Source organism: Triturus cristatus, chromosome 5_2 (genome assembly GCF_964204655.1).
Source record: "Triturus cristatus chromosome 5_2, aTriCri1.1, whole genome shotgun sequence".
Taxonomy (NCBI): Eukaryota; Metazoa; Chordata; class Amphibia; order Caudata; family Salamandridae; genus Triturus; species Triturus cristatus.
In genome coordinates, this window is record NC_140588.1 from 1,041,879,075 (window position 1) to 1,042,784,470 (window position 905,396).

The 905,396-nt window shown below is 47.0% G+C and overlaps 2 protein-coding genes and 1 non-coding gene across 5 annotated transcripts; all 3 read left to right on the forward strand.

Moving 5' to 3' along the window:
* The first annotated feature begins 46,480 nt into the window (after positions 1–46,480).
* YIPF6 (Yip1 domain family member 6) lies at positions 46,481–177,724 on the forward strand. Its single transcript, XM_085608320.1, has 7 exons — positions 46,481–46,638; positions 74,824–74,952; positions 115,630–115,708; positions 118,257–118,299; positions 141,072–141,197; positions 150,664–150,821; positions 173,977–177,724. Exons 1-7 carry the CDS (start codon positions 46,603–46,605, stop codon positions 174,096–174,098), a joined length of 693 nt encoding a protein of 230 aa, XP_085464446.1. The 5' UTR covers positions 46,481–46,602; the 3' UTR covers positions 174,099–177,724.
* On the forward strand, positions 164,633–164,752 carry LOC146829638 (small nucleolar RNA SNORA54). Its single transcript, XR_014962365.1, has one exon. It is a non-coding gene; the product is annotated as a small nucleolar RNA SNORA54 (small nucleolar RNA).
* A 51,166-nt stretch (positions 177,725–228,890) lies between the features above and the next one.
* On the forward strand, positions 228,891–873,753 carry STARD8 (StAR related lipid transfer domain containing 8). Of its 3 annotated transcripts, XM_085608321.1 has the most exons (16): positions 228,891–229,130; positions 317,368–318,078; positions 505,535–505,568; positions 812,458–812,529; positions 820,525–820,606; positions 848,267–848,330; positions 851,345–852,633; positions 855,295–855,468; positions 858,654–858,813; positions 860,414–860,612; positions 862,026–862,236; positions 864,136–864,250; positions 864,443–864,664; positions 865,872–866,089; positions 866,571–866,747; positions 870,232–873,753. In XM_085608321.1, the coding sequence occupies exons 2-16, from the start codon at positions 317,512–317,514 to the stop codon at positions 870,347–870,349; spliced, it is 3,702 nt and encodes a 1,233-aa protein (XP_085464447.1). In that variant the 5' UTR covers positions 228,891–229,130; positions 317,368–317,511; the 3' UTR covers positions 870,350–873,753. The 3 variants fall into 3 exon arrangements, with proteins under 3 accessions (XP_085464447.1, XP_085464449.1, XP_085464450.1); XM_085608323.1 differs by lacking the exons at positions 228,891–229,130; positions 317,368–318,078 and adding an exon at positions 410,424–410,759; XM_085608324.1 differs by lacking the exons at positions 228,891–229,130; positions 317,368–318,078; positions 505,535–505,568 and adding an exon at positions 751,323–751,596.
* The last annotated feature ends 31,643 nt before the right edge of the window (positions 873,754–905,396 follow it).

A 905,396-nucleotide genomic window follows, 5' to 3' on the forward strand; every position in this document is an offset into this window, starting at 1 on the left:
CTGACCAGCAAGGTCAGAGGGGCTGCTCCTTTGGAGAGCAGCTGGGGCCAGTCTGGAGCAACCAGACCAGCATCGTAGATTTCAAGGTTCGTTGCCAAAATGGCCACTAGCCAACGGGCCAGGGACCGGGCAGGCGCGTCAAGATGCAAAATGCAGAGGGGCCCCACGCAGATCGTGGAGATGCTGGAGGGCTCACCTTTGGTGCAGATGCTGCTTGGGTGTTGAGCTTCTCAGGACCCACAGCACAACTTGGAGGGAGCCTCTGTTGTCGCGCTTGCAGCTTGTCATCGGTCTTTCAAGATGGCTGGCTCCACGTGTCTCGGTGCCTCCACGGGTTCCTTCTTTGCAGGGACTGTGGATCGGGCGGTGAGAGGTCTGGAGGTCCAGGTCTTGTCGGGCTCTGGGCTCGGGCTCCGGCGGGAGGCGGCGGCAAAGCAGACGTCGAGTGGATGGTTGGTGCTTGCGTTAGCAAGATGGTCACTCCCTGACCATAGGGGAGATTTCCTTCTGTCCTCTGTGCAGCAGAGCGTCGAAGTTCCCGTCTTCTTCTTGTAGTTAAGTTGATTCCAGGATGTCTGAAGTCTTAGGACACAGCTCCTACCTTTAAGCGGATTCTAGGGGCCGGACTACCTGCTAGGTCCCTCCCTAAGGGTGGGACCAGTAAGGGGGGTGGTTACACCCCCAATCCTTTGTCCAGCTCGCCCCAGGTCCGGGGCTGGTGTGCCCCAGGACCGGTTTGAACTGGCATATGCACCGAGGCTCCTTGTGAGCCTCAGGCATGTCTGATTCCATTCAAGCCCTACCTGACCAATACACAAAATCCTGTCTGGGGTGGTGCTCGCACCTCCCCTGGCAGGAAACCCTTTGTCCACGTCTCCCAAGCTGGAAGGACTCCCAGCAGCAGGAGGGCAGACTTGTGTCTGTGGTGGCAGCATCCATTTTGTGGAGCTGAGGCTATGTCTGATTTTACCCGGGTTTCAGGTACTCTACATGTCGTGTCCCTCTAGAAGGGTGGAATGCTAACCCCGTCGCCAGAATTGGCGAGGGGTTAGTATTCCAATTCGTATGACACCTTACTCGACATGTTTTGATAAAGCCAAACCAAAGATAGCATTTAACCGCGAGGTTCATAATGCACTTAAGAGTATATGGTATGACGATATCTGGAAACGGTAGAAGGAAGTTGTTCCGACCACTGCAGACAGGCTCAGCTCATGCCAAAGCACCATCTCACATGGAACCAAGCACTCTGCCTTCAGGATTGTTAAGGCCTGCCATAGGAGTGACTTATAGGTTACCAGGTGTCCCAATTAAGGTTAGGTATAGGTATACTACACCTAAGTAAGAGGTGGTTACACCAACTTACCCCAGCTGAGTGATCAGCCAGTTGTGTCAAATTGCTAGGCCAGGCCAGGGGTGGCATAATACATGCTTCAGCCCCTGGTAGGCCTTAGATACACCAATGCCCTGGGTACCTAGTGTACACTGGTACAGGGGCTCACAGGGTGATCCAATTCCAATTGGTTATGCACCTATAGTGCATAGTGTCAATTTAGTAGAGAGAACAGCAGGCTGGGGGTCTGATTAGCAGGCCCACAGCCTCAATATGTCAAAAACCAGTGAAGCAAAAAGCAAAAATTTGGGGTGACCATAGGATAGCAGACCCTACTCTCCTACAATTTGTAATTAACATATGTACGCATACTAATACTATGAAAATAGAATATCGCATGATAAATGTTGCTTTTGTGACGTTATCGTAATGTCGCACCAGATGACATCAATGGGTGAATATGAACGCTTTAAATGTCGCCATACGCTAGATAATTACAAGCACATAGGGGAATTAGTGAGGGTTTAACATTTTATTCATTATTTCTATGTATTAATTACTCTTTTGTGTTTGTTTCGCTTAAGTTGTCCTTTAGGCCTAAAATCAAGATGGCCGCTGACTTCACACGACGTGATGGCCACCATTCCACGAGGTTTCGCGCGAAGTGCGCCTGCGCCACAACATGTACCAGTGGCCTCGACATGACCCCACTCTCGTTGTACCCAAGCAAGGCCACGGTGGGAGGCCTGCCAAGTATCTTGACAAAGGACTTTTACAAAAAACCGGAACCATCTTGAAAAATGACATAACCTCTTGAACTGTGGGAAACCTCATCGGACGATCCTAACCAACCAATGGGTGAAGCCCAAATTTTGTAAAATGTATCTTCTAGACCTTACTTTCATTATAAAATGATGGTAGAATAGAGAGGACTTTTTGCTGACGAAGACGACGGTGACGCTACGTGACTGCTGTGGTCCTGAATCTTTTGACAGACTGAATGCTGCCCAATTTCTTAATGAACTGAGGACTTCCTAAAATCTATGGGCACTGATCGATGCTTGCACGTCTCTGGTCCTTGACCCAATCTATGGGACTGTGGCATGCTGCATGAAGAACTTTCGAATTCTGACTGATTGGCGACCAAAATTGATGACTTAGAGGCCAACCGATAGCCAGATTAGGTAAATTTGGTGTCCTGTGAATTGTGTAATGACTAATAAATTTACTAGATGGAACTAAATTCTTGCAATAATTAGATAAACAAATATTGGTTAACAGAAAAATGTGTTTTGGTTGTTTATTGAGAGAGGATAGATCAGGATCTTGAGTGTGTTTTAGCGGGACTAAATCACCTTACCAATCCAACTAAATGATCCATTGATCACGTGGGAGGAGTATCTTAATGTTTAGTGTATAGATGTATAAATAATTATCTCTCTATAGGTTATAAGGTATTCCTTTCATGTCAGCGCTTGGAACATTCATCTCACCTGTAAGTGCAGACCAGTGAGAAGTGAAGTGCGAATGTTGGTGTTATGGGCCCCACCAGTGATTGAATGAGTGAATGTGTTAACGTGATATTTGGTCTGTGATGAAGGGAGGATATTTGGTACAGGTATTGCCTTGATTCTCGTTACCCAGGTTTCTGCGCTGCATCAATCCAATACGTGTCACTCTCTACCTGTTTAGGCACAGCTTTTTGCTGCATTTCTTTCTTTCTGCCCAGCTGGTGAGTCTTGCACCATTTTCTTGTTCTCCTGCATCGCTAGCTGACCTGGTAAGACTGTCATGGCTTCGGTCGCGGTGATCCACTTTTCAGCCTTTTGTTGATGGCCCTCCGTCTGCGCAGGCAGCACACTAGAAAGACTAGGTGGATTGTTTGAAGAACTCTTTTGCTGCGGTGGCTTTAAAAAATGACAGATGATGCCCCATGCCTTTGTATTTAGGGTGTCCACCATTCACAAGCTGGGAAAACCCGTAGAGGAAGCTAGGCTACCTTTCATTTACAATACCTTGAAGCAGGCCCTCACCGCGCACTTTGAACCGCTCGCAAATCCTGTTTATAAGCGGTTCCTCCTATGCCAAGCCAGGCAGTTGCCTGAAGAATCTGTGCACATGTTTTATGCTCAACTAAAAGAACTTGCCAGCACATGGACGCTGCCGGACACTGATAATGAGATTCAGCCCAGGTCATACAGGGTTGCTCCTCTGTCAGGCTGAGGGAGAACATTCTGCAGGTCCCGTGGACGTCCATGGCTGACACTCAAAGAAACTCTCTCAGGTGAGCGCTGCGCACTTGGAGGCGACTCTACAACACCAAGTGAAGACAGAGCCAGTCAATGAGGTGGAAACAGTGGGGGCATAAAAAAAGAGGATCCGTCCCAAGCCTGTCCTGACTTACAAAGTATGTTACATGTGCAAGGGATCCTATCCTCATCCTGCCCTGCCCAAGGGAAGAGATGTTCAGATTGCAACAAACGAAACCATTTTTGCCAAAGTATGCCACTCTTTCGCATCTCCTAAGGTACAAAAACCAAAGTCAGTGAAGGGCATGCAAACACCAGGAGCCCAAGATGACGAAGAGGACATGGATGACAATGATATGGAAGGGGATGTAAATGTCATACATGCCATGCAGCCAGGAGAGTATCCCCGACAGAGCATCCTGACGTACAGCATCCTCCTCTTGGGCCATCACATCCTGGCCCTGATTGACATGGGAGCCTCAATAAACATTCTGGCACAGTCTGTGTTGAAAACTCTCCCGCTGCGGCCAGTTCTGCGCCCCACCGCTACTTAAGTATTTGCTTTTGGATCCACAAAGTCACTCCCACTAGCAGGGTCTTCACGGCCAACATATCTCAGGAGTCCCATTCAACATGGGCCAAAGTATATGTCACCAAGAATGGCTCTGGAATGTTGCTGAGCTGCCAAATGGCAAAACGCCTCCATCTAGTCTCCTTCGCTTTCAGTGTGCACCTCGACAGTGTGGACAATTTGGCAGCTGATTTCTCACACCTGTTTGTTTGCATTGGGTATCTCAAGGACCGTCTCATACGCCTCCACATAGAGAAATCGATCCAGCCCATCGCGCTGAGACATCGCAGGGTAGCATTCCATCTGTGCCCGAATGTGGAGGATAAACTTAGAAAATTGGAACAAGCGGACATCATTGAGAAGGTAGACCGTCCTAGACCTTGGGTGTCTGCGATTGTAGTGGCTTGCACACCAAAACAACCAGGCGAAGTCAGGATTTGCATTGATATGCACTTAGGCAATATGGCCATCCGGGGGCTGGAGGTGGTTTTCCAAGATGGACCTACAAGCAGGATACCATCAGTTGATGCTGGCTCCGGAATAATTGTGTTAAAGACAACAATGGTTCCTAAGTGAGGGGCGTGGCCAACAACATGGCCCTGTAAGACATGCTTTCGCCGAGCTCCGGCGGAAAACACCATCCAACACTGAATCCGGCAGTTTACAGGCTCGGAGACCACTTGCTTTGTATCCTCAGGCTTTGCTGACACCCCAGCTACACTCAAGGAGGACTTCGAACGGTTTCTTGACTCCTGAGCCGCCGTTCTAGATCCCGAGTGGACGCTGTGCCCGCACTGACAAAATTATGCCGGCGCGGCCCTGATCCGATCCTGCACTGCTCCTCCGCAGCACGGAACCCTGGGGCACAACTCGGGAGGATTGTCGGCCTCCACGTGCCTTCCTGCTTGGGGGTACCTGCCCTGGGCCTGCGGGACGCCATCAGACTGCGCTGCACCCTTGAACGTGGAGCTCCCGGCCTCCGTCTCCACGAGGGAGGAGGGTCCTGCCACTGGGGGCCCGCTGAGCAGGAAGGAGATCGAGGAGCGTTACCCTGCACAACAACCCCAGGTGAGCCGGACGGCTGTGGGGATCTGCACCACCCGGTAGTGAGGCCTGGGGCTCGCAAAGCTGAAAGTGGGGGCACGATAGACCGGCTCGATGTGGCAGACTGTGGCGGAGCTCTGCACGACTAAGACCTGCAAGGCGAACCCTTCCGCTCCTTGGAACTGTGCTTTTGCCCCCTCCACCCCCCCCCCTTCCTTCTGAGCAGGTTTCGGGGCTGGGCTGGAGCGGGAACCGGCAGAGTGTGCAGGAGTGCGGCCCAATCCCATGCTGTGTGAGCCTGCTGGGGACTCGGGCACCGTGTGTCTACAAAGAGGATAGTAGCATTCTTCCTGCACCTTGCTGAAGTGGCGAAGGGCCCTAAGGAACTACTGTGGGGACAGTGCTTGGCGAGGTGACTCATCTACTGCCCAGCAGCCGAGGGTGGGTGCTCCTGCTAGACCCCGGTGGCCCTGACCGGTCTGGACCCCTAGGTGCTTGTTGGGGCTGCACTGCTGAGTGTCCCTGCCCTTTGTTACCGGCTGTAGGGTCCAGATCCTTGCTGGTTAGGAGTAGGAACAAATTCACCTCGGTGGGAATGGACTGCTCTCAGTCAGGACGTTACGGTGCCCTGCGGTCTGGGTTGAGGGATTGTTCAGCAGGGGGTGGTGAAGAACTGGTTTCCCCCCCCCCACCGTTGGAGCGCTGGACCCCGGCCTTGGCGTGCTACTCCCCGCGATCCAGTACTGTACCTATGAATATGGGCAAGGACAAAGACCCGAAGCCGCCACACCAGGAAGAAATGGACCGCTACACAAAGGTGATCACTCCCACCCCCCCCCCCCCTCCCCCGGAGGAACGACCGGCGGCCCACACCGATACAGACACTCTCCTCCAGGTGATCCAGTCCTCCAGGATGGCATTGGAGGGGAAGATGGGGGGGTGGGCACAGAGGTGACGCTCCTGAGGCAGGACCTACGAAATCTGGCGGCCAGGTTCACAGAATCGGAGACCAGGCTGAGTGAGGCTGAAGATGCCCTTCAAGATCTCCGCAAAGGTATGGCAGACATCCGGTCCTCAAACAAAGACCTTCAGTGGCGCGTCGATGATGCGGAAAACAGGGCAAGACGCAATACCCTTTGATTCGTGGGCTTTAGAGAAGGCATTGAAGGGACGAAGATGATGGCATTTCTCCATTCTTGGCACCGCCGCACCTTCCCGACGGATCTGTTCTCTGCTTGTTTCGTCATAGAAAGGGCGCATAGGGCCCTGATGGTGGGCACAGCCGCATCCAGTTATAGCTCGCTTTCTGAACTTCCTAGGCAGAGACATGATCCTTCGAGAGGCTAGGAAAATCGGAGATATTAGACACGAGAACACACGTATAACGATCTTCCCGGATTACAGCAAGGAGGTTCAGAAGCAACGGCGTACCTTTGACTCTGTGAAGGCAAAGCTTTGGGAACACAAGATCCAATATATGCTTCTATTACCCGCAAAACTGAAAGTGTTATTCATGGGAAAGACCCACTTCTTACAAACACCGGAGGAAGCGTTGCACTGGATCGAGGAAAGGCATGTATTGAAGCAACCGGAGGTCCCATCGCACCACAGCCAGACATCGGCAGGTAATGCCCCGTGGCCCTCTGGCCCTCAAAGAACACTCTGACCCCGGGGTAACCGGAAAAACCGTCTGAAGGAGGTGACGCCATATACACCGAGGGGCAGTGGAAGGATCCACCGGCGTAGCGATCGCTCACTGGACTCTCGCCTGCCAGCGGGCTTGCACACCCTCCGCATCTCTGACCACCCTGAACCTGGCACGGAGACTGACACTAGAGGCAGCACATCCGGAGAAGAAGGAGAAGACGAGCCCTCTTTTCATCCCTTGGCTGCCGCAATAGTGGCAATGGAGCAAGACGTGGAGACAAACACCTTGACATCGCACTCCTGAATATGAGCCTCTGGGACTGGCCGTGGAATCAGAATATTCAGACGGAGTTTGCTGATTGAACACTTCCCCTCCGATACATCATCTACGTGTCCTGCAGAGTGACTGAAGTGCTCTACTTCATCGCAGGCGACATGCCATGACCGGCCACAGACTCGGGCTTTGGATAGCCCTTTCATTTTCTTCTACCTGCTCTCCTTTTCCTCCCTCTATTCTTCCCTCTCCCTTTCTTGCACTTCGGGTCCTTAGCCTTTGTTTGCCTTTCTCTATTTGAGGGTTGTTCTTTTTTTGGAACTATTGGGGTCGCTGCAGGAGTTTGAACTTGTAGCGTAAATTGGTCTCGGGCGGGCAACAGACCTCTACCATCCTTATGCACAACCTCGAGCGCCTGGCAGGGGGTGTGACAATGGGGAGGGGGGAGGTGGGTGAGGGGATGGTTTATTATTTTTTCGCTGAGGTACAGTCACAGATTTTGGAGAGCGTGTGCAATCACCCACATTCCCCGGATAGGTCATTATTCAATCACCCAGGGATTTGTCTGCCCACTCGCCCCTATATGTTCGAGTTGGTGAGAGGCCCCGCACTGGACGGGGGGGCTGGAGATTATCGGCATGGGATTTACAGAATAAGTAGGTGCTCTAGGGTCTCCGAGTAGACACTAAAGTCTTCTTTGCTGAAAATATGGACTCAATGCAGTCTGGGGTTATGATGTGGGAATCCAATAAAACTGTGCTACGAGATAGGGCCCAGAACCAGATAGCCTGGGAAAAGAGGAAGGTCCAGGAAGAACTTGCCACACTAGAGGCCCAAATTCTTACACTAGAACAACGGCACCTCACCCATAGAGACCAGCAGGTGCTGAGACAGTTAACGGATGCGCAACACCAATACAGGGCTCTGGCCACGCAAGAGGCTAAGGCACAGGCCCAAGCGACCTAACATAGGCTGTATGACATGGGCGACAAATCGGGAAAGCTCCTGGCGTGGCTTAGCCGTAAAGAGATGGAAGCCCGCTGGGTGGCGAGTGTGGCGGACTCCTAGGGAATTACACAGATATACGATGTATCAATGCCAATTGGATTGTGGAATGTCGCACTCCTGTTTGATAACAATTTTGAAAATGTAATGAAGTAATTGGTGCAGGGTTGGTAACCCTTCTGAACTCAAGGGAATGAATTAACTGACAATGCGGTATTTCCCTAAGGAATAACGTCCCCAACCTTGCACTCACTGAAGAATTTCAATAAAGTTTTCTTCAAAGTCGTTCAATGTATTCATAGTCTTATTTATTTGTTAATTTTCACAGTGATATTCTCATGTGCAGACTTTACATTAGGTTAAATCCATGTCATACTATTCATTTCATAGTATTGGAGTGTGCCCAATGCATTTCGGGCATTGCCCTTCATCAGGGGGCATTTATCTGAAAGTACAAGGATAACATTAACATCTCTACATACTTTAATACTTTAAATCATTAATGGGTGCATCAAACATTTTTGTGAACAGAAAAACAGAGTAAACGTTGACAAGTAATCTGTTTTGGATTGCTATTACCATTGTTAATATCGCTTCTGTGTATACATGAATTGCCAATTCAAATTTTCATGTTGCCTGTTGATTACGCAGGCGCTATGCAGCGAGTGAATATTTGCAGAATGCGCGCTTGGAGTTTGTGAACAACGCCATGTTAGTTGACGGTTTACTGGCATCTGATTCAGATATACGATGCACAGATAGTACAGACGTTTGCATCCTACTATCAGCGCTTCTATGAAGCCCGAGACCTGAGGGCGCCCACGGCCATAACCGACTATCTGATGGACATTCACACCCCGTCATTGGACGACGATGGTAGGGAGGGCCTAGATTTGGATATAACGGTAGACGAAATCAAACTGCCCATTACTAGACTACGTCCTGGGAAGGCCCCGGGCCCCAACGGCCTCCCTGCAGAATTTTATAAGAAGAGCACAGATCTTTTAGGCACACTACTCCTGAAACTTTTCCAGGATGCCTCTCAAGAGCCACTAGACCACGAATGGTCATGATCATACCTATTCACAAGCAGGACAAACCCCATACTGAATGTGCTTCCTATCGCCCCATCGCCAAATATTGGCGCCTATCTTTGCCTTGCGGCTTCGTCAGGTCATCACTAATCTAGTACACCAGGACCAGACGAGCTTCCTGCCTGGTTGTGTGCCCCGGCTGAACCTGCGAAGGGCGCACAATTGGCTCATGGAGGTTCAGGACCGAGAGGACCCGCATTTGCTACTGTCCCTAGACGAGGAAAAGGCATTTGACACGGTACACTGGCCCTTCCTGGAGGCTACCTTGGTTAAATTTGCTATTGGCCCTAAGTTTCGGCAATGGATAGGCCTCTTGTACAGGGATCCTCGGGCGAGGGTTAAGTTCAACAGCGAGGTCTCAGAAGGGGCACCCAACAGGGGTGTCCACTTTCTCTATTTCTCTTTGCTCTTACGATAGAGATAGTGGCTTGCGTGGTTAGGCAGTGTTCGGATATTCGGGGTTTCCGCATTACACCAACAGATGCTGGGGAAGAAAAGATTTTGCTCTACGCAGATGACATCCTGCTCTACATTACTCACCCGCCTATCTCGATTCCCGCTTTATTCGATGTCATGGACCTCTATGCATGCTCCGGTTACACCATAAACTGGCACAAGTCGGTCACATACAGCCCACAAGCCCTGGCTGCTTGGCCCACGCCTCCTGGGGCCCTGCAGATAGCATACACTGGGTTCACAGATCTAGGGATCTATCTTACCACAGACAGGAGGATTTCATACCAGAGAAACATAAAACGGGTAATAACCAATTTTGCAGCAGATGCGCAGAGATGGAACTCCCTCCCCCTCAAAATCTTAGGCCGGGCGGCTATGTTCAAGATGATTACCCTGCCCAATTTCCTCTAGGCCCTCCAGAATGAGTACTTCCCCCTCTCCCGACAAAGCTTTCGGGCGGTTGATGCGGATCTACATTCCCTTCTATGGTTCGGGAAGCAACCGAGGATTGCATTGACCACATTACACAGCAACCAATACAATTGGAGGATCTCACTGCCCGATATAGAGGCCTACTACTGGGCGGAGCATCTGACCCCGGTGAATTAATGGCTGCACGCCACGGCGGACCACTCAACTTACAGGCTTGAAAGGGACACTATGGCAAACCGCACATACATGTACTATCTTTATGGGGGTCGGGGTAAGGGCCGACTTCTCCCGGCCACACAAGTCACGCTGGAGGTATGGGACAGGTCAGTGAAGGCACTGGGGTGGGATCGCAAACCTACAAAACAGACACCTCTTTGGCATTGTCCCTGGTTAAAAGAAGTACACAAACTGAGGGGCTTTGAGGGGTGGGATGACGTCAGCATCTCTATCATAGGACACGTTATGGCCAAGGGTAAACTTTAAAGTTTCCGTGCGCTGCAGACAGACTTTGGGTTGCACGCCTCCCAATTTTTTAAGTACGTACAACTTTCAACATGCCTGGCAGGTGGCGGGCTCCTTATCCTACTCTCTGCCGGAGTATGCACCATTGCAGGGGCGCCTACTACAAGAACACATACTTACTAAGGCAGTCTCGCTGACATATCGAACCTTGAATAATAATACACCAGATAGATTGGGGAAACTGAGGGAGTCCTGGGAACTAAACTTAGGTACACTTGAGAACATATACTGGGAAGCAGCTTTGATGCACCACCGTGAAGTGGCCATTAAATTCCGTCTTCGTCTCATTCAATACAAAATTCTACACAGGGTCTACTATGATAGGGCCCGCCTTCACCGTATGGGCCGCGCCAGTAACCCGAACTGTCTGAGATGTGGCCAGACACAGGGAGATTTCTATCATACTATCTGGGGCTGCCCCGAAATACAGGCCTACTGGGAAATTGTGTTGGCTGATTTCAGAGGCACAACTCTCCTGAGGCGGAAGCCGGGAGACGCTCGATTTTTTAAAAAAATTGTAAAACTGTCACAAATACTTTGCTTTTTAACCTGCACTGCACTCTCCTAGTGCTTACCTCAAACTTCCTTATCACTGCTTCGCCGCGCAGCCGATTGAACGCTGACACGGCACAGTGGTAGTCGCCGCCATTTGCTTCCCTCAGCCCACGCCCACGGCCCAGAGGCCACGCCCCCCTCACCCCAGCTATTTAAAGCGCGCTGATCAAGACCCACCTCTCAACTCCCACCACAGCCTACACAATTGCTTGGAAGCAGTTGCCGCATGGATGTCAGGCTCCTGTTTAAAACTAAACGGGGATAAAACAGAGGTAATGCTCCTTGGAAATAACATCATGAAATCCATTGATTCCATCTGGCCCCTCTGTTTAGGCAGCCCCCCACAACCCAAGGAACAAATCAAGAGTCTAGGCATCTGGCTGGACCAACCTCTTACATTCAACCACCAAGCAACCAAGCTTGCCGCCACCTGCTTCGGGCAAATGAGACTACTTCGAAAAATCCTCCCTCTCCTTCCGTTTCACTCAAGACGGATCATGGTCCAAGGACTAATTCTATCCCGTCTCGACTGCGGTAACGCCCTATACCTTGGGGCCCCACAGTCCACACTCAACAAACTTCAAATCATCCAAAACTGCGTGGCAAGAATCCTTCTCGACATCCCTCGCCGAGTCTCAGTCAAAGCCAGATTGAAGGATCTTCACTGGCTCCCTGTGAGAGCTAGAATCGAATTCAAGAGCATGTGCATTGCACATCGCTCCTACTGGGGAACAGGCCCTTCCATCAATCACCCCTTGGTAAAAGCCTATCATCCCAATCGCCCCCTCAGATCCGCGGCCTCCCACCTCACCTCAGTACCACGCATCAGAAGAGCCAGATGTGGAGGCCGGTCACTCTCCTACAAGCTGGCCAAGATCTGGAACTCTCTCCCCCTCCCAATCAGATCAGAATCCAATCTACTCACTTTCTGAAAACTTCTTAAGACCTGGCTCTTTAATAAAACTTCTACCTATATCTTCCCTCAGCTCCACTAAATCCAGCGTTTCCGGCTCAACCTACTCTCCTCTGCAGCGCTGGGACGCCCCTGGGCGCGCCAAAGGTAAGCCCGTCTGCGCCCGTCCGCGACCGACCGGAGCCAGGGGCCACCCCCCTGCTCATCCAACATGCCAGATCATCACCTATAGTTCTCACTCCCTTCGTCAACTAAATCAGGCCGCAGGGTCACCCTGCCTACACGCATGGGACCCATCTATAAATCACCCCGCCTGCAACCAGTGCGGTTTTCATTTCTCACCCCATCCTAAAATGAAACCCACAATATACTCTATGCTCCTGCTCAATTGCCGATCACTCCCCAAACACTCCATGGAAATTTCCCTAATGCTAGAGGAAATAAGCCCAGACATCCTTTTCGTCACAGAGACGTGGCTGCAGGAACACTCGGAACCCGATTTGGTACAAGCCCTTCCACCTGGATACCAAATACTCCGCCTTGACCGCAAAAAAGGAATTGGCGGTGGGCTAGCAGTAATCCATAAAACAGGATATGAAGTCACTAGCACCCCCGTGCATTTTACAGACAGTGAATGTCTTCCTTTCTATATAAAATTCAACCCCACACATACCTTCTCTGGTATGCTCATATACCGCCCGCCAGGGTCACAAGGTCAGTTTCTTTCCAATCTTGCTCCGATAGCTGCAAACCTTGCACTTAGCTCCGCTAACTTTACAATCTTGGGCGACCTCAACATCCATCTGGACGACCCGAACGACCCAAACACCAGAGAACTATCCTCCAGCCTAAATGCCCTCGAACTACAGCAACGTGTCCTTGGGCCCACTCATCTAAAAGGCCATCTCTTAGACCCCATCTTCAGCAACTGCCCCAACCTTCACGTTGGAAACCCTTGCCCCCTTCCCTGGTCCGATCACTTCCTCATTCCTTTCACCTGGACCCTCCCCAATCACCCCCTTCCTAAACCCCCGACGATTCAACAGTCACGCAACTGGTCCAAAATCTCCCTACCTGAATGGCAGGACAACTTACAGCGCAACAAACCTGTCAACACCTCTAATCCCATCCAGGGCAACGAGAATTACAACAGATGGATTACCAGCTCCTTAGACCGAGTACTCCCACTAAAAAGTACCCATCCCAAGCGGGGCAACCCTACAGCCCCATGGTACACGACGGATCTACGGGAGGCTAAACGCGCCTGCAAACGAATCGAGAGGAAATGGCGCCTCGATTATCTCCCAGTAGACAAAGCGAACTATAGAGCAGCTATCAAAAACCACAAAGCAAATATCAAACTAGCTCAGGCCAAATACTACGAACAAAAGATCGACAAGGCAGCTTCTAAACCCAAGGAGATCTACCGGATAGCTAAATCCCTCCTGCAACTTCCCGAGACCCCAAAGGATCACAACAATACCCAGACCCATTGTGAGGAGATAGCGGAGTTCTTTCACCATAAAATAGAAGTCATCAACTCCTCTTTCTCTCACTCCGCCACCTCGCCAAGCGATACCGCCAACATAGGTCCCACGACAGTCCCACTCAATGCTCTCAATAGCATTCCGTCACTAGACTTAATCAACCTAGAAAAGATTATGGGACAGGTCAAATCCGGATCACCCACCGATCCAGCCCCCCCTAGGGTTATGATCCCGACAACCAGTCAGATTTCACCTACCATCCAAGACCTGCTCAACTCCTCCCTCCATACTGGCATTGTCCCGCCTCTGTGGAAAAGAGCTATGGTCAAAGCTCTATTAAAGAAACCCAGCCTCGATCAAACCAATACTTCTAACTACCGACCTATCTCCCTTCTACCCTGGCTCAGCAAACTTCTTGAGAAGCACGTCAATTCTGTTTTGACCGACTTCCTGGAATCTAACAACATACTGGACCCCACCCAGACGGGTTTTAGGCCTCGTCATGGAACGGAGACTGCCCTGATAGCAGTGACGGAGGAGGCAAGAAGGATCTTGGATGGTGGGGGGTCTGCGGCCATCGTCCTACTCGACCTAAGTGCCGCCTTCGAAACTGTAAATCATGACATTCTACTCCACCGCCTTGGCATGATAGGAATCTCAGGAACAGCACTCACCTGGATGAGATCCTATCTCACAGACAGATCCTTCCAAGTATTTGAGAAGGATTTCACCTCCTCCAGTAAACCTCTTAATTGCGGAGTGCCTCAGGGCTCCTCCCTGAGTCCCACCCTTTTTAATGTTTATCTTAGCCCTCTAGCTGATGGCGTCCGCCCCTTCGGTGTGAAAATTGTCACCTATGCGGACGACACACAGCTAGTGGTTGCGCTGGACCCACCTCTCAACTCCCACCACAGCCTACACAATTGCTTGGAAGCAGTTGCCGCATGGATGTCAGGCTCCTGTTTAAAACTAAACGGGGATAAAACAGAGGTAATGCTTCTTGGAAATAACATCATGAAATCCATTGATTCCATCTGGCCCCTCTGTTTAGGCAGCCCCCCACAACCCAAGGAACAAATCAAGAGTCTAGGCATCTGGCTGGACCAACCTCTTACATTCAACCACCAAGCAACCAAGCTTGCCGCCACCTGCTTCGGGCTAATGAGACTACTTCGAAAAATCCTCCGTCTCCTTCCGTTTCACTCAAGATGGATCATGGTCCAAGGACTAATTCTATCCCGTCTCGACTGCGGTAATGCCCTATACCTTGGGGCCCCACAGTCCACACTCAACAAACTTCAAATCATTCAAAACTGCGCGGCAAGAATCCTTCTCGACATCCCTCGCCGAGTCTCAGTCAAAGCTAGATTGAAGGATCTTCACTGGCTCCCTGTGAGAGCTAGAATCGAATTCAAGAGCATGTGCATTGCACATCGCTCCTACTGGGGAACAGGCCCTTCCATCAATCACCCCTTGGTAAAAGCCTATCATCCCAATCGCCCCCTCAGATCCGCGACCTCCCACCTCACCTCAGTACCACGCATCAGAAGAGCCAGATGTGGAGGCCGGTCGCTCTCCTACAATCTGGCCAAGATCTGGAACTCTCTCCCCCTCCCAATCAGATCAGAGTCCAATCTACTCACTTTTCGAAAACTTCTTAAGACCTGGCTCTTTAATAAAACTTCTACCTATATCTTCCCTCAGCTCCACTAAATCCAGCGTTTCCGGCTCAACCTACTCTCCTCTGCAGCATGGGTAGCCATTGCGCTATATAAATTCTCTTTCCATTCCATTCCATTCCATTCCAACTGAGCAAGGTTCTAGAAGCAACATTACCACTGGATCCTAAATTCATATTGCTGGGCATACCCGGGGATGTAGACGTAGGCCGCCCGCAGCTCATCTTGCCATGTTAGCTCTGGTGGTGGCAAAACGGGATGTAGCTCAAGCATGGAGAGCGGCAGTGCCACCCCAGCTCCAAGAATGGAAGACGGAAATGGATATGTACATGGTGACAGAGAGGGTCACATATCAGGCGAGAGGCTGCCCGAGAAAGTTCCGTAGGGTATGTGGAAAAGGGCGGCAAATTATGGGTTGGATGGAGGACTGGGAGATGATTAGCGGGCCTTTAGGAGGTCCCTCCTTTACCTCGGGTCATGACTGCCAGCTTGTCTGTCCCCAAGCACTCCAGAGGGGGAAGAAACAAGGGACACTGCAGCGCAGAGCGGTGAATGGGTGGGACCTGCAGGTTCTAGTCACCCGAAGGGGAGATGATATGTGACTATATGTGATATGGATTGTATTTGTATGCCTTTACACGACTGTAACCGATGGTGATAAACTTTCTTTTGTTTTTGTTTGGTACAAAATACAAATAAAAACATTTTTTTTTTTAAAACAATGGTTCCTAAGTGGCCTATACAGTCCAAGTAGACGCGAGCAATTGCATTAAAGGTTTGTGTTAATCAATATGCCTCTATTTTAGTGTGCATATAGGGTAATTTAATGTCAAGGGGAGCAGCAAGGAAGGTAAATAGCAGGGACACAAGGGAGATATGTGACACAAATTATTTATTTTTTATCAAAAATCAGAATATAGTTCAAATACTCACACAATGTGACAGCAAGCGTGATGTGGTGAGTAAGGGTGACTTTTAAAATATATACATCGCATTGACAACAGAAAGTGTTAACTCCTAAGTGACAACTTTTAAGTAATACAGGGAGTTTCTGTTGTAGGGGGTTGACGGCGTTTCGATCTCACTGATTAGAGATCATCATCAGGACAGAACGTATGTGAGCAAGTAGAATCTGTAAGAAAGGATCAATTATCTTAATGTATGGTCCTTGTGTCCATATTTGTTGCAGGGATTCTGCTTTTTCACAGAACTATGCGCAGGAGACCAGGACCTCAGAGAATTGTGGTGTACCAGAAAACTCCCCTCAGAACCCAGAACCCCTTATCCGACTAGCTTAGTATCCCATTTGTTAACCTAGATCTAGCTAGGTGGTCCCAATGTATAGACAAACCAGAACAAGCGACTTAGATATTTCTCAGGAGTGGTGGGAATCCAAAATACCTGTTCGTAACTATTTGTTAGTCCACAACATAATAATACAGACACGGTAAAGTTAAAAGAGTTTATTTTATGAACCTCGCGTCCTAAGATGCAGTACTTTGGCTAACACTAGCAGACTAACAGTACAGATCAGAACCATAAGCATTATTACAATACCATATAAAATGAAAGGAGCAATCATACTAATAATGATGGTGGTATACAGCCACACTCCTTTCACTAGAATCTAATACATTATTATTAGACTATTAGAAGGTCTCTTAGGCTAACAGGGGGGACCCCATACCGTATAGATCAGCTTAGTAGAATCACATCAAAGGATCAGCTCTCGCATGCATCAGCTCTTCTGTTCGAATGAATATAAAACCAAACTGTTCTGCAATATTAAAGACGCTTGTCCTTCAGATATTGGCAGCTGTATGCATATGTCTAACAAGTGGTACAATCAATCTAAACACAACACTCTGTACCTTCTAGTGACCCAGACGCGTTCTTTGCATGATGTACAGACCAAGGGCACATTTCACGGTTAAGAATGTGAAACAACAGTTTGTTATCCTGTAAGGCAAAGTCGAGTCAGCATTTCTAAAATGAATAACACATAACAACAGTGTCGTGTGCAGCGCAGCGCAGCAGAAACGAGAAGCTTGCTTGTTAAAAATGATCTTGTTTATGCTAACTTAGTGTTGTAAATAGGGCGTGGCTGAATCCATCTCACATATTATATTTCAACAAGTGATGCTGTTGTGCTCCCAATGAAAAAATTATCCAGAGTTAATTAGCATCAATAAAAGAGCAATATTCACAGGACATCCAAAGTTAGTGACTTGAATAAAAACTAGTATGTGATGGCCTATGTCTTGATCTGGCATCAGAAACAAAGTATATAATGCAAAGAACATAGGATCACCCAGACCAGGGGAACTTTATGCCAAGAGTGGCTTAGTAAAGATAAATCCTTACGTAGTGGCGGTAATTAATACAATCGATTGCATGGCACACACAGTTATTAAGGAAAGGTCAAGAACACTCAAGAGACAGAAATGCTGAAACTTACTGGGGCATCTGACCAGGGCCAGTGTAGCAGTAATGAAGAATTGTCAATGAAGTAACGGGGGACGCTGTGATTAGTGTTGGAAAATGGTTGGCACAGCAGGGACACCAAGTGGCTGTAATGGAAGGCACTAATGAGGGCTAAGTGAAGAATGAAGGAATCTGTGCACGCCATGGATAAGGGTGGAAAACTTACTTAAGCCTGGAAGGTTTAGGATGCATGAGACATCATAACTTAAATTAATTGCTGCGGCAGTAGGGAAACATATTCTGGGACGAAGTCTACCGGGAATCAGGAGGAAACCATGCAGTTGGTGCATCCGGACCTTGAAGGTGCAAAATTCAATTAGAGAGGTGCGGGGCACCATACTCCTACAAAGTGCAGGGCCAGAGAGCAGGAAAACGTACTTGAAATAGTAGAGACCGCATAAGTCGGTCCGCACTGGAATGACGGTCAGCTGCTCCGTCTGTAGTCCTCGGCGCACTGAGAAATCAGGGCAGGAGCAGAGGAGGAGCTAAAGTAGCTATTTAAACAAGCTGCCGGTAAGTGCGCACAGCGTGCAGCAGCTAAACGTGGTTGGGGTGTGTCAGTAGATCCCACATGAGCCTAATAAGTGGTGATAGGCGCGCACTGAAGTAACCAGCTGATGGAATAATGTCCTGTCATCACCATCTCCACCCATGTGGGCTTAAGGAGATACAAATGTCTCAGTTTCGGAGTATCCAGTGCCGCAAAAGTTTTTCAAGACACGATCAGTGGGGTGCTGGCTGGCCTGGAAGGGGTCATTAATGTCAGTGATGACATTCTGGTACACACACCCTCCAGCGAGGAACATCTTGACAGATTGTAGGTGACCTTCCAACAGCTGCAGGACAGTGGGTTCACCCTGCACTGTGACAAATGTGAATTACTCCAGACAGCAGTAGTGGGTACCATTTCTCAGAGCACAGAGTCATGGCTGATCCCACAAAGGTCCTTAACATTAAATCAGTCCTAAATCAGCCCCAGTACCTACCAGTATCAGAGGTGTTCACAGCTTTAAAGGAATAGTCAATCACTGTGGCCATTTCATTCCAAACTTCGCTGCCTTCACCGCCCCACTTCGAGAACTAGCTAAAGCCAGTGCAGTTTAGGATGGGGCCAGCCCAAGAAGAAGCTTTCGAGGTGACCAAACAAGCTTTGTCGGCACACACCACCCTGGCAAATTATGATCCCCGCCGTGATGCCCCACTGGTATGGGAGTTGTCTTGTCCCAAAAACAAGATGATGATGAGTGGGCTCCTGTGGCTTATGCCAGTCGTGCTTTTACAGGGACTGAGCAGCGATACTCTCACATTGAGGAGGCCATTGCTGTTTATTGGGGATGTTGCCATTTTTACATATATCTCTATGGCCAGCTGTTTGCGGGTCACACAGACCACAAACCATTTATACCACCATTCACTGGTTCCTCATCTAAACCACCGCCCAGGATCAAGAAGTGCATCCTCCAGTTTCAGGAATACCTATTCCCCATGGTGTACTGACCGGGTCTAAAAACTCTGCAGACTATCTCTCCAAAAATGCAAGACCACCTATGCCTGGTGAGACACTGGACGCACAGGAAGTGGAGGAATATGTGAGGCTGGTGATTGAGGCCACTGCCAATCTCTCTGGACGAGATTATCACAGCTACCCATCCCGATGAATGTCTTCAACTCGTGATCTTAGCAGTGACGTCAAGGAACTGGCACACTCTTACTCACAATGCTTCTTATTGCACGGATCAGGCGTGATTGACCCTGGCGTCCCTGCATAATGTCCATCATAAACTTGCTGTATCTCCGGAAGGGTGTTTACTGCGAGGCCCCCATCTGGTTATTCCAGGAACACTGCAACAACAAGTGGTGGACCTTGGTCACGCTGCCCATCAAGGGATAGTCAAAATGAAATCAAGACTGAGGTGCAAAGTATGATTCCCTGGTATAGATGACTAGACAATGTTTATTGTGGCAGCTACTGGTTCGGCAGAACCACCGGCACCTCTCATCATAGAATTCATTCCCACTGTTCCCTGGCACACAACTAGTGTGGATTTTGGAAGCCTACCCGATGGTCTGCACATGCTGATGATAATAGATGATTTCTCAAAATACTATGAGGTGGAAATTCTTGTGACAGCTAGACAGTCTATCCTTCATCTGTAGAAAGTCATGGCCACTCATGGCCTGCTGAGTGAACTGCAGACTGACAGTGATCCTCCCTTTTCCAGTCATGAGTTCGCTGACTATATGACATTCGGAGGGGTTCGTCACAGGAAGATAACTCACCGCAGGCAATGGGGAAGCAGAACACTTTATGCGAACTCTAAACAAACTCCTGAGGATTGCGCTGGGCAATGGACAAAACATGGAGTGTGCCCTGTATGCTTTCTTCTGAGGATATGGGCTCACTCCGCATACTACAACCAAAGTCTCTCCCAGTGCCCAATGTATGAACTGAATGGTGGGCGACACCATTCATCACATGGGTGAACCATCCATGCTGAGGGATTAAGTTGCTGATTTTTTGTGTCAGCGCCAAGTACAAAATGACAAAACATCCAGGAGGTGGCGAGCCAAGCAGAGGCATCTTCAAATTGGTAACTGGGTGCTTGTTAAGAATCGATATCCTGGTAACGAATTTCTGCTGTCTTTTGAGGTAGACCCCTGGAGGGTGAGTGCTGTGAGGGAAATAATGATCAACCATCATGAGGAATGTGTCATTCTTCAAGCTGTACCAACCGCCGGGTGCTGGGTCAACTAACACTCTTTGTGTGCCTTCAATGGATGACCTGGGATGCAATGATGAGGTCATGAGAGGTGCACAAGATTGTAGCCATGCATCATCTGTGGCTCAGCCTGGTGGCTCGGCTTGTTGTTGGTCATCAACAACAAGCCGAGCCATCAGAGTCTCGCGAGACTGTACCGAAAGCTGATTTGGGGGATAGTCTCATTACGGGGTTCCCTTACAACCAGTTGAACCTGGAGAAGCGGACCCTGATCCTTGTTGGCAAGGCTTACCGAGATATCACCTGAGACATCGCCCAGCAGTCTCCACAAAATTGAAGGATTTTGTCCTGAGTTGAGGTTGGTTTCTGTCCAGTTTGTATAGCTATACCCGTCTGCCTTATTTCTTCGTTTGATGCCAACTCAGTTTGGCGTAGTTGTGCTTGGATCATGGCTCTTACAAAGGTTAGAATAGGTTGCGGAATTGGTCTCGTATTTTTATTTGATTGTATTGGTTTTAATTTTTGTTTTGTTTGGGTTAAGGAGGAATGTTATGTGCCTCCCGAGTGAGGGTGCTTCAACTGAACTACACCATTAGGTATGACAATTATGCTAATGGCCAAGACCTAACCGGGAGAGTCAATAAAAGGCACGGTCCTGGACCTCATGGACTAACAGTGAAAAGTGAGTGGTGCATAGTTGCCAACTGTCCCGTTTTTGCAGTGACAGTCCCTGCAAGTTGGAGACTGTCCTTGATACACACAGGTACACAAACAAGAACTTACTATCTGCAGCAGCCCTGTGCTGCAAAGTGTCCTGGGATTTTTTTTCAAAGGTTGGCAACTATGGGGTGTGACGTCATTCCTAGGACTATAAGTGGGCCGTGTCCTCTAAAAAGCAGGTCCTGCAAACGGGTCCCTATCGGACTCTGCATTTTTACCGTCACCCTCAGGATGAAAAAAATAATCTTAACTCTGCAGCAGCACCACCCTTCACTGCCTTCGATGTAACTTCAAAGAAACTGGTTATAGTTCTTTCACAGTCTCATCATTTCAGAACTGAAGCATTTTCAATATTCTATACAACGAAGCCATAGTTGTTGCTTATTTATCTTATGCCACTAACAACTATTGGCAAAACAAATATTCCTGGCATGTTGTAGGTGTAATGTTATGTCGGGAGGCGCTGGGAATACCAGAAGCAGAATTCCCCTCTGACCCCCATGTCATGGCCATGCAGGTATGGGACGAAGACGGTCCCTATAATTCGGTCCGACAACAGGAGGAGGCGGAATTGACACTGGTGACGCCGCGCCTCGAGGACCTATCAGGAGGGGAGGAGGAGCAGAGAGGCGGGAGCATCCACGAAGAAGACGCGGAAAAGACCCGAAAGTGGCGCAAAGAGAGAGACCCCTGACGGCTGATGGCGCCGGGACCCCTGCAGTGGAAGAGAGACTGGGAAGCAACGCGGCCGTCCTGCTTGTTGGAGAAGACGTCGGCAAAGACCGACACCGCGTCATCGCCCGCCACCCCCCAGGAGGAGGGTGGCTCGAATAGGAACAGGGACGACTCCGGGGGATTTTAAACACACCGGGAGGGAATGCCTAACAAAGGGCAGTCGCTGCAACTAGCTCTAACCGGGAATCACTCTCTGTAGTCGCGGTGTCATCTCCCTCACGTTCTATTTTCCCCTACCCTTGCTCTCATCGGCGAAACCACCATTCTGATCCTTGGTTTCCTTTTCTTTCTTTTCTCCGGCTTCCCCTGCAACTGTGACGTCCGTCTAGAACTCTGACATAAGAGTTCCTGTCTAACGTGAGGGACATTGTAAAGCTGTAGAGAAATAAAACCACATTACGCAATCATACGGAGTATCTTTTCTGTCATGTAAGGCTGCCCCGCCTTCCCTGGTAACGTGACAGAAGTGGTGGAGCATGCGGGCATATCTCCTCTGACACAAGATGGAGCAAATAATAATCCAGATGCGTGAAGTCCAAACTAAGCTGGAGTGGGCCATGGAGAAAAGCTCCAATCAAGCGGAAATGGACTGTACAGTGTTTACTGCTGGCATTCAGTTACAGGCCGATAACTTGACCAAGCTGGCGGAAGGACAAACCCAGCTCCTGCAGGCGCTAGGACAGGGCAGAGCACCTGCCTTACCTGGCACTGTCATTCTCCTTCAGAAGTACGTCCCTTGGGACGATCCTCTCTCTTTTTTCCTGAATTTTGAGAGGGCTGCAAGGGCGAGTGGTTGGCCGGGGGATCGCTGTCCTTTTTACCTTGCCCCCCTTCTTATGGGTGAAGCCCAGGCAGCATATCAGATTGCCAACCACGATGGTACGGCAGCATATGGACATGTCAAGCAGTATATCCTTGACCGACTCGGCATAGACGACGAAGCTCATCGTCTTCACTTTCGGCAGGGGAGAGGAGTCACTGATGATACCCCCAAGACTCTCTTCTATAAAATCAAGGATGCCGCAGATAGATGGCTCAAACCCTTGGAGTCCACTCGCGAAGCCATAATGGAGAAGATCTATCTCGAACAATATTTAGAAGCTCTTCCCTATGGGACCCAATGGTGGATACGTCAGCATGCAGGCCTCACCCTTGAACATGCAGTCGAAATGGCCACCTCCTATGTAAGGGCCCAGAATCGAGGGATCCCAAAAGAACCAGAGAAGAATCAGAAATCGGTCCTCATGGGGAGGATAGAGAGGAAACCCGCTAAGCCGTTCTACGAACAGTCAAAACCTCGGGTAGGACACACCGAGACGTCCCCATCGACGGGTCCACAATGTTATGAATGTAGGGAGTGGGGCCACATCGCCAAATTCTGTCAGAGACGGAAGGAGAGACCAGACGGCAAACCAATGGACGTCAGCTACCTACCACATTCCATTCTCTTTGCACAAGAAATCGGTCCCGTGTATTACATGAGTCTGCTTCTGAACAACCAGTCCATAACCGCCCTCCTAGACTCTGGGTGCAAGCACTCGGTCATACGGGAGGAATTTGTACCTCCTGCTTCTTTGTTACGTGGCAGGCATGTCTGTATAAGATGCGTGCATGGTGATATAAAAGAGTATCCCCTAGCCAGGATCAACCTCCAAAACCCAAAAGGCCTAAACGTAGTGGTTGGTGTAGGGGTCTTACCCCAGCTTCCTGAGCCTCTCATTATCGGTATCGACAATCCCTGGTTCTTTGACATGTTATGGGGGGGGGCGTTAAAACGATGGCCTCAGACTGCTCTTCTGGCCTCTGAACCTTGGCCATAGATACACACTTCAGGACTGCCCAACTGAACGACAGCAGCCTCGGAAATGCCTGGCAGAGCGCTAGGGCTTCCCTTCAACAACCCCATAGAGTGTACCCCTGTTTTATCGAGCAAAAAGGGTTGTTGTTGTATAGAATAGGCAAGGTGGGGGAGGAACCACAACTACTAGTCCCTGCGGTCTTTAGGGACCAGGTCCTTTTTTTTGCTCATGCCCACCTTCTGGCAGGACACTGCGGTGTAGAAAAAACATCTCACTCCATACTCCGTAATTTCTTTTGGCCAGGTGTGCATGCACAAATAAAAAGGTATTGCCAAGAATGTGCCATTTGTCCGAGAAAAAACCCATACATCCCACCAGAAGCCTCCTTGTGCCCCTTGCCTATAATTGCCAAGCTTTTTGACCGTGTCGGCATGGACCTCATAGGTCCCCTCCCCAAATCCAGTGAGGGCCATCAGTATGGACTGGTGATTGTCGATTACTCCACCAGGTACCCTGAAGACTTGCCTTTACATACAGCGAACACCACTACGATAGCACAGAGGTTGGTAGAGGTGTTCTCTAGGATGGGGTTTCCAAGAGAAATTATAGCAGACCAGGGAACCCTCTTCGTTTCCCGCTTGATGAAGCAGGTCTATCAGCAACTAGGCATTAGACACATAAGAAAATCTGTATATAATCCCCAGACCGATGGTCTGGTGGAAAGATATAACGGTAACCTTAAACTAACCCTGAAGAAGTTACTCACCGGTGATGGGGAAAAGCTGGGATCAGCTTCTCCCCGTAGCCCTGTTTGTGCTTCGTAGCCAGGTCCAGAGCAGTTTGGGCACCTCTCCCTTTGAATTACTTTTCGGGAGGAAGCTGCAAACCATTCTTGAAATAACAAAAGATAGCTGGGAAGCTGAGGGCGCCCAAGAAGGTCAGGCCCTCCTGGAGTACGCCAACCAGGTCAAAAGCTGTCTCCACAAATTAAGAACCCTGCCCACACCTCTCTGGAAAAGGCCCAAGAAAAACAGAAGCAAACCTACGATAAGGGAAAGAAATTACGAGAACTGAAGGTTGGAGATCTAGCCTTAGTTTTGCTCCCGTAATCTTCTCATAAATTACGAAAAGAATGGCAGGGCCCTTTTCCTGTGGTACGCAAAATAGGTAACACTACCTATCTGTTACAGCTTGGCACAAACAAAACACAGATGTACCACATAAACCTTCTGAAAAAATGGTTAGGTCCCTCCACCCCCCAAGCCAGCACAAACAGTGTCCTTGGTGGCCCCTGGCTCTTCCACCGTCGAGTCCACCATCCTTAATAAAGTACTAACACCTGAATACGCCAAAGACATCCACGCAGTACTTGTATCCTTCCAAGACATCTTCTCAGAATAGCCTGGTAGAACCCATCTTGCCCTACATTCAATTCCCACACAGGAAGGTGTCACTGTTAAACAACGACCCTACCGGGTCCCCGAGGCCAGACGTCTGGCCCTCCGTCAGGAAGTACAACAGATGTTGGAGTCTGGGATAATCGTTCTCTCCCACAGTAATTGGTGTTCTCCAATCGTACTTGTGCCCAAACCGGATGGCAGCATCCGGTTTTGCATCGACTTCAGGGCGGTGAACCGCATTTCCAAACAAGACGGCTACCCCCACCCCAGAGTGGAGGAGCTGATAGAAAGCCTTGGTGAGGCCCGATACATCTCTACCATCGACCTCACCAAGGGCTATTGGCAAATATCTCTGAACCCCCAAGGACCAGGAAAAAAACGGCCTTTTCCACCCCGGATGGGCTTTTCCACTTCACCGTTCTACCATTTGGTCTACACGGCGCTCCAGCCACCTTTCAAAGGTTGATGGACACCCTCCTGCTAAGGGATACAGGGTATTCATCAGCGTACCTAGACGATATAGTGGTATTTAGCTGGTCATGGGAGGACCATTTGAAACATCTAGTGGCCATGTTCCAGGAGATCCGTTCTGAATGCCTACACATAAATGCCAAGAAATCCCGTTTTGCCTTCCAAAAAGTCAAATATTTGGGGTATCTACTGGGGGAGGGTATGATTGAACCACAAACGGAGAAGGTGAGGGCTATTCAGGAAACAGTGTTTCCTTTGTCTAGGAGGGACTTGCGAGTCTTTTTGGGGTTGGTGGGATATTATCGACGTTTCATTCCCCAATTTGCAGAGAAGGCGGCCCCTCTCACTGACCTCTTAAAGAAAACAGTTACCGCCGCAAGACTGGCCTCCCCTACCCCCTAGAACGAAGTGCCTTTGAGAACCTAAAAACTGCTCTAACATCTTCTCCGGTGCTACAGACTCCTGATTTCCAAAAGCCTTGGTTGCTGCCCTCTCCCAACATGATAGCGAGGATAGAAAGAGACCTGTCCTTTGCATAAGCCTCAAGCTCTGCCCCCGTGAAAAGGTCTATCCCACCATAGAAAAAGAATGCCTGGTGGTGAAATGGGGTATTGAGAAACTAAGATATTACCTAGAGGGCAGACCCTTCCTCTTATACATGGACCATGCCCCCCTCACCTGGTTGCAGAGGAATAAAGGCTGTAATGATTGGGTGCTCCATTGGTGCTTGTCCATACAGCCCATTCAGTTCGAGGTTTGCCATCGGAAAGTGGCTGAACAATGCAATGCAGATTTTTTGTCCCGTTTCCCTATTTCCCCCGAATGGGGAAATCCTGGGGGAAGGGTGTGTCAGGAGGAGCTGGGAATACCGGAAGTAGAATTCCCCTCTGACCCCCATGTCATGGCCATGCAGGTACGGGACGAAGACGGTCCCTTTAATTCGGTCCGACAACAGGAAGCGGCGGGATTGACACTGGTGATGCCGCAATTCGAGGACCTATCAGGAGGGGATGAGGAGCGGAGAGGCAGGAGCATCCGCGAAGAAGACGCGGAAAAGACCCGGAAAGTGGCGCAAAGAGAGAGACCCCTGACGGCTGATGGCGCCGGGACCCCTGCAGTGGAAGAGAGACTGGGAAGCAACGCGGCCGTCCTGCTTGTTGGAGAAGACGCCAGCAAAGACCGACACCGCGTCATCCACCGCCACCCCCCAGGAGGAGGGTGGCTCGAATAGGAACGGGGACGACTCCGGGGGATTTTAAACAGAGGGAAGTCACTGCAACTAGCTCTAACCGTGAATAACTCTCTGTAGTCGCGGTGTCATCTCCCTCACGGTCTGTCTTCCCCTACCCTTGCTCTCATCGGCGAAACCACCATTCTGATCCTTGGTTTCCTTTACTTTTTTCTTTCTTTTTTCCGGCTTCCCCCTACAACTGAGATGTCCATCTAGAACCTCGTTAAGAATTCTGACGTAAGAGTTCCTGTCTAACGTGACTTGAAAGACGGAAGCAACGAAGTCTCCCCATGCAAACACAGAAATCCGACACTTTTCAGCAGAGGGACATTGTAAAGCTGTAGGGAAATAAAACCACTTTACGCAATCATACGGAGTATCTTTTCTGCCATGTAAAGCTGCCCCGCCTTCCCTGGTAACGTGACATGTTACTTGTCTAATTATATATCTGGATGTAATGACAGAAGCAGCAAATTACCAGTCAGGTGTCACACTATGCCAAGCACAGATTTTTTAGCTTACGTTTTGAGCCATGCCCTAATTACCCCGCCACGCCCATTTCAGAGAGTGACCCTCCAGTTTTTTCATCTCAGTTAAAGTTTTTTCATCTCACTTAAAGCCCAGGGCACGAGTCGGGGTACCACATGGGTGGACGCAGTGCTTAATTTGTAAAATTTGAAGTCCAGGTTCTCAAATGATTGTCAGAGGCCACACCTATTTTACCCCGGCCCCACCCACTTCCTCCACTAGCTCCACCAACTTACTCTATTGGCTCCACCCACATCCTAAACCAAGACAGGGGGGCTCAACTAGGCTTGACAATGCTTTGTTATAGAAGGGTGACTTGTGGAAGGGGCTCTCATCCCCTGAGCATTGAAGTGCTAACCCATGGCTGTGAGGCCCAGGGTAAGGGGGTCGTGTGCCTCACAGCGCAAAACCACCACGTAGAGGAGCAGTGAGGAAATCCCTCTCCCCTGAGCCTTGCAGCACACAACCATGGCTCCTTTCCTTCCATTCCCTTTCCCTCCCCTCCCTGGACCTGGCAGCACTGGGTTACAGCTACCGGGTCTGGGTCCAGCGAAGAGGACATACTTCCCCAGAGTCTGCTCCCGTGGGCTTCAGAGCTAGATAATGGCTGTGAGGCCTTGGAGAAGATCCCTACCCTGGACGTCGCCGAGTTGGCTGTGTGGGGCTCAAAGCACTAACTTATTAGAAGACGTAAGTGACGAGGTACTAAACTGCCGACTTTGGTGCTGGAAACCGGAGTTCGAGCATCGAGGTGGCATCCACATCCTGTGATTCTGGGCAAATCACTTAATCTCCCTGTGCCTGAATGTGTAACGTCACCGGTGCTCATGTAAAGCGCTCCAATACCTTCGGGTCGAGTTCGTGCTATAATAAATATGCAACAAAAAAACAGGCCTCCCAGAGTTAGGTCATGGCTGCGAGGCTGGGGCCCCTACACCCGGGTTTTGTAGCAGTAAAACATAGTTGCGAGGCCTCGGTCACTGGGGATGGGGACCTCTACCATGGGTCGTCTCGCAACAGTTGACATTGGCATTGTACTTGCACATTAGGTGAACGGGGAAAGCTCGTGGGTGACAGAACCCACTGGCCAAATGCAGACAAAAAGCGAGCTCGGCTTTCTGGGTATAGCTATGTATGGCCGCCTTGCTCCTCATGCTATTGGGTGTAGGGAGAAGTTAACATAGACAGTAGCAATCTACGGGCTGGGGAGGTTTAGGATATATTCAGAACGTAATGTGCAGGCAGACATATAGGCATGATTGCTCAAGGCAGGCTTTGGACTCGGAGTCATCACTCGTGGTTCACTTCACAGTTAATTCATGCAAGTCCAAGGCCTGTCCTGAGCAATCATGCCGCCGGCGCGGGCACGGGGCACCTGACTGCGTGCAAGTAAGTACAAAGTCACTGCGTGACCTGGGCTAGGAAAAGGCTGCAAGAAAAGCAGGGGCCGGTAAAAGCCTTTAACTTAACCCCGGACTTTACTCAATAAAAAAAAAAAGAAGCATTTGGTAATGGCTGCTACAGTACTTACTGGTGGTGGTGATGGGCGGCGGGGGCCAGCACTGGTACTGTCTGCCTTTATTCAATAGGCCGGACGGCCTAGGCCTGCTGCTGCCTGCAATCAAAGTTGTCTGCCTGAACCACTGATGACGCGAGGTGTGGGCAGGGCGTGGCATTTTGAAAAAAAATCTACGCAGAGCCCTACCACCGCAGAACTAAATCCAGCCCCCTGCCCAATCAGTGTCCCGGACTCCCACCTTCCAGCAACAACACTGGGCCGCCTAAAGCCAATTTGAATCGAAATGCACATTGTCATGACTGAATCATGTGATGTGGACTGATCTGTTCAGACATATTGGAACAAATAAATTATGAGTCGGACTCGGACAGTCTGTATCACAGACAGTAATGATCATATGCGATGTGCGTGCCGACCAGTGAGGTAATTTAATTTTATATACAGCCTAGTCTACGCCATATTCACATTGCCATATGAGTGACTTACAGAGTTGCAGACAAATGGTGTTATTGTAGACCCGGCCCTGATAAATAAGTGCCGGTGCTAAGCCCCGGAAAGCACCAGCACAAATTAAGCACTGGGTGGACGGCGTCCCCCCACTTATTTTACAGGGTATTTTACACCCTGCCCTGCTCATCAAAAGCGTGATAAGACGAGCGCACACCAACCACGCATTTCCGGGTGACTGCGGCTGAATCCGTAAATTTCTCGGACTGCCGGCTCACAACGCTCCTGCACCTACTTGCGTAAGTTGGGGGGGCGGGCGTGACTTCACATCCTGCTGCCTGCCACAGCATGGGAGTGATGTATGAAGCGGAGTCCTGTCCGGGACACTGGCCGGCAGAGCCCTGGCTGCTCACAGCCTGTTCGCGGCAATCATGGGCACCATGCACGCTTACCTTTTCATACACGCAGACAGCATGCCCCTTACTAAGTACCAGGTGGAACACATTATGCATGCGTGCCTTTCGCTGTCTGGCAACAAGGACCCTAGCAAGCGTTTCTGCAGCCACTCCTTCCGCATAGGGGCAGCAACTACAGCATTTAAGGAAGGCTTGCCAGCAGAGGGTATCAAACAAGTGGGGCGTTGGCAATCCCACTGTTTCAAAAGATACATACGTCCATGAGCCCACGAACTTAATGGGCCTTTCTACAGCCAGGTCATGGCGAGTGACAGAGGCGTGGTGTGGTGTTTAAGTTTCTGTTTGCAATTGTGTATGACCATGAGCCACGTTATTTGGTTTGCTCGCAGGAACCGGTTTTCCGGGTACTGGCGGCAGTGTGGTGTCAGTGTAATTTTAATATTTCATTATGGCGTGCTGTGTTGTTAATAAACGTTTTGCAACATCACATTTCTTTATTTACCATGAACAAAGGTCTGGGTGATTGGCCATTCTGGCGTCAGCAGATTGGCACAGTGGGCTGCAAGCAGGAAGTGGAGGCATGGCATTTCAAACACCGAGATAACTTGGCTGGGGTACACTGGCATGCGATGGAATGGGTTGTTGGACAAACTTCAGCAGGGGGAGTGACCAGTCCCCCCAACATGCTAGTTATTCACCTGGGGGGCAATGACCTGATGGCACTGGGCAAAAGGACATTGCTTCAAAACATGAAAGTCACAATTTGCAAATTTAGCAATCAGTTAGGGACATGCGAACTGTGGTGGTCGGAGATCAGCCCACGGCTCCTGTGGCAGGGAGCCGGATCTGGGGAAGCAATGGAGGCAGCGTGTAGGAGAGTCAATTGCGCGATGCGTAAATTCACCTAACAAATGGGATTTGGATTCATAAGACATGGTTTGCTTCATGCTAAATCCACAGGGTGTTTCGAGGACGATGGGATACATCTCTCCAGAATAGGCATGGACTTGTTCCTCCTGGACCTAGGGGAGGCCCTGGAAATAGCGGGATGTAAGTAGGAGCGCCGGCCTTGGTGGGGGGCCCTGGCTGCGACGGTCGCTACACCCAGGGCTGTGGCGGAGTTACATGGCGATCCAGAGGCGGAAAGGTACTCAGGGGTTACCCTCTTCAGGAGCACAAAGGGTGCTGAGGCTGAATATCCCCAGGAAGTCTATGCGGTGGACCCTGGGGTGCGACGGCGCCCCATCTGTCCTACGGGCGGTTGGAAACCTGTACAACCGGGGGTCGCTTGAACGCTCCGCCCCTCGTAGCGGGGGGGGGCATGAGTTATATGGTGGACCAATGTTTCACCGGAAGTGGGAGGGGCTATCCCCTCACCACAACCGCTAAGCACAGATTGGCTAAGACCACGATGCAAGTTGGCCCATCAGGTGGTAGGCCGCGAGGGGTGGCTTGCCTTTGGATCGCCTGTAAGATAACCCACCATGTTGGCATATTTGGTATGCTAATAAACCTGCAGCAATTTTCTCCACCAAAAAGTTGTCTTGTCTGCTTATTTATGCTACCTGTATGATACTGCGGGAGGGTTGGTGAGTGTGGCCGATATTGGCACTATGAATGGTACACTGGGAGAGGAGAGCTGGTCTGTTCAAAACCCCTGCATCCTTTAATTCACACTGTTGCAATGCATGCTTTGGTACGAAACCCCCCCAAAACCCTCAAACATCTCATGTAATCTAATTCAGTGAGCCCCATTTCTTTCTCAAGCTCCCCAAGGCACAGTTCCTGTCAGTCACAATTGTTAGAGTTCTGGTCCCGGCGTTGCCTCAATGCAACTTCATCTCGTTGGGCCTAAAAGAGACATGTGTCTTTCTGTACAGTAACTGGTGTCAATATAACCTGGTTGTGCTCATGCAAAGTGCCCCAGTACTGAGTTTGTGCCTATTTTGAGCACTACCTATTGCAGCCCTTGCTTTGGTCTGTGAACCCATCCAGTGACGTCATAGCAGACATCACTGGATGCAGCTCAACCACACTGAACCATCTCTCAGACAATTATGAAACGCCTCTAGAGAACCTGGCTGCAAAGTATTATCGGCATCATTAATCAAATGAATGCTGTGTTGCCTGATGAACACCGCCCAAGGGCGCAGACTGACATTGAGAAGCGTTGGACCAAGAGCTACACTTTGGGGCTGACACTGGTGCAGACTCAGAGCCTGTAAAGGCCAGAAACCCACCCACTTGTGCCTCATCCAAGAGACAACCAGTTTCCAAATAGCCAGACATTTTCTGTTGACAAATCTTTCCAAGATTTCAGACATAAAGGGCAGTGAGAGATAGGGCGGTAATTATTCAATGGGTCAGCTGTCACCTTTTTCAAAAGAGGGGGTAGTGCGGCCTTTTTCCATAGACATGGAACTCACCCATCCTTCAAGGACTGATTGCACAGAGTTAGAAGCGGGGGGTCATAGGGGGGGGCAGGTGTTCAGCCAACGTCTTCCTTTCTTTAGGTGGTGGCGGATCTAAAGGAGACTCCCGAGGCAATGGACATGGCTGTTGACCCAAGATAATCCATAGTCATCATCCCGAAGGAGTCTAGATTGTTTGAGCAGAAGCTAAAATCCCTCATTGAGAAAGATGATCATTCTGTGGCGTGCCACACGCAATCAGAGCAGGCTGCTGTATCAGTGTTGAACCTTATTATTAGAGAAATCCGCCAAACTGTCACAAAGAGCCTGTAAGGGTGTAATGTCTTGTTTACAGCAGTCTGGATCTGACAATTCCATCATAATATAAATAAGTATTTTTTGTGCTATATGAAGATTTATACAGCACTCACTAAACCTGAAGGTATCAGAGCGCTTTACATGAGCACCAATTGCCTTACAGACACACACTAATTTTGTTAGACCGGGGGAGGTTAAATGTGTACATCCATCGATGCCTGAGGCTTATCAGTGAGTAGAATAATAGGATGTTGGGCGTCTGCTGCTCATGTGATGTCACTTCCTATTGTTAAGTCACTTCCTGTTGTGATGTCACTTTCTGTCGTGATGTCACTTCCTGTGACACCACCTAACTTGGAGTGTCCCCCCACTTCTTTTTTTAGGGCTTGTGCCCTGTTAAAGCCTATATGCCGCGGGCACTTCCATTCCAGGCCGTGCTCTCAGCCCCAACAAATCTCCCTGTGCCTTCAAAAAACACATAAATGTGACCTTGCGTAATGTAAGTAGTGCTCATGTAAAGCATGCCAATATCTTCGGGTCGAGTTGGTGCTATATAAAACAGATTTAAAAGAAAAAAAACATTTCTAAGCAAGAACTAATTGCATAATTGATTATCACCATCATATTCGGTATTTGTTTACCATCGATGAAGTCTATGTATCACTTCAATTCTTCGGTAAATTATTTCTGTTGGAAATGCCACGCCTGCTACATATATAAAAAAGAATAATACATAAATACAGAGGAAATAAAAGGAAATACTCAAAATGTTCTCGTTTGGTTTCTTCAAACACGCAGCTACAGATTTTTTTCACAGACTCTTCAAATCGCGTATTCACTGTAATCAGGGCTTTAAGTGGGCCAGTCTCACCGGGTCTGAGCACCGGCAGTTTTTAGGTCTCGCCTACGCAGCGCGCATGCGCTGCATAGGAGGACCTTTACCGTCATTCAGCTCTTTTTGAAAGCACATACTCATGCTTGTGGCGGCATACACCTTGCGGGAGCGCGCAGTGGCGCGCCACAAGCATGAGTATGTGCTTCGAAAAAGAGCAGACTGCGCACGCACTATCTCTCTGACGTTTCTCTCTCTCTCTCCTCTCGCTTTCTCTCTCTCTCTCTCTTTCTCTCTCTCGCTCTCCTCCTCTCTCGCTCTCTCTCTCCTGTCGAGTATCTGCAAACAGCATTAGAAAAGTAAATAGGTGCAAAAGGCAAGATACTGGCTTTGCCAATGCTCATTATTATTGGTTTTCTGTAAACTTAAGAGCACTGATGTGGCTTGTAGACACCCTCACCCCGTCCCCCTCCCCCCACTCACATTTCCACAGTGGACAAGACATCTGCTCCTAGATCAGTGGCACGTTCCACTTATCGGAGCCGAGGACAACCGGTTCACTGCTCTTTTCCCCGGCCTCTTTAGAAAGTATTGAAACTACCGCGCATAAAAACCTGACGGAAGCTACATTAAATATGATCTATTTTAAAACAAGGTGGCCCCCATGCCGTTGCCTCTTAAGACATCTAAAGCTTTGCGCCCTGCTTACTTTCACAGCTGGTCTTCTTGGTTTACGAGGCAGATCGTTTTGCAGGCAATGTTACCCGGGGCAGATTGACGTTTTGAAGACAGCAGAGGAATATAACTTTATGCAACGGCGGCCGCGCGCCATGGGTAGAGTGCATGAGAGCCGCTTTACACAAATTGCTCGTCCTCTAATACTTCCGTTCTCTTCCACAGTCATATTACACCATGCTGATCATGCATCGGCAATTCCGCATTTCTCACAAAAATACCCCAGAGGCACCATTTACAAGCATGGTTTACACAACACTGTGTATTATGCAACAACCAGCTATGCTTTTACCTTGCTGCAAATCCATTGTCTATTTTTTTCATTATATGCGGGACATGCTACTTTCTTCCAGTACACTATTATGAAAAGATTACACCAATATCGTAAATTGTGTAAATCTTAAAGCAGAACTGCCCTATCATTTGCGACTCTTCATTCTCTCGGTAATCTTACCAGCTGGCACACGAACAAAAGCGTCAGCTGTTTGTGCAAGCCCACCTCTAGCAAGCTTTTTTTCTTTAAAGAAACAGCAGCAGAAAATCAGCCATACAGCAACATATTGTAATGACCCACAGAGAGTGTTGTTTTAATGTTGCAAAGACATTTAACTAGATACAAGTTTCAACCTTTTGGATGTAACTGTCAAATTCAACGCTAATAGATGGCACGCAAATGTGGGGTATGGAAAAAGTAACATATCGCAGATTAAACAAGCATTGTGTGGTGGCGGCTTGCGCCGGGTACTGACATGGTGTGATGTGTTATGCATCGCGCGGCAAACGCGCGATGCATCGGTCACATGGTGCGGTCCTCGCGCATCGACTGTACGGGGTTCTCTGTGTATTGTTTCAAAGATGTGTTCTGTGCGACTCGGTTGAGACGAGTTAGTTACCGTTTGGATCTTGATTGTAAAGGGATACTCCGTGTCATGAGTGGAGTACAATCAATAAACTTCCATTTACAATCCACCTGTCTTCGCATGGATTAATTCAATTTACCTCATTTGGCGGCGATCGGGAGACTCCACCCATACCCACGCTTCTCACGGCAAGGATTGATTTCGACTGAACTTTCACGTTGAAGCCGGTTTCCGCATACATCAGGGTTTGTCCCGGAAGAGGTATGTCTTTAATTTAATTGACACGGAGTCCCATGGGCCCGTACGCATTGTACAAGCGTACACAGATTGGCTGTTTGTATACGGCGTTTGTTCCCGAGTTTAAAGAGAAAAAAAAAAGAAATGGGATACTTTGTTGCAGTTTTGGCGGCATCGCGCACGTTCGAGTATGTCAATTTCACAGAGGGTACCCAGCGCGTCGATCTGACTATCAGCGACGCGCACGCTTGAGGAAGTTCAACAAAGCTTTGGACTTCAGCGTGATCTCATATGTTGGGGTCCTGGCATTGATCGTTCGGATAAGACAAGATAACGATTGCATGGGGCTTAATCTGCGCGTCGATATGCTGTTCAGCGACGCGCACGCTTGATCTCAATTGCCTGTTCGTCTGTGATTATTCAGCGACGCGCACGCTAACACATATTTGAATTAGCGCTCGCTTAATCACAATTGCCTGCTCGTCTGGGGTTATTCAGCGACGCGCACGCTAACATATATGGGGATTAGAGATCAAGCACTTCACAGCGATACGCACGCTCATGTTAAAATTGGAACATTGAGTTTTCATTAATGTGTGATATCATTTGAATATTGATCTATGTTCATACTGTTTCATGTTGCTTGTCATCATTTAATAGGCAATTATTACTCTAGCATTTTTTTTTCTCTCCTCTTCTTCTCTAATGGGTGTTGAAATGTTGTGGTGATTTATACACAGTTACATAGAGTGGAATATTTAAGTTCTGTATTCGTGTTGCAGAGTACGCTGTCATAGGGTATCGTAGTTAACATGTCTAATGTTCAACAGATCACACAAATTACTCAACCACCTCCATTTCTCAGCAAACCAGGTTCCCCTGAGATTATTTGGTCACAATGGTTTAGGTTGTTTCAAAACCATTTAGTAGCTATTGATGCTGTAGGTTATTCTCCTGACAGAAAATTTGCTATTCTCTTTGGATGTTTGGGCCAAGCCGCACAAAGAATTTTTGACAGTAATGTACCTATTCCTCCACCAGCATCTCATGCAGGGGATGGTCAGTGGAATGTGTACCTTGAAGCAGTGGCCAGGTTAAAAAAGCAGTTTTCTGACGAACCTAATATAATGTTGGAGCGACATAATTTTTATAGCAGGAAACAGAAAGAGGAAGAAAAAGTAGAGGAATATATATCCGCACTCAGAGTATTGTCTGTTACATGTGACTTTGGGCCGTTGTCTGACAATTATATCAGAGATCAATTTGTTTTCAACTGCGCTTCCAGAAAACTTAAGCAAAGAATTCTAGGGTGTAAGAACCCAACACTGACAGATGTTATTGATCTGGCTCTAAGCATAGAACGTTCGACTATTTCCAGCAAAGTTATTGAGGGTGCTAAGAGCGGTGTCAACATGGTTTCAACCCCTGAGTCAGAAAAGGACAACACATTGTGCGCAGTGAATGTTAGGAGCAGACCACAAAGAAACTTTCAAAGGAGACAACCATTGTTTTGTTATAGGTGTGGGTCGAAAAATCATATCGGCAATGCTCCTAATTGCCCAGCCGTTAACAAAAGATGCGTGATATGTAAGAAAATTGGACATTTTCAAGGGGTGTGTAGGAATGTTAGGAAACCGTTCAATGTGAACTATGTTGATTCTGACGTTGATAATTGTACTGATTCTTTGAACAACATTGTGGTAACATTGGATTGTGATGACCATACGAATCGTATAAAGGGGCCCCTATGCTCTGCTATAATTGATAATGTTCCCTTACAGGTGATGGCTGATTCCGGTTCCCCGATTACAATATTGAGGGATTCAACTTTTTATGAGTTATGGAACGGAAAAAAAGACTTATGGAAGTCTGATGTTAACCCTAAAGCATTTGGGGGAAAAGATATTAATATGCTAGGTTATTTTCCAGGTTTAGTGCAGTGTCTGGGTAGGCAGACTATGACTAAGATATATGTTACTGAGAAAGGAAAAAATATAATCGGTTGGAAAGATCTTGCTCGCATGGGCTTGTATCTGGTTCCAAGGGACGATGATCCGATTAAAGTAGGTGAGCTACCAGTATGTAGCGTTGATTGTGACAGCGTAAATTTTACATCCAGTTTTACGAATGAGATCATCACTGAGTTCAAATCAGTTTTCAGCAGTTCAGTGGGGTCAGTGAAAGGTTTTGAACACCGCATTAGGTTGATTCCTGGAGCTCAACCGGTTTGTCAGAGAGTACGCTCAGTTCCGTTAAGTGTGAGAAAGGAATTGAGAGACTCGTTAAAGTCTTTATGCGACCAGGGTATTATTCAATCAACCGATTCCTCACAATGGGTCGCTCCCATTGTAGTCGCACGAAAACAAAATGGCGAGGTTAGGCTCTGTGCGGACTTGCGCGCACTTAATAAAAATATTATAATAGACTGTCATCCATTGCCTAAAATCCACAAATTACTCGCAAACCTGGGTGGGGCTGAATGGTTTTCCCTGATTGATTTGAGATCAGCTTACCACCAGGTCCCTTTATCCAAAGAGTCCCAAGAATTGACTACTTTTATTACACCGTTTGGTGCCTTCAAATTTTTACGTCTTCCTTTTGGCTTGGCGTCGGCGGGAAGCGTTTTCCAGAAATTGATGGATACGCTTTTTAACGGTATCAGCGGGATACAAGCGTACCTTGATGATATTTTGATTTTTGCTAAATCATTTGAAGAGCATAACACTATTTTGAAAAGAGTTTTATCAATTCTATCGTCGAGGAACATGACTGTCCGTTCGGATAAGTGTAAATTAGCGGTGCAAGAACTGGAATACTTGGGCCATACGGTTTCAAGGTTTGGAATCAGACCCAAATTTTCGGTGATCAGAGCCCTTACAGATGCAAAACATCCATCTGATAAGGACTTGTTGCGATCATTTTTGGGTCTGGCCGAGTATGATGCCAGATTTGTACCTGCATATGCCCAAATGGTAGAACCTTTGAGGTTGCTATTAAGGAAGGGCTCTAGCTTTAATTGGTCCCCGGAACTTCATAGTGTTTTCAATAACGTAAAGAAAATGATTACTTCCGCACAAACCTTATGTGTGTTTAGAGATGATTGCATGTCAATAATAACAGTAGACGCGAGTCTCTCTGGTCTAGGCGCAGTGCTCACGCAAAGAGTTAACGGCCAGGAACAAACAGTGGCTTTTGCGTCAAGATCACTCAAATCATTTGAACAGCAATATAGTACCATAGAAAGAGAGGCTCTAGCAAGTGTGTGGGCCGTGCAAAAATTGTAAATGTACATATGGGGGCGTAAATTTGAACTTGTCACCGATCACTAGCCACTTATTTATATATTTGAGAAAGTCAATTCAGCTTCTATGTCCGCAAGGTTGATGCGGTTAGTTTCCCGTTTGCAGGAATACCATTTTGCCGTAAAGTACATTCAGGGTGGAAAGAATTTCCGCGCTGATTTTCTGTCCAGATTATCAATGACCAAGGATGACGACGATGAGTCTGAACCTGATGATATTGAATGCGTCACAGTTGTAGACGCGATTTCCGAATTTTGTTCGGTTTTTTCGGAAGATGAGTGGAATTCCGCAGGCCGGGAGGATGGAGTACTTCAAAATGTAATGGAATATTCTACTAGAAATTGGCCTAACTCTAAATGTCTCAATGGTGAACTTAGAATCTTCGGCCAAATAGCTGAGGAACTTTCGGTGGAGAACGGGATTGTTCGTAGAGGGGACAAATTTGTTCCCCCGACGAGTTTGCGACCGTTAATTATAAACAAGGCACATCAGGGGCATCTTGGGGTGACCAAGACTATTATGAGGATAAAACAACATTATTGGTGGCCTTCTCTGGACAGCCAGGTAAGGAAATCGGTGAATGATTGTCCTGAGTGTCTTTTGTCAGATAAGCACTGGCAAACACTTAAGCTTCCACTTCATCCTACGGAGTTTTCACACTCGTCTTGGGAAAAAGTAGGGATTGATTTTTCGGGGCCTTATTCGATTTTGGATCAAGAGGACAAGTACATTGTTCTCCTAATTGATTACCATTCGAAATGGATGTATTGCGAGTTCGTAAACTCACCTGACACCGATACAACCATTGCATTTTTGAACAAAATTTTTCTTGTGGAGGGCTCTCCTAAAGTAATAGTTACCGACAATGGTACTCATTTTGTGTCTGAGAAAATGTGCTTATTTTTAAAAACTCTTGACATTAAGCAATTGAAGGTAGCATTATATTCACCTTCATCGAATGGTTTGGTGGAGAGAGGCAATAAAATAATCAAAGAAGGGATTCAGACTGCCTTGTCAGGAAAGATTAATGTGAAGGAGTTCATCAGACAGAAAGTCTGGAATTATAACACCTCCCCTCATTGCACCACTGGGGTTTCCCCCTTTACTTTGTTAAGAGGCAGGGAGGTACATTCCACGTTGTTGCCAACTTGGCTCCAAAATATGGCTGGGGCGAAAAAGGTTGATTTAGATGAAATCCGAAAAAGGGTAAATGTGAGACAAGAGCAGATGAAGACTAATTTTGATAAAAAGAGCGGGTTTTGTGAGGATGTCCTAGTTGGGGATTGGGTCCTTATTAAGAAACCAAAGTGTGTGAGGAAGGGTGAGTCTATCTATTATGAACCAGTACAAGTTATGAAAGTTAGTAGAGGGGCTGCGTTTATTGATGCAAAAGGCTGGTGGAGTAAAAGACATTTGGTAAAAGTGTCTACACGTCAAGTTGAGATTATGCAGGGCAGGCGTGGAAGAGATGAGGAGGATCTCCATTGGAGTCACTGGTTGGAATCTTCTGGTGGGGTTATGGAATCTACTGGTAGGGTTGTAAACCAATCCACATCGGTTGCACCCTGTTCTCAACCTTCTAGGGTTTTTCCATGCTCTTCTCGAGGGCGTACGATTAAAGCACCGGCTAGGTTTAATTCATTTATTAGGTACTAAGAAAAAAAATATATTGTGTTTTTATATTTTTTTGTTTTTGTTCATTTTCATAAGGGGGAAGGTGACGTGGTGGCGGCTTGCGCCGGGTACTGACATGGTGTGATGTGTTATGTATCGAGCGGCAAGCGCACGATGCATTGGTCACATGGTGCGGTCCTCGCGCATCCGACTGTACGGGGTTCTCTGTGTATTGTTTCAAAGATGTGTTCTGTACGACTCGGTTGAGACGAGTCAGTTACCGTTTGGATCTTGATTGTAAAGGGATACTCCGTGTCATGGGTGGAGTACGATCAATAAACTTCCATTTACAATCCACCTGTCTTCGCATGGATTAATTCAACTTACTTCACATTGGCATTGCCAATAGGTCTCGCTTTTGAGACCTAATAAGTATTTAGTTATGCAGCACAATATCCTTGGTGCAACAACATCATCTGTTGCATGGCTAAACACTTATAAGGTCCCAAAGGCAAGACCTATTGGCTATGCCAATGCTTTTTTTATGGGGCCTCGAAACGGGTCTCTATGGGGCTCTGTTTTGTGCCCTGGTACAGGCAGTCCGTTTTTTCCCGGACTGCAGTGACAGCAGGCACATCGATGTGCGCTGCTCACACTACTCATTTCTCACTAGTGGAGAAGTTACGGCATGACGTCATGCCAGTTGAGCGTTGTAGGGGAAGGGAAATCCTTTTAAGAGATGCATTTTCTCTTCGGATTTCCCTTCTCTTTTTGAAACTCAGTGTAGCGGTCTAGTTGTTCACGTCACGTTGACGTGACGCAGGCGGCCCCGTTGGCGCCGGGGTGCGCGCGCAGATTAGCGCGCCGGGAGATGAGGAGAGAGTGCCGGCCGACGCTCCTCGGTACATGCTCATTAGAATGCTAAATAAATATAGCGGTAACCCAACAACGTGCCTCGTGTGATTACTGAGCAACGTTACAGTGGCGACGAGGTCGGGACAGAGACCTGACCGACGCGGGAGCACAGGAGAGGGCAACACTCCACGTGGCCCCCACGAGGCGAAGGAAGACACGCAAGCAGGTCACCAGGCCCAAAACGGAACACCAGACAGGCCTGCCTGGAGCGGGGGGAGTCACGGAAAACGTCCTAGTCAACCACGTCGGACGATCCGAGGTACGGAGCAACCGAGGAGCGTGGCAGTGCCACAGTACAGCACACGAGCTGCATATAGGCCACAGGGACGACGCTACCCACAAACGGCCAAGAGCACACACGCCACCTTCACACAAATCCACGCACAGGGAGCGCTGCGCTGGCTACCAAAGAGGAGGAGGTGGGGTCTAGTAACAAAAGCCCCCAGAGAATCAAGCACACAGGGAACAACAACAACACCCCAGGCAGCCCCCCGAGCAAAGCCACCGACGGAACGAGCGCCAAGGAAGTGAAGATGAGTACCCCGGCAGGGTACGCGATTGCACCAGTGCAATTCCTAACGAAACCCGGAGACCCACTGATGAAATGGGAGGACTGGAAGGAATATATAGACAATTTCATAGGGGTCCTGGAGGACGAAAATGAAGAGCAGTTCACTCCTCAGAGAAAAAAACGCATCCTGCTACTAAATCTGGGCCCAGAAGGTCTGAGAATATACAAGAGTCTAGTACCAACGAAGAGAGAAGACACAGACGACGATGTGTATGCGCATGCAGTGGAGGCCCTAGATGAACGATACCGCCCCACCATTTGTGTTTCAGTGGATAGATATAACTTCCAGCAAAGGAAACAAAAGGTGGGGGAATCCATCGAAGAGTATGTAGCAGCGTTGAGAAAGCTAGCAGCCCCGTGTAAGTACGCACTGTGGGAAGATGAATTCATAAAAGACCAGGTGATCATGCACACCACCAGCGCAAACGTGCAAGACAAGCTGTGGGCGAGTGGGGACACCACACTCAAGGAAGTAATGGTCATAGTGAAGAGGGCAGAACTCTCGAAGAGGTGCGCCGATGCTACCAAAAAAGAGGCGGTCACCCCAACCATGGTGAACAGGATACAGGAGGGAGATCACCGCAAGGACCAGAAACACAAACAACCCATGGCCAAAGGGACTAGCAGATGGCAAGGGAATCAAGCGGACAGTGAGAACAAGAAAACGTGCTACAGGTGTGGAAGTTGGTCCCACGAAGCCCACGACAGACGTTGCCCGGCATTCCGAGCCAAATGCCTGCACTGCGGTATCATGGGTCACTACGAGAAGGTGTGTCGGAAGAAACAACAGAAAGGAGTGGTGAAATATGTTGACCAAAGCGCAGAAGACCTGGAGGAAGCCACAGAGGAAGAAGTGGTCACCGTCTTATGTATATACGATCAGGTATTGAGCGTAGACGCCAAGAGATCAACCAAACCAGTCCTAGAGATGTCCATGGGCGGCATCACCATTTCAGTAGTGGCAGACACCGGATCCCCATTTACCATTATACAGAGAGCAGTGTGGGAAGAACAGTTCCAATCCAAGTTGGGCCCTGAACTGGAGAAACTAGACATACGACCGGTCACCTATAATGGGGATCGCATTCCCATGCTGGGCTTCCGACGTCTACTGTTCGAGTTCAGAGGCCGATCAGCGCGGTGCAAACTGTATGTGGCCGAGAAAGGACCCTCCGTCCTAGGATGGTTAGACCAAGGCGACCTAGGCATAAAACTCGACCCAGGAGGGAAGGAACAAATTCTACTCACAGAACAGGAGGAATGGCCGGACATGAACAGATGGAAGAAGAACTACCCTAAAGTGTTTGGGGGCACTGTAGGGAAAATGGAGAAATTTCAACATAAAATAGTGCTCAAGGACGGAGCCACACCAGTGGCACATAAAGTGAGGAATGTGCCCATTGCAGTAAGGGAAGCCGTCCAGACAGAACTCCAAGATCTGGAGAAGAAGGGCATCATAGAACCCATTACCTGCGCCGAATGGCTGGCGCCCTTGGTGGTCGTGATGAAACCCAACGGGAAGGTCAGGCTCTGTGTGGACCTGAGAGAACTCAACAAAAACATAGTGGTGGAGAAATTTCCCCTTCCCAAGATAGAGGAGATGTTGGCAAGAACCAGAGGAGTTCAGTGGTACTCCACCATTGACCTTACATCAGCTTACCACCAGGTAGCTCTACACCCGGACAGCAAAAGCCTGACATCGTTCATCACCCCGTTTGGGTGCTACAGATTTTGTCGCATGCCGTTCGGGCTAGCCTCGGCGGCAGCCGTCTTTCAGAAGATGATGCACCAATTGTTCAGAGACTGCAAAGACGTACAGTACTTCCAGGACGATATCCTAGTGATGGGGAGAGATAGGAGAGATCATGACCGGAAACTAGAAAAAGTACTACAAACACTGGAAGCCAAAGGCCTCACGGCAGAATGGTCGAAATGTCGGTTGGGACTGCAATCGGTAACCTATTTAGGCCATGAAATTGGGCGACAGGGGATCACACCCAAGACGGGGAACGTGAAAGCCATCGCGGAAGCACCGCCCCCCAAGAACAAGGAGGAAGTCAGATCGTTCCTGGGGATGGCGGAGTACTATAGCAAATTCGTGGTACATTTCGCATCCAAGACCTACAACATGAGGAGGCTGACAAGAGAGAGCACGGTGTTCCAGTGGACACCGGAAGCCCAAGCGGAATTTGAAGTCATCAAAAAGGGAATCCTAGAAGCCATACCGCTCAAGGGGTACGACCCACAAGGCGCCACCATACTCATCACCGACGCCAGCGACAAGGGGTTAGGCGCTGTACTCATGCAAGACCGAGGAAGAGGGGACATGGAGACAATAAGTTTCGCCTCCAGAGCACTGACGGATACGGAAGGCAAGTACAGCGTCATCGAGAAGGAGATGTTGGCGGTTGTGTGGGCCATGACGAGGTTCCGGCAGTTCCTATGGGGTACCCGATTCCTGCTCAAGACGGACCACAAGCCGTTAGTGAAGGTACTAACTTCGAGCGGGCACGCCAGCGCCACACCCCGGATATCGAAGATGTCCTTAAAACTGTTGGAATTCAGATATGATGTGGAGTACATCCCTGGAAACAAGAACCGAGTGGCGGACTACTTGAGTCGAGCGGCGGCCATGGAGCCGGGAGAAGAAGACCCAGCGGACAAAGGAGAGATGGTAGCTCTCATAGAGGACCAAGAGAAGATAATCAGCATACGAGAGTGGACGGAAGCCTATGAAGAAGACTCTGACCTTATGGAAGTAAAAGCGCACATCACACAAGGGTGGCCTGATAAGAAAAAGGTGAAAACCAACCTCAAACCATTTTATGAAGTGAAAGAAGAACTGACAGTAGGAGACAAGGGCATATTCATCTACCGGGGAGACAGAGTAATTCCCCCCACGAATCTTATCAACAAGCTGCTGGACTTATTACACGAAGGCCACCTTGGCATAGGGAAACTCAAAGCCAGATCGAAACAGAACTACTGGTGGCCAGGTATGGACGTAAGAGCAGAGAGGTATGTCAGAGAGTGTCCCCAATGTCAAGGGGCCGACAAAACATTGAGACCACTACGTCCAGCCCTTGGGAAATTCGACACTCCCTCAAACCCGTGGGAAGAGTTGTCAATAGACATTCTGGGACCGGTGCTGGATGACCAGAGCATACAGAAGTACGTGGTTGTCCTCATCGACCGTTATTCCAAATGGCCAGAAATAAAGGTGAGCGAATCCATGGACACGGAGAACATCCTGGAGTTTCTATCGGAAACATTCACCCGAGAAGGTATTCCCAAGTCCATCTTAAGTGACAATGGACCACAGTTCACGTCGGAAAGATGGAAACAATTCATGGGAAGAAATGGCATCTCCGTAAAGCACACGGCCATATACCATCCGGCAGGCAACGGTCTGGTGGAACGATTTAACAGAGTGGTGATGGGGGCCATACAAGCGGCCATCACCTGTAATAAAGACTGGAAGAAAGCGTTGGAGAACATGGTATGGGCCTACAGAATAACGCCCACAAGCACGGGGTATAGCCCGTTTCAAATATTGAGAGGACGTGAACCCTTCACGCACGACAACAGAATCTGGAAGGAGAAGGTGGTGACCAGCGAATGGTCTCCGGCGGTAGTAAGAGCAAATCTGGAGAGAGCACAAGCCACCTACACCGACAACTACAACAAGAGGAGGAATGTGAAGGACACTCACTTAGAGAGAGGAGAATGGGTGAGAGTAAAGCTGGCGACCCTACAAAGAAAGGGAGACAGCAAGTACAGCAAGCCGATGCAGGTTAAGGAAGTTTATGATCGAGCGGCCCTGCTCAGTGATGGGAACGTGTGGTCGCAGGACCGCATGGCCCGGTGCAACAAGATATTGAGATGGGAACAGTGGGATCCGGAAGGTGAAGCCACGGAAGACGGGGAGGAAGAGAACAAGGAAGGCGGAAGTGAACTAATGGAAGAAGCAGGTGCAGGAGAGGAGCAAGAAGGTGTGTTAAGGGGTGAGGCCCCAGTGGCAGAGATGGACAGGCCGAGAGGCAATATGAACAGCGAAGGAGCGATGAGTGGAGGAACAGAAATCGAGGAAACGCAGAGCCAAGGGGCTCGAGGGAACATTGGTAAGGTGACCAGGAGTGGAAGACAAGTTGTAAGGCCTTCCAGGTTCCAAGACTTCGAACTAACCTGCGAACTGTAAGTGACTGATTTTTGGTTTGGTAAAAGGGGGAGATATGTAGCGGTCTAGTTGTTCACGTCACGTTGACGTGACGCAGGCGGCCCCGTTGGCGCCGGGGTGCGCGCGCAGATTAGCGCGCCGGGAGATGAGGAGAGAGTGCCGGCCGACGCTCCTCGGTACATGCTCATTAGAATGCTAAATAAATATAGCGGTAACCCAACAACGTGCCTCGTGTGATTACTGAGCAACGTTACACTCAGGAGCAGCAACATTGTCCTGGTGTCACTAGGGCTTTAAGTGGAAGCTTTTTCAATATTATATACAAGCCATAGTTGCTGCTTATTTATCTTATGCAACTAACAACCATTGACAAAGCCAATAGTCCTGACTTGTAGGTATGAAGTTACTTGTTGCATCATATCTGGAGGTAATGACAGAAACAGCAAAATACAAGTCGGGCGGCACACTATGCTAAACACAGATTTTTAGTTTACGTGTTGTAAGCCACGCCCTTAATTACATTGACCACGCCCCTTTATGAGACCCTCTAGTTTTTAATCCCACTTAAAGCCGTGACTATAATGTATCACAATGACGTTCCTACGGACGTCCTTCTTTTGTTTTTATGGGAAAGTGACGTGTCCTGGTGGTCATAATGGATTGGGGGAACTTCCGTAGTGCAGTCATTAAAAGAGTATGGCTGCATAGAAGGATCACATTTGATATTTCTAGAAACGCGACGTTGTTACCTTACAATTAGCCAGTTCCAAGATGGCCGATCTGCGTTCCACCGCTTTCTGCGTCTGTAGGTCGCCACGGAGACCGACTGTCACTGTGTGCAGCGGCCGCGACTCGATGACGTCACAAAATCCGTCTCCACGTCCCCCTGTTTGGTGAAGATGGCGGAAGCCGAAGATGAGAGCAACAAACCGCTGGTGAGGAGGGAGTGAGTGTAAGAGGACGGGGCTAGGCTCCCTCCAAGGACCTGTGCATGGTGCTTTAAAAGGGCGCAGGAAAGAGGCAAATAAGCGCTCTGTGCGCGGTGTGTAAGAAATGTGGTGGAGGGCAGAGTCAGCATAGACCCCACCCTATAAATTGTGACTGGGGGGAGAGGAGGGATTCATACCACCAGTCTGTCAAAACTGAAAGCTGCCTCTGTAATTGTTAGTGAACCATCATTCTTTTTTTTTTGCATTGGGCTTAGTTAAATACTTTGAGAACGCACAAAAAAACAAGTTTGTTCCTTTCCTAAAAGCAGGATTCTTCCTTTCCTAAAAGGAGGATTCAAGTACCCTTAATAGTAAATGTAATTATGTAGCGCTTACTACCCCTGACGAGGCGTCATGAGATCCCTAATTAAGCACTAAACAAGTTTGGCCTTTGTGCAGTTATCCAAATCTGCCTCTCGCGTACACCTTTTAGATGAGTATGTTTCATTTCCCCAAAAATCTCTACACCCCACCTGCACCAACATCTATTTACACGACTCTTCATGGAGCATGACCGATCCAGTTGTATGTGGCTTCTTCAGTGTTTAGAACGTTTTGTACAACATCACAATAATAGTACAATATTGTGCTTCAGAAAGACGACTGATTTTAGGTTTGTAACAAAGGGAGGTAGTACATAAGGGGAGTTCAAAAACCGTCCTTACCCATTTGATTGAGCGTACATTGGTGTGAAGTGTAGTGACCTTCACCTAGCCGATGTTAGCTGTTGTAATGTAGTCTGTCTTTTGTGGGCTTGTCAGTTATTAGGCTGCAAGCTGCACTGGTGTTACTTTACTATTGCAGAAGTTGATATTAAAAGGAAGATAATTGGAACAAAAGCATTGAGTTGGCTGAGGCAAATTTAGACATAGCTTATACCGCAGGCTGGTTGGCTGGGGTCCAGATACACCCTGCTAATATATTACATTTCAGATATTGTAAGCCATTCTGCATCCACTACCTAATTGTTTTTTGGAGCTGTGTGACCCAATATAGCCACTCCACAAACGGAATTGGAGGTGCTTATGAGTATCAACCATGGAACGGTAAGTTCATGCTCGACCCCCTGTGATTACAACCAATTACATGTGGGTTTATATAAAGATCAACGTCTTACACCACTGAGGGGGAGATTTACAAACATTTGCGCTGTGTTAGCATCACATAAGTGACGATTACCAACTCAAAAGTTTTTTTTTGCTGTTTATTTTCCAGCGCAAAGCTTGTTTTGTGCTGGAAAGCACCCTTGAAGTAGCGCAAAGCTATGCGAAGCACTGCTTTGCCTTACTTAGCGCCGAGGGGGGGTTAAATGGGTGGAACTTGTACGTTCCCATGCAACCACCCATGCCTTTTGATGCAAAACCATATTTACAAAAGATTTGTAGACATGGTTTTGCGCAAAAAGTTCACACCCCTTCAAAGGAGACGCTAACAGGAGAAATGCTCTCATTTCTCAGTGCTTTTCGACTTTGCATGCGTGCTGCACTGTGCAGCACGCGTACAAAGTGGGAAAAGCTTTCCATCGTGTCAAATAACACATAAAGAGCGGAGCTCTGTAGCCCAGAGACTTCCGTAGCATCAATATACATTATCGTGACTCTGACAATTTGTCTTATACACAGAAGTACTTAAAAGGCATTGCAGTTAAATCAAAACATAAGAAAAAACATACAACAATCCCCCCCACTCCATCGCACTGTCGACCCCACAAGAGCAATATATACAGCCAAAGCCATGTCTAGGCCTAGTATTTTGTACAAGAAGGGTACCCTTCCTATACAAAACCTATGCTAGACACATACAGACATGCTACCACTTTAGCGCTAAGGTGTGTGCTTGGCTGTTGAAATCCACACCGGCGCAAGGGAAAGCAGAGGAGAGATCCACATCTCTGAAGATATAGAGCGCACCTGCTCACTCACTATCGCGCAACGCAGTGCAGCCTCGCTGGGCGCTGTGTTGCATGTCTAATTTGTAAATCTCATCCTAGGTTGTCTGATTGGGATTGAAACACAAACGCGTGGTCTTTAGTCTCCATACATTAGTCTGTGATCTACTGTTAGAATCAAGAGTTGTGATTTGCAGGTTCTACTTCGTGTCTTGTGGAGACTTTCAAAATACTGATGCCTCTTATACGCTTATGTACTGCTTTACGTGAAGCGGTACCAAGAAATCATAAATCCAAGACTGTACTTGTGCGATGAATGGGTAGCCACCTGTAGGGTTCCACTGCAATCTGAGGCAGATGGGAGCTTATACTGCTGTCGGTTGTGCGTAGTGTGTGTTTTGTGACTCAGGACATGAACCATATTTGTGCAGAGACTTTAAATGAACTGTAAATCTGCTTCCATTGCTATACCTGGTCTGTGTGTAAGAGAAGCCTGCATAGCTGCTACTCTTATAGTACTATGCATTTTTGTTGCATTGCTACTGGTGTTTAATGTACCTGCTTGTATGAGAGAAGCTGTATTTTTGCTGCCTGTGATGCTTGTTCCTTGTGCTTATGCGAGAATTCATACACTGATGCTGTATCTGAAGTTGTTTGTGTACACTAATTATAAATTGTTTTTATATAGTGAGAACACGGTCTTGGGCACACGAAATGAGGATAAAAACAATAGTAGAAATGTCCCGTATTGTACCAATTTCTGTGGTCGACACCAGTGTATTGTTCAAAAGTATTTAATAATGCAACAACGAAAAACAACCAGCCAACACGGGTTTCGTCGCATAAGGGAACTATCCCGTGACTTCTTCAGGGCTGAGTGGCGATGTAGAGTGACCAGACAGTGTCGCGAGGCCGGTGATAATTCCAACCCGGCCAGGGGGTCAAAGAGGACCAACCGGTCCACGTCACAGTTCCTGCTTCGAGGGTGGCCCAAAGAAGTGGACCCCTATGGATGGGGCTGTAAGAAGGGCCCTTAATTACAAGCGGACCTCTAAATGGTTGTAACACGTCTGGGTGTGACGTGTTGATGCAAGAGTGATAAAAAATGAGGAAGAGTGGGATGCCTAGGGATTAGTATTTATGTCCGTCCAGTGTCTGGAGGAGGTGAATGGGCGGGGGCTCCGTACTGCTCGAGTCAGTGTGGAGAAGAAGAGAAGACACTGGTTCTGTCTCGATTTTCCTAGTTTTTTATCACCCTCGCATCAACACGTCACACCCAGACATGTTACAACCATATAGAGGTCCGCTTGTAATTAAGGGCTATACTGCCCTTCTTACAGCCCCATCCATAGGGGTCCACTTCTTTGGGCCACCCTCCCAGAAGGAACTGTGCTGTGGACCGGTTGGTCCTCTTTGACCTCCTGGCCGGGTTGGAATTATCACCGGCCTCGTGACACTGTCTGGTCACTCTACATTGCCACTCCGTGACGAAACACGTGTTGGCTGGTTGTTTTTCGTTGTTGCATTATTAAATACTTTTGAACAATACACTGATGTCGACCACAGAAATTGGTACATTACGAGACATTTCTGCCATTGCTTTTATCCTCATTTCATGTGCCCAGGACAGTGTTCTCATTGTTGGTGTGGGTTTTTTGACTCACACAGTTATGGGGGTTACAGAGTATTTCCCCCCGACTTGGCAGCACCGTGCACACTCTTAGCATAGCAGACACAACGCGAACTAGCCTGAGTGCCAATCTTCCTGTTTTTACTAAAGACCCTACACCGAGATAGTGTTTTTATATAGTGCTTCACATTTCTTTGTGCCGTTTCTAAGCACCCTAAAAAACAGATGTTACTATTACCCACTTTATGGTACTCTGTTTCTCAATTCAGAAGAAAGGAAGGCTAAGTCTGCCCTGCTAGGATTTGAACTCAAATGCAGGGGCTGAAGATCATTGCACCGCTGCTAGAGTGCTTTACTTTTTCTTGGTTATAGAAAATGTAGGGTTACTGCCTACAGCTGTTGTAGCAATTGTGTCGCATGAGGAAAATGGCATGGTTTATATACTTGCTATGGCACAAAGAGCAATCCATTAGACTAGTAAATGCCCCTTTGCACCAGGAACAGCTTTAGTTGTTTTGCCTGCCTTGTGTAATAAAAAACACATTACAAATAAATACATAGATACATACACAGAAAGACTTGGGTTATCCCTCTTCATCCACTGGTCTTTTCAACTGTCATTCACATGGAGCTGCGTACCACTACAACCTACATCCTGTATTGTTAATCGCTGGCTCTGCAAGCAACAACTTGTTGTCTGATCACATGTTAACACATAAGCGCCGTGCTAGTGGACCAACACAACTTTGCCAATGCTTTTCTATCTTTCCAGTCTTTATATTTTTTTAGTCATCGATGTGTGCTTGAATAATGTCTTCAGGTAAGAAATTCAAAATCAATAGCACCTTTAATTTGTGCCGATTGGAATCTGTTCAAAATTTGTATTTGATTCAGACCTCAACTGAGGTCAACAAATACAAATATATGATATGAAGTAACTGGATTTAAACTTTTAGGGTTGCTTTAAAACTAATTATAGGCATTGTAGGTTAAAATTGATGAATAAAAAGACATACGTTTATAATTATCAAGTATATGCGCTTTTAAAACAATTCTAAGAAACTTCTAAAAAACGTAAACAGGTTATGACAAACAAATTCATTAGGAGACTTGCACAGTGTAATTAAATCTTGAGTTAGAATGACGTTGTATTTAAAACGTATAGGGTTTATTTGTTGTGCCTCCACCAAAGTCTGATTTGGACAAACAAAAAGAAGGTGGAAAAGATCTTGTACTCCTCCATTGCACAAATCACAGATACACGAGTAATGCTCAGGGGGCTTCCATCTGGAAGAGTACACTTTTACCAGAAGAATTCCTAATCGCAAAAGAAACATACAGCGCCTTACTCTATGTTCTAGCTGAAACTGTAGATAACACGCAGGAGTTTTATATACTCCATTTTCTGCAAACTTTTTGAAGTGCTTTAATTGTGTGCAGTGCTCTCTATCTAGTGCCAAGCTTATTCTTGATGTTGTGTGTTTTAAAAATATCTTCAGATGTGCCTGGAGACCAAGCCTGCAAAAGGGCAACAGTGCATTGAGATACTTCAAGGGCTATTTTATTTTGAGATTCTTATTAAAAGTGTGCAGTGACGAATCTTCTCCAAAAGTCTCTAGTTTTAATATATGTCTTAAGGAGCCAGGGGTTGCATGTAGAAGATTAAAGGCCCACCCTATAATATTAGAAATCGCTCGAGCGTACATACTTGTTAAGGATAGCTTGAGGCGTAAGGTTTCTACGGGGACCAATTGGGTGACTTTCAGCAGTTTTCGAAGAATAGTCCCTTCTTTCACTTTTATTGGTCGCCAGGTTTTAATCTGTATCTATTCCAAGGCATAAAACAAGATAGGTGGATTTTTCATGCTGTAAACCTCGAGCATGGAATTAAAATGCCTATTCCCAGTTGAGCAATAGAATCTCTGTAATGCCCTGACATGGGACTCTGCCTTTCACCCAAGGTGCTGAACATGGGAAGCATTTTGAAGGTTATATGAAAAGATTCGGCCCAAATAAACGTATTCTTTAACTATCTCCATCGGCTTACCTCCCAGTGACCAGGTAAAAGGCGAAAATTTCCTTCTTCCTCTAAAAAGTAGAATTTTAGTTTTGGAGATATTAGGGACCAGAAAATTCTCTTTGGAGTATCTATTTAATTTGACTAAATCTTTTTGTAGGCCATTAGGGGTACGGTCGAATATAAAACAATGTCGTCTGCATACATTAGTCTGTGGATTTCACTTTGCGCTAGTTTAAGGGGAAAATTATTAATTTGGGAGAAGTACCCAGGTAGGTCACTTGTATAGATGGAAAATAACAAAGGAGCAAGGAGGCAACCTTGTTTTTGACCATTCATCGTGGGGATCGGACTAGTTGGGCCCCTTTTTCCTCCATTTTGACTCTACACCATGTTGCTGTGTGCAGAGATATGATTATTGTCAGGAGATCATCGGGTATCCCTAGACTCTCTAGCTTTTTCCATAGCCTTGGTCTATCTATGCTGTCAAAAGCGGTTGAAAAGTCAATAAATGCACAATAGACTATTTGTGATTTTAGAACTATATGCTTCTCAAGGACAGTCTGAAGGATAGCGATATTGACTGTGACTGAGTGATTTGGGTGGAAGCCGGCCTGTGTCACAGGAATCACATTGTTCGAGAATGCGCATCCTTTTAAATGGTCCAATACACATGCTGCAAAGATCTTACCAGTGGGGTTAAGGAGAGCAATTTGTAATTAATTGGATTAAATCTAGAACCCTTTTTCAAAACGGGGGCGACAATACTACTTCGCCAAGATTTTGGTATGTTCCTGGTGCTAAAACAGTTTTGAAAGAGAGGGGTTAAAAATTTACTCCAGCCTTCAGGGTCTGATTGAAGGACTTTGATCGGGATGTTGTCTGGGCCCATTGCTGCTGATGGTCTGGCGGTGTTAATGAAGGTGGCGATCTGCGTAGATGAAGTAGCTAGTATGTTCTGTTCTGATTGGTCTTTTTGTCCGGGGGACTGGCTAAGTAAGGCTTGTATTTGATTGTTAGATTTATATAATTTTAGAATATGTTTTTCCCATTCGGATGATGTGACTGGCGACGCCTGGATTGACTTTCTTATCCCCATTTGTATGGCTACTATGTACCAGAATGCCTTGCTATTTCCACTTTTTACTGCAGAGTGGATGTCAACCCAGTTTTTATCCTTTTGGGCTTGCTTTTCTTTTTCTTTGTTTTGTTGACAACGTTTTTTCAGCTTTCCGATTGGAATCCATATTTTCCTGTGATGCATATTAAAACTAACAAACATTGGCATAGCCAATAGGTCTCGCCTTTGGGACCTTATAAGTGTTTTTCCAGCACAATATCCTTGGTGTAACAACATTAACTGTTGCATGCACTTATAAGGTCCCAAAGGCAAGACCTATTGGCTATACCAATGCTTGTTTTACTAGTTGAAAACCGAGGGAGGAAAACCTGACCTTGGTCTGCAACTTTTACCTAGACGTGTGTTTGTTTACATTTGAAACAAACCATTAATAATGCTGTCAGTTTGGTAATGTAATTATTTTGATTGTTTACTCATTTTCATGATAACCATATTTAACGCTTGAAAAATTACTTGTCCTGCAGTGCATTTTCATGTGCGTTTGTGTAATTATGAACGATTAAAAACTCTCACAGTTTTTAGACACCATATTAACCATACGTGCTTCTAATATGGCGTCCTCTGCCACAGTAACGCGACGGGCCTGCCTTTCCTTGGGGCACTACTAAGCATTTGCAACTCAAGCCTGCAAGAACTTCAGGACATGCCGTATTCTGAGCTTTAACGCAATGCAGACTTGAATAATAACTTGCAGTGAAGTACAACATGACTTTGATTGCAAAACATTGATGAATATGATACCAATCCGGTATTTTGAAGGGTTGTCAACCACACGCCCCTTTCTGACACAGAATCAGTAGCCATTTGGAATTCCATTTTAGGAGTCAAAAAGCATTTCCCACTTCTCAAATTAGAGTGGTAAGCAGCAATAAGCATTTAAGTGGTCGCAAAGGCCGAATTATAGCATTGTTGATTGTTAAAATGATTGGTTCATCTGGCCCTACGATATCTCGAGAGGTCCGGCGGGGAGAGGAGTCCCTCATGCAGGCCTGCCGACCAACAACATAAGTTGGGCAGATGTGCTTTGAAAGGTTGTATACATATTAAGTGGAACTAATGCACAGAAGGAGCGTGCACAAAGCATCTTCAGCAATGGGTTTAACTTTAGAAATGCTAATAAGAGGAATATGTATACCTACGGTTAGGTGGTCTTCAATAAGTTAAGTTCCCGCCCCCAAAGCTTCAAATAAGGTCCATGTTAGGCAGAGATGGTTAATGCCAGACCGCTGCCTGGCATCTCAAATGCGAAAGGTGGAGATGCAGGGCTGAGTACCATGATGCAGGGGTTAACAAAGGCCCCTGCAGGCAAGGGACCATTCAAGAGGGGCTCCATTCAACCCAAGGCCAATGAATGTGAGATATGGGAGACTCCGGGGTCTGTCAGCACATCCTGCATGGAGGCCCCAGTTACGCCACTGAGCGTGGGGTTGGGGTATGACGTAAGCGATGATCTATGTTAGAAGCCAGCCACACTACTTTATTCCCGAGAAGTATAAACGCTAGGGCAGCGGTGCTGTTGAGCACTTTCAAGGTGCACTCTGCACACTACCAGGGCAACCCCGGCCACGGACATGCTGCCGGGGAGTCTTGCATCACAAACGGAAGTAGCAAGTGATCACGGCGCTGAGCATGAAAGGAGTAATGTGGGTCTTGGGTTGAAAGCCGCATTATTAAAGTAGGTTCAATACATACACCCATGCTTCTACCCCAACCTGCCCTCGTAGTGCCCACGCTCTCCAAAGCTCCTCTCATGCTGCTGTCTGGCTAGCAGTAGCTGCGATTGCATCTTACAGGTCTTGTTCTCGCCGGCACGTGCTCCTCTGCAGTACTTGGATACATTTGCAGGAGAACGGCTGGGCCTGACGTGGGTATTACAACATCCCGGGCTGAGGTGAAGGCTCAGGTCCCAGTATTAGTCTTTAAAGTCGTGTCGGGCCTGAAGCGCCGGCAGGTAGCGTGTGGCATTTACACAGTCTGTGCTTCTGCGGTGAGTGTGTAACCTTTTTACCTCTCCCGCCTCGGCCCTCGTCTCTTGCTAACTGTCGCGCCACGAAGCTGAGAGGAGCGCAAACAGGAAGAGGCCCGAGGCAGACTGGAAGGGGCTGATAGCGCAGACACTTACGGCAGGAGCAGCGGCGTGCACATGCAGATAACAAGCCTGGGAGTGCTGCGCACTCGCCGACCTAAACAGATGGTTCCTGCGCGCCACTGCTGGCTCCCGAGAGCAAAACGCTCTGGGAGTAAACCTTTGAAAAGAGGCTGGGACATCCACACACCTTTGGCCAGTTGCGTACTGAAGCCAGACGCAAAGGCCAATAGTGTGTGAGCACAACATGCATGCGCTTTGAAGAAAGCTGAAGTGATTCCAAGAGGTCGATTTCCTAGTGCAGCGCATGCGCTAGACTCGACCTGACAAGGGATTCTCTGCTAGGAAGCACCCCTGCTGTTCAATTAAAATTGTATGCAATGGTTATTTATGGTTAATTTTCTTTAATTTATCATTTTTATTGGGAGAATGGCTGTATGTTTTCGTTTTTCTTTTTGTTTCATATGCTTGAAATAAAATGTGTAAAAAGAATGCGGTACCAGTGTTCACAACAGTGTTACAAATGCAAAAACAACAGTTGGACAGAATTCAGACCAATGTCATACATTCACCCCAGTTCAGAGATCGGGGCCTAAATCCATCGTTTTTTTGCTCACCATGCTGTTCCAGTTTGAACCCAGCCATATGTAAATCAGTCTTGACCCTGTGCCTCATGGGAACAGTCCAGCCCGAACTGCCAAGCCAGGTCCTCCCTGGACTGGAAACCAGCATCCTAGGACCGGTTTCGGGGTTTAACCCCTCTTCAGCCAGGATAGTTTGATTCCAGTGGCATGGAGAGTACGGGACCCACGTCTGGGCATACCCTTCCCGCTCGGGGTGACTGGCATGGTGAGCAAAAAAACTATGGATTTAGGCCCAGATCTCTGTACTGGGGTGAATGTAACTCCTCTTATCTTTTATTATCTTTGAATTCACTTTCATAGTCATTTGCTTTCGTAAATATGGGAATCTTAATAAATAGTGATTCAAATTCAAATGGATATAGGGAACATATCCATTTGTGGGGAGACTCCACTGAGTCTTGTTTTTAGCTCTATGATTCTGACGCGAGACGTTTAGCGTCGTCCGGAAGTTTATCTACCGAGACGTTTCCAAGGCATTACGGAGATACTCGGGACACGGGCTGCTGTACTCGGCAGAGCCGCCTTTTCAGAACATGAGGACGAGGGCAGGATATACACATCCATAACGCTGGGTAAGAAGATGCACTGACTATATTACAGTGACACGGATCTAGATTGTGGCTACCTTTAGCAATTAACAGCCTCTTTGAGTTTTGGGTTACGGACTGTGCGGTAGAATTTGGTTAGACTTTGGGCTTGTTTGATCCAATCTAGGTAACCATGGATTGAGGCAAGAAAGTGTGTTTGTAACTCGTTACTGAGGGGACCGGTACTCCATACGAGTAATCACGGGCCTGTCTTCATTTTTACAGACTACTGCGATTTTACGCATTACGTGGAAACTAGAGTGAGAAACTTCGATTTCCCCGTCCGAGAATAGACCCCCATGTGATCTGGAATTTGAACCACATTTAAAGTAGGTTATTTGTCTTGCTCACAAACGGGGCGTTTAGATTCAGCAACCTTTTGTTGGCCATTTTCAGATACGGTTTCTCCTTTTCTTTCGGTGCCTTTTTTCATTTTACTTAACAGAGTGAAACTGAACAAGAAATTAGGTAAATATGCTTGGCCTTGAGGGTCTTATGGTTGTGAAAGCTATCACCGGTTTGCATGCTGGTTTAAGGCTCACTCTTTCTTTACGGTGCTAAGGAACAGTCTTTACTTATTCTGATATAATATACGAGAATGTGTAACCTGTGATATTGTCACGTTTGAACTTTTCCTTCTCTCTCCATCTCTTTGGGTCATAGTCTTATCAGGTTTCGCCTTCACGTTTGGCTTTGTTCGTATCACACTTTGTGAGATCTTAATGAAACAATCTACAATGCTTGAATCTTTTATATATTCTCTTTTTCTTTCCGTAGTGTGACGGTTGCATATTAATGATGAGAAGCCCCTCTTCTGTTGAAGTTTTTGATGCCATACATTGGTTTTTACTATTGTTTTTTACTTGCACAGCCTTGAGGAAGTCGTGGGACTACTTTCCCTATACGACGAAACACGTGTTGGCTGTGACTGTGATGTTCCTCTTGAAAGCTTCTTGAAATAAAAAGAAAAAGAAGAAGACTTGATACATGACTTATTGAATTGTTTTATGTACTGTAATTTTTACTTACAAACCAAAAAACGTTAAAAAATTTATATTTACGTGTGCTGGGGATCTGAAATTATTTGTGCCAAGCGTTTGCTTCCCCATGTAGAGTTTGTGGTTATCTACACCTTACAGCACCGTCATAAAAGTGAAAAACAGATAACAAATGTGTAATTTCTTTAAGGCGCCAACACACCTATGACCTATACCACGTAGCTGTTGAAAACTGAATGTTCTGCATTCTGTCCATCAACTGTTGTTTTTGCATTTGTCAACATAACTGGCAAATTTTAGTGTTTTGGGTAAAGGTTTGTAGACCTATTCTTTTTGAGGGAAGATGTTATCTAAAGTATTTTTGTTGCCCTTTTTTTATATATAAGCCAAATAAAAAAACTGAGCTTCCTTTTAGCATTTTTTTCAGTAGCTTGTTGATTTTGTTATGCTATGGCTATTGGCACAACAAGGGCTTTGACCATGTCCTGCAACCTCTCCTCTTGGCACCACAACTCACTGTGCACATTAATTGGCCATGCTTAGTGGGTCCTGCTCACAGTGTGCAGTGTATCAGGCATATGCTGGTTGACGTGTTGGAGCAGCTGATTGCTTATAAGCTTCCACTGTGACAACTTGGCACCTGAGGTGATGTGGATGAACATTGGGTAAGAAATGCAGAACCAATTCTGATTTGTTCTAGAACTTTCTACTGCTGAATGAAAAGGCTGATGCCAGCAGCTGATAAAACTCTAGACCAGTTATGCTCTGAGATCATGCCCTGTGCCCAATACATGGGTGATACTGGGGTAGCCATCCAACCAATACCTCTTCTACGAGTGGCTACTATCGCTGCCACCTTGCTGACCTAAATGAACTCCAGTAAGAGTTCAGGGTAATCAGACTTAATAGTGTACTACTGTGTGAAAATATTGCATTTACTTCTGATGCAACAAAAATCGAAACGGATACCCCTCAAACCACAGTAGCATTTTTAAAACAACTGGTATGGGGAATATTCTAGTAATGTTCTAAAGAAAGACTGACTTTAAATCGAGGATCTAAGACAATGTAAAACAATGCATCCTGGTTTGAATGCAGTTTCCAGTAATCAGAATCTGGCCTGCACAAAGAACTCCATGCTCAATATTATTCATTGTTTAAAAAGCTATTGTGTGTGGAACATCGAAACTCAAGTTAAAACAGGCAAATGACTACTGATGTGGTATTGGCTAAGGATACCAAGGGCTTCCAGACTCTCATGAGCAGAGGAGCATGTGATGCCACTGCCTTTAGAAAGTCTCTATTAATCTCTACTGAAATATAATTATTTTACAGCATACTGTTAGTGACTTGACAAAAGCAACATAACAAGAAATACAGTCTGTCAAATGATTAAACTGTGGAAAATAGGGGGGCGTGGCTTGGCAAGCCGGCATGGTGGACGTGTGCTGAGCGAGCTCTGTCGAGCCCGCAATTAATCTGTCATTTATCCTGACTCTCCGGAGGAAAAATTGAGTTCCACAGAGATTCGGCAGTCCTGCGATATTGAGAAATCGTCCTGAGCTGCACTGGGGCTTTCGTTAGTGCTCGAGGCGGGGCCCGCTGGGAACGAGGCCTGGCTGCCTGACGTGAGACCGGGACGTCGTGCTGAAAATTGGCCGACATCGCAGGAGGGGAGAGAGCGGCCTCCTGGGGGAGACGTAGCTGCTGAGGTGGGGAGGAGTGTACCCTGAGGCCGGCCGGCAGACGAGAGTAGCAGGAAGGAGGACGACTGCCACCCGTGACGTTGATCGGAGACGGCTGGACGGTTCGGCGGCAGCGGGAGACGGGCATAGGGCTGCACTTGGCACAGTGAGTGAGCCGGCGGTCCCCTGGTCCCGCGGGGCGGGCGCGTCTTCATTGTGGCTAAAGAGGGGACTATGCCAGATAACGCGGCACTCATGGCCACTTTCACCCAATCCAGAGATATGTTGGATGCCAAAATAGGGGCGGTTGGCTCTGATGTTACACTTCTGCGGCAAGATTTGCGCAACGCGGTGTCACGCATTGCGGAGGCTGAGACCCGTATCGCCGGAGTTGAGGAGGATGTTACTACACTGGAAAAAAAAGGTGGCTGCCATGGAGGCTGCTCAGAAGGGGCTTGCTCTGCGAGTGGAGGATGCTAAAGGACTGGCCCCACGCAATAATCTGTGCTTCGTTGGGTTTCCAGAGGGATGCGAGGGGGGCCACATGGAACGCTTACTCACACAGTAGTTGTAGAGTTGGCTACCTCCGGATGCATTGTCCCGTTGTTTTGTGGTGGAGCGGGCTCACAGGGCACGCATGCAGACACCCCCACTGGGAGCTCGCCCACGGCCAGTGATGGCAAAATTACTGAACTATCTTGATCGCGACGCAATATTGAAACAGGCCCGTCTCAAGGAGCCCCTGCTCTATGACAATGTATGTATCCTCATCTTTCCAGACTACACGCGGCTGGTACAGCAACAGCGGCAGTCGTTCTTGGCAGCAAAAGCCCGCCTGAGAGACCTCAAGCTTCCGTATGCTCTCCTGTTTCCTGCCTGTCTACGAGTTGTATATCGCTCCCGTACCCACTTCTTCGCTTCTCCGGAAGAGGTCTTCAAATGGACTGATGAGACAGTACGGGTGCGGGCACACACGCCACCCCGATGGGAATTCAACTCCTCATTGGGTGACGCAGCCCTGAGGGGACCTCGGTGGCAACAGAAGGGTATCTGGCGGTCGCGATCCAGGCGCCGCTCTGTCCTGTGGTGCTTCCTCCCAGAAGGGTTCTGCCACTGGGTGGCAGACATTGGCAGACTGATTGATGGGTTCCTGCGGGACTGTGGGGCTCTAACCTAATTAATGTTGATCGGAGAGACTCTGACAGGGGCCGGGACCTCTGCCAGGCTTTCGCTGGCCGGGGACGTGCCCAGGAGACATGGGCTGTAAGTTGGGGATCCATTGGTCGGCGTGGCTTGCGTCCCCCCGTTGGGGCTCTGGAGTCAGTCCTGCCACGACAGATGCTTGTGTTCTTGAGGTATAGGTTGGGGTTTGTTTATGGTCTCAGATCGCACATTTACTGATGGTCAGTTGCTCCTCACACATGCACCGAGACGTTCCCTTCCTTCCTCTAGTTGCAGATACAGTCCCAGATGGCTAGCACACCCACTAGGGGGCAGTTGACCCCTGGTACTCTCCGCATTGTTAGCTGGAATGTGTGTGGAGCCTTGGACAAGATTAAACGGGGGGGCCAATCTCCAGCAGGCTAAACGGGCAGGGGCGGACATCCTTCTGCTACAGGAAACCCACCTTATGGGTACGAAGGCCCTCTGCTTTCAGCGCTACGGGTTTCAACAAGTCTTCCACGCCGGCTTTACGAGAGGATCACGGGGGATGGCGATATTCATACAACGCAGGGTCCCCTATACACGTGATAAACAATGGACGGACCCTCAGGGGCGTTACTTATTTCTCCAGGGTGTGATCGGGGAGGACCCCCTGGTGCTGGGCAGTGTTTATGCCCTACCGTTACAATGTAATCTGGTAGAGCGGCTCATGACCATTTGGGCGGACATACCTGATGCATTGTCCGTGGTGGGTGGGGACTGGAATGATGTTATGGACTTGGCAATGGATCGATGGAGGGCTGGGGGTGGGCCGGAGGGTGGTCGTCCCACGAGATCTTTATTCGGCGCCTTTGCGGGGCTCACTTCTGTCGGCTACACGGGTGGTATTCCAGATCTGGAGGCAGGCGCTGCGACCGATGGGGTAGTGGAACACACTGACCTGGGAGACTCCCCTCTGGAATAATGGGTGCCTACCGCAGCAGGCGGCTCTACAGGGATTCCGGGACTGGGATAACATTGGTATCTCAGTTCTGGGTGATGTAATGAGGGGGTTGACGCTCAAATCCTTTCAGGGCCTTCAGAAAGAATTCCTCATGCCGCAGTCCCAGTTCTATCGTTATCTTCAGTTTCAGCACGCCCTGTCTCCCAGCTTGGAAGGCGTGGAGTCCCTGCCGGAATTCAGCCCATTGGAGGCAAAAGTTTTTATGGGGGACCTAAAAGATCATAAAATCTCCCAGATTTATCAGTCCCTGGTTACTCATTGCTCGCCCAAGCTCCTGAAATTCCGGGGTGACTGGGAGGGAGATGTGGGTCCACTGGAGGGGGAAGACTGGACCGAGGCCCTGGCTGCTCCACAGGGGGGCGGCCATAGCCATACGACTTCGCCTCATCCAGTTAAAATACTTACATAAGGTTTATTTTACACAAGTGCGCTGTGGAAGGCGGGGCTGATAGCTTTTCCTATGTGTCTTCGATGCAGTCGAGAGGAGGGCACATTTATCCACACGGATCGGCATTGTCCTTCCCTGGACCGGTTCTGGAGGGTGGTATTTACCTATTTTGAAAAAGCTATCGCACCGGGCTCAGTGCTGATTAACAATAAAGTATCGCAAACTCTAGACATACAACCACATAATACACAATATAACAAACAGTATAGAATATTTTTTATTTTTTTATTTATATTGACCCTTTTGTATTTTTTTGTCAATAAACAAAATAGATATACAAGTAGATTCAATTCATATATAATTTGCTTCAAAGCATAAATAAATATACATTACAACTTGTATTGCACAAATCTGACCACAATTTGATATGAGGTAAGCAATTTAACAGCGTATAGTATTTATCACATTCTCTGTTATCAAAACACAATTTACAATAAAATTTAAATCATATATATAAAACACTGGTAGTGATTTGAGGAATACCACCAACACGTTTCGGCAAATGCCTTCTTCAGGATTTTCTTTACCAGTGAATACTAATAATGAAAAAATATATATAAATAACAGTTGTCCTCTAGAGTTTAATCGCGCCAATTCAATATACTTTTAATATATACACACATTAAGTACATGACTGATAGTTCTGAAATGCGGTCTAAGATGAGTGAAACTGAACAGTACTGTGAGTTACCAAAGTGAAGTGGATAACAACGCACTCTCTTGTGAAGAATGATTTATGCTATATATTCTCTCACCAAACTTTTTAGTAAAGCTATGAGACAGAGACGGAGGGGCAGAAGTTGAAAAGCTTACTAAGATCATGCAAGTATTACCCTCAATTTTATTTTAAGATTTTTTCTAACTACTTATTAGGTTATGAACTTAAACTGGCAACTCTATTCGGTTCCAAACCGCAAAAGGCTTCTCATTTATATTGCCAGTATTTTAGCACTATCTAGTATCTTACAAAATTCAACTCTATAATCCCTCCAGAACACTGCGCTCATCTTTCCAACAACTAACAATTGTGCCCAAATTTCTCCTCTCTCGTAAGGGCGGCCGCTCTTTTCAGGTGATCGCAGCAAGATTATGGAATAGCCTCCCTCTTATCCTGCGGCAAGAACGTGACCTTCTCAACTTTCGAAAAGGCGTGAAGACCTGGCTTTTTCAAAAATAGTGTGGCAGTTACTTTGGTTAGTTCTCTGTGCTGGGGTCAGGCTAGCGCCGGGACACTCTGTGGAGTAGCCGTGCGCTTAAGAAATACCCTATAACATAACATACAAGTCTCTGTATTTCTACATAAGTAAGTTTTATAGGATACCTTTATCTCAACAAAGACGTTTTTTCTATGTTGACGATATTGTCCAGGATGTAAGGGTAAGTTTGACGTATTTGTATTATCTAAAAATGCAGAATACAGTCTATAAAAATTCTCTGTCCAAAGCAGTGAGGTAGCTATACAGTTTACAAGTGCTACCAATCCTATTCGCTATTACTTACTTTATGACGCCCTGTTTTCGTTTTTTGTCTTGTATATCTTGTCTAATTCTAATGGTCGCAGGTCTGTTGAGTCTATATATATATATATATATATATATATATCTTCTGAAACAGTAATGAATTGATAATTAATCTTCTAATATTATCTTTGCAATTTATTTAAATCAGATTTATTTAAATCATTCTATATATATATTATACTGATTCTTATATACCAACCTAACATTTGGCAGGAGCATTCCCACTATAGCATTATTACTGTTTCCGTCATCCCACAGATGAGTAGAACTATATGATGAAAGTTTTAGGATCCTATACATAACGATAGAGAAAATGTGAAAAGCCTTTAGTCATACCTGATTAGTTTTATGTCTAACTTTAAGCAATTTGCATTGGAATTACCAAGAGTAAAATTAAAATAAAATATACATTCATCTAGATTTTCATGCACAGCTGTTTCCTTCTTCTTTAGTTACTTTGATGGTGATATTTAATCAGCTTTCAGACCTTCCATGGGCTTGTTTGTTTATGTCAGGGCCACTGTGAATAAAGAATATGTCAAAAGAAGATACTCAACCCCAATTGTGAGTCGCTCACTTCTTAAAAACTAACCTTTCTTTTATCTATATGTTGTGGTCAGATTTGTGCAATATAAGTTGTAATGTATATTTATTTATGCTTTGAAGCAAATTATATATGAATTGAATCTACTTATATCTATTTTGTTTATTTACAAAAAAATACAAAAAGATCAATATAAATTAAAAAAATATTTTTTCTATACGGTTTGTTATATTGTGTATTATGTGGTTGTATGTCTAGAGTTTGCACCACTTTATTGTTAATCAGCACTGAGCCCAGTGCGATAGGTTTTTCAAAATAGTTGATTTCCCTGTTAGGGTGTTACCTTTTTTCAGGGGCACGGGCATTTTCCAAAATTGAGTATCTCGCAGCCTGTCTGTGAGGGGTTTAAGAGATATCGTGTATAGTTTGGTCCTTAAGTTTATTATATCAATTTCTGGAAGGTCTGAGATCCTGAACGAGAATAATTACTGGTTTGTCTTGTCATTGTGTATGAGAGTGTGTGTCGGAGCACTTGGTGACGGTAATAAGGTGTCATATAGTTGTAAGTTGGAGTTGTTTAAGTTTATCATCTATACACATATTTCCTTAAGAAAAAAACTTTTTCCAACCATGTCCAATTTACCCACCTTTGGCTTTACGGATTAGCAATTTGCCAATATGGTGGGTAGTACTGCTACCTTTGGTAATCAAACATCTACGGTTTCAGATAAAAATGAAGATGCTATAACATTACTGGCATTAAAAAAGAAAATTAAACGGATAGAGTTACACGGACAATACATGCTCGAATACCTGAAAGCGGGAGTAATACCTCAAGGGTTGCGTGTTAGGAATATCCCTGGGCTTTTTATTCAAATTAAAGAATTTCTTGAACGATGGGCCATGATATTCAACCGTTGCTCACGTGATTACATGATGCTAATTGTTGAAACAGCTAAAGAGGTCCCAGAACAACTGGCAGCAGAAATTCAAGACCTAGAAAACAAAATCAAAAGTTCAGGCATAGTGGAAGATACAAAAAAAAAAGTTAGAAGATATGGAAAAAGATCTTCATTCTTATACAGAATATCTAACCAAACGTAAAATAGAAAATCTAAAAAAAGATGTAAGGTTTTTCAGTAAAGAAGCCACCTATCCCAATTTGACAGAACAATACTATAACCAACCTGAAGGGGGTCAATATGATCAATTCATGAATAAACAGTATAACTATGGTAAAAAAGTTATCACATTTTCTGATTCTTCAGACTCAGATAATGAAGGCCAATATACAGGTAATGGATATAAGGGCTTTAGAAGTAATAGTAGACAATGGGGTACGCAACCTTTTTTTAGGGAGGCGTTTTACCAGACTGGGAAATTGGAGACCTCAATACCAACCGAGGTTCCAAGCCAACCCGCAAATGGACTTCAATCAATGCCAAGCAAATCCACCGATGGGTTTCAATCAACAAAAGATACTGGAGGGAGTAGAGACTATACCTATATTCAACCAAAGTGGGTCTCCGTTATCCCCAACGATCATGACAGTCTTATCTAAAGGCCTTACATTTGCACCTCATTCGGGTCTTAATACATTTGAATTATTTAGAGACTTTCAAGTATTTTTGAGAAAAATCAGATTCAAAGTTTTTTTCTCTAAATATGAAGATCAAAGTGATAAGCTAAATTTATCGGGCCTTGCACCAAAATCAACCTTCACGCCCACAGTGGAGCAGCTACCACCAGAGGTAGCTATATTTGAACAAGTGTGGTGTAACAAATTTATCAATATTATCAAATATGTACAGAAGACTCCTTTTAATTTGAATAGAGATGAATATAAAGCCTTGGAGGATTTAAAAGAAAGTACTGATAAGACTATTAAAGCATGCGATAAGGGGAGAGGAATCGTTGTATATGATACCCCTACTTGTGTAACAAAAATGGAGAATATGTTGAGTGATACGCACTTTTATGTACCAATCAAGAGAGATTCTACCATGCACACAGTCAACAAGACGGAAGCTTACTAACCGAGCATTGAAAGATGGAGAGATTTGTGAAAAGGAATGGGCCTTTTTAAATGTAGAGAAACCTCGGATGGCCAGTATATATGGCATACCCAAGGTACACAAGAATGTAATGGATCCACCATTAAGACCTATAGTAACTACGATAGGTTCGGCTACAGAGCCTTTAGCCAAATATATTGACGCCATTTTATGCGCACATGTATCTCGGACACCAGCCTTTGTGCAAGACACAAGACATATCATCAATCTTGTGGAAAACATCACGTTTTGCCCAGATACTCAATTTTTGGTGACAATGGATATAATATTCCCATTGATGGAGCCATAGCAGCAGTACATTGGTTTATTCAAACTTTTAATATTAAGTGCCCATCTCTGTTTCTTTTAGAGTGCCTTAAAATAGTGTTAGGTCACAACATCTTGGAGTTAAACAACCAGTTATATAAACAAAAACAGGGTGTCAGCATGGGGGCATCATGTGCACCGACGGTGGCTAACATCTATATGTCACAATTTGAGAAGAATTATGTATTTGAGATAGCTCCGTTCTATGAATCTGTGACCAAATGGTTGCGATTCATAGATGACGTTTTCTTTATTTGGAATGACACCTATAATAATTTACAATTCCTGGAGTGGATAAATCTGTGTAATACCAACATACACTTATGAATCATATAAGTACAGAACAGGTTGAGTATCTAGATGTGTTGATAAAACATGAGACAGGTATTCTGGTTGTGGATTTATTTGTTAAACCTACCGCCAGAAATACCTTATTACATTATGACAGCTATCATCCAGCCACACAGAAAAATAGCATTCCGTTCGGTGAATTTTTACGTCTCCGACGTAATCGCACTATTATTGATTATTTTGATATTAAGGCTGAAACAATGAAAATGAAGTTCCTGGCTAGGGGCTATCCCAAAAAGATTATAAGCGATTCTTACAAAAGAGCTCGTTTTTAAGATCGACAGCATTTGTTATCGAATACTAAAGAGAACAAGCATTGAAAATGCAATAGGCCTCGCCTTTTATTAAGTTAAAGCCATTTGCTTTGCTAATGGTATTATATAGCAAAGCAAATGGCTTCAACTTAATAAAAAGCGAGGCCTATTGCATTTTCAATGCTTGTTTTAATAAAAATTAAGCAGTGCCTCCAAGCTGACCTGAGGGCTAAGGTACACACAGTATAACGGCGTCCATCTCCTACGTGTGATCTGGAATCTTGTATGTTTCTTTTTGGTCGCATGATTTGCTGACAGTGTTGAGTACACTTTGGTAGCACCGGCCATCACACACTCATGACCACGGGTGGAGTGGCACAGTGCGGCGAGGAAACCATTAGTCGACGACCCCTCTTCCGTTCTGCAAGCCCGCTTTGTTCCAGCTGCTCTGTACCAGTGCGCGCGCTCTACTGGGCATCCCGCTCCTACCGACATTGCTGACTATGGAGTAAGTTTGGCAATCTATTTAATGCTAGAAATAGATGGCAGACACACGATTTTGCTTTTTGCTGTGACTTAAAATATTTCCGCTCCTGCTTGAATGAGATTTAGAAGTGACCTCTCACCCCAGCCCGTTTTGTCAAATGAAACTTTGCGCTGTGCAGATGTCGCTCAGATGTTCATTTAGATATCGGTTGCGTGTGGCATCTTTCCGGCCTCTTTTTTGGCGTGTGCTCCAAGAACAAAAAAGAAGCCGATTGGTTGTTGGCACCCAGTGTTTTCTGCTGCCTGCCCTGTTTCACAAATGCAGTCTCAATTTTGAAACTTCTTGTGGTCTCTGAAATAAATGAAGGTTTACCTGTACAGTCTATCATTGAGGTTAAGCACGTTTACTAGATTTGCTAAGGACAAAGTGGAGCTTGCGCAGTGCTTTATCCGGGAGGGACATCACTCTGCGCTGCCGACTCTGGTGCAGGAAATCAGGGTTCGAGCCTCGAGGTCGAGTCCACTTCATGTGATTCAGGGCAAATCACTTAATCTCACCGTGTCTGAATGTGTAATGTAAATACAGTGCTATGTAAAGCACTCCAATACCTTCGGGTCGGGTTTGCGCTATATAAAATATGCACAAAACCCCCCCCACAAAATAAATAAACGTGGCCTTACCGGTACCAAAAAGCAGCGGAGCTTGAAAGAGCAGTCTCTTCCCTGTCCGGAGCCCTCCTACAGAGCTCCACGCAGCCTCGGCGCTGCAGCTTCCCGTCCCACCTCCCTCTCTGAAACCCGCAGCTCCCCGAACCTCCAGCCATGGCAGAGGTAGAGCTTCCCCCGTCGCTGATCAACGACTCGGACCCCACAGCTTCCAACGCATCTGCCCAGCTGCCGGCCTCCCCCGAGGGGCGGCGCTAGCCTACGGGAGCCTGATGATCATGGCGCTGCTGCCCATCTTCTACGGAGCCCTGCGGAGCGTGACCTGCGCCAAGAGCAAGGTATGGAGCTTAGAGGGTTATGGTGTATGTAGGAAGAGAGTGAATTGGCCATGTGTGTGCAGGAGATAAATGAAAGGATAGTCTTTTTCTCTTTTAGAGCCGTCCCAGTTGGACTGACTCGCATGACTGGTTTCTTATCTTTATGGGGCCATGTGTTTGGCCCCATAAAGATAAGAAAACCTTTTATGCCAGCAGTAAGTCGGGGCAGCCAGTCCAACTGGGACGGCTCTAAAAGAGAAAAGTGTACGTCATGAGACGCTCCTTTCCAATGGCTGGCCACCGTTTAGCATAAATGGTGACGCCAGCCAATAGAAAGGAGGGGCGGGGATTAAAGCCCACTAGAGAAATCTAACCAAAACATTAAATCTCACCAGCGAGACTGCGCATGTCTGCGCAGTCTTACGCCAGGCAATACCTAAAAAGGAACCAGCTTTAGTCTTTGTTACCAGGCATTCCATGTTAAATGAGAGAATTAGACAGGCAGTATGTGTTAGTTGGCATATACTGAATGTGAATGCATCCAAAGCAGAGCAAATCCCCAAACCAATGTTTGCGTATAGACGAAACAAATCTATAAAAGACAATATGGTACACTCACGTATGAGGAAAACCAATGTCTATCAACAAATAAGTATTAGTGGTGATAAACCAGTAGTGGGGACATACAAATGCACGAGCTGTAAATCTTGTGCAACAGCCATAGAAGCGTCAACATTGCATTTTAATGATCAAGTAATATCTCCTAAAAATCTCAACAACTGCAAGACATCAAACGTAATTTACCTGATATGTCCATGCAGATTGGGCTATGTAGGGGAGACAGGCAGAGCGTTAAATGTGAGACTAACAGAACATAGGTCAGCGATTAAAACAAAGAAAACGGCAGCACCCATGGTTAATCACTACATTGAAAAGAATCATGCCCCGGAAGACATGTAATGGTATATCTTAAAAAAAATCAGTCGGAGAGAAGGGCTACATACAGATAAAATCAGAAAACTCAGAAGTTTACTGTATTTTCATTCTGGGAACCTCAACCAAAGGCCTTAATCTCGAGATACCCTGGGATCAGGCGATTAAATAGAGATTGACCATATAGGGGGGGGGGGGTAATAATTATTATTTAAACAATTTGTATGTCTCTTTAACAAACTGAGCACCATCTCCATGTAGAATAGGACCGAGGCCGTCACCCCTTAGTATACCACTGTAAATTATTCAAATAAACATACATGAAATGCCGCAATTTAATACTAAACATTAAACCTATGACACTAAAAAATCGTAGAACAGTTTATATTGGGTGCACTGTTTACAAATATCTTACATATATAGGATGGTACGTGGTAATGAAATCAGGCTTCAGTAGCCGTTAATTATAAACGAACGTTAGGATCGATATCTACGATGTAGGGCCCAAAATTAGATTAGCGTATATAAGAGGGCTCAATGTGTCATAGTTTAATAGTAAAGCCTAGTTAGTAGATCAAGTAAATAAACACTTCAAGATGGCGGCTATAGACAAAAACGATGATACGTAGGGGAGCACGTACGTTATGACGCCATAACGTTAGATCAGGTTGCGGAAGAATTTTTAACCCGGAAGAGATAGTAGCAAGCCTTGTTAGACGGAAAAGCGGGTCGGAGGCAGCAATAGGGAACGCCATTTCACTGGTAAGTTACAATTAAGTCCATTAGTATGTAGGATTGTGTCTAGCAGTGTTCAGATATTCGCCTCTAATTATCTTAATCCTTGTAAAGGATCTATGCGGTGAATTAACGTGAAGACGTCTTCAAATACACCAAGTGCATTATTTTCAATTGCACCGTTTGAGAGCTGCCGTGCAGTATTGTTGCGAGGTTAGGTTAAGTACGCTTTGGCTATAAAGTAGGCCCGTAACCTCCTTAGATGCAATCAGTGCATTTTAGTTAATATCTATCCTTGTTAGTCGTTTTAAGTGGTAAACAAGAGGGAAAACGTGTTTTCACGTGTTAAGTGCACTATTCTCAACAATTGTATTATTCGAGAGCCGTTGCGCAACATTATAAAGATTTCGGTATGGTCTATCTTTACGGGGGAATTGTTTCACAACCTTCGTTAGTTACGCGACCCTTAGTAGGTATATCTAACGTACTCTTGACAATAATTAAGAACCTTAGTCTGGCTATTTGATAAATTCGGTTGGTACCCTTTTTGCCGAAAATTAAAAGTTTACTGGCTATACGTGTTTCCGTATACCTCAAATTAAGAATTGTGTAGCATTAAATGCTATACTAAAGAGATAAGATGACACTAAATGTTACTTAGAGAGATAAGGAGGTACCACATGCCACCTTACAACATATAGATAAAAGAATGGTTAGTTTTTAAGAAGTGAGCGACTCACAATTGGGGTTGAGTATCTTCTTTTTACATATTCTTTATTCACAGTGGCCCTGATATAAACAAACTAGCCCATGGAGGGTCTGAAAGTAGATTAAATATCACCATCAAAGTAACTAAAGAAGAAGGAAGCGGCTGTGCATGAAAACCTAGGTGAATGTATATTTTATTTTAATTTTACTCTTGGTAATTCTAATGCAAATTGCTTAAAGTTAGACATAAAACTAATCCGGTATGACTAAAGGCTTTTTACATTTTCTCTATCTTTATGTATAGGATCCTAAAACTTTCATCATATAGTTCTACTCATCTGTGGGATGACGGAAGCAGTAATAATGCTATAGTGGAAATGCTCCTGCCAAATGTTATGTTGGTAAATAAGAATCAGTATAATATATATAGACTGATTTAAATAAATTGCAAAGATAATATTAGATTAATTATCAATTCATTACTGTTTCAGAAGAGAGATATATATATATATAGACTCAACAGACGTGCGACCTTTAGAATTAGACAAGATATACAAGACAAAAAAGGAAAAAAAGGCGTTATAAAATAAGTAATAGCGAATAGGATTGGTAGCACTTGTAAACTGTATAGCTACCTCACTGCTTTGGACAGATAATTTTTATAGACTGTATTCTGCATTTTTAGATAAAACAAATACGTCAAACTTACCCTTACATCCTGAACAATATCGTCAACATAGAAGAAACGTCTTCGTTAAGATAAAGGTATCCTATAAATTTACTTATGTGGAAATACAGAGACTTATATCCAGTAAGATACTAGATAGTACTAAAATACTGGAAATATAAATGAGAAGCCTTTTGTGGTTTGGAACCGAATAGAGTTGCCAGTATCAGTTCATAACCTAATAAGTAGTTGGAAAAACTCTTAAGATAAAATTGAGGGTAAAACTTGCATGATCTTAGTAAGCTTTTCAACTTCTGCCCATCCATCTCTGGTTAATAACTTCACTAAAAGGTTTGGTGAGAGAATATATAGCATAAATCATTCTTCACGAGAGAGTGCGTTGTTATCCACTTCACTTTGGTAACTCACAGTACTGTTCAGTTTCAATCTTCTCAGACCGCATTTCAGAACTATCAGTCATGTACTTAATGTGTGTATATATATTAAAAGTATATTGAATTGGCGCGATTAAACTCTAGATGACAACTGTTATTTGTATATATTTTTTCATTTTTAGTATTCACTGGTAAAGAAAATCCTGAAGAAGGCATTTGCCGAAACACGTTGGTGGTATTCCTTAAATCACTACCAGTGTTTTATATATATGATTTAAATTTTATTGTAAATTGTGTTTTGATAACGGAGAATGTGAAAAATACTATACGCTGTTAAATTGCTTCTCATATCAAATTGTCAGATTTGTGTAATATAAGTTGTAATGTATATTTATTTACGCTTTGAAGCGAATTATATATGAATTGAATCTATGTCAAGAATTCCTGTCATGCGAGGGGAGGAAAACGTTAACCAGCGAAAACGGACTACATCTCCCAGGATGCTTAGCGGTTGAGAGGTTATGTAAACAGGAGAGCTGTTACATAACTCAAGGAAAACACGCCCTTATGTAAACAGGAGAGCTGTTACATAACTCAAGGAAAACACGCCCTTATGTAAACAGGAGAGCTGTTACATAACTCAAGGAAAACACGCCCTTATGTAAACAGGAGAGCTGTTACATAACTCAAGGAAAACACGCCCTTATGTAAACAGGAGAGCTGTTAGATAACTCAAGGAAAACACGCCCTATAAAGGGAGGAACCGGGAGGTACAACGCTGTCGGATATTGTGTTTACACCGACGTACCTGCTTAGTGAAGAGCAGTGTTCCGGAGTGGTGCTCCAGTAAGGCAAGAACGGAGGTAGGTCGAGTCGTTACTCCCTGGGCCGTGTCTTGCCCCATCGTCACCTGTGAAGGACCCGGAAGCTCTACCGGATAACCATTGAGCTTCGCTTTTTGACTCGGCTGAGTCAAAGCGCAGTGGCGCTTTTGCTGGTTGGAGTCGTAACTCCCAGCCCGACCAGAGATACAGGGACTACCAGCTGTAACGCACACCAGGAGGTGTTTGCCGCGTTACAGACTCGGAAGTCCACGGGATCGATCGAGCGGCTGCTCTCGGTTCAGTCTTCTTTGCTTGTGATTGGGGTATCGGTGACGCATCACCAGGAGGTGACTCCGCGTCCCGGTGCAGTCTGAGGAAGAGGTTGAGCGGCTGCTCCCTTCAGGTAGAGACCCCGGCTGGGTGTTTCCTTGACTCCTCGATTCTCCCCAACACTCTTCGTGCCCCTCACAGCCTACCGATTGGCATTGTCGGCCATTTCATTTCTGCCCTCTGTTGGCATACGCCGGGATCGGCGTATATGCAGAGGACGGTTAGGACCATCCGTGCTGTGGGCTGGTAACGTACTTAGCCTGGAGGATTCCAGTGACTATAACCTTTGTTTATTCCTTGTATTATTTTTGCCTTCATTAAAATAACTAAACCTTCACAAGTGGTTGCGTTCTCATTATCGTGTCTGTTAAACGATCCTGAGACGTTCAGGGCGTTACAATCTACTTGTATATCTATTTTGTTTATTTAATATTTTTTCTATACTGTTTGTTATATTGTGTATTATGTGGTTGTATGTCTAGAGTTTGCCCCACTTTATTGTTAATCTGTACTGAGCCCGGTGCGATAGCTTTTTCAAAATAGTTGATTTCTCTGTTAGGGTGTTACCTTTTTTCAGGGACCCTGTGCGTTTTCCAAAAGTGGGTGGTATTTACCTGCCTCTCAGAGGTCCTGGGATGGGAACTCCCTCGCGCACCTCGATTGGCCCTACTTCATGTTATGGAAGGAATAGGTGGCAATTTCTACAAGCGGCATCTGATGCAATTGGGCTTTACTCTAGCGAAAAAGGACATTGCCAGGGCATGGAAGGCGCCGAGGGCCCCATCGGTGGCCGCTTGGAAGAATGGTGTAGACTTTTGCATGGGGCTGGAACAACCCATTTTTTTGTTGCTATGGGGTGCCCACACAAACACTACAAGATCTGGAAACGATGGGCGGACTGTCGGGGCCTACTGTTGGATCCACCATCAGCAACAGAGGCTCACCCGTTGGGTTGACTGATGTGTACATGTTTGGAGGGCAACGGTGCTGTGTGGGGGAGGGGCCCGAGGGGCTAGATCCCCCTGCTATATTCATAGGTTTTGACCAGGAGTATGAGGACTCAGTGCGATCGGGGGAGGGTCGGGGGTGGGAGTTTGGGCACATCTTTATATTGTTACTTATGTATTATCTGCACGTGAAAAATGCTAAAGTCATGAATTTTGTATGGTCTGATTGTGCAGTTGTCTCTGGAGTGCAGAGCCCTGCAATATATGTGCATCTTGGCAAATAAAATTAAAAAAAAAAAAAAAACTGGAAAATAATTTACAAATATTACTTTAAATATAACATTTTCTATATGTGGCAAGGATTCTGACTTTGGCAGCTTGAGCCATAACAATGAGCAATAACAAGTAGAAGATCTTTGAAAACAGGGAACCTGTTCCCACTTTTTAAGAAGAGCAACACGTTTGACTAAAAGTGTTAACGTCCCATTCAGTTTTATTTATGTTCAAGGCAAGACCAATTCCAAGTGGATCAGAGTGAAATTGAGGAATGGATCATTAAGAGGGAACCTCCCAGAAAATCAGGCAGTGATCACATCTGACATTTGCACCATGGGCCACTGAGTCCTTGTATCGTGAATTGTGTTTTTGGGCTCTAACTCCATCAAGTTTATTCAGCTATGAGCTAGGCTCAGTATTACAAGAATAGGGACTAGTCTTGTTTGTTCCAGTTTTTGTATCACTAGCTGAAAATGTGGCTACCTAATGCTTATTTTCTTTCCTAGTTTGCAGGGCTCTCTGATGTCTCCATATCAGAAGACATCCCTGTGGAGGGGGAGATCACGGTACCCATGGGATCCCAGACACAAGAGGAAGACTACTCTACCTTGGATGAACCCGTTAAAGACACTATTGTAAGTGGCTATGACCTACTAGTAGAACATGGAGAATGAAAATAGGTACTTAGTAGTAACAATAGTTTTGCAGCCTGAAGCTATGCTACATTCACATGCTGTGCACTAGTCCACCATCTAATGGTTGAATGTAGATTTTGTCCTACATGAAAGTTTTTTGACCATTAATGGAGCCAAGAAAGCCTGCTTTGATGTTGATCTTATGGCATAATGCCCCGGTACATAACAGCAATCAGATTATTTTCCCCTTGCTCTTGCACGGTGCCTCTTCAGAGTAAATTCTATATTTTACTTTAGTTTTGCACTTCACCCTTCTAGTGGAAAGGCGTGCAAGTCACTAGTGAGTCTGAAGAGTTTCCAAGCTTCAAAACAATTGTTCCAGGTAAATTACTAGTTTTTTGTATTGTTGCAGGTAATTTACTAGTTTATTTTGCCAAGAGAACTGTTTTCGATTCACATGCTGTACATTAACTATGCAGCAAAAATGACAGTTCTAGGATTGAATGGCAGCAAACAATGTTTTTGGAACTGTTTATCCCACTTATACTTCTTTCTTTGGTTGCAACCAACCAGTGTGAGAAAGTGCCATCTTTCTTGCATGGTATGCCCCCACTTTTTGCTGAATGTACTTTGACTGAGTGTGCCCTGGGCTCCTGCCAATCAGATGCCCAGGGCCTATCTTCCTTCCCTAAAACCTAAAACCCAAATTGGCAAACCCTGGCCACATGTCAGCCCTTGGTAAATGGTACCCTAGGTACCCAGAGCCTTGTGACCAGGGAAGGCCTCTAAGGGCTGCAGCACTTATTGTGCCACCCTTAGAGGCCCTGTACCCTAACACAAACACACTGCCCTTGCAGGCTGAGTGTCTGGGTACACGACAAAACAGAGAGTCGACATGGCACATATCCCTGTGTGCCATGCCCACCACCTACATTGCCCTGGCATACATCAGCCACCCCTCTAGCTGGGTGCCCTATGCCAGTGGTGTGGGCACAGGAGCATGAGCCCTGGGCCCCTACAGTACCCAGGTCCATTCCTGGGCACTGTAAGTGCAGTGCTGCCATTACGAGTATGTGGTGCTGGGAGATCGTCAACACGAACTCCACAGCACCATGATGGCTTCACTGAAGACTGAGGAGTTTGGTATTAAACCCGCACTGATGCCAGTGCAGGATTTAATGTACAATGCACGACAGAGGGCATCTTAGAGATGCCCCCTGAACCTAACCTACAATCCACGTCTGGTCTGAGGGGCTGCCTAGGCTGCCACACAGCAGACATGTTGCTGGACCCCTGGGTAGACGTCCATCCGCTCTCCTGGGCCTGCAACAATGCACATCCTGGGCTAGGTGCTAGGTCTCCTCCCCCAGGATGGGCAAGGGGAAGCTTCAAAGGCATGCCGCCTTTGTGAGCTTCTCCAAGCCACTTGCTGTACCCAGCAACTGGCCCCTATCTGTTCTCAACCCCCACTCTGGCAGGAAGACTGGCTGGAAACCCCAAGGAAGGACAGGGGGTGTGCCAGCCTCTGCCAACCCCACACCTCAGGTGGGGGAGGCGAGGTGAAGCACGTCCCCGGGCTCTCGCCGTCTTGAAGATGCGGATCCCTGCCCAATCAGGCCTAGGCCACTACTCCCCTCCCACAGGAGAGTGGTAGGATAGAGGGTGTACCCACCCCAGGACAGGGACCCAGTGGTCCCTGCCCTTTACCTACCTGTAACGGCCCTAAATTTAGTATTTAGGGGCACCCTGAATCTTCCTTCCTTAGATTCCAGATTCCAAGACAACAAAGAGGAGCAAGAGCAGCTGCTAAGAAGAGGAAGACACCAACTGCTTTGGCCCTAGCCCTACCGGCCTGTCGACCCTCGAACCTTCTCCTGCTCAATCCCGGCACCTATTGTGGCCAGCAACCTCACAAGCCCCGGAGGACCTGGCTACCTTGTGACTCTGAGCACCTGGGACTCCCACAAGCAGTGGCTCTATTCAAAGCAAGTATCTAACCCCTGGCATCAGCCCAGAACCGTGAACCCTGCACACTCTGCACCCGCCAAGCCTGGCCTGTGCTGGAGTGGACGAATTCCCCGAGGACGTCCCCCCGGCGACTGTGACCCCGATTCAGGCACCCAAGGACCCACCTCGACGCTCCTGGCAACGCCTGCAGCCTCAGAACCAGGGACCCCCCCAACCGCGATCAACAGAGGGTAAGATTTCCCGACACCAAAAGGCACCACTGCACCCGGCGCCCTGCGGCCCCCTGTACCCGACTCCTGGGTACCTACTTATCCTCCAACTACCCAACTTACCTCTCGAAGTGGTGGTCACACCTGAAGAATCTTCATCCCTGTTAGACCTGGCACCGTTGGCGTGGGTCACCCTTCCATTTTTGTTTGTGCCTCAACGTATTTTTGTGCTGGTGTTCGCTGCTCAGGGCCCTGTGACACTGCCATCCAGTGCCACAGGGCAAGTGCTCCCTATGGTAAAATGTATTATGTGAATTGACTTCCACGATTGGTTTATTTGGTTTACAGCCCCTAGTAAAGCGCACCAGGAGTGCCAGGGCTTGTAAATACAAATGCCGCTAGTGGGCAGCAGCACTGTTTGTGCCACCCACAGGAGCGGCCTAGTAAAATGTGTCTAGGATCTGCCACTGCAGAACCTGCTCGCAGTCAGGTACTGTCGCCTGGCTACGCAAGTGCACCCACTTGCCAGTCCCTAAACCTTCCCTTAACTGCATGTTAGTCACCCCTCTGGTAGGCCCAAGGGCAGGGTGCATTGTAGGCATAAGGTAGGACATGCCCTGGTGTGTGTGGCATGTCTTACTAGTGAATTACAGCCCTTGTCGTTTTTCACTAGTGAAGGCTACCTGCTCTCCGTAGGCCAGAATGGGCTGCTGGGATTGCTACACGCTGTGATCCCAGTGGACTCATAGAGCATGGTAGAAAGTCATGTTTAGTATGCCTGAACTCAGAATAATAAAATACTTCTTTTAGTAAAGTTTATTTTAATATCCTGTGTTTGTAAATACTACTTTTAGAAAGTTAGTATTTACTGATCTGGCCATCCAGTCCGCCTCTGCGCTGTGTGTGTGTTCTGCCTAGTAACGAGGAGCAGGGCTGGGGAAATCCAGGAGACAGGCTGGCTGCCAGGTGGTCGGTAGAAAGATTACCCCAGGATGGGTGGGAGGAGTACACCTTGACTCTTGAATAGACCTGTGCTCTGCCACCACAAAGCCGGCTCCGCCCCCTGTGGAGCGGCTGATGTCTCTGCCCTGCTGCTGAAAAGAAAGAGCAGAGTCACCACAACAAAGTGCTCCAAAACTGGACTGAGCCAGGCCCAGGCCCCGTGGCGACCAAGAACAAAGGATTTGCTCTTTAAAAGTAGGAGCCCTGCTCCTAAGAAATCAGATCCTGCTCGTGACCAAGAAGAACGCTCTGCCTGAGGAGGAGGAACCTGAAGTCTGAAGGACTTGCCTGCAGTGGTTGCCTCGCTGCGAAAGGAGAGAAGAAACTCACCAAGACTTGCTTTATTTATCTGCTCAAAAACTGGTGCTCACAGCAATCTCCAAGGGCTTGATTGAGCTTGCCCCCTGAACGGAACCCCAGGACCAGTGGGTTCCCCGTGTCTCCGCTCGTCTGAGAATCGAGCCGTGTGCTTTCTCCCGCCGGAGTGCTCTGCGCACCTTCGCATCCCCCTCCTAGGGCCGTGACACCCAGAAGCCTGGCTGCCTCCCCTCGCCGAGAGCCCCGGTCTACCTGAGTCGCTCTTGATCCATCGGGTCAGCCGCCCCGCTTCCCTGTCACCTGCCTGCCACTGGAGCGTGCTTGGTGCCCCCTCGCCCTCCCGCCGGATTTCTAATCGGAAAGCGAAATCAAGCCCCGGACTGCCGCCCGTACGTCGTAACGTATCCGGCCGCCCCGCTTCGCCTCCCAACAAGAGTCGGACCGTGCTGCCCTCTGAAGTGACCTCCCGCACAGTCCGTGTCGGAGGCCCGGGGCCGCGCCGGTCTACTGAGAGCCGCCCGCTGATTCCCGATCCGGAGACCCTCGAGGTGCCAAACCTGCACCGCCCACCAAAGACCCGTCCAACACACCGCACGTCCCCAGGTACAGTGAACTCCCTATCGGACTCGGGGTCCGCAACGTTCTGATTTCCCCGTATCACTGTACCCTGGGCGCACTGCGTATCACCGTGGCTGGACAGATCCAAGAAAGCGCTACAGAGCGCACGTAACAAAGAACTTGCCAACAAAAGAGAACCGTGCCGAACTATCATCTTGTGGCTCCCATTTCACGAACGTTATTTATGGTCTTGTATTGAGTCTGCATAACCAAGAACCTTTTACATAAAATATACGTATTTTTGATACAACTTACGCCTGGCGTCCATTTGTGGGGGATCTGGTGATTTACTGTGTGTGCTCATAAATGCTTAACTGACGTAACGCCCTGAGGTTTAGCCCTGACTGCTCGCGCCACACTACCTATAGGGTGAGCAGGGGTTGTTCTGAGGGAGTAATTCTCTTGCCCTGACTAGAAGAAGGGACCACTGCTTGTCACACGTAACCACTCGTGCCAACCAGGGGTTCTCCATTCTAACATTGGTGGCAGCGGTGAGGATTTCGAATTTGCATTTATGATTTACATACAGTGAATTATTGATCACCACGTAGCGAGAGCAGACCTATAACGCAGCCACTGGTTGAATTTTGTTTTGCTGAAGAATCTCCACTTGAAGAAACCATGCCTAGCTCAGTCAGTGGAGGCGGAGTGTCCTCCATACTCTCTGGGATTGATGACATAGATTGGGAACAAGAGGCACTGAGAAAGTGCACTAATGAAGTCTTGAAAGGATTCCTCTCCAAGTACAGAATTAAACAAAGTGGATTAACCACCAAGGATCAGTACATAAAGGCGCTGAGGGCCTGGCACGAATCAAAGTTCCCAGAGAATGCAAGAGAGGTGATACCCCCAGAAGGTGTTCCTGAGCCTGGCAGAGGCCTGTCGCCAGCGGAGATGGCCGACAGGAGTGCTGCACGCGCACATGAGGTGGAGATGGCAAAACTTCAAATGGAGATGGAAAGACAAAGATTGGCCATGGAGCATGAGGTAAAAATGAGGGAGTTGGATATCAAGGCCAAGAGTTTAAACCACTCTTCCTCTGGTGGCAGCAATTTAACATTCAAGGGTGAATATTCCTAAAGATGTAGTAAGGGAGTAATATTAATAGGATGATATTGGGCAGTGGTTCAGGGCCTATGAAGTAGCCATGTCCTCCCACCGGGTCCCTGAGAAAGATTGGGGAGCGGGGTTGTGGGGAAGGTTCCTGAGTGAGGGGCGGGACACACTGCTGGATCTCCCCTCTGATGTCAAAACATCCTATCCACACATGAAGGAAGCTCTGATGGCAAGGTATGGGTTAACTCCTGAATTGTACAGGCAGAGGTTTAGGGATTGCACCAAGAAACCTGGTACCACTTATGTAGAATATGTGACCTTTTTTTTCCAGAGCGCTAGATGGTTGGGTGAAGGGTAGCAAAGTGAATGATTACCAAGGGCTGTTTGATTTAATTGCAAGGGAGCCCTTGTCGGATAATTGTTTTCCTGAGCTACGCCAGCACCTGATCGATAGCAAGCTGACTAACCCTAGGAAGCTTGCTGAGGAGGCGGACCGCTGGATCAGCACCAGGGTCCACAAGGGTCCCGTGGGAGGCCCCGTCAAAGGTGTTCAGGGTCCCCAGCAGAAGAGTGGGGGGGACGAGGGTAAACAGAGGGAGTTCTACAGAGGGCCCCAAAGTAATTCCCAAGGGAAAGGTTCTCAGCCACCCCCACCCCTGAAGCAGACCGGGGCCCCGACAGGTAACCCTGTTCAAAGAGGGCCCCCCAGATGTTACAAGTGTAACAACCTGGGGCACATTTCCATGGATCCCAAGTGCCCCATGTATGGTAAACCAGCACCCTCTGGTGCTCCACCCCCCAAGCAGGTGAATAGTGTAGCCTTTGGGAGGGAGATAGATGTCCAAGGGGCGGGGGATCCCGTACAGATGACCCTAGTCTCATTCGGAGACAGTGAGATGGTCGCTGAGGCCCAACTGCCCCCCAATACTCAAAAGTATGGGCAGTGGGTGACCATAAATGGCCGAAGGGTGGGGGCTCTTAGAGATACAGGAGCCAGTGTGACTGCTGTCAAGCAACACCTGGTGTCTCGAGCAGGTTGTCCCACACGCATTCTGCCGTGTTGTCAACGCCGACAACACAGAGTCAGTGTCCAATGGCTCAGGTTCCCTTTGAGTGGGGGGGGGGGGGTCTCTGGTACTCTGCAAGTGGCTGTGAGAGAGGCCATGCCTGTTGATTGTCTCCTAGGTAACGATTTGGAGAGCTCCCCTTGGGAAAAGTGGAGAAGACAACTCACCTGAGGATGGTGGGTTTACCTGATTGGGCGTGCGTGACCACCCGGTCAATGGCAGCCAGTAGGGGTGTTGAAGGGATCCTGGAGCCTGAGGGAGAGGCCCAGGAACCGGCCTTAGGGAGAGGGCACAGGAGGCACGGGAATCCGGCTCCTGAAGTTCCCACGGCCCAGGAGGGAGCAGACCCCGAGGGGGATGCCCTGGAGCCGACCGGGGAACAGATAGCCGAACTGGGGGACCTGCTTGAGCTGACCCATTGGCAGCAAGAAGGAGGCCCCACCAGGGAGGAATTCTGCAGGGAGCAGAAAGAGTGCCCTTCTCTAGTGGGTATGCGGCAGCAGGATGCAGCCCAGGCCAATGGTGATCAGTCCGGTACTCACTTGATCTACTGGGAGAACGACCTCCTGTACTCAGAACCTAAGGTTGATGAACCTGGGTCAGCCCGTGCGCTGGTGGTACCCCAGAAGTTCAGAGCCTTCCTACTGGGGCTGGCTCACGACGTTCAGTTAGCAGGGCATTTGGGGCAGGACAAGACCTTCGCGAGGCTTGTCACCCACTTTTATTGGCCTCAAATGCGCAGGAGTTCTGACACTCACTGCAGGACATGCCAGACTTGCCAGGCAAGTGGTAAGAGTGGAAGGAAGCTGAAGGCTCCACTCCAACCTTTCCCTGTGGTCAGTACCCCATTCCAGCGAGTGGGGATTGACATCGTGGGGCCACTGGACCCCAAGACAGCCATGGGCAGCAGGTTCATCCTGGTCTTGGTGGACCATGCCACCCGGTACCCTGAAGCCATCCCTCTGAGGACAGTGACGGCCCCCGTGGTGGGACGAGCACTGATGTGAATTTTCTCACAAGTAGGATTCCCTCTAGAGGTGGTGTCTGACAGGGGGACCAATTTCATATCGAAATATATGAAATCCCTTTGGCAAGAGTGTGGTGTAACCTACAAGTTCACCACCCCTTACCATCCCCAAGGAAACGGGTTGGTTGAGCGCTTCAACCGAACCCTAAAGGGCATGATTATGGGTCTTGAGGAACCCATGAGGCGTAAGTGGGACGTCCTCTTACCATGCCTTCTCTTTGCGTACCGTGAGGTGCCACAAAAGTCTCTGGGGTTCAGTCCCTTTGAGCTTTTGTATGGCCACCCAGTACGAGGACCTCTTAGTCTGGCCAAGGAAGGCTGGGAGCAATCTCCCAGGAAACCTCCCCAGAATGTATACAGTTACATGCTGGCTTTCCGGAACCAAACTAGGCGTTTCAGGCAACTTGCTGAGGCAAACCTGGAAGCCAGCCAGGAGGAAATGAAGCGGTGGTACGACCAGAATGCCACTCTGGTTGAGCTTCAACCTGGCCAAAAGGTATGGGTTCTGGCCCCTGTGGAGCCTTGTGCACTCCAGGACAAGTGGACAGGACCCTTTGAGATTGTGGAGCGCAAGAGTTTGTCACCTACTTGGTGGACTTGCAGTCTCCAAGGAACCACTTGAGGGTCCTCCATGTCAATCGATTGGAGAGGTCCGAAGTGGGCATGCTCTTGGCCACAGATGATGGGACGGAGGAGGAGTCTGAGCCTCTTCCTGACCTCCTGGTAGCCTCAGAGCGAGACGGGTCAGTGGATGGAGTTAACCTCTCACCCACCCTGACCCCTGAGCAACAGGATGACTGCCGCCACCTGCTGGGGCAGTTTCCTGACCTGTTCTCCCTGGTTCCTGGTATCACAGATTGGTGCGTCCATGATGTGGATACAGAAGACAGCTTACCTGTGAAGCACAAGGCTTACAGGGTAACTGACAGGGTCAGAGCTTGCATCAAAGAGGAGGTCTCAAAGATGCTTGCTCTTGGGGTGGTTGAGTCCTCCAGCAGTCCTTGGGCCAGCCCAGTGGTCTTGGTCCCAAAGGCTGCCTCGCCGGGTGCCACACCCGAACTCCGGTTTTGTGTGGACTACAGAGGACTCAATTCGGTCACGAAGACTGACGCGCACCCCATCCCCAGAGCTGATGAGCTCATCGATCGGTTAGGGGCTGCACGGTACCTCAGCACATTTGATCTAACGTCTGGGTACTGGCAGATCGCCTTGACTGATGGGGCCAAAGAGAGGTCTGCATTCTCCACACCAGATGGGCATTTCCAGTTCTGGGTGATGCCCTTTGGGATGAAGAATGCCCCTGCCACCTTCCAGAGGTTGGTCAACCAGGTGTTGGCTGGGCTGTCCGAGTTCAGCGCAGCATACCTGGATGACATCGCAGTGTTCAGTGGCACATGGGAAGAACACCTGCGACATCTCTGGGAAGTGTTGATGGCACTGCGCAAGGCAGGCCTCACGATCAAGGCAAGCAAGTGTCAGATCGGGCAGGGTTCCGTGGTGTACATGGGACACCAAGTAGGGAGTGGCCAGATGGCGCCCCTACAACCCAAGATAGAAACCATCCTGGCTTGGGAGCCCCCAAGGACCCAGACGGAGGTGAGGGCCTTTTTAGGACTCACAGGGTACTACAGGAGGTTTGTCAAGGGGTATGGCAGCATCGTTGCCCCCTTGACAGAGCTGACTTCGAAAAAGCAGCCCAGAAAAGTGATATGGACTGACACCTGTCAGAAGGCCTTTGACACCCTGAAAACTGCCATGTGCACGGCGCCCGTGCTCTTGGCTCCTGACTTCTCCAAAGAGTTCCTTGTGCAGACAGATGCATCAGAGCATGGTTTAGGGGCTGTTCTCTCACAGATCACTGAGGAGGGCTTTGACCAACCCGTAGCCTTTATTAGTAGAAGGTTACTTCCCCGGGAACAAAAGTGGAGTGCGATTGAGCGAGAAGCATTTGCGGTGGTCTGGGCATTGAAGAAGCTAAGACCCTACTTGTTTGGGTCTCACTTCCGGGTTCAAACAGACCACCGGCCCCTCAGATGGTTGATGCAGATGAGGGGTGAGAATCCTAAGTTGTTGAGGTGGTCCATTTCCCTACAGGGGATGGATTTCACGGTGGAACATCGCCCCGGTACAGACCACGCCAACGCTGATGGTCTTTCCAGATTTTTCTGCCTTAGTGATGAAGAACTCCCTGGAGTAGGGTAGTTCTCCCCACATTTCAGCTAGAGGGGACACGTGTTAGACCTGGCACCGTTGGCGTGGGTCACCCTTCCATTTTTGTTTGTGCCTCAACGTATTTTTGTGCTGGTGTTAGCTGCTCAGGGCCCTGTGACACTGCCATCCAGTGCCACAGGGCAAGTGCTCCCTATGGTAAAATGTATTATGTGAATTGACTTCCACGATTGGTTTATTTGGTTTACTGTCAGCCCCTAGTGAAGCGCACCAGGAGTGCCAGGGCTTGTAAATACAAATGCCGCTAGTGGGCTGCAGCACTGGTTGTGCCACCCACAGGAGCGGCCTAGTAAAATGTGTCTAGGATCTGCCACTGCAGAACCTGCGCGCAGTCAGGTACTGTCGCCTGGCTGCGCAAGTGCACCCACTTGCCAGTCCCTAAACCTTCCCTTAACTGCATGTTAGTCACCCCTCCAGTAGGCCCAAGGGCAGGGTGCATTGTAGGCATAAGGTAGGACATGCCCTGGTGTGTGTGGCATGTCTTACTAGTGAATTACAGCCCTTGTCGTTTTTCACTAGTGAAGGCTACCTGCTCTCCATAGGCCAGAATGGGCTGCTGGGATTGCTACACGCTGTGATCCCAGTGGACTCATAGAGCATGGTAGAAAGTCATGTTTAGTATGCCTGAACTCAGAATAATAAAATACTTCTTTTAGTAAAGTTTAGTTTAATATCCTGTGTTTGTAAATACTACTTTTAGAAAGTTAGTATTTACTGATATGGCCATCCAGTCCGCCTCTGCGCTGTGTGTGTGTTCTGCCTAGTAACGAGGAGCAGGGCTGGGGAAATCCAGGAGACAGGCTGGCTGCCAGGTGGTGGGTAGAAAGATTACCCCAGGATGGGTGGGAGGAGTACACCTTGACTCTTGAATAGACCTGTGCTCTGCCACCACAAAGCCGGCTCCGCCCCCTGTGGAGCGGCTGATGTCTCTGCCCTGCTGCTGAAAAGAAAGAGCAGAGTCACCACAACAAAGTGCTCCAAAACTGGACTGAGCCAGGCCCACGCCCCCTGGCGACCAAGAACAAAGGATTTGCGCTTTAAAAGAAGGAGCCCTGCTCCTAAGAAATCAGATCCTGCTCGTGACCAAGAAGAACGCTCTGCCTGAGGAGGAGGAACCTGAAGCTGAAGGAGGAAATGCTGTTCCTAAAGTCTGGAGGACTTGCCTGCAGTGGTTGCCTCGCTGCCAAATGAGAGAAGAAACTCACCAAGACTTGCTTTATTTATCTGCTCAAAAACTTGTGCTCACAGCAATCTCCAAGGGCTTGATTGAGCTTGCCCCCTGAACGGAACCCCAGGACCAGTGGGTTCCCCGTGTCTCCGCTCGTCTGAGAATCGAGCCGTGTGCTTTCTCCCGCCGGAGTGCTCTGCGCACCTTCGCATCCCCTTCCTAGGGCTGTGACACCCAGAAGCCTGGCCGCCTCCACTCGCCGAGAGCCCCGCTCTACCTGAGTCGCTCTTGATCCATCGGGTCTGGCCGCCCCGCTTCCCTGTCGCCTGCCTGCCACTGGAGCGTGCTTGGTGCCCCCTCGCTCTCCCGTCGGATTTCTAATCGGAAAGCGAAATCAAGCCCCGTCGTAACGTATCCGGCCGCCCCGCTTCGCCTCCCAACAAGAGTCGGACCGTGCCACCCTCTGAAGTGACCTTCCGCACAGTCCGTGTCGGAGGCCCGGGGCCGCGCCTGTCTACTGAGAGCCGCCCGCTGATTCCCGATCCGGAGACCCTCGAGGTGCAGAACCTGCACCGCCCACCAAAGACCCGTCCAACACACCGCACGTCCCCAGGTACAGTGAACTCCCTATCGGACTCGGGGTCCGCAACGTTCTGATTTCCCCGTATCACTGTACCCTGGGCGCACTGCGTATCACCGTGGCTGGACAGATCCAAGAAAGCGCTACAGAGCGCCCGTAACAAAGAACTTGCCAACATTTCACGAACGTTATTTATGGTCTTGTATTAAGTCTGCATAACCAAGAACCTTTTACATAAAGTATACGTATTTTTGATACAACTTACGCCTGGCGTCCATTTGTGGGGGATCTGGTGATTTACTGTGTGTGCTCATAAATGCTTAACTGACGTAACGCCCTGAGGTTTAGCCCTGACTGCTCGCGCCACACTACCTATAGGGTGAGCAGGGGTTGTTCTGAGGGAGTAATTCTCTTGCCCTGACTAGAAGAAGGGACCACTGCTTGTCACACGTAACCACTCGTGCCAACCAGGGGTTCCCCATTCTAACAATCCCCGAGCTTACGGCCTTTGTTTGTCCTTGAGCTTTTCCATTGCAATCTATTGAGTGCCCGAAGGCTCAAAAGCACTCTGCATCCAGCCGCCCGAGTGGCCCTGACAGTACAACCTCTACTCCTACCTACTTCCCCATTTGCCCTGAGCAAGTGACCAGGAGCCCAACTCCCACAGCCGCGTGGCCTGCTAGTCAGCAGCCACCAACCAAGGGCCCGCTGCCTCCTATAGGATAACATTGGGCCTAACTCACTCTGCACCCGGCTGCCCCTGTGCCGCTGAGGGTGTAACAACTGTACTTACCTGACCCCTGAGTCTATGCCCAGAACTTTAATTCTGCCAGTCGATTACTTACCTAAAAGCCGATAACTCACTGTTCGAGGCATATGAGCTGCAGATCACACACTAGCATAGTAGATCGCCATCTGGTGTTGGACTCGGATGCTTGCACCTTGTTGTTGTCTTGGAAGAAGTCTTTGTAGTCACGAGACGCGGTGACTCCTCCCTTGGGCGATAGTGCGCATGGGCATCAACTCCATCCTTAGATTGTTTTTTTTCCGCCATTGGGTTCGGATGCAACTTTTCCGCTCTGGTTGGAAATCTCAATTTCAAACTTTTTCGAAGCTCAAAACTTCCACAAAAACCATCGAATCTCTTTCAACTTCGACCCGACTTCATCGCCTCGATTCCGGACGTTGACGCGGGCCGCTGGGCCTATCCACGCCGTAAGGCCTACGGCTCATGGAAACGACACCATTTAAAAAATGCCTCCAGTGTGGAGCAACGTTTCCGCACAGTGACCATCACAAAGTCTGCAACCTGTACCTATCACCTGAACACGACGAGTCCAGCTATCCAGCCTGTGCATCCTTTCAATCGAAAAAGACCATTTGAGATCGAAGGGCTAGTCGACACATCATGGCACAGAGACCTGCTCCGGAACCAGAGGACATCTTTGATGAAGGCCCTGATGTCCCAGAGAAAGATTCCGAGGATCTCGAAATCATCTCAGAGGCAGAAGACTCAGACGACCTCATCACTCCTGGGCAACGTGTGAGTACTACTGCCCCTGCCCCAACCCCTCCAAAACCAAAGGCAGTGGTCAAGACTTTGCCTGTTGGCCCCAGTCGAGACCGAAAACATCCTTCAGAAGCCCCGCCTCCGGGCTCGGCTCCGAAGAAAAAAGACAAGCCTTCCGGTAGCTCGGGACCGAGCAACCCGCATGTAATTGTCCCGCTGGCACCGAAGCCAAAAGAACACTTGGCTCCGCAATCGTCTCTGACGAAATTGGCCCCGAAAACGCCAAGGCCCATAGATAAGCCGGCACCAAACGTTCCCAAGCCTAAAGATCCATCTTCGGCTCCGAAACAAACAGCTAAGGATTCTGATAGGTCTCCTAAGGCCAAAACCTATAAGGATCAACAACAACCTCGCTCGGAACCGAAACATTCGGCACCGAAAGCGGTTACAGAGGAACAGTAACATTTTCACCCAGATCCTATCGATCCAAGGCAGAAAAAGATTTATATAAGCCCAAAAACAGGACATGTCACGGCTGTGCCATGTAAAAAACGAAAAGTGGATACACCATTTGCTCCAGTTCCTGTACACAAGAAGGACTCTGCAACATCGCCTATGCCCCCTTCTTCTCCTACACTGCCTTCTAACCCGCCTCCTCTGTCTACACCAACCTTACCTCGAACTTCTCCACCACATACACCACCTCCAGATGATGATGATGATGATGATGATGATGATGATGACGACCTGGGGGGGGGGGGAGGGTGATCCTAATGACCCGTTCACGGATCCAGATACCTCACCACTAGATGATTGGGTATTTCCTATCCCAATAGACCTCCCAGACCCACAGCCATATCCCTCAGAACCATCTCCCCCAGATGATCACCTGGGGTTTGGCCAATTATTAAATAGAGCTGCACCTTATCATGGTGTTGCAATGCACTCCGACGCACCAGAGGAAGATTTCCTCTTAGATACTTTTGAACAATCCCAAAAGTCAGTGCAAATATTACCTATGATCAAAGGAGTCATTAAGCATGCCCCTGAAGTATTTAAAGATCCTCTCCGTGCCAGGGTTCGGCCTGCCCCTGAAGATCGTACTTACATCAAAGGACAGTTGCCTTTGGATTCTCTAGTCGTTTACAATGCTAGAAAACACGCCAACTCCCAGACCTCCGGAGATGCACCACCCCCGGATAAAGAATCCAAACTGCGAGAAGCTTCTGGCAAAAGGGTAGCAGCACAAGCAGCTAATCACTGGCGTATTGCCAACACCCAAGCACTACTGGTACGATATGACAGGGCACACTACAACCAGTTAGAAAATCTATTACAACATCTGCCTGACCAGTATAAAAACCAGGCAAATGACCTTATCCAAGAGGGCAAGCTAATTTCAAATGCGTCAATTAAATGTGCACTTGACGCAGCAGACACTGCCTCTAGATCAATCAACACCTGTGTACTCCTTAGACGACATGCCTGGCTACGCATTTCAGGCTTTAAGCAAGAGGTACAAACTACCATACTCAGTCAGCCATTCAACCAAGAACAGCTATTTGGGCTGGCTGTAGACACTGCCCTTGAGAAAATAAAAAAGGACACAGAGACTGCTAAGTCCATGGGTGCTTCTTCTACAGAGGAGCCTCCAAGAACATGGGCGCAGAAACCTCATCTACATTCAAAGCCACTACACAAACATCCCCCAGCAGGGGATATTTTAGAGGCGGATACAGAGGGAACAACAAAGGACGAGGTCGAGGTAATAACAACACTCGCACCTCCCCTGCCACAAAACAGTAACTTTCCTCTGCTCCCCCCAGACCATTCCACTCCAGTTGGGGGCAAACTAACACAGTTCCTACCTGTCTGGAATTCCATCACCACAGACAGGTGGGTAAGACAAATTATCCAGTATGGTTACTGCCTGGAACCTACAGCTACCCTCCCCACACATACCACCCAAACAGCGTCCAATATCCGCAGACCCTCTTACGCTCCTCAAACAAGAGGTTCTCTCACTGCTTCAAAAGCACGCAATAGAGCCAGTTCCCTTAGAGCATCAAGGAACAGGGGTATATTCACTTTACTTCCTAATACCCAAAAAGGACGGGACTCTGAGACCAATACTCGACCTCAGACCCCTGAATCTGTATATACACTTCCATTTCCATATGATCACTCTTCAACAAGTGCTCCCACTGCTGCAACAACGCGATTTCCTTGCCACACTAGATCTCAAGGACGCCTACTTCCACATTCCAATACATCTTGCTCACAGGAAGTACCTAAAGTTTGCGGTGGACGGACAACACTACCAGTTCACAGTCCTTCCATTCGGAGTGACCACCGCACCCAGAGTATTCACCAAATGTCTTGCAGTAGTAGCAGCACATCTCAGAAGACAACAAATTCATGTCTTCCCGTATCTAGACGACTGGCTTATAATAGCCGACCAATGTGTTCTACACACTCACCAAACCATCCAAATGTTACACAACTTGGGGTTCACCATCAACTACCCCAAGTCGCATCTCCAGCCCTCTCATATACACCAATATCTAGGAGCTACCATAAACACCCCCACAACCCTAGCATATTCCAGTACAGCCAGGGTAGCCAGTATACAAACTCTTATCACAAAATTTCAAAACCAACACTCTCTTCCTGCCAGAGTGTTCATGCAGCTCATAGGCATGATGGCGTCTTGCATCTTCATTGTGCCTTATGCAAGGCTTCAAATGCGTTCTTTACAGGAATGTCTAGCACGTCAGTGGAACCAGGTTCAAGGACAACTTACAGATCTGGTGTTGGTGGACAGCTGCACACACCGCTCTCTACAGTGGTGGAACATAACAAACTTGTCCGAAGGGCGGCCGTTCCTGGAGGCTCTTCCACAGATTGTGCTGACAACAGACGCATCACTCACAGGATAGGGAGCCCATCTCCTCGGACACACAACTCAGGGCAAACGGACCACTCAACAGAAAGTGTTCCATATCAATCACCTAGAACTGCTAGCAGTATTCCTAGCACTAAAATCCTTCCAACTACATGTGCAGAACAAGGCTGTCCTCATCCGGACGGACAACATGACAGCCATGCATTACATACAAAAACAAGGAGGCACACATTCTCTGCAGCCATCCCAGCTTGCACAGAACATTTGGAGATGGGCCATTCCTCAGAACATATACCCACTTGCGGAACACCTTCCAGGGGTTCACAATCAGATTGCCAATCTATTAAGTCGCCAGACACAACAGATTCACGAGTGGAAACTACATCCCCAAGTTCTACTGCCCTTTTTCCATAAATGGGGCCAACCAGACATAGATCTGTTCGCCACACACGAAAAAGCAAAATGCCCAACCTTTGCCGCCAGGTTTCCGCACCCAGAGTCAAAAGGCAATGCGATATGGATGAACTGGTCAGGCAGATTTGCGTACGCTTTTCCGCCTCTCCCACTCATTCCACTCTTGCTCAGGCAGCAATCTCTCAAGCTGATCCTAGTAGCTCCCACATGGGCACGCCAGATGTGGTTCACAACACTACTGAAACTCTCACTAGTTCCACACCAAAAACTGCGTCTCTCCCTGTCCTTAATAACCCAGAACTATGGAGAGATCAGACATCCAGATCCAGGCCAACTGAATCTGGCGATCTGGCTCCTGAAGTCCTAGAGTTCGGTTACCTTAACCTTCCACCAGACTGCATTAACATTATCAAAGAAACCTGAAGACCAACTACTAGAGCTTGCTATGCTGCAAAATAGAAAAGATTTGCCATTTACTGCACTAACAATAATATACACCCACTGGATGCATCCATCCAGAACATCATTTACTACTTACTACATTTGCAAAGATGTAATTTAGCATACTCATCCATACGTCTGCACCTAGCAGCACTAGCAGCTTACTTACAAAATCGACAGCACTTGTCACTCTTTAGAGTCCCTGTGATCAAAGCCTTCATGGAAGAACTTAAAATAATTATTCCTCCCAGATTACCACCCACTCCGGTGTGGAATCTAAACATTGTTCTTACTAGGTTTATGGGATCCCCATTTGAACCTCTACATAAATGCGAACTACAGTTCCTCACATGGAAAGTAGCTTTCCTTATCGCAATCACATCTCTTAGAAGAGTTAGTGAAATCCAGGCTTTAACCATACAAGAACCATTCTTACAATTACATCGTAACAAAGTGGTTCTTAGGACAAATCCAAAATTCCTTCCAAAAATCATATCTCCATTTCATCTTAACCAGTCAGTAGAGTTACCAGTGTTCTATCCAAATCCAGACTCTGTAGCGGAGAGAGCTCTTCACACCTTGGATGTTAAAAGAGCCCTTCTTTATTACATTGACAGAACTAAATCTTTCCGAAAAACAAAACAACTGTTTGTAGCTTTCTCTCCACCACATAAGAGTAACCCCATCTCCAAATCTGGGATTGCTAGGTGGATAGTTAAATGTATCCAAATATGCTACCAAAAAGCTAAACGCACATTAACAGTTCCCCCTAGAGCGCATTCACACGCAAACTATGGGCTTCCATGGCATTCTTAGGGAACATTCCCTTAGAAGACATTTGTAAGGCAGCCACATGGTCTACAACACATACCTTCACTCAACACTGTTGTGTTGACGTACAAGCAAAGCAACCAGCTTCTGTGGGCCAAGCTGTCCTTAAAACTTTATTTCAAACTACTGCAACCGATACAGGTGACCACCGCTAGGGGAGATACTGCTGTATAGTCTATGCTAGTGTGTAATCTGCAGCTCATATGCCTCGAACGGAATATGCAACTTACCAGTATGCATCTGTTCTTGGCATGTAGAGCTGCAGATCCACACACGCCCACCCACCTCCCCGGGACCTGTAAGTGTTCCAGTTCTATCTTACTTAGATATACACACATGGACATTTCTTTTTCTTCGACTAACTCTGTCATTTCCCATCATGGCGAAAACAGTCTAAGGATGGAGTTGACGCCCATGCGCACTATCGTCCAAGGGAGGAGTCACCTATCTCGTGAGTACTAAGACTTCTTCAAAGACAACAACAAGGTGAAGCATCCACGCCCAACACTTCTATGCTAGTGTGTGGATCTGCAGCTCTACATGCCAAGAACAGATGCATACTGGTAAGTAGCATATTCCTTTCTTCCATAGGGTAACATTGACTGGTTTCTCTTGAAATTTCTTCTAAGTGTGGAGTTTCTAAACTTTAAAATATTCAACTAAAATCAACCGAGTAACGAAAACGGAAATACTCACCTGCTATTAGGAGAGATCCCAGTGCTGGATCTTGGTGCCCAGCACTGACCCTGAAAAGTACTTACGACCGTACTTACCACTAACTCAGTTTTCTCCCATAGGAAACCAGTGACTGTTTTTCTGTGAAATTTCTTCTGTCGATTTTTGCAAACTGCAAATATTCTTTAAAAATCGTACCAACTGTGAAAACGTAGTTACTTACCTGTTTTAGTGATAGATGTCCCAGTACTGAGCCTAGGAGCACAGCACCGGATTACAAAAGTAACGAAAACATACTTTACCCGTAACTCGAATTTTCTTCCATAGGAAACCATTGACTGTTTTTCTGTGAAATTTCTTCTAAGTGTAGATTGTGCAAACTTATAAATATTCCTTAAAAATCGCCTGTATAACTTAAACGCAGTTTCTCAACTGCTTACAGGTGGTACACTAGTGCTGGATCCAGGATCCAACACTGACTTAGAATAAGTAACCATAACCCCACTTACCTGCTAAGTGAATTTCCTTCCATAGGATAACATTGGTAATTTGATCAGAAAAAGTTTCTAAGCGTCAACTTTTAAAATAGCAAAGTATTGCTTAAAAATCACAATAGTAACTAAAACGTATTTACTCACTTGTTTCCAAGAACTGTCCCAGGACTGAATCTAGGATCCAGTCCTGGAGTTAGAAAAGTAATCCTGAAAGTAATCAATTGCATATAACTTAAAATTCCCATTGAGCTCAATGTATTATTATGTTTGAAATTGTGTTGCCTATTGCAACACACTAACTATTGCATTTCAAGTCAATTGCCTCTTGCAAAGTATTCAACTAAAGCATCACATTCTGAGAAAGTATATCTTGATACCTATTGTTGGTTCTAAAATAAAACAACCATATATTTTTATGTACAAACCATTGGCCTAGAGTTCAGTTCTTGCGTGTGTGAGACCATTTGCTGACTGAGTGTGTACAACAAATGCTTTACACTGTCCTCTGATACTGCCTTACTGCTCGACCAAGCTACCACCTTAGAGAGTAAGGTTAAATCTAACTTTAGCCTCTGCCAAACCTCTGGGGAATGTGGACTCTGTACACACTGTACCTTTTTGGGAACAGTATATACAGAGCCACTTTCCTACAACAAGGTCTTGGAATGAAGGAATAGTTGAATTAATCTCAATCACTAGCGGTCACTCAGCCACATTCCAATCCATATATGTTATGCCACTCTAGACATATTCCTTGGTTGGGCAGTTATACAGTAGTGTTGTGCAGATCTTTATACAGATAACCAAGTGGTTGCTGCACAAATGTTTTATAGTGACAGCATAACATAACGTGTATTTGTAAAGCACATGTTCATCCCGACGGGCCATCTTGGAGCTGAACAACAGTTGGTTATTGTTACCCAACTCAATGGTGCTCATTTTATCGACCTCAGAATGGATGTGAAGCTGAGTGGACCCGCCTGGATTTGAGCCTGTGACCATGAAGTCGAACACAGACCCCTGCAGTGGATGCATTAGTCCACTGAGCCATCAGATCCGGCTGATGTATTCCCTGCATGAGAATGAAGCCCCTTTTTCCCAGTAGAAAGTGTGGTTGGTCTTAATTTCAGTGTTTTCCCTGCTATTAGAGATGTTAAGACTGGAATTATTCTCATTTCTACTTCATTCCTGTGCATTTTTAATTATGGATGTTGAGCTGTTCGTTTATGTAATTCACTTACTCCCCCTAGTAATGCCATAGGTATCAAAGCAGTAAAGTAAGATGTTTTAAAATGTTCTTGCCTCAAGATCTGGTGACATAAGTCTATTTAGAACAACATTTAAGTTCCAATTTGGTAGGTGACATGTGGAATATTCCCACAATGTTTTTTTAAAAACAATAAGTTGTAACCGCTAGTACCTGAAACGGATACAGCAGATAAATACACTTTTTGCATTCCATATGTTATATTGGTGTTGTTAGAAAAACCCCACTCCCACACCGGAAGGGTGGTGGTAATGGGATTTTTCCAGACATACACTGTGGTAGCTTGGCTCGAGTGGTCAGGGGTCAGGCACCGTGTTAAGCATACGACATACCCACACAATAACCATGCGTGCATCCGTTCCAAAAACGACACTACACCTTAAAAATTATACTGAAAATATATCTCTTTATCTTCTTTTCTCTTAGTTGCTGATTAAATAAATAATAATACAATCACAGTACACCAGGCTTCTTCTTAAAAAGTGCAGGTCAAATAAATAGTAACACTTTACAGGTGCGATAAATAGGTTCAGGTCAAATAAATACTGTGAGGCAATAAATACTGTGCAGGAATAAGTTAGCTCAGGACAATAAATACATCACAGGAATAACTTAGATAAATACAATAAATACAGTACCCTCAATAAATAATATCAGCCAACAATGACATTTGTAAAATCAGATCACATTTAAAATACTATGGGCTGATTTGGCCCAGTCACAGCTTGTGGTTAGGTGGATGGCCTGAGGGGTATACTCCCTGGCTTGGACAAGGCTGAGGCCTACACTGAGGTAGATCAAGGGGGAATCTAGAGATCTGGCTCTCCCACACTACAAAACCCCTCTGTATTAGTCTCAGCTCACCCCTGGCACAATCAAGCTGGTTCCAGCAGCCCTCTAGCCCCTAGGATGGTCTCTTAGGGCTTCACAGGGCCTTAGGCGCCCTCTATTCCACTTACTGCCCTTTCTATGAAGTTCCGACGCCGCTGGAGTCGTGTCGACGCCGTGAGGCGGTTCCGGTTCGATGTCGGCGGCCTCGGCTCAATGACAGTTCTTGTCGACGCCGGTATGCGGTTCCGGTTCGATGTCGGCGGCCTCGGCTCGATGTCGACCTCCGGTTCGATGACGTCGGGCAGTCTTGGCTCGATGTCGACTTCCGCCGGCTCCGGTTCGATGTCGGCAGCCTCAGCTCGATGTCGACCTCCGGTTCGATGACGTCGGGCAGTCTTGGCTCGATGTCGACTTCCGACGGCTCCGGAGTGCGATCTCCACTCCCGACCTCCGGTGCTCCTTTCCTCAGGTTCCGGCGACTCCGGAGTGCGACCTCCACTCCCGACCTCCGGCACGATTCTCTTCAGGTTCCGGCGACTCCGGAGTGCGATATCCACTCCCGACCTCCGGCACGCTTCACCTCGGTTTCCGGCGACTCCGGAGGGCGGACTTCACTCCCCCGTCGACGCCGCTCACTCGACCTCGGGTGACTTCCTCCTCGACCTCTGATACTCTCCACGACCTCCGTCGGCGCCCTCTCTCGACCTCTGGCGGCTCCGGGTACGACGTCTGCTTTCCAGTCAGCGCCGCTTCTCCACCTCGGGCTCCAGGTCTCTAGGCTTCTCGACGTCGGACTTCAGGTAGTTACCAGTAACCAGGTCAGGTACTTGCTGTTCTTTATTTTTAAGGCCTGTTCCTGCTGTCCAGGTCCTCAAGATGGTTTTTCTTGCTTTCTCCCACACAGGGCTCCAGGCTGGGCTCAGTCAGTATGGACTAGTATCAAGGGTGGGTTTATGGACCCCACTCCAGGCACAAGTTTCCACCCCTGCTGCCTCACTCCTTCCTCCTTCAGGTTTCTGCTGCTCTCTCTTCACCAGTCAGGTGCCAACTGCCAGCTCCAACTGTCAACTCTGGCTTAGCTTCCCAACATTCCAAACCGCCTCCAACTGTCACAGGGTTCCAGAATGTTGCAGAAGGTTCTAGTAGGTTCCAGTGGGTTCTGATGATGTCACAGGTGGCCACCATTTTGTGCTCCTGGCCCTCAGACAGAAGTTCCAAGGGTAGATAAAATGGCTCCCTGAATCTGCATCAATACTAAAAAGTCTGGTGGTTCCCAAAAAGGAAAAAATACTAACAGGGTTTGAGGCAAAAGTGGGACAAAATAAATAATGATGAGGAGGGACCACCCAAAGGGCTGACAGGTCTAACACGCGTCCCCCCCAGCTGAAAGTGGGGAGAGCTACCCAACCCCTTGGTAGCTCTCATCACTAAGGCGGAAATACCTTGAGAGACCGTCTGCATTGGCGTGGTCCACTCCAGGCCGATGTTCCACCTGAAAGTCCACTCCCTGTAGGGAAATAGACCACCTCCACAACTTGGGATTCTCCCCCTTCATCTGCATCAGCCAACGAAGGGGTCTGTGGTCGGTCTGAACCAGGAAGTGCGAGCCAAACAGGTATGGCCGCAACTTCTTCAGAGCCCATACCACTGCAAAGGCTTCACGCTCTATTGCACTCCACTTCTGTTCCCTGGGAAGTAGTCTCCGGGATAGGAAGACCACGGGTTGATCCAGACCCTCTTCATTGAGTTGCGATAACACTGCCCCAATGCCATGTTCTGATGCATCTGTCTGGACAATGAACTTCTTGGAAAAGTCTGGGGCCCTTAAGACCGGGGCCTCGCACATGGCTTGCTTCAGCTTCACAAAGGCCTGCTGACAAGCCTCCGTCCAGACTACCCGTCGAGGTTGTTTCTTGGACGTGAGCTCCGTGAGGGGGGCTACGATGGTACCGTACCCCTTCACGAAGCGGCGGTAGTATCCCGTGAGGCCCAGAAAAGCTCGGACCTCAGTCTGTGTCTTGGGGGGTTCCCAGGCCATGATGGCCTCGATCTTCCCCTGGAGGGGTTGCACCGCTCCCCTACCCACCAAGTGTCCAAGGTACACTACCGACCCCTGCCCGATCTGGCACTTGCTGGCCTTGATCGTCAATCCAGCTTGTCTCAGGGCCTGGAGAACAGCTTGCAGGTGACGCAAGTGATCCTCCCAGCTGTTACTGAAGACGGCTATGTCATCCAGATAAGCAGCAGAGAAACTCTCCATTCCGGTGAGGATCTGGTTTACCAGGCGCTGAAACGTGGCAGGTGCGTTCTTCTTTTTTTTTTTTTTTGATAATTTTTTTTAAAACCTTTATTTCTTCAAGAATCTGGACACAGCTATTCAGCCGACAACCCGGAGGTTCGGCAGCTTCGATAGGAGAGTACAAAGAATCGTCCACAGTGCATTGAAGGAGCAGTGAGAAGGTTCCATTTTTAATAATTACAAACACACAACAAACCCCAGCAAGGCAACAACACTGAATGCCCACGGTGATAGCCCCTCAGGGGGAGCCGGACCCCAATCGTCTAACAGTCACAGTACTATGATAAGAGGAAAAAGGGGGAAAAGCAGAGGCCCAAGAAGTCACATCTACATACTGAGCTGGAAAGAAGGTCAAGAAGAAAGCTGTTCCTCGGGGGGATCCAGATCAGGGGCAAGACATATTCCCCCCCTGTATTGATTCCACCGCCCCCAGATGGCATGCCACTTCCGAGGGCGGCCTCTGGCACAATATACTGTCTTCTCCCTGAGCATACTCCAGTCCATATTTTCTTTCCACGCAGTTAACGTGGGGGGCCCCCCGGAACCCCACAAGCGCGCGATGTCCCTCTTAGCAACCATGTTACCCAGGGTCACCCACTGGGTCTGTGCCTCATCATGATCAGTGGGCCCCCAGACATTCAGGAGACAACACCGCGCTTCCGGCTGCATAGCAATGCCCGTCACCTCCCCCATCACCGCATGAACTCGCCTCCAAAATTCCGTGATGACACCACATTCCCAGATGATATTTAGGAAAGTACCCACCATACCGCATCCCCTCCTACATAGGCCTTCCTCAGAGAATCCCATATGAACCAGTCGCGGCCCCGTCACATACACTCGATGCAGGATCTTGAGCTGCACCAGCCTCAGACGCGACGGGATCGCAACCTCCTTAGGAGAGGAAACAGCAGACTGCCAGTCCTCATCATCCAACTCGAGTCCGTCCCTAGTCCACTGGTCCCGCAGCCCCAGTAGCATATCAGCCCGAACATTTATCAGTTTCTTGTAGATGAGCGAGATCGTGCTCTCCGGCATATGGCCATCAAGGATCCGGTCCTCCAAAGGAGAGGACTCAGGCACCCTCTCACCCTCCACGAGGACTGACCGCAGGGCATGACGCACCTGTACATATCGGAAAAACTCAGACGCCCCCAACTCATACTCCTTCTGCAACTCTTCAAAGGACTTCACCCTACCCTTAATCAGCATATCTCCAACCCTGGAGATGCCGATCAAGTCCCATTTATCAAACCCTTTCGTATGCCAAAGCCTACCCAACCTTTCAGATTCAAACAACGGGGCAGCTAGGGTGAGCCTATCCTTCCAGCCCAGAGAGTCAGTCGCCATCTTCCATACACGCACCGCCACCCCAGTGGGCCCCGTGAGGGATGAGTCGAGGGACCGCGAGTACAACGCCCTAAGATAGTTCCCACCGCGCAACAACCATCTGTCCATGGCATAACCAGGGCTGAGGGCCGGGCCATAGAAACCATGGTTAATCGCGGACAACTGGGTGGCCCAATAATAGCGTCGGATGTCTGGAAGCGCGATACCCCCGTCATACCATGGAAGCGTCAATTTAGCAATCGCTATCCGCGGCCGCCCATCCCACAACAACGTCCGTTGGAGGCTTTCGACCTCCCGAAAGTACTTGGCCGGCACCCAATCTAGAGTATTTTGCAATGCGTAGAGGAACCGAGGAAGGGACATCATTTTGAACAAGGCAGCGCGCCCGACGAGGGAGAGCGGCAGCCTCCCGCCAGCCCTCAACATCCCGCCGCAGGCGCGCCAGGGGGGGGAGCAGGTTTCTCTCATACCGCAAAGCGGGGTCCATGGAGATAAAGATCCCCAGATACACGAAGCCCTGCTGAGCAATCCGGATCGAACAAGTTCGCGGGACCGGCGGAACCTCACCACTCAGGACGTATAAATACGATTTACTCCAGTTGATGACGAGACCCGAATTCCTACCGAAGGATGTAAGAACGTCACAGACCACTATGAGTGAGTTCTTGGGCGAGGCAAGATACAACAAGATGTCATCAGCATATAGCGAAATGCGGTCCTCGTGTTCGGACGACCACCGAAGGCCACGTATATCCGGGTGCCAGCGTATCCACGCCACCAGCGGTTCAAGAGCAAGGGCGAACAACAGAGGCGACAGGGGGCAGCCCTGCCTAGTCCCCCTCCCAAGCCGGAACGGAGTCGATGCCCGGCCATTTACCACCACACTCGCAAGGGGTCCCTCATACAGCAACCTCACCCAGCTCACAAAACCAGGGCCAAAGCCGAACTTGGCTAGCACAGCCCACAAATACTCCCATTCCACCGTATCGAAGGCCATCGTGGCATCAAGAGACGCCACAATAGCCGGTTCTCGCAGCGTGCCAGCCCTGGCGATCACACCATGAAGGCGCCGAAGGTTCAACGCGGTGTTGCGATGCGGAATAAAACCGGATTGGTCAGGGTGAATCAAGTCTCCAAGTACCCTGACCAATCGGCCCGCCAGGATTTTAGCCAGGATCTTCGGCTCGGCGTTGAGGAGTGATATGGGCCTATATGAGGCACACTTGTCTCGGGGTTTACCATCTTTATGTATCACAACAATTGTCGCCAGCCTCTGGTCCAACGGGAGGGTCCCACTCCCCCACGCCTCCACGAACATGGCGCGCAGGTGAGGGGCTACCCTATCCGGGAACAGTTTATACAGGTCAATCGGCAAGCCATTCGGGCCCGAGGCCTTGCCCGAGTTCAGCGCGCGAATAGCTCCCGCCACCTCATCGACCGTTAAGTCTCCATCAAGATCATCTCTATCTACATCAGAAAGACAGGGCAGAGCGATATCCCGCAAGAGGTCACGCGAGTCCTCGGGCGGCCTATCCGACACTGAGGCATAAACCTTACGGAAATAGTCCGAGAAACACTGGACAATCCCCTCAGGTTCCACAATCACCTCTCCCCCCTCTCCCGTCAGCTCCGGCACTACTCTATTAACCCGTTCTTTTTTATCCAGCCAAGCTAGGAGCTTCCCGGCCTTGTCACCAACATCATACAGGCGGCCCTGCTGTTCCCTACTGAGGGTCTTAGCGGCATTTGTCACAAGATCCTTATACTCGGCTTGCTTCAAGCTCAGCTCATGCAGTGAGGCCGCTGTTACCTCCTCCTCTAGCGCTCCCTCCAAAGCCACGATCTCCTCCTCCACCTGCATAACCTCGCCATCTCTCCGCCGCTTGGCCGCCACTACAAGTGAGAGGGCCTCCCCTCGCAGCACGGTCTTAAATGCTTCCCAGAGCGACACTGCCGAGTCCACGGACCCCTGATTATCCTTGAAAAAATTATCAACTGTCTTCACCAGTGCGCTGCGCATCTTGGAATCTCGAAAGTACCAGGAGCCACCCTTCCCCCTCCCTCTCGGCCGACATCCAGCCTGACCCACACTGGCGAATGGTCCGATATGCCACGCGCCATGTGCCTGGCCTCAGACACCAAAGGGGCGTGCACAGCCAGAGTGAGCAGGTAGTCAATCCTAGAAAGGCTACCATGCGCCCCGGAGTGGAAGGTGTATTGACGCTGTGTGGGGTGCCGGAGCCTCCAGCAGTCTATCAGGCCAAGTGTGTCTAGGAAGTCTGGAAGCCACTTCTGAGCCCCCCCTGTGTCTCTGGGCGGGTACCTATCCAGCAGCCCAGAGCCGACAGCATTGAAGTCTCCCCCTACCACTAACATACCCCCCGGGAGATCCAGCAAGGCCCTACCCAGATCTACAAACGTAGAGGCCTGCAGGGCTGGAGGGACATAAACCGAAACTAAAACCAAAGTTCTACCTTCCCACCTCCCCGCCACCGCCACAAACCTCCCCCTATCGTCAACAACGGTGGAGTCCACCTCAAATGGTAGCGAGGCCCTGACTAGGATGCCCACACCCCTAGACCCGGAGGAAAATCCCGAATGAGCTATAAATTTATAACCCTTCCTATTAAGAGCATAGCACGTGTTACCTATAAGGTGCGTCTCCTGCAGTAGGGCAACATCCGGCATTGACCGTTTCAAATGTTGCAAAACTATCCCTCGCTTAATGCGATCCCCCAAACCATTAACATTCCAGCTAATAACACTTAAACCTCTACCCCCCATCCCCAAACACAAAGAGGCCCCCCCCCCCGAAGAGCCACCATGGGACAATACCGAAGATGATCACTACGCCTTGCAGAAACAGACCCCCCAACAACAACCCCAAAATCCCAACCATCCCCCCCACCCTGCACCCCTGCTGCAGCTTACAAAGCCCCCCCAACTTGCAGTGTGCCTGTCGCCCTACCAAACCCATATCTACAAAAAGCACCCTAAGGGAGGAAAGAGCTCCCCTCGTCCTCCCGCAACCCTCCGCATTTACTGCACTCTATTCAAGTCATCAAATAAAGTCAAATCGAGTCAGACCGGCTCCGAAAAATCAGCCTTGCCCATCCCAGCCACTGTCCCCATCAGCGGCAGTGTCCTCTCCCGTCCGCCGCCGGGTCAAAGCGTCCAGCCATTCATTGGCCATGACAGGAGATTCAAAGAAGAATGTCCGATCTTCGTACACCACACGTAGTCTGGCAGGGAAGAGCATGGCATACTTCAGATCCCTCTCCCAAAGTCGCCTCTTCACCCCCAGAAAGCCCTGTCTCTGCCTCTGCACCTGCTGGGTGAAGTCCGGATAGAAATTCACCGACGCGTTCTGGAAGGGGACCGGGCCCGTCACCCTCGATGCTTGCAGGATAGCGTCCCGATCTCGAAAATGAAAGAGCCGGGCGACAATCGGCCTCGGTGGGGCTCCCACCTTGGGCCTCCCACCCGGCACTCTATGGGCCCTTTCAACCGCAAAGAACTTCCCAAGACCCTTAGGCTGCAAATGGTTAAGCACCAAGTCATCGACGAGCAGGTCAACCGAAGCCTCATCCGAGGACTCCGGGACCCCGATAACGCGCACGTTGTTGCGCCTGGCCCGGCTCTCAAAGTCCTCCAGCCGGCGGGCGGCGAGATCACTCTCGGTCCTCAGCTTACGAACCTCGGTCTGCAGTTCCGTGACATCATCGGCGAGGCCCGTGGTCTTGAGGTACAGGGTTTTAACCCGTTCATTCGTTTTGCCCAAGTCCGCACGGATCAGGTTAACATCCACCAAGATGGCATCCACCTTATGCGCCAGGGCATCAAACTGTCTCCCAATCGAAGTCTGCATCCCTTCGAGCGCGCCCATGACATCCTGCAGCGAGAGCTCCGGGGCCAAGGGCGAGGCCGCCTTCTGGGTATCCGGCGACTGGCTCGACCCACTCGGTGATCCCTTCTGCAGAGCATAGCGGTCCATATTATTGACTTGAGTATAGGCTCCCCGCCTGGTAGACTTAGGCTTCAGCCGATCCACCTCTGCTTTGCCCGACATGGTTGGTACCAAGCAGGTCGGTTCAGATAAGACGGCCCTCTCTCAACGAGAGGAATCGGGAGTAATCAGTTCTGCAGTGGGCCGCCAGAGTAGCATGTAGAGCGTCCAAAGGATAATAAAGCCACCAAGAGCTCTCCAGGGGCAGGGCAGACAAAGGGAGAGAAAGCGAAAGTGAAAGGACGGGGACCTCCATCCGACAGTTCACACCTCGCCTGGCCGTTGTTGTTCAACTAGAAGTCGGGCATCCTGCCAACTCCAGCCCCTGGCATCCCTCGGAGATAGGCCTCAATCTTCCGCCATGCATAACTCCGGTTCCCGGTGGGCGATCCGACCGCGGGTAGCATCAATCGCCTCCCTGACAGGTCATCTACACGATGCCATGCATGCAGACAGGATTAGAGACAGGATAGTCGACGGAGGGCGCGAGGGTCTCGGGAGCTCAGAGCTCACGCGGCCATCTTGGTCAAGCGCTAGGCTCCTCCCGGCAGGTGCGTTCTTGAGCCCAAAGGGCATCACACAGAACTGGTAGTGGCCATTGGGCGTGGAGAAGGCTGACCTTTCCCTTGCTCCATCAGTCAAAGAGATCTGCCAGTACCCAGAAGTAAGGTCAAAGGTACTTAGATATTGGGCAGCTCCCAGCCGGTCAATCAATTCATCCGCCCTAGGGATCGGATGAGCATCAGTTTTAGTTACTGAATTCAGTCCCCGGTAGTCCACACAGAACCTCAGTTCCGGTTGGGCACCCGGTGGTGCAGCTTTTGGTACTAGTACCACCGGATTGGACCAGGGGCTGCTAGAAGGTTCGATCACTCCTAGCTCCAGCATCTTAGTGACTTCACTATGAATGCTGGCCTTCACCTTGTCTGACATCCGGTAGATCTTGGACTTCACAGGTGGGCTGTCTCCTGTGTCCACGTCATGGACGCACAGGTGAGTCCTACCCGGAACAAGGGAGAACAACGAAGAGTACTGTCCCAGGACCTGGCGGCAGTCCTCCTGCTGTTCAGGAGTTAGAGATGGGGAGAGAATCACTCCCTCCACCGACCCATCCTTCTCTTGAGACGCAAACAAATCGGGGAGAGGCTCGCTTTCCGCGTCCTCTGCTCCGTCAGTCACCATCATCAAGATGACTTCGGGCCTCTCGTGGTGGGGTTTGAGGCGGTTGGCATGCAGCACCCGTAGGGGCTGACGAGGGGTTTTAAGATCCACCAAGTAGGTAGCCTTACCCTTCTTCTCCAACACCTCAAAGGGTCCTGACCAGCGATCCTGGAGGGCGCTAAGCTCTCCCGGTTCGATCACCCACACCTTTTGGCCATGCTCCAACTCCACCGGGTGAGCGTTGTGGTCATACCACGCCTTCATTACTGCTTGGCTGGCCTCCAAGTTGTCAGAAGCTTGCTTCCACAACTTAGCCATTTGGCTCCGGAAGGCCAGCATGTAGCTCACCACGTCCTGGGGAAGCTTTCTGGGAGTTCTTTCCCATCCGTCTCTCACCAGGTTGAGAGGTCCACGTACAGGGTGCCCATACAAAAGCTCGAAGGGGCTGAAGCCCACTCCCTTCTGTGGCACTTCCCTGTAAGAAAAGAGTAGACAGGGTAGGAGGACGTCCCATTTCCTCCGCAGGCTTTCAGGCAGACTTCTGATCATGCCTTTCAAGGTTTTGTTAAACCTCTCCACCAGACCATTGGTCTGGGGGTGGTAAGGAGTTGTGCACCGGTAGGTCACTCCACACTCCTTCCACATGGCCCGCATGTACGCTGACATGAAGTTGGTCCCCCTGTCGGACACAACTTCCTTGGGAAAACCCACTCGGGTAAAGATTCCCATCAGGGCCCTAGCCACAACAGGTGCTGTTATGGTCCTCAGAGGCATTGCCTCTGGGTACCGTGTGGCATGATCCACCAAAACCAGGATAAACCTGTGACCAGCTGTAGTAGGTGGATCTAACGGACCCACAATGTCGATGCCCACCCTTTCAAAGGGGGTGCTAACGACAGGAAGTGGTTCCAGGGGAGCTTTTAGCGTCACCCCTGTTTTCCCACTGGCTTGGCAAGACACACATGTCCGGCAGTAGGTATCGGACGACACTTTCATTTGAGGCCAATAAAAGTGTGGGACAAGACGGGCGAAGGTCTTGTCTTGCCCCAGGTGTCCTGCCAAGGGGATCTCGTGAGCCAACTCCAGAAGGAAGGCTCGATAACATTGAGGGACTACCAAGGCTCGTGACGATCCATGTAGGGGTGCCTTGGGTTCACTGTAGAGGAGGCCATCCTCCCAGTAAACACTGTAGTTCCCTTCAACGTTCCCTGCTGCCTGGGCTTCGGCCTGACGCCTCAGCCCCTCAAGGGTAGGGCACTCCCTCTGGCCCTGGCAGAATTCCTCCCTGGACGGGCCTCCCTCCACGTGCCACTCGGCCGGGATGGGTAGGTCCTCCAGTTCGGTGACATCCCCCACCGCAGACTCCTGGTCCACCACCTCCGGTGGCCTATCCGTCTTACGGGGTGCGGACGCCGAGGCAGGCTCCTCCTGTCCTCGGTTCTTCCCTTGACTAGCAGCTGGCTGGGCCTTTGTTCCAGGCTCCAGCCGAAACGAACTCCCTCTCCGGGTAGTCGCGGACCTTGTGCTCACACAGGCCCAGTCAGGTGTACCCAGCATCTCAGTATGAGTCCGGTATTCCACCTCCTTCCAAGCATTGTGCTCCATGTCATTCCCCAGCAGACAATCAACCGGCACGGCAGGGCTTACGGCAACTCGAAGTGAACCTGCAACCCCCTCCCATTCAAAGGGAACCTCGGCCACTGGATAGTGGCCTGTTCTGCCGTCAGCCATCGCGGCTGGGTGGAGTACATCGGGAATTACCTGCTCTGGAGACACCAGTTGGCTACGCACCATAGTCATACTGGCTCCTGTGTCTCTCAGAGCCTCCCCTCTTTGGCCGTTGATGGTGACCCACTGCCCATACTTTACGGTATTTGCGGGCACCTGTATCTTAGGAACCATCTCCCGTTCTCCCAGGGACACTAAAGTGACACCCGCCCACTCCCTTCCCTTAATTAAGGGCATCTCCTCCCCGAGCACTACACTAGCTACTCCGGGGGTCTTTCCTCCAATGGGAGGGGGTGGTCGTTTCGGGCACTTCGCATCTCCCTTGTAGTGTCCAACGCCACCGCACTCGTAGCAATGGACAACCCTTGGCTGCTGACTCTGGCCAGGATTAGGGTTTCTGGGTGGGTTAGCCCTAGGGGTGAATCCTGTTCCCTTCCCTTGGAAGTTATTTTGGGGGCCTTTGGAGAACTCCTTTTTCTTTTCCCCTCCCTCTTTCTTCTGGGGGGCGCCCTGTCCGGCCTTTTGAGTATCCCCTCCAGTCCCCCTTGTGGACACCCGGGTACTAGCCCAAATGTCCGCCTCCTCAGCAAGCTTCCGGGGATTGGTCAGCTTGCTATCCACCAGGTGTTGACGCAGTTCAGGGAAACATTTTTCGAGCAGGTGTTCCTTCAGTACTAAATCAAACAACCCCTCGTAGTTCCTCACTTCACTGCCCTGAATCCAACCCTCTAGTGCCTTCTTTGCATAGTCTAGGAAGTCCACCCAATTCTGTGTGCCCAGTTTGTGACTACCCCGGAACTTCTGTCTGTACTTTTCGGGTGTTAGTCCAAACTTTCTTATGAGCGCCACCTTCATGGTGGGGTAGTGGGTCTGCTCATCCTCCTCTAGGGCCAATAATGCATCCCTACCAGCTGGAGGCATGTACTTGTACAATCCCCCTCCCCAGTACTTCTCTGGAACCCCATGGGCCCTTACCGAGACCTCATAGGCCGCTAGCCACTTGGCGATATCGTCACCCGCTCCATAGCTAGCTACTATGTCCTTTGGCAGGTAGGGTTTGGGTTCCCTGGTGATTTCTTGGTCTTTGCTGCCACCATTAGGAACAGTGTGTGCCCCGACTCTTAGGATCTGAAGATCTATCTCTTTCAGCCTTAACTCGTGAGCCATCCTCTGTTCCTCCTTCTCTTTCTCCAGCCTTGCTAAGTCCCATGTGAGCTGTCTTTTCTCCCTCCGGTCTGTTAACTCCACTTCAGATAAGCCACCGCTAGAGACAGTGCTGCCCTTCCTGGAAATGGTTCTGGGCCCCGCTACTAGGTTCCCCACCTCAGGTTGGTACAAACCAGCTCCCTCACTGTCGGGCTCTCTATCCCTGTCCTCCTCCTCAGCCTTGCTTTCTCGTCGTGCCTCCCCCCAAGCCCTTAAGCTGGTTTGGAGTGCACCCTTCTTTGCTCCTGGGGGACAATACACCCCCTCCCGCTGACAAAACTCCCTGAGTTGGGCCACAGTATAGGTTTCCAGGTCTTCTAGCACAAACTCCATTTTGCCCACTCAGGTCAGAGGACAGTTATTTGCAGAAGCTATGCAGGGGGGTACCTTATATAATACCTCCTCCCACCACCAGAGTAAATTTGGAAAAACAAAAACTCACAATTAGGAAGGCCGCTTTGAGAAAACTCCAGGTGTAGGCCTATGGACTACCCACAGTTATTGTCGAGTATACGTCGGCACAGCTCAATCCCGCCGCTGAACACCAATTATGTTAGAAAAACCCCACTCCCACCCCGGAAGGGTGGTGGTAATGGGATTTTTCCAGACATACACTGTGGTAGCTTGGCTCGAGTGGTCAGGGGTCAGGCACCGTGTTAAGCATACGACATACCCACACAATAACCATGCGTGCATCCGTTCCAAAAACGACACTACACCTTAAAAATTATACTGAAAATATATCTCTTTATCTTCTTTTCTCTTAGTTGCTGATTAAATAATAATACAATCACAGTACACAATGCTTCTTCTTAAAAAGTGCAGGTCAAATAAATAGTAACACTTTACAGGTGCGATAAATAGGTTCAGGTCAAATAAATACTGTGAGGCAATAAATACTGTGCAGGAATAAGTTAGCTCAGGACAATAAATACATCACAGGAATAACTTAGATAAATACAATAAATACAGTACCCTCAATAAATAATATCCGCCAACAATGACATTTGTAAAATCAGATCACATTTAAAATACTATGGGCTGATTTGGCCCAGTCACAGCTTGTGGTTAGGTGGATGGCCTGAGGGGTATACTCCCTGGCTTGGACAAGGCTGAGGCCTACACTGAGGTAGATCAAGGGGGAATCTAGAGATCTGGCTCTCCCACACTACACAACCCCTCTGTATTAGTCTCAGCTCACCCCTGGCACAATCAAGCTGGTTCCAGCACCCCTCTAGCCCCTAGGATGGTCTCTTAGGGCTTCACAGGGCCTTAGGCGCCCTCTATTCCACTTACTGCCCTTTCTATGAAGTTCCGACGCCGCTGGAGTCGTGTCGACGCCGTGAGGCGGTTCCGGTTCGATGTCGGCGGCCTCGGCTCAATGACAGTTCTTGTCGACGCCGGTATGCGGTTCCGGCTCGATGTCGGCGGCCTCGGCTCGATGTCGACCTCCGGTTCGATGACGTCGGGCAGTCTTGGCTCGATGTCGACTTCCGCCGGCTCCGGTTCGATGTCGGCGGCCTCGGCTCGATGTCGACCTCCGGTTCGATGACGTCGGGCAGTCTTGGCTCGATGTCGACTTCCGACGGCTCCGGAGTGCGATCTCCACTCCCGACCTCCGGTGCTCCTTTCCTCAGGTTCCGGCGACTCCGGAGTGCGACCTCCACTCCCGACCTCCGGCACGATTCTCTTCAGGTTCCGGCGACTCCGGAGTGCGATATCCACTCCCGACCTCCGGCACGCTTCACCTCGGTCTCCGGCGACTCCGGAGGGCGGACTTCACTCCCCCCGTCGACGCCGCTCACTCGACCTCGGGTGACTTCCTCCTCGACCTCTGGTACTCTCCACGACCTCCGTCGGCGCCCTCTCTCGACCTCTGGCGGCTCCGGGTACGACGTCTGCTTTCCAGTCAGCGCCGCTTCTCCACCTCGGGCTCCAGGTCTCTAGGCTTCTCGACGTCGGACTTCAAGTAGTTACCAGTAACCAGGTCAGGTACTTGCTATTCTTTATTTTTAAGGCCTGTTCCTGCTGTCCAGGTCCTCAAGATGGTTTTTCTTGCTTTCTCCCACACAGGGCTCCAGGCTGGGCTCAGTCAGCAGGGACTAGTATCAAGGGTGGGTTTATGGACCCCACTCCAGGCACAAGTTTCCACCCCTGCTGCCTCACTCCTTCCTCCTTCAGGTTTCTGCTGCTCTCTCTTCACCAGTCAGGTGCCAACTGCCAGCTCCAACTGTCAACTCTGGCTTAGCTTCCCAACATTCCAAACCGCCTCCAACTGTCACAGGGTTCCAGAATGTTGCAGAAGGTTCTAGTAGGTTCCAGTGGGTTCTGATGATGTCACAGGTGGCCACCATTTTGTGCTCCAGGCCCTCAGACAGAAGTTCCAGGGGTAGATAAAATGGCTCCCTGAATCTGCATCAATACTAAAAAGTCTGGTGGTTCCCAAAAAGGAAAAAATACTAACAGGGTTTGAGGCAAAAGTGGGACAAAATAAATAATGATGAGGAGGGACAACCCAAAGGGCTGACAGGTCTAACAGGTGTATAATAATTGGCATAAAATACACCACAGTTAATCTTTCATTGTGTAATTGTCTTTAATTTTTTGCTCTACACTAGGAAATACAATGTTTAGCTGTGTAGTTCTGGTAGTTCCAGATGTCAACATTAAATGACTGTAGGAGCTTTGGTGCTAATTATTCTGTGCCAAATTTGAGAGGGGGCACAGCTTTGTGCCCCCTGGTTTGTTCAGATAAAATATGGTTGGTGGCTTTACACCACCCTGGCCTGCATGAAGCTTTGGAAAGCCTCCAGATCCAAATGTTCAATTTTGAATTCCCTACAATTGATACGTTTGACTGTGTCTTCTAACATCAATCATTTGAAGTGTGCACCTCACCCTATGGGCAAGGCACTTGTCATTATCATCGTATTTGGGACCTGCTCTCTCCTTCTCCATGTTGTCCTGAATCCAACATTTTAAGAACTTCTGTGAATGCAAAGTGACAACTGCTAGATCCACCCCTGTCTTGTGATGACTGCACCACTGACTTGCACACAATTCCTGCAGATGTGTAGGGGCCCTGGTGGTTTTTGGTGAACTCTTCAAGACAACACACCTATTTTATCACTAATTTTACTTTCAAAGGCTGATATCTGGCAGAAGACAAACCTAATCCTGAATGCCAGTGCTAGGACCATACAAATCTCTGCTTCAATAAAAATAGTTTTTTTGAGCAGGCGTAGGAGACAACATTTTCAGATTGTTCATTGATTCCAAATTACACAACAAATTTGATCACATGTTGCATTCCTGGCATTGGTAGAATGAATTCACCTTTTGCAGCTTTTCATCCAAATAATAGTCTACAAGTAGAGGCTGTCTTCTTGAATCCTCTACCATCCCCGCCAGCCATTTTGTAATCACTTCAAGGGAACTGATGGTTGGGTTTCCTGGCGTGCACACACACTACTATTGGGGTAGATTCATAGATGACATTTTGATTATCTGGACTGAATCTTCTGAGGAATTGCTTGAGTTTGTTGCATATCTGAATGCTAATCCATATAATATGTCTTTTACACGGAATTATTGTAAAGAAAGAATTCAGTTCTTAGATGTGGAATTAAATTTTACCAACATGACTTCAGAGATGGATGTATAGAAAATAAACTTCCTGTAATTCACTACTACATGCATCCAGTGCACACCTGAGAAGGCAATTAACTGCCATTTATTTGGGGAAATTGAACCAGCAAGAAGAAATTGTACCCCCCATCTAGAATTTAAACAGAATATTAGTGATATTATGCTGAGGTTTCTGGCAAGGGGCTACGATAAACAGTGACGTCTGCAAGTGCTAAAGCTATGAAACTTAACAGGAGAAATACCTTAAGTGATACTAATAGGAAAAATGTAAGTGCTCAAGATACAATTAGACTTATTACATCATATGGTGGAGAATTTGGAAAACTTATTAGAATTCTTGATAAATATTGGTATCTCTTGAGAGATGACAATTTGACCAATACCTGTATTTCTTTGTGTCCAAGTATCAGTTTTCCTCAAAGGTCGTACAGTAAGGAACATTATTAGCCATAGTTGTCTTAGCTTTTCAAATGTTATACCTTAGTGGTCAGCACTGACAAGTTGTTTCTTTAAATATGGTCACTATCCTGTTTGTAGACTAGCTAAAGACAAAACTGCATCTTTCAACTATAATAACAGCCCTAATTTTCAAATCAAGAGTAACATCAGTTGTGGTACAAAATTTGTAATATATGTTCTTTTGTGTAAATGTAAAACGATATGTTGGTAGTACAACCAGCCCTTTATGTGACAGCATTTCTGAACACTTTAGGGCAGTTAAGCAGGGTAATGAAAAATATCAGTATGCGTTACTTACTCTTGAATGCAAGATGCAGGATAGTCACCACAGTTTCCAGTTCCATGGACTGGAAATGGTAATGTTGGATGCAAGAGAAGGTAATGGAAAGTTAAAACGGAGATGGCATGAGTCACTCTGGATTATGAAGTTAAAAGTGGTCGAAGAACGGCTTAATATCGACCATGAACTGCAATATTTTCTTGGTAATCCCTAAAGTGATACTATCTTGTACCTTATGTAACCCAGCACATTTGCTGTAACTATAAGGAAGATATTACTATAGGGTACTTTATATGACATAGTTATTTTGTATGTATAAGACTATGTACTACTTAACTGGTAGTGATCACACCATACCTCTTCACCCATCAATATGCGTTTCTCTAATGGATTAGAGTACTTCATACTCTACACTAATATTTGTTTTCATGATTAAATATTTTTGCTTACAATTATTTGAGGTAATGAATACTAATGTGATCTCAGTATGTTTCACTTTGATGCTGACTATATAATTTAGGTACTCCCAATTTGACTAATTTGTTCTAACTTTCGAGAATTATACTAATATGGGATATGAACTCGAAATGTACAGTTATGTAGTTAATAAGAGAGACTCAGAACGACTACAATATAGTGCCACTTTAGAACATTATAGTTATGAGCAGCTTGTATAGTGCTGATTCAGTGCGCTACATGTAGACGTCGGTCTGGTGTAATTTTATGACGCCGATTGGGAATGCTTTATGAAGACAAGGGTTATTTTTCATTCTAATAATTTTAGTCTTATGAGTGGCATTTTTGAATTTTACATGTTTGATATTTGATAAATGTTTATTAAGAATATTAGATCGCATTTGGGTTTTTTTTATGCCTGTTTTCATGTTTAAGATGGGTTTCTTGCTATTTCAATATGGAGCCGCTTTCAAGAATCCTCATGTAATACGATAGTCCATTTTTTTCTTGAGTGTTTTTACACTGCTCCAATATGCTCTGCTCTAGAACTCCAATACTAGGGCCAATTCAGAACGCCTTTTGAAGACCAGAGTTTTTTTTATTTATTTTTATAATTCTAGTCTTTTCAGTGACGTTTTTTAAGTTCACATGTCTGGTAGTTGATAAATGGTCATTCAGAACTTTAGATTTAATTTAAGTTTTTTCTAACCCGTTTCACGATTAATATGGGTTTCCTACTATTACAATATGGCGCTGCTTTCAGTATGCTTCCTGCAATATGGCAGTCCTCTTTCTCTTGAAGTGTATTTATTCTGCTTAAATATGGCGCGGTTTCAGAACGGCAGTATGGTCCCCATGGTACAAAGTAGTAGTAATCTCCTAGAGGGTAAGACCTGATTGAGTCCCATGGGTGTTCACTGATTATTGCACTATTGTTGAGAATTCTACTATTATACGTGCATACAAGTGTACTTTTTATATACTGAGTTTTTTGTGAAGAGTTTTTCAGATCAACCATATGATTTTTTTATATTAACTGTTATATGCTCCTGTAGGGAGTATTATACTGTAGAACATGAGATTTTACAAAAGTGACCTGGACACTATCATGTAAATCCAATAATCTAGGATATGTGCTGATTAAATTTTCCCCTTTGATCGGTTAGCATTTCTGACTGTATACTGGTCTTTCACATGGCTAAATTGATGGACAATTACCAAGACTCTGATTTGATCTGTCATTCAAATCTCTGGTTATATCAACTGTACAGTTGGTGTATTGCTTATGTGATTATTACAAATGACGTTGGATTGTGTAGGGTCATTTTTCTTCCTATTCAAATTCCTCACTATGACTTGTTTGATGGGTGTCAATCGCTATTCGTGCATCACCAATTTAGTGTCTCATTCTATGTATATTGAGAATGGCTTATATAATCCATTTAATTGGTTAATCTTGCTACATATTTGGATTTTTTTACTTTACTTTTTTACCTTTGGTAATCTTCAATTCTTACTCTCTTTTCACTATGCTGGAGGATTATTTATTGGTGTCTGAGTGCTCTAGCCTTCTTTTCATGCACATGAATTTTGAAATTACTGTTGGAGCAGGCATTTATATAGGTACCTTAAACTAATTATTTCCCCCAACACTACAGTCTGTTATGGTGAATATAATACATGGGATGTGAAAAAGCTGAGGTTTGAAGTGGCTTTATTACCATTGAATTTATTCCCACTGTTGAATAGTGCTGCTGTAGAAGTGTTTGGCATTCTTTTCCAATCAACTCAGAGGCCATATCTGTTCACATACATGCACTGCTTATCCTGGACCACAGGCTCAAAACTCCATATCTGGACAGATTCTCGGCAGTGAACCTGCAGAGACCACTGTATTAAACTCTCTTTATTGGTTTACTTTGACCACACTTTTGTGAGTACCCTGATGAATTCAGGCTCTTGTGACCTCTAAGCTAACTGATTATTGATTAATAATCTAATGGATTGCCTAAAGGGGTGTTGTGTTTTCCCTTTCCTCTTTTTAATGAATATTGTATTCCAGGTTTGTACAATAGAAGAGTTAAGTGCATTAATGTTGCTCTATTTTAGTTTTTTGTGTGCATGATGTAGGTCACCAGGCACATCTTTTCTAATGTAAAAATGATTCGACATTTGTTGCAAGTTAAGAAATGTCATACAAAATTGTTAGCTCTTTCATAGATAAGAAATGGAATGAATTGGCTTTAATCAATCAGTAGCCATGAAACAATGTTACTGTATCTGTAGCAAAGGTTGTTGGCTCTAATGTTGGTTGTTGACTAAGGGAGAGATATTTTCCTAGATTATTACTTATTAGTCAGTTTAGACATATGCCACATTATCTCTTTTACGTTCTAGAAACAAACATTCCCCAATTTATATTTCGTAACAGTGGTTGATGCCCTAAGATTATTTTTAGGTTGAACCTGGGCAGCGCATGCGCTGCTCTGCGAGGCATGCTTTATTCGAGTATAGATTTGAAGCTCTGCCCACTCTCAGCCCATATTTTTCATTGGTTTGTGTCATTGTCCTTTGTAAATGCTGGCTTCTGATTCATTAATAGGCTCGTTAGTCCCTTCTTAGTGCCGCCTTGTCTTCATTTGCAACCTCCCATGAGGACTGGCCCTTTTACATCTGTTGTTACACGGTATGTCTTCTTTTTTCTGTAAGCACTATTTTCCTTAATGAGTTCATCCTACTGCAGGCATTATATGTTTTCTTGCAAGATTCAGAGCACCATGCACGCTTTCACTTTCCAAGTAACCTAGGACAATGGCGGCCGCTTCTTTGAAATGAAAGAAGTCTAGCATTTACAAGAGTTTCAGCTGTTGGTATTGTAAATGACAATGTCTTTTATTTGTGTGTTAATTATCAAAACTGATAAATAAAAGGTATTGTCATTTGCAATGCCAATAGCTTAAACTCTCGCAGATGTGAGACCTATTGCATTGCAAATCCTTGTAATGACAATGATGCATGTTATTGTGAAGAACTGGTGCTGACATTGGGGGTCGCAGGGTGGCATAGTTAGGATGTAAACAGATAGTATTTAACATGTCGCCTCTATTGATATTAGTCATTTATTTCAAAATTCATGTCAAAAACTGATTTTCTAATTTTCACATTACAATAGTTAATAGCGGTTGTGTCACAGATTTTCTCTTTTAGAGTTTGCATGAAACAGTATGTAAGTTCCATGGGTATTGCAGGAATTCAAATACTGTTTATGTTCTTCACGTTGCACAATAAAGTCTTGTGACAAGGATGCAGGTTGAAGCCGAATATTGCAAGAAATATGTAAAAAATGGGCTCTTAAATAAAAAATATACAAATAAGAACTTGAGTGAAAATCATTGGTATCCCGCACTGCTTCTCCCTTAATAAGAGAATAGGAGTTTGTTTTGATAAGGCAAGGCTTTTATTTTACTTTTTCAGCTTCGTGACCTGAAGGCCGTTGGGAAGAAGTTTGTCCATGTCATGTATCCCAAGAAGAGCACAGCTTTGCTCCGCGACTGTAAGTAGCGAGTGCAGTGCTCCCAGGATTTGTTTGTACTCTTAATGTGTTTTTCATACTGCACACTTACTAAATTGATGAATTATGACTACCTTGGGTATCACTACAAATGTAGTGGGCTGTCAGGATGTTTTGCACGACGTAGTTGTCAAGTCATAAAGAAAATCAGCCTGGTGACTATTTGAAAATAAATGTTATTGCAAGACATCTTGATTTAAATCTAGAAGATGTAGATTTAGGTTATATAGTGTCAACATTTTAAAAATGAGAGGGCTATCGGCAGTTTGATTCATTAGTACTGTAGCTATGGTACCTAAGTCAAGAAGATGGTTGATGACGACACCCTGTGACGCACAGCCATAGTGTGTTACCCGCACACACTTAAAGGCTTTACTGCATAGGGTGACAGTATCTGCCTAGGGTTATATAAACAACAGGGGATTGATTCATTTAAGGTAAACAGAGGTTGGAATCCAAAAACTAATAACAACACATGATACCTCTGTCACCATAAATCAAGGGGTCGATTTCTTAAAGTGGATTTTTATTTTCCACCTTGTACATGTAATATTCATGGGCTGAGTTTTATCTTTTTCATCAAGGTCTGTTCAGTGCTGTACAACTTTAAATCAGATTACAAAAAACATTTAGAAACACTTAACAATAAAAACCAAATCGACAATTGGACAATCATGTGCAACAACAGTATTTACATAGAAAGACAAAAAATATTTACATGGAAAGACAAAGACAGTTCTAAGTGGTCCTTTTTGAATAACGGAATGTGAAATAATCAACAAGCAAGGGGAGTCCTACACATTTCATATAAGATACCGGGGACCTATTCTTTTAGTCCTCGCAGACTAACAGTATTTTCGGAGTGCCAGTAGGAGGAAGCCTCCAGACAGTAGGGAACAGGTTTATGACACTATACTTGGGTGTCGGGCAAATGTTTTTTAAGGACTTGACGTCACTCTTGTTCCTTGGAGTTCTTAATACGGCTTGCCTCCTTTTGAAACAAACGCGTTTCGACTTTCTATGTGGCACTTGTTGTGGAAGGTCTTCGTCAGGGTAAACACATGTTTGTGCAAAGGACTGGGTGTATCTAACGGAGAGAAATGAAATGGCCGTCTTATTGTTGTGGAGACAGATGAGCTTTTTATTTAGCTGATTACACGTGTATTGATGGGTTAGAAAGCATGGTTAGCCGTACATACCGTATGGGAGGTCCTATAGGAGTCCGGTAATTGAGTTTCCTGCGACTCCAAGTGTAGACGCTGTTTGGATGCAGCGAAAAAACGGGTGGGAAAGGGAAGGAGGAGGGGGCGGCCTCCAAGCAATGGAGGTCGAGCACCCCAGTACCTGCGGGGAAAAGGGTGTATGCCCACTGGCATACATTGGCAAAACAACCCAAGCCATAAAAACAAGAATGACTCAACACCGTTCCAGAATTAAGTGCAAGATCCTAACTGCACCAATGGTAACACATTGCATTGAATATCAACATAGCCCCAAAGATATCAAATGGACTGTTCTAAAGCGGGTATATGGAGCTAATGTTGATAGTCTCCTTTCTAAATTTGAGGCAAAGACCATCATGTACTTGAACACAATCGAAAATGGCTTGAATGAAACCAGTGAATTACAACACTGGTCTTGAATTTGTCTCTTCTGAATTTCTCTTTCTCCCCTCTCCAGTACACATCCGTACAGGCATCTATACTCTGCCTTCTCACAAGAGGACGACATACCATTGAATAAACTGTCCGATACACACCTATACAGATTCATTCACACTTTTCTTACACTAAGACGCCTTTCCTAGAAGGTCGAAACGCGTTGGTTTCAAAAAGAGGCAAGCCGTATTAAGAACTCCAAGGAACAAGAGTGACGTCAAGTCCTTAAAAAACATTTGCCCGACACCCAAGTATAGTGTCATAAACCTGTTCCCTACTGTCTGGAGGCTTCCTCCTACTGGCACTCCGAAAATACTGTTAGTCTGCGAGGACTAAAAGAATAGGTCCCCGGTATCTTATATGAAATGTGTAGGACTCCCCTTGCTTGTTGATTATTTCACATTCCGTTATTCAAAAAGGACCACTTAGAACTGTCTGTCTTTCCATGTAAATATTTTTTGTCTTTCTATGTAAATACTGTTGTTGCACATGATTGTCCAATTGTCGATTTGGTTTTTATTGTTAAGTGTTTCTAAATGTTTTTTGTAATCTGATTTAAAGTTGTACAGCACTGAACAGACCTTGATGAAAAAGATAAAACTCAGCCCATGAATATTACATGTACAAGGTGGAAAATAAAAATCCACTTTAAGAAATCGACCCCTTGATTTATGGTGACAGAGGTATCATGTGTTGTTATTAGTATCTGCCTAGGGTGACAGTGCTGCAGAATCAAACCTCTAAAATTAACAATTTTTGCTTAAGATTTGAAGAAAAAATATAGAAAACCATTGACTTATCTTTTTTTACTGGAAATATGTTTCTGTTTTATTCGCTAGTGATTTAAGACTTATGGTATTTTACTTCCACAGGGGATTTATGGGGGCCCCTGGTCTTGTGCGTGACCCTAGCATTGTAAGTACAGCCTCTCTTTCCTTCAAACTCTTGTATTTGATATCATTTTAACAATCACAATATCTTTCATACTGTTTGGCCGTTTCTATGATAAAGTCCTTTACCATGCTGCCAAGTGACTCATTTAGGATGTGTACTCTTATCTGGCCTTGCCTTTTGAATAACATTTTGCTCGATTGAAGGACAAAACCGCTTTCTTGCATCTGTCGTGCTTTTGTCATCATGTTGATGTGATATCTGTAACGGATTCTGTGAAATGGAAATTTAACAAATGAATGGTTCTATTGCACAATTCTACACATCTATTTTCTACCGGATTCCGTGATTTCATAATGTTATGTTAAAAATTGTTAAAAAATTTATAAGAGCGCACATATACCCGGAGGTGTCTTGGCGCTAGAGCAAACAGTAACCGACCGCACCCCTAATACTGAAAGAGCCAGGCTTTTAATTGCTTTCTGAAAACAGTCAAGGAGCTAGCATTCCTGAGTTGAAAGGGAAGAGAATTCCACAGTTTCGATGCACCGTAATAAAAGCTGCGGCCACCCCAATGGGCCGTATGAATTCTAGGTACTGCCAACAGTCGTGCCCCTAAGGAACGGAGCTGTCTGGTAGGTTGGTACCACGTGAAAAGATCCTGCAAAAAAGATGGACCTATGTGATGCAAAGCTTTAAATACAATACATAAAGTCTTAAATTCAATACGCCGAGATACGGGGAGCCAATGAAGATTCCGAATTTCATTGGAGACTGAGCAATGTCTGGGGACGTCAGATGGAAGTCGAGCTGCTGAGTTCTGAATCATCTGGAGTTTTCTTAGACACTGCTTCTGGGCGTTGAGGTATAAGCTGTTACAGTAGTCCAGCTTAGATGAAATAAGAGATGAAACTACTGTTTTCCTGGTGTTGTCGGGAATGTAAGGAAAAATGTTCCTTATTTTTTTTAATAAGGAAGTAAGAGGCAGACACCACGCCATTTGTGTGATGGTGGAGAGTCAGTCTATTGTCCATTAACACACCCAAATTCTTTGCCTTAACCACTGGTTTGGGTGGAGGACCCAACTCTGCTGGCCACCACAGATCATTCCAGGGAGGCTGTTTACTGCCAAAAATCAAAACTTCCGTTTGACTGGAATTAAGCTTTAGGCAGTGTGCCGTCATCCATTTATTAATTGCACTCATACAGCATCTGAACTGCGAGGCCGGGGACTGTTGAGTGCCGCTACCACAATCTGGGTATTGTCGGCATAGGTGGTCAGATTGAAACCAAATTCCCGAATGAGGGGCGCCAGTTCAGAGACATAAATATTAAACAATGTGGGGCTCAATGAACTGCCCTGAGGAACACCACATGGAAGAATGTACGGATCTGAATTAAAGCCATCAATAGATACAGTCGATCTTAGTGCTTACAGACAAACTCCCCAATTTGTAAAGTCACAGAGTCACACCATCTTTTTGGCAGGAGTTCTGATAGATGACCAAAGAACTTTACCTTTCTTTTAGAAAATCATGCTTTCTTTTTTTGTTTCCCGAAACTCGGTGCATTTAGAGCCTTATTTTTTGTTACCATTCGAGGCATTAATTGACCTTGCTTTCAGTTATTTCGTTTAATCTGTGGCAAAATGTTGGCTTCCATTTTTTAAATGGAGTGCACACTTTGAGTGTGGAAATTACAATCCATATCACATTATCCCCACCCTTTACTTTTTGCTTTCCAGCAAGAAAGTGGTCTTGCATATATGCCTTAAGACCCATAGATGTTATCAAGCATCATTCATTCTAATTGCAGAATTATTATTATTTTTTTTTTTTTTTTTTTTTTTTGAAACCGTTTATTACAATCTCAAATAGTTACAAGTATGGGCCTACAACCGTCTGGCCGGCCGCTAGAGTGGCAGTAGCATATGACATACATACAGAAAAATCTCTTGGCGGTGCGAAAAGGGTAAATCAGGAGATATCAGTAGTGCAGGCCACATAACTCCAAACCAACAATACGGTTTCCTTTTGTCAAAACACAACAACACAAAAACAACCACACCCGCAAGGCAACCCGCAATCCCAAGTGACAGCACGCGCTCCTTAAGTGGGGGACCCCAACCAATCGCCAAACTCTGAAGAGGGGAATGAGAACAGATCAGGGACTGGGGAACCACGTGCCCATGGCTGGGGGAGGGGGTCGGCTAGGGGGACGGAGCTGGTGAAGCAGCCGGCAGCAGCGGCGGCTCGCAAATACCCCCGCGATAGGCGTTCCAGGGGCCCCAGATTTTCACCCACGCCCCAGGCTTACCCCTCGCAACATACACCACCTTTTCACGAAACATACACCAATCCATGTGTTCTTTCCAGGCCGACACCGCCGGAGGCCTCTGGGATCCCCACAATTGAGCAATGTCACGCTTAGCGATCATGTATCCCAGAGTCACCCACCGCGTCTGCGGAACCGAGTAGTCAGTTGGCTCCCACACATTCAGCAAGCATCTCCTCGCTTCAGGCAACAGCACGACACGCGTAACCACTCGCAGGACCTCATGCACACCACGCCAGAATCGCTCCACCTTTGGGCATTCCCACAGAATATGCAAGAAAGTTGCCAAAGCACCACAGCCACGCTTACACAGTCCATCCTCAGCTAAGCCCATACGTAGAAGCCTTGGCCCCGTCACGTAAACCCGGTGGAGGATCTTAAGCTGGACGAAGCGAAGGCGAGCCGGGATGGCCACCTCCTTCGGAGAGGCCACCGCGGACATCCAGTCCTCGTCGTCCAACTCCAGCCCATCGGCAACCCAGGCCTCGCGGAGGCCAGTCAGCAGGCCCGACCGGTCGTTAATCAGTTTTTTATATATAAGGGAGATCGTGCTGTCTGGGACATGGCCATCCAGCACTCTGTCCTCCAGGGGGGAAGACTCCGGAATGGACGCGACATCCGGGAAGACGGAGCCCAGCGCGTGGCGGACTTGTAAGTACCGGAAGTACTCACTGCCTTGCAACTGAAACTCCGTCTGCAGCATCTCGAAAGTTTTGAATCCCCCCCCTCGTCCAGAGATCTCCCACTGTGCTGATGCCGATCGTGTCCCATTTCTCGAAGCCCTTCGAGGTCCACAAGGAGCCCAACCTCGCCGATGCATATAGCGGTGACGCCCGGGTCAAACGGTCCTTCCACCCCATAGCTGCGTTAGCCGCGTGCCATACACGCACCATGACACGCGTCGGTCCCGTCAGGCGAGGGTCCGGCGCGCCAGAGTAGAGCGCCCGATTGTAGTCGCCACCGGGCAGGAGCATCTTGTCCATTTCAAATGCCGGGTTCAGGGCGGGCCCGTAAAGGCCATGATTAATCGCAGCTAGCTGGGAGGCCCAGTAATACCGTTTAATATCCGGGAGGGCAACCCCCCCATCGTACCACGGGAGCGTCAATTTAGCCAAGGCGATACGTGGCCTCCCGTCCCAGAACAGGCGACGCTGCAAACTCTCCACCTCTCGGAAGTAGCGCGCCGGAACCAAATCCATAGTGTTCTGGAGAGCGTACAGAAAGCGCGGCAACGACATCATCTTAAACAAGGCCGCTCGGCCAAGCGGCGAAAGCGGCAGACGCCGCCAACGCACCACGTCCTCCTTCAAGCGCTGGAGGGGGGGCAGCAAATTCCGCTCGTAGCGGGCCTCCGGGTCCAGAGTAATATATATACCCAGGTACCCAAACCCCTGGGAAGCGATCTGGATCGGACAGTCCCGTGGTAGGACCGGAGCCTCCCCGGCAAGCACATATACACAGGATTTCGCCCAGTTGATGACGAGGCCTGAGTTGCGACCGAATGAGCGCAAAACATCAACTAGGACGATCAGTGATTTTACGCGGGGAGGCGAGATATAGAAGGATATCATCAGCGTAGAGGGACACACGGTCCTCATGCTCGGGGGTCCAACGGAGACCACGGATGGAAGGGTGCCACCGCAGCCACTCCGCCAGGGGCTCCAGGGCCAGTGCAAACAGGAGAGGCGACAGGGGGCAGCCCTGTCGCGTACCCCGTCCCAGTGCGAATGGGGCCGAAACTCGTCCATTCACCACCACCTGCGCCAATGGGCCGGAATACAACAACTTGACCCAGCTGATGAAGCCCGGTCCGAAGCCAAACTTCGCCAGCATCGCCCAAATGTATGGCCACTCAAGCGTATCAAACGCCATGGTGGCGTCCAAGGACGCCAAGATGGCCGGTTCCCGCACGAAGGGGACACGCGCGAGCACCCCGTGCAAGCGTCGCAGATTAAGGGGCGTGTTACGATGGGGTATGAAGCCGGACTGGTCTTGGTGGACCAAGTCGCCCACCACGCCGACCAGCCGGTTGGCCAGCACCTTGGCGAGGATTTTGGGCTCCGCGTTCAAGAGCGAGATAGGCCTATAGGATGTGACCCGCTCACGGGGTCTCCCCTCCTTGTGGATCACCACGATCGTGGCCAGACGCTGGTCCGGCGGAAGGGAACCCCGCGAGCAGGCCGCCAGGAACATCGCGCGCAGGTGGGGCGCCAGCACATCCGGTCGCAGCTTGTACAGCTCGATAGGAATGCCATTGGGGCCCATGGCCTTGCCAGATGCGACCGAGCGGATAGCAAGGGCAATTTCGTCCGAGGTGGGAGGAGCGTCCAGCGAATCCCTGTCCTCCACCGAAAGGGAGGGCAGCGCGATGTCCCGAAGCAGGGCATGGGAATCCTCCTCCGAGCAGGGAGAAACCGGGGAATATACCTCGCGGAAATAATCCGCGAAGCAGGAGACAATGGCGTCCGGCTCGGTGACACATACACCATCCATCCTCTCGATCAACGGAACCACACGACTCGCTCTCTCCTTTTTATCCAACCACGCTATCAATTTACCAGCCTTATCACCCACATCATACAGTCGCCCCTGTTGCTCTCTACTGAGGCCCCTGGCCGCCTCCGTGACGAGGGCCCTATAGGCCGCCTGCTTGAGGTGTAGAACATGCAATGTGGCATCCGTCACCCCGCTCCCCAGGTCACCCTCTAGTTCAGTAATTTCGGCCTCCACCCGGGTTACCTCCTCCCGCTCGCGCCTCCGGGCATGGGAGATAAAGGAGAGGGCCTCCCCCCTAAGAACTACCTTAAAAGCCTCCCAAAGGGAGATGGCGGAAGGGACAGACCCCACATTCTCCTCAAAGTACCGCTGCAAGGATTTGATCAATTCGGCTCGAATAGTGGGGTCGCGCAGGTACCAGGCATTGATTGGGGCTACCCTGCCCTCCCCCCTCGGGAAGACATCAAGATGCAGCAGTAGTGGGGAGTGATCTGAAATACCCCGCGCCAAATGGCGCACCTCTCCCACCCTCCCAGCATAGGCCGCAGGAACAAGGATATAATTAAGCCGCGAGAGGCTACCATGGGCACCCGAGTGGAAGGTGTATTGCAGCTGCGCGGGATGCTTTAGTCGCCAGCAATCCACCAATCCTAGTGTATCTAAGAGGCCGGACAGCCACGCCTGTGCCCGGGGGAGGTCCCTGGGGGGATGACGATCCATAGACCCTGAAGCCACCGCATTGAAGTCCCCCCCCCAACTACCAGAAGCCCATCCGGGAGGTCAAGGAGGAGGCGCCCCAGGTCCGCAAACGTGGTAGATTGCAACCCCGGCGGAACGTACACTGATACAAAAACGACCACTCTGCCCTCCATTCTACCCACCAAGACAGTGTAACGCCCCCTCTCATCATGGCGCACCTCATCAATCTCCAATGGGAGCGAGTTCTTAATCATGATGCCCACCCCCCGCGAGCCCGAGGTGAAGCCCGAATGGGCCACCAAGCGATAGCCTCTCCGATTCATGGCATGAAAGGAATTACCTATAAGGTGTGTCTCCTGCAGGAAGATCACATCTGGTGAAATTCGTTTCAGATACTGCAGGACCACACCACGCTTAATCCTATCCCCCAGTCCGTTAACGTTCCATGATAACACAGTCAGATCCCTACCCCCCATCATACATGGAAGCCATCAATCGTCCCCCAAAGAGCATCTCAAAAACAACAATACAGTAAAGGGTTCGCCTTGCGGTGCAAACAAACAACACTCCACCCCCACCCACCCATCCCAACAGAACTCCCCCCTCCCTGCACCCCTGCATGAGCCCAGACAGCCCCCCCAAAGTGCAGTGTGCCTGTCGCCCCATAGATGAAAAACTAACTAGTCCCCCAGAGGAGGAGGGAAAGCCCCCAACGGACCCCGTACGACCTCCATAGGAGGGGAACATACACGATCAGTGAATGGTAACCAAAATGTTGTCCAGAGCAAGGCCTACTATTCACCCCTCAGTTCTGATCCGGCGAGCCCTCCCCGCCAACCGCACCCCCCCCCACCCCCCCGGCCCCGATCCCCAGGCAGAGTATCCAACCAGTCCCCAGCCGCCTCGGGACGGTCAAAAAAGTGCGTGCGACCATCCACCTCCACCCTCAGCTTAGCTGGAAAAAGCATTGAGTACTTAAGGTTCATGTCCCGTAGGCGACGTTTAACTCCGAGAAAACTCAGTCTCTGCTTTTGGACCGTCGGAGTAAAGTCAGGGTAGAAATTCACGTCCATATTATCAAGCTTGACCGGTCCCTGTAGCCTGGAAGTCTGCAAGATAGCGTCTCTGTCCCGAAAGTTAAAAATCCGGGCAATGAGAGGCCGCGGCGGAGCTCCGACCTTAGGTCTTCCTCCGGGGACCCTGTGAGCACGTTCCACCGCAAAAAGTTTACTCAGCCCCCGGGGCTGGAGATGGGTGAGGATCAGGTCTTCCACAAACAAATCTGCCGCCTCCTCCTCCCGTCCCTCCGGCACCCCGACAATACGAACGTTGTTCCTCCGGGCCCGACCCTCGGCGTCCTCCAATCGACGGTCCATCATGGCGCTCGCCTGGCCAAGCCGGTGCACCTCCTTTTGAAGGGCCGCCACGTCTGTAGTGAGACTTGAGGTGGTGTGGGCCAGGGAATCGACCCGGTCATTTGTTTTAGACAAATCGGCTCTCACCAGGCCCACCTCCACCAGGGCCGAGTCTATCTTCTGCGCCAGAGTATCAAAGCGCTGGTCCACCGAGGCCTTCATCTCGGCAATGGCGCCCATGACGTCCCGGAGGGTCAGATCCGCGGGTTGAGCAGACGCCTCAGCCGGGCCCGCGGGGGATGTACGCTGTGCCTCTGGGGATCCCTTCTGGAGGGTGTAGCGGTCCATACTGTTTGACTGATGTGCCGGGCCGCGGCGGGTCGATTTCACCTTGGCCCGGTCGCCATCTTGCTTTGTGGACATGTCGCACTCCCAAAGTCGTGCCAATCTCCTCAAAAGGGCCGATAAACCAGTTCACGGGTTCCGGGGGGGGGTGACCACTGGACCGCAGGACAACTCACAGCCGACGGGTCAGCCGGGCACAGGGACAAGGCCACACCACCGCACCCCGCTCCGCAACCCTACCTCGCTTGAGGGCAAGGAGGGCGCAAAAGCAAAAGTGAAAGCGCGGGGTACGCGAGTCGCCCAGCCCTGCCCGCCGCTGTTGTTCGCTTTGTCCCCGGATCGCCCCACAACTCCAATCCGGGGGGCCGGCGCGGAGAAGGCCGCAATCTTCGATCGGTGCTCCCACCAGTGTCCGGGGTCCGATTCGAAAACGGAAAACGGGTGCCGCCTCAGCTCGGGCACACAGACACAGTCCCCTCATCAAAGACAGGATATAATCAGGATTAATTCAGGAGGTCGCGGAGGTCCTCGGGAGCTTCGCACCTACGCGGCCATCTTGGTTGCGCGCTAGGCTCCTCGTTCTAATTGCAGAATTTAATTCATTTTTATGACGGCAGCTCTTCTGCGATCTGGTCTTCTGTCACTTTGGGTCTGATTTGGATGTCGGTTGGAAAGCCTCCGACCAACATCCAAGGTTTAAACTCTGACAGCCTCATTACAAAGACGGCGGTTGGAGTTTAAACCGACAGGTTATTACTACTGGTTTACGTAGACTCTGCATTTGACCGCCATTTATTGGTAACGCTCCATCTCCCTTTCGTGCAACTGCACAGCATCCATCTTGTAATATTCAGTATATCAACAAGTTTTCCAATTTCTACAGTACAATTTTTTCTAAATTTGTAAATATATGCCATCGTACACATTCAGTCCTCAGAACCCTGCCGTCCAAATTTTTATTTTCTCTCTCCTTTCTTTACAACTGCACCCTCACATGCTTCAAGCAACAGCGGTTCTTGTTAAGAAAAAAAATGACTCTACATCCACCCCCTACATGTATCACCCAGTAAATCAACTTCCATTTTATTCCGCAATAATGGACCGATTGGTCATCAATAGTCTCATGCGCTCCCTTTTTACAAACTACCTACTTGGCTACCTTTAATTTGATTTTGCACCCTCCACTCAGTGGAATGGACATTTTCACACATTTCCAAGTTTTCACCATTGCCCATCATAACAGTTTTTCTTCCATCCTCCTATTTTTGGACATATCTGTGCCTTTTAACGCCTTACTCTACTCTCCTCCTTAGACACAGAAGGCATCACAGGCCTAACACAACTGGCTCTCCTCATATCTTTGTGGCTGATCCTTCTTATCTAGCAGACATCAATGCCAACCTCATTTCCAGTTACTGTCCCACAATTCTCTGTCCTTTGCCCTCACATGTTCTCATTCTACACCATATCAATTGTCAATATAATTTCCTCATTTAGTTTCTTTCATCAACTCTGCGGATGATACCGACATCTTTTTCCATACCTTCAGTCCACTTCTCCAGTCCTAAATCTTTAATTACCTTACTTCCATCTGACACTACAGTCACTTATGCTAAACATTTCTAAAGCTGTGGTCCAGCACTTTCTTTCCTCATTGGTGCTCATCTTGCTTACTAACTTTATCCACTAACTTTCTTAAATGCCCCATGTATTGAGAAAGTTCGGGGGTCCCACCTGCCATCCATGAAAATTAAACCTTTTTATAATTATTTTACCCACCACTGCATGTTGTTAGTTATTGAACATATGTAGGATTCAAGCAATATACTATTCAGTACAGCAAAAACGTGCATCCTCAGTAGTATTCAGTAGATTGGACTATAGCAATAGTCTTTTAGTAGCCCTTCTCTTCCCCGTTGCACCTTTACACTTCAAGCAAGCCAGATCACTGACCTCCAAGAATAGCACTGTGGACAATATACTGATCCAATGCACTGAATGGTTTGTTCCCCAGTTATCTCTTGGACATCCTCTCTTGATACAAACCTACTAAGAACCTAACATCCACCAAATATAACCTAGTTAAACCCAAACTGTCCTGTACCAATCCTGGTACCACACCTTCCCCTTAAACTCACCACCATACAACTGCAACTCCTTAAGCACAAAAAAAGACAACAATCTGCAGCTCAAAAGACAGGAATGATTGATTTCCCCCAACCATTCTTCTGTAATTTTTGTTTTTATCATTCTGCAGGTACCTGTATTAAGACTAATGTAACTCATACATGTTGTCTTTCTTCGCGAATCCTATCCACAAAATTGGTGGAACTAAATCTAATTATTATTTAATTTATTATTCTGTACATTAACACTCCACCCTCATAGGTCATTGTATGTCTTTGTTGCTATGTGAAATGTTTCTGATGAAAATGTTACTGTGGCTAAATATTATTAGTAAAGTAAAGTTATTATTAGTAAAGTAATTCCCATCAGTAACAAATTTAAATTTTACAAAAGTATATCAAAGTAAAACTGCTGTGCACAGATCCAGAGAAATAAGTTGACTTATAAGTTTGCTTATTTGAAACACACCAATGATTATTTCTATTCACTATGTAAAATCTACATATGCAGCACAGTCCTCTGCCTGCATCTGTTTTTTTCTATTCTCTGCTTTCAGTATCAGTCTCAGTAAGGCACTTCTGTTCATTGGCTTCTGAAATGATTCTCTGAAGCTCTTTTTTCAACATATAAAAAGATAGCATGATTAGTCGTCTCAATATGAAGAACGCATTTTTAAGGTTGAAATTATTGAATAATCTGTGGTCTGGAGATTAGAAATTTAGGCCTGCGAAGAAGGTGTTCATGTAGTCAGAGTAAGAGTACATAACATCTTGGGCCACAACTTATTGAAACAGGTAGCGAGAAGTTGAATCGTTTTCTTAAGAGTTTTAAGCATCCACCAGTAAAAAAGAAGCAATCGCATTAAATTGGGGGCTAGTGACATGTATTGCACAAGGTGCTGGATGGGCCCCAATGTCAATTTCTAACCTGGAGAATAGCAGATGACAGAACTTCCATTTTATCATGTTTAGTTTCAGTGTGTTAGCCGGCATCCAGGCAGCAACAATGAGATGTTATCTAACAGATTTTCATCAAGCCAGATAATTTGAGTGTCATCGGCATACACATAACATGGGAAGCTGATATCCTAAGGGCACTCACATAAGTATTAAGTTGTGTGGATCTCAGGGCTAAGGCATGAGGAGCTCCACATCGGAATGAATGGAGGCAGATCTAAGTCTAGCCACTGTGACCACTTCAAAACCGAGACATATATAGTTAGGCCCCCAGGATGGTTGTGGCATTAGTGTAAAATATGGTCAGCTAGCCCAAAAAGATTAGATCACCATCTCCACCGCAGTTTAGATCCCTCAAAGAGGACCTGGGGCTTATACATCGACCAATTCAGACCATGTACCTGTTAAAAGCTAGCTTGAGTCTCATTGATCTTTAAAAAAATTCAAACAGTTGATTATTTTTGGTCTTAAGATTTTTTGCTAACACTGAAAATAGTGATGGTGGAACAATAAATAGTTAGTATGTCTTCGTCTGCAGTATCTTTTCTTTGGTAGACGTACAGTTGTCTCTTCCTGAATACAAGCTGGATCAATAAAAGGTGTATAAATTAAGGCAGGCTCCCACAACCCGGGGCTCTGGGATTCGTTCCTTCTTCATCTAACGGATGGAACTTGAGTCTGAGGAGAGCCAGATCTACTGGAAAGAAAGCTGTGGTGTACAGTTCAGTTCAATTAACTTTATTCGATTCAAAAGAATCATAAAAGTTTACAAGAAATTCATACGTTCATTTTAAAATACAAAATGTTTTGAAATACAGAAGGTTTTAGCAGGCAATACACAAAAGTTAGCTCCAAGATAGATAAAAAACAATAAAACTATTCATAATTCATATTTCCTGATTAAAAGAGCAATTCTAATAAAACTGAGCACAGAGCTACAAGTAGTGGCAGTTGATAATGACCTCAAATATTCAAAACCTTCTTTGTAGGTACAGGGGCGATTATCCTGTAAAATTGGTTTAATGAAGCGGGCTCTTGGGTCTTTGTAAAGTGAACAAAAAAGCATAAAATGCATTGTGCTCTGTTGGGCTGCGTTATTACACGGGCAAGGGGGAAGTCTCTCACACCACCCCCCTGTTTCGGAAAAGCCACAAGGAAGTGCAGTGCATTTAAACGAAATCTCGTTATTAAAAAATGCCAATGAACCTGGGTGGTAAAAGACAAGTAGAATTGTTGTTGTTTCAAAGCTACATATTCAGCTGTATTACTATCCTGTCTAGACAAACTTAAAACAGTATGATATGCATTCTTAATGACCATCTTCATATTAGGTTGGATAGACTCCGGGTTTTCATAAAAATTATCGAGGCCTATCTTATAAAAAGTTTCCTTGACATAGCGTAACCAAGGAACCGCCATTGCATTGTCAAGGTTTATGCAGCCTCTTAAAATGCCTCTTGAAAATAACAGATCTTCTGAGGTCCAAATTTTCCTCCATAAAAGCAATGGGGAAATATGGATTTTGTCACCCACCTCAGAATGGCAGAATAATGTTGGAGAACTGCTGGGGATAGATAGGAGGCGTTTTAAAAATGTATTCTTCAATATTTGAATGTGGGCACTTTTATGATATCCCCCTAGCCCATAGGTGGCTACTGACAGACATTTGAATTTGTACAGTATTTTCATTTCAGCTATTGGCTTATGGCCAAGTTTACTGGCAAATCGGAAAAGCCCCTTTTTATTAAAAAGATTCCCCAAATAAGTGACATTTTATACTCAGTCAATAGCTGTGTCGTTGACCATATAATTACGCGTTTTAGTTTTATTTGGGCCACACACCGTGATAAAAGATTTACTAAAGTTGACCTTAAGATCCAATCCTGACATGAACTCATTAAAAGCATTCAAACATTTTTGTAAGCTGTTTGCCGTTAGTCATCAGCACTGCGTCGTCCGCATAGTACAAAAAGGGTATCTGTTTGCCATCTATTCTTGGAAAGTCCAGTCTTTGTTGTAATAAAAAATGTTCCAGACCATTTGTATATATTAAGAATAGGAATGGAGCCAATATACAACCCTGGCGTACGCCCTCTGTTGAAGCAATTGGCTTGGTCTTTTCGCCACCTGGGCCGTACCGGATGGCTACAGGGGTAGCTGCATGCAATCTACGCAGCAGGGTGACAAGCGGTTTCTCAAATCCCATAGTGTCCATTAATGGCCACAGCTTTCCTCGACACACTGTGTCGAAGGCACAAGACAAGTCCATGAACGCCAGGTGGATCGAAACACCCCTGACCTTCATGTACTTGCCCCATAATCATAGACCGGTAGAGGCACTGCTCAGTTGTTCCCCTTCCCTTCCTGAAGCCATATTGGGTGTTCACAATAATACTCGCAGTATTGGCCCATGACTATAAACGTGCAAGGATTACCCTCCCCAGCAGCTTCGAAGATGCATCTATTAGGGAAATCGGCCTATAACATTTAGGGTCATTTCTGTTTCCCTTTTTAAAAATTGGCGCCACCACTGCTTCTTTCCATGTAGATGGAATGCGGCCCACAATTACGGCTTTAAAAACATTACATTTGTGTGTTGTTTTTAAATAAATCCAGGGGCACACCATCTGGCCCTGGTGATTTTAGGGGAATGCCTTTTCTCAATGCCTCCTCTACTTCACTCAAGGAATGTGATGAACTAAGCTGTTGCGCAGTCTGCATGTTAAAGGTTATGTCGTCCTCGCACTCACTTAATAAGACACCCCTTGGGTTGAATATTTTGGAAAAATGGGCCTCCCAATCGACCCCCATTATCTTGGTATCCATGATCCTAGTTTCATCACTAAAAATCGGGTGATTTAACACCTCCCAGAAACTCCTAGAATCCTTCAGAGCGCTTGCTTTTTCAAGGTCATCCCAAGCCTGCTTTCTCAAGTCGTCCTTTCTCTGTTCAATAACTTTTTTATAAGTTTGCCTGGCTGTTTTTATCATGTCCCTATCACGAGGAACTACGTGTAGCGCCTTCTTCAGCCTAGTTTGAGCTGCAGAACACTCGGCGTTAAACCACCTTATTTCTGGGTGACTACATTTTCTTCCTGGTCTAAATATATTCTTGGCCACACCCTCACAAATGGTTTCAAATTATTATATTATTGCATCTGGCTGTGATGTTTCATTTAAACAGGCCATCACTTGCGTTAAATTAGTTTTGATAATAGACTCCTCAAAGACCTTAGGATTAATATTTTCCATTTTAGCCTTATCCCCTGGTTATGGTTAGATTTCATTAGACAATTAAAATTCTTGCCCTTTCGCGCCAAAGTGTGCAAGGATACAGTAAGAGGGTTATAGTCACTGGCTGGATTTGGTTCAACCGCAAAATCATCGAGGTGTGTGTATTTACTAGAGATCAACATAAAATCGATTGTACTTACACGACCCCCCCCCCCCCCTTTGAAATGTTGGATATTGCACCATTGAAGTACTAGCCAGGGTATCATACGTAGGTCATTAACCACAATAATAGAATTTAACGCATCACCCTGTATAGTGTGCTTAAAATGTGTCAAGGGTTGATCATTGGTATCAACTAGCCCACAAGCCAAACTCCCACTATACTGACATAAGGTGCCGTTAAAATCTCCTACCCACAAAACACACAAAGGGGAGACCTTCTCTGCCACCCTAACAATCTCCATATCGAGAGAATCAATAACATCGGAATTCTGTGTATCAAAGATATTGTGGTACCAGTTGACTGTGGAGTACTTCTACTAACGTAGGGGAAAACTAGTGATCTAAGTTTAGTGTTTGAGGGATCCAAAGGCCTACGGCTTACCTTCAAATGCTATCTCCGTTTTATCCAGAAAAAAAGTTGGATGATTGTTGCTTCACTGGAGTGAAGATTTGATTTTAGCATGTTTGCCGATTAGTGTCTGAGGGTTTTATTTGGTAATAAATAAACACATTTTTAATAGTCTTGGCTGCCTTACTGACCTGGCAATAGACTGCTCTAGCCTTAGGAATTGTTTACCTATGTTCTTGAGTTAGACTACAGTAGCTCTCTTAGTGATCAAGATTCTAGTCCTGTGGGATTCCCAGTCTGTTAATTTTCATACAGATTTGACCATGGCCAAATCCAGAGTAAACCACACAGCAGTAAGACTAGAATGGCAGCCAGACAGCTTTTTTGTGAGGCCAAAAGATTAGCACTTGTCAGCATCCAGTCATTGAATGGCATTATAATGGTGACAGGATACGGGGTGGGGGGTAGAGAGGGCGGTGGGTGGGGAATATAAGGTGGGAACATAGCAGAGTGGTTTTCTCCTAATGTGTATTTTGCCTTTTATGATGCTAATGTGTGCAATGTTAGTCCTCGGGACTCTGGGTGTGAAAAACTCAATAAAAATCTTTAAAAAAAAAAAATAATGGTGACAGGATTGGACAACAATGTGCACATGGAAATGGGTAGGATCATATCATATTACACGGAATCCTGCAATCCCAATATGAAATTACGTGGATTATAGGAGCGAATACCTGGGGGCGTCAAGCTGCTAAAGCATTGAAAAGACCTGAAAGAGAGTCAGCAGAAATAAAGGGTTTAAGATCACAGAAAAACAACCTGCCTTCAGTTAGAGAGTTAAAAGCCAGGTTTTCAAGGCTGTTTGAAACACGGTATGAGCATGAAGGCTAGTGATAGAGCATGGGAGGGCGTTCCAGAGATTTGCTTCGGCAACCGAAAAAGCACTGCCTCCCCACCTTGCCTTCCAGAATTTTTGAACAACCACAAGGTTCTGGCTAGCAGACCTTAGCTGTCTTGAGGGGATGTATCACTGGTACATGGTTTTAAGTCCTCGAGGCCCAGTGTTATGTAAAGCCTTGTTAACAATGCAAAGGCTTGAAAGGTGATACGCTTGTCTACTGGTAACCACTGAAGTTTGGCTATTCTAGCAGAGACTGATTGATGTTTGGGGACATCAAGTCTCAACCTTACTGCCGCATTCTGTACCAACTGTAGCTTGGCTATTTGTTGAAATCAAGGTAGAGCGCATTGTAATAGTCCAGCCTGGATGAAATAAAGGCTAGAGCCACTTGCTTGCACGCCTGAAGAGGAATGAAAGGAAACGTCTTCCTAAGAGTCCTGTTGATCCAAAAACAGGTTGTTACTGTACAGGTGACCTGAAGGTCAAATGACAGATTTTTATCTACCAGTACTCCCAGATGTTTTGCGGAATCTGTCAGTACCCAGCATGTTCGGCCACCAGGAGTTGTTCCATATGGATGGGTGGCTACCAAAGATCAAGAACTCCGTCTTGTCTCCATCAAGTTTAACATAGTTTTTGTCCATCCAGGTGGTTACCGCCTGCATGCATTTATTAAAGTTTGCAGAGATGGCCTCCGTGTCTTTGGTAATTGACACAATTATTTGTGTATCTCTGGCATACGAGAGGGCTGTAGTCCAAAGGACAGTATCCGCTTGACCAATGGAGAAACAAATAGGTTGAAAAGTGTAGGGTTCAAAGAGGAGCCCTGATGAACCCCATATGGCAGCATAATGGACTCAGAACTGAATTGGTTCACAATTACCGTCTGTGATCTGTCCATAAGAAATGAGGTTAGGCGGTTTAACGCTGGGTATGTATAAAAACTTGTCTCTAATTTCTTTATTGCAATTGAGTTTTTAAGTCGCTAGTCACCTGTAATAAGAAAATGACATAGCTGCTCAACTATAATTAATTACAGTTGAGTTGTGAAATAGAGTGAGTATGTATTATAAGGAATCACCTGTGTTTGCAGGACGAATCATGGAGTGAGCATGTATTATGAGGAATAAAATACCCTGTGTCTTATGTTAAAAGGATACTTTAAGTCACCTCTTCAGAGTTCCATGACTTTATCAAGGAACTTTGCCTTTGCCCTCATAGCTTCACGATGCACAAGTGTGCATATGTGATGACTCATGAGCTTGTATACATCCTACGTCATGAAGTGCCTGGCTTACACTAACGCTTTTTTCAAACATTAACCCTAACACGGGTACAACATGGAAATCAGCAGTACAGGTACCCTTAACAAAAAAAGATACATTGCAGTGACAACAGTGCAGCATTTCCCCCTACGCCAAAGAGCTTTCAAACGTCAAGTAGCAGCAGGGTGCCAATCATCATAACGTAGTATATGCAACAGCAGTTCAGACCTCAGTAAGCCCTCAATAGGTCTTTCACAACCACACACCTTGTACTGTCTGTTAGGCGGGATCTAAAAAAAAATGCCCAAGACAATCTTCTCTCTGGAACCCATGCGTGTGGCTTTTTTGTTGACTCAAAAGAGGTCAGTGTTTTATTGCAGCAGGGCCAAACATCCAGGGCTGTAATAACACATGGTTCAGCATTCTTGGTTTCAGACTGCATATTCCACATACAGTTTGGTCAGCTGACTATTTTGGATAAGAAAACCAACTTTGAAGACAGGAAGTGTGATTTTATCTAAAAAGAGTTTCAACAAAGAGACCCAGTCTAATTTTCCCAGCTGTCAGAATCTATCATCAGAGCAAATGAAATAGTAAAAAACACAGGGATGAGTGAATATTTGAGAAAATTAGCAAGACCACTGTGTTAAAGCCTTGCAAGAGTGCAAGATAAAACAAAATGTTCATGACGGACTCAACATATACATGTCTGGCTTGAAAGATCGTTGGTGCACAGTGAAAAAGTCCACTGTATTCCAAATCCTGCTGTAAATTTTCTTGACGTGTGAAAGTAAAAAATACTTACTGTACATCAGTTAGTGCCATTCTGAAGTGTGCATTGAAAAAAAAAAGATATCTAGTGAAGAACAACTAACAAAAATAGAAAATGTCATTAGAACAAATTCCTGCTGCAATAAAAAATAAAAGAATAGGATAGATCTACGTATACAATAAATGTATTAAAAAGAGCTGAACGTGTGATGGTGGTGGAATGATAACTCCATACAACCAATAGCATTCAGTGAGAGTAAAATACTCCTGGGGAAGACCCGAAGCCTATTTTGTCTGGTTATGAAAGAATTGGTAACAATAGGTCATGAAGATAGCTGCACTCTAATTTATATATAAAAATAAATAAAATAATTAGAAAGGAGGCCCTATTATGTTGAAGCAACTGAAGAGATGTGGTGGTAGAACAACTTGGAGAGAGTGAGGGATGTGGGCAAGAAGAGAAGAGAAAGCAGCACACCATAGAGAGAGCAAGAAACACATGCACTCCCATAGAGTGCTAAAGGCAAAGGAAAAGCATAGCGCCTTGAATGAAAGAAGTGGAAGGATACAAGTCATACAGCATGATAAAGAAGCTATGGTCCACTGTAATGGCGAACACAAGAAGGTGAAAGAAAGCAATCCATTAAGAAACAAGCAAATGAGATTAACAAAAACAGCCAACCAATGGAAATCAGTGGGCTGGCAGAAAGTTCACTGTACCTTTTGGTATGCTTCACAACAGGTCTTATAAACAACAGACAGGAGCTAAAATCTGTTGCAACTGATATTACAAGATGCAGAGCTCTGTATCTGTGAAATAAACTGAAGGAGCCATAAGAGGCAGGGGCAGCATCTCTTCCCTGACCCCCTGGCTTATCTGTGGAGGAGAAAATGGAACAACGGTCCAGTGTTTAAAATGAAAACAGAAATGTTGCCACATGGTTCACGGACCCTGAGGAAGAATCTGCTCGCTGCAGTGAGACTCCCAGTCCACAACCCCTTCCTTGGGGTTAAAGTGAAGTTCTAGTTTTACAAAACGAAATCTTAAAACTACTGAAATTAGCCAGTTCTTGTTTTCGCCGCAGTCCAACTCTCGCACATAAACCACGCCCCACCGTCCTCAATGTCTACATGGCCCCCCTCTCTGCCATTGCCAGAAGCTCCGAACTCAACATCGTCTCCTACGCCGACACTTAGCTGAGTCTCTCTCTCACCAATGAATCCACAGCTGCCGGAATCCACTTTCACAACGGAATGCAGGCCGTTGCTACCTGAATGAAAGACAGCTGCCTCAAGCTCAACTCGGACAAGACCGAAGTACTCCTGAGACACACACCCTCATCCTGGGACGGCTCCCTGTGGCTCGCCGCTCTAGGAACCCTTCCTACCCCTACAGACCACAGCAATAAACTGGACTCCTCGCTCACAATTTGAATTTGAATTTGAATTTAAAATTTCTTATAGAGCGCTCATATACCTGCGGTTTCTTGGCGCTATTACTGACAGGATCCTAGTTAAAAAGCAGTGGGAGCAAGAGAGTTGTTATTCGAAAGATTTCGTGAATAGGTAGGTCTTAAGTTGTTTACGGAATTGTGGGTAAAGAGAGATGGTGCGGAGTTCAAGGGGAAGAGAGTTCCAGAGGGTCGGGCGAGGGTGGCAAATTTAGAACCTCCCCACTTCTTTCTCCGATAGCGTGGGATGGTGAGGAGGGACTGGGAGGACGAACGAAGTTCCCTGGTGGGGATATAGGAGACAATCTCGGAGGAGATGAATTCAGGTGCGAGTCCGTGTCGAGCCCGGAAGGTGATGGAAGCAAGCTTGAATTCAATTCTGGCTCGCACAGGGAGCCAGTGAAGTGATTTCAGGAGCGGGGTAGAGTGGTGGAATTTGGGGAGTTTAAAAACCAGGCGGGCCGCCTGGTTTTGGATCTGTTGCAGGCGACGCAAACTGTAGGCGGGTAAGCCGGCATACAGGGCGTTGCCGTAGTCCAGGCGGGATACCACCATGGCCAGGATGATGAGTTTTAGAGCAGAAAAGGTGAAGAAACGGGACACCCTACGTATAGTGCGCAGTGAAAGAAAGGAAGAAGATACCACAGAGCTAACCTGGGAGTGAAGGGTGAGTTGAGAATTAAGTTTTATGCCAAGTGTTTTAACTGAGGAAGCGGGGGTAGGAGGAGGGCCAAGAGAAGGGGGCCAGAAAAGAGGGGACCAGGGGCTGGATGAACCACCCGTCAACACCAACTCGGTTTTGTCAGAGTTGAGTTTAAGGTGGTTGTGGTTCATCCAGTCCCTGATGTGAAGCATGACAGATTGAAAGTTTAGAATAGAGGAAGGAGAAGACAGATTGAAGACAAGCTGGAGGTCGTCCGCATAGTTAAATACGCCGACCTCCATCTGTTGAAGAGAGAAGATTAGGGGAGCAATGTACAGGTTAAACAGGAGGGGAGAAAGGGAGGAACCTTGGGGAACCCCGCACTGAACTTTCCGGACGTCCGCCGTGAAGTCACCCAGTCGAACAGCCTGGGTGCGGTCGCTCAGGAAGGAGGACAACCTCCTGCCAAATCAACGCAGTATCCTCCTCTTGCTTCTACAAGCTCTGCCTGCTCCGAAAGACATTTAGATCGATCCCCACAGAATCCTCAAAGACTGTCACCGAAGCACTCATCACCAGCAGACTAAACTACGACAAAGCACTCTACGCCAGCGTCACCTAGAAACAGCTCAGGAAACTACAGAATGTCCAAAACGCCGCATCCAGACTGGTCCTCGACATCCCCCATCGCAGCCACATAACACAATACCTCTGACAACTCCACTGGCTCCCAATCAACAAGAGAATCGCGTTCAAGCTCCTCACACATGCCTACAAAGCTCTCCATGACGCAGGACCAGAATATCTGAACAACCGCCCCGCATTCCACACACCCGCCAGACAACTCCGCTCCGCCCAACTCGCCATGTCCTCTGTCCCACGGATCTTCAAGACTGGAACCGCAGGAAGATCCTTCTCCTACTTCACTGCCAAGACCTGGAACACCCTGCCCCTCCACATCAGGCAAATCACATCTTTGACCCAATTGAGGAAGGACGTCAAGACCTTCACGGGTGAGTAGCTGCGCTTACAACCCCCGACTGATTGAATGAATGCAAATCTTGATCCAAAAAGTATCTGCCATTATTTCAGAAACGCAGAAGCTGGAATTTACTTTTGTTATCGTCTGGCAGAAAGAATGGACTACACAAAAATTGCATTCATTACTAGATTTGTAAACGTCAAGCAAATGGCTTAAAATAAATGTTAGGATGCTGCAATAAGGGCAGCACCCTTACTTAAGTTCTTCCAACAATGTATATCTTCGAGCTCCATTCTGATGCACAGAGACAATGCCACAACAACGTACTATCTTAAACTGGACATGAGATGTAGGATCCTCCATCTGGCAGGGGGCACCTGCATGCAGTAATTCATCTACCTATCAAATGGAACACTAAGGCAGATGTGCCGAGCATACGTATGCTGTGTGTGAGGAAACCTGTTCATCTGTGGTTTTGCTGCCTCACAGATGTAATATTTGAGACCTTACATCCTTTGTTTGGAATGGTTTGTTTTTTTACTTGCTCATCACTTCTTCAACCAAACGTCATCATCTAGCTAAAACATAGACCAACAAAGATCATAATTGCTCCTGACTTGCCATGCCAGTGGTGGTATCCAAGCGAGGTGGTAGGATTTTCTTCAGGTCAGATCAGCTGTCCAGGATGCCATGCAATATCCTGTACTTGATACCTGGACCTTGAATAACTGCAGTCCCTGCGTTTCAAAGATAACTGTGGATACATGACCATTTTGAATAAGGCATGTATCCTTTCATGAATACATTAGATGCTTTCAGGTGGTTGTTCTTCTGTGTTTGATGTTTGGAAAAGAAGGTAAATTCTAGAAAGTGCCAAGAGGAAATGATACTTCCCAGTGTGCATTATGTGGCAACATCTGTCCTCGAACATACTTTTTATCAATATCCATAACTGTTAATACTACCTACTGTGAATGCACTTCCGCGTTGAATACTGTTGCCAAACTGGCAAGAAGTGATGCTCTGAGCGGTCAAGCCGGGGCTTCCCAAATAAGTTTACCTATGCTCTAACCCTGCACTGCCACAGCCCTGGTGGTGGATCACCGAGATGAGGATATGAAGGAGCGAAGCTTGCGCGTTGCAGGGCAAGTTACACTAAGGAGAAGTTGTGTTGCACGCCTCCTTTTCTGGCCTGTATCTCATGTTTGTTTGAAAGCTGATTGTGCACTCAAACAGAGCACTGATATCATGGCAGAAAACCCATGCTGCAGTAAGAATTAGGCAGAGGCCAACTTTAAATGGCACTATTTATTAAAGTTTTAACAGCAAAGCAATAAACATGCTATCATGAATTATGTGAATTTGGAGAGCACTTTTCGTAATCGACAAATGACCATAGAAATCAAAATTTCAAATTTACTGAGCAATTAAATTGTTATTTATAAATGAAACACTGATTAATCAATGCTTAAAGGAGCAAAAGAAACCCAGCTTTGTAACAATTTCAGTAAAACATATCGTCCCCCTCTCTGGCTTATGAGTTCATCTTTATTGAAAGTACTGTTTAGAGACATCCGCTCACGTCAAGTACATTGTACATCTAAGTTATTTTTGCAAATTACATCAGCCAGAAACCGAAACGAATGGGGGGGACAGAGACTAGCTCATGGGTTCTCAATTATTATCGTCTCTGTGATTGTCTGATACCTCTAGCATATACACTCAATAGAGAGTTGGTTTGCCAGGTGTGGATATGTATTGCCTCGCTTTCTAGCGATAGAGGCCATTGGAATAATGGAGCAACAACTCCATGTCCATAATGAGAGAGATTACCCAGTAGAGATGGGTACCAGATGTCCTTTACCAGATCTCAGCATCATGTAAAAACGTGTAGGCTTAGTCTCAATACAAATCAGTGGTTTATTGCTTTTCACAAAAAGTTTGTACGTATGCACCTCTACCTTGTACGTGCCCAACCTGTCCCTCCTTGCTCATGCCTCCCTGCTTATACCTCTTGGCATCACCATCCCTGTGCCCTTGAATGCTGTGCCAGTCTTACAAAACACAACTAAACCTATATATGTAGACGTACCCACCACAGTGAGGCGTGACATAGGTTACATAATCAGTGTTTATGTATTTGGGCAGCACAATTTTGCAGCTGTTCAGATTTACAAATATTGCTTGCTTTGTGTCTCTCTTGCTACTAATCATAGACCGGGGCTCCACTGTACTGCATGACAGATCGTTTTACTTATATTGTCTGCTTCAGTTTTGCCTGCACAGGTTGCCACACGTGTGCCAAGTATGTGCACCCTTCTTATCCAATCTCAACTCTCTCTGTCCGTCCAAGACTTTAACTGTATAGCAGACTTACCCAAGGATATGTTGCCCCAAAACATTGGAGTAAGACTACAGTGGCAAATGTTCTAAGAGCCATAAATCTACAATAGTTCGGTAGTGAATAGTTCTGTGGCCATCATCAAATTCTGGCATATAAACGTGCCACCAGTGCCACAGGAACTTGCAAGAGTACAAATAATACATTTATCACTATTCACTGATAATCTGGCCAGCAACTCTTGCTGAACAATTCTCAGCTCTAGGTTTCTTTCACCTTTATGACTACTGTGTATCTGAAGCATTCTCTTGTCTCTTGCTCTCAGAATGCTGCAGGGTGGTTCAGCAAACAGCAAGGAAGAAGGTGGTCCCCAGTTTGCAGAAGTCTTTGTTATCATCTGGTTTGGAGCTATTGTCATAACTTTAAACTCAAAACTACTTGGAGGCACCATGTAAGTATGAGAGACATTTATAGGACTGTATAGGTCTGCTATTCTCTGTAATTGTAACATTATTTTAGTTGAGCATAAATGTCAGCACCAGTTTTTTAAATTGGACATTTTATTAAGGCATGCTCTTTTCTGAAGTAAGTAGTATCCCTTCTATAAAAGATAATTGAGTTCTTATTCTACTTGAGTAACTGATACTTGATGGAATCTGCACATTGCAGTGGCAGCCATGGGTGGAATCGAGCCAAATGTACTGCTGCAGCTCATGCAACCTGCATAATCACATTGAGTCTGAGAAGTGGGCAGCAGGTAACCATGGAAGCAGACATTTCCACAGATTGAGGCAGGATATCGCAATTGGGGAGTAAAGGAAATGGAACTGATGTGTGCTGAAATCCCTCAGAGTCTTTAAATGTCCTAGGCTAAGTCATGTGTATGTAGTGATTATGGAAATTATATGTCAGGAGCTCGAGTAAACAGTGCCACTTAACACCATTTTGATTACAAAGGAGATTTTACAGAGTATTATCCAAAAGTGTTTTTTTTATAAAGAAGAGAGTTAGACAATTTGACGACTTCCAGAAAATCTGTCTCCATCATCAGCATGCCTTTACTTATCTACAAGAAGCACAGCAGTGTCACTGATGAGCCACAATATTCTTAGACATTACTCATTTGTCCAATAAGAAGACTGATGGTAATGCCGAAAGCTTTCTCTCATTTGACCATTTGCACCAAATTCCAGTCCTAGTGAACCTTTTCCAAAAGAAGCCGTTGGGTCTCCAACAGATCCCCACATTGTACCACATTCGGGTCCTAGTGAACCTTTTGCAAAAGAGGCCGTTGGGTCATCAACAGATCACCACATAGTACCACATTCCGGTCCTAGTGAACCTTTTGCAAAAGAGGCCGTTGGGTCATCAACAGATCCCCACATTGTACCACATTTGGGTCCTAGTGAACCTTTTCCAAAAGAGGCCGTTGGATCTCCAACAGTTTCCTTTGTCTGATATCAGGTTAGTAACCTGTCACACATGCCCCAGTTGTACAAGAATAAGTCGAGCACTATTGTGACAGGCTACCTACCCATTGACCATGTCCTTTCCCAACCAGTTTGCAACTAGTGGGGCTGTGTACTAGAAGATGCATTAGAACTTGGTATTTCATTCCTGGGTTGGAAATTAATTTGGGAACAGTCTTTGCCGAGCCTCTATCATCTCCTTCCATTTTTAAGCACAAGATCAAGACTAAAACAAAGTTTATCATATACCAAGTGATATCTGGTCATTGGAAAAAGTGGATCACCTAAGCAGTGTACGTGTACGGTTTGTCCCCTGCATTCCCACTTTCAAAATTCAGTAAGATCTCAATGCAGATTCAGCCATCTTGGTAGATAGTGCAAAATGATATTCTGCCATACTAGAAGCCTCTTGTGAGACAACATTTGTATTTATTTTTTTGATATCTTTAATTTACTCTGCACGAACAGTGTCTACAGCAAATGCCCTTCAATTCACTCACAAACAAAATAATGCAGCCTAAAGCAGTTACTACAGAAACCACAAACGTTTATGAAATAAAATATAAACTTCATGACTACACAATTATTTATAAAACCTATACCCCCATCGAAGTATCTATTATTGACGTGAATACAGAGCTCTGTAGGTGCTTTACTGATGTCTTTGTTGGATCCACATGACATCTGCATTCGGTATTTAGACTTGAAACATGGCTTTTGCAGCGACCCCCATTGCTTTCAGTTAAGTCTCCTGAAAGGAAACAATTTTCAAAAATATCTTATAAAAAAAGAAAAACAAAGAACATTAGGAAACTGTAAACCTCTTATTCCTCAAATAAACTGTTCCTAGACTGTTTGGAGTCCCTGATACCGGACTCTTTCTTATTGTCGGATAAAATCCTGATGCTGAAAAAAATTAGAGCAAAGCTCTGTCTTTTATCGTCTGACCCTGCCACTGGTCTAGGTCTTTGGGTGGGCGATGACAGATTTGTTCAGATCAACTCCTATACCCTCCAGGCCTCCTTGCATGGGTGAGCTTGATACTGTGTACTTAAGAGGCTTCAATATGACTTATCACAAGACTGTGCCTCCACAGGCATCAGCTCTGTAGCCTAAGTAGTAGTCCAATTCTGCCAAGGCTTCATATCCCGTTCTCGGTGCCTTCGTTGTTACCAATTTAGATGCTGACCTCGGAGCAGACTATGGTGTTGCTCTCAAAGTCCACTGAGGTTATTTAAGGGATGAAAGGGAATGGGAAGGCAGGTTGTGGTGACATACCTGTGGCAGAACACCTTCCTATGGCTCAGAGAATCGCCAGGTTGGAAGCATTTTTAGGCTCTGCATTCATTACCATTGCAGTGCCTAAAGAGCATTATAGCCACAAGGATTGATAATTACTCTCAGGCTTATAGATCCCCCCCCCAATAATATTGATCTTGTCTTAAGTATTGAGCGCCCTGGATATTTCAGCCAAAGGGGCCATCACTTACGCCCGGCCCTCCCCACTGAGTACATCTCTTCACTACTGCTGTACGAAAAGGAGTGGTAGCTTTGGAACAGACCCTTTCCTCAGTGGAGACAAAATATAACATTTTGAAAGATATCTTGCAGCATTCCTCCTCAGTTATGAAGCTGTTGCTCTCATTTAATGAGGCCCTTTTATAGCCTGTAATGACTAAATGGGAGAAACTCTTTTTGGGCCGGCAGCCCATGGGCAAGTAGCCAGACGACACAGACCTGTGCAGGTGTCCCACAATTCCTGTCATCTAACCATTTGATGGAAAGTTTGGTAGTCCAAGCTTCTTCCGTCAAACTTAACACAAATGCCTTTTCCGTGGCACTACCAGATTGAGATTTGACCTTCGTCCCCAACAAGACCATTCCATCAGCAGCACAGGACATTTAGAGGCTATTCAAAGGCCTAGCAGTTCCAGAGAGACAATCTTCTCAGACTTTCCAGTCACTTCACACAAAGATATTGCTCCTTTTCGGTCAGCAGTGTGTCTAGTTGATATCATCTGCAGAAATAGCAGAAGATCCATTCTTCGTCATCCTCTGCTGTTTCTGCTGACATAAAACCTCCTTGAGTTACACCCTCATATACCATTATCTTCTGATGGCACTTGGGGTCTTCCATTTTAACACCAATTGGCAGATGTTCACAACTGATAGTCATTCAGGTTACCTGCAAAGGCTATGTCGTATCCTTCTGGTCCCAGAAGGCCTTTGTCCACCCACCAGGACATGCTCTCCAACTTGCGTCTCAATTTTGGAGGATTAATACTAGCCCTGCTGACCAAAGGGCCATGAAGGTGGTTCCACTGGAAGAAAGGGCATAGGATTTTACTCCCTTTTTGGTCCCAAGACAGACAAAGAGACATTCTGAATCCCTGCCTTCTGAACGTGCTCACTCTGCAAGACAAGTCCTGGATGCTGTCCCTGAGCCAAGACTCTCTGCCCTGAAAACGTTTTATTGGCGTCTATATATTTTCCAAGGTGCCTGTTTTCCACTTCCAATTCTTCCTGTCCACACACATGAAATGAGGCTCACTGTGTGATCCAGAACTGTGATTTCACAATTTTGTTGGTCAGCCTGACAACTGTATCACAAGTCTTTACAATAGTACTTGCGGTTATAGCTTCTTCACTGTGTCATTCAGGAGTTGATGTATTTCCATCCCTTAAATGACTGGTGAGCGAAATCGGAGTCCCCAGCACACTGGCCAGGTAACACATTCAGTGCATGATGCCTCTCCCCTACAATGGTGGCTTTACTATTTGTGCCCAAGTGTCTCACCCCATTCCAGTGCAGAGGTTAACCTTTATAGGAGCAGTTCTTGATATGACCTGCATGAAGGACTCTTCTCCTCAGACGATCACAGATATTTTGGAGATGATTTAGAGGTTTCTGGCTTAGATACGACCTTCCAGATCTGCATGTGTTACATCTGCTCGGCCTCATGTATCCTGCCGGTACATGGGTGCTCGCAAACATTTTCCGAAGGGCCAAAAAGTTTGGTCTGTGATATGGCCGAGAGCTACCTTAATGCCAGCAGGGTGGCGGTTGTGACATAAGGTGTTTTGACCAAATTGTGTGATCCAAGTCAACTTTAATATTTCACTTTACCTCCTTTTCCTTCATTATCACATATAAGAGAGACCTAAATATAATGACTTCAGGATGTGTGAAGGACAAACCCTTCTGCAATTAATTTAATAAACTATAAAGTTGTTCATGTATAATAGGGACCCAGGCCAGCCAGAGAGTGCACATAATTGAAGGGCCGCCCTTATTTTATTAGACCGATCAGCAGCCTTTGATACTGTGCACCACTCTATGTTGGTGGATAGGTTAGCAGGTATTGGTGTGCAGGGGTCAGCACTTCACCTGCTGAAATCTTTTTTAGAAGATGGATCGCAATTTGTGGTGATGGATCCATTTAAATCTAACCCTTTTCAGCTCCTGTATGGAGTGCCACAGGTTTCTTCAATAAATCCCACTCTTTTCAGGTCTCGCCTAGCGAACGCAGCGCAGCTGCTTCGCTTGGCGAGACTCTATTGTTGTGGCTTTTCCTTGTGAAGGGAGACAAACCATGTGCGCACGGACATCCGATGTGCACGCGCATGGTGTCTCCTCTGCTTCACACGCCCGCATGGCGTCTTGTCTCTGGCTCCCACCTCGCGCTCACAAGCGCATCGCATGCTTTCACTCTCTGTCCCCCGTCGGCTCTCCGGAGACAGCTTGTTCTTTTTTGGATCCATATCACAGGAAAGAAAAAAAATGAAAGAAGGAAAGAGAGGTTGTGAACCGTTTCTTCAAGTCACGTTTTCAGTAAGTGAGGAGAAAGAGAGGGAATAATAGAAAGAGGGTGGTGGTGGGCAGCTGCCAGCACAGAAAAGAAGAGGACATTGTCTGTGTCTTCTCTGGGCAGTAAGGCGCGGATGTCCGTATCGTGCCGGCTTTACTTTACTAGTCATTACTACCTCTTGTTAGCAGACTCTTGCAGTTTAATAGCAATGTTAAAAGGCGTTTTCCAACTCGGGACGGCTTACTGGTGATACGAGAGTTTAGTGTACATTCTAGCGCCTGGAAGGACCTGAACCCTTGGTATAATTATTACTTTTTTGTCGGAATTCAGAATATTACGAAACTAGCCCGCCCGATTCCCATATGTTTCTCAACTGTTTTTTCACATGGACGTTTTCGATTTTTCGCGCAGATAAACCTCTCAACTTCAAGTCGTGATATCTCCCCATGAGTGGCAATCTCAATGCAGACTGTATCTCTCATGAACAGTAACATCGGGATAACTGCGCCACTCGCAGCCCTCAGCGGTGCTCATTTTGATGCCCTAAAAGAATGAAAGGCTGACTGAGTTGCAAAATTCAAGCCTTCAGTCTTCAGGCCCGGTTTACAATAGGAACCCTGACCACCCAGCTACCAAAACCAGCTCTACCTCTACTGGACAACCCTATCTACTGGTTTCTGCGTGTGTCTGTCTGTCTGTCTGTCTGTCTGTCTGTCTGTCTGTCTGTCTGTCTGTCTGTCTGTCTGTCTGTCTGTCTGTCTGTCTGTCTGTCTGTCTGTCTGTCTGTCTGTCTGTATGTAGGTCTGTCTATGTATGTATGTAGGTATGTCTGTATGTAGTTAGGTATGTATGTGTGTATGTATATAGGTATGTATGTATATAGGTATGTCGGTATGTATGTAGGTATGTCGGTATGTATGTGTATGTTTGTATGTAGGTAGGTATGTCGGTATGTATGTGTATGTTTGTATGTAGGTAGGTATGTCTGTATGTCTGTAGGTATGTGTTTGTATGTACGTCTGTATGTGTGTATGTATGTAGTATTTCTATAGCACACATCTAGCCAAAAGCCAATGAAGATGATGTAGGCCCTAACTCACATGAACAGAGGATGCATGTATGTTACATATGTTTTACGTGTTTGTTACATTCCACCACCAAGTTGGCATTTTGCCTTGTGCGAGCAAACAAGTTCTTTGATGGGGGGGGGCTAAATATATGGAAACTAAGTTACTGTTTGCAAGTGGGAGGATGTAATTTTCTAATATTGTGGCTTTTTCAAACTAGCATTTGCAATGCAATAGGTCTCGCATTTACGCGAGTTTAAGCTATTGGCATTGTAAATGACAATGCCTGTTATTTATGTTTAAAAAAAAAAAAAGGCATTTTCATTTACAATGCCAATAGCTTAAACTTGCGTAAATGCGAGACCTATTGCATTGCAAATGCTTGTTAATGTGTATATTGCAGTCCTGGCCCCAATCATAAAATCTTTTGTCTTTGCAATAACCTATGCCGACAATACCCAATTTGTTGTAGCAGTCACGAAACAACCGTCTGTCATTAGCAAACAGTATAGTGAATGCATGTCAGCTGTAAGCTTATGGATGAGTTGGAATAGTTTAAAAATTGAATTTCAATAAAACGGAAGTGGTTCTCTTTGGCAATGACCCTTTTTTCCTTTCCCCGGAGTGGTGGCCAACGAATTCAGGTGATATACCGAAACCTGTTGAAAATGTCAAAAACCTTGGGGTAATTGTTGATAATAGGCTTACCTTTGGTAAACAGATTAACGCCCTTACCTCGTCCACCTTTTTAATTTTAAGAAAAATCTAAAAGATTTTGCCTTTTTTTCAGGAAATTAGCGAAAGCATTTCATATCCGCTTTGATATTGGCCAGATTAGACTATTGTAATGGCCTATATCTTAATATGCAGGCCCAACATCTGAGTAAAATTCAGGTTTTGCAGAATACAGCTGCAAGAGTTCTTACTCGTACGCCAAAAAATGTCTCAGTCAGAAATACTATCAAACAGTTACACTGGCTGCCAGTTAGGGACAGGATTCAATTCAAAGCCTTGTGCTTTGCGTACAAGGCTTTGCATAATATAGGCCCTCGGGACCTAGCTCAGTACTTTAGATTATACTTGCCCAGTAGGGCACTTATATCCTCTAATTCTAGAACCTTGAGGGTACCTAGATTTAAAAAATCAAGTTGGGATGAAGAAGTTTCTATCTGGGTACCATCACCATTTGGAACAAACTCCTGTTGTCTATTCGCTCAGCCTCGTCTCTCCTGGAATTTAGACCAGAGTTGGAAAATTGGCACTTGTAGCACTTTTATTTTACTTTCAACCATACTACACAGCAGCCGCGCTGCTATACAATACAACATTACTAAAAACGTTGAGATAGGTGAGACCTACTAGCTTTGCGACTGCTTGCTTAGATACTGACACCAGTCTAAACACGTGGTATAAGAACTTTATCATTGCCCAAGTTCAGAAAGTATCTAAAAACCTACCTATTTCACCTCTACCTGAACTAATTTAACTAATACCAGTGTCCTTAATTCTTTATTCTATTAGAGGTGGCCAAACCAGCACCCATTTCCATGCCATATCTTTGTCATGCTGCACAGTTTGTTCCTAAACCCTCCTAAAAGTGCTCAGATCTCAGCACTGATGTCAAAATAGTTCATTGTTTGGTTCTCTCATTTATAAAACAGTGTGACTGTACGAACGTATCCATCTAGAAGAACAACAGAGTTACTTATATGTAAGAATATTGCTCCAGATATCTTATTTTATGTAAGCACCTAGCCTTTGCATTTATATCCCCACAGTAAGAGGGATTTTATCTTCATATCATTCTCCAACAACAGAACTGGGTGTTTTTATTTTTATAAGTATGATAACTTACAGGAGCTCGAGTCTGACTACTTAAAGTCAGCATAAAGCAAACACAAAGATATGATGGACGGAGCGCTGAAACTTTTCAGACACTCCCTCCCAGTCACTATTTGATCTGGGTTGAATCCTTTTGCTCACTTCGCTACCCCAGTTCAGACTCAGCCATATGCAAATCAGTCTTGACCCTGTTCCTCATGGGAAGAGTCCAGCCCGAACTGCCAATCCAGGTCTTCCCTGGACCAGAAAGAAGTATCCTGGGACTGGTTTTGGGGGTAACACCCCTCGTGAGCCAGGCTAGCTTGAATCCAGTGGCAAAGTGAGCAAGGGGCCTACGTCTGGGCTTACCCTGCCAACTTAGCGTTAACAAAGCAAACACAAGGAGATCATGAACGGAGCGCTGAAACTCCCAGTCACTATTAGATCTGGGTTGAATCCATCTTCTTTCTTTTGCTCATTTCGGTATGCCAGCATAATCTAAAAAAGATATTGTAAAATGAAAAGCATATGACTATAGTTAATGATTAGTTTCAGGTAAGTAATTATCTCAAACCTTGCCTTTGGGAGAGACTGAAGCATCTATACCTTCCTGAAAGCAGCAATCATTTGACCCATGCTCCCTCTTGCAGACCTATGACCATCCTATCAAACTATGTAGCTTGAGGGCATTCTAGACCAAAACCTTGCATTTGGTGTGTAGTATGGAGAAGTTGTTAACTTAGAACTCTGTGATCTCTATCATGTAGTCCATTGATTTATACATCAGTGCATTTGTGTTCGTCAATCACAGAGAGTTTTAAGAGCAACGCTGCCCTTCTATGGGCGATAATAAAATTAACGTTGGTATTAGAATGGCCTTTATGTTGAAAATGTAACAGTACAAATTCCCACTGTAAGCTGTACTCACTCACCAAACCTTAATAATGTTCTGTCTTCAGTTGTAAAGTGACTCACAGGTTAGCATTCCTTATTAAATGTGGTGCTCATTTCCCTGGGGTTCTGGCACAGTTTACCGCACGACATTCACTGTCACATTTTGCGCCAGTGACTACTCATTGTTCGAATCTTGACTAAGCATTGGCTCTCTTCCCCAGTTCTCCATTTGCTTGCTTTTGCTGCTCTTCTGCCTCATTGTCATTCTCTTTGTTTTGTTTGGCAAGTTGGAAGAATGGCATCAGTTTCTGCTCCCACCTCTGCGCGTGTGTGTGGGTGCGTGTGTGTGTGTGGGTGCGTGTGTGTTTGGGTACGTGTGTGTGTGTGTGGGTGTGTGTGTGTGTGTGTGTGTGTGTGTGTGTGTGTGTGTGTGTGCGTGTGCGCGTGTGCGTGTGTGTTTTTACATTTTTTTTTTTTTTAATGTACTGGATGGGGGAGAGGGGATACCCTACAGTAAATTTACATATTTTGTTAAGTACGCCCCTGCCCCTCTGTTTACCCATGGTATAGTGCAGGTGGCATAACATCTATCTACGAGGCTATAATGGTATTAACAATGCTTATGTCCCCTTTGGTTGTGAGCAGCCTCCCACAGATATCGCTGGTGGGGCTAAATTGATTATGTATACGTCAGAAGCATAATAGTAATACTGACCATGCAATTAGCACCTGAAAGGTTTGTGAAGCTCTCTTGTAGGTAATGTTCACTTAGGAATGTGAGCGGTGATAGATTATTTATTGAAATATAGTGATTTCTTGATTGAATTTTGATTTGAGTGAATACTTTTTCCCTCCAGTTCTTTCTTTCAGAGCCTGTGCGTCTTGGGGTACTGTATCCTGCCTCTGACGGTGGCTATGCTGGTCTGCAGGCTAGTGCTTCTGGGAGGCCTTACCATGGTTACTTTCATCGTGCGACTTGTGATTGTCATCTGTATGTTTGCTTGGTCTACAGTAGGTAAGCATAACTAATATTATTGAGCATTCTTTCTGCCACTACAAAACAGAATAATTATATAATAGTAACTTGTTTTTGAAATAAAAGCACTCCAGCAGTTTTTAAGCAACACGCGTAACAAGTGTTAAGGGTATTCACTTCACTGACAATGAAAGGCTGAGTTGGCCATGGAGATATCATAGCAGTTGAGTCACAAATGTTTAACTCACTGTGGTATTCTTCTGCCTGAAGATTTTACCTTTGAGAAATAGCACTGCTCTGGCTGTGTTCATCTGTGGCCTTTGAGGCTTAAAAGGCTTCTTTTGGGCGAATTCTTCTCTGTGTAGTGTGAGCCCTGCTGATCAATCTTTTTTTGTGCTCATTATCAACAATTTGGTGCCCTGTCCTTCCTTGAATGACACAGACGTATGCCCCAGAGAGCCTTAGACACGGTCACTATTTTCAAATTGTTTTATCCATCATTGGGTCTGGAAGTATAGCCGAAGGCTCTGGAGCTGGCAAGGGAAAGGAGGCAGATTTTTTTGTCGAAAGATACAATCGAAGGTTAGAGAGTTTTCAATCGAATTTACTCACAGAGTCAATGAAGAAACAAGAAAGTACCAACAAAAACTGAATAACAGTTTTTCAAGAACAAAGGCTTCAGCCACATTGGTTGGAGAATGGTCAGGGGTATGTAGCACACCCCAACTGCCACCTCAAAATGTTCACAGGACTATCACGAGGTGTGTAACCTCTTCCTCCTGAATGGATCACAAGTCCCAGGTAGGCGCTAAGTTCCAAACTAAGACCCTCAAAGCAAGAAAGGAGCTGAGGTATTACTTGGCACTGCCCCAGCAGAGTCACTCAAGAATAAGGATTTCTCAAGTAACAATAAAACCTACAAAGGCACCAAGGTGACGCTAGGGGAATGCCCTGAAGCTGAAGAAATAGTTGAGTTCCAGAAGGAAAAAACACTTAAAATGACGCAAACTTAAAGAAACGCCTGGTAAAACACCAAGGGTACACCACAGCTGAGCCAAAATCTCCCAACTCAAAGAACCAAAAGATCAGCCTCAACAAAGAAAACCGAAATAGCCCCACTGGTTGAGGGATGAAGACATTGTAGAAGGTCGGCCTTGACACCGAAAGGTGATTGAGAGCACAAGGAAAAAAGTAAGAGCCTCACAAAAGGGAAGTTTAAACACTGAAAACAAAGCTAGAGATGGTTGATAATTGACCAAGAGAACCTCGAAGTCAAAGGGAAGAAGTGACACCTTGGACCCTAAATAGAGACCCTGAGGAAAGGGTAGTTTACCAATTCCCGTAAAATCCTACGGAGTTCCACTGAAGCCATGAAAAGAAGGTTAGCGAACAGGCCGTGAAGAGTTGCAACCTTCTGCAATAACAGAACTGGAGGAAAAGGAGGAATTATTTGAGTAGGAAGAAGAGACTGAGGAGTTTCCAGTTGATTAGGAATCCTCCCAGGGAGGAGAAGCTAGAGAATACTGACAGAAGCTTTGTCACTTGCCCGACGTGGGGGTTGACTCTTATCCATCCAGACCTCCACTCCTAGACCATATTAATCTGCAATAGTCTAACAAGGATGGAAGCAGACACCTATTTGCTTCTAACTAGAGGAGGATCAAGGTGAGTCCTGTTTCCTTCTGAAAATCCTGTTATCACAAAAGAGAAATCTGTTACTACCCATGTTGCTTAGTTTCCTGGACCCGGATCAGGAGGCTTTCATGGAATCAGCTGTTGCAAAGGCTGTTACAGCAAGGGTAGAAATTAAATAAAGGCACTTTACCTGCCACCAGTCCCCATGCTGATAGAGAGCAAACAAGTGGACATGGTTGACTGAAAGATGGAGAGGTCAGCAGCAGGACAGTGGCATATTGCAAACTCAAGTGCACTGCCAACCATTATGCTCACCAGCAGTGGAATGAAATTGAGGACCTTGTGCATCCTCTGCCAGAGGTATGTAAGAAGAGGGCACAAATTGTGATTCCGGAAGGTAGGAACATTGCCAAAACCTACCTATAGTCCTGACTCGATGCAGTGGACAACGCCATCAGACAGCTATTTACTAGCACAACTATGTGGAAACACGCTTGGCTAAAAGTGTCAAGTTTTAAGTAGGAGGTACAAGCTTCTGTGGTCAATGTGCCCTTCAACATGTACGGACTGGATGCTTATTTCACACTGCTTGTTCTACGGTTTGTTTTTCCCTATTTGGGGGATTTGTTCTCCCTGCACGACTATATGTAGCACTGGTTATTGCTCTGTTTGCTGTGATATGTGTGTATTGCTGCAAAAATTTCAGTTAATAAAAAAATTTGCCCTTCACCGCGTACAGCGTCTTCAGAAGTACAGTGGATAATGTGGTGATGCAGCACATGAAAAAGAAAATAAGTTGGCAAAAGCAATGGAGGCATTGCAATGCAACAGATTTTTTCTGGGCCAGGGTCGGAGGATTTACCCAGTGGAAAAGAACACTGACAAGGGGAGGTTTGCATCCTACAACACACGCCTCCTCAACTCCACTAAATGGCCCACCAAGTTCATGATCACAGTTGCAGGATTGGTCACCATCACGATAAACATTGAGGGAGAGCCAAAGGAATGTGAACCACCCTGATACTGTCGGACTCTCTAGCTAGTGACTTAACAACGGAGCCCCTCCTACACATACACAGGAGGGAGAATGGAGAAGTTAATCTAGAAATGGAAGTAACTCACCTCTGGCACATGGGTATTGAACTTAATTCAACTTGGTTACTGCATAGAACTGCTAAACAGGCTTCCAACAATCATATCCTGAATGTAGGCATGCAACAAAGAACAGCCTGTTTCTGTAGCAATAAGTCAACAATCTCTTACTCAAAAAGGCAATAGACCAAGAACCATCAAAGGAAAAGAACAAAGGAGTCTACTCTGTTTATTTCCTCGTACCAAAACCGGACAAGACACTTAGGCCCATTTTAGATCTAAGAGCATTGTACAGGTCTATAAAGTCACAAAAGTTCAAGATGACAACACTGCAGGAGGTCATTCCACTCTTGGAAAAAGGGGACCATATGAAAACTATAAACTTCAAAGATGCCTATATGTACATTCCAATGAATAGAAGACACAATAAGTTCCTGCGAACACGGTACAGTGCCAGTTCTGGGTACAGCCTTTTGGAATAAAGTCTGCTCCAAGGCTTTTCACGAAATGTCTCACTGCAGTACAGGCACATCTGCGGAGTTTAACCATAACTAGATGATAAGGCTGGTAAAGACTAAATCGTTCAAACAGTGCCAGAATAATAAACAAACAGTGATAAGAACAGGACAAGCCACAAACTGAGGTTTTACTTTAGAAAATATTTTCTCCAATTTCAGAAAGGGATACGTCTTTCCTAAGAGCAAGACTAAATTCAGTGGAAGCCAAGCCCTTCTCTGTAACAGAGTCCAACTAACTGACAAAGGATACTTGCCTCTACCAGAAGGGCAACGTCTGATGTGAGAACGGTGTGAAAGTGATGGGCATGATAGTTTCGTGAATTCACATAGTTTTCATGCAAGACTCCACATGAGACAATTTTCAGTAGTGACTACAACAGCAGTGGTCCTAGGCAGTTGGGAGTTGGCTCTGCCACAGACCATGTAAACAAGTAAATGCTGTGCTAGAGCACAGACAGCATTACAGTGTGCAGACCATTCAAACTACCAACTCCCTCGTTAACCATCACAACAGATGCATCCCACATTGGGTGGGGAGTCAACATTGGAAAGCTAAACGTCGGGGACCTATAGAGCGCTCAAGGATGAGTTGAAACACAAAATTGTTTTAGGACTCAAATCTGTATTCTTGGACAGCAAGGCCTTCCAGAAACAGGTGAGGGGAAGGAAAGTCTGAATCCAAACAGAAAACACAATCTCTATGTCCTGCCTCAAATAACAGAAGGATTTGGGAGACACACGATCTTACGTTCTGTCCAGAATAGCACAATACTGAAGGAAGTGGGCTGTCCAGAGAAGGATTATATTAATGGTGATACACCTACCAGGGGTACAAAACACAGAGGCACACTGAAAAGCACTTCATAAAGTTGCCAGCTAAAGCAAAAACTGGTGGAGAAAATTGTTTGGAAGTGGATCATACCTCAGGTAGAACTATTCACAACTGAAGAGCCTTCAAAATGCTGAAGCACTGCATCCAGCCAGGTACCCGCAACATTGCTCGGTAGAGAATGCCTTAGCAATAGAAAGGTGAGGGATACTTGCCTAAGCATTACACCCAGTACTGTTAATGCCACTAGTGAGATAGAAATGCACGGAAGCAAAGATGGTTCTAGTCTTGATAGCACCTAAATGGTCCAGGCAAACATGTTTTTCAGACCTGGTGCATATGGCACAGGTCCGTGTCATAAGATCGCCAGAAAACCAAGTTTTGTTGACAATTCAGGGAGGTCAGGTATACCATCCGAGACCAGCTACCCCGAGCTTAGCTGGATGGTTCCTTAGAACATAGAATTTAGCCACGTAGATCTGCCGGCAAGAGCCATGGAAACACTTAAGAAGCTTGAAGGCCAACTACAAAAAAGTGTTACACTGTGAAGTGGCACAGATTCATTCACTAGTGTAACTGGAAAGGAATTAGTAAGGGCTGAACACAGGACACTACAGTAGGTTGCTACCTCACGCATCTGCTAAATGAGAAACTTTCATATACTTCACTCAAGGTACACTTGGCAGCCATAGTGGCTTATACAAGGGGAGTCATAGGAAAAGCTTCTTCACCATGCTTCTTCACCATATCATCAAATAATTCCTAGAAGGAGCAAAGCGAATAGTGGCCGACGGCCAGTTCCAATACCTATGCGTAACCTTCACATGGTGCTGATTCAAATTGTGAAGGCACTCTTTGAATCCAGGCATAATGTAAAACTCAGGCATTTAACCCTTAAAACAGCCTTCCTACTGTAGTCAACTACAGTCCCGACAATGCAGGAACCTTACCTACAAATACACAAGGACATGGTGTTAATGAGACCAAACCCACAATTTATTCCCAAAGTGCTATCGCATTTCCATGTAAACCAAGCAATACACTTGCCAGCGTTCTTCCAGCAGCCTAACAAACAGGCTGAGGAGTTAGAAAAGCAGATGTTAGGAGGGCAGTTATATATTACAGAAAACAAAACCAGCCATAAAGGGGAACCAATTCTTCATGTCTTTTGAACAAGCAAGTTAAGGCTCTCTGGTCACTAAAGGTACCATTGCTAGATGGACAGTACAGACAATAAGACATGCTACAAATAGTAAGAGTGTCACTGGGAGAAAAATGGAGCAACATTTGCCTTCATTGCTAATGTGTCTTTAAACGATATCTGCATGGCGTTCACGTGGTCTACCTTGTACACTTTCACATAGCACTACTGTGTAGTCATTCAGGCTAACAAGGATGATCAGGTGAGTCAACAAGTACTAAAAAACCTGTTTTCAAATGCAAAGTGTGGTCTTCCCTCCCTCCCAAGGGAAGAGTATAGTGCTACAAAATCAGTGAACAGCATTTGAAGCCAGAAAAGATTCCCTCTGAAGAACAAGATAGCTAACTTACACGTAGAAGTAGTTTTGTAGGTTGAAGAATTTCCTGGATTTACAAGCTACCCTCTCTTTGCCCCAGAATTAGATGACGTTGTAGAGACAGCTAAAGTGTGCATATAAGAGGAAACAAAACATACAAAGAGGTCATCCAAGAGAAAAAATTAATTCGAAGATGGCGACCATGTCTAAGGGTGTTATGGGGCGCACATCTGGCCTCATTCAAGGAGTGACATGGCACCAAATGGTCGACAACACCTGCAACAACAAAAGAGAGAAAGAACTAAAAGGAGTCCATTGTGAACCCAAGCACAAGATGGCGGAATAATGCACGGCATGTGAATCCAGAAACTTCTTCAAGCTGCAAAACTACTCCTGTAAGTAAGTAACTATTTTGTTCTTGTACAAATCCCTCAGCTAGTCTTACTCCCACGTGTCTGTATTTTATATATAACTCACATCCTTTGAACCTTTTTTTCCAAGCAGTTGTAATGATACTTCAGTCAGGTTGAAGGATTTGTAGAAGATTTATTCAGAGCAAGCAGGAACATCTGTACAGCATGATGTCTTGTCTCTAACTGTTCTAGCTCAGATCTAGAACCCACACTCAGATGTAACCAGCAACCGTAACCATGGTACTGGTTACTAAGATAGCTGTGATGCAACATCTCCTTCCTTTAATTAATACAACAACTTGAATTAATATACATCACTACAAACTAAAGTATTATGCAAAAATTAATTATGTAAATAAGATACAATTCAGGGTAAACAAAAGTACAAGAGAGTTATAAGAAGAGAATAAATATATGAAACATTTTGTGATACAAGTTTATACACTCTATTCCCTTCTGTGCGAATTTAAAATTATTACATAGCATAGTTCCCATATTTCATTGGTAATCTTGTCTCTCTGCCAAAACGTGTTACTTTCCCAGTTTTACTTGAAGATTGTACGGATTTACCAAAAGATTGGACATCAATACTGGGAACAATCCTGATGGATTGAGAATGAGAGTCTTGATTAACAATTGTGGTGTCTGTGACCTCATCCCACATCCAATTAATTGATGAAGAAGTTTTTCCTGCTATTTCATTGTGATTTATATTACTATATTTGGACAGCTTGTAATAATGCCAAATTTTTCCATCACTCAATTCAGCAGACCTGGAATAAGGTTTAACCACACGTAATGGTACAGAATATTTACTCTGTCCTTTTTTTAACTTTAGAGCTAGGTTTCACCTTGACCCAATCACCTTTCTTTAGTTTGATGTCATGTGTATTGTGTGTTTTGTCGCAATTTGCCTAAGGCAAGCCCGTCTGCGCCCGTCCGCGCCCTGCCGGGACCAGGGGCCATAAACCCTGGCCCAACGCTGAAGTACTCATCTAGTGAGCTTTTGTCTCTTGACACCTTTCCCTACCCTCTCAAACCCTTTACCCTGTCAATATTGGGAACTGAAAACCTCCTTAGGACCCCCGCTGTAACCCCAGTCCATCCTGTTGCCCCCCCAGTTCATCCTACACCCAGTCCTGCGAAACCGCCGGGTCTGACAGTAGCCCTCCTGAACACTAGATCTTTGCACAAACATCGTCTAGAAATTTTTACCCTTCTTCAGGATGGCGATATTGATATTCTGTCTTTAACAGAAACATGGATGGGGGAAGCTTCAGTCCCCGATCTCATCTCTTCCTTGCCAACAGATTTCGATGCCCTCTGGCACAACAGGCAAGACAATAGAAGAGGTGGGGGGGTGGCGACCTTTTTTAAATCCAGTCTAAAGGCCACCACGATACTATCAGAAAGCTTGGACAATTCTGAGATCCTAGGGGTCAAGTTTACTCTTGACTCCTCTTGCTTTGTTCTTTTGACAGTCTATCGCCCCCCGGGCGCCTCACCAGGTTTCTGCAATGATTTTTGCGAAATTATATCAGATCTTAGTACGCGATATCAAAAGCTTATGGTTGTGGGCGACTTTAACTTCCACTGGGACAACAGTCCCCGTGAGTCCCAGGCCAGTCAACTGGACATGACTATGTCCAACCTAGGATTCCATCAGTTGGTAAATGGCCCTACTCACTCTAAGGGACATACCCTTGATCTGGTTTGGTCAACTAGCCAGCAAGACAGACTCTTAAACTGTCTTCCATGTGTCTGGTCGGACCACTTTCTCATCTCTTGCTGGGTTCCCTTGGACTGTCCTTCCTCTCGTTTACCCCCAGAGTGGAGGAGAGTGCGAAGTTGGCATAAAATCAAGTCGGACAACCTTACCGACTTCTTTCAGAGATCTCCCCCGCATAGGCCTGAGGAGGGCCTTACTAATATTGACCTAGCCAGCCAATCCCTTAATGATACTCTCCTCTCGGCCATTGACCATCTAGCACCAGAACGCAGGGAAAGAATTAAGCCCAAAAACAAAGGGGCCCCCTGGTTCAACGAGACCTTACGGATACACAGACAGAGCCTGCGTAAGGTTGAGAGACAGTGGAGAAGAGCATATAAGGCCTCTGACCTGATCCTCTATAAAGCTGCTCTGGTCCTTTATAAGAAAGCTATCATCTCCAGGAAAGCTGATTATTATGAGGCTCGGATCTCTGATGCTCCTAATAAACAAAAGGAAACTTTTAAGATCCTAAAAGAACTTAGCAGAAAGGTCGATGTGTCATCAACTTTAATACCTTTCGATGTTGATACCTTACAGTCCTTCTTCCTACAGAAAGTGTTGGATATTCTGCTTGAGATTAATAAATCTCCCGCAATCACTGCAAGTCAAGGACTGGTGTCACCCCAAACCTCACCAGCGCAGTTTCTTGCACACTTTCCTCCGCTGGACGCAGAAGCGTTGGCCTTCCTGACAAACAAAGTTAAATCTGGCTCACCGGCTGATCCTTGTCCTCCTAGGATTTTTCAGCTGGCTCGCCCTATCCTGGAATATCAGAGTCTCTCGCTTCTCAACAACTCCCTAGCCATTGGTCAGGTGCCAATTAACCTGAAGGAGGCCAGAGTTATCCCCTTATTGAAGAAGCCAGGAGCCGACAAGGCTGATTTGAAAAATTACAGGCCAATTTCACAACTGCTCTTTCTGGCCAAAGTTATGGAGCAACATGTCCTAAAAAATCTGAGTATTTGGACACATTTAAGCTGCTGCACCCACGTCAGGCAGGTTTCAGAGCCTATCATAGTACGGAGCTAGTCATGTTGTCCGTCCTTGACGACCTTAGATTGAATGCTGATAGGAGAGAGCCGAGCGCACTTGTGCTCTTGGACCTCTCTGCAGCATTCGATACGGTCAGCCACTCCATCTTGCTGACCCGTCTGATGGACCTGGGAATCAGGGGTACAGCCCTTGACTGGCTAAGATCATTTCTCTCTGGCCGCTCATAAAGGGTGCCGCTCGGCGATTGCTCCTCCAAGAGAGGTGTCATCCCATGTGGCGTACCACAGGGCTCTGCGTTGTCCCCGCTGCTCTTTAATATCTATTTGCAACCCTTAGTCTCCGCTCTATCCAATCTGGACTGTCGTATTTTTAATTATGCTGACGACACCCAGCTTATTCTGAGGATTGACAATTCAGCCCTCGCCCAAGAGACGGCCCAAAATATCTTAAGATTCACAACTAACTGGATTGACAGCTAACTCTTTAAAAATCAACCCCGATAAAACGGAGGTTCTTGTCGTCCCAACCATTAATAACTCCTGGGGTGGCCTGTTCTGGCCCAAAGAACTTGGGACTCCTCCCTGTCCAGCCCCAGTTGTGAAAAGCTTGGGAATCAAGATCGACACAGATCTCTCGCTGAGTCATCAAGTCTCTTCAGTGCTGAGCACCTGCTCTGGTATCTTGAGGCAACTGAGGAAGTTGGTCCCTATTCTATCTACCTCCTCCATGAAATCCATAGTCTCGGCTACAATTTTGTCGCGCCTTGACTATGGGAATGCGCTTTATCTGGGCCTTCCTCAGAAGCTCACTAACCGGCTCCAGGTGGCGCAGAATGATGCTGCTAGGTTGGTTTTCAGCCTTCCTAGGAGGGCCCATGCATCACCTCTGCTCTTAGATCTACACTGGTTGCCCGTTAGACAACGCGTGAAATTCAAAGCCCTGTGCATTGCCCATAAGTCTCTTTATGGGCAAGCCCCTAGCTACATTAGGGATCGCCTGGCTAAGTATGTTCCAGGACGTCTACTTCGATCTGCAGATGCTTTCCAGCTAGTCTGCCCCCGCAGCAATCTGGTTTCCAAAGGCGGACGTGCCTTTTCTGTTATCCTGCCACGTCTTTGGAACCAATTGCTGGAGGCCCTACGGAAAGAACCAGGCCTACTCCCCTTTCGTAAGCTATTGAAAACGTTGCTCTTCAGAGACTCTTCCTAAGATCCCTGTCACCAGGACTGTCTTTGCCGGGCTGTTTTGTGTATCTCCTTCTGTCAGCGCTAAGAGACCTGTCGGTATATATGCGCTATATAAATCCCCCTACAAATACAAATACAAATTGGCTTTACTAGTTTCATGCATTTTTCTCAAATTGGATCTGACGACAGCTGGTGACCATTTACCACAAGTCTTCATGGTGTTCCAGGCGACATTGTCTTTGGAAAATGGTTCTCTACCTCGTAAAATTCTAAAGGGCTGTAGCCAGTGCCAGTCGGAGTAATCCTGTATGCCCAAATTGTGCTAAAAAGTAATTTTTCCCAATTTTTTCCAACATTCAATGAAGCCTATATGCTGCCCATAATAACTCTATTACTCCTTTCCAAAATACCTTTGCCAGCAGGATTATAGACGGGGGTTTTCTTACCTTTAATACCATTCCTTTCCAGAAACTGCATGAATTTGTCAGAAGAGAATTGTGAGCCATTGTCACTTAGAATGATCTTAGGAATTCCTTCTCGTAAAAACACACTTTCTAAAAATTTGATGACTTGTTTCGTGTCAAAGTTTTCTGTGATCTCTATTTCTGGCCATTTTGAGTAGTCATCAATGACTACAAGTACATATTTGTGGTTGCCATCCTCCTCATCAATGGGACCTAGCCAATCGATACTGAGATTTTCCCAAGGATGATCCGGAAGTAGTCTGGTGCCAAGAGTAGGTTTGAGTACACGTTAGGTCTTGTCAGAGTCTTGACAGATGGAACACTGTTTAACAAATGTTTATTTTTTTCTATCCATACCTGGCCACCAGTATAACATTTTTAATCTAGCTTTCAGTTTAAGGATACCTAAATGACCTTCATGGTTTAAATCCAAAATTTTCTGTCGTAAGGATACGGGAACAACAATTCTTACTCCTCTGCAGATGTATCCAGAATTGTCAATAGATAGTTCATTTTGTAATTCCCACATAGCTCTCAATTCTCCCTGACATTCATTTTTGATGGGCCATCCTTGAGTAATGAAGTTTGTCGCTTTGTTTAAAATTTCATCGTGTGTGTACTCATTGTTCAATTCTTCTTTTAAAATTGCATTAGTATGGTAATATATTGCTGCCACGTTAAAATCATCCCAGTCGTTTTGTTCAAGAGGCTCATGAGGTAATGGAGATCTACTTAGATAGTCTGCAACCTGATTTCTTTTACCAGGAAGGTATTCAACATCATAAGTAAAATCTAAGAGTTTTATGTTCATTTTTGCAATTCTTGGAGTTGCCTTTAACAACCCTTAAGAAGTTAATACTTTTAATAGTGTTTTGTGGTCTGTTCGAAGAATAAATTTAGTGCCCCACACAAACTGCCTAAATTTCTCCATTGACCATACTGTGGCTAACATTTCTTTTTCTATGACCGAATATTTTTCTTCTGTTGGGGACAAAGAACGAGAGGCGAATGCAATTGTTACTTCTTCCCCTCTTTCATTAATTTGAGATAAAACTGCTCCCAAACCTTTCCCACTTACATCAGTTGTAGTAATACATTGTGCAAGGTTGTCAAAGGCTTGTAGGGGAAAAGCTGAGATAAGGTCATTTTTTATTTTCTTAAAATCTTCTTCAAGTTCATTGTTCCACAAAAATTCTTGTTTAATTTTAAGCAATTGTCTTAAATTATAAGTCTTTGCAGCAAAGTTCTGTAAAAAATTTGAGTAGAATTCAGCCATGCCAAGGAATTATCTTATCTTGTCTTTTGATTTGGGTACTGGTGCTTTTTTATAGCCTCAATCAGGCTCTTTTTTGGGGAAATACCTATGTCCTAAGTATGTGACAGATTTCATCCCAAATTTGCATAGTTCAGCAGTTAATCCCTTTTCAGATAAAATGTGGAGAACGTTTTTTAACTTTTCATCATGTTCTTTTTCTGTCTTGATCCATGATTAATATATCGTCCTGAAAATATGTTATGCCTTTCAACCCTTTGAAGAATTTATGCTTTAATCGTTGGAACACGGCAGCAGCAGAAGCAAGGCCGAAAGGCATGCGCACGAAGCGATAGCTTCCAAAAGGAGTTATAAAGGCTGTTAAATTTCGGCTGCTGTCGTAACTGTATCTGATGGTACGCAGATGTTAAATCAATTGTTGAAAACCAATTAATTCCCTTAGATTGTGCAAGTAATTCATCAATCCTTGGTAATGGAAATTTATCTACAACAATGTTTTTGTTGAGATCTCTCAAATCCATGCATAAGCGCAACCGGCCATCCGGTTTGCGCGCTACGACTAACGGAGCAAGCCACTCTGAACTTTCTACAGGCTCTATTATCCCTTTTTAAGGTCTTGGCTGGGGTAAGCTGCGCAGACATGGCGAGATTTAATGATTTAGGGTAGCTTTCACCAGCGGGGTTTAAGCCCCGCCCCTCTTTTCCATTGGCTGGGGTCACCGTTTATGGTAAACGGTGGCCAGCCATTGGAAAAGAGCTTCCAGTGACGTACACTTTTCTATTTTAGAGCCGTCCCAGTTGGACTTGCTCGCTTGACTTACTGTCGTCGCAAAAGATTTCTTATCTTTATGGGGCCATGTGTTTCAAACACATGGCCCAAAAATACAAGAGATCACTGCCGGGAGCTTCATCTGCTGTAAGCTCCTATGTCAGCGCAAGCCGCGCTGGGATTGGCCCAGCGTCGCAGGTTTCCTAGCAGGCAGCTGCGGCCCGCGAGGTAAGAGGGGTTTGAAAGGATGCCGGCAAGGTCTTTACGTTATTTGGTCATAGTTACAGATGTATTCTTGGTTATCTATGTGAAGTTATGTTTCAGCAGTCAACATTCTCCCACACCTTAATGTTTCTGAGCACGCGTGTTTGGCCGCACCACAGCTCTTAGACACCTCGTTGTAATCTGCCCTGTTATTTGTTAGTACGTGCAGTAAATCCTGTTACTGCTGATGTCGCAGTTCTAGGTTTTCTCATGAATATCGGCACTAGAAACCTTACCTCCAAATGCCTTTCGGAATTAATATACCTTATTTTTACTTGCACATGCGATTTTGGTATTCCTCAAACCCTCATGTTCATCCTAAAAGCCGTTCTTGAGTGGTATTTATCGCACCCAATAAATTTCGGCGAAGTCGGATTTTTCAGATGCGATGTTTAGCTTCCCATTTAGGGAGCTCGTAGGTGCGCTTTGCCGCCCACGTCTTTAAGCGTTATGTTTTCCTATGTACGTCCTTAGTGACAGAAAGACATCCTGAAATTAAGCGACTGGCCCTCCCAGGCTGCGTATAGTCCCTCCTTATATATTTTTATTTATCCAAATTAAGATTCGCACTTTTTAAAGGGTATTAGTGGTATTTACAATTGTGTAAGAATTTTTACATTGTAATTTTTCTCGGAAACGTGGGTGCGTACTTATCCTTATATATGTGCGATGATTATTTAACCCCTTCCATGCTGCGCAGATTCCGCCGCTGTGCTGACGGAATCTTGCGCGGGCGTGGTCATGACGGAACGGTTCCGTCATGAGCACAGCTCAACCGTGGCTCATGACGGAACCGTTCCGTCATGAGCACCGAAGGGGTTAACTGTTGCACTTGGCACGCCCAATAGTGTTGCCACACCGGATAAGTTTACTTAAGTGTTATTTGTCCAGTACTTGAACGTGGAAAGTCGATAAATCGCCACCTGATAGGCGATATCAGTTTCGCTTTTACCATAATTTGAATGTAAATTCTGGCAGTTGTATCCCAATACCCATATTGTAAAAAGTGAACGTAGAAAACAAAGCTTTTTAAATTTATTTTTCGGGTGCGACATTGATTCGTTCTCGTCTGGATGTGTTGATGCTGTTAAGTTGTTGTTCTGCGGTTGTCAAATATATACATTTATGCACTGTTCGTAACCTGCTGTCATTTTACTGGGCAGTTGGGTTCCATTCCAGTGCCAGATAAAACCCAAATATAACGTGACATACAGTACTTGTTTGTCCATTTAATTTGGAACATTAATATTTTTGCCTCCGTAATTTTGACATAGAATTTACAAGTCTCATAGTAATTCTTTTTCCCCCCTGACATTTGGAAGTTTTTCTATGATCTGCAGATTTCTATAAGAACAATTGTTTAAATCGGCATTACGTTGCTTTGGAAAAAAGAGTGGAGTGTTTCGTAAAGACTACTTTTTAGGTTTTTTTTAGTAATGTAAAGGGCGGTTACTGTGCGAATTGCACTTTGAGTAAATACTTTGAATTCAACATTTTGTAAGCTTTGTATTAATGCATTTTTCGTACATGTTATGTTAAATTGGCAGATAGTAAATTCTAGTTACAGGTTTGCAAAGCTTTGGCAAAGCCGAGTGGTCGCGGCTCTTAACGGCCGAGCTATTGTATTGTCCAGTACTTGAGATTCATGTACTGCAGGCCCAGCATTGCTCCTGCTTCAAACAAAATACAAGGAGCTTTGTGATGAGTACATGTGGTAAGAACATTGTCTCATTACGTCAGGTGTGGAAAGATACCACAAATCTAATGCAAAATAATCCTTAAAAATATACTCTTAAGACTGGGCAAAAAATCCGTAGTAAGGAAAGTAACTATTCACAAGCATCGCTTTCAGATCAAATAGCCAATGATAAAATAAAGCCTTACATGAATAACCAGCATTAAAAATGCAATAGGTCTCGCCTTTGATTAAGTTAAAGCCATTTGCTTTGCTATAGAATACCATTAGCAAAGCAAATGGCTTTAACTTAATCAAAGGCGAGACCTATTGCATTTTCAATGCTTCTTTGTAATATATCCAATTCAGCCTTGACACCCTCTTTTATTCTGATGGGAATGTTTCTGGCTTTATGGCAACTTGGGATCGCATTGTCTTTGAGTATTATCTTGTGTGTAAACCCACACAGTTTTCCCACATTACCAGAAAAAACACTAGGGAATTGTTTGACTACCTCATTGGCTAAGCTTGTATCAGTCTCTTTAACAAGATAACTTGGTTTTCCATTTTTGGGTTAAGAATGATCCCAAGTTCTCCTTGATCAATCCATCCTAATACGGATGGTCCTTTTTCTGCAACATATAATTTACACATTGCATTTCTGTTTTTGAACTTGAAATTAACTTCTACATAACCCACCATAGGTATTTTCTCACCTGTGTAAGTTACTGGTTGAATATCAGGAGGTTTCAGATTTAATTCAAGAACATTTGCAAATTTACTCTCCCAAACATTACGTTGTATGATAGTGTAAGGTGAGCCAGAGTCTGGTACAATTTGTAGATCGACACCTCCTGTGTTCACTACACAAACAGGTTTTTTTTTCTGCCAGTACTGCTAACATTTAGTACAACATTATCATCATCATCATTTATGTCACTAGAGGAGTTCCCTTCATCATCATGTTCTTCACTTTTATCTTCAATACAACTTACTACTTTTTTATTACCTTTCTTATTTCTTCTTCTACATGCTTTTGTAAAATGCCCCATAATTCCGCAGTAACCACATCTGGATTTCAACGCGGGACACCAATTTTCATTTGCGTTATGGCCTTTGTACCCACATCTGTAACATGTGAGCTGTCTGTCATCTTGAAAGTTTTTTTTTTAAAGTAGAGCTTTTCTTATTAAAATCCTTATAATAACGTCTGTCACATTTTTTACTTTCATTTACATTACTAGAGACTTTGCTAACTACATTATTCTCTTCCTTATTTTTAAGTGCAACCTGTGCACATCTTTTTGACATTTCACCCTTTTTTTACTATGGCAATTATTTCATTTAAAGATGTGTCTCCACATACCCATAGTTTTTCTTGTAGGGCAGATTTGTTGGAGTGCATGACAAGTTGGTCTCGAATGAAACTATCCTGAAGATCTCCAAATTCACAATTAATAGACAATTTCCTCAAAGAAGACACATAATCTTCAAAAGGTTCTGATTCATGTTTTTTCCTCTGAAAAAACTTGTATCTACTAATCCCCACACACAGTGGGTTGGTAATGTGCGTCGAGGTCTTCTAAGGCCTCAAGAAACGCATTACCCCCATGCTCGCTTTTTTCTCCATTTGTAAATTCTGGACCCTTCAGGTCCTAAACTGTGCAATAGCATTTTATTTTTTCTAGATGCAGAAAATTCATCCTCACTCTCTTCTTCTAAGGCAGATATATGATTAAGAAAATATTCTTTCCAGTCTAACCACTTCAATGCAGGTTCACCAGGACGTTTAAGGAATGGGACTGGGGTAACTAAGCCATAACCTTGACTAGCCATCCCTAAAAGTAGTATCTATGTTGGCAATATTGTAAGAATTGCGCCTAAGTGAAAATGGTTACAGTTTTTAATAATACATCTACAGAATTATCTCTATTCAGGATATAAGAGTGTGAATAATATCATCAAATAACGTTAAGATCAGATATTATCCAGTAATAAATATATTACTATGTGCTATTAAAACGGAGTATACATTGTTACACTGACTAAAAATATGCACAATAATGATAAATATGCACAATAATGAGTGGTGTGGGTGGTGTGCATATCACCGCAGAGTTAAATTATTGAGTGTTTCGTAGTTACCATAATGAAGGGAATTAAGCTTATACAGGAAGTTCCGCTCAACAGTGACTTTGAACTTGTGAGTTGTATTTCACTCGGTCTTACTTCTGATTGAGTAATCGCTTGATTCCAGTATCCATTTTCCAATGGTGAGCTTGCCGTGCTATGAAAATTGCTTGGTCCGATGTTGCCTAGTAACCGAGAAGCAAAACCAAAATGGCCGCTACATACAGATCACTTCACGTGATCTCGCGTAATGACGCGTACGTCTTATGAAAGCCTGGAAGGTTTCTTGTGGCTCCTTATACGTCACACCTCCTCGAACCTGGTTGACAACGCAGGAATGGACTCTCCGACTCCGTCCTACGCAGCGATGCTTCTGGAGCTGGTGAACTCGTAGGCACAATGGTGGTAGAACGTCCTCGGGAGTCACCACCGCTCGAAAAATGCGGTCGAGGTGGACTGCTGCAACGGTCACTTCTCAGTAAGTAACCGCAATAAAAACACCAATGTTACCAAAACACCAATGTTACAGTTTCTAAAACGAACGCCGTTTTCTGTGTAGATAAAATCAATCCGCTAGTCCGCATCAGAAATTAAAATTCCAAACTTGTACAAACAATGAAGCACTCTGTGGAAGTTTGTAAGTAGTAATCACGAACAAACTTGGATTCCAGGAGAAATTCAATGAATAAGAGGCTTCTTGAATGCGCATCTGTTTGTAAATCGTAGGTTCTTGGAGTCTTTTGAGCAGTTCCTTCTTCTGCTTGCTCTGCCAACTGCTCAAAATTGGTAAAATATTCTTCAGGATTGAAGAAGTAAGGGAATGTAGCTATGTGAATCGTTAATGATTCTGTAATCCCATCCTCCATCGCCAAATTGTAATGATACTTCAGTCAGGTTGAAGGATTTGTAGAAGATTTATTCAGAGCAAGCAGGAACATCTGTACAGCATGATGTCTTGTCTCTTAACTGTTCTAGCTTAGATCTAGAACCCACACTCAGATGTAACCAGCGACCGTAACCATGGTACTGGTTACTAAGATAGCTGTGATGCAACAACAGTGTTGAACTGGTTAAATATCACTGTTGTAGAAAGGAGATTTTGCTCTGTAGTTGGTTAACAATCAGCCAGCAGTAGATTTTCCCATAATACCTTATTGCATGCTAGCAATTGATGCTCTTGATATGTTGCATTTTTGTAGTACATTATTTCTTGTTTAGTATAGATTTTGTATTACGAAGCGGCACAACATCAGTGACATATGTACTGACTAAAACATACATAGTGAATATCAAAACAAGCATAATTGTGACTAGTTTGGAGTAAGATGCAGTATGTCTTTTGTTCAGGTAAAAACTTGTTAGTAGGCCTGGGCTGTGAACTCCACTCTGTTCGTGGAGTTTTCTGCACTCCACGGATCTCATGGAGTGCAGAAAACTCTGCTCCATGTAGTGGTGCAGCGGAGGTCTTTTCCCCTGCTCGACAGTGGTCAGTTGGTGAGGGCAAACTGCCACTCGGGTAGAATTTTTACTCAAGCGGCAGGAAGATCAGCACGAATGGCAGTTCGCACTGCACGCCGCCACTTGTGGAACTCTGTGGAGTTTTTTCTGCTATGCGGAACTCCACGAATTCCGCACAGGCCTGCTTGTTAGCACTGTAGGGTAACATTAATAAAACAGCTGTGCCTGTAAGCAGTGAAAGACCATCTCAGCGATACTTGGGAAAAACAGTTGATTTTGTTAAAGGAATTCCATCTAATTCTCCATATTAAAATTCATACTGAAATCGAAATTCTGAGAGGAAAAAACTTCTATTTCAGCACTTCTATCGAGAATACAGAAATTGTTTAGTTTAAAATTGCTTTCTTTGTGTTTTCAAACATGTTTAAAAGTTTGTAAAGTTTGGGATTTAAAGCTTCGTAACAAACCCAAAAAAACGGAACAGAGAAAGTACACTCATGCAGTGTATTTGTCTACTTTTTAATTCAGTAGTTATTCTCCTGCCAATTTGTTCTATGAACTAGATCCACTGTCCAAGTATCTCCATTGACTTTGTTGGTTCTCTGAGTTACCCAGAGGGAGGTAGAAAGATACCAGCAGAACCGCTGTTGCCCATCTTTCTGTTAATTACTTTGAATCACACTCTGGTCTTCCCCTCTGTTCACTTCACCATTTCTTCCTGTGCACCCCAAATACCTCTTTGTAAATACATACCTGCAGGCAGCAGCAGCACAAGATTCTCATTCATTGAAATTCTTTGAGCTAGGTACAGCGTCTTAAATTCGATTCTCAATGAAAGTTAGTGAATGCTTAGTTTGACAATAGAGATACGGTTACACATACAGCACCAAGTGGGTGTACTTATTGTAATGTATTGTACTTTTGAAGCCCAGAAATTCGTTCTATGCTATTCCAAAGTACAAGGTAGTGCAGTAGTAATAGATTGCTTGTGTTACTGTGCTGATAATATGTAACCTAGAACCTTGAACTGGATTGTCGAATTTGGGGGCTGTGCCAAGGCTTATTTGCATTAGTTGGACCCTGCCTGAAACAGCATATTTTAATTTGATTTTGTTTTATAATTATTTTTGTGCCTTTAACCTATTATACAAGTAAATAAGAATCCTAGCATTATCACAAATGTAAAAGGAGAGTGTTACAATAAATATTTTTCTCGTTTTATCCAGCTGCTACATCTCTTGTATGGTCTTGCTGCTGCCATTATATTCTTTTTCCTCAAGTGCCATTTTTTTCAAAACGTTCAATTGTTTCATATTTATGTCAAGCGGTATGGTATGAAACCATATTTGCCTGGCAAGATTTTGTCCACTTGTGAATCGGCATTATGGATACCATTTCTCCAGATGAAGCAACTGATTACTTTCTCTACAACAGATGCTTAGTAACTGAAAATAGAATGCAAAGTTTCCAGCACAAGGCATTTGCTTTCTTCTCTCCCAAATCAAGGTAGACTTACACTTCTCTAGCTTGGTATCTGTTCTTTTCTATATCCTCATTAAAACGCAGAATGCAGATATACCACATACAGTTAGCAGATTCCCTGTTAGCGGCTTTGTTTGTAGATGTTCCAGGGTAATGATCTAGTAAGTTGTGTGCAGTTCTGATCTAAAACGTCCGTAACTCAAAGACCAGATTCCCATGTGGTCTTTCCACAGTTGCGGACTCGCTGGAAGAAAATAGAATGGAATTTGCTGAGAGTAATTTGACTTCAGAACTGCTGTTCAAGTCCTGGTACTTTTGCATTTGGTTTGTGGTAAAGCCTTACTCTGTGGCCTTCTAGAATCCACAGGCCTTCTGGAATCCACACCTGCATTCTTTTGCGGCATCTTATATGCCACAGCTCATCTCAAGGGCCTGACTAAATATCATAACATCACACTCATCCTGCTTGAACTCCGTTGGCTCCCTGTTCCAGCCCGCACCATGTTCAAAACCAGCTGCATCATTTACAAAGCTATCACAACCAGCATCTCAGTTCATCTTGCAGACCAGCCCACCACTCCGATGGTCCTTAGTACACCTACAGCCAGGGCACCATCAGACTGCTGACAAAAAAGTGTAAAAAAGAAACACCAAGACAGCAGGCCTTTTCCATCTATGCACCCAAGATCTTGGACAAGTTAGCATCCACTGTATGGATTCCGGTTAGTAGTTATCCTTAATCCGTTTCTTATACGCTGCATTTCCTTAACGAAGTCCGATCTGAATATTAATATATATGTTTTTTGCTGTAAGTTTACCTTAAACACCTGTTTTCTCATTATCTCAAGGTTTAGACTGTTACCTGTCTTATTTTTCTGTTGATATTTTTGTGGCTATTTCCAAATATTAGTTTAGTTTCGGTTTGTCTAGCCAGCAGAACTTTTACTTTTGTGAGGTCTCTTCAAGGTGAATATGTATAAATTAAAGCATTTTGCTGGAATGGCAGCACCTGTGGCCGCTGGCCTTGTCCCAGGATTATTTCCTGTCAGCGGACATGACGCTGTTGGCGAAAGTCTCTGGTATTGGCACTGGTCTGTCATTACTTGTCCTCCTTGGCTGTTATGGAAATGGGCCAGAATGTATGCTTTTTATCGATCGTGATTCCGTAATTAGGTACTAGCATTCTGTATTTTGAGAGTGCTTCATCTAAGCCCATGTCCCATTTTGTTGTCTTCAGTCATTTAGAACTTTATTGATGTTGGTTCCATCAATAGCACTGCTTTCACTGGAACTGTTACTGCTGTCTTAGTGCTGGCAGCCAGTCCAGATGCGTGGTCTTTGAGAAGGCAGTGCATTCTTCCTTGTGACTGGTGATCTGTTCAGTGACTGGGGTGTGTTCCCAGTCATCTTTCAGGGGTCTGCTTATGTCAGCCTAGGACTATAATGGGCTGAAACGCAACACTTAGGAAGAGCGCACTCTTTAACAATCCCTCTCATTGGAATGAAGAGTGTACCAACAAGCATGATTACTGCGGAGAGAGATCAAGAGCTGTGCTGCTTAGGGAGAGAGGAGGCATTTTTTCTTCTTGTTCATGATATGTGGGTTTTTGTGTCAGTCTTTTGAGCTCCATCTTAACCTTTACTATAAACCTTCCACTAATTGAGTCATCTGCAGATTTTTTGTTCCAAGTTAGATTGCTTTGAAGCTGCCCCATAGCTTGAGTTACACATTTTTTGCAGTCATGTCACCCTCAGCCGTGCACTACTTTCATAATGGCTTGAAGACCTGTGCCTCTGTGGCGGCAGATGCTGTACACAAACCTCAAAGCTGTAACAATTAAATTCTGAACAAGTCACCTATCTCCTAGACCTTAACCCGAATCTCTCCTTTTTACCAATGTGTTCTTTCCTCATCTCTGTGATTTAGTAATAGGTTGGCCTACTAAAATGGAATTTGGATTTTGAGTGGGGTGTTCCATAGTGACTGACCCATGAAGCATTTCAAACACAACAAGATGATGGACGGAGTGCTGAAACTTTTCAACCACTCACCCCCAATCAAGAGATCTTGGTTTAATCCAACATTCTTTTGCTCACTATGCCACCCCAGTTTGGACCCAGCCATATGCAAATCAGTCTTGACCCTGCTCCTCATGGAAACAGTCCAGCCCGAACTGCCATGCCCGGTCCTCTCTGTACTGGGGGTGAATGTTTGACATTGTTCAGCATTCCATCCATTAATTTTTCTTTTTCCATAAAGCATTCCAGCAGCATTGTAACGTTGATCCGACCCGGTGAAATGTCTCACTGGACATTAACAAGCAATGGCCAAACTTTGAAAGGCATTAACCAACCTTTTGGCTTTACCATTGCTTGTTGCAGATACTGAACAGAATCAATAACAAAAAAAGCCTATATGGCCACCTATTATGACGTATGTATGCTCATATAGGCACACATGTTGTGACACAGCAATTTTAGCCTTGTCATGATAAGCCATACAAGAACAAGGAGTGTGCAGTTACTTTGTGGGGATCCAAGTATCCTAGTGTGGTAAATCCAGGGAAGTGCTCCTATTAGGAACAAGGGCACTCACACACCCCGAAAGGTGTCATGCTTCATCATCGGGCAGCTCCTCATTGGGCGGATGCGGCAATGCCCAGCGGGCTCCTCAGGAGGGCTCTTTGCCAGGCTTCTTTTCTTTTTTGCCGACGTGAGGAGTGAGGTTTGGATGTGGTGTGCAGGTGAGGATAGAATGAGAGGAGGGTGTGTGTTAAAAATGACTAGCATGATCCAAAAACTATTTTGATTGTTGGGTCCTTTTGTCATGGTTAAAAACGTGGGTTTGATCTAATGATAGATATAATGGTCTATCTTGGCTCTGATTAGTATAAGTCAAGGGTCGACATGTTTCATGCCTATTATTGTCCTAAAGGATCATGGCATTTCATCAGGACTAATTCGAATTAATCTACTCAAACAGGGATAGACTTGTGAGTTGTGTGCAAACCATGCCCTGTATACCTTACATAAATATGCAGTGTATCTCCTGGGGACTGACCCAAAATTAGTAAAGTGTATGGCCCGAGTCGGACTAGTCAGGGCAAAACGCTACTGTGCGTGCTGACGGTCGGTAGTCGGTGCGCAATTCAGGCCTCCGACCTACCCCTTACTCTGTCTATCTTAAAGATGGAGCCATACATCAGAGTTCCAGTGCATTCACAGGAACCACCTTCACAACGGTTCTTGTGAATGCTAGGCCACAGACATTTCTAAATCTGGCAGGCGGTACTCAGTCACGGCGATGGAGTACTTAACTCCGTTCCCCAGACGGAGTAGATTCCGTCTGTTAAGAATGATATGAGACCCTTAGTATCCCATGGAGTGTTGAAAGAAAAAAGTAGTTTCCTTGTACACATTGTCTTTAATAACAGACCTTGATAAAAGCTGTCCATAAGAGAGACCTGAAAAAGGAGCAACAGCACATTTTAATATATATAGCTGACTGTTAATTTTGCATTCTAGCATTCAAACCGAAAGCTGGTTCTGTTAATCTCACCTGCCTTTGAGAAGGTGCACCACATACTGCCCCCAGCTGAAATTAATTTTCATCTCAAAGTCTCAATATTGAGCTAGGGAGGGCAAACTTGAAAACCTATATTGAAGCCATGCATGCTAATGGAAATGCCTGTAGTAATAACTCTTGTCTTTCCTTTCGTTACAGCGTCCACAGCGTTCTTGGCAGACAGCCAGCCTCCAAACCGGAAAGCTCTTGCAGTCTACCCCATCTTTCTCTTCTATTTCGTCATTAGTTGGATGATTCTGACCTTCACGCCGAGCTCTTAGTGAGGACCAGGGCTCACATGGACTGAAGGCACTATATTAAATAATTTATGGGAAAGCTGCAATCTGAGTCGTGGGTTTTCAACATGGTTTACGAATGTAAGCAATACACGCAAAAGACTGAGTGCTATGGACGCTACAGACTCACAAAAAATGTAGTTGTCTCACCAGAACGTGTATAAAAGGGCAGTACAGCATACTGAGAGTTATTTTTTACCCAATGGAAACACAGCTTGCGGAGGCTGAATCACCTCCACTCGAAGTGCAGCCGCAGTATATCTCTCTTGTGCAGCTTGCGTTTTACAGTTCCTTGCTCTTTAAGGGAAGTGGAACTGCACTGTTTAGCTCCTACCAATTGTAATCACATTTGCAGTGTCACACTCTGTTATCAAGGAAAGTACAGCTGCAGTGTCTCGCTCCCCAGCATTATCTCAATGTCCTTGGATGCTTTGCCTTCATTGTCTTATTTCTGTGAGTAGTTCAGGCTTCAGAGCTCTCGCCTCCTGGACTGTTCAGTCTGTGGTGTTTCATGCAGGCTCCTGGGTGTGCATTCTTGCAGTTGCTGCCACTTCCAGTGTCTCCCACATATTCTCCATTCCTCACTGCCTGTGGGTGAACTTTGCTTCCTTCTGAGATGCCTTTGTTTCAACCCTTTTTTGTTATTTTTTTTAATGCATATAAGAGTTGATCCTTCTTGTAAAGACCAAATATTGATGGTGAGAAACTGCATGTGGAGTCTGATTCATAGCTTACTCGGATGTCTTCAGGTAAATATATCAAGGCTGTGGTTGTTTTAAAGTGATGGACGAAAGGTTTATGGTGAATGTATCTCGATCAGTTTACAGAAGAGTGCCTTCCTGGGGGTGTTGGGCTGAAGAGGAAATTATCCCACACATGTAACAGGGCTAGCTGTCAGCACAGTGTGTTAAGTTGCTTGCATTTACCGTTCAGAGTAGGGCTTACTCCATCTCTTCGCAAAAACTAAAGCTGCTCATACTAACCCAGAAGATTTTGTGAAATAGTTATGTAAAGTCAAGTTAAGGTATACACGCACAGGAAAAGGAAGACTTAAAAACTGCAAAACATATTTAGATGCAGCAAATCTCTTGTTCCCTGAAGACACAAGCAGACTTGAATTAGGCATGCAACCAGCACTTTATGTTCAAAATGGTGATTCTGAATTCTAGCCTCTCACTGAAAACCTAAACACATTTGTGGTACTGGGTAAAAGCGCGTAACCCCTGTCTGCTCAGAAGTAAAGGCAAGTGCTACAGTTGACTGTGCTACAAAGCTGTGTCCATTACGATTCCCACTGAGCAAGTCTGCTAGGTCATTTTATTAATATCTGCAAAGGAATAGGCAAGGCTTTTGTTAAGATCCAAATGGCCCTAATCAGTACTCAGTCCTTCAGGTTTCATACATTAGGGTATATTTAGTTGGGTAATAGTAGCACATTGAGGTACAGCGCTGCAAAGTCAGACTACTGTGAAAGTAAGCACTAAGTTAAAGATTATGCATATTCAGTGCTAAACTGAACACCTTTCTTTCGAGACTGTGACCCATTGTTAATAGTGCTCATAACTTCTTTCAGCTTTTCTGGAGTCTTTACAGTTTTTGAATTACCATCACAGTCTGATTCGATGCTTTTAATGCAAAGGTGCCAGTTAGTTCACCACAACTAACAACGTACATTTCCAAATACACCAGGTATGCAAAATGTTTATTTAGAAAGCATTCTGCTGTGAGCAGTGATTCAAAACTGGCTGGGGAGAAAGAGAAGAGATAGCTATAATAAGGAGATCATTATTTATTTGAATTTCACTCAAATATCTCCCTGGGTTTTGAACAAAGTGAAGGTTTCTCATAGCCTATTCACGAGTGGTTGCCAAGGGCCAGATACATAGTAAGAGGCTTCAGGGCAAAATGAACAGGCATCACAGCCGCCCATTAAACCCATCAGTGCAAAGTAGAATATTGAACAAACTGCAACAAAGAGAGGAGAAGTGGAAGCAACTGCATGGAAATTTAAAGGGTTTGAGACTTTTTAAGTGATGATTAGAAAGTTAAATATGAAGATGGGGTAACAGTGTTGCCACGTACATCAGAAAATTGAGTAAATCAGACTACCAGTGTAGTAGAAGTATTGATGGACAGCAAGATTAATATTCATCATATGGACTTGTTAGCTAAAAACAAACCATGAAATAATAGGCATAGACATGAAGGGGTCTTGAAGGTGAACACGTGTTTATCACAGGCTTTATGCATTTATTGCATATAAAAGATTTCAAAGTCCTCGGTGCTAAGGCTGCTTTGCATTTTACAGCCATGGCAACACTTTCTTCCAGTCTCTTCCTCCACATAATATACATCCGGTGTTGTCTTCTCCAGCAGTCCTTCAACTGGGGAGTGGGTAGGAAAGTGCCCCTGAGGGCAGCTATTTATCAGAGTCTTGTGTCTTCTGTAGGATTTAGAGAGCTCACCTCAAGCGACACCTGTTTGTTTACTTGTTTCGCACAGATTTTATTTGTGTGTTGACCACACTTTTTCAAATTATTGCCTCAATCTTTGCTTCTCACCAGCGGGGGAATAGCTCGTACGTTTTACATACTATTTGAGTTTCCTTGGCAGACTGGTTAGCTCATTTTGTAAAGATGTGGGATTGGCAGTGAGGAGGCTGCTCGGAAAGTCTTCTCCGGGACTACTAATGCGCTGTTGAGACTGACAGGAATCCAGCTGCATACAGAATCTCCACTGTAAATTTGTTGTACTCAGCAGTGACATTATATTTGTCATGTTTACTCAAAATAAATATTTCCCCGAAGAGCTGGTTTGTTTCAGGAGAAAACTAATTGGTGAGCATTCAATTTTTTCAAATTCATCTGCTAACTTGCGACATTTTACCGAAGGGAGTTAACCAAGTTTTTATAAGTAAGTAAAAAGTAGACTGTAATCTTGAGATCTCGACAGCCACATACATTGATTACACCCTGTACTTTTTCTTTCGAGAAGGAATCTATAATTTCAGAGAAAAAGAAAGCAGTAGCAAACAGGCTTCACCCTTGATTGTGTAGATATGTGGACAACAGTATCGCTCTACAGCCCTTATCCTTCAAAGTATTTAACAGCCATTATCTAGAACACTGTGCCTGCAATGGATATGTCACTGCCTGAATTGTTTCATAAATGAAACCCAAGAAAAATGTAAACCGAATCAATAATGAAGAATCCTATAGATACCATTGATTTTTGAAGATGGGTATACTTCGGTATACTGTCCACAAGGAAAGGGGGTCCATGGAGTGGAAAGAAATACTGGTCTTCTAACTCGCATTTGCATGGCATATTATGGTCCATATATTGTGCTAGTTTACTTAAGGAGAATATCTTGTTGAGAGATTGCACAGGCTAAAATCTAGGAACTCACGAAATGCCGTAACTTGTACTACTGATGGACAAATCGTAGAGGGTTTAATCCATTTCGAAACTGAAGGACGGAATTGCATAAACCTAGTTTTAAATCGATAATGTGTACATATTTTTTCTATTTGGGAGGGTGAGGGAATTATTTTCTCGATTAAAGGTGAATATTTATGACAAAAATAAAGTTTTCTTTAAGTTTTCTTTAATTTCTATGGCTCCTGTCAATTGATATTTTTACAAGAATGTGTATTGAACAATTCATCACCTTATTCACAAAACATTTTGTACAAGTGAATGTCACTAAGTTTGAAAAAAATTTTTTTCCTGAATAGCTAAATTGTTATTGTGGAAACTTGATTCGTAAATTTTAGCCCAAGCCAATCTAAAAACTAGCCCACTAAAAATAATGGCTAATTAGAGGAGCTACCCAACATATTAAAAGAGCCGGAGTTGCCGAAAGCTTTCTTCCTAAAGTGACCTTCAGCCTCATCAGTCTCTACTTTGGGTGGGGAGGAGGAGGAAGAAAAAGGGTGTTGGAGGGTAACTCAGTATTTTCTGAGATAATTTACTCCAGCTCAAGAGGTGCATTTTATTTTGTCCTTTACAACTCCTAGTCTAACCCTGGCCACCAGAAGTCTGCTCAGCTATGATTTTTGGGCCTTCATGGACTAAGTTTAGTACTCTTTCCTTCAGTGTCTTTGGTACTACTTACAACTCTTTCCTAATCCCTTCTTTATACTACAGTTGCACACTAACACTTCTGAAAGTCTCTACTTCATCCCCTATTAGATACAGACTTCTAGCCTCAGATTCCTTAAAATAGAATATTCCCCAGGCGACCGACTGGGTCTGGAAAATATTGAGCAGTACCCCTGCCTGTTACCATTGCCTCGCTCCTAGGAATCCTGCTTTCGTCACCCTACTCCGAAAGCCTGGTTATCTAGGCCTCCATGTTCAAAGTCATTCCTGGATCTTTCTCTACCACACAATCAGATAGGGAATCCAAGAGTCTGGACACCTTTGCCAAGAGGATGTTCTCTTCTGCCTACTACTTCAGTCTGTGAACACCACGTGCCACTCGGACCAGTATACCCACACAGTTTGGGACTCGATTGCACATGTGCTGCTCATGGCCTCGTAGGAGGCCCAAACCATCCGTACCCAGGTTTTTTCGGTGGGCCACAAGCACTTGTAGGGCCAGATGTACATAGTGTATATATAGGGAATTTTTGCGATTTGCTATTTGGTAATCGCTAACACCCATGTACCAATGTGTATTCAACACATTTTGCGATTCCCATTGGATCGCAAGTAGACATACCTCATTAAAATTCGGTTTGCGACCCATTGGGTATTGCAAAAATCAAAGGGATGGTGGCCTGCGTGGGTCGGCAGACTACAATGTCTGTGATTGCTTTTCAGTAAAGCACTTCATTATTTTTTTTTAATGCAGCTCATGTCATGCAAAGGAAAACAGTATGTGTTTGAAAAATAAAAAGTTTTCTTGAAATTTTTTAAGAGCAGGCAGCGGTCTATGGGAGTATTGCCTGCACTTAAAAAATGTTTTTACAAATATTCACGAAGGGCAAAGTGTCCCCTGGGGACCCCATCCATTTTACGAATGGGTTATCACTTACTCGAAGTAGGTGGTAAAATGAAAATGTTTTGCAACTCACACATACCACTGTGATTCAGTATTAGGAAGGAACGCCCTAAACACGCCCCTTCCTAATACAGAATCGCAAACTCAGTTTGCGATTCGGTCACAGGTGACCAAATTGCAAATTGGGCCTTTCTACCTTGGAAAAGTTATTTTTTGTTTGCAAACGTCTCGATTCTGAAAATGTGGCTGTTTGCAAACGAAAAAACCTTTGTAAATATCACCTTGAGTTCTTCGGGTGTTCCTGAAACTAATGGCGGGGGTTGCAGCCCTTCTTGGGAGGTCAGGTGTTTTGGTCTTCCCACTACCTCAGCAACTCGTTACCCACCTCCAGACTATGGTGGACCTCCTGCATTTGCTGAGGTTCTCTATCAATGTGCTGAAATCAAACCTGACTCCCTCTCAGATGCTCCCTTTCATCTGAGCCATTCTGGATACAGCGTAGATCCGCACCTATCCTCCAGAGGGGCAAGTCAAGGATATTCAGGCTTTAATACTGATGTTTCAGTCTCTTTCCTGAAGTCCCCGAGAGTCCAGCATCAGTGAATCTCTCGGAGCAGATCCAGATATCAGAGGGAAGTGCAAAAGACCTGCAGGGATGGCTCATGAACCGCAATTGGGTCAGGGGCAGCCCCTCCCTGTCTCCCACCCGTATGTCCCGCTGGTGACCGGTGTGTCACTCCTGGGGTGGTGTGGCCATCTGGGAGAGGTGGCGCTCAGAGGACTCTGGTCTCCGGTGAAGTCTCAGCTCCACATCAACCTGTTGGAGTTGAGAGCGATTTGCTTGGCATTGAAGGGCTTCCTCCCTTTCATCAAGGGAAGGCTAGTGCAGGTGCTTGCGGATAATAGCACCGCCATCTGTTACTGCTACAAACAGGCTTGGTGAGCCCCTGAACTCTGCCAGAAAACTCTACACCTCTGGACATTGCTGGAATGGCAGGATATTCTCCTGGTGGTGCAACACATGGTGGGGTCTCTGAACACTAGGGCAGATGATGCCTTGCAGATTACAAACAGCATCCACATCCAGAGGTGGCGCAAGGTCTCTTCCGCTACTGGGGAGAACTTTGGTTAAATATATTCGCCACCACCAAGAAAATGCAATGTCAGCACTTCTGCACGTTGGAGTTCCCAAGGCAGCTCTCACTCAGATGCGTTTCATCTCGAGTAGGTCTCAGGACTCCTGTGCGCCTTCTCGCCAATACAACTTCTGCCTCGCGTTCTGAAGAAAATGAAGACTGACTGGGACCAAGCCATCTTTGTGGCTATGGAGTGGGCACGGAGAGTTAGGTATCCTGAACTCATGAGTAGCAATCCTCCAATTAGCCTGTCCCTTTGGGAGGACCTCCTGTCTCAGCAACAGGGCAGGGTTCAGCATCCAAACCTGTGCACACTCCGTCTTCTTTTATGAAGATTAAGCAGTGAAATTGAGAGTATTCGATTTCCCTCCCAAATTCTCAGAGGTCATCTTGGCAGCCGCGTGTCCCTCCACAAAGCCCTTATACGCCTGCTGCTGGGAGACGTTTGTGGCTTCTTGCACTGACAAACACCTCTGTCTGCACCTCTGTCAGAATTGTTAATATGTTATTTAAGAGTTTTTATAGCGCTGGGAAGACCCGAGGGTATCCGAGCGCTTTACATCAATACATGTTAAACAAATAACACGTATAATCAGAACAGCTGAGTCGATTCACGACAAGTCAAAAGTGGAGCACTGTGGAGGAAAATAAATATTGGGAAGGGGTCCAAGGAACGGTAATGTCTGTGAGAATGTCTTGATGAGCGGTCGATATCCTGCTAGTTGAGATGTTGGTTGAGGAGGAGATCCTTTAGCTGTCTCTTGAAGCTCAAGGAGGGGTTTGTCCTGATATGTACTGGAATGGAGTCCCATTTTGGCGCATGGCTTGAGAAAGTGTGTGCCAGGGATTTTTGTTTGATGCTTTTGGTGGAATGAGGAGTAGGGTGTTTGAGTTTCTTAGGTTTCTTGTCTGACCTGCCCTTTTGAGTTTTGAGGCAATGTAAGCTGGTTTCCTAGTGTGAAGGGCTTTATGTGTGAGACCGGCAGTTTTGAAGCTGCAGGAAGCTTTAGTTGGGAGCCAGTTCAGTTCTTTCAGGGCAGGGGAACTTTGGTCATATTGTTTGATTCCTCTGATCATTCTGGTTGCTGCATTGAGAGTGGTTCCAAGGGGGTTTCTCAGTGCCTGTAAGGGGGTGTTCCCGTTTTCTAATTCAGACAACCCCAGCGCTTGTGTTGCAGATTTAAGATCATTCCGCGGTAGGAAGTACCCGATTTTGTTCCACTGTTTCAGGTTGTAGAAGGCACTCTTTGCACTATTCTTTATATGATCTTTCATGCTCAGCTTGGGGTCCAGTATGAACCCAAGAAATATGGCAGAGTTAGCTAGGGCTAGCTTGCAGTTGAGAGCGTCTGTGGAGTCTAGCCATTCTTGCAACTGAGGGGACTGCTCTGTCTTTAATGTGAAAATAATTTCTGTCTTATCTTGGTTAAGTTTTAGGTGGTTGCGGTGTGCATCTTCTAGTGAGGTGATTTCCATGTAGAGCTGGGTGTCATCTGTGTATAGATAAAAGGGGGTGTTTTCTTGGTTGAGAATGACAGTGAGGGGCTCCATGTAGATATTGAACAGTGTAAGCGAGAGGACAGAGCCTTGGGGGACGCCACGGGTAATTGCTGTTGTGTCGGAGGTCAGGTTGTTTTTATTTGTTGAGAGCGGTTTTATAGGAAAGATGTCAACCAGCGTAGGACCACCTCGTCCATGGCGATCCTTTTTTAGAGGGACCCCAAGAGGATCTTGTGGTCGACCGGCGCCAATAGGTCTAGGCATGTAAGCAGGCAGCATCGGCCTGTATCCATGGATTTGTGTTGGTCATCTACTAGGTTCAGAATAGTTGTTTCAGTGCTGCATCCTTTTCTGAAGCCCGACTGATGAAGGCTCAGGAGATTGTTGTTGTCGGTGTATTGGTTTAGTTGTGACAGAACATATCTCTCTAGAGTTTTGGCTTGGGAGAGGAGATTGGAGATAGGTGTGAAGTTACTGAGGGCTTTTGGGTCTGCACCTGCATTTTTAAACAGACGTGACTTGCACAAGTTTTGTGGCAGTTTGGCATCACTGCAATCATCATGGAGTTGTTTATAATCTTTGACGAGAGGAGGGGCTAGGGCATGGTTGAGTTTTTTACAAGGGATGCTGGGAGGGGGTCCGCAAGGTTGGAGGAGGGTTTGGATGTATCCAACAGAACAGATATGTCCGCTTCCCAGAGCGGGGTGAAAAACCTTCCTGCTTCTAGGAGATGTGTGTTGTCCTTGGATTTGATTGCACCTGTTATTGTCATGTGAAGTGATTGTTGATAGGGTGGCCGTGGAGTGAGAAGGGGGGGGTTCTCTCTTCTTTCCTGAGAGGGGTGGGGGTTCTCCTTGAATGACTGTTAGTGGTCATGAAGGGAGAGCGTGATCTTCATAAATATATCACTGAAGAAACTGGTGAAGTTGTCCCACGGTTCTTGGTCTTTAGCCCACCAAGGCTTTGCTCTAGCCACAATTAAAGGATATATTGTTTGGTGATCTCTGCTTTTATTACAGTTGCCTGTTGACACATTTTCTGAAGGGCCTCCAACATTTGTTTCCATCTAAACCTTTTGTTATGCCCCATTGGGACCATAATTTTATTTTAACCTTCTTGATTTGTCCTCCCTTTGAACCCATGCATTCTTGACCCCTGAGATTCTTGACAATCGAAACTGACTTCTTGGTGGAAATCACATTGCACATGAGGGTCAGCGAGCTGTAGACGGTTTTTCTTAACCCTTACACCAGCTTCTTAACAGACAAATTGGTTCTCCACACCTGTACCTAATTTCTGCGTAAAGTGGTGACACCTTTCGAAGTCCGTCAAAGCATAACGCTGCTGATCTTCTTTGCTCTGTCTCACCCCTCCGAGGAGAAGAGATTCCACCGCTTGAACCCAAAAAGAACACGGTCTGTCTACATTGATTGCACTAGAGAACACAGAGTGGACGATCAGCTCTTTGTTGGGTTCGCTGGAGTGAATAAAAGGAAAGCAGTGCAGAACGGACCATCTCCAGATGGCTTCTACTCTGCATTAAGATTTTCTGAGCATTGGCCAAAAAGCAACCCCATGAGAACTTGTGGGCTCATTCCACCAGATGCAAAGCTGTGACAACAGCGTTAGCTTGCAGATCTCCCACCCTGATCATCTGCAAGGCTGCAATTTGGGCATTTTTGCACATGTTCATCAAACACTGCTGCCTTGACAGCCAGGTCTGTCGTGACGGGTACTTTTTATCCTCTAGGGCTTTTTTGGCCTGAACCAGTTCTCAGATCCACCTCCAGAGAGGTATTGCTTTTGTTTGTGGCCAGAAGTCTCTATCAGATTAACAAGTTACTTACCTTCGGTGATGCCTATCTGGTAGATGCTCTATCAAGTTGCAAATTCCTTATAGATCCTCCCAACCTCACCGCTTCTGCAATATGGTCTAACTACCTAAAAGGGTCCTTGTAGGTCCCTAGTTCTGCACACTGGTCAATCAGGCTTCTTATCTGGCTCTGTGCTTCTGGTGTGGAAAACATCACATAAAGAAACTGATGTCCGCATGCTGGCACCTGTATAGGAACCATGCATGTCCCATCCGGCATGAGCGGTGCAGAGCCGATCAACGGCACTTATCAGCGTGCAGAGGTACTGGAGAAAATTCTAAGGTAAGAACCCTGCAGCTAGATAGTCTCTACCAGATAAGGCGTTACTGAAAGTAAGTAACTTGTTCTTCTCAATCAGACACATCATAATTCATGAACTTCTGTAGACTCCACCTTGTTCCACAACACTCATTGACTGTTCATGAGAGACCTCTTCCCACTTGCAATCATATATATATTCCGTCATATCTGTGCCCATACATGCTTGCTCTTCTTTCCAAGCCTATATTCTACTTTGCAATTGTACCCTTCCAACATCAGCAACACCTGGACATTTTTGATTTTCCCCTTTGGTAGTAAACAACTACTAATGGACGATGATCAATCCTTGCAACAAACCCAGTCCCCCACGGAGTCTTGCACCTCTGCTTCGTCCCGGACAAGCTTCTTTTTCTCCAGAAATAATCCATACCCTACCACGGGCCAACATCTTGTCTGTGGTGGAATAATTTTATTCAGCCTCTCAAAGTCTTAGTAGCATTATCAGTGGGGAATTCCCTTTCTTCCCTGAGTTGCAGAACTGCCTCCAATCAGCATTGCCAGCATCGACCCCATTCCTGCGAGGCCCCCACCCCGTGCTAAGCCTTTTTTTGGCTATTTGGGGTAGTTCGCACTTAGGCCCCTGTAACCTTTTGTCCACATAAAGCATCCACTTCAAATTTGCATCCCTTTTTTTTCCCCAACACCCAGAGTATTTTAAAGGTACCCAGGGTTTGTGGATTCCCCTGGAGGGGGACCCAGAAATTAGCCAAAATACAGCTAAATTTTGTTTTTAGAAAATGGAGGAAAGTGCTGAGCAAGAAAATGTCTGGTTTTCTTTCTCTGTAAATGGCCTCAATAAAGGGGTTATTGTGCTGAATTCACCATCTTCTCAGCTTTCAGGGACAGGCAGACTTTTGTCAGAAAACCAACATTTTCTACAGAGTTTTGGCATTTAACTGGGATATAGCCTATTTTTGCTATTTTTTGTGCTTTCATCCTCCTTTTAGTTGCAGACATGGGTGTGAAGGCAAAAATGAATCCCGGAAAGCTATACATATCTGAAAAGTAGACAATTCTGAATTCAACAGGGGGTCATTGTATGGATCCTTGAAGGGTTTTTTTTTAATAGAAATTAACAGTTGAAACTAAAATATATTTAAGTTGGGTTGAAAAAAACACCCATTTGTGCCGTTTTCACCTGTAACGTCTTCTAAGTATGACAGATTTTTTAAAGCAATATACCGTTGCATCCACTGGACCCTTCTGTTTGGTGGGGATATATAGGACTTGTAGATTCACCCAGAACCCGAGGAACCCAGAGCCAATAACTGATCTGGGTCTTGCAATCGTTTTTCATTGTGTACCAGGTATATAGCTATTTATTTGGTAACATATAAAGAGTGAAAAATAGGTACCAAGGAAACCTATATATTTCCAAAATGGGAACAAAATATAGGGTTTAGAAGTAGTGGTTATTTGCACATCCCCCAAATTGTGGATACCCATAGAAGCATATGAATTAGAGGTCATTTTTTATTTTTTTTTAACGACCTGTCTTACATTTGGAAGGCATACATGCAAAGAAAGTCAATTGGTAATAATACTTGTTCTACTATTCTGTGTTTCCCTGAGTCACCCGATAAAAATGGTACCTCACTTGTGTGGGTAGGCCTAGTGCCCGCAACAAGATACGGCCCAACACGCAACGTGGACACATCACATTTTCCAGTGAAAACTGACCCTTTTTTTGGCAATGTGCCTGGCTGTGGATTTTGAACCCTATCTCAGCCGGCACCTAGGAAAACCTAGCAAATCTATACATTTTTTTAAAACTAGACACCCAGGGGAATCCAGGATGGGGTAACTAGTGTGGCTTTCACCAGGTTCTGTTACCCAGAATCTCTTTCAAATCTGAAACTTTGACCAAAAAAATTAATTTTCCTCACATTTCTGTGATGGGAAGTTCTGGAATCTGTGTGGATCCACTAACTTCCACCCATCCAGCATTCCCTAACATCTGCCGATAAAAATGGTACCTCACTTGTGTGGGTAGGCCTACTTCCTGCAGCAGGAAAAGGCCCAAAACACAACGTAGACAAATCAAATCTTTCCACTGAAAACTGACCCTTTTTTTTGCAATGTGCCTAGCAGTGGATTTTGAACCCTAGCTAAACTAGCACCTAGGGAAACCTAGCAAACCTGTACATTTTTTAAAACTAGACACCCAGGGGAATACAGGATGGGGTGGCTTGTGTGGCTCTCATCAGGTTCTGTTACCCAGAATCCCTTGCAAACCTCAAACTTTGTCCAAACAAATACATTTTACTCCCATTTCTGTGATGGAAAGTTCTGGAATCTCCGTGAATCTGTATGGTTCCACAAACTTCCACCCACCCAGCATTCCCCAAAGTCTCTTGATAAAAATGGTATCTACATTGTGTGGTTGGGTCAAGTGCACGCGATAGGGAAGGGCCCAAAACTTATTGTGGAGGCATCGAAATTACTTATCACAAAACTACCTGGTTTTGCATGGAGGTCAGTTAGGTTTTTGGTCCTGAGCTCAGCAGCCATCTAGGGAAACCTACCAAACCCAGACATTTCTGAAACCTAGATACCCGGTGGAGTCCAAGCATGTGTGGCTTGCATGTATCCCCCAATGTTTTCCTCCCCAGAATCCCCTGCACACCTCAAAGTTAGCTGAAAAAAAATCTAATTTTCCTCACATTTTTGCCTGGGATCATCGTGCCAGCACATATACTACCACTCCACATTCCCCTCAGTCTCCCAAGTGAAATGATACCTCACACAGCACTGTAGAAGTTATCTAGGTACAAATGGTGACATTTGTTAAAAAGTCCTCTACTAAGATCCCACACAATTTTCTCTGAAACTCTTAAAAGTGAACAGATCAATAGTGGAATCCCTACCAGTGTACACCCGGAAATTATAGACATATTCTTTCCTACTCTCAGACAGCATATACATCTTAATTCTATAACATGCCTTCTTGCTAGTAATGTACTGCCTAAAAACCAAACAGCCCTTGAACAGGATCAAAGACTCATCAACAGCTATTTCTTTCTCTGGAGTATAGATCTCTGAAAATCGATCTACAAAGTGATCAAGGACAGGCTGAATCTTAAGAAGACTTTCACATTTAGGGTGATCGTGTGGCAACCCCGAAACATTATCAACAAAATGCAGCATCCGAAGCAAAAATAAATACAGATCACGACTCATAATTGCAGGAAATATGGCTGTTGCCATCAAGGGACTGATAGACTAATATGAAGACAGGGATGGCTTCCCTATCAAGCCCATCAAAAAAGTTAAACCCAAAAACTTCTTCATCTCATCCAGATTTGTGGGAGTCCACCGGGTAGCTCTAGGGCGGGACCTAAGTCTGGCACTGTTGTCCCTCAAATACTGTTCAGCATACAAATGAGTCTGCTCAACAATCTCAGCCAAAAATACATCTTCCGTAAACAACTGAAAAAACTGTATAGGCAAAACAATTTCACAATTCAAAAATCTGGGAGTCTGGATAGACTCTGCCCTTACTCTTCAGGCCCAGACTAAGGTAGTAGCAGGGTATGTTTCAGACTCCTACGACAGCTTAAACCACTGTTGGGTTTCTTCGATCCTACCATCCGTCAGGTGGTCATTCAGGCCACAGTACTCTCCAGACTGGATTGTGCTAGCTCCGTATATATTGGGGCCAACAGTGCAGAGATACTACCTCCACGAAGGGTACAAAATGTGGCGGCCCGGGCTCTCCTCGGCCTGCCGAAAATCTGCCCCACCGCTGACTCCATCCGCAAACTGCACTGGCTGCCGGTGGAGAAACCTATTCAATTTAAGACCCTCTGTATCGTCCACAGAATCGTGGCCCTCCAATCTCCTGCTATTCTGGCCAGCCTCATGGTACCCTACATACCCTCTCGTCAGCTACACTCCATGGACCAGCATTTGGCTGTTGTCCCCCTGGTTTAAGAGAGTACGGGCTGGAGGACGCTCCATCCGCGTTCACGCTCCTAACCTCTGGAACTCCCTTTACGCACATATCAGAAACATCCAAAATCATTCTCTTTTCTGTAGAGCCATCAAAACTCACCTCTTACCTGAATAACTGCTTTTTGTGTGCTTTCTGGTTTGCCTAGGACACTTGAATTAGAACGCTGGGATGCCCCGTTGCTGGGGCAGATGCGCTATCTATAAAACCCTATAACATAACTTCACATTTCACTCTACACCCTGCATCACCACTACAGGCAGGCAACACCGGTTGCACCATGTTTGGATCAACACAGAGTCCAGCACTTCCAATGAAAAGTCTTGCAGCCCCAGGCTGCAATCCAGATGCCTCTTGCTGCACCATCAACACATCAGTGGTCTCCTCTAAAACAGGCACTTCATCCGCCCTGAGAGTAGCTTCATCATCCGATGATTCCTCTTGGACAGAAAACTCACTGCCAAAATCTTGCACTTCCTCCTCTGCCTCAGATGCATTGTCAGTCTCATAATCATGATCAGAGGAAGATTCAAAAAGCATACCAACCACCTGCTGATCATTAATCCTGCGGGTTGACATTATCCTTACTAATAAAGGTAACTTGACAAACAAATCCACAACAACAAACACTTTGTAAAATAAGTAATAAAGAAAACGTAGCTTTATCACAAACACCTATGTACTCCAAAACAATACCACTCACATGCCAGAAACAGCAAGACTCATCACCATCTACTCTGCACAGACGCAACGAGGACCAACAATATCCCACTAAAAAAGAAAATTACACGAGACAATGCAGTACACATCCTGCACAAATCCAAAAAGAATTTCACACTCGAAACATAAGTTAAATATGCTGCTATTATGACACCACTTACAAAAAATGCATACATGCATGACATTAATACTTATTTGGAGTAAACACAAAAGAAATGTATTCCTCACTAAACACCTGCAACTACGCAAACTGCCGAAACAGCCAAAATAATCACCCCAGTAAAGGGGAGCGAACCTTGCCCAAAGGGCCGCTCCCCAACATCCCCAAAAAGTAATAAATCCCTGATAGCCTTGTGGCTACTAAAAAAAATTTTTTTAAATTAAAACCAATCGAAACAGGCAACAGAAATGCACTGGATTTATCCCGGGACTGGATTCAAGAACACATATGGAATTTGGCCATTCGGAAAATTGGATGTTATCTACATTTTACCCTTTTGGAATTTGGACTGTATACAACTTTTTTTCAAATTGTATGACTTTTGTACATAATGATTAGCCTTGAGAAAGCCCTGGCTCAATTTGCCACATAGGGCGAAACACGTGTCGGCTGTCCTTTTCCTTGAAAACTGTCTACAAAATAAGTCAAAAGAGTGAAATGAATTCATAAAGCAATAAATGAAAATAAAAGAACTATGTTCACTCAAATCAACTTGGATTAGCGTGTTGTGTCTCAAAAGAGGAATCATCCTATTGTTTAAAAAAAGATCCACTGGGAACATAGGAACATATGCTCACACCCTTACTCCTTTTCGTCTGCCTGTGCATGCTGTGCAAACCGTGAACTACCAGAAGTTATCTTTTAAAACTGACTGGCAGCGTGAAATTGGCTGAACATCAAAGCACTGAATTGTTCCGTTTCCATCGCGGCATTTGAAAATAACGCCAGGAAGGTGGAGACCGGCAGGCCTCGGATATATCAGAGGAACGCACCGTCATATCCCTGGAGACTCGTCGGACGATATTGCATCCGATGTGTCTGTTTTTAGTCTAAAGACTTATACACAAATTGGTCCTGATTAGCTTTGAGAACAGCGACAGAAAATCACGTTGGAAGGAGCGCACAGAGCTCTAATACTGATGCGCACAGGTTTGATATCAACACTTAAGAAAGGAACTTATACTCTGGGTTATTTTTAATTGTCATTAGAAATCGTAACCTGTATTTTGCTTTTACAGGGGATAAGTGCACAGTGCAATATCTAAACTCAGGCTCTTGAGTAGTATTTTGAGTGCTATTCTGATTTTCAACCTAGTTGTGTGTGCCATGCTGAAGGTTTCCTGCATGTGTAGAAGTATTCCTAGTGCTATTCTGATTTTCTTCTTAGTTGTGTGTGTTTAAATGCATTTCTCCCATGGTGTCATGCTGCACATGTTGACTTGTCTGTGCATACTTTTGCATTACCTGCATTTCATTGCTGTATCTTACTTAATTACCTACTTTTTTTTTTTTTACTGCAAGTGATTTTGTTCTGTTAGTACCTTACTGCATTATTAGTTGCTGTGTGTGATTTGGACGAAGATGTGCATTTGTACCTTGTGTAGCTGTTTCTTGAGGTAACTTTTGGTGAGGGTTGTTTTCACCCATACATTACGTGCTTGTGCTGGAATCTCTGTTTTTTTGCATACCAAACTATTCTTACTGTTGCTGGTGATAGGGCAGAGTTCTTGTTACCCCAACCTCATTTACTTTGTGTTCTTATGGTGTTGGGATATGTTGTTGTTCTCAAAGTATTTTTAGGGGGCATATTGCTACCTTTCTGTGCATTTTATGGTGATGTGACGTTGTGCTCAAACCTTTTAAAGGGGGCATATTGTGACCCCAAACTTTACATGTATTTTATGGTGTTGTGACATGTTGTGCTCAAACTATTTGGAGGGGGCATATTTCGACCCCAAACTTTATGTGCATTTTATGGTGTTGTGACGTGGTTGTGTTCAAACCATTTGGAGGGGGCATATTGAGACCCCACACTTTCCGTGCATTGTATGGTGTTGTGACATGTTGAGCTCAAACTATTTAGAGGCAAAATGTTTCTACCTCAAACCTTTCTTGTATTTTCTGGTGCTGGGCATTTGCATTTTGCTCAAACCTTTCTTGCATTTACATTTTAGATTTCCATAGCATGTGTCTTTTACTGGTAATGGGCATTTGCACCCAAACTGTGAAAGAGTTACATTTTACTGGGTACATGTCTTGCACCCTGACACCCCTTGTACATTTTCTGGCGATGGAGCATTTACTTTGCACCACCCATTCCTAGGGCAAATGTGTTGCACTCGTAGAGGCACATGTATTCCATCCTCTTGCTGAAGGGGAGAGAGTGTGTGTGTATGTATGTGTGATTTCTCCCTGTATTTCCTCTTGCTTTACCTGCTCTCTTTTGTTAATGATTGTTTTCTTCTTTTTTGAATTGTGATTTGTTATTGTCTCCCTAAAAGAGGAAGCTGTGTAGTATTCTGCTCTTCTTGCTGTGTATTTCTTCCCTTGTATTCTATGCCGTGCTGATCAGCCATAGTGTGTGTGATGTCATAGAATGTTCATGTGTGCCTGGTTGAGTGAATGTCAGTTGGAGTGTGTGGGCTGAGCCGCTGCGATGCTGCTCCCAGTGGGGCTGCTACCTTACAACTTGCAATGCCTGTAACCTATGACTGCTATATGAAACTGAAGAATAAACTTTCATCCTGTTTCATCATCTTCTCTGGCTACCCTCATTCATACTATTCTACACAGTGTTTGAGCACTGCCAACTTGTGAGATGCAGTAAAGGTATTACCGCCAACTGCTTCCACATAAACCTCAACCTTTCACCTCATCCCGGACTAATGCAGGTTATCCAGGATTTTAAAAAAAATGTGTGAAGTGCCTTCCATGAGAGCAATACAATAAACAGCGTAAGAGAGAGAATAAAAATGTTATCTTAATATTGTCCTTTTGAATGGAACGAGTTGTCCTGCTTAAGTGTAAGTTGGAATAAGTGATCCAGACTATGAGGAATTTGTTGTAGGAAAGATCTGTTCTACCTGTTCCAACTGTCAATGAACTATGGTTATCCATGCTCATGGGGGGCACACTGTCTTTCCTGTGAAGCATGGTTAGGCATGTCGAGTAGCTGCCCAGGACATCAGTGTCGGCACAGTTGCTGACGACGCTGGCTGAGCTGTAGTGCACCCTTCAGGTAGAAGCACATCATATCAAAGCTAGCACAGAGGTCAGTGAATTCACAGCTCCGCATTCTGCACTGTAACTCACACACAGGCTGCTGGTTATCTCACACTCACCACTCCACACCAGTCTGCTACCTCTCTGCAAGATGAGAGGTGAGAGCACAACACATGGAAGAGCCTCAGTGATGATTGCTATCTCACCAAAGGCGTCAAACAAAGGAGGACCAGCTGATGAAGGTGTCCAATTAAACCTAGTAAGAAATATTTTCTTGCAGAAGTGATTGTGGACGTCACCCCTCCTCCCCCAAGTTTAAGATGTTCTTCATTGCTGGCCTCTACAAGGACGGCGCCAAATCTGTTATCTTCGGGTTATTCCTCCCTGGTGTGGCACTTGTCGCCGATGTAAAAAGCAGGACATTAATGTAGTTAATAATGAACAAAATGTATTGATAAGTCCGTATAGGGGGAAACTGCCAGTCATCTCTATTTCCTGGACCACTCTATAGGGCTTCAGCTGGGAATTTCCAAAGTTGAATGTTCCACAGGAAGATTCTCTCTGACGATCTTCAGTAAAGGAGATCGCAAAATCCCAGTGTTGGATCTGCACGACAATATCCTTTTGTTTCTCCCAATCCACAATCTGTTTAACTTCAAAGAACTTGACAGGTCCCTTATCAAACATGTCTCCTTGCTTTACACTCCTCACTCTTTGCCACAGTCCAAACACTTTCCGTAGATAATCAGTACTAAACTTGGTAGGTGAGGGGCAATAGTCAATCCAAGCTTAGTGCTTAAGTGTATGTGCTCTCTCCTCTAAACATGGTTCACACTTGAGAACAAGCATTTGCAATGCAATCGGTCTTGCATTTGTGAAAGTCAGCGCGTTTGGCATTGAAAATGACAATGTTTTTTACTTTTATTTTTTTATTTGCAGTGGAGTAATTATATTTGCATAGCGCTATTGCTATTCGTATGACCCCACGGTGCTGTAGAACCAGAAAATGGGAAATTGATTATGAGGGTGGGGAGATAAGAGTAATACGCTGCCTGAAAAGAAAAAAAAAGGTAACAGCCTGGAGAAAACAAACAATCATAGGGAATGCAAGATTAAGTAAAGCATGTGAAATGTAAGCAGAAACAACATGGTTCACCTAACGCTTGTACACTTATTCAGAAATCAATGAGTGTTTTAGCCTGAAAAGTTAAGGACATGACTGCAGGGCCCGGAAGTGAACTGGTTCAATGTCCAGTGCTTATATCCTTACATAACGTAAGGAGTACGGTTTAAAAAAAAAAAAACACATCACGCAACACAGAGCCGCAGTACACATTTTATAAAGTAAAAATAATGAAAACAGCTGATAAGGAGCACATTCAACGTCTGCCACTCTATGCATCAACCAGGAATTGCAGTACCTCCAGGAAGGGTGCACTCCCGCGTTTAGGGAAAACAATATTTTGCAAAGAAAGATGAGAAAACGAAAGTAGCGCTTCACTGCCAAACTCTGTAATGTGTGTGGGACACACTCCATCTGTGCGAAATACACGTACCGGATAGTTGATGTGCACGGTGTCCCAGTGAAAGGAAACAGGGCGCACAGTCAGCTATTACCCACAAGTCCCTGAATGTTGGCTGCGACGGCCCTGCTTTAGAGGACAGCAGCACTGGCACAAGGGGAATCGGAGGGTCTGGAATGTATGTTTCAGGTTTCAAAATGTTTTTTTTTTTAAATTATGCGGGATGACAGAACAGCATTTCAAATAAACAAATCTTGCAGCCCTCGCGCATTATCATATAATTTAAAAAACGGTCTGAAATACTCAACTTTTGGGAGGATGGATGGGAGCAGAAGGTAAACCACACAAAGAGCGAGCAGGAAATAAATAATAACAAGCAAGAGGGAGCAGAGGAAGGCAGCTGCAGCCCAAAGAGAGGGTGTATCAGGAAGTGCTGTAGGGGAAGTGGGTAGCTGTCATGCCTGCAACTCCAGCTATGACAACGAAGAATTCATTAAGAAAAGAGTACTCAGAAACTGAAAATAAAATGTACCGAGTAAAGTCACATGTAAAAGGTGAAGTCTCATGGGAGGTTACAACAGTGGAAAAGGAGGGACAAAGGAGGGACCACTGAAGACAACCAAAGAAACAAAAGCATTTGTAAAAGGCAGTCAAAGGAACCAATTAAAAATAAGGATGGAGCTTAAGCACATAATCTGAGAACACCACGTCTTGAAGAGACAGTGCATGCGCTGCCTAGGCGAGACCTAAAAATACTAATACAATGCTGTGACAGCTGAGGGGAGTGAGGGAAGGAGGCTGCACAAGTACTGGTCACACTCGAGAACGAGTTGCACAATACATATGAATAAAAACATTTTGACGAATGACAGTTTCCTGTGTACATTGGATGACAACCAGCTTCACATTGCAGAGGCATTCATGGCAGCCAAAGTTTGTGTGCACACATTGATAATTTCTGCTTAATAAATAGACATCAGTGGGTTGACTGCCCTGAAAGCGTCTTGAGCAGCTGAAGAAAGAGTGGCATATACTTTCTCTGCCAACTTCTGCTTCTGTACATCCCAATTAAAGATAAATTACCCCATGCCCTTTTTTTTTTAATTGTTCCTCGAGAAACTAACGGAAGTTTCAAAACGGGAATCCAATGAAACGTCAAGTGCAGTGTGCGTGCACCTCATGTTGTATGATGTGTTATTGAATTTATAAAATGCTTTAAGGGTGCATTGTAGTCCGTAATGCTCTCTACCTGTTGGAGTTTACCACTTTCCTGTATGTAGCTACGATATCAGAATACCATATCACAATACAATTATAATATCACATGTTTTGGAAGAAATGTTAGTGCTTAAAATGTAAAGGAATATCATCTTGAAATAGGAATCTAACCCCACAGCAGGATCAAAGTCACTGGTTACAGTGTTTATTTCATGAGTAATGCATGAGGGAGCCAGCATTGTGTATACAATGTCTCCTTGTCTTCTTCGTGTTATAGAATGGCTTATAAGAGCTAATGTCTGTCTTTAGTGCACAAAACATGCTTCGCCTTCAAAAATGTAACAAGGCAGTGCAGAGGTGGGCTGCTCAACGGTGGTGCTGTGCATGCGTTAAGGTTGCGAGTCACTCCAAATCTGTGATTTGATCCGCAGACGAAAGATGAGTATATACTCATTGCGACAAGACATGATACGACAAAATTAATTGCTTTTTTTCCGGTGAATTTCGTGGTGTTTTGAATGTTAAATCACACGGAGAATTGAATGTTAGTTTTGGTTACCAGTACGGTTTTATTTCTCAGGGGAGCCTGGGAATAACAGAGGTGTTGTTGGACCCCCGTTGGATTTTTTTTTGTTCCACTCACCTTTATCATCACACACGCAGAGTAGTGCTATCCCTCAAACTCCTGGTCACCCCCCTTTATGACGGGCTATTTAAAAGGCCATTCTGCGTGTCCACACCAAAAGCAAGCCCGTCTGGGCCCGGATCATGTTGAGTGCCGAAACCCCTGGCTGATTTCCACCAGGAAGGCTGCCCTTAGTGCACCACTCAAGAGAGGATCTAATGGCACTCAGTACAGAAGGTTGCGTTAGCCACACCTTCGTTCCAATCAATGTGCTTCCTATAAGCTTGCTCTTTCAAGTGAGCCATTCAAGTGAGACATTCTGTAAAGCCACAAGCAGCTGCACACAAATCGTTTAGTTGCACGTTACTAAATGCAAGATCGTTAGTCCAGCATAATCTGGATTTGTTTAAATTCCTAGGTGTACACAATTTGGACAATATCTTTGTTACTGAAGCTTGGGCAAACCAATCACCTGATCCGGATTTGGTCCAAGCGATCCCGACGGAATAATCTATTCTCAGGGCTGGCTATCATCTTTAGGGATAACTGGTCAGTATCATGTTCTTCGGCCAGAAGTGGTTCGGACTGGGATCTCCTTTATTGCCAGCTCACAGCAGCAACAATTGAAGAATATAGAACTTCAAGAACATTTTAACTATGTATCAAGTACCCCCACAATCGGCCTCCTTTGTTGCTGCTGCTCACAAGATAAGTTCTATGGTTTTTTCTCATACTCCTTGCTATATATAGTGCACTTGTGTACCTCATTTCCCCTCACCCCTCCCCTGTGGGAAATTACTCCATGATTATTCTTACTTAATTGTTTAAGTCCTCTTACTTTACTTATTTTCTTTGTTTCTTTCTTTGGGGAGGAGGGCTGTCCTTCTTAATTACTGTGCCAAGAGGATATTTTCTGCTGCCGGGGTGGTGACTTTGTTTCCCCGTGTCAGTGCGTCTCTGCACCTGGCATACTTTTTTCAGGCTGAAAAATTATTACACGGCGGTCATGCTTTTTTTTTTTAAAAAACCTGGCTCTGGACTGCTATTTCTATAGCAGCAGAAACCTTTCTCTCGAACATCCGCAGGCTTGCTTTACCTGCTCTTGCTGTTGTCAGGCAACTGACGCGGCCTCTTTACCGCAGCCACCCGCTTTTCAGCAGCTGCTGGCCCATCCAGGATCGTTTTTTTCTTGGGCGGCGTGCTTTGACCGCACTGTCCAACTTCTTTAATATTAAGACTTTTTAAAAAAAAAAAAGATAGAACCACAAATTCTGGGTAACGGACATTAAAGGAAAGGTACTTGACAGACAGCCGCGCACTCTACGTGTGTGTTGCCATTTTAGACAATTGAGAACACCATGTAAAAGTTAATATGCAGCCATTTTAACTCGTTGGTCGCCGTATAGATTGATTTCTGGCAGTTGCAGTTCCGTGGGAAACAGGTGATTTTAGAGCTGCCAATCTTTCATCCTTTTTTCTATGAGTGCAAACTTACCGCTTGTTAGAATTTTACTATTTAAACTTTTCCTGGTTGTTTTACACATGCAGACATGTCTGTAGAATCCTTGGGAAACAGTATGGAGGATAAATTGGAGGGCTTAATGAACAGGGCCCTCGAGATGGTAAGGGGGTCGCTGGATAAGACTATTAATAAACATTGAAAGACTTCTCCAAAAAGAGATGGCCTGTTGCAGGCGCAGGGCAGCCTGAAGGTATGGATGGGGCAGTTAAGGCCCTGAATAAAAGGACTGCAGGGGGAAGCCTGCCCAAAGGGGCAAACAAGTCTACAGCCACCAGGGATGTTTTACCACGCATTGTAGATGGTTCCATGAGCGGTTCCTTGGGCACTACTGATGGGCAAGAAACAGCCCAGGAAATTCCCATCTCCATTGACAGTGATGAAGATCTGGAGCCTGTGAACGACCTCTCCTGTTCCTCTGAATTTGATACCGATATCGAAGAAGTGGAGGTTGAGAGGATGGGAATGTCTGATGAGGCATAAAAGGCCACAGGCTCTAAAATGGGCATAGTTGACCCTTCTGGGGAAGATATGTTTTATCCCCTTCTAATCAAACACCCCTTGTCCCCCGAGTGGGCACCTTCTCAGCACATTGCTGAGTACCTCTCATTCTGGCTTAGGAAAGAGATTCTGAAGGAAGTTAGGTCTCGCTTGAGATCAGAATGCCCACTCCCCTCCCTCCCTCCCTGAAAAGGTCGCCATGATCCCAGATCTCGATGCCAAAGTGGTGGCATTCATTGCTAAGTACGGCAAGGACCCTAGAAAAGGGCTCAACAAGGGCTTGAAGTTTTGCCAGAATCGTCTGCATAACGTCACTGGACCTCTGACCAAAACTTTTGAGATAGCAGAGGCATCCTATCTCGGGGACACTCTGATTGACCCCAAGGAGCTCCGTCAATGGGCCCAAAGGGCCACCTGTCTCCTAGGAAACACAAATACTGCACTCTCAAATGAGAGGAGGTAGGGCATCCTACGTAAAATCGACCATTAAACTGGTTGAGTTGGCCAGCAAGGAAGGGGGCCTTGCCTCTCAGGGCCTCCTCTTCAGTGACAATTTCATAAGGGACATAGCCAAGTCTGTGGGAGTGTTTAGCTCCATGCAGAAGTCCCAAAAACATATCAAGAGGGTGTTCCAGGATACGTTTTTTGGACGGGCTGGGAGAATGCGGGGTCGGTTCCTCTGCCGTGGTCAAGCTTCAAGAAGACCCTTTTTGGGCAGTGGCGCAAGGTTCTCACAGTCCAGCTTCGGCACCCACCAAAGCTTCTATCCCCAGAAGCAGAAATTCTGTGGGAGATCCTTCAGAGGTGATTAGAAGCATAGAGGATTCTCTGCAGGTAGGGGTTTTGAAAGATCCTATATTTTGTGGGAATTGGAACTTAGTGACTCAGGACTCTTGGGTTCTGGACACAGTCAAGGGGTACAAGATTGACTTTGTAGACACCCCAGTCGAAGTAAAGATTCCTCAGGAAATGGTGTTCTTGCAGGAGGACACAAGCCTAGTGTCACAGGAGGTAGAGGATTTATTGGCCAAAGGAGAAATTCAAGAGGGAACAGGGTCAGGTTTTGTCCGCAATATCTTCCGAGTAGGGAATAAAGACAAAGGTTTGAGGCCCATGATAAATTTGAAAGATCTAAACGAGTGGGTGGTCTACCATCATTTCAAAATGGAAGGGGTTCACCTTTTAAGGGACATGCTAATGAAAGGGGACTGGCTGACAAAGAGGCATATTTAACTGTTCCATTTGGCCTCCACATCAGAAATGTATCAAATTAACTTGGGAGGGCAAGCTTTGGCAGTTTAGCAGTCTCCCTATTGGCCTCTTTTCGGCTCCTTGGTGTTTCACCAAAGTCTTTCGACTGGTAGCAGCCTGGCTCTGAGCAAGGGGAGTGAGGCTGATAATATACCTGGACGATATTCTGTTAATGGCTCAGCCAGAGATGTAGTTTCCCATCATACAGATCTCACCATAGGCTTACTAGAACACTTTGGTTTTGTCATAAACAGGAAAAATTCATGTATGGTGCTCATCCAGGAAACAGTTTCTGGGCTTTGTTATGAACACAATACAGATTGAATAGAAGTTACCAGAGGAGAAGCTAAGGAAGTTGCCAGGAGTTGGAGAAACTGCTAGCTAAGAAAAAGGGTTCCCTTTAAGGTTTTTGGCAAGGATCCTGGGTCTCTTGTCGTCGACGATCCAGGCAATATTCCTGGGTTCCTTGTATCACCGGGTCCTCCAAAGGCTCAAGGCAAGTAAGTTGAGAGCAACTCAGTCGTATTCGCAAATGCTGTTTTTGGACCAGGAATCAGGAAAGGAGTTCCTGTGGTTGCTCAAGAATGCAGAAGCATGGAAATGCATAGCCATTTTTGTGAATGGAACCGGAGGTAGTAATAGAATCAGATGCGAGTTAGAAGGATGGGGTGCGAAATGTGGCAACTGATCAATAGGGGGACGCTGGACAGATTAAGAGAAGGAGTTACACATCAACTACTTAGAATTGCTGGCAGGTCCATTTGCAGTTCGCTGCCTTACCCTGGGCTTGATGAAGTGCTGTTTGATGCTGCATATGGACAATGTATAAGCAGTGAGGTATGTTAAAAAGATGGGGGCCCTCATTCCAAGGGGCTTGCAGATCTAGCAAAGGTTTTCTGGGGGTACTGCTTGAGCAAAGGAGTTTTGGTTGTGGCAGAACATATTCCTGGGTTAAGCAATGGTGTGGTGGATTGGTTTTCCCGGAATTTCAAAGATTCCAGCAATTTGAGGTAATTGGACATTGGCAGGATCATATTGCTGAATATCCAAGCAAAATGGGGGCCCTTTGGGTCAAGACCTCTTTGCAGACAGACTGAACACAGAGCTGGCGAGATTTTCAGCTGGAAGCCGGACCTGCAGGCTTGGGGGGTAGATGCCTTCCTTAAGAACTGGAAGGATCTAGAACCTTATGCTTGCTCTCTGTTTGCCATGCTGCCAAGACTGCTCTTGCAAGTACGCCTGTGCGGAGGGACCATGGTGGTGGCTCAGGTCTGTCCTATAGAACAGTTGATGTTTACACAACAGCTATAGCAGCAGGTCATTGTCTGATGGATGGTGTCTCTGTGGGCCAGAGCTTACTAAGAAAATCATGTGAAGTATGCAGGTACTGAACCCGCCTACTGCGAAATACACTGCTTTGTGGGATGTTAGAGATGTCCTACGGGTCCTAGTAAGTTGGGGCGAGAACTCTGCTCTGTCATAAGCTTACAGTTTTACTCTGCCTGGTGTCTTCTAGACGGACTTAGGAAGTGAAGGCCTTGGATGTCACTAGCAGGGCCTATCAACCTGAAGGAGTTTGCTAATATTTTAAATGGAGAATAAAGACTTTGTTAACTTCTGTTTTCTGTCCTTTCTTTACACAGAATGAAAGACTTTGCGTTGTCAATTGGTTGAAGGAGTACGAAAGAAGAACTGAAGGCTTGAGAAGGAAATGCAGCACAACTGTTGATTTTTCTTAGATGGCCTCATAGGGCTGTTTGTTCCCCCACCTTAGCGAGATATTTGAAGGTGGTTATGAGTGAGGCCGGTGTGAATGTCACTATGTGTGGCGCACACTCCTTTTAGGGGTGCATCAGCTTCTAAAGCGTTTATCTTGAGAGTTGGTAGGAGGGGATTGATTGCAGGATAACTTTATACCTACAGATTGGTTCAACGAAAATATGTTCAAAAATTGATATACTAGACCTATCGCAAACGCAACAGATAATGTATTAAATGCACTTTAAACTGGCATAATCTTAGCCTCCGTGTCATGCCATAAAATTTAGTTTTTTCACAGCCTGGTGGGCAGAAAATCAGGATTTTATTAAAGGCACGCAGGCTAAGAATGTCCTTCCACATTGGTACCCTCCCTAGTAGAGTTAAAGTTTATTATCCCAAATTCTTTTGGTTTTGTTTTGGAATAAGAAGTTGCCTCTGTTTGGGATTTCCGCTGGTGAAGTTTTAGCTAATGAAGTTTAAGTTCTTTGGAGTTATCTTGTTCGCAGAGCCGGAAGAAAATCTGCATGTGGGGAAGGGGATTTTATATCTTGTTAGAGTGTTCTTGATGTTCTATATCCTTCTATGTTTGCTGCTGTGAGCTGGCAATAAAGGAGATTTGCATAATCTTAGCCTCGGTGTCTTTAATAAAATCCAGATTTTCTGCCTACCTGGCTGTGGAAAATCTAGATTTTCCTATTCATACATCTGGCCATTTATTAGATTGTATTTTTACTAACAAGTCTTCTCTTCAGGTTACTGATACGTGGCTACTTTTATGGTCGGATCACAAAGCAGTGATGTTTAAGATTAGTAACCTGCCTAGAATTCAGTAAAAATTCACTTTCAGAGATCTACTGGTTTACCCACCTCCAGGGTCCAAAACCTCTTTTGTTAAAGACATAAGCCCATCTCTTAAGTCCAGTATCACTTCATCAGATTTTTTGGTTTTGGGTGATTTTAACTTTCATTTGGAAAAATCGACACAGCTTTTATGGTTTCAGGAGACAGTGGCATAACAATGGCCAATTTTGGCCTCCATCAGTTGATTATCCTGCTCATTCAGCTGGCCATATATCAGATGCCATTTTTATTAACAATTCTTCTCTACAGGTCACTGATACGTTGCCACTCTTTTGGTCGGATCACAAAGAAGTGATGTTTAAGATTAGTAGCCCGTACTCTCATCCCAGAAATAACACCCACTCGAATATTAATGGATGGGCTTGGCACAATATTGATTCCCACAACTTTCAGCAATTGTTAACTAACACCAAGACAGACGACAAGTTAGATCCTAAGTCGGCATTTTAGAACTACTCATCTTGGATCAGCACAGCAGTTGAGGCACTGGCACCAATTAAATCCTTCTCTAGCTGGAGGAAATCTTCTGAGCCATGGTATTCTGGAAAATATTGAGCGCAAAAACAGCTATGTAGGAAGAAAGAATGGAATTGGAGATCCAATTATGATGCACAAGTTAGGTAAACTTACTCTCAATCTATTTCAGGATATAAAAAACGAAATATATTTCTAGCAAAACTTTACAGTCTAAATACTCTGTCAAAGAGTTATTCCCCAATGTAAAAATGTTTACAAAAGAATCTGAACCTACTAACAACAACTACAATCAGGCTTTTTGCAATTCTTTGGCAAAGTTCTTTTTGGATAAAGTTGAGCATGTTTTAATTCTTTCATCAACAACGAACAAGCTACATTGGATTCTCAAATAGCTAAGGAAATATCCTTTACACCTATAGCACTAGAAACATTCTCTCTCGTGGACACGGAACAGGTCTTAAGTTTAGTTAAGGCAACCAAATCAGGCTCCCCCTTAGATCCCTGTCCACCTAGGATATTGTAAGTGGCCAACTGGCCAGCATTCTTAGTGGAATAATCAAATCAGGGCATTTTCCTACGGATTGCAAGAGGGCCTCTATTATCCTTTAATTAAAATACATAGTCTAGACCCTCTGGGGCTAAGTAGTTATAGGCCTGTTTTCATTTTGCCCTTTCCATTTCAAGTCCTTGAAAAGGCGCTAAATCTACAACACGTGTCTTTTATTAATGTTAACAAACTCTTGGACTTGACGCAATTTGGTTTTAGAAGTGCGTATAGCACAGAGACCACCCTGATTGCAGTCTCAGAAGACCTAAGATTTTTTTTGGATGAAGGTGGGATGGCCGCTCTGATCGTATTTGACCTCTCTGCAGCATTTGACACGGTGAATTATAATATCTTGATTGACAGGCTTTTTGAGCTTGGAATTAAAGGTGCGACCATCAGTCTATTGAAATACATCCCGTCAGATAGGGATCAACATGTAGCGATTGGAGGATTATCTCCGACTGGTTTGAGAAGCTTTATGGCGTACCGCAAGGCTCTTCTTTAATCCCAACTCTTCTGAATCTGTAGGTTACCCCACTGACGAGGTTCATTTGATCTTTCAGCTTTTTGGTTGTCTCCTACGCTGGTGATACCCAAATAATAGTTTTGGTATCCAGCAACCCAGAAGAAACAGCTGAGCATTTCAACACTTGCATGGGTCAGATCGACAGCTGCATGAAGGTTAACTGCCTAAAACTTGATTCTGGAAAGACAGAGGTTCTTCTCCTGAGCAGTGACACCTCTTTCTGGTCACCCAGTTCGTGGAGAAAGGAAATGGGACCATTACATTTGCCTGTTCGAAAAGTGAGAAACCTCTGCATTGTCTTTGACTACAAACTGATTTTCAAAGACCAAGTCAATGCTCTGGTCTCATCAGTTTTTTTTCCATAAACATAAATAAAGATCTGTCCATTTATGACACCCAACCTTCAGAAGACAGCCGTAACTGCATTAGCTTTATCCAGACTGGATTATGGGAATGCTTTACTCCTAAACATACAAAAAAGATTCCACCAGAAACTACAGATGCTGCAAAATGCATCGGCACTACTTCTAGGCATACCCAAATATCTATTGGTGATCCAAGGATTGGTCAAACTGCATTGGCTTCAATTGTAAAAAGAATCAAGTTTAAATCGTTATGTATAACCTTCAAGACATTACATAATGTTGGCCCAGATTTCTTGAGAGGTCGTTTCACCTGGTATACTCCATCAAGAAATCTAAGATCATATGCTGCCTAATTTTTGGGGAATCCAAAAACAAGAAGTGTGTCCTGGGGACTGAGACGTTTTTTTATATTTTTCCTGTAACGGTTAAACTGTGGAACTGGCTCCCATTGACACCGATGGCCAGCCCCAATCTTTGGTCCTTCAGAAAATCTTTAAAAACCTGGCTCTTTAACAACAAGTGCTAGCATCTTTCCGCCCAATGTGAGAAGAAGCACCAAGACGCGTCCGGGCAATAGAGCGCTATATAAAATTAAAAATCAAATCAATGTGTTATTTAGATGTGTTTGTTTGATCGGTTGAGCATTAACTGTTTATGGATTGTAAAGTTGTATACATCTTTTTTATTTATTTTAAATGATTAGAAATGTGTATATATATATATATATATATATATATATACATACATACACGTGTGTTTATTGCAGCCTTGAAAAAGAGGTGGTACCTCTAAACACGTGTTGGCTGAATGGCAGTTTTCTGATTAAAGAGCAATTTTTACTGGAATGTGAAATAAAGGAGATAAACTATGGAATACGTTTAAGTACATCGTCAATTATAACATCTTTTAAAAAAATCTTTATATAAATGATGTGTATCCTCCTATTAAGGCTATATTCGTTTCTGAAAGTTGTGTGCCCAAATATGTAATACAGGGAGAACACCACCTGAATGCCAAAGCAACAGAAAAGTTACATGTCCTTAGAGGTAATTATGTTTTACCCTGCCAACTATGTATGTTAAATTTGACACCCATCACTGTGCTGAAGTGTTCTAGTTCATAAATGAATAGAGGCAAGATGTGCACTGGGAGCAGAATGGATATCAAGACCGTGCTGACAGAAATTTTTAATTAATTGATCCCCAACTTCATCCCTTTGATATTGGTCGCATTCCACACTCTGTTTTTTAGGTTCTACATGCATTGCTTATAAGCAGAGGGAACACCTGGCATCCCTGTATTGTGCCCTATTGAATGTTCCCTTTCACTTAATCCCTATTGCTGATTAGTATGTAGGCAGTGAGAGAAGCCTTAGCTAGCCATAACCAGGCGAGTGATATTCGACCCACATCCCCTCGCTTCTCAGGCTTCTCTAAGGTAGTGCCATCCCAATCCGTCTAACAGTTTTTCAGCGCCTAGTCACGGAAGCATTACGCCTCCTCTTCGTTTGTTACCAATGTCTATAGAGTGTTTTTTATCCTCCACTTTCCTGTTAGCTATATATATCCTCTCAGTCTGAATGAAGTAGCTGGGGTGAAACATAGGATTAAAAGAGTGCATAGTTCAACATCCTTGTCCAGTTTCAGGATGAGGGACACTCGAGCCTGCAACATCAAAGGTGTGACCACTGCTGTGAGGGTAAGATTATTCACATTGTGGTCAGTATCCAAATAGAATATAGGGGTAAAACCGTAGGACCCGGGGGCTTTTCTAGCTTCAAGTTCTTAACTACTTCGGCCACGTCCTCAACAGAGATTGATTTGTCTAGGTATTTTCTTTGCTGTACAGAAAGCGTATCCACCCTTGACAGAGCTTATTAGTTTATCATTGTCTGTGTCATCATTAGTATGTAATCGCTGATAATATTGTGCTTAATATCTGTAGCTTGTCCTTTTCCTAATCCACTTGTTTGCCAGTGTTATTTTGGTATCCCCCATTACTTTCAGCAACTGCAACCAAGCTACCATCTAAACTTCTCCTTTGTTCCCTCAACCACCTCCTACCTAGCTTATCCATTATCCTCTTGTCCATAGTCTACTCTTCCATGACTTATTATGGCCATTACTGCAGGTACGAACCATCCTCCATTTCTCCAACTTGATCCCAGCCTTCCTGTCCCCACAAAGACCCTCAAGAATGCATCAGCCCGTCAGAAATGTCACATGAAATTGGTTCCCGCTGTCCTCTGAGATCTTCCAACATACCTCAGTCTCTCATTCGTGTAGGGTGCTTTACTGCCTTTTTATAAACAAAAAAGGTTGGTTGACCCTGGAGGAGGTTACAACCCACCCAGAAGGGAGTGGATACCTTCTAAAAGCTGAGATACGTTCTCCCGGAATCAAACTTCCAAACAAATGAGGCATCGGTCTGCCCACACTGAAAGGTACACAGAATAAAACTACTATCTCAGTGACTCAAACTACAAGTAAGAATTACTCTTTTTTTAAATATATATATATATACAACTGTCACTCACTCTACTAGTGACATGCTTCATCATCGGATTCATCCTGTCTCCTAAAGGCCAGGATGGGCATGACCATATTCCAAGGAGCTCTTTGTATATATATTTTTAGGTGACCAGGGGTTAATCTAAAAATGACTCATCCACGTCCAGGTTTTCCTTTATTTGCGGTGTGGATGAGCACAGTTAAAATGATCATAATAATAATTATGGGGCGGTGCAATTAAGGAGTGCAATGGGCCTATGACCCTCAGCTTGTCAACATGTTTCTGCACTATTCTCGTTGCCACACTTGGGCCCGGTCATTTATCAGGACAAAAGAATTGTCACTGCCTGGTGTCAGTCTCTGAGTGTGTGATTACTTATTGCATGCACGTATCGTGGCATGCTACAGGGGTGGCTGCTTGCCTGTCCGTAATCTAGTACTACAATACTAAATGAATCGTACCTGTAAAAAGAGACACACGGGTTTACATACTGTCACAGCATGGTAAATACATGGGTGCGCATGTACGAGGCATGCTAAGTGTCGCACTCCTTTAATACTGTTCATACTTAGCCGAGTTTGCTATGAACAAGCGCTGGTCTGGTCTCGTGTAGTCTGAGACCGATGAGTCGTCTATGTAAACAAACACTTTTACAAACTGTGAAGATAGCGGTCACTGAAAACCATACATGAATTAAAAAACATTTATTAAGGTGTGCCATGGCAATGTGGCTGGCATCATTAACAAAGTGGTCATGGCGTCAGTGAACTGCAGGTACTGTCATCACAGCCTCCATATGTGTCTTTATTCCCAGAAAAGCTGGTCATTAGGACTTGAGCATCCTTCTTGCCGAAGGTAGTCACCCCCTTCCATGTAGACCAGTCTATCGCTTTGCCTACCTCTTATGTCCTGACTCATTCCTCTAAAAAAGAGGAGAGACTTCACTGGCTGGACCTAAAAAGAGCATTGCTTTCTACCCTGACCGCACAAAACTGTTCTAGGTGGCCGATCTACTCTTTGTGGATTATGTGTGGCCAAGAAAGGAAAGGCTGCGCAGAAGTGAACCATCTCCCGATGGATCGTGCACTGCAATAAGTACTGTTACGCATAGGCCAGGAAGCAACCCCCAGAAGGTTTTCGTGCTCATTCCACCAGAGCAAAGGCTGCAACCATTGCGTTAGCACATAGAGTTCCAGTCCTGCACATCTACCAGGCAGCAACGTGGGCCTCGCTGCACACGTTCACCAAACACTACTGCCCGGACAGTCAAGTCCATTGGGATCAGCACTTTCCCTGTTAGGTCCTGCAGGACTTTCTGGTTTAAATGATCTTCACAGAACCACCTCCAGGAAGGTATTGCTATGGTATCTATTCTAAGGTAAGGAATCAGCGGCTAGAAGTATCTATCAGATGAACAAGTTACTTGCCTTCTGTATTGCCTTATCTGGCAGAGACTCTTTCTAGCCACAGATTCCGTACTGACCCATCCATTTTCCCCACTCTGCGAACAGATTTCTAGGTTCATCGCTGTTTCCCTTTCAGGGCCCTAGTTTTCCACACCTGTGGTCAGTGTTCTTTGTGCCTCTGTGCTCCTGGTGTGGAAAGTTGGGGGAAAAAAAATCTGACGTCAGCACGCTGGAGTCACGCCTATATAGACACTGTGCACGTTACTGCCAATGTCACACGAAGCCGAACAATGCCACCTGCTGGCACCCTGGGGTATTGCTCCCGAATTTTTTTTCAGATCTAGTCTGACACATGGGGAAAATTCTAAGGTAAGGAGTCTGCAGCTAGATAGAGTCTCTACCAGATAACTCGTTGCTGAAGGTAAGTAACTTGTTCATTACTAAACTGCTTCAGATTAGTGTACAATACAAGTGATACAGAATGGTGGTAAACATAAGTCCCTGGACCTAACCATACCCGAGATATTGCCGAAAAAAGAGTTAGGGGCCTGTTACAAGGTTTATGGGTCAGCTCACAAACAGGCAATCCCATCTATTAATAACTGGTGATCAGGTACCAATAGATTGGTGAGACCACTCTCAAATACCATTCTCATTGCCCATCTATAAATCTGCAACCACTGGCTAACCTAATCGAAAGCTAGGTATGTGACACCAAAAAAGTAAATCGGTCAGACCTTGCAATGGGTATCTCTTATAGTCATCCCTTGGCAATGAGGAGATTATTGGACTACAGTTGATTATTATATCTATGTCTGGCATAATAAATGTCTTTGCCCTTATTAAGGAAAAAAAATGTAAAACACGAAATCGGCACAGTGGTACTCCAAAGGGACTAAATGAAGATAATAAAAATATCAGAGTAACCAAATGCATTTGGCATCTAAACCTATCCATACCTATCCTCATATTTTTAGGAAAACCACCAAAAATATAGTTTTTTAAGCTAAGGTCTCTTCTGTCTAACACCCAAACGTGTTTGACATTTTAAAATCTGTGATAAATGCTCCATGCACCCACACCATGAGGACCCTAACAATAAATATGAGGACAGTGTCACCTTCTAGGAAACCCTTCAAGAAACCCTATTATTAAGCTAAGGTCTTGTCTATCTAATTTCAAATACGCTCATCTAAAAACCAACTTGAAAAACGTAAAAATGTTGAACGCTGCAACAAACTCTCATCCACCACAAGGATCCTAACATGAATTGTGAGGAAATAGTAACTTTCTTTGCCATGGGAGTAAAAAATATTGTAGATTCTTTTGATTTACTTGTCAACAATGTTGAATTACACCGGTTTGCAGAAAATCTCCTTAACACCTGGTCCCTTTTGCAGAGAAATATCCCAAACTGAACTGATAAATACAATCTCTTAAATTAAACCCTCTAATAATTTCTCTGAATGTATCCTTGCTTCTGTAGCTAAAACTTTTTGAGCACATTTGGGCCCCTACCAAAGCAGCTGAAGATATCTGAAATAGTTCACGAGTGACAATAACCTCCTGGATGACTTTCATTCAGGCTCATGAACATGTGGAATTTTTGATACCGCTATTCTGCAAGCTGTAAATTAATAATGTCATTATTATTTGGACATTTATAAAGTGCATCATACACTCTGGAGGAGACTCTTGGCGCTAATGGACTGATCTAATTATAAACCTGTCCGAGAGTGTTGGAACGGATACTTGTCTGGTAGCGTTTCCCTGAACTTTTTCTTTATTCTGCCTGGGTTTTGCTGATTCTCTTATGTGGCCTTCGGGCTCTGGGCACTTTTCCACTGTAAATACGGTGTGAAAGTGCATACGCCCTTCCTACCTGTGTTGGGAAGTGGCGCTGATTCAGTGTTCTGAAACATGGGCCGATGTGTCATTGCAGACTGGTGGGTGTGCACTGGCATCTATCAGGAGTAAACTCGCAGGCAGCTTGCCATTGGAGGGCGCTGTATGTGCACACCCACACCTATGGTGCCAATGGGTGCGTGTGCCGCTTGCCCACACAGGGTTCTGTGTGCTCACAGACACACGTGTTAGTTAAACCCGGGTCCAGTCTGCTGCACAGACTTGGGCGGGTGCACTTGCACCCCTGGTGCTGGGGACTATGTGTCTAGCCTGCCTACACAGGTCTGTGTGCGCAATAGCGCACGTGAGCCCAGGTCATGAGGAATACCTTTGTGTGTTTCCACTACCAATGATGCCTGCTCTTCCCATAGGTTAACATGGGGAAGTGGTTGACATTACTTCGGGCTGCAATAGTGGATTGGAGTGGAGCAGACTCATGACATTTGCTATCAATGGATTCGCCTTGCAAAACCCTTTCCAGTAGTAAAGGGTTTTGGCATAAGTCGCTTGCAAATGCCACTTATAGAATATGGAGTTTTATTTGCTCCAAGAGTCTCGTGGACCGTGGTGCCTGGCTCCAGTGGACACCAGGGGTCAAGGGAGCACCTCTGTGCATTTCCCAATTGATAGCCATAAACAATGGTCATCCCATGGGAATGGCAGACCTCTGCCATTTGAGGGCCAACAGGGATAGATTGGAGAGAGAGGTTTTGACACTTCACCTCTAGGGGCCGGATCAAGTAAAGTCTGCCCCTGTTAACATTTTTGTTTTTAAAAAGTGGTTTGATGATCCAGCAATTAATCGCCCCATTTCTTATCCATCATACGTGGCAAAACAGTTGGAGAAAGTGGTTGCGGAACAACTCCAGGAGTTGATAGATTCAATGGCGTCTTAGATTAATCAAATGTAGGGTTACGCCCAGGGCTGAGTTACATTACAGCAGTAGTTACGTTGGTGGTTGATATCCTGAAAATGATGCTGGACAGCGGTGACCCCAGGGTGGCTGTATGTTTAGAGCGGTCAGCCACCTTTGTTAGAAACCATTGAACAACTTGTTCTTTTTGAGCCATTAGAAAATATGATTAGAGAGGGCACGCTGGCCTAATTCTCATCCTTTCTTATAAGATTGTAGGCAAGTAGTACAACTTGATTCATTTAAGTCCGAATATAAAGACCATAAGTGGTGTAGATATCAGGCTACGCACTATAACTGATAAAGCAATATACCGACGTGATGAAGCCTTGTTCATTATTTAAACTAGAAAAGCAAATCAAGCCATGCAAATATAAACACGAATATATGCAAGCATGCTGAACTATCACATTGCAATGAATGAAATACCTCAATAACATTAATAATGATGTATTTATATTTGAAGCATTCACCTAAACAAATAAACATGTATAATCCAAAAGGAGGATACCTAAAATAGAAAAAGTATGAACATGATATGAAGGGAGGTTAAATTCCCTGCAGCTGTTCCCGTACTTCATGTGAGGTACTATTACCCACCAAGATGTTTGGTGCATAACACTTCTTCTTGGCTTCTCTAAACACATAATTACATTTGTGTAACTCCAGAGTATATTTGGCTCCATCAGCTGGTCATCCTCTTTCTGCCAAATGAGCTCTCAGTTTGCAGAACTCGTTTCTGCTGCTTGACCTGAGGCGTAAGCCAGCAGCATTGACCAACCCTAGGCTTGATAGTTCTTTCGTTCAATGGTGCAATGACATTGAGCGTTAAGGAAAGAAACACATCCCCAGAGTGTGTCCCCCTCTTTAGCAAAGAGAAGATCCGAGGCTACTTCGCTGTATCTTTCCCTCAAGGCACAAGGTGTTACCCATTTCCAGGAATGATCAGTTTTTGATTCAGCTTTCTGTAGTGGCTATCAAAGTTAGTCTTCATTATGATGTTGAAAGGTATATAATAATGACCTGTGCAAGCCAGTTCCACAGATTGTATAAAGGGTGCACAGGGGTTCAATCTAAACATTACATCCACAGTGTGGCCTGCTTCAGAGGTGGGGCTGTTAACAATTTATTCCATATCTAACAATGAGAAAGATTTCAGTACACTGGAAGAAAGGGAGTCCCCTGACTGTTGTGCCCTGGTATTACAATGTCTGAGGCAGATGAAATCATCATCGATTGTTAAGCCCGTAACACTGCTGGATTTGCCGGCCTGCCTGCCCTGCTGTGCCTAGAGAGACTACATCTCCCCAGGTCCTTAGAGGCACGCCCGCACGCCGCCACTGCCGAGGACGCGCCAGGAAGTGCGTAAGAGGGGGCTAGGGCTCCTGCAGCGCGGGACGCATGCATGCGGGCACGTGATGCGCTCAGGTGATGCCCGGGCCAAGGGCAGGCCCATCCACGCCTGTCAGAGCCCGGAAGAGGCTGGGCTGGGCCACTCCCCTAACACCTACTATCCGGGGACTGTCGAAATAAGGCTCTCGAACTGCACTAAGTGAGTACTGAACCGCAGCACAGGAGCCCGTAACACTGTGGGATTTGCCTGCCTCCCTTGCCGTGCCTAGAGAGACTACTTCTCCCTGGGTCATTAGAGGCACGCCTGCACGCCGCCACTGCTGGGGACGTGCCAGGAGGTGCTTAAGAGGAGGCCAGGGCTCCCGCAGCGCGGGACGCACGCATGCGTGCAGGCCCACGCCGCGCTCGGGCGATGCCCGTCCACGCCTGTCAGAGCCCGGAAGAGGCTGGGCTGCGCCACTCCCCTAACGCCTACTATCCAGGGACTGTCAAAATAAGGCTCTCAAACTGCACTAAGTGAGTACTGAACCGGGGATATCTAAAGATAAGTAAGCGCAAAGCTGCAGCGCAAACAGGGGGGGCAAGTGTAAACACTCTTGACTCTTTCCTGGTCAGGGCCGCAAGTGCACTCTCACACAAAATTGAGCTGACAAAGCGCTGGCTCTCACTAGAGGAAGGTAAAAGATCTGGACCCCTCATAGCACCTTCTTCCCTGTGTGAGTCCTCATTAACAGGCGAACTCGCCAGAAACTGTGACTATAAATGTTCCTCCCTGTTGGCCCTCAAATGGCAGGGATCGGAACTCATTCCAGCGGCCAAGAGAATTCAGGGAAACAGAATCCCAGAACCACAAGGTCTACACGAGCAAATAAGGCTGCTCAAGATGTCACAAAACCGACAGCGCCATTGGTGGGAAAAAACTGTATGACGGGGGTGTGTGAGGGTATGATTTTAAAACTGGAACAACTGGTACAAGGATTACTTAACCCCCTAAACTGCAGGCTGGGGAAGATAGAGGAAAAGCTAGATCTTCTAATTAATGGGTGCACTATCGCGACACGTCAAACTCATTCGTTAACAGTGAATGGTGCCCCAGGGCTTTTGGGGGACTCAGCGGTGACCTCAGTTGGGAGAGATAGTACCCTAAGGCATGTAAACCAGGCTCCTACCACAGCCACTATGATACCACCCATTATTCCTGAACATGCTCCCCCCTACAGTGTCTAAACACAACCAATATCACACATGTAGTAAACATAATCCCCTTCCGGGTTACTGAACCTATAGCACCAATAAAGGGAAGTTGAGTAGGGTGGGGCAGGGAAGCATCCCGAGCTGCTGAATCTCTATCAGAAGGACATAGCCAGCAACAAAACTTAGATTTACCCCCTGCAGCACTACCCTATGTTTTAGTGATGACCAATGTCCCTTTGTTACATAGAGGCCAGAGGGAAGATATGGACCAGATAATGAACAAAGTAGTACATTGGTTTAGTACACATCTTAAAGGCCAACCCCTTTGGGTCTTTAGCCCTGATAAACACATTATAATGGCCAGAATCCCACACCCCAAGAACATCAATGGAGACTGTGTTGTTGTTAATTTTAACAACCAGTATGCCGTGAGAAACACGTTGAGAGCCCTCACACATTATCCTCTACTCTCTACCCAGATCTCTGTTTTTTCATTGGGGAAATTTTACAGCGCCACACCATGCCCGCCCCCTCAAATCTCGAGACCATTGTACAATCCCTTATGCCCCTCTCTCCTCCCTTTATGTGATCCTTTTAGTTCCCATAGACTATCCCCAAGACTTGAGCTAGCTAATAGATTTGCTCCTCTGGGTGACTTGGAGGCTTGCGACTGACTACCTGTAGCGGGAAACACAGGTATCCTAAACACCATAGGTGAGTCCTCCCATACCTCCGTTGAACAGAGGTCTGGATGTAGGATAACACCATCCACTCCGGATCCCCTGCCGACCCCTGCCCCCACCACGTCTTCAACAAGGCCGACTCCATCATCGCACCCCAACTCCGGGACATCATCAACATCTCCTTCACCACCGCCACCTTCCCGGAGAGCTGGAAGCATGCCGAGCTCAGGGCCCTCCTGAAGAAACCGACAGCGTACCCCACCGACCTCAAGAACTTCCGCCCCATCTCGCTCCTTCCTTTTCCTGCCAAAGTCATCGAGAAGACCGTCAACAAACAGCTCGCTGCTTTCCTCGAGACGAACGGATCCCTCGACCCCTCACAGTCCGGTTTCCGAGCCAACCACAGCACCGAGACCGCCCTCATCGCAGCCACCGATGACATCAGATCCCTGCTCGACAACGGGGAAACAGCTGCCCTCATCCTCCTGGACCTCTCTGCAGCGTTCAACACAGTTTGCCACCGCACACTAATACAGCGCCTCAGCAACACCGGAATCCAAGAGAAGGCACTGGAGTGGATCATCTTGTTCCTCGCCATAAGAACCCAGAGAGTCCGCCTCCCCCCCGTTCCGTTCCGCAGCCACCGAAGTCATCTGCGGCATACCTCAAGGATCCTCGCTCAGCCCCACCCTCTTCAACGTCTACATGAGCCCCCTCGCGGCCATCGCATGCCAACACAACCTTAACATCATTTCCTACGCCGATGACACCCAGCTGATCCTCTCCCTCACCAACGACCCCGCCAGAGCCAGCCTACACGAAGGAATGAAAGACGTCGCCGAGTGGATGGAGAACAGTCGCCTGAAACTGAACTCAGACAAGACGGAAGTCCTCATCCTGGGATCATCCCCCTCTGCCTGGGACGACTCCTGGTGGCCCCCTGCCCTGGGCACCACCCCCGAGCCAACGGACCACGCACGAAACCTGGGCTTCATCCTGGACTCCTCCCTCTCGATGACCAAACAATTCAACGCCGTCTCGTCATCCTGTTTCAACACCCTGCGTATGCTCCGAAAGATCTTTCGATGGATCCCCACGTAACCAGGAAGACGGTCACCCAGGTACTCGTCACCAGCCGACTGGACTACGGGAACACCCTCTACGTGGGATCCACAGCCAAACTACAGAAAAGACTCCAGCGTATACAGAACGCCACCGCACGACTCGTCCTGGACATCCCCCGCCACAACCACATCTCCGCCCACCTGAGAGACCTGCACTGGCTCCCCGTCAGCAAGAGGATCACGTTCAGACTCCTCACCCACGCACACAAGGCTCTCCACGACCTGGGCCCCAAGTACCTCAACAACCGCCTCACTTTCTACACGCCCACCCGCCAGCTGCGATCAGCCAGCCTTGCCCCCGCCACCGTTCCACGCATTCGCAGAGCCACCGCCGGAGGAAGATCCTTCTCCTACCTGGCGGCCAAGACATGGAACTCCCTCCCCATCTACCTACGACCGACCCAGGACCATCTCTCCTTCAGGAAGCAACTCAAGACCTGGCTTTTCGAGCAGTAACAGACCCCTCCCCCCCCCAGCGCCTTGAGACCCTAACGGGTGAGTAGCGCGCTTTATAAATTGTTTGATTGATTGGGGACATTAGACGATAATTTATTCAATGATAAGGACCATCTAAGTGGCCCAGGAGTATCATCTTCTTTAAACCAAACAGATCTACATAAGAGGGGGATACACCTGGCCACGTGGCAGGTCTTGCATCAAAGCTGGATAAGCCTGAATGGATAGCCCTATGGCAGGATAGAGAAATAATATGTCTCAAGGAGACATGGGCTTTAGACCCAATATTTATAAGTGGCTATCGTTCTTTTCAAACCAACACGATTCGTTCATTAGCTGTAAGACCCAAAGGGGGTTTATTAACCTCAATTTCATACACGCTACCTTTTAAGGTCACAAAATTTGAAAATTCCTCCCTTTATTTTCACCTCCTGGCATTTGAAGAAGGACGACACCACTGTTGGCTTCTAGTAAACTACTACAATAACAACTTTAGCGGCAATATGGCGACTGTCATAGATACAGTAGAGAAAGAACTGGAGAAATTTATAAGGCCCCTGTGGTGCAAAGAACTCTATATTATATGGTTAGGTGATTTTAATTCTCAACCATGCCCCAATTCATTGGTTACTGTTTGTGGTATGGTTGACACAGAGGGAGACCCACTAGTCCACTTTATGTATCATGATTACAGGAACACCTTAAATAGGCTCCTAGCTTCAATGAATCTGGAAATGTTTTATAAAATTGAAGCTGGAGGACCAGAAAAAACATTTTTCCGGGGTACCTCTTACTCTGCACTAGATTATATAGTGGCAATCACTAATTGTTGGGAATACCTTTGTCATATGGATACAATTCTGTAAAAGTTTAGCGACCACACAGCATAATTCCTTGAGCTTTCTGGCTCTGGAATCCACCCCACACAAGCAGAGAGGGCACCAAAACCAATTCTGGCCAGGTTAAATAGTTATCAGCTGAAATAAAATAACATTGACAAGACCAAAACAATTCAGGAAGTCATAACTAATAAGCTGAAATTGGTTATAACTTGCCTGGATCTGGTTACTCCTCCAGGTATCATGATGAATAATTTTATTGATATCCTTGAGGAGATAAAATTAGCCCTCTCACGGCGCAGATCCAATAGAGATAGACCAGAAACAAGATGGTTCGACACAAACTGTACCCAGGCCTTAAAGAACCTCCGTGAGGCTTTGAAACTACTGCCTAGGAATAAAACGCAGATAAAGGAACTTTAGACGGTTTGTAAGAGAGCCCGTAAAGCATGGGAACTTGAGATAAAAGATGAGGCATGGGAAAACCTGGCTAATGCTGCAGCTTTTAACAGTAGCAGGGATTTCTGGAAGATAGTAAATGCTCCTTTCTTTAAGAAAGAGAAGGAGAAATTATTAGATAATATTGTGGGCGAAGATGCATGGGTGGCACATTTTGAAGTGATATTTGGAGGGGTGTCCGTAATAGAGAACAAATCTTACACCCCTGTAGAGACCCCTGTTAACCCCATAACTTTTAACCTGGAGGAAATAATGGCCGCCCTCGCTAAATGCAGTCGTGCTAAAGCACCAGGCCAGGACGGGGCCCCGATTGACTTTTTCTTAGAGCATCAAGATCTACGGGCCCCACTGTTAACCAACATTTTTAACAAAATCTCTAAGACCGGCCCACTCGCATCATGGGGAACAAGTGTCAGAGTGCCAATATATAAGAAAGAAGACAAGTCAAAACCTGAAAACTATCGTCCTATTTCCCTTTTGAACTCCACTGCTAAACTTCTAGGGCGTGTTACATTAAATAGACTAGAAGATTGGGCAAAAGAAAATAATGTTCTGATGCCTTCTCAATACGGATTCCAGAAGGGCAGAGGCACTATTGACCAATGTCTAAACTTAAACCTAATTATCTCCAAATATACTAGAGCTAAGGAAGGGAAAATATATATGGCCTTTATGGACCTTTTGGCAGCTTTTGACTGCATAGTCCATTCCAAACTCTGGGCAATTATGGCCTCGATGGGCATAGACCCCAGGTTGATTATTATTATAAGACAAATGTACTCACATGCGACAGCATCAATCCACTATGGAAGGGATGGGGAATGTACTAGGCCATTTAGGATTATGAGAGGAGTCAGGCAATGGTGTGTCCTCGCCCCATTTTTATTTTCACTTTATACAAATGGAGTGGAGTAAGCCCTAAAAACAAGTACGCCTGATGTTCCACAGCTCCCCTCTGGGCGGCTGCCAATTCTGGCATATGCAGATGCCGCCATTTTGGTAGCCGGGACAGGCGTAGCATTGCAAGACCTAATTGACACCCTTTGTGGCTTTTATGACATCTATGGACCTTAAGGCCAATGAATCTAAAACTTTCATCACTGGAACGAGTTCCACAGGTTTACGAGTTCCACACTGGGACTCGTAAATTGGCTATCGTAGAGTCCTTTTCATATCTGGGGGTTGTTTTTGACACCAGACAAACCTGGTCAAATATGGTGGCTAGCAGGGTGCAAACAATGAATCGCACTATGGCGTTACAGGTCTCGAGCCTAAGAAATTAGGCTTGAGACCTGTAACAGTATTAAAAAAGATCTATAACGCCAAAGTTATCTCGGCAGCAACCTAGGGGTTGAGTATAATGCCTTGTGTGTGATACATGCCAATTTGAGTTGGATTCTGGCCTGTAGAGGAAGCCAGCTCAGAGCTTTCAGATGTGGTGAAGTGTGGTTGAATTTCCTGGTGCCGGTGAGTAGTCTGGCGGCCGCGTTGAGGCAGGCTTTTAAATGTGCCAAGGAGATCTTGGTAGATCCGAGAGGGTAGAGCAGCCATATTCGAGTCTAGAGATGACTAGTGACTGGACTGCCATTTTTAGGTCAGGGGTATCAAGGAAGGGTTTCAGTTTCTTCAAGCTCAAGTGGAATCTGGCTGATTTGGCCATCAAGTTGATGGGGTCCCGCATGCTCGCGTTACAGTCAAGGGTTATTCCAAGGGATTTGTCCGAGTCCGATGGTCGGGGGACAGTTTAAGGCTGTGATTGCCTTAATCCATACCCGAGTCTCAGGGTTGGTTTTGGGTGGGGAAATTAATAGAAATTCTGTCTTCTTTGAGTTGAGTTTGAGTTGATTGGAGGAGAGCCATTGGACAGTCAATTTCAGGGCATTCAGGGAAAGAATCTCCTCGAGAGAGGAGATTTTGATGTAAATCTGGGTGTCGTCAGCATACATGTGGTAGGAGATATTTGCGGCGTGTAGTACAGGTATAGGTAAAGGTTGAAGAGGGTAGGGGACAGGGTTGATCCTTGTGGGACTCCAACCGTGACCAGAGAGGGAGCAGATAGGTTACCGTTAATTAGGAATCTCTGAGACCGGTAATGGAGAAAGGACCTAAACCATTCAAGAACAGAGCCATCCATTCCCATCCTGAGTTTGAGGCGTTCGAGTAGTTTTTCATGGTTGACCGTGTCAAAGGCTGAGGATAGATCTTGGAGGATTAGGAGACAGGTTTTGCCTTGGTCTAGGGCTCGGAGGGCATCATCCACGATGTGGAGAATGGTGGCTTCAGTGCTGTGCCCAGGCCTGAAACCGGATTGGAAGTCATCTAGTAGGTGGTGGTAGGTGATGTGTTCGCTCAGCTGCTGTTGCACACATTTTCTCCTGAACTTTAGCTAAGAGTGGGATGTTGGAGATAGGTCTAAAGTTGTCAGCGGAGGCAGGGTCAAGCGCCAGCTTTTTTAAGATGGGTAGGACTTGGCCGGCTTTCAGAGAGTCGGGTATCGATCCTTGAAGAATGGAGGCGTTAATTATTTCAGTCCAGCTCGGAATGATTGCTTGGCCGGCGGCAGTTAGGCAGTTAGAGGAGAGTGGGTCATTAAAGTGGTTGTTTTTAAGGTGGATAGTCTATCCAGGCTCCATTCTAGGACCCCCATTGTTCAATTCAGGTTTTGAAACCCTGGGTGACCCTCTGTACAACACTGGAGTATTTAACCATCAATTACCAGATGATACACAAATAAACCTAAATGACTCTTCAGCACATAAAATTAAATCCCCACATAAATGAGGTACTCCTTATTCCCCCTATTCATGTTGAAAAATTGATTGACTTGACTACCATAAAGGACTATAAATGTACCACTGTTTAAAGCACCAAATGCCTTTACTTTTGTTCTGGAGAACTGTCTCAACCTGCAGAAACCTATAACACCAGTTCCAATTTTATCATGGGTAAATATCCCTGAATGGGACCTAAAGGAAAATGGTCCTGTCTCTGATAAGATCCAGATGTATTATTAACAATTCCATTCTCACAAAATCCATACTGATCCAGTGAATGCGACTGAGGGCAAATACTTGACCACATTACTCCACTGCTCATGAATTTGAATTGTCTTACCGTAGAGGGTGGGTGACTCTAGAAAATGACCTGCATGGTACAGCAACTCTTACTCTCTGGATGGATTCTTGACCCTACCACGCCAGAAAATTGAAAATCTTAATGGAGCATTGCTGTCTATGAAGCTTGGACGTGGTTCTTCCAGAGACCTCTATATTCAACAAAAAACTCAGTAGCATTCATTCTCGTGCCCTTCTAAAATCGATAGCTCCCCCCAACTCCTATTGGTACTTCAAAAGAATAAACACCTCCTGTCTATTCAACACTACCTCTCTCTCCCCCTTTCCCTGGTTATATTTTACATAAAAGTTTGACATTTTATTTTTTAAGAAACAGTGCCCTGGTGAGACTAATTTGTCTAATTTGAACTCACATATTCTTACAGCATTCTTCTCCAAGGAACGTAGAGGCTCGGTATGACTAGCACCACTGGCATCAAAGGCCTTGAGTATTAGTCTTAAGAGTGATAAGTGACCCAAGAAACCAGGCAGACTTAGAAAAAAATATTCTGATTAATGTCTGCCTGTCACTTATATTAGAAAGTACCATCTGGACTTTGAACTATTACTAACATTGACGTCTCTTCTTTTAGAAAAATATATGTGCTATAATAACACGCGGCTGCCTTAATAGATATGAGTCAAACAAGCTGAGACTAAAGTAGATAAGTCAATGTTATGGGGAATCAATGAATCTATCTTAACTTGCTATCACCCCACAGCTAGAGGTGAATTTTTGATCAATGAATTTGAATATCTTGGTGTCTGTTAATTAACTGTATATGGGCATGCATCTATGAATTTATATTGTATTTCAATAGCGAGAACCCAGACAGAAGGCAGTGGACAAGCAACAAGTCAGTGAGTGATAGGAGAGAGAGCTGAATTGTGGTCGGTTAGAGGTGAATGTTTAACTCTGTCTGGGGCAGTCCTGATGGATACCGGAATGCTGTTCCAGATCCTGGGAGCATAGATGGAAAAGCCCTGCTGCCTTCTTTTTTCATTTTTACTCTTCTTATTCTGCACCCAATGGTGTCCAGGCTGCAGTTGTGCCCAGAACCGCCAGAGATGGTGATCTTGTCTGCAAGAAATGCTGGTGTGCTGGGCATGTTGGCTTTGCAAATGATGCGGCTGGTTTTAAATACGGTGCAGGATAGCAATGTGAGCTAATGGAGATCCATCAGGACGGAGATGATGTGATCATATTTATTCAGCATTTGATGAGATGTGCTGCAGTGTGTAGGATGCCCTTATGTGCCAGTGTAGAGTCTGGGAGACCATGGAGCAGCACATTACGATCACCCGGAAGCGATAATACGATCACTTGGAGAGCTCCCCACTGCTGCTGCCAGCTCAAGCGCTACGCGTGAGCACCCTGCTTGAGCACCAGTGGCAGAACCGCCTAATCGGTTGATCCACCGCATTGTATGTTTTACATTGCATGTTCTTGCCTCCACCTCATCATCTCGTTTTTTCTCGACTCAATGGCGCTTTCTCCACATTTCTACCCTCTTAACTAAGTTTCTTCCCCGTAAAACCTCAATTTTCTCCTTATTAATTCCAGTTTTTCTGCTTTTCCTCCATATTAATTTTGTCTTTCTCCTCCTAACCGCTTTTCTCCCACATTAATCTTGTTTTTCTCCTCCTAACTGCTTTTTTTCCACATTATTCTCGTTTTTCTCATCCTAACTGCTTTTTCTCCACATTAATCGTTTTTCTCCTCCTAACTGCTTTCTCTCCACATTAATTGTTTTTCTCCTCCTAACTGCTTTCTCTCCACATTCGTCTCATTTTTCTCTTTTAACTGCTTTTTCTCCACACTAATCTCGTTTTTCTCCCCCTAACTGGTTGTTCTGCACATTAATCTTTTTTTCCTTCTAACTGCTTTTTCTCCACATTAATCTTATTTTTTTCCTCCTAACTGTTTCCTCCTCAGTAATCTTGTTCTTCTCTCATTAGCCTCGTTTTACTTCCACCTTGAGCCCTCAGTTTCCTCCCCATAGATCGCTTGCTTACTTTTTTTCCCACGCTAATCATTTCGCTTTCTGCCACTTGTTTTACTCCCGCCTTCAGCACCGCTCTCCCACACTCTTCTGGCCTCCCACTGACCCCGGCCAACGCCCCTTCAGAAACGTACTTAATGGAGGCCACAAACGGCTGTCTCAGCAGGCGTGCCAAAGGCAAACCAGTCTACGTCCATCTGCACCTGGACAGCGCCCAGCGCCAGCAACTCTGGACCTCCACCCACCCACAGCCACACCAAAGCTTAGGTAATAGCCCTGGACCCCCAACAATCACTGAAGTCGCGCATCTCCTCGCACAAAGGCAGGACCCTTTTCATTCCGACACTGTCTTGTCCACTTTGACGTCAGAACTCTGGCTCATGGGACCCTCCCCGCCGCCACGTAGACCGGAAAACTCCACTGCTTCCTGATCAACACCTGATCACTCCACATGCCACAGAGATCTGGGACACCATCACCTCCATCACCCACAACGCCGTCTTCCTCATCGAGACTTGGCTCAACCCAACATCGCCCCATCACCCACAACGTCGTCTTCCTCATTGAGACTTGGCTCAACCCAACATCGCCACTACCATTCCCAACAGATACAAGATAATTCACTGAGACCACATCAACAAACACGGAGGGGGAATAGCCATCATCCCACTGAGAATCCCTCCTCTGCACAGATGCCACTGACATCACCAACCCTCTCATGGAAAACCTCAACTTCCAACTAAACACAGACGGCAAGACAACCATCAGAGGCACCCTCGCCTACAGACCGCCAGGACCACGTCCTGACTTCTGCAAGGCCATTCCCGACTTCATCGCCTCACAGGGCATCAACTCAGAGAATTTCATCTTCCTCAGAGACCTCAACTTTCACCTTGATGACCCCAGTGACACCAACACTACCAACCTCCTTGAGAGCAATGACAACCTTGTCCTCTCGCAACAAGTCACCGACCCCAGTCACATCGCTGAGCACACGCTTGAACCTATCTTTACAGCCAGCAACAGAGACAGGTACAGCCATGTCTCCGTACTCACTGGTCAGACAACTAAATCATCCACTTCACCATCACAGCAATCTTCATTGTTACCACATACCAGCCCAGCACCACATACAGGAGCTGGAGCAAGATACCTGAAAACCAATGAGCCAACACCCTCAACTCATCCCTTCGGGACACTACCTCAACCTCTAAGAGGCTGTCAAAAATGTCAACGCCTAGATCACCAACTGCACTGGCAAAATTGCCCCTATCAAACCCGCCAAACCGGGAAGATCCACCAAGCACTCCAACTGGTACACCCGGGAACTAAAAACCACCAAATGCAATGCAAGCATCTGGAAAGAATTTGGTACTCTAGCAAAGAGCCAAACGACTGCGCCACCTTCAAGTTGGCACTCATCAATTATCACTAGTGCCTGAAAGACACAAAAAGGAACGCTCTGGCCACCTGCCTCGAAGCCAGCTCAAACCACAGCAAAGAACTCCTCAACATCGTCAAGGAGTTCTCCAGCCCCTTAGAAACCGAAAACATCATCCTCAGCTCTGCGACACCCTAGCAGACTTCTTTCACAACACAGTCATCACCACGTACGTTCACTCTGACCCAAAGCCCCTGACGCCAGCCTCCTCAACCTCACTGACTCCCACCCGGAACCTCATGATAACAACATGGGACCAACTCACCATGCAGACCACTTCTGCCATCATGATCTCCGTCCATTCAGGAGCACCTGGGGACATCTGTCCCCACCACATGTTCAACCTAGGCAACAATACCATCAGCAAAGAACTCACCACCATCTTCGGAGCTTCCTCCACCTCAGCCACTTTGCCAGAGGAATGTAAACATGTAGAAGTCAAACCACTCCTCCAAAAACCATCTGCAGACCCAAAAGATCTCAAGAACTACTGACCCATCTGACCCATCTCGCTGCTCTCTTTCCCGGCCAAAGTCCAGGAAAAAGTCATCAACCGCAAACTCACAAACTACCTAGAGTACAACGACCTATTGGACCCATCCCAATCTTTATTCTGCTTGAACCACAACACAGCAACCACCCTAATTACAGCCACCAAAGACATCAGGACTCTCCTAGAGTTGGGAGAAACCACTGCTCTCATCCTCCACAACCTCTTGGCAGCCTTCGACACCATATCCCACTACACCCTCTTAAAAAGACTCCATCAGACAGGGATTCAAGGGGACAACCTCAAGTGGATATCATCATTCCTCATTGGAAGAACCCAGAGAGTTTGCCTTCCACCCTACACCTTGGACCCCAAGAACATCATTTGCGGCATTCCCCAAGAGTCCTCTCCAGCCCTACCCTGTTCAACACCTACATGTCCCCAATGGCCAATATTGTCAGGACCCATGGTCTGATCATTATATCATATGCAGAAGACACCCAGCTTATACTCTCTCTATCAGCAGACCCCACCACCACCAAGGCCAACTTCCACCTTTGCATGACCAGTGTCACCCATTGGATGTAAACACCTGCTCAATCTCAACACCGACCAAAAGGAGGTAAACCTTCGTGAACTACAGATCCCCATGGAATGACTCCTGGTGGCCTGGAGAACGGAGACCCACACCCACAGAACATGCCAGGAAACTCAACATCATACTGGGCAGCAAACTCACCATGAGAAACCAAGTCAATGCAGTCTTATCAGCCTGCTTCCTCACTCTACACATGCTCCAGAAAGTCTTCAAGTGCCTCCAAGCCAGCCCAGATGCACCATCACCCAGGCCCTCGTCACCAGCCACCTAGACTACAGCAACACACTCAACATAGGAATCACCTCATACCTACCAAATAAACTACAGGGCATACAGAACTCAGCCGCCAGGCTTGTCCTTGATCTCCCCAGACGGGCCCACATCACCCCACACCTCACGAAGCTCCACTGGCTTCCTGTCCACAAGAGTTGCCAATTCAAGATGGTTACCCATGCCTACAAGACCCCCTACAATCAGCAGCCAGCCTCCATCAACCACCATCTGAACTTTCACCAGCCCTCCAGACACCTGCGCTCCACCTGCCTTGCCCAAACCCCCTGCATCCACCGAAACAAGAGTGGTGGATGGTCTTTCTCCTACCTGGCTGCTGAGATCTGGATCATCCTCCCCTTCCCTCTCCTCCACCGAACCGCCCCTTCTCCACAGTAATTAAGAAAGGCTCTGAAGACCTGGCTGTTTGACTGATTCCACCCAGCAGCAGAAACTCCCAGTGCCTGGATACCCTCATTGCGATAAGTAGAGCTCTAAAAGCCCATTTGATTGATTGAAAAGTCACTTTCCGGAAAAAAAGGCTTTCACTTTCTTCAGAAGAGAGCTAGTACCAGGCCAACTTTGATTTTTAGCAATGTGATCCTTGGGGTGAGGTTGGTGTCCAGAGTGAATCCAAGTGGCTTTGCATTTGGTGAAGGATTGGATTTGAATCTGTTGAACTTCATGTCATTGAGCCATGTTTGTACCGTTTCTTGTTCTTGGCAAATAACAGGAATTCTGCCCTGGGTGTGTTGAGCCTCAGGTAGGCGCCGGACATCGAGGTGTTGATGACGTGCCGGTAGTGTTTAAGGCATTGGATATCGGAAACAGAGATTTTCAAGAGTTGTGTATCATACGCATATTTGTGAATCTTGACGCTATTATCCATACATAGAGCACCACGCGGCTCCATGTGGAGGCTGAAGATGACAGGCAACCATATAAAACACTTGGGGACTTTGCAGGTGATAAGAATCTTTTGGGACCTGGCGGTGAATGGTATATGCATTCAGATGCGGTACAAAAGGGGGTGGTGATGGACGGAGCATCAGAACCAATCAAACACTCACAGATCTGGGTTTGATCCATCACCGTTCTTTAGCCCACTCTGCCACCCCAGTTCAGACATGGCCATATGCAAATCAGTCTGACCCTGTGCCTCATGGGAACCGTCCAGCCCGAACTGCCAAGCCATGTCTTCCCTGGACCGGAAACAAGCTTCCTAGGACCGGTTTCTGGCATTTCAGCCGTCTTCAGCCAGGCTTGCTTGAATCCAGTGGCAAAGTGAGCAAGGGACTCACGTCTGAGCATACCCTGCCAACTTATGGCGAACAAAGCGGTAGAAAAGGGGGTGGTGATGGACGGAGCATCAGAACCAATCAAACGCTCACACCCTGTCAACTGATCTGGGTTTGATTCATCACCGTTCTTTAGCCCACTCTGCCACTCCAGTTCAGACATGGCCATATGCAAATCACTCTGACCCTGTGCCTCATGGGAACAGTCCATGCCTTCTCTGGACCGGAAACAAGCTTCCTAGGACCGGTTTCTGGCATTTCAGCCGTCTTCAGCCAGGCTTGCTTGAATCCAGTGGCAAAGTGAGATAGGGACTCAGTAAAATGTCCTTCCGACTTCCCAACAGTTATATGTGCTATAGATTATACCCTCCTGCTAACCAGTTTAAATTATATAATGAATTTGAACTAGTGAGTCAAATTGAAAACGGTCATCAACCTCAAGTACTGAAGTCATCTTTTTTGTGGAATTACAAAAAGGATACTTGTAGTCAGGCTAACAGTAAACTCTGTCAGCCAATTAGGACGGTCTCCATTTTTTCCTGGATTAAAACTTATCCCTGAGTACATCTCTCCTGATCCCCTCCTCTGTTCCCCTCTTTACATGTCTCTCCGCTTGTTCACTGAGTTACAAAGCAACCAATGAATCTGTTTTGTATTATCAGTTAAACAGCATATAAAGTTTCACTGTATGATTTGTGATTTAACACGTGGAAATATCCATGGGTGCTAATGTGCTACATAAGAACATTAAATAAATGAACAATTTGTATACAAAAAAAACAAGTGCTTCCTTGCAGGCGGGGGTACTGCACATCACAGTAAAATAGTATACTTATTCAAACAAAGAAAATGAACAATTGACTTCGAATTGCTCTAATCTGAAGACATAGTTTAAACACACGAGTGAGTAAAAATAGTGAAAAAATGGAAAGGAAAGGGAACTAACAAAGTAAAGTATTGATCAATAAGCCCCATTTTAAGGTAGGTATATCATGATCAGGCAAAATGACAATTTCTCTCACGTGCAGGAGAGCAAAGTGCTGAAGTGGGTGGATCCACTACCCAATGCTGTATGCTGCTGAGGGCGGAAGCAAAGTGTGAATGACAGCTCAACAGACGAATGAATGAAGAGGGAGGACCCAAAGAGCCTCTCTGATTGGTTGTATATATGTATTTATTTGTGAAGCTTTTTTGATTACATGAGGCTGGTGATACAGCTAAAGCTGCCTCAAGGTCAGACTTCAAAAGGTATTCTTGTGACAAACGTGGATGTTCGGTTGCTTCCAACCTGTTTCTATGGGGTTTATTTTCTTTGCCCTGTGTCTTGTACTATTCGCCCTTCTGTATGAAGACACCGGCTGCCGAGGCTGATGCATGAAGGAGCACTCAGAGGCCACCACGGGGGTTGGTGGTATACTTTACAAAACACCCAGATATTTGTTTTATCACATCACAACTGAAGAGGGCAAAGTCCAGTATTCGCACAACATAAAGTGATAAATAAAGGAGAAGAGAGACTCACAGGGTCCATGAACCATTTTGAGACAACTTTTAAATCATCAATCAGTGTGAGTGAGCTCGCGAGACAGCTAATTGGGCATTAATTATATATATACTCTATTAATGAGACATATAGAGTTAATATGGGCCCTTGATGAAGTAGGTGGTTTGAATGCACACAGTGCTGGAATAGATACGGTCAGTTGGGCATCATGGGTAACCAGTGTGCCCCAAATGAAGCTAAGATGTCAGCTTGAGAGGTCAAGGCATATATGTAGATATAACAATTAGCAGGAAGTAGTAAGGTACAGGGGCATAGCTTATGGGGCGCGAGCTTCAGATTTCCCGACAATCACGCTGGCACATAATGTTAAAATACATTATATGACAAGCAGGGCGCACGAGAGGGGCCAAAAGGACAGTGGAAAGGGAGAGGAATGCGGAGGGGTATGGGTACCAAGTGAGAGAAAGCACATTATTTTGTGAAATAACCAACATGTTTGAAGTCTTTCCAAACAGCGAGAGGGAGAGAGTGTGTGGGCATATTTGTCCGTGTGTGTAAATATTACTGGTGAAATCCAACTGACACGTACCATACCCGACTGAAAGCACCTGTAACCAACTACTTATCAGAAAATACATTTATTAGGGAGGTGTAACACCCCAAACAGCCTCACCCCCTTGAAGTTACGCCCGCAATGAGTGCAAAAAGTGAAAGCTTCTAAAGCTAGCACTCCCAACGTTTCCAAATAATGTTTTACACTGACTCGTGCTGCCGGGCTCCACGTTTGACTCCATCGTACTTGCTGTTATCCATAGTGTGATCATAGCATTGTAGTAATGCAGCACTGCCCAAGCTACGTACAAAGAGGCTAACTAGCCATGGGCAATGGCGTTATAGATGGGGAAGTCAAACTCGTTATCCATTTTTTGCAAGAGTTTGGAGGAGATTGGTCCTCCGAGGATCTAATCTTGCTACCGTGTCACACCATTGTGTTGCAACCACCACCATCAGGACTCTTCTCCCCCTTTCTGCACACCAGTTCCTCACCTCTCCTTCTCAGCAGTAGACTTTACCTCCTAATGCTCTTCTTATATCGCTCAGACAACAACAACTGTCAGTTCTGATGATCTTCTCACACATTTACTTAAACTCTTCGTGATCGCACAACTGAATCCCGGTGACTCCTTTATTTTCAGTATTTTCAATGAACATTCGATAGGTCTTTCCATGGCACCATCAAAGACAGTTGACCAACAAACATGGAAAACAATACATCAAACTCTTCAAAATTGGTCACCCACATAACATTTATCAACCCATATGACTAACACGTGAATTTAAGCACAAAAAATATGACACGTTTGTATGTAGACAACTACAACTCCAGTATCCCAGCTCTGACTTTGAAACCCCCTAGGAGCTCTTATATCTCTGGAATTAGAGGTAAGCGCCCATGTGCCACTCCACTGACACACCAACTGATGGCCACCGGTGCCACTGCACCGGTTGCACCTCAGAGGTACATCCCTAACTCGAAACACTATTTAAAGTGGCAGCGGGTCTTCTATGTATCGCAGGCAATGTGTAGACTGGGATATGGGCTTTATTTCGGGCAATGTACAAAGTGGTTGTATCAGTTTTACTGAACCTCTGCAGCTTTACGAACCTGTCAATAAATGCATTATTACATCTTGGGTAGTTGGGCAACGTTGAAATGATGTCAACTTTACTGGGGCCTGACCTGGGACGTTGTGGAAACTGTTAAATATTTACTTTAAACGGCCAGATGGGCACGTTCTTTTTCACCGGCATGTATGCCAACAGATTTGCGGCATTGTGCAAACTAGAAACGGACTCCACGTCGCCAATGATATATCATAAAAGCGGTAATTTGCTGCCTTTTCAACTACAATTGAGCGATTTCTGGATGCTTCTGCAGCGTGTGCATAATTCACCCCTGTTAGTCTCCTCCACTGTAATGTTTATTCTACATATTTCACATTGTAAGGTTCCAAGAAAGTGAAAAAACTCTTCTTTAACAGCTCATACATTCACATATTACACTTATTGATGGTCCAGATATTGACAGCCAGGGGCGCCGTCCTTGCATTGCGGTCGGGATAGGATGTCAGGATACTGCCGGCTTCCTGTGCTCCGGGGCTCGTGCCGGCCTGCATTCCTGGGCGGCTGTGAAAGAGTTAATGCTCCTGCAGTGCTGGTTCCTCACCTGTGAGAGGTGTTCTCCAGGAGGCGTGCACTGATGCCCTGGGGGCAGGTATCATACCTCACCGCCTCCTCCCCCCGGCCCGAGGACGGCGTGGCACGGCCGAGGTGTGCCAGGCTCAGGAGGCCGGGCTGCCCCGGGGATTCCCCTGCCTCGGAGAGCCCTGGAGTGAGAAGCGGGCGGATTATGGGAGTCTAACCGCAGAGAGTGCAGACGGGCGTCCTTGGGAGGGTGCACCGGCTCTGCCACGGATCAGACTCGCCTGCTCTCTGCTCGCGACGCTCCCTGGCAGCGCTCACTCACAGCAACTGTGGAGAAGAAAAGGTACGTTACTGCTGGCTTCGCGGGCCTCCTTACTGCACGAAAATAAACAAAAATATGCATTTTCTTTATGCGTAATGGTGACCGCGAATAATGCACTGCACGAGTGCGCCGCCACTTGGTGCTAATGGGTGTAATTGACTGGCTCTCTGTGGTGTGACCGTCACTTCGTGGTAATGTGCCCCGTCTGCTAAAACGAGTGATCTTCAGCAAATCGTGTTATCCCCAGCGACGCAGGCGGATAAGCGTTATATAGTTGTATCATCATTAAGAACCTATAATAAAAAATCTGATGTAGTTTCTCAACTGTAATAAGTTATTACAGTTTTGTTTTGACTTCTCAGTGCACACTGCTAGAGCACCCAACCAGCAGACACATGAAAGACCGATCTGGCAGCAGAATTACATCCGCTGGATAAACAGTGAAAACCCAGCGTTTCGGCTCTTCGGAAGGGTGAACCTGAAATAAAAAGCAAGGAGCAGAAACGAACCACTTACAGCGAGATGATTGTTTTGCACAGCTAAAGTTCATCGCATAAAAGGGAGAACCTCTTCGCATGGCACAGCTCAATTTAAAATGAAAGCCCCCTTGTGATTTACACAGTGCTGGAAATGGAATAAAGTGATTAAGGGGGGAGGCGCAAGGTCTTCTGGCCGCAGAAAGGGGCGGTCTCACAAGGGGCAGTCATGAAAAGTGGAGACTGACAGGCAACTTATACATTTATTTTTCAAAAACTCTACCCCAAAGAAGTTGATAATAAGGAAAACTGTGTAGGGAAACCCGTTCTGGCTTGCTTCATTGGACACAAACGGGCAGCATTTTAAAATAGCGCACAGGGCTAAGGAATCTGCCGCAGAGATCTTTGTGCGCCAACAAATTTAGGGGATACCAACAATGGCAAGAAAATTCTGATGGTTAATACACTTGTGGGAGAGATAAGTGTTTACTGTAGTCACAGTTTTAGCTTATCATAAAGTAGCATAGAGGGCTAATGTGCCTGCTGCAAAGCACAACCTGCTGATCACAGATTTGTATTTTACGTAGATAACTCTGCGAGTTACTGCTTTTGGCACGGAGATCCTTCTATTTCTTGCAGTTTATAAATAACAATCCTAACCTAGGACTGTGAACTTGAATCGTTGAGCTGCAAGCCATAGGTTTAAAACCTGAATTGTTTTTTTCCCCCTCAATCTTCCGTTATTCTAAGGTTCCTTTGGGTAGTAATAAAGTCTTATTTGCACAGACAATCCTAACAACTGCTTTACTTCTGACTTTGGGCCTAATTATGAGTCTGGTGGTCTGAGGACCTCCAGACTCGCGGGGGCGGTCTAGCCACTGCCGCACTGGCGGTCTGACCGCCCTATTACAACTAGGGCGGTCGGACTGCCAGTACACAGTCGCTAACACCAGGGATCAGAGTTCCCTGGAGTGGCACGGCAGTCTTGAGGCTACAGTATGTTTGGTGAGACCGCCACGGTCCCACCAAGCATATTATACGTTTTCTCTCCGCCACTGCTTCCATGGCTGTTCGTTCTCCAGGAAAACTGTGGCGGAGAGGAAACAAAGGGGACCCTAGAGGGCCCCTTGTGACTCCGGGCAATGGGGTGCATTCAGGGGGGGCACATGTTTCTCTCCCATGTGCATGCACCCCAGTACCTGCACAGCATGCACCCCAAAACCTGCACAGCATAGACTGCAGCAGTCCATGCCATGCAGGTACTGTCTTTGACGTTCCCAGTGTGGTGCCTATTTTATAGGCACCACGATAGAACCGCCCGCTAGCAACAAAAAAAGTCACAATCTGGTGGGCGGTGAGCACACTGGTTTGGTGGTGCAGGAGCGGGCCGCTAGTGTGGCAGACCAGCTCCCGCACTACCAAACCCGTAATCAGGCCATTTGTGTTTCTCTAGACCAAGTACTCTTAACATATAATGCCTACCATTATGGATGATATATCACTACTACATCGTGTAACCCCCAGTCTCTCTTGTAACATTTCTTGTACATTTACTTACACACTTGTATGATTTAATTTCTCTTTATAATTTATGTGTGCAATGTAAAGTGCTCTGACACCATCTATTGGAATAAGTAGCATTATAAAAGTATTTAAAAATAGTAAGTAGTATTTAAATACATAAATATCTTTTACATACAAGGGTTGAACAAAGTCAAAAACCTGCCTCCGAATCATAGCTTCTCTTAAGCACTTGTGAAGCTGACAACAAGCTGACTGCCTTTTGTTTCCATCTAGGTGTTATGTCTTATGGATTTGTATAGCACAACTTCTCACCCAAAGGGTATCCAGGCGCTGGAGCAGGTGTGTATGTCATCTGCTGGGGGTTAGTTGAAGAGCCGGGTCTTCAGCCTTTTGAGGAATTGAAGCAACGAGGAGGAAGCCCTGATTTGTGGACAACGGTCCTCCACGTCTCGGGTGCGCTGTACGAGAAGGCTAAGCTGTCCATTCTGCGTTTGCAGATATGGAGGGGGTGAGCGAGAGAGAGTGAGGCTGAACGTAGGAGTCTGGTGGATCGGTGGAAGTGAAGGCGGCAGTTGAGGTGTGCTGTTCCTATGTTGTGCAGCGCCTTGGATGCATGAGTGAGGAGTTTGAATTGGCAGCGTTTGTGTATCAGCAGCCAGTGGGGTGAGTTGATGTGTGTGACGTGGGAGATCCAGGACGGGTCTAACTCAAGGCTGGACTGCCTGTAGTGGGCATCAGGTGTTTGCCCGGGAGGCTGGAATGGCGGGGCCAGTTTTGGAGCGGTGGGGCCGGTTATTGTTACTGAGTGTTGGTTTTGCAGCGATGCTGCAACTTCAGGACCAGCAGTGCTGGGCGGCCGGTTTTGTTAAGCAGCAGTGCTTTAGGTGTCCATGCTCGGCGTTAGGCTCCAGGTGGTTCTCAGCCAGGATTAGAGCCCAAAGAACGGAGGGCAGACAGACCTTTGACTGAGGCATTTCTTTTGGGCCCAGCTGGAAGTGGCAAAGAAAGGAAGCCCCTTCATCTCTTGCAAGTTGCTGTTCTGAACAGTAAACAGACAACTCCCGGGCTCTACTGAATGTGTCCCAGTGTCGGCAAATGACACTGGGACAAATTCAGCACATTTTAGTGGTGCCGTCCCGGACCCGGCTCAATAAGAGTGCCACACTTGGCTGGATCCCACTCATTTTCTGCACTGGATTTAAATTAAATTACAGAAGTTTGCAAGCTGTACATTGATGTGTTTATTTTCACCCCATAGATTCAGCTTTAGTTCTACATATTCACAACCATATAAGCCATATAAGGGAGCAGGAGACCAAGAATTTTAGATTACCATTGTCTGGAGTAGATTTGTAAAGTTGGGGGGAGCAGAATGTCATGATGCCCCACCATTCACTCAGTAATGGTAATAAATCGCATACTCATTCAGCTGATCTGCACGGATGATCTATGCCGTGCTGTTTTCACCTGGGTAATAGCCCCTCTCGACTACAAGCTCCATTATCAATCTCCGCTTCCTTGTCTCACCCTCTTGCTCTTTGGGACCTGGGCAACAATGGCCATCAGGCACCGCGGCAGCATTCACTTGCACCTGCAGAACCTGTCCATTGATGACTGTGCTCAGGTACCTATATATAGAGGCAATCATCAGAAAAGGATTTATCTGGTTCGAGTCCGGGCATCTCTAAATAATGTCAAACCTGTGTGTGGGTCCTGCTTTCATTAGAATGTGTGATGGAATATTTGGTAGAGAATGTTGTCTTATGAATGTCTCGGCAGGTGCAGTTGGTTCTCTGCTGGTCACTTCCCTTGTAGCTCAAAATAAAGAATGTATCTACTGTTACCTGTGGCCCAGCCCCGTCCCATCCCTCACCTTAAACAAAACACAACTGGGCCAGTGCGGGAAAAATAAAATTATTATAACACTGTGTTATCATTTCATTTTTCCTGTGGGGCGACGCTCCTCCGCCTCAGCGGTGGAGCCGCCACTGGTGCTGAGTCCTGCTTTCATCGGAATATGTGATGTAATAATTCCTAGAGAATGTTGTCCTATGAATGTCCTGGAAGTTGGTCCTGTGTTTGGCAGTCGCTTTTCTTGTAGCTCAAAATAAAGATGTTTTTAGCTCTTGTTACACGTGACCTGCCTTCACTGTGCACATAATTACTTGTATTTATTGATTGTTTTATAAAGCACAGACTCCGCCTAACTGGGTTTCTTTGGCTGTACAAAGGAGCGTGTGAGAACGCCAGGCAAAAATCAACCAAGCGTTGGCTTGTGACATAGCAGATTGTTTCCCATACATTATTGCTCCGAAATTAAATAGGATTGCAATACAGGGAGTGTATAACCTAGAAAATGAGTGATGTACAGAGGGAAATAACAGGGTTATCAACAAAACAGAGCATCACCAAGACTAGACCTCGCACTAACATAAAGCAACAGCCGGCAAACAACACATTGGACAGAGAGCTAAATAAGCAGCAGGGATTCAATATTCAAAGTTAAGGATAAGCCACAGGCACGGAGTTGAGGAGTTGGGCTGCTTGGAACGCAAAACCGGTTGCTTGGCGAAGCCTGGATTTATTTCTAAAAGGTGCAGTGGAGAGAGACCTTTCTCACTGCAGCAGAGAAAGCAAGAACCTCTTGAACAGGAACTTTTCTGGGAGAGATGTTTTGGAGGTTCAGGTCTTTGAGTATGAGGAAGCCAGTTCTCGCAGTGCAGCGTGTCTAGTACATAAGTGTACGGTGAATGTGTTTGTAAGGAACCTCCATGTAGCACTGCCCTGAGTGGGGCAATTCTATTTGTGTTCATCCAGTGAACAAAGAGGAGAATAGTCAAGACAGGAGATGGCCATGGCCTCCACTGCTCGCTTCAGGTCCCTGGAAAGAGACAATGCGTTCAGTCTTCCTGGGTTTGTTGCGGTGGGACCTGATCGACAAAGCCAAAGCGTGGATGTGGCTTGTCAGATAAAATGAATGTCAAGAGGGGAGCACAACGATTTAGCAGAGGTGGACTTTGGGCATTGGGTGCTGCTGATTTTAATGATGCAAGCCAGAGAAGTTTGGTAGCTAGGCTAGGTTTAGGTGCGAGAAGGAGAAATTCATTCTTCAGTGCAGGACGTTTGATGTGTGTTGACTCCATGCGTTTGTGGATGCCCAGAAGTGAGGATTTTAATTTGGCAACAGAGCCAAGGGAGGCCAGTTTGAGATAGATCTGAGCCTCAGTTGTTTATTGATGGAAAGAGAAGCCAAGATCTTGAAGGAGTTTACCCACATGTTCAACCCAAATACTGAAGAAAGCAATTGAGCCCTGTGGCAAAGTGCAAGGGGAGGGAGTGGGATCTAAGAAATTGTTGCACATTTTTAACATTTGAGAGTGGCCTGAGAGATGAGAGTTCAACTACTGTAGGACAGTTCCACAAGGACCAACCCGTTGTCAGAGTGCGATGATGAATTTGATGCTCATCTGTACCAAAGGCTGTAGTTAAATCCAGGACGCTGAAGAGGCCGTAGTCGCCTTTATTGAAGGTGCAAAGAATGTCCCCAGTCACTGCAGATTACGTAGAGTGACCTGCCTTGAAGCCCAATCGGAACATACCCAACTGGTCCTTCTCATAGATATGTTTTATCAATTGAGACGATGTACATTTCTTATTGACCTTGGCCAAAAAAATGGAGATTTGAAATGATGAACTCCTTTTTAGCATTGCAGGGGTCATGGCGAGGTTCTGTAAAATGGGTTTTACAAGTAAAGTTTCGAAAAACAACATTGTTTGTGGGTAAACTAATGAGGAAAAACGCCAGAAAAATGTGTTTTGTATTGGTGGGAGGGATTTGCTGTAAGACATTGTGTCTCTAGTTGCAGAGGTATGCACCCTGTCCAAGTCGGGACCACCACTCTGGTCAGGGTAAGTCAGATACACACCCTAAATTAATCAGTGCTCACCCGTTGGTAGGTTGGCAATGAGCAGACAGGCTTAACGTAAGAGGCAATGTGTAAAGTATTTGTGCAACACTTATTACAGTAAAACAGTAATAAAACACCACACAAAAATAATCCACACCAGGCTAGTAAAATAGAGCTTAATGTAATTAACAAAACCAGACCAAAATGGCAAAATCCAATTAGTGGAACCGGAGTTATGAATTTTTAAAGAATATTTTGAATTCTAGTGCTTAGAATCATAGAGCACCAACCGGTGCTATCTGGTCGCGCTGGACCAGGCCAAATCTGAAAAGTCAAGGCAACTGCGATGGAGCACGGGTTGGATACAGAAGCCACAAAAGCCCTGGTGAAACAGTACCTTCACCGAGAACCAGTGTCAACATCGAGAAGCATCTGTGAGGAGCAGAGGAGGTGATGCGTTGTCGGCGATCCGAAGGATTGTAGGTGATGCACTGAGTCCGAGTTACGCAGTCGAGTCTCATGTTGCTGTTGAGCAGTGGGTGATGAAGGCAGAGGCGGCTCCTCCACTTGAGCAGAGGAGCGTCGCCCCACAAACCCCAAAGCCGAAAAATAAAACAGTATTAAAGTTAAATATTACCGTTTTATTTTTCAGCAACCTGTCCTGAACTAAGTGTCAGGATGGGGCGGGCCAGTGCTGCAGGGTGGCAGCAGCAGGGAGCTGTGCGCTTTAAAATGCGCATGTCTCTTTGGCCGGCCGTCTTGGCACCGCCAGCCAGACATGCGCATTTGGAAGTTCTCTAACCCGGCTGTCTTAGACAGCTGGGTAAGAAAAAGCGAAGGCCTCCAGTGCCCTTAAGACTGCTGGGAGAGCCTGCTCTATCCAATCCTGGTGCTGCTTTCATGCTGTGAAGGCAGTGCCAGGATTGGGTAGTACAGTTTCCTGGATCAGGAGCTTACGTGAGGAGAGAAGACACATGATGAGGAAGACATTGCGCCGCAAGATAAAAGGTAAATCTATTTTAATTATTATAATGTGTTTGTACCCAACAACCTCTGTACAAGCCAGCTGCCACTGGATGAAGACAATGCATCGTCATCGAGCTGCGCTGTCAAAGCTGTGGAGTTCTCGAATCGGTGATGCGTCAGCGTTGAAGGCAAATGCGTCTGTTCTGACCTGCGCAAAGCAGGCGATGCGTGGATTTTTGCAGAAACCACCAAAAAAAAAGCCTCTAAGCGCCCCAGACTGGATTGGCACCACTTGGCAGGGCATGACTCACAATTGGCAGAGTCCAGAGGCAGTAGCAAGGTTGAATGAAGTCTGTGATGTCCCTGAGACTTCAGAACAAGAGGAAAGCCAACAAGCCCTTGGAGTCACTTGGTTCTGGGCATGTAGCGATTCAGGCCAATCCTTCTCACCACCAGGCAAGAGGAAGCAGGGCAGACACAGCTGAGCAGGAGTCCAGCAGGGTGTCACTCCTTTCAGTAGTACAGCAGTCTTTCTTCATGGAAGAGTGTCCTCAGGTCCAGAGTGTACTGAGTTTGTGGTGTCAGGGATCCAGTACTTCTACCCAGTTATGCCTTTGAAGTGGGGGAGACTTCAACCAGAGGCCTTTGAAGTACACAAGGTCCCTGCCCTTCTTGCTCTGGGTCCAGACTCACTAAAGAGGGGTATGCAGGTTTTGGTGTGGGGACAGACACAGCTGTATTCAGGTGTAAGTTTCAGTTCCTCCCTCCCATTCAGCCCAGGAAGACCCATCAGCCTGGCCATGGGGCCATCAGGAGATGGATGGCACACCTCAGCTCCCTGTGAGAGGGAATGCACAAAGCCCAGCTGTCACACACCCCATATGTGTATTCAGAGACAGGCAGAGGCACAGAATGGTTAAAGTAAGAAAATGCCAACTTTCTAAAAGTGGAGTTTTCAGACTTACAACTTAAAATCCAACTTTACAATAAGTTTAAATTGAGTCCAGAGACCCCCAAACTCGAAATATCTATCTTTTCCCAATTGAAAATGTAATTTATAAAATGTAATAAGCTAGTTCCAGTGTTAACCTCTGTGAGGGATAGGAGTTGCTTTAGTGAAAAGCGAACAGTAGTGAAAAGTGAATTTAAGAGTTTTTCACCAATTGCACATGTAAAACTTAAAAGTACATGTCCCAGTATGTTAATGCACTGCACTCTGCCATTGGGGTTGTCCAGGGCCTAACTCAAGGGTGACTTATATGTATTAAAAAGGAAGGTTTGGGCCTGGCAAGAGGGCTAACTTGCCAGGTCGAAATAGCAGTTTAAAACTGCACCCACAGGCTCCGCAATAGCAGGCCTGAGACATGTTTAACGAGCTACTTAAGTGGATGGCACAATCAGTGCTGCAGAGATACTAGTAGCATTTCATTTACAGGCCCTGGGCACATGCAGTGCACTTTACTAGTGACTTCTAAGTAATTTAGATATGCCAAATGTGGATATGCCAATATTACCATGTTTTAGGGAAAGAGAACTTGAACTTTAGCACTGGTTAGTAGTGGTAAAGTGCCCAGAGATCTAAAACCAATAAAACAAGGTCCGAAAACAAGGAGGAAGGCAAGACATTTGAGGGTGGCCCTGTAGAAAGGGCCATTTCTAAGATCTGGTCACTGGAGTATGGGGTGAGTTTGCATTAAAGACAACTGAGAGAAACGTTTCTTTCAAAATGAGGGACAAAGCATTCCAAAGAGAGATTGATTTTTACTGGAAAGGCATGCAGAATCATAAAAAGGGATGTTAGAAAGTTCTACCCTGAATAAAGAGAAGTTATTAGAAATGTCGTGTTCCGGTGTGATTTTGTTAAATTAGCCAGTGAAAAACAAGCCAAATGTGTTAGCAATGGGAGCATTAGAGTCTGAGTGGCAGAAGGCACTGATTTGAGAATAAACTATTTAAAACTCTCTCATGGGCCTAATATTGACGAGGTTAATGTGAAAGTTGTGTGAATTAGCTCCAGCTGAGAGGATGGAGGGTTTGCAACATTTCCTTTTCACTCTGCAGGGTACGTGGCAGTGGAGTTTGAGAGACTCTAAATAGTCTTTTAACTCTTCAAGAGAGGGCCTTTTGAGCCTATAAGTGGACCAATTTGAGGTCTTGTTTTCGTCCAGTATTTTCCTAGAGAGTGGGACAATCTAATCAACAATGGCTTCCATAGAAGAGTTGACCTTTTTGTAGAGTACATTAGTGTCACAGGACGCAAGCAGAGTCGGAAGGCTAGAGGAGATGGGTGTGCTCAGACCATTTCTTTGTAATTGATGATAGTCACGGCATCAAGTATATTCAGGTTTGGTTTAAGTCGAATTACATTGGAAGGGGATGTAGAAAGTGAAAATGGAATGTCCTGACTCGTTCAAGATAACTGGATCTAGATGTCTGATCCAGCGCCAATCAAGGATCAATAATACTCAAACACAGGCCCATACTCATACATAATGAACAGAATGCAATGAAGGAGTGGATAGGTGAAGAGACAAACGTTTCAGAGACAACATACATTTGCAAATGATTATGCAAATTTCAGAGACATTGAGCTATACTAACCCAAGATATCCAGTAGAAAACTACCCCCTGGGCCATTAGGGATAGCGGGGGTTCCCCGTGTGAAGGTTCAGGGAACAAAGATCAGAACAGGATCAGTAGAACAGGTAGGCCTCTATCTGGATACAGCAAACCAACAGACAGCAATGATCGCCCTCTCTCTAGCTTCCCAAAAGACGCACGCCAACACACCCCCAAGCACCCCAGTTATACTCTAAAAACCTTCATATCCAACCCACCATTGTAGCAACATTTTCAGAATCTTAGTCTCTCATTGGTCAGTTTAGGGGGTGTTCTATCACACCACCATGACAACGTTCATGTTTTCACAGCATTCTTTGTTTTACATTTCTAATATTACGCAAACCAAGTCTCGTGAATACACGCTGCCTCTAATGAGTTACATGTTGCAAGTCTCTACACTTTTATTGTTCACTTCGAAAGCCTCGCCGGAAGAAGTTTGTACATTTGTACTTGATCCCATGGTCATCCTTCAGTTATTTGGCAGACACACAATAACTTCTGAAGGTTATCCGCTTTTGCCTTCTCCGTTCTCCCTCAATGCTCGATTTTCGGCTTTTTATTAGTTTTCTTTTAACCCTCAACTTGTCATGCAAAAATGTAGGCCCATGCAAGCATCACTACGATGAATAAAACACGCAGACATTATTAATTTCATGAAATATAATTCTCACTGTTTTACCACCCACAATTTGCACTATCCCACGATATGTCTAACAAAAGCAATAACGTGCAAAAAGCGGAATTATTATTTTATTTTTAAAGCAGAGCGTGAATGTGGCCTGGTATTTATGCATTAGTCCATGTATTAATGCACGCATGCGCATAAGCATTTCCCCGTATTTTCATGTTTTTGCATGTTATTTTCACCGCACACTGTTAGTAAATGTTAGAGGAGTTAATCCGAGCAGGTTTTATTTTTCTCAAAACCCTGCTCCATCAATTTCCCCCTGTGATGGCATTTTTGAGCCATCACAAAATGACTATAATACCAATTGCCACCTTTATTTTCATCTAAAGGTCTGTACTTCTTTCTCGTTTTGCCATTTTCTCATCTAAATCCTTCATCATTACATAATCATTTTCACTCATATCCTCTAGTTCTATTTCTTTTCTTTTTCTTGCTCTACGTTTATTGTCTAACTCTGTCATCTCCTTCTTTCCACATCTACCCTTGCAACATATATATATGCCATTTATTATTAACAATATCACTACAACTATTGAAATAATTGGCATTAGTATTTCCCTAATAAACTACTCCAAATGTGGAAAACCATTTACCTATAGAGGAAAACTGTTACCAAGTTTCGCCCAAACACCGTCAACCTCCAGTTGGGTCAAATCTTGATGTCATTTTGTAATGTTCTTAATATACCCCTCAAGACTTTTATCAGGGATATAAGTACAGCAGTGTTGGATTTTCAACATGCCACAGACTCCGCCCTCTTTTGCCAATAAGATATCAAGGGCAAGTCGATTTTGCAAAACCATTGACTAATTGCAACCGTTTCAGTATCAATCATTTAGAACCCGCCAGCAGTATCTGTTGAGAAACGATCAATCACTGTGGACAATTTTCGAATTTTATGCGAATTAAGAACGACTCCAACTGAGGGTATCAGTGCACCAAAAATATCACTAATTATTTCTGAAAAACTTGCTCTCCTTTTGCGTTTTAGTCCATGCTTTATTTAATTGATTTTATTATTTTTATCTATGTGGTATACTTTGGGAAATACGATCCCAAAGTAGCAACTACCACACCAATGTGGAGGCAACCTATAGTAGGCATTCTTACCAAACATGTAATAGACTCCCGGAAAAACAGGATCAGTTCCACCTTTCAATCCCCATCCACCAGTAATTAGAAAGGTATTTTCACTTTCACTAGTACCATTGAAATAATTAATATAGGCAGTTTTCAGTCTAAGCAAACAAAGTTTCCTTTGTGATACCAATCCAGAGACATTGCTGCGTAAGTCTCGCCTCTCTTATAATTTCCCTCTCTGAAAGCCCATGGTGGTACATGTGACTTCTGTTCAGCAGCTTTTCTTTGGAAACCCTGTCTTCTATCTTCTACGATGTTAATAAAATCTTTTTCTTCAGCTTGCAAACTACAGGTAAGATTATGTCTAAGCATGTACTATATTTAGTGTCTGAGTAATATGGAAAAATTCTCCAATGTATCCAGCATTTCTTTTACTATACACCTTATTCATGTCTTTTCTAATTGGAATTTCTGAAAACACTAAATCTAGGTTTGAGTAATAGTACCCTAACTTCCCCGTCACGTAAAAAAGACTAGTTAGTACACTGCACGAGAACCATATGTTAAAGGTAAGGGATGGTAAGTCACTCCCTCAGAAACAGACGAAGGTAATTGCATGCACAAGTAACAGTCTCTCACGTCCATCGTCTCAACATACTCGTAAAGCAGATTGATAAAGACATTTAACGAGAAATCATTAATCGATTTATCATGATGATAAATACTTTCATCTATGTCAGCATTAGGTGTTTCTTTAGTAACAGAAATCACTCTCTCTCTTATCACATTATTAGTATTATTTTTGTCATTAATTACCATTAGAACAGGCACAATAACAGTCAATATTAACCACACTAACATTAGTAGTAAGACACTACATAAGCAATCGTTAATACATCTACGTTTTAGATTTGGTTTTTGGTGTCCAGTCACTGTATCTTCTGCCATTTTGTATACTATAAAATTAAAAAATCTAAGAAAACTTGAGGAAATTCCTAACAACTCTCCTAAAGTTTTTATTTTATAAGAGTCCTCTTCGATTCACCTGCAACTCCCCAATTATTTTCACTGAATTTTGTTGCACCTTACATTTTCACTGTTTTCTTAAGGCGGTTTCAATTTACTTTCGTCAGTCTGTTCAGTACCAGCACCAACTTCTCTCTTTATCAGATCCGTACTTTTAATTTCTTCCACTATTACGTATGTCCATTCTGGAGCTGTGTATTTCTTGCTTGGAACTCTTATTCTCATTGTTCTTCTCACTAATTCTGCCTCTGATTCTTCTTGTTCAGTTTGGCTTGAAACTTCATTAATTTGCTCTGGTCTCCTCTTTTCAAGAGTGTATTTCAGTCTTTCCCTCCACTTGGCCAATTACCCTTTTTCACTCTCTTAATTTGAAACGCTTCTTCACCCTCTTTTTCTGGTTCACAGGTTTCTTCTTTTCATTAACCAGTTGCTGCTCACTTTCTTTTTCAAGTGGACTTGGGTCTCTTCTTGTATGGCTTACATGTATCCAGTTTGGCAGGCCACCACACTTCACTGCTGATGTCGTCACCAGAATGATCTGATATGGCCCATGCCATCTGGGTTTTAAACGCAACTTACTTACGTGTTTCTTGACAAGAACCCACTCTCCTGGACTAAAATCATGTGCTTGATCCGGCTGTGTTGTGGTAGCAATTTCTCCAATCAGCCAATCCTTTGCAATAATCAAGCACTAGATCATCAGAAATATTCATCATTTTGTTTGCTGGTACAATCTCTTGTCTCCTTGCTCCTCCCATTAGTACTTCATGAGGACTCAATCCAGTGTTTTTATCAGGAATGCTTCTAAGACTCATTGATGGACCTCCTGTTTACAAAACTGTAATTTTGCTGGTGACACTTTTTGCCCACCTTCTGCCATATGGTGCAGTAAGGCAATTGTATTTGTCTCACATGCCTCTTGTGCTTTTGATGCCACCAGTAGGTCATCAATGCACTTAACCAAAACCAATTTTTCTGGCATAATCGCGCAAGGTATTGACCAGGGGTAAAGCAGCAGGCCACTTCAGAGTTGTGAATGCACACACTTTTCCCAGTCTCGGTTTTATAGTGCCATTAATTTATTTGACCACACCAGATGCTTCCGGTCGATAGGCACAAGGCGGCTTCTGCTAAATCTGTAATGCTGCACAAATCATCCGAATGATCTAATTATTAAAATGAGATCCCCAATCTGTTTCTAAAGTGACTGGAAAACCAAATCTTGGGATTAGTTTTCTTAGGAGCAGCTTCGCAACCGTGAGACTATCATTCCTTCTTGTTGGATAGGCCTCTACCCAACGAGAAAACAAACAAACAACTAACACATATTTTAGTCCATTACATGGGGGAAGCTCAATGAAATCGAGCTGGAGCCTAGGAAATGGTCCTGCTGCTTTCCCAATTCGTGCCCAACAAAACTGTCTTTTTGCCTGGATTTTGCTGCTGACACGTAATACACCTCTGGCATAGACTCTCTGCAATGACACTGAATTTTGGGTTGTACCATGACTGCTTGAAGAGCCTCATCATTGCATCTCTTCCAACATGTGAAATTCCATCGTACACCCTTGCCATTTAAGATAGTAAAGAATCTGGCACGACTGATCTTTCATCTATATACACACAAACTTCATCTTCTGCTCTCTTCTTGCAGCCTGATTTCTTCCATATTTCCTTTTCCTCATCACTTGCCTCTTCTTGTGATTGTCTAATCTCATCCCGTGTTTCCCAGGAAGAAAACATCAGGTGGCAATTAGTATTTTTCTTCCCCACCCCTCTGTTTATTGCAATTGAATTTTGTGCACAAAAATGCGCTATTTGATCAGCGTATCTGTTGCCGCTTGTCACATAATCATTTCCTGAATTATGTGCCGAGCATTTGACCACTGCAATCTTTTTGGGTAATTACAGAGCATCCAATATATCTTTCACATTTTTACTATTTCTGATCGGAGAACCTGAAGAAGTCAGAAATCCCCTTTGCATCCATGACTGCCTGAAATCATAAACCACCCCGAAACTATATTGACTGTCAGTAAATATGGTTACTCTCCGATTTTTGCCAAATTTTGCATGCTCTAATCAGAGCTATCAATTCAGCAATTTGTGTGGAGTTTACCCCTTCTAGACAGGATGCTTCTAATACTGCAGCTACCGTGCACACTGCATAAGCAGAACTCAACACACCTCTTGCATTTCTCAGACATGATCCATCAACAAACATCACACTGTCTGATTCCTCTAAGAAGTGTCCTTGATATCTGGACTTGGTTTCGTGTACAGTTCTGTCACATCCAAACAATCATGATCTACTTCATCTTTCACTTCTAACAACATTAAGGATAATCGGGCATCCCGGTGTCCCTCAGAACCTGGGTATTGGTAATATAGAAAACAATTGCTTCTGTTGGGCGATACAATTGCTGTGTACAACGTCGACACTTTCACATCACACATGTCTACACAGTTATCTTGACCAATAGTCAATCAGTATTGGATCTTGCATTACATGTGTTAAATAACGAGACAGGACAGAACTTCAACAATTCTTTTAATTTATGTCACATATGTATGTTTTGTATATAGTGTACTGTCCACTTCATCAGTCACCACATGTCACCTTCTCACAATAGTCACCTTTGTATTTTCGCAATTTACTTGTATTTGTGACAGCCATTTAATATTCAATGCTTCTTGAAATGTAGAAGAGTAAATCAACTCTCCCTGTGTTTTCCTGGTGTGTCTTCAATTGAAATCGTTTTTTCGTTTATTGTTTAAAAGGAAGTGTGAAACACCTTTTCTCATCTTTCACTTCCTCACAAAATGGACTAGGTAACAGTGTTGCCGGATTTATCGTCGTACATCTCACCACAGTCACATTTTCAGCACCCAAGATCTATCATACCTAGTCAGCCGACTATAGGTCATGTGCTGTGAACGTGTTCTTGTCAAAAGAATCTCAAGTGAATGTGGCACATATACTTTATCTGGATGTCTCATCACAATTGTTTCACTCTGTTCCAAACTCACACAAGTAGTAGCTACTGCTTTCAAACAACCTGGTAACACTACGGCTACTGAATTTAAAGTAGCAGAAAAATATGCCACTGGACGTCGTGCCATTCCATGCCTCTGAGTTAAATCTGAAAGTGCACACCCATCTCTCTCACAGCAGTACAACGCAAAATCCTTTGTATAATCTGGCATTCCCATTGCAGGTGTTCGAAAAGACTGTCTCGCAATTCAATAAAAGCTTTCATACCTTCATCATCCAATTCAATCGGATCAGTCACATCTTTGTGTGTCCACCTCTGTCGAGGTTTTGAATCAGTGAAAAAACACTGATCTACTGTCTGCAGTATCCAACAATTCCCAAGAACATCTGCACCTCTTTCTGTGTTTTTGGAGGGTTCATTTGTTGAATCACACTGATCCGTTCCGGTGTCACCTTCCTGACTCCTTTCTCTATTTTGAGTCCCAAATATTGGACCTCCCGTTTACAAAACTGTCATTTTGCTGTTGACACTTTTTGTCCACCTTCTGCCATATGGTGCAGTAAATGTCTCCAAACATTTTTTCAAAATCTGATTAAAAATCGAAGGACTCTCTGTGTACCCTTGAGGAACTCGGCACCATGCTGAAACACCGTCTCCGAACCGGGAAGCAAACAAATACTGGCTATCCAGGTGTAAAGGAATCGAGATAAAAGCTTCACACAGATAAATCACTGTGTACCATTCTGCATCACAAGGAATTTAATAAAAAATCACTGCTGGATTTGGCACTATTGGACAATAGGGTACCACAAGCTTATTGATTTTACGTAAATCTTGTACTATCCTATATTTTACACTTGGCTTTTTAATTCCCATAATAGGCGTATTACAAGGACTGCTTGGTATTTCTTTTAAAATACCCTGCTCAATCATTTGGTCAATCACAGGAATAACTCCTGCTGTTATCTCGGGACTCATTTTGTATTGAGGTGTGTTTGGAAATGTTGCACCCGGTTTCACTGCAACCTGAATAGGTTCCACACCTTTCATCAAACCAATCTCTTTTCCTGAGAAATCCCATACATCAGACCTTACTGTATTTATCAGCTCTGCAGGCAAATCTTCTTCAGTAAGAAGTGAAAACAATTTATCCACTTCTGTCCCTTGCTTCTCTAACATCATTTTAAACGCTACATCCGCATCTGGTGTTTGGAAAGCGATCCCATCAGGGGTACAATAGATGGTACATTTCATTTTACACAGCAAATCTCTCCCTAAAAGGGTCACCAGACTCGTATCACATACCATGGACCGATGCATGTCTCTGAATCTCCCTGTATGTACTTCTATTGGCTTTGTTATTGAGGTTTTGATATGCTAATTGGAAACTCCTACGACTTGGATCATTTCTCCCGAGAGGGGTAGGTTTTGAATCTCTGATGCTCCTAGTAGAACGGATAGCACCAGTGTCCACTAGGAATGTCATACCATTACCTTCCACTTTTCCATCAACAAATGGACCTGACTGATGTACCTTTAGAGTTGCGCCAAGCACGCACTCTTCCTCCCTCCTCAGGCACCGTCATTGAGATGAGTCTGAATCACTCTCATTATACTGCAACTAGTATTGCAAAACCATTTGCACATTTTGATTCTAACCAATTTGTTCTTGTGCATGAAACCCAGTGTTCACACTGTATCTGTGCACTTGAGCATTCATATTATTTGGCATAGGAGCTTGTGGTACCTGTACTGTGGAGTAACTACCTGCTGCTGCTGCTGTTGGTTCACAACCACCTCATTCTGCATCTGTGAATTAAAATTTTGATTCAACCCATTATTCTTTAAAACAGATCTACACTCATTTTTCTAATGTCCAAACTTTCTGCACGCATGACCAGGAAATTTCCTTTTCAATTCATCTTTCTTCATTTTACCTCTACCACCACCTGATACTTGACCATTCTGATTATGACCTTTCATCTGATAAACTGTTTGGGAACCACTATTTCCTTCTTACTGTGCAGCCACTTTCACTTGTGCCCACATAATTTTCTCTTCTACCTTCTTGTGCCTCGATTCAATATCATCACTACAATACTTTGCATACCTCAGTATCTCATCAACCGTTTTACTCTGCCAACAAATCAAATTTTGCTGAATCATGTTACTAATTTCTGGTTTCAATCCAAACACAAAACGATTCACTAAATGTCCAATATATTTATCTCCAATATTCTCAAACCCACCGTGCTGTTTGAACACCTGTAACAACCTTTCATAATAGGCATGTACCGACTCATTTGGTTCTTGGATTGTCCTGTCAATTGTAACCCAATCTGTTTCCTTAGGGGAAATGTTACCCTTTAGGTAAGTAATCACCTGATGATATTTCTTCATCACCTCACCTGTTTTCACATCTCTAGGATATTCTTCTTTCGGCCAATCTACAGCAATCTTACACTGTGTCCATAAATCTGCTGGAACAACAATCTCCAATAAACCATCTAGATCCTTTAACAAGACCTTTGACACTTTTACAAACCTCTCTACCTGTTTGTACCATTCAACTGGCTTTTCCCTCAACCTAGGGATGTAATTAGTAAAAGATAATATATCCTGCCTTGACCAAGGAACATGAATATATCCACCACCCAGTACTTCTCTCAACGGACACACCCTTTCAGCCTGTTCTGCCTCTATTAACCCCTTCGCTGCTAGGCCTTTTCCCCTCCTGTGCTAAGCCTTTTTTGGGTTATTTGGGGTAGTGCGCGCTTAGGCCCCTGTAACTTTTTGACCACATTAGGTATCCACGCCAAATTTGCGTCCTTTTCTTCCAACATCATGGGGATTCTAAAGGTACCCAGGGTTTGTGGATTCTCCTAGAGGGTTCCCAGAAATTAGTCAAAATACAGCAAAATTTTGGTTTTTTTGTGAAAAATGGGAAAAACGGGCTGCAAATAAAAGCTTCTGGGTTTTTCTCTGCAAATGGTATCAAAAAAGGGTTTGTGGGGCTGAAATCACCATTTCTCCAGCTTTTAGGGAATGACAGAATTTTGTCAGAAAACCAACATTTTTTACACAGTTTTGGCATTTTTCTGGGACATACCCTCTTTTTGCTATTTTTTGTGCTTTCAACCTCTTTCCAGTTAATGGTAGAAATGGGTACAAAAACAATAATGGACCCTGGAAAGCTATACATTTTTGAAAAGTAGACAAAATTCTGAATTCAGCAAGGGGTCATTTGTGTAGATCCATCAAGGTTTCTTTATAGAAACTAACAGTTAAATATAGGAAAAATTAAAAATTAGTTGAAAAAATCAGCCTTTTGAGTCAACGTTTTCACCTGTAACTACTTCTAATTATCACATCTCTTAGAAAGCAATGTACCGTTACATCCACTGGACCTTCCTGGTTGTGGGGATATATAGGACTTGTAGGTTCACCAAGAGCCCAACGAACCCAGAGTAAAAAACTGAGCAGCATTTTGTAATGGTTTTTTTTTTTGTTCCGGGTCTATAGCAATTATTGTGGGAAAAAGTATACATGGAAAAATCGGTATGAAAGACACCTATGTATTTCTGAAATGGGAACAAACTACAGAGTTTAGAAACAGTGCATATTTGCACATTTTCGAAATTGGGAATACTCATACTTGCATGACAATTATTGGTCATTTTTCAAAATGACTTTTTTTTTACACAATGTCTTTCATTTGGAAGGGAGAAATGCATCCAAAATCAATAGGTAATAACAGTTGCTTTACAAATCTGAACTACCCTAAGTCTCCCGATAAAAATGGTACCTCACTTGTGTGGGTAGGCATAGTGCCCACGACAGGAAGTGGCTCAAAACCTAAGCTGAACACACCACATTTTCACACTGAAAATTTACACTTTTTTTGCGAAGAGTCTAGCTGTAGTTTTTGAACCCTAGCCCTGCCGGCACCTAGGGAAACCTATAAAACCTATACATTTTTGAAAACTAGACACCCAGGGGAATCCAGGATGGGGTGACTTGACTGCCTCCCACCATGGTCTGTTACCCAGAATCCCTTGCAAACGTAAAAAAATGACAAAAAAACCACATTTTCCCCACATTTCTGGGATGGAAAATTCTGGAATCTGCGTGGATCCACAAATTTCCACCCACCCCGCGTTTCCCAAAGTCCTACGAGAAAAATGGTACCTCACTTGTGCGGGTCGGCCTAGTGCCCGCGACAGGAAACGGCGCAAAACGCAACGTGGTCACACCTCAATTTTGCAGTGAAAAATGACCCTTTTTTGGCAAAGTGACTAGCTGTAGTTTTTTAACCCTAGCCCTGCCGGCACTTAGGGAAACCTAGCAAACCTATACATTTTTGAAAACTAGACACCCAGGGGAATCCAGGATGGGGTGACTTGACTGCCTCCCACCATGGTCTGTTACCCAGAATCCCTTGCAAACGTAAAAAAATGACAAAAAAACACATTTTCCCCACATTTCTGGGATGGAAAGTTCTGGAATCTGCGTGGATCCACAAATTTCCACCCACCCCGCGTTCCCCAAAGTCCTACGAGAAAAATGGTACCTCACTTGTGCGGGTCGGCCTAGTGCCCGCGACAGGAAACGGCGCAAAACGCAACGTGGTCACACCTCAATTTTGCAGTGAAAAATGACCCTTTTTTGGCTAAGTGACTAGCTGTAGTTTTTGAACTCTAGCCCTGCCGGCACCTAGGGAAATCTACCAAACCCAGACATTTCTGAAAACTAGACACCCGGCGGCTTCCAGGGAGGTATGGCTTACATGGATCACCCAACGTTTCCTCACCCAGAATCCCCTGCAAACCTCAATTTTTGCTGAAAAAATCACTTTTTTCACACATTTTGGGGTGGGAAAGTAGTGGCATCACCGGGCTCACACAAATTTACCACCACCCAGCGTTCCCCCAGGTCTCCCGGTAAAAATGGTGCCTTACTTGTGTGGGAGGCCCAAGTACCCGCAGCAGGCAAGGGCTCAAAACGTAGTGAGGCGACATCAAAATGGCCTATCGCAAAACCACCTGGTTTTGCAAGGGGGGTCACTTTGGTTTTTGGCCCGGTGCTCGGCGGCCATGTAGGGAAACCTACCAAACCCATGCATTTCTGAAAACTAGACACCCAGCGGCTTCCAGGGAGGCATGGCTTGCGTGGATCTCCCAACGTTTCCTTACCCAGAATCCCCTGCAAACCTCAATTTTTGCTGAAAAAATCACTTTTTTCACACATTTTGGGGTAGGAAAGTAGTGGCATCACTGGGCTCACACAAATTTACCACCACCCAGCGTTCCCCCAGGTCTCCCGGTAAAAATGGTGCCTCACTTGTGTGGGAGGCCCAAATACCCGCGGCAGGCAAGGGCCCAAAACGTAGTGAGGCGACATCAACATTGCCTATCCCAAATGTCCCATCACTACGTTTTGGGCCCTTGCCTGCCGCGGGTACTTGGGCCTCCCACACAAGTGAGGCACCATTTTTACCGGGAGACCTGGGGGAACGCTGGGTGGTGGTAAATTTGTGTGAGCCCGGTGATGCCACTACTTTCCCACCCCAAAATGTGTGAAAAAAGTGATTTTTTCAGCAAAAATTGAGGTTTGCAGGGGATTCTGGGTAAGGAAACGTTGGGGGATCCACGCAAGCCATACCTCCCTGGAAGCCGCCGGGTGTCTAGTTTTCAGAAATGCATGGGTTTGGTAGGTTTCCCTAGATGGCCGCCGAGCACCGGGCCAAAAACCAAAGTGACCCCCCTTGCAAAACCAGGTGGTTTTGCGATAGGCCATTTTGATGTCGCCTCACTACGTTTTGGGCCCTTGCCTGCCGCGGGTACTTGGGCCTCCCACACAAGTGAGGCACCATTTTTACCGGGAGACCTGGGGGAACGCTGGGTGGTGGTAAATTTGTGTGAGCCCGGTGATGCCACTACTTTCCCACCCCAAAATGTGTGAAAAAAGTGATTTTTTTTCAGCAAAAATTGAGGTTTGCAGGGGATTCTGGGTAAGGAAACGTTGGGGGATGCACGCAAGCCATACCTCCCTGGAAGCCGCCGGGTGTCTAGTTTTCAGAAATGCGTGGGTTTGGTAGGTTTCCCTAGATGGCCGCCGAGCACCGGGCCAAAAACCAAAGTGACCCCCCTTGCAAAACCAGATTAACTATTGTTCCTACAGCGTGAGAATTTTGGAATAATATTGCAAAGAAAATGTGGCAGACATTTTGAGGTTTGCAGGACATTGGGGATAAAACATTTTTTTGAATTCACAAGAGAGACATCACCATGAACTCCCATGGGTTTTCGACAATATCTACAGTTGGTGGGTTATTCTTGCATGGAAAGTGTACCTTGGCAGAGAAACTAAAGACAAAGATTCCTGCACAACCATCTATTCCTCAAACACACACACATACTGGTTGGATTTGGCACGAGGGCGAGTCATGGTTCAGTGTATTAAATTTTATTAACAAGAGATTTCACAAAAATGAAATGCACTGTCAATAATTAAATTCACAAAAAACCAAACCAATGACTCACAGCTCGTGAGCTGTAAAGCCACGTCAAGGCACCAACCACTTTACAGGCCATTCACACACCTTTCATACGTGATACAAACAAAGACCATTCGCACCACCAGGCACAAAAGCAACACATTACAAAATTCACCAAAAAGGGACAAGGTACACCCTGCTTCAGAAAGACAAATATTACTGCACAGCCATCTAATCCGCAAGCACACACACATACTGGTTGGATTTGGCACGAGGGTGAGTGATGGTTCAGTAGATACAATTGTATTAGCAAGTGATTTCACAGAAATGAAATGCACTGGTAATAATTGAAAGGGCGAGAAACTGAACCATTGACTCACAGCTCGTGAGCTGTAAAGCCACGACAAGGCACCAACCTCTTTACAGGCCATTCATACACCTTTCATACGTGTGAGACATACAAAACCATTCACACCGCCAGCCGCGGGCCCATCACATAACAAAACTCACACCAGCACACAGCGCCATTCAAGGGCCCATCACTTTCACACGCCCACAATCCAGACACAGCAACTACACAGGCTGATGGATTGCGTGCTGTGGCACTCAGCTAGCAGTGTGGGTAGTGACCAGCAGAAAGTCACTACTCACACACAGCCAGCAGAGCACCAGTCCACACACACCGCTAGCCAAACACCAGTCCACGCACACCGCTAGCCAAGCGCCAGTCCACGGACACCACCAGCCAAGCACCAGTCCGCACACACCACCAGTCCACGCACACCGCCAGCCAAGCACCATTCCACGCACACCGCCAGCCACGCTCCAGTACACGCACACCACCAGCCAAGCTCCAGTCCACGGACACCAGCAGCCAAGCACCAGTCCACACACACCACCAGTCCACGCACACCGCCAGCCAAGCTCCAGTCCACGCACACCACCAGCCACGCACCAGTCAACGCACACCGCCAGTCCATGCACACCGCCAGCCAAGCACCATTCCACGCACACCACCAACCAAGTGCCAGTCCACACACACCAACAGCCAAGCGCAAGCCTACACACACCGCCATCACATTTAGGATTTTTTTTAGAAAAAAATAAAAACACAAACAAATTGCAAATAGATACAAATCTTCTAACAGAAAATCAGCAACTAAATACATTGCACTAACACCAACCTTGAAACAGAATCAAATTATCCAAAGAATACAGACCAGGCAGTTCACTTTACCACTCAAGAATCCTCCCAAAAATTCTTTCGTGTGTGGTACGCTCTAAAACAAGCAGAGAGACACAGTGCAGGATGAGAAGGACAGTCGGGGCAGTACATACGACTCTCCTTCCGCAAACCTTTTCGCCAACAGACTCTACATCTCCTACTGGGAAAATCTTTTGCGGGTGTGGGAGGAATGTGATCTGGAAAGTGGCGTTCTTTCAATCTAGCAACATCCTCCACCACTCCAACTCTAGGAACACTTGCCTGTTCCACTACAACAAGGCTGCCTATTACAGACTCCTGAAACTTAGCAAAAGTCATCTTTGACTCGGGGCAAGAATCCTGGAACACAACAAAAGCATTAAACATTGCCAAGTGGAAAAGAAGGATAGCCAACTTCTTGTACCAAATGTAAGCCTTATGAAGAGCAGTGTAAGGTTCCAACCTCTTATCTACTCTGTCAACACCACCCATGTGCCTATTATAGACTTAAATGCACACAGGTTTGCGCGCTTCAGCGACCTGACCCCAAACAGTCACAGGTGCAGTGCTTTCATCATGGATGGTAGTCTGCATGTAGACATCTCTCCTGTCTGTAAACTTCACAGCAAGAAGCTCCTGGCAACGCAACGCACTGCACTGTCCCCGCACAAGCTTTTGACAAACAAGTTCTTTCGGGAAACCTTTACGGTTAGAGCGGATTGTGCCACAAGCAAGAGTGTCCACTTTGGCCAATTCCCTGAACAACCGCACACCAGTGTAGAAGTTATCTACATATAAATGGTGGCCTTTGTTAAAAAATCCTCTTCCAAGTTCCCAAACAATTTTCTCAGTCACTCCAAAAGTGGACGGACAACCAGGGAGGTTAAACCTAGATTCCTTACCGGTGTACACCCTGAAATTAGAGACATATCCAGTCCTACTGTCACACAGCATATACAGCTTTATTCCATAGCGTGCCCTCTTACTAGGAATGTATTGCCTAAAAACCAAGCGGCCCTTGAACAACACCAAAGACTCATCCACTGCAATTTCTTTCCCAGGGGCATAAATCTCAGAAAATCGATCAACAAAGTGATCAAGGACAGGCCTAATCTTAAAAAGACGGTCACAGTCAGGGTGATCTCGGGGCAACGCTAAACCATTATCAACAAAATGCATCATCCGAAGCAGAAGCAAATACCTGTCACAAGTAATTACTGCCGGAAAAATAGACGTTGCCATCAAGGGACTGCTAGACCAATATGAAGACATTGATGGCTTCCTTAGCAAGCCCATCAAAAAAGTTAAACCCAAGAACTTCTTCATCTCTTCAACATTTGTGGGAGTCCACCGGGCAGCTCTAGAGTATGGCTTAAGACTGGCACTGTTGTCCCTCAAAAACTGTTCGGCATACAAATTAGTCTGCTCAATAATCTCTGCAAAAAACACATCGTCCATAAACAACTGAAAAAAATTGACCGGCAAAAAGTTTTCAGTATTCACTCTAGACCCTGGAACACCAGTAAACTCTGGCAATGCCGGCTGCACCATGCCAGGGGCAACCCAGAGGTCATCACTTTCAAAGGGAAGCCTTGCAGCCCCAGCCTGCAGCCCAGAAGCCTCTTGCCGCACTACACCAACGGGAAGCCTTGCAGCCCCAGGCTGCAGCACAGATGCCTCTTGCCGCACTATCGGCACATCAGTCTCCGCCTCTAACACAGGCACTTCATCCGCACTCAGAGTATCTTCATCATCCGATGACTCCATACGGAGAGACAACTCATTGCCAGAATCGTCCCCTGCCTCCTCTCCCTCAGATGCAGAGTCAGTCTCTGAACCAATATCAGAGGAAGACTCAAACAGCAAACCAACAACCTGCTGAGCAGTCATCCTGCGGCTAGCCATTATACTTACTAAGATTGAAGACTGCACAAACAAGTCAACAACAACCAACAATGTGCAAACCAAGTAAGTAACGAAATGAGTACCTTTATCACAATGATCAATGTACTCAAAAACTATAGAATTCAATTACAAGAGACAGCTACACTCACCAGAACCTACTTTGCAGTGACACAGCAAATACCAACGATATCCAACTAGAAAGAAGAAAAAAAAAAAAATTACTCACAAGACAAGAAAATACACATCGAGCACAAATGCAAACAGTTTTTGCCAAGGGGTCGCTTCCTAAATAAAAAAGAAGACATCCCTGGTGTCTAGTGGCCTTTTCTGCCCCCTCCCCTGGGAGCAGAAACGGACAGAACGACGACTGATCTGCCCCCAGGGGGGGGCAGAAAAGTCTTCTAAATAATTAGGCCGCAAAGGAAGCGACCCTTGCCCAAGGGGTCGCTTCCTACATAAAGAAAAAGAAATCCCTGGTGTCTAATGGGCTTTTCTGCCCACCCCCCCCCTGGGAGCAGAAACGGGCAGAAAGACGACCGATCTGCCCCCAGGGGGGGCAGAAAAGTTTTCAAATTATTATGCCCGCCTAGGAAGCGACCCTTGCCCAAGGGGTCGCTTCCTAAAAGACTTCCCTGGTGACTAGTGGGCTTTTCTGCCCCCCCTGGGGGCAGACACGGCCAGGAAGAGGACCGATCTGCCCCCAGGGGGGGCAGAAAAGTCTTCGAATAATGTGGCACCCCTAGGAAGCGACCCTTGCCCAAGGGGTAGCTTCCTACATAACTAAAAAGACATCCCTGGTGTCTAGTGGGCTTTTCTGCCCCCCCCGGGGGCAGAAACGGGCAGAAAGAAGACCGATCTGCCCCCAGGGGGGCAGAAAAGTCTTCGAATTATTTTGCCCCCGAAGGAAGCGACCCTTGCCCAAGGGGTCGCTTCCAACATAACATAAAAGACATCCCTGGTGTCTAGTGGGCTTTTCTGCCCCCCCTGGGGGCAGAAACAGGCAGAAAGACGACCAATCTGCCCCCAGGGGGGGGCAGAAAAGACTTCACAAAAATTGGCACCCCTAGGAAGCGACCCTTGCCCAAGGGGTCGCCTCCTAAATTATGAAAAAGTCATCCCTGGTGTCTAGTGGGCTTTTCTGCCCCCCCTGGGGGCAGAAACGGTCAGAAAGACGACCGATCTGCCCCCAGGGGGGGCAGAAAAGTCTTCAAAATAATTTGGCCGCCTAGGAAGCGACCCTTGCCCAAGGGGTCGCTTCCCAAATAAAGAAAAAAACATCCCTGGTGTCTAGTGGGGCATCCCTGCTCCACGATCGCGATGCTGTGCGCGATCGTGGAGCAGGAATGCCCTGTATTGAGACATCAGGGGAGAGGAAATACTCTTTCCTCTCCCCCGATGCCTCAATACTACAAATTTCACCGCCGCGGCCCCCACCGGACAAGAAAACCTACCTCTACCCCCTTGGACGCGCTGGAAGAAATGGATTCCAGCGCGTCCAACGCTTCCTGATGACGCCGGCGCGCGCTGTGCGCGCTGACGTCATGGGGAAGCGTGGGGGGGCTCGGGGGTGTCAGCGGAAACTCTTCCGCTGCCATCCCCCTCTGTCGGGGCACGATCGATGCCCCAGGGGGGGGAGCGCCAGCGCTTACCCCGGGGGCTGTGCTCATGACGGAGCGGTTCCGTCATGAGCACAGCTCAACCGATGCTCATGACGGAACCGTTCCGTCATGAGCATCGAAGGGGTTAATGGAAATAAAAACGCATTTTTACTGGCCATCATTTCTTCTTTCTCTTTCGCCCATCTACCTTTCCACCGTTCTACATCTCCCCACTTCTTCAAAATGCTCATCAATTCTTTTATTTGCAATCTTTTGTCAGACGCATTCAAACTTTCAAAATCCTTTTCAGTAAAATCCAGACTATACATTTTCTGTAACACTCTTGACTTTTCTATGTCTACTCCATATTCACAAGCAGCCTCTGTCAACTTTTCATGAAGATTTCTCGCTTTCCCAGCACAAAAATAACAACTCTTCATCTCAATAGCTACTCCATCTATCTGGGCTTATTGTACCAATAATCATTTCTTCCAAATCCACTCTGTTTACTCGCATCTATGTTGTGTGGTTGAGGTTTTCGCTTTTCCATTCCCCTTATCCAGTCATCTAATTCATCTGGGGATGGACCCACTGAACTCCCTGGCGCTGGAGTGACATTCTGCACTATTCTCCTCGGATCTATTTGCGTACCTCACTTAGGGGTTTCAGTTAACATCTCACAAACTGGTAGATCAATTAATGAAGTACTTATTTTAGCTTGTCCAGCTTGTTTATCAACTATCGTTACCACCTTATTCCCATTACCATTCATTGGAACTGTCAACGCATGTTCTCTCAATACATTCTGTTTTTCTCCATACAATGAAACTATAGGACCAATCGTTACTGGTAATGTTAATGCTTCTGCATTCAGATTCAACTGATAAATTTTCTGAGTCAACTCCTCTCTTGCTCTAGTCAACATGTCCATTTCATTCTCTTGTACTACTCTAGTAACTACCGGGACTTGTGGAATTAGTGGGGTTCCCATTAATGGTGCATTTGGAACTGTTTCACTCAATTTTCCTTGATCTGGTGGAGGTCTTTTAATCAGGATGTCATCTAACAACTCCTCATCAGATTCACTCGGGTCAAAATGTAATCCTGATGTTTCTACATTTTTCTTTTTCTCCTTACATTTGCCTCCGGCTGCTTCTTCAGCAACTAAACCTGGATACAAACCCTCTGTTACCACAGCTCTCCTCCATTTTTTCATTCTTTCTTTCCGACTTTCAAAGGGATATCTAGTCATTATATTTCTTTATCTTCTTCCACCCCTATACTTCTCTCTCGCTCATACGCCCCATATTCCCCTTCCTCAAGCGCTTCATACTGAGTAGGTCTAGGTCTTGGTTCTAGAGAATTCATTCGTTCTCTCAAATTCCGTAGAATCCTTACATTAAATGTACCATACTATGGAAAGGCTAATCTTTTGTGTATTTCATCCAATTCTCTAACTAAGTACACGTATGGTAACCACATTCCAACATCTTAAAAGAAGCAGGCGTTCTTAGTCACTATTGGCTTGTCCTTTTTAAAGAAACCCTTTATCTTGTTAATCAGCTTCATTTTCTTCGACTCTTCACACTAAAGTATAAATTCAGTAAACAACAACAAACTCTTCGTATTTCTGCTTATTCTATTTGTTGCCAACTGTCTAATACCAGCGCGACTCGCACCATCCAACCAATCAGAGCACACTACGTAGTCAACACCTTGACCAATACCAGCGCGGCTCACAGCAACCAACTTATCACGGCTCTCTAATCTCCCACTGTCTGACCAATGCCAGTGCGGCTTTTTCTGACGTCAGTATTTCTCCTTTTACTGACCCTCCCTTTACAAAATAATTCAGCAAAAGATTTTTTTTATACTTTTATCAACTAAACTTGTTAGGTAACGACATAAAAACAATGCTACCTTGTCTGTTCCGCTAATATAAGAGATAGTTCTTCTTTTCAGAGAAAATTTCTTTCACTTCTAGTAAAATACCGACTAGCGCTATTTTACCCTCAAACAAGCTACAGGTGGACTTGGTTCTCCTCCAGGGATACTAGCCAAAGTTTCGGAAGAGGACTTTCACATGGAAAGAGGTCCTGGTACTCCTTTGGGGATATAAGGCCAGAGTTTTGGAAGTGGACCCTTCACTATTCAAACAAAATCTACTCTCAAACTAAAAGTCCATAATATAACACTAACTGCCTTTCGCCGTTTAGTATTATGACAACAGACAAAGTACTTCTCCAGTGTGATCACTTTTATCCACACGATTCTTCTGCCTCTTCAGGCTAAAACATTGTCCCGGGATCTCCGCTAACTCCATACCCGCACTTCTAGACAACATAGAACAAAACACTAACTTTTCATTTTTTTTTATTTTTTTTTTGAAGAAACCTTTATTACACATTAAAGAGATACAAACAAGGGCCTACAACCACACGGGCCGGCCGCTAGGAGGCTCGGGAGCCAGCAAGGCAACTCCATACATTCAAATAAGTCAGAAGCAAGAGCTCCCGAAAGTTCAAAAGCACATATAACAGACCGCGGCCATAGTCCAAGGGCAATCGAAAAGAACGGTTTCATATTTTCTAAAAAAGAAAAAGAAAAGAAAGATCCACAATAACACACAAACAAGGCAATGAGAGTCCGAAATAGCATCGTGCGCTCCCCAGGACGGGGGAAGATGCATATTATCTAGAATAACTCTTGACAGGAGGCGGTAGTGGGGGGCGGCGGGAAAGGGGACAAAGCATGCACAATTACGTAGAATGTGCGGATAGGGGGACAAAGCGACGTCGACCTCTCGCGGCAGAGGCGGAGCACAGATATTCCCACGATAGGAATTCCATGGACCCCACACCTTAGTCCACCTCCCAGGCTTGCCTCTCGCCACATACACCGTCTTCTCCCTGAACATACACCAATCCATATTCTCCTTCCATACCGAAATCGTAGGCGGCCTCGGTGAACCCCATAACTGTGCGATATTGCGCTTAGCCACCATGTACCCCAGAGTCACCCACTGTGTCTGCGCCGCGTTATAGTCATTTGGTTCCCAGACATTCAGCAAACACCTCCTGGCCTCTGGTAACAAAGCGACATGCGTGACTTCCTCCATTACAGTATGCACCCCGTTCCAAAATCGTACAACCTCCGAACATTCCCATAGGATATGAAGAAAGGTACTCAACAAGCCACAGCCACGCTTACACAGTCCATCCCTCGAATAACCCATACGTATCAAACCCGGCCCTGTGACATACACTCTATGGAGTATCTTCAGCTGCACAAATCTAAGGCGGGCCGGGATCGCCACCTCTTTTGGGGAGGCCACCGCCGATACCCAATCCTCATCGTCCAGTTCCAATCCGTCGGCCGTCCACGCCTCCCGCAGATGGGTCAGCAAGTCCGTACGATCATTAATACGTTTTTTGTAAATCAGGGAAATAGTGCTGTCGGGCACATAGCCGTCTAACACCCTATCTTCCAACGGGGAATATTCTGGGATAGCAGCGACATCCGGAAAAACCGAACACAGCGCATGGTGGACCTGTGCATATCGAAAGTACTCCCTATCATTTAATTTGTATTCAGTTTTGAGCATGTCAAACGTTTTAAAGGACCCTTTCGCCCAGAGGTCACCCACCTTACTTATACCAATCATGTCCCATTTCTCAAAGCCTTTCGTTTTCCACAGACTACCCAAACGCTGGGAGGCATACAACGGCGTCGCTCGAGTCAAGCGATCCCTCCACCCCATCGCGGCATTCGCCGCATGCCACACGCGTACCGCAACTTGCGTTGGTCCTGTCAACCGTGCATCCGGAGTCGCCGAATACAGTGCCCTGTTGTAATCCCCGCCCGGAAGTAATAACTTATCCATCTCGAAGGCCGGATTCAAAGCAGGACCGTATATCCCGTGGTTCACCGCCGCCAATTGAGACGCCCAATAGTATCTTTTAATATCGGGGAGGGCGACACCCCCATCGTAACAAGGGAGTGTCAACTTAGCGAGAGCGATCCTCGGTCGCCCGTCTCAAAACAGTTGGCGCTGAAGACCCTCCACCTCGCGGAAGTAACGGGCCGGCACGACATCCAGTGTATTTTGTAAAGCATACAAAAAACAGCGACATCATTTTAAACAATGCCGCCCGTCCGAGCGGCGACAGCGGAAGCCGTCGCCACCTCGCGACGTCGGCCTTCAATCGCTGGAGTGGAGGGAGAAGGTTCCGCTCGTAGCGGATCACGGGGTCCAGTGATATGTAGATCCCCAAATATTTGAACCCCAATGTAGCAATCTGAATAGGGCACCCCCGCGGCAAGAGGGGGGCCCCGCCCGAGAGGACGTAAACACATGACTTGGCCCAGTTAATAACCAGGCCAGAATTACGACCGAAGGAATTCAATACGTCCACCAATACAATTAGCGACTGTCGAGGAGAGGTGAGATACAGAAGGATGTCATCAGCATAAAGGGAGACACGGTCCTCGAATTCCGGCGTCCATCTAATGCCCCGCAGCGACGGCTCCCAACGCAACCAGGCAGCGAGAGGCTCTAAAGAAAGTGCGAAGAGGAGGGGCGACAACGGACATCCCTGCCGCGTACCTCTCCCCAGCGCGAAGGGAGCCGACGCCCTACCATTCACCACAACCTGCGCCAATGGGTCAGCGTATAGCAATTTTACCCACCCAATGAATTCAGGGCCAAACCCGAATTTCGCTAACGCAGCCCAGATATACGGCCACTCTAAAGTGTCGAACGCCATAGTAGCGTCCAAAGACGCCAAGATGGCCAGCTCACACATATACTCCACTCTAGCAAGCACGCCATGCAACCGCCTCAGGTTCAGGGCGGTATTACGATGAGGTATAAAACCGGACTGGTCCTGATGAATCAAGTCGCCCACGACCCGAACCAGACGGTTGGCCAATACCTTAGCCAGAATTTTGGGTTCCGCGTTCAACAACGAGATAGGCCTGTAGGAGGCACAGCAGTCTCGCGGATTCCCCTCTTTATGTATCATAACTATGGTGGCAAGACGTTGGTCAAGGGGGAGGGAGCCCGCCGCCCGTGCAGCAAAGAACATGTCACGGAGATATGGTGCTATCTTATCTGGACGCAACTTATACAGTTCAATGGGGAGACCATTGGGACCCATTGCCTTACCAGAAGCGATCGAGCGAATGGCCAGAGCAATCTCATCCGGCGACAACTTCGCCTCCATCAGTATGCTATCGGCCTCCGAGAGGGACGGCAATGCAATATCTCTAAGTAACAGATGAGAGTCCTCCTCCGAGCACCCAGAGACCGGAGAGTACACCCCACGGAAGTAATCCGCGAAGCAGTCAACAATTTCCACCGGGTCAGTAACACACACGCCATCCACTTTCTCCACAACCGGCACCACTCTACTCGCTCTCTCCTTCCTGTCCAGCCAAGCAATCAACTTCCCGGCCTTATCTCCCACATCATACAGTCGCCCTTGTTGTTCTCTACTCATCTTTTTAGCAGCATCCGTGACCAGCGCTCTATAATCTGACTGTTTAAGGTTGAGAACGTGCAATTTCTCGTCCGTGACACCACGCTCCAGATCCCCCTCCATCTCAGCTATATCAGTTTCAAGGAGGACCACTTCTTCCCTCCCGCACCTCCTAGCATGGGAAATAAGAGACAAGGCTTGCCCCCGGATCACCGTTTTATAACCTTCCCAAAGGGAGATAGCAGACGACACTGACCCCACATTATCTTTGAAGTAGTGATCAATGGACTTAACCAGTTCAGCGCGAACATTAGGGTTACGTAAATACCAGGGGTTAATTGGCGCAACTCTTCCCTCCACCCCAGGAACAACCTCCATCTGCAACAATAGAGGGGAATGGTCAGAAATACCTCGGGCCAAATGTCGCACCTCCCAGATCATTCCAGCCTGGAACGCTGGCATAAGTATATAATCAAGTCTTGAGAGACTCCCGTGGGCCCCCGAGTGGAAGGTGTATTGTGCCTGTCCCGGGTGCATCAGTCTCCAGCAATCTAAAAGTCCTAAAGTATCTAGAAAGCCACCCAACCAGGCCTGTGCTCTAGGGAGGTCCCTGGGGGGGTGACGGTCCTCCATACCGGATACAACAGCGTTAAAATCACCCCCTAGCACCAGAACCCCCCCAGGGAGTCCCAGGACCAAACGCCCCAAGTCCGCGAATGTAGCCGCCTGCAATCCAGGCGGCACATAAACAGCAACAAGCGAAACAGTTCTACCCTCCCATCTCCCCACCAATGCCGCATATCGCCCTCTATCATCGTGGAGCACCTCGTCCACCTCCAACGGGAGAGAGGCCCTGACCAAGATACCCACTCCCCTAGAGCCAGAAATGAAACCAGAGTGAATAGCTAGGCGATAGCCCCGCCTATTCAGGGCATGGAAGGAGTTCCCAATCAGATGTGTCTCCTTCAGGAAAACAATGTCGGGCGAGATCCGTTTCAAAAACTGCAACACCACCCCGCGCTTGATCCTATCCCCCAGTCCGTTCACATTCCACGAGAGTATTCTCAATCCCTTACCCCCCACCCCGCTCCCGTGCATAATGCCCACATCCCGGAGAACACAACCAGAACAAATCAGCAGCTAACCTCACATTGCCTTGTGAAACAAATAAACATTCCCCAACTCCCCCCCTCCCCACCAACCTTCCTGTTACAACTCCCCCCACCCTGCACCCCTGCGTGAGCCCGTGTAGCCCCCCCAACTTGCAGTGTGCCTGTCGCCCTAACATTAACTATTGCTACAAAAAGAAAACCCCTGAGGAGGAAAGAGCCTCACTGAGCACCCCACAACCCCCGGGCATTGAAGGATAAGGTGCTGAATAGAAACACCAAACCAAAATATGGAAGTGCCATCACAATAGTCAGTCACCGGGAACCAAAAGTCTACTCCTGTCCAGCCGCGCCCGCTCCGTTCCCCTCGATCTGTCCCTCTCGACGTCGTTGCTGAGGCAAAGTATCAAGCCAATCTCCAACCTCCTCCGGCCGGTCAAAGAAGTGCGTCCGATCCTCAAACTCAACCCGCAACCTGGCCGGAAAGAGCATCGCATATTTCAGGTCCATGTCTCTCAGTCGCCGTTTGACACCCATGAACTCCTGTCGCTGCTTTTGGACCAATTGTGTGAAGTCCGGGTAGAAACTTATATGAGTGTTCTCGAACTTCGTCGGCCCACTCACCCTCGAGGCCTGCAGTATAGCGTCCCTGTCCCTGAAATGAAAAATTCTGGCGATGATGGGCCGTGGGGGAGCGCCCGGTTTGGGCTTACCACCCGGAACTCTATGGGCCCGCTCAACCGCAAAGAATTTACTCAAGCCTTTGGGTGCGAGATGGTTGATCGCAAGGTCTTCCACAAAGAGGTCAGCAGCAGGAACCTCTGATTTCTCCGGCACCCCGATTATGCGCACATTATTCCGCCGAGCCCTACTTTCAAAATCCTCCAATCGACGGGCAGACAAAGCAGTGGACGCCCGCAGATTACGGACCTCGGTTTGCAGGTCAGACACATCCGTTACCAGAATCGACATCGTCAGACCCAAGGATTTGACCTTTTCATTCGTTTGTGAAAGGTCCGCTTTGACTAGGTTAACGTCGATCAAAACTGTGTCCAATTTATGGGCCAATGTATCGAATCGCTGGCCGACCGCCGCTTTCATCTCTTCGATGGCACCCATGACGTCCTGTAGTGTTAACTCCGTTGACGATCCCGGGCCATCCTTGGATCTTTCCGGTGACTTATGCGGGCCACCAGGAGAACCTCTCGACTGGGTATAGCGGTCCATGCTGTTAGCTTGGGTATGAGCTCCCCGCCTAGTCATCTTGGATTTTTGCTTATCTCTGTCCAATCTTGCCGCCATTGTCTGATGGGCGTCAAAGGTGTCGGCCACCAACACGATGAGCGACAACTGGAGAACCAATCTAGAACGCCTCGGAGACCCCAAAGGGTAGTCCCAGCTAGTGGCCAAGAGCAGGCAGGGTACTCCATCGTCCCTCTGTAAATGTGTAATGACAATCCAAGGCCCCTCGGGTTCAGCGAGGAGACCCGAAACCGAAAGTGAAAGCAGAGGGTACGCACCGGCCCAAGTCCCGCATGCCGTTGTTGTTCACTTTCTGCCCGGGCACCATGCCAACTCGAGTCCGGGGGCAAGGTCTGGAGTAGGCCGCCAACTTGGTCGATACTATTCCGGCTCCCGATGTCCGATTTGAATTTGGACAGCAGGTATCACCTCCACATAGGTTCGCCCGTGGAAGCCCGTCGATAAAATCAGGATCAATTCAGGATAGACGTGGGAGGTTGTGGAGGCCCTCGGGAGCCCTGTGCCTACGCGGCCATCTTGGTTGCGCGCTAGGCTCCTCCCTTAACTTTTCATTGTTAAAGAACATATAATCAATAATCGATAATTATTACCAAACTAATCCATAATGAACCGTCCTGTGCTACCAGAAACTGATCCAGCATCAATCAAGGATCAATAATACTCAAACACTGGCCCATACTCATACTCCCAACACATAAATCCCTGTTGCGCTGTTACTAGTTTATGTTAAATTAGTTGTTCATAATACAGGCTCATTCCTAACGCAACTAAATACATAACTGAACCTGTAATAAACTCCTTTCCTCTGGTCGATGGACCTAGAGTTGAGAAGTTGATGGTAATAATTAGTACTAACTGTCTATCTGTCTTACTAATAAATCACCAACACCGTGTAAGGCTAATAGCATTTATCCTGCAATAATAATGTGAAAGTAAAATACTCATCGTGTACAGTTTTACGAGGCAAACCGAGCAATAATCACAGGGAGAGAACATTAATCAAGATAAACAGTGTCAGACTCAAATTATAATGAACAGAATGCAATGAAGGAGTGGATAGGTGAAGAGACAAAAGTTTCAGAGACAAAATACATTTGCAAATGATTATGCAAATTTCAGAGCCATTGAGCTATACTAACCCAAGATATTCAGTAGAAAACTACCCCCTTGACCATTAGGGATAGCGGGGGTTCCCCGTGTGAAGGTTCAGAGAACAAAGAGATCCGGACAGGATCAGAACAGGTAGGCCTCTATCTGGATACAGCAAACCAACGGACAACGACAATCGCCCTCTCTCTAGCTCCCCAAAAGACGCGCGCCAACACACCCCCAAGCTCCCCAGTTATACTCCAAAAACCTACATATCCAACCCACCATTTTAGCAACATTTTCAGAATCTTAGTCTCTCATTGGTCAGTTTAGGGGGTGTTCTATCACACCACCATGATCACGTTCATGTTTTCACAGCATTCTTTGTTTTACATTTCCAATATTACGTAAACCACGTCTAGTGAATACATGCTTCCTCTAATGAGTTACATGTTACAAGTCTCTACACTTTAATTTTTCGCTTCGACAGCCTTGGCGGAAGAAGTTTGTACATTTGTACTTGATCCCACGGTCATCCTTCCGTTACTTGGCAGACACACAATAATTTCTGAAGGCTATCTGCTTTTGCCTTCTCCATTCCCTCTCAGAACTCGATTTTCAGCTTTTTATTAGTTTTCTTTTAACCCTCAACTTGTCACTCAACGATGTAGGCCCATGCAAGCATCACTACGATGAATCAAAACACAGACATTATTAATTTCATGAAATATAATTCTCCCTGTTTTGCCACCCACCATTTGCACTAGCCCACGTTATATGTCTAACAAAAGCATTAACGTGCAAAAAACTGCATTATTATTCTTTTATTTTTAAAGCAGAACGCGAATGCGGCCTAGTATTTCATGCATTAGTCCACGTTTTAACCCCTTCCCCGCTCATGACGGAACCACTCCGTCATGAGCCACGGTTGCCGTGTGCTCATGACGGAATGGTTCCGTCATGCCTCTACCGTTGGCGGCGGCTCCTCCCACGCGGCGCTGTTTCCCCGCCTGTGCGGGGGGACAATGCAACTGGGCGGAGTCATGACGGGACCACTCCGTCATGAGCACAGCTCAACCGTGGCACTTGACTGAGTGGCTCCGTCATGAGCACAGCGCCACCGCTCTGCCCCCCCACAACACCCAGCGCTGCGGCGGAATTCCCGCCGCAGCGAAGGGGTTAATGCACGCATGCGCAAAAGCATTTCCCCATGTTTTTGTGTTTTTGCATGTTATTTTCACCGCACACTGTTAGTAAATGTTACAGAGGAGTTAATCCAAGCGGGTTTTATTTTTCTCAAAACCCTGCTCCATCGTGTCCTCTGGGACAGGTCACATTCATCTCTTCATAAATGTGTTGGGGCGGGTCTTGCGTGCCTTGTGCTGCTCAGGAGCAGGCTGGAAATATTAAATGTCTCTCATTTACAGTACAGCACAGGGGGTTACAATCTTCACTGCTCCGCTTGCTGAAAGTATATTTGAGGCAGCACAGGATCTTCGAGGGCATGTCCCTCCAGGGCTATAACTTTACAGGGGTCTCTCTTCCAGCCCCTTCCACCTACCAGTGGTCAAAGCCATCAGACCGCACTGCTACATTTTAAGAGTATACTAACCAAAACTGGGTCCTGGCTCAAACAAGCTCAGCTGAACTGAGCCCAATTAGCAGAAAAAACAAAACATATTGTCCAGACTACAAACTTCCTTTTTTGGCTCCTATCATGACAAATAAAACGTGAGAGGAGGGCTTTATGAATTTCCTTTTTCTCAGGAGAATATTTATTATTTATTTCTCATTTCTCTCATATTGTGCGCTAAACAATAATTCATTGCGCATTTACATTTTATAAAAAACAACATAATACAAATCCAAATACATTACATAACAATACAAAATGGTCTTGATCCCCTATATGGAGATTACATACTACATTCACTCCTCAAACATTCGTGGCCAATACACTCTTACAAACAATCTACATGCACTGAACAAAGTGGTCCTAATGACACCTTTCCTTTTTTAATAGATTGACTCCCAACCTCTATAGAAGTCAAAAAACTTTCTCTCTTTTTTTATTTTTTATACAATAAAGAAACAAAAAGACGTTGTTAGTAGGAACATCTCAAGTGGGTGCAAAAAGGACCAAACTGGTCGACGCGTTTCGAACCTCTATCTTTTTGGGTTCTCTTCAGGACCAATCAATTTCTGTAATAGAGAAACAACAAACCCTCTTTAGATAGTTAAAACAACTAGGGACCTCTAAAGAGCCATCAGCGACTGAGCACACCCACCTTAAACAAGTGCGTAAAAGTAGAATCTTAACTGTCTGCAACCAATCCAGCTTGCCCTGGGGCTGTGAAACACAAATGAAACCCACTTATATCATCATTCTTTCTGCCGACAAAGTTACAGAGACATACAAAAAAGACACACAAAAAGACTACTGTAAGTGTCCATTTAACTCACCATTCGAAGCAAATGCGTTATCTGAATTGGACAGCCGCAAGCTAAAATGGAAATTGATTTTAAATAAATCGGAGTGTGAATGGGTGCCCTCAACCACTTGGATCTAAAATGAAGTCCATGTTGGCTTACCGAATAATGAGACGGCTGCCTCCTTAGCCGGCTTTCACGATGGAAAGATTTATTTTTCTTTCTAAAAGCGAAAGGAAAAACTAATCGGTAACTTCATTTTGAACACGACGGGCTACAGAAAAATGCCATTGGATCCTGGGGGAGCCGCTTACCTATTTGAATTTGCCTGCTCATGTCACGTTGGAGTCCCGTGCCGGCATCTAAAACCCAAATGCGTCGAAAAACGCCGTTAGTATTGCTCGGCTGGCTCTATCTATATACAACAAACTGTGCGAAACTATCAGAGGGAGGAACTGCTTACCGAGATCACTCCACTCCTCCAGCGCTTCGTGGCTGCATCAGTCCGTTCACGATACTCCTGGGAAACCTGGGACAGTTAACAACTAAATGCTCCCGGGTCGTGAAATCCCGTTGACTCATGGGAATTGGAGTTTTAATGTACCGATGCTTCAGCACATGATGGAACATGAAGTTCTTTGATGGAATGCTAATTAGTAGCCTTATTGGTGTCTATATGCTATGTCATCATCATTAAATCAGAACAGAGCAAAAACGGGCACGTATGATAGAAAAACAGAGTATCACGCTATAAAAAACGGAGTCTATACCACTGGTCTGAAGATCTCCGCTATCTCATTTAAACCGTTGATTGCCGTGTTAAATTTCATGATAAGCAATGCTTCACGCTGACTTAAATGGCCCTCCAAATCACCCCCATGGGGGTCTTGCTCAATTTTCGAAAGTACTGTCCATTTAAAGTCTTCCTCCCTATGTGTCTTTGCGGCCCAGTGGCTGACTAGTGGGGCATTTTCCACTCGTCGTCGAATCCTCGACTTGTGCTGGGTAATACGCTGCCGTGCCTCCTGGGTGGTCTTCCCGATTATAAAGCTTTGGACATGGGCAGGTGACTGCGTACACGACATTCCTGGTTTTACAATTTGTAAACGTGTTGTGTCTCCAATGGATGTTGTTAAACGTGAAGACATCTCCTTCTATAGTTTGCTCACAGCATGTGCAGGTTCCGCATTTGTGGTGTCCTGCAATTGGTGGCAGATTTAACATGCTTCTCAAAGTCGGGGGTTGCTGTTTCGGTAAAGCCGCTCTCACAATGTAGTTGGCTATGCTTTTTTCTTTTTTATATGCAAACAAAGGAGGGATGGAAAATTCCTCATGAAGATCCTTGATCAAATGCCAGTTGGCGAGGATGGGTTTTCGAAGTTGGTGTGTGTTGGGGCAAAACGTTGTGACACAGACTGGTCTATTGACCATTTTCTTTGTTCTTTGCTCCAACAGTGTTTCCCTTGGTGTCCACCATGCTCTCTTAAGAGAATGTTTGAGTAATTTTTTGGGGTATCCCCTCGCTAATAAACGATCTTTTAGTTTGTTCGCATGCGCAAAATACTCCTCATTATTTGAACAGTTCCTGCGAATCTAACTGTTGAGACAGCACACAGGCTGTCTTTGGTACAATTACAAGAGATCGCGGACTTGGAGGCTGAAATTAAAAATAATCCACATCTTACTGACGCAAAAGCTCTATTAGATAAGGTTGAAAAGGAGATATCGGAGTTCAAAGACTACACAGTCATTCAAAAAAGCAATAAGTTTGAGTTGGACAAAAAGAATTTTTTGTTGGAATCAACTTACCCTTATCTTAACAAAGATTTCTATACTAAAAACGATTCGAGAAACTACCTTCAAAATTACCGAGGTCGGTCGCGAAAGAAATTTATCACCTTCTCAGAATCATCATCATCCTCGGGTGAGGACACGGACGCCAACACTAGGGCAAATCAAAATCCAAGGTTAAATCAACAAAATCAGGACCCGCAAATATTAAACCAAGAGGCACGTTTTTTAGCCCGAGGCCAACGACAAGGCAGAGGACGGTTACGATACTCCCAACCATGGGAAATGAGGACACGCCGTCAGTACTACAGAAGCTAGTTTCTTCACCGATATTCAACCTGTCTGATAAAATTTTAACAGAAGCTGAAACGTCAATATTGGAGAAAGGATTAAGCTTTGTTCCATCTAGACCAACAGACTTTGTGAAAATGAAGCTGGAAACAATGGAGTTTTGCCGCAAAATTCGTCTAAAAACATTCTTTTCGGACTCCACTGAAACTGTCACAAAAGAGCTAACAGGACTGAGGAGAAAATCCTCTTTTTGCCCATCAGGCCCCAAAGTCCCTAAAGAAATTAGTACCTTTGAAAGAACCGTCCTATCTGGAATACAGGCAATGGAAGGCAAAAGAAGCTATGTCAAGTACAACTTAGCTAAACAAGAGAAAGATGCTTTGATGGACCTGAAAAATGATAGATCGGTAGTGGTGAAACAGGCAGATAAAGGGGGTGGAATTGTTATTTGGGACGTGAACAAATACAAGAAAGAGGTGCTACGCCAGTTAGAGGATGCTGAATGTTATCGAAAAATTTCAAAGGACCCAACAAAGGAATTACAAAACCACCTATTCCAAATCATCGAAGAAGGTTACACACAAGGTTTTGTTGGTCCAAAAGAACGAATCTTTTTACAGAATAAGAACCCTAGAATACCTGTGTTTTATGTTCTGCCCAAATTGCATAAAAGCGAACTTGACCCCCCAGGCCGGCCGATAGTGTCGGGTTGTGAGTCACTGATTGAGCCAGTGGCTCAATACATTGACTTCTTCCTGAAACCATTCATTGGGGAAATCCCGGCCCACTTGAAAGATACTACGGCCTTCCTAAATAGAATAGCACCCGTTTGTTTTGACAACACACGACAACTGATGGTCACATTGGATGTAGTATCGCTCTATACCCAGATTCCCCAGGATCAAGCATTAGAGACTTTGGAGTGGTTTTTGGGCAAAAGAGAACAGCCGGTCCAAGTACCTACGGAATTTCTTCTGGCACTTGCCAAATTTTCATTGTCTAAAAATTATTTTTCATTTGACTCACAGTTCTTCTTCCAAACAAGAGGCGTGGCTATGGGCTGTCCCTTCGCCCCAGAATTAGCGGTGTTATATATGGGCCTATATGAAAACAATTTCATATATAATAACAACCCCTATATGGCAAACATCTCCAGTTACATGCGTTACATCGACGACATTTTTTTAATCTGGACAGATACACAGCAATCCCTTGATGAGTTTGTCGGTTGGCTCAATGGACGGTCAAATGACATCAAGTTCAGCTGTTCGTCATCAAATGAATCGATCACATTTTTGGATGTAAAAGTGGAGGTATCGGGTGGACATCTAGAGACCACACTTTTTAGGAAATCGACGGATAGGAATAAGGCGCTACATTACACCAGCAATCATCCTCGAAGTCTGAGACAAAACCTACCGTACGGCCAGTTCCTGCGGATTCGCAGGAACTGTTCAAATAAAGAGGAGTATTTTGCGCATGCGAACAAACTAAAAGATCGTTTATTAGCGAGGGGATACCCCAAAAAATTACTCAAACATTCTCTTAAGAGAGCATGGTGGACACCAAGGGAAACACTGTTGGAGCAAAGAACAAAGAAAATGGTCAATAGACCAGTCTGTGTCACAACGTTTTGCCCCAACACACACCAACTTCGAAAACTCATCCTCGCCAACTGGCATTTGATCAAGGATCTTCATGAGGAATTTTCCATCCCTCCTTTGTTTGCATATAAAAAAGTAAAAAGCATAGCCAACTACATTGTGAGAGCGGCTTTACCGAAACAGCAACCCCGACTTTGAGAAGCATGTTAAATCTGCCACCAATTGCAGGACACCACAAATGCGGAACCTGCACATGCTGTGAGCAAACTATAGAAGGAGATGTCTTCACGTTTAACAACATCCATTGGAGACACAACACGTTTACAAATTGTAAAACCAGGAATGTCGTGTACGCAGTCACCTGCCCATGTCCAAAGCTTTATATCGGGAAGACCACCCAGGAGGCACGGCAGCGTATTACCCAGCACAAGTCGAGGATTCGACGACGAGTGGAAAATGCCCCACTAGTCAGCCACTGGGCCGCAAAGACACATAGGGAGGAAGACTTTAAATGGACAGTACTTTCGAAAATTGAGAAAGACCCCCATGGGGGTGATTTGGAGGGCCATTTAAGTCAGCGTGAAGCATTGCTTATCATGAAATTTAACACGGCAATCAACGGTTTAAATGAGATAGCGGAGATCTTCAGACCAGTGGTATAGACTCCGTTTTTTATAGCGTGATACTCTGTTTTTCTATCATACGTGCCCGTTTTTGGTCTGTTCGTATTTAATGATGATGACATAGCATATAGACACCAATAAGGCTACTAATTAGCATTCCATCAAAGAACTTCATGTTCCATCATGTGCTGAAGCATCGGTACATTAAAACTCCAATTCCCATGAGTCAACGGGATTTCACGACCCGGGAGCATTTAGTTGTTAACTGCCCCAGGTTTCCCAGGAGTATTGTGAACGGACTGATGCAGCCACGAAGCGCTGGAGGAGTGGAGTGATCTCGGTAAGCAGTTCCTCCCTCTGATAGGTTCGCACAGTTTGTTGTATATAGATAGAGGCAGCCGAGCAATACTAACGGCGTTTTTCGACGCATTTGGGTTTTAGATGCCGGCACGGGACTCCAACGTGAGATGAGCAGGCAAATTCAAATAGGTAAGCGGCTCCCCCAGGATCCAATGGCATTTTTCTGTAGCCCGTCGTGTTCAAAAAGAAGTTATCGATTAGTTTTTCCTTTCGCTTTTAGAAAGAAAAATAAATCTTTCCATCGTGAAAGCCGGCTAAGGAGGCAGCCGTCTCATTATTCGGTAAGCCAACATGGACTTCATTTTAGATCCAAGTGGTTGAGGGCACCCATTCACACTCCGATTTATTTAAAATCAATTTCCATTTTAGCTTGCGGCTGTCCAATTCAGATAACGCATTTGCTTCGAATGGTGAGTTAAATGGACACTTACAGTAGTCTTTTTGTGTGTCTTTTTTGTATGTCTCTGTAACTTTGTCGGCAGAAAGAATGATGATATAAGTGGGTTTCATTTGTGTTTCACAGCCCCAGGGCAAGCTGGATTGGTTGCAGACAGTTAAGATTCTACTTTTACGCACTTGTTTAAGGTGGGTGTGCTCAGTCGCTGATGGCTCTTTAGAGGTCCCTAGTTGTTTTAACTATCTAAAGAGGGTTTGTTGTTTCTCTATTACAGAAATTGATTGGTCCTGAAGAGAACCCAAAAAGATAGAGGTTCGAAACGCGTCGACCAGTTTGGTCCTTTTTGCACCCACTTGAGATGTTCCTACTAACAACGTCTTTTTGTTTCTTTATTGTATAAAAAATAAAAAAAGAGAGAAAGTTTTTTGACTTCTATAGAGGTTGGGAGTCAATCTATTAAAAAAGGAAAGGTGTCATTAGGACCACTTTGTTCAGTGCATGTAGATTGTTTGTAAGAGTGTATTGGCCACGAATGTTTGAGGAGTGAATGTAGTATGTAATCTCCATATAGGGGATCAAGACCATTTTGTATTGTTATGTAATGTATTTGGATTTGTATTATGTTGTTTTTTATAAAATGTAAATGCGCAATGAATTATTGTTTAGCGCACAATATGAGAGAAATGAGAAATAAATAATAAATATTCTCCTGAGAAAAAGGAAATTCATAAAGCCCTCCTCTCACGTTTTATTTGTCATGATAGGAGCCAAAAAAGGAAGTTTGTAGTGATTCTCAGTCTGGACAATATGTTTTGTTTTTTCTACATTTTAAGAGTAGGCAGTGGCGAGTGGGGCCTGGTGGGCGTCGGTGCATAGGCCATGAGACCTCAACACTAACAGCCCTGCAAACCAAGGTTTTGCTAAGCAGTTTGTGGTCCTTCAGCTCAGCGGGGCTCTCCCCTGCTTCCCTCAGGTTGGTAAGGGGAAAACCCTTTGGACTAGTCGCTGCAGAGTCAACATAGAGGCAGATTCATCCATCCCATTTAACTGTGGATCAAGACTGAGACCAATGAGTTTTTATGTAATGTGAACTCAACCCGAAGGCAGTGCTTTACATGGGCCAGTACTCACAGGTACTGAGTACGGTCACTTCTTATTTTTGCCACTTTGAGTACTGGCACTTGTGAGAAAGTGCCATCTTTCTTGCATGGTATGCCCCCACTTTTTGCTGAATTGCTGAATGTACTTTGAGTGTGCCCTGGACTCCTGCCAATCATGTGCCCAGGGCCTATGTTCCTTCCCTAAACACACAAAACCCAAATTGGCAAACCCTGGCCACATGTCAGCCCCTGGTAAATGGTACCCTAGGTACCCAGGGCCTTGTGACCAGGGAAGGCCTCTAAGGGCTGCAGCACTCATTGTGCCACCCTTGGAGGCCCTGTACCCTTACAAACACACACTGCCCTTGCAGGCTGGGTGTCTGGGTGCAAGACAAAACAAAGAGTTGACATGGCACACATCCCTGTGTGCCATGCCCATCACCTACACTGCCATGGCATATATCAGCCACCCCTCTAGCTGGGTGCCCTATGACAATGGTGTGGGCACAGGAGCAGAATCCCTGTGCCCCTACAGTACCCAGGTCCATTCCTGGGCACTGTTAAGTGCTGTGCTGCCATTTAAGAGTACATGGTGCTGAGAGCTCGTCAAACACGAACTCCACAGCACCATAATGGCAACACTGAAGACTGAGAAGTTTGGTATCAAACTTCTCAGCACATTAAGCCCACACTGATGCCAGTGTGGGATTTAATGTACCAAGCACCCCAGAGGGCATCTTAGAGAAGCCCCCTAAAACCTAACCTACAATCCACGTCTGTTCTGAGGCTGCCTAGGCTGCCACACAGCAGACATGTTGCTGAACCCCTGGGTAGGAGAGCCCCTGCTCTCCTGTGCCTGCAACAATGCACATCCTGGGCGAGGTGCTAAATATCCTCCCCCAGGATGGGCAGGGGGAAGCTTCAAAGGCATGCCACGTCTGTGAGCTTCCCCTGGCCACTGCAACCCCCCACTCTGGTGGGAAGCTTGGCTGGAAACCCCAAATAAGGACAGGGGACGTGCCAGCCTGCCAACCCCACCCCTCAGGTGGGGAGGCGAGGTGAAGCACATCTCCGGGCTCTCGCCATCTTGAAGATGGGAAACCCTACCCTATCAGGACTAGGCTACTGCCCCCCTCCCACAGGAGAGAGGCAGGATAGGAGGTGTACCCACCCCAGGACAGAGACCCATTGGTCCCTGCACTTCACCTACCTGTAACGCCCCTAAATCTAGTATTTAGGGGCACCCTGAACCTTCCTTCCCCAGATTCCAGATTCTAAAATCCGAAGAAGAGCTAGAAGAAAGAAGACCTGCCCTGCAGCTGCTAAGAAGAGGAAGACACAAACTGCTTTGGCCCCAGCCCTACCTGCCTGTCGACCCTCGAACCTGCTCCTGCTCCAACCCGGCATCTCTTGTGGCCACCAACCTCACAAACCCCGGAAGACCTGGCTACCTTTTGACTCTAAGTCCCTGGGATTCCCATGAGTAGAGGCTCTACTCAAAATCTACTTCCAATCCCTGGCAGCAGCCCGTAACCGCGAACCCAGCGCACTCTGCACCAGCCAAGCCTGGCCCGGAGTGAACAAAGACCACGGGGACGACCCCACGGTGACTGTGACCCCGAGTCCGGCACCCAAGGACCTCCCTCGACACTCCTGAAGAAGCCTGCAGCCTCAGAACAAGGTGCCCCCCCCAACCACGATCAACAGAGGGTAAGATTTCCCGACACCAAAAGGCACCCCTGCACCCAGCGCCCCACGGCCCCCTGTGCCCAATCCTGAGGTACCTACCTATCCTCCAACTACCCAACTTACCTCTCGAAGTGGTGGTGGCACCTGAAGAATCCTCGTCCCCGAGCTTGCAGTCTTTTTCTAAACCGGAGATTTCCCATTGAAATCAATTGAGCGCCCGAAGGCTCAAAAGCACCCTGCACCCAGCCGCCCGAGTGGCCCTGGCAGTGCAACCTCTACACCTATCTACTTCCCTACTTACCCAGCTCCCACAGCCGCGTGGCCTGCTAGTCAGCAGCCACCAACCAAGGCTCCCCTATCCCTCATAGGATAACATTGGGCCTAACTCTCTTTGCACCTGGCCGCCCTAGTGCCGCTGGGAGTGAACCAACTGTACCTACCTGACCCTGGGGGACCCCTGAGTCTATGACCAGAACCTCAACTCTGCCAGTCGAGTATTTACCTTTAAACCGATAACTCAATTTTCTTCAAAGGGTAACATTGACTGGCTTTTTCCTGAAATTTCTTCTAAGTGTGGACTTTTCAAAACTAAAAATATTCGCCAAAAATCAGCCGAGTAACACAAATGAAAATACTCACCTGCTCTTAGGTGAGCTCCCAGTGCTGGATCTTGGTGCCCAGCACTGACTCTGAAAACTACTTACAACTGTACTTACCAGTAACCCAATTTTCTTCCGTAGGAAATCATTGACTGTTTTTCTGTGAAATTTCTTCTGTCAATTTCTGCAATCTTTAAATATTCTTTAAAAATCGTATAATATCTGAAAACGTAATTACTTACCTGTTTTGGATAAAGGTCCCAGTACTGAGTCTAGGCACCCAGTACTGGGTTACAAAAGTAACAAGAACATACTATACCTGTAACTTGAATTTTCTGCCATAGGGAATCATTGACTGTTTTCTATGAAATATTTTCTAAGTGTCAACTTTTAAAATAGCAAAATATTGTCTAAAAATCATCACAGTAATTAAGTCGACTTTAATCACTTGATTCCAAGTACTGACCCAGGACTGAATCTAGGATCCAGTCCTGGAATTCCAAAAGTAATCCTAAAAGTAATCTGTGGCAAATAACATAACTTCCATTGAACTCAATGCATTATTGTGTTTAAAATAGTGTTGCCTATTGCAACCACTTGTAACTGTTTACAAAAGTCAATTGCATATTGCAAAAGTATTTATATAAAGCATCTCAGTCTGAGAAAGTATATTTTAAATCCAATTGTTGGTTCTAAAATAAAACGAGCATATATTTTTTATATATAAACCATTGGCCTAGTGTTCAGTTATTGAGTGTGTGAGACCATTTGCTGACTGAGTGTCTACAACAAATGCTTTACACTGTCCTCTGATACTGCCTTACTGCTTGACCAAGCTACCACTTTAGAGAGTAAGGTTATATCTAACTTTAGCCTCTGCCAAGCCTCTGGGGACTGTGGACTCTGTACACCCTGTACCTATTTGGGAACAGTATGTACAGAGCCACTTTCTCACAGCACTTATCTACTGCCAAGGAGAGTACCTGTGCTCATGAAAGGTAGCTCATTGGCTGCTAGTGCTGGTGAGCACTAGGCTGTCAGAGGGGAACCTGTCTCTGACAGCCAAGGCGCTTCCATAGCCCTGAGCCGAGCCACCAATGAACTATTCAGGGTGGGCTCATTTGCATAATGCCCGGGTGTTCACATCACGCTGTGCTTGACAGAGCAGAGTCCATGCAGGCCCTGTGCTGTCAATCACATTCACACTACGTGTAAGTTTGTGAAAACACAGGAACATTGGCAGCCCACTGACAGCGGCAATTAAGAAACGCATGGGAGGCACGGAGTTTAAACTGGCTTTAATCCCACCTGAGTCTTCTGTAAGTGTGTCTGCTTGTGTGTGCGTGTTTTTGTGCGAGAGATAGAGGTAGAGATTCCGGATACCCCACGGAGGTCTTTTAAAGGACATGTGTACAATGCTTTTTGTGTGCATGTCCGCTTGTTTCTTTCTTTGTGTGTGATGCTCAAGCATATATAATATTGTGCCAAACAATAGCAAATAACAGTATGAAATTATGAAGCTGCAAATATTACAAAAAAAGGAAATGTTAATATATCATTGTGTTTTGGCTTCCAATTTGTCTAACAAGTTAACCTGTTTTGCTTGTATAAGCGCATTTCTCGTTTTTTGGTATGTGCTGCAACTGGTATAAGTCATTAATGGTCATATTTACCATTTGTTCATGCAGCGCAACGCAGCAAGCCACCTTGTTGCGCTGCGTGAAAGGTAAGGAATGCACTGTATTTATCATTATACGGCGCATTCCTGTCCTTTCCTAGCTTCGGTGCCCTTTTTTTTATGCCTTGTGCCAACGCAGGCAACCCACCCTTGCGTCATGGAGCAATGGTGCCTGCATTGTAGGCAGGATTGTTTTTTGTGCTGAAAAGCACACCTTCCTGCACAAAAACAATCCTCAGAGGCATGTTCTTGTTTGTAAGTGTGGTGCAGAATGCACCACATATAGAAAGAGGAAAAAACCAAGGAGGAATAAAGATATCTCTCCTCGTTACACCTCACGTGGGGAGGCGTAGTATTTTGATGCATTCCCAAGTCTACCACTAATGGTAAACCTGAGAATGTGTCAGAATCCATGGGTGGATGCGTTGGAACACCCATACTCCACCCATGGAACGCCTCCCTGGGGCAGAGTAACGCAAGGCAGAGATTTGCGCTGCCTTGCGTCACTCCAGATTTATCAACAAATGTAGGGCCACGCAGGTAGCCGTGTCTGGCTTCATAAATCTCATTTAGGTTTTGCGTCGCACTTGCGTGGCACAAAGACGACCCAAATCATTGATAAATCTGGCCCAAATATCATCATGTCTTGCCTTCGCCCCGCCCACTCACACAACTCATTTTAATGAGAACCTGCACTTATTTTATTCACATTTAAAGCACTGCTCGAAGGTATCGGAGCGCTTTACATGAAAATCAGTTACATTACTCAAGGGCACGTCCATTTTTGGATTCGCGGGGAGATTAAGTGATTTGCCTAAAATCACGGGATGTCGAGCGGAGTCCGAGACTCGATCCCGGTTGTTACCTCACATGTTCACCTATGTTCGCTTCTCTCCTGCTCCCCTTCGCCCCACCCACTCCTTGTCATATTCTTCTTTTGTGTCTTAATAAGGGCACATGATGAGCACTCTCTGTAGCCCTAGCCATAGCAGTCTGGCAGGGGGGCGCGTGCCTCCGCGTGCTCCGGGAGAGTGCACCCGCACCGCTGCACGTGCCGCCTTCAGGGGAGATGCCTTATCGGGGTTTGAGTGGCGGGCCCGCAGCCCGGGTGCGGAATCCGGCAGCAGCCCGCCGTGTGCAAGCCGTGACACGGCCTCCCGGGCTCCAGGAACACACACACATCACTCTTTCAGCAGCTCATACCGGAGCGATGACGCGAGGCTGGGAGCATGCGCACATCTGCTGCGCGAGCCTTCCACACGTATGTCATCCGGCCCTGTGCACTGAGCTGAGGCCGGTAAACAGCTGGAGGCAGCCGGAAGGGACCAGTCACTGTGGCTGCATCTGTTGGATCAAATTAAAAGGAGCCGTGGAAGGGCTGCCAATGGCGGTTCACTGCTTCGCACTGAGAATACAGCTGCTCAGTTACTTGTGTTTTATCACACATACATGTTATGATATGGGCGTTTGTAAAACACACATGCGTGAGCACTTCAGGAAAGGCCCTGCCGGAGGCGCCTTTAACCAACGTCCCCTCTCTACGAACATGCACCAGTCTTCACAGAAAAAGACATTCAGTAAATGAACTTGGCATCTGCCAAATTTGGTGCAGGGTGGTTATTGGGCACAGAACTGAACCAGTTCCAATGGTAAACCGCCCCAGGGAGACTCCTGAGTGCAGGAATGCGGCGCGTGGCTCCGGGGGGCAGATGTTATTAGTTTGATGCTTTTTCGTAAAGTCTCTGGGGACCCTACAGATCTAGCAGTCCAGTGCGCCTTGCTTGGTTTATGCATAAGTATCTCTTGTCTTCATCTGTGAATATCAGAAAAATTCAAAAGTATAAAACAAGCTCTCTGATTAACTGAAATTTCCAGATGTTCGTGCACAAACCCCCCCGCCCCCCAAAAAACTGATTGTCTAAACACTTGATTGTCTGAAAGACTGAAAATATCTGAGCACGTCCATTTTGTTTCTAACATTTGAATTCAAACATGAATCAAAAGTAGAAACACAGGGAGAGTTACTGTCTCACCCCGCTACGACATTTAAAACGGATGATGAAAGTTTGCCGCGTTCCTTTTTTGCGGGTGGGGGCACTTTTTTTCTTTTTTTCGTTTTACAAAACCCCTCCCCCTGTTGACAGACAATACGAAGACATTAGAACAAGGATGAAACGCAGCATAATCCCTGCTGCTACATAATGCACGAGCCGGTTGGCTAGTTAGTACAATTTGGGCCCTGCCACATTTACTTTTACCGCCCTGAAATGGAAGCCGTGAGTGATTTAAACAAGCATTTGCAATGCAATAGGTCTCGCATTTGCGAAAGTTTGTGCTATTGGCATTTGTAAATGACACTGCCTTTTATTTATGTGTTTTTTTTTTAAAACTGATAAATAAAAGGCATTGTCATTTACAATGCCAATAGCTTAAATTTTTACAAATGCAAGACCTATTGCATTGTAAAGGCTTGTTAATAAATGGGGGCATTTTTACAACCATGCACACAGCAGTTTATAGATAAATTACTGAGAACCTTGTCAATCCTCCACGGTGGGATTTATCTGCAAGTGGTGCACGGTAGAACCACGGAACCAAGCACGAGCCCACTCCGGCATTGCACCTTTAGGCTGCGCAGTTTTATGCACTTTACCAGACACGCACTGCGGTTTAGCACATACTTTACAAGTGCCGCCCCCCCCCCCCCCCCGTGCATGCCTCCTCTCTTTAATGCTAGGCTTGTGGCTAACTGTAATGCAATTGGTGCTGATTTAAAGAGCTCTGATACCTTTGTGTAACGTTTGTGCTATATAAAAGTGCAAACAAATAAATTAAAAAAGCCTACCTGTACCACGTCCGATCTTATTCTGCGATGCCGCGCGCCTTGGGGTCCCTGTACTGAATAACTGCACCCGGCTGTGGGAAACCTCCATGGCAGGAATAATGTGTTGCGGTCCCCAGTTCCGGACTTTCTCCCCTGTTTTGTCATTGTTCCAAGTTACCTTTCGCGGGTTGTGGGACATGCTCCCCAGTTCTGGACATGTTTCCGAGTTTCATGCAGGGGTCAGTGGACATGCACCCCAGTTCTGGACATGTTTCCGAGTTTCATGCAGGGGTCAGTGGACATGCTCCCCAGTTCTGGACATGTTTCCGAGTTTCATGCAGGGGTCAGTGGACATGCACCCCAGTTCTGGACATGTTTCCGAGTTTCATGCAGGGGTCAGTGGACATGCACCCCAGTTCTGGACATGTTTCCGAGTTTCATGCAGGGGTCAGTGGACATGCACCCCAGTTCTGGACATGTTTCCGAGTTTCATGCAGGGGGTCAGTGGACATGCTCCCTAATTCTGGACATTATCCACCGTTGTGAACATGGGCCCCGAAATGAGGGCGTATGCTCACTTTTGGACATGCTCCTAGTTCCAGACATGCACCCCCTGGATTCACCTGTGCTTAAGCGACACACTGCCCACACCAGCTGTTCCGCTGCCCTCCCCACATACCATCCTTCCCTCCTCCCCCCTCCATTCCCCCCCCCCTCCCAAAATACGTTCAATTAACTCCCAGCTTTTATCCTTTCACTATCTGAGCTCGTAAAAACTATCTTTAAACACAAATGTTGTGGCGGACATCTGACAAATAATTAACCTCCTCCCTAGGAAGAGAAACCCCTGATTTATGAGCAGAAAATAAAAAATGTTTCATGTGACAGAGGCGAAATCAATTCCTCCAAAGTGGCATGAAAAGCTGCCAGTCAGAGGGACGATCGCCCATCCATCAGCGCTGCAATGAAAGCGCCTGGGGGCGGGCAGACTCATCTGCGCCGTTGAGAGGACGCCTCAATTAGCTGCTAATGAATGTTCATTGAGGTGCCTGAGATCGGATGGTCACCAAACACGGGTCTTATAAACAATTTCAAACTCCCTCTGTGTTCCTTCATCGGGACACTCCATTTTGTAGTGCATGTGGGGTCTCGATTTTTTTTTTTTAGGAAATTCACAAAGATAACCCTGAAATGTTATATCACGACTATTAGACCATTATGTTCAGAAATATTTTGTACATATTTTCTTTAAATCGGCGAATTACAACTTGGAACAACTGAACTACACACACAGCCCGAGGCACTATGAAATACAGCAATTTGACCAAATCTAGACAATTATGTTGGTCACAGTAAAAGCCAGGATTTGAACCAAAGACTCTGTTTAAGCTCGGATCACGCACCTCTTTTCTTAAAGCGCTTCGTTACTTCTGGAGACAATTACATTTACTGCAAATTCATTGGCACGATATATGGTATAAGGGAGATCTATCCCTTATACCAGTCAGAATCGTTTTTGGTGAAGCACAGAGCATGTGCATTGTATTCAGTGCTCCCTGAGCAAAAAGGATCGTTTTTTGTGATTTTTAATTAATTTTAAAACTGTGTGATTTTCATGTTGTAAATGCACTCAGCATACCTCTGATACACTTGCACGCATTTTCGCCCATCTATCACGGCGCTTGCTGCCGTTAGAGCTTCAAACCGGGCTCAGGCTTCTCTGCACTCGGCGGCCATCTTGAGTGGGGGCTAGAGTGGTGGGAGCGCTCTAGTGTACCACATATAAGGAGCCCTAAAGCAGCGCTCGCGAGATCTATCCCTTATACCAGTCAGAATCGTTTTTGGTGAAGCACAGAGCATGTGCATTGTATTCAGTGCTCCATGAGCAAAAAGGATCGTTTTTTGTGATTTTTAATTAATTTTAAAACTGTGTGATTTTCATGTTGTAAATGCACTCAGCATACCTCTGATACACTTGCACGCATTTTCGCCCATCTATCACGGCGCTAGCTGCCGTTAGAGCTTCAAACCGGGCTCAGGCTTCTCTGCACTCGGCGGCCATCTTGAGTGGGGGCTAGAGTGGTGGGAGCGCTCTAGTGTACCACATATAAGGAGCCCTGAAGCAACGCTCGCGAGATCTATCCCTTATACCAGTCAGAATCGTTTTTGGTGAAGCACAGAGCATGTGCATTGTATTCAGTGCTCCCTGAGCAAAAAGGATCGTTTTTTGTGATTTTTAATTAATTTTAAAACTGTGTGATTTTCATGTTGTAAATGCACTCAGCATACCTCTGATACACTTGCACGCATTTTCGCCCATCTATCACGGCGCTAGCTGCCGTTAGAGCTTCAAACCGGGCTCAGGCTTCTCTGCACTCGGCGGCCATCTTGAGTGGGGGCTAGAGTGGTGGGAGCGCTCTAGTGTACCACATATTAGGAAACAGTGTTCCACCGCGCTAGCGGTCGCGTTTGCGGGGGCGCCGTCGCTGCGCCGGAGTCTCGCCTGAGTCAGTCCGTCTGCGCCCGTCAGCGTCCCGGAAGCGCTCGGGAACGTTTTCTGGTGGGTTCCTTTTAGCTCTTGGCTCGATGTACACTAGAGATGATCTTCTGTCTTACAATGTACACACTGCTTCATGTCAGCGAGCTATCCCCTACTCTGCTGGGGATATTACTAAGTGCCCCACGTGTGGGTGGATGCCGGACCCCACAATTCCCTGTCCTGGCAAGCTCCCTCTTTTAGGTACTAACTGCGCCTTGTTAAATACTAGGTCTCTTCCTCAGCACGCTCTCGACATATATAATCTCTTAACACAAGATGACATAGATTGTCTCTTTCTCACAGAAACATGGCTCGGTGAGGGCTCGGAACCTGATCTGGCTATTGCCATCCCTCCCTCATATGCTATTTTCCGTCGAGACAGATGCAAGGGAAGGGGAGGCGGAGTGGCACTTATCATTAAAAGGCACATTCCTTGTACCATCTTGTCGACGGATGATTTACCTGACTGTGAAATCCTTGCCTTCTCCCTGGCCCTATCCCCCCATCAATCCTGCCTGGGGCTTTTGCTTTATAGACCACCTGGCCCTCTTGGCTCTTTTACTGAGGATTTGCTATCGATCATTTCCACACTGAGTCTTAGAACAAAACACTGCCTAATACTCGGGGACTTTAACATCCACATGGATAAGGGCGAGGATCCTGAAGTGCAAAAATTTCTGGATATGACATCGTCGGTGGGACTGCATATGTATTTACAGTCCCCTACACATGAGAAGGGGCATATTTTAGATCAAATTTTTTCGACCGTTCCGGTGGTCCTTTCCTCCCTTGCCCCAGTTCTTTGGTCGGACCATTTCCTAGCGGATTTCACGCTAGGACATCAGCCTGTGGCCGCCCGCATTTCGCAGCGGCTCGCTGCTCGTAGTTCTAGAGCCTTCCACAAAGTCACCCCGGCCATGATCACCCAGGCTTTAGATACCCATCCTTGTGTTTTTACGGGCAGACTGGAGGATGATGTGGTGTGTTTTCAGAATTGGCTCACTGCACGTTTGGAAGCCTTGGCACCATCTCGCCAGGTTAGATCTGAACTGGCACGAGCATCAGCCCCGTGGTTCTCTGCTGCCTTGGCGGCCAAGAGAAGGCACTGCAAGAGGCTGGAGAGAATTTGGAGGAGGCACTATGATACATCGGCTAAGCAGTCTTACAGAGCAGCAGTGAAAGAATATCACAGGGAGCTCGTTGCAGAGAAAAAATCCTATTTGGCCAGAAGGATCGAGGAAGCAGATAGCTCCTGCAAAGAGATCTTTAAGATTGTTAAAGAATTCATCTCTCCCTCCTGCTGCACTTCTGCATCTGCTTTCTCGGAAGCTTGGATCATGGAGCTTGCAGTATTTTTTACTAATAAAATACGTACTATCCAGTCAGCGTTACAAGGAACCCAGATCATCTTGAGCAAAGGTTCAGAGGTCGATGGCCTTTCCAACCCCTGGTTATGCCCACCAGCTATGCATATGGATTCTGTGGGCCCTACCCTGCACTGTTTTCCCTCTTTAGAGCCTCAGGCCTCGCTTGACCTTTTGTCTAGCCTGAAATCTGGCTCTCCTCTGGACCCTTGCCCCGCCAAGTGTCTTGCGACCCTGGCACCTGCCCTTAATCCGATCATCAACCCTCTCATTAATGCATCTTTGAAGTCGGGCAAAGTCCCCTCCTCCTGGAAACAGGCCTTAGTTCTTCCCCTCATTAAAAAACCAAATGCAGATGCTAAACTGCATTCTAATTATAGGCCAATCTCGCTGCTTCCTGCCCTGGCCAAGATCACTGAAAAGTGTGTTCATACCACCCTTACCAACTTTGTAGAGGGCAACTCCCTTTTACATCAGTCACAGTCTGGATTTAGATCTAACCTGAGCACCGAGACCGCTCTTCTTGAGGTTACAGAGATTGTGAAGGAGACCCTCGATAGGGGTGGAAAGGCCCTGCTTATCATGCTTGATTTGTCGGCGGCCTTCGACACCGTCCCCCACGACCTCCTCCTAATTAGACTCTGGGAGATTGGGCTGCGGGGTACGGTGTTCGCATGGTTTCAGTCTTTTTTGGCCGATCGGACACAAACGATCTGGGCCCCCCCTTTCTCCGCCCGGATGCCGCAGCTTAAGGTAGGGGTCCCGCAGGGTTCCATACTGAGTCCTTCCCTCTTTAATATCTTCCTTACACCTCTTGCGGCACGGGTGGAGGAGCTAGGGGCCCAGATCATATCCTATGCGGATGACACACAGCTCCTGTTCACTTGTGACAGGGGCTGTGACTTCGATGGAGCAGCCATTCGGAAGTGTTTGGAGTTTGTGTTTGACTGGTTTGGGAAAAATGGCCTCAAATGCAACTCCGACAAATCCGAGATATTGTTCTTTGGCTGTCCTGCAGACCCACGTTGGAAGCTATGGTGGCCTTCGGCCATGTCTCCCCCTGCCAGCGATTCGGTTACAGCGAAGAACCTGGGTATGATGGTCGATAACACTCTTTCCTTTAAAACCCAGGTTGCCGGCTTGACTGGGAAGTGCTTTGCCATCTTAAGGATGTTGCGCAAGTTTCTGCCCTATTTATCTTTGGAGCATAAGAAAATTACGGTGCAAGCATTAATTGGCTCGCGCCTAGACTACGCCAACATCCTTTACTTAGGTCTTCCTGAGTATCTGCTGACTCGTCTGCAGATAGTTCAAAATTCTGCAGCCAGGGCAATCTTCGGTTTAACTAGAAGATCTAGGGCCAGCAATCTCCTTGTCTCTCTGCATTGGTTGCCGATTCGTAAGCGTATCTTCTTCAAGACCCTAATTACAGCTTTTAGGGCGCTTCATAATTTCGGCGCTGAATATCTGCAGAGAAGGGTCAATTTCTATCTTCCATCTAGACCTCTGAGATCTGCTGCCCAGGCCAAGGCTATTGTTCCAACAGTGAAGCGTGCTCGCTGTGGAGGTCGCTCCTTTAGTTACCTTGCACCCCGCCTCTGGAACACATTGCCCTTGACGTTGCGGGTGTGCACCAATCTCTCGGTTTTTAGGAAAGGACTTAAAACCTATCTGTTTGCTTTGTAATGCTGTTATGGTTAATTCTGGTTATGTTTTCTGCTATGGCTGTTTGTTTGCTGCTGGTATTTGGTGTGATGATCTTTAGCGCCGGGACGCTCTTTGGAGCAGCTGAGCGCTCTACAAAACAAACAGTAACATAACATAACATATGTACCTCCTTGATTAAAAATAACCACTGATCCTGTGTTATTTCCAAACACACTATTGAGAAGGGGAGCAGTCTGGGCTGGCGGGCGCTGAGTGACCCTAGGCCATAGGGCACGAGCTGGGTTATTTTTCAGTTGTCGCACCACACAGCAACCTGAAGCGCTGCCCTGACCAAAGGCCGGACCTAAAGGCAGACGTCTGTGTGAGGTCCGAAAATAACCGCGTGAGTGGTAACGCTGGAAGCGCTTCAATCGTGTTCTTATATACGTTTGGTGCTTATAATGTATGTGCTACCTATTGTGAAGTATGAAGTAGCTAAAACAATAAAAACAACATATCCATGTGCATTTAACACACGCACACGGCGCCCCTTAGTCCATAGGAAAAATATGAAGGAACAGCAGCATTCCATTCCATGAACTTATCACTTATGGCTTTTGTTTTATATTCTCTCCCCCCCCCCCCCTATGAATTGCGCTCTCTCCACCCGGCTCTTTATTCAGCCTGGATATCCACTTTCCGCTTTTCCAAAAAGCAATATCAATCTTCCCCGAGTGCGGGTTGTTGGAAGGCGGACCCCGAGGAGTCGGTGAGACCACCAAGGGGGGGGCCCTCTCACTGCACGAAGTAGCCGAGCGCTGCCGAGAAGTCTCCTGAGAGATCCTTCTCCTATCACGTACTAGCACAGTAACACCACCACACCGGACTCAAGGAGGTTGTCTCAAGACAAGCAATTCTTTATCATCAATAAAAGGTTACGAGTTCAACATTTACACGAAGGGATCGAGGGATCCACCAAAAGTCTCAATGTCTCTTTGGAAGGGTAGGGGTAGCGGGACAGTCTTTGGCAGGAATGTGGTACGAGGGTACCTGGGGCCCAGTTCTTATCCTCAAGCTGGAGGACCTCCGATCTCGGAGGGGTCGAGCCGCGACGGCGTCAGCAGGGCTCTGGCGTACAGTTCGTGGAGAGCCGCGATTCAATCAGCAGGGCTCTCAAGATGGTTTCTGCTCAGCTCGAGCCGCGACGTCGTCAGCAGGGCTCCGAGGAAGGTTTCAGCGAGGTTGGGCCGCGACGGCGTCAGCAGGGCTCCGATGTTCCAGGTGGTTCAGAAAGGGTTCACAAGAGGGAGCCGCGACGCAGTCAGCAGGGCTCGTGATGGTTCCGGCAAGAGTTCTTCTCCGTAGGGTCAGCCGCGATTCGATCAGCAGGGCTCTCGACTCCGGGATACAACTGCCGAGCTGTGGTGGGGTCGCCCCAGATATAGGTCTGGAGCCCTTTGATGTCCGGACCTATGCGCCCGAGGCGGCGGAGTGGCCGGGTGGAGGTGGCCAGACGCCCAGCAGGAGAGGCGCCAGGCCCATGGGAGTTGCAGGGTGATCACACCTCGAGAGGGGAGGACAGTTGGGGGTCCCATCGATACTGTCCTCCGCCGGGGGCGATGAATGGTTCCTGCGGCACCCCCTGGCCAGTCGTGGTGCCTCGATGTCGGGGCTTCGCTGGGGTCGAGGCCGGGTTGAGCGGGGTCGCGCCGGCTGGGGCACGGTGTGACGTGGATGCCAACAAGATGGCGGAGCCACGAGGAGTATGCGACCACGTGCAGCTCCGGGTGAAGGGCCTTGGTGCAGTCCAGACGGGTGGCCCGTGACGGCCGGGGCGGGGAACGGCCACAATCCAGGGGGTTACGGACCACGCCACGAGGCCGGGTCCAACAGGCGTCCCCCCCAGCCGAAGGCATGGAGAGTCACCCATCTCCTTGGGGATTCTCCTCGTCAAGGCGGAAGAAGCGGGACAGGCCGTCGGCGTTGGCGTGGTCATTGCCGGGCCGGTGTTCGACGTCAAAGTCCATCCCTTGTAGCGAGATGGACCATCGCAGCAGCTTGGGGTTCTCGCCCCGCATTCGCATTAACCATTGCAGGGGCCGGTGGTCGGTCTGGACCCGGAAGTGGGCGCCAAAGAGGTAGGGCAGGAGCTTCTTGAGGGCCCACACCACAGCGAAGGCCTCGCGCTCAATAGTGCTCCAGCGTTGCTCCCGGGGCAGTAGTCGCCGGCTGATGAAGGCCACTGGTCGGTCGAGCCCCTTTTCGTCAGTTTGGGAGAGGACGGCCCCGATCCCATTCTCGGAGGCGTCCGTCTGTACCACGAACTCCTTCTGGTAGTCCGGGGCCTGCAGCACCGGAGCAGTACACATGGCCGTTTTGAGGGTGTCGAAGGCTGTTTGGCAGCGGGGTGTCCAGTGTACCTTCTTGGGCTGTTTTTTGGACGTTAACTCTGTGAGGGGGCCAACAATGCTCCCATAGTCCCGGATAAACCGCCGGTAGTATCCGGTGAGGCCCAGGAAGGCCCGGACAGCGGTCTGGGTAGTGGGGGGTTCCCAGGTCTGGATGGCATCTATCTTCGCTTGGAGGGGGGCCACCTGCCCGCTCCCCACTTGATGGCCCAGGTAGGTCACGGATCCGTGGCCGATTTGGCATTTGCTGGCCTTGATTGTGAGCCCGGCCCGCTGGAGGGCGGCCAGGACGGCCTTCAGGTGGAGGAGGTGCTCGGCCCAGTGGTTGCTGTACACGGCAATGTCATCTAAGTAGGCCGCGCTGAAGGCCTCAAGCCCGGCCAAAACCTTGTTACCAGTCTTTGGAAGGTGGCCGGGGCGTTCTTCATTCCGAAGGGCATCACCCGAAAGTGGTAATGCCCATCCGGAGTCGAAAAGGCGGATCTTTCTTGGGCGCCGGGGGTGAGCTGGATTTGCCAGTACCCGGCGGTGAGGTCCAGCGTGCTCAAGTAGCGAGCGGCCCCTAGGCGGTCGATGAGTTCGTCGGCCCGGGGTATCGGGTGTGCGTCCGTCTTGGTTACTACATTCAGGGCTCGGTAGTCCACGCAGAATCGCAACTCCGGGGGGTGACCGGGAGCTGCGGCCTTGGGCACCAGGACGACAGGGCTGGCCCACGGGCTGTCGGAAGGCTCGATGACCCCCAGGGCCAGCATCTTCGCTACTTCGGCCTGGATGCAGGCCCGCACTCGGTCAGGCACCCGGTAGGCTCTGTGTCGTATGGGGGGGTTCTCCCCGGTGTCGACGTCGTGGACGCACCAGTGGGTCACCCCCGGGGTGAGAGAGAAGAGGGCTGCGTAGTCCCGCAGTAATCGCTGGCAGTCGTTGCGCTGTTCCGGGGTCAGGGACGAGGCGAGTTGGACCCCTTCGATCGATCCATCGTGAATGTCGGATTGCAAGAGGTCGGGCAAGGGCTCGGAGTCGTCCTCGCCCCCCTCGTCGGTCGCCAGCAGCAGGCTCAGTTCGGTCCGGGCGAAGTGGGGTTTTAGCCTGTTCGCATGTAGGACCCGGAGGGGGTTCCGGGGGGACTCCAGATCGACCAGGTAGGTGACGGGACTTTTCTTCTCCACCACCTTGAAGGGCCCGGTCCACTTGTCCTGGAGGGCGCCGGGTTCGACCGGGGCCATGACCCATACTTTCTGACCTGGCTCGAATTCTACAGTAGAAGTGTTGCGATCGTACCACCGCTTCATGTCCTCCTGGCTGGCCTCGAGGTTGGCTTCGGCTATGGCTCGGAACCTGCGGGTCTGGTTTCGGAGGGTCAGGAGGTATCGGTAGACGTCAGGAGGGGCGCCTCGGGGCTTCATCTCCCAGCCCTCCTTGACCAGGCTGAGCGGACCGGGTGTCCATACAATAGTTCAAACGGGCTGAACCCCAGGGATTTCTGCGGGACCTCCCGATAGGCAAACAGGAGGCAGGGCAGCAGGACATCCCATTTCCGCCTGAGGGGTTCTTCCAGGCCCTGGATCATCCCTTTCAATGTTCGGTTGAACCGCTCAACCAGTCCGTTCCCCTGAGGGTGATATGGGGTCGTGAACTTGTATGTGACCCCGCATTGTTGCCACAGGGACCGCATGTACCTGGAGATAAAGTTCGTGCCGCGGTTGCTCACCACTTCGCTGGGGAATCCCACTCGGGAGAAGATCCCCATCAAGGCCCGGCCTACCACAGGGGCCGTTATAGTTCTGAGCGGGACCGCCTCCGGGTACCTGGTGGCGTGGTCCACGAGGACCAGGATGAAGCGGTGGCCCAGGGCGGTTTGGGGGTCCAGGGGTCCCACAATGTCGATTCCGACTCGTTCAAACGGGGTGCTGACGGCGGGAAAGGGCTGGAGGGGGGCCTTGACCCGACCCCCCCGTCTTTCCGCTGGCTTGGCAGGTCTGGCAGGACCGGCAGTGGTTGTCCACATCTCTCCGCATCCGGGGCCAGTAGAAGTGGGTCACCAGACGACTGTACGTTTTATCTTGCCCCAAGTGTCCGGCGAGGGGCACATCATGGGCCAGGTTGAGAAGGAACTCCCGGAAGCGGAGGGGGACCACCAACACGCAGCTGGCCCCGAGTTCTGCTACTTTCTGTTCACTGTACAACAGGCCCTCGGCCCAGTAGATCCAGTGGGTGCCGGTCTGGTCACCGTTGGCTTGCGCGGTCGTCTGCTGTCGGACCCCTTCGAGAGAAGGACAGGACTGTTGCTCTTGCTGGAACTGCTCTCGGGTGGGGCCCCCTTCATGTTGCCATTGCGTCAGCTCTGGTAGGGCGCTCGGAGAAGCCATCTCTTCGGGGGAGGATTCGCTGGGCCCAGGGTCTGTGTCCGCCTCCTCCTCGCTGCTGGCGGGAGGGGGTGTGAGCCCCTCGGGTCGGGCGGTCCCGGAGGTCGAGGATGAGCGGGGGGCCTGGGTGGTCATGGACCGGGTGATGGCGCAGGCCCAATCAGCCAGTCCCAACATTCGGAGGTGCTCTCGTCGTTCTACTTGAGCCCAGGGGGAACTCTCCAAATCGTTCCCCAGGAGGCAGTCGACCGGGGCGTCGTCGCGCACTGTCACCTTCAGCAGGCCCGTCACCCCTCCCCACTCGAAGGGGACCAGGGCCATCTGGCATAGGCTTTCACTGTTGTCGGCCGTTCGTACAGGGCACAGCACATTCGGTAGAATCTGTTCAGGGGTCACCAGGTGGCAGCGGACAGCGGTGATACTGGCGCCGGTGTCGCGAAGGGCTTCGGCCCGTTGTCCGTTGACCGTGACCTGCTGCCGGTACTTCTGGGTGTTGGTTGGGATGGGGGTGCAGGGTACCATCTCTCGGCTACCCAGGCAGACCAGGGACATGGCTGCCGGCTCCCACTCAGTGTTTTCTCGGTCGAGGGCCTCTTCTTCCTCTTCTCCTCCCCCCAAGGCGGCGGCTGTCAGCTGCCGGGGCGGGGGCCCGCCGGCCCCGTTTCTTCGGTTCAGGGGGCAGGCCGGGTCGCTGGCAAAGTGTCCGGTTTGTTGGCAGCCATAGCAGGTCACTGGTGGCCGTGGTCCGGGTCGGGCCGGGCCCACCCTTCGCGCTAGGCTCGGGGAGAGATGTGGCTGCGGTGGCCCTCGAGGGGGGCTCCTGGGGGCCCCAGCGGGAGGGTCTCGGTTCCTGTTCGGCCCTCCCCCCCACCGCGCTGGCGTGGGGGTCCGTTGGGGTTCCTCTGGTACTCCCCCATTGAGCTCCGGGGGACCCGGGAGTTGACCCATCGATCGGCCTCGACGGCAAGTTTTCGTGGGTCGGTCATTTTGCTGTCGAGGAGGTGCTGTCTCAGTTCCACGAAGCAATTGTTGGAAAGATGTTCCCAGACGATGAGGTCGACCAGTTGCCCGTAGGTGGTTACTTTGCTGCCTTTGATCCACCCTTCTAGGGCCCGACTGAAAAAGTCCACATATTCCACCCATGTGGTACCCGGGATTTTCTTGCAGTCTCGGAACCGCTGGCGGTACATCTCCGCTGTTAGCCCGTAGCGGGTGAGCAGGGCCTCCTTCATGTGATCGTAGGAGGTCATCACCTCCTCCGGTAGCTGGAGCAGCGTGTCCCGCCCTTCACTCAGGAATCGCCCCCACAGGCCTGCGCCCCAGTCTTTTCGGGGCACTCGATGGGAGGTCATGGCCACCTCGTAGGCCTTGAACCATTGTTGGATATCGTCATTCTTGTAATACTCCTTGACGACCTCCTTCGGGATATGCACCTTGGCCTCGGGGGGCGGTAGAGTGTCTCTAGTACTGGGGGTGTTGGTCCCTCCGTTCTTGGCCTTGATCTCGAGCTCCTTGAGACTGCGCTCGTGCTCAAGAGTTAGTTTCTTTTCCTCCAACTCCCGGTGTCGTCTCTTCTCTTCTATTTCTTCTTGAAGGCGTAGCTGCTCGAGGGCCAGTTTCTTTTCTGCCAGCTGGAGTTCGCCGTCCAGTCGCAGTCGGGCGAGCTCTAGTTCGTGGCTCCGGACCTTTTCCCGCTCTCGTATTTCTTCTTCGGAGAGGCCGGTTTCTAGGCTCTTTCTTCCTCCGGTTGTCGGGGTTAGTGCGGTTGCTGTGGTCTCCATCAGGGGCAAGGGCCCTTCTTCCTGGGAGGGGCCTGCCCCAGCCTCCAACCATGCCCTCAGAGCTTTCTGCATCTCTTCCTTGGTACCGAGGCTGGTGGTTGCAATGCCTTTGTCTCTGCAGAACTGTTTTAATTCTTTGTGCGTATATTCCTCCAGCCGTTCGGGCTGGAACTCCATTGTCGCGTTGTTTTCCTGGCTGCTCATGATGCTATTCGTTTGGATGGGTAGCTAGTGGGTACTGGCTGGTACGTACTGCGTTCGGCTCGGATCCCGTCGCTGGCCACCAAATGTTGGAAGGCGGACCCCGAGGAGTCGGTGAGACCACCAAGGGGGGGGGCCCTCTCACTGCACGAAGTAGCCGAGCGCTGCCGAGAAGTCTCCTGAGAGATCCTTCTCCTATCACGTACTAGCACAGTAACACCACCACACCGGACTCAAGGAGGTTGTCTCAAGACAAGCAATTCTTTATCATCAATAAAAGGTTACGAGTTCAACATTTACACGAACGGATCGAGGGATCCACCAAAAGTCTCAATGTCTCTTTGGAAGGGTAGGGGTAGCGGGACAGTCTTTGGCAGGAATGTGGTACGAGGGTACCTGGGACCCAGTTCTTATCCTCAAGCTGGAGGACCTCCGATCTCGGAGGGGTCGAGCCGCGACGGCGTCAGCAGGGCTCTGGCGTACAGTTCGTGGAGAGCCGCGATTCAATCAGCAGGGCTCTCAAGATGGTTTCTGCTCAGCTCGAGCCGCGACGTCGTCAGCAGGGCTCCGAGGAAGGTTTCAGCGAGGTTGGGCCGCGACGGCGTCAGCAGGGCTCCGATGTTCCAGGTGGTTCAGAAAGGGTTCACAAGAGGGAGCCGCGACGCAGTCAGCAGGGCTCGTGATGGTTCCGGCAAGAGTTCTTCTCCGTAGGGTCAGCCGCGATTCGATCAGCAGGGCTCTCGACTCCGGGATACAACTGCCGAGCTGTGGTGGGGTCGCCCCAGATTTGGTCTGGAGCCCTTTGATGTCCGGACCTATGCGCCCGAGGCGGCGGAGTGGCCGGGTGGAGGTGGCCAGACGCCCAGCAGGAGAGGCGCCAGGCCCATGGGAGTTGCAGGGTGATCACACCTCGAGAGGGGAGGACAGTTGGGGGTCCCATCGATACTGTCCTCCGCCGGGGGCGATGAATGGTTCCTGCGGCACCCCCTGGCCAGTTCGTGGTGCCTCGATGTCGGGGCTTCGCTGGGGTCGAGGCGGGGTCGCGCCGGCTGGGGCACGGTGTGACGTGGATGCCAACAAGATGGCGGAGCCACGAGGAGTATGCGACCACGTGCAGCTCCGGGTGAAGGGCCTTGGTGCAGTCCAGACGGGTGGCCCGTGACGGCCGGGGCGGGGAACGGCCACAATCCAGGGGGTTACGGACCACGCCACGAGGCCGGGTCCAACACGGGTCATTGTTCCTGGGCTCACGGTCCTCTGGCCCCTTCGCAGCTGGTGCCAGCGGCGCTAACGGATGGCTGTGTGTGTTCCCTGAGCTGTCACCGCCACCACCTTGCCCATCTACAGCTCGGGCCTACTGTCACCCTCTCACCCACTCAGGGAATTGTGAAGCGCGCTACTCACCCTCACCCGTGAGGGTCTCAAGGCGCTGACATTTGAATATGGCATGCGGCAATTGAGACTGCTGGTTATGTCCGGTTCACAGCAATGGTAAAGCGCTCTCCATCTCTACCCCTCCGTTTAGCTTTCTCTTCCTGTTGCTACTAATTTGAGCATTCGCATGGAGTTTACTGCCTCTGGGCACACGTTACCTGGTGCCCGTAAATACGTTTCAGCATAGATGCAGCAAACCAAAACACCCATTTTGCGAGTGTCCTCTTTTTTTGTGTTTAAATTGCATTTATATAGCGCCTACTAACCCAGACGAGGCGGTGTTGTGTGCACGTGCACTCCTGTCTTTCTGCAGAGCCCGGTGTAAATACGCATCAGTGTGTGCTCTTCTAACCAGAGCACACTCGGGTGTGACCCCTGTGACACATATGGTCCGGTACGGCCTACCGCCCCCTCCTCCCCTCACTGTGACAAAAACCAATATAACATTTTGTTTGGAATAGGGGGTCGTTGACCCCCGATCGTATTTATTAACAAACACACAAAGTTATATTCATATATACAATAACGCAGAAATGCCAAGACAGGATTCGGTACATTTGCTTTATTCCTAGCTTTAACAAAACTCTAATACATAAATGTTCCTATCCTAGTCTAAACACATTGCTGATCATATTTATGCGTATTCCTTTGGCCCTACGGCAAGGTCAAAACGCTGGCCCCTCCCCCTTTAATCCAGATTGTCCCGCGCACCCCAACCAGAGTGCGCATGCGCAGGGGGCCCAGCTGACCTGGAAGTACTTACCCCCAAGCAACCCCCATACGTTCAAGACTTACTCCATAAAGGGGCCATGCAGACAGCGCAGCTTACTTACGCCCGTGTGCGGGGTGGCCAACCAGCCAATGGAAAGCGTACCCCCCCCTTTGTCCCCGCACCGTTCCAACCAACCGGTTGTAACTGCCCCTGGAGTCTGGTGAGAGCCACATGTCCCTCCCCTCTGGGCGCCCCACTTAATAAGGCGCCCCAAAAGATTAGTCAATTTAGTCTGTCCAACCTATGACCTTACCGCCCGCCCCAGAATACCGCCTCAAACACGACAAAAAAGGCATTTACATACAACATATTTTACCAATTGACACCCTGTGGAAAAACACATAAACCATACTTTACTTCTACAAATTCTTATTTCAGGGATGGTGGGTGGGGAAAAAAGGATTAGATGTCCTCCCGAGGGAGGGGGCACACGCGACGGGTGTGCTGCCGAGGGGAGCAAGAGATCGCCCTTCGTGCTCCCCCCGGCTTTAAAGGTCCCAGAGAGTCACCCACGCCACGGAAGCGATCTAATCACTTCCGGGGCGCGGGGGAGCCTCCCATGACCCGGAAGCGATTCAATCGCTTCCGGGGCACGGCCCCTAGCCAAGGCGGGGCCAATGAGTGGGCATGATACGGGGGGCACGGCCGACCACCATAATGGCGGCGGGGCCGAAGATGGCCCCGCCTTCCTCAAATGCTCGCTGCAACTTGGTGGTAGATTTGCACCATAGATACCCCCAGTAATACTAAGTGTGTCTGTAAGCGCGGACATCCTAAACACGGGCGGTAGTCCTGTTTGCACGCGCACGGTGTGAAGCAGACGGAGTGAATCAAAGTTGCATCAAACGCGGTACAGGGGAACTTTTCCATTACTTTTAACAACAAGCACAAACCCACCGAGCTATCTTAACGCACTATTGCCCCCTTGTCATCTTAAATCAGAACATCTGCAAGATAGAAGCTAATACTCTGGCACAGCTGAATAGAACAAGAAAAATAAATGTATACTGAAAGCATTTTCGGAAAATAAAATCCAACAGCTCTACAATGAAAATCGGGTTCAACGTGAACAGCCAATGTTGGCCTTCTTATTGTAAGAATAAAACAGCACATGCGTGTATTTACCCAGAAAGAGAAACGAAGGGGCTGAAGGCAGGGGTGCAGAAAGAGACCTCAGCAAGAATTAGGTGCGAGTCTCGGCGTCTACTCAACATCCCGTGATACTAGGCAAATCACGTATTCGTCCCGCGACAAAAAAAATGACTGTCATTGCGTAATATAACTGGAACTCTTGTAAAGCGCCCCAATACCTTCGGGTCGAGCTCGCGCTATAAAAAACAAAACTGTAAGCTGATACCCATACCTTCCACAAATTGTAAGCTGATACCCATACCTTCCACAAATTCACATTTTGGTGCCAATGATAAGCGTGTGTTAAAAGGCAGAGAATACCCTAATAGGATTCATACACAGGAGCCTAGACAGGACACCGCCACACATCACTGACATGTCAATGTGCACAAAGTTGAGCACCCTTAGACCCCACTAATCGTCAGCAGCGCGGTCCTAGTTTCAGCACAAATAGATTTAAACAGACCACTACCATAGCGTGGAGCACCCATCCATGTGTGGAAAACTACATTTCTTGACCAACTTTCCTATTCTACCGTCGTGAGAAACTGTCTGGCTTTCTGGGGCAGTCTTTGTTTACACCTGGTAACGCCAAAGAGAGGCCCATCAAACCCGGAAGACGGGGTGGGTGCATAAGGCTTAATGGGTCGTTGTTTAAACCCCAGAGGTTGCGTAGAAGGAATGGATCTGCGCCGAGGGTTAAGAAATCAAGTTTTTGTTAGTGTGCTAGACTAGCTAGGTGAAGTTGTAGTGTGTGGCCGAAAAAAATCCAAGCATGTCAATTAATAAAGACAGCTAATTTTAGAACGGAACCCAAGTCCATGCATGCGTCATGCTTTCAAGTACAAAGGATGTCACCGTCTTCCCTCATAAAACAAGCAAAGAAGCCCGCGAGTGGTGCGCGCGCGCCACAGCGAAACATATGGTTTCAATTATCGCGCCCATGTGGTTGGTGCGATAATTGGAAACCTATGCTGCTGCTGCTCGTAAAAGACACCAATAGGCCATGAGCAGAGCAATGCGCCTGCCTTTGGCCTATTGCGTGCTGTCTTGGTAAAAAACACGCACGCAAAGGCCAATAGCGTGCCACAAAAGGAAAAGCACATGCGTGTGCGAATCCTGGCTCCGTTTTGAAACCCGTACAAGAGGTCTCTCGCTGCGTGAGCAGTTCTACGCACTGCAACGCTAGGCGCGAGACCTAAAAAGGGTATTCTGCTTCCCACTGCTCCCCTGGACTGCCCAGGACCATTGGGTGACCAGGAGTTTAACATACTCCTTAGACTTGCAGGAGGGGACCTTCCTCTTCCTCATCCTCATCCCACTATCCGGCTTTCCAGGGGGGCTGGAGAATCTTTCTGGTCTTGCATGGGGGTGGGAAGCAGTGATGGGTGTTGCCCCCCCAACTCACCAAGCATGTGGACTCCATGGGTTGGGGCGAAGCTTTGGAGACACCTACCCAGCCTTCCCTGATGGCTGCAGAGGGAGGTGAGTAAAACCTCATAACCCCCTTCTATGCCCACAGCATTACCCAGACACTAGGAAGGAAGCTCTGTGCCCTTCAGAACATCCATGAATTTCACATCACTCCATGTCACAGACCAGTCCCACCAATCACCAAGACCACCTTGGCCAAGTAGGCCCTTGCTGTTGAGTCCACTGTCGTTGCTTGGCATATCAGCCCACTGTACCAATGTTGTCATCCTCTGTGCCTGTGATGTCTTCACAGAAGAGTCAGGAGGCGCTCAGTTAGTGGACGGTATTGGCTTTATTTACATCTTAAGTCCCTGAACACCGTGTTATATCTATGGCTCACCAACAATTCCTAACCCCAGGCTTTACTTTACACCCGCCCCACCGTTCCGCCACAGCACCATTCCCTCGCATCGTTCCAGACACCAGATCTGATGAATAGGGACAGGCAGGATAGGACAGGCACCATTTTATGCTCTGAGTTTGTATCCTCTTTCTTAAAGCTGATAGAGACGGCTCCCAGCTGCACGGGGCGCTTCAAACTAGTACTAGAAATAAACAAGCATTGGCAAAGCTAATGGGTCCTCTTGTCTATGCTACATCTATTTTGTTAATGTTTGTTTTAGTTATGTTGGAGTGTATGAAATTGTACAATTTGGTTCTTATGGTGTGGCATGTTATTGTGTGGCATGGTATGGTATGAAATGGTATGGGATATGTTATAGTATGGGCTGTTATAGTATGGTATGGCTTGTTGTATAGTATGGTATGGCCCGTTATTGTATAGCATGGAATGACAGTATGGTATGGCCTGTCATTATTTAATATGTTATGCCATGGTGTGGTGTGGTTTGTCATTGTATAGGATGGCCTAGTATGGTATAGTCTGTTATTGTACAGTATGTCATGCTATGGCCAGATATTGTATAGTATGGTAATATGTGGCACAGGATGTGATTGTATAGTGTGTTTTTTATGGCCTGGGATTGTATAGTATGGCTTGGTATAGTATGTGGTATGGGATGGTCCATCATTGCTTAGTGTGGTTTGGTCTGGTATGATGTGATATGCTGGAATGGTATGGTATTGTATAGTATGGCATGGCTTGTCATTGTATAGTATGGTATGATATGAGCTGTTATCGTATAGTATGGCATAGCATGTTGTGGTATTGCCTGTCATTGCATAGTATAGTATGGTATGACCCGTTACTAAATACTAGGGTATGGTATGGCCTGTCATTGTGTAGTTTGCTATGGAATGGCTTGTCATTGCATAGCATTGTCTGGTATGGTCTGTTATTGTATGGTATGGCCTGTTCTTGTATCGTATAGCATTATGTTCTAGCCTGTGATTGTATAGTATGGTGTGGTATCTTCAGGCCTGTCGTATGGTATGGTATGGTGTGGTGTGGTATGTTATGGTGTGAAATGGTATGGCCCATCATTGCATAGTATGGTAAGGTTTGGTCTGTCATTATAAACTATGGAATGGTGTGACCTATTGTTGTTTGGTATGATATGGCCTGTAATTGCAGACTATGGTATGGTATTTTATTGTATAGTATGGTATGGTATGGCACAAACTGCCCTCCGTGGCTACAGTGTTAGCACTGAGAAAACGCACAGCAGAGGAAAAAGCAGTCACATGAACTGCTGTAATAAAAAGGTAAAATTGCAAGTTAAAAAGAAAAAATTGCTTTTAAACATTAAATAAGTTAGTGGCTATTGTATGGGCATTATAACCAGTACTAGAACTAAACAAGCATTGGCAAAGCCAACAGGCCTCTCCAATGCAAGATCTATTGGGTCTGTTACCGTTTTTTCCTCGGTATGTTGTATAGTACGGTATGGTATAGACTGTCATTGTATATTACGGTATGGTATGGCCCGTCATTGTATAGTACACTAAAGCCTCTCATTGACTAGTATGGTATGAGCTGTCATTGTATAGTATTGGATGATATAGTATGGCTTGTCATATGGTATGTTATGGCTTGTTATTGTGCAGTGCGGTATGGTATGACTTTTTATGTTGTGGTATGGTATGCCTATAGTATGGCATGGTATTGGCTGGGTTTGTATAGTATGGTATGACCTGTCTTTGTATAGTATGGGATTGTATGGCCTGTCATTGTATTGTATACTATGATAAGATATGGTATGGCCTGTTATTGTATAGTATGGCTTGGTATGGTATGGCCTGTCATTGTGTAGTATGACTTGGTATGGTATAAGCTCGAATTGCACTGTGTGGTATGGTGTGATATGAGCTGTCATTTTTTAGTTATATTATGATATGGTACAGGATGCCCTGTCATTGCCTCGTAGGTTATGGCCTGCCATTCTAAAGTATGGGATGGCCTGTCATTGCATAGTATTGTATGGTATGGCCTATCAATCTAGGGTATGGTTTGATCTGCTTTCCGTGGCTTCAGTACTACACCAAGAAGAGACGCAGCTGAAAAAAACATGCAGTTTCACAAACCGCTTTGATAAAAAGATAAAATTGCATGCTGGAAAGACAAAAATGCATTGGACGATATAAAGCAACGTAGTAAAGATTGCATTTGGAAAAGAAACGAAATGTATTTGTACATTAAGAAAAAACATGAAATGCTTCTAAACATTAAACAAGTTTGTGGGTTCAATGTCACATCTAAAAGCAACGTTCTAGTAAATATAGTATTGGGGGAACAAGTGCAGTGTATTCAAACGTTAAATGAGACTGTCATTGCTGCATTGCCCAGAGCCTTCAAACATTAAATAAGTCAGTGGCTGCAGTGTCTGCACAGAAAGGAGGCATAGCAGAGAAAAACACGGTGTCGCACAAACTGATTAAATAACAAGCATTGGCAAAGACCATAGGTCTCGCCTATGCAAAAGCGAATGGCTTTGACAATATGGCTTAGCAATGTTGTAGACCAGGGTGGCTGCTGTTCAGCATGGCTAAAGTTTAGTGGCGTAAAGGAGAGTGGTGTGAAGTGGAATGTTATGGAATGGCGTAGAGTAGAGTGGCATACAGTAGAGTTGAGTGGCGTGTGGAGAAGTAAAGTAGAGTGTCATGGAACAGTGTTGTGGAGGGAGTAGAGTGTCGTCGAGTGGAAGGGCATAGAGTTGAGAGGCCTAGAGTGGAGTACAGTGTCAGAGTTGAGTAATGTGTCACAGAATGGAGTGGCATAGAGTTTCATGGAGTGGTGTAGAACAGAGTGGAGTGGCAGAAAGGGTGTTGAGTAGAGTGTTGCAGAGTAGAGGGGCATAGAGTGGAGTAGATTGTCATAGGGTGGAGTGGAATAGTGTGTCATAGAATAGAGTGGAGTAGAGTGGCATAGAGGGAGTTGCGTAGAGTCGGGGAGTGAAGTAGCATTGTAGAATGGCATACAGTGGAGGTGAGTGCTGCAGAGTGGAGCAGAGTTTTATTGAGTAGAGCATCATAGAGTGTATTATTGTGTAGTGTAGGAGAGTGGCCTAGAGTGAACTGGAGTAAACTACAGTGGTGCAGGGTAGGTTGGCGTAGAGTGCAGTGATTTAGAGTAGAGTGGTATAGCGTAGAGTGCAATGGCATAGAGTGGTGCAGTATAGAGAGGTGTGGCGCAGAATGGAGTAGAACGGCATAGATTGAAGTGACATTGAGTGCAGTGGCGTAGAGTAGATTGTTTCAGAGTACAGTATAGTGGTGCAGTGGCATAGCGTAGTGGCATAGAGCACAATGGCATGGAGTGGCATAGAGTAGAGTGGAGTAGAGTGGGGTATAGTGCAGTGGTGTAGAGTAGATTGTTTCAGAATAGAGTGAAGTGGTAAAGAGTGGAGTGGTGCAGGGTAGAGTGACCAAGAGTGCATTGGCGTAGAGTGAAGTAGTGTGAAGTGGTGTAGAGCGCAGTGGCAAAGAGTGCAGTGGTGCATAGTAGAGTGGGTTAGAGTGCAGTGGCGTGGTATAGAGTAGACGCGTAGAGTGAAGTGGCATTGAGTGCAGTGCAGTGGTGCACAGTAGGTTAGAGTGGTGTAAAGTGCAGTGGAGTGGTGCAGAGTTGAGTGCAGTAGCATAGAGTAAAGTGGCTCAGAATAGAGTGGCATAGAGTTTAGTGGCAGAGAGTGCAGTGCTGCAGAGTGTCATAGAGTGCAGTGTTGTAGAGTGCAGTGTCGTAGAGTGAGTGCAGCGTCGTAGAGTGCAGTGTCGTAGAGTGCAGTCTCGTAGAGTGCAGTGTCGTAGAGTGCAGTGTCGTAGAGTGCAGTGTCGTAGAGTGCAGTGTCGTAGAGTAGAGTAGAGTGGTGTAGTGTAGAGTGGTGTGGTGTAGAGTGGTGTGGTGTAGAGTGGTGTGGTGTGGTGTAGAGTGGTGTGGTGTAGAGTGGTGTGGTGTAGAGTGGTGTGGTGTAGAGTGGTGTGGTGTAGAGTGGAGTGGTGTGGTGTAGAGTGGTGTGGTGTAGAGTAGAGTGGTGTAGAGTGGTATGCAGTGGTGTAGAATGCAGTGGTGTAGAATGGTGTAGAATGCAGTGGTGTAGAATGCAGTGGTGTAGAGTGGTGCAGAGTTAAGTGACATAGAGTGCACTGGTGTAGAGCGCAGTGGCATAGAATTTACTGGCATAGAGTGCATTGTCATAGAATGCAGTGGCGTAGAGTGCAATTGATGCAGAAGTGGAGATACATACACTCCTCTAGGTCTTAGTAACTAAATGTGCTGCTGCTTTTGTACTAATTGGAATTGGCCTGTTAAAGATGCAGGAGAAGTTAGATATATGGCATTGCTAAAACTGAGCATGGATGGGAAAAGTGCATTCACTGCAGAGATGTGAAGATTAGGCTCCAGAAAAGGGAGAAAGGTTCTTGAAATGTTAAACTGCATGTTTCAGGAACTTTTACTACTGTGTCTGTTTTTGCGAGAAATCAGACTGATTTTACAGGTACTAGGAGTGATGACCAAGCAAGCAAACTCATTTTCTGAGAGTATTCGGTGGTTCGTACAATGGATTGAATTAATGTAAGAATATTGTTTTGCGTCCTGCACTTAATATTGCTGGTGCAATTGTTCACATTTGCACTGTGTACCACCGGCGTACATGTAGAAAGATGCCCCTATTTGATGGAGGGCCATAGAAAGACGGTGGATATACATAACAAGGGCGAGAGAATAGAACCCTGTGGAACTCCTTTTTTGAGTGTTTTAATGTTGGCTAAAATGGATGGACGGCCACAGACGGGCATCTATCTTTGAGATATATTTTAGCCAGTTTGAATGTACGCCATTTATACAACCTGGCGGAAGCCTCATAACCATGAAGAAACGGCCAATGGTGTCAAAAGCTACAGAGAGATCAAGTAAAACTAAATGACTAACATCGCTGTTTTTTGCAGCTCTTCTTTAATAGTCCAGAACGGGTACAACGAAGTCTCTACTCCGTCCTGGTCCAGATTGATGATGGTCCAGAGGCCAGTTTTCCTCAATATTTCTGTGCAATTGGTTATAAACAATTTTCTCAAGAACTTTGTGGGATAGGCTCCTAATTACTATTTTCAGCTGCATATAAAGTCGGCCTCTGAGGAGGGGTTTGACCCCTGCATGTTTCTGGGGATCAAGTACCATGCCATTTTAGGCTACTATTAAAAATAGTTATAAATACTTTGAGCATTCGAATTAAAAGTACCTAATCTAACCAATAAGTGGGATCAGGGATATTTGGTGAACCTGAGCGATGGAGCTTAGATAATATCTTGGCTAATGATGATATATTAAAAACCAGCATGAGGAGGGAGGAGCCTAGCGCGCAACCAAGATGGCCGCGTAGGTGCGAGGCTCCCGAGGACCTCCGCGACCTCCTGAATTAATCCTGGCGATATCCTGTCCTTGTTGAGGGGACGGTGTCGGGGAACCAGAGCTGAGGCGCTACCCGTTTTTTGGGCTCGAATCGGACCCCGAACACCGGTGGGAGCATCGATCGAAGGTTGCGGCCTTCTCCTCGCCGGCCCCCCGGATTGGAGTGGTGGGGCGACCCGGGGACAAAGTGAATAACAGCGGCGAGCGGGGCTGGGCGACTCGCGTACCCCGCACTTTCACTTTCGCTTTTGCGCCCTCCTTGCTTTGAGCGGGGTCGGGCTGCGGAGCGGGGTGCGGTGGTGTGGTCTTGTCCAGGTGCCCGGCTGCCCCGCCGGCGGTGGGTTGACCCGCGGCCCGGTGGTCGCCCCCGCCCCCCCCCCTGACACCCGTGATTTGGTGTGGCGGCCCGTTTGGAGATCTTGGCACGACGGTGGACGGGCCAGCATGTCCACCAAACAAGATGGCGACCGGGCGAAGATGAAGACGACTCGCCGTGGCACGGCGCACCAGGCCAATAGTATGGATCGCTACACGCTCCAGAAGGGTTCTCCGGAGACATCGCGGACGTCCCCGGTGGGCCCGACGGAGGCACCTGCCCATCCGGTGGATCCGACCCTCCGGGACGTCATGGGCGCCATCGCGGAGATGAAGGCCTCAGTGGACCAGCGTTTCGATACCTTGGCGCAAAAAATTGACTCGGTCCTGGTGGATGTGGGCCTTGTGAGGGCAGACTTGTCAAAAACAAACGACCGAGTCGACTCCCTGGCCCACACCACGACGAGCCTCACGACGGACGTGGTGGCCCTCCAGAAGGAGGTGCGCCGGCTTGGCCAGGTGAGCGCCCTGATGGACCGGCGACTAGAGGATTCCGAGGGTCGGGCCCGGAGGAATAATGTCCGTATTATTGGTGTGCCGGAGGGCCGAGAGGCGGAGGCGGCGGATCTCTTCGTGGAAGAATTGATCCTGACCCATCTCCAGCCCCGGGGGCTGAGTAAGCTTTTTGCGGTGGAGCGTGCCCACCGGGTCCCCGGGGGCCGCCCTAAGACCGGTGCCCCGCCGCGGCCTCTTATTGCCCGGATTTTTAATTTTCGGGACAGAGATGCCATCCTCCAGACCTCCAGGCAACGGGGACCGGTCAGGCTGGACAACATGGATGTACACTTCTACCCAGACTTTACTCCGGCGGTCCAGAAGCAGCGACAGAGTTTCCTTGGTATCAAACGTCGCCTAAGGGACCTCAACCTCAAGTACTCGATGCTCTTTCCGGCTAAGCTGAGGGTGGAGGTGGATGGCCGTACGCGCTTCTTCGACCGGCCCGAGGCGGCTGGGGACTGGTTAGACACTTTGCCTGGAGATCGGGGTGGGGGGGGCGCGGCTGGCGAGGAGGGCCCGCCGGATCAGAATTGAGGGGTGACTGTATAGGCCCTGCTCTGGATATTGTTCCTTTACCATATATTGCTTTCGTATGTTCCCCTCCCAGGGAGGTCGGGTGGGGTCTGCTGGGGGCTTCCCTCCTCCTCTGGGGGACTAGTTAGTATTTAGCTATGGGGCGACAGGCACACTGCACTTTGGGGGGGCTGTCTGGGCTCATGCAGGGGTGCAGGGAGGGGGGAGTTCTGTTGGGACCGGGGGGTGGGGGGGGTGTGTTGTTTGTTAGCACCGCAAGGCAAACCCGCAACTGTTTTGTCGTTTTTAAGATGCTCTGTGGGGGACGACCGATTGTCTCAACGTATGATGGGGGGTAGGGATTTGACTGTGTTGTCATGGAATGTTAACGGCCTGGGGGATAGGATTAAGCGTGGTGTGGTCCTGCAGTATTTAAAACGTATTTCACCAGATGTTGTCTTCCTGCAGGAGACGCACCTTATAGGTAACACCTTTCATGCAATGAATCGGCGGGGATACCGTTTGGCGGCCCACTCCGGCTTCACTTCGGGCTCGCGGGGGGTGGGTGTTATGGTCAAGAACTCGCTCCCGTTGGAGATTGACGAGGTGCGCCATGATGAGAGGGGACGCTACACCGCTCTGGTGGGACGAATGGAGGGTAGAGTGTTTATCTTTATATCAGTGTACGTCCCGCCTGGGTTACAAGCCACTACATTTGCGGACCTGGGGCGCCTCCTTCTGGACCTTCCGAGTGGCCTGTTGGTGGTTGGAGGGGACTTTAATGCGGTTGTCTCTGGGTCTATGGATCGCCATCCCCCTAGGGACCTCCCCCGGGCACAGGCGTGGCTGCCCGGCCTTTTAGACACGCTGGGCCTGGTGGACTGCTGGCGCTTAAAGCATCCTGGATTGCAACAGTACACCTTCCACTCGGGGGCCCATGGTAGCCTCTCGCGGCTTGATTACATCCTTGTCCCGGCGGCCCATGCAGGGAGGGTGGGGGAGGTGCGCCATTTGGCACGGGGCATCTCAGACCACTCCCCATTGTTGTTGCATTTCGATGTCTTCCCGAGGGGGGATGGCAGGGTGGCTCCGATTAATGCATGGTATTTGCGCGACCCCACCATTCGTGCCGACTTGATCAAATCCTTACAGCGCTATTTCGATGAGAATGTGGGGTCGGTCTCGTCTGCCATCTCCCTGTGGGAGGCTTTCAAGGTGGTTCTTAGAGGGGAGGCTCTCTCCTTTATTTCCAATGCCCGGCGGCGCGAGCGGGAGGAGGTGACCCGGGTTGAGGCCGAGATTGCAGAACTGGAGGGTGACCTGGGGAGCGGGGTAACAGACGCCAAGTTGCATGTTTTGCATTTAAAGCAGGCGGCCTATCGGGCCCTCGTCACGGAGGCGGCCAGGGGCTTCGGTAGAGAGCAGCAGGGGCGATTGTATGATGTGGGTGACAAGGCCGGCAAATTGATTGCGTGGTTGGATAAGAGGGAGAGAGCGAGCCGCGTTGTGCCTTTGATTGAGAGCGTGGATGGTGTGTGTGTCACCGAGCCGGAAGCCATTGTCTCCTGCTTCGCGGACTATTTCCGCGAAGTCTACTCCCCGGTTTCTCCCTGCTCGGAGGAAGATTCTCATGCCTTGCTTCGGGACATCGCACTGCCCTCCCTTACGGTGGAGGACAGGGATTCGCTGGACGCCCCGCCCACCTCGGACGAAATTGCCTCGGCTATTCGCTCGATTGCATCCGGCAAGGCCATGGGCCCCAATGGCATTCCCATTGAGCTATACAAACTACGCCCGGATGTGTTGGCGCCCCACCTGCGCGCGATGTTCCTTGCGGCCCACTCGCGGGGCTCCCTCCCGCCGGACCAGCGTCTGGCTACAATTGTGGTGATCCATAAGGAGGGGAAGCCCCGTGAGCGGGTCACATCCTATCGGCCGATCTCGCTTTTGAACGCGGAGCCCAAAATCCTCGCCAAGGTGTTGGCCAACCGGTTGGTTGGCGTGGTGGGTGATTTGGTCCACCAAGACCAATCGGGCTTTATACCACACCGCAACACGGCGCTTAATCTGCGGCGCTTACACGGGGTGCTCGCGCGTGTCCCATTTGTGCGGGAGCCGGCCATCTTGGCGTCCTTGGACGCCACCATGGCGTTTGATACGCTCGAATGGCCATATATTTGGGCGATGCTGGCGAAGTTTGGGTTCGGCCCGGGTTTCGTCAGCTGGGTCAAATTGCTATATTCGGGCCCATTGGCGCAGGTGGTGGTGAATGGGCGAGTATTGGCCCCATTCGCGCTGGGGCGGGGCACGCGACAGGGTTGTCCCCTGTCGCCTCTCCTGTTCGCCCTGGCCATGGAGCCCCTGGCGGAGTGGCTGCGGTGGCACCCTTCTATCCGTGGTCTCCGCTGGACCCCCGAGCATGAGGACCGTGTGTCCCTCTATGCTGACGATATCCTTTTGTACCTCGCCTCCCCGCGCAAATCACTGATCGTCCTGGTTGATGTTCTGCGCTCCTTCGGTCGCAACTCAGGCCTGGTCATCAACTGGGCGAAATCCTGTGTCTATGTGCTTTCCGGGGAGGCTCCGGTCCTGCCACGGGACTGTCCGATCCAGATTGCCTCCCAGGGTTTCCGGTACCTGGGTATATATATCACTCTTGACCCGGAGGCCCGCTATGAGCGGAACTTGCTGCCCCCCCTCCAGCGTTTGAAGGAGGACGTGGTGCGCTGGCGGCGGCTGCCGCTCTCGCCGCTCGGCCGAGCGGCCTTATTTAAGATGATGTCCCTGCCGCGCTTCCTCTACGCCCTCCAGAATACCATGGACTTGGTCCCGGCACGCTACTTTCGTGAAGTGGAGGGCCTCCAGCGGCGCCTGTTCTGGGACGGGAGGCCGCGTATTGCTCTGGCTAAATTGACGCTCCCGTGGTACGATGGAGGGGTCGCCCTCCCGGACATTAAACGGTATTACTGGGCCTCCCAACTAGCTGCAATTAACCATGGCCTTTACGGACCCGCCTTGAACCCGGCATTTGAGATGGACAAGATGCTCCTGCCCGGTGGCGACTATAATCGAGCGCTCTACTCTGGCGCGCCCGACTCCCGTCTGACGGGACCGACGCGTGTCATGGTGCGTGTCTGGCACGCGGCTAATGCAGCTATGGGGTGGAAGGACCGTTTGACCCGAGCGTCTCCGCTGTATGCATCTGAGAGGTTGGGCTCCCTGTGGACGTCGAAGGGCTTCGAGAAGTGGGACACGATCGGAATCAGCACGGTGGGAGATCTCTGGACGAGGGAGGGATTCAAAACTTTTGAGACGCTGCAGGCGGAGTTTCAGCTGCAGGGCAGTGAGTACTTTCGGTACCTACAGGTCCGCCATGCGCTGGGCTCCGTCTTCCCGGATGTTGCATCCATTCCGGAGTCTTCCCCCTTGGAGGACAGAGTGCTAGATGGCCATGTTCCGGACAGCACGATCTCCCTCATATACAAAAAATTGATCAACGATAGATCATGCCTGCTGACTAGTCTCCGCGAGGCTTGGGTTGCCGACGGGCTGGAGCTGGACGACGAGGATTGGATTTCCGCGGTGGCCTCTCCGAAAGAGGTGGCCATCCCGGCTCGCCTTCGTTTCGTCCAGCTCAAGATCCTTCACCGGGTCTACGTGACGGGGCCAAGGCTTCTACGTATGGGTTTTGCCGGTGATGGAATGTGCAAGCGTGGCTGTGGTGCGTTGGCGACTTTCATACATATACTGTGGGAGTGCCCGAGGGTGGAGCGATTCTGGCGTGGTGTGCATGAGGTTCTACGAGTGGTTACGCGTGTCGCGCTGCTGCCTGAAGCGAGGAGATGCTTGCTGAATGTATGGGAACCTAATGATTATTCGGTTCCGCAGACGCGGTGGGTGACTCTGGGATACATGATAGCTAAGCGTGATATTGCTCAATTGTGGGGATCCCAGAGGCCCCCTACGGTGTCGGCCTGGAAAGAGCATATGGATTGGTGTATGTTTCGTGAAAAGGTGGTGTATGTGGCGAGGGGTAAGCCTGGGGCGTGGATGAAACTCTGGGGCCCCTGGAACGCCTATTGCGGGGGTATTTGTGAGCCGCCCCTGCTGCCGGCTGCCTCGCCTGCTCCGTCTCCTTAGATGGCCCCCCTCCCTCGGCCGCGGGCGCGTGGTCCCCCAGTCCCTGACTCACTCCCGTCCCCCTCTTCAGAGTTTTGCCGCTGTTTGGATCCCCCACTTATGGAGCACGTGTTGTCACTTTGGATCGAGGGTTGCCTTGCGGTTGTGGTTTGTTGATGTTGTTTTGTTTTAAGAAAATGGAACCGTACTGTGGGCATGGAGCTATGAGGCCTGCACCATAGATTACCCCTGTTTTCCTACGGTGCACCGCTGAGAGACTTCCTGCTGTATGTATGTACTATGCTTTTGATGCTCTAGCGGCCGGCCGTGTGGTTGTAGGCCCATACCTGTAACTTTTATAAACTGTAATAAACGGTTTCAAAAAAAAAAAAAAAAAAAAACCAGCATGAGAAGTGTTAGAATCCGGGGTCTCTGGTTGGCGCAGGTATGCACTTGCGACAAGCAGGGACCCTTTCCTCTAAGTCAGGCCGAAGGATTACTCTGGGAAAATAAAACCTTCTCACCCTCTAGGTAACGTGGCGCGAGCAGTCAGGCTAGATTCCAGAGGGCATTAGGTTAAGCATTCAAGATGTCCCACACAACAACCACCAACCCACCATACAGAGACACAAGACTGTATTTTTGTAAAAATAAACTCTTTATATAAAAGGTTTCTTCAAGCAGGCTTTAAAAATACAGTTCTTCACTTCAAATGGGGTTCCAGACACTAGTAATGACTTTTCAGCAGTCTACAGTTCTTAAAATGGCAATTCTTGGTTCAAAATACGCTCCTTTGTGGTCTGTGCACTTCGTAGCTCCTTCCGTACGCTTCGCACCGCTATTTGGACGCGTCGTGCCATTTCTCACGCTTCTCGCGTGAGCACGCGTACGAGGACTTGAGCCGTACGGACCGTACCCACGTAGGTACGCGTCGTACAAGTCCGGTACGCCTCTTGCCAAACCTCACGCTTCCCGCGTGAGCAACGTCTATATATTTCCAACGGTACGGACCGTACCTTCGCTGGGACGCTCCGTACAGCTGGTGCGACCCGTACCAAAGCTCACACTTCACGCGTGAATAGCGTAGCGCGACGCCAGCGCTGGTACGGACCGTACAAAGGCAAGTATGGTTTGTACGAGGGCACTTTCAGCTCACAGTACCTGGGATCTTTTTAGGGAGTTCGTGGCGGCCTCAGCAGTCCCGCACAGGGCGTCCCGCGTCGCGTTGCAGTCCCGGCTCTTCCGTGGACGGCGATGCTTCGGGGGCGCTCGGGGACGTCTCAGCATACCACGGAGGTCGGAAGGAGGAGGGGCAGCTCGGGGGTGATTCTCAGCGCGTCGCGCTGTCGGCAAAGACCAGGTTCGGCGAACAGTGCACCTTGGGTCCTTACAGTGGTCTCAGCGACTCCGGGTCGCAGAGACTCGGCGCTTGGACGCAGGTCGCCTCCCTTCACGTTGCGAGCTACGGCTCGAGGGGGCAGTTGTTTGCTTTGGTCAGGCCAGGCGGGCTGGTCTTCACGGTGCTCACAGCAGCCCGGGCAGCCAGAGGTCTGGAAAAGTGTGGCTCAATGATTAGAGCGGCAGACCCTGATGCAGAGGTCTAGCCCGGGACCAGGGTTCAATTCCCCGCCTCGGTGGGTCTTGGGCTCAAAAATTCCACTGACCTGATAATTCTCGCCTCGGTGCCATTCCAATCATGGAGTCCCACTCTGCAACTCTGGGCAATAGCTTGCTTAATCTCCACAACAGCCCCCACAACGCTAAGGATGCCTGGCCTCCACCTTGGGGGTGCCCAGGAGTGGACGCCTCACAGGGAAAGCCAGGATGGGTTCCACAGCGGTATTCGTACAAGCGCCGAGAGACCTCCGGGTAGTCGTGCGCTATACAAGTATCCTTACAGTTACAGGTCGCGGTGCTCAGCGAGATGGGGGCACACAGGTTCTCTGGGGTCAGCGTTGCAGGGTCACCCACAGCAGCTTCCTCTTCTTCCAGGGAAAGGTAGCGCCCACTGTTCCTGGGGCGCAGTTCAGGGGGCAAGTTCACACGCAAGCCCTTGGAGATTGTTTGTAAAGCACAAGTTGAATAAAAGTATTTTCCTCAGTCTTTTCCACTCCTTCCAGCAGCAAGGCACCCACCACAGGCCAGTCTCTCAGGCTTAGAGACAGTACTCCTCCATGCAGCTTTCCCAGGTCCTTCTCTTCAGGCAGAGTTTCTTCTTGGCGCAAACAGGATCTGATTTCTTAGGAGCAAGGCTCCTTCTTTTATACAGCAATTCTTCTGTTCTTTGTCGCCAGGGGGCCTGGGCCTGGCTCAGTCCGGTGTTGGAGCACTTTGTTGTGGTGACTCTGCTCTTTCCTTTCAGTAGCAGGGCAGGGACATCAGCCGCTCCACAGGGGGCGGAGCCGGCATTGTGGTGGCAGAGCACAGGTCTATTCAGAGTCAAGGTGTACTCCTCCCACCCATCCTGGTGTAATCTCCCAACCCACCACCTGGCAGCCAGCCTGTCTCCTGGAATTCCCCAGCCCTGCCCCTCACTGAAACTAGGCAGCACACACACACAGTAGAGGTTGACTGAAATGGCTAAGCAAGTAAATACTAACTTTCTAAAAGTAGTATTTACAAACACAGGATATTAAAATAAACTTTACTAAAGAAGTATTTTATTATTCTGAGTTCAGGCATACTAAACTTGACTTTCTACCATGCTCTATGAGTCCACTGGGATTACAGCGTGTAGTAATTCCAGCAGCCCATTCTGGCCTATGGAGAGCAGGTAGCCTTCAATAGTGAAAAACGAAAATGGGTGTAATTCACTATTAAGACATGCCACACACATCAGGGCATGTCCTACCTTATGCCTACAATGCACCCTGCCCTTGGGCCTACCAGAGGGGTGACTAATATGTAGTTAAGGGAAGGTTTAGGGACTGGCAAGAGGGTGCACTTGCGCAGTCAGCGCGACAGTACCAGACTGCACGCAGGTTCTGCAGTGGCAGGCCTTAGACACATTTTACTAGGCCGCTTCTGTGGGTGGCACAACCAGTGCTGCAAGCCCACCAGCAGCATTTGTATTTACAAGCCCTGGCACTCCTGGTGCACTTTCCTAGGGGCTGATAGTAAACCAAATAAGCCAAATATGGACACCAATCAATGTATACATTTTTCATAAGGGAGCACTTGCACTGTGGCACTGATTGGCAGTGGCACAGTGCTCTAAGCAGCCAACACCAACAAAACACATGAGGCACATCAGCAAAAAGTGGAAGGGAAACTCACGCCAAGGTGCCAGGTCTAACAAGAAGTCATGTCAAATGTTATGCTCCACTGAAAATGCACCTTTAATGAAAATAAACTTACCATACGTAAACAGGAAAAGAAACGGAGATGACCATAATTCCTGTATAACCTCAAACACTCGGCTCCAATCACTGATTACGTATCATCACAACTAAAGCCTCTTACTATAAGGACCACCATCTATGGCAACCAGCAGAAACAAAGCCCTCTTCAACACTGTCAAACACTGCACCAACCCTCGCCCAGAACTCACAGTCCCTTTTTCACTCAAATAAAAGGAACAAAATTAACCTCTTCACCGAGAATGACAAAATCAGATCTATCAGCAGTGCCACTGGTATGACCCCTCTTTCCAGCCAGCCCATTGACTCCTCACCAAATAGAACTCCTTCAATCCAGTCTCACACATGGATTGCTCCAATATCCTGATGTCTCTTAAGGCAAACTCCATTGAAGGCAAAATACTTCCTTCTTCCATCATCAAATCACCAAGGACAGAGGCCATCAAGCCTCTTCTCTGTATTGTCAATGCCCGCCTAAGCCAATAACACTCCCAAAAGCCCTTCATACTGGTCCAATACATCCCCCACTAAAGAAACCATCCGTGGACCCTGCTGATCTCACCAACTTCTGTCCTATTGCCCACTTCTGTTTCCAGGGAAAATAATTGAAAAAGTCACCACCCAGCTACAGGAGCACACCAGCAAGAATAGTCTTCTACAGGGCTAGTAATCCTGCTGTAGAACTCACTGCAGCCCTGAGGCAGTCACACTCCAAGACGTCAATGACGTTCTGCTCAACAACAGGAACCTGTTTGACCTCTTTGTAGCCTTTGCACATTCAACCATACATTTCTGATCAACACTCTGAGATCATGCATGAGATTTTCAGATGCTATCCTGAAATGGTTCACACCCTATCTCACTAAGCACATCAGCTTCTGCAAATAGGCTTCACATGAACACTGGCACTCTCTATCTCCTGCAAAGTACCCCGGGGATCCATCCTCTTTACTTTCATCTTTAACTTCAAAATCCATCAATACCCAGATGATCCCAGCTGTATCTAAAATCTTCTCACCCAATGACATACAAAGACTCCGATCATGCTCAAACTTATCCAATCTTGGGTGCCAACTAACTTCCTGAAGCTAAATGCCACAAAGACAGAATTCCTCTTGCTTGTCAACAGCTCCAGAAGCCTAGATCCAAGCTTGGGTCTCCTGCTTAAACCAACCAGGCTTCACCCTCCAGCTAGCAGAGCATGCAACACGCCATGGATTCACCCTGACACAACACTCTCATTCAAGCAACTCCTCACCAGGGAGATCACGACCGCTTGGTGCCAACTCTTCCTGTTCATGACAGTGATGCAGTTTCTCACAGAATACAACTTAGTGACCGCTACAGGATCTTTAACCGTGTGGATGGAGGCTGTGCTTACTCTGCAGTCTCCCAGGTACCACCTTAACACTCGTAAAAGGTATCATACAAGCAGTGCCACCGCTCACCAATACCCCCATGTTAAGACTTCCCATTGCATACCTGGATCAACTTCAAGACCAGTTGCGTCCCTTTTATAAAGCTCTCAATAACGAGACCCTAGCTTATTTGGGAATTCAAACTGGCCACGTCTGGGTTCAGCGCCAAACCAGTAGACTGGATATTGCCAGACTGGAGTCAAAATAATACAAGGAAGAAAACCCATAAGCAAAGCCTTCTCCGTTCATGCCCCTGGGATCTGAACTGCATCCCTACTGACATCAGATCAGCTCAGACTCTCTGAGAAAAGCTGAAGACACACCTCTTCAATGAGCACTACCCTTGACCCGAGACTGAACCCTTGACGTTACCCAAATGACCGCATCTTCCTGGAGGTCGTGAACCTTGTTCAGCCCTTCCTTGCTTATCATCTAGGTTAGCATTATACAAATATCAGCGCATGCATACATACATCGCTGCTTCCTCACTTACTTAAACCTCCTTCCGCAATACAACAACTTAGTGAAAACACTTTCCTCTCTTCACAAGACCTAATATTTCCCTTCCGATCGGCTTTACCAGATTGTTGCTCGTGAATTTATTTATTTAGAAAGTTTTCTATAGCGCGAACATGACCACTGAGGGTATGGGAGCACTCTCCAGTTTATACATCAAGAAGGATACAAGCAGTGAAAAACAGAATAAACAAAGATGAAAGTTAGCAGTCTTGTAGAGCTGGGCACCCTCGGGAGCCTTGGCAGCTAAGACTCAAATCTGCAAGGGTGACCTCAGTCTCCTTGGAAGCTTACTTTCTAAGGCAGAAATGTCTTCATCAATAGCACTTTGACATACTTTTTGAAAAGGACAGTAGAAGGATTCAGCCTGACTTCAGGGGGCAAGGAGTTCCAAATCCTTGGGGCAATACCTGGGAAGGCTTGATTGTAGGTTTTTCTTTTCTTGAATTTTTGTGGTTTGAGCAGTAGAGTGCTGGCGCCAGTTTTTGAGCGAGGTACAGCAGGGTACTGAAATGAATGGCTTTATGTGCCATGCATGCAGTTTTTAAATGTATCCGAGCTTCATGTAGAAGCCAGTTCGGGAATATCAGATCTGGCGAGATATGGTTGTATCTTCTAGCGCCTGCTAAGAGCCTTGCAGCAGAATTTAGGGCAACCCTAAGAGGAGTTGTCTTCCATCTTGGAAGGCTGCAAAGGGTTGCGCTGCCATAATCCAGCTTTGAGATCACTAAGGCTTGCACCGCAGCCTTTAGGTCATGTGGAGGGAGAAAAGGTTTTATTTTCCTTAAGATGCTGAGTTGGAGGTTTGCTCCTTTGGTGAGGGTACTAATGTGCTTCTGCATGTTCAGACTCTTGTCTAGTATTATTCCCAGAGGCTACAGAATCAACGATGTGTGGAGTACAGATAAGAGCAGTTAGCTGATTCACCCACTGTCCTATGACTGGAGGTTGCTTGAGTGGTGCGATTAGGAGGAATTCCATTTTGAGAGCACCGAGCTTCAAGTGGTTATGTGTTAACAAACTTTGTGTTTTCAGTAGGACTGAAGATCTTCAGGTAAAGTTGGGTATTATCTGTGCACCTGTGATAGTGAATGCAGGATGATTTCAGGATAACTGTTAAAGGCTCCATGAACAGGTTGAAGAGCGTGGGTGAGAGCGCAGATCCCAGCATGACCGGAGAAGGATGAGATAGGGACTGGTTCACCTTGAAGCTTTGGGTTCTATTGTGAAGGAATGAGGACAACCAGTTTAGAACAGGCATTGAGCCCCATCCTCTGTTCCAAGAGGTCAATTAGGTTATCGTGTTTAACAATAGCAAATGCTGACGAAAGGTTGAGGAGGATCAATAGACCAGATTCGTTTTGATTAGTGTTCCTTACGGAGACCTGGCTCGACACGCACAGTACTCCTGATATTGCAATGGCGCTCCCCACAGGCTACAAAATCCTTAACCTAAATAGACCCAAAAAAAGGGTGGGGGGGGGTTGCCCTGCTATTTAAAGAAGAGTTTACTTGCACCCAAGAAGTGCCTGTCCAAGATAGTAGAAGCTAATAACTTGCTTGATGTTTCACAGGCGGGCTTCAGGTCCAACAACAGTACTGAAACAACCCTTTTGGCAGTACTTGACGACATCAGAAACCAGGTGGATAGGGGTAAAACGGAGGCCCTGATACTGTTAGACCTATCAGCGGCTTTCGACACCGTATCCCACAACCTCCTGATAAAAACATTAGCTGCTAAAGGAATACAGGGAAAAGCCCTGACGTGGTTGAATTCCTTTCTAACGGACAGATTGCAATCGGTTCGACTTGGCGGCTATTCTTCCATTCCTCGAAAGATTAAATATGGTGTACCACAGGGGGCATCATTAAGCCCAACGCTATTTAATGTTTACGTCTCCTCACTAGCTGCGATCGGGAAGAAGTGGGGCGTAGACATCTGCTCATACGCAGATGATACGCAACTTATGATTGCATTAAACGGTGAAGACGGCACTAAAAACAGATTACACAACTGTCTCTCTGAACTATCTGGTTGGATGCAAAACCACTGTTTGAAGTTAAATGCCGACAAATCAGAGATTTTGCTATTCGGCGCTTCCCAGCAGCTTTGGGATGATACCTGGTGGCCCAATAGTCTTGGCACACCCCCCAAACCAACTCAGAAGGCGAAGAATCTGGGAGTCCACATTGACAATGCATTGTCAATGAAAGACCATGTATCAATTACTTGTGGTAAAGGCTTTGCACTTTTGAAAATGCTTCGAAGAGTATTTCCCTGGATTCCCTTGGAATGCAGAAAGATCTTAGTCCAGTCACTATTAATTAGTAGACTGGATTACGGGAATTCCCTATTCGTCGGCATGGCAGATTACCTATTTTCAAAACTACAGCTTGTTCAGAATGCGGCAGCAAAAGCTGTATGTAACAAGAGAAAATATGACTCAGCGACTAGCTGCCTGAGAACCCTACACTGGCTCCCAATGAGAGAAAGGGCCGCCTTCAAAATACTGTGCATTACTCACAGAGTACTGCACGACACTGGCCCGAATATTCTAAAACATAGAGTCAATTTCTATGTACCAAACAGAAACCTCCGATCCCAAACCACCGCAAGAGCGGTAACCACCCGTATAAAAAAGGTCAGGACGGGAGGTCGTGCCTTCTCACACTTAGCCGCAAATCTGTGGAACAATTTACCAATAGACTGATGATTACCTCACCTTTAGGAAAAAACTTAAAACCATGTTGTTCCCTAACACTCGTTAACTCTCCTGTCTATTCTCGGCAGCACTCTGCACTCTGTTAATCTTAGCGCCATGATATCCTTTGGGATGAATGACAGCGCTTTAGAAATATCCTTACCATTACCATTACCATCAAGCATTCTTAGTGCATCATCTACAATGTGAGTGAGAGCAGATTCTGACCCTTGCGGAAACCAGATTGAAATTGGTCCAGGAGTTGGAATTGATCGATGTGGTTACACAGTTGGACGAGCACACATTTCTCCAGGAGCTTTGCCAACGTGGAGATGTTAGAGCTTCGGCGGAAGTTATGTAGGACAGTGGTATCTGTGGATGGTTTCTTTGGAATAGGGGTAACGCTCAGATTTTAGGCAGACCGGAATAGCACCTTGCCGAAGTGCAGCCTTGACAATCTTAGTCCAAAGTGGGAGTATGGAGGTTCTGATTTTAGAGAAGAGGTTCGATGGCAGGGGTCATTGTAATGATTAGATGGTTTCAGAGTAGCCAGCATTTTGTGTAGTGCTTTCATCCAAGGTTTTGAAAAAACTCCAGGATGCGTTTTTGAAGGGTGGGGGGAAAAGCTGAGCAGGCAGGATGACATCTGACCAGGGAGCAAGGAGGCTGTTAGGCAGACTGATCGACAAGTGCTCCAGGGCTGACCGTAGTTCAGCTTTGATCTTAGTAGCCTGACCCGCGAAGAAATCAGCGAATTCTTCGCAGTTCGGCTGTGCCCCTCGACCCAATGCGGAGAGGTTAGGTTGACTGTTTGCTTGAGACTTTACGAGTTCAAACAGTTTTTTTGGACTTTTTTTGCTTGCTCTAATTGGTTTCTGAAAAAGGTGGCTTTCGAGCATCTGATACGTTTGTTATAGATAAATCATCATGTTAAAGATGAATAATCAGCCAGTTGTGTTATAGATGTACTTTTCACAGATTTTCCTCTAATCCTTTTATCATTCTCTTTGATTGACTCTACAGGGTGCAGAGAGGAAGCCATGGATATCAGAACACCATGTACCACAGGGGTGTGCATCACTGCAGGCATGGGCCAGTGTCCGACCAGTGGGAAGGATGAAGTAGAGAATAGAACTGGCTTCAAATGAGGAGGTAGTGGAACTAGGCATGACTAATCGTTTCGGCACAATGGATTCTTTAATTTCTAGGAGCAGAAGAAAGCTGCCATTAATCCCAGATGATAACAGATACTCTGCAACCATCGGTACTTCTGCAGGAAGTGTTGATGAAGAAGGCGTCTATTGCATCATGTGCCCACAGTATGGTCATGACTCCTGGGAGGAGGAACCTGATTATATAACCATTGATGATGTATGGTCATCCCACCAGTACAAGCCTGCCTGGGTCGAGAAGGAATGTAGGAAAGGTGTGCGTGTCCTGAAGCACAAACCAAGTGCCATAACCTTCAACAAAAACTGTGTGTGGTCCAGAGGAAGTGTGGTTGCAACAACTGAAGGAAACTTTTTCAACTCCAAGCTCCTTGGGCCGTGGCTGCGCCAAAGAGCGCACACCTGGGATCCTGACGGAAGGGGTTGTCCAGTGTGCACTGAAGGCCATGGAGTGGAATCTAGAATACCGCAGTGCACGCTGGGATGGGACCATGGAGGTGATGGGCGCCTAACACATAACGCACACTCAAGCCATGGGGTCGTGGCGGAATGCCCCTACTGTAGCGTAAGTTTATCCAATTAGTTTACTTTTTATGGAGTTGTGTTTCTAGGAAAACATTAATTTACTGCATGAAGAACGATGCATTTTCACCAATTGCATTTTTCTCTTTCTTTAACTTATGCTTTATTTCAGAAGGCAACAAAATACAATAACATGTTTTCAGAAGAAATAAAACATTTATATTTGGGGTTAACACATTTTTGTGAATGTTATGTAAGTTCTAGATTTCATTGCAGAGTACTCCAAAAAGATAATAATTTCTTGATCCAGTTATGACATGTGTCAATGCGCTGCACATACACTGCAGATACCCTGTCTGTAAAATGGCAAGACAAACTCTCAACTATGTCCCATTTCCCAGCCGGTTGACCCTGTCCTGTTGTCAGTGGGCACTTTAGTCACTTGATATTTAGACAGTAGTGTCACTTAGAAATCACGTTGGGTCTTCCGTGTCACCTCATGCCCTCTCCCGTCCCTTATCCTCGAATGGGCTTCACCGCTCTCTTCCATGTCAATGCCCCAGCCAATCAGGCTGCACCACAGCTCATGGAAGAAGACCTGCTGGAGCCCTTGGCTGGTTATGTTTTATGCATGTCTCCTCTTTCATTGGCACCCATGTAGCTACACTAATGTTTAATATGTTCAAGCATGACTCCCATAGGAATAGGCACTCAGGCTACTTGATGCTGGTATGAAATATTCTTTCCACTCCTGGATTTAACCTCCACTTCCTTCTTCCCCAGAGTCTGAGGGTCTTGGTTTAACTCTCGAAGAGGCACGCTTTTGTTGGCTGCCGCCGCGAATGAATGATGTTGTGGTATGCTGTGAGGGTATCTATAGTGTCTTTATACAATTTCCATGGTCCCAAGCTCTGAGTCTATGCGCCTTTTATGGTTCTGGGATGCTCATCGACCAACCTCCAGGTGGTCTGAGGACTTTGTGTTTGGATGTCTTTTTAAAGTGGCTTGGAGGCCTGGATAGTTGATACTGGATAGAACTGTTTGGAATAGTATAATAACGTATGACTCCGAAGAGAAATTGATGTCCTGAAGACTGATGGCAACAATTGAGATTACCCCTTCTCACACCCTCTGGATTATAGGTCAAGCTCTGAACTAGTGCCAGTGTGCTCTCTGTGCCATACAGTCTCTAGAAAAAGCTTTTCCTCTTCTTGGACCAGTGGGTAGTGTGCGTTATCTGCTGAGACTGAGGAGTTGGCGAGTGCTGTCCATCATGGGAGCAAGAAGAGACGGAAAGATCCTGGACAACAGGAGAAAGCCAATGTGGACTGAGGAGGTATCTGGAAGCATAAAGTCCTAGCCTACTCCAGCACTGAGCTGAGACTATCACTGCAAAGCTTGTAATTTGACAAGTGACCAGTGCTCAGGGGACAGCTGTCGATGGTAAGAGGTGTATGGCACAAAGAACTGGACAGGAGGATATCCATGTGAGATAAATGTACATAAAAAGAATTTAAAGGGGCTAGTCGGTGTGTCCGGTCACAACATGTCTCAAAAACTCAGCAAACCTCCTCAAGCAACTAAACTTGAGCAAACCTCCTCAAACAGCCAAACCTTAGCAAGCCTCCTCAAACCAATCAAACCTCAGCAAACCTTCTCAAACAAAGGAACATTGGGGAATGCCTACTGATGATGATTGCTACTGATGTGGACTGGGTAAAGGGAACTGTTCTCATTTCTTGACCTCTGTGTCCCCTTTAAATTGTGCCCCTTTAAATAGTGGTTATTCTGAAAATCTGGTGTGGCCTGAGACCTCCTGTACCTACATCAGGCACCCTTACTTCAAAGCACGGATAAACTTCCTCCTTTCATACCCCTCTCTCAAACCTACAATCTCCACCTTTCTTAACCACAGTGACATCACCACATTATAGTCAACTGGACCTTACCGGAACCAAACCCAGCCGTGGCAGAACTGCTCAAAACCTGCAGGAGGCCTCGACTAGAAAGGGGCCTTGGGGCTAAACTTGGGCCATGGAAGCAGACGCTAATCCAAAAGGTACCACCAAACCTGAAGCCTACTGGGGAAAAGCCAGAGTGCCAGAACAGCCAGTCCGGCCAGGTATCAAGTATCCAGCAGAGAGTGTTGTATGAGGCACAAAAAGGAAACAAGTTAGAAGCAGCCATTGCAGACTACGTGACCTCACTACGAACCTTTAGGCCAAGTCGTTGTGCCTTTAACTTAGTAGATGGTGGGAGGGGCTAAAGGACCTTTGTTTTGAGAAAATGAACCCTCACCCCAGCAATGGGGACTGAATCCCAGAGCCGGCTCTAGGCATGGGCAACATGGGACCTCGTGCCAGTGTGCCCCCTGACATGAGCCTCGCACCTGTGCTCCAGGCCTGCGAGGCCCAGGGGAGGGGCACTTCTCCCCTGAGCCTCACAGGCTTGCATTGCGCTGTCAGGGATAGTGGAATGCCCTTAGGAACGATGAGCTACTCTCTCTCTTACAGCCCTTGATGAGCTTTGAAAGAGATGCTTGTCAGTGTCTGGGAGGGGACGTTGCAGCACAGGAGGAACCCTGAACCATGCAGGTGAAAGAGATGCTTTTCAGTGTCTGGGAGGGGGCATGGCAGCACAGGAGGGGCCCAGCACCATGCAGGTGAAAGAGATGCTTGTCAGTGTCTGGGAGGGGGCTTTGAGGCACAGGAGGGGCCCTGCACCATGCAGGTGAAAGAGATGCTTGTCGGTGTCTGGGAGGGGACGTTGCAGCACAGGAAGAACCCTGCACCATGCAGGTGAAAGAGATGTTTTTTAGTGTCTGGGAGGGGGCATGGCAGCACAGGAGGGGCCATGCACCATGCAGGTGAAAGATGCTTGTGTGTGTCTGGGAGGGGGCGTTGCGGCACAGGAGGGGCCCTGCACCATGCAGGTGAAAGAGATGCTGGTCAGTGTCTGGGAGGGGCCGTGGCGGCACAGGAGGGGCCCTGCACCAAGCAGGTGAAAGAGATGCTTGTGTGTGTCTGGGAGGGGGCATGGCAGCACAGGAGGGGCCCTGCACCATGCAGGTGAAAGAGATGCTTGTCAGTGTCTGGGAGGGGCTATGGCAGCACAGGAGGGGGCCCTGCACCATGCAGGTGAAAGAGATGCTGGTCAGTGTCAGGGAGGGGGCATTGCTGCAAAGGAGGGGCCCTGCACCATGCAGGTGAATGAGATGCTGGTCAGTGTCTGGGAGAGAGCGTGGCGGCACAGGAGGGGTCCTGCACCATGCAAGTGAAAGAGATGCTGGTCAGTGTCTGGGAGGGAGCGTGACGGCACAGGAGGGGTCCTGCACCATGCAAGTGAAAGAGATGCTCGTTAGTGTCTGGGAGGGGGCACGGCAGCACAGGAGGGGCCCTGCACCATGCAGGTGAAAGAGATGCTTGTCAGTGTCTGGGAGGGGCGTTGCTGTGCAGGAGGGTCCTGCACCATGCAGGTGAAAGAGATGCTGGTCAGTGTCTGGGAGGGGCTGTGGCATCACAGGAGGGGCCCTGCACCATGCAGGTGAGAGAGATGCTTTTCAGTGTCTGGGAGGGGGCTTTGAGGCACAGGAGGGGCCCTGCACCATGCAAGTGAAAGAGATGCTGGTCAGTGTCTGGGAGGGGGCGTTGCGACACAGGAGGAGCCCTGCACCATGCAGGTGAGAGAGATGCTGGTCAGTGTCTGGGAGGGAGCGTGGCGGCACAGGAGGGGTCCTGCACCATGCAAGTGAAAGAGATGCTGGTCAGTGTCTGCGAGGGGGCATTGTTGTTCAGGAGGGGCCCTGCACCATGCAGGTGAAAGAGATGCTTGTCAGTGTTTAGGAGGGGGTGTTGCGGCACAGGAGGAGCCCTGCACCATGTAGGTGAGAGAGATGCTTGTCAGTGTCTGGAAGGGGGTGTTGCTGCACAGGAGAGGATCTGCACCATGCAGGTGAAAGAGATGCTTGTGTGTGTCTGGGAGGGGGCATGGCAGCACAGGAGGGGCCCTGCACCATGCAGGTGAAAGAGATGCTTGTGTGTGTCTGGGAGGGGGCATGGTAGCACAGGAGGGGCCCTGCACCATGCAGGTGAGAGAGATGCTGGTCAGTGTCAGGGAGGGGGCATTGCTGTGCAGGAGGGGCCCTGCACCATGCAGGTGAGAAAGATGCTGGTCAGTGTCAGGGAGGGGGCGTTGCGGCACAGGAGGGGCCCTGCACCATGCAGGTGAAAGAGATGCTGGTCTGTGTCTGGGAGGGGGTGTTGCTGTGCAGGAGGGGTCCTGCACCATGCAGGTGAAAGAGATGCTGGTCAGTATCTGGGAGGGGGCGTTGCGTCACAGGAGGAACCCTGCACCATGCAGGTGAGAGAGATGCTGGTCTGTGCCCGGGAGGGGGTGTTGCTGTGCAGGAGGGGTCCTGCACCATGCAGGTGAAAGAGATGCGGGTCAGTGTCTGGGAGGGGCCGTGGCAGCACAGGAGGAGCCCTGCACCATGCAGGTGAGAGAGATGCTGGTCAGTGTCAGGGAGGGGGTATTGCTGTGCAGGAGGGGCCCTGCACCATGCAAGTGAAAGATGCTTGTGTGTGTCTGGGAGGGGGCATTGCGACACAGGAGGGGCCCTGCACCATGCAGGTGAAAGAGATGCTCGTCGGTGTCTGGGAGGGGGCACGGCAGCACAGGAGGGGCCCTGCACCATGCAGGTGAAAGAGATGCTGGTCAGTGTCAGGGAGGGGGCGTTGCGGCACAGGAGGAGCCCTGCACCATGCAGGTGAAAGAGATGCTTGTCAGTGTCTGGGAGGGGGCATTGTTGTGCAGGAGGGGCCCTGCACATGCACGTGAAAGAGATGCTGGTCAGTGTCTGGGAGGGGGCGTTGCTGTGCAGGAGGGGTCCTGACTCATGCAGGTGAGAGAGATGCTTGTCAGTGTCTGGGAGGGGCCGTGGCAGCACAGGAGGGGCCTGCACCATGCAGGTGAAAGAGATGCTGGTCAGTGTCTGGGAGGGGGCGTTGCTGTGCAGGAGGGGTCCTGCACCATGCAGGTGAGAGAGATGCTGGTCAGTGTCTGGGAGGGGGCGTTGCTGTGCAGGAGGGTCCTGCACCATGCAGGTGAAAGAGATGCTGGTCAGTGTCTGGGAGGGGGCATTGTTGTGCAGGACGGGCCCTACACCATGCAGTGAAAGAGATGCTTGTCAGTGTCTGGGAGGGGGCATTGTTGTGCAGGAGGGGCCTACACCATGCAGGTGAAAGAGATGCTGGTCAGTGTCTGGGAGGGGGCGTTGCGGCACAGGAGGAGCCCTGCACCATGCAGGTGAAAGAGATGCTGGTCAGTGTCTGGGAAGGGGCATTGTTGTGCAGGAGGGGCCGTGCACCATGCAGGTGAAAGAGATGCTTGTCAGTGTCTGAGAGGGGGCATTGTTGTACAGGAGGGGCCCTGCACCATGCAGGTGAGAGAGATGCTGGTCAGTGTCTGGGAGGGGTCGTTGTGGCACAGGAGGGGCCCTGCACCATGCAGGTGAGAGAGATGCTTGTCCGTGTATGGGAGGGGGCGTTGCTGTGCAGGAGGGGTCCTGCGCCATGCAGGTGAGAGAGATGCTTGTGTGTGTCTGGGAGGGGGCGTTGCTGTGCAGGAGGGGCCCTGCACCATGCAGGTGAGAGAGATGCTGGTCAGTGTCTGGGAGGGGGCGTTGCTGTGCAGGAGGGGTCCTTTGCCATGCATGTTCTGGATCACCTTCAACTACTGGGAAGCAAATAGGGTTGACATTTTTTCAACAGAAAAATCCATGCAATTTGTTGCTGATTTAGGAGTCTGTAAAGGCCGAGACACAAAACTAAATAGCACTTTAAAAAAATCCTATGTATTCATTTGTAACAAGACGTTTCTGTCTTGTTTTATCTTAATTATTACTCAGGCATCGAACACCGCTCTAGAACACAATTAAATGTGAATTCATTTTAAATTTACTGTTTTGATTGTGTACAGTTAAGGGCTAAAAGTAACAGCTTTGTGGGTTTTTTCCCCCTTATTAGGTCTCGGCTCGAAAGCTGCGCTTGCGCAGTCTCGCTCCGAGATTTAATGACTTGGAGAAGAGGGGCTTGAACCCGCCCCTCTTCTCCCCTCTTCTCCATTGGCTGGCCTCTTGAATGCTGGCCAGCCTTTGGAGAAGAGGTGCGTCTCTCCGAACAGGCCCCGTCCTTTTCGGATTCGGGGGCGTGTTTTTTGCTACTTTTCGAATTATTTCCTCCAGCCAATGGCAAGAGGAGAACACGCCCCAGAATCCGAAAGCGCCGCTGCCTTTCTCTGAGGCATTTCTGCTTCGCCTCGGAGAAAGGCAGTGGTGTGTGTAGTATCGGGGTAGTGTGCTTGTTTTTCAATCCAACCAGGTAAGAGCCCCCCGCCCCCCACCTGAGATGTCAAATCTGCCCAGCTGTGTCCCTCGCAGGTTGCACCCCACCCTGTAACCCAGGCACCGTTGGCGGCCCTGTCTTCTTGCCAGCAAGAGCTGCGCCCTGTTGCCTTTGTATATTTTTCTCAGGGTTGATTTGCTTTTCCCTTATTTGATGTTTACTCGGCTGATTCGTTCTTTGATTGTTAGCTTACATTTCTTACCTGTTCATTTTACGCTCACGGGCTCGCTTTGTAATCTGAGCCGCAGCCAGACACGCATAGAATGGCCCCCGTGGTTATCATTTACAGTTACAGGTACCGCAGCCTACTTGTGGCCTGAGGGGGTGCTCTCAGCCCCGTGGCAGGGCGAGGGGCAAGTGTTCTGCTGTTCAATTGGCGTCGTGACGGCCCCGCTGGCCTTGTAGTGAGCGCCTCAAGGGGCCTTCTGCCCATGTGGCAGGGAGAGTGCCCAGCTGTGCCCTTGGGAGGGGTGAGGGCCCAGCTGGCTTCGTGTCAAGGAGATGGGCGGGGGTTGGGGGCCTGCAAGGTCTGTGGGGGGCCCAGCGACCACTCGACATAGCAGTGGGACAAGAGGCCTCCTTGCCCTGTGCCAGGGCCAAAGAGAGGTGTGGGCGTGCCCTGCTATGTCCGTGGAGGGATGAGCGAGGGTAGGGGCGTCTGCTGTCCCCGTGGCAGGGTGAGAGTCAAGTCTGTCATAAATTACACCTTTCACTTATACGGTTTTATTTTTATCCAACTACGCAGTGCGTTCTGGGAGTTGTAGTTGCACTTTTCCCAATAAATTGTGGGTTTAAAAGTCCCTACAAATCCGACCGCGGAAAGTGGGCTAAAATGCCCCGACGGGCTGAGGGTGCCAAGTAAAAATGGCGCCGAGCTGGAGATAGCGCTAATGTGTCACATTCATGGTGGAAGGCGCTACACGAGTGGTGATATCTTAACTCGGGGCTGCTTGGCAGTGAGAGCTCCGAGCAAGGATATGCGAGGGGAACCGAAGATCAGCGGCCGGATTACGTGGCTTGTCCGACACATAGCGCATGAGATGTGAAACTCGAAGCGCCTCTCGCTAATGGGAAGCATCTGCAGGGCCAGGGAGGCCGCCAGGAACGCATTCATCGGGTCCCCGGGAACCAAAACCCAGAGCAAAATAATAAACCAGTCCCTTCCCTTCGCTGTTTGCAGTTGGAGGAATTTCACTGGGCGAGGGCGGGCGTCTAAACATTTCCAGATGGTGTCTGTAGGTTTCGGCTTTCCAAGCGGAGAGCGAGGCCTGGTGACCCGGGGTGGAAAGTGGGGACTTATTGAGCGGGAGGCGGTGGCACTGAGATGGGGCGAGTGGAGGGGAGGGTGGGGGGAGGCTCTGCAGGATTGGGGGAGAGTGTATGGGGTGGGGGGAGCCATTGACTGTAGTGTTGAGCGAGGGGGGGGGTGGGTGGAGGGGAGGCATGGTTTAAATGCAAGGGAGAATGATGTCAAGTGTGACCAGAAACGCCTAAATGGTGCCATTGCAACGTCACAGATTGCATTTTTATGACACTTACAAGCCCGCCCCCAGACGACAATATCGAATCAGATTTATTTTATAAATTCTGAGTGAAATGGACAGTTCGGCGGTGAACATCTTGTGAAGAATAGGCACAATAAAGCGCTTACAAATGAACGTTTTGAAGTGCTGCACGTCTGCTTCTAAGCGCTGTCTCCCTAGTGAAGGATGTCCAACGTGGGTCTCGGAAGGCCACATCATGTCAGATTTTTACGTTAGATAATTGTGCAAACAATGGCCATACATTTTATATTTTATATAGTGAATGGTTATCCCGATGTGTCATGAGCCTGTGGATGACACCATTCCATTATTTTGAGGTCATCAGACTGTGGATTACTTAATTCCCTAAATTCCGTAATGGCCAGAGCTGCTGACTTTGGATCTGGGGCATTGAGCCACGCGGGGCACGCTGCAGTAATCCCCCTCCGGCAGGGGGCAGGGAGATGCAGGCTTCTCCTCAACCGTCGTCTATTTGGGGCAGCTGCGTAAGTCTTCTAAGAAGGGGTCGGATGACGGGGGGTAGGCTCTGGGTAGTAGGGCTAGAATAAGCCACCTGTGGGGCAGGTGGAGAGAGCCCGAGGGTGGGCACATGGAGGAGGCGGGGCTTGCGAGAGAAGGACACTTGGGGCAATGGGAATCTGCAGCAGGAGGGAGGGATTAGTGAGAAAGCTTCCCCCCGTGTAGTGCGTGCCCCATGGGGGCGGTGGCCACCTTTGGTGGGAGTGGTCATATAGAGGGATTGGGCCAGGGGACGGTGGAGTTAGGGAGTAGGGCATCTAGGAAAGGTGGCACACAGATTCGGAGTGGGCTACCTGGAGGACAGAGAAAGATGAGCAGCAGAAACTACTTGGGACAATGCGGATGATGATGGGGGGAGGGGGGTGTGGCTGATTGTGGACCAGGGCATCTGTGTGTGGATGATGGGGGACCAGGGCATCTGTGTGTGGATGATGGGGGACCAGGGCATCTGTGTGTGGATGATGGGGGACCAGGGCATCTGTGTGTGGCTATTGCAGCAGACTGTTGAAACCTCCTGCTTTTAAAGCCAGACAAGAGATAAACACTGCTTAGTTCGTGTGGTCTCTCTTCAGTGTTTAGTAGCCTGTGCATGCCCCCATTGCCTACCTGTTGTGATGCTTGCATTTTAATATCCTTGGCAGAAAGGGCATGATGCTGAGGGTGTGTGGGACCTTTGGAGCTTTCACTGTGTGTGTGGCTCTGTGTGTGTGTGGGTGGCTCTGTGTGTGTGTGGGTGGCTCTGTGGGTGGCTCTGTGTGTGTGTGGGTGGCTCTGTGGATGGATCTATTTGTGTGTGGGTTGCTCTATGTGAGTGGCTCTGTATGTGTGGGTGGCTGTGTGTGGGTGGCTTTGTGTGTGTGCCTCTGTGTGTGGGTGCAAATGCAATAGGTCTCGCATTGGAGAGTGATTAAGTTATTGACATTGTAAATAACAATGCAGTTTCTTCTAATGTTTTAAAAACAAAAACATAAACAAGAATAATGTCATGAACAATGCCAACAGCTCTAACTTTAACAATGCCGAGACCATTGCATTGTAAATGCTTGTTTTTGTACCGGTTGAGACAAGGAACAGAACAGAACGGGACAGAAAACCAGCCAAGTGGCAACCCTAGATGCAAACAGCCTTTAATGAGGAATAAAACCCATTTTTTACTGTTGTGTATAGTGTAAACATGACCAAAGATATTGGAGTGCTTCACAAGAGAACCGGTTACATTACGTAAGGACACAGTCTTCTTTGAGGCACAGGGAGATTAAGTGATTTGCCAGAATCCCAGGATTTTGAGTTGATGCCGAGACTGGAACTTGGCTCCCCCGTTCCAAAGTCGGCAGCTCTGGCTGCACTTCTACATGCTGGTTTGACATAGGGTGGTAGGCAGAAGCCACATGAAAGCTCGGCTCTTTATGGACTTGTGGTTCAAACTGGACCTCGAGCTGAGTCCGAGTCAGGGGGTACACCTTTGGTGTTTATTTCTCACATTAAGCCTGCTTCAAAGTGCAGCCCTATTCTCAGACCAGTGGACGAGGCACAGGGAGATGTTATTTTCCAGAATCTGACAGTTTGTTAAATTAGTGGATCCCAACCTAGGACTACAGTACACTGCTACTTGGTACAAAGGCAATATATTTACCACTGTACTGCATTTTGGTGACTATTACATCTGACTGGCACCTCCCTTCTCTCAGGAAATATTCAGTCCATTTTAAAAAATCTCGGTGACTAGCAGTTTCTACATTGCATCAAAATACTCCAAGTCCTGCTAAACATGGAGCAGCAGAGCAATAAGCCGGGCCACTTTATGTGGGAGGGGAAGGTCAAATTATGCAGCAGGGGTGAGTACGTCATGCCCCAAGAAAAGGCATATTATGCAGTGTAATTCAGCACATTTTATGATAGTATTGCTTCACTATATTGTCATGTATGCACTTGTTATCACTGCCTGGGCACTAGTTGCTCTTAATTAGTACTAGTTCCTGAAACCTGCAGATCATGCAGCAGACGATGGATTCTGAGGCAAACTCGGCAAATCTATGATAATGCGAAAAATGCAGCGACTGCACTATCACATAATTCCAGTGGCCCTGGCAATAAATTCAGAAAAGTGATTGCCCAAAATCACACAATTTGGACAAATGGGAGGCCAGGGTTAAGAAATGCGACTCTGGTTCCATATCTCCAACTAGTTATTAGACCACAACTGGGGAGTCAGTGATTCTGATGGCAAAGCGAAGGGACTGCCCTACCCAGAGAATCACCTCTTCATCGACCCTGCTCAGCTTTAGAACATGGAGATTATTTCCATCATAAAACTGAGATTAGATGTCAAATATCCTAGTTCCGTGGTTAAAACGTACCCGTTGCACCAGGTCGCGTGGCAGTGGATACTTACTCGACAGTGTGCATGGTAGGTACTGATATTTACAGCTTGTGTTTCAAAGTTTGAGAGGATTTCATTCTGTTTGAAAACCAGAGTTCTTTTTCTAAACTTGTAGCTCAAAATTTGCAATTGCGAACAATCGAGGCTCACTCCAGGAGGTGGTAGGGGGATTAGAACTCCAATATAATACGAAGAGAAATCCCGCTCGATAAACTCCATCTCCAGCTGAGTTATCTTTAATATTACCTGTTTTAGAGGGGGGGATTTCGATGAAGCCCCAAAAATCTGCAATGTGGCCCTCAGTTCCCCTGCTCTCCAATAAACATCTTCCAAAGTGTCTGCACACAAAATGTCTCCATACGTGCAGTGTTTCTCCAAAGACCTAAATTGCCCTGTGAAGTGGTATTGGAAAATTGGCCACCCTACTTGGTTCTTGCAGCGATAGCTGGCGACCATGGCTGTGAGGGGACTCTCCTTCCCTGGGTCTTGCAGCACCTGGCCATGGATGTGACGCTCAGGGCCTTGCACACTACATTATAGCTGTGAGGCAAGAGGATGGGGCAACACTCCCATGAGCCTCACAACTGTGTATCATGGAGGGGTGGTCCAAGGGAGAGAACACCCTTCCCCTGGGCTTGCAGGGCTACACCATTGTTCCGAAGTCACTGGTGGAGTGCTCCTCTATCCTGGGTCCCCTCTCCTGAGCCTCACTGAACTAGACCATGATTGCAAGGCCTACGGTAATGGAGGCCCCTAATCTATGCCTTGTAGCCATGGTGCAGCATTGCCAGGCCATGGGGAGGGGCCCTCTCCACTGGGCCTTGCAGCTGTGCTTGTGTGCTGCGAGGTTCATGGGTTAGTGGACTGCCTGCCTTAATCCTCTTGGTGCCACACCATGTTTGAGAGGGCAGGAGGTGGGCTCTAGTAATCTCCTCTCCTCAGCCCCATTGAAACTGTCTCATAGCTCTGTACCATGGCTCTGTGCATAGGTCAAGGCCCATGTCTGTGATGTCATTTCCTGTGTTTTCATGTTGTATGCAAATTAGAGGGGCCTAACACATTTCCTTTCTGCCCAGCATAGCCATCGGTCAGGGGCATAGCCATCAGTATACCGCAGGTGCAGCGGCACTGGGCCCAGGGTATTAAGTGCCCAATGTTCCAAAATTGTGGGTTTATTTTACTGTGCATCCAGTGGACAAGAGTGAGGGGCGCTTTTAATTTGCACCAGCATCCCTGGCACCATTGTTGTACTACTTGCCTCTCTTCCATGGGCTTTGAAGCCATGGTCCAGAGCTTTGAGGCCAGAGAGAGGCTCTCCCTCCCCAGGGAATTGCAGCCGGCAGTGGTTGGACACTCAGGGGGGATGTGCAAGTCCATGAGCTTAGCAGAGCAGGAGTATGGCTGTGAGGCTCATTGGCGGCCTTTCTCAGGGGTTTAGCTATCAATAGTACGCAAGGTGCAGTGGCACCAGTGTTCACGGATGCTCTGAACCAAATGCACCCGAATTATGGCTGCGTTTTACTGTCCAGCATCATTTCTTTCATCAGGGCCCATGGCTACATTACTGTTCCACTGGCCCCTTCTCTCATGATCCAGAGCTGCGAAGGTCAGGAAAGGTCCATCCTCCCCTGGGACTGTCAGCCATTGTCCAGTGCGGAGAGGCCCAAAGGAGGAAGCCTGCTGTTCTGGGCCTCTCAGCACTGATCCATGGCTGCAAGGCAGGGCATGAAGCCCCTCTGAAGGGCATAGCTATCAATAGTGCAGCAAGTGCAGTGGGATCGTGGCCTCATGAGGTTATGCGTCCAATGCACCCAAATGATGGCTGTATTTTACTGTTCACAAAAAAAGTATACCCAAAGTGATGGATGGAATGCTTGAATTAATCACAGAAACTGGTCAATTACTCTGGCTGTATCCCACTGCATTGTTATTTTGCTCACCGTGCTACCTCAGATTGGACCCAGCCATATGTAAATCACTCTTGACCATGCTCCAATGGGGAACAGTCGAGACCGAACTACTAGGCCAGGTCCTCCCTGACCAGGAACACAAGCAGCCCAGGACAGGTATTGCCGTAGTTGGGGATCATCAGCCAGGTACAGCTTGGTTCCAGTGACAGTCTGCATGGGGCCCACAGCTGGGTATACCCGTCCCACTTGGGGTGACTTACTAAAGTATACAAAAAAGTCCCTTCTGGAATGCTTGAACTAATCTCAGCCCTGCTGAGTCTCCTGCCCCCTTATGATTAACTGAGGGCCACCAGGCGAGCCGCACTTCAATTTGAAGACCTGTGCTTACACCATCAGCCTTTATATTTTGTGACTTCCAGTTTGAGAGATTTTGCTTAGATGACGAGGCACGGATATTTTGTACTATATTTTTAGATCCTAGAAGTGCTATTGAGATTTATTGCTTTTTTCCTCTGTTTTAGACACGAAAATACTAACCATGATGGTAAAATACTCCCCAGACACAACCGTAGAGGCCGGGCCTCCTTCCCTTGGGCCTTGCAGCCATAGTCCAGCACTGCGAGGCCCAAGGAAGTGGGCCCGTTAGTGGGGCTGGTTCGCATCACTGTTTAATTGCATTTAAACACACGCTTTTCAAGTTTTGTTCAAAATTAGGAGAAACCAAATGAGAGGAGCTGTATCTCAAAGCTGTTAACGGAATCTGCATCACGCTAATTTACAAAATGAAATGCGCTTTGGAGCCGTGTTCGTGTATATTAATTATTAGTATCGGAACATTTAAAAGCTTCAGAGGATGTTGATAGTGGTGTTGTAGCCATAGCTCACGGCACGTGACATTAAACCCTTTTAGCCTACATAGGATTGTATCCCTGTAGTTTCTGGTGTTTTTCAGGGACTAGAGTGATGCCTTTAATACAAGTCCAGATATTTCCAACTGTTTTATTTGCTTCCATATCTTTTCTGCACTGGGTATCTGGGAAACCATCTTGGAATCTAAATCCATTCTGGTCCTCTTAAGGGCAATCTAATGGCTGCAGCAGCCCTCACTAGGGCATGAAGAAATATGACCACATTATAACCCCGTGATGGAACTCCGCAGGTCCTCCTTGCCAGCCTGCACCATCTTCAGGCTCAGCTGCATTATCTGTCATTAAGTCCATAAACCAGCCACCTTTCCCATCACTTCTCGACACTATACTGGTCATTGGCCCTGTACAGTGCTCTGCTGCTTTTGGCTAGGTTTTCACTATATGATCGACCCCCCTGCCTTCGTGGATGACAAGCTTGGCCTCTCCAGTGGCTCTCCACACGCCCGCAGCAAGAACACCGTCAGACAGAAGAAGAAAACGTGCTAAAAAGAGAAAACACAAGACAAAGGCCTCTCACATCCATGCCCCAAGGATCTGAACGTTACTCCAATATCCATCCGGACAGCCCGAAGTCCGCTCCAATTTAGGAAACAGCAAATACTCCCCTCTTTAACAAAACCATGAAGCAGCCGCGATCCTCAAACCATCTACTCCTCCTTTCACATGTGACTGTGTTCCAGACCCTGCACAGAGCTTAGCAGCCTTGGCAGCAACATGTGACTGTGTCCCAGACCCTGCCCGGAGCTTAGCAGCCTTGGCAGCAACATGTGACTGTGTCCCAGACCCTGCCCAGAGCTTAGCAGCAACATGTGACTGTGTCCCAGACCCTGCCCAGAGCTTAGCAGCCTTGGCAGCAACATGTGACTGTGTCCCAGACCCTGCCCAGAGCTTAGCAGACTTGGCAGCAAAATGCGACTGTGTCCCAGACCCTGCACAGAGCTTAGCAGCCTTGGCAGCAACATGTGACTGTGTCCCAGACCCTGCCCAGAGCTTAGCAGCCTTGGCAGCAACATGTGACTGTGTCCCAGACCCTGCCCAGAGCTTAGCAGACTTGGCAGCAACATGTGACTGTGTCCCAGACCCTGCCCAGAGCTTAGCAGCCTTGGCAGCAACATGTGACTGTGTCCCAGACCCTGCCCAGAGCTTAGCAGACTTGGCAGCAAAATGTGACTGTGTCCCAGACCCTGCACAGAGCTTAGCAGCCTTGGCAGCAACATGTGACTGTGTCCCAGACCCTGCCCAGAGCTTAGCAGACTTGGCAGCAAAATGTGACTGTGTCCCAGACCCTGCACAGAGCTTAGCAGCCTTAGCAGCAACATGTGACTGTGTCCCAGACCCTGCCCAGAGCTTAGCAGACTTGGCAGCAACATGTGACTGTGTCCCAGACCCTGCCCAGAGCTTAGCAGCCTTGGCAGAACCATGTGACTGTGTCCCAGACCCTGCACAGAGCTGAGCCGCCTTGGCAGCAACATGTGACTGTGTCCCAGACCCTGCACAGAGCTTAGCAGCCTTGGAAGCAACATGTGACTGTGTCCCAGACCCTGCCCAGAGCTTAGCAGCCTTAGCAGCAACATGTGACTGTGTCCCAGACCCTGCCCAGAGCTTAGCAGCCTTGGCAGCAACATGTGACTGTGTCCCAGACCCTGCCCAGAGCTTAGCAGCCTTGGCAGCAACATGTGACGGTGTCCCAGACCCTGCCCAGAGCTTAGCAGCCTTGGCAGCAACATGTGACTGCGTCCCAGACCCTGCCCAGAGCTTATCAGCCTTGGCAGCAACATGTGACTGTGTCCCAGTCCCTGCCCAGAGCTTAGCAGCCTTGGCAGCAACATGTGACTGTGTCCCAGACCCTGCCCAGAGCTTAGCCGCCTTGGCAGCAACATGTGACTGTGTCCCAGACCCTGCCCAGAGCTTAGCAGCCTTGGCAGAACCATGTGACTGTGTCCCAGACCCTGCACAGAGCTGAGCCGCCTTGGCAGCAACATGTGACTGTGTCCCAGACCCTGCACAGAGCTTAGCAGCCTTGGAAGCAACATGTGACTGTGTCCCAGACCCTGCCCAGAGCTTAGCAGCCTTAGCAGCAACATGTGACTGTGTCCCAGACCCTGCCCAGAGCTTAGCAGCCTTGGCAGCAACATGTGACTGTGTCCCAGACCCTGCCCAGAGCTTAGCAGCCTTGGCAGCAACATGTGACGGTGTCCCAGACCCTGCCCAGAGCTTAGCAGCCTTGGCAGCAACATGTGACTGCGTCCCAGACCCTGCCCAGAGCTTAGCAGCCTTGGCAGAACCATGTGACTGTGTCCCAGACCCTGCACAGAGCTTAGCAGCCTTAGCAGCAACATGTGACTGTGTCCCAGACCCTGCACAGAGCTTAGCAGCCTTAGCAGCAACATGTGACTGTGTCCCAGACCCTGCCCAGAGCTTAGCAGCCTTGGCAGCAACATGTGACTGTGTCCCAGACCCAGCACAGAGCTTAGCAGCCTTGGCAGCAACATGTGACTGTGTCCCAGACCCTGCCCAGAGCTTAGCAGCCTTGGCAGCAACATGTGACGGTGTCCCAGACCCTGCCCAGAGCTTAGCAGCCTTGGCAGCAACATGTGACTGCGTCCCAGACCCTGCCCAGAGCTTATCAGCCTTGGCAGCAACATGTGACTGTGTCCCAGTCCCTGCCCAGAGCTTAGCAGCCTTGGCAGCAACATGTGACTGTGTCCCAGACCCTGCCCAGAGCTTAGCCGCCTTGGCAGCAACATGTGACTGTGTCCCAGACCCTGCCCAGAGCTTAGCCGCCTTTCGCCTTGGTTTGCGCACATATACGTATCTAACGCATTAATCTGGAAAGAAATTGTTAACGTTTCATTGAATTTATATGTTTTGGGGAGACCTAGGCCAAACCTTCACACCCAGTGTGACTCATATATTTCCAATAACTGAAATGTAAAATATCTGTGCTCATGTTATTAGTGTTCAGATTTGTTTTTGTTTTACTGATTTTAGCTCCAAAAAATTGCATCTTACAAAGTTGCTCAATAAGTCAATTGATAGCATTTCCCAGGGTATCATTTTCTGTGATTTCACATTGTTTGCAAATTAGGGGGGGCCCTCAAACATTCCCTTTCTGCTCGGGGCCCCAAAAGTCTTAGGACCAGCCCATGACTGCATCAGTAACAACTTCACAACATCGGTCCAGGAGACGTTGTGTAATACTTCAGAGCTCATAGAGGGAACTGAAGTTTTACCCTTCTTCAGGCGTATGCTGACGTCACAGGCCCAGGAAATATGACAATAAATACAATCCGGTGCCTGAGAGCGATCTCCACTTATGCCCGCATCCCTGGGCGCGGAAGGATATCTAGAGTGCTCCTTCTGTGCTAAGGCTTTCACACCAGATCTTCATGCCCAGGAGTTTAAAAATCTTTGTAGAAATTCCACACTGTTGGCCCTGAATCCGCTGGTGCTCAAAGTATGCGAAGCACAATCCTATGTGTGCAGCCTCCGTGCCCTGGGCTCAGCCCGACAAGCGCTTAGAAGTGCCTGACAGAAGCGCCTTGAGCTACACAACAATACTCGTAATAATACATTTTTTAAAAAAGAATAGCAGTATCTGAAGTTATTCATCACATTACGGGGGTGATGTGGTCCAGTGGCTATATGTTAGGTAAGTAGTCAGAAGACCTACATTAAGCCCGGCTTCCATGCTTGACCAGATTCCGTGACTTTACGCATACAAATGTATATCCTTTTACTCTACTTTCAAGTGTTTCAGAATCGTAACCGATTGACAACACTTACTAACGCTCTATAAAAATATCTCAATGCGAATTCCAGATCTTTTAAGACTACTCGACTTTGTTATCGTTTTTTTTTTCCCGTTTTTAATTTATTTTTATTTTTTATTTAAGCATTGCCGGAATAGAGAGATAATAAAACATAAAATAATACAAGTCAATAAGTTCGAAAATATATTAGTACTATAAAGATTAATAACAAGTATAAAGCTTACAAATAAAAAGAAAAAAAAACCCTAAAAATCAAAAGCCAAGATAAGCGATAATCTTAGAAAATTTACAGACCGTTCAAATCATCTAAAGATTATCCCAGTTAGCATTGAGCCAAAAGATAACTTATTATTATTATCCAATTATAATCGATTTACATTATTAGTCCAGGCGTCAATAGGTGACCAGATCTTATGACCACGAATTCTTGACTGTCTGCCCCTTGTGGAGTATATAGCTTTTTCCTGATTGTACATTCCCAAAAACCTAGTGAGCCACATCTGGAAGGTCGGGGGATCCATGTCCTTCCATCTGGCTGCTAGCAAAATTCTATAGACCGCAGTTCCTATAAAGAGACAGAATTCCTCCTCCAATTTTAGCCCCAGCGTCCCGTCGTAGCCAAGAATCTGCAATGTAGGTGATTCAGCTATCCTATGCCCAAATACTTCTTCCCAAAATCTTGAAAGCTCATTTTTAAGTGGAGTTAACTTATTACAGTCATAGAACATATGAGTCAGGGTAGCAGGTCCTAGTCCACATCTGGGACAAGAGTCATCTATCCTTTTCCCCCATGAAAACAGCTTAGCAGGGGTAAAGTATAAGTTAAAAATAGTTTTATATACTTGGGCTTTCAAACTTTGTTATAGTTGATGTGCAATTTAAAACTTAAAAGCAACTACTACGGATGGGTATGAAATACATAAATTCAGTAATCGCAACATTGTGCTATGCTGCCCTCTACTGGGAGAACCGAGCAGTAAGTGATTTGGAAGTAAAAGGCACATTTTCTACTTAAGCTAACAAAAAATCACAAATCTAAATCGATTCCAATTCAGCATAGTACTTGAACAAAATATGCAGAGCGGCTGCGGTGGGAAGAGGGCGCTTTTGTGGTAACTTCTTAATACAGTGGAGCAGAGAGTTCCCGTGGCAGCTCTGCACCAAGAGATCTTAGAATAGAATGAAAGAGGAACTGTAAACGCAAAGAGAAACATTTCCACCAGTGGGCATTCATTTTGAGGCCGTGGCAAGCACTGGCCAAGCCAATCGGCCTGACTTTAGCAAGCTGGTGCGTTGGTTAAATGTTCCTTTATGTTTTTTTAATGCAGGATGTGCTACAAAAAAAATGGAAAACATGCCACCTGAATGTGGCAACCATATAATATATATGGTTGCAATAAAAAAAAACCTAACCATCGCATATGAATTTAATAGAACAATTACTGGTGCTTCCTAGCAGACGTGTGTACTTAGAACATAGAAACTCATTTTAATGGTAATGAATATCAAAGAAAATATGATTTTTCTTGATGCAAAAAAAGGTACTATAAACACAAACGCCTGACTAAAAAGGGATGACGAATGGAAAGAAAAATCACTTGTTAATTATTGACCCATTGTTGTGCACTCCTTGCCCATACTGTATTTTGGGATGGGTGGGAGCAAAATGTAAATGGCAGTTGAAAAGACCAATGGATGACAAGGACTGACCTAAAACCCCACTTTGCATATATATGTATTTCTTTAGTATATTTTTTATATTTAATGAAAGCCTGTTTTTAGCTGACACCATCACATTTCAAGTGACACCACTGTTAGTGTTTTTAGTTGAAACGCTTGAGGAGGCATTTAGACCTTGGCGGCTGGCTCCCAAGGTGCCATGACAGGCCAGATATAGTTACATTTCCCAATTGCAAGGGATTTGTTCCAAACTGATGTGGTGTGGTATTTCCACTAAAGTGTCACCCAACATTTTTTTTCAGATACAAAGCCAAAACATGTTTAAAACAAGCATTGGCATAGCCAAAAGGTCTCGCCCTTGGGACCTTATAAGTGTTTAGCCAGAGATATCGTCTTTGCGTATGTCTTTAAGCTGTGCTGTACCAAAGTCTGCAGCATGCTGAAAAGTTATAATAAAGCATTTTTATTACCTCATATATGACCAAGAAAGCATTATGTACAACTGAACGACCATATTAAAAAAAGTATTAACAATAAATATTGTCTTGAGTTTTTCTGTCCTTTCGATGCTGGCAACTTCTATCTGCCTATCCCAATGGTTGCTCTTTATGTTTTTTTTTGTTATGGGGCCATAAATAACGGGAGGGTGAAGGTTGGGAAATAGTACCTGTATAACAGTCAGTGACAGAGTCAGTCAGTCAGTGACAGAGAGTGAGTCAGTCAGTCAGAGAGAGAGAGAGTGAGAGTCAGTCAGTCAGTCAGAGAGAGAGAGAGTGAGAGTCAGTCAGTCAGTCAGTGAGAGTCAGTCAGTCAGTGAGAGTCAGTCAGTCAGTGAGAGAGAGTCAGTCAGTGAGAGAGAGTCAGTCAGTGAGAGAGTGAGACAGACAGTGAGAGTCAGTGAGAGAGAGTCAGTCAGTCAGTCAGTGAGAGTGAGAGAGTCAGTCAGCCAGTCAGTAAGTGAGAGAGAGATTGAGAGAGAGAGTCAGTAAGTGAGAGAGAGATTGAGAGAGAGAGTCAGTCAGCGAGAGAGTGAGAGAGTCAGTCAGTGAGAGAGTGAGAGAGTCCGGCACTGATGCAGGAATGATTATGTTAAAAAAAGTCATACTTTATTATTCCTTGTTGCAGCAGGGAAGAGCCGTCAGTGGGCGAAGTCTGGTGAGAGTAGGAGGGACGGATAGCTCTGGGGAGATTAACCAACGCTTTCCTAAAGCAACTTTTTATGGAAGTAGAAAAGTTCTATTTTAGAAAATTTCGGATCCAATTTAAAATTATTCTGGAATTGCTATTCGTGTCTGTGACAGCAGGTGAGGGAACCGTTCTGAAATGAGTGTGACAGAGGTATTCATTCACAGTTTGCCTTGCCAGTCCCGTACATTTTCGCAGTTCGTTTGCCTCTGTGGACGTATTTTGTGCTGCTTGCGTCACAGGCCCTTTGTTGCAGTGCCCTCCTCCACCTCCCCCTTCACATTTCAGTCTGACTGGCATCTTCACGGTCATTAGCGATTCATTCTCTTACGTCTCATCACCTAATTAAAATGTTCTTGGCCCACCAGGCCTCCCCATTCCCTTTCAAACTGCACCTAAAGCCCGAGTGATTTCAGCAGCTTCTTGAAAGGGCCAGTACCTGTGTGTCACGTGAACCTACAAATGTGTAAGGTCGTGAAGCAGAACGCATAGCTTCCAAGTTTTCAGACTGCTTGTGTGTGACATTTGACATTTTCAATCAATCAATCATGGTATTTGTAAAGCGCACTACAAACCCATGAGGGCCTCCAGGCGCTTGGGGCGGGAGGGGGAGAAGCTGCTACTGTGTGAAGAGCCAGGTCTTGAGAAGTCTTCTGAAGGTCAAAAGGTCTTCGGTCTGCCGCAGGCGGATGGGGAGGGTGTTCCATGTCTTGGCGGCAAGGTGGGATAATGATCTGCCGCCGGCGGTCATTTTTCGTGTGGCCAGGTACTACCTACACCCCCTCCTCCCCATTCAAGACCCGTGACAGGAGAGAAGTTTTGGGATGTGGGGGGCGTGACACCCCCCGGGCGTATTTATTATATACAATTAATACACATTAATCATAATTCCAATATTTACAAAATGTAGCAGAAAATATACTTTACACGGATTACAATTGACAAGTACAGATATCCGATGGCTAACCTTAACATAACTCTAATACAAAGGTTTCCTATCCATATCTAAAAAATATCTTTATTAATCTGTACAAACTTTATTTTCTGCATACCTAATAGAGCCTACGGCAAGGTCAACAACTGGCGTCAGATCCTTATCAATTTCTAACCACGCCCTCCAGCCGGAGTGCGCATGCGCAGAGGGCCCGTTCACCGTGAGGGTACTTCCCGACCCCCCCCCCCCCGGTTACCCCCGTACGCCCTGCACCTGATCTCCATAAAGGGGCCCTTGCAGCCGTTGTGCACGTGCGGGAAGGCCACTCAGCCTAGAGAAAGCGTTACTCCCTCCTTCCCCGCACCCAACTGCCCCTGGAGTTCTAGGAGACCAGTCGTCCCTCCCACTTGGGCGACACCATTCGTGAATGGCGCCGCCCTCTAAGGAACTTAAATTTACTGCTCACCAATCATGACCTTACCGCCACAGGCTAGCATAGTTGACCGACTATCTAGTACCCCCCCTGTGCTCACCAGAAAGGTCATCCCCTGCGACTAAGGCCCCTCAACCATGCCAACATATTCTCCAGGAACACCTCGTTGCCTACCTGGGATAAGTGAACGCCATCTTTTAAGAAGCACGGTTCGCCCCTAATGCATCCATGGGCGATGGTCTGTAAGTGGGGAGCCCTGAAAAGTCTCTCAAGCTTGTTATTTATTCTCCTTGGAGAGTGATTCAAAGCCTTTACAGATCCCCCCCCTCCATTGGAATCGGGGTATCATCTGAGACCACCCAATAGTGCAGCCCTGACAAGTCTTAGCTAACCAGCCTATTTCAGTGACTATAGTCTCCACTAACCCTCTTCTTCCCAGTCTTGCTAAATCATTCCCCCCCAAGTGCAGTATGATTATATTAGGAGGTGGACCCCTTTTTCTTAACAGGTCCAGTATGACACCCCTGAACTGATCAAAGCATAGCCCCCCTTTTCCATGGCATTCTATCTCAAAACCTGCTTGCCGTGCTCTTTCCTTATAATCACCTGTAGAAAAAAGGTTAGACAGACGCCTTACATATGAATGGCCTATGATCCAAACAGTCTGAAGCCTTTCCTTTCGTGGAGATTATATCCGTGTTGCCGAATGGTGCTGGTGCAGTGTCCTGAGCTTCCCCCCTGCGTGACAGGCTTGAGAAACTGTAATGGAAGCAGAAAAAACCATGTATCAGCGCTGTGCGGCACTCCCACTCACAGCATGTGTAGGCGCACATAACGTTGGTAACAATTGGACACCCATCTCCCTATCCTCTGTACCTCGCCGCTTGATAGACCCCTGGCCGCTGCTTCAGTGGCCGTCCCTATACTAAAGGAGTGGGTACCAAAACTTTCAGGTTTCTGACCTGACTTCAGAATTGCCATGTCCAACACCCTTTTGAATTGAAATCGCGTCCGCGGGACCCCATCCGCATGTATCAGGAAAGGCCCACCTATGTTCAGTGGTCTAACCCGTAAGTAGCTCTCAACGTGTGAAACAGGACAGCATGGGTTACCTTGTGCCTGGTGGAGAACCACCCCATTCCCCCGGGCCTCCTGATCGGTTTTGGACTTCTTGATCGTTATTAATAAGGTCTCGGCCCTGACCTTAATGGATTCAAACTGCAGGCCGCCGCGTATGTCTATTTTGTTTTGGTCCACCAGCTCCCCAATTCGAAAAGCGCCGTAAAAGGCCAACGAAAAGGCCGCAGTGAATAACAGTACTTCCCCCTGATGTGTTGCAAATTGCGGGGAGGGCTGCTAGTATTGACTTCAGAAGCTTCACCCCAATCGGCTGCCTTGTGTCTGGGGCCGACCCCTGGAGGCGTTGCCACCCTTTCAGAGCCTTCCTCACGGTGAAACTGTTAGTGGGGTCACCGATTACGCAATTGTTCCGGTCAAACCGTCAAGGAGACCCATATGGGGAAAAGCTCAAGGAACCCAATGTTACCTATTAGGCCATACTCTACCCACCATTCCGGCCAACGTTGCGCCACCCACTCGGTACCGAGTATGGCACCAAATCCCTCACTGCCCGTGGTGTCCGTCATTAAACCCAACTCCGTGGACGCAGTGGGCGGACCTGGACACACTACTCTGCCATTGAAATCCTGCAGGAATGCCATCCAAATCCGCATGTCCTGCCGATCCTCCGCTGACAGCCTTGTGTGGTGATGTTTCTCTTTGAGGCCTGCCATGGCTTGGGAGATGGATCTGGAAAAAGGTCTAGCCATTGGAATGACCCTCAAAGCAAAGTTCAGTTGTCCCACCGTCTGCTGTAGCTGTTGTAGTGTAACCTTCTGTTTGCGCAAGCATAGCTGTAAAGCAGCCCTGAATTTATTAACCTTGTCCATGGGTAGCCTAGAACATCTCTGAACAGAATCCAGCTCAATGCCCAGGAACTTTATCGTAGATGCCGGCCCAACTGTCTTTCCTGGAGCCAAAGGAACCCCCAAAACCTGCATGAGCGCGCAAAATTCCTGCAGCGCCCACCCACATTCAGAGGAATCCCGTGTCCCCAGGATAAGAAAGTCGTCTAGGTAATGCATGACCCACCGGTGCCCTGTCTTTTGTCTGAAAATCCATTCCAGGAATGAACTGAATTTTTCAAAATATGTGCATGAGACAGAGCAGCCCATTGGCATACACATATCCATATAGAAACTCCCTTGGAATTTAAAACCAAGCAGGTGATAATCATCCGGATGTTCCGGGAGTAACCGAAAGGCCGACTGTCAGATTTTGCCATCAGAGCACTAGGGCCCAGACCCCTGAGGATCTCCACCGCTTGGTCAAAGGATGCATATTTAACGCTACAGAACTCATCATCAATTGCATCATTCAGTGAATTACCTTTGGGTGCTGACCAGTTGTGTATTAGTCTGAATTCCCCCTCTACCTTCTTGGGGACTACACCCAACGGGGAGCAGACAAAATTCTCAACCGGCACCGACTCGAAAGGGCCCGCCATCCTACCTAGGCGCAACTCCTTGGCAATCTTTGAGGAGACAATACCTGGATTATTACGAGCAGAGAGTTGATTCTGGCACTCAGAGGACCCTGTATAATTAGGGGCTGGAATCCTAAAGCCATCCCTGAAACCTTCTAGTAGAGTTCTTGCCGTAAGGTGGCATGGGTATTTGTTGAGCCATGGTGTCAGAGCCGTCACATCAATGGGGGACCGTGCTTTGAGCGGAGACACCATCTCACTCCTGCTTTTTCCTACCCTTATCCTTCGATCTCTTGAGGCATTTGGACTCGGGATGGGTTGGGGCAAATGGAACACGCATGCTTGAATCTGTATTGACCCTGTGGTCTGGTGCAGGTCCGTCTATTGAAATCCCAGCACGTCCCTTTCCTCCCACCATTGCCGCTTGCACCAGTGGTATAACTGGTACTACCCTGCGACCGAAAGGGCTGCGCAGCCTGCGGAGCCTGACTCTTTGTATTACCATGCCCGTCACCCCCAAACAGATCCAACCAAGATATTGTGTAAATTCGGTCCCATGACAAAGATGGGTCGGATGCCTTTGCCATCCTGAAATTCCTGTCATACTCTAACCATCCTCCGCCCGCAAATCTATCATGGGCCAACACTATCCTGTTCTGATAACAAGCCATCTGTGCCTGTACATTAGGAAAACGCTCCGCTGTGACTGCCATAAATATGGAAAAGGCTCTGATCCAGTTCAGTAGGTTCTCTTCCACCCTGTACTTCAACATCTCAGTCACCCATTCCCTAGGGAGCATATAATCCTTGTTCTTCCTTGATTCCTCCCTCTCCCTCTCGCAGATCAATAATGCAAAGATATTAATATATTCACCAGCCCATATTCGGTATTTTAACTCCATAGACACATGTCTGCCTAAAAACTCCCGCTCAGAATTGGACTCTCCCACGCCCAACATTGGTAATGTTGGCAGTTTACCTGTTGTTGCCCACCCTGGAGCCTCGTGAGGAATCCCTGCCGCACTGGGGACTGGCAAACCCTTGTTCTCCAGAGTGCCAGAACCACCCCCTGTAATGATGGGTAATGAAGCAACCGGCCCAGTATTGATTTGTTCTTTGGGTCCCGCATTAAATTGAGAAACAATTTGCGACGCTTCCGCCAAAGCATTGGTCCCCAACTCCTTCCCCCCCCCCCCCCCCACCGCCGGAGCGAGGATGCCTGCCTTCCCCAACCATGGCAAGATTGCCGCCAAATGCGACACTATCGCTTGAGGTAAAGCCCCCCCCCCCCACCAAGCGGAGTTTCCTTAGTGGGTGTCGGCCCCCCCGGGGGTCCTGGCTGGGGCACTGGGACCACAGGAGGAGCTGGCGGTGTAAGGGGCGCTAATAATGGCACTGGGACCGCTGGCGGCTCTGGAATCTGAGGTGGGGTCTGCAGTTCCAGCACCGGCGCTACGGGGGGTGCCGTTGACGGGATCTCTGGACCTGTCACCGGGACCGGGATAGGTTGTGCAGGGGTATCACTAGGGACCTGCGGAATGGGTGGAGTCAGTCCCTTCCCCACGCGTTTCCTAGCTCTCACCCGTTTGGGGATTAGCGGAAAAGCAGCCTTAGGGGGCACATTGGGGCGCCTAGGCCTCTCTCCCTGCCCATCCTGCCCCTCCACCCTCTCCCTGAGGTTAACCAGATCTTGCCCCATCTCGGTCACTTTCCTCATCATCTCTTCCATTAACTTTTCCATACGAGAGCCTTGCTCCCCCCTCTTAGCTTTCCCCGCCATTAGATAGAAGGATGTCAAATACCCCACACAAACCTGTAAATGCTGCTAATGCTTCGGCAGTTTGTAAAGGTGTGTGCCCTGCAAAATCTCAAAGCAGCGAAACAGTCCTATGGCAACAATTATACCTTTCTCCACACCACCACAACGTATGGCATGCACAATGCTTAATACTTCCTACTTAACGTTGCTTCACACCGGCAGACACAGAAGCACAATGTTTACGATGGAGCTCTTAGCTCTTATCTAGTTAAATACTGTCAGAGTCTCAAAGCCTAAACCATACAGCCCTGTGTGCCCTCAAGACCAATTTGCCAGTGCTCGCATTGCAATTTCAACAAAGGATGGTTCAAAACATTTCCCGACCTCACAGAAGGAAATACTCCTGCCTATACTGTAGACCGAGCAAACAGTGACAAATTCAAAATGTGTGCCCCCAATGCGCGCATACACACCGCACGCAGTTCACTCGATACTACTATTAGACTGGGAAAACACAGTGATAATTTGCTATGTGTGCCCCCAATGTGCGCGTACACACTGCGCGCCGTTCACTCGTTTACCTCACAAGCCTGGCGCTCAGCGCGATAGACGGCACACAAAGCCTCGCGGTAAAACTCGTGCAACAAAACCAGGGTTCGCGTTCACAAATGCAGAATAGCTTGAACAATGCAGCCGCCGGAGGGGCGCGCCTCTCGCGCCACCGCCTCCCGATACCTGACGCTGCACTCGATCGCGGCCTCCTGGTAATGCGCCGCTCGATCCCCGTCAGTAGCTACAGATGGTCCTGCCGCACAGCTTGACCGTCGTAACCCGCCGTAGAGACACGCGACGTTCGCGCTCAAACCGTCCTGCTCCCGAAGTCTCCCCACAGCTCGCCGCAGTCCTCGGACGCTCACGATCCTTAAATCCCTACTCACGAACACCTGAAAAATAAATAAAAATAAAAGTTACTGCCTCTTAGCGAGGCGGGCAAGCTGGGGAGTCAGGAAACAAGAGACCAGTTCCTGGGCTCCCCAGCCCTTTATACCCTGTTGGTCCGGCCAGACCTACTGGCCGGACGTTTGGCCATCGTCGCGACCTGGAAGTGATTCCAATCACTTCCGGGTCGCAACTAGGCCAATTGGGGTAGGGGGCGCGCCTAACGCGCTACCAAGCGCAAGATAGCTACGCCCCCGGCTGTAGCGGAGGGGGCCGGCTCGACCGCCATACTTTTGGAGTGGCCAATTCCGGCCCCGCCGTTCTAGATGTGGGGGACGGTGGCGAGGGCGCGGTCTGCGGAGCAGAGCTGGCAGGTGGGGGTGTAGAGGCATTTGACATTTTGATGTTTTCTGTGTGATTATGCGCGACATTCAAATGTTTTCCGAGTGACACTGAATAATAATTTAGCGCAGTAGTCATGCAAGTGAAACGAGAAATTTCAGAAACATATTTAGTGGCACTTTCAGTCATTACTTTTTTTTTTAAGACAACAGCAAAGTTGCTTTCTGGGACTTGTAGTTTTGTTGTTAAAGCTTGTAGGAGGTTAAAGAAGCAGGACAAGTTGAAAGTGACACATATGGAAGCAGTCTGGCTACATAATTCTGCACTTTAAGGCTAGACAGGGTGTGGGGAACTACAGTATCTTTTCTGCTGCTGTAAAAAGTCAATTAAGTGGCCCTTGAAAGCATGTAAAGTGCTGCTGACCAAAAAGGCAGGACTGGTCTGCAGAAGGCTTGGAGCCATATGGTAACTAGTTGTGCTTATTAGGTGATATAATTTATTTGTAACAATTAAAGCACACAGAAACGGTAACTCCCAGAATGCATTGACGTTTTTAAAGAAACAACGCAGGAAACGATGATAAATGACAATGTAAGCATTAGCATGAAACCTTCGCCTTCCTCCTTCTGGTAAACACGCGCTCCCCCCGTTCCCGGCCTCAAGCAATTTGCTACATATTTTAACTCCAAAATAATTGGATTATACCTCGGCGGAGAGGCCAAAGAATAACAGGTGGTACAGTCGAGTAATATAACAAGAAAAGATTGGCGTTTCCTATGAAGGACTGTTGCGATCTGCTCCATTTAAAATTCCATCATGGCCAAAAATGATTTACATTCTCCAATTAATTTCTCCAAGTTGACGAAATAGAGAAGCTAAATTAACACACTCAAGAAACCTGCAAGACAGAAAGGTTAACACTGTTCCTCAAGTGCAATGTGATAAACTCTATTAAAACACACAGTGCTTCAGACTGAAGAGAGTCCAATTCTCATCAACAGATCGGCCACCTTGAAACGATTCCCAATACAGTGCCTTTATGGAGTGCAAAGTAAGCCAATGAAATGGCGTGTATCAGCATATTATTGAGATGCCATTAATATGTACAGGACACTGTATTTGGAGGAGGGATCTTTGATAAACTCTTTGATGCCTGGAGCCCAGACATTCCAACCATAGTCCCAGTTTGGGCACGCTTTGAAAGTAAGGATCAGCAAACCATCAAAGCTGCCTCCAAGGTGCTAAACTCTTCATTTAGCTTGAGAAACGAATGGGGTTAGTATGTGTGAACATGCCAAATTAATTCACATTAATGAAGATGACTGCATAAGCGGATCACATACCCATCGTAAGCACCGTCATGTCGGGAGGAGGTGAGAATGTCCATTTCAATGAGGTTGTCCTGCAATGTCTCTAGGAATGTCTGCTTTGCTATGTTTCTACATACAGATGGAAACATGAATGAAGGCCGTGAGTCATGCATCTATGAAGTGCCATTTTCGAAAACATGGTCTTGCATGCTGAAGTGCATTTGTGACGTTAAAGTGATTTAGCTGACCTGCTTTATATGAAGCCACACGGCCGCCATTATTAAAGTTAAAATGGGGCATGGGAGATAAAAGAAATAAAAGTAACGCAGCCGCGCCACAAGAAGTAAACAAGTGGGAGGGGTAGGGGAGTGCACGCACACGCGCGCCGGCAAGCACGCGAGTGGTGCGCATGCAGCAGTGCCAAAAGTGAAAGTAATCACGCTCCAGATGGCGCCTCGGGCGCTGAAAGCTGGCAGCTGTGCAATTTCACGCTCGCGTGAACGCAAGCTTTAGGCCAGCAAAAGCCGGTAGGTAGCACTTTGAAAACCCACTTACTAAATGTCTCGCAAAGCAGCGCATGCGCTGGCTCAGGCGAAACCTAAAAAAAAAAAAAAAAGTAGAAACGTCCCTGGTGTGATGGGAGCTTCCCCCACTGCATGGAGGGCAATTCTACATTTTCCCTGGTTGCAACAACCTTCCCTTTAAGACGGTCACGCAAAAAACTGTCATTTCATGTGGCCCTTCTGATGGTGTTGATCCAGTGAAGCTGTGGTCATTGGTGCACTATAGCTGTGGCCATTGGTCCACTGTCAAGGAGTTTGACTGTGGACCTGACTTCAGCACTGCCTTTGAAACTCAGTGGTCCCCCCATCTCTTAGTGAGGTCGGACAGGGCTAGAGGTGGACAGAACAGCGACACTGTCAATTTTGGAAGAATTCAGAAGGCAGTGTGCAGTGGGGGGCAGAGGTGGTGGTAGGTTGTTTGGCCAACACCACGCTTAACTGAAGGCTGTGTGCGGCATGTGGTTGGCGGCACATTGGGGTTGCCTCAGCATGGCCTTTAATTTGGAGAATGTCACATTACCACTCACTTCTTATTATAAGTTAGATATCACACCAGAACTTACTTGTAATCATAATTTAAAAAAGCAATTATTGCCTCTTATTGAAATATTACTCTAAAATTTCACTAAGCCAGGGCTGCTTTTGGTTCCGTGCCCGGCCATGCCGAGCCCTGTAGAGGCAATGCCTACTTTCTGTAGTTTCCATTCTTTGCCCCTTATGTAACTCCTTAGTAGCACATTGCGGGCCCCGGGGGAAGAGAGGTCAGCGGACTAGTCTTCCCCCGGGGATTTCGCGCAGTAGAAGGACAGGGGAGGAAGGGGTGGGATAAGGGGTGGGGTAGTCAGGTAGGGGTTAAAAGGGGGAGGAAGAGGAAGTCCTTCCTCTTCCTTTCCCCAGCGCCTCAGGGTGGGTTTAGCTAGTGGATCTTTGGTAGGTGGGGGTTTTTGTCGCGGTTCTACGCGTGGCCTTTTTGAGGGAGTCTGTGGCGGTTTTTGGTGGACGCATCAGGGAGCGGAGGAACGGTGAGCGGGGGGGGCGCGGTTGTGGTGGTTGTGGAGCGGCGGTTGAGGCGGCCTCGTCAGGCGACGGTGGGCAGCCTGTGTGCGGCGGGGGAGTCGGCGGGGGCAGGGCGGTGTTTGCGGCGGAGCTTGTGCGGCGATGGAAGGGGGTGGGGGCCGGGTGCCTGACGACGCGGCGGTGCGCGCGGCTCTGCAGTTGTTGGGACGCGCTGGGAGGTCCGATTTGCTGCGGCCGGGGGTGCTTGATCAGGCGTGGGTGGGGATGGCGAGGACACCGCATTCGGCGTCCGCAGGGGTGGCGGCGGCCGTGGCAGCCTGTCTGGAGGAACAGCCTCCAAAGAAACACGCGGTGGGCGCGCGGGGGGGGGGAGCAAGAAGGCGGGGCCTGTGGGGAAACCCGGTGACCGGCGTCTGAGCCTCCCGGTGCTGGGGTCCGTGGAGGTGGTGTCTGAGGGGAGGGGGCGGGGGGGTGTACTTTATGACGCGGGAGGGGCGGGGGGGTGCTGTGGGGGCGCTTGAGGGGGGGCGCGGCAGTACCGGGGGGGCGGGGCGGCTGGAAGTGGGGGGGGCTCGTGCCTGGTGGATTATAGCGAGGACAGTGACCAGGAGGGGGAGTGTGAGGAGCCGGTGGGAGAGGATTTCGCCCTGTATCTATCTGGGAGCGAGTCGGCTGGGGGTGAGGGTGGTGGGTGGGGGGACCAGTCGCAGGACGCATCGGGTGGTGGCAAGGGGAAGGGCGGGGGGTGGGGGGGCAAAGGCAAGGGCCCGGCTAAAGGGGTGGGGGGGCACGGGACGGGGCGGGGGACTCCCGGCCCCTCAGGGGGTGCGGGGCGTGGCCGCGGGTCGCGGGTGGCGGGCGCGGGTGAGATTCGGTGGGAAGACCGGTGGGCGGGGATGTCTTTGGAGGAGCGGAAACGGGAACAGCGCAGGTTGATTGAGGAGACGGAGCGCCGGTGGGAAGAGATGTGCGCGGCCAGGGAGGGGGTGCCCCCGGGGGGGCAGTGGGCGGTGGACCGGGTGGCGGCAAGCAGGGGGGGCACGGGGCCGGCGGGGGGGCGTGGGCGATGGGTATGGGTTGATGAGGCAGGGACGGACTTGACGTCTCAGAGACCTGGTGGTGCTGGGGCCCCCTCGGACTATGCCGGTCCCGGGGGGGGGGGGATCCAAGCCAGCGCAGTTTGCTGGTAGAGGCCTGGGTGGGCCGGCGGGGCGCATGACGGCCTCCAGACGCCGGGGCGAAGCAGTAGGGGGGTCCGCGGCGGCCTGCCCTCCATCAAGGGAGCGGGCATCATCGGGGCTGGAGTATGAGTTTGTGCAGGGAGAGGAAGGCAAAGGTGTGAAGCGAGTGGTGCGTGAGGTGCGGATGGAGCCCGGTGAGCATGTCTTGGACGAAGAGCTGGATTACGAGTCGGAGAGTGAGGAGTTGGAGGAAGGTGAAGTACGTGAGGTGAAGGGGACGGAGACAACGCGGAAGTTTGGTGTTTTACAGGCCAACAAAGCCAGCTGCAGCAAGACGCCAGTGGCAAAGGTGTCAGCCCCGGGTCTCGGCGGACGGGCGCAGGAGGTGTCACGCACTCTGACAGGTGAGAGCGCATGGTGGGGGATGTGGGATGGGGGTGCCAGTTTGGGGCGCCGGAAGTCCTGCAGGTCTGTGGGGGTGGGTGATGGGTCGGTGAGGGTGGCGGGAGAGACGGCGCAGCCGAAGGTGCCGGCTAAGGTGGCGGCCCTGGAGGGGGATGAGAAGCGGCTCGTGGGAGCTGGTGTTCAGACGGACAAGGAGGGGGAGAAGGAGGGGGAAAAGGAAGGGGGAGACAAGCATAAGAAGAAGTTGCCTTATATGGGTTTGGCGATGCCGTTGGGGTCGCATTTGTCCGAAAAGACGAGGGGCAGGATTTGGAAACATGAGTATGTGGACGTTTTCAAACTGTTGCACCGGGAAATTCAGGCGAAAGAAGGGTCTAAGGAGGAGGAGTGGGAGTTGACGAGATGGCCGCGGGTGCCGGTGACTATGGAGAATTGGACGTCGGCGTTCTTGATTTATGCAAGCATCTATTGTGAGAAGCATCAGGATAGGGCGATTGCGTTATTCAAATACATGGATATCATACGTAAAGCACAAATGCACTTTGGGGGTTTCCCCTGGCTCAGTTACGATGAGGAATTTCGGGCTCGGATCAGCGTTAATCCTGACAAGCCCTGGGGAGAGGTAGACCAGGAGTTGTGGGTGCAGTGGATGTCTTCCACGCAGTCCTCCGCGTCCACGCACACGGCTAGTGGGCTTCCGGTGGCCTATCGGCCTTTTCAGTCACGTCCCGCCTCGGGGGGGCGGGAGGGGGATCCGTTGGAGCCGGGGGTGCGGGTGGGCAGGCTGCCGCTGCAGGCGCAACAGGACAGACGGCTAAGAGTGGGGGAGCCACCACAGGGGCCTGTTGGAATTTTAACAAGGGGTTTTGCACCCGACACCCATGCAGGTTTAAACATGAGTGTTCTAAGTGCGGAGGCCGGCACCCGGTCACGCAATGCTTCACATTGGCCACTCCCTCCGAACAGTGGCGGGTCACCCAGGGCAGGGGACAGGCTGGGCCAAAGGGCTCCTACGCCAGTTAGTGTGGAGGCCATGGGTCCTTGGCTCTCCAGCTACCCCGATCGGGAAGCGGCGTTGAAACTGTACTGGGGATTCACTGAAGGGTTCCGAGTGGGGTACCAGGGGCCGCGGGAGAGCAGATGGGCGGAGAATTTGAGGTCGGCGAAGGAATTGCCAGGGGTGGTTGAGGCGAAATTGCGAAAGGAGGTGCTGGAAGGTTGAATTGCCGGCCCGTTTGACACGTGGCCGCTGCCTGAACTCATCATATCTCCCTTGGGGGTGGTTCCAAAAAAAGGAACCAGGGGAGTTTCGTTTGATTTACCATTTGTCGTGGCCCGAGGGGTGGTCGGTGAATGATTTCATCGCGGAGGAGGATTCACGGGTGCTGTATGCGTCGGTGGACGATGCGATTGGGTTGGTGAGGAGGTGTGGGCAGGGGGAGGAACTGGCTAAGTGTGACATCAAGTCGGCGTTTCGCCTCCTGCCCATTCACCCGGCGGACTTTCCTTTGCTGGGGATGCAGTTTGGGGGGGCCATCTTTGTGGACAGGGTTTTGCCCATGGGGTGTGCGGTCTCCTGTGCTCTGTTCCAGACTTTCAGTTCTTTCTTGCAATGGGCTGGCGGGGCACCGGCTGGTGTCCCACTACTTGGATGATTTTTTGTTCGTCGGCCGGGGACGGTCGGGGGAGTGCGGGGAGGCTTTGCGGCACTTCCAGAGGATGGCGGGGGAGTTTGGGGTGCCTTTGGCGCCGGAGAAGACGGCTGGGCCCAGTTGTTGTCTGGCGTTTCTGGGAATCGAGTTGGACTCGGTGGAGTGGATGGCGCGCCTTCCCCAGCAAAAGGCGGAGGAGATGCAGGAATGTTTGTGCCAGGTTGTCTTGCAGCGGAAGATTGATTTGAGGTCTGTCCAGCGGTTGTTGGGCTTGCTGAACTTTGCGTGTCACGTGGTGCAGGCGGGCAGGACGTTTTGCAGGCGACTGGGGCTGGCCATGTCAGGGGCGGTGTTGCCTCACCACCGGGTGCGGATTTCTGTGGGTGTCCGTGCGGATCTGCGAGTTTGGCAGGGGTTCTTGAGTGACTTCAATGGGGTCTCCTTGGATTTTGCGGATGACAACATGGTATGGCAGGTGCAGATTTTTTCAGATGCGGCTGGGGCACGCGGCTTTAGTGTGTTCTGGGACGGTCGGTGGTGTGCGGAGCAGTGGCCGGCGCACTGGTTGACACAGGGCAGGAGTATTGCGTTTTTGGAGTTCTTTCCGCTGTTGGTTGCGCTGCAGGTGTGGGGACAGGAATTCCGGAACTGGTCGGTGCTTCTTCATGTGGACAACCGGACGGTGGTGGATTTGGTGAACCATCAGAGGGCAAGGGACCTGCGGGTGCTGCGAAGTTTCATGCTGTTGTGCTTGCGTTTCAATGTGCTGTTTCACGCGAAACATGTGCCGGGCGCTAGCAATGACATTGCGGATGCATTGTCTCGTTCGCAGTGGCAGCGTTTCCGAAGGTTGGCGCCCGGAGCGGAGTTTGTCAAGACCAAGGTGCCGGAGGGTATCTGGAGCTGGGGGGAGTGAGAGTGGTGAATCTGGTGGAGAAGTCTGTTGCTGAGTCCACGTGGCGGACGTACCGTTTGGCATGGGTGGAGTTGGGTGTGTTTTTGGGTTGGTCACAGGATGCGTGGCGGATGTCTCAACGGGAGTGTGAGGAAGGTGTGATGCGGTATGTGTTGCACTGCATGGACAGGGGACTGTCGTCGGTGACGATTGCAGGAAAATTGGGATGATTTATTTGGGTTTCGATCCAGCCAGGAGTGAGTTGCTGAGTAGGATGCTGAAGGGCTGGAGCAGGGAGCGGGGAGGGCGGGGAGGGGCACCTGTGCGCGAGGCAATTACTTTTGAGTTGCTGGTGGACATACTGGCGGAGTTGGGTTCTCTTTGTTACGACGTGGCCGAGTTGGCGTTGTTTCGGTTATGTATGACGTGGATGTTCTTTGGGGCTTTCCGGGTTTCGGAATTGTTGGGGGGTAGGGGGGCGCTGGGGATGAGGTTTGAGGATGTTCGGCTGGATGGGGTGCGCCTGAGGATCTGGCTGGGGCGGTCCAAGACTGATCAGGCTGGAAGAGGCACATGGGTGTGGCTGAGTGAGTCGGGGGAGTTGGGGGTTTGCCCGGTGCGTGAATGGAGCAGTTTTTGTGGGCAGTGCAGCCGGAGGGCGGGGGAGATTTTCTGTCATGCCTCCGGGAAGAGGGTCACGGCGTTCCAGCTGCTGGCGGTGTTGCGCATGGCATTGAGGCGCCTAGGCAGGGACCCGGCTGGGTATGGGACGCATTCCTTTCGGATCGGCGCGGCGATGGTGGCGGCGCGGCTGGGTTGGTCCTGGGATAAGATCAGGAGGATTGGCAGATGGCGGTCGCGCTGTTGTGAGCGGTACGTCAGGGAGTAGGGCGGGGGGGCGCAGCGGCTGTGTGAGCGTGTTGTGCTACTTTCTTGTTCTAACGCTCCCCTTTTTCTTTGTAGGTTGTGTTGGGGGTCCAGGAGCCAAGACGGTTACCTGGATAGTTGGACATTCATTTGTGCATTGGGCCTCTAAGTTTTCTGACAGGCAGGTGTGCGGGCGTAACCTGGGCCTGAGAAGCAGCAGTCATGAGGTGTTTTGGTGGGGCAGGAGTGGAATGCGCTGGGGTGAACTGTTGCCTTGGCTCACGAAGAAAGTATCGCAGAAAGGGTGTCCGGATTTGCTCGTTATCCACCTGGGAGAGAATGATCTGGTGCGGCAATCGGCGGTGTCATTGATTTATTTGATGCAACGGGACTTGGAGGCGATGAAACGCAATCTGGCTGGCGCCTGTATTGTGTGGACAGAATTCATTCCTCAACGGATTTGGAGGGGGCATTGAAGCCCGCTGCGGTGGAGCGAGCCTGCAGGAAATTGAATAGGGCGATGAGAGTTTTCTGTGAGAACTGTGGGATCAAGGTGCTGGCGCACCCTGGTCTGCGGCTCGAGGAGCCCCTGCTTTTTAGGGACGATGGCGTGCACCTTTCGCACATAGGAAATGATGGAGTTGAGGGATCTTATCAGGGGTTTGTGGAATGAGTCGATCTGGTGTCTGAGGGGGTGAGAGCGAAAGGTGCACTTGTGCGGGGTGGGGCAGGTAACCGCCCTCCGGGGGTTCCCTGGTTGGCGGATTGGGGAGGGGGGAGGAGTCCATGACGGGCATACTCACCCTTCCGGGGAGGGGGATACTGGGGAAACGTGGGGGTGCGTCAGACCAGTGTACGACGAATGGAGATGATGGGGGAGTTTTGGAAGAGAGTGAGGAAGCGAATGGAAGTGAGAAGGTTGCGGTGTGAAGTGGGGATGGAGTAGTTGGAGTCTTGGAGAGTATGGGATAGTGAGAAGTGTTGTTGTTGGGGATTGTTGGGGATTTGTGTTATGTTTTGGTTATGATTGTCCAACCCTGTCCTAATAAATGGCCTTTTACGCTAAAAGTACCTTGCGTGGACTGATTATTGCGCAAAGGCAGTTAGGGGTGGGATAAAAGACACACCATATCATGTTATCAGAGGAGGGGGACTTGGCTTGGCACCGATGTAGACGGAAGCGGACCTCGCAGCTCCTCCGTGGCCCACCTCCGCAGCAAGCCATCCTGACATGATGAAGTAACCCCCGGTACCGCAAACTGTCGCGGAATACCGGGTGCTCTCCGGGACGCACTTTCAAGATGCCTGAGGGACGGAAAGAGGAGAAAACGGCGACTTGCCTCCCAGACTGCATCCCGTCTGACTAGTGGACAAAAGGGCGGCCTCGACTTGCGGAGAGCGCACCAGCAGTTAAAATAAGCTGTTGAGCTTGGAGCGCCTCCTGATCGGCAGACAGGTACCCGGTGCCAGAGTGATGGCTGCAATCTGCGGTACGACCAGACGACGCAGCTAAATTGCAGTGAGCTGTAGCGGGATCTACAAACGTTCAGCGGAAATTGCCTAGCCTTAAGATGGCGGTGCGGGAGCCTCTGGACGCGCTGTGGTAGTGCCATACATTACTGGGCTGGCTTTCCTGCGTGGGAATCTTGCAAACTCCCCTACCCTGCCGAACTGCTCATGACAGCCTGAGCTCTATGAGGTTACATTGCCAGTGAGGTACTGCGGTGAGTTAGGAAACCCCATTAACAGGGGCTGCCGGAGACAGAGAGAGCCGTGGCCCTGTGACCTGACAGAAAGTGGAATGCGTGGGGTGCTGTGAGCCTGACCGCGCCGCTCTGGGCCTATAAAATAACTACGACGCTCCTGAGTGAGGCGGAAAACAGAGTGCGGTACTGTTGCCCCGCGCTTGATAGCGCTAAAGGGAAGTTTGGACCTGCTAGAGGTGCAAATGATGACACGTATCAGAGGCTAGAGCTTGTTCAGGACTCCCACACGATACGGCCCCTGCTGACGGAAAGCGCTAAGAAGATAATGCTGCACTGATGCCGCTCTGCTTGACTCCTTCGTGGCTCTGGCACTACGCAACTAACTGAATCGCTACTGTGCCTCCATGACCCCTGAAGAGATCGCTTAAGGCCCCTGCATGTTGAAGATGGCCGGCATGTACCGGGGGTCTCCTCCAGTACCTGCTAGACGGATGCACGATTGAGCCTTTGTGAGTGTCCACAAGGGCTAGAATCCTGACAATACTGCGCACATTGGTGCGTACTTGAGCATACCCTGACTCGTGGGATTGGGGCACACAAAACTCCCACACCAGCCTCCTTCCTACCTCAACAGACCACACGATGGGACGGGTATCCAGGAAAAAGGGGTGAGAGGTCCTGCTGATGGACGAACCGGAGCACCACACTGTCGACGAGGAGGGTGCGACTGGAGGGAGAGTGGAGAAAACAGTCTGAGACCCTACCCTTGCTGATATCATGATTGCTATCACCTCCTCGAGAGAAGCGCTGAAGAAGAAGATGGACGCGATAGGGACGGATCTCACCCTGCTAAAAGATGACCACCGCAAACTTAAAGAGAGGGTGATGACCAATGAGACACCATGAAGGAAATTCCGGAAACGGTCGCCGTCCTACAAGATGCCCTGAAAGCAGTAGAAACCAGGATCAAAGTACTGGACGTGAGGGCCGAAGACAGCGAGGGGAGCTCACAAAGAAACAACCTGCGTATAGTAGGGGTACCAGAACGAAAGGAGGGGACAGTGCGGTCCAGTACTTAGAAGCTTGGCTGAAAACAGAAGTGGCCCCTGAGGGTCTTTCTCCCTTCTATGCCATAGAACGTGGCCACAGGGTCCCAGCCAGACCACCTAAACCTGGTGCCCCACCCCGCCCACAGGTGGTGCGATTACTACAATATAGGAATCAAGACTTTCTACTGCAGCGAGCCCGTGAGAGGCAGAACCTACAGATCAGGAACAGCAGGGTGATGATCTTCCTGGACTACACTAGGGAGGTCCAGTGGCAGAGATCTTCCTTTCTGGCTGTTAAGCGAAAATTGCGCCAACTTCATCTCCCATACACCAAGTTGTTCCCAGCTCGCCCAAGAGTAACTGCTGGCGCGGAAACACACTTTTTTCTTACCCTGAATGAAGCTTGGGACTGGCTAGAAACTCACCGCAAGGACAGAGCGCGCTCTCCGCAACTAAACTCGCCCCGGCAGCGGTCGACCACATCTTCACCACTTCAGAGGGCCCCTTCACCTACAGGATGACAACAGGAATTAGATAGAGCAGTACAGGCAGTAGCGGACATTAGTCATGGTGCTGCAGGCCCGACCAGCAATGTCTCGGACCCGAACCGAGCCGGATCTGAGAGCTCAAGATCAAGCAGTGTCCATGGGCTCTCTGACACTGAACTCCTGGACTTTACCCCGCAGACAGCGGATGAAGTGTTCTGCTGATCAGACAACAGGTCGTATGTACGGAGGATTACTTATTGACTAATGTTGACTTGAGGCCCTAGAGGCCCGGTTGGTGCACAACGGGAGGGCACACTGGCACTAGAGGGGTTTACTGAACATTACTACACAGGGTTTGGGGGGTTCTGGGTCCACAGGTAGCGGAGCACGTTCTACCACCTACATGTTTCATTGTTTGAATGCTTTTGTTTGGATGGGGGCTTGTTTTTGTACGCCTGTCCTGAGGAGTGGGAGTTGGGTTGGTTTTATTGTTGGGGAAAATTGGATCTGGGTCAGGCATGTCGCTATGAGAGAATTACACCGAAAGGAATTGGAGATTGAGCTATGGGTCCTTCCGTAGGCATCAAGTGTATAACCTGGAATGTTAGGGGGATGCACACTATGAGTCGACGACACAAAATACATGCTTATCTGGTAAGATGAGGAGTGCAAATTGCACTACTACAAGAAACCCACCTAACACAGAAAGAAGGGGTGGTGTTGCAGCGCCGCTGGAGAGAGCAGGTGTTTCACACTACGTACTCAGCGTTTGCAAGGGGGACCCTAATATGGATACGTGCGGGAGTCCCCTTCCAATGTGTCCGACAAATAATAGACTCTGACGGCAGATTTGTGGTAGTACTGGGGTGCCTCGATGGCCGAGATATAACTATAGGGAGTATATATGCCCCTAACATTGACCAGCCAGCATTCTTTGCTCAGCTATCACAGACATTGGCACAGGTCCTGACTGGGCCCGTGCTCCTGGGGGGGGATTTCAATAGCATTACCAATGTTAACCTGGACCGCTCACACCCACTGCTCCCCGACGCTCCTACACATAGGGTGGCAGAAGCCTGACGAGACTGGCAAAGACATTGAGGGTTGACGGACACCTGGAGAGCCCATCACCCAGTGGACAGGGACTTCTCTTATTTTTCCGCTCTTCATGAGCTGCATGTTAGGCTGGACTCCATTCTCTGCTCCTCAGATGTCCATGTAGGGATCACATTGAGTGAGTACTTGGCCAGGACGGTATCCGACCACAACCCCCTTCTGATCGCCTTGGACTGGATGAGAACTAGGTCCTCAATTCCTAGCTGGCGTCTTCGCCCAGAGGTACTAGAGGATCAGGATTTCCGAGATATTTTCAGGAGATACACGGACTCTTCATATTGACTTTATGAAAATAATCGGCATTAGCTAGAAGAAATATTGGCCCGAATTGGTACAGACTTGGTACACTATGTGACGCACTTGAGGGCAGCGGTTTCTTCTGAATTTTGAACATTTTGTCGCGCCTCAAATTGAAAGATACTTGGAACATAGCCTTGAAAAAGTCGTGGGGAAATTATACCCCGTGTACGACGAAACACGTGTTGGCTGGAATCAAGCATTGGGATTTTGCAGTATTAAAGGAATTAAGAAGCAAGAAGAAAGATCTTATTTGTATTTTCTTGTATCAGTAAATTGATCTTTTAAATGGAAACACGGTATACACTTGTATGAAATAATTGATTACACGTGTGCTAAGGAGTTATACAGTGTACACAAGGCTCAGGCCTGTTTTCTGAGGAGTAGGGTGGTTCTCCTCACCTTTTAGCACCGTGGGATATTATATTTCACCATTCGAATATTTAAGCTGACATTCTCTGTGGCGCCCTTCCCTGAAAACAACACCATCACTTAGCCCTCTTTAGATGAGAACTAGGTCCTCAATTCCTAGGTGGCGTCTTCGCCCAGAGGTACTAGAGGATCAGGATTTCCGAGCCACAATAGGCACTGCTATAGAGGAGTACTTCCAGAAAAATGCCAATACAGCTACCAGCCCTCACAGTGAATGGGATGCTTTCAAAGTAGTCATTAAGGGTCGCTGTATTGGGGAAGTGGTGGGTGTCTGAAGGACCCTTCTAAATGACATACAGCGGGCAGAACAACCGCTCCCGGAAGTGGAAAGAGATAGACCAGAAAAGGTGGATAGACAAGTAGATCTTCTGGGAGCCAGAGAAGAACTAGCGGTCCAGATAGAGCGGTTGAGATGCTTCGATTATAGGGCATATGCGGCACGGGCACATGCTGAGAGGGACAAGTCTGGGGCGTTGCTGGCATGGCTGGCCAATCCAGCGCGCAGAGGGACGCCGATTCTAGAACTCCGGGGAGGAGAGGGAATGACCCACTACGGGCAGCAAGCTATTAATGCGCAGTTTCTGGAATACTACACTACCCTATTTCAAAGCCAACTCGATCCGATGGTGTTAGAGGGAGAGGGATTCCTGGATATAGGACTTCCCCAAATTGAAGCGGAGTCCTTAGGGCGGGATATAGAACTAGGTGAGGTCAGGGGAGCCATAAAACGCATGGCCAGAAACAAAACACCTGGCACAAATGGACTCCCGATTGAGTTCTACTCTACATATGTTGATACATTGGCTCCCCGCTTGGTGGCCCTCTATGATAGATCGAAGTGGGATGGGTGCTTACCTGTAACAACAAGAGAAGCGATAATCATACCACTTCTAAAACCAGATAAATCGGCCTGGGACCGCACCGCCTACCGCCCGCTCACTATGCTCAACCTAGATTACATGATTTTAAGTCACATTTTTGCTAGCAGTCTGATGACTCACATGACGACATATAGACCAGGCGGGTTTCATCCCCTACCGGAACACGGCTATGAATATCTGCCGACTGCTCCGGCTGCTGGACGGCCCAACTCGAGACGGGGATGAGGCGTGTATACTGTTCATCGACATCAAAAAAGCCTTCGATAGTCTCGAATGGCCATATCTTTTTAGAGTTCTACGAGCTTTTGGGCTGGGCGAGGGGTTCGTGACCTGGACGGCAATATTGTATAGGAGCTCCACTGGGGGCGTGATATTGGAGGCCTGCGCTGTAGTCAGGGGATCGAGACAAGGATGTCCACTGTCTCCCCTCCTGTTCGCGCTGGCGGTGGAACCCCTGGCTGTCCATGCGAGATTGGGATGATACTATCGGGGGTTGGACGGGATGGGCCAATCCTAATTTATTCCATTATATGCTGACAATCTACTGATGTTCCTCGCCAATACTGCAGACGAGCTACGGGGGGCAAGAGAACTACTGACCAGACTAGGAAGGGTAGCAGGTCTCAAGGTCAATTGAAATAAGTCATGCCTTCTCCCTGTTTTGAGTGGTAGAAGTGAGCCACTGGCCGCGTTGGATGTAACATGGGAAAGCAGATGCCTGACTTACCTGGGAGTCTGCATTTACCACGCAGCCACTGACTTACTAGAAGGTAACGTTGGAAGAGCGTTACGAACCACCAGGAGTAACTTCGAATTTTGGAGAACTCTCTCACTATCGGTAGCGGGGCGGGTGGCGCTGCTAAAGATGGTTACCCTGCCATGACTACTTTATTATTTTGGCTCAACACCACTTTGGATACCGGGAAAATTCTTTACCCAAACTAAAACCATGGTTACGGGATTTTTATGGGGTTCTGGGAGACGCAAGGTAGCACTTACCACCATGATGAGACCTAGAGGGGAGGGGGATTCGCAGTACCGGACTTCGAGGCATATTACCACGCAGCTCAACTGCAGTGGTTCATAAAATGGATGGCAGGGAGACTTTGCACAGGGGAGGACCATGGAGGCATGGACCCGGACCTCCGGCAGCTCTCGCGGGTGCTGCTACGGCTCCCCTTAGGGGAAAGAGAGACCCCGAGAGATCTGTGGGCGGTGCGACAAGGTTGGAACCAGGCTAGTAAAAGAACTAAACGAGGTCTCCCATATGCGCCTGAGATTCCGTTACTAGTTTGCGAGGCATTACCACACGGAGGGGACTGGCAGGGCCTGCGAGGCAGGGAAGAGGCGGGGATCTCTACTATTGGGGACCTTTACGAGTACAATACCCTCGTACACTTTAATGACTTATTAGAGAGATTCGAGCTCCCTAGGCGAGACTTCCTCTTTCATGCCGCACTGACGGCATCCATTCGTAAGCATTGGAAGACCGGTATGGTGGAACTGCCGACCTCTTCACCATGCCAATACGTGGTGTTAGCGGCCGGGACGTTCAAGGCGGTCACCTGCCTATACAGGCGCCTCACCCAGGAGATCAGGCATCCCCTGGAGAGGCTACGCGTCAAATGGGAAACAGACCTTGGGACACCCATAGCAGAGAAGCCGTGGGAAGCACTGGTTGAAAGACAATGGAAATGCTCCAGAAATGCATGATTCCAACTAATTCAATTCTATGTCCTCCATAGAGCAGATCTCACTCCGCGCAAAATCAATGAGTACTTTGGGGCCCGAACAGCCTGCCCGAGGTGTAAATTAGAAAACGCTGAATTCCTGCATATGTTTTGGGAATGCCCATTGCTGGAGGGGTTCTGGAGAGCAGTTTCGACTACACTGGGAGAGATAACGGATAGGTAGAGCACACTGACCCCAGGGTGTTGCTTACTGCACTTGTTCCCACGCACTGCCCTCAATAAAGTTACCAGCAAATTCATAGACCTGGGACTTGTCCTGGCTAAGCGAGAAATTACCAGCCATTGGAAGGCGACAAGTGCACCTAACATCTCGAGGTGGCGGTGAGAATTCACAAAGTGGGCAGACTCTGAAGGGCTTTTTATATTACAAATGGCCCAGAGAACAAACATTGAGAAAATGCTAGACGCTGCAAGGGCATGGATAGCACTAGTGGACTTACTCAAGCACCAGGCTGACGACGACGAACCACCACCTAGATGAGGAGAACGATCCGTGGGGTTTGAAACACTCGCCCTGCCTAAGCAGATTGATCAGGAGACTACATGGCTGTACTATGTAGTAGCATCCCCTCTTTGGATACCTCCATACTTGATTTATGGAGTCCGATACCCAGAATGACCAGATGCTACCTGCCAATGCGAACCTGATGATGGAGCGAAATGCCTGAGGGAGGGGGGTAAGTAAGAGACGTGGGGGGAGGAGGAGGGCAAGTTTTGTTAGTTTATTATTCACTGAGGGTGTTATGTATGAGGGCTGGAACGGACAATTAGAATGCCGAATTCTCGGCGCAAGGACTGGAGCATCGCTCACCTGGGAGCAAGGATGGGACTGAAGGCTATAGGTCCCCCTGAGAAGAGGGACACACATGGCGAGAAGCTGTGAATGGTAATATATGTCCAATAACTATGCGTGTAGATTAATGTTACCAGCAATAAGATGACCACTCTGCATTCCCACTGTATTGATGCTACCTCAATTGATATAACTGAATAAAATATGTGTACAAAAAAAAAATCATGTTATCAGAGGAGGTGGGTCAAAGTGAGCATAAGACCACTTACGATTGGTGATTCAACATCTATGATCACAATATCAAAATTCTAAAACATTTGTAAGCGAAACAATTTAGTACAAATTCATGTTTCTGTGAGATGCCTTTGCTCCTTCACCAATAGATGTTGGCAGGTTTCATTTGCTCTCCATTTTCTTAATCCCCTCCATTACAATGCCATACAAGTTTCTAACAATGGGACATTGAATACGCACCTACTCTCCTCCCAAGGGATAGCCATCCAGGCACCACATATCACCCACATTAGGTAAATTCAATCGACATAAACTCCCTATGCACAAGGGTTGAGAGGGTATTCAAATATTTTGCAAAATGGCTGAAACTAAACTTCACTCCTGCGTTGTTACTTCGCCAAATTTGACTTTGAGGTGTATTTTAAATAAGGCTCCCAGTTTTCAGTTTTGACTGATGTTTACAGATAAATACAGACAGAAAACAAGGTCTTTCCTATCTGTATTTATTTTTAAATGCGGAAAAATACTGAAAATGTTGGTTCTAGTGACTGACTTTCCATGCTGTCTGTTGTGAATTCCAAGACCGCAGACGAGGAGATAGACAGCAAGGGGAGTTAAAAAACAGGTTAAGATATCTCTAAATACAGGCATTGGGTAAAACATATTTGTAGTAAATTGCTAATATTTACCTGTGGGTGTAATGTTTTGCTATATTTGGCTGCTGAATTTGCTAAAACGAGATGGGCATCAAAGTACAATTGCATGTTTTTCAGTTAAATAAATGCAGAATTTTTTAGCCCACTTATTCGCTAACCACAATATAAATATGGATAAATACTAAAAATGATAGCCCAAAAAATAAATATGGATAAATACAGATGGAAATGTAAAACAAATAAATACCATAGAACCAGGAGCCCTAATTTTAAATACTCCGTCTAATGTTCCGCTTCCATGTTTCAGCTATTTCAATTGCTGTTGACTTCGCATTTGAAAATTTGTTGGTCTGAAACCTTTGCTTGTCGCATGGTGGGGGAGTTGAAATGGCAAAGAACCCTGCTCCTGTATGTCTTGTGAAAAGCGCTCCGGATTCTGATCTTCATAGGCAAGTTTTCTTCTTGTCTACAGATCCCAATTCATTTCCCTTGCTTCAGGTGTCCCGGTGTTTCATTGCTTCTCACTTTCTTCCACACTGCTTAACCATTATAATCTCTCGCCGGCACTATAAAATCCCTGTGATTATTCACTTTTGCATGTTGGCTGATAATACAAAGACAATCTTATGATTGAGCATCTACAATCCCTCCCAGGACCAGAGTGATTAAAGATCGAATAGCCTTCAATCTTCCTTGGGTTGACTACTAGAACATTTTGCAAGTGCCAGAAGTTGCACGAAAGGGAGTTTCCATGGTTCTTCTGTCTTCTTGCAATCCTATTAATTTAGTATCTGTGTTTCGAGAAGTGAGTCACTATTCCCTCCGCCCTGGCCGAGAATCTGGTTGATTATCTACTTGGCTCCCTGGTAACAAAAAATAAAATCTGTGTGATATTATGTTATGTTAACATAGATTTGTATAGGACTGAATTGCCCTGACGATGGCCTCTAAACAAGCCCAAATACCCAGCATGGAGGCATCGGGGCATTTAGAGCCAGATCAACAATGAGGTCCAAAGATGTCTCAGTGAATGATTATGAAATAGTTCGCAGAGGCCTTCACTTGGCTTCAAAGGTCTTTTAAGACTTCGGCTGGAAGCGCGAGGTACCTGCTCCTATCCCTTGGAAACACAAACCTGCTGGTGTTTGTGACTCTGAGGTCACCCTAGTTTATACCAGCTCACAACAGACTCAAGAGAAGCCTGGTCCTTAGCAGAAAGTAGTTTGAAATCAATCTGAGGCTTCTAAGTTGCTGGTGCAAAAGCCGAAGACCTGCTGTGACTTGCACGTGTTTGGTTGCTTTCTGGCAATTGCTGCTAATTCAGCTGACAGATAATCATATCCAAGGCCACTGTGACAAGATGATACCTTCATATAAATGGAGCACGTCTACAAGATAGTATGAGGATGAAGTCACAACGGAACAGTACGGCAAGGTGTAGATTTAGGAACCGCAACAGGAGACCCCCATTGCTCCACGAAGAAGAGTTGCAGTACCATTCCAGACATGGAGAGACAGCAGACCAGTGGCACCCACATCTTCCTTTGTCTTGGAAATAACCCTAAGCACCCGCCCCCCCAACCAGCTGTTTTCCCAAGATAGAGAACCTGCCTTAGATGAACCCAACCCTTTCTCTGCGGCCTCTCCCGCTGGACACTGATGCTACCCTTACAACGCGTGTTTGTGCTCAACGCCTGCCATGCCTTGACATGATTTAGTTTGCAATGTTTGTAACATAAATAATATCAGTAAATAAACACAAGCATACCGTTATGCTTGTAAATCACTGATGCCATTAAAGTAGTGACATTTAGTCCCTTTTCCAGATCCTGCGTGTTACACATTCTTGCCCGCCAACTTTAATGTGGCAGAAGCTAGTTTGTATGTTGATTTACTTTACATCTGGTGGATGTCTGTACTATCTTTGACATGACAACTGTTCACTAGAAGACAGAACAAAGGGGCGTATTTACAAGGAGATGTCGGAGCGTGGAACTGTGCCAAATGTGGCCTTGCCGCGCTCCGACATTCCTAAAACGCAGGAATGCACCATATTTACAACAATACAGCGCACCCCTGTGTTTTCCCCCTGCGCTGGCGCTAAAATTAGCTGCCTAGCACCAACGCAGGCACCTTTGCACCTTAATGCAAGAGTGCCTGCAGTAAGGGAATGATGGTTTATGTGCAGGAGGGTGTCCCAACCAGCACATAAACAATCATTAATCGCGTTTTGCTTTTTCTACGTGTGCTGCACAATGCAGCACACGTAGAAAAAGCAAAAACGAGGAGAAATAAACGTATTTCTCCTCATTTCACCACTGTAATGCCTGCATTTACATGATGTTAGTTTTTGACGCTGACTCAGATTTACAGATCCCTGTAAATCTGGGGCAGCGTCAAAATGTAATGGGTGTTGCGATGGACCGTCCACAGCAACACCCATTGCACGTCCCTTTCATGCAAAGTGATGCGTGTATAGGGGCCATCTTTACAAGGCGGTGTTAAGCCACACAAAGTCGCTAAAAGTGACGCTCAGGTGGCGCTATCCCCTTGTAATTATACCCCATGGTTCCTTAGTCCTGTAGTCCACATCTCAACTGCTCCTGTTAGGCATCCCCTTGTCAAGTTTTTTGGTGGGGGTAAATGCTGTATGTTACAGGTCACTGGCGGTCGCATTTGCCAGTTATTTGCTGGATTTAAAGACTACTTCAAGGGGTATCTTTCCAAAGGGACTTTCCTGTAGATTTGTGTTTAAAGGAACTTCCAAAGACAAATTGAGTCATTAACACAAAGTAGGCACGATTCAAAACTACTTTATAGAGAATTTGTGGGTTGCCCCACATGAGCTTCTTCTACTGTTTTAGTGGTAAATGGTGCATTTCATGTGTAGACCCTTCATTCATATCATGAACAACATCACAAGGGCAAATCATAATCTCCTTTGTCCAGTAACACCAGGCACATGTCAGTGAAATGCCACTGACGCAACTCGGAGGATCATTAACATGTACAAGACGAAATACACAAGTAAAGAATCCGGGGTAACGCTGGATGGAGAGGGACAGTCGCCTCTGTGGTGCATTGCACCGTGATCTGTATCCTTGCAATCACAAAATGTACTGTTTGTCTTGCCGAAAAGCCGTCGCCAATTATGGCTTTCGAGTGTGGCTAATTATGTTGCGTCTACTTCCTATTCTACGTACATCTGTTCACACCATGAACCTTCTACATGTGCACGTAGACACTAGACATACAGGGGCTTATTTATGAGAGCCTTGCGCCATTGGAGCATCACTTTGTTTGATGATCCGGCGGCGTACGCCTCTCAACCATATCTAGGAGGCGACGCAAAGTCACTCTGCGTGGCTTTGCATGGCCCCATAAATATGGAGTAAGACAAAGCAGCACAGGTCGTTGCCTTGCCTTAGTCTGCGTCAAGAAGGTGTTCCATTGGCGTTGCGGTAGGTTTTCGCACGTAACACCCATGGATTTTGGTGCTGCCCCAGATGTACTTAATCGCGCAACCCAGGTCAGCACCAAAACCTTATGCCTCTTTAAAGCAGACATATTGAGGAGAAATATTCTTATTTCTCAATGTGTTCTCCACTTTCCATGTGTGCTGCAGCACACATATAAAGAGGAAAACTCCTCTCAGGATTGTTTTTGTGCAGGAAGGTGCCCCTTCCTGCACAAAAACAATCCTGCATGCAACGGAGGCAACCTTGCACCATGGTGTTACGTTGGTGCTAGGCAGCAAATTGAGTGCTGGCGCAGGGGAAACGGACAGGAATGAACTGCATTTCATAAATACGATGCGTTCCTGCCCTTTCACAGTAGTGAAGGACAGTGCTGCAAAAAGACTTGCGGCGCTGCTCTACGCCAATTTCTTATAAATGAGGCCCACAGTTTCCTACAGTGGGTTAGAGAGCCTGCCCTTCTCACTATCACTTGAGGAATCCAGTGGACTTTTGACTCGATGCCTATCAAAGAGGCTCTCCGGTCCTACGGCCTATGATAAAATTACACTATCTTGGGGAACCGGGTTTGAGTCTTGGCAGGGACGCTCAACATCCTGCGATTCTGGGCAAATCACGTAATCACCGTCTGTAATGCAAGTGGTGCTCATGTAAAGCGTTCTGTTACGTTTGGGTCGAGTTTGCGCTATATAAAACTCCCCACCCCTCAAAAAAACCTGTAAATCCTAAAACAACTAAGAAAAAACAAAATGTAACAACCTTAAACATGATTAGCTAGTTGACACTAGATTCATGAAACCCATAAAACCTAATTCATGAGCCCAATGCTAACCCTATGCTTGACTCTAGCCCTGTCAGTAGGCATGATGTACCCAGAACCAAACCCTATCCCAGTACCCTAACCTGAAGACTAACAATCACTTGAAATGTCAAAAGCTCCAAATGTGCACGTTGGACCCATCGAGTCGAGAAAGAAGAGTGGACATTGAAGAGGACATAAGTAGGGTCCAGGATGAAAGTGCCTTTGAAAAGAAGAAGGTTGAAAGTTCTTGAAAGTAAATTGAGAGGCACTGGTGCAGAAAGTTCGAGAAAGCGATCTCCAGTGCTGGTGTCACAGAGTAAGATGGGGTCATTGTGAGAGATTTGTTCAGTACTGGTGGTAGAAGTAAGAGTGACAGGGCTACAAGTAGGCTGTTGATCTCCAGAGATGTTCAGCTCTTTTCATCGGGCAGTGAGGTATGTCTGTGTATAAAACTCTGAGTAATACAGACTCCATCGAAGGGCGATCTGGCTTCAGTGGGAAGCAAGTGCAAAGTTAGTAAGATGGAAGTGATGTCATTGAATCTTGTGGCACCAAAGACTGATCGAGCGGCAGCATGCAGATCTTCCCTTATTCCCTTGTGTGGACCATGCCATTTGCCTCTTGTGTTGCAAGCCTGCAATTCTACAGTACGATCGACTCTCTCAGGGTAGCGAGGGCAAGCAGTCAAGGCGTACTCCAGGAGGTGGAGATGGTTGGGTTTTTTGGAGTAGATAACACTCAATAACTTCAATGTCCAGTCCGTGCTCTCCCCTGCTAAAAAAAAATGGTCCTTATTTAAACAGAAGCAAACAATCCTCTTACATCTGTGATAAGAAAAGAAAAAACAAAGGTCTTGCCATTTCTGGGACACGTTGCACACCCAGACATCTTTCTAGCTCCTTCACACGTGGTGCTAGATGTCTAGCTAAAGACGACGCCTATGGCCAATGTAGTCCTATGGGGGGATGCTGCAGGTAGACCCATCTTTTAAAAATAAAAAAATTATGTGTTCAGGTCTCTGGTGGAAAAATAGAGAGTGATTGATTAGATACAGACTAGGATAATGGGACTCAGCCTCTACTTTGATGTAACTGCCAAAGTAGCTTTCCTGGTACCCAAGATATTTTTTAATACAAAGTGTTGCTCCTCCAAATTGTCCAAGTCCTGGATTTAAAGGAGATGACCTATTTATAAAAGTAGCCACATGTCCAAACTGCACAAGGGAAACAGGATCTTCAGCCAGAGGAAATGTTGGTGCTCCCATTGATGTCCTTGATCCAATGAATGCTCGCCAACTCCTTTAGAGGGACACGGTCCAGTTACTGGAGTCCAGGGACCAGATAAGGGCCCAACTGTTCCTTTTGGCTCATCTATGGAGCAGTTAATAAACAATGTGACAGCACCCACTATGTGTCATTTGAGAATTGTTGTTCTGTTAGGGTCCAGTTTTTCAGAAGCTATTGGACACGATAGACATTTTCCTGTGACAGGGAAACCACAGGGTCTGTGGCACCCACAGCATGAAAAGGCAGTTTGTTTTTTAACAACATGTATGTCTAAGAAAATATCAAACTAATGCTTTTGCACAGATAGCTTCTGTTTTCCTGTGTAGCGTGCTGATTTGGTTTCATTTAATGCTGATGTTATTTTCTTGGTGTGACAAGGCCCTTGCTGCATGTCATCCTCTAAATTACTAAAGCTACTTATTTGAAGCAAGCTGATGGAGGCCTGGGACTCCCCAATCTGACGCGCTACTTTCAAGCGGCCCAATTACGCTATACGGTCGAATGGTATAGGCTAATGTCTGAAAAACATTGGTGTTTCATAGATCGGGCAATAGCGGGTATACATATGTGGAAGGTCCCTTGGCTCCCTAAATGTTATCGCCCAGTGGGGGTATATAGTTCCCCGGTACGGAGATCCACAATGACGGCGTGGGACAGAGTACAAGTTGCACAGGGCCTATCAACTCCATTGTCCCCATTGACTCCCTTCACTGTCCACCCGGAGTTCCCGCTGGCGTGTCCGGGACAGAGCTTTCTTACATAGCAGGAGGCTAATTGCAAGAGGGTGGGATATCTCTTTGATAAGAATGGGATAATGGATTTCCACCAATTAGTATAAGGGAATGGGCTACCAGAATCCGCGTACTGGCAGTATCTGGCCCTAAGACATTGGGTCACACAACCATCAGTTCGTAAAACGCGGAGCAGCCTCTAACGAAATTTGGGAATTGGTTTATAACCAGATCGTCTGACAGAAAGCTTCTGTCAAACATATATGCTTTTCTAATTACGCTCACACAGCAGGGTAAAACACCAGTGCAGCGCAGATGGGAAACAGAATGTGCACGAGAATTCTCCCCTAAGGAATGGCACAACATTGTACACAGAGCCAGGGCATCTTCTTGTAGTACAGCCGGCAAGGAGATGTTCCTTAAAGTAGCCCATTACTGGTACTACACCCCAGAAAGGGAAGCACGCTGGAAACGGGGGCGGACGCGCTCTGCTGGCGCCAGTGGGGTCAGATAGGTACATTGACCCACCTACTCTGGGAGTGCCCCAAGATACGGCCCTTCTGGGTTTCTATACTGCCTGACATAAATAACACCTACGATACTCAACTACCACAAGTTCCAAGTTACATTCTACTAGGTCTCCTGAACACCTTAACATACCCTTTGAATTCCTGCAGGGGGAGGGCCATTACTCCAGCGTTGGGGGCAGCCAAACAGGTGATACTAATTAGGTAGGACAAGGAAGGTGTTCCACACAGGTGGATTGGTTACATAAACTATGGGAGGTGGTAGGAATGGAGAGGATCACAGCCGACATATTTCATAGTCTTCCTCGTTTCGATAAACCCTGGAAATCCACACTGGAGATCTTATCTACTGAATTTAACGAGCTCACCTGCCCGATGTACCTGCGTGTGCTTGGTGTCACTAGAGTTTCCCCCCCACACCCCCCCCCCCCGAGATCAGGCGACAACCCTGCAGCAGAATACCAGGATGGATGCTGGAGCCCACTAGGCCAGCTCGATACCATCTCTGACTGACTCTCATAACTCTCTTATATTTCTCTTCATCTACACTCTTAACCTCTATCCTTTCTCTTTTCTAAAGTCTGACGTCTTCCCACCGGCCACGTGGTTGTAGGTGGTGAATTTGTTTTTCCTTTTTTTGAAAACCAATAAAGAGATATAAAGCATAAACTGCAAAAGCTTTCTAAGACCTTGTCATTACTTCTGCTTCTGAGGCCAGATCCTGTAGGGCTGGTGTCACATATGGAGGATGTCCACGGTCTGAACCCGAGATCTCACTCACCTGAATGATGGCTCCGTGGTCTACAGCCAGAGACTGAGATCTGTGTGACTTTTTCATTTTTCCATCCAACCTCTTTCAAGTAGATTTGTGGTTAAAATATATGACCGAGATGGTAGTTGGATAAGGCTATATGGAAAAAGTGAAAGGAGATGAAAGTGAAGGAAGATGCTACTTATATCTTTAGAAGAGCTAATAGGCCATGTCGAAACAGATGCTCAGATAGCTTGAACTTCTTGGAGAGGAGACTTTCCATTGTATGCACCTGGTGGAAATTGTCCTCACTCACTCTGTAATTCGGGGGGGGGGGGGGGGGAGTAGCAACCACCTGTAATAAAATGAGAGCAGCCAGATGGCAGTCTTGAAGCTGTGTTGGTATGATACCAGTCCACCGCCTGCCGCTACCTTTGAAGTGACTGGGTCACCGCTTTATTTATTTTTTAAAGTGCTTAACCCATTGCTTTTAGGGATACAGATTTTTCATCCTCTGAGTTACGTGCATGGTCTGCGGACCATCTGCCATTTTGGTGTAGTAGGCGACATGGATCTGCCGCTGTCTCTAGTCTGGTGCCGACGACTCTGCTTCGCAGATGCAGTGGAAAAGGATCCTGTCTGGAGAGGAATCCGACAGACGTATCCATGATTGTTTGTATAGATATGTCTTTTGGGGGGGATAGTGATGTGGTCTACAGGCATGGACGTTGATTCACCTGAAGGGGCATCACGCACCCTTTCGACCAATGATGACATCACATGGTTGATCGCTTTGTCATCCTCTTCCTATCATCGGCCTACTGTTTCCAGCTGTGGGGCTAGTGAAAGGGCAAAGAGAGGAAACAACTCTCTCAACTTTCTTAGAGCCTTGCTTACTTCCTGTTCCTACTGATGCCTGAGATTAGAGATAGCTCGGGCTGTACCAAGCATACCATAAGGCAGGTGCCATCCATGGCTACCTCCTCGCCCATGCTTAAGAGCAACGGGAAGACCAATGGAGGGTCTTGACACAAACCACTCCCCCACATGGCCGCTTTCATGATTAGAAATTAATCTGTTTAGTAGGTTTACCACCTCTCAGGCCCTTAGACAGACCAGGCAAATCTCCCGCATTAGGGGTGAGTCTCACTCCCACCTGCCTCACTCTTGACCAGTGGTCATTGCTCCATTGAGTTTACTCACACCTGTAGCTCATGACTTTTCTGTTAAAATTCTAACTTTGGGTTCCAGACCCTTAAATGCTGCTTGAAGGGGTAGATGTGCTGATGTGCATTTTTAAAGTTTAAATGAAAAACCAAGCACTCGGGTCCCGCTCTAAAAATGTTTTGCCCAGTTTCTCTGGCGTTCTTTGTTGGACATTAATTTCCCTTTTCTCTGACACTGTCTTATTTTTAAATCTGTGACTCTCGCAGCTGTTGCTTTAACCAGCTGCTCTATCTTACCAGACCCCGCTTTGTTGTCGGGGGCAGTTGAACATGTAACATGTTGCAGAGGCAGGATATTATCATTCGGTAGAGGACCCCCTTGTATCCCCTGTCTAGTTCCATATCCCCATAATCTGGTTGGTCACGCCTTTTTCCCTGATTGCGCGCTCAGGGCCTTCAGAAGCCCCATTGTGCACCATTTCTAATTTATGAATGCCTGACCCCAAGATGCCACTGTTTAACCCTCATCTTCTCTCCCTCCCCAGCTGCCCTGGACATAAAGCTGGTTTGTTCTACAGATGCAGAGCAGGCAGCTGCTCATAGTGTAAAAAAGTCAATAACTATACATTAAGAACCTCCCCCTCCATAGAAACCCTTTTAGCACCACCAGGCCTTCGCTCTGCCTGGTCCCACTGTTCACTGATGAAGCCTTTTATATTTATGAACAGAAAATAAATGTTGTTTTTCTATCGCTAATGTCTTATTCCAAAAAAAAACCTTCAACCAAAGCGCATTTATCGTACAATTCTCGCCCTTATTGAAGGGGTACTTTGGCAAACATAGACATATATAAATGGTACATTATGGTAAGCGTCATATTAAAGCATGGGAGATAGACCAATGATATGTACAAAGTTTGAGGATCTAACACGGACATCAGGCACATCTGTGTTGGACCCTTGTTCCTCCCACAGCAGAATGTACTACTTTTATTTTTTTTTATTTTTTACTGAGTATATGACGCTCAGTACTCAAAGTGAGTGGATTGTTTCAGGCCCTCTGATTGGCCGAAGGTATGGCTAATCAAATTTACCAAAATACAGAATCCTAGTCCCAAAAATTTTAAACGGGGACTCTTTGGTATATACGGCACAGGAAGTGACGTTATGAGGAGCAGCGCCCTAACCCTTTCATATCTCATTGAAATGAGTCTGTTTTCCGGTCTGTGATCGCTGAATATTCTCTGTACCCAGTTAAGCACTTGCTTCTAAATCTCATGTTTTGCCTCTTCTATGTTAAATCTTAGCATGGAAGTCCGGTAAAAGTGTAGCAGTAAAGGCTGTGGGTGGAACACTCACTGCTGAGATTATGGGGGTCACGTATGTTGAAAAATGACTGTAGCATCACTCAGGCTGGGTGATTTTGATCAGGCGTAGACCAGCAAAGACAACTCCCGTCCTCTGGAACTTCTCCAACAGGACTGCGCGCAAGAACCAGTGAATGTGGCTGGTGCATGCTGCTCTGGTCGCTGGTGCTGCCCTGGCGCAAAGCATCTCGGACAACCAGGAATTGCTAAGGGGTGGAAGAGCCCAGAAATTTAAAAAAAAGTGTAGAGGTGCCACTACAGCCCTTCTCACATGCACTCTGAAATACGTGCTGAAGTTTGGGTTGAGCTGTAGACCTGCAAGAACCAGGACGTAGTCAACACCAGGTATGCTCACGCGCCGATCATCTCCTAGCCAGACCCATAGCTTGTTTCCATTGATTCACTGGAGTACGGCCCAGGAGAGAGTCCCTGGAACCTTCTCAGTTTGATGGATACACACCTGCAGGTAATAACTGCCCAGGCATCTTATCTTGGTACAATCCTTCCGCTTCTTCCAGTAATTGAGAGACTGTTCTTTCACGTGAATCTCTGTTAAGCCTCTCACACTCTGCTTTCGTGAAAGTTACATGATTCTTGCAGGTGTTACAGCACTGGGTGTATTCTCTTTCACAAAAGTGGCGTGTACCATCACCAATTCTACCAAAAATGCTACAATGCAGTGATGCGTGGCTGATATCCCTGGAGTGTGGGGAGTGGGTATTTGTGTACATCTCCGGTGTTGATATATCCAACTTTGTAAAATGTCCTCAGTGATGGGTATGCGTGCCCCGTTTGTGTTCTCTTTGCCCACTAATGGGCTAGAGGCAATTCTGAGGCGAACGACGAAGGATGTCCCCTATGTGGAGTCACCCCGCTTACCTATACTCCTCTATGCAGATGATATGCTGCTCCTGGCTAGAAATCCTACGGCACTGCAGAAACCCATACTGGAGTCCGCGAGTTATGTGGCTAGTTTAGACCTTTGTAGAAAGGTTTCGAAATCCTTAGTTCGAGTGGCAGGAGTATGCTCTAAAATCCTTTAATTTCCAGACAGAGGAGAGGAAATTAGAGTGTATGTTGATTCGTTTACCTATTTGGGTGTATTATTTGACAAAAAGCTTTCTTGGAAAAAGATGGTGTTAAGTAGAAAGGACCTTTTGGAAAATGGGATCAGGGCACTTGCAAATCTATTCACAAAATTGGGTTTGAAACTTATACCAGAAATCGCGGTCGTCAGTAGATAGTTATAGTTAGGACCGTGTTTCCATAGGAAATCTCAAAATTCTATTTTGAATAACTTTGGCGCCGGTTTACGAATCCTCGCGAAATTTTCAAAACTAATGGGGCGCTCCGCTCAGCTCCTACCCTGAAAGTCTCAGGGGGATTCGTCAAGCGGGGGCCGAGAAAAAAGGGGGGTCCCAAAACGCGTTTTCCCCATGCATTTTCCCATAGGACATTTAGTCGAAGAATTACTTGAAATTTTGCAAAGAGGTAGTCCTCAGGTCAGGGATGTGCCTTTTGCATATATGGAGTCAATCTGTTCAGTAGTTCCTGAGAAATTTGCAGTTAAAGTACATAAATATCTATAGCTGCGCACGGTGCGCGCACGGTGCGCGCACCTTAACGTGCGCGAGCGTAATTCTGATTAGTGGTTACATGTCAGTCAACGTTCGAATCGGTCGAAATCAGGAAGTGACGGCTGCCATTTTGTTTGTTTTGAGTGCGAGAGTGAAAAAGGAAGGTGGCGAACGTGAAAAGGGGGCAGAGTAGAGAGTTCCTGACCCCCTAGCCTTTGTCAGGGGGTCCCTGAAGGACCACGAAGGCAGAAAAAAACATTTTATTTATTTATTTTTTAAATCGCGGGGTGCGCGCACGGTGAAAAACCATAAAAAAATAAAAAATGTAAATACGTAGTTTATTGTCAAATATATAAAAATATAATAATAAATACATAACTTAGCATTTAAAAAACCGTACACATTCACTGAAAAAAACATAGGTTTCACACACGTTATAGTTAGGAATTAGCATTTAAAAAACCTTGCAAATTCACTTAAAAAACCCTAGGTTTCACACATGTTATAGTTAGGTGGACATTTCACTCGTAAAAAACCAATGAAATTCCCCCGTTATAGTTAGTTCAGATAACAATAACTCGCGCGACCGCCACTATCAAAAGGATGATGTCATCAGTGATGTCATGAGTGATGCCACTGACCATGTCATGAGTGATGTAATATGTGACATCATGAGCAGTGGATTGCGGGCGCGCGAGTTATAGTTATCTGAACTAACTATAACGGGGGAATTTCATTGGTTTTTACGAGTGAAATGTCCACCTAACAATAACATGGGAGAGCGGCTCAAACAACGTTACACATTCTATTTTTTGGCTCTTTTTATGGACCCCAAAAGAAAGCTTATTTAGTTCCGATGTTACGGAAATATAATCTTGCCCAATGTATGCCTGCACTGCACTTTATTCAACAGCTACCAGACCCATATGTGTTTTGTACTCTCGCCTTTTACCTATGGGCAGTGGCCAGACATAGATATTTATCTGCACAGATGTTTTAATGGACTGCCATTATTTGGCAATTAAGAAATTATGAAGATATGTAATGATTTTATATTCTGTATGGTCTTAGATGTTTTTATTGGATGTAAGATTTTAACTTGTAGTTGTACTTTTTATACATTGAAATAATGCGAAATAAAGTAGAAGAATGGAATGGGTACGCGCGCGCATCATACAACACATTCTTTGCGGTTTGAATGATGGCTGCTCCTTTTGCTTTGTAGACATGCACACTTGTGCAAAAATGTACCTGCCTGATCCATAAAAGGGTCCAAGGGAACAGATGTCTGATTATCTTGACAAACTGATTTATTTCTGTGTGACTTTATCGGAACACACCTATAAACCTTCGTAAAAAGCAGCACATGATCATGTCAACATCATATTTAACCCTTCTATGCATCCACTCAGGAGACAAGAGGTGTGGTACCCACCCACAGAGTGCTTGGAAGGGCAGTATGTATTCACACAGACCCACAGAGCCCCTAGGAAGAGCAGTATTTATCCACGCTGGAGGAGAGGAGTGGTACCCCCCCACAGAGCCCCTGGGAAGGGAAGTATGTATCCATGCGGAAGAGGAGAGGTGTGGTACCACCCACAGAGCCCCTAGGAATGGCATTGTGTATCCACGCTGGAGGAGAGGTATGGTACCTACCTACAGAGCCCCTAGGAAGGGCACGATCTATCCTCAAGGACCCACAGAGCCCCTAGGATGGGCAATATGTATCCGCGCAGAAGAGGAGAGGTGTGGTACCTACCTACAGAGCCCCTAGGAAGGGCAGTATGTATCCACAAGGAAGAGGAGAGGTGTGGCACCCACCCAACAAAGCCCTTAGTAAGGGCAGTATGCATCCACGCGGAAGAAGAGAGATGTGGTACCCACCCACCGAGCCCCTAGTAAGAGCAGTATGCATACATGCGGAAGAGGAGAGGTGTGGTACCCACTTACAGGGCCTCTAGAAAGGGCAATACGCATACACACAGAAGAGGACAGATGTGGTACCTACCCACAGAGTCCCTAGGAAGGGCAGTAGGTATCCAAGCTAAAGAGGAGAGGTGTGGTACCCACCCACAGAGCCCTTAGTAAGGGCAGTATGCATCCACGCGGTAGAGGAGAGGTGTGGTACCCATCCACAGAGCCCCTAGTAAGAGCAGTATGCATCCATGAGGAAGAGGTGAGGTGTGGCACCCACCTACAAGGGCCTCTAGAAAGGGCAATACGCATACACACAGAAGAGGAGAGGTGTGGTACCCACCCACAGGCCCCCCAGGAAGGGCAATATATATACACACAGAAGAGGAGAAATATGTTACCCACCCACAGGGTCTCTAGGAAGGGAAGTATGTATCCACACAGACCCAGAGAGACCCATAGGAAGGGCAGTATGTAGCCATGCAGAAGAGGAGAGATGTGCTACCCATACACAGAGCCTCTAGTAAGGGCAGTATGTATCCACACGGAAGAGAAGAGGTTTGGTACCTACCCTCATAGCCCTTAGGAAGGGCAGTATGTATCTACGCTGACCCACACAGCCCCTAGGAAGGCCAGTATGTATCCACACAGAAGAGAGGAGGATAGGTGTAGTACCCACCCACAAAGTACCTAGGAAAGGCAGCATGTATACATGCAGAAGAGTAGAGGTGTGGTACCCAATCACAGAGTACCTAGGAAGGGCAGTATGTATCCATGCGGAAAAGGAGAGGTGATGTACCCACCCACAGAGCCCCTAGTAAGGGCAGTATGCATCCACACGGAAGAGAAGAGGTTTGGTACCTACCCTCATAGCCCTTAGGAAGGGCAGTATGTATCTACGCTGACCCACACAGCCCCTAGGAAGGCCAGTATGTATCCACACAGAAGAGAGGAGGATAGGTGTAGTATCCACCCACAAAGTACCTAGGAAAGGCAGCATGTATACATGCAGAAGAGTAGAGGTGTGGTACCCAATCACAGAGTACCTAGGAAGGGCAGTATGTATCCATGCGGAAAAGGAGAGGTGTGGTACCCAAGCACAGAGCTCCTAGGAAGGGCAGTATGTATCCATGTGGAAGATTAGAGGTGTGGTACCCACCCACAGGCTCTAGGAAGGGAAGTCTGTAAGCAAGCAGAAGAGGAGAGGGGTGGTACCCTACCACAGAGCCCCTAGGAAGGGCAGCATGTATCTGCTTGGAAGAGGAGCTGTGTGCTACCCACACACAGGGTCTCTAGGAAGGGCAGTATGTATCCACACAGACCCACAAAGCCACCTAGAAAGAGCAGTATGTATCCACTCAGAAGAGGAGAGGTGTGGTACCTACCCTTAGAGCCCCTAGGAAGGGCAGTATGCATCCACGAGGAAAAGGACAGGTGTGGTACCCACCCACTGAGCCCTTAGTAAGGGCAGTGTGCATCCACGCAGAAGAGGAGATGTGTGGTACCCACCTACAGGGCCTCTAGAAAGGGCAATACACATACACACAGAAGAGGAGAGGTGTGGTACCCACCCACAGGCTCCCTAGGAAGGGCAATACATATACACACAGAATAGGAGAGGTATGTTACCCACCCACAGTGTCTCTAGGAAGGGAAGTATGTATCCACACAGACCCAGAGAGCCCCCTAGGAAGGGCAGTATGTAGCCATGCAGAAGAGGAGAGATGTGCAACCCATACACCGAATACTTAGGATGGGCAGTATGTATCCAAGCGGAAGATGAGGTGTGGTACCCACCCACACAGCCCCTAGTAAGGGCAGTATGCATCCACGCAGAAGAGAAGAAGTTTGGTACCTACCTCATAGACCTTAGGATGGGCAGTATGTATCTACACAGACCCACAGAGCCCCCAGGAAGGCCAGTATGTATCCACTTGGAAGAGGAGAGGTGTGGTACCACCCACAGAGCCCCTAGGAAGGGCAGTATGTATCCACTCGGAAGAGGAGAGGTGTGGTACCACCCACAGGGCCCCTAGGAAGGGCAGTATGTATCCATGCGGAAGAGGAGAGGTGTGGTACCCACCCACAGAGCCCCTAGGAAGGGCAGTATGCATCCACGCAGAAGAGAAGAAGTTTGGTACCTACCTCATAGACCTTAGGATGGGCAGTATGTATCTACACAGACCCACAGAGCCCCCAGGAAGGCCAGTATGTATCCACACAGAAGGGAAGAGGATAGGTGTAGTACACACCCACAGAGTACCTTGGAAAAGCTGCCTGTATCCATGCAGAAGAGTAGAGGTGTGGTACCCAATCACAGAGTACCTAGGAAGGGCATTATGTATCCATGCGGAGGAGGAGAGGTGTGGTACCCACCCACAGGCTCTAGGAAGGGCAGTATGGATCCACGCGGAAGAGGAGAGGTGTGGTACCCACCCACAGAGCCCCTAGGAAGGGCAGTATGTAGGCAAACAGAAGAGGAGAGGTGTGGTAATCACCCACAGGCTCTAGGAAGGGCAGTCTGTAGGCAAGCGGAAGAGGAGAGGTGGTACCCAACCACAGAGCCCCTAGGAAGGGCAGCATGTATCCACTTGGAAGAGGAGATGTGTGGTACCCACACACAGGGTCTTTAGGAAGGGCAGTATGTATCCACACAGACCCACAGAGCCCCCTAGGAAGGGCAGTATGTATCCACTCGGAAGAGGAGAGGTGTGGTACCTACCCACAGAGTCCCTAGGAAGGGCAGTATGTATCCAAGCTAAAGAGGAGAGGTGTGGTACCCACCCACAGAGCCCTTAGGAAGGGCAGTATGCATCCACGCGGAAGAGGAGAGGTGTGGTACCCACCCACAGGCCCCCCAGGAAGGTCAATACATATACATACAGAAGAGAAGTGTGTTACCCACCGGGTCTTTAGGAAGGGACGTATGTATCCACACAGACCTAGAAAGCCCCCTAGAAAGGGCAGTATGTAGCCATGCAGAAGAGCAGAGATGTGCTACCCATACACAGAATCCTTAGGAAGGGCAGTATGTATCCAAGTAGAAGAGGAGAGGTGTGGTACCCACCCACAGAGCCCCTAGTAAGGACAATATGCATCCACACGGAAGAGAAGAGGTTTGGTGCCTACCCTCATAGCCCTTAGGAAGGGCAGTATGTATATGTGCAGACCCACAGAACCCTAAGAATGCCAGTATGTATCCACACAGAAGAGAAGAGGATGGGTGCAGTACCCTCCCACAGAGTACCTAGGAAAAGCCGCATGTATCCAAGCAGAAGAGTAAAGGTGTGGTATCCACCCACAGAGCTCTAGGAAGGGCAGTATGTGTCCATGTGGAAGAGGAGACGTGTGGTACCCACCCACAGAGCCCCTAGGAAGAGCAGTATGTATCCACTTGGAAGAGGAGAGGTGTGGTACCACCCACAGAGCCCCTAGGAAGGGCAGTATGTATCCACTCGGAAGAGGAGAGGTGTGGTACCACCCACAGGGCCCCTAGGAAGGGCAGTATGTATCCATGCGGAAGAGGAGAGGTGTGGTACCCACCCACAGAGCCCCTAGGAAGGGCAGTATGTATCCACGCGGAAGAGGAGAGGTGTGGTACCCACCCACAGAGCCCCTAGGAAGGGCAGTATGCATCCACATGGAAGAGAAGAGGATTGGTACCTACCCTAATAGCCCTTAGGAAGGGCTGTGTGTATCTACGCAGAGCCAGAGAGCCCCTAAGAAGACCAGTATGTATCCACACAGAAGAGGATAGGTGTAGTACTCACCCACAGAGTACCTAGTAAGGGCAATTTGTATCCATGTGGAAGAAGAGAGGTGTGCTACCACCCACAGACCCCTAGGAAGAGTGGTACCCACCCACAGAGCCCCTAGGAATGGCAGTTTGTATCCATGTGGAAGAGGAGAGGTGTGGTACCACCCACAGAGCCCCTAGGGAGAGTGGTACCCACACACAGAACCCCTAGGAAGGGCAGTTTGTATCCTAATGAAGGGGAGAGGTGTGGTACCACCCACAGAGCCCCTAGGAAGAGCGGTACCCTCCCACAGAGCCCCTAGGAAGGGCAGTTTGAATCTATGTGGAAGAGGAGAGGTGTGGTACCTACCCTCATAGCCCTTAGGAAGGGCAGTATGTATCTACACAGACCCTCAGAGCCCCTAAGAAGGCCAGTATGTATCCACACAGAAGAGAAGAGGATAGGTGTAGTACCCACCCACAGAGTACGCAGGAAAAGCCGCATGTATCCAAGCAGAAGAGTAAAGGTGTGGTACCCAATCACAGAGTACCTAGGAAGGGCAGTATGTATCCATGCAGAGGAGGAGAGGTGTGGTACCCACCCATAGAGCTCCTAGGAAGGGCAGTATGTATCCATGCGGAAGAGGAGAGGTGTGGTACCCACCCACAGAGCCCCTAGGAAAAGCAGTATGTATCCACTCGGAAGAGGAGAGGTGTGGTACCACCCACAGAGCCCCTAGGAAGGGCAGTATGTATCCACTCCGAAGAGGAGAGGTGAGGTACCACCCACAGAGCACTTAGGAAGGGCAGTATGTATCCATGCGGAAGAGGAGAGGTGTGGTACCCACCCACAGAGCCCCTAGGAAGGGCAGTATGTATCCACACGGAAGAGGAGAGGTATGGTACCCATCCACAGAGCCCCTAGGAAGGGCAGCATGCATCCAGACGTAAGAGAAGCGGTTTGGTACCTACCCTCATAGCCCTTAAGAAGGGCAGTATGTATCTATGCAGACCCACAGAGCCCCTAAGAAGGCCAGTATGTATCCACACAGGAGAAAAGAGGATATGTGCAGTAGCCACCCACAGAGTACCTAGAATGGGCAGTTTGTATCCATATGGAAGAAGGGAGGTATGGTACTACCCACAGAGCCCCTAGGAAGAGTGGTACCCACCCACAGAGCCCCTAGGAAGGGCTGTTTGTATCCATGTGGAAGGGGAGAGGTGTGGTACCACCCAGAGAGCCCCTAGGAAGAGTGGTACCCACACACAGAGCCCCTAGGAAGGGCAGTTTGTATCTATGTGGAAGAGGAAAAGTGTGGTACCCACCCACAGAGCTCCTAGGAAGGGCAGTATGTATCCACACGGAAGAGGAGAGGTGTGCTACCCACCCACAGACCCCCTAGAATGGGCAGTATGCATCCACACGGAAGAGAAGAGGTTTGGTACCTACCCTCATAGCCCTTAGGAAAGGCAGTATGCATCTACGCAGACCCACAGAGCCCCTAAGAAGGCCAGTACGTATTCACACAGAAGAGGATAGGTGTAGTACCCACTCACAGAGCCCCTAGGAAGGGCAGTTTGTATCCATGTGGAAGAAGAGAGGTGTGGTACCACCCACAGAGCCCCTAGGAAGAGTGGTACCCACCCACAGAGCCCCTAGGAAGGGCAGTTTGTATCCATGTGGAAGAAGAGGTGTGGTACCACCCACAGAGCCCCTAGGGAGAGTGGTACCCACCCACAGAGCCCCTAGGAAGGGCAGTTTGTATTCATGTGGAAGGGGAGATGTGTGGTACCACCCACAGAGCCCGTAGGAAGAGTGGTATCAATCAATCAGTGACACTTATAGAGCGCGCTACATACCCGTAGGGTCTCAAGGCGCTGGGGGGGGGGGGGGGGGGGGTGCCGCTACTGCTCGAACAGCCAGGTCTTCAGCTTCTTCCTGAAGGAGAGGTGGTCTTGGGTCAGGCGCAGGTCGGTCGGGAGGGAGTTCCAGGTCTTGGCGGCCAGGTAGGAGAAGGATCTTCCTCCTGTAGTCGCTCTTCGGATGTGGGGGACGGCGGCGAGGGCGTGGTTGGCTGATCGGAGGTGGCGTTTGGGAGCGTAGAAGTTGATCCGGCTGTTGAGGTAGCTCGGGCCTTGGTTGTGTAGGGCTTTGTGTGCGTGGGTGAGGAGGCGGAAGGTGATTCTTTTGTTGACGGGGAGCCAGTGAAGGTCTCTCAGATGTCCGGTGATGTGGCTGGTTCGTGGGATGTCGAGGATGAGTCTGGCTGAGGCGTTCTGGATCCGCTGGAGTCTCTTCTAGAGCTTGGCGGTGGTACCGGCGTAGAGGGCGTTGCCGTAGTCCAGTCGGCTGGTGACGAGGGCCGGGGTGACGGTCTTCCTGGTCTCGGTGGGGATCCACCGGAAGATCTTCCGTAGCATGCGTAGGATGTTGAAGCACGCCGAGGAGACGTTGTTGACTTGCCTGGTCATGGAGAGGGAGGAGTCCAGGATGAAGCCCAGGTTGCGTGCATGGTCTGTCGGTTTGGGTGCGGTGCCCAGGGCGGGAGGCCACCAGGAGTCGTCCCAGGCGGAGGGGGAAGAGCCCAGGATGAGGACCTCCGTCTTGTCAGAGTTCAGTTTCAGGCGGCTGGTCGTCATCCACTCGGCTACCTCTTTCATCCCTTCGTGCAGGTTGGCTCTGGCGGAGGCGGGGTCGTTGGTCAGGGAGAGGATCAGCTGGGTGTCGTCGGCGTAGGAGATTATGCTGAGGTTGTGTTTGCGTACGATGGCCGCGAGGGGGCTCATTTAGACGTTGAAGAGGGTGGGGCTCAGAGATGATCCTTGAGGGACGCCGCAGATGACTTCGGAGGCCTCTGACTTGTACGGTGGTAGGCGGACTCTCTGTGTTCTTCCGTCGAGGAAGGAGATGATCCATTCCAGCGCCTTGTCCTGGATTCCGATGTTGCTGAGGCGCTGTACTAGGGTGCGGTGGCAGACCGTGTCGAATGCCGCGGAGAGGTCTAGGAGGATGAGGGCCGCTGTTTCTCCATTGTCCATCAGGGCTCGGATGTCATCGGTGGCGGCGATGAGGGCGGTCTCGGTGCTGTGATTGGCTCGGAAGCCGGACTGTGAGGGGTCGAGGGATCCGTTCGTCTCGAGGAAGGCGGCCATCTGCTTGTTGACGGTCTTCTCGATGACTTTGGCTGGAAACGGGAGGAGCGAGATGGGGCGGTAGTTCTTGAGTTCGGTGGGGTCCGCTGTTGGTTTCTTGAGTAGAGCGCTGAGTTCGGCGTGTTTCCAGCTCTCAGGGAAGGTGGCGGTGTCGAAAGATGTGTTGATGATGTCTCGCAGGTGGGGTGCGATGACAGCGTCGGCCTTGTTGAAGACGTGGTGAGGGCAGGGATCGGTCGGTGATCCGGAGTGGATGGAGTTCATCGTGCGGATGGTGTCTTCGGTGCTGATCGGGGTCCAGGCGTGGAGGGTGGTGGTGGGGGGTGATTGTTCGGTCATGGTGTGCGTTGGTTGGTTGTTGAAGCTGTTGTGTATGTCCGCGATCTTGTTGTGGAAGTATGAAGCGAGGGAGTTGCAGAGGTCTTGCGATGGGGTGATGTCGTTGTTTCCTGCGCTGGGGTTGGAAAGCTCTTTCACGATGTTGAAGAGTTCCTTGCAGTTGTGTGCGTTGTTGTCCAACCGTTCCTTGAATGCTGTTTTCTTGGCGGCGCGGATCAGCTGGTGGTGCTTCCGGGTGGCAAGCTTGAAGGAGGTCCTGTTGTCCGGTGTAGGTTCCCTTCTCCAGACTTTCTCGAGGGCTCGGCAGTTCTTCTTGGAGCTCTTGAGTTCGTCGGTGAACCACGGGGCTTTCTTGCTGCCGGGTCTGCTGGGCGGGGTCCTCAGCGGGGCGAGCTCGTCCGCGCAGATGCTGATCCACTTCGTGAAGTTGTCGGCGGCCTGGCTGGGGTTCGCTGAGCTGGCAGGAGGGTGCTGGCTCAGGGAGGTGGCGAGCTGGTCTGCTGTGATCTTGTTCCAGCTTCTGCGGGCGGCCTGTTGCTGGTGGTGGTGGGTCGTCGTTCTCTTGAAGGTGAAGTGGACGCAGCTGTGGTCCGTCCATTGAAGCTCTGTGGCGTGGCTGAAGTCGATGTCTGTGCTGGAAGAGAAGACTGCGTCGAGTGTGTGTCCGGCGAGGTGGGTGGGGGTGGACACCAGTTGCTTGAGTCCCAGGTTGGCGAGGTTGTCCAGCAGGGTGGTGGTGTTGCGGTCGTTGTTGTTCTCCAGGTGGAAGTTGAGGTCCCCCAGGAGGATGTAGTCAGAGGAGGGGAGGGCGTGCGGGCTGACGAAGTCGGCGATGTCCTCGCTGAATTGTGTGCGTGGTCCAGGGGGTCGGTAGATCAGGGTGCCTCTGAGGGTGGTGTTCGGGTTGGTGTGGATCTGGAAATGCAGGTGTTCGGCGGTGGTCAGGGTGTTGTCGGTGCTGGTCGTGAGACGGATGGTGTTCTTGTGGATGATGGCGATGCCTCCTCCCATCTGGTTGGCGTTGCGGTCCCTCCGGACGATCTTGTAGCCCTCTGGGATAGCGATGGCGATGTCGGGAGCTGAAGAGGCGTTCATCCAGGTCTCCGTGAGGAAGGCAACGTCAGGGGCTGTGGCGTCTAGGAGGTTCCAGAGTTCGATGGCGTGTCTGTGGACGGAGCGGGTGTTGAGCAGGATGCACTTGAGGTGGGTGCTGCTGGTGTTCGACTTGGCGGGTGCTGGTGTGAGGCAGGTCCGGATGCAGGTGAATTTGCAGGCGTGGCAGCTGAAGGGTCCGTGGGTGCGTCGTGGTGTGGCTTGGTGGCATTCTGGGAGTCGGCTGGAGTTGAGAGCGATGAGGGTGGCGGCGGAGTACGTCAGGCGGGTCGGTCAGGGTCTTCGTGGGCCAGGGGTCCTGGCGCTGGTCGCGATCCGGTCGCGAACGGGCGCAGACGGGCTTACCGTTAGCGCGCCTTCGGCGCACAATCGGCGCGCCCGCTGCGCGTGACCGCTGCGCGTGACCGCTGCGCGTTCGCACGGTCGCCATATAAAGGCGAAGTGCGCGGGTGGGCGGAGCAGCTGGGAGGCGGGAGCGGGGAGGGAACAGAAGGAAAAAAGGGGCGGGGTCTGCGGTGGTGGCGGGAAGCGGGGAGGGAAGACGGAGGGCGGCGAGGTAGGCGGGCAAACAGGAAGGACACAAGCTGAAAAATACAGGCACTAATGGAAATCAAAAAACGCTAACACGGGCAAGAAATACAATTTAACAAGCACAAATGGCGAACAAAACAAAAACAAAGCAAACGACAACAGAGTCAGCCGGCGGCGAGGCAGGCAGCGAGGAAGGGACAAGGCTAAGGGGCACACGCAGCAGCTGGTGGCCGTGCGGCGCGGGGGTGTCCCACAAGTGGCCACCCACAGAGCCCCTAGGAAGGGCAGTTTGTATCCATGTGGAAGAGGAGAGGTGGTACCACCCACAGAGCCTCTAGGAAGAGTGGTACCCACTCAGAGCCCCTAGGAAGGGCAGTTTGTATCCATGTGGAAGAGGAGAGGTGTGGTACCACCCACAGAGCCCCTAGGAAGAGTGGTACCCACCCACAGAGCCCCTAGGAAGGGCAGTTTGTATCCATGTGGAAGAGGAGAGGTGAGGTACCACCCACAGAGCCCCTAAGGAGAGTAGCACCCACCCACAGAGGCCCTTGGAAGAGCAGTTTGTATTCATGTGGAAGGGGAGAGGTGTGGTACCACCCACAGAGCCCCTAGGAAGAGTGGTACCCACCCACAGAGCCCCTAGGAAGGGCAGTTTGTATCCATGTGGAAGAGGAGAGGTGTGGTACCACCCACAGAGCCCCTAGTGGGAGTGGTACCCACCCACAGAGCGCCTAGGAAGGGCAGTTTGTATCCATGTGGAAGGGGAAAGGTGTGGTACCACCCACAGAGCCCCTAGGAAGAGTGGTACCCACCCACAGAGCCCCTAGGAAGGGCAGTTTGTATCCATGTGGAAGAAGAGGAGTGGTACCACCCACAGAGCCCCTAGGAAGAGTGGTACCCACTCAGAGCCCCTAGGAAGGGCAGTTTGTATCCATGTGGAAGAGGAGAGGTGTGGTACCACCCACAGAGCCCCTAGGAAGGGCAGTTTGTATCCATGTGGAAGAAGAGGTGTGGTACCGCCCACAGAGCCCCTAGGAAATGCAGTTTGTATCCATGTGTGGAAGATGAGGTGTGGTACCGCCCACAGAGACCCTAGGAAGAGTGGTACCCACTCACAGAGCCCCTAGGAAGGGCAGTTTGTATCCATGTGGAAGAAGAGAGATGTGGTACCACCCACAGAGCCCCTAGGAAGAGTGGCACCCACTCGGAGCCCCTAGGAAGGGCAGTTTGTATCCATGTGGAAGAGGAGAGGTGTGGTACCACCCACAGAGCTTCTAGGAAGAGTGGTACCCACTCAGAGCCCCTAGGAAGGTCAGTATGTATCCACGTGGAAGAGGAGAGGTGTGGTACCCGTGCACAGAGTTTTTATGAAGGGCAGTCTCAGGACGCCTGCCGCTTGCCTGTGTTAAGCCAAACACTGTTTCATTCCCAATTCATGATTGTTGCACCACACAGGTAAACCTGAAAGAGTTTACTAACATGTGGTGATGGTACTTTAGTGCATAATCTCCCCGCAGCCCTGCACATATTGACAGATATTGAATGAGCTACACAATGTATTCTGCTTAAAATGACCATAGTCTGTTCTCTGGGCTTTACTATTTAGCGGGGCAGGTTCGTATTTCTTTTTTAAATCTTCTCACTTACTTTGACTATTTTGTTTGTGTGCTCGGATATGTTCGTGGGAGCTGCACCCACACTTGCTCATTGTCGCACAGTTTGGTCTAGTGAGGAACCCGGGATTGCACGGCCAGCAATGTAGCCACTAGACTAGTAGATGGCCATATGTGCAAAGGTTTGTTGGCCATGCGGTTAGTCCAGCACCTTTCATAGGCACTGAGTTTATGATACAACTTTTATGAAAACAGAGGCCGCTCTGACTGACTGAATACTCCCCACAAGGCTATCGCTGGAGTAGGCGCGACAGCATGAAGCCTGTAGGCCACTGGGCGTATGCATGGGCACAGAGCCCCAGAAATATAGAAAGAGGCACTGTTCCCCTCTCAAAGAACAGGCCAGGGCTGCTAGTGTGCAGGCAGTTATTTAAAGTTGCTTCCCTTCTTGTGAATTCCATGCATAGCTAACAGGGGAAATAGACTGCTCGTGGCTTCCTCTCTGAACACTGAACCAATGTGACCACCAGTCTGGGCTTCGACACGGTCAGCATCCTGCAGGCCCTCGAGGAGGCAGTCTTCATAATTAGATGTTCAAGTAGGGCCATGCCAAGTCAAACTACTTCTGTGGGGTTTTTAGAAGGCATTACGCGCCGCCTTATGGGCACTACAGACCGTTCGAGGACCAGAGACACTCGGATATGTTGGGCAAAAATGCAACTGATAAACATATTCGGGGCTATTCGCTAAGGTAAATTACACTTGTGAGTATTTAACTTGTGTAATTTAGTCTTACACTTTTAAATAACTTTACTACTTTTCGCTATTCACAAAATCCAAATGTAAAGTTACTCTAAGTGTATATTTATACGTTTCCACTCCTTGATAAAGGGGGTGGAGCCACATTAACAAGTGTAAGTTACTGCTGAAAAAAACATGAGTACGTCCAGCACCACACATGGCCAACCACTGGTACAGCAACACCCTCCCATATACATAATGCAAGCAGGGGCTTAAAATTAAACCCCATAGAAAATAACATTGAATTACATTACATCATTTAAAATTGTTAAATATGAGTTTATAACTTGATGTTAAGAAAATATAACAAATATGCATATTTATTATTTGATTACACAAAATTTTAATCTACACTTTTACTTTTGAAATTATTGTAACAATACATTGTATTAAAGTATAATACAGTTAATGTCACTTAATTCTACACATCCCTTTTAATCATTATTAATGCATAGTAAAATAATGTTTTTTTTATTTAGGTGGGAATTTGATTTCCAATTCAAACCCCAGTGTAACGTTGGTCGGTCCTCAGGATCGGTTTGTAGTTAGGAATGGTCCACCCCTTGATCTAACCAAGCCTACAAGCCGTAATGGCAAAGGTCAGTGGAAGGGTCAAGTGGGGGAAGGAAAGAGAGGGAACAGCAGGGAAGGAGAGCTGGAACAAAAAAGAAAAGAACACCAGACTGAGAACACCACCTTTTATACGTTTGTGAGCAAAGGCAAAACAAAGACTCACCCCTACCAGGGGTGAATACACCTCTTATACCTGAAAATAAAAGGGAAAACATCCTTGTAATGGCTGTGCTTGGATAGAAGGGGATGCCTTCTATGTGGAAGGGACCGGAATGTTATAACTGCAGGAGTTAAACGAGAGAACATATAGCCTTGCATGGATAAATACACACTCCTAGTAGCCAGAAGCAACTGTAATGACCTATACTCTGTTATGGAGCACAAACCTACCCTTGTCTAGACTCCACCGCACTTCACAGGGATAGAGCGTAGGCTCCTACCACTCATAACAACCCCTGTTAAAGATAGAGCCAGAAGAATGACTTATAACGAGACCTTTAACCGTCCTCAATACACGTAAACCAACAGCAATCCAAACGGTTACTACTGCAGTGGTAGTATAGTCCTTAGGCTTTACTCTCGAACAACAGTCGTTTGTATTTCAAAGTAAACGGGCACAGAAGAACCTCTAGTGTAATGCCTCTTACACGTAGAGCTCAAAGTGCCCCCAAAAGGAATAAGAAAGTAAACCAAACCCCTCGCCGCTGGCCGGTAACGCCAGCCGAGGAAGCAAACAGGGAAGCACACCAGCCTCCGCATGAGCAGCCGCTCTCCAACAAAGGTAGGTGAAGCAAATCAGGGGAAAACAATTACGGACCCCCCCGCCGGCCAACAATGCAGGCCGAATTAATCCAGAGTCAATAAACCGCTCGCCGCTGGTCGGTAACGCCAGCCGAGGAATCACTCAGGGAAGTGCACCCGCCTCCACATGAGCAGCCACTCTCCAACGGAGGTTGGTGGAACAGACCAGGGGAAAGAAATTGGTGCAAGGCACCCTTACCGCTCAGCAAAAAACCAAGAACAGGAACGAGACCAGCTACACCAGGGATGAAGAATTTCCGACGCTGGTCTCCGGACTCCATTGCCCTTTATGCCGACTTCTCGCGACGTTTAGGCATGATGCGCGAGTGCTCATGGGTAGTGTAATTCGAGACGCCGGCACTGCATGCGATCCTAGAATGTTACGTCATGCCGCGTGTGCTCGCCGTATGCGCTCATGACACCCAGAAAAAAAACTTTCAATTTAATAAATTTCAATTGATTATATGTTTAATTTAAAATTAAGTCAATAGTGCTGTCACATTTTTTTCTTGAGTTTCACTAATAAAATAAATATAAACAATGAATTTAGAGTATTATTTAACATAAAATATTAGTTTTAACTTTTTCAAAGTTTAATAAACTCTCTTAATTTTGCCTGTATTGTTTCATGCATCTCCACCTAGGCTGCAGTCTCCCTAGAGTAAATATTAATGTAAATTAATTGTATACATTTATTTTGAATATAGAACTAAAGAAGAAAAATCTAGAGAACTAGTAACTTAATTTTGAATTATTCATTTAATAATGTGTATATATACTAAATTAAATGTAAAATATTTTTAAAAGTTTCAGTTAAAACATAAATTCCCATCTAAAGTAAAAATATTATACATTAATATTTATTAGAAGTGATATATCGAATTAAAAGTAATTAATATTACAATTTAGTAAAATGTATTTTTACATGAATTTCTAAATTCAATAAAGGGTATTAAAATATTTTATAATTAAATATTAAATTGGGACTATTTTTATATATTGTTTAAACATTAAATTATATGTATTTAAACAATATTTAGGACACCATATTTTGTCGTACTATATTCTGACATACAGTCCTAGAGAAATGGTCATAGTGTGGGACGACCCATTCAGATGTGAGGTATAGGGACTCCATTTGATATCCCCAAATAGCTGCACTTTTGTGTTAAACCTTGTTAGCAGAACTCCAGCCTAGAGAGTTTAGCCTTCTGGAGTTTTCTGAAAGGTTGGGTAACGTTCACATCTATAGGACTTTATTACTCTCACAACAAGGGGGTTTTATTAGGGTATTTAGTTAATTGGCTGGAAACACATGAATCAAGTGCTTTGCCTTTTGCACTTGGCATTGCCCAAGTCAATATTGAACGTCAATGATAAAATCTCACAGAGAGCCGTGGGCTCAGTCTGAGGTACTCCTGGAATAGTTCTGAGTAGTTCTACTCATGGGTGGGTGAAGTGGGGGTGAGTGGTGCTCAAAGGAGATAGACACCTACTCTGAGGCCCCCGGATGTGGAAGCAGAAGTTGGATGTGTTTTTTTGCAGTTTATTCGTTCTTTAAAGGTTGTTCTTTGCTTAACACGTTCTATAATCCCTGAGGTCGTAGGTATTTTGTTGATTTGTTGTCGGTTTATATCGCTTAAACGTCCTCCATCTCGATTATACGGATGAGAAATAATGTAAAAGTTTCATGAATAAGATTGAGGGTCAACTCCTGGGAGAGTGTTGCAGTCTGGAACTTGCTGCTATTCAGGCTGCTGGGTTATGATTTGGTCCAACTAGTACCTTTGTGCAGGCCCAGGCTGCAGCGTTACGATGGGGTCATCGCCTACTCAGTAGTGATGAGAATTCATCAAGGAATTTATTGTGTTTAGAATGTTTTTATTTGAAGAAGGAAAATGGTGTGTTTTCTAGACATTTTAATCCTGATTGAAACTGTTTGAGATACTGCAGGATGTTTGTGCTGGGGTGTCCTCAGTTGCAGCTAAAATGTCTGATGAAACAGCTCTCAGGCAATCTTAGTCTGAAGATGGACACTGATTCTTGTTAAAAACAAAAAAGGAAAAATATGACCCAATTATAACTTCTATTTTGGAATCTTGACCATGGTATTCCTTGCTGTTAACAATAAATATACTACCGCTGAAGTGTCGCATAACTGCCCTGTTAAGGAAAGAACCTGTGATTTATGTAATATATATATATATATATATATATATATATATTCACTGAAAAAACCATAGGTTTCACACATGTTATAGTTAGCTGGACATTTCACTCGTAAAAAACCATTGAAATTCCCCCGTTATAGTTAGTTCAGGTAACTATAACTCGCGCGACCGCAATCCACTGCTGATGACATCACATATTACATCACTGTACTCACTAAGATACTGTTAATAGGTCAGTTATACAATTAATTTTTTCAAAAAAACATCCATTTAGACACTTATGTACCCGTTTATTCTTCCATTAACCTTTAGATATACATATATAAAAAATATTTATTTTACAGAAAGACACATATTCACTGGATGATGTCATCAGTGATGTAATATGTGAAGTCATCAGCAGTGGATTGCGGTTGCGCGATTTATAGTTACCTGAACTAACTATAACGGGGGAATTTCAATGGTTTTTTACGAGTGAAATGTCCAGCTAACTATAACATGTGTGAAACCTATGGTTTTTTCAGTGAATTTGCAAGGTTTTTCAAATGCTAATTCCTAACTATAACGTGTGTGAAACCTATGGTTTTTTAAGTGAATTTGCAAGGTTTTTTAAATGCTAATTTCTAACTATAACGTGTGTGAAACCTATGGTTTTTTTAGTGAATTTGTAAGGTTTTTTTAATGCTAATTTATATATATATTATTATATTTTTTATATATTTATTTTACAATAAACTACCTATGTATATAGTTATAGATTGACTATATCCTGTAATATGGAATGGCTCAGCTTTTTTTTTTTTGAATTTGGATAAAGTTGAACAGCATAGTTAATATCTTCTATAAACTTATAAACAGTTTAAATTTTTTTTTTTTTAAGGGTTTTTCACCGTGCGCGCACCCCGCGATTTTTTGAAAAAAAATAAAATGTTTTTTTCACCCTTCGGGGTCCTTCAGGGACCCCCTGACAAAGGCTAGGGGGTCAGGAACTCTCTACCCTGCCCCCTTTTCACGTTCTCCACCTTTATTTTTCACTGCCACACACAAAATGGCGTCCGACACTTCCTGATTTCCACCGATTCGAATGTTGACTGACATCTAACCACCAATCAGAATTACGCTCGCGCACGGCACCGTGCGCGCCTATAGATATTTATGTACTTTTAACTGCAATTTTCTCAGGAACTACTGAACAGATTGACACCATATATGCAAAAGGCACATGCCTGACCTGAGGACTACCTCTTTGCCAAATTTCAAGTAATTCTGTTCAGCCGTTCGGGCTGTACCTTCGACTAAAGGTCCTATGGGAAAATGCATGGGGAAAACGCGTTTTGGGACCCCCCTTTTTTCTCAGCCCCCGCTTGACGAATCACCCCGAGACTTTCAGGGTAGGAGCTGAGCGGAGCGCCCCATTAGTTTTGAAAATTTCGCGAGGATTCGTCAACCGGCGCCAAAGTTATTCAACATAGAATTTTCAGATTTCCTATGGGAACTCAGTCCTAACTATAACTATCTACTGGCGACCGCCAGTAGATAATATATACACACAGCAGATTTTAACCAACCTTACCCATTTGTTTGGCACTGCGCTTTCCTTGTTGTCAATTCTAAAAGCCTGTGTTTTTAAAACAATAATGAATGTTCCATTTATTAAGCTTGCCAATTGCTATTGTTGCATTAAATTAAATAACTTGTTTCTACATTTTTAAGTTTTTTTTAAATGCTTTTTAAACTTGTATCGAAGTGTATTTGATTTGTCAAATAATCTGCGGATGTCTGGAGATCCAAATCGTTTAAAATAATCTTGACTAAAGATTGAGTTGCCCATCTTGTCTGAGGATGGATTACCTCTTGTAGAACAGGGACTCCATGATCTACAGGGAGTGTGCATTGAGGCACGGTTCGGGCATGAGGAGGATGTGCTTTAGGAAGTTCACAATAGGATCGTAGTGAGCGTTTGCGGATCTAACATAGTTAACAAGCACGAGATATGGATTGGTGGTTTGGTCATTTTGAGAGTCATTCGGGACCCATTTATTTATATTTATTGTATGGCTGTGGCCTTCGTGTATGCATTCATTTGATGGTGGTGGTGGTGGTGTCGTCTGTGTCCATTCTCCATGCTACACCCAATCTGTGTGAATGTGTAATTGCAGTTGACTTCAGCTGTGTGGTTTGGCCAAAGGCGCCAGCATATGCATCCCAGCTGGTTTATGGATTGGTGTGATGCTAACAGGATGCTTTGGCCTCTCATAAAAACAGTCCATTCTATAATCGTTCATGCACGTTCATTTGTTTTACTTCGCTGTCATGATAACATGTTGTTGGTTTTCATGCTGTTCTATTTACAAAGATGTGAGAACACAGTCTTTACGAAAGGGCCATTGTCAACAGTATCCGCTATGGAATCTTTTGCTGTGCATGTCTTCTGATTTCATTATTTACCATGCAAACTTCATCCTCTGTCTCGATTTCACAACTATCTTCTTTGAGAGTAAGGTTTAATGCTGCCAATGGACTCTGCCCTACTCCCAGCTTCCACACTGTCCTAGCCAAAGATGTTGCTTCTTTGCAAGATTTTCTCTCAAGGACCTAAACTCTTTCCTCTAACAAAAAGTTAGACCTGTTGTATTTGACAATGCTTGCTTTCCATTTCCAGTACTGCAAGGCAAGGGTTAAAGTTGCAGATGTGTACCCTCACGCTGCCTATTGTGAAGAGGCGCTGGTACAGTGGCGGCCTTACCATGATCTGGAAGGTGCATTAAGAATCAGTGGCCCTGGAGACCAGTCACCAAAAAGAAATCAAGAAGGGACTTCTGAGAGTACTTTGATGTACTGTGCACGTGGTCGTGGAGCTGCAGGGGGTTAAACCAAGAGTAGGAGGGATGGACACGGTTACCGGTGATTGTCAGGCCTCTGGGGACACCTTGGCTTTCCTCTTTACAAATCACTGTTTCAGAGGTCTCGATACAAGCAGATGCATTCGAATGAACCATGACTACAACTCCCAGAATGAACCAGGAAGTCAACAGACATTGCAAAAACGGACTATACCGCATGACCGGGACTCCCGGGGTAGTTACTCCAAGGTTGTAATAGTTGGAAAAAGTAACAGGTTAAGACGTGAATGTTCTACAGAAATAAACGTGCGTTAAACAAGAGACGTTTTCGCAAGTCTTATTGACTTCGCAGTTAACTCTGAAAGACGCTGACATGTTTTTTTTTCAAGCCTGTTTTGTGTAAGATCGTTTATCACTGCGCGTAAGCAACAGCTGGGACATTTTTAGATACAACCGCGGGAGAGGACTCCACGAACCGGCTCTTCGTGTGCCAAATCCTGACCTCTCGGCGTGGAAAGAATGTGTAGTGCTTCCGGGCGGAGGGCCAGGATGTGTCCAAGAGCAGCAGTGCGAGGACAGAGATCCCGGGAGCCGTGAGACCGAGGGCTGGCTGCTAGTTCTTGAAAAGCGCGGGCCTACGAGGGGTGTCCCCTGGAGGGCTGCGCGCCTGGCAGGGGCTTCGGATCCCAGAAGTGCGCAGAGATGGGGGTGGCTGTCACACTCACAGCCCTCCTGCCGCAGCAGACACCAGGGGGCAGCCCCCTGCGAGGGTCCATCAATTTCGGCGTTAATGCCACCAGGAACGCCTGAAGGGCGTCCTTTGGGTCTGCCTGGCCTGAAAGGGCGTGTGACCTTTCAGAAGCGTGCACCGCTCATTCCATTAGCGTCATTTGTAGCCCACGGGGTTCAGATGAGAGGGCTACCGCATCACTTCCGGTTTCTATACGGTGGACAGAAGGGCACAGAGAGGGGTGTTGGACCTCACAGGGTTTAGGGTCGCCCTCATTGTTCTGGTTTATTCACTCGAAGACCGACGGCCCTATAGTAGGCGATTCTTAAACACTGTATTCTTGATCTCAAGTGTGATACCTACTGTTCTTGTGGTGTTTGCTGATAAAAGCCCCCATCAGGGCGCAGCAGGTGCAGTGTCACTTGGCCCGTGGCTAATGGGGCCCTCTGTACCTCAGTTATGTTTTGCTACTCCTCCTCATGGGAATAGGGGTCAGTTTCCCATGCTTTCATTGGGGCCCATCGCAGTGTTTCAAAGCCACTGACCGTCCCTGATTGGGTGTCATGCTGCATCATCAGGTAGCTCCTCGTGTAAAACGCAACAGCACGCTACTCACCGCCATTCGTGGGACACACGCCGTGCACGTCTGGGAAACCACTCACCAGTTTGTGACTGACTCCTTGGTATTCATTATTATTAGGCCTGAACTTTAAGACCGCTTTAGCTGTGTTGCCAGACTATTGTTTTTCTCTGAAAGCTATTGACGCCCTCAACAACAAAATCACCATGGCTGACTCTGTAAAATCGCTGGGAATCACTGTCGATCCAAAACTGGACATGGCCAAGCACATCAAAATCACTGCGAAAAGCGCCTTCCTCAACCTGAAATTACTCAACAAAATAAAACCCTACATCTCACCCAAGGACCTCAAACAAGCTACTCAAGCACTAGTGCTGTCCAGACTAGACTACGGGAATGCAGCCCTCACAGGTACAGCTAAATGCCACTTAGCTCCCCTCCGAACAACACTCCATGCAGCAGCCAGAATGATCACAGGAGCAAAGAAATACGATCACATATCACCCGCACTCAGAGCTAAAATGGCTCCCAGTCGAAATGCGTGCCAACTTCAGAACTGCTTGCCTCACGCACAAAGCCCTGCACACAGGGAAACCCGCCTAACTGGTCTCCAAACTTAAGAAGGCCGGCCAGACAAGGACCCTCAGGAGCTCCAACACGCTTCTCCTCATTCCGCCGAAAACACATAAACAAAAAACCGCAGCCCGCTCCTTTTCTGGAAGTGCGCCCAAAATCTGGAATTCCATCCCAGTCCACATCAGAACTACCCCATCCTTCCCAAAACTTAAAATGCAGCTCAAAGACCTCTTTCTCAAGCGTTTGCCCCCGTATCGATAGCTGCCGACGGAGCACACTAGCCGGAACCGGGCGGATGCCAGATTCTCTGCCATCAAGACATCTACCTCCGCCAAGCCACCGGACACCTACCTCGCCCCCCCCACCCGTAAAGGAGGTTGTCTTGTGCCAACGTGCACACCTCTATAACTACATCAGACTTCCTTGCCTTAATGCGGTACAGCACACCCATACCTCCGAAGCGCCAGGAACCACTATACCATTATGTATACTACCCCGCTACTTTGTGATTTCCTCAATACTATTGCGTTACTGTGTGATTTCCTTGACACATATGTTGTAAAGCGCTCCGATACCCTCGGTGCTGGCCGGCGCTCTATAAAACTCTTAAATAAATAAATATCATCAGTTGTTTACATAATTAGCGGGCTTTTGGTCAGAAGGCTTCATCAATTGGTCTGTTAACCCCTTCGATGCGCATGACGGAGCGGTTCCGTCATGCGCATCGGTTGCGCTGTGCGGATGACGGAACTGCTCCGTCATGGCCCCGCCCGCGCACGAACCCTTCAGCACAGCGCTGTAATCCGCGCTGAAGGGGTTAAATTCAGGGGCGGCTGGTGACATTTGAAAGTGGTGCGGTGTAAAAGTTTGGGATCGGTGACCTGTAGCGGCAAAATTCTGCCAACCCTAGAAATGATCAAACGTAGTCTTTATTAACAGGTGCACGGGCTTTCACAATACTTTCGGCTAGTTCTAATTTAGGACTAATCCCTTCACCAGAGATAGTATGTCCTAAGTAGTTCACAGAAGCAAACAGAATTTAGACTTTTATTTTTTGATAACCAGACCGGGCTTTATGGCCATGTTCTTTTTAATTTAAATCTTCTACCGCTACTGTGTTTCACGTCGTGGGTAAAACAGATTCATTGGGATAATTTTCACTTTCGACCAACCGCCATTGACATCCTTCGAATTCCACTTGACGAAAGCAGTGAGGTAAAGAGCCTTTGAGCGTACAAGTGCAGTCCTGTGCAGAGCAGCTCAGTCCGGCACTTCAGTACGAGGCTGGCAAGACAGAGAGCTTGGAAGGCCCGGGCAGCAAAATGCTCAGTTCAGGGTGAGACAACTAGCGTGCTGTTCTGGGCCATCAGTAAAATCCTGCTGCTTGGTTCTTTTCTTCGATTTCAAACAACACACAACAGTAAAAGCACAGTACACGCTGCTGCAACGTGGTTGTTCCTTAGACCCCCGCCTGCCAATCAAATGAGCAACAGAAGTTTTGGAGGCCAGAGACACCCCCAGCCCCTGTCCATTTACTTTAATGGCACTGCTCCAGACAAGCCTTGGGGCATTGCGAAGACCGCCCAAATGGGTTTCTGCATCTCGCAATGAACAATCGCCACTCCCACCACTATTAACGTCACATTTCAAGCTTATGCTTGCAGGTCGAGCAAGACCTCGCCCCGACAAAGTGCAGGATTGTCTGGTCACAGGCCATTTGTTTGGAACTTCACCCCGCCCTCAGAAAAACAATGAACCACATAAACTGCAAATGTACATTTTATTTTAAGCTGCCCAGTGTTATTTATTTTTCAACCTCTTCTTCTTTCTCCTACAAAGTGGGAGGGCAGCGCCCATTAAGACCTTTAATACCAGCCGCCCCTGGGTAAATTGTCAATCACATTTTTTCTCCGCCCGCCGCAGTATACATCACGGGGCAGTTCATCAACTTACTTCGCCCATTGTCTTTCCTCACTTTGAGAGACTGCACAAAGCCAGTGCGCGTTGTTCATGCACGTCGTTCACATCCACTTACAAAGATTTCCTTTCTCTTTAGTGACAAAACTGCCTTAAAGCATGCTGTTTGTTTTTGTAGTTTGGATATTCATTTTAAATATCAGCGATTTTATTTTGACTGCCCTTTACGTGCTCAGTTAAATTCATAGTTGCCAACTGTCCCGTTTTTGCAGGGACAATCCTGGCAAGTTGGAGACTGTCCCGGGTAATATTGTTGCAGAAACTGTTCCTTTTTATTACATACAGGTCCGCAAACAAGACCTTCCTACATGTTGCAGCCCTATGCTGCAAAGTGTCTGGGAAAATGTGTTCAAATGTTGGCAACTTTGTAGATGGTGATTTCTTTTCTGTCTTGTTTTTAATTTATAAAAGATGGTATGTGATTTTCATTGCTTCGCTATAAAGTGAACTAATATTATCTCTTTCACAGGTATTTAATAATAAAAATATTAATATTCATGGCTTGCCTAAAAAGTTCTTATTAAAACAAAAATCACCAGTAAAATGGCCGCATTTAGGTTTTAAATTTTTTTGTGACATTGATTTGCAATAAACATAAAAAAATAACCATTGAACAGCTTTCCAAGGCCAGACCTATTGACTTTGCTAATGCTTGTTTTTATTCTGTAACAAACTACAGCTATAAGTATCCATCTGTCTTCGCCCAGTGTGAGATCTAACTATAGGAAAGTGTTTTAAAATACGTTTTATTCAATATAATTTTTTTATTGAAGGTAAGTCCAAAGCTAAGAAGCGAGAAGAGATATAGACGCGGCACAAAGGTCATAAGATAATTGAATTGTCGCTTAGAAGACTGCTTTTGGAGCACTTGTGAATGGCTCTTACTCGTGCTTTCCCCACAAGGTGGATACGCATCCCCCAGAAGTAGAATAAACCCGGTTTCTACAGAATTGATTTGTGTTGGGCAGTCTTGGATGATTTTGATATCCAGGTGGAATATTATTAGCTGATGAGACTGAGCGCGGTGGCCTGTTTCACCTCCTATTTTCTGCATTTGTTGTCAGACTTGGTTGACGTCTACATCCAGGTTGCTCTTTTCACCACTCACTTCTCTAGTCCTGATGAAGACCCACGTTTGAGGTATTCAGCGACCCCCCCCATCGTTTCGGGTCGAAACGTCGATGCCTCTTAGAACTAAAGAGATTATGAATAGATGGGGTGCACAGTTCAGAGAGTCCAAAAGGCAAGTGATTGTAGAAAAACAACTTCTTTATTATATCTTTAAAGGGTTCATCTGGTATAAAAATGTCCAATTGGGGTTGATTGCACGGACATTACAATTTTTGGAACTGGCGTGAGGTGCGGCAAGAAAGGTCCGCCGTTGTTGCAATTGGATTATGCCTCAATGAACATTTATCCTCAAGTTGGCTACAGTTATCTATCAACTGTGACCCCTATGTTATGCAGATAATGCCATACCTTTGCATTTGACAGGCTTGTAGGTGATGAAATATAATTAAGAAAAGGATCAGGAACCCTCCAGTTCCTCTCTTCTTCACACCTTCATGTGCCCCTTCTCAGAGCACTTTCCTATTTCTAATTCCCTATCATCCTGAGCATTTATGTGATTGATTCAAATGTCTAGACATAAATTAATGTTTTCAAGAAATGTCAACTAAAAACTGTTGGTTTGTATGTGTCTCTTTTCCGAATTCAAGAGATTTTTGCTGCCTTCCCCGATAGATGATTTTTCATATATTGTGCAAGAGTAAGTGATACATTCACCCCTTTCTTGTGTTCACCTCCCTGATGGACCATTGTATGTTTGTATCATTTAACACCCAGGTCGTTCAGGCTACATTTGGGTCACCCCATTGTTTGTAATTGCACTGGAATTATGCAGCAGAGGAGGGGCAAATTATGCGGTGGTATCGAGTAAATTATGGAGTAAGAAAAGGCAAATTATGCAGGGGAAATGCAGCACATATGGTGATAGTTTAGTTAATCATTTTGAAATGTTTGCACTTGTTAACCCCTGTCTGGGCTTTGTTCGACCTCATTAGTGCCTGTTTAACATCCGAATATAGCATTCCGCAACGGAAAGGTGACTTTGGGAGAGGCCTTCTGCTATGCGGCAATTCCTGTCGCTGCGTTTTAGTAACTTTTGTACCAATGGAGTTGGAAACTATTTATTTTGTTAAAATCTAAAGATTACTCAGCATATGGTGGATAATACGGCAAATCTAGAATTATGCTAAATACGCAGCAGTCGCATAATCGCTTAATTCCATTGGCGCTGATCATAGTTTTTTTTTTATTATTTTTTTTTTTCAGTCATGCTGCATATCAGCCATGCTGCTATACTGCATGACTACAAATCATTGCGAAAGTCTGCAATGCCCATGATATACAGCATGCATAAGAAGGAATGGCAGAACCAATTGTCTCAAAGGCGAGAGACCTGTTGGCTTTGCCAATGCTTGTTTCAAATGTATTAAGAAGCACTTGGGGTGGGCATGTGGGGCACTCAAGGTAATTACTAGAATGACTTGTAGAGAAAAGCAGTACCATAAAAAAGGAATTGATCTCTGGTGGTCTAAGAGCCTCAAGGAGTGCCGTTAACCTATTATTGAAACCTCAAAGGTTCAACAAGAAGAAAACATACAAACGATCCTTCTCTGGGATGGCCCCCAGAATCTGGAACACTCTACCCCCCGAAACCAGACTGAATGCCTCTACCGCATCTTTCAAAAAGGAAGTCAAAGCTATCCTCATGGCGGCAAAATTCACATAAACACAATCCTTTATGCACCGACTTGTACAGATCCTGTACGTTTATGCCCTTCTATTTTAACGTGCCAATCACCCCCCTCGTCCTGGACTTTTTTCGCTTTGGGGATGCTTTCCCGGTATCTACCCTGCTGCTGTTTGTACGATATGTTGTTTATTTGCCTGCCACCTGCTTTTATCCTGTTTCCTAAGTCACATTTGTATTATTGTAAAGCGCTCTGATATCCGTCAGGATCTTGTTCGTGCTCTATAAAACTCTCAAAATAAATAAATAAAATTGAAAATTGAGTGTTCCCTGATTGTTAATATGTTTTTTTCAGATTCTGCAAACATGTCTTGTTTACTGTGGCGGGATTAGTTCATATTTTTACACCAGCGAGTGAGACGAATGCAGCACTGTAGAAGAATGAATTACTTAGCATTACTTCTCTTGCACCTGTGATTTTGAATACAAATCCAACTCCTCTATAGTGCACAGGTTTCACTGTCGACGTTACAAATAGAGTGGTCTAGGGAGATCAGAGCTTCCATCAAAAGGCTGGAGAGAAGGATTCAGCGGGGACCTTAAGACTCACCACTGAAACGCTGGCCATTCGGACCCACGAACCAGGTCTACTGAAGCATCTTTATCTGGAGACCACCAGGACCGCTGTATGGGCGGATTGTTGATGTGCTCCAGGGATGAAAAGGGTGATCCGCCCTTCCGACGGGACCCTTCTGGAGATGCCAAGCACACTCTGAATATGATGCATGGTGCCAGGGGAACACCTTCAACTGGACGTATTAGAAACCACCAGGTGGTAGAAGTATGTGTTACGAGTAACTATATTCTCTGTCCTCTTCAGGCTCGTAAGGGGCTTGCGGGACCACTCCAAGCCTGTTTAAAGGAAGGATCAGTCACTTTGGCACTTAAAGAAAATTACACTCAAGTTGCTTTTTGTAAGAAATTGAGTTATAGGATGAAAGGTGTGGAAACCTCACTCAGGCAAAAACAACAATCCTTCTCAGGGTGAATCACTAAAGTAACCTGTACTTAGTCGCCTGGTAGCTTGGCACAAAGCAGTCAGGCTTAACTTAGAGGCAAAGTGTAAACTATTTATGCAGCACACAAACAGTAATAACGTGAAAACACAAGAAAAATCCCTGAACCAATTTAGAAAATAGAGTACATTTAATAAATAAAATGATACCACAACAAAAAAATCCAATGAGGAAAAACAGATATTGAATTTTGAACTTTTTAATGAAAATAAAGCCAAAAAGCAGAAAGTGCCACTTCGGGTTATCTGGTTGTGTTAGAGCAGGGAAAAAGTCACAGGTTCAGGCCGACTGCAATGGAGCATAGTGTGGATACAAGAACCAGTTACCATTTCAAGTCCAGAGCAAGAGTTTAAATGGGGAACTTCTAGGAGAAGAGAAGAACAAGCCCAGGGCTTGGGAAGAGAAAGGGCAGAGTGCTTTCATCTGGATCCTCTGTTTCAGACAGCCATTCCAGGCTCATCACCATGTGTAGGCACTGTCGTATTTCCTGACACAGCTCACCAGTCTCACTGACATATTTTGCAGATGTTGGAGATTCAAAATAGACTGCTCGAGAGGACCGAGATTTAGGACATTACAGTAATCCAGATGTGACATAACGCAGCCCCAACCACCAGTTCAAATTTCTTCAAAGGGCTAAAGAGACAGATATTTTTTCTCCGCTTTTTTATTTCTGCAAAACCAGAGGGCCAAACTCTCTGAGTTGGTTGTAGAAAGAACAAATGTTGGACAGACAGATGCAAAAGTTCTAAACTTGTGCAATTGTAGAAGGAGTAGGCCCAAGTAGGGAATGCCGCAAATGGTTAGTCCAATTTATATAATCTAATATCAGGATCTCAGCCTTTTCTCTATTTAGGTTTTAAAAATTAGTAGACATCCACATCTGTATGCATAACAGGCACTTTAATGGTCGGTCAATAGAATTTGAAGTATGTTGGTCCAATTTCAGTTCCAACTGAGTGTCCTCAGCAGAAAATAGTGTGCTAAACCCAAAAGACTGGATGAGGCCACAGAGTGGTTGAATGTACAGGTTAAACAGAACAGGCAACAAAATGGAACCTTGAACAATGCTGCTTGGGTAAAGTGTAGAATGAAATGGAGTCAGGGCCGCAAATTGAGGAGACCTGCTAGTTACGAAGGAAACAAACCATGTAAGTGCCAGCACTTGAATTCCGGCGGATCTGAGACAGTCCTGAAAAAGGCACTGATAAATCAAGTAACCATAATCTGGCATACTGACCCTCAACCTGCCACACACGTAGATGGTCTAGAATAGCCACAAGCACTGATTTTCTGCTGTGACCGGTGTGAACCCCGCTTGTCCCATGTCTGCAAGCTCCTATTCTTTAAAGTGTTTGTCACCCATGTGGCTAGGTGCTTCTTCATGGCCCTGGTAAGGGCCAATAATGAGGCAATAGGGCAGAACTTTTTTTAGTGTTCTACCTTAAGCCCTGGCATTTTAAAATATATGTCAATATGCCCTACTCAGGAACCTCTTGCACCAACCGTGCCTGTAGTGAGTCCTTGATGGGTTGGTTTAGCGGAATTCCTACAGCACAAGAAATGCATTTAACAGATCACCCAGGATTTTGCAGCAAGGAATGGCAAATTATACGGCCAAAAAAACAAAAGGCACAACACACTAGGGCGACTCCGTAAACCCCAGGAGACTGGGTATGAACATGAACACACAGAGGAATCTTTTATGCAAAATGTTGCCTATGAAATAGCAGTAAAATAGTCTGCTAATCTTAGTACGTGCGATCAATAGCAAGGCAATAGTAGATTATATCAGATGTTAGGCATACTTCTCTGCATCGTAAATATAAAGTACAATTTATTAATAAATTACATAAGGATATATATCACATTAAAGGGTTCAGGAGCATAGGGTCAAAACAAACACATCAATAAGTCGCACTTTCTTGTGGTCCCAATCAGATCAAATCTTGAAAGTCCCAAAATGGTGATCTGAGGTACCACGGGGACCTCACATCTTTCTAACAGTGCCATTTTCAGAATTGTAATTAAAGATCTGACTTTACCTATAAAGTAATTTTTAGTTTTGCCAATTTTTTTTATTGCAGTTTTTATAGACCCAAAACTCTACCCTTCTACCTGCTCCCAATTGAAAGATACCAATTATTACAAGAATTAAGGTAAATCCAATGTTATCCTATGAGAGAGGTAGGCCTTACAGTACTGGAAACCAATGTAAGAGTTTTCCACTACCAGGACATGAAAAGCTTAAATTACAAATCCAACTTTTTAAATGCACTACACCCTGTCCCCTGGGTTGTTCAGGGCCCTGCCCTACTTATATACAAGGCCACAGAAAATATGCAATTGTATGCAGCATTCTTCGGATAAATATGTATTTGCCCCATTTACCACATAATTTATCATCTGCTGCATAATCTGCAGATTAAAAAAAAATGTTTCTAGCTCAAAGAGTTCAAAAGTTACTGAAAACAAAACAACCCCTTGTGCCACTCAGAGGCAGGCCGTTTGCAAAGGTTGACTGGTCACCATTCTGTTGCTAATTGCTATATTTAGGTGTTAAACTGGCACTAATGTTGTGCAACCTATGCCCAGACAGTGTGAATAAGTGTTGAAATGACAAAATAATGAAATAATGATATCACAAAATTTGCTACATTATGCCACAAAATTTGCCTTTGCTTGCTTCAGAATTAAGTCAACACTGCCACATAATTTGGTCCTCCCCTGCCGTATAATTCTAGCGTCCCTGCTTATATGTATTAAAAAGGAAGGTTTGGACTTGTCAAAAGGTTTGTTTTGCAAGGTTGAAATGGCAGTTTAAAACTGCACACACTGGCTGCCATGGCACGCCTGAGACATGTTTAAAGGCCCACTAGCGGCCTTTAATTTACAGGCCCTGGGCACATGTACTTTTACTAGGGACTTACAAGTTAGGTTAAACATGCCAATTGGGTATAAGCCAAAGGTGCCATGTTTGAAGGGGAGAGCATGAGCACTTTAGCACTGGTTAGCGGTGATGAAGTGCACCGATTACTATGGCCAAGAAAAACTAATCCGGCAAAATATTTGGGGGGACCCTGCAGGAAGGGCCAGGTTCAGCCGTGGCACAATGAGTGCTGCTGACCACTAGTAGCATTTAATTTACAGGCCCTGAGTGTAGGAGAGTGGCATCGACTGCATAGTTGCCCCCAACTTTTTGCTGATGTTTTGACTGTTTTCTGACTCTAGCCAGGCTGTGGCTCTGCTATCCAGGACCCCAGCCTATCTGCTTCCTCTCTAAATTAATGTGAGTACCCTAGGTACATACCAATTGGATACTGAGGACACCCTATCAGCCCCTTGTAGATGGTACCCTAGGTACCCAGGGCATGGGTCCCTCAGAGGCCTAAAAGGGGCTGCAGCACTTATTGTGCCACCCCTGGGACAGCCATACAAACTGACACCACCAGACCACTACTGTAGTCTGGGTAAGGTGGTGCTTGCACCCCTTACAGGGATATAGGTATCCTGTATCCCACTTAATACAACACATATATCCTCATAGGTCTCCCCTAAGGCAGGCCTTGCTAATCCTACAGGGCAGGGTGCTGAGATATGTGTGAGGGGGAAGCCCTACCCGAGTAAGGCCCCTCTGCAAACTTCGTAAAACTATTGCTGGGTTGTTTGTTGTGCAGCCATAGCATATACTCTTAACCGCATTATAAGTAATCGCGATAGTGTGATAACTTGAGAGTGGCTGTACAGAACCATGTCATGTTTGGTGTCAAACATCGTGGAATCGTACCCCCAATCCAGCCATGGGAGTGAGGGCATGATTCCCCCCTGCTAGAGGGGTGATATGGTAAAAGCGGCAGATTTTAGACACCAATTTAAAAGTGCACACGTAGTACAAAATGGATGCTACCCGCCACCCACACGACTCTGGCTGCCTGTGGCTGGGCAGAACTCCAGCCACGGCAGCTGGACAATAGGGATCTTGTTGCAGGGAGGTGTTCCCACCTCCCCAGACAGACTATGTGGATTGGAACTGGGTGGGTGCAACATAGGATGTCTTTCAAACTTGCACGTAGGCTTCTCCAGTGCCTACTTCTGCAAACACCGCCTCAAACCAGTTCAGGGGCATCCTGTCCCCTGCCCAGGCGGGAAAACACACAAAGGGGAGAGGGTGTAGCCACCCTTTCCCGCCTGAACTCTCATTGGTGGGCTCTGATTCAGACACTCCCCTAATCTCTGGATAAAGGTGGGTGCAGGGTCCCCAGAGCCTCAGATTAATCTTGGACTTCAAAGACTTGAACCTTCGACTTGCTGCTGCACAGCTGAATGAAGAAATCTCCCTTGGAGTAAAGGAGTTACCCCCCTGCTTGGCAGGCACCTGAAACACTGCAAGTGACCCGGTTGGAACTCCACTGCTCCTATGGACATCGAAGACTTCTGCCTACCCTGAGGTGGGTTTCCAAGCATCCCAGAGGCCAGTGAGTGTGCACAGCAAAGCTCAGCACCGTGGACCCTGTGGGTGACGAGATCCCCAATACCCCAGGACACCAGCCACCTCTTGCACAGCACACGACCCCGACCAGTGGGGAAGTTGTACTTTGGCCCATTATTGAGACAACCTCTCAGCATTACTTGTGCCAAAGGACAACGCTCCAGCTCTCTCTGGCGACCCGTGGGCTCATCTTTACGCACTCCAAATTGCCACCTCCCGCGGTCCCTTGTCTCTCGACTGGTGGGCCTTAGTGGAGGTCAATCTTTTCTTTAAAGGGCTCCCCTGGTTGCCCCAGGCCTACTCTACAGTCTCCTGGCTGGAGACCTTGCTCAGACCTCGTGGGTCTGCACCGTAGCTTTTTTGTGATCCTTGCGTGGGTTGCGGTTGCCAAGGCTTAGTGGATCCAATCCGGACACTAACACCGCAGCGGCCTTCATCCTTTATGGGACAGTCACCCTCCAGAAGCTGGCCTTCCTTGAAGGCTCCTGGACCCCGTGGCTGCTGATCCAAGCTACCCATCTTCAACATGAAAACACCCGACATTGAAGGGCTCCTTCTCCTGAGCTCCCTGGTCACTGGCTAGTGACCCAGACTCTGTCCCCTCTGCTTTTAGGTCATTACCTTCAAGATCTACATCTTCAATCTGCACGACATCGACGACGCTTCACGCCAGCAGCAGTTCTTCACCTTTTTCCATTGAAAACGAGATCGCGACCCGACAACGAAAATGACCTATGCACCCGGCTTCCCTGGGGCAGGTAACAGTGGTACCTCGGTACTGTCGTGGGTGTGGGCCCTCCAAAAGCTTAACTCTAAGCTGCTGAACTTCAACTCCTGCTAGAAGTGTCCAGATTCTTGTAATTTCCAACCGCAACATTTCCCATAGGATTTAATAGGGATCCCGACTGTAGTTTAAACACTGCACCCGTCTCCCGTGGGTCCCCTTCCTCACTACCTTGGGTGGTTTTGTAAGGGGCCAGCGACCCTAAGTACCCTAGGCACTGTCTGCAGAACTGTCGTGGTTCTTATACCACTTTTTTAATATATGGTTTGGTCCCCCCCTGGGGCCCTGTGATTCCAGTGCTATTTATTGTTGTTTAAATGCTTTATTGAATTGTATCTTTACCTCCAGCCTCACAAGAGACTAGTGGGATTTGTTCTTAGAATAAATACATATATTTTGTATATATCTGTGTGGACTACTCTTTCATTTGGTCATTCAAGAGGTTATCCATGGTAAAACAATAAGCTTAACGCTCCTTCAAGACTTAGCCTGAAGGCTGCTCTCCACAGCTGCCACTAGGATAGCTTTCTTTAAAGGTTGTCTTTTAACCTATCACCATAAGAGTCGAATTGGACAGGTGCAAGGTGTCCCCTATAACTAGTCGACAGCATATGCCAGGCCAACTTCTCACACTGAGTACCTGTGGTTCCATATACGAGGGACTAACAAGTAAATTAAATGTACTAATCAGGTATTGGCTAATTGTATGAAGTGTTCGGGAGAGAGCACACGCATGTTTGCAGCGGTGAAGAGCACAGAGTTCTTAAAGCCAACAAACGTGGGCTCAGAAAACAGGAGGGGTGAAGGCAAAAAGCTTGGATGTTTCCCTGCAGACAGGACCAAGTCCAACAGATGTCTGTTGAGTGGTTTGTTCTGTTGAACCAGAAATATACTAAAGAGGGCCCCTGAAAAGCTAAATGGTAGGGGAGGAGGGCAGGGGAAAAATCAACACAAGGAATCACAGAACCTCCCCCAAATATTTTAGGTCGGTAATAACTCCCACAGATAATAGGTTAGTGCCTCATTCAATCACAGGGACATGGAGAAATACATTTTTAAACAATTTTATTTTTATGTAAGCAAAAATATAAAAATGGAGCTAGTGCAATAAACATAATTTCAAATTTTTGTTGCACTGACAAAAAGCCAAGTAATGCCCACAAAGAACCATGTTTTAACCAAAATGCATTTTTAAATACATACAGATAACACACAATAAATTCAATATATTACAATACTACACATGAGACATATACAAAAAACAACATGAAGACAAGCCACCTAAAAAGAAAACAGAAACAAATCTCAATAGTAGTACAAATTGTTCATATCAATAATTAGAACACCACAAGCGCCGACGCGCGTTTTGGAGTGGACCACAAAGTCCACTGATTCCTTTGTCAGGGCGCATAAGCAGATAAATGGAACAGTGGTCAATTTGCTCATCAATGGGGTCTTTTTAGTGCATTAAGACTCCGTGGAGAAAAGGGCTTAGAGACGGGGCTTCTTGGCAACTCAGAGCGTACTCAAAACGAACTCTACTGAGTGAGGGAGTAGCTATCAGTGTTCCAATGGACCAATAAGCAAAAACAAGAGGTAACGAAGCCAGTACGAGCAATACTCCTGGGGGACAGCTTCGTCAAAAATAGTGTAGAATGATGTGGAATATGCGCGAAGGTCGTCACTTGGGCAAGATTAGAAGAATCCAAAATTGAGCAGTTGCCCCCCAGACTGATAAGTTACGGGCATGAAACTCTTGTAATTGGATATAGAGTAGGCTTAGTAACAAGGTAAACGCTAGGTCGTCATCGCCTCAGAAATGAGGTCAGTAGCGTACAGATGCTCACCAATTAGTGGGAGGTACGCGGTGTGGAACCTGAACGGAATAACGGCCTGATCACCGACCCTTGTTCTGTTGAACCAGCACGGAGGTTAAGGGTCCACCTGACTCCATATCATTACGGACACTGTTTCCAGTCTTGGTTGGTGTCCATTGGCCCAATTCATTGACTTAATTAGCATCGGACACCCAATGGCGTTTATTTTCAGGTGAAAAGTCCAGGACTTGAAGCCGCCGCGGAGTGAGGTGGTCGCTCTAATGGAGGTGCATGTGTTTGTTTACAGATGAAATAGGAGTCTGCACGGATCCATGTGAAGAGCTTTCTCTTTTCCCACATCAGCGCCGCAGTAGCTCGCTCCATTGTATTCTTTGCGTTATGGACCGGGAAGTCCTCACATCACCATGGGATCCCCAGGACTTGGAATGTACTCCATTTTCCCAGGCATCCTGTTTCTCCAGCTAGAGCAACTGTGTTTCTCCCCCAGAGAAGAATGAGAAGGGACTGAGACCACCCTGTCAGCAACTGAATGACTGGAAGACAAGAGCGGGTACCTTCGATCCCTAGTCAATGTCCCACTAGAGCGGATCAGCAAGGCCATTGACGCTGAGCGGGATCTGACAGGTGCCCTAAACCCGGGGAGGATATGTACTTGTGATGAGTTCAGAGGTCATTATGGGACTTAATCACGCTCTTTTGTCTCTGCAATGTTCCTGCTGACTCTCCAAATGTCCTCAGTGACATTTTCTGAAACAACCTATCCCAATATGTTGTGGTCTCCATGGATGAGATATTGACATTTTCACAAAATGTTGTCATGTGAAGGTTGTGTAGTTCCCACATTATCATAACGTTCTATGCAAATAAACCCACATATTTATTTATTTAGCCAGATTTGTATTTCACTTGTGGTCTAGGGATTATCTTCAAAGGACATTGATGTGTGCTTAGATAAGCGGTCTTTGCTTTTTGAATAGTCGCGTCCGAGAGCTCTTAAAGATCTTGAACGTTTGGGGCTTTGCATACTTTTAAGGCATTCCACATAGGAGCATTAAACCTCTGGCATAATTCTTGCAGATAATCACACCTATGTATGGGATAATAACACTCAACAGACTTCTGAGATTCCCATTGGCACACAGAGAGGACACACAGGTCGAGCATGCATATACACTCGCCTGTGGGTGCATAGGTACCTGTGTGCATGCTCTCTCACTGTCCATGTTGCCTCTGTATGTCTGCCTCTAGGGTTGTCCAATTGTTCATAGACTATAGGAAAGCCAACCCTGTTGGCGTTGCCAATGCCTGTTAGACAAGCAATCCTGCATAAATGACCCCTGAAATGTTTTCTGTAAAAATAGATCCCTTTCAGATTGATTTTTGACCAGTTTTTGTTTGCATTTTTTTAAGCACCAACCGTTTTCTACCAAAGAGAGGCCGAGCATATAGAAGGGCTGTCCTGATATGGGGGTCCCCCACTCTTACTGGCCTGTGGAACACTGGGCTACTTCCAGTGGTTTTTGGGCTGAACCCCGAGGGTGTTGGTCGAATATCTGTTCTTTCCTCTTTCGTTTTTATTTATTTTCCCTACTCTTCCTCATCTTTCTCTTCCATGCGCTGTTATCTTTCTCGCTCACTCTATCATTTTTTTTCTCCCTGTCCGTTTCTCCAGCTTCTGCTTCTAAAGTTTCTCTCCGGACTGCAGTCTGTCTGCCTATCTCCGCTTTTGCTTTCGTTCTCCGCCCGCAGCCGGTGCAGCGCCTTTCCAGAGACAGGAAAGAGAAATCTCCGCGGCTCGGACTTTCGTAATGTTTGGGGAATTTGCGGGGCTCATTTCCAACCAACGGAATAACGGTGCGCAGTTTGAATCGCCTGCTCCTCCTCTCATCCACCCGGTCCCTCCTTCCACCCGGCTCCGGGCTCTTCACTCCAGCTGTGACAGCGATCATGCCGCTGTCCGGGAGGGGGGTCTGCCCTGCTGAGGGAGGGTCGCCCCCTTACTGACCGGGTCCCAGGAGGACGCGCCCCTCACCGCATCATGCCACTTCTGGACTTCATCTGGTCGTGCTTCTCCCGGGCCAAGGTAAGTGCCCCCCGAAGCCCTCCCCGACCCCCGCTTCAGTGCGCAGGAGAAGTCATGGAAAACTGACAGCGTGTTCAGGAAGACAGCTGTGCGCGCAGGGAGTGGGGGGCTGTGCGCGCAGGGAGTGGGGGGCTGTGCAGGCAGGGACTGAGGGGCCTTGCAGGCAGGGAGTGGGGGGCTGTGCAGGCAGGGACTGAGGGGCCTTGCAGGCAGGGAGTGGGGGGCTGTGCAGGCAGGGACTGAGGGGCCTTGCAGGCAGGGAGTGGGGGGCTGTGCAGGCAGGGACTGGGGTATGCACATGTAGTGGCCGGGGTTATGCAGGCGGCCGGTGCGTGTGCTGAACCAGCCTGCGGAGGGCGTCTGCGCAAGTTAAATGGACGTATCGGGCTCTTTAAATAACACGAAATATCCAGGATTTAGTCCTTTCTATTCACCGCTAGGTTAGTCGTATACGGGATTGAGCCGGATAGTGTTTTGTCCAAGATCACACAAATAAAGAAGGACGGATTAAAATCTAGAGACGGATTAAAATCTAGAGTTTATAAAATCATCATATGATAAGAACGTATGCTGATAAGAATAGATGTGTTTGCCACGTTTGATACCTACTTTTTATATTTGAAAACTTAGCGCCTAGACCCCCCCCCCCCCCTCCAACATTAACTTTGAATTTAGACCGTTTACACCACGCTCTTTCGCAACTGGCAGCATTGGGCCGCGTGCGCCCCCCTCTCCCCCCTCCACTGTCCAGATTTGGGGATCTAGGTTTGAATACAAAGTTTTTATTTACTTTTCTGCACTGAAGTGGGAAATATTTGTCCTTTTCCCTAACTCAGAATATCCATCGTTTCCTCGTTTGTGTTTGAGGGGTGTGCCTGGTTACTTGTTTTGTGCAAACGTTTGTCCTTTCCTAAAATTGTTGCTGCATCATATAATGCGCATGATGGAATGAAAGGCAAGCAGGGGCCGGACCCTCGGCAGCGATTCTCTCGATCTAGGCGCTGCTCGTGCAAGATTTCTGTCCTTAAAGGGCCGCCCAGTGTAGAGATCCCAGACCTCTCCCCAGTCCTGCAGCGCTAACAAACAGTAACAATAAGCGTTCTAGGGTGTTACTTTCTTTGATGACGTCTTCTGGGGTCATGAGATCTATTGTGACATCATCCACTGGTAGTCCCTTTAACACATTGGCAGCAGTCTTCCAGCACCCCTACATCCCGTGCCATTGTGGTTGAAATGGAAGTACATTTATGAACGCTCCAAACCCGAAGGTATCAAGGCGCTATATATTGTAAATGAGTCCAGGGATACGTGAGGCTAAAAAAAAGACTCCAAGCCACACTCGCCGCCCGCAAGTTCTTCTTCAGGGCCCCTGATTGGACACGTTGTAGACTCTGCACTAAGTCTATTCTCAGACTTTTCTCTTCCTTCCATGTGGCGTGCAGTCACCCCCGTTGTCAGATGTACAGGGGGGCCACAATTTTAGCAAACATCTACTAGTCCAAGTAAGTGGATGCTCCACAAATCTGTTTGCCCTGGGGGAAAAAAAAAACACTTTTCCTTTTTGGGGCCATGAAGTGAGGTGGCCCATTATAGCCGAGCTCTGATCATGGCTTCTCTGAAAATCTTTGGGCTCATGCCATACACAGGTTTTAATTCTAGCAAGCCTATAGTTTTGCCACCTTTCCGTAAAACCATATACAGGAGTGGAAGTTGGCGTGAGCAGTAATTCTAGGAATCACCTGTGAACCGTGTGCACTCACACATTTACATTTTGAATGGCGTTCACATCTCCTCTCCAATCCCTTCCCACAACTGGAAAGACTGGACATTTACTGATGACAAGGGCAGGTGTAAAAAGCTTTTTAGGGAGGAAAAAGGGGGCACGGTAAATACATGTGCAATTGCTTGGCAGACTGACACTGCAGAATATTGGGTGTTTGCTTTTGCGGAAATGCAATGCAGAAAATATTGCTGGGGGTGCTGTTTCCAGGCCGACTTCCGTCAACTCTTGTGAATTCATGAGAGTTGTAAATCTCCATGAATGCAAGGACATATATAATCGTGCCCATAATAGTTTTACACTGATTCCCCATGGTTAATCTTTTTTCTTTTATTTAATACTGACCTGCTTCAAACATCCTTCACTAATCAATACCTCAAAGAATGGTCTTTAAAGTTGCACAGACATCTAGCGAAATGCTATTTATAGTTGCTTGTCTACATTTTTTTTTGTAAGCGAATAATCCCCAATTTTGCTTTTATGCTTATGCAGGTATTTACTTCTACTTGAGGGGAGCATTCTTGTGGGATTATAAATGTATGTTCTGCGATGCAAATGCTTTCCGATTACTGTAATTCACTGTATAGGGCTAAAACCTGTTGGACAATACATGTGATTATACATTTATCTCTTAAATATGTGTGCAAATATAAAAATTGCAGCTTTATTTTCATGCTAAACACCAAATAAATCTGGGAAAATACAGGTACAATGAGCCAAAAATAACAATGGATAAACGGAGGTGAGAAAAAAAATACAGTAAAGCCAGAAGCTCCAATCATAGACTGTCCAATTGTTGCATTTTGCAAACATGGGCCACTTTCATACTGGACCCACTGTACATGATCCCAGCTGAGCTCAAGTTCCTTGCATTTCCGAACTGCTCGTCCTATTAGTAAAGGCTTTACATTGATTAATCGTATAGACATGTTAGTACAATTTCTACAAATGAATACTAACCTGGCCTTAGTGGCAAACAACCGCACTCCTCTTTTGCAAAACAGTGCCCTGGTACTGTAAACTGGCAGCTAAAGGGTTTCTGCTGCAGGGCCTTGGGCCTATTTGTCCAGTGGACAAAATAAACGACCTTGACCCCAAACAATGTGTCCTAGGTGTCTGGCTGCAGGAGTTCCACACCCCTGGGGGCTGCTGCTGTGAGGCACGAGTAGCTCAAACAATGCTGCCCTGTTGTTTTCTTTGCATTCTGGTACTTGTAGTCATGAATATATAATAGGGCTAAAGAATACTACAAGTTCCAGAATGCAAAGGAGACTCCATGACTGTGTGATTTACAGCACTGTCAATATGTTTGATGCTTTGTGATGGTAAACTTAAACTTAATGGTTCAAATCCCACACGCCCCTCCCAGCGCGGCTGATGACCCTCTTTCTATCAGCATCCTGAACGCTCCGGTATGTGTATGCCCCGGCAATAGTTAACCTGCACTTATCAATAGACAAACCCTGAAAGGCCCTGAGAGCGCGACTGATGACTTTCTTCCGTAAGCACTTAAGGTACCAGTACACCACCTTTCTGGTTTTGGAGACTTTTACCCCGTCGCTATGTACTCCCACATGCCCCATGACCTCACCTTGCCAGTGCTCCTGTCAGTAGCGCTCCCGTTTCTTACGCCGTTCTTTACGCCATTTAGCATGTTTAAAGCGCATTGATTGACATACTTTCTGTTTCCCCTGCCCGAAACACCCCAAATATTTTGCTCTCGGTGGCGCCTTGCTTAATTAGAGAATTAACTACTTGCATCTTGGTCCCCCTACTCTCAGGCGTCACCTGTCTCACTCGCGCACTATTAACCTCAGCCACCCACAGTGTCTCCTTTTCCGTTTTAGAAACACAAAGATTACTACTACACACAACGAAGCTTTGGTAAGCGGCTATTCTATCCTACAGATTCCTTACATTTTCTTTTTACATTCTCTTTTCAATTTTCTACACTTCCATGATTAATGAATCGAATGTTTGAATTAAGAATACTACATTTGCAGCCCTTTAATCTCACTCCTCGTTTGAGAAAATGTGTATATTTTTCAATAAGAGTGCTTTAAAATCTTGTGTAACTGCACATATATATACATGCATGTAATGATTATTCTACTCTGATATATAGGATTATTTAAGCATACTCTTATTCAGCGGACGCCTTGTAACTGAAACAGTTTACTTTTGTTTGTCCTATGCTCATGGTCTCATTGTGACTACCACAGATTTTCCTTTGCTATCACAAATATGTGTATATACATCTAACTCAATTCTGTCACCCTCTCCCTTCTCGTCTCCTCTCTATCTCTCTCCCTATTTCTTTCTATTCTCTCGTTCTTCACTTTCTCATTTCTGTTTTCCCTTTTCCGTTTCTCTCCCTCTATGCCCCGCACACTTCTGTCTTCACCCTGCTATCTATACCTGACTTCCATCAATGAACCTTCTGATTTTTCACGTCCAATCGTCCACTAATACTACTCTGTGACCTCTCACTCTGTGATCTCCACATTTCCTATATCTCTTGTGATATTCCACTCACTCCGAATCCCCCTCTTCTCTAACCCTCAACCAATCGGCCTTGAAAAAGCCCACGGTCAATGGACCACTAGGGCGAAACACGTGTCGGCTATCTTTCACTAGTCTGTATCTCATTTTCACGTATAAAAAAAATTCAAATAAAAACCAAGCACGTGAAAAACACCAGAAGACGTTTGACAATTTTTCCAGATTCATTTTGACATATCAAGAGGGCACAATCCTCCATCCCTCTCTGTAATCGCTGACAAGCACTGTTTTTTAAGGTATTGAAATCACTGGAAAACGCTGAAAAACCCCACCAGAATTTACCAAAAATAGAAACTGAAAACAGGAAAGCGTAGATATAATTAAAGGAAGCCTTAAATTGGAAAGATACAAAGAAGATCTGGAAGACGGTTTCTGATGTGGGAAACGGCAGAGCGAGTAGGCTGGACTGCCACGTAGGTGCTAAGAAACGAATGGTTCATTTTAAGCAGTCCTATGCGATTAAATGCCCTACAAATAACCATGTTGAGGCAGAACAACAAGATATATGTGGGCAAAAACCTGGCCATAGCAAATTTAGCCCCAGAAATGGAAAGATCTATCCTCGGCATGAAAAGCAAAAACGTTCTAGGTCTGGATCTAATTCCCCCTGACTTATATCATGAGGAGGCTAAAGTGTGATCCTGTATTCTCACTAAGGTGTTCAGTGCTGCTGCTATAAAGGACAGGATACCGACTTCTTGCCAGTCAGCAATCCTGGTACCACTGCATAATAAAGGTAGCTGAAAAAATCCATTAAGCTATCTCCCGATCTCACTCCTGAATGGAGCAGGGAAGATCCTGCACAAAGGACTATTACACAGATTGCAGGGTTGGACGGACAACAAGAAAATTCTGATGGAGGCACAGACTGGCGTCCGGTCCAGAAAAGTGGACCAGGCAATCAATTTATATAGGATTATTTATAAGTATATTGTTATCAAGAACAGTCTCCTTTATCTGATTTAGGTAGACTTGAAATCTGCCCTTGACCTCGTCCGTTGGGGGAAGCTATGGTCATTACTACATTAGATGGGTGTCGACAGCTTCCTTTTGAGAGCTATCCTCGGGCTAAATACCAAAAACATGGCCAAGGTCCATTACGGAGTCTTAGACTAGTGCACTGACTCCTTGTCGATTGACCAAGGTTTTGGGTAGAGCTCTTGTTGGCCGGACCCTTTTGAGTTTATTCCTGAACGATGTGGTTGAATATCTGTTAAAAGTCGACCTGAATGTCCCTACCTTCGCAGGCGGTACGGTGCTGATCCTCTCTGCAGCTGATGATTTGCTACTCGCGACAACCGAAAATGCATCACACAGCTTACTGGAGGCTAAGATGGAAAGCCCAGATTGATAAGGTCACCCTTGGTCTACTCGGGCTATATTTGCCTTCAAACAAAAGGTGGGCAATTCGTCCCTAAGCATAATATTGCAAGTCTACCAACAGAAAGCGGTGGCAGCCTCTTTATATGGGGCGGATCTATGGGGTACGGCAATTTATAAAAGCTCCAAGTGCAAGAGAACACGTTTCTCAGGTCTCTGCTATTAGTAGCCTCCGGGATCCCATTAGTGCCTTTGTATCTCGAACTGGGTATTTGCACCATAGCAGACCAGGCTGCGCTGAAACCTGTATTTTATTGGGAGTGCTTGTATAAGAACCCCTGGCAAGCATTATTTTTTAAAACGGATCCAAGAAATGATTGTCCATATATGCAGTTGGGTGTGGTAGAAACTGATTGAATTATGTTAAACATCTTTTGACATCTGCAGCTAGAGGGCTATTGGAAGGAGCCTACTCCAATAGGCCTGGATTACGTCTAACAAGTTAAGAAGCGGCTCTGGTCTTACAAAATTGAGGACTATATATACAAAGTTCGAGAAGGTAGGCTATCTGCTAAATACCTCGCCCATAAATCGTCCATTAGGATTGAGAACTTCTTGAACATGCTCTACCCGGATGGAAACGTTCCCTATATATAAGCTCTTGATTTGGGACCTTCCCAACAAAGGAATAAGTAGCTTTGTCTTGTGCCCAGGCAAAGTCTTTTGTTCAAACCATAGTATCTGGTTCTATGGACATTAGGCTTCAAGTCAACGGAGCTGGGCGTGAGGCGGTCTGGTAACCATGCATGGGTTGTTTAGTCTTCGGAAGCTCACAATGATTTTCTCTGATCAGAAATAGCTCTCACTGCAAAAGAGGTTGGAGACCCTTAGTCTGGAAGGTACCCAAAGGGGAACTATCGCTGTGATTGTTCCATTGGTGGAAAGGATGCTGTTATGTTATTTTGCACAAAGTTCACCCAGAACCGAAAACGCCGACTACTTCCCTTATTCAAGCTAAGAAGCGCCAGGACTGCGGTTGAGGCTCGGTCACTCTGCCTAGGGGCAGAAGAGCAGAGTGTGAGCTCAGTGTCCTCTTACATATGGAGGGCATGGCCAAAGGTCAAGCATCGGATGGGATCATAGGTGTCTCATCCTATATAATGTGGTTGTAGCCGCACAGTGAAATGTTCAATCTTCCTGAGTAAATTAATTTACTGTGGAAATGCTTGAATGGCAGGGGCATACCTACCATTGGTGCGGCAGGTGCAGTGCACCGGGGACCAGAGCCCCAAGGGGCCCACTAAACCCTGATAATTGCTACATTTTACTACCCCAACAAAAGTGAAATGGGCCATTACTACCCATCTGCAGGTTGAGTCTCTTAAGTTAGTGCTCGCACTATAAGCTCATGTGCACACTGCACAATCTTTCAGACACATTTTCTAATATCAGCACTGGGTATTGCGTGAAGGTGAAGGATTAGTTGTTGCATGTCATGTTGCAGGGAATTTTTTAAAGGTACCTTTTAAATTATGATAATGTAATTCGAAGATGATATGCAGTGCCATTTTTTTTTTTTGTAAATCATTTTTAGTGGATTTTTTCACAGTACAAGAAAGACATCATTTGGTACATCAAAGCAAAATGTGTTTCAGAGCTTCTATTCATGACTGCCATAGGATACAGGCAGGAGTAAATGGTTCAACGTATCATAGACAGTTTTTAATAAAGAACGTCAACTTCAGATCACAACAGTAGTGTCACATGTTACTTCTTTCTCCCTTGCGGTGTTCCCCCCTTGTCTCGTTGTGCGCCTATTTCTACCGTGTTTGGGTGTGTGTAGGCCCTCACCTTCTCTCCTTCCGTGGGCGTCCTGTGCTTATGGGTGGTCTTGTGACAGGGTCTGAGGTAGGGACCCTCTGAGCCGCAGGGAGCGCAGTCCATGGCATTGGAGACTAACGTGGGCGTGTGGCATCCCGTGTGTGCACCCTTAACGCCTGCTTGTCGCCTAATGCCATGCCATGCCATGCCATGTTGTATGGAGTTTTATGGAATGTTTCTTAACTTTTGCAATCTATTTCGATGGATTTTGATTTGTGGGACATTTTATGTTTTAAGGCAATTTGATGATGACAATAAACAAATTAATAGATTATTTGGGCAGCCTGTTTAAAAAAAAAAAAGAGAATTTTAAAATAAAAATAAATATATTTTGAAATCTCATTTGCATAGTATCTTTTGATTGGGCAGCAGAAGCAAGAAATAATAAAAAAAAAATATGTAAATAAAATTAATGTGAAGTAGAGTTTCTTAAAAACGGGGCACTCCGAGCTAGTTTTCAATGTTTCTGATAGTGTAAATATAACCAGTTGATTGACTGGCAAAAGACTTTAGTCTGAAGTGCCTAGCGCCTGCACACCCTCTTGGGTGATTAGTGCGCTATACAAATCAACGTAACAGGACCAATTAAAAACCTAAAGTCTTAATTGTTTTTGCAAACACGGCAGAATGACTGATTCCTTCTTTAGCATCCAAAACCTTTCTTGACTTTTGACACAAATTCATATTTGGCTTCTAGGCACTGTTCGCAACGCTGGTGTTGCTTCAAGAGGGCGCTCGGCTTTAACGGAACCACAAGCATAGTGCACCTTCTTATAGTCAGTCCTGTGTCATGAATCCAGAAGTACTTCCTGGTTTGAGATACAAGGAGAATGACTTTAAAATGAACAATACTGCCCTGCAGGACAGTCTAGTATCAAAAAGTGTTACTTCCGGAACCCCATAGTGAGACACAAAAACACACAATAATAAGGGCACTTTCAGAGAATAACTGTGTGTTGGGGAAGGAGGCTACTAAATGAGGCAACCCTTTTATTACAAGAGGTGTGCACATATAAGCTTGTTTCTGCAGAGTGCAATATTGTGTAGTTTACACGATCTGTCTCCCTGAAGGAGGGCAGTGTTAAAATTAACCCCAGGCGGAGCTGGCGTAGTGCCACTACGCGGAGTTCCACGGAGTTGTTAAAAAAACTCTTCTACGCTTCCCTCCTCCACCCCCCCAATAAAAAATATAAAAACATAAATTGAAAAAGAAAAAAGGCACTTACCTGTACTGTGGTGTCTCCGGGTTGCCCGCCTCCTCCTTGCCGTGGTCTCTCTCCCACAAACCCCAAGTCCGACGTATGTTTTGCGAGAACTGCGCAGGTGGAGGCATGGAGCCTTTTTTTGTCGGGGGGAGAGCTGGCTAACTCTGCTGCAGAGTCGGAGTTTTGCCTAAACTCCGCTTTCTCAGTAGGCAAAACCCCGCACACTCCGCTGGCTGAGCAGAGTTCTCTGCCCGCCCTTAGTTAAAATGTTCTATAATGCAAGACAAAATCTTTGTTAGTGAATAATATTTTGAATAGGTTCTGCTGAATATATATATATATATATATATATATATATATTTTTATATATATATATATATATATATATATATATAGCTTTCTTTAAGGTACCTCTGTGTTTTAGTAAGCTGGAATCTGTTTTGTTTTAACTTTTGTTATAGTGCAGAATAGCTACATAATAATGCCATGAAATGTGTATCAAAATGTTAGTTTTGTTCCATACTGTAGAGAACCATGGCACATATTTTGGGGTCATAATTTCAGTGGCGTTAGATGGGGCGCAGGGTTCAAGGACTGGGTGGCACTGTACACTGACGATCTCTTGTTGTGTGTCGGGGACACTCCGAGCTCTGTCCCCCAATGCCTGGAGATTATTCACCTCTACGGAGAGGCCTCCGGTCTTTGTTAATCCGGTCAAATCCATACTGTTGGAGGTGAGAGGGGACGCTGAGGACAGTCGCTGGTGTCCCACTATGCCAATGCCGCATAACACATTTAAATACCTGGAAGTCCACATGTCCCACCTCCTGGACTTAGCTTGGAGACTTAACTTACAGGACCTGCCCGCTTCCCTTGGCCAAGACTTCCGCTGCTGGTAATGTCTGCCACTCAATTCAATGGGGTGCAGTGCGCTCTTTAAGATGATGTGTCTTCCTCGGTACCTATATATTAGCAAATTTCCAATACTCTGTGCCAAGGCAATGATTTCCTTCCCTAACCTCCAAACTGACCTCCTTTCTCTGGGCTGGGAAGCTTCACAGGGTGGACTTCTCAGCGGCTCAAATGTCACCCTTTGATGGGGGACTAGGATTTTCTGATATTTACGCATTCTGCTGGGCTGCGCAATTAGTGCCCATCAATGAATGGTTTACAGGAGGGTGGAATGACCCGGCATACCACCTCTAACGCCACACAATGGGATGTGAGGGCCTACTCGGCAATCTATCGATATCCGGTTTCCAAGGAGATGCCCTCCTGTGCTCGAGTGGCGATACACTGCTGGAGAGCGGCGCTGCGCGTAATTTTCTGGGACCGCAAACTCACCAAACTTACTCCCCTGTGGCTCCATCAGCTTTCTACCGTGAAGGGGTTACTAATTTCCTTACCTTTCAAAGACTCCAAATGAAATCTGGGAGTGTCATTGCATCCTCATTACCTAGTTTTACACCCCCCTGCCCTCCATATCAGGTTCAGGTCTGATATTCTTTAGTGGAGCAGTTGCTTTGTACCCTCCAGCTGGCTGCTCACATTATGTAATTTTGCTTGTACACAAGCTTATCTTTAGGAATTTTTGTATTCAGTGATTGGTCCACACACTTCAATACAGTGATGTAAACCAGATTGGTATAAATTTAAAAATAAATAATTTTATTAGCAGCTGTAACTATATGAAAACAGAGGTTAACTTGGCTGTGTAAAGGACTATAAAACACAGTGGGATACTAAGACACAATTTCTGGACTTGATATAAGTATGTCTTTTGCAAAAGAGTAACTGCAATGGGGGCAACCCATGCCCCAATTATGATAACTACTGCGTGTCTAAGAAAGAGGAAAAATGTATTTTCCACATAGATCTGGAAAAAAAACACTAATAACTTGTTTGCTTTCCGGAAGTGAGAATATTTTTTATAGAAGATGCACATGCACTAGATGACAGCCAGTGGAACCTGGAAGTGACAGTGGAGCTCTGTCAATAGAGTTCAGCTTTTGGATATTAAATTTGTGGAATGACAAGTATTGCATCCTTTTATAGTCGCTACATCTAGGGATTCAAATTCGGAATATTCTATGAGAAAAAATATCACTAAGACTAATTAATAATTACACAAAATGTATTGAATAGTATTCATTGTAATCAGGATGGCTCAGCGAGTTAAAGGTCACAGCTACAAAATGAGGTGATCTCCAGGTTAAGAGTTTGACTCAAGTCAAGGCTAAATCTGCCTTTCATCCTTCCATGGCTAGTAAATTGGACACGGCATATAGAAATGCTAGAAGTAGTGCATTCTAGTAAATTAATATAGGGGATGTGTTCTAGAAAGTGCCACATGCTGCAACCCTCATATGCCTGTTTTTTGTAGCCCCTACCTCAAGCACTTTGGTATTACAGAAATGACTGTAGAGGCTTTCTTGGCTGTTTCTGTGATACATATTGCGCTAATGTTAAATGCATACTGACGTGATCCAAAGAGGGTGTCTTTTGCACGTGCGCTGTATAAAAGATGTGACTCCAGAGTGAAAGAAGCCATCAGAAGGTGCACTGACTGTGTACCACATAAGGGTAGCGCACCCAAAGGTGTTTCTTGCAAATGGGTAAGAGGGTCCCACGGACCTGTGAGGCATCCACCCGAAGGTGGTGCAACCAATCACTACTACCGCCTACAGGCAGGGGGAATCCCTGTTCCCAATTTTAAAGACAGTCTGGTTTTCACCTGTACCATGAAAGCCGGACAAGCGGCATCAAACAGCTGGCCTTTTTTTCACTAATACACTTCCCTCAGGGCAGGTGTGGGTTTTTCCTACAAGGGGAAAAGTGGATTTACTATGATAAGGTGCAATGTCCCACTCTTCACCCAGTGCACAGACTTAAGCTCACCCGTATTATGGTATGGGCACATTTTCCTGGTTAGCGCTAGAGGCACCTTTCAAAAGTGCGCCATTCGCTAATCAGGAAAATGCGCCCCTATTATAGTGAATGTACAACCCCCAGAACAGCAGCAAACTTGGCTGCCCTGGAGGCAGCTTATGCCTGTGAGAAAGGGAGCGGCTGCTTTGAAGCCGCTCCGTGTTTCACGGTGCAGATGGCAACCCGCCTGCACTTTGAAAGGGGATTAGATATCCCCTTGCAAGTGGGTGCACTGCAAGGGGATGTCTGGGAGGTCTATGGTATCCCCTTTCACCCCTCCAGAGGGCTGTCATCAGGGGCGCACTGACCGTGCGCCACCTTTTAGGTAGTGCACTGTCAGTGCGCCTTCCTACAGCTTCTTTGCCTCTGTGCCCGCATCTGTAATACGGCGTGGGTTTAGAGGCGAAGGGATATCCTCATCTGCATTGGGCCACACCCTCTATGCAAATGAGGGGGCGCCCTCTTGAGGAAGCGATGGTCCCGTATGTGCGCCAACGCTTTCAGTATTACAGAAGGGGTTGCACAAATGTCTGCTGCCCCTTCTATAATACCAAAGTGCCCCGAGAGCGTGCAAAGTGGGTGCAAACCCCCATTGTGCCCCAAGGGCACTCTGGTAATATGGCCCCAGATCTCTAAAGTAGGTAGTTTCTGCTTCTGGCAACTACATCTACTACGGAAGCTATTGCCCCAGCTGCCTTGGTCCTTGTGTAATCGAGCTTCGGCTGCGACAACTCTTGCTGTTTTGGACTCCCTATAAGAACGCTCCAACTGGTGCAAAACACAGTGTTCCGGCTTAGTACTGGAACTGGAAGGCTCCCCTGGCATATAGCAGAAGGGTGCCGTTAGGTGCTCCACGGGCAGGAGCCAAGGTGGAGAGTCCTTCATTGGTGTTGCCACAAAGGAGGGTTGCCTCTGATGTCATTGAGTTGCGCCTGCCGGGGTTTGCAGCATATAAGGCCTCGCAAGGCAAAGGATCAGACTCTTTTCCCTCCACTGTGCACCAGGATCCATCATACCGCATTCGCACAACCACACACCCACCCCTGGAGGAAGGTGGAATTTGGCAGAATTTCTTGTAGCAGAAATGGGGGCTACCCCAAATGTGGACCGATTTACTGAACATTCCCCTTGGAGGGGTGTTGATTTGTGTGGGCACTGTGCAGGCAGGAGGGGGGACTGACCTGCTGGTGGTCCTGGACCTTTCTGCCCTACCCCGAGATGCCTGGATTTGAACATTTTGGGGGGATTTGCCTGGTGTCAGGTACCCCAGAGGGACAAAGCGCTATACGGTGCCCTAGTGGATGTGTTGGTAAAAGGAACTGTGGGCATTGCCCATCCCTCAGAGTGATGGAGAGAAGTTCCTAATAGGGTATGCCCTTTGCTGAGGGCATGGGCAATGGAGAAGGTTAAAGGGGCCTGCTGGCACTTTGCATTCTGCTTTAAGGGAAGGTGGACATAGCTGTTGCATTGCTTGCACAGTCTCTGAGCTGTTTTACTGCCTTATGTCCTACATTCTCATAACAATTATGTATGATTTGGCTGATCTTACGCCCTGTATTCTCATAACAATATCTGCTCATCATTTCTGATTTCCCAGTGAGTCTGTGTGTCTGTGTGAATCAAAGCCTGCGCCCTTGGTCAAACCACACTAATTGCAGTTGTCCGTCTCCTTGGGAGTTGTTTCACTGGGGGCAGCGAGTTGCACGTTGTGAGCGCACAATTTGCACCGCAACCATATTTCATTCATCTTGGAACAAGTTTGTCTGCTCCCATCAAGAAGAAAGCTCTTTTCAAAGTTTTGTAACTGTCCTTCTGTCCATTCATGGCAAAGCACCCACCTTCATGGTCACTACATTTCATCTCATCTAGGCACACTCTACGATCCAGCGGTCAGTTTCTTCTGGAATTTCCCAAAACTAGAGCAGGACATATTGGTGCCAGAGCCTTCCTAGTGGCAGCTGCAAGGGAATGAAATAAACTCTCTGCCCATCTTCACTCCATCACCTTCTGCTCATCTTTTGCAGAGCACTGAAGACTTTTTTATTTCCAATCAACTTTATTTATGTTTTCTCATTTTATCTGTATTCTGCGTGTTATGTTTTACTCCAGCGCCATGAAACCTCGATGACCTGTATAGATACTGAATAACATGCATGTCACGTGATGCACATGAGCGCGAGCGCAAACGTTCATTGTAATGCTCGGATTCCCACAAATTGCCGGGCTTTCTTTCTGGCAATCCGTGCTTGCAGCCAAGAGCGCGACCCTCGAGAGGGACCCCTTAACTCTCACAGTCACAGAATGAGCACCAAACAAGAGATGAACATTTTCACCTTTTGGTGCTGGTTTCATTTAATCCGTCCCCAGTTCCCTTTTTTAGAAATTGCTTATGTATCGATCTGCCGCCATGTTATTTGCCTTTTTTCTCTTTTATTTGTGTGGTATTTAAAGCTTTAATGCTGTTGGGCACGAGTGAAACGTAAGTAGAACACGCTGAGAACATATTCATAAAAGAACATTGTAAAAATGCATTTTCCATTACACCCAGCCACCTTGAAGATTCGATTATTTGCACAAGTATCACCAGATTGCAATGCACTCCTGTATCTCGCACATCATTCTTGGGGTGAAAATACCCCCTGGAATGGAACAGCAGGACGCAGTGCAGACCCTTCACTTCAGTATTTCTGTCTTCCCCTGAGGGGTTTACATTTTGGGCATGAAACGCAGTACTGTTGAGTACTGACCACTGAGCGTGGAGTGTGATATACGCCGCACCCCATTGGTGGGTTCTGTGAGGCCCACTCTGATGATGCAGGCCGACTTGAGAAGGACCCATGAGGCTATAAGATGGAGTACTAGGGCTTGGGTGGGGTAGAGAGGATGGATTACAGTAGAAGGGGTTGTATATTGAGTACTGATTGAGTACTGACCACGGAGCGTGGAGTGTGATGTACGCCACACTCCATTGGTGGGTTCTGTGATGCCCACTCAGATGGTAACAGGGGAGGCCAGCATGAAGAGGGGCCATGAGGAGACCAGAGGAAGTACCAGGGTTTGGGGAGGGTAGAGAGGATGCATTACAGTAGAAGGGGTTGTATATTGAGTACTGATTGAGTACTGACCAGTGAGCGTGGAGTGTGATATACGCCGCACCCCATTGGTGGGTTCTGTGATGTGCACTCAGATGATAACAGGGGAGGCCAGCATGAAGAGGGGCCATGAGGAGACCAGAGGAAGTACCAGGGCTTGGGGAGGGTAGAGAGGATGCATTACAGTAGAAGGGGTTGTATATTGAGTACTGAGCAGTGCACAAATTGTGTGATATTCGCCACACACCGTTCCTGGGTCCCATGATGTTCACTCAGATGATGGCGGGCCAGCATGACAAGTGGATATGAAGAGATTAGAGAGAGTACCAGGGCTAGAGAGTATGCATTATGACAGGAGTTGCGTATTGAGTACTGACCACTGAGCGTGGAGTGTGATATTCACCGCACACCATTGGTGGGTTCTGTGATGCCCACTCCGATGATGCAGGCCGACTTGAGAAGGACCCACGAGGATATCAGAGAGAGTACTATGGCTTGGGTGGGATAGAGAGTAAGTATTATGGTACGAGTTGAGTATTGAGCACTGACCACTGAGCTTGGAGTGTGATATTCACCACACACCATTGGTGGGTTCTGTGATTCCCGCTCCGATGATGCAGGTCGACTTGAGAAGGACCCATGAGGATATAAGAGAGAGTAAGAGAGAAAGAGGTAAAAAATAGGCATAAACAATCAGTCCCCTGGTACAATGAGAAGCTAAAAATATTAAAGAAGAGTTGTAAACAAGCTGAACAAAAATGGAGGAAACTCTGAGGAACAGGATTACATAGCACTGAAAGTAGCACTAGGCATATACAGAGGAACAATTGACAAGGCAAAGGCTGAGTACTATGCAAAATCCATTCTAGAGGCATCTAATAATGCCAGAGCTATATTAAAAATAGTGAATGACCTCTCCAAACCAGACTGTATGGAAAACTAGGTCACTGCAACTCAGAACCTTTGTGATAGTCTAGCAGCCTACTTCGAGGAGAAGATCACTAAATTATTGGTGGTCTGGATATTAATAAGGGAGCGGAGACAGATAGTGGATTCGGATTATATGAGCTGATGACACCGGGGAAGCGGGAGGAGGAAGTAGATGAAGACAATCTGGTAAATCTGGGTCATTTCTAGATTCATACAGAAGAGGATTTTAGTAAACTTGCTCCGAGTGTCTCTTCCGGGTCACCATTGGACCCTCTCCCACACAGAGTGTGGAGAGAATTTAAGGAAGAGTTGTTTCCTCAGCTCTGTCAAATCTGCTGCCAATCCTTAAGCGAGGGAGTTGCGCCAGTCTGCTGGAAACACGCAGCGGTGACACCACTATTGAAAAAACCACGCTTGATCCTCTATGTCCATCCAACTAGAGACCCATCTCCCTGCTCCCTTACCCAGTAAAGATTTTAGAGCGACTAGTCAGCAAAACCCTCTCACAATTTCTAGAAAATAACCTTAACTTAGATGATGTACAATTTGGGTTTCACCCAGCTCATGGAACAGAAACCGCGTTAGTAACTGTCTTAGATGAACTAAGAATGCGAGCAGACACCGGCCAGTCAGTTATACCAGTGTTACTAGATATGTCAGCTGCTTTCGACACAGTGTCATAACATCCTTTTGAAAAGACTTATGGATGTCGGAATTAAGGGAAAAGTACTGCACTGGTTTAAGTCATACCTGTCGGACAGGCAACAGGCCGTGGTCTTACCTCCCTTTACATCTAAATACCATCCCATTCAGCATGCTGTCCCTCAGGGATCGACGATCAGCCCAATTCTGTTTAATATATACCTGAGTCCACAATCTCCATTATTAAATCCTTCGGAATTAAATTGGTAAACTACGCCGACGAGACACAACTTATCTTGTCACTTGAGGGGAATCGATCAATATCACTTGACAGATTCCACGAGTGTATGAGAAAAACGGCACGCTGGCTCAGGGGCAACTCTTTACAATTCATCGGTGACAAGACGGAAATCATGTATTGTACAGCAAACAAAGTCCCATGCCCATTTCTGGCCAACTTTTGGCCAACTCCCACAGAAAAACCACTAATCCCCTCAGAGACAGTGCGTAATTTATGGGTGATGTTTGATGATAACCTAAAGCTAGTCTCCCAAGTAGATACAACAGTGGGAACCAGTCTTTCTCTGATCCGAGCCTTACGGGAAATACTTGCTATGCTACCGACCTCAGCCAGAGCGCTGGTGATGAGAAGTGTTATCATGAGTCGGCTCGACTATTGCAACGCTCTGCTATTGGGCGCACCAAACTCTCTGATAAAGAAACTTCAAGAGTACAGACAATCGCGGCCAAGATAGCTTTAAAGAGAAAGCGTAGGTCATTGGCTTCCTTGTCCCTCACGGACCTTCACTGGCTGCCGATTATGCAGAGAATACAGTTTAAATTGCTCTGCATAGTCTTCAAGGCAGTACATGGAATGGGACGCCGACCACTGCAGAGTACATTTACCTGGTATAACCCGGTCAGAAGCCTTAGGTCATCAACAGCAAGGCTGGTGATGACCTCTAGAGTTAGGAAAACCAGGATGGGAGGCAGAGCTTTCAGCACTGTAGCCGCGCAACTGTGGAATGACCTCCCGGCAGATCTCAGACAAATAGATGATCTTCAGTTTAGAAAAAAGCTCAAAACTTGTTTTTTTCTGAGAGATTAAACAAACCCAGCCTTCGCTCTGAATAAATGTAGGTTTTGGACCGGCTGTGCATGTGCTCAGTGAAACTTAAGGTAACCGCAGCACCAGGGTACCCATGGGGTGATGGTGCGCTTTAGAAGTGTTTGTTACAATTACTAGGGCTTGGGTGGGATAGAGAGTTTGTATTATGGTACGAGTTGTGCATTGAGTACTGACCACTGAGCGTGGAGTGTGATATTCACCGCACACCATTGGTGGGCTCTGTGATGCCCACTCCGATGATGCTGACCAACTTAAGCCCATGAGGATATAAAAGAGAGTACTAGGGCTTGGGTGGAGAAGAGAGGATGCATTACAATAGAAGGGGTTGTATATTGAGTACTGATTGAGTACCGATCATTGAGCATGGGGTGTGATGTCCGCCGCACACCATTGGTGGGTTCTGTGAAGCCCACTCCGATGATGCTGACCAACTTGAGGAGTGCCCATGAGGAGAACAGAGAGTACTGCGGTTGGGAGGGTAGACTCTGGGCCTTGTGGTAGAAGCGGGTGGGCTTTTCCTCCCGGGTTCGCTTTGAGGTGAGGAAAGGCTGGTGAAGAAAGTCGAGGATGTTGTGGGCTGTAATGTCGGAAAGAACAATGCCTCTGTACTCCTAGTTTGATTGTAAAAGGCAGATAAAACTGCGCAATGCGATCCTTACCCTCGGCAGGGGTGCAACTATGAGTGGCAATGTTCACGATACTCTGAAAGCAGGGGTATGAGTGTGAGTGGAGTAGGGAGATGAGGTAGGGTTGATGAAGAAGGGTTGGCGACGGCAGTGTTGAACCACGTAAGTAGCGCCTGAGGCCTAGTGGCTATATCTCGTGTTACAAAGCGCCAGAGGCAATCATAGGGACTTCACTGCAAGGCTGGGGATTGGGGTATTTCACAGGTCACAGAGGAAGCACGTCACTGTCCTCACCGGAAGTCACAGGATGGAAGGAGGAAGCTGCCCGGCAGTATCTGATCCTCAGCCGAAGCTTGGTGCTTTCTTAACAGTCAAAACATAACCGTGGAAAAGGGAAATGAACCGAGGCTTGTGAGAGACTGACTGAACGCACAGCTCTACCCTTTGGCTTGTGTGATCGTGTGAAGTTAAGGTTACAGGAAAAGAAGCTGAGAATTGTTTACCACCGAGTCACGAGGCTCCTGGTTCCTCCTCATCTGTAATAACACCTACCCTGGCACATTTACTTCGGTGTTACATATATTTTGGGCTGTCATTGGTCTGTGAATGCCTTACATCTTCAATCCTAATGTGCCGACTAATAGAACTTTTCCAGCCAATGTGTTTTGTCTAGGCCACGTGCTATAAAGCAGGGGAGACCCCGAGCCTCACTCGCCACATCCTTTGCGATGGGAAGAGCAGCCGGGGCGCCGACTCTGACGCCCCTGGAAGAAAGAATCACTTAAGTGCACAACACACCTGTGTGAAGCCTAGAGCCAGTGCTCCTGATGTCAAGAGAACGTAATTGATGAGCAGTGTGAACACCGGGGTGGTATCATCCATTGTGCCCTGGGGCGCACGCCCACTGTGTGCACCCCCTGGGACAGAATGGTATTATAGATGTGGCTGCAGCCGCTTGTGTGTCCCCTTTTGCACTACTGATCGCGCTGGTGCACGTGTAGCACTAGTGCTATCTTGAGAGGTCATACTCTCATTTGCATTGGGCCGTGGCCACATGCAAATAAGGGGACTCATTTGCATTGGGGCGTGGCCACATGCAAATAAGGGGATCACTTCACCTCTATGCCCATGCCATATTATGGATGTGTGTGCAGAAGCAAGTATGCCCTTAGGAGGCGCACTGAAAGTGCACAACAAAGAAAATGGAGCACTTTCAGTGCGCCTCCTAAAGGCAGCCCTCTGGAGGGGAGAAAGGGGGTCCTATGGACCACCAGACATCCCCCGAAGGCGGGTGCAGTCACTCACTACACCTGCCTCCAAGGGGATCTCTTTTCCCTCTTCGAAGTGCAGATGGCATGACGTCTGGACTGTGTAACACGGAGCGGCTTTGAAGCAGTCGCTCTGTATTTCACTTGAATGCGCTGCCCCAAAGGCAGCCCTATGGAGGGGAGAAAGGGGGTCCAGAGGACCACCAGACATCCCCCGAAGGCGGGTGCAGTCACTCACTGCACCTGCCTCCAAGGGGATCTCTTTTCCTTCTTCGAAGTGCAGATGGCATGACGCCTGGACTGTGTATGGAGGAGCGGCTTTGAAGCAGTCGCTCTGTATTTCACTTGAATGCGCTGCCCCAAAGGCAGCACGAGTTTGCAGCTGCCCTGGGAGCAGCGCATTCTTCTGAAAGGTGCGCCATGGCACAAAGAGTGCCATATACATGATGCGACCCTCATCTACAATTTTTAAGGGGCCTTGCAGAGCAGCAAACTATCACATTATGAATCGGGTTAAGTCATTGGGAGGCATTTTTTTATTTAATTATGTACTTCACCCATTCCATCTTTATTTTAGAGAAACCGTTTTTGGTGTCCTTAGCGGCTCAAGATCTGCGATCATCTATAACTATGAACTATGAATGTGAGAGTCGGTTGAACACACGTTAAATACTATTGGATTTTGAGATCCACCTTTTCTGACCAGGAGCTCGTCTTCTGAACCTTCTTCCGGGGCTAAGATGCCCTTTAATCCGTTCTTGTCACTAGAATTGGCCTGTTGGCTTGTTCTTGCCCGCTGGGAGCCTTTTTGAGGTATTGGTTCAAGACTGGTTGCTGAGTTCCACGTGCCACAGACCTGCCAATTAATGAATAAATTGCACCATGTGAGAAGGGGCTGCGGCCTTCGAGGGGGTCCCATGCTGAGTGCGACCTAAAAGACACTGCCCTCCACTTAACCAATCCCCACTCCAAACCCGCCCCCCCCCCCCAAATTAAAGGGTCAGTGAGGTTCTGTCGCCATGTCCTTGGGTGATTTTCACTTTGTGCAGTGGTTTCCGGCTCCCCTTCCTGCCACCGTGGGACTTCAGCTCCCCACTGTTTAACCGTATGAAGAGGCTGAAATCGTGTGGCACACAGTGGCACCGTGTGAGTTGACAGACCTTGTGCCAGCAGAGGTGCCTGGGATCCCCATGTACCACAGACTCTGTGGCTATGAGACCCTTCTTCAGCCTGAGCAGGGGAGAGTGGGTACAGACTATTTTACATGGGCTGTGCCCTAAAATCGAGAAAATCAAAGATGGGCTCAAAGTATTCTTGTCGCATCCTTGGGAAGTGTGCGAGAAGATCAAGAGTGTGTCATAGGGAGAGGCTAAGGTGTGCAAGGGTCAACAGTTCTCACCCCAATGCAGATGAAGGAATAAAGAATGTAAGGTGCACCCTAAGCACACACAAAGTAGACATGATTAGAAACTACCACAAGATGCTTGAACAAAACCCATGAAAGAAACCACAAGGAAAAATAACTAACAGTTTCCAGTTAAAGTTAATGGCAGCAAGATTGATCCTAAATAGCAATCAATAATATTCTATGGGGAATGATAGAAAAGTTTGTTTTTTAAATCCACTCATGGCTAAGGGTTTTAAGAAGGATTGGAGTAAAATCAAGATGCCACGTGAGTTCCTGTGGTTCAGTAGGGCCTGGGGCATTGCCCCAGTGCCAGTGAGCATACATTTTCCAAGGAGCTCACTCCCTCCAGCTGAAGTTCGCTCAAACCTACAAACGATGCCTGCTCAACGAGGTCAGATCGCTTGCTTGAGACCGCGCTTTCAAGAGAGCTGTGGGAAGGTTCTTCTAGGTGGCCGATGATTGGGGCGGGGTCATTGGGTCTGTCGGATGGTTCTCCCACGTCAGTTCTAGTTTTGCTGGTCTTATGGAGGTTTCTCATCTCCAGCAAAGGTCACAGGCTGGTGAATAACTGATTTCTGTAGACCTGGATAGGTTCCATAGACGCTTGTGGTGGAGAGGAATTGACTAGATGAAAATGTTCCAAACAGGATGAAATTCTGACCTAAACCGGCAGGTTGAACCTTTCATCTGCATGTTCCTGAACTACATTGCGGCTTTCGGACAGCTGTTCCTAAAATGTGAAGCTTTAGCCGTAAGATCTTACCACTGGTGACGCTTGGGACTCTGTAAGTACTGCTCAAAGGAATCCCGCAATTCGTAGTTTGTCACTGGATATTACAACTAAGCCAAAAAATCTTTAGGCTCCATCACAATGCTTGGCCTGTTTCTTGCAATACCTTTTACTCCCTGAATACCAGGTAAGGCACAGGTAGGCTGTCGACTTCATAAAATGGTCTATGCATCTTTCCCGATCCCTCTGTTCTCTTGCACTGCGCATTAACAAACAATCCAGCCTTCTAAGCAGGGCTTGAACTGCAGGAAGCAGAATCCATCTACCTTGGGGGGAAATTGTGGTGCTGAATTTCGCTACAATGGTAACCAAATTTAGTTTATTTAATTTAATCAAGAGTTTTGTTTATTTGTGTTTACTAAAGCCTTACAGGGCAGTTCCTATCTTCAATATTAAAATACTCTAAAAACTGTATGGTTTGCAGCAGACAATTACAGGGTTGAGTACTCAAAGTACATTATTTGAATTGCTGATTTTAATTACTTTCTTAAAGATACACATTTATCGTAAATATCTTCTTGGAAAAACATGAATAAGATACTGAATCCCATCTGCACTGAGGTTACTTGTACTGTCTTCTCTATCTAACCCTGTCTAATTCCTATCTGCGCACACGTATTTTGGAGGGTTGGAAACCACTATCTTACTATTGATAAAAGTTGCCACTTTTCTGGCTCCCTAAGTGTTTTAAAGTGATATTATGTCCAGACCTAGTATATACAGTAGATTTTCATATTTTTCCAAGAGTGCTTATGATCCTTTGCACAGCTGGATGTGCACACTGCCTTCTTCAAGAGGGTTTTCACTGCTATTCGACTCGCCTGGTTACTCACAAATCCAGTCCTATTTTCACCAGTGCCCTTTCAGCTTTGATTTTTAAATCAAATAAGTTATCATCATCTGCAAATATTTTGTTGCATAAAAACTCTACAAAATATATATACATATATATAATATACATATATATTATATATATATATATTAGTGTCCAGTTAAACTGTGTCCATTATTATGAGACCTTCACAGAGTTTTAGGTGTACGGGTCTGGCTTTAAGGAATGGTATATCTAGAGATATGTATTTGTGAGGCAGTAACCAACTGTAGAGTAATATTGGTGTAAGATAAAAGGTCAGGTGACAGTTGCACTGTCAGGCCAGACCGAAAAATCCATGTAGGTTAATGGCTGGCCGCTCCCATCTGTGCTGCTGCCAGAGAAAATCACCATAAAGTATCTAGTTATCTAAGACACTTCAATTGCTTTACAATGTCATGCCGGTTCCCCTGAAAGTTCAAGCTCCGCCATCTGGATAAATGAACAAAATGATCACAGCAGTGTTGAAGCACACTGCTTCTGCCCAATCAAAACATGCATTTCTGGCTCCCAACATGTGGGCGGAGCCAAAGCCCCTCTTTAGTGTTGCTCACATAATTGTCTGGCTATACCTGCACTGTCAAGCCAGATCATAAAAATGGAAAAATACACTTTTCTGAATTTTGAAGAGACTACATCGTGTGTTGCACGATTTTTATTTCATTGTGTTGTAATTGGATTTAAATAGCGCTTACTAGACCTGAATGAGCTTCACAGTAAATACATATGCACCAGTTGTGGTTGTCTCTACAGACAGCAGCCAAACCGTAAGGAGATGAGAAAGTTGCTGAGAAGCAAACGTATGTCGGAAGTTTTCAATTGATATGTTTGTTGTAGAGCGATGGTGCTTCCTGTGCGAAGTAGTGTATGCATGCAGTGGGAAACTCAAGGTAAATCTTTGCACAGTGTGTAACTTTGGATGGATGTGAAAGCTAGGATAAGAGAGTTCTTTTCACAAATATTTAGTGGAGTTTCATATTTTACTTCCTGTGAACGATCGCAGCTGCTTATCCTGTAGAGGGCACAGTGAGCGGTCAGTGCCTTTGTCCAGCACTTATGCAGAGCCCTTGATTATGCAGTAAACACGATGCGTTTGTTAACACTCAGTTACTGCTAGGAGTGATCCCCATCTGCTCTCGCCAATCTGTTACACGTGGTTTACACAATGAATACAGTGTGTTGGAGTGCTGCATTGTACGGTGCTTGTCTTTGGTGATTCCAGCTTCCTTCGTGATTTACTGTCTCTGCTGCCAGGCCTCGGATGAGAAAAGGGACACAGGAAGGAGCGCAGTGTGCGTGTGTGGGGGAGCGAGCTGGAGGGAGGAAGACACAACGGAGGGGGGAAGAGAAAATACACATAAACAAGAGAGGGGGAAAAGAAAATACGGATAAACAAGAGAGCAGGCAGAGACCAGAGCTCTTCTAGCTGTTTACTTGCCACCCGCTATGGAACTTTAGCGCTCCCTTTAGCGTGTATTTCTGTTTTTTCACACATCTCCTGAACCCTCTGTTATTGACACTCCTGAGTGCCCCAGTCCCTTAAAAGCATTGCCCCTGTTGCATTATCTGCTGTAATCCAGGGTCAAAGCACACCTAGGATGCACTCGGCACCCAAGGTGGGAGCCCGATGATGAAGCATGCTGAGGGCCCTTCTAAAAAAGTAACAGTACACTTGGGTTAGAACCCAACCCCTTTGATAAAACGGATCACCCAGGGGAAAAGGACGTGTTCCAAATAATCCTCACTCTTTTTATATGCTATTTTGGTTCTCTAAACTTTACTTTCTCCGCACATGTTCGCCTCAGCCCAATTTATTGCTGCTGGAGGCTCTTCACTTTTCTTGTGAGAGCAAATATATTCCCGACCTGCCGTGAGATGGCAGATTCTGTTCAAAGAAAGTGTATTTTGATTGGGCGTGCCACTTTTTATGGTTTTAAAAGGGTAGCTAATATTAGACAGAGCAGCTGGCCTCAATAGGTTACTTGAAATATTGTTTTAAGTTCAAAAGAGATTTTTATTAAGGAATAAAGGTGTCAGTACATAAGAAAAACCTAAAAACATAACAACAATATGAGAGGCAGAAAAGACGTGTCTGTGAAGAGAAGCATGAAATTAAGAGAGAACAAATAATTGAGGCTTTACAATAGAAATGAATGCTAATAATAATATGCAGTACAGTGGATTATAAATAAATGCAAAGGAACAAAAAGGTCAATCAAGGAGGTTTAGAGACCTCTTGCTGAAAAGGAGGCAAATGAGATGAACGCATAGCACAAATATCAAGGTATAAAGTCACAGGAAGCCAAAGATCATGTTGTTTTTTTAGCCATGCTAAGGGGATAAACAAAGACAGTATCTAGCCTGTGGTTATGACAAACATTATACCACCATGCTCTGAAAGAAATGTTAGAAAAGTTTTTCCAATTAACAGTAATTTGCTGGAATGCAACAGCTAGCAGCAAGTCAACAATTTGCACATTAAAATCAAGATCTGCCCAACAGGGAGAGAGACTCCCTAAAAAAATATTTACAAAGGAAAAGGGAAAAGCAGTATGAAAAAGGGTATTAATCTGAGCCCAAACTTGTTCCCAAAAGTTGTGCACAACAGTGCAAGAAAAAAGCATGTGAAAGAGAGTAGCCTTGGGTGCCAAGCAAGACCAACATAGGTCAGGGGTTGAAGGAAACCTCTTGTTTAACATCTGGGGTGAAAAAAGAAGCCTGTTGAAGATAAAAAAAAAAGGGGTTGTGTAAGGGAAGCAGCCCTGGATGATTTACGAATTTTAATCCACAGTTTGTCCCATAAAGAAGTGGACCAGGAGATGCCAAATCAGACTCCCACTGTACCTCTACCATGGATTTCGATCTGGGTGTGAGAGTCTTATGAAATGACTGGTAGATTGAGGAGGCTGTGGGGCGAGTACGCAGTAAGGAATGGAGGCGTAGAGTAGGATTGGAAGGATCGGATTGGGTGGGAGAGCTGGAAAGTTGGGCATAGGTGGACATAACTGCATCTTTAAGCATGAGGTATTTACGAGCAAAAGATTGAGGGAGATTAAAAGTTTGACGGAGAGCAGAAAAGGGTAAGAAAACAGAGTCAGAAAAGAGATGAGATACCCACATCAAACCTTTTTGTCTCCAAGATTTCCAATAAAAGGGTTTGCGATTAATAAGGATGCTATTATTATACCAAATGGTGGTGTTAAGAAATTCGGCTACAGAGGAAGGTGGTTTCGGGGAATATGAAAGAAGAAGTTTGGTAGTGAATTTGTGAATGGGAGTGGAAGTAAGCTGGGGTTTACGGGAGAATGAGAGGTACTCAGCGAAAGTGAAGGGGGATAAAGAGAGACCCTCGGTAACAAGCCAGAGGGGGGACGATTCAGCAGGATCTCGCAACCAGAGGGAGGCTTGTCGCAGAAGAAATGCTTTATGGTACGTGGGAAAATCCGGGAAATTAACCCCAACCTATGATTTGGGAGATCGTAGCCTGAGCAGGGACATACGCGCTTTTTTGCCAGACCAGAGGAAAGAAGAGAGAATAGTGTTGATTTTCCTAAAAACTTTAGTTGGAATAGGAATTGGAATATTAGAGATAGTGTAAAGTACGATTGGGGATAACATCATTTTAATCGTGTCAAGGCGGCCCCACCAGGAGAGGTAGAGCGGGTGCCATCTAGAAGTAATGTCAGATAATTTCTGGGAACACTTGTTAAGGCATAGCGAAACAGTTTCGGAAAGGGAGGGTGTGATGTGTAGACCAAGATATTTAATATGCAAGGGGCTCCAAGTAAAATTGGACGAAGCAAAATCATGTTTAAAGGTAAATTTGGTAAGGGGTAAAATTTCACATTTATCATTATTCAACTTGTAACCAGAAATTTGGGAATATTCATGAACTTCAGTTAAAAATGCAGGAATGGAAATGGCGGGATTGGACATGAAGAGTAGGATGTCGTCAGCATAAGCAGCAAGTTTGATATTAGTTTGAGAGATTTGGAAACCATGTAAATTAGGATTCTGGCGGAGTTTTGAGGGAAAGGGCTCTAAGGCTAGATTAAAAAGGAAGGGAGAAAGGGGGCATCCCTGACGAACTCCTCTACCTAAGTTGAAGAAGGGAGAGACCAGACCATTGGCGCAGACCGCTGCTCTGGGACTGGAATATAAGAATGAAATGAAGGAAATAAAATTAGGGCCAAACCCAAACCATCTGAGGGCAGAAAAAAGGAAAGTCCACTCCACTCTATCAAACGCTTTCTCTGCGTCCAGAGCAATTGCTGCTAAAGAATCATGAAATCGTGAGGATTTGGACAGGACATTGAACAAGAGTCTAGTATTGTCTGTGATGAAACGGCCTTTAACAAATCCAGATTGTTCCGGACCCAACAAATCTGGAAGAAAGGGGTCTGGTCTTATGGCAAGGGATTTGGCATATATCTTGTAATCGATGTTAACTAAGGAGATTGGTCTATAATTCTTGCAATGTTGAGTGGCTTTCCCTTCCTTGGGTATAATACATATATGTGCGTCTGAAAAAGAGCCAGAGGAGGTGCCATTAAGAATAAAAGAATCAATAAGGGAGTATAGTCTGGGTAATAGTAAATGAGAAAATTGCAAATAAAATTCAACTGTAAATCCATCTGGTCCTGGAGCTTTGTCCTTCTTAAGTGAATGAAGTGCATTGTGTAATTCGGTACTAGAGATAGGAGTTTCAAGAATGGATAGGTCAACAGGGAAATTAGGGGGAGCTCGAATGTTGGAGAAAAAGGTAGCAAGGGATTGGGCAGAAGGGTGAGTTTCAGATGAGTAAAGTGTGGAGTAAAAACGGGAAAATTGCTTTAAAATATCAACATCTGTATGTCTTAAAACAGAGTTAACATCATAAACAGATTCAATGTTCAATTTGTGTTGCCTGACTTTTAAGTAATTGGCTAAGACCTTTCCCGCTTTATTCTCACCCCCATAAAACTTTGAGCTAGATTTCAGGAAATATAACGAAGCATCTTCAGTAGACTGTTTGTTAAATTGCATCTTAGCTTCTGTTAAATGGTAGCGGCAGTTTCAGTCGATAACCTTTCAAGTATTTGCCCGGCGGTAATAGCCTCTCATACCACTCGATAATTTACCAATAAAAGAGGCAGGCGCCGGAGACTGGAAGGCAGGAAACAAAGTTTTATTCCGTCGGAGCAGAACACATCAGATCTGACAGCAAGGTATCGTCACGAGGTGCTCTAACTGCATCTCCGAGACCTGGTCTCTTATACACTGGTTTATTGCTTTATTATACATAGTATATTCTTGAGATTCCCTTGATGCCTGAAAGAACATCCCCTGAAGCCCCCGGCTCAGATCTGATCCCACACATGGTTACAGTAGAGGTTCCCACCCTACCCGCAGTGGGAGATGGCTATCGCGCAGCAGGGAATTCCGCTAATTCCCGGGGGTGTCTGCAACCGGCCGGGTCTCGGGGGTAGGGGCTTTGATCTACTGTAATCCCTTTGATGTGGGGTGTTTCCCTTACAGTAGGGGCAATAAACTGCATCCGCAGGGCTAGGTGATGGCCTGGGACCAGTTCAGACAATGGGGCGCAGAGGAAGGGGGTTATCAAAGGAGAGGCATGACCATGTATGGGTTGTCGGTCGGAAGTGGTTCCGTAGCAGGGTCGCGCAGAAGGAGAGGGTTTATGGCCTGTATGAGAGAGCGGGGGTGGCCAGCGCGCGGAGGGATGCTCGCAGCGCCAGGGGAAAGCGCTGGCGGTCGAGAGTGAGCGGGGAGAGAGTGGGGTGCCTAAAATGGCGGCCGTGCATTCGCTGTGCGTGGCGCTGGGGAGAGGCAAGATGGCGCAGATAATGTTCAGTTTGCAGGCTAAATTTCCACAGTCCTCCCTTTTAACATATCTCGCCAGCTTGTCTAGTTCAGATTTATCCCCATAATACTGCGGACTTCCACCTCATAGAGGGCTTTCATCCGCTCTGTTTCAAAGTTCGAAGTCTTAGGGCAGATGCAGTTCATAAAAAGCGAACATAAAGGTGGCAGACACTGAATCCCCAAACAACATCCACATAGTATCACAATCGGTATTAGGATAAATGAAAACAGCCTCCATCCCCAACTTTTAATAGTGTCCCAAAACCAACTCCTCAGCGACCATTCTTCTTGCTCTTGATGGACCTCTGTGGACAGTCTGTGGAGGTGTTCAATTGCTTTGTAGACTGAGGGTGAGTTGTCTGGTACGTAGGTACAACAGCTGGACCCAATGATGCGGCATGCTCCTCCACGATCAGCCAGGACCACATCTAGAACGAGGCGGTTCTGAAGGGCCACTAAGCGGACGGCCTGGAGCTCGGCGGTGTTGTTGGCGAGGGCGCCAGCCGTAATGTTCATTGCCGTTTCGACTGCCTGGGTTAAGTGGCGGATGGCACGGCTGTTTGCCATCGGACCCCAGAGCGGAACAAGAACCTTTACTGCATCCATGAACTGTGCTCCAGTGGAGTCGGCTTGCACAATGTCTTTGGCCCGTTTCTGTCGGTGATGGTTTGCTGGAGCCACATACGTCGGAGGAAGGACAAAGGCGATGTAGCAGGTGCCTCCCCAACCTTTCGGGAGCCAGGTGTAGGCCTTAGTACCACAGACGAAGTACATATTCGGGGAGGCAACAAAGGAGGGTGGGTCAACTGAATTGTTGAACACTTGCATTTCAACTCGTTCTTTGGCAGGGATGTCCATGTGAAAGGAAGCGTTCGATCTCAGAGGGCAGAAGAGGGCGGAAGTTCTACCAGTTTTGTTCATCCAGAACCCATGGTAGAAGTGTGACATGGTTCTGCCGGAAGTGGCATTGTCCTTGTAGCTCTCCTGCAGAAGGATCAGCCAGGCGAGGCAGGAACCATGGACAGAAAAAGGTGAAGGGATGAAAGGGATTGAGTGCCCAGTGGCATGTGGTAGCAATCCACAGATCCAGCAGTTAGTGGCGTTGGTGGCAAGATTGTGTTGGTGGAGCAACTGCACAAAAGAGTTATTCCAGAACTCCTTACGCCTTTCTCGGAGTTGGGGTGAAAGTGAGATCAGATGGTGCTCCTTCGTGGTGGTAGGTTGAACGGTGGTCAGCAATGTCTTATGAGCGGGTGTGTTCTCCTCCATGATCCAGAAGGTGACCATGAGGAGAAGGCAAAAGAGAAGGGTAATAAAAAGTGTTATAGTCTTAAAGCTGTGCATTCGGTCAGTCTTTGGGTTTTTGTAGGGGATCTTCGGACGTCCGGTTGCTTCCATCACCTTCATGTCGGGCGCTTCCATCACCTTCGAGAGACTCGGTAGCGGGCAGAACCACAGACTTTGCTTAGTTTCTCTCCTGGTGGCCTTTGAGGTGACTAGGCTACCGCTCTGAGATTTCCACTTAGCCTGTGGTCTGCTTAGCCGAAGTCCTCTCCTTTCGTCGCAAGTTATACCCTTCTTTGGATGGCACAGTGGGATCGGGATATTCAATCAATTCAAGTGTCTCTGTATCCGGGCAGCGGTTCAGGGATGGTCGGTCTTTGTCCAGAAGTTCCTCTTGGGCGGTGACGTTGTCCGTGGTTGTCAGGGTCGGTGATACCTTCTTGCAGTGGTGTGCGTGCAGCCAATTGCGTTTCCCCTCCACTCGAAGAGCTGTTCGGGTGGTGATCAGGACTTGCAGGGGGCCCGTCCACCGGGGCTCCAGACTCTTGGTGCGCTGGAAGTTACGCACTAAGACGAAGTCACCAGGTTGGATGTCGTGTCCGGGGCCCCTGGAAACATCGGGGATGGCGTGCAGCACCTGCTGATGGATGATAGACAACGTTTTAGTTAGATTGTACAGATAATCAGACATGAGGACGTCCGGGACGTCGTGGATGGATGTCGGTTTTGGTGCAGTCCAAAGGTTCATGGGCCGCCCGAAGACGACCTCGTAGGGGGTTAAGTGGTGTTTGGTGGGGGTGGAACGCATTGATAGCAATGCTAGTGGGAGAGCGTCTGGCCATCTTAGCCCTGTGGTGGCGACTATTTTTGCTATCTTAAGCTTCAATGTGGCATTGTGTCGCTCAACCAGGCCTGCAGATTGGGGATGGAAGACCGCATGGAACTTCTGTTTTACACCCAACCCCTTTAAGATGAGTTGGATAACTTCGGCTACGAAGTGCGGGCCGTTGTCGCTCCACAAAATTCGACAAAGGCCGTATCGGGGGAAGAACTCCTTCAGTAGTACTTTTGCGGTAGTCATAGCGGTGTTGTCATGGGTTGGGTAGGCTTCCACCCACTTGCTGAAGGCACACACAATGACAAGTACATACTTCAAACCTTGGCACCTTTCTAGCTGGACATAGTCCATTTGTAGGACTTCAAAGGGGTGATTGGGGACCCCAAACCCTCCCCGGGGTACAGCAGTTCCTTTCCCAGGGTTGTGTTGGAGGCATACTAGGCATTGTTGGACTAGACGTTTGGCTGAGTCTGGTATTTTGTCGTTGTGCCAGACTTTAGAGATGAGTTCGATCATGGGGGCAGACCCTATGTGTGCGGGGGAGTGTGCCATGGTCAGTATGGGGATCAAGTATGAATCTGGTAACAACCATTTGTTCAAGTCTTTGGTTCGCCAGCAACCGTCATCGTCCTTCAATCCCACCCGGGCCCATTCAGTTAACTCGTGTGGTGTGCTGGCTAGTTGGATATCCCTAATTGTTTCCCTAGCATCCTTCCATTTCTCAGTTTGTGACCTGGTCACGTACATACGGGTCATGGACCTATTCTCGGCTGTGGTTCGGGCAGTAATGTCAGCCAGTGCATTTCCCTGTCCTATAATGTCTGTCACCTTCTTGTGTGCCTGGCATTTGATCACAGCTAACCGTGTGGGGAGGAGGACTGCTTCGGTCAGGGCAGAGACTAGATCTCCATGCAGGATGGGTGTGCCATGAGAAGTCAAGAATCCCCTCTCTTTCCATAAGAGCCCAAAGTGGTGAACTACCCCGAAGGCGTACTGACTGTCTGTGTAAATGTTTGCGGTTGTCCCTGCTGCCAGGATGCAGGCTCGTGTAAGAGCAATTAGTTCCGCCGCCTGTGCGGATCGCTGTGTGATGCGGGCTGTCTCAACAACTGTTCGGGCTGTGGTGACTGCATAGGCAGCTGAGGTGGTGCCATCGGGGAGCTTGATGCATGAGCCATCCACCCACAGTTCTCCGTCAGGGTCCGGGAAGGCAGTATCCCGGAGGTCAACCCTACTCTTGGTTTGTTCGTCGGTGAGGGTCACGCAATCATGTATAGGGGATGCATTGGGGTCAGCGTCAGGGAGAGGCAGTAGTGTAGCTGGATTCAGAGTGGTGCATCGTTTCAATGTGATGTGGGGTGCAAGCAGAGTCAGTTCATAACCAGTCAGTCGTGCGCTAGTCAGGTGTTGAGTCTTGGTTTGGTTCAGGAGGGTGTCAACAGCATGGGGTACCAATACCGTGAGGGGGTTCGAGAGCACGATCCCCTCACTTTGTCGGATAGAGACAGCAGCGGCGGCTACTGCTCGAAGGCAGGCGGGCAAAGCTCTGGCTACGGGGTCAAGAGTGGCAGAGAAGTAGGCACAAGGGCGTTGCTTAGGGCCTATGGACTGGGTTAGGACAGACAACGCACATCCCTCCCTTTCGTGGGTGTAGAGGGAGAAAGGTTTAGTGTAGTCTGGGGTTCCTAGGACTGGGGCCGAGCAGAGGGCGTTTCGTAATTCTTTGAAGGAGGATTGACATTCAGGTGTCCAGGGGAGGGGGAAGGGGACATCCTTAGCCAGCAGGGAAAGCAGAGGCTTTATGGTAAGACTGAAGTTTGGCAACCACTGTCGACAAAAGGAGGTGAGGCCCACTAGGGATCGTACTTGCTTCTGAGTTTTGGGAACAGGGGTTTCTAGGATGGTTTGAATTCGGTCAGGGGTAAGTTTCCTCCCGTCTTTGGATAGTAGGTGGCCTAGATACGTTACCTGGGGCTGGCAGAATTGCAATTTCTTTCTGGAGACCTTGTGACCGTTCTCCGCAAGGAAGCGGAGGAGGTGAATGGTGGCTGTGACGGCAAGAGGAGTGGTGTCGGCCGCCAAAAGAATGTCATCGACGTACTGTATCAACACCACTCCATCGGGTAGTTGGACTGCATCCAGTTGCCTCTTGAGGGCTTGGCTGTAAATACTGGGACTCTCAGTGTAGCCTTGGGGTGCCCTGCAGAATCTGTACGAACGGGCTTTTAAAGTGAAGCCGAACAGGTAGCGGCTGTCTGGGTGGATGGGGATGGAAAAGAATGCGTTCTTGAGGTCAATAACAGTAAAGATGGTGGCAGTGGATGGAATCAGGGTGAGGATGGTGGTGATGTCTGAGACTACGGGGTACTGGGGTATGACTACTTTGTTAACCTCTCGCAAGTCAACAATGAAACGGTAGGCTTTCTCATCCCCCTCGCCTTGCTTCTTTACAATGGGTAGGATTGGGCTGTTGCAAACATTACTGACTACTTCTTCTACCACTCCTGCCTCGACCAGGGACTCGATGATTTCCACCAATGCCTTCTCGCCTTCGGGTGATATCCGATACTGTGGAAGCTTTGGGAGCACTGCGTCCGGTCGGACGGTTATGTGTACCGGGTCGATCACCATGCGCCCTACATCTGAGTCGGTTTTAGCCCATAGATGTGAAGGTAATGTGTCGAGTAGGGACATATCAACATCGGTTATAGAGAGCATACGCCGTGTGTGACAGGGTCTGGACAGATCTGGGTTATCGTGTAGGATGACTCGAACTCCGTCTGGGGAGCATCTGATGGTGGCTCGAAAATGTTTTAGCAAATCAAGTCCCATAATAGCATCGGGGGTGTTGGAGGAGAGCAGAAAGGTCGTGTCAGTGGTGTTATCTTCTAAGTCAAAGGAGATTGGTGCTGATAAGGGGTTAGTGGAGGGCGTTCCGTCAAAGCCTATTGAGGTTACGTGTGAGCCAGACAAGGGTGCCCTAGGAATCAGTCGTTTAGATAACGCACTACGTGTCGCCCCAGTATCTACCAGGAATGGAGATTTTGTGCCCAAGACCTTAGCGGTGACGTAAGGACCTTGCTGGTCAACACGGAGTTCGACTGGATCCCTCCCTTGCCCCTGGCGGTCCTATGCGAAGTCATGAGTGCTCTCATAGTCGGACTGCTGACACTGGTTTTGGCGGCGGCGATCAAAGGTGTTTGGTCTGCCTGGCCTGTCGTTGATGGTGTTGTTCGTGTGCCCTCGTCCCTGTCCTCTATTTCTGGGGTCATATGCTGTGTCTCTGGGGTCCCTATTCTTGTTCATTTCCAGAAGGACCGGGCACTGGGATTTCCAGTGTCCGAACCCTCTACAGAACGCACATTGATTTCCATCTAAGTCTCTCCGTCCGTTGTAGGGTGTAGGTGTATGGTCTCTAGGGGGTAGCTTTCTAGGAGCGGTTGGTTGGTAATTCTCTTTTGGGGGTTCCCTTCCTATGGTCACCCCTTGCAACTGTGCTATCATCACCCTCTCCTTTAATTCCTTTTTCTTCTTCTCTGACGCCCTATCGTTCTCGTTCTTCTGGTTTTCGTAGTATTGGGCCATCTGGAGAATCGCTGCGGGTTTGGAGGCTGCCCAACTGCTCTCGCTGGTCTGTAGCTTCTGGGAAACTTCTTGAGACAGACCCTTTACATAATTCTGGACAAAGAGGTGGTGTCCGGTTGCGGTGGTCATGTCTTGGCCACTGTAATCGGAAAACACAGTCTCGAATCGGGAGAAGTATTCAGACACATCCTCCTGGGGTTTCTGGCGGCAAGCCGTCACTATCGACCAGTCTACCTTTCTTTCTGGGATTAGAGTCTTCAGCTTTTGTACAATCTTGTCTGGGAGCTCTAAGATGGCTTTCGGGGGTTTCTGTCCTGGTTCTCGCTGTTTATCTATGGTATCGAGTTGTATCCAGGTATATCCGAACGGCTCAGCGTGGTCAACTTTCCGGATTTGTTTCCACACATCAGCCGGCAGGCATAGCCCAAAGAACAAGTCGATATCTGCTAACGTCATTATCGTTGAGCCTAAGGCTGTACCCAATTCAGTGTAGAAGGCAGTCGGGTTCTTTCTCAAGTCGGGTAGAGTCTTTCTAAAGGTCAAAATATCTTGCCGGTCCCACGGCTGGTAGACCCAGTTATATACAACCCTTCCCTTCGCATCTTGGTGGTTGATGTCGTCGTGTGTTCCCTGACCCCGTGGGGGGACCCAGTAGGGGGCAGCTTCTTTAATGGGCATCATGGCATCGGCCCTTCCTCCCTGGGGCTTAGTTGCTATGGGGGTTTCTGTTTTGGTGGTCTGTCCATGTTCTTTAAGGTGTCGGTAGACCTCGAGTGTACGAGTGAAGAGGTTCGTTACATCGCCCTCTCCTTCTTCCCCAATGTCTACCTTCCTATATAGGGCCGCTAAGCCTTCGGGACCTTTATCGTGGTATCTGTCCTCATATGCATTCAGGGCGTGATAACAGAGCCGTACGACGAAGTGTCGTCTGCGGCTGTCGGCATACGAGCTATACACGTCTGTTATATACTCCTCACTTTCTTTTCGCTCCACCAGCGTCCCTACTATCCTATCGATTCCTGCTCGTTCATCTTTAGTTAATCGATTCATTCTGGTGGACTCTTTCTTTCCCATCTCATGGTCATCTAGCGTTGTAGTCGATATTGGGTTCAGTACAAGAGGCTCAGCCGGCGCGGAGGCCGTGAGGGCCGAGGCCCCTGTACTGCTTTCGCTCGTGTTCGGGGGTTGTGGGTGTTGCACTACTGATTGGGAGGGTGCATACGGAGGGGGCATGTAAATGATCGGGGGACCTAACAGTAATTCGTCATTCGTTCGCTGCTTGGAGGACAACTCAGGGTAGAGCAAAGAAGGGGTCCTAACAGCGTACTGGCCTGAGGTTTCGGGCTCCTGTCTTAGTTTAGTTTCCCTTCTCTCCTTTATGTCTTCTTCTAACTTTTTAGCGGCAAGGTGAGCTGCCTTTCGTAATTCCTTTTCTGCTTTTACTTCTTCCCTCTTTTTCCGTTGCGTCGCTTCTTTGCGCCACATGCCAATACTGTCTAGCATAGTAGGCGTCGTCTTATTGCTACGCAGAGCTACTTCTAGCGCTTCTATCTTGCGGTCGTCGAAGGATCCCATCAGTGGCCACTGACTTTCGGGGTCCTTCTTGGTATATTTATGCCACAGCTTGCTATAAGCTACGGCGACTAGTCCATATTTAGTGAACATGTCCTTATTAGGGGTGCCTTCCAGTGGAGCCGGGTGGTTCACCTCTAATAAGCGGTCCGGGCAGAACCAACTACCAATCAGTGGGGAGAAGATAGGCATGACGGGTTTCAACGGGGACAAAAGTCAGCACTACCTATCTTTTCACTGCTTGCAAAGACTAGACAGAATATCTCTATTCTTCGTTATTTGTAAGCAGAGAATACCTCCAAAGAACCAATATCGAACAACTAGTGTTCGGACAATCAATCAATCAATCAATGGGGAGATAAAGATAGGCACGACGGGTTTCAACGGGGACAAAAGTCTGCGTTACCTACCCTTCACTATTTGCAAAGACTAGACAGAATATTTCTATTCTACGTTATTTGCAAACAGAGAATATCTCAAAAAGCACTATTCTTCAAAACAATCAATGTTCAGACAATCAATCAATGGGGAGATAAAGATAGGCACGACGGGTTTCAACGGGGACAAAAGTCTGCGTTACCTACCCTTCACTATCTGCAAAGGGAGAGAGAGAGAGTATTTCTACTCCTCCCCGTTTGTAGACAGCGAATATCTCAAAGAGAACAATCAATGAGCGTTACTAGTATTCAAACAATCAATCAATTATTTCGCACTTTTGTCGTATTTCACGACCTTACCCGGACCGCGTGGACAGTTTCTCGTCTTCCGCCTCCAGCGCCCGATCGTCCTCTACTCTCCGTATTTGCCGCGGCACTCCTGATGGTTCCCAGTCAGGACCGTAGATCACTCGAGAGAGGTCTGCTCCGAACCAGTGAAGTTCGGATGATCGGCTGCCAGACGAGGGTCTATTGGGCAGGAGCTCTCCCGATCGTTGCAGTCGTTCACTCTGTCGTCGGGACCTCTCCCACTGGATCCACGTGTCGCAGATGGGCCCCACGTTTGGGACGCCAATTGTTAAATGGTAGCGGCAGTTTCAGTCGATAACCTTTCAAGTATTTGCCCGGCGGTAATCGCCTCTCATACCACTCGATAATTTACCAATAAAAGAGGCAGGCGCCGGAGACTGGAAGGCAGGAAACAAAGTTTTATTCCGTCGGAGCAGAACACATCAGATCTGACAGCAAGGTATCGTCACGAGGTGCTCTAACTGCATCTCCGAGACCTGGTCTCTTATACACTGGTTTATTGCTTTATTATACATAGTATATTCTTGAGATTCCCTTGATGCCTGAAAGAACATCCCCTGAAGCCCCCGGCTCAGATCTGATCCCACACATGGTTACAGTAGAGGTTCCCACCCTACCCGCAGTGGGAGATGGCTATTGCGCAGCAGGGAATTCCGCTAATTCCCGGGGGTGTGTGCAACCGGCCGGGTCTCAGGGGGTAGGGGCTTTGATCTACTGTAATCCCTTTGATGTGGGGTGTTTCCCTTACAGTAGGGGCAATAAACTGCATCCGCAGGGCTAGGTGATGGCCTGGGACCAGTTCAGACAATGGGGCGCAGAGGAAGGGGGTTATCAAAGGAGAGGCATGACCATGTATGGGTTGTCGGTCGGAAGTGGTTCCGTAGCAGGGTCGCGCAGAAGGAGAGGGTTTATGGCCTGTATGAGAGAGCGGGGGTGGCCAGCGCGCGGGGGGATGCTCGCAGCGCCAGGGGAAAGCGCTGGCAGTCGAGAGTGAGCGGGGAGAGAGTGGGGTGCCTAAAATGGCGGCCGTGCATTCGCTGTGCGTGGCGCTGGGGAGAGGCAAGATGGCGCAGATAATGTTCAGTTTGCAGGCTAAATTTCCACACTTCAATAAGAGTAGTCAAACTTTCCTGTGAATGGGAGGTATAAAAAGAGTGCTCCAATTTTTTAATCGTGAGGAGAAGATCACTTGTACGTTTATGAGCGGATTTACGTTTCCTAGCCACATGATCAATGATGAAACCCCTAGCTGCAGCCTTATAAGCGTCCCAAATGGTATGCTTGGGTACATTAGGCGTATCATTGATAAGAATAAATTCTGTAGTAAAGTCGGCAAAGGAGGTGGTGAATTTGGGATCTAGAAGGAGGGTATTATTAAAGCGCCACCTCTTTGGCCCGGTGGACTTGGGTAATACATCAATGTTAATGAGTACAGGGGCGTGATCCGAGAACAGGATGGGGCCGATATCAGCGTGAGTGAGGGACTGAGAGATATGATGGGAAATAAAAATGTAATCAATGCGGGACTGTGATTGATGGGATGGGGAGTAAAAGGTGAACTCCTTGGTAGTGGGATTGCATAAACGCCAAGCATCAATGAGTTTGTGCTGGGATATTGCTTGCACAAACAATTTATGGGACTTGTTAGGGATATAGGATGCTTTGGAATGTCTATCTACAAAGGGATCGAGGGGTAAATTGCAATCTCCTGCCATAATAAAATTATCATCAACATAAGTCGAAATGCGGGAAGCCATTATGCGCCAGAAGACGGGGTCACCACCTGTAGGTGCATATATGTTGAAAAGGGAAATGGGAATACCTTTCAAGGAAAGTTTGACATACAACCATCTACCCTCAGGATCTGACTCGGAAGTCAAGAGCGAATGAGAAAGAGATTTGCGAACTAAGACAGCCACACCATTTCTTTTACCATCCCCAGGAGCAGAGAAAACATCACCTACCCAACCCCTCTTGAGCTTAGCGGCTTCGATATCTGACAAATGAGTTTCTTGCAAAAAGGCAATATCTACATTCAACTTAGCTAAATGAGAAAGAATTTTTTGCCTCTTAACAGGAGAATGAAGACCTTTAACGTTCCAAGATACAATACGTACTGACATTAAAAATAATTAAAGAAATAATGCAAAGGAGATTTAAAACAATGAGAAAGAGCCTCGTGAGAAACGGGAGCGAAGGAACGAGAAAGAAAAAAAAGAGAATAGAGAAGAAATGGAATGGACAAAAAACAGGAAAATAAGAGAAAACTAAGAGGTGTCAGAGAAATAGAGGAGAGCCAGAGTGTTGTTGAAGTCAGTAAAGTGAGTAAGTAAGGACTATAAATGTTGATGAATAGGGTCCAGTGAGAGAAGAAGGAAAGCATGCGCAGAAAAAGCGATAGACAAGCAAAATACGAGAAAAGGCGATCATGAGAAGAGGAACGCAAGTATAAGTCAAAGGAGAAGTGAGGTGATAGAGGAATAGAATGCATAAAGAGAAAGACGCATGACCACAGGAGCCAATAAGCAATGAGAAGAAAGAATGAGAGAGAAAAAGAAGAAGAAAAAGGTCGCAAAAAAGGTTAAATCTGAAGGCATACGAGGAATAAACATAGTCAAAAGAAACAAAACAAGAACCAACTCGTCAAAGGAGTATGGAGAATACTTACAAGGGGTAGCTTAGGGAGGATACAATCAGGAACAAAGACAAGCAAGGACGTACGTGAAGACGGGGGAAGGGAGGTAGGGCCAACTGGAGAAGGCAGGCACTCTGGGTCAGTAAGACATCCAACCGGAGGAACAGTCGGAACGCAGAACATTGATCTGTGAAGGAGGAAGGGTAACAAGGTTAGACGACAACAGGTGACAAGGTCATGGGACAGGTAATGAGTGGAACGTAATAAGAAACCACAACATAAATAACAAACATTTCAATGAAGAGCGAAACCCAACAAGAGAAACATGCAAATTATAAAATCCATTAAATGAGAAAAACCAGCGAACATAAGAACCAGGGCATCATAATACATCTTCGGAAATAAGTCACGTTGGGAAAGAAGAGGAAGGTCCAGAAAGCTCCATGTCAGCTTGGCCGCAGGAATTCAGGAAACTTCGAAGGCGCGCAGGCTCCTCATAGGTCGTAGTCTTATTGTTGTAGGTGACTTTGAAAAAGCAAGGATGGAAGAGACCGTATCTGGCACCAATGGAGCGGAGGTCCGGTCTCATGTCCAAAAAGGCCTTACGGCGATTCGCAGTGGCTCTGGCATAATCCTGCGCAAAGAACAGAGTGGAGCCCGACCATGTAAGACGAGGAGAAGCTCTGGCAGCTGAGAGGACTTTCAGCAGATCTGTGTATTCCAAAAAATACATTATTACCCCTCTGGGCTTTGCTGATGAGGCTGAAGAGGAGGTAACTCGACCAAGTCTGTGGGCGCGTTGGATGTTTAGAGATGTGTCCTCGGGTAAGTGTAAAATCTTGGGAAGAAAAGACTTGAAAAAATTGACAGGGTCATTCCCCTCGCAGCCCTCCACCAGGCCGTAAAGGCGAAGATTGTTGCATCTGTTACGGTTTTCCAAGTCCTCCACCTGCTTCTGGAGATACGAAATCTGCGTATGCATGTGGGTGACCTTGGCCGCAGAATCCTGAAGAGACGAGACATCACGCTCTACCAATGACACTCTTTCGTCCATTGAGGCCCAGTTGTCAGTAAGGACTTGCAACTTTGCGTTGGTTTCTTCCATAAACGGGCCCAAGGCCCGTATCTCTTCAAGGATTAACTCCATCGAAATGACCGAGGAGGACTTGGGAGGCGAAGGCGGATCTTTTATTAGTCTCTTCGGCGTCGTCTTCGCTGAAGATTGTGAGGAGGATTCCATGTTCGACGACACCTCACTGAAAGGGAGAGACTGAGAGGCTTCTAAATGGGCTAGTTCCGTAAAAAGCTTGGAATTTTTAATGTAATTGCGCTTGCAGACTTTGCCAGAACAGTCAGCCATCGACACGTCTGTAAAATGCAGGAATACTGAGAGCACACGTGCAAACAGGAAGCAAAACAGGTAATAATAGCCAGGAGACTCGGATTGGGGACCTAAAATGGCTGCCTGATATGAGGAGAACAGAGGAAGTCCATTAGGGTCACAGAAAAAGTCATTATAATAAATGAAAAGTCACCTGTAGAAGCTGGTGCATAACAATTATGCCGCTGGGGGTGTTGGGAGTGTTACAATGTCACCATATCAGCTGGGGGCCATTGCGCGATGAACCGCGCTGCTGAGGAGAGTTCGAGCGCGATGAAAACAAAATGGCGGCCGCGGCCGAATCCGTGCCGCGACCGGGAACCAAGTGAGCAGCCAGACTCAAGCGAAGCCGCCTCGGTGACAGAGAAGCGCTCAGGGCATGCCTGGCAACATCCCACGATGGAGTCCTCCGTTTAAAGCTCTCGGAAGGAGCGCAAACCGCCTGCACACTCCGATACGGACGGAGCTCCTACCTCGGCGCCGCCATCCTCTTCGGGTGCCTAGCCACGCCCCCTACTTGAAATATTGTAATCCCATTGATCTGATGGAAACACATCACACTGCTTGAACAGTACGCTTAGTTCCTTAAACGCGACATTTCTAATTTGAAGATTAAAAAATAGTTTTCTTTTAAGTTTTGAAAGCACAGACTCAATCCTTCTCCATCACACCACAAGTGAGACGATGATCACATTTCCCTCTTATGACACTGGGGATATGGAAAATCCTCCACATTGTGTTTTATGGCGCATCAACTGCGGCCATTTCTAAGCTCTGTAAATATAACCTGTAAAGGTTACTTTTCCCCCCTCTGCTGTGACCCATGATCTGATCTTCCCCTGGTCCCCTTGGACACTTTGTTTATCAAAATTAAAATCAACAACTTTTGTGACGCTTTTACTTACAGACAGGCGCTTGAACAGTTGTAGCTGGGCTAGTGTTAGCATTGCTATTGCCACAGAACATATAGCATTAGTATCACATAAGCAGTGCTTAACCTGTAAAAGAGATAGAGCCGGCGCCAAAGCTCTGCTCAGAAATTCTCATCAGGTTCTATTAAATGTTGGTGGGGCAAATAATTCACTACCAGACACACTCTGCCCCTTCATCGCTCTATTGCAGGTTGCTGCTTTCTCCCTTTGTGCCTTTTTTACGTCTTTTTCTTCCTCCTTCTTTCCCCTTTGTGTGTTTGTTCCCTCTCTTGCTGTCAGGAAATGTCTGATCTAGAATAATAAATGCCGGTCCCCAAAAATGATTGCTGGGGTTCCCCACTGGCAACCACCGCCTCAAATTAAGCACTGCATGTAGGACAGTGGTTTGATGCAACTTTTTTAGAGAGCATGTGTGACCTCCAGCCCCCTAACGAAACATTAGCCAGGCCAACTCAGCCGGTCATCCTTTCAAGATGTTTGCGGCTTGCTTGGGGCTTGCTTTGGTGAGGGTTGCTGCAGATTCTTCCCCCATTGTGTCTCAGGCTGGACAATGGAGGGCTGCAGCGTCCTCCTCTCAGTACCACTGGCATCTGGTCAATAAATATGATCCCAGCATTGTTTCCTTGATGCCTGTCAGGCTCGGAAAGGTTCCAACTGCGTCCCTCCAAGCATCACTTCCCTCATTGCTGATGTGTCTTGGGTACCCATGGGCTGTGTACCATGGACTGCGGTGGGCCTTCATGCAAGCAAGAATCATGGGATTCCCATGTTCTTTGTAGGACAGGAAAATACAACCACAGCTGCTGCCAATCCGCTCAGGGGCATAGGAAGGATGCGAGGGTCCCCCACCGCTGGTTCAGTAGCAAAAACATCCATCGTAAATGTAAATGTTAATGTGATACTTGTATAGCGCACTACTCACCCGCAAGGGTCTCAAGGCGCATGTACAAATACAGCTGTGGAACCCATCCTGGCTTTTCCTGTGAGGCGTCCACTCCTGGGCACCCCCAAGGTGGAGGCCAGGCATCCTTAGCGTTGTGGGGGCCGTTGTGGAGATTAAGCAAATATTGCCCAGAGTTGCAGAGTGGGACTCCATGATTGGAATAGGCACCGAGGCGAGAATTATCAGGTCCGTGGAATTTTTGAGCCCAAGACCCGCCGAGGCGGGGAATTGAACCCTGGTCCCGGGCTAGATCTCTGCATCAGGGTCTGCCGCTCTAATCATTGAGCCACACTTCTCCACAGTGTGCCACAAGGTGGCGCTGTCTGGCTAATTTAGAGAGGACCACAACAACAGTTAATTGTTAATTCACAATACTTTACAGATTACTATTACCTGCCGCCCTATCTATTCTCATTGCTTCGGGCCCTGGAATAGTCTGAATTACCACCCATGTGATGGTCAGTAGTTGTGTTGTTACTACCACTGGCAGCATGGCAGGGGCAATGTGTGGTGGAAGCTGCATCTGTCGCTAGACAAGAGCCCTGGTACTTATTGTTTTACAAATTAAGCACTGCTGTCGCTGCACCTGCTGCACTATGCTTATGGTTTTCTTTTGTTTGCTATGCAGCATCTTTCAATCTCACTGGCCAGGGGCTGGAAACTATGCAGGTGTTGTGCATGTGTAAGCAGAGCCATGCAAACCGCAGGCTGGGCTGGAGATGAACTTCGATCAATGTCACCTTCTTACATTATCCCTCATGCAGAGGCTGACGTCAGCGTGCGCAGCATTGTGAGTTTCATTCGTGGTGCACAGTAGCAACTTTCCTTTCCTTCTGTTTGCTTATAGCACTTAGACCCCTAAAGTGACTTCAAGCCGCTATGACCAAAAAGATAATTAACTGTCACAGATTGGGTTTGAGGAAGCGAAAGACGCGCTGTGGAATGGATTCATTTTGAACTGTCGCAGAGTTAAAGGTTGTAGGACGCGCAGGTGAAATAACACAAACTTACAAATGTTACAATGAGTGCTACAATAGATTGCATCAGAGATGCATCTAAGCAACCAAATACTTGACCCAGATGGCTTTAAAGCTGCGCCTCGCCTCCCCGAGGCTGTAAGTAATTCTTTCGTCGGTTGACGATCTGCGCTCGTGTCTATGTGGAGTATTTATAAAGCGCACTGTTACTCAAAGAGTGTCCTGGCGCTGTGCATCGGCGCTTCCTGGATGATTTCCAATCTTGGACCAAAAAACCTTCCGCTGTTCTAGAATCTTTGCTTTCTAAAGGCTGCGAAACCTGCTCGGAGCTCAGCTCGCGAGGGCGTTGAGTAGATGACGTCACCCACAGTGTTCAGCAATAGGCACGTGTGTCCGTCCAACAACAGCTTTATTGTAGCTCCAACAGCTGTGCTCATTTTTAGATGCAGTTCATGGGGTGTCCGTGGTTCTCAATATTTTTGGAGTATTTGTGGCTGTTTTAGAAGAAGCTGCAGGTCTGTTTTTTTTTATAAGTCCTTCCTACATTTCGCCAGATGCGAACGTCCATATTTAAGTTCATTTCTGTTTTCCATATCTAGTGGGTCTTTGCACTGTACTTTGCTTTATTGAGGTTGAAAAGACAGCTGATTTGGGAATGGATTATTCTTCTTCCAATCTTTGCTAAACATAATTTAGATTGGTCCAGAAAACTCGACTGATTTCTTGGTGTTCATGAAAGCAGGTACATGAATAGCTTTCCATTGGCGGTAATTCCAAATTTCATTTGTAGGTAGCTATGTTATTCATTCTTGTAGTTTTTTTAAATGACACCATCCTACCTTTTATCCATATTGGATTAACGTAAAACGCAGGGCTCGAGTCGGGGTACCACGCGGGTGGACGGCGTCCCCCCACTTATTTTACCGGGTTTTTACCGGGTGGACGCCGTCCACCCTGCCCAAAAGATGGAGCCGGTACCCGAGCCTGCGCGCGCGCTCAGCACTCACCAAACCCCACCTTCTATTGTCGAGAGAGGGCGAACAGAGCTCTTTAAGTTGTTTCACGTTGATGGAGCCGTTCAGTATGACAGACGGGCGCTCGTGGCCGTATATTAGAAAAGGTCAGTATGTATTCATGCATTTCAGACGGAGACCGGCAAATTTACTGTGGGCAATAAATACGCACCGAACAAGCGCATCTTTAATTTCCCCGTTCCTTTGAGTGTCAATACGGTGACTAATTCCAACGTAAACATTCTCCTTTGCCCTTTGAACCTGCCCCCATCGCCTTCTAACCTTTGTTAATTAATGGGGACTACATCTCGTGACTTCACTTCCTGCCGTGAGGTCACTTCCGGTGACACCACCTAACTTGGAGCGTCCCCCCACTTCTTTTTTTTAGGACTTGTGCCCTGCGTAAAAGATATTGATATCGCTGCATCGATTCCAATGCAAAGATTTAGTATGGATTTTAAAGAATGGTGGCCCCAAGCGGCAGCATCCAGGTACTTGGAAATGTTAAGCCTTTTGCTATTTTTGAGAGTATATGGTTTGCTGAATTGACTAATTAGCGCTTCTTCAACTTACATCACACAATGTATGAAGGGAATTATCTTTATATTTGTATCTACCACCAGCGCGTGTTCCATACGTAGCCACTTAGGAGATCCACTGAATACGTCGTTAATAGCCTTAGTGTTAACTTGTATACCGATATTCCGGTATGTTTTTTTCTGAGGGAAAAGCCACATCCTCCTTTACCAGGAGATATTTTTAGTCTTTTTTGTAATCAAGATTTTGGATTTTTTCTTAAAAACTAGGCTATATCCTACCAGGGGCTTTATTTGGAAGTTGTGATGAGGAATATAGAAATGTGGGTCATAGGCACCTCTAAATGGCAGTAAGTTTAAACTACAGCAATAAATGTAAGTTATTCCATGCAGACCTTTCTTCTTTTAACTTATTTAGTACTGACTTAAAGTTAAGTTGCATCAAGTTGTAAATCCTGTTACAAAAAATGAATCACAAATAATGAACATTTTTATTTCACACAAAATTTCAACCATCAAAAAGTCTATACGTTTCTGTGGACAGAAGTGATGCTTTGGACTCTGACTAACATGAAAAAAGGACCCCCAAACACTAAGGTTTCAAGGCAGTGGGCACGGTGAGAAATTGCGGCTGGGTCTGGAATACTAGAGGGATTTGAGTCGCTATCCGAACTGCTGTGGAAGTTGACTTTTGGGCGTTTGGACCAGTCTGTGGAGCTCTCAAAAGAGGTCCTAGTGTCTGTCTCTGACTTTCCAGCACTTTTAGCATCTCAAAACATTGCATGTCCCATATACACCTCAAGTGGAATGTATGCAAGCCACCTACCTTTCCAGGTAAGTGGCCCCTTAAGAGATCACGTAAGGTGAAAGCTTTGAGATGTCAACACCCATGGGATCCAGGCAATGCAGAGTGGGTTTTGCACCTTTCAAATAAGAGCTCCTAAACAGTCCCCAGGGTATAAAGAGTCACACCGCCGGGACTGGAGTTCCAGAAAAGCCTGCCGGAGCCCCATGGAGAGCACAAGGATGGACCCACAAAGAATCTCCATGTGGCCCCATGAAACCCACACTTCATTCAAATTGCCTCTGCTCTCCGGGAATCAGGCACTTCACAGAAAGCACACATGCACTAACGCACTTCACAGACAGAACCCAGGGGCTCCTTAACACATGCAATACGCAGACGGTGCAGTGCATGCACATCATATGTACCTTAGCAGCCGTAGCCACACTTCAATGAAAGCAGATATCAAGCATCCAGATACCTTTCATGCATGTCTTGTGGCCAATAACTTGACCATCTGCCTGTTCTGTCCACAGTAGGCTGCCAGGAAGAGCTCAGCGTCCTCTCCCCAGACTGCCATGCCACCGTCACATCTCTTCTGCCGAATGCTTGAATACAAAACCTGTTGCAGATCTGCAGCAGGTCTGCCCTCTCTGAGCCCAGACGAGCCGCCCCAGCTCTCAAGGACTATCCAGGGTGGCATGGGGGACTAGGAGTTCTATACCCTGCCGTGATCTGTATTTGGGCATTAATAAAGGTCTGGTGCAACATTTGCAGCTGGTGCAGAATGCTGCGGCCAGGCTGGTGGTGAGTCTTCCGAAATTCCACTCAGTCTCAGCCTCTCTTAGGATAATACACTGGCTCCCTCTGGACCGTAGGATCCTCTTCAAAACATTCTGCCTAATGCATAACGCCTTTCATGGCGTAGGCCCTGATGGTATTAAGGCAATATTTCATCGCTATGTTCCAACTAAACCGCTCCGATCTGCAGATAAGAATCTGTTAACCGTATCGAGGTTTAATAAGGCAAAATGGGGAGGTAGAGCTTCCGCGATTGCTGCTGCTAAGTTGTGGAACTCCCTTCTGGAAGAGCTTTCTGGTCAGATGTCACATTCTCTCTTCCGTAAAGCCTTGAAGACCTGGCTTTTTTCACAGATTTCAGTATAAGCCTGTCATCTTGTCTGCCCATTAGTTCCACAATAGCGCCTTGACGCCCTTGGGCTAAGTTTAGCGCTCTATAAGTCCTATATTCATTCATTCATCTCTCCTTGGTCCTCCAGAAACTCCTTGTCCCGGTCCTGGTGTCTTTCATCTTGGAAAGTATTCCCTGATACAGATCCTGAGCTCTCCGCCACTTACCTCCGAGCACACAGGTCTCCCGCTGATCTCATCCAGCAGATGGGAACATGCCAGCCTTCTCAGCCTCTACAGGCCCTTGTACTGCTCCTCAGGCTTGCTCCTCGTCCTCTGAAGACTTTCTGTCACATATCCCTCATGCAGACCCCTTACACCGTATGGGACCACCCATCAGTGTGCCACCAACAGACACTGTATGCTTTTCCAGACAATCAAGCACTGTATCAACCCACGTCAGACCCACTGTTCCTCAATCCACAGAAAGTGCAATGACATCAACTTCTTCTCCAGTGAAAAAATATTGAAGATCTGACAGCCGATTGATGCCACCAGGCCTTCTTCGACCCTTATGCCCACTTCTTCCCGTTGAATCCCCTAATGGTCATTCTTCAAAGCCCTATCTCTTACAGGCTCACCGACATGTTCCTATCCCTCAAAGTCCTCTTTTGTAAAGATGATGTCTTCTTACTTGTGTCCTTCATCAAAGCTCTCTCTGGAGATGCTCTCTCACCCTACTCACTTTTGTCAATGCCTTCGTCCCTCAAGAAGTCTTCCCAGAAGCTCTCAAGACAGGCCACATTCTCCCAGTCCTAAAGAAACCTACACTAGGACATGGCGAACATGCCAACGACTGGCACATTACCGACCTACCATTCAACTGCAATATCACTGGAAAACCAGTCATGACGAGTGCTTTAAATAGCGCTTGTTGCAATCACTGTTGTCTCTAGGAACTAGCATCCCCCTTAAACTAGTTTATTTCCCGGTGTCTTAGTTCTCTTATCTGCTATATCTGGAACTGCCCACAACACACAGAACATTAATTCTAAACGTTGTAGTAGACAGACTGAATCATTCTGATCTTCCTGGAAGTACCCAAGATTCTATAAATACGAAGCAAGCGTCTTTGGCGACATGGCGCGCTGCAGGTTTCAAATGTTTGTTGGCTGCATGCCAGGTGCTTCCTTCTGAATTCTGCCCAGTACACGTGGCACAGAGAATAGTTGGCCATGTGCCAGTGGAACTCGTTGCATCTGGAAACCCTGGCACACACTGTGCGAATTGTCCTTGGTGCCCTTATGTCACGAAGCCTTCTTTACAAACCGTAATAGGTTTTAAAAAGAGATTTAAAACATAATTTTGTTTTTTCTTTTACGTCTTGAAACAGGAGGTGTCCCTAAGGAAGGTGAAAAAAAGCCACCTGGTTTTATCTTTGTGGGTGTCCTCAGACATTCTTGGTGTATTTTATATTCCCTGTGTGAACTTTAATGCCACATGGACTGCAGTCCATCTGTAAATCTTATGTAAAACATATCAAAACACTCCATATACACTCTCTGGCTGCAGGGGAAAAAAATCCATTAAAGCACGGCATTTCTTAAACACACATTGAGAAAGCCAATAGGTCTGGCACCAGCTGCCATATTTTTGGTTTTGTCAATGCTTGTGTTATTTTGTTATAGTTTTTACAAAACTTTATTGTTGGGAAGCTGCGGGCCCATGCCATTTAAAAAAAAAAAAAAAAAAAAAATTACTGCAAACAAAAATATATTTTGGTTTCAAAAAAGCACTCATTGCCATAGAAGTCCCAAGCACTGAAGGGGACTACTTTGTCTGTGGATCTACTTCTTGTGAAAGGGAAGAATGCCATCACTCACAGTGAAATTAACCATGACTGAGGTGGGCTGCCCATTGCCCCATGTTGTCTGTATAGTGGGAGGAAGAAAACTGTGAAAGGCAAAATAACAGACTATTGAGCGAAGAGGGCTGGCGGAAAGCAAAGGTAAGTATATTACTCATATAATTTTAGTAAAATCAAAAGATCTCCGAAAACACTAGGCCTAGAAATTACACACAGCTGTAAGTTATCCCAAATATTTGCTCCTGCTGATAGTTCACCACAGCAGACAATACCCAGGAGTAAGTACAGTGGAGACTGAGAATGAATGGAAATAGGATTTAAATAGATTTCCTGGAATGCTCCAGAGACTTTTCTGTGAATCCCCTTCTACTGCAGGCTAATGCAAACCATAGATGCAGGTCTATTATTCATGATTTCTGCATATTTGTGTTCGAGTTCTTGGTTTGCACTATTGTTCACTTAGATCCATACAAAGCCTCACCGGTGCCTTCTAGTGACCCCCACTTGATACGTAGGTTTCATTAATACGTGTGTGCAGAATTGTTGAAGCAAGTATGAAAGGTAAGGAGAACCCAACCCATTGTAATATAAAATATGAACTACAAGCACCTGCCATATGATCTATATATTACAATTTCTTTAGAAGGACAGCGAAACCTCACCTGAGCCACACCGGTTCCATGATAGGAGAATCAGCACATGGACGGTGATTGCTCAAGTGCTCCCCGTTAAATGATGGTACTTGTGGTGGTAGCAGACAAAGATTAAAAGAGGTGGGAGGTGAGAAGAAGCTTAAATAGGAAACTTTGGAAATAAGTGACCTGGGGCCACATGCACAAAGTTATTTGAGGTTGTAAATGACCCGATTTGCAGAATCGGGCCATTTGCGACTGTAAAAATGCTTTTTTTGATGCACAAAAGCCAAATTACAACTTTGTAACATGCTACTGAATCACAGTTTGGTTTTACGATTCAGTATTTGGAAGCGGCGTGTTTAGGGCGTCCCTTTCAAATACTGGTTTGATTTCGTATATATTAATGTTTTAATATCCAATTCCGGTTGCAAAACATGAACATTTACCTGACACCTCGAAGGAGGTTTAACCCAAATGCAAATTCTCCTCTGGGAATGTAAAAAATGACACCTAAAAGTTTTACTTTTTTCTACGCATTCCGTTTTTCTTTAAGGAAAATTGGCTGTATTTAAAAAACATGTTTGGTTTATTTAAAGGCACTCACAGACCTGGTGGTCTTCTTACCCCAACAGGCCACCATCCCTGTGATTGTTATGATTTTTAGTGGGTCACAAATTTGCGACTTACCTCATTAATATTTACGAGGAAATCAATTTGCACCCAACTAGGAAATCGCTAATTTAAAAATATTTTTTAGTACATTTGGAATTGTCATTTACAAATTGCGATTTGGTAAGAATTGCCATTTGTAAATAACAATTCCTAATGTTAGTACATCTGACCTCTGGTTCTGCAACAGTGTCCGTCATGAAAAAGACATTCATATAGTGGTCTTTGCAACCACCGATGTCTATAGGCACTGGTTTATTTGGCAAGTCAGTTTATTTTCCAGTGGCTTAGTTTACTTATTTCCCAAAACTGGGAACATTAATTTTAAACACAGTAATAAAATATCAGAAGTATTCTGAGCATCCTTAAGACCTGCAGGTAAAAAAGTAAATTAACATTTTCTGCAAGACCACAGGAGTGCTTAATTCTCACCAAACGCAACTACTGTGATATATCCTCCCCCACAGCGCAATAGTTTGCTTATATGGCCGAATTCAGGATTTTTTGCACTAACCTAATAATTGTGAGAGAAGAAAAGATCTTACTCTTAGGGAATTTTAATATTAAATTAGGTCCACATTGTCCTTTTGTCAATTAATTTGTAGCTGTTCTTGATTCCACTGGATTAATTCAGTTTACGAATGGCCCAACTTACACTAAAGGCCATGTACTAGATTTGGGTTTGAATTTCAATACATTTTAACCAGTCAATTATCCCATTGTTTAATAGGTTTTAGCCTAACCTTTTAGAGGAAACATGCACTAAAGCATAGAATTATAAAGCTCTTAAATCGTCAAAATTACAGTAGACATATCTTAATTCTGATGTTTACTACCCCTTCAAATATGCTTCATCAATTTAACTGTAAATGTAAATTGACTCTTGATGAATGTGTTGCCACAAATTGACTCTTGATATACGTATTCCCGTAAGGAAGACTATATGTGTGAACCATTAAAGCCAAATGGGCAAAACTTGGAGAGAAGATGGCAGAAATTACAATTATATTCAGACAAACTGGCCTGTAAAATTCACCTAAAGCTTTAGAAAACAGCAGGTTTGACAACATAATGTCAGTGGTATGAAGTGTGCATTAACAATGCTCGCAGATCTACTTAAGAGTGAACCTTGAAAACAAAAAAGCCAACATTATGAAATTTACATCCCCAATGATCGCAGTTCTACTGGGGAATTCGTTCAAATATGTACCGAGCTGGTAAGCTTCCCTTGTTTTCATAGGGCTAGCAAATTCCAAGATGGCTGCATGTATGCGCGATGCCGTTTTGCACTTTTAGTCCTCCTTCTCTGCTGGTTCCTGTGTTGGCGTGACGACAGCATGGCATGAAGTGCACTTGTAGCTCATATCCTGAGCTTGATTGGTTGGAAACTGGTAGTACAGTACGTTGAGTACAAACTTTTTATGTGCTGGTCTAACTCGGACAGCCGCCATTGGTGTCCTCCTGCTGCGCAATAGGCCGCCTACCTTGCAGACACTGGAAGCAAGTCTACAAAGCTCATCAGGGGAACTCAACTGACCGCGGTCATGGAGTCTGTGCCTGAGGTCCATGTGCTTCTTTTGCATGACGGCTATGTCATCTAGCACACTCGTCGCCGGCGACAAGATCAATCATGAAAGTAGGAAGGCAACCATCTTGACATGAGCGAAAGCAGAGTTTTATTCAAAATGGTAGGAAAAAGAAGACAATTGGAGAGACTCTGAAACAGCCGCCACCTTCCACCACTACATACCACACGCGCCATGATGACCCGGACAAAGTTTATTCTAATTAATTATTACTTACATATGTTTAAAGTAGCTTATTCGTTGTATAAATGTAATTTTCTTAAGTTAGCCACACTAGGCCAGAACTAAGCCTCTTCTTCATTTTGGATTTCCTGCAAAAGACTCTGTTTCATTCCTCTCTTTCCGCAAGCATTCATTATGGCACAATTGAACCACTCTCTGCTCTCTGTAGAAAAGCAGGGTGTATTCAGCTTTCATTTGGGCTGCTACACTCGAGGCCTTTCCCACATTCTAGGGTTATTATGGAATAGAAGTTCATTCATTAAACAGGTTGCCCATTGTACGTTCATGTAACAAACTTTACACTGTCACATCCATTGCTTCGGTATCAAAAGAGTATTCAATATTCTGTTTATTTAGAAAATGGTGATCGGTACTGTTGCGTAATCTGTGTTTATTTATCGTGCTAGGTACATGTTGCTCATTTTATGCTGATGATATGTTTTTTTCTTGTAAATTTATCTTAAAAGCTGCTGTTTTTGGAGGCGAGGCATGTTATCGCCTGCCCCGCTGGCGTGTCCAGCATTCTAACTATGTTGACATGTTCTCTGGGGCTGATCTTACACCAGACCTTGCTGCTGCATTTACTAGCCAATTCCCTGTGAACATTTGCCTACACTGAGACCAAATTATTCTCTTGACTTCAGTAAAGACTTATTCATTTTTAATATGCCTTCATGGTATTCTAAATTGCTGCAGACTTTCTGGATTCCTTATTTTTGGAGTCCTAGTTCCCTAACGTTTGATGTGTTGTTGTGTTTGTGATGGGCCCTATTGCCTCATGTTCTGTTGGGGTTTGACACTGGCCCCAATCCTGCGTCTATGCTTTATCTAATACCTTTGTAGATATCAAAGATGGTGTTTATCAATTTGATGGAGAATGCTGCGGGCAAATCTCCCCAAGGTCTGTTAGCACCCCAAAATGTCATGGTACCCCATAATTCAGATTTTTGTCTACCCTTGGTTCCAAAGGTCACAATTGGATTATTTGCTGTGTTCCAATGTTTGAGCTGTTTCTACACAAATGTGTGAGTATAAATAGGACAAGATGTATTGTGTTGTGTTTAAACTTTACCAAGTGTATTGCGGGTTGGTTAGTTGTGAGTCTTTGCTATGAAATGCACTCTGTGCGAGTATTTGATAAACCACCAAGAGACTTGGTTAGTTACTGTGATTCTGATGTTGTTGCCATACCTTTAAATTAGTGGCATTTTCTTGTTGAGGCTGTTAGTGAAGTTTTGTTAAATAGATTTGTTGAAATATCAGATCTGGAGATATTCATATTAATCGAACCAGTCTGCGATGTGGAGGCGTGAAATTGTGAGGCACCACATTCACACCGTTGTAGGAAATGGTACCCAGCAATATTTCACCTTACTCAGTATTGAGCAGGCAAATATGAATTCCTCCTCGTGGTGGTTCTTCTTGCACCGCAGTAGCAGTAGCAAGAGTAGTTACTGTGTCAGACACAGTCAGTAAAGTTGTGGCTCAGAATGAACAGAAACAACATTAGCACAGACTACTCCACTCCGCCCTGTAGCTCAATTTCCATGCCCTCTTGGAACTTGGAACCTCGTACGCATACCTGTGCCAGGTGATCCAGGGTCTGCTGCTCCCCCCTGATCTAGACTTGATCCCTATAAGTAATCACGGCCATTTTGAGTTAACAGAGGCCTAGTTGTGAATGTGTTCTAATCCAGATTTATTTATTTTCTTGTGCACTGGAAATAGATGCACTGATCAAGGTGAGTTGCCGCTGGTGGGAAATCTGCCTGTGTGTGATTGATTCTGCTGCAAAGGGCACTGTTCGTTTATCTGGTGAGATTGATTTCCTCACCTATCTTTATTTAAGTTAAGTAGAGAAGGTGATTTTGTTTGTCTACATGTGTTGCGGCTGATCGCATGTGTTGATTCTATTCATGGAAAAGTCGCGCTGCAGTTGATTGGCAGATGCTCAGGAGCTGCGCAGACATTTGTGAGAGGTCATCACGAATCACACTGTCATTGGTTGGTTACCGTTTTAGTTTGCTCTGTGATTGGTTGACTTCTCCCCTAGCTGTGCTGTGACTGGTGCTATGTTGATGTTTTTTCCCTTGTTTGTTCTGAACCGGTCGGAGTGAAAACGAGTGGTACATCGAAGAAACATTCTAATCTGACTTTGGATAGGGAGAAAAGTCTTCCAGATGGTTCTTCCGTTTTCAAAATGATGATTGTGGCTTTTTCTACAAATATGTGGTTAAAAGAATGGCATGAGATTACATCTGATGACCAGAACATGCAATTTTCTTTAGTGTGTACTTTAATGTCAGGGAGCTTGATTATCTGAGACAGGTAATGTTTGATAAAAAGCCACAGCCTGGACCTTCAGAATTTGAATCATTGAATGAGTGGGATCAGACTGCAGTAGAAAGGAGGTGAAAGAAAAGGAAATGGCAGGTTAAAAATGAAATAAACCATTTGGTAGAAATAAGATGGTGTTTATAGAAGAGGGCACGGAGAAAAAAATACGATGAGGGGCCCCTTGGGTTTAGGTTTTGACTTCTGCAGAGGTCCTTCTAGGTGAAACATTGGGGAGCTTTACAGCGCCGTGGTATCCTCTAGCAGGCGAGTGTCGTGCTTTGTAAGGACATAAAATACACAAATAAAATTGGGTGTAGATATGTTTTCTGCAGTAGTGAGTGATGTTGATAAAACTGGGGCGAGGTGTTGGCCTAACGGCTAGGGCGGTCGACCCTCGGCAATGACGCTGAACATCCTGTGATTCTGGGCAAATCACTTCACCTCCCCGTGCCTAACAAAAAAGAATGTGTCCTCATGTAACGCAACTGGTGCTGTGTAAAGCGCTCTGATACCCGACACCTTCAGGTCAAGTTTGCACTAGTAAACTCTGTAAAAAAAAAAAAAAATGGCCTTGTTCAGTGATTACTTATAGGGATCAAGAGTAGATCAGGGGGAGCAGCAGACCCTGGATCACCTGGCACAGGTATACGTACGAGGTTCCAAGAGGGCACTGAAATGATGCTCCAGGGCGGAGCGGAGTCTGTGCTGATGTGGTTTCGGTTCATTCTGAGCCACAACTTTACTGACTGTGTCTGACACAGTAACTACTATTGCTACTGCTACTGCGGTGCAAGAAGAACCACCACGAGGAGGAATTCATATTTGCCAGCTCGATGCTGAGTAAGGTGAAAGATTGCTGGGTACCAATTCCATGGATAGATTGACAAAACATTACGAGGATGAATTGCGCTACTTGCGCAAAGAAGCAACTGGCTGGGCGCCTGATGCATATGAGAAGTTGAGGAAGTAGCCAAAGCATGTGGGATTAATTTGGCTAGTCAAAAGAATTTGTGTAACAATTCCAGAATGGATGTGACTGATTAAGATTTATCAAATGAGTTTATTAATGTATGTCCAATGTTAAAGATTTGGCAAACAGTATCAGAGAACGGGTGGATTTGAAGAAACTCAAAAGCAAGTGGACATCCAAGTCGAAGGTGAGAGTTAAAAAGAAAAAGGCAGAGCCGAGAAAGAAACAGGTGAAAGTGAGACTGAAAAAGAAATGGTTTGGACTGAGTTTCCTTTGTGAGAACCTCATGGTGGGGCATACATTGAAGACCACACTAAAGGGAGCAGTGGATTCATATCAGCTTTTGTTTTGAGCTTCCGTTTGGAGCTTGGTAGAAGCGGTACATTGATGCAGTGCAAATACAGAATGGGGAGGGGTGGGATATGGGATGCGGCCGGAAGGGGGTAATTAATCACAGCATGCATTACATATGTTGTCCTCCTGAGTGTTATACCTCAATAACAGGATAGAATGAGTCCACCTGGCCTGGATGGGGGTGCGCTACCTGGTTAGTATCTGAAAAGAGGGTCACATGGCCCCTGGCCAGGTTGAGATGGAATGTAAGAGGAGTAAGGATGTCCCATGTTATTGGAAGAGGGCTTGCGCTTACGGGGATGGTGGTATGGCTTGCAGCTCAATGGGATAGGGCAATTCATAGGGCGTTGCATGTCTGAAGAGGAGGGGAGGCGTGGAGGCAGAACATGGAGGAGATGAGAGGAGGAGTGAGAGGGGGAGTGAGAGGGGGAGTAGGAAGGAAAGGGGGGCAGTGGACAAGGGGGGTTGATTGGGGGAATACCCCGACTATTAAGGGAGTTCCCGATGTCGGAGTGGGGATATCCCAGTGCAGTAGACTGGTCGCAGCACCGCCATTCCCTATTTTCACGGCGTTGTGTGGTGGAGGAAGGGCCAGCAGCTGGAGGTGGATGATTCTAGTTCTGTTGAGGTCGCCGATTCTGGGGTGAATTTTGAAATGGAGGGGATGAGCATGCCAGGAAATGCTGTTCCGAATGTGCAAGCTTTTCCTCAAGGCAGAGGTCGGGACAGAGGTTTGGTGAATACTCTGAACAGTAATGTGAATAGTAGCATGTTTGAAAATAGCCCTCTGTGTCCTTTCTGTGGGCGATCTGGCCACTGCGGGCGGGAATGCAGGCAACATCTAAATCCAGGTCAAACTGATTTTGTTCCCCAAATGCGACAAAATTCAAATCAGTCAGCACAGAGTGGACTGCGACAGTCAAAGTCAGTGGTCCCAGCCCAACTGGCTCTTGCGCTAAATGTGCAGAAACATGGGCCCTCCAATATGAATGTATCTGTAGATTCAGTTATGCAGCAAAAAATGAGAAACAAAATCCTTTAATCGTTATTGGCGAGTTAACATTTTTGAGTTTCCTACTGGACTGAATCTGTTGTGCACTCCTAGAGGTAGACCAGAGTGACCTCTATGCAGTCAGTCAAAGCTTTTATTTCGGTAAAATACCATAAAAAGGCATAAATACATAAATACATTTAAAACATGATTAAATAGCATTGTATAGAGTGAAATCCATTAAAACATTAAGACAGTTCTATGGAACTTACACAGTAAAAACGAGATCTTTTCCATGAAACGGGAAAAAAAGTTAAAATTAATCCAGGGCCAGAGATATACACATTATACCTCAAAGAACTAAGATGATGATATAGGTAGTACTGAATCAGGGGGGTGAGTAGCAGAAGACAAAAATTTGGACCTAGCAAACCACATTGAGAGGAGGAATTTAGCCATTGCAAACACTACCAAAGGGGTGGTGTCATATTTCAGAATTCTGAACACCTCCTTATAGTCCCTAAGACCCCTAGACTTGCATAGCTGGATGATCCACTTTTTCCGTGCAATAATATATAAGGGGCAAAAGAGAACAGCATGCAACTCGGTTCCGCAAGTAGCAGAGCATAGGGGGCACGAGCTAACGGGGTTTGCAACATTAGACCATCTATGGGTGAGATCTCTCAGTGGAAGCGAACCGTGTCTAAACTGTATGTAAAGTTTCTTAGCCAGAGGAGGTTGGATCACGTCTAGGAAGACTTCGAATTGGGGACTGCACTTAATATCCAGAAAAGTGTCAGTGAGCCTGCCCAGGGAGGAATGGAGTAAGATACCCTTCCTAAAAGATTTCAAAACCTCCCTCAATGAGTTCTTCGAAAGTGTACGGCAGGTCACTTCCGGGGCAGACCATAAATTCCTCATCCCAATTAGGTTGCAAAGGTTCTTTATGTGGGCAAGCCAGGGAATCTTATCCGAATTTCCCCTTGCCATAATGTCACCAAGATCAAGCCTATAGCTTTCCAACTCGGGCGTTGACCAAAGACGCCTCCAGAACTGAAGAGGACGGTTCAGGGCAATCTCTTCTATGGGAATCAAACCCAGATCCCATCTCAGAGGGATTAGTGGGGTGCTGACAGGTAGTTTCAGCAATCTCCTGATAAAGGAATTCTCAATAGATGAGAGGGAAGCGGGGGTGGAGTATCCCCATAATTCAGCACCATAAAGTGCTCCTCCTCTGGCTTGGGATTTGTAGATTTCCATAGGGGGGCCCAGAGGTTTGCACGAAGAGTTATTAAACACCTTCAGGATACCCCCCACTGATTGGGCTAGTCTCAGATTTGCCTTTGCCAAATGGGATCCCCAATTCATTTTATCATTAAGGGTCACCCCCAAATAGTCAAACGTGGCAACCCTATCCAACTCAACCTCTCCCAGTTTAGGGTGGGGGCAATTAAGTGAATTAGAACCAAAAACCATAAATTTGGTCTTAGAAAGGTTCAGTTCCAGATCCCTGATTTTACAAAAAGAGCAGAAGGCCTCTAATGTACGCTGTATGCCCATGTAAGATTGAGATAACAAGAGCGTATCATCAGCGAACATCAGGGCCGGGACCTTACGCCCCACCAAAACAGGGGAGTCCAGGTTAGCGGAGCGCAAAAGATACTCAATCAGCCCATTGATGAAAAGGGAGAAAAGGGTGGGGGCCAGGACACAGCCCTGCCTCACACCCTTCTCTACCGGGAATGGCCTGGAGATTTCCCCGCCTCTCCCATATCTCACCCTTGCATAGGTGCCTAGGTGGAGTCGTTTGAATAAGTGGCAAAGGTAGGGGGGGGCCCCCATCTCTAGCAAAATGGCCCAGAGTTTTTCCCTTTGCACCATATCAAAAGCGGACCGAAGGTCCACAAAGATCAGATACAAATTACCAGCACCCATGCTGACTGTCTTCCAATAGATCAAGAGTAATCTAAATAGTTGATCAATAGTAGAAACCTTAGCTCGGAACCCCGCCTGTAGGGAGGTTAAAATGTGTTGATCCTCCATCCAGAACTGCAGTCTGGATAAGAGGACTCGGGCGAACAGCTTCTGAAGAACATCAATCAGGCTTATGGGGCGGTAGTTGGCTGGGTCCAGTGGGGAAGATTTTTTGTGGATGGGTATGATTTCTGCACCCAACCAGGTGTCCGGGATTCTAAGGCCCTGCAAAATAGCATTAAAATATACACGTATATAAGGTGCCCAAATTTTTACATCACTTCGGTAGAGATCACCGGGGATCTTGTCGAGCCCCGGAGCTTTCCCTACTGAAAGGGAATTGAGGGCCAATTCGATTTCTGGGAGGGAAAAGAGGCTAGACTCAATTTCTTCCTGGCTCAGCAAGTCCATTGCAATATCGATCTGTGAGAGGCCTGCATCGTTGCTACCCGGAGGGTTACTGGCCGAGAAGAGGGGTTGGAAATGGGCGAGCCAGACCTCCTCACTGAGATTAGGAATAATTGCTGGGGTACTGGCTACCGTGCCCGATCGAACAATGTTCCAAAACGCCCTCGAATCACGGTCTGCTAGAGCTTGGAGTAAATTTTGCCACCTTAGATCCTCCCACTCGGCTTTTGCTTCCTTGATCAGGTCTTTGTAAGTGGCCCTAGCCGCCCGGATACTGGACAAGGTACCCTCTTTCACTTCTATTAGCAGGGCAGACTTAGCGTGCCTACAGGTACCATTGAACCAGTGCTCGGGCCTAAAAGGCCTTGGTTTTGAGGCCGTAGGGTTATAAAAGAAGAAGCTAGCCAAACTGCCAAGAAAATCCTTGTGGATAGTCTGGAGTTCGACAAAGCGGGACTGCGGGATATCCCCAGCAGGACTCAAAAGATGGAAGACTGCTTCCAAGGAGCGGGTCACAGTACTATATATATCAGCCAGCTTTAGGTCGTCAGACGCTACCCTTTCCCACCTGATCCGTCTGCCACCTGCCACTAGAACCAAATTCTCACTATGTAATGGAGATTGGGGCCTAGAAGATTCTCTACCACCTAGATTGTTAATCAATTCCAGAGACAATAGGTTGTGATCGCTATCGACCCGTGGAATAATAGAAAAAGAGGCCAAATGGCCCCAGAATTCCACGTTCACCAAAACATAGTCGATAGTCGAACAGCTCCCAGCTCTGTTAAAGGTGAAAGACCCCGGCACGTCCGGGCAGAGTCTACCATTGCAGGCCCGCAAGGAGTGTGCAATGGTAAGCCTATTAATCTCGAGGGCAAGAGGGGAAAGACGTTTGGCCGGATAGGATGTAAGATCTGGGATTAGATAGATTTCATCCTCCTCACAGGAGGGGGAAGGGATCCCTGGGAGGGGTTCAAAGTGGCAATTAAGATCTGCTCCAATTAGTTTATGGGACGCTGGTGGGAGAGAATGTAGAACATTTTCCAGGGCGCCCAGGATAGACAGACCTAACTGAACCGGCTGGGGGCGCAAGTATACATTTATAACTACTAGTGAGTAGCTAGCAGGAAAAGTTAGTAGCAGGCATAGAATATCAGGGGACTTTGAATCCAGTGACTTTACTGAACACCCCAGGTGTGTTGCAACCCATACAACTAGCCCCCCTGAAGGTCTCCCTCGCATCCCCTGGACTGCTGGGGCTGCAAATGATGCGTAACCCACCCTCCGTGGTATAAACCGTAGCCAGGTTTCTTGGAATATACAGATGTCATATTTGTCCATTAACTCTCCCCACTCGGGATCAGAGAGTTTGGACTCTAAACCGGCCACATTCCAGGACCCAACTAATGGTATCCGGGAAGGTATACGGGGTGGGCTGTCAACCGGAGGGATGGGAGAGGGGGGGCTATGGGAAGCACAATGCACAAGGGGGATCGACCCTAAACAACCTACTGATGCGCTGGGGGACAAAGACGATGGAGAAGGGGGCCCAGGGCCACTCTCCGTACCCGGAGCTACCGAGGGCACCATCGTCATTATATCATAAACATCCTCATCCTGGATCCCCCCCACGGGGAAAAACTCTCCCTTACGAGGACTCAGATGTGATGGTCAGTCCACCGCATTAAGCACACCAAAACGGTTTTCAACCGGGATGTTAAAGTAAGAATTGTGTGGGGCCTGGTGGAAGTAAGGTAAATCAGCTGGGTCCAGAGTATTGGAGATGGAATAGAAGTACCCCAAATGCGATGCCTCAATAGCACCCCTTCTGTGGTGCCCTCCCTGCGCCAGAATGTGATCTACTACTCTGGGGTCCCTAAAATTAATCAGGACACAGTCCCCCCCTATGTCCTTTAAACGGGTCCCTAGCCAGCTAACCCTCCGAACATGAAGGATCTCCCCTCTCCCTGCTCCCTTCAGTGGTCTATTTTTGGACAGCCAGTGGATGACTTTATTTTTTAGTTCAAAATAGGATTCCCCCCTTCCATTCATTACCGGTGGAACTCCTGTAAGCACGATCACATAAGGTGCTGCCTCCGGAGGAAGCTGGACTAAAAGATGAGAATCGTCCAAGCTCCGGAGGGGTCGGTTCCCCCCCCCATGTAGGCGGGATCCATCCCCGTCTGTATTCCGAGAAACTGAATCCCTGCAGCGGGTTAGCTGCTCATGTGATGGAACGACAGTAGGGGCTCGGGGCATAGTCAGGGACAAATGAGGACCAGCGTTAAGGGAGGGGGCAGTTGGATGCACCATAGAAGGCTGGCCCAGATCCGTGGCCACCTGGATCGGGGGTAAAGGTGGCTGTGATTGGGGGGTAGAATTGGTAAGATTTACTTGAAAACTAGCACCCTCCGAACTGCCCAAGTTGGGCTTAGGGTCCTGGGTTGGCTGCTTCTTCCCAAATCCTTTGGAATTAACTAAGGATACCAACCTGTCAATTTTAGATGACAGGGATTTAACCAGAAGGTTTAGAGACTGGTCTATATGTGACTGGAGATCAATTAATAGGGTAGTCACCCAGGTCGGAGGGATAGAAGTAGGGGGGTGGTGGATCGGGGCCAAGAGGGGAGAGCTATCTACAGCAGGGGCTGGTAAGAATCTCCTTTTTCTCTGTTTCTGTTTTTTTTGTTTTTTCCTTGGCTTAACCTGCTTTATGGGGGCCACAATAGAAACAAAGGAGGATGATGATAACCCCTCTTCCACTAGAGCTGGCTCATCTATTTGAGCCTGAGCGCACGGTAGCTGCGAAAATGAGGGCAACATGGAAGACATAGCTTCAGGATCCACCTGGTATGAAGAAAAATCAGACAATCCATCTAAAGGGGGGGCCATATTGAATGCCGGTGTGATCGACAGCCGTTTTTCTGTATTTTCAATGGCTGTAGCCACCACCCCGATTGTCTTTTGCAGCATCTTATCTATCGCTGTAAGACTAGGGATCTGAGAAGTAGAGTTGGCTAGCTGTCTAGTCATCGGACGACTAGCTGTAGGTTTGGAATGCTTCCCCATGATTCTAATGAGCCCCCAACAATAAGCAATGGAAAACTTAAGGCACAACTCTCTAAAATCCAACAGTAAAGGTAAAAGGAACACACTCTAATCCAAGGAAATGACTGACTATAATAATTAAAATGGAAATAGCCAATGGGAGTTCAATCACTACTGATCCGAGTAACAAAACTTAGAGGGGCGGCCCAGCCCGGCCTCGTCCGGCCCCGGACGGCCACAGACGGTCCCGCCCTTGTCCCGGGCTTCTCCCGGCGCCGCCCGCGCGCGGTCCCGCGACGCGGTGGTTCACAGTGTTTTTCAAACGCCTCCCGGCGCGAAAGAGCAGTGGGCGTGTTCGGGTTCCGCTTCCCGTGGCGCCGCTAAGGATCCTGGGGATGGTAGTCCCCCTCCGTGCAGCATCCGCGTTAGTAGTGGCGGGAGCAGGAGGGAGACAGACCGCAGCAGTCAGGAAGACAACAATCCGGCAGAATCACCCCTCGCCTCCACACCAGGTAGGAACGCCGCCGGGTCGACGATCCTGTCTCCGGTCGCGGCGGGAGGCTCTCCCTCTTTGCTGGCGGCTTGAGGGGGCGTCTGCCAGAGCGGGGTAGGCTCCCGCCTGGCTTCTCGTGGGCTGCAGGACTTCTCCTTCCTCCTCTATCCAGGATCCAGGATCTGCTGCTCCCCCTGATCTACTCTTGAACCTCTATGCAGAAGACTGGCCACCCAATATCATTTTTGATTGATACCACTGATACCCGCTACCCGGTTTGTCCGTTGGATGTTCCCAACCTACTCCTCTCAAGAAAAAGTACAAGTTGTAGAAATTGGTAATAAACAGATTATGAAACAGGTTTCAGCAAATGTCCCAGTTCAAAGGTCCAATTGAATGGGATTTCCTGTTTATAATTTGTGACACTAGTCCTGTTAACCTATTAGGGAGGGATCTTCATTGCAAAATAATGTATGTGATTTATTGTACACCGGATGGTGTTGCAATTCAAACTCAAGATGAAGACTCATTCTTTATGATGATATCACAAGGGTCTAAAGTCTTATTTGTTCAAAAGAGTGTTTGCCTCCTGATTTAATACACACAGTGAAAGAGATGCTAAGGGATTTCACAGGTAAAGAGATTGGGCTAATTACAAGCGCAGCGCCAGTGAAGATTACATTGAACCAGATGCAATTTACTTTCAAACTTGTTACAAGCTAACTTGTGTAGCCGAGGAGTGGATGCAACCCGTGCCAGAGAAATGACAGAGCAGTGCATTCTTTAGGAGGTGCTCGGGTGTCCATGTAACTCGCCTGTTATAGGCATTAAAAGACCGAGCGACAAAAAGAGGGTAGTCCAAGATCTTAGAAAAATAAATACAATTATAGTCTCATGGTACCAAATTCAGCAGTAGTTCTGTTTCAGATCCCAGTGGAGTAAGAATGGCACAGTCCTCGATTTGTGGCAAGCATTCTTTTCCATTCCTCTTCTTGAGAGTAGCCAATATCTTTTCACTTTCGATTCCTCTTTATGATCATAGTCAATATCTTTTCGCATTTGATACCTCAATAAAATCCTCATTTGGTGCCAAATCCCACCAGGGTATACGGAAAGTTCCTCAACCTTTAATGAGTTCTTAAAGGAAGATTTTGAAAATCTAAAGTTTGCCTGTAACTCACGGTTAGTACAGTACGTAACCGACCTACTGGTTGCTTCAAAGACAAAGGAGAATGCAAGCCGGATACAACTGGGCTCTTGAACCTTCTTGCCGAAAATGTTCATAAGGTATGACCCATAAATTTGTAGTACTGTAAGAGAGACATTATTTACTTGGGTCACCACAGCAGCGCAGATGCATTTCTGCACTCCTGAAAATGAGTCCACTAGCTAATCAGAGAGAAGTTAAAATGTTCCAGAGAATAGTTGATTACTGCAAACCGTGGATTCCAAACTTTCCCTGATTCCAAAGACTCTACGGAGGCTTACAGTGATGAGTGATCCAGTGCCCTGGGAAGCATGAGTGCCTTCCCGGAGCTCCAGGAACGCTGATTATGATATGATTTCTCTACTGTCTTGAGAGGGAAGGGTGCTCCCTATCTGTACTTGAATAAAATGGCGGTGATGTCAAGAGCGCCTGTTGCCCACTTCTTTGCTACACTAGATCCAGTAGCTGCAGTACTCTCTGGGTGTTTAAAATCAGTTGCAGATGTCTGTCTTGCAATCCAGCAGAGTAAGAGAATGTGATGGGTTATGCACTTCACTTATTGTGTTAGTCCCTCATTCAGTTGAGATCTTGCTGACTTGTACTCAAACTCCGCATTTAACCAACAGCCGTTTAACAAAATATGAGCAAGTGTTTCCAGTAGCCAAAAACATTTCATTCAGAAGAAGCAGGACCCTGAATACTGCAACACGTATCCAATTGCATCGGACTGAGAGCTGGAGAGACGTGCAGAGAGCAGGATCGTGTAAATCACTCGACTGGCCCACAAGGATTAACCTTTGGGAGAAATTATTCCAATACCTCGACGAATCTTGTATCATTCGAGGTCAAATCAAACCGATGCCTACTGGACTAAGACGCCCCACGCACCGCAGTGACTCTTAACACTCTGTGCAGGGCTACATACCTACCCCACCGTCCTGAGGAAGACCCGCTGTGACGCTTATTAAAAAAATTGCGCTTTACACTGGGTCGAAACGTCGACGCATACTATATGTCTACACAACGTTTCTGTTCACAAATTAACTTACACAGGATCATGAATCATATGTGAACAATCAAATGGACAAAATCAAAGACTGTACCCTCCCATTTTTTTTTTGATTTCTCTATCTGTCATATACTAAGTGTATCGTCTGTATTTACCACTACATGTCACTCCTTCTTCACGAAGTCTTTATTTGTATCACTGTAGCCTAGTGTATTCGTTATTCCCTTTAAAAAAAATATTGAAATTTCGCTGGGGTGTGTTTTTATTTTTTTCCCCTTTTTTCCTGATTCATTGATATGTGTTACATGTAATGTATATATACTGTGAACACTCTAAAGCAATTGAAAATTTCCCGACAGAACCATTGTATCTATATAATCCAATTGCAAATGGGCATAATGACGAGGATGAAGATCATGACCACAAATGCATAAATGTGACTGGATTGTGCACCAAACCAAGGCCAGATATTTTAGATATGCTCCATGAAGTGGCTGATCTGACACTGTAGGAAGGTGGATATCTGACTATGGTTACCCCCAATTTTTTGCCTAGTGTCTAGCTGGTTTTTCGACTTAGTTGGCCTGAGATCCTGCCATTCAGGATCCCAGCCTATCTGCTCTCTCTTTAAAATGGACTCCATGTACCCTAGGTACATACCCAATTGGTTGGATCACCCTGTGAGCCCCTGTACCAGTGTACACTAGGTACCCAGGGCATTGGTGTATCTAAGGCCTACCCGGGGCTGAAGCATGTATTATGCCACCCCTGGTCTGGCCTAACCATTTGACACAACTGGCTGATCACTCAGCTGGGGTAAGTTGGTGTAATCACCTCTTACTTAGGTGTAGTATACCTATACCTAACCTTAAATGGGACACATATTAACCTATAAGTCACTCCTATGGCAGGCCTTAACAATCCTGAAGGCAGAGTGCTTGGTTTCATGTGAGATGGTGCTCTGGTATGAGCTGAGCCTGTCTGCAGTGATCGGAACCACTTCCTTTTACTGTTTCCAGATATCGCCATACCATATACTCTTAAGTGCATTATGAACCTCGCGGTTAAATGCTATCTTTGGTTTGGCTTTATCAAAACATGTCGAGTAAGGTGTCATACGAATTGGAATACTAACCCCTCGCCAATTCTGGCGACGGGGTTAGCATTCCACCCTTCTAGAGGGACACGACATGTACAGTACCTGAAACCCGGGTAAAATCAGACATAGCCTCAGCTCCACAAAATGGATGCTGCCACCACAGACACAAGTCTGCCCTCCTGCTGCTAGGAGTCCTTCCAGCTTGGGAGACGTGGACAAAGGGTTTCCTGCCAGGGGAGGTGCGAGCACCACCCCAGACAGGATTTTGTGTATTGGTCAGGTAGGGCTTCAATAGAATCAGACATGCCTGAGGCTCACAAGGAGCCTCTGTGCATATGCCAGTTCACACCGGTCCTGGGGCACACCAGCCCCGGACCTGGGGCGAGCTGGACAAAGGATTGGGGGTGTAACCACCCCCCTTCCTGCTCCCACCCATCGGGAGGGACCTAGCAGGTAGTCCGGCCCCTAGAATCCGCTTAAAGGTAGGAGCTGTGTCCTAAGACTTCAGACATCCTGGAATCAACTTAACCACAAGAAGAAGACTGGAACTTCGACGCTCTGCTGCACAGAGGACTGAAGGAAATCTCCCCTATGGTCAGGGAGTGACCATCTTGCTAACGCCAGCACCAACCAGCTATTGAACGTCTGCTTTGCCGCCGCCTCCCGCCGGAGCCTGAGCCCAGAGCCTGACAAGACCTGGACCTCCAGACCTCTCACCGCCCGATCCACAGTCCCTGCAAAGAAGGAACCTCTGGAGGCACCGAGACACTTGGAGCCAGCCATCTTGGAAGACCGACGACAAGCTGCAAGCGCAACGACAGAGGCTCCCTCCGAGTTGTGCTTTGGGTCCTGAGAAGCCCAACCATCGAGCAGCATCTGCACCAAAGGTGAGCCCTCCAGCATCTCCACGATCTGCGTGGGGCCCCTCTGCACTTTGCATCTCGACGCGCCTGCCCGGTCCCTGGCCCGTTGGCTAGTGGCCATTTTGGCGACCTAAATTGAAACCAACAATGCTGGTCTGGTTGCACCAGACTGGCCCTAGCCGCTCTCCAAAAGAGCAGCCCCTCTGACCTTGCTGGTCAGAACAATCAGCTTTCCTCTCTTTCCACGACTCCTGCCTTTGCCAAGGCTTGTTTGCTTCTTTCGAGTCGCCGACACCGCCGACAGCGAGAGCCTGCGTGGGACAGCTCATGACTCGACTCCTGGACGTCGTCGACCTTCAGGGACCACGTGGCTGCGGAGACAAGCTACACCTAACCACCTGTTTGCACCCGACATCGCCTGGTACCTACCTGGTGCCACGCCGGTCACTGGCTAGTGACTGTGAACACTGTCCCCTCTGCTTTCAGGTCTTCTACAACTCCGATCCACCCTTGGATCCAACGCATCTCTTCTGGACAGACCGCCTGCAGCATCTTTGTCATCAGGCTCCATTGAATCGATAGAAGAAACCCGACGCACTTCGAGACCTATGCACCCGCTTCCTGTGGGTGAGGTAAAGCTGGCACTCTGGTGCCCAAGTGTAGAGAAACATCTCTAGTGTCTGTGTTTTGAATCCTAAGTTCGTAGTCCATCCAGAAGACCCTTTCTGCAGTAACTTTCTAACTTTTACGCACCCATTGAAAACCTATGGGAGCCCGCGTGTAACTTTCCTCACTGCAAACGCGACCCGTGGACCTCCTGGTCACTAACTGAAGTTAGCTCCTTGTAGGCCCAGCGATTCTAGAGGCCGTAGGCCTTTTCCCTTTCCTGTTTGTGGTACTTGTACCACTATTTTAGTATATGGTTTGAGTGGCCACCAGGGCCCATCCATATAAAGTGCAACTTCTGTATATTATAACATTGTCTTGTTTTACGATTTGTGCTCCTGTGCTCATAAAGAGTCTAGGGGATATTTTGAGAAATAAATACATATATATTTTGAATATATATCTGTGTGGTGTCCTTTCATTGGTATAAAAGGGGGTTGCATTTGGTAAAACAGCCTGCTTAACACGCTTTAACGAGTTTAGCCTCAAAGACTGCTTAGCCTACGCTACCACTAGGGCAGCTAGTCCGAAACGGTTGACTTACAACCACACCATAAGAGTTGCTTGGCATGGTACAAGGTGGTCACTTTAACTAGTGAACATCATACACCAGGCCAACTTCTCACATTGGTGGCAGCGGTGGGATTTGAGCTTGCTGTGTTTTACCATTGCAATCTCTTGGTTACCAATTGAAAGATCACATGGGTACCTGTAGGTACATATAAAACAAGATAGATATACTTAAGTTCTACTGAACTTAGTTGTTGTAGAGCAAAGGGAGTAGCACACCCTGACTACAACTACTAGATAGGTTTAGTAGGTAAACCCAAGTGTAGGTAGATTGCAACACATCCACCCACACTTAAGAGCAATGGAGGGGGCAGAGGGGTCCAAGGTACCCATCTCTGTTGAGAGTGACCCCCAGAGGGCACCAACTCTCTTTGCTACCCTAAATCAAAATGAGCTCAGGCAGTTGGCAAATATCAGGGGCCTTAAACATCCCAAGAACCCTACTTCTGCTGAACTCAGAGAGCTTTTGCAAGCTGATGAAGATCAGAAAGCTCTCAAGAAAGCCTCCCAGTTAGGCCCCTTAGGGACTGGAACAGGAGGCCCCCCTTCTGAAGATACTACTGAAGTGCCCCTTTCCAATAGTCATCCCTTAGATGAGAATCATACAACAGAGGATGAAAGTGATAGGGATACAGATGCTAGTGGGGATGAAGGGAGAACTAGCCCAGTGCCAAGTGTTATACGTGGCCCAGCTAACCTAAGGCTATTGGGGACTGACAATGGGATCATCCCATTGGATCTCCCCAGTGGACTTAACCAGGGGCTTGGGAGGCAAAGGAATCACTCAGGTGAATCTAATGCTTCTCATGCCTCTAGAGGCTCTCAAGGTCTCTCCAGAAGAAGGATGACCACCCCTCAGAGGAGGGAGCATGAGGCCAGAATGCAGGAAGCCCAGCTGAGGATCAGGAAGCAGGAGCTAGAGGTAGCCCTGATGGAAGAGAAACTGAACAAGGCTAGGCAACCTAGAGAGAGTGGGTCTATACCCACTGGTGGCAGCAATGTCCCTAGGGACAAAGATAGGGTCTTTGACAATAGGAACCTGTCCAAGGTTGTGCCCCCCTACAAAAGTGGGGATGATATCCACAAGTGGATGACTGCTCTTGAGAGAGCCTGCAAAGTACAGCAGGTTCCAGAAGACCAGTGGGCAGCAATCTTATGGCTCTCCTTTGAAGGTAGAGGCAGAGATAGACTCCTCACTGTTAGAGAGGAGGATGTCAGAAACTACAGAGCCCTGAAGAGTGTCCTGGTTGATGGGTTAGGCTTAACCGCTGAACAGTACAGGTTAATGTTCAGAGATACCCAGAAGACACAGACTCAGGACTGGTCTGAATATGTGGAATGTGCCACTAAGGCTTTGGAGGGTTGGTTGCTGGGAAGTAAGGTGTCTGATTATACAGGATTGTACAATTTGATGATGAGAGAGCAGATTTTAAGTAATTGTCAAAACCAGCTTCTCCATCAACACCTGGTAGACTCGGATTTGACCTCTCCCCAAGAATTGGGAAAGAGGGCAGATAAATGGGTCAGGACCAGGATCAGGCCTAAAAACCAGGGTGGTGACCAAAAGAAAGATACCACCAAGCCTCAAGAGAAGGGTGGGGATAAAGCAAAAGAGAAATCTTCCCCAGGCGCCCCAAAACTCCACACAGGGTGGTGGGTCCCAAGCTCCCTCCTCTACCACAGCTAAAAAGCCTTACTGCCATGAATGTCAAATTCCTGGGCATTGGAAAACTGACAGCAGTTGCCCAAAGGCTAAAACCAAAACTGTTCCTCCAATTACTCCTGTCACACCACCTATTACTGTCAGCAGTAATCCCCCAGGTGGTGGGAGTGCCCCCAGAAATTTGGGTGGGTTTACTTGGGTAACACAGGGGGACCCTGGCTTAGCCAATTCCCCTACAGCAACTACTCCTGTCTGTGATGGTGGCATGGGGTTTGCCAACTTCACTGCCTGTCCCAACACTTTGGGTAGGTACAGACAGGAGCCCTACATCAATGGTACCAAAGCTGAGGCCTACAGAGACACTGGAGCTAGCATCACTATGGTGGCCCATTGGCTAGTTCCCTCTGAGCAGCTGTTGCCTGGTTTTTCCTACCAGGTAACTAACATTGATGGCAAGCAGAACAGTCATCCCATGGCAGAGGTGTGTCTCAGCTGGGGAGGTGTCACTGGCCCTAAAAGGGTGGCAGTGTCCCCAACCTTGCCTATAGACTGCTTACTGGGGAATGACTTAGAACTCTCAGCTTGGGCTGGAGTTGAACAAGACACCCATTCTAAAATGGTAGGCCTTCCACAAAAGGGTAGTGGGGTTGTGCCATTCACAACCCCTGTCCAAATAGATTTCCTCCCTGGAAAGGTTGGAAGGGCAGTGGTAGCCACAGCCCAGGCACAGACAGACTTCCCTGTAGAGACGGGCAGAGCTGTGACAGTCACAGCTCAAACACAAACTGAGTGCCCCCCTGAAAAGGTTGGCAAGGCTGTAATGGTCTCAGCCTATACTCAGACTGACATAGGTGTAGTGAAGCCTGAAACTATGGATGACTCCACACAAACAGAGAGTAGCGGGGAGGAAGAAAAGTCTCCCTCTCCCCAGACATTAGGAAAAGGTCAGCCTCCTCAGGGATCTGACCTCACCCCTTGTGAAGGAACTGCCCCAGAGGTAGCCAGGCCTGGCCTGGCAGAGCCTCTGATGTCAGTGGACCTTTCCAAGGTGGGTCCCAGTCTGGTGCAGGTAGCCTGCCTCTCTCTACACTGCCTCAGTCAGTCCAGGGCTGCAGAGGTCAGGGAGGCCAGTGGACCCCAAGAGGGCCCCTGTCCACAAGAACCCCCCCATCAAAAGAATGAGGATTGCCTGGCTAGTAGCCCTAGTCAGGTGATGGGTAAAAACATTCCTGAGGGATCTCCTTTACAGGTAGTTAGGGACCTCCTCCAGAGGGATTCTGTTGGGCACAGGCAAACATGGGACCTTAGGGCCCCAAACCTGACCTGTCCCTCCAGTAAGCCCACAAAAGGGACCCAGCCCCCAGCTGTAGGTAGCCAGAGGCTGACCCTGAGAGCACAGTGCAACTTAGTTAAGGAAAGAAAGGCATCCATGGTGGAGGATGATTGGAGGAAGCTGAGGCCTCACTTTGAGGACACTCACTTCAGTACTCCATCTCAACACCAGCCTTTTACTTTGCCAAGACACACCAAAGGTAGAAACTCCCTATGGTGGAGACCCTCTGATACCCTTAGGGTAAGGGATTGCTTAGTGGACCATGAGACAGGGGGTAACCATGCCAGTGCTGGTTCTTCCTTATATGGCCACTTGGGCAATATAGGCTTACCTGGTCAAGGACAGCCTTATCTCCCTTCGTTTGGGGGGGGGGGGGGGGTTGAGTAGGAAGGTGGATATCTGACTATGGTTACCCCCAATTTTTTGCCTAGTGACTAGCTGGTTTTTCGACTTAGTTGGCCTGAGATCCTGCCATTCAGGATCTCAGCCTATCTGCTCTCTCTTTAAAATGGACTCCATGTACCCTAGGTACATACCCAATTGGTTGGATCACCCTGTGAGCCCCTGTACCAGTGTACACTAGGTACCCAGGGCATTGGTGTATCTAAGGCCTACCCGGGGCTGAAGCATGTATTATGCCACCCCTGGTCTGGCCTAACCATTTGACACAACTGGCTGATCACTCAGCTGGGGTAAGTTGGTGTAATCACCTCTTACTTAGGTGTAGTATACCTATACCTAACCTTAAATGGGATACATATTAACCTATAAGTCACTCCTATGGCAGGCCTTAACAATCCTGAAGGCAGAGTGCTTGGTTTCATGTGAGATGGTGCTCTGGCATGAGCTGAGCCTGTCTGCAGTGATCGGAACCACTTCCTTTTACTGTTTCCAGATATCGCCATACCATATACTCTTAAGTGCATTATGAACCTGGCGGTTAAATGCTATCTTTGGTTTGGCTTTATCAAAACATGTCGAGTAAGGTGTCATACGAATTGGAATGCTAACCCCTCGCCAATTCTGGCGACGGGGTTAGCATTCCACCCTTCTAGAGGGACACGACATGTACAGTACCTGAAACCCGGGTAAAATCAGACATAGCCTCAGCTCCACAAAATGGATGCTGCCACCACAGACACAAGTCTGCCCTCCTGCTGCTGGGAGTCCTTCCAGCTTGGGAGACGTGGACAAAGGGTTTCCTGCCAGGGGAGGTGCGAGCACCACCCCAGACAGGATTTTGTGTATTGGTCAGGTAGGGCTTCAATAGAATCAGACATGCCTGAGGCTCACAAGGAGCCTCGGTGCATATGCCAGTTCAAACCGGTCCTGGGGCACACCAGCCCCGGACCTGGGGTGAGCTGGGCAAAGGATTGGGGGTGTAACCAACCCCCTTCCTGGTCCCACCCATAGGGAGGGACCTAGCAGGTAGTCCGGCCCCTAGAATCCGCTTAAAGGTAGGAGCTGTGTCCTAAGACTTCAGACATCCTGGAATCAACTTAACCACAAGAAGAAGACGGGAACTTCGACGCTCTGCTGCACAGAGGACTGAAGGAAATCTCCCCTATGGTCAGGGAGTGACCATCTTGCTAACGCAAGCACCAACCAGCTATTGAACGTCTGCTTTGCCGCCGCCTCCCGCCGGAGCCCGAGCCCAGAGCCCGACAAGACCTGGACCTCCAGACCTCTCACCGCCCGATCCACAGTCCCTGCAAAGAAGGAACCCGTGGAGGCACCGAGACACGTGGAGCCAGCCATCTTGGAAGACCGACGACAAGCTGCAAGCGCAACGACAGAGGCTCCCTCCGAGTTGTGCTTTAGGTCCTGAGAAGCCCAACCATCGAGCAGCATCTGCACCAAAGGTGAGCCCTCCAGCATCTCCACGATCTGCGTGGGGCCCCTCTGCACTTTGCATCTCGACGCGCCTGCCCGGTCCCTGGCCCGTTGGCTAGTGGCCCTTTTGGCGACCTAAATTGAAACCAACGATGCTGGTCTGGTTGCTCCAGACTGGCCCTAGCCGCTCTCCAAAAGAGCAGCCCCTCTGACCTTGCTGGTCAGAACAATCAGCTTTCCTCTCTTTCCACGACTCCTGCCTTTGCCAAGGCTTGTTTGCTTCTTTCGAGTCGCCGACACCGCCGACAGCGAGAGCCTGCGTGGGACAGCTCGTGACTCGACTCCTGGACGTCGTCGACCTTCAGGGACCACGTGGCTGCGGAGACAAGCTACACCTAACCACCTGTTTGCACCCGACATCGCCTGGCACCTACCTGGTGCCACGCCGGTCACTGGCTAGTGACTGTAAACACTGTCCCCTCTGCTTTCAGGTCTTCTACAACACCGATCCACCCTTGGATCCAACGCATCTCTTCTGGACAGACCGCCTGCAGCATCTTTGTCATCAGGCTCCATTGAATCGATAGAAGAAACACGACGCACTTCGAGACCTATGCACCCGCTTCCTGTGGGTGAGGTAAAGCTGGCACTCCGGTGCCCAAGTGTAGAGAAACATCTCTAGTGTCTGTGTTTTGAATCCTAAGTTCGTAGTCCATCCAGAAGACCCTTTCTGCAGTAACTTTCTAACTTTTACGCACCCATTGAAAACCTATGGGAGCCCGCGTGTAACTTTCCTCACTGCACACGCGACCCGTGGACCTCCTGGTCACTTAACTGAAGTTAGCTCCTTGTAGGCCCAGCGATTCTAGAGGCCCTAGGCCTTTTCCCTTTCCTGTTCGTGGTACTTAAACCACTCTTTTAGTATATGGTTTGATCGGCCACCAGGGCCCATCCATATAAAGTGCAACTTCTGTATATTATAACATTGTCTTGTTTTACGATTTGTGCTCCTGTGCTCATAAAGAGTCTAGGGGATACTTTGAGAAATAAATACATATATATTTTGAATATATATCTGTGTGGTGTCCTTTCATTGGTATAAAAGGGGGTTGCATTTGGTAAAACAGCCTGCTTAACACGCTTTAACGAGTTTAGCCTCAAAGACTGCTTAGCCTACGCTACCACTAGGGCAGCTAGTCCGAAACGGTTGACTTACAACCACACAATAAGAGTTGCTTGGCATGGTACAAGGTGGTCACTTTAACTAGTGAACATCATATACCAGGCCAACTTCTCACAGACACTATTTGTCGTTGGTGCTTGTCTGGAAGACCATTGTGATCTGCTGAGAGCAGCATGTGCAGTTTGTATTATTTTAGACATCATTACTTACTTGCTCACTAATGCTTACTACCCCTCCCGGGGTATAGGCCATCAACCAGGATTCTCCAGCCACCTCTGTCCTGGTCTAACTCCAGGTGTAACCCATCTCCTTGCAGTCAGCCTTGAGGCCTCGGTGCCAGGTGTTTCTAGCCATTCCACCTTTCCTTTTTCCTTGAGGGTTTATTGATCTCTCTATTGGGCCCACTTTAGTTCTCCCTTAGTTTGCATATTAGATATTTTAGGCTGCTTCTATATGCACAGCCACTCATAATACTTGTGTTTTTATTATTTTATGTTATAAATACACTGTACAAGTAGTTATTTTGTGACTCTTCTTGGGATTAAGTCTGAACTTTTCATACAAGGTCGAACAACATTGTGCACTGTTTTCTTATGCCCAATCAGCAACACCTCCCAACGTTTTAGACATAACACGGTCACACAGTTGCACTCTTGCAACACAATAGTTCTTATCATATAAGATGTGGCTTGTTCCCCAGGGTGGCAGAGAGGATAATTCCGACAGAGACTGGTCCTGGAATGAAGGCAGCAGCCTTGCTTAAACTGAGTTTGCATCTATGATGAGACCACCTAGCTACACACACCAGGTATCGGGTCTGTGGCTAATCCCAGAATCAATAATGTATACCTTTGCTCACATAGTGACATTAGGCCTAGACAGATATATTATTTGCCATGGCTGGGTTGTTCATTGTTTACAGCTTGCTGGTGATGCTGATTACATTGCTTAGTTGTATTTGTCTTCTTATTGCAGCACATCTGCTTCAAAATAAATTATGAAAGTTTCAATAAATATATTGTAAACTTTCATTGTCTTTTTTTTTTTTTGCTATGGACAATGCGTGAGTGAGAAACGACAGGTGATCTATTTCTGCGGTTCTCTTGGGGACTAGAATCATTTTATAGGTTTCCAGATTCACCTGTTCCTCTGGAAAGGTTAAGAGTTCAAATGAGGCACTGTGAGCTAGCCAGGATTTGTGCCTCTAGGTACTGATGTGTTAGAGAAACTCAGTCCCTACATTCTGACGTCCTGTTGTCTCAAGGAACAGTTCTGCTTACTAGCAGAATCCTTGCGACAAGGGTTCCAGGTCAAGGCTTGCCTGGTGGTGTTTGATGCGGGCTTGTGGAGGGTGTGACCTGTCCGGCCCCATCGTCTTATGATTTCTTCATGAGCAGGGAGTTGGAAACATCTTGGAAGCATCATACTGGTGTAATGTAAATTCAACACAAGTTGCAGAACTGGTTGCTTTGACCTTAGCACGTTTACTGTCTGAGGATTTGAGTGTAATGATTTACACAGACAACTAGTATGGTTTTGGAGTGGTCCACAACTTCGGACAGTTGTGGTCACAGAGTGGGCTCATGAGTTCTTCGGGGTAGTCCAATTAAAAAAATCTTTAACTTTTCCTTTTAAAGTGCAAAGTGGCTTTAGATATAGTGTGACTTACTGTTTACACCTAGGTATCCTGTCACTTTCTTGGTACTATGTTGGACTGAGTTCAGATGGCTGCTATTCAGGAGTGTTCCTGTGTCTTGACATTGAATCGGCTGCTTTAGACTGACTTGACATATCTACCTCAACAACCAAGAAGTTACATTTAGATTAGTGATGAGGTTTTGTTTGTTTTTTCCTTAGTTTTTTCTAGAAAGAAGTCTAATCAAAGCGAAGTTGCTACACAATTCTACGGGTAGTGTTAATGATATTAGTAATAATGTTCTTAGTTGGTCCACTGATGTGCTTGACTTTGCCTCTTGGAAATTATTCACCCATTTTGAATGAAAATGTTTATTTAACTATCCACACCTAGAAGATTAGTTGACACAATATTAACACATAAGGATAAGTCAATTAGTGATTTTGGTCAGAATGGTTATTACAGTTTGCTTGAGGAATTTATAAAGCTTGTTAAAATCAATGCTTGCAATATCTGTACCTTCCTCCCTACTGCTGTTGCAGAGGGGCCACCGTATTATCAGCTCTCGTTGTCCTCTGCTCTTCCTTGTAATGTTGTCGTTCATGTATACTTCTGTATAGCGCCATATTTGACATACTTCAACATTTCTCAAGGAGAACCTCCTCCTGACACTGAATATCTGAAATCAGTTTCATGGCGAAGCAAAGTAATCCTGGTATTAATTGACTAATGATAAGCTTATATGTAAATTGAGTATGGTGGATCATGAATCATTAAAGAGTGTAAAGAGAGGAGAGTGAGTGTTAGTAAAAGTAGTGAAGATGTGAGAATTATTCAGTCACAGATGGAGGCTGAAGAGAAATTACGACGCTAAACGTTGCATCCTATGCTTAGTAGTACAAGAGCAGAGAGGAGTGTTATGTATGGTGCGTAGGCAGACAAAGTTGTGAAACAGTTTAGTTAGTAGAAGTGAGAGCAAAGAGAGTGGTTGAGGATGTGCTTTTGCATGGTGTAGAATCTGTCATTATAGGGATTTATTATGTTTGTGGTAAGACTGCCTATTTAACCTCCCACATAATTGGGTGGAAAGTTGTTCTCTTGCACTGGTGTTTCCTCATGTGCATCAGGAGAATGATTTCAGTGAAAGGTATGATTTTGTTCTTAGAAAAAACCAAAGTGTGGCTTTGGACAAGTTATGATGGACGTGTTTAGTGCTTTCTTTTTTAAGTCTCAATTCCTTTGTTTCATTTATTGGGATGGTTTGTGTTTGCGGTAGGCCCTATTACCTAATAAAATATTGGATAAAGCTTTGAGGCAGGATCGAGCCGGTGTTAAACCCCAATATAATTATTGGGATTTAACAACGGCTCGATCCTGCCTCAAAGCTTTAGCCCTTTTTTTTTTTTTGTAGATATCAAAGATTGGGTTTATCAACCTCACAGTCCTCATCACTACATTGCAGAGCACACTCTCCTGTGGTAAGGTGGCTTAGTTAGGACATAACAGTTGCATTTTCGAAGTTCACTTTGGCCATAATCTACCTTACATTACTACTAAACTGAGTGCTGTACCCACTAGTTACAGCCCTATTCTTGGTGTGATTCATTTGGCTTTTCTGTACCATTCTGCGATATTTGAATATACAGTAGACTGCAAATTTTGTGAACGGATAGTTTATTTGAAGTCAGACTGCGTATAAAATCTGAAATGCCTCGGATGAATGGATGGATTAAAAGACGTATTTATTCTTGACAGGAAGATCTCACTGAAATAGAAGTCACACAATCTTCAATACAACAGTTTTGTCATATTGTTGACTGCGTATTTTCAACTTGGCTGAAATGTTGTCTTTTGAATAAAGTTACTTTTAACTTTTCTATGATTGAATAATTTAAATGATCTGGTTTGTTACTTGTGGCTCCTTTATCGTTGTCTGTACATGGAAGCCACCAATTCTGAATTATCTGTAATAGGTTCTAATTACCTCAGGAGCAAACTGGCACCATACGATGGAGCGGGGGGAATAGCGGATCTCAACCCAGTTAACACTAAAAGTTATGGGTTCTTTTGGATAAAAATTATTTTCCATCACATACTGAGCCAAGATATTTTTACTTTCCCCTGATGAATTTATATTCCTCCAATACAAGATGAGCCAGAAAGACTTTATGGGAATATTATAGGTTTTATCCCTGCTTAACTTCGTCTAGAGATCTACAATGCACAGGTTCCTGCAAATCTCACGGGTATTCAGCAGGATTCATGGGTTAATTTCACTCTTGGGTCACATTTTGATTCTGCAGCGCATCTCCTTCGTATCATTCTGCATCTGTAAATAACGGATAATTCTATAAAAAAACAATATAACACCATGGTACCCTGTCAGGTGGGATGGAATTTCAGGTTTGAGTATTAGGACTGCTTGGGTCTCTGATGCCCCATAAGTACAACACCTTGAAAGCTATGATTTTCATAACTTTCCAGTCTTACTCCTTGTTATTTTTAGTGAACTTCCAAAAATGAGAATATGTTCCAAATTGAAACGACCAAGTCTACGATATGTACATGTGCTAATTTTTTGTCAAATTAGTCCCTACAACACAAAGGGAAAGGCCTGTCATGTACGTTGCCTTACATAGGCTATGCTACAAGAGGGCTCATTCAGCTGCCAGCAGGAAGAAGAGTAAAGATACGATGTTGATGCAAGCACCTTTAACGGCCAAATTCCTGATGCACGCCAAATACCACCTGTAATCCCTCCGGTGCCCAATTTGCATGTTATATACACACGAAAGCACCACAAAGTTTCATAGTTGTATAAAAGCCAATAAAGTAAGACTCACAATAGAGGAAATATTCTTCAATCACAAATTTACTTCAGTGATGCGCGGTGATTATGCTCTTACCCTTCAGTCACCGTGACTATTGGCATTTGTTTAACTTTCTTCTTTCAAGGCTCAAACATTGCATATCAATCCAGCTGTATTAGAGTATTATCTGGGGCAGTGAAGATGGGCACTGCTCACATTCTTGATTAGATCCACAAATCTTTTCAAAGTATTAAATAAATGAGTCATCTTCCAACTTTCCAGAAATGCCTATCTTCTAGAATCGATTTATTAGTCGATGTCTGGTGTTCAGATTATTCCCTCCTGGGCTTTGCTCTCTTGAATAGTAAACTGCTTCAAAACCATGCATTGTACGAGTCGATCCTGCGCCAATGCATCACAGGATACGCAGAATTCATTTCAGGTTCCTCAATGGAATCAGTCTGACCAGCCAATGAACGGGTTAAGTTCAAATGATTGGTTGTGGCCCACTCTATCTACAGAAACGCTTTTCTTTTTATGGTCCATCTAGACGGCTGTGCTCCATGTTCCTCCACTTTGCGCAGGTTCCTCGATTCAAATATCAGAGGTTCGGAGGTAACTCACTGACAAGGAAGGTGGCTGCTGCCTGGAATGCCCTGCCCCTTGTCCTACGTAATATTCAGGACCTGGTGATATTTAAGAAACATTTGAAAACTCAGCTGTTCGCCTAAACGGACACTTTTCCCCTTTTGCTGGTATCGCGCCGGGACACTCATGAGTATCCGTACGCGCTATAAATTAAATTAACATAACATAAGACGATCCTCCGGTTTCCTATGCAGATCTTCACTCGCTCTCAGTAATGTTATTGAATCTTGCACACCCATTGAACAAGTGAGGAATTACAACTTTGTCAGGAACAGCGCTGAAGATCGGTTGAAACGGGTCAATTGGCTAATTGAAAGAAATGATCCGACTGCATGATTTCAAATGTCCGATGTGACTTCAACCTGAATTCTGGTGGTTGGTCAGTGCCCAAGGTGACTTTAATCAGAAGGATGGTGGTCAATTTTTACAAACATTTGCTTGGCTAGCATACCTGTAAAGATATTTCTGGTCATCTGAAAGGTCATTCTGAGGTCAGCATGATTTTGTATGAAACAGTAATATGCAGTAAATTTACAAATTAATTTGATTGCAATATGCAAAAGTGAATGAAGGCATCAAACAACAATCTAGTGACCAGGGGTGACCTATGGAGCTTGAGTGGCAATTGCACTCAAATTCATTGAGAGTATTGCCAGCTCTAGAGGGGCAATCGCCATATTATCCAATGGGAAATATTGAATCAACAGCTTAGATGAATGAATGTGAATCGGATTCATTCACACCACTTTGGCAGCGATGGACTTTGGAAGAGCTTGCTCGGTGCCCTGCTGTGTCATGGAGCACTCGAGTCATTAGAGTATATGTTGTTTGTGTCGTTCGCTCAAGAAATCTAAGGTCAATTTTTTAATCCAACAATACAGGAGTCTAATCAATCTACTTTTTTCGCTTATTAAATTAAAATGATAAGGTTTTACTTGGTGGTTTAATTCAGTACTGCGATGTGTCTGTTTGTTGGAAAGATTATGACTGTTCGCAGTACATAATATAGATTTGTGAACCAAAAACAAGCAATAAAAGGTCTATCTGATGTGATCTGCAGGTCATGGGTGAGATTTCTAGCAAGGCTAACTCTGCCTACTATCCTTCTCTGGTTGGTAGACCAAATGCAGTTTAAAAAGGTAATAGTCATATAGTCACATCTGTTATTACAACATTTAGAAATGGTAAAAGTGCACTATATACATCACAAAATAAAATAGTGTCATTATTAAAACAAGGTATTATGCTGTCTTCCTGGCTATATTCTTTTTTGCAGTCGTTTGTCATTGTAGAACATAAGTAACACAGCAGAGATTGTAATTTTTTTTCTTCCCTGATATCTGCAACACTACACTTATGATTTACGCATGGAAAGTTATTCAATTTCAGTGTGACATGTAATAAAGGTGCACATTTGTGTACAGCAGGTGGTGCTACTTAAAGCACTGTATGAAGGCTTTCTTGGCACCCGAGATGATGAGCACGCAGGCTTTGCTCCTGAATGATCTGCGTGCGGGCTTCTTGCATGGTTAGGTGCCATTTGTGGGAACGTATCTTTTGGGAAGGCAGCCATCTTGTTGGAAAGTAGCAGTTTTGTAGAAAAGTAGTCCTTTTTTGAGAAGGCGGTCATTTTGTGGTGAGGTAGCCCTTTTGTGGAAAGGTATATACTATACCTTGTGAGAATGTAGCCATCTTGTGGGGTGGTTGTTTCTTTTGTGGGAGGGCCGTAGCTTTGTTGGAAGAGATGTATATTGTTCAGAGGTATCCTTCTTGTGGGAAGATAACCATCTTGTTTGAAGGGATGTATCTTCTCAATATAGTGATCATGGGACCATAGTATAGTTTGATATGACCTGGTATGAGTTTTTTTTCTGAGCCCAAGTATCGTCTCTAAAGTTGTCTTTTGGCTCTAACGACTGAACGAAGGCGGCCAGAGCAGTCCTGAAATAACGAAATAACTATTATTTGGCGCTGACCAAAGTCAAGAGTACAAGAGAGGTGCTTCGTCATTTAAGCCAGCGGGGTGATGATGCCTCGACTTCATTTCCCTAAGTAGCAAAAGCTTGGATAGGTTGATGCAGGCCACCAGCCAGGATCTACACGGAACCCTTACTTTTTTAGTATATCTAAATCAGAGCTTAAGGTGACTTTTCTATGCAACTCAAGAAAATCTAGAGAACCTGTTTTTGCAAAACAATGTACCTTTGTTTTTTACTGTGAAAACAACACAAGTGAAGGTTTCCAGCTATACTTAACGGAAGTCTCAAGAAAATCTCACCGTTTTGTTCTCACTCATCTAAGGCTTGGTATAGTACACCACCTTGTGTCTTTCCCCATCATTAGGCAGCACAGTAACACTCTATGCCCCTGTGACGACTTATCCAAACAGAGATGTTGTCATTTTATGCTGTTTTGTAAATTTTATACTTTTTTAAGAAGACACTTTTTAAAACCTATCTTTTTAAAATATAATGTTCGGTCTACCAGGAATGCGATGCAGCTAATGTTTACTCTGGAAAGCGCAGATATATGTTTTCATGTAGCTACTTATATTTTAAAATGTATGGCCGCCAGAAAATCTATTGTTATTTAATCATTCAGAATTTTAGCAAGTTGCACTTGTCACTTTGTTGAGTACAGCAGAGCCTTTCCTTGCGATATTTGTACATGTCCCGATACGGGTACTGCACTTTATATTGCGTAATTTGCACACTACTCAGCACTTTAGCAACCAGCACATGTAAATTTATTGAGTTCATCAGAGCCTTCTCCCCTTGTATCTATACCGACTATTCTAACATGTATTGATATTATTTGAGGAGATTGTATCCCAGTTAGTATGCCTTGTACACATTTAATGTAATTGGTCTATATATTTTGTTCCTTTTATAGTTTTATTGTATGATTGCTGTATGTTTTATATTTTATGGTTGTGCAAACAAACCGAATAAAGCATCTTGAACTGAACTGAACTACAAGAGAGGTGCTTCTTCATTGAAGCCAGCGGGGTGATGATGCCTCGACTTCATTTCCCTAAGTAGCAAAAGCTTGGATAGGTTGATACAGGCCACCAGCCAGGATCTACACGGAACCCTCACATTTGCAGCGGCAGAGGGCGGCTCTGTGACAGAGGGATGTCTCTAGTGTGGGTAGGAGGTGGATCTAAAACCTGGCGATCTGTTGTTTGCATTGAAAAGGCCTTAGCAGAGGTAGAGGGCTATCGCTGGTGGCTCTTGGACCCCGCTGTAGTGCGCATTACTGCTCAGGTGAGGTAGTTTGTTGGTTTAACAACCACCGCTGAAATCTGAGAATGATCTGCAGGGCACAGGTTTGAATACAGGCAGCTATGATTTTAACTTTCATGCTTTGAAGGTGAATCAACCGAATACCCATAACCCTGGATGACGTGTGTGGGGTGGCTTGTGCAAATGATCATGTTTAGGTCTGGACTTTGACAGCACAGCTTTCAAACAGACCTGTTGCTAATAATACAGAGCGGATGGACTTTGGATCTGCTCCTTTGAACTATCGGCTTCCCTTAAGCAGCCACTTTCAGCCATTGCCTCAGACTGTCAGTCCTCTCTTGCCTCAGCGCAATGGCGTGTTCATCACTCAGCTTATGCTATTGGTGGTTTGGGTGCATCCTTCCGCCTCCACTCGAGTGCTTGCATTGAACTTCATGAGACGCGACTTCTCAACTAGAGCCCCTCCGTCTGCTCCTGATGGCTCCTTACATTGTCTCACTCTAATGGGAAAATGCTCCCTGTGCTAGCAGTTCAGCCCAAACCTATTGACTTTGCCACTGCTTGTTATTATTTATGAAAACGGACTCTCTGTATCAGCACCAATATTGCCCTTCCTGTCCTCCCCACATCCACGAGCTACAATCCGGCCAGCTGACATCACAGAGAGCAGTGCAGTTAAATCACATTACTAAGAAAAAACAAAAGAGGAGAGAAAAGCAGGGAACAGCCATATATAAAATAAACCAACCCTTTAAGTTATTTAAAGCCCCGACCGCCCTGTGACCTTTCATGTGACATCACTTCCCCTGCGCATCAACATTCTTATTTTGGTACCAGGTCACGACTGCAGTCTCCGTTTCCAGACCTTCCTTCTCTATCTGGGAACACAGGGGTGCAGCGCGAGACCGAATACTGTGGATTTAGGCAGCGGTGGACGCGATGAAACGCCAGATAAGGTCTTTTTTTCTGGCACTTGCATGTGCAGGACAGAAGAACTCAAAACAAAGGCGCTGGCAGACTCGGGCAGGACATCCTGAATGGACTGGCGCGGAGAAGCATCTCCAGTCCTGGCCAGAGGCAGGCAGGAAGCTGCGTCCTGGCAGACAGCGGCGCGTGGCTTCGTAGCCTCACTCAGTTGCTCCAGTCTTACGTTTTCTTCACAAAAACGTAACTTTCTGATTTAAGTAACTAACAAAAATCAATCAAGGAGGACAGTTGTACATTTGTACATTTGATGCAGACTGGTTAACTACATTGATGGATGTCCGGCAATGACATGCACACAGCACATTTGCCAGATTTAGGAGGGAACACTGGCATTTAAAAAAAAAAGAAAAAAGGCGGAACAGCTAAACAAAATATTGAGAAACATAAAGATAAGGGACGTGATGAAATGTGCATTTGAGGACCAAAGGAATTAGTTGAGTTTGAGTTCAGTTTAGGGTTTTACCGGCAATTGTTTAAAAAAAAAATCGATATTCATATGTGCATAACATTTAAATTAAGGACAATAAAAACCAAATCCACAAGCCAGCCATAAAGAAACTGCAGGCTGTGCCAAAGCCAATTGCCACAGTCTGTCGCAGATAGAAAATCAAAGCTACTATGAGTTTCAGATGGGGCCTGTCTGGCTCCAGGCCAAGTGTCTCAGCTACAGATGTTCCTGGCCAGACATTCTGCTCTAAGAACTCCACAGCCTGCCCATGAACTTAAGAAACGGACCCAAAAACTACGCATTTTTTTACCCTGTCCCAACCCACAGTTAATAAACTATGTTCAGAAAGAGCACCAGTGCCACTGAGGTTGGCTCTGACGCAGTTTGCCACATATGATGACAGAGAGAGTACACCGAAGACGATGACGCATCCCGCTCTTCTAGCTGCACCATCCACACCTCAATCCACACCATCAAAGGCCGCGCTATGGAAAATGGATGACCCATAAATGAATGTTGCTTTGGGACAGTTTTGATATTTAATGATGTATGTTTGGAATTGTACGAAAGATGAAATACACCAGATGAGACCCATATTTATCGTGTATTCATGCAATAGCGTGTAACATAGGATGTATTTACGTAGCCCTCTTAAGAGATGATCATTTTGAAGATGTCATCATCAACAAGGGATGTCTGATGTTATAACTTTCACATTCATGGACTTCTCGAGTAGACACTGATACTTCGTCTTCTACAGATTAAGGGGACACATACCACGTAATGATTGATTTTGTGGACGCTACTCAAGCGTAGTACAGTTCATAGAGTAAGTGGGGTAACCTATGAGGTTTATCTAGCTTGAACCCATGGCTTTAGGATAGTCTGTCAATTTATCACATTACATATTAATCTTTAGATGTTGGAGAACATGAGGATTTTCCTTGTGTAATCTTCAATTTTGATATTTGAATTTTAAATTAATAAATGTTGGGGAGTGCTTCATCCCATCACAGGGATCTTTTTACTTGTTGTTATTTATACATTAACTTAGTTCTTCACATTTTTGGTTCCCCCCTTTATCTTCGTTGTTTTTTCTGATAACGGAAGCATAAATGGTATTATGTCAAAATTGGGTATAATTTGTATGTTGTTTGTGGCTATTTTTCACGTTTTTTCCGTCACCAATTTATATTATGCTTCTCACAAGGGTTAGAGTGATTGTGAATATTACTTTGGGAATTATGTCTTGCAAGGTCTACAAGGTGTGATATCTTGGCGAAGGGATACAAAGACTTGGTGTGATTTTAATTACAATCCTGTGTATATTTGTTGAAGCCCTGAGGAAGTCCATGGTATATAAGCACTGACGCCGAAACACGTGTTGGTTGGAAGATCATTGTGGACTTATACAAAGAAAATAACACAAAAAATGGACAAACTAATATATGACTCTTCATTGTAATCTATATCATAAATGACTGTGTGCTCGAAGGCTCCGTGAATGGCATACCACCAAACTTACCGGCATTATGCACAGTATTTTTTGTGTATTGGTATGCCATTAATAGCTCAATGTGACAATGTGAAATAAAAGTGACATTCACAGTTCTTTGTCTGCATTAAACACCAACAATCATTGACGGCAAAAGGATAGTAGATCACCTGCAAAAAACAGAGTGTTTTCCTCAGGCTAGTTGCTACTAAGTTGTCAATCAAGTTTTTGCTACTAAATCTATTTTGTATTTGATTTCTTCAGGACAAGGACCTAGATTTTTTTTCTCAAAATCTCAGCCTGGTTTGCCTCTCATAGAAATGGCCGGATGTGTAATTCACATGCACCTCTTTGATTGGCTAGGATAGGTAGCCTATGGTAGAAGGGCATTCATGAGACTAAAGGATTCCTATATGCCCTTGTGACTTCACAATCAATGTAGGAGATTCTTGTTAATTCATCTGAGCCCGTCTGTCTTCTGGAGTCTGCAGTCTCCGCGTGGGATTTGTTCGTGAGTAGAGTTAACCCGGGTGTAGAGAAGCAAGAAGTACTTTATAAGTACTTTATAGCTTTTATGATCTTAAATGCAACGAAAATGGGTTTTGATTTATTGTTGTAATCCAAGAAAAGTTATTTGCTGTCACCCCTCATTCTGTTATTTTAGCCTGCAATATATGATTAAAATTGGGCTAGTAATTTGAGGGGTTAGTAAGCTAATAAAGGAGTGACACCAACTTATTAGATCAAACGTGATATGCCGAGTTTAATGTTATCAAGTGCAATCAGCCAGTTACTGAAAGAAATGTCGCAAAATGTTATACTAAATGCTGCAACAGTGCTGCCTGTGCCACAGGAAAACAACTCTAATGTGCCTGTCCTCGGCTGTCACCAGTCCACACAATCCTGTCCTTCAGGGGCTTAGCCACTCCACACGTACTCCCATTGGGAAACATTTTTGAAGGACAGGTTAAGCACAGTTTTGTGTATAGACGTCTTCTTTTAAGTAGGCCTGGATGGAGTTCCACTACACAGAACTCCGTCAAGTGAACAAAAAACTCAGCTGCGCTGTGCGGAGTTCCGCATGTGGTGGAGTGCGGTAGGTCGTGCCGTTCATGCTGACTTTTTGCGCCAGGTGTTTGTCCCGCACTGGAAAACCGACACAGACGGCACCACGCGCAGCACAAGAGGGCGTGGCTTCTTTTGGCCGCTCAAGTGGATGTTCTAGTCGAGCAGCAGCTTCCTCAACGCAAATGCAATGTTTTTGAATGGGAGCAGTTGCGGCCATCCGCTACCACCCTCATTGAAAAATCTTGCCAGGAGCTGGTCTGGAGTAAGATTTACCTCGCTCTCGCTCGCCAACTTAATGTTGGCGAGCGCTAGTGAGGGAAAAAGTCCTTCGGAACTCTGTGAGCTACGCAGAGCACGGAGTGGGACAAACTCTGCAAACTCTGAAAGCGAAGCGGAATTTAACAGCAGGCCTACTTTTAAAAGGCAGTGTGAGCAGTGGCAACTCAAGATGTGCCCTTATGGGGTTCATTTGCAAAGCAGAATGTGGTTCCATTTTCAAAACACTAACTTAGAGTTGTGATCCGCTCGTGCAAACTGTCCTGATAGCACGTGCTTCTTCAGTAAGAGACAGACATACGTTGCTGTCAACTGACCCCATCTCATGAGTGAAACTTTCTGCCAGCTTTGGTTTTTCAACTAACAGCAGTCAGTGTGCCGGAAATATAAATGATTCCTATGATACGTATTAAAGAATCATCCATAAGTCAAAAGCCATACCAGTGATATGAAATAAAGCATAGGAAAACATTGTGAATGCTCTTTAAAGGGTTAAATGCTTGCTGATAATAAGTGACTGCCAAAGCCCCATCCTCTGGTGTATAAATAGTGGTTCTCAGGGTCTCTGCTTCTTTTTGGGGGGGTTATTGCTTTTTCCAGAATGTCCTTTTCCTAGAATGATCTCTGGTGCCTGGACCTCCTGCGGTGTTGTGTGCACATGAGATGTTGCCTGGTCCCTTCTCCCAGGGGCCTGGGCCTCCTGGGGTGTGGTGCGCACGTGAGATGGCGCCTGCTCTCCTCTCCATGGGGCCTGGACCTCCTGCGGTGTGGTGTGCACATGAGATGGCGCCTGCTCTCCTCTCCATAGAGCCTGGGCCTCCTGGGGTGTGGTGTGCACGTGAGATGGCGCCTGCTCTCCTCTCCACGGGGCCTGGACCTCCTGCGGTGATGTGTGCACATGAGATGGTGCCTGGTCCCTTCTCCCAGGGGCCTGGACTCTGCTGCTTGCAGCATTCATCCTGCTGAACAGAACAGCTTTGCATTCCCAGATCTGTGCTCCTTGCCTTCTTCCCATACTCACTCCTCCAACCACACATTCCTCTCCACACAAAGCTCCAGTTGTAAACAAACTCTTGGCAGAGGTCCCTGAAAGCAGAGGCAGCCAGAACTGCAAAGAATAACATTTTTGACTTCACAGCTCTCCGCCTCTGCTGGGCATGTGCTTAGTATGTTTGCAGGCTGGGGTGAAAGAGCGTGTAGCGCAGGGGAGTTATTTAGGGGTTGCCAGAGCACTAAGGACTCTCAGTTTTCATGCCAGCCTTCTACCCAGTTTACTGCCCTGTGGGAGCTTAGCCGATGGTGTTTAGTGTATAATTACCAACCCACTGGATGCAGTAGGGTACAGATGGTCGGGCATTCTGTTTCATAGCAACTTCATCATTTATGCATTCTAACTTTGACCCTGTGCTCCCTGGATGACCCTTGTGCCTAGATACGAAGTTAGACCTCCGCAGGCTTCCCTTACCAGCCTGCACCATCTTCAAAACCAAGTGTCTCATCTAGAAAGCTTCACTCTGTCTATCTGGCTGAAAAGCTCAGCCTCTCGCTTGGCCCTCGACACAGCCAGGCCGCCATCAGACAGGAAAGAAAGTGCAAAAAGAGTAAACGAGCAAATGGCCATCTCCGCCTCTGCATCCAGGATCTCGGACAACTTCTCTGTATCCATATGGACCATCCCAACGATGATCCAGTTTCTAGAGTTGAAGAAACACCGCTTGATCGAGCACTACACCCCAATGCAGGAACAGCCCACCTCTATTCCCGGATGGCCACTACCCCTCCAAGAACTCCTTGACTGCATCTTTGCCTTTGACCCTGTCCTCTGCTGCCTTTCTGACAAGTTTTCGCAAGACAAATACCACATACATACATACTTGCATACCGTCCTGGCTTTTTAGTCAGAGTGGCTTATATTGGTAGAACTTAAAGGAGTGGACGTGTGCACAGTTTTTCATTATGCAAGTGTAGGGTTCCTAATCATTGTCTTACTGTAGTTTGCGTATTTTCCTGCTTTGCCCCCGCACTTGTGTAGTTTTGTCTTGCGAGTGTTAGTTGGCACCAGTAACGTGCGAGAATTTTCAAGCAAGTTAACAAATTGCTTAGCTTTTTAATTCGAGTTCTCCAAAACTGTCTTGGTCGGGAAACTCAAGAGCATGCCCGCCTTCATTTTCCGTGCAGAGATTCAACACAAACTACCCCTGCATACAAAAAGCCTACAAAAGTCCAGCTTTTCATGCCAAAGCCTCCCATACACCCTCCCCCTCACACACACAGAGGTGAGAGTGTCTCGTGTTTGTTGGTGTGCGTTTGTGAGAATTATACAAACTTCAATAGGAAAAAAACACAAGACTTTGCACACACTCAGGAGAGACCCTTTGCTGTAGCAGAGTTATTTTGCTGTAGGGTTAGGCAGTAGAGCTTGTCTCCAGTATCCCTACGGAGGGCAGACTCTCCAACCTGTAATAGAAAAGGGGCTGTAGGTAGGTGTACACTACCCTGGGACTGGACTTTTAAGACCAGATGTTCCTAGCCACACCACAATTAATTATATATTTGGGAGAGGGGCATGTTTGCAGACTAATCTAATACGCACGCGATGACACCTTCAGCACTCCTTGTTCTCTGACCGCAACTATACAATGGGGAAAAGCCCATTTCTGAATCCGTAGCAGGAAAGCCAGGTTTTAATATTTCCTTATGGATGTATTTAGTTATTCTGGATTTTTATGAGGTGTCACTTTGTGTAATGAGATGCCCTAGCTCTCTCCCACTACTAGGACCTTGGATATGTTCATGCAGAGGAAGTTCTCCTTCATCCAGTAGAGCGCGTCGTTAAAGCACTAGGTAATCTTAGTTCTAGTACCTGATCTGTTGACAAGTTGGAAGTGAACTCGCATGTTATCTGGTACATTTGGATGGTCACACGGTCCTGTTCATTTAACGGTGGCAGCGGGTGTACAAAGACATTTAACAGTAAACATATGAGTGACCATTCTTGGTGAACACTACATGGAATGGGGTGTGTGGATGACTTAACTGACATGATCCTTATTTTATGGCTCTGGTTTGTGAGAGTATAGTGGGTTCACGATAGAGCCAGGCTCCCATCGTACTATCTTTTCCAGAAATATTGCTTTGTTTTACGTTTCAGCGAGTTCATGAAGTGTAAAAAAGGCTTTCTTGTCCTCTGTCATGAAAAAAATCTTCATCCTTATGCTGGGGAAGGCTGGAGGTCCTCGTGGTTCTGAATCCAGACTGGTGGTCCTTATGGGTTTGAATCCAGTCTGGTGGTCCTGGTGGTTCTGAACCCAGGCTGGTGGTCCTTGTTCATCTGTATCCAGGCTGGTGGTTCTTGTGGGTCTCAATCCAGTCTGGTGGGCCTTGTGGTTCTGAATCTAGGCTGGTGGTCCTTATGGGTCTGGATCCAGGCTGATAGTCCTCGTGGATTTGAATCCAGGCTGGTGGTCCTCGTGGTCCTGAATCCAGTCTCGTGTTCCTTGTGGTTCTGATTCCAGGCTGGTGGTCCTTGTGGATTTGAATCAAGGCTGGTGGTCCTCGTGGTTCTGAATCCAGGCTGGTGGTCCTCGTGGCTCTGAATCCAGGCTGGTGGTCCTCGTGGCTCTTGGTCCTCGTGACTCTGAATCCAGGCTGGTGGTCCTCGTGGCTCTGAATCCAGTCTCGTGTTCCTCGTGGTTCTGAATCCAGACTGGTGGTCCTCGTGGTTCTGAATCCAGACTGGTGGTCCTCGTGGTTCTGAATCCAGACTGGTGGTCCTCGTGGTTCTGAATCCAGGCTGGTGGTCCTCATGGCTCTGAATCCAGACTGGTGGTCCTTGTGGTTCTGAATCTAGGCTGGTGGTCCTTGTGGTTCTGAATCCAGGCTGGTGGTCCTTGTGGTTCTGAATCCAGGCTGGTGGCCCTCGTGGTTCTGATCTCAGGCTGGTGGTTCTCGTGGGTCTAAATCTAGGCTGATTGTGGCTGAGGAGATGGTTTAACTCCACATGAACTTGGCGTTGTCTCATCAACTCTATTTCTATGAACTTGTTGGCGAGATAGAGATTTGAATGGGCAGGTTGGTTAATACTTATATTACATTTAAGTGATTGAAGGTTTTCATATTCAGCAGCATACAGAGCCCTTCCCCAGGCAATCATTAATTGAGAATGTTTACACTCATTGCTTACTTACTTGAAAAAAGGCAATGAGCCCCTCGTCGGTGATCAGTTAACTTTTGCAACATGTTCAGTGTGGAAAGGCATCTTGTGTGCCACAAGTTTATTAACATCAGAAGCGTTTGAGCCATTGTTTTTTAAAATCTGCAAATTATGCAACTGATGGTGGTCGACTTGGCTAGAGCGACAAATTCTTGTTTACACAGAAAAAGATGACATTACTGTGATTTTCCAGTGGACTGTACCAATAGTAGGGAGGGAGGCAATATTACAGGAAATGTTGAATTAGATTGTCTCTGAATTCAGGAAAACTTGGATAGTTCAAGTTTGTGGGTGGGAGCGGGGGCTGGGGTGGGGGCGGAACTGGTGTACAAGCCGAGAAGGCCCTGTCAATCTCTGCCTTAAGGAGGGACCTTAAACAGAACTTTCTCAAAGACTTTACTTGGGCTGCGCCCATCGACTGACCTTGACTATCCGGAAGTAGTTTGCTGAATGCCCCTCCCTCCTGCATTGCTGTTCAGTAAATCCTATTGATACCATAAAGTGCTTTATTTCTGCCTGAGTATGCTATAAAGTGCTCTGTTACCCAAACACAGGGTCTTGTTGTGCTATAATAACAACTGTAATAAATGCATTCATACCTCCCAGAGGCTAAAACCTTCATGCTTACGTATTCGCATACACAAACTGTACGTACACACCATTTACACACGCGCTGTTGGTGCAGTTAACATCTACACATCCCACTCAAGCACAGTTCACACACACAGTAACTGGGGCACTCGTTTCTGAACATTGAGCAAAGTCACTTTAGGTCTTTTCAGAAGACCTCGACCCTCTTGCTGTTTTTTCTATTAAACTCTATATATTTCGACCAAAAAATGGCCCGGCCATTGCCTTTTGAAGGCACACGTTTAGACTTTAATCCTTTATTCTCACCTTTAATAATTATAATTTCATGGGCTGAAGCCATATACTGAATCTTAAATGCATTATGTTTTGCAAAAACTTGGCAAGAGTCGTTTTACTTCACTGCTAGTGTGATCGACGGGCGGCAGAGCCAGCTTTCTTACTATGAGATATCAGGGCCCATATTTATCAAGGTTTTGCACCACCCTTGCGCCACGCAAGGGAACGCAAGGGCGACGCAAAACCTAGAATGAGATTTACCAAGCTACGCAAGGCCACATTGCGCGGCCCTTCGTGACGTGCTAAATCTAGAGTAACGCAAGGTAGTGCACGTCGCAGCCTTGCGTTACTCTGCCCCAGGGAGGCGTTCCATGGGCGGAGCGTGTTTGTTCCCGCACATCCGCCCGTGCATTCTGACACATTCCCAGATTTCCCAACACTGTTAGACTTGGGAATGAGTCAGAATTGTACGCCTCCCCACCAGAGGTGGTTTCTGCTTTCTGCAGCACACTTAAAAAGAGGAAAATCCCTCAGTGGATTGTTTTTGTGCAGGAAGGAATCCCTGCACAAAAACAATGCTGCCTACAACGCAGACACCACTGCAGTTTGCTCCGAAGCACAGGCAGAGAATAGGAATGAACTTTATAATGTTAAAGATGGCGCATTCCTGGCCTCTCTCTTTCACGCAGTGCAGCGCAGCAAGGTGGCTTGTGTTGCGTTGCGTGAAGTATTTATAAATATAGGCCTAAGTATTTAGTGAATGACAGCTTGAATAGGAGTTGCACAAATGTCACAAGTATTTCTCTGAGACTAGAGCTGTCCCTCAAGTTAAACGCACGTTACCCATGTGTACTTAAGGTAGCTGAGCTGTCCATTGCGTTGCTCAGATTATACAGGGAGACTGATGACTTCATCAAGAAAACAAATGACGGATTAATACATATGATGCAGACCTGCATCTCAAATAGCAAACTTAACTCAACATACAGATATTACAGGTATCCAACTCAGACAGCAGAGCTTTGCTTTGGGTTGCTTTGAGGTAATGGTGGGCGGAGTTGGCGGAGTGCCACTACGCAGAATTCCACAGAGTTGCCTAAAAACTCTGTGGAATTCCGCTCCGCCCCACCCCCTGCATGATGCAGGCAGCAGACCTTGAGCGTTCCTGACCCCCAGACTGCCACCTGCTTGGCTTACCTGGTGCATTCTCCGCTGTTCCCCGGGCTATCCTCCTCCTGGCTGTCTCCTCTCCTCGTCAGTGCACAACCCCTACGCTGTACGTCTTGGGAGGACAGCGCATGCGCGCACCCAAGGGATAGCTCTGCTGTCCGAAGTATCAGCTTGCATCTTCTAAGCAAGCCAAGGGATAGCTCTGCTGTCTGAAGTATCAGCTTACATCTTCTAAGCAAGCAGACAGCAGAGCTATTCCTTTTCTTGCTTAGAAGATGCAAGCTGATACTTCAGACAGCAGAGCTATCCCGTGGTTTATTTAGAAGATGTAAGCTGATACTTTGGACAGCAGAACTGTCCTTTGCTTGCTTAGAAGTTGTAAGCTGATACTTCAGACAGCAGAGCTGTCCCTTCGCTTGCTTGGGAGGTGCAAGCTGATACTGCAGACAGCAGAGCTATACCTTGGCTTGCTTAGAAGATGCAAGCTGATACTTCGGACAACAGAGCTATGCAGACACCAGCACTATTCCTAAGTTTCTCAAATATTCTAGGCCTGCATCTCAGACAGCAGAGCTATGCCTCACGTTGTACAGATGTTATTGGAGTGTACTTGGAGCAGCAAAGCTATCTCTCAGATTGCCACACCACATACAGGTATGTGCCTCATGAAACAGAGCAGTCCCGCGGATTAAAGAGGATTCTGCAGGCTGATATTTCAGACAGCAGAGCTGTTCTCAGCTTTACAAGAGTGCTGCAGACATCCTGGTACAGATGGGCGGAGCCTTAAAGGTCAGTGGCAGGTCAGTCAGTCTCCCTCTACTCAGGCACGTGAGGGGCGATGCACGTGGTCTCCCCATACCCACCCCACCCAGCACTGAGCCTTCCTCTGAGCTTTGTTTCCATAAATGTGCTGCTAAGGGTGTTTGTTTGACCCATATGACGCATATAGCATTCTTTATTAGAAAGGTATAGATCGAGCCCATATGGACCCCTTTTTGTAGAAACACAAGAATATGTAAAATAAATGTCTCGTATGAACCTTTTTCGAACCTACATATGAAAATAATATCACGGTGCAATCCTGCTGGAAAATATTGGGTTTCAATGTTGTCTCTGAACAGTTGCATCAGTAAAGCTTGAAAAAACTGAACAGAACGTTTAAAAAAAAAGTGTCTGTCTCGTGTTACAAATTACAGACTAGATTTGGAGTACTACACAAGCAAAGCTGCATCTATTTTCTTGGGCATTTTAGTATACATTTTACTTGTTGCTACTCAGTCAAGTTTGAGTATATTAAAAGTTTCATCAATCAATACTTTTTTATAGTGACCAGCGTCAGAGTCCTTTTTTAAGGCAATAAACACATTTTCAGGCTTCTCTCTCAAAGCGCATAGAAACCAGATCATTGTAGCCCAAGCACCCATGATGCAGTAGTCCGTCAGTCATACTTGTCGGCTCCATACCTCAGACTTGCACGTCAGTGGGCTTACGTCTATATGAGCCCTGTCATCGGTGTGCTTGTTGCAGGGATGGGCATCTGAAACTTACACTGGCACGCATTCTTTTATTTCTCATTAATCCCAGGCATAAAAGTGGACCACAATCCTAAAGAAGACTTGGCAAAACAAGTAGGTTTGGCTTTAATGTGTCAATAGATGTAAACAAAGACATTCACAAATGCTGTTTACATGTGTTGCGTGCACAAATGCTGATTATCACATTGAAGCCTGTCCTATTGGCTTTGCCAGTGCTGTGGAGAAAGAAACAACAAAGGATGGGTTTCTTTATACAATGTGCATAAGAGATAGTAAATTCAGTGTGACAAACATTGTGATGATTAGACTTTTCAGATATAAAATAGTCCCTCATTTTTTTGTAATGGAAGCACTTCCTGGAAGGCAAAATGACACACCAATAACCAATAGCATGAGGTGAGAGTCATACTGCCCTGGGAGGAACCAAAGTCCACTCCATATATAATTATAGAATTGCTAACAGTAGGTCTGGTACACAGCTGAGGTAAGCCATACCTAAAAGGACATCTGCTGTACTTGGGGTAGGAGATGCTACGGCGTAACATGCTATTTGCATGAAGATTGCTAGAATCGCCTGCAGGCCAAAATTATTTAAAAAACCAATGAAGACACTAGCTTTACAGAAACATCAATGGCTGTGATTGATTGTTGGGGTGTGAGCTTTTCTGTCCATTGGTAAATCTCGTCAAAGAAAAATAAGGTAAAAATAACCAAAGTGAGTGATATCTGTTTCCTTTTCCCCCCAGTGCTTCTCGTTTCCGGACGACAAGAAGGATGCAGGTAAGACCCCATAAGTTCAGTTTCCTTATGGTGCATGTGTTTGGGTTACTCTCAGCTGCAGTGACTGTAGCCATGTCTGTGTTTGAAAGGTTGCTTCATGGACGCTGATGGTAAAATGGTTTCTAGAGTGGTCATTGAGAATGTCAAAAAGCTTCTCCGCTGGACTCTGGTGGGACATGACCACTCAGCCCATTGACTCATATAGAAGAAATTGTTTGATTCACATTTTGTAAACAATTGGCAGCCTGAGCAAATAGCACACAAATAGAAGCAACAAATAAAGTCCAAATATCAATCCTTGGTATGTTCTTCTTGTTTTATTCCAAGTTTGTGAGGTTTCTTTCCATGATATCCATCTTCTTAACACAATAAGTTCAAGCCACAGACCATGCCAACACGTGTTTCGGCCATACGGTTGTAAGCCATGGACTTCATCAGGGCAAGCTAGCAAATAATCGTGAGCATCAAAATTCTGAAAATTGCGTCAGGCAAATTCCTTGATATTCCTAAAATCCTAAAGCATATCCACTCATCTGTCAAGTGCAAGTGTCCTCCAGCACGCCGTTACACGACACGAGGACTCTCTTCTAAGCAGCCACAATGCCAGATTGAGGACATGTGGCTGATTGTGATTATTGTTTACTTACATTATCGATATTGGAAGACCAATAACCAATAGCATGAGGTGAGAGAGTCATACTGCCCTGGGAGGAACCAAAGCCCACTCCAATATCTGTTCAATATCCGTGAACAAAGTAAACACATCTCCTTGTGTTTGCAATATCTGTGAACACCCAGAACGTTACATCTGTGAGGGTGTTCACCACATGTCCAGAGGCCACACCAGAGGACGCTGACGACCCTAAATGATGTCAGGTTTTCCACAATAAGAAGTTAAAAAAAAAAAAAAATCACTAATGCTTATGTTGTACCTCAAGATTTGGTGATTGCTGCAACTTTCTGTGGTCGTAAATTACACAAACAGCAAACCATTTTGTAAATTGGGCATAAATGCAGAAGATATAAAACCTCAAGTGCTGAGCTTAAAATAAAAACACATGCTCTGATAACATCAAATGTCTTCCTTGTGTTAATAATGGTGAGCTGAGCACAAAGGTGTCTTTGTGAAACAGAGTGTGGCTGAGTGACTTTGTTTATTTCAAAGAGCAGTTTTTTTAAAAATGATGTTGTTTAACATAGCATGGCTGTGTGTCAAAGTATGATTATCAAAAATATCTGCTGACAGAAATATTGTTTCTTAACTATTCTTTGTAAAAATATTGTCTTTTTGAGTGTAGATTTGCTGCTAGTAACTCCAATAGGGTGATATTTTTGTAAGCGATATTTAGGACACAGTAATACTGTTAGATGTTATGTTGGTTTCATAGTTCAAGTACCACACCTGCTGCGGGCATAAGTAAATATGTCTAGTGTAATGTTTTTTCAGAGAGAAGTTATATTCTAAGGATAACAGTGGATATCAGCGATAGTTGGCCCGATTCACAAGAAACATTTCTATTACTCTAGTCGACTGCGTAACATACTATTAAATAAAAATTCACAAACATGCACAGTGAGATCTCAGCCCTGGTGGTGGAGATGGCTGCACATGTAAGGATACATTTTGTACTAAATGTGAGAAGGACCAGGGGAATGTTGGGAACATGTAGAATAATTAATCAAAAATGGGTGGGATTATTGGAAAATTAAGGAGGGGTTTGGAAGAGATGTGCTAATACAAAACACACATACACAAAAGAGTAAGACTATTTGTAGTGGTATTGTCCCATGCGTAAAGGTGACATAGAAGACGTAGTCATGTAGTGTCTTTGAAGGATCTTTATTAAGTCCATAAGATCTGTGGTACCAGCCCCACCATGAGCAGCCTGCATACTGCTCAGCCCATCTTCCAACTGTCCACACTCACACCAGGCACCCGAGCATTCCACACATGTCCATCACACCAACATTCCATACAGGACACTCACACTGGCTGAGCAGCTAGGAACTAGGTGAAAGGAAACATTATAAACATAACATGAAGATACTACACTATTAAAATTCAGACAATACACATTTAAAGTTGCTACAGACTTTATAATGTCAAAACAGGCTTAAATGGACTCCAGCCCAGCGTTGGAATACACAAAGAACGGGACACATAGCCAATCAATGGCAGTAAAACACCTTCATTGGAATCAATGGAGGCAGGGATTTAAACTAACAACCTACAGGAAAGCAGGAATGATTTCTAATTCATACATCCATCTATAGTTTGCTGCCTGGTTGCTTTGTTGCCTAGCTGCCTAGTCTATGTTGGTATTTATATATATTACCTACTGGCGATCGCCAGTAGGTAGTTATAGTTGGAACCTAGTTTCCATGGGAAAGCATTTTTTGATTTGGTAATAACTTTGGCGTCGTTTGACGAATCTTCGTGAAATTCTCCAAAATAAAAGTTTATCCAGATGAGCTCCTATCCTGAAAGTTTGGGGGTGATTCGTGAAGCGGGGCCTGAGAAAAAAGGGGGGTCCCAAAACGCGTTTTCTCCATGTTAATTTCCATAGGAAACTTTGGGCAAGGCTACAGCCGAAACTGCTGAACGGAATTACCCCAAATTTGGCAAAAAGGTAGAGCTTGGTTCAGAAAGCGACCTTTTTTTTTAAATGGTGTAAATTCGGATGTTCAGTAGTTGCTGAGAAATTCAAAAAATAAAAGTTTTGATATCTAGGGCAGCGGTGGAGTCGCGACCCCTCACGACCACGAGCTTCATTCTAATGGGCTGCCGCGACCACGAGCTTTATTCTAATTGGCTGTCAACACTCCAAACCAGGAAGTGTTGGCAGCCATCTTGTGACTTGTGACAGCAATACGCGCTGGCTGGCGAATTACGCCGAAATTGTTTAAAAACAATGAAGCGCATGTTCCCGCGTTTTATTTTAATGAGGCCCCTGGGTGGGCTAGGTCCTGGGGCACCCACCCGGGGGCATTTCTTAAAGAATAATAGCAGGGGCCCGCTGGGGCCCCTGCATCCCCGGGGACCACAACCTCCCCGTGGCTTCACTCATGTTGGGAGAGGAGGCACATGGCCCTCCTCCTGGAGCCTGTGATAGCCCTGGGGACCGCCATTCCCCACGTACGGCTCCTGCAGTGTCCCGGGGTGCCCACCCCCGGGACACTGCTGTTTGCTATGACAGGGCGGGAGCCGCTCGGCTCCCGCCCTGTCATAGCAAACTTGCTTTGGATTTTGGAAGGGAGACTCTTGCTTCCAAAATCCAAAGCTGATTGCTTTTCCAAACGGGGAGCTGCATGTCAGCAGCTTCCCGTGTGGAAAAGCAATGCCGGCTCATGCAGGGAGCCGGCGGGACCGTGGGGGCATTGGGGCTTCCCCCACAGTCCCCAACGGTGAGGCCAGGCCCCGGGGGATGGGGTCCTCGGGGCCTGGAATTGGCCCTGGGAGGGGGGCCGATACGGCCCTCTTCTTGTTTTTTTTTTTTTAATAATGAACATGTCGGCATGCTTCGGGGGATGGGGTCCCCGAGGCAAATGTAAATTAGTGAAAGTGGACGTGTAAAGAAAAAACACGGATTCGCGACTCTAGCGCGGCTCTCAGCGCGGCCCCCGTGTGAAAGCGATGGGTGCGCAGCTCTCAGCGCGGCACTCGAGTACTTCTTAAGTCTTTCAAGCACCAAGAGGTATATTCCGAAGGACACATCGCCGAGTTAACGGCACTTTATCCAACCAAAATGGTGATAAATTTAACGCACCATTCACAAGCTGGATGACCCCGGCAAATATTGCTAATGAGATGTACAGTAGGTGTTCCCGTGCAAAAAGCAGTGAACACATCACTTCACAAGTTTCTCAACCACCAGCAAGATCGTCGAAGAGAGTACAAAACAGGCGATAAGGTGTGTTAGTAGCAGGAAGTTTACACCCGCTCTGAGCTGGTGTAAAGTCGGACTACAACCTGCAACCTGAAAGGGAGCCCAGCCCAGAGCCACACCTGAATGACAACAGATGCAATGGAGCCAACGATCATGCAGCTCGGACACCCAACACTGCTCCGCCACCTCCCGCCAGCAGCCCCTTGTCTGCCATCCCCCCTCACCCACACCCCCCACAAACAAATGTGACAGCAACCATAGGAAATCTGGAATGTAACAAATTGGCTGATGTTACACAATTATAATAAAGAAGATGCATGTGAGGTTGGACAAATAAGAATCTGTCATGTATGGATTTACATATAAAACATTTTATTTAAACAAAACAACAAAATAAAAGTAGGTACAGGCATGGCGTGTCATCCCTCGACAATTTGTGAATCACAGCATACAAGACAAAAAGAAAGATAAGATTTTGCGTCATGCGTCCATCAAAGGAGAGCGAGCGAGAGAAAGAGTGAGAGAGAGGAAGAGAGAGAGAAAGAAAGAGTGAGAGAGAGGAAAACAGAGAAAGAATGAGCGAGAGGAAGAGAGAGAGAAATAGAGAGTGAGATACAAGGAAGAGAGAGAGAAAGAAAGAAAGTGTGAGAGAGAGGAAGAGAGAGAGAAAGAGTGTGTGAGAGAGAGAAAGGAAGAGATGGAGAGGGAGAGGGAGTGTTGACAGTGTGGAGAAAATCCTCCAGCTCACCTTTCTGCCACCGGTGTGTCTCCAACCACGTGCCGGGACATAGTGCAGCCCTCAAGTTTAGCCATCTGAAACATAGTATAGAATCAGTAATGGCAGAGTACATACAACTGCGCACGTGTAATTCTCTGTTTCGCCCCTGCGCACCCAGGCTGCTGCACCCCATCGACTCCCACCGCCCAGAGGTGTCTGCCTGCCTCTGCGCACCCAGGCTGCTGCACCCTATCCACTCCCACTGCTCTGAGGTGTCTGCCCGCTCTTTTGCACCCAGGCTGCTGCACACTATCCACTCCCACCGCCCAGAGGTGACTGCCCACTGCTGCGGAAACAAGCCTCTCTGCTCACCTTCTGCCACCGGTGTGTGTGTAAGAGGGACCACCATGTGCCGAAGCAACCTCCTCAGCCGTTGCGTACACGCGGTCAAGCCAAGCTCACAATTCAGACTGGGTGTTGATTGCCAGGATGGCCACGCATCATCGCAGGCTGCACACGCGTTAAGCTCTGGTGGCACTAACTATGGAACTGAAGTCATCGCCTCGTGGCAGGAGGTCCATGTGGGGGGGAGGTGTCAATCTGTGAATCACAGCCTGCTAGACAAAAAGCAACATAAGATTGTGCATCATGCATCCATCAAAGGAAAGAGAGAGCAAGAAAGAGTGAGAGAGAAGAAGAGAGAGAAAGTGAGAGGAAGATAGAGAGAAAGAGCGAGAGAGAGCAGAAGAGAGAGAAAGAGAAGCAGAGGAAGAGAGAGAGAGAAAGAGAGAGAAAGAGTGAGAGAGAGAGGAAGAGAGAGAGAAAGTGAGAATCAGTGTGAGAGAGAGGAAGAGAGAGAGAGAGAGAGAGAGTGTGAGGGAGAGAAAGGAAGAGATGGAGAGGGACAGTGAGTATCCACACTGTGGACAAAACCCTCACAGCTCACCTTTCTGCCACCAGTGTGTCTCCAACCACGTGCCGGGACATAGTGGAGCCCTCAAGCTCACTCATCTGAAACATAGTAATGGCAGAGTACATACGACTACGCATGCCTAAATCGCTGTCCCGCTTTTGTGCATTCAGGCTGCTGCACCCCATCCACTTCCCCTGCCCAGAGGTGTCTGCCCGCCGCAGGAAATCCAGGCTGCTGCACCCCATCCACTTCCACTGCCCGGAGGTGTCTGCCCAGCTGCTGCGCACCCAGGCTGCTGCACCCCCAGGCTGCTGCACCCCATCCACTCCCACTGCCCGGAGGTGACTTTCCTGCCGCTGCGCCCCCAGGCTGCTGTACCACATCCACTCCCACTGCCCGGAGGTGACTGCCCGCCACTGCGCAAACAAGCCTCTCTGCTCACCTTTCGCAACCTGCGTGTAGAAAAGAGGGCCTACCACATGCCGCTGCAAGCCCCAAGCCCGGGGCCCGCGGACAGGGCACCCTGCATATCATGCAGCCCCGCTCTGCAGGCCACCAGGTCTCACATTTGGTGCTGCGTCTTGATTTTACCATGGCAGAGGACATACCAGTGCACCAGCCATCATCGCAGGTTGCACACCCGCTCAGCCCTTGCTGTGCCACTAACTCTGTGACCAGTGAGGCCACGCCATGTGGCGGTAGGCCCCCGCTGTTCGATGGCTCAGGCCTACACTGTGGTCCAGCAGGGCACACAAATCCTGACCTGTCCGGACCGCCAAGACGGGGCATCATTGCAGGCTGCACACCCGATCAGCACTTACAGTGCCCCTACCTCAGTGCACGGAAAGTCACCGTCCCGTGGCGGTGTGCTTGTGCCGGCCACAGTTCATCCGGTGCCACCAAGTCTGAAATGGAAATGGCGTGGAGCACGTGTGCCCGATCCTTTTTATTGGCAGGGTCACGTGTCCTGTGATGCCTTTGCTTGATGGGTGTGGTGTGGGTGTAAACCAGCCATGAGGGAGTGGCTGTGGCGTGCTGACAACTAGACCTGTGAGCAGCAGATCACTACAATGAAAATCTGGGCCATGTAGCTTTGTTGTCCCTCCCTGTATGCGTAAGCGGAGTGGGTTGGCCTGGCGTATGCCAGTCCTGCGTGAGGCTGTGAACAATGACTCCGGAGCTCTGGGTGTGGTTCCGTCCTGGGCTGTATGAGGAATCAACTGATGCGGGTGTCCCTGTTGTAGTGCTGCCGCCACCCGGGCCGCAAGCGCCAATGTGTCACCTTGTGACCCAAGTCCCAAAACATGGCCAACATGGAAGGTAGGGAGAATCACTGACCCTACATTCATCCATACTTCCACACATAAAAGATCGTGCACATGACATCTGCGTGGATGTGAATGTTTATTGCACATTCAGTGGAGTGTTGCAGCTGTAGCAATACAGGGCCATGCAAAGCCCAAATTTCCGTTTTTGGCACATGGAGGGCAGCCAATTAGAGCCAAGCTCGTTCTCGGGGCTTAGGCTCCGCCAACATATGTACTCATCCAATCACTCCGCCAATTCCGTAGCACTTATAAATTCACTATTGTGAGAAAGTGCCCTCTTTCTTGCATGGTATGCCCCCACTTTTTGCTAAATTGCTGAATGTACTTTGACTGAGTGTACCCTGGACTCCTGCCAATCAGGTGCCCAGGGCCTATGTTCCTTCTTTAAACACACAAACTCTAAATTGGCAAACCCTGGCCACATGTCAGCCCCTAGTAAATGGTACCTTAGGTACCCAGGGCCTTGTGACCAGGGAAGGCCCCTAAGGGCTGCAGCACTCATTGTGCCACCCTTAGGGGCCCTGTACCCTTACACACACACACTGCCTTTGCAGGCTGAGTGTCTGGGTGCAGGACAAAATGAAGAGTCGACATGGCACACATCCCTGTGTGCCATGCCCAACACCTACACTGCCAAGGCATATGTCAGTCACCCCTCTGGCTGGGTGCCTTATGCCTATGGTGTGGGCACAGGAGCAGGAGCCCTGTGCCCCTACAGTACCCAGGTCCATTCCCGGGCACTGTAAGTGCAGTGTTGCCATTTAAGAGTACATGGTGCTGAGAGCTCGTCAAACACGAGCTCCACAGCACCATAATGGCAACACTAAAGACTGGGAAGTTTGGTATCAAACTTCTCAGCACACTAACCCCACACTGATGCCAGTGTGAGATTTAATGTACCAAGCACCCCAGAGGGCATCTTAGAGATGCCCTCCTACAACTAACCTACAATCCACGTCTGCTTTGAGGCTGCCCAGGCTGCCACACAGCAGACACGTTGCTGGACCCCAGGGTGGGAGAGCCCCTGCTCTCCCGGGCCTGCAACAATGCACATCCTGGGTGAGGTGATAGATCTCCTCCCCCAGGATGAGCAAAGGGAAGCTTCAAAGGCCTGCCGCCTCTAGGAGTTTCCCCAGGCCACTGCAACCCCCCACTCTGGCGGGAAGCTTGGCCGGAAACCCCATACAAGGACAGGGGATGTGCCAGCCTGCCAACCCCACCCCTCAGGTGGGGGAGGCGAGGTGAAGCACATCTCCGGGCTCTCGCCATCTTGAAGATGGGAGGCCCTACCCTATCAGGATTAGGCTACTTCACCCCTCCCACAGGAGAGGGGCAGGATAGGGGATGTACCCACCCCAGGACAAGGACCCATTGGTCCCTGGCCTTCACCTACCTGTAACGCCCCTAAATCTAGTATTTAGGGGCACCCTGAACCTTCCTTCCCCAGATTCCAGATTCCGAAACTACAAGAAGAGCGAGAAGAAAAGAAGACCTGCCCTGCAGCTGCGAAGGAGAGGGAGACACCAACTGCTTTGGCCCCAGCCCTACCGGCCTGTCGACCTCGGACTTGCTCCTGCTCCAAACCCGGCATCTCTTGTGGCCAGCAACCTCAGAAACCCCGGAAGACCTGGCTGCCTTTGAACTCTAATCCCCTGGGACTCCCATGAGTAGAGGCTCTACTCAGAACCTACCTTTCACCCCTGGCAGCAGCCCGGAACCGCGATCCCAGCCCACTCTGCACCCGCCAAGCCTGGCCAGTACCGGAGTGAACTAAACCCACGAGGCCGACCCCAAGGCGACTGTGACCCCGAGTCCGGCACCCAAGGACCCCCCTCGACTACCCTGAAGAAGCTTGCAGCCTCAGAACAGAGTGCCACCCCAACCGCGATCAACAAGAGGGTAAGATTTCCGACATCAAAAGGCACCCCTGCACCCGGCGCCCCACGGCCCTCTGTGCCCAATCCCGGGGTACCTACCTATCCTCCAACTATCCAACTTACCCCTCGAAGTGGTGGTGGCACCCGAAGAGTCCTCGTCCCCGAGCCTGCAGTCTTTTTCCAAACCGGAGATTTCCCATAGAAACCAATAGAGCGCCCGACTGCTCAAAAGCACCCTGCAGCCAGCTGCCCGAGTGGCCCTGGCAGTGAAAACTCTGCTCTAACCCACTTCCCCACTTGCCCTGAGTAAGTGACCAGGAGCCCAGCTCCCACAGCCGCGTGGCTTGCCCGACAGCAGCCACCAACCCAGGCCCCCCTATCCCTCATAGGATAACATTGGGCCTAACTTTCTCTGCACCCGGCCGTCCTGAAACCGCTGAGGGTGAACTGACTGTACCTACCTGACACTGGGAGACCCCCGAGTCTATGCCCTGAACTTCAACTCTGCCAGTCGAGAACTTACCCTTAAACCGCTAACTTCATTTTCCTCATAGGGTAACATTGACTGGCTTTTTCTTGGAAATTCTTCTAAGTGTGAACTTTTCAAAACTCAAAATATTCACCAAAAATCAGCCGAGTACCAAAAACGAATTTACTCACCTGCTCTTAGGTGAGCTCCCAGTGCTGGATCTTGGTGCCCAGCACTGACTCTGAAAAGTACCCACAACTATACTTACCTTTAACTCATTTTTCTTCCATAGGAAACCATTGACTGCTTTTCTATGAAATTTCTTCTAAGTGTTGATTTCTGCAATTTCTAAATATTCCTCAAAAATCGTATAACATCTGAAAACGTAATTACTTACCTGTTTTGGATAAATGTCCCAGTACTGAGTCTAGACACCCAGTACTGGATTACAAAAGTAACGATAACCTACTGTACCTGTAACTTACATTTCCTTCCATAGGGAATCATTGATTGTTTGCTCTGAAATATTTTCTAAGTGCTCACTTTTGAAATAGCTAAATATTAGTTAAAAATCATTACAGTACCAAAGTCGACTTTCAACAGCTGATTCTGAGAACTGACCCCGGACTGGATCTAGGATCCAAGCCTGGAATTACAAAAGTAATCTACAAAGTAATCTGTTGCATATAATCTGAATTTATCATTGAGCTCAATGTATTGTGTTTAGAAATAGAGTTGCCTACTGCAACTAATTGTAATTGTTTACTAAAAAGTCAATTGCATATACAAATGTATTTTTATGAAACATCTCCTGTCGAGAAAGTATATTTTAATTCCAAGTGTTGGTTCTAAAATAAAACAAGCATATATTTTTTATATACAAACCATTGGCCTAGAGTTCAGTTATTGAGTGTGTGGAACCATTTGCTGACTGAGTGTGTACAACAAATGCTTTACACGTCCTCTGATACTGCCTTACTGCTGGACCAGGCTACCACTTTGGAGAGTAAGGTTATATCTAACTTTAACCTCTGTTAAACCCTTGGGGTCTGTGGACTCTGTACACCCTGTACCTATTAAGGAACAGTATATACAGAGCCACTTTCTCACAACTATACACTCTCCTTGCAGTACTCTAATGATCCAGTCTCTACCTATGTACTTCTACAATGACCGAGACAAAGTTACATAACCAAAGTTTTCCCCACAGCCAGAGGTAACATGGTTGCGAGCGCTGTCCACAGCAAAATGCAATGTGGTAGGGCCCAGAGGCGGCAGTATGCATACATAATGAACACACGGACACAGTTAGATCGATAGTGGAACTGGGTACGGGCATGTGCACTCGGCCCCTTTTTATTACCAGGGTCACATGTCCAGTGACGTCTGTGCTGGATGCATGTGGGGTGAGTGTAAGCCAGCCCTCAGGGAATGGTTGGTGCTGGCAACAAGTACAACAGTAATCATCGGATCACACACAGAGATTCAATCATAAAGGGTCCATGACTTGTGCTGCACTAAGGTAGGGGCACCAGATGTGAAATAATACACAAAAGATTCTATCGTAAAGGGGTCATGAGTTGTGGTACACTGAGGTAGGGGCAGCAGATCTGAAATCATACACAAAGGATTCTATCATAAAGGGTCCATGAGGAGTTGTGGTGCACTGAGGGAGGGGCATCGGAAGCATTCCGTGTGTGCACAGCTAGCAATGATGCATGGTCCGGGAGGGCCGCACTGGTAGCAATGTCTGTTGCCTACTGGACTGTGTCATCTGCAATCACAACTTGATCTGAATTGTGAGCCCTGCTGTCCGCAATGTAGATCGAAGGCAGTAGTCAGCACAGACATCGAGGAATGCTTTTTGTCACTTCCTCTTGACAAAATCCGAGGACATAGAGTACAATTCTGTCTGCAATTAATAAATCATGTCTCAATGTAAATTGTGAGCTCTGCTGACCACAGTGTGGGCGTATGGAACAAAAGATGAAATATGTATGGACTACATTGTCGAAATATGTAGGTTTCAGGGATGTTATAGTTAGTTGTCTACTGGACTCTGAAATTAATGAATCCAGACTGAATTTGAATTGTGAGTCCTGCTAAATGCAGTGTAGGCCGGTGGCAGCGGCCAGCAAGGACAGACAGCCACGTGGCGTTGGCTTGAGCTGCACAGTTAGTGGCCTCAGAAGCATTCAGCGTGTGCGAAGCCTGTGATGATGCGTGGTCCGGGCAGGCTGCACTTGTAGCGATGTCTTTTGTTTAATGAATTCTGCCTTAATAAGGCCACGCGGCCTTGACTTGTGGTGCACTGAGTTAGTTGTACCGCTGGCGCTCAGCGTGTACGCAGCCTGCGATGATGCGTGGTCCGGGCAGGCCACACAGGGAGCAATGTGTCTTGCCTACTGGACTGCGTCATTTGCAATTGCGACTCCATCTGAATTGTGAGCCCTGCTGTTCACAGTGTAGATCGAAGGCAGTAGTCAGTACAGACATAACTCTGCGGTGCTGTGCTGCTGTGTTCGTAGGGGGCCTGTGTTGAGGAGGCCCGCGGTCATGGCGGCAGCCATGTGGCAGGGCAAGGGCCGCCGCTCTCGCAGACGCGTTGGCCTTCACACAAGTGAACCACGCCCAGAGCCCCGGCCTATTTATTCACACGTCTATGCTGGAGTGGCGTACGTTGGACCAGCCCACTGCGCTTCCGCTTACAGGGGACGACGACACAGGTACATGACCAAGATCTTCCTCACTGCCTGAGGTAATATGGCTGCGTCCACTGTCCACAACACTACAAGCACCAGCAGTATATGTACACATGGAGAGGTTTGTGCTCTGCATAGTGAGGTCTGTCCAGCACATCACCGCTACACTTGGTATTGTGCGCATTATTATTGGTGGGTGACTTGCGTCCTTCACACATGTTTGGTTGCCACATCTCGCAACATTCAGCTATTGTGTGGCTGAGGGGCCATGCCGTTTTTGGAAGGTCCGCTGTCTTGTTTTGTGCTGCCTCGGTGGTAGTAGGCGGGTGATCCGGGGGGGATGGGGGAGTTCCTGAGGGTGGTGGCAGTGGGTTTTGTGGCCTTCTTGGGTGTCGGATGTGCATGATCAGTAGCTCTATGACATGTGTTGGTCTTCAGATGTAATTCTGGGCTGGGCTCCCTTTCACGCTGTAGGTAGTCATCCTACTTTACACCAGTAAAAGGCAGATGTTAAATTCCTACTTACGCAACTTATCGCCTGTTTTTGGATCACACCGCAGATTTGGCTGCTCATTGAAAATATCGGGAAGTGGTGTTTTTGTGTTATTTTTGCACAGGAACGCCTACTATGCATATTATTAGCGTTAGTTTTTGCTCTCATTTGTGGCGATATTTTTTTTGCGGAAGCTATTGCTTGAAAACTAGCAATATTGGCTGTTTCACCAGGTTGAGACTGGAATGATAATTTAAAATCACTGAAAAAACTATAGGTCTAATGAACATTATAATTAGAAATTAGCATTTAAAAAACCTTTGAAATTCACTGAAAAAAACAGGGGTTTCAGGGACGTTATAGTTACAAATTAGCATTTAAAAAAACCTTAGAAATTCACTGAAAAAAACGTAGGTTTCAGGGACGTTATAGTTAGTTGGACATTTCACTTGCACAAAACCAGAGAAATTCAAACGTTATAGTTAGTAGAGCTAACTATAACTCGCGCCCCCGCAATGCACTGCTGATGACGTCACATATTACATCACTCATGACATGGTCAGTGACATCACTGATGACATCACTGATGACCTATCAAATGACATCACTGATCACATCACTGATCACATCACTGATCACATCATCCACGTGATAATCTGATGCACCTCCTCACACCCTAATATAACCTTTGATACACCCACTCTAAAATACAGACTACCATTTTCGAAACCATAGACAAATCAATAGCAGTTACTATATACCCACTAATTAATTCGTAGCTAGACACACACAATAATTCATTCATTCACCCATGCAGTTACTCATACATGCAGTCACTCATCAATACAGCACTATTATATGTACTCATACACCTATACAAACACTCATACACCGCCACTCATCCATAGAGTTATTGACACACCTAGCTAGTCATGTAAAGAATCAATAACACTGACATTTACTCACCTATACAGTTATACATTCACTATCTAACCTATTCATACAGATACTAACATATACTTACTCTCTTATACAATCACTGACACAAGCACACGCTCATTTATACATCCACTCTTACATATAGTCATTTATATACTCCAACACTCACATATACTGCATTTCACATATGTAGTTACTCACACATACACCAGTGAGACATACATTCACTCACCAACACACTGATACACACACACTCTCACCTATACAGCTATTTCCACATGCACTATTGAACCCATACACCCAGTAAATTATCCACTCACACATGTAGGCAGAAAGTCACACACCGCCCACCCACCCACACACACAAACACTGAGGCACCCATACAGATACTCATGCAACCAATAAGTAACCTATATAGACAGTCATGTACCTAATCATCAACCCATGCAGCAGCTTACACAACAACTGAGAGACTGATACAGACATTCGCACAGTTAAGTCACTAACCCATGCATTCAGTAAGACACATTTAATAACTAACTTATACAGTCAGTCACACACCTATTAAATGCTCCACCCACACACTTATACACCAACTCATTCTTCAATACACCTTGGCATTAACATATATAAAATATATTTAAACTTTACAGAAACACACATTCACTGGATGATGTCATCAGTGATGTCATTTGAGATGTCATCAGTGATGTCACTGACCATGTCATGACTGATGTAATATGTGACATTATCAGTAGTGCATTGCGGGGTCGCCAGTTATAGTTAGCTCTACCTACTAGAACGTTCGAATTTCTCTAGTTTTGTATGAGTGAAATGTCCAACTAACTATAACGTCCTTGAAACCTATGGTTTTTCATATATGTATGTTTGTATGTATGTTTGTATATATGTATTATATGTATATGTACATTAAGTATAATTATGGATTGGGTTATTTTTATTTAATAATGCACTTAATTTGTTTTTAAAATTAAGGTTTTTATGTTATTAAAAATATTTAAAAGTATTTAAATTAATTCTATGCATAACTTTTAAATAGATCTCCTACACATTAAACAAAAAATACAAATTCTAGTGAGGGTGGGAATTTTAATCAAAACTGTTTCAAAATGTATATTTATTTATAAATCAAATGAATACATTCAAATTATTTTATTATTTAATACACCTTCACCTCGAGGAGTTTATGTGCTATATTTGTATTTTATAAGTTCAAGATTAATATAAATTTTGACATTATTTTACATTAATATGTTTTATGAATACTTTTTAAAAATAATCTTTTTACATTTTCCTACACTTTCCCATAGGGAGATCTCCACAAACTGGGGAAAAGTTACTGATAGTAGCTTTACGCTCGTAAATTCAATCTTAGTAGGCTCCACCTGTCATTGGAGGGAGTGGAGACTTTTAAGTCTACATGGAGGTGTAAATCTCCATTTGGAAGTGGTCAATACCAGAAAAGCTGGGAGATACACCTAAGTTTAGTAGCAGACCTATGTGTGAATAAATTTACTCTAGGGCTAAAAAAATCCACTCGCCTGCTCGCATTTGTGAGCCAGTTTTATTCAGGACGAGCTATTTTAAGGGCCTACTCGCCCTTTCTGGCGAGTAGGAAGACAAATTGACTTTGACCGGTGACTCTGAAAGCAGAGCAAATGTGACAAGATAACAAGATTTAAAGGCATCTTTATTGCTCACAAAGTGAATGAGCAATATATAGGGCCGCTGTCTTGCAAACTTTCCAGGACATAGAGCATTTTCAGTGTTTTCATGAGCTTTAAACAACTACATATTACATAGTTAGTCTGTCCCTGTGCAGCTGTCTGCACTGTTTGTGTGTTTTAGTTTCTGTCTCAAATCCAGGTGCTGCCAGAGCTCCTTTTCACTGCTTTCACTTTCAAAACCAGCATGCCAGTAACTGAAAGCTGCCTTTTCAAAACCAACTGCAACCTGCATTCTTTATTGTGTTACTTGTTCATTTTGGTTCTGTAGGATAAACCATACAAATCCTGACACCGATGTGTGGTACATACTTTAGATAGACATGCAGTTGGCACACTTAGAGCTCTATCCTTATGCCAGTAAATTAAACAATCATTGGCAAAGCCAATAGGTCTAGCGTTGGCTGACAGCTTTTTACTGCGTCATTTCTTGTTTTGTCCTGGTTTTTGTAAAATGTTATTTGTGAAGGAGAATTTGGGTCTTCGCCAACAAAAAAACAAGCATTGGCATAGCCAATAGGTCTTGCTTTTGGGACCTTATAAGTATTTAGTTATGCAGCACAATATCCTAGGTGCAACATCAACCGTTGCATGGCTAAACACTTATAAGGTCCCAAAGGCGAGACCTATTGGCTATGCCAATGCTTGTTTATGTTGGCCAATGTCTTCAGTATGCCTAAATACAAAAGTAAGAAAATGGTGCCTGGGAATCACCAATCAACACAAAATGAGTCTTCAATATTGTTAGCAGATCTTTTTTTTTTTAAAGTGATCGAGTCGATTGAGCACCTTGTCATAGAAGAAGCGAGCAAACTATGTGGGATAGCCCATTATATTTAAGCATGGGAAAGGTAAATCAGAAGTGTTCCTGACATACAAGGAGAACATTTTACTGCATGTGACCGGCAACAGAGTTGTGCAATGCACCAGCAGCTGAGATGGGGCTCCTACCTGAAGTTGAAGGGGTAGCTTGACAGTTATGCTGAACACTAGCAACAGAGCTGTGTAATACTGGAGTATGGTCAAGTGTTCATACTGGTTTGCTAAGTCACCCTAAATCATATTTTCAAGACCTGTCTATTTACCCAACCTGCTTGATTCCGATACGGTAGTCTCACTTTCAACATTATACGTATGAGATCAAAAAAACCTCAAATTGGTTAAAAATGCCTCCGCTGGACAGACTATTGGGTGACTATGGTTGTATTAATGTGCCACCGACTGCTGGTTGCTCAGTCCTGACTCAAGCTAGCGATGTCACCTTGTTACATGGTATCAAGATAACATATTACAAGGACTGGGCTTCGGTGGTAGTATTCATTGCCCCCAAGCTAGTTATACAATAAACTGAATGGTATGTACCCAAGACTGCAAATCTCCCTACATATTAAACCATCGAAGAAACACTCAGGAATGAAGGCTTGGTTGGTGTCCTGACGGTTGTGAATACGGTGGAAACCCTGTATCTGTCAACTTTACAGTTGAAGTAAATCCAGAAATTTAAAGAAAGTCCTCATCTCCTTAAAGCGACTGAAAAAAAGGTATTACAGAGTGTGGAAAGTTTGCAGACAGGCGACCCTATTGCTTATTGTGAGGGTGAAGACAATGAGGCTGAATTTAAAGGTGTCCAACCCAACCACCGCCTGATAGAAAACCAGTTATGGAAAATCGGGCTGTGAAGCAAAAGCAAAATAACCCATTGCACAAATCCTTCCACAAAGGTCGCGCAATGGAAAAAGAACAGAATAAGTTCATTATTTGAAAGAAAAAGAACTCACTGCGCACATTTTTGACAAGAAGGTGACTTGGGTTGTCACTTTGTCAACATTTCAGGATTATAGCTTATACTTTTGGGTCAAGGCCAATAAAACATCACATACAGGGTTCCGTGCACTGAACCGCTGTGAATAAAAACTCAAGAGTTTAAATAAAGAATCATTAATGAAAATGCAGGTGTCAAACATGTATGATTAGAAATTTCGCAAAATTAAGTTATATCGTAGAAAGAACGGTGAAACTTGCGAAGAAAATTCAATGAATCATCATAACCTGTGTGTGGTAATAAACTTGTGTAGAACAGCTTACTGAAAGTAATTTAAAAATCAAAAGTAAGCATTAAAACATAACATTTTCAACAAGTTGTATCAAATATAATTAACAACACGAATTAATAGTAATTAATTGCACTAGGGCAACTCACGCAAAGCACATTAAAAAACATATGCACAACCATATGCACAACATTAAATAAATAAATAAAATATTCAGAATCAGAGTCCGGTGAGTGACTACTTAGTTGAGAGGAAACATGCATGAACATAAGTACAGTACACATTGTAAATGTTCCAGAAAAAAATAAAATAAAATAAGAAAAGTAGTCACCGTTGTCATAGGACCAGGAAAACCGAACCTTGTAGGCAGATGAGGCAGAGAAAAGCAGCGTGCAGGAGAACATGTCAGCAGAATATCGTGGTCATGCTTAAGAAATGAAGTAGACACACTGGTCACGAGGACATGAAACAGTACCTTTGTTTCTTTAGGAAACCGCCAATGTAGAGTCTCTCCAGGAATATAAAGGAAGGGCTCCACATCATAAATCAAAATATACAATGCCGCCTGCTGCATGATGACGACGTTCAGAATTGGCAAGTAAAAACGTGGTTGGCAAGGAATGTATAGAGCACACTGAATATTAGCAGCTCCAGACAACCTCAAGATGGCGGCACGTAGGGCACGCCGAGCCGGGTGGCTCAACGCATCGCTGTGCTTCAAAACGTCTAAGCAGGCAAGTAAGATTGTGAGAAGGCACTCGTCACAAGGATGAGATGGCGGCATATCCGAAGAATTTGAAACGGGTAAGTGGGCACACGCTGTGCTCATGCGCTAGTGAGATATTTGAAAAACAGGCAGCGGTTTAACTGCCAAGGTGCAATAAAAGGTATTAACGGAAATTTAAAATTAAATATAAAGTACTCGCGAGCAACCCATCAAATAAAAATCCAGAAAGGATTTGGATATATATATATATATATATGTATATATATATATATATACCTTCACAAGATTTCACCAGATTTGAGGACGCACTCCGTAGCAGGTAGGTAAACCCTTTATTGAAAAAACATTCAGCTTCACATCCTGATTAAAGTCCCCGGCCTTACGAGTTTCAGGGAATCCTTTCCCCTTCTTCAGATGCCTCCATGAGCAGCTTCAGGTTACGTGACTGCTTTTAAATTCTTAATCGGCCTCCGGTGTGCCCTTGGATAGTTCCCTGTTCTGTTGCACGCTGGTTATTGCAGTCCTAATTTCAAATGTATTACCCTCCAGTGGGTTGAGTTACTCATGTCGATTGTGGGACGAATTCAGCAGCCCCTTGTTGAGCCTCCAGATGAGATTCTGAATGTTGCAATTAATTCCTCTGCTGCTCCGAAAATGAAGGAACATAATTTTCCCCCACACGGACCCCTTCGAATCATCCGGGCGGTGCGATCACTCCACGGCCTGGAGACGCCGTGATTGTATGGCTTCACAAGATTTCACCAGATTTGAGGACGCACTCCGTAGCAAGAAGTTAACTCCTTTATTGAAAAAACATATGTATATTTTTTTCACTCTGTTACCTCGTTGCGCCTCTAAGTAAATCTTCTCACAAAGAGGGGTTAAGAACAGTTGTCACAGAGTTTGAAGTTTACTAGTCGCATTAAAAAACACTGTCGAAGGTCGCAAAATGTCAGAAAAGGTGATGTGGTCATCAGCATTGGAGATAAAGTAGAACGAGAGAGCTGCGCGGCAGTGAAAGTGATCGCGCTCTGTGGTGGGGGAGGGGCGGAGCGAGGCGCTTGGGAGAGCAAGCGAGAGGAAAGACAGATGGCGCCTGATCACGAGAAAAGCCAGATGGCGGCTGTGCGCGTGCCCGCGCGCGTAACCACAAGTTTTAGGCCACAAGCAAAAGCTTGAGGTCGGATTTCTGAAGCCCACTCAGTACATGTCTCGCCAGATCAGCGCAGGTGCTGGCTCAGGCGAGACCTGAAAATGGGTAAAATTAAAAGAAAATGTTTAACAATTAAAATTACGGCAAAGTCAAAGTTATTGATGGTATTAGAGATGGTAGTAACTGCACTATAAAGATAATGTATGCTGGATTAGTAGCGCTCCAGCAAGATGACTTAGAAAAACATGCGGAAAAATGGGCATAACGGATGAGCCTAGAACCGAAGAAGTTTCTTGACTCCTTAGAACTGGGTCAGACGATTGTTTGCTCGGCAGGGCTTCAAGCTTCGCATAATAAGACTATCTTTGCACTATATTACACCCAGGTGAGGATTGCACAATGAGGAGGGCAGGTAGGAGTTAGGTGCCCGCGGTGTGACTTGCCGGATGCTGATCTAGCACATATGTTTGCGTCCTGTCCACATCTTGAAACCTTGATGAACTCCATCGAGAAATTTCTTGATCTGACATTGGGCGTGAAAGCTAAGCTAACCCCGGCTTTGATACTTCTCGGGGTTAGCAGCAATGGGGCGCTAGACCCATCTAATCGTTTCATTTTTCTGGCTATAGCTGCAGTACGGATATGCATCGCTTCTACCTGGTTAGATCCAGTACCCCCAACATTTCAGCACTGGCTGGCGCGGCTGTTGTCCATGTTTAATTTAGAAAGAGCTATTTATGAGAGAAAGGGCAAAAGAGGGAGACTGGTGGGTAGGCACATTTGGGCTGCTATTGTTAGCCGGAATGGGTCTCAGGTTTTTAATGGCCCCTGAATGATTTGATTGTACGGGCGGGGGAATTTATTGGTACTGCTAGCCATATCAAACTGTGTTATTCGTATATTTTGTTGAATAAATTGTGATTTTTACAAACTTCTCTTAATTGCCGTGTGATGTAGGATGAAATGTTGTTTTCCTTTTTGATTGTTAAGAAGATCTGATTAACCCTTGCGGTTTAATTTGTCTTATAATTTTGTGCTGTCTATATAAAAAATCTTAATAAAAATAAATATGTTTGTTAATCCAAATCTTATTGGTCCCAGATTACACATAATGCCATAGTAGTCCATGACGCTCAACGAAACTTCTTTGTATGCTCCTTGTGCTTCTTGTGAAAGAGCAGAATACTGTAACTCCTAGTGAAGTTAGATGATGACTAAGGAGGGCTGGTCTCCTGCCCTAGATGAATGCTGTCAGATGATGACTGAGGTGGGCTGGCCCACTGCCCTAGATGAATGCTGTCAGATGATGACTGAGGTGGGCTGGCCCACTGCCCTAGATGAATGCTGTCAGATGATGACTGAGGTGGGCTGGCCCACTGCCCTAGATGAATGCTGTCAGATGATGACTAAGGAGGGATGGCCCACTGCCCTAGATGAATGCTGTCAGATGATGACTGAGGTGGGCTGGCCCACTGCCCTAGATGAATGCTGTCAGATGATGACAGAGGTGAGCTGGGCCACTGCCCTAGATGAATGCTGTCAGATGATGACTAAGGTGGGCTGGCCCACTGCCCTAGATGAATGCTGTAGTGAGTTGAGGAAAAATGTGAAAGACTCAACAACAGAATAGTGGCTGAAGAGGGTTGGCTGAAATCTCCTTTAAGTAACTAAATTATATGTATAATTTTACTAAAAGCAAAAGGTTCTAATAAATAGGACCTTAAACATAACTAAGCTAAAGATCAATGAAACAAATAAATTTAGTAGGAAAAAAACAAAATCAGCAGCATTTTCCTTAAAGTCTCTCTCTGGCCCAGTGAACAGGCTTATGCTATTGGAATATTGAAAAAATGTATCTGTGACATTAACATCTTTTTACTTATAACTCTTTCTGTCCACCTATAACTTTTATTTTTAAACACTTTAAAAAACCGCTGCCATATTTGTTAAAAGTAAATAAACATAATTTAAGATCCTGTTCTTAACAAGGTTCCATGGCATAATTGTTTAACAACATACACGGGGCAAGGTGGATCCTGGAAGGTGTAGGTGACCTCGGACACGTCCATTCTGCTGGACATGGTGTCTGTTCTGTAGGGGCGCTCTTTGGGTGGACACAAGGTACAGCACCTTCCGAACCAGGCATTAAATGGGTCACAAATGCACTGAATGTACTAAAGGTTGTTGCAATGTGTCGATCAATTGCCCTGTTATATTTTTCACTTGATAGGTGGTTACATAACATATTTTTTATATTGTATGTATAGTGCATATGATTTGCATACACTGTAGCCATACTTTATAGTTTTGAATATACTGCTGTTGTAGGTATATAAAAGTGGTCTCTGTTGGTTTTTCTCAAATTGCAACTTACGGGTAACAGGGTGTGCTTATTTGCCGCACTGCTTGAAATAAAGGGGTCTTGAGAAGCGCTGTGCTTCCTTTTCCACTGCGTGAGGTATCTGTCACCTTTAAAGTGCCTCTAGAAAGATGGTTCACGCTACATTCCTTAGCAGCAGAAGGTGTAACTGTTTCTTTAAACACGCTTACATCCATAAATTGCAGGCAAAAATGCTCATCCTGCCACAGTCCTTAACATCCTGCATGGAAAATTGACCTTCCAGCCCTTATGTTTTGTTAAATGCACGGTTGCCTCCTTCCACCCTCTGAGCGCCTCTCCTGTATATAAATGCCTCTAAATCTTGTGCCTGTCAGTCTTAAACTCATTTAGGACCCCTTAACAATATTCATTAATTCCAGCAAACAATTGCTTCGCATAGGCGCCTGTAATGAGCACATCTATGCCGACAATGTAGCACAAAGAAACTGGCGTGAATGCATGGAATGAGCGAGCAAAACTAACCCCAGTAACAAGACTGATCACTTATTTAGGCTCCTGGGTAGCGTGCTACTCGCCGTAAAGCGCTTCAACGCCTCATCGGGGATAGTAAGCGCTATACAAGTGCTATGTAAGTTAAACCTGCTCCGCTTACATCAATAAACAAAACGTCCTCCCTGCTTAGAATGTTATAAAGAATAAAACGACCAAAGTAACCAATAGCATCTTATGCCATAGCGTAAAAACTCCTATACCGAAGAAAAGAGTAATCATCACATCAAACGAAGTAACCTAAAGCCCCACAGAAGAGACAGCTCGTCGTTGAACTGTTTATGCAGAAATCCCTACCAGGGCACTTAACATTCATCAGGTGTGATCGCCTTTATGCTCGCCATGTTGAACACGCACTCTCCCGCAATTGCCACCAGAGGGCACCAACGTACAACAAAAATCACAGCGGAACAAACGAGGATTCCTGAGCATGGTGGCATCCGATGCAGTACTAAACTGCAAACCGCTCTCCAGCCCCCCAATGGCAGGGGGTTCATGTGCACTGCTGCAGCCTAATGCATGCAGCTGAGGCGGGCTCAACCTGCCTCTCTGACAACCGTGCGTAGATCAATGTAACTCAGTGTGTTGCCGCCAGACGAAGAGACGAGATCAACGTGCAGGGGGTCATAGAAGGGTCGGTGTTGTACGGTCTAGTGTCTCGTTCCCTCTGTGTCACGTGACGCCCCGTCCAATCGGGACGGGCGGCTCCGTGACGCGGAGGGGAGTGGACACTCGACGGAGAGAGTTGGCGGCGAGCGTACATCGCCGCTCCTCGTGGGCCCTTATATCAGACTTACATGCTGTAATTCGATTAAATAAACTACACGCTGTTGCTACCACCTGCCAGCGTCCTCCCTGTTATTACTGGCACAACAAATGGCGACGAGGGTTCCGGAAGTGGGGCCCACGAGTGTCTCTCCATGCCCTCCTGTTCTTGCTGATTGAGGCGGAGCCCTCCCACGTGGGCGTCTGCTGCTGAAGTCCGTCCCTGCTGCATCTAGTGCCGGCCTTGCTGCCTGTCTCGCCTGCCTCCCTGCCTCGTGCTTCTGCCTGTTGATGCTGTCTCCGGCCCTGAGTGCCAGGTACCTTCTGTTGCTGTGGGGTCTCGCCTAGCGGTGTCCGCGCCTTGCTTGATCCTCACTCCTCGTGCTTACGTACTGTCAAGGCTTTGGGTCCTGCTGCTGCGTGGGAGAGCCTGCCGTCCGCGCCACGTGTGCCGGGCGCGCTCAAAATGGCGCACGGAGGCAACATCTGTGTCCCGCCTCTATTCTTGGAGGTTCCCGGCAAGCCATGCATGAAGTGGAAAAGCTGGTTGAGGGCTTTCGAGAACTATATCGTTTCCATTGATGGCACGGGGTACTCGGCGGAGCGGAAAAAGGCGCTGCTGTTCGGACTGCTGGGGAAGGCTGGGCAAGAGGTTTTCGACAGTTTGCCTGTGTTCGTGAATCCGCCTGGTGTTACCACTCAGCTCAACGCGTACCAGGAGGCGGTAAGGAGGTTGGAGCTGCAGTATGCTGAAGAGACTAACATCATGGTGGGGCGCCACAAGTTCGCGCTTAGGAAGCAGGAAGAGGGGGAGTCTATTGAGGAATACATTGCCTGCTTGCGCGTTCGGGCCCAAGACTGTGAATTTGCGGGCATGACGGACACTTACATCAGAGACCAGGTGGTGTTCTACTGCCACTCCAAGAAAGTGCAGGAACGATTGCTGACATGCCGCGATCCTACGCTTCAGGAGGTGGTGGCCATTGCGAAGGCCATCGAGAGATCCCTGGTGTCCGCAGAGGAACTTGCCAAGACTAGCCACGCTGCCAATGTGTTTTATGTGCAGGACAGGAGCAAATCCGCCCAGAAGCCTCCTGACAGAGGGGCGAATGATAAGGGGGCGGTTAGGAAGCCGTTCGCTTGCTTCAGGTGCGGAGCGATAGATCACTTGGCGGACAGTAAGGCTTGCCCTGCGCTGGGCAGGAAATGTACTAAGTGCAGGAGGGTGGGCCACTTTGCTGCTGTATGCAAGACCAGGAAGCCAGCTAGCAGTGTGGAAGTGAGTTCTGTGAGCGAAGGTGATCTCGAGGCGCTAGGGGATATAGTGCTATCTATTGATGCTGAGGATGGGCGATTGAAGGGGCCCATAGGCTCCGTGATGATTGGCTCTGTTGAGCTTCCGTTCACTGCTGATTCAGGTTCCCCTATTACCCTGATTTCCGACACTACGTTTGATGCGATGTGGCACGATGTGCAATTGCGTGTGACGGACGTAAACCCGAAAGCGTTTGGGGAGCAGGATATAGTGAGGAAAGGGTACTTTCCCGATACCCTCACTTTCAAAGGGAGGGCCATCAATACCAAGATTTACGTGGCCGAGAAAGGGAGAAGCCTTGTGGGATGGAAGGATCTGGCAAAGTTAGGAGTGATGCTAATCCCGGGGGCAGCGGATCCCATAGTTCTCAGAGCTGACTGGGTCAATTCCATTCAGGCGGACGATGACCCGGGTGGGTTGTCCGGAGTTCTTGCGAAATTCAGCTCAGTCTTCGCAAATGAAGTGGGATGCGTGAAAGGCTTCGTGCACGACATACAGCTGAAGGAGGGGGCAATGCCAATAAAGCACAAGGTCAGGACTGTGCCCCTATCTGTCAGGGCGGAACTCAAGTCTGTGCTGGACAAGTTGGAGAATGAAGGGGTAATCGAAGGTGCCGGTGCTTCGGAATGGGTGTCCGCGATCGTCGTATCGACGAAGAAAAGAACTGGTGACATCCGTCTGTGCGTGGACCTGCGTTCCCTCAATAACAACATCCTAGTCAATTGTCACCCGCTGCCCAACATTCAGGATATTTTGGCGTCGACATCCGGATCCTGCCTGTTTACCCTGATTGATCTGAAGTCCGCGTACCACCAGGTCTGCCTCACCGAAGGCTCTAAGAAGCTGACCACGTTTGTCACTCCGTTTGGGGCATACAGGTATGTCCGGCTGCCTTTCGGACTCGCCTCTGCTTCGGGGGTGTTTCAGAAGTGGATGGATCTCTTGTTTTGTGACATGGAGGTGGTTGAAGCGTTCCAGGACGATATCTTGATTCACACTAAGGACGAAGCAGAGCACCTGGTGGTGTTGGGCAAGGTGTTGGAGGTTCTGCGTGAAAAGGGGATGACAGTCTCCAAGGACAAATGCAAATTTATGGAGTCCAAGATCGAATACTTGGGGCATGTGTTGACCCCGGACGGGATTGCTCCCAAAGAAGACCTGGTGAAGGCGATCAGAGAAGCTCCGTGCCCTGGAGACAAGGACGCACTGCGGTCTTTCCTGGGGCTCAGTGAGTACTATTCGAAGTTCCTGCAGGGGTACGCGACCACTGTGGAGCCACTGAGGGCCTTGTTGAGGAAGAATGTCAAGTACGCGTGGGCAGCGGAGCAGGACGCGGCTTTCGAGGCCGTCAAGAGGGGTATCGCAGAGGCTCCGGTGCTGCAGCCTTACAACAAGGACTTGCGGAATGTGGTCACGGTCGATGCAAGTGCAAAGGGCATTGGGGCGGTTTTCTGCCAGTTCCACGGGCAGAAGGAGAACACCATCGCCTTCATATCCCGCTCTCTGAGCGATGCCGAGAAGCACTACAGCACCATTGAGCGCGAGACGCTCGCCTGTGTCTGGGCGGTGGAGAAACTTAAGAACTACTTGTGGGGCAAGGTGTTCGAAATCGTCACGGATCACAAACCCCTGATCTACATGATGGCCGGCGAGGGCCGTGGTAATGGGAAGGCCAGTTCGCGGCTGCTGCGCCTACTGTCCAAGCTGCAGGAATACCACTTCACGATCAGGCACATCAAGGGTGGCCTCAACTGCAGAGCGGATTGCCTGTCCCGCTTGCCCGTGGCAGGGGACGTTGATGGGTCCCTGGACGATACGGAGTGTGTGGTGGCTCTGGTGGATGCCACGACGATGTGCGAAGGTTCCATATCTGAAGAGGAGTGGCTCGCTTCTCAGGAGAAGGACGTGGTTCTCCGCACCGTGATGGGCCACATGACATCCTATTGGCCTCCCGTGCGGAATCTACACGGGTCCCTCCGGAGCTTCCAGCAGGTGAGTGCGGAACTCACCCTCGAGAATGGCTTCTTGAAACGGCATGAGCTGTTTGTCCCTCCGGAAGGTCTCAGGGGCAAACTAATAAGGATTGCCCACAAAGGTCACCCTGGCGGCACCGCGACCAAGAATCTATTAAAAATGTACTACTGGTGGCCGGGGATGTCCAGCGACGTCTGCGAATTCATAGACAGGTGTGAGCAGTGTCTGAAGGCGGACAAGCATTGGAAGACCAGCAGAGGGGAGCTGCAGAGAGTGGAGATTCCGGCTGGCCCATGGAGCAAGGTCGCCATCGACTTCGCGGGCCCGTTTTCACTGCTGCCGGAGGATTGCAGATTTCTCATCGTGATCACCGACTATTACTCCAAGTGGATACAGTACAAGTTCGTCCGAGAGGTTACCACGGACCGGGTGATTCAAGTGCTACGAAAAATCTTCGCTCAAGAAGGGCAACCGAAGGTCATGGTATCTGATAACGGCACCCAGCTGGTATCCAAGAAAATGATGGATTTTCTCGCCCACTCGGGGATCAAGCAGGAGAAGACCCCATTATACAGCCCGAAGAGCAATGGGCAGGTAGAGAGAATGAACAGGTTCCTCAAAGAGGGAATCCAGCTTGCCCTTGCGTCCAATTTGGATGTAAAGATGTTTCTCGCGGACAAGGTGCACACTTACCACACCACTCCAAATGCCGTTACAGGTCACACGCCTTTCTATTTGATGAGGGGGAGACGGTGCACCAGTGAGCTTACCCCCAAATACAACGAGTGGTATGATGTACGAGAAGACACGGAGGGTGTGCATGAGAAGACGCTGAGAGTCAGGGAGCGACTCATGGCTAAGCAAGAGTGTGCAAAAAAGTACGCTGACACCGTGAATAGAGCCAGAGCTAAGGAGGTGGAACAGGGAGATTGGGTCCTAGTAAGGAAGCCGCATAAGGTGATGAAGGGGGAGTCAGTCTTTCAAACTCCTGTACGTGTGCGGGAGGTCAGGAAAGGGGCAGTGTGTTTGGAAAGCGGAGGATGGAGAAGCAAAGATGACATCGTCAAGCTCAAAGCAGGCCAGGAAAACATCATTATGAATGGAGGCCGTGCGAGTGGGCCCAGGAATGACGATAGTGTACCTGAGTGGCAAGAGTACGAGGTTGTGAGCAGGAGTGAACGGGCGGATAATGGTTGGTTGCACACCCCGCCTGTTGACAGAGCTAGCAGTGGTGAATCAGCATGTCATGAGGAGATGCGAGTTGAGACAAGTGGTGCCGGTGGGCGTGGTGGAATGAAGTCCGTGCGAGAGTGCGAAGGCAACCAAGGTGTCCAGGAGGGTACCAGATATAGTAGCCCGCTATGCGCCGAGGGGCAACCTCGGTTTGTGACTCCTAGGAGGCCTACCAGATCTGTTAGGGCGCCCAAGCGTTTTGAAGACTTTGTTATGACATGATTAACGTTTTGCTGTTATATTATTGAAAGGGAGATGTTGTACGGTCTAGTGTCTCGTTCCCTCTGTGTCACGTGACGCCCCGTCCAATCGGGACGGGCGGCTCCGTGACGCGGAGGGGAGTGGACACTCGACGGAGAGAGTTGGCGGCGAGCGTACATCGCCGCTCCTCGTGGGCCCTTATATCGGACTTACATGCTGTAATTCGATTAAATAAACTACACGCTGTTGCTACCACCTGCCAGCGTCCTCCCTGTTATTACTGGCACAACAGTCGGCTCACACGACCATCCTTCTAGGGTCAGTCAGGCAGTGAATACTTTTCAGTTGGGCTGGCGCATCCATACTATTTATCCAAGTTTGTGTAAACATCCAGCGCCTCCTGTGGTCTAGGCGCCTCGATGCGTGTTCTTCTCTGTACTTTAAGGTCTCGGCCGCCAGGGGGGCCTCGGTTCGCGAGAATAAAAGTGCAGATGAAAATGTGAAATAGATGCACGTGCCCTCTTATAGATGATTGAGTTCATGGCGCGAGCTCTTAATACTCGAACGATGGTTATATAATCTAGGACGCTACCGGGGGACAGAAACACGCTTAGGACATCTGGCATTGCCAGGGCATCGTCAGGCTGGTGGGCACGGCATGCATCCACGAATGTTCTGCATAGCGTCACGTGAAGTGCATGCTAGTTAAACCGCAATTAATGTCCTGTTTGCCATTAATACAGTGTTCTTAAGAAAGGCCTGCTCATCTAGCCCTATGGAGGGGCCATTTTCACCTGCGCACTTGCCTGTTTTGAAAAGATGTAACCCTTTGTACTCAGGCTTATCTTTTTGAGGCAGCACCTTCTGTATTATCGACTTCATCAGAGGACCAGGGCGATGATCGCCTCCGTGTACCGCCACCCACTGCCTAGCTCAGTGGATTGAGCACCGGCTGCTGCGTCCCATGGGGCCAACTCGAGCTGTCATCCTCCCGAGGACGCAGCAGGTTAATGATGACTTCTATCCTTCAAGCACTAGGGGCAGTGGTCGAAGTGGGCGGGATCGGAGGGGGGACGAAGTTCCCCGAACTTTCTGATTTATGAAAATCTGTTTCCCTACTTTTTGTAAAAAGACAACCGTCCGGGGCGGTTAATTCCGAAATTTTAAATGCTTCAGCTGAAGTGTCGTGCGGTGAGTCTCCTGTGCTGTGAAACCGAAGCCAGACAGACAGCTAAACAAGCCTTCCTGCCAGGGTGCATGCTTCCCTGAACGAAATGCAAATGTAAGCAACGAGTTAAAGTAATACTCACCAATAACCCCACTGCCTAACAACTATTTAAAGATTGTGAATCGTCACTGATGTACATAAACCCACAAGAAGGAACACTTGAGTGTCAGATAAGAAATAACAAATGATATTTTATTAAATAAATTACATTAAATGTATTGTATTAAATCTCAAAAAGGCATGATAATATACAGTAGATAAATATAACATATAACAAGGTGCCCAGGCGCAACAAACACACTACACGGCACCCATTCAGTCAGACCAATACATACTCATTCATTCGCATATACCCAAAAATTCATACATATACCCAAGTCTCACAAAATGACACCTTACAATTACCCCCTCTCCAGGACAGAGTTGACGGCACTAGAATAACCACAAAATGCAATATGACAGCATAATGGCTATCCCCCTGCCCCTAACCAACCGACCCCTGCGCACAAGCATACTCCCGAACAACATAACGGAGCAGGAAATCCAAACACTACTAGTGCTATATGCAACTCCTCCCTGCCCCACCGAAAATAAAGAAAAATACGCTATTCTCCCGGTCCCCATCAACGCAAGCAGAACATCCTGTCTAATACACAGAGGAATAACCCTGAATAACCTTCAGTCGTTAACCTCGAACACCGAGACTCTTGAGCCCACTTTAAAGAACCGCTCAAACTCGATCACCTGACTCCTATTGAACTGCCGCTCAGCATTAAAACACGCCTCTGACATCGCCGACCTCGTCCTTAATACAAAAACTGATATAATCATCCTCACAGAAACCTGGCTCAATGACTCATCCTCACCACGCTTAGACCTTCTAGTCCCTCCAGACTACTACATCATTAGATTGGACAGATCTCACAAAATAGGCGGAGGCTTAGCCTGCATGCATCGTTCCGACATCACCATCTCAAAATTTCACTCGGAACCCCTGGACACTTATGAATACTTGGGGATTTTTATTAAATCATCACGCATCCACCCCCACAATCTACATGTACTCTATCACCCTCCAGGTTCGAACGCAGAGTTCACAGAACATCTTATGGAAATCATCACCTCTAACTCATCCCCTCACTCCAATGACATATTCCTTGGCGATTTCAATCTCCTTTGGGAAAACCCCTTGGACAAGCAGGCTAACGCCCTCAAAACCTTCCTAGCAGACTACTCCCTGATCCAAGCCATCTCAGAGCCGACTCACACAAAGGGTGCTACGCTCGACTGGATCATCTCTAAACAAAACACGATTGAATCGCTCTCAGTTACCCCTTGTGACTGGTCAGACCATCACATTATCACCTTCCAAATTCCCTCAGCTCACAAGAAAACTTTTGCAAAACACATTAAGCCAAAACAATGGATAGGAGACACAAAAAACATTGATTGAAACAACCTAGCTTCCCAATGTGAGAAGGCTCTCACTCCCCCCAATAACATGTCAGATGTCAATGACCTCACTGCACTCTATAACTCCTCGATGACCAAAGTCCTCGACCAAGCTGCTCCACCAAAACTGAAAAGAATTCCGGACAAAGACACAAACCCATGGTTCAGCGGAGCCCTGAATGAAGAGAGACGCAAACTTAGATCAACGGAACGGAAATGGAGGCAACATCCTTCCCCCCACCATCTTAAACTTCTCCTGAAATCTAGAAACGCCTACAATAAAAACATTCTACAATCACAAAAAGACTTTTTCAGATCAGAACTAGACAAAGCTAAAAATAAACCAAAGAGACTCTTCGAAATTCTGAAACAACAATCCAACAAATTTGCCAAATCCTCAACCCCAAAAGCGAAATCTCAGCTGAGCAGTGAAGAATGTTCTTCATTTTTCACAGCTAAAACGAACTCTCTCCAACTAGAGCTTAGTGCAGCGGCTATTAACTCAATCATCCCAATGATCACTCAAGCCGATAATTCTGTACTACTTGAGCTACCGCTGCCCAAAAATAACTCTCACTGGTCTACTTTCAAACTTTACGATCTGAATGACATCACAAACATTCTATCGCCCACAAAACTCAACAACCACTTCAATAACCCGGTCCCCTCAAATTGCCTACCCCACCTCTACCATATCATCGCACCACTCTGGAACAAAATCATCAACGCCTCGCTAGCACAAAGTCACATCCCGGATTGCCTGAAAACAGGACAAGTCACCCCTATCCTAAAAAAACCCACAGCTAACACCTCCGACCACAACAACGTTCAACCAATAACCAACATTCCCATGCTAGCTAAAGTCTTAGAAAAATGTGTTCAGCAACAACTAAATAGGGGTGGGTGGAATTTGCGTAATCGCGTTACGCAAATCTCCGCGAAACGGTAAAAAATCTCCGCGAACACGCAGAAATTCCGCGAACACGCGGAATTGCTTGTTCGCGATGCTTTTTTCCTGTTCACAATCGCTGTGTGCGTGCTCGGGTAGAAATATCTCGCGAACACGCATTTTGAGAACGCGAACAAGCAAAAATTTCGCGAAATCGCGGAAAGCGAAATTTTGGGCAATTTCGCGTTCACCGCAGAACGCGAAATTACGCAAATTCCCCAAATTCCGCGAACGGAACGGAATTTACCGCCCAGGCCTACAACTAAACCAACACATCACGAACTTCAATCTACTGAACATCCACCAATCGAGTTTCAGACCTGACCATAGCAGAGAAACAGCCATCCTGCACATAGTAGATGACGCCCTTCAAGCTCTTGACCGCAATGAAACCTGCCTTCTAGTCCTACTCGACCTCTCATCAGCTTTTGATACGGTCTATCACGACAAACTACTAAGAAGACTAGAATATAGGCTGGGTTTATCTGGGAAAGTCCTTCAATGGTTCAAATCCTTCCTGGAAAACCGAACACAATTGTACATGATCAACAAAAATCTTTCCGCTTCATCACCTAACCAACTAGGAGTTCCACAAGGCTCTACTCCATCCCCCACGCTATTCAATCTATATGTCGAACCACTTACTGATCTACTCCAGCAGGCGAACATCTCCTTCCATATGTACGTGGACGACACCCAACTGTACATCAAGATCTCCTCCATTGAAGAGATAAAGACCATGAATCTAGCTCTCGAAAAGACAGTCCAATGGCTAACGACCAACTTCCTCAAGCTAAACTCACAAAAAACTGAATTTCTTTTAATCTCCCCACCTAATAACACCACGGTGACTAAGGAGTGGATCAAAATGATCACTGCTCTGAACTGCACGCCGACTCTGGTAGACTCCACCTTATCACTTGGAATCACACTGGATAAGAACCTTAACATGCAAAGTCATATCAACTTGTTGGCTAAAAACGGCCGGTTCCACCTAAACTACCTCAGAAAAATGAAGCCATTTATCGAGATATCAGACCTCAAAACTGCAGTTCAGTCCTTAGTCATCTCAAGGCTGGAATACGGATGCACAACCCTTTCAGGGATTCCCAAAATCTCTACCGCCCCTCTAAAAGCCTGTCTCAATGCTGCAGCAAGACTCATAACAGGATCTAGGAAATATGACCACATATCACCACACCTGAAGGCACTCAACTGGCTACCCTATGAAGCTCTAATCCACCTAAAGATGGCTTGCATCACTCACAAGGCACTACACCATAACACCCCCCAGTACCTAGCCCAAAAACTTACCTTATCGGGAGGAAACAGACACTCTAGGAGCGCAGACAATCTACTTCTGAAGCCCTCACGTTTCAACAAGAATAAAAACCTGTAACAGAATATTTTCGGGAGCAGCGCAAAGAATATGGAACTCGCTTCCGCCACACATCAGAAACCTCTCCTCGACGCCTCTCTTCAAAAGGGAAGCTAAATTATTCCTGATGAGCAAATTCCTACCTTAAATCTGCACAATTACGACCCCAGCTATACAACCTCCTAATTTCCTATACTCTCGAGTCAACGAGACTGCGAATTCTCACTGTTACTATTCACCCGGACCCTTTTCCTATATGCTGCTACTGTTATGCTATGCTTTTGTATACAATGTGTCCTACCAATATGTTTTACACCTTGCTCCTTATGTAAAGCGTTCTGATACCCTACCTTGGGTCTGGTTCACGCTACAGAAAACTCTAAAATAAAATAAATGGCGTCAACACGATATCATTTCATTAATTGAAACAGCATGTTGGTATAATTCATTTATATTTATAGAATCGCAGGTTGTTGAGCGTTGCTGTTGAGACTCGAACCCGGTTAACCAGCTTCGAGGTCGACCGCTCTAGCCGTAAGGCTACATCCTCTCCCCTTTGACCCTCGCCCCCAACGCTCACTGACTCGGTCCCACTGCAAGCAGCATCACAGTTTCCATACTTTTTTTAATGCCCTTCGACCACTGACTAGGAGACAATGACATTTGTGTCATACACTGCATATAGGGCACATGTCAAGGACACACGTCTACCCACTCTTTTCACAGGATGGGAGCTGTCCACTCTGCCAAGAAGTTGGACTCCACTGAAATATGCCGAACTTGTCCTGGTATCATTTTCAGGCACCAGGATACATTCAGCAGCGTCTGCACTTGGCCCATTGCCTTCCAAGCAGCAGTGTGCCGGCGAGGGGCTTTATTATTTTAAGTTCCAGCTGGGCCCAAACAAAAGACGAATTTTAGGAGCCATCAGGCCTTCTTTGTTTGAAGTATCCTGGCTGGGACGTATTTGGGCCTCACACCTACAAGCAAATGCAATGGAGGGGAAACATGGGCACACAGCTCATCACTTAACAGTTACTAAGAGAGGCATACTTTTGACTTTGTTCAGTCCCTGAATATAAGAGATATGCATGCACTGTAGGAATGGCAGATGTGTTGGTCTGTCCCAGTATGTACACAAATAACAATTAAAATACCATTATTTGGTTTTATTTCTTTTATAATGCTACCCATCCCAATGCAGTATGTCTGAGTGCTTTGCATTACATGTATACATTATACACATATGTAAATCAATGTAAATGATGTATTACATAAGATAACGGGGGGGACTCCTCCATTAGGGCGGAGGGGCATCGCATCCCTGCTTTCTCGCTGTGCGAGAAGCAGAAACATAAAATGGTAAAAGTACCATTTTATGTTTCTGCATCTCGCACTGCGAGAAAGCAGAAGTGCCTGGTTGGGGGCGGGCGGGTGGGCGGTCCAGTTCGAGGGCAGGGGGGTAGTGGCTAGCCCACTGTTGTGGGCCCTGACTATTTGGTCAGCCCTCTGGCACCGACCAGACCAGTCATGCACACTCTCCCTTTTTCTCTATGTAGGTTGCATGCATGCAGCCTACATATAGAAAATGGCCTCCCTACAGGCGCCCAGCTGGGCGCCGTCCACACCAATCACAACGCTTCCATTCCAATGTCGTGATTGTCTTAGGGAGGGAGGCTGCCTTTGGAAAACGCAGATCCAGAGAAGGAGCAGCAGGAAAACACGGGGAAAGGTACGTTTTTCTTTATTGTATTTACCATCCCGCTTTCATCCCGCGATTCCCTCCAAAACCCCCACCCACCCACCTGCCTGTCATGCCGGCGGTGGCTGCGCATTTTATATTACCAATTGATTTCAGCTCCCACTTGGTTCCAAATGTGGAACCTCCGATTTTTTTACACACACCAACCCTGCTATCGGCGCATGAACCCACCGAGCCACCCTTGTGGAATACTTTAAGCCTGCTTGCATGGAATAATCCTGCTGTCCGCGGACATAGAGCGTTCATTTACTGCCTGGCTGTAGCTACTCCACTTGTTTTGATCTGCGAGGAGCCTCGTATCGCGCCATCTTGCTGTTTTTGTGCTTGAGAGAAACAAAAAGTGTAACATGCCCAGTGCTGAAAGCTTGAGTTTGCTCATTACCGTGGGCCTGACAGGTTTATCGGCGCTCTATTGTCGTGTATCTGCAACGTGTCAGCGCACCCTGACTGGGTACGTGGCAACGTGCTGAGCTGGTGCATAGCGGAACGCAGTGAAGGAATGTGTAAATACAATAAACTCATGTAACAGAGCGAAGAAGAGTGAAAAGGGCTCATAATTGTGTGCTGGTCAGTGCAGTGTGATGTTATGTTTATATGATGATTGTAATTATTGCTTTAAATGGGAAAAAATAAGTGCAGATACTCATTAAAATGAGTTAGAGGTATGTGAAGTGGGCGGAGCTAGGGGCGGGGCGAAGGGCAAGACATAATGATACATAATATGATATATAACAGTAAATAAAAGCATAAATCATTCAATCACTTCAAAAGTGCAAAAGTATTTCCGTATACATACATATATATAGGCTTGCGGTCGAAACGCGTCATCTTAACACAAAATAAAATTTCCTTTTGCATCCATTCGGAGTCTGCGGCATATATACATGCTCTGATCTTGCATTAACTCGGCCTAGAAATATTCTGGATGACTCTAGCCCTGCTTTGCTCATGAGATGACATTTATATATATGATATGGGTTTTGGGTTTAATTGCCGAAATTTTGTGCAAAATTATACTATACTCATTTTACCCTGTGTGCCACTACAAGATGTCTGACATGAATTTTTCCCTTTGGTCCTTTTTCACTTTTCATGTGACCTGATAAGTTGTCTCCTCGTTTGGGTGTAATTTTCACGTGATCAAGGTTCCTCGGAACCGAAACGCGTTGTGGAATAAAGGGTGGATTGATTAACTTCACGGAGTTCTTGCATTTCTGAGAGCACGCTTACCAATATTGGATTTGAGAAGGTTAAGTGCCGGTGTGCGCGCCACTCTCCGAGGGGCCCAGACAGTCCGAAAGAAGCTACTTTGGTGCTATATATATATATATATATATATATATATATATATATATATATATATTACCTACTGGCGGTCGCCAGTAGGTAGTTATAGTTAGGACCACGTTTCCATAGGAAATCCGCAACATTCTATTTTGAATAACTTTGGCGCCGGTCGACGAATCCTCGCAAATTTTTCAAAATAGGTGGGGCGCTACGCTCCGCTCCTACCCTGAAAGTCTCGGGGGGATTCGTCAAGCGGGGGCTGAGATAAAAGGGGGGTCCCAAAACGCGTTTTTCCCATGCATTTTTCCATAGGACCTTTAGACAGGGCTACCGCCCGAACGGCTGAACAGAATTACTTGAAATTTGGCAGAGAGGTAGTCCTCAGGTCAAGGAAGTGCCTTTTGTAGGTTTGGTGTAAATCTGTTCAGTAGATTCTGAGAAAATAGCCTTTAAATCAATATATATATCTGAGCCAGCTTACGGTGCGCTTACGGTACGCTTACCGTACGCGTACGGTGGCGTGCGCGAGCGCGATTCTGATTGGCTCTTAGATCTTAGTAAACATTCGAATCGGCCCAAACCAGGAAGCGGCGGCCGCCATTTTCTCTCTCGCACTGAGAGTGATGATGAAAATACAAATCACAAAAACATGTAAATGGGCTGTTTAGACAGCTCCCACACACATAGCCATGTTGAGGGAGTCCCCAAAGATCCCCCAAGGCCAAAAACGGATTTTTTTTTTTTCGCTAATTTCGCCGATTACGCTTACCGTACGCGTACGGTAAAAAATGATATAAAAAAAAAAATTATCCACACTCTCCCCACCCCGTGTGCAATTGGTGGCCGAAGGCCACCAATTATGCATGGCTAATAACTCTTGAGATAAACTATAATATTTAAAAAAAAAAAAAAATAATAATTATCCACACTCTGTTCACCCCGTGTGCAAATGGTGCCCGAAGGGCACCATTTGTGCATGGCTTATAAAAATTACGAAAAATTAAAATATTACCTTTCAAAACAAAGTGCATCATATGTCCTCCATGTGCGCACGGTGCGCGAAGCGCATCGTGCGTACATGGCCCATCTAGCGTAACGTGGGCACGCGGTGCGCGTAGCGCACCGCGTGCCCAACGTGCGTGCACGGCACTAACTGCGTAAAGTGGGCGCGCGGTGCGCGAAGCGCACCGCGTGCTTACTGTGCGCGCACGGTGCGCGCAGCGCACCGTGCGCGCATGGAACAAACTGCGTTAAGTGGGCGCGCACGCCACGAATGGCGTAAAGTAACTTAGCATTTAAAAAAACGTACAAATTCACTGAAAAAACCATAGGTTTCACACACGTTATAGTTATGAATTAGCATTTAAAAAACCTTGCAAATTCACTGAAAAAACCATAGGTTTCGCACATGTTATAGTTAGCGGAAATTTTACTGATAAAAAACCAATGAAATTCCCCCGTTATAGTTAGTGCAGGCAACTATAACTCACGCGACCGCAATCTTCTGCTGATGACATATGTGTCTTTATGAAAAAAAAATATTTGTAATATATGTATAGCTAAAAATGTATGGAAGAAGACATGGGCAAATAAGTGTCTAAATACAGTATTAGCATCAGCAGAGGATTGCGGTCGCGTGAGTTATAGTTGCCTGCACTAACTATAACGGGGGAATTTCATTGGTTTTTTATCAGTAAAATTTCCGCTAACTATAACATGTGTGAAACCTATGGTTTTTTCAGTGAATATATATATATTTATATATATATATATATATATATATATATATATATATATATAAAATACAGCAGATTATGAACTCTGCACTAATTTGTGTTAAAATGCAATTTTTAAGCCCCGATTTCAGATCTGAACAAATATCTGGTACTTTTAACTGAACAAAAGTGCCAATCCTAACTTCAGCTGTCACCTCCCCTTTTTTACATCCCTCCCTCCCCTTCCTTCTATGTTCATCATCTCGTTTTCCCCCAAATCAGACCCATCACCACTTGTCCCGGGAGCTCATTCCTGCAGTGCTGCAGCGTTCCCTGCTATGCATTGCTCTTTGGGCAGGGCTACTTTCACACCCATGGATCCGTCGCGGTTATGTAAATGCAGCCATTAGTGTTGGAGGGCACACAAAGGGAAGCAGCTCCTGTGCTGAAAAAAACAGACATGAAGAGAAAACCAGCTTTGGGGAAGGTGTAGGATTGTGCTGCACTGCCACCCGCTCAAGTGTGGCCAGTGCAATACCCTAAATGTGACTGGAGTACTGACTCCCAGCACCCACCCAGGCTATTTCATGCACCTGACGGAGAGGGAGCTGGGGGGGCGTAAGCATTTTCAGCTGAATGGTCGTTGCACGCCTAATCAACAGTGCAAGGTCTGGCTAGACCCTGTTCTGTTAATCACAGCGTGACGCAAGCCCTCTCAAACCCCTGCAGTGTGAGGAAATGCAAAGGGGCACCTCTGGACTTTACCAGCATCTCTGCAAAAGTCGACTTCATGGCTCAGTGTGATTGTGAGATCCAGATGCAGAGCGGCATCTGTCCTGCATTGGAGGAGATACGGACCCTGGGCCTACAGTGCCATCTATCAGGGTACCAGTACTCTCCCTGACTAAAGAAAAGCGCCGGCACTAAGGGCTAGAAAATTTGGAGGTGCCGGTACTCCGTACAGGTTAGAACCGGCCCATTTAAAGCACTGGTTGTAATCTGACTCCATCCTATGTCTTCCCAGGCTGGAGCTGCGCCAGGCACACGTGCGCGCCTCACCACCGGTAATGAGTTTCAGATGGACTATATGTTGACTGCAGCTTATGCCTTAGCAACCTAGTACTCCGTCAAGCGCCTCTAAGCGTTCCTGCGCTGCTTTACCACCGATAATGTGTCTGAGATGTACTGTATGTTTACTTCCGTCTTCCCAGCCTAGCGCTATGTAAAGCGTCATTGCGCAGCTACATTCTTACTTAAACTTGCGTCTTTCCAAAGTTGAGCTGCGTCCAGCGCCTCCTGCACAATCCTGCTTGACATTGCGACCAACATATCAAATACGAGCCAACTTGCACGAGTCAGGTTAGCGGTACATGAAAGAGAGTCTTACCTCTTCAACATTAATCTTAAAATAACAGATTGCATCTGTTTGCTTTTGTAAACGACTTTACAAAGTGAAAAACGGAGAGGTAGTCAGAAAGCTGTTTAATTCTCTTTAACAGACTAAGTGATGGAATGATTGATATTTTAAGGCACATTACTTGGAGAAGCTGGAAGGGTGAAAGGCTACCCTTGAAGATCCTGATCCCTCCTTCCTGGAAGTGAGTCCACGTAGGCTTCTGAAGTGCCACTTGAGGCTCCAAGTCTATTTACCCTTCGTTCAGCGCTGCCTGCCACCTTCGACGTAGGTGTTATCAGACAGATTAGTGCACGCCCCGTATCCGAGAGGCACGTGCACTGCTGGTGCCTGGTCAGTATTTGCTCTGTGTGAGGGATCTTTGTTCTCTTGTTGTCCGTGCTTTACCCTATGTGTGCGAAGCACACTGGCACTGCTGCGGACTATACATCACCTGTTCTGCCTGTGATGGAAGCTGGCACTGCTGCTGCACATATTGTGCCTTCACCCCGTGTGTCGGGGTAGCTTACACTTTTGATACAATGCTTGTTCTTTCTGTGAGAAAAGTACCCCTTTTCAAGATGCGTGAGTTTGTGTGAGAGAAACAGGGAGACCTGCTCCTTCCCAGGCTTTGACTGCTGTACAGGGGCTGTATGGGTGAAGGAAGTGTGCATGACCTCTGCTCAGGTTGTATCTACGCTCTGCAAGGAATAAATGCTTCTACTGCCAGTGCCACTCATACCCGGGCACACTAATGGCAAATTTATCAACACTCAACAATCTGATATAAAGTGATGCAAAGTGTTGATACAGTATTTACTTTCCAGCACAAACATTCTTTGAACTGGAAAGTAGCTCTTAAAGTGAAAGCAGACATCAGACATGCAGGAAGTCTGCAACGACACCAGATAGATGCGGGCGAACCTTCTGTTCATTTCAGGGCTTCTGTCAACATCACTCTTTGCAGATCGACTACACAAAAGTTTCCTTGGTCTTTAGGCAGCGACTGGTGGGTTGGACAGTGTGGGATTAGGATAGTACCCTACACTCAATGTACAGTTATTTTTGCACATCTACATTACACATATTTTCAATTTACCGCATGTGAAGATACAATGATTTGCTAAGGAGCACACAGTGTTTTAGTGAAATGTAGAAGCACTGCACAGTCAATGAATGTACTTATTGTGTAGTTAAAACCATTACAAGTGTATCAGTCTGTTCAAATGATAATAAGGGCAAATGATAACATCAGCATACCGAAAGATTGTCCTCTATAGCTCAAACAAATTGACAGTTTGTTAAATGATAAATAATTCAATCGAATTGCCTTATTAACCTTCCTGCTTCCTCAAATTTGCTTGAAAATGCACCATTTGTCCAGTCTTTTTTCAAAATGTTCTCTGGGGGCGAACCCCCTGAAGATTGTTCGGCTCGCTGGCTACGCTCGCTCGCTGCAATGCAGTGCGACAATAATTTTAGGCTCACCACTTTCAAATGTCAACAGCCGCCACTGGATATCGAGGCTTACAAGGTGCGTTAACCCCATGAAATATTTCAAAATGCTGACTTTGCAACCAACTAAGCCGAACAGATTTACCACCAGACTTGTCCTTGTTGCCAATCTCTTTCTGGCACAGTTTAAAAAAAGAAATGTATGACTTAAGGCCCAGATTTTGCATCTAGGCTGTGCCACTTTTTTGGCTCAACCCTGATGCAAAATTAAATTTGTTAAATATATATTTTTTTAATAATCTTTTTATTAAACAATGCAACAAAAAGCGCAGCAATACAGGTCATCGGATGTATACATACAGGTACAATGTGGTTATAGATTTTTCTCGATGCACTGTCCCAGAAGCATTTTGTCATCATGGTATCTCCCCCCCGATATTAAATAAGTCTTGCATTCTTGGATCACGATGACAGAGATCCTATGTAGGGGACACGCATATTTCACCCCTATACACATTCCAGGCTGCCCACTTACGGACCCATTTTTGGGACATCCTCTGTGTTTAAAGACATCCTTCTCCGCAATCATGGCTCTATCCATATCTGCAACCCGTCCTGCAAGTGTTGGTCAATCCCCCACTCCCCACCTTTGTGCAATGTTTTGCTTAACTAGGGCCAGTCCTAATGTCACACAAGATTTCCCTGTTTGGGTTAGATCCTTGGCCTCCCATATGTTGAGTAGGCATAATTTCGGTGTGGCGATAAGTTTTTCCCCCGTGCTCTCTCCATTTGCTCCGTGGCTGCTTTCCAGTACGCTTGGACAACTGGGCACGCCCACACCGTGTGAAAGGAATGTCCCTCCCATCTGCACTGCCTAAGGCAATATGTGTCAGCTCTCATGCCCATCTTGACCAGAACTCTTGCGGCATGGTAGACACGATGTAGGATTTTGAGTTGGATCCGCCTTAATCTCATGGGAATGGCTATTTCGCTGGGGAAGGCCAGAGCGTCTCGCCAATCGTCGTCCTCTAGTTCGCCCAGGTCCGTTTCCCATTGCTGCCGCAGTCGCACTAACAGTTCAAGTCGATTTATTGATCAATTTTTTGTAGGTTAGGGATATGGCCTTCTTAGGCATGGGGTAATTTGTTAAATATTTAAACACGCTAAAATGTGCCCATATGTGTGAGGTTTTAGGATCTGATGTCACTTCTTATGATGTCAGTTCATATCAGGTCATGATGCCATTTCCTGTGATGCCTTGTGCGATGTCACATGCTGGGATGTCACACGACATGATGTCACTCGCATAGCGCCTAACCTGGTTAGTCACCCACTGCTTCTAGGCGAGGCATGCTATATTGAGATAGGGACTTGAAGCTTCTCCCACTCTCCGCCCACAGTTTGCAATGACTTGTGTCATTGTCCACTGTAAACTGTGGCTGTTCATTGCTCAAAAGGCTTCCTAGTCCCTCCTTAGTACCTCCTCGTCTAATTTTGTAGCCTCCCATGTCGACACCCCCTGTTGTGTGTTGCTCTGTAGGCTTTAATTACAGCAATATGTTCTCAAATAGCTTTGTCCTGCCTGCTATTTGCAGGCAGGACACACTCTCTCCTAACGCTTTTTTTATTTTAATGGCTCGCGCCTTGAATGCATTTGCAATGCAATAGGTCACGCATTTGGTAGAGTTTAAGCTATTGGCGTTGTAATAGACAATGCCTTTTATTTATCTGTTTTAAAAACAACACATAAATAAAAGACATTGTCATTTACAATGCCAATAGCTCACTCTCATAAATGCGAGACTATTGCATTGCAAATGCTTGTTTTAGGACTTGTTCCCTGGCTGTATGTACAAGCAGAGGGGTGAGGGATGTATGACATTACAACGCGTGTCATTACAACGCGTGCAGTTACATCGCATGCGTTACAACGCATGCGATGTTACAACGCCATGCCATTACAACGCAATTCTTTACATCGACTTGCGCTAGATGGCGTGCTAACATTAGAAAAGTGTAATTTACTATTCCAACTCCAGTCCACTTAACAGCAGGGAAGGTGTTGGGATAGTAAACTACACTATTTGTAATGTTAGCACGCCATCTAGCGCAAGTCGATGTAAAGACTTGCGTTGTAATGGCATGGCGTTGTAACATCGCATGCGTTGTAATGCATGCGATGTAAAAGCTGCGCGTGGTAAAAACCACGTTGTAATGGCTGTTCCCCAGGGTGAGATGTAGTCAACGGTCCAAACAGCCTACGTGTGCCCCAGCTAATATATAGCTGTCAGTAGGTGTTTGAGCCCTGTGTGTGTAGTAGGTTCATGGGTAAACAACTTCTTTGCCCCTGCAAGTACAGGTCTTGGGCCAGGGAATCCTGCTCAGCTGATTAAGCAGCGCATATTGTACCTACTGCAACGTGAAGTCCCACAGATGGTGAGGTCTTCTGCTGATAAAGTTGACCCAGGGCCGAGCATGAGTGTTCCCCAGGTGAGTATCAAGGGGGGGGCTAGTGAAAATGTTGGCAACAGCCACACAATTGTACCTGATAATTGTAAAACATTTACGGCCAGTGCCATCTTAAAGATTTTTGGGTCCCCGGGCAAGAAACATTATGGGGGGGGGGGGCCTGTTTGGAACAACTTTGAACATTATTATTCTTTTTTGGTAATTCAAGCCGTATGTTGCCTAACAATATTGATTGTGCTATAATAAACACTCCATGACCCCTGACTAGTGTGAAAGGCCAATTTATTAGGACATGGTTGCACATCAATAACTTTATTAAACATTAAAGTCAAACTTATAACATAAGACAACAATCCCCCAACATCCCACGTCCAATCACTTCTCACACCCCTTGCAACCCAAAACGTAATTTCTCATTCCATCCTTACACAACAAGGTACCGTCCCCGGTTTTTCCTCCTGCGCCCCATTTCTTCTTCTCCCCCAAGGGTGGGTAAGAGCCCACATTTGACCTATCACCCCCCCAAAACTTCTGCCACCCAGAATAAACCTTGAAGGGTGTTTTTCGGCCCCACCCCTGTTGTCCTCTCATACAGACTCACTCACGGTTGATCACTTTTACACCATATATTCTCGTGCCACAGTCGGCTCACTGTGTCTTTCAGCTCCATCATATAATACGCGTTCCCCATTCTCGACAAGTGCACTTCATCATGGAACAGGCACGCTTCCTCCTCACGAATCTCCCCATGAGAGATCACTGTAATCCCTAACCCTGCGCAAAATACTCTCATCGCCCTGCTCAGTTTCCTGAGGGCCTTGTTTATTTCCCCATGTCGTATTGCCCGCCGCCAGCTGCACCGAGGCATAAATTCTGTCCATATGATGAAAGTCCCAGAAAAATTTCGCTTGATGGCCTCCAGATCCCTCTGCATGTGCTGCAACAGTGTCAAACTGGATAGTCTCACCAAATAATTTCCCCCCACATGAATCAGCAACGGGTTCAGACAACCTCTCTGCAGCACCAGCTTTGTCAACCAAGGCAGCAAACTTCCCCATCGCATTCCACTCTTTCCCCTCCATTGCACCTCGTGTCAGCTGCCGTGCAGTCCCAGATTCCTGCTGTATATTTGCGGGTCCGCATACTTGGCTGCCCAATGAACCAAAGAATGTTCCATGATCCAGGTCACCGTCTTGGCCCCTAGACCATTCACACATCCTGCGTTTGAAAGAGAAAAAACGTTAACCTGAGTTCAAAAACTTCCACCCCTTGCCTCCCCCATCATCCCTCTACCAAAATAAAGGCCTCCCTACAATCGCTTTCTAACATATCGTTCACAGCAAGGGGAACGCTACCTACCAATACTCTGAATAGTCTCCCAACCCCACACCAGGCCAGCCGCCTCCGTCACTGCCCCTATTCTGAATAAATGTGTTCCAAAAGCCGTTGCATCCCTACCCTGGCGGCAACGCCTCATTCGCAACATCGCTAGTAGTTGTAACGCCAACATTGGCACCTGGTCCTGATGACAAAAAATGGCCCTGAACCTAAATCCCAGCCAAATCAGAAAACGCTGCCATTCCCGCACCGGGAACACCGACCCAACCCCTCCTTCACTCAACCAGACCCACTTACCCTTGCCTTATTGATCTGTCTTGGAACAGCTCCACCATACCAGAAAGGCCCCGCATCACAGCAGACGTCGTCCGCCTGTACTCTTGTTCTCCTTGTTGACCGCAACAATTCCGAAACTCCAAAAGGTCCGAAAAACATCCACACAATGCAAAGCTTGAAAACAGCTAACTCAGACTTATCATGACAACAAACTGGGAGGACCGCCAGTAACTTCCCCAACAAATCAAACGTGATGGCCTCCCTCAGTGCGATCCTTCTCCCCTTCCTCTGTTTGCCCCAAACTTTCCACATTCAGCTTAAGATCTCATCTCCAGCAGGGTCAAACCTTAATGCAGCTTGCTGTGGAACGAGACCCCAGACAGTTTACCCCCAATCATGGTGGGTTACAGCTGCGTATTAATGCAAAAAGGTACAAATCGTAACTCTCTCTCTCTTGTCTTGGGATCTTGATCCCATCCTTGTGGTACATTCCCTTCAAAAGCCCAGAAATCGATCCATGCCAGCCTATTGCTCTTCCTCGTAGATGCTGCCAACGCTCCCTCCATCAAGGTGATAAACCTCATTCGCCCAACTGCCAGACCTCGACCGGTAGCGGCGTCTTGACTGTGTCCGCTCTAGGTGCCAGTGATCGGAAGCGCTGCCACTGCGAACAAGATAAAGAATCCGCAATGTCATTTTGGGCTCCCGGTATGTGACGCGCCCTGAACACAATATTCAAAGGCAGTCATGTCAGCATAAAACATCGCAACAGCCTCAACACCCTTAAGTGCCTAGACCTCTGTCTGTTAACAAGCTCGACCACAGCCGTGTTATCTACATGGAAAAGTACTGTTCTGTTCGCCAACTCAAATCCTCAAAGATGTAGCGCCACCAGCAAAGGCAAGAATTCCCAAAAAAGCGATGGTGCGTCCTTGACGCACCCAATGTTCTGGCCAACACTTGGCGCTCCAACGACCGTCCCAAAGAAAAAAACATGTGCGCCTGCTGCGTCAGAGAAAATCTGTATTTGCCACACTGAGCTGTCATCCAGAAACTTCACGTGTACCCCATTGAAATCAGCCAAAAAAGTACTCCATACCCCTAAGTCTGCCGTGACTGCCATCGAAATCCTGACCCTGTGATGTGGCAGTCTCCCCGAACATGGCCATGTCCAGGTACCGACAAAATATTTGCCCTGCTCCTATCAACCTATATGCAAAATTTAGGTATCCCAGGAGTTTCTGCACTTTCCGCAGCTCCACTTTTCTCTCACCCATCCGCTCCAACAAAAACACCTGAATCTCACTTACTCTGGCCTGTGGTAAACTTGCCACCATCAAAATTGTGTCCAATTTGTTACTCAGGAGTGTTAACACCACCTTTCGGCCCTCTGTTTTCTCGGGTGCCAACAGCACCCCAAAACCTTCCACCATCTGTTGAAAATGCTGTAGATCCTTCAGGCAACTACTCGAGTTCTTACTGCCCACAAGCAAAAAATCATCCAGGTAGTGCAACAACGACTGTGGCCACTGGATCTTGTAAAAACCCACTGCAAGAAAGTACTGAAAGCCTCAAACAGTGCACACAAGATGGCACAACCCATTGGCAAACCTTGTCCACATAAATGGCCCCACCAAACTGCATGCCCAACAACTGAAAATCATCAGGGTATATGGGGAGTAGCATAAATGCAGACTTGATGTCACACTTCTCCATTTCAGCCCCTTGCCCACAACTCCTCACCAGGGCCACTGTGTCATACTACTGATGCATACAGCATCTTGGAGTCCGCCTTTGGAATGTAATCATTCACCGACTCCCCCTCCGGCACGACAGGTGATGAATTAGCCGAAACTCCCCTTCCGTCTTTATCGGTACCACCCACAGAGGCGAAACAATCAAACCTGCCATAGGCCAAACTGTATAAGACCTGCTATTCGCCCCTCTGCCACTTCCTTGAATAATTTCTGCGCTACCACTTCCGGGAATTCTTTGACTGACCACAAATTGTCAGCCCTTCTGTGCCTCCTTAAAGCCCCATTTCATCCACAATGCATCCCCCCGTTGCGGATATATTGCCAGCGAGGGCTTCAATGCCTCCAGCTTAATGGGAGTAGTTGCCTTTTGTTTCAGGGTATCCTTGTTGCCCCCTCCCCCTATCCATTGCTCTGCAGGGGTGGCCAGTGTGAAGCATTGTGTGTTGGGGTGTCTCCCTCCCCACATTTTGAGCACTCATGCTTGAACTTGCATGGGTGCCGGGAACAGTAGCCTTTATTATAGTTCCAGCACGCCCCTACATTGGTTCCCGCTGGTTTTGGGATGTGACGGGTGAAAAGGCAATGTGTGGATGCCTCAGATTGTGTGTATGACAATCACTGCATCCAAAGCTCGGAGTCAACTTCCCCCCTGGCATGTCTGGATTCAGGTTCACTCGAGCCCCTGAACTCTTCATCATAGCTGAACCATGTGAAACCCCCAAAGTGCATTTGGGCCTTCCTGATCATATGCATATATTTTAAAAGTGCAATCAGCCTGTCCCATGCCTTTACCAGTAAATGCTTGCATAAATAAGGAAGACTGACATCGGTTTTTCATATTAATCGGCACTCTAGGCCGCCTCGTCGATTCCCATTCAACCTCTTTCGACCCTTCTTGGGTCCGTATGTCCCTATGTAACAGCTTAAACGCATCTACGTACTCATGCCTTCATATTCTGCTTTTTGTCTTTTCAGACAAATGCGACCCTGGGGCATTGCCCGCCCCATATATGGTAGTTTCTTTTTATGTTTGACATCATCAGAATCAGTGCCACCCTTGTGTGTGTCCATCTCAGATGAGCTATCGGACTTTCTCCGTTTCTTACCTTATGCCTCTTCCCTCTCACGCGTCTGTGCGATTCCTTAGTGCTTGTGTCTTTCTTTTTATCCCTCTTTATTACCGCATCACCATCCCCGACTCCCACCGACTTTCATGCAGGTTTCTCCTTCTGCCCGTCCCCTTGGACCCAGACTGACCACCATTCACCCATACCTGAAGGGTAATGGCTCAGTCCGCCATCCGTCCGCTTTGCGTACGCCTCTGTCGCTCTTCTCCTTTCCTTTGCCCTTATTGGGTCCGCACTTGACTGCTGTAAGATATCAACAGAAAAGCGCGTTGCGTGACGTTCGCTGGCGCAGTGTGGCCCCCTGCTGGACTACACCCTCTTCTTCATGGAGTTCACCCTCTTCCCATTCGTCACTCTCCTAATCCAACTGTAATGCAACCTCACTCACATACTCTGACCATCACATGCCTCATTCGTTCTTTCATCTGCACTGTCATCCTTGTTCAAAAATTCGACTCTTGAACCGCTGCAGCCACAAGCCTGTTCACTTGGTGTAGGGTTGGCCGTCGCGGACCCCCCCCATGACTTCAGGCAGCGTCACAAGGCCATGTTGCGTCCCCCTTTCTGTCAGCCTCTGTTGCTGACCCTGCCTTTGTGCCACCCCTGGCTGCACCAACCAGGGGGGTCCTGTGCATCCCCATACCCCCAGGCCGTAGAAGCCCGCCCAATGTAATCTCTAGGCCTTCCCCCGGCTGGCACACAAAACCACTGGCCCCCTCCCTGGCCTGTGGTCTCAGTATCTCGCCTAACCCCTATACCCTCCCCTCCCCTGCCTTCGATTGTTTCGCCTGTGCCTTGGCTGCTTGCTCCTTCTCACAGGCTTTGCACATAGCGAATCAGCGCGCATCCATCTGGACTATGCAGCACTCAGTCTTTGCCTCGATATCCACCTGTGCCCATCTATTGGCCCCTCCAGGCCTTTTAGCTTTTTGAGGGTGGGGCCCTTGTTCCTCACCCCTTTTGTGCTCTCCCTGGGTATCTGTGTAAGTCCTGCAGACACGTTCACATCAACCCGTTGCTTCAGAGATTGTAGAGGAAGGGCCTCTTCCCACAGAAGAACATACAGAAGACCAGCGTGGGCAGGTGTGCCCGACAGAAGCTGAGAATTGTGTACATTTCCAGGATTGTAGGCCTGACGGTTTTCAGAGCTCCAAGTGTTCGGTAACCTCTCCAGATCGGATTGTGTGGTTTTCCTGGTGGTGTGTGAACCGGGGCGCTTGTCTCCCAAAAGTGACGTGCAATACTGTGCCATTCCAGACCCAGTCAGAGCTCTCATGGGAGACTTGTCCCAAGTAAGGCTCATTCATTCTCTGTGAAACTTCACACACTCTTTGTATTTTCTATCTGACTTGTATGTCTCAAACTTTCGCTTTTAATATTCTGTGAATTCAAGGAATGTATTGTCCAAGTTTGAATCCACACAAGTCTTGTTTTTCCCCTGTGAAGTGAAGCAGCTGTTATCCAGTTTCCGAGCTTCTGTTACACTCCGTTTGTGATTCTGTGAATGTTTCCTTGGAAGTTGAGCGTCACTCACAGATCCTGTAACTAGGGAGGGCATGGCGCATCACCTGTGGGTGCTGTGACCACGGTAAGAGCCACATGCCGTGCATTCCCTTTTATCTTCCGCCTCGGCCTTGGGGGTTTCCATTGTCGCCAGGGCTGAAAATAGGAAAGGTTTGCCCTGGTATCTCATGAATAGAGCCTGTCAGCAAGTGGGTGGAGAAAGGGGGGAGGAGGGGTTGAGAAGCTCTCTCCCTAATAAAATGACAACAAAGTGAGCCTGTTCCAATTTTCTAAACTGGCAGCCAAACAGACTGACAGTCAGGGTCACCATACAAATAGAGGGGGGGGGGGGGGTTGGGGTTTACTGTATTGTGTTTTAACTTGTACTCCTAATGTACTGCCCCTTGAGCTCCCCCTCATGTACCGCTTCTCATACAATGTATTTTCAAAAGACACGTTCACGTGATTGGTGGGAAATCTGACATTCACAACCCCCAACCCCCAACCTTACTGACCAAGCTACGCCCCTGCGTACAAATTAATATAAAAAATGAGCATTGCAGAGGCCTTGTGTGAGCTGAGGAGGCTGGGGAGTGAGTGAATAGACTGTGTGTAATCTCTGTGCGCTGTTGGCTCCCAGAGCGCCTGCTCGGCCCAGGTGTTTCTTAACCCCTCCCAGGTGGGCGAGACCTTCGAGCTCCCGACCAAAACTTGCACCCCCTTTTCCTCATGCTCACAAATAACGCAATTCAGTTATGGTGCAAAAGGGCCGCAGCTTTATTGATATACAGTTGACCAACATGTAATTCAACCAATCGATCATGTTTGTCCATTTCGTTGCTGATCATTGCAGTCCTGACCTGAACCTAGACCGCACCCCTTTTTTGACAGCGTTCGAAGCAAATGCCCCTTCTTAGCCAGTCTAGCACTTCCTGCGGCCTCTAGGCTACACCTTGCTGCCGAATGTCCTGGGTTGCCTTCCATCCTGACCCAGGCTGGAAGTGCTATGTCCGCCCTCTGCTGACCCCATGCTGACCTGAAGCCTGCCTCCATGTGCCCCTCTGTAAGGCACCCCAAAGGCACAGGTTTGAGCGACTCCCCTTTTGGTAAATGCGCTCTGTCTGCCGACCCTTTATGCTGTCCCCGCCACGCTGCCTGTGGGTTACCGACCACAGGCAGCTCCCCCACTTGCTCCTCCTGGCCTCGTATTAGCTGAAACTTAACAACTCTAATACTCCCCCAATGTTAAGAAGGAACAGCCCTATGCCCACTTCCACCAGATGCACGCCGTCAACTTCGTGGTAGCCCTGTGCTCTAAAGCTAATGAGACCATGCCTCACGAAGCCCCACCTATGTGCCCACATAATCTCTGACCATATCAGCTCCGCGGGTCTTATGAGCTTAGCTACGGTTACCAAACCAGCCACTATGACACCCATCAAGTCCCTACGCCCCATGTTGTTTAGGTCGTACCCCCCAGATGAATCACTATGGCGTCCAGCTTTTTCTCACGACCCAGCGCCTACTGAACGGTTGGCAGCAGGTGCTCCCATCGCATGCCTGGCCTACCCATCCAATGCACCTTTGTGTTTTGCAACCCCAAGCCATCACTGCTCCTCCCCGCCACCACCCACCGCTGAGCCATCGTGACATAGGAGTGTCCCAGGATCCATACCCTGTGTGACGTCACTGTGACACCTGTAGTAAAGAGAAGTTATATTAACCTCTCTCGAACGTACCCCCGAAAGGCCCCTGACGCCCATCGGCCTATCTACTTGATGCAATCTGACTCCTGACCGCAGGCTGCTGCTGTGATGGCTGCGCCTATGTGGAAGGAGTGCGGGGAGAACTCTTTTGGTGGGAGTCCTGCGGCCTTAACCACCATTCTGAGGACTGCGCTGAATTGGAAACGGCTGAGATAGGATTCTTCCTCATGTCAAAAAAGTGGCCAATCCTCTTGGGCAGTGCTTCCCAGGTACTCCCGCATGCAGCAAACGGGGCACCTGTCACCTTCCACTAGACACCGCAGGCGCGTGACTTTGCCTTTGCCCGCCTGGTCAGTCTTTGACCTACTCAAGTACATGGTAATGACTCCTCCTTCGATCCGCGGGTTCTTCTTCCTGAAGCAGGCTGACACTGCCTTGAACTTTGCCGGAGCCACTAACTCACTAATCCTATATGCCCCTAAAAATGCCAAAGAGAATGCTGCTCGGAATAGAAGTCGCTCATGCCTTTGCGTGCAGATGCTATCCAGCTCTTTCAGTAGCATCTGCAAGCTATTGAAGGCTATAGGGCATCTCCTGTCCTGTTTCTTGGGCTGCAGGCACCCCAACCCTTCATGGCCGCCCTGCAGTAGAAAGTGTTTTCTGGAACCCTTAGCCCCGCCAATTTTGCGTAATAGGAGACTGTAATGATGTGAGTCTGCACCCACGGCCGACTCGGGTTGCCGGAGAAAGCCCACTGAATGAACTGTTCCACTACCCTGCTGGTAATCTTAGCAATCTCTTGGGTATCCATCACCTTCTTGAAGGTTGCCCAGCACTTACGGCATCTGGAAGCTGTCTTGGGGGCTAATGCACATTCCACCAGCCTGTTCAGTTCGGTTTACCAGGTTCCACCCGTCTTGAAGTATCACTGTAACAGGGTGGTCTGCATGCGGCATCGCGTCCCTGAATTTTTGCCACCGAAAAAGAGATTCCGCATCAGCTGCCGTATTCTCCAACCCTAGTATGTGCCGCTCCCTAATCGCTATATTGGCCCTCATTTGATTGCTTGTCAGGTGTCTGAGCAAGCGCACCACTATCGGGCAATGAGCTGTCCCCAGATTTTTGCTTGAACCACTGCATGATTGTCTACACAGAGAGTGATTTGCCTGTTTGCAAGGGACTTTTACCATATGGAAAAAACAACCACGATTAGGAAGAGCTCTAATACTGCCAGCTTTCTGGTGATCCCTTTCCTGTGCCAGCCCTCCAGCCAGCGAGCTGCCATCCATGAGGAGCCAAGGATGGCACTGAAACCTTCACCCCCTGCTGCATCCGTAAAAAGCTGCAATCGATCACCCATCATCCATGGCTCCTCTAAATCAAGGACCCATTGAACTCGACCAGGAAGGTTGCCCATTGCTGCAAGTCCTCTCTGACCCCTTGGGTCAGTCTAACCCTATGATGCCTCTCGGTCAGCCCCTTCGTCAGCCATGCCAATATCCTGGTGAAATGTCTCCCTGCAAGTATTAGCCGGGTGGTGAAATTCAGCTTGCACAATAGTTTTTGCAGTTCCCCTAGCGTAGCTTTCTTTTGTGCCAGCATCCCTTTACTCAGTTCCCTCAGCTCGTCTACCTTGGCTGTTGGTAATCTGCACAGACCCTGATCTGTGTCCAATTCAATGCCTAGGAAGGACAGCTTGGTGCCGGGACCTTCAGTCTTTTCATGAGCCAAGGGTACCCTCAACTCGCTGGCCAAGACTATAAAAAGATTCAACTGATCTGCACATGTGGTAGTCCCTGGTCTGCCTATGAATAGGAAGTCGTCTAGGTTGTGTACCCGTCCCCCAGCTGGGTGACCCACACCCAGTGCTCACTCGAGCAAACTGCTAAATGCCTCAAAATATGCACAGGATATGGCACATCCCATGGGCAGGCACATACAATAGTACCCTCCCCTTAGCTGAAACCCCAACAGGCGGTAGCTTACTGGTGCACCGGTAGCAGTCTGAATGCTGACTCGATGTCAGCCTTTGCTAGCACGGACCCTTTCCCGCTCGCCCTGATTCGGTCTATGGCATCATCGATGGTAGCATATGACACCGAGCAGCTGTTCTGGTCCAGCCAGTCACTGACCGACTCCCCAACAGGGGCAGTTTAGATGAATCAGTCTAAACTGCCCCTGCTCCTTTTTTGTCACCAAACCCAAGGGTGATACCACCAAGTTATCGCATGGGGGTTCTGTGAAGGGACCCGCTACTCTACCTAGGCTAACCTCCTTTAATACCTTCTACTTGGCTACTTCAGGGTTGTCCCTGACTGACTTCAGGTTCTGGCAAAGTCGTGGGGTCATTGGACCACGATAGAGAATCATAAAACTGTTCACGAAGCCCTCGGCTAACAATTGCTTTTCTCTCTCCTTAGGATATTCATTCAATAGTTTCAGCAGAGTCCCAATCTTAATGCGTGTTGGTAGCTGTCTGGCGAAGGCCTCATCAGCTACCTGGGGGCATGCTAGTGCATGCTTACGTTTTTCCACTCGAATTTTTGGTATCCCCTTACTCCTTGGGTCTCTTGCAGTTAATTCCTGGATGTGCTCCCCCACAGTTGCTGCAGGCGTGTGTCTAAACTCGCACGACTGCCCCCACCTACAGTCATCCTTGTCATACCTCCAGCACAGTGCATTGCGAGATTTGCCCAGCCTACCTCCTGCGTACACCGTAGGTTTGCCGTATTGTGGAATCCCTTCATGCCTCGCCTTTTGCCCACTTCCCCGGAAGTGTCCTTTCTTACTACCAACACCTTCCCGTGCCGCCACCATATGCGTAATGTACCCCTCCACATCTTGATGGTCCCACTCAATGCGCGGCCACATCTGCATTTTCAACCTAAAATCCTCGAGATAGCAAAGCCATGCATCCCCTTGATATTTTTGCTGTGCCTCGTGCACCTTTTGCTCATGCAGAAACAGGGCTGTGGCACTCTGCGGGGACGCTGGTGTTCTAAATGTCTGGAGCCAATTTTCTATATTGCGCTGCACCCATTGTCTTCTTTTGCCCCATCTATCCTCATCCCTCTTGTCCTGTACTGTGCGATCCAGGCCTGCCTGGCGAACTTCAAGCAGCGAGAAAATATCTATATACTCTTTGTGCCATATCCTCTCTCTTACCGACAACGGGATGAGGCTAGCCAAACCTCTTGTTATGGGAGTGGGGGGTCTCCTGGGTAGGGTCTCAAATATTCTCTATTGGTGGCCTCCCTCGGCTCACAGTTGTTGCACCTTCCCCAGATGTTTTTCCTGTAACCTCAGTTGTTGATGTCACTGTACATTCTGTGCCTGGCCACACAGCCTGCTTGGCTGTCCTTAGCTCCCACCTAACTAGCTTGTGGGGAACCGCCCGCCGCTGGCGTGCCTAGCCCCCATTGCCATTACCCAACTAGTGGCCTATTCCTTGCCACAGCTGTGGTAGGCCTGGCAGTGCTGCCGTGCTCCCAGGTCCTGGCCAGGACCACCACTGTGCCCAGTTTAAAGGAGGCATATTGTGTCCCCACACCACCGCTGGACAGCCCTGCCAGAGCCCTGCATTCTGCAGACCCGCACTAATTGGCCCTGTGATGCCCTGGCTCGCCAGCCCAACATTTGCACTCACTGTGTAGCGTTCCCTCAGCCCCCACAACGCTGTGCTCTAGCTGCTCTCCATTATGTCCTGTCGCTTGCATCGAGGAACTTGAGGCTGCCACCATCCCTGCACTGCCCTCTATCTCCTCCTCACCATTCGATGTATCCATTAACTGGGATGCCTGCACTGCCGGTCTCTTTACCACCTTCCGAGCCCTTGCAGGCAGTGCCAGGACCGCCCTTGACACCGAGGCCCTTTGGCCTTGCTGGCTTCACCCTGCTCCGTCGTATGGCCTAGCTGGAGTGCTTTCACCAACTGTCGGTTGACCCAGTCGTTACCCCGGCTTGCCACTAGGGTTCTCGCTTTTATCAGTAGGTCCTCATCCAGGGCCGGCCCGTTGTCATGATCCCTGACCTTGCTTGTGCGTTTCACCTGCTATGTTCCCCAGTCGTCCTCCTCGTCTTCCCTCCTGTACCCCACCGGCTTGTGTTGCTCCCTCCTGGCACCTGCATAGCGGGTGCATGCACACTTGCTCTCAGCACTCCTGCTCCCTGGCATGCTGCAATCTAGTGCCCCTGGGGCTCTCCTCTGCTGGTCTGTCTTTCCGTTTAACTAGGACCAGCTTCCAGGCTTCCAGCCCCTTAATTTATACTTTCCTATAGAGGGGTCGTGGCCAACGCTGTTGAACTCCACGCTCACTCGAGAAGGAGCCTTCTGCGTGTAAGCAGGTGTAGTGCTGCGTGGGTACTTGGACCGTGTATTTTGTGGGTACTGAGTTCTCCTGATGCTGTTGCATGCTGCTCTATCCTCCTTCACGGGCAGCGCACTCGGCACACACTGCCCGCCGCCTCCTGACTCACACTTCCCACCTTCACCCGATGCAGTCAACGTGCTTCCCCCACGCCGTTGCCGCCGACCACTCCACTTTCCTGGGCAGCGAGCTCGCCCTACCCAGCTGCCCGCAGGCCCTGCACAAAGATTGACTGCCGCAAACCCACTTCAAGGGCAGTGAGCTTGCCTTACGGAATATATGTCGTTACTACGCATTCCATTGCAACGCATGCCTTTACCACGCATGCGTTACAACGGAATGATTTTTCGACGCATTTCCTTTACCTCGTTTATGCCTTTACCACGCATTTTTTTTGGGGGGGACACCCCCCCATCCCCCCTCCCGAGCCCCCTTTATACTTTTTTTGCCTTTTTCTCACGACTTCGCCGACACTAAAAAAGGAATGAATCGGATGAGGAAGACGTTCCGTGAAGACGTTGCTTGCGTGGTAAAGACGGTCGTGGAAGCAATACGCGTTGTAAAGACGCTTACGAGGTAAGTGTACCGTTGTAAACGTAACGCGTAGAAAAGCCTTTGTGGTAAAGGCTGTTTCCCTGCCTTACCTGCCTTACGCTGCTGCAGTGGCGATGGCACATATTACCTGGGGGCTCCCCTTGGTACTTAAGTCCTAATGTGCCCCCAGGGGGCCCCCAAGCCATTGGGCACTTTGAAAGGTGCAGCCCAATCCTGCTTCGGCTTTTTCGTGGGCATGCTGACTGCCTGCCTCTCATTCCGCCCTCCAGTAGGGGTTTGTCGAGGGCCCCTTATTGGTCCGGCTTTGCCTCCCCGGCCCACTCGCTTTCTCACTGGTGCCTGGAGGGGGGTTTCTGAACCAGTGACAGCAGGGGGCAGCAGCAGAGTCCCAGACCACCGCAGTGGACTAAGGATGTCTGGTGAATGTCTGAGTTCAGGCTTGGACCAGTTACAACACTCATCTCCGCAGGATAAACACTGGTTAATTTGTGCCTCCCAATGGGGATTGTACCAAATCTGCAGCAATGCAAGTCATGGAAGCAGATTTGTAACCATATACCCCACCAAACATGGCATTCCCTCTATAGCAGTGTTACTTGAGATTCTGAAATAAATCAAAGAGGAGCATGCTGCCTCGCCTGCAGAGGAGCTATCCGTGAAACTGAGAGACAATATTGGTAATGTGGTTAAAGCTGTAGTGAAAGCAATTTGGCTCTGATGCCATATGCCAAAGGCACGTTACAACTCCTTCTGAAAGAATGGTGGTTATTGAAGATTATCCCTTAAGTTTAGGTCTCCATGGGAAGAACAACTCTGGTTACAAAAGCCCAAAGACCTCCATTAAAACCCAAATCTGAGAAGTAAACGAGCCAGAAAGAAAAGAAACTGGATATGATGTAATCATGGGAAAGGATGAGAAAATCTGAGCTGGATTCAGGAAAAAGAAATTCCAATACTATAATGAAGAGCAGGTGTGTGTGTGTGTGTGGGGGAGGGGGGGTAAGATGGGATTTAGAAAATAAATAAGGGTCCAAGAGAGATATCAGTCATCTGAGGATCCTTGTCTTCATTCGTCATTGGATTGTAGAGATAGGAGACCAGATCCCCATAATCGTGATCCTCCTACCCCGGGACCTCACGTGGGGCAGACCTGTCAGCAAGGGACAGCGGACAGATGGGGATCAGGACCAAAGAATATAGAAGAAGAAGGAAAGCACTTTCATAGGAGCAAGGTAGATGCAACAAGAAGGTAGGGTACCTGTCGAAAACAGGGTCATGTTGAAGAGCGCAGACTGAAGGGTGGCCTGACCATTGGAAGCCAGAATACCACACCCAAAGCTCAAACCTCTCATCGCAGAGGGACATCTACACTAAGCAGAGTTAATTTATCAAATCAGGATTAAAATTGAACAGTTTTAATGGTCTTCATATACATACATATTCATTAAAAAACACAAAGGTTAAAGTGATGTTAGTTATGTATGGTTATAAGGTCTTAGCCAGTGTTAGGAAAAAAAAACAGAAAGTCATTGAAAAAAAAAAAACATAATTGCAGATGGGAGAGAAAGTTTGCGCAGCCAATTAGAAGTGACTATTTAAAAAAAAAAAAAAAATTAGATCTCCAGGAGTAACCGTGGTACTCTTGCAATACCAGCAGTCCAAATATCTCTAACTTTTTGAGGGTTAACCTCTTCATGCACAGCCCGCGCCTCTCTTTAAAAGCTAATTTCTTAGAAACTGATTTATACCAATTCATAAAAGCATGCTTTCTAAGTAAAGTTCTAATTTGGTTTGGTGTAGTTCCATCCACACACGTTTTCTGTATCGTAAAGCAAACTTTCTAATAGAAATTAAAATGGGAAACTGCACTTTTAGGACCTCCCCACTCCCCCCTTCTTGGCCCCCAAGAGATGGATAAGCGCAAAACTTTGCTTCAAGTAGCTAGAGAAAATGAACATTTTTTGGAACGTTTCATGCAGATTCAACACTAAACTTATTAAAGAAACAAAATGGAAAATCTGACCTAAATATAGTGACAATGGTGCTATTGGCACCAGTGTAATATATATATATATATATATATATATCTATATATATATATATACATATATATATCTGTTTGTCACCACTCACACTTTACGAAAATATCAAATAAAGAGCATATAAGCATTGGAAAACTGCACCTGAACATGCAGCCTCTTTCTTCATGGAGTTGTTGAAGAATGCGGCATTTAGAGTTCCCAGCTCTTTCATCCTGTGAATATCTATGTATTGAGATTGCCTGCAATAACAATCCCCTCTTCAAATTGCACACGTTCTATCATCTGCCCAGTGATAACCTCTCCTATGCAGAATAAATCATGGATATCAATCATCACAACAAACACTGGTCAGCATGGTACTCAAATCTTCCTCGGGGACTTTAGCCTCCGCTGGAGTGATCTGTATGACCCTATAGTTAACAGCCTTAAATCTTTTCTTATGGATGTTAACTTGATACAAATTTGTGATAGCTCCACACACAACAAGGGGGAAATCTTAGACCTTATCATCGCAAAAGGTAACTGTACCCAATTAGAATCTATCATCCCCTGTGATTCGTCTGACCATCACCGCATCAGCTTCCTCATCACCATTCCCTCAAAAACAACCACCACACAAGTACTCAAACCGAAAATTTGGAAAAGGAATATGAGAGATATCAATCTCACCAAACTGACATCACTCAGTGATAACATCCCAGTACCCCCTAAAAGTATGGTACAAGAGCTCACGGACCACTATACTAGCTCCTTGAAGAATATTCTTGATTCGACTACACCCTTACCACTAAAAAGACTATCCACAAATTAGGAACCATGGTACAATGATAGCCTCAATACTGAAAGACGAAACCTTAGACTAGCCGAGCGAAAGTGGAGATCCTCTCCAACTCAAACATCTGAGCTCTCTTAGGAATGCCTATCACAAAGCATCATAAATGCCAAAGCACACTTCTTCAAAAACCAACTGGACCAAGCCAAAAACCATCCCAAAAAACTATTTGATCAGGTCAAGCATCAATCCAAGGGCCGACACAATCTCTTCCCCAAAAAGATCCCGTCAACTACCCAATAGTGAAGAATTTGCCACCTTCTTCCTTGAAAAGACATATTATCTGAGGGTTAGCTTTCAAATTGTCTGACATCAATATCCTCACTCACTAGGCACTAGAATCTCCCCCACTGTGATAAGTGAACCCAGGTACCTTCGGGAGCGCATCCTACAAAATACCTCCTGGGATTCATTTCTAACAATTGAGCAAAACACAATTCTCATAGATTACAGACTTGAACCCCTCAAAACACTTCATTGATCCACTTCCCTCCACCCTCTTCAACGACATCAAAACATCTATACTACCACTCTGGACTAAGATTGTAAATTCTTCACTATGACAGGGAAACATACTGGACTGCCTAAAATCCTCACAGGTCACTCCCATCTTAATAAAACAATGGCTGATCCAAGCAACCTTTCCAACATTCAGATGCCGGCGAAGGTTCTTGAAAAATGTATTCATGGCCAACTATGTAACCAAATTGATCAGTCTCTTTGACTGGCACCAATCTGGTTTCCACTCTTGGGACAGCACTGAATTGGCGCGACTCATATAGTGGACGATGCTCTAAAAATGTTGGATCGAAACAAATCATGTCTACTAATCCTCTTGGACCTTTTCATGGCCTTTGATACGGTGATTACCTACTCAATTTACTACAGCACAGTACGCAGTACGTGAATATCACGATCTATTTTAAATGGGTTATCTTCATTTCGTCAAAACAGAAATTAAAAATTCAAGGTAAATCAGTCCCTTTCCAAGACTTCTCTGGTCACACCTGGAACAACTATCTTCAACCTATTCATGGATCCACTAACAGAAATTCTACGGTCATCTAACATTCACTATCATCTGTATGCTGATGATATCCAATTGTACTTGAAAATGTCATCCCCTGAAGATATACGATCCCTCAATCCTATTCTTCAAAATACCCAAACCTGGCTGTCATGCAACCACCTCAAACTTAACACTAAAAAATGGAATTGCTCCTAATTGCCCCACCTAATCAGATGCAAACTACTAATGATTGTATGAAGCAGCTAACAGCATTCAATTGCACACCACAAACCATTGAGTAAGCAAGATCACATGGAATAATCCATGGCATGAGACCTTAATATGCGGGACCATTTTAGTGTCACCACAAAAGGAGTAAACCTACAAATGAGCATACTACGAAAACTAATACCTTTGCTCCCTCAAAATGACTACAAGTGGGCCGTGCGAGCACTCATGATTCTCAGATTGGAGTATCGAACGCTGCCCTCGCAGGCCTGCCCAGATGCACAACAGCACCATTAAGGGCCTCCCTTAACTCTGCTGCAAGACTCATCATGGGATCAAAAAGGAACAATCACATCTCCCCTGACTTTAATTTCCTTACGTTACTCCCCAATGAAGCAAGAATTCAACTAAAAAATGCACGTATGACGCACAAAGCTCTGCACTTCAGCACCTCAAGTTTTCTCACCAATAAGCTTGAACTGTCGGGAGGCTCATGATCCTCTAGAAGCAATAGCACCCTACCGCTAAAGCCACCGCGTTTTGTCAGGAAGAAAACCTACAACAGAGCTTTCCCTGGCCTCGCCCCAGAATCGGGAGCTCTCTCCCCCCTGAAATAATATTGACCCCCTTCACTTCCTCCTTTAAGAAAAGTCAAACTTTTATTTATGAACACATTTCTTGAATAGATCATCAGAATTCTGCCTCATGAGCTTATTGTTCACTTACTCTGTATGTACATTTACTATGCTTAATGATTTGTATGTCTTTACCTCATTTACTTGTAAAGCGCTCTGATACCCGCAAGGGTCACGTTCGCGCTATATGAAACTTTTCACAAAAACAAATAAAATAAAATAAATCTAAAGCAGATCTCCTGGATCTTATTACTTTACATCATTTACATCCAGGGTGATACAATACAGGTTTACAAGATTTTCCAAAGGGTATAGGAATAGGTAGGGCAGTCTTTTTTTGCCTGTGTACTCAAACCTCTGCAGGAGAACTAGATTGTAACTGAACACACCTCAGAAAGTACATGTGTACTAAGTAAAGTTTATTTAAGGCAGGGTAGGTGTTAGTAATTTATATGTAGATGTTTTCACTTAGCAATCAAATTGTAAAGGTTTCTTAAAAACATGTTCACAATAGTAGTGGAACATAGACACAAGTCAATTATTTTTGTTGTATTTTTAAAAAGCCTATTTGTGGGCAAGTTTTTAATTTGCATAGCGGCAATAGAAGCAGAGTTTACAAAAAAGACTAGTATTCTTGTCACTTCCTGAAAAAAGCCGGTGGGTGCGTACTTTGTGGAGAAAAATACGTCACTTCTACAGCTAGATACCATGAGAGTAAATTGAAATAAATGACAGTGCATCTTTATCACAGGCTAAGGCATTCAGACAGTTTTCACTTCATAAACAAAATACCCATGCATCAGTGTCCTCATGTCTACAAAGCAAATACAGCGAAGAGCACTCCCTGGCTCTTAATTGTCCTGTTGCATCTGTCGTCTAACAAAAGAACTACTTGCTTCCCAATTGCCAAAATCTATTGGGAACACTAATGGGGGTCATTCCAAGCATGGGATAATCATGAAAACCCATGGAAGCCGATGGCTGTAGAGAGCGTACCCAAAGCCCACTCTCAATCGGTACTACTGCTTGTACTTTTTATAGAATGGGTGACATGAAGGGACCAGATAAAGCTCTATGTAGCCAGGCCTAAATATTAAACTGTCTTCTATGAGATCTGTTTAATTTTGGTGTTTAACACTTTTTATCCTTCCAGTATCTGACTGGATCTTCCTTTATATAAGGTTAATTGCTAGAGCTGTGTCTGTACTGGAAAATATGGTGTTTCTGTTGCTCTCCCCTGTTTGTAAAAATAAATAAAAAATGGAGGGGCACAAAGTTCTTTCCTCAAGAGCTCTCTGTGGCATTGAAATTCACAAAAGGCGATGCGAGGAATGCTTGCAATTGGTCTAACATCAAATTGGGTGTCAGCATACTCATTTTCTTTGCTTTTGACCTTTTCTGTGTTTGTTTTTAAAAAATTTTGGTTTTGCATGTCTGTCTCAAGAACAATGCAAATTATTTCACCACCACCTTTTTTATATTAATTGTATTGTAATTGCATTTATATAGCGCTTACTACCCCTGACGAGGCGTCAAACGCTTTTTTGGTGAGTAGCACGCTACTCCGTAACCCATAAAGGATTAGCGTTGAATTAGTATAGTGAAATATGAAAGTATTTTGAGTGGTGGATATGTTAGTCAGTTATTTGGAGATCCAATATTATGCTGGCCCAAATGGAAAAAGGTGCTTATTAACGATTAAAAAGTTTGTGGCTCTAATTTTTCTCTTTGAAAGAAACATATATACTCATACATTGCTTGGGAGCTGAATGGCAGACTATTTTTGCGAATCTCTCTGAAAATTCGGATGATGCTTCAGATTCAGGTTTCAATTCATCAAATGAGTTTGAAACAGCTTTATAAAAATAGATAGATATTTCCTTCCAAAGGTTTCTACCATTCTAGAGCATTATCATTTTGGCATGAGGGAACAGTTTGTTGAAGAATCCGTTTGAGGTATATATTACAGTGGAAGAACGTTTTATAGACCCGTTTATGTTCAAATGTAATATTGATGAGGTTAAGAAGGAGCTCTGACTTAAGGACAATCCCAAATTGAGTGAAGTTATTAGCATTTTTGCTGAATGCATTGAACATTCCTTAGCATGTGCCAATTAATTACTGAAGAACAAAGATTCAAAACTCTCAGTGCAAAAATTTGTGTCTAGGCCCAAAGTACTTAACAAATCATCCATTTTCTATAAACCCCTAATTTTCTGTTTTCGTTGTGGTAATCCCAATCATCTGGCCAACAGCAAAGAATGTATTGTTTTGAACGCTGTTTGTAAGGATTGTGGTAAAAAGGTAATTTTGCAAATGTTTGTAAAAGTGCTCCTTTGAAAGGTAAGGTTTAGGAGGTGGGTACAGAAAACAAAGACATTATGATAGAAATCTATGACGATGTTAACTTGGTTTGAATCATGAGTACATCCCTGTAATCTAGTCTCCTTCGATGGTGTTGCGCATAACATGGTGATTGATTCTACAGCTCACCTTTCATTAATATTGGAGCAAGAATTTACTTGTTTTTTCATAGAAAGGGTAGTTTTGCTCAAGCCTGATCTTATTTCAATCAACTATTGGGGTAAACATAATGATCTAGTAGGCTATTTTGAAGCAGTCATTGAATTTAGAGGGAATTGCACACAGGGCAAATCTTGGTTCTGGTTAAAGGTGACACCATCTTAAGATGGCCGCATGGAAAACTGTTAGGTATTTATTTAGATCACAATGCTTCTTCACAAGCTTTGTTGCACAAAATTGATTTGCATATTTTTTGGTTCTGATTTGTTGGTTAAGGATTTTCCAGACGTTTTCTGTGAAAAGACTGGATGTCTGAAAAGTTATAATGCACCATATCTGGTTGCAGCTGAGTGCCAGTCCAGCCATGTATAAAGTAAGAAGCATTCCCATATTCCTGCAGGAACAAGTTACAAAAGAGTTAGGACGTCTCAAAAGTGACTGTCCTAGATAAACAGGCAAGGCTACAGAGTGGCTTGCTCCAGTTGTGGTTGCTTCTACGTCTAATGGAGATACAAGATTGTGTGTTGACCTAAGACAACATAATGAGAGGGTAGTAGAAGATTATTTTCCATTACCCAATGTAACTGAAATGATTAGTTTGTTGGCTAGAGCGAAGTATTTCACAACTTCGGACTTAATGTCTGCTTATCACCAGGTCAAATTAACAAAAGACTCAAAGAATTCCTCTTCATTCATTACTCCTTTTCAGAGTTTCAGATTTAATTGCATGCATTTCAGTTTGTTATGCAGCTGCAGTATTTCAGAGATTGAAGACAAATTTGCTAGGTTGCCATCCTAATTTTAAATTTCTTTAGGATGATGTTTTAATTTTTAATGATATTCGTGGAGATCATTTGAACTCCATAAAGCAGGTTCTTAATATCTTCAAAAACAGTGGAATAACTTTAAAATTGAATAAATGTAGGTTTTGTGGTGAAGAGATTTCCTAGCTAGGTTATGTAATCTCAAAAGATGGTATTCGTCCCAAGGAGGAGCTTGTAATATTTTAAATTTGCCATTGCAAAGGATGACAGAATTTTATGCCCGCTTCGTTCAAGATTTCCAAGTAAAGCACGTTATCAGGAGATAATTGAGAAAAGATGTTACTTTTTGAATGGGATGAGGAATGTGAAAGGGAATTCAAATGTATCAAGAAATGTTTAGTTGATGCTCAGTGCTTAAAATGTTTTGTTTCATGGAAACCTTGTCATCTCAGTACAGATGCTTGTGGGAAGGTCTGGGGCAACAAATGCAGGGTGGCAATGGATCATAATTGCTTTTGCCTTTAGGAGCCTGTGAGGAGCAGCATGTAGATATTCTACTCTTGATAATGAAGCTTTGGCAGTTTTCTGGGCTTTAAGCAAGCTTAAGCAGATTTTGTGGGGGACTTTGTTGTTTGTTCTGATACCAAACCATTGTGTGAGGTATTTGCTAAGAAATGTCTGGATGGAATTTCCTCTCGCATTTGCAGATGGAAAATTGCTCTGCAAGATTACTCTTTTGAAGTTCAGTATGTTCCGAGAGTTGACAATAAAGCAGCTGATTGTTTGTGAAGATTGGTGTCTGACTCTGTGAATGAGTGTTAGTCTAAAAGTTGCTGTTGGAAAGAGGATGATTTCAGAGTATGTACTGTTGTGTTGGGATGTGTTTCACGTGATGAGTGGACATCAGAGTTGGATAAGAATGTTGCGTTGAAGAGATTTCATTGTTGATTTTAAGAGGAGCGAGTTACATCAAGTTGGAGGGTGGTGGTAAATGGTGCAACATCCCTGGAACATGGAGTGCTGTTAAGAGGTTCTAGGTTAGTGGCTCACAAAGGACTGAGAAAAACACTGTTGGCTCTGGCTCATGAAGGTCATCAGGGTATAAGAAAGAATAAGGAAAGCTTGAGCTCGTCTTTCTGGAGGCATGGGATGGGTTTCAAGTGGAAAGATTGGTGAGAGACTGTGTTGATTGCAGGCTGAGCAATAAATCCAACAATTTGAGAACTGCACCCTTGGTGTTTAGGGAACTTCCTGAACTTCCGTGGAATGAAGTTGTTTTGATGTTGTGGGACCTTTGTTGGGAAAGAGTGATAGAATGTATTTGTTTGTTCTAATGGATATATTTTCGAGATGGCCTGAGGTGATGATTGTTAGTGGCATCTCAATGTCCTAAGTCATTAATTTTGTGACTGAAATATTTGCCAGAGAGAATTATCCAAAGTGTCTGTTGACCGATAATGGTTTACCATTGACTTCTAAGGCTATGTCTGAATATTTAGGTTTAAGTCTCATCACACACAAGAAAGCAGTAGAACGGTTGAGAGATTCAATTGCACTCTCAAAGGATGTACTGTTGAGTACCAATCCAAACCCCGTAGTCTGAAGGAATGGCCTTCATTTTGTAATGCCTTGAAACCGATTTATTTTGTAGTGCCCTGAAACAAATTAATTTTTTAGTGTCTTGAAACAGATGTATTTGTAGTGCCTTGTAACAAATATATTTTGTAGTCCCTTTGAACTGATTTATTTTGTAATGCCTTGATACAGATTGGTTTGGTAGAACCTTGAATAAGATTTATTTTGCAGTGCACTCAGACTTTCACAGCAGCCATTTTAGGCATTCTATTTTTCTTTACCCAAACGTCCTGTAACCATCCCAGATAGTTCCCATTAGTGACACAAAACATATGGTCTACAACATATTAAGTCAAAAACTACATTTCAGTGGAGGCAACCGCTCTGCTGTTTCCCTCTTAAGTATTTGTTTTCTTTCTTTCTCTCTCTCTCTCTCTACTCAACCCTACCTTATTTTCCCTCCTCTGTAAACATTAATGTCATTATTCTCTTTCTGCTTTAGTGGAAAAATTCAAAGTTTTAACAGATGGATTAAAAATGTAATAAAGTGCATTGTGTAAGAAAATATTGAAAGTAAGGTCTTTTTAGTAAATATTTATTTTAGTAACACGGTTCTGGTGAGAAGTAGAGGATGTTGATGGAGCATGAAGTGTGGTCTGGATGAGACTTTGCTACTTGGATGTTCTGGGCAGTTTGGTCCTGTTGGTAGGACCACGAGATTCAGTTTGAAGGGACAGTGCATCTTGGTTGCAATTTTTGACTGTTCTGTCCAGTTCCTAGAATAGTTGGGTCTGGATGAGAAAGTGCACCGAGGGGTAAGGGTGTGACGGTGTTACGTTATCTTAGCAGCTTGGCTCAGCAGCAGGATCAACAATTCTTATAGCGTGGACTGTCTTTCTGAGGTTCAATCAGGGCGTTACTTCACATGCCTCTTTCTGTATAGCGTGAGATCTCACAAAATGCAAGAACAGATCTGATTGTGCGTTTAACCTTTACTTCGCCTTCTCTGCACGTTTTTTATTTATTCATGCGAGCACTGCAATCCACTTTTTTGGGCCACCTCTGAATCTGATGTTTGTTTAAATTTTCATTATTAGTTTTTTCTGAACCACTTATGGATCCTGGTTATGTTGTATGAAATTGTGGAAAGCAGTTGTGTATTAGCTAATAAATCAACACAAGCGTTTTCATCTTTTTGAATCCCTACAGGGCAACTGAGGCAAAAAAAAAATCAGAATTTGAATAATTTCTAAATGACCCCAAATGACCCACTCCTCTTTGTGTGGTCGTAATGATGGCACCCTGGTATGCTGAAAAGCAACAAGATACTGCTACCTGTTCAGTAGCATATATTGGCAGAAGCCTTTTTTTTTTTGTAAAACCGTTTTTATTGCAGAACAGTATAAGAGGCAACGTACATTCATAATATTCCCGCACCGCTATTGCCAGTATCATATCTCACGTGGCCATTTAGGCAGTCGTACACAGCTTGTGAGCCCACATCCCAGAGGCCGGGCAGCGTCGTCAAGGATAACATTATACTGTACCATATTTCGATCTGTACTTTTGCCGCGAACATAGTAGGGTGTCTGCGTTCCGCTTTGAGGTTTCCTCCCCCCTTTTCCCCCACCCCAACACTTCCCCTCCCCAATCCCTATCCCCCAGCCCCCTCCCTCCCCACCCTCCAGTGCCCACGCCTACGACTGCGACTGTTCCCGGCCTTAGTGTTTAGTCTGGGGTACATTTCAGAAGTAAATAACCATTTACTGTGTTTGTGTGGTTGGAATGCTCCGGGGGGCAGCCTCCGGCTCAGAGGGCTCCTCGTCCTCCTCCATCACGCTGTTGCGCAGGGCCTGCACCAACCCCTCCCACGCTGTGGCCGCCGCTAGTGCCCTATCGTCAGCCCTGCGAGTCGCTAGCTGGTATCTAAGCGTGCTTTCACTCGCCGCCCATTTCTGTAGCTCCTTAATCCAGCTCCCATGTGTGGGGCCCGCCTTCGACTTCCAAAGTCTTGTCACCTCTCTCTTTGCTAAGAGGAGGCCCATGTCAATAAATTTACTGGTGCTCCTGTTCTTGGGTGTATGAGGAAACCAGTGCAGGACACAAACCGCCTTAGTGTATTGCAAGTCCCTGTCTGTCATCGCAGCCAGTGTTTCACCCACTTCCCTCCAGTATTTGCGTAGGCGAGGGCAGTCCCATAACATATGTCCTAGCTCAGCTCCCACCACTCCGCATCTAGTACACGCCGCAATATATTGGCAGAAGCCTTACTCATTATGTTGGCATGAAGGCATTTTGTTTGCTGATGCTGTAATTCACCTGAGGAAAAAGTCATAAAATTGGAACTATATATCCCAGCATTCACAGCACTGTTTATTTCTTCTGGGCCGGTATTTTTGATGACCATTTTTCAGCTGTGGCACAAGCTATAGGCAACATTTCACCTGCTACACAGTGGACAATAGCAATGCTTCCAGTGGGCTTTGGATCAGCCTATTGAACACTTTTGGTTTGCTTTCTTGTCCCCCATCATGTGCTTTTTCTTATTTGATGGTTTTCCTCACTCCTCTTCTGTTTGTAGCTTCTTTACCGTCATTCTGGTTAGATGACTTTAATCCGTTCACCGCTCACATTCAGGAAACTTTCTTTTTTTCTTTTGGTTTTAGTACTCTGTGGGAGTGCAAGTGTTTGTGTTTTCTTGCTCTCTGCCTCGTGTTGTACTTCCTCTTCAACCCCCAAACCTACTTTCTTTGTGTTGCTCACCCCTACCACCCAAGCTCATCTGTTACTTCTCCTACCTCTCCTTGTCTGCCTCTTTTTGAATGTATTTTTCAGCCCCGCCACCCAATGCTCCTCTGTTGCTTCCTTTGCCCATCCCAGTGAGTGTTTCTCCCCCACCTTTTTTTAATCCCGGTCTGCACCCATCCATCTTCTCCACTGATCCCCTTTGCACTGGCTGCTTGGAGATGTTAATATTTCCCCCCACCCACTCTACCATTGCACTCCCACCCCTCACCACAGCATCCGTTTTGTAATGATTTATTGGAGGGCCCAGCAGCTGCAATTGTCTGCTGAACAACTCCTTTTTGGAAAAGGTGTGTAGGAAGGTAGGATCCTTCTGGATGGTTACCCCCACTTTTTTGCTGGTGTCATTATGGTTTACTGACTAGTCTGACTGGGATCCTGCTAATCAGGTCCCTGTGCTTCTTTTCTAAATTGGACATGGTGAGTACTTGTGTTAAATGGTAGCGGCAGTTTCAGTCGATAACCTTTCAAGTATTGCCCGGCGGTAATCGCCTCTTATACCATTCGATGATTAAACAACAAAGAGGCAGGCGCCGGAGACTGGAAGGCAGGAAACAAAGTTTTATTCCGTCGGAGCAGAACACATCAGATCGGACAGCAAGGTATCGTCACGAGGTGCTCTAACCACATCTCTGAGGCCTTGCCTCTTATACACAGGTTTATTGCTTTATTACATGTGATACATTCTTGTTGAGACTTTGATGTACGGAAAGACATCCTTGGAATCCCCACTTCAAGCTCGTTCCCACACATATCTACAGTGGAAGTCCCCACCCCACCCACAGTAGGAGATGGCTATCACACAGCTGGACATTCTGCCAATTCCCGGGGGTGTGTGCGACTGGTCGGGTCTCAGGGGGTGGGGGCCTTGATCCACTGTAATCCCTTTGATGTGAGGTGTTTCCCTTACAGTAGGGGCAATAAACTGCATCCGCAGGGCTAGGTGATGGCCTGGGATCGGTTCGGACAATCGGGCGCAGAGGAAGGGGGTTATCAAAAAGGATGTATGACCATGTATGGGATGAAAGGAGGTGTTGGTCAGGCACGGGATGTGGTTCCATGGCAGGGTCGCGCAGGAGGAGAGGTTTTATGGCCCATGCATGAGAGGGCGGGGTTGGTCAGCGCACGGGGGGATGTTCGCAGCGCCAGAGGGACGCGCTGGCGATCGGCAATGAGCGGGGAGAGGGCCATGGTGCCTAAAATGGCCGCCGTGTGTTTCTGCGTGCGGCGTTGGAGAGAGACAAGATGGCGCAGATAATGTTCAGTTACGAACTAAATTTCCACACTTGGGTACCCCCCCCCAGGTTGGCTACTGATGTACCCTTGTAAGTCCCTAGTATATGGTACTAAAGTACCCAGGGCATATGTACACCAGGGGTGAAGCATGTATTATGCTACCCATGGGAGACCACTCAAAATGTGAAGACAGGCCTGCCAATGCAGCCTGTGTAAGCTGGTGCTAGCACCACTTATGACAGATATAAGTTTCCTTATATCTGATATCACTGCACTTAAAACCTATAAGTCAGCCCTAAGGCAGGCCTTTCAATCCTGAAGGCAGGGCGCTTGGTTATAAGTGTGAGGGTGCCCTTGCATGAGCAGAACACCCATACGACCTTGGAGATCATTCTCCCGGGTTGTAAGTGCATCAGCCATTACGATACATAGAGTGGCCATGCGTCATTACGCGATGGCTATCTCTAAGCTGGCTGGAACGAACCCTGTCATGTTTGGTATCAAATATGTTGGAATCCTACCCCAACACCATGTGGTGTTGGGGTACGATTCCATGCACTGTAAAGCTCCTCTGGGAGGCCCTCAGTGCTCTCGGTACCAGTCTTCTAGACCCGAACAGCAAACTATGGCTACTGCCGCCCAGAGACATGATTCTGCCCTACTGCTGCTGAGCCAAGCTCTAACAGGGGAAGGCAGTACAACAGATTTCCTGTCACAGGGAGGTGTGACCACCTCCCAGGCAGGACTTAGTGTATTGGGACAGGGTGGAGGTGCTTGCCAGGGCCACTAAACTGATTTGAAGGGCACATTTGGTGCCCTCCTTGCATACTTCATTTGAAACCAGTTCAGGGAGCCGTTGGCTCCCGCTCTGTTACGAAACTGGACAAAGGACATGGGTGTACCCTCCCCACTGTGCAGCCCCTCCAGCCCTTCCTCTGGGAGGGACCGCTGAATCGTCCCAACCCTTTCCTTAGGGGTATTTAAGGGCTTACCTGTGGGTGGGTTCCTATATTCATCGTGGGACAAGATTCAGATCCGATACCACTCCATCTTCATCCGTCTGGGCACTTTTGACTTTGCTTTGGGAACCGAGAATGCAACTGGGAAGACTCCTGCTGCACCTGGTCTCGTCGTCCTGCCAGTGTTCTGCGTCGTCTGTGCCTGTGCTCCATACAGGTTCTTCCACAGGCCTGTGGGCATCCAAGACTCTCAAAGGAATTTCCCTTGAAGTGAAGGAGTCACTTCCCTGCATCTGCAGGCACCGCAACAAAGCTGACCGGTCTGTTGTTTCTGAGCTCCTAAGGACTCCAAAAGGCTCAGCAACACAGGTGGTGGTTCTGCAATTCCCTCGAGGCCTGCACTGTCTTCACAGCAAGCTTGAAGTCAGTATCCCTCGTTGGAACTGCTGGAGCAGTACCCCTATGCACTACATCGACTTGCTGTTGCCAAGGTGTAGGAAACTGGCTCTGTATATACTATAACAAAGTCAGGTATAGTGAGCACAGAGTCCAGTGGAACCCCAAAGGTAGGCAGAGGTAAAAGAAGATATTACTTTACTCTCTATTTGTGGTAGTGTGGGCAAGCAGTAAGGCTTTATCAGAGGGTAGGGCTAAGCCTTTATTGTACACACTCAGGCAAGAAATGATGTCGCACACTCAAAGACTGAACTCAGACCATTTTGTGTGTATAAAAATATTATTTAGTTATTTACTAGAACCAAGCATGCTTGGCACAGGTAAGTGTAAGTTGTACTTTTTAAGGCAAGTTGAACAATACACGCAAGCTGAATGAAAATGACTTTGTTACAGATTTGTAAATACTTTGAATACAGTTGAAAGTACTGATTGATTACTTTATGGATTACTTTTTCTACTCATTGTGATACGCCTAAATATCACACTGGGACATTCCCTAGAGAAAAGGTAAGTAAAGCAGTTTTAACATATTTGCAGTTTGTTTTCTTACATATCAACTCCACAATTAAAACAATTTTCAAAGAAAAGCAGTCCATGCAATCCTATAGGAGGAATTGGAGTGATCGGTTTACAGGTAAGAACTTGGTTGGGAGTTGGGTTTCTGGGGTTAGAACCAGGGCTCCCCCAGGGTCGAGGATGCACTCTCAAAACACCCTCAGCGCCACTAGGGCGGCCGGGTGCAGAGTGCTGAGGCCCAATGATATCCAATAGGGGGATAGATGTTAGGTTGTTTTTTCAGGGGGCATCTCTAAGATGCCCTCTGAGTGCCTTTTTCATTAAATCCCACACTGCCATCAGTGTGGGTTTAATGTGCTGAGAAGTGTGATACCAAACTTCCCAGTTTTCAGTAAAGTCATTATGGTGCTGTGGAGTTCGTAATGACAAACTCCCAGTACCATATACTCTTAATTGCATTGCTGCACTTACAATGTCTAAGAATTGGCTTTGACACTGTAGGGGTACAGGGCTAATGCACCTGTACCCTCACCACTGGTATGGTGCACCCAGCTAGAGGGCTGGCTTACCTATGCCAGGGCAGTGGGTTGTAGGCATGGCACACAGGGATGTGTGCCATGTCGACTCTTCATTTTGTTCTGCACCAAAACATGCAGCCTGCCATGTTAGTGGGTGTGTAAAGGTACAGGGCCTCTAAGAGTGGCACAATAAGTGCTGCAGCCCTTGGAGACCTTCCCTGGCCACAGTGCCCTTGATTCCTATGGTACCATTACAAGGGACTTACATTTGGCCAAAGAGTGCCAATTGGGTTTTGTATTAATGCAGTTTAGGGAAAGAACATAGGCCCTGGGTACCTGGTTGGCAGGAACCCAGGGCACACTCAGTCAAAGCACATCAACAGTTTGGCAAAACGTGGGGGTGACCATGCAAAAAGAGGGCACTTTCTCACACAAGGCTTGTTGACTCTCTTCAGCAGAGATCTTCAAGTTCTAAGAAGCTCCAGCCTCAAGCAACTCCTGCGACCAAGATCTTCGCCTGCACCACATCCTCTGCACCGTGGGCCTTCATGCTTTAGTGAGCTGCTCAAGGTCCTCTTGAGACTGCTGTGCTTTTGGCCCGTGGGTCCTCTTGGTCTTTGGCTCCAGTGGGCTCCCCTACTCGCTAGGGCCTGCTCTGACTTACCTACTCATTGTGAGTCACTTGGACCTTGCTGGTCCTGACACTGACTACTACATTGGTTGCTGTTACCAAGGCTTGTTGGTGCCCCTGCCGGACACTGACCCCCTGGCTCTTGACATCCAACATGGGACAGCTCATAAACGACTCATGATCTTCCACAATGTTGCCTGGTCGCACAGCTGCAACTTCAAGGGCACCGTCAACTCTTCTGCATCCCCGACATGGGTGGGCATTCGTCTTCCATGCCTCCTGGTCTGGCATAGACTCTGTCCCCTCTGCTTGCAGGTACCTCTCATCTTGAATCCACCTTTGGGATTTACCGGACTCTTTCCACTTCTTCGCCAGTGGCATCTTCACTGAAGTCCTCCATTGTGGTCTATTGCGGTTTCTGACGTCCCTTTGCACCTATGCACTCGGCTTCCCTGGTGTAGGTATCCGGGTTCCTGGGTTATCCACGGGTAGGGTGACTCTCCAACCTTCCATCTTTTATGGGGTTTCGTCAGGGTCCACTTGGAAGGGTCCTTCTTTAAAACTGCACCAGTGACTTACCCATTGACTTGCATTGAACACACTGTTGTGTTCCCACTCTGCACACGCCCCATGGGGTTTCTGGGTACTTACCTTGGGTGATTCCTTGGGTCCCCTGCTCTTCAACATCTTCTGGGTCCAGTCCCGACTTAGGGGGTGGTTCGCCTTCCACTATTTTAGTAAATGGTGTGTTCTCCCCCTGGAGCACTGTGTATTTGTGCTACTTACGTGATCTTTTATAAAAGTATTGTGTGCATTGTGGTTATATCTCCGGGTAGTATATATTGCAATGTGTTAGTGAGTGTTTACAAAAAAATACATATTTTTATAACTACACTGTGTGGTTCTTTTTCCCTTAACCTATACCATAGGATTAAGTACTGGTAAAACAAGCTGCTTTACACTCCTTCTGGACTACGCCTGAAGGCTGCTCTCCACAGCTACCACTTGGAGAGCTTTCGAAGGTTGTCTAAGACCACTAAAATCACCAGAAGGGTTGTCTGGATTAGTGCAGGGTGCTACACTTGCATAAGTGAGCACCATATATTTAGTCAGTCTCCTACAAGGTATATTAAGTTTTTTACTTACTGCTCTTCGATGGGCAGCCGCCATTTTTGAATTGTAAATAAAAATAATTCCAGCTGTGTCAGGCAGTGTGCATGTGCATGGCAACTCATAGACACATATAGCTCAACACGCTAAGCTGGCATTGCCTACCAACATCATTGTGTTTTATTTTATGTTTGCTGCTGCTGCTAAGGATCAACAAACATGTATTTATTATTTTTATTTTGCTGATGCGGAACAGCATCATCAAAAGCATTGGCAAAGCCAAAAATGATTGGTCGTATACGCATGCCGTGTTCTGTTGGACACGCTCCGTTTAGATGTACCCAAAAGTGTTTGTTGTTGCAAAAAACTTTTTGACTCTGTGGAAAATCTTGTATTAGATTCTTTTATGACCTCCCGGGTAAAACTGCCACTAACCTGTATGGTTATCAGGTCATATAGCTAAAAGACTACACAAACACCATTACACTATATGGCACCACTTGGCCGTATTTTGACACATAAATCTAGGCAGGACACCTCTCTCCCAGGGCACTATTTTAAAGAGTTGTCTCTCTTCAAACCCCCCCTAGATTTTAGTGCAATGACGTACGTGACCAAAGGGTCCTGATCAGAGATGACAAACAGGCAAACTGGTCCAACTGCTTCCAAAGTCTCTGAATAGCTACAAGGAAGGAAAGCATCGCTGAGTACAGCGAGTGAATCAATCAAACAGTCAAACATGTCCCCTGCAGCTCGTAAACCACGCAGCCAATCGCGTCCCCAGCAGCGCGTGGGTGGATACGCAGGGGGATGTGTACATATACTCCCAACTTAAAGGGTGCTGAAGATCAGACCAGCACAGCAGCACCCAGGGAAAACTCTGTTCAGCTTCAACGACATGTGCTTGTTTAACCTTCAGCAGCCAACTGTGATGGAAAGTAAGAGCCATCTCCATCAGCCGGCCTATGACTGTGGCGCTGTGAGAGAACGTGTGGCCACAGCAGACCTGTATGGCGGAGGAGGAGAAGCCAACATCTGCAATGGTTGGCAGAAGAAAATCATTAAGCGAAAAGATGAGAAAGAAAGCGTCCAGGTCCTGGGACTGGATACTGGGGCGCCCCACTGAAGAGGAGCGAAGACAAGGTAAGAGGTGTCAAATGGCTTGGGCACCTGGCCCCATAGATGGCAGAAGTATCCTTGCATAACAAACGTAGATGTCCAGCCCTGTTTCCTGGCACTTCCAATCCATCCTTCTACCACACATGGACAAATGCGAGGTTCTTTATGATGCGAGGCTGAGGAAATATGAATTTTGTGATCAGTTATGTCCCCTATCGTAGACCCCAACGGCTCCATGTGCATGCTATAAGTACATGTATGTTCCCTCCTGCTCCAGTTTTGAAGACGCAAATATATGTGCGTCCACCGTCAACATGTCCTCTTTCAGATCCGCCATGAATGGGTCAAATATTCCTTTCCTAAGTATGAAAGGCCACCGACTTTATGTGGTTCACTTACCACATTTTTACAGATTCAGGCGAGTAGGCCCGAATTCTGTCATCAAGCCTTTTCTGCCTTCTGCCTCTGAAAGCTCCAGTCTGAGCCTGCATCTGTGTCCATGAACTTTGTCCTACTCCCTGCGCGGCTAACGGTGCCTGATCCAGCCCGTCGCCTGCCAAAAACTGTATTTCACCTTCAAGATTATCTCCTCCGCTCCTCATCCGATGCATTCCTGTCTAGTAGTTTAGGTAAACATTCCTCCAGCTACCGTGCAAAGGGCCAGGCCTCGCTGCCCTCATGCAAGTAATTCATAGCCCCGTTACCATGGAATATTCCTACCCCCTTGCATCTAGTGTAGACACTTAGACGCTTGTACACGCACAAACAGTCAGTATAGTCAGTATAGAATAGATTCTATCCTAAGAGACCTCTCTTTTTGGATAACACAGTTCTTTAAACATAGGATATTAGATATGATTTGGGATTAGGTTGACATAACCCCAGACTTCTGTCTCCACATGTAGAGCTAAATGTCAAGTCCCCTTCACCCTCTAGTTGCACGTCAATCACACGTCATGCGGCTGCGCGCGCATCTCTGCCAACTATTTCTGCTGACATTGCAGGATTCTCTTATGGATCCACCCACTTGTGACATCATGTATGATGACGTTTCTTAAATTACGCCCTCTATTAGCTACGTATGCACCTTTTATCAGCTGTTACGCCTCTTGCATCTGTTTCACTGTAATGTATTTTCTATAAAACTGCCTATCTGTCAATAATATATGCCCTTCCTTCCTGAACTTTCGTGGTGATGGAATAGAATGCCTACAATTCGAATTGTATTCCTTTGTATAGGAATAAAGCCTTTTAAAACCTCTAATACCACGGATTCTGCCTCTTATATTTACTGAGTTATTCTTAATAGACTTTACCGCATAAAAAATAGTACCGGTAACGAAATATTTACCACATAAATTGGCGCCCGAACAGGGACACTTTCTCATCTCACGCGCCGGCGGTGCGTTGCAGGCCCGGTCTCCTGCCACAGCTGAACGGACAAAAACGCGTACCTGCAGGATTTCCTGTATCTCCCTCCGGCCAAGCGGGGACGACTGAGGCTGCGATCAACACCCAGACGAGGCGGTGAGAAGTGCGAAGTATCCCGACCAGAGCCTAGCTGAGAGAGCAAGATCCGAGGTATACAGAGACCCGCCAGGTTCCGAGGTTCCGAAGTTCCGAGTCCAGTCGAGTCAAGTCCAGTCCGGTCCAGTTTCAGTTCCGTTCCGAGGCCTTCCGTTCCGAGCTACCCGGTGAGTACCATTACCGGGGAGGCATTTAACGTGCACATAGTCTGTGCCGGTCAAGACGGGTTTGGGTACACAAATCCGGTCTGCACTGTTTTAGCAGTGTATCTGTACTGTTTAGCAGTATATATAGTATGTCTTGCATATAAATAAGTACTATCTAGTGTCAGTATTATGTCAGTAACTAGTTTTCTATTAGTTATCATTGTTCGTAAAACTGTTAAGTGTTAAATGTTTTAAAATACGTTCTATATACTGTGGTGTGAATGACTGTTCATTATTGTGTTTTTGTATAAAGTGTGTTCTAGTAATAAGGTCTAAAAATGCCGCTCTTTTCGAAACTAAGACAGATCAAAACTAGAAAAGGTGTACTCGAAGAAGCTGTTCCCATCCCACCTAGGGACACTCCAGGATACTTTATGTATCATAAGCATGGCCTAGATGCCGTATTATTTCTTGATTTATGGGTGGACTACACCAAAGAATTACCAGAGAGTCAGAGATGGCCCGCAGCGGGGACCTGGGATGCAGATTGCATCATGAGAGTAGAAGAAGAATTATGGAAAAAGAAAGCCAGACAGTCACAGAAAGATGCCATTGAATTATGGCGTAAAGAATCATATAGACGTACAGAAAAAGCACTCAGACAGGAAGAGAAAGTTAGAGAGAATTCAAATAAAACCCGAGAAAATCTATTACTTGAGGAAGGTACCCGAGTAAAATCAGAACAAGTAGATAGACAAAGAAACGCTCTTATGAATGGTATGTATCCTCTTCTGGCCGAAGGGTTACCTAAGGCTACTCCGGAAATACCAAAAGACTTAACTCCTCCATTGCTCCCGATAAAAGCACATCCCAAAACACATCCCAAAACAGCAAAGGACGTTTTTCTTTCCTCCTATTTAGATGACGCAGCTCCCGAGTATGCTAATGCCATACCACCCACACCGCTTGCCGATGGTGTTCAACACCAAGAGCATCCTTCTGTGCCCCCGCAGCAACAAACTCCTATGCAAGTCCCGTCCGTTTCTACAGTTTTTCCCGCATCTACAATCTCTATCCTACGCCCAACGAATCCTTTCGTGCCTAGCACTTCAGAAGGTGCTACAGGAGGTACGACAGACATGTTTGCCACACCGCCGCGAAATAAACAGACCCTTAGAGATTTAGCACTCCAACGTACACCCCAACTAGCGACATCCGACATGTTTAAAGAACAGCTTGTGGATTGTAGATACGACCCAGTACCAGGTAGACAGGATAAATTGCTCATATCATCACTACGTATAAGACGAGCTACATTGTATTTAATGACAATACCAGGAATGGGTGAACACCTAGACGAAATATATCGCTTTGTCCAAACAGGGCAAGGTCCAGAAAGTATTAACGAAGCTATGGAATACCAGAAAGTGGATGTCCAAAGACAACTACTACGTTTTTTCATAAATTGTGTAATTAGGAATCAAGACAGACCTGGGGCAGATCACGATACCATGCAAAGACTTGCCAAATGGGGTCAGAATATATCAGAAGAGAAACATGATAGACAGGCGTGTATAATCGCCATGTGTCGAAAGATCCGCAAGGAAGTAGAACGAATACATAAAGAAAGACGAGAAACAGACAGAGTAGAATCAGAAGAAGAGGAGGAGCAAGAATCAGAGCAATTAGAAACAATAGCTTATGTAGGTAGAGGAAGACCCCATAATAATACCAGAGGTTTTAATGACCCGATACGTCCAATACGTCCAGAATATAATAGACATTGTCCAAACCCTATGTTAAATACAAAATCCCCTGAACACCTATTCCAAGCCGCTGATAAATTACTTTGAGATCGAAGGGGGTACCACATGCTCGATTCCATGGATGAACAAGAATTAGCCAGGTCAGCAGTACAATGGGCTGACAGTCCCGGCGAATACAATGATGATGTACTTGCACACACGTTTCTGAATCTAGACCCATATGAACAGCGTTTAGCTAGTATATACATGATTCAACACCTCCTTATATTATATAAAAGCCAACACTCCGATCCAGGACCCTTACCTGACATGTTGACCGAACTACTCACGAATATATGGAGAGGGTCAGGTACTGATTTGATTAAGGAAATTCTAGAATCCCGAAACCAATATTTAAATTTCGTATGCCCAGAACACGTTCCAGTTCCCATCATGGGAAGAAAAATGTATCACATAGATAGACAGAACCCGTTACGCGAAGTGCACCCAATCAGAGGTGCCGGTGATAATTTTACACGCGTGTTTGTGTACACGCCTATAACTAAATTGGAATTATTAGAAATGAAGAAAGTAGTACCCAGCCATGACAAGGATCCAGCAGGTTTCCACCGTGAGATAAAAGACATGTTACTCATGGGAGAGTATACCTACCCCGATAATATGAAAATATTAAAAGTTCTATTACCCGCCGGTGTTTACGAAAAACTCAAAGAAAAGGAATGGGAGGTGGGAGACCAAAAGATAGATTGGACAGCGTTAGAAAACGAAGAAAAGGCCAGAGCTGCAGGAGCAGGGCTTGGGGAAAAGACTACAGCACTAGCAGGATTGCTAATACAGGTACTGCCACGTTTATTAACCACGAAAAAGGAAGACTGGGGTGCAATCTCAGCCTGTAAACAAAAACCAGATGAAGACACTAGTGATTTCTATTCCCGATTTGAAAAATGTTTTAGTATAAATAGTGGCATAAAAGCCAGTAGTGAGTCATATCCACATCTGTTTGTGACAAAATTAGTTGAAAATTCTCTGCTACAAGTTAAGAATAGAGTATTGAAATTCGAAAGTACCTGGCAAGGTAATACCCCATCACAGATGCTACAGATGTTACAATATCACCACAATAGAATTAGAGAAGAACAAGAACACGAACAAAGACGTATGAAAGATACCAAAATGAAAATGCTTGTTGCACAGTCAGTTCCAGCCGATAGTCATCAAAAGGGTGATTCCGCAGGTCCTGCGAAAGGGACATGCAACTATTGTAAACAACCAGGTCATTATATACACGATTGTCCAGTCCTGAAACATAATATAGCCACAGGTAGAACGCATGAAAGACCACGTCCACCTAGACAGGATCAGAATCAACAACAAATACCTCAGAATGCACAACCTAGGTTAGCTCCGCAACAACTAGCTCCGCAACAGGCAGCTCCACAACAGATCGTAGCACCACCACAAGCGCAGCCTATTGCTGCAACCCAAGCAACAACACAACAGATGTATCAGTACGCACAAACAGATTATCCCGATTATCAGCGATACTCATGAGATAGCCTAGAGAGGGAAGTTGGCTTACCCCTTTTTGAGGTTCCCGTAGACCAAGAGGGACCTTATGTACATAGTGAACTATTAGGGGAAGACAGAAAGTTTTTACTTGATACAGGGGCAAGCAGAACAACTATAAGACGCAGTGAAGTTCCAGGGGCACCCCTCTCAGGCTCACAGAATATTTCCCTTGGATTCTCAGGAAAACCTATAATCAATGACGTAACACAACCTCTTCCACTTACAGTCGGTCCATTGACACGTACTACAGATTTATTGCTTACTAAATCATGTCCAGAAAACTTGTTAGGCATAAAAACATTGAAAGCTCTAGGAGCCATAATATGTTGTTCTCCGGAAGGAGTACGACTATTTTTACGTGACTTTAAAGGTCACTACGTATCCAGAGACATGGATCACCGACTGCAGAATTTACCTACACATTTATGGGCACAAGGCCCCATTGATGTTGGTTGCATGAACATTACACCATATCGAGTTACACTGAAAACAGGAATAGTACTACCACGAATGCGACAATACAAGTTACCACCAGATGCTGTAGTGGCTTTACTGCAAATCATTGACGAGCTCATTGCACAAGGAGTGGTTGTCGAAACCGACTCCAATGTATGTAATTCCCCGATAATTCCGATTCTTAAAAGAACGGATCCAAAAGCACCACCAGTATATCGATTAGTTATTGATCTGCGCGAATTAAATAAATGTATTGTACCACAATACCCTGTGGTCCCAGATATCTCTTCATTACTCACAGCTATTGACTCAGAAGCAACGTTTTTCACTGTAATTGATCTCAAGAATGCTTTCTTTAGTGTCCCAATAGATCCGGAAAGTCAATATTTGTTCGGTTTTAGTTTAAATGGACGAAGCTTTAAATTCACACGCGCACCTCAAGGATTTACAGAAAGCCCCAGCATCTATAGTCAAGCACTGAAACGAGAACTTGACAGTATCCACATGCCAGTTAACACTGCCTTGCTTCAATATGTCGATGATCTGCTGATCACCGCCCGAAGCGAACCTGAATGTGAGACAGCGTCACTGACGGTTTTGAGATTTCTGGCTGACAAGGGGCACAAGGTGTCCCCTTCTAAGCTGCAATTCTGTGTCCAGCGAGTTGTTTACCTTGGGCACTCGCTGTCCAAGGAGGGAAGGCAGCTTACATCCGACCTCATCCAGTTAATTGCTAACATGCCAGCACCCAAGACACAAAAGGAGGTGCGGGCCTTTATAGGCCTCACTTCATACTGTAGGCAGTGGATCCCTCAATATGCATTTCTAGCAAAACCACTCATCCAGTTGACAACACAGGAGGCAGCCACATCGACTGTCCTCCCTTGGACTCAAGAACATACACACGCTTTTGAAAGCTTAAAGAAAGCTTTATGCCAGGCACCTGTCCTAGCAACACCATGTTACAATAAACAGTTTACACTCTTTGTTACAGAACGCGAAGGTACTGCTTTGTCAGTACTCACTCAGGAACAAGCAGGATCACACAAACCATGTGCTTATTTCTCTAGTACATTAGATCCAGTAGCTCAGGCACTTCCAGCGTGCCTGAAATCAGTGGCAGCAACAGCTTTAGCAATCAGACAAAGCGATGCCATAGTGCTAGGACATCAATTGACAGTACAAGTACCACACGCAGTAGAGGTTCTCTTGAACCGCACACAAACACAACACTTGACTATAGCGAGACTCACCGGTTACGAATTAACATTGTTTCAGCCACACATAGAAATCAGACGTTGTAATACGTTAAATCCTGCCACACTGTTACCAGTAGGCGGAAGAGATCCATTGGCACATGATTGTGTCGAAGTCATTACTATCACGACGAAACCCAGAAAAGACTTGACAGATATCCCTTTGTCAGATCCAGACTTGACATTGTATGTAGATGGGTCATGTATGAGAACAAGTACAGGAGAGTTAGTGGCCGCTTACGCAGTCACAACAGACACTGAAGTCATTGAAACAAATTGTATTAATACTTTGTCAGCTCAAGCAGCAGAGCTCATCGCTCTAACACAAGCCTGTATTCAAGCCAAAAATAAGAAAGTCAACATATACACAGATTCACGTTATGCATTCGGAGTCGTCCATGACTTCGGCGTACTGTGGCGAGAGAGAGGTTACTTAACTTCTCACGGTGCCCACATCCAACACGGACCCCTCATTCAAGCCCTATCAGACGCGATTCATCTACCTACTACAATATCGATTATGAAATGCAAAGCCCACACAAAAGTTACCGATATCATTTCTCAGGGTAATGACCTAGCTGACAGAACAGCTAAACAGACTGCTCAGAATCAGACTAACACAACTGACATGACAAAGACAATAGTTCCGACACCAACACATTGCATGACAGTTAAGGATCCCGCCCTTGATGTAATTGACATACAGACACATGCTACACCAGAAGAAATAAAGAAATGGACTGAATTAGGAGGGATCCAAACAGATCAAGGATGGATGACGAAGGAAAAATCTATATGGTTTCTTCCCGACTCAATGGTCCAAGTCATCATTAACACTATACATAGTCCAGCGCACCTAGGAGAAAAAGCTATGCTAGACAGCATTCAACACATTTGGTTCAACAAACACTTGCGAGCCGCAGCTAAACAAAAAGTTCGTACCTGTATGATATGTTGTCAGTTTAATCCAGGTAAAAGCATCCCCGTAGAACAGGGTGGATTTCAAACTCCCGATCATGCTTTTGAAGTCCTCCAGATGGATTATATCCAGATGGAACGATGTCGAGGATTCAAATATGTTCTCGTAGTTGTCTGTGCTCTTTCCCGTTGGACAGAAGCATACCCGGTTTCAGATTACACTGCCCCGACTACTGCCAAACAGTTAGTTCGAGAATTCTTCCCACGGTACGGTTTACCACGTGTTGTCTACTCAGATAACGGCCAGCCGTTCTCATCCGAACTAATGAAACACGTTTCCCTTTTATTAGGCTACCAATGGAAATTCCACTGTGTCCGACATCCCGAGGCGGCAGGTCTCGTGGAACGTCATAATCAAACTCTGAAAATTAGATTGTCCAAAATATGTAGAGAAAAAGGAGTCGATTGGATAGTAGCCTTACCAGTTGCGCTCTTTTACATGAGAATGGTAGCACATTCTCGAACAGGGCTATCCCCGTATGAGGTGATCTTCGGTAGACCACCAAATATGTGGGGGACGCCTATACCTCGCAAAATCACTGATGTTGACTGTAATATGCTGACAGATTACCTGGCTTCCTTGATGTCTGCACTACAATCTTGTCGTTCACAGGTATCCGCAGCTTTTCCCGACAATACTGAGGTGAAGCCCCATGACGTGGTTCCTGGGGACCTGGTGCTGGTCAGGAATTTTGACCGGAAGACCCAACTGGATCCTAGGTGAAAGTCACCGAAGTTGGTTCTACTCACCACAAGGACAGCCGTGAAAATCGAGGGAAGGAAAGGGTGGTTGCACTCGAGTCATATCAAGAAGTTTTATGGACTACCATCCAGTGTAGATACTCAACCCTGTATTCCCTCACAGACAGACTCAAAGCTCCCCTTGGCTGAATTAACCAAACCAGAACTATACAAACTAAAATTGAGGTCTAGTAAGTCAGACAATTTGATTGTTTAAGTCCTCTCCAAGGTGAATCGGTTGAATTTGTCTCTGACATGTATCCTCTAGACCGGAATAGAGAAAGAAATCATCAGATGCAGCTCAAGAAGCATGCGTATTGTAAATCATTTCGTAGTCACTGCACAGTAACATTATTAATTTTGTTTTTTCTAAGTCTTCTGATCATCATTGTCAGCATACTATTGCACATGTATTGTCCTATTCCTAAGCGTGCTTACAATATAACTGCAGAACATTCTTTTAGCGAATTACCTCCACATGAATTGTCCTATAGATTTGCGCTGCGCAACAACACATTCATTAGTATGTTACATCATTCCCATCAAACCAGCAATGCCACGAATTGTTGGATATGTGGCCGACTCCCTCCCTATCAGAACTATAAGGGAGTTTTGCCCCTCTTTCCCTATCCGTTCACACATAATGGCTCCTGTGGAGCATGGTTTAGTTTGATTAATTCCCTAGATTCAAATTCCGCAGTTTATCAAGACAACTGGGTATGGGGAAACCTGAACTTAGTTTTGCTAAAAGTCTGCTATCCTAACAAGGAGGGACTTCCCAAAAGAACAGGAACTGATCTAGAAAATGAAGTATATGGATTAGGTAATTTTACACTTAACCTCATGATCCTGAACGTTGAATCTGAAGCTACACCAATCTTGCCCGCCATGTCAGTATTCCCAGTAAAAGGGGAATTATGTGTAAGAAAGAATGGTTCCATACACATGGGCCATAGTAAATGCACCACTGTAATAAAATTCAGTGATCAAGGCAAGTCTACATTCAGAGCTTCTCGCCATTCCTACTTTATATGTGGCCAGACCGCATATATACGTCTACCTTTAGATTGGGATGGTACCTGTTACATAGCATTCCTTCTCCCACCTGTTTTCCTAGCTCCTCCTGATTATCATAGAAATACCCATTTAGTACACAATAGACAGCAGAGAGATCTCCCAATTGTCGATTACACTGAAACAGCATGGGAAAAATACACAGATTTCAATAAAGGTTTCTTTCCCTATATAGGTACAGTCATTAATAGTAAGCTGATACGTAGATTAACCAGAACCCTTGAAGCAGTAGTGAACGAAACTATTTCCGCCTTAGGCAATTTAACAGAAGAGCAGTCTGCTATGCGGATTGTTGTGCTTCAAAATCGTCTTGTCCTTGACGTCATCCTGGCCGATAGGGGCGGAGCTTGTAGGGTCATCGGATCAAGTTGCTGCATTTTCATACCAGAAAATTCGCCGTCAGTATATAAAGCCATAACTCGCCTTCATAAGATTGTAAGCCAGATACACCAGAGTCCAGGCACCTGGACTTGGTCCGGTTGGTTCTGGGGCGTGTTGTCAGCCTGGGGATGGAGAATCCTATCCTTCCTGGGTATTGGCTTTCTCATACTATTCAGTTGCTGCTTATGTCTACAATGTGGGCCAGCGATTTGTGGTCTGTGTGCCACCTCGTGTATCCCACATCCAAGTTTTCGTTCGAGATCCCGGAAGAAGAAAGAAGAACAAATGATGCTATATGAACAGATCGATGGATTGATGAAGATCGATATCTCCTAAGGGTCCGAAGGGGACAAGGAGGGAATGAGGAAATATGAATTTTGTGATCAGTTATGTCCCCTATCGTAGACCCCAACGGCTCCATGTGCATGCTATAAGTACATGTATGTTCCCTCCTGCTCCAGTTTTGAAGACGCAAATATATGTGCGTCCACCGTCAACATGTCCTCTTTCAGATCCGCCATGAATGGGTCAAATATTCCTTTCCTAAATATGAAAGGCCACCGACTTTATGTGGTTCACTTACCACATTTTTACAGATTCAGGCGAGTAGGCCCGAATTCTGTCATCAAGCCTTTTCTGCCTTCTGCCTCTGAAAGCTCCAGTCTGAGCCTGCATCTGTGTCCATGAACTTTGTCCTACTCCCTGCGCGGCTAACGGTGCCTGATCCAGCCCGTCGCCTGCCAAAAACTGTATTTCACCTTCAAGATTATCTCCTCCGCTCCTCATCCGATGCATTCCTGTCTAGTAGTTTAGGTAAACATTCCTCCAGCTACCGTGCAAAGGGCCAGGCCTCGCTGCCCTCATGCAAGTAATTCATAGCCCCGTTACCATGGAATATTCCTACCCCCTCGCATCTAGTGTAGACACTTAGACGCTTGTACACGCACTAACAGTCAGTATAGTCAGTATAGAATAGATTCTATCCTAAGAGACCTCTCTTTTTGGATAACACAGTTCTTTAAACATAGGATATTAGATATGATTTGGGATTAGGTTGACATAACCCCAGACTTCTGTCTCCACATGTAGAGCTAAATGTCAAGTCCCTTCACCCTCTAGTTGCACGTCAATCACACGTCATGCGGCTGCGCGCGCATCTCTGCCAACTATTTCTGCTGACATTGCAGGATTCTCTTATGGATCCACCCACTTGTGACATCATGTATGATGACGTTTCTTAAATTACGCCCTCTATTAGCTACGTATGCACCTTTTATCAGCTGTTACGCCTCTTGCATCTGTTTCACTGTAATGTATTTTCTATAAAACTGCCTATCTGTCAATAATATATGCCCTTCCTTCCTGAACTTTCGTGGTGATGGAATAGAATGCCTACAATTCGAATTGTATTCCTTTGTATAGGAATAAAGCCTTTTAAAACCTCTAATACCACGGATTCTGCCTCTTATATTTACTGAGTTATTCTTAATAGACTTTACCGCATAAAAAATAGTACCGGTAACGAAATATTTACCACAAGGCACTTATATTTACCAGGTTAGACCCATGACGTTTAAGGGTGAGGTGGGACTAGCATATTGCATGTATGGGAGCCTCTGATTGGGACAAGGCGCTGATGCACCCTGGGAGGCGGCCAGTAGAACCCGCTCTAGGTTAATGCAGTTAAATACACTACATAGTGTCCATTACTCTAGGGCCCTGAGGTTTGGAAGCGCAACCACGCCTACTCCAGAAAGGTACCCCCTGTCATTGCTTGAAAATGACAGTCTTTTGGGATGAATTTCACAGGATGCTGGCCATAGTATTAGGAAGGGAGAGGGGACTTGCCAAGATCAACAACACTAATGTGCTTTTGGAGGAAACTAGATGTTCGCCCACCTGGGTTTATCTGTCTCACCTGGAGATGTGGCACATGGGTGGGTGGCCTGACCCCTCCGTTAGTCGAGGCATGGTGCACAAACATGGACGGGTGCACGGCACTGGAGAGAATCCTGTATGCTGCCAGGGGGTGTAATGAATAGTTCCAAAAGATATAGGGACCCTGGGTACTATAGGTAGGGCTCAAGTGTTCTATGGCCAAGTGGAAACCGAAAGTGCCAACAGTGGTTGGGGTGAAGGATTGCAGAAGGGCTGGAGGCCCCGCGCCTCCCTTGTATGGCAACACTAGATGTGGCATGCCCCAGATTTCTCGAGTTGTATATTCAAAGCGTGGGTTAAGGACGAGCAGGATGTGGTGGTGCCCTGTGGCATGGATGGGTAGTACTGTGCCCAGCATTAGTAGTAGTAGGACATGCACAAATGGACAGCATTCTCTGTTGAACACTATGCTCTGCCCTGCTGGTCACTGATATGCTCTCAATCCTGGCAATATGGTAATTATTGGGCAAAACAATGTGGCAGAATTAAATGTGCGTTTCCTTATAATACCTGCCAGCCTGCAATCCTTGTATAAAAGCCTCTCTCTAATTTCCATATTTCGGTCAAGGTCTGACATCTCTTGTCAGCTGAAATAAAAAAGGATTGTTGAGTTGTGATGTCACGATTCCTACTGCCAGGGCAAGCTGCCAAGGGTGAAAGCAGGCCATGGATATGAGATAAAGTACCCCCTGCCATACATTATAAGGATATTGCAAGTCACCGAGCAGTTCCGTGAACATACAGAGGAACAAAGCTGAAGCCGGAGTTCCTTTATAAGGTGATGGAACTCTGAGATGACTGTGAATATATCTTTATAGTGTACAGTGGGTATATTATTCCTTATAATATATAGTCACACAGTTGCCGTTCCCACAAACTGCTTAAATTCTCTGTGTTTCGTTCTTTCTTTTTAAAGAGATAGTATGCTTGCAGATTGGAAGAATAAAAGCAGAATCGATTGTGTTAAATTTAACACCCCAAAAAGCAGTAAGATAGTTGTAGCAAAAAGATATTAGAATCAATTTAACACACGTCACATTTAAAAACCGGTATAGCTAAGAATGTGTAGAAAAATGCAGGGATTCTATCTTTCCTGGTAGAAGGTGGTGCAGGAGGTGGTTTTGCTTCGGTTGTTCTTGTAGTTGTCGCTTCACGTCCCTGTTATAGATTTTAATGGGAAATCACTGACTTTTGGTTCTGCCATTGGTTTGATTAGGAGGTATGTGGATTTGGGACACGGTTAAGAGTCCAGGGACAGATCACTTAAGGGCAGATATGTATCTCGTGATATCTTAAGTGAGTGAACCTTATCAGCAGTGGCGGCTGCTACGGAACAGAAGTGGTGAGGCGGGGGGGAGAAAAAAAGATCACTTACCTGCTGGCCACCACCACTCCTCCAGCCTCTTCCGTTTCTGTCAACTCCCTGCAGCACACAGGCTCCCAGACTCCCCAAAGTCAATCACGATGCTGCTGTCATGCTTGTAATAGTATTACCTGCATGACAGCAGCATCGTGATTGGTCTGAGCAGGCTGGTTTGCCGCTCAGACCGTGCCTGGGACTGTTATCCACCCAGCTGTGTAACACTGCCGGGTGGAGAAATGCTAAGTGCGCATGTCAGTTTGACCATCCTAAGATGGCCAGCTAAAACGTCAAGCGCCCTTATGGTGCCCACCACCACTCCTCCCTGCTCCATGACGATAACCCAGCTCCACCCCGCCCTAACTGAAAAATAAAATGATAAAAACGTTGTGTTTTTATCATTTTATTTTTTGTTTTTGCACCAATCGGAGAGCAGTGGGACGACGCTCCTTCGCCTTACTGGAGGAGCCGCGGCTGCTTATCAGGTTGTCTGAACTTGATAAATACGAGTACCACTGAGTTGGGTGATAATGACACAGATTATTGAAGTCTAAAGAGACCATCCAGTTGTGGTGCATGTTTGTAAATTGTTAATTTTATATTAAATGCTTGTACAGTCTACCGAAAAGTTTGATTTTTACCTATATTCATTTTGTGGTGTGTGTATTGGAAACGGTTTGTAAAAAAAATTAGAAGTTTAAGAAGTTCAGCTATCTTTTCCTTTGGCCCACACAGACCTGTAAACACAGCCACCCTGAGGGCCAGTTCATGACCCCGCCCACTGCTCGAAACCCTCAGGCCAGCAGCTGAGACATGAACTCAGGGCTAACTATAGAGAGCCTTTTTATTTTTACTGGCAATCCAGCCCTTAGTTCCAAAAAAAGCATCAGGTCCAGGAGGGGAATACCAGCTTTACAAATCCTGTAGGAATGTCCTGTGGAGTATTTCCAAGAATCCAGGCTGCGGTGTTTCTGTTACTGTAAAGGCCATGGTCTTTTAACTGGTCTCCAATGCCCCCCTCGCGTGAAATAATCTTTTCCGGGCCCCCAAAATGAAATAACAGATTCACAAACAATCATTCTATAAAATATTAAATGCTGCAAGCAAGATAGGGAATTGTATGGAGCTTGTGTGCAGACTTTCTAACTAATATAGGGAAAGCTATATTTTGCTATAGTGTTTTTCAACTTTGCTTGCTTGATATCTGTCAAACAAATCAAGCCAAATGTTTCCCAGACCCTGTGCTCTGTCTTACCTCTTTCTTAGAATACATCCTATTTATGAAATTGAAACCCTAAGAGAGTGTTGGAGAAAGAAATGACAGAAATTGATGTTTATATATTCCTTGTATTTGCCCACTCACAATATCCTACTAAGTTGTCAGCTGACTTCATGTCATGTGACTGTTCCTGCCAGTCATGGCTTTTCGGTGATCAGCACTTTGCCTACTTAAGTTTTGACCTTATCTTTACAATGGGAAATACAAAACTACAAGTCCCAAAATGCAATTTGTTATTAACTAAAATACCAGGACTGGCTAAAGATGGTTTATGAGAAATTCGGCTACTTGGCAGCTCCGATCATAGTTAGTTAAAACATTGCAGTTTTAGTGTAGTTTTTCATTTTTAAAAGTACAGTGACATACATTTTTCCATCATGCTGCTTGACGGATCAGTCACTCTAAAAGTGCCCCCGTCATTATGCTTTATCAGAAATGGAGGGAGCCTTTTAAGTGTTGTTTTTAGACTCTGTTTAAACTATACCCCTACCTGGGACATGACTTTATTTATTTAGTGTTTTATAGAGCGCGAACGTGACCCGTTAGGGTATCGGAGCGCTTTACAGGGATAACACGTTGTATATAAGTATGAAATAGTCAAAGAAAAAAATTACTGACAGAAGAATTAATGATCGTCTATTACAGAGTGGCTCACGTCCCCTCTTTTGTTTCAGTAAAATCTAGGTGATGTTTTTAAGCATGTGTGTCTGTGCTCACCAGGTGCTTACTAAAAGCACGTCTTGGCCAGAGCCTGGCACCCGCCTGCCATGATTTCTGGTCCTACCTCAGTTTGAAGTCCTCTGCTCAGCTGTAAGCTGCTATGTGCATCTACTAGCAAGAATATAAAATGGCTGCCGTGCACTAGTTTCTATTCACAGTCCATTGGAAGTCCCAGGCAGCACAGGTCCTAATAAAGAAAAGTGTCACTGAAGCTGAGCTGAGCTGCTGTGGAAGGTGACAGTAGAGGTTTTGAACACAAAAAAATGCCACGGGTCGTGACCTATTAAAACCTAAACTTAGATTCTTTTGCGAAGAAACGCCCATCCAATCTGCTCACTTCCCTGTTGATTTTAACATTTTAGAGCCCACATGCTCTCCAAATCTTTCCTGATTTGGACATTCTTATTTGAAGTGCTATCCTAGTTTGTAGAATCTTCCAAAAGTTATAGAAAGAAAATATTAAAATTACAAAGTAAAAAAAAGCAAGATAACTGCATTAGAAACATTTTATTACACTGGGAAATTAAATGGTTGATGCCATATGAACAGTAAAATGTTCATAGGCAGTATAAGACCATGCCATGCTTTGGGGTGCATCAAGTAATACAATTCTTGAAGACAAATGTATTTGAGAACAATTTAAAGTTACTTGACTCATATGCAGTGAAAACGTCGGGCGTGCAGTGACAGAAATGTTGAGTCTGTGTGTGTTGTTTGCTGGCTGTCAGATAGTAAGTTCGGCAATAGAAGCCCTACAGAATCATGCACTACAGCATGCAAGGTACACTCTGGGGCATGCCAGGGAGGGAGGTACGGGCACAGAAAAGCAAGTGGAGCCAATCCTGGGCTCCATCCTTCAAGGCCAGCAGGGCTTGTAGGGAGTCACTCACATGCCACATTAGTCTCTCAGAAAGGCATCTAAGTCTTGAATGGAGTCTGTTACAATACATGGAACAATTTATGTGCACTTTGGAACAATATACATGTCCAGTGCTTTAAGGGCATAAAATAGTTAGGCCTGGGCGTCAAATTCCGCTCCGCTCGCCAAATTCCGCTCCGCTCGCCAGACCACCTCCTGGCGAGATTTCTCGATGCAGGCAGTTGTGGATGGCCGCTACCGCTCCTGTTGATAAACCTTGCTTTCGCTCTGAGGAAACTGCCACTCGAACATCTTCATGAGCAGCAGAAATAAGCAACTCCCTCTTGTGCTCCGCATGGTGCCGTTCGCGCTGCTTTTCCAGCGTGGTACAAACACCCGGCGCTAAAAATCAGCGTGAATGGTGAGACCTAACGCACTGTGCCGTTTGTGGAACTCTGTGTAGCGCGGGGAGTTTTTGGGTCACTTCGCGGAGTTCCGAGACTCTGCCCAGGCCTGAAAATAATCTATGGTACATGTGATCCTGTGTGTAAACTGGGCGGGGTCAGTGAATATGGGGGAGGGATCAGAGACATGGCTACAAAGAATATTTTGCAGCTATTTTGTTGACCTTTCAGCATCAGTCAAATGTAAATAAAACATGATAAACACACCCTCGATGAAAAAAAATGCAAATTAAAATAATTGGTGGAAAATGCACTCCTTTACGTCATGACAGCTCAGTTGGTTAATGTGATCACTGCAGATGTCTCTGTGTGTACCCAGACAGTCACAGAACGGAATCCTGGCTATTGCAGTGGCGAATAGTGACATGTATTTATAGTGCTGCGAGGTACCAGCCTGGACTAATAACACTGTAAGTGTGCCAGTCATTATTTTGTAAGTCTACTACGCCCAGTATAAGATAGGCTTCCTCACAATGTACAGAGTTTTACTGCTTAAGATAAAACAAGTGCTCCCAAATTATGTTTAGTAATATGCAATCAGACTGTACCTAGTGAAACCTTTGTTTGTAAGTTTATTTTAGAGGAAGACACTCCAGAACGCCGCTGGTACCGCCCTTGTATTACCCCCTGAAAAAGGATCCATCTCTGCCACCATAAAGCCTCAGAGGACTCTGTTAAGTAAAGCCACACACTGGCTCCCAGGCATCCTATGGATTTTCTGATTACAATTGCGAATATATGAATTTCTTTCAGGTAGCAGGGACCCTGCTGCGAAGGCTTGCTTCTTCCATTGACTGCCACTTCCTTGATTTCACAGCTCTGGACACACCCGCCTTTCCTTTCAGTCAGATGCACCTCAAAGGTCTGCACTGACCATTCAGGCAGGGCTTTAAGTGGGATGAAAAAACTTGGGGGTCTCTCAAAGGGGCGTGGCCAATGTAATTAAGGGCGTAGCTCAAAAACACGTAAGCAAAAAATCTGTGCTTAGCATAGTGTGCCACCCGACATGTATTGTGCTGTTTCTGTCATTGCATCTAGATATGTGATACAAGAAGTCAGGACTATTGGCTTTGTCAATGGTTGTTAGTTACATAAGATTAATAAGCAGCAACTATGGCTTGTATATAATATTGAAAAAGCTTCCACTTAAAGTCCTGGTGGCACCAGGACAATGTTGCTGCTCCTGAGTTTCAAAAAGAGAAGGGAAATCGGAGAGAAAATGCATCTCTTAAAAGGATTTCCCTTCCCTCCAACGCTCACCTGACATGACTTCACGCTGCAACTTCTCCACTAGTAAGAAGTGAGCAAGCGCACATGATGCGCCTGCTGTCACTGCAGTCCGGAAAAAATACGGACCGCATGTGCAAGGGCACAAAACAGAGCCCGATAGAGACCCGTTTCGAGGCCCCTTTTAAAAAACTGCCGGTGCTCAGACCCGGTGAGACCCGGCTCACTTAAACCCCTTCATTTAGGGATGGTTGTTTCTTGACAAGAAGTTGGGGGACTCTTTGTACAATTGATAAAAAGTTAGAGCGCGTTGTTCCCAGCAGTTCCTGCACACTCCGACCACTGCACATACCCAACAGTTGAATCGTGAAGCGGCTTCACAGCAGCACACTGCACTGCACACTGCACACTGCACACTGCACCCACAACCAAACGGGAAAAAAACCTACATTTACGAGAGGAAGCTCTGATGTCCGTTCTTGTCCATTCAATTCAATTCAATTCAAAAGACCTTTATTCGAATTTCGTAAAATCCATAAAAGTACAACAAAGAAAAACAACACATTTGTACAATAATATGATCCATAAAAACACCACAATCACAGTAATTCATTTGCAAATATACAACTAACATAAATAATTCTCAGGGATTTTCCATCGTTTTACGTGCGTGTACAATTAATCTCAGAAAAGTGCTGGTGCGAAAAATTAATTCATCAGTCTCCAGGGAAAATAAAAGTGAGCATGATTCCCCCAGTGTAAGAGGTCTTAATTTCCTAAAATAGGGAGTTAAAAACCAGTTAATATATTTTTGATAAAATTTACAGAAGAATAAGAAATGGATGTCATTCTGTTTGCTAATTCCATCACATGGGCAAGGATTGTATTCTACTGTGTGATGATACCCCAAAGGGAAAGCCAACAAAGTTTTTACAGAACCTGCCCTTAAACGAAAGAGCAGCGATCGTTCCCAATTGGACATGGGGAGAGTTAAATAAGATGGTAGTGGGTGTCTACACAAGTCATACCCCATGTATGTAGCAACAGAAGATTTAGATAGTTCCTTCCCCAGTCTTTCTGAGTTAAAAAGTGCATAAAGTGCTTGTTTGACTATGACTTTATCATTCATCTCAATTCCTGTGGGTTCTGAGAAAATATTGCCTTTATCCACTGCACATAAGGTTTTAGAGACCTCAGCTAACCAGGGTATGGACATATAGTGATCACATTTTAGGCAGTCCAGTATAATACTTTTGGTTAAGGTCGCAAAGTTATTTGTCCAAATCCTAATCCAAAATAGGGCTGGTCTGGCTCTGATAAAATCGCATACATAGGGGAGATTTAGTTCTTTGTGGCAAATGAATTCAGAGGCTGAAAAGGGAGCACCCAATATTTTTCTACAGAAACGATTTTCCTCCCGTTGAATCCCTGAATTTCTCCCTGAACCCCAGACCTCAGCCCCATATGTTGCCACAGGAATGCACTGTAATTTAAAAAAATTTTAAATAGCCCTAGTGGCACCTATTTTCTTCGGGCGTTGGAGGCTCAATATAGAATTGGTGGCTTTCGAGAACTTGCCCATGGCGTGGGCAGCATGCCCATTCCATGAGCCGTTCGCAGCGAAAACCATTCCTAGGTATGGGAAGGAGGTTACGGATTCTAATTTGTCCGAGCCTACGTTTATCGTATTGAGCTTCCTTTTCCCGGGTCCGCTAGACATGATAAAAGATTTTTTTAAATTCACACGCAGATCGAGTGCCTCCATATGCTGGACGAATGCTCTAATGAGCGAACGAAGAGCATTAGGGGTGCGGCCCATAATGACCGCATCATCTGCGTATAATAAAACTGGTAGTTGATTCCCCTGGATAATTGGTACATCTCTTGTCACTTGTCTCAGGGCTTTGGCAAGACCATTAATATAGATAATAAATAGCAGGGGTGCCAAAACGCACCCCTGCCTCACCCCCCTACCTATTTTTATGGGTCCGGACACATCGCCACCAGACCCGATCCTAACTTGTGCTTTAAGGTCCGTGTGGAGGTAGGCCAAAAAATTAACAAGACTTGCGTCCAGACCATAGTCAGAAAGCATGAGCCATAATTTGGATCTGTTAACTAGATCGAATGCTGGTGAAAGATCCATAAATGCAAGGTAAATTGGACTAGAGCGGGCAACATTGTACTTATCGATAATCAATTTCAAATTTAAGCATTGCTCCACTGTGCCTACGCCACTCCTAAATCCCAGCTGACACGGATCCAATAGGTCAGTGTCTTCAGTCCACTCTATCATCCTATTGTAAATAACTCGTCCAAGGATTTTTAAGGTATTGTCCAGTAGCGAGATTGGACGATAGTTGGCTGGGTCTGACCTATCTCCCTTCTTAAAAATGGGAACTATGGTGCTAGTCGCCCAAGTATCAGGCATTGGCGCCATAGGTAGACTGTTGAAAACGTTAAGGAGAATTGGTGCCCATAAATCCGTGTTATACTTAATAATATCTATAGGAAGCCCATCGGGGCCAGGGGCCTTGTTACCAAGGCTTTCTTTAATGGCTGTGACTATCTCGGGGAGGTCAATCTTGAGATTGCATGTCACCCTCATAAAAGGAATAATTACTTCCTTAGAGGGGGTAGCATATATTTTAGCAAAATGGGCCTCCCAACTACTACTAGAAATGTTGCAGCTAATTGGGGACAGTTGTTTCCCCATATCACGCGTCTTCCTAACGGCTGACCAGAAGGGGCCGCTGCTCTTCAAATTTGCACTCGCGACCAATGCTTCCCACTGTTCTACCAGCAACGCGGCCTTCCTTTCAGTAGTTTTTAGCTTGTAATTCTTCCTGGCCATCTGTACCTCCAATATACACCTTGGATTAGTAGACAATGCTTTACGTAGATCCCTGTTTGCCTTAGAACAGGTCGAGTCAATCCATCTCGGTTCTTTCACTATTTTTGGTAGTGGGACTAACAACAATTTTTTGATCACTAGACACAATTTGCCAAAGTCATAGATTATTCTATTATTATCTCCATTTGGAAATAGACAAGAATTAATTAGTTCAACATGATTGTTCTGCACATTTTCTAAAATAGCTCCGCTGTCAATCCCCCTCCATTTCAGCCGCAGACCGTCACCTGATGGTGTAATGTCTCTTGCACCGATGGATTTCAGATATACAGGGCGGGAGCCTAAGTGCAAAGAAACTGTGAGGGGGTTATGATCACCAAAAGATGTTTTTATCACCTTAGATTCCAATACACGGTCCAGCAAATCGGGGGACATAAAGATAAAATCAATGGTAGAGCAACAATCGCGCCCCCTAAACGTGGGGACATAGTCCATGTCAGGTGTTAAAAATACTTCCATGGCATTCTCAAGGTTGTGTTCATTCAATAATTTTGCTATTTCAAGCCCCCTTTTTTCAGCTTGGTCCGTGATTTTATTAGTGTCCTCGGTCCAAGACTTCTTTGATAATTTAGCATTAAAATCTCCGGCGATTAAAATCCCTGTCCCCCCCTCTGATTCCAAGTTTGTTTCCAGTTTTCTTAGAGTCTTAGAGAGGGCTATATAGTTTGTGTTGGGTGTGGAGTAAAAATCGTTATTATAAAAATTAATTATAAAAATCCTGGGTTTAAGTTTAAACTTCAACTCAAGGACCTGAATGTTCGGATTTCCTTCTGATAAGTCCTTAATGGTGCCTCCCACCAATATACTGACACCTATAAATAATCCTCCTACTGCGCGGCCAAAAATAGGCTTCTTTGAGGTTATACTAAAACAATGGTAACCCTCAATAAATAAGTTGCTGACAGCCCATGTCTCCTGGAACATAACAATATCTTTGTTATCCAATAGCTTGATCCATTGAGGGTCAAGCAATCTTGGTTCCAACCCAGCAACGTTCCAACTAAGGATGGACAATTTGGAGCGTTTTAGGGCACAAGAAGTATTATAGCCACTAGACTGCTTAGGTTGTATTGATGGAGTAGTTATGTTCTCAAGTGTAATTGGGGACATAGTCAAAACAGTGCGTGGTACCATTGTCGCAGTCTCATTGCGTTGTACATCTGAGGGATTTTCCTTAGCAATAATTTGTGCAACCTCACTCCCCCTATTTCTTTTCCCCAGTCAGTCTTGACATTCCAGGTTGGAGAGAACATGTTCAAAACGATTGTGCGTTGGTATATTGTATATATACCTTGGCTCGTTCTGGGGCATGTAAAAATTTTGTTTAGGCCTTACATAAGGTCTCTCCCTTGGATTAGGATAGGAGGGGGTGGGAAGAGGTAAATATGGGGGTTGATATGGTGGGGGTATAATCCGATGGCCTAATGAACGACCGTTCCTAAAATTAGTATTAAACTCTTGGTAAGGGTGTTCATAGCCATTGGCAATGTTACGTTTCATGCCCGGTTGATCTGTTAAAAAGTTAATCCCAGGGTTAGAATGAAGGTCGATTAAATGTCTATAAAAGTACCCAAGGGGAAGCAGAGTAGTGTTAAATTCCCAGGGTGAGGGCGGTGGGGCTTTTGAGAGTGTGGATTGCACCCATTGTGGAGATCTAAAATTTATAATGATGCAATCTCCTTCAAAAATTTTCCTCAATGGGCCCACCCACCCTACTCTCTGTGTATGGATGATTTCTCCTACTCCTTCCATAGGGAAATTACAGTTTGCAGAAAGCCAATGGAGAGTTCTATTTCTTAGGCTTGTGTAATTTTCCTCTTTGGTTTCCTCCAATTTTGGGACATTGGCTAAAATCAAAACATATGGTCCGCAATCTGGGGGCAAGCTAATGCGGGCCGGGATCTTTCTTTTATTAGTCACTTCAATTATGTCGGGCTTATCTGCTAGGTGGTTTTGGTTAGCATCCTGCACTTGCCTCGTTGCTGACCTATTATTTGTGTCAGTAGGTTTCTCCCTTCCTCCCGAACTAACTGTTGTAGCTGTTTTGGTGTCTAATGCTTGTTTGGCTAAGCATTCTGTGTTTGGTTGACCTTTATTTCTACTCAGTTTAGATGTAGAGGGAGTGGCATTGGTCTCCACTGCACTTTTCTTGTTGGCCGTAATGTGTTGTGATTTTTGTATATTAGTGTTAGATGCAACATGGTGTGATGAAATTGTAGAGTTACACCCTGTGCCTAATTTCAGCACATGGTCATCTAATGCCTTCAACCTCTTGTCAATGTTAAGGATTTGTTGGCTAAAAGGTCCTAATAGAGTAGTTATTAAGGTCTCCAGTCTCCCCCAAAAATCTTCATTGCCCAGCATTGCATTATTTAATGAGCTTTGTTCGTTATTTTTGCCCGAGTGCACCTCACTTTGGATATGGTTTTGTGCTACAGGAGAAAGAGGCCTACTCAGTTGAGGGCGTCCACCATTATCTCTACGTTTGTCTGCTAGTGACTCTAGGTGTTTCTGTTTCCGCTTTGCTTTTTGTTTTCTTGCTTTTTGACCCCTAGTTCGTGCTGGTGTACTATCACTTTTTTCTTTATCTGTGGTTGATACGTCCATGTCTAAGCATAGTTCTATCCCTTCCTGCTCATTAGTTAGGGAAGTATCAGTGATTCTATTAACACTTAATCGTGACATGGACGGTGTTTGTGATAGTCTATTTTCCATGGTGCGATGATTAGGGGATACACTGTCCAGGATTATACAATTCGCATTTAAATTGGTGCCTGGTAGCCCCGCATAGGAGGTTATGTCCGATGTGGCCACCAGGGAATCCAATGTATTGTCCTGCAGCAAAGGTAATTGCGTGCTTGGTGGGAGCGAGAGGCGTCTTTCGGTGTTTTGGATGGCAGAAGCCACAACGCCAATCGTCCTCTGCAGCATTTTATCAATTGCGGTCAAACTAGGCAGCTGGGTGGGAGCAATAACAGTTGAGGGAGATGTTAGTTGCTTACGACTCGGTTTATGCGCAGGTGGGGCTTTTTTCCCCATTTTCCGATAAGTGTTTTGAGTGTACTAGGCAGCAATAGAAAGTTAAATCCCATGCACAGCGTGTGCTTTACTCACGAACTTGGCGATGACTTCCGATTGGGCACCAACATGGAATGGGCCAAGAGGGATTGCCCGGCCCGACCTCCAGCGACCCCGGACGGCCACAGACGGCCCGCCCTCTGCCCGGGCTCAGCCCGGCGCCGCCCGCGCGCGTCCCGCGTCGCGGAGGGAGCCGCCGATTTTAAAGCGCCTCCGGGCGCGCAATCTCCTGGAAGGGGGCGTGGCAGTGGAGGCTCACGGGAGCTGTAGTCTCCCCCCACCGCGGCCCTCGATGTCGTCAGGGCAGCGGGGGAGACAAACAGCGTGGGTGCCCCGTCAAGAATGCGCCGTTCTAGCTCAGGCAGGTGAGTGGCGTCAGTGCTGGTGCTAAATCAGAGTTCCCCCCATTCGAAAACTGCACGTTGTGCGTGATTTGTATTAAAAGAACAGTCTCAGACAAACGTTAATAATCCTCCACGCGCGCTCTGAAGCAGCACTGTGGAGCCTCGGGGAATCATGTAGGACTTCGGTTCGTGTACTTGTTGTCCCGAAGGACTGTTGCGGCTCACACATGGAGTTTTCATAAAGAGTGTAAAGAGTGTGAGTAGGTGCAGGAGCTGTGCACGCGGCAGGGGGGAGTAGATAAACAAGGGGCTGTCGCCCTGAGGTGGGCAGGTCCGAATCCCAACCTCGGCTCAACACCCTGTGATTGTAGGCATATCACTCAGTGTCACTGAGCCTGTAATCTGGTTGACTTGTAGAGCCCTCTGCATGCCTCAGTCCATGTTTGCGCAATAAGAACTGTAAAAGAGGATGAACAGAACACATTAAATCACAGTCGAAGGCAGAGACTGAAATCTGCTTCTTGTCCGGCAGATGGCGCTCCAGCTACGCTTTCGATGTCTCCACAGTACCTCATTATCGAAGATGCCGCCCAGGAATAACGGAACAAGCAGCAGCCAGGGCTTTATGTGGGACGGGTCCTTCCGGGCCTGCCCGCCAGTAAATAAAAACGGACTTTGAAACAGGTCCGTACTAGGCCCTATACATTTCTCCTTAAATTAACAGGCAAAAACACTGACCTTTTTTCTCAACAGTGGTTTAAAAAACCCTTTAGGTATATCATGTCAGTGATGAAGTTGCTATTTCTGTTTACATTTCACACGTTTACTTTATCTTCCCAACTAGTATTTGTTTTTCCTGAGGTTGAGTTTTGTACTTTTTTCATGCAATCTATAACGGGCCGGACAGGCCTTTTATTCTACCGGGCATTTCCCCGCTGGGCTGGATCCCCTAGAGGGTGGATTTTAGGGCAGGGTGGCGTTCATGTTACCTCTATGGCACGGGGTGGCTTCAAGAAAGAGAGACTGGGACGGTAGAGAGAAAGTGATCAGAGAGGGAGAAGGAGAAGGAGAAGGAGAGAGAGAGAGAGAGAGAGAGAGAGAGAGAGAGAGAGAGAGAATGAGTATGAGTGAGAGAATGAGTATGAGTATGAGTGAGAGAATGAGAATGAGTATGAGTGAGAGAATGAGAATGAGTATGAGAATGAGTGGAAAGAGTGAGATTGCGCGAGGGGATGAAGGGAGCAGGATGGTTTCTCCATTTTTGCCAGGGCTGCTTTGGTTCCCCGGTCCGGCACTGAATATATAACTCTTGTGTAATGCATGCTGTGAACGGAGTCACCTAAAAGTTGTCTGTGTGAGTTCATGTTGTTTGGGGGATGTTCATGACCGGGCTCTTTGAGAGCTCTGGGGCTGTGGGAGTGTTTCTCACTGTGCTAGTCAATGGGTCATAAAGATGTTCGGGCTACATGTTCATCCAATCCTTGGCCTCTCTGCAGAGCGCACAGAGGCAGGACCAGCCTTCAGCATGTGCAAGCTGGGCCTACGCCCAGGGCGCCAACTTCCAGAGGGGGCACTGGAGCTCCCTGGAGCTGTCTTGCTACGGCCTAGGTCGAAAGAAAAGTCTGTTTAAACACGTTTTCAGAAGGCTGCTGGCGCACTTATCTACTGTTTTTTTTTTCTTTTTAAGGTACTCTTTAATCTAACCCCTCACTTTTCTCCTACTGCTTCTATATTTCACTACATAAACATTTAAAAAGGATGAGTGTGAGGGAGTGCCAGATTTGGTTGATCTCTGAGCAAAGGCCAGCTCTGCACAGAGTCCGAGTCAGCCATGTACTCATTGTAATTATCCTTTTATGTGAAAGTGTGATTGAGGTGCATGCCACTGATGAAATGAGAACAGGGCCAAAGAAATGAAAATTCTGTGTTTCTAGGTGAGGAGAGAAAGTGCGTGAATAAGAGAGAAATGGAAAAATGGAGGGCGTGGTGAACAGGAGGTGATCGCAAGCAAGTACATTCAAAGGGAGACAGCGAAAAAGCAGTGATGGAGAGGAAAGAGCCAAACAGCTGGAGGATTTCAGAAAGATGTAGAGAAAAAGATTTGTAACTATCTAACAGAGTAGGACATTGCAGAGGAAGGTGGTGTGAAGGGGAGAAGAGAATTGATTGGGAAGCTCTAAGGTCGCCACTACCCCTTCCACAGGCCTCAGTAATGTTTAATTCACAGCCCAAAAATGATCGGAGTTGTAACATTTTCAGCTCTAATTAATCGGAAAGATATCTTTGTCATTCATGTACTTGATACTATTACGAAGCATTGGTAAAGTCAAGAGGGCGGCTTGTTTTAGCCATATGTCTGTAGTCGTGTTATATGCCCAGATGCAATAATAGTAAAATCACAGCGAGGCACCCAAATTCTGGCCAGATGTGGACAAACCTGCAAATAGGGAGAGCAGAGCTGAGGGTCTGGCCAGGCTCCAAGAGCCCTAACACAATCCAAGCCATGAACATGTCAGACATGTAAATCATGCAAAACTGTGTCAAACATGATAAATACTCTTCCAAATTGAAACTGTGTATTTCTTCAACATGCACAAATGTTTCACTTTAGAATATTGTAAGATGCTAAAGCATGTGCCAGAGAGGTTTTCGCAGGGTGCATATCATGAACTGACATGTTTCACAGTGTTCTCAAATGTAGGAAAAGCAGGCACAGTGAAATAAAATTGTTGGCTAGGATCACACAATTTGGTTAAGCGGAGAAGCCAGGATTGAATTCACGTTGCCTGGTCTCACGTTGTGGAATCCAGCCACTTGATGGGTGTCTCTTGCTCTCCTCCATTTTGCATCAAAGGTTAAAGCTTTGTGTTTAATTTTTTTAGCAGCTACATCAGTGCACTATGTTAAATGCACATTATTACATGTAAAATCTAAGAAACGAACTCTTTCTAGAAGCATATTCAAAGTTTGGGGAAGGTAAGGTACTCTACTTCAGCATTGACAGGGCCTGCTTATCCAGTCTTATCAGAGAGACCAATATCAGGGGAGGCTCACCACCTTCAGCACAGTTCTGGGCGCCGCCAAGGAGTTCAGATTATACAAGTGAAGTGCAGAGCTCAGCAGCTGGCAGATGTTCACACAGCCCCCTCCATGTTGGCTGCTTGCATTTTTCATCATCCCCTGGAGGTTGGGGCACTAGGCCAGGTTGGCCGATCATCGAGGCGCTGCAGAGTGCTGTGAAAGTGCTTGGACAGGGATGCTTCAAACCGTCCGCACTCACGACCGACTGAAGTGCCAATAGCACAGCATCAGTCTCAACAGTACATCTGCCAAACGACCCGAGTGCCTGGCAACACCTCCTCTGCTGCAGGAGGGAAGGCTTGAGACTGAGGTGAGAGGGTGAGTGGCAGGGGCTCGGCTGTTGTTGGCCCAGGGGTCTTAGGGGACCCCAACTTGAGCCATAGCCGGGCATCTGGCAAACACCCTCTGTGGCTCGCTCGCTCCTATAGGAGAATGCCAACTTTTTAACTTCAATAATTGCACAATCTATTGATTGAACTCCAAAGATGGGAATCTCCGGTACACGGACTGTTTCTGACTCTGTTCTCCCTATTCAACACCTCCTGTCCTACTGACCAGTGGCAGCCACCACAATAAAGAGGTGGGGGGCGGATGGAAGGGGCGCGGGGCAGCGCGGAAGGGGGAGCACATGGGGAGGGGGTTATAATTTTAAAAAATGGAAAAAAAGAAAAACGTACCTGGAGCTGCCTCCTGTATCGCGCTCGGCCTCCTTCTTCCTAGTCTTAGAAGGCACTGGGGTCATGTCACGGACTCCCTGCAATCCCTGCGCTGCTCTCATTTGAGAGCAGCATGGGGATTGGTCTGAGCAGACAGGAAAGATGCCCTGCTCAGACCAGAGAGTCTGTGGGGGTTTCTCCAGCCTGGCTGCTAAATGCAGCTGCGCTCAAGAAACCGAAGTGCCCGTGTGTGTTTTGATTGGCCTGAGATGGCCACCAAACACATATGTGCGCTTAGGGAGTGCACATATCACTCCTCCTCCCCATGCCCCCTTCTCCTTGCGCAAGCTGGCTCAGAGCTGGAAAATGAAAAACGATGACGTTTTATTTTTCATCAACTGACTCTGAGCCAAACAGTGGGGCGACGCTCCTCCGCCATTGCGGAGGAGCCGCCCCTGCTACTGACCATTTCTTTTCACTTTCATGAAGCTCGTTGCACTCCACCCTGAAACCACCGTCAGTCAGGATCCTGAAACACTCAATCATGGATTTCACCTATTATGGAAGTTCCTTGGTGGCATCATCTTCTCTTCTTGGTTTGTCATGTCCTCTTTGCGCAGACCATACTCAATGCCCTCTCTCATTTCTTGCCCCCTTCAGCCAGATCTTGGACTCCCCCTCAGACATGTGCCACTTGATGGCTCCCCGCTCTCCAAGCTGGATTTCTTTGAAAAAGAGTCATTTAACCCATTCCAATCCATTTTCTCGTTGAGAGCACGACTCCAGCAGCCTCAGGAAGTAACCCTGATCTTCGCTTGAACCCTTCCAAGGGCAAGCAATCTCTGACCTGCTGCATCCTCCGAGGCCAGGCACCAGGCACTTATTAAAAACTTTGCCCAAACATTCCATTCTGATCAAGACGCTGACTACTGCTCTAGCCTTCAGCAAACGTCACTTCTGCAACAGCCTCCTTATGGGTCTCCACAATATGTATTTCTCCCATTGAATAAGGGATTACATTTTGCCACAAGAACATTGTACAACCTCTCCAGGCACAACACCGCCTCGTAGTATCACCATCATCAGATTGGCAGGCTGGCAGCCAAAAGCCTAGACAAGTTTGTGACTCCGGGCTTCGGAATAGTCCACAGTTCATCCCCAAACTAGCCTCATGCATTGAGGGTACAACCGTTGCTACTCAAAATCTATGTTAATCCAGTCAAATCTCCTAGTCCAACCCAGAGCTCCATGAACTGCACGGAGCTTCTGACCCTTGCATCTGCTGAGACCCCTCCACTGGAAGCCCATTCACATCGTCACTACCTCGTCTCGCGATCTCTTCCTCTTCTCCTCCGATTCTCTCTCCATCCTTCCTCTCAGTCCCTCGATTCCTTCACACTCCTGTCCTGTCCAGCGTCACTCCTTCTCTAATCACTCCTGTCCTGTCTCCCCTTCCCTCTTCAACTGACCCCCATCTGCAAGCTCCCCCCTCGCCTCACTTTTTCCTCACCTCATTTTTTCTTCACCTCATTCCGTTCATTTTGTTTCCAGCTCAAACTGTTTAAAAGTTACCGAAAACACAGTGACACGTGTTGCCGCCCGAAGAAGGCCCTTTGCAAATGTTGCCTGGTTACCTTTCTGTAGAAGGCCCTTTGCAAATGTTGACTGGTTACCTTTCTGTAGAAGGCCCTTTGCAAATGTTGACTGGTTACCTTTCTGTAGAAGGCCCTTTCAAATGTTGACTGGTTACCTTTCTGTAGAAGGCCCTTTGCAAATGTTGACTGGTTACCTTTCTGTAGAAGGCCCTTTGCAAATGTTGACTGGTTACCTTTCTGTAGCAGGCCCTTTGCAAATGTTGACTGGTTTCCTTTCTGTAGAAGGCCCTTTGCAAATGTTGACTGGTTTCCTTTCTGTAGAAGGCCCTTTGCAAATGTTGACTGGTTACCTTTCTGTAGAAGGCCCTTTGCAAATGTTGACTGGTTACCTTTCTGTAGAAAGCCCTTTGCAAATGTTGCCTGGTTACCTTTCTGTAGAAAGCCCTTTGCAAATGTTGCCTGGTTACCTTTCTGTAGAAGGCCCTTTGCAAATGTTGACTGGTTACCTTTCTGTAGAAGGCCCTTTGCAAATGTTGACTGGTTACCTTTCTGTAGAAGGCCCTTTGCAAATGTTGACTGGTTACCTTTCTGTAGAAGGCCCTTTGCAAATGTTGCCTGGTTTCCTTTCTGTAGAAGGCCCTTTGCAAATGTTGACTGGTTACCTTTCTGTAGAAGGCCCTTTGCAAATGTTGCCTGGTTACCTTTCTGTAGAAGGCCCTTTGCAAATGTTGCCTGGTTACCTTTCTGTAGAAGGCCCTTTGCAAATGTTGACTGGTTACCTTTCTGTAGAAGGCCCTTTGCAAATGTTGCCTGGTTACCTTTCTGTAGAAGGCCCTTTGCAAATGTTGCCTGGTTACCTTTCTGTAGAAGGCCCTTTGCAAATGTTGCCTGGTTACTTTTCTGTAGAAGGCCCTTTGCAAATGTTGCCTGGTTACCTTTCTGTAGAAGGCCCTTTGCAAATGTTGCCTGGTTACCTTTCTGTAGAAGGCCCTTTGCAAATGTTGCCTGGTTACCTTTCTGTAGAAGGCCCTTTGCAAATGTTGCCTGGTTACCTTTCTGTAGAAGGCCCTTTGCAAATGTTGCCTGGTTACCTTTCTGTAGAAGGCCCTTTGCAAATGTTGCCTGGTTACCTTTCTGTAGAAGGCCCTTTGCAAATGTTGCCTGGTTACCTTTCTGTAGAAGGCCCTTTGCAAATGTTGCCTGGTTACCTTTCTGTAGAAGGCCCTTTGCAAATGTTGCCTGGTTACCTTTCTGTAGAAGGCCCTTTGCACATGTTGCCTGGTTACCTTTCTGTAGAAGGCCCTTTGCAAATGTTGCCTGGTTACCTTTCTGTAGAAGGCCCTTTGCAAATGTTGCCTGGTTACCTCTCTGTAGAAGGCCCTTTGCAAATGTTGCCTGGTTACCTTTCTGTAGAAGGCCCTTTGCAAATGTTGCCTGGTTACCTTTCTGTAGAAGGCCCTTTGCAAATGTTGACTGGTTACCTTTCTGTAGAAGGCCCTTTGCTAATGTTGCCTGGTTACCTTTCTGTAGAAGGCCCTTTGCAAATGTTGCCTGGTTACCTTTCTGTAGAAGGCCCTTTGCAAATGTTGCCTGGTTACCTTTCTGTAGAAGGCCCTTTGCAAATGTTGCCTGGTTACCTTTCTGTAGAAGGCCCTTTGCAAATGTTGACTGGTTGCCTTTCTTAGAGGAGTTCAAAGAACTAACTAGGAAGGTCAGGTCAGGTTCGCCTACGGACCCTTTGCGCCCAATACAATTCAAAGAACTCGAGGAGTGCTGCTACCCGGCGATCCTTGATCTCATCAATCTATCCTTTGAAACAGGAAGTGTTCCGGTCAAATGGAAACAGGCAACCGTTGTACCTATTCTGAAAAAACCTTCCTTGGACCCCTCTCTTCCTGAAAGTTACCGTCCCATCTCCCTCCTCCCCTGGATCTCCAAGTTGGCGGAATCTCATGCCAACCACGTTCTGTCGTCTCATTTGCTGGAGGCTAACATCCTCGACCCCTCGCAAAATGGGTTTCGAGCGCATCACAGCACTGAGACCGCTCTCCTTGCGGTAGTGGAACAAATTAGAAAGCTGCTTGATAGAGACCAAACGGTAGCGCTGATCCTGTTAGATCTCAGCGCTGCCTTTGATACTGTCTCCCATTCCATCCTTCTTCAGCGGCTTTCTGAGGCGGGGGTTGGTTCGACTGCACTTGATTGGTTTAGGTCGTTTCTCACTGACCGATCCTTTCAGGTGTCTACTCCGCCTTTTGTCTCCACCTCCCATTCCATACTGCAGGGTGTCCCTCAGGGGTCGGCCCTCAGCCCGACTTTGTTTAATCTGTACGTCCAACCCCTGGCAGAGGTTGCCCAGAGATACGGCCTGACCATGGTGTCGTACGCCGACGACACCCAGTTAGTGGTGGCGCTGAATGGCGAGTCCGATTTAGACGCTTCTGCCTTTCAGGTCGCTCTGCGAGGGATCATGGAATGGATGTCGGACAACAAGTTGCAGCTAAATGCCTCTAAAACCGAGGTCTTAATCTTTGGAAGAAACACTGACCTCTGGGGTAACCAGTGGTGGCCTCCGGAGCTTGGCCCTGCCCCTACGCCCGCTGAGGAAGTCAGGAATCTTGGGGTCTGGTTCGACAATAAGTTGTCCTACATCCCCCACACCAAAAGACTGGCCGGGATTTGCTTTGGCACCTTACAGTGCCTTAGACCTATATTTAAGTTCTTTGACCCCACAACCAGGCAAATTATAGTTCAGGCTATGGTCCTAAGTAGACTGGACTATGCTAGTTCACTTCTATTGGGACTGAATAAAGCCGATCTTCTCCGCCTTCAGCGTATCCAAAACGCGGCGGCTAGGATGTTGGTCGGATTGCCTCGCTTCTGTTCCGCCCGTCAAACTATCCATAATTTGCACTGGCTTCCGGTGGAACAAAGAATCAAATTCAAGGCACTCTGCATTACCTTTAAAATCTTAAAGCTGTCTACTCCCCCTATCCTTGCCCAGACTATATCCTCTTATCTCCCTAACAGAGCGCTCCGCTCTGCAGGATCAAATCTGGCAGTTGTTCCCCGTTTTAAAAGAGCCAGAATGGGTGGTCGCTCTTTTTCGGTGTTGGCTGCCTCGCTCTGGAACGCCCTCCCCCTTTCGCTTCGTTCTATCACCAGTCTTCTTCCTTTTAGGAAATCTTTGAAAACCTTTCTGTTTGCCACGACTTAGTTCCTTTTAGTTTACTCTGATTAGCATTTCTTTCTGTTATGTTTTACCGTCTCCTCAGCGCCAGGACGCCACTTTGCTGCGGCAGCTGTGCGCTATACAAAATAAAATAACATAACATAACATTTCTGTAGCGTATAGCTGTGTTTAGGTGCTGAACTTATACTCATGAGTTGCAACTAATGCCCGCACAGTCTTAAGTTTAAAAAGGACAAAAAAATAAGTAATACTATCCCAAAATGTGCCGCAATTGCTGCATAATTTTTATTTTCTTGCTGCATAATTTACTCAACCCTGCCGCATAATTTGGCCCTCCTCTGACGCATAATAATCCTAGTAGGGTTAGTAGCCTCCCCAGGCCTTGTACTTACCTCGCAGTTAAGCCCCAGTACCTGTGCAGTGTGCCATGCTGTGCCTCTCACCCCTGGGTGAGTCTTGTCTCAGCCCACACCCAGGGTTGAGGGCATTGGGCAACCACTGTGTCCCCCCCCCCCCCACCCCCCCCACCCCCGATCTCACACAGCACTCGTTGTTCCAGGGAGCTGGCCTGGGCGGCCCCCGCCACTGCTGCTAGTTGTGATTCAGTTTTCATATCCCACCACAAGGGAGCTGCTGAATGCGGCCATTGACCACTCTTGGTGCGGGGAGGGGGAGCCAGGGTGGACCCCTCTCTCTGCCCCTTCCTGACGTCACACCTTTAATGGCGACGAGGCCTCCTCTGCTTTCCCAGCAGCAGCTGCACGTTGGGAAAAAGCCTCTGGGAATAGGGCGGTGGGGCATCTCCGCCCCACCCGAACCCCTTACACCTAACAGCTCCCCGCCCACCGTCAAAAGCATCGTATTTTTCAGATGAGGCATCCATGAGGGAAAAAAGACCCTTTGACAGCGTGGCGCGGGAAGAGCACGTTTTTCCGCCCCAGGGATCTGCCGTTGGCGGGCTGGACACGGAAGAGATTCGCCATGGAGGGAGGGAGGGGGCGGGGCTCAGTCCACTGAAACCCCTCCCTCAGGAGTCAGCTATGAATAGGCCATCACACAGCTTTCAAGGTGTACTAAATAGCTTTGCAGTTGAAGCTCACGGTTTTCCGTTTTTTCTGTTTTTACACATAAATGCAGATGGAAAACTCTCGATTTCCCTATTCGTATTTGTTTTTAAGAACGGGCAAATAGAGACATCAGATCTTTTCAGTGGCTCACTGCTGCCCATCATGAGTACCAGAATAAAGGCTGCACAAGCTGAGAAGGTAGAGAAAAAAAGGTTTGCTTATGGTGTTTAATAGCTTCAGCATTGGCTGAGAACTGATACCACAATGACTATTTCACTATTCGCCCAAAAAAGCGAGTTTACACTTAGATTAGATTATTTCACATGTCTCTTTCCTCCACGTAGTGGCTGCAAGGCCGCATTATGCTGCATACACACATGCACATTATGCACACATGCAGCTGTGCCTTTGGAAGCCAGGAGGGCTGTGGCTGCCAAGGCAGAATGCCGCCGCAGCACAGACCCCAAACTCTTCCTAGGTCCTCCTTCACCGGTGCCGCTGTGCATAGGGTGGTCACGTGGCTCCTTGTGGTCAGGGTGGGTTTTCACTACAGTACTGGCATAGGTGTGGGGCAAGCCGGATTCCAGGTCTGCAGCTCCTCTTATGGGAGACCAGTTTCCGCTTTGGTTCCTGTAGTTCCTCCCTGTTGGGGCCTGGTGTAGTGAGCCCGACACTAGGATACAGTGTCAAGGGCCACAGTGGCGTTCGCCCTCATTCCGTGATCTGCGGTGTTGGCCAAGCATACACACGAGCTGGGGGGAACTCCAGCTAATCTTCCCGCCAGTGCCCTTGCCTTTAAATGGCACGCTACAAGGACTCCTGCGGTCAGAGCTGGTTCTAAATGTGAAAAGACATGGGACGTCCGAGGCAGCACCGCGAGGCATGGCCAAACCTTGGCTCCTCTCAAAGTTTGCTAAAGCACTTTCCAGTTTTCACCAATGCTAACCCTCAAGTGTACTTTAAACCCTACCGCCTGTCACAACATTTCGTTAACAGATCTCAAAACATGGTACATGTTAAAACAGAGCCACTACCAGCCTTGATGGTCATCGAGGGCTCTCTACGCGAGGGTATGTTTACATTTCTTCTATTAAGGCCCATTGGACCCTTGGGCTCCACTGTTCGGAGGAGCGGGCAGCTGGATGCATCCACAGCTCTCTGAAAGTGAGACAGGAAACAGACAGAAGAATAAATGGGAGTGGAAGGATGCCCAACAGAAAATAAAGTGCTATACCCTGCCTGAAGGTACCAAGGGAGTCGTCAAGGTTAGCCATGGGGGCATCAGATGTTTGGGTGAAAAGAGAAGAGGAGGGGTGCCTTCTGGAAACGAATTCCCAGACACTCGAGTAAGATGCAAAATCTGTGGCTTGTTTTCCTTTATTGCTCACACACGAGGCTGCTGAAGCTTGTTTCCCACCGCCGACGCAGCGCGTGACGTCACCACGCCAGGGAGACGCAGGAGCCGTAGCAACAGTACAAAGGTGCATTGAGTAGGTAACTGAGAAGAGAGGGCTGAACATACAGAAAAAAATACCCTTCTGCAAGAACATATCATTACATCTGTTACTTTGTATGAGCGCTGGTTTTCCCTTCCTTTACTGCTACCATGTTGGGATGTTGATGGACCCTCCAGTACTACATCAGTTACCTCAGGCGGTGAGCTTTTAAATGATGCAAGCGGCTTCTATCTAGAACCAGAGAAACAATGACATCAGTTATTTCGTGTACCCAAGAAGATGTGGCGTAACGGCCAGAGCTGCCGACTTTGGCGCTGGGGATCCAGGTTAGAGTCTCGACGTTGGCTCAACACGCTTGAGATTCTGGGCAAATCTCTTACTCTCCATATTGACAGCGCCTGGGTACCATCACGGGTGATTGGCCGGGCTCTACAAATCTGAGTATTTATTTATTTATTTATCTCCGTGCACTTCTTCCTTGCCCAGTGTGCTCTAAAACTTTTCCAGCTCCATACATTTACCCTAAAACATACTAAAATACACTTCATAGGCAAGGAAAGGCAGTGTTAGCCATGAAACCAAGAACCCCTTCATCCAGGGGGTGGCTGAGAGATTCTGACATGTTACCTCTGGTGGGGCAGTCACCATGACAACCGGGTGCTGTTCCAGAGAACTAATCAGTCCTGCTTAACTACATATCTCTGGAGGTGGGTGGAGAGCAACGCACATTTGTATCTGTCCACAGTATCCCCGAAGCTAAATTCATGTTACCTGTGTAAAGGAAGCCATCATGTGTGTTCCATGTCATGCTAGCTCCCTCATTCATTACTGTCATGGACAGAATTCTTAGGAGGGCTGCAAAAATAGTAACCGCCCTTTCAACAAATTATGGTGGCGCGATCCTAATGCTATTTACGCAGTATAACAATTATTCATCTTTTGCAGAGTTTCCCACTATCTTCAGCAACATTCAAGAGGTTTATTTCCCCCACAAATATTACTTGGTGCTGAAATCTGTAACTTTTTTTGATGCGTACTGAGAAGCCGAATTGTGTAGAGCTCTTCAACCGTAGCATATATTTTTGAGCTTTTGCACAAAATATGTAAAGCTGGTGAGCAACAACCATGTCTCCGGCACCTGCTACGACTGTTGCAGATTTATGTACAGTTGTGCCCAGTGCTTTGAGGAATCCTCTTTGAGTTTTTGCTCATTTGCCTTGAATGAGATGGTGTTTCCATTTAGATGTATCTAAGACATTCCAGCCATGTCACCTGCTTTGTCAATCAGTATCCATTGGTATGATAAGTGAGTTATTGAACACCTTCTAATCTTCTTCAGCCACCAGTGACACCCCCCTTGATATGTGCTCTGCAGGTTCACAATATCTCACTTTGCCGCCATCGCTCCACTGATCTTGCACAATAAACTTGAAATGCTTGGACTCACTGAATCATGGGTGCCCTCCTCACCCTGGATCATGCATCTCCTGGAGCCCTTATCGTGTAAGGATCAGGACACGGTCAAATGAGGACAAACAGGAGACTCCAAGCCGCTCAAGTCAGTAGGAGGAACTTACCTGAGCCCATGACATCGTGCAGACAATCAAGGTGACATGGACTGAGGCATGATTGCTGGAAAGTATGGAGGACCGATATCTGGTGGCCGGGGTGCAGGATACAGAGGCGGGACTACCAGGACAGAGCGGGACTCGTAGTGCAGCGACTGGCTGTAAGGAACAACCAACCAGAGGTGGGACACTATCTTCTAGGTCCGTGTAAGTGGCAGCAGTGGGAGGAACCGTTCACCTTGCAACTTTCTTTAGTTCTTTTGTTCCCACTGTTGTCTGTGTTCACTCATTTTTGTGGCATCCTTGCACTTGTTATCTTGTTTTGTTACGCCTTTCTTCGATTTCCTCTCTCCTTCAGTGATTTTGGTTGATGAACCTCTTGTTTGGATTCCACGTGTTGAGAAGTTCACTCTGTGCCTCCTCCATGCTCCCGGTACTGGTGTAGTTCTCTTGATGCATTGCAGATCTTGTCAGTAGCTCGTCCATTGTGTTATCAGGTGAACTTACTACTCCGTTGTATGTTGAATGTGTTTTCCATTACATTGGTTACCTAAAGTTAACATTATCTAGTGCATGTTCAGAATATAGTGAGTGCAACCTTCGGTGATCTTGCAACACTGACAGAATATACCTTTCTCTACACACTCCACCTGAGCTAACATCGCACTTGGTGTTTGAACAGCAATGACAGAGCCAGCACTTAACTCTCTCGATCTCTTATTAGCCCTATTTTGCCTTAGAGCTATTGCCACCTCCAGGGTTAGATCCCTTGGCTCAAACAAATCTCCTGTGCAGGAGGTTTGATGGAGTAGAATTTGACCAGGTCCAGTCCTTCGCTACCTGAAACCTGACATTTGTGAGGCCAACTACCCCAGCATGGACTCAGATGTTAATCCTTTCAGCCCATCACAAAGACTCAGGGTGATTTATAGGTTGCCAGACAGGAAAGGAATGTCTTACTCTCCAAAATTAGCAAATTGGGTAAACAGAGGGACGTGGGACTGGTCGGATCTCCGGTCTGTATGACTACACCCATACGTCTCTAACTGAAACGCGGTAGCCTACTGATGGAATCTGTCGTTTAGGCGACCATGGAGTTGGCACTGATCAGGCAGTTTGTGTGGGTCAGTCTGTGGTATGATCTGGTCAATCTCGATCAGTAGATGGTAGAGGTGGAGTTACAGGAGTGGCCATAGCCCGGAATGTTTTAAGAGCTTATTAGAGAGTCCCTGAGAGCAATTAATGTGGGCGGAAGAATATCATTGTAGAAACCCGGTGGAGGAATGGGTGTTTATTCAGATGCCATGGGCGTACCTCGATGGGCTTCAAGAAGGATGCAGGGGTGATGGTGTATAAGTTGAGAGACAGAGGCAGGACGATTGAGTGAAGCATCGTAGATTGTGCCGCGCTTTTGATGAAGCTTTTTATGTCTTCTGAGTGTGGTACAGGGGGGTGTTTGTGCACTTCCTGTCAAGTGATGCCACTTACTGGGGTGATTTGTAGCGCTTAAAACTTAAATACAAAGGAGTGGTAGGTTAGAGTTAGCTGTGTGTGGTTTCGATTGGGTTAGACCGGGTTCTTAACACCAGATTTTGGGGTTCGCTGTGATGCTCTCTTGTACATTGGGCATTACAGTCTGGGGGTTTCGGACCGGTCAGTGTGATTCAAAGTGGTTGGTTCATCACTAGGGTACATGGCAGCTGAGGGTCGTGGGCGTCCAGGTTAGGCTTACTCTGGGGGTGGGGATCCTTTGAAGATGGACTGTGTGAGTGACCCTAATGCTAGAAGTGGAGAGGAGTGAGGTGGGGAAGGGAGTTGGTGTGAGAATTAGAGGTGTCTGTGTCTGGTCCCTGATACAGGCAGAACACAACGATTAATGAGAAGAAATGGCCCATCTGTGCATGTTGAGGTGCACAGGTCAGAGATAACAGCACTTCATACCAGCTGCACAGCCAGCCTGCTCCTCTATGGGCTAGTGACAGTCCCTACTGACTCCCCAGCTCTCTTTGGTCTTACACTACACCAGCTGATCACTGTGAAGACCTGTGCTTTAAATGAGCAGGTGCTGTGCGGGACTGAGTACATGCACTTCTTTAATGTGAAAAATGAAAACCTGCATGTCTTTAATGTGAAAGAATGAGCACTTCTTTAATGTGAAAGGGCAAACCCTTGCACTTCTTTAATGTTAAAGAATGAGCACCTACACTTCTTTAATGTGAAGGGGTGAGCATCTGCACTTCTTTAATGTCAGAGGGCGAGCACCTGCACTTCTCAGCACTGCAGTCATACATTTAATAGCAGCCGACTGGCACTTCTCAGCAACAAACGGGTACTTTGACTAGTGGGTACAAGCATTTCTGTATTTCCATTTCAAGCACTGGTAAGCACACAACCGAACCTGCTGGATTTTTCAGTCCTCTCTCTGTCACTGGGACTTGAGCTCTGGTTTACAGCTGTTCAGCCCTATGGTTTTAGGGGTTTCCATTCGAAAGGCCTGGCACCCCTAGACAGTGTGTTTTGCATTCTGCGGTTGCAGACCTAGCATTCAAGGCCCCCGTTAAACCCAGAGGGAGCAGCTGCCTGCCAGGGCATACGCGGGCCTGAGACCAGCCTACAGCGCTGCTCTGACTTGTTTTATAGCGCTATTGCCTAAGCCAGAGCCTTGGCGCTTGGCAGCGGACAGGCAGCTGGCACACTCAGATCAACGCTGTTCTGCAAGTGAGGCTGGAGGCCATATCACTGCAGCATGTGTGGAACGATCAGCGGGTTAAGATACGTCGTATGTCGCGGTTCACGATACGCACATCAAATGAAAACAGGTTTTTATAAAGCACGGCTAATCGCCCGCGAGGGTATCCAGGTGCTGAGGGACTTGCTGCTTCGGGTGGGTTCAGTTGAACAGCCAGGTCTTGAGTTGTTTCCGGAATTCTAGAATCCGCCTGTCATCTCAGGCACATGGAGGGAATGAGTTGGCGAACAAAGACTATTTTGTTGACCCTCAGGGGCCACGTTGTTGGTTGTCTCTAATTAATATGAGCAATATCATAATTCTACACAAACTACTGTCCTGTTGTTGGCATCGTCCAATGGCACAGTCCCAGCGCCTTTTATCTGGACATGGAAGCATTGCAACGACCTGTGCATCTTTCTGGACCGCTTGCCTTACACATCCCCCGGGCTCGACTTGATTTCAATGCAGTTATACTTACACGATGGCCGCCTTCCCCTGCTTGTTTCTCCTGTCGAATGAAGGCAGCTGTCCTATTGAAAACTGAGTTAATGCCACAGCGTCAACCTGGAATGTCACTGTCCCAGCAGATAAAAAGTGCCAATGCACTTTGGTTAAAGTCAATATACACTTTGTTCGTCTGAAAGCCATAAATGACAAACAAAATTCATACAGAATAAATACATGAATAAAATTCATCATTAGAAATGCCACTACCAGTCACACAGCCTTGTCTCCTGCTTCATGACGCTATCTCGTAGTGAGGTGTTAAACGCTAAGCTCTCAAGGAGGCACTTCCCAATCCCTACTCTGCTCTGCCATAGTTACTACGTCTCAGGTTCTGTGATCAGTTATCAGACCTCCAGTGACTCCCCATCGAGAAGAGTGACCTTCAAGATACTCACCCACGCCTACAAGTGCCTCCACAACACTGAACCCCAATATCTCAACAAAAGAATCTCCTTCTACGCCCTAGAGAAACCTCAGTTCCGCCGACCGCGCCGATACCCCGTGTATCCGCAAAGCCAGAATGGATGGCAGAGCCTTCTCCTACATCACGGCCACGAGCCTGGCATGAGCTCTCGGTCGACATGAGACGCGCCCCCGCTCTGCACATCTTCAGGAAGACCCTCAAGACGTGGCTCTTCGGCTGACCGGAGCTGCTTACCCTCACCCCAGCGCCTTGACACCCTCACAGGTGAGTAGTGCGCTTAACAATTTCCTGATTGACTGATTGATTGATTATTTCATTGTGAATAAGTTATATTATGCTGTGAATTAATCAGCAAGCAATTTTGCTGATAATGGTGCCATTGAGGCTATGAGTGAACCGATTAGTAATCTTATTGGTAAAGCGGCAGGTGATGTCAGACAGTCAGCTGTGTTATTGACAATGTCACTGGTTTATGTGTTCGGGCTCATGCAGTGTGAACTGCCCGGCAAAGTAATGGAGCACTGTACACTAGTGGTTGTGATGCAATGCATCGTGGGATGGTGGAGGACAGAAGGGAGGATTCTCTGGTATTGTATCTGTTATAGATTCACATGCTTGAATCTTCCTCGTTGTCATGGTGGTATCTCCACCATGATGACGGGGAAGATTCAAGCATGTGAATCTATCAAAGATGTCAATACTGGAGAACCACACTGTTGAGGTAAGTAACTTGTTTCTTACAGCCACAAATGGGCGGGTTCGTACACAGGGAAGTGGGCTTCTGGCTGAGGGGTTGAATCAGCTGGAGCAGAGAACGGGGGTAAGGTTGTAGCTATAGGCATGTTGGGGGCCACCATCAGAAGGTTTGATAACTGGGGCTGCACTATGAGGGGTCTTTACTTAAAGAACCATATACACTGTTAATACTAACCATAAGCGCTGCTTTTCTTGTCGTTTTAGGTCTAGCTTGAGACCTTAATGACATTGCAACTAAAATATGCACACAACTGCAATAGATATGTGGTCATACTTAAGAAGTTGTATCTTCATCTGTTGAAGTGGGATGACACTGTGTGGGGTGTTTAATCCAGGGTTTGTTGAGGATTAGGGAAAGCAGGTAAAATTACTTAGGGAAAAAGAAACAAGCACTGGTAATACCCAGGGCCACTGGAATTATGCGGCATGAGGTGACCAAATTATGCAGCAGGGTTGACTAAATTATGCAGCAGGAAAGGAAAATATGCAACCTAACGCAGCACATTTCATAATATTATTTTATAATTTTGTCATTTGTTCACGTTGACACTGGGCAAAGGTTTCACCTCATTAGTGCCCGTTTAACACCCAAATACAGGAATAATCAACTGCAAGATGACCAGTCAACCTTTGAATAGGACCTTCCACTGTGTGACACAAGGGTCGCCGTGATTTTAGCAACTATCATCTGTTTTTTAAAATCTTCATATTATGCAGCAGATGAATGATTATGTGTCAAGTGCGGCAAATCCATACTTGGGTGGAAAACGCCACAGCCACACAATCATATAATTCCAGTGATTCTGGTGATACCAATTGATTTTGGGCAGTAGTAAGAATTACTCAGCCTTCAGTAAGACATGGAGAACAGGTTATTTCAGGGTATCAGCAGTGCAAGCTTCTGTCCCTCAAAGAACTGGAACAGAACAGTTGCATCAGTGCAAGCTTTCCTCCTTCACAGACCACTTAGACCATGTGCATCTGCAATGCAAGCATGATTTTCTCGCAGCACAGGTACAGCATGGCAACGTCAGCTCAACCTACCATTCCCCACAGAAGATGTACTCTACTGTACCAGCCTGCAAGCTTCCCTCTCTTCTAGAGCAGACTGCAGCAGTGCAGCTCCCTCACAGCACCGGTACATCACGCTCACAGCAAGTCCATCTCCCATCCCTCACAGAGGATGCATACTACTGTACCAGCCTGCAAGCTTCCTTCCAATAATGAGCGGGCAGAAGCAGTGTAGCTTCCAAACCAGGCAGAGCTCAGCTCAAACCTCTGACCCCACAGAAGATGCTCACTACTATACCAGCTTTGCAAGCTTCTGTCACTAAGAACATGCAGGATCAGTGCAGCTTCCTCACAGCATAGGTACGGCATGGCAGTGGCAGCTCAACCTACCATCCCCGTCAGAGAATGCACTCTACTGTACCAGCCCTGCAAGCTTCCTTCCTTTACAGAACTTGCAGGAGCAGTGCAGCTTCCTCACAGCACAGGTACAGCATGGCAACTCAAACTACACACCCCCCCACTGAAGATGCACACTGCCGTACCAGACCTGCAAGCTTCCTGCCCTCATAGATCAGGCAGCTGCAGTACAGCTTCCTCACAGCACAGGTACAGCATGGAAGTGGCAGAACAGAATCCCGTCTCTCAAAGATTATGTGCAGCATTGTACCAGTATTGCAAGCTTCCCTCTCATATAGAACAAACGGCAGCAGTGCAGCTCCCTCACAACAGAGGTACAGCATGGAAGTGTACCGGCACTGCAAGCTTCCCTCTCTTATACTACAGACAGCAGCAGTGCAGCTCCCTCACAGTACGGGTACAGCATGGCCATCCGCTGTTCAAACCGCCTTCAAACAGGCTAGTAAAATGTATAAATGTATCTCGGTGACAATCACAGACAGTGGGATAGCTTCTCAATCGTTCAATCAAGCAGAATTGATTGTTTGATTAGGATATATAAAATAATGTGACCAGAGGTACCACACGAAGCTAAGTACAATCATTGCTAAAGACGACAGGTCTATTTCACGTACTGAGTGCTGACTAAAACATTAAAGAGACAACCTGTTGCAGTGAAAAAACAAAACAAAAATGTTCTTTTTTTAGACTAGTGTATCAATGAAGTAAACAATTTAATATGTGGCAATTCAGTGTATGTTTGAGATGTAAAATAGTCCCTCGTGCTTGGAAATGCAAGCACTCCTTCAGCTGGGAATGATGCACTAGGCGGCCAATAGCAAGAGGTGCGAGCATTATATCTCACTGGGTAGAGCCCAGATCCGTTTATCTATATTTTAAAGGGTTTGTTAAAACAGGTCTTCTACTCAACTGCTGTGTTTGCAAATTAGTTCAGAAAGTCATCCAAAAATACTAACTAGAGGGAAAGGAGAGAGCGCGAGAACCACCACGATTGGTACGAAATGGAATGAAACATGGAGCTTTAATAACGTCCCACCAATCAGATTGCTTAAAACATGTCTGTGAAGATTCCAGATATGGCGCCTAACACGTTGCAAACATCCGGTAGCGCGTTCCCTCGCGGCATGGACGCGCATGCCTCAGTTTCTCCCTCCGCGCTCTTTAATAGTTCTAGTTTGTTTTGTGAGAACCAGCCCTCTGGCACTGACCTCAAAGGCCTCGCCACGGAGGAGCCAATGAGCCCCCTCGTCTCGTGCTGGTAATTGAGGCCGTTTCACAGACTTCTAAATGCTGCCTCAGTGCCCTCAACACAACAAACGTTTTAAGGCTCTGCCCGAAGCATCGGGCCCTCTGTCCACGAGACGAGAGGGATGAATAGGTGTATTATATTCTCGGAGGGCGGGAGTCCATGATACAAAGAATAGAATAAGAGATGACCGTGAGGCGCGCCTGCTCGGACCGGAAGGGGCCGGACAACCGAATGGTAAAACAAGAAAAAAGTTTGTAGCGCTGCGTTTATAGCATTAGGTTTACAGCACTATAGCATATTCAGGTTCTTGTGGTTGAGCGGTTTATAGCTATAGCATGTCGTTCTGCATGGGTACATTCGTATCATGTGCGATATCTCATGCAGAACACAAACATTCCGTGCAAAGCTTTGTGGTGGGAGGGATACCTGCAGACTGTAAACCATGGTTGTAAGATGGAACAACACAGGGAAATACTATGCATGCCTTTACCACACAGTTTTTACCCTGCATTTTTTAGATCACATATGCTTTTACAATATATGCCTTTACCAAGCATTGTTTGTGTATATCTATGTATATGTGTATATATATATATGTGTGTGTAATTTGTCGGTCTCCCCCCACAAATACATTGTTTATGTGTGTGTGTGTGTGTATATATATATATTTATCTCAAAATAATTCCCTTTCAGGCATAGCGTGATGCATAAATTATGCAAAAAAAGAAGCAGAGAACTCTGGGTAGATCTCAAGTTTGGATGGAAAGCAGCTCCAGTATAGAGCACTCTCAACACCAGCGACACTCTAAATTTGCTCCCCTCAAATGTCTGCTTTTCTATCAAAGTCTTTAAGTGTAGGATTAGCACGGTGCCATCCACACCGAGATAGAAAGGGACAAAGTCTTAGGATTAGCACAGTTGTATCCTTGCCGAGCTGTAAAATGGTATTTCGGTGTGGATGGCACTGTGCTGATCCTAAAGACGTCACTGGTGTTGAGACTGCTCTATACTGGAGCTGCTGTCCACCTAAACTTGAGAACTACCCAGAGTTCTCTGCATCTTTTTTTTCGCATATATATATATATATATCTACACACACATATATATATATATATTCACTTAAAAAACCATAGGTTTCACACATGTTATAGTTAGCTGGACATTTCACTCGTAAAAAAACAATGAAATTCCCCCGTTATAGTTAGTGCAGGCAACTATAACTCACGCGACCGCAATCCTCTGCTGATGACGTCAGATATTACATCACTGTATTTAGACACTTATTTACCCATGTCTTCTTCCATTAATCTTTAGCTATACATATATTACAAATATTTATTTTTCATAATGACACATATGTCATCAGTGATGTAATATCTGACGTCATCAGCAGAGGATTGCGGTCGCGTGAGTTATAGTTGCCTGCACTAACTATAACGGGGGAATTTCATTGTTTTTTTACGAGTGAAATGTCCAGCTAACTATAACATGTGTGAAACCTATGGTTTTTTAAGTGAATATATATATATATATATACAAATGCATAACCAATAAAGGCATAAAGAAATAGCAACAGATCAAGCATTTCTCACTATTAAAACATAAGCATGATTAAGACACATTAAAAACATTAATGCCAAACAGTAAAAGCATCTTTTTGGTAGAAACAAGTGGACAACAGGGAGGTGGGTGGGACAGTGAGGAATCCACAGGCAGATACTGTATCCACCAGAAAACGCGTTACCGAAGATAAGTAACTTGCTCTTCTGATGGATACTTCTGGCTGTGGATTCCTCACCTTTTGAATAGAATCCTCAAGCCGTACCTCACCCGGAGGAGGGTGTCCACCTGACTAGACCCAAAAATCTTGCAAAACAGATCGAGCAAAATGGCCATCCCTCCTATCCTCCGAATCCAATAATAATCGAATAATTTTTAGTCGAAATTATATTGAAAATAATACTTTAAAAATACTTTTATTAATAAATTTAGACAAACACTTAAAGGAAAACTTTTATTTATAATTAATTTAAAGATATTTCATACTATCGCCGTAGTCGCGACCCCAGCGCGACTTTTCAAAATGGCTACCAGAATGCACGCAGCCATCGTGTAAGGTGCGCGACTTCTGTGTATAATATTAAATAAAAAAAGAATGAATATAGTTTTCCTAACTAAAAATTATTCACAATTCTTTTAAATATATATATATATATCACAGGCTCCAAGGTCCCATCATGCTATGCTGCTGAACTCTTATGGCAGGTGTTGTCATTCGCGAGGCAGGAATTCTCGATTTTAAAATAAGGCTCAGTCACACATAGTGCGAAGCACTCACGGGGCAACAGGTTAGTTGGCAGACAGTTCTTTATAAAAACGCGTTTCGGCGTGATGCCTTCATCAGTTTACAAGAAATGTTGTATAGTCCCAGTCTGATCATTGATTAAAATACAATGTTCTCAATCCCCATTGGATGTTCGCGGTTACATTGCAGAGGCACCAGCTGGTGAGGGGGACATGGTGCTTGATTCCGGGGCCAAGAAGGCAGGGCATCAAAGATCACTGCATCTGTGGGAGAGAAGTGCAAGCAACCTTGCCATTGGCCTGCGAACATCTAATGGGGATTGAGAACATTGTATTTTAACCAATGATCAGACTGGGACTATACAACATTTCTTGTAAACTGATGAAGGCATCACGCCGAAATGCGTTTTTATAAAGAAATGTCTGCCAACTAACCTGTTGCCCCGTAAGTGCTTCGCACTATGTGTGACTGAGCCGTGATATATATATATATATATATATATATTTATATATATATATATATATATATATTCACTTAAAAAACCATAGGTTTCACACATGTTATAGTTAGCTGTACATTTCACTCGTAAAAAACCAATGAAATTCCACGTTATAGTTAGATCAGGTAACTATAACTTGCGCGCCCACAATAAACTGCTGATGCCGTCACATAGTACATCACTCATGACATGGTCAGTGACATCACTCATGACATCAATGATGACATATGAAATTGCACATTGTGGATTGCGGTCGCGCAAGTTATAGTTACCTGATCTAACTATAACGTGGAATTTCATTGTTTTTTTACGAGTGAAATGTACAGCTAACTATAACATGTGTGAAACCTATGGTTTTTTAAGTGAATTTTCAAGGTTTTGTAAATGATAATTCCTAACTATAACGTGTGTGAAACCTATGGTTTTTTCAGTGAATTTGTACGGTTTTTTAAATGCTAAGTTATGTATTTATTTTTTATTTTTTTTTCTGGTTTTTCACTATGCGCACACCCTGCGCGCACGGTGCGCTTCGCGCACCGAGCGCCCACTTTGCGCAGTCCATGCCGTGCGCGCCTCGCCTTTTTTTACGCAGTAACATTTGTTTTTTTCTCCCTTGTGGGTCCTTTAATTTATTTAATAAATGTGATTGTTACTTCTTTATTTTTATTTTTTTATTTTTTTTTGCCGTGCGCGTACGGTAAGCTTACCGTACGCGTACCCCGCGATTTTTTAAAAAAAATTATTACAATTTTTTTTCGTACTTTTGGGTCCTTCTTGGACCCCCTGACAAACACTAGGGGGTCTGCAACTCTCTTCGTTGCCCCCGTATCACGTTCCCCACCTTTGTTTCTCAGTGCGAGAGACAGAAAATGGCGGCCGACACTTCCTGATTTCGACCGATTCGAATGTTTACAGTCATGTAACCTCCAATCAGAATTGAGCTCGCGCACGGCACCGTACGCGTACGGTAAACTTACGGTAAGCGCACGGAGCGCGCTTACAGATATATATATATATTGATTTAAATGCTATTTTCTCAGGACCTACTGAACAGATTTACACCAGACCTACAAAAGGCACATCCTTGACCTGAGGACTACCTCTCTGCCAAATTTCAAGTAATTCTGTTCAGCCGTTCGGGCTGTAGCTGTGTCTAAATGTCCTATGGAAAAATGCATGGGGAAAACGTGTTTTGGGACCCCCCTTTTTTCTCAGCCCCCGCTTGACGAATCCCGCCGAGACTTTCAGGGTAGGAGCGGAGCGTAGCGCCCCATTAGTTTTGAAAATGTCTCGAGGATTCGTCGACCGGCGCCAAAGTTATTCCAAATAGAATGTTGCGGATTTCCTATGGAAACGCGGTCCTAACTATAACTATCTACTGGCGACCGCCAGTAGATAATATATATATATATATCTATATATATATATCTATATCTATATCTATATATATATATATCTATATAAATATATATATATATATATATATATATATATATATATATATATATATATTATCTACTGGCGGTCGCCAGTAGATAGTTATAGTTACAACCTAGTTTCCATAGGAAATCTCAAAATTCTATTTTGAATAACTTTGGCGCCGGTTGACGAATCCTCGCGAAATTTTCAAAACTAATGGGGCGCTCCGCTCAGCTCCTACCCTGAAAGTCTCGGGGCGATTCGTCAAGTGGGGGCCGAGAAAAAAGGGGGGTCCCAAAACGCGTTTTCCCCATGCATTTTTCCATAGGACCTTTAGACACAGCTACAGCCCGAACGGCTGAACAGAATTACTTGAAATTTGGCAGAGAGGTTGCCATAAGGTCAAGGAAGTGCCTTTTGCAGGTCTGGTGTAAATCTGTTCAGTATTTCCTGAGAAAATAGCATTTAAAAGCATATCAATATCTATACGCGCGCACCGTGCGCGCACGGTGCGCGCACCCTGCCGTGCACGAGCGCAATTCTGATTGGTTGTTAGATTTCGGTAAACATTCGAATCGGTCGAAACCAGGAAGTGTTGGCCGCCATTTTGTCTCTCGCAGTCTGAGGGGGTGAAAAAGAAAGATGGAGAACGTGAAAAGGGGGCAGAGTGGACAGTTCCTGACCCCCTAGCCTTGGTCAGGGGGTCACAGAAGGACCCCCAAGGGAGAAAAAATTTTATTTTTATTTTTTTTAAATCGCGAGGTGCGCGCACCCTACGCGCACTGCGAACTGTGGGCGCTCGGTGCGCGAAGCGCACCGTGTGCCCACAGAGCGCGCATGGTTCGCGCACGGTGTAAAACCTGAAGAAAAAAAAAGAAAAATACATAACTTAGCATTTAAAAAAACGTACAAATTCACTGAAAAAACCATAGGTTTCACACACGTTATAGTTACGAATTAGCATTTAAAAAACCTTGCAAATTCACTTAAAAAACCATAGGTTTCACACATGTTATAGTTAGCTGGACATTTCACTCATAAAAAAACAATGAAATTCCCCCGTTATAGTTAGTGCAGGCAACTATAACTCACGCGACCGCAATCTTCTGCTGATGACGTCAGATATTACATCACTGATGACATATGTGTCTTTCAGAAAAATAAATATTTGTAATATATGTATAGCTAAAGATTAATGGAAGAAGACATGGGTAAATAAGTGTCTAAATACAGTGATGTAATATCTGACGTCATCAGCAGAAGATTGCGGTCGCGTGAGTTATAGTTGCCTGCAGTAACTATAGCGGGGGAATTTCATTGGTTTTTTACGAGTGAAATGTCCAGCTAATTTATAACATGTGTGAAACCTATGGTTTTTTAAGTGAATTTGCAAGGTTTTTTAAATGCTAATTCGTAACTATAACGTGTGTGAAACCTATGGTTTTTTCAGTGAATATATATATACACAAATACATTCTTTATGTATGTATCTCTCTCTCTCTATAGATGGATAGATAGACAATGTATTTGTAGGGGGAGACCCCCCCCCACACCTCCATACGTGAAATGCATGGTTAAGGCATATGTGTTCTAAAAACGTGTGGTAAAAAATGTGTGGTAAAGGTACAGCGTGGCGTGCACTGGTGAAGAGAAGCATCATGCACTGGCAAAAAAATCTATACATTGAGTAGCTGAACTGCACAATGTGAAACCAGAAGACCTGGGATTAATCCCAGCTTCCCCGCTTTCCAAATTGTGTGATCTTCGGTAAATCTTTGTACGAAAAGGAAGGTGCACCAAAAGTCGAGTCCATTTTCTCCAGGTATATCCAAAAAAGTCTCTTTATTGTTGTTGATAATTAAACATGAACATCAGCCAACGCGTTTCGTTCGACTGAAGGAACTTCATCAGGGCTCAAATATCAATTAGGGGGATAGTGTGCTCGCGCTGAAGGTCAAAAGCTGTCCTAGTAGGAGTAAGTAAGATTCCCTCGAAATCCTGACACATAGGTAGTAATAGAAAATATTCAAACTGTATCGTCCAAAATGACTACACCCCACAATAGGGGTAGTAGGTTACCGGCCAGTGTCCTTGATAAGAGTAAACCGCCGTCAACAGTAGTTCTCTCTCTTGCGAGGATTTCCGTTGGTGTTTTCTGTTAACTGATCTTAGGTAAATGTTTAATTTCACTTTTCCTCCTTTTTCTTCACTATTAGATGTAAGAGGACCTCGAAGTACATGACTTCAGGATGTGCGCCTTACAAAACCTTCCCCTATGATTGATTTAATAAACTGTAATGTTGTTTATGTATAAAAGAAACCTAGAGGCCACCCAGAGGGCACACATAACACCTGACTTGCCACTTAGTTCACAATTGGCATTGTAGTCGGGGAACAGAATGAATTCATCTTTCTAAATTAATATTTGAAAACTATCACTTTTAAAATAATACTTCTCAATGCACTGACATAATCTCATATACTAAGGAGAATTGGTTCTTCACGTTAATGAAATACCCTTTTCAAATCTTAAACAGACTATCATGTTTTTACGGGTTTGCTGCAAGATGTCTTCACTTTATCTTTAAATAAATGCTTGCCCAGTTATGTAAAGTAATGTTCGTATGGAGTCGACTATACCACAGCCCAGGTCTGCTGTTGAGTTGCCCAGGGGGCCGCATGTAAAGGTGAGGAGGGCCGCATGCAGCCTCCGGGCCGTACTTTCAGTATCACTGCCGCAAACACATCACTTTTTGTGTCCTGAATGTTGTGGTGGCAGAGATACTGGACTGCATTCTAACTTTGGGACCTGGTCTGGAAATGCTGAAAGAAAGCCTTCGATGTACTCGCGTCAGCTGCATTGACAGCTCAAGGCGGGCCCAGGAGTCTTGCGTCACGCGCCTAAAGTCCTTCCTGACACACTTCTGTTTCAGGCGATCAGAGAAGCCCCCTCCTCTAAACCAGCTCTTAGACTTGGGCGGTTACAAGGAATTACATCCCTCATATACATCTGCAAATGCAACTATTTGCCATACTTTGTGGTGCCCATAAAGTCTAAAAAGTTGTGCCCGTTATCGTCTCGTCTCTGAAGTTCTTTTTCCGCAGATTTTTGTAAATATCTGCTCTGCCTGCAGGTGTGGCGTCAGGTGACAAGCAGTTGTTTCTGTTTTTATTAGGTATGAAAGGCGGCATGGACATTAGTACAACTTCTGATAGTTTTTTAAGATGTTACTTGTGTAATATGTTCATTTTACTTTATACGTTTAGTTGTTTCTAATGTTGTTTTAAATTGATTAATCTAACTTTGTTTGCATAGACAATTGCTTGTCTTGCAGACAATTTTAAGTAAAAAAAATAGAGTTGGCAATAGTACAGAGTAAGTGAAGACAAAGCTGAGAGCATTTAAGGACTGAATATCAAGAGAGGACTTTAAATGTGCGGTTGGATATTGATTCCCTCCTGATGGCGATTCACAATGATATTTAGCAGTGGTTTGTGAGGGCAAAGGACACCTTACCCTTTGGGAACCCTGTTGGGCAACCTGAGGGGGTCGGGGTGTGAAGGGGCTGTTTGAGGGACTGGTGAGAAAGAAGCATCGTGCACTGGCGAAAGAGAAGCATCGTGCACTGGAGAAAGAGAAGCATCGTGCACTGGCAAAAGAGAAGCATCATCCACTGGCGAAGAGAAGCATCGTGCACTGGCAAAGAGAAGCATGATGCACTGGCGAAGAGAAGCATCGTGCACTGGCGAAGAGAAGCATCATCCACTGGCGAAAGAGAAGCATCGTGCACTGGTGAAAGAGAAGCATCGTGCACTGGCGAAGAGAAGCATCATCCACTGGCGAAAGAGAAGCATCGTGCACTGGTGAAAGAGAAGCATCGTGCACTGGCGAAGAGAAGCATCATCCACTGGCGAAAGAGAAGCATCATGCACTGGCGAAAGAGAAGCATCATGCACTGGCGAAAGAGAAGCATCGTGCACTGGCGAAAGAGAAGCATCATCCACTGGCAAAGAGAAGCATCGTGCACTGGCAAAGAGAAGCATGATGCACTGGCGAAGAGAAGCATCGTGCACTGGCGAAGAGAAGCATCATCCACTGGCGAAAGAGAAGCATCGTGCACTGGTGAAAGAGAAGCATCGTGCACTGGCGAAGAGAAGCATCATCCACTGGCGAAAGAAAAGCATCGTGCACTGGTGAAAGAGAAGCATCGTGCACTGGCGAAGAGAAGCATCATCCACTGGCGAAAGAGAAGCATCATGCACTGGCGAAAGAGAAGCATCATGCACTGGCGAAAGAGAAGCATCGTGCACTGGCGAAAGAGAAGCATCGTGCACTGGCAAAAGAGAAGCATCATCCACTGGCGAAGAGAAGCATCGTGCACTGGCAAAGAGAAGCATGATGCACTGGCGAAGAGAAGCATCGTGCACTGGCAAAAGAGAAGCATCATCCACTGGCGAAAGAGAAGCATCGTGCACTGGCGAAGAGAAGCATCATCCACTGGCGAAAGAGAAGCATCGTGCACTGGTGAAAGAGAAGCATCGTGCACTGGTGAAGAGAAGCATCATCCACTGGCGAAAGAGAAGCATCATGCACTGGCGAAAGAGAAGCATCGTGCACTGGTGAAAGAGAAGCATCCTGCACTGGCGAAAGAGAAGCATCGTGCACTGGCAAAGAGAAGCATTGTGCACTGGCAAAGAGAAGCATCGTGCACTGGCAAAGAGAAGCATGATGCACTGGCGAAGAGAAGCATCGTGCCCTGGCGAAGAGAAGCATCATCCACTGGCGAAAGAGAAGCATTGTGCACTGGCAAAGAGAAGCATCGTGCACTGGCAAAGAGAAGCATCGTGCACTGGCGAAAGAGAAGCATCATCCACTGGCGAAAGAGAAGCATCGTGCACTGGTGAAAGAGAAGCATCGTGAACTGGCGAAGAGAAGCATCATCCACTGGCGAAAGAGAAGCATCGTGCACTGGTGAAAGAGAAGCATCGTGCACTGGCGAAGAGAAGCATCATCCACTGGCGAAAGAGAAGCATCGTGCACTGGTGAAAGAGAAGCATCGTGCACTGGCGAAGAGAAGCATCATCCACTGGCGAAAGAGAAGCATCATGCACTGGCGAAAGAGAAGCATCGTGCACTGGTGAAAGAGAAGCATCCTGCACTGGCGAAAGAGAAGCATCGTGCACTGGCAAAGAGAAGCATTGTGCACTGGCGAAGAGAAGCATCATCCACTGGCGAAAGAGAAGCATCATGCACTGGCGAAAGAGAAGCATCATGCACTGGCGAAAGAGAAGCATCGTGCACTGGCAAAGAGAAGCATGATGCACTGGCGAAGAGAAGCATCGTGCACTGGCGAAGAGAAGCATCATCCACTGGCGAAGAGAAGCATCATCCACTGGCGAAAGAGAAGCATCGTGCACTGGTGAAAGAGAAGCATCGTGCACTGGCGAAGAGAAGCATCATCCACTGGCGAAAGAGAAGCATCATGCACTGGCGAAAGAGAAGCATCGTGCACTGGTGAAAGAGAAGCATCCTGCACTGGCGAAAGAGAAGCATCGTGCACTGGCAAAGAGAAGCATTGTGCACTGGCAAAGAGAAGCATCATGCACTGGCAAAGAGAAGCATGATGCACTGGCGAAGAGAAGCATCGTGCCCTGGCGAAGAGAAGCATCATCCACTGGCGAAAGAGAAGCATTGTGCACTGGCAAAGAGAAGCATCGTGCACTGGCAAAGAGAAGCATCGTGCACTGGCGAAAGAGAAGCATCATCCACTGGCGAAAGAGAAGCATCGTGCACTGGTGAAAGAGAAGCATCGTGCACTGGCGAAGAGAAGCATCATCCACTGGCGAAAGAGAAGCATCGTGCACTGGTGAAAGAGAAGCATCGTGCACTGGCGAAGAGCAGCATCATCCACTGGCGAAAGAGAAGCATCATGCACTGGCGAAAGAGAAGCATCGTGCACTGGTGAAAGAGAAGCATCCTGCACTGGCGAAAGAGAAGCATCATCCACTGGCGAAGAGAAGCATCGTGCACTGGCAAAGAGAAGCATCATCCACTGGCGAAAGAGAAGCATCATGCACTGGTGAAAGAGAAGCATCGTGCACTGGCGAAGAGAAGCATCATCCACTGGCGAAAGAGAAGCATCGTGCACTGGTGAAAGAGAAGCATTGTGCACTGGCGAAGAGAAGCATCATCCACTGGCGAAAGAGAAGCATCGTGCACTGGTGAAAGAGAAGCATCGTGCACTGGCGAAGAGAAGCATCATCCACTGGCGAAAGAGAAGCATCATGCACTGGCGAAAGAGAAGCATCGTGCACTGGCGAAAGAGAAGCATCGTGCACTGGCGAAAGAGAAGCATCGTGCACTGGCGAAAGAGAAGCATCGTGCACTGGCAAAGAGAAGCATCGTGCACTGGCAAAGAGAAGCATGATGCACTGGCGACGAGAAGCATCGTGCACTGGCGAAGAGAAGCATCATCCACTGGCAAAAGAGAAGCATCGTGCACTGGTGAAAGAGAAGCATCGTGCACTGGCGAAGAGAAGCATCATCCACTGGCGAAAGAGAAGCATCGTGCACTGGCGAAAGAGAAGCATCGTGCACTGGCGAAAGAGAAGCATCGTGCACTGGCGAAAGAGAAGCATCGTGCACTGGCGAAAGAGAAGCATCGTGCACTGGCAAAGAGAAGCATGATGCACTGGCGAAGAGAAGCATCGTGCACTGGCGAAGAGAAGCATCATCCACTGGCAAAAGAGAAGCATCGTGCACTGGTGAAAGAGAAGCATCGTGCACTGGCGAAGAGAAGCATCGTCCACTGGCGAAAGAGAAGCATCGTGCACTGGCGAAGAGAAGCATCATCCACTGGCGAAAGAGAAGCATCGTGCACTGGTGAAAGAGAAGCATCGTGCACTGGTGAAAGAGAAGCATGTGCACTGGCGAAAGAGAAGCATCATCCACTGGCGAAAGAGAAGCATCCTGCACTCGCAAAGAGAAGCATCGTGCACTGGCAAAGAGAAGCATCGTGCACTGGCAAAGAGAAGCATCATGCACTGGCGAAGAGAAGCATCACCCACTGGCGAAAGAGAAGCATCATGCACTGGCGAAAGAGAAGCATTGTGTACTCGCGAAGAGAAGTATCATGCACTGGCGAAAGAGAAGCATCCTGCACTCGCAAAGAGAAGCATCGTGCACTGGCAAAGAGAAGCATCGTGCACTGGCGAAGAGAAGCATCATCCACTGGCGAAAGAGAAGCATCATCCACTGGCGAAAGAGAAGCATCCTGCACTCGCAAAGAGAAGCATCATGCACTGGCGAAGAGAAGCATCATGCACTGGCGAAAGAGAAGCATTGTGCACTGGCAAAGAGAAGCATTGTGCACTGGCAAAGAGAAGCATCGTGCACTGGCAAAGAGAAGCATCGTGCACTGGCAAAGAGAAGCATCGTGCACTGGCGAAAGAGAAGCATCATCCACTGGCAAAAGAGAAGCATCATCAACTGGCGAAAGAGAAGCATCCTGCACTGGCGAAGAGAAGCATCATGCACTGGCGAAGAGAAGCATCATCCACTGGCGAAAGAGAAGCATCGTGCACTGGCAAAGAGAAGCATCGTGCACTGGCAAAGAGAAGCATCATGCACTGGCGAAGATAAGCATTGTGCACTGGCGAAAGAGAAGCATCATGCACTGGCGAAAGAGAAGCATTGTGCACTGGCGAAAGAGAAGCATTGTGCACTGGCAAAGAGAAGCATCATGCACTGGCGAAAGAGAAGCATCATGCACTGGCAAAGAGAAGCATCATGCACTGGCAAAGAGAAGCATCGTGCACTGGCAAAGAGAAGCATCGTGCACTGGCAAAGAGAAGCATCGTGCACTGGCAAAGAGAAGCATCGTGCACTGGCAAAGAGAAGCATCATGCACTGGCGAAGATGAGCATTGTGAACTCGCAAAGAGAAGCATCATGCACTGGCGAACAGAAGCATCGTGCACTGGTGAAAGAGAAGCATCGTGCACTGGCGAAAGAGAAACATCGTGCACTGGCAAAGAGAAGCAACGTGCACTGGCAAAGAGAAGCAACGTGCACTGGCAAAGAGAAGCATCGTGCACTGGCAAAGAGAAGCATCATGCACTGGCGAAGAGAAGCATCGTGTACTGGCGAACAGAAGCATTGTGCACTTGCAAAGAGAAGCATCATGCACTGGCGAAGAGAAGCATCGTGCACTGGCGAAGAGAAGCATCGTGCACTGGCGAACAGAAGCATCGTGCACTCGCAAAGAGAAGCATCATGCACTGGCGAAAGAGAAGCATCGTGCACTGGCGAAAGAGAAGCATCGTGCACTGGCGAAAGAGAAGCATCATGCACTGGCAAAGAGAAGCATCGTGCACTGGTGAAGGAGAATCATCCTGCACTGGTAAAGGAGAATCATCCTGCACTGGTAAAGGAGAAGCATCCTGCACTGGCAAAGAGAAGCATCCTGCACTGGCAAGGAGAAGCATTGTGCACTGGCGAAGAGAAGCATCATGCTGAAAACAGTTCCATGGGCCATCGGGTAACATCTTTCGTCACTTATATTCTGGCTGGGAGTAGATGTCAAAAGAGGTTAGGGTGGGGGGCTTCAAATAACACCTAATGGCCACCCCTCCATTTCTGATAAGAGATCAGACTGTGAATACTTTGACACTTTAGTTTAGGGAGACTGGGCAGCCCATTTCATGTTATAAATTGTGTATTTTTATAATGGATAACTAAAACAAAACTGCATTGCTTGAATTGTTAAATATGTTTAGTGCTAGCAATTTTATAGAATGAAGGGGAAAACATATATTTGCCATTTCGAGGGGGTCGCTATGACTTTTTTTTTTAACACAAGAGGCGGAGGGGGTGGTGGTGTTAAATAAATGTTGAAGACCACTGCCTTACACCAAATTTAAAGGAATCCCATTTTCTTTTTCTCTAGCTAATACCTTTTGATTTACTTAAATTATATGTATAATATACTTACTTATAAGAGCTTCTAGCCACCTCTCTTCATCCATTGGTCTGTTATGGTGTCATTCACATTACACTACAGCAGGGGTTTCCAATTTTTTTTCTGTAATAAGAGCTACTTAAGTTCAATGAAAATCATCCCCGAGCTACTAATATTATTAGTGTTGTAATAGTGACCACATCAGACAAGATTTAAATAGTGGCCACCACATGCAAGATTACCAGCATTGATCACCTCAGTTCATCAGGCGCAGTTCCCTGTAGTAATGCAGCAACTGTATTGTCAATGTGGAATGCCTCTCCGAGGATAATACGCAACAGCCATAGCTTTATTTCCCTTATAACAATGTAATTGTATTAGTAGTAAGTCTCCAAAACGCTGTATTCATTTTCACTGATGAAAAAGAATAATTGATGGACAGAATGCAGAACAATGTCATACATTCACCCCAGTACAGAGATCTGGGCCTAAATCCATTGTTTTCTTGCTCCCCATGCCATTCCAGTATGGACCCAGCCATATGCAAATCAGTCTTGACCATGCACCCAATGGGAACAGTCCAGCCCGAACTGCCAGGCCAGGTCCTCGCTGGACTGGAAACAAGCATCCTAGGACTGGTCTGGGCTTTCAGCCTGGCAATTCGGTCTGGACTGTTCCCATGGAGCACAGGGTCAAGACTGATTTGCATATGGCTGGGTCCAAACTGGGGTGGCGTAGTGGGCAAAAGAACGATGGATTTAACCCAGATCTTTGGACTGAGGGACAATGTTTGCATTGTCAGCATTCTGTCCATCATTTTTTTGCTGTATTAATTTTCACTGAAACATGAGCCTTAAAAATATTTTCCAAAATCTGCCCTTTTGCTCCAAACATCCGTTTATGAGTTCTGAAAATATACAGAGTTTTGTCTTCAATACACACTTTTCAGTTTTGGCATACATCTATTCATCAAAGCAAAGCTTCTACATTAATAGGCTGGACTGCACACAGGAGAGCTACTTATAAGTAACTGGAGAGCTACCAGTAGCTTACAAGCTACTTGTTGGGGAAGCCTGCACTAAAGCATTTATCATCAGTGGCGGCTTCTCTGCTAAGGCGGAGGAGCGTTGCCCTACTGCGGGAAAAGGAAAAATAAAATGACAATAACGTATCATTATTGCCATTGTATTTTTCCGATTGCATGCAATCAGTGGCCTGCGTGCAGTGTGGGCGGGGTGGGGCTGGCCAGAGCAAGCGAGTAGTGGTTTGCACTCCCAAAGTGCGCATGAACTGTTTGGCCGGCCCTCTTGGAACAACCAAACAGATTATGCGCTCTTTGTATGTTCCTACCAGGCTGCATTACACAGCCTGGTGAGGAACATGAACAGCCTTCCTGTTCCAGTCTGAGTGCCGATCCACGGCCCTCAGATCAATCACAATGCTGCATTGCAGCATTGTGATTGGCTCAGGGGAGCCTGTGTGCCAGGTGCTTCCTGCTGCCGGCCAGACTGCAGAATGGAAGAAGGAAGAGGACGCAGGGGAGGCAGCGGCTGGCCATTCCTGGGTAAGTGTGTTTTTTTGTTGTTACTTAACCGCCCCACGACCCCCTTCCGGAAGCAGCCGCTACTGTACATCATGGAGTAATGGGTCAGCCCACTTCAGCCACTAGCTGACTTCCTTATCAGCAACTACTTTCTTCTCTTTCACAAGGAGCACATCCACACACAAAGTAGTTCCTTCAATGCCCGGTACTTTTATGCCAATGCATGTTTCTTTAGGCCAATCGTTTTTTGTTTTTAGACATGTTTTTTAGATAGACGGGGACCCAGCGGAATCCCCAGCTACAAAAGTTTTGCTAACATCATGACAAAATAAAACATGCATTGGCAAAGCAATAAAGGCCGTCACCTGACACCGGACCAATTGGCTTTGCCAATGATTGTTTCATCAATGCTACTTTTATTATTTCATTTTCAAATGTGTGTTTTGGCTATTTTTTCCCCTTTATTATTTCCGTTATTCGTTGTGCCAGTCAATCATTTTAATTTTTGATTTTGTATTTGTTTGGGTTGTTATTCGTTTTCACACGTATCAGTAGCTAGCCCCTTTAATATGAACTCCCTGGGGCAGGCTAGGACGCTGCGAGCCGTGATTGGTTCTTTGGGACAGTCTGGGACGCTGCGGGCCGTGATTGGTCCCCAGGGGCAGGCTGGGGCGCTGCGAGCCGTGATTGTTCCCTCCCCGATGGTGGGCGGGGTCCGCCGCTGCCACTGTAGGCACAGTGCAGCCACCTGCTCAGTGACAAGAGCTGCCCGCTGCAGGCAGCTCGCTGAACCCCCTGCTGTATTTATTGCCCCCTCCCTGGCTCAGCCTTTTGGCTAGCAGATTTGTGGTTGTGGCTCCGTCCTGCGACTGGGCCTAGAGCCCTGCACTCTACTGCGGAGCAGAGAAGCAACCGACGCGGCGTCCCGGTAAGACTGAGTGGATGAATGAATGTGTGAATACATACATACATTGAGGCGAGGTGGGACTCTTCTGGGTGCTTCAGATTTAGAAGGAATGAGGCACAGGGAGGCGAGTTGTCCACGGGGGAAAGAAAATACGGAATTAATTTCTTAATGTTTACAGATACATAGCACCGCTCTATGAGGCTGCATGCAGCGAGGTGGGGGGGGGGGGGGGGGGCACCAGGCTGGCTTCAGGGAGCTGGGAGCGGCGGAATAGAAAGACTTGATGCTCCTGAATTGCACTGGGCCAGGCATTTCTGTTGTATTGTGTTGTGTTTGCATTTAAGGGGCGCTTCATGCCCCAGACAAAGCGTCGAAAAGTGTTAGCAAATTAATTTCTGACGCAGTGGAAGCTACTTAAGGATCTCTTGCATCGGTTTGTAATGTACACTAGTGGTCTATTTATTCTTGTGCCGTTCCAATGTTATTTCTGTAGTGTTCTATATTATTGTATTTAAAATTAATTGAAGTGTTCTGAAGTGAAAGTGCTATAGACCCAAAGGTATCGTATAACAACTGCCCTTTCAACCATGGCGCAGGCCAAGCCTGCAGAGCAGTGACCAGTGCTCCCCCTACAACATGGGGCGCATGGGTGACCTCATTTCACTGGGACCCTATGTTCTCAGTTATGGCTCGCTCTTAAACAGCAATATCTCCCGCAAGGCGCTAGGTTGCCAAGCACATCATTTTTTTTTTTTTTTTTTTTGCAGTTTTATATAGCGCGAACTTGACCCGAATCCAATCGGGTATCAGAGCGCTTTACATAGCACCAGTTACGTTACATGAGGACACACATTAATTTTTTTGTTAGGCACGGGGAGATTAAGTGATTTGCCCAGAATTACAGGATGTTCAGCGTCATTACCGAGACTCGAACCCAGTTCCCCAGGTCTGATGTCGAGCGCCCTAGCCGTTAGGCCAACTCCTCTTTGCAGTCCCAAGTGGCAGAGGCCAGCAGCGCCCCATTTACAGGCCCTCTAGCCTAGCACCCTCTCACACTGGGCAGGGGACTGGGGTGTGAGGTGGGGGTGAGAGTTTGCAGCTAATCCCCTCTCGTGAGAAGAAGTTGCTGGATGGCGGTGGGGGACTTTTGTAAATTTATTTGAGTTTGTTTGACAGAGCTGGGGAGTGGTGGGAAATCTTATCCTGCACTCATAGGGTCTGGTGGCTTAAAAAATTGTAAATTGATACTTTTATAGCGCACTACTCACCCGCAAGGGTCTCAAGGCGCTTGTACGAATACCGCTGTGGAACCCATCCTGGCTTTCCCTGTGAGGCGTCGACTCCTGGGCACCCCCAAGGTGGAGGCCAGGCATCCTTAGCGTTGTGGGGGCCGTTGTGGAGATTAAGCAAGCTATTGCCCAGAGTTGCAGAGTGGGACTCCATGATTGGAATAGGCACCGAGGAGAGAATTATCAGGTCTGTGGAATTTTTGAGCCCAAGACCCGCCGAGGCGGGGAATTGAACCCTGGTCCCGGGCTAGACCTCTGCATCAGGGTCTGCCGCTCTAATCATTGAGCCACACTTCTCCACTAATGTGTCCACTGAGGGGCCTGTGTTCAACCTCATGGTCACAGGTTCACTTCCTGGTGGGCCCACTCAGCCTTTAATCCTTCTGAGGTCAGTACAATGAGTACCGTTGAGTTTGGTAACAATTAACAACTGCTATTGAGCACCAAGATGCCCTTCTGGGTGAACGTGCGCTTCACAAATACACATTATGGTATGGGGGAGTCCGAATAACTCACAATGATGCCAAATCTGCCGCCCCCAACAGCAGTATCTGATGAGGGACCCCCTAAACTTACACTGGCTGCTTCCCGGGTATACAAAGACCTCTGTGGAGTACCTGCTGACTCTACCATCAGACACGGACATGGGGTGGATATATCCGAGGACTGCCCAGGATCCACCAATTGGAAGCGAGGCCTTTTCATGTGCAAACGTCCCTCCCTTACCCCCTGCTCCCCACAGATGCGCCCCACTTCTTCACGGGTAGGGTATCTCTGTTGTTACCATGCAATAGCCTCCAAGTAGTCGTGTTTGTATAACCAAACTGGCAGCCTGGCAAGGGCATCTCACATTGGCTTCGGATGCAGCGGGCCCTCAGACTGGGCGACCATACCTCTGCACGGGGAACAACCTTTACAACGCAACTGTTACAACGCACTACACTTACAACGCATGACACTACAACGCATTTTTAAAAACTACCTTTACAACGCATTCCATTACAACGCCTACCATTACAACGCATAATATTACACTACACTATCCAACACTTACCCTACTGTTGCACCCCCTGGAGTTAGAATAGTAATTTTTACCCCTATACTATCCAACACTTACCCTACTGTTGCACCCCCTGGAGTTAGAATAGTAATTTTTACCCCTATACTATCCAACACTTACCCTACTGTTGCACCCCCTGGAGTTAGAATAGTAATTTTTACCCCTATACTATCCAACACTTACCCTACTGTTGCACCCCCTGGAGTTAGAATAGTAATTTTTACCCCTATACTATCCAACACTTACCCTACTGTTGCACCCCCTGGAGTTAGAATAGTAATTTTTACCCCTATACTATCCAACACTTACCCTACTGTTGCACCCCCTGGAGTTAGAATAGCAATTTTTACCCCTATACTATCCAACACTTACCCTACTGTTGCACCCCCTGGAGTTAGAATAGCAATTTTTACCCCTATACTATCCAACACTTACCCTACTGTTGCACCCCCTGGAGTTAGAATAGCAATTTTTACCCCTATACTATCCAACACTTACCCTACTGTTGCACCCCCTGGAGTAAGAATAGTAATTTTCACCCCTATACTATCCAACACTTACCCTACTGTTGCACCCCCTGGAGTTAGAATAGCAATTTTTACCCCTATACTATCCAACACTTACCCTACTGTTGCACCCCCTGGAGTTAGAATAGTAATTTTTACCCCTACACTATCCAACACTTACCCTACTGTTGCACCCCCTGGAGTTAGAAAAGTAATTTTTACCCCTATACTATCCAACACTTACCCTACTGTTGCACCCCCTGGAGTTAGAAAAGTAATTTTTACCCCTATACTATCTAATACTTACCTTAAATGCAATGTAATATTATGCGTTGTAATGGTATGCGTTGTAAAGGTAGTTTTTTAAAATGCGTTGTAGTGTCATGCGTTGTAAGTGTAGTGCGTTGTAATGGATTATGCGTTGTAAAAAATGCGTTGTAAGTGCATGCGTTGTAAAAGTGTGCGTTGTAACGTCATACATCCACCTCTGCACACCTACTGCTCTCAATGGAAAGTTGCCCTCAAATTAAGACCTGAGCGGCGGCTCGGTGAATTGATGCATCTGTTGCAGGGACTTAATATTGGTCCCCATTTCACCGGTTGGATTCCATATGAACCGCTCAGCCTTTCATCCATCCAAGACTGGGAAAATGAGTACCATTTGGTAACTCTAAGCAGCTGTATCTATCAACAGTGCCACGACATCTCACTGGGCCAGCTCACGCTTCTGCTGTATCGGTGCCAGTGAGCGATGTGCTGTCGCTCACCTAGACCCCCTGAGAGCTGCCTGCGGGTGACTGCCTCAGCTTTTCATGCGCTCACCCCTAGCGCTGTCTCTGCAAATGATTTTTAGCGATGTTGTGCAGCATTGCTAAAGAAGAGTAAAAAGTAGCATATGGCACAGCCACCCACATCGTTTTGCAGGTGCACGCTATTTATTGATTCGTTGGAGTGGTACATTAAAAGAAAAACAGTGATTTTTTTTTTTTAAGTGGGTGGGAGGGATAAGCAACACGGGGTGGAAACAACACAGGGAATGGAAGGCAGAAGCATCACTGGGGCGCCGTGCTGGGAATGAACACGGGCTTGTGCGGTGCACAGCAACACAGAGCACGGGTGGGGAGAGTAGGGGAGAAAATCAAATACGCAAGAGAGCATAATAGGGTGTGCGGGGGAGAAACGTGGAACAGGGAGGAGAAGCACACGGGTGAGAAAGCAACGCAAGGGAGAGGCGCACACCAGGGCGCGCGCATCACAGAGGAGGATGGAAGAAGCACATGGGCGAGGGAGAGCAACACGAGAGCAGAAGGCGAGAGAGAGCAACATGAGTGCAGAGGGCGGAAGAGAAGCACAGTTAGCTGGAAAACACATGCACTCACGTGGAGTGCTTAAGGCAAAGCAAAAAAGTAGTTCGCTAAAAGTGAGCAGTGGAAGGACACAAGTAAATTGACAACGTTTCATAGGAGGGACAGACACAAGATGAACAATGCGAGCCATCAAATAAGCAGCAGGCAAATGAGAGTGACAGCAAAGCCAACCTGTGGTAAGCAATGGGCGGGCCTACAATATGTCCTTCACAAGGAGACCGCTGCACTGTCTGGTAGACTCGACCTAAAAATGACTGACTGCGTGCAGTCACGATGCGAGACATTTGATGAGATGGTCACGGGGGCATTATGAACAGAATGTCACAGGCTGCCAAGTAACTTTTCAGATTTCCACCCTCCCTCGTGATCTATACGCACTAGGATTGGGCAAAGTTTTAAAAACGCTAAAAAAAACACATGATTCTCCCAAATTCTCGCATTACAGGAATCTTGCACTTTTCCACAAATATCGCATACGTGATTTTGTTATGCGACTGCACACTGCTCGTAAAAAAAAGAAAATCCTACAACACACTCGCAGATTTGTTTCACCCCGAAAATGTTTTCCCAACAGACATTTTCTGCATTCTGCTGGTTACCGCGAGATCTTTTTACACGAGGAGCGCGCGGGTAAACCAATTTAACTCGAATGCTACAAAGTTGTTATTTTGTGAAACTTTCATTGAATTTCAAGCCATTTTGTGGGGGGAAACTACGGTATTTGACACCCCCTCCAACGCCACACTGAGCTTCAAGGCAGCCAGAGTAAAGGGAAGAAGTTGCAGTATTCACACTGTAGCTATGCATGACGTCCACAGCGCTTCAAGGCCAGTGCAGTGGTGAAAAGCACTATACAAATAATACATTACACGTCATTGCTATACCTCTCCTGACAGAACTGGAACCTGTTTCTGTTTGGCAACTCCCAATCTGCCCTGTCAAAGGGCAGTGTGGGTTGTAAGAAAACCAGTGATTTCACCTGTGCCATGTGAGGTAAACATATATTTGGCTATTAAGTGTTGTGCATCGTAATGCCATTTTGGCATGTTCTCTATATTCTGTTGGTCCAGTAAAGGTCTGGGACCATATTATACATAGCGCGCACTGCTCTGCCCTGGGCATACCTCGAAATGGGTGCACTGGATGCAAACCTGGCCACTGTGCCCTCTCACAGATGCTGTGGTGCCCCAAGGACAGCTGTAAGCTCGCCTCTGCCCTGGGGCAGCTCATGAGTGAACGGTGGACCAGCTGTTGGAAGTTGCCAGTCCGTTCCACAGCGGAGCCTGCATCTCAAATGGGGACTCAGGTCTGTATGGGGCTGTTCCTTAGCGTCCATGGGACCTCACTGCCCCTCTTGTAGGGGTCGCCCTCAGGAGGGCGCAGTGACCATGTGCCACCTCTGTGAGGCACGTTCAGTGCGGCTCCTGGTGGCCTCTTTGCCTTTGCGCCACATTGTGGCCCTGGCGCAGAGGCATGGTCAAGACCTCATGCTGATGGGGGTTACGCCCCCTTAGAAAGGCGCCAGTGCTATATGTACTGCTGCTTCGGGCCCGTGTCCCCTTCTTTAATACTGGATTGCCTTATTGCGCCCGGGCACTTTATATAAGTGTATTGATATAGTGCTTACTACCCCTAAGAAGGTGTCGAAGCGCTTTCGGCGGTATTCTCTTCCAGAGTTTTGAAAGTCCCTGAAGGCCTGTGTATTCAGCTAATCATCTGGACCCTGCCAGCGCCTGGATACCCTCGCGGGTGACAAGTAGCGCTCTACCAATCTACTGATTGATGGATTGATGTCCATGGAGCTTTGAGTTCAATAGATCAAATGTTTATGGATGGAAATACTTTCTGGGTTGAATTAATTTATTAAGCGTCTATAGGGAGATTTCGTCACTCTTGCAGAGATAAAGATAGTGAGTCCAGGCTTGGCTGCATGTCCCTTCCGTCTACTCACAGGTCTTACATAGTCTCCAGCTCTACTCCTTTCACTCTGTGTTGCAGTTTTCTCGTTTCTGCCTCAGGCCTTTTCGAATTCATTTACTGTTTTGTGTCCAGCACCACTGAGTGCCCTATTAATAATTACTTTTCTGTGCTGAATTCCACTCTGGTGCCCTAATAACCGCTGAGAACAGCCGCAGGGCACGTTGCGTGCCCGCGGCGTGCTGGCCTGCCCTTTTTGCGACACAGCACTTGCAACCTTTTCTCGGAATGGACACAGAGGACCCTGTGTGTGCCAGACTTTCTGTCCACACCCCTGGGGGTGGGTGGATTTGTGAATTTTTGACTTCAATGGAATTTCTGTTAACAGGGTAAAAGTCAAAGTCGGCCTGTTTTGTGCGGATTGTGTTAATCAGGCCGTTACATTCCACTGAAAACAGTTTAGAAATGTTGCCGGTTATGGCCGGCTACATTTATGTTTTCATATGTGTATATGTGTACATACACAGATAGATAGATAGATAGATAGATAGATAGATAGATAGATAGGTTTTAGTCTGTGGTGTGCATATTACAAACCTATCTCTGCTCAGAAGTACTCGCATGTAGGCAATAAGGTAGAACAGGATTTAATCAGAAATAAAGCTGGGGAGAGTTTTTCAACCAAGTAAAGGGGGAGGGGCCCTAGAGCCTAGTCCTTCGGGTGAGGGTAGCTCTGCTGTCTCCGGTAGTTGGTAGCTAAACCTGTTGTCTGTAGTTAGACGTGGCAAGCATGGCTTCTATACTCGGTTGTGCTGCTGGGCGGGAGGAAGGTATGAGTACAGAATGGTACAGGGGTCAGGACTGGCCACTTTATATCTATCATGTTTACCCCCCAAAGTTGTAGGAGTCGATGGGGTGGTTTTGAAAATCAAGTGGTAGTCTTAAACAGTTTGCCCTACCTACATTAGATTAGGCAATACATTCAAATGTTTCAGAAATATAATACATTCGAAACTTTTAAGAAAAATTTACAAAGATTTGTATGAGAAAAACGACTACACGGTGGTAGCACTCATCCAGTGTATGTTCTCACAAGGGTTTTTAAATAGCTGTATGTGTCCGTTCTTTGTGTTTGCTGCTCCGCTCTGGTGCTGTTATGAGTACGCAGGCAGCAGCTGGAGCATTTTGAAGGAAGGGGGCGAGCCAGGCAGGGTCGTGTTTTGTATTTCTGTGGATATCTTCCTGCACAGTGCTGGGGTTTATATTTGAAGCAAAGCCCTTTGCTTTCGCCCTGTGGAGGGGGTCAGGGTGGGACGACTTTGGGGTGTACGTGCATTTCATATTTTGTATGCAGAAACGTATTTTTGAGGCTGGAGAGGACCTTCGGGCAGTTCCCCTTTTGATTCAAATTAAAAATAATAAAAATATATTTGTAGGGGACGGATAGTGGGGTCGGAGGGCGGGGAGGTTAAAGGTTAGGTATCCGCATTCAACAGGGGCTACTTTTGCCATAGTGTTTACCACTTTACCTTGTTTACCTCGTTTAAAATTGTTGCCTGCATTTAATGTTTTAGGTGCGGCCATTTTAATAATTATTTCCTTTTTAATCTTTTTGAAGTTAAGACGTATTGATTTTTTGGTTTCAGACAACTCAAATTTGTTTGTACTATTTTCCTTCCTACCTTTTTGTTTTGCACATTATTCATTGACAGTTTTCCCGTGAGTCATTTCTAAAAGCCTTCTATCTTATCCCAGAATCCTTTGCATTTCTGCTCTGTGCTGGTGCTTCCTTAGTGTGCCGTGAGGCTGCCGCCTGGTGCCCTCAAGTGTAGATCTGATTCCCCTTGCCAGTGGCCTTGTCCTGGCTGCCTGTCACTTCCGGTATCCAACAGAAGTCCTGTGCTTTGAGCACCGGCTGTTATGAATGTGTCACTTTCTCCGGAGCTAGCGTCGTTCTGCTCTAGTGCAAGAATTTTCAAAGTACATTCAACATGACATTTTAGAGTTTGGGCGCTCCCTCTCCAGTACCAAAAAGCCACTTTGGATGCCTTTTGGTGCAGTTCGAACCGTCTCCTGGTCATTGTGCCAGCGTGTGCCGAGGACGAGGAGGAAGAGCAGATGGCAGCGTGCCCAGAGGATGCCAGATGAGTCTGAGGCACCTAACACTGGAAGACCAGGAGGCCACCGACGCCCCGACCAGAGCTACCGACACGGCATACTACGAAGACGATGACGACGCATTCGTCATTTAGTGCGCTGGGCGTCCAGGCAAGAAAAGGCACCCACCCCCGATATGTCAGGTCAGCATCAACGGCTGTCCCATACAGGCTCTCATCGACACCGGAGCGTCGGTGAACGTAATGGACTCCAACCAGTTTGACAGACTGCTGTCTAAGCTCGACCTCAACTCTGGATATCATCAGCTAGAGTTAGCCCCTGAGAGTAGATATATAACAACGTTTTCTACGCATTTGGGCCTGAGAAGATAAACCAGAGTCAGCTTCGGGGTGTCGTCCACGGCTGAGCTTTTCCAGAACGCGATTCAAGAATCCCTGTCCGGCCTTGTCGGAGTGATCAACCTCAGCGACTACATCTTAATATACTCTCAGAGCCTCGAGGAACACCACGCTCGGCTGAGAGCCACGCTACAACGGCTAACGGACTGCGGACTCACACTACACAGAAAAAAGTGCGCCTTTTACCAAAGCTCCATAGACTTCTTCGGGTACTTCTTTTCCAGGGAGGGACTTCGAGTGCATCCCCGGAAGGCAGCGGCGATCAGGAACGCACCAGTACTGCAGAATCCAACGTCAATCCGGAGTTTGCTGGGAATGCCGACGTACTGCGGGCGTTTCCTCCCGAACCTTGCCACGATCTCCGAACCACTAAGACAACTGACGAAGACAGGAGCACCATGGGCCTGGACGCCTTGAGAAGAGGCCGCATTTAAAGGGGTCAAGAAGGCACTGCTGGACCAGACGACAATGGCCTACTTCTACCCAGGACGAAGCACGGAACTAGTCGTAGACGCAAGCCCAGTGGGTTTGGGCGCAGTCCTATTGCAAGAGGCTCGGCAAGGAATTTACGTGACCGTAGCATACGCCAGTCAGACGCTGTCACCGACTGAGACCCATATGCGCAGATTGAGCGCGAAGCTCTCGCAATCCGATGGGCATGTCAGCATTTCCACCTCTACCTGTTTGGTCATTCCTTCAGAGTCGTAACGGACCATAAACCCCTCTTACAGTTGTTCAGCGGATCCTACAGGCTAGCACCACCGAGGATCGAGTGGTGGGTGGTCCAACTGCAAGCCTACTCCTTTCAACTGGTGTACCGCCCAGGAGCTGACAACCCCGCGGATTTCCTGTCAAGGCACCCGTCGCAATCTGAAGGTGGTCAGGCACCGGACGACAGCAAGAACACGGAAGCATTTGTACACATGATCGAAGAGGATGCCTGCCCGCTGGTGGTCACCAAAGAGGATCTGTGCAATGCCACTGAAGCGGATCTCACACTGCAGCGAGTCAAAGAAACCCTGACCACTGGACGATGGCATAGGTTCCTGGATGGCGTGGCGGACCTCATGGAGGAGGAGCAGAACGCCCGGAGGCAGTTGTGGAGAGTGCGGCATGAACTCAGCATCGGAGAGTCTGGACTGGTGCTCTGGGGCCAGAACATCGTAGTACCGCAGAGCCTCCACAGTCGACTGCTGTCCCTAGCACACCAAGGCCATCAAGGAGTTGCGAAGACAAAGGCCAGGCTCGGGACCAAAGTATGGTTTCCGGAAATGGACCGAATGGTTGATGAAGAGGTGCGCACCTGCCACCCCTGTACCATTACTGGGGCTGCTCCTGCTCCCGCACCGGTCCTCACTTAAGAAACCTGCAGCACACCCTGGACCAAGGTGAGGGTCGATTTCGTCAGATTCCCCGACGGACGGCACACTCTGGTGGTGATGGATTCGTGCAGCAAGTTCCCGGTGGTCGAGATAGTGCCATCCACAGCGTTCGCACACATCCAGCCCGCTCTTGAGAAGATCTTCGCAATATTTGGTCTGCCGGAGGAAGTGAAATCGGACAACAAACCACCATTCCAAGGTCAGGAATTTCAAGACTTCCTACAGAGGCGAGCGATCAAACACAGGCGAATCACACCCCAGTGGCCCCAAGCCAACTGGGAGGTTGAGCGATTTATGAGGACTCCACACAGGGCAATGCGCATAGGAGTGGACTGACATCAAGACCCGGAAACTTGTCTTCATCAATTCCTGTTTGCATACAGACAAACACCCCACTCAACGCAAGGATGCGCCCCTGGGCTAACCCAGAAACCGCAACCAATGGCAATTAAACAACGTCACATCTTCAGCTTCACTAAACATTTTCCAACGGAAAAGTGCTAAAAAAAAAATAAAGAGGCCGTTGGGGTGTGGAGGCAATGGTGAGTAACGCAGCACAAGAGCGAGACAGCTACGGCAGAAACACATGACGGAGAGCTGAATGTAGGAAGGGAGAAGTGCAAACGAGAGTGAGTGAGAACAGGGGGTGGGGAGAGTCAGACACAGGTGGGGGGTGCTCATGAGGTAGAGAGAGCAATTCTGAGCACAGGGGGGGGGTCAAGGGGAGAAGTACCACGAGTGAGAGCAGCACATGTGCGAGAGCAACAGGGAGCGTAAGGGGTAGGCATTTGAGGGTATTACACACGAGAGCGCGGGAAAACACATGCACTGTCATTGAGTGCGTAACCAAAAATAAAGAAAAGTTCCTAGAAAGCAAGAAGTGGAAGGATACTAGTCAGCCAATCAGAGAGATGGTAAAGAGACCAAACTCAGGGTGAGGGACAAACACAAAATGAACAATCCAGGAAAAGGAAAGACATTGCATAAGAATCAGACAAATTAGAGAAACAATAAAGCCAACCTGTGGTAGGCAGTGGTGGGCTTTAAGCCCCAGTGAGTTCTTGGTAAGCGCACAATATGTCTTCTGGCGCTGTCTGGTAGGCGAGACCTAAAAAGAATGCAGAGAGTGAAAGAAGGAACTAAGAAAGAAGAAAAGAAATGATGAAACCAAGCTTGAAAGGGGAAAATGAAAGAAGATTAAGGCAGACACAAAGGTGAAAGAGAAGAAAGCAAAAACAAGAGCTGCATAGAGAAGTAAAGTAAATGGAAGATAACATAAGGTGAGAGGAGCAAGGAGGATGGTAGGAAAAGAAAAGGCACTGAAAAATAGTAAGTGTAAGCTGTTGGAGTATTAGTTGAGTTGGGGGTAACTACTGACCTCACATTTTAATCACAGTCCTATTTAGGATGAATCACTAAAGTCACTAAACCTGAGCTCAGCTGCCTGGTAGCTGTCGCACTGAGCAGACAGGCTTAACTTGGAGGCAATGTGTAAAGTATTTGCGGAGTATCAAAACAGTATAAAAATCAAAACAGAACACAAAAAATCCCCTAACCAATTTAGAAAAATAGAATACATTGTAATAATAAAATGACACCAAAGTGGCAACAACTCAATAAGGGTAACCGGAGATATGAAATTTTAAAAGTTTACAGTGAAATAGAGCCAAAAAGCACAAGGTGCCAATGGTGGTCAGTGGTCGCAGTAGACCAGGACGTAGGTGCAATTTGGTGCTGACCGTGATGGAGAGCGGGACTGATACTGACTAGGTTCATCCTGGTCAAAAATGTTCACTCTGGCTTTAGTCCTTTAATTGAGAGTCCACCAAGGGAGTGCACTTTCAGCGCACTTCAGGGGAGGCACTTAGAGACTCACAGGGTGTTGGGCAGAAGCAGCCAGCAGGTTCCAATCCAGATCCGGTTGCCACTAATCAGTTGGGTAGTTGCAGGAAGGACCACTTGTAGCTTATCGCTGTACTTTGAACAGAAAGTCAGCATATGACCCTTGGAATCCACTTCTTTGCCCTTGGTACAAGAAAGCAGGTCCAGTCATTTAGGAATCTTTTCAGGTCACAGACAGCATGTCCAGTCCTCTTCTGATGTTCACAGGTTCAGAAGTGTTCTGATGTGGGTGCCTGGAGATGCCACATTTATACCTGCCACCAACTAGTGGGTGGGAATGACTCCTGGGCATGCCTTAACTAATGCAGTAAACGTTCCCAGGGCCAACCCTACCCAATTTGAGCATCTTGAAGATAACTAAAGTTTTATGCCACACTAAACTTGGGCTCTGAGGGCTGGGTGTGTGTGTGTAGGGAGTGTACTGTGGTAATTCTAGTGCCCTCCTACATAGAACATCAAAAGCCAGTTTGGGGCAGCCACTGGGCCCCCAATAAATCCAGAAAATGAAACCTAGTAGAATAAAGAAGGGTTTCCAGCAACCAGACCGTGAATATACACTGAATTGTGTTGGCATCATGTCTCCCTTACTCTTAAATGCACCCCAATGTGTTAAATGAAGGCATGTACTGCAGGATTGGACATTTAAGCTGAGGGAAGAGGTGTGGCGCCGCGGCCAGGGCGACTGACTCTGGAATCTGGGGATCACGGTTCGATCGCCGGCGGCAGATTAGCCCAGCACCATGTGACTCTGGGCAATAGCTTGCTTAATCTTCCCGACGGCCCCCAGCGCCTAGAGACCCTTACGGGTGATTGTTCGCGCTTTACAAATGTGGATTATTATAACTTGACACTGTAATGCAAAAAAGGATTCTCACAGCCCAATCCTGGACAGCTAGGCCCACAGTGAAGAATAGCTATTGGGTGCTAGTCCCTGTAAGGATATGTTAATGATACATTTCTACATGTCCTACATTTGAATACCATGCACCCTACATTGTGGGCGACTAGGTCTCCATAGAGGTGACTTTAATATTTAAGTAGGAGGTTTTGACCGGTCAAAAGTTATTTTTTTTAATAGGTTGAATAACAATGTTTAAACTGCCACAGTCCGGCCACAATGGGCCTGGAAGCAGTGTTTTACACTGTCACTGTAATAGATGGCACAATAGGCGCCGCAGTCCACCAGTGACATTTAACTTACAAGCCCTGGTACATTTTGAACGATACAGTAGGCAATTACAGGCAAGTTAAATATGCCAATTAGGAATATGCCAATCCAACCATGCTTCAAGGGGGAGCACAGGCATACTGACACTGGTTAGTAGGGTTTAAGTGCATAGAGTTCTAACACCTGCAAAAATATAGGGTCCATCAAAAGGAGTTAGATATAGGATGACTGTAGAAAAGGTGGATTTTCTACAGTAAGAAAGATGGAAACAAATTGAAGGGAAAGAGCAGAGTGGAAAGAAGAAGAAGCAAATAATACAATATGAAAAACACTCAAGTGAAAGGGAGAAAGGTAGAATGAATAAGTAAAATGAAGGGTAGAGAAAGCATTAGAAAAGGAAAGAAAGGTGTTTGGGAATAATAAAAGAAAGCAAAGTGGCTCAGAAAAAGAAATTAGAGTGCATACAAAGGCAGAGAAATATGTAAAGGGTGGATGGAGAAAGGGTAGTAGGAGTGGATAAATAAGCTGAATAACGAAGGAGAACTTAAAATGTAGAGAAAATATGAAAAAAAAGCGCAAAGAGAACGAGATAGGGGAATGATGAGAAGCATATAAAGAACAGAAATACTAGTTTAGGGCACAATAAAAGGGAGAACATAAAGTTAGAGCTAGAGATTCAAAGAAGAAAGAAACTGAGGAAAGGGACGCTAGAGATAATGATTTTGTAGTTAGCTGTAGCTTGGGACCATATTCTTACCTGAGCAACATTACTGCGCATGTGCAGAACAGGAAGAGCATAAACGTGGGCCAGGCTCACCGGACCTAAGCGGCGGGGAGGACCGAATTATGCAGCACAGTTAACTAAATTATGCAGGACAAAAAGGCAAATTATGCGGTATAATGCAGCACATTTCATGATAGTATTACTTCATTATTGTGGCATATTTACACCTCATTGGTACCAGTTTAATACCCAAATATGACAATCAACCAGTGTGGAGACCCTTTTACTGTGCTGCATGTCGCCGGGTTTTAGTAACTTAGGAGCCATTTGAGCTAGAAATATATATGTTTTTCTTTTTAATTTGCAGATTATGCAGCAGATGATTAATTGTGTGGCAAATTCGGCAAATCCATACCTATACGGAAAATGCAGCTGCCCCCAAATCACATAATTCTAGTTGCCCCGATAAAAACCAGCCCACGGATGAGTAAAAAATTAAATCTGTTTATAAACACGCACTATTTCGGCTTCCGAGAGGTGAAAACATGTATAATTATAGAATTTTGTGGCAGAGTTCCTGTGTTCTTGGGTAACCACAAGGCCAACCTCTGCACGGGGCCTCCCCGAGTGCCCAGGGTCAGTTTGTTGACTCAGAGCACAAACTGGGTGAAAGGGAGAGTGTTTTGGGAGGGTGGCAGTGGGTGATGTGACCTGTCAGCTGCTGTGCGAGTCCAGCATGGCTGTGGGGGGGCTGTGCTGCTGTCAGGACTACAGGGGCCACAGTCATTTTAGCCACAGAACTGCCCGGTTAGCCGTTTCATGCTGCTGGGGGCCAGTAGAGGGCGCTCTGCTGCTCTTTGCACCCTGACGGGTCTCTCTGTGTGCGGTGCCCTGTAATCCTCTGAGTCTGGATCTTTTAAGGGCCTTTCAAGCAAAATTAGGACTTGTGTGTCTCCATTCTGCCTTTGTTGGGAAGGGAGTAGGAGCCTGCGTGCTTCTTATGGCCAGCGGCATTGCTCGTGGGTTAACTGCTCACCGCTGACATCTCCAGTGAATTAACAGTCACAAGTTCCAATCTTGGCCAGGATAACTCCGCTTTCCATCCTTCTGAGGTCAGTAAATTGAGTACTATTAATCTGAGTAATAGTAAAACCTGTTGTTTACAGTGCCTTGAGACTGCAAACTTAAGATATCAAGAGCTATATAAAAAGTACGTTTTTAATATGATGGGTTATTCTGTCTGATTGACCTAATGGCACAGTCACCAATGCAACAGCTTGAAGGGAGAGACGCTGTTTAGCTGTGACATCACCCAAGCTCTTTACAATGAGGACAATCCCACCAGTGCACCTTCAAGGCCAGGAAACCATCTTACTCCGCTGTCCACCTCCTGGCCCTGTGTCCCCGAACTTCACCCCCCATTCATCTGACCAAATAAATGGAGCTCAGTGTATTGAACGGGGACACCGTGTAGAGCTCTCTCCTTTGTCACACAGGGATCCTGTCATTAAAGGGATCCCCAGACAAAAAATTATCACGCCTCACGGGAAAGGTTTTTTTTTTTTTTAAACGGAGAAACCTACTGAACACGGGATACTATAAAACATAATTTATTTTGAAATTGGTTAAAATTAAGCATTTAAATAAATGGGTTTAATGTGTTACAAGAGTATTGGGTAGCGTTGGAGTAAACAATAGGCTAGAGCAGGGTTCTCCAACGTCGGTCCTTTGAGGGCTAGATCCATGCCAGAGTTTAAGATAACTACATTTATCTAAATGGAGATATGCTAAAAATCTGCCATGGATCCGGCCCTCCGGGACCGACTTTGGAGCACTCTGGGCTAGAGTCATAAGTTTGCAGTAATGGTCCGGGTTTGGGCTAGAGTTAGCCTTAGGTTAGGGTTTAGGGTTTGGTGATGGTACCAGGTAGTACAAGTATCCATTTTAAACGTAGATGTAGGGTTATAGATGGAGTTGATTTAGGGTTACTGTTAATGGAAGTTTAGCAGTTTCTTGTAAAGGAGTTTTCTCTTAAAATCACATGTTCAATAGACGTATCTGATGAAGTTTCTCCGTAGTTGTTTTGATGTGAAGACATTTCTCTACAGTGACTTTTCCCTGTTGTGGTGGGAGATGGTGTTGCTTTTATTTCGTCACTGCCACTTTTTTGGAATGACGTTGCTATTTTTTTTTTTTACTCGTTGCACTGGGACACTGGTAATCAGGCCTCAGCGCGTGTGCTCCTATCCCTCAAACATGGTTAAAATGTCTAACTCCTATTTGACTTATTAAACTTTCTTATAAGGCCACACTATATGGTGTGGAAATACACCCATGCCATGGAAAGTTGTATGCGACCGACGGTCTGTGGCACCTACTTTGCCCTTCACTAACGTGTCATGGCAAAAGCGGCTTCAGGCCTGCCATTGTAGCCAGACTGCTGCAGTTTAAACCTGTAGCCTGACCTTTCCAATTAACCCTTTTGACAAGAGAAAAGCTTTCCTTCTAAATATTAATATGTCACCACTTATGTAGGCATTGTAGCTCACTAGGTAGGTGCATAATATTTAAAAATGGGACATGTAAAAGTTTAATATTACCATGTCGCTGCAGTGACAAGCCCCCAAAAGCTATATTTACTGTGGAAGCGTTAGCTGTCCAATAAGAAAACTAGAGTTATTAAAATCTTACTTCTGCCATGTCAGGTTTGGGACCAACTAGAAAAATGTCCAGACACTGCTTGGTCTAATCAGCAGATGCGACCTCGAAGCCACTTCGCTGGGCTGAAGAAACAGGGTTCTCCCACTTGGAGCTTCTTAGCAGCATAGCCGTTTGTGGTCCTTCAGCGAGAAGGTATCCTCCTCTTGGAACCCAGTGTCGGATACATCCTGCAGCCTTGCCCTTCTGGAGCATTCTGAGCTCTGGAAAAGAGACTTGGGGGCTTATTACGCATCTGGCGGTCCACAGCAGACTCGCGGGGCGTGCCGGTCTTCCGACCGCCCTATTAGTACCAGGGCGGTCAGGCCGCCCTGGGTCCACCGCAACCACCAGGGATGAACTTACATCCACCCCAATATATAATTTACTTCTTTGTCTTTAACAGTATTTCCTCTTTAAAGGTGTTCTTCTAATTAGATTGAGCAGTTCAATATTCAAGAAAACACCCCTGTCTTGTCTTCCTTCACTTAGCCACCGGAGAAAAAATTCACAGCAAGGGAAAATTAGGGCGTCTTTACTGAGGTATGAGTCCTGTAATGTGAGGACAGATTGACACACTGGTGAGATTGCATTGAAGGGCAGGAGGGCAGGTATATGGTTATGAATGAGGCTGCGTTGAAGTGTATGAGGGTGGTTATGCGGTTATGAATGAGACTCCATTGAAGTGTATGAGGACGGTTATGTGGTTGTGAATGAGACTGCATAAAGTGCATGAAGATGATTATGTGTTATGAATGAAACTGCACTGAAGTGTATGAGGCCAATTATGTGGTTATGACTGAGACTGTTGAAGTGTATGAGGACCGTTATATTATGAATGAGACAGCTTGAAGTGTATGTGGACGGTTTTGTGGTTATGAATGAGACTGAAGTGCATAAGGATAGTTATGTTGTTATGGATGAGACTGCTTGCTTTAAGTGTATGAGGACAAATATGTGGTTATGAATGAGACTGTGTGAAGTGTATGAGGAGAGTTTGAAGTATAGGGGCATGGAATGTACACTTAGCCTCGGTGAACATCTTGGCTGTTTAAGGGTGGGAGGGACGTTTATCTGTATCGGCCTCTACCTTTTCTAAGTGTACATTCCATGCCCCTATACCTCTGTTAAATGGTAGCGGCAGTTTCAGTCGATAACCTTTCAAGTTTTGCCCGGCGGTAATCGCCTCTTATACCATTCGATGATTTACCAATAAAGAGGCATGCGCTGAAGACTGGAAGGCAGGAAACAAAGTTTTATTCCGTCGGAGCAGAACACATCAAATCGGACAGCAAAGTATCGTCTCGAGGTGCTCTCTCCACATCTCTGAGGCCTGGCCTCTTATACACAGGTTTATTGCTTTATTACATGTTACACATTCTTGTTGAGACTTTGATGTACGGAAAGACATCCTTGGAATCCCCACTTCAAGCTCGTTCCCACACATATCTACAGTGGAAGTCCCCACCCCACCCACAGTAGGAGATGGCTATCACACAGCTGGACATTCCGCCAATTCCCGGGGGTGTGTGCGACTGGTCGGGTCTCAGGGGGTGGGGGGCCTTGATCTACTGTAATCCCTTTGATGTGGGGTGTTTCCCTTACAATAGGGGCAATAAACTGCATCCGCAGGGCTAGGTGATGGCCTGGGATCGGTTCGGACAATCGGGCGCAGAGGAAGGGGGTTATCAAAGGGATGTATGACCATGTATGGGATGAAAGAAGGTGTCGATCAGGCGTGGGATGTGGTTCCATGGCAGGGTCGCGCAGAAGGAGAGAGAGTTTATGACCCATGTACGAGAGAGCGGGGGTGGTCAGCGCGCGGGGGGATGTTCGCAGCGCCAGAGGGACGCGCTGTCGATCGGCAATGAGGTCATGGTGCCTAAAATGGCCGTCGCGCGTTTTATGCGTGTGGCGCTTGGGGAGAGACAAGATGGCGCAGATAATGTTCAGTTACGAACTAAATTTCCACAGTCCTCCCTTTTAACATATCTCGACAGCTTGTTTAGTTCGGATCTATCCCCATAATACCACGAACTTCTACCTCGTATAAAGCTTTCATATGTTCTGCTTCAAAGTTCAGAGTCTTAGGGCAGATGCAGTTCGTGAAAAGTGAACATAGAGGTGGCAAGCATTGAATCCCCAAGCAGCATCCACACAGTACCACAATCGGTATTAGGATAAACGTAAACAACCTCCACCCCCAACTTTTAATAGTGTCCCAAAACCAACTCCCAAGCGACCATCCTTCTTGCTCCTGATGAACCTCTGCGGAAAGTCTGTGGAGGTGTTCAATCGCCTTGTAGACTGAAGGTGAGTTATCCGGTACGTAGGTACAACAGCTGGACCCAATGATGCGGCATGCTCCTCCACGATCAGCCAGAACCACGTCTAGAACGAGGCGGTTCTGAAGAGCTACCACGCGGACGGCCTGAAGCTCAGCGGTGTTGTTGGCGAGGATGCCGGCTGTAATGTTCATTGTGGTTTCGACTGCCTGGGTTAGGTGCCGGATGGCACGGCTGTTTGCCATTGGTCCCCACAGTGGAACAAGTCCCTTTACTGCGTCCATGAACTGCGCTCCAGTGGAGTCGGCTAGTACAATGTCCTTTGCACGTTTCTGCCGGTGATGGTTTGCTGGAGCCACATATGTTGGAGGAAGGATAAAAGCGATGTAGCAGGTGCCTCCCCAACCTTTCGGAAGCCAGGTGTAGGCCTTAGTACCACAGACGAAGTACATATTTGGGGAGGTAACAAAGGAGGGTGGGTCAACTGAGTCCAATGTTCGGGTGATGAGACAGGAACTGTGGCCTACCGGCTGTGTTCCTAGGCCTTCGAGGCACACCAGACCTGTGATGTTGACGACGGATAGGGCCACTGTTAGGGTGGCGGCCGTTCGTTTCCGGAGGTAAGAGAAGGTGGGTCTGGCTGGGTTGTTGAACACCTGCATTTCAACTCGCTCTTTGGCAGGGATGTCCATATGGAAAGAGGTGGTTGATCTCAGAGGACAAAAGGGGGCAGAGGTTTTCCCAGTTTGGTTCAGCCAGAACCCATGGTAGAAGTGCGACACAGTTTTGCCGGAAGTGGCATTGTCCTTGTAACTTTCTTGCAGGAGGATTAGCCAAGCGAGGCAGGAGCCATGGACAGAGAAGGGCGAAGGGATGAAAGGGATGGAATGTCCAGTGGCATGTGGTAGCAATCCACAGATCCAGCAGTTAGTGGCATTGGCGGCAAGGTTGTGTTGGTGGAGCAGTTGCACAAAAGAGTTATTCCAGAACTCCTTACGTCTTTCTCGGAGTTGGGGTGAAAGTGAAATCAGATGGTGTTCTTTCATGGTGGTGGGTTGGGCAGTGGTCAGCAATGTCTTATGAGCGGGTGCGTTTTCTTCCAGGATCCAGAAAGTGACCATGAGAAGAAGGCAAAGGAGAAGGGAAACAAAAAGTGCAATGGTCTTTGAGCTGTGCATTTTGTCAGTCTTTGGATTTTTGTAGTGGATCTTCGGACGTCCGGTTGCTTCCATCATCTTCATGTCGGGCGCTTCCATCACCTTCAAGGGACTCGGTAGCGGGCAGAACCACAGACTTTGTTTAGTTTCTCTCCTGGAGGCCTTTGAGGTGACTAGGCAACCGCTCTGAGATTTCAACTTAGTTCGTGGTCTGCTTAGCCGAAGTTCCCTCCTTGCGTCGTAGGTTATACCCTTCTTTGGATGGTACAGTGGGATCGGGATATTCAATCAATTCAAGTGTCTCTGTATTCGGGCAGCAGCTCAGGGATGGTCGGTCCTTGTCCAGAAGTTCCTCTTGGGCGGTGATGTTGTCGGTGGTCGTCAGGGTCGATGATACCTTCTTGCAGTGGTGTGCATGCAGCCAATTACGTTTCCCCTCCACTCGAAGAGCTGTTCGGGTGGTGATCAGGACTTGCAGGGGGCCCGTCCACCGGGGCTCCAGACTCTTGGTGCGCTGGAAGTTGCGCACTAGGACAAAGTCGCCGGGTTGGATGTCGTGTCCGGGGCCCCTGGAAGCATCGGGAATGGCTTGCAGCACCTGCTGATGGATAACAGACAACGTTTTAGTTAGATTGTACAGATAGTCAGACATGAGGACGTCCGGGACGTCGTGAATGGATGCTGGTTTTGGTGCAGTCCAAAGGTTCATGGGTCGCCCGAAGACGACCTCGTAGGGGGTTAAGTGGTGTTTGGTAGGAGTGGAACGCATTGATAGCAATGCTAGTGGGAGGGCGTCTGGCCATTTCAGTCCTGTGGTGGCACCTATTTTGGCGAGTTTGAGTTTCAATGTGGCATTATGTCGCTCAACCAAGCCTGCAGATTGGGGGTGGAAGACCGCATGAAATTTCTGTTTTACACCCAACCCTTTTAAGATGAGTTGGATAACTTCGGCTATGAAGTGGGGGCCGTTGTCGCTCCACAAAATTCGACAAAGGCCGTAACGGGGGAAGAATTCTTTCAGTAGTACTTTTGCGGTAGTCATAGCAGTGTTGTCGCGGGTTGGGTAGGCTTCCACCCATTTGCTGAAGGCGCACACGACGACAAGCACGTACTTCATGGTTTGGCACCTTTCTAACTGAATGTAGTCCATCTGTAGGACCTCAAAGGGGTGACTAGGAACCCCAAACCCTCCCCGGGGCACAGCAGTTCCTTTACCAGGTTTGTGTTGGAGGCATATCAGACATTGTTGGACTAGGCGTTTAGTTGAGTCTGGGATTTTGTCGTTGTGCCAGACTTTGGAGATGAGTTCAATCATGGGGGCAGACCCTATGTGTGCGGGGGAGTGTGTCATGGTCAGCATGGGAATCAGGTATGAGTCAGGTAGCAACCATTTGTTCGTGTCTCTAGTTCGCCAGCAGCCTTCATCATCTTTCAATCCCACCCGTGCCCATTCAGTCAATTCGTGTGGTGAGCTGGCCAATTGTATGTCTCTAATGGTTTCCCTAGCATCCTTCCATTTTTCAGTTTGTGACCTGGTCACGTACATGTGTGTTGTTGACCTATTCTCGGCTGTGGTTCGGGCAGTGATGTCAGCCAGCGCATTTCCCTGTCCTATAAGGTCCGTCACCTTTTTGTGTGCCTGGCATTTGATCACAGCTAGCCGTGTGGGGAGGAGGACTGCTTCGGTCAGGGCGGAGACTAGATCTCCATGTAGGATGGGTGTGCCATGGGAAGTCAGGAATCCCCTCTCCTTCCATAGGAGCCCAAAGTGGTGAACCACCCCGAAGGCGTACTGGCTGTCGGTGTAAATGTTTGCGGTTGTCCCCGCTGCTAGGATGCATGCTCGTGTGAGAGCAATCAGTTCAGCCGCCTGTGCGGATTGCTGTGTGATGCGGGCTGTCTCAACAACTGTTCGGGCCTTGGTGACTGCATAGGCGGCTGAGGTGGTGCCGTCGGGGAGCTTGATGCATGAGCCATCTACCCACAGCTCTCCGTCATGATCTGGGAAGGCAGTATCTCGGAGGTCAACCCTACTCTTGGTCTGTTCGTCGGTGAGGGTCACACAGTCATGTATAGGGGACGCATTGGGGTCATTGTTAGGGAGAGGTAGCAGAGTGGCTGGGTTCAGAGTAGTGCATCGTTTCAACGTGATGTGGGGTGCAAGCAGAGTCAGTTCATAACCAGTTAGTCGTGCGCTAGTCAGGTGTTGAGTCTTAGTCTGGTTCAGGAGGGTGTCAACTGCATGGGGTACTAGCACGGTGAGGGGGTTTGAAAGCACGATCCCCTCACTTTGTCGGATAGAGACAGCAGCGGCGGCTACCGCTCGAAGGCAGGCGGGCAAAGCTCTGGCTACAGGATCAAGAGTGGCAGAGAAGTAGGCACAAGGGCGTTGCTTGGGACCTATGGACTGGGTTAGAACAGACAACGCGCATCCCTCCCTTTCGTGGGTGAAGAGGGAGAAAGGTTTAGTGTAGTCTGGGGTTCCTAGGACTGGTGCTGAGCAAAGGGCATCTCGTAATTCTTTGAAGGAGGATTGGCATTCGGGTGTCCAAGGGAGGGGGAAGGGGACATCTTTAGCTAACAGGGAAAGCAGAGGTTTTACAATAAGACTGAAGTTTGGCAACCACTGTCGCCAGAAGGAGGTGAGGCCTACCAGAGACCGCACTTGCTTCTGAGTTTTGGGAACAGGGGTTTCTAGGATGGTCTGAATTCGGTCAGGTGTAAGCTTCCTCCCATCTTTGGATAGGAGGTGGCCTAGGTATGTCACTTGGGGTTGGCAGAATTGCAACTTCTTCCTGGAGACCTTGTGACCGTTCTCCGCAAGGAAGTGGAGGAGGTGGATGGTGGCTGTGACTGCGAGCGGAGTGGTGTCAGCCGCCAAAAGAATATCGTCGACATACTGTATTAACACCACTCCGTCCGGTAGTTGAACTGCATCCAGTTGTCTCTTGAGGGCCTGGCTATATATGCTGGGACTCTCAGTGTAGCCCTGTGGTGCCCTGCAAAATCTGTACGAACTGGCTTTTAAGGTGAAGCCGAAAAGGTAGCGGCTGTCTGGCTGTCTGGGTGAATGGGGATGGAAAAGAATGCGTTCTTGAGATCAATAACGGTAAAGGTAGTGGCAGTGGACGGAATCAGGGTGAGGATGGTGGTGATATCTGAGACTACGGGGTACTGAGGTATGACTACTTTGTTAACCTCTCGTAAGTCGACAATGAAGCGGTATGCTTTCTCATCTCCCTCGCCTTGCTTCTTAACAATGGGTAGGATAGGGCTGTTGCAAACATTACTAACTACTTCTTCTACCACTCCTGCATCGACTAGGGACTGGATGATTTCCACCAACGCCTTCTCGCCTTCGGGCGATATCCGATACTGCGGAAGCTTTGGGAGCACTGCGTCCGGTCAGACAGTTATGTGTACAGGGTTGATCACCATGCGTCCTACGTCGGAGTCGGTTTTAGCCCATAGATGTGTGGGTAACGTGTCAAGTAGGGACAGGTCAGCATCGGTTATGGAGAACATACGTCGTGTGAGACAAGGCCTGAACAGATCTGGGTTATCGTGCAGTATGACCCGGACTCCGTCTGGGGAACATCTGATGGTAGCCCGGAAATGTTTTAGTAAATCAAGACCCATAATGGCGTCGGGGGTGTTGGAGGAGAGCAGAAATGTCGTGTCAGTGGTGTTATTTTCCAAGTCAAAGGAGATTGGTGCGGACAGGGGATTAGTGGAGGGCGTTCCATCAAAGCCTATTGAGGTTACATGTGAGCCAGACAAGGGTGCCCTTGGGATCAGCCGTTTAGATAGCGCACTACGTGTCGCCCCAGTGTCTACCAAAAATGGAGACTTTGTGCCCAAGACCTTAGCAGTGACGTAAGGACCTTGTTGGTCAACACGGAGTTCGACTGGATCCCTCCCTTGCCCCTGGCGGTCCTATGCAAAGTCATGGGTGTTGTCGTAGTCGGACTGCTGGCACTGGTTCTGTCGGGGGCGGTCGAAGGTGTTTGGTCTGTATGGCCTGTCATTGGTGGTGCCGTTCGTGTACCCTCGTCCCTGTCCTCTATTTCTAGGGCTGTTTGCTATGTCTCTTGTGTCCCTATTCTTGTTCATATCCAGAAGGACCGGGCACTGAGATTTCCAGTGTCCGAACCCTTTACAGAACGCACACTGATTCTCGTCTAAGTCCCTGCGTCCAACGTAGGGTGCGGGTGCATGGTCTCTAGGGGGTGGTTTCCTAGGGGCAGTCGGTTGGTAGTTTCCCTTGGGAGGTTCCCTTCCTATGGTCACCCCTTGCGATCATTACCCTTTCCTTCAGCTCCTTTTTCTTTCTCTCGGACGCCCTATCGTTCTCATTCTTTTGGTGTTCGTAGTACTGGGCCATCTGTAGGATAGCCGCGGGTTTGGAGGCTGCCCAACTACTCTCGCTGGTCTGTAGCTTCTGGGAGACTTCCTGTGACAGACCCTTCACATAATTCTGGACAAAGAGGTGATGTCCGGTTGCAGTGGTCATGTCCTGGCCACTATAATCGGAAAACACTGTCTCGAATCGAGAGAAGTATTCGGATACATCCTCCTGGGGTTTCTGGCGGCAAGCCGTCACTATCGACCAGTCTACTTTTCTTTCTGGGATTAGGGTCTTTAATTTCTGAACAATCCTGTCTGGGAGTTCCAATATGGCTTTTAGAGGTTTCTGTCCAGGTTCTCGCTGCTTGTCTATGGTATCGAGTTGCACCCAGGTATATCCGAACGGTTCAGCGTGGTCGACTTTCCGGATTTGCTTCCACACATCAGCCGGCAGACATAACCCGAAGAACAAATCGATATCCGCCAAGGTCATTATAGTTGAACCTAAGGCCGTACCTAGTTCTGTGTAAAAGGCAGTCGGGTTCTTTCTTAAGTCGGGTAGAGTTTTTCTAAAGGTCAGGATGTCTTGTCGGTCCCATGGCTGATAGACCCAGTTATATACAACCCTTCCCTTCGCATCTTGGTGGTTGATGTCATCGTGTGTTCCCTGACCTCGTGGGGGGACCCAGTAAGGAGCGGCTTCCTTGATGGGCATCATGGTATCAGCCTTTCCTGCCTGGGGTTCAGTCGCTATGGGGGTTTCTGTCTTGGTCGTCAGCCTGTGTTCTTTAAGATGTCGGAAGACTTCGAGTGTACGTGTGAAGAGGTCCGTCACATCGCCCTCTCCCCCTTCTCCAATATCAACCTTTCTATACAAGGTTGCTAAGCCTTCGGGACCTCTATCCTGGTACCTATCCTCATACGCATTCAGAGCGTGATAGCAAAGTCGTACGACAAGGTGTCTATGGTTGTCGGCATATGAGTTGTACATATCTGTCACATATTCCTCACTTTCCTTCCGTTCTACTAGTGTTCTCACTACCTTATCGATTCCGTCTCGTTCACCCTTTGTTAGCTGATTCATTTTGGCGGAATCTTTCTTTCTCGTCTCGGGGTCATCTAACGTTATTGCTAACGTCGTGTTCAGTACAAGAGGCTCGGCCGGCGCGGAGGCCGTGAGGACCGAGGCCCTGGTACTGTTTTCGCTTGCATTCGGGGGTTGTGGGTGCTGCACTAGAGGTTGGGAGGGAGCGTATGGAGGGGGCATGTAGATGATCGGAGGACCTAATAGCAATTCATCGTTCGCCCGTTGCTTGGAAGGCAACTCAGGGTAGAGCGTAGAGGGGGTCCTAACAGGGCATTGGCCTGACGTTTCAGATTCTTGTCTTTGTTTAATACCTTTCTCTCCTTTATTTCTTCCTCTAACTTTCTAGCGACAAGGTGAGCTGTCTTTCGTAGTTCTTTTTCTGCCTTTACTTCTTCTCTCTTCTTCCGTTGCGTTGTTTCTTTGCGCCACATGCCGAAACTGTCGAGCATAGTGGGCGTCGTTTTATTGCTACGTAGAGCTATTTCTAGCGTTTCCATTTTATGGTCATCTAAGGATCCCATCAGTGGCCACTGACTTTCGGAGTCCTTCTTTGTATATGTATGCCATAGTTTGCTATAAGCTACAGCGACTAGTCCATATTTAGTAAACATGTCCTTATTAGGGGTGCCTTCCAGTGGAGCCGGATGGTTCATCTCTAATAAGCGGTCCGGGCAGAACCAACTACCAATCAGTGGGGAGAAGATAGGCATGACGGGTTACAACGGGGACAAAAGTCTGCACTACCTATCTTTTCACTGCTTGCAAAGACTAGACAGAATATCTCTATTCCACGTTATTTGTAAGCAGAGAATACCTCCAAAGAACCAATATCGAACAACCAGTGTTCGGACAATCAATCAATCAATGGTGAGAAAGAGATAGGCACGACGGGTTACAACGGGGGACAAAAGTCCGCGTTACCTACCCTTTACTATCTGCAAAGACTAGACAGAATATTTCTATTCTACGTTATTTGCAAACAGAGAATATCTCAAAAAGCACTATTCGTCATAAACAATCAATGTTCGGACAATCAATCAGTGGGGAGAATAATAGGCACGACAGATTACAAAGGGGGACAAAAGTCCGCGTTACCTACCCTTCACTATCTGCAAAGGGAGAGAGTATCCCCGTTTGTAGACAGCGAATATCTCAAAAAGAACAATCAAATAAGCAATACTAGTATTTTCAATCAATCAATCAATCTTTTCGCAATTTGTCGTGTTATACGACCTTACCCGGACCGCATGGACAGTTTCTCGTCTTCCGCCTCCAGCGCCCGATCGTCCTCTACTCTCCGTATTTGCCACGGCACTCCTGATGGTTCCCAGTCAGGACCGTAGATCACTCGAGAGAGGTCTGCTCGGAACCAGTGAAGTTCGGATGATCGGCTGCCAGACGAGGGTGTATCAGGCAGGAGCTCTCCCGATCGCTGCAGTTGTTCACTCTGTCGTCGGGACCTCTCCCACTGGATCCACGTGTCGCTGATGGGCCCCACGCTTGGGACGCCAATTGTTAAATGGTAGCGGCAGTTTCAGTCAATAACCTTTCAAGTTTTGCCCGGCGGTAATCGCCTCTTATGCCATTCGATGATTTACCAATAAAGAGGCAGGCGCTGAAGACTGGAAGGCAGGAAACAAAGTTTTATTCCGTCGGAGCAGAACACATGAAATCGGACAGCAAAGTATCGTCTCGAGGTGCTCTCTCCACATCTCTGAGGCCTGGCCTCTTATACACAGGTTACACATTCTTGTTGAGACTTTGATGTACGGAAAGACATCCTTGGAATCCCCACTTCAAGCTCGTTCCCACACATATCTACAGTGGAAGTCCCCACCCCACCCACAGTAGGAGATGGCTATCACACAGCTGGACATTCCGCCAATTCCCGGGGGTGTGTGCGACTGGTCTGGTCTCAGGGGATGGGGGGCCTTGATCTACTGTAATCCCTTTGATGTGGGGTGTTTCCCTTACAGTAGGGGCAATAAACTGCATCCGCAGGGCTAGGTGATGGCCTGGGATCGGTTCGGACAATCGGGCGCAGAGGAAGGGGGTTATCAAAGGGATGTATGACCATGTATGGGATGAAAGAAGGTGTCGGTCAGGCGTGGGATGTGGTTCCATGGCAGGGTCGCGCAGAAGGAGAGAGAGTTTATGACCCATGTACGAGAGAGCGGGGGTGGTCAGCGCGCGGGGGGATGTTCGCAGCGCCAGAGGGACGCGCTGTCGATCGGCAATGAGGTCATGGTGCCTAAAATGGCCGTCGCGCGTTTTCTGCGTGTGGCGCTTGGGGAGAGACAAGATGGCGCAGATAATGTTCAGTTACGAACTAAATTTCCACACCTCAAATTCTCCTCATACACTTCACACAGTCTCGTTCATAACCAATTGTGCCAAAAATACAGGTGATTCCCTATAATACATCCCGTAAACCTTACTGAAGAAGGGGGGGAGGGGCTCCCGCCAGTCAGACTAAGACCCCACTACTAGAGGGACCACGATTCTACTGTGCCCGGGCATCTTTTGCCCGGTTTACCCTGTCTTTTTGCCTTCTGACCTCCTGTTTTGATGGGATACTGGTTCATCTTCTGCTATATTTGGGTATTAAATGAGGTGCACCAAAGCCCAGACCGTGTTAACAAGTGTGAAAATGACAAATAATGCAGGAATAATATAACGAAACGTGCCGCATTATGACACATAATTTTCCTTTCCTTGCCGCAAAATGTACTCCACTCTGACTCATAATTTGGCCCTTCCCTTCCGCATAATTCCAGTGGTCCTGCCTGCTTGTAGCGTAAGATAAATATATATATATAACCGGAAATAATCAACGCAGCGCAAATCGCCTCATCGCCTTCCTCTCAGCCCAGCAAGCATTCCATGGACGTTGCAGTAGGCATTCCACCCAACACCCATGGAATTTGATGCTGCCCCAGATTTACAAATGATGTACACTTGGGGAAGCGCCAAACCTGTACACCTCCCGAGGTGAGGTGTAAATATTTCTCCACGTTTTTTCCTCTATGTGAGCACAAATAGAAAGAGGAAAACACCTCTTACGATTGTGTTTGTGCAGGGAGGGGGCCCTTCCTGCATAAAAACATGTCTGCCTACAACACAGGCACCCTTGCAACATGATGCAAGGCTGTCTACGTTGGCGCTAGGCTGCCAAAAGAGCACCAGCGCAGGCAGAAAGGACAGGAAGGCACTGTGGCTTAAATCCGGTGCATCCCTGCCCTTTCACTTTGGCGTAGGGCAGTGCTGCAAAGTGCCTGCGCCATAAATAAACCCCTATGTCTCTCCCAACAGATGCATTAACCCACCCTGCTATTTTACAAACACTACACAACTATGAGCTGCGGGTTACCTGCTACGCTCTGAGGTAAGCTTATCTATTTCATACTTATGCAAACATGTGACCGGAAATTACACACCAATCTCTGAGCACGTACATTACTCAAACATGCTGTATACACAGATGTCTACAGTAGGCACCCTAATGTTTTGAACGCAGCATGTGTCTCCGTAATGATGCGGTGGCAAAGTCATTGCGTTTTATTTGTATTTTTAGCCATGCTGCACAGCATTGGTAAAAAAATATTAACAAATCCAATAAGACTTACAGGCGTGACCTATTTTCTTTACCAATGCTGCTTAGTCAGGGACATCTTAAGGATTTGGGGGTCCTGGGTTAAACATGTTGGGGCGGCATCTGTTCGGAACTTCTTTGAATTCAAGATCAAATTTTAGATCTAATATTCAGGGACAGTAATGTGTGTTTTCAGTATTGTAACACAGCAGCAGCTCACTAATATTTCTGCATGAGGACTTGTTTCGATCTGAAAGAAAGCAGACATGGGCTACCAGACATCGAGTTCTACAATTTCCTAAAAATCAGAACAGCGCTCACAAAAGCCAAACTAGCACATCACACTCCATCAATTATCCAATATATGACGAAACTCAACATAATAGGCCATCAGGTGTCACTCCTGTTTAAACTCCTACGACCAAGAACCACAAAAATTAATGATAAACCATCGAACTACTGAGCAAAACAACACAACACCCCACTAAGCGAACAGGACCTGGCTCACCTCTGGGCCTCCCCCTCACGGAACAAAATCTCCCCAGTACTATCACAAACTAAATTTTGGCTACTTCATAAGACATACTGGACCCCGGCACGACTAGCCGCACTAGGCCTCAGGGAAAACATTTGCTGGAACTGCAACAGCGATAAGGGGGACCTAACCCACCTCATCTTCTACTACCCCAAAGTTAAAATCTTCTTTTTCACAAAAAAAAGCAATGGGGTGCACACTGAAACCAGAGTTCTCTACCCTTACTACCGCATTCACGACCACAGCACTTGAGTCACAACATGACAGGGACCTGCTAGACCTCCTTATGACCTCAGCAGTGAAAATGGTCTTGTCCAACTGGAAGGATACAGCAAAGACATCTTTCAAGGGCTGCTTCAATTGGGTGACACATCTCAGGGGCGCTGACAGCATCGCACTGCAAAACTCACCCTGGAGGCCAGCTACGAGGGGGATGTGGAAACTGTTGGACGAGTATCTGGACCCCTACGAACCCCCGTGAGATCACTTGGGGGGGGGGGGGGGGGGGGACGACTGCCCACAAAGCAAAAAGATACAAGCCCAGAATAGACCGCTACGAAAGTAGTCTTCTTGTAGCTATCTTCTCTCTCCCTTCTCTATTCCTTTCCTTTTCTTTCAGCTGTCCTTAATCATCTAACAAGACTTTGGAATGGGGTACAGTTGAACATGTATATCACCTACCTGTAAACGTGACAACATCAGCCAAAGCAGGACTAGTACCCTGTAACAGTAAAGCGAATGTACCTGTATGAAAAATTCAATGAAATACTTTGAAATTAAAAAAGAAACTTTTTTATGGATACTGCGTGGTGCTGAAAAATATAAACATTCTCCTGTAAAATGTCTGTAATAGACACCCGCACATCACCCATATTTAAAATAAATGACAGGAGACGGGTTTTAAAACAATAAGTATAAGAATAATTCAAGGACATCAGGGCAGGACTGTCTGTAGCACACAGACGGCTCTACGCCCCCCCCCCCTTTAATGGCTGGCGCCCTGGGCCGGCGCCCACTTGTGCCTTAAAACTTCAGTATCAGCGTTTCCCGGAAGGTCTGCAAAACGTTACAATAGACGTTACCGACACTTTTAGGAGGGGTGTGTATGCATGAAATGACCAGGCACTGTAGAGGCACTTCTAAGTGTGTCATGGCCGGCACTCTTCGTGCCTCGCTCGACAGCTGCGGGAGTCGAGGAGCTCTGTTTGTGGGCTCTGAACGGCTGCAAACAGTTTATTGGCGGAACAGTTCCCGAAACATCTCCCTTTGATCACTGCCAGTTAGGGGCCTTCGTGGGGGTGGCGCCAGCTCCACGGGCTGATGCCCTGCTGGATAAGAGCTTTCCTAGGATTTAGGCGGTGGGGTGGAGGGGGCGTGTCCTATGTTCTTCACCCACCGCCCCACCCCCTTCTTGCCATGCTGGAGAGAGGGACATATATGGTTAGTAATGGGGCCCACGCGTGTGAGGCGCCCAGAGTATCATATTTTGCATTCGAGTGATGGCATCTCTAGACCAGAAGCAGGCAGTTGCAAAAATAAATTACAATTTAGCTATGGTTAAAAACAAAAGTTGGTGGGATAGCTCTGCGGGTCCATGAACCTGCTGCACAATTACATCACTGGCCAGATTGCTCACATTTGGGTCTTCTGAAAACATGCATGTTTGTTGGTGGTGTCCTGCTCTTGCCTCCAATTCTCCACACTACCCTCCCCCCCCCCCCCCCCTCTGCCCACCCCCCATTAAGGGCTACTGGTCAAGGACTAAATAAATATGGCTGCATCACTGGTCACAATGTTGGGTCTTGTGGCTCAGTGGACTAATGTGTCCTCTATAGGGCCCCGTGTTTGACCTGCTGGTCACAGGTTCAAATCGCGGCAGGCCTACTCAGCCTTTCATCTTTCTGAAGTCGATATAATGAGTACCATTGAGTTTGGTAACAATAAACATCCGTTATTCAACGCCAAGATACCTTTCTGGGTGAAGGTGCGCTTTACAAGTACACTTTGTTGTCCCCTTCCTCCTCCGATGGAGCCGCCTTGCTGTTCCACACCCTGCTCCAAGCCAGCTGCATCTCCAGACCCTTCGCCACAAGCACCCCTGCCCACCTGACCGACAAGCACACCGTGTCTGGTGGGTCTTGGCACAGCCACAACTAAGACACCCTCAGACTAGAGACGAGGAAGGACCGAAAAAGGGCAGTAGGCCTCTTCCATTGATGCACCCAGGGTCTGGAACAGCACCCCTGTATCCACCGGGGCCCCCCCAACTCTGCTCCAATTTAGGAAAGAGCTGAAGACGCACATCTGTAAAGAGTACCACATCCGGACGGAGGCACTGCCCACCCTCGCTCTAGACCCCAGCTGCCCTCCATTCATTGGGTGACTCCTTGGGTTTGACCCTGAGCTGGCCCTGCTGCCGCCCCGCAGTGGTGCAGCTACACATATATTTAAAATGGAGAGAAGAGATTGTGAACCACCCCTTTATGAAAGGAAAAAAACGTATTTATTTTACAATTAGGTTGCTTTTTTAATAAGAAACCTAGCAAAAGAGGTTTACACCAAAGTTAATTAAATCTTCCACATTTGTTCCAAATGTAATTTAATCTTCCACGTTTGTTTAATTTATCATTAGGTAAAGGCAGACTCAATTCAGTTTCCTCCGTGTTTTACCACAAACAACATTCTGAGATATGCCGTGGAGAAAACTGTTTGCAACTTTCCTAGTGATGCAAGCAGCGAAGCTTAATGTATCCCCACCTCTTAGGTCTAGGCAGCAGGTCAGAAGTTTGAATCCTGTTAAGGCTGATAAAAGGAGTACCACTGAAGGCAGTGATAGTAACTCCTCATTTTTACAGCGCCGTTCAACGTCTGCCTTATCAAGGCAGGCACACAGCGGGAAGAACTGCCGACTCCTCAACAGCCATACCCCGGCCTGGCTGCCCCCCCTCCCCCTCCCTGGTTATTGATTAATCTCCATAACCATCCCTGTGTTGACTTTGGAAGTCAACTCGGCCTCTGGCAAATTTAATTATTTTTTACTATGTGTATCCCGCAGATTTAAAGTGACAGTGTCCCTCATTTATACACCCGAGAGTAGAGACTGCACCAAACCGGCACCCTATGAGGGAGGTGGAGGGGGCGGGTGGGTTGGATGGGGGAGTTACATAACTATTTAGCACACAAAAAACAGAATTGGCTTTTAAATAAAAGGTGAATTGATATTAACCATGTCAGCAGAACTCGTGTTATCTACTTCGGGATGATGAAATGCGGAGTAGATCTCCCCCACTTCTTTCCAAACCAACACACCACTGCAGACACACTGCTAACTGTTCAGAGAAGTCTCTTTCTTTCTCTCTGGCTCTCAAACACACAACCGGACACACAACCGGACACACGCACGGACCCACAAACTGAACACACATCCATATAATCCATACGTTCCGTCGAGTTACACGCACTCCTGCAGTCTCACCCCCCACAGTGCTCGTCACACACATTCCTTCACTCTAACACCCTGCCTTGAAGTGCAGCTCACACTCTTGCACACACCCTCACTACTCCGAGGATCTACACACATTCCTGCAGTTTCAACCCGCCACCGCTGTGCGGTCACACACGTTCCTTCAGTCACTCGCTCCCCACCCTGCTGGCAGAAGATATACACACTTCTGCAGTCTATCCCACGCTGCTGTCGAGTCTCAGACGTCCCTGCTGTCTCTTCCCACCCTGCTCCCAGAGGGTGCACACATTCCAGTAGTCTAGTGTTTCCCAAACTTTGGAACCCAGACACTAAAGTCCAAACAATATAGATGCCTTTAAAGTCTGAATTTATCTCGTCACTTTGCTGAGCTTCAAAGACAGAGGTCAAGTGTCAGGGTATAGCTTGTGACAAATTGCTGCCTTTTTAGGTCGAGCATGTGCTACTCACTCTACAAGGCATGCCGTATTAGATAATGCACTGGAAGCCCCGCCCACTCTCCACCCATATTTGTCATTGGCTTGTGTCATTGTCGTTCGTAAATACTGGGTTCTGATTCGTAAATAGGCTTTTTAGTCCCTCCTTGGTACTGCCTTGTCTACATTTGTTATCGCCAATAACCCACATTTCTACAGTCTCTCTCACACTGTTCTGAAGAGTCGCCCACATTCCTGCAGTCTCTCCCACACTGTTCTCAAGTCACCCACGTTCCTGCAGTTTCTCCCACACTGTTCTCAAGAGGTATCTACGTTCCTGCAGTCTTGCTTTTCAATAGTTACCCACATTCATAGTCTCTCACACACTGCTCTCAATACTCCCACACGTTCCTGCAGTCTCTCCCACACTGTTCACAAGAGTCACCCACATTCCTACAGTCTCTCTCACACTGTTCGCAAGTCACCCACATTTCTACAGTCTCTCTCACACTGTTCGCAAGAGTCACCCCCATTCCTACAGTCTAGCCCACATTGTTCTCGAGTCACCCACGTTCCTACAGTCTCTCCCACACTGTTCGCAAGAGTCACCCACGTCCCTGCAGTCTCTCTCACACTGTTCTGAAGAGTCACCCACGTTCACGCAGTTTCTCCCACACTGTTCTGAAGAGTCACCCACGTTCCTGCAGTCTCTCCCACACTGTTCTGAAGAGTCATCCACGTTCCTGCAGTCTCTCCCCATCACTGCTCTCAAGAGTCACACATTCCTGGAGTCTCTCCACATCACTGTTCTCAAGAGTTGCACCTTCCTGGAGTCCCTCACATCACTGCTCTCAAGAGTCCCGCGTTCATAGAGTCTCCCCCTGTCACTGCTCTCGAGAGTCACACATTCCTGGAGTCTCTCCATTTCACTAGTCCCATGAGTCACACATTCATAGAGTCTACCCGCCCCATCACTGCTCTCAAGCGTCACACATTCATGGAGTCTCTCCCCTTCAGTGCTCTCAAAAGTCACACACACCTGCAGTCTCTCCTATCACTGCTCTCGAGAGTCCCACACTCCTGGAGTCTCTCCCATCACTGCTCTCAAGAGTCACACATTCCTGGATCCTCTCCCCCTATCACTGCTCTCTGGAGTCCCACACTCCTGGAGTCTCTTCCATATCTGCTCTCAAGAGTCTCACATTCCTGGATCCTCTCCCCCTATCACTGGTCTCAAGAGCCACACATTACTGGAGTATCTCCCCATCACTGCTCTCAAGAGCCCCCCATTCATAGAGTCTTTCCCCATCACTGCTCTCGAGAGTCCCACATTCCTGTAGTCTCTCCCATTTCTGCTCTCAAAAGTCTTGCATTCATAGTCTCTCCTATCACTACTCCCAAGAGTCGCATATTCCTAAATTCTCTCCCATCATTGCTCTCGAGTGTTACACATTCATAGTCTCTCCTATCACTACTCCCAAGAGTCGCATATTCCTAAATTCTCTCCCATCATTGCTCTCGAGTGTTACACATTCATAGTCTCTCCCATCACTGCTCTCAAAAGCCCCACATTCATAAAGTCACTCCCGTCACTGCTATCAAGAGTCACGCATCCTGAAGTATTTTTCCATCATTGCTCCCTGGACTCACTCGGTTATTTTTGCGGCTTTGGATGCATGGGATCTGCTCTCCAGAGTTCCAGGTACCTACATGCTGTCAGTTTTGTCATAGAGCTCATTCCCAATGTGTCTCTCACGCTGCACTCCAGAGAATCTAGACACAAATGGTGCACAATTGGCCTCCATCAGGTCTCTGGACAGAATAACACATGCCTTTGGTTTTGTACAGTTCTTTCCAGATCCACCCTTTTACTGTCTCTCCCGCTGCACTCCGGAGCCACACATACACCTTCAGAGACCTGCAGTCTCTTCCTGGTAGTATCCTAGAGACACAGAGCATCCAGTTTCTTCCAGATAGACACCCATGAAGTTTCTTCCTCACTGTGATCTTTAGTCGAACACTCCTGTTGTCCGGGGTATACACCTGTCTCACCCTGGGCATAATTTTGTCTTTCACTTTCCGCTCTCTGGAAGAGAACACTCTCTTGGTTCTTCACACCCATATATGTGGTGTTCATGTCTTTAGGTCTAGGGTTAGACTGCTAAGCTATGTTGCCAAACATAGTGTGGGCTTAGGTTCCACCCCTTAACACTCATTGGCTGTCTTTGACCAGCCTCTTTCAGCCATTGGCTTGAGACTTGGTTAATCGTGTCTTGGCTGTGGCTAGTAGAGTTTGCATCTCTCACTTAATCCTCCTGGCTGTTTGAATGTATCCTTCCACAATCCCTTTAGTGCTTACACTGAACTGCATGAGGGACTACTTCACAACTATAGCCCCCTCAGTTCGCTTTGCAGGCTCTCTGTCGAGTGTCTCGCTGTAAAGTGCTAACGTTTCATGGATTAGTCCATTGACCCCTACAGCAATTGGCTTTGCCAATGCTTTCTATCACTCCGTCAAGTTATATAATACAGTAACTCCCCCCTCACCCCTCCCCAGCCCCGGTAGTCTAAAGATGCCCTCTGCAGATGCACATTGTACCTGTCGGACAAACTTTGGTGATCTCACAGACAGTAAACTTTGGAGATGCACAAAGTGGTTTTCCCACAATATTCCAGGGGTACACGTACCTGTAGTATTTCCCAGCTGGGTCTGGTGGCTCAGTGGACTAATGAATCCACTGCAGGGGCCTGTGTTCAACCTCATGGTCGCAGGTTCAAATCCCAGCAGGTCCACTCATCCTTTCATCCATCCGAGGTCGATAAAATTAGTTAGTACCATTGAGTTGGGTAACAACAAACATCTGCTATTCAGCGCCAAGATATCCCGTTGGGGATGAACATGCGCTTTATACACGTTATGTTATACTGGATGCACACTTTGGGGATCTCTCCTACGGGGCCCTTTAGAGATTGGTTTTCCCCTAACTGGGCACCCAAACTGGGTGGTTTACCCACTTTCCCTCCCTAGATTCAACCAAGAGTGGCTGTGTGTCTTCTCCGGCAGTGTGCTGTGGCGATGCACTGACCTCTGATTCTTCTCACACTCATTCATTACACTACTCACACGCACATCTTTTGGCTTTGCTCCCTCCACACAAACCTTTGCTTTCTCTCACTCTGCACTCCGGAAGTGGACATACCTGTGCTCCGGAGAGAAGCACAGCCCTTTGGTTTCTCCACACTATGCACAACAGAAACACACACGTGGTTTCACCTGCAATGTATGTGGGGGATGTGCAGACCACCGGTTTCTCCCACACTGTGCTCCAGGAATGGATATACTGGTGATGGCTCACGCTGCACTCCGGAGAAACGTGTGCTCCCCACATATACGTACCTCTTGTTTCTCCCACACTCTACTCCGAGATACTCATACCTGTAGATTCTCCCACTCTGCACTCCAGGTACAAACTCGGGTGAATTGTCCGACACTGTGCTCTAGAGCAGTGCTTAATTTGTTAAACAAACCGCGTCAGGTGGCCACTGCAGCTTGTACCACACATTACCCCTGCCAGCGCTGACCATGACAGTACAAACACAGCTACTAACCATCACATTCCTACAGGAGTGACAATTCGGACTGTCTTAGCCCTCCAACACTATAAGAATGGCTTGGACGGCAGGTAAAAACCATTTTAATTATTATAGCATTAATAATTAACTGTTGTTGTGGTCTTTTCTAAACCTGGACAGCGCCACCTTGTGACAGGCTGTCCCAAACCCCGGTGCTGACAATTAAGTACCCCTGCCCAGCACCGGAAACTACTGGCTCAAATTAAGCACTGCTCTACAGAGAGGTATGCCTTAGGTTTCACCAGCACTACAGACCACTGGCAAGCATTCCCCACAATATGCTCTACATGCAACTGCATGTGGTTACCACTACCCGTTAAAAATGCATATACCTGTTTTTCTCCCACACTACGCTCCAGTATTTTGCTCAGAGCTTTGGCTTCTCCCACAGTATGGTCCAGAGATGCTCAAGGCATTGGTTTCTCCCACACTAATCTCCAAAGATGCTCAGAGCTTTGGTTTCTCCCACACTAATCTCCAAAGATGCTCAGAGCTTTGGTTTCTCGCACACTTCTCTCCACACATGCTCAAAGCTTTGGTTTCTCCTACACTACTCTCTAAAGATGCTCAAATCTTTGGTTTCTCCCACACTACTCTCCAAAGATGCTCAAGGCATTGGTTTCTCCCACACTACTCTCCAAAGATGCTCAAAGCTCTTTGGTTTCTCACACACTACTCTCCAAAGATGCTCAGAGCTTTGGCTTTTCCCACAGTATGGTCCAGAGATGCTTAAGGCATTGGTTTCTCCCACACTACTCTCCACAGATGCTCAAAGCTTTGGTTTCTCCCACACTACTCTCCACAGATGCTCAAAGCTTTGGTTTCTCCCACACTACTCTCTAAAGATGCTCAGAACTTTGGTTTCTCCCACACTACACTTCAAAGATGCTCAGAGCGTTGGTTTCTCACACACTACTCTCCAAAGATGATCAGAGCTTTGGTTTCTCGCACATTACTCTCCAAAGATGCTCAGGGCATTGGTTTCTCCCACACTACTCTCTAAAGATGCTCAAAGCTTTGGTTTCTCCCACACTACTCTCCAAAGATGCTCAAAGCTTTGGTTTCTGCCACACTACTCTCCACAGATGCTCAAAGCTTTGGTTTCTCCCACACTACTCTCTAAAGATGCTCAGAACTTTGGTTTCTCCCACACTACACTTCAAAGATGCTCAGAGCGTTGGTTTCTCACACACTACTCTCCAAAGATGCTCAGAGCTTTGGTTTCTCGCACATTACTCTCCAAAGATGCTCAAGGCATTGGTTTCTCCCACACTACTCTCTAAAGATGCTCAAAGCTTTGGTTTCTCCCACACTAATCTCCAAAGATGGTCAAGGCATTGGTTTCTCCCACACTACTCTCTAAAGATGCTCAAAGCTTTGGTTTCTCCCACACTACTCTCTAAAGATGCTCAGAACTTTGGTTTCTCCCACACTACACTTTAGAGATGCTCAGAGCGTTGGTTTCTCCCACACTACTCTCTAAAGATGCTCAAAGCTTTGGTTTCTCCCACACTACTCTCCAAAGATGGTCAAGGCATTGGTTTCTCCCACACTACTCTCCAAAGATGCTCAAGGCATTGGTTTCTCCCACACTACTCTCTAAAGATGCTCAAAGCATTGGTTTCTCCCACACTACTCTCCAAAGATGCTCAATGCATTGGTTTCTCCCACACTACTCTCTAAAGATGCTCAAAGCTTTGGTTTCTCCCACACTACTCTCCAAAGATGGTCAAGGCATTGGTTTCTCCCACACTACTCTCTAAAGATGCTCAAAGCTTTGGTTTCTCCCACACTACTCTCCAAAGATGGTCAAGGCATTGGTTTCTCCCACACTGCACTTCAAAGATGCTCAGTGCTTTGGTTTCTCCCACGATGTGCAGTGAAAAAAAAACATTTATTATCCCTAGACGGCAAAGGCCGCGGCGTTTAACGCTTTCACGTCCACATCCTAGAGTTTAAGTGCAGAATTATGCACCAGTGAAAACTTGACGTAACTTAGAACGCGACGGATCAGTGAGAGAACGTTAACTGTGTATGAAAAGAGGAAGGACACATTGGTCCCCGGTTTACCCCCAGACCTGTATCTCTTTCATACTCCCATCACATGGGGTGAATGTCCCTGAAGCACAGGAGGGGAGGGGGCGATGGACGCAGGCCCGAGCCCCACCATCACAGGTGAACTTTACACAGAGCTCTGGATCGTGATTAAGTGCCTCGAAGACGTGCTTCAGGCGCTGTGCTATGTGACTTCAAGGAGCAGGATGAGTTTGTGTATATTATGTATTTATATAGCATGAACAAGGCCCAGCTGATGCATACCTATCGCAGACTTGGTGACAGAGAAGGAGCGCACTTTACTTCTTAATAAAACCAAAAACGAGATCAGTAGAGAGGTGGGGCTTCTAAGCGCTGTCCCTGTGTGAGGTTCATGGTGATTCTGTCGAAGGGGAGACGGGGCTCCCTCAAAAGATGGGGTTTAAGCTTTCTTCTGAAGTGGAGGAGGGAGGAACCGAGCCAGATTGTTGGGGAATCCAGTTCTGCGTCTTTAATGTGGGGGCGCATAGGGTTTTGGCATGGAGGAGACCAGACAGTGCTGGGCAGTGCAGAGAAGGTGAGGGCCGGAGCATGCAGGCCCCAAGAAGGCCCCTCGACATCACTGTTACACATCCCGAACCCCAATAACCTGTCTCCCAAGACCACCCCCATTTCCTCCAACCCCTCGATGCCTTCAGTAGCTTCCATGGGGTCACGAACCCACCTCGGATAACCTCTCTGCTGTGTATGTTTGTGTGTGTGTTTTGCTAGAGATTGTGTAAGTTTGGTCAACTATGGAGGGAGGTGGACAAGGCCGACGAATCCGTCCGTTGCTCCCCTTGACCCCGTTACACCTCACCCCTTGACTCCATCCAGACCCAGGTAGAGCATGGACTGGGCAGTTAATAAGTTACATATTACCCAGGGAGCGTGTGCCGCGGGCCCTTATCAGACGTGGAGCAACGGCTGCTGTTTGTTAAGCCATGTTTTAAAGATCCTTTATCGGAAGTGTCACCTGGAACCACTGGCGGAGAGTGAACTGGAAATCACGTGGACCCCGCCCAGGAAGGGCCTCAGGAAACACTTAGTCATTGGCCAATGAGGTCCTGTCTTGAGTAGCGTGGGAGAATGTGCAACGGTGTGCTGGTCGCCACAAGCCATGGCACGGCGCCGCTTTGTACGTTGCGGTTTGTGGTATTGTGTTGCACCTCTCCCATTTTGGCGGGATCAATGCATTAAAAGTGGCGCAGTGGGCACCGCTTATCTGTCTTGGCATGGAAGGCTGGGCGTGGAGTGGGCACAAAGCCAGGCCAGGATGAGTGGGGTGGCGCCAACGGTTGCTTGGCGTGTCATGATTGTGGCACAATACCTGAGCTTTGTACCACAGTGGCGAGCGCTATTGAGGTTCAGCGGCAGGATAATGGCGACCAAAGGTCTCGTCTATCTTATAACTTCCTCAGGGACTCACCCATGAGCAAAGATTGGCTGCCCTCAGCAGAGTTCAAGTAAAGCATGTGTCCTACACGCTAAAACCTAAACCGGGACATGGCGCCTGTCGTCTGCGAGTGGCTTCTGTGTTGAAAGTGTCAAACGTTGCGCCTGCATACTTACACACCTCAGAGTATTTCTCCAAAGGCCTCTCTCCAGGCAGGTGAGGAGCAGAGGGTCCGAGCACCTGATACAGCGATCTGTGAGTTACCTGCAGGAGACACCACCACACACACCTCAGAGTATATCACCCAAGGCCTCTCTCCAGGCAGGTGAGGAGCACAGGGTCCGAGCACCTGATACAGCTATCTGTGAGTTACCTACAGGAGACCACTGCACACACCTCAGAGTATATCACCCAAGGCATATCGCCAGGCAGGTGAGGAGCTGCGGGTTCGAGCATCTGATACATATATCTGTTCCAAGGTTCTGGAGCCCATGGCTCATTGCAGTCTTTCGTCTGCAGTTGAGAGAACTGTTAAATCAGTTAATGTCTCAAAGAGTGCGCTTCTAGCGGAACGCAGAGCTTTCTTCATATTGGGCCGCATCTCCCCAGGTGGGTTTGGGTTCTGTAGTGGGTTGTCACCAAGTGGTCAGTATTTTAAATATGAGAAGCTTGAGAACCTCTCTTGTAAACACAAGGAGATGATGGACGGAGCGCTGAAACTTTTCAGACACTCACCCCAGTCACAGATCTGGGTTGAATCCATCATCGTTCTTTAGCTCACTTCGCCACCCCAGATCAGACCCAGCCATATGCAAATCAGTCTTGACCTAGTTCCTCATGGGAACAGTCCACCCTGAACTGCCAAGCCATGTCTTCCCTGAACCGGAAACAAGCATCCTGGGACCGATTTTGGGGTAACACCAATGACTGCACCGAAGACTGACATTGGTTCTAATGAGCTCGCACATGCGCACCCTGCCCATGTGTATGTAGATGTATGTTGTGTTATTTGTATAGCACAAACCTAGCTGGAGAGCAGTGAAGCGCTGAACCCGGCAAAGCCCAAAGAAAGGATTCATGATCCTTTCTAGGAGCTAGAATATACAGGGGCTGGTTGGTTCCTCTCGTGGATGTAAGAGGTTGTGCGTAGCTTAAAGTCTGTCCTGTGATCAGTGGTCACCAATGCTCGTGTGTACACCTACAGGTTACCACACTTCTATACTATATCCCGTTCCTACCGTGCTTTCCTCAACTGTACATTTGTATCCATTATATTTGTATTTAGCGCCGGGACACTCATGAGTAGCTGTGCGCTGTATAAATGCTGTTAACGCAGGGTCAAGGCTGCTTTGCATATGGCTGGGTTCAAACTGGAAAGGCATGGTGGGCAAACAAACAATGGATTTAGGCCCAGATCTCTCTACTGGGGTGAACGTTTGACATTGTTCTGCATTCTGTCCATCAATGGTTCTTTTTGCATTTGTCGCTGGCACGAATTCACAGATAATCATCGCTTTGCACTTTTTTCCCAGGAAGGGCTGCCAGCGGTCCAGAAAAGATGTAGCCTGTATTAGAAGCCCTAATGTATCTTACGTCATTGCATCATTGCACCATTCAACAATTTAACTGTCCTCATAGCACCAGCTCTGTGATCAAGTGCCAAGATTAAGATTTTGCACAATCTATTTAAAAAACAAAATGGAGGATTCTGGTGTCTGTGTGACATGTGGTGGGAAGCGGCAGGTTGGGGGGGGGGGGTTCCTGGTGCTTCTTTTCCGCATGTGGACATGAAACACATGCAGAAATGAAGTAATCCCAAACAAGTAATGGGTTGTGGTCACGTCCTATATGCAGTGTTGCAGAATGACACATGTGTAGAATGTGGATAATATGGGGTTCACCAATGTCGGCCCTGCGGGCCGGATCCATGCCAGGTTTTTAAAATAAATACATTTTATCTAAATGTGGAAATGCTAAAAATCTGGCATGGATCCGGCCCCCCAGGACCCACACTGGAGAAACCGGATATATTCTTCAGAGGCTTTCAGCATAAGCTCTTGTTTTGCAGTTTGTAGCATTAACTTGTTCAGTTATTGTCTCTTCAATATTTACATGTGGGAGTAGGGAGACTCCAAGGAGGAATATGTCCGCCTATACTCACTCCCTTATAGGGTTCTCGTATTATCTGCTCCTAAAATCAGCGTGTGTCATGTTATTGCATGGTGTGCTCATATAGCGCTTCTGCAGCGTCAGAGTGCCTTCAAGGAGGATCTCTCGAACAAGGCTTCCGATGAGGCCAGATGACCAATCCCAACTCTTTCACAGTTCTCGTGCTGCCCTGGTCCCTGTGAGTTCCCATTCAGTATTTTCTTTTAATTCTGATACAAAAGTTCAGAATTTTTAACGGAATAAAAAAAACTACAGGGCCCAGAAAGCACTGTTCTCTGGTCTGGATGAGCTGCTTGAACGATGGAATTGAGAAACTGACTCGTTGGTGCCTTACAGTGCTTAATTTGTAAAATATTAAGTGCCAGGGCTCTGACCAGGAGGCCACTGCAGCTTGCATCACCCATCGCCCTTGTCATCGCTGCCAAAACAATACTGACCATCTCTCGCACATGTAAATGCGACAGCTCAGATTATTCCAGGTCCCCAAAGCTAAAGAAATGGCTGGGGAGGCAGGTATTAGTAATTTTTGTATGTACATTGTTTTCCTAAACAACTGTTATACTGCTCATCTCTAAATTACATGAGCAGCGCCACCTTGTGGCAGACTGCCCTAAGTGTGGTGTTGACAATTAGGTGCCGTTGAAACTAATTAAGTGCCGGTGCTCAGCACCGGAAAGCTCCGGCTCAAATTAAGTACTGGTGCCTTACCTAACTTGAAAGGGCCCTTCAGTAGCTGTCAATCTCTCCGACGCTGGTTTGAACGAACGTTTCCTAAACAGAGATCAGTTTAGCGCCGATTCCTAGTCTTTTCTCTATTTCCCCTACATACGGGACCTGGGCGGAGGGTGGGGACAGCCGGTTGGTTTCCTGTGCTGATGGTTGCAGCTATCTTGTCTCCCTATGTTTTTTGTATAACACTTATTTATTGATTATTTCCACAAATAAAATCAGGGCAGGCAGATTAGAGAACAATTATTTCTACAAAAACAATGTCTGCAGTAAATCAAAGTACACATGGAGGTGTGGCTCAATGTGGAGAAGTGTGGCTCAATGATTAGAGCGGCAGACCCTGATGCAGAGGTCTAGCCCGGGACCAGGGTTCAATTCCCCGCCTCAGTGGGTCTTGGGCTCAAAAAATTCCACGGACCTGATAATTCTCGCCTCGGTGCCTATTCCAATCATGGAGTCCCACTCTGCAACTCTGGGCAATATCTTGCTTAATCTCCACAACGGCCCTCACAACGCTAAGGATGCCTGGCCTCCACCTAGGGGGTGCCCAGGAGTGGACGCCTCACAGGGAAAGCCAGGATGGGTTCCACAGCGGTATTCGTACAAGCGCCTTGAGACCCTTGCGGGTGAGTAGTGCGCTATACAAGTATCAAATTTACATATGGTAACGCAAGGCCTGCAATGCCTATTAATTAGGTTGTGCTTTTAATATAACATTTTAAATACATTGATTATAAGCCAATCGATATGGGTATTCGTTTAATGACGTCAGACTCGACCTTGCTGGGGCTTGCGCCTGCGACCTGCAAATCCTGCGCAGATGCTTAAAAGCAGTACTCAGATCGCTGAGTTATCTTACACACTGGACCGTTTAGCTCGGTAGGTTTAAGTATGCGGCTGCAGCAGGGCTTAATTTGTGCCGGTGCTTAGCACCGGCACTTAATTGACAGGGCCGGGTCTACGCATCTCGCCCGGCCCGTGCCGTGCGTCATTGATGTTTTTTTCGAATTTAGATTAAAATGCTCACTGTACACTCCGTCTCATCAGCGTGTGCGTGTTCAATCATGCAGCCTCACCTGGCAGAGCCTGCAGGTCACAGGAGTTCAGTGCGGCTGACCGGCTGTGTGTGTGAGACTGAGTTCATCGACATTCGACAGACTAGTTACTAAACTCACTCACACTACTACTAGTACTAGTAGTACTGATTTCAATTATTTTATTTTTAGCTGCTGCCTGCGGCCGTGCCGCGCACCGCACGGTGCGAAAGAGAACAAATTATTGGTGCCTTGGTGTTGGTGGCGTAGTAGTGTGTGTGTGATCCTCCATCGATCATGGCGGCAGAGAGGCCGCAGCCTGGTGGTAACGGTTTCACTTTCGCCGGTTTAATTGTTTAAATTTTTCAGTGAGTGGGGTGGGTGGGCTCAGTGGGCCATGCGGCGTGCGTGCGTGCGCGTCACACTGGTTTGTTTATTGGGGCGCCAGGGGCGGGCTGGATTTGTGGGTCGGACTACTCGGTTCTGTTGAGTGTTCTGATGGGGGTAGGGGGCGGGGCCGCTGTACGCGCAGCGCATGGCAGCTTTGCCCACGCGCGCCACCGCCACCACGCCCCAGCACAACTGCAGCCTGCCAGTGCCCACTGCTAACCAGTCCGGGAGTCACACTGCGGTGAATCGGAACCGTTCGGTGCACCGTGCACCACGCCTAAAATAATCAGTTATTCCTGAGCCGGACTGCCCACGGCCCACCCGAGTAACACGGTAAGAAAGATGAAGGAACGGCATTTTTTTGCCACTGGCACTACTGTGATACTGTGTGTCCGTGGTGCGGCCTGCGTTCGTGGCTGCCTATTGTCTCACTCTCGTGACGTGTGCGGGAAATTATGTTTCACTTTCCCCAAAGATGATCACCCGGTGCGGGAGTAGTATGTACAAAGCAGTTTCAGAGCTAGAAGAATGGTGATTGATTGTGAGTGCTGACGTGTAAAGAGGTTTGGGATGTAATGGTTGACAAAATAGCCGACTGTCAATTTCTATTTTAAAGAAGCTACTTGTTTCATTTATACGTTTATTCTTTGTGACTGGATGGGGCAGTAGTTAATGTCTTCTAGCAACAGCTCTGGTCATTGATTATGTAGAATTTGCAGGATAGTTTTCTGCAGCAATATTGTTAAACACCAGGAACTGTCGAGGTAGTGAAAAGCCAGGGCACGCTTTGACATGCTTAAGCAACTTGGTCGTAACACCTTGAGCTCGAGTTTTTCCTGGAAACTCTGAGGTGCAATGTACCCCTGCTGCCCCTATAATGCACCCCCACAGGAGACCCTCCATTCAGCCTAAAATGTATATCTGTATACACATGTGAGACATCAGAAACTCAGACGATCCACTCTGCAATGTGTAGGTCGGTCAACCCCTTATTTTGCTCAATGTCGCTGTAGAATGAAGCAGTCCAGGAGCACAGTTTCTGGAGACAATGAGCAGAGAAACGCAAGGCAACCCAGTAGCATTACAGCGCTGAACTGCAAAGCCTGTTATCCCGCCATTGGCAACCTGTATTGGTTGGGATGCTTTTAAAGTGAAATTGGGTGTGTGAGTTTGGATGGATGGATGTATGTGTGGGTGGGTGGGTTGCTTGGGTGGGCTGGGTGGATGGATGACGGTTCTTATACTAGGACCTAATTCCGAGTCTCTCGGGATTACAAAACTCGCAGAAACACCATTGCTCATGATTCTTTCACAAGAAAATGTTTCCTACTCAAAGCAGGCGAAATTTGTGGCGAAAAAACGCTGTGAATTGAAGAGAAATATGAAGGAATTGGTGCATAAACGCCTATCCCCTCATGTTAGTCTCCCATCATCTCTGAATCGGGAATTATTCCCCCTGCCTGGAATTACAGATGGCGATGGCATCGGTGATTGTGTGGTGTGAGAACTCTGGCCTTATTTTTGGTTCACTTTTAATCGGTCCCTACACATCCTTTGTGATGCCCCTTGGGGGGCGCTCCTCAATGCAGGGGTTTAGTTGATGCTACCTGTACAGGAGAATGTACATTTCCTGGTCCATGTGCTAAGCAATCCATAGTGACATGACATCTTTAATGTAAATCCAAGTGCCTCCATTTGGGCTTGAGGGTCCAGGACTCCCGACATCATATATTTTAGAAATTAAACATTCTCACAAGCCAGGTTGGTCCTATATTTTCTTTTGCATTTTTATACAGAACGAACCTCGACCCGAATGTATTGGAGCGCTATACAAGAGCATTAGTTACATTACACAAGGTAACATTAATTTTTGTTTATTTTTTTTGTGTTTTTTTGGCACGGGAAGATAAAGAGATTTGACCAGAATCACAGGATGTTGAGTCGAGGACAAAACTCGAACCTGGTTCCCCAGTACCAATGTCGGCCTCTCTGGCCGTAACGCCACATCCTTGTTCTACTCTGAAGGTTATTCACAGTCATTGGCACAAATGAGCAAAATCTAAAGAAAACACCACCACGAATCTGCAGTAAGCTGGATACACACATACACCTAATGTACATTCACTGAATCAAACTACTCCTCTCACTCTTGTAGCCCTAGAGACTCCCTGGCACCAATGAAGTAACATCTCTCCACTCCATCTCATTTACAACCTTCCCTGAGTAGTGGATATCTGCCCAGAAGTGGCCCACACCTACTCTTGGGAGTGAAAGGTAAACTGGAGAGCAAGTCTTCATGGACGTAGGTGTCGGGATTGGTCTCCCTTTCAGCCGGACGTAAAGTACTGGGCTTTGATGGTGATCCCTAGCTTGGACACTACAGATGTGTGTGTGGCAATGTCCGAGGTCAATATCTGTGAGTAGGAGACCCTTAAGGATGTTTGCCCCACCCAGTGCTCGGTACCTTGCCCACAAGGGTGCTGTCTCTTGTTTAGATCTACCGACTGCCCATTCAGGAACTGTGGGTCCATGTCCAGGGCCAGTAACTTCTGTGCTTCCTGCCTGATGAAGGCGTGCTCCATGGCAAAGCGAAGCTATGAGAATCTGCCCAGGGCTTACAAGATGAGGCCTAGTGCCTGGCCATCCAGACCTTCCGCCCCATCAGATTCAGTCCTTTCCATCAGACTGCAGGACCATCGGTGACATTCCTTCCTTCAGAGATGATGATGGTCCTGGAATTACAGAGCAGAGGTCCCACAGGGCTGCCTCAGTGTCAGCTCTAACAATTGCTACCCAGCTCCCTCCAGAAGCTAGCTCTTAAGCATCTGTACTACTACAAAGCTGGTAGCAGTGGCGGAAGAACTGCAGCTGTGAGCCCCACACACTATAAAACATTATTTAGCATACTAAGCCATTTGAATGCTTTGTAGACAGATATAACACAACACTGGCACGTTCAGGTAGACTTGATTTTCTTGTTTTTTTGCCATCAGCTGTGTATTAGTGTTCAGTGTTATATTTGTCTGCATTATGTTAAATTACTTTTTATAGCGTGGGCCCACGGATGTAGTTATTCCTCCACTGCTGCTGGCTTTTAAGTAAAAAAAAAAAAGATTTATTTTGCCTTGAGTGGCACATTCAAGTAGTCCTGTTTTCTGTCATTAGCACACATTCTTGCAGTGTTATAAAGTAAAACTAAAAGTCCTACAGCGCATTGTGTTCTGCTAGTTCTTCAAAGCCTTGTACTGGCTAAAGGTAGCACACATTATGGGTCCCTTGGACGCTATTCAGAACAGCCCACTGTAGGAGAGTAGGGTCTGCTATCCTATGGTCACCCCAAATTTTTGCTTTTTGCTTCACTGGTTTTTGACATATTGAGGCTGTGGGCCTGCCAATCAGACCCCCAGCCTGCTGTTCTCTCTACTAAATTAAAACTATGCACCCTAGGTGCATAACCAATTGGAAGTGGATCACCCTGTCAGCCCCTGTACCAGTGTACACTAGGTACCCAGGGCATTGGTGTACCCAAGGCCTGCCAAGGGCTGCAGCATGTATTATGCCACCCCAGGCTTGGCCTAACAATTTGACACAACTGGCTGATCACTCAGCTGGGGTAAGTTGGTGTAATCACCTCTTACTTAGGTGTAGTATACCTATACCTAACCTTAAATGGGACACCTGGTAACCTATAAGTCACTCCTATGGCAGGCCTTAACAATCCTGAAGGCAGAGTGCTTGGTTCCATGTGAGATGGTGCTCTGGCATGAGCTGAGCCTGTCTGCAGTGGTCGGAACAACTTCCTTCTACTGTTTCCAGATATCGTCATACCATATACTCTTAAGTGCATTATGAACCTCGCGGTTAAATGCTATCTTTGGTTTGGCTTTATCAAAACATGTCGAGTAAGGTGTCATACGAATTGGAATACTAACCCCTCGCCAATTCTGGCGACGGGGTTAGCATTCCACCCTTCTAGAGGGACACGACATGTACAGTACCTGAAACCCGGGTAAAATCAGACATCCTGGAATCAACTTAACACTAAGAAGAAGACGGGAACTTCGACGCTCTGCTGCACAGAGGACTGAAGCCAATCTCCCCTGTGGTCAGGGAGTGACCACCTTGCTAACGCAAGCACCATCCAGCGAATCAACGTCTGCTTTGCCGCCGCCTCCCGCCGGAGCCCGAGCCCAGAGACTGACAAGACCTGGACCTCCAGACCTCTCACCGCCCGATCCACAGTCCCTGAAAAGAGGAGACCCGTGGAGGCACCGAGACACGTGGAGCCAGCCATCTTGGATCGACTACGACAAGCTGACAAGTGCAACAACCGAGGCTCCCTCCAAGTTGTGCTTTGGGATCTGAGAAGCCCAACTCTCGAGCAGCATTTGCACCAAAGGTGAGCCCTCCAGCATCTCCACGATCTGCGTGGGGCCCTTCTGCATTTTGCCACTCGACGCGCCTAACCGGTTGCTGTCCCGCTGGCTAGTGGCCATCTTGGCGACGAACTCTACGAAAAACACCGCTGGTCTGGTTGCTCCAGACTGGCCCTTGCTCCTCTCCAAAGGAGCAATCCCTCTGACCTTGCTGGTCAGAACCAACAGCTGATTTCCGAATCCTCCTACAATTGCTTTTGCCAAGGCTTGTTTGCTTCGACCAAGTCGCCGACACCGCCGACAGCGAGAGCCTGCGTGGGACAGCTCGTGAGCCGACTCCTGGACGTCGTCGACCTTCAAGGACCACGTGGCTGCGGAGACAAGCTACCCCTCATCACCTGTTTGCACCCGACATTGCCTGGTACCTACCTGGTGCCACGCCGGTCACTGGCTAGTGACTGTGAACACTGTCCCCTCTGCTTTCAGGTCTTCTGCAACTCCGATCCACCCTTGGATCCACCGCATCTCTCCCGGACCGACCGCCTGCAGCATCTTTGTCTTCAAGCTCCACGGAACAGATAGAAGAAACCCGACGCACTTCGAGGCCTATGCACCCGCTTCCTGTGGGTGAGGTAAAGCTGGCACACCTGTGCCCAAGTGTAGTATTACATCTCTAGTGCCTGTGTTCCAAATCTTGAGTTCCTAGTCCATCCGGAAGATCCTCCTTGCAGTAACTTTGTACTTTTTACGCACCCATTGAAACCTATGGGAGCACGCGTGTGACTATTTGCTCTGCACACGCCACCCGTGGACCTCCTGGTCACTAACTGACGTTAGCTCCTTGTAGGCCCAGCGATTCTAGAGGCCCTAGGCCTTTTCCCTTTTCTGTTCGTGGTACTTATACCACTATTTTAGTATATGGTTCGAGTGGCCACCAGGGCCTATCCATATAAAGTGCAACTTCTGTGTATTCTGTGATAATCTTGTTTGACGATTTGTGCTCCTGTGCTCATAAAGAGACTAGGGGTTACTTTGAGAAATAAATACATATATATTTTGAATATATATCTGTGTGGTGTCCTTTCATTGGTATAAAAGGGGGTTGCATTTGGTAAAACAGCTGGCTTAACACGTATCACGAGTTTAGCCTCAAAGACTGCTTAGCCTACGCTACCACTAGGGCAGCTAGTCCGAAAAGGTTGACTTACAACCACACCATAAGGGTTGCTTGGCATGGTACAGGGTGGTCACTTTAACTAGTGAACATCATATACCAGGCCAACTTCTCACACCCACCAAGTGCCGCTGAGTTCCTTCCTGGCCTCCAGTAATATTCAGGCTTAAATTAAAATGTCAACTTAACTCTGCCTCTGGTGATTAATTGTCTTCCTGGAGAGAGACAGGAGTTTTGTCTAGGGGGAGTTGACTGCTTGTAAGGTAGTACAGATGGTTAATATACCTGCTGCATTAAACGTTTACCATGCAGATGAAAAAGTGCATATAATGTAAAGTAGGTCAGTGTGTTACTGCTTCTGTCAGATAGATCCTTTTGTTACCTGCAGTTTGTAAGTTAAAATCCTATCATAGAACAGCAAGCTATTAACTAGTCTGAGTGTCATCAAAGAGCTGCATGCAAACTGCAAGTTATATATTACAGCTATATGTTTTTTTTGCCCAATCTTTCATTATCCTAATCTTGCAAAAAGGGTTCATTTGGGTAGAAATCAATTCTTATTGGAGAGTAACCCTAACAATGCTGTTGTATTTTTAAATTCTGAATTTGCGCTTTTCCAGACTTACAACACTTAAACTATATTGCCTACAATGACAATCATGGATGACATGTGACTCCTATACCTTGTAGTCCTGTCTGATGTAACATTCCCTATATACTGATTTACACACTTAGGAGTGTATCTATGCAGTGTGTGTATGATGAAAAGTGCTCTGACGCCTTACACTGGTGTGAGAGGCACTATAAAACTACATTAATCTGAGACAGTGGTTATGTTATGGAGACTTGAAGGGCAGTGTTAAAGGGTTGTACTGAGGGAATGCGTGTGAGGGGTGGTCATTGGGGAGCACCAACAATGTCACACAGGGCGCCACGCCGCCACCAGTGTTAAAGCCGGCCCTGAGCGAAGTAACCTTTTGCAAAGGGCAGAAACATTGCATAATGTGCAGTGTGGTGGTGGCGTGATGCCGGTCGCAGCAAGTCATGTCACCGCGTGGTGGTAGTAGCATGATGTAATATGTTTTAATAGTGACTGTGACTGACTCATTCAAGTGTATTGCCTGATTTTATTCAGTTTATCTGTTTAGTGTTTTCACAACATTTTGGTTTATTTTGCCACATAAGCTATGTCGAAGTTGTACCTTTTAAATCATAGACTCTGTTAAAAATGGCATACCCTACCCCAGTATTGTCCTTTCCCCAAATCGGCATACAGCACTGAAATTGTCCCTTTTCAATGCATTAGTGATTTTAGCTAATTTATTCCAAAATTGTGCTTTAAATGCACTTTTGATGTAATCTTTTTCAAAATGTTCACAGGGCAGGGGAACCTCCTATCAAAACCTTATTATAAGGAAGACCCCCTTGGAGAAATTTAGATCAGGTATATATTACATCTGACTTTTAGCACTGCCAGTTGACGATGTGGGTGGAGCTAATATAGTAAGTGGGTGGGGCTAGTGGAGGAAGTGGGTGGAGCCAGAGAAAATGGGTGTGGCCTCCGACAAACATTTGAGCACCTGCACTTCATATTTTACAAATTAAGCCCTGGGCTGCAGGTATGGTGCATGGCGCTTTACCTGTAAGAGAAAGTCGTCTCGTTCATCATCACGTATTTTATATGACATTCACTAAGCAGGTATCCCTAATGGTGGGGGCGGAACAAAACAGGTTTGCTTGACTACCTTATATAAGTTACTCATGCATAGAGTCCAGACAACCAGGGCTTTAGGTGGGGCGGGTCCCTCCGGGTCGCAGACCTGATAGTAATTAATAACTGGCGTTGAAATGGGTCTCTTAACTTTACAGGTAAAAACACTGATCGAATTCTGAACAACGAATGTAAAACGTATTGTGGTAATTCATGGCAGTGACACAGTCCTAGTTTAATTTGACGTTTTACTTAATCCTGAGCGCTTTAACAGTGTGCGTTTTTTCCTGTGTTTTTTTTTCTTGCAGCAAATCACTCTTGTATGGTGCGTACTGTGAACTGAGGGAACAGAGTTCCCCTGTGAGTTCAGGTTGTGAGTGGGTGTTTATAACAGGGCACGATTGTTGAGTCCGAAGGCACTGCCAGTTTCTTTCAGTGCCAGGCTCAGTGGGTCATATACGGGATCACTAGAATTATGGAATGCTGTGGCTTCGCCTTTTTTCGCACGATTATGGATTTGTGGCTTTTGCCACATAATCCATATTTGCTGAATAATCGTCAGAATTTTTTTTAACGCAGTGAAAGGCACTTTGCAAAGGTTAACCCGTCATCTCTCTCTGTTACTTTTTCAGTATTTAGTTGTTAAACTGGTTCTAATGATGTGAAATCTTTGCCAAGTGTTACCATTAGTAAAAAATAATGAAGTAATACCATCCAAAAAGGGCTGTATTGTGTTGCATAATTTCTATTTTCTTGCCGCATAATTTAGTCAACACTGCCGCATAATCTGGTGCTCCCCTGCCGCATCATTCATGGGGTCCTGGTCATAAAGGTATTTAGAATACATGCTCATCCAATCCTTGGCCCCTCCTCAGACTGCATAGAGCAATGGTGATGTGATTTTGTGTTTGAAAGAGGTACACAACTGTCGTAATATTTACAGGGAAAAGTCAAAAGGGCATTCATTGTGTGTGTGTGTGTGTGTGTGTGTTGTGTGTGTTGTGTGTGTGTGTGTGTGTGTGTGTGTGCGCGCGTGTGTGCGCGCGCGCACGTCACTGATGGAATGGCGACATGTTTACAGTGCAAGTGCTCCACGCCTCAAACGGCCAGAGCTGCCGACGTTGGAACTCAGGAAGCGGGTTCGAGTCTAGGCGTCGGCTCAACTCATCCTGTGATTCTGGGCAAATCACTTATTCTCCCCGTGCCTAAAACCCCCCACAAAAAAACAAGTGTACTTGCGTAATGTACCTGGCGCTCATGTAAAGCGCTCAAACCTTTGGGTTGTGTTCGCGCTATATAAAACTGTAAAATAAACAATAAATAAATAACCAATTAGTCTGAAGTCCAGCGCATTCGTACACTCACCCCTACTCAGCAGCTCAGCCAGCACGCATATCACCTTTCTAAAAAAGATGCAGGAGCGCCATCCAGTGGCCGGAAGGGAAAAGGGCAGGTGTGTTCTGACACAAAGAGGCGTGTGTTCCTCTGAAAACCGGCTGTCACCCTTTTCGTTATATTCGCGCCATGTAAAAACGGATCCAAAACAAGAAGGCTGTTGGGTTTAGGGGGAGAGCGGGTAAAATGTTCTTTACATAGATACTGGGCATCTGCAACCATTATGGGCATTGGCAACAGGGCACAATATTCTTTACTATACCCACAGTCCAATGTTTTTGCTGAGCCCTGTAAGTAGAATTACAGGTGACCAAAACACATCCAAGGTTCCTGTTTTGACCATGGCACACTGTACATAACTTGAAAAAAAAACACTCGGAAGTGCCTTGAAGTAGGGTGGAGAAAGTAGAAGGCCTCTCCCTTGCAAAGTCAGGAAACTTCACCTTAGGGAAGCAGTGGCCAGATTCCCGTCGCTGGCGAGTTAATGTTTTATTTCCTTCACCTGACCCATGCATTCCTGCATCCAAGTACTACACCCAAGATGGGCGCAACTTGAGAATGCTGACAAATATGTGCCAGTTTGCCACTCAGGATGCGCTAGCCCTGAATGCCACCCGGGGACACTCAAGAACTGCCCTCAGCAGGTTTACGCTTTATCAAGTAGGCCAAGTTTAAAAAACCAAAATGTACAATGTATTTACACTTTGTGCACCCCTGGGTACAAACAATTTACAGGAGAAAACAACTATGGTCTGCTCCCAAAATCTCCATTTAATATGATTTTATCTCGGGTTAGCAAATGAGTGGCTCTTTTTAACAGTGCAAACTGCTACCGAGAGTATGGCAGTATGCTTAGTTTATATTTGAAGTTCAGTTCTGGCAATCGTCTTCTCAAATTCAGATAAACCTCAGTTCTCACGCCACCAACTAGCCATCTCTAGCCTTCATACAACACTTAGAGCAGCCCTGAAGAAGTTCTGATAATTGAGCGAAACGTGTTGGTTCCGTTTATGGATTTCTTTTTAGGAAAAACCAATAAAGAATATGTTTTTTTTTAAAACAGAGAATTGTGGATGGACTAAATTATTAGAACTGAAATGTGTCTGTATTGAGAAGACAACTGCCAAGAAGTTATACCAAAAAATAAACTAAGCCTGCTGCCGTAACCTGTAACCGTTTGGAATGTCAAAAAGTGCCTCTCACATTTGCTAAACTAATGTAAGAGTTTTGTTGGCGGATAACCCCGGGAGGTGGGCGCAGTGGACGTACAATTACCAAGTGTGACTTATAGACGTGGCATACTCCACCACAACCATCTCTTTATACGGACACCATTTTTTTAAAATCTCACCTCACTGATTTAACCCATGTGTTCTGGTCCTGTTTAAACATCTGTGCTTATAACTACTACTCGTGAAAAAACAAGTGCATACAGTGGATACACGTATCCTCCAAGACCGATATGCTGTTTATTACACCTTGTTGAGGGAGGACAAGGCCCTACGACCCACTCAAGCTTCACCTCTGGTGAGTGATAGTAGAGTGCACGTGGGACCTCTGAGTATGGACTGTGACGTCTGGACTTCCCTTGAAACATAAATATAGATATTGCAAACCCAATGTAGTGTATGTCAGCCACGTGCTGGTAAAAGTTGCAATTCAACATAGTAATGTCCACCAGAAAAATTCTCTCAGCTCTATACCCCAGTCACGAGCAGGTGGTAATCATTTTTTACAAACAAGTCCTAATGATTCTTGTAATGCTGACTGTGACGTCGGATTGGTTACAGGAACTCGGGGCACTGGATGGAGATGTGGTCGCTGTTTTAGGAGAACTGCAAAGCGTTCTCCACAGGTGGGGCCTCGCGCCGCGTCCTTGCACGAGGCCAGTTCCTTTCTGGGCCAAGCTAATTAAACTTTTGATAGACATGATTTAAACTGTTGTACGAACGGATATAAGCAACAATCTTAACAAAGCAAAGGATTGTCGTCACAGCCCCTGCCCCCACCCGTGGAGACAGGGGGAGCTGGCATGATTCACGCGGGGGCTTCTGGGAACCGCGCTGCAGCCTTCCAGGGTAGGCCTGAGTCAGCATAGGCGCATGGCCAGCCCCCCCAGAGCGGCCTCGGGCATGCTAAAAGAGGGCCCTGGCGGCGCGTGACCTCCCTGGGTTAATCATCTCATCGTGAGAAGAGGGCAGCTCACCGAGAGCAGGGGTTCAGCGACTCCGACACCCCCACGCCCCGGGGAGGGCAGATTAAGACAGATTAGTTCTAATTTGAGTGGGGTCAGCGGATGGGGGCGCAAGCGGGGCCACCGCCGGAGAGCACAGTGCTACAGTGGCCCTAATTAGGGGGCCAGTGGGCCAAACGGGGTCCGACACAAATTTACAAATGATGCTGTCACCCAGAATTAGTCAAATGCACCTCAAGAAAGTTGAGGACAACAGAGTGGTCGTGTTTTAAGGCGTGGCTGAGCTGGTTTGCACCGCGCCCCTCGTGCTTGGTAGCGAGCCGGGCCTGAGCAGTCATGGAATCTTTCGAGCTGCTCCCTGGATGCCCAGAGGATGTCTCTTTCCTCCGGTCTTTGTCGCTGATACTCCCGCCTGGACGCGCAGGGTGAGCGCTGCTCTGAGCTTTCGGTGAACAGGGAGTCCCAGAGTTACGGCTGACTCACCATAGAGCTCCTGTTTTCAAACTCATGTACGAGGTCGGCGGCCTCTAGGCGCTCCTTGGGTGTTCTTTCTGGCTTACCTGGTCAGAATGAATGAATGAATGAATGAATGAAGGGATTTGTTGAGCGCGTGGCTGCTCAGTGTCCAGCACAATGCGGAGTCTATGATAGGGAAGGAGTGCGGAGAGACCACAGTGTGAAGAGCAGGGTCTTGAGTTTCTTTTTAAAAGGTCCCGCGTCTTCAGTTTGACGCAGTTCTATTGGGAGCCGCTTCCAGGCTTGCGGTCCAAGAAAGGAAGAGGATCTGTCTCCCCTTTTTGCTTGGGGGACCCTAGCAGTTATGGCCAAATGACGCAGGTTTCTCTTGGGTTTGTAGGGTTGTATCTAATCTAGGGCTTTAAGTGGGATGAAAAAACTGGAGGGTCTCTGAAAGGGGCGGGACCAATTTAATTAAGGGCGTGGCTTAAAAACACAAACTAAAAAATCTGTGCTCAGCATAGTGTGCCGCCCAACTTGTATTTTGCTGTTTCTGTAATTGCATCTAGATATATGATACAACAAGTAACATCATACCTACAACAAGTCAGGACTATTGGCTTTTTCAATGGTTGTTAGTTGCATTAGATAAATAAGCAGCAACTATGGCTTGTTGTATATAATAATGAAAAAGCTTCCACTTGAAGTCCTGGTGACACCACGACAATGTTGCTGCTCCTGAGTTTCATAAAGAGAAAGGAAATCCAAAGAGAGACTATATTTAAAGGATTTCCCTTCCCGTACAACGCTCACCTGGCATGACGTCATGCCTTACCTTCTCCACTAGTGAGAAGTGAGCAGTGTGAGCAGCGTGCATCGAAGTGCCTGCTGTCACTGCAGTCTGGTAAAAAAACGGACCGACTGTGCCAGGGCACAAAACAGAGCCCGATAGGGACCCGTTTCGAGGCCGCCTTTTAAAAACTGCCGGTGCTCAGACCCCGTGAGACCCGGCCCACTTAAAGTCCTGGGTGTATCACAGATGACAGATAACCCGGGCCAGAATGGCTCATTGCTCTGTGCCTTTGGAGAAGTGTCTTCATTAAGTACCATATCTCCACAAGGAGGAAGTCCAGGTTTCTCAAATGTGGGACACATGGGCCCGGGTTGGTAGTTGGAGCACCAGGCGAGCAGCCGCGGTTTGGACCGTTTGCAGTTTCCTCAACAAACCTGCACAAAGAACATTAGTGGAGTCCAGCCTGGACACAATCGAGGCCAGAGCCACAGTTATCCTCACTGGGACTGAGAGGAATGCAGATTTGTTTGCCATACGCAACAGACCAAAACATGCGCCAACTACTGTGTTAATTTTGTTGTGAAAGGCCATCTGTTTGTCAAACTTAACCCCCAAGTCAGCTTTAGTGTATGAAGCTCCCGCAGACCGTTGTTGACCTTGTCTAGTTCTTCAGTTTCCACTAGCTCCCCGAGGCATTACATTACCTAACTTAGAGCTATAGTTTCTATTAATCCTCTAGGCTTTCTGTGGTTTGCATTTCACTCCTAATGTCCTCCTCGCCTAGCTGAACAGGCCTCTGATTGTGAGCTAATGGTAGTCCTGAGCAGACCTCTGGTTGTGAGCACATGGTGGTCCTGGGCAGGCCTTTGGTTGTGAGCTCATATTGGTCCTGAGCAGGCCTCTGCTTGAGAGCTCATGGTGGTCCTGAGCAGGTTTTGAGCTGGCCTCTAGTATTGAACTCATGGTGGCCGTGAACAGGTCTTGAGTAGGCCTCTAGTTGTGAGCTCATGGTGGCCGTGAGCAGGCCTCTGGTTGTGAGCTCATGGTGGCCCTGAGCACGTCTTGAGCAGGCCTCTAGTTTTGAGCTCATGGTGGCTGCGAGCAGATCTTGATCAGGCCTCTGGTTGTGAGCTCATGGTGGTCGTGAGCAGGCCTCTGGTTGTGAGCTCATGGTGGTCGTGACCAGGCCTCTGGTTGTGAGCTCATGGAGGTCCTGAGCAGGCCTCTAGTTGTGAGCTCATGGAGGTCCTGAGCAGGCCTCTAGTTGTGAGCTCATGGTGGTCGTGAGCAGGCCTCTAGATGTGAGCTCATGCTGGTCGTGAGCAGGCCTCTAGTTGTGAGTTCATGGTGGTCCCGAGCAGGCCTCTAGTTGTGAGCTCATGGTGTTCATGAGTAGGCCTCTAGTTGTGTGCTCATGGTGGCCCTGAGAAGGCCTCTGGTTGTGAGCTCGTGGTGGTCGTGAGCATGCCTCTGGTTGTGAGCTCCTGGTGGGTCTGAGCAGGCCTCTAGTTTGAGCTCATGGTGGTCCCGAGCAGACCTCTGGTTGGGAGCTCATGGTGGTCGTGACCAGGCCTCTGGTTGTGAGCTCATGGTGGTCGTGAGCAGGCCTCTGGTTGTGAGCTCATGGTGGCCCTGAGCATGTTTTGAGTTGGCCTCTAGTTTTGAGCACATGGTGGCCCTGAGCAGGTCTTGATCAGGCCTCTGGTTGTGAGATCATGGTGGTCGTGAGCAGGCCTCTGGTTGTGAGCTCATGGTGGTCTTGATCAGACCTCTGGTTGTGAGCTCATGGTGGTCCTTAGCAGGCCTCTGATTGTGAGCTCATGGTGGTCGTGAGCAGGCCTCTTGTTGTGAGCTCATGGTGGTCCTGAGCAGGCCTCTGGTTGGGAGCTCATGGTGGTCCTGAGCAGGTCTCTGTCTGTGAGCTTATGGTGGTCGTGAGCAGGCCTCTGCTTGTGAGCTTTGGCGGTCGTGAGCAGGCCTCTGGTTGTGAGCTCATGGTGGTCCTTAGCAGGCCTCTGTTGGTGAGCTCATGGTGGTCCAGGGCAGGCCTCTGGTTGTAAGCTCATGGTGGCCCTGAGCAGGCCTGTGGTTGTGACCTTATGGTGGTCCCAAGCAGGTCTCTGCTTGTGAGCTTATGGCGGTCGTGAGCAAGCCTCTGCTTGTGAGCAGGTCTTCAGCAGGCCTTTGGTTGTGAGCTCATGGGAGCCCTGAGCAGGTCTTCAGCAGGCCTCTGGTTGTGAGCTCATGGTGGCCCTGAGCAGGTTCTGAGCAGGCCTCTGGTTGTGAGCTCACGGTGGCCCTGAACAGGTCTCTGGTTGTGAGCTCATGGTAGCCCTGAGCAGGTCTTCAGCAGGCCTCTAGTTTTGAGCTCATGGTGGCCCTGTGCAGGCCTCTGGTTGTGAGCTCATGGTAGCCCTGAGCAGGTCTTCAGCAGGCCTCTGGTTTTTGAGCTCATGGTGGCCCTGAGCAGGCCTCTGGTTGTGAGCTCATGGTGGCCCTGAGCAGGCCTCTGGTTGTGAGCTCATGGTAGCCCTGAGCAGGTCTTCAGCAGGCCTCTAGGTTTGAGCTCATGGTGGCCCTGAGCAGGCCTCTGGTTGTGAGCTTATGGTGGTCCTGAGCAGGACCTAAGCAGGCCTCTGGTTGTGAGCTCATGGTGGTCCTCAGCAGGCATCTGGTTGTGAGCTCATGGTGGTCCTGAGCAGGCCTCTGATTGTGAGCTCATGGTGGTTCTGAGCAGGCTTCTGGTTGCGAGCTCATGGTGGTCCTGAGCAGGGCCTGAGCAGGCCTCTGGTTGTGAGCTCATGGTGGTCCTGAGCAGGCCTCTGGTTGTGAGCTCATGGTGGCGCTGCGTGCCTTCCCCTTAAGAGCTGGGTCCCTGGCTCTGGAACGCTCCCCCTGCTTCCTCGAGAGCTCAACCAAGCTATTTGCTTCTCAGGAAACTCTTTTAAACCAACTTACAGAAACGAGTCTTAAGTAGTAACGTCTCCCAGCCATCGAGTTACACACGGTGCCGGACTGGGGCAGTGGATTGTAAGTGACGCCCCCCAGTGGCCTTTCCTGCTCCAGGAAGAGCGCATGGTGGGCAAGATTCCGTTACAGGGATGGTGTCGTTCCTGGGAAGGGAACATAAGGTCCGATTGCGTCAATTCCATTCTAAGATTGTATTTCAAAGTAACAAACTTTATTCCAACAAAGAGCCAGAGACTGTTCCAAGGTGCCCGGCCTGTGTTTTAGCTGTGGGGTGTGTGCCGTGCTTTCGCCTCGCCTTTTTCCTCTATATCTTCACGGAACTCCTCCGTGATTTGGAATATCCTTATAATGTACGGCAGGGGGTACTTTATCCCATATATAATAATTATTATATCTGCATAAATATTATTTTGCGAACAACGTTATTAATATTATTATTACTGCAAGCACTATTTGCTGTAGTGATGGGGGGGTAGCACAGTTTTAATGCAGGTCACTCTTCGTGAACTTTTTACAAAACCAAGCATTCCCTCTTAACTTTCAAGCTCTCCAGTCCTGGCTCCTCTTTCCATTCTGGCACTTGTAATCTAGTCTTTTAGGTCTGGCTTAGACACAGGTTGGTGTGTGTTTTCAACCTCGTTAAAAAAAAATCATAATACAAATCCATGCCTGATATATTGTATATCTATGTATATATCTCTTTATACACATACACATAAAGGGGCTTTCTGTCAGCCCTCTTCAAGCGTCCGTCTGTTCATGGGCTATTCATGTTTGGCTTCTGCTCGCCACAGCCTATGTGGCATGGGCAGTGGGGCAGCCTGCTTCAGCCTTCGCCTCTTTTCACTGTACAATCTCTGCTTTCATTTGTTTTTATTTCATATTTTCTAAAGTTTATTTTGTGCTAATGTTTTAATTTTTTTGGTTTTTGCAATCGTGAATGCCAACTTTAGATGGTGGCATTTTTACTTTTGATTACTTTTACACGTTTTCTGTCTATTGCATTCACGTACCAAAACGCACACCAACCCCTTCCCCTTGGCTTTGCCAGTGCTTGTTTCTTGGTTCAACGTAAGAGTGCGGCATTCTGATGGATAAATAAAGCGCCCGGCCTGGACCAGCTGTTCGCCCGTGTGAGAGAGGGCGGCGTGTGATCCCCACTGGATGCCACCGCCCCAGCTCTTCCTGCAGCCCCCGTCTGGGCTGCAGCCTGCACGTCCTGCACAACAGTCGGATCTGACCTTCTCAATTAGAAGAAGAAAGTTTAGGGGTCAGCAATGCCTGGGGTCACTGGGGGTCACAGACTAGGCTGGAAGGAACAGGAAATGGCACTACATGTCTGCATTCTGTAGCTGGTTCCCACCCTGTTTAAAATAGGCTTGGAGCCGAGAATCTCTCCTCCCCTCCCCCCCAGGACCCCCTGGTCCCTTCTGAGCCCCCCGGCATGTGAAGGGACAGCAGTGAGAGCTGCATTATTACTCTTTTCTATCTGGAAAGCGACTTGATTGTCGAGTGAGTGTCATATCCTTAAGAATGTAAACTTTAAATTCAAGTGAACTTTGCTTGCATTACAAGTTAAGCCTGTCTTACTTATGTTACTGCATGGTATGTAACCGGGGCACGGGAATTGTGCGACTCTGCTGCTGCGGCGTTTTTCGCATAATTATAGATGTGCCGTATTTGTCACATAATCCATCTGGCGCATAAGCCGCAGATTTTAACAAAAAAATAGTTTCTAGCTCAAACAGTTAAAAAGTTACTACAAGTGCTGTGGCATGTGCTGCCGCGCAGGGGACGGCGCTTTGTAAAGCTGCACTGGTCGCCTTTCTGTCGCTTATTTCTATATTTGGGTTTTAAACTAGTACTAACAAGGTGCAACCCATGACCATACAGTTTTACCAAGTTAAAAATAATGAAGTGATACTATTGGAAAATGAGTTGCATTATGCTGCATAATTTGTCTTTTCGTGATGTGTAATTTACTCAACCCTATTACAAGTACATGGACTTGCTGGTGCTGTGCACAGTTCACTGGGTGTACATGCCCAAGTCTCGCAGGAGACAAAACATCAAACCCTAAAAAACACATTAATCCTTTTTATGGTTTGATGGTTTGTCTCCTGTGAGACTTGGGCATGTACACCCAGTGAACTGTGCACAGCACCAGCATTACATGTACTTGTAATAGTTTCTTGATTTCTTCACACTTGGACAGTCAGCAAGTGCAGCGCTGTAGCACCATTTCTTTAATATTGTTTAAAATTCAGTATTTTAGGAGTGCCCCTCCAACCACCAACACGTCGTATTTACTCAACCCTGCCACATAATTTGGCCATCTCTTGCCACATAATTCCAGCAGCCCTGCATATAACTAATGTACAAGACTGCAGGATCGGTGCATTTTACTTTTCAGTTTTGATATGTGCACCCCTGAATATATTTGGTTAGGCATGCTTCTGATTACATCTCATGTATTGCTGTTTAGGATACAAGTAGGGCTCCCGGTTTTATGGTATTTGTTTTTTTTAACTTTTCCGTCTGTATTTATCCATATTTATTTTTGGGGTATTTTATCTGTATTTATCCATATTTATTTTATGTTTTGCGTATTAATATAGATGTAAAACTGTATATTTCCATATTTATTTAAATGATAGACAGGCACTCATACATTGATTTCTGTCGTGTTTTAGCTATTTAAGTTGCCAAATATTACATAGCAGTACATCCACCGGCTAATATTGGCATTATACAACAGATGTATGTTGATACATGCAGTTATTTAAAGACATTTCATCCTGTTTTTTAATTTCCCATGCTGTCCATCTGCTCAGCTGTTGGGCTATTATTCATGAAAGACAGCACGAAGAGTCACTTAAAAGAAGCGCATTTTCTGTATTTTTCCACTTTTAAAAAAATAAATGCAGACACAAAACACATTGTTTTCTGTCTGTACTTATCTGCACAAACCTGTAAAAACGGAAAACAGGGAGCCTTAGATATAAGATACTAGGCTGCTGCTTGTCGCCCCCTTGCCCCACTAATGTGCTGCAGTGTTTCTTCACTTTCTCTTGGGATTCCTTTTTCATTATCAAACAGCTTCAAAAACTGTTACCAATATGTTTCTCTAACTGTGCACTTCGCCCTGCAAAAGAAAATCGAATTTGTTGCCAAGCGGAGTTTGACCCTCAGGGTGGGCCTCCATGTCCAGCTGCCGCTTGTGCTGTTAGGTTCCAATGACTCCTCTGAGTGGGCGTCACCCGGCAAACCCGGTACTGCTAATGAGGCTGGAAAATCATCTTTAATTCACAAAAAAATGTCATGGTGAGAATTATACTGTACATTTTTCAGTCGATTTATTTGGATTGTAAACCTTTCCAGTGGTGCCTTAATAGCCTAGAAGGCACGCAGCGTTTCCTGTAGCTAAAGCTATTTTAAAGGTACCAGATGCACTTTAATGCCAGGCAGAGACATGCATAGTTTATAGCATGAATTGAATTAATTTGCATATGTAGGTCTTAACTTTGGAATGTCAGGATTTTAGTCTTTTCCAGACTGCAGGCTTCCGAGTGGGGACCGAATAAACTGATCTTCTACACACAGCAGACATTTTCTCTCTGTGCCATGCAGTGCAGGCCCCTGGCGGGCAGTGCCGGAGCAGGGTAGCAGGCACGTCCAGGTATATGTGAACCAATGTTGGGGTGAGGTTGGAAGCAGGGCCTTTGATCCACAGATAAGCTGGTGCTCCGCTCTCACACCAGTGGTGTCCAGTGTCTAACACTGAACCTAGTTCTCACTGCCTGGCACAAGAGGTGGTACCCACTAACGCTAGACTAACATCACAGCTGATAGCCAAAGGCACCAGCATTGGTACCCAGTGGCTGGCACTTAAGCTAGTTACAACTGCCTGATGCCAGAGCTGAACCCAAGCTGCCAAGCATCAGTGTTAATAGAAAACACCTAATTCAGGAGGTGATGCCCACTCCTTAATGCCAGGCTGTTTCCACACCTTTTGTACTGGCTTCCACTGGAGCTGAAACCAACTGGCATAAATCAAAGCTGATACCCCCCCGTCCAAAGTCCATCACATGGCACCTTAGCTGACCTCAGATACTGTCTGAACTTTCCCCTACTAACCTGAAGCCTTCGCTCCGCCTCCCTCGCACAGACGCCGCGCATCGGCCGGGCCCAGGGCCTATCATGCTGCCCTATCTAAGGTATGTACCAACCATATACCTACCTATACAAGAGATCAAATACTTGCCCTCAATCATAATAAAAATCACTGTCACAACATGATCAATGTCGAAAAGTGGTTAGGACCTGTATGTTGTCATATCTGTAGAACACTCCTCACCCCGGAAATACAATCACCCATTATGAAAAACGCGACCGCTCTCCGAGGAGCCCTGATCAATGCAAGGTCAATATGTAAAAATGGCCAGCACATATTTGACCTTATTACAGAGAATAACATTGACCTACTATTCATAACGGAAACCTGGCTTAAACCATGGTGCAACCCAATCATAACTGAAACTGTTCCCCAAGGATACCTCATTCAGAGGACCGATAGACAGGAACTGAGAGGAGGTGGACTAGCCATTATCCACCGCGAATCACTGAAATGCTCGACGTTCGAACTCTCGGACGTAAAAGGGGCAGAAAGTATGGGATTCTGCTTTCAGATCAATGAGGAGAACACTTTCGTGGGAGCCTTAATCTATCGCCCCCCAGGACCTCAAAACGGCTTCTTCGAAAGCTTCGAAGATGCACTTAGCACCTTAACCCTGAAATATGCCAATTTCACAGTCTTAGGCGATCTAAATTTTCACCTAGACAAGCCCAACGACCCTAATACAATATGGCTTAATGACTTAACTGATATACTGGGGCTGGAAATACTGACTAAAATGCCCACACACAAAGCAGGCCATATATTAGACTGTATTTGTACCAACATCAAAACCTTAACTGTCGAAACCCCCCTCATCCAAACATGGACGGATCACTGGTTAATCCCTTTCAAACTTACAACCAAAAAGAAAAGTCCGAACACTGCCAACCTAAAAATCGACTTCTCGACACAGAAAGATTGGAAAAAACTTGCAAACTCACCTAATCTGCACCACATCGCAGAGGAATCTAAACCGTCCATTACAGGATGTACTGAATCCGATTATAATAACTTCTGTAAATGGGTCACAGATTTCTGTGGTCCTGCAAATTCAGGAAAATTACGGAAAAAACAAAATAAAAATCTGCACCCTGGTTCTCCCCCGTTCTAAAAAACAAACGTACTGAGGTCAGATCCCTTGAAAAGAAATGGCGACATAACTATGATGTTACGGAAGCTCTCGCCTATAAAACCGCTAGGAAACAATATCATTTTATGATAAAAAATGCCAAAAAAGACCATTTCCTAGAAGCCATCAATTTATCCAATAACAAACAGAAGGAAATTTTCAAAATAGTTGACGAGTTCATGAATCCCAGAATCCTCAGGCAGGAGATACCACCGTCATTAACACTTTGTAATTCCATAGCAAACTATTTTGAAATGAAAATACTAAATATCACCAAAGATTTCCCAGATCTTTCAGAACCCCCCGCTTTTGAAAATCTACAATTATCCAACAGTATACCTCAGCTAAATAACTTTGCCCCCATTAGCCTCGATGAAACTCGACAAGCTATCCTCTCATGTAAATCAGGCTCCCCTTTTGATCCATGCCCCCCACTGCTGCTCCACATGTTAGTAGACATGGTAAACCCAATTATAAATTCCATCATAAATTCCTCTCTAGCCACTGCCGTTATTCCATCTGAATGGAAGCGTGCTGCTGTAAAACCGCTACAGAAAAAGCCCCTAGCTGATCCCACCACACTCTCTAACCTTCGCCCAATCTCGCTGCTTCCACTGCTATTCAAACTGACTGAAGCAGCAGTAAACAAACAGCTGACTAAACACCTGGAGGAAAATCACCTCTTACACCCTAACCAGGCAGGTTTTAGGGCAAAACACTCCACAGAGTCAGCCCTTCTACATACTGTAGAGACACTTAAGATGGCACTGGATCAAGGAAAAAAGGCTGTCCTGATCCTGCTCGATCTATCGGCGGCCTTTGATACGGTTTCACACCCCGTATTAATTGGCCGCCTGGCAGAATCAGGACTAACAGGAACCGCTTTCAAATGGCTGAAAAATTTTCTAAGCCATAGAAAACAAATCACCATATTAGGAAGCTATTGCTCAGAGGAAAAAACTTTAACAACAGGGGTACCACAAGGCTCAAGCTTGAGCCCGGTCCTTTTTAACCTTTATATGTCCCCTTTGATTGAACTGATTACATCATTCAACATCAGTACAATATCTTACGCGGATGATACCCAACTCATCCTGTATTGGACAACAACTCTACTAAAGCAGAAGAAAATCTGAGAGATTGTCTCACCGCAACCTTTGAATGGATGAGAACTCACCACCTTAAATGCAATTCAGGCAAGACTGAGATCCTCCCTTTTGGTCAGAATAACCTCTTTTTCCCTAACAACTGGTGGCCCCAAGACGCCGAAATTCCACCTAATGCCATCACGTCAGCCCGCAACCTCGGGATAAGGTTTGATGAAGCCCTATCCTTCAAAAAACAAGCAGGGACTGTGGCAGGGTCCTGTTTCAACATTATTAGAGGCCTCAGAAGGTTCTTTGACCTCCTCCCCCTGACAGCCAGAAAAACGGTAGCAGTAGCCCTCATTACATCGCGGCTAGATTACTGCAACAGCATCTATGCAGGTTCCAACAAAGCTGTCTTACACAAATTGCAGATGGTTCAGAATGCTGCTGCCCGCTTAGTGCTAAGACTTCCCAGGAAATCATCTGCATCCATGGCACTCAAAACCCTGCACTGGTTACCCATTCATAAGAGAGTTTTATTTAAAATCCTACTCATCACTTTCAGAGCTTACCACCAGTCGGGCCCCTCATACCTATCCCAAAGGTTTGGAAGATACACTCCCTCCAGGTCACTCAGATCATCCAACTTAAACCTATTAGCTGTCCCCAAATTCAGACTGACCACAAAAGGTGGAAAATCTATCGGAGTGCTAGGAGCTAGAGCCTGGAACAAGCTCCCACCCCAGATGCGTCTGATTCATTCAGAGGATCTGTTCCGAAAAGCCCTTAAAACATGGATTTTTAAGGCCACTGACACACTATGTCTAGCGTTAATTTAATTTAATATCACTCACCCTCTTTGTATTAAGTACTTCTCCACTTTCCTTTATGTTTTCGGACAACTCTCCCTCCTTTCTCACCTATGACACGTGATGTTTCTAGTGCCAAGATGCTCCATGGAGTGTAAGTTGCGCTTTATAAAAGCCAATTCATCATCATCATCATCATCTGCCGTAGTCGCAGCGGAGGCCGCTCCTTCCCCACCCCGCCGCCAAGTCCAGGAACGGCCTTTCCCTCCACCTCTGAACATCGCCCCTGGACTTCAGGAAGAGACCCAAGACCTGGCTGAGCCCAGCAACCCCCGTTTTGGATACCCTCATACCCTCACGGGTGATAAGCTGCGCTTTACAAATACTGATTGATTGATCGAACTGACCTGACGCACACTGCCTGACACCACAGCTCACAGCAGCTCACACCCACTACATGAAACTAAAGCTCTTACCCACCGCCTGAAATCACAGCCACTGCCAACTGAATGACACCTACGTCCTGGCATCAAAGAGGATACCTGCCTGACCCCAAAGCTGGCAGAACTGCCAGACATCAGAGTACTACGTCATGCACCTTGTTTTACATCAAAGCTGAGAGCTGCTGTCTGGCAACAGCTGATGCCAGTGGTTGAAGTGGGTGGAATCTGTTGGGAACGACGTTACCAACCCTGCCCAGTGTTAAACTGGCTCCCAGCTCCTGACCATCCCAGCACCTGGCTTCAGAGCTGATGCACACCACAGGACGCCACAGCTGATGCACACCACAGGACGCCACAGCTGATGCACACCGCAGGATGCCACAGCTGATGCACACCGCAGGATGCCACAGCTGATGTACACTGCTGGGTGCCACGGCTGATGCACACTGCTGGGTGCCACGGCAGATGCACACTGCTGGGCGCCACGGCTCATGACCATAGCTGGGCGCCACAGCTGATGCACACTGCTGGGCGCCACGGCCAGGCTGATGCACACTGCTGGGTGCCGCAGCTGATGCACACTACTGGACGCCGCAGCTGATGCACACCGCTGGGCGCCGCAGCTGATGCATACTGCTGGACGCCATGGCTGATGCACACTGCTGGGCGCCACGGCCAGGCTGATGCACGCTGCTGGGTGCCGCAGCTGATGCACACTGCTAGGCGCCGCGGCTGATGCACACTGCTGGGCGCCGCGGCTGATGCACACTGCTGGGTGCCACGGCCAGGCTGATGCCCACTGCTGGGTGCCACGGCCAGGCTGATGCACACTGCTGGACACCACGGCTGATGCACACTGCTGGGCGCCATGGCTGATGCGCACTGCTGGACGCCACGGCTGATGCGCACAGCTGATGCACACCGCTGGACGTCGCAGCTGATGCGCACCGCTGGACGCCACGGCTGATGCGCGCTGCTGGGCGCCACGGCTGATGCGCACTGCTGGACGCCACGGCTGATGCGCACTGCTGGACGCCGCGGCTGATGCGCACTGCGGTGGCGTCCGCGGCTGATGCGCACTGCTGGACGCCGCGGCTGATGAGCACTGCTGGGCGCCACGGCTGATGCGCACTGCTGGGCTGCACAGCTGATGCACACTGCTGGGTGGCACAGCTGATGCACACTGCTGGGTGCCACGACTGATGCACACTGCTGGGTGCCACAGCTGAGGACTGTGAGAAAGTGCCCTCTTTCTGCATGGTAGCCCACACTTTTTGCTGAACTGCTGATGTGCCTTGACCGAGTGAGTCCCAGGGCCTATATTCTTTCCCTAAAACTGCATTAAAAACAAAACCCAATTGGCATCTCTGGCCACAGGTCAGTCCCTGGTAAATGGTACCACAGGTACCCAGGGTACTGCGACAAAAGAAGACCCCTTAAGGGCTGCAGCACTTATTGTGCCACCCTTGGAGGCCCTGTACCACTACACTCACACACTGACTTTGCAAGCTATGTGTTTTGGTGCAGAACAAAGTGAAGAATGGACATGGCACACATCCCTGTGTGCCATTCCTACAACCCACTGCCCTGGCATAGATCAGTCACGCCTCTAGCTGGGTGCACTATACCAGTGGTGAGGGTACAGGTGCATGAGCCCTGTACCCCTACAGTGTCTAAGTCCATTCTTAGACATTGTAAGTGCAGTGCTGCCATTAAGAGTATATGGTGCTGGGAGTTGGTCATTACGAACTCCACAGCACCATAATGGCTACACTGAAAACTGAGAAGATTGGTATTAAACTTCTCAGCACATTAAACCCACACTGATGCCAGTGTGGGATTTGATGAAAAATGCACACAGAGGGCATCTCGGAGATGCCCCCTGAAAAACGACCTACCACTAGTGTCCAGGCTGAGTGGCTGCTTTCAGCTGCCACCACCAGACATGTTTCTGGACCCTTGGGTAGAGACCCTGCTGCTCTCGGGGACCTGAAACAATGCACATCCATGGACGAGGTGCCAAGCCTCCTCCCCCAGGATGGGGAAGGTCCACGAAGGGGACGCTTCAAAGGCTTGCCGCCTTTGTGAGCTTCCCCAGGCCACTTGCTGCTTTCAGCAACTGGTCCCCACTGGTTCTGACCCCCACTTTGGGCGGGAGAACCAGTGGGAAAACTGAGTGAGGAAGAGAAGTGTGCCCACCTCTGTCAACTCCACCCCTCAGGTGGGGGAGGCGAGGTGAACCACAACTCTCAGTCCCCGCCATCTTGCAGATGCGGGGACCCAGCCAACCGCTTGTGCCCCCTCCCACTGAAGGGTGGCATAATGGGGGGTATACCCACCCCCGGGAAGGGACCCATTGGTCCCAACCTTTTTATCTACCTGTAGCACCCCTAAATCTAGTATTTAGGGGCACCTCTGAACCTTGCTTCCTCAGACAAGAACCTGCAAGAAGAAAAGAAGGACCGAACAGCCGTGCCAAAGCTAACGAGAGGAGGACGCCCACTGACTTGGCCCCAGCCCTACCGGCCTGTCCCCACCTTGAACCTGCTCCAGAGAAATCCCAGTGTGTCCTGCAGCCAGCAACTTCTACAGACCCGGAGGATGTGCCTGCCTTCAATCTCAAAGACTCTATCTCCCGTGAATACCGGATTTGTTCAAACAACAGACTCCAGTTCTGCAAGGATCCGTGGGTCTGCACCCGACGCCCACGGCCCGAGTTGGAGTAGCCCAACACCAAGAGGAGGTCCCCCCCAGCTATCCTGACCCGAGATCCGGCAACCCCTGACCTGCCTCAAGCCTCCAGCTGCGCCTGCAGCCTCAAACCAGACGGTTCCCCCAACCGCGACCAGGAGCTGGTAAGAAGATCCGACCCTAAAAGGTACCCCTGCACCCGACACCCCCACAGCCTTAGGTGGCCCAACCGGCGGTGCCTAACCATTCCCCAAGATTCCAACTTACCTCTCCAAGTGGTGGTCACACCCAGAAGACCTTTGTCCCTGAGCCTGCAGTGCCTTTGCAAACCGGAGAATTACCATTGAAAGCTACAGGGCTTCCGGCGCCAAAATAGCACTCTGCACCCGGCTGCCCTAGGGCCGCTTGGGGTTCATCTTTTGTGCTGGCCTAAACCCCATATTTGTTCTGATCTTAAGTCCAGAAGCTTTGCTCCCACAAACCAGTGGCCTGCTCGTCAGCAGTCACCAACTGGAGGCCCCCTACCCCCCATGGGATAACATTGGGCCTCAGCACTCTGCACCCGGCCGCCCTAGTGCCGCTGAGGGTGAAACAAGAGGGCATCCCTGACCCTGGGGGACCCCTGAGTCTAACCCCAGAACCTCAACTCCTACAACAAAGTACTTACCTTAAAACCGATAACATTATTTTCCTCTGTAGGATAACATTGACTGTTTTTCTGTGAAAAGTTTCTAAGTGTGGAGTTAGAAAACCTAAAGAAATTCTTTAAAATTGTACTAACCAACAGAAACGCTTTTACTTACCTGTTTACAGGAAATGTCCCAGTGCAGTGTCCAGGCATGCTGCACTGTGTAAGAAAAGTAATCTCAAAAGTGACTGGCCTGTAATTTTACTAAAAGTCATATTCAAAGTATACGTACTGTATTTACAAAGCATTGCATTTCTCAATAACAATACTGTAAGTCAAAACAAAGTGCATTTACAATTACAATCCAAAGTGTGCTACAACCGTATATTTAGTGCAAAGTATTTCACTTACCTGTGCCAGGCTTGCTTGGTTCTAGGAAACAAAATAACTAAAAGAATATTTATGTACAGAAATTGGTCTGAAATTCAGTATTTGCGTGAATTAATTTGCTGACTGAGTGTGTACAACAACTGCTTAACACTGTCCTCTGAAACTGCCTTACTGCTCGGCCACACTACCACAAATAGAGAGTGAGGTGCTATCTAACTTTACCTCTGCCTACCTTTGGGGATCCACTGGACTCTGTGCACACTATACCTCACTTTGGCATAGTATATACAGAGCCAGCTTCCTACAAGGACCACTGACTGGCACCATTGCGGGTGCCCAGATCCTGGCATTGAAACCACTTGCAGAGTTGGTGCTCTCTTCCTGACTTTAAACAATCAGTAATGTCTCTCAGTGCCTCGCACGACGGGCAGGCCTAGGAAGAGAGTGCCGCTGCCCGCGTCCCACGCAGTGGGACATCAGCAGGGCAGCTCTCTAGTGGCCGCCCGTCGCAGCCTTCCCCCTCCTTTGGCCTCGCGCGTGAGGCCACGCCCAGGGAGGAGATCTCCCAATGAGTGTGTGGTGGAGGCGGGCCGTTAGGGGGGGCGAGGCTTGCCCCCCCCTACATAGGCGTCCCTCTCGCCCAGTTCCTCCTCTGCTTCCTGCGCGCCGCTCCTGCCCGGACACGCGTATTCCCACCCATTCCGCTTACCCTGCGTGGCAGAGACAGCGCGTTATTGGAATGTTTTAATGTTTTTCTTTTGCGTTGCAGGCGGAGTTACAGGGCGATCTGTAGGCAGACGGGTACAGTAAGGGTACCTCTGCGACAGGCGGTACAGTAAGGGTACCCCTGTCCGGCACAGTAAGGGTGCCCGAGCCAAGGTCCAGGAGCCGAAGGGGGTTCTGGGAAGACCGCGACGGCGCCCCGTTAGTCCTTCGGGCGGTTGGGGGGCCTGACCAACCGGGGGTGTGCCACAACATGCTCCGACCCTGTCAGAAGGGGCGGGAGTAGGAGACAGATCACGTGACCCAGTGGATGATCTGAAAATAAATATGTGCCGCACTGCCGGGCATCGACCCACCGTGCGTGCTGGCTCACCAGGCGGGCGGAGCAGCGAGGGGCTGCTTGCCCTGGATCGCCCGTAAGATAACCCATTTATCGTCATACTTATGTTGTATGAAATAAACCTGCAGCAGTTCTTCACCCACAATGAAAGTGTCAGTGTATTCCTTGGGTGACGTCTGTGCATGCGTGTTGAATGAAGCGGATGACGGTGTGGTCACTATAAGGGTGGGGTCAAAGGTTCCTTAAAGTGGGCGTGGCTGCATTCACGCGTTCTCTGCTACTGACTTCTGCAAAGACTCAGAGCATCTGCCTTCCTCAAGTTCACTTTAGCCTCGTGCTGCTCCTGTGGGGTGGTGGTTTCCTCAGACCCCTGTACTGGGGGCAGCAGGGCTGAGTCAGTCAACGCAGACTCCTCTGTGCCCCTTCCTCTGCCCCCTTAACATAGCAGCCAGCGTCCTATGTGCTGGAGAAGGGCATCCCGCCCTTTTCCTCTGCCAGGCGGGCGGCTTGCCCAGTAATTTGTACAACAGCTGTAACAGCTGCGCTGTGCGATGCCCAGAGTTTCGAAAGCCCCTTGAGGCCGGTACATTCCTGGCCCTTGCGCAGACTGCAGCCAGGGGCACCGGGCTTCCTTCCCACCCGTACTTTGGTAGGAGGGTGGGGGGAGGAGGGGGCGGATTCGTCGCTTCAGACCCTCGATTCGCCCCGCCTCCTCCACACCTGCGGTAATCTCACTTTTGGGTCTCCCCGCATATGTAGTACCTATAAACCTCTGTGCCTCACGTGTAGCGTTACAACATGACTTCCGCACATGAATACATGGAACAGCAATGGCCATGTGTCTCTGCAGTTTCAGGCGGTGCCACTCGCATGCAGTACCCTTCCGCCCTTAGGCTGCATTCGTGGTAATTGGCCATGTCTCTGCCTCCGCTCCTGCAGTTTGTGGCGGAGGGCCACCACACGCAGTATCCTTCCGCCCATGGGCTGCACAAGTGGTAATTGGCCATGTCTCTGCCTCCGCTCCTGCAGTTTGAGGCGGAGGGCCACCACATGCAGTATCCTTCCGCCGTATCCTTCCGCTCATGGGCTGCACAGGTGGTAATTGGCCATGTCTCTGGCTCCGCTCCTGTAGTTTGAGGCGGAGGGCCAACACACGGAGTATCCTTCCGCCGTATCCTTCCGCCCATGGGCTGCACAGGTGGTAATTGGCCATGTCTCTGCCTCCGCTCCTGCAGTTTGAGGCGGAGGGCCACCACACGCAGTATCCTTCCGCCCATGGGCTGTACAGGTGGTAATTGGCCATGTCTCTGCCTCCGCTCCTGCAGTTTGAGGCGGAGGGCCACCACATGCAGTATCCTTCCGCCGTATCCTTCCGCCCATGGGCTGCACAGGTGGTAATTGGCCATGTCTCTGCCTCCGCTCCTGTAGTTTGAGGCGGAGGGCCACCACACGCAGTATCCTTCCGCCCTTGGGCTGCACAGGTGGTAATTGGCCATGTCTCTGCCTGCGCTCCTGCAGTTTCAGGCGGAGGGCTACCACACTCAGTATCCTTCCGCCGTATCCTTCCGCCCATGGTCTGCACAGGTGGTAATTGGCCATGTCTCTGCCTCCGCTCCTGCAGTTTCAGGCGGAGGGCCACCACACGCAGTATCCTTCCGCCCACGGGCTGCACAGGTGGTAATTGGCCATGTCTCTGCCTCCGCTCCTGTAGTTTGAGGCGGAGGGCCACCACACGCAGTATCTTTCCGCCCACGGGCTGCACAGGTGGTAATTGGCCATGTCTCTGCCTCCGCTCCTGCAGTTTGAGGCAGAGGGCTACCACTCGCGGTATCCTTCCGCCCATGGGCTGCACAGGTGGTAATTGGCCATGTCTCTGCCTCTGCTCATGCAGTTTCAGGGGGTGTCTGCCACACGCAGTATCCTTCCGCCCTTGGGCTGCACACAACACATGGTTACACGTTTCACGATGGCCCACTACACGGACTATAGGCACAGCACACGCATTCACATGCAAGCTACCCAACATAGACCACAGTAATAGTGCCATCATAAGGATTTTAGGGACCCCGGGCAAACCCTATTTTGGGGTCCCAAGTACAGAACATATTTGAATTATATTACCTATTGTCTGCTATTTTACGCCAGCATGATGCCAAAAAAGACTAAATTATATGTTAAACGCTAACTGGCTCACCAAGAAACAATTGAAATATGTCTTGCCGAGGACCCCAAAACTCGCCTGAATTGACACTGGGTAGAGAGAGAGTCAAAGATGTATGTGAGCAGAGAGGGAGAGGCGTTTAGAGGGTGTATGTAAAGCGCTCTGACACCTACGGGTCAAGCTAGCGCTATATAAAACTTTTAAAATAAATAAAATAGACAGGAGTCTAACAGAGAGAAAGTTCACTTTCCCTAGGACCCCGTGGAAGGCGGGGGACCCTGGGCGATTGCCCAGTTAGCCCATGCCTTAAAACGTCTCTGCACAGCAAGTTAGCGGGCCTCCATGCACGCAGTTACGCCAGATCGTATCTCCATAGTTTGTTCTCCTCCACTCACAAATCTGAATGTCTCTCTACATGCCAAGGGTCCCATATGCACAGGATGTTTGGCAGATAACATATGCTGTCGACCTCCAAAATTGTAATAACTTTAGGCTGAGTGCTTTAAAAGGCATGACGTCTAGCTAAGGTTGTTTTCACCACATTCCTGCAACATCAGGTGCACACTTCCACGAATGCTGTGATGCTACCCTCTGCGGGCACGTAAACCTTAGAGGACCTTCCATATGTGTTGCACAGGTACGCCTGCACACGCACAGTAATGGGAGACCATCCGCATGGTCTGCTCAGATAAACCACTTTTTGTAGCCAAAGAAGGTAGTTACCACGACAATGAACACATTCTGGCAGCTAGGGTGCCGGATGCTACACCACCCGATGCCATCACTCGGTTCCAAGCAATGATTGGCCACCTCTAAAGAATCGAGAGGCAGCAAAACAAAGTGTAAACAAAGAAAGTTGTACAAGGAATAATGAAAACCAGACAAGTAGGTCCTTTTGTTTGAGTTTGTCTCTTAATTGTGTTTTTCTTCAGAATATGCAAACAAGTGCATTAACTGACCAGTGCCTGAATGTCATCAATGCTCGACCACTGCAGCAGAACCCCAAAGAAAGACATATGTGAAACCCCAAGACTGCAAAACTAAGAAATCATCTCATGTCCCACCACTCTGAGAGCTGCAGTCGCTCCCAGTGGCACAGAGAAGAAAGCTCAAACTTCTGTGCACAGTTTTCAAAGCCCACGCAGGGAAAGGTCCAACATATCTTCAGCCTCCGCTCCTGAACTATCCACTGAATCACAACCCGAGCCCAGTCACACGAACCGGATTCTTTTTAGGAAGATTTAACCTCAAAAAAACTACGTAGTCAAGGCAGAGTGCAGGAGTCTGGTGGGTAGGTGGAAGTACAGGTTGCGGTTGATGTACGCTGGCCCTTGATTTTGGAGGACTTTGTAGGCGTGGATGAACATTTTGAACTGGCATCTCTTCTGGATGGGGCGCCAGTGGAGCTTTTTGAGGTGCGGGGTGATGTGGGTCCGTTTGGGGAGGTTGAGTCTGGCTGCTGCATTCTGAATTGTTGGTAGTCTCTTCGGGAGGCGCTTGGTGATTCCAACGTAGTGTGCGTTGCCGTAGTCCAGCCGGCTGGTGATAAGGGCTTGGGTGACGGTTCGTCTGGTGGTCACGGGGAGCTATTTGAATATTTTCTGGAATTAAACTAACAAGAAACCTATTCCTAGAATTACTCTGAAAACTCACAGCTTGCAAGATTTTTCAGTTTCATGCACGAGTTGCTCGTGCATTCCACATGTTTTGCTGTGCCCGTCAGGGCTACAAATACCAGAATTCACAGAAAAACCCTCGCCTGGATGATTTTACCACACATGGACTAAAGAAATTTGAGAGCTCTGGAAACTACACGGCCAAGTCTTGACTGTTATTAGCTGAAAAAAGCCAGGACTAGAAGGAGTCTCACTTGACATGGGACGCCATGGCTTCTGTGTATTATGCTAAGCTTATGAGACAGCATCTGAACCGGGATTTGGGCTTTAACTTGGCAATATGTGCTACACCTCATAAGTGTATTCATTACAAAAAACAGTGGACCCTAGTAGTTGGGGGATTAAGATAAGGATAGATACAAACTAAATAGTATTTATGTCCTTTGTCCAGCCGGACAGGAATTTATTTGGCGATGCACAAAATCAGAAAGTAATGTCAAGGGGGCACAGCCCGTGACCTACAGTGAACAAGACAAAACAACAAATATAGGCAACAGCGAGCAAATCGGTCTGTATACTTATAGTCAGTGAACAGACTTGATTCTAATTTGAGTGACCATTGTACATAGCATTCACAAGCATATTCAGTACATATGATCCTATTGTGTCGACGACGTTTCGATGCCGAAAAACAAAATAAATGGCATCATCTTCAGGACAAATATATAAATCATGTTTGTCTTGGAATTATAAACAATTTGCCTTTCATGCAAGGCTGGTCCATAAAGCGGGGAAGGTAGTTCAGGTAAAGAAAGATTAAGACCATCAGTGGTGCGTCGATATCAGGGTATCCCGCGTATCTATCAAGGAAACCGTCCAGATCACGGCTCAAGTGGTGCCGCTTGCAGAATCGCAGGACGCGGCATCTCTGGCGGGGATCCCTCATAAGTGTGTCATAAAGTCATTGCTTTGTAGCCAACAACAGTTTGCATTGTGGGACTTATAGTTCTCCCTCCCCTTTTTTAAGCCTCCTTTTTCAACCATGTGAAATGCTGTTGGTTAAAAATCTACAATGATGCATGATGTCACAGATAGCATGTACCTATGGTAAATACCTCCAGCTATACCATTCAAACAATAACGAGCAGTACTAAAGCAGTAGCCAAGGCATGACACACGCCACCACCATACAACAGCACACATTAAGACAGAACTCTTAGCCAACACAACCCAAAAGTTAGCTGGCTGTTGGTTCACCAACAGCACTTGGTACTGTCGGCTACTTAGACACATATACGTATACTGGGCAATGGATAGTAGTAGTAGTAACCTTGGAAATGTTTAAACAACTCGATACAGCTCTCTGCCCCAGCCCAAGAAAACCTCACAAATTATTAGCCTCTTTGGCTACAGTCGTTAGATGATACATGTCCCTGGGATAATATTTACAGAGAAAACAGGCCTCGATTTTTGTTTACAGACCGGATGCATTCTGGGGATTGCTGTCTTGTTCAACTGAAACAAGTGGATAACATTTCCAGATGGACTACAACATCCTGTGACGTGGAGTCATCTGCAATCCCGTCCTGAATGTCATCCTCCCCTTCCTGTGTCCCTTCCTATGCCTGCCCCGGACTCTCTTAGCAGTGAAGCAGGAAATGGTCCGTGTTGCGCCGTGGGCTCTAGTCCCAAGTAATTACAAATAGTGGACGCAGACACAGTAGTATGGTTCCTGGTAACTGGCCCAGGGCACGTGCATCGGCCCCTTTTATTAGCAGGGTCACATGACCGGTGACGCATGTGATGGGGTGGCTGAAGGGTGTATGTACAGGAAGACTAAAGTGTCCTCAGCAGGACACTACAGGCCGGTACTGATAAGTGATCAGTCTTCGAAAAGGGGGTATCGGCTGCAGTACAATGCATAAAATGGGAGAGTATCGTCACCTCTCAGTAGCAAACATGTACTCAGGACACGTAGTACCTGCACTTCTATATTCACATATAAGGCACTGCCCTAAAGGCCATGAGAGGGAGAAGCGCGCGCTCCTACCAAGGACTATAAAGCTTCCTCCCCGGGGCTTAAATGTATTAAACCAGTAAAAGCATCCGTGTAAAATCTGGAAACGGGGCACGGGCACCTTTGGAAAAAAACGGTGGTCATTTATTTTCCCTATTGTCTTACTTTGAGATGGAGGCCACTTTAGGCGGGAGAGCACTAAGATAAAGCCATTTCTTACTTAAAGCAGGAGAAATCCCCACACGGAATCAGGTGTGTTGGCATACATGTCCTAATCCGCTGTAAACTACCCTTAAGGCCAGCGGAAATCCAAGAAAACACCTGGGGAAAAAATGCATTGTAGTGAGAGTTAAAAGCAGTTTATTAAATAGCACCGAACTGGCACTGATCTCCGCGTCCGAACGGATTCGGCAGACCGTCGATGCCGGAGGCTATGCGGCACTTGTGCTGCTTGACCTCTCTGCTGCTTTCGATACATTGCAAGTCCTGAGAGAGACTGGTATTAAAGGGAAAGCGTTTGCTTTACTTAAATCATTCCTGTCGGGCCGAGAACAATTTGTGGCTTTAGATGAGTCCAAGTCACTGAACTTCACATTGCCATGCGGAGTGCCACAGGGCTCTTTGCTGAGCCCGACCCTCTTTAATATTTAAGTTGCACCGTTGGCTAGGTTAATTAGGTCTCTGGGTTTCTCGGCTATCTCTTTGCCGATGATACCCAGATTGTAGTCTCTGTGAAGACACTGGTGCACAGTTCCACTCCTGTCTTCGTAAGGTCGGGGACTGGATGGCCACCAATTGTTTGAAATTGAACTCTAGTAAGACCGAGGTCTTACTTTTTGGTGACCATACTCATTTATGGTCCCCTGCTATGTGGCCTTCGGAGTTGGGCCCGTTGCCAACTCCTACGAATAAGGTGAAGAACTTGGGAGTCACGTTTGACTCTATGCTTTCGTTCGAAGGCCATGTTAACCAGGTTACATCCATCTCCTTTTATACATTGAAGCTATTGAGAAGAATTCTCCCATTTATTCCGGCTGAGCTGCGGAAGCTAGTGGTCTCGGCTCTTGTTCTATCTAGAGCCGATTACTGTAATGGCTTATTAATTAACCATCGGAAGAAGTGCCTGATCAAGCTGCAGATTGTGCAAAATGCTGCTGCACGTCTTTTGCTGAATATCCCAAGCTACAAATCCGTTTCATCGGTGCTCAAAGAATTTCACTGGTTGCCAGTGAAGAGACGGATCGAGTTTAAGGCTCTTTGTATAGCATTTAAGGCCACGCATGACATAGGGCCTGCCTTTTTCAAACAGAATCTACAGCCTTACATCCCTGCTCGCCATCTTTGCTCTTCTCACGCCCATAATCTGATAGTCCCCAGGTTCAAAGTGTTCTTGGGGTGGAAGAAGTTTCCTAGTCGGTACGACCAGACTGTGGAACTCTCTCCCATTGAGGCTGAAAGAAGAAACACACTTGTTAGCCGTCAGGAAGGCGTTGAATTCTTGGCTGCTTAATCTTTGATGTAGGCCGTGATCTGTCCAGTTGGTTTTGTCTGAGCCAGCGCCTTGACACCTTTGGGTGAATGTTTTGTGCTTTACAAATTTCTTTTTCATTTCATTTCATTTCACTTGGTGCACAGCCAAGTGAGGCTATTGGTAGTGCCTACCGCTAAACAGCCGCCCTCTTTAGTTTCTAAAGGGGGTGGTGATGGACGGAGCATCAGAACCAATCAAACACTCACACCCAGTCAATAGATCTGGGTTTGATCCATCACCGTTCTTTAGCCCACTCTGCCACCCCAGTTCAGACATGGCCAGAAACCGGTCCTAGGAAGCTTGTTTCCGGTCCAGGGAAGGCATGGCTTGGCAGTTCGGGCTGGACTGTTCTCATGAGGCACAGGGTCAGACTGTTTGGCAGAGTGGGCTAAAGAACGGTGATGGATCAAACCCAGATCTGTTGACTGGGTGTGAGTGTTTGATTGGTTCTGATGCTCCGTCCATCACCACCCCCTTTTGTACCTCTTTAGTTTCTGGCCTTCAGTGGCCGGACTTTTTAAAATAATGGTCATAAATGATGGTTTATAAGCGGCTCTGTTTATCTTCTGTTACTCGATACTATTGGATGATTTTTTTTTAATTCTAACTACTAATTTTTTATTGTAAAATGATTTAAATCAATACAATAACATACCTACATTAACATATTGAGTGGTAATTTTAGATTTGTGGCAAGCCTCTTATAAGAGTGCACCAGATTACACTTAGCACCAAGCTGCCAGGAAGGGTGGGTTGGAGGGTTTATCCCCTGGTTCACTCCCTGGTGGACCTCCCTTCACTCGATGACTTTGTTTACACCCTGCTTCCCCATCCCTCTTTTCTGGCGCCCCTAAGATGCTGGCCTCTACTGTCCGCTTCGCAGGAGTGACCCTTCATCTTTTACCTTTGAGGATTAACCTTCCGGTGATCCTACCTGCCCCATACTGTCCTCCTTGCCCCGCATACTGTTTAACTTGGGGTGACGAGGTGAACTTTAACCGAGCTAGTCTGTTACTGGCTCCTTCTAGTTGATGGACTGTAACTGTGATATGTGCTTGGTATGGTATGGGTATTTATATAGCGCTTACTACTCCGATGAGAAGTTGAAGCACTTCGTGGTAGCGCGGTACTCTGTGGGCGCCCATTGTCAGTGATGGTCATACATGTTGGGCCATGAAGTAGCATGCTGGCCGTCGGGGACATGCCTCTGTTATTAGAAGGTGCCACAGTTAGACTTTTTGCAGGACACCAGCGTGACGCACAGAAATGACAGAATATTGCATAAGAAACAACATGGAACTCTGTCAGGTACCACTTCAAATACCCACTTTGCAAGACTTGTGACTTGTCATTCAACAGAAGGTCGTTTGCAGGGAAAATCTAGTCTCTCTCATGTGCCTACTCAAAAGGTACATATCCTGCACTTCTGTCACTTACCAAGGAAATCCTGGTTTGAAAAGGGCCGAGTTTGCACCCAATGCCATCCAAACATCTCATGTTAGTCCCAGTCCTGGCCAGCATATTTTCACTGGGGCTAGAGCGAAGCAGCCATCTAAGTGAACCAGGGTGAGGTTCTGAGCTGTAAAAGGCCAGGCCAATATCCACATAAGGCACGCGCTAGGCTCAAGGCATGAGCATCCCATGAGAGGCTCCACTCTAGTTCTGATGGCCCCGGGCTCCCAGAAGCCTGAGCGGCAAGGAAGACGAGGATCCTCCGCACTCAGTCTCCCTTGTCATTGGTGGGGAGATCTATGGATGTGCCCCCGAGACTGATGACATTGTAAGGCAAACTATAAGCCCCAGAGTCCTGGCTAAAAAGCCAGGACTGGCTGAAAGTGACACATGTGACAAGGAGCCATTGGGGCGGCAGTCTCCAGACTCCCATTGCGCTCCCTTGAACTCTGTCTCATGCCCAGATATCTCTCTGTCACCACTCGCTCTCTGTACCCAATTCCTATACTTCATCTCCTTTGTAGGTCTGGCTTGACACCAATACTGTCGCGCTGACCTTTTGCTTACAATATATTTAGAGGGGGCTCCGGATCCTCCCTTTCAACCATTGGCTTTTTTTAAACTGTCCTTCGGCCGATAGCTTGAGAATTTGCCAGTCACACCGTGGCGTAGTCCAGAGGAGTGCTACCAACTCACCCAATGCTGTTGGCTGGTGGTGTGTGTTTCTGCCTGCAATGGAGTGCTTGCATTGAACTGCATGGGGGCTATTTTATAACCATAGATAGAGAATTCTGCTCCTACAAACTCTCTTTCCCATGATTCTCTTCATTTATCCTGCGAACCACCTCTTATTGCTTGTCCCTTACAGCCCCTCTTTCCCCTTTGTGCTTCTTGTTCCCCCCACCATCTTGTTCCTCCTTTCTCCTGTGTGGCACTTGCTCCCCCTTCCCACCACCCAAGTAGTCTAGGAAAGGATATCTTTATCCATGGCTATTTTACCATCAATATAATCCTCTTTCCATTTCTATTTTAAACAGAGACCTATAATGAGGACTCATTTGCCGCTATGCCTTTATATGTCATGGCAACAAAAAGAGGACTGTGTCCTGTACCAGGGAGCCCTATGTAGTCAGTCTTTTGTTTCTTTACCTAGCTGTAATGTTCTTATGTGTTGTTAGCACTGCAACTCCCACAGCGTGTAAGGTTCTGCGCCCAGGGATAAGGCCTGCTGCACGTTAGCGCGGACAGGTGTGCACATAATGTGCTGTAACACAGATAGACTGCGTGCTGTGGCTTTCGTGCGTTACAAAATGATGGTCCATGTTTGACAGCAGCCATGTGATGCATGTAGACATGGTCCTAGTATGTGATTGCGATAATGTGTGCGCTACACAACCCATATGCAGTAGTAAGGTGTGCGTCAGATCCCTCAGGCATGGCGCTCCGGGCTGTGACTGTGTGTTACAGAACCCATGTACAGTAAACAAAGTGATGCCAACGCCATGGCGCACCGTGCTGTAACTCTGTTTGTATGTTGCAAAACACACGTAGAGTAGTAAAGTGTATGTCACAGGCATCATGCTTTAAATCGAGAATGCATAGGTTACAGGCCCTATACATGACATGGTGTGCTGTGACAGTAATAAGATGTGTATGACTTCCAGAATCCATAGGCAGGTGTGCCATTCTGTACTCATGCCATGCCACCGTGTATGCGTACCCGTTTGAAGTGGGTCTGAGGTTCTTGTAGCTTGGCCTGTTGCCCTCACACCCCTGGCACTGTCTCCTGAGCTTGCGCTGTTCCCTGGCATCGGCTCGCGGTGGCACAGGGGCATGTTACTCACCAGCGCGTGCCGCGCAGATGTTGCTCGTGGACTTGGCCTGAATGATGAAAGATTGTGATGGCGGCTCCGAGGAGGAATCCGGGGCCTGCGCCAGTGCCCCTGGGTGGGGCGGAGTGGATTCCTGCCTGGCATGCGATCGCATGGCCACATGCCTCGGACAACAAGTGGCCTGTATAGAGTGTCACTGCGGGCAGCACAATGTCATTCTGTCCTGCCGGGCCGGCACAGGCCTGTCCTTTGTGCACCCGGCGCTGGGCAGGGGAGAAGCTGTTTATCAAAGCATCTGCGCATTTTCCTGGCGCTTTAAGAGGCGCTTTTTGGAGTGTCTGAACAATGGACGGGGGTGTGAGCGATGGGCTTCTGTTTGTGATGTTAGAGGTCGTGTATGGGCCATTTATGTGACGTGCGATAGAGACCTCATTGTAGTGGCGAGGGCAGTGGGGTGAGGGGGGAGGGGGGGGGGGGGTAGCCCCCGCTCGCATGCTCGAGACGAGTAATCCGAGAAACAGGCAGGGATTTATTGCAAGTATGTGTGCATGGGGAGAAGAAAAATCCCCTGCACACGATAGTATGGAAACAGAATTATCAAAGTGCGAAGTGTGAGCACAACTTTAACACAGATAAATACGTTCTTGTTCTTTTTTTCTTTTGTTCCTCGGACCAACAGCCGACACGTGTTTCGGCGCTAACATGGGAAATCGTCCCGCAACTTTATCAAGGTGTAGTAATCAAGTCCACATCCAGAATGTAGTTTAAAGTAGATTTATTCAAGTTGGTTATAAGATATAGGTTCAACAGTATTCAGCCCCACCAGGAGCAGCCAGCCAGGCGCTCAGCCCTTCTCCAACTGTAGGTTCCCACTCCCAACATTCCATCTTACACCATTCAGGCAGCATTCCACTGGCACATCATGAACCATAACAAACCAGGATACTACACAAGGCTTTCCTCTCAGTATGTCTATTCGTTTTCCGTGGTGATAACTCCAACTCACAATGGGGTTCTGTTTTGATAGACGTCCGCCATCGTAGTCTATATGTCTCCCAAGAGTTCTGGTTTGTCGCGAGACTCGTTATCAGTAGTCACCGGTCTGCGGACGTCTTCCCTCGTGTATTTCCGAGTGCGGAACACGAGAAACTCTGTGTGCATAGGATCCGTGACCAGGGCAGTGAGCGAGGCGTTACTGAAGGGTGTGTGGCCAGTTCTCAGCGAGTAAAGCCCTCTACAAGAGTACGGGGCGAGTAACCGAGGCAGCTGTAGGGACGCACCCTACTCTGGAATACCCTTGAAAGAGTTTGTTCTGATGTCCACCCTTGTTTGCCCTCAGCTGAGGGTGTGAGATCAGCCAGGCACCATCAGTGCTGCTGGGTGGCATGCACGAAAGCAACGCTGTACATGCTAATACCGCCCACCAGTTGCCACCCCTACCCACACCAAGGTACTCGCCTATGTTTTTTTTCTTCAAATAGCACGAACTTGAACCGAAGGTATTGGAGCACTGCATCAGAACCCATTAAAATACCAGTTACATTACACAAGGACACACACATTTTTGGTAGGCACGAGGAGATTAAGGGATTTGCCCAGAATCACAGGATGTTGAACCGACACCGAGACTCGAACCTGGTTCCCCATTACAAAGTCAGTAGTTCTGGCCGTTACGCCACATTCGCTCTCAGTAGGCCGTGTTGCCTGCTTGCTCGGACTGTCCTTATCACGGATGCAGAAGCGTTGCATTAGAATGCACTGGTAAGCTAGGGTCATCTGCACCCATGATGTCAACTCTAAGCCTTTAAAGGAGAAAGTATCCCGTATTCTCTGTGCAGATGTGGCTTGTAAGAGCAAAGGGGCTCTGTACCCGGAGCACCACCACGAGGGGCCACTAGAAATCTTTACCCTGTGAGGGAGAAAGCGGTGGCCGGCACTGACCTGAGGTAGGTGGGTGGGGATGGGAGAAGAGGACACAGGAGGTGGGGGAAGCAGGAATATAAAAAAAAAAAAAAACACCATCTTGCCGCTTCCTCTCCTCCGTGGTCCTCTCTCGCTCGGCCTTACCGGGTGCCGACCCAGGTTACCAGTCAGCCAATCGCAACGCTGCCTTAGCGGTGTTGTGATTGGTCTGAGCGCTGTGTTTTGGCTCTCAGACGCTGACTGAAGGCCTGGGCATGTTCTCCGCATAGGCTGCGATGCAGCCTGCATGGAGAACATGCAAAGTGTTCAAGACTGTTTTGGGCGGCCAGAGAGGGCCAGGCAAGCAGTCATTGCGCACTTTAGGAGGGTGCTACCACTCCTCCCCTGACCCCGCCCACCTAGCACAAAGCGGGCAGATGTAGGAGAAAATAAAATGATAATAACACGTTATTAACCTTTATTTTCCCTGTGTGTCCCTGCGAAAAAGCAGTGGGGCAACGCACCTCCACGTCAGCAGTGATGCCGCCACTGGGCCCAGGGAAAGCTCGTTATCCTGGTGCCTCAACTTTCAGAGTAAAGTGTGTGACCCCAAGGCTCCTCACAATGGACCCTTCATCGTTTTCTCAGCACTTCTCTCTCCAACTCTTGGGGCCGGGCCCTCATGGAGACGAGCGCTCCGCTTCTGCTCTCTAACTGGCTTTGCCCACCGGGCCTGGCCCTTTTAACCTCCTTCAGACTCTGATGCTTTCACAAGGGAGGGTCACGAAGCTGTGTCTTGCAGTCAGGGCTTTAAGTGGGCTGGGTCTCACCGGTGCTGAGCACTGACAGTTTTTTAAAGGGCCTCGAAACGTGACAGCAGGCACATCGATGTGCGTGTGCTCACACTGCTCACTAGTGGAAAAGTTACAGCATGACGTTATGCCAGGTGAGCATTGTAGGGGAAGGGAAATCCTTTAAAGAGACTCATTTTCTTTCTGGATTTCACTTCTCTTTTTGAAACTCAGGAGCAGCAACATTGTCGTGGTGTCACCAGGTCTTTAAGTGGAAGCTTTTTCAACATTATATACAAGTCATAGTTGCTGCTTATTTATCTTATGCAGCAAACAACCATTGACAAAGCCAATAGTCCTGACTTGTTGTAGGTATGATGTTACTTGTTGTATCATATATCTGGATGCAATGACAGAAACAGCAAAATACGAGTCGTGCGGCACACTATGCTAAGCTCAGATTTTTATCTTTCGTGTTTTTAAGCCACACCCTTAATCACATTGACCACGTCCATTTGAGAGACCCCCCCACCCAGTTTTTTCATCCCACTTAAAGCCCTGCTTGCAGTATTGTTTTTGCCTCCACCCCTTTGGTCGAGCTGCATCTGCTATCACTTCTGTTCCTCTGTCCTTTGAGATGGGAGAGCGAGGATGGTGGCGTGAAGAGTGGCCATGCAGCCTGGGGTGCGCGGGGGGAGGCATGCGCTGTGGCAGCCTGGGGTGCGTGGGGGCGACGTGCACTGTGGCAGCCTGGGACACGGGGGGAAGGTATGCGCTGTGGCAGCATGGGACACGCGGGGAAGACATGCACTGTGGCAGCCTGGGACACACGGGGAAGACATGCACTGTGGCAGCCTGGGACACGCCAGGAAGACATGCGCTGTGGCAGCCTGGGGCTCGCGGGGGAGACATGCGCTGTGGCAGCCTGGGACATGCGGGGAAGACATGCGCTGTGGCAGCCTGGGGCTCGCGGGGGAGACATGCGCTGGGGCTCGCGGGGGAGACATGCGCGGTGTCCTCCATCTTCATGACTTCTGTGAGGACCAGTACCTTTCTGCACGCATCTCTACACGGCATGTGATCACAAAAATCCTTTGCAGCCCAGGGTCCCCTTGTGCCAGTGCGCTGGAGACACTGCAGCTGAGTAACCTATCCTGAGATATCAGGCCAGGAATTTGCACATAAAAAACTGCTGCTGTATTAAGTTTTATTTGCTCCACGACTATTTTAGCTGACCATAGTTTTTATAAAATAAAATAATAACACGAGGATCCGAGTACAGACCGGAACTCGCGCCGTCCTCTAAGGAGGTTAGCGCGCTAGTCTTTGTGGCTGTGGCGGCTATTTTACGTCACTCTGGGGTGACCGCGCAGCGGACGCGCGCAACGGGCGCGCCAAAGGCGCGCCAAAGGCAAGCCCATCTGCGCCCGTCCGCGCCTCGGTCGCGCCTTGTGCCACGGACGATGTTGCATCTTTGCCTTGCGAGGGAAGGGCCACTGTGCCTTATTGCTACACTGTGAAGCAGCTGTATGAGTTGGGTAGGTGCAGTTTGGTTCCGGGGGTGCCGGGGTCAAGGCCTTTGGTGAGGAATGTTGCTTGCCCATCATACAAGGAGGGGCTGATTTGTGGCCTCCTCAATGTTAGGTCGCTCCCTAAGCATGCTACAGAAATTCAACTGTTAATTGAGGAGCATAATCTAGATGTACTGTTCATGACGGAAACTTGGCTAGAACCTGGTCTGGACCTAGAATTAGGGTCAGTGTGACCCCCTGGATTTAAAGCCTTTCACAAGCCAAGATCTAGCGGTAGGGGGGGTGGAACCGGGATTATTTATAAAGAATTGTGGGATTTTTCCTCATTAGACATAGACGAGATTGTGTATATGGAAACTTTGGGTTTCTCATTAAAGGACTGGTCCGGCCACCTGTTGACCGGTTTAGTGTGTTATAGACCCCCTGGGCCCATAAGTGAACAGTCACAACAGCAGTTTCTCGATGTAATCAGTAACTTGGCTCTTACTCACCATAGTTTGCTGATTTTGGGAGATTTTAATCTTTGGCCCAATATAATGTTGAAAACAGCCTATAATAATATCATTCAAACGTGCGCCAATATTAATTTGCCACAACGAGTGTTGGAGGCCACTCATACAGCTGGCCATGTATTGGATTTGATATTTGCTGCGGACAATGTGGTGGCCATGGATGGTATCTTACCAGTGGACTGGTCCGACCATCATCTGGTCAAATTTCGAATGTTACCGGTCCCAAGAAGTAGGCTCCCTTCCAGGGAGGAAAGGAGCATTTTGGTTAGGGACTGGAAGGCCCTTATGAGGAAAGCCCAATTAGCACCTCTTTTTGGTGCGGCTCCCCCTTTTGATCCTGAGAAGTCAGTTGACGAAAACTATGAGGCGCTGTGCAGGCACTTGGTAAATACTATCAATTTGTCTGCTCCCCTGAAGCGGCTTAGGAAACGGGGATCTCCCTCTGCGCCATGGTTTTCGGAGGAATTTAGGACTTTTAAGATCCAGTGCAAACATGCAGAGAGGCAGTGGCGTAGCCATTACTTAGATAGTGACAAAATTATTTGGAGGGAACTGCTAATTAGATATAAAAGAGCCATAGCAACCACTAAGGCGTCGTATTTTGCGGACCTTATACTGAAAGCACCCAACAGTGTGAAATGTGTTTTTAACATTTTGAGAGGTATTACCAATCCAGAGTGCATGGGTAACAAGATTATTCCTTCTCAGGAATTATGTGATGGGCTGGCAGCCTTTTTCCATAATAAAATTAAAGAAATTATTGAGGGTCTGCAATCAGACCCCTTGTCAAGCACTGAGGTTGGGGCGGATTTACTGACAGCCAGCTCGGCTGATTGTACGGACCCCGGGGAAAAACTGCCTTTGGTAGGACCTCTTTTGGATCACTGGACCTGCCCCTCCGAGGAGGAGTTTATTGGGCTGGCCAAGAAAGTGTGCTCTGGCTCTCCGTTGGATCCTATCCCCCAGAGATTTTGGAAGGAACTGGGGCCCGAGACTCTACCGTATCTGCATCAGATCGTTAGTCAGTCACTCAGTAGTGGAGTGGTTCCGTCCTGCTGGAAGGATGCGTTGGTTTCTCCTTTACTGAAGAAACCTTCACTGGACCCCGCTTGCTATGGGAATTATCGGCCAATATCTTTGTTACCTTTCCCGATTAAGATAGCAGAGCGCCTGGTTAGTCAGGAGCTCTCTGGCTTCCTGGAACGTAATCACAGGCTGGAGGAGAACCAGTTTGGTTTCCGTCCGGGGCATGGGACCGAAACTGCATTGGTTACCGTTTTGGATGATCTTCAGATGCGTGCGGATAAGGGGAATTCCGCAACTTTGATATTGCTAGACCTATCCGCCGCATTCGATACGTTTAACCATGACATCCTCTTGAGACGGCTCAAGGAGGCGGGTGTCAGACATGGCTCTGAAGTGGCTCTGTTCTTATCTAGTGGACAGACGGCAGGCAGTATTTCTGCCTCCCTATCAATCGGACTTTCTGTCTAACAAACATGGTGTTCCTCAGGGCTCCTCAATTAGCCCGGTTCTGTTCAATGTATACATGCAACCTCTGGTCAAAATTTTGAAAACTAATAACATCAGGGCAGTGAACTACGCTGATGACACACAACTGAGTATCTCCCTGGAGAAGGGGTCAATGCGGACTCTCTCTCCACTTTTCATAAATGTATGATGGAAATGGCAGCCTGGATGACAAATAATGCCTTGCAATTTATTAGTGCCAAAACAGAGATTCTGCACTGTGCAGTGGGCAAAGTGCCACAGGCTTTACCTTCCAATTTCTGGCCCCTTCCTTTGGAATCACCCCTGGTCCCTGTGAAGACTGTGCGTAATTTGGGGGTCTGTTTCAATGAGCAGTTGAGTCTGGAGTCGCATGTTAACAAAGTGGCCTCTAATTGCCATAGGATTATGAGAGGCTTACGTAAAGTTCTCCCATTGCTTCCTGTCCATGTCAGAGGAACAGTGGTTCGCTGTACTATTCTTGCTCGCCTGGATTACTGCAATGCCCTGCTGCTTGAGTCTCCTGTCTACCTGATTCGGCGACTTCAACGTATCCAGGCTGCAGCTGCAAAGCTTGCCCTTCTGAGACCGCGCAAAGCATCAAGCACCTGGGCATTATCAGAGTTACATTGGCTCCCTGTGCTTCAGAGAATTTTGTTTAAATCTCTGTGCTTAGTTTTTAAAGCTCTTCATGGGCTTGGCCCTGGACCGCTGCAACACTTATTTGGCTGGTATGTCCCTACGCGCAATCTGCGATCCTCGACAGCCAGGTTGGCCAGGATTCCTAAGATGACGAGATCCACCTTGGGTGGCCGCGCTTTTAGTGTTGCGGCCGCACGTTTGTGGAAGAGTCTTCCCTTACAGCTAAGACAGGTTCAGGAATTGTCACTGTTTCGTAAACAGATTAAGACCTGGCTCTTTCCTAGAGCTTTAAATTCTACGGGCCTTTCTGTTGCCAAGTCTCTTCACTGTGTCGTTAGCGCCAGGATGCCCGCAGGGTTACAGTGCGCTTTATAAATGAAAATACATACATACATACAGGTAATATCAGGCCAGGAACTACAGGAAGAAGTAAAGGACTGTGTAATAGTAATAGTAAGAGATGGGTAATATCAGGCCAGGAACTTCTGGAGGGAGTAAAGGACTGTGTAAGACTAAGAGATAGGTGCTATTGGGCCAGGAACGTCTGCAAGGAGCAAGGGACTTTGTAAGAATAGCACAGCATTGTGTAAGAGTAAGGGGTGAGCAGTATGAGGCCAGGGACTTCTGGAAGGAACAAAACACTGTGTAATATTAGGCCAGGAACTTCTGGTGGGAGTAAAGGACTGTGTAAGAGTAAGAGCTACGTAATATCAGGCCATGAACTTCAGGAAGGAGTAAAGGACTGTGTAAGAGTAAGAGATAGGTACTATTGGGCCCGGAAGGGACTGTGTAAGAAAAGCACAATGTTGTGTAAGAGTAAGGGGTGAGTAATATGAGGCCAGGGGCTTCTGGAAGGACCAAGACACTGCGTAAGAGTAAGAGATATGTAATACTAGGTCAAAGTGGTTTGGAAGGAGCAAGGCACAGAGTAAGAGATGGATGGAACAGTTGATGAATACAGAATACCATGAAGTTCAGAAAGCAAGTAACTAACAGTAGTCCCGCTGATGTGTAACTAGACGGTAACATAGAAATTGAGGGACATTCTCTCAAACTATAACCTCATTATATTCTGACCCGGACAAATGTTATGTTAAGGTGAGACATCATTTCAGTTTGTCATGGATGACTATTCTACGGGCTTGAGACTCTATTGGCAGCAGTGTGACCTTTTGAAGAAGTAAGACTGTGTTGAAATGTCCATGTGGTGTCACACGCGCAGTGGTTCTCCTACGACTGCACGTACAGTAAGCCCTCCTGCCTTGTGAATAGTGTGTCACAAGATCCTAGGGCAGGAAGCTTCCTGGGAGAGTGCTGTGTGCCTAAAGATAGTCTGTGCTACTGCTGTTTCCTTACTGAGGGCTAAATTTACTCTGCGTTGAAACAGATCAGGTGTAGGCCAAAAATAAATCCTGTTTACAGGATGGAGGTCAAAGCGATGATGTCTTCTTGTTGCAAATAATTAGTGCTTAATTTGTACAACAAAAAAAAGTGCCAGGGCCCTCACCAGGAGATCACAGCAGATTGCCCCACCGATTGCTCCTGCCACCGCTGCCAATGGCATCCACTAACCATTGCACTGTTACAAGTTAGGCCCCCAAAGCCACAAAAATGGCTTGTGAGGCAGGTATGTCATTTTTTTATGTATATAGAATTAATAAACAACTGTTGTGCTCATCTCTGAATTAGACTGACCGCGTCATCATGTGGTAAACTGTCAAGTGCCGGTATTGACAATCAAGTGCCGAGCACCAGAAACCACTGGCTCAAATTAAGCACTGCGACTAATACCTGTGGGCCATGCAAGGAAAATGGGTTTACATCACATCATATGGGTATGTATGAGCCTTGAGCATTGTCTGTCATATGCATCAGATTACACCCAAGCGATTTCCTCACCTAAGGCTCAGGAATGCTTCCTTCAGGCACGCAAAAATGCACCCCTATGACATGAACAGGAATGGACCCTTAGGCGTCAAATTATTTCCTGTTCAGTCACCCTGGCAATGACTCATCCAGACCTCTGGAAAATAATATTTTGGAAATTTCTGAAATGGGCCCACATTTGACAAGTTAGTAACAATGCTCATTTTGGCAAAAAAAAAGAAAATAACAGAGAGAAGTGGATAAGCAAAGTAATGCTTATAAAAAGAACTGATTCTTAAAACACCTATTTGCTGCAAAAATATCACAAATGAAAAGAAACCAATTTATGGCAATAAGAAACAGTCTTTAAAAGAATCCATTAGAGAGTACATTGATTATCTACTAAAAATTCTAATTGCCAAAAAAGTGATTCACAATTAAAAAACTGAAATTCCCTTCAGACCTATCAGAAAATTCTTTGGACTTTTAGCCTGATTTGAAATTTCTGTCCAAAAAATGTTAATATTCCTCTGTATTGCTCAAGAAAACTAAAGGAGAGTTCTGGTTACCACATTGTTGGGATGGAAAAGTCCTCTGCATGGTGAGAGACATGTACCCCTACCCTTAGTGCCCCACTGTGCTGTTGTCTGGATCCCTCAGGCTGGTTTTTTTTCTCGTCATAGGCAAATATGGATCATGTGTGTCCGCCTTGACATAAGCCTGTCTCACAGATTGCGGTCTTGTTGAACCGGGAAGGACACCCAAACCGGAACCCTCATAGTGGTTGAAGGCCACCACCTTCACCAGGAGTTAAGCGGCATAAGCGCTGTGGTGGCGTCAGCAGACCGTGTAGTGATCAGTAGAAGTGAACAGGACTTTTTCACCCTGTGTCACTTGAGTGAGGCCTACAGGCTCACTCACCTTTTTAAAGTTCAGGTGCTGTGTGCTTAATTCATCCTTGGCCTACATCGGGTAGGTGTAGAGTACTGCCTAGCGCCGGAGTAGTCAATCTGCGCTGGATATATGTGTACCTAGGAAGGGTACAGTACGGTGCAGTATATGTGTGGTTAGTGCGTGAATGTACGCCTACAAGGAATGCATTCAAGAAAGATGAAGAGTTGTGCAATGCGTGAGCAATGAAACGCATGTGCTGGGTATATGTGTGCTTGTGAGAAGTACATTATGAAGGGTGAAGTGTTGTGTAGCGCGCACATTGTGAGTGTGTGTGTGTGTGTGTGTGTGCGCCTGCAAATAGCACACCCTGGTATAGTGCAGAGAGGCTACAGTACTGAACAGTTCACACATATTGAATGTGTGTGCTGAACATGTGTCTGTAGTGGCACAATGCATGGAGGAAACGGTACTGGAGAGTATGTGTACTGTGAAAGTACACAGAGTATTGCTGCATTCCTGTGAGCTGGGTGGGACACACACTGGAGGAAGGGAGAGGGAGAGGCTCCCCCTGTACACTTCAAAGGGGTGCCCTTTGATTCAGTGAGGGGTCCCAAGGAAGGGGCCTGGGACTAATAAGGGGACGGGACTAATAAGGGAATCAAAGACTGGGGCGGCTGGGAGCCCAGGATGAATAATATGATGCATATATGACTGTGGCTGACACCCAGGTGTGAACTCAAATCACTCCCATGCCTGTGCTGTGCGACAATCCGTGGGGAGTCTTTCCTGCTGTGACAGACAGCCTTTCAAGAGGCAAGAAGAGAAACAAAAGTGTACATTTCAAAAGAAGCAGAATCCCAACATAAAACTTCAAAGACTGAGACCCTAAATCCAATTTGGTGTCTGGAAATGGAGTATAAGAGATGGTTGATACTCCAAACTTTGTCATCCTCCAGCAGCCAGACTGGCTGTGTGAGGAGGGGATGGAGAGCTCTGCAGGATGTCTGCCTGTGACCAGAACGGGGGTGCAAAGTCGCTCTGCTGGTTGCTTGAGGGGACATCACCCAAGGAAACTAAGACCACCTGCCCTGGAGCAGTGCCAGTGTGCCCAGTTAGGAATCCGAGCGAGCGTTGGAGGGAGCGAGGTCCAGTGGGGAACCCTATTGAGAGGACTCCCTGAGCAAGGTTTGAGGAAATAGCTGTGCACCAATCAGGTCAATGCCCATGTGCAGGAGTGATCTGGTGACCCCTTTGTCTGCCTGGAGAGGGCTGCCGTGGACAGAGCCATGTATTGATCGGTTTGCGGAGAGTGCCACACCCGTACTACGTCATTGCTGTGACCCTGTACGCTAGACCAGGGCCACCATTGAAGTTATTGTTGCCGGCGCACGAAGACTCGTGTCTGGCTTATCTGTGACCCTGTATGTCAGGAGAGGCTGCCCTTATGTGGGTGATTGCACCGGAGGAGTCTGCGACTAGGCCGGAAAGTACCATGGCAACACCATATGCCAGAAGGGGATGCTGGTACAAACACTGTAAGAACTTCGGCCTGTTGCCCGGGATAAGATTGCACCTGCAATTGGCGGGTCAAGCCCACACACCAAGACCTGTCCCTGACTGACCTGACTCCATGCCCGAGGACCGTAAAGTTCACTGTGGAAGATGTCCCACCCTCGCTGGGCTCCATTCGGGAGCTGGAGGATTGAATCCCTCCACTCCTGTGTGGAGAAGATTGACTTACATTATCCTTCGCACTTGGGAAGCATATCAAATCTCTGAGAAAAGGTGGCAGTGCCACTCGAGGGGGAGAGCTGGCACCTGTTGGGTGCTATGTGCGTACCGTGAGCAGCCCAACTTCTCTGAACTGGATCAGGACTTGTGAGCACCAGCAGTCAGGGTCCTCGCTGCACCGCTGAATGTTTCATTACAGTAGGAGCAGGTAAAACTTGAACTAGGCCTGCAGGGCATCAGGGGACTCGCTGCTGACGGTGCTATTGCACCGTAGAGACTGTTGGCTAATTCGTAAAGAGTCCAGGGAGAACTCTTGAGTACAAACTATTAGTGAGCATTCCCTAGCTGCTGCCACCAGTGAATGGGGGATGACCACCACCCCGTTACAAGGAAGAGGGTGGGACAGGGATTTCTCTAACAAACGCGAGAGCCTCGACCTCAAGAGGTTTGTGTTATTGCTTGTGAATGTTGCTTAGAAATAACATAGTTCTTTTTCTTATCAAAGCAGGCATTTGACTGGACATTGATTTATTGACTGCACTGTGTGTACTTTGAGTTATGAGTTGTGATCACTCACCTGTATCTATACTTTACACCTCCCCTGGGAGAGCCTTTGACTGCTCATCCCAGCTCTCACTGAGAGTCAAATCCTGAAGGGGTACTGCACCCAGTTCTTGCGGATCCATAGAAGGTCAGGCCCCTGGACATTAGGAGTAAAGGGCCTCGACCACCACGGTTGGGACCAGTAGCCCCTGCATGTCCCGTGGCCCTCTGAAACGGGCTCTGACGCACAAACAGGAGATTTTTCTTTTTTCTTAGCTTCCATATGTTGCAGGAAAACAGCAGATTACACATTCTTGATATTAAAAATTCTTTGTAGTTTCACATTAATCCCACAAATAAGTTCAGTTATATGCCTAGTTTTTTTGCCATTACGGTAGGCAGTCAGGTGAGATAGAAATAAATGTCACCACAGTTGGATTTTGCCCAATTTATGCCGGTGACGTAGAGGGAAAACTTTCATGACCAAGTTCTGCTTCTCTTCTCTCCCTACAACTCCGGTGAGTGAGGCGCGGTTCAATATAACAGAGAGACTGTTTTCTATCGCCTCTCTCTTCCTCCTGAATAGTCCAGTCGGTTAAGAGGAATTACCTGGAGGATGAAGTTGGTGGACTGGACATCTTCCTCCAGCTCGGATTCTTGGAACTCCACCTGCCCACCACTAGATCTGAGGGAGTGATGTTTGTTTGTGTAGCCCAAAGCCTTCTGCTCCCTACCAACTATGCTATTACTCCACCGAGCCAGCTCTTCCACACTGAGATAAAACTGATGTGAACAGAATGGGACGCACGAGTAGGATTACAAGTGGTAGGGTGTGGGCAGAGTAGAGTAACTCTATCTCCTTCTCCTGCCCTGTGTCCTGCTACCTTCATTGTAACTCTGCACATTCACCTGTGTTACTTCTACCCCTTAACAGTGAGACAACAATGGAGTGCTCCGAATGGTAAGGGCGAGTAGCCCTACAAGTGGTAGGGTGTGGGCAGAGTAGAGTAACTGTGTCTTCTTCTGTGTCTCATTCTCCTGACCTGCTTCCTACCACCTACCCTCTCACTCTACGCATTTACCAGCTCTACCTCTGCCCCTTAACACAGGGACACAACTGAAGGGTACAGAATTGGACGCACAAGTAGGGTTACAAGTGGTAGGGTGTGGGCAGAGTAGAGTAACTGTGTCTTCTGTGTCTCATTCTCCTGACCTGCTTCCTACCACCTACCCTCTCACTCTATGCATTTACCAGCTCTACCTCTGCCCCTTAGCACAGGGATACAACTGAAGGGTACAGAATTGGATGCACAAGTAGGGTTACAAGTGGTAGCATGTGGGCAGAGTAGATAAACGTTGTCTTCTTCCTGCCCTTATTTTACCCCCTCACTCTGCCTATTTCACCCCCTTTACTTCTACCCCGTATCAATGAGATAGAACTGGAGCGCTGACCAATTAGACGATAGTGCATCGTGACCTCATCTCATATCTGCCACTTTCCTCCTCAGTTTGCCCTTCTACCCTCTACTGCCTCTCTATTGCCCCCCTCATCCCCAGAAAGAGATGGAACCCTGCAGGTGCTGGATGGGGTGTGATCGGTAGCCCTTGCCTATTGCCTCGTTGATCACTCTTGGGTGCCACTTCTTCCCTCCCTGGGAGAGTAGCCACTGGCAGCTGGCACGACCACTGCGGAAATGACGTGGTCACATCAGTTCCAAAACTAGAAGAACCAATAGGCCTTCATGCGTTGCAGTCTTTTGGTTACCTACATCCATCTGAACGGTTTCCACTCTCCAGAAGAGGGAGCCCTTCCTTCAGTGCCCAGGGATAAGTGAAGCTGCCGCGGATCACACAGTGCGTCATCTCATGAACTAGGCAAGACTGAGAAGGACTTGTCTAGGGGATAAGTCTTTTGTTGTGAACCCAGCAGACATTAGTTCGCATTCCAAGTTGCCCTCTTAGTTAGGGAATTGTTTCCTCCTGGAAAAATCACGTAACCTCCTCCCTCGGTCTGTTTATATATCGAAGGCGGGTGCTCTTGGAAACTGGCAGAGCCGGAGTATTCATTTATAAAAAGCAGGAAACCACAGTCGGCCTCCACGCTGCACGGACCGGGAAGATGTTATTTCTATTCAGATTCCAGGGCGGGCCAGGAAATAAGGATTGCGTGGGTGTGGCTCGTGACTTGAATGCAAGAAACACGTGGGAGAAAAATGTGAGATCCCGGCGAGGATGCCTGAGCCTGCGTCGAGGTGATGTGGCCTCCATCCAAGCCAACGCCGACTGCTTAGGGCGATATTTTAGCTTTCCCTGCTGCCCGTAAACCTTTGCCACGGCCCTCTTTAGCAGCCCCCCTACTCTGTGAATACAAACCCGATGGTCATGCCGGTGCTTGGCTCTTGACGCTCTTGCTGGGCCAAGTTTCAGGAAATCCGTAGCTGGCGCGGGCTGAGGAAGGCCGCGGCGGCCTCTGAGCGCATTGTTCCACGCGGTATTGCGCAGGCCATTGGAAAAGTCCGCGTGTATTTACATTGGCGCCTTCTGCCCAGGCTGCACTTCTGGTCGCTCTGATGCTAATTCCAGGTGCTGGCCCTTTACCATCTCCATGTGGCATGAGGGGTGTACTAGAGACCTATGAAGGCATGGGCAAGGTGGCAATTGCCCAGGTCCCCACCTTCCAAGGGGCCCCTGGGAAAGGGAACTTTTTCTCTTTTTTACTTTTGTCCATTTCTCTATCTTAACCTTTTTTATTTGGAGGTGAGTTTTATACCGCGCAAACTCGACGCACAGGTATCGGAGCGCTCGCCATGAGCAGCAGTTGCATCACAGAGGGACACATTCATTTTGTTAAACGCGGGCAGATGGTAATTTGCCCAGAATCACAGGTTGTTGAGCGTCAACTACTGCACCTGGCGACATAAGGTCCAAACTCTAATCGCCCTCCAACCCCCGTTCTTAGACCTACTTGATGTTACGTCCAACACACTATCAACCCTTGTGCATGGACGAGTATGCCCAGAAAATCTAGACCATAAAAACCCCATCTCCTGGACCATCTTCACAGCAGCTCCCAAACATGTTAGACCCCTGCTTTCATACCTTGTTGATGCCATCTTTGAGACATTATCAACAAGTTTCACATTTTCCTGACTTGGCCGCCAGGATCTATTTAAGCATTGTAGACAATCCTAGTTATAAACTTTAACAACCTCAGTGACTGGACTTTGAGCTCCAGGTCCCAAATCTTATCGTCCCCAACTTCTGGACCCGATTAACGCCTAATCTTTGACTATATCAACTCCTGTTCCTGCCTTTTACTAATTCCAGTTTGTAGTCTGAAACTTAAGCTCCTTAATGTAACAGCCACAAATCCTAGATCTTGATTACAGCGCCAAGACTATATCCTTCCAAGCGGCCCTGGATTATCCTGATCCAAGCTCTTGAATCATAATGAATCCTGTTCCTTTCTAAAACTAAGCTTCAAGATCCCATGAACATTGGCTCCTGAACTTTTGCCTTCCCAGCTCCCCGGCTCATGTTGAGTTAACTGTTGCAGCTCCTGGGCCTTATTGACGCAAGCTCCGGTCCTTATCGACCCCGGCTCTTTCACCACAATAACCCTAGCTTCCAGTCTGTATTGGCCTCAGCTCTCAGTCCTTATCGTTCGCAACTCCATGGCCTTATTGACCCCCCCCCCCCAGCCCTTATTGACCACACCCCCCAATTCTTATTAATCCCAGCTCCTGGCTCTTATTTGCCCTTGGTTCTTCACCACATTGCCCCTGGCTTCATTACCGTATTATCATTATTTTTCTCATCACATCGCCACTAGCTCCTTACCCTTATCGACCCCAGCTCCTGCAAATTATTTTCCCTAGTTCCCAGCCCTAATTGACTGTAGCTTCTAGCCATTATTGACCATAGCTCACAGCCCTCATCGACCTAGCTCCCAGTCCTTATCGAACAGAGCTCCCGGCCCTTAATAACACTAACACCCAGCCCTTATCAAGTCCAGCTCTTTGACCAGATCTCCACCATTATTGACCATAGCTCCTGGCACTTATCGATCCCAGTTCCCAACTCTTGTTGACATTAGGTTCTTCTCTACATCTACCCAAGTTCCTTGTCACATAGATCCCCTACTCCCGGTACATATTGTCCCTGACTACTGGCCCTTATCGGCCCTAGCTCCCCTGCCCTTACTGACCCTGGCTCCCCTGCCCTTACTGACCCTGGCTCCCCTGCCCTTGCTGACCCTAGCTCCCCTGCCCTTGCTGACCCTAGCTCCCCTGCCCTTGCTGACCCTGGCTCCCCTGCTCTTGCTGACCCTAGCTCCCCTGCCCTTGCTGACCCTAGCTCCCCTGCCCTTGCTGACCCTAGCTCCCCTGCCCTTGCTGACCCTGGCTCCCCTGCTCTTGCTGACCCTAGCTCCCCTGCCCTTACTGACCCTGGCTCCCCTGCCCTTGCTGACCCTAGCTCCCCTGCCCTTGCTGACCCTGGCTCCCCTGCTCTTGCTGACCCTAGCTCCCCTGCCCTTACTGACCCTGGCTCCCCTGCCCTTACTGACCCTGGCTCCCCTGCTCTTGCTGACCCTAGCTCCCCTGCCCTTACTGACCCTGGCTCCCCTGCCCTTACTGACCCTGGCTCCCCTGCTCTTGCTGACCCTAGCTCCCCTGCCCATGCTGACCCTAGCTCCCCTGCCCTTGCTGACCCTAGCTCCCCTGCCCTTACTGACCCTGGCTCCCCTGCCCTTGCTGACCCTAGCTCCCCTGCCCTTACTGACCCTGGCTCCCCTGCCCTTACTGACCCTGGCTCCCCTGCCCTTACTGACCCTGGCTCCCCTGCCCTTACTGACCCTGGCTCCCCTGCCCTTGCTGACCCTAGCTCCCCTGCCCTTACTGACCCTGGCTCCCCTGCCCTTGCTGACCCTAGCTCCCCTGCCCTTGCTGACCCTAGCTCCCCTGCCTTTACTGTCCCTAGCTCTCCTGCTTTACCGACCCTAGCTCTCTGCCCTTACCGACCCTAGCTTCTCTGTCTTTACCGACCCTAGATCCCGGCCCTTACTGACCCTAGCTCCCAGCCTTTACTGACCCTAGTTCCCTGCCAATACTGACCCTAGCTCCCCTACCCTTACTGACCCGAGCTTCCTGCCTTTTTACTGACCCTAGCTCCCTGCCTTTACTAACCCTAGCTCCCTGCCCTTACTGACCCTAGCTCCCCTGCCTTCACTGACCCTAGCTCCCCTGCCTTTACTGACCTTAGCTTCCAGCCTTTACTGACCCTAGCTCCCCTGCCCTTACTGACCCTAGCTCCCCTGCCCTTACTGACCCTAGCTCCCCTGCCTCTACTGACCCTAGCGTCCTGCCTCTACTGGCCCTAGCTCCCCTGCCTTTACTGACCCTAGCTCCCCTGCCTTTACTGACCCCAGCTCCCTCCCTTTACTGACCCTAGATCCCTGCCCTTACTAACCCCAGCTTCCCTGCCCTTATTGACCCCAGCTTCCCTGCCCTTACTGACCCTAGCACGCCTGCCTTTACTGACCCTAGCTCCTCTGCCCTTACTGACCCTAGCTCCTCTGCCCTTACTGACCCTAGCTCCTCTGCCCTTACTGACCCTAGCTCCTCTGCCCTTACTGACCCAAGTACCCCTGCCTTTACTGACCCAAGCACCCCTGCCTTTACTGACCCAAGCACCCCTGCCTTTACTGACCCTAGCTCTCCTGCCTTTACTGACCCTAGCTCTCCTGCCTGACTGACCCCAGCACTCCTGCCCTTAATGACCCTAGCACCCCTGCCCTTACTGACCCTAGCACCCCTGCCCTTACTGACCCTAGTACCCCTGCCATTACTGACCCCAGCTCTCCTGCCTTTACTGACCCTAGCTTCCTGCCCTTACTGACCCTAGCTTCTTGCCCTTAGTGACCCTATCTCCCCTTCCTTTACTGACCCTAGCTTCCTGTCTTTACTGACTTTAGCTCCCTGCGCTTACTGACACCATCTCCCCTTCCTTTACTGACCCTAGCTCCCTGCCCTTACTGACCCTATCTCCCCTTCCTTTACTGACCCTAGCTCCCCCACCCTTACTGACCCTAGCTCCATGCCTTTATCGACTGTAACTCCCTAGCTGCTGGGCCATATCGCGCAAGCTCCGTGGCTATTGTGCCTATCTGTGTTTTATCCCCCGATGACGCGTTTGAAGTGTTATAAAACGTTCAGCCTTGTACCGTCCAAGCTGATCAGGTTCCCACAGCTCCCAAAAACCGACACGAACCGACGGCTGGTGGATCTCCGACAGCGACGGTGCCGTCTTTAGGAGTCCACGTCCCCGTGGCATTATAGAACAGAAAGAGCGCGCGCAGCCAACTCTATACATCCTGTTTTGCAATATTTGCACGACATTCTCAAAATTCCTGGCAAGGGGAGTATTCTCCTTCCCCTTCACTGCACTTTTGTCTCTATGAATCCTGAGACATCCTCCGCGGCGCTGTATAAATAACTCTTCCCAACAGCTATTTGGCGACGAGGCTGAGCGGAAGCGCCGTGCCTTGGATAGGTTCCACCTCGCGATGTTATGCGCAGCCCTCGCACCCCCGTCTCCCTCATCACCGCGGGCTTCCCCTGGGTGCCCTCTGCCGTACTGTGCTCAATACGTGTCTGGGACGGACGGCCCTCTCTATCTGAAATAACGCTCGGTCAGAGGCGCGTGCGCGCGTGGGTAGGAGCGGGTTTAGGTTTAATTTCCTCATCGCCTGCTCCGAGCAGCTTTGGCGGACGCTGGTCACCTACAGGAAAGCTGCGCCTAGCACCACTCTCGAGTGATGCAAGATGACGACACCCTGCTGCTTAATTTATTACCAGTTCGCCCTTTGGGGGTGGTGTGCGCTACCGTCGCTGGTCGAGGAAAGTTCAACCCCTCAGTGATCTTTAGTCTAGAAATGTGAGCACTGTGGTCACCTCGGGGGCGGCTCTACCATACATGCCATCATTCTGAACCTGGAAAGAGCAAAAAGTGTGTGTGGGGGGAGAGGGGAATCGTTTGAATTTATTTTCCCCATTGACTTCCATTTTTTTTTTTTTGCAGAGTTTTATATAGCGCGAACTTGACCCGAATCCAATCAGGTATCAGGGCGCTTTACATAGCACCAGTTACGTTACATTAGGACACACATTCATTCTTTGTTAGGCACGGGGAGATTAAGTGATTTGCCCAGAATCACAGGATGTTCAGCGACATTACCGAGACTCGAACCCTTCCCCAGGTCCAGGTCGAGCGCCCTAGCCGTTAGGATTTTAGGTGTGAGACAGCTTAAAAAAGCCATTTTGGGCACAAAAGATCTGGAGTCCATGCCTAAATCGAGTGTGTTGGCATGTATGCTCTACACCGCGTGGCCGCTTGTCTGGAGTGGGGCAGCTCTATACACACCTCTTGGGCTTGTCATCTGCACTGGGGCAGCGCCACAACTCGCGGTCTCTTTTTTGCACAGGGGCCGCTATACACCTTGTGGGGTCTTGATATGAACAACGACTACCCACCAGGGTATTGTTGATGTGTGGTGTGGTCCAAAAGGGGTTGATGTGGCCCGAGTGTGCGTCCTTGGTGATTTAGCACCACTGACGTCAAGTCAGGGAAGCTTGACAACCTGTGATCTGGTCGTCTAGACGGGGTCTGCTCACAGGTCTTGATGTCGTGTCTGGACAAGGCACTTCTATACCTCTTGCCCGGTCGTCTGGGGCCGCTCTACAGCTCGTGGTCTGGTCATCTGGTCAGAGGGAGGAACTATACATTGTGGGCTTATCCTCTGTTTTGATCTTCTGCTTTGGGCCTAAGCATCAAAACTCTCTGGCCTTCTGTGGCCCGGTTGTCTTCATAGGTACGGCTTTATAGAGCGGTCCTTTAGAAAGGGCGAGAGTTGTATTTTCCTGTGAGGCCATCTTTAAAGGGTAAGATTTAGCGTTTGTAGTTTCCTCCTCAAGGACATGTTTGGATTTGTGAGCTCGGCGTGGCATGGCCATGCAGACGGGGACAGACTCGCTTTCTGTGGCACAGTCCCCTCGAAAAGGACATCTTTTCCCTTTGTGGTCTGGTTGTCTAGACGAGGACAGTTTTACAATGTGCGTTGTGGTTGTTTAGACAAGGACAGAGGTGTCTTTTTGAGACCCGGTTGCTTAGACATGGATAGATTTGTATTTTATGGCCCGGTCCTGTGGATGGGGACAGGCTCACCCAGTGATATCTGTTCTTGGCGACCAGGTAAGGGTATAGATTTCCTCTGGACAGGGACAGATTTACAATTTGTGACCTGGTTGTCTGGACAGAGACACATTTATCCCTAGTTACCTGGCTGTCCGGAGATAGTTATTCATTTTGACCTCTCTGTCTAAGTAGGGACGGACGCGCTCGTTGAGACCCGGCCCTCCAGACCAGAGCAGATTCACGGGTTGCGAGCTGGTTCGTTTTAGGGGTTAGGTTGATCGGTTGGTGTTTAGTATTAGCGTATGGAGTAGATATAGGGGTTTGTAGTTTTGATTAGAGTTATGTGCTTAGGATCAAGGGTTGTGGTTATTGTCAAGGTTAGGAGAGCAGACACTTTAATGGTGACAATTTCATGGTGAAATACGTGCAAAGTATTTGTTGATGATGTAACCTTATGACGAAATAAATGTCGAAGACGTAGCAGTACGAAATATAATCACATAGGTTCAGATTGGTGGCCGATATACTCGAAAATGAGGCTGAGTTGAGAGGGAGCGCTATTCATTCCGGTAAAACCGACCTAAAACGACAGGCTTGATGCCAGAGCGATCTCCGAGGCTGCAGAAGGTGCATCTTCCTGCCTTAAGCAGCAGAGTAATCTCTCACGTTACGCAGCATGCCACTCACAGGGGCAGGCCTCTCACAGGGGCAGGCCTCTCACAGGGGCAGGCCTCCAACAGAGCTATTCCTAGACAACTAGGCCTTCGTGACAGTTTGTGCCAAATGATTTAGCCTCAAATAGAGTTATCCACAGACAGCAAAACTATCCCTCAAGTTGCACATACCCCACAGCTTCATGTCTTAAACTACAGACTACAGACTGTGGATAGTAAAGCCATGCGCGGACAGAGCTACGGCTGAATGCGTACAAACTTCTTTCTCTTTTCTCCAGGCTTAAACCTTAAAAAGACCTGTGCTTAGACAGCAGAGCTATTCCTCAGATTGTATTTATCTTATTGGGATACGGCTTTGAAAGCAGAGCTATCCCGTAGGTTGTGTTTATGTTACTGAATGGTGGCTCTGACAGCAGAGCTATCCCGCAGGTTATATTTATGTCATTGGGACAAGGCTTTGACTGCAGAGCTATCCTGCAGGTTGGCATATGTTACCGAATGATGGATTTGACAGCAGAATTATCCTGCAGGTTGTACATATTTTACTGAATGGTGGCTCTGACAGCAGAACTATCCTGCAGATTGTACATATGTTACTGAATGGTGGCTTTGACAGCAGAGCTGTCCCGCAGGTTGTGTTTATGTTACTGAATGGTGGCTCTGACAGCAGAGCTATCCCGCAGGTTGTATTTATGTCATTGGGACAAGGCTTTGACAGCAGAGCTATCCTGCAGATTGTACATATGTTACTGAATGGTGGCTTTGACAGCAGAGCTATCCTGCAGATTGTACATATGTTACTGAATGGTGGCTTTGACAGCAGAGCTATCCTGCAGATTGTACATATGTTACTGAATGGTGGCTCTGACAGCAGAACTATCCTGCAGATTGTACATATGTTACTGAATGGTGGCTTTGACAGCAGAGCTATCCCGCAGGTTGCACTTATGTTACTGACTGGTGGATCTGACAGCAGAGCTGTCCAGCAGGTTTTATTAATCTCATTGGGACAAGGCTTTGACAGCAGAGCTATCTCACAGATTGGGCTTATGTTACCGACTGATGGCTCTGACAGCACAGCTATCCCGCAGGTTGCGCTTATGTTACTGACTGGTGGCTCTGACAGCAGAGTTATCCCACAGGTAGTATTTATCTTGTTGGGATAAGGCTCTGACAGCAGAGCTATCCTGCAGGTTGTGCATATGTTACTGAATGGTGGCTCTGACAGCAGAGCTATCCCGCAGGTTGTGCCTATGTTACTGAATGGCGGCTCTGACAGCAGAGCTATCCTGTAGGTTGTAAATATGTTACTGAATGGTGGCTTTGACAGCAGAACTATCTCGCAGGTTGTGCATATGTTACCTAATGGTGGCTTTGACAGCAGAGCTATCCCGCAGGTTGTATGTATCTTTTTGGGATAAGGCTCTCACAGCAGAGCTATCCCGCAGGTTGTGCATGTGTTACTGAATGATGGCTCTGACAGCAGAGCTGCCCCTCAGAGGTTTCGGACAGCCCTGACTGCACCACGCCTTGGACAGCAGGCATATCCCTTGAGTTGTACATATCTCATGATTAGTTCATAAACCACAGATCTATCTATTGGGACAGTGGCGCTGAACGCCGGTACAGGATAGCTGGCTCCAAGCTACATTTGCGGGCACATACATTTACACATTTGATTTTTATCCAAAAAATCTGCCCTGGGTTCAGCCCACCTGCACCCATGTTGAACACCCCTGCCTTAGGTTATGATTCTTATGAAGCCCACAGCCGCTGGTGGGGTGGCTCGAGCTGTAGTCCTCTTCTAGTATTAGGACTTAAAAGGCAGAGCCATTCCGTGGGGGACGCAGAGGTCCAGGTGCCGTAGACAGCAGCGCTACCGCTCCATTTGCATCACGGCCTGCAGAGAGGCCCTCTCTGCAGACAGCGTCTGGCTGCATCTGGTAAGCATTAGCGGCACTGGGGTCACTCTAGCTCCGGGGGTGGCATGGCCCCAGCAGGCCTCCTCCTTCGGGCCCAGGGGCAGTGCTGAGACAGCCGCCTGCTCTCCAGCCCTTGCACCGTTGAACAGGCAGCCATGTCAGTAAAGGTCAGGGCAGCCTTGGGCAGGATTTGGGAGCCCTGCCCCTAAACTGGGAGTGTTTACCTGGGGCGGGGATCCCACAGCCTTGGCACTCAGAACCGGGCTCAGCTGGGGCTGACCAGCGTCATCACCTGGAGAGCTAAACCCGACAGGTCAAAGGCCGTCGACTCTTCAGTTCGTTTTTAGCTCTTAGGCCATATGTGAAGAAATGGGCCGTGGCCCCTGAAGGCCGAGCGCCGCTTGCACATTGTTCCATAATCCAATAGACGTTATCACAACAACCTCCATTGGTCCCAGGTCTGTCCCTAGCCAAGATGGCGCCTGCCCTGTTACCTCCCCCCAGGCCCCCAACACCGTCCACTCGCGTTCCAGTGAGTGTCTTTGATAGGGTAAGTCAAAATACTTGAAATTATTACATGTTGCCCCATTTTAGTGATAATAATGGGTTACTCCTCTTCACCTGCATGAAACAATCATATTTTTTCACTAAAATATTTACTCTCCAGTGGAAGCTTAATCTTTTCCTTAACGAAAAGTAGCACTGAATCCCAAATAACTTTCATAACATTTTAATTAACAATTACAATGTATTAAAACTCCTTCATCTTGTCGGGTATGCAGTTCAAGCGCGTATTCCAATTCATAAATAACCCAAGGACAGACTCTCAAAGTGACGCTTATATATGCTATAAAAAAACATTGTTTGCCAATCACGTTTGTGCAAAGTCTGCATATAATTGTATAGTGGATTAAAAAACAGTCAGTGGACTAAACTGAAAATTGTATTGATTTCTTTTATATATAAATGTGCTCTTGTGAGAGGAATGTGGACATTTTTCATATCCTCTGAGTATTTTGTTCAGAAGGGAAGATAGCTCATAAGATTCAGTGTCTGCTGCTGAGGTGTGAGTGTCATCACCAGGTTGACTTGTGTGGTAACATTCTATAATTCTTCACACGGGGACAAATCCGTTTGTGGTGTGCACTTTGGTCATTATTAATATTGCTAAAGTATTAATAGTAAGATTACCTATGCTATTATTTATTGTGCTGTAACAATTCAGATTGTTAGGATAGTCTGAGAACGGAAAAGTTTTCAGAAGTTTTCTAAAATGTAGATGGTCAGAGGTAAGGCCAGGGGTTCATTATCTTAGCCACTGCATTTTCAAAAGTCCAGCCACCAGTTCTGCTTCTAGCACACAAGCAGAGCGGAGGGCGCGGGTCAGTTGATAGGGGATCTCTAGATATGAATGTAGGGCTCTGGTCATATATGGATTTATGGCAAATACAAGGACTCTTGAATACAACATGCTTCTCAACGGGGATCGATCTTCTCAAAGTAAGACATACTGTACCTATCAATGTAACGGACTGGACTTTCTGCGTATTGTGTATATAATGTAAATATATTAATGTTTGAGTATTGTTTTTAATAAATACGGCTAGGGTCTACAACCCGTGATCCAAATCTTGGTGTTAATAAAGTTGATTGCCTTGGGGGAAGATGGGCGGTAAGCAAACTTGGGCACCGATAAAACGGGAATCACCCAAGGGCAGGAGTTAAGGGAGGAGTGGGATTTGGCCGTACCTGGCCATATATGAAGGCAGGGGACGGCATCGTACACACCGCATCTCTGGCGGTCGTGCCGGTCCCCCGCAGAAGCAGCAGGAAGGTGGGAGTGTGCGCCGCGCACGAGCGATGCGGCACCTCGTCTGTTAATTAGCGGATCGGCGTGCGACCCGGAAGCAGTTTGTATCGCTTCCGGGTCGCGCGTCAGCTCTACGCCGGGAAAACCGGTTAGAACCGGCTTCCGGACAAAATGAGAATAAAAGGCTAGGGAGTGGCGGGGACGTCCTCTTTCTTTGCCGCCCCCCCACAGCTGACCACATCTTGAGACGGGACCTTGCACAGAGGTCACATCGGATTCACCCACCCACCATCCCCTAAAGCAGTAGTTCTTGAACATGGTTTTGTTGAGTTTTCTTGTTTTCTCTTTTTTCAGATAGTAATTTTAATTTGCAGGTTCTTCATTGTATTCATTGTGTATGTTTAAATTTGTCGTATCTAAAGATGCGATTCCTTGGTGAGCCGTAAGGTCGTGATTGGTGAGCATAAATTTAAGGTCCTTTGTGGGCGGTGCCATTGTAAAATGGGGACACCTGAGAGGGAGGGACCGATGGTCTCTCATAGAACGCCAGGGACAGTTACAGCCAGTAAGCTGGAAGGGTGCGGGGGAGGGGAGTTACTCTTTCCGGTAGGCTGGTTGGCCACCCAGCACGTGCACAAGGGCGCAAGTAAGCTGCACATAACTGCATGGGCCCCTTTATGGAGATAATCTTCTGGGCGTTGGGGGTGCTGGGGGGGGGTAGGTATCCTCCTGGTGAACGGGGCCCCCTGCGCAAGGGCACTTCGGTAGGAGTTTTTGTCTATGTATTAGAAAACATGTTAAGGTTAGCCAATAAGACATACTGTACCTATCAATGTTAGAGACTGGACTTTCTGCGTATTGTGTATATAATGTAAATATATTAATGTTTGAGTATTGTTTTTAATAAACACGGCCGAGGTTTACGACCTTTAATCCAAAACTTGGTGTTAATAAAGTTGATTACCTTGGGAGAAGATGGGCGGTGAGCAAACTTGGGCAACGGTAAAATGGGGATCACCCAAGGGCGGGAGTTAAGGGAGGAGGGGGACTCGGCCGTACCTGGCCATACTGCTACTAGCACACAAGCAGACGCAGAGCGAAGGGCGCGGGTCAGTTGATAGAGGATCTCTAGATATGAATGTAGGGCTCTGGTCATATATGGATTTATGGCAAATACAAAGACTCTTGAATACAACATGCTTCTCAGCGGGGAGCGGATGCTCCATTTGAGGTAGTATGAAATATGGATCCTACATGAAGACCTATCAGGAGCCCTGCTGCCGTGTGTGAAAAAGTTGTCGCTTTTTCAACCGGTACTTTGGAAGCATCATTCGAAGTGCGTTACAAAAATCAAATCATTGGACTATGTCGCTGAGGGTCCTCCTATAATTAAGACCTCAGTCTTGTCTGAAGTACGTTTTTGGAAATTTCTCCTTAGCTAGGAAGCAACCGCAGTGAGGCAGATGAAAACATTGTGAGCTATTGGAGGATCTGTCGAGGCAAATCTGTCAAATTGTTTTATATCTTTGTAAATGTATAAGAAGAATAACTCTAAGAACTTTGGAATTTTGACCCCCTCAGGCCCAAAAAATCAGTTGTAAAAAAAACCAGCCAGATAGGAAGATGCAATTGTTTTAAAAAGTATACAGACTGTGCTAAACTCTAAAATTGAAAAGGAACTATTCCAGTTGCATATTTAGCCCAAATGTTTAATAACAAAAAGCTTACTTGGCAACATAAAATGACATTAGATTTATGAATAATCATGAAATGACTCTTATCAATGAGGTTTGTACTGGACTTATTCCAAATGTTTTTATTATTTGTTTATAGTATTAAAATCAGCAGTTTCCTAACGCAATGTAAACCAATGTTTCACCAAGTACAGGCCATGACACATTTAAGACCTATTAGCATATATTGCAAATAAAATTATTTTAAAAATGTGAATGTGGAAGATTATCCATATACTACAGAGTGAACACAAGCAAGACATGCAAACATATGATGTCAATGTGTTTCGGCCAATAAAGGGAAAATCTGTAGCACAAGCCTTCAGAAGGGCGTTTTAGATACGCCTCTGTATCACATATATATCTAGGTTAATTGGTTTCTTAAGTTCTTCAACCTTTCTCATCAGTGTAATCTCTGGAGTGTTGCAACAAACTATCAACGTCCACAATCTTTACTTTGGAGTGTGAGGCAGAAGGCCTTCCACACAATGTAATCCGAAAAGTAATAAAAGCCACATGAGGCCTGCTATATGTAGGTGGCCTAATTGTGATTTCAGATGTGTGTGGTGAATGAGGCTGTTCTTCTGCAGATTAATTGCTGGTCTTACATTGTTTGACTATTAATCATTTCAACAACTGCTGTTAATTCGGTTGGATCTGAACAAGAATCCTCTAATTTTGCCAAGTCTCTTAGACTGAATTAATTAAGTTTCCATCCCTCAGCTAACGTCACGATTAAGAGACTTATGCAACAAAGAATTACAGAAATGTGGTACCACTCAGATTGCTTGTATTAGAAATAGTCTGCAGTTACTGCAGGGAAGAAAATCCCCAGTTTCTGCAAACCTCTGTGCAATGCTGTCCCTTGTCGCATTTCTGGACTTGCCCTGGTGTTTATCTCTGAGTGCACTCAAGAATCTGTGAGTCCACTGGTTATGGAGACTGTGTTCTTATCCAACAGGGTGGCACACAAACAGCTAAAATCTTCCTATGATGCTGGGGCCCAAAATCCTTAAAATGGCCCTGGGTAGCGAGGGAGTCTGTGGTGGAAGGGGTCAGGGGTCAGGCAGGGAGGGAGCAGTGGAGATAGAGAAGTAGAGGTGCCCCAGCCAGGTGTCCCTCGGAAGATGGGGGGAGGCTGGGGGAGGCTTTGAAAGGAGGGGCTCTGGGCAGTTGCTCCTTGAGCCCGGACCTTAAAGCGTCTCTGGCTGCTCCTGGTCTAACTGTTCCAATCCTATACGTCATCATTTTAGTATGCGATTAAAAATATAAATGAGCCGTTGTACAAGTCTGCCACGCTGGGTTTTCCATAGCAGCATACTACTAGCCGAAAAGCGCCTCGTCAGGGATAGGAAGCGCTATATAAACGCAGTTACAATGCAATACTGCATTTAGATACCCCGCTGGGGGTGACCAAGAGCACACAGGTGTCAGGGGAACACGGACATCTCAATAGATGCGCTGCTCGCAGTAAATGAGCATGTGTCTTGGTTTTGTTTACCACAGTGTTCAGTTGCCCCTGCCCTGCTCCAACAGGGTAAAGGGCCGTCATGGAGCGGGTCACTTGGAGAGAGGCCCCAAATCCTTCCGAACACAGGGGCAGGGTGGCGGCGCGCTACTGCCAAAGAGAATCGGACTTTTCCCACGATAAAATTCAGCGTGGTGTTATGTGGACGTGCTTCCGGGCTGCCCGAACACTCGTGTTTGTGTATCATGGGCTTTTTCAAGCATGTTTTTCTCCGTGCACTTTTCACGCGTGTTATAGATGCACGTGACTGAGGGTCGCCCCACAGACTCCTGTGGTGTCCGTCCTGGGCGCAGTCTGCACCTGAAAACCGATCGGTCCTTGTGAATGGACACTTCGGAGAGCAAGGACTGGCTTGTCGTGCACCCCGTGCACTCACTGCCTCACTCCGGCCCTGAGCTCGCCGCAGCTCGTGCACGAACCCTTTAATGGGAATAGTGCGCATTTCGTTAAAAACGGGTACTTGGGCGCACATTGAAATGTAGACAAGGCTCTCAAAGGCCCTAAACATTTAGGCCACATAGTAGATGCTCCCGAAAGGTGCCATGAAGACCATACCTGAGAGTGTTGGCACTACACAACCCTCCACTCACTAGGATTAAAGATTTATGTAACGGGCAAACAGACTACATTGTTTGTGGGATGTTTAAAATTACACGTAATTCATACCCAACTCAAGGCCACATTATTTGTATCCCACATGAAAGGAAGTCGTCCGTGCCAGTAACGTTTTACGTTTCGCACAGATCTCTACAGCAGGCGCCCAAACGCACTGCTGTTTTACCAGAAGTTGTTTGCACACGCGCTCTCACCCTTTTTTCCCTCAGGCACACACGCACTTAAATTCGCTCGTAATTCTATAGAACCAATGTGCGTTGCGCTCAGATGTCTGGAGCGGGCGCATTGACCCTCTGAGTTGTCTGAGCTAGCTCCCTTCCTGGCCAGCGCTGAGGCACTGGAAGGTATGGAATGTCTGCAGTGCGAGCTCACACACAGACTTACAGAGTGTATAGTCAGATCCTATGGCCCCTCCCCCACCACTCTCGCAGCCCACAGCTGTGGAGGGGACATGTGTTCAGCCCGGGGAGGGGCCAAGGGGCCTCTCTGAGCCCACCGCAGCTGGAGCCGCCCTGTAGGGGGCATGTGAAGCCTCAGACAGCTCGCCGGAGCCGGACAGGGTGCGCTGCCCTGTGCCACAGAAACCTCACCCTCTCACACACTGACTGCTCCGTGGTCCCTCCGATGGGCAATGCTGCTGGACGGGTAGATGCGTGGGGACGCTGTGTAAGTGATCCGCCCCACTCACGCGCACCCATGCGAGCCTGGGAGGAGCAGCCTGCGCTCTGACTCGAGGAGGTCTTATGCGCTCAGAGGTCCTGGACTGAGGGTCCTCTGGGTGAGGCCACCTTGCCGTCCGTGGAATCCGCGCTGCGACCACTCGAGCCTCGTTGGATTAACTCCCCCCTTCCTGGACGGCTCGGGGACCACCCTCCCCTCCCTGGGATCTGTGCGGAGACCCCTCTACCCCTTGGAACCGGTGCTGAGACCACCACCTTCCCTGGAACCCTCGAGGAGACCACCCCATCATATACTCCCTGGAATCTGTGCGGAAACCCACCCTTTCTGGGATCGGCATCTCCCCACCACCCCCTCTTAGAATTTGGAGCTCGCAGGAATCGGCGCGCAGACCACCCTTCTCTCCCTGGGACCGGAGCCCGGGAGAGTGGCCCCTCGCCCCCATCAGGGGAATCGCCCCCCTCGCCGGAGCTGCCTCCGACCCATGTGTTTCAATGCACAGGTTTAGGCACAAAAAGATCCGGAATGGTGAGTTGACGTCTGTGTATAGGTTTATGTAAGTTTATGTATTCATCAGTGCGCTCGTTCATTTATTCACTGCGTTTAGAGAGTGACCCGGGGCACATGAAAAAGGTGCAGGGGAAGATTTGTAGCGCCTGGAGGTGACTTCCCCTCACCTTGAAAACGCAAAAATGGCTCTTACCTGTTGTTGTATTAAAAGAGGCTTTAAAACCATTGGCTTGGTTTCATTTTAAATTGATAATAGTGCTGCGCCGTGAGTGGAATGGCCTCTGGGCGCTGTGAGGCGCCTGGAAACGAAACCTTGTGCTTGGTTACAATTGACTTTAATTAAAGCACCAGGTTGTCGCCTCGTTTCTGGAATTATACCTCCTTCCCCTGCGGGACGCTGTGATGGAAGCGCGAGTCCTTGGGGGCAGGGGGCCTTTGTATCCTCATTCTACCCGGGCACCGTGGACCAGTGACAATCACCAGGAGCTGCAATGGGGCATGGGGCATTTTGGGGCATATTTTACTAATGTACCTGCATGAGCGGTTTGTGTGAGGAGTGCGTCCCCTCCTCTTCCCCTGGGTGAGGCATCGGTTGTGCCATCCTGCGCTTCTATACTGTGGTGCAATCCCGAGTGAGGGGCCGCTGCCGGTTTTGGGGTAAAGCTTGTTTCTAGTTGATCCTCGCCTCGAAATGGACATTATTTCCAAAGTCCGTAGGATGGTGAGTGTCTGGCAAACATCTTCTGTGCCACGGCCTTATTCCTGAAGGCCAAAGAATAACTTACGTGGTTACGTTAGGTACGGAATTGACAACATAAGGCTTTACGTATTATTGCAATGCCCGGGTTGCTCTTGGACAGGCACCCCCCAGTTGTGGTCACAGTGGAGTTTTTAGTAGTTATTTGCCTTTTAGTTGCAGCTGCGTCTCTGTTACTGCAGCTCGGTTTGTTGCCGCTGAATTTGTTGTCTATCTTGTGGTATCCTGTCTTTCTTTAGTTTCGTTGCCATTGTTGTTTGTTTTGCAGTCACTGCTGGATTGATTGCCCTCTCAACAGTTATTGGTGGATTTGCAGTCACACCCGTGCTGGGGACCACTGTTGGGTTCCGGTCTGTGTTTGATATGTGGATGCTGTTTGGTTTGCAGTTGTTGGTTCTTCAGTCAGGACTTGTTCTCGTGTTGCCTCTAGGTTTGCATTGGCAGCTGTGCTGGTGGACTTTGTTCCTATGTTTGGTAGGTTAACGGTCACACGTGTGCTGGGGACCACTGTTGGGTTCCGGTCTGTGTTTGATATGTGGATGCTGTTTGGTTTGCAGTTGTTGGTTCTTCAGTCAGGACTTGTTCTCGTGTTGCCTCTAGGTTTGCATTGGCAGCTGTGCTGGTGGACTTTGTTCCTATGTTTGGTAGGTTAACGGTCACACGTGTGCTGGGGACCACTGTTGGGTTCCGGTCTGTGTTTGATATGTGGATGCTGTTTGGTTTGCAGTTGTTGGTTCTTCAGTCAGGACTTGTTCTCGTGTTGCCTCTAGGTTTGCATTGGCAGCTGTGTTGGTGGTCTGTGTTCCTTTCTTTGGCGGGTTAGCAGTCACACCTGTGCTGGTGATCCCTGTTTGGTTTGTGGTCTGTGTTTGATATGTGGATGCAGTTTGATTTGCAGATGTTGGTTCTTCAGTCAGGACTTGTTCTCATTTTGCTTCTAGGTTTGCATTGGCAGCTGTGGTGGTGGTCTATGTTTGGTGGGTTAGAAGTCACACCTGTGCTGGTGATCACTGTGTGGGTTCTGGTCTGTGTCTGGTATGTGGATGCTGTTAGGTTTGCACTCGTGTTGCTTCTAGGTTTGTTTTGGCAGCTGTGCTGGTGGTCTGTATTCCTCTGTTTGGTAGGTTAGCAGTCACACTTGTACTGGTGATCACTGTGTGGGTTCTGGTTTGTGCTTGATATGTGGATGCTGTTTGGTTTGCAATTGTTAGTTCTTCAGTCAGGACTTGTTCTCGTGTTGCTTCTAGGTATGCATTGGCCGCTGTGCTGGTGGTCTGTGTTCCTTTCTTTATTGGGTTAGCAGTCACACCTGTGCTGGTGATCACTGTGTGGGTTCTGGTCTGTGTTTGATATGTGGATGCAGTTTGATTTGCAGATGTTGGTTCTTCAGTCAAGGCTTGTTCTCGTGTTGCTTCTAGGTTTGCATTGGCAGCTGTGCTGGTGGACTTTGTTCCTATGTTTGATAGGTTAGCGGTCACACGTGTGCTGGGGATCACTGTTGGTTTCTGGTCTGTGTTTGATATGTGGATGCTGTTTGGTTTGCAGTTAGTTCTTCAGTCAGGACTTGTTCTCATTTTGCTTCTAGGTTTGCATTGGCAGCTGTGGTGGTGGTCTATGTTCCTATGTGTGGTGGGTTAGAAGTCACACCTGTGCTGGTGATCACTGTGTGGGTTCTGGTCTGTGTTTGGTATGTGGATGCTGTTAGGTTTGCACTCGTGTTGCTTCTAGGTTTGCATTGGCAGCTGTGCTGGTGGTCTGTATTCCTCTGTTTGGTAGGTTGGCAGTCACACTTGTGCTGGTGATCACTGTGTGGGTTCTGGTTTGTGCTTGATATGTGGATGCTGTTTGGTTTGCAATTGTTAGTTTTTTAGTCAGGACTTTTCTCTTGTTGCTTCTAGGTATGCATTGGCCGCTGTGCTGGTGATCTTTGTTCCTATGTTTCGTGGGGTAGCAGTCACACCAGTGCTGGTGATCCCTGTTTGGGTTCTGGTCTATACTTAATATGTGGATGCTGTTTGGTTTGCAGTTGTTGGTTCTTCAGTCAATGCTTGTTCTTGTGCTGCCCCTAGGTTTGCATTGGCTGCTGTGCTGGTGATCTTTGTTCCTATGTTTGGTGTGGTAGCATACACACGTGTGCTGGTGATCACTGTGTGGGTTCTGGTCTGTGTTTGGTATATGGATGCTGTTAGGTTTGCACTTGTGTTGCTTCTAGATTTGTATTGGCAGCTGTGATGGTGGACTTTGTTCCTATGTTTGGTGGGTTGGCAGTCACATCTGTGCTGGTGATCACTGTGTGGGTTCTGGTCTGTGTTTGATATGTGGATGCTGTTTGGTTTGCAGTTGTTAGTTCTTCAGTCAGGACTTGTTCTCGTGTTGCCTCTAGGTGTGCATTGGCAGCTGTGTTGGTGATCCATGTTCCTTTCTTTGGTGGGTTAGCAGTCACACCTGTGTTGGTGATCCCTGTTTGGGTTTTGATCTGTGTTTGATATGTGGATGCTGTTTGATTTGCAGTTGTTGGTTCTTCAGTCAATTGTGTTGGCTCTAGGTTTGCATTGGCAGTTGTGCTGGTGGTCTTTGTTGCTATGCTTTGTACGTTAGCATACACACCTGTGCTGGAAATCACTGTTTGGCTCTGGTCTGTGTTTGATATGTGGATGCTGTTTGGTTTGCAGTTGTTGGTTCTTCAGCCAAGGCTTGTACTTGTGTTGCTTCTAGGTGTGCATTGGCAGCTGTACTGGTGGCCTTGGTTCCTGTGTTTGGTGGGTTAGAAGTCACACCTATGCAGGTGATCCCTGTTTGGGTTCTGATCTGTGTTTGATATGTGGATGCTGTTTGATTTGCAGTTGTTGGTTCTTCAGTCAATTGTGTTGGCTCTAGGTTTGCATTGTTAGCTGTGTTGGTGGTCTTTGTTCCTATGCTTGGTAGGTTAGCATACACACCTGTGCTGGAAATCACTGTTTGGCTCTGGTCTGTGTTTGATATGTGGATGCTGTTTGTCTTGCAGTTGTTGGTTCTTCAGTCAAGCCTTGTTTTTGTGTCGCCTCTAGGTTTGCATTGACAGTTGTGCTGGTGCTCTTTGTTACCATGCTTGGTGGGTTAGCATACACACCTGTGCTGGTGATCACGGTTTGACTCTGGTCTGTGTTTGATATGTGGATGCTGTTTGTCTTGCAGTTGTTGGTTCTTTAGCCAAGCCTTGTTCTTGTGTCCCTCTAGGTTTGCATTGACAGTTGTGCTGGTGCTCTTTGTTACCATGCTTGGTGGGTTAGCAGTCATTGAGGAGTTTCTCACTTGGGTTAACAATGGCTGTTGGGTTTCTTTTTGCAGTTCTGTTGGTGGTGACTGGTGTTGTTGCTGCTTGTTATCTACTCATCATTGAGTGTGGGTTCTTGGTTGTTGCAGCCCTTGTTGAACATGTGCCATAAGCTGGAGTTTTTTTGACCTTTCGATACAAGAGAAGATTTCTGGGCGACCTTTTCTGGTAGAATGCTGCTCACTCGTCTGTTTCTTTTTTGTTCAGTGGCAGAATCTCCTCATACAACTGCTACATCTGTGATGTCACACATGCCTTCCACGTGGGCGCAAGCTTTGGTGGCTGCTTTGTAAAATATCAGTGAGAACAGGATAGTGCTCCCTGTTCTGGCACTAGGGCCCAAGGCGCTGAGTTTGCACTTGAGCCCCAGCACTTCACGTGATTTGCAGCATGATGCTTGCACTTCTGTCAAACTGCAGTGAATTCACAATGTAGTCTACGGCCACTCAAAAACTTCCATGTCATCATGGATGCCATCACCGATGACAGTTCCATCATAAATCTCATCTGTGAGCTCACTGATGACTTCACCAGTACATCATGGATGTATGTGGTTTGCCTGTATGTGATGCTGACTGTAGTTGTGCCTTTGGCATGGTATGACATATGACGATACACAAGGCGCATGCACTCACACTATGGCCATGGCGTACTGTGCCCAAGGGCCTCGCCTTCTGCAATGCAGCCTATGGCCTAATGGTACTGCACGCAAAGTTCGGAGATTATGAGGACCTGCGTGCAGTGCATTCCTCTCGACATCCAGTGCAGCACAGCGGCCTATACATATGCTGTAAACACATCATGGCCTCGCGCAGAGTAGGGTATGAAGTCTGGATACATTACAAATAGTGCTTTAAATGGGCAGGTGCTGTCCGGTACTGATTGCTTGCCCTTCTTTCATGAGAAATGGAGAGTACCTGCACTTCTCAGCACTGCTACAATACATTTATTGGGAGAGTATCGGCACTTCTCGGGAGAAAACAGGTACTGTGAATAGTGAGTACCTGCACTTCTCAGGACTGCTACGATACATTTATTGGGAGACTTTAAATGGGCAGGTACTGTCTGGTACTGATGGCCTGCCCTTCTTTCATTAGAAATGGAGAGTACCTGCACTTCTCAGCACTGCTACAATACATTTAATGCGAGTATTGGCGCTTCTGAGGAGCAAACAGGCACTTTCAATAGTGAGTACCTGCACTTCTCAGCACTGCTGCAATCAGAGGCGCAACTAGAGCCAAATTTCGGGGGGGGGCTGAGCAAAAATTTCGGGGGGGGCTGAGCAAAAATGTCGGGGGGGCTGAGCTTTAAGCAATAGGCAGAGTGGAGCTGCAGGGGCTCTTAGAAGGGGTGAAACAACAGCGAGGCCTCATTAACATGCAAATGGTCTTTTAAAGACCTGTAAAGTGCTCGGGTGCGGCTGCTTTTTTGCCCGGGAAGGTCTCTCATCCCGGGCTGCCGCACACGACGGGGGGGGGCTGAAGCCCTGTGAGTCCAATGGGTGTTGCGCGCCTGGCTGCAATACATTTAATGCGAGTATTGGCGCTTCTGAGGAGCAAACGGGTACTGTGAATAGTGATTACATGCACTTCTCAGCACTGCTGCAACACATTTAATGGGAGAGTACCCAGTGCTTTAAATGGGCAGGTACTGTCTGGTACGAAGTACCTGCACTTCCTGTATTAGAAATGGAGGGTGCCTGCTTTTCTCAGCACTGCTCCAGTACATTTAATGGAGAGTATCGGCACTTTTCAGAAGCAAACAGGTCTTCTGGGCAGCGAGCACCAGCGCTTGTACATTTCCATTGAAAGCATCGATCACAGATAGGACGACCCGGTGCATAAGACATCCGGGCGGTGGGCTGGGCTGAGCCCGGTACAAAGAGAGTACACACTGCAGGTTGTGTGCACGGGCCAGTCCCTTCCTCTCACTCCCTGGGAGCCATTGTCTTCTCCGTTGAGCGGATGTCTCGGCGCCAAAAGGTGGGTCCAGCTGCTGCCTCTTTAGCTGTCGGGCTCGAGTCTTGGTGGACCGAATCCCCCACACTCCACCCCTCCCCCCATCCCACTATTTTGTTAGAAAGGGGACTCCAATCCCCTGTGCCCGAAGCGGAGAGGTGTTGCTTAACGAACTACAAACATGAAGCACTTTTGTGCTTGGCAGTTCGCTTTTAGAACACCAGCAGCAAACATTCATTAACAACACGCTTAATGTTTAAAAAATGCACCCAGCACATTTTGTGTAGTCGCTAAAGAAGTTTAATAAATTTAATTTACGAGCTCCACATATCTGTTTAAAAAATAAACTATTGTCACGTTTTGCCATTTAAAACCTCAGTTGCACCTTTTATTTTGTGGAAACAATACAGTGATTTATAAAAAAAAAATGTAAAACCAAAAAATTCCTATTTGTATTATTTATTTGTGATTGTTACGTTGCCATGTCAGTAAAGTAGTTCCATAACCATTTAGGTCCGGATTATTATAAGGACATGGCCCCTCTTCTTTGTGTCGTCACGTCCTGTCTCGTCATTTGTGGATTGCATATAATAATTACCCCGGACACTGTTTTTCTTGGGGTTTGTGTCCTGTTATTAGTTCATCCATTGACTGATTCGTCCACACAACTGTCAGAAAAGCAGAGCGCTGGATACAGTGCTTAATTGGTAAATTACTGACTGCCGGTGCCCGAAGTTTTTCCCAGTAGTCCACAGCAGCCGGTGCTGCTGAATGTCACGGTTACAAAATATAAAGGGCGGTTACTCTAGTTTTTTCCCCTCCTTGCCTTGTCCCTTTGCCACTGTTTTTCCGTCCATTTCTTCCTCCTACTTCCCCACTTTTCCGCTTTTTTGTTCTGGGTTAAATCGGTTGATGAAATATACATCCCTGCACTGTATGCAGTGGGACCTACCTGCAAACACCAGCTCAAATTAAGCACTGGCTAGAAGTAAAAGGCATGCTCCAATATTGAACGTTGAGAACGTGCGATGTAGCACTCCCTTTGGTAGATGTACGCTTTGGAAACAGAGTTCGAATCTCACGTTCCCAACTTGTCGAAATTGTGTGATCTTGGGCCCTTAGAGGAGGAGAGTAACTAGGGGCTGGAGCTGCCCACTTTGATACTGGTCAACCAGGTTCTATCTGAGCTTGTGCTCAACACCCTGTGATTCTGGGCAAACCCTTGAAGCGCCCTGTGCATTAAAGCAACCGAATGTGTGAGGCGCTGTTCTCTCGAGAAGCGCTCCAATGTCCGGTCCGGTTCCCTCTATTAAAAAGCAGAACGCTATTACTCGCTGCCTGAAACTAAATCGGTATTATTCGCTCCAGAACTGGACATTTGTGGTGAAGGGGTGGAAGGATAAGCCCGTTACCGAAGGGGAGCTATTGCCCCGGGCTGGGAGTTCAAGGTATCGTCAGTGTTTCCTGCAGGAAGTGAACGATGGACTCCCTCGGGGCGCACGCACTGGGGGAGGGGCCTGCCCCTTGAAACCGGACCCCGTCCTGCCTGCCTTCTGCTGACCGGAGGAGACCCACCGACCAGACGTAATTACATTTCTGGGGCATTCCTAGAAAATACGTGGTTACCTCACACCGGCTGCTGCAGGGGTGCGCACAGCTGGCGTCGGTTCCTGGGTCTGTGTCAGTCTGGCTGCCTGCCTGCCTCAGACTGCCGGTCAGAAGCCCCTCGTCTGACTGCTCCCAGCCCTTCACGGATGCGCACGTGTCTGCCTGGCTGAATGTCTGTGGCTCCTTGAGTGTTTGCTCCTGTGATTGCCCTGCGACGTCTCCCATGCTTGATCTGACTTCCTTCATGCCTGCTTCTTGCTACCTCATGGTGCCTGCATCTACCTGTCTGCCTATTCTGCTCGGCCTCAGTCTGTGTGCCTGCTTCTGACTGCAAGCCGGCTTCAGCAGGGGCTCACAGCTTGCACCTGGTTCTTGGTCAGTGTCTGCCTGCCTGCCTCAGACTGCCAGAAGCCCCTCGTCGGACTGCTCCTAGGCTTTCATGGCTGTGCGGGGATCTGAATGTCTGGCTTCCTTCATGCCTGCTTCTGACTACTGAATGGCTCCTGCTTCTACATGTGTGCCTGTTCTATTTTCCGCCTCAGTCTTTTTTATTGTGTCTGCTTCTGACTGCAGGCGATTGACTGTCTAACCCCGCCCCCCCCCCGCCCCCCCTTCCAATGTTTCCTTCTCGCCTATTATTGCTTCTAAGTCTCTGTAAGGGCCTGCATGAAGAGACACAAAGGAAACATTAATGAATGGATTCGAAAATGTAATACCGTGGCATATGTGTTTTTAACTAGTCCGTCATTTGTATTTTATACATTTTTTTTAATTACAAAACAGGAAGAATATTTAAGAACATCGGACTAAAAACCATTCATGTTTGAATTGGCGCTTCCGTAAGATCCCTTCTATCTCCTAAAGTCCTTACATTTCTTCTTTCTGTAACTGGACATTGTTTTCTACTCTATGCGAAGTCACTTTATCTGTAATCTCCTTTTGTGCCTAATGTGTCTTACTTTAACACCTTATTTCACAGCTTTTTGATATAGCGTAAACTTGGCCCAGGAGCGTCGGAGCGCTTTACTCGAGAACCGGACATCTTACTTGAGAGCCAGGCGTTACACGTGTTTTGAGGCACGCAATTAAGAGATTTTCAAAAAATCACCCAATGTTGAGTGGAGGCCGGGATTCGAACCTGGTTTGCAGCTCTAGCCCGGAGCCACATTCTCTGTATTAAAATTAGATCTCGCTATGTTTCTATTTTCTCCGGGCTCAAATCCAATTCTATTTAAATTTCTTTATTAAAAACTGCTTTCATTTCTACTTTCTTTCACTCCCAAAATATGCATATATTTGTATTTTCAACTCTTTACAATTCCGTTATATTTCTTTCTCTCCCAAACTTCCCTTCCTGCAGCGCAAGTGAACACGTGCCCCTCTTCTGCTCTCTAGTGGGGCTGGGGCAGGTGGCACTGCGTGTGGGCATCTTGCTCTCCTGTGAGTCGACCTATGACCTGCTGTTAATTACAGGCCCATGCCAGCTGCTACGATAGCTCAGAGGGTTCATGCAGCCTCTGGGAGATCTCCATGTAAGAAGCAGGTCACAGGCCAAAACCATGGTACCAACCTTTCATCCTTCCAGAGTCAATAAAATGAGTGTCATTCATTTGTCAACGATTTATAAAGCGCACCTTAAGATCTGTCGTGATCTTGCTATTAAGGATAAAATATCTTCGACAAAGATATTTTTAAATCAGTTGATATATTCCTGAATCGATAGAGCTCCGCTCCTCCCTTAGTACTTTTGGATGAATCGTGAACCTTTCGGCTTTTCAGGCTAAAATATTTTACATCCGTGGTGGTCTTATATCATGGTTAGAGCAAGGCATGGTGGGAGCTATGTTGACACCACTACAGGCAGCTGCCTTACTGCACCGCCACAAATGGGCTGTGGAGGGCGCCAGATTGCCATACATATCCACAAAAAGTCAACAATTCTGGGTAAGGGAGGGGACCCTTCCCCAGAGCAGCGCCCGATACCTTTGACCAGAGGCCCCTTGGAGGGGGACCTCGAGGCAGGACGCTGCCCACCAACGTTTTCTGGCCAACCCAAGAATTGGACATTTCCCCCAGCCCCTTTCCGCCTGTCATTTCCTTCAGTCTGTGAGTACACACCTCCTTAAAATACGCCCATTGACTCAGCAGCTAAGCAGAGCCGTAGCTGGACCACCCATTCCTGACGTCTACACACCAGTGGCCGGTCAGCAGACTCCGTGATGGCCTGGAGCGAGTCTCCAGACTGCAAGACCACCTTGGCCAGGGTCTTCTCCCTGATCCCTTACCGTCGAGATACCATCTGGATTACGACACCAGTCTGCACCCATGGACTTTGTGCACTCTCTCTTAGAAACGATTGACGAAGGGGGTATGGATCTTCGGCTCTTACGGGACCTCCATGGCATTTAAAACCGTCGACCACCACCTACCGGTTGAGTGCCTCGAGTTGGAAGCAGGGTGGAAAGGAGCTTCATTTGTCCGGTTTCCTGCTCTATAATTGAGTGATATCACTGAACTCCAGCGCCCTGAGACCCTCATGGGTGATATGCAGTGCTTTATAAATCCTTTATTGATCGATTGAAAGATGGACCAGGTTAATGTACCCCAAACTTAACTCTTTCTGTTTGGAACCCCAGCCAGAGTGAGTGAGGACCGTCCATCTATCCAGACCATTTTGTATTCCTTCCTTCCTTCTCCATTGTTAAATCAGGACTCATGGCGTACCTCTCTCCAGAAAGCGATGTGAAGTGATACCGGCGCCTAGAGACCTAGCTCCAGGTAGCAAGTGCTAAATTAACGCAGTGATTCATTCACTCATGAATCATTGTCCCTCTGCCGGCTATTTTTGTAGGTAAGGCTACCAAGCTCAGTGGAGTTAAAAATCTCTGGATTATCCTGGATAACCTCATGTCCAATGAGCGCTCAGCTTGCCTGCATCCGGAAACCTATCCTGTTTCACCTGGACCACATACTGAGAGCTATTCTAATGGGCATTGTTGTCATTCCCACATTCTATGGCTGCAGTGGTCTATCTCTGGATGGGACTTAACTGAGCATCTCTCAGCTTCAAAGGATGCTGAATGCGGGGAGGAAAGCTGGCTTAAAGCAATCACCTCTCCAGTGTCAGACGGGCCTCACTCGAGTGAAATCCCGAGCTAGGTTCATGTGCCTCTGCATTGTTCAGGAATGTTTATATGGGGCGGCTGCAGAACACCCCTAACCCTTAGTGCCCTGCGAAACACGTACATCCATCAGAATGTAATCTGAAGGCAGTTGCTCTCTTTAGTCTATCTAGCATGTCATGGGGCAGAGGGAGGAGTTTGGATGGATACAGCTCTTGGTACCACTTGTGGAATATGCATCGAGACACAAGACCAATCAAGGGCAATCTATTTTTATCTTTTTTTAGGAATCACTAAAAACGTAGCTTTTTTTTTCCAGTCCCTTCAGCTAATGCTCGGGCAGAGCATCACCACTAGACATCTTTGGTTGAATAGGCGCCCTACAACTGCCATAAACTTATCACTTTAAAACACGATTTCAGTGAAACAAGGATATTTGATAATATGTAGGAATGGGTCAGTGTGGGTTATAATATATATATATATATATATATATGTCTCCCAACATTGCTCAAACGCTTGAGGCCGCACCCGCTGCAAGTTTAAGGAACATCCTTTATTCAACACAAAACAGGCAGTTGTTAATCCAGTGTTCATAGCCTGAGCCTGACGCGTTTCAGAGATTCCATCTCTTTCCTCAGAGGCAATCGGCATAAACGGTGAGTTCCAAGCTCTTGTGAATTGGCGCTGCAAGCACTTTAAATCAGCAAGCACGAGTTAATCTGGGGGCCCAATGGAGGGCTTTGAACTTTGTCCTGTTAAATTGTCGACATGAACGGACCCACTGGAGGGCGTAACAAAGCATTAATTATACTACAAACACCAGCGTGCATTGCAGAACAACGTGAACTGAGGCACACCAGGGGCCACTTTAGAACAATTTAAAAGCACGTGGGATGTTTGGCAGGTTGCTTGGAACTCACCGTTTATGCCGATTGCCTCTGAGGAAAGAGATGGAATCTCTGAAACGCGTCAGGCTCAGGCTATGAACACTGGATTAACAACTGCCTGTTTTGTGTTGAATAAAGGATGTTCCTCAAACTTGCAGCGGGTGCGGCCTCAAGCGTTTGAGCAATGTTGGGAGACATATATATATATATATAACTTTAAAAAGTACAGTAAATGGACAGGCCTAATATGAACTGGAGTCCCTTCATTTGTTTTAAGTGTATTCTAACTCTATTTGCTGGTAAAATTGGTGTTTAGTGCAGTAGAGATAGTTAATGTTTCGGTCTCATGGCTTAACCCGGACCTTCTTCACGACAAACGGTACAGAGAGTGCTAATCTATTAAAGATACTGTCTGACTGACTGATAGCATTTGTTCAGCAAACTCTCAGCCCCACCTGTCTTTGTGTAAACAGACAACGCTGAAAGCAAAAACATATGACAGCTGCATTCTGGTTTTCTAAACCTTAACATTTGTGAAATATGGAATACTTTCCGTGACTTGAGGGGAGCTTCTACCTAAGCTTTCTACTATTATGCATTCTGTGTGCATGTGTGAGCTTTGGACGAGGGGTCACTGTCTAAACTGTAGGGACCAATTAGAACATCTCCCGTAATTCATGTTAAAACACCCCAAAGGAGCCGGAAGGAGACAGAAGTCAATGCCTTAGCTTACATGGTAGTGAATAACATGATCTCTGGATATGTAACGTATGTGCTCGTGTACATTTTTCACTGAACAAACGTGTTTAGCAACCTCAGTAACATAGACTGTGTCACGCTTATTATCAGGCACATGCCATTTCCTGTTGTTTAAGTCACATACACATACTCCCTTCGAATGATAAGATGTTGGAACTGGTCTGATGTGCTGAATCAACCATGTTTTTATGTTTATAGGCAATAAAATATGATTTAAAATATCTTTTTGATCTGAAAGAAACTACTTTATATGTGTGTGTGTAAATTATTGAGAATGCTAGGAAGTGATTCCTCTCAAACTAATGTAATGTTAAATTAAATTCCAGTGAGATCAAATTTACATGCAGTAAACTTTTCAAATCACTTAATCAAAAATAATGAAAGAAATATATATTAGTAAGTCTAATAGGCTTCCGGAATTTCTCATTAAATAGGTTTAACAAAAGATAGCAGTGGTGGTACAGGATGTGATGTTTTCAGCACAATATAACCAACACAAAGAGATGATGGACGGAGCGCTGAAACTTTGCGGACACTCACCCCCAGTCACAAATCTGGGTTGAATCCATCATCATTCTTTAGCTCACTTCGCCACCTCAGTTCAGACCCAGCCATATGCAAATCAGTCTTGACCCTGTGCCTCATGGGAACAGTCCAGCCCGAACTGCCAAGCCAGGTCCTCCCTGGACCGGAAACAAGCATCCTGGGACCGGTTTCGGGCTAACAGCCCTCATCAGCCAGGCTAGCTTGAATCCAGTGGCAAGGTGAGCAAGGGACCCACGTCTGAGCATACCCTGCCAACTTAGGGCGAAAAGAGCAAACACAAGGAGAGGATGCACTAAGCGAAGTGAGCGAAATAACGAAAATGGATTTAACCCAGATCTAATAGTGACTGGGGGTGAGCGTCTGAAAAGTTTCAGCACTCCGTCCATCATCTTATTGTGTTTAAATTGTTCACCCTAAGTTGTAAGGGTATACTGTATGTACGTGCCTACATGATGATGTATGCACATGTATGCGTCACTACGCATGTATGGGATAATCAAATGGTTCGGGCTCCAATTAATATATATATTAATTTTTTTATCAATCCAAGATGGCAAATGTCACTTGGATCGGTAGATAAAAATTTATTCATTTATTAGTGTAAAAGCATCTTGGAATGCCAAGTGATCCGGCAGGAAAAGGCAGCTGTTGCCCCTCCCCCCCCAAGCAAACTATGGGCTGCAGAGGGTTAGGTGGGGGAGGTGAAGGGGTAGCAATTTGGGCGGTATTTGAGAGGGGAAGCAGCACACAAGAGAAAGCAAGAAAACACGTGCACGCTAATGAATTGCTTAGTGAACACAAAAAGTAGTTCTCTAAATGTGAGCAGTGGAAGGATACAAATCAGCCATCAAACGCTTGGTAAAGAGACTGTGCTGCTGAAAAAAGACAAACACAAGTAGATGAAGGCAAGCCATCCAATAAGAAGCAAGCACCTGAGCATGACAATAAAGCCAACCAATAGTAAGCATTGGGCGGTTTCTGTACCCACTTTACATTTTTGGTATGTTTCACTAGAGATTTTTCACAAAGAAATAGCTAAAAACTGTGCAGGACTCTTGAAAAGTAGGGGTTGTCAGTACTTGAATTAATCTCGACTACTGGTAAATACTTTTAGCAGCATTTCATTCCACAGTGTTTTGCTCTCTCTGCCATTACAGGCAGGGACCAGCAACTTGAATCCAGTCTTGGCCCCGCCCTCAGAAAGGACAGCCAATCCCAAACTGCTAGGCCACATCCACTCTGACTAGGAATACAATGACAGAGACATATCTTGGCCTTGGTGAGGCTCATCAGTGAGGTACAAACCGAGTACTGTGGGTCCGTGAGCTACAGGATTCACGTGTGCCCAAACTTGGGTCTCCGAGCTCCGCCTTGAGGTTTTTCAATGATCACAGTCTATGATGACGCTTACTGTGCACCATTAAGGGGAGGAGCTAGAAAAGCCGTCTAATTAAACAGGCAGAGGAAGCTTTGAATGCGGACAGAGTCTATAGCAGCCACTATAAGCACTTTGCCATTCCATTCCATTGTTTTATTTATTTGAGGAGTTCTCTCTACCACCCCTCCTTGCTTTGTGGTTACTTTAGGGTGTTTTGTTGTATAGGCAGCCATACGCGGGTCTATAGAAACCTCAGTGGCAGTATACGTTATCACATGAGTTGATTGTAGGCACAATTTCGAGATAATAAATTTGACTTCTCATAAAGGGTTTTACTAAATTTCAAACAATGGTTAGTTGCGACAGAGGGCATTGCTAAAGAAAAGGGCAGTATACTGATGAACTGCATAATGGATGCCATGCGGTTGAGTCCTGCCACCCACTCTTGCACAGTCACTGCATACAGGGGTCTTCCTTTCCTGTCTGAGTTCGATACATGACTTTATTAAAGATTGCTGGTGAGTATTTTATTGTATTGTAGTTTCATTTATATAGCGCTTCATACCCCTGAGATGCTAAGGCACATTGCGCACGGGTAGCACAGTATGTCGCAGACTGTGCTTGAGCGTGGGTTTCTGATGTGATCTGTGTGGTTGTGGTGTGGTGTTTGCAGTGATGACAGAAGTGGTGCTTATATCTTGTACTATGTTGTCAGGCATAAGACATTCCAGGCTCTGATGCCCTGTGCACCGAGGGTTCCGCCCCTGTGTCTGTTGGTCCAGTTTCTTCTGACAGATGGCCTTTGGATTGGCTGGTCCTGAGGTTTCTCATTGGCATGTGATTGAAGGCCAGCGCCTGCATCCAATCAGGTCGTTTTTGACAAAGCACCCTCTGCATGCTGCATAGTACTTCACACTTGACCCTGGCTTTGGCTGGGGGCCAGTGAGTTGCTTTTATTGAGGGTTGAATCTGATTGTGTTTCCTCCAGTGGGGGCAGTGATGACACCTGGTTCTGCACTCGTCATAAGTGGCCATCCAGCCTCTTGGGCCAGAGACCACATTGCCGTAGACCAGTGGTTCCACAGCCAGGGCTCTGGTCCATTGACACCAGTGATGTGTTTGTAATAAAACTAGGACAGCTGGAGGTTCAGCTCTTCAATAACTGCTTCTGCTGATGGAGTGAAGGACCGGTCTGAGTCAAAGATGCCCACCTCTTGGCACTGAGGGTTGGGATAGTTGTTGGGCCAGAGGGTAAACGCCACTGGAAAGGGAAAGTTTCATCATGAAATATCCATTTCTTCATGCATTGTTGGATGGCTTTCCTTCCTCCACGTGCGTTTGTCTCCTTCTTGGAGCATGGCTTCTTTGCTGTTGTTTTAGTTGAATGACTTGTGTCCTCACCCTGCTCGCATTCTGAGAACTGTTTTGTTTCTTTTTCTTTCAGCACCCCGTGTGAATGCATGTGGTTTTTTAGGTCTCGCCTGACCCAGCGCATGCGCTGGTCTGGCGAGACTTATTGAGAGGGCTCCAAAAAGTGCTACCAGGCCAGCCTAGAGCTACAGTGCATGTGCGCGGGCGCACGTGCCGCGCACATGCTGCGATTTACTTTCACTTTCGCGGCCGCACGGCCGCTTTGATGTTTGATCACGATTACTTTCGCGGCCGCACGGCCGCTTGGCATAGCCAATAGGTCTCGCTTTTGGGACCTTATAAGTATTTAGTTATACAACTGTTGCATGGCTAAACACTTATAAGGTCCCAAAGGCGAGACCTATTGGCTATGCCAATGCTTGTTTGCTCTGAACCTTGTGTGCCCCTCTCCCCACCTCAAATACTGACCCAGCTGTCTTGCCATCTGCTCCCTCAACCTTCAGCTTGCCAATTGCTTCCCCTAATCATCCTTGTTTTTTTTCCTTTCTAAAAAATAAAATAAAAAAAGTCTTCCTGCCTGATGCGCCACTGTTGGTCCTGTTCGCCCCAACACTCATGTCGTGTCCTACCGAATAAAACATTTTACATGTTTTTGGGATGGTCCAGCAGCTGTCATTTGCTGCCTGGCCCCTCCTTTTATTTAAAAGTTCTTTTGCGCACTTTACATTTTTTTGATGGACTATTCCAAGGTTGGCACCTGCCGTCTTGGAATCGTGAATAAGAAAAAAATATACATAATTGTGCCTGAGTCATGCTGTATTCACGTGCAAACATGCTGACACATTTACCTGCGTATGACATCCTCTTAGCCCGCCATAGCATCATGACGCATATATGTATACAAATTATTACGTTCCCCCCCCTTTTATATTTATTCTAGTTGCTGCAATATCAGCAAAAACATTGGCAAAGATATATGGATGACAAGGCAAGATTTATTTATTTAGTAATTTGATATAATGCACCTCACCACTTATGGAGCAATGAACTGAGTAAATCAAACATTTTTAACAAGCATTTGCAATGCAATAGGTCTCGCATTTGTGAGAGTTTAAGCTATTGGCATTGTAAATGACAATGCCTTTTATCTGTTTTGATAATTAACACATAAATAAAAGGCTTTGCCATTTACAATACCAATAGCTCAAACTCTTGTAAATGCGAGACCCATTCAAAGAAGCGGCCGCTGTTGTCCCGGGCTCCTCGGAAAGTTAAAGTGCGCATGGTGCTCAATGTTGCAGGAAAGCCTGTCGTGCCTGCAGTGGGAGAAACTCATTAAAGAGAATAGTGCTTACAGACTAAACAAGCAATGGCATACCCAATAGGTCTCTCCTTTAAAACCTTATAAGTATTTAGTTATGCAGTACAATATCCTTGGTGCAACAACATCAACTGTTGCATGTCTAAACACCTATAAGGTCCCAAAGGCGAGACCTATTGGCTATGCCAATGCTTGTTATGTTAAGAGCTTGCGGGGGAAATATAAGCAGAGTTTGTAAATTATAGTATGGTTTTGTAGACTGCAACAAACCTAAATACGTAACATGCTTATTGAGTTAACATGTCCTAGGTGCATGATATGTATGAACAAGTAACATTTCTATTCTAGTCACATATTTTGACAAACAAGAGCAAGTGTTACGTAATTTCAAAAAGTTATGGTTACTTAACTTCAAAAAGTTATCGTAGATAAGAAAGCATGTTTTTGTAGAGCAATGAACATGTCGCAGTAATAGTCCGCGCTAGTAAATAGGACATTTTCATTTATAAACAGAATTTTAAGTGAATGTCACAATTTTCATATAAATAAAAATGCGCGTACGTATAGACAGATGAACGCGTTGGTGGTATTAGTGTATTCAAATCAACAAGAGGGTACAGTAGTGAAAAACATTGTCATTTAAACAAGAGACGTGTTCATTGGAATGGGCTTGTATTTTCGTGCGAGAAAGCCACATGTATCTACAGAAAAGCATGTTCCTGAGCGCGAGACAACATTTTCATGTAAATAGGAGAGCATGCTGTACATTGGAGATAATGTTTCAATAATGAAGACGCTTGTGAGTTTTAAAATGAACACGCGCGTGTTGAAAAGACATCCAAAGAGTGAATCAGACCATGTCACGATAACAAAAAACATTGAAACCTTGTCAACACAGAAAAAGGATCCCATTTTATGGTAAACAGTCGAGTCTGTTAAAGTTAATCTGACAATATGTTGATTTACAGAAGCACCCCTGCTTGTGAAAATGTGAACTTGTTGTCATAAATAAAGAGTGTGTTCTGCAACGCAACGAGGTGTAACGAAGATAACACTTCAATACAAGTTAAAGTGAGTTTATATAAGTACCATATTCTTGTAGTAAGTGAAGCTGTCTATGTAAATATGTGAGCCTTTACATTTAACGGAGGATATTGGTACGGTCGCGTGCATTCTTATACGTCGGAGAGCTGCCGGTGTAAGCGAAAAACTACACACAAAAAATGCAATTACAAGTAGGTAGGTGACAGCATTCACGGTTATAACATGACACGTCTGTAGATTAGAGAAATGTTCGTGTAAACAGATCAGCGTGTTCATGTAAACAGGAGAGCATGTTCAGGTAAATACGACACACAAAGCGCACATCAATTGCGCATCTCCACGTGGTGCGTGCGCCTACCGGCGTGTGGATGATTTTGTGCCGACATAAGGTGCTGGCTTGTCGAAATCCTTTGCCGCACAGCGCGCCTCACGCTCAAAGTTTTAAAAAAACACAGACGTTCTAATAGCACGCGAGTGGTGCGCGCGCGCCACAGCGAGACACCTGTTTTGAATTATCGCGCACGCGTCTGGGAACAATAATTCAAAACAGATGGTGCCTGTGCGGGTAACCGCAAGCAATAGGCCGTGGGTGGAGCAAAGACGGGACATGCACCCGCCTTTGCCCCAATTGCGTGCTGTCTTTCTTAGAAAGACGCACGCAAAGGCCAATAGCCTCTGACCAAACACAAACCACACGCACAAGCGTGTGGTCAGATTTTGAAACCCCCTTACAAAAAGTCTCGCAGGACAGCGCATGCGTGCTGGCGAGACCTAAAAAGACGTACTGTGTTACAACCGAAGAAAAATGGCCAGTCCTCATTGGAGGTTACAAATAAAGACAAGGCGTTACTAAGGAGGGACTAACAAGCCTATTAACGAATCAGAAGCCAGCATTTACAAAGGGCAATCACACAACCAATGACAAATATGGGCGGAGAGTGGGTGGGACTTTAATTTCATATGCCAATACAGTATGCTACAGAGCAGCGCATGCGTTGCCCAGGCTCGACGTAAAAATGGGGGTCTTTCAGAGTGCTGTGGAATGGGAAGCAGGGAAACGCAGCAGGCATGGAGTGAGGGCGAGACTGTAGACTTCTATCTCAAACATGAGGATTCATGTATCAATGTCCGGATTCTGCTTTGGGAGGTTGGCCAGTGTGTGCCATCTTTGACAACTCCCCTCCAATTCAGAGCTTTAGATGGTGGGGTCCAAGGATTCTGACGTAGACTCTGCATAGGTGAGCCAAGGGCAGGGATAGAGGTTCCCAAGCGCTCCAAGCTTAACCTGAGAGGGATTGGTCCAGGACTGCAGAAGATCTGGATTTTGGTATTTCCAGATAGAGGCAGTGTTTGCTTCTGGATTGTCTTATGCCGCCTGAGGCGAGCACAAAATCTGCTAGCTGAGTGGGTTTGTGTTGCTGCAGTCCCCTGTAAGTGACACGGCAGGTTTTACTCTGTATCATGGCTGCGAGGAAGAGCCTGTTGAGATCTCTTAGGACTGGGGAGATGTGGTGGAATCTTCTTTTTTCCGAGATGAGTGGTGCTGTGGCATGAAGAGCAACTTTAGGAGAGAATAGTTTGGATACTGGCAGAGCAGCCAGGATTGCATCTCCTGAATCTATCCTGGATATAACCAGAGCATACCCTGTCCTTCTCAATTGGTTGTGGAACTGTTAGTGCTTCTATTTCTATAATTATTGGAGGTGGACATTTGCAGACGGCCGCAATTTGTTGACCTGAGGAATCCTAGATAGAAAGTCAATAGTGAAACCTGGGGATTTGACAGTAATGTTGGGGGGTGGAGCGAATCGGAGATTTGTTGTGTCATTAATGATTGGCCGATGTTATTGTTGCCTTTTCTGGATAAAAGAAATGGTGTTTTGCGAGTTTGGTTTTAAGCAGTTTGATTCCATCTAATGGTGTAATTTTCTTAGACTGATCTATAAAGTGAAGCGATCAGTGATCAATGCCAGTTTTATGTATAAAAGCATCATCTGCATATGGGTGGATCTTAAAGTTGGTGTTGAGCAAAGCTTCTAAAGGTTCGACATACAAAGTGAATTAAACGGCGAGAGTGACTGTGGACTTCCAGAAGGGTCCACCGTGTGGAACTCCACCCCTTGCTTGCTTCAGAGAGGATGAGCGGTTTCCTAGTTTATTAATCAAGAGTGACTGTGGATTTCCAGAAGGGTCCACCATGTGGAACTCCACCCCTTGCTTGCTTCAGAGAGGATGAGTGATTCCCTAGTTTATTAATCGAGAGTGACTGTGGACTTCCAGAAGGGTCCACTGTGTGGAGCTCCACCCCTTGCTTGCTTCAGAGAGGATGAGTGGTTCCCTAGTTTATTAATCGAGAGTGACTGTGGACTTCCAGAAGGGTCCACCGTGTGGAACTCCACCCCTTGTTTGCTTCAGAGAGGATGAGTGGTTCCCTAGTTTGTTAATTGCGTTCTGCCTTGCAAGAAGGACTTGAACCAGTTGAGCACAGAGTCTCCAAGGCCGTCCTTCATTCCAGGGTTTTTAGTAGCAGGCCGTGGTACACTGCGTTGAAGGCTGCCGACAAGTCCGGGGGTACCAGGAGGCGGGCTTCACCGTCACCAGGATTGGTTGGATGTCGTCCATTACCTACCGGGGCTGAGCCCTCCTCGGAAGCTTGATTGTGAAGAGGATAGTTGGGAATTTTCAATTATGAAATGGTTCAATCCTACTGCCACATATTTCTCCATTCCTTTACCCAGCCATGGGAGGTCAGTGATGGGTCTAAACCCGTCCATGATGTCTGGGTTGGCAGTGGGTTTGATGTCTGGGTTGGCAGTGGGTTTCTTTGGATTATTTTGATGTTTTCCTCCGGACAGGGATGCATCAGGTAGATCGCGCCCGGTTGGTGTGAACAATTGTAAGTGAGAGTTGATAATATCGCACAGAGATAATGTCTGAAGTAGGAGGGAAGGCGCGCGCTTTGATGACTTTTGTTAGGCCTTCTAGTTGCAGTTTCTAGAATGAATTCCAGGCGTTAGAATGTGTTTAAATTACGACTGGGTCTAAATCCCTAACGGAGTTAAATTCTGCTTTTATTTTAGCAAGTTTGTTGTCGAACAATGTCAGGAAACTGTTGCCTTTCTCTGTGGATGGTGAGGCTGTTGCGTATAGAGAGAGCTGACTGGCTTCATTGCTAGGGAGATTTGTTTTTTGGAGGTAGGGGGTTTCTGCTTTTTGAATTACCCCTTTCTACTGCTTGCGTGTTTTTCATTCATTTGAATTTTATTCAATTCAGTTTGGATTTTAAGCGTTGCCAATGGTTGTTCAATGCAGCACCTAAAATTCTAATATCAGATCCTCAGGAAATGAGAGAGCGAATAATGCCCCCCCCCCCCCCCCCATCCCAAAAATAAACCCACACGCACACACCTTTTAGGTGCAGTGTGTGCATCTCCTCAGACTGCAAGCTGGGTCCGGGGGGGGGGACTGAAAACGCACATGTAACTAACACACATTCTGTGCTCACACCCCTTGAATAAGGGCTCAGCGGAGAATCGTATCCACAACTCCTGCATTTTCGCGGAAGTGGGACAATTTTTGGGAAATACTTTGTATTCTTGTCTTCAAGGTTGTATCACGCACAATGTATCCGCCAAGCTTACTGTAACCGCAGTAGAACATCTCTCACGCGGCCTCTGAGTGGGGCTGAGACCCTGGACACTTGCATAACATCGGCATGTTATTTTCTTATGCAGTTGGCATCATTTAATTTGAGATGGTGTGGCATACTCCTTTTTGGGGGGTTTTCAAACCTACAAACTGGGACGCTCCATTGATTAAAAAATCGAACCTGAACCAAATCTCTGCTGAAAACGATTGGCTGGCGCTCTTTTTATTTTGACACCTGTACGTACACTGGGTTCATCATATCTGAGTACATTTGGGCGCGAAACCCACTGACTTGGGTAATAACCCCCATTTTGTAGCGCCCAGAAAGGACCCAATGTGCGGTGTGCGCTGCACATTCCTTCATTTCAGGTGAGTGGTCATTAGCTGTTCTGGCTCAGGTTGATGCGGTTTATTCGGACACGTTTTCGGCACTCGGAAGAAACAAGGTTTCTCATTTGACCAAGCCGAATTTTGGGGGATTTTGAAGGAGTGTTGTATTTTCTGTAATACACTTGGCAGCAGTCTCTGCCCAAGCCCCTCCCGCCCCCTCTGCCCCGCCCCTCTCTGAGCCGGAGAAATGCAGCGGTGCTCCCAGGGCAGGAAGCGGGAAATCCGTTGCAGATGTGGGTAGAGACGCAGAACACCCCCCCCCCCCCTCCCCACCCCCCTTCTCTTTCTCTCTTCTCTGCTCCATGGACATCGTTTAGGGGTCTCAGCTGCGACCCCGGACTTGCCCCGTCATTCCCTGGAACTGTTTTTGCGACCCCTGGCCTCCAACCTCCTTGTTTCCATTTTTTTTATTACACTGGCAGTTAATAATATTGTATTATTTAGTGTAATAAAAAAAGGATCGCCAGGAACTAGAAGGAGACCTTTACTAACGCGAGGGAAAATACTTTTAAATGCATGTTGTGTGCATTCTTGTGGGAGAGTGCGTTTGTATGAGAGAGTGTGAGGGCATTTGTATGTGTGAGCATGTGTGTGTGTGAGTCAACATGAGCGGTGTAGCGGTCTAGTGTTTGTTAGACCGGTGACCCCCACCGGAAGGAACCCCACACTTTGTATCACTCTCTGGCCAGACGTGGCCAGAGTGCTTAAATAAAGGAGCGGAGGTCGCACGGGACTTCCGGCTCGCACCCACTACGTTGTGCCTGGTTTATATTTGCTAGAGCTGGTGGCCCATGTGCATGCTGGGCCCATAACTGTGAATCACAACAAGCGGGAGTCCGTTACACATACTGACCGAGAATGAGTGAGAGTAAGAATGACTTCAAGTGAGAGAGTCGGTGAATCAGAATGAATGAATAAAATGTGTGTGAGGACTGTTAGGGAGTGTCAGTGAGTATGAGTGAGGGTGAGCATATGTGTGAGAAGTCCGAGTGACTGAGAATGAGTAAGAGTGAGTGAAAGTGAGAGTAAGAGTGAATATGAGTGAAAGTGAGTGTAAATGATTAAGTGAGTCAGAGTGAGGGAAAATGGGGGTTTGAGAATGAGTGAGTGCAACTATGAGCGAATGGAAAAAATATGAGTGAGTTACAATATGAATGTGTGAGAGTGATTGAGCTCAAATGAGTGAGAGCACTGGCGTAACGAAACTCGAGGGGGCTTCCCTGCAAGGCACATGGAGGTGCCCCCTCCGGGCTCAATCAGGAGCTCTGCAGCCAGAGAGCTGTGCTGAGGGGCCCCCTGGAGCTTGGGGCACCCCGCACCGCGGGGGCTGCGGGAGCCTGTGTTACGCCCCTGTGTGAGAGTAAGAGTTAGTGCAAGATTGAGTGAGAGTGAATGTGTGTGCAAGTAAGTGAAAATGAATGAATGAGTGAGTGTAAGTGAGAATGAGATTGAGGGAGTCAGTGTAAGAGAGAGTGAGTGAGAATGTGGTGTTATGCTTGCTAATCTGTCCTCGGTCCAGCTACGTGGAAGGTATTTTTTTGACAAATGTGTCCTCTGCGATTTATGGATGGCATTAATGGCAACATTCTACCACTGGTGTATTGTATGTCATTTTTTGGCATGGGGGTCACCCATGACAAAATGCTGACCCTGGCACATTGCAGGTAATTAATTTATCTGACATATGGTTGCACCCATAGCACATTTTGAAAAAAAATTAAGTCAACTCCTGGTGAGCATCAGGCTTCATTGGCTTGGTGCCCAATAAAGGTCTCGAATATTTAATGAGTGCGTCTTCAGAGCCTAAGGCTTTTGAACAAATGTATGTGAAAACTGTGCTTGAAACTAAACTATTAGATCTCATTTAAAAAACAAAAAAAAATGTAAGCGGAAGAACCCACTCGAACCCCCTAGAAGAGGTGAAGCTCGCTCGCCTTGCTCGCTCGCTCCAGTTCAGGGCACATATTACGCCCAGCCCATTTCAAAGAGGATGTTGCGGCATATGTGCTGTGTTGTTATATTAATCGTACAATTAGTCAATTACTGTCATGTCATTAGGATTAAGGTCATGCGACCTCACTTCCTGGGAAGATTCAAGTTGAAAGGTCATATGGTATCACTTCCTGTGATGTCATTATGGTCAAAGAGTGGGTGTTTCCACTTCCGCTACCACTGGCATTTTGGTGACTAGAAGTCCGTGTCCTCCTCCTTCTGTTTTCCCCTCACTGTTTCTTGTGCACATCTTTCTCCCTTGGTTTCTTTCCCTTTTGGTCCATCTCACACACTGTCTCTGAAGCTTTCAGTCACCTCTCTATGTCTCAATTTCAATAATTATTTATTGACATGACATTGGTTTACAATATTAACAAAGCTTGGTCATAATAGGCATTCCAATATAGGATTACAAAAGAACCTTCATGTCCCTGGCTGTGCCACTGTGAACGGCATGCACACACAACTCGGCATCATTCAATACACAATGGTTCAGCACCGAACATTATATGAATCAAGTAATTTTACATTGAATAAGAGTTCAGCAAAAGCACTTTGGATAGTGTGACACAAATTACATATTTTTTTAATACAAAACATCAATCAGACATATTCGGTTTATAATACTTTATTATTTTATCTTCTTCTTCATAATCAATTAAGAACCGTAGCCAACGCGTTTCGACCTCTCGGACTTCTTCAGGGCTCTCAGTAAAATTCTTCTTAATTTGGCGAGACGGTACGATTCTGTTAATTCTATGGTCTTGTGTATCACTGTCTTTTTATCCTCTTAAAATAAGGTGCGTCTGCATAGTTGGTTGTCATAAAACCGTAATTTAAAAAGATGTGAACGATGTCGTCATCTGCAATATTCAGAATGAATGTTCCACTCCAATTGGTGGCATCCTATGGTTCAAGGACAGAATTCTCAGTTTTTCCACACACAGGGTTCCACAATGTGATACAAGGCACCTTGTATCACATTGTGAATTAACAGACTCATACCGTCTAGCCTCTAGCCAAATTGAGAAGAATTTGACTGAGAGCCCTGAAGAAGTCAGAGAGGATAAAACGCGTTGGATACGGTTCTTAATTTATTATGAAGAAGAAGATAAAAGAATAAAGGATTATTAACCGAATATGTACGATTTATGTTTTGTATTAAAAAAAATTGCAATTTGTGTCACTATCCAAAGTGCTTTTGCTGAATTCTTACTGGATGTTAAATTACTTGATTCATACAATGTTCGGTGCTGAACCATTGTGTATTGATTGATGAGTTAAAGGTTCCGTAACCTTAACTCATCAGGGGAGTTGGACTTCTGGTACTGTGCACCAAGATTAGCTTCTAACTATCCCCACAGTAGGATAAGTGCGGTCCTCCTCGTCTCAATCCCCGTGAAGTCAAACAACTCCGCATCATGATTGACTCCTTTAGGATCAGCATCCTTCCTTCATCCAACGGTACCCTCAGCCCAGGCACTTTGTGACGTTGGCCTGGATCCGGTCTCTTGCCAGCCATTGGCGACAGACGGATGGGGTGGGTGTCTGGAGCTGCAGCTGTCTAGATACCTCTGCAAGGGGGTGCAGGTTGGGGGACCCCTGGAGAGAGCTGCAAGCTCCCCTCACTCTCAGTGATGGTTAATAGAAACACCCCCGTCATCAGATGCACATTTTTCAGTCCAGCTTTCCTTTACAATCTAAATGCATTCTGGGAGTTGTAGTCTTGATTCACACCATGTGCACCCCTTGGACTGATGCACCAGGAAGCAGTGGTTTGTAAAAGACGAGGACCGGGGCCCTGTGGCCCTGATGCCATGCGTCCTCTGGTAAACGCCAGGCCTTCAGATTTCTATCTAACTTTCAGCCCTTGAAGAAGTCTCTCAGATATGCCAGTCCACTTTCCAGCCTTACCAATATACCCTGGTCTGAGGCGTGGCCCTGCACAGGTGAAAGGTCAGGAGGATGCCCTGTGGACTCGGGTCACGTGGTGCGGATCAGTTTGATAAAGGTGTGCCGTGGGGGCCTGATGGGAGAGGGCTCCTCGCCTACTTCCGGCCTGTGAAAAGCTGCGCACACCGTCCCTGCTTCAAAGCCCCTCGTGGCTGGTGGGTAAACATGGCTGTTTACCTGAGGGGCTGTTTAACCCTCTCAGATGGGACTGTCCGTGTTGTGTCAGCCCTGTGCCGGCCCTGCCGGGGGGGGGGGGGGGGGGGCAGGAATGCTTGTGAAGAGGCCACCCCTCTCACTTTCCTCGTGTTGACAGTGAATCTTATCAGCTGCCCTAGAAGCGGCCCCCTTCACACCTCAGACAGTACACATGTGATCCCCTTTGAAGGAGTGTTTGAGTGAAGGGGGGTGTGCGGGGTAGAGCTCAGGCAGGCTGGCTCCAGTTTGGACTCTGCTATGCGGCTGCAAACACATTTGCTATGTGCCTCGACTATTTGTGGCACACGCGCTGGTGACAGCCCCTCGGCGGCCTTGCAGACTTGAGGCCAAATTCACTGCGCATGCGCGTTACAAGTCAGACTCCTGTAGAGGTGTGGCTAGTCAGGAATAAATTCAGAACTTTTAAGGAAAATTCAGGACAGTCCCAGGAGCCCTCGCATGCGTAATAACCATTTATTCAGACAGGGATGTGGAAACAGAGCGAAACCCCGCTTTTGTTTGGAATGTTTTTTTCTTTCTCCAAGGGGAAACCCCCACATCTCAGTTCTCATCCTAAATACAAATGTATTTTAACACTTCACAGCGGTAAATCTACGAGCGCCTTCGGGGCGGGAACCTCCCTGCTGTAGTGAATATTCATTCACAAGCTTGCAGGCCTGTGGTCGTGCGGACTTTCACTGGAGCCCTCCCCGGGCCTCAGAATCCCACGCCTAGCAGGAGTAGCCCGCACGGAAAAAATGTTATTACTGGCGCAATTTCCACATTAGCAAAACACCCGGCATAATTCAATCAATGCCACGTGTTTTACATTGGTTAAAAACCACAAAATAGTTAACATTTTCCGAGTTCGTCGAGTCTAAAGCAAGGAACCAATACCGAGCTTCTCATTTGCACTTAGTTTCAAACTCCTTTCGAAATGGATTCCTTGAGGAGCACTCGATGCTTTTTTACCTGTCACGAAGGTTTCTAACCCAAATATAACTTATTCAATGGAGGGTCTTCCAGAGACTGTACTTTTTACACAGTTTTAGAAAAATGTATCCCATAATAGTTGTCCGTGACCTCCTCAAGCGTATGTTGCGTTACTGGAATTTGAATAGCGCTTAGAAACATTGGGATATCACCTTATGACGCTCTTATTCTGGGCGCGCTGTCGTACGGTTCTTTCAAGGCCCTTAGTTGTGGACGTTGCTTAATAGTCCTTTGCTGTCTGTGGTTAGTGAACCGTTGCTGAGTGTTGTGTAGGTTAGCATTAAAGTACAACGGGTTCGTTTGGTCTTAGGTTGTGTAAGGCTTACTATTGAAGTGTCACGAGCCCGTGCTGGGCGTCGGGCGGCGCTGTGGGGAGGGGCGGGGCCGCGCCCCGCCCCCTCCCTTGGTAAATGAGTGATTTACTCGCGCAGTGTAATCTCCAGTGCCTTAGATAATGTCATCGACTTTCACTTAAAATAGACACCCTCAGTGAGAGGCGGCCAGATTCCACGTGTGTCAAGAGGGCTGTCACAGGGTGTGGATAGGGGGAGCGGGGCGGGTGTAAGCAGGGAGGGAGAGGCCGGGTGTGAGAGCGAGAGCAGGGAGATGAGAGAAGAGGTGAAGAGAGAGACAGAGGGGAAAAGCAGAAGTGGTATTGAGAGGCGGTCGATATAAAGCAGAGAAGAGAAGAGAGAAACAAAGGGGCAATGTGCAGGAAAGAGGGGAGGGGGAAAGAGCGCGTAACAGCGGGAGCCTGACCAAGAGTAGAGAAAGACAGGGTCTGAATGTAAAACAGAGGATGATGGTGGCGAGGGAGAACGTCTGGGACAGATCGGTAGAGGAAATGGGGCGAAGTGAGGGGCGTGAGCGAGGCTAGTGAGAGTGGTAGCGAGAGACCGGATAAAGAGGCCGCAGAATGGAAGGGTTGGCGGTACAGGGAGGTAGAGGGAGGGGACCAGGAGGTAAATAACTGCATGGGCCATCCGGAGTTTATTGCCAATGTGTTTGATATGTTCATGTCTGGTGAGTGTCGCTCCGTGTTTGTTTACAGCGCTCCGAAGATGAACCGAACATAGGCGCATAATACCATTCTGGTGTTTTGTTTGGGGGTGGTGGGCGAGCGCCGTCTCAGGCAGTTGGCGCTGTCGGCTGTTCCCGAGACACTTTGATTGGTCCCTCTTCCTGAGACCCAGCAAGGACAGGTCCGGGCTGCCGTGTGTTCACAAGAGCCGATCTGCACACGCACGGGGTCTATTCAAGGGACCCCCAAAGGGGTCGTTTGGAAGACATTACCTGTTGCCCTTACTGCTAGATAAAGATTGGGGGTGTTTTGTATTTGGTTAACAGTAATGCAGTATTTTTGGGGTACTAACGCTGCTACTGTTGTGTGCTTTCACATAACATGTTATCCAGGGATCAGGGAGTGGAGGCTGTGACGTAGCAAGGTGTCCTGGGCTCAAAGGCAGGCCGGAAAACTGGACCCCTCCCCATCGCCTAATTTCGTGGTAACAAAAAAAAAACCAAACCATCCATTAATTGGAGTGAGGTGTACCTGGACTATTCAAACGCTGGGCCCCGGTGCCGCTGCACCTGCTGCACTATTGATAGTAACATCTCTGAGAAGAGGAGGGTCTAGGCAGCAATTAAGACCTCGCCTTCTCCCTCAAGGGCGACAGGTATTATAGAATAAACAGTGCTCAAGCCAATACGTCTGACTTTTTTGTATACAGTGAAACATTGTATTTTGACCACTAAGAAACAATTGGTAGTGTTTGTGTAGAGTTGTGATGATAATAACCTAATGTTCTGAACCGAAGACCGGGTAAAGCCAGTGTGGTTACATTCATTGGGCACGGATGGGGCACCTGACGAACCTGTAATGTAACTGTTCGACCCAGGATGGACACTGCATGACGCCTTATTAAGGCACCACCAGAAGACGCCACAAGAGGCGGCAGATGGCCACAAAATAGACCTGTTGCTATGGGAACTGGAGCACCCAAACGGTAAACTATCTCCTTGTCTTTCATTCCGAAAGCACATTGCATCAGAACTGTCTGGGCTGCAATGTGTACTGCAGCATTCCTGTAGCCCCCCCCACCCCCTCCCCAGCAGATGGGTTTTTGGTAACTTTCAGACGCTATAAATAAAGAAAGGCGACGGTGGCCGTCCTGCAGCTGCTGTCTGCACGCCTGCATTTCCTCCTCACACTTCTGAGTCCTGCTGGCGAAGCAAAGCGCTCTTCCTGCAAGGGAAGCGGCCGCATTCCCACAGGTGACTCCGCGGATGGACAGAACAATGCAGCTGGCATAGTCCTTCTTCCACTATTATTTTAACACCGGAGCCTAAAGGTCTGAGACTAGATCAGAGGGAGCAAGTGTTGGCGCCATTTCAGAAACTGACACTCGCAAGGGGAGAACCTCCCATAATGCTTTTAGGCATCTCTGCTGCGCATGTTCTTGTATCTTGTGAGCACGTGACCCTCGGTTGAGTCTTTGGGTAACACGCTTGCAACCTAACTTAGCTCTGCTTAGAGGTGGGGTGGGTGACCCGTGGACCACACACTGTCAACCCTAACTTCACTGTGTCCAGTGGTGGGTGACCCTGCAACCACACTCTACCAACCCTAACTTAACTGTATCCAGAGGTGGGTGACCCTGCAACCACACACTGACAACCCTAACGTAACTGTGTCCAGACGTGGGTGACCCTGCAACCACACTCTGCCTACCCTAACTTCATTGTCCAGTGGTGGGTGACCCTGCAACAACATACTGACAACCCTAACATAACTGTATCCAGAGGTGGGTGACCCTGCAACCACACACTGACAACCCTAACATAACTGTATCCAGAGGTGGGTGACCCTGCAACCACACACTGACAACCCTAACGTAACTGTGTCCAGACGTGGGTGACCCTGCAACCACACTCTGCCTACCCTAACTTCACTGTGTCCAGTGGTGGGTGACCCTGCAACCACACACTGATAACCCTAACTTCACTGTGTCCAGTGGTGGGTGACCCTACAACAACACACTGACAACCCTAACATAACTGTATCCAGAGGTGGGTGACCCTGCAACCGCATACTGACAACCCTAACTTAACTGTATCCAGAGGTGGGTGACCCTGCAACCACACACTGACAACCCTAACTTCACTGTGTCCAGAGGTGGGTGACCCTGCAACCGCACACTGACAACCCTAACTTCACTGTATCCAGAGGTGGGTGACCCTGCAACCACACACTGACAACCCTAACTTCACTGTATCCAGAGGTGGGTGACCCTGCAACCACACACTGACAACCCTAACTTCACTGTATCCAGAGGTGGGTGACCCTGCAACCACACACTGACAACCCTAACTTCACTGTGTCCAGAGGTGGGTGACCCTGCAACCGCACACTGACAACCCTAACTTAACTGTGTCCAGAGGTGGGTGACCCGTGGACCACACTCTGCCAACCCTAACTTAAACTTGTTTACGGGTGGGCGATCCATTCCCCACTCATTGACAATCCTAACAAAGTTCTGTCTAGAGGTGGGCGATCAGTGGGCACACAGCACCAATCCTAACTTAACTCTGCCTATGGGTGGGCGATCCCTTGACGCCTACTGCGTGATTCCCAGGCTGGCATTTGGATGGGGGAATTTCTTCCGAGCTCTGGCTCGGCTCTCTATAAATGGTGTAACTTTTCACATTTTCGCTTTGTTCACCCTTTGGGGGAGGGGCATGTTGTATATCCAGCACTGATCCCATCAACCATTGGAAAGTTCAATAAACTGAAAGGCCGTCGGTGCCAGCACTAGTGTGGTGAGACTGAGAGGAAGAAGAGAAGGGCCAGGAGATGTGTAGATTTAATATTTCCAGTATTCTCTCCACGTTTTCCTCCTCATCACAGTCGTTACTTGTGAGGAGTAAGAAGCAATAGTAGGTCTTCTGCTGACAGTGTAAACGTACACACCACCCCAAGATATGCTGCACATCCAATAGGAAATATTCGAGCACCACAAAAATACATTCACTTTTTACCTTCTTTCAGAAAACGACCAGGCCTTGGGGACCGAGCCGAACCAATCTGCAGGTAGTAATACTGCACAAATGGATGAAGACTCCTCCAAGTGGCTGCCATATATTTCAATCAAAGAAATATCTCTGACCTCGGCTCAGGTCACAGACATTCTCTGAGGAGCCTTTAAAAGTCAATGCCCAGGAAGAAGAGTTTTTTTTTTTTTTTTTTTTTTGAAAAACCTTTATTGATCAAGTACAAAGCATACACAGCTTCTTGCCTACAACCATGTCACCTGGCCGGCAGCAACAACATGCGGCGCAATAGGCAGAGAACACTTGCTAGACAGGAGTAAGTCAGGCTCACAGCATGTCGCTTACAACCTAGATCGACCGGCCGCTGGGTATTACATTAAAGCTGTTGATCCAGGTATATAGTGGCAACGATAACAGCAAGAAGCACACAACCAATTACCCTGTGAGGTTTCGTTTTTAATTTTATCAAAACCAACTTTCAACTTCAATGGGAACTGTACACCCCCAGTGTGTGTCCACCATACTTAGTATGTGGCGTGAGAAACTGTTCAGTGCAGAGCCGTGGTATGAGGTGTACCCATGGCTGGGTACAAATCAACTGTAGGGTTATGTTGCTCTGCCCGTAACTGGCCTAGCCAGTGACCTGGGGGGAGACATCCTTGATGCAATGTAGTGAACATGAACCGGTGCTACACACGACACAACCTCTCAACCTGCGCTGCGGCGGGGGAAGCTTGGTGGCATCTCGAAGCTGGGGAAATGGCATCCCGCCCCCTCCCACCCATGTAGCAGGCGCAGAAAAAGCTAGCACACCAGCAAGCATGTACTCGGTCCGAGCAAACAGGGAGCGTCCCGTACACCCATCCTGGGGGGGGGGGGGGGGAAACAGGGAGACGAAAAAGGGGGTCAAGGCAATCAATCCGTCGTAACGGTCTATGGGGTAGAAACTGCGCAGGGCGTGGCCGAGGAGTCGGCTCTCCCAACGTTCCCATTCCCGCCCTCATCGGCATCCCCCCCCTCGTTGGCCCGCAGGAGGTAAGCGACGAGGGGTCCCCAGAGGTCGCTAGGCCGCGACTTAGGGGGCAAGAGATCAGCATACTGCTGAAGCCTTTCCTGCCATGTAGACATGGTACTCAGCCAATCCTTGAATTTAGGCGCCCGTCCTCGTCCCCATCTACACGCCACGTGACGTTTGGCCAGCAGGAGTCCCAGAGCAAAGAATTTCCGATGCGTCTTGAGCACCGGGTGCGACCGGCCCAACAGAGCGAGCTCAGGGCAAGGCGCGGTGGGCACCCCGACCATCTCGGACAGGGCCGAAAAGACCTCCTCCCAATAAGCGGCCACAGCTGGGCACGTCCAGGCCAGATGGAGAAAGCCGGCGCCCGACCTCCTGCATCTCACACAGCGGTCATCACCTCGCAGCCCGATTCGGCACAGTTTGGCAGGGGTATAGTAGAGGCGGTGCAAATATTTAAAGTGGACTAATCTGAGTCGCGCATTCCCCGTGACCGCGGTGGCATGAGAGCAACTCTCCTCCCATTGCTCGTCCGACATCTGGTTCCCCAGGTCATCATCCCAGTCCGTCCGCGCCCTGAGGGAGGGGGGGGACGGAGCCGATTGCACGTGGGCATACAACATGGAGACCACATGTTTCGGGGTGTCCGTTTGCAACATAGCATGAAGAGGCGCCAAGACCTCGGGCTCGTCCGGGAAATTAGGCGTGACCGCCTTTATGTTCTGTCGCAGTCGGACATAAAGGAACGTATCCATCACCGACGGGGACATCTCGCCAAAGAAGTGCGCCGCCGAGCGGAAACTCCCCTCATGATATAGGTCACCCCACGTGCAGATCGCGAGCTTTGTAAGCATTTTGCGACCGAGCCCCTCACGTGCAACACTCAGTCTAGGATCGTGTGCTAGGACCATACGGGGAGAGTATAGGAATGGGGCCCCCATTCGTGCCGCTATGCGCTTCCAGGCCCGTACCGTGCAGTCAACCGTAGTGGGGTCGCGTTCTCCCAAGCGGACCTCCAAATATAGATAACCGGAAGGTTGCTCAGGTCTCATGTACCCATCCTCCACCGCCAGGTGCGCCATAAAGGGTGGGGGGTGGAGCCAGTAGGCAGCAAAGTGCCCCTGGGCACAGTCATAGTAGCGCTGAAAATTAGGCACCTCAAACCCTCCTTGGTGGTAAGGCAACATGAGGGTGCGCAGCCCAATTCTGGCCTGCTTCCCGCCCCAAACCAGACGAGACATCTGGGAGTTAAGAGCTCGGAAGAAGTGGGGACCCGGGCTATAAGGGATGTTAGTGAAAAGGTATAACAATTTGGGGAGAACCACCATCTTAATCAGGGAAACACGCCCTGCCATAGACAGCGGAAGATGAATCGATTTAGTGACATTCTCGGTAATTTTGTCTAGTGCCGTCCCGTAATTAGCCCGGATTAGAGCCTCCCGGTCTCTGGTCACCCTGATGCCCAGGTATTTAACCTCCTCTGACTCCCACAGCAATGGGTAGTCCAGGGGGAACGGTAGAGTACTGTCCGTCAAGGGGAATAGGGCTGATTTCGCCCAGTTGATCTGAATCCCAGATATGGCTCCGAATTTAGTGATTTCACGTAACAGAGGATTCAGGTTTTCCTGCGGCTTATGCACGTAGAGAGTGATGTCATCCGCATATAATGCGACCAGCAGTTGACGCTCTGGATAGATAAGAGAGCGGTGATTATGATGCTGCCTGAGTTTAGCCGCAAGGGGCTCGATCGTGACTGCGAACAGCACTGGAGAGAGGGGGCACCCCTGTCTGGTACCTCTGCGGATGGCAAAGGGGGCAGATCGGGCACCATTGAGCAAGACCGCGGCTTGGGGCCGGGTATACAACAACTTGATCCAATTCAGAAAGCTGAAGGGGATGCCCATGCGCTCCAGCAGCGCTAAAAGGTAGTCCCACTCCAGGGAATCAAACGCCTTAGTGGCGTCAAGGAAAATGGCAGCCGCCTCGCACTGTGGGTTGATATCCTGCAGCACAGCCTGCAACGTGCGCAGATTATGGGCGGTCGCGCGGTTAGGGACAAATCCGGCCTGATCCGGAAGGACCAGGCGCTCCATCAGTAGATAAAGACGGGTAGCCAGTACCTTCGCCAATATTTTACTGTCCACGTTCAGTAGCGATAGAGGCCTGTACGAATCACATTGGTCCGGCGGCTTCCCAGGCTTCAACAAGGACGTGATAAGGGCTTCGCGCATCGTAGCCGGCAGAGAACCCTCCTCCAGCGCAGTATAGTATACCTGTTTCAGCACCGGGGCCAGTGTGTGAATGAAAGTTTTGTAGAACTCGATCGGTATGCCGTCCGAGCCCGGCGCCTTGCCCGATGACATGGACATTATGGCCTCTTTTATTTCATCTAATTCGATTTCGTGATGGAGAAATTCCTGCTGTGTAGGGCCCAGCCAGGCTATGGCCGTGTCGTCGAGATAATCATGTAGATTAATCGGCGACGACCTGTGTGTGGTGTAGAGTCTGGTATAATGGTCAGTGAGGACCCGAAGCTGATCCGGGAGATTGCGCTGCGGGATCTCCCGCTCGTCGAGCAGGGAGGCCACGAAATTGCGGTACCTAGGGGGGCGGACAGCCGAGGCCAACGCCCTACCGGGCCTGTCTCCCTCTCCATATATCCTCGCCACGAACGGTTTCCCCAAAAACCTACTTTCCCTATCCGCCGCTTCCGTGTATTCATTCATCTTTTCTCGGAGTTGTGCGGCCACTGCAGCCCCCCGCGGGAGCCGGGTCAGCTCGTCCTCTAAGCGACGTATCTCGGTCTCGAGTCTGTGCAGATCCCCGCGCAAGGACCTGAGGACCCCACCTCCCTTGGCTATGCACCAGCCCCTCACAGTAACCTTGAAGGCTTCCCAGACCGTGGCAATACTGGACACGGAATCCACATTGCGGTCAAAAAAACTCCGGTATGTCTTGCTCCAGTTCCGCCCTAAAGACCGAGTCCAGGAGATGCGCCGGGTTGAGGCGCCAACTAAGAAAGGGGGAAACTGCCACGGGTATGCGCAGCGAAAGGAGGACCGGGGAGTGATCAGAAAGTGTGCGGGCGAGATGCTGTGTACGGCCGATCCATGAAGAGAGACCCGCCGAAAGAAATATATAATCTATGCGTGCCCACGTGGAGTGCACTGCCGAGTAATGTGTACCCTGCCCGAGCGAGGGGTGCGAGTACCGCCACGCGTCTATCAAATGGTGTTCGTCGACAATGTTTAATAATGTGCGTTGGGTCTGCGTGTAGTGCGACGTTTGAGGGTGTGATCTGTCCGCTGTGGGCCGAAGCGCAGTGTTAAAATCGCCCCCCATTACGACATGTGCCACTCCCAGTGTTTGTATCTTTCCCCACAGTGTGAGAAACGGGGCCGGGTCGTCTGTGTTGGGGCCATAGTAACAGGCAAAGAGTATTGTGTGTGAGTGCAGTGTCCCCCAGACCAGACAGTACCTACCACCCGAGTCCGCCTCAGTCCCCTCAGGTATAAACCCCACTCCCCTTCGCACCAGAATCGTAACCCCTCTAGCGTAGTTAGAGTAGGATGAAAACACCCTACAGGTAGCCCAGCGGGATGCAAATAAGGGGGACCCACCCTGTAAGAGATGCGTCTCCTGAAGCATGGCAATGGAAACCCCCTGCCTGTCCAAATACCCCAGGACCTGTCTCTTCTTCCTCGGGTTGTTCAACCCTCGTACATTCCAGGATATAAGTTGCAATTGTATAGAGGGCCGCGAATCAGCTACGTCACCCATTCACCCAGACCCAAACATCCATGGTTGAGAGCCATAGCATATGAAGTCGTGTAGCACTCAAATTCACCAACATGATAAACTCCCATAACAACTGCCCCCTCCCCCCGACTCCAGGTAACTGGCAGTGCCACATCTAAGATCTCAACAACTAGCCGGAGTCGGTTCCCTCCCACACCGGCAAACCCCACTAGCCGGGTACCTAGCTCCCTCCCCGTCCCTCCCTCCACGAACAAAACCATCCCCAAGAACATGAGGGAAACAACTGACGCCCTCCCCACACTTCGGAAGGGGGAGTATAGGGGTTCGCCCATTAGGGGACGATGCCTAGGGGCTCCAAACCTGCCCTCCTCCTCTCTACTTTCACCCGCTGGGAACCAGGTATGTTCCCGGTAGCACAATGCGGGACAGAGGCGGGTGACCGGACACAAGTAATGAAATAGTTCAGTTCAGCTTGACCCCTGACCTGTTCATCGGAAATGCCTCACCAGAATATACGTCTGATAGTCCGAGGATATGCAGCAGCAGTGGCCTCTCGCGGCCTGCATGGCGCCCCAGCACGATCAGTCCTGCTGCGCCATTGGCGACGGCGCCCTCGAGCGCCTCCCTCCCGTCGCCTCTGTGGCCATGTCTTTTTTATAGGATTTGAGGAAGTCTTCAGCCTGTTGTGGGGTTTGAAATAAATGCTGTCGGCCCTGGTAAGAAATTTTTAGCTTCGCTGGGTAAAGCATGGCGTAGGGCAGCTCCAGGGACTGTAGTTTCTTTTTCACCCCGGTGAATTTGCGTCTAGCTTCCTGTACCGAGGCAGTGAAGTCAGGAAAAAAGGATAATGTGGCATTACCATACACCCCCGTGCCAATCTCACGCGCTCGCCTCAGCACCGCGTCCCTGTCTCTGTAATTAAGGAAGCGCGCCACAATGGGTCGCGGCGGGGCTCCCGGTGGAGGCTTAGCAGCTAAGGATCTATGGGCTCGTTCCACAATGAGAGATGAGGAGAAGGAGTCTTTCCCGAACAGTTCAACTACAAGGTTCTCCATGAAAATTTCCATTTTCCCCGTATTGGTGGACTCGGCCAGACCCAGTACGCGGATGTTGTTGCGACGGGACCTCGCCTCTAAATCCTCATTCTTGTCCGCAATGATCTTAAGGAGCCGATCCATCTGAGTCACCTGCCTGGCAGCAGAAGAGGCCCCGTCCTCCAGGGTAGAGATCCGTTCCTCCGTTTCCTTGATGCGAGTATCATGGTGCTCCAGCCTAGTGACAACACTGTCCAACCTGGTATTGATGCTATCCACTTTGGCGTCTATGGATGTCAGACTGTGCCGCATACTCACTAGTAGAGCTTTCCAGTCTTCGTCGGGTGCCCACGCGGCGGGCGGCTCGCTCCCCGACGCCGGCGCTGTCGCGGATTTCTTCGCGGCCTCGAACGGCAGCGTGGACTGTTTGGCATCCTTGCGCCCCATGTCCAGGGCCGTCCCCTCCAGAGTCCGGCCCCCTCCGGCAGACCGGTCGATCGGTGGAGCCTTCCCAGCCGGGGCAGCAGCCGATCAGTCCGTGGGCACGGTCCCCAACCGGCGGCGCAGGGGGCGACCCAGCGCAACCCCCTCCAGTGGAATGCCCGCAAGCAGGCAGAATCAGGCAGCACACAGCTGGCCAATACCAGGGCGAGCGCCGCAGTCACGAGCCACGGGTCGAGGCTCTCAGCAAGTGGGCTCTTCACCTCCTCCGGCCGGCTCCCGCTCCGTCCCAGTCGCTCCACAGCCCCCGCACCGCCCCGCGTCCAGCGCCGGCCTCCACTGCACCCCGCCGACAGGGAGAGGACCAGAGGCGGGGGGGGGGGCCGCGTCAAGGCGTCCAGCCGATCCGCGAGCCAAGGAAGGGGTCGTGACCCCGATATACTGCTTATCCACGGTATTGCCACCGATCCACTGAGGCGTTCGTGGTAGGTAGGTATGGGCAGACTGCGCTTCCCGCGCCGAACTCGGACAGGCCGCACCGCGTGGGGAGCTCCTCCCTTCCCCCACACGGCCCGCAGCCCGCAGCCACGCGCTCCGCCGGGGACAGACTAAGCCAGGTCTTCAGCCTTCTGGGGGCCGCACTCCGCCAGGCCACCCGCCCAGGGAACCGCACCGCACCGCACCGGACCGGTGGGATCGTCGCCAGGCCCCCGCAATGTCCTACCAGAGTCGTTGAGAAGGGGCCGCCCGCGCCACCACCAGTCCCGTCGTCCCCTCCGCTCCAGCACCAGGAAATCTCCCCACGACAGGGGCGCAGCAGGCTCCGGCGTTCCCACAGCGGCCTCTCGAGTCCACCGGTGTACCGCTCTCCCTCGGGGGGCGTCCCCGCAGCAGCGCAAGGGCCCCAGAAGCCACGGAGTTTCCTGGCAGGCGACTCCGCCCCCTCGCCAGTCTCAAGACTGCCAGTAGCGCCGCCCGGGAAGAATCGCCGGCGATATCTCCGCTGTTCGGCAGGGCATCCACGCTCCACGAGCACCGCTGCAATCAGCAGGTATTCCGACGTCCAGCCAAGGCGTCTGCATGCAGGATAGAGTGGTCAGGATGGCTGTAAGGATCGGAAGAGTGCCCGGTCGGGCGAGAGCCTTGCTAATGCGCGGCCATCTTGGTTTGGCGCCACCTAGCGCCCCACGCCCAGGAAGAAGAGTTAAATGGACTAAACCAAAGTTACATAAAGTGCACTTCTCGCACAGACCACATGGGGAGCCAATGGACGGAGTTGAAGACGCACCTCTTAAAAGAACACTAGTTCACAGTGCAGTATCAGCTCTCTTCTGCTCCCAGACCACAGCTACCTCGCCTATCACTCGTTGACTGTGTCCTTGCCTTTTACCCCATGCAGTGCTCTGCAGACTTTTAGTAGGTTTATGCAGGTTCTAAAAAATGTGATAACATCACCCCCGATCTTCGAGCTCTGAATTGGCTACCATTCGAGGCCAGGATACATTTCAAAATTGTTTTCATGACCCATAAAGCGCTGCACCTCATCACCCCTTCCTATCTGTCCCAGACACTGACCCTTTCGGCTGTTTTATCAGATCCTCCAGAAGAACAAGCACTTTACTTCTCAAGTTTTGGATGCGTTGCAGTCGTCGCAGGTGTTTGGCCCGGGATACCTGCGTAGAGTGCGTTGTCGTAGTCCAGCCTGCTGCTGACGAGGGCCTGGGTCACAGTTCTTATTGTTTCGGTGGGGATCCACTTGTAGATCCTGCAGAACATGCGGAGGGTGTTGTAGCAGGAGGAGGAGACGGCGTTGACCTGCTTTGACATGGAGAGGGAGGAGTCGAGGATGATTCCCAGGTTGCGTGCGTGGTCGGTGGGTGTCGGTGCTGTTCCTAGTGTGGTTGGCCACCAGGAGACGTCCCAGGCTGAGGGGGTGGATCCGAGGATGAGGACCTCCGTCTTGTCCGAGTTCAGCTTCAGTCGGCTGCTCCTCATCCATACGGCGACGGCCTTCATTCCCTCGTGGAGGTTGGTTTTGGCGGTGTGCGGGTCCTTGGTGAGGGAGAGGATCAGCTGGGTGTTGTCGGCGTAGGAGATGATGTTGAGATCGTGTTGGCGGGCGATGTGGGCGAGGGGGGCCATGTAGACGTTGAACAGCGTCTGGCTGAGGGAAGAGCCCTGGGGTACGCCGCAGATGATGTCGGTGGCTTCGGAGCAGAAGGGGGGGAGGCAGACGCTCTGGGTTCTCCCGGAGAGGAAGGATGTGGTCCAGTCCAGGGCCTTCTCTTTGATTCCGGCATCTTGGAGGCGTGTTTTTAGTGTGCGGTGGCAGACCGTGTCGAAAGCGGCTGACCGGTCCAGGAGGATGAGGGCTGATGTCTCGCCGTTGTCTAGTTGAATCCCGATGTCGTCTGTGGCGGCGATGAGGGCTGTCTCGGTGCTGTGGTTTCTTCGGAACCCGGAGTGGGATGGGTCTAGGATGTTGTTGTCCTCGAGGTAGCGGGTCAGTTGCGTGTTGACGACTTTCTCGATGACCTTCGCTGGGAACGGGAGCAGGGAGATGGGCCGGAAGTTCTTGAGATCCTTGGGGTCCGCCTTGGGCTTCTTGAGAAGGGCGTTGATCTCGGCGTGCTTCCAGCTTTCCGAAAATGTGGCTGTCTCGAGGGAGATGTTGATTACTTTCCGAAGTTGGGGTGCGATGGCTGCATCTGCTTTGTTGAATATGTGGTGTGGGCAGGGGTCTGACGGTGATACTGAGTGGATGGAGTTCATGATCTTGCATGTTTCGTTGTCGTTGACGTTGGTCCAGGAGGTCAGGCAGTTGATGCGGGTGGTGTTCGCCGGGGGGGGTGGGGTCTGGCGCTGTCAGGGCGGTCGTGGTGTTGAAGCTGTCATGGATGTCAGCGATCTTGTGGTGGAAGAAGGTGGCCAGTGAGTCGCACAGTTCTTGTGAGGGCGGGATGTCGTTGGCGCTGGGGTTGGAGAGTTCCTTGACGATGCTAAAGAGTTCTTTGCTGTCGTGTGCGTTATTGTCCAGGCGGGCTTTGAAGAACGATCTCTTGGCTAATCTGATGAGGTGGTGATGTCTGCGGGTGGCATCCTTGTGGGCTGCGTAGCTGTCCGATGTTCGTTCGTGGAGCCATTTCTTCTCCAGTTTCCGGCATGTTCGTTTGGAGGTCTAGAGCTCTTTGGTGAACCAGGCGGCTTTCTTGCTGGTGCGGCTGTTGGATTGAATTCTAGCAAATTTTTTATTCCACCTGTATTAGTGTTTATGTTGCATTTTCCAGCAGTAAATGTTGCCCAGTTTGACTTACTGAAATGTATTTATAAAAAATTGGAATGGGTGCAGCTGTAAACATGACAAGAGAGATGCAATTCACTTACCTGGCCACTAGGGAGCATCAAGAACGAGGAAGGACTAACACAGCTCTTCCATTATATGGACTACTGTTAGAATGTTATTTGGTCAGACTGTAGTTCCTTATATAAGACTCTTGGGAGTTTTAGTTCTCCTACGTTACTGTTTGATATTGTTTACAAAATATATGTATGGTAACTATTTTGATGGCTGCTATGGAAGTAAAGCTGGTAGTTAAAGCATTATTCGAAGCCTTCGGTCTTGACATAGAGTTTGGAATTCTGACGTGTAGTAACTTGCAATCACGGCTAAAATAGATCTGACTAGCCAGGTCAAAGTGACCAGGGAAGCCTTGGTGCCCTGCCCAGATACCACAGTCATGACAGAGAGGTTGCTCCATAGATGGTCCAGGAAAGAACGCTATAAGCACATCACTGTCACAGGGAGGCAGGGAACCTACCAATCAACGATGGGCTGACTGGGCGGATGTACTGTTGTGGGCGTTACTAGGCTCGGATTGGCAGCAGCCTGGTTCCTGTGATAAGGACTGCAAAGGACCAGAACCAACACATGGTGAGTCTCCAGGGAGGGAAGTCGAGTGTCTGGGGAGGCTGGAGAGGATCCCTCTGAAGTTAAAGGAGGTGAACAATTTATTTGGACGGCAAGGAAGGTTTGGTTGGGCGAGTGATTCAGATAAAGTGCATTGGACGGTTTCATTTGAAGGGGGATGCCACCTTGCTCTCGAGGGTGAGCTGAGGGGTACGTCACTGACTGACCCAGCCTTGTCATCCTTTCTGAACGTCTGAAATGTGACAGTTAGTATTTCTGGCTTGTCCGATGAGATGACCTGACATGGAATGGACTCTTAAACAGCCAAGCATTAAAGAGGCCTTTCGAGTTACTGCTGACTCAGCCCCAGCCCTGGAGTCCTGTCACAGGGCTAGGCGTGTGACTGACTATAGCTTTACTCAGTCAGCCTCCAGATGGCATAGACTTGCTGCTAACTCCGCCCCAGCCCTAAAGTCCTGTCACAGGGCTTGTCCTGTGACTGAATATTGCTTTACTCCATCAGCTTCCAGAGACATTGACTTTCTGATGACTCCGCCCCAGCCCTGCAGTCCTGTAATAGGGCTAGTCGTATGACTGACTATTGCTTTACTCCAACAGCTTCCATTGGTCATGTACTTGCTGCTGACTCCGCCCTTACCCTAGAGGCCTGTCACAGGGCTAGTGTAACGGAGTATTGCTTTACTCCATCGGCCTCCAGAGATATCGACTTGCTGCTTATTCCACCCCAGCCCTGCAGTCCTATTAGAGGGCTAGTCGTGTGACTGACTATGTGCTTTACTCCATCAGCTTCCATTGGATGTTGACTTGCTTCTGACTCTGCCCCTACCCTAGAGTCCTGTCACAGGGCTAGTGTAAAACTGACAATTGCTTTACTCCATCAGCGTACAGAGGGTGTAGCCTTGCAGCTGACTCCGCCCCAGCCATAGAGTCCTGTCACAGGGCTAGCGTAACTGACTATTGCTTTACACCATCAGCCTCTCGGAGACCTTGGCATGAATCTGAGTGACAGGGCCCATTCCTGCTTCCCCTTCAAGTTGCCCGACCTGTGACTTCAGTCTCCCAGCTCTGCTGGTCTGAGAGGCGGCCCGGGCCTGACCGAAAACCCCCCATTTACCACATAGACCTGCCCTCCTCCGCCAGCACCACCCCCGCCGAAAACCCCGCACCTCGACAATTTCCAGTTTGTTTTTCAAATGAAAACAGCTTTAAATCTCCCAAAATGCCAGAGTTTGCCTAGTTTCAGTAATGGAAGCGGGCCGCCCCTCTTGCCTGGCTGCTTTTCCGTGAGGTCACCGTGGGCGGGGCCTAGTGATGTGGCTAGCCTCCCTCACACTCATTGCTTGTTTGGGACCTTTTTATGAGGGGGAATTTTGCAAACCAGACGGACTCGGGAACTTATGTTTTAGTTTTCAAACTTCCATTTACATTGTGGGCAAAAAGAGAAGGGGGAGGGGTGCTTCTTGGAAACGAATTCCCAGACACTCGAGTAAGATGCAAAATCTGCGGCTTGTTTTCCTTTATTGCTCACACACGAGGCTTTTAAAGCTGGTTTCCCACCACCAACGCAGCGCGTGACGTCACCACGCCAGGGAGACGCAGGAGCCGTAGCAACAGTACAAAGGTGCATTGAGTCGGTAACTGAGATGAGAGGGCTGAACATACGGTCTGTCAAAAATACCCTTCTGCAAGAATATATAATTACATCTGTTACTCTTTTTGAGTGTTGGTTTGCCCTTCCTATACTGCTACCATGTTGGGACGCTGATGGACCCTCCAGTACTACATCATTACATGTTTTACTCTCTGAATGTTGCTTTTCACATCCTTTACTGCTATGATGTTGGGATGCTGATGGACCCTCCAGTATTACAACGTTGCCTCTCCATGTGTGTTGGTGTTCTCATCCTTTGCTGCTGTCTTGGCAGTTCGGGCTGGACTGTTCCCATGAGGCACAGGGTCAGGACTGATTTGCATATAGCTGGGTCTGAACTGGGGTGGCGAAGTGAACTAAAGAACTATGATGGATTCAACCCAGATCTGTGTCGGAAAAGTTTCAGCGCTCCATCCATCATATCCTTGTGTTTGCCATGTTGATGAACCCCCAGTATTAGTGTTGGGGTCCATTAGTGTTTTCCATCCCTTACTACCGCTGTGTTGGGACGCTGATGGACCCTCCAGTATTACATTATTACATCTTTTACTCTCTGAATGTTGCTTTTCCCATCCTTTCCTGCTACCATGTTGGGTTGCTAATGGACCCTCCAGTATTTCAACTGTGCCTCTCCATGTGTGTTGGTGTTCTCACCCTTTGCTGCTGCTCTCCAGGGGTATTGAGCGGTCCTCCAACGTTATGCCTATAACTCTCCATGACTGTTGCCGTTCCCATCCTTTACTGCTACTCTTTTGGGGTACAGATAGACCATCCAGTATTACATCTGTTACTCTCCGTGAGTTTGGTATTCCCATCCTTGCTATTTCCTTATTTCAGTATTGGTGGTCTCACCGGAGTTTTATCAGTTGGCTTCTATGTTCATTGGTTTCCCATTCTCTCTTATTAGTGTTGGTTCTGGCGAACCCTCCAGTATTACATCTGGTGTTCTCCAAGATTTTTGATGTTTTTATCCTTTACGGCTACTTTGTTTGGGTATTGTTGGTCTCACCAGTGCTACATCTGCTCTGCTACTCTTCACACGTGTTTGTGTTCTTGTCTTCTGCTGTTACTTTCTTTGAGTATTGATGGCTTTAGATCTGTTACTCCCCACGCATGTTGGTGTGCTTTCCTGTCCTGCTACTCTGTATTGATGGTCTGACCAGCATTGTGTGCCTCTGAGTATGCTCATCCTAAGCTGTTACTCTGGGAATTGATACTCTCACGAGTAATGCAGCTGTTTCTCGCCAGGGTTTCTGGTGTTTCAACCTCTCCTGATCCTCTGGGTATTGATGGTGTCACCAGTATTGCATCTGTTGCTCCCCTTCCATAATGTTGTTCAGCCTTGATATCTACACTACTTCTGTTGCTCTCCGTCAGTATTTGTGTTCTCACCCCCCTTTCTTATGCTGTTGCTCTACGTAGGTAACCATGGGTTCGCCTGTGACATTATGGTAGGTTCCATCACTGTTTGTCTCTCCGTCCTCTGCTTTTACTCCGAATATTGATGGTGTCACCATTTTTAAATCAGTTCTCCAGAAATACTTTTGTTACCATCCTGGGTTGTTTTTCTCTCTGTGTAATGATGATGCCACAAGAACTGCATCTGTTACTTTCAAGTTAATGTTTGTTCCCACCTCCCTTTACTTTAGTGTTACACTGGATAGAGGTATTCATATTTATGAAGCTCCTGCTGTTACCTGGTGGGTGGTTGAGTGAGTGAGGCGTTATTTCATGCAGCATCATGGCTTGAATGACTTTGTCTTCCTGTTTTCTACGAGGTATAGTTACTTTTTGGCACAAGTTATAGTTACTTGATAACCATAAATAGTGATTTTCAGTAGTTTTGTTAGTTTAAAACAGTATGTTGTAACTCACGTTTTCACCTCACTAGAACACCCCTTTGACCTTTGTTTTCACTGAAAAAAATGGCAAAATATATAATTGTGTATGTATATATGTATGTGTGTATATATATATATGTGTGTGTGTGTATATTTGTGTGTTTTCATTCTCCCTACACTGACAGAGACCAGCACTCCAGAGTTGTGTGTGAATATCTGTTTATTCATCCATTAGCAGATGTTATCTGCTTATTCACCCATTAGCAGATGTTAACATCTCCCGTCTGCTAATGGGTGAATAAACAGATTTTCGTGCACATCTCTGGAGTGCCGGTCTCTCTATTAGTGGGGAAACAGTGGAAATGTAAGAGCAAGCTAAACGGTCCTCACATAACAACCAAGCATATTTACGGATATTCCGTTCATAAAGTGCTTTGGGTCAGGGCTTATCATCCATTGGTCTACTGCACTAACAGTCGCATTTTGTTAGGTCGAAGCCTGTCAAACAACGCAGCCATCTGGTTTGCTAACAACATCTTGGGGACATTCTGAAAGCTTCCCTGGTAATGCATTCCATCCATTGCTTACCATTGGCTATGCGGTTTGTCACTCACATTTGCTTGCTTTCTATTTTCTGGCTTGTTTTTAGGTTGACCAGCTTGAGTTTGACCCTTACATGGCCGATACCCCATTTACGGTATCCTTCCACCAGTGGCCGTTTTCTGGAAACAGCCCTTTATATCTTGTTCTTATCTTGTCACGTTTGCTATGCAGTCAAAGAAATAGGTCAAATGCCAGGCTGTGTATTCCGAGGGAGCTTAGTGTTTACATTTTCAAAGTGAGAGTCGTTTTGTGACACTCATGCTGGCTACTGGGGGTGTGCTAGGGGAAAGCTGTACCATGTAATTGTTTTGTATCACACAACACAATTTGAATGTCTGTAAAAGAACTGTGCAGATATTTCGGAATATATCAGAATTAGGGAAGCACAAAAGAAGCACATTGTTTGGAAATTCTGTAGTTTGGTAGAGAAAAAGTTATTTTAATATGATTAAAAAAATCAATACAATAGGTGATGACAGTTCCACACATTATTGTTTGTGTGCTGTGTACTTTCATCGGTAAAACTGCATGTCTGTGCAAATGTAATGGTCATTTCAGCTGAAGATGTGTTGTCTGTAATGGCAGGGCGCTACCACACCATGCATACTCCACTTTACCCCACTCCACTTTACTCTGCACTGCTCCACTTCACTCTGCACCAGTCTACCCTACGGCACTCCACACTGCGTCACTGTACTCTACTCTGCACCACTCCACTTTGCCCCACTTCACTCAGTGCTTCTCTACTTTGCACCACTATACTCTATGCCAATGCACTATACCCCACTCTACTATGCACTACTGCACTCTTTGCCACTGCACTATGCACCACTCCATTCTAGGCCACTCCACTCTACTTTACCACTCCCATCTATGCCACTACACTCTACGTCAATGCACTGTGCTCTGTACCACTCCACTCTACGTTACTCTAATCTATACCACTGCACTGTATGACACTCTACAACGCTGCATTCTTTGCCACTAATCTCTGTAATCCTGCTCTGCACCACTTCACTCTATGCCACTGGACTCTAATCTGCACAAGTCTACTGCACTCTATGCCACTACACTTTACGTCTCTCTACTCTGCACCACTCTACTCTATGCCAGTGCACTCTACCCCACTCTACTCTCCTATGTACCACTGCACTCTTTGCCACTGCACTCATTACCACTCCAGTCTAGGCCATTCCACTCTACCCCACCCCACTATACTCTACTCCACTGTACGCCACTCCACTCTGACACTCTATTCTTGTCACTGAACTCTTAGACAATGCACTTTACTGTGTACCACTCCAAAACCAGTGCAGTCTATGCCACTACTCTTGTCACTGGACTCTACCCTGCACCACTCCACTCTAACCTGCACCACTCCACGCTACTTCACTCTTCTCTGAAACAATCTACTTTATGCTACTGCACTCTGGCGCTACTCCACTCTACAACACTATACTCCATGGCCTTGCACTCTACACTGCTCCACTCTACTTAACTTTGTACCATTTTACTACACACCACTGCACTGTACGCCACTGCACTTTATGCTACTGCTTGCTACGCCACTCTACACCACCACACTTTCTGCCAATGCACTCTACTCCACTTTACTCAAAACCAATGCACTCTATGCCACTGCGCTCTACACCCACTCTCCTGCACCACTGCACTCTACACCACTATTCTCTACAACACTGTACACCACTACCACTGCATGCTATGCCACTCTAAACCATTGCACGCTAAGTCCCTGCACTCTACGCCACTCAATTCCACTCTTCACCACTGTATTCTGTGTCACGGCTCTGTCTGCACCACTCTACTCTATACCACTGCATTCTACACCACACCACTGCACCCTACGACACTCTCCACCACTGAATTCTCCTCCATACCGCTGCACTCTATCCTACTGCACTCTACTCTGTGTCCCTCAACTCTATGCCAATGCATTCTAGGCCACTACACTGTACCTCAATCTACTCTGCCACTCCACTGTAATCAACTGCACCCTGTCACTCTAATCTACTCTGCACCTCTGCACTGTTTGCCACTCTACTGTACGCCGCTCTACACTGCACCACTCCACTGTACCCTGCATCACTCCACTTTATCACTTCACACTACTCTGAAACAACCCACTCTGTCAATCTACTCCACCCTGTGCCGCTCCACGCCACTGCACTCTACGCTACTGCACTCTATGCTGCGGCACTCCTCTCTACGCCACTCTACTCCCTCACAACACTACCCCACTCCATAACACTCCACTCTACTCCACGACACTCTGCTTTACGACCCCCCACGTCACCCCTTTACACCGCTAACTCTTAGCCATGCTGAATAGGAGCCACACTGGTGTACATAAAACATTTTGGCAAAGCCAATAGCTCTTGCATAGGCGCGACCTTTTGGCTTTGCCAATGCTTGTGTATTTTGTTTCTGCTGACCTCCGCGAGGCGCGGTTGGTTTAGCCTGCTTCAGCCATGGGCGCTCATACTGTGAGTGAGTTTGCTTCTGAGCACATGCACATCCACCTTGCATGAAGTGCTCTTCAGTGTCGGGTGCTAGGCCATTACTCTGCTTTCCTAATGCGGTTTCATTTTCATTCTTTAACCTTTTTCTATTTCAGTCACCCCTGCGTGTGTGAACTCTACCTTCAGATTACAGTAATTCAAAGCCAACAGTATCTTTTCCTTCCACCAGTAACAATCATATTTTCTTGTGACAGCATTAAACTAAACTGGGTTTATATACCTGTTTAAATTGCACCTGCCTGCTAGGAAACAGTTGTATTAAAATGATATATTATATTAATCTTATTTCTACGTGTATTTTTTTATTTTCTAGCATATTGTCACCGATGTTGCACACCGTTGTGTTTTTTGTGTGTTTTTTTTCCTTCTACTTTTCTATTTTTGTGGTATGTTCTTAATTGTCTTAGATTAGTTACCAGGGCATTGGATAGAACTGGTAGCAGTGGAACACTGCACTGTTTTTTTAAACAAAGCACAGTAGTCGGCAGCTGTGACTTTATCAAGTCATGATGGCTCAGGTTTAAAGCCCGGCCCTGTCAGCGCTGGGAAGCCTTCGGGTAGCCATGCACTCTAGAAGTCCGTATAGAATGGAATGGAATGGAATGAATTGAGAGGCAGACGGCTCTCCGTTTGTTCCAGAGCAGAATATCCAAAGCCGCTGTTATTGCATCACTTTCGGTTGTTCCTTCCAGCTTTCTTGGGACGTATCACGCCACAAATGCTGTGAGGTATTTATTGAATCTACCAGCATAGTGCAAGGATTGCAAGCATTTGTAATGCAGCAAGTATGCTTTGAACTAATTTTGCAACCTTTCATCTGACGGTCGAAAAGACATCTAATGCTTTCTTCAGCACGCCGTCCCCTCATCCAACCGAAGGCTCTTCGGCAAAATCTGTCTAGTCTCAGCTTCTGCCACAAAGTGTCCCTTGTGCCATCAAGCCCCCTGCTTGACTTCACCTCTGTGCATGCCATCGCGACCATTGTAGAAGACTGTGGCATGGCCACGTGATGCCCCTCCTCTTTGATGACCCTGTTCCAAAGACCCGGCGGCTGGGACGGGTAGATGTCCTCTCCTGTAGTGTGGGATCTCCAGTTCTGGTTGCGTGCACTGCTCCCACTGCAAATACACTAAAACGTCAAAAAGAGCCATATGTGCCATGCTGTGTTATGCGGATTTATAGTGTGCACTATCACCACAGAGGGTATCCTGACACTGAGTAGGTGTGAACCTAGACAAACTTAGGGCCTAACGGCACTGCTCTAAAAGCTGGGTCGTCGGCTTGCTGCAGAATTCAAGAAGTGAGGAGCAGGCTCTTATGTGTAGCGGTGGGTCGCTCCATGCTTCAGGAGCGATGTAGGAGATGGCTCGACAGCCGAATCGTGGGATTTGTGCAAGTAGTAGTCTGGATGAGCAGAGGTGTCTGGAAGGTTTGTGAAAGAAGATGCGGTTCTCGAGGTATGCTGGGCCAGTGTTTAGAAGTGACTTGAAAGTGTGGGGGAGGAGCTTGAATTGTGCTCGCTTGTGAATGGGGAGCCCGTGGAGATCCTTCAGGTGTGGTGTGATGTGAGCGCGGCATGGGAGGTCGTGAGTGATTCTGGTTGCTGAGTTTTGAATGGTCTGCAGCCTTCTTGTGAGTTTTGTGTTGATCCCAGCTTAGAGGACGTTTGCATGGTTCAGATTGCTTGTGACCAGGGCATACATGACCGTCGTCCGAGTGCTGATGGAGGGCCATTTCAAAGTCTTCCTCAGCACCTTCAGGGTATAGAAGCATGAGGCGGTGACAGCTTTGACTTGGGCAGTCAAGTTGAGTTTGCTTTCGATGACAATCCTGAGGTTCTTGGCGATGGTGATGAGCTGTGGATGTCGTCCTAGCTCAGTTGGACACCAGCTGGAGTCCCACAGTGAAGAACTCTTCCCGACGATCACAATTTCAGTCTTGTCGGTGTTCAGCTTCAGACAGTTGGTATTCATCCACTGGGTGATTTAAGTCATGCAGGCATTAAACTTGATCCGGGCACCGAGCGACTTGTCCGTTAGGGAGAGCATAAACTACATGTCGTTGGCATAGGAGAGGACATTGATGTTGTGAGAGCGGATGATGCTGGCTAGAGGGATCATGTGATGCTTGAAGAGGGCTGAGGGAGGATCCTTACGGAAATCTGCAGATGAGGCTGCGGGCATTCAAGGTGTACGGTGCCAGGCTGACTGACTGTCAGGAAGGAGTAGACCCATCGAAGTACGTATCCTTAGATTCCAATATCATGTCGTCGTTGGATGATGATGGGGTGGGAGAACATATCAAATGCTGCAACGATGTCCAGGAGGATGATGACCGCTGTGTCTCCTCTGTCCAGAGTCATGCAGATGTTATCCGTGGCGGCGATGAGGGCAGTTTCCGTTCTGGTTTCAGAACCAACCACAGCATGGGGGCGAATTAGTTCTACTAAAACCTTGACCGAGAATGATCTGCTCCCGTTCCTTATTGACGGAACATCAGAATTACCAGAAGAGTTGTCCATGCTGTTCTCAATGTTCAGCCAACCGGGATCCGGGTGAAACCAAGAAACCAAAACAGCAGAGTGATCCGTGAATATCATTTTATGACCTGATCAAAGTTCTTGAAGATGATACCTTTAGAAATCACAAATGCCAAACTGAGAACATTCACATGTTTTGCTGTACACTAGCAATGTGCTCCCCTTTGGCAATCACAACTGGATGTGATGCAATGGCGAACTGGAAGCCACCTTGTGTTTTCCCATCTGGTTTTCCCCTGCAATCTGCCAGGTTTTGCAGTTTCAGTTGTTTCGAAATTGTCATGTCATTGGTGAGGTTATAGGCTGACGAGGAGGAAATAACAGCTGGACTCTGGTCATAATATTGCAGACGTTTCGTTTGACAAGAGCCATATGTTTAATAGGACAGTAAACCTCGTCAGTGGGGACCCTGTGCTTTTAATGGGGCATTACAGGCTGGACTCGTATCCTGTATCTGCATTTTCAGACTAGAGCAGGTATCTTGTAGAATATAGTTGCTTTGGCTTTTACAGTCACGCAGCTGATTTTACTTTCCCTCATTTGTTGTCTCTTTTTTTAGTATATTTATATTTCAATTTACTGTTACTGTGGTTATTCATACAGATAATTTTACTTGTCCTGTGATAGATTACTGTTTAAAAAAAAATGTAATTGCCCTTTCTTAAAGCTGTATTTTTTTTACCTTCGTTTACTTTCTATTTTCTTACATTTGCTATTTAGTTTCATGTAATTGCTTTATTGTTCCCTAAAATAGCTGAGCTGTTTGGTTTAGTGGATGTATCTTAATAATACATTTGTTTTTTACTAAGAATAGCTCTGTATTTTGTTATATAGTTGCTTTATTTTTTAATATGCTGTCGTGTGTTTTTCCAAAGTTGAAAAGTCTATCCTTATTACTGCTGTGTCCAGTATAATTTCTGCTGTGTCCTGTCATGGTCTTTACATTTCCTATTGATCTGCCACATGATTTTTGTGTCCCTTCAAATGTAACTTTAGGCATTTATATAGCTGCTTTACCTTCATAGGGTTGTCTTTTCTCAATATTGGTACTATGTTTTTACTTATAGTTGTTGAAATTACGTTGTATTTTCCTTATTGAGTTGAGTTTGCTATAGGATTTCATTTTCTTTAAGCCAAGTAATTCAAGCGCTCACTGCTGACTTCTGGTGTGACTTGCGGATCACAAATTTAGATCACGGCACGGCTCAGTCATCCTTTCAATATTCCAAGGTGGTTGACTTGAGCATCATTGAAAGTGGGTAAGGGAAACGTGCTATATACAGAGTTAAAATGTCAAACCTGTGGTAGGGCATGCCATAAAAAAAAAAAAACATTTTTGGTCTTCATCTTTTCTGACAGTTACTTTGTCTTTTCTTATAATTGTTTTGCTATCTCCACTTAGTGTATTGCTTGTTTATCTACTGGGCTCTTTAGTTCTTCCTTCTGTTCTCGGCTCTGTCCCTTTCAATGATTACATCCTTTTTGTTGTATGCTGCTGTGGGGTCCTCCCATACAACCCCATACTGATCAGGAGCCGAAATGGTACCATTTTACTCATTTAATGCTGAATGCCTCCACGACCATCAATTCCTTATCACTTTATTCTGGTTTCAGACCCAATCACAGCACAAAAACGTCCCTCATCACCATGGATGACATCCACATGACTCTGGACAGAGGAGACACTACTGCCCTCACCCTCCTGGACCTCTCTGCAGTATTTGATACGTTCTCAAACCCCATTCTCATCCCGTACCTACATGACATCAGATTCAAAGGACACACCCTCCTCCAATGGCTCTGCTCCATCCTGATTGGAAGCACCAAGTCAGCCAGCCTGGCACCGTACACCCGCAACCTCCTCTGAGGAGTTCCTCGAGGATCCTCCCGGATCCCCACTCTCTTTAATGCATGCATGATCCCTCTAGCCAGCATCATCCACTCTCAAAACATCAATGTCCTCTCTTACACTGACAACATGCAACTGGTTCTCTCCATCATCGACAAGACACCCAGAACCCGGATCAAGTCCAATGCCTGCATGACTGAAATCGCTCACTGGGTAAAGACCTGCTGCCTAAAGCTGAACACCAACAAGACCAAAAGCATGATCTTTGGGAATAGCACATCACCGTGGGACTTTACCTGGTGGTCAACCGAGATAGGACTGACAGCCAACCACATCCCTCTCACATAGAACCTCGGGATGATCTTTGACAGCAAACTCGACAAACCCACCCAAGTAAATGCCGTCACCGCCTCATGCTTCCATACCCTGAAGAAGTTGAGGAGGATTTTCAAATGGCTCCCAATCGGCACCCGAAAAACTGTCATCACGCCCTGGTCACAAGCATTCTGGACTACTGGAACACCCTCTATGCCGGGATCAACAAAAATGTACCAGAAGGCTGCAGACCATTCAGAACTCAGTGGGCAGAATCACTCTCAACCTCCCATGCCACAACTGCATCACACCAGACCTGAAGAAGCTCCACCGACTCCCCATTCACAAACATGCACAATTAAAGCTCCTCACCCTCACTTTCAGGGCGCTACGTAACACTGGCCCAGCATGACTGAAATCGCCTACTGGATAAAGACCAACCGTCTAAAACCGAACACCGGGAAGACCGAAATAGTCATCTTCAGGAAGTGTCCATCATTGTAGGACTCCACCTATACACACATTCAAGGCACTACACAAATCAGTCCCCACCTACCTGAACAGTTGCATCTCAAGTCCACCAAGCATCCACACAGGCGTAACGAACCTTGAGGGGGCCTCCCTGCAAGGCACCTGGGGGCCCCCCTCCGGGCTCAATCAGGAGCCCTGCAGGCAGAGTGATGTGCTGAGGGGGCCCTCCTGGAGCTTGGGGCACCCCGCACAGCGGGGCTGTGGGGGCCTGTGTTACGCCCCTGAGCATTGAGACACCTTCACTCCGCAGAACTCCTACTCGCCAACATCTCACGCATACACTGAACCAGAGCAGGAGGACGAGCGTTCTCTTACATCACTCCATGCATACACTGAACCAGAGCAGGAGGAGAAGCGTTCTCTTACATCACTCCATGCATACACTGAACCAGAGCAGGAGGACGAGCGTTCTCTTACATCACTCCATGCATACACTGAACCAGAGCAGGAGGAGAAGCGTTCTCTTACATCACTCCATGCATACACTGAACCAGAGCAGGAGGACGAGCGTTCTCTTACATCACTCCATGCATACACTGAACCAGAGCAGGAGGACAAGCGTTCTCTTACATCACTCCATGCATACACTGAACCAGAGCAGGAGGAGAAGCGTTCTCTTACATCACTCCATGCATGCACTGAACCAGAGCTGGAGGACGAGCGTTCTCTTAAATCACTCCATGCATACACTGAACCAGAGCAGGAGGAGAAGCGTTCTCTTACATCACTCCATGCATACACTGAACCAGAGCAGGAGGACGAGCGTTCTCTTACATCCCACGCATACACTGAACCAGAGCAGGAGGACGAGTGTTCTCTTACATCACTCCATGCATACACTGAACCAGAGCAGGACAACAAGCGTTCTCTTACATCACTCCATGCATGCACTGAACCAGAGCAGGAGGAGAAGCGTTCTCTTACATCACTCCATGCATACACTGAACCAGAGCAGGAGGAGAAGCGTTCTCTTACATCACTCCATGCATACACTGAACCAGAGCAGGAGGACGAGCGTTCTCTTAAATCACTCCATGCATACACTGAACCAGAGCAGGAGGAGAAGCGTTCTCTTACATCACTCCATGCATACACTGAACCAGAGCAGGAGGAGAAGCGTTCTCTTACATCACTCCATGCATACACTGAACCAGAGCAGGAGGAGAAGCGTTCTCTTACATCACTCCATGCATACACTGAACCAGAGCAGGAGGAGAAGCGTTCTCTTACATCACTCCATGCATACACTGAACCAGAGCAGGAGGACGGGCGTTCTCTTACATCACTCCATGCATACACTGAACCAGAGCAGGAGGAGAAGCGTTCTCTTACATCACTCCATGCATACACTGAACCAGAGCAGGAGGAGAAGCGTTCTCTTACATCACTCCATGCATACACTGAACCAGAGCAGGAGGAGAAGCGTTCTCTTACATCACTCCATGCATACACTGAACCAGAGCAGGAGGACGAGCGTTCTCTTACATCACTCCATGCATACACTGAACCAGAGCAGGAGGTGAAGCGTTCTCTTACATCACTCCATGCATACACTGAACCAGAGCAGGAGGACGAGCGTTCTCTTACATCACTCCATGCATACACTGAACCAGAGCAGGAGGAGAAGCGTTCTCTTACATCACTCCATGCATACACTGAACCAGAGCAGGAGGACGAGCGTTCTCTTACATCACTCCATGCATACACTGAACCAGAGCAGGAGGAGAAGCGTTCTCTTACATCACTCCATGCATACACTGAACCAGAGCAGGAGGACGAGCGTTCTCTTACATCACTCCATGCATACACTGAACCAGAGCAGGAGGAGAAGCGTTCTCTTACATCACTCCATGCATGCACTGAACCAGAGCAGGAGGACGAGCGTTCTCTTACATCACTCCATGCATACACTGAACCAGAGCAGGAGGAGGAGCGTTCTCTTACATCACTCCATGCATACACTGAACCAGAGCAGGAGGAGAAGCGTTCTCTTACATCACTCCATGCATACACTGAACCAGAGCAGGAGGAGAAGCGTTCTCTTACATCACTCCATGCATACACTGAACCAGAGCAGGAGGACGAGCGTTCTCTTACATCACTCCATGCATACACTGAACCAGAGCAGGAGGACAAGCGTTCTCTTACATCACTCCATGCATACACTGAACCATAGCAGGAGGAGAAGCGTTCTCCTCCATCACTCCATGCATGCACTGAACCAGAGCTGGAGGACGAGCGTTCTCTTAAATCACTCCATGCATACACTGAACCAGAGCAGGAGGAGAAGCGTTCTCTTACATCACTCCATGCATACACTGAACCAGAGCAGGAGGAGAAGCGTTCTCTTACATCACTCCATGCATACACTGAACCAGAGCAGGAGGAGAAGCGTTCTCTTACATCACTCCATGCATACACTGAACCAGAGCAGGAGGAGAAGCGTTCTCTTACATCACTCCATGCATACACTGAACCAGAGCAGGAGGACGAGCGTTCTCTTACATCACTCCATGCATACACTGAACCAGAGCAGGAGGTGAAGCGTTCTCTTACATCACTCCATGCATACACTGAACCAGAGCAGGAGGAGAAGCGTTCTCTTACATCACTCCATGCATACACTGAACCAGAGCAGGAGGACGAGCGTTCTCTTACATCACTCCATGCATACACTGAACCAGAGCAGGAGGAGAAGCGTTCTCTTACATCACACCATGCATACACTGAACCAGAGCAGGAGGACGAGCGTTCTCTTACATCACTCCATGCATACACTGAACCAGAGCAGGAGGAGAAGCGTTCTCTTACATCACTCCATGCATACACTGAACCAGAGCAGGAGGACGAGCGTTCTCTTACATCACTCCATGCATACACTGAACCAGAGCAGGAGGACGAGCGTTCTCTTACATCACTCCATGCATACACTGAACCAGAGCAGGAGGAGAAGCGTTCTCTTACATCACTCCATGCATACACTGAACCAGAGCAGGAGGAGAAGCGTTCTCTTACATCACTCCATGCATACACTGAACCAGAGCAGGAGGACGAGCGTTCTCTTACATCACTCCATGCATACACTGAACCAGAGCAGGAGGACGAGCGTTCTCTTACATCACTCCATGCATACACTGAACCAGAGCAGGAGGAGAAGCGTTCTCTTACATCACTCCATGCATACACTGAACCAGAGCAGGAGGAGAAGCGTTCTCTTACATCACTCCATGCATACACTGAACCAGAGCAGGAGGACGAGCGTTCTCTTACATCACTCCATGCATACACTGAACCAGAGCAGGAGGACGAGCGTTCTCTTACATCACTCCATGCATACACTGAACCAGAGCAGGAGTAGAAGCGTTCTCTTACATCACTCCATGCATGCACTGAACCAGAGCAGGAGGACGAGCGTTCTCTTACATCACTCCATGCATACACTGAACCAGAGCAGGAGGACGAGCGTTCTCTTACATCACTCCATGCATACACTGAACCAGAGCAGGAGGAGAAGCGTTCTCTTACATCACTCCATGCATACACTGAACCAGAGCAGGAGGAGAAGCATTCTCTTACATCACTCCATGCATACACTGAACCAGAGCAGGAGGACGAGCGTTCTCTTACATCACTCCATGCATACACTGAACCAGAGCAGGAGGAGAAGCGTTCTCTTACATCACTCCATGCATACACTGAACCAGAGCAGGAGGAGAAGCGTTCTCTTACATCACTCCATGCATACACTGAACCAGAGCAGGAGGACGAGCGTTCTCTTACATCACTCCATGCATACACTGAACCAGAGCAGGAGGAGAAGCGTTCTCTTACATCACTCCATGCATGCACTGAACCAGAGCAGGAGGACGAGCGTTCTCTTACATCACTCCATGCATACACTGAACCAGAGCAGGAGGACGAGCGTTCTCTTACATCACTCCATGCATACACTGAACCAGAGCAGGAGGACAAGCGTTCTCTTACATCACTCCATGCATACACTGAACCAGAGCAGGAGGACGAGCGTTCTCTTACATCACTCCATGCATACACTGAACCAGAGCAGGAGGACAAGCGTTCTCTTACATCACTCCATGCATACACTGAACCAGAGCAGGAGGAGAAGCGTTCTCTTACATCACTCCATGCATACACTGAACCAGAGCAGGAGGAGAAGCGTTCTCTTACATCACTCCATGCATACACTGAACCAGAGCAGGAGGACGAGCGTTCTCTTACATCACTCCATGCATACACTGAACCAGAGCAGGAGGAGAAGCGTTCTCTTACATCACTCCATGCATACACTGAACCAGAGCAGGAGGAGAAGCGTTCTCTTACATCACTCCATGCATACACTGAACCAGAGCAGGAGGACGAGCGTTCTCTTACATCACTCCATGCATACACTGAACCAGAGCAGGAGGACGAGCGTTCTCTTACATCACTCCATGCATACACTGAACCAGAGCAGGAGGAGAAGCGTTCTCTTACATCACTCCATGCATACACTGAACCAGAGCAGGAGGACGAGCGTTCTCTTACATCACTCCATGCATACCCTGAACCAGAGCAGGAGGACGAGCGTTCTCTTACATCACTCCATGCATACACTGAACCAGAGCAGGAGGACGAGCGTTCTCTTACATCACTCCATGCATACACTGAACCAGAGCAGGAGGAGGAGCGTTCTCTTACATCACTCCTACTTTACGGAACAACCTCCCTCTCCACATCAGAGCCTCCGCCTCTCTTCCTGAACTCCACTAGAATCTTAAGACCTGGCTTTTCAATTAACCAACGTACCATAGGTAGGGCTCGGCACACACACCTACTCAGAACCAGGATTCCCATGCGGGTGATAGTGCCCTTTACAAATAAACATAACATAATATAACAGATCCCGGCAGGCTTTACCTGGTGAAGTGTGCACTTGGAGAATCTAGCGTGGTGATACCGATTTTACTGAAAACTCGCGATTCCGCTCAAATCAGTAGTCCAATATATCTCTGAATGATGTCCATACTGCTTGTCCCGTCCTATTGCTATCTATCTGTATCTTGCCTACCTTTGGAGGCGTTTGCAGCATTTTCCTAAAACTGCGGTCGTTGCTCGAATCTCTCTGAATATTTATTGTCATTGTGTCCTTTCCTACCGTACAGTGGGTGCTCCTCTCTAAGTATCGATTGGGCCGCCTCTTTCATTGGTGTGTCCCGTTATGTACTCAATTTGTCCGTTCGCGTTACTTTTCTTTCCGGTGATAGTACCTTTTCAACTTGTATAGTTTCTGGCTAACAAATTATAGTTGTGTTTTTTTTTTTTTTGGGGAATGTTGTTTTCTGTTTTTATATAGTTGCATTGTCTTTTCATACTGCTGCTTCATCTTCTTTGTATATGTTTTATTTCTTCCAGTTTCTCAATTTTCCTCATGATTATACAGTATCCTTATTTACAGTTGGTAGTTTCTTACAGTTGATATCATTTTTTTTATTTGTGTCTTTCCAAACAATTGATTTCAGACGTTCAGATAGTTGGTTTTCAGTGTTTGCTTTTGTCCTTTATATTGATTTCTCTTCTCATCATTAGGTATTCTTTTTTTTTAAAACAAAATATGTTCCCTTTTCAATATTGTCTTATATTTTATTATAGTTTTATATTTATCTTTGTGTATAGTTGAGTAGTGACTTTTCCTGTAGTTGGTTGCTTCCTTATCATTTAAAAAAAAAATGATATTTGATTTGTTTTTTCCTATGGGTGCAATGGGCTTACAGATTGATGCTTTTTGTTGTAGTTCATATGTTTTACATTTCTTTTTAGTTTCTCACTCTTCCATATAGCTGTTTTCTTTTTATGGCGTTTTCTTGTATTTTATTTTACTTCATTAGACCTTTCTTATATTTACATAGTCTTTTTATTGTACTTTGTTTTTCTTGGTGATACGTTGTTTTTGTTTGAGCATTATTGCTTTCTGATGGGTGTATTCACAGTTTTTATTTCCTTAACACATGCTTCCCAAATAAAAGCAAAGGTACACAATGCAGGGAAATAGCCATTAAAAGCAGTCAATGCCCGGATCCATGGTGACTATAACATTACTTGCAACTGTCCCCAGACCTCCGATTAGTTGATTTAAATAGAAATGTTTTATTGTTCTTCTCCGACTTCAGGCTAATGGTCGGGCTTTCTTCTTCTGCTAGCTCCTCTCTCGCTCTGCTTAATCATGAAACTATCATTATAATATGTCTAGTACTGAAGAGTTACCACAATATATAGTTATGTTCTCTATATTTTATTTGCGTATGTGTATTTCGGTTTAAGTGTTCATTTGTTTTACTGTTTTTTGCATAGTCATTCTAGCTATACTAGCAGTCTCTATCTTTTATTATTTCTGTGTTTTTTTACTGAGGCCGTTTTAAAACATCCTTTCAAAAACAAAGCAAACAAACAGCGCCACCATGCGGCAGACTGTTATAAGTACCGGTGTTGGCAATTAAGTGCCGGTGCCTAGCACCGGCATCCCCCGGCTCAAAATAAGCACTGCTGTTATCTCATTGCATTGTTATCTTCCTTTAAAAAAATGTTTTAATTAATTTGATTATTTATGCATCGTTTTCTTCCTTGAGGTATCTGTTTTAGTTTCCATTTAGATGCCTCCAACCTACAATTTCTACAGTTAAGCCCATCTTTAAACTCCTTTCAGCAGGTCCTTTTGCCAGTGCAGCTCTTTTAAACATTACGTTGATGCTGGGGGTGACACTTATGCCTGTGTCGGTTTGCCTATTTCTGCCAAGTGATGGCTCGTAGAACCTTTGCAAACACATGTGCATGAGTTCTGCCCAGATGATTCTTGCAGTTTCCTGTCATGGTTGATTCTGCTCTTCTGAGAAATGTATCTTCACCGGCCCTGACATGTTGAGTTGTTCTAATGAAGGGTTGTGGTCCCAGATTCCAGTAAGTGTTATTGAAATAAGCTACCTGTAACAGTAGCGTGTTGCATGTTTATTCCTGACCTCACTTGCTTCAAAATAGGCTGGAGGAAACACAGCTACTGGAAGAAGAGTGTACAGTGTGGGACACAACAAACTTTAGTGAGACTAACAAGGCACATTTTCCAAGCCAGACCACAGGATGATGGTGATAAGCAGAGTATGGGACTCTGTATTAGATCTATGCTGTCTTTTTGCTGCATACCTTCTTAGTGCTTTGAAGATGGCATTGGCTGCTCCCCACAGCACTCAATTCAATAGGTGACTGGTTCAGAGTGAAGCCATCAACATTCTCTGTGCAAATGTGTGATATTGTCAATCCATAATTCATAGCAATATTGAAATACACAAATGGTTGCATATCAACATGCATAAGTTGTGTAGTCCTTTACTGATGGGCTGAGTCAAATGATATAGGAAACACAATGGAGTACAACCAATATGGGAACCACGCTTGGTTTCCTATATGTAATATTTAAATGCTGATGATTTTTAAAGACTTTAAAATTTGTGACAATATTGCTGTGATTTTAAAATGGCTTCTTCTCTTTGATTTCAGAACGGGAGGCGAAGAAAGCGTGCTCTTGGCTGCGTGCAGCCGGGTTCCCACAGTATGCCCAGCTCTACGAGGGTACGTTTTTCATCTTTTCATTTCTGGTGGGGTTTGGTCGTGTAAGTTTCCACATAAATGTTTCCTAGAATTGAATGGGTTTTTTTAGCCGCAAGTCAGCAAATATCTTACAAGGCCCGCCATTGGGTGAGATGCTGCCCCCGAAGCAAGGGCCCAAACAAATACAATATGTTAATCCACAGGAGACCGTGACATATGGAAATATATGAAATCCAACAGTTACATGCAAATAAAGCTAGCCAGATTTCAAATACCTTGTCTATTCTAGTGCCTGTACATAAAATCCCTATACAGAGCCTTTGCCCCATCACCTTCCTTTGTTTCTGGACCGATTGCTTTGGTAACTACTCCCTCTTTTCAGAATTCTCTCCCCGATGGGCACTTTGGCGATGGCGGGTCCTTGATATTGGCTGCCGCTGAAGCTGCGGAGGGGTTTTCTGCTTCCAAATGTCTTCCATGTTGTCCTTTTATGCTCTGCATACCCAAAAAGCGAATGCTACAATCTCAACCCGAAGCACAACTGCTGAGTAGCTCCATGCACGTGGGACCCCTTTGCATGCTGGGATTTTGAAGCTGTGCTGTAATGGTAAAATCTAACTACAAGTCTCAGAGCACAAGGGGTCTCTGGCTGGGAAGTCCGGACTGGCTGGAGGTGGTCCACATGATAAGGGCCTGATTGACAACCACGGGCACTTGCGGACATTGCTGTCTCCTCAGGGGCTTCAAGCTCTACATGACCTCTATCATCTTGTTGGGTACAAACACTTGAGTGTGTTTCATGTGTTTGCAGAACTCTGATCTCAAAAGAGAGTCCACGTGCAGTCTCTGAACTGTGCTGCCAACTTTGGAACTGGGAAGCTCACTCAATTTGACCAGTCCTCTGTAAGTTTCCTGTACAGCTCTCATGGACAACCGTAACCCTGGCCAAGTGTCGCGAATAAGGCTATTGCTTGTTAGGAGTTCGGCCTTCACACCCTTCCTCTGTCACCACACAGGTCTTCCGTGGGAGAATTGTTGTTTACCGCTGACAGCCCATCTGTCGTTTACATGGCCGGCTCCCAGGGCCTTCAACCTTGGCTCGGCTCTGGAAGGGAAGGCCGAGAACAATGGCGGGAAACGTGGCATCATGGCCAAGCGCGAGGCCAGCGATTGTCTGACGCCGAGACTTCCATATCCCCTCATAGAGCGAAATCCGCAAAGCGAGGGAAGGGACGCTTTTTTTACTCCTTGACTTCTTCAATCATCTCCCCTCTAGCCTAGACCATGCATTGATGGCAACAGGGAGTGAAGGCGCCATATTGGAGACATGGATGAGCTCAGTTTGGCTTCTTGGGGACATTAGGATGAAGCCTCATTAAAACTTGCCCCAGCTGTTAAGTTCTCTCTTTCAGGTGATACAAGATGCCTTGTAAGGTCTTGTTGTCTTTGTATTGCATAAAGGTGTCCCATGAAGCGCAGGCACTTTTATACGGTAAGAGAAACCCCGTGAACATGGGGACCGTGCACCTCATCAGAAAAAAATGCCTTGCACTTATGCTGAAGTCCCAGCAGTGCATGTGCAGGAGACGGCACAGTAGAGAGTAACGGAAGAAGTTGTGTACGCGCCGCACTGCGACTGCATGCTTCTGGTTGCCTCAGAGGGGTAGATCAAGTCCAAAGTGCCAGCCCCATTCAAAGTCCAAAGAGAAAGGTGCTGCTGAGCAGACAGGGAGCACAGCCCTGCCACACTGAGCTATGTTCATCTGCACACCATCCTCCCCCTGAAAATGGGAAGATCTATCTGCACAATTGAATTCCAAGATGGCAGTGCATGCCAAGTGCCTGGCACCTGTCGGGAGTCAGGCATGCGCCCCTTCCAACTGGGTCCTTAGTCTGTGCTCAGCCATCTGTGGGAGGTTCAGTGGCAGGAACATCTGCTACTCACCCGTTCTGTTATGACTTTACATTTTCGTGGGACTTGCACCAGTCATTGCAGGGCAGACGATACATAATTATTAATCTCCCTTCAAGAGGTCATTAACCACTCTTAATGGTTCTGTGCAGTTATTTTTGCATTTTGTTATGCAATAGATTGGGCACAGTCCAAGACTAGTCCTAAATGAAAAGATCATATGAGGAGGGATTCAAGAATTGAAACCTGGAGGAGAAAAGGAGAGGTGCATAAGTGTTAGAGACATTGCAGTTATAGACTATTTCTAAAACAAGATCATTGTCTACGCCTTGTTGGGAGGACTCGAGACAGTAAGAAATATTGTTTTATGAATGCACGAGGCAGCATAAGTGGTTGAGGCAGAAAGAGAAAATGTATTCAAAAGACTTGTGGTGTGCGGAACAATACCATATTGTGCAATGGTTAATCTGAGGACCAAGGGCACTTGGGAAAGTGGGTGGAACAGGCATGCCTTACCGACTGCCTAATTGTGTGTGTCTGTGTATAGTCTTGTGTTTATGAGGGCTGAGTAGGTCACTCTGTGTTGGTAGAGGAATGGAAGAGGCATTCGTCACATCCCTGGAAGTTTGGTGGGGTTAGCATACAGTAACTCGACGGCCATTTTGGTTTTTATTCAATTCATAAAAATAGAAGAAAGACACCAAAGGGTTCATCAGCAGTCAGGATCACTTTCCTGCAAGGCTGTGGTCCTTCCAGATTGAAAAGTGGTTGTCTTGCCAGTATGGCTATCTCCTATCAAACGGGCATCCCTTGTCACGCGAGTACATGTCATAAGAGTTGGCTTCACTGAAATTGTGGGTACCAGCTGTAAGAGCTGCCATGAGGATATGCACCATGGCTGCCTACTGTGAGAATGGGCTGAGTGCGTAACTGCTTTACAATGGGTATCACTACCGAAGAGCGGTACTTTCTATAAGAGAAGGTATACCACCCGAATGTCGACTTTTGAATATCACGCTACCGCAATATTGTAGCCAGTCTATCAACTACCAAAATATTGTGACAATAAATATGTACAGGTTAGTTGTGACTGGTTGTATTTATGTCTATATATTTACCTTGACAATATTTCGGCAGTCGATATTCCAGCTGCTGTACTTTGGTAGCGCTGTGTGTTAGTGCGTGATAGAACGCCCATAAGGAAACGCTCTGATCCATGCCATGAGTGGGCATCAGTGTGGGCAGAGGTTTCTGCTGTTGACTCCTCCACCGTAACCATGTGTTCTATTGTGGTGATGTAGGTGAGTGCACGTAGCCACGCCCTGACGCTTGGTGGGATGTGGTCCTTGTTCTAAACCTGGGATCAAGGAAGGGCAGTTTTGGTTGGGACTGAGATAGCGAATAGCAGTTGTGCATCGGTTCATAATTGTATCATAAATAGCGCTCCCGGTTTTATGGTATTTTGTTTTTTACATTTCTTTCTGTATTTATCCATATTTATTTTTTGGCTATCATGTCTGTATTTATCCATTTTTCTTTTGAGAATAAATAGTCATAAAAGGGTATATTTCCACATTTATTTAACTGACAAGCATGCACTCATATTTCGATACCTGTCGCGTTTTAGAAAATTAAGCAGACAAATGTAACAAATCGCTACTCCCACAGGTAAATGTTAGCTTTATGTACAAATGTATGCTAACATATGCTGTATTTAAGGAAATCTCATCCTGTTTTCAACTCCTCCTTCTTGTAGCTCCTCATCTGTTGGCCTGGAATTTATGTGGGCAGGATGGAGATTTAGTCGCAAGAATCACAATTTTCTGCATTTCCGCTTTTAAAAATTCATGCAGCCAGAAAACATATTTTCTGTTTGTATTTATCTGTAAAAATCTGTGAAAACTGGGAGCCTTTTTTTTTTTTTAATTTCAAAGATTTTTATTGAAATTTTTGCATAAAAAAAGGAACACAAAACATAAGCACACAAAACAAAACATTTAGTCATACAAAAACATAGAAAATGCACAAAATCTGCGATTTCTAAGATCTACAGTACCTTCCGTTTCCCTCTGTTTTCTTTATAGTCTGCCTTCCCCTTCTGTTCTAATAAGGGGTCTCGGGTAAGTGGGAGGGGGAAAGATGCCGGACCCCCGCTGTAAGTGTATAGGAGCACAGAGAGAGAGAGAGGGAGCTTGGTGGATTGTTCTAGAAGCTAGGCGGCAGATGTCAGTCTCGCCTTCTTCAGGGGGGTTCATATGGGCCTAGGTACTTATCCATAAAACTGGGAGCCTTAATCATCAAGTCGTTTGCAAATTAAAATACATTCATGAAGCAAGCTTGCCTTGTCTCTTCCTCTTCGACACTAAGTTGAGTGGAGTGATCAAATGGTGTGGAGCTCTGAAGTGCCTCCCTTCGTACCTCTTTGAGCTATGGTGCATCACCAATCTTTGAACAGTGGAACAGAAGGAAACGGATCCGCATACTCAGAAGACCTGCAGCTGCTCGCCTTTCAAACTGGGGTCCAGAGATTCCTTGTGAACTGCAAGCCCCAGTCTGGAAACATTGTGTCCCGGTGACGTGGAGTTATAAAAAGCCACCCTCAATATGGAAAGTGTAAGGACCATGAGCAGTAAGCAAGCACGCGTGTGATCCATGTAGGACCACTGCATTATACGGATGGCTGCACTGTGCCATTGACTTTACATCATTGCTTTGGTGATGTGACAAGTTAATTCCTTATGCATACCTGGTCACACCAGAGGCTCTCAGGTTCCTCCTGATGAATGCAACTCTCTCCGGAAGAGTCAGCAAGCCAACCGTGTTAGCTTTGCCAATGCTTGTATATTATGAAATGCCTGTGCATTCCTTCCCTGGTGCTGGCCCCCACGAGCATTATATAGATAGATATAGATATATAGATAGATATAGATATAGCTAAGGCTATATAGATATATAGAGATCTGTACAGCTATATAGATACTGAAAACGTAATTGTTCCTTGTCTGTCTGTAGTGGAAATGTGGCCATTTTGCAGAATTGATGCTCCTTGAACTTGAACCCAGGCTGCTTTTGCCCTTGACCAAAAATATCTGTGACCAGGAGCTAATCTCTACTTCTGCTTCTTTCCAATTGCATGTAGATATTCTGTAAAAAAATAAATAAAAGTGCACAGTGCACTGCATAGTACTGTCAATTACATGCTATCATTCACACTCCACCATACACTGATTATGGCAATCTTTTCGCAGCAAGACCCTGTGTGCCATATTATTCTATGTGCATTTCCCCATGTTCAGAGGCTTCTGCTACAATAAGTATTTTTTTAGTAAAGTGCTTAGATACTTCTCGGATCCATATTCATGCTATTAATGAAGTATGAACACTAACTGAGCACCCCTGGAATCTTGCACTCTCTTTCAGACTGTGGCTTGGTCCTGACCACTGGACCAGCACCTACAGCGCACATCTGGGAGACATGCAGGCCCGGGATGAGTGGACATGAGACAGACTTCTTCATCTTCCATTGGCTGCCGAAGGAGACTTCTTCGTCTTCCATTGGCTGCTATTCGAACAATGAACAATTAGCTTGAAACGCGGAATAAGCAAATCCTTTTCAAAACAAATTTGCAAACAATTGATGGAGTTGCCAAAAATAGGGATAACTTTCTACAACATAATGTCATCCAGGCCACTTTCAAACGTGTTCAAAGAATTAGGCATTCACCCAAACTTGAGTCACTCCCTCGGTCGACTCACCTTTCTAGTCCTTTTGTGTACATGAGCATTGGTCTGATCATCACCGCACACTGACCCACTTCCTCCACAACTCTGCAAGGACGTGTTGTAGACCCACGTGTTGACCTATCATTAGCTTCAAGTGTCTGCCTTGGCCTAACCTCCCCATGGACACCTGTATGAACCTAAACCTACTTCCAAAGCTCTTGAGTTGCATTAAACTTCGCTACAGGACTCCTTTATGCACCTAAGATGAACTCCAGGCTGTATGGGTGGGCCCAGCCTTAGCAGTAAGAAACAAGTGTTTTTCTACCTTCTACATGTACTCATGAACGAACCTTAAAATTGGAACTCATTTGTTGGCTTAATCTTTACTTCAAGCACATCTCTTGACCTAACGTTAACTCCAAGACTCATGTGCTAGACTAACCGTTCGCTCCTGAACTCGTGTGTTGAACCAACCTTAAGCTCCTGGACCCATGTGCTGGACCAGCCTTTAGCTCCTGGACACGTGTGTTGGACCAACCTTTAGCTCCTGGACACGTGTGTTGGACCAACCTTTAGCTCCTGGACTCATGTGTTGGACAAACCTTTAGCTCCTGGACTCATGTGTTGGACAAACCTTTAGCTCCTGGACTCATGTGTTGGACCAACCTTAAGCTCCTGGACTCGTGTGTTGGACCAACCTTTAGCTCCTGGACTCATGTGTTGGACCAACCTTTAGCTCCTGGACTCATGTGTTGGACCAACCTTTAGCTCCTGGACTCGTGTGTTGAACCAACCTTTAGCTCCTGGACTCGTGTGTTGGACCAACCTTTTAGCTCCTGGACTTGTGTGTTGGACCAACCTTTTAGCTCCTGGACTCGTATTGAACCTAATCTTAGCTGCATGTCTTTTGTTGGCCTATCCTTCAGCTCTAACACTCATGGGTTGACTGAACCATGGCTGTAGGACTTGATTGGCTGACTTTAACTGCAGGTCTTTTTTTGGCTTAATCTTAGCTGAAGGGTTTAGGTTAGTCTAAACTTAGCTGCAGAATATGTAATTGTAATTGCATTTATATACCGCTTACTACCCCTGACTGGGCGTCAAAGCGCTTTTTGGTGAGCAGCATGCTATTCCGTTACCCAAAAAGGATTATTGTTGAATTAGTATAGGGAAATATGAAAATGTATTTGAGCAGTGGACATGTGGGTCTCTTATTTGTGTTGAAAAATGATAGTGGAGGGATAGAAGAGGGAATGTTTTGCATTAATATAGCGCTTGGTACCCCTGATGGGGCATCAAAGTGTTTTTCGGCGAGGAGCACGCTATTTCGAAATCTAAACAGGATTAGTGTTGAATTAGTATAGGGAAATATGAAATTAATTTGAGCGGTGGACATGTGAGTCTGTTGTCTGGATTGAAAAGGCTAGTGGAGGGATAGAAGAGGGAAGGGTCTGGAAAGTGTTTATTTTGAGATCATGACAGCAGGAGGAGGTTTGCGATGAGTAGCGGGGAGGTGGGAAGAGTCAGAAGGAAGGGTTTAGAGAGGCTTGTTTGGGAGATCTGATAAGTAAGAGAGGTTTGAGTTGATGCAAGGAGTGGCAGAGGAGGGAAGAGTCTAGAAAGGGGGTATTTTGGGGATCATAGTAGAATGAGGTTTGGGATGAGTCAGATTGTGGCGGTAGAGGATATATTGAGAGGGGTATAGGGTGAGATTTAGGGTAGTTCTTGTGTGTATCATTATCTGCAGGTCCTGTGCTGGCCTTACCTCTGGCACTCATGCGTTGTCCCACCCATACGTAGCTGTGTAACTTGTTTGAGTAACCCCAGCTGTAGGACTTAATTCACTAAACTTAGCTGCAGGCTGTGTTTGTGTAAAATGTCGCTCTGGGCCCTGTGTGAGTTGGCCTAATCTTAATGAAGCTATAGGCTTGTTTAGGTAAACCTAGCTGCAGCATTCTAGTTGTGGTGTTTGAGTAACCTTAGCCGTAGGACTTGTGCTGGCCTAACCTTTAGTAACTGTACTTCTGGGTTATCCTCTCTCATATGCATCTGGCTGTAGACGTTATTTCACTAACCTCAGCTGCAGGACTTGTTTGACTAACCCTAGCGGCTGGACTTTAGTTGGTCTAGCCTTGATGAATCTGTTGGCTTGCTTAGATAAGCCTAGCTGAAGCACTTTAGTTGTGTTGTTTGTGCAATCTTAGCTGTAGGACTTGTTCTGGTCTAACCTTCACCCGCGACACACATGGATTGTTCCCACCTCAGCTGGACTTGCCACTAGGAGTTGCTTGAGTGACATCAGCTGTACGACTTATTTGACTCCTATTATCTGCATGACTTCTTTTTTTGGGCTAATCTTCCCTCCCTTCTCTCTTCTGCAGAATCTCGGTTCCCCCTTAACATCGACTCCGTGAAGAAGGATCACAGCTTCCTGGACCAGGACGCCCTCAAATCCCTCTGCAGGTGAGAGCACTTCCGGCAGGGAAGGGCACTTCCGGCAGGAGCACTGCTTGTTGTGTCAGAAGTGAACTTTGTGTGTCTGTACTCATCCATGGGGAACTGACGCACCATCCTAGCCTTACACAGCTCACTCACGGGCTCAGCATCCCCTGGGGAACTGAGGCACCATCCTAGCCTTACACAGCTCACTCACGGGCTCAGCATCCCCTGGGGAACTGAGGCACCATCCTAGCCTTACACAGCTCACTCACGGGCTCAGCATTCCCCTTGGGAACTGAGGCAGCATCTTAGCCTTACACAGCTCACTCACGGGCTCAGCATCCCCTGGGGAACTGAGGCACCATCTTAGCCTTACACAGCTCACTCACGGGCTCAGCATACCCTGGGGAACTGAGGCACCATCCTAGCCTTACACAGCTCACTCACGGGCTCAGCATCCCCTGGGGAACTGAGGCACCATCCTAGCCTTACACAGCTCACTCACGGGCTCAGCATTCCCCTTGGGAACTGAGGCACCATCTTAGCCTTACACAGCTCACTCACAGGCTCAGCATCCCCTGGGGAACTGAGGCACCATCTTAGCCTTACACAGCTCACTCACGGGCTCAGCATCCCCTGGGGAACTGAGGCACCATCCTAGCCTTACACAGCTCACTCACGGGCTCAGCATTCCCCTTGGGAACTGAGGCACCATCTTAGCCTTACACAGCTCACTCACGGGCTCAGCATCCCCTGGGGAACTGAGGCACCATCCTAGCCTTACACAGCTCAATCACGGGCACAGCATCCCCTGGGGAACTGAGGCACCATCCTAGCCTTACACAGCTCATTCACGGGCACAGCATCACACCCGACATGCTCCAGGCGAAGTAACAACACTGAACCTTCATGGGAGGTAAAGCACAGCTTTCACGCAGTGTCCCAGAATTCCCAGCTGCTTTTCATTTTACTTTGCATTTTAATGATCCTCCGACTTACCACTAGGGTGGCACATTGGTGTTCTCTAGTAAATTACAAAATGTACTTTTTTATTGGATGAGGAATAAAAGATGTGCACCTTTTATTCTTTAGACTGCACAGCTGTTTGAAAATGCACCCTCTCAGCTACTACATCCAGGTTCTTGTAAGAGACTCGCGTCCGGGGAGGGGCGGGCAGCATTAGTACTCACCAGCAGAGGGATGCTGCGTCTGGAGCAGTAAATCGGGGGGCCTGTAAGGGGGAGGCGGTGCAAGAACCTTCAAACGCAGGTTTCCTCTCAGGAATGCAGTGGGATTCTTGGAAAACAAGAGTGTGTCGTTGCTGGTCTTTGGTCAGCGCCACGTTTGAGTGATGTGTGTTATTACAACAGCTGCTTTTAAAGAGCCCCCTTTTGAAGCTAATAGTGAGAGAGCCGTGATTGGGGCAGGTATGGACTGGAAGAGGGTGTGAGGCAGGGGCATAGGAGGGGGCGTCTCCTGGAACAGGCGTGTGTGCAGTCTGCGGGGAAAGTACCACCTGGAGCAGGCATGTGTGTAGGTCAGTTAAACACGCATTGTGCCGCAGTGCAGCACATATCTACTGTAACCAGTGCTTTTGGTAGAGGCGTGCAATACATTGCAGAGGTTTGAAGCAGGCAACTGACAGAGCGCAGGTGTGGATCTCCTAGATATTCCAGAGCAGGCAGGTGTCAGAGAGCAGCCCTGGATATCCTAGGTGGTGTGGAGCAGGCTTCTGACAGAGTGCAGGCATGGGTCTTCTAGACGTGCTGGAGCAGGCATATGACTAAGTGGAGGCCTGGATCGCCTAGATGTCCCAGAACAGGCAGGTGTCAGAAAGCAGCCCTGGATATCCTAGGTGGTGTGGAGCAGGCATCTGATAGTTTGCAGTCCTGGATCGCCAAGATGTCCATGAGCAGACAGGCAATAGAGGGCAAGCCTGGATCTCATAGATGTGCTGGGCAGGCACCTGACAGAGTGCAGGCTTGGGCCTCCTAGATGTGTTGGAGCAGGCACCTGCTATTGTGCAGACCTGGATCTCTGAGATGTGCTGGAGCAGGCATGCGACAGAGTGCAGGCATGGGTCTCCTAGACGTGCTAGAGTAGGCATATGACTAAGTGGCGGCCTGGATCTCCTAGATGTCCCAGAACAGGCAGGTGTCAGAGAGCAGCCCTGGATATCCTAGGTGGTGTGGAGCAGGCATCTGATAGTTTGCAGTCCTGGATCGCCAAGATGTCCATGAGCAGACAGGCAATAGAGGGCAAGCCTGGATCTCCTAGATGTGCCGGGCAGGCCCCTGACACAGTGCATGCATTGGTCTCCTAGACGTGCTGGAGCAGACATGCGACAGAGTGCAGGCTTGGGCCTCCTAGACGTGTTGGAGCAGGCACCTGCTATTGTGCAGACCTGGATCTCCAAGATGTGCTGGAGCAGGCACCTGACACAGTGCAGTCCTGGATCTCTGAGATGTGCTGGAGCAGGCATGCGACAGAGTGCAGGCATGGGTCTCCTAGACGTGCTGGAGCAGGCATATGTCAAAGTGGAGGCCTGGATATCCTAGATGTTCCAGAGCAGGCAGGCGATAGAGAGCAGCCCTGGATATCCCAGGTGGTGTGGAGCAGGCATCTGATAGTTTGCAGTCCTGGATCGCCAAGATGTCCATGAGCAGACAGGCAATAGAGGGCAAGCCTGGATCTCCTAGATGTGCCGGGCAGGCCCCTGACACAGTGCATGCATTGGTCTCCTAGACGTGCTGGAGCAGACATGCGACAGAGTGCAGGCTTGGGCCTCCTAGACGTGTTGGAGCAGGCACCTGCTATTGTGCAGACCTGGATCTCCAAGATGTGCTGGAGCAGGCACCTGACACAGTGCAGTCCTGGATCTCTGAGATGTGCTGGAGCAGGCATGCGACAGAGTGCAGGCATGGGTCTCCTAGACGTGCTGGAGCAGGCATATGTCAAAGTGGAGGCCTGGATATCCTAGATGTTCCAGAGCAGGCAGGCGATAGAGAGCAGCCCTGGATATCCCAGGTGGTGTGGAGCAGGCATCTGATAGTTTGCAGTCCTGGATCGCCAAGATGTCCATGAGCAGGCATATGAGAGAGTGCAGGCCTGGATCTCCTAGATGTGCCAGAGCAGGCACGCAACAGAGAGCAGGCATAGATCTCCTAGATGTGCTAGAGCAGGCACATGACAGAGAGCAGACCTGGATCTCCTGTTGGGTTTGGAGCAAGCTTGTGACAGAGTGCAGGCAAGGTTGTCCTAGAGGTGTTGAAAGAGGCATGCGGCAAGGTTCAGGCAATGAACGCCTGAAAATAATGGCGCAGGAATGTGACAGAGTACAGGCAAGGCGTCGTAGTGTTGAAGCAAGCATATGCCCAAGATCAAGAAAGGACCTCCTTGAAGAATTGGAGCAGGCAACTGGCAAAGTGCAGGCAAGAAACTCCTAAAGGGATCGGCCCTGGCATATGCGAGCGGGTGAAGGGACCCATCGTTGGTGTTCGTGCAGGCACGTGGCAGCACACAAGCAGAAATCTGCAGGAGGTGTAGGAAGAGGCGCACGCTTTTAAGCTCCAAAGCTTTCTACTTTACCTTTTTTCGCACCCGATTTGCACGTAGACGTCCAGAGGCGAGCTGTTCGAAAGAGCAAAAGTGTATGGAGTTGTGTGTTTTCAGGTGGGCATACAACTTAAACTCTCATCGAGGGCATAGTCCCCCTGGGCTTGGCTCTGCTGGTCATGACCACACAGCGCGACGTGTGCTCTTTTTATGGCCACAGAAACCCAGAGCCTGGCTTTCCTTGTAGGCTTTGACTTTGCTATTGGCCTCTGCCTGGCACCGTGAGAATCTTTATGGGCCTTAAAGACTCCTGTGGTTGTTTGGGCATCAGAAGAAAGATTGGAAACTTTTGAAAACATTTCTTCCAGAACCTCAAAGGGACCTGCGGAAAAAGTATCCATTTCAGCTCTGTCTGAGTCAACGCTCCCAGCACCTCCCAAAAGGGACTTAAGCTCCATTTTGCATTGGTACTTGGAACATTTTCAGTGAGACATCGCCAAAACTCCAGTGGAATCCACCTGCTTCAAGTATCTGGCTTTTGGTTCCATGAAAACTCCTACAATTTCAGTGTTGGCCCCCTCGGGGAGACGTCTGCGTTGGAACTTTGGAGAAATGTCAACACTTTTCTACAAAATGTCCCTTTTCTGAACTTGGAAACTGTTTTGATCTTTTTGACTTCCATACTTTTCACTGCAACCAATCCACTTATATCTGACCAGGGCGCTATTGTGGTGAGCCTCAAATCGCACCTTCGTTCCTTTCTGCCCAGTGCTTAATTTGTAAAACAAGAAAAAAGCATGCTAGGACTCTTGTCAGCTTGCACAAATAATTGCCCCCGACATGCTGCAATGATAGTAACACAACTACTAACCATGACACTCCTGCAAGTGTGACAATTCAGAGTATTCCAGGCCCCCAAGGCTATAAGAATGGCTGCGCTGGCAAGAAATACTCATTTTCATCTCTATTTAATTAATAACGAACTGTTGTTGTGGTCATCTCTAGATTAACCAGACAGCGCCACCATGTGGCAGACTGCCACAAGTGCCAGTGTGGACATTTAAGTGCTGGTGCCAAGCACCGGAAACCACAGGCTCAAATTAGGCACGGGCTCTGCCACTTCCATAGACACTTCATTGGCACGTTGTGTTGTTTTGGCACTATTTCTTCTTGAAACCTAAGAAATCCATAACTCTGGTTCCCCTTATTTGATTGCTTTGTTTTGGTGTCATTTTGTCTATTACATTTTACTCTATTTTTCTAGTTCTGTTGTGGATATTTATAGCGTGGTATTTTGACTTTATTACTGTTTTGATACTGAATAAATAGTTCACACATTGCTCTAAGTTAAGCCAGTCTGCCCTGTGCCATGGCTACCAAGGGTTTGAACTCGGGGTAATTTAGTGACTAGTGTTCATCCTGAAAAGAAGTTTTATTCTTCCGTAAGATGGGAAATCGGCCATCCTAAGTGATGATCCACTTTCTTACAGATAGATACACGTACAACCAGACACTTTTTGTGGGTAGGGACAGCTAACTCTAGGCTAGCATAAACACCTGTCTGGAGAGACCAGGAGCTAGGCTCTCATTGTAGTCACTGACATGCAGAGCTGGGGTTTCTTTCTGGCTAGAGACACCTAGAGCCAGGCTTTCTCTGTGAGCAAAGGCACCTTCAGTAGGTTTTTCAGTGTGAATGTTTTCTGGATTCAGATGCTGTGCATTATTCCGCCATCTAGTGGCCAGGTCCTGAATTGAGCAGCGCTCTCCTTGTGTGCATAGTCATTAAGAGATTGGCTCTCCTATTGGGAATGGAAACCTAGATTGAGGTACTCATTCTTGCCATCGACACACACAGCTAGGTTTGCCTCGTTTGTGTATAAACTTGAAATTAAGCTGTACTCCTGGTGTAGAATCCTGCTCTTTGGCTCTGGTCACCTGGAACTATACTACTCTCTGCTCCTGGCACAGTCACCTGTAGTTATAGTCTGCTAATGGTTTTAGCATCGACATCTAATCTAGGCTTGTGTGCATAAGTTCTGTATAGTAGGCATTAATCCCTTGTATATCATTGGCTCTTAGCGGCACTCTGTCCATTGATGCAGCACTTCGTATATCATTTCAGGCTCTTGAAAGCATGGTGCCCCTTGGTGTTGGACCTCAGTGGCACTTTGTTTATCAATCCAGGCTCTTGAAAGCACTCTGCCCCTTGGTGCTGGACCTCAGTGGCATGTTGTCTATTATTGCTGGTTCTCGATGGCACTCTTCCCCACTGATGCTGTTCGTCAGTGGCACTTTGTCATTGCTGGCTCTAGAAGGCACTTTACCCATTCATGCTGGGCCTCAGTGGCACTTTGTCATTGCTGGCTCTTGATAGCACTTTACCCATTCATGCTGGGCCTCAGTGGCACTTTGCCATTGCTGTCTCTTGATAGCACTTTACCCATTCATGCTGGGCCTCAGTGGCACTTTGCCATTGCTGTCTCTTGATAGCACTTTACCCATTCATGCTGGGCCTCAGTGGCACTTTGTCATTGCTGGCTCTTGAAGGCACTTTACCCAGTCATGCTGGACCTCAGTGGAACTTTGTATATCATTCCTGGTTGTCAGTGGCACTCTGCCCATTGGCACTTTGGCCACTGTACCTTGTTCCTGGTGCTTCTTTGCTTATAATTGTTGGTGCTTACGGTCACTTTACTGGCCCTTCGAGGTGCTTTGCAACTTGTTGTGGACCCATGGGCCTTACTTTACAGTTCCTAGATATTTTTCTGGAATTATCTGTTCCACAGCAGCTCACCCATCGCTGTTGGTTCTCAGTGTGACTCTGAGCGTTGCTTTTAGTCTTCTGTGTCACTTTTACTAATGGTGCCTCCTGTGACTGGTCTAGTGGATTGCCTTTGATGGCTCTTTGCCTAGCATGCTGTGCCTCACTGTCACTTTGTATGTCATTTCTGGGCCCTGATGTCACTGTGCCTGTTGGAGTAGAGTCACGCTGCGGTTACCTACCGCCGAGCATCACTGCACTTTGACTGTCGTTGAACAGCCTTATTGCCACTTTGGTCGTTGCTCTTGCCCTCTGTGCCACTATGGATGTCGGTGATCGCACTCATTGTCATTGGTTCAGTAGCTGATGCTCCTCAATGGCACTCGGCCGGTCATTGCTGGGCTGCGGTGTCATTTTAGTCATTGTTCTTGCCCTCTGTGCCACTGACTGGCGATAATAATTGCCACTTGGTGTGTAGCTGACGCCCCTCAAAGGCACTCAGGCCATCTGTCCCTCAGTGCATGGCCTCTGTGGCACTTTGGTAGTTTTTGTTGCCCTTTGTGCCTTCTTTCCCCATCATTGATGGTACTCTCCCGTACTTGGGGGCATATTTACAAAGAGTTCACGCAGCCCAGCAGGTTAAGCTGCTGCACTGAGTTGCTTTAGTGGGAGAGAGCGGAACTGTCCTGTATCTACTAGGAAGTGAAGTGGCAGTTCTGTTCTCTCCCTGCGCTGGCACATTTGTGGCTGCCATGCGCCAATGCAGGCACCCTTGCACCACAGTGCAAAGATGCCTCCAAGAAGGAGGCCCTTCCTGACCAAAATCTATGCACCGCGCATGCAAAGAGGAAAAACAAGAATAAATTAAAACATTTCTCTCTGTTACGACTGCCTGAGGCGGGTGCAGGATTTTGTTGCAAATACCTGTGTAAAGTTCTTTGTAGATCTGGATTTGCACAAAACCCATGGGTGTTTACATAGGAACACCCATGCGCCAACCACTGAACTCTGCCTTGACACAAAGTAATGCAGGGCAATGCACTGCACAGCATTGGGTTACAAACCAACGCACTTCGAGATTTGCGTTGGTTTGTAATTCCCAGCAGAAGACTTTGTGTTGGGTTGCGTCAAAAAGTAACGCCAACCGGACATAAACTCTTTGTAAATCTGGGCCCTGCTCAGTAGTTTCAGGCCCTCCATGCCACTTGGGCCGTTGATGTCATCTGTGCACTTTGTCCATTGTTGGCATACTCCCCTTCGCTCGATGTGCAGTAGTTAACCCTCAGTGGCATGTTGGTGGTGGATCTTGCCCCGAGTGCCACTTAGACGGTCATAGATCGCTCTCCTTGTGACGTGCGCTGTTGTTGACGCCCCTGGATGACGCTTTGCCCGTCACCCCTGGGCCTCAGTGTCAGGTGGAGTGTAATCTCTGGACTCCGGTGCCACCCTCATGGCGGAGTGCAGCGGCGGGCCCCTCACCTGAGCTCTCCTCTGCTCCCAGGCGAGGGGCGGGGCGTGCGGCCACCTTGGGCGCGCGGGCCCCGCCGCTGGCTCGCGCTGGGCGGCGGATGTGCCCTTTCTGAGGCAACATAATGCGGCCGTGTCCCACTGATAAAGCAATGAAAGGGCGGCTGTCCTTCGAACACACAATCCCATTCATAGGCACGCTGCACAAACACCCCCCTGTCCCGCTGCCAGCCCTGCGCCGGCACGAGGCCTTTGATGCCCGGCTTTGTTCTGGGGCCAAGAAGCGGCTGCGGAGACCGAAGGGAGGGGTTACCGGGGAGTCTGGGGGTGACCCCGCCAAGGCTGCGGCTCGAAGCTCGTGGGACTCCGGGGGCTCTGATGCGGCTCTCGGGTGGTTGGGGGCCCTCTGTTTCCCTCCTGGGGGGAGGGGGCACAGAAGCTTGACTGCATGGACGTCGGCCAGGCAGCAGCCGCTGTCCCCCCAGGTCCTAGTGTGACTAGCTGCTCCAGGCCAGGCTTGCATTTGCATTCTAGAACTGGTAGTCCTGGTTGTATAATGACATATACAGGACCACAAGTCCCAGAATGCAATGCAAAAATCAGGACAAGAGAGGGTACCCGCGCATAGACGTGGGACACTTCACGTGGCCGGCTGCCTCTGGCACTCATGGCATTGCCCCCTGGGTTCAGGGGCCACGAGGGCAGTGGCAGGAAGTAAACAGGACCCCAAGAGCCATATTTACTTTCTGCCACTCTGTGTCCTTTCCTTCGCCCCTGAACAGCACACGGAAGGCTGCAGAGGGACTTAGCTGAGAACAGGGGTCAATGCTGTGGGGCCATCAGGTGTCAGGAGGAGGGTGCCACACCCACAGTTCTTTGGTAAATAATATTCCGTGGGTGTTGCCGCCTACCCAGATTTCCCCCAAAATCTTTGTCCAGAGGTGTATGTGTATTATTTCTATACTGAGTGGCTCTTTTATAGTCCAGTTCTAATTAGAAACTAAAACTGAAAATTCTTTAACTTGACCAGTTATGGTTTGCTACAGAAACCACAATTGTCACCATACAAGCCATAAACCGCACCCCAAATGCAATGGTCATGACCTCACTACATTTACACTAATAAATAACAGGACATAACAAGAACACACCCTTAAATGACATCCCATAGCCTAACATAGTACACTGCGCACACTGTGCCATCATCAATAATGCCACCTGTTAAGGTCATATGTAATGTAACTAAAGTCATATTGTGGGCAGCACCCAAGATATAAACAAACCAAAAAAACAGGTTTCCGGTGGAAATAGTCTTAATCACCGTTACAGAGTCACTATCACCATCGCTGTTTGTGTCTCAACATTGCACAATGCGGTGCTTTTGCGCACACGACGGGAATGTGTGCGTGCACTGGCACGCGGAATGTACGTGCCCTGCTGCCAGTAGAGAGTGGCATTTTCCAAGGTGTAGGTGACCTGTTTCGCTCCATCTGAGCCCTTCTGTGTTCCTTATCAGGAGGCGTGCACACCCCTGCGGTAGAAGTCGAGTCCCTGTTGCAATGACCCTGCACGTGGCAGCGTGATGCAAGCAAAGAGTGCACACTCCATCGGAGCTGCCTCGGTGGCAAGAGGACTGAAGCACAGCATGGCACCGCTGGCACGCCCGTTGTAGAGCCGAGGGAACACTACAGGGCGGCAAGGACCTGCTGTAATGACTGTGGAGAGCAGATGTGCCAACGACCAGGCTCCAAGTGCCTCCTCACAAACGCCAAGCCTGGTGCGGCTCTGCACACGGTACCTGTGCGCGCGACCTGCGCTGCAAGAGAAGCTCCTCTTCTCACACTACATGTGGCCACTGTCAGCACGAGCCAGGAGCTCCTCTTCTCACTACATCCGGGCCTCATCAGCACGAAGCCACGAGCTGATCTCCCAGAACAGGTGAACTCCACCACCAAGCCCACCGCTGCTCCAGTGAGAGGACCCCCCCTCCCCCATCACACTGAGAGATCTAAAATGTGAGTACTGTCAAGAGCCCTTTTCCTCTAGTGAGTTGGGTGCTGCAAAGGCTTATGGGAAACATTATAGTTTTTTTGAGTCGAAGTGTCCTGTCATTTAAAGTTCATAGGGGATACATGTTAGTTTCACATTTACATCAGGCTAGCTGGCAGGTAGTGGCGGCTGGCGACAGCACAGCTGCCATGTGTCTCCCCCGCCCTCCTTTTAACCTAATTTATTTGCAGCACGTTAGCCAAACCCACTGAAATATCGGCCGACTTACAGAAAATCTCAAGAGAGCACCCTGCCCCAGTCCTGCTTGTATTACAGCAGCACCACCCTGTCAGGTAATTTCCCCATGAATTGACAGTACCCCAGCCCTGCCGGCCTAGCACAGGCACTGGACTGTTGGGAAACCGCTCCATCTTCCCATGGTCCGGTTCAGCTCTGCTCTGAGACATTGCCTGTGTTGATGCGGAGCCACGACTTTGAAAGACCCGCTGTGCTGCAGTTCCTGACCCCTGACTGAGCCTGCGTGCTTGACTGTAACCTCACAAACAAATGCTCTTTAAAAGTTGCTGCAGCGCCCAGACTCCAGGCGGCCGGAGGTGGGCGCTGCTCGGGGAGCTGAGCAGACCCCCGGGCGCCTCTGCTGCGCGCACAGTGAAGGCGGCCTTTCACTTCAGGTGCGGGGACAGTGGCGGGAACAGAAAGTGTTTATCTCCACAAATGTTTCAATGGCCGCAATAAGTGTGCAATCTGATCCCGCCTGAACTGCCAGGAGTTGGGGAAGGAGAGAGTTTGACAGCAGCGGAACGGAGGCTGCGCCAGAGGAGGGAAGGACCCCTGATGTGAAGAAGAGCTGAGTGACGCCTGCGCTTTTAGTGATGGCGAGATATGAACGTAAAGAGCCCCTTCTCTGGAAGAAAGAGACCAGATCCCGCAGTTACTTTCCAAAAACAAGCATTTACAATGCAACGGTCTCGGCATTGTTAAAGTTCGAGCTATTGGCATTGCTCATGACAATGCCGTTTCTTTAAATGTTTTAAAAACAAACACATAAACAAAAATAATGTCATGAGCAATGCCAATAGCTCTAACTTTACCAATGCCGAGACCATTGCATTGTAAATGCTTGTTTCTCTATTTTGTCGACTTAGAAGGCCTGTGGTGACACCCTGACAAAGCAAGTAGGCATGCTTTATTGATAATGACACCCCCTTACATATTGTCATATTGTATCTAGAATAGGTGAAGGTATTGTGATTATAGGTTCAGGGCTTGTTTGGGGTGTGAACTGTCCTGAACGTGTCACCCAAGGCATTTGCAGAAACCTGATTGTATACATTTGGAATTAATGTGTACTATTTAGTAATGTGTGTGTAATAAAGTGCTATTCCCTTTCATAAGAAAAAGCACAAGGCACTGACTGGACAATGATTTATTGAGTAGTGTTCTTATTTACCAACGAGTTAGGGGTACCAGCCTACACCACTTCCCACGAGTAGGTTTGAGACTGCTCTCCTTCCCTACCCTGAAGGAGCCAAATAGGGGTACTTAGTTTCCACTGAAGAGAAAGTTGTGGATTCACATCCTTTTCAGTTAATAATAAAATTCTTACAGATAGTTCTAAAACCCATGGATTGTGAATGATGGTTGAAAGGAAGAACCTCTTTTAGAAGGACAATATTTCAGATGCTACCGGGGGCAAATGCAGTAGTGTACAGGAGGCCAACCCCCACCCCCCCTCCCCCCCTTATAAGTCAGGAACTAATGCTCAGATGGCTCTTACTCTCAGCACTGGATCTGCGGTGGAATAGTATCTGTTTTTGGCTACCAGGTGGACAAGTATCTGGCAGAATTTGGAGTTTGTGCATGAAGTTAGGGGGCTCTAACCCTCTCTCCCAGCGAGCAATAGGGGACAGTTTAAATGGTGTAAACAACTAACGGACTGCTGCGGAAGCATGTAGCTTTTTATCGTATCATAGCATCCGCTTGACCGCGACATGTTAACTATCCAAGATGCTCGAATGTTGCCTGCACACCAAAGATCAGAAAGAATTATTACTTGCGAAGAAAGTAAGAATCTGTTCCTAACGTTGAATAATTCAGAACTTCAGGTTTTGCTTTCAGCGATATTCCAATACGAGCATGTTGGTTTTCCTGAAAACTTTATGGAGTTCCTTAGAAATGCTACATGACAGTAATTTGTTTGTACCAAGTGCATATTTTGTCAAGTATTCCTTTCCACATAAATAACCTTGAGCAATCCAATGTAAATTACATTATCTAAGCAAGCTTATTACACAACGTTGGTAAGGATGTTATTTTGGTGACTTCTGTTGATGCCCCTAATGAGGTTCCGTACAGCCGTCAAGCCATTTTTTTCTGGTTTTACGCTCTGACCTATGTAGAGTTCCTATAATCGCTTCCCTTTTTGCCCAAAGCCATCTCAGATGTCTGAATTAATGTCCTTCCTGATTTTATCCCCAATTGATCGACACCTGCCAGTGTGCACTCCTTTGATGCAAATCGGGTGCTACTGTTTTTTTTTTTTTTGTTGCATCTCTGTGCATTGTTAGCTATGAAAAGGGGTGGGTTAACTAAATATGTCACCTTTCATCAGCTGGGTTTTTGGTGCACGGTTCACCATCGGGTGACTGGCAACTTGCACCAGGAGGGCTTGCAACATTCTTAATAAAAAGGAAGGTTCTACTACAATACACATTGATGGAATCTAAGTTTGCGCCATTCAGAACAATCCGTGGAATCAACCCAAATTGCTAATCACAAAGATTTGTGTGCACTGAAGTTGAGCTTAGATGTACAAAACAAAAAATATTCAGATGAAATATTCATGACCCTGAATCACACAGTCAAAATTAGGTAACAGTTTTGTCTTCATGTAATATTTACTCCTGTAATCACCCAACTAGTTCGGTAAATTATTTCAGTAAACCTCCAATTCTCAGCAGAAAGGAGACATTCCTTGCAGTAGCTCTTTCTGAAGTTGATGAACACTCAGAAACCCCTATACATTAGGCCATTCAGAGACTCATGGAAAGAGTATTTTCACATATCTGCCTTTCATATTCCAGTCATTTGTATGGAGTACATATAATGGCTCAAGAATATGAGTACTGAAACCTACTATTTGCTGGATTTCCATGGCTTACTCTTTTGGATTATGGGAATATATGAAAAGGCATAGATATAGGATTTGTATTCATATTCGGTGAATCAAAGCCTACGTTTGGATGAAATGCCACTCTTGCAGAAAGGGAGAGAGAGATTTCACAGCTTCAGATTGTAACATAACATAGCGCACGTTCACCCATGGGTATCTTGGTGCTGAATAACGGATGTTTATTCGTGTTCCTCATGATATATGAAGAACTAAACTGGCTGCCATTTTAAAGTCAGGCTACAAGCACAAGCTGATCATTGATGGGCATGATGAGTCAAATGGACGTGCTTATCTAGCGCTTGCTTGGGTTCACACTGGCGACCCTCGGGTGCCCCTCAACCGCTGCACTGACACATTGACTTATAACTGAGCCAAGTCCCCTGGCAGAGTTTGAGGATGCTTCTGCAGAAGCTGGCAAAGCAGAACTGACAGAGCTCCACCGTTCATATGCCCCGTGATAGGGACTCCAGCGGCAATCCCACGGCAGAGGTTCCGTTACCTACAGGGTGTCTAATGGCTGCTTCACTTCTAAAATCAATGCGTTGCAATCTGTTCTAGATGTAGTGTTCTGTAGCAGACTTGATGTGGGTGCTGAGTGTGGGTGCCAATGCTCTGCCTGTACCAGTGCCTCTCTCCCCTCCACTCATTACATCGGTTTACTTTTCATCTGTGTCATAGGCATTGTTCAAAGGAAATACACATTATGCTGAGGTGTGTGGATTTATGGGTGCGAGAGCCGCTGAGGTTACCTCTCTTCACCGGTCGTGAATGTTTAGGAGAAAAAAAAGCTTCTTGGGTCTACAAAGATTTCAATCAGTTGAAGATGAAATAGCGACCACTTAAAGAAAAATACCTCATCGAAGTCCCTGAAGTGCAGTGTTTTGCTCTATCTAGACATTACGCGAAACTTGGCCTTTTTGACAGGCACAAGGGTTTCCCTCCGTTGATGAAAGCATGCTTGTGCTTAAAATCAGTAGTTGGAAATTGTGGGAAATTATCTCGTTGCTTGTAAATAGGCTTTTAGTCTTTGGAAATGGGACGCGGGGTCTTGAGGCGGAAATAACATTGTTTGCAGCACGTCTCTGGAGAGGCCGTTCGATGAGAAGCTAATGAGACTGGGGAGGCTGCATGTAATTGACATCTAGATATGCGTCCGACAGGAGGCGAAATTAGATTCTCCAATTTAGAGGGGAGCACAGATGCCCGCACCGGAGGGGAAAGCACTGGGTGCGGAGTACAGCAGCGAGTTAAAGAGAAACACGGCTATGACAAATGATTTGGCCTTTGGGCAGAGTCACAGGAAGTGCGCATATCTGGTTTTCCAAGTTAGAGGGGCGGGAGGGAGGGCCAGCCAGTGTCAATCATTTCCTCGGGATACAACATCATTTAGTAAGGGAGAGGCCAGATATAGCCACCAATGACCACAACAGAACGAATGGATGGAAATGGACACGAACACTTTTATTGTTTAATAACACTTGGGGTCTAATTATAAAGAGTTTGCTATGAGCAAGCCTGACTTACTAAGAGATATGGTTTAGAGTTAGACAGTGTATGCGGGACAACAGTCCGCACTCGTCTTCAGTGCTTAGAAGGGCATCAAGTTATAACAAACGACACTGAAACATCACGTTATAACAAACGACACTAAAACACATCACGTTATAACAAACGACACTGAAACACGTCAAGTTATAACAGACGACACTGAAACACGTCACGCTATAACAAACGACACTGAACCACATCACGCTATAACAAACGGCACTGAAACACATCACGTTATAACAAACGACACTGAAACACGTCACGGTATAACAAGCGGCACTGAAACACGTCACGTTATAACAAACGGCACTGAACACACCATGTTATATAACAAACGGCACTGAAACATAACACGTTATATCAAACGACATTGAAACATATATGCACGAGCTCTCAAGAGCGTTTCCACTTCGGTGCCCGGTAGCATTTGCAGTAGTCTAAAGGCAGAATGAGATGCTGTTCTCTGGCGACGCTTTCCAAGTGGGCGTTGCATAGAGTATACATGTATGGTCTGTCAGTGCTAAAACAGTAATCCAGTACCCCTAAAAGTTTAAACCTTGCTCGTTCAACCTATTGCCGGCCGCAGCGGCTCTCTAAGGTTCCGCGGGGAGCGATGTAAGGAGGTGCGAGGAATGATACTCTGGAAGAGGCTGAACAGAACACGGGACGGCGGGCGAGATCTACTTCCGGCGAAACAGCAAGACCGGAGACACCACGCAGGAGCCAGCGTGGTAGTACGAAGGAGATCAGGTGAGGGAGCAACGCCGGGACACCACCGCCTTTCTCCGAGGCACAGCGAAAATGCCTCGGAGAAAGGGAGCCTCATTTTCGGATCTGGGGGCGTGTTTTGCTGTTGTCTCCTCCCTGAGACTTCTCGCAAAAAACACGCCCCCCGATCCGAAAAAGACGGGGCTTCAACGGAGTGACTGGACCTCTTCTCCAGTGGCTGGCCAGCATTTAAGAGGCCAGCCAATGGAGAACAGGAGCGAAGAGGGGCGGGTGCAAGCCCCTCTTCTCAATGACATTAAATCTCCGGACTTCCGGTCTGCCGACCGGATGGTCCCGAGACCTAACAAGCCTTGTTGCTGCTCGAAGCTGCAGTGATTTCCCCAGAGTTTAATCCTTGGGTTCCACTCTGTGGTGTCTTGGGCCTTAGGCCCGCATGATGTTTCAATGACAGCACAGACACAGTGTACTTGGGTGCTGGAACTGGCCCAGGGCACGTGCGTCCGGCCCCTTTTATTGACAGGGTCACCTGACTGGTGACGCCTGTGGTGGGTGGGTGAATAGTATGGGTTACCTCCTTGGTGGAACACAAGAACGTATCCAGCCGGATACTACACCCTCCCCCCCCCTCCTGTAGTAGAACAGAGATTCACGTTTTAATCTAGCCTGTGTTCAAAACCTTCCAGCGCTGCCGCGCACTCATGGGCAAGGGCTCAACACTGGGACAGTCAAGGCAACATATGGGTGAAGGACCTCTCAACATAGAGACAGTCAAGGCAACATATGGGTGAAGGGCCTCTCAACATAGAGACAGCCAAGGCAACATATGGGTGAAGGACCTCTCAACATAGAGACAGTCAAGGTAACATATGGGCCAAGGCTCTCTCAACATAGAGACAGTCAAGGTAACATATCTTCCAAGGCTCTCTCAACATAGGGACAGCCAAGGCAACATATGGGCCAAGGCTCTCACAACATAGGGGCAGCCAAGGCAACATATCTGCCAAGGCTCTCTCAACATAGAGACAGCAAAGGCAACATATCTGCCAAGGATCTCACAACATAGAGACAGCTGAGGCAACATATCTGCCAAGGCTCTCACAACATAGAGACAGCCAAGGCAACATATCTGCCAAGGCTCTCTCAACATAGAGACAGCCAAGGCGACATATCTGCCAAGGCTCTCTCAACATAGAGACAGCCAAGGCAACATATCTGCCAAGGCTCTCTCAACATAGGGACAGCCAAGGCAACATATCTGCCAAGGCTCTCTCAACATAGAGACAGCCAAGGCAACATATGGGCCAAGGCTCTCTCAACATAGGGACAGCCAAGGCAACATATCTGCCAAGGCTCTCTCAACATAGAGACAGCCAAGGCAACATATCTGCCAAGGCTCTCTCAACATAGAGACAGCCAAGGCAATATATGGGCCAAGGCTCTCTCAACATAGGGACAGCCAAGGCAGCATATGGGCCAAGGCTCTCTCAACATAGAGACAGCCAAGGCAACATATCTGCCAAGGCTCTCTCAACATAGGGACAGCCAAGGCAGCATATGGGTGAAGGCTCTCTCAACATAGGGACAGCCAAGGCAGCATATCTGCCAAGGATCTCTCAACATAGGGACAGCCAAGGCATCATATCTGCCAAGGCTCTCTCAACATAGAGACAGTCAAGGCAGCATATGGGTGAAGGCGCTCTCAACATAGAGACAGCCAAGGCAACATATCTGCCAAGGCTCTCTCAACATAGAGACAGCCAAGGCAACATATGGGCCAAGGCTCTCTCAACATAGGGACAGTCAAGGTAACATATGGGCGAAGGCTCTTTCAACATAGAGACAGTGAAGGCAACATATGGGTGAATGCTCTCTCAACATCGAGACGGTTAAGGCAACATATGGGTGCATGCTCTCTCAACATAGGGACAGCCAATGCAACATATGGGCCAAGGCTCTCTCAACATAGGGACAGCCAAGGCAACATATCTGCCAAGGCTCTCTCAACATAGAGACAGTCATGGCAGCATATGGGTGAAGGCGCTCTCAACATAGAGACAGCCAAGGCAACATATCTGCCAAGGCTCTCTCAACATAGGGACAGCCAAGGCAACATATCTGCCAAGGCTCTCTCAACATAGAGACAGCCAAGGCAACATATGGGCCAAGGCGCTCTCAACATAGAGACAGTCAAGGCAGCATATGGGTGAAGGCCCTCTCAACATAGAGACAGTCAAGGCAACATATGGGTGAAGGCTCTCTCAACATAGAGACAGTCAAGGCAACATATGGACAAAGGCTCTCTTGACATAGGGACAGCCAAGGCAACATGTGGGTGAATGCCCTCTCAACATAGAGACAGCCAAGGCAACATATGGGCCAAGGCTCTCTCAACATAGGGACAGCCAAGGCAACATATGGGCCAAGGCTCTCTCAACATAGGGACAGCCAAGGCAACATATCTGCCAAGGCTCTCTCAACATAGAGACAGCCAAGGCAACATATCTGCCAAGGCTCTCACAACATAGAGACAGCCAAGGCAACATATCTGCCAAGGCTCTCTCAACATAGAGACAGCCAAGGCGACATATCTGCCAAGGCTCTCTCAACACTGGGACAGTCAAGGCAACATATGGGTGAAGGACCTCTCAACATAGAGACAGTCAAGGCAACATATGGGTGAAGGGCCTCTCAACATAGAGACAGCCAAGGCAACATATGGGTGAAGGACCTCTCAACATAGAGACAGTCAAGGTAACATATGGGCCAAGGCTCTCTCAACATAGAGACAGTCAAGGTAACATATCTTCCAAGGCTCTCTCAACATAGGGACAGCCAAGGCAACATATGGGCCAAGGCTCTCACAACATAGGGGCAGCCAAGGCAACATATCTGCCAAGGCTCTCTCAACATAGAGACAGCAAAGGCAACATATCTGCCAAGGATCTCACAACATAGAGACAGCTGAGGCAACATATCTGCCAAGGCTCTCACAACATAGAGACAGCCAAGGCAACATATCTGCCAAGGCTCTCTCAACATAGAGACAGCCAAGGCGACATATCTGCCAAGGCTCTCTCAACATAGAGACAGCCAAGGCAACATATCTGCCAAGGCTCTCTCAACATAGGGACAGCCAAGGCAACATATCTGCCAAGGCTCTCTCAACATAGAGACAGCCAAGGCAACATATGGGCCAAGGCTCTCTCAACATAGGGACAGCCAAGGCAACATATCTGCCAAGGCTCTCTCAACATAGAGACAGCCAAGGCAACATATCTGCCAAGGCTCTCTCAACATAGAGACAGCCAAGGCAATATATGGGCCAAGGCTCTCTCAACATAGGGACAGCCAAGGCAGCATATGGGCCAAGGCTCTCTCAACATAGAGACAGCCAAGGCAACATATCTGCCAAGGCTCTCTCAACATAGGGACAGCCAAGGCAGCATATGGGTGAAGGCTCTCTCAACATAGGGACAGCCAAGGCAGCATATCTGCCAAGGATCTCTCAACATAGGGACAGCCAAGGCATCATATCTGCCAAGGCTCTCTCAACATAGAGACAGTCAAGGCAGCATATGGGTGAAGGCGCTCTCAACATAGAGACAGCCAAGGCAACATATCTGCCAAGGCTCTCTCAACATAGAGACAGCCAAGGCAACATATGGGCCAAGGCTCTCTCAACATAGGGACAGTCAAGGTAACATATGGGCGAAGGCTCTTTCAACATAGAGACAGTGAAGGCAACATATGGGTGAATGCTCTCTCAACATCGAGACGGTTAAGGCAACATATGGGTGCATGCTCTCTCAACATAGGGACAGCCAATGCAACATATGGGCCAAGGCTCTCTCAACATAGGGACAGCCAAGGCAACATATCTGCCAAGGCTCTCTCAACATAGAGACAGTCATGGCAGCATATGGGTGAAGGCGCTCTCAACATAGAGACAGCCAAGGCAACATATCTGCCAAGGCTCTCTCAACATAGGGACAGCCAAGGCAACATATCTGCCAAGGCTCTCTCAACATAGAGACAGCCAAGGCAACATATGGGCCAAGGCGCTCTCAACATAGAGACAGTCAAGGCAGCATATGGGTGAAGGCCCTCTCAACATAGAGACAGTCAAGGCAACATATGGGTGAAGGCTCTCTCAACATAGAGACAGTCAAGGCAACATATGAACAAAGGCTCTCTTGACATAGGGACAGCCAAGGCAACATGTGGGTGAATGCCCTCTCAACATAGAGACAGCCAAGGCAACATATGGGCCAAGGCTCTCTCAACATAGGGACAGCCAAGGCAACATATGGGCCAAGGCTCTCTCAACATAGGGACAGCCAAGGCAACATATCTGCCAAGGCTCTCTCAACATAGAGACAGCCAAGGCAACATATCTGCCAAGGCTCTCTCAACATAGAGACAGCCAAGGCAATATATGGGCCAAGGCTCTCTCAACATAGGGACAGCCAAGGCAGCATATGGGCCAAGGCTCTCTCAACATAGAGACAGCCAAGGCAACATATCTGCCAAGGCTCTCTCAACATAGAGACCGCCAAGGCAACATATCTGCCAAGGCTCTCTCAACATAGGGACAGCCAAGGCAGCATATGGGTGAAGGCTCTCTCAACATAGGGACAGCCAAGGCAGCATATCTGCCAAGGATCTCTCAACATAGGGACAGCCAAGGCAACATATCTGCCAAGGCTCTCTCAACATAGAGACAGTCAAGGCAGCATATGGGTGAAGGCGCTCTCAACATAGAGACAGCCAAGGCAACATATGGGCCAAGGCGCTCTCAACATAGAGACAGTCAAGGCAACATATGGACAAAGGCTCTCTTGACATGGGGACAGCCAAGGCAACATATGGGTGAATGCCCTCTCAACATAGAGACAGCCAAGGCAACATATGGGCCAAGGCACTCAACATAGGGACAGTCAAGGTAACATATGGGCGAAGGCTCTTTCAACATAGAGACAGTGAATGCAACATATGGGTGAATGCTCTCTCAACATCGAGACTGTTAAGGCAACATATGGGTGCATGCTCTCTCAACATAGGGACAGCCAATGCAGCATATGGGCCAAGGCTCTCTCAACATAGGGACAGCCAAGGCAACATATCTGCCAAGGCTCTCTCAACATAGAGACAGTCAAGGCAGCATATGGGTGAAGGCGCTCTCAACATAGAGACAGTCAAGGCAACATATGGGCGAAGGCTCTCTCAACATAGAGACAGTCAAGGCAACATATGGACAAAGGCTCTCTTGACATAGGGACAGCCAAGGCAACATATGGGTGAATGCCCTCTCAACATAGAGACAGCCAAGGCAACATATGGGCCAAGGCTCTCTTAACATAGGGACAGTCAAGGTAACATATGGGCGAATGCTCTTTCAACATAGAGACAGTGAAGGCAACATATGGGTGAAGGCTCTCTCAACATAGAGACAGTCAAGGCAACATATGGACAAAGGCTCTCTTGACATAGGGACAGCCAAGGCAACATGTGGGTGAATGCCCTCTCAACATAGAGACAGCCAAGGCAACATATGGGCCAAGGCTCTCTCAACATAGGGACAGCCAAGGCAACATATGGGCCAAGGCTCTCTCAACATAGGGACAGCCAAGGCAACATATCTGCCAAGGCTCTCTCAACATAGAGACAGCCAAGGCAACATATCTGCCAAGGCTCTCTCAACATAGAGACAGCCAAGGCAACATATCTGCCAAGGATCTCTCACGATAGGGACAGCCAAGGCAACATATGGGCCAAGGCTCTCTCAACATGGAGGCAGCCAAGGCAACAAATGGGCAAAGGCTCTCTCAACATAGAGACAGCCAAGGCAACATATGGGCGAAGGCTCTCTCAACATAGAGACAGCCAATGCATCATATGAATGAATGCTCTCTCAACATAGGGACAGCCAAGGCAACATATGTGCAAGCTCTCTCGATATAGAGGTAAGCAAGGCAGCATATGGGCAAATGCTCGCTATACATCAGGGTCTAGTTTGCGCTATATAAAACTTTTAAAATAAATAAAATACATAGGGACAGGCAAGGTAACATATGGGTGAATGCTCTTTAAACATACGGATAGGCAAGGTAACATATGGGTGAATGCTCTTTAAACATAGGGATAGGCAAGGTAACATATGGGTGAATGCTCTTCAAACACAGTGACAGGCACAGTAATGTATGGGGCTTTGGCAATGACGTATCACAGATATAGCCATAGTAGCATATGGGTCAGTTGTCATCAAACACAGGTACAGTAAATAAGGGGCAAATGTTGCTCAAAACTAGGGATCTGACCTTCATAGTCTCACTGTTGCTTCATACTTGTATCTCCCACACCCTTCTTCTCTTCTGTATCTGCTAGCATAGCATACCACACACGGAGCACGCGGTCGCACCATCTAGTGTTAACGGGGCCCTCTGTCACCTTACCATGATGTGAGATCCCCCAGGCAACTTTAACTGCATTAAACGATTTTTGCTGCCACTCTAAGATGGCCGCCAATATGTGTGATACCCGCTGCGACACACCATGTCCCATAGTCAATAACACAGGGTTGCCCCGGTGTGTGCCAGTCACCGACTCTTATTCCAGGAGAGCTGACTCAGTCTTCCATCCTAGCAGGACTAATGAAATGGCTTCTAATGCAGTGGTACTAATAATACCCATTATTCACGTGTCTGTGGACAGTTCCACTTGATTCAAATAGCAGGGGTGAATGCATCGGTTCCATCTGCCCCACTACACCCGGCCTCATTGCTCCAGTGTTGCTTCCCAGGGAGTAACGTTATTAAAAACTGATATGCATGGGAACGCCAAATTAATCCTGCTAATCCAGCCTAAGCCAAATGCCAAAGATATTTAATCACTCGTCCTCGGCATGCTATTAAGACACTGGCTGGGCGGCTGCCTTCACACTGAGTCTGTTATGATTGGACGATCTATTGGCAGCAGTTTCTCATCACTAATGCGGTGCCGGCCATTGTAGGATACTAAAATCTTCTCCATTGGAGTACGTAGGTTTACTTGTGCCTTTGGGGGGGGAGGGGGAGGGTGAGTCTATGGCCTGTCCCCAGCTCCATTTATCCAGGGCCTCCATGGCTCCACCACTAGAGCTGTTGTATGCTGCGTGTGGTTAGTGGCACCACAGAAACCAGCGTTGACAAAGCCAATAGGTCTTGTGTATGCAACAGGTATGGCTTTGTCAATGTGTTCTAGCCAGGTTGTACAACAGTGTGGCTGCTGTTCAGCAGGGCTAAATGTTAGTGGTGTAGAAGAGTGGAGTCTTGTAGGGTCTTGTAGAGTGTCATGGAGTGTCGTAGAGCAGAGTATCATCGAGCAAAGTTTTGTGGAGTGGAGTAGAATGGAGTGGTGTAGCATGGAGTAGAGAGGAAGGGCGTAGAGTGGAAGGGCGTGGAGTGGCGTAGAGAGGAGTAGAGGGGAGTAGTGTGTCATTGAGTAGAGTGGAGTGGCATAGATTGGAGTAGAGTGGCCTAAATTTAAGTGGCGTAAAAGGAAGTGGTGTAGAGTGTCAGAGTGGAGTGATGCAGAATGGAGTGGCATAGCGTAGAGTGGAATACATAGTCAGTGAGTGAAGTGACATAGTGTGGAGTGGAGTGGCATAGAGGGTAGTATGCATGATGTGGTAGCGTACTGTGATACAGACATCACTTTTTTAATTGAAATGACCATTACATTTGCATAGACCTACGGTTTTTACTGATAAAATTATACAGCACACAAATGATAATGTGTAGAAATGGTATCACGAAGTGTATTGATTTGGTTAGGTCATATTAAAATGTTTAATTCCAACACACTTCAGAAGTACAAACAAATGTGCTTCATTTGTGCTTTTCTAATTCTGATATATTCTAAAATATTTGCACAGTTCACTTACACATTTCAGTTTTGTTGTGTGCTAGGAAAAAGCCTTTCCTTTCACACCCCCAGATTGTCAGATAAATCCCCTCATTTTGAAGTCCGAGAAAGAACAGTAAAGAACCAGCTTCCATTGAAGACACAGCCTGCATTTTACCTCTGGCTTTAAATGCACAGCAAATGTGACAACACCAAAAGTTAAAGACCTCTTTACAGAAAGAGAGTACTCATGGAAGAATACAAGGAACAAGTCAGAGATCAGAGAGGTGGTAAACAGGCCCAGCTCCACGGGAGGGACAAAGACATGCTGGACAGCCTAAAACAAATATAGCCAGCAAATATAAAGCAAGCAACTGTGAGTTACAAAACACAAAGCCAATGGTAAGCAATAGGAAGAATGCATTCCTAGGTCAAATTTGAGAAAGTCCCCGAGATATCTTTAGCAACCAGAGAGCTGTGCTATGTGGTAGGCTTCGACGAAAAAAACAAGGCACTGCCACACACATTGATATGTCTAAATACCTTTCACTTCAAAGCAGTGATTGTTTGAATATGATGTTCTATGTATATGTGTATATATCTCTATCTCTCTATATATACTTACATATGTCTCAGACCTGACATGGTGCCACCCACCATATGACACACAACTCCAGCCCCTTCACACAGTATCCCCAGGACGTCAACGGCAGGCTAACAACATTTTGTTTTTATTGAATTTCTTTAAAGTGGAGGGACTAGGGGGAGCGTATAGTAGTGTCTTAAGCTTTGCTCAACATTAAGCATGGCCGCCTCCAAGCCCCCGCTCCCTCCTCGCACATGGTGATTTTCTGATGTAATAGATTTGCGCCCTCATGCCGGCTGCTGGAGATCCCGCGTAGAAACGTGGTGGCTCTAAAGAGAGTAAGTAAGAGAAATGCTTTTAAAGGACTTGTCGGGGAGACAATGTTGGACTCTGTAGTATTATCATTAGGGCTGGCTTTAGTGCTGCTGGCGCCCGGCACAAGAATCCTTTTTGGCTCATCCCATGACCTCCTTCGCCATGGATTCCCTCACGTCCACCCTGCAACAGTGTCCCCATCTCTCCATAGTGTCTCTCTCGCATGCATTTCATTTGTTTAATAGCGTTACTCATACCCATGTAGGGTGTCGGAGCATTTTACATCTCACACGCATTACACAGAGACAAAGATTCATACATGTGTAAATCAGTCTTTAGAAAATGTCACATAAGACAATAAGGGTTACAAAGTGTAGGAATCATGTGTCATCTGTTCTAGCAGGCAATACATTTTAAGAGTGTTTAGTCTGGAGAAGTACAAACCCAGGATTTAAAACGTATCACACAGTGGCTGGCTTTACTAATAAGAATGTATTTCTAACCACAAACCCTTTTTAGCAACATTAAAAGATAAAGAAAGAGTCTGGAAAAAACATAACGGTTTAACCTATGCCATACTGTTTGCACGCAGCCCTTTGATGACTGTTCATAGGGTACTGTGCTACATTAGGATTGTATTTTATGAACTGCAAGTAACAAAAGCATGTGTAGGATAAAAGCAGTAACCTACTGAGCTATCCACATAAAATATAATTCTGTGATCTGCATGGTACAGTTCCTTGCAGCAGGCATATTAACCTTCTGCGCTACCTCATGATGAGTCAAAACTTCCACTAGACAAAACTCTGATCTCTCTCCAGCAGGAACATTATTCAGCAGAGTCATTTTTGCATTTTAACTGTTGCCTGAAAACTGCTGACTCTGCAGCAGGTAAATGTAAATGCATAAGTTATTTCTACACGCAGCTCCCCAGAGGTCAGCACCAGGTGCGGCTGCACCGGTCGCACCTCCATAAAGCTGGCCCTGATAATCATGGACACTGGCATTTTACAACAAGGAAAGACCAAATTATGCAGTATGGGTAGGCAAATTATGTGGTGTAGTGCGGCACATTTTCTGATGGTATTACTTTGTCATTTTGACACGTTAACACTGGACACAGGTTTTACCTCATTAGTTCCAGTACCAGAGTTTCCACCTAATTACTGCAAAAGATCTGTTCGAATGGCGGGGTTTACACTGGCTTCCATGGAGGGTGGTGTTCAAGAACATGTATGTTCCCTTGTGGGGGTCGGGGATGGGGGCAGCGGTTAATTTACAAAGCTCGACCGCTATAAGATTGTATCTGTGTAGGTGTTCATGAACCTTCAAACGATTCCCGGCCTAGTTGGTGCACAAAACTTTAGTTTGAGCAATGCTGAAGTGTGCAGTTAGGTTTGAAACACCCCCGGGCAAACACATTGTCATGGGATGTGGATGAGGTGACTTCACAAGCAGACTCGTTTCATGTGGAGAAGAAAAGAAAACAAGCATTGGCAATGCCAATAAGTCTCGCATTTGCGTGAGTTAGAGCTATTTGCCTTATAAATGACTGTCTTTCACACATGTTTTGGTTTGAAGTGGAGTACATGTATGCAGTGTGCAGTGGATTAGATTAGAATTGTTAGTTGTGGAATTGTGTGGTATGGAGGGGATTGCTGTAGTGGGATTATGTCTACGTTTCCCTCAACCATAACCATGCGTGCAGCAAACATCGTGCAAATTGTACATGCTTCCCCTGCCACCCTGTGACAGAAAGAATGAATTGTGTTCTGCCCTAAGGAGCATGCAGAAGGGGGTAACGCTGCGTGCCCTGCAAGTACACACAGGGCGACACGAACAAAGGGAGACACTCACAGGAAGGCACTGGGGAGAGCCCGATTTGGGGAGAAAACATTGCAAGTACTCACTGGAAGACACTGGAAAGACGTAAAGAAAGGGAGCAAGTCATAGGAAGACACTGGGAAGAGACTGACATTGAGAGACAGACAGCATCACAAGTATACACAGAAAGGCACTGGGAAGCCAGACATGTGGAGATGCAGTAACAGGAACACACAGGAAGACACTCGGAAGATATAAACAAAGAGACATTCACAGGAACACACTGGAGAGAGACCAGCATGGGGGTACCCCTTCACAAATATACACAGGAAGACACCTGGAAGACACAGGCATGGGGAGACACAGTTACAAGTACACACAGGAAGAAACATTGATGACAAACAAAGAGACACAGTCACAGGAAGACACTGGGGAGAGACTGACATAGGGAGACACTGTCACCAGTATGCATAGGAAGACATACACATTGGGAGACACTTGTCCCATGTATACACAGAAAGACACTTGGAAGACACAGGCATGGGGAAATGCAGTTACAAGTACACACAGGAAGACACTCGGAAGACATAAACAAAGGGAAACAGTCACAGGAACAGACTGTGGAGGGGCTGGCCTGGGAAGACAGACACCACCACAAGTCTACACAGGAAGACACTGTGGAGAGACCGACATGGGAAGACACAGTCACAAGTAGATACATGAAGACACTAGCGAGACAGCTAGAGGAAGACAAGGGGTAGAAACAGACATGGGGAGACACAGTCAAAGGAAGATACAGGATAGGGCCAACCACTGTGAGATACAGGAAGACATGCAGGAAACAAAGACACCGGGAACATTGGCCATTTAGATACTACAGGGATCAGACAGTTGGAGGTGCCGGAAAAAATACTTAAGCAGTCCTTAATTTGTGCCTGTGTTTGCCTGTGCTCAGCTCTGGTACTTATTTTTAAACACCAGCACTTATGAGACTATACCACAAGATGATACTCTCTGCCTATGTATGAGCAATGCCGGCCAGAATGTTTAACAATTCAATATACTAAAACACACACAGAACCAGAACTTCAGGCCTTCCCTAAATCTTGAGGTGACCTGGATCTGTCCAAAATATCACACTTGTTCTGGTGTGATTATGATTAATAAGCAATGTTGACATTAGCACTTGGCAGTAGTGGTAGGAATTGTGGGTGCAAAACCTTCGCCCCTGGTACTTTATATTTTTACAAATTAAGCACTGGACTCGTGGGAACTTTGGGGACCAGAACATGGGCAGGGATCAGGAGGCTCAGACATAAGGAGAAACGGGGAGACACGGATCTTGGGTGAACGTAGACACTGGTTCACTCATCAACATAGGAATGCATTGGTACACTCAAATACATCAGCTAAGGTATACACAGGATGTCTGCAACATGTGATGACACAGGGCGAACAGGTATTGAGGAAGCACTCCGAGAGATGAACTCAGTGACACACAGTGTGATGGTGGGACACTTGGAGACATGGGAAGATGCAGTGACACAGTCACACTCAGGCATACAGAAAGGCAGACATACACAACGAGCTGGTAGGAGGTGCAGCGCTACACAGAAGCTACACTTCACAAAACAAATCCATGGCATACAGGTTAGCACACAACCAAGTGGCAGCGCACCCCCAGAAGGCTGTGTTGTAACACCATAGCAATCGCTATGCTGAGTAACAAAACATGGTGTACCCGTTTGACTTTGTTTTTCCTGCAAAGAGTTTGTAATGTGATTGCCCCCTGTAGATACTTGTTCCAGCTCTAACCTTTCTCCGCTTCTCTTCCAGGAGGCTGATGACCCTCAACTCCTGCGCCTCCATGAAGCTGGAAGTCCACTTTCAGCATAAGCAGGTAGGCACGGCATAGGGGGCGGCTTCACTGCGGGCACGGTGTGGGCACCAGGTCATAAAAGTTGTGATCTGTCCAGCAAAAGCAAATATTGGATAGAGAATATGCCCTCAGCTGAAGTATGGAAAGTAGTTGTGGAGACAACAGATTTTGTGGGTGCTTGTGTATTGCAGAAGCAACAGCCTATTGTCTCCAACACATTAAAACATATGCACACCGCAGGCTTTGGGTCAGCCCCATGCTCTTGTTTGGATGGCTTTCTTTTCTATTGCATTTCCCAGATACAATATGCAGTAGTTGTCTTACCTGTTCTGTGTTTGTACTCTTCTGGAGCAAATATCTTCTTTGCATGTTCTGATTGGACGACTCGTATCTTTCCACTGCTTACATTGAGGGAACTACTTTCTTTCTTTTCGCACTCCATGAGACTGCATTTGTTTTCTTGCACCCTCCCTCTACCTTGTGTGTTGCTTCCCACTGCACATCCTTGAACCTTCCTCGCTTTTCGAGTTACTGTCACAGGTCTCCGCGTCACTCACTGACCTGGCTCAGTAGCATTTCTTCTCTATAGTATTCTGATTGAATGACTTGTATCCTTGCATTACCTACATTCAGGGAACAACTTCTTTCCCCTCCTTCATAATCTAAAGCCCATTTTCTGGTTCTCCAGCGCCGCGAGCTCATACAAATGCAATAGCGCTATGCAAATATGATTACTCAAATAAAAAAACTGAAGTACAAAATATTGTCATTTTCAACGCCAAGAGCTCTAACTTTCACAAACGTGAGACCAATTGCATTGCTCGTCAAACTCATCCTGGTACTATTTTTCATAGAAATGTACAGTACGATAAAATTCCATTCCCATTGTAGAAATTTTTTGTTATTTATCAAAAACACAAATAAGTTACTGATTGTGTGGTCTGTCATCTTTTACCTCTGGCTTATAGTACTCTCATCAAGCTATGAAGACGAGGAAAACCTATAAATATCAGAAATAACACCCACTTGAGCAAAGAGAAACTCTAAGAACAACTTAAAACTGCAGCAAAGCACCAGATATGTGAGGGCCCTAACCTAGTGCCCTTATCCGGGGGTGCTGTCGGCAGGCAATGCGTCGCTGCAGCCAGGCCCCAGGTTCAGGAGCTTTGAGGGAAGAGGGCGGTGTGAGAAGGCTACATACATGAGGGTGCTGCCTGCTCTAATCTCTCTATTGATGTCAGAGGATGGAGACTTCCTGTACATTACCCCAATGCAGTACACTATCAGAACCGTGGCATCTAAGGGTAAATGCCGAACACATTTTCTAGCATGCAAGTACCACACGCAGCCAGAAAACTCAGGTATGCCAGGTACTCTCAAAGCCATTCCTAGCCGGGGGATCGGAGACTTCTCTCTTATTGTCACGTAGGCACGGGCTCACAGATGCTCACAGCAGCTCACAGCAGCCCTTTCATTGCCACTCAGCTCTTGGGAGATCAGATAAGGTCCACTCCCAGATGCTATCAGCGAGGGGACCAGAGCGGGCTCTGTCACATCATCTCAGACCATGGGGACCAGTGAAGATGTTTGCGGCTCCTCAGAGACGTAGGCTTGAGAAGGTTCTCCGCCATCGGCTAAGAGCAGGGAGCCACAAAGGCCCCTACGCAACCATTAAAGGCCCTGTAAATCATTTCACGCCTCTGAAGGAGGTAGAATCAGTGTTGCACCACATCTTTTGTGCATTGCATGAAGGCTTTTTATAATGGGCTGGCAGGGTGCTCAGGGGGTCTGATCGCCTATAGTCCATCCCTGACTATCTTTCTAGAGGGTTCCTCTCTCTGTGTTTATCAGGTGCCTAAAGTCATGCTTCCTGAACCTACAGTTTGAGCATCAGATAAGGTGTGCAGGGCTGGATATCTGCTCCCCGAAGGCTTGATGCTAGCTCTCCGTTTAACCGTGGAACGGACTACCTGAGAACTCACCTGCTGCTTTGTGTCAAGGGACACTAATGGCGGTAAGGCAGTACTCCTACCAGACCCCTCAGTATATGCTCACGCGTTTCTTCTCCGAACATGGTTCTGCACCTGTGCCTCTCACTTTCCCCACCCCAGGCATTAGCTCTTTGTTCCAGCCTCAATACTCTGTAATAAGCAAACACTTGAAGGACGGTCTCTTTCTAAGCCTTGCACCTTCACCGGTGCCTGGCCAGTCTGCTGTAGGTGCATGCTCCCCTTGGGCATGTGGAGTGGTGGTCTGTCGTAAGCAGCTCACCGACACACTACTAGTCATACAGACCACCCATAAAGCGCACACCTGCAGCTATACATCCACTCGTAACCTTTGACATTTTGGCCTAAAGCACGTTTTGCCTCTTGTAATGTTCACAATTGCAAGACAGATGAGTGTGCATAAAAGTTAGAAATGTTTTGGGGGTTCAAGGCTTAAGTGTGTGGCTGGTTTGTAGAATGCTGACATGCTGGCCTTTGTTTATGCTGAAATGCAGGTCTTTGTAAATGCTTAAATGTAGATCTTTGTTTATGCTGAAATGCGGGTCTTTGTTCTGAGTGAGCATCTGTGCGAGTTAATGTGCTTTGTTAACATGCTCGTCAGCTCCTCTGGGGGCACATTTATGCTAGCAGGGTGTCATGATGTGGGAGTACTATGCAATCAACAAGGTAGTTTTGGTGTCCAAAGGACTGTGCTTACTGTGATGTCCTGAAAGTGCTTCTCTTATGTCATAATAGTGATCACTGTACTGCGTTGATGTTGTAACTGTGCAAAAATAACATTGTAGCGACTGGAGAAATGTGTTGAAACACATTCTCACACCGTATTCTCCACTATTCACCCCAAAAATAATAATGAGGTGCAAGATCATGGCGGCTACCTTGCACAAACTGTATTTGTACTAGAGTATTTTGCAACTAGGAAGGTGGCTTTGGAGAACAACAGGTCTGGAGGCCAAGCTTTGCTTCATGGATCCACCAGTTGTTGCGCTGTCACTTACCCGTCTTTCTCCTTTTTCTCTATTTTAGAATGATGATTCTGGGGACGAGGACCTGTGCGCCATCAGTGACCGCTGGGCCTTCCAGCCGGACAGCAGGCGGTGGTCCAGGTTGGGCTCTGCTGACCTCCTTGGTCACAGCCCCGAGATCTTAAACCGAAGAATTAAAAACACCTCAAGCCGAGACAGCATCCTCACCGATCTCAGCCTGGACCTGGAGGCATCCTCCTTGCACAGTAACACCAGCTCGGCCAGCGCTCAGAGCAGCACCTTGGCCATCGTGATCACCCCGCCGGATGAGCCGAGCCACAATGAATTTCCGACAATCACGCCAGCCCAGAAAAGCTTAAGTGACCAATCCATTGCCTATTTACCTCAACCTGAATGTGGCGCAAAGCTAAAGAAGTCTAGCTTGCGCAGGTCAATGTCAAGGTTGAGTGGAAGGAAGAAGAAAGACAAGTCTAAAAAGGTCAGCGGTGAACCACCATCCCCACCAGGCCTGGGCTGTACCAAAACACATGATAGCTCTACATGGCAGTCACAAAACGATCACAAGAGAGGACTTTTATTGGCCAATGGCAATAAACATTTTCTTTATCCAGAGTACAGCACAAAGATGAAGTCCAAGTCCTTGGGTAGAATAAAGCCAGGGGATGGGATAGCATGTAATGGACATGTGGGTGAACATGGTGCTTATGGCAAGGCAGCCAGGTGGCAGGCGGAATCTTGTCGTCGACCCAGCTGCCCCCCAAACAGCCTTATTTACATTCCTAGTGATCACAAGCCAGGAACCTTCCCCAGATCTCTCTCCATTGGAAGCATGTGCCCGGCGGCCCGGGAGCACTTGAGTACTTGGATATCCGAAAGTAAATCCTTGGAAGCTTCCGAATGCAGTAGTATAGATTCGCAGTGCTTCGAATACCGGAAAGGGCTCAGCTCCTGCAGCTCCTCAGGGAGCAGGACCAGTATTTATGACAATGTGCCCACCTCCTTCGATGCCACCGCTGACCCGTTTGACGTGAATAAGAGCGTGGACTTTGAGCATCTCGACGCCATTCTCCAGCATGTCCACAGCGTACAGCAGAAGGTGGAGACCTGGTCCAAAGCTCTGTGTGAAGACCAGGACCCCGAAGAGGACTTTGAAGAAGAGGCCACCTTCGCCTCCAATCATGTGAACTTCGAAGAACAGTCCATGTCTGACTTGTGCACCTCCGCCAGTGACTTCGAAAGCACAGGCAACTCCTTAAATGACACAGAGGACAATGAACTAAGGGAGAGGAGTGATTCGGGCGTTGGAGCTTCCCTGACGCGACGGCGGAGGTGGGTACCTGTCTTGTGTTGGTGCCCATTGCAGATTGTGCGGTTAAACTAGTGCTGGATGCTGGGGGGAGCCCTGTAGAAGTCTCATTGTCTGTGATGTTGAATTTTGTTACAAGCATTTATATCCGGGGTGTAGCTTTCATTAGTGCAGTTGGTGCAGTGGCACCAGAGCCCAAGGATCTGAGGGGCCCAGTGCACACCAATTCTGGCTTTGCTTGCCATCCAACAGGAGATGGTGAGGCCATCTTCAGTGCCTGCACTGTTTCTGCGCCACTGATTTGTATTGCTCATTTCTACCACTTGTATGGATGTGCGGCGCTTTCTCGATGCGCTGTCTGGGACTGGGGTTACCACTGAGCAGTGGTAGATGTCTGTGGACCTTGGATTGGTTGCGTTTCGTGCTGAGGGTGCTTCCTATTGGGCAGTGGCTGTTGGTTATTGTTTGTTGATGGCCTACACTGAAGAGTGACCGGCCAGAACTCTAAAGGGTCTGCCTTAGAGGAGATGTACTTATGTGTAAGGACGCTTGTGCTTTGCCATTTACTTGTCCCGCTGGGGTGCATGGTTGGCCATTGCCCTGCTTGGTGCGGCTGTTCGATTTGGAGTCACTGCGGCTTTAGTGCAGCGCTGTGTGCATATATTTGTGCTGTATGCAACTTATTTTGAATAGATGCCCTGGGTATTGGTGAGAAGATATGATGTGGAATATTGCCATAAAGTAGTTTTGATGTTTGCGAAAAAGCAGCCTGAAATTACAAGTTGCGGGGGCTTTGCGCGCTGAGGTTTGAGGTAAAAAAAATATTGCAGTCCAAATGCTGGTGGTTTGGGCGTATAATCCAGAACGTTCTTGCACGTTTCACTACAACCTTCTCTACACCGGGACCATAATTATAATCTGGTACTTCAGCTTTGGTCACCTTTAGGAAGCCGCCTAGAATCCCCATAAGGTCACACCTGGTGCGGGCCAAGGAATTATGGTACTTGTAGTTTCCAAGCGCAGTCGTTCCAATAATCCCCAGTCTGGCCGATTACTTTATTGGGTGCTCAACTATCCGGGCCCCTGGGCGTCTTCAAAAATGAAACCTCCTTATGAGAAGTGAGAGAGATTGTGTTAATTTAAGTTGCACCCCCCCCCCCCCCACTCCTATAAATGTATATGTCTACTAAGCCTTAATGCCAGATTCTATGAAATGAACAGACTGAAAATGGAATTTTAATGACTTCATTATTGCAAATGTACAGAGGCACATACGATGACCAATTCATCTATATAAAGACATTAAATTATGGAAAACCTACAATTGTGATACGTTAGATGAGTACGTTAGACACCTTCTGTGTTAACAGACCCAGTGATTTTGCTTGTGAATTTAACCTCATCAGAGGTTCGGACCAGCTGCCACAGAAAGAATGTGATGACGACTATGGCAGGCAGAGGGGTGCTGACATGTGAATTAATATGGAGAATAAAGAGATAACCGTGGAATGTGCTGCTCCAAATATGAGCCAGTCACCAACATAAACATAAGCCTGCTATTTCAGCAAACCATAACCAACAGCTCGCTTAGCTAATACATCATTTATGTCTGGAAAAAAAAAATTGGATAAAAATGTGCTTCACAAACATACCAAGACAATGAGTCAAACAAGAGTGTAAATTAATGTATAATGATTACAAGATGTAGGTGGAACGTCACCCATGCTTGTAGGTATTATGTGTTAAGGGTGCTTCGTCTCAAGAAACAAAGCTACAGACGGACTCCTTTTTCACAGCGTGTAGTAACCAAAGTTGCAGCGCTGCACCATAGCTAGTAAAATATGGTGGTGTTGCTCTGTCCTCTAGTGCATGTTAGCCTGCCTTGCACCACTGCACACCATAGTGCAGGGGTGTGTGCAGGATGTCAAGCATTTTTGTAATGCCAACCTGGAGCGAAGTGTTAGAAATTCCACCCCGTAACCTCAACATTTGAAATGTACCAAAATTGTGTGTGGGGGTGAGGGGTGTCATATTAAAACAATTGTGTTACTACTCAAAGGAACCTTTAAAAATAATAATCTTATACTAAAAAAAAATGGAGGAGGAAACAATAAGGTTCTAAACCGAGGCTTGCAAAATGCATGGAGCGCTTTGTTGCAGGTTCATGCCTCATTGTGCTATATTAGGACGGTGACTTATGAACTCCAAGTAACAAAAGAATCTCTGTGACAAAAGTAGTACCTCACTGAGCTATTTACATAAAATACAAATTTTTGACCTGTATGTTACATGTGCTTTACAGCTGAGTTTAAACTTCTATGCTACTTTATCACTCGTCAAAACTGACTAGACAAATCACAGATTTCTCCATCAGAGAGATATAACACACACTGATTAGAGAGATCATCACCCACTCCTCGCAGGTGTGGAGCATCAACCCCAGCTCAGATACAGAACACCACACACAGTGTTGGCATTCTTGATGTCAGCATTCATTCCAGTGACCAATCACAGCCCTGTACCTAGTCAGTGGGGCGGGACCTTTACATGTCATTATCTTCGTTATGGAAAGCAATGTGAAAGATGGCCAAATACTATCTGGCTACATGATGGGGCTGCCCGTACTAGTACAATGGTTCTTATCTGTCAACATGTCTATTTTTGTCTCGTTTCTCCTCCGGCAGGGGATGGCGCTGGCACAGCTTCCAAAACTCGCATCGGCCAAGCTTAAACTCCGCCTCCTTGGAGATCAACCGCCAGTCGGCGGCCCAGCTAAACCTGCTTCAGAAGTTCTCGCTGCTGCGCCTGACGGCCATCATGGAGAAATACTCTGTCCCAAACAAGAACGGCTGGGTGTGGTGAGTGTCCGATCGAAGTTTGACCAAGGCTGGGACTGCTGGGGTCATCACAATGATGGAGGGGTAGTTGAGAGGAGGAAAGTGTCTGAAAATACCTATTCCAAAACATGAATAACTCTCCATAATCATCAAATTGCCAGTACACGCAACACTCTAATTGGAATCTTGTTCTCTCTGGGTTTTAAGTAAACAGAGAATTGTCCCATAAACCTCACTGCACTGCATTTTTAGGGCAAACCTTGGGATATTAGCTCTTTCGTCCCGAAACTGCTCTTGGTGCTATTCCTGTGTGCTCCAAGGGGTCAAGTGCGTAGACATTGAAAACAAATCTATTTACCTTTTTAAACAAAAAAATGACAACAAACTTACAACAATTAAACAATTACAGACTTGCAAAGTGTGCCAGAAGGTAACTAAATTCCTTAAAACTTTTCCTATGCCTCAAAGTCCATAGTGAAATGAGGGAGTAAATCCGAAACTGAATGTCGGTCATCTACCCAAGCTGGGCTGAGTTGCTATCACTAGTCTCACCCCTTGTTTGCTGATCACCACTTACCGAATGGTATAGCATGACACCCAAACCACACTACAACTATACTTTCCTAATACTGTGCGTTCCTGCATTTTCCCAGCCCTGACGCACAATGTGCTGCCTAGCGCCAACGCAAGCACTCATGCACCATGGTGCAAGGGTGACTGCATTGACAGCTGGATTGTTTTTGTGCTGGAATGGGCCCCTTCTTACACAAAAGCAAACCCCTGAGGCATTTTCCTCTTTCTTTGTGTGCGGCATTATGCAGCACACAGAGAAAGGAAAATACAAAGAGAAATGAACATATTTCTGCTTGTTACGCATCATTTGGGGAGGCGTAACAGTTTTGGTGCAGTTCCAGATCGCCTACTTTCGGCAAATCTGAGAATGTGTCAAGATCCATTGGTGGATGCATGGGAACACCCACGCTTCACCCATGGAACGCCTCAGTGGGGAAGAGTATGGCAGTGCAGCGATTTGCGCTGCTTTGCGTTACTCTGGATTTATCAAGCTGCTCAAGGCCACGCAAGGTGGCTTTTCGTGCAATTAGTAGGTGCGTCACACTTTTACCCCATTGCGTGGTGCAAAAGCGACGCAACTACATGATAAATATGGCCATACGTTTGTCCTTTATGTTTGGCCAAATAGACACTCCTTTGAAACAGTGTTATATAACTCGTAGACAGTAAAGAAGGACTGGTATATTGGGAGCCAGAAATAGGCAACGGACTGTGGCATCAACAACTAACACAGACATAAAGAACAGATCTGCCCAAGAAATATTAGTATAGAAGAAACAACTGCCCTCGATCTAGTTTTATAGGTATGCCAGTATTCAACCAGAAGTGATGGTAGCCATTGATTGGCTCAACAGGGATGTCTGTTCACCAACTCTGAAAAAGGATAGCACTGCTGTAGGATTTGCATCTGCAGCTGACCCATTTGTTTCACACATATTCCTGTCTAGTTTTGCGACAGAAACACAAAACCGTTATCTGTTTCCTACTGCAAGCCCGATGGCGGTGATGATACTATGAAAATGAAGGACAGGGGGACAGAGCGGGATCGGAAGAGGTGAACCCTTTGCCCATAAACACTTTAAAGACTAATCCCAGAGAATTATTGTAGTTTACACCACAAAGAATACTGCGACTTGTAGGAACGTACTTTAATGGGAACATTGAAACTGTAAGTACAAGCGTGCTTAGTAATTGGTCGCAAGCGCAGCATAGAGTCTCTGCAAATGTCTTATTGTTTATGGAACAATATTCAAGGCATGTAGGAGCTGTTCAGCAGAGATCCTAGATAAAGTTATGACCAACGTCATATGTGGACCAACTAGATGGATAGTTCATTGACACGCAGCCACACAGATACAGAAATACTTAGGTCGATGATATACTGCTGTGTCGAACCACGATATTTACTCTTTGGATGCGGACTGCAGGTCTTGAGGGTTGGGGACAGGGAGGATTCTAGTAAAGGGAGGCATTGCAGCCTCATTGTCTACATTCAGATGTTTCACCTGCGAATATAGGGAACCCGCAGTGCTGCATGTTTTGAAGACATAGTTGAAAAGTTACAAAAGTTTGATAGTTAAACCATTAAAACAGGTATCTATGGTATTTATAAAAGCTGAGATTGATTTAAAAAATAAATGCTTAAATCTTTGTTTGCAAGTTCCATAACTAAGCATTTATCTGTTGGAAAGTGAAAAAATCTAATTATGTAAAATAAGAAGTAAATGTCGATTAAAATTTACACATTTAAAGGCATTTTTAAACTGTTGGGTTTATCTTTTTATTTAGTTATGGAGTTTTTAAAAATGTGGCATTATTTGTTCAAAGCTTTTTAAAATGAAGCCGGTTATTAAAAGTGTAGAAATGTATGCTGGATATTTATAAACATACTTTTGTGGACAGGGGAATGTGTGAAATATTCTTTTTGCATGACAATTGTCCCAAACATGTAAATGTTTGGGACAATATTTCCCACCTTCAGGAATATTTAAATTCTTACAGTAGGGAGTGCTTGGAGAGGCATGGAGGACAGGTCATGGTGTAATACAGCTGCTGGCCCTTTAGGTTCCCATCTAGCTGTTTATTATTCAGAATATTAGGAACTGGCTTTCTAGTTTGATACAAAATATATATAGAAATGGATTTCTTTCCTTCCATAGCCCACATTTCTATACTAATTACTGTTCAATGATAGTACTTGCTTTCCTTATTCACTGTGTGCAACCGGTGGGTCCATGAAATTTTTCAAGATGCCAATAAAATTGTTTTTTTATATGCACCCGTTAATCTGCTGGCTGGCACATCAGAAACCACCAGTAGGGGTATAGAGCCAGACGCGTCTGACTGAACCTCCGTCTAACCGGCCTCATGGAGGCTGATTGTCAGCGAATACACATAAGATCAATTTAAAGCTAGCATGGTGTAGGGGACTTCGCTAGGCTAAGGAAATGTCTTAGAGAATGGTTCTTGATATATCTGTGGTCAACACCCACTTTTTTTATTTTAAACAAACATGATGGCTGTTCATGTAAGTAGAATTGTCTATCTCAAGTAGTAGAGTAGATTGTTTCATTAGCCTTTTGAATGTGTCTGAAATTAAGTGTTTCATTCCCATTTATCTACCCCCAATACAGGACAGTCCCCAAATTCATGAAGCGAAGCAAAGTGCCTGACTACACAGGGAAGACCGTTTTCGGAGTTCCACCAATCGTCAATGTGCAGAGGACCGGGCAGCCTTTACCGCAGAGCATCCAGCAGGCCATGCGGTACATCCGCAGCCAGTGTCTCGACCAGGTGGGTGTAATGGTGGAGCAAGCTGATGCTGTCAGAGCTCTAAGCAGAAGTCTGACTGTGCCCAGCAATGTGGACGTACATCGCTTCCATTAGAGCACTACTCATAGCGAGGCAATCACACCAGACCACAGAGTGGGTTACACACCCTCTAAGTGGATGTGAAGTGACCCAATTCTATGTAAAGTTCACATCATATCTTGTTTATGATGTATTGTGTGCGTGTGTATATATATATACTAACTATAACTACCTACTGGCAACCGCCAGTAGGTAATATATGTATATGTGTATATATATATATATATATATATATATATATATATATAAGGTAAAGCTCCAACTTTCTCTGAAAGCTTCTGGTTACACAAAACTTCCAAGCAGGAGACGCACACCCATTCCTTGGTGCTATTTTAGTTTATTAAATGCAATGCCACCATATATATACATATATGTATGTATTCAGAAAGTGTGAACCTAGTTGGCATACAGGGGACTATTGTCGATAAGTATACTGTATGATTCAGTCACGTACATTTAGAAGTATTAGCATCAAGGGGTGATGCGAGAGTCTCTTTTGACAGGATTAGATAGAATCCTTATTAGAATTATATAATGTTTAAAAATGTGCCTTTAGTTCTTATATGAAATCTAGGGCTTACTGGATGTAGTTTGGCCCAACCTATAGAACATTTCACTTTTGCGTTTATAGATTAATTTCTAGATGGCTGATTTCATGTATAGTTGTTTTATTTCTAGATTACTGGTACTCGCCCGCCCACCCAAGTCTCTGGTTCTCCTCCTGTAGGTCACTAGTTTCTCTTGTGAATCTGCACCATTACGTGAAGTTTACTTACTCTTTTCACTACTTACTTTATTGATATAGCTTCAAGATCACAGATTTCATCAGATGTCCCACCTCTGGTACATTGGTATTGCCTTAGCATCTAGAATTTCACAACTGATTCAATAAGTTCACTTCAATGCTAGCAGTTTCACTTCTGCTTCATTGGCATCTTCTCTTGGTTACTCTTTTCACCCCTGAATCAGTGAGTCCCCTCAATGCTATTGGTTCCCCCTCTATTTGATTTGTATTTCCTACGGTCACTGGTTTCATGCCTAATTTATTATATTTCCTTCCAGTTTATTTGTTTGAATCCGATTTAGTTTTATTGCCTGTGTTAGTCTCGGATTCATTAGTTTTGCCTGAGTCGCTGGCTTCCCCTCTCAGTCAATAGTTTAGCCTCAAGCGACTGGTCCACTTATGAATCATTTGCATTGCCTTGAGGCTCAAGGTTTCCTCTCTGATTCCTCAATGTCAACTTAATCTTTAATTCACTGGTGTTGCCTCAAGGTCATTGACTTGTATCTCTGATTCACTGGTACTGTTTTGGGTTAAATAATTTACTTCTAATTTGTTGCTGTTGGTTCAAGGATGTGCATTACCTCTAAAGTGAGTGGCGCGACCACACTGATCCAATGTTTTAATCCAGCAGATTCATCTCACATTTAAGAAGATTAAATTGGTGTTCCCTAATTAATAGTAAGATCTGAATCTTTGCTTAGTGTCTATGATGCTGATTCTGTGTTATGGTCTGTGCAGGAGGGCATCTTCCGAAAGTCTGGCGTGAAATCGCGAATCCAGATCCTCCGGCAGATGAACGAGGCATCGCCTGACCACGTCAACTACAAGGAACAGTCGGCCTATGATGTAGCCGACTTGTTAAAGCAGTACTTCCGGGACCTGCCGGAGCCCATCTTCACCAGCAAATTGACAGACACCTTTCTACAGATCTATCAGTGTAAGCCTGGCTGCCAGCCCCTTCTTAATTGCTCGTACTGGCAGCTATTGGATGGGGCAAGAAGGAAGTGGTCTACTTGGCTGGGGGTAGACGGGCATAGCTGTAGAATGTATACATGGAAAGGCACTGTTGTTTATTGTCCAGGGGGAAAAGGAGCTGTCAGTTTAGGAATGGGCTGGAAACAAGTCAGTGCTTGAAAAACCATGGTTTAAGTGGCTTTATCTGTGAAAGAGTCAATGCAAAAAAATACCAGTGTGTAAGTGACTTGACCAGTTACAATAGAGAATAAAAATAGAACATGTCAGAAATACATATTAGCAGATACCTTCAGTTTTTAAATAGTCAGTGATGGGGAAAACCAAAATGCAAGCTCTTTACTTTTATGTTATGTGTATTTGTAAAGCGCACTATCACCCGCATGGGTATCCAGGTGCTGAGCAGGTATGCCTGCTTCGCTCTGCCTATGGTAGGTGGTTAATCGCAAAGTCAGGCCCTTAACTACTTACGGAGTTGAAGAAGAGAGGAGGAGGCTCTGATGTGGAGTGGGAGGTCATTGTACGCTTTAGGAGCGATATAATGACCAAAAAATAACCAGTGCTTGCATTTTTTATATTGTAAATGATGGAAAGACCAGGGTGTCATCGAAATTATATTACATAGTGTCAATGATGAAAAGCCAGAATGTAAATGGCTTTGTTTTTAATCGTCAGTGATCAAAAGATAAGGATATAAGTGCCCTTTTATTTGAAACAAAAAACTTATGAAAGACTAGGAAGTTAGTTACAATAACGTTTAAGCTGTGACAAGAAAGACCAGGATGTAAGTGGCTTTCACATATTGCATCACTAATGATTTAAGTGGCTTTACTTTTTAAGTAGTAAATATTAGAAAGTCCAGGGTGTAGTGGCTTTATTTGTACTTTATTGGTGATGGAAAGGCAAAGATGTAACTGGCTTTTTATTTAAAATCATCAGTAATAGAAAGTCCATCATGTAAACGGCTTAAATTAAATCTTCTCGAATTTTTATCTGGTCAGTGATGGTAACTAGATTTATATTGTAACTTGCGAGTGCCTTTATATTTTAAATAGCAAATATTAAAAAGTATAGGGTGTAATCAAATTTACAAGAGCCAAGTGTGAGCCTGTTCTCATCTATGTGTACCTTGTTGAAATCCTTCCACTGAGCAACCTATCCACATTGTCAAACCTTCTGTAAGTCTCTCTGTGCCGCAGCCTCTCCAAGGCAATATAGAGGTATAAAGACAGCTGCTGTAGGTCGCATTGCCCTATACATATGTTAATAAGGCATCCATTGTGGCAAATTATTGTTACGCGCCAGTGTTTTTTTGTTGAGGCGCTGGCATTTCCTTTTGTAGAGCTGCGCTGATCTCATTCCTCCTTGCTCCCTATAGTTGTTCCCAAGGAGCAGAGGCTTAAGGCGGTCCAGGCGGCCATCGTGCTGATGCCCGATGAGAACCGGGAGATGCTGCAGAGCCTGCTCTACTTCCTCAGCGATGTGGCTTCCGTGGATGAAAACCAGATGACCCCAGGGAATCTGGGGGTCTGCCTCTCCCCCTCCATCTTCCATCTGAACATCTGCAAGAAGGAGTCCACCTCCACAAGGTGAGGCCTCACTCTCTCCAAGCTGCAAGGGCTTGCAATCTTAAACCTCCTCCTCACATTGTTTAGACACTTGGAGATATGATAAACCCTGGATCCACCTAAGCCCTTCCCCCTTCTGACTGTAGAATTTCTCCACCTTCAGTTCATGGCTTTCGCAACAGACTGCATTAAATATAAGCTGCAGAGCCCCGGATAACTCTACCAGGTTTTCTAAACAGGCGTCATTTCTTCACCGTTCTTGACCCATCAATCCAATGTTATTAATTTGTATGCTATGCAAAACAGACACTTTATCATATATTTCTGCTTCGTACCAGCAATAAAAATCTTACCATTTGCTTTACTTTATTGGTAGTACTGAAGATACACTTTCAAGTAAACCATAAACAGACTCCTTCGCAGTGCTTTGCATGGTGACGTCTGATTGAGTTAAAAATGACTGAAAAGTAAAATGGCTTCACAGGTGCCATCTTTCACTGATTTTAACTCTCAAGAATGTCCATGTTGAGTATCTACACTATCTGTTGTAAGGAGAAACAAGCCTTTAATGTTTTTGGGATTAGAGATACCACTCACTGGTCTTTGACCTTCCCCGGTCTTCCTTTTTCACCCCCTGAAAGGGGATGTTACAGAATACTTGCCGCCATGCCATATTGATGAAGGCGGGACTTCCTGCCGCCATGCCATATTGATGAAGGCGGGACTTCCTGCTTGTAGCGATAGAAGCTGCCTCCTGTGTTACACCTAACATAAACACATGAAACTCAATCCCAGATAAAATGCCAAGATCTTGCCTTAAGAGTGTAGAGGGTGCCCTGGTTTGTCCTTTCTGATAGAACCCCTGCGTTACTACCTCTGAGAAACCCCATCCTGCAGGAATGAGAAGTTGAGAAATTAGGACATGCCACTTTAGAAACATAAACCTCTCATTCCCAGCAATAAAGAGGAGAGAATGGACTGCAGCAAAAAAGTCTGGAACTCCCCTATACATTTACATATGCTATTTCTTGGAAAAAGATCGTGGCGAGTATATGTTGGAATCACAGGTACCGTTACTCTTGTCTTAAGTTGGAAGGGTCGCTAATTGGCTGCAAATAAATGAATGGAGGCCTGCGAGGGACAGCAGACCTCTGTCCCTGCATTTGTAATCCCACAGAAAACATTTTTATAAGCAGCCCCTGTTCATTAAAATTAGAAGTGCTGCTTTAAAAAAACAAGTTTCCCGTTTGCAAAGGCTCCCCTAAAGACGCTGTCATGAGTCTCAAAGGGGAAGATGTCCCATAGGGAAAGTTTCCCCTTTGCTAAACAAATCCCACCCCCTATGGAGTGTCAGTTTCTGATCAATGCTTTGCAACTGCATTTGTGGTCACACATCCTTAATACATTCCTTCTTTGATTCGCAGATGAGGGGGGATACCCCTTTCATGCCCCCTTCCATTTGCGATTGGGATAAGGTTGCAAACCCTTTTTACAAGGCCTGTGTGGTGCAATAGATTTCCACTTCCATCCATGCATAATCTGTCCAGTTGAAAAATGCCTGTGGTAGGGTCAATTTGAGACACTTTCTGCCACTTTCGATGCTGCCCTATCATAAGGGGTGACCGCAAAGTACTGATTTAGGACCGAGAGCATTAATCCGTGTGCCAGACCCATCATTGCTGTAGACAAATTATGGCCTGAGGTGGTGTGGGAGCTTGAAAATGGACATTAGCAGCCACCTTCAATTGCTAGAATGGAGCATTTCCTTGCCACCTTTTGCGTACCATTCGTGTAGAATTCCAGAGCTCACCATCTTCTACAGAGACACTTTTACTAGATAGAATTCTGTCAGGTTCTGGCACCTCGCTGACACTTTGGCTTCTCTTGTGCTGAAGATCCTGTTTTTTCCCTAATTTCCAGAATGACACAGAAGAAGGGAGGCAGAGGACAGCCTGACCAGAAAGACCTGAATGAACACATGGCAGCCACTGAGGGCCTCACGCATATGATCACAGAGTGCAAGAAGCTCTTCCAGGTGAGCTGTAGACACAAGACAACGCCCACGGTGCCCCTGTCCTCATACAACTCCCCTACATACTTTTATGAATATTTGATCATCATAAAGAAATTATGGCTTGATTAGAGTCTGTGGCGTTTTGGCAGCCATATTGGAATTGGTGTCCAAGTAGTGGCGCCTACGGATTAATGTCTGTGCATTCCTTTCTAGATCCCCCATGACATGATGCTGCAGTCACGGAACTCCTATGTGTCCGCTGACCCGCACCCACTGTCCCTTGAGGAGCTGAATCAGCAGCTGAAGGTTGAAGGCCGTGACTTCCAGTTGTATGTTGAGGATTCCGTCCAGAGCCTGCTCCGCGAGTCTGCAGAGAAGTTCAAAGGATGGCTTAGTGTGGCTGGACCCCAGAACACTGAGCTTGCCTGCAAAAAAGTGAGTGCGTGTTTCGGTCTCATCATTAGTTCTGGGTTCTGATTGTCTTCATCAGGATGCTACCTATTTACTCGTCTCATTCTGTGCTGATAGGGTATGTCGAAATAATGTATGTAAAAATACGTTACCAACGATTTTATGTCCTCAAAGCAATGTCTGTGACATAGCAATGACAGCCCTAACGTGGGTAAATAAAAATTCACACACTCTGTTTAGCATGCACCATTTAAATATGGGGTGGAAGTCCCTTATGCAGTACTTCTGTGTAACCCTGCGCCTGATTTCATCATTTAAATACTTGCCTTTGATCTCTGATGTAATCAGAAGGTTGCACTCTTGCATCCTTTGAAGGCCAACTCAGCGTTTTATCCCCCTGAGGTTGGTAAATTAAGCACCATCACATTGGGTAATAGTAATATCAGTTATATTAAGCTCTCTGTAAAACCTCTTCACACCTAGATGCACCATCTACCCAGTATACATTCATGTGCAATTTTCCTTTGTTATACACAGATGACTGATGAAGAGGAGCCTTACGGGGAGATTTACTAAGATTTTACTCCGTGTTTGGGTCACAAAAGTGATGCAAATCAGCACAAAATCTTTTTTTCTGATTTACTTTCCAGCGCAAAACTTGTTTAACGCTGCAAATAACGTGAAGAAAACGTAAACATTACTTAGCGCCAAGGGGGCATTCCATGAGTGGAGCATGGGAGTTCCCCTGCAACCACCCAAGGTTTCTGACGGTAAACCCCATTTACTAAAAGAAGTAGACCGGGTTTAGCATCAGAAAATGGTGCTCTTTTGAAGTATGATCAACCAAGGAGAAATGCTTTCATTTCTCAATGGTTTCATTTCTCCTTCCTTTTCCGACTTTGTAGGTGTGCTGCACTTTACCCCACACATACCAAGAGGGAAAAGGTTTAAAGTCAGACTATGAATAGTATTTTTTACTGGAAGGATGACCTTCCAGTACAATATCTATGCTAGATTCACGTAGACACCCTTGCACTATGGCACAAAGGTATGTCCATGGTGCACTGCAGCTGATTCCAGCGCCGGCACTAGGGAAATGGGAGGAGAGTGCCATATTTCCATAAATATGACGCTCTCCTCCTCGCTCCTTTTACAGCTGGTGCACTGCGCTGCATGAGTAAGTGGTAAATGTGGCCCTTAATCTCTACTCTCTTTGTTTGCACCCCTGCAGGTTGGTGATGGGCATCCTCTGCGCTTATGGAAGGTCTCCACAGAGATAGAAGCCCCGCCGGTGACGGTTCTGCAGCGAGTTCTACGTGAGCGGCACCTCTGGGATGATGACCTGCTTCAGGTCAAGGTGGTCGAAACGCTGGAAAAGAACACAGAGGTGTACCACTATGTGACAGACAGCATGGCTCCACACCCCTGCAGGGACTTTGTAGTTCTGAGGTAAGACAAAGAATCACAAATAGTGGCCTTGCTAGTTATCAGAACTTTGAACCAATAAGGTCCGGTTCCCCAGCTTCGAAGTCAACCACTCTAGCCTCTAGGCCACATCCTCTCCTCCAACTTATATGGGAATCTGTCTAATCAGTTTTATGTGATTATCCTGTACGTTTTAAACATGTGTTGGCCACTCCTGCCGAAACTATGGTACTGATTATTTTAAGTTGGTCGTGAAGAAGCCTACTAAACAAATTCTTTTGAAATTCTTAACCTAGGAATTTCTTCAAAACATAAAATATTAATAACATCTTGAATCCTCTTGGAAATAGTCTTGTTATGGTAAACATATGACATAACTTGTGTAGGGCCAGATTAATCTTAATAAGAACATAGGAAAAGTAAATCCACGATCCTTGCTGTTTTAGTGCACTTTGACCTGCCCTTCATTGGAGATTTAATTTCTGTTTTTTCTTGCACATTGCAGGAAATGGCAGACAGACCTGCCTAGGGGGGCATGTGTGCTTGTGTCCATGTCGCTCGAGCACGAGAAGGTGGAACTGGACTCTGGCGTCAAGGCCGTGGTACTGGCTTCTCAGTATCTGATTGAGCCGTGTGGCATGGGGCGTTCCAAACTGACTCACATCTGCAGGGTGGACCTGAGGTAAGGCCAAAAAGTGGAGTCAGGACTTGGTTGGGTCCTGAGGTCTAAGTCTTTGGGGATGTAACTCCAGTATGTTTTACATTTTAGTGCTGCAAAAAAGTTGAAAAACAGATGCCATTGTTTTACCAAGCCTTGCAGTCTTATGGGCTCTACCAAGTAAACGCATGAGTTTGAATTTTAGTTTGTCTATTTTTAGGTGGCGACTTCCTTCTTTTTTGTTAGTTTATACGCTGCTCGTGCTTCCCACACATTGTGCTCACTATCCTCCTCTTCTGGATTTTCCATGGAGGCTACACATCATGCTGGGACCATTTACGCGTGACCATTCTACATTTCAGAGTGCCTTGATCTGAGCTTTGTGCAAATTATAGCACGTAGTTAAAGTCATTTAACTTATTTTGTTTGTCCAGCTGGAAGTGCTTATTGGATTTTTCAGTTCATAACCTAAATAAAGTGACATTGTTGTTTCTCATCTGCTTTTTTGTTTAATATTTCCAGTCTGTAGCTGTTTATTGTTCTAAAGGGCATGTCTTAGAATTACTGCTTTTACTGATCTGCATTCCTAACTGTACATGCAGAATTCATAAATTGTGTCATTTTTTCACTTAAGTTATGCCAGCTGTTACAAAAACATGTATTGTCTGGTGGTCTGCGTGATATTTTTTACTCCAACCAGTCACCTTTGTGCAAAAGTTATAGGAAAAGCTTATTTGTAAGAAAAAGAACAAAACTTATGAGTAATATATGAAACTCAACAATTGAGATTTATGAGAGACTAGGCTCATGTAAAAAAATGCATCGACTTACTGTTTACCAACACAATAACTACCATTAAATCAGCCACCCTTTACCTTTAACCACTGAAGCACATCCTGCTACTCCGTACACTGTGCATCCTTCACTCTAAAAACACCTTTACCTCAACCATTCTCTTTGACGCTAACCATGATCAGGAACTTAATACTAATCCACCCGCATGTCACTTGACTCAACCTGCTCTTTCTCTCTTTTCTCTTTGACTTGTTTCTTTTTAGGTCTCGCCTAGTGTTGCAGCGCATGCATTGCTCGCTGGCGAGAGATATTGTGGATGAGGACTTTCAGAAGGGGGCTTGAAGCCCCGCCCCTCATTTCCATTGGCTGGCGTCACCGTTTATGCTAAACGGTGGCCTGTCATTGGAAATTAGGTTTTTTTGTTGACGCCCTTTTGCCTTTTTGTCCGGCCGATCCGTACAGGGTCGTCTGCTTTGCTGCTATCGCAAAGCAATTTCTTATCTTTATGGGGGCCATCTGTTTTTACTCCGCCCGTGTTTATTTTTGCATGGCACTTTCACTTAAAGTGAAAGCGCCATGCAAATATAAACAAGCGGCTGAGTGAAAACAGATGGCGAGCGCTTGTTTCTCTAAGACAACTGCTTTTGCAATAGCGCCCTGAAATAGATAACACTTTGCCAGGAAATTCAATATCATCAAAATGTTTCTGTAAATTTGAAAGCGAGCAAACGTGCTGTTACAATATTACAATGAAACTCGTGGACAGAAACACCAGCCAGTCCAGAACAGCAACAAAACAATCCAACCACTGTGGCTAATATATATAATATCGACCAAACACAGAGTCCCGCAAGAATAAGATAACTACCTGTCACAATATCAGATCCAGCCGCGAGTTCAGCCAATCACGCATGCAGAGACATGCGTACCACTGTTAGAACCGCCTCAAAATTGTTTTGAAAAGAAGGCGTCTGAACTAAAAGTCGTCTCTCTTCTGCAATTTGCTTCTTAGAGCTCACTGGTTTGTTGTGCCTGCTAAGATGCATGGGGGCGGAGTTTCTGCAACTTCCAAGGGTTGGCACAGCAACTAACAGAAGCAAAGATTTTGCTCTATGAGCATGTTCCGAGGAAGGTTTGCAGCCTAGTTAAGATGTTTTCATAAGCACACTAGGCATACATGCGAGTAGACCAGATTCAGGCGAGGGATTTCGGATTTTTAAAGCCTGGAATCAGCACTGAGCTGATCTCTGCTCAGGTTCAGTCAGTTAAGGCATACACAAGTCATGCCTGTTTCCTTCATCGCAGTCAGAGCTCCCCTGTAGCAATGCACCCGGATGATCATTTGCAATTTAACTCGCTGTAGAGGGCGCCACGGCACGACGGACCTGAGGGAGGTCGCTTATCTTGAAGTCCAGCCAAATTGTCAAGCACCAAACTGTGGAAGAAAGAGGCTGCACTCTGAAGGGTCCTGAAAGAAGGGACATTCAGCAGTAGTTGTTCTATCTTGGAAAACCCCTTACTCACAAACACACGCTCCCCTGTACCTCTGTCCCTCAGACGTGCACTATTTTCCCTTTCACCCTGTTAGAAACACTTGCAGAGGGACTCACAGCTTCAGTATTACTGGTTGAGGTGTTTTGTAATGTGTTCACTTAAAAGGCATGTCGGTTTTAGTTGCTGTTACACACCCTGATAAGCACCTGCTTACATTCACATTCTCTCTTTGGTCACAAGTGCAACAAGCATTTGCAATGCAATAGGTTCTCGCATTTATGCAAGTTTAAGCTATTGGCATTGTAAATGACAAAGCCTTTTATGTTTTAAAAACAAAAACATAAATAAAAAGCATTGTCATTTTCAAAGCCAATAGCTCAAACTTGCTTACATGCGAGACCTATTGCATTGCAAATGCTTGTTTAACTCTTGGCTCCCATTCCCACTATTATCTTTCATTTTTGTATTCCGAACACAGATTTGGAAACCAGCTCCTTTCGATTTCCCGCAGTTTGTATTTGTTTAACTTCAGTGTTTCAGGGGGTGAATCCCCCTTTTTCTTTCTTTCTTATCATTGGATTTCCATATTGGATTTGGAACCCTCTCTTGCCCCTCCTCCTCTCTTCTACACGTTGTCTGTTTCACTTCTCTCTTTTTTTATCCTGACGTTACCATTTTATGCATCTCCTGTTACTCAGAATTCTTTTAGCCCACTTCGAGTTTACTGTGGCGTTGTCTGTAAATTTATAAAGAAGGAATTGTAAACTCACCGTCTTGCTACCTCAGCATCTCCTGTTCTTCTGTGGTCAGCTGCCAGTGCAGTAGACACAAAAAAGCTTGCCTTTTAATGTGATTACTTTTTTTTGTACTGAAACAGCTACAGCTTTTTAAAAATGTTTTCAGGAATTGTGATTTTTTTTGCATTTTTTTAAGAGGGTTCCTTGATGCTATTCAATATGGGGTTCAGTCTTGTGGATTAGTGTATTGATGGGTGTATTGTGATGTTTTAATGGAAGGGTAGGACGAAGCGGGGTGATCACCATAAAGTTTTGTTTTTCATTTATACTTTCTTAATCTGTTGTTAACGCTATATTAGAACTGCTAATCAAACAGTACAGAGCGGCTCTTCTAAGTGAATGCTATTATATTGGAATTTCATGTCTTACCCCAAGGTCCTTTTTAAGCTCACAATTCTCTACTGTTATCTTTGCTTTTTTAGGGGCCGCTCTCCCGAATGGTACAACAAGGTCTTCGGACAACTCTGTGCTATGGAACTGGCCAGGATCCGAAACTCTTTCCCAGCCTTGAACCCAGTAGGCCCAGAGACAAAACTCTGAAAAGGCTTGGTATGAGTGCTCTCTTGATCCAGTGGACCCTTGGATGCCAGGCCTCAGGATGAGGGACCTATCTGGGACCTCTTGCTTGGAGGACAGGGGCCAGGTTAGTTGTCTTCCTTCTCAAGGCAACGTGCTTCATAGTATTACTTCCTGGGGAAGACTTCGCTGTTGAAGTTTGGCTTTCCAACCAAGAAATGACATTTCTAGATTCTCTCCAAAGCATCAGCATTTTATCATCTTTATCATCTCCCCAAGGACAATGGGACACCCTTTAGTCGCCTTTCATTGCCTTAGAATTGGAACAGGTATTCAAAAAGTGAGTCGATGAAAAGCCCTCCGTGTCTACCTTGCATCGGTGTGCTAGCAGCGGCATTGCGTTTCAAGAGCACACAACAGGAGCTGGCAGAGACTGCTACGTCCTGATCAGAACACTTTGCCCTACGAAGAACAAACAATGGAGAGATAGCCTTGCTTCAGTGTCTGGAGGCACAGGTCATCAGGACTTTGACAAACGATGGACCTTGAACCATGGAACCACAGGTCACATCATGCATCTATCAAGGCACTGTTCCAGCACACTGGGGGAGAGCTGCAACCAAATGTTCAGCTTTGTCAAACGTGGAAAGACAGTACAGACATTTTTATTGTGTAGATAAGATGCTTTTAATGTTTTTAACCTCAACAGCAGCCTTTGCCTGGCTTGCAAAATGTGTTACATTCTTGGAATGTGAATGAAGCTGAGAATCTGTGCCAAATGTGGTGTTTAGCTAGAGGACTGGTTGAAGTTGGGAGTCTTCCGCTTTGACCTATATAGTTCAGGTAGGTGACTTCTAGGCGTAGGATACAATGGGTGACTGTCCGTAAACATCCTATCGGACACAACACTCTGCATTCAGGTAATCTTGACAAACATGCACTTGTGCATGGCGCTCGGTAATAGCCTTTTACTAGTAAGGGGGCAATACAATCAGGAACTTATAAAAGATTAGGCTAAACTGTTTCTCTGACGATGATGTATGTCTCTGTGGATTGAATTATGCAGTCCCTTAGGACAACCTCACCCCCCACTTTTATCTCCTAGTACTGCCCTTCCCATTGGTGCCTGATCTTACAGCCTTAGCAGAATGCCAATTGACTGCACCTGGGACAAGAAGGTCTTTAGAAATAAGATCCTTATACGATGGTAAAGTGTCCACCATTTCTCATATAGAGTGTTTAAATGGTGTCACGTTGGTTTAAGCCAGTATGACAAGGCGTGAACATTTTCACTCTTTTTGTGATGCAAAGCAATGGGATTGGTCGCTACTAGAACGCACTAGATCACAAAATGCATTCATTGCAAGGTTGTCAAAAGGGTGCTAAAAGCCACAAAATTCTCACATTTACTAAAAGCATATTTTTACTTCTGCACCTCCCTTATGTAGTCCGGCTGGCTCAGCCCGGTTTGTACTAAATGCAAATCTATATGGTAGATTAACCAGAAAAAAATCCTTTCCATGATAAATCGGTCCTGGAACTATACCAGCCCACCCCTAAAAACGCCTTTCCCGTTTCTGATAATTGATTTTATTTCACCTGTTTCTCACTTCATAGGCATTTAAATGCTGCCTACGAGACATGCTTCTATCAGTGATCTGTTCAATATTTTGGTGAACATGATAAGATAGCATTGCTATTTTGTTTATTGCTTTAATCGAGCAAGACCCTCTGATGAGTAGCTTACTTTTGACTACACTTATTAGTAGCATCTTCCGTAAAATACCTTCTACCTGTGTGATATTTGGGTGAATCACTTAGAGGCTCCCTCAAACTCTAGCTGCTTGATGTTCTAGCTGCTGGTGTTCCAGAAGAAACATCTCCGCCACACCGTACTGTAAACTAAAACAGACCCTTCTCTAGAGCAGTGTTTGGCCAACATCACACAGAGGCCCACCCCTGTTCTGTAGGCTAAATGTTGGTTTTATGGTCCAGTATAAGTAGGAAATCCGGCAGAAACAGAAGGTACAACAAAGGTATGCGTCAGAAGTTGGAGTGATATGGTGAATAGACCATAGAAATGTTCTATGACCGCGGTATTCGTCCTGAAGAAGCCCACAAGGATCATTACGAGACACTATCATCTAGATGTGTTAAAGGCCCACGTGAGTGCACCGCCTTTCATTCCATAGCTTGCTATTTCATGTTACACTTTTATTTCTTACTTTTGAATAAGACAATCGCCAAAGTAATTCTGGCCACGTATGTCTGTAAAATGATGCCCTGCTTTTGCTATATTCCTTAAGAACACGCTGACATATTCCCTCTCCGTGAGATCCACGTAGCACTTGCTCAAACGTGCCCTTTATTTTTGGTGCAAACAAACCGTGGTAAACTTGTGAGACGGTGCCTTGCCACTGTGTATCTCTCTCTGGCTTACTTGCTATCTACTAATTCTGAAACATTGGATACTCTTGTAGGTCAATTTCACAGCGCTACGTATCAACGAGTCCTCTCATTGGCTGATTGCTGGACTCGCGTCTTCTGCTATTGCCATCACATGAGATGCTTCCAATCAAAACATTTTATTTGCAATGTTCACTACCTAACGCCTACAGTTCTTACTGTTTTAAAGCCATGATGCCACATTTGTAGGGAGAAGTTCTCTCACCAGTGGCATATGTAAATATGTATAAATTAGTTTTGCAGATCTTTCTTTCCTTTTGTATTTTTTTGTAGTTTCTTTTCCCATTTGTGTTGGTGTTTTCTATTTTTGTACTTTTGGGTATTTCCCTTTGACATTTTCCCAGCTGATTTCCTGGTCGATTTAAGTGTGTTATATATTTGTTTCATCTCTCTTTTTCTTCATATGACGAGTGACCTAATCATACCTGCCACGGTGCCTTTCTTCAGACCCCAACCTTTAGGACCAACTGGTCTATCGGTATTGGTCCAAGGTCAAGGCAGTGTGCCAGCCTGTGGCTTGTGTCCAGAGAAATAAACCATGCTGTCATTCTGGAGAGCAGGAATCCAGTGCAGTAGCAAAGTATCATCTTTCTAAAAGCTATAACCTCTTACTCTCTGTTTGTACCATATCAACAGTATTTGATTGTAAAACTAAAGCTCTGTCTCATTGTGTTCTAATCTGTTTTACAAATGTTTTTGTCTTTTGGGCACGTCCCCCTTATAAATAATGTACAGTTGAAATATTAATATATATATATATATATATGCCTTCCTTTGTATTTTTGCAGCTGAAGAATCCCGTGACAGGCAATGCACGGGTTTTATGTGTATTTTCTATTTAAGGATTTTTTTGTAACTTGTGCAGAGTGTTTGACGCAGAGGTTGAGTGATGCTGTGGCTGTGAAGATGGGAGTCATGTGAGGAAAAGGGAGCCTGAGCCATTAAAGAACTCATAAATGTAATTCTGCGGTCTCAGTTTCATTTGTCCATTTGTAAGACTACTTGATCAAGCGCATAGAGAGTGTGAACTATCATGGCTAAGGTAATTTTTCTGGATAGCATGGGAAAAGTTCAAAATCATATTTTGCTTAAAAAAACATGAGAAACAATAACTCAGCAGAGCAAGACACCTGCTGCAAACTGGCAAGACTCCCACCCGCTGACTCTTAGGGGCACATTTACAAGGTGATTACGCCACCGGAACGTCACTTTTAGTTATGCTCCGGTGGCGCAATGCCCTGCACTATATTTACTATGAGGCATTAAGACACTTATTGTGGCTTAACACGGCTTTATAAATTTGGTACCCTTTCACGCAGTTTTCTTTTTGAAAGGGGCATGCAGCGGGTGTTGCTGTGGGCGTTCCACCGCAACACCCATTGCTCTTTGATGCTGCCCCAGTTTTACAAGGATCTGTAAATCTGAGGCAGCGCCAAAAACTTACTCCATGCAAAAGCAGGAGTTAGATTGGCGCAACGAGGAGAAATACTTTTATTTGTCCTTGTTTTTGCTTGTTCTAGAAAAGAGCAGAATGCCATGAGTGATTGTTTTTGTGAGGATGGTATACCTTAAATAAGGATGATTTGCTACTTCTATGTGTGCTGCAGAATGCAGCACATATTTGAGTTACAAATCACCGTTAGTGATTGTTTATCTGCAAAAAGGGACAGCTTCCTGCACAGAAGCAATCATTCCCTGCAAGGCAGGAACTCTTACACTATGGTTCAAGGGTGTCTGAGTTGGCGATAGACAGATATTTTTAGCGCCAGCACTTGGGAAAACAAGGGGACAAATTTCACTGATTTTCCCTTCAAGGGTCTGCCATGAAAGACATGGTGTGGGCTTGGAAATTAACAATTTCTCATGTTTTGGGAGAAAACGTCGCGTGCATCAGGGCTATTGTTGTTTTGCTTTTCAGAAATAAATCACTGATTTCAGTGTTCAATCAAAAGCAAAATGGAGAACTGCCGAAAAAACGTGGTGCCTGTTCTGCATCACAACTGAGCCCTTAATGTATTTGTCTCCCTCGCTGATGCACTGTGGGTACAATGACCCCCCGGCTCAGCGAGTCCCCCCTAAAACCTAAAATAAACAAAGACTATCAAAATCTTTAGCTTATAAACATGTCACTATAGAAAGTTCAACCTGCACCTAAACACCTGCAGTTAGAAGTAAATCAGCTCAACCCTAACATATGTGTCAAGTGAGTTTATCTGGGTGTAGATTAAATACAGGTCGAACTATTGGGAAAAGATTTGTCTACGGTGAAGATTTTGATTGTCTACATTTGAAGTATTTCTGTTTCAAAATATGTTTTTGCAAAATGTTATCCCATTGAATCCTTTGCTGTAGCCGCAGATGGAGACATTTGTACAAGTTGTGTTTCGGTCTCCCTGAAATTAGGTAAGTATGACTTTTCCTTAAGGAGCTAGTGAACCTGGAAGAATTTATGATATTGTATATTTCCTTTTTTTATTTATTGAGGTAAAATATTTGGAACTAAGGGCCAGATGTTTAAACTTTTTTGCGGTTGCAAACAGTCATATTCGGAGTTGCACTAGCAGTGCTTAATTTGTAAAATAATAAGTGTCAGGGCCCTGACCAGGAGGCCACTGCAGCTTGCACCATCCATCGCCCCTGTCATCGCTGCCAAAACAACTACTAACCATCTCTCTCGCCTGCAAGTGCAACAGTTAGATTATTCCAAGTCCCCAAAGCTAAAGGAATGGCTGGGGAGACAGGTATTAGTCACTTTTAATGTATATTGCATTCACAAACAACCGTTGTTCTGCTCATCTCTAAACTACATGCGCAGCACCACCATGTGATAGACTGTCATAAGTGCGGTGTTGACAATTAAGCGCCCGTGCCGAGCAGCGGATACCAATTAGGTGCCGGTGCCAAGTGCCGGAAACCCCTGGCACAAATTAAGCACTGTGCAATAGAATTTTTTTTATTTCTGTGGCATGTGTTACTGTACATACACATGCTCTGAATGCTCCTACCATCTAGTATTGTCCTCATACGTTTGTTGGCTATTTTTGTTTCGAAGAAGACTTTAGAGTCTTAGGATGCACTGTGACTCCGCCCTTAGTGGCCAATGCACCTGTGCACCAACCAGTGCTTAATATGTAACAAAATAAGTGCCGGGATTCTCGGCCGCTGCAGCGTGCACCATACATTGTCCTGCTATGCTGCCAATGATAGTAACAAGACAACTATTAACCGTCACACTCCTACAAGTGTGACAACTCGGACTATTTCAAGCACCTAGAGCTATACGAATGGCTTGGGCGGCAGGTAATAATATTTTTTAATTAATATAGCATTACTAATTAATTGTGGTCGTCTCTAAATTGGCTAGACAGCGCCACCTTGTGGCAGGCTGTCACAAGCATCAGCACCAACTCAAAGTAAAAAAATCCTTTTTCTTCCATTGGGTTTGGACGTGTACCGACGTGGCTCCAAGACTTGACGTGTTCTCCACATGTCTTTAGGGCCCCACAGTGAATCTTCGACACCCAGGGGCATTATTACAAGGCCCCTGTGCCACTGGAACGTCACTTTTGACACTCCAGTGGTGCACTATGCTGAGCAATATTTGGAAGGCCACGCAAAGCCACCCTGCGTGGCTTTTCATTGCCTTGTAAATATGGACCCCTGTCGCACATTAGTCTGCATGAAAGGGGCATTCCCTGGGTGTTGCTGTAGGTATTCCCATGCAACACCCATAGATTCTGCCACATAAATCAGATTTAGAAGGTATCGTAAACGTGGGAATGCGTCAGATTCGAATGCCTCCCTAGGAGATGTGTTAAAGCGGCGCGCAAGGAAGAATACCTTTATTTCTCCTCATTTACTTGCTCTTTCTCTGAAGGAAAACACCATCAATTATTGTTTTTGCACCGGAAGGTGTTCCTTCCTGCACAAAAACAATCATCCCTGCAACGCATACACCCCATCGTGCAAGGGTGCCTGCATTGGCGCAAGGCAGCCAATTCTGGGCCAGCTCAGAGGAAAGGACAGGGATGTGTCGTATTGCTGTAAATACGACACATCTTTGCACTTTCCTAATATGCAGCTTGACCCGAAGCTGGCTCGCAACACCGCGCCATTTTCTTGGTAATATTCCCCCAGAGTAGGAAAAACATATGTCATCTGCATTTGCTCTTGACAGCATCCCCGGATGCCCACGGTTCGAGTCCCCAAACTGCAAGGCGCTCAGACCTTTTCTAGGGCCACGTGTCCCTTTGCATCAAACTTATACACCTGAGAATGCAGATCCCAAGGTGTGCTGCAACAGACGCCCAGTCAGTACTGCACCCAGAGCCCTGTCCAGTACCCATGTGGGATCGCCACGAGGTTGGTAACCCCTCTTCGCACGGACCACAACCACGCCTTCTCTGAAGCTTGCTTCGTCTTTAGGGTTGCCAACTTTCTGAGAAAAATCCCAGCATTTGCTGTTCTAGAGTAGCCAGGAGCTAGCAGATGAAAAAGCAGCTGTGTCAAATTGTTAGGATTATTTTCCAGCATGGTAAATATGCCTCTGTTTGGTTTAATAATCATTCTGACACTATATAGATCGATCTCAAATACTTTCTAAATGATTTAGGAGTGTATTAGTTATTTTAATTTTGTTACAGAGACGTAAAAATACTGGATTTTACTGCTTTTGCCAATATTTGTACCGGCCGGGACTTGAAAATAGGCTGGTATAAAAAGAATGACCAGGTGGCAGACCTGCTCGCCTTTCATTGGTAGAAACCTCTGTCGTACGGAATGAAAAGACATTTGTGCCCTGAAACCTGCACCTGCAGTCTACTGCCAACATGCCTGACATCCTTGGAGAACAAGACCCTTTCGGCGCTGAGGAAGGTGAAGAGGTCGGTCTTACAGGCATCTTGCTGCATGAGCCGCCACCGGCCAAGAGGCCACCTCCTGCAGCGCCTCCAACCCTGAGGGAGAATAAGAGGCTCCATAGAATTCCATGACCAGTGGCCCTCAGAGGAAGTCCTTAGCCAGGGTTGTAACTACAGTCAGCACTGACCCCCAAAGCTTCGCAAGAGGCCTCGCGTCTAGGCAAAGCAGTGCTCCTGAGGGAGTTGGGCTTTGAGCCCCATGCATGAAACACCACAGCTTCCAGGGGCATCCACCACCTTCAGACTGGCTCTGAACTAAGGCCTCTGAGTTGAAAAAGGACTCATTCCAGGGCGTCAACTCCATTCGAAGCCAAAGGCTCCATCAACGCCAGTGCCTAAGCCCCTGTGTCCTACAAGGCCATTGTCGATGCTGATAACACGCTCGACAACGGGCTCAGTTTATTCGTATACACCCATCCTCCAGAGGCTACAGGAGGGGCTTGATGCGATGCAGAAGAGCCCCCTACCCACCCCCTTACATGGATGATTTTGGCAAAACCACTCCTGCCGAAACCCACAGAGACTCTGTTTCGAAGAGGAGACTGGCTTCCGAGGAGGACCCTTCATCAGAGGCCCCTCCGGGTCTTGTGTCCAAGAAGCACCATTCCTCTCCCTTATGCTCCACCTCATCCACCTTTGCCTTCTCCACTTCCACCACCACTAGAGAGCACCACACACCTCTTATGATCCATGCAGTCCTTTTAGCCCTGGTAAAACTTACGACACTCTCTTCGAGCTAGAGCTCACAGATGACACTTCAGAAGACTACAAAGTCGACCCCCTGGGCGACCTACACCTTGACCTTTACACCATTGAGACATCTCCCCCCAAATGATAGCATTGCTTTTCATAAATCCATCTAGCAGGTAGTCACATTTCATAAGGTGGACATGCCTCTCCTTCACAGTGTAGGCGATTTCCTTGTCAAGACGCTGTCCAAGTTGGAACCAATGGTGAAATTTCTGCCCATGCTGAAAACCATGCTCATCTCCGCACCAGAAAAAGTAATGGAACCAATAAAGGCCAGGGTAGTAACACCCAGAGTGGAGTAAAAGTACAAGACCTCCACCAGTGACGCGCTGTACATCAGGAAAGACCATGTCCCACATGACTCTTATCCGGGTCTGGTGGCTCAGTGGACTAATGCGTCTACTGCAGGGGCCTGTGTTTGACCTCATGGTCACAGGTTCATATCCCGGTGGGTCCACTCAGCCTTTCATCCATCTGAGGTCGATAAAATGAGTACCATTGAGTTGGGTAACAACAAACATCTGTTATTCAGCGCCAAGATACCCGTAGTGGTGAACGTGCGCTTTACAAATACACATGCTATGTTATGTTATGTTACGACTCTCTGGTTGTACGTACCAACCACAAGCGATTTTCTGCACAAGCCATAGTCACCGCCCTGCCACCTGTCAAAGAAAGCAAGAAGCTGGACACTGCTGGCAAGAGGGTGGCCATAGGGATGGTTATCCAGTGGCAACTCTGTGGCGCTATTCTCCTGCTATGATAGATCCCAGTGGGCCGTCCCTGAGGAGTACAGGAAAAGCAGTGATGGAGATAGTGTCCTTGGCCAAGACCATCCAATGCTGCCTTCCGTTGCACTCATTGCCAAGGACGCAGTCTCCCTGGGGGTCAACACCAGCGTTCTTCAAAGACGCATGTCTGACTCCATATTTTGAGGTTTAAGCAGAAGGTTCAACAGTATTTCGCCAAACTGCCCTTCGATGGGGAACACCTATTTGGGTCTCACATTGATGAAAATCTGGGGACAATAAAGAAAGACACTGATGTCTCAAATTAACACGTGCCCTTCAAACTCTGGCTTCAAAAGGCTACTTTCGGAGGCAGCATCCTCAAGGAGGGACCAAGACCACTTTTTTGGATCTTGCCTACTCATACCAGAGGCAACAGCAGCATCATTCTTTCCACCAGCAGGCAGGCAGCGGTTACGGCGGGGGAACCTACAGCGTAATCAAAAACAAGGGTAGGTGGAGGGGCAGCTCTGGAACAAGAGTCTCTACCTCTAACCATTGACATGCCCACCTCTCCCCCATTCATGGCTCCTGTTGAGGGAAATTGTAGGATTTAATTTCCTGCTTGGAGGAAATTGCATGAGATCAGTGGGTAGTCTCTGTGGTCCACCACAGCTACTGCCTAGAGTGTCTCCCAACCGCTCCCAACATCACATCCGCACATATGCCCTCAGTAGAAAACATCTCTACATTCTAGAGGAAGAGATGCAGCCACTCCTCCACAAGGTTGTTTTATTTCTTCATCCCCAATAGGGATGGCTCCAACAGGCCAATCTCAGACCTTAGAATCCTCGATCAATGCATCCTGTCAGAACATTTCCACTGGGCAACCCTGCAGGATGTCATCCCGCTACTCCGACAAGGTGACTACGACAGCGCTAGACCGGAAGGATGCCTACCTACTCTTCTCCATTCGTTCTGCCCACCTGCACTACCCCTGCTTTGTGACAAAATATCACAACTATCAATTTAAAGTGCTTTTCACCGCACCACGGGTATTCACAAAAGCGCCTAGCAGAGGTAGCAGCTCGTCTACAGAGGTGGGGCATCCACGTTTCTCTCTACCTTAACCATCGGCTGATCAAGAGCGCTTGCAAGCAGCAATGCCTGGTTCAGACCCAAGCTGAGGTCTCCCTTCTTCAGGGCCTGGGATTCACTAGAAATGCCATCAAGTCTCATCTGCAGCCCCTGCAGGGCCAGATCTTCCTGGCGCCCGCACTCAATGCAGTCACAGGTAAAGCTTAACCGAGCCAGCAGAGGGTATTGGCATCCCAGCCGCATCTACCTGCCATGCACCTTTAAGTGGTAATCGTCTCCCTCATTGGCATGGCACCCCACACCAGGGTCCACATGTGTCCAATGTAGGAATGCCTCTTGGCTCAATGGTTACAAGTGGAGGGTTACTGGGAAGATCTAATACTGAAAGGCCAGTGCCCCTCGCTCTCTCAATGGACGAACAGCAGCAACCTGTTGCAGGGCAGGCCTCTCTCCGACCCTGTTCCACAAGTCCCCGTTACCACAGATGCCTCTCTCACCAGCTGTGGGCACATCTTGACAGTACAAGGGATGTGGGTACTACACCCTCTACCAGGGGCCGCACATCCACTATCGCAAGAGCTGACCATATACATTTTTAAGGGTTTCCTTCAAGTCACTTGGTTCAAGGTAGTCGTCATCAAGACAGACAACATGAACACCATACATTTATTCCAAAACTACAACCCCCCCCCCTCCCCCCCCCCCCCCCACACACGTCTGACTACAGTACTTCCAATGCTGGTGTGCCTGTCAGATAGATCTGTTTCCCACTCCCAAAAATGAAAAATACCCAAACTTTGCATTCAGGTTCCCGCACCCACAGTCCATGGGCGAAGTACTATGGGCCTCGTTTACAATATTTTGACGCACGGCAGCGCAACAAGTCTTCCTTCTACACTGCTGCACGTCAAAATAAAAGGGCAGGAATGCATCGTATGTGTATGATACAATACATTCATGTCCTTCTCCCCTACACCAGTTCACAAACAGAAGCCGTCCACCAGCGCAGACTCCCCTGATTCATTTTGCAAGGGTGCCTGCACTGAGGGGATACTGAAGGGACACCTTCCTACACAAAACAATCATTAAAGGGATTTCCCTCTTTCTATGCATGCTGCAGAGCACAGCACACATTGAAAGAGATACAAATGAGGAGAAAAAAAGTATTTCTCCTCGTTGCACCTTATTACGCCTCTCCTGGGGAGGTGTAGGTTTCTGACAAATTCCCATGTTTACAGAATGTAAATCTGGGAATGCGACAAATTCCATGGATGTGGCATGGGAACACCCACAGCAACACCCATGGAATGCACCTTTTACGCAGAGTAATGCGTGAAAGGGATACATATTAACAAGGCCATGAAAAGTCACACAGGGTGACTTTACGTGTCTTGTAAATATGGGGTAGCCCATTGTGCTGCTGGTGCATCAATAAAAGTGAAGTACCAATGGTGGCGCAATGGGTTTGTAAATAAGCCCCTATGGATGTGCTGGTCATGGAGCTTTGTCTACGCTTTTCTATCTCTCCCACTACTTCTGTACATGTTATGGAAGATGCCGCAAATATCCTTAACGCTTATATCCTAGTGGCCTCGATATGGGGTCCAGCCAGCCCTGGTACTCAGTACTCCTCGAGATGCCCATCATCTCCCACCTAAAGCTTCCCAACAGCGTGGACCTTGTCAAATGGAACCAAGGCCAGATCATAACACCTAAACCGCCAGCAACTCAATCTAGTGATTTGGCAGCTGAGGTCCTATAGTTCAGCTTAACTCTGTCTCATGCAGGAATGCAAGGACATCATGCATGCATCTCGTAGGCCTACCACACAGCCCGGCTATGGTGCAAAATGTAAAAGGTTTGAACACTATTAATTTTCCTATTGTCTGGATCTTCTTAAGCCCAGTGCCCACAACATAATTTGTTATATTCTCCACCCATAAAAGTGATGCCTTGTCTACACTTCTATACAGCTACATCTGGCTGCCATGGAACGTCCGCCAACTTAACGTGTTGTGTTAAGAAGGTTGCCACTTGGATGGGCCAGAACCGTCTGTAAGCCTATCCTTAGGAGTACTTCAATTTTTCTCCCAGAAAATAATTGGGATGAAGCCAATGAAGGTATTATAATCATAGATTTTACAAAATAAAAATATAACTGTTGTTTAATAAAAAACTTTAATTGCTAAAGTCAGAAACAATACTCTTCATCACTGGGGTCTGCATATGGAATTTCTTCAAACAATTTTTTGTTTTAAAAAATTGATGGGGCACAACCTTCTTCTAATAATGCACTGTTTTGTTCAATTACTGACATCACCTGGAAGTAGACTCCGAGTCAGTATCCTGCACCCTCTCTCTCTCCCTCGCCGGGCGCGGTAGCAACTCATAAGAATCAGAATGCGGCCAAGACCTAGTCTGGGGCTCCCCTGCCGGCTCTTCAGTTGGGGTAGTGAAGGCATGCTGCTTCGCGAATCTCTCCAGCTGCCTAGTAATAGGCTTTAAAGCAGTCGCCAAAGCCTGCTGCACAGTTCCCGGAACTGCCTTTTCCAGGGCCTTGTTGACTAACTCCTGCACGGAAGCGTCCAGGGCCTCAACAATATTATCCTCGATGGCAGGTACCCCTACCTCCTCCTCGTACAAGGTATCATCCTCCTCATAATGCACCCAGTTCTCCATGGTGGAACCAAACTTATAAACGTATTTGCTCATAAGGAACAGCAAGGAGGTATAATCCAAAGGTGGAGCCAACCCACAGCACAACAGCACCGGTACCTAGCTCCTCAGCAACAGCTGTATACCAATTATTACAGCCCTCAGGGCGTAGTGGAGCTAAAGAGCAAGAATAAGATTCAAGGAGGTGTGCTCCCTCCAGGCCCAGGTTGTTTTTGCAGCCAGCCAGGCGTCAGCAGTGCTCTCTGATGAAAAACGCAGCCTAAATGACTAAAAGTGAAAGCAAAACACCAAAAACGGGCTGTTTCGACGTGCGTAGCCCAAATCCTACCAAAATGCGCGTGGAAACGCGACCTAAACCAAAAATAACAGGCTCCCGGCGTCCTCGGCATACAAGGGAAGCCTTAGCGCCAATATTATGCATAAATTACACCCGCCGAAGGCGGGGCGGTGCCGTGTGCCTCAATGAAAGAAGCGCTCACGCGCTGACCGGGGCATTGACGAGGCGGCCGAGCGCTGCGTCTAAACTCGTCCTTTCAGATACGTGCTTTCGCACCTCGGACCGCTCGTTGTCCGAAATGCCCCCAACACCACCCCGCACTCTGCGGGGGTCACGGAGCGCCAAAGCGCGTTGCTCAGTCCGCCCAACCCGAGGGTTGCATGAAATCGTGGCGCTCACGCCTACACTACCGATGCACAAAAATGGCTGTCACATTGAAATCCAATCATCACAATATCAATAGTTACAATCAATAATCACATTCAAATCAAGAATCGGAGCTCTCAACTTAACTGTCTGCGTGAGCAGCAAAGAAAGAGGACTGGTTCCGGTGTTACTGGCTCTTATGGGGCTCTGCAGGAAGTGATGTGGTATATGCATCATGGGAAATGTAGTTTGTTTTGCATAAGACAAGTTTTCATTGGCTGCTGTGAGTAGCAATAAATAGAAAGAGAAGCATAATACGAAGCCTCCGGTCCTGTAATAGAATTACAGCAAGGTTTGTTGTCAAATCATTTAAGTCTAGTTTTCCATCCCCTGCTGGTGGGTTCGAACATAGGCACCGTTAATACACAGAATCTTTTAAACTGCGTCTCAGAGGCAGAATCGTGCTTCACTTGCTGGCAAAACTAAAAGGAAAATCCGAAAAGCAAGGCAAACATCGCATTTTAAACTGTTCTCTGCACCTCCGTTGCAATCCTTAAATATCAGATAGCCGTTAGTAAAAAACGGAAGAGTCTGAAAAATCTGCCCGCCCCTTTGACACTAGACGATATGTAGTGCACTTACACAAGGGCAGATGCTGATTGGCCGCTTTAGGCTTTTCATTTAAAGCATTTATAAATCTACAGACTTAATTATTGACAACATTGACACGGATTGATAAAGAGAAGGAACAACTTAGGTGAACTCCAGCATGCATTATTTGTGTCTCCGTGAGGTCATTCAGCATCAGTTTTAGTAGCATGAAAATGCCGTCCCAGGTTCACAAGTGTAAAACCTCAATGCTGCGGCGCCCCTCCCTGGTTTTGAGGGCGCACTGGGGTGCTGCGGCGCACAGATTGGGGACCGCTGGACTATGGTAACATTCTTAATCGGGTGGCAGGAGTGCCCGCGTAAAGTGATTGTAAATTGGGCAGAATGCGGCCACTCACCTTCTCTGCCACCTTCCTCGCAGCCCTTCTGCTGCTCAGTCACTTCCTCTGCTGCATTGTCTTCCCATAGTCAAGAGGGTTTCTTTTAAGGCGCCTTCCTATGTGTCCAAAGCTCTGCAGCAGGTTGGACCTCCTCCTATCCATTCCCTCATTCGTCACTATATTCCCTTGCGTGAGCTGCGCTCGGGTGTGGCCAATTTAGCCATTGCTCCTAGAGTGAGGTTAGCTAGACAGGGTGGCCGGTCCTTTTTTATGAGTCCCAAACTATTCAGGAAGACGCTTAAGACAGGACTCTCCTGGTAAACATCTCTCGCGCATCCGTTTGGATCTGCTGGCCCTGGGAAACTAAGGGGGGGTAGCCTTGCACTCAAAGTGAATTGAATGACATTGAATGGCTGCATATATGCAAAACAGGGAACACACCTCCTTCATTCATATCTCAGTAATTAAACCCTTGATGGAGGGCCTAAAGCGTCATCCCTCCCAGAGTCCCCCTTGCTCCTGTGTGGATTCTCATCGTGTCCATACCAGGCTCATGGGTCTACCCTTTGAGCCCTTGCATTATTATGCTTTACAATTCCTCGGCTGTAAACTAGCTTTTCCTCATAGCCATAACCTTCCTTAGATGGATTAAGAAATAGCAGGCTATTACACACCAAGAACCCTTCATTCGGGTTCACAGAGTTGTTTCCAAAACCAACTCAAAGTTCCTTCCATAAATGGTTTCCTCTTTGATCCAGACGGATAGTCAGGTGCATCCAAACCTGCTACCATAAAGCGAAAAGACCCCGCACTTTTACCCCCAGAGCGCACTCTACACTCAAGAATGCTTGGCAATATCCCACTAGCTGACATTTGTAAGGCAGCCACTTGGTCAACCCTACACACATTCACTAAGCACTATTGTATGGATACCTTAGCCGCCAGAAGCCTGTGATTGGCTAGAGTCCAGATGACTATGTTTCAGACATCTGCATCATCCTCACACTAGCTAGTTCTTAAGGGAGTCATGCTTTACTATCCATGGAGGTCAAGTGTAACTACGGCAACACATGCAAAGAACGGAAATTCTACTTGATCTACAAGTACCCTATAAGCATCTGTTCTTAGTGTGCAGTGCCGTAAAGTCACATGCCACCCTCCTCCCCAGAACCATGTGGCTCTATTTCTAGATCTCTTATTTTATCACTTTAAACTAGCTTTCACAATACACAGGCACCATACTGCTTTTTCTCGCCACACCATACTTCCTCTCACTTGCTGTTTGAAAAACAATCCAACATGGAGTCGGTGCCCATTTGTAGTGGAAGGTGGAGTCACAGCGCATCCTGTGACCCCAAATAAAAATAACTTGCAAATGTCTGTGCCTAACACTAGATGGCAGGTGTATGCAGAGTGTGTGAATTAAGAGCACTACATGCTAAAAACAGATGCTTACAGGGTGTGTAACGTTTTCCCTCTAATATACCAAAAGAGTGAGGAGAGTTTTACTAATTCCTAAAACAGGTTTAAATATGGATATCGATTTGGTATCTTGTTTGTAATTTACATGTGTAATTTCCTCTTACAATGTTGAGTAACTTTACTACTTTGAGATATTCACAAAATTTAAGTCAAAAGTTACTCAAAAGTGTAGACTTATACATTTCCACCCTGTAAAAAAGGGTGTAAAGCCAAATTTACAAGTGTAAGTTACTGTTAACCTAAACGAAACAGTAGTGAGTCCAGCACCTCACATGGTCAACCACTTGTACTGCAACACCCAATCATAGAAAGTAATGGAAGTAGAGACTTAAAATAAAGCCCATAGGAATTATGTTAAAGTCAATTATTTAAAAAAGTTAAAAATATAAATAAATATTGGTTAATGTAAAAATAAAATGCATTATTTAATTTTAAAATAATTTAACAACTTTTGAATTTATAAAGTAGTGTCATTTCATTAAAATATTATTAAATTACTTTAAATTCATTCTAAACATTACTTTTAATAATCAATACATAATAAAAATATTTTCCTACTTTAGGTGGGAATGTTTCTTTTAATTCAAACTTCAGAAAAATAATTTCTATTTAATTTATTATGTAAAAATTCATTCAATAATTTTTTCAAAATTAGATTATTAGTGCTGCAGCATTTGTTTTTCTTCTACATTTAAAATAAATATATAAAATCAATTTAGGTTAATATTTAACATAAAATAATGTTACAAAATTATTATGACGTTTAATAAACTTTTGAAATTTTCTGTATATTTTACCGTAGTAAGATCCCCACCTTGACTGTGTAGTCTCACTATGGTAAAGTATAAGATAAAAAAAAAGGTTATTTACCCAGATGCGGCAGAGGCCAGGAAGGAACCTTTATACATACCATCTGGGAATGTGTATATATCCAGCGTTATTGTACAAAAGTGACTCAATGCATGACAAATCTACCGTGCAAACAAGTAGAACCCAAGATAAAACTGTGTCTCCTGAATATATGGGACCCCACGGACATGATAGGGAAGGAAAGAACGTGGGTGGCCTTGGTGCTGATGGTGGCCAAGAGAAACACAGCCAAATTATGGGGGGTGCTCGAGACGCCTATGCTGAATACGTGGAACAAAGACATGGACTGGTGCATGGTAATGAAAAAGACGGTGTTTGTGTCTGGAGGCTGTCCCAAGAAATGGTCGCAGATCTGGGGTAAATGGAACATGTATAGAGGGAATATTTGTGAACCCCTCCACCCCACCCCCCTCCCAGCAACAAGACACTCTGATCTAGAGGTAGAATAATAACAGGTTTTGGTAGTATCAACCAAGTCAATAGGCAGGAATGTACGATAAGACAATGTCCCATGTGGTCATAGTAACATTTGTAAATGTACTTGGAATGTATTTAAGATGTCGACAATAGAAATAATTTTAAAAAATCTGTAAAAAAGCTTATTTAACTAAAAAAAATTAAATGTAAAAATATTTTTGTTGTTGAATATAAATACATATTAAATTTATAGATTAACTTCATGTTGAATTACATATGTAGTTAATTTAAATATAATAAATTAAATAAAACATTTTTCTAAAGTTTACATTAAAAAATAAATTCCCTCAAGGTGCCTGCCATGGGGTGCAGAGATAAACAGGCCGCCATCTGGAGTCCTTACACCCAAGGGAGCACTGCTGGGGGTCCCCAAAGTCTGATTCCCTCAGCCTTTCTGTGTCGGAAAGGCTGGCACAGAAAGGTTGTAGGAATCTGTCATTGTAATCCCTCGGGCGGAAAGAGCCGACCTTGGTATCACAGGCCCCTTTGCGAATGGCAGACGGGCTCTCGCAGCCCATCGTAAACCATTCCGAAATCCTGTTTGGATTAATTTCTGACCGACTCCATCAAAATGGGTCGGTCAGAAATGAATCCAAACAGAAGATGACGATGCCGTAGGAACGGCTCCGGCTGTGAGTCGGAACAGTTTCCTGCGGCAACGTAATCGGCCCCTAAGTAGTGAAGATATGTATTTATTTATTTTATTTTAAAGGTTTTATACAGCGCTGGCTAGACCTGGAGTTATCAGAGCGCTTTACAAGAGCAAGGCAAGTCTCAATGAAACAAAGGATACATGCAAAATACAATCAAGGACATGAGAATATCCAACATTGAATCAGAAGAAACACACAAAAATTATAGAAATATAGTTAGAACATAAAATATATGGGAGACCATGGAGAGCAAGGCATGTGTAAATAATAAGGAGAACACAAGGAAAACGAAAGGCCGGCAGATTAGCAGAGAGATGACCTGAAATAGGTGTCACAAGATATCAGGTTCTGAAAGGATCATGTACTCCGGTATGTATTGAGGAGATGGCATTCAAGGTCTCTTTTGAAGCTGAGGTAGGAGGGGTTGCAACGAAGGTCCCTCGGAAGGGCATTCCAGATGCGAGGCGCATTTCCCGAGAAGGAGTGAGTCTGGGTAGATTTCTTTTTTAGTAACGGGGGAACGAGGAGAAGAGCATTAGAGCTTCTCATCAGTCTGGCACTTCCTGTTCTTGTGAGTTTATTTGATAAGTGGTCCGGGGATTAAGAGTGAAGAGCTTTGTGGGTGATGCAGGCGGTCTTATAGATGAATCGCCCTTCAATGGGGAGCCAGTTAAGGGACTTGAGGGCAGGCGTGATATGATCACGCCTGCAGTCTGTTATAAGCCAGGCAGCCACATTGAGCACGGGTCTGAGGGGGGTGGGGGGGCTAGGTAAGCTTTAGGGGTTCCAGTGAGAATAGCGTTACCTTAGTCAAGTTTAGAGAGGACTAGCGATTGAACGACCCCTTTGAAGTCGTCTTGAGGGATAAAGGGTTTGATTTTTTTTAGGTGTTTAAGTGTGAAAAGAGCTCCGTTGCCTGAGTTATTGATATGGTCCTTCAGTGTCAAATTGTTGTCCAGGATGACCCCTAAGGATTTAGCCGAGTTGGATAGAGTGAGAGGACCGTTTAGGGCTGTGAGGTCAGTGATCCAGCTTTGGATAGGGAGATGGTTACTTTTGGGGGAGAGTAGAATGATTTCCATTTTGTTGGGGTTCAATTTTAGATGGTTGGAGTAAAACAGGATTGAATGTTGCTCAGAGTGTTGTGTAGATGAAAGATGTCGCTGTGTTAATTCATTTTGTAGTAGAGTTGCGTATTGTCAGTGTACAGGTAATAGTTGATCCCGGCTTGATTCAAAATTATAGTAAGGGGTTCCATGAAGAGGGTAAAGTGCGAGGGGGAGAGAATTGAGCCCTGGGGGACACCCAGAGAGACAGGAGTGGGATTGGAGAGGCAGGAGTTAATTTTAATTTGTTGTGTTCGGTAATTAAGGTAGAAGGTGAACCAGTTTAGGACAGTGCCATTGAGGCCAGAATGATTCTTGAAGGATTCCGGTAAGGATAAATGATTGACAGTATCGAACGCTACTGAGAGGTCCAGAAGGATAAGAAGGAAAGCCTCTCCATTCTCTAAGGAACGATGTTAAGCATGGCGGTTTCGGTACTACAGCCCTTCCTGAAACCAGATTGGAAGGAGTCAAGTAGGTTGTATTTGCCTATGTGTCTGTCAAGTTGTTGTAAGACACATTTCTCCATTGTTTTAGATAGGAGTGGGAGGTTAGAGATGGGACGGAGGTTGTTGAGATCATTAGGGACAGCCTTGTGGTTTTTAAGAATGGGAGTGATTTGCCCAAGTTGAAGGGAGTCTGGGACGCGAGGGAGGTGTTAATGATTTTTGTCCAACATGGGGCAATGATGTGGTTATGGTTATGTACCAGCTTGGTCGGGAGTGGGTCTTTGGTATGTGAGGTCGGCTTTAGTTTTCCAATGATATTAAAGACCTCAATTTCAGACTTGGGTTTGAAGTTAGTCCAAGTGGCGTCATTTTTCAGTTGTGTGTAATAAAGGATGTCTCCAGAGCCAATTGGAGTAGGTTGATTGAGGAAAGGATCAGGAGGCTGGGTTGGTGTGGAGAAAGGGGGGATGTTAAGAGAGATTTGGTGATTGTGAAAGGCCATGATTTGAGGGATGAATTGATCAATTTTGGTAATTTTGTCCGTGAAGAAGCTGGCAATTTCCTCACATCTTTCGTTGGATGCCGTCAGGTCAGGAGGGTCTTCTGACAATGTTAAAGAGTTCTCTTGGCCTATTTTTAGCATGATCCACTTGGGAATGGAAGAAAGATGCCTTTTCACTGAAAATGTGCTTCTTATAAACTGATCTCGCAGATCTAAGGTGAGCTAAATGAGAAGGCGAGGGGTGTTGTCTCCAAGTTCTTTCTACTAGTCAGAGGGCGATATTCTCAAGAACGTGCGATAATCATCGCCAAAATAGGTTAACGCAATTTTTCATATTGCCGTCTATCGCGGGAAAATAACTCCGTGTTAACATCGTATTCTCAACACTGCGGTAACATGCGATAGTTTACCGATAACGCGTCAAATGTCCAAGATAAAATTACCGGGACGGAGATAAAAATCTAAAGCCGAAATTGAAAAAAGTGGCAATGGGCCCAACCGCGATAAAAAAAAAATCTGCGATGAGCTGCGCCATGGCCTGCAATTCACACTCCGCTGTATTGGTACCGTCAGCCTGTGAGCAATGTGGGTCAGGATGCGGAGGATGGTTGTCCTTTTGAGCCTGTAGTGAGCAATGGCATCCTCTGGCATTGAGTCTCTAAGGCTGGTGCGTTTTCGGAACGTCCGCTGTTTTGTTCTACTCTGCCCAGGTGGTAGTCCAGGAGGGGGTCGGGTGTGGTCCGGGGGGGGGGGGGGGCCTGGGGGTGGTGGCGATGGGTGTTGTGTCCCTCTTGGGTCTCCGAGCTGCATGATCAGTAGCTCCATGACCATGTGTTGGTCTTCAGATGTGGCTCTGGGCTGGGCTCCCTTTCATACTGCAGGTTGTCGTCCTCCTTAACACCAGTAAAAGGCAGGTGTTAAATCCCTGCTGCTAACGCGCCTTATCGCCTGTTTTTGGATCGCTTCGCTCATCTGGCTGGTCGTTGAGAATATCGCGAAATGGTGTTTTCGTGTGTTTTTGCCTACACTGCATATCATTAGCGTTAGTTGTCGCTCTCATCTGTGGCAATGTTTTTTGAGCAGCTATCGCTGGAAAACTGGCGATATTGGCAATTTGCGCCAGCTTGAGAATGGGGTGAAAAATCTATTGCCACTTTTGCGGCGCTAAAGTGCAGATAAATCAGCAATAAGCCCTTGAGAATATGCCCCTAAATTGTCTTCTTTCATTATTGAGCTCAGGATTGAACCAAGATTTAGATTGGATTACTCTTTGTTGTTTTAGACTTAGCTGTGCAATTTGGTAAAGGACATTGGTAATTGCCTTGTTGAAGTGGTCAGTAAGCTCATTCGTGTTTTGGGAGTGTGGGAGAGGTTGCAGTTAGGCTTGAATATTTGACTCGAGCTCAGTAGGAGGGACTTGTTTGAGGGTTCTGGTCCACGTCTTAGGTTTGTTATTTAAGGCTGGGGAAGGAAAGGCGCTGATCAAGATGTTGAACAGAATGAGATGGTGGTCAGACCAGTCGCAGTTGCAGAGTTGCTTTAAGTCATTAATCTCAAGCAGGGTAGCAAGGCTCCTGACAATGGGATCGTCAGCATTGTTCCAATGAATGTTATAATCTCCTACAAACACATTCATCGAGTCTGAAAGGGAGAAATTGATAAGAAGATCAGATAGCTCTTCGGCGAAGGGTGTGAGCTCACCAGGCGGGTGGTAGATATTATGCAGTCTGAGAGGTGGAGAGCCTTTGACATTGAGTTCCGCACCAAGGTATTCAAAGGTCGAGTATTCAGCATTCTTTAGAAGGGAGAGTTGAATTTCGGTTTTGTGGATTATGGCTAGACCTCCACCTGTTCTGTCAGGTCTGTCCTGTCTAATGATGGAGTAGCCGGGCAGAGTGAGTAGGTCAAGGATGGTGTTACAAGGAAATGAAAGATACGTAGTCCAGAGATGTATATTAGGGTCACAGCTTTATTCTTCAGATAGGATCCAAGTTATGTCTCATGCTATGCCTCATACTATGCCCCACCAGGAGCAGCCTCCCTGCCGCTCAGCCCTTCCACGCCAACTGATCTCTTCTTCCACTCAAACACTCTCAACATTCTGATGACATCACATAGAATGAGCAGCAAGGCAAGGTCAACAACAGAGAGGATGCATTAATCACTTACTAGATTATAGCACATCCCCCCCCCTCATCAGTATTGTAAAAATACAAGAATGCAAGATCATCGTACATACATGCAATATGACTAGTTATAAATAAAATGTGCGGAGGTGGACATACACACATACAAAAAGTCAACGAGCTTCAAGAATAAGACAATGCTTCAAGACATAACACTATCAGGGTAATTTTGCAACCCCTAACCACAGGGTGATACAAATACCTCAACCAAAAACAAGAGTAAATCCAGAGAAGCTAAAAAGCATTCTCTTCTTCCCAAACAAGGGTAAATCCAGAGAAGCTAAAGAGCATTCTCATCTTCCCAAAACAAGGGTAAATCCAGAGAAGCTAAAGAGCATTCTCATCTTCCCAAAACAAGGGTAAATCCAGAGAAGCTAAAGAGCATTCTCATCTTCCCAAAACAAGGGTAAATCCAGAGAAGCTAAAAAGGAATTAGTCTTCTCATGTGTGCAGCCGTAACACACAGTCCAAACACCTCTCACGAGGCAACCACTCACAGGGTACATCCAATACAAGTAAGTCAGAGAAGCTACACAAAAGATAGACTTCTCATGTGCGCACCCGTAACATACAGTCCAACATCTCATACGAGGTAACAACCAAACAGAGGGTATAACCAAAACCGGTAAGTCAGAGAAGCTTCAGAAGAAAGAGTCTTCTCATGTGCGCACCCGTAACACACAGTCCAACACCTCACACGAGGTAACAACCAATTCAGAGGGTATAACCAAAACGTACTCAAAGGCGTACACTAACATGACCAGGGACACTACACTCTCTCTCTCTCTCTCTATTTATACAGATGCAAAACAATGACACTACACTCTCTCACCCCCTCTCATACAAATACTGGAACGGGTAACAGTAATTGGTACAATCATCGCATAAGAAGCACGCATGAAATTGAACCTTAAGGAATGACACAATTAAAGCATTTGAGCACAAACGACAACATTATGAAAAATGCACTGTCCCAAGAAAACAATAAGCTAAAATAAAGAAGGGTCACTGTTGACAGTAAACAGCAAAAGTCTGGAACATGTGAGCCACAAACCAGGAAAAACAGTACCTTCATTTATTTAGGAATCTGTAAACAGCATTGCACCAGAGTCTCACCAGGAAATAAGAGAGGGTTGCATAAAATGATCCAGTGAAAAAAAAACGAGCAGATAAACAGGTCGACATTGCTGCAGACGAGGAACTCTTGAAATGACTTTAAGGTGGCAGAAGACACTCTAGAAACAGACGCCACAGCGAGGTTAATCTTGACGATGGCATCCTCAGCGCAATTCATCTTAACAAAACGTGGTTGACAGAGGTGTACTATGACATCCACGACGCTCCAAGCACAATATTACGGCAGGCAAGATTCGTGGTCTTCTGCAAAGGACTCCAGCTTTATTGCCATATGCGGAGCGTGGTTGGCAACAAATCAGCCAAACCAAAGATGGCGGCACGTTTTTAATGTTGTGCCGGGTGGCTCCCGGCACGAATGTACACTAAACGTCGCCGGGCAGAAATCTTGACGCGGAGGGAGTGTCACACAGGGCTCGACAGAGCGGATGAGAAATCACGCATCGAACATCTTTTAAACAGTTAAAACTCGCGCTGGCATCAACAAACGTTGCAGGGAGATGACGGTTTATTTTTACAATAGCGCGGCAACAAAGTCTTGACAGTGAAGCGCCAAAACACATTGGAAGCAGTGCACATCACAAACAAAACACTGCAGCAGACCCTCAAGCGTGCACAAGACTGGGTTTAAACTTGGGAGCGGGTCTTCCCCACAACAAACAATTGAAGGTTGAGGGCAGGCATCAGGGTTAGATCTGCCACTGGGTGTGGCCAGAAGCAGGAACATCGGGCACTTTCCCAAGGACGGTACCTTGGCAAAGTCAGTCACCAGTATGCAGGCTGGCAGAACAAAACACAGGAAGCAGACAAGCGGCAAGAACTGGCAATCTGGGACTGTCCCAAGGAGCAGGAGGGCCCACTTCCTCCAAGACAGGCAAGCAGTGGACAGGAGGCAGGCAGGTAGGAACTGGCACCTTAGTTCACTGGTAAAACGTTCCCAAAATCCAACAGGCAGCAGGAGCCAACACAAATCCAAATGTACAGTACACTCTAGTACAAGTAAATAATGTCCAGGTCACAGATGATGTTCTCTGTCTACATGTTACAGGACAGGAACAGTTCAGCAAAGACAGGTAGGCTTTAAGACAACGAAGGAAAGTCTAAGACAAACTGGCACCTACTGGTTGGGGCGACCGATGAAATGGTCACTGGTGGGGCATTAGTGGTGCCAGGTTTGTTCAAATCCACAGGTTGTAGTTTCTTCAGTTTTAAAAGTCCAATCTCCATTGAAGTAGCACGCAGGTTCTTTAAAATCGTCGCCAGTGTTACAAGGAAATGAAAGATACGTAGTCCAGAGATGTATATTAGGATCACAGCTTTATTCTTCAGATAGGATCCAAGTTATGTCTCATGCTATGCCTCATACTATGCCCCACCAGGAGCAGCCTCCTTGCCGCTCAGCCCTTCCACACCAACTGAACTCTTCTTCCACTCAAACACTCTCAACATTCTGATGACATCACATAGAATGAGCAGCAAGGCAAAGGGCAACAACAGAGAGGATGCATTAATCACTTACTAGATTATAACAGATGGCCATTGAGTGGTCATTGAGCCAGGTTTCAGTGAGGAAAGCACAGTCAATAGCCTCGCTGAGGATGGCTTCAGCAATCTCCGTAGCATGTAGTGATGCAGTTCTGCAGTTGATGAGGATGCAGGAAAGAGGGTTAGGATTATCCTTAGCTGATTTGTGGGTGTGGGTGGTGGTGTATTGCGCAGGAGGTCTGGGTGAGTTGTGCGTTGCAGGGACTCGGTTTACACCCACTGGTTCGTCGCCTGGAGTGTAGGAAGATAGGATTTGCTAAGGGCGTCTAGCTCTGGAGTGGCGAGAGAGCACAGTAGGGCCTATGTGCCCGTCTGCAAAGGGGGATGGTCAGCCAAGAGGTGCGTTGAGAGAAGTTGGGAGAACTAGAGGGAGAAGTATCGTGAGTGTAGGGGAGGGCCTGGGAGTTCAGGTTAGGGAGATCCCACCTAAGATGAGCTAATTCTGTAGACAGAGAGTTGAGTTTAAGTTCCATTCTGTTCAGAATCTAAAAGAGATTTTGTGGGGAATCCCGCAGGGAGGGTGGGGGAGACGCAGTAGGGTCAGTGTAGACTGGGGAGGGTAACCCCATGATAAGAGGGTGGTCAGTTTCAGGGACGGGAATTATCACATTAGCAAGTTGGTCAATGACTTTTGAACAGGGATTTAATAATCTCTGTGTAATGTGCTTTGGGTCTTCTATTTATATAAGGGTAAGAGTTGGAAGAGTGATAGTAAGAGGGTGTTCTCAGGGAATAAACCTCATCATGCCGATTGGAATGCACTTTGTTAGTTGCCGTGTCACTGAACATAGAGGAGAGAGCAGTAGGAGAACAAGAAGAAGGCAATTGTATAGGGTGCATGTTCGAAGGAGAAATTGAGAGGTTGGTTGGGACAGGGGGTGCTCGAGGGGTGGTGAGAGTAGGAGTGTAATCGGGCATTCTAGGGACGGAGGGGCCAGAGGGACCTACACTGAAAGGTGAGTCCATGACTGGGGTTCTAAAGTTGGCACTCAACAAGAGTGAAGAGGGAGTACCGATAGAAGGGGAGGTATCGGCTCTAGGATTAGCTGAAGCGGGTCTAGGGGCGGGTTCCACGAACCTAGGCGTGGCATGAGAATTATCAAGGATAGTGTTGGAGATGTTCCCCATTGATAAGGGCAGGCAGTCGATAATGAGGGCAAGGCACGGAAGTGACATACTGGCCATAGTATTGAAATGTCTGTCAAAGATGTTGAGGTGAAGGTCAGATGCTTGAATGAGCATGTTCCCAGTCCTGTATATGGATATATCAATTTCCCCTTTGAAGGAAGGGGAGGGGGTAGTCGTCAGTTTAACTGCATACGGAATTTTGATTGTTTTAGTGATAGGAAGGTGGAGAAGGAAGATGTTTTTCCATTTAGTCGGACGTTTGGAGTAGAATATAAAGTCAGTTTTCTTTGTGGTACTAGCCAGGCTGTGGTAGGTAGGTGTTTCAGGGTAAAGGGTCAATAATTTATGTTTGAAATTTTTCTTGGCATTCTTAGAGATATTAGTCAGATAAATGATGCTCCACGAGTTTGGGCTATGACTATCAAAAGCAGGGTCAGGGGTAATGTGGGGGGGGGGTTTGTAGGAGACATGGTTCGATAAACGGATAAAATAGTTGCAGTCACAGACTGGAAGGCTTCTGATTAGAAAGACGCTAGACAGGGCAGTAACTGATTGGAAAACGCAAGACAGGGAGAGCCACAACAATAAGCAATAGTCACACAGGTAATATCAAAGCATAAGATAGGGTCATCATTGCATACCTCGGATACTGTTAAGGTAAGGAGTTGATCAGTAGGGATGCTCCTTATAGACCGCTGGAGTCAGAGGAAAGAATTTCTTCAAATTTTTATTTTTTTAATTTAATCAGATGAAGCTGACAATTAGTTGAACAGAAGTGTGAGATTGGGGAGTGAAGGCTTAAGGAAAACACCAAAAGTTAGTGGAGTGCTTACTAGTGCATAGGGTGGTCATAGTTTAAAAGATCAGCTTTATTTTATATGAGAAGCTAGATCTGTGGTAGATTTTAACAGACCCTTTGAGAGGACTAATCTTTCATCAGAGCACTGGCAAGGTGTGGAAAGTCCTTTTGCAATTTCAATGGCAGGCAATGGATGCAAGTCCTATGTTGATTTTCATTACACTACTCGGCTGCCATCTTGAGGAAGAAACTTTGTGTGGCGGGAATAGATAGAAAAACTTTCTCAAAATGGCCGAGCACAAAACACAATTGTAGAAAAGTCAAGAAAATCAATATATGTAAATCTGGCATCTGAAACAAATTACCATCCGGCACCGCAGAGGTCTTGCATCAAGCAAATAAATGATGAGGGGGTTAATAGCAGTCAGCAAGAGCGAGGTACCGAATAATTGTTGAGTGGAGACAGGCCCTTACAAGCAAAATGCAGACCTCCAGAAAAACCATGTGACAAAGTCGGCAGGAGTAAGGGCACACAATAATTGTCAAGTAGAAGGCGGGCCCCTACAAACCGAAAGCAGACAGCCGGACACACCCTTGCAAGCCAAAAGCAAACTCACCGCCTCAATCGCACATCCACGAAAACTGCAGGCGAGAATCGACACAACCGCCATGCAGAGCGCTACAGGGGCTGAACAGACATCGATGGGCATTAGACTTTGCAGGGCCGGGCGGCACCAAACCATGTTAGCGTACCTTCAGAAAAATAAAAATAGAATCACAGGATCCAAAGCGTTAACGTCGGGAACCTAGGGATGCTAGAAGAGGGCCAACATAGACCCGGAAAGGCTCAGCACAGATTCTTCAGGAAGGAGCAGGCAGCGACCGGGACCAAGATCACTTGAAGGACAGTCAGATCACATAAACCAACCACAGCCAAGATGGCCAGCTAGATGGTCCATGCATCTGAGACGCAGCAGGGATTGCGCAGCGAGCAAGATACCCTAGTAGACCCAGATGACGCCACTGGACTGGGCGATGCAAGCAGGCACCACCTGGCGAGAATTGAAAAGTCAACGGGGGGATCCGCCAATCCACAACACTTGATCACGACCGGGAATCACCGTGGGTCAGAAGGGAGCATGGCCAGGGGCATTGCCAACAGCAGCTCGCTCCACAGGTCGGGCGATTCAAGCAAGTACTATTCAGCTCGAGCTATAAGTCGCCGATGGGATCCGCCACTCTGCCACACTTGACCACGGCCGACACAGACAAGTCCACTGCTCCAGGCGTCCACAAGAGCTGAATGTCGTTGTTGATTTCCGCAACTCCACATCGCTCAACCACCGCCAGGATCCACCATGAGTCTGAGACGAGCACTGCCAGGAGCATGAACTCGGGTGCTGCCAGGGAGCGGAACTTCTCAACATCTCCAGTGAGATAAGTGGAAGAGTAGACTAAGTGGTAGGGCTTTTGAGGCCGGCTAATAACAAGGAAGATACATGCCTGATGATCCCCCCATAGAAAAGACAGAAGGTGTGGAGATTTACCCTCGTAGCTTTGTGAATAGCATTTTGCCGTAATATAGTCGTACTACTATACCACTAACGTACTACAAAATGCATTCGGTGAATATGCCCCTCAATTGGTACCGTATGCACCAATGGCTTGCGGCCGGAATTCCGGTGGTAAACTATTAAAAAAGTTACTGACTCCAAAGTTGGAGTTTACAGAAAGCGTGGAAGTCCCAGTTGGACCCATTCCGCTTGTGGATTGGTTTAAACCTTTCAGGGGGAGTAAGCAGTGTTCGAAGGGGACCACTGAAAGCTCGCTCTGAAACTTTAAAGGAAAAAGAAGCCTATGATAAATGTATGGGGTTTAACCCTCATTTGGAGTGGTGATTTAATGCAAGTCTCCACCAAGGTTTAAATCTCTACTCAGAATTGGTGAATTGCAAAGAAGCGAAGAGTTGGGCTCAGGTGTAGGAGCAGATCTACACACGAGTAAATATATACATGTACATTTACCTTTGTGAATCGGCCCCTTGGTTTTTAGTTTGTCGGCCGGCCTGACTCAAAATTATTTTTGCACATCTCCATAATAGAAAGATGAGCAAAAAGGCACTATGTGACTGAGTTACATATCCTGCTTCAGAATCAATATCTATGGAATGTTACAACCATAAAGTACATCATTGTAAAGTTATTTTTGAACAAGTGTAGATGAGCCGTTCTGCAGAAGTAGGTGAACACCCACAAACGTTTAAATATGTGAGTATGCAGGCAGCATGTGGGAAAACACATGTACATTTATGAATGCATAGCTAACCAAAGGAGAGACAGGACAATTGGAGGATGCACGGAGGAGGCAGTGGAGACGTAAACATGGGTTTCAATAAGATGCTTTACCTACAGGACAGATGGGTAGCTTACATTAAAAAAGCTCTCTATACAATGTGAACCATCGCTGGGCGCTGTATTCAGATCCGCAGGACTAAACTAGGTGACTCCCTGGAGCCTCAAAGGGAAAACGACAGGTTTCCAGAAAGCATCCATGCACTTTGTGGTCAAGTTTGGTAGCTACATAAAGGGGGAGCACTGTTCATAGGTGATGCCCTTCGACCGAGAACATTTATCCCCCTTTGGACCACTACTGGACAGAGATTTGTTTGTACAACAATAACAGTGCTCTAATCTTGATACAACATAGTTCCATTTTAGACTAGAGAGAAGATCTTTACTGTGAACAGTAATCAACACTTTTATTGAGTTTTAAAATGTATGGATAGCTGAATCGTGTACCCACTTTTTTTCTCAATTCAATTAAATAAACACCTCTATTTTTACGTCATCATCCACAAACATGAAAACTGGAATTGATGTCAGTCACTGCAATTATTATGAAACTCAACTTATTTTAAAAATTGAAAATGGACTCCAAGTTGGTGAACTGTTGCTCAATAAACCACACCAATTTTGACTTCCTTCTCACATTTATTGCTCTGTATTTCCTTGACAGTTATTCCTTTACAGCAGACACATGTTTCGCTCTAGTTGAGTATTATTGTGGCACTAATAATGAGGTATCTCATTGGTGTAGATGACAAAAGAGAAGAAGAAGCACACTGTGTGAAAATTGGCACCCCAGACACTACTCTAGAACCTCTAGTGATTTAACCTGAGCAACTCATTTTCAGAATACTTCCCTCTAACAAGATTAATTATGCTCAGAAAATTGGAAACCTCAATGAGAGCGAAATGCAGGTGTACCTTAGAATCAGTGCTTAATTTGAGCCAGTGGTTTACAGGGCTCAGCACCAGCACTTACTTTTCAGCACTGGAACTTATGAGTCGGCCACATGGTGGCGCTGTCTGCCTAATTTAGGGATGTGCACAACAATAGCTGTTTATTAATTGAATATACTTTAATAATGACTAAAACCTGGCGCCCAAGCAATTTTTATAGCTTTGGGAGCCTGGAATAGTCTGCGCTGTCACACTTGTAAGAGTGCGATGGTTAGTAGTTGTGTTGGTACTGTCATCAGCAGCATTGGCAATGGATGGTGCAAGCTGTAGTGGCCTCCGGTTGAGGGTCTTGGCACTTATTTTTGTTTTTTTTACAAGTTAAGCACTGTTTAGAATGGCACCTGTACAAAGGAGAAATGAAACAATAAATGTGATGCCAAGTGTGATCAGCTTGAGTTCCCAGACAAACTCACAAAAAGGGCTTTGGAATAATACACTCTATGGAATGCGTTTATCATTAGATAGCAGTTAAGACTAAGGATCAGGTTGTCTTCTGTAGTGCAGGTTTCTGAGATGTTATGAATGCCAGAGTGGTATTTTGATTTCATGACTGCTTACTATGAAATGTTCGTGGGAGCGAGGATGGGGTGTCTCATACAGCCTTCAGAAGTGGAAGAGCCGCACGCTATCCAACTTGACAAGGTTCTCCTTGAAAATGCTTGACAGTTACCTTGGGTGATGCTTTTCAGGGGACCCACCTGAGATGCTGACGGCCCAGTGTAGATGGAGCTTACAATGACCTACGCTTTCTATGTAAATCACACACACCCACACTACCCAATCATAGTTCACGACTTCACAAGTGAGCCAAGTGTTTCTAGGGTTCAGAGATGTCATTACAAAGAGACACTTTTGTAAGGAACAGTGGTCCCATTCAAGTAGAGTAAAATAACATGCCACAATTAGTACAATGAAAAATTGGGTTTTATGTTTGTAGACAGTGCAGAAATTACTAGTCAATTACAGTAATTAGTAAGGGAGAAAAATATAAAGCAGTGAGTGAGTTGGTGGCAGGGTAAGAGGAAATCAGCCGATTTCCGGTACCCAGGCAAGTGATTTAAAAGGTGACTTTTTTGTGCACGAAGGTAAGTGTTAACAAAAAGTCAGTAAGGCATTTCATACTCCGACATTTCAATTCGCAATACAATGGAGTTTAGAAATGGTTGTCGACGACGTTTCAATCCCTGTGCGAATGGTGGGATCTCTTCAGGACAGGAGAATGACAAAAATTTGCCTGGGGGGTAGCCTAGTAGGGAGGGGGAGAAGAATAAAAGGTTGCAGAATTAGGAGAGGGGGTTAAAAGGAATTAGCCAAGGCGCAAGTAGGGTGGAAAAGAAAGGGAGCGAATAGTAAATCCAAAATAATTGAAAACAATCGAGGAGAGAAGTGTGCCCCAGAGGTAGCGAATAACAAAAAAATAACAGAGGCGGGAAAAATGGCCCTGCGGGGGAAACGGAGGGTAATTAAGGAGGTAATTCTGCAACCTTTTATTCTTCTCCCCCTCCCTACTAGGCTACCCCCCAGGCAAATTTTTGTCATTCTCCTGTCCTAAAGAGATCCCACCATTCGCACAGGGATCGAAACGTCGTCGACAACCATTTGTAAACTCCATTGTATTGCGAATTGAAATGTCGGAGTATGAAATGCCTTACTGACTTTTTGTTAACACTTACCTTCGTGCACAAAAAAGTCACCTTTTAAATCACTTGCCTGGGTACCGGAAATCGGCTGATTTCCTCTTACCCTGCCACCAACTCACTCACTGCTTTATATTTTTCTCCCTTACTAATTACTGTAATTGACTAGTAATTTCTGCACTGTCTACAAACATAAAACCCAATTTTTCATTGTACTAATTGTGGCATGTTATTTTACTCTACTTGAATGGGACCACTGTTCCTTACAAAAATGTATCTACCCTCGGTCCCTTCTGACTCCTAGGGTCTCCTTGTTCCTTATACTCATTACGAAGAGACACAGCTCACTTGAACATATTCATTCAACATCCCCGCATGCACAGCAGGATTGTTTGACTGAGAGGCCTTCCATGCTGTGGAGGTGGCAAACAACCACAGCCACGGATAACTGAGGGGCATTTTTACCAGAGAATGGCAGCCATAATTGGTAACTCCGCGCTCCGCCATTCTGAAAACGCAGGGATGCACCATATTTACAATACACCTGCATTTCCCCTAGCGCTAGAGCTAAATTCAGCTGCCTAGCACCAACGGAGGCACCTTTGCATCATAGTGCAAGGGTGCCTGCATTGCAGGGAATGATTATGTGCAGAAAGGTGTCATTTCCTGCACATACACAATCACTAATGGTGAATTGTAACTTTTATATGTTGTAACTCGTCATTTTTTAATGATTGTTTATGTGCAGGAAGGTGTCCCTTCCTGCACATAGACAATCATTTAAAAAAAAATGGGGCAGCGACAAAAATAAGACCAGGGAAAACCTGGTCTTAATCTGGCGTAACAAGGAGAAATGATGAATTTCTCCTTGTTTTTGTCGTTTCAATGCTTGCTGCATTCTGGGACACCTTCCTCCACATGAACAATCACTAGTGGCGATTTGTTGTTTCTAGGTGTGCCGCAGAGTGCATTCATAATTTCTCCTCATTTTGCCAGGTTAAGACCAGGTTTTCCCTGATGTTAGTTTTGGCGCTGCCTCAAATTTACGACATCCTTATAAATAGGGGACAACATCAAAAAGCAATGGGCGTTGCCTTGGAACGCCCAAAGCAACACCCATTGCCCGCCCCTTTCACGCTAGGTGCTATGTGAAAGGGGGCTTATTCACAAGACGGCGTTATGCCATATTAAGTGGCTTAAAACCGCCTTGTAAATAAGGCGAAAGGTTTATCGCCAAAGGAACGTCATAAAAAGTGAGGTTCCTGTGGCAATAAACTTTTGTAAATATGCCCCAGAGTTCTAGAATAAAATAAGTGTCCCCCCAAACATTTTTTTTTTACCAGCAGACATTCTAATATTGCTTCTTCAATGGGCACATGAATGCCCACTAAAGTGGACAAACTTGTGTTTTGCGGCTTTGTATTCCCAATGGTCATGTCCAAGTGTGGAATGATGGGATTTAGCTTTAACATTTGGGTGCAAAAAGCGTCACTTTTTGTGGGTGCGGAAAGGACAAACAGATGGGTGGAAGTGGAGGAATCTGAAGGCACAGAGAAGGGGACACAGTGCGAATGCAGTGGGGGGCAGTCTCTATTAACTCTTTCAAGTCAAGTCCCTTTCAGACTCTACTGTAACAAACGCAAGGACTGCTGCAACCATACGTCTGCGGTCGAAGAGGAGGCAAACTCCGAATTAATTCGAGACTATGGCAGTGCCCACACTGTATCAATTCACAGGCTTTCTTGGGGGGAGGCATATTTACAATGCCCCTGCGGCACTTTTTTGCTGCTGGAGCTGCCCTTTTCTATTTTCACGTAGGGCAGCACAGCTAGAAGGCTTGCAGCGCTGCCCTACGCCAACCTATTTTAAATATGCCCCTTGGTGTCTTGACTCTTCGAATATCTTTTCTAATTTTTGAATCCCTTTATAAAGCTGTGACTTTCTTGCTTGAGTAGCCGTGTGTGTAGACAGCTTCCAACTTTGAAAGTGATACCTGTGAGTTTGATGTTTCAGCCATAAAACACATTATAGACTGCAACAGCTCATCCCAAGGGGTAATGCATCAACAGCTATGTTGTTGCATTACCCCAAATGGGGGAGAGAGCGCCTTGGAGAATATTGTAGATTGCTGCTCTAAAATTGTCGGAAAGCAGTTAGGTCTTTGACTCATGGCGTGCAAAATCTGAAGCGACATCATAGACTCACAGCAGGTAGGTCTTTGACTCATGGCGTGCAAAATCTGAAGCGACATCAGTGACTCACAGCAGGTAGGTCTTGGGTTGACTTTATTAAAATTCTCGATTAACCAGAAAATCAAACTAATTCAGCCTGAGGCTCACTGCAGGGCGCACAGTCACAATATATGCACTCGCCACTCACCGGCAAACATCAGAGCTCCTGTACCCCTTGAAGGGTCAAACCTTCCAAAGCTTTTGCAGGAAAATGATTTGGGGAAGGCATTTGCCTATATCTCTTGAAACCAAATGCTTGACCAAGCCTCCAACAAAGGGCCACATACTGGATTTTGACCCCAGCTTTAACACGGCAAACTAATTGATCTAATAGTCATTAACTGGACAATTCTTATATGTCTCTAAATCTGAAGTGCTGACAGCAGTGGGCGTCTGAGGCCAGCTATGCCACAAAGATCACCTCTGGCTTGGATTAGCTGCAGGGAAGGGACCTCTTCATTGAGGCTCACTTTACAAATCTATCCTGGACAAACAGATGTTTTTTGTTGCCTTCCACTCCAATCATAGTAAATTGTGATTGTGGCTGGACCAAAGATTATGGTCTAAAACCAATCTTTTTAAGCTCTTGCTGCAGGTACACCACTCACTGAATGAGAAGAGGGCTGTAGAAGAACCCTACTCCTCACTACAGTTTAACTGGAGCCTTCACTGTATTTACACTGGGCTTATTGCGATTAAACCTACCCATATCAGACTGTAACCCCTAGACACAGCAGGAAAACCTGGACTATCCCTGCAGCCAAACCCTACATATCAGAACATTTAACCCTGATACATCACTACAACTAAATTTGCGATAATTCTGTGGATAAACAGAAAACACCGCTTCAGTTAAACCTAAGGCCTCTGCAGTGTAAACAAACCCAGTCAATCAATCAGGATTTATAAAGCGCAGCAAATCACCCATGACGGTCTCACGGGGCTGGAGTTGCTAGCTGCTTTGTGGAAAAAGCTGTGAAAAACGAGGCAAAAGCAGGAGAAAGCAGTCAGAAAAAAAGGGGAGAGGAAGGAGAAAGCAGTGAGAAACTAGGCAAAAGCAGGTGAGCACTCAAAAAACCGTGGGGAAAGGACGAAGAAAGCAGTAACACACTAGTCAAAAGCACTCATAAAAACAGGGGAGAGGAATGAGAAAACCGTATAAAATGAGGCAAAAGCAAGAGAAAGCACTCAGAAAAATGGGGGAGAGAATTTAGAAAAAGTATAAAAGCAAGTCAAAAGCAGGAGAAAGCACTCAGAAAATGGGGGAAGAAAGGTGAAAGAAGTTAAAAACAAGGGAAAAG

Excerpts from the sequence above, each read along its gene's own strand:
- YIPF6 (XM_085608320.1), top strand. The coding sequence starts at position 46,603 with ATGGCGGAAGCCGAAGATGAGAGCAACAAACCGCTG. Across the intron at positions 46,639-74,823 it reads ATGAGAGCAACAAACCGCTG|TTTGCAGGGCTCTCTGATGT; the intron begins GTGAGGAGGGAG and ends TTTCTTTCCTAG. Across the intron at positions 150,822-173,976 it reads GTTTGCTTGGTCTACAGTAG|CGTCCACAGCGTTCTTGGCA; the intron begins GTAAGCATAACT and ends CTTTCGTTACAG.
- STARD8 (XM_085608321.1), top strand. The coding sequence starts at position 317,512 with ATGACTAATCGTTTCGGCACAATGGATTCTTTAATTTCTAGGAGCAGA. Across the intron at positions 505,569-812,457 it reads GGACGACAAGAAGGATGCAG|AACGGGAGGCGAAGAAAGCG; the intron begins GTAAGACCCCAT and ends CTTTGATTTCAG. Across the intron at positions 866,748-870,231 it reads ATCTGCAGGGTGGACCTGAG|GGGCCGCTCTCCCGAATGGT; the intron begins GTAAGGCCAAAA and ends TTGCTTTTTTAG.